This window comes from Rattus rattus, chromosome 5 (genome assembly GCF_011064425.1).
Source record: "Rattus rattus isolate New Zealand chromosome 5, Rrattus_CSIRO_v1, whole genome shotgun sequence".
Lineage (NCBI taxonomy): Eukaryota > Metazoa > Chordata > Mammalia > Rodentia > Muridae > Rattus > Rattus rattus.
In genome coordinates this window covers 31,753,513-32,906,945 of record NC_046158.1, presented here as the reverse complement: position 1 = coordinate 32,906,945, position 1,153,433 = coordinate 31,753,513, and the positions used below count along the sequence as shown (strand labels likewise).

Sequence of the window (1,153,433 nt, the reverse complement as noted above, 5' to 3'; positions counted from 1 at the left end):
AAATTTAAACCAAATTTTAAAATATGAATATTCAAAAGGACTATGGCTATACACCAGACAGAGCATTTATCCTGTTACCCTACCCTATGGTACCAAGATTCCTGCTCTGCCTCTGCCACTGCAAGTGCTTTTCATGTGGATGCAGTTTACAGTCAGCAGGGAGTCTAGATCATAAATATGCCTGCCGCTGAGCAAAGCGACTCATTTTCCACTTCTATAATTCTAAGAAGAGGGCCCCAATTCACAAAAGCTCAATTTATCACTTTGAACACATCTATTTTTATCATATCTAAGGAATACTTCCATGAGGTATAGTCTATTCCATAGAACTTTAAAAATCTTGCTGGAAATAGGTTTAAAACCTGTTCTGATTTTGAAAATTTAATAGCGACATATTGTAATTGTTTTTATTTCCTCAGATGGAGGGGTAAGAGGACCTATATGGCTTAAGTGTTTAAACCTATCTATCCCTAGGCCTAAGCCTGGCAGATTCTCACTTCTTCAGGCCCAGACCTTGAAGGCTTCACCTGCCAGGCTCTGTCTGCTAACTGAGACCTAGAATGCTTCTGCCTGCAAGACTTACCCTGAATAAACTTACTCTTTCAAGCTCTTTCTGAACTCTGGCTGGCTGGTTCATCTGCTCTTCTAACTCAAACTCCTGTCCAAGCTGACTGATTCAAACTGACTTCTCCAGGTTTCTGAGTGAATTTCTGTGCTTGAAAAGACTCCCTCTGAATTCCATGAACTGAACTACACTCACTGTACACACCAAACTGCTCTAAACTAGCCAACTTGCTCTGAACTGGACTGCTTCGAACTGACCTGCTCAGAACTGAACTGAGGTCAAAGCACTCAACTGAACTAAACTCCTGATCTATCTATCTATCTCTCTATCTCTCTATCTATCTATCTATCTATCTATCTATCTATCTATCTATCTATCTATCTATCTATCTGTCTGTCTATCTATCTATCTATCTATCTATCTATCTATCTATCTATCTATCTATCTATCTATCTATATCTGTCTTTGTACTGCTTTTAAGTTGCCTCTCTTTTCTGTCTGTTGTGGGCATATCCTATCTCTAATTTATCTGTCAAATCTTTCTCTGATTCACCACTTTGTTTGGTCCTCAATTAGACTTCAGTGTTTGGGATTAAAGCTGAGTACTAAAGACATGGCTTTATTACAACTGGAGAGATTAAAGGTGTATATTCTAGCCAAGAGATTAATAGTATGTGTTGAGTCTGCCTTCTAGTCTGATCACACAGACCTAGAAGGTCTTTGGATATGATCCCTTGCTTCAGCAGCTATATTTTTTGGATTTAATTTCTCTACAAAATAGTGAGAGACTTTAATCTTTAACCTATAAAATTAAGAGACTGTAAAACAAAGAAAGAACAAAAGGTTGTTCTGCTTCTTTTTATTTTACAATATGGATAGTCTGGAAGGAACCAGATAGTATAAAACTCTCAAACTTATACTACCAGCCACTTTATTCTCATGCCTTTGGTATTCAAATGTATATTGGTTTGAATGACAATAGCCTTCTGTGATTTTTCTGTTTGAAAACTTGGTCCCTAATAGGTGGAACTGTTTGGTAAGGATAGGAGGTGTGGACTTGTAGATATGTCACTGGTGGTCAGCTTTCAGATTTCAAGGAGCCACACCTCTCCACTTTGCTCTTTCTACCTGAAACTAGTGGATCAGATGCAAGCTGCCAACTACTGCTCCAGTGGCATACCTGGCTTCCTGCTGATAGATTTCCAGCTGTAATGGTCATAGACTAACCGTCAAAAATATGAATGAACAAGCCCACAATTAAATGCTTTCTTTTATACATTGTCTTGGTTATGGTGTCTCTTCACAGCAACAGACAAGTAACTAACGGAAAATGGAAATTATTTTACTGAATCCCTTGATTCTCACATCTTTAGATTCTATCTCAAAATGTACCACAGGGTTCTGCTGACTTCAGCTTGTGCATGGCAAGTCATGACACTTCTAAGTTGCTATAAGTCTTGCAAACTAAGTCCTAATAGTATCTGTCTACCTATATCCTTACCTGTCCAGCTACCTTCCTACCCTATTATTTCTGTTTCTTCAGAAAACTCTAGCTAATGGGGTGTATTAGCAGATATTCAAAGTGTTCAAAGCTTTAGAAGTCTGAAAGGCTTCACTATTTCATGTCTGGCAGAAATCATAAATTGTGACACATCATTTTTTCTCATATGATTTGACATTTCATTCTTATAGTCTCTTAATGAACAGTTCGTAAGTCTGCACAGGTTTTTCTTTTGCCATGCCATAAAGAATCATTATCATTGAACGTGTCAACTTTCTTTGGAAATGGAGCTTCAGTCAGTTAGGTGGATGATTACAAAGTAGTGCAGATACATGCCAATAGCAGAGTCAATTGTATGACCCCATGCTGACACAACTAATAAGAGAAACATAATGATGTTTAAAACAGCCAGTGTCAGCAAGGTAGTCATATAACACAGTGAATGGATGAATCCCTCTACCGTAATTGAGGTAAAAAAAAAAAAAGATGCTATCCTTTGGCTACAGAAAGTGAATCAGTATGTTATCATTTTTACCTCGATAATAAGTATAGTCATTGACAGACCGGCACATCCTAGCAAGGCATTGGTGACTCAAGGTTAGTAGTTATTCTTGAACATATCTACTTGATTTTCCCCATCTTTTCTCTGACAGTAAATAGCAATTTAACAGGTCATGGGCAGTGCAACAAAAGAAAAATTGAAGCACTTACTACCATGATTTAGAAAAGGATATAGGACAGTACAACACTTTATTTCAGACAAAACTCCTTTAATAAAATAGGTTTCTGCAAAACTGAGGCTAAAGCAAAATACATATTCCAGGTAATGAGCTGCCGAGTTGGTAGTAATTACTAGTGGAGTTCAAAACCATCAAAAAAATTTTATTTCATAGCAGACTTTGAGACTCTGTGAAAGAATTCTTAAAGTGATATAGAAAATGTACCAAATCATGTGGATGATGCAGAACTCAAAATTCTACATTTTAGAAAGTAGATCAAGTATATTAATATTGGTATTGATATTGATCGCCAGACCTTCCAGTCACGATGACATCCAGACACTTCCATCCGATGGGGAAAAGATTATTGTGTTGTTCAATAATGAACTGGTTGCAATAAATACTTCTTTTCCTCGGAAATTTGGTAAATTAAAACTTTTATGTGCATGAGTGTTGCGTGTAATATGTGTGTACCTGGTACCAGCAGACCCCAGAAATCCATTGAACGCTCTGAAATCGGAGGTATGTTGGGTTGTGTGTTGATACGTGGCTGCTGGGAATCAAATCCAAATCTTTTGTAAAAGCAGTCAGCGCTCTTTACCTCTGACTATCTCTCTAGCCCCCAGGAATCAGAAAAATTTTCAAAGAAGACAATGCCTAACTCTTATGCCTAAAGACAGCTTCTTGTTTTAAATATATATTTAAATAGTTTACACTGTTTTCAATAGTCATTGAAAGGTATAAAGAAATTATAAATGTTAATGAACAAATTTCTATACGCTTCAAGCTAGAACATTCACTTCAGCAAATCGTCTTTGTCTTTATAGTGAAGTAGTCTTTGGCAATTTGCTGTCTGGCTAATCAAAAGACTATAATGAGATTCTTTGTCACGTTGATTATTTTGGTCATGATTGAACTACCTCCTTAAGTTATAGATTCTTAGATAAGTTCACATAAAAAGAGAAGTCAAACATATATTATATAAAGTAGTTTTAATGGGATTTTTGAAGAAATATGTATAGCCAAAATCAACCTGTGAAAGGCTGAGATAAAAAAGCTGATAGTCACTGACTAATTAAACTGAGGGAAAAAAAGCCAAATAAACAAAATAAACCAACAAAATGATGGTGACATCTTTCTTTCATGCAACCATCTTAAGTGTGGAATAATAATAAAACTGCTCAAATGTCAGCATTCCCCATTCCTATTTCAATTGCAAACATGAGAATTCTGCTATTATTTCATGTCCTTTGGACTATAAGAGATTTATATTTTTTATTAAGGAATAAGACAAAATTAGAAATATAGAATTTGTATAGATTCTATTTGGTTTCTTATTTGTAACAAAGTAATGATCATGTTAATTTTCTTATTTTACTGTTGTTTCATTGTTGGGTTTTTTAAAACTGAGTTTTGCACTACAGGCATTTATGTCTGTATTAGTACCAAATGTCAAATAACATTAGCCATTAGCAGATCAATTTCAGATTATGTGTGATCTGAATAATATATTATTCCTTAATTTCCAAGAGATTTCAGTTGAAATATAACACACTAAGTCAATGTCAGTACCTAATTTTCCACATATCCTGACTTTTCAATTACCTTACGCATCCACTGAATGTGTAGCTTTATAATATGCTATGTATTCAACAAAGAAAGAGTCAACTTATATAGCATCACTAATACAAATTTACAACTAAGATCAGAACTATCATATCAAAGTCACTTTAAATTAACACATATGTACCTTAAACATATGCATTTATATATTCCATAACATCTTCAAATATAGTATATCCATTGATGACCTAATATTTCATGAGTAAAATATGAGGAAAAGTTAAGGTCTTTCCCCAGGGTCACAGAGCTAATATGTGATGATAAGGGATATTTTAATACCATCTTAAAGTCAATTTGTATGACCTTTATTCTATTAGTATATGTTCAAGACACATACACAAAAATAAAATATCTAAATACTTTTCATGATATTTTTAGTTCTTATATTTTTAATATATAAAATGTAAGAAACTCATAGGAAACCTGCCTACCTTCTCCATGATTTTATGACACTCCTTAAAACATTAAAGTTTTCCATTCTAATTTGTGGAAGATCAATTACATTCTTATTTGAATCAGTTATACCCTTTTACATATAATATACTCATTAGTAAGTATTGTTTTTTTTTTTAGTAAAAAGTGGACTTGGGATTATTGATAGCAATACAAAAAGAAAGCAGGAAGTTGGAAGGGCGGAGCTGAGGCATTTGGAAGGGTGGAGGCTGAGGAAGTTGGAGGGAATTAGTTTTGGATAGATATGACCAGAATACTGCATATAAATATATGATAATTTCAAAAAATATGAAAAATAGGCTGAAACTTTTGGAATTCCACAGCTATATACTGTAAACTATGTTTATTATTTAAACATCCAATGTTAAATTCAATGAGACACTAAGTTTTTCTTATTTTTATGAATATTGCATCTGTCAATTTCTGTCTGCAAGGAACCATCGCCCCTTCCTAATATCACCTCACATTTCCATTAAGGAATTAGTTTTTCTTTAATTTAACCATCTTGGAAGTAGAGAAAATTGATATTGAGGACACAGGGCACCACCTCCTTCTTCTCTTATCCCTGTATAACTAGGGCTGTTTCTGCAGTAATGAACAGTCCTCTTTATGAACATAGAGTCTTGCCCATCTGAAGCAGGGGAAATGTGGGCATAACAAGCGATTCATCTCAGTAGGCCCTGACTACAGCAGCTCATTTTGTCTATTATACAAGTCACTCTCGCAGTTTTAGAACAGATTGTTCTTGTTTTCTAGCCCCTCATAAAAATCATTGTCATCATTCTATTCTTCTCATTAGTCCATTAAAGCAGAAGTCTTTCTGCTTTATATAAATCAATCCAATATTTCAAATTCATTCAATTTTTTCAGGAGTAGTTTCTATTAATTACAAATGTGAATACTAATGTATACCTTGTCAATTCCTTGTTTCTAGATACTGTATGGCATAAAGGGGACTTAAATGAATCAATGACCTCGTATATATGTGTTATGTGGACATGTCATATATATATATATATATATATATATATATATATACTCATAAGGTACTTGGCTTTGTCAAATCTATCGTATCTCCCTACTGCTTTATATCTGTGTTTTCTGTACCTGAACATAACTGAAATTATATCAAAACTTAATGAATAAGGGCTTTCATTTTCCCTATAAATTATTTAATAACATAATCACTACTCAAACTGAAGCCAAAACAATTGTATAGAGAGACATATATTATCGAACATCAACATAATTTATAAAATTATCCATATTGAGTAGCAAATGAGCAATCACCAGATACATTTTCTTTATGAGGAGCAAAATTTGATAATGTGCCTCACAAAACAATTTCAGAATACGGGACTTCTGAAAGTTGGAATAAAATGGCATGGTAATATCCTTCCATACTGCTTTTATTTCTCCACAATGAATGGAATATTCACTAATAAGGTAAATATTAGAAGTCACAGTTCTAACCCTGAGATTACCTATGGGAATTTTTTTTTAACAGAAAACTGTCCAAAAGTCTGCTATCTGGTTTAAAGTTCTTTCAAACCACAGCAACACATCAACACTTTAGAAGCTGTTTAACCTATGAAAATTAAAACCTTCATGCCCTACAATTTGAGATAAGAATAAAGTAAACATAGTAAGAATCAGCTATATTAATAAGAGATTCGTGTAGTTAGATGAGGTCATGGTTTGTAACTTGAGGTGTATCAATTTGTGAAGCCAAGGTCAGCTTGAGAAATGCTTTGTAGAGTCATTGAGCTGGATAAGGACATCATCTGAGTGCAGACTGGAGTTTATTCTCAGCACACATATTTTTGACTAACTAACGGAACTACTGTTTTGTTAATTATGATTACTTCTCAGATTACAGTAATTAAATTTTATAAACTGCTTGGTTTGCAATTATGTTTAATAAGTTGTGCTGTTAATAGTCATGTTTACAACCCTTGTGTATTTTAATATCTAAAATAATAAGTATGGAAACTTTGTCTTTGCATAAATGTCATATTTTTACTAATAAACAATTTTATTCATGTATATACCTTGCTTACTTTCACCTACACTATCTTCTTTGTTACCACTCCTACTCCCACTGAATTCCTTTTTGCTAGCAAACCTTTTTGTATTTTTGTGTCTTGTTTTGTTGGTTTTGTGTGTATGTGTTTGTGTGTGTGTGTGTATGTGTGTGTGACTTCTTGCACTTAATTATGGTTGTTTGCATGAGCACAGGTAGGAGCTTATTTCAAAAAATATGGGTATGTTATCAGTTTCTATAATAATGAAGACAACAACAACTCCTCCCCCAACAACCATTAATGGCCACTATTCCCTCAAAAGAGAGATAAGGCATGAATCTCCAGCCATGAAGGAATGTTGATGGGCCTCATGTTCACATCAACACAGTTGCTATGAGTTTGTAAGTGCTATGGCTACAGAGACAACATTCTTCCTCACTACCAACTTCTTATAATATTTCAGTCTCCTCTTCTATAATATCCCTTGAGTTTTGGCTGCTTCATTTGGATGTCCCATTTAGAGCTGAGTAATCAATAGTCACTTGTTTTCAGTACTTTGGTCACTTATTTATGAGCCTCCATTAACTATTGGCTACTACAAGCAGACACTTTTCTGATGAAAGTTGGATGCAGTATTAATCTATGGGCCATAAACATAAATATTTTGAAGTTAGCTTCACACCACGTTCACTTGGCAAAACTCTAATAGAAGGTTTGAGGGCTTATGACTTTCACAACAGCTATGGGCTTTTGGCAAGGTTTATAGTAGGGAGCATAGATTTCTTCTTATGGAACAAAAGCAGTTGTTTATACCCATAATAGTCACACCGTTATATCCATAGCTCTGAGTTGCCTTTCAGGTTGATATTTGGTTTTCAGGGTTCATAGCTGGGTAATACCCTTGATGAGCCCTCTGCTCCCCATACCTACCTTACAACTTCCAGTGTAGTGAACAGCAGCCTGCAAGGAGGGAACTTCTCTTTTAATTCCAATCTGATTTCTCTAAGCCTTTCAACCAAACTGTGTGGTATCCTCAACAACATGGTTCTATCATATAGTGCATGTTGGCAATGAAGAACAATGACAATAGCCTGTCTTGTTTGAGGGAAGCCTCAAAGACCTTTCTGTTAGAGAATTCATAGGAGGTGCTCAGTACCCAGCACTGGGATTTTTGTGAATAACCCATGATTTCCGTGTGCAACATTATTTACTCATGCTTTATTTTGTTATTATATTTTAATTAGTTCATGTAATAGTATGTTTCTACATGAACATTTCATACATCCTTTGTTTTTTAAAACTTCTTGCCCATCCATTCTTTTGTCTACTCCTTTATTCTCATCCTCCCTTAAGTATCTATCTAATCCCCGCAGTGAACTCTAGATACATGTTTGCTTTCTTTCTTTCTTTTTCTCACATTCTGTGCCAGTTCCTGCCTTCTGTGAACCTCAGTTATCCCTTTGATTTAAAGAATTCTATTACACCAAACAACAAGACCATAGTATAAATAAATATTGTGGACATACAGATCCTTAGAATAGAAATCCAGTTGCAAGAACAATTCAGGAGCTAAATAAATTTTTAATTAAAAATAATATATTTAAACTGAAAGAAAAGTTAATAATTCAGGAAGCACATGAACAAAGACTACAAAATATTCAGTAGTGTCCATTGGAAGCAGAAAAACTGAGAAAATATGGTGAGCTCACATGAAGATGCCAAGAATATAATTTCTTTTTTTTTTTTTCCGGAGTTGAGGACCGACCCAGGGCCTTGCGCTTGCTAGGCAGGTGCTCTACCAGTGAGCTAAATCCCCAAACCCAAGAATGTAATTTCAATGTTGATAAGAAAGATAGTGTGACCTACAAATGAAAGAATATAAATGAGAATATTATATAATAATATAGTTTCACAATTTAACAGACATTGTTTTGAGATCTTGAAATTTGATATTTTAATAAAGTCACAGGGAGTCCTTAATCATACATAACACCAATAGTGAATAATGAAGTATAATTAAGGTAAAACTCCCAAATTTAATGAACATAACCAGATTAATTTATATGCACAGACATAGATGCAATATAATCAGGGAAATCAAGACAAAGCAGTCCTATAATTCAAAATTTCTTTGAGGATCGTTGCAGATACTCAAAGAAGTGCATAAACTTAGGACACTAAAATTTTGTTAGTTTTTATAGAATATCATATGAATACGGCTATAAAGTAAGCATTTATTTTATGTTGTAGTTGTGTTTAATGTATTAATATTGTTTTAATTTTAGATGATGTAGGGGAGGGAGAGCTAAACCTTCAGAGAGGCAGACACGCCTGCGAAACCAGAAGAGACTGCTCTCTGCACACATTACTGATTCCAGAGGAAAACACCAGAGGCCATCTGGAACCCTGGTGCACGGAGGCCCCCGGAAGAGGCGGCGCAGATCTTCCTGGTTGCTGCCACCGCGGAGAGCCCGTGGGCAGAACCCCGCGAGCGAACTTGAGCCTCGGGACCACAGGTAAGACTAACTTATCTGCTGCAAGTGACCTGCCTGGTGAACTCAAGGCACAGGTCCACAAGAACAGCTGAAAACCTGTAGAAAGGAAAACTACAGGCCGAAAGCAGAACACTCTGTCCCCATAACTGACTGAAAGAGAGAGAAAACAGGTCTACAGCACTCCTGACACACAGGCCTATAGGACAGTTTAGCCACTGTCAGAAATAGCAGAACAAAGTAAACACTAGAGATAATTTGATGGCAAGAGGCAAACGCAGGAACCCAAGCAACAGAACCCAAGACTACATGGCACCATCGAAGCACAATTCACCCATCAAAACAAACATGGAATATCCAAACACACCAGAAAAGCAAGATCTAGATTCAAAATCATATTTGACCATGATGCTGGAGAACTTCAAGAAAGACATGATGAACTACCTTAGAGAACAAGTAGAAGCCTACAGAGAGGAATCGAAAAAATGCCTGAAAGAATTCCAGGAAAACATAAATAAACAAGTAGAAGCCCATAGAGAGGAGACACAAAAATCCCTGAAAGAATTCCAGGAAAACACAATCAAACAGTGGAAGGAATTAAAAATGGAAATAGAAGCAATCAAGAAAGAACACAGGGAAACAACCCTGGATATAGAAAACCAAAAGAAGAGACAAGGAGCTGTAGATACAAGCTTTACCAACAGAATACAAGAGATGGAAGAGAGAATATCAGGAGCAGAAGATTCCATAGAAATCATTGACTCAACTGTCAAAGATAATGTAAAGCGGAAAAAGCTACTGGTCCAAAACATACAGGAAATCCAGGACTCAATGAGAAGATCAAACCTAAGGATAATAGGTATAGAAGAGAGTGAAGAATCCCAGCTCAAAGGACCAGTACATATCTTCAACAAAATCATAGAAGAAAACTTCCCTAACCTAAAAAAAGAGATACCCATAGGCATACAAGAAGCCTACAGAACTCCAAATAGATTGGACCAGAAAAGAAACACCTCCCGTCACATAATAGACAAAACACCAAACGCACAAAATAAAGAAAGAATATTAAAAGCAGTAAGGGAAAAAGGTCAAGTAACATATAAAGGCAGACCTATCAGAATCACACCAGACTTTTCGCCAGAAACTATGAAGGCCAGAAGATCCTGGACTGATGTCATTCAGACCCTAAGAGAACACAAATGCCAGCCCAGGCTACTGTATCCTGCAAAACTCTCAATTAACATAGATGGAGAAACCAAGATATTCCATGACAAAACCAAATTTACACAATATCTTTCTACAAATCCAGCGCTACAAAGGATAATAAATGGTAAAGCCCAACATAAGGAGGCAAGCTATACCCAAGAAGAGGCAAGAAACTAATCGTCTTGGCAACAAAACAAAGAGAAGAAAAGCACACAAACATAACACATCCAAGTATGAATATAACAGGAAGCAATAATCACTATTCCTTAATATCTCTCAACATCAATGGCCTCAACTCCCCAATAAAAAGACATAGATTAACAAACTGGATACGCAATGAGGACCCTGCATTCTGCTGCCACAGGAAACACACCTCAGAGACAAAGACAGACACTACCTCAGAGTGAAAGGCTGAAAAACAACTTTCCAAGCAAATAGTCGGAAGAAGCAAGCTGGAGTAGCCATTCTAATATCAAATAAAGTCAATTTTCAACTAAAAGTCCATCAAAAAAGATAAGGAAGGACACTTTATATTTATCAAAGGAAAAATCCACCAAGATGAACTCTCAATCCTAAATATCTATGCCCCAAATACAAGGGCACCTACATACGTAAAAGAAACCTTACTAAAGCTCAAAACACATATTGCACCTCACACAATAATAGTAGGAGACTTCAACACCCCACTCTCATCAATGGACAGATCATGGAAACAGAAATTAAACAGAGATGTAGACAGACTAAGAGAAGTCATGAGCCAAATGGACTTAACGGATATTTATAGAACGTTCTACCCTAATGCAAAAGGATATACCTTCTTCTCAGCTCCTCATGGTACTTTCTCCAAAATTGACCATATAATTGGTCAAAAAACGGGCCTCAACAGGTACAGAAAGATAGAAATAATCCCATGCGTGCTATCGGACCACCACGGCATAAAGCTGGTCTTCAATAACAATAAGGGAAGAATGCCCACATATACGTGGAAATTGAACAATGCTCTACTCAATGATAACCTGGTCAAGGAAGAAATAAAGAAAGAAATTAAAAACTTTTTAGAATTTAATGAAAATGAAGGTACAACATACCCAAACTTATGGGACACGATGAAAGCTGTGCTAAGAGGAAAACTCATAGCTCTGAGTGCCTGCAGAAAGAAACAGGAAAGAGCATATGTCAGCAGCTTGACAGCACACCTAAAAGCTCTAGAACAAAAAGAAGCAAATACACCCAGGAGGAGTAGAAGGCAGGAAATAATCAAACTCAGAGCTGAAATCAACCAAGTAGAAACAAAAAGGACCATAGAAAGAATCAACAGAACCAAAAGTTGGTCTCTTTGAGAAAATCAACAAGATAGATAAACCCTAGCCAGATTAACGAGAGGACACAGAGAGCGTGTCCAAATTAACAAAATCAGAAATGAAAAGGGAGACATAACTACAGATTCAGAGGAAATTCAAAAAATCATCAGATCTTACTATAAAAGCCTATACTCAACAAAACTTGAAAATCTGCAGGAAATGGACAATTTCCTAGACAGATACCAGGTACCGAAGTTAAATCAGGAACAGATAAACCAGTTAAACAACCCCATAACTCCTAAGGAAATAGAAGCAGTCATTAAAGGTCTCCCAACCAAAAAGAGCCCAGGTCCAGACGGGTTTAGTGCAGAATTCTATCAGACCTTCATAGAAGACCTCGTACCAATATTATTCAAACTATTCCACAAAATTGAAACAGATGGAGCACTACGAACTCCTTCTATGAAGCCACAATTACTCTTATACCTAAACCACACAAAGACCCAACAAAGAAAGAGAACTTCAGACCAATTTCCCTTATGAACATCGATTTAAAAAATACTCAACAAAATTCTGGCAAACCGAATCCAAGAGCACATCAAAACAATCATCCACCATGATCAAGTAGGCTTCATCCCAGGCATGCAGGGATGGTTTAATATACGGAAAACCATCAACGTGATCCATTATATAAACAAACTGAAAGAACAAAACCACATGATCATTTCATTAGATGCTGAGAAAGCATTTGACAAAATTCAACACCCCTTCATGATAAAAGTCCTGGAAAGAATAGGAATCCAAGGCCCATACCTAAACATAGTAAAAGCCATATACAGCAAACCAGTGGCTAACATTAAACTAAATGGAGAGAAACTTGAAAACAATCCCACTAAAATCAGGGACTAGACAAGGCTGCCCACTCTCTCCCTACTTATTCAATATAGTTCTTGAAGTTCTAGCCAGAGCAATCAGACAACAAAAAGGAAGTCAAGGGATACAGATCGGAAAAGAAGAAGTCAAAATATCACTATTTGCAGATGATATGATAGTATATTTAAGTGATCCCAAAAGTTCCACCAGAGAACTACTAAAGCTGATAAACAACTTCAGCAAAGTGGCTGGGTATAAAATTAACTCAAATAAATCAGTAGCCTTCCTCTACACAAAAGAGAAACAAGCCGAGAAAGAAATTAGGAAACGACACCCCTTCATAATAGACCCAAATAATATAAAGTACCTCGGTGTGACTTTAACCAAGCAAGTAAAAGATTTGTACAACAAGAACTTCAAGACTCTGAAGAAAGAAATTGGAGAAGACCTCAGAAGATGGAAAGATCTCCCATGCTCATGGATTGGCAGGATTAATATAGTAAAAATGGCCATTTTACCAAAAGTGATCTACAGATTCAATGCAATCCCCATCAAAATACCAATCCAATTCTTCAAAGAGTTAGACAGAACAATTTGCAAATTCATCTGGAATAACAAAAAACCCAGGATAGCTAAAACTATCCTCAACAATAAAAGGACTTCAGGGGGAATCGCTATCCCTGAACTCAAGCAGTATTACAGAGCAATAGTGATAAAAACTGCATGGTATTGGTACAGAGACAGACAGATAGACCAATGGAATAGAATTGAAGACCCAGAAATGAACCCACACCTATGGTCACTTGATTTTTTTGACAAAGGAGCCAAAACCATCCAATGGAAAAAAAGATAGCATTTTCAGCAAATGGTGCTGGTTCAACTGGAGGTCAACATGTAGAAGAATGCAGATCGATCCATGCTTATCACCCTGTACAAAGCTTAAGTCCAAGTGGATCAAGGACCTCCACATCAAACCAGACACACTCAAACTAACAGAAGAAAAACTAGGGAAGCATCTGGAATACATGGGCACTGGAAAAAATTTCCTGAACAAAACACCAATGGCTTATGCTCTAAGATCAAGAATCGACAAATGGGATCTCATAAAACTACAAAGCTTCTGTAAGGCAAAGGACACTGTGGTCAGGACAAAACGGCAACCAACAGATTGGGAAAAGATCTTTACCAATCCTACAACAGATAGAGGCCTTATATCCAAAATATACAAAGAACTCAAAAAGTTAGACCGCAGGGAGACAAATAACCCTATTAAAAAATGGGGTTCAGAGCTAAACAAAGAATTCACAGCTGAGGAATGCCGAATGGCTGAGAAACACCTAAAGAAATGTTCAACATCTTTAGTCATCAGGGAAATACAAATCAAAACAACCCTGAGATTTCACCTCACACCAGTGAGAATGGCTAAGATCAAAACTCAGGTGACAGCAAATGCTGGCGAGATGCGGAGAAAGAGGAACACTCCTCCATTGTTGGTGGGTTGCAGACTGGTACAACCATTCTGGAAATCAGTCTGGAGGTTTCTCAGAAAATTGGACATTGAACTGCCTGAGGATCCAGCTATACCTCTCTTGGGCATATACCCAAAAGATGCCCCAACATATAAAAAAGACACGGCTCCACTATGTTCATCGCAGCCTTATTTATATAGCCAGAAGCTGGAAAGAACCCAGATGCCCTTCAACAGAGGAATGGATACAGAAAATGTGGTACATCTACACAATGGAATATTACTCAGCTATCAAAAACAACGACTTTATGAAATTCGTAGGCAAATGGTTGGACCTGGAAAATATCATCCTGAGTGAGCTAACCCAATCACAGAAAGACATACATGGTATGCATTCACTGATAAGTGGCTATTAGCCCAAATGCTTGAATTACCCTAGTTGCCTAGAACAAATGAAACTCAAGACGGATGATCAAAATGTGAAGGCTTCACCCTTCTTTAAAGGGGAACAAGAATACCCTTGGCAGGGAAGAGAGAGGCAAAAGATTAAAACAGAGACTGAAGGAACACCATTCAGAGCCTGCCCCACATGTGGCCCATACATATAGAGCCACCCAATTAGACAAGATGGATGAAGCAAAGAAGTGCAGAGACAGGAGCAGGATGTAGATTGATCCTGAGAGACACAGCCAGAATACAGCAAACACAGAGGCGAATGCCAGCAGCAAACCACTGAACTGAGAACGGGACCCCCGTTGAAGGAATCAGAGAAAGAACTGGAAGAGCTTGAAGGGGCTTGAGACCCCATATGTACAACAATGCCAAGCAACCAGAGCTTCCAGCGACTAAGCCACTACCTAAAGACTATACATGGACTGACCCTGGACTCTGACCTCGTAGGTAGCAATGAATATCCTCGTAAGAGCACCAGTGGAAGGGGAAGCCCTGGGTCCTGCTAAGACTGAACCCCCAGTGAACTAGACTGTCGGGGGGAGGGCGGCAATGGGGGGCGGGTGGGGAGGGGAACACCCATAAGGAAGGGGGAGGAAGGGATGTTTGCCGAAACCGGGAAAGGAATAACACGAAATGTACATAAGAAATACTCAAGTTAATAAAAAAAAAAAAATTTAGATGCTGTAAAAAGAACAAGGCTAGGTATTTCCTAGGATGAAGCACTTATTAAGTGAAAGAGATTCATTAAATGTTTTAGGTTTATTGACTTTATTCTATGTCTGTGAGTGTTTTGACTATACTTATACATACTCTGTGATTGTGGATGTCCGAGAAGAATGTCCAATCCTGAGAAACTAGCGTAATAAGTGACTATCAACTACCATGTGTGTTCTGAGAATAAGGCTTCTGCCCTCTGGAAGAATAGATTTGTACTTGGGTCCTCTGGAAGAGCAGCCAGTAGTCTGAATCATCAAGTCAACTCCCCAACTCCAGGGGAAAACACTTTAGAAAAGCATGAATTGTGATATTTCACTCTGATCTTCACATATACAAGATGCCATTTGTGTGCAGACAAGTGGAGAAGCCATAACAGGCAGAACTCCATCAACAATTAAAAGTAAAAGGCATAGATGGATTCTCTATGTCTTCAGAGCTACACTTTGGTTATTTAAATCAGTTTGGAGACCCTGTCAAGTTAACACAAATCATTTTGAGGGTTCATAAAAAATGAGTCACATAGAATATTTTAAAATAACTGAAGAAGGTTATCAAAATGATGAAGGAAAGTCAAAAGTCTCCCCTTCCAACCTCGAAACTTTTCAAATTGTTTCCTTGTTTTTGTAAATACTCAGAAAATTAAAGAGCCAATTTCCACTGAATCTCAACAAATAGCTAAGCTCAGAAGCTGTGTACTGCATGCGTTAAAGGTAATAGTTGTGTACTCATAGAGCTCTACTCCATAATCCTCTATCTTACAAATTAGTCTTTTAAAACTTTTTTATTAAATTATTTTATTTTTCTTTTACATTTCAAATATTGCCCCTACTTCCTGGTCCCTCCTCTTCAAGTTCTTTAGTCCATCAACTAACCCAGATACCTCAGAGCTCCCAGAGACTAAGCCACCAGTCAAAGAGCATGCATGGGCTGATCCATAGCCCCACAACATATGTAACAGAGGACTATCTTGTCTGGCTTCAGTGGGATAGGATGTGCTTATTCCTGTACAGACATTATGCCCCCAGAAGGAGATGTTTGGGAGGGTGAGGTGGGGGCTTTGGGATTTTCATTTTGTTCAGCTATTAGATGACCATAAACTTCAGAAGAATGAAAGTTTAAGCCATTTATTTGTTCTTTTCATTCTTGCCCCAATATTTGGAGAACTTACATACAAAATGTGCTTTAATGCCAGCCAATGAGATGTGAGGAAATGTTGGCTTGATAGCATATGATAAAGTATTCTCACTGTTACAGAGACACAGTTAATAAGTCACTAGGCTTTTATATCAGAACTATCATATAGGACTGTAAAAAGATATTATTTATTAGTTTGTTAACTAAACAGCAGATCAAAATAAGAGAAAAGCATAATGACATACTAAAAGAAGACATGAAGCAGAACAAATATTAAAAATAATCAGACACAGGGTCTATAACATGGCTGAAAAGACTCTACAACTAATATACAACCCATTTGTGAAGACGGCCATTCTAAAAGGACTACTCTGTGCAATGAATATGACAATGCAAAACAAAGGAAACCAAAAAGAAAAAATAACATTAAAATAAACTGTGCCCTTGACTTTCTCCTTTCAATTAACCATCTCAATTATTGCCCTATTATTTGACCAGTGAAGTGAAAAATCTATAATTTCAAAAATAACTGTCCTAATTTCTTTTATTTATTTATTTTTTTTCTTGGTTCTTTTTTTTCGGAGCTGGGGACCGAACCCAGGGCCTTGCGCTTCCTAGGCAAGCGCTCTACCACTGAGCTAAATCCCCAGCTTATTTATTTTTTAATACAGCTCATTTACCTGTGGATTTATATCACCAGGAGCACATTAGAACCCCATGTTCTCTGTATTTAGCAAGGTGATGTAGATGGAAGGAAACTGAATTCATAAGTAGAAGACCTACCTTAGTCATAAGTGGAAAATGTGTGAGTGCAGGGTTTTGTGGTCCTTTCACTTACTGTGAACAAGCTTGATCTCAAAGCTTTTACTTATGAAACCAAATGTTAGGTATACTGGCAAAACTAAGGGACAACACATATTGTCACATATAACCCAACATGCACTATCCATGTAAAACACCCCATCACCTTCATTATTCAATTGAAAATCATTTTGAGGAGTGAAAACTAAAACGTGTGACTAATGAGAGATTTGAAGCAATTATAAGCTCTCCACCTTGCAACAAACATTGGAAGGATACACTGATTCATGGATTTGGGCAGGAAGTATAAATATGTTGAAATGTGTTTTGTAACATTGTTGTAATCGAGTTCATAGTCTTAGGCTCATTAAAATACCTTTGATTCTGCCACAGTGTCAAAAAGCCTTAAGAAATGGCCATTAAAATTCTCTAAACCTTTCCATCTACTTATTCTTAACTATATCATTAGTTTTGTTTGTTTTCTAAGGTGTAGGAAACTTTTTCATTATTTTATTATTTTAGATGTTGTGACAAATATTCTGCACCTAATGAGTTGCCAGATAAACCTGTTTTCATGAATAACTAGCTTTTCAAATCATGTTTTCAGTGGAAGGAAGAATTTCTACCAGAAATTTAAGTAATTGATGGGTGACTAGATTTGATTGGCAAGTTTCCAATTTCATATAGACAGTTTAGATGGCTCATTAAGACAGGCTGATCTATAATCAACAAAGTAGATCCTAGATAATAGTGACATAAATCTAAAAGTTTAAACTATAAAATAATAAAGCAGTCACAGTGCACTAATTATACACAATTAGATTCAGAACTTCTATTTTCCCCCCTTTTAAACATTTTTACTCAGAAAACCTAAGAACTTAACTAAGTTATATATTATTTATTTACTTAAAATAATTATATATTCTCTTTAAATGTAAGTCTGTCTACCCAAGCAATACCCTATTATTCTGCTAAGAAGGTAAAGGCAGTTATAACTTTAGATCATCCAGGAAGCACTGAAAAGCACAGGTTTGAGTTTTTTGTAACAACAAGAAACAACTTGAAGCACAGCTCCTTGGCTTGGACCAAAAAACACACTTAAGAGCAAAAGGAGACATGCAAAGAATTAAATATTTAACAGTTTAGTCAGGGAAGCCAAATACAGGGTTTATTTATTTTTTAGTGACTAATCTACATTTGATGTCTTAGCATTTCCATTGCTGTAATGAAACACCATGACCAAAAAGCAAGGTAAGAAGGAAAGGGTTTATTTGAGTTATACATCTATATAACTGTTATACTGAATGAAGTCAGCACAGGAATTCCAACAGGGCAGGAAACTAGAAGCAGGAGCTGATGCAGCGGCAATAGGTGGGTGGGCTTCTTAGTGCCTTGCTCCACATGGCTTTGCTCAGCCTGCTGAGACCCAGGACTATCAGTCCAGACAACCCAAAATGGACTGGGTCCTCTACCATTAATCATTAATAAGATCTTAGGTCTCTTCCTTTCAGATAATTCTAGTTTTTATTAACTAGAGTTGATATATGGCTACCCGGCAAACATACCAAGTGTTTACTTGGATAACATATTGCTTATGAATACAAGACTGAATGTCTGTGGCCATATAAGCAGTTCTGAGAACAGCAAGAATTAAGCAGTCTAGCAAGGATACCTGACATCACAACTCATGAAGGAAGTGCATGGTACAATTCACTGTAAAAGACAGGATGATAAAATTAAAGATGATTCTAATATTCCTAAGGTAGATAAAAAGAGACAAGAAAGGCAGGGAGGGGAGGTTGCCAATTTTTTGTTTTATCAACCCTTATAAAATCCAATAGACTTATCTGGTAACTCATTAGATGAAAGAACACATGAAGGGACCCATGGCGCCAGTCGCATATGCAGCAGAGGATGCCATTTTGTGCCATCCACAGGAGGAGAGGCCCTTGGTTCTGTGATGGCTCTATTCCCAATATAGAGGAATGCCAGGATGGTGAGGTGGGAATGGGTGAGAAGGAGGCAGAGCGCCCTCATAAAAGCAGCCAGGTGGGGGGTTCTGGAGGGGAAATAGGGAAAGGGGATAAGATTTGAAATATAAATATATAAAATATCCAATAAAGAAAAAAGAAAAATAATCACATAAAAAGAATAAAATAATGGGGGGAAAGAACCTAAAGCTTAGAAAATCAACAAAATTCATGATCTCGCCAAGAACAGTAGACTATAATTAATTTTTTTTCTTAAACAAAATATATTGGAAAGAGTAAAATACAGTGACGAAAACAACTACTGAAGTTTTTCAGTGCAATTCAAACAAGTATCAAAATGGCAGTTTACATAGATTTGTGACCTAGGAGATAACAGGAGAATCACACATATTATAGCCTCTCTCCTACCTTAGATTGCCAGGGAACAGTCAGTGCAACCAGGTTACTCTTCATTTTATGTTTTAGATTTTTAATTTGAGCAATTGGCATGGGAGTTTGCTGGGTACTTAGAATTTAGAAGACATAGACATCATACCTATACATTTGAATGTGGAGTGGATTGATTTTATTGAGAAATATGACAGGGTTTCAGGGAATATGTTAAGTAAAACTAACACAGAATAATAACAGAATGCTTTAGTCCAATAGTATGTATACATAGTACATATGAATATACATGTATAAGTTATACATGCACATACATGTATATATTATATATTCATATGAATGTGTGTGTGATTTTGTGGTCATACATGCTATTTTCTGAGAATAGAACTACCCAATTTTCATGAATGCTAAGATGTTTATGATATTACTGTAAGGAAATAAGTATCCCAATACGTTTTACTACACACAAAGTTGCAAATTTATACTTGGATCATGGACATTATTATTATCATGTGGCATTTATTTTGATTGAGTAGAGAGTTACTATCACACAATACTTTTTTAAAATTTTTTATTAGATATATTTCTTTACTTACATTTCAAATGTTATTCCCCTTCCTGGTTTCCTGTCCATAAGCCCCCATTCCCTCACCTCCCCTTACCCATGCAGGTATTCCCCTTATACATCCCCCTTATTGACCCCCCTGCAAATTCCCCTCCACTGGGGTCCAACCTTTGTAGGACCATGAGCTTCCCATTCCACTGGTGCCCCAACAAGGCTATTCTCTGCTACATATGCAGTTGGAGCCATGGGTCAGTCCATGTATAGTCTTTTGGTAGTGGTTTAGTCCCTGGAAGCTCTGCTTGGTTGGCATTGTTGTTCTTATGGGGTTGTAAGCTCCTTCACCTCTTTCAATACTTCCTATAATTTCCCCCAAGGGGATCCTAAACTCAGTTCAGTGATTAGTTGCTAACATTGACCTCTGTATTGGACATGTTCTGGATGTGTCTCTCAGGAGAGCTCTATATCTGGTCCCTTTCAGCAAGCATTTTTTAGCTTCATCAACCTTATCTAGTTTTGGTGGCTGTATACATATGGGCCACATGTGGGGCAGGCTCTGAATGGCCGTGAGTCACTGCTCTAAACTTTGCTTTCATATCCCCTTCTATGGATATATTTTTCACCCTTTTAAGGAGTGAGCATCCGCATTTTGGTAATCCTTCTTCTTGAGCTTCCTGTGGTCTGTGGATTGCAACATGAGTAATTCAAGCTTTTTGGCTAATATCTACTTATCAATGAGTGCATACCAAGTGTGTTTTTCTGTGATTGAGTAACCTCACTGAGGATGATGTTTTCTAGTTCATTCCATTTGACTATGAATTGAATGAAGTTATTGTTTTTGATAGCTGATCTCCATTGTGTAGATGAACCACATATTTTGAATCCATTCCTCTGTTGAAGGGCATCTGGGTTCTTGCCAGCTTCTGGCTATTTCAAACAAGGCTGCTATGAACATAGTGGAGCATGTGTCTTTGCTATATGTTGGAGCATCTTTTGGATATATGCCCAAGAGAGGTATAGCTGGGTCCTCAGGTAGTAGAATGTTCAACTTTCTGAGGAACCTCCAGACTAATTTCCAGAGTGGTTGTACCAGTTTGCAATCCCACCAACAATGGAGGAGTTCTCCTCTTTCTCCACATCCTTGCCAGCATCTGCAGTCACCTAAGTTTTTGATCTTAGCCATTCTGACTGGTGTGAGGTGGAATCTCAGGGTTGTTTTGATTTGCATTTCCCTGATGACTAAGGATGTTGAACATTTCTTTAGATGCTTTTTGGCCATTCGATATTCCTCAGCTGAGAATATTTTGTTTTGCTCTGTATCCCATTTTTTAATAGGGTTATTTGGCTCCCTGGAGTCTAACTTCTTGGGTTCTTTGTATATTTTGGATATTAGCCCTCTATCAGATATAGGATTGGTAAAAACCCTTTCCTAATCTTTTGGTTGCTGTTTTGTCCTAATGACAGTGTCTTTTGCCTTACAGAAGCTTTGCAGTTTTATGAGGTCCATTTGTCTTTTATTGATTTTAGAGCATGAGGTATTGATGTTTTATTCATGACATTTTCCCCAGTGCCTATGTGTTCGAGACTCTTCCCCACTTTTTCTTCTATTAATTTGAGTGTGTCTGGTTTGATGTGGAGGTCCTTGATCTGCTTGGACTTAAGCTTTGTATATAATGATAAGAATGGATTGATTTGCATTATTCTACATGCTAACTTCCAGTTGAACCAGCACCATTTTTTGAAAATGCTATCTTTCTTCCATTTGTTGGTTTTACCTTCTTTGTCAAAGGTCAAGTGCCCATAGGTGTGTGGGTTCATTTCTGGGTCTTCAATTCTGTTCCACTGCTCTATGTGCCTGCCTCTGTACCAATACCATGCAGTTTTCATCACTATTGCTCTATAATACTGCATGAGTTCAGGGATAGTGATTCCCCCGGAAATCCTTTTATTGTTGAGGATAGTTTTCGCTCTCCTGGGTTTTTGGTTATTCCAAATGAATTTGCAGATTGCTCTTTCTATCTCTATAAAGAATTGAGTAGGAATTTTGATGGGGATTGCATTGAGTTTGTAGATTGCTTTTGGCAAAATAGCCATTTTTATTATATGAATCCTGCCAATCCATGAGCATGGAAGATCTTTCCATCTTCTGAGATCGTCCTCAATTTCTTTCTTCAGAGTCTTCAAGTTCTCGTCATATAGCTCTCTCACGTGCTTGGTTAAAGTCACACCAAGATATTTTATATTATTTGGGACTATGACCCAACACTTAAGACACATATTTTATAAAGAAAAAGTATTTTGTTTCATAGTTTAGGAGGGTCTAGTCTAAAATTAGCTGGGTCATGTTACATTTGATCTGTGACTAGTCAGCACAATTGACCTGTGGCAGAGAGTTACTCATCTCAAATTTAGGAAGCATGGGAGAGGAAGAATAGCAACAGGGAGCTACAATGTCCATCAATGCTCTTCTCATAAAGCTCTGCTACCAGGTTTCAGTTAACGTTTCTATCACTACAGATAGTATCATCTGAAAGCACAGCTTCAACGTGGGGTCTTTAGCGGACGTTCAATATTGAAACTATCACAACATGTTATAAGTAGTGAGTGTCTCATATAAATGCCTGAAAATATATGTCTATAAGTAAATATCTAATGAAAAGCAATTCATACATTCTGGCAATTTTGGAAACATGTTCTGTATGATTTGATTTGATATTATTCCTACCAATTTAGACCCAAGCAATTTGAAATGATTTATTGCCAGTAGTCTGTGTTTACCTTTTATGACTGATGCCAGGGATCTATGATTAATTCACATTTACTATTGAATAAATGAAGCAATAAATAAATGAGACTATAAGAGAATAGTTGTGTAAACAGCAGTCTTTACCATTCTCCGGAGAATCATCCTCATAACTTCGTATATTCAGTAAGAAAGTTCTAGCAAAACTTTCTTAAATAACCTGAATTTTCAGATTAAAAAAATAACATGAAAGCTTATTAACATATAAAACACATTTTCCTAAGTGGAGGCTCTGCTGTTGCTGCTGTTGTTATTTTCCTGGCCTTAAAACAAGTATACCTCAATACTATTTCACTACTTTATCTCTCTATTTATTAAGTGACAGTGGCTTAAGAACTCAATCTCTTTCCAATGGCATGGTAATATCTAAAATGCTGCAGCCTACTAAGTTACCACTTAGTAGTAACTACTTGAGCTCACAACAGAAGCAGTACATATGCAATGTATGTGAGCTCCAGTCAGCATAGGTAAAAATCAGATATCAAGGGAAATATGACAGTAAAGACATCTACAGACAAAGATTGCTTTCTACGTCTGTTACCAGTCATATCTACTAACAATGGTTGTATTGCTGTCTACCCAGAGTACTCAATTTCTTTTAGCTTTGCTATTTTCTATACCAATTTTGTTATATTTTGGTGAAACTCTTGCTCTTTACTAGGTTTTTTATTTATTTCAGTCACAAATCTTTTGCTAATAATATATAACAGGTTTAATTTTCTAGGGCTTAATTTTCAATCTCAGCAAGCAGACATCAGATTGAAAGAGACAATTAGTCTGTCCAAGAAGTGGAAATGACTTTAAACAGCCTGACATACTTTCAAACATAGTAAGATGTACTATGATTATTTATAAAATGGGAGGAAGCAAGACTGATATAGAGTTACGATGACAAAATTTTGAGAATAGACTAATAAATGCAAATAGACAAAATATAACTGGATTGCCATAGATATCTTTAGAAAGTCTGAACCCATTCTAGTAGCTGAAATAAGAATAGTCACAAAATACAAACGTTTTCATATGGGCATTTGGAGACTCTTCTCTATTCTAAACAATACTTTTGATTTTACTCAAAGGAGTGTTTTCCTTATTTTAACCAATATTTTTTAATTGAGAAAACGGTAAGCACACTTGTGAATAACTGAAATAATTCTTTTCCCTTACTCTACCATTTTAATGCCTATGTTAGCACACTCTACAAAAAGCTTACTGTTGCCTTTTTGTTTATGAATTTCTTTACAAAAACATAGTAGAATGTTATGTATTCTATTTAATTTGAATTTTTTCATCGATAATGTAAAGGGATAAGTAAAACAAGGACTATAAAGGAAAGTGTTCTCTGTCTTTTACATACAATACTGACTTTTGTTTCTGAATGTCATTGCTGCCTCAATATAGGCCTGTGATGCCAGTCATGAAACTATTTGTGAATTAGTGATAAGTCTAAACAAAGACGGTAAGACTACAAACAGATTCTCTCTATAATGCAGCTAGTAAGATGACGGCCTTGCTGTGCCTTCACCTAACACTCAGAATGGGATGTATGAGTGGGCTAAGGCTGCACTTGAGTGATCCCAAAACTGTTGCTCCTTGCTTTGTAAAGAGGTGACTGGAGCAAGTATTAGACAACCTAGCTGGAAGACTTTGATCGTTGCATTCATACTAAGGGTTTGACCAAGCTACTTCCTTGAAATATTAATCACCAATTTAAATAGCATTTCAAAGATGCCACACCTCATGTCTAGTATAGGCAACTGCCTTTGTATCGCCACCTAAACACTTGTATTAGGTAAACAATTTTGATTTTCCCCATTGTCAGCTAAGATCACACACAAACATGGGCCTCAATGTGTCCATGTTTCTATAGTTTTTGGCTGAGATGGCTTTTACATCTCTGATTTTATTGCCTAACACAAAACAAACAGCAATTAACAGCAAGTAGTTCAAGAGTGACCAAGATTTTTCCTGTAGAAGGTACAGATTTAGAGTTAGTTCTTTATGTTTCTGGATAGTGTATCACTCAGACTGGCTTCCTTTTTCTTTGTGTGTCAGCTTCCCAAAGCGTGGAATTACAAGTGTGTACCATCACATGAATTAAACGTAGAAGCCACAAAGTAAAGACACAGGAAGGTTATAAACTAAAGCAAACAAGTAGAATTAAGTTTTATCTCTGTATTTCTCAATAGTAAATTATGAATACAGTATCTCATACTAAAGAAGAACTAATTTTTAATTCACAGAGCTATCATGAATATTCAATAAAATACATGACAAACTGTGCTTTGCTTTAAGTTTTAATTACTGGGCTTAAGAGATTTATAAAACAAAACTGCCTCTAAACTAATATCCCTGTTTACCCAAGAAAAGGTAAACATATAAGGCCCACTTGCCCAAGGACAGACAACCCACTGGAATGCTGGAAGCTGTTGTTCTTCTAAGATGACAAGCTGCTTTTATAAGCAGCAAGCTAATATAATTCACAGCACTTCTCTGGGAATCCCAAGTATATACCAACCCAGTATCCAGCACCATAGGCAGTATTTAATAAAACTTGCTTCAATTTTGGCTCAAAAGTGAAGTAGTGTTCTTATTCCCACTGGATGGGGATAGTAAACTACTCCAAATTTCAGGAGGTATCCTAAGTTAAAAGAGAGTTGGTCCTTCTTCCTTCAAGGTCTAAGTATCCTATACATTTCCCAAATATGAACTTTACCTAAGTATTTTTACAGTTAAAAGAGAACAAATGAGACTTCATGAAACTGCTTCAAATGATAGAGATTATATTTCCCTGTAGTATCTAAACTATATCAAGTAGCATAGCTGCCTTTGGAATGATGTCATTATAACTAAGAGATGGCTGAGTAACATCTCCTATTGTTAAAATCTGTGTAATCTTATTGAAGAGAAAAGTTAGAACTTGAAGTTGAATGACAATGAAACGTTTTCATTCTCAATTTAATAATTTCTAAAATTAATGATCTTGAAAATTTCTAAGCATAAATTAACAAAAGTACACTCTGACTCATATCACCAATGAAATAAAAATAATTATACGTTGGGCTTTGATGCATTTTATACATTTTAAATAATTTTACCTACAGGAGGGATGCAAATTAGTGCATGGTTACAGCCAGGTCTCTAGAAAACATTCAGAATATTCTCACACAGTTCCTGGCAGAGCGATACAGCCAATCATTACTTTACAAATTAAAAAATATTCTCAATAATGTAAAAATTTAGAATTGTGCCACTGAATGAAGAATTATGATAATGCCCCTGAAAATTAATCCAAATCACTTTATTCATATTTAAATATCAGAAATGAATTCAGACATATTTAAAACATAAGTGTTCTTCTACAAGGCCTTAAATTAAATGGAAGCTTATTAAATGGCAAGAGGTAGGGGAAGCTCAGTGGTAGACGATTTGCATAACATGTTTGAAGCTATGATTTCATTGCACCATACCAGAGAAAAATAAAATTAATATCGAATATAAATACTTTGACCTTTCAAAATAAAACATGCATTTACTTTCCAGAGTACCACACACAATACCTAAGAAGCAATAATTATGGACATAATTATGCTAACTGCAGAAACAATAACTTAGAAAGGAAGAAAGGGATTTTTGCATTATTTACTCCCCAAATAATTTTCAATTTCAAGAAACAATGACTCATGTAACAGCTTGACACTTTTTCATATTAAATACACGTTTTTGACTGAGAAACAACACAAAGCCAAAATCAGCACTCCTAAGCATGGCCACATGGTAGAAAATGGCTCCGAACAAAACTATCCTGGTCAAGTTCAAACTGTCTTCAGTACTTTTGTTGAGTAAAACTAATGCTGCCTAAAATTCCACAGTAGACAGAATTCTTAATATTTTTAATAATACATTAAAGACATAAAACATATTCATATTAATGGGATTCCATGTTTCAAACATATATAGATCATCACATGGCATGTTGAAACAAGATCTTTTTTCTGATGAACACAGCCAAATTGCTTTGCTTTTCTCAAGCATTTTGAAATGTACAGTCCATCATTGTGAATGCTTACCCTCTGGCCCAATAGCAACAGCATAACTGCCTGTGTCTGCCTGTACTCCCTGCCTGCAGTACCCACTCAGACAATTTCCATTCCCCTACTCCCATATCCTCCTTGGAAAACCATCCCAGATCCTTAATTTTTATGATATTAGCTTTTTTTCCAGTTACTCTATGTGGATGAGATACTGGTTTACTTGACTCCATGCTTGCTGGATTTCCAGCAATATTTATATGGTGTCAAATGGCAAAATTTAATAGTTTCATTAAAGCTGATCAAGAACTTTTGCTACTGTCTTATTCTTAATGGAACTGGATTTAACTATTTTTACCTTCAGGGACAAGCAAATATTTTATTCCTATGATAGCAAGAAGAGAAAACTGAACCCAGATGTTTAATTCCAATCTCCTCTTTCTCAAAACTGACCTGAATTACATCTCATGCCCTGGTCTAGAATAAATATTTCTGTGAAAATTTCAGATACTGCAGTAACGAATATTATTGAGTTATCTGTGAACTTTCCTTGTTTGAAATTACATTTCTTGGTATTCTACCTTCTAGGGAATAATTTCAGTTGGAAGAATATTAAGCATGTAAAATATTACATCCAAGCAGACTTTATTTGCCTTATATCATGTGAGTAAAAGGTTACCTAAAGTGCCTGGAGAGTTCAGTGAAATGAAATTTGTATCTGACAAAGTGTGTATTTTTTCTGATTTTCCTCAAGGAGCTAGTTTGTAGCTTTAATATGGAAGCTGAGATCAGATAAATGAATGATCAGGGACTTGCTGAGGCTCCGAATCATCTGCTTTTGTAACAGGCAAGGAAATCAAACATAGATTGCTTTATGAAACACAGCAATTACTCCTGAGAATGTCAGTCAGCATTAGGATGTCTCTGTTCAATATCTTCTAAAATTACTTCATGTTTTCTTGATCATCAGTAATTACTTTAAGCATTGGGCAGAACATGCACAGCTAAGGAAAATTTTAATTCATGATTTAGTATAGCTGAAAATCTAAGCTAGAGAAATAATTCAGTAGGGAAAGTGCTTACTGCAAATGCATGATGACCTGACTTTATACTCTTACACCACTGAAAAGCCAGGCAATGTGCAGAATACCCATAAACCTTGTCAGGGCAGGGAAATGGGAGGGAAAGAGGAAAAAAAAAAGTATCGCTGGAGCTCACTGAAGAGCTAGTGTACTCAGTAAGTGAAATTTGGGATCACTCAAAAAATAAGGTTGGGAATGATCAAGTCAGGTTACTAGCATCAACCTTTAGCCTCCATTCATAGGTATACATGCTTACACATGCACATGCATGACACAAGTATAACACCACCTCCATTAAAAGTCTGATAGATAGTAAAAGTATTTTAATGTCAGCTTTCAAGGCATATCCTTTACCTGCTATTTAAATGCAGATATTTCAGAATGTTTTAATGAATTTAGTACCAAGTGCACCTGAAGATGTATATATTTGGTATTTTGAAAAATAAGGCAATACTATTATAGCTACTGTAGTCATCAAACACCCAAACTTTGATTGATTCCTATTATGGATGTTGATTTATTGTGCATTTAGGATCTACTTTAAGGTAATGGAAAGGGGTGCAATCTCTTAAGTGATTTAAGAGCTAATAGTGCTGCTGGAGGTTTAACCTGAGTATATATCATTGAAGGTCACCATGTACTTTGGTATCCTATCAGTCCCTACAGAAAGAGATCCTGTAAATAAAATAGTTCTAGTTGTCACATACATCAAATGGATGGACAATATAGTAAATACAACATAACTCTTCCAGCAGGGGTCATCTTGGAAGAGGATAGGTAAATAGCTGGTTGTTTTTATTGTTGTTATTGTTGTCGATGATGATGATGATGATGACGACGATGACAATGGCGAAGATGACGACAACGATGATTGTAAAACAAGGTATCACTATGAAATCCTGCCTGGTCTGAAATTCACTATGCAAAGTAGAGTTGCTTTACTCCATTTCCTAAGAGCTAGGTTTAAATGCATGTGCGACAATGGCCAGGAGGAGAACAGGTTTTTATATAAAAGCTTGGTCTTAGTGACTAAGCTATTGATGTTTCTTCAGAAAGTTGTCTCCATTGCCAATGCATTCAAGCCTGTTCTCACTTTCTCTTCTATCGTGTTTAGTGCATCTGGTTTTATGTGGAGGTCTTTTGATCCATTTAGACTTGAGTTTTGTGGAGGTTGATACATATGGTTCTATTTGCTTTCTTCTACATGCCAACATACAGTTAGACCACCACTATTAATTGAATATTCTTTCTTTTTCTGGTGTGAAATATCATTTTCTTTGTCAAAAACCAAGAATCTATAGGTGTGGGGATTTCCTTCTGATCTTTAATACAATTCCATTGATCAACCTGTTGGTTTAGATATTAATACTATTTAGATATTAATATATTTATTTATTTATTTATTTATTTACTCATTTATTTTACTCTTGTTCTGTAGTATAGCTAGAACCAAGGGGTGTTGAAACCTCTGGAAGGTTTTGTTTTTTTTGATACAAGATTGTTTTAGCTCTCCTGGGTTATTTGGATTTCCATATGAAGTTGAGTATTGTTCTTTCAAGGTATATAAAACATTACATTGGATTTGTGATGGGAATTGCATTGAATCTGTAGATTGATTTTGGTAGGATGGCCATTTTTACTGTGTTAATCCTACTGAACCATGATCATGGAAGATCTATTTCTGATATCATTTTCAATTTCTTTCTTCAAAGATTTGAAGTTCTTGTCATACAGGTCTTTCCCCTCCTTGGTTATACTTACACCAGTATACTTTTTATCATTTGTAGCTACTGTGAACTGCATTATTTCCATGATTTCTTTCTCAACTCATTTGTCATTTGTGTATAGGAGGGCTACTGATTTATCTTTTACTTAATTTAGTATCAAACCATTTTGATGAAGGAGTTCTCTGGTACATTTTTTTTGGTGTCTTGTATGTATACTATTATATCATCTGCAGATAGCAAGACTTTGACTTCTTTCTTTCAATTTATATATCCTTGGTATACAATACTTGTCCTTTTATTCTATCTAAAACGTTGAGTACTATACTAAATAGATACAGAGAAAGTGGACAGCCTTGTCTTGTCCCTGATTTTAATGGAAATGCTTTAAATTTCTCTCCATTTAATTTGCTTTTCTGAAACCTAAAATCTTCTATAAGACAAAGGAAATTGTCAATAAAAAAGAAAAAGAAAAACAAACAAACAACACCAAAAAACCCTGTAGCTTACATAATGGGAAAAGATCTTCACTATCCCCATATCTGGTGAAATGCTGATATCTACAATAATATATAATATATGCTATGTGATATGATATATGACTGTAATATGTGATATGTGGTATATCATATATATATATATATATATGATAGAACAGAAAATGGGAACTCAAGAAAATAGATATCAATAAATTAAATATTCCAATTAAAAATTGGGTACAAATCTAAATAGAGCATTCTTGAGAGAGGAATCTGTAATGTCTGAGAAACATTTATAGAAATGTTGAACACCTTTGTTCATCAGAGAAATTCAAATCAAATGACTATGAAATTCTACATTACATCTATCAGAATGGCTAAGATCAAAAACTAAAGGGACAGAACATGATGGCAAGGATATGGAGCAAGGGGAACACTCTTCCATTGCTGGTGGAGTTCAAATAAGTACAACCATTCAACCATTTTGGAAATAAATTTGGTGGTTCCTCAGAAAACTGAGAATCTGCCTACCTCAGATATACTTCTCCTGGGCATATACTAAAAAAAAATTCCACTATACCAAAAGGACTCATGTTCAACTATGTTTATGTCAGCATTATTCATAATAGACAGAAACAGGAAACAACCTAGATTCTCCTTCAGCCAAAGAATGGATAAAATTATAATGCAGTACATTTATACAACGGTATATTATTAGGCCATTAAAAGCAATGACATCATGGAATTTTCAAACAAATACATGGAACTAGGAAAGATCATCCTGACTGAGATAACCCAGATTCAGAAAGTCCCACATGGTATTTACTCACTTTCAAGTCACAAAGTAAAGGATAGTCATGCTACAATCCACAAACACAAAGAAGCTAGGCAAGAATAAGGGCATAAGAGGAAAGAAGGGAAATAAAACAGATATTATGGGTGGATAGGGGGAAGGTACTGGATAGAGTGGATGCTGGGATATAAACAGTAGAAATCAGGTTGGGGAGAACAAAAGAAGAGAGTACTGAGAGTGGCAACTAGAACTGGAACACATCTCTCGAATAAACAAGAAGTCTAGGGTAATGCAAACTTCTTGGGTTTTCCTAGCTAAAAACTCCTTGCATTGGGGGATATGAAGCCTGACATAGCCATCTTATATAACTAGGCAAGACTTCTGATGCGGGAAGAGGGACAACAACCCAGTCACAAAACCTTCGCCCTGCAAATAGTCTTGCATACACCATGTGCGGAGGTAAAGATAGGACAGAAATGGAAGGAATAGCCAACTACTGAGTGGTCCAGCTTGAGACCTATGCCATGAGAGGTAACCTACGCCAAGACTGTTAATGATATTCTGCTATACTTGCAGACAGGAGCCTAGCATAACTGTCATCAGAGAAACTTCACCCAGCAACTGATGTTAACAGATGTAGAGACCTAGAGCTAAATATAAAGCAGAGGTTAGGAAATCCTGCAGAAGAGAGCGGAGAAGGATGGCAGTGGCCATACGAGTCAGAGACAAAAAGTGAAAACTTATAGAATCAACTAACCCAAAACCAAAAAACTAAATCTCCAACTAACGAGCATACATGGAACTGATCAAGATATTCTGTACATATCTAAGAATTGTATAGCTTGGTCTTCGTGTGAGGTTCCTAACAGTAGAAACAGGGGTTATTATTGTCACTGTTGCCTGTCTTTAGAACATTTTCCCCATACTGGATTGCCTTGTCTAGCCTCAGTAGAAGATGCATGTCATCCTACTGCAACTTGATATTCCAAGGCTGACTGTTATTCATGGGAGGGCCCCATCATTCCTGAAGAGACAGGGAGGAGTGGATGGGGGTGGTAGGTGCAGAGGAAGGACTAGGAGGAGGGAGGTGAAACTGGGGGAAAAAAGCTTGCCAGTCTGTTTCTTAATCTAATTTCATCAATATATTATCAGCGCTTTCTACTTTAGCATATGATTTCTTTAATTGCAATCCCTCTATATCATGTTGGGTCTGTTTAGGGAGTCAAAATTATCCTCCCAAAATTATGAAAAACGTCCGATTTGTAGATTTCCTATAATTTTAATACAATGAAAGAATGCCACTATGAACTATAAGTAGTAAGGACTAACTGAAACCGATGCTTGATATATTGATGCATGGAAAAGAAAGAATTCACAGGTACAAAAATAATGAGAAGAGCTTGGTGGCTATGACTGCAGATCTTTGCCCTTATTCGGTGTATCTTCCCTTACCATCTTTGTCCTTATTTAGTTTGCCATCCTTCATCATATTTGTCCTTGTTCAGTGTGCTTTCACTAAGAGCTTTTATCCTTGATAACTGGGCCCTGCCTTAGCAGTGCAAGTGTCCCTCAAAGTTTACTTGTAGATTGTCTAGTGAAATCTCAGAAGATCTCCTGTGAACATATGAGGGCAATTTCCAAGATATGCACTATATTATAATGCCAAGTGGATATTCAATTTTAACCTGGGAAAGGGTACAAAAGAAGCATATGGGCCAAACTATCTTGAGACATTCGACTAAAACTAGACTCACTGGACACATATACTTTGATTGCTATTTCTTATCTTCCGACTTCTAAGAGGTTCTGTCTGAGAGCATACCTAGTAAATCCCTTTCATGAACAGGAAATTTGACTTTAATATCTGTATCTAAGAGTGCTGAGTAAATATACAAAATAAATGGTTGAAAATAGTCTAAGTGCTTGGTATTCCTAGACAAGTTTAGCACAGATAGTGAAGCTGCCAAGGCTGCATTTATAGTTTACACAATATGTCTGCATCATGTATTTAGAAAACAGACTTTTCTTAGATTGCATCTATGCTGAGAGCCTATGGGTCCCTGTAGACTCACTAGGACCAAAATTTAGGACTGAATATAAATAAAAAGAATAAAGTGAGAAAACCAAAATCCCAGGAAGGAAGTTAAGATTTGAAAGTTAAAAAGCAAGTACGACAATGTAATGTGCTGCTGCACATTAACCTGCATCAGTGTCTACAGAGGTAATTGCAGTTAGATGTGATTAATGTTTCTAAAACACATCATGCATATGTGTAGGAGTTACTCAAGAGTAGACTTCGAAAAGTGGAAAACGCTTTAAAGGTAGTTGAAATTATTTAGAAATTTATATATAGCATCTAGTGCATTAGTGTCTAATGTAAAACTACAAGTATATTAAACTTTGCAAAATTTATTTACAAATATTTTAGAATGAGAGACAGTGGAAGTGAATATATAACTAGAAGACTAATATTAATAATTATATCTAGATGCATGGGCAAAATAATACAATCTTTTTTTTTAATCTTCATTAACTTGAGTATTTCTTATTTACATTTCTATTGTTATTCCCCTTTCCAGTTTCCGGGCCAACATCCCCCTAACCTCTCTCCCTCCCCTTCTGTATAGGCTTCCCCTCTCCATCCTCCCCTCATTGCCACCTCCCCCCAACAATCATGTTCACTGGGGGTTCAGTCTTGGCAGGAACAAAGGCTTCCCCTTCCACTGGTGCTCTTACGAGGCTATGAGGTTGGAGCCCAGGGTCAGTCCATGAATAGTCTTTGGGTAGTGGCTTAGTCCCTGGAAGCTCTGGTTGGTTGGCATTGTTGTTCACATAGGGTCTCCAGCCTCTTCAAGCTCTTCCAGTCCTTTCTCTGATTCTTTCAACGGGGGTCCCGTTCTCAGCTCAGTGGTTCGCTGTTGGCATTCGCCTAGGTATTTGCTGTATTCTGGGTGTGTCTCACAGGAGAGATCTACATCCAGTTCCTGTTGGCCTGCACGTCTTTGCTTCATCCATCTTATCTAGTTTGGTGGCTGTATATGTATGGGTCACATGTGGGGAAGGCTCTGAAAGGGTGTTCCTTCTGCCTCCGTTCTAAACTTTGCCTCCCTATTCCCTGCCAAGGTTATTCTTGTTACCCTTTTAAAGGAGGAGTGAAGCATTTGCATTTTGGTCATCCTTCTTGAGTTTCATGTGCTCTGTGCATCTACGGTAATTTGAGCATTTGGGCTAATAGCCACTTATCAATGAGTGCATACCATGTGTGTTTTTCTGTGATTGGGTTACCTCACTCAGGATCATGTTTTCCAGTTCCACCCATTTGCCTATGAATTTCATAAAGTCATTGCTTTTGATAGCTGAGTAATATTCCATTGTGTAGCTGTACCACATTTTCTGTATACATTCCTCTGTTGAAGGGCATCTGAGTTCTTTCCAGCTTCTGGCTTTTGAACATAGTGGAGCATGTGTCTTTTTTATATGTTGGGGCATCTTTTGGGTATATACCCAAGAGAAGTATAGCTGGGTCCTCAGGTAGTTCAATGTCCAATTTTCTGAGGAACCTCCACACTGATTTGCAGAATGGTTGTACCAGTCTGCAATCCCACCAACAATGGAGGAGTGTTCCTCTTTCTCCACATCCTCGCCAGCATTTGCTGTCACCTGAGTTTTTGATCTTAGCCATTCTCACTGGTGTGAGGTGAAATCTCAGGGTTGTTTTTTGATTTGCATTTCCTGATGACTAAAGATGTTGAACATTTCTTTAGGTGTTTCTCAGCCATTGGCATTCCTCAGCTGTGAATTCTTTGTTTAGCTCTGAACCCCATTTTTTAATAGGGTTATTTGTCTCCCTGCAGTCTAACTTCTTGGGTTCTTTGTACATTTTGGATATAAGGCCTCTATCAGTTGTAGGATTGGTAAAGATCTTTTCCCAATCTGTTGGTTGCCATTTTGTCCTAACCACAGTGTCCTTTGCCTTACAGAAGCTTTGCAGTTTTATGAGATCCCATTTGTCGAATCTTGATCTTAGATAAGGCACTGGTGTTTTGTTCACAAAATTTTCTCCAATGCCCATGTGTTCGAGATGCTCCCCTACTTTTTCTTCTGTTAGTTTGAGTGTATCTGGTTTGATGTGGAGGTCCTTGATCCACTTGGACTTAAGCTTTGTCCAGGGTGATAAGCATGGATTGATCTACATTCTTCTACATGCTGACCTCCAAAATAATACAATCTTAAAAGAATAGTTCTTACATTTCATCATTGGGATATTGATAGCTATGATCTATTTATGGTAAATAAGAAAATATGATAGAGGAGCAATAGAAGAAAATACAATGAACAGCTACACCTTAATCCTTGTTAGTATTGACATATACATGAAAGGAAAGTATCCCAAAGAGGTAAATATAGACTTTATTAGTAAGCAACAGCAAAATTTTTGTCAAACGAGAGATATTAATAGTCAAAAAGATAATAGATATTAGAAATATATTACTTAAATATATTGTTTCTCCATGAATTATTATAATAAATATTCATAAATTCTCTAAATAATATGCCAGATTTGACTAAAGAATTAGCTCAGATATCAATTAAACAAAACCCTGATTGTCACAAATTGAAAAGAAATGGAAGAAATGTTCAAGGAAAAAAACAGCAATATGTTTAAAATCTTCATTGTAAATTCTAGATTAAAATTAAAATAGTATGGCTTAGAGAGAATATGTTAATATGTAAGGGCTGATAATTTCATATAAGAGAGAATGGACTTAAATCATGTACAAGAGATAGAAACAAACCCATATTTATATAACCATAAAAACAAAAATAATAAGGTTTAAGAATAAATAGAACATAAAATGCAATTAGAAAGATTACTTTCACTTAACATGGTATTTTGCAGGAAAGCACAGGCAGGACAATCACTGCCAATTAAAAGCCAGACTCATCTGTAGGAACCTAGGGCTACAGAGTGAGACTGAAAATGAGCAGAAGAGTTTCTTTGAACACAAAGTCTTTAATTGATAATCTAAATCTAAGTTAAGATCAAATGCTGAAGAAATTAACAATTCTGAAATAAGTTCTATGTCAAACAAAAGGACTTTTTTGAAGGAGGAGAAAAAGGAAGAGAAGCAGATCAATAAATAAGGGCTTGATAACCTGAGTTTAATCCCTGAAACCCATGTAAATGTGAAAAGAAAGAAACAACCCCCAAAGATTCCCTCTGACTTCTATACGCATACTATGCCATGTGCATTCCAGATCCACAAACATAATATAATCAAATACAGAAACATACACAAACAACAACAACAACAACAACAACAACAAGCTACACTATTATTTAAAAGATAATGGAAAATTTGGACCAACAATATTTCTCAGTTATATTTGTCTGAAATGGAGGAAGCCCTGGTTTTAGTCCCCAACTTCAGATAAACCCATGTAGGTGGTATATACTGGCAATCCTAGCGTTAGGAAATTAAGTCTAATGGATCAGGAGTTCCAAGTCATCCTGAGTTATATGAAACCTTAGGTTAAAGAAAGAAGGGAGAAATGAAGGAAAGAAGGGAGGGAGGGAGGGAGGGAGGGAGGGAGGAAGGAAGGAAGGAGAGGATAGAGGAAGGTAGGGAGGAAGGAAGGAAAGAAAGAAGGAAAAAATGCCTGCATATTACTGTAAAACATTTCACAAAAAGATAACTGCATATCAAAACCATTAAAATGTGAAAAGAAATGAATCTACTTCTAGTATCATTCAGCTTACAGCTGGTATCTGTTTATTGTAGTTCTTTAATTTCTTGATGAGTATTAAAATATGATTATTGATAGCCCTTAATTCCATGTCATGTGGTGGCTATTCATCCTCAAATTGAAAGCAAAAATGATACTTTCTTTTCCTAGTTTGAACTATAAAGCATTTACTGATTATATTAAATTTGCACATAATATCGGTAGCTGGAAGTCTGACTAGGGAGCTGAAGTAAATCTCCCAAGTCTCCCTACAGCAATAGCAAGACCAGTGCTTGGAAAGCCAGGGAGAAACTTCCTGAGAAGCTTTTTCTCAGGAAGAAGTTAATATCATTTAGGTACTAGAAGAAGCTTGAATCTCGAAGATGTTAGAACTATTATCTTTCATGAGATAATATTGATTTACACATTCATACTTTACATCTTAGCAAAACCCGATACAACCAAAGGAGAAAGTATAACATCTAACATTCAAATGGAAAATAAGCCTCTGCTCTTGCCAAGGCTTTGGTGGCTCTCCACAAATTGATGGTAAGTCCATACTGCTGAAGGAAATATTTATAAAACTCATTGAACACAGAGAGGTCAAGCTGGTTCCTACCAATAGCCTTTACTCCCATGTACTAGTATTCGTTGTACTGGAAGGTATTCTACATGCTACCGAAAGAGAAAGTGGAAGACCAACCAATTTCAAAACCTTTATGTTACAATAGTGACCTGTCTGCAAGACATGTTAGTACAATAATGGCAACAAGCTTGTGGGAGTAACCAACTAATATCTGATTTGAATTAAATACTGCTTCATGAAAAGGAACCCATACCCAACACCTATTGGGTTGGCCAAAAACCTGAGACTGGGTAGGCCAGAGAAAGAGGGGCATAGCAAGTACTACTGTACTGCTAAAGGAAAATAGTAATGAAGTGACCTCTGGTGAAATTCTGCTATATTCATAGACCCATGACTTACTCAGTCATAATCAAAAGAACTTCCTTCTGCAGCAGACGAAAACAAATGCAGAGATCTTGAGCCAAATATTCTGTCTGCACAGAGTGAGAAACTTTGAAAGACTCAGTTCTCAAAAGGATGTCTTCATCAAAAGCTTTCGTTCGGGGATCAAAGAACACTGTACAAGAGGAGCCATAATAAGTGTAGAAACGGAGGGCATGCAGAGCACCAGGTAATCAGGACCCTATAGATACTACAGGGTCATTGCACAAATGAACTCACAGGGGTTCTGGTAACACACACAGGGCCTATCAGTGTCTGTATAAAATGGGGTCCTAGAGCTGAAAGACTTGGACACTAGTCCCCATCTCTAACCCAGAAGCCATCTCTGGCTAATAACTACTTGGAAATGAAACATTAGCTTTCTCCAAGAGAGTCTCAATGAGGAGAGACACCATTATTAAGGGTAGACCCTAACCAGAGCAGAAGATGGCCAATAGAAAACAGAGTCAGTGCAAATAAACTCAGCAGCATCTTCTCGGGTTCTTTATCTTATAATTTTGAATTAGGGCATTTTTTTAAACCTTCCAGGTCCTTTTTGAATATAGCATGTCTTTCAGGATGGGGTTTTTATGTGTTTGCTGTGTGTGTGAACATGTTTGCCTCAGAGTCTCTTTGAAGTGCTTGTGCTTTTCCATGTCTGTTTGTCTTGTTTGGTTGTGTTGTCATGTACCAATTTTTTTGTTTTATTTATTCTGTTTTTGAATAAGAGCTGACAGGGTGTGGAACCAGATGAAAAGGAAGATTGAGAGGAACTGGTTAAGTGTAGAGGGAAGGGAAACTACAATCAAAGTATGTTGTATGAAAAAATCTATTTTCAACAAAATAATAACAACACAATCTAAAAGGAGATAATGCATAGATTTCAGCAAAAGGCAAGGAACAAAAATGATCATTCAAACTAAAACTGATTAATTATTCTTATTCTCATGTGAACAGAAATAATGAAAAATGTAAAAAATGCACATTTATATATTTAATTTATATTATAAATGCATGTTCTCTATTAGAATGTTACCTAAAGCATATTTAGGGAGATGCCTAAAATGAATAAATAAAAAAATAGAAGAAAATTTGTATGCAATTAAAATGCATATTTTAAGGTTATGTTATTAAAGTAAAAAATGTCCAGACATTTTAGTTATATAATTTTTATTATAGTTGCACCATGCATTTAAATTGTACTTAGTTACTAAGAGAACAGGTTCAATTAATGTGGAATGTACAACAGCATTAAATTTATGTAGAACTACCAAAATAAATATATAAAACAAATGTTTGTAGTGATACAAGGCTAAGGGATATTATATAGATACTTTTATATCCTATATAGTAATACTTCATATAAGTCCTACAAAGTTATAACTACATAAAGTTACAAACAATACTGTGAATCTCCCTGAAATAAACACATATCTATACATAAATATGTTATATTAATAATTATTCTCTCAACATATTGAAATTAAAGTAGAAACAAGAAAATAATACAAAAATTCCATGTTTCTAATTATAAAACATAATAACAAAGAACAAATGGATGGCTGTGAATTAAAAAAAATAGAACCAAATCAAAATAGAAAGGAATTTGAACAGCAATGCCAACCAACCAGAGCTTCCAGGGACTAAGCCATTATCCAAAGACTATACATGGACTGACCCTGGGCTCCACCCTCATAGGTAGCAATGAATATCCTAGTAAGATCACCAGTGGAAGGGGAAGCCCTGGGTCCTGCTAAGACTGAACCCCCAGTGAACTAGATTGTTGGGGGGGAGGGCAGTAATGGGGGGAGGATGGGGAGGGGAACACCCATATAAAAAGGGAGGGGGAGGGGTTAGGAGGATGTTGGCCTGGAAAACAGGAAAGGGAATAACAATCAAAATGTAAATAAGAAATACTCAAGTTAATAAAGAAAAAAATTAACAAAAGGTAAAAAAAAAGAAAGGAATTTGATTAATATAATTAGTAAGAGATGAAGGTAATATGGTAAGGAATGTGTCCAAGTATTCAAACAACAATTTTTGATTGTGGGTTTCTTTGTGATGTCCTTGGCATCTCTGGCTCCTACAACCCTTCATCCTCCTCCTCTACATCTTCTGCAGAATTCACCAAGCTCTGCCTAATGTTTGGGTGTGGATTCTGCATCTGTTTTCATCATTTGCTGGGTATAACCTGTCTGATGTTAATCAGGTTAGGTACCAATCTATAAGTATAGAATAATATCATTAGATATCATTTTACTCACATTTTTTTTGTGTGCTAGCTATGTTTGATTCTATATTTGGTGTCTTTTGGCTATACAGCCTCTGGGCCCTGGTCCTGTAGGCAGTATCAAGGGTGGACTCCCTTTCCTGGATGACTGCGAAGCAGGAGCCGTCATTGTGACAATTTCTGTGTCATCTATCCTAGGACACCTTGTTGGCAGAACAAATTGTCGGTCAAATGTTTTGTGGCTGAGATGGTGATCCAGTCCCTGCATGGTTAAAGAAAATGGCCAATTCAGACTGCATGTTCCCCATTTTTAAGGTCACTTGGGTTCATAGGGTCCCACAGAAACAGATCTGACAACCTGGGAGCCTGCATGAGACTGACCTAGGCATTGTGTATATGTGTTACATTTGCATAGCTTGGTCTTCTTCTCAGAGTCTTAATAGTGGGAGCAAGGACTGTCTCTGACCGTTTTGCCTGCCCTTGGGTCTCTTTTCCTTACACTGTTGCCTCATTTTACCATAATGTGAAGGGAGCTGCTTATTCCTACTGCAATTTGATATGCCATGTTTAGTTGGTATCCACAGGATATATGCTCTTTTCTGAAGAGATGAGGAGGAGTAGATGGTGGGGAGAGGGGAGAGGAGAGGTGGAGAATGCATTAGAGGGAGAGGAGGGAGGGAAGAATGAGATGGGGTGAAATTTTTTTTAAAGAAAAAAAGGATCAATGCAAACTTTAGGAATTCTAGATTTGAAACTTCTAAAAATAATTTAAAACATTGAAAATAATTTAATGAAGCATTGAAACAAAAAGTAGTATTTAAACTCAAAGAAAAATGCAATGAAGAATAAACTTCAATGAAGAAAATAATGAAATAAAAACAAATATAAAACAGATGCCAAATCTAAACTTGTTTCTTCGTGACGTAAGTAAGATTTATACACATAATAAAACTATGAAAGTAGACATGAACCAATTCCAGAAATGAAATAGTACTCAAAAATCCTTACCATTTATAATGTATTGCAACATTGTTTGAATATTATATCAAGGTTCATCTGTCCTTGAAGACACTGTATTTTACCAGAAATAATGATTGCATATTCAAAGTATTTTTTTCTCCTCCCTTATTTAAGAAATTACCAGGCCCTGGTGAACTACCTGATCTCCAACCATTCCTTCAAAATACTGTAGATTCGTCTCACTGATTTGAGGTACCTGTTCTTGCTTTGTCACAAGTCAGACAGAGTCACAACCTTGCCATATTTTGCTGTAGTTTAACACTGCCAACCCTGATGTTTGAATGCAACTGAGCAACTGAGGTAAGGAATACATTATACAAATGAATGAGATTTGTCCGTACAATGTAGATCGTGTGTTCATTTTATATTATCTAAATATGAAACATTGTATTAATGACCAGGTGAAGCACACCTTTAATTTCAGCACTCAAAGTCTGGAAGATCACTAGGAGTACATTGGCTACCCCTAAGCTTGTTGACAAAAGAAATTTGCTACCTAGAATGACATTTAAAAAGAAATTCCACTTACTAAAGGGATAGGACAGTAGTGGCAAGTTCAAGGGGGTGTGTATGTCTGTCTATCTGTGTGTGTGTGTGTGTGTGTATGATTAGCATGTGTGTATGCATGTGTAACTAGACATAGATGTGTGTAAATGTATGTACTTGCATATATATGTATAAGTATATGAATATGTATATTGCTTTTGTGTGTAAATAAGTGTGTGCATTTCTGTATGTGATTCTTCCATAAGCAATCTATTTCTAATCTCTCCTATTCACAGCTATACCACTGACAATCTTCAATTCCCATTAATTCAAACATTTTATAATGTACAATTATAAGAGCATTCACATAATCAAGAGTAGATTATGCATGATTAGCCATTGTTACAAAAGTGGCAGACAAGTAAACATTTATAAATTATCATTAAAATATAATAATTCTCATGACATTCATCTTACCACAAAGTGGTGAGTGATAAACTCAAGGCTGATAACCTCTTGGATATAACACACAAAAATAGCAAATATTAAGCTATCAAAAGTATAATTTGTTCAATACTTATTGCACACACACCATAGTGTACACACATGAATATACATATTCCCTCTATACACAGAAACAGTCATTTCTTTTCTCCAAAGCAAGTCATCTAAACCAGATTTCATCCAACCTAACAGACCATAAGCCTCAGTATAGTTTTATTAAGTTCCCCTATTTTTCTCTTGGTGTCAAAAATGTGGACTTAATTTTTACCTATAGTACAAAAAAATCCTCAATATAAATCCATACCATTCAAGCATTTATTTAAGATAGAAGCATTTTAAGTACTTTGTTAATCTATATGATACTTGATCCTTATAAAATTTCCTAAAGTATATTAAATTGTCTTCATATTAAAGATAAGGAAACTACATTTCAAATAGAAAAAAAGATTCCTTAAACTGATATATACTTACTATTATATATATATATAAACTTAATATACTCTGAAATGTATATGAGTAATTAAAATATAGATATAAATGACTAAAATACAAGTTCACATCCAGTAATTTTATCATTCTTTAAGTTAATAAATAATTAAATAAGTAACATAAAGTCAAATAAAAAGATCCAAACCAGTGATTGGCCTACAGTTAAAAACAATTACATAGAAGAGAAAGAAAATATATTACAAGAGGTTTTAAAACTACTTTTCAGTCAAAACATGGCTGAAATTGAAAGTTAATGATAAAAGTAAGACAGTAGCTCTAATAGTAATGTATTTTCCATATGGAGAGAGGGCTGAATGCAGTCCCCAATACTCACATATGAAACTGGAAATGCTGGTGCTGTCATTCTTGGTTTTTTAGAACTGGACTAGCAGTTTAAGTATGATTGCTGTGGCTTGCAGAGTGTCCTGTCTATTCTTTTTGGTCATTTACATGCTTACAATAGACTTTGTCAGAAGATGAGCATCACCTGAGGCATGATACTCAGCATTTATATCTGGCATAATAACATTTTCATCTACACAATAGTATATATACATGACTATACATGTTTTCTCTACATAGAGAAACAGTTATTTCTCTTCCCCAAAGTAAGCCACAAAAGGGAGATGCCATCCTACCTAAAAAGCCACAAAGCCTCAATATAGTATTATAAACTGCCCTAATTTTCTGCCATGGAGTCAATAATAAAGGAATTCTCTGATCAACCTCACCCGTTAGCAAAATTGAAGATATTCACTTCATAGACACGGTTCCTGCCTTGTACTTAGGTTGAGGGAATTGCTGTACAGCAAGGCTGGAAGGAATAGTGCAGACAGACCTGGCTATGCTCTCCCACTAATTCTGTTACTATGGTGTCACCCATTCTTTACCAATCACAGTTTCACATGACTGTCTATAAGTCTGCAAATGGATAGAAAAGCTTTGGTCTTCAATTTTCAATCTAAAGCCTTGGTGTTTTGATGACTTGTTGTACTAGTTACTTTTAATTGAAGGAATAATAAGATGTCACGACCCAGAACATCTGTGGGGAGGGAACTGTTTATTTCATTTGTATATTACATTCCATCATCAAGAAAAGCAAGGCAGTAACCTGGAAAAAAAGGAAGTATTATAGCCTGGTTTCCGGTTGAGCTAAGGCTAGAAGACTCGGTGATTCTGAAGGGATGGTAGGCGCCTCTCCTCATCCCAGGCACCAGGGCCCCTGTCACAGGCCACAGCCCTCCATAGATTTGTGGTTATCGGTCACGTAAGGGCAATGCCCCACGCCTCCACAGGTAGAGGACCTGACCATAGGTCAGATAGGCTCAATACAGACCTCCATTATAATGAGGTACCCAAGGCCTGAATGCTTAGCCATTAATCTTTTCTTCCCAGACACTCCTCCATGCAAAAGGCATTTAATCTCAGGCCCACGCTGAGAAGTGGAGTATGGTTTTACTCATCCATTTCCTGCCATGACAATAATTGCCATAAAACCACGGACTATCTCTTTTCATCTGGACCCATCACATCACGGGGAGTCATGGAGAAGGCCTTGGCCTACAGAGCCACCTGCTAATCACCATGTCTCTCTGTGCTCCCAGCTACTACCACCAAGCTAAGCTCAAACCCACCGAAGTCAAGCCAAGGACTCTCCCCGTGGGACCAGCCAGACCCCACGACCCTCCTTTTCCCCCTTGGCCCCAGTCAGATCCAGCCCACTCTTCTATGACTCCCAGTGGGACCTGTGTGTCTGAGAGCCAGAGAAACAGGTGGCCCCAGCTTCATCGCAGGCCCAGGAACCCCTGAGCTAGCACCTGCTTTCCCTCCCCTGGAGTGGTATTCTAGGGCTGTTGTGACACCGGACACCCGCCCTGGCAACAGCACCCACCCGGCAACAACGTTGGGTAAGCACAGTCAAACTCCTCACACCCTGCCTAGCAGACAGTGGATCCCTGTGGTGGAGCAGACACAGGACCCCCTAAACCTACACGGAGGAATGCTGCTTATTGGCCTGTCCCACATGACTTACTCAGCTTGCATTTCTATACAGCGCAGGACCACCTTCTCAAGGCTGGGACTACCCACAGTGGCTACATCCAATACCTATCAATCATTAATAAGACTGCTTCGACAGATATGGCTAACCTGGTGAAGTGGAATTGCTCACGTGGGGGTGCATCTTTCCTAGTGATTCTGATTGGTGTTATACTAACAAAAACTACTAACACAATAGATAATCAAATTACTTCGGTTTATCTCTTCCTGACCTTTCTTTTGTTAGGAAAGGAGAGGGAGAACTACTCTATCTCTCCCCTATACACTCTCACACTCGCAAGTTGTTACATAGTTGACTGTTGCTTGAAAGATGGGCAATAGAAACTGTATGGGGTAGGTGGATGCAGGAATACAATTTCTTGAAATTATTTAACCTTCAAAGAGGTTGAAATGTTTGCTGAATTTCACAGCTGAGTTAATCATACTCCTTAAAACCTTAAGACACTTGAGATAGCCTGGGCTCCTGTTGTGTCTTCTGCTTCTGTGTTTGGCCTACCTTTAAGAGAACACTATATCAACCATCATTATAAGAATTGTATTTTCAAATCGCTTTCTATAGACTAAATGAATGCATAATTTTAAACTTAAATTATGTCTTCTTACCTTTCAGTATTGAGCATAGTACACGATGCATGTGCAACATATGAGTTTGAAAAACAAGCTTATAAAGCAAATATTTTATCTTAAAGGTTAAAAAAACAGATAGATGTAGACTGATAGTATATGCTTGAAGTATTATTTATTATTCTTAGTTGGAGTTAGTAAAGTAACTGAACCCCTTTCAGTACTGTTAATGAATTCTGTAAATAACCCTTTCTCATGGGATTTTTTTCTTTGATATTTAATAAACATGGAGTGAATTCCTTGTTAAGAGGCAGGAATAGATACACAGATAGCAATAGGGTCATAGTCAGTTCATAGATATATCAACCTGGTAACCACAAAACACAAACAGACAGAAGGGGAGAGAAGCAGAGAATCCACACTTAAGGTTGCTCTTAGTCAAATTAATCCAATGGAAAATGCTAAGTTCTCTTTCCTTAGTATGACAGATGACACCAACACATGTTGGTGCGTCTACAGCTATCTTTAGCATTTAAACAACACAAGGTAGGCTGTGAAAGCTTCTTTAGAGAACATCTTGATGATATTCCATAAAACTGAAAACTTCCCTAATTTCTAATTAGCTCAGATGTTCTGACTGGTGCAATCCTTTTCAGACTTTCCTGAGAAAAGTCTTCTTCTTGCTAAATGACACAAACTTCCATCTACAGCTTAATAGACATTCGTTTTCTTAGTCTTCGATGGCTGGCTGTAAAACCCAACCACCTAAGCAACTTATAGAACAGTATATTGGGGTTTCTAGTTCAGGACCTTAATGCCTGGGAGCAGTACAAGAGGCAGGCATGGTGTTAGCACAGTAACTGAGAGTTTATATCTGATCCACAGTCAAGAGGCAGAAATGGGAGGCGGGCAATGAGAGGAGGAGAGGGAGAGGGAAAGGCGGAAGCCGAGGGGGAGGAAGGGGAAGGAGAGTGAGAAGAGAACTGCTCACTAGGAATGATGCTCGCTTTTGAAATCTCCATGCCCACCCCCACAGTGATACACCTCCTCCATCAAAGCCACACTATTCTATCCACTAAGGACTAAGCTTTCAAACATTTGAGCCTACAGGGGTCCATTATCATATAAATCACCATATTAGTTACCTCTTACTATCTGCCATCCAGACTCAGTTTTCTAAATATTGGGGAATTCTAGTGGGTAGCTAGCAAATATTTTGCTCTATTTAAGTATTTACTTGCTTCGTATCTTTCTTGTGGGACTGAATTTGCCTTATATCTAACAGCTCCTGAAGAATGTTGTTACTGTTGAAGGTTTTAAACCATGATTTCAATTAATGGGCATGACTTGCTTTATATTATAAAACTTCTTATTTTCTTCTTTACTCTTTTCACTTGGGGTGGATTATTATAAAAGTAGAGAATAACTATCCATTTAACTTGAACCTAAACTAGCCTAAAAAGAAGGCCATGGAAAAAAAATCCACAAATCCTTTGAATTCCAAACACATATATGACCTTTCTGTATCACAAGCTTCATGTCTTCCAATGTTCATGAAACATGAGAACACTGTAAGATTTAATGACTTCCTGAACTGGCAACTACAGTGAATTTTTAAAGCCAGAAGGGTTTTGAGCTCATTTTGTAAATTCGCGTGTGTTCAACGACATGTTCACAGAGATGAGTAGCGTGAGCACCTATGCTTCATAAAATGGAAAAGGCTACTGAGAGACGTTTCATAAGGTGTTTCACTGAACGTGCAAACGCTGATGATGCAGGCACAATAACTTGCTAATTTTACGATTCTCATTGTCCTTGTAGCAGTGTCGCAGTCTATAGCCCAAACACAGTCAACATTACCTTCAAACTCATAGAAATCCTCTTGTTTTACCCCCACACAAAATCGCTTCCTTTAGATTTGCTTTGTAGACAACTTATAGACATGGCTGATGAGGAATTTCCATCTGTTTTCCCCTTCTCTTTGAGCTTTCTCCTTTAAGGAATGCTGCCCTAGCTGCAAGCTGTGCAATTATCCATCTCTGCCTCGCCTTCAGTCTTTTTCTTCTTATTAAGCTAGGAAAATGTTAAGCCCCTCAAGGCACCTGCTTCTATTAACAGGAAGAGGAGATTAGCTGTCAGCGTTGCACAGATTCATGATTAGTGGACTTCTGGCAGAGTTCTCTTTTATTTCCTCTGTTTTAGTAACAAGAAAGCCAGCGGAACACATCAAGGCACACCATAGAGTCAGTGAAGCAGGGCTCTGATCTGGTGCAGATGGGTCATTAGTACTAAGTCTTGAACTGTCATTCAAAGAATTCCAGAGAAAACATTTAGATCAATCTAAAACATATTTTAATAAAGAATATGGGGTTGTTTGGTCTTTTAAGGGAATCCGTGTAATTAATAAGAACAAAAGTCACACTTCCCCTACCTCTAGCCTAAATTGTTATGTACCCTAGAGTTCCAGAGTCAAAAATGGCTATTTGTATTAAATCAAATACAAGAAAAGGTATGATATTTTTCCTGAATAATAGAGAAATGGTGAGCAAATAGTCTGAATAGAATTACCAGAAAAAGTTATTCATGAAATATTAAATATGTATATGTTCTAAAGTATCCAAAAATAGTTTGGTTTTATTATTTTTAATTATAGGAAACAGAATGAAAACTCATTAAAATATTATTAACCACCAAAGTTATTTTAAAATACTGGCTTTCTCCAAGCATATCATTTATTTTGACAGCAGACAATTTAAAATAATTCCTATATAATTTGACAACATAAAACACAGAGCGATAGTATTTAGCAACATAGAGAGGTAATATGTATGTAGCTTAATACAGTGATCTCAGACAGCAGTGCCTGGATTTTTATCTTAAAGTTCGCTTGAAGAATTGTCAGAAGTTCAATGCAGACCATACTATAGCTATAATGAGTTAGAAACTCTTGGAAAAGGAAAATAAAATCTTTGTTTTAGTATGCACAGTAAAATTTAACAATCATTTGCCCTGATGCTAAGAATATTACATCTGAAAAAAGTCACTCACTCTTTGAGTCTGAATCTCTTTCTTGGGTGTTTAACCTGAGTTTCTCTGATCATCAAGAATATTGTAAATGAAGAGGCAGAGAGATCTAAGTGCCAGGGAATCAGAGAGGTGGATGTGAGATTATATATCCTGATAATGTCAGAAACCACACCCAGACACTCTACCAGAGTGACCGTATAAACTTAAGCTGAGCAAAGAGAACAATAGATGTCAAAATGGAAGTGAGAAAAAGGTCTCAACCCTAAACAAAGAAGTATAGGCAACAAAGAAATGATGACACTGGGGGGAACTGTATGTTTTAGGACAAGTATATCAATTGCTTATCCAATACTAAGTGGTCAGCCCTGAAAACATGCATATAAGTAACATTATGTAGATGGAACTGGTTATATTTAAGAAAATATACCTATGTACATATTCTATATATGTATTGTATATATAATCTATGTTACATAATATATATGCGTGCATATTTATATTTACATACAAATATACATGTGTGTATGTGTGTATAATATATATTCTGATTAATTCTGTTACTGAGGCTGTACTCTCACATGTATATGTATACATATGCATATAAAACAATGAAAAAAGAGAAGCTGAATTTGAGAGAGAGCAAGAGTTCTATTAGGGAAGTTGGAGTGGGGAAGGAAAAAAAAGGAAATTATGTAAGTATATAATAATCTCAAAAACAAAGAAAAAAATAAAGATTTGTAAACTTCTTAATGCTAAGTGTCCCCTCTCCTTCTTGGTGTTTCAATTCTTCATTTGTATCATGTTATCATGTTTATTTGCTTCATGTTATCAGGTCTCCTCTTTAGATCACTTCACCTTAAAATCATTTTACATCTCTATTCTACTTGATTATGGCTATGAAACTTGTTTTTTTTTCTCAGCTTTTAAAATGTCTCACAAATATTTTTACTAGAAAATAGGATAGTGTGTACGATAATTGGAACAGAGTTTAATAGGCACATGGGTGAAGTTTTGCATTAATCTTTACTGAATGTAGGTTATGTCTAATGTTGGTGACAAGCTTTAAATTTCTTCCTAATAGTGTATTTTTTCTTACTTCTCCTCTAGTGCTAGGCTTTCCTGAAACCTTTTATATAGATAAATTATGTATCCACAGCTGTTGCCAAAATGTCCATATACTAATATTGCAGTGCATTTCAGTGCACTGGTAAGGCATGGGAGAAAACAAATAAATTGTTTGATTAAATTTGCTTTACTGAGGCTGTGCCCTTAAATGTGACCTGTATTGTTTTCTCTTTGCCCTGTCACTGATTGCTGAGGAGGCTAGTAAACTAAAGCATATTTAAAGAAATGGTATTCCCAAAATAACGATTTTATTATAGAGAATGAATTGCCTCATTTCAGAATAACTTTCTTGTTGAGAAGGTTGTTGAGAAAGGGGATCCACCTTGGCTCTTCATCATAAGAATCTAATGTAATCCACACAGGTAAAACGCTAGCACACACAGTTACCTTGTTGTGTATAATTATGTAAAACATACTTTCCCTGGCACATATTCAGTCCTTGCTGCTAGCTAATGCTTTTCTGAGATCCCAGCTATGCTCTGGCAGCAGCTACCATGTTGCTGGCTGGCTTTTTCCTAAGACCACTGCCCATTTTCCTGGCTGGTTTTGCAAAATTGCTCAGCAACTTTCTTTCCTGAGAGGGCACTTGTGTTGTACAAAACACCCACCTCTGTGGTTGGCTCTAATAGTAGTACTAGTAATAGTAGTAGTAGTACTAAGTAGTAGTAGTAGTAGTAGTAGTAGTAGTAGTAGTAGTAATAGTAGTAGTAGTAGTAGTACTGCTACCACTAACAATATATCAATATTATTATTTGAAAGTTCTTACCAAGTTATGGCTTAAAAATTAATATATTAATATAGAACATACAGTAGAAGAGATTGACACAATAGTGAAGAAAAATTCAAAAGAAAAAACTCCTAACCCAAAACATCCAGGAAATTCAGGACACAATGAAAAGAACAATCCTAAAAATAATTGGAATAGAGAACAAAGATTCCCACTGAAAGGACCTGAGAATGTCTTCCAAAAAATCATAGAAGAAAACTTTCCCAACCTAAAGACAGAGATGACCATAAAGGTACAAGAAGCCTACAGAACACAAACAAATGGGACCAGAAAAGAAACCCTCCTGTCATATAATAATCAAAACACTAAATGCACAGAACAAAAAAAGAATATTAAAAGCTGCAAGAGAACAGGGCCAAGTAAAATACAAAGACAAACATAACAGAATTACACCAGACTTCTCAACATAGATTATGAAAGCGAGAAGAGCTAGTCGGAGATCATGCAGACTCTAAGAGAATACAAATAACAGCCCAGGATACCATACTCAGCAAAACTCTCAATCGACATAGATGGAGAAACCAAAATATTCCAGGACAATACCAAATTCAAACAGTATCTATTCAGCCCTACAGAGGATTCTAGAAGGAAAACTCAAATACAAGAAAGATACCTACACCAAAGAAACAAGATATTTGCTGCATACAAGGAACACACCTCAATAACAAAGCCAGGCACTATCTCAGAGTAAAAGGATGGAAAAAGATCTTCCAAGCAAATGGACCCAAGAAACAAGCTGGAGTTGCCACCCTAATGTCCAATAGAATAGACTTTCAACCAAAAGTTATCAAGCATGATAACGAACACTTCATGTGCAGCAAAGGGAGAATATACCAAGAGAAAGTCTCAATTATGAACAGCTATGCACCAGATGCACTCATAAAAACAACATAATTCCATCTCTAACAATGAAAATAACAGGAACTAACAATCATCTGTCTTTAATATCTCTCAACATCAATAGACTCAATTCCCCAATAAAAAGACATAGACTAACAGACTGGATACATAAAGAGGACCCAGCATTTTGCTGCATTCAGGAAACACATCTCAGAGATAAAGACAGACAGTAACTCAGAGTAAACGGCTAGAAAACAATTTTCCAAGCAAATGGCCCAAAGAAACAAGCTGGAGTTGTCATTCTAATATCAAATAAAATTGACATTCAACCCGGAGTCATTAAAAAAGATAAGGAAGGACACTTCCTATTCATCAAAAGAAAAATCCACCAAGATGAACTCTCAATACTAAATATCTATGCTCCAAATGCAAGGTAACCTACATTCATAAAAGAAACCTTACTAAATCTCAAAACACACATTGCACCTCACACGATAATAATAGGAGATTTCAACACCCTACTCTCATCACTGGACAGATCATAGAAACAGAAATTAAAGGGAGATGTAGAGAAACTAACAAAAATTATGAACCAATTGGACTTAATAGATATTTATAGAACATTCAATCCTAAAACAAAAGGATATACCTTCTTCTCCGCACCTCATGGAACCTTCTCAAAAATTGACCATATGATTGGTCACAAAACAGGCCTCAAAAGATAAAGAAAGATAGAAATAATTTCATGCGTCCTATCAGACCACCAAGGGCTAAAGCTGGTCTTCCATAACAATAAGGGACGAACGCCCACATATACATGGATGTTGAATAATGCTCTACTCAATGAGAACTTGGTCAAGGAAGAAATAAAGAAAGAAATTAAAGACTGCTTAGAATTTTATGAAAATGAAGATACAAAATTCCCAAACTTATGGGACACATTGAAAGCTGTACTAAGAGGAAAATTCATAGATATGAGTACCTGCAAAAAGAAACAGGAGACAGCATACGTAAGCAGTTTGACAGCACACCTTCAAGCCCTAGAACAAAAGAAAGAAAGAAACACAAGAGGATTAGAAGGCAGGAAATAGTCAAAATCATAGCTGAAATCAACCAAGTAGAAACGAAAAGGACTATACAAAGAATCAACAGAACCAAAAACTGGTTCCTTGAGAAAATCAACAAGATAGATAAACACTTAGCCAGACTAAACAGAAGTCACAGAGAGTGTATCCAAATTAAGAAAATCAGTAACGAAAAAGAAGACATAACAACAGAATCTGAAGAAATTAAAAAAAAAATCATCAGATCCTACTACAAAAGCCTATATTCAACAAAACTGGAAAATCTGGAGGAAATGGACAATTTTCTACCCAGATACCAGGTACCTAAATTAAATCAGGAACAAATAAATCATCTAAATTACGCCATAACTCCTAAAGACATAGAATCAGTTATTAAAAGTCTCCCAACCAAAAAGAGCCCAGGTTCAGATGGGTTTAGTGCAGAATTCTATCAGACCTTCATAGAAGATCTCATACCAATACTGTCAAAATTATTGCACAAAATAAAACAGACAAAGCACTTCCAAATTCTTTCTATGAAGCCACAATTGGTCTTATACCAAAACAACACAAAGATTCAACAAAGAAAGAGAACTTCAGACCAATTTCCCTTATGAATATTGACGCAGAAATACTCAATAAAATTGTTACAAACCAAATCCGAGAACACATTAAAACGATCATCCATCGTGATCAAGTAAGCTTCATCCCAGGGATGCAGGGATGGTTTAATAAACAAAAATCCATCAATGTAATCCACTATATAAACATACTCAAAGATAAGAACCACATCATCATTTCATTAGATGCTGAGAAAGCATTTAACAAAATTCAACACCCCTTCATGATAAAAGTCCTGAAAAGATCAAGAATTCAAGGACTATATCTAAACATAGTAAAAGCAATATACAGCAAAATAGTAATTAACATCGAAGTAAATGGAGAGAAACTTGAAGCATTCCCACTAAAATCAGGGACTAGACAGGGCTGCCCACTCTCTCCATATTTATTCAATATTTTTCTCAAAGTCCTAGCCAGAGCAATCAGACAGGGAAAGGAGATCAAAGTGATACAAGTTGGAAGGGAAAAAAATCAAAATATCACTGTTACAGACGATTTGTTAGTGTACTTAAGTGACCCCAAAAGTTCCACCAGAGAACCACTTAAACTGATAAACAATGTTAGACAAGTGTCTGGGTATAAGATTAACTCAAACAAATCAGTAGCCTTCCTTTACTCAAAGGATAATCAGGCAGAGAAAGAAATTAAGGAAATGACACCGTTCACAATATTCCCAAATAACATAAAATATTTTGGTGCGACTTTTACCAAGCAAGTGAAAGATCTGTATGACAAGGACTTCAAATCTCTGAAGAAAGAAATTGAGGAAGATCTCAGAAAATGGAAAGAACTTCCATGCTCATGGATTGGCAGATTAATATAAAAATGATGGACAATTTGCCAAAAGCAATCTACAAATTCAATGCAATCTCCATCAAAATTCCTACTCAATTCTTTATAGAGATAGAAAGAGTAATTTGCAAATTTATTCGGAACAACAAAAAACTCAGGATAGCAAAAACTATACTCAACAATAAAAGAACTTCTGGGGGAATAACTATCCCTGACTTCAAGCAGCATTACAGAGCAATAGTCATAAAAACTGTATGGTATTGATACAGAGACAGACAGGTAGATCGGAAGAACAGAATTGAAGACCTAGAAATGAACCCGCACACCTATGGTCATTTGATCTTTGACAAAGGAGCTAAAACCATCCAATTGAAGAAAGATAGCATTTTCAACCAATGGTGCTGGTTCAAATGGATGTCAGCATGTAGAACAAAGCAAATCAATCCATTCTCATCACCATGTACAAAGCTTAAGTCCGAGTGGATCAAGGACCTCCACGTCAAACCAGATATACTCAAACTAATAGATGAAAAAGTGGGAAAGAGTCTCGAACACATGGGCACTGGGGAAAATTTCCTGAACAAAACACCAATTTCTCATGATTAAGATCAAGAAATGACAAATGGGACCTCATAAAACTGCAAAGCTTTTGTAAAGCAAAAGACACTGCCATTAGGACAAAACAGCAACCAACAGATTGCGAAAACATCTTTACCAATCCTAAATCTGATAGAGGGCTAGTGTCCAAAATATACAAAGAACTCAAGAAGTGAGACTCCAGAGAGTCAAATAACCCTATTAAAAATGGGGTACAGAGCTAAACAAAATATTCCCAGCTGAGGATTATCGAATGGCTAAAAAGCACTTAAGGAAATGTTTAACATCCTCAGTCATCAGGAAAATGTAAATCAAAACAACCCTGAGATTAAACCTCACACCAGTCAGAATGGCTAAGATCAAAAACTCAGGTGACAACAAATGCTGGCGAGGATGTGGAGAAAGAGGAACACTCCTCCATTGTTGGTGGGATTGCAGACTGGTAAAAACCATTCTGGAAATCAGTCTGGAGGTTCCTCAGAAAATTGGACATTGAACTACCTGAGGATTCAGCTATACCTCTCTTGGGCATATACCCAAAAGATGCCCCAACGTATAAAAAAGACACGTGCTCCACTATGTTCATAGCAGCCTTATTTATAATAGCCATAAGTTGGAAAGAACCCAGATGCCCTTCAACAGAGAAATTTATTCAAAAAATGTGGTACATCTACACAATGTAGTACTATGCAGCTATCAAAAACAAGGACTTCATGAAATCCATAGACAAATGGAATGAACTAGAAAATATCATCCTAAGTGATGTTACTCAATCACAGAAAAACACACTTAGTATGCACTCATTGATATGTGTATATTATCCAAAAAGTTCGAATACCCAGGACACAATCTACAGTCCACAGGAAGGTCAGGAAGAAGGATGATCAAAATGCAAATACTTCCACTCCTGCTTAAAAGGGGGAAAATATTCATAGGAGGGATATGGAAACAAAGTTTAGAGCAGCTACTCAAGGAATGGCCATTCAGAGCCTGACACTCATGTGGCTACCAAAACTAGATAAGCTTGATGAAGTTAATAAACGCATGTGGAAATGGACTGGATATAGATCTCTCCTCAGAGACACATCCAGAACATGTCCATTACAGATGTCAATGTTAGCAGCCAATCACTGAACTGAGAATAAGACCCCCCTGAGGGAAATTACAGTAACTATTGAAAGAGTTGAAGGAGATTGCAACCCCATAAAAACAACAATGCCAACCAACTAGAGCTTCCAGGGACTAAACCACTGTTGAAAGACGATACATGGAGTGACCCAGTGCTCCAACTGCATGTTTTGCAGAGAATAGCCTTGTTGGTGCACTAAGGGAAGGGAAAGCCCTTGGTCCTGCCAAGGTTGAACCCCCAGTGCAGGGGAATATGGGGGAGTGCAATAAGGGGGATGTACACAGGGAATACCCGCATGGGGGTGGGGGGGGGTGGGAGTGAATGGGGGCTTATGGACAGGAAACCGGGAAGAGGAATAACCTTTGAAATGTAAGTAAAGAAATATATAATAAAAAATTTTTAAAAAAGAGGCTTGAACTCATTGGCACATGGGTAAATTTTCTAAACAGAACTCCAATGGCTCATGTTCCAAAATCCAGAATTGATAAATGGGACCTCATGAAACTGGAAAGCTTCTGTAAGGCAAAGGACATAGTCAATAAGACAAATCAGAAACCTACAGATTGGAAAAAAAACCTTCACTAACCCCACATCCAAAAATAAATAAAGAACTCAAGAAGCTAACCACCAAAAAACCAAACAAGCCAATCAAAAAATGTGGTATAGAACTAAGCAGAGAATTCACAACAGAGGAATCTTGAATTTCTGAGAAGCACCTAAAGAAATGTTCAAAGTCCTTAATGATCAGAGAATTGCAAATACAAACCCTGAGGTACCACCTTGCACCAATCAGAATGGCTAAGATCAATATGTCAGATGACAACACGTGTTGATGAGAATGTGGAGAAAGAGGAACACTCCTTCATTGCTGATAGGATTGCAAACTGGTACAACTACCCTTGAAATCAATTTGGAGGTTCCTCAGAAAACTGGAAATAGACTTACCTAAAGACACAGAAATAACACACTTGGGAATATATCCAATAGATGCCACACCATGCCACAGGGGTAGTGTTCAAATATGTTCATAGCCACCTTATTTGTGATAGCCAGAATCTGGACACAACCCAGATATTCGTTGACAGAATAATGGATACAGAAAATGGAATACTACTCAGCTATTAAGTATGAGGGCATCCAGAGTTTTGCAGGCAAATGGATAGAACTGGAAAACATCATCCTGAGTGAGATAAACTCTGACCCCCAAAAAAGTGTGCAGTATGTTCTGACTAATGAACAGATATTAACCAAAAAACAAAACAAACAAACAAACAAACAAAAAACCAGAATACCCAAGATACAGTCCACAGAACTTAGAAAGGTCAACAAGCTGAAGGGCCCAAGTGAGGACACATCAGTTCCACTTGGAAGTGAGAAGAAAACAACCACAAGGGGAGAGGGAGGGATGGACAGGGGAAGGTAAGGGGATGGGGTAGGGGAGAGGGTAAAATGATCTGGTATTGGGTTGGGGGGAAAGTCAGAAACCCTGAGGGCCAGCAGAAGAAACAGGTGACCTTGAGAGGAAGGAGGTTGGGAGGACCCTCTGCAACGTACCAGATACCTGGGAGGTAAGAGACTTTCAGGATTCAAAGGGGGGACCCTAGATGAAGTGCCCTACAGTGGGGAGAGGGAACTTACTGAGTCCACCTCCAGCAGAAAGACAGAGCTTCAAGTGAGTGTTGGGGTTGCTATCCCACAGTCAAAGCTCTGTCCCATAATTCTTCCTGTCTGAAAGAAATGCGGGGATGGAAATAGAAAAAGAGCCTGAGGAAAAGAAGGTCCAGAAACAGGTCCAAAGTGGGATCGAGCTCAAGGGGAGGCCCCAAGACCTGACACCATTACTGAGGCTATGGGGCACTCACAAAAAGAATCCTATCATTACTGCCCTCTGAAAGACATAACAAGCAGCTACAAGAGTCAGATGTAGATATGTGTACCCAACCTATGCACTGAAGCTGCTGACCCAGCTGATTGAATTAAGGAAAAGCTGAAGGAAGCTGAGAAGGAGAATAACCTTGTAGGAGGATCAACAGTCTCAATTAATCTGGACCCCCAGATATCTCAGGCACTGGGTCACCAACCAGGCAGCATGAACCAGCTGAGGTGAGACCCCCAACACATATACAGCAGAGGACACCCGGGACTAGTTAAGTCAGAGAAGATGCACCTTACCCTCAAGAGACTAGAGGCTCCAGGAAGTTTAGAGGTCTGGTGGGGTGAGTGGGGAGGGGACATTGTCATGGAGATGAGGTATGGGGGGTGGCAGGGAGGAGGTATGGGATGTGGAGCAGTCAGAGGGTAGACTGGGGGAGGGATAAAATCTGGAGAGTAAAATAAATTAAAAAATAGTGTGTTAGAGCCTGGAGTGGTGGCTCAGTGGTTAAGTATATTCGCACTTCCAGAGTATCCATGTTTAGTTACACGTACCCATGCTGGGAAGCTCAATGCCACCTATAACTCACAACCTGGGGATCCTTATGCCTCTGGCCTCCTTGAACACTTGTGCTCATACACTCACCCACCTACATGCATAACTTAAAACAGACACACATATACATAATTAAAAGTAAAATAAATTATAAAATATTTAGTATAGTAATAGTTTATTTGCAACATGGAAGGACCAACAGATCTGGTGTAAGGTTTCAATAGTTACCGTTCCTATATGTGAAGTCATCAAGCAAGGATGAGGGTAACTGTACAAGTGACCAGGCGCTACCCTATTCTGTTGTGGATAATATTAATATTAATTGGAGTTTTCTACCCTGCCTTTGATCAGTCAATTCCCATTTACATTTCTATTAAGCCTTAACAGTATTAGAGCTGGGCAGATATCAATCCTTTAGGGCTACTTTGTCTACTTCCCTGTCAATAATTCTGAGTTATAATTTGCTGTGTTCTGCCTAAGCTGCTCTTATTCAAATTGACCAGACCTAATGGTTGTGTTTTGATGATTCACTACCCCCATGGCATCTTCTCCCGTCTCTTCGTCTCTCTTTTTCGCTCATGATTCTCTCTTGGACACAAAGTTCCAGAACCAAAACTCAGCCAAACCTCTCTTCTACCCAACTATAGGGTGTAGGCATCTTTATTCAACCAATAGTTTTAAATTAAAGAATAAGACTACATAGCATCACTTAACATACATGAGGATTTCCTTATCCCTGGGGTCAACAGACCTTGGGGCCCAGTATATCATATATATATATATATGTATATATATGTATATATATATATGTATATATACAATACATAACAACAGACCAACTTCAACACTATTCTAAGTTACATCATAATATATAAGACAGTAAGACAGTACATTTTATATTAGAATGTGCATTGCACTAGAAGACTTCATTTTACAAGCATTTTTTTACATCATTTTGAGGGAAAAATATAATTCTAGCCCACGGTGAGCCCCAAAACTGCATTGTCAGGCACCACACATTCAGCATAGGCTGATAAATGCCTGAAAAGAGAAGAGAAGACACATTTTTCATTAATTTGAAATAATTAGAACTGAAGAATAGTGGTTCTAAACATAACTAATGCTATGACCCTTTAATCCTGTTCCTCATTTTATGGTGACCACCAACTATAAAATTATTTCTGTTGCTATGTCATAACTGGAATTTTGCTACCATTATGGAATTTAATGTAAATACATGATATGCATTGTATTCCAAAGGAATCTTTACCCACAGAACCCCTGCAGTAAGAACACATGAATATATTAACATCATATCAAGAACAAATCGGCTCAACAATTTATTAGACACCTTAAGAGAGGAAAGAATGTAAAGAAATTTTAATCCAACAAGGAATCATATCCAAAGGTGTAAGCCTATGTGATATGGCTAGAATGAAGACATAGTTCACACCTTTAATCCACTTGGCTGGCATAGAGATTTGCCCTTACCACACTCTTTAAGGTAAAATTAGTTTTTAGAAGAAACCAGCCATGTTTAAACATGTCATGTAATTGAGGGGCAGACAAAGTGACTAATAAGAGAATGATTTGACAGAATAAGACAGAAGTAGAATATGCCCAGCTCTCTCGAAAACAGCACAGGAAAGAGAGACTGTTTAAGAGAAGCACAGGGAAACAGAGTCAGTCAGTTAAGAGTCAGTGCAGAGAGCACAGTGCAATGAAATTGAGTTCATTTCTGTGTCCATGAAGTTCAGTGCAGGTCAGGAAAGGCAATAGAAGCCAGAGAAGAAGAAGAAGCCAGAAGACTAGAACAACCTCGTAGACTTAGTTTGAGTGCAAGCAAAGCAATTCAGGGAGAAGCCGAGAGAAGCAGACTGAATTAGACAGCTTAAAGAGTTTGAGCCAGGAAAGCTGAGTTGAACCAGTTTCCAGAAAGAACTAGAAAGGATGAGCTTTATCAGCACTAAACGTCCAAGATGACAATTATATCAGGCAAAGAAGAGTTACTTTTACAAAAAACTAGTAATCCCTCATTTGGACTCCATGAAGTGATAAGCACACGATATTGCAATGATATGATTTCAAAAGGATAGGCCTCTGTGACTCAGCTTGACTCACGATTTCTGACACAGCTTACTCAACGTCTCAGCATCCTCCTGCTCACCCCTCCAGACCTGACTTCCATTTCCTGTTCCTGACTTGCTTAAGTATATTACTTACCAGGCGTCTAGCACCTTTCATCTTAAATCTGACCAGCAGCTAGGTCCACATCCAATTCCAGCATAACATTCTCCCAGCAATGGTGTGGCTAGTTACTTTTTCTATGCAGGCTTTTTCAGACCACCATTAAAACCTTTTGAATTCTTCTACAGCCTTTTAAAATCATAATCATTCTAAACTCATAAATATCTATGATATATATATGTATATGTATATATATCTACATATGTGTGTGTGTGTGTGTGTGTGTGTGTGTGTGTGTATCCTCAAACTAACTCTGAGAGGTTGTTCTAGTCTTCAGGCTCCTTCTTATTCTCCAACTTCTATTGCCTCTAATGATGTTCACTGAACTTCATAGACTCAGAAATGAACTCATTTCCATATATGGGATATGTATACATGGGATATATTTCCCATATATGAATAACGTGATAGTTAACTAATAATTTAGCCTGGAATAAATAACTTACATTAATCTCAGCCAAGCTACCAAATGAGTGGGTTTCAAGACTAATTGCTATTATTGTAACTGCTAGTCCTGTGAAGCATTTTCGAGTACATTCTGAGGTTCTGATGAGACACAGACATGCTTGATGCTGTTTATGATACAATGCACTCAGGTCAGCAAGGAAACACCATTGTTATTTAAAGAAATATGGATGGAAAAAGTTGAAAACAAGCTTTAAATTTTGTTTCTTTGGAAAACAAAGGAGTGGGAGAAAGATAGAACAAGCAATTTCCTGGTCAACTAATGTGACTCATCTCAGTAGCCCTCAGTTTAATGTACTATCTCTCAGAGTGTAGGTGTGGAGTGATTATGGCAGGTGAATAGCGGCCAAGAATATGAGCTCAGCAGAAAAGGTTTTTGGCTACAGGCTCTAGATCAATAAGTTTTCAAAGGAAACAGTGCTGGGGTGAAGTATCGAACATAGTGAGGATCTGACTAACCATGACAGAAAAAATAATGTCTCTAGGGTCAACCGAGGTGCCAGCTCTCAAAGTCTCTCAAGATAGATAATAAAGTGTTTACTTTAATACATGATCCAGAGCATCCAGGAAAGCAAATCTCAGCTGCTAGTGTCTTTAAAGGTATAATAATTTCTAAGTTATTGTCTCCCAAATCTAAAACCAGATATCTATGATTTATTTCTTGTAATTGTTCTGCTGATCTTAGATCTACAGCAATTTTAAAATATTCCTAATAGCTTTCAGAGTCTAGGGAATTATGCTGGGAATGTTTCTTTTTATGGATAACTTTATACCCCAAGTGTGTTAGCAGTTAATTCATTCATATAATACCAACTCTTCTATTTTTATTACAGAGAGAACATAATGATAGAACTTTATGATGGTTATTTATGCTTTTATTAGAAACTAACAAAAAACATTTTTTCTTAGTAAATTCTTAAGTTTCTTAGTGATTTAAATATTTTTAAGGTGATAAGAAATACAATTAGCACTGTTTTTATGTTGTATGTTATCAGCAAGATTAAAGTAGGAATCTGAGATGTGGGCTGAGATTATTAGCTACTAAGTAGACATATTAACAAACAGTTAAACCAAACTTGTTTGCATGTAAACTTGAAAATTTTATCCATATAATTTACAGAGTAATTAGGAATATGTTGTTTTAAACTCATGTCTCAAACTATTGCAGAGATTTTGAAAGGAATATAGTATGCCTGTGTTCATCTTTTGCACTGGAGATATTTAAAATATCAAGATGCTAACCTCAGCTGAAGGAAGCTACAATCCTAAACCACACACATATTGCCTATATTCATACACACATTATATACATATATATATGTGCATATATAATATAATATAAAATATATTATATACATATTACACATACATGTAATATGTGTGTATGTAATATGTACATGTGTGTATGTGTGTGATATGTGCATATATCTCTATATGAAGAAAGAAAGAGATTCAATGCAGTTACCAAATAGGACAGGGTAATGATCCTTGCAGAAAATATTGATCATCTAACAAGTAATTCAGGGAAAAGCAAAAGATTTCTTTCTTCAAATTGTTGCTCAGATTGGTCAAAGAGCCCTTTGCCACAAAATAATGTAGAGTATCGCCACTGCTCTTGACTACCCACTAGAATGTGAAGTTAATATCTTATTGCAGAAGACATCACATATTTCAGTCAAGTATTTAGGAGACTCAAACTTCTACTCACCTGGTTAACACCTTCCTGAGGTTCACTCTGATTGTGTTCAGTATATGCTATGTGAGCATTCAAGAAAAGAGAGTTATCAAGAGCTTTCCTCAGTTGTATAGCTAGTAAACTACAGGAATGACTGAATATTGAGATACCTCCAACAATTGCAATAATGGCATTTGTATCCTGGGAGTAACCAATGGGTTTATAATTGGCATAAATACAACAGTTAGACTGTTAGTTAGACTCAGGCTTAGAACTCTAAACCTAAAATTATGGTAGAGTGGTTGTAGGCCCTGAACAGTAAATTGCTACTAGCACGTTGTTAAAGTAGAATAGTTTACAACTGCCATCTAGATACTTACAGAGTACTCATAAATAAGTGGGGCTTTCATCATTATCTTTTATAAAAGTAACTTTTATTCACAAGATTTAATTGTGATCTAGAAGGCTTACTACTGAATAAACTTACCTTTTCTAGTTTCTTCTGAACTTTGGCTGACTGCTTCAACTCAGCTTTTCCGAGTCGAACACCTCTTCAAGCAGACTGATTCAATCTTGCTTTTCTCAGCTTCTCAATACTTGGCCTCAAACTAACACTGGCAATTTGTTCTAATCTTCTGCCTTGTTCTTAGTCTCTGGCTTCAACTGCCTCTGCTGACCTGCACTGGACTGCATGAATACAAAAACAAACTCAACTCCACTTGGACTCACAGCATTGACTTCTAAGTGACTGAACAACTGTGCTCTCTCTCTCCTTCTCTCTCTCTCTCTCTCTCTCTCTCTCTCTCTCTCTCGCTCTCTCTCTCGCTCTCTCTCTCGCTCTCTATCTTTGTCTCTCACTGTCTCTGCGTCTCTCTCTGTCTCTCTGTCTCCTTCCCTCCCTCCCTCTCCTGCCTCCAACTCTCTAGCTCCTTGTGTTACTCTTCAATATATTTTCTCCTGTGAGTTGGGTGAATCCTATTTTTGACTCATTCTGTCAAATCTCTCCGATTCACCACTTTGCCCTTCAGTTAACTGTCATATTTTGGGAATAAAGGTATAGACTAAAGGATTCCAACTAGAGAGATTAAAAGTGTGAAAATAAGGGTGTGTCTTCATTCCAGTCAGATCACTCAAACCTGGGAAGTCTTTAAATGAGATCAGAGAAATCATGTTGCCAAATTAAAATTGCTATATGGGCTGGAAAGATGGCTCAGAGGTTAAGAGCACTGTCTGCTCTTCCAGAGGTCCTGAGTTCAATTCCCAGCAACCACATGGTGGCTCATAACCATCCGTATTCAGATCCGATGCCCTCTTCTGGCCTGCAGGCATACATGCAGGCAGAAGTTGTATGATGTATACATAATAAATAAATATTCAAAAAAGAGAAAAATTTAAAATTGCTATACATCATTTACTTCCCCATTAGACAGAGACCCAAAGAGAAATCCACAAGTGGTCAAGCTGCTGAGTGTAAGTGACTGTTTGGTGCTCAGTATCAAGTCTAATTTTGTAATACAACCTTTATATGTAAGAATCATGGATGTTCATAGAAGTGTATATGAGAAAACTGTAAAAGCCTGAAGATGGGAATTGCTGATGGACCACAGTGGCTTTTGGTTAATGAACGGTGTAATGACTTTAAATTTGCAACATATGGTTGCCTGCAGAAGTCTGGAAATAACCAGACCAGTTGACAGGCCAGTATCAATGAAAGAAAATTTCTCAAGACCCCACCTATAGATTGATAGCTAAAAGCTATAAGGTGTTAATGACTGTGAGGGATTGAATTTTTTTCCCTTCAGAGAAGAGATATCGATGATTTTGTATATATATATATATTCATAAATATTAGAATGTATTAGAAAATATTATATATTAGAATTATATTAGAAGAAGAGGCTAAGAATTAGAAAAGGGATGGGAAAGCACAGAAGAAATTTGAAGGACAAGTAAGTGTGCAAATAATGGAAGGAGATTTCTTTGTGAAATTCTCAAAAGAATAGTAAAAATACAAACCAATCAAAGAGGGACATTGTCTTTTTATCCTTTCTGCATTACCCTCAGCTTGGAAACACTGGACAAAAAGAAAAAGTACTGTGTATCCATTGAAAATATTAAAGCTTTTTCAATCAAGAAACAAGGTGCATAGATTCCAATACCTCCTATATGTTAAAATTTTAGAATATAATTTAGTTTGATGAAATAGCTTATACTTGCTGCTGAGAAAGTCAAGTGGGGAGTCTGTACATAACTTTATGATTGCAGTTAAAAGACGCAGAGAACTTCTGTTCTACATCACTCAAATAAGAAATCACAGCTCACCCTTACAGTGATTCACTTCCTCCATAAAGGCCACACCTCCTTCCACATGGCCACATCTCTCTATAGGTCAACCATTCTAACACATGGATCTGTGAAGGTTACTTCTAGTCAACCACCTCATTTAACTATTCAAAGACAGTGTCATTATGGTGTGGAAAGAATGGGAGTTACAAGGGTGGAACATAATGTTGTGACTTGTTCATACTGTACAGATTTAGGATGGACATTAGGGTCTTCAGAGGAAACTTTTAGTTACCCAGTTCAGCCATCCAGCCCATACGAACTGAGGAATCCACAGCTTTCAGAATGGTATAGCAGTTGGGAATAATCTATTCATAACATGAGCCTTGGATGATGTTTCTAAATGAACATAGTTGCCATTACTTCTTGAGTACCTACTAGGCCCCTAGCTCTATGGAAAATAGAAAACTTAAACCTACTGTACTAGAGGAAAGATGGGGTGGATTCAGGTGCCTAATCGCAGAAGTTTGACAGCTGGCCATGAGTTTTGTCTCTAGGATATCACAATCTTTTCTCATTATAAACTGAGGACCATAGTACCATCTACTTTAAGGTATTTAGGAAATTTATATGATAAGACTCATAAATATACTGGTACAAAAATGGTGGCTAATTCTTGTACTTTTATATATTTTTTCTCTTACAATGCCTCAAATGGTTTGTAAATCAGATACACTTTTTCCTAATTTTATGTAAAATATGTGTAAAATCGAAAAACAAAAAGAAATATGCTCAATTAAGGAAAATGGTTGTATTTAAATTAAGGATTTTTGGTTTTCATATTTCAGTTAATATTATATATAGATTATAGAATAACTTTTCACCAATATGAAATTGTAAGATAGAGGTAATAGAGGCATGCTATCTACAAAAGATATTATCCCAATAAAAATGTTGGATTTGTTCTAACACTCCCATCTATTTTAAAGTAATTTTAGTTTTATCTTCTTGGAGACAATAGTTTTGACCTTCTGGGCAAGTTGTAATTTATCTGCCAATTATAGTTCTGTCTTTGGTAGAGAGACTCAGCCATATATCATACTTTAAGTTAGTTACAAAAGTACAGCAGCTACAACCTTGGATTATTCACTTATTCATGTTTTAAATGATACATTGAACTGTTTGGTATAAAAGGTCAATCTTTGCAACAAGCTGCAAAGAGATATAAGATTAACTATTATATTCATATGTTATAAATATCATTGTGAATATTTATTTTGATTAACTAAATTTTAAAAATTAATTAATCATGGAGAATTTATGTTAGTGTTTTCTATTTATAGCTTGGCTAAATTATGACAAGCTTAGAATAGTAATTAATTTTTAAATTCAGGTAAAAAGTGAATACAGTAAATGAATTTACTGAAGAAAGAACTTCCACATTATATTTTATAAAAGTGAGAAGACGGGGTTGGCGATTTAGCTCAGTGGTAGAGCGCTTGCCTAGCAAGCGCAAGGTCCTGGGTTCGGTCCCCAGCTCTGAAAAAAAGAAAAGAAAAAAAAATAAAAGTGAGAAGACAATTATTCAAAGTATACTATTAAAATTGGTGTTGTGTGTTTTAACTGGTTTTTAACAACAGTTAAGTCTTTAAATATTTAATTTTATATATTAAAAATGCTCTTTCATTTTTTTTAATTTGACTGCAAATTAAATTGAGTATAATCATTGATTTTATTTAATTCTCATAATGAGAGAGGAAAAATGTAAATGAATAGTACATGGAATGTTGCCATAGTTTGATTATGTAAATTCAAATTTTGATGTAGAGTTATTAAGCAATTTTCTCAGATGTTAATGTTTAACCGAGTAAGGCTAATTTTCTTTTCCTTGTTTTGACTAATCACTCCTACTTTCATAAAAATTTTTGAAACTCTTGTTTAAGCCTTAATGAAGCCAGTTAGTCTCTTGAAGTGAATAATAAGATATCAGTTGTTGAATGGTAAATAGAATAAGTACTTGGATAAGGCAAGCTATTTCTTTGCACATCCTCTATCTCATTCATATGAAGCAAGAAGAAATGCATCTTTAAGACTGTGAGAATAAAGAGTGAAATAGAAAAAAAGATTTTGATAACAGTGAATGAGGTAAAAAAATGCAGAATCATATGTATTGTAAGTTTATCTATTTTGCATAGTGATAAAAACAAACAGCACATAATTTTGTTTACATTTGTTTACATTTTCTGAGTGATAATTATAGGCATATATTTTCACAACCTGCTTTAATAAGAGGTCAACCTTCCCTCTAGCACCTATCAAAGTAGTGCAAAAGAAAGGTTATTAGGATACAGGTAATGTGGATCTGTTTAGAAACAGTTCTCTGGGGCAATTTCAATCTTTGTCATTCTTAGCCCAGTCTGCTGGCAAATACTGAACATGATCGGCAACAGCAGTCCAGTCCAACACCACACAAGAACCAGCAAGGGTAGTTCAATCCAGAAGAAACCCGAGGCTCATCAATCAGAGTGGGTGCATGGAAGCAGCAAGAAGCCCAGGAATCTCACAAGAACCTTTTGGTGAGTTTCTCTCTATAAAGTTGCTACAAGCAAAGCTATGCAATGCAATATGAGGTGAACCAAGACATGACTGTCGTCAGTGAAGACCAGTGAGGCAGAGCAATGCACACCAATGCTGGAGTTCCCACTACCTATGGGGTCATATTTATATTCCTTCTAAACATCTTCTATCCTTTCATGTGTTTGCTATAGAAAATTCTTTCTCCAAGATATTCACTGTTGGATAGTTACTGAATGTCACCACATGCCTATAACTCTAGCACTCAAAAGACTGATGCAGGAGCATGAAGAGTGTAAGACCAATTGGTGGTACATGGTGAGTTTAATTTAATAATAAAAATGTAAGGAAATTCATTTCACATAATAGTTTACATGTTCTATCAAAAAATATTTGAAATGAGCATATAAAATATAGATACTTGGTCTACTTTTCAAAAAGATAAATCCTGGAGCTACATATAGAAGATAAAACTAAGTAATGAGCAAAGAATAAAGAGTATAGGATGGTAGAGAATAATTTTTCAATGTGATAGAAAACAAATATAGGTAGAGGAGATAATTTTTAAAAATCATAATTTTTCAAAAACCCATCCATTTCCATATTATGAAAATGCCAGCGGTAAGAAACCAGAAATATTGAAATCACAGGGGAAAATCATCAGTTCACTTATAAAACCAACATTATAAAAATAGTAATCGATTTGTCACTCGAACTCTGAGAGCTGGAAGATCACGAAAAGCTATATTTCAAATACCATGTGAAAATAACTGCAAGGATAGATTAAATCCTGCAACTATCTTCCTGAATTGAAATATAAAATGGCTTTCCATGTAAGCATAAATAAACGAATTTGCAATCTTGATTCACACTGGTAGATATTATACAGAAAAGTCAGAAAAACACACCACAAGGGCAGATGGGAGAAGAAATCACACTGGCAATAGTAGACAAGCAAATCTGATGTATTGAGATAATATTATTGTGCACTGTGTAATTGATTGTCTTTGAATAATTCAAATGCTGATTTCTCTGCTGGCAGAATGTTAAGTACATACCAGATTTTGGTATTGTTTTTATTGGATAATATCCTGCCTAGATATTTTGTAAACATCTTCTCTTGCACCTCTTGCACCTTCTCAGTGCAAAGGAGAAGAGAATGGCAGTGATAGAAATTCTGGGAGAGTCAGTCATGGGACAATTCAACCACCTGACACAGAGGAAGAAGCAGATCCCAGGGTGAAAGACTGAGAGGTAACTAGCCATGTGGTAGAACATCCACTAGAATAAATGGGTTAAGTTATAAGAGCTCGTTGGGCACTACTAAGCTAAAGTCTAAGGCGATTATAAGTAAATACAAGTCTACACATCACTATTTGGAACTAGGGCAGTGGGAGCATAGAAAGTCTCTTCTTAAATAGTGTGCCAATGTAAGGGCAAATATAACCAAGCTTAGAGCCTGAGTAAAGTTTACAAAATAATTGACTAGAAATCCAAACTTAGACAGATTCAGACATGAGGCCAAATCAAGCACAAAAGTGGTTTGAAAGGCAAGGAACAGACACACAAATACTGCTTCCTAGTGATGGAGTCTCTGAGGCAGGCACACACAGGAGTAGAAAACCTCAAGCCAAGGGTGATTGTGAGTGTTTGTGGAGGGGTGTGTGTATGTCACAGATGACTTCTTCAAGAGACTCTGTTGAGCAGCAAATCTCAGGCATGTAGGGGCTTCTGAACGGAGGGGCTTGGGATTCAAGCCAAGAATGTCTCCAGCCCAGAACCAGCAAAGTCCACGTGATAAACTAAGTGCAGGGGGTGGAGTCAGCTGCCAGCACCACATACTCAGCTAAGTAGCTCAAAGGAAACTCTAGAGACAATATGCAGAAGAAATCCAAGCGCAGACATGAACTTCAGATGAGATAGATATGTTTGGAATTGTGCTTATGTGCCAAAGATAGAAAAGAAACAGCATAAAAAAAGTCATAGGAAGAAATAAATAGCTTGAAAATAACAAAGTAAGATTCTTAACAAAAGACTTAAGTAAAAATAAAAGGAATAAGACAAGTACAGATTAAAAACACATTAACAGAGCATTTGGATTCTATCTTAGATGGTTTGAAAAAATAGAGACAGAGTCCAGAAAGGGCATTGGATCCCCAGACCTAACTATATGTATATGTATATGTAACTATATGTACATTAGAAACTACAAATTTAGAACATTAAGTAATAACCCAAAGTTTAGGACATATACATTTGAAAAATTTTGTGTTGCTAAGGTAACTATGGGTTTTGTCTACATTAAACTGCAACCTATAAAAGAAACAGAAAATACAGACAGAAAATTAAAAGATAAATAACTGGGATTGGCTCAGTACTGATTATGATTATTACTATGATTCTGTGGCTCCGCATCTTATTTTTAGTAGCCACAGTGGCTTTCTGCGCCCTCTTAAAGAAAAACCCTTTAGAGATACAGGAAAGAGAAAAATATGGAAAGAGAAAACCCTTAGAACAAAATTGAAAAAGACTTATAATGAAAATGTAGAAGATATGCAGAGACAGAGGAATTAAGACCAGAGCCACCGTATAATGAAATTAAGTGAACCTTCTAGTAACGCCACTACCTGGGCCACGCATATGCAAACCATTACAGAGATAGAACAGAGAAATAAAGCTAGAGGTATCAATATTTCCTAAGATCAGCTGCTTAGTGAAGGTCAGTATGGTGAGGTACAGATGCAGGCTGAATATGGCACCAACATCATGGCTCTGTGTTTTAAGGAAAATCTAAGTCCTTGGAACAAGTTTGAAGAAACAAAAAACAATGCTCTGAACTGTTACTAAAATTATATAAGTTCCAAAACAAACATTCACTGATTTTTTTTTATTATTTTTTTTAACAAAGATTGATTTCAGCTGCCAATAGAAGGGAAGAATATCTGGTCCAAAAGCTAGGCAAGTACTGATCAAATCTTTGGCTTGTGAAATGCAATTGTGAATGCAAATAGGTGATCCAGTCTCGAAAGGAAAGATCAGCCTCAGTAGATGAATGAATAGGAGATAAAGCTGATATTGGATCTCATACATATTATGATATTTTAATTGAAGTAATCTCTAAAAGTTTTAAAAGAAGCCAACCTATCAAATGTCTTGGCTATGGTAAGTAAGGTAGTTTCAAAAGGAATTGTAACAAGTGCCAAGCTAATTCTGAAAGAAGGTCTGAGTCCTTTGTGCTGGGGACAGCATACCATGATAGGGAATGCCTACAGTAAGCCAGGTTGAAGATACCTCAGTAGCCCTTAGCAACTCTTTGTACAAAAACAGTTGTTCCTATTTCTCCTAACCTAAGCCCTGGGCAACTGGATATATAGACTTTATTTGTTTGTGACTGCTTTTCAGTTGGTCTTGGTAAGAATAATTATTCTATTATATCTGACTTTTCTACTTCGCTCTCCTTCTGTTCTGGTGAATTCTGTGAAACTAGATGTTCCGTGATGTAACGAGTCTTAAACAAGTAAAAACTGAGACATAGGGGCACAGCACAGCACAGTCATAATGGCTCAGGTGCATAGTGTGTGTTCTCATCTTGGAAACAATGTAATAATTGCACAATGGTTGTTTCAGATTAATGCTTGACTTGTAAAGAAATTTTGAGGAAATTATTAAAAATGAATTAGAGCCAACAATGGGATTCCAAGAAAGGAAATAGTTATTGAAGTTATAAAATAATTTTGGTATAACATTTGGGAGTAGTCCCTGTGTGAGGAAGTATAGAATGCATAAAATTATATTCTTATACAACTAAGTCAAAATACTAGAATTCTTAGAAGAGTCATTGTGTGCAATGTAAAGGAAGAGAATGCTGGCGGAACTACTGAGTTAAGGGTTAACTTGATTCTTTCTGGCTACTGCCTGGCAGTTTTGCCTATGTCATTTATCATTAGAGCTTCACAGGAAAATGCAAGTAGCTGACCTAGGAGCTCTGAGCTCTGAAGTATAATAAGTCAAAGATTAAAGATTAAATAATGATAAGTTTGCAATTATTATTATTTTGGCCACAAGCCAAATAGGGGAATCTTGAAACTTTGGGAAACAATTGTAATTCTTAATTATTTGTGGGATGTGGTTATTCTTTTCAATTTGGTTTGGCAATGGTTATACAATGTCTTCCTTTTTACCTGCTTTTGGCCTATCAATTAAGACTGGGGCAAGAGAAAGGCTGGGGAGTGAGTGAGAGAGCATGTATGAGCATATGTGACCATGTAAAGAGAAATGGAGAGCAAGTGGAGAGAGTGAGATGTTTGTGAGATTTTGTGTGTGTGTGTGTGTGTGTGTGTGTGTGTGTGTGTGTGTGTGTGAGAGAGAGAGAGAGAGAGAGAGAGAGAGAGAGAGCGTGAGAAGAGCAGGTGAAGATCAAGTAAGAGTGAGTGAAGAGAAAATGTGAGGTATGTATGAAGATTGTGTTTGTATGAGTGAAAGAGTGCATGTGGTGTGTGTGAGATGGGTAAGGTACGTATGTGTGAAGAGTGTGTGTGAGAGTGAAAGGGTAACAAACAGAGGTGTGTATGAGTGTGAGCGTTTGAGAATAAAAAGTGCAAAAGAGAAAATTAGAGTGTGCAAGAGATGGCAGAGTGTGTGCATCCTCAAGGTGCAGGACAGAGAGAGAGAGAGAGAGAGAGAGAGAGAGAGAGAGAGAGAGAGAGAGAGAGAGAGAGAGAGAGAGAGAGAACTTTAAGCCTTGAAAAATTGCCTGACAGTTTGTACCCAAAAAGTAGTCTGTGTATATTTATTATGCACTTTCCCGACGGCTCCTGGACTGCCTTGGTACCCGGAACAGGGAACAGACCTGGAGGATTTAATAGAAGACAGAGACTCGGGTCATTGATGCTACAAGAATGCCAAAGCTGTACTGCGGATCACAGAATATATAAACCAAGTCCACCAGGTGGAAAAACCCTGGAAGCACAATGGAAAAACAAGTTTAGGTTCTCAGAATAAAAACAGGAACTGACTGAACAGTGTTACTGCCCATATTCCAAACAGCAAAGGCCAAGATATTCTTTTCTTAAAAACAAAGGTTTCTACATGCTTCAGCAAGGCTCAGCAGGGAGCAAACACTGAGGGAGACTAGGTGGGTCCTACACCTTCCAGATATCCCTGCTTCCAGTGGAGAACTCCAATCTCGTGTCCAGGCTGGATCGCAACACCTTCGGAATATGTAGAAATGTGGTAAAAGCTAGCATTGGACTAATGAATTCTGATCAGCAAGGGACGAATGGGATAACTCCATGTTGGTAAACACCCTAGAGGTTTCCCTAGGTCCCAATTTAAAATTAAAGTGTTCCATTTCAGATCAGCAGATAAGAATTTTAAAAAAATTCTTAATTTTTAATTAAGCCTGTAATTTAAAAAAAAAAGGCACACTTGATTCAGTTAGGCTTTGGGACTAACTCATGCGGTCATGCGGTCTATGGATAGTATCGTGGGTAATTCGAGCTTTGGGGCTAATATCCACTTATCAGTGAGTGCATACTATGTGTGGTTTTTGTGATTGGGTTTCCCCACTCAAGATGATATTTTCTAGTTCAATCCATTTGTCTATGAATTTCATGAAGACATTGATTTTGATAGCTGAGTAGTACTCCATTGTGAAGGTATACCACTTTTCTGTATCCATTCCTCTGTTGAAGAGCATCTAGGTTGTTCCCAGTTTCTGGTTGTTATGAATAAGTCTGCTATGAACATAGTGGAGCATATGTCTTTGTTGTATGTTGGAGCATCTTTTGGAAATATGCCCAGGAGACATATAGCTGGGTCCTCAGGAAAAAAAATGTTCAATTTTCTGAGGAACCTCAAGACTGATTTTGAGAATGACTTTACCAGTGTGCAATCCCACCAAAAATGGAGGAGTGTTCCTCTTTCTCCACATCCTCACCAGCATCTGCTGTCACCTGAGGTTTTTTATCTTAGCCATTCTGACTGCTGTGAGGTAGAATCTCAGGGCTGTTTTGATTTGCATTTCCCTGATGAATATGGATGTTCAGCATTCCTCAATTGAGAATTCTTTGTTTAACTCTGTACCCCATTTTTAATAGGGTTATTTCTCTGTCCGGAGTGTGACTTCTGGAGTTCTTTTTATATTTTGGATATTAGCCCTCAATTAGATATAGGATTGGTAAAGATCTTTTTCCCAATCTGTTGGTTGCCATTTTGTTCTAATGACAGTGTCCTTTTACTTACAGAAGCTTTGCAGTTTTATGAGGTCCCATTTGTCGATTCTTGATCTTAGAGCATAACCCATTGGTGTTTTGTTCAGGAAATTTTCCCCAGTGCCCATGTGATCAAGATTCTTTCCCACTTTCTCTTCTATTAGTTTGAGTGTTTCTGATTTGATGTGGAGGTCCTTGATCCACTTGGACTTAAGCTTTGTAAAGGTCGATAAGAATTGATCGATTTGCATTCTTCTACATGCTGACCTCTAGTTGAACCAGCATCATTTGTTGAAAATGCTACCTTTCTTCCATTGGATGGTTTTAGCTACTTTGTCAAAGATCAAGTGACCATAGGTGTGCGGGTTCATTTCCGGGTCTTCAATTCTCTTCTACAGATCTACCTGCCTGTCTCTGTACCAATACCATACAGTTTTTTATGACTATTGCTCTGTAATACTGTTTGAGGTCAGGGATCGTGGTTCCCCCCAGAAGTTCTTTTATTGTTCAGTATAGTTTTTGCTTTTCTGGTATTTTGTTATTCCAAATGAATGTGCAAACTTCTCTTTCTAACTCCATGAAGAATTGAGTTAGAATTTTGATGGGGATTGCATTGAGTCTGTAGACTGTTTTTAGCACAATGTCCATTTTTACTACATTAATCCTGCCAAACCTTGAGCATGGGAGGATATTCATCTTCTGAGATCTTCTTCAATTTCTTTCTTCAGAGACTTGAAGTTGTTGTCATACAGATCTTTTACTTGCTTGGTTAGAGTCTCACCAAGGTATTTGAGACTATTGTGAAGGGTGTCATTTCCCTAATTTCTTTCTCAGCCGGTTTATCCTTTGAGTAGAGGTAGGCTACTAATTTGGTTGAGTTTATTTTATACCAAGCCATTTTGCTGAAGTTGTTTATGAGGTTTAGTAGTTCTCTGATGGAACTTTTGGGGTCACTTAAGTATACTATCATAGCATCTGCAAATTGGGATATTTTGACTTCCTCCTTTCCAATTTGTATCCCTTTGACCTCTGTTTGTTGTCTGATTGCTCTGGCAAGGCTTTCGAGTACTGTATTGAATAAGTAAGGAGAGAGTGGGCAGCCTTGTCTAGTCCCCAATTTTAGTGGGATTCCTTCAAGTGTCTCTCCATTTAGTTTAATGTTAGGAACTGGTTTGCAGTGTATATTGCTTTTACTATGTTTAGGTATACGCCATGAATTCCTGATCTCTCCAAGACTTTTTTCATGAAGTGGTGTTTAATTTTGTCAAATTCTTTCTCAGCATCTAATGAAATGATCATGTGGGTTTTTTTTCTTTGAGTTTGTTTACATAATGGATTATGTCGATGAATTTCCACATATTGAACCATCCCTGCATCCCTGGGATAAAGTCTACTTGATCATGATGGATGATCCTTTTGATGTGTTTTTTGATCCAGTTCATGAGAATTTTATTGAGTATTTTTGCATCAATACTAATAAGGGAAATTGGTCTGAAGTTCTCTTTCTTTGTTGGTTCTTTATGTGGTTTATGTATAAGTGTAATTGTTGCTTCATAGAAGGGATTGGATAGTGCTCTGTCTCTTTCTATTTTGTGGAATAGTTTGGAGAGTATTGGTAGGAGGTCTTCTATGAAGGTCTAATAGAATTCTCCTGTTAAACCATATGGTCCTGGGCTCTTTGTTGTTGGGAGACTTCTATTTTGTTAGGAGTTATTTAGGACTTCTATTTGGTTAGGGGTTGTTTAGATGGTTTATCTGATCCTAATTTATCTTTAGTACTTGTTATTTGTGTTAAAAATTGTCCATTCTTCCAGATTTTCCAGTTTTGTTGAATATAGGCTTTTGTAGTACGATTTGATGATTTTTTGAATTTCTTCAGATTCTATTGTTATGTTTTACTTTTTCATTTCTGATTTTGTTAATTTGGATACATGTTCAGTGCCCTCTGGTTAGTCTGGCTAAGGGTTTATCTGTCTTGTTGATTTTCTCAAAGAACTAGTTCCTGGTTTTGTGGATCCTCTGTTTCATCCTTTTGGTTTCCACTTGATTAATTTTAGCCCTGAGTTTAAATATTTCCTGCCTTCTACTTTTCTTGGGTCTATATGCTTCTTTTTTGTTCTAGAACTTTTAGGTGTGCTGTCATGCAGCTAATGTATGCTCTCTCCTGTTTCTTTTTGGAGGCACTGAAAGCTATGTCTTTCTTCTTAACACTGCTTTCACTGTGTCTCCAAAGTTTGGGAATATTGTGCCTTTCCTTTGCATTAAATTCTAAGATGTCTTTAATTTCTTTCTTTCTTTTGTCCTTAACCAAGTTATCATTGAGTAGAGAGTTGTTCAACGTCCATGTATATGTGGGACTTTATTGAACACAGGCCGCAGTTCATGGTGATTCGATAGGATGTATGGGATTATTTCAATCTTCTTGTATCTGTTGAGGCCTTTTCTGTGACAAATTATATGATCAATTTTGGAGCAGGTACCATGAAGTGCTGAAAAGAAGATACATTCTATTGTTTTAGGGTGAAATGTTCTATAAATATCACTTAAGTCCATTTGGTTCAAAACTTCTGTTAGTTTCTCTATGTCCCTGTTTAATTTCTGTTTCTATGATCTGTCCATCAATGAGAGTGTGGTATTGAAAATCCCTACTATTATTGTGTGAGGTGCAATTTTTGTTTTGAACTTTAGTAATGTTTCTTTATGAATGTAGGTGCCCTTGTATTTAGAGCATAGATTGTTGGGCCCTACCTTGGGGTATTTCTCTTCCCCCTCACCTAGCCTTTCAGCCTGCTATAGCAAGAAGTTGTTTACACCCTTGGCAGCTGCTCTTGGCCCCTGATTTGTGGCCGGGACTTTCCATGGCACCCTTCCTCCCCACCAAGCCTTCCAGCTTGTTGTTAAGAAGTTGTTTATGCCCCTGATTGGGCCCTGGACTTTCCACCACACAGACTTTTCCTGTTTTCCTGGTTGGGAATTTTCATCTGCCTTGTTTTTCCTTGGGTATATAAGGAGATCTCAGTAAAACCTTGGTGGCACACTCTGAAAACGGGTGACACGTGAACGTGTTTTCTTTCAATCCCACAGACCTATGCCCAATATTCACACACTGGCAGCACAGGCGTCGTCAATAGATATTTAGGATTGAGAGTTCATTTTTCCTCTGATGAATATGAAGTATCCTTCCTTATCACTTTTGATAACTTTTTGGTTGAAGGTTGATTTTATTTGATATGAGAATGGCTAATTCTTCAGACCATTTGCTTGGAAAGTTGTTTTCCTGCCTTTTACTTTGAAGGGCTATCTGTCTTTTTCACTGAGGTGTGTTTCCTGTATGGAGCAAAATGCTGGGTCCTCTTCATATATGCAGTCTGTTAGTCTAGTCATTTTATTGGGGAATTGAGCCCATTGATGTTAAAAGATATTAAGGAATAGTGATTGTTACTTCCTGTTATTTTTGTGGTTAGAGTTGGAATTCTGTTTGTGTGTCTCTCTTCTGCTGGTGTCATTGCAAGGAGATTACTTTCTTGCTTTTTCTAGGGTGTAGTTTCCCTCATTCTGTTGGAGTTTTCCATCTATTATCCTTTGTAGGGCTGGATTTGTAGAAAGATGTTGTGTAAATCTGGTTTTGTCATGGAATATCTTGGTTTCTCCATCTATATTAATTGAGTGTTTTGCTGGATATAGTAGCCTGTGATGGCATTTGTACTCTCTTAGAGCTGTATGACATCTGCCCAGGATCTTCTGGTTTGCATAGTCTCTAGTGAGACATCTGGGGTAATTCTTATAGGTCTACCTTTATATGATACTTGATCTTGTTCCTTTACTGCTTTTAATATTCTTTCCTTCTTTTTTACATTTGTTGTTTTGAGTATTTGTGACAGGAGGAGTTTCTCTTCTGGTCCAATATATTTGGAGTTCTGTAGGCTTCTTTTACCTTTATGGGCATCTCTTTCTTTAGGTTAGGGAAGTTTTCTTCTATAATTTTGTTGAAGATATTTACTGGTACTTTAAGTTGGGAGTCTTCACTCTCTTCTATATCTATTATCCTTAGGTTTGAGCTTTTCATTGTGTCCTGATATCCTGGATGTTTTGAGCTAGGAGCTTTTTGCATTTTATGTTCTCTTTGATGGTTGTGTCAATGTTTTCTATGGTATCTTCTGTTCCTGACATTCTCTGTTCTATCTCTTGTATTCTGCTGGTCATGCTTGCATCTATGACTCCTGATATCGTCCTTTGGTTTTCTTTCTCCAGGTTTGTCTCCCTTTATGCTTTCTTTATTGTTTCTATTTCCATTGCTAAATCCTGGATGGTTTTGTCCATTTTCTTCACCAGTTCGTTTGTGTTTTACTTTAATACTTTAAGGGATTCTTTAAGTCATTTTTGTGTTTCCTCTTTAAGGGCTTCTATTTGTTTACTTGTGTTGTTCTGTATTTCTTTAAGGGAGTTATTTATGTCTGTCTTAAAGTCCTCCATTATCATAAAATATGATTTTTAAATCCAAATCTTGCTTTTCCAGTGTGTTTGGATATCCACTATTTTTTTGGTGGGAGAACTGGGCTTGGATGATGCCAGGTAGTCTTGGTTTCTGTTGCTTAGATTCCTGAATTTGCCTCTTACCATCAGGTTGTCTCTGGTGTTAGCTTGTCTTGCTGACTCTGAAAGAGATTTAGTGCTTCTGCAGTCCTGTGTATCAGCACTCCTGTAGATGTGTTTTCTTTCAGCCGGAAGTGGGAACAGAGAGCTCTGCTGTCAGGTGTGTATGCGCTCCTGGCAACTAGCTTTCAATTCTAGGCACAGACAGAAACCTGAAGGTTCCTGCCCCTGACTGCTCCTAGTCCCTGTGCCTAGAGGGCACAGATGGCACTAAGTGATTTCTTCTTGGGTCAGTAATGTGGGCAAAAAGTATTTGTTTCCTCTGAGTTCCTAGGAGTTTCTGCACTACGTAGGGTACAGATCTCTCACCCAAGAGATTTAGGTGCAAGGAGCTGTGTGACTGGTTCAGTTCAGTTCCGGGCTCAGGCGGAAACCAGCCATTTCCTGCAGCTGACTGCTCCTATATTCCTTTATCCAGAGCCACTATGCAGTTTCCTCTTGGGGCAGGGATGTGGGCAAAGGTGGGCCGAACTGACAGTCTGTCCTGCGGTCTCAGGATTTTCCATACTTCTGGAAGTTCAGGTCTCTCCCCCACGGGATTTGGGTACAGGGACCTGTGAGATTGGTTCATTTCATTTCCACGCACTGCTAGAAACTGAAAGTGTCCTGTCCCAGAGTACTTCTGCCTTTGTGTGTTCTGAGTCCACAAGGCAGGTCACTTGGAGCAGGAAAGTTGTTCTTACCTCTGCTCTCAAGTGTGTAGGCGCTCCTGAGGACTGGCTTTCAGGAAAGCAAGATGTTTCACCAGTATCTGCTAAGTTAGTACCTTGGGAATGAGGGCAGTGAGTGAACAGAGGCCAAAGCAGGTTTGTGACAGAGCTGCTTTTTACATTTGACAAGAATGAATGAAAGCTTTTTCTGTAAATGTCTTTTACATGTTGTTTGTTAAAGTTTTTAACACTAAATGGTAAAAGATCACTTGAGTTAGTTTACTTTATTTCAGTTTTATTTACTATCTTTATTTACATTTCAAATGTTAATCTTCTCCCCAGTTTCCCCTCCACAGTTCCCCCTCCCACTGCTTCTTTGTGGTTCTCACCTACCTGCCATCCATTTCTGCTTCAGTGCTCTAGCATTTCCCTACTCTGGGTCATCAGGCCTCCACTGGACCAAGGGGCTCCTCTCCAGTGATGCTCACTAAGGCAATCCTCTGCAATATATCCAGCTGGAGCCATGGATCCTTCTATGTGTACTCTTTGGTTAGTGCTTTAGTCCCTGAGAGCTTTGGGGATTCTCATAGGTTTATATTGTTGTTCTTCTTATGGAGTTGCAAACCCCTTCAGCTCCTACATTTCTTGCCCTAACTTCTCCACTGGTTTCCTTGTGCTCAGTCTGTTTGGCTGCATACATCTGTATCTGTATTGGTCAGGCTCCTGCAGAGAGTCTTGTGCCACACACCTGTCAGTAAGCACTTCTTGGCATCAGCAATAGTGTCTGGGTTTGGTGTCTGCAGGTGAGATGGATCCGTAGGCAGGACAGTGTCTAGATGGCGTTTCCGTCAGTAGCTGCTCTACTCTTTGCCCCTGCATTTTCTTTTGACAGGAGGAATTCTGGATTAATATTTTTGAGGTAAGTGTGTGGCCCCATCCCTCAACTAGGTGCTGTGTCTATCCACTAGATATGGTCTTTACAGGTTCTCTCTCCCCTTTGTTGAGTATTTCAGATAAAGACATCCCTGTTGAGTCCTGGGAACTTCTTGGGTCCCCAGTATCTGGGAACTTCTATCGGCTACACCCAGTCCCATTCCCTCACTACTACATATCCACTTTAATATTCCTAAACCTCTGCAAGCCTCCCCTACCTCCTCCCATAACTGAACTGGCTCCCCTCTTCCCCCTTCTCACTCCTTCCAAAATCCGTCTTTCCTTATACCTCCCAGAGATTGTTTTCTTTCTATAGCATCCACACTTTGGTGTGATCTTCTTTCTTATTGGGCTTCATGTGGTCTGTAAAATGTATCATGAGTATTCTGAGCATCATTTTTGCTAATATCCATTTATCAGTGAGTATATAACATGTGTGTTCTTTTGTGACTGGGTTATCTCAATAAGGATGATATTTTCAAGTTCCATCCATTTGCCTATGAATTTCATGAAGTCATTGTTTTTAATAACTGAGTAGTACTCCATTGTGTAGATGTACCACATTTTCTGTATCCATTCCTCTGTTGAAGGGCATCTGGGTTCGTTCTAGCTTCTGGCTATTATAAATAAGGCTGCTGTGAACATTGTGTCCTTGTTATATGTTGTAGCATCTTTTGGGTATATGCCCAGGATGGGTATAGGAGAAGAAATAGTTCTCCCTGAGAACTATTTCCGATTTTCTGAGAAACCACCAGATTGATTACCAAAGTGATTGTACCCACTTAGAATTCCACCAAAAATGGAGGAGTATTCCTCTTTCTCCACATCCTTGCTTTACTTGAGGTTTTGATCTTAGCCATTCTGGCTGGTTAAAGGTAGAAACCTAGGGTTGTTTAGATTTACATTTCCCTGATGACTAAGGATGTTGAACAACTCTTTAAGTGCTTCTCAGACATTCAAGGTTCATCAGTTGAGAATTCTTTGTTTAGCTCTGTACCCCATTTTTAAATATGGTTATTTGATTCTCTGGAGCCTAAATTCTGGAGTTCTTTGTATATTTTGCATGTTATTCCTCTATCAGATGTAGAGTTGGTAAATATCTTTTTCCCAATCTGTGGATTGCTGTTTTCTCCTTTTGACAGTGTCCATTGCCTTACAGAAGCTTTACAATTCTTGATCTTAGAACATAAGCCATTAGTGTTCTGCTCAGGAAATTTTCCTCAGTGCCCACGTATTCGAGGTTCTTTCATTCTTTCCCACTTTCTCTTCTATTAGTTTAATGTATCTTTTCTTTTTTCTTTTCTTTTCTTTCTTTCTTTCTTTCTTTCTTTCTTTTTTCCTTCTTTTTTTTTGTAGAAGTTCTTGATGTACTTGGACTTGAGCTTTGTACAAGGACATAAGAATAGGTCAATTTGTATTCTTCTCTATGCTGACCACCAGTTGAACCAGCAACATTTGTTGAAAATGCTGTGTTTTTTCCATTGGATGGTATTAGCTCCTTTGTAAAAAATCAAGTGACCAAAGGTACATGTGTTCATTTCTGGGTCATCAATTCTATTCCATTGATCTACCTGTCTGTCTCTGTACCAATACCATGTGATTATTATCGTTATTTTTCTGTAGTATAGCTTGAGGTCAGAGATGATGATTCCCCCAGAATTTCTTTTGTGGTTAAAAATGTTTTCTGATAACTAATTTTTTTTGTTTTTCCAGACAAAATTGAGAATTGTTCTTTCTATTTCTGTAAAGAATTGAGTTGGAATTTTGATGGGGATCTCACTGATTCTGTAGATTGCTTTTGGTAAGATGGCCTTTTTTTCTATGTTACTCCTACCAGGTTTTTTTTACAAAACTATTCAAAACAGAATTACTAATATCACAATTAGGGATATTATTCACTTGAAAAAGCCTTTTAAAATCATATCAGAGTAAATATAAAAAAATTACCAAACTTTAGAGAAAATATTAAGCATAATAATATTTTCCATAGATGATTAAATTCTAAAAGAATCATTCGATTGCTTCTTTTTAGCCCCATGTGCTTAGTAATTTGATAATTGTGACAATAACTTAAAGTTAGAAAGTGGAATAAGAGTAAGAATTTCCCAAAGTTAGGAATATGAAATGTAGAAACCCTGACACATAAATATCTTAGCCAGTGTGTTAAAACAATTGGTCAAAAGCAGTTCTGAGATGCTTAGCTTGTTGATTTTCCACAAATGTGACTCTGCACAAATATATCAAGACATGGAGTCACATTGATTTTTTTTCTAAGATATTTCCCTAAGGAATGCTAGCACTGACAGCATTCCATAGATATGATTCAATATAGGCTCAATTCTTGGAAGAATAATTCTTATTTGGTGAAAAAAATGAAAGAATAATTACTAGCTGGCCTGATTTCTTAGTGATCCAGGAAAGGAAGAACGTTCCCCAGCCCGCAGGGCACTCAGCGGAGGTTGGGGACCACCTAGGAGAGAATGGGGGACAAGAGATACGAAGAAGGACGCCAAGACAAGAGTCTGATCAAGGCGACAATTTTATTTTTTCCCAAGGTTGAATTTATACGATAGCAGGGATAATAGAGGGGGTGGGGAGTGAGAAGCATCTACGAAACCCAAGGACACAGTACTCTTGTGGTCAGCTGATGTCAACAGGATGATGGTTTTTCACAAAGGGCACAGGTTTGTACTATTATTAGTCAGCAGGATGTTGGTTTCTTAGAATGGTCACAGGTTTATCATATCACTGGGCATCCTGACATCAGATGTATTCCTCAGAAAGATTACAGGTGTGTCATATCATTATTCAGTAGGATGTTGGTTTCTCAGAAAGGTTACAGGTTTGTCATATCATTGGGCATCCTGACCACCAGATTTGTATTAGTCTTCTGCAGCTGGCTGGAGATTTTCCTTGAATCCAATCATACTTAACTCTAACTATTATATTAACATCAATAATGGAGGGTTTTAAGGGCATCGCTCCCAACAAGAATGATATAAGTTCACTGAAAGTTATTAGGGAATATAGTAAGATAGAAAAAAAATCATGTTCCTCACCCACATTTTGCCTCCAAATCCCAGAAAATTTGACTTAGGATTCCAGGTAAGAGTCTATCATACATTGCTCCTGTATGCCTAACTGTCAGCAATGGTGCAAACCCTGGACCACATGGTGTCTAATCTGTACTTGCCTGCAGAGACATCCAGTATCATAGTCCTATACACAATGACTCAGTGCATTGCATGAAGACCATTTGGAGACTAATCTAGGAACTCCAGGATCAGAGGTTGAAACTATCTCCTACTTTAGTTGAGATTGCTTCTGATATCTCACTTGTAAATTATGATAGCTATTCATGTCAAGTTGGCTATGTTGGGAATTGGGGACATGCTTAGTTTGAAATAGAAAGAACCACTTCTACTCCTGATCTTTGAGGTAGAAATGTGGGAAAATGAAAAGTTACTTCTTTTCCTGCTTGCTTTCACTTTGCTAGAAATTGTAATCCCTCACTCACATTAATCTACTTCTTTCGGGATCAAGCACATACAGAAGACAAGCTGAGATATCTACCCTGTGGACTGTGCAAGCACTTGATTCTTGCAATGTCTGTTCATAGCTCGATAGTGTATGATTAGTTAGTTTACAAATTTTAAGTCATTACAATAAATCCTATATGTATATGAATGTATGTTAAATATATGTATATGTTAACATATACATGTATAGAGAGAACATAAATAATTATATATGAACACATATATACACACAACGCACACACACACACACACACACACATATATATATATATATATATATAGAGAGAGAGAGAGAGAGAGAGAGAGAGAGAGAAGTAAATATCATAATTTACCACTTGTAGGTAGCAACAATTTGAAGCCCTTATTATAAGTTTGGCTAAGTTACAGTAAAAATTCAAGTCAGCCTCAGAGGGTGTCATTGTCTAAAGTAAGAGCATTAATGGATAAAGAATAGGATCCTACATCTTGAAATTAATGAGATATGTAGGAAGACCTTATTGAAAGCTGAGAACTTTCAGTCCTCAGATTCTCAGGGAGTATATAGATAAACCTGGGAAGTAGTATCCTCAGTCTCACCCCTTGAAATGTTGCCTTTTTCATCTTGGAATGAAGAATTTAATCTTCTATTGTCTGCTAAAACAGAAGTTACTTTCCATAAGGCAATATCTGGCAAGACAGTATGATATGCTCAATGCCTCCTAATATTTATCTCTATACTTATAACCAACTTAAGATAAACAGGCTCTACTTAGAAGGTAAGTAGAAAGTGTACTCCAAGAGGAGGTACACTATACTGTTAAAGGCCTTAGTAAGTTTGCTAACTCATACAAGGTGACCTCTCGAGAATTTTCATGGAAATGGATTATAAGGGTGTGGGATATTGAGGCCCCAGGGAATGGGAAGGTATGGTGGGGTGGAGGTGGGGATATTCTCTTGGAGTTCGGGAGGAGGAATGTGATGAGGAACTGTTAAAGGGCAGACCAGGAGTTGGGACAAAAACTGGACTGTAGAAAAAAAAAATTAAAGATTTTTTTTTAGAAAATGGTGGGAAGAACATAAAACATTATCAGAGTGAGTTAATTCACACAGGCCCTCTGAGTGGGTCTTCTAAGTTTAATATCTATACTTTTACAGTCAAAAGGGTATCAAAAGCTTATTTGAATGATTAGATTTGTTAAAAAAAGAAGAGCTAATGAAAAGAATGTATAGATTATAGATGCCTAATATTCCTTGGCTCTTTTTCTTTTTCTTTTTTTTTTAACACAAATAAGTCCAATCAAATTTGAAGGGCTTTCTAACTCAGTGAAATTCTTAAGAGTCCAGTTGTGTTTATATACAGAGATCTTCCTTCCTTCCTGAAGAATAAATTATTGCATCTGACCCATTCCATCACCACATAGAAAGCACAATGATTACTGGGCTTATTTGGATTCTGTTACTCTGGCCCATATACAGAAATCTGTTATCTGTGTTTGGAGTTTGAAACAAGAGAAACCTCTTCAACAGGTCCATGATGCTGGGCAGGTGGTTTTACCATATTATCCAGCAGATCCAATGGTATTTGAGGTATAAGTGGCAGATAGGGATGCTGTTTGGAGTCTCTGTTGGGCCTTTATAGGTGAATCACAGGAGAGACCCTAAAGTTTTAGATCAAGGCTATCACCAGACAACTATTCTTTTGAAAGACAAATCTTGGCCTGCTATTGGATCTTAATGTAAACTTAATATTTGACAATGGGCCATTCAGGTGCAGTGCTTAGGAAACTGAATATCCACATATGTAAACTTAGTGTTATCTGAACCACCAAGTTATAAAAATGGGATGTGCACAATAGTCATCTATAATCAGGTTGAAGTGCCATATGCATGATTGGGCCCAATCAGGTCCTGAAGACAAAATAAGTGACATGAAGAAGTAGCCTAAATGCCTATGATTACTACTCCCATTACAATATCTCCTGCTGCCATGGATGCACTTATATCCTTATGAGGTGTTCCCTATGATTAGTTGTCTAAGGGAAAGAACATTAGTGCCCGATTCACTGCTGGTCCTGCATGTTTTGTAGGCATGACCCTGAAGTAGATAGCTATAGCATTACAATTCCATTCTGGGACAACCCTAAAAGACACCAGAGAAGGGAATTCTTCACAATGAAGAGAATTGGGCAGTATACAAGGTCATACATTTTGTTTAGGAGAAATGGCCAGATGTTCTATTGTTCCCTGATCCATGGACTATAAGTAATGGATTGGCTGGATGGTCAGAGACTTGAAAAGAGCATGAATGTAAAATTGATAAGAAAGCCATCTAGGCAGCAAACTACTGAACTTAGAACAGGACCCCCGTTGAAGGAATCAAAGGAAGGACTAAAAGAGCTCGAAGGTGCTTGAGACCCTATATGAAAAACAATGCCAACCAACCAGACCTTCCAGGGACTAAGCCACTACCCAAAGACTATACATGGACTGATCCTAGGCTCCAACTGCATAGGTAGCAATGAATAGCCTAATAAGGGCACCAGTAGAAGGGGAAGTCCTTGGTCCTGCCAAGACTGAACCCTCAGTGAACGTGATTGTTGGGGGGAGGGCAGTAATGAGGGAGAATGGGGAGGGGAACACCCATATAGAAGGGGAAGGGGAGGGATTAGGGGGATGTTGGCCTGGAAACCAGGAAAGGGAATAACATTCGAAATGTAAATAAGAAAGACCCAGTTTAATAAAGATGGAAAAAAATTTTAAAAAATTTTAAAAAATGTAAAAAAAAAATAAAGTAAAAAAAAAAAAATACTGACTGCTCTTGTTAAGCTCCTGAGTTTATTTCCCAGCATACACATGGTGGCTCACAGCCATCTGTAATTGGATCTGGTGACCTCTTCTGGTGTGTCTGAAGATAGCAACAGTGTATTAATATAACTAAATTAATCTCAAAAAGAAAAAGAAAAAGAAAAAGGAAGGAAGGAAGAAAGAGAGAGAGAGAGAAAAGCCTGGTGAATTTCTTGGCAGGATGAGAGAAAACAGAATGGTTTATATTGGAAGGTAGTTTAAATACCAGCTAAAGTCACATAACCAGTTACATAAAGAGAGAAGGACAATTAACATATGAGTATATCTATTTTAGGGTTTCATTGCTGTGATGAGACACCATGACCAAGACAACTCTTTTATAGGAAAATATTTAATTGGGGGTAACTCAGAGTTTCAAAAGTTAGTCCATTATCATCTTGGCAGAAAGCATAACCACATATGGGCAGACTTGTTGCTGGAGAAGGAGCGGTTCTTGATCCAAAGGCAGCCAGAAAGAGACTGGTTTCTGTAGGCATCCTGAAGGATACCAGCTTCTGCAAACAGCAAGGAGGAGGTTCTCTTTCACACTGGACAGGGCTTGATCTTAGGACCTCAAAGCTCATCAACACAGTGATGCATTTCCCTGAACAAGGCCATAACTACTGCAACAAGACCACACCTACTGCGACTTCCAATGAACGAAGCATAATTAAGCCACCACATTCTCCTCCATGGCCCCCCATAGGCTTGTTCAAACACAGGAGTCTATGAGGGTATACCTAGATATATCATAATGCGAAAACACATTTAGTCTAATGCCAAAAATTCTCATAGTCTTTAACAGTCTCAGCAAAGTTTAAAAGCCCAAGTTCAAAGTGTCTTCTGAGATTCATGCAAACTGTAATTCCCTATAAAATCAAAATGAAAGGGTCATAAATAAAAGAGAATTTATAACATTCCCAGAACCAATATCATGCTAAATATAAAATATTCAAAGCATTCCCACTAAGACCATGGGCACAATGCCCACTCTCTCCATTCCTAATCAACATAGCATTTGAAGTATTAGCTAAAGCAATAAGAGAAATGAGATAGAATAGAAAAGAAAACATTTAAGATATTATTTGCCTATCATATGAATTTACACATAAAATGCACTAAAATCTTCACCAGGAAACTCTTATTGGTCATGAATACATTCAGCATTGTAACAAGGTACATTTCAGGTTCTGCAAGTTTTATCTCTCATAGATTTTATAGTGTTAAAAGTTGCTGATTTGAAAGCAGCCTCCCTGAGAAATATCTTTCACAGTACCAGAAGTCTCCATGGAAACTTTCAAAAGAGGGATGCAACACAAAGTCCTAACCAGCGAAGATGCCAATGAAATATAACAACAGATTTTTGTTTTTTTGGTTGTTTTTGTTTTCTCAACTGGGCCTTAGGTAATCCACAATGTCATCTAGATATAGACCTTGTCTGATGTCATCCTCAGGAATCAGCTATTTGACTCTATACACATACTTTTCTTCTATTTCACATTCCTCATCTGGATTCTACAGTTATTTGTATTCTTATCAATTCACAAAAGCATATTAATAAGAGGATTGTTTTTTCATATTATATACAGGAAATCAAAGGCTGACACTTCCTTCACTATCCCAAGAACAAGCACAGGGAGACAACTGATTTACTCTGTGTGAATCTGTGCAAGACGTCTTTAGAATATCAATTCCCAAACCTTGTGCCAAGCTCTCTGCACCAAAGTTGGGAAAATTCTCAAGCAGACGTGTTATAAAAAATTTAAGAACTGAAATTAGCTTGCTTCTATTTTTTGTATTAGTTATTCTATATAAAGGAATAGCACAAGCACACAGATATATATATATAGACTTATAAAAAGATATGTAGACACACATATAAGCTTTAAGTCTTAAAGTATTTATTTTTAAACCAGCTATTTTAAAAAATATCCCATGTGGTATTATTTTTTTCTAGAATCAGCTACTCTATGGAACTTTTTCTAAAACTTGAAAAGTGTATAAAATTTTTTTAGTTAATGTGTGTAATATTATGTTTCTGAATTCATAAGTTCAAAGGCTCTGAAGGAGACCTATCGGTGTGTCACATGTATTTTAGAAAATTAATACCGAATTTCACACCAAAATAATGTTTCCACCCACAAAATCTTGTGAATTGCATCCACTTCATTCAAATTAACACAGAACTCCATATTGCAGGTTTTATATTTTGATTCAAGTATCAAAATCTTTCCCAAGAAGATTTTCTATTCCCTTCCTAAATAATCATGGGATAATTTTTGACTTTTCCTACTATCTACAGATGGCAATGGCAAAGATAGTCCATAGAAATTTGGGACATAAAACAAGACTCCTTTGGATTAAGGTGTTTTAGAGCAATGTCTGAATTTAGGGCAGGAGATCTCAACCAGTACATCACAGTCTTTTCACAGGGACTGTCTCAGACCATCTGCATAGTAAATATTTACATAACACTTTATAACAGTAACAAAATTACAGTTAGGAAGAAGCAAGAAAATTAATTTTATGGTTGGACAGATGACTATATGTAGGGGTCACAGTATTAGGAAGATTGAGAAACACTGTTCATGGACGCTTTCTGGTTGTGTGTTTGATGCAGATTTTATCAGTAACAAACTCCTATTGCCATAAGAAGTCCTAAGACGGAGACATTCCAAGTAAGCAGATTTCTAAGACAATTGCTCTTTTAGAGTAAATTGAAATGATTTCTTGGGACTTTGGTTTTTCAGAGAGAAATTATATGCCAAAGAGGAAGAGATTCCTCCAAAATTACAAAGACGGCAGACAAGAACATGGCAAGTTGCCACAGCTCTGGTGGTTTGTGTAATGAAGGAAACAGAAGAATAGCCTGTAGACAGAGAGCTAGGAATTTGGGTTATTATACCTTCTCAAATTAACAACCACCCCCTCCCCCAGACACACAACACACTAATCATTGCTTCGATTTTATTCTATAATGTTACTATTGTTCTACAAAGAATGAGAATACATAGCAGCTGCTAGTATTCAATTAGCACTGTGTCCTCAAGATCTTCATTACAGCATTACACTTCATAGTTTATTCAGACTTCACTGTTAGGTTCTACAATACTCCGAAATCTTCGGATTCCGTTACACCACTCCAGCCTGGGAATTAGAAAGCACTCTCTTAATAGTTTTTTCATACAAAGACTAGTTAGTAGAAGACATGGCAGGAAGACTGCTAGGAAGCATTGTTAAGCACACCCTATCTTCAAGGCAGCCCCTGAGCTTGCTTACTATGGAATTAATTGCCAAGAGCAAACAGCAATTACGGTGCAGCCACACATTGACATTAACGGAACCTCAAATCTGCTCTCCTGTTGATTTAGCTTTCCCCACATACTTGACTTGACAGACATCTACAGTAACCTAACTGTGCAGAAATCATATTGTTCTCCTTTCTTAAGATTCCAGTCTAACACACACAGGACAGATTTCCCTTAGGCCAACATTTTACTAAGGAAATATTGCTGTTTTCACACCCTGTAGATGCAGTAAGTATTCAGATTGTATTTGTAATCTTTCCAATACCTCCTACTTTCCTCCCTCAGAAATCTGAACATATACATTTATTTATATATTCAAGCACATTGATTTTATGTATACGTTCTTTAATATGTAAATGCTATTTCATTTACTTAGAAATCCAAGAATCTGCTGTCTCCTGTTTCAAAAGCAACTATTTATAGAACTTAAAGACTATTATTGTATAAAGAGTAGGTTGCAAAAAGCTAGTTTAGCATTGAGCCTTGTATATGAAGCATTACATTTCAAGGAGAAATGTTAGGAGTATTTTCTCAAAAGCAAATTACTGGTTTTGAAAAGCAAACTGAATGTCCCAGTCAGTTAGTAAAGTTGTTAATTTACTTTTAGAAATTATTCCTAACAATTCCATTTTTGAAATGTAATGGTTCAGATGTTTCTGCTCCTCAAATGCTAAATCTCACTTACAATTTTTGGAAAACCACAGGACCATGCTGTGCCTCTACTGGGCCATACAAATTATTGAGAGCCTGGAATATTTGTGATTGCTTTGCATTATTGTGAGATTAATCTTTTGAAATAGTTTTGTATGCAGAATTGTCTTAATTAAAGTTTGTATTGCTGTGAAGGAACACCATGGTCATGATAACTCTTAGTAAGGAAAATATTGGGACTGGCTTATTGTTTCAGCAGTTCAGTTCGTTATCAATTGCAGGAAACATCAGGGCATACAGGCAGACATAGTACTGGAGAATGAGCCCAGAGTTCTATATCTGGGCAGGTAGACAGCAGAAAGAGAGGGTGACACTTGGTCTGGCTTGAACATTTGACATGTCAAAGCCTAGACTTAATGAAACCCTTTTTCCAACAAGACAACACTCGCAGGATAAGCATTTTTGTTCTATCATGTTTCTTTGCTGTGACCTGCTACCTCACCATGGACCTGGAGAAAACAAACAAGCAAACAAATGATCAAACAAAACTGTGTTTTAGAGTATGCATCTCTGAGATGACATTGTGTGTGTTATGTGATAATGCATAAGGTGGCTGACACGAAGTATATGAACTGAGATGGGGGGATGTATTTAACTGTCATTTCTTTATTGTTATTCATCATTAATACAGGATAGCAAATTTTGTGCTCCTTCCTAAATATCTTTGCGTAGTTTATTTTCTAAGATTTATTGACTGTATTTATAAGATGTAGAGCTAATTGTTTAAAAGTGATATATATATATACATATATATATGTATATATATGTGTGTGTATAGTACTATATACTCCTCCAGCATAGCTGAACCCATTTTGTTTGATGCCTCCAAGTCATTTAATATTGTTACTCATGCAGAATAAATAGCTTGACTCAGAGCAGGATCATTGTGAGCACATACCTTGTTATGTTCCATATGTTATGATATTTGCTACTCTTAAGAAATATCACAACCAAAGGTTCTACTGAGGACACATCATATTAATGGTTAATTTGAGCCGTTATGTCTAACCTGTCAAGGTAACTTGAGTCAGGGCTGACCACTGGGCAGCACTTCCTGCACCTGCACTTGAGCTCATTGTGGTTTTTGCCTAAATAAACGGGGCCTCGTAAACTTTTAAGGTAGTGGCTTTCAGCTCCCGAGTCAGAGCTACATCCCTGATCAATTAGTCCATGTAGTATGCATTCAATAAAATAGCCCTGTTTAACTGAGATGGGTGTCTGTGTGGTCTGTATGGCTCTTCTCAGACCTCCACATACTTATATAGTCTGTGTATTCTAGACATTTCTAAAATGTGAACTCGGCAGAATACTAGTTTGCCTTAAGACTAAGCTTGTAATATTTCTTTACATAGAGATGGAATTTGTTTCATTTCTTACTAGTTTCTTGAGCATGATTGATACACTTTGTAATAATGTCATATATAAAAGTAACTTTTATTTACCTGATGTAATTGTCATCTCAGAGGCTTAGTGCTGCATAAATTCACCCTTTCTAGTTCTTTGTGAACTGGGACTGGCTGGTTCAACTCTGCTGTTCTGGTTCAAATGCTTCTCTAGGCTGACTGATTGAATCTGTCTTCTCTCTGCTTCTCACTAAATTGCTCTGATTGACCTCAAACTAACTCTGGCAATTTGTTTTAATCTTCTGGCCCTGCCTTATTCTCTGGCTCCAACTGTCTCTGCTGACCTGCACTAAACTGCTCAAACTCATGAGAGAACTCAACGCCACTCACTTATCTCAACTCACTGAAGTCAACTGACTACTCATTGAACTGCACTCCAGCTAGACATCAATTTAAAGCATCTCTCCTTTCTTTTATAAACTAACTTTGCTTTAATTGGTTTGGATTAAAGGTGTGTTCTAATAATATATCTATATTCTAGCCAGGTCATACTGTAATCTTGGGCATGTCTACATTCCAGCTGGATCACATAGACGTAGAAGGTCTTTGGATGTGATCTCTTGCCAGAGCAGCCATGAACCTAGATTAAAATTCCTCTACAGTCCTATATTATTTTAAAAGATGAATCATTATAATTTAGCTAAAACATGCCTTGTTCAGAAGTGTTCTGTCATGGTTTGGATATGAAATGTGCTCTAATGTCTGGGAGTTACTAGTTGTAGGATTACTGAGACCTAGTGGGATGAAGAATGTTCTAACGATGCAAATTTCCTCTTCTGTTTTCTTGTTTCCCAGAACTCAGGGGATAATCATTTTTGTTCTATCATGTTCTCCTTACTGTGCCATCCTACCTCACCATGGACCTGAAGAAAAGAGGGCAAATGATTGAACGAAAATGTGACATTTTCTCTGTAGTTAATGTTTAAAGTATTTTATCACAAGTGAACCTGGACTAGTGTTAGTACTCTCCATATGAGTGTTTACAAACCATTTGTTTGTTTGTTTGGGGTGTTTTTTAAAGTCATATTCTTGGGTGCACCACATTCCGACTCACGAAGATAAGATCACCATGAACACAGAACAAGATCAGTGATACAATTTACAGCCTGAATAATGGTAAATGAATAGACAAAAGTAACAAGTCAAGGAAATCCTGTTGTGGTAAATTTAAGAAGGAATCACGACCTGGTTCCCTCGAGTTCCCCCTCTGCAGATCTGCGCACTCTTGCTGTTGCTCTGTCAGCTGCTTTCACACATTGTCCCCTAAGCAGGTTGTTATTACGCCTGTTACCATTGAGTTCTGTGGGCTGTGCTAGCGTGGCCCCATGCCACACTAACCCCAAGCATTCTATAGCCTAACACAGCTTCCTGTCACAGACTCTGTTCACATCCCCAATAATCTAGTAATGACATAACTCAACAAACTATAATCCTGCAACTAGATTTATGTATTAAATGCTCAATGTACAATACATCCACACGATTAACTTACAATGAATTGATAAGTACAAAAACTGCCCACCTAGATAAGATATAGTTTGTTTATCTAGACAAACAAAATCCTGTACACATCCATCCCTTAAGAATATTCAGAACAACCTGTATCTATGTAAAGATACATGGCAAGGATCATTTATGTCTGTTTCCATGTTTTTCACCCCCTCTCCTTGCCTCTGCTCCCCCCTCACTTTTCTCCTCTCCTCTCTAAAACTTTTCTCCCGCCAATCCTTCCTTCTTGTCCAATGACAGGGCTCATTCTATACTGTAACTGCCTTCACCTGCATAATGACATCATCCTACAAAGTCCCACAAGCATACTCCAAAAATCCAACTGGAGACAGAGAACAAAATATGAGAATGTATTCCAAAGATGAACTCTTTCAGTGTTCACTAGAATTATGGTAAGGTCCAATTCATTAAAGTGGAGAAAAACTGACTGTGAGAGCAGTGTTGCCTGTCTATGAGGAGAGGTAGATTTGCAGAAGAATAATGCCAAACCATGTATACAGAAGAGCAAGGTTTCCCAGAAATCTCTCCTACAGTAAAGATGATTTTACCCTTCATTAGACAGAAATACACAGGATTCTCACTGCTACAGTTCTTTTAATCACATGACAGTTTTGTGTCACGGGCAATAGCATCCTCCTCACTTGGGGAATTGTATATTTAGGTTGACTCTGAAACTGATAGAAAAAAATGAGAAAGTTCTGACACAAAGCCATTTTCTTTGTTTGATTTCACTATTTCTGATAATGAAATCTTTACGTTTCTACTAGGGATATTCAGCCTCCATATCCTTTCCTTCGTAGGGAGGTTTTCATTTTCATTTCTCTAGAATTTCAGAATTCATAGTGGCCATGGCTTTCATGCTCAAGTCGACAGAATGTGCTTTATAGTTGACTGACTTCTTTTCTACTCTATTGGCATCTTTCCAGCCTGTAGTTATTATATTGAATTTATTCTCAAAATCCTGTTTTCCAGCAAATTTCATGGGACTTGGAAAAGAAACATAAATTCCTTCTGCCAATCAGCTTTGTTTACACTAATGTTTATAGAGTATATATCAATAACATTCTCTTAAAAATGCTTTATAGTATCCATAAAATTATAAATTTTAGTACATTAGTCAATAAGGCATCTATGATTGCACATAGGCTACTGTAAAAACTGAAGTTACATATATTCCCATTTACTTCTCTCTTCTTATGTTCATCATAGATTTATTATTAATTTCCTGTTCAGTTCTAAAATGAGTATAATAGATATTTCAATTTATTATTTAGTAAATGAATCAATGAAAGAATAATGGGAATTATTTGATACCTCATATAATACACATAAATTAGAGAAAACTGATTTAACATACCTATGCCAAAATTGAGTGCATTTTTACATATATGTATTAAAATACCTGATTCTTTCAAGTGAACCATGTCACCTTTCTTGCGATATATAAAATCATTGAACTTGTAAACATAGAGAATGGAGTAGTGGCTACTGGAGGCTGAGGAATATACAGAGAAAGAATGAATGATAAATGATCAAGAGATGTTAAGCTACCGTTAGGATGGATAAAGAAGTTCTGGTTTGCCTCTGATGGTTGGTTTGTATAGGTAACAATGATATGACATACATTTCAAACTCTAGAAGTTGTTTTGAAATATATGGAAATGGTAGGTATTTTAGGAGATTTCTGGGTATAAATTGAAGTTCACATAACATAATGTATACATGTATCAAAGCACTATGATATCCCAGTAAAGATATAGATATATAGATATATCTTAATATATCATATGTGTGTGTGTGTAATTTTGCATTTTATATGAATTAATAGTTTTAATAGCATAGTCTTATTAAAACTCCAGCTACACACCTAAAAGCTCTAGAACAAAAAGAAGCAAATACACCCAGGAGGAGTAGAAGGCAGGAAATAATCAAACTCAGAGCCGAAATCAAACAAGTAGAAACAAAAAGGACCATAGAAAGAATCAACAGAACCAAAAGTTGGTTCTTTGAGAAAATCAACAAGATAGATAAACCCTTAGCCAGACTAACGAGAGGACACAGAGAGTGTGTCCAAATTAACAAAATCAGAAATGAAAAGGGAGACATAACTACAGATTCAGAGGAAATTCAAAATATCATCAGATCTTACTATAAAAGCCTATACTCAACAAAACTTGAAAATCTGCAGGAAATGGACAATTTCCTAGACAGATACCAGGTACCGAAGTTAAATCAGGAACAGATAAACCAGTTAAACAACCCCATAACTCCTAAGGAAATAGAAGCAGTCATTAAAGGTCTCCCAACCAAAAAGAGCCCAGGTCCAGACGGGTTTAGTGCAGAATTCTATCAGACCTTCAGAAGACCTCATACCAATATTATCCAAACTATTCCACAAAATTGAAACAGATGGAGCACTACAGGAACTCCTTCTATGAAGCCACAATTACTCTTATACCTAAACCACACAAAGACCCAACAAAGAAAGAGAACTTCAGACCAATTTCCCTTATGAACATCGACGCAAAAATACTCAACAAAATTCTGGCAAACCGAATCCAAGAGCACATCAAAACAATCATCCACCATGATCAAGTAGGCTTCATCCCAGGCATGCAGGGATGGTTTAATATACGGAAAACCATCAACGTGATCCATTATATAAACAAACTGAAAGAACAAAACCACATGATCATTTCATTAGATGCTGAGAAAGCATTTGACAAAATTCAACACCCCTTCATGATAAAAGTCCTGGAAAGAATAGGAATCCAAGGCCCATACCCAAAACATAGTAAAAAGCCATACAGCAAACCAGTGGCTAACATTAAAATAAATGGAGAGAAACTTGAAGCAATCCCACTAAAATCAGGGACTAGACAAGGCTGCCCACTCTCTCCCTACTTATTCAATATAGTTCTTGAAGTTCTAGCCAGAGCAATCAGACAACAAAAGGAGGTCAAGGGGATACAGATCGGAAAAGAAGAAGTCAAAATATCACTATTTGCAGATGATATGATAGTATATTTAAGTGATCCCAAAAGTTCCACCAGAGAACTACTAAAGCTGATAAACAACTTCAGCAAAGTGGCTGGGTATAAAATTAACTCAAATAAATCAGTAGCCTTCCTCTACACAAAAGAGAAACAAGCCGAGAAAGAAATTAGGGAAACGACACCTTCATAATAGACCCAAATAATATAAAGTACCTCGGTGTGACTTTTAACCAAGCAAGTAAAAGATTTGTACAACAAGAACTTCAAGACTCTGAAGAAAGAAATTGAAGAAGACCTCAGAAGATGGAAAAGATCTCCCATGCTCATGGATTGGCAGGATTAAATAGTAAAAATGGCCATTCTGCCAAAAAAGCGATCTACAGATTCAATGCAATCCCCATCAAAATACCAATCAATTCTTCAAAGAGTTAGACAGAACAATTTGCAAATTCATCTGGAATAACAAAAACCCAGGATAGCTAAAACTATGCTCAACAATAAAAGGACTTCGGGGGGAATCGCTATCCCTGAACTCAAGCAGTATTACAGAGCAATTGTGATAAAAACTGCATGGTATTGGTACAGAGACAGACAGATAGACCAATGGGAATTGAAGACCAGAAATGAACCCACACACCTATGGTCACTTGATTTTTGACAAAGGAGCCAAATCCATCCAATGGAAAAAGATAGCATTTTTCAGCAAATGGTGCTGGTTCAACTGGAGGTCAACATGTAGAAGAATGCAGATCGATCCATGCTTATCACCCTGTACAAAAGCTTAAGTCCAAGTGGATCAAGGACCTCCACATCAAACCAGACACACTCAAACTAATAGAAGAAAAACTAGGGAAGCATCTGGAACACATGGGCACTGGAAAAAATTTCCTGAACAAAACACCAATGGCTTATGCTCTAAGATCAAGAATCGACAAATGGGATCTCATAAAACTACAAAGCTTCTGTAAGGCAAAGGACACTGTGGTCAGGACAAAACGGCAACCAACAGATTGGGAAAAGATCTTTACCAATCCTACAACAGATAGAGGCCTTATATCCAAAATATACAAAGAAATCAAAAAGTTAGACCGCAGGGAGACAAATAACCCTATTAAAAAATGGGGTTCAGAGCTAAACAAAGAATTCACAGCTGAGGAATGCCGAATGGCTGAGAAACACCTAAAAAAATGTTCAACATCTTTAGTCATCGGGGAAATGCAAATCAAAAACAACCTGAGATTTCACCTCACACCAGTGAGAATGGCTAAGATCAAAAACTCAGGTGACAGCAAATGCTGGCGAGGATGCGGAGAAAGAGGAACACTCCTCCATTGTTGGTGGGGTTGCAGACTGGTACAACCATTCTGGAAATCAGTCTGGAGGTTTCTCAGAAAATTGGACATTGAACTGCCTGAGGATCCAGCTATACCTCTCTTGGGCATATACCCAAAAGATGCCCCAACATATAAAAAAGACACGTGCTCCACTATGTTCATCGCAGCCTTATTTATAATAGCCAGAAGCTGGAAAGAACCCAGATGCCCTTCAACAGAGGAATGGATACAGAAAATGTGGTACATCTACACAATGGAATATTACTCAGCTATCAAAAACAACGACTTTATGAAATTCGTAGGCACATGGTTGGAACTGGAAAATATCATTCTGAGTGAGCTAACCCAATCACAGAAAGACATACATGGTATGCACTCACTGATAAGTGGCTATTAGCCCAAATGCTTGAATTACCCTAGTGGCCTAGAACAAATGAAACTCAAGACAGATGATCAAAATGTGAAGGCTTCACTCCTTCTTTAAAAGGGGAACAAGAATACCCTTGGCAGGGAAGAGAGAGGCAAAGATTAAAACAGAGACTGAAGGAACACCCATTCAGAGCCATGCCCATACATATAGAGCCACCCAATTAGACAAGATGGATGAAGCAAAAGAAGTGCAGACCGACAGGAGCCGGATGTGGATCGAACCTGAGAGACACAGCCAGAATACAGCAAATACAGAGGCGAATGCACCAGCAAACCACTGAACTGAGAGCGGGACCCCGTTGAAGGAATCAGAGAATGAACTGGAAGAGCTTGAAGGGCTTTTGAGACTCCATATGTACAACAATGCCAAGCAACCAGAGCTTCCAGGGACTAAGCCACTACCTAAAGACTATACATGGACTGACCCTGGACTCTGACCTCATAGGTAGCAATGAATATCCTAGTAAGAGGACCAGTGGAAGGAGAAGCCCTGGGTCCTGCTAAGACTGAACCCCCAGTGAACTAGACTGTTGGGGGGGCGCAATGGGGGAGGTGGGGAGAGGAACACCCATAAGGAAGGGGGGGAGGGAAGGATGTTTGCCAAATGTACATAAAGAAATACTCAAGTAAAAAAAAAAAAAAAAAAAAAAAAAAAAAAAAAAAAACTCCAGCTACAAATTTGTTTGCCAGTGATCGCAAAAGTAACAGCTGGTCTAGCTAAGATTGATTTATTTATTCTAATTCCTGGCTTCTCTCTGTTCCTAACAAAACCTAAAATCCATGGCAAATGAGCCTGGATGCTATTGAAGAGTTATGAGACTTACAGGATAGAGCTACAGACAGTGAAACACAGTAACGTGGAGAGCATGGAACAGGTTCCGACAGAGATGAAAAAAGTGAGAGAAGACCAACCTACAGAAGGGCATTTCTAAATGACAATGATAGTTGTCACTTCATGTCAATACACCCCAGAATCCCACTTCCACACTGTCACAGCTTACTGGAGAACACAATGGCTCGAGCATTTGTTGCTAGGGGAACATTGATTGCGTTTGTTTGTTTTCTATTTCAAGCAGCAAATTTCTCACTTCAGTACTTTAAATAGTCACAAAAGAATAATCAGTTCTGCTCATCACTCAACTTTCCCTTGGCATGCTGTAAAAAAGAGAGGAGAGAGAGAGAGAGAGAGAGAGAGAGAGAGAGAGAGAGAGAGAGAGAGAGAGAAGAGAACAAGCAGTTGGTCAGGATATTATTGTATATATTTGTTACTATTTTTTAATAATCAGCAATATGAATATGAAATATTGACAAGAAATAGATTTTTTTGTCATTAACAAATTAAGGCATGGAATTCGGAAGAGCTGTGTGTGAGGTGAATACAATCAAAATACATTACAAACAGCTATGAATTTCTTAAAGAATAAATTAAAAATTAAGTCATTATTCTGGGTAGAGTACAGTGATGCAGGTCAATTTTAATCTTTGTGACCAATCTGCTTGCAGTGTCCTGCTCAGTTCTCTCTGTTGATTTTATCTATCCTACTTTTTTTCTGTGTGTGTAGATCTTGAACCCCATTTCTATGTAATGTTTTCTGTGACCTGGACATAGCAAGTCCTGTCCTTTTGTAGTTGTTGTACTTTCACTTGGCTCACAATTGTTTTTGAAGTTCTCAAGCACTGATTTGAGCTTAAACTTAGGAGCAACAATTCGCAGTTTTCTATTGAAGCACTGTTGGTGGTTTCAGTGGCAGTGACTGAGGACCCCTTGTACAAAATCCATGTTGGTATATCATACATAAGTTTGTTGTTAGTGCTTGCAATTCACAGCAATTACTATGAATTGCTAGAGTCCTAAGGATTTTGTAGCTGTGGTAAGTTCAGCCCAAAGGTAGAAGATTGTTAGGGTACTGATCTCATGCATCCTGGAAAGTTGAACAGCAGCTGATGAGGGAAAATGAAATAGTATTGTTTGTCACCATTGTTTCCTTAACAATAAGCATTTGTTCTTTCTCATGTGAATTTTGTATACTCATACACCAAGAAAGCCTTAATCTTCAATTTGAGAGTATAAAATAATCTGATAATGTTAATTAGTAAATTATTTAGTAGATAAATTAGTAGATATTGTTCAAATCACATCTTCAAGGCTCTGTATCTATTTTTCTACCAGAGAGTGTAGCAATTCTCTGTAATTAATGTGGATTTCAATAAATTTCATTTCTGTTCTAATAGATTTTCCTTCACGATTTGGATAGCTTTAATATTGAATTTTCAATGGATATACTATATTTTTATTGTCTCAATAAAAATTGAATTGTATCTTGGGTATTCCGAGCTTTTAGGCTAATATCTTAAGAGTGAGTGCATACTATATGTGTTCTTTAGTGACTGGGTTACCTCATTCAGGATATTTTCTAGATTCATCCATTTGCCTAAGAATTTCATGAAGTCACTGGTTTTATACACACACACACACACACACACACACACACACACACACACACACACACACACACCTGAGAAATGTTCCATTAGGTAAATGTACCACATTTTCTGTATCCATACTTCCTTTGAAAGACACCTAGGTTCTTTGAAGCATCTTGCTCTTATAGATAAGGCTACTATGAACATAGCAAAGCATGTGTCCTTGTTATATGTTGAAGCATCTTTTGGGTATATGCCTGGGAGTGGGATAGCTGGGTCCTTAGTTAGTACTACGTCCAATTTTCTGAGGAACCTCCAGATTGATATCCAGAGTGGTTGCACCAGCTTGCAATCCCAACAGCAATAGAGGAGTGCTTTTCTTTCTCCATTTCCTCCCCAGCATCTGCTGTCAGCTGAGTTTTTTTTTATCTTAGCCAATCTGACTGGTATGAGGTAGAATCTCAGAGATGTTTTGATTTGCATTTCCCTGACGTGTAAGGATGTTGAACATTTTCTTCAGGTGCTTCTCAGCTATTTGATATTCCTCAGTTGAGAATTTTTTTGTTTGGCTCTGTACACCATTTTTAGAAAGGGTTATTTCATTCTCTGGAGTTTAACTTCTTGAGTTCTTTGTATCTATTAGATATTAGTCCTCTGTGAGATGTAAGGCTGATAAAGATCTTTTCACAATCTGTTGATTGCTGTTTTGTCCTATTGACAGTGTCTTTTGCCTTACAAAAGCATTGCAATTTTAAGAGGTCTCATTTGTCAATTGTTGATCATAGAGCATAAGCCATTGGTGTTCTGTTCAGTAAATTTGCCCTGGGGCCAATGCATTCAAGGATCTTCTCCATTTTCTCTTCTATTAGTTTCAATGTATTGATTTTATGTGGAGGTCTTTGATGCATTTGGACTTAAACTTTGTACAAGGTGATAAGAATCGACCTATTTGCATTCTTCTACATACTGACCTCCAGTTGAAACACTTTTTTGAAATGTTTAATTTTTTCCATTGGATGGTTTTAGCTCCTTTGTCAAAGATCAAGTGACCATAGATGTGTGGGCTCATTTTTTGGTCTTCAATTCTATCCCATTGATCTACCTGCCTGTCTCTGTACCAATATCATGCAGTTTTATCACTATTGCTCTGTACTACAGCTTGAAGTGAGAGATGGTGATTCCCCCAGAAGCTCTTTTATTGTTGAGAATAATTTCCACTATCCTGGGTTTGTTTTGTATGTGTTATTCCAAATAAACTTGAAAACTGCTTTCTACTTCCATGAAGAATTCATTTAGGATTTTGATGAAGATTGCATTGAATCTACAGATTACATTTAGCAAGATGGCCATTTTTACTATATTAATACTGCCAATCCATGAGCACAGCATGGAGGATCTTTCCATCTTCTGAGATTTTCAATTTCTTTCTTCAGAGCTTGAAAGCCTTGTCATACAGATCTTTCACTTGCTTGGTTAGTCACACCAAGGCCTTTTATATTATTTGTGGCTATTGTGAAAGGTGTACTTCCCAAATATCTTTCTTAGCCTGCTTACCCTTTGATAGAGAAAGGCTCCTGCTTTGAATTAGTTTAATACCCAGCCAAAAGTTTGCTGAAGTTTTTATGAGCTGTAGGAGTATTCTGGAGAAAAATTTTTGGGGGTCACTTAAGTATACTATTGTATCATCTGCAAATAGTGGTAATTTGACTTCTTTTCCAATTTGTATCCCTTTGACCTTTTTTGTTGTCTAATTGTTTCTGGCTAGAACTTCAAATAGTATATTGAATAGGTAGGAAAAGGGTGGGTGGCCATCTATAGCTTTTTTTATTTTAATGGGATTGCATCTAGTTTTGCTCCATTTAGTTTGATGTTGGCTACTGGTTTGCTGTAAATTGCTTTTACTATGTGTAGGTATGGACCTCGAATTCTTGATCTTTCCAAGACTTTTATCAGGAAAGGGTGTTGAGTTTTGTCAAATGCTTTCTCAACCTCTAATGAGATGATCATGGGGATTTTTTCTTTGAGTTTGTTTATATAGTGGATTACATTGATGGATTTCTATACATTGAACCATCCCTGTATCCCTGAAATGAAGTCTACTTTATCATGGTGGATGATCATTTTGATGCGTTCTTGGATTTGGTTTACTAGACTCTTATTAAGTATTTTGGCATCAGTTATCACAAGGGAAATTTGTCTGAAGTTCTCTTTCTTTGTTGGGTCTTTTTGTGCTTAGGTATAAGAGTAATTGTGGCTTCATAGAATGAATTAGGTATTGTTCCTTCTGTTTCTATTTTGTGGAATCATTTGGAGAGTATTAGTATTAGGTCTTCTATGATATGATAGCATTCAGTACTAAATTCATCTGGTCCTGGGCTTCTTTTGGTGGGAGGGAGAATTTTTATTACTTTAGGAGTTATAGGCTATTTAGATAATATATCTGATCCTGATTTAACTTTGGTACCTGATATCTCCCCAGAAAATTTTCCATTTTATTCATATTTTCCACTTTTGTTGAGTACAGACTTTTGCAGTAGGGTCTGATAATTTTTTGGATTTCCTCAGTTTCTGTTATTATCTCTCCCTTTTCATTTCTAATTTTGTTAATTTGGTTACTGTCCCTGTGCCTTTCTGGCTAGTATGACTAAAGGTTTATCTATCTTGTTGTTTTTCTCAAAGAACCAGCTTCCGGTTTTGTTGATTCCTTGTACAGTTTGTTTGTTTCTACTTGGTTTATTTCAGCCCTGAGATTGACTATTTCCTTCCATCTACTCTGCTTGGATGTATTTGTTTCTTTTTGTTCTAGAGCTTTCAGGTGTGCTGTTAAGTGGCTAGTGCATGCTCTCTCCAGTTTCTTTTTAGAGGCACTCAGACCTATGAGTTTTCCTCTTAGCACTGTTTTCATTGTGTCCCCTAAGTTTGAGTATGATGTGCCTTCATTTTCATTACATGCTAAAAGTCTTTAGCTTATTTCTTTCTTGACCAAGTTGTCATTGAATAGAGTATTGTTCAGCTTCCATTTGTATGTGGGTTTTCTGTCGTTTTGTTATTACTGAAGACCCGTGATCTGACATGATGCATGCAATTATTTCAATCTTCTGATACTTGCTGAGACTTGTTTTGTGACCGATTATATGGTCAATTCGGGAGAAGGTACCATGAGGTGTGGAGAAGAAGATACATTCTTTTGTTTTAGGGTAAAATATTCTACAAATATTTGATAAACCTATTTGGTTCATAAGTTCTTTTAATTGTACTGTATCTCGGTTTTGTTTATGTTTCCATGATCTGTCCACTGATGAGAGTGGGGTATTGCAGTCACCCACTGTTATTGGGTGAGGTGCAATATGTGCTTTGAGCTTTAGTAAAGTTTCTTTTAAGAAACTCCTTTTTCGACTATACATGGACTGACGCTGGACTCTGACCTCATAGGTAGCAATGAATATCCTAGTAAGATCACCAGTGGAAGGGGAAGCCCTTGGTCCTGCTAAGACTGAACCCCCAGTGAATGTGATTGTTGTGGGGGGGGGGGGCGGTGGGGGAGGATGGGGAGGGGAACACCCATAAAGAAGGGAAGGACGAGGGATTAGGGGGATGTTTGCCCGGAAACCAGGAAAGGGAATAAAACTCGAAATGTAAATAAGAAATACTCAAGTTAATAAAAAAAAAAAAAGAAAAGAAAAAGAAAGAAAGAAACTCCTTTTTCACAGCCTTTTACTCTGAGGAAGTGTCCATCATTGTCACTGAGGTACATTTCCTGTTTGCAGCAAAATGCTAGTCCTGTTCACATATCTACATGTTACTCTATGTCCTTTTATTGGAAATTGAGTCCATTGATATTGAGAGATATTAGGAACCAATGATTGTTCTTTCTTACTATTTTTGTTGTTAGAAGTAGAATTATGTTTGTGTGGCTATCTTCTTTTGGGTTCGTAGAAAGAAGTTTTATTTTTTTTCTTACTTTTTCAGTGTGTAAATAGGTTCCCTTCTTCTGTTACAGTTTTCTTAGCAGGACTGGATTTGTGAAAATATATTTTGTAATTTGGTTTTGTGATAGAATACCTTATTTTCTCCATTTATGGTAATTGAGAGTTTTGTTGTATATAGTAGACTGGGCTGTCATTTGTGTTCTCTTGGGTTCTCTATGACATTTGCCAAGGATATTCTAGCTTTCATAGTCTCTGTTAAGAAGTCTGGTGTAATTCTGAGAGGTCTACCTTTATATGTTACTTGACCTTTTTCCCTTACTGCTTTTAATATTCTTTCTTTGTTTAGTACATTTGGTGTTGTGAATATTATGTGACAGGAGGAATTTCTTTTCTGGTCTAATCTACTTGGAGTTCTGTATGCTTCTTGCATCTCTTTTTAGGTTAAGGATGTTTTCTTTTATAATTTTGTTGAAAACATTTACTGGCCCTTTAAGTTGGGAGTCTTTGTTTTCTTCTATACCTATTATCTGTGGGTTTGATCTTCTTATTGTATCCTGGATTTCCTGAATGCTTTAGGTAAGAGGCTTTTTTTTTTTTTGCATTTTTCATTTTCTTTTCTGTTGTTTCTATGTTTTTTTAAGGTATCTTCTGCCCCTGAGATTCTCTCTTCTATCTCTTGTATTATATTGTTGATGCTTGACTATGACTCCTGATCTCTTCCCTAGGTTTTCTATCTCCAGGGTTGTCTCCCTTTGTGATTTCTTTATTGTTTCTATTTCCATTTTTAGATCCTGGATTGTTTTTGTTCAATTCCTTCACCTGTTTGATTGTTTAACTGTAATTCTTTAAAGGATTTTTGTTTCCTCTTTAAGGGCTTCTACTTGTTTACCTGTGTTGTCCTGTATTCCTTTAAGGGACTTTTTTATATTCTTCTTAAAGTTCTCTAATCATGAGATGTGAGGTTAAATCAGAATCTTGCTTTACCAGTTTGTTGTGATATCCAGGATTTGCTGTGGTAGGAGAACTGGGTTCTGTAGATGCCAAGTGGCCTTGGTTTCTGTTGCTTAGGTTCTTGTACTTGCCTCTTACAATCTAGTTATCTCTGGTTTTAGCTGTTCTTGCTTTCTCTGACAGTGGCTTGATCCTCCTGTAAGTCTGCTATTCACCATGCCTAGGAGTTCAGCTGTTTCCCATCGGGATTTGTGTACCAAGAGCTGTGGCACAGGATCAGCTCAGGCACAGAAGAAAACCAGAAGAATCCTGTACCAGACTGCTCCTTGGTTCCTCTGTCTTCATTGTTCCAGGTGGGTCTCTTGGAGCTAAAGTGGTAGTCTTCCCTGTAATCTCAGGTCTTTCAACATTCCTGGGAGACCAGCTCCCTTCTAGTAGAATTTGGGTATAGAGAGCTCTGGCACAGGGTCAGTTCCTTGTGCAGACTTGGTTATGCACTTTTAACTTGCCTGGGAAGTTATTGAAAATCTCTGTCCCTTCTATTATTCAGAAAGTGTACCTATAACTGGCTGTTTCTTCCTAATTAGCTGCTTTTCTCCAAGCTCCTTGGTATTCTGTCTATCTATGTATTTAGGTATGAATCAAAGTTGATTTTTCTTAATAGCTATTTGTGAGTTTCTCCTCTTGGAACATGGAATGAAACAGGGGAATAGAAAAACAAATGTAGATATCACAAAATATCTTGCATATCTTTTTGGGAATCAAAAAACTTTTATTCATAGGAATTCACTCTTCAGTGTCTGTAAAACATTATATACTTTTGTACAGTTTATATATCTTATTTATGAAAGGGTAGCATAGTACACTAACCTCAGTACTAGGAATAAAATTTTTAGATTTTTAAATATGAGATCAGTTTTCTCATCATAAGAAGCTTATACAATTCAGTAGTTTTAATTTTTTTTGATAAGTTGGAAGCTTAATTGACTGGAATCTTGCCCTGAACTCACCACTCGGTTTAATTCCATTTAACATGGAGATTTTGTTTATTCAGTTTATGGACTTAGCTCCAATTCACTTCCTGAATTTCTCTTCAAATTGTCCACTTCCTATTTCTTCTTACTCAGCCTGCTCCTTTTCATTATAGATATGCATAAGAATGAACACTAATAACCATAGGACTGAATTGATACTAGGCTGTTTTGAGATTTTCTCTGCCAAAGCAATTAATCCAATAAGCCTCAGTAGACTTTTTGAACAAGTACAGAAAGCAGCCATAGTTTTCACCAAAATGTCACAAGAATAGACATATACTAACATTCTTCTCCTCTGAAAACTCTTGAGCCAGACCCCACAGTTCAAATCACTCTCAGTATCACTGTCTTCCATGTTCCTCCCAAAATGGTCCATTAAGGTCCACTGCTTGCAACTGTTTTTCTATACAAAGTACCAATGTCCACATCCCACCAAACAAAAGCATTGTCAGGCTTATCACAGCAATAGCCACTCCATGTTAACAACCCCTGCCTTAGTTAAAGTTTCCATTGCTGTGAAGAGACATCATGGCAACAGACACTCTTATAAAGGAAAACATTTAATTGGGTTGGCTTATGGTTTCAGAGGTTCAGTCCATGTCTTAGTCAGGGTTTCTATTCTTGCACAGACATCATGACAAAAAAGAAAGTTGGGGAGGAATGAGCTTATTCAGCTTACACTTCTACATTGATGTTCATCACCAAAGGAAGTCAGCACTAGAATTCAAGCAGGTCAGGATGCAAGAGCTAATACAGAGGCCATGGAGGGACGTTTCTTACTGGCTTGCTTCCCCCTGGCTTGTTCAGCCTGCTTTTTTATAGAACCCAAGACTATTAGCCCAGGGACCACAACACTCACAATTGTCTGGTCCCTTCACCCTTGATCACAAAAGCAGCCAGTATAGGTCATTTTTATCATGGTGCGAATCATGTGAGTATGTGGGAGGACATGAAACTTAAGAAGGAGCGCCTCATAGAACTTAACTCCATTCCATTTCTTTGTTGTATTTTTCTTCACACTATGCATTTTCTATTTTTCCTTGTTCAGCTCATTCCTTTTCATTATAAATCTGCCTAAGAGTGAATACTAATAACCATAGGACAGAGTAGATACTACACTGCTCCAACTTTATTGTCAGGCAGAAACAAATAACTATGTGTCACTAGGCCTGCTTTTGAGCTTCTAAAACCTCAAAGCCAATCCCCTGCTGGCGTACTTTCTCTAACAAAGCCACACATACTCCAAAAAGCAGCACCTCTAAATAGTGACATTCACTATGGCCAAGCATTAGAACACAGGAGTCTACGGGGCCACACCAATTCAAATCACTACAAACAATTTGAGAATAAAAACAAATAAAAAAGTAAAAAAGAATAAAATGTTTAAGAATAAAAAAAGAAAAAAGAGACTCATGTCAAATTAGGGAAAAACTTGAAATGCACTTATTCAGGGGTTCTTTTTATTCATCATAGAGAAAAGTATTAAAATCTTTAATAAGTAAAATCTCTAAACCTGAAAATTATAGTTTATATCAAGTGAATAAAAAATATGTTCTTCCCCTCAGCATTTCTTAGCTGCCTGTGATTCTTTTATTAGGGTTGAAGCCTTCTGAACTTTCCCCTTTCTGTGGTAGCATATCAATGGTATTACTGTTCAAGTTTTGTTTAGGTAGCCATGTTGGTGAGACATCATGGATGAAGCTTTTCTGCATCTCTAGGAGACACAATCTTACAGCAAATCTTGTGTTTGTCTGGAGAGAGAAGAAACATCATTTCATGGGAGTGTTTTCTGGAAAGGAAAGGAATCGAAAATGATATAGTTCAATTAAAATTTTAAAAAACATTTTAAATAAATATTATAAATAAAAACACATTGCCTAATCCATGATCATTTTAAAAGTGTGTGTGTGTGTGTGTAAACAATTATTAAATCAAAGCATAATATTCAAATTACATGAATAGATTTATTAATCAGGCTACTGAAACTAAAATATAAAGGTGAATAATAGTATTTCGGAATAACAGAGTATAAAAAATAAGGGAAACAGATGTAAGTGACTGGTGGATTACATGTTATGCATCTACTTATCCATTTCTATCTCTAGCACAGAAGGGAAACCTTGAAAGTGAATTAGGAAGCACTTTTAAAGAACTTAGTCATTTACAAATCAAATGCTGTCTATGAGAGGCAATGGCTCACACAACTGCCTACATAGAATAAGTTCATTATTTTGGTAACTGGGATATTCATTTGATGAGTAATTACACAAATCAATTTAAATGTGAGATGAAGACTGAATTTATCAGCATTAAGTCAGAAAGTCCAACAGCTTTAGAAGTAATGTCTACCTTTTATTTGGCACTAGAGATTAGAAACTAACAAGTGCCTTACAATAATCTAGTGAAATGTGAAGTCTAGGAACTTTATTTATTTCTAATAAGTCTTAAGCATTGTAAAACTCCCAGACCCCTTCCCCTGTTGAAGATAGCTGGTTACTATAACAACCACCACTGCAGTCTTACCAATACACACAAGGAAACAAAACCATAACCTCAAAGTCATTGGTGTTTCTTGCTCACAGAATAACCACATAATTTAGAAACTAACAGATATTTGTTAAGTAATGGAGAACATGAAACAAATTTAAAGTTATTGTATCTAAAAAGCAAGTTAAAGCAAACCCTATAACAAGGAATAGAAATGGAACAGCTAAGAGAAATCCCTGCCTTTTCTTGTTACAGTAGCAGGATAATACTACCCCATTTGCTCAGAAAAGTGTCACTCCCAGATGACCTGAGGGCTGTGGGTGAAGAAAGAAGAGGCAGCTGCTTGTTAGAAAAAAGGCAATAAACTTTTCTCTCTTTCTGTACATAAATGCCCTTCCTCTCATACACACAAACAAACACACACACACACACACACACACACGCACACAAAATCACACACATATATGTATGTATAAATATTAATATGTATAAATTGTGTGTATATAAATGTATATCTATGTATATATTTGTGTGTGTTTGTGTCCATGTCTCAAAATAATAGCATAGTAACTTAGGACTTCTGAGAAAAGAAAGGCAACAGAATGAAAGGATGTCCACATTTTCTGACTTTTACTAGTACTTTCCAGAAAATTAAGGAAACATTTATGATTCCCTTATCACTGGAAAGGTAGTATAAAATCTTAGCAAATGAATTAAAAGCTTTTCAATTGTTAATTAAAGTTACGTAATATCAATTATCTATACATGGCCTATATCTATAAATATATTGGTAAGCCATTCTTGTCACACTTATTTAAAACTTTTTTCATTGCATATAAAAGATAAGAATTATACATAATAGGGCTGGAGAGATGGCTCAGCAGTTAAGAGCACTGACTGCTCTTCCAGAGGTCCTGAGTTCAAATCCCAGCAACCACATGGTGGCTCACAGTCATCTGTAATGAGATCTGATGCCCTCTTCTGGTGTGTCTGAAGACAGCTACAGTGTACTCATATACATAAAATAAATAAATTAGAAAAAAAGAATTATACATAATAATGGGATGCGCTGTGATGTGTGGATGTATTTTAAATGTTTAAATCAGATTAAATGTATCTTCTCAAACATCATTTCTTTATAGTTAAGACTTTTAATAAAATTTCTGTTAAGGCCTAGATAAAATATTAAGACTTAAATGAAATGTTAAGGCCTAGATAAAAGGTTAAGGCTGTAAGTGTTTTTTGACTAGCCTGACATTATAAGGACATTTTCTTATATGTTTCAGCTGTTACTAGGAAATTTCCTAATTCTAAGATTAATTATACATTGTATTTTGTTCCACCCCTTGGAAACCAATCATGATAAAAGTCAATAGAACTGTTGTCTATAGTTACCCACAGTAAACTTGGACCCAAATTGTCTACCCAACAGCACTTTCTGTACCCATTTATAAGCTTTTCACGTATAATCTTCCCCCTGGGATATACCCCAATATGAGATAACTGCACCAATATAAGAAACTAATTGAAATATGACTTCCAATTTTGTGTAGTGTTCAGTAAAGTTTAAGTTCCCAAGACCTTCCTGGAAACATCCAGGTCATCAACTTAATACATGAATGTTAGACAAGTCTCATCCTGGTACAAATTAGGACATGAATACCAGGCAAGTCTCCTGCTGTAGTTGAATACCCCAAGCAATGGGAGCAGGATAGGTGTATAACAAGAAAATTTCCTATCCATAAATATCGATTGGTGAAATAAGTTAGTACATATCTTTGTGGATTTGGGGCTTAAACCCCTGTAGGATCTTAATTTGGGGTCATGGTTCAATTTCTGAATCTGGACCATGGCACTGGTCAATCTGTCCTGGGGCATATGCTGAATAAATTATTCCTGCCTCGAATCAGTGTTTGTATTGTTTGTGCGGCAATTCCTGGAGCCCAATATTTTTCTTTAGCTTTTGAAAACATAGAAGTCATTACTGTTTTCCACATATGCCTTGCTATATAGTAGTACATGGTTGTTCTGGCAAGGGATCATATCCTAAGGTAAGAATCAACTGCAATGCAGACATCCTGCATTATAGTATGATCTGGCTAGAATATATACATACCCTTAGTACACACCTTTAATTCCTAACAATGAAAATATGGTTAGTTTGTAGACGCAACCAGCCATGTTGGAAAGTGAAGTCTAATTGAGGGGCAGACAAGGTGACAAATCAGAGAAAGAGTTGACAGAAGGTGTCAGAGATAGGATATGCCCAACTCTCATGAGAACAGCATCCTCAAGAGAGGCTACTTATAGGATATGCCCAAGTCTCATGATAACGGCATATTCAAGAAAGGTTACTTATGTGGAGGGAGGGAGAGAGAGAGAGATGTTTATGTATGATATATAGTGTGTGTGGGAGGTTGTTATATTGGAACAATTTTAGAGACAGGTTCCAGGGAAAACAAATTATATGTAGGTGAAGACAGAATGAACCAGAGAATGAGGAAGCAGAAGATTAGAACATATTGCCAAAGTTAGTAAGTATGGGGCCAAGCACAACACTTCAGTCAAATGCCTAGAGAAGCTAGATTAACTCAGTAAGCTTGGAAAACTGGACAGCACCAAGGCTAGAAACTTTCAAGCCTAGGCCTAGTAAGAATTGAGAAGGAAACACTCAGCACTCAACTGAGGCCTTGTGTTTGAACAGCTTGAGTATGGCTCTCATCTCATCACTTCCTCGGAGGAAGTAAAAGTGACATTTACATTAATATACATTAAACTTCTTTCCTATCTCACTACATTTTGCACCCATTTTCTTTGGACTCAGATACTCCCAACTTCTAGGGAAACAATAATTTTATATGGCACCCATAAATGATATGTACCTCTCTTCTCATGCGTGACTCCTTTTACTTAATGTACAAATCTCCAGTTATTTCTATATTGTTGTAAATGGTAGAATTTCATGGTTACTAAGACTACATAATTTGCACACTTTTGATGATTTAATACCGCTATTTCACTGTTGAGTAACACTGTGTCTGAGAATTCCATATCTTTTCCTTCTATTCAGTAAATGTAAAATTAAAAATTAAAACCTATTGTACATGTGAACTTTGAAAGGAGACAATAAGTCCAAGATGACCTAATACATCTATTCTCAATAATAAAATGATGGTATATACCCTTATTGTGTGTGGATGAAACAGGATGTTCATGAGTTTGAAGCCAGCCCAAGACAAACAGTGGTTTTGGGAATAGCCTAAGCTATATAACGGGACTCCTAATCAAATACAGAAAAAAACAAATAGCAATAAAAATATTTAAAGTATCCCCAGTATATGTGTACTTTTACTCAGTCAGCAACCTATTATTATTGTTAAAGACCTAATATCATATTTCTATGTGTTACTAAGTAAGTTCATTTCCTTCTACATGATAATATAGTGACCTAAAACAGTTTTCCTCAATTAACTGGAGCTGTTTTTATAGCTGTAAGAGTAAGTATAAAAATGACAACCTCTTATTTTAGCTCAGCTTTTTTTGAAAGCAAGTAGTCTAAGTAGCTCATTTTAGAAAGAAGCAGAAAGCATCTGTGACCATCTTGTCTCTAGTGAGTTCATGTACAACAAGTTCTAAGCCATAACAGTATTTTTGCAGCTAAGTGACAAGCCTCTGAAAATAGAGGTTTCCAAGGAAAAATACTGGTGAGCTTTAACTACACCTCTGATTCTTTCGTCCACATTTACTAGGCTTCTAAAATATCCAATCATTAGTTGACTTATTGTTAAATAGAGGACTGCAATAGGTGGAACCAGACAATAGATAGCAAGGAAGGACACAGGTTTAGAGGGGTGTTTGGTTTTATATAATCAAACATTATCTGCAACTCATTTTATCGATTGCCTACTGCGTTGATAAAGGTTAGCAGATATTATACAGTCCACAGTTTTGCTCCACCACCTCTCTTTCAATAAAACAGGTTTGTTCAGGCAATGAAAACAGTATTGTTTGTGCTAAGCAGAGAGTATACAATTTCCTCTTAACTATATGAAGCATTGCATATAAATAAGTTTCTAATTGTTACACAAATATTTGGTTTTGATTTGCTGAATATTTTTGCTGTAATAAGAATTTGCTCATCTACGGGTTATTATTGTTAATTCTTCCATTTTCTAAGGAACTGAAAGCCTGAATTTAAATCTCTGGTTTGATTGTAGAAAAGATGGAGAGACATAAAAGAATGTGAGATTAATGAATATTAGACCACAGAGAAATTTTTCAGTGATTTGAAGAAAAAAATTTGATATTGATACTGGAACCCTGAGCTCTTCATTAGTTTGATGTTGTTCATGCAAAGCTCCCATATCTAGTTTTGCTAGACCTGGCATCCTTTGGCAGGATCTGGGCCAGGCAAAATCCTCATATGCTGTTGTCTGTGTCAGTCTAAAGGCATATCATTTCCTTTGCCCTCATCATCTTGAGAGGTTTGGGTCTGCTCAAGCACTGCTTAGAATAAGCTGTTTTGTTTTCCATCCTTCTTATCCACATCTAAGCAACCATTCTGAGTCTGGCTCAAATCTCTTCTTAGAGAAGCAATCCTGTTCACAGCAGACCTGAATAACCTCTCCCTCAATTTAAATCTTAACCCAACCGATTACTGTTCATTTAGCCCATATCAGAGGTTCCTGAATGATTTCTGTCATTTAAATGTGTATCATATCTCTTTATATTGACTCAAGTAATACAGAGAAAATAGCTTAATTAAAAACAAATGCCATGGAAACTAACATTGTTCTTCTTTGCTTGTGTATTTATTTATTTACTGTGAACACAATAGTAGTAGTCATGACAACCAGCTACATTTATGGACCAGTTAGCATTCAGTTAGCATTGTTAATAGGGAAGCAATATATTTAAGTGAGTTGAAATCTGAATCCTATTTTGTATTTCATCCAAGGCTTTGAACAAGATAATTTGTTGTTTTGTTTTGTCATGCTTTGATTTTGTCAAGACTGGGTTTCTCTTTGCAGCCCTGGCCATTGTAGAAATCACCCTTGGCCTCCAACTCAACTCACAGAGATCATCCTGTACCTACCTCTGTAGACTGGGATCAAAGGCATGGATAAACATAGCCAGTGACACTTAATATTTTTAAGATAACACATTAAAGCATTGAGAATGTCATCTTCTTTAATATTAGCCTACAGGAAATGTTCCGTTATTAGCTCAATTCTTTAGTTAAAGAAAGCAAAGTATAGTTAATTTCCCAAATGTTCAAAGACAAAATGACAAAAATTTAGTTGAAAGTTCCAACTGGGTTTAATTCCAGTTAAGGGGTTACCTCTGAAAGGCTCTAACAGACCCAAACATAGCAAACAAGGCATTGGTGGGGCCAACCCTTCCTCCTTGGTGATTTGAGAAACCACTAGACTCCTCATTTGGCCACTTCCTCATGCCTGACACATTTCTGAGGCAGAACACCAAGATCCATCAATGAATATTCCTTATTTGGCTAAACTTTCTACCTATTCCAATGAGGAATTACCAACTCACTGGCACAGACTTCTCCACTTTCACTTGGGGAACAGCTTCTGCCAAGCCACCTGCTGTGCTTTTTGCCCAATTCAGATTCAGCTACCCTGACACTCTGTCTTGGTTAATAAAAGATCTCTTCATTTTGGAAATCAGTGTTTGGTTGAGGTCTGTGCCTAACGTGGATCCCTTCAGCATCCAGTAATAGAAAGGAACAGGAGTTGCAGAAAAGAAACCTGTGTTTTATAAGATAAAATTAAGGAAAAGGTACAATAGCAAAAGACAATGGCTGAGTCAGTTACGTTACCTACAAGGGTAAGCAAAAGAAAGTTTCTTGGACTAGCTGCAATAGCTTGGCTCTTTTTCCACAGAATTTTCAGAAGCTCCAGGGTTTTTTGTTGGTGGTGGAGTGGTGGTGATGGTGATGGTGGTGGTGATAGGGTTTTTTTTGTGTGTGTGTGTGTGTGTGTGTGTGTGTGTGTGTGTTGTTGTTGTTGTTGTTGTTGTTGTTGTTTGTTTTTGGGTTTGTGTTTTTGTTTTGGTGGTAGAAGTTGGGGGTAGCCTGGTTTTGGATTTACTTATTTCTCAAGCGTTTGCATTTGATTCTTTGCCTCTTCCCAGGAAGGACTCCTTGGATCTTTCCCACTGGGATCTAATACAGGAATTGAATTCACAAACAGTTGCCTCTCCTAGGTTTGTTCAACACTAGGAATCATGGCTGCTTAAATGAATTATCCCCAGTCAGAGAGGATCTGTGATCCTCACCAGACAAAATGTGAACTTGATCAGAAAAACTTAGTACTTTGACTTAGAAAGCAACCTGGAGGGTGATGGGATCTGGTAATGAGAGACAGCATCATGATTAAGTCAGGCACTTGAGTGAGCTCAAAGGAATGTTTAACACTAACAGAAAACAAGTAAGTGACTGTATCTGCTGGTCCCAATGAAGCTCAAAGCCTCACTGTTTTCCATTTCAACAGTGGAATGAGAACTTGGCTTAATGAAGCAAGCTGATCTGACAACCTGTGCAGATGAGTTTGTCTGCAAGTACTGTAAGGATCCATGATTCATTGAAGAATGATATCCCCTGACTCAAATAGATTGTAAGTCCAAAAAGTATTTTATTCTGCAGAAACCCAGCATGTTGGGTTCAGTCTTCCATTACCAGAATAAACAGACACCCAAGTAAGTTTGCAGGCCTGATTTAGAGAACAGCAGGGAATTCTAGGTTATGTGACCTTGAAAGGTAGAAGTTTTAAGGTTGTCCCCTAACAAAAGTTTAGAGCAGAAGAAAGAAACTGGTCGGGCCCTGTAATTGCATTACACCGGCCAGTTTGACAACTCTCTCCCAGGGACTAGCTGAGCATAAACTTATTAAAATCTTAGAGAACAACCTTAAGAAGCAGGAAGCTTCTCCCAGGAACTAGCTGGCCATAAAGTTAAACAATCTTGAGAAACAGGAAGCTCCTCCTTGTGATTTTTCACAAGTACTCTCAACATCTTCCAATGACACCCTCCTTACCCCCTTGGGTTGTGGTTTCTTCCTTTAAATTCCCCTTCTCTTAGCTACTGGTCGTCAAACTCCACTGTCCCTGCATGGGATATGAGTCTCAACTCCAGTGCACTGGTTCCTATCAATAAACCACATGTAAATTACAGCAAGGACGGTCTTACATGAGTTCGTGTGGGGGTCATCCTGAGACTTGAGTGAGGGTCTTCCCTCACTCTCAACCTCTATGTTTATCTGTTGGGTTCATCTCTACAGACATTCTATTTCCAGGTTGTGGAAACATTCTGGGGAGGTCTGGAAACTTGCGGAGGAAGTAGCTAAGGAAGTCTGAAAACTGCTGCTGACCCATTGTCCTTGCTTCAGGTCAGGCAACAGGATAGCTTCTAAGGCCTGGACTTGCGTGGACTTGCCTGAAATTGCCTGGAATTGCCCAGTTCTTGGAAACCGAGATTTAAACCTAGTCTCCTTAACTGCCATTTGAAGCCTGTCATTGAATCCACTTAGCCTTCTCAGTACAACTAGGACTCAAAGGTTGAAGATGGGTTCCAATTAACAATTCAAAGTTAGGGTGTATCACACAAGAACAAGGGAACCTCCAGAGACTGCTTTTTAATAGGGTTGACCTTTATAAGGTTGAGATATTGTGACAAGTTATGTCACAGTAAAATCTAAAGGAAACAAAACTAATGAGTTCTAAAAATAAGAGGTGCAAACACTGATTTTTATAGATGCCTAACCTCAATTCAGTTCATAAGTCCTAAACAATGTAAGTGGCCTCTCTCTCATTCTCTCATTCTCTCTCTCTCTCATTCTCTCTCTCTCTCATTCTTTCTCTCTCATTCTCTCTCTCTCTCATTCTCTCTCTCATTCTCTCTCTCTCTCTCATTCTGTCTCTCTCCCTCCCTCTCTCCCTTCCTACTCCTCCTCCTCTTCCACCTCCTCTTCCTCCTGGCCCTCCTTATCCTACCCCTTCTCCTCCTCTTGTCTGAAAAGATATTGCTCTGCTATCACTGGTGAAATGAGCCAATTCAAGCCAGACTATAGTATATAGAGTATAGATTTTTTTTATTGGGAAGCTGCACTCTGGTGGCAAGTTCCTTGGCCCCAAGGACTTAGGCCAGAGAGCTCACCATGATGAACCCCTGGGGGAAGGGAAGCTCAGCCTCTGGGCAGGAAAGTTCAGAGTTCAAGGAAATCTAGAGACCAGGGACAAGGCCTTCTTTGATATGTAAGATATGCACCTCGCTCCTTTGTGTCATGGTTCAGAAACCAAAAGTTACCCTCATTCTGATCCCTACCAGTTCTCTACCTCAAGGCAAGCAGAGTAACAGTCATATCCTTCTTTGTGAAACCTCACGGGGCTTTTAAAGGTGACAGTCCTTCCTTACTTTACTTAAGGATGAAGCTACTCTCCTTGCTCTTTCCCTACTTAGAGGGGAATGAAGTCTCATTTTCACAAAAGATCAAGGGCCCACCAGATTGATATAGCAGCTATATGACACCTGCGTCTACCTTAAGCCTCAGTGTTACCTGAAAACTATTGTTAGGATACTGTCTAAAACAGTTCTTCATCTTAGTTTTCCATTTCACAAAGTAAAACTCTTATAACAAAACCCTTTATTATTAGATTTTCTGCTTTTAAATCTATTTGTCACACACAGTTTCCATAACACTGACTGTTCCCCTTAGCTCCCTTCCAAAGTCATTAATGTATTTTCCATTATTTTCTTTTACTTGGGATGACTTCCCTCAGATGACTTTCAAGCCTTTATTTCTCCACTACTGTCAGCCCTACTGTCTTTTCTTCACACCCACTTATGCATAATATTTCAGCTGTCAATTTTTGGGGAATGAAGACTAAATTTTCAATTTCCCCTTCCACAATGATCATCAATGTAATTTTTTAGGTCATTTGCATGATCAATGTAGATCAGAGGCTCCTCTCTCCGAAAAAGTTACTTTTGTTCCCTCTAGTTTCTAGAGCGTCTCAGTTGGATTTCATTTACCTCTGCAGTTAATGGTTGAATCTTACTAATCTTTAAAACCTTTTTTTAAATTTCAAACCACTCTGCCAGCAATAACACAACTACTGGAACAACTACTGTATCAGTAACTAGTCTATGGAAAAACTTGCCCAAGAGCATAAGACTATCTTTTAGGCAAAAATTCAGAGTTTGCTGCAAAAAGAAACATATTTTTATATCCTATGTAAAAGCTTAGTCTATAGTGAGTGCCTAATAGTATGCTTATCAGCACTCATTTTTCAACCTTTCTGCATAGATGTTAGACTTTTTTGTAATAGAAATTTTGATCAGAAGAGCATGTTCCAGAATCCACCAGGAATTGTTAAACCTGGAGAGCTAACTTCCTACCAACATTCCTACATTTTTGAAGCTTTTCTCGTCAACCATTCCATCTGACCTGCCTGTTGATACATGTCTCCTATTGTTTACTTACCTAATGAGATTATCACTCTGCAAACATTTAACTTGTATTATGTTATCATTCCTTGTGAAGGACCCTATTTCTTCCTAAAGTATAAAAGCTATTAAGAAGCTTGGCCTGGTAGAAAGTAGGTAGGTTATGGGGACCCTAGGGGTTTTCACCAGTTTTATAGCCACCCTCAAGATTAGGAAAAGTACTAGCTTTCCGCCTCCGGTCAAGGATAGGGCAAGTTCCATTGTCTACCCAGAATTCTTGGGAGGAACAGGAACAGTACATTCTTGGAAAACCACAGAATGTACTGAAGGTCACCTGACCCCCTGGTCTCAGATAAGAGTTTGAAAGCATATCATATACTTACTAACCAATAGATTCAAAGGTCAATATGCTTAACCAATAAGTTTAAACTGTAACCTTGCTGATATAACCTATACCCCTAAAAAGTATAAAAACTGCTTGTTATAGCTATTTAAGGTTTTCTTCCAGTCACTCACCATGAGGGGCTGATTGAAGCTCGACCCCAATGTACCAGATAATAAACCTCTTACATTTGCGTTGAACTCTGTTCCCATGTCTGACTTGGGGGTGGGGTCTGCCATTAGTTACACTTCGAGCATCTCTCCATGTTCATTGTGACATATAGGAATCCTTTCACTGGAAAATATATGAATGCTCATACTTGCTTCAAAGGTCCCTTGCAAGTTGCCTCACTGATTTATCCAGTATAAGAAAGCTTTTAGGTGATTAACTGATGAACTTATTCAAATCATTCATTCTATCTATGTTTTTCAGAATTACTCATGCTTTCCTCAGCTCTCCACTGCTGTTATCTTTCACAGTGATAGTCTTGGGGGGAGTGGTGGGGACTCTTAAATTTAACACTATCTTAAAAATACGTTTTTATTTGAAGATCTTTATTAACATATTTTGTGGGGCAAATTTCAAAAATGGAGTCACTGTATATAGCTAAATATTAGATGGAGTTCAGATAGTCTTACAGAAGAGTTGGAAGAAGGGTTGAGGGACCTGAAGAAAACAAATACTACACAGAAAGACCAACAGTATCAACTAAGTCTGACACATTGGGGATTGCAAAGACTGAATCACCAACCAAACAGTGAGTCCAGGCTGGGCCTATGACCCCTGCACATATATAACAAATGAGCAGCATTTTCCTTATGCAAGTCTCTCAACAACTAGAGCAGGGACTGTCCCCGAGCCTGCCTGTAGCTCTCCACCTCCTAAATGGACTATCTTGTCTGGCATCAGTGGGAGAGAATGTGCTGAGTCTGAGTCCTATAGCAACTTGATCTCTCTCTCTCTCTCTCTCTCTCTCTCTCTCTCTCTCTGTGTGTGTGTGTGTAGGAGTAGAGGGCTAGTGGGTATGGTGCCACCTAGAAGAGGGCGTCTGATTTTCAAAAGAGAAGGAGAAGGTAGAATGGGGGTAAGACTTGCATGAGGAGTGCTGGGAGGAGAAGGGGAGATGATATAGGGATGCAAAATGAATGAATGAATGAATGAATGAATGAATGAATACACAAATACATATATAAACTGCAGTCACTAGTCTCCCGAATTAATCTGAAATGTGCATCATGTCCTATTAATTATAACTAAGTCAGTAAATATATTTTCACATGCTTAATTATTACTAGCTACTACTTTAACAATGTTTCACAAAACATAGACTAATGGATAGAAATTGCTATGGCTAGATACTTATTTCTGTTTTGAAATGTAGAATATGCATTTGAAAAAAAAGAAGATGGTCCAAGTTCACTTACTTATAATGAACAAATCATAGATCCCTTCTGAGTACCTAAGAGAAGTAAAATTTCAGCCTAGGAAATAGCACAGTGAAAGGAAAACAACCATATTTGAAGCATCATTTATTACACTACAGAGAGAGATTACATGCACATGTAACCAATAGTATCATTAGGTCAGTTTTAGGTTGATATGCTCTATCTATATTCATTACTGATGTAGTTCAGCAGGAATTAATCTTAGGAATGCCTGCACTTGTCTAAGTTTTGTAAAAAAAAAAAAAAAGAAATGTACAGGAAGATGAAGAACAAGCAAAGAAGATAAAAATATAATTTAAAAAATAAAAATAAAACTTAACACAGGCTTAGTGGAAATTTAAATGGTTTGTGGGGGGGGAACAGGACATTTAATGAGAGGCATTTATTTTATTAGGAAAAAAATGCATAAAATGAAGCTTGCCAAATCCCAGTATACAAAGATTTCAATTCTAACACTGGGGACTCAGTGCCCAGATACTTTCCTGGCATCATGTGTCTGTGTGCAGCAGAGGTAGAACTCATTGGTGATCTGCCTAAATTGTATAAGCATTGGACCCTGCTGCTATTTAGAAAATGAGAAAAGAAATTGGAAGCCAGAGTGACTAGGGAGAATGAACACAAAGGAAGTAATTACATTTAACAAGAATATCATATTAAACCTTCAGGATTGAAAATTCATATAATGAGAAATCCCACCTCAGCGCGTAACCTGAAAATTATTGCAAACCTCTTGTTAAAACGGACAGTGGAATTCAAGATAGGTATTATTTTTATCTATGCTTTTCTATTCCCCTTACTGAGTGTTACTTTGTGTTGGAATATGTTTTCCACATACTATTTCTTTCAATACTTGTCAGAATATTCAGATTAAGTAATATTTTGACATTTATTTGACATATATTTATTATATATATATATATATTCTGCAAGGGCTAAACGTAGTTACTCAAATTGAACCAAAAGTGTTGGAGCAATGCTACAAACTCAGAAAAAAATGCTGATATATATGTTGTCTAATTGTTCTGGCTAGGATTTCAAGTATTATATTGAATACATAGGGAGAGAGTGGGCAGCCTACTCTAGTCTCTGAATTTAGTGGGATTACGTCAAGTTTCTCTCCATTAAGTTTGATGTTGGCTACTGGTTTGCTGTATATTGCTTTTACTATGTTTAGGAATGGGCCTTGAATTCCTCATCTTTCCAAGACTTTTATCATGAAGAGGTATTGAATTTTGTCAAAGCTTTCTCAGCATCAAATGTAATGATCGGGTCTTTTGTTTTGTTTTACTTTTCTTGAGGTTGTTTATATAGTGGATTATATTGATGGATTTCCATATGTTGAACCACCATTGCATCCCTGGGATGAAGAAGTTAAAGGGATACAAATTAGAAAGGAAGAAGTCAAAATATAACTATTTGCAGATATATGATAGTATATTTAAGTATACCCAGAGAAATCCTAGAGCTGATAAACAACTTCAAAAAAGTGGCTGGATATAAAATTAACTCAAACAAACAAGTAGCCTTTTTCTACTCAAAAGATTACCAGGCTGAGAAAGAAATTAGGGAAATGTTACCCTCCAAAATAACAAAAATAATATAAAATACATTGATGTGACTCTAACTGAGCAAGTGAAAGATTTGGATGAGAAGAACTTCAAGTCTCTGAAGAAAGAAATAGAAAATCTCAGAAGATGGAAAGATCTCCCATGCTCATGGATTGGTGAAAGTAATATAGTAAAAATGGCCATCTTGCCGAAAGCAATCTACAGATTCAATGCAATCCCCATCAAAATTCCAACTCAGTTCTTCATAAAATTAGAAAGATCATTTGCAAATTCATTTAGAAAAGCAAAAACTCAGAATAGCTAAACAAATCTCAGCAGTAAAAGAAATTTTGGGGAAAATCACCATCCCTGACCTCAAGCTGTATTATAGATCAATCATGATATAAACTGCAAGGTATTGGTACAGAGATAGTCAGGTAGATTAATAAAATAGAATTGAAGACCCAGAAATGAGCCCACACACCTATGGTCACTTGAACTTTGACAAAAAGCTAAAACCATACAATGGAAAAAAGACAGCATTTTCAACAAATGGTGCCAGTTCAATTGGAGGTCAGCATGTAGAAGTATGGAGGTCATTCTTATCTCCTTGTACAACGCTCAACTCCAAGTGGATCAAAGACCTCCATATAAAATGAGATACACTGAAACTAATAGAAGAAAAAGTAGGAAAGAGCCTTGAACACGTAGGCACAAGAGAAATTTTCCTGAACACACCACCAATGGCTTATGCTGGAAGATCAAGAATCGACAAATGGGACCTCATACAAAGCTCTTGTAAGGAAAAGACACTGTCAATAAGACAAAATGGAGACCAACAGATTGGGAAGAGGTCTTTACCAATAGTATATCTCATAGAGGGCTAATATCTAATATATACAAAGAACTCAAGATGTTAGACTACAGAGAATCAAATAATCATACTAAAACATGGGGTAAAGACCTAAAAAACAAATTCTCAACTAAGGAAGACTGAATGGTTGAGAAGCACCTAAAGGAATGTTGAACATCCTTATTCATTAGGGAAATGCACATCAAAATAACCCTGAGATCCACCTCACACTAGTCAGAATGACTAAGATCAAAAACTCAAGTGACAATAGATGCTGGTGAGAATGTGGAGAAATAGGAACACTCCATTGTTGTTGGTTTTGCAAGCTGATACAACCACTCTGAAAATCATTCTGGTGATTCTGCACAATATTAGGCATAATAGTCCAAAAGCTTAGAATGCTTAACACAAAATATTAGTAGATCATTTGAAGCTCAAGAAGAAGAAAGACGAAAGTGTGGATACCTCAGTCCTTCTTAGAAGGGACATCAAAATACTCATAGGAGAAAATACAGGTACAAAGAGTGGAGCAGGGACTGAAGAAAAGGTCATCAAGTGACTACTCCATCTGGGAAACCATCCCATATGGAGACGCCAAACTTAGTCAATATTACTTATGCCAAGAAATTGTTGCTGACAGGGACCAGATATGGGTGTCTCCTGAGACGTTCTGCCAGAGCCCTGCTGATACATATTAGAATGCTTGCAGTTAACCATTAGACTGAACAAAGGGATCCCAGTGGATGAATTAGAGAAAAAACTGAAAGAGCCGAAAGGGTTTGCAACCCCATAGGAAGAACAACAATATCAACCAACCAGACCCTATCAGAGCTATCAGGGACTAAATCAGCAACCAATGAGTACACATGGAGGGAATCATGACTCCAGCCACATAGATAGCAGAGGATGGCATTGTCCAGCATCGAGAGAAGGAAAAGCCCTAGGTCCTATGAAGGCTTTTTTCCCCAATGTAGGGGAATACCATGGAGTTTGAAGTGGGAGTAGGTGGGTGGGAGTGGGAGCATCCTCATAGATAGAGTGGGAGAGTGAATGGGAGAGGAGGGAAAAGAAGATAACATTTGAAATGTAAACACATAAAATATCCAAAAAAAAAATAAAAACCTCCAATATTTAGAACTGTATTGACAATTATTCAAAATTTCTAAGCTGTACATAGTTACATTTCAAATAATTTTATGATTATATTATCATATCACAAATTTTAGCACTTAATTTGTTTTAAATTTATACATGTTCAAAGAAAAATGCACAAATAAGGAAATATATACTTATATTATCCTCATTTCTAAACAGTGAACAATGTCAACATTATGTTTTCAAAGTTGCTAATATTTACTATCAATTTAGAAAAAATCATAATTATGATTTCCTAACTAGTGCACTATCAATATGCTTCAGACTTATTCATTTTCATTTATTATTGATAGAGCAATTCAATAATTAATAAGAATTGATGAATTTCAACTTTTATTTCTCTCAAGCATTTACATGTGTACAGTATCCTCTTAAGTAGACACAATTAATTACTCATGACAATTATAACTGTGCACAATGCTTTAATACATAACAACAAAAAATAAGAACATTCCAGGAAACCAATGTTAAGCTATGATAATTTGTACTGAAATTTTTAAACAGGAATATCTACTTCAAATGTTTGTTAACCAGTGAATTTGGGGATAGGAAGAAAAATATCATGTATGATAAATGTCAAGAGAACTTCGGTAAAACAGCAACAATAATAAAATCCCTACTTCCAACATAAAACCAGATACACTGAGACTAATAGAAGAGAAAGTGGAGAAGAGCCTAGAACATGTAGGCAAAGGGGAAATTTTCCTGAACACAACACCAATGGCTTAGGTTGTAAGGTCAAGAATCAGCAAATGGGACCTCATAAAATTACAAACCTTTTGTAAGGCGAAAGACACTGTGAATAGGACAAAATGGCAACCAACAGATTGGGAAAAGGTCTTTACCAACCATGCATCTGATAGAGGGCTAATATACAATATATACAAATAACTCAAGAAGTTAGACTCCAGAAAACCAAATAACCTTATTAAAAAAATGGAATACAAAATTGGATATTCCACTACCTGCGGACCCAGCTATACCTCTCCTGAGCATATACACAAAAGATGCTCTAACATACAACAAAGACACATGCTCTACTATGTTCATAGCAGCCTTATATATAATAGCCAGAAGCTGGAAAGAACCCAGATGCCCTTCAACAGAGGAATGTATTAAAAAAATGTGGTACATTTATGCAATGGAGTACTACTCAGCTATCAAAAACAATGACTTCATGAAATTCATAAGCAAATGGAATGAACTAGCAAATATCATCCTGAGTGAAGTAACCCAATCACAGAAAAAAACACTTGATATGCATTCATTGATAAGTGGATATTAGCTCAAAAGCTTGAATATTCCAAGAGGCAATCCAGAGACCACAGGAACCTCAAGAAGAAGGATGACCAAAATGCAGATGCTTCACTTCTTCTTGAAAGGGGAAAAATATCCATAGGAGGGGATATGAAAGCAAAGTTTAGAGTAGCAACTGAAGAATCGGCCATTCAGAGCCTGCCCCACATGTGACCCAATTATACACAGGCACCAAAACTAGATAAGATTGATGAAGCTAAAACAATGAATGCTGAAAGGGACTGGATATAGATCTCTCCTGAGAGACACATCAAGAACATGTCCAATACAGAGGTCAATGATAGCAGCAAAACATTGCACTGAGAACAGGACCCCCTTGGGGGGAATTAGAGGAAGGATTGAAAAAGTTGAAGGAGCTTGCAACCCCATAAGAACAACAATGCCAAGCAACCAGATTCCAGGGACTAAACTACTAGCGAAGACTATACATGAATGAACTGACCCAGGGCTCTAACTGCATATATAGCAGAGAATAGCCTTGATGGGGCACCAGTGGAAGGGGAAGCCCTTGGTCCTGCCAAGGTTGGACCCCCAGTGCAGGGGAATATGGGGGGGGCAGTAAAGGTGATGGATGGGGGAATAACCATATGGGAGAGGGGAAGGGGGAGGGAATGGGGGCTTATGGACAGGAAACTGGGAAGGAGAATAACATTTGAAATGTAAGTAAAGAAATGTATCTAATAAAAAATAAAAATAAAAAATTAAAATAAAATAATGGCTGAGAAGCATCTAAAGAAAATTTCAGCATTCTTAGTCACCTGGAAATGCAAATCAAAATCACCCTGAGATTCCACGTCACTCCAGTCAAAATGGCTAAGATCAAAAACTCAGGCGAGAGCAGATGCTGATGAGGATGTGGAGAAAGAGGAAAACTCAATTATTGGTGTGGTACAAGGTGGACCCAGCTATACACATACCCCAAAGATGTTCCTACATAAAGCAAAATCACATGCTTGACTATGTTCATAACAGCCTTATTTATAATAGGCAAAAACTGTAAAGAGCTCTGATGTCTTTCAACAGAGGAATGGATACAGGAAATGTGGTATATTTATACAATGGGGTACTACTCAGCTATTAAAAATGACTTCATGAAATTCTTAGGCAAATGAGTGGAACCAGAAAATATCATCCTGAGTGAGGTAATCTAATCACAAAAGAACAGACATGATATATACTCACTGATAAGTGGATATTAATCCAAAAGCTCGGAATACACGAGATACAATTTACCACAAGAAGCTCAAGAAATAGAGTAAAAAATATGGATGCTTTAGTGCTTCTTAGAAGGGTTAAAAATACTCACAGTAGGAAATACAGAGAGAAAGCATGGAGCAGAGACTGAAGGAAAGGCCATCTGGAGACTGCCACATATGGGGATCTATCCCACATGCAGTAACCAAACCCAGTCACTAGTGCAGGTGCCAAGAGGTGCATGCTGACAAGAGTCTGATATAACTGTCTCCTAAGAAGCTCTGCCAGAGCCTCACAAATACAGAGACAGATGTTCACAGCCCATCACTGAACTGAGAATGGGGTCCCCAATGGAGGAGTTAGAAAAAGGACTGAAATAGCAGAGGGGGTTTGCAACCCCATAGGAAGAACAACAGTAACAGCCAACCAACCACCAGAGCTCCCAGGGACTAAACCACCAACCAAAGAGCCATGGAGGTACCCATGGCTCCAGCTGCATATGTTGCAGAGGGTGGATGGGTCCTTGTGGGCATCAATGGGGAGGAGAGGCCCTTGGTCCTGTGAAGACTGGATTCCACGGTGTAGGGGGATGCCAGGGTGGGGAGACAGGAGGGAGTAGGTGGGTGGGTGGGGAATCCCCTTCATGGAGACAGCGGATAAGAGGATTACATGGGGTTGTCTAGAGGGGAAATCGGGAAAAAGGATAACATTTAAAATGTAAAGAAAATATCCAATTAAAGAATAGAAAAAAGAGAAAAGAAGCAAACCTAGAAAAGAATATAGCATCCTGATTGAGAAAACCCAGTCACAAAAGAACACACACGGTTTGTACTCACTGATAAATAGATATTAGCCTAAAAGTTTGGAATACCCAAGATACAATTCACAGGCCACATGAAGCTCAAGAAGAAGGACAATCAAATCATGATGCTTCAGTCCTTGTTAGATATTCAAAAGAGGAAGTATGGAGACAAAATGTGGAGCAGAGACTGAAGGGAAGGCCGTTCAGAAACTGTCTCACCTGAGGATCCATCCCTTATACAGCCGCCAAACACAGACTCTATTGCTAATGCCCGGAAGTGCTTGATGACAGGAGCCTATTATAACTGTCTTCTGAGAAGCTCTTCCAGAGCCTGACAAATACAGAGTTGGACGCTCACAGCCAACCATTTGACTGAGAACGGGGTCCCCAATAAAAGAGTCAGAGAAAGGACTGAAGGAGCTGAAGGGGTTTGCAACCCATAGGAAGAAGAAAAGTATCAACCAACCAGAGCTCCCAGAGCTCCCAAAGACTAAATCACCAACCAAAGAGTACACATGGAGGCTATGTGTATTCCTATGGCTCAAGCTCTCTATATAGCAAAAGATGGCTCTGTGGGACATAAATAGAAGGAGAGGTACTTGATTATGGAAAAGTTCAATGCGTCAGTGTAGGGAAATGTGAGGACAGGAAGGTGGGAGTGGAGCACCCTCATAATAGCAGGGGAAGTTTTTATGGCATAGGGGGTTTCCATATGGCAAACTGGGGAAGGAGATATCATTTGAAAATATAAATAAACAAAATGAAATCCCTACAATAAATCTTTTGATGCTTCAGGACAAATCAGAGCATACTCTAGAATATGCACCCCATTGATAGATATACCAGCTTATATAAAACATTTCTTGCTAGGTAACTCTTCATCAAACATTTGCTTGTTTTCTAGAAAGTGTTTAAATAGCTTGCTTAGTTACTTGTTATATTTTTTCCACTCACATTAAATACTTATTTAAAGAATCAGCTTATTACATTGTTCAACTGTACTCAGCAAAATCATTTTATTTTGAGATCTTTGGAGGATACTTGTTAAATAATTCCACATGCTATAAATAACACTTGTTAATAACAAGGCCCTTGGAAACTTTAATGCTTGTTTTGCTATAAAAATTTATTCCTTCTGGTTCCTTTTTACTGATTATACCAATTCCATTCCAGTAAAATGTTGTCTTGATATATTAGGGGAGAAGCATTGTTAACAGCAGGTCAACAATGTGAAATCTTTATATATTTAAAATCAGAGGTTTAGAGGATATTTAAAAAGGATATTTGTCCAATGACAAGAAGGAATTTTGACAGAATGGCTACAGACTTAGATTTCTCATCTTCTAGCTCTCTATAGTATGAATTGGACAATTTCTAATTCTTTATTCAAGCCAACAGAAAGAAAACTTTAGTGTAATATCTTAGATTAATAATATTCATAGCATCTAACTGGTACAATGAACTTATTAAGCTAATGTACTTCTACCTCCTAACTTCAGTTGCAGTATTAAGAAGGTATCAATTGAATGTGGTTTTTTTCCTAAGGAACAAAATTTCAGGAAGTGTTTCTAAAGTGTGAGAATACAAAAATACGTTTTTATATATTGACATACATATCTGCAACATCATCTAAATATTTATACATCTTTTCCCTCAAAGCACTATTATTCAGCTATAAAGCCATAAATCATCTTTATTGTTGCTCTACTTTGTGCCAAATACTGAGAAAGCAGTTGATTGGTAAAATATGATTCTTAGCTGTATCTAATGAAGAATATACACATAAATAATTGAGCATTGTGGATTAATGCAGTTGTAAAAGTAATAATATTTAAAAATCTAATAGCTAGAGATAGCTATTGGAATTATTTTTTTTAATTTGTATTTCTTATTTACATTTCAACTGTTATTCCCTTTCCTGGTTTCCAGAACAACATCCCCCTAACACCTCCCCCTCCCCTTCTATATGGGTGTTCCCCTTCCCAACTTCCCCCCATTACAGCCCTCAACCCAACAATCACATTCATTGGGGATTCAGTCCTGGCAGGACCTAGGGCTTCCCCTTCCACTGGTGCTCTTACTAGGATATTCATTGCTACCTATGAGGTCAGAGTCCAGGGTCAGTTCATGTATAGTCTTTGGGTAGTGGCTTAGTCCCTGGAAGCTTCAGTTGGTTGGCATTGTTGTTCATATCGTGTCTCAAGCCCCTTCAAGCTCTTCCAGTCATTTCTCTGATTCCTTCAACGGGGGTTCCGTTCTCAGTTCAGTGGTTTGCTGCTGGCATTAGCCTCTGTATTTGCTGTATTCTGGCTTTGTCTCTCAGGAGAGATCTACATCCTCTTCCTGTCAGCCTATACTTCTTTGCTTCATCCATCTTATCTAGTTTGGTGGCTGTATATGTATGGGCCACATGTGGGGCAGGCTCTGAATGGGTGTTCCTTCTGTCTCTGTTTTAATCTTTGCCTCCATATCCCCTCCCAAGGGTATTCTTGTTCCTCTCTTAAAGAAGGAGTGAAGCATCGGCATTTTGGTCATCCTTAATGAGTTTCATGTGTTCTGTGCATTTAGGGTAATTCGAGCATTTGGGCTAATATCCACTTATCAATGAGTGCATACCATGTGTGTTTTTCTGCGATTGGGCTACTTCACTCAGGATGATATTTTCCAGTTCCATCATTTGCCTATGAATTTCATAAACTCATTGTTTTTGATAGCTGGGTAGTATTCCATTGTGTAGATGTACCACATTTTCTGTATCCATTTCTCTGTTGAAGGATATCTGGGTTCTTTCCACCTCCTGGTTATTATAAAGGCTGCTATGAACATAGTGGACCATGTGTCTTTGCTGTATGTTGGGGCATCTTTTGGGTATGTACCCAGGAGAGGTATAGCTGGGTCCTCAGGTAGTTCAATGTCCCATTTTCTGAGCAACCTCGAGACTGATTTCCAGAATGGTTGTACCAATCTGCAATCCCACCAAAAATGGAAGAGTGTTCCTCTTTCTCCAAATACTCGCCAGCATCAACTGTTGCCGCAGTTGTTGATCTTAGCCATTCAGACTGGTATGAAGTAGAATTGAAGGGTTGTTGTGATTTGCATTTCCCTTATGACTAAAGATGTTGAACATTTCTTTAAGTGATTCTCAGCCATTCGGCATTCCTCAGCTGTGAATTCTTTGTTTAGCTCTGAACACCATTTTTTAATAGCGTTATTGGTCTCCCTGTCGTCTAACTTCATGAGTTCTTTGTATATTTTGGATATGAGCCTTCTATCAGTGGTAGAATTGATAAAGATCTTTTCCCAATCTGTTGGTTGCCATTTTGTCCTAAGAACAGTGTCCTTTCCCTTACAGAAGCTTTGTAGTTTTATGAGATCCTATTTGTCGATTCTTGATCTTAGAGCATAAGCCATTGGTGTTTTGTTCAGGAAGTTTTCTCCAGTGCCCATGTGTTCTAGATGCTTCCCCACTTTTTTCTTCTATTAGTTTGAGTGTATCTGGTTTGATGTGGAGGTCTGTGATTCATTTAGATTTAAGCTTTGTACAAGGTGATAAGCATGGATCGATCTGCATTCTTCTACATGCTGACCTCCAGTTGAACCAGCACCATTGGCTGAAAATGCTATCTTTTTTCCATTGGATGGTTTTGACACCTTTGTCAAAAATCAAGTGACCATAGGTGTGTGGGTTCATTTCAGGGTCTTCAATTCTATTCCTGTGGTCTATATGCCTGTCTCTGTACCAATACCATACAGTTTTTATCACTATTGCTCTGAAATACTTCTTGAGTTCAGGGATAGTGATTCCTCTCGAAGTCCTTTTATTGTTGAGGATAGTTTTAGCTATCCTGGGTTTTTGTTATTCCAGATGAATTTGCAAATTGTCCTGTCTAACTCTTTGAAGAATTGGATTGGTATTTTGATGGGGATTGCATTGAATCTGTAGATCGCTTTTGGTAAAATGGCCATTTTTACTATATTATTCCTGCCAATCCATGATCATGGGAGATCTTTCCATCTTCTGAGATCTTCTTCAATTTCTTTCTTCAGAAGCTTGAAGTTCTTATTGTACAGATCTTTTACTTGCTTGGTTAAAGTCACACTGAGGTACTTTATATTATTTGGAACTATAATGAAGGGTGTCGTTTCCCTAATTTCTTTCTCAGCTTATTTCTCTTTTGTGTAGAGGAAAGCTACTGATTTATTTGAGTTTATTTTATACCCAGGCACTTGCTGTAGGTGTTTATCAGGTTTAGTAGTACTCTAGTGGAACTCTTGTGATCGCTTAAATGTACTATCATATCATCTGCAAATAGTGATATTTTGACTTCTTCCTTTCCAATATGATCTTTCTGAACTTCTACCTTTCCTTTTGATCTCCTTTTGATATCTGATTGCTCTGGCTAGGACTTTGAAAACTATTTTGATTTAGTAGGGAGAAAGTGGGCACCCTGTCTAGACCCAGATTTTAGTAGGATTGCTTCAAGTTTCACTCCATTTAGTTCAATATTAATTACTGGTTTGCTGTATATGGCTTTTGCTGTTTAGGTATGGGCCTTGAATTCCTGGTCTTTCCATGACTTTTATCATGAACGGGTATTGAATTTTGTCAAATATTTTCTCAGCAACTAATGCAATGATCATGTGGTTTTTATCTTTGAGTTTCTTTATATAGTAGACTACGTTGATGGTTTTCCATATGTTAAACCATTCTTGCATCCCTGGAATGAAGCCTACTTGATAATGATGGATGATTGTTTTTATGTGCTCTTGCTTTCAGTTTGCAAGAATTTTACTGTGTAACTTTGCGTCGATATTCATAAGGGAAATTGGTCTGAAGTTCTCTTTCTTTGTTGGGTCTTTGTGTGGTTTAGGTATAAGAGTAATTGTTGCTTCATAGAAGGAATTCGGTAGCGCTCCATCTGTTTCAATTTTACAGAATAGTTTGGATAGTATTGGTTTGAGGTCTTCTATGAAGGTCTGATAGAATTCTGTACTGAACCTATCTGGACCTGGGCTCTTTTTTTGGAAGACTTTTAATGACTGCTACTATTTCTTTAGGAGTTATGAGGTTGTGTAAATGGTTTATCTGTTCCTGATTTAACTTTGGTACCTTGTATCTCTCTAGGAAATTGTCCATTTCCTCCAGATTTTCAAGTTTTGTAGAATATAGGCTTTTGTGGTAGGATCTGATGATTTTTTGAATTTCCTCTGATTCTGCTGTTTTGTCTCCCTTTTCATTTCTGATTGTGTTATTTTAGACACACTCTCCATGTCCTCTGGTTAGTCTGGCTAAGTGTTTATCTATCTTGTTGATTTTCTCAAAGAACCAGCAGGTTCTGTTGATTCTTTGTATAGTCCTTTTTGTTTCTACTTGGTTGATTTCAACCTGAGTTTTATTCTTTCCTGCCTTCTACTCCTCCTGTGTGTATTTGCTTCTTGCTGTTCTAGAGCTTTTAGGTGTGCTGTCAAGCTGCTATTGTATGCTCTCTACTGTTTCTTTCTGCAGGCACTCAGAGCTATGAGTTTTCCTCTTAGTACAGCTTTCATTGTGTCCCATGAATTTGGGTATGTTGTTCCTTCATTTTCATTAAATTCTAAGAAGTCTTTAATTTCTTTCTTTATTTCTTCCTTGACCAGGTTATCATTGAGTAGAGCATTCTTCAACCTCCATGTATATGTGGGCGTTCTTCCCTTATTGTTATTGAAGACCAGCTTTAGCCCGTGGTGGTCTGATAGGATGCATGGGATTATTTCTATCTTTCTGTATCTGTTGAGGCCTGTTTTATGACCGATTCTATGGAGAAAGTACCATGAGGTGGTGAAAAGAAGGTATATCCTTTTGTTTTAGGATAGAATGTTCTATAAATATCTGTTAAGTCCATTTGGTTCATGACTTCTCTTAGTCTGTCTATATCTCTGTTTAATTTCTGTTTCCATGATCTGTCCATTGTTGAGACAGGGGTGTTGAAATCTCCTACTATTATTGTGTGAGGTGGAATGTGTGCTTTGAGCTTTATTAAGGTTTCTTTTATGTATGTAAGTCCCCTTGTATTTGGAGCATAGATATTTAGGATTGAGAGTTCATCTTTTTGGATTTTTCCTTTGATGAATATTAAGTGTCCTTTCTTATCTTTTTTGATGACTTTTAGTTGAAAATTGATGTTATTTGATTTTAGAATGGCTACACCAGATGGCTTCTTCAGACCATTTGCCTGGAAAGTTGTTTTCCAGTCTTTCACTCTGAGGTAGTATTTGTTTTTGTTCTCTGAGGTGTGTTTTCTATAGGCAGCAAAATCCTGGATTCTCCTTGCATATCCAGTTTGTTAATCTGTGTCTTCTTATTGGGGAATTGAGTCCATTGATGTTGAGAGATATTAAGGAATACAGATTGTTGCTTCCTGTTATATTCATATTTGGATGTGAGATTATGTTTGTGTGCTTGTCTTTTCTTTGTTTTGTTGCAAAATGATTAGTTTCTAGTTTTTTCTAGGGTGTAGCTTGCCTTCTTGTGTTGAGCTTTACCATTTATTTTCCTTTGTAGGGCTGGATTTGTACAAAGATATTGTGTAAATTTGGTTTTTGTCATGGAATATCTTGGTTTCTCCATCTATATTAATTGAGAGTTTTGCTGGATACAGTAACCTGGGCTGCCATTTGTGTTCTCTTAGGGTCTGTATAACATCTGTGCAGGATCTTCTGGCTTGTATAGTCTCTGGTGAGAAGTCTGGTGTAATTCTGGTAGGTCTGCCTTTATATGTTACTTGACCTATTCCCTTTACTGCTTTTAATATTCTTTCTTTGTTTTGTTCATTTGGTGTTTTGACTATTATGTGATGGGAGGAGCTTCTTTTCTGGTCCAATCTATTTGGAGTTCTCTACGCTTCTTGTATGTTTATGGACATCTCTTTGTTTAGATTAGGGAAGTTTTCTTCTATGATTTTGTTGAAGATATTTACTGGTCCTTTGAGCTGGGAGTCTTCACTCTCTTCTATACCTATTATCCTTAGGTTTGATCTTCTCATTGTGTCCTGGATTTCCTGTATGTTTTGGGCCAGTAGCTTTTTCCATTTTCCATTATCTTTGACAGTTGTGTCGATGATTTCTACGGAATCTTCTGCTTCTGAGATTCTGTCTTCTATCTCTTGTATTCTGTTGCTGATGCTTATATCTACAACTCCTTGTCTCTTCCTTTGGTTTTCTATATCCAGGGTTGTCTCCCTTTGTGCTTTCTTTATTGCTTCTATTTCTATTTTTAATTCCTTCACTTGTTTGTGTTTTCCTGTAATTCTTTCGGGGATTTTTGTGTTTCCTCCCTATAGGCTTCTGCTTGTTTATTTGTGTTTTCCTGCATTTCTCTAAGGGAGTTCTTTATGTCTTTCTTGAAGTCCTCCATCGTCATGATCAAATGTGATTTTAAAACTAGATCTTGCTTTTCTGGAGTGTTTGGATATTCAGTGTTTGGTTTGGTGGTAGAATTGGGTTCTGATGATGCCATGTAGTCTTGGTTTCTGTTGCTTGTGTTCCTGCATTTGCCTTTTGCCATCATGTTGTCTCTGGTGTTACCTTGTTCTGCTATTTCTGACAGTGGCTAGACCGTCCTATAGGCCTGTGTGTCAGGAGTGCTGTAGACCTGTTTTCCTGTTTTCTTTCAGCCAGTTATGGGAACAGAGTGTTCTGCTTTCAGGCGTGTATTCGTTTCTGTCTGCTGGTCTTCAGATGTTCCTGTGGGCATGTGTCCTGAGTCCACCAGGCAGGTCACATGGAGCAGAATAGTTGTTCTTACCTCTGGTCTCGGGCCTGAAGTCACTCCTCAGGACTCAGTTTCAGCTCTCTGTGAGGGCAGCAACCAGAAGGGCCTGCTCTGCCTTCTCTCTGGTCCATGTGCACAGGGGCCCCAGATGGCACTAGGTGTTTTCTTCTTGAGTCAGGAATGTGGGCAAAGAGTAGTCTCCTCTGGCTTCCCAGACGTGTTTGCCCCTCTCAAGGTCTAGCTCTCCCTCCCACGGGATTTGGGTGCAGGGAGTTCTTTGACCGGGTCCCTTCAGATCCAGGCACTGTCTGGACTACAGCGTTTCTGCAACTTGAGTGTCCCTAACTTCCTGTTCCCAGATGCCCTATACAGTTTCCTCTTGTGCCAGAGATGTGGGAAAGGGTGGGCAGTACTGGAGGTCCCTCCTGCCCTGCAATCTCAGGAGTGCCCACCTGTCTGGGCGATGAGCTCTATTTCCCACGGGGTTTGGGAGCAGGGAGCTGTGGGCTGGGGAGGTTTGGACCCCAGCTAGAAACAAGAAGTGTCCGGTCCCAGAGAAATTTTGCCTTTGTGTGTCCTGAGTCCACCAGGCAGGTCACTTGGAGCAGAAAAGTTGGTCTAACTTCTGGTCTCAGGCCTGAAGTTACTCCTCGGATTTGGGTTTCAGCTCTCCGTGAGGGCAGTAACTAGAAGGGCCTGCCCTGACTTCTCTCGGGACCCTGTGCACAGGGGACCCAGATGGCGCTAGGCTTTTTCCTCCAGAAGCAGAAATATGGGTAGAGGGTTGTCCCCTCTGACTTCCCCAGGATTCATTTTAAAAATAAGTTCTATCTCATATGTCTGTGATAACCTCCAGAAAAGGAGGTTGAAGAATTTTAAAGTAAGTTAATATTGTAACCAAATATTTATACCTCTGAAGAGCCTAGTACATGTTTTGACACTTTGTCATCGTTCCTGTATGATCTAGAATATGAATAGATATGGATGGAAGAGGGTAAAAGACTTGGTTTTAATTAAGATGATTTAATTAGTTAATGTGTAGTGCCTTGAGAAAGTACTTCAGGCAGCACAGGCTGGTCTTTCTAAAGTGCCAAAGGTAATTGTTAACTCCAACTTCTGTCCAAACTTCCCAAGTAACTTCAGTTGTAGGTGTGAACCAACACACCTTCTTTGAGCCTTGGTATTTAGGAAGTGATTTAGAATATTCATCATAGTTGTAGAGGTTATGGTAATGGATAGTCAAAACAGATGACAAAGTCTAAAGTCTAAGGAAATATTAATGCTGAAGTGTACACTAGTGCTGTTTAAAACAGTTCCTACTCTATAATGGGGCTAAGCTGAGACCTAGGATCAACGCATACACTCATATTCTTTTGGGATGCTCTTCACAAATGGAGCAGTAGCATCAAAGCACTCTAGTCTCAGAAAAGAAAGACATTTACCTTAGTATACATATGATAAGCTTATAAAGAGGTGGACAAATGATTGTTAATTGGAAGTACATACTCAGTTTAATTGGAGAAAGTTTTAGATAAATTGCTCTAAAAGGAGAGATTTCAGACTATAGTCAGAAACATGAGTTTAGCTGTGGTAATCAAGAGCTCTGGCAAAGGAATACATGTCCATATTTAAATAAAGTTTACATAGTTATCATACACAAAGACTTCACTGCCAAGATCCCACACAATTCTTTATTTACTATTCTTGTAAAGAGGTCCAGAATATAGAATGTAAGTCTGTTTATATGGTTTGTGGGTTACATTTATTGACATATATATTGAACCTGCCCAAAATCTATTTGGTCATAGTAGATGATCTTTTTGATATCTTATTAGATTTGATTTACAAGCATTTTGAGAATTTTTACATATTTATTCATAAGGGAGATTGGTCTATAATCCTCCTTCTTTCTTGGGTCTATATGTGGTTCAGATACCAGGGGAACTGTGCCCTCACAAAATAAACTGGGCAATGTTCCTTCTGTTTCTATTTTATGCAATAATTTGAGTATTGGCATAAACTCTTCTTTGAAAGTCTGGTAGAATTTTGTACAAAAACCATCTGGCTATGGGCTGTTTTTGGTTGATATGCTTTTAATTGTTGATTCTGTTTCATTTAGGTTATAGATATAGTTAAGATGCTAATCTTATCTTTATTCAACTTTAGTAAGTGGTATATATTTATAAACAGATGCACTGCTTTTGGATTTTCAGTTTTCTGAAACACATGTTTATAAAGTATGTCTTTAAAATTCTCTAGACCCTTTAGTGTTTGTCATCATGTACCTTTATTTTCTTTTTTAGTTTTGTTAAATTGGTTCATTTATCTCTGCTTTTACACAATTTGGATAAGGGTGTGTTGATCTTACTGGTTTTCTCAAAGAAGTAACTCTTTGTGTCATTTATACTTTGTATGAATGTTTTGCTTATTTCTATTTTATTGATTTCCATCCATCCCATTATTATTTCTTCTCACATGTTAGATATCTTGCATATTTACCCTTGTTTATATTATGATTCATAAAGGAGCAAAATTACAGATATTAAGAAGCAACAAATATAATTTTATTGTTCAGGTTCTCCATAAGGTGAGGGGCTGTATTAAAAAGTTGCCACTAAGAATGGCTAAGATTGGAAGAAGTCCTCTGGGACAGGGCACTTCCAGTTTCTGTCTGTGTCCAGAACTGAATTGAACCCATCCCACAGCTGCCTGCTCCCAAATCTCATGGGAAAGAGAGCTGAACACCCAGAAGTGTGGACTATCATGAGACCTCAGGACAGAGGACAGACTGCCACTTCTGCCCACCTTCACCAAGAAGCCACCCTCTGCCCACATTCCTGACCAAAGAGGGAATCACCTTCTGCCTTCGGTGTTTCCTGGGCACAGGGACCTATGAGCAGTCAGGGGAAGGACCCTTCCAATTCCTGCCTATGCCAAGAGCTGAAAGACAGTCACCAGGAGAACCTACACATGTGACAGCAGAGCATTCTGTTCTCAGAAATGGCTGAAAGAAAATGGAAAACAGGTCTACAGGAGTGCTGACACAGAGGCCTCCAGGAAGGCCAAGCCACTGTCAGAAACATCAAGACAAGTTAACACCAGAGACAACCTGGTGGTCTGAGGCAAGCACAGGAACCTAAGCAACAGAAGTCAAGACTACTTGGCATCATCAGAGCCTAGTCCTCCAAAAAAGAAAATACTGAATATCTAAACACTCCAGAAAAGCAAGATTTAGATTTAAAAACCCATTTTTGGTGATGATGGAGGGCTTTAAGAATGACATAAATAAATAACTCCCTTAAAGAAATACAGGTCAACACAAGGAAACAAGTAGAAGCCCTTAAAGAGGAACTCAAAATCCCTTAAAGAATTATATGAAAACACTACCAAACAGATAAAGGAATTGAACAAAAACATCCAGGATTTAAAAATGGAAATAGAAACAATAAAGAAATCACAATGGGAGACAACCCTGGAGATAGAAAACCTAGGGAAGAGATCAGGAGTCATAAATGCAAGCATCACCAACAGAATACAAGAGACAGAAGAGAGAATCTCAGGGAAAGAAACCATAGAAAACATTGAACAACCATCAAAGATAACGTAAAATACAAAAAGCTCCTAACCCAAAACATCCAGGAAATCCAGAACACAATGAGAAGATCAAACCTAAGTATAATAGGTATTGAAGAGAGTGAAGACTCCCAAATTGAAGGACCAGTAAATATCTTCAACAAAAGTATAGAAGAAAACTTTCCTAACCTAAAGAAAGAGATGCCCTAAAACATACAAGAAGCCTACAGAACACCAAATAGATTGGACTAGAAGAGAAACACCTCCCATCACATAATACTCAGAACAACAAAGAAAGAATATTAAAAGCAGTGATGGAAAAAGGTCAATTGACACATAAAGGCAGAACTATAAGAAGTACACCAGATGTCTCACCAGAGACTATGAAAGCCAGAACATCCTGGGCAGAGGTCATACAGACCCTAAGAGAATACAAATGTCAGCCCACGCTAATATATCCAGCAAAACTCTCAATTATCATTGATGGAGAAACCAAGATATTACATGACAAAACCGAATTTACACAGTATCTTTCCAGAAATATAACCCTACAAAGGATAATAGAGGGAAAACTCCAACACAAGAAGGGAAATTGCCACGTAGAAAAAGAAAGAAAGTAATCTCCTTGCAATGAAACCAAAAGAAGAGAGACACAGAAACATAATTATACCTCTAAATACGGTAATAACAGGAAGCAACTATCAGTATTCCTTCATATCTCTGAACATCAATGGACACAATTCCCCAATAAAAAGACATAGACTAACAGACTATATATGTAAAGAGGACCGAGCATTTTACTACATAAGTAAACAAACCTCAGAAACAAAGACAGACCCTACCTCAGAGTAAAAGGCTGGTAAACAACTTTCCAAGCAAATGATCCGAAAATACAAGCTGGAGTTGCCTTTCAAATATCGAAGAAAATTGCCTTTGAACCAAATGTCATCAAAAAATATAAGGAAGGACACTTTATAGTCATCAAAGGAAAATCCACCAAGAGGAACTCTCAATCCTAAATATCTATCCTCCAAATGTAAGGGCACCTACAATACATAAAAGAAACCTTACTAAAGTTCAAATCACATATTGCACCTCACACAATAATAGTAGGAGATATCAATATCCTACTCTCATCAATGGACAGATCATGGAAACAGAAAGTAAACAGAGACATGGAGAAACTAGTAGAAGTTATGAAGCAAATGGATTTTACAGATATTTATAGAACAGCACCTCATGGTACCTTCTCCAAAATTGACCAAACAATAGGTCATCAAACAGGCCTCAACAGATACAGAAAGATAGAAATAATCCCATGAATCCTATCAGATCACCATGGACTAAGGCTGGTATTTAAACAACAAAAACAACAGAACACTCACATGTACATGAAAGTTGAACAACGCTCTACTCAATGATAATTTGGTCAAGGAAGAAAAAAAGAAACGAATTAAAGAATTCTTAGAATTTAATGAGAATGATAATACAACATACCAAAACATACAGAACACAATGAAAGCAGTGCTAAGAGGATAGCTCTGAGTGCCTGCAAAAAGAATCAGTAGAGAGTATACATCAGCAGGTTGACAGCACACCTAAAAGTTCTAGGACAAAAAGAAACAAATACATCCAAGAGGAGTAGAAGGCAGGAAATAATTTTCCATTTCCTCCAGATTTTCCAGTTTTGTGGAATATGGGCTTTTGTAGCACAATCTGATGATCTTTTGAATCTCCCAATATTCTGTAGTTCTGTCTCCCTTTTCCTTTCTGATATTGTTAATTTGTATACACTTACTGTACCCTCTGGTCATTCTGACTAAGGGTTTATCTATCTTGTTGATTTTGTCAGCGAACCAGTTCCTGGTTGTGTTGATTCATTGTTTAGTCCATTTTGTTTCTATTTGGTTGATTTCAGTCCTGAGTTTGATTATTTCCTGCTTCTACTCCTCTTGGGTGTATTTGCTTCTTTTTGTCCTAGAGCTTTTAGGTGTGCTGTCAAGCTGTTAATATATGTTCTCCTCAGTTTCTTTTTGGAGGCACTCAGACTTAAGAGTTTTGCTCTTAGAACTGCTTTTGTTGTGTCCAGCAAGTTTGGGTATGTTTGTTGTGGCTTCATTTTCATTAAATTCTAAAAAAGTCATTAATTTCTTTTTTCATTTCTTCCTTGTCCAAGTTATCATTGAGTAGAGCATTGTTCAACTTCCAGGTATATTTGGGCTTTCTGTCATTATTTTTGTTATTGGAGATCAGTCTTAGTCCACAGTGATCTGATAGGATGTATGGGATTATCCCAATCTTCTTATGTCTTCTTATGTCTCATGTTTTGTGATCGATTACATAGTCAATTTTGGAGAAGGTACCATGTGGTGTGAGAAAAAAATATATATATATGATGAAATGTTTTAAAAATATACCTTAAATGCATTTGGGCATGACTTCTGTTACTTTCTCTATGTCTCTATTTACTTTCCATTTTCATTATCTGTCCATTGATGAGACATTTATTATATGATAACTACTATTATTGTGTGAGTTGCAATGTGTGCTTTGAGCTTTAGTGAATTTTCTTTAATGAATACAGGTGCCCTTGAATTTGGAGCATAGATATTTAGGATTGAGAGTTTATCTTGGTGGATTTTCTCCTTCGATGATTATGAAGTATCTTTGCTTATCTCTTTGATAATCTTTGGTTGAAAGTCAATTTAGTTGAATAGTGAATGTTGTTTCCTGTTATTTTCATATTTAGAGGTGGAATTATGTTTGTGTGTCTCTCTTCTTTTGGTTTCATGACAAGGAGATTACTTTCTTGCTTTTTCTAGAGTGTAATTTGCTTCCTTTTGTTTGAATTTTCCATCTTTTATCCTTTGTAGGCCTGGATTTGGAGGAACATATTGTGTAAATTTGGTTTTGTCATGGAATATCTTGGTTTCTCCATTTATATTAATTGAGAGTTTTGCTGGATATAGTAGCCTGGGCTGGCATTTGTGTTCTGTCATAAAGTCTGAATGCCATCTGCCCAGTATCTTCTGACTTTATAGTCTCTGGAGAGAAGTCTGGTGTAATTCTGATAGGTCTCCCTTTATATGTTACTTGACCTTTTTCCTTTAACGCTTTTAATATTCTTTTTGTTTTGTGCATTTGGTGTTGTGACTATTATGTGACATGAGGAATTTCTTTTCTGGTCCAATCTATTTGGAGTTCTATAGGCTTCTTGTATGTTAATGGGCATCTCTTTCTTCTATAATTTCTTGAAGATATTTACCAGCCCTTTTGGTTGGGAGTCTTTGCTTTCTTCTATACCTATTATCCTTAGGTTTGAGCTTTTCATTGTGTCCTGGATTTCATGGATGTTTTGTGTTAGGAGCTTTTTGTGTTTTACATTATCCTTGACAGTTGTGTTGATATTTTCTATGGTATCTTCTTCCCTCTGGATACAAGAATATAGGAGCAGTCAGCATCAGGAAACCTCTGGATTCTACCTGCACCTGGAACTGAACACAGCTCCTATAGCTCCCTGTACCCAAACCTTCTGCCCCTGAGATTCTCTCTTCTATCTCTTGTATTCTTTTGGTGATTCTTCTGTCTATAAATCCTGATCTCTTCTCTAGGTTTTTTATCTCCAGGGCTGTCTCCCTTTGTGCTTTCTTGTTTCTATTTCCATTTTTAAATGCTGGATGGTTTTATCCAATTCCTTCACTTGTTTGGCTGTGTTTTCCTGCAATTCTTTAGGGGATTTTTATGTTTCCTTGTTAAGGGCTTCTACTTGTTTAACTGTGTTGTTCTGTATTTTTTTTAAGGGAGTTATTTATGTCCTTACAGTCCTGTATCATCACCATGATGTCTGATTTTTAATCCAAATCTTGCTTTTCCTGTTTGTTGGGATATCTAATATTTGCTTTGGTGGGAGAATTGGGCTCTAATGATATCAAGTAGTCTTGGTTTCTATTGCTCAGGGCATAGCCAGAAACCGGAAGTGTCCTGTACTGGAGGACTTCTTCCTTTGTGTGTCCTGAGGACACCTGATAAGTTACCTGGAGCAGAAGAATTGGTCTTACCTCTGCTCTCAGGTTTGTTGGCATTCCTGGTGACTGACTTTCAGCTATTGGTGCATGCAGAAACCAGAGGGGTCCTTTCTCTTACAGCTACTAGGTTCCTGTGCCCAGAAGTCACAGAGGGCACTAGGCATATCCCTCTTTGGTCAGGAATGTGAGCAGAAGTGGCAGTCTCTCTTTAGGATTGTCCATACTTCTGAGAGTCCAGCACTCTCCCCCATGGGATTTGGGTACAGAGGGCTATGGGAGAGGTTCAGCTCTGGGCACAGTCGGAAACTAGAAGTGTCCTGTCCTGTCAGAGCCTCCTGGGTCCCCTGCAGTGTTTCACCCCCTTGTCAGACCCTTCTGGGTCCCCTGCTGGGTTTGATCCCTGCTGAGCCCTGCTGATGCATGTGGAAGCCTTTTGTTCCTAACAAAGAAATGCCCTTAAGCTGGGATTTCCCACTGTGCTTCCTAGATTTTTCCAAGGGTCAACTTGGGGTATATATTCAGTGAATAAAGCTACAAAATTGACATTCTTTCTTAACACGAATGACCCGCATATGTGTGTTTTTTAATCCTGCAGGCTTATGCCTGGTTCTCCGTGCCACTGTACTAGAGAACATCTGCCTTTGTGTGTCCTAAGGTCACCAGACAGGTAGCTTGGAGCAAAAGTGTTGGTCTTATCTCTGCTCTCAGGTGTGTCAGCCCTCTTACTTTGGTTGTAATGGAATATTTTATACTTACTAACATACACAGTCAGATATGCTTACATATCTCACAAAAGGAGAATGACATACTGTTTGCGTCCAAACATCACTATTAATTTGCAAGACCTCCTTCTCGTGCACTTTCTATCCCTTTGGGTTAGACTATAAAATGTCTCCTATAGTATGATTTGAGTATCCCTTTTCTCTTTATCAATGTCTCCTCTTCATGTGTTTATTTTTGAAATTAAAGAACTGATGAAATTCAATTATATTTATAAACAAATTAATATTTCAAGCTTAAAGATTTCATCTTAATATATCTGTGTATGGTTCCAGCTGGGCATAAAATAAATCAGAAAATGAAAATTCTAACAGATAACTTAAGGTATCTTCCAAAACTCTCAGTTCTGGCCTCTCCGTCTCAATTGCTGCTAAGTGAATTTCTGTACTCCAGCTGTTTCCTGCTATGAGTGTCTAAAATTAGTGAGCTCTTTCACATTCCGATCTCTGCTCAGCATATTGGGGGTTCCTTATCACTCCCACTGTTGCCTCTGACTTTATCCTCCTAAAAGTCACCATTCAGCTTACTGCCATACGAAAATAAAATATACATTCCCAAGACTAAAACCCTCCATGACTTTTTAGTTTTTTTTACAAAATTATATTCCAAATCCTCACCCTGATACGGTTTTCTGAATATATGATTAACCATATATTCAGCAATCATACTTAATAAATAATTTAAATCATTTCTTACCACATAAAATACTTAGTGGTATTCCAAACATGTTCAAAGATGAGCAAGTGTTAGCAATGCGATACAACAGATTATCCTGCAAAGACAAAGAATTAACAGACAGCAAATGAATATACTGATGTCGAAAACACATTGTCCACAAGAGCAAAGATAGTGAACGCATCTGACTAGGAAATTCGGATGCATGCACACCAATGAGAAAATGAAAGTGCTTATGTATATCTGCCTATGAAGGACCAATGAGAACTGCATCACAATTGTACAAGAACTTTGAAAATGTTGAATGTCAAGTTTTCACACCAATTGTTGGTATTCTGTCTAAGCTCCACCCCCAAAGCTACCTGGCAGCAGCCAGGTGTGCTCCACCCCACAGTCTCCTAGCAACAGCCAGCTGTGCCTGACTATATAAGGGTGGGCTTGCCCCTTCCTCCTCCTCTTACTTATCTCTTACTCTCCTCTTACGCCCTCTTACTCTTTGTTCTTCTCTGTTCTTGGCCCCTTCCCCATAACCCCTTCCAAGTGCCCATAGCAACTGCCTTTCTGCTCTTCTACTCTTCTCTCATTAAACTTCTCCACGTGGAACCATGCTGTCTGGGTGTGTTTTGTCCAGGCACGGGCTGAGATTCGAAACCATAACACCGATCATAATTGTTATAATATACTTATCTTTTCTTGGTAATCTGTCTAAGCTCCACCCCTACAGCTACCTCGCAAAAGTCAGGTATGTTCCACCTCACAGTTGCCTGGCAACAGCTAGCTGTTCCTGACACTATATAAGGGGCTGCTTGGTGCCTCCTCATTCTGTTGCTCTTACTCTTTTCTTCTTTGCTCTCATGCTTTCTTTGTCCCTACCACTTCTCTTCTCATCCCCCTAACTCCCTGCTTCCTTCCATGTGCTCATGGCTGGCCTTTGTTACTCCTTCTTCTACTCTTCTACTCTTCTCTCATTAAACCTTTCTACACAGAACCATGTTGATTTGGTGTATTCTGTCTGGACGGGAGCCAAGATTTAGACCCCAATAGCTTTACCTGATTTGAATTACACAACATTTTTATGGCAATTAGATGAATGTAAAAAAGTACTCCTAGAAGAAAAGCTTTAAAAACGTATATATTTGCAATAATAAATTTGTGTATGAAATTTTATTACTCTTTTTGAGTTTAGCTTTAACAATCCTGCTCTAATCAATATTTAATTTCCTTCTTGCTTTGTTGAGTGTATTTAAATTTGTATCAGAAAAAGTGCAAAAACTAGCATATATTTTCTGAGAGGAGATTGATAGCCTAAAGGCAAATTGTTGCTCTAAGAATAATAATAGGTCAATTATAAATTAGGTGTCTTACAATACAACACACTGAGTATCTTCTTTATTAAAGTGTGTGTGCTTGCTTATAGTTTCAAAAAATAATCCTCTGAAATACATCCACAGATTATACTTCTGTCAAGGACTACAGCTACATAAGTATAAAGGTTAAAAAGTAGATATTCATCTTTAATATAAATAATTTAAATGGTTGACCCAGTCATGGTTTAGTTTTTTAAATACATTTATCTTGACATTTACTTTCCTTCTGTTTTGTTTTGTTTTTGTTTTTGGGGTTTTTTTGTCTTTGTTTTTGAATTTCAGAATTTAGAACATACAAACTTGTTTGGCCTTATTCACATGTTTTAATTAGTTTAGAGGTTAACAATGGCACTCACTATTTTAGCTCTACTGCTCAAGATTGCATTATTTCTTTTAAGACTGTATTATTTAAGTGAAGAACAATGAAGTACCAAACAATAAGTGAGCTATTCAGAGCTCTATATAACCCCTCCTCCCAGAGCATTCCTTCAAGCGTATTCTTTATCAGACTCAGACTTTAGTTACAATTATGGGAACAATTTCCCCATCTTGCCACTTTGCCATCTGTCCTAAAGTAATCATTGTGTTTCTACAACAATTCCATTGTGGAATCTTCATTAAGGAACAAAACACTGCTTGGAACAATTAGGCTGGCATTGATGCTGTTGGCCCACCAAGTAGCTTTATTCATAAGTCCCACATGGTCCACATATGCTGGTTCTATTGTAGTTAAATCCAGAAACCTATAATTTTATATTAATTTGAAAGCACAGAATAAAAGATCAGTAAATACATTAAGTCAAGCTAAAATCAATTTTACATACACAGTAAAAGTCAAGACTTTTTGACCTCTGGAATTATGAGGAGAAACTAAAAGTTTAAAACCCTCATGTTACTGATGTGTGCACTGAGCATCATTTTCTTTCAAACATCCCATTTGATTCTGAATCTTTTCTTTGTGCACTACAGCCAGCATGAACACCCATGTTGCTTCACACAAATACTAAAGTGCGTGAGAGGTTTGATGTTTAACAATCTAATAATGTCAAGCAACGGGGAAGATTAGGAGATGACTATTTTCACACACAATGCAATATTCAAAATAAAACTATGCTCAATCAAGCTATTCTAATTTCTATTTTATAGTCCAATTTCATTGATCTTTGGTTTCTCTCTGGTAGCAAGTAAACCACCATATAGCACAGAGCATTTTTTTCAGTGAAATTTTCCTATGAATTTTTCTTAATAGTCTACAAATTAATTGAGCATCGATGTTCATTGCTGGGCGATGCAAACTGCTGCATCCTTTTGAGAAATGATATGATAACCCTACAAGAAACTTCAGTAGAGAACTGATCATGAATTTAAAAAACTCCACATAAAGATATTTGCAAACAGAAATTATAGTCATATTTAGAGGATCATTAGTCAGAATTAAAAGGTAGAAGAAACCTAAGTGTCCACTGACAGAAGAAAGGATAAAGAACATGCAGTATATCCATGCAGTTCACTAAAATGAAAGAATGTCAAAGCAAGCTACACTATGGATAGACTAGACACTGTGTTAAAGGAAATAGAGTAGAAGATGGAAGGGCTTCTTCACTGAGGCTGAAACTAAACATGATTTGCATTTCTCTGATGACTAAGGATGTTGAACATTTCCTTAGGTGCTTCTCAGCCATTTGATATTCCTCAGTTAAGAATTCTTGTTTAGTTCTACACCAAATATTTTAAAAGAGTTATTTGATTCTTTGGACTCTAACTTCTTGATTTCTTTGTATGCATTAGATATTAGGTCTCTATCATATTTAGGATTGGTAAAGATCTTTTCTAATCTGTTGGTTATCGTTTTGTCCTATTGACAATATCCTTTGTCTTGTAGAAGTTTTGCAATTTTATAAGGTTCCATTTGTCAATTCTTGATCTTAGATATAAGCCATTGGTGTTCTGTTCAGGAAAATTTCTGCTGTGCCCATGTGTTTGAGACTCTTCCCCACTTTCTCCTCTATTAGTTTCAGGGTATCTGGTTTTACATGGAGATCCTTGATCCATTTGGATTTTAGCTTTGTACAAGATGATAAGAATGAATCAATTTTCATTCTTCTACATGGTTAAGATAAAAAACTCAGGTGACAACAAATGCTGGTGAGGATCACTCCTCCATTCTTGATGCGATTGCAAGCTGGAATAACCACTCTGGAAATCAGTCTGGCAGCTCCTTGGTTATACCACACCTGGGCATATACCCAAAAGATGCTCCAACACATAACAAGGATTCATGCTCCACTATGGTTATATGTATTTATAATAACCTTATTTATAACAGCCAGAAGCTGGAAAAAACCCAGACGTCCTTCAACAGCGGAATGGATATAGAAAATGTGGTACATTTACACAATGGAACAGTACTCAGCTATTATAAACAATGACTTCATGAAATTCTTAGGCAAATGGATGGAACTAGAAAGTGTCCAGAGTGAAGTAACCCATACACAAATGAACACACATGTTATGCCCTCACTGATAATCAGATATTAGCCAAAAAGCTCAGAATACCCAAGATACAATTCACAAACCACATGAAACTCAAGAACAAGAAAGGACAAAGTATGGATGCTTCAGACCTTCTTAGAAGGGGGACCAAAATATTCACAATAGGATATATGGAGACAAAATGTGGGGCAGAGACTGTTCCACCTGAGGATTTATTGTATATACAAACACCAAACTCAGAGACTATTGCAGATGCCAAGAAGTCCATGCTGACAGACATCTAATATAACTGTATCCTGAAAGGCTCTGCCAGAGCCTGACAAATACAGAGGCCGATGCTCCCAGCCAACCATTGAACTGAGAATGGGAAGCTTAATGGAGGAATTAGAGAAAGGACTAAAGGAGCTGAAGGCATTTGCAACATGATAAGAAGACCAACAATATCAATCAACCAAACCCCCAGAATTCCCAGGGATTAAACCACCATCCCAAATATATATTCTTGGCTGTCAACTTGACTACATCTGTAACTAAAAATCCCCAAATGGAGGACACATTTGTGAGAAATTTTTACTTAATTTGAAGTAGAAGTGTCTGCTTCTAATCCAGATCTTTGGAGCTGTGAAAATTCATGCTTTTATTCTGGGTCACATCTTCTACTGGAAGCGTCTACAAGAATATGAAATATGGAAGCTTTTGCTCTTCACCTGCTTGCCCTTGCTTCCATATATATATACATATATATATATATATATATATGTGTGTGTGTGTGTGTGTGTGTGTGTGTGTGTATTTGAATGCTTGGCATTTACAACTATTAATAATTGAGAAAGATTAGAAGGTGCCAGTAAGTGTGTCTTTGTTGGAACAATTGAATTGTATCACTAGTGTGTTATTTAGTGTTTCAGAAGCCAAGCTAGTCCCAATGGTTCTCTCTCTTCTTCCTGCTACCTGCAGATCTAGGTGTAGAACTCTGTTCTCCTTCTGTAGCACCATGTCTGGCTATGTGCCACCATGCTTTCTGCCATGATGAGAATGGATTAAATCTCTAAAATTGTAAGCCAGCCCCAACTAAATGCTTTCCTATATGAGTTTCCATAGTCATTAAATCTCTATGTATCAATAGAACAATGACTAAGACATTCCTTAACTTAAAAACATATCTTTTGAGGTAATAATTAAATGGCATTATTTCTCCATTTCCTTTCCTCCTTCCAATCATTCCCATACCCTCTTATACACTCGCCCTTGAACTTTTTCAAATCCATTTTTCAAATCCATCTTCTTTCGTTTTGTAAAATTTCAGCTACGTTTAAATGCACAGCTATGGACTGATACTATGAGAAAGCATTTTCACAGAAGTCACGTTCAGTAATAAACATCACTGTGTTGTGTCATATCCTGCTAAATACACACTGTCAGGATGACTTTCAAGCACCAGAGGTCTGTTGGTTTTAACATCAGTTCCCAAGTCCTTGCTATAGATACAACTTTGTCCTGACAGGGGAGTATTATTGTAAAGTTGTTCTGAGGAGTGTAATGCAATGAAAACAGGGGAAAGGTAGCACTGGGTTTCTCTGAATTGTCAGGGCTGCTCTGGACAAACTCTTGCTGTGGAAAAGTTGATGCTGGACAGAGAATGTGACTCTGTCTGTGAATCAGGGCTGTTTCAGGACCCACACAATACATGTAAATTGAATTTTGAAAACTGGATTAAGGCTGCCTGTAAATGTGGAGTTTATGAGAAATACAGCAGTAATAGACATTTTAGTAGGGTTTTGTAGTCCTCTCATTTGTTAGCAAGAACAATTAGGGCATTGGCAAAAAGTAAGTCATCAGTTCTAATAAGCTTATTTTTTAAACCAAATAATGATTTTTATATTCCTCTTAAAAATGAATCATAACACAGTATTATTATCTTTTAGAATAAATGTGAACAGAATTACTGCCTTATAATCCCTTATATTGTTCTTAGAGAACTCTCGTGCTGAACTTTCAAGGATAATATTCATCTCAGTTTTCATTTTGCTTTTAGTGCTCATCTGTCCTGTTAGCAGCCAATGCAAAATTAAGGCAGAACTTCATGGAATTTGCCAAGCAGCCCTGACAAATAGCTGGGTGTATATGCATGCCTCTCATCCTTTCTGCTGTGTCCTTTCCTGAAGAGTAGCACATTGGATGAACTACTTTGCTCACTGGTTCAGAGTATGAGTACAAAACACTCTTGATCTATGGATGTTCACCTGATGTTGCCTTCTTAGAAATAATAAATTACCCTCAATAAACATCTATGTTTTTGAGGTTTAAACACTACTTTTAGGCTCATGGAAGTTACAAACACATGCGGCAAGCCCACGCCAGAGCTGGCTTTGAATGTTTTGGAAGTTTGTTTCTCAGTGTGTGGCCCTCAGACCAATGTCTCCTGGAAGAATGTTAGAAATGCAGAGTCTCAGGTCCCTTTCTCCAGTTAAAGAAACTGAACGAAAATTTTAAAAAGATTCATAAGAATCTATGTAGAGATTAAAATTATATAGTCACAGTTTATGTTGAACCATTTATATTTTCTTATTAGTGTTGTGCTTAAACCAAAATGAGAGTCCATTGCTGAGCGCTTCTGTGCATAGGCACTGTAATAAGTCCCTTTCATGTATTATCATATTTAAACCTCGTAATAGTTTTAAAAGTTGCTATTAGTGGCTTATGCTCTAAGATCAAGAATCGACAAATGGGATCTCATAAAACTGCAAAGCTTCTGTAAGGCAAAGGACACTGTGATTAGGACAAAACGGCAACCAACAGATTGGGAAAAGATCTTTACCAATCCTACAACAGATAGAGGACTTATATCCAAAATATACAAAGAACTCAAGAAGTTAGACCGCAGGGAGACAAATAACCCTATTAAAAAATGGGGTTCAGAGCTAAACAAAGAATTCACAGCTGAGGAATGTCGAATGGCTGAGAAACACCTAAAGAAATGTTCAACATCTTTAGTCATCAGGGAAATGCAAATCAAAACAACCCTGAGATTTCACCTCACACCAGTGAGAATGGCTAAGATCAAAAACTCAGGTGACAACAAATGCTGGCGAGGATGTGGAGAAAGAGGAACACTCCTCCATTGTTGGTGGGGTTGCAGACTGGTACAACCATTCTGGAAATCAGTCTGGAGGTTCCTCAGAAAATTGGACATTGAACTACCTGAAGATCCAGCTATACCTCTCTTGGACATATACCCACAAGATGCCCCAACATATAAAAAAGACACGTGCTCCACTGTGTTCATAGCAGCCTTATTTATAATAGCCAGAAGCTGGAAAGAACCCAGATGCCCTTCAACAGAGGAATGGCTACAGAAAATGTGTTACATCTACACAATAGAATATTACTCAGCTATCAAAAACAATGACTTTATGAAATTCGTAGGCAAATGGTTGGAACTGGAAAATATCATCCTGAGTGAGGTAACCCAATCACAGAAAAACACACATGGTATGCACTCATTGATAAGTGGCTATTAGCCCAAATGCTTGAATTAACCTAGATGCCTAGAACAAATGAAACTCAAGATGGATGATCAAAATGTGAATGCTTCACTCCTTCTTTAAAAGGGGAACAAGAATACCCTTGGCAGGGAATAGAGAGGCAAAGATTAAAACAGACACAGAAGGAACACCCATTCAGAGCCTGCCCCACATGTGGCCCATACATATACAGCCATCCAATTAGACAAGATGGATGAAGCAAAGAAGTGCAGGCCGACAGGAGCTGGATGTAGATCTCTCCTGACAGACACAGCCAGAATACAGCAAATACAGAGGCGAATGCCAGCAGCAAACCACTGAACTGAGAATAGGACCCCCGTTGAAGGAATCAGAGAAAGAACTGGAAGAGCTTGAAGGGACTCGAGACCCCTTATGAACAACAATGCCAAGCAACTAGAGCTTCCAGGGACTAAGCCACTACCTAAAGACTATACATGGACAGACCCTGGACTCTGACCTCATAGGTAGCAATGAATATCCTAAGAGCACCAGTGGAAGGGGGGAAGCCCTTGGTCCTGCTAAGACTGAACCCCAGTGAACGTGATTGTTGGGGGGGCAATGGGGAGGGTGGGAGGGGGAACATCCAAAAGAAGGGGAGGGGGGGATTAGGGGGATGTTTGCCCGAAACCGGAAAGGGAATAACATTTGAAATGTAAATAGAAATACTCAAGTTAATAAAAAAAAGTTGCTATTAGTGCTCATCTGTCTGTTTAGTAGCCAATGAAAAGTTTTTTTTTGCCATTTTAAAGCTTTGGCTTCTAAGACACTCAGCCTGAAATACCTCACGGTCTAAAAGAGAGAGGGAGATTTAGGCTGGGTTGTTTTGTAAACAGTATAGTCCCACACTGATAACCTTGTGTAAAATTTTCCTGGGGGGATTCATATGAGTGTTGAATCACCTCAAATGGACAACATTGGCATACGAAGTACGATAGTACAAAAACTCCATTTGATGCAACTAATGGACTGTGTTATAGAGCAAAGGTAATGGGTTACATACCAGAGCAAGAGGTCCCTACAGGAGTATAAGTTAACAGTTACCAAATAGCTTACTATGAAGTTTAGTGAATATGCCCTGAGATCCACTCTCTTGGTTTCTTGAAAGAGAGATTCTTTGTGTAACCTTGGATGTTCTGGAGCTCACTCTGTAGATCCACCTGCCTCTGTCTTCCAAGTGCTGGGGTTAAAGCCTATCACTGCTCTGCTTCTTTGAGATCATTTCAAACTGTTTACTCATTCTGGTATACAGCTGTGTACTCAGTCTAAGTTTAATATGCTTTAAAAAATCCAACATAAATATGCCTTTAATATATTATGTAATCAGTTTTTGTAACCTAAAATAAATGCATAACTTTACTCTTGGATTATATACTTTTCTATGTACCTGCTCCAAAAATAATGTACATATGAATGCTGCTGCAGTACTCACTTTTTGAAAGCAGCCAACAAGTTAAAAGTAACCTTAAATGGCACATATCCTTTACATGTTGGAAACAACATATAGGCATAGGTTAGTATCATCTGTATGTTAGTGTGCCAGTGCTATTCTTGGTCTGTACAGTATAGTACAGTGCTTCTTCCTTGTAAAACTCTGTTAAAGAATTCTGCTTTTTAAAAAAAGTTTTCCTGATTTTGTCTACAATACCATGTTGTCTTTTCTATGAAAAAAATACAGAATGAAGCCCTTTGATAATGTCTAACAAGTCAGAGTGGTGACAAGGACAAACAGATCAGACCTATACAACACACAGATTACAGATAGTCCATTAACTTCTACTTAGGAACAGATAGAGAAGAGAAGAATTCAAATTTTTTCACAAACTTGTTCTAAATCAATCCAAGACAAAGTCTCATTTTCATTTCTAAAGGCGACGTTCACTCATTACTGCAGTTAGTACTTCTACTGAATAATGTAGGGGAGTAGGAAGCATCAAGAAATATACAAAAAATAACACAGAGAAAAATGTTAAAATAAGTAAAAATGAAAACAGCAGGAACATGCTTATAAAGAGATGCTCAAAACATAAGAAATAAATTAAATGAAAAGAAACTAAGCTACCAACAAGATTTCAGAATCAAATCTTTATAAAGATCAAAGGGCTACCTTGATGATTGAACCACATGAATATAATATATCAATCCACAATCTAGAAAAGGAAGTTACTATCTACATGCAAGCATACACATATTCAAATACACACACACACTAAAACTCAATTTTTCCAATGAATATACATATAAAGTGTATTTTAAAAAACCTTTAAAACTAAATTCTGAAACACATCAGAAAGATCATGCACCATTACCAAGCTGGACTCATCCTTGTGATATACACTGTTTCAACATGTTCAGATCAATACATGTAATATAATACAAAATATATTAAGAATAGATTACATGACTGTCTAAATACATTTGCATAAGATATATAACAAAATTCACCTTTCATGCAATAATCCTAAAGAAGCTAGGTATATAAGAACCATCTATCATATATTTACTTTTTTACTTTTTATCTCACAAAATTTTAATGAATATAAAAATGAATAAACTACACAGGTCATATTTTATATTTATATAAATCCATATCATATATTTTCTATAGAATATAGAATGAACCAAAGTTGTCTGTACTTATTTAACATTGTGTTCAAAGACAGTGAGAACAACACCAGAGCAAGAAATGAAAAAATATCCAAGCAAAAAATCTAATCATTAGTTTCTAATGATATAATTTGATGCTTAAAAAATTTTAAGACTTCACTAGAAAATTCTTAGATTTAATAAATACTTTTTGGCAAATAAGAAGATGTAAAATCAACTTGTGAAAACAAATAACTTTCTTGTAAACCAGCAATAAATTTTCTGGGAAAGAAGTTTGGAGAAAATATTCAGTTCATTGTGAATTTTAAAACTTGCTTAGAAATAAACCAAACCAAAAATGTTAAAAAGTAAATTGAGTGAAATGTTAGGCTACTGAAAAAAATAAAGGAAATAATGAAAGATTGATAGACCCGTGTGCAGTGCTATGAATAAGAATGGCCCACATTAGCTCTTATGCTTGAATGTTTAGTTATCAATAAGTAGCAATACTTGAGATGAATTAGAAGGTATGATCTTATTGGTAGAGATGTAGCTTTGTTGAAGGAAGTGTGCCACTGGGCATAGGATGTGACATTCTAAATGCCCAAGCCAGACTCAGTGTCTGTCTGCTTTCTGGGATCTCTGCTTCAACATCATGTTTGTCTACATTCTGCCATGGTCCTTACAATGATAACCGACTAAATTTCTGAAACTCTAAGAAAGCCCAGAATAAATGCTATGTTCATAAGAGTTGTCATGGTCATGGTTTCTCTTTATAGTAAGAAAGCACTGACTAGGACAGAAGTTGTTACAACTAAGAATGGGTTAGCTCCGTGACAGGCCTGACCATGACCGTGCTTTATGAGACTTTAAATTAGAAAAGCAGTTGAATGTTTTAAGTCGGTTTTGATGGCCCATACTTGCAGGAACATGGAAGACATTGTTGGTGAGAACAATGTAGATTATGAGAGGTTAGAGACCATTCATGTGATATTTTTGCAAAAAACATTCTTCCTCAATCTAAACACTGGAATTTGGAATGAATAGAATAGGCCAAGGACATTTTATTGTTGTTATTAATAGTCATTTTAATATGGTATAATGAAAAAAAAAGTTGAACAAAAAAATAGAGAATGTACATTTGAAGAGAAACTGTAGGTGTCTCTTTCTGTGGCCTGTCAATATGGATGGAGAACTCTCCACTACTTCTCCAGTGCCATGAGTCCTGGTGCATTGCTATTTCCCCACCTTCCATTTATTTCCCTCAAATTTTATTACTTTATCTTTCTTTTCACTTTTATTGCTCAACATTACACTAGTGTATATAGCAAAGTGTTAGTGTATTAAAACCCAATGTCCTGTGTAATTTGTGATTATCCTCATTAAAGGTGGGGAATTTCTCGTGTCTTAAAACCCACCCATTTCTGTAATAATTTCATGCCACATGAACCATAACAAATTTGTAAGTTTATTTGAAAGTCATTTTGATTATCACAGCATATACTCAGAGATTATAAGCAATCCCATTGTGCTCTCAGTTTCTGCTGATCTTTGAACTTGACAGGTGTGAAATTTTGCTCTTAAATGGCTTATTGTTTCAAGCACTGAGATTTAGGAAGATTCCAATGAAATCTCATAAATAGTAAACGTAGTCAAGCCAGCCACAACAAGTCAGCCACAGTAGACTGTTTTTGTTTTTGTTTTTGTTTTTGTTTTTTGAATGGCATGTGTCAGAGTGTTCATGAAGTAAACACAATTGCAGGAAAGTCAAGGTTGAGAATAGATAGAAACATTTGCTTTCAGAGAACTCAGTTACAACTTCTTACAGAATCATTTACTAGAAATCATTATTTAAATGACCTAAATTTAGGCAGTAGTTTCTAGAAAGATAAATCAGAGAAGGAAAATTATTCTAAGTGGAGACTGCAGCTTATAATTAGGCATAATCACAAGCACTAAACATGAGAATAGTTTTAGAGACAGAATGTTTATCCAGTGGTGCTGGAGCATGGTAGAGACTAACTGTATATTTCTGAAGACTGTGACAATGGCAGGAAAAACAAAGAGTGTATATTTCGTGAAGTAATCTGTGCTAAGATAGCACAGCAGAACATACTGTCCTGTCCATCAAAAGACTATGCCATATGTTATCAATTGCTTTTTTCTGCTGAAATAGATCATAAGATGGCAGGTGATACAAAAGCAAAGTTTATTAAAGCAATTCTAGAAAGAATGAGTATCTTGTAATAGCCTTAATGGTACCTAGATGAAGGACATCCTTCCTGAAAAATACTTCTGGATTTTAGAGAGACATCTCCTTTGCTTACTTGAGGATTAATCTATTAATTGTGTGTTTAGTTAGTTATTACTCAAGTGATTAAACAACATAAAAGAACTTTCTTAGGTTAATTGACTCATATGTTTTTTTTCTGGGTAAGAGTTTCATGAAGAAATGCTTTGATCAAGTTGATATGTGTGGTCTTCTCCTCATGCCCTGATATATTAGCTCATTGGAAGCAGTTGGGTTCAAAGCGTCCTTCAAGCCACTATTCCTCTTACCAATCTATGTACAAAGGTTGTTCTAGTATTACATCAGATTTTGTTTAAATGCTATTACATAACAATAGTTACCTGAGATTCCTGAAAATTGTTTACACATGTGTACAACTATATAGCTAACTAAAAAATAAAAAACAACAAAACACACACACACACACACACACACACACGCACACACAGAAATAATCCAACAAACAAAAACCTACTAATCAGAAAATGCTTTGAAAGAAAGCATGATTGAAAAGTAGATAAACTCTAATAGTTAACATGAAGAAGAAATGGTGGATGGACTATTAAAGAAAAAGTGAAAGATGAATGCTGAATAAAAATGATAATATTCAGTGTTTTGGTGAAGGAATTAAAGATATTGCAAAAACTAAATTTATACCTGTAAAAGAAATAATTATATTAATTTAACTTAATAGAAATTTAAATGAAACTCCAGGATTGGTATGTTCACTATTAGAAAGCATTCACACAGTAAACCAATTCTACTTGTGCTTCTTTATGTTCATTGGTCAAGTCAACCCAAATGCTTTATGACATTTGTAAGACCAATTACTTATGCAAATAAAAATGCTTGTCACTGGTGACTTGTTTAACAATTATCTGCTTGATTTCATTTATTAACAAGAGATATTAAAATATACTATGTAGTTTCTCAGTCCACAGTATTATCATGTAACTTATTAACTGAAAATTATATTACAGGTGCTGTTTGGGTATCATGTCACATATTTTAATAAGTTTTATCTACTCAGTTTTACTTATTTGAAGGTGGCTCCTAAGAATATATAATGGGAGCTCTTAATAACTGAAATATGAATTGTTTTTGTTTGGACTAGAAATAAAAGTAAATTTAGCCAGCTTTTGTATATATTAGATATGAAGGACAGCAATCAGAACTCTTTTCTATATGAAAAATATTAAGTATTGTTTCTATAATGTTTAATCAAGATGGAATCAATATATGGGAAAAATGTGCAAAATATATAACCACTTATATATAAGAATAGCAAATATACATATAAATAATGACTTTGTATTGGACGTAAATATATTTTTCTAATAACAGATTCTTTTTTCTTATATATTAATTTCTTATTATTAAATATATATGGTGACTATACACAGCACATAAATTATAACATAGAATGTATATTATAAATATACTATATACATTTATTATATCTTGTCTACAATAAGGATGATTGTTGCATTACAGTACAAATTAAAAGGCTATGTGCAAATTAATGGAAATTATTATTATAGAGGTTGGTGTCTCTACTTTCCAAGATTAGCTTGTAAGTGAAAACAATTGGTTCATTCTCCCACTCATTCAAAACATACTGCCTAAATTAGCAATCATTGCGGTATGTCACCTCCCATATTCAATCTTATCCTTTCTTTCCATCTCTTTTTCCTGACTCAAAAATAAATCTCTTCCTAGTAATCAGTATTTAATACTTCGTTTTATCAGGTCTAAGATTATTTTAGGACATAATTTTTGATCTGATATAATGATCATTGTTTTCTTACTAGGACATTAAAACTACAAAGACACGATCTTTATATTTTTTGCTGAGTTCTTTGATTTTGTTAAATACTTTACCATCTGTAGCAGGAGGTAGTATTTGGGACTTATGGGTAAGGTACATGAAGAAAAAAACACATATTCACCAAACATTTCTAGAGCAATGTTTAACATGAGCCTTATCTCCACCTCCAGGTGATTTAAAGGAATGCTCCGGATTTCCTGGAAGAAACATACTTTGTAGAAACTGACAGCATCCAGTGTTTTTACATTGCCCTTTCATTCAGAGGGGAAAGGTGCTGTTACTTCCTTATTTAAGTGGAGTGGTACTCTAGTAAATTCTGGGTAGTACCTAGAGTGTGTTGTTTGAAGTCCTAGGGCAGCCATAACAAACACTAACTATAACCTGTTTCCCTGGATTATACTTTAGCTGATGTTGCCTTGTGGCAAAGGGAAATAAGAAGTCTACAGTAGAAACAATCACCTCCCAACTGGTGGGAAAACGGTAATACTTTTCTAATAGAAGAGTGAAGTGGGATGCCTACACAAGTGAGCTGGTGCTAAGTATTACACACACACCCCCCATACACACATACACACACATCCTTATTACATAACTAGGACTAGGTTGTGAAGAGTATCCATCCATAGAAACCAGGGACCAAGGAGGTCATCAGGCTACTAAAGGCAAGGATAGAAACAGGGTGGATCATTTAGTAAACATCCCAAAGAAAGAGAAGCATATAGAAATAACAAAGAAAGACACAGACAAATTTAGATAACAGTCAAATTATAGTGGCCCAAGCCTGCTTTTATACAGCTGTGCTGGAAGATGACTTGGAGATGGCTAGTAGTAAGAAAAATAGCAACATTGAGGCCCACGTTGTTGGTTCTTCCTTTGTAAGTGACAAGCTTAATGAAACCTGAGATAGGAGGGAGGCGATACTTCAAGCCAGATGAAAGTGGGGGTTTCCTTATTATTGTGTGACTATTTTAATACATGGGAAAATGAGACAATTCATTATTATTCAGAATATTCATGAAAATCTGCCACAAAAGAGCAAACATCCAGATAAAAGGAGATGAATTTAAACTGTATTCAGCACCTTTCCAAAAATCCAATCTAAGCAACCAGAATAATACAACTGTGTTGGCTAATTTTATGTCAATTTGACACAGACTAGGGATATCTAGAGAAGAGGAAACCCCAGTTGAGAAAAAATGCTTTATAAGATCAGTCTGGAAGACATATTCTAAATTAGTGATTGCTGTGGCTCAGCCCACTGTGGGCGGTGTCATCTCTGGGCTACGTTTCTGGGTTCCATACGAAACACGCTGAGGACACCATAGGAGCAAGGCAGTAAACAGCACTCTTTTATGCCCTCTGTGTCAGCTCCTGTCTCCAGGTTCTGCACCTGTGTGAGATCCTGCCCTGACTCTCGGAAGTGATGGACTGTGGCTGTGGAAACATAAGTCAAATAAAACTGTTCCTCCCCAAATTGCTTTTAGTCAAGGTGTTTTATTATAGCAATAGCAACCTAAAGTAAGGCACCGTTTTTCTTGGTTCTTATCTTCACTGACTTACTCTTGGCCAGCAGGACTCTTACAAGCAAACTCCCATGAATCTTTTGCACAGAACTCTGCAGGCCTAAGTGTTTTCATTCCTCTTCATTGAACAAGTAGAAGTGGAATGGCCCAGCTTTACACATAACCATTTAAAGGAGCTGACAGTTGTTTACAATGCGATTGAATTGTATACATTTCTACCAGAAGACTGCAGTGGTTTGTCTCCTCCATAGCCTTGCTAAGCCTTGTTATAGAAACCTTTATAATTTATGTCACTTTAATAGATTTCTTAGAATATTAAATGTTTTAATATAAAAAGTATAATTAAATTTGGAAGATATTGAGCATCCCTACTCTGGCCATAATGAAACAATGCTGTTTTAAAACCAATGAGAAAAATATACATTTAAAAAGAAATGACGGACTTATTCTTAACTAGATATAAGTAAATTCAATTAATATGAATGAAATGCTACAAAGTGAAAGAGATTGCACAAGTTTTATAGCCATATAACATAGCGAGTAAAATATTTCAAGAAATATGTTGGCAGCACTAGGTAAATGATTACAGCAATATGGGGAACTATAGGCTTCTTTGTTTCTGGAGTTCTTATCTCTGCAGCTGTCAGAGGCCAGAGTGCTAAGTTTTGGAATATATACTGCAAGTTTGACTGAATAAATGGTCACAGAAGTTCAGGTCACATATAAAACTCAAAAGCTAAATGAACGGAGTGATTCTATATACTTTTAGCTATTGGGGTGACTCTATATACTTTTAGTTACCAGCCTTGCTGGAATATTCCATTCGTTAATATGTAGTGTTAGTAATGTCTTTTTCTTTGTTGTAGGCCAAAATTACTTTGGTCGATATAAGTGTAGCCAGTCCTATTGGGTTTTGACTTTACCTTGACTGACTGACGTTCCGTCTTTCTTTTCAGTATACACTTCTTTTAGAGGTATATTTCTTGCAAAGAACAAGTCATTGCATCATCTTCTTCAATAAGATTAACTTCCTCTTCTCATGCTTTAGTTGAAGAATTAAGGCTTTTTACATGTAGGGCTATTTTAAATTGATATTTGCTGATTTCTTGATTACCTTAAATGTTCCTCATTCATTTTTCCCACCCTGTTCATATTGTATTTTGCTGACATTGTAAACTGCAAACAATTCTTTCTGAGGTCTCATTAGATCATTTTCTCCCATAATTTTAATTACTACTTTCTTGAATCTCTTTGTAGTGCTCCTTCTTTTCTTTTTTTTTTGAAAATGGAGTGGATTTATTATTTAATTTTTTATTATATTATTTATTTTGCTCTTCAAGAGAGAGTCAGGTTGACCTTAAACTCAGTGTAAAAATGAGGACGATCATAGACTTCTTTTTAATTTTTTTATTGGATTTTTTTAATTTAAATTTCAAATGTTATTCCCTTTCCCAGTTTCCTGTCCATAAACTCCCTATCTCCTCCCTCTCCCCTTCTTCCATAAGCTGTTCCCCTCCCCATCCACACCCCTTTCCTGCCTCCCCAACATTTCCCTATGCTGGGGGTCCAGCCTTGGCAGGACCAAGGGTTTCTTCTTCCTTTGGTGTCCAACAAGGCCATCCTCTGTTACATATGAGGTTGGAGCCATGGGTCAGTCCATACATAGTCTTTGGGTAGTGGTTTAGTCCCTGGGAGCTCTGGTTGGTTGGTATTGTTGTTTTTATGGGGTTGCAAGCCCCTTCAGCTCTTTCAATCCTTTCTCTAATTCCTCCAACGGGGGTCCTGTTCTCAGTTCAATGGTTTGCGGCTAGTATTCGCCTCTGTATTTGACATGCTCAAGCTGTGTCTCTCAGGAGATACCTATATCCGGATCCTGTCAGCATGCACTTCTTAGCTTCATCAATCTTATCTAGTTTTCGTGGCTGTATATATATCGGCCACATATGGGACAGGCCCTGAGTGGTCGTTCCTTCAGTCTCTGTTCCAAACTTTGCCTCTATATCCCCTCCTATGTATATTTTTGTTCCCCCTTTTAAGAAGGACTGAAACATCTGCACTTTGGTCATCCTTCTTGAGCTTCATGTAGTCTGTGGATTGTATCTTGGCTTATTTGAGGTTTTGGGCTAATGTTTCTTCCTTCCCAGTGCAGGATTCCTTTAAACATTTTAAGCTGCATAATTCTCTTTAATTGTGTTTAGTTTAGAATGTCTTTATTACTCCATCAATTTTATGAATGTATACTTAGTATAATATCTAAGAAATCTCTTTTTAATGGTTATCACAAAGGTTTTTCTTTTAGTATACATCATATAATTTTGTTGTTTTTTATGTGTATTTTTATCATATTTCTCAAAAAAGATGTGAAAATATGAATATGAATTTAAATTCTTTGTTTTCTTTTTGCATGTAGCACTTTCATTGTTATTGTGATTTATTAATTGAGTGTTCATTCTCTGGTAAATTGCCCTTAAACCTTTTTTCTATATCACCCACCTTAACATATGTATAATGGGCTTTTAATTCTCTTCGGTTTAATTGATATTTGTTGATGGCAATGCCAATATTACAACAATGATTCCATCATTATAAAATATGAAATGCTCAACAGTGGGGAGAAGAAACTTGCAGAGTCCACCTCCAGTAGAAAGACAGGTCATCAAGTGGAGGGATGGGGGTTGTCATTCCACAGTCAAAAACTCTGACCCAGAATTGTTCCTGTCTAAAACAACTGCAGGGACAAAACTGAAGACTGAGGGAAAGGCAATCCAGTGGCTGGACCAACTTGGGAGCTATCTCAAGGGGAGGCTCTAAGGACACTATTACTGATACTGTGGTGTGATTATAGACAGGAGCCTAGCATGGCTGTTCTCTGAGAGGCCCAACAAGCACCTGACAGACACAGAAGATACACCAAATCAATGGACTCAAGTCAAAGATCATTATGGTTGAATTAGAGAAAGTCTGGAAGAACCTGAGGAGGAGGGTGACCTCATAGGAAGACCAGCAGCCTCAACTAACCTGGACCCCTGAAATCCCTCACAGACTGAGCTACCTACTAGGCAGTATATATGAGTTTGTCTGAGGACCTTGACACATATGCAGCAGAGGATTGCCTGATCTGCCCTCAGTGGAAGAAGTTGTGCTTGACCCTTGAGAGGTTTGAGGAAGTAGAGAGGCCTGGTTTGGGGGAGGAGTGGGATAGGGACATCCTCTTGGAAACAGGGAAGGAGGAGTGGGATGAGGAACTGTGGAAAGGTGGGCCTGGAGGGGGTTAATGACTGGACTCTAAAAAAATAAAAGTAATTTTTAAAAAGTAAAAAACAAATGCTTCGAAATCATCTACAATCATAATTTATATATCCTTTTAAATGAGTCCTGGCTGTGTATTTCTGATATACTAAAGATCTGGAAGAGATAACACCTTAGTATAAATATTTGAAATAATGAAATGAAGACAGGTCATCAAGTGGAGGGATGGGGGTTGCCACTCCACAGTCAAAAACTCTGACCCAGAATTGTTCCTGTCAATTGACATAATGAAATAATGAAATCCTCAAATAATTGAGTCATATAACTTATAATATTAAATTACTTTACTATATATAGTATAAAATATTATATATATAGAGAGAGATAGAGAATTTTCCTATTGTTTTTAGATGTATGTAGTTGAGAGACATTAAAAAATAAACATAAGTTGTCTGAGAAACAGAATTACATTAGTCTTAAGATGGAGAAGCACTCACTTAAGCTCTTACTCCAAATACTCATGTCATAGAACCCCATGTGGACCAAGATGATGAAGTTGCTAATCAGATGAGTGTTTCCTGCAATGACTCACCTTAACAAGCACCTAGGATGAAAATAACATTCTCCGAGAGAAAAAAAATTCTATGAACCTGATGTATAGATAACCATTAGTTCTATAGTGATGGATATAAAAGTCTTTACATTCAAATTTAAAATGTCTCATTCTCTGTGTTGGACAATGTCAACTTGTCAGATAATTTACTGTAATTTCAGAGTTTGATTAAGTAAACACCTTCCTTTATGCCAACAGAATTTTATTCAGTATAATCAAGTATTCATATTTGGAAATCTTTAGGTTAACCAGCCAGTAACATTCAGAGAATGGTATCAGCCAAATCCTCCCTAAAAGTACAAGTGTCTATTGCCCTCAAGCATTGCATGATAAATCCCTGACAGCTCTAAGTGTAAATCAATTGCAATGCTAAATAAGAATTCACATGACTTTAGCATATGACAACACTTGAGTTCACACCCTTGGTGGATTTCCTTTTTCCTTGCACATGCATGAAAAATCTTTAGCTGTGGAGAAAATATGTGATCTGAAAAAGCCTTGCAGATATGTTAAATCCCTTGAGTGAAAGTTGACAGTTCTGAAAGGCTGTTGTACAAGAGACTGATGACTTTCCTGCTTATCCTAAATTTCAAGCAGAGATAATTATTTTTAACTCCCCTATCCATGCACAGGATTGTCCTTGTGAGACAAATGAGACAAGCCGATGTGATGTTTCTATTACTGAGGTGAAAGAGAGTGAGGCACAGCCAGAAATGTCACTGATAACGAAGGACACGGAACAGCTTTGAAAAGTTAGTTCCCATAAACAAAATAAAGAATATCCTGGTGAATTATTCATACATACCACATATTTACCTTGAAGAAATAAGAAATTAAAGATATCATATTTTTAATCTGACCAAATTATTGATAAATTAGTAACACACTCCTAATAATTTAACTGTTCACGATATCATGGTAATAGTACAGAAATTAATTTAAGAGCATACTTAATTTAATTTTAAAAGTTTTGTTTTTATTTTAGAAACATGTTTCATTCACTCACATTCTTATCTCTATGGAGAACTTGATTTACTTCCCACATCATCCAACTTTCCCCAAATTACTCAGTACTGACCTTTAACATCACTTCGCTTAGTTAACACTCACTGACAAACAACACTTGTAAAGAATGAGAGTTGAGGTGGAGGGGACTCAAGATAAATAGCACATAGCATTAAACCTCCAGGAACTCACAGTCCAATATGGAATGGAGACACACATGTCAGAAATTTCAAGATAATGGAATCTCTAAAGTTTGTACATTTTGGAAGAAGAAATAAGTTCTAAATACATGATCTCACATAGAGTAACTCCTTTATGTCATTTGCATTTCTTTCTCAATTTGTCCTACTTCTTTATATTGGAAATTAATATTAAATAGAATGTTTTCTCTTACAAGAACAATGATAATTATCTAACATTGGATTAGTCAAAAATGAAAATTTGCCCCACATAAAAGTAGGCTATAAGTAGGCTATTCTGAGGGCCCATGATATTACTAAAGTTCCAAGCTCTTTAAAATATTATGACGTACAGATGAATCTTGTGGACATACACAAACACACACACACACACACGCACACGCACACGCACACGCACACGCACACGCACACGCACACACACACACACACACACGCACACACAAATCACACACACACATATATACTAAATATATTATACACTACTTTATATTAATTAATATATAATAACCATATATAAACACATATTAATTACATTAATCACATTAATGGAATCACATTCACATAATTATAACACATTACATTACAAATAATCACATTAGTGTAATTACATGATTAATTAATAATATTAACTCACACAAAATATATATTTTAAATAATGCACAGTAATTAGTAACTACTAGTGATATAAAAATATTAATAATAAAAATTAGTATTATATATTATTAAATAGCATATTTATATATCATTATATATAAACATATGTATATTCATGCTGTTTAGCAATCTGATGATTAATCAGGCATTTACATATTTAATACCTAAAATACTTGTCATTTTTATCTTGGGAACATCAATATACTATGTACTATGTATTTTGAATATTCCACTGTTATTTCTTTGTGTCATAGAATATAAAAAGACATTCTTATTATCCTTTCTCTTCAACTGTCCAGCCGCATCCCTATGCTCATTAACTACTTTCTCTGGTTCTTCCTGATCACCCTTCTCATGATCCATTAATTACTATTTTATCTGAGCTTTTTTCTTTTTTCTTCAAATTTTATTTCTACATGTGAAAATATTGTTTGTTTCTATGCTTGAAATTTATTTAATGACTTCCAGTTCTATCCATGTTGTCATAAATAACAAGACTGAATTTTTATGTCTTGGTAACATTCAAATCTGAATGTTCTTTTTTTTTTTTTTTTTTTTTTTTTTTTTTTTTTTTAATTATTTTTTTATTAACTTGAGTATTTCTTATGTACATTTGGCAAACATCCCCTCCCCCCTTCCTTATGGGTGTTCCTCCCCACCCTCCCCATTGCCTCCCCGACAGTCTAGTTCACTGGGGGTTCAGTCTTAGCAGGACCCAGGGCTTCTCCTTCCACTGGTGCTCTTACTAGGATATTCATTGCTACCTATGAGGTCAGAGTCCAGGGTCAGTCCATGTATAGTCTTTGGTGGTGGCTTGGTCCTGGAAGCTCTGGTTGCTTGGCATTGTTGTACATATGGAGTCTCAAGCCCCTTCAAGCTCTTCCAGTTCATTCTCTGATTCCTTCAACGGGGGTCCCGTTCTCAGTTCAGTGTTTTGCTGCTGGCATTCGCCTCTGTATTTGCTGTATTCTGGTTGTGTCTCTCAGGATCGATCTACATCCGGCTCCTGTCGGTCTGCACTTCTTTGCTTCATCCATCTTGTCTAATTGGGTGGCTCTATATGTATGGGCCACATGTGGAGCAGGCTCTGAATGGGTGTTCCTTCAGTCTCTGTTTTAATCTTTGCCTCTCTCTTCCCTGCCAAGGGTATTCTTGTTCCCCTTTTAAAGAAGGAGTGAAGCCTTCACATTTTGATCATCCGTCTTGAGTTTCATTTGTTCTAGGCCACTAGGGTAATTCAAGCATTTGGGCTAATAGCCACTTATCAGTGAGTGCATACCATGTATGTCTTTCTGTGATTGGGTTAGCTCACTCAATGATATTTTCCAGTTCCAACCATTTGCCTAATGAATTTCATAAAGTCGTTGTTTTTGATAGCTGAGTAATATTCCATTGTGTAGATGTACCACATTTTCTGTATCCATTCCTCTGTTGAAGGGCATCTGGGTTCTTTCCAGCTTCTGGCTATTATAAATAAGGCTGCGATGAACATAGTGGAGCACGTGTCTTTTTTATATGTTGGGGCATCTTTTGGGTATATGCCCAAGAGAGGTATAGCTGGATCCTCAGGCAGTTCAATGTCCAATTTTCTGAGAAACCTCCAGACTGATTTCCAGAATGGTTGTACCAGTCTGCAATCCCACCAACAATGGAGGAGTGTTCCTCTTTCTCCACATCCTCGCCAGCATTTGCTGTCACCTGAGTTTTTGATCTTAGCCATTCTCACTGGTGTGAGGTGAAATCTCAGGTTGTTTTGATTTGCATTTCCTGATGACTAAAGATGTTGAACATTTCTTTAGGTGTTTCTCAGCCATTCGGCATTCCTCAGCTGTGAATTCTTTGTTTAGCTCTGAACCCCATTTTTTAATAGGGTTATTTGTCTCCCTGCGGTCTAACTTTTTGAGTTCTTTGTATATTTTGGATATAAGGCCTCTATCTGTTGTAGGATTGGAAAAGATCTTTTCCCAATCTGTTGGTTGCCGCTTTGTCCTGACCACAGTGTCCTTTGCCTTACAGAAGCTTTGTAGTTTTATGAGATCCCATTTCATTTCGATTCTTGATCTTAGAGCATAAGCCATTGGTGTTTTGTTCAGGAAATTTTTCCAGTGCCCATGTGTTCCAGATGCTTCCTAGTTTTTTCTTCTATTAGTTTGAGTGTGTCTGGTTTGATGTGGAGGTCCTTGATCCACTTGGACTTAAGCTTTGTACAGGGTGATAAGCATGGATCGATCTGCATTCTTCTACATGTTGACCTCCAGTTGAACCAGCACCATTTGCTGAAAATGCTATCTTTTTCCATTGGATGGATTTGGCTCCTTTGTCAAAGATCAAGTGACCATAGGTGTGTGGGTTCATTTCTGGGTCTTCAATTCTATTCCATTGGTCTATCTGTCTGTCTCTGTACCAATACCATGCAGTTTTTTTATCACAATTGCTCTGTTATAATGCTGAGTTCAGGGATACTGATTTCCCCCAGAAGTCCTTTTATTGTTGAGGATAGTTTAGCTATCCTGGGTTTTTGTTATTCAGATGAATTTGCAAATTGTTCTGTCTAACTCTTTGAAGAATTGGATTGGTATTTTGATGGGGATTGCATTGAATCTGTAGATCGCTTTTGGTAAAATGGCCATTTTTACTATATTAATCCTGCCAATCCATGAGCATGGGAGATCTTTCCACCTTCTGAGGTCTTCTTCAATTTCTTTCTTCAGTGTCTTGAAGTTCTTATTGTACAGATCTTTTACTTGCTTGGTTAAAGTCAATGAGGTACTTTATATTATTTGGGTCTATTATGAAGGGTGTCAGTTTCCCTAATTTCTTTCTCGGCTTGTTTCTCTTTTGTGTAGAGGAAGGCTACTGATTTATTTGAGTTAATTTTATACCCAGCCACTTTGCTGAAGTTGTTTATCAGCTTTAGTAGTTCTCTCATGGAACTTTTGGGATCACTTAAATATACTATCATATCATCTGCAAATAGTGATATTTTGACTTCTTCTTTTCTGATCTGTATCCCCTTGACCTCCTTTTGTTGTCTGATTGCTCTGGCTAGAACTTCAAGAACTATATTGAATAAGTAGGGAGAGAGCGGGCAGCCTTGTCTAGTCCCTGATTTTAGTGGGATTGCTTCAAGTTTCTCTCCATTTAGTTTAATGTTAGCCACTGGTTTGCTGTATATGGCTTTTACTATGTTTAGGTATGGGCCTTGGATTCCTATTCTTTCCAGGACTTTTATCATGAAGGGGTGTTGAATTTTGTCAAATGCTTTCTCAGCATCTAATGAAATGATCATGTGGTTTTGTTCTTTCAGTTTGTTTATATAATGGATCACGTTGATGGTTTTCCGTATATTAAACCATCCCTGCATGCCTGGGATGAAGCCTACTTGATCATGGTGGATGATTGTTTTGATGTGCTCTTGGATTCGGTTTGCCAGAATTTTGTTGAGTATTTTTGGTCGATGTTCATAAGGAAATTGGTCTGAAGTTCTCTTTCTTTTGTTGGGTCTTTGTGTGGTTTAGGTATAAGAGTAATTGTGGCTTCATAGAAGGAGTTCGGTAGTGCTCCATCTGTTTCAATTTTGTGGAATAGTTTGGATAATATTGGTATGAGGTCTTCTATGAAGGTCTGATAGAATTCTGCACTAAACCCGTCTGGACCTGGGCTCTTTTTGGTTGGGAGACCTTTAATGACTGCTTCTATTTCCTTAGGAGTTATGGGGTTGTTTAACTGGTTTATCTGTTCCTGATTTAACTTCTTACCTGGTATCTGTCTAGGAAATTGTCCATTGCCTGCAGATTTTCAAGTTTTGTTGAGTATAGGCTTTTATAGTAAGATCTGATGATATTTTGAATTTCCTCTGAATCTGTAGTTATGTCTCCCTTTTCATTTCTGATTTTGTTAATTTGGACACACTCTCTGTGTCCTCTCGTTAGTCTGGCTAAGGGTTTATCTATCTTGTTGATTTTCTCAAAGAACCAACTTTTGGTTCTGTTGATTCTTTCTATGGTCCTTTTTGTTTCTACTTGGTTGATTTCGGCTCTGAGTTTGATTATTTCCTGCCTTCTACTCCTCCTGGGTGTATTTGCTTCTTTTTGTTCTAGAGCTTTTAGGTGTGCTGTCAAGCTGCTGACATATGCTCTTTCCTGTTTCTTTCTGCAGGCACTCAGCGCTATGAGTTTTCCTCTTAGCACAGCTTTCATCGTGTCCCATAAGATTGGGTATGTTGTACCTTCATTTTCATTAAATTCTAAAAAGTTTCTAAGAGAAGTCATGAGCCAAATGGACTTAACGGATATTTATAGAACGTTCTACCCTAATGCAAAAGGATATACCTTCTTCTCAGCTCCTCATGGTACTTTCTCCAAAATTGACCATATAATTGGTCAAAAAACGGCCTCAACAGGTACAGAAAGATAGAAATAATCCCATCGTGCTATCGGACCACCACGGCCTAAAGCTGGTCTTCAATAACAATAAGGGAAGAATGCCCACATATACGTGGAAATTGAACAATGCTCTACTCAATGATAACCTGGTCAAGGAAGAAATAAAGAAAGAAATTAAAAACTTTTTAGAATTTAACGAATGTTCTTTATCCTTTTACCTATCACAGGCTGATTCTCTGTCTTCACTCTTCTGAATAGTGATGTGATAAACATGGCGGCACAACTGTATTAAGTACTGGTTTCTCACTTTTCAATTTTCTACCCTATACCTACAGGGCTTGCTCTTTCATCACTTGCCTTTTTACTTCCTCAGTTCAAGATGGGTGCCTCAGTCTTGGGAACTAGATGCTATACTAAGTTCAAGGAAGACTGTCTTAGGATTTTAATGCTGTGAAAAGGCATCATGACTAATACAAAAAAGAAAATACTTAATTGGGGCTGGCTTACAGGTTCAGAGGTTCAGTTCAATATCATCAAGGCTGTCACATGGCAGTGTTTAGGCAGGCATGGTGTAGGAGGAGCTGAGTTCTACATCTCATTCTGAAGGCAAATAGCAGAAAACTGGCTTCCAGGGAGCTAGGATAAAGATCTTAAAGCCCATATTTGCAAGGCCACACCTATTCAAACAAGGCTACACCTTCTCATAGTGCCCCTCCCTAGGCCAGGAATAGTCAAACCATCCCAAAACAAAACAAAACAAACAAAAATACTACCCAATAACCCTCTAGAATATTTTTCTTCTATATATGTATTTGTTAGTGTTTCCTGTTTCTTCTAGAGGAATGAATTGGCGAAAGAAAAAAATTATCTAAATATATGGAGGGCCTGCTATCCCTGAGTGTGTCAATGCATAAACAAAAGTTGAAAATCTATAAAACAAAAGTATCACCACCAACTAAAGTGAGACGCTAAAAAGACAGTTAAGACTGTCATTGAAGGTGGAAATATGTTTGCTCCAACAGAGAAATGGATCACTAAAGCTTTCAACCAGTAAGCCTCATTTAATTAGTGCCAGAACTGGCTCTGGGTTCACATTCAAAAGCTCATCTCTTAAAACAGCAGTGCATTGCCTTATAAACTTTCCTTTAATTCCTCTTTGCACTTAGGTCCCTTTGTCTCCACACTTTTTCCAATTGGGTACTCTATGTCACAGCAATGTCACCTATACCACATCTCCTCCCCTTTACTCTGGAAGGACCCTTACCACAAGATAATTAAGTGTAAGCAGATACTTATAACTCTGTAAAAGAAGTTTAGAATGTGATATTGTAGAGAGAAACGTGTTGATACAGGTGTCCTACCATAATTTCTTTTGTTGAGAAAAATACCCTGACAGCACACAACTAAAGAAAGAAAGGGTGTGTGTCAGCTTGTATTTCCAGGTTATTTTCCATTAATGAGGAGAAATTATGACAGCACCTTGAACTAGAAAGTCACATCATAGCCACAGTAAAAGAAATTAATGTATTAATGATACCTTGATTGTGTTCAACTTGATTTTCACACTCTTATGAAGTCCAACTATCACAGTGTTGGGAGGGATTTGGATCAGTATGTTGGGTCTTCCTGCACCTGTTAAAATGACTAAGACAAACCTCCACAGACATGGCCACAAGCCAACCAATGGTGACAATCTGTTAGTCATTGAGTCTCTCTTCCCAGGTGATTCTACATCGTGTCAATTGGACAATGAAGCCTAACTATTGCAATATATAATACATTTCAATTGAGATCCTTTCAAATTAGTTGATTTTTGGTTCATTAGACTATAATTTTCAGATGCATTAAGTCCAACATTTTCATTTTTTTTGGTTGTGTTTTCTTTAGGACTCCATGGTTTAATTGATCAGGCCAATCTTAATACTCTCAGGGTTCTATTAAACATTGAGTATCGTCTTCCTGACAGTAGGTGCCAGCCTCCCTCTCTTTAGAACAACCACTTTAGAAAAACCTGCTTGTAGAATTGTTTATTAATCCCTTAAAAACACATTTGAGCTTTGGTCAGCTCACCAACCAGCTTTACAGTCTAGTAAATGTCTTATTGCTGGATATGAGATCCATCTTTCTAAAATATAAACATATAATATGAAGTTTAAGTTTTTGTGTAAAAATATTCATGTATGCTGCTTTGCAACCATATGATCAACCCAGCATTTTCCTGCTCTTATTTTATATTTTATGTTTTTTCTTTTCTGTGTTTTAACGTTTTGATTTATGGCATTTGATTTAATCTCATGCAAACTTTTCAATTATGAAAAATTTGGACAATAGTTATTAGCCAGTGTTTCATTATTATAATAACAGTCAAGATACAGTACACATGAAGAAAAAATATGTAGTTAGTTCACAATTTGTGAAACTTAATATGTACAGTTAAGTAGTCCTATTTGTTGGGTTTTTGGCAAGAGTAACAGATAGTATTGATCATGCTAGGTAATTGATTATTTTGTATTTAGACAGGAAGTGCATGCTCTCTCAGAATTTTGTAAGAATCTTTTCACAAGAACTGTCAAAAAAAAATCTCTAGACCTGTACCTAATTCATGAAACTGCTTTCAACATTTTTGCTAATTCTCAACAGTGGTTAAGTGCCCAGGGGATCTTCCTTTGAGCAAATTGAAACCATATTCAAACTACAGGGTATGGGAAGTAATAGTTTAAATTTCTAGGTCTATAATATCAGATTACTGTTATTGAGGGAAGCCAATGTAGCAACCTGGAGTAGGAATTGAATCCCAGGTCATGGAAGACTGGTACTTGCATAGCTTGCTTTCCTAGCAGCTCAAAACAAACTATAGAGTGGTGGTTCTGCCCCACAGTAGACTGAACCATCCCACACTGAACATTAATTAAAAAAAAATTAGCCTACAGACACAATAATAGGTCAATGTGATAAAGACAATTCCTAAACTGATGTTCCCTCTTCAAATCTGCCCCTTACTTGTATTAAGATGAGAGCAACTATTAAGCACATATGAATATAACATGATAGGTACATAACAGGATTACATAGAAGCATTTTTCAGATGAATGCTTTCTTAGTTCAAGGGAAACTATTTTAGGCAGATGAACACAGTGATAGATACACCATTCAACATGTATCTATTCAAACCACCATTTTCATAATAATCCTAATAGTGGAAGAGAATGTTTCCCTTCTCATGTAAATTGAGGTTTCCTTTTCTTGTTTTTTTTTCTTGGATATCTTATTTATTTACATTTCAAATGGTATCCCCTTTCCTAGTTTCCCCTCCAGAAACCTCATATCCCATCCTCCCTTCTACTGCTTCTATGAGGTTGCGCCCCCACTCACCCATCCCACCTACCTGCTCTGGCATGCCCCTACACTGGGGAATCGAGCCTTCACAGGACCAAGGTCCTCTCCTTCCAGTGATGACCAGCAAGGGCCATCCTCTGCTACATATGTGGCTAGAGCCATCGGTTGCTCCATGTGTACTCTTTGGTTGGTGGATTAATCCCTAGAAGATATGGGGGTTCTGGTCCAATATTTAGCTGTGAGCATCCTCCTCTGTATTTGTCAAACTCTGGCAGAGCCTCTCAAGAGACAGCTATACCAGGCTCCTGTCAGCAAGCACTTATTGGTATCTTCAATAGTGACTGAGTTTGATGACTGCATGTGGGATGGATCTGCATGTGTGGTAGTCTTTGCTCCATACTTTGTCTCCATATTTCCTCTCTTGACTATTTTGATCCCCCTTCTAAGAAGTACTGAAGCATCCACACTTTGGTCTTACCTCTTCTTAAGCTTCATAGGTTTGTGAATTGTATCTTGGATATTCTGACCTTTTGGGATTATATCCACTTATCAGTGAGTGTATACCATGTGTGCTCTTTTGTGATTGTGTATCCTCATGTAGGAGGATATTTTCTAATTCTATCCATTTGCCGAAGATTATATGAAATAATTGTTTTTAATAGCTGAGTAGTATGCCATTTTCTGTAATACCCACTCTTCTGTTGAAAGACATGTGGGTTATTTCCATCTTCTGGCTATTATAAATATGGCTGCTATGAACATAGTGGAACATGTATCCTTGTTATATGTTGGAGCATCTTTTAGGTATATGCCCAGGAGAGGTGTAGCTCAGGCTTCAGGTAGTACTATGTCCAATTTTCTGAGGAACCTCCAGACTGATTTCCAGAGTGGTTGTACCAGCTTTCAATCCCACCAACAATGGAAGAGTGTTCCTCTTTTTCTACATTTTCACCAGCACCTGCAGTCACCTGAGATTTTGATCTTAGCCATTCTGACATTCTGAATAGTGAGAGATAGAATCTCAAGGTTGTTTTGATTTGCATTTCCCTGATGACAAAGGATGTTGAACGTTTCTTTAGGTGCTTCTTTACTAATCCTACAGCCAATAGAGGGCTAATATCCGTTATATACAAAGAACATAAGATGTTAGACTCCAGAGAACCAAATCACCCTATTAAAAATGGTGTACACATTGTTTTGTTATTACATAAGTGATTGTGTTGATCATCACTACTGTATCTCATCCAAAAAAGAAACCATGCCGCATAAAGAACTACTTTCTTCACTTGTAAAGATATATATATCTTTAGATATACCAGAATACCAAAAGAGGGCATCAGCTCCCATTACAGATGGTTGTAAATCTCCATGTGGTTGCTGCGAATTGAACTCAGGACCTTAGTCAGTGCTCTTAATCACTGTGTTTAACTCTGTACACCATTTGAGTTGCAAAATTCTTATTGGTATTACCACAACAACCAAAGGTGGCTGTGGTAAAGCAGGTATACATTTAAGACATCACTTCTCATTTTGGTTACATTGGTGGGCTTTACTCCCCATTCACAGAAGACAGTTCTCATATCTACACAATGAAGACTAACACTACTCTTGTGCTTCTGTCTTACTCACCCTAATACTATTCAAAGGATGGACAATTGCTTTATCTTGTTTACATTAGGGAAACTGTGCTGCATGGCCAAGAAGCTAATGATTAGAAGGAGGAGGGATTTGAGCAATTTGTACAAGGCCATCATCACATCACAGAATTTGAGACTCATGTTCACAAATACTGATGTTCATAGAGATTCCCTACCACTTATGAACAACACAAATATATATCTTTGGATTCCAGAGAAATGGCATTTTTTTCATGTGGTATATGCTTTACTTCTCCAAGTCATATCTCAGTACTGAGCTAAGAATGCAGATGCTAATTACCCGCTGTTGGGAATTTTTGGATATTGGAGATAAGAAGACCACCTACCTTCTTGCTTGGGGTGTTATTCTTTCTATTTATAAGTTGATAAAGAACAAAATGTGTGTGTGTGTGTGTGTGTGTGTGTGTGTGTGTGTGTGTGTGTGTGTGTGTGTGTGTGTTGTGTCAGAGGAATCAAGGGACACCAGACCAGGTGGGGATTGGCAGCATGGCAATCTCCAACAGTAAAGGTGTATAAGTCATAAAACTTCTCACATGCTATACCTGAGGGAATGGCTCACCAACAACTGGCACAACTTGAGACCTATCCCAAGGGCAAGCATCAATTCTTGACATTATTAGTGATACTCTGTTATGGTTGCAGAAAACAGACTAACATCATTCACAATGGAGAAGCTCCACCCAGCAGCTGACTGAAAGAAAATGCAGAGACCCACAGCTAAACAATGGACAGAGCTCAGAGACTCTTACAGAAGAATTAGGTGAAGTTTTGAGGGGCCACAGGAAGACCAGCAGAGTCAAGCATGAGAGACAGAACCATTAACAAGAGTATACATGTCCTGGACCTAATACTCCCATTTAGGTGGCAGAAGTGCAGCTCAGTCTACATGTAGGGTCTGTTATAAGACTATAGATTCCATCCCTAGGTGTACTACATTGTCTGACCACATTAGAAAGGGATATACCCAGCACAGCATAGTAATGATGTGTTAGTGTATAAGGATAGCCCAAGTGGCCTACAACCTCCCAGAGATGAAAGCAAGGCTGATGAGGGAAGAAATTTGTGAAGGGGAACAAGAGGAGTAGGGCAGCAATCAAGGTGTAAAATGAATAAATAAATGAACAAAAACCACCAAAATAAACCAGAAATAATATTGTGAGAAATATTCTTTACAAGTGAAGAAAGTAGTTCTTTATGCGGCATGGTTTCTTTTTTGGATGAGATACAGTAGTGATGATCAACACAATCACTTATGTAATAACAAAACAATGTGTACACCATTTTTAATAGGGTGATTTGGTTCTCTGGAGTCTAACATCTTATGTTCTTTGTATATAACGGATATTAGCCCTCTATTGGCTGTAGGATTAGTAAAGTTCTTTTCCCTATCTGTTGGTTTTCATTTTGTCCTATTGACAGTGTCCTTTGCAATTTTTTTTATTAACTTGAATATTTCTTATATACATTTCGAGTGTTATTCCCTTTCCCGGTTTCCGGGCAAACATCCCCCTCCCCCCTCCCCTTCCTTATGGGTGTTCCCCTCCCCACCCTCCCCCTATTGCCGCCCTCCCCCCAAATGTCTAGTTCACTGGGGGTTCAGTCTTAGCAGGACCCAGGGCTTCCCCTTCCACTGGTGCTCTTACTAGGATATTCATTGCTACCTATGAGGTCAGAGTCCAGGGTCAGTCCATGTATAGTCTTTAGGTAGTGGCTTAGTCCCTGGAAGCTCTGGTTGCTTGGCATTGTTGTACATATGGGGTCTCGAGCCCCTTCAAGCTCTTCCAGTTCTTTCTCTGATTCCTTCAACGGGGATCCTATTCTCAGTTCAGTGGTTTGCTGCTGGCATTCGCCACTGTATTTGCTGTATTCTGGCTGTGTCTCTCAGGAGCGATCTACACTTCTGCACTTCTTTGCTTCATCCATCTTGTCTAATTGGGTGGCTGTATATATATGGGCCACATGTGGGGCAGGCTCTGAATGGGTGTCCCTTCAGTCTCTGTTTTAATCTTTGCCTCTCTCTTCCCTGCCAAGGGTATTCTTGTTCCCCTTTTAAAGAAGGAGTGAAGCATTCACATTTTGATCATCCGTCTTGAGTTTCATTTGTTCTAGGCATCTAGGGTAATTCAGGCATTTGGGCTAATAGCCACTTATCAATGAGTGCATACCATGTATGTCTTTCTGTGATTGGGTTAGCTCACTCAGGATGATATTTTCCAGTTCCAACCATTTGCCTACGAATTTCATAAAGTCATTGTTTTTTATAGCTGAGTAATATTCCATTGTGTAGATGTACCACATTTTCTGTATCCATTCCTCTGTTGAAGGGCATCTGGGTTCTTTCCAGCTTCTGGCTATTATAAATAAGGCTGCGATGAACATAGTGGAGCACGTGTCTTTTTTATATGTTGGGGCATCTTTTGGGTATATGCTCAAGAGAGGTATAGCTGGATCCTCAGGCAGTTCAATGTTCAATTTTCTGAGGAACCTCCAGACTGATTTCCAGAATGGTAGTACCAGTCTGCAATCCCACCAACAATGGAGGAGTGTTCCTCTTTCTCCACATCCTCGCCAGCATTTGCTGTCACCTGAGTTTTTGATCTTAGCCATTCTTACTGGTGTGAGGTGAAATCTCAGGGTTGTTTTGATTTGCATTTCCCTGATGACTAAAGATGTTGAACATTTCTTTAGGTGTTTCTCAGCCATTCGGCATTCCTCAGCTGTGAATTGTTTGTTTAGCTTTGAACCCCATTTTTAATAGGGTTATTTGTCTCCCTCTTGGTCTAACTTTTTGAGTTCTTTGTATATTTTGGATATAAGGCCTCTATCTGTTGTAGGATTGGTAAAGATCTTTTCCCAATCTGTTGGTTGCCGTTTTGTCCTAACCACAGTGTCCTTTGCCTTACAGAAGCTTTGCAGTTTTATGAGATCCCATTTGTCGATTCTTGATCTTAGAGCATAAGCCATTGGTGTTTTGTTCAGGAAATTTTTTTTCCAGTGCCCATGTGTTCCAGATGCTTCCCTAGTTTCTCTTCTATTAGTTTGAGTGTGTCTGGTTTGATGTGGAGGTCCTTGATCCACTTGGACAAAGCTTTGTACAGGGTGATAAGCATGGATCGATCTGCATTCTTCTACATGTTGACCTCCAGTTGAACCAGCACCATTTGCTGAAAATGCTATCTTTTTTCCATTGGATGGATTTGGCTCCTTTGTCAAAAATCAAGTGACCATAGGTGTGTGGGTTCATTACTGGGTCTTCAATTCTATTCCATTGGTCTATCTGTCTGTCTCTGTACCAATACCATGCAGTTTTTAATCACTATTGCTCTGTAATACTGCTTGAGTTCAGGGATAGTAATTCCCCCTGAAGTCCTTTTATTGTTGAGGATAGTTTTAGCTATCCTGGGTTTTTTGTTATTCCAGATGAATTTGCAAATTGTTCTTTCTAACTCTTTGAAGAATTGGATTGGTATTTTGATGGGAATTGCATTGAATCTGTAGATCGCTTTTGGTAAAATGGCCATTTTTACTATATTAATCCTGCCAATCCATGAGCATGGGAGATCTTTCCACCTTCTGAGGTCTTCTTCAATTTCTTTCTTCAGTGTCTTGAAGTTCTTATTGTACAGATCTTTTACTTGCTTGGTTAAAGTCACACCGAGGTACTTTATATTATTTGGGTCTATTATGAAGGGTGTCGTTTCCCTAATTTCTTTCTCGGCTTGTTTCTCTTTTGTGTAGAGGAAGGCTACTGATTTATTTGAGTTAATTTTATACCCAGCCACTTTGCTGAAGTTGTTTATCAGCTTTAGTAGTTCCCTGGTGGAACTTTTGGGATCACTTAAATATACTATCATATCATCTGCAAATAGTGATATTTTGACTTCTTCTTTTCCGATCTTTATCCCCTTGACCTCCTTTTTGTTGTCTGATTGCTCTGGCTAGAACTTCAAGAACTATATTGAATAAGTAGGGAGAGAGTGGGCAGCCTTGTCTAGTCCCTGATTTTAGTGGGATTGCTTCAAGTTTCTCTCCATTTAGTTTAATGTTAGCCACTGGTTTGCTGTATATGGCTTTTACTATGTTTAGGTATGGGCCTTGAATTCCTATTCTTTCCAGGACTTTTATCATGAAGGGGTGTTGAATTTTGTCAAATGCTTTCTCAGCATCTAATGAAATGATCATGTGGTTTTGTTCTTTCAGTTTGTTTATATAATGGATCACGTTGATGGTTTTCCAGATATTAAACCATCCCTGCATGCCTGGGATGAACCTACTTGATCATGGTGGATGATTGTTTTGATGTGCTCTTGGATTCGGTTTGCCAGAATTTTGTTGAGTATTTTTAGCGTCGATGTTCATAAGGGAAATTGGTCTGAAGTTCTCTTTCTTTGTTGGGTCTTTGTGTGGTTTAGGTATAAGAAAATTGTGGCTTCATAGAAGGAATTTGGTAGTGCTCCATCTGTTTCAATTTTGTGGAATAGTTTGGATAATATTGGTATGAGGTCTTCTATGAAAGTCTGATAGAATTCTGCACTAAACCCGTCTGGACCTGGGCTCTTTTTGGTTGGGAGACCTCTAATGACTGCTTCTATTTCCTTAGGAGTTATGGGGTTGTTTAACTGGTTTATCTGTTCCTGATTTAATTCGGTACCTGGTATCTGTCTAGGAAATTGTCCATTTCCTGCAGATTTTCAAGTTTTGTTGAATATAGGCTTTTATAGTAAGATCTGATGATTTTTGAATTTCCTCTGAATCTGTAGTTATGTCTCCCTTTTCATTTCTGATTTTGTTAATTTGGATACACTCTCTGTGTCCTCTCGTTAGTCTGGCTAAGGGTTTATCTATCTTGTTGATTTTCTCAAAGAACCAACTTTTGGTTCTGTTGATTCTTTCTATGGTCCTTTTTGTTTCTACTTGGTTGATTTCAGCTCTGAGTTTGATTATTTCCTGCCTTCTACTCCTCCTGGGTGTATTTGCTTCTTTTTGTTCTAGAGCTTTTAGGTGTGCTGTCAAGCTGCTGACATATGCTCTTTCCTGTTTCTTTCTGCAGGCACTCAGGCTATGAGTTTTCCTCTTAGCACAGCTTTCATTGTGTCCCATAAGTGTGGGTATGTTGTACCTTCATTTTCATTAAATTCTAAAAAAGTTTTTAATTTCTTTCTTTATTTCTTCCTTGACCAGGTTATCATTGAGTAGAGCATTGTTCAATTTCCACGTATATGTGGGCATTCTTCCCTTATTGTTATTGAAGACCAGCTTTAGGCCGTGGTGGTCCGATAGCACGATGGGATTATTTCTATCTTTCTGTACCTGTTGAGGCCGTTTTTTGACCAATTATATGGTCAATTTTGGAGAAAGTACCATGAGGAGCTGAGAAGAAGGTATATCCTTTTGCTTTAAGGTAGAACGTTCTATAAATATCCGTTAAGTCCATTTGGCTCATGACTTCTCTTAGTCTGTCTACGTCTCTGTTTAATTTCTGTTTCCATGATCTGTCCATTGATGAGAGTGGGGTGTTGAAATCTCCTACTATTATTGTGTGAGGTGCAATGTGTGTGTTGAGCTTTAGTAAGGTTTCTTTTACGTATGTAGGTGCCCTTGTATTTGGGGCATAGATATTTAGGATTGAGAGTTCATCTTGGTGGATTTTTCCTTTGATGAATATAAAGTGTCCTTCCTTATCTTTTTTGATGACTTTTAGTTGAAAATTGATTTTATTTGATATTAGAATGGCTACTCCAGCTTGCTTCTTCCGACCATTTGCTTGGAAAGTTGTTTCCCAGCCTTTCACTCTTAGGTAGTGTCTGTCTTTGTCTCTGAGGTGTGTTTCCTGTAGGCAGCAGAATGCAGGGTCCTCGTTGCGTATCCAGTTTGTTAATCTATGTCTTTTTATTGGGGAGTTGAGGCCATTGATGTTGAGAGATATTAAGGAATAGTGATTATTGCTTCCTGTTATATTCATATTTGGATGTGAGGTTGTTTTTGTGTGCTTTTCTTCTCTTTGTTTTGTTGCCAAGACGATTAGTTTCTTGCCTCTTCTAGGGTATAGCTTGCCTCCTTATGTTGGGCTTTACCATTTATTATCCTTTGTAGTGCTGGATTTGTAGAAAGATATTGTGTAAATTTGGTTTTGTCATGGAATATCTTGGTTTCTCCATCTATGTTAATTGAGAGTTTTGCAGGATACAGTAGCCTGGGCTGGCATTTGTGTTCTCTTAGGGTCTGTATGACATCAGTCCAGGATCTTCTGGCCTTCATAGTTTCTGGCAGAAGTCTGGTGTGATTCTGATAGGTCTGCCTTTATATGTTACTTGACCTTTTTTCCTTACTGCTTTTAATATTCTTTCTTTATTTTTGTCGTTTAGTGTTTTGACTATTATGTGACGGAGGTGTTTCTTTTCTGGTCCAATCTATTTGGAGTTCTGTAGGCTTCTTGTATGCCTATGGGTATCTCTTTTTCAGGTTAGGGAAGTTTTCTTCTATGATTTTGTTGAAGATATTTACTGGTCCTTTGAGCTGGGAGTCTTCACTCTCTTCTATACCTATTATCCTTAGGTTTGATCTTCTCATTGAGTCCTGGATTTCCTGTATGTTTTGGACCAGTAGCTTTTTCCGCTTTACATTATCTTTGACAGTTGAGTCAATGATTTCTATGGAATCTTCTGCTCCTGAGATTCTCTCTTCCATCTCTTGTATTCTGTTGGTGAAGCTTGTATCTACAGCTCCTTGTCTCTTCTTTTGGTTTTCTATATCCAGGGTTATTTCCATGTGTTCTTTCTTGTTTGCTTCTATTTCCATTTTTAATTCCTTCAACTGTTTGATTGTGTTTTCCTGGAATTCTTTCAGGGATTTTTGCGATTCCTCTCTGTAGGCTTCTACTTGTTCTCTAAGGGAGTTCTTCACATCTTTCTTGAAGTCCTCCAGCATCATGATCAAATATGATTTTGAAACTAGATCTTGCTTTTCTGGTGTGTTTGGATATTCCATGCTTGTTTTGGTGGGAGAATTGGGCTCCGATGATGCCATGTAGTCTTGGTTTCTGTTGCTTGTGTTCCTGCGCTTGCCTCTCGCCATCAGATTATCTCTAGTGTTACTTTGTTCTGCTATTTCTGACAGTGGCTAGACTGTCCTATAAGCCTGTGTGTCAGGAGTGCTGTAGACCTGTTTTCCTGTTTTCTTTCAGCCAGTTATGGGGACAGAGTGTTCTGCTTTCGTGTGTGTAGTTTTGCCCCTCTACAGGTCTTCAGCTGTTCCTGTGGGCCTGTGTCTTGAGTTCACCAGGCAGGTCACTGCAGCAGAAAAGTTGGTCTTACCTGTGGTCCCGAGGCTCAAGTTCGCTCAAGGGGTGCTGCGACGGGTTCTCTGTGGTGGCAGCAACGGGAAGATCTGCGCCCGCCTCTTCCGGGAGCCTCCGTGCACCAGGGTTCCAGATGGCCTCGGTGTTTTTCCTCTGGAATCAGTAATGTGTGCAGAGAGCTGTCTCTTCTGGTTTCGCAGGCGTGTCTGCCTCTCTGAAGGTTTAGCTCTCCCTCCCACGGGATTTGGGTGCAGAGAACTGTTTATCCGGTCTGTTTCCTTCAGGTTCCGGCGGTGTCTCAGGCAGGGCTCCTGCCTCTCCTGGACCCTCTCCCACGGGAGCCCAGAGGCCTTATACAGTTTCCTCTTGGGCCAGGGATGTGGGCAGGGGTGGGCAGTGTTGGTGGTCTCTTCCGCTCTGCGGCCTCAGGAGTGCCCACCTGACCAGGCGGTGAGGTCTCTCTCCCACGGGTTTTGGGAGCAGAGAGCTGCTGCGGGCCGGGATCCGCGGGTGTCGTCCTTTGCAATTTTATGAGGTCCTATTTGTCAATTGTGGAACGAAAAGCTCAAGCCATTGAAATCGACCATATAATCTGTCACAAAATAGGCCTCAACATATACAAGAAGATTGACATAATCCCATGCTTCCTATAATATCAATAAGACTGATCTTCAATAACAACAAAAAAACCACAAAAATCACATACATATGGAAGCTGAACAATGCACTATACAATGATAATTTGGTCAAGGAAGAAATAAATAAAGAATTAAAGACTTTCTAGAATTTAATGAAAATGAAGCCACAGTATACCCATGTTTGTGGTACTCAATGAAAGCAGTGTTAAGAGGAAAGCTCATAGCTCCGAGTGCCTCCAAACAGAAACTGGAGAGAGAATACACTAGCAGCTTAACAGCACACCTGGTAGTTCTAGAACAAAAAGATACAAATACACCCAAGAGGAGTAGTTGGCAGGAAATCATCAAACTCAGGGCTGAAATCAACCTAGTTGAATCAAAAAGAACTATACAAAGACTCAACAAAACCAGGAGCTGGTTCTTTGAGAAAATTAACAAGACAGATAAATCCTTAGCCAGACTAGCCAGAGGGCAAAGAGACAGTAACTAAATTAACAAAATTAGAAATGAGAAGGAGACATAACAACAGAAATTGAGAAAATCCAAAAAATTATCAGATCCTACTATACAAGTCTATACTCAACAAAACTGGAAAATTTGGATGAAATGGAAAACTTTTCAGGTGCTAAAGTTAAATCAGGATCAGGTTATAGCATCTAACAGTTCCATAACTCCTAAAGAAATAGAAACAATCATTAAAAGTCTCACAACGAAAACGAGCCCAGGACCAGATGGGTTTAGTGCAGAATTCTATCAGACCTTCAAAGAAGATCTAAAATTTATACTCTTCCAACTATTTCACAAAATAGAACCAGAAAGAAAACTACTCAATTTATTCTATAAAGCCATAATAATGCTCATACCTAAACCACACAAAGACCCAAAAAAGAAAGAGAGGTTTGTCTCTCTCATAGCTTCCACACAAAAAGGATTTGCCATTGATCTAGGAAGTGTGAGGAATAGCTTGACATGTTACCAATTAACCTTATTAGAGTACAGACATTGTAAAAGATGTCTAATATTTAGCAGTATTTTTTCTATTGGCATATAAGAAAAATTGAAGCAAAAATTAAGATTATATAAGTTAATAAAGAATGACAAAGATAACCTAATATTTGATTATTTAACTGCTGTTACATTTTCTTAAAAATTGAGTTTAAATTTCAAAATAAACTTTTTAATCTTATATGTAATGGCTTCTCTTCTTTTGATTTAAATGCTGTATAACCAAGGAAAATTATCAGAACCACGTTCACTGGGCAGGATGGTTTCTCTGCAACTCACTTTCCCATATATTTATCAATCTATTATCTGTCATGTCAGTGCTGGGAAACCAAACCTATGTCCTCTGAAAGAGTAGCCAGTACTCTTAAGTTCTGGTCTATCTCTCTAGCCTCATATTCATCAACCTGAAATTCATCTGTCTAGTAAACTTTTTAAGAGGAATATCTCTTGGCAATACATTATCTCTACTACAGCTTACAGCAAATAATTAATACCAGGAAAAGGTTCTTTTGCTTTTGAAAACTAAGACAAAGTATAAAAAAATCTGACTGATGAATAGGAACAATACACCAAGATGAAATCCAGATCTTAACACAAGGAGAACGGAAAGTGACAAAGATCATATAGGTCTAAATGGAGTGCATACCTGATAATCTTTTGCAGAGGCATTGCCACCTATAAGAACACGATGAGATAGAGTGAGGCAGAATCATCTAGGTATCAGTTTTCTAAATCTGGATCTGGCCCATTTTTTTTTTTTATAGGAAGAAAGAAGAGGACAGTTGGCAAGAAAATGCATGTAGAAGGTAGTACATCTGACACAGGTTGTCTGTAGACATGAGTGCATACAGATGACTAAATCTCAATGTAGGATATTTCTAGTTATGACTGGATATCAGAAAGTTGGAATCTGGAGCTGGAAGATAGTTCTGTGGGTAAAGTGGTTACAAGCGGAAGGTCTTTCATTTAGATTCCCAGAACCCAAGTTGGCCTGAGTGCAGTAACACTCACCTGTGTTGTAATGGCAGATGGAGATGGGGAGGTCAGAGAGCCCCCTGACTATGCTCATACAGCAGTAAATGACTAGAGATTCTAATTTAAAAAGGTGGAAAGAAGGGCTGACAGCTGAAACTGTCCTCTTATTATGATATGGACACATTGGTACATCATATTCTCTACAATCATACACAAATTAACCCCCCAACACACACACATACACACACACACACACACACACACACACACACACACACACACATACATACATACACACACAGCATTGCACTAAAATATAAAAGAAATGGAGTTGGAGTGAATTTTTTATCCATCCCTTTATGGAAATCACAGCCATTTCATCCGTTTGTTATGGATATATATGGCATGGCTATTGCATTCCTATTTGATCATGGTAACAATAAAACATTCTGTAAGAGTCTGATGGGATTAAGCTACAGAGATGGTGACACTTGCATGAACATGTGGTTAACACAGGTAGCATCTGGGGATACATAAGAACAGCCTAGGGATCCAAGTTCTGAATGAGAGACCATCAAGTCAACAGACTTTGAAGACAAAAGTAAAATTGAGATTCTCAAACGATCAAATTTTAAAAAATGCTTAAATTTTCACTTTTTCCACGGTATTTGATTTCTTAGCAGATTATTTGGCCCTCCTGTTGTCTTATGACCTCCAGTTTCTGACCTGGACTGTCATTGAACTGATTGCTATGGAGCTGTAAAGAGATTATCCTCAAAAGACTACTATGTAGGTTGGTACATGAACAAGACAACTTCTGTGATCTACTGAGCTTCCTGGTTTGAATAAATATTCAGAGGTAATTTTGTCAGTTAGTATTTAATTATTTCAGTGTATCCTCTCAAAGGACCTCTACAGAGAAGAGTTTGTACAAGAAGTTGTATTTGTGATGGAATACTGGGAAACCATTGATCAGAGCATGGATAGTGAAATAGAAAACAACCAATTTTTTGCCATACAAACATTTATCTCAGGAGACCAGAGTGACTAAGTTATCCCTAGTCAATGGTAGAATAATTTTTGGGAATCAAACATTGATTTTTGTCTACTTGATTCTCAGGACTTAGGTTACAGAGGAGGGATTTATGAAACTCTATCCACATGTGCCTGAAAAATATGGCTTAGTAAATGTTTGGATATTGATGGACTCACTGCAGTAGAAAATATGAATTACTAGTGAAGAACAGTACGCTGAAAGGAATAGCCCCATTCTCAACAAGTGAGTAGTGGGACAGTCATAGCCAAATTTAATCTTGATCAGCAGCAATCACAAAATCCCTATGCATGAAAGAAGGAGAGCTCTGAGAGCTAAGATGACTAGCCTGGTTAAAAAAGTAATGTTTTTCAACCACAGAGACTAATAAACAGACTCTGCAACCTGAAAGCAAGGAACCCATGGAAAAGAAAGACAGTTGGCCTTTAGCTACAACACGGTGTATATAATTACATACCACACAAAGATACTACCTATAACATAGGAAAAGATAAGCTGTAAAAATAGCAGACACAATTTTAGGATTCTTCATAGTCAAAATGTGTCTATTAAATATATGTTCCCTGGGAGCTATGTGTATTAGAACTCCAGGCTAGGCTGTCTCTCACTGCCAGGATCTCTAATGTAGCTTCTCTTCTACATTTCCCTGGACAGAGGAAACGATGTTATTTATTATTTGTGATTACATTACGTGTGAAAACAGGTGTTACCCTTTATGTATGCCAAGAAATTGGAACTACTCTTAGGCTTAGTATTCAACAGTTTTTAAGGCACGATTGTTAAGTAGAAAAATGGGCAGTGAGACTTGGAGAGGAACACTCCTTCATCATTAGTAGGATTGCAAACTGGTACAACCACTCTGGAAATCAGTCTGGAGGTTCCTCAGAAAATTGGACATTCCAGTACCTGAGGACCTAGCTATATCTCTCCTAGGCATATACCCAAAAGATGCTCTAACATACAACAAAGACGCATACTCCACTATGTTCATAAAAGCCTTATTTATAATAGCCAGAAGCTGGAAAGGACCCAGATGCTCTTCAACAGAGGAATGGATTCAGAAAATGTGGTACATCTACACAATGGAGTACTACTCAGAGATAAAAAACAATGAATTTGTGAAATTCATAAGCAAATGAATTGAACTAGAAAATATTATCCTGAGAGAAGTAACCCAATCACAGAAAAACACACATGGTATGCACTCATTGGTAAGTGGATATTAACCCAAAAGTTCGAATTACCCAAAATGCAATCCACAGACCACGTGAAGCTCAAGAAGAATGATGATCAAAATGCGGATGCTTCAAAACTTAAAAGGGGGAACAAAAATATTTATAGGAGGGGATATGGAGGCAAAGTTTACAGCAGAGACTGAAGGAATGGCCATTCCGAGCCTGCTCCACATGTGCCCCATATACAGCCACCAAAACTAGGTAAGATTGATGAAGCTAAGAAGTGCATAGTGACAGGAAATGGATAGAGATGCCTCCTGAGAGACACAACCAGAGTATGTCAAGTACAGAGGTGACTACTAGAAGCAAACCACTGAACTGAGAATGGGACCCCCGTTGGAGGAATTAGAGAAAAGACTGATAGAGCGGAAGGGGCTTGCAATGCCATAAGAACAACAATGCCAACCAACCACAGCTCCCAGGGACTAAACCACTACCCAAAGATTATGCATGGACTGACCCAGGGCTACAACTGCATATGTAGCAGAAGATAGCCTTGCTGGGCACCGGTGGAAGGGGAAGCCTTCGGTCCTGCCAGGGTTGTACCTCCAGTGCAGAGGAATGTCGGGGGAGGGGTAAGGGGGTATAGCGGGAACATCCTTATCGAGGAGGGGGAATAGGGGGATTATGGATAGAAAACCGGGAAAAAGAATAACATTTGAAATGTAAATAAAGAAATATATCCAATAAAAAAAACAAAACAAAATGAAACAAACAAACAAAAATAAAAACAAAAAAATGAATGCGGAGTCTTGACTTTAGGGATTTAGCCCATATGGAACATTTACCTCTCGCCTATAAGTAAATTACTTTTTAAAAAAAAAATTTTTTAGATATATTTCTTTACTTACATTTCAAACGTTATTCCCTTCCCGGTTTCCCGTCCATAAGTCCCCATTCCTTCCCCTACCCCTCCCCCATACGGGTATTCTCCCATACATCCCCCTTATTGCCCGCCCCATGTTCTGCACTGGGGGGTCCAACCTTGGAAGGATCAAGGGCTTCCCCTTCCCCTGGTGCCCCAACAGGGCTATTCTCTGCTACATTTGCAGTTGGAGCCCTGGGTCAGTCCATGTATAGTCTTTCAATAGTGGTTTAGTCCCTGGGAGCTCTGGTTGGTTGGCATTGTTGTTTTTATGGGGTTGCAAGCTCCTACAACTCTTTCAATACTTCCTCTAATCCCCTTCCAAGGGGGTCCTATTCTCAGTTCGGTGGTTTGCTGCTAGCATTCACCTCTGTATTGGACATGTTCTGCATGTGTCTCTCAGACGAGATCTATATCCAGTCCCTTTCCGCATGCATTTTTTAGCTTCATCAATCTTATCTAGTTTTGGTGGCTGTATATATATATATGGGCCACATGTGGGTCAGGCTCTGAATGGCTGTTCCTTCAGTCACTGCTCTAAACTTTGTTTCCATATCCCCTCCTGTGGATATTTTTCCCTCTTTTAAGAAGGTGTGGGAGCATCTGCATTTTGGTCATCCTTCTTCTTGAGCTTCCTGTGGTCTGTGGATTGCATCTTGGGTAATTCGAGTTTTTTGGCTAATATCCATTAATCTAGTAAATTACTCTTTAATTCTGACACAGGAATTTCTGTCTAAGAAAAAATCCCACCTGTAATAAAGGAGTTCATAGTTTTTTATTCCACATTTCTTTCTTTTCTCTCTTTTTATTTTGTTTTTGTCTCAGTGCTGGAGATAAGCCTTTTCAAGGTGAACCACAGATGATAGGATTCCATTTACTTAATGACAAAATACCACTACATTAGATATTCACTGCATATTATTTATTCTTCCACCATTTAATTGATACATAGGTTGGCACCTTGACACAAACCCATACACAGTCCCTTACCATCCTTAGGCAGGTTGACCTAGGCTGCATAAGAATGCAAGCTAAAGAAGCCTTGAAGAGGATGCTAGGAAGTAAGCTGTCTCCATGGCCTTCTGCTTTGTTTACTTCATTGGCTTCCACTGATGGATGATGGATTGACTTTAACCTCTGATCCCAATTACACTCTCTTCAACCACATTGCTTTGCATCAATATTTTATCCCAATGGAAACACAAACAAGAATAAGCATGAATAGTGCTACAAAACTACAGATAGGAAAATGTCTCCATAACACACTGATTTCATTTCTTTTAGAGATGTGAGTGGTAGGAGTCCTTCCTGGACCATATGGTACTTCTACAGTTAATTCTTTGAGAAAGCTCTTTTCCATTTTCATTTTGGAAGGTAATGACGCATATTCCAAGTTATAATGCACAAGGGCTCCACTTTCTCCAGCTTTCCAGCACTTGTTTGCAGGGGAGAAGGTTGGGGGGCGGGAAGGGGCTCTGGGAGGTGGGCATTGGGGTCTTCTTGTGTCAGTTCTTCTTGAGGCAGCTGATGGGGAAGAGTGTGGAAGCTAAGACTTAGTTACAATATGGGGGGTGTAAGACTTAGTCTTACAAGATGTTTACGGTTTTTGTATAATAAAAAAATTTAATTATTTATGTCTATGTTACCTTGCTACTGTAGTTGACCTGCCTTCTATGGTCCTCTGAGGCCAGAAACTGCAGTTTCTGGCAAGCAGCACCTCTTCCTCAAACAGCAAAGGATTAAGTAAATAGCAGTTCTCAGCAGGAACTGCATGGTCCTAATTTTCAGCCTGCTAGTAGGAAGTCACAGGAAGAAGAAAAAGGACACTTTGAAAAGTGATTATAGAGTTTATTACTAAGTTGTAAAAAGTTTCCTATTAAAGCTATCTAAGCTATCTAAGGGGAAAAGCAGAACGATTCTAAGCAGGGAAAGTGAAAAATTCTTTTCTATGTGTGGGAAAGGCAAAAAATTCTAATAAGGGAAAAATTGTTCCAGGAGGGGTAAAGGAAAAATAATATACTCTCCTCTTTTTCCTCTGTACTTATACATCTTTCAGAATACATGATTGCATTTTAAAAAGTTCATCATAGTTTAATACAAAAATCAAATCATAAATTGAAATATAAGTTTACAACTGAGAATGTTTACATGCATATCCATTAGGAGTAATTTTTTGGCTAAACATCCATCTCCTGTCTCAGCTCCACAGGTTCACTGATATTTAAAACCATAACTAAGTTATTAGTGAAGTTTTGTATAGATAAACACAGTCATATTTTATCTTCTGTCCTAGCACCTATAATAAATCATTAGTTCCCTTTCTATGACCTTTGGTTAGTTGTTTTACAATCTCTTGGAATGTGCTCTGAGTGGGAGAAAGTCAGACTACTATCTAAGAGCAATTAACTGGTGACACTTGGAAGAATGGCAGAGTTTTCATTGCAGTTTTGACTATCAGCAAAGGACCTAAGAGAAGTCCTACTACAAAGAATTTGATAATCACTGATATAATTATGAATTCTTATAGAATCATCATTAAGACTTAAGAATTCATATATTTGTATAGCATTGCTACAAGACTGTACATCCTCATAGATCTGCAGAGATCTACTCCAAAGGGGTGGACTATTACTTAGTGATTGCTATATGTGTTTAATAATAACAGGAAAAGTATATTAATAGCAAGAATCTTTCCTAAAATGAATTCTCATAGGCCTTGCCTAATAAGAACAGACTAGTCATGATTATATAGTAATTTGAAGCAGATCATCTCAGGAAGATCCCCTGCTAGTTATTAGTTTATGCCATTATGGCTCCTGACACTTGCTATCTTTAGTTATAAGGTTTTCATTTATATTTTTCTTATGATCAGTGATTTTGAACACTTTTTCAATTGTTGCTATTGGGTACCTACACATCTATTGAAAATTGTCTACATAGATCTATTATGCATTTTTAAAAAATCAGATTACTTTATGTTGAGTCATTGAATATTTTGTATGTTCTAATCATTAACTCCTAGTCAGATGTATAGTTTCCATATGCTTCCACTCGTTCTCTGCATTGTCTTTCACTTTGTTCATTGTTCAGTGTAATCAATCCCATTTGTATGCCTTTGATTTTGCTCCAAGTGCTTTGGGAAGAACTTCAAAAACCACTTAGTGCAAATTGCAGAGTTTTCTTTTAACACTTTCAATGTATATTAAAAAATTAAGTACTTTTGAGTTGATTTTTTAAATTGATGATAGATAAGAGCCTAGATTTATTCTTCTTCCTGTAGATACCTAGTTTTTTGTTTTTTTTGTTTTTTTGTTTTTTTGTTTTTTGAGTAATCCCAAGCATGTTGATGTAATTCCATTATCTATTAGCATCTTGACTGAACCAGTTGCTTGAAGACATGTGGGCTTACAACTAGAATCTCTATTCTTTTTCACTTTTTTTATATTTTCAAAAGTAAATAACATGTTATCTTTTATACCATTAAATCTTATTCTTAAGCCATATGGAAAAATAAAACCACTATTTATATTATAGCAACTATAAATAATATAGTTTATTGTTATATGAATAATTTGAGTTAAGGATGAATTTAATTATAATCATTATTTCTTTGAGTACTTGGGTTCCAGATCTATCGTTATTAAAACTAAATATATATGCACAATACCATTTAACCTTTAAAATAATTGCCTTTGGTAGATACTGTTTTATTATCAATATATTATAATAAACAATATATGTACAAATATACATTTATGCATACTCACAAATACTTGTTTGTCTGTGTATATGTGTTTGTGTGTGTATATACGTAAATAAGTAAAGAAGAAAAGACCCATGAATTTGGGAGAGAGCAAGGAGGAGCATGGGAGGTGTTTGAGTCAGTAAAGGGAAATATGCAATGATGTAGTTATAATTTCAAAACTTCAAAATATATGAAGATATAGTATCTTAAAGAAAATAAACAACTTTTTAAAGTAGAACATTTAACATGTTTGAATAGTTTATCTATTATCTGTTATCTGAATTCCTCCCTTCCTGTATAAACCTTAGTAGCTAAATTGTAAAATGTAGGTTTCCCTTGCTAAATTAGAAATTATGCTCTGAATATCCCCATTCCTTTGTTTTATCAACTGAAATGTACATAAAAAAATCTGCAAACAATGATTGTTTGATTCTTCCAAAATTTGTTTTTGTTGCTATTTTTTATTTTTATTTTTTGCATTTTGAACCATGACTATTGATTTTTCTCACATCGCAGTCTCAAACATTTCAGCACAGGGATAATTTTTCTGAACACCAATGTTTCAGACTCTAAGATCAAAAATTGACAAATGGGACCTCATGAAATTGAAATTTTTCTGTAAGGCAAAGGATATCCTGTCAATAGGACAGAATGGCAATCTACCAATTGAGAAACAATCTTTACAAACCTGACATCTGACAGAGGCTAATATTTAAAATATATAAGGAAATCAATAAGTTAGACACAAGAGAGCCAAATAACCTAATTAAAAATGGGGTACAGAGCTAAACAAAGAATTCTCAACTGAGGAATCTCGAATAGCTGAGAAGTACTGAAAGAAATGTTCAACATCCTTAGTCATCAGAGTAATACAAATCAAAACAACCCTGAGATTCCACCTCACACCAGTCAGAGCAGCTAATGTCAAACACTTAGGTGACAGCAGATGCTGGTGAAGATGTAGAGAAAGAGGAACACTCCTCAATTGCTGGTGGTATTGCAAGCTGGTAAAATCACTTTGCAAAAACAATCTGGCAGTTCCTCAGCAAACTGGTAACAGTTCTATCTGAATACTCAGTTATACCACTCCTGGGGATATACCCAAAATACGTACCAACACATAAAAAGGACAAATGCTCCACTATATGGTTGTAATTAGAAAATATCATCCTGAAATGAGGTAACTTAGACACAAAAGAACACACATGGCATGTACTCACTAATCAGTAGATATTAGACTGAAAGCTCAGAATACCCATGAAGCAACCCACAAGCCATATGATGTTTAAGAAGAAGGAAGACCATCATATGGATGTTTCAATCCTACATAGACAGGGATATATCAACAAAATAATCACAGGAGGTAGAGGGAGGAACCAGGGAGGGAAAGAGGAGAGGAAGGTAAGTAAGGGAGGGGAGATAGGGTCAGGTATGAGAAGGGACAGGAGAAGCACAAAAGGTCAGGAAATCAAATAAAAATATGTAGCAGTGAGGGATAGGGAACTTGGGGTAGTCACTAGAAAGTTCCAGACTCCAGGGAAGTGAGAAGTTTCCAGGACCCAATGGGGATGACTTTAGCCAAAATATGTGCAAAGAAGATATAGAACCTGTAGAGATTAACTCCAGTAGATAGGCATGGCCCTCAGTTGAGGGATGGGGATACCCGCCCACCTCAAAATTATTAACCCAGAATTGTCCCTGTCCAAAGGAAAGTCAGAGATAAAAATGGAGCAGAGACTGAAGGAAAGGCCATCCAGACACCACCCCTCCTAGGGATCCATCCTACCTGCAGACACCAAACCCAAACACTTAGCTGGTGCTAAGAAGTGCTTGTTGACTGTAGCCTAGTATGGATGTCTGCTGAGAAGTTCTGCCAACTCTTGACTCATACAGATGCAGAAACTCACAGCCAACCAGGAGACTAAGCCTGGGATTCTTCAGATTCTAATGCTTCTTCCTGCAAAGGGGCAGGAGATGGGTTGTGAAGACTCAGGAGGTCAATATTGCACTCGTTTCAAAAAGTGAATTAAAGTGGCAAGGTTCACAGAGCTCTTCCATTAGGTTATAAACCAACTGTTGGGAAGAGGTTATCCAACTGGACCAACTCCCTGCAAGACTTACAAGGTACTGCTTGCATTCAGCTCCTGACGGTGTCATGTCACAGATACTACTATTAACTTTATGGTGATGTAGCTGCCTCTGAACGGTCAATGTCTCTGTAGAGTAACAGTTCACCCATTCTCCACAATATAACCCTTATAAATCATGGGTTCGCTAAGTTGGTCTTGGGTAGAATCATTTCTTAGAACTTTTCTTGGTGTAATATCTACAATGAACAGTTGTTTGTTCATTCCTCAGTAAAACTTATACGATGACAACATAAAGAGAGTAATTTAATTCAATGCCTTCATCGTTCATGAAATTTTTCAGATAATATGTTAGTAACACTTGTTTTATACCTACCTCTGAGCTATCTATATTGGATAGAATATGTGTTGATGTATTCATTCCTCTCTTAGATGCTATCTTTCAGATTTTTCTGCAATAAATATTTTTGCAGCTTATGAAAAAAATAAAGATAAAATATTAATTAATATTGTCATCCCTCCTAGCGCTTCTTTATACAAAAACCACAAAGCACTCCAGGAAGGAATAAAAATAGAACAAAGTCCAGACTCAACACTTGCTCTTTTAACCACATTTCCTCAAGGGTTTTGGGAACCAAGTTTCATTCGATACTGAAAATATTAACAAATTTTTTTCAGAGTGTTCAGGGGATCACAATGCATTTTCTTCTCAGTTTTGAATTTTGAACACTGTACACTAAGTCCTTGTATGATCTTGGAAAAAGAAAAGCTTCACCTTGAAGTCTGAATGCAAGTACTCAAAATTGCTTATAGCACAAAGCATGAGCAAATACTTCAAAAATTTCATATTAACTCTCTAGTAACTAAATCCATTAATTCAATAATAAGCAATATGATACTAAGTACTGTAAAAGTATAAGAATTATAACAATTATACAGAATTATTACAGATATTACATCATTTTGCTTTTAATTATATTATCATGCAATACTTTACTCTGTAAAAATAGAATGGCTCACTCAATGGCTTAAGCAGCACTGATTTTATATTATGCATTGAGAATGATTGAAAACAACAGAAACAAAAACAACAAGCTGTGTGGTCATTTTAAAGTTGTTTTTCTTGTATCGTAGGAACAAAGAAATTAAGCAGTCCAAAACCAACAAAACCAAACAATTTTCTCCAAGGTCTAGCCTCTGAGCTTGCCTAAACCTCCTCTTTTGTGCTCTCCCCAACTCACAGACTAGTCTAGGTTCCATATTCAATGCCCCAGCCTAGTCTGGCTACCCCTACCTCCACCCCAAACGACATCTAAGATTTTGCTGGGACTGAACATGGGCAAGCTTATGAAGAAAATAATGATAAAATACTAATTAATATTGTCATCCCTCCTAGCACTTCTTTATATAAAAACCACAAAGCATTCCAGGAAGGAATAAAAATAGAACAAAGTCCAGACTCAACACTTGCTCTTTTAACCATGTTCCTCAAGGGTTTTGGGAACCAAGTTTCATTCAATACTGAAAATATTAACAAGTTTTCAGAGTGTTCAGAGGATAGCAATGCATTTTCTTCTCAGTTTTGAATACATTACTGTCATAAAAATACTTACATAAACTTCTGGGGTGACCAATTTTACACACACACACACACACACACACACACACACTACTAGATTTAAAATGCAGATTAAAATTTAAAATCAATGCATTAATAATAGGCTATTTATTTTATTTTATTTTTTATTTTTTGATTTTTTTCATTGGATAATTTTTATTTACATTTCAAATGTTATCCCTTCTCCCAGTTTCCCGTACATAAATCCCCTATCCCATCTGCCTCCCCTTCATCTATGAGGGTGCCCCCCCAACCACCCACCCCTTCCTGCCTCCCCAATATTACTGATATTACTCTACACTGGGAGGTCCAGCCTTGGCAGGACCAAGGGCTTTTGCTCCCACTGGTGCCCAACAAGGCCATCCTTTGCTACATAGGCAGCTTGGCCATGGGTCTGTCCATTTGTACTCTTTGGGTGGTGGTTTAGTCCCTGGGAGCTCTGGTTGGTTGGTATTGTTTTACTTATGGGGTTGCAAGTCCCTTCATCTCCTTCAATTCTTTCTCTAACTCCTCCAATGGGGATCCCATTCTCAGTACAATAGCTGGCTGCTAGCATTCGCCTCTGTATTTTTCATGCTCTGGCAGAGCCTCTCAGGACACAGCTATATCAGGCTCCTGTCAGCATGCACTACTTGGCTTCCTCAATATTGTCTGGGTTTGGTGGCTGCATGTATATGGGCTGGATCCCAAGGTGAGGCAGGCTCTGAATGGCCATTCCTTCAGTCTCTGGTCCAAACTTTGTCTCCATATCCCCTCCTGTGAATATTTTTGCTCCCCCTTTTAAGAAGGACTAAAGCATCCATACTTTGATCATCCTTCTTTTTGAGCTTCACGTGGTCTGTGGATTGTTTCTTGGGTAATTAGTAGGCAATTTCCATATCCCACTTTCTGCAATGGAATAATCATCTGGACAAAAAGCAGAAAAATATTTACATCCCAAATGTTGCTCCCCTTCTCAAATCCCCCCTCCCAAAGTTCTTTACCCCAGCCCCCTCACCTTCACCTCTGAGAGGGTGCCCCCCACCAAGGCATCTTCCTTCTCTGGGGTATCAAGTCTGACACATCCTCTCTGACTGGGGCTAGATAAGGCAGTCAGTTTTCTGTTTCATATGTACTAACGGCCTTGGACCAGCCCCTGTATGATCTTCAGTTGGTGGTTTAGTTTCTCAGAGGTCATTGTCCCATGTTACTTTTGTTGACACTTCTGGTCTTCCTATAGGGTTGCCCTACTCTTCAAGTCTAATGAAGAGATCTTAACTTTTATTTTGTCTCACACACACACACACACACACACACACACACACACACACATATAAAAATTTAACCTGCTGACCCAATTTAATGTTATTTATACATATAGTTTCTTAAGAGCTGCTCATGTGGTATTTAATAACCAGCAAAGGGGTCTCAGACCTGGAGAAGACTGAATCTTATCTCTCCACAATAATCAGCTGCCTGTAGCTCTTCATTTAATAAAGAAAGCAGATGACTATTCCTAAATGCTTAGTCTTCGTCTCTAATTTCTGGTAATTTAATTCATTCATTGCCTCACACAATGCTTTGATGTGCATTAGACAGGAAAGATATTGAGCTGCCAGATCTACTGACAGAGGCTTGCAATCCCAGTGATATTAGAGGCTGAGGCAAGAGGATCACTGTTTCAATGTCATTCTGAGATATGGCCTAGTCTGGGATTCCTAACTTATCTTAACTTCTACATGGATTTAGAAATTACTCTAGGAAAAATGTAATGTATACATTCAAATATGGTTTTTCCCTTTTTAACAAAATTTAAGACATTGTTATCACTTTGAGAAAAAAATAAATTCTGTATCATTGATGATGACATAGGCTAAGTTTAATTGTTTTTTTAAATCCTAGGTATAGTTTTTTTGTAAACATTCAAATTTGGATGGATTACATAAACTTTAGGAAAGAGTTTTTCAAATCATTAAGGTTTGAATAATTTTAGGCTAACCCTAATGTGTGTGTGCACGCACACACACAAACACACACACACACACACACACACACACACACACACACACACACCCCATATGATAGAAAGATAGATAGATAGATAGATAGATAGATAGATAGATAGATAGATAGATAGATAGATAGATAAACAAAATCCCATAAACAATATTCCACTTTAAAAGAGATGAATTTTCAGCTCTCAGAAACTTAGCCATTTTTTTGTCAACTATATTCATGCAAACTCAAGATATAAAGTAACTTCACCTACTAATTCTTTAGAGAATTAAAATTTAGAATATATTAACCTGAAAATTGTATGTAATTTTCTTAAGAAAATAATTGGTTAGTTAAAAAAGAAAACCAAATTGTTACAAAGGAGAGCCTATGGCTGGTATGGCACTTACTACACTGTTTTAAATGACATAGTAAAACATTATCATTCCCTCTTTCTCTTTCTTTATCAACTCTAAATGAGAATATGTGGTGTGGTTATCCAAACTTTGGCAAGAATTTTAAAAGCTAAAACTCTAAGATCCACAAGTAATAGGAAACCTGTTCTCTTTCTGGATTTGTTTTGTCAAGATGTTTGTTTTTATCTCCATCTATTTGTGTATGCCATAATCTCATAATTAATAGATGCATAATATTACATTTTATACATGTACCACACTTTCGTTATCCTTTAATCTGTTGATATACATATGGGCTAGTCCCAATTTTGGGTTATTCTGAATAAAGCAATAATTAACATGGATGAGCAAATACCTCTGTCATAAGATGTAAAGTACTTAGAGTGTATATGCCCCAAAATGGTATAGCTAGATGATAAGGTAGCTCTGTTCCCAGCTTCCAAGAAACTATTATTCTGATTTCCATACTCACTTCAAGTCCTATCAACAATTGTTAGTGTTATTGTTTCCCCACATCCTTCCTATCACCTAAGGTTTTCTTGATCTTGCCATTCTGTCATAAGATGAAATCTCAAAGTAGTTCTAATTAGCATTTATTTGATGGATAAGGAAGTTGAATATGTCGTTATATCAAGTGGTTAATCCATTTCTTTTAGGTTTTTCAGTTTGGTAGAATAGAGATACCAATGTTTATGATCCCCTGAATTTCCTAATTGTCTATTGTTAATGTCCCCTTTCATCTTTATTGTTATTAATTTGGATCTTTTCTCTGTGTCTTTTGGTTAAGTCCTCTACAGGTTTCTGAATCTTGTAGATTTTCTCAAACAAACAAACAAACAAACACAGCAACAAAAAACCCCCAAAACCTTTGTTTCATTGTGTTGTGGTTTGCCCTGAAGTTATCTGTATTTTGATGCTAATTCCACTGCCCCAAGGACAGCTGCCTAGTCAAGGAATCAGAACTCAGGTGACTTCACCAGAACCACCTCCTCATTGAATTTGTAAAGTAGAGGTGAGGGGCAGGTACAGGATAGAAGGAGGCCTGTCATTGGAGGAGAAGGAAGGATGGGCGGGAGAGAAGTTTGAAGGAAGGAGGAGACTAGGAGAGAAAGGAGGAGACAGGGACAGAGGAGAGAGAGAGGGGAGAAGCCATGGCAGGTGATGTTAAGATTCTGCTCTGTATATTTACAGGTTGTTATTAATGTTCTCAAGGGATGGATGGTACCTGGCTTTGTATGTTTAAGTGGGCAATTATATCTTATCAATTGGGTCAAAGATTACTGTGTTGTGTGTTCTTTTATGTGGGGGTTTGAGTGCAGGAAAGTGCAGCTGGGATGTGTTTCCGCTAAGATATCTAGCAGATACCTTGGGCACCGAGTTGTGGACCAAGCGGGTAAAAGAACCAATACTTTTTTATTTATATATTTTTACAACCACATCATTGATTCTTTGTATCTTTCTTTTTTTTCTGTTTCATTGCTTATAGTCCAATGTTTCACAATATCTTCCCATCTACTCTTCCTATTCTACATATCCTAAGTATATCTTTAAGTCACTAATATGAGATCTGTCCATTTTCCCCCTAGGCACTTGATGCTATGAACTTAGCTCTTAGAATTGCTTTCAGCATGTCTTACAGGTTTTAGTATGCTTTCATTTTTTTTTTATAAATTTCCAAAACATTTTTAATTTATTCCTTTATTTCTGTTTTGACTCAATTTTTACTCAGTAGTTAGTTGTTTGATTTTCCTATGTTTATACACTTTCTGCTATTTCTTTTGTTATTGATAACGATATGTAACACCAATACGGTCAGGGAGAATGCATGGCATTATTTTAATTCTCTAACTTTTAATATTTGTTTTGTAACCTAATATATCAGTTTTGGAGAAAATTCCAATTCCATGAAATGATAAGAAGATGCTTTATCTTTTGGGGGGGAAATTCTCTTATTTGGTTGTTTGTTTGGTTAGTTAAGTGGTTACTTTTGTTTTTTTAGAGACAGGGCAGGCATCTACCTTAAGGAGATCTACCTGCTTTCATCTCCCCAATGCTGGAATTAAAGGTGTGAACCATTACCTCTGTGCCAAAGTTATATTCTTTAGTGTTTTGGTGAAATGTTCTGTAGGTGGCTTCTAGGCAGATCTCATTTATGGCATCAGTTAGATTCTGCATTTCACTGTTTGGTTTAGATAATCTGTAGATGGGCATGAGTGGGATACTGAAATCTCCAGCTATCAGTATGTAAGGGTTACTATGTAATTTTAGCTGCAGTAGCATTTTTGTGTGTGTAAAAATTGGTGTCCTTGTGTTTGATGCATAAATGCTTAGAATTTCAATGTCTTTTTGATGGACTTTTTTGTTGGGTATGTGGTGTCCTTCTCACCTTTTTTTTTTTTTTTTTTTTTTTTTTTGTTTCTAATCCTTTTTTTTTTTTTTTTTTTTTATTAACTTGAGTATTTTTATGTACATTTCGAGTGTTATTCCCTTTCCCGGTTTCCGGGCAAACATCCCCTTCCCCCCTCCTCTTCTTTATGGGTGTTGCCCTCCCAACCCTCCCCCCCCTTGCTGCCCTCTCCCCAACAGTCTAGTTCACTGGAGGGTTCAGTCTTAGCAGGACCCAGGGCTTCCCCTTCCACTGGTGCTCTTACTTGGATATTCATTGCTACCTATGAGGTCAGAGTCCAGGGTCAGTCCATGTATAGTCTTTAGGTAGTGACTTAGTCCCTGGAAGCTCTGGTTGTTTGGCATTGTTGTACATATGGGGTCTCAAGCCCCTTCAAGCTCTTCCAGTTCATTCTCTGATTCCTCCCACGGGGGTCCCGTTCTCCGTTCGGTTGTTTGCTGCTGGCATTCGCCTCTGTATTTGCTGTATTCTGGCTGTGTCTCTCAGGATCGATCTACATCCGGCTCCTGTCAGTCTGCACTTCTTTGCTTCATCCATCTTGTCTAATTGGGTGGCTCTATATGTGGGGCAGGCTCTGAATGGGTGTTCCTTCAGTCTCTGTTTTAATCTTTGCCTCTCTCTTCCCTGCCAAGGGTATTCTTGTTCCCCTTTTAAAGAAGGAGTGAAGCCTTCACATTTTGATCATCCGTCTTGAGTTTCATTTGTTCTAGGCAACTAGGGTACTTCAAGCATTTGGGCTAATAGCCACTTATCAGTGAGTGCATACCATGTATGTCTTTCTGTGATTGTTAGCTTACCCAGGATGATATTTTCCAGTTCCAACCATTTGCCCATTTAATTTCATAAACTCGTTGTTTTTGATAGCTGAGTAATATTCCATTGTGTAGATGTACCACATTTTCTGTATCCATTCCTCTGTTGAAGGGCATCTGGGTTCTTTCCAGCTTCTGGCTATTATAAATAAGGCTGCGATGAACATAGTGGAGCACGTGTCTTTTTTATATGTTGGGGCATCTTTTGGGTATATGCCCAAGAGAGGTATAGCTGGATCCTCAGGCAGTTCAATGTCCAATTTTCTGAGAAACCTCCAGACTGATTTCCAGAATGGTTGTACCAGTCTGCAATCCCACCAACAATGGAGGAGTGTTCTCTTTTCTCCGCATCCTCGCCAGCATTTGCTGTCACCTGAGTTTTTGATCTTAGCCATTCTCACTGGTGTGAGGTGAAATCTCAGGGTTATTTTGATTTGCATTTCCCTGATGACTAAAGATGTTGAACATTTCTTTAGGTGTTTCTCAGCCATTCGGCATTCCTCAGCTGTGAATTGTTTGTTTAGCTCTGAACCCCATTTTTTCATAGGGTTATTTGTCTCCCTGCGGTCTAACTTCTTGAGTTCTTTGTATATTTTGGATATAAGGCTCTCTATCTGTTGTAGGATTGGTAAAGATCTTTTCCCAATCTGTTGGTTGCCGCTTGGTCCTAACCACAGTGTCCTTTGCCTTACAGAAGCTTTGTAGTTTTATGAGATCCCATTTGTCGATTCTTGATCTTAGAGCATAAGCCATTGGTGTTTTGTTCAGGAAATTTTTTCCAGTGCCCATGTGTTCCAGATGCTTCCCTAGTTTTTCTTCTATTAGTTTGAGTGTGTCTGGTTTGATGTGGAGGTCCTTGATCCACTTGGACTTAAGCTTTGTACAGGGTGATAAGCATGATCGATCTGCATTCTTCTACTTGCTGACCTCCAGTTGAACCAGCACCATTTGCTGAAAATGCTATTTTTTTCCATTGGATGGATTTGGCTCCTTTGTCAAAAAATCAAGTGACCATAGGTGTGTGGGTTCATTTCTGGGTCTTCAATTCTATTCCATTGGTCTATCTGTCTGTCTCTGTACCAATACCATGCAGTTTTTATCACTATTGCTCTGTAATACTGCTTGAGTTCAGGGATAGTAATTCCCCCTGAAGTCCTTTTATTGTTGAGGATAGTTTTAGCTATCCTGGGTTTTTTGTTATTCCAGATGAATTTGCAAATTGTTCTGTCTAACTCTTTGAAGAATTGGATTGGTATTTTGATGGGAATTGCATTGAATCTGTAGATCGCTTTTTGGCAGAATGGCCATTTTACTATATTAATCCTGCCAATCCATGAGCATGGGAGATCTTTCCATCTTCTGAGGTCTTCTTCAATTTCTTTCTTCAGAGTCTTGAAGTTCTTGTTGTACAAATCTTTTACTTGCTTGGTTAAAGTCACACCGAGGTACTTTATATTATTTGGGTCTATTATGAAGGGTGTCGTTTCCCTAATTTCTTTCTCGGCTTGTTTCTCTTTTGTGTAGAGGAAGGCTACTGGTTTATTTGAGTTAATTTTATACCCAGCCACTTTGCTGAAGTTGTTTATCAGCTTTAGTAGTTCCCTGGTGGAACTTTTGGGATCACTTAAATATACTATCATATCATCTGCAAATAGTGATATTTTGACTTCTTCTTTTCGATCTTTATCCCTTGACCTCCTTTTTGTTGTCTGATTGCTCTGGCTAGAACTTCAAGAACTATATTGAATAAGTAGGGAGAGAGTGGGCAGCCTTGTCTAGTCCCTGATTTTAGTGGGATTGCTTCAAGTTTCTCTCCATTTAGTTTACTGTTAGCCACTGGTTTTCTGTATATGGCTTTTACTTTGTTTAGGTATGGGCCTTGGATTCCTATTCTTTCCAGGACTTTTATCATGAAGGGGTGTTGAATTTTGTCAAATGCTTTCTCAGCATCTAATAAAATGATCATGTGGTTTTGTTCTTTCAGTTTGTTAATATAATGGATCACGTTGATGGTTTTCCGATATTAAACCATCCCTGCATGCCTGGGATGAAGCCTACTTGATCATGGTGGATGATTGTTTTGATGTGCTCTTGGATTCGGTTTGCCAGAATTTTGTTGAGTATTTTTTCCGATGTTCATAAGGGAAATTGGTCTGAAGTTCTCTTTCTTTGTTGGGTCTTTGTGTGGTTTAGGTATAGTAATTGTGGCTTCATAGAAGGAATTCGGGTAGTGCTCCATCTGTTTCAATTTTGTGGAATAGTTTGGATAATATTGGTATGAGGTCTTCTATGAAGGTCTGATAGAATTCTGCACTAAACCCGTCTGGACCTGGGCTCTTTTTGGTTGGGAGACCTTTAATGACTGCTTCTATTTCCTTAGGAGTTATGGGTTGTTTAACTGGTTTATCTGTTCCTGATTTAACTTCGGTCCCTGGTATCTGTCTGGGAAATTGTTCATTTCCTGCAGATTTTCAAGTTTTGTTGAATATAGGCTTTTATAGTAAGATCTGATGATTTTTTGAATTTCCTCTGAATCTGTAGTTATGTCTCCCTTTTCATTTCTGATTTTGTTAATTTGGACACACTCTCTGTGTCCTCCCGTTAGTCTGGCTAAGGGTTTATCTATCTTGTTGATTTTCTCAAAGAACCAACTTTTGGTTCTGTTGATTCTTTCTATGGTCCTTTTTGTTTCTACTTGGTTGATTTCGGCTCTGAGTTTGATTATTTCCTGCCTTCTACTCCTCCTGGGTGTATTTGCTTCTTTTTGTTCTAGAGCTTTTAGGTGTGCTGTCAAGCTACTGACATATGCTCTTTCCTGTTTCTTTCTGCAGGCACTCAGCGCTATGAGTTTTCCTCTTAGCACAGCTTTCATCGTGTCCCATAAGTTTGGGTATGTTGTACCTTCATTTTCATTAAATTCTAAAAAGTTTTTAATTTCTTTCTTTATTTCTTCCTTGACCAGGTTATCATTGAGTAGAGCATTGTTCAATTTCCACGTATATGTGGGCATTCTTCCTTTATTGTTATTGAAGACCAGCTTTAGGCGTGGTGGTCCGATAGCACGCATGGGATTATTTCTATCTTTCTGTACCTGTTGAGGCCTGTTTTTTGACCAATTATATGGTCAATTTTGGAGAAAGTACCATGAGGAGCTGAGAAGAAGGTATATCCTTTTGCATTAGGGTAGAACGTTCTATAAATATCCGTTAAGTCCATTTGGCTCATGACTTCTCTTAGTCTGTCTACGTCTCTGTTTAATTTCTGTTTCCATGATCTGTCCATTACGAGAGTAGGGTGTTGAAGTTCCTACTATTATTGTGTGAGGTGCAATGTGTGTTTTTGAGCTTTAGTAAGGTTTCTTTTACGTATGTAGGTGCCCTTGTATTTGGGGCATAGATATTTAGGATTGAGAGTTCATCTTGGTGGATTTTTTTCCTTTGATAAATATAAAGTGTCCTTCCTTATCTTTTTTGATGACTTTTAGTTGAAAATTGACTTTATTTGATATTAGAATGGCTACTCCAGCTTGCTTCTTCCGACCATTTGCCTGGAAAGTTGTTTTCCAGCCTTTCACTCTGAGGTAGTGTCTGTCTTTGTGTCTGAGGTGTGTTTCCTGTAGGCAGCAGAATGCAGGGTCCTCGTTGCGTATCCAGTTTGTTAATCTATGTCTTTTTATTGGGGAGTTGAGCCCATTGATGTTGAGAGATATTAAGGAATAGTGATTATTGCTTCCTGTTATATTCATACTTGGATGTGTTATGTTTGTGTGCTTTTCTTCTCTTTGTTTTGTTGCCAAGGCGCATTAGTTTCTTGCCTCTTCTTGGGTATAGCTTGCCTCCTTATGTTGGGCTTTACCATTTATTATCCTTTTAGTGCTGGATTGTAGAAAGATATTGTGTAAATTTGGTTTTGTCATGGAATATCTTGGTTTCTCCATCTATGTTAATTGAGAGTTTTGCAGGATACAGTAGCCTGGGCTGGCATTTGTGTTCTCTTAGGGTCTGTATGACATCAGTCCAGGATCTTCCTGGCCTTCATAGTTTCTGGCTTAAAAAGTCTGTGTGTGATTCTGATAGGTCTGCCTTTATATGTTACTTGACCTTTTTCCCTTACTGCTTTTAATATTCTTTCTTTATTTTGTGCGTTTGGTGTTTTGACTATTATGTGACAGGAGGTGTTTCTTTTCTGGTCCAATCTATGTGGAGTTCTGTAGGCTTCTTGTATGTTTATGGGCATCTCTTTCTTTAGGTTAGGGAAGTTTTCTTCTATGATTTTGTTGAAGATATTTACTGGTCCTTTGAGCTGGGAGTCTTCACTCTCTTCTATACCTATTATCCTTAGGTTTGATCTTCTCATTGAGTCCTGGATTTCCTGTATGTTTTGGACCAGTAGCTTTTTCCGCTTTACATTATCTTTGACAGTTGAGTCAATGATTTCTATGGAATCTTCTGCTCCTGATATTCTCTCTTCCATCTCTTGTATTCTGTTGGTAAAGCTTGTATCTACAGCTCCTTGTCTCTTCTTTTGGTTTTCTATATCCAGGGTTATTTCCATGTGTTCTTTCTTGATTGCTTCTATTTCCATTTTTAATTCCTTCAACTGTTTGATTGTGTTTTCCTGGAATTCTTTCAGGGATTTTTTCGATTCCTCTCTGTAGGCTTCTACTTGTTCTCTAAGGGAGTTCATCATGTCTTTCTTGAAGTTCTCCAGCATCATGGTCAAATATGATTTTGAATCTAGATCTTGCTTTTCTGGTGTGTTTGGATATTCCATGTTTGTTTTGATGGGAGAATTGGGCTCCAATGGTGCCATGTAGTCTTGGTTTCTGTTGCTTGGGTTCCTGTGCTTGCCTCTCGCCATCAAATTATCTCTAGTGTTACTTTGTTCTGCTATTTCTGACAGTGGCTAAACTGTCCTATAGGCCTGTGTGTCAGTAGTGCTGTAGACCTGTTTTCCTCTCTTTCAGTCAGTTATGGGGACAGAGTGTTCTGCTTTCGGGCGTGTAGTTTTTCCTTTCTACAGGTCTTCAGCTGTTCCTGTGGGCCTGTGTCTTGAGTTCACCAGGCAGGTCACTTGCAGCAGAAAAGTTGGTCTTACCTGTGGTCCCGAGGCTCAAGTTTGCTCGAGGGGTGCTGCCCACGGGCTCTCTGCGGTGGCTGCAACCAGGAAGATCTGGGCCGCCTCTTCCCGAAGCCTCAGTGCACCAGGGTTTCAGATGGATTCTGGTGCTTTCCTCTGGAATCAGTAATGTGTGCAGAGAGCAGTCTCTTCTGGTTTCACAGGCGTGTCTGCCTCTCTGAAGGTTTAGCTCTCCCTCCCACGGGATTTGGGTGCAGAGAACTGTTTATCCGGTCTGTTTCCTTCAGGTTCCGGCGGTATCTCAGGCAGGGCTCCTGCTGCTCCTGGGCTAACACTCCTTCTTTGCGAGAGGACTGGTACAGTTTCCTCTTGGGTCAGGGATGTGGGCAGGGGTGGGCAGTGTTGGTGGTCTCTTCCGCTCTGCAGCCTCAGGAGTGCCCACCTGACCAGGCGGTAAGGTATCTCTCCCACGGGTTCTGGGAGCAGAGAGCTGCTGCGGGCAGGGATCCGCGGGTGTGGGACTTCTGGTAAACACAGGACGTGCCCGGTCCTAGAGGAATTCTGCCTCTGTTTGTCCCGATTCCACCAGGCAAGTCACTTGCAGCAGATAAGTTAGTCTTACCTGTGGTCCCGAGGCTCAAGTTCGCTCGCGGGGTTCTGCCCACGGGCTCTCCGAGGTGGCAGCGACCAGGAAGGTCTGCCCCGCCTCTTCCAGGAGCCTCTGTGCACCAGGGTTCCAGATGGCCTCTGGTGTTTTCCTCTGGAATCAGTAATGTGTGCAGAGAGCAGTCTCTTCTGGTTTCGCAGGCGTGTCTGCCTCTCTGAAGGTTTAGCTCTCCCTCCCACGGGATTTGGGTGCAGAGAACTGTTTATCCGGTCTGTTTCCTTCAGGTTCCGGCGGTGTCTCCCCTTCTCTACCTCTTATTAGTTAAGTTTTGATGGTTACTTTATCAGATACCAAAAAAGAAAAAACAAAAACAAAACAAACAAACAACAAACAAACAAAACAGCAACACTGTCTTGTTTCTTGAATCAATTTGCTTAGACTAGCTCTTTCTTTTTCCTTGTGGTTTATCAAGGCAGGGTTTCTCTGTAGCCTTTGCTATCCTGAAATAATTTTTCTAGATTAGGCTGGCCCCCATCTTGGAAGGTCTCCTGACTCTGCCCTCCATGTGTTGGGATTAAAGGCTTACATCAATTCATCCAATAGACAGGATCTGTTTTCATCCTTTTACTGTGCAGTGATCTATATTTATATTCTTCATAGTGAAGCGGGATTATTGGATGCAGCTGAAACAAGGATCCTGTTTTCTAATTCAATCTCTTAGTCAATTTTTGAGGAATTGAGGTAATTAATATTGATAGTTATTAAGGAATAGTGCTAACTGATGCCTATTATCTTGTTGTGGTGGTATGGTGGAATGCCTCTCTTTTGATATACTTTTTTTTTGGTTGCTTGTTTTTTGTGTCCTCTAGGATGTGTTTAATGTCTTCAGACTGAAACTATTTTTTTTTTAGTGCCTGTTGTTGAAGAGAATTGGTAGTTAGAAAAAAATTGTATGACTTTTAATTTTTACACTCCCACTCATTATCCTCCTCCCAATCTGTCCACCAACGTTTCCTCATCCTATTCCTCTCCTTCCTCTTCCCCATCCCCCACTGTGTCTCCAAGTTCCCTGGGTTCACAAGTCTCTCAAGGGTTATGCACTTCTCTCACTAAGGCCAGACCAAACAGTCCTCTGCTGTTTATTTGTTGGAGGCCTCGGACCAACTACTGTAGGCTGCCTGTTGGATGGCTCAGTGTGTGAGAGATCTCAGAGGTCTCAGTTGAGACTGCTGGTTTTCCTAGGGGTTCACCCTTATTTTCAGCTTCTAGCCTTTCCTTAAGTCAACCATAGGGATTCCCGACTTCAGTCCATTTGTTGGGTATAAGTATCTGCATCTGAAGCTGCTTGTTGGGCCTCTCAGATGACAGCCATGCTAGGCTCCTGTCTGTAATCATACGTAACAGCAGTAATAGAGTTAGGCCTTGAAGCTTCCCCTTGAGCTGGATCCCAATTTGGGCTGGTCACTGGACCTCCTTTCCCTCAGTCTCTTCCCCATTTTTGTCCCTGCAGTTCTTTTAGACAGAAACAGTTCTAGGTCAGTGTTTTTGACTGTGGGTTGGCAACCACATCCCTCCACTTGATGCCTTGTCTTTCTACTGGAAGTGGACTCTATAAGTTCCCTTTCTCCACTCTTGGGAATTTCATATAAAGTTCCTCCATTTGACTTGTGAGAGTCTTTCACTTCCCAGGTCTCTGGTACATTCCAGAAGGTCCCTCTCACCCCCTGAGGTTCCATATTTCCTTTTATTCTTCTGGTCCTCAGCACTTCTCTCCTGTCCCTACAACCAATACCTGGTCATGTTCTCTTTTCCACTCCCGCTTCCCTTTCCCACCCAGTTCCCTTCCCTTCCTCTGTCTCCCAAGATTGCTTTCTTCTCCCATCCAAATGATATTGAAGCATCCTCACTTGAGCCCTTCAGCTTGTCAAACTTGAGTTCTGTGCATTGTATTCTGGGTATTCTATACTTTTTTGGCTACTATACACTTATTAGTGAGTACACTTAATAATTTTTTCTCTGTCAATTGTAACCAATAGATTTGCAAGGTATAATATTCAGTGTTGCTATCTGTCATCTTTTAGAGTTTAAAGAACATCCACCCATGTCCTTCGGACATTCAGAATCTGCATTGACTTCAGGTGTTATTCTATTGCATTATCTTTATATTTGACTTAGTCTATTTCTCTTACAGACTTTATTATCCCTCCTTTGTTATAAACATATAGTGTTTTTATTATTAATATTCATAGGGAATTTCTTTTCTCAGCCTGTCTATTTGTGTCCTGTATACTTCTTGTGCCTTGCTGGGAAATGCTTTCTTTTGATTGGGAAATTATTCTCCTACAGTTTTATTGGAAAGATTTTCTGTGCCTTTGGCCCTCTTCTATGCTTACAATTCTTAGGTTTAGATTTTTCATAGTATCATAGAAATCCTAGAAATTTTGTGCATGGATTTTTTTTAATGGTTATCAATTTCTTTGACTGAGCTATTCATTTCTTCCTCCCTTCAAGATATGAATCATTTCTTCCATGTCTTTTAATCTGTTAGTAAAACTTACCTCTGATATTTTTATTGGGCATTTTCATTTCCAGTTTTATTTCAGTTTACATTTTCTTCAGTGATTCAATTTATTTGTCATATTTTTCTGTCATATCTTGAATGATGTCATTATTTTATTCAATTATTTGTGCTTTCAGGATTTTTTCCACAATTTTTATTAAGGCATTAATTCAAATCATCTTAGAGTTTCCTGAATATATTTATAATTTCTATTTTGGAGGTTTTTACCCTTGTGCTTAAATTTAATTTAGTATTCTTGGATGAATGCTCTTTCTTTTTGTTGATGTTACCCACTCCAGGTTTCAGGTAATGGTGGTGGCACTGGAGTCCTTGTTAAAGAGTGTTCATTTGTGTCTATAGATGATACATGAAACTAAGGAAGATCTGGGTCCACACCCATAATTGGAGTCCTTAAAGCATGGAGGTGCAGTGCAAGTAGTGGCTCCTATAACCTGGATTTCACACACACACACACACACACACACACACACACACACACACACACACACACACAATGATTCTGGAAAGAGAAGCCCAGAAACCTTCTTTTTCTTTAATGGATTTACTGTTTTGAAATATGCCAAGATACTTCATATTCACTTTAACCAGTCTCTGAGTCAGTAAATTCTTAAAGGTGTCATAGGACATTTTATAATAAAGCTGGGTTTAGAGATGTCAGCTTAAGGTTTAGGGATACTCTAGATACTTCTAGAACATTTCAGGATTTAGAGCTAAAAATAATCATACATTTTATAAATACAATAAGTCATGAATTCATACTGACATTTTCACTTGACATTAACAAGTTTTATTTAATGTGTAAAACTTAACTTGATTTTTAAAAATAGATATCTTTTTCTCTTTCTAAAATTTCAGATTGTGAATGAAATTAGCATAATTTTATCTACTTATAATTATGTATAAATAGTTCATATATATCATAGAATTCAGAATTAAAATTATTCACCATTTCATGGTGCTCTGAATTGTTCTTAATGCTTAGAATGTGTTCTTATACTCTTTTGGGTCAAAGTAATTTATTTCTTAAAGTCATTTGTAATAGTTCAGTATTTGTTTGGTCCATCAATTTTAAAAAGTGTTTTTTTTAATTATTGATCATTCCTTTCATTTACATCTCAAATAATATCCCCCTTCTTGGTTACTGGAGGTGGTCTCTGCAGGTTCTACCTCCCCTTTCTGCACATTTTCACTAAAGACATTCCCATTGGGTCCTGGGAGACTCTGGCTTCCCTGGCATCTGGGACCCTCCAGTGGATATTCCCAGTTCCTCATCCCCTACTGCTACATATTTTTATTTGATTTCCTGATCCTCTGTACCTCTCTCTCTCTCCTATCCCCTCCAGTAATTGATGCTGCCCCCTTATTTCCTCCCCATCCTTACTCTGTCCCAGATCCCCCTCCTCCACCTTTCTCAATTATCCTGTTGCCCCCTCAATATAGGACTGAAGCATTCATACCCTGGTCTTCCTTCCTTCTAAGCTCCAACAAAGCTAAACAGACAATTCTCAACTGAGAAATCTGGAAAGGCTGAGAAGTACTTAAAGAAATGTTCAACATCCTTAGCCATCAGAGAAATGCAAATTAAAATGACCCTGAAATTCTACTTCACACCAGTCGGAATGGCTAAGATTCAAGCACAGGAGACAGCAGATGCTGGCCAGGATGTGGAGAAAGAGGGGCACTCCTCCATTGTTAGTGGGATTGCATGTTGGTAAAAAACACTTTGGAAAACAATCTGGCAGTTCCTCAGAAAATTGGAAATATTTCTACCTGAAGACCCAACTGTACCACTCTTGGGTATATACCCAAAAGATGTTCCAACATATAACAAGGACAAATGCTCTACTATGTTTATAGCAGCCTTTATTAAAACAGCCAGAAGCTGGAAACAACACAGTATCCCTCAACAGAAGAATTTATACTGAAAAAATGTGGTACATTTACACAATGGAATACTACTCGGATATTCAAAAGAATGACTTCATGAAATTCACATGCAAAGGGCTGGAACTAGAAAATATCATCCTGAGGGAGGTAATGCAAACAAAAAAGAACACACATGGTATGTACTCACTGATAAGTAGATATTAGCCCAGAAGCTCACAAGGCCCATGATACAATTTATTTATTCAAATAACAGAATATTATACATATGTGTTTATGTATTAATAAAATACATATACAGTGTACATACATGCATGTGCACTGTATCTATTTTAGGTTATATTTATCGGTATTCTTTATCAATATAAAGAATTTTCATGATGCTTACACTATTCTTTTACCTTAGACATGATTATTTTTGATAATTAAAATACTGAAGGAATGGCCATTCAGAGCCTGCCCCATATTTGGCCCATGTACATACAACCACCAAAACTAGGTAAGATCGATGAAGCTAAGAAGTGCATGAGGACAGGAACCAGATATAGATATTTCCTAGTAGCAAACAATTGAACTGAGAATGGGACCCCATTGAAGGAATCAGAGGAAGGACTGAAAGAGCTGAAGGGGCTTGCGACCCCATAAGAACAACAATGCCAACCAACCAGAGCTTCCAGGGACTAAGCCACTACCCAAAGACTATCATGGACTGACCCAGGGCTCCAACTGTATATGAAACAGTGAATAACCTTGTTGGGGCACCAGTGGAAGGGGAAGCCCTTGGTCCTGCCAAGGTTGGACACCCAGTGTAGGGGATTGTTGTGGGAGGCGGTAATGGGGGGTGGATGGGGAGGGGAATACCCATATAGAAGGGAAGAGGGAGGGATTAGTGGGTTGATGGACAGGAAACCGGGAAAAGGAATAACATGAAATGTGAATAAGAGCTACCCAATTTAATAAAAATGGAAAAAAATTAAATAAAATACTGATTGTTTTCTCCTATCCTTTTCATATCCTCCATCACCATGATGATATCCTTGTTGAATGATGGTTCTCTATCAAATGGAACGATTTCTGAAGGTTTAAGATTAGCATTGATCTACTGTATAATGCTCAATCCCACTGACTTCAATGATAGGGTATGACTGTTCTAAACTGGCCTTCGGACACATCATGAACTCAGAAGTATTTTTCTGAATTTAAGTTTAAAGCAGCAAGCTGCAGTCTGTATAGAAGATCGTAGATTCCCTTCTTCGTGGTCATTTTTACTTAGTCTTGTTTTACCATGCCATGGTAGCACTTTTTTACCTGCAAACTAAGATCTATATCCCCAAAGTATCAAATGATACCAATATTAGAAACAGTTGCAGGTAACTGGAGTTATAGAGAGACTTGTCACTCTCACAGACTATAATTTTCATATCTATGAATTGCAACAATGAGAGAAGCTATACTACAAAGGAATCACTTGTTTCATTACACAGGGTAATGTGAGTTATATAAACTGAAAGCTTAAACATATAACTAAAATTCAGGCTTCATAGTTGAAGCTCCAAAAGGTCACTGCATCCCTCTAAAGGGCAAGTTACTCTAGGGTGAGAGACCATGGTGAGACTATTGAATTCCATCACATAAGAAACAATGCAGCATTGAGATAAATTATGTTTCATTGTAAAGAGATGCACGTCTTGGATATCACAAAGAAGAATAAAGTATATTGTACATGTAAGGGTATAATTCAGAAAACACAGAGAAGATCAGTACACCGAAGTATTATGAATAAAGTAATACATATTCTATGGCCAGTAATGGTCTAAATGAAAGTATTCAGCCTGGGTGGTAGCAGCACCTCATAGAATATTTATAAAATGGTTTGGAAATGATATAATCTCAGTGATCTACTAGCTGACACAGTTACAAAGTATCTTAAATTTTAAAAGGAAGAGATGCATATGCCACATATTGAATTTTGTGTTATACTGTTTTGGGAAAATATCTAACACTCCAGTATCCTGCCCTTTTTTATACCACAGTCATGGAGTTCATTATTGGGTGGCCTTCCTGTGAGGCAATGCCAACATGCATTTATACCCTCTAGACAGACCACAAATGATTCTACTTTAGTCTAATTCCTTGAGTGGGTTAGGGACACTTACAGGGAGGTGTCATTTTTAGGAGCAGAGATAACTAAAATGAAGCTGTATCACCAAAACATTCATTCAAAGCTGTGTGGTGGCGCATGGAAGCTGTGAGCTCCTTTCAAAACTTGCAGTCAAAGAAGTTCTCCCTACGGTTATTTCTGCAAGATAACCTTTCAGTAGTCCTGAGAACCTTGTATGCTTTTGTTGTTGTTTTGTTTTGTTGTTTTACCTATTTAGTCTTAGGAGTCCCTTTCTTTCTCAAGGAGACAACGCTTCATCTCAGAGGAAGTTCCTGCAGAACCACACTACACAGTCAGAGACAGATTGTTTTCAGTGTTATTACTGTATCATTTTTATGTGTCATTGTGTCATTGAGACCCTGCTTCCTTGTGATGCACATTTTAATTATTTTGTTACACATCAAGTTTTGACTTACAAAATTATTTAGAATAAAAGTGATGCTGCAACGAATATCTTTATGACTTACTTTTTCATATTTTAGTATTTGAGTACCTTTATGGTAAAGTGTGCATTCTAAAATTGCCTGCTTTCTTTTTTTCCATACAGATTCAGTTTGAGGAACAATGTGTTCTCTTCTTTCTTTGAGATAAGCCCCATTTAGTCACAGATGTTTTTTTTAAAGTAATGCCTTTGTGGAGTATAAATTAGCATTATTCAATGACAATTAAATATCTCAGATATGTTTGAAATGATAATATATAATACACAGGAAAGAAGCAATCACTGAATAGAGAAATTGTGTTTGAAAGTTTATTCTGTGATATGTATCCTGATGAGAAAGCATGAAAGTCTTACTTACATTCAAAACATTTACAAAAGATACTTGAGTTTCAAAATACTATTGGTTTGTTAAAAGGCACTATGAAAATTTTGTGGCTACATCAAATCCTATGGGACACTTGTCTAACTTTTCAGGTCTATTTAAAGGTAGAATAGAATTTTAATTTAGCAAAGTCTCTGGAGATCTCTTATAACTTACACTGTAACTACCTCTGCGACAAGGAGACTTTGCTTCAAGTAAAAAACTGATTCACCCTGATATGCAAGCCCCCTTGGACCAATACCACTGAAATTTTCAATTAAGAAAAAATTGAATGCCAGACTTCCCAAATGTAACATCTGTCACTGTATGTTTTGCATTAGGAATTGATTCTAGTTTCTACTGAAGTTCTCATTACTAACATATTTTGCATGAGGCACATGAACCCTGCCCCCATAAGAATGGCATTTTCTTGAAGATTTGAAGTTTTGGAAAAAAGAGGGAACTACAAAATGGTATTAGTTAAGCAGCCAATGATGCCATTCCACATGAAATGTGTAATCCATTGTTTTTCTCACCTGCCAGATGTGCTTAATTTATGACTTCCCTCACACTTCAATAGCTGAACAGTTCAGGAAATAACTTGGAAATGCAAAATTTCTTCTTTATATTAAAATGTTTATTATCCCCACTCTGGATTTCTTCTACATCATTCTAGTCACCTGTTATATCCTAAACTTTCATCTCTGACACAATGCAAATCAGTTCTAAGGGTTTATCTCTAGGTCTGTGTTTAAACCTTTTGGGCAGGAAACATGGTAAAATTGCTAAGCCTATACTTCTGTCTTTCCATCTACTTTTAAAAAGCACCTCCAAAATTTACATATGACTACATCACCAACGACTACATCACCAGCTCGGTTTTGATTCTTCAGTTGTTCTCCTTGGTGTGTGTGTGTGTGTGTGTGTGTGTATGTGTGTGTGTGCGTGCATGCGTGTGCGCGTGCGTGCGTGTGTGTGTGTGTATTTACACACATACATATAGACGGATAAAGCTCTAGATAGAGATATAGGTATAGCTAGATATAAAAAATAGAGAAATATTTTTTAACCCTAAATATTCTTAATGAGCCTGCAAAATTTCCAGGACATCTCATTTTAACTTACTTCTTATTCTTGTTTACCCACACATGAGCTTATGTTTCTGTCCTAACTGTTTAACTGTATCTTCATATGATTCATAACCTATGTATTGCTCATCTTGCTTCCTCTGCTCAGAAAGATCTCCCCTTTCACTTATCAATACCTTCCGTTGGCAAACCAAAGTTCACCATGCTGTGACTTGAAGCGTGATAATAAACCTAACTTTGATTATAGGTGAATTTTAGGTAATCTTTGTGCACAGTGTTTTATTTTTTTAAGGTTTATTTATTTATTCTATATAAGTACTCTGTAGCTGTCGTCAGACACACCAGAAGAGGGCATCAGATCCCATTACAGATGGTTGTGAGCCACCGTGTGGTTGCTGGGAATTGAACTCAGGACCCCTGGAAGAGCAGTCGGTGCTCCTCACCACTGAGCCGTCTCTCCAGCCCGTGCACAGTGTTTTATAAGTACAGAGCTAATGCTTCATGGCACGCAGTCATTACAAAGGAAACAAGATTATTGTGATGTAATCCATGCTAGTAAAAAAAAATATGCTCTATAATTGCAAACAGACAAATGATGTCCTTCAGTCAGATGATAGACTGAAAACTATCATAACACAGCATAAACTTAACCAAAGGATGGGCTGTTGGAATAGAAGATTGAGAGCATGAAAGGACAAGGTGCGTTTAGATATTTGACCTCCAGAGTCAAGTCATGACAGAATCTATTTCTGTTGCTAGTTTTGTTTGCTTTTTGTTTTTGTTATTGGGTACAAAAGTCATAGATTAATAATACATGAAGGGCATCAAGAAAGACAGTTGGAAAAGCAGCAGACTTGAATCAACTTCAACAGAAAATGTTCATGAAAAGAATAACCTCACTTCTCAACCCCCATGCTCAACCGATAGCAAATGAAACTTCCGCCAATCCTTGCCCAATAAAATTAGAGTCTTAATTGAAAGAGTTCAGTCCACACTCAGAGTACAATGCCTATCCTATGACATCACACAAATATACAAGATATTCCAAAGAATATAAATAACCAATTTATAGAATTTTATGTAGGAGCTCTTCCTCCTTATTTCTGTCTCCAGCCCCCACATTACCCTTACTAAATGCATGCATATTATATGCACGAAGAATGAATAATTTTGAAATATTTTATGTACTTTATAGAAATTTAAGAACTTTGTTTTATTTTGAAAGTTAATTATCGGTCCACCTATTGTGTCTGCTAAGTCTCTAGTTTAAATATAGACTAGAGACATCCGGCATGGTAACAGTTGCTTGTCGCTTTTCACACCTTAGACATATTTTGTTCTTGCTAAGACACAACTTCTTTACTTTCATTATTTAGATAGAAGTATCATACCTTTTGAGAGTTATTGTATTGAAAATAATTACATGACTATAATATTACATTACATGCCATTACCCTAAAGAAAATATGAATACGATATATTTTTAGAGGTCATTTTTAGATAGGAATTAGTGGTAAAATTTTAATGTTTTCATTATATCAGTATTTAAATATAATAATTCATAAACTCCTAAAACACTTCAACATATTTACATTCGATCTATTGACTATTTTTGCTAAAGGGAATTTTTGTTAAGACAGCTACAATTTAAAACATACATTGCCCTTCCAATCTGAATTTGTACCCTGGGCAGACCTTGGGCTCTGGTCCTATACCTATTCCCAGAACACCTAGAGAGTCATCACCCAGGTACTCTAACACTACCAGGATCACAGGATCACAGGAGCACAGAGGAAGCTCGACTCCCAGGAGATGGTACATACCCAAGAGCACTGGAGCTCTGAAACACTCAAGGACACAGTTGAGATGACAATTTTTCCCCAACACCCAGCATAACTGGGACCCATATAGGAACTAGGGAAACACAAACCCCTGCCTACCCAAAGGCACAAGTTCCTTCCAGCTTGTATCTGTGCCTGGAGCAAACTCAGGGCTCTGGTCTCCCCCAACTCACTCCTGCAACACCCAGAGAAAGCTTGACTCCCAGGAGCGTTCACACAAGAGGACCTCAGGAGCTTGGTCATAGGAGGACTTCAGTATCTCAGAGGCAGCTTGACTCCTAGGAGCTCTGACACTCTCAGAATCATAAAGGATCATAAAGACATCTGGACTCTGAGGAGCTCTGACATAACCAAGATCACAAGAAGGACAGGCTCCAATCAGATACAGCTAGGGCAGGCAATAGAGATAACCAGAAGGTGAGATGCAAACACAAGGACATAAGCAACAGAAACCAAGGCTACTTGGCATCATCAGAACTCAGTTACTCCACTGCAGCAAGTCCTGGATAACTCATCACATCTGAGAAGCATGATTCAGAGTTAAAATCACATCTCATGATGATGCTAAAGGACTTTAAGAATGACATGAATAACTCCCTTAAAAATACAGGAGAACACAAACAAACAGGTAAAGAAATTAGAAAAACCATCCAGGATGGTGGTTTTGAAAATAGAAACAATAAAGAAATCACAAAAGGAGACAATTTTGGAGATAGAAAACCTATGAACTAGATCAGGAAAAGATAGAAGAGAATCTTAGATGCAGAAGATACCATAGAAAACATTGACACAACTGTCAAAGAAAATGCAAAATGCAAAAAGCTCCTAACCCAAAACATCCAGGAAGTCCAGGATACAGTGAGAAGACCAAACCTAGGAATAATAAGTATAGAAAAGAGTGCCACATGTGGCCCGTACATATACAGCCACCAAACCAGAGAAGATGGATGAAGCAAAGAAGTGCAGGCTGACAGGAACCGGACGTAGATCTCTCCTGAGAGACACAGCCAGAATTCAGCAAATACAGAGGCGAATGCCAGCAGCAAACCACTGAACTGAGAACGGGACCCCTGTTGAAGGAATCAGAGAAAGGACTGAAAGTTGAAGGGGCTCGAGACCCCTTATGAACAACAATGCCAACCAACCAGAGCTTCCAGGGACTAAGTCACTACCCAAAGGCTATACATGGACTGACCCTGGGCTCCAACCTCATAGGTAGCAGTGAATAGCCTAGTAAGAGCACCAATGGAAGGGGAAGCCCTTGGTCCTGTCAAGACTGAACCCCCAGTGAATGTAATTGTTGGGGGGAGGGCAGTAATGGGGGGAGGATGGGGAGGGGGACACCCATATAGAAGGGGAAGGGGAGGGGTTATGGTGATGTTGGTCTGGAAAACGGGAAAGGGAATAACAATTGAAATGAAAATAAGAAATATACAAGTTAATAAAGATGGAGAAAAAAAAAAAAGAGAGAATGAAGATTCCCAACTTAATGGGCCAGTAAATATGTTCAATAAAATTATAGAAGAAAACTTCCCTAACTTAAAGAAAGAGATGCTCATGAACATACAAGAAGCCTACAAACTATAAAAGACTTGGACCAGAAAAGAAATTCCTTTCCCATCACATAATAGTCAAAACACAAAAAAAAAAAAAAAAAAAAAAAAAAAAAAAAAAAAAAAAAAAAAAAAAAAAAAAAAAAAAGTAAAGGATCAAGTAAAGGCAGAAAGGCAGACCTATCAGAATGACACCAGAGTTCTCCCCAGAGACTACGAATGCCAGAAAGTCCTGGGCAGATGTCATACAGACCCTAAGAGAACCCAAATGCCAGCCCAGGCTACCAAATCCAGCAAAACTCTCAATTAACATAGATGGAGAAACCAAAATATTCCATGACAAAACCAAATTTACACAATATCTTTCCACAAAAAAGCCCTACAAAGGATAATAAGCCTTATCTTTTAATTAACTCTGAAAGGATATGGCAATATTTTCTATCAGTTTTATATAATAAAGATATAGAAAAGAAATCTAATTGGCCTCATACCTATTATTTCCCCATGGCAATCAATATATTTGCTTCAAAGTTTTTAATGTTTGGCTCATCTGGTAGATTGGGGTTTAGTCTACACTTACATCAGAAGAGGGAGATAGTGAAGGTGAGTGTTTGAGAGTTGGCCATAAAATATTATCTGTCAAGGGCTTCATTGGTGCTGTATGCTTGTCATGTGATTCCTCTTATGGTCACTTTGAGACAGTTACTTGATTTGCATAATTTTATTTTAACATACTTTCTATAACTGAGAAGTTTTGTGATTAAAGCTTGAACCAAGTATAGTTTCAAAGACCATCAACATAGGAAATTCTTTTACTATAAGATTCTTTGGGCTGGAGAGATGGCTCAGCGGTTAAGAGCACCCGACTACTCTTCCAGAGGTCCTGAGTTCAATTCCCAGCAACCACATGGTGGCTCACAACCACCTGTAATGAGATCTGATGCCTTCTTCTGGTGTATCTGGAGAGAGCTACAGTGTACTTATATATAATAAGTGAATGAATTTAAAAAAAAAGATTCTTTTATTCTAAGCTTTACTTTAGAGATCTCTTACTTAATAGTAGCTAATACTAGATACAACAGCAGAAATTCATGAAATAAATTAAAATTATAAGTTTTGGAGACTTTCTTGCTGTCTACCTATCTAATCACCATCAAATAGTCAAGCAATCAGGTTTCAGAATAGCAATTGGGAACAAGATTTCTTTTACTGTATGCTTGTAAAGGATTTTTAATGGTAAAATGCCTTTGTTAAATTATACTTTTAACTGTAATATAGCATAAGGCATTATGCTAATGAATCGTGCTTGATTTTAGTGCATTCTGTTAGCAAAATGACAACCTTTTGTAGGCTATGCATATGGTTTCAATCGTTAAGGTTGATTTTGTTTTTATTAAGACCTTGGCTGTGACTTACAGCATTGAGGCCATGAAAACCCAAGAAGCCATCTCCTGTAGACAAACAAGAACCCAAGTGGAGAGACAGAAACACCAACCTACCAACAAAACTTTTGACATAAAATGTATCTTGCCTAAAAGAAATGCAGAGCCAGAGAATGGAGCAGAGACTGAAGGAATGGTCAAGCAATTAGCAGCCCAGCTTTAGACACATCCCATTGGCAAGTACCAGTTTCTGATACTATCAATGATACTCTGCTATGCTTGCAGACTGGAGCATGTTGTCTCCTGAGAGACTCCACCCAGCAACTGACTCAGACAGATGCAGAGACCCACAAACAAATTGTGAATGGAGCTAGTAAGAGTTAGGAGAAGGGGGCTGGAGAGATGGCTCAGCGGTTAAGAGCACCCGACTACTCTTCCAGAGGTCCTGAGTTCAATTCCCAGCAACCACATGGTGGCTCATAACCATCTGTAAAGAGATCCGATGTCCTCTTCTGGTGTGTCTGAAGACAGCTACAGTGTACTTACATATAATAAATGAATAAATCTTTAAAAAAAAAAAGAGTTAGGAGAAGAAATGAGGGCTCCATAGGAACGCTGTAGGAAAACTAAGAGTCAACTAACCTGAATCCTTAGGGCTCTCAGAGACGAATGACCAACGAAAGAACTTACCAGTGCCCTTCCCCCACCACCATATACAGCAGCTGTGCATCTGGGCCTATGAGTTGGTCCCAAACAGCTGGAGTGGGACCTAGCCCAAAAGCTGTTGCCTTTCTGTGGGTTAAGCTTTTCTAGCTGGGCTGCCTTTACTCACTTCAGTGGGAAAGACTGTACCTAGCCTCACAGAGACCTGATGTACCAGGGTTGGGGAATACCCAGGGTGGCCTCCTCATTCTCAGAGGAGAATGGGAGGAGGATTGGAGAAAAGGTTGTGGGAGGGGAGACCAAGAGTGGGGGCAGCAATGTGGAGGTAAAGTAAATACATTTTAAAAATTAAAAAAATAAGATTTATTAGCTGCATTAGCTTTGTTACATTACGTAAGACAAAAAAACGTTTAAATATTTTGAGAGGAAGTGCCTAGCCTTGCAGAGACTTGAAGTGACACAGTTAGGGATTACCCAGGGGGCCCCACCTGCCCAGAGGAGAAAGAGATGGGGAATGGGGGAAGGATTGTGAGAGGGAGTCTGGGAGGGGGACAGTGAGCAGGATGTAAAGCGAAAAAGTAAAAAAAAAATTAATTAAATTAAGAAAATATTTTATATGCAATAAAAGTAAGTGAAGCAAATGGAAAATAAAGAAATAAAAGAGTTTAAAATGTTATTAACATTTCTTTTTGCAAAATTCTCTCATTTTCCAAGTTATTTTCCCGTAAACCTAATTTTCATTGCTTCAGCTCTTATCCACAAGGGGCAGAAAGACATTGCCTTTGTAATTGTGAATTTCAAGTTGGTATATGTTATACATAGAGCAGGTTACGATTGAAGAGGTAAAATGATATCAAAATATCAGGGCAGGGTAAATATCCAGTACAGATATTTTCTACTTCTTTTTCATTGGGCCTCCTTTGCTCTTTAAAAAGCATGGCTCATTAATCTGCATTGAATTAGTAAAAATGAAAACACATGGCTGCCTTCATTTTTCTCTAATTTTTAAGGTGTTGACAGTAGATATGGTATCGCATAATAATTGATCCTTGCTGCTTAGAAAATAACTCACAGCTCTCACTAACCCAAAGGGAAAGTGTATTTATGCTGAGCCTTTGGTAATAATTCAGGGTACTATGGTTGAAGTTTTACCGTTTTAAGGTGATGTAACATTTGTTTGCAACCCAATATGAATTTCAAGGTAAAACTGTACCTAAGATGTAGTACTCATACATTAGCAAATGTTTTTAATTTGGTGATTTGCTATGTAGATAGTCTGAAATTTTATATGCGAAGATATATTACTAAATCACAATGGGAAATTAAATGGTTATTTTATATATTGCTAATACGTAGTGGGAGTTTGAAATGTGATTCCTGAAACTAAAAATGGACTAAATGAAAATATCAATATACAAATACCTCTAATGTGCTGTTTTTCATAAAAAAACACCTTTTCCTCAGGGCACTGTAGTTTAAACTTTACACATACAGGAACAAAATACAGGAGCTCTAGATTGACTGTGCAGTACAAAACAGATGATAGTAGGAAAATGAGGGAGCCAAAAGAAACATATCACTTGGTACTTTCTACGTGTCAGCTATTCTTGTACATGGAGAAACAGATCATATGACTGATTCATATGAAAATGCAGTGATAGATAAGTCCTTTACATGAATCATGGGTAGTTCTCATCGGAGCCTTCCAAGGACTGCAGGAAGTGGCCACTGTTGACTAATGGGGTTAGGAGACTTTAGCTCATTTTAGTTCAGCTGCTAAATGGTTCATATAAATGAAAAGCAAACCCAAGTGGCTTCATAATTATTACTGCTCTCAAAACATTCTAATTGTAGGATAGTACTATGAATCGGGATCTATTTAAAAATAGATAAACCTGACCTGAATGTTTACCTAAATGCAAATGGCTTTCTAGCAGATTGGTTGTTAATGTAAGTGATTTCTGTCAGATGCAATTATCAGTCCTTAGATTTCAGTATCTGTCCCAACAGTTCAGGTAGTAGAAACAGGTACTCTTGTGTCTTGTCTAAAGAATCCAGAGGATAGCTCCTCTTGGACCTCCTTTTAGTAGATGTAAGATCAAAATCTGGTATAGTAAACAGATAGTATACACTACCTATCACAGAAACTTAGAAGAGATAAGCTCCTCTCTCAGTCCTTCTGAAAGTGAGACAAAAAAAAAAAATAAAAGCTAGACTTTAGAGTATAGCAGAAAAATGCACAATCAATATTTTAAACTTGAAATGTATATATTTATACTACATAGTCTTAAATGGATCATAATCATTATATGCAGTACATATGATGTTTTCAGAAGTAAGATTTAAGAAGCAACTACAGTAGATCTGCACAAATTAGGTTCATCTTTGATTGCAAATATTATTTTATCATTCTCGGGTTGATCTCATCTTCAGCTGGGTTGTCATGCTAACATTTCATTATCCTATCTCAAAAGACCAGGCTCCTATTAGAGGAAAATGCCCATCTGGGTCATATCAAATTTAATTACTCTAATACTCATGTAATTATGGAGTTCTCTCAAGTTATAAGTACATGCACTCTCCTAAAAATTAATAGTTTTGTCATGAGGAAAGAGTAAAATCTTTTTAACAGGAGCACATTTAAAGAATGAAGAGGAGGTTTAAATGGATCAACACGGAGAACAGAAAGCAAGACCTAAAATTTTTTTCTTTCTGTCTCCACCCCCTTGTCCACCTCCACCATAAAAGACAGTATATTAGCTACATAAGGAGAAACCAAATACATTTAAACCCAACTGGGATGTACCACATTATTCTTCATGTTTGTAATATACCACAATAAAATGCTTGTCAAATTTCTAGTTATCTCATATTTATGTGACTGTTTCTTAGTAGGAACAGATATTTCCAGAGAATGGCAAATAAACAACTAAACTGTGAAAATCATAAATTATTAAACTGTGTAATATGTAAGCCACAGAAATGTAATGTAAAATATAATGTGTAGTTGTAAGACTATGGTCACATAACTGGAGGAGGGTTGGAGAAAGGTTACAGAAATAGAAAGGGTATTTTGGGGGAGCTTACTGTGATTTAAATTGTTCTATGTTAAGTGTTCTACATTAAAGCATTAGTACAAGCATATGGAGGAATTAGCATTCTAAGGTGAGCCCCTAAAGCAAGAGCATAGCCAAAGAAATATTAAGGAGAGTGTGAGGAGATGAAGTAAATTGGAAACATCCTAAGGAATTGGAGTTAGCAGGGCCAATTTAGGCAAGGCCTTCTGAGCACTGTTATGAGCAGTAGGAATGGGATCAATTCTGTTTGAGTCTTACTAAAACATCTACTAGTTATTGAACAACAAAAATGTTCTAAATTGGGAAATAACGTCTGTCAGTTACCGGAATGGCAGAAGTTTTGGAGTCTATGGTTTTAGAAAGGTCAACCAGTGAGTACCAATAGAGAAGAGCACCAACTTCCACACGCCAATAATATTTCAAATTAAAAGATTCAGTGGCCAGGGGGAATCACATTATGGGAAACACTAATGTAGGAGGAAATGTAAAGTGGATCCAAGTGAAGAGATAGTAGTCCACTGGAAACCAGAATTATGGAGAGGTAAGTGTGTGACAGAAATTCATCTACGACTTACTTTAGTCCATATGAATGGATACTGTGAAGATATTTCTCCACGTATCCACTTGAGATCCTAGATATATATACAAATATTTAATTTCACTTATTGTATAGTTTGAAGGCAAATATTGCATATGAACATAAAGAAATCCAGCTTCGGTCTCAGTATCAGAAAGCATAAATCTCATTCATCTCAATGAAGGTTATTAGAATTCTGGCCTTTATACATTGCACAAGCTGGTCTGAAAGCCTCCACCTTAACTAAGCTACCCCATGGGATATAAAGCATGATTAACATAACAAGGCAATGTGTTATCTCCTAGAGACATTTAAAACCTATTTCAGATCATTAAGTGTTTGCTTGGATTTTACTTTTCAAAACTGAAGGACTTCCTGTATGCAGCAATCCAGTCTTCTCACAGGTAGCCACTCATTGTGTGATGCTCATAGAAAAAGAGTGGTGCAAAATATCCTAGGCAAGGTAGAAAGAGGATCATTATTTCAGAAAGTAAACAGGTCAGCAGAAAGCTTTTACTATTTCCTTTGAGCAGAAGAGGACACTGTTTCCTCCATCAAGTGCAGAACAGCATGAGGTAAGATAGTCCTTTGTCAAATCCTTAGCCAGATAATGCGGTTTCACTGACTTAAGCACCCAGGGATATTTAGAAATGCAATGCCATGCCCTTACACAAAATAACAACAACAACAACAGCAACAACAACAAAAACAACAAAATCTGCTGATTTAGTAAAGGAGCACCCTGCCCTCTGCTGTCACTTCCATATATCCAAGAAGTGATATTCCGTGAGTAAATTAGAAAATCTATGCCCTTTATATTTACTGAGAACTAATGAATGTTCAAGATGGCTGTCAGTTAATGAGCTAATGTCAGTTAATGTGTTAATGCACTGGATCATTTAAAATGGAATTATTAAAGTAGTTAAGACCAGAGCGCGCGCGTGTGTGTGTGTGTGTGTGTGTGTGTGTGTGTGTGTGTGTGTGTGTGTGTGTGTGTGTGTGTATAATGTAAAATTATCCAGAAGTTCCCCCAAGTCAGATTATTCCATCCTAAAAAAGTTAATATTTAGGAATATGGAAAACAGATCTTTAAGACAACAGAAATACACAACTCACAAGACTCAGGAAGTCTCTGAAATGTTTCAGCTTCACAAGCCTCTCACATGTGCGACATGCATTTGAACACCCTTCCAAAATTATATAGGTTATAAGGATGGCTGAGGATGAAAGGCTCTCTGAGCGTTCATGTGCCTTACACATTGTGCAGTGATCCAGGATTGCAGCTTATCCTTATTGCCACTCAGACCAAGGCAGGTTTTGTGTTGATAAAATAATTGCACTTGTCAATGTTCAGTAAGAAATATTGTATTCTGACCTAGTAGAAATTTTGCGGAGAGCCATTTCCTTGCCCTCTTTTCATTATGCTTTCTAGTGTAGGCAGAAATTTGTTTCCATATCATACACCATGCATTTCTTGTCTTTTCATATATGTTTGAAAGTTATTAATTTCTATTTTTACTTGAACTTGAATTAATGAAATATATGGTTGAAACTAATGGAATTTCTATTAACTTCCACGTCCAATAGTTGAGCAAATTACATCATAGATTCTTTTAAAAGAAAAGAAAACCACAGTTAAACAGAAACAACGGAACTATGTAAAGATAATGTGAGATATGTGTTACTCAATTCCACAGCTAAATTACCTTTATGAGAAATTCATATTTGTGAAAGGTATTGATTTCTCTTTACTGGTACATTTGGTATTATCAGAAGCATAATTGATTTCCTTATACCCATGAATCATGGCTAGCTTTTAGAAATTTTATAACTCATGATCTCTCAATTTGATCATAAAATAGTAGAAAACCTTACTTTATTATTAGTTATACTATCACATTATGATAGTAATCATTGTCACAGAATGAAACTTGTAAACATTGTAAAATGTTGAATAAATCTAAAAAGTATTTAAAATTAAATAACACAGTGAAAGAAAAAAATAGAGACAATTTTGAGAATTGAACTAATGTCCGGATAAAAGTACCTTAGTAGTACTTGGTCCATTGTATTTATTTTTACTAACTTAATCATTGTTGTGAACTTTTAAAATATAAGCAGTTTTTAAACTTTAAAATAATTCAGATATAGAAAGTGTGGTTCATTTAAAAAATGGAATACTATTCAGCTACTAAAAGTGAGGACACCATGAATTTGGCAGGCAAATTAATTAGAACTAGAAATTATCCTCCCGAGTGAGGTAACTCAGACCCAAGCACATGCATGTTATGTATTCACTGATAAGTGGATATTAGTCAAAATATACAGATTACCTAAGATACAACCAACAGACCTTATGAAGTGTAACAAGAAAGGCCCCAGTGAGGATGCTTCAATCCCACTTAGAAGAGAGAATGAAATAATCATGGGAGGCAGAGAGAGGGAGGAGTTTGGGTGGGAGAGGGGCGGAGGGAAAGGGGAGCAAGATCAGGTTTGGGGGTCAAAACAAGAGAGAAACCCAGAGGGCCAGGAGAATGAATGGAAATAAGCAGTCTCAGGGGTGAGAGGCTAAGGGACCCTCTAGAAAGTACCAGAGATCCAGAAAGTGCGACAGTCTCAGGACTCAAAGTGGGTGACCTTAGCCAAAATGCCCAACATTCGGGAGAGGGAATTGAAGAGTCCACCTCCAGTAGATAGACAGGGCCTCAAGTGGAGGGACTGGGTTACTAACTCACAGCCAAAATTTCTGACCCATAATTGTTCCTGCTAAGGGATCTATAGGGACAAACATGGAGAAGAGGCTGAATGAAAGGAGGTCCAATGACTAGCCCAACTTGGGATCCATCGCATGGTGTGAGCACCAAAGGCTGACATTCTTACTGATGCTACAATGTGCTTACAAACAGGACTCTGACCTGGCTATTCTCTGAGAGTTCTACCAGTAGTTGAGTGAACAAGATGCACATTCTTACACGCAAACATTGGACTAAAGTCAGGAACACCTATGGTTGAACTAGGGGAAAGACTTAAGAAGCCGAAGTTGAGAGCAACCCCATAGCAAGATCATCAATCTCAACGAAGCCAGGCCCCAAGGAGCTCTCTAAGACTGAGTCACCAACTAGGAGCATACACGGGCCAGTTTGGGGCTGCTGGCACATATATAGCAGAAATCTGCCTGGTCTGGCCTCAGTGGGAAAGGATGCTCTTAATTCTGGGGAGACTTGAAGCCCCAGTAAAGGGGGAAGCCTGATAGGGGTCGGAGCACCCTGTCAGAGGCAAGAGGGGCTGAATGGGATGAATAACTGTGGGAGTGGGAACTGGAAGGGGGCAACGACTGGAATGTAAAAACAATAATTTAAAAAATAAATAATTCAGCTCTAAGTTTGAAAAAAAATAAAAGACTGGAGTTTCCCCCTCCCTCTATCTTTTTCGCTATACCTCCCAGTTTCTTTCTTCTGTTTGTTCTTTTCCCCTTTTATATTTTTTTCTGGATTGTGGCTCTGAATCTTGCTGTGATATGCTGTGCAAAAGTCCTCCACTGGCCAAGGGACCGTTTCAGGATTCCAGCATCAGAATCTGGAATCTAGGTATGACCTGAAAACAAGTATTCTCATGTATTTGAAAGCATGTTAACTTCTTTTAATCATTTTTACAGAGCTGAAAGAGTCAATCTCTAATCATCTCACAAGAAAATTTTACATATATATATATATCTCACATTTAAATGCTTCTGTTTTACATATTTGGCTATAAGATTATATTGGGTTAACAAGACTTTCTTGCTGCCTAGAAATGGTTATAAATAATCACTCTTTTATAAAATAAAACATAATCATGGAATACTAAAATTATCTGTTTGAAATACTAGCAAAATTTATTTTGAAAGAAGACAACATATACCAAAAGGAAAACTAAATTGGCATACTTTAATTCTACAAAAATGTATAAATATTTAAATTTACAGAAAAAGAACAATTATATCATTTAGTAATGCTTACAACACTTAAAATGTTTAAATCTTTATGCACATTCTACTGTTATAAATGTTAAAGACTGCACTGAGCATGTCTAAACATTTTTGAGATTGTGTTCTTTATCTTTGACACACTGATTTTAAAAAGAGAAGGTCTCTACCCCACTCAAAGAAAGTCTTGTGACTATGGATTCTGGTTTCTCTCCTGAGCTATTTTTAGCTGTAGGTACACCAGGAACAAAGGTTAGTATCTTTAAGTTTTTAACCTCACCAACTGAATACAGAATGAAAAATTCACTTTTTAACCAGTTATATTTGAGATGGAACCCTCTCGATTTTTTTTTATTCTAATTCACCCAACATGGGAGAATGATTCATTGTACCCTATTAGCAATGGCAGTAAAGCATTACTGTACATAATGAGCCAATTATCACAGAAGTGGTCCTCATCTTGAGTACATTTATTGACAAAAGACCGTATTGCATCACTTCTTTCTCAGGGGGAATTTTTGAATGCAGATTCAATGAAAAAAATTTCTTTAGAATGTATTAAACACTTTAAAACAAAACCTGGGGGAATGAATCTCTACCAACTAGTTTCAAACACATTGCTAGAGCTTATCCAACACCTTAGCTTTGTACAGTATATCATGCTTGATACCACTATGAACATGGTGCAGTCAAACCAGATGTTCCTGTGCTATAGAGAAGAATAGCTGAGTGCTTTCACCCCGTATCTGACATAATGGTGGGTAGTAACTAAATCCCGAAACACAAGCTGCCTTGATACCGTTGAATTCCTGCTGCTCAGCTAAACTGGGCCCTCAGTCAAGACTAGGAGTTCTTAGTTCTACAAAATAACATCTCACAGACAATGATTCACATTTGCTGAAGACTTTAATTTTTTTTATATTTCTTCAAATCATTATACCTGCAATTTAAGAATGCATTGTATTTTGGCCACTCTGAAATGACAGCTTGAATCCATAGATAAGATGCAAATGCAATGCAATGATTACGCTCAACCACTTCTTAAATGGAGTAACAATCTATGTTGGAGCAAGCCAATATCCTGAAGTTTGCTGAAGCAATCTACTATATTTGTATCCTTCCAATGAATTAAAAATAAAACATTAAAAGAAGGTTATGTTATTTTTATTGTAACAGTTTACATTCCCTTCCCTTAGGTTTTTAAATTTATTATGATGTTTCTAAGAACTAAAGAAAAAATGAAATTTGCATGATATGTTTATAGTAAAGTGACACTGGGAAGCCTAGAGATCGATATTTGCTGGTTTCTCTGTAATTGACAAAGCTTCAAACAAAGAACTCTCCCAGTGTTCATATGGATTGATGGTCTAATACTCTGTGCAAGCTGTAGGTCAGCTTTACTTGAAGCTTGAAAGGAATTACAAGAAAACATAAAAGAGAAAATAAATCAAAACAAACAAACAAAAAAAAACCGAGTTCAATAAATTACTGCTGAAGAGGCATGATACTGCTTCCTCAAATTTCTTGCCCACTGATGTAGGGTGTTCTATTGTTCTGCTGCAGGTCTTCTCCTTTTACCTGTTGTCTTATTTCATAGAACAAATTTTATTAAAGTATGAAAAAAACAATACTAATTTAAACATTTTTAACAAATGAAATTAATAATGAGTTTTTAATAAAGGCTTTTTTCCCCATCATTGTGACCTTATATGTTTTTGGCAGTAGTATTAGGAGTCCTGGGCATATAGTTTTGTAACTCTATGATTATGATAAAACTATAGTATATGTCCATGGCTCAGTTTTATTATATATAAACATAGAAATTAATAGTATAACATCTTTAATGTTTTAATATTTCTATAATATCTTTAGTTAATAGATTTTTACATTGAAAATAAACTTTGTATAGTCATTATCAAACCATGAAAATAAATATGATTTTAAAAGAATGTAATTATCTTCTTTCTACAACTCAAAATCTTAGCCCTTCTGTGGTCAATCTAATACAACCAAAACACTGAAACTATAATTATTTTTAGTTAAGTGAAGCAATATATCTTATAATAGGATTTTAATAAAATGTTGTATTTCATTTCCATAAAGCTGGTGATTTTAACACAAAGGACAACATAGAGTCCATACTTTGATATCAAGGATATTAGAAGGAAAATTAACAGTTGGAACCAATGCTCTGAAAGTCTCTATAAAGACATTACTGGACACTTTAAATTTTAAACATGGAACCATATGATACTCTGCTGCTTAACAACATGAACACACTCTCAAGTGTATTAGTTCAAGAGTAGTAGTTAGAATAAGCCAAGAGAGAGCATAAGAAGCTGAACATAGCCAATGGACAAAAATAATATAGACCCTGCCTTTAAAAGGATTTATGTGAATGTGTGTGTGTAGATCAGTGGTAGTGTGCTTACTTAACAAAGATGTGGTCCTGGCATTGAAAACAAAAACAATAAATAAATGTAATTGTATGCCCAAGTGTGTGTTGGTGTATGAGACTAGAAGAAATTGAATTAAGCAAAAAGAGTAAACTTAGATTTGTTCTTAGAGAGATAGGAGTGAGAGATTGCAGTAAGGACAAGAGTTTCTTGTACTGAAAATGTAATGCTTGAATAGAGACCTAAAGAAATAAACTGAATGACATCTTTGGGACTAGTAGAACAACAGTAAACCAGAAACTTGCTTAGCAGTCAGAACAATGGAATGAAATGCAAGACAGAAAGAGATAAGAAACATAGAGGTTTCTGTGTATGTGTGTACATATCCATCTGTATAGGATATGTATATATGTGTTTATGGAGTGTATTTGTCTGAATATATAAGCATGATGGCTATGAAATGATTTGAGGATTAATGGGAAGATTGCATTCAGGGAAATACACAAATTCATACACAACAGTATCTCTATGACTGTTATATTATGAAAATAAGTATAGCATTGGGTAAGCCTTGGCATAAATAGATAATCATATTTATATGCATATTCCCTATGATTTAAAAGGTAAGAATTAGTAACACACATTGGTTGTGGTACCTTTGCTGCTTTATGTCAAATGTGGTATCAAGTTAATTATGAGATAGTTAAACTCAATTTGTCCAACGTTTTACATCGCAACAATATTGTCATTTACAAAAATCAATACTTGGTATCAAAACACTCTAAAATGAAAATTTCAAACGAGTTTAAATTTTGTGTCAGGCCAAGATCCTAGTTAATTTTGACAGCAGGCAGTTTTATAAGGCCTGTGAGCTACTGTTAGAACAGGCTTGAAAAGTTTGAAAGATATGACTTGATTTTAGGGACAATGTTTGGTCTCTCATTTGGTCTGGAACATGTCCATTAAGACAAACTGGTTGGCATGGAAACTCAAGAGATTCTCTTTTTCTTTTCCTCCCCAGTGTTAGAGTTACACGCACATCCTCCACATCTAGTGGTTATTTTGCTTGGAATCAGAATCAGGTCCTCTTGGTTGAGGGGCAAACACCAACGAAGTGGGTAACCCCTAAATTCTCAATTTCATAGTTCTGACTTGAGCATCCAAAAGGTGAAACATGCATTTGTTCTGATGAGAAAGACCACTGAAGTAGGTAGACTGAAACAGTGTAAATATACTACCTCAGCTCAGGGGGTGTGTGTGTGTGTGTGTGTGTGTGTGTGTGTGTGTGTGTGTGTGTGTGTGTGTGTTTGTGCATGCTTGTGTTTGTTTGTGGAAAAGACAGACAGAAACAGAGAGAAAGACGGTGAAAACAACAGACACAGAGGAGAGAATCAGAGAAAGATATAGAAAGAGGGAGTAGAGAGAGAAGGCAAGTGTAGCAGGCCAATTAGCATTTTTTTCTAGAAGATCATTTAAACTAAAAGGTCAAAAGAATGGATTTTCTGTTTCTGGAGAATCTTCTATCTTCAATTTCATAGATTTCCTCCAGCTGCTAAATAAACAACCAAAACGTTCATGTACAATAACTACGCGACCATCTAAAATGATAGCAAATAGAAAAAATTACTACCATCCCATGAATTGGTAGTTTTTTTCTTTTTCATATATTTAGTTCATGCACTGTGAACAAAGGGGTTTTAAGTGGAAATGACACATGAAATTGTCCTAATTATGACTGAGCCATAGTTTACGCAAAATCATGTCTAGTAGTTTAATTCATATCACTTTTGTAACTTGAATTTTCCCAGTGACCATTGTTGGATTATATAGAATAGCAATAAATTTTGATAGTGTCATACATTGTGTAAAATACAACGAGCCAATGACAAAACTGACTGAAGTAAACGAGATAGAAGTTTAAAAAGTAAACTTAAAAGGTCACCCTTCACCTACAGTTCTGTAGGCTGTGACAAATCTCACCCTCTAGAGTGACAGACAAAGGCAGAGCTTACAGAAACGGAGAGTAATTGGGGATTGAGGTCCTGACATCACGTTTCAGAGCAAGACCATCTTCAGCTTGTTTGGATTGAAGATTCTCTCACAGCAATTCTTGTGGTTTATATAGCTCTTGTCGTCCTCAATACCCGATGTATTCCTTACATCATTTGATTTAAAATTATTATTTAAATTGTTTTTTTCAATTTTGTATGATGATTTTATATTTTACAAATTTAATAACTAACTTAATTTTTTTCCTAGTACCTTATATGTTGCTTGATGAATTCAATGCTCAGGAATGATTTTTTTATGTGTTCTAATTGTTGGCATAGAAATTCAACCAGGGTCCCATAAAGCTTTTGTAAAAAGAGTGTTTTATAAAGCTACATTAATATTTCATAATTATTATATTGTATAAGGCATTACATGATCTCTCTTTTAATTGTTAGAACACCAAATAAATCAATACCAAGTAACCTTGTGACAAGAGGCTAATGAAGACATTTTAAAAGTAAATACAAGGTGTGTTTTTTCCCAAACAATTGAAATGTTTAATAACAGTTTCTTATTATTTATATTTTATGTGCTTCTTCAATCAAATACAAATTTTTAGTAGGGAAATAAACATTCCTAAAAATGAATTATAAACAACTGTGTTTTATATTACTAAAAGTATTTTTAAAACTTTTAATTCAGCAAAGTTAAGATTTTCACCAAACTGAAATAATGGACAAACAAACGAGTAGAGACTTTCACGCCTTGGGAAAAAAGATCTTCATGTCCCCAAGGTCATGTTCCTCAGCAGCCATTGTTGAGATCTGCTGCCACTGCAGTCTTGCATGGTAGGCACCATTTTGTCTTCTTCAGAAGGTTCATCAAGACATTGGTTACTGTTAGCATGTCTCAAAGTGAGTCTCTGTAAAAAATAACCATAGTCAGTAATTACTGGTTCATTAGATGAAAGCTGCTCTTTAAAAATAATCTATATAATTTTAATGTATAAAAATATGACGTTTTAAACAAAACTGTGTATAACTTTCTCTAAATTATGTTTACAATTTTTCCATAAATCAGTGTCATTGTCTAATACACCTCTATTTAAAGATTGGTTAAGAAAATGAAATTGGCTGATATTTATTACACGTTGCTGAAAATTCAGATCTCTTTGTCAAAAGCATATTCATGACCCTGAAGTCTAATTGATGTGACAAACACTAACAGACTTATAAAGAAACTTAATTTTATAACCATATGTTAGTCATGAACAATTTGATAAACATAGAAGTTGAACACGCACCAAAAGAAATAAATGATTAGAGATGCTCCCATTAAAACTACTAAACTACAGTATCTGAGACATTAACTGTAGATCAATGATTTCTAAAGCCACAGATGATTAGTCTTCATTCATGGGATGCTAATCATACTGAAGGATCTATAAACTTATCAATATCAAATTAAAAACAAAAAGGATATAGTATTTTTCTTCACAATTCTAATAATTGCATTGTGCTTAATCATCACACAGTTTTTGTTTCTATCTGTAATTGAACTACTTTCTGAGATTTCACATTCCAGCATGTTCTAAGGGAATATACTTTACACCTATTAAATTATACACATATATATTACTAATTTTGTGCACCATGCCTAGAATCACTGGAATAGTTCTCTAACTTAGAGTGATTACACACTAATTACACACTTGAGGTGATGTGCAAGCATGTCTTGGAATTGACATCTTAAACACTAGGTTTTGCAAATTAGCAGAATGAAAAGTGGGGAAAGTCTTCTTTTTATAGTCTTTTCTCACTCTTTGTGGTATGTTGGGGGGTGTGCATGCTAAAAATATAAAGAAACACCTGTAACTTCATTATTGTAAGAAAAGATATAATAGCAGACAGGCTGCTGTGAAAGATGCCTCTCTGACCTCGGCAGGAAATTAAAAGGCAAGGCGATTAAAAAAGAAGGTGATGTCAAGATTGGGGCCTTTGTTATCATTTTTTAATACAGAGTTTCAAGCCAGTTTTAGTCGAAACAGTGAAGTGAAAAAGAAATTGCCTAAGATAGCAAGAAAGCAAGATGATGACTGGTTTACTCTGAGGAGGACAGGAAATCTAACTATTAACCAGTGTGAATATCAGATACAAAACTAAACAAAACCACTGTTTTACTTTTTAACAAAAGTGTAGGCAAGAGGAACAGCAACAAAGAAAATCGTTCTCTGTCTCAAATCTGAGTTAGCGTAAGTCCCTTCTTCTGCAAAGAAGCACTTACCACCCCATGCTTCTAACAGATCCTTCTGCAAACAACAGACTTTGCTTTTATTGGGTAGCTTACCACGCATTGACTTATAGCACTGCTATTAATTTATTGTAGTCTGATCACCTTTTACAGTAGTTGAATGATTTCACCTTATATCATATTGGAATAAAGAAAAGATTTTTAAAATTTATATTGAGTAAGTCTTTTAATGATATAAATAATGCATGCTGTGACCTTTGTATTTGGTATTGTTTTGTTAGATCAGCATGTAAATATCATTGAAAAAAATGTATTAGTGCTTAACGCTATTGCTTCAAAGGTAACAAATGACCAATTAAAAAAACTCTATTCATTGCAAAGCCAGACATTTCAGCCTCAAGTCGTCCTGAATGTGAATTCTTCTCTTTTACATGCTATAGGTATGGGGGAAAGCCTCCAAATTCTGGAGACTTTTATTCTTCATTAAAAAAAAATCTGAGTTACTTTTAAGAATGCTCACAAATCTCCTCTTTCTCTGCTGACACATTTGAACTTCAGTCAATGAACTCAAAACCTTTCGAAAGCAAGTAACAATAAAACTGTTAACTTTGTGTTTGGGCAACAGGCCTATTCAGCACAGGTAGGTTCTCCATCTGCCAGATGGAGATACGAAAACTTTGTGCCAGAATGTGACCTGTAGAAAAAGTAACTTCCAGAAGATGCATCAAGTGCTGAGGTTGTACATCTGCTACACATGTGCAGGGGGCCGAGGTCCAGCCCATGTATTTTCTTTTGTTTGTGGTTCAGCCTCTGGGAGCCCTCAAGTGTCCAGGTTAGCTGACACTGTTAGTCTTTTAATAGAGTCCTAATCTTCTCTGGGTTTCATGATCCTTTCCCTAACTGGTCCACAAGACTTCCAAAGCTCCATCTAATGTTTGGCTGTAGATCTCTGCATTTGTTTGCGTCAGATGCTGGCTGGAACCTCTCAGAGGACAGTTATATTAGGCTCCTGTCTGCAAGCATAACAGAGCACATATGTAACAGACACACAGCCTGGTCTTCATAGGGATCCCCCAACGAGAGTGGGCTCTGTCACTGACTCTGTTGCCTGTCTATGGATCTTATTCTTCTTCATGCCTTGTCTGGCATCAATGGAAAGGTTGTGCCTAGCCTGCAGTGACATGAGGTGCCAGGGCAAAATGATGTGTGTGTAGGGTGCTCTCCCTTGTCAGAGGAGAAGGGAAAGGGGTGGAGGAAGGTCTGTGTGAAGTAGAAATTTCTGGTTTCTTTGGAAACTGTCATATGTAGGAAAAAGGCTGTTTGACTCAAACAGCCATGTGAGATAACAAGTGATGACTAAAAAGAATACAAATATGGCCACAGAGTCAGGGGGAAGAGGCTCTATCATAGGTTCACTTTGCTCTGTATCACTAGTTTTGCTGATGACTCTTTTTGTATTGGTTCGCATTCCATAGCATCGCTGATCTTTCTTGTCCTAACTATGGAGAGCTTAACTCGACAAAGAGCTGGCGATATTCTGGTGGCTTCTTGATGCTTGCATGGACTCAGGCAGATTGGCAGAGCCTCACCGTTTCTTTGGGATAGAATTGCTGCTATGGATTCATGTTAGTGTTTTGTTAGAGGACTGGACTGCTGACAATAAAACATAGCCCCAAAGAACGATTTGTAAGCAGGTCCAAAACCCTTGTTTCCTATAAGCTTTTCTTTTGCACGGCCTTTTTTGGGTGGTGACTTGAACGGAGGTTGAAGCATGTAAGATCCCTTATTAAAGTAGGTTTTGAAAAGTCAAAGCCTACAGCTGTTAGGCAGGTACTTGGAGTGGGTGATATTGGGATACAAATTGAATAAATAAATGGGAAAAATGGTGCTGATACAACCGCCAACCACATGCTTTCCTGCTGAGAGAAGCCTCCTGCCAGAGCAGTCCATGATTCATGAGATTAAATGTTTAAGCCCCAAGTATCATGTTGTACATTAGTACGACGACGACATGGAGGCATAGAAAACAAAGGCAAATGTTGCATGTAAATTGCCTTGGGATAAATCCTCTTAATGCAAACTCATTTGGCAACTGCAAGTTTTCCATCTCTTATGTGGACCACCCCTGACACAAGTGTCCTCTAATTCAAACAAAAACAGGTCAGCCCTCTGGTTCCCTGCTTCTGTTCTTAAATGTGCCGCAGGTAGTTAAGTGAAAAGTTTGGGTTCTCCCATGTGTTCTCACACCCCGTGGCTGAACTATGTAAAATAATTTTGTTTTTGGATTTATTAAAAAAAAAACAAAAACAAAAAACAAAAGATAGTAAATCTCCCAAAATCCTTAAGGTCAATAATTCAAAAATGATCTTATTTATTTGTAGTGCTTAAAAAATACTCATGAGTATTTGTTGATATGAACCGAATAACAATTTATTTGATTATTTAGAGAGAAGATAATCACAATTTACTTAAGTAATAAATAAAATGTACCCTTTTGAAAAGTTTTGATCCTTGCCACTCTATCACCTAAGCAACCACAAAAGAAATGTGTAGACACAGCTGCTTTTGACATGCAGTTGTTGAAAATAACTTAGTCTTTAGTAATAGATTTACTTAGTGTCTCCAAATAAAACAATGGTAATTTATAAAAGATGTGGAAGCTGTTACACACACACACACACACACACACACACACACACACACACACACAGAGTTGAACCATCTGAATAAAATTTAATACAATTAAATAATTTTTAAATTCCAAACTATCTATTTTTAATCTATGTTATATTTAGTCATGTATTCATCTTTATACAAAATTTTTTCATATGAATATGGCTATTGTTAGGATAAAACAAAACAATACTTCATAATACATTTCACCTGTTATACTCAGACATACATGTCTATATACACATTTTTAAAAAGAAAATGAAAATACATTTTTGTTAATGATAGAATAGTTAGTTACTATTTAGCAAATCCAATCTTCAAATAAATGAGCAGCAAAGGAGTAAAAGACAGAAAAATAAATTCATAAATGTAATAAAATAAATTCTATTAAAATTTCAGAATTTAATAACAATTAAAATTACTAAATAAATTGAATAAGTCTGAAACACAAACCTCTACAAGTCATTAAGGAAAATAATCAGTAAGATTTCCAAAAACATTTCTAAAAACTTCTGCTCTTGTATAGTTTCTTAGTAGCCATTTTTGCAAAGTGCTATCATTACAAGTCTCCATGGTAAGATGTTGAGAGCCGTCCGCTACTTTGCCCATTGAGAGGCAGGACTGTGTGATTATGTGAACAAGAGTATGGGTCTGTTTGACAAAGAAAATAATGAATAATGACAAATCAAGTACCAAGGCAGTAATAAATCAATCATCCCAGACAACATACAATTTCTCCTGAAAAAGTACGGGAGACACACGTCATAATAATTGTATAGATGAAGCTGTGAATGGCAATCATTCAGAAGGCTTCAATATCAGCTTTACTCAGAAAAATCGAGTTAAGACAAAGATTATTAAGGAAGAATTTGACATCAGATGGTGGAACATTTCAGGCAAAATGTTGTTTTTCATAGTTTTGTTCTCATTATCTTATAGTTAAAGACACTTTAGTGCCAAGTAAGTTATTTTGTGAGAAGTTACTCTAAGTAGTTGATTAATTCACAGTTCATATTAGTGTCCTCATATGCTTGCCTCAAACCTTAGAAGACACCAAGGAAGACTTTGTGATTATTTTGATTTAGGTTTTCGTGGGGACAAGGCTGAACTTTCTAAAGTATCCACACAACCAATGGCATGCTTAGTTAGCATGAGAGAGTACATGAAGAGAAAGAACAGGGAAGGGAAAGATCAAATCTCCTTTGAATGTAATTTCATATCTGACTGTATTTCATTTTCCAGAACAAGGTCAAAAAGTTATTTCTATATATCATCTATATATCTATGTACCTCTATATCTATATCATCTATATATCTACATATTTATATACATCTGTATATATAATATATCTCTACATCTCTATATCTATGAATCTCTATATTGCTATATATTTATAGGTATAAATATCTACATATCTATATCTAATCTACATTTACAGATAAATGCATACACACATACATGAATATACACATACATATACATTTACATTTATATGTATATTCAACTCCAGGGTCAGCCCAGAAAAGTACTAAATAATTTTGTTAATCTAAACACTTAGTAAGGTTAATGAATAAAATACATTTTATTAAAGTAACTCCAATTTGTGGGCAACATGATGGATGCAATTATCAAAAGGTTTATCTTTCAAAGGGTTGCCCTCTACACATAAATGATATATAGTGACTTCCAATGTCAGCAAAGGTAGCATTAAAAAGCATCATGTCTTACCTATGAAATGATGCTGATGGTAATAGTTTGACCAGTTATCTTAACTAAATGTAATGTATCTACATTGTTCACACTGGACATCAATTACTGCTCAATTAATTTTTCATTGTTTAAAACTCTTTTTAGAAAATATCTTCTTAATACACAAGACTCTCTTGTTAGAAATTGAAACTTTCATACATAATTAAAGAGAAAAAATAGATTACACTATTATCCCCAGCCAAAAAATAGTGAAACAGATTTTTGCTTAAGAGATCAGAGCCAAGAAAAAACAATACCATGTCACTGATATAATATACATATTTCATTTTCTCCAAAAAGGCTTATAATGATCACAAAAATGAAAAAATATTCTATGTAACACTTTTTCAAAGCTAGAAACCAGGAGAAAAATTAGAAATTTTAAACAAATATTCCTTTCTCTTCCAAAATAATGTGTTTAGTTTTTATTTACTTGAAAGAACAAAAGATACATTAAGTTTTCCAAATCTTTCTGCTACGGGAGAAGATGGTTGACTTATGTGGTTTGTACTTTACTGATTATTCACATGTCTATCAATGAGATTGAAGTCATTGAATTAAATATTCCCCTTTCATTTTTATTATGAGAATACTTCCTATCATTAATCTTAATACGATAGAGGTGTTAAATGAAATAGATTTTCGAAATCAACTTAAATCTTTCATTTGATATAAATGTCACTATGATTCAGAGCCATTGCAGATAATTCTTTGATAAATACTTCTTAACATCTGTCATGACTATAATTTCTTTTTATTGAATCTTAGATGAGTTATTAAATGAAAGGCATAAACAACTAAATATAATTAGTAATAATAACAGCTGTTGTGTAGTAAATGAGAGGAACAGGGTCAGTTCCAATGAATCTCCACCATATTATCTATTGGTTTTTAACCTTTTACTTTATTGCTTCACTGAAAGAATGGAAGGGAAAAAAGAAAAGGAATACAAGAACTATTTTTAGGCTTCTAATTCCCATGGTTAATTTAATGATTATTTTCATGGGCTCTGTATTTTTACTTTGTTTATTAACGTCTCATGTGTTTTTATATAGCCTACACATGTTTTTTCCTAAATATTTTTATTAATTCTTTGAGCATTTCGTGTAAGTCCTGTGCAAATTTTTCAATGAATGCTTCCTTATGAGGTTGTCACTGCAAATAAAGTTTTGGTGCAGTGTGACAGGCAGGCTCCCATGCATCTTGCAGTCTTATCTATGGGGTTTCTTAATTTTCAGATTTTTAAAATTTTCTTTACATTGGTGTTCTCCCTTCATGTATGTCTGTGGGAGGGTGTCAGATCTCCTGGAACTGAAACTATAGACAGTTGCGGACTGCCACATGGGTGCTGGTATTTGACGCTGGATACTTTGGAACAACAAACACTGTTCTCAGTCATGTATGGCTTATAGAAAAAACAAAAAACAGGAAACAAAAAAACAAAAAACAAAAAAACAAAAAACAAATCTCTGATTATTAAACAGAGTTATATGAGCCAGAATCTAGTATTATCTTTTATGTATAATATAATATCACTTAAACATGCTGTTCTAAAATGTTGGGCATTTTGATTCATTTTCATTTGCAGAATGCTAATCACAACGTCTAAGTATATATAAGACAAGGTTGTGGCTTTTTTGGTGATATATTTGTATTTGATAAGCCATGAACTACTGAAAAAAATACTCTCCAAATGTGCAGCTACAGCTAATTGGAATCAGGCTAATAAAATAATTTTCCTCATGAAACAAAACAACATAACACTTGTATTAAAACTACTATTTTAAAAAAAAACAGCTTGATATTTTGATGTACACATACAGTTGGCTACATGGCTGATGCCAGAAATGACTACAGAAACTTCAGTTTACTGAAAGTATAAAATGGGAACAATAAATTCAATCCTGATGTGGTAACACACAACTTTAATCTCAGCACTCGGGAGGCAGAGGCATGTGGATTTCTTAGATTGGGCCAACATGTTATACAAAGAAGGTTCTAAGACAGCCAGAACTGTTACACAGAGAAACTGTCTAGGAAAACAAAACAAAACAAACAAAAATAACAATAGAATTCCTCCTTTTTAGACAGAAAGATAAGTATGACTGACCTTAGGTTATTATATTAGTTTAGCTTAGTAAATCATAGGTTTCAAAACATCTAGACAAAATACTAAATAGTACATGACTAAGATGTCATCTCAAAATGTTGCTATCGAAACGTTTAGTGCAATATCCTCAGAGTACACACTACACAATCAGAACACTACAAAAGTTAAGAATCAAATGTAATTGTTCAAGAGGGGATGTAAATGCAACATAATCTACTGAAATTACCATTAACTGATTCTAACAAGAAATCAAAGCTATGGGTCACTGGGGCCATGGGAAGATAGTACTAATCTAAGAGACACCACCACCCAAAGGTAAATTGAGTTATTGTTCTTTAGAAATTCTACACAGAAATCTGGGAGGGTTATAATCATAAACCACTTACCTTAAAATTATATTCCCATTTACCTGCTTTCTGATAAGAGCAAATAAAAGAGGTTGGTTAAGAATGATTTAACACAAGCCTAGGTGGTTTTGGTAATTTCAAGCGATGTCAACCACTGGATTCATTTCATATGGATAGAATGTATAACAAGTGGTCTCTCAGCTGAGTTGCTCAGTCATGTGCAAAGGAGGACTTATTTTTAGCATCATATTTGGCTCCCGTTTTCTCTTTGTGGAACAGTGTTTGTTAGGCAGAAATGCTCTGATCTAAAATTAGATTGCTTCACTGTATGTAGCTGCCTGGATGTTCAAAAAGAAATGTGATTAAGCACACATATTGCAGGAAAGTGTAAATTTGGAATAGATTTGAGCACATCTGTGATGTTGAAGCAGTATACAAACAAATCCAAAATAAATAAATAAATAAATAAAATGGACAAACAAGGCACTAATAAAAAAAACACATAAGTGCCTGGTGTTGGGAAATTTATCATTTTCTTTCTTTGTTTGAACTTGATGGAAACAAGTAGGCTATGGTACTGAAATATGTAGATATTTTCATTGAAATTCTATACCAAATGTATCCTGCAGTGCTGGTAAAAACAACAAATCAGAGAGGCCAGATATAAAGGAGAGAAAATATATATATATATATATATATATATATATATATATATATATATATATATATATATATATTAGAAGGGAGTGAGGAGGTTTGTAGGGAGGGGACATGGAAGTGGATGAAGGACAGAAGAAGAAAGGGCTGTAATTTTTTTAAATTACAATATATCTTGCATATTTAATTAGGCAAGTCAAAAAGTCTGTATGGAAATCTTTTAGGCAGAGATAGACATTTTTAATCAATGCATATTCAGCTTTAATCATTTAAAAGAAAATTTATATATTAATTACATTATGAAGACATTTTCCTCAAGTTTCCTGGCCAGTATTATGATAAAGCAAGTGTAGGGCTGTTTGCATTTTAAAAGAGATTGTTTCCTGCAGATGGACTTTCTTATGATTAAGGAAAAGAGACGTCCATATATGAATGCAATCTGCTATTACAAATGGTTGTTGCTGTTTGATTGCAACGTGGTCCCACTCTCCTTTCAGTTTAAATGATCCTCATCAATGAAAGCATCTAATTATTTGTAATATTTCAGTTACAAGAGGAGGCAAATTAGTATTGGGGAAAATTGTCTGATTTAGTGCTAGACACCTTGATACACACACTGACAAGGCTTAATTAAAGATACAGAGAATAACAATAGCTGTATAAGATTGTGGCAAGAACGGCCTAAGAAAAAGGGGAAATCAAAGTATTCTGTTATCTTCGTTTCCTTCTTTCTCTTTGTTCTTCTAAGCAGATAACAAACTGAACCAGCCAGAGAGACTCCATGCTTAGAGGCCCCTGCTGCTCCGTGTGTTCTAACAGCTCTGTCCTATTTATGACACTTCCTTTTCTAATACTAAAAGGCAGTATCAGAGAAGGTGTTGGAATATTTCAACAGTTCACACTGTGAGAGTCACAATTGGACTAGTAACTATCTTTCTTTGAAAACTTTATTAGGACCTGAATTCTAGCTCTGCTCCCAGAGGGGTAATCTTTGTGCTTTTAGCTTTGTCCTGACAAAGCTCAAAGGAGTGGAGTTTAAGGTTCGTTTCAGCTCTGTAATTTTGTGAACTCTACCAGTTTTTATTCTGACTGGAAACTGCACCACCTCAGAGGTTTCTCAAAGAAGAGGAATTTTATCCTTGCTAGTAAAGGACAAAGAACTGAATTAAAGAGGGAGCAAGCAAGTCTTTGTACCTTCCACTGTTAGAATGAGAGAATAGAGCCTCTGAGCGAGGACTTCTCACACTCAGCTTTTCTCATTTGTTTGTTTCTTTTCTTTCCCTTGGGTCACTGAAAGGCCTTGCTTGCATTTTCCAAAGTAGTTTTTGTCCTAAATTCACATTGCTTTCCAAGAGTCTATAAAAAAAGAGACCTGGAGAGAAGTCTCAGAAGTTAAGAAAATTGGCTGAAAGGGGGATGGTGTATAATTCCCAGCACCCATTTAGCAGTTCACAACTACTTGTCACTACAGTCCCAGGAGATTGTCACCCTCTTCTGACCTCAATGTGAACTGCATACTTAGATTGCCATCTGACAAACGTACACATAAAATTAAATAAATAATCCCCACCTGCCCCTCAAAAATTGAAATTTACTCATCACTGTCGAGAGAACAGATCAAACTGTAATGTGTATATGAATAACCCAGATATTTAAAAAAACAGAAACTGGGATTTAATTGCTAAAGCATCATGTGTTAAATGCTATATTTCTAACAAGTCCCAAAAGATTTAGCTAGCTCTAGAATCACTGCTTACAGCAGTTATTAAAATATGCTGTGCAAAGAAAGGTTTTCAAATGCAAGTAAAGGGAGCCATGAAGGTACTTTACTTCCATAATCACATTCTATCCTTTTTAGTTACCACAAAACCGAATCCAATTTTATAGTTAACTTTTAAATGGTAGAGATGGCAATCTATTATTCTACCATTCTTACATGGTTACATTTTTCAATACTTTTATTCACTATCATGTGAATGAGGGAGAAAGAGGAGGGAAGCAGGGAGGGAGAGAGAGAGGGAGAGAGGGAGAAAGGGAAGGAGAGCGAGAGAGCGAGAGAGCGGGAGAGCGAGAGAACGAGAGAGAGAGAGAGAGAGAGAGAGAGAGAGAGAGTTGTGAGCTGTCACACACACACACATGTATGGGTCTGTGAAAACTCTGTGGGGTCATGTGCATCATAACACATGGGTAGACATCTGAGGACAGTTTTACAGAGTTGGTTGTTTCTTTCCACCTTTCTATGTTTTCTAGCATTGGAGCTCCAGATGCCAGATTTGTACATGAACCATTTTTACCTGCCAAACCATCTCTCTAGTCTGACATACATTTTTTGGTCTGTGTTTTTTAACAGGCAGTGGTGTCATTTTTTTTTTCAGTAGAGTTTCAGATGCATAAACATAAGAGGGAATTAAATGATGACACATGCTTTTGATATGAGATTACTTGTTTTCAATAAAAATCCTTAAACAGAATGGCATGTTGTCAGCATTCTGGGAGGACCTCAAAGGCCTAACATATCTCAAAGTTGAGAGTTCTATGAAGTATTGCAGAAGAAATACATTACAAGATAAGAAGTGTGCAAAACTGACTTAGTTGTGAAATTATGTACGTTCATTTTTCTTTAACAATTACTTAGTATTCAATATAAGTGTAGCTGAAAGAAAATAAATATGATCAGCAATGTTTTCAGAATGAAGGAATTTCAATTGTGAATATAGAAACTATGTTTACCCAAGAACTTCAGAAAACTTTAAAGATTGAAGTATTATACTGAAACCAAATTTATAAAATACACAGTCCTTCTTCTTTCTTAATATGCATGTCTCTTCTTGATTTTAGGAAAAAATCTAATAAATATGTATGTATTGGAAAGAAATTAAGTAACAACAGCACAATGTTTTATTTTAAAAAGATATTATTCACAGGACTCATGCTTATCTGTTCTCTCCCTCATAGAAGAGGCAGATTTTGATTCAAATCCCAGATTCCATTGTATTTGGTAGGGATGTGGTCTTCAGGAGACTTAACACAAATGGTGTTATAACAGACCATGGTTCAGGAAACCAACATAGAGGCCAGATAAGGAAAGATGTCAACAGAGAGGCTGCTAATACAACATTGACGGATTCAAGATGTTTGCCTTTGTGTCACAGAAAAAATATCTGGTGTCCTCAGAGTCTGGCAGAGTACAAAATTTAGGCCCAAAATTAGCCTGCACATCCTTTGGTTCTGTACAAGTTGATATGCTTTCTATTCAATATATGAGTCCACAAATGGGAGGAGAATAAATTAGTGTGCAAGATGTGTTTCACAAGATCTCGTTATAGCAACAATATCAGAAACACAGGGACTTAATATTTCTTTAACAAAATGTTGTGCTTTTGTGAGTAGCTTCATTGTGCAGTGTCTTTATTTCTATTATATTTTTATCTCATAAGATTGTGCTTGTATCAGTTGCCATTTAATGATGTCTAAGATGTGACATGATGACCAATTCATCAGTTGACATTTAATCATTTCTAAGAGGTGACATGATGACCAATCCATCTTGCTCAAGCAAGAGAAAGGAAAAAAATTAAGGCATTTCTGAGGTTTAATACAGAACATATTTCTTTTTTATTAGCTCCACCTGATGGCTGAATTAATATTTGCACATGTTCTAACTAAATTCTCACTGTAATTTTGTTGTTTTGCTACCTTGCTCTCCACCATAAGGGCGTGATATATTGAGAAGGGGTGGCTTTGCTATATCTTTATCCATGATTAGTGAATTCAACTCTAGCTATCATTCAGTATGTTAAATAGAAATTGATTGTTTCTAATATTTTTCTAAAAATACATCTTATTAATCTCATTAGATCTTTTAAATGTTAGATCGAGCATCATAAATACCAGATATTATAATTGCAAAACTTAAAAATACAAACGTATTGCAATATTTTCCTCTATGTAGATATTTATACACACATATCATAGAAGCATAATTTGCTGAACTTACATTGGAAATATACATAAAGATCACAAATTTTACCCATATAAAATTATTTTCATAATAATGGAATAGTTTGACAAAATCTAACTTATATGATATACCACCCTAAAGTTATCTACATATAGTTATGAAAAAATACATTTATGCTTTGGCTTTTTTGGAAGGAATAACTGAGGTTAACTATTCAGTACAAATAGGTCATAGGAAATATCATACCTCAGCATCATACTCCCACAGCTGATTTCCTCTCATGTGGTGGCATTTTAACATGATTACAGGCCCACTGAGTCTGGATACATCCAGGCACAAGTCATCAGTTCGGATTTCTTTGTCAGCAGTATAAGAAAACACCTGAAAGGAGAAAACTGAGCTAATAAAATAATACTGGGTTTACAAAGCACACTGTTTAGCAGAGGTGTCTCTGGAAATTTCCATATCCTAGCAGGTTTCAAATCCTCTCTGTTTATCTTGCAAAAGCTGCATCATCTTGCTGTCATTTGTTTAGCATCCAAATACAAGAACATGATCTCCCATAGAAGACTATAGAGAAGCTTTGATTTAACAAACCCCATCATCAAATGCTTATATGCTGACCTTGCTTTCCTATGTGACAGGAGCTTTATGAAGCACACATATGCTAATATTGAAGTCTGTAGATAGAGGAGCTCCCCTAACAACTGTCCTCTCTCCTTATCACCAATTCTCTACATTTAAACAATCATTTATTTAGCAGGTTAAGGGCATCTTGTAATTTTTACTATGTCTTCAGCAGACTTATAACTGTAGGATATTTGTCTTCTCAAGGTCTCAGTACCCTTACATGTACTATAATTCTCCTTTGTCTATGATTTTAGCTAATCTTGACAAAACAATTATTTTCAAAATACACAGGAAATTCCAACACAGATTACAGAAATTCTACCTGAAATTACAAATTTTATAGTTTTGTGTTAATGGCAATAAAATGTCATTTAAAACATTTAATGTTTCACGAGGGTTATTATGGAATAATTGTAAAATTAGTTTTCTTCTTTTGTCTATGATCAGCATACTCCATTATTCTGTGGGTTCTTCTCAATTTAGATGTCAGATGCAGAAAGGTCAACTCAGAGGTTTTGGTTTTCTAAGAATTCTGAGGCAATGAATTCTGTAAGAAACAAAACAATTTGGAGCTCTAAACTATAGGCTAAACAGTTAATCCTTAAAAAGACTGTATAGCTGGAGAATATAACTGATGGTGGAGCATTTAACTAACATGAGTGGGGTCTAAACTTAAGTCATAGTGCCCACAAAAAAATCTGGGAATAATTAAGTTGTAGAGATGAGAGAGTTGAGAGGGCTTGAATGAAACTGAGGACATATGGAATTCCATCGCAGAAACCCATTACCTTGTAGGTTAATTTTTAAAACTAAAATAAAATAATTTGAATTGCATTCATGGCTACCTGAAACCATGGGATATTTGAAAAGGATGATGTGAAGCATAGGTTACCTCCTTATGAGTTGTACCTCAGGAAAGCCTCCACAAAAATGAAGAATATTGTTGTTGCTCTTTGCTGCCCATCAGAATTTGATGATAAGATTCTATTGCTGAAGATGCTCCATAGTTTGATTGCAAAACACAAAGAAATCAAGCTGGAACTCAGTGAAAAATTCCCTTCCTGTTGGTTATGTTTCATAGTTCTGGATGGTACCATGCAGGATGCTGATAGAGATGTCAATCAATAGACTTACTCTGCAATGGACCCTGAAGTCTACAATATTGACCAAAAGGCAGGATATGCACATCTGTACAATAGTCTCATGATTCTTATGGACAACCCATAATTTTCTTTGGGGATTTGAGATACATTCTACAGATGAAGTCAAATCTGGTTCATAACACTCAGAAGGTCACTGGCCCTAAGGAGGAAACCATGAATGTTGTACATATTTATTTTTATACTTATAGATTATGTTCGTGTCCTTAGCCAGAGAAGCATCTTGTACAGTAGGCATCGGGTAATGAAGAAGCTCATGATTAGTAAATGATCAGAGAATATGTGACTATTATCAATCTAGAAAAACAACTGTAGTCTGCTTCTTCAAAAGACTCAGGGAGCATCACGGAAGAGGAGTTGGAAAGAATGTAAGACATGGGTTATGACTACATGATGTAAGCACTGTATTATTAATATGAAATGGTTATTTCATTCATAAACTCAAGAAAGATATGGTTACATACACAAATTACGCACAAAATTAAGTCCGTCAATTTTTCAGAATGATTGTTGTGAGGATCAATTAGACCCCATAGCTATTTGTAGCTCATGTTCATTGGAGGAGTGTCAATTTTCTTCAGTAGTATAGTCACTGGCAAATTGGCCTTGATGTAGCAATAACCTAACATTAATGCATATACAAACAATTCTTACTTAATTCCAGTGTTTTATAATTAAAAAAAATAACTGAAAGAAGGGGAGTGTGTTGGATTAAACAATGGTTCTAGAAAAATATGAAGTAGATAACCTAGGAAAGCTGAATAAGAGGAAAAAATGATCAAAATAGTTTATAAACCTATGTAAAATTACAACTCCTTTTTGATCACTTAAATGTTTAAAATTATTTAAAAAGGTAAAACAGTTGCTGTATATAACAAAAAATAACTTAGAGTGTGAAAAATTTTCAAGGTTTATGATGGATCTAAAACCCTCTTACATCTACCCATGGAAAAAATTTTATAATGCTAATATATTCTACATAAAATATAAATATTTGAAAAGTATGATATTAATCTAATTTTATGTATTTTAGATTGTACATAAAACCTCTTTTGTACAATCTTATGTTCTTACGTGCTTATGAAAAATAATAAGTAGCTAGAGAAACAGGAAAAGCAAAATAACACAGAAAAGTATATTATTCTCAGAAAATAGTAACTATGAAAATTTATGAATCTACAGAAAGCAAAGTGTTGGAGAAATTTATTTTACTCATTATCACACTAGGTCAGTATTAGGAAATATTCTGTAAAGCTGACATTTCTTCGCTGCAGTGCTATTGTAAATGCAGTTTCTAGAACATCTGAACTCAGGGGAGAAGGAGATATAGAGATCAGTAGAACACAGGTGCTATGAAACAAAAAGGGAGAAAATTGAGTTCTTTAGCTAGTGATGAATGATGGGAGTGAAATAAGAGGAAGGGAGAGGAAAGAAAATTAACTAGCACTAAGGATGCTTGAAAAATGCAAGAAGCATATTATATAATAAGCATTACTTAAACACACACAAAGAGAGACAGACAGAGACAGAGACAGAGCGATAGACAGAAAAGAGAGTTGCACCACATGGCTCCCTTCAAGAGCCATAGACTATCTAAGGAAAATCCCAGAGCCAGGCATGGGAAATCTCTTCCTGTTTGTTACTCAAAATTGTCCAAAAGACTCCCAAAATAATATAAGCCATTGCTCTTGACTTTGGTTGCTTTCCAGAACTTGAGGTATGAGCCTAGTTCCAGTCAGCATTCTCTAAAGCAATGATTTTCAAACTTCCTATTTCTATGACACTTTAATATAGCTGCCCATGTTGTAGTGACATTAAAAATATACCATAAAAACAGTAAATTATTTTTGTTGCTATTTTCAACTGTAATTATTGCTATTTTTATGAATCATAATGTAAATATCTATGTTTTCTGATGGCCATAGGTGACATGCAAAGGGGTTATTCAACCACCAAAGGGGTCACAAAGCACACGTTAAGAACCACTGTTCTAGAAGTCCAGAATTGATAAAATGAATCTGTATGTCTATTCTATATCTATACCTCTGTCTCTCTCCCCATAAATATTATTTTAATACTATATAAAAGTACTCCCTAGGTACAGATATAGATGATATAGATAGAAGTGTAGATATGGATAAAGTTGTTATAGATATAAATATAGATTTATAAAGGAAATTTATTAGAATAGCTTACAGACTGTGGTCCAGGTAATCCAACAACTGCTATCTACAAATGGAATGTTCAAGAACTGTTTGGTTTGCAATGTCTCAGTTGATCTTCAGGTTGTGCTGTAGTCCTGAAGAAGTCGGCTCTAGTGCCAGTGAAGGATGGACTTGCCAGTGAGAATAATTAGGCAGAGAAGCAAACATCCTTCTTCCTTATGCTTTATATAGACACTACCAGAAACTGTTTCAGAAGAAAGGCCAGTCTTCTCACATCAAAAGGACTGGACTAAAGGTGCACCAAAGAATCTGGATTAAAAGTGAATCTTGCTAATTTAAAGAATTTTAATTTTCTCAAAAGTGGCCCAACAACACGAGCTTTAGTTAAATCCAGATGTTGTCACTTTGACAACCAAAAACAGTCGTAAAATATATTCCTTGAAACCTGCATCAATCACCTCTTCTAACAATCACCTTCTTTCTTAGGCTGTTGGCTTAAGAGCATTGGAAACCCAAGTGTCCAGGGGGAATGTCTGAGCTTCTAGTTCAAAGGAATGCTTGTTATATTTCCAATCTGGAGTGCTCCCCCTCTGGAGTAAAATATTTAAAACCAGTATTACCCTGTCCCATAAACAAGAGACATTTTTCCCTAGTGGATCAGTACATATAATTATGAGTGTAGCTGGTTCTCTTTTTTTCCCCTTTGGTTTATGGACCTGTGAATCCTGGCTATGAGAGAAACCATAGCACATATCGGGTGCTAAATCAAAGCATATACCACCTTCTAGAGAACCTTGCCCCATCCTCCTAGACTGCTGCCATCTAATTGGTGCTATAGCCTTGTCTCAAAAGGCTATCTTTCTATCAGGCCAGAGGCTTCAGGATAATGGGGAACATGGAAGAATAGTAAATTATGTGATCATGGGCCTACTGCTGCACTTCTTTGGTTGTAAAGTTAGTTCCTTAGTTAGAAGGAATATCATGATGGTAAAGTATCCATAAGTAGTAGTTATGTTTAGAAAATGCAAAGGCATAACCAAAATAAATATGTATTTCAATAAGGACAAATCATTTTCCTTTTCAGAGAGGGAGTGGTTCAAAGTAGTCAGCAAACCACCAGGTCATTAACTTGTTACCCTGTGCAAAGTGTCATATCTAGGGCTCAGAATTGGTTTCTGCTCTTGCCAGATATGGCACCAGCCCGCAGAAACTGTACCCATATCAGCCTTAGCGAGTGGAAGTCCATGTTGTTGAGCCCATGCATAACATCTATCTGCCACCATAGCCACATTGTTCATGGGCCCATTGGATAATGAGAAGAATAGCTGAAGAGACAGCCTGACTGTCAACAGAATGGATCATCCTATGCACTTGATTATTGAGCTGTTCCTCTGCTGAAGTCATGTTTTGATTAGCATTTTCATGGGATACAAGTATCTTTACATCCTTTGTCCATTTGAAGACAACTATTCATATAATTCATCTCCCGATGGTTTTCTCCCCAATTTTCCAATCAGGCTCTTTCTATGTCTCTGGTCATCCAGACAATCCACTGACATGGATCAATTAACATGAGCACATATGACCATTTCTCTTTCTAAACAACATGTACTATCATATGTACTACCCAATGTTCTACCCTATTGGATCTTTCTATTCACTGGTGACTTTCTGAGTTGTCTCAGGGTTTAATGTTGCTCTCTGCTTCTGGGTGGTATTTGTATAACATGTAGAGTCGTCTGTAAACCAAACATGTTTTCTCTTCCTCAGTCAATCCATCATAGGATGTACTGTATATAGCTATAAGTACATACTTGAGAGTAGATGGAATTGTGATGCATGTAGATCCAATAGGGAAGATATTTTTCATGTAACCAGTTTGAGCCTTCAGTACTTGCTTGGGCCCAGTCATGCATATACCACTTCCATTTGAAAATGGATTGTTGCTGTGTATACTGTATAGTGTGATGGCTTAGCTAGAACATTCAGTCTCCACTATGGTCAAATAACAGGACAAAAGTTGCATTTCAAAGGGATAATAGTTGTTTGCAGATGATAGTCAACCAAATTCCAAGATATTCCTAAATACATGTACCTGAAGCAACACTCAATGGGATGTTCTCTCTCTCTCTCTCTCTCTCTCTCTCTCTCTCTCTCTCTCTCTCTCTCTCTCTCTGTGTGTGTGTGTGTGTGTACATATGTGCATATGTATGTAACCAAAACAACTGTAGATGAGATCATAAATTGGAGAGGCTGTTTTGTGATAGCATAGAAATTAGATGAAAGAGAGAAATGGGTAGAAATGAGAAAAACATATGCTTTTCTTTTATGAATTTAAAAATAATAAATAAAACAAGATTAATTAGCTTCAGCCCTTATAAATAATCTCATTTTTAGGATCAATTATTTTAGAATTCTTGGCTTATTGTGGTAAAAATCCTTGGCATATTAGTCCACATATGTAATAAATTTTTTGATTTGGAGATTATAGGGTTTCCTTCATATCTATCTTGTATTGATCCACAAGTGTCATTCTGTGCTTTTTTGAAGTATCACTGATAGTAAGAGACCAATGAAACTTACCTTGGGTGTGATAAAGTAAATATTTGAAAATACCTGCTGAGTTATGCTACACAGCATGCATTTAGTAGTGAGTATTTAGCACCATCCCAGTCTTGGAGCAATTTGTGAGGATTTGGATGCATATGTGCATTACTACATCAATAATGTACCTAGAGTCTAGGGTTTACAGAGACTTCTCCATGCCTATGCATGACTCCTGCTCAAAAGTCCAAAGGAAAGGTGCTCATTTTCAAAGATAGACTTTCCTGACCACTTCTCATTCTACACTCGAAACATGCTTATGACTTATGACACAACCTTGAATCTCCTGCTGAATTTCCTACAAAGCCATAGTCTCCTTTGGCTATTGATTGTCAGGTATCTCAAGAGTCCATCATTGCTTTCAGTTGTTATTTAGAGTTTCCAATTCTGAACCTACACATTTTGTGACAGAAAGGTTAATATATTGAACCACATTGTAAGACACACTATCTCCAACCTACATAACAACAAAATGCTTTAACTTTTCCTATCACACATGTTGGTAAGATATACCTTCTTTAGTGAAATTGTATCATACACTCTTACATACACACACACCCACACACATGACAACTTCCTCTTTTTCTAATTGCCAAACAAATGTTTTTACCAGTAATAATCAGTATAATCAGTACTTATTAAAACTAGAGCTAAATATTGAAACTGCTGATTTAGCATATTTCCTGTTTTCCATTGCCTGAAGTGAGTTTAATAGAGATTGAGCTAAAGTTTATTCATTTTAACTAAACTAAGATAAAAAGGAGTGAATTATCTGTGTGCTCTTTTTCTCCCATCAGTCAGGATCAAATAAGAAGAACTAAATAGTAATAAAATCTCTATGTATATAAGGAACTCCATATTCAATTCCTCATATACACTACACTCTTTTTTATAAACTGCATCTTTATTTTGCATACTTTTGATTTCAGAACAAAATAAAACAAACAAACAAACAAACAAACAAAAACCCTGCTATTCTGTGGGAGGGGATCTTCCTGTCTTAAGGCACAAGGACAGGATAGAAGAGATTCTTGTAGACATGAGCAGAGAGCCAGGTGGGTCAGGGCCAGTTAAGGCTGTTAGGGGAGCCACAGGGATATTATACAGAGGGCAGGGGCTTCCCAGGAGCTTTTAGTCCACTTCTTCCATGCGAGAGGCATCCTCATCACCCTCCAGTGGGGGATCTCATCAGGAACAGCAGCACTGGGCTCTTCTGCAGTGACCTCATCTTCATCAATGCCCAGGCCTAGTTTAATCATGTGGTAGATGCGGTTGGAGTGGGTTTGGGGGTCCTCAAGTGAGAAGCCAGAGGAGAGCAGAGCAGTTTCAAACAGCAGCATCACCAGGTCTTTGACAGCTTTGTCGTTTTTGTCTGCCTGAGCCTTCTGCCACAGAGTCTCCACAATGGGGTGGTCAGGGTTGATCTCTAGGTGTTTCTTGGCCATCATGTAGCCCATTGTAGAATTGTCTCACAGTGCCTGAGCCTTTATCATTCGTTCCATGTTGGCTGTCCATCCATAGGTGCTTGTCACAATGCAGCAGTGTAAAGACACAAGCCTATTGGAGATAGTCACTCTTTCAACCTTCTTGTCCAAGATCTCCTTCATGAGTTTGCAGAGATTCTCAAACTTTGCCTTGCTCTCCTCCATTTTCTTTTTCTCTTCCTCATCTTCTGGTAGCTCCAGGCCCTCCTTGGTCACGGAGACCAGGCTCTTGCCATCGAACTCCTTGAGCTGCTGCACTCAGTACTCTCAATGGGCTCAGTCATGTACACCACCTCAAAGCTCTGTTTCCACACACGCTCCATGAAGGCAGAGTTGGCCACCTGCTCTTTGCTCTCACCAGTAATATAGTAGATGGACTTCTGTGTCTCCTTCATGCAAGACACATACTCTGACAGGGAAGTCATCTCATCTCCAGACTGAGAGTTATGGTAGTGAAGGAGCTCAGAGAGGTGGCGACGGTTAGTGGAATCCTCATGGATTCCAAGTTTTAAATTCTTGGAGAATGCCTCATAAAATTTCTTGTAGTTCTCTTTGTCTTCAGCCAACTCAGAGAAGAACTCAAGGCACTTCTTCACAATGTTCTTGCAGATGACTTTCAGGATCTTGCTCTGTTGGAGCACTTCTCGGGAGATGTTCAGAGGCAGGTCCTCAGAATCAACCACACCGTGGATGAAGTTGAGGTACTCAGGTATCAGCTCATCACAGCTGTCCATGATGAACACACGATGGACATATAATTTGATGTTGTTCTTCTTCTTGTTGTTCTCAAAGAGGTCAAAGGGAGCTCGCTGGGGAATGAAGAGCAATGCCCTGAATTCCAACTGCCCTTCTACAGAGAAGTGCTTGACTGCCAAGTGGTTTTCCCAGTCATTGATGAGGCTCTTATAGAATTCACCATATTCCTCTTGAGTGATGTCATCAGGATTTCTGGTCCAGTTGGGCTTCGACTTATTCAGCTCTTTCTGGTCAATGTACTTCTCCTTGATCTTCTTTGTTTTCTTTTTCTTATCTTTGCTGCTCTCATCCTCCTTGTCAGATCCCACATCCTCAATCTTAGGCTTCTCCTCATTCTCCTTATCTTCCTCCTCCTTCTCCCCTTTCTCTTCCTCTGCCTCATCATCACTGATCTCCTTCTCTCGTTCTTTCTCCAAGTAGAGGGTGATGGGATAGCCTATGAACTGTGAGTGTTTCTTCAACACTTCCTTGACCCTCCTCTCCTCTAAGTACTCTGTCTCATCTTCTTTGAGGTGAAGGATCACTTTGGTACCCCAGCCAATGGGCTCACTGTGGTCTGCGCAGATGATGAAGGATCCACCAGCAGAAGACTCCAAGCCATACTGCTCATCACCGTTGTGCTTCGTGATCACAACCACTTTCTCTGCCACCAGGTAGGCAGAGTAGAAGCCAACAACAAACTGCCCAATTATGGAGATGTCTGCACCATCCTGGAGAGCCTCCATGAACGCCTTTGTACCAGACTTAGCAATGGTTCCCAAGTTATTTATGAGGTCAGCCTTGGTCATGCCAATGCCTGTGTCCACCAAAGTCAGCGTGCGCTCCTGAGGATTGGGGATGATGTCAATCTTCAGCTCTTTCCCGCTGTCCAACTTGGAAGGGTCAGTCAGGCTCTCACATCGAATCTTGTCCAGGGCATCAGAAGCATTAGAGATCAACTCCTGGAGGAAAATCTCTTTGTTTGAGTAGAAAGTGTTCATGATGAGGGACATCAGCTTGGCAATTTCTGCCTGAAAGGCAAAGGTCTCCATCTCTTCCTCTCCATGGTGCACTTCCTCAGGCATCTTGACCAAAAAGCCGAGTAGTAGTAGAGAGCAGGGTGGGCCCGGACCACGTCCAACTCGCATGGCAAGCCTAGGCTGCGCTGGGGTGACTCAAGAGCTACACTACATTCTTAAATTTACTGTTTTTTTTATTGTACAAATGGTTTTACATTTTTATCAGAATATATCAATTTATGGAAATGAAAAATATAAAAATTCAAATCTTTAAATGAAAGTATACTTTATTCAATACATGTATGCAGTTAAAAGTCAGCTTACAGCACCTTTTTATCTCAGCATACATATTGAAAGAATATATTCTGGTCTACTCTCAGGGGAAATCTATACTATGAATAACAAAATAATAATAATAATAATAACAATAATAATAATAATAATAATAATAAAAGTTTATTTGTTATGGTTTGATAACCTAGAGTTTGGAATGTGTTGGTTAGTAATTTTAAACTAAACTCTGAATGTGATGTGGTATCAAATTTTATCCTCATTTTAAAATCGACTTTGCTTCAGGTTTCCCAACTGAGGTTGGAGGGACGTTAAATTACCCTGGACACACTTAAACTCACCACTGCTTCTGCCTACTCTCAATTCTTACTGAGACAGTCGATATTCTTACTCAAACTTTCTCATTGTAACTCCTTTCTCTTTTCTAGTCTGGGAGAATCAAAGCTCCCTGCTCAGGGATCATTTGTAGCTAAAAGGCATCCCATTCTGGATCATATCTTCCCATGAGACTAACAAGGAAGCCAATGAATATTTTAAGTGCCAAAAAGCTCTGGGAAATGATGACCACAGGCAGAAGAGTTCATATTCCTCATTTCAGTTGATACAGATCAACATCATCAGATGTGAGTCAGGTCACAGATTGCTACACTTGTCAAGTTCCAGAAACACACAGCTTCTCTCTGAATGATGTCCTATGTAATCTTAATGGCCTTGTTTATGAAGAATATAGCTAAGTCTTCTACGTTGGTGTGGTTTCATGGTGCTGCATGGTGTCCACACCTAAAAGATTCCTAATCATCAGTTCTTTAGGGGGAGAGCAATTGCCCCCTTTATAGAAAATAATATAGTTTCATCCACATTCTTATCTCATGATTGGTACTGGACTGTATCATCTAAAATAACATGCGACCTTAATATCATGTTCTTTAGATATAATCTCTTTTTAGGAATGCTATTAAACTTGTAATTTATGATTAAGGTAAGGGTCCTTTATCGAAAATGACTGGTGTCTGTAATGACACAGACAGAAGGAGACTTGAGAGGCTGATGCACAGCCCGGAGTGACTGTTTTATTGAATGTTTCCCTGTGGTCATAAATAGATGCCATGTCATACTTTGTTTCTGTATCCATGGCAACCAGAGCAGAACGGTAAAGTAGTAAGCAGGTATATGTCATTAGCAATGCAGCTATTATTCTTTCTAGAAAAGGTCTAAAGATCCTTGCCTAGGATTCTAGCTGTTACATCCTCTCCCAGCTGTCAGTAAACTCAGAGATGCTGGGGGATATATGAACTGAAGGGTTGATTGAAAGTGATGAGTCTTCTAGGAGACCACCATCTATAATGAAGCGGAACTTTCTGGTGAAACGGTTGTTTGGAGATCACCCTTGATCTGTCTTATTATTATCTCTTGCCTGTGTTCTGTAAAAATATCCTCCAAAACTAGCTGATGTCACCAAGTTGGATTTTTCAGTCACACTATGGTTTGCGATTAGTGCCCTCTAGGCTGATTGGGCATTTGTTTGCATCGGCCATTATTTGCAAACCACAGAACACCCACGACTGAAGCTACTGCAGATGGATAATGATTTTCCTCTACATTTCCTCTGGGTTTTTGAGGAAAGAGGCATTTCTGATATTTTGACTTCAGCCTTCAGCCTTCAAAATAACAATATTGTATTGTTTTAAGACAGAGTGTGTTGTGCCAATCTGTTATAGTAGCTAAGAAAACTAGCAGATCTTATGTTCCTGGTGTGAACCAAGGAATCTTAAAGGCACAGAATCAATTTTCCAAACTGTGCTTCAATATTTTATATAAGAACATGAGTTTATTCATCTATCTACCAACCCCACCCATCCCTCTATGTATGTATGTATGTATGTATGTATGTATGTATGTATGTATGTATCCATCCATTCATTCATCCTCTAAGTCCTTTTACATACACCATTGGTTCTCAAACTGTGGGTCATTATAACCTTGGCAAATCTTTCTCTCCAAAATTATTTTCATTATGTTCAGAATACAGTAATGAAAACAACAAAAAATATGGATGGGTATCACTACATAAGGAACTTAAAGGTTCACAGCATTAGAAAGGTTGAGAACTACCATAATAGACAAATACTTTATGGCTGAGCTAATACCTATTAAGAGGCATAAGATTTAGACTTTAAGTGAGTTCAATCTTAGTGTCTTTAGTATAAATAGTTAACAGTTGATAGTTATATTTTATCAAAATATAATATCATTCATCTTCTTCATCATGTTTAGATGCAACTGCCAAAGGTAGTTTCTTCTTTACTATGACTAGATACAGTAACTGACATTAGGATATTTTGTTGATATGGGATGAACTCCTGTCCCTGAAGTAATTTCCTTAAAAGCATAAACTACATACAGTATGGAAGTTTTTTTCAACCTCAATTTCTTTCAATGTAGGGATAATTATTTCAGAGGAGGTAAGCATTTTTTCTTATTTCATACAAAAATTTCATTTGCTCTCATTTTAATGAGTTATAAGAATCTGTTCTTCATGGTCTTCATTATCTTAATTCTTTTATATAAGAGGATGATATTTGAAATTACATCTTCAAAATTGTCATATATACCAGTGAAGTACACACATATACATACACACAGATATATACACACACACGTGTGTGTTTAGAAAACATTATACAAATATTACAAAATTAATATACAATGTATAAATATATATAAACGTGTGTGTGCCTGTGTGTCTCTCTGTGTGTGTATGTGTAGTCTTTTTCCTTTTCTCTTAAATCTTTAGGCTAAGCAGCTGAAGTGAAGCTTGGTTCTAACAGCACAAGCTGCAAAGGCTAGGGATTTGTATATATCCTGCTTAATGTCTTCAAGAAACTGCTTGGGAGCTGGGCGCCATCTGCTGGTTTTGTATTGTCACAAAGTTTTTTTTTTTTAATATTTTTATTATTTTTAGAGGAATATCAGACATGATACATAGGAATTAGTTTTATTACACAAGTTGTGATTTCCTTTTATTTATGTTCTATTTTATAAATTATTTTTCTTTCATTCATTGGAATTGTATTTACTATAACATGTCTCAGCTTAAAGGTTTTCCATATATCGTATGTCAATTGCTTCACTCTCTAAATGAAAAACACTGATACACAAATATTACAAAATTAAAATACACTAATGCCACCATTAGCTTCCTGTGGCAATAAAGATAAAACACTCATGTTTGTAAAAAATATAGGAATATAAAAAATGTAAAAACTGTTTACCAACAAAAATTAAGCTTTTAACAAGATACAATTTATTTCTTAAAACATTTTATTTGTCTATGTCTTTCTCTGTAATTTTGACACCTTTCTTGGTAATTTTGTCTATTTTGAAATAGGCAAAGATGGATTGGAACTCCTCAGTAATGCTGTCCAGTAGAGGTTTCCTCAGGTGATACCTTTTCCTGATCTTTAATTAATTCAGGGTTCATGTACAGACGGTTACCCAAGTTTTTTGTGTAGAGGAGAATATATTGTATTTGGCTTCCAACTGTGATCCTTTAGAAGGCCTTACACACTAAGATAATACCTGCAGTGCATTACAACTTTAATATTATGGAATTATATCACTAAAACCAGGTTTGGGTGTGGCTCTGTCTGTAAGATGCTTGGTGTGTTTAAGGCCCAGTATGTGCATATAAAGCCAATAGTGGTGATGCATATTTGTAACATCATTGTAGAAGAATAGGAGACAGGCAGGTCCCAAGACTGACTAATCTAATAACCTAGATTAATTGGAGAAGCCCAAGTCTCTAGGAAGAGACCCTGTTTCAAAAATCAAGGAGGATAGCTCCTAAAGAATAATTTTCTCTATACTGATACCTAGTATCCAGAAGGTAAGTGTACATGGTCACACAAATGCACATAGACACATGCCCTCCCCTGCATATACACATTGTATGTGCACATATAAAAACAGGATGTGGGTGTGTGCACAAATGCAATGACCTTATCTTATTTTCAACATTACTTGTGAAATTGTAACTGTTTCCCTGCCTAGTGAACTTTATATAATATGATATTCCTTTTTGTATGCCCAGAAAAGTGTGTTATTAGTTCTACCTAATAGGCTATGTACAGGATCATTCCCACTTCATTTTGTGAAGAAGAAAGGATACCAACATTCCTTTATTTTCACCCCCACCCATTGGATCTTTGTGAACATGCTTTACTCGACAGCTAATTTTCAATTATCATTTATGAATACTCTGTTACTGGGAAGAGAGAAATTGGCAAAGGACATAGTTAATAGGACGATCTGTCAACCTACATATTAGGAAAAACATCTTAACTAACCCCACATCTGATAGAAGGCAAATATCCAAAGAACTCAAGAAGCTAACCACCAAAATACCAATCAACCCAATCAAAATAAAAATGAGTTATAGAACTAAACAAAGAATTCACAACAGAGCAATATTGAATGACTGAGAAACACTCAAAGAAATGTCCAAAGTCATTAGTGATCAGGGGATTGCAAATCAAAACAACCCTGAGATTCTACCTTACATCAATCAGAATGGCTAAGATAGAAACCTGGGGTGACAGCACATGTTGGCAAGGATGTGGAGAAAGAGGAACACTCCTCCATTGTGCAAACTGGTACAACCACTCTGGAAATCAATCTGGAGATTCCTCAGAAAATTGGAACTAGATCTACCTGAAGATCCAGCTCTACCATCTTGGGCACATACCCAAAAGATGCCCCACCATGCCACAGGGGTACATGTTCATCTATGTTCATAGTAGACTTATTTGTGATGGCCAGAAACTGGAAACAACCCAGATGTCCCACAGCAGAAGAATGAATACAGAAAATGTGGTTTACTTACTAAGTGGAATACTACTCAGCTATTAAGAATGAGGACATCCTGAGTTTTGCAGGCAAATGGATGGAACTAAATTATTTCATCCTGAGTGAGGTAATTCAGACCCAAAAAGACATGCATGGTATGTACTCACTAATAAGTGGATATTAGCCAAAAAAATGTACAGAATACCCAGATTCAATCCACAGAAATTCCCAGAGATATGGGAACAGTCAGAGGGTGGATTGGGTTTGGGATTAAAATCTGGACTGTAAAAGGATTCAATAAAATTTTTAAAAAGAACTCAAAAAAGGTTGAAAAGCTGAAGAGCCCAAGTGAGGATGGTTCAATACCACTTGGGAGAGAGAAGAGCAATCACAGGAGGGGGAAGGGAGGTACCTGAGTGGGAAAACAGACTAAAATGGGAAGAGGGGAAGGTGATCAGGTATTGGGTGGTGGTGGGGAACAGGACAGAAGCTCTGAGGGCCAGAAGAAAGAATGGAAACAGGCAAACTCAGGAGATAGGAGGTAGGGGGACCCTCCAGAACATACCAGAGACCAGGGATGTAGGAGACACTCAGGACTCAAAGGGAGGGACCCTAGATGAAATGCCCTATGACGGAGAGAGGGAACTAATGCCCTACAATGGTGGAGCCCACCTCCAGCAGAAAGACAGGACATCAAACGAGGGATGGGATTTCCCTCACAGTGAAAAATTCTGACCCATAAAAATCCTGAAAGAACTGCAGGACAAAAATGAAGAAAAGCCTGAGGAAAAGGAGATCCAGCAACAGACCCAATTTGGGATCTAGCTCAAGGGCAGGCCCCAAGGCCTGACACTGTTACTGAGGTTATGGTGTGATCACAAAAAGGGGCCTATCATGACTGCCCTCTGAAAGACCCACCAAGAAGTGAAAGAGTCAGATGCAGATATTTACACCTAAGGAATGGACAGAAGCTGGTGACCCCTGTGGTTGAATTAGGAAAAAGCTGAAAGCTAAGGAGGAGAGACAATCCTATAGGAAGACCGACCGTCTCCACTAATCTGGACCCCTAAATCTCTCAGACACTGAGCCACCAATCTGGCAGCATACACCAGCTGATATGAGGCCCCTAACACAGAGGACTGCTGGGTCTGATTTCAGTCAGAGAAGATGCACCTAACCCTCAAGGGACTAGAGTCCCCAGGGAGTGAGGAAGTCTGGTAGGATATGGGGTGTGGGCGTGTGGGGACATCCTTGTGGAGACTGGGGTGGGGGTCAGAAGAGGTATGGGAATGGTCAGAGGGTGGACTGGGTTGGGGATAAAATCTGGACTGTAAAAAAGATTAAATTAAATTTTCAAAAAATTACATAGTTATGTGGCTTTGAGATCCATTACTTTTCAAGCTGTAAATACAGTAAATCATTTCTTTACTGGAACAAATTGACAGATGCCTTCTGTTTGGGGGCTGTATTCAAGTTCAGATAATAAAATTTGCCTATGTAAGCTCTAATATCAAGAAATACCCGGATAGCAGTAATCATCTCTTGTACATTCAGGCAAAACACTACCTGGTTGTACTCTACCTTAAAATTACCACTAGAAAGCAATGGTTATTGAGTAAAACCTTACTCTTCCATGACGACACCAAGACTGTTTCCCAGTTGGTACTCTTTGGCAACAGAAGAAGGAGCTACTATTCGTCCAATAATTGTTGACTAAACCAGAGTGAAAAACCTCTGTCTTTGAAATCCTTGACTTAACGTTGCAGAAAACAGAACACGAGTATAAGATAATACAAGAGGCCACACATATTAAACCAATAAACAGTAAGACTGATTTTATGTTGCCATCCTAGGTGACTATTAATGTCTCCCATTTTTTACATCCTTATTAACTTGAGTATTTCTTATTTACATTTCGTATATTATTCTTTTTCCCGGTTTCCGGGCCAACATCCCCCAACCCCTCCCCTCCCCTTCTATATGGTTGTTCCCCTCCCCATCCTCCCCCCATTACCGCCCTCCCCCAACAATCTAGCTCACTGGGGGTTCAGTCTTGGCAGGACCAAGGGCTCCCCCTTCCACTGGTGCTCTTACTAGGCTATTCATTGCTACCTATGAGGTTGGAGCCCAGGGTCAGTCCATGTATAGTCTTTGGGTAGTGGCTTAGTCCCTGGAAGCTCTGGTTGCTTGGCATTGTTGTTCATATGGGGTCTTGAGCCCCTTCAAGCTCTTCCAGTCCTTTCTCTGATTCCTTCAACGGGGGTCCCATTCTCAGTTCAGTGGTTTGTTGCTGGCATTCGCCTATGTATTTGCTGTATTCTGGCTGTGTCTCTCAGGAGAGATCTACATCCAGTTCCTGCACTTCTTTGCTTCATCCATCTTATCTAATTGGGTGGCTGTATATATATGGGCCACATGTGGGGCATGCCTCCCATTTTTAATAACATTCTCAATACTTTATTTCCTCTAAATGGTTTAAATACACCCATATTTTGTTACTGCAAGATTAATGATTGTAAGGCGGAAAGTTAAGTCGAATTGAGAATCTTTTCTCAACTAGTTCCAACTAGGTCTCCTTGAATTTGCAGATGTTACTTTATTGTGGTTTTAGTACAATGTACAGATGGCACAATGTTCCTATGCTCTGGTGCACTGTCCTATATAAAGTCTTTCCCTTGTGTATGACGTTGTGATCATGACAGAAAAGTGACTCCCAGATGGTGTTATGTAAATGTTATGTAAGACCTCAAACTAGACAACAGAGAAGTTTCTATTGCTTGTGGATGATTTCGCTGTTGGAAGAGGGTGCGTGACAGGGAGTTGAAGGAAACCTCTGTTGGTAACCAACTTGTAGAAATCTTCAAAACAAAGAAAGAATGATGTGGTCAGCCTTATGCTTAGAAGAGTGCAGATTCTTAAAATTACTGGGAAGCTTAAAAAGTAATCCACAGATGGGACCATAGCATCACTCAAAATCTTGACTATAGATATATAAGATTCAGAGCCAAGTCAGAAACTTGAATTATAGAATCTTAAAATTAAAACACTATGATGTTGTTATGAACTGACTTATCACATAAGCATCTAGGAATAAAAATAGTTTGCCTTCTATTTAAACTCCCTCCAACCCTACTTTTTGTTTTTTTGTTATATGAATTTTCTATAGTAATTTTTTATTATCATCATCAATAAGAAAAATAACTTTTTGAAACTTGGACTTCCTATCCACACCTGGCTGCCCTGTTATTTGCTTTGTAAATCCGAATGGTCAAATATTTTCTTGATATTATCTTTTCTAATTTCTTTCAAAATTCCATTATTTCTTACATATTATTTGCAGAACAAGTAATGCGAACCTATGGGTAGGATAGTGTTGAGTAATGGGCAACATTTTACACACACACACACACACACACACGCACACACACACACACACACACACACACACACACACACACACCATTTCAGAATCTTTCATTGCTTAGGAACACATCAAAGCGAGATATTGTCATAAAAATGTAAAGAGCAGATGGTCTTCAAAAGAAGCTCATGCAACATTCACTTAAATAATATTTATTAGAATGAATGAGTTTCAAGGCCATGACTGGGACTTCAATCAGAGTAAAAAATTATTCTGAAACAATGCTATATATGGAGATTTAATATCAAATGAAAGAATGGTAAAATATGAATAGATAGATAGATAGATAGACAGACAGACAGACAGACAGATATTCTCTTTCTACTGCCTGTGGATTCATATATAGAACTCTCAGCTTCATCTCCAGCACCATCCTTCTAACCATGACAATATTGGACTAAACCTCTGAAATAAAATCCATCCCCAATTAAATGTTTTATAAGAGTTGCTGTGGTTATGATGTCTCTGCACAGTGATAGAACACTAAATCAGAAGGAAATGTCTGACTTCCTATAACCTCTTAAGGATAGCAGGGTATTTCCTTCCACATGATTTAGTTCCTGATAGTGTATGTGACAGGATATGTGTAAAACACAGCACCGTAAACTTAGAGCTGGAAGTCACAGCATAGACTGCTTAACTACGGGAGTATGGGTGGACATTAGCCAGGTCTAGGGAGGTGTGGCCTGATTTATGTTTTAGTATAAGGCCTAAAGGTAATGTAGCATATACTTTTTCTGAACATTTCTGAACATATATACAGATACTCTCTCTCTCTCTCTCTCTCTCTCTCTCTTTTTCTCTCTCTCTCTCTCTCTGTCTGTGTGTGTGTGTGTGTGTGTGCATGTGTGTGTGTGCATGTGTGTGACCAAAAGCAAAGGAATTTGGGAGCAAAAGATTTATTTTAACTTTTTTACACAATACCACAACACAGTCCACCGTGGATGTAAATCAGAAGAGAAGTTCAAGCACAGCAGGAACCTAGAGGTAAGAACTAATACAGATTCTTGCTTTACATGGCTTGCTCAGTCTACTTTTATAGCACCAAGGCTTACTAGCCCAGGGCTGTCAATGCCTACAATGAGTCAGCACTTCCACATCAAACACGAATCAAAGAAATGTACCACAGGCTTACCCATCAGCCAATTTGATGTGCATATTTTCTCTTTTGAAATTCCTTCCTTCAAAAGGACTCTAGCTTGTGTTATGTTGACATAAGACCAATTGGTATGCATGTATATGTGTATGATCGTGTGTGTGTGTGTGTGTGTGTGTGTGTGTGTGTCTGTACATGTGTGTTAACTGCCTGTTTAATGTTGACAAATTAATGGTTAAAGAATCTTCTGTTTGATTTATGAAGATTGTTTTAAATGCTGTTTTATTACATTTAATTGTCCTCAAAGAATTTCACTCATGATCATAAAACATTTCCTAAAATAATTATGTGATATGCAATTAGATAAATATTAATATAGAAGATCTAAAAGTGCATGTTATAATATTTTAATGGTACAAATACACATTTGTTATATATTATTTACAGTTTATCATGCCTACAAGTACAGACATACTCTGAAAACTTTTCAACTCAACAAATTTCTTTTGGTAAAAATGATACTAAGTTTTTCTTGGTTGTTCCAAGATCTAAGGTTTCTGATTTACTTATATCATTCATCTTTGTTGGATACACAGAAAACATTCATTGTACAACAGATTCCTCCATATATATGCAGTTATTAAAGAAAAGATACAAAGAGAGATCTGTACTGAATTTGGATAGGGCAAGAGCCAATGAATGGCACATTATCAAAGTATCAGACTATGCGTGCCTCAGCATAGTCCTTCTGAGAGTGTCCTTAGGGGGCAAAAGGGGGATGTTTGGGGGGAATACCCTTAGGGGGGAGGGGGGGGGGCAGGGGAGGGAATGGGAGCTTATGGACAGGAAACCAGGAAGGGGAATAACCTTTGAAATGAAAATAAAGAAATATATCTAATAAAAAATTTAAAAATCACCTCAGAACCACATCCTTTACAAACAAGGCTCTTTGTGTCCATATACCACATGTCTTAAATTTGTTTAATGTATATGTGTATCTGGGTAGATGAGGGAAATAAAATAGAATAATTTCCTTGGTGTGCCAGGAAAGCAATGTAATGGATGATTATGAAAATCCTCTGTCAGTTGGGCAAAGAAGCTGTTATACTGAGGCTTAGCTGGAAACACGTGGATACTGAGAAAAATAAACTTTTGTAAGGACATCATGTGTACTAGTATCTAGCAAATTCTATTTCACTAGAAGTAGTTGTAAAGTTATAATTTAGTGAAGTTATAATTTAAAACATATTGCATATTGAAGCTTGGTAGAGTTCTTGATTAGAACGTAGGTATCCCTGAGACCAATCCCTAGCATCTACCAATACCCAAGACTGGTGATGGACATCTGGCTGATCATTTATCAAGAAGTGCAGGCGAAAGAATCTGTGCACCTAAAGTTCAGAGTGATCCTTAAATTAAACTAGATTAATAATTTTGTATTCAAAAACTCCAATTGATGGTTTATTGTCTTGATTCCTGGAATGAATAGAAAATCCATGATCCTTCATAGTAGTCGGATTGAGCCATGATAATTTCTGCCACTTAGAAATGGCAGAACACTTGCTGTTAATACGTGTAGAAGACTAAACACACTGGCATGGGAACTTCTCAAAGCTCCTTTCATCAGTCTGTGGTTACTATGATCTTAAGATGTAGTTCTGATTTTTTTTTTTGCCAATAAACCCCCTGTAATCACTTTATAATGTAACAACTATTTGTTCTTATTTTATCTTTTCAATAAAATAAACATCCCAAATATTCCTAGAAAATTGCAACTGGAGAGTTGCAACAAACATACATGAATCTGTTAAGATTTCTTTAGCAGATTAAGAATGGCAATTAGAATAGACACTAGGCAGTTTCCATGGTAACCCACTGAGACCTTTTTCCTATACTAGAAAGATACCATTTCTGTATATGCCACATGTAACTTCTTGCTTTCTGTTTGATCAAACCTTTTGATAACAGAATAAAAGAAATAAATCATAAAAATATTCTGTGTTCTGTCCCTGCTTGCTGTGAAATTGTACTTGGACATCAAGTACCAAAAATAAAAAGCCCTTCTCATTCAGGGTGTTTTCACTGTCATTTTTCATAACAAATGTGCATGTCCAAGTGTTTATGTGAAAATTATTTCTAATAGATTGCTGGTTATCCTTCTACAAGCTTTCTATTCTAGCCATCTACTGTTTTATTATTCTCGAAGTTTTGTTGTTGTTGATGTTTCCTTAAATGAAATTTCCCTTCCCCGCATCTATATTCTAACATTAGTCTTTTCACTTATAAACTTGAATTTCTACTGTCAGATTCCAGACCAGCAAGTCAATCCAAAGCTCTAACTCTGACTGCTGTAGTTTCCCATGCTGCATTCTTTTCTTCTTTGCTTCTTTGTGAAATTACTCAAAACCTGTGCTTAGGCAGACATGGTTGTGGACTATTTTGTTTCTATCTTCTTACCTACCAAAATATAGGTGGGTAAGACATCATACATGTTAAGCCTATGTAAATTGTATTTTTTCATTTTAAGAACACTTAAATTTTATATGTATATATTTATATACATATATATGTTCAATTTAATTATATATGATAGGTAGTAATGAGACATAATCAAGATTTAATATTCTGGCTTATTTATTTACAAAAACAAAATGTCTATCATACCCACAATAAAATAAATGTATAAATGGATGTATATAAGAACTACTTATTAAAATTTCTACAATAAAAGAACATTTCTTTCCTTTTCTTTTTTATCTATTTACATTAGATTTTTATTTATTTATTTACATTTCAAATGTTATCTCATTTCCCGGTTTCCCATCCATAAACCTCCCTTTATCCCTTCTATAAGGGTATTACCCCACCCATCCACCTATTCCTTTCTGCCTCCTTGCCCTGACATTCTCTTACACTGGGGGGTTGAACCTTGGTTGAAGGCTTCTCCTCCCATTGGTGCCCAACAAGGCCATCCTCTGCTACATATGCAGCTGGAGCCATGAGTCTGTCCGTGTTTACGCTTTGGATGTAGGCTTAGGCCCTGGGAGCTCTGGTTGGTTGATATTGTTGTTCTTCCTATGGATTGCAAACCCATTCAGCTCCTTCAGTTCTTTCTCTAACTCCTCCAATGGAGACCCTGTTCTCAGTCTCAATCATTGGCTGAGAGCATCCTCCTCTGTATCTGTCAGGCTCTGGCAGAGTCTCTCAGGAGACAGCTATATCAGGTTCCTGTCAGCATACACTTCCTGGCATCAACAATACTGTCTGGGTTCGGTGGCTATATGTATATGGGTTGGATCCCCAGGTAGGGCAGTCTCTGAATGGTCTTTTCTTCAGTCTCTCCTCCAAATTTTGTCACTGTATCTCCTCCTATGAATATTTTGTTACTGCTTCTAAGAAGGACTGAAGCATCCTCACTTTGAATGTCCTTCTTCTTGAGCTTCATGTGGTCTGTGGATTGTATTTTGGGTAATTCGAGCTTTTTGCTAATATCAACTTATCAGTGAATGCATACCATGTGTGGTTTTTTTGTGATTGGGTTACCTCACTCAGGATGATATTTTCTATTTCCACCCATTTGCCTATGAATTTCATGAAGCCATTGTTTTTGATAGCTGAGTAGTACTCCATTGTTTCTGTACCCATTCCTCTGTTGAAGGCTATCTCACTCCTAGGGACTAAATTACCAAGTAAAGAGTACACATGGAGAGACCCATGGCTCCAGCTGCATATGTAGCAGAGGATGACCTTGTCTGACATAAAGAGTACGAGAGTCCCTTGGCCCTGTGAAGGCTCAATGGCCCAGTGTAGGGGAATGCCAGGGCAGGGAGACTGGTGGGAGTGGGTAGGTGGGTGGGGGAAAGGGGGTGGAACTGGGGGTTTCAGGACAGGAAACCTGGAAAGGGGATAACATTTAAAATGTAAATAAAGAAAATATCCAATAAAAAAACTCAATAAAATACTCAAAAACTGAATCCAAGAAAAGATCCAAAACCTCAGACCACTCAATAATATGTGTATATTAGCAAAAAAAAAGAGAAAAGTATGGAATACCCAAGATACAGTTCACAGAACTCAAAAGGTCAACAAAGGGTCCAGATGAGTATACCTCAGTTCCAATTGCAGAAAGAAACCACAAGGTGGAGGGAGGGAGGAGGGATCTGGGAGGGAAAGTGGACAGTGGTCGGGGAGAGAGGAACATGATCTGGTATTGGGTGGGGTAAAAGGACTGAAGCCCTAAGGGTTAGCGGAAAGAATGAAAACAGGCAACCTTGGAGCTAGGAGGGAGGGAGAACCCTCCAGAATGTGCCAAAGACCAAGGACGAGGGAGACTCTCAGTACTCAAAGGAGAAACCCTAGATGAAATGATCTACAGTGGGGAGAGGGAGCTTATAGAACCCACATTCAGCAGAAAGACAGGGCATCAAGTGAGGGATGAGGTTGCTATGCCACAATCAAAACTCTGACCAATATTCTTCCTATCTGAAAGAAATGCAGGGATGGAAATGGAGAGGAGCCTCAGGAAAAGAAGGTCCAGAGACAGGCCCAAAGTGGGATCCAGCTCAAGGGGAGGCCCCAAGACCTGACACCATTACTAAGGTCATGGAGCACTCACAAAAAGAAACCTATCATGATTGTCCTCTGAAACACTCAACCATCAACTGAAAGAGTCAGATGTGCACCCAACCAATGAACAGAAGCTGCTGACCACTCTGGTTGAATTAGGGAATAGCTGGAGGAAGCTGAGGAGGAGGGCAACCCTATAGGAGGACCAGCAGTCTCAATTAACCTGGACCCCTGAGTCTCTCAGACACTGGATCACCAACCAGGCTGCATAAACCAGCAGATATGAGGTCCCCCAACACATATACAGTAGAGGACTTCTGGGTCTGGGTTCAGTTAGAGAAGATGCATCTAATCCTCAAGAGACTGGATCTCTAGATTCTCTAATTCCAGAGAGTTTAGAGGTCTGGTTGGGGTGGGTAGGGTGAGTGGTTAAGTGCAGTGGTGATGTCCTCGTGGAGACAAGAGTTTGGGGAAAAATTATGGGATGTGAAACAGTTGTTGGGTGAACCAGAAGGAGGGGAATAAAATCTGGAACATAAAAAAATAGTAATAATTAGAACAAACAAACAACAACAAACCATTATCCAACATGATCAAGTTGGCTTCATCCCACCGAAGCAAGGATGGTACAATATACAAAAATCTATCAAGTTAATTCACCATTTAAAGCAAATAAAAGAAAAATAAATCAAATGGCCATCTCATTAGATGTTGAACAATACTTAGACAATTCCAATATCCCTTCATATTAAAAGTCTTAGAGCGCTTCCTATTTCTGCCTGCCCCCAGAGCCAACTTGGTTCCACTGATATCTGTACCCAAATCCCTTGGGAGGGAGAACTGGACTCACAGAAGTGAGGACAATCCTGAGAGCTCAGGGAAGACTCACTTTTGCTCACATTCCTGGCCCAAGAAGAACCCACCTGGAGCTCTCTGGACACAGGAACGAAGGAGCAGTCATCGACAGAATCTTTCTGGTCTCTGCCTACACACAGAGCTGAAAGACAGTCGCCAGGAGTGCTGACACACCTGAGAGCAGAGATAAGGCCTGGAGACCTTAGGACACAGGAACCCAGGAGCAGTCTGAGATGGGATCCTTCTGGTTTCCACTTGAGCCCAGAGCTGACAGGCTTCCTCATCTCTCTGTATCAAGATCCCCTGGAGAGACAGCAGGACTCTCAGAAGTGTGGACAATGCTGAGAGCACAGAGTAGACCACGAATTCTGCTCACATTCCTGGCCCAAAAGGAACCTGCCTGGAGCACACTGGACATAAGAACCGAGGAGTAATCTGGGACAGAATCCTTCCAGTTTTCTGCATCTAGAGGTGACCCCGTGACCCAGCTCACTGTACACATATCCTCCTGGAAGAAAGTAGGTCTCTAGGAGTGTTGATACACAGGCTTACAGGAAGGTCAAGCTACTGTCAGAGATAAAAGACCAGCTAAAACCAGAGTCAGCCAGATGGCTAGAGGCAAGCACAGGAAACTAAGCAAGAGAAACCAAGACTACTTGGCATCATCAGAGCCTAGTTCTCCCACCAAAGCAAATACCGGATATCCCAACACACTGGAAAAGCAAAATATGGATTTAAAATTAAATCTCATGATGATGACAAAATATTTTATAAGGACATAAAAACTCCCTTAAAGAAATTCAGGACAACATGTGTAAACAAGTAGAAGCCCTTAAAGAGGAAACACAAAAAATCCCTTTAAAAATTACAGGATAAAAAAAATTACAGGATAATACAACCAAACTGGTGAAGGAATTGAACAAAATTATCCAGGAACAAAAAATGGAAATAGAAAGAAGACCGAAATCAAAATGGGAGACAACCCTGGAGATAAAAAATGTAAGAAAGAGCTCAGGAGTCATAGATGCAAGCATCACCAACAGAATAAAAGAGAAGAGAGAATTCAGGGACAGAAGATACCTTAGAAAACATTGACTAATAGTCAAAGAAAATGCAAAATGCAAAAAGCTCCTAATTGAAAACATCCAGGAAATCAAGGGCACAATGAGAAGATCAAACCCGAGGACAATAGGTATAGAGTAGAGCCAAGACTCTGTACTTAAAGGGCCAGTAAATATCTTCCACAGAACTATAGAAGAAAACTTCCCTAACCTAAGGAAAGTGATGCCCATAAACACAGAAGAAGCCTACAGAACTCCAAATAGATTTGACCAGAAAGTAAATTCCTCCTATTGTATAATAGGCAAAACCCCAAATAAGGAAAACATTTCATATTCATCAAAGGAAAAATTCACCAAGATGAACTCTCAATCTATGCCATTGGTCCTGCCAAGGCTCAAACCCCCACTGTAGGGGAATGTTAGGGTGGGGGGGTGAGAAGGGATGGGTGGTTGGGTGGGGAAAAGGAGATAATATTTGAAATGTAAGTAAAAATATCCAATTTAAAAAAGTCTTAGAGGGATGAGGAATACAAGACTCATAGCTTAACACAATAAAGGCAATATATAGCAAACCAACAGATAATATCAAATTAAATGGACAGAAACTTAAAGCAATTCCTCTAAAATCAGGTACAAGACAAGGCTGCCCACTCTCTCCCTTTCTTCAATATAGTACTTGAAGTTCCATTTAGGATAATAAGACAACTAAAATTGACCAAGAGAATATATATTGGAAAGAAGAAGTCAAAGTATCATATTCACAGATACTTTGATAGTTCACATGATTGACCCTGAAAATTTGATAAGAGAAATCCTATAGCTGATAAACTCCTATGCAAAGTGGTTGGATACAAAATCAACTAAAGAAAATCTGTACTTCCCTTTATAAAAATGATATATTGGCTAAGAAAGAAATTGAAGAAACATCATCCTTCACAATAGATACAAATAATATAAATTATCTTGATGTACTAAAACTAAGCAAATGAATGTCTTGTATGACAAGAACATCAAGTGACTGAAGAAAGAAATTGAGGAATATAACAGAAGATGGAAAGATCTCCTATATTTATGGACTGATAAGATTAACATATTAAAAATGGTCATTTTACCAAAGGTAATCAAGAGATTCCAAGCAATTCTCAAAAAAATCCAACACATTTATTACAGATCTTGAAAGAGCAATTTTCAACTTTGTATGGAAAAATAAAAAGGAAAATCCCAGAATAGCTAAACCAATCCTCTAAAATAAAAGAACTTTTTAGAGGTATCACCGTTCATGATTTCAAGCTGTACATCAAAGCAATAGCAATAAAAACTGCATGGTAAAGAAACAAACATGTTTGTCATTCAATTAGAATAAAAAACACAGACACATGCACACACACACATACACACACACACACACACACACACACACACACACACACACACACACCTATGGACACTTGATATTTGATAAAGAAGCCAAAAATATCCAAGGGAAAAAGAAAAGATTCAACCATATTTCTACATGTCCTGTAGAAGTATGCAAATAGACCCAAGTCTATCACCCTGCACAAAACTCAAATCCAAATGGATCAACATCATCAACATAAAATAGGACACTCTCAATCTAACAGAAGATTAATTGGAGAAGTGCATTGAACTCATTGTCACAAGAGGCAAAATCTTCAAAAGAATACCAATTCTTCAGTCACTAGGATCAATAATAAATAGAATCTCATGGAACTGGAAAGCTTTTATAAGGCTAGGAATACCATCAATCAAACTGAACAAGCCAAATAAAAATGAGGTATATAGCTAAACAAAGAATCTCCAACAGAGGAATCTCTGATACCTGAGAAGCACCCAGGGAATGGGGAGACCTGGTGGTGGGTGTGGGGTTGCGGGGCCAATATTTATTCACAATAAGTAAGATATAGAACCAGGAAGCTGTCCACCAATAAATTAATGGTATGGTACATATGTATAATGGAATTTTTATTTATTTGTAATAAAGACAAAATTATGGTTTTTTTGAAGGAACATAGTGTTGAAGGTCATTATAAAAAGCAAAATAATTCAAACTCATAATGTCATATACTGGAGTTTTTCTCCCCTATGTGGTTCAAGGTATACATACCTTATAAATGTGTGGAGGTGGAAGACAAAAAAAATAGAGCAGTGTCTATTAAGAGTGGAAGAAATTATAAAAGGAGAGGGAAAGAGGGAACAGAAAATTACAGTGGAAAACAAAAAGAGGCATAATTTAGGAGGAGGAATGGGACCAGTCAGAGTAGAAGAGGGTTGTGAGAGGGCTATGGACATAAAGTATGATAGTTAATAGACAAATAATTAAAAATATCATAGCAAGTCCCATTATTTGGTATGCTAAGTTAAAATTAATTTAAAGTAAGCTCAACTATCAAAAATTTTAAAGAAAAGAATTGTGGCTAACATATGCTTACCAAGAAGCAATTATCTTGATTTATAATGCAGATAAGTTAACTTGGCCATGTAGTTCAAGCCTGTAATCCAACACATAAAAGATGTAGGGTGGACGACCAGGATTTCAAGGCCAGCCTTAGCAGTATAAGAAGCTCAAGGCTAGCCTGAAACCTCTTAAAAACAAACCAATAAGCAAAACACATCGAAATATATATGAAGTAAAAAATATGAGGGTTTGTTTTAACTTTTGTGCAGTAGCAGGATGGGAAGTGTAAATATTTCTATGGGCTGAGGGCTACTTGTAAAAACTCAAAAATAAATAACTATAAAATTGACATTGTTTTAATGAAACAGAAAACATAAAAGAATAAAACATGAACACAGAATGGGTGACTCAGAATAAAATCTTAAAAGATTCACTTAAAGTAAAGAGGTAAATACTTTTATGTAGGATGTCATACAGGTGAAAGGAGGTACAAGATAGAACAAGGCCTGTCATTGGACGAGAAGGAAGGATGGGTGGGAGAAATGTTTTAGGAAGAGGAGGAGACTGGAACTGGAAAGCAGGAGAAGCCACGGAGAGAATATGGAGGCTGATGTTAAGATTCCACTCTATACCTTTACAGGTTGTTTTGAATGTTCTTAAGGGATGGATGTGTACATGGCTTTATATGTTTAGGTGGGCAATTATATCTTATCAATTGGATCAGAGGTTATTGTGTTGTGTGTTCTTTCATGTGGCGATTTAAGTTTAAGAGAGTGTGTGGCGGCCAAAGACACTAGGCTACCACGGAATTGGGATGTCTATTTCTGGCATGGTGGTAACCTGCCTTGGGAACTGGATAGGTCAAGAGATTGCTGCCAGGCTCAGAGAGAGGCCATCAGCAGTGTGATATGGGATGGAGCAAAGCAGACGAGAGGCTTTGCTGACTTCTCAGTCAAATTAAGCTATCTATCAGATATCTTGGGGTATTACGGTGCAGGACCTAGTTGGGGGTAAAAAACAGTTTTTTTTAAAATAATTTTACAACAACAATTTTAACATATCACTATTAAATATCTTAAAAATACTGATTTACCACAAAGCAATATCACCATAACAGAGTTTTATCTATGGTTTTACTTTTTTATACTATTTAGCTTTTTAGAATAAAAAGTAAGTTACAGTTAACTGGGCAGTAATAAAGGATGCAGGGTATTTTTTTTTCTTGCTTTCATCATAGGCCTCTAAATGATGTATGTTTTTCAAAATTTTAAATTACTTTTGAGATTGTAATTACAAATTTCTGTTTTCTGATTCCTCCTAGCAAACTTTCTCATATATCTTTCCTTGCTCTCTTTCAAATTATTGTCTATTTTTCCCTTTAATGTTATTATAAATATTTGTGTGTGGATTACACTTATATGTGTCTATGTACAAACACAAAAGATTGACATATATTCCTTAATACATGAACATGACCATCCTGGTCTATATATAACACTTTTAGATTTTTAGGGCTGATCACATTTGATTATTTAATACCAACTCACTTTCACTTTAGACAGTAAAGGGAGATATAGAAGACACTTAGGAATAATGATCAAGATAATGTCAACAGGTGAGAGTGAACTGGGCATTCTATGTGCAACAGTCCTACTTAGATTGTGAATCATAAATCTTTTGAAAAGAATGAAGTAAAATAATTTTGTTCATGTTGTAATTACAATCAAACATTTAGCTGTTTATATTGGCTGCTTTGTAGATTAAAAACTCCTGAAATAATTATATCTGTACAGTCCTCATTTATGTTATGATATAGAAACGGTAGAATAATGGGAGAATTTGTAGTTTTAAAACTGGCATTTTCCCCTAAATTGTTTTTATATTATTTTCAATAACTCCTTTTCTCAAATGAAATAATTTATAAGTGATTTTGAATGTCTTCTTTAAACTGAACTGAAACTTTAAAACACATTAATTTATATTTTGACATTTTGGTTTTTAGGGGACAATTTCTTTTCTCATTTTTCACTGTATCATGCATACTCTTTGTGAAGCATCATCACAAATTCAACTGGGTTCATTTTGTTCTTGATTTATCGTAACAACCAACATTAACATGTTATCACGATACAGGATGTTGATAGAAGCTGGACAGAATAGCTATTGAAATCTCAACTCACTCTGCCCATAAAATATTACTTGTATACTTATATTATTTACCACTGACATGAAAATTTCTGCTGTTGTCCCCATCGGCTACTGTGGACAGCTTGCTTACTGATTATCTCCTCTCTCAAACTCAGCATTGTGCTCACAGTTCCCAGAAATTACAAATGTTATTTCCTAGAGTTGCCATGCAGTGTTACAGCTACAGTCAGTGACTCACAGACAAGTGGACTCTTAGTGTCCCTCTGAGAGAAACTTCTCGTGGTTCAAGAAGAACACAAGATTCCTCTGTGTACTCTGGTATGTTTTTGATAATTAATTGGACTGCCTCTCAGGAAATTCATCCTAGAATTTTATCTGCTAACACTGACTCTTATAGTTCAAAATTTATTGAAACTCAACTACTCTTAGAAAGCCTTACACAAACATAAATTAACAAAAGTACAGAATAATCACCACTGGGAAATATTTCCATGCTAGAAACATTTTTTTATCCAGTTAATAGCAGAACAAAGTACAGGCATTTTTGTATCATTATAGAGGAGATATTATATTGACTGTTCTTATTAAATGTAGATTCATTTTAAAGTTTTGGGTGTTTTATTTAATACTGTATTGCTATTTTCAGATAGTTCAAACAATGAGATAAGAATAACATTTTGTTGATTGGACGCCTACCTGTTAATTTATTATTGGCATGTAAACCAGGACATACATTGATGGTTGGAGCAGCGTTCCTCATCTCCCACCCCCAAGAAAGGCGCTAACAACAAAAGGCTGTGTACCTGGTTACCTCCCATGCCATGGCAGTTGAAGATACCCACTTTTTCATTTTCTTTCCGGCCCATGTTGTCTAGGCATTGATTGGTTTCAACATTTCGTATCTAAAATGAACACACACAAAAATAGAGTCAAACAAATCCAAATAGTTAAGCTTAAACTCATTCTGATGCTCATGAATTACAGATTGTTAACTAAATAATATAAATTTGTAAGAAAATTGATGCAGAAACATGTTTTAACTGTTGCTTTCTCTTTTCCTATTTATGACTAGTCAAATTTATTTCTAAACTCTAAGAAGCTTGAGTTGAAACAATGTTGACTTTGAAATTAACATCTAATCAAGTAGGGAGGAAAATGCTCTATACTATAAAGAATTTTAAACATTGGGGTATTTTGAATAAGTTATCAGACAATTTATCATTTACTAAAGTCCTATAGATCATGTGTAAAAAAATTAATTGAGTTTGTACTTGAGTTTATATTTTTAGATATGTTCTATTTTGCTCATAATAAATGTAATTATTTATATTCATTCTGTGACTAAGATACATTTGTACATTTTCTTTGATTCTTAATGCTAAACTTTTCGTTTGTTTGTTTTTTATTTATTTATTTTTGTATTAACTTGAGGATTTCTTATTTACATTTCGATTGTTATTCCCTTTCCCGCTCTCCAGGCCAACATCCCCCTAACTCCTCCCTCTCCCCTTCTATATGGGTGTTACCCTCCCCATCCTCCCCCCCATTACCGCCCTCCCCCCAACAATCGTGTTCACTGGGGGTTCAGTCTTAGCAGGACCAAGGGCTTCTCCTTCCACTGGTGCTCTTACTAGGCTGTTCATTGCTACCTATGAGGTTGGAGCCCAGGGTCAGTCCATGTATAGTCTTTGGGTAGTGGCTTAGTCCCTGGAAGCTCTGGTTGGTTGGCATTGTTGTTTATATGGGGTCTCGAGCCCCTTCAAGCTCTTCCAGTCCTTTCTCTGATTCCTTCAACGGGGGTCCCATTCTCAGTTCAGTGGTTTGCTGCTGGCATTTGCCTATGTATTTGCTGTATTCTTAATGCTAAACTTAACAGAAAGTTTTTGACACTAAAAAAAGAGTTATAATCTATGTGATTTATCACAGTGAAAATTCCTCAAAAGTAAGATTAAGTTTCCAAGTACATACATAAGTTACTGGTTTATAACCAAATATTGACATTTGATCCACAATTAACAAAATGTTAATACACATTTGGGCTTAGTGAAACTTAAAGAATATTTACTAGGTTCAAAGATGCTAACATGTCTAAAATAAGCATAAGCTGTTATAAAAAGAATCAGGCAGAAGGATACCTCTACTAAATGATGTATTTAAAAATAATTTTCTTTATTCAATACCCAAGCACCTATTTAGAATTATTTATCCTGCTTCTGGGAATTCTGTACCTCTGTTCCATACTAAAAATACATATTTTTATTGTATTCTGTGAAATTACCTTGATACTGTATTTCTATGAGGTTATTATTGATTGGATACAAATCTCTTCCTTTTTGAAAATTAGTAAAATTAGGCATAATGGATATAGTTTTAAGGAAGACAGATACAGTGTATGTCAGTCAATGTTTCTACTTTGCAAGTGTTTTATTAGTCTTTTTTAAGACTAACACATATGTAGCAAATGTGCAGCTTGATCTTCCTGTGGGTCCTGAACAACTGGAGAGGTGGCTATCCCAAAAGCTGCTGCCTGCATGTAGGTTATGTTCTTCTGCCCTCATTGGGAGAAGATATGCCTAGGCTCATGGAGACTTAATGTGCCAGGGTGGGAGGATAAACCAGGACAGACCCCACCCACTCATAAGAGAAGGGGATGGGAGGGATTGTGGAAAGGGGTGGTCAGGAGAAGGGCAGTAAAAGGGACGTAAAGTGAGTAAGTGAAAACATAATTAAGAAAACTAACACATGCACAATAATGATGAAGGTAATATTTTTTAGAATGTTTAGCAAATATGTCTGTGTGCAGTTAATATAGCGGAATAAATCATGTACTATATGGTTGAGTTATATTATCATATCTCCTGTTACCTTATTAAAAAAGGTAGATCTCTACAAGACTCATGGTGCTTGAATAAATACTAGGTAAAAGTTACAGTGCTATATGTTAAGTCATTTGTAAGGTTTTGTATCTCTGCTAATAAAAATCTCAAAGCAAAATTTTCTCAGTGCAAAACCTGATAGTAGCATTTTAAAAGGGCATTAAATAGGCACTTGATATTAGATTCTGATAAATTAGGTATAAAACTTGTAAAAGCCTCCCAGTTTGGGACTGGACAAGCATTTGAATGTCTACTGTAATTTAGGTATGTGATGTTTTTATTTGTGAATGAATGACAATAATATTATTTTTATAATAAAAAAGAATGACAAAATATATTATCATTAGAAACAATATATTATTGATCTACCATCTATAACATATCTACTTGATTTCTGTTCTTTGTCTTCTTTATAAATTCAGTGATTAAATCTAAAAGCATTCAGGGTCCACATCTTAAATCAATCACTTCTTGGGTAAGATATTACATAAATAAACATAATTTCTTCCCCTATACAATTTACATTTAAGAACAACAGAAAGTGATAAAAATATATTCACAGTGTGTTAAAAGATTAAAAATCTCTCTTGGGAGAAAGATAATTATTCTCTTTCAAGGATGAGCCTCCTTATTAGTTATTCAATACAAAATGATTAGCCAAGAAGTCATATACACATAAGCCTTCCTAAACAGACTCACTATGTTACATGTATATGTTATGCACAAGTATGTAATCTTAATAACCAAAGATAAAGAGGCCATCAATATGAGAGTGACCTAATGGGGTTAGAGGAAGGAAAAGAAATGGGAAAGTAATGAATCATGTTGTATTCTAAATAGCATTATTGAGTATAACTCAAGGAGACCATCCTAAAAATTGATCGGTCCCCAGCTCCAAAAAAAAGAACCAAAAAAAAAAAAGTGAATTTATATTTCGAAAAGTAACAGCGTAAAACATATTTAAATTAGAAATATGAAGATTTTTAGAAACAAAAGATTCATTAGACTTTAAATAAGTAAAAACAACTTGATATTCGGGAAAATATATTCTTGTAAAAATTAAGGTGGGCCAAACCAAATTATCACTGGTTATTATTTTCAAAGCCAGGTTGCCAACTAAGTACTTTGGATTCACCAACTTGATTTTCAAGCACAAATACCACTAAGGGTGCAACATACATGAATTTAGGATATTGTTCTCGTAATAAGGGCATTTTTTGTCCACTTGTAGGGACCCAACTTGGGATATTTTGTGATGTATATTTTACTTCCTAGGTCTTATTCAAGCTACTTGGAAGTTCTTCTGGTTCTATGGTGGGTGAAGGTTATCAAAATTTACATCCTGATTCCCACTTCCTCTAAAACCCACTACTCTTTTTGAGATTATGCCAGTAGGTTAAACACTTCTGTTTTGGCTCCCTGTCCTGTTTCTAACCCACTATCAGCAGCCAAAGTGAGATTTTACTGTGCATGCATATACTGAGAACTCAGGATTAGTCCAACACAAAATAATGCATGGCCTTCTCCTAGCTTACTCTTCTACGGCCACAGCTACTAATCAATTATTATGATATTCTGTAACTTCAGGGGGCATCTATCTGTCATTCTCTCTTTTTTCCTTCTTTTAAAATTAAAATGGGTTGTTCTGCCAAGACTATGGATTATGTTTCAATTGTTAAGTAATTATTTCCATGAATATTTTCTTTTTAATTCTGATATTTTCCTATATTTAAATGATGCATTTTAGAGCTTTGCTAAATTTGAATTGTACTTTTCTTTTGTAGATTACAGTTCACGACATTTACCTTATATTTTAGTTTGTTTTTAATGATTAGTTTGTATATGAAATTTCAATATATTTACATTATCTATACTGATATATATTATCCAGTTTCTGCAGTCCTTTAGTGTTGATTCCTTTGTATATTTTTCAATTTATTTTTTCTTTCTTTACATGAATCCCATTTTCTTCAACTTTTAAGTAGAAGAGTTGATCAGGCGTTATTTTCTACTTCAGATTGACAATTGTCTTCTATGTACTTTTAAAGATTTTTTATTAAAAGGCCTATACTGTATTTTTAATCATTTAATTTTTTGTTTTGTTTTGTTGATCTTAAATTTTTTATTTTCCACTTTGACCTTATCTCTAGATGTTGATTTCATTCCCTGGTTTTTCTTAAATGGGGGGCTTCTTAAAGTAAGTTTCAAGAATCCACAAGAAACAGGATGCCGAGACACTTCAGAGACAAAGTGGAGACTCCACCTATCGGCAAAGGCAAAACGCCCTTCCCTGGTTCAGATACTAATTCTAAACTAGCTGAAAACAATTTCTCAACAGCAACCACAGGGCTTGGGAATTATCATATCCAAGTTTCTATTTGACCTCTCCTTTCTTCCTTCTTTTCTTCTGCAAAAGTGTCATTGTCATGCCAGTGCTGAATGTGGCACCTCCCATCATGTAGTCAGTGAGTCTCTCTCAATAGCTCATTTATGTGATATTGATGTGTCAAAGTCACATTCTGTTTTCTTGGTTTTGCTTTTCTTTCCTTTTATTTTTTTGTTGTTTTTTTAGTCTGTGTCCTGGTGTTCCTTTTGTTTTAGTTGAATGATGTCATGTCCAAAGAATCCCAGAATAGATCTATTTTTATTAGAAAAATTTTTGGATTATGGATTATGTCATTTAAATATAGGAAAATATCAGAATTAAAAAGAAAATATTCATGGAAATAATTACTTAAAAATTGAAACATAATCCATTTGAAGATGCAACCATGCTTGTGGCTTCTTAATTTATGTGCAAGTCATGCCACTTGTCCTTTAGAATGTAGCACAGAATGGTTATTGTATCTGAATTAAAGTTGAGTCTGTCAAGTAGCCTGGATACTAAAGATGGGATAATAGAAATAGCATACATGGGTGGGTAGTTTAGAAAACTTGTCATAATGAGCTTTGATTAATGTACACAGTGTCAAATCTCTCTACAACCTGTGCACACTTACACAAGCTGAAGCTTAACCTTCAAATTAGCTTATTCAGCCAGCTCCACCTCATCTATAATAAAAATATTTATTTATGTGTGACGTCTTAGCCACTATGTTCATTTTATTCCTTTTTGGCTTTGTCATTATCAAAAATACCTAAACAAAGTAACGTAATGGCGAAAAGGTGATTTTCATCAATGGCTTCAGAGATTTTATTCCATCATGGTGAGGCAGGTGTGGATGAACAGAGCCACTCAAACATGGCAGCCAGGAAGCAGAGAGAGTGATTACACCACTCGCTTCCTCCCCTCTCTTTTTCATTTCATCTTCTATGCCCAAGAATGTGGCTGCTGCAGTCCACATTTAGGAAAGGTGTTCTTTTCTACCTACTGTCTGTAGAAATTAAATTTATGGACAAACCCAGAGATGTGATTCATTAATCTTCTGGGCAATTTAAATCCAATGAAATTGAAAAATCAAGATTTATCTCCCATTATGCCAATGAAATGGCAACCATTGAACTAATATTAAGTAGTTTTCACAGGTAATGAATAGAATTATTATTTTGAAGCTAGGAACTGCTAGGCCCAGGTTTCAGATAAGTGATTGTTATTAAAGGAGGCATAGAAAGAACATGTAAGAAAAGAGATACTGTAGATCAGAGTCAACAAATGGCCATAACTAGAAGTCAAATCTGGAAACACAGTTTGGAATCCAGTTCTGTAGACTAGAAGCAGGGTCAGTAAGATGGCTCAGCAGGTAAGTGTCATTTGCCTTTAAACCTGAAGACCTCTTCTATCACTAGGACCTACATAGTGTAAAGTTGCCTCTGACCTACTAGACCTACTATTGTGTATGTGATTTTAAAACCAGAAAACTAAGAACAATTTGGTATCGCAGTCAAGTACCTGCTCCTTTCCATATTGTAGGGTCATGCCAGGAGGATGAGGTTGGAGTGGGTGGGTGGGAATGGGAGCATCCTCATAGAAGCAGTGGGAGGGGTCATGGGAGAAGGGGGAAATGGGGATAACATTTAAAATATAAATACATAAACTATCGAAGAAAAATAAAGTAAAATGATATCATTGTGAAAAAGTGGGCAAGATCCTGACCTGCCACTGATAAAAGTCTTGAGAATTGGCAATCAACCAGTAAAGGGTTTTGTCCTTTAAGAACCATCATGTGTGTGATCCATGGGTCCAGCTCCTTACATAGCAGAGGATTGCCTTATATGTCATCAATGGGAGGGGAGGCACTTGTTCTTGTGGAGGCTTGATGCTTCAGTGTAGAGGGATGCTAGGGTGGTGAGGTAGGAAGGGGTGGGTGGGTGAGAGAGCACCCTCATAGAGGCAGGGCAAGGGATAGGGGGTCTGTGGAGGGGAAACATTTAGATGTAAATAAATAAAATAACAACAATAAAAAGAATCCCTCAGGTGCGTGTTCTATGACCTACATCAAAGTAACCGGAGCACAATAGGAATTTGGAATTCTAGAAACTTTTTGACTTACTTTCTATCCTGTGAGATGGCATATGACCAAGGCATTTCTAATATTAAATGGTTGTCTGCTTTTTGGTTTCTTTGTTTACACATTATTTTTATTATTTGGAAATAATTCTTAAAGATATAAATAAAGGGTATTGTTTTTATACTTTGTTGTTGATGCTGGAAATCAGCAAGCCATTACACAGCTTTTTCTGCTCCCCAGAAGCCCTCTTAGCAGTAATTAGCTTTATTCCCTTGGCTGGATTGCCAAGAGCAGAGTTATTCCAATCTAAAAATAGTGGGATTGTCCTCATGCCACTAATCAATCTTTACATTAAAAAACCTCCATTGTAGAAGGGAAGGTTAAAATCATTTAGGATTGAACAAGATCCGTAGAAAATACTAATCACACCAATACATTTGTATTTTAATTGGTTATCATTACTTAACACATAAAATATCAGTACTGAGTCTACATTTTTCTTATATAATAACTTCATTTTATATATAATAATTATAATATATACTTCTAAACTTGAGTGAATCACAAAGTAAAAATAGTTTGTGTAGTTAGCAAGTCCAAACACACTTTTCTCAGATGCCAAGCTGCATATACTTACAGTTCATAGGACCAATTTGTATCAGTATCTACTTAAGTAACAAAATCAAACTCAATTCCACTCTAAAATTATCAAAATAACATTTCTTTCACCTACAAATGTATATACTCATTTATTCTGGATGAAAATCAGCTGCTGGGTTCCCAAGATACTGGAATTAAAGAATGAATAGAGAATGCCCACATTTCTGACCTAGAAAGAGACTTATTTTTACTTCGTTATCCTCTTTAAAGGGTCAAGAACATTGTGAATCTATAAATAAATCTGATTACCTAGGATGGTAAGCCTTTAAGTATTTTAGCTTCTACACTTTTTAGTAACTGATTGTATCCATAATCTGCACACCCTAGCAACTTTACAGATGTCTATTTTTGTCTATTGAAGTTTGCTCTACAGAAATATTTAAGAAATAAAATACCGTGCATATAAGGTCATTAACTGGTGATGTGGTTAAAGGATCTAAGAGGAAAAGGAAATGCTGAGGTCAACAGCACAATACAAAGTGCACAGACCAATGTCAAAATATGTCTAGGCAGCATGCAAATGGAAATTTTAAGTACCAAGGGTTAAGTCACTTGGCTTCAGAAATCCTCCTTTCATCTGCTTGTCCTCTGATAGTCCTTTGTTCCAAATAGCTCACAATACATACAGAATGGTAACCTGTCAAAGCTCAAAAAAAATTGGACCAACATTCTATTTCAGAAGGTTATTTATTTCAATCTTGCATCTGAATTAATCTTTATATTTAGAATATTTGAGTCTGTCACATTAAATCTACATAAGCTAAGGGTCTACTTAAGAGAGAATTTAATGCTGCAAAGGGCTCAACCTTCTTAGTCCATTATGATCTGCTTACTGAGCCGAAAAGGCACATGCTTCATTAAGTTACTTAAAGGTTTGAGTCAAAGCAATTGCACAGCTTTTAACTTCTGATTGCCAATTTTAGATAATTTGTGGGTTGGGGAAAGTAATATTTCAATTATCTGAGTACGATGTAAACATTAGACAGTAATATGTCTGACATGAATAACTTTCCTGGCGTTTTATATATATATCATACCTTTGCTGATATATAAAAATAGAGAAACTGATTGCCATGAGTCTATACATCAGCAAACACAATGAAGAAAGCAATAAAAACAATCTGATGGAGAAATGTTTCCTTTTGTCAACTTAGAACAATATTGCATATATAGACTTTTTAGAAAATTGGAATTAAAGGACTATGCAACATCTTAAATAGATAAATTGACTAGACACTAAAGGAGAAGTCCACAATTAGATTAGAAAATAATTTGATAATAAGTAGCTTCTAGATCTAGCACAACCCTCAAATTCTATTAGAGAGAAAGTCCATTCTTTCAAGATGAAAAACATGGCAAGCAGTAAAAAGAAAAAAAAAAAGTAAAAAGAGCCCCACATCGTGACTGTTGCCCATTAGCAGTTAAACACGAATACATTCTCCAGATGCCTTTCTTACATGATGTATACACTGCTAAGCAAAGTGGAATGAGGAGAGTTTGGTGAATTTGCCTTTCTGTTTCCATGGACACAGATGTGTTGGATTTCTTTAGAGTTTGCTCTTAAGGTAGAAAGCTATAGTAGACTAACATCCCAGGAAGCTCAAAACTTTAAACTTACTTGGTGTTTGAATAAGACCATACCACATTATGTAGTTCACACAAGGCACTTTGATTTCCTCCTTTTTTTTTCTTATGTTTGCCTCTTGGCACTCCTGTATCCACTCTCAATTTCAGTAGAATGGCTATGAGTAAGGGATTTTTTGTTTGTTTGTTTTTTTTTTATTTAACTTTGCATTCTTAGCATAACAAGTTTAGGTTTTATGTAATAAAAATATTTCAATGAATGTAATGCCATTATTTTCCTTCATGACTTAACAGAAGCATGAACCATAGTGCTAGACTTTAAACTTTACTTGAATCCAGGCTTCAATATTTAACATGCTAAGTGACCTTTAGGCCAATCACACACATTCTTACATTGACTAAAGCACAAATACAAAGCCCAGATTAATGAAGTATTGCCATGTAGATATAGTGAAATTAGTGGAAACCATCAAGACCAGACCAATACAGTATTAACATCATAAAAAATCAGTTCTACTACTCTGTCTTTCCAAGCTTTGTAGCAGACAATCTAGCTTAGGTATTTGCTAAGGCCACACCACTCACATGATACTATGGGACTTGATATGAGCCTTACTTGATTGCCTTGAGGTCTTGGGATTTCCCCCCATACACTATACTACCTATTCAATGTATGTTAGAAAGAAACCAAACCAATAACTGTGCACATTTTGAGGACTATTTTTCCACATACCTGATTTACTACCGAAGACAGATGACTCAAAATTAGCACATTATCAAAATGAATTTGCCTGCACTAAATTTCAATTTAAAATGAAGTTAATTTGACTTCCTGGATATGCACAAAGCTTAAAATTACTTTTTCATTGTGATTGTAAATATCTAGATCTGTTCATTGATAAAGTTCAAGTTTTTTCAGTAATCTGCTGGTACTAGTGAGTTTCCCAAAGTTTCCCTCTTTGATTGTTTCCACCCACTTAATTAAAAGGAGGGCAGTAATGTTTTCTCATGTGCTACTGAGTAACTGGAAATAGTACTTCATATCAAGAAGAGAAACACTACTCTTCTATAAGGTAGGTTGGGATTCATGATCAATGAGATTTTTCAATAAAGAGATAGGAATATTAAACATTTTATTTGAGATTATTAATGGATTATCATAGTGTGAGAGGAGTGTTCTAGTTTAAAATGTATTCCAATGCACTCTGAATATAAACCTCTGTGAACTCAATGGTAATGTGCATATATTAAAATTAGAAAAAACAGCTACAATATTCTAGCCATATAAACAAAATCAAAGTGGAATTAGTGACTTAGGCCACACTCCCTTAAAATTGTCAGTGTTACTATATTTAAGACTTTTCATTACACAATTCAGATTAAAAACATGGAAACTGAAAGTCAGTTCAAAGAACTCCACTGACAATGAAAGAAGGATAGACATTTGGCCAATAAAACATTGGAAAGGCATTTCAAATTAGTCATTAAAAACTGCTCAGCTCCATTCAACCAATTTCTTCTGTTGTTTCCTTCCCATACAGGTGGGTGATACTAAATTGAACCTGATTAGCTAATATGTTTTACTATTATGCTCTACAAATTATTAAAATGTAAACTCCTATTTATTAAATATTATTTCCTTAATTAATTGTATTGTGGTGGTCAAATGCTTTTTATAATTAAAAATATTGAACTAGTTTTTAATCAGAAATTAGTTCAGTAGTAAGTGTGAAACAACCAATAGGATGCATATGTCATAAGAGAAATAATTCATATTTTCAGCAATTAATTATTATTATTTGTATATGTATAATCATGAATCTGTTCTTCTACACTTATGTAAGTATCTTGGAAAAAATGGTACATATGTATGAATATCAAGTACATTTTATATACTAAGATACAATTTATATATTTTACTTTTTCTTTTATGAGCAACCTTTTAAAAACTTATTAATACTTATTGTGTTTTACTGATTGACTCTTGGAGCAGCTGAGGGGATTCATCCATATCTACTGACCCAGACATTTGAAGTAATCTATAAAGTATAACTGATGACAAATGTTTCAATCATAGATTTGATTTGGAAAATATATTTTATTATTCAAAGATATTTTATTGTTAACAAAATTTGTGGTTACCTAAGTTAAGTAGTTTGCTATGTTTTAAATCTCAATTTTGCTTTCAATCCAGAAAATAATAATGGTTATAATACTCAGAATTAAAAATTATTTGGAGTTCACAGACAAAATTTAAGAAAATAAGTTCATGTTGCCAAAACACTGCTGTCTGTTGGTAAAGAAACAATAAAATAATGTTTGTACAGTCCTAAACTTTCCAATACTTTACAGTTTCTTGCTTTGAAGACCTTCACAGTCCTTGAAAAAAAATGAGAAATCATTCAAAATAGATCTATTTAAAACCCTTATAGTATTTTATTCATTACACAAAAAATATTGAGCTCCTTAGAAATTGCTCCATTTGCAAAATATATTTATAACTTAAGGAAAATAAATAATTCATACCTCACCAAGTGAGTAATAACGTCTTGGGATCTGGGAGTCCGGATAGATGTTTTCTAGGTACCAGGAAAAAGGCTTACACTTCAGATTTTCCCTTAGTGTTTTTCTCACTGACACATCTCCATAATCCACTTTGACAACACCTGCAATGTTGTAGAAAAACACAAATCAATTGTGCTATTTTTGCTCAATTTTAGTCTGTTTTCTTGCTGCCTGCTTTCTTTATAATTCCATAAAACTAATTTGCATGTACAGTTGCGACTAAGCTAGGGCTTTCTCACTACCAATTAGTGCATTAAATAGATATGAGAAAATCAGTTCTTTTATTGCTTATGACTGTTGAAATGTAAATGTTTGCTGCAAAGTACTTGTCACTCTTGGATTGAAAAAAATCATCAACTAAATATAAATTGGTGTTAATTTAGTATCTAATAAGCAAAGCTTAACTCAACTATTTAATGTGGTTTTTTTTTACTTAATGAAAACTTCATTGCTTTGATAATACTCATATTTTCCCTTTAGAGTCATTTTTATGAGTAGACTTTATGAGAAATTTATGTAAAGATGATGTTTATAATAAACTGTACATTTGCTCAATTTTTTTCTTAAACTTCTTTCTAAGCTTACCATAGAGTGTGTTCATTATTTATTGATTTTATTTTCTTATTAGCTAATCAAGCATCACTTAAAAACCTTAGAAAAATTAGCAAGTGAGTACATATTAAGAAACTAGCATAAGCAATGGACAGGAATATATTCACATCTATTTGTTTAAATTGTATAACTTTATTTCACATGATAGCAGACCATTTGAATTATTCACTATTTCACTGGTGATCATGCAAAGATATTTTCTTTTAGAAACAAAAATACTAACATTTTTAATTTGTATTTCTATAGTAAAATAAGTCACATGATTTATTCATTATTTGTCAGAAATGATCAAAAATTGTGTCAAGATAACAATTATTTCTTACATTCTTTTGCACATATCTCAATAACTAAGGCCAGTGACTATTAGATTGTGATAGTAAAATCTAATATTTAGGCTATTACAGTTCTACAATGAAACAAACCTTGTGAGCCCCTGTAAAGGAAGCAACAGTGTCACAGACACCCAATGTCTATGACAACTGCCACCATGGGTCACAGTTTTCAAAAGCAACTACACTCCAAATCCCAATACCCACTAGCTCTACATGCTGTGTCTCTTGAGAATCTTGGTTGATTTCAAGGTAAATGTCAATGAATAGTTGTTGAGCATTCCAATGACACTCCAACAGCAAAAGTAATTCCTCCCAACATGTCAGGGCAGGGAGGTGGGAAGGGGGTGTGTGGATGGGTGGGGGAACTCCCTGAAGAAGAAGTGGGGAGGGGTGTGGGATAGGGGTTTATGGCCAGAAAACCAGGAAAGGGAATAAAATTTGAAACGTAAATAAATAAAAATATCCAATAAAAAAAGAATTATCAATTATTTCAACTGGTCTCTAGACAGAAAACACCATTGTTTCACTTTAATTTTTTAAGAAACAAATATCTTTATAAAAAATACTTTTTATCCAGAACCTCCAACCTGGAATATAATCCTAAAATAATGATAATCAAAAAATGTCATACGCTGATTAAATGGTTAGGGAAAGAATGGCTTACTGTAGTAAAAGTTATGACACTTAAAACTGCATAAACATAACCTTCAAGATTTTAAAGAGATGCCCACAAGTCTAAAATAAAAGCACGGGGTTTGATTCAATAACAATATTAGTGTTTGGGGTTCATGTTTCTGTGATAGATGAAGTTAAATCAAATGACATTCCCATTTTTCATCGCATTATGACTGAGCAGTGCTGTCTTCCATTTATTTTTCTAAAAAGATCTCATTAGTCGCTTTCTGCCTAAAAGTTATATTCAAAGATTTACTTTAAAATCACATTAGAGTAGATTGGAGAAAGCACTAAATGTTCACATTGGATTGCAGAAAGAATGAAAAAAAAAGAGATCATTAAGAAAAATCTCCAGCTTTACTCTCCTGCCTCCACAAAGCCACCCTTGGCACGGCACGGAAAATGGCATAAGTCTCAAATCATTATGTTAAATTAACTTTGGAAATGTATATTACTATGGCTTATCTCAATAATTTGGAAAGGTATTGTTCTGCCTAGAGCAGTAGTTTTCAAATTATAGGTTGCAACTTCTTTGACAAACCTCTATCTCCAAAAATATTTACATTATAATTCATAAAATAGCCTAGTTACAATTGTAAAGGAACAATGAGAATGAATTTATGGTTAGGGTCTCCATAACATGATGAACTTTATTAAAGTGCTTTATTAATGCATTAGGAAGGCTAAGAACTACTGCTCTATAGCCTTACTTTTCTACTTAGAAATGAAATACTCCATAAAACCCAGCAGAACCCATGAGGTACTACAATATCTTTGGATTACAAGAACCTTCCAGTTAGGTGGGGACATCTGACTGGGTCTAATCAATAAACCAATGGAGTTAGGGAAATGCATTAGCCATGGTCACAAAGGGAGAAGAGTAGCTACAATCTGCTCCAGCATTACTCTGCTGTAGAGGTAACAGATGCCCTGTGTCCACTGGTGGAATTACAAGGTAGAAGAGCTGGCATCTGCATGATTACCTGACTGTAATAGTGACTACGATATAAAACCTGGCTGAGGACCTTCTTAATACTGCGTCTTAAAACAGCAACTCACTTGTTTCCCAGTCTTATATGTCTGACCCAAACCTCTCCAAGGTAGTTTGTCCAATTGTTTCTCCAGTGGTGTCACTGTGATCTCTATTGCACATTTGGAATTTACCAAGCACAAGTTGATTTCTCTGCTTCATTGCCAATGCTGTCATTAACCTTGATAAGAAGAAATTCCTACAAATTTCTCATTACAACATCTTATAAGTATGTTTTCAACACACACACACACACACATCTGAATTTTTCTTTTGATAATTTATTCACTACTGCATATACCTTAAATATTACCATTAATGAACAAATCAAATGTCACTTCCCAATCTAAACCTTTTAGTGATTTCCATCATAATATTTGGACATCTCCTATCATTGCCTGATATTCATTATCAAATATCTCTTGTCTATTTCTGTAAATTCACCATTGGGGCCATATTCATTTATTTTTATGTTTGCTTCTCTTCAGAAGTACCAATCTCACTCCTAGCTCAATGCTTTTTAAGTAACTATCACTATGTCTGGGATATTGCTGTGGGACTCAAGGTTGACATCTACTTAATGCAAGTTTTTGTTCAAACTTTATTTTTTCAGGCTAACCCCCATCCACTTTTCTAAATTTATCACTTCCTTTTGTCATTCCTATCCATCATATATAGCCTTCTCTTTCTCAGCTTTTCTCCACAGTACTCATTAATACTTATTTATGTAATATAGCTTCATTTGATCATTGCCAATAAGAATTTTGTGTATACAATCTCATCTGTTGAAGCATAAAGTACCACATTAATAATATGTTACAGATTATTATGAATTCTAAATATTTTCTAGAAAACGTCTAACACAGTAAACTATACAACAATACTTTTATGTAATACATGTGGTTATAAATATTAATTTCTTTTGCATGTTTAACATTCAATTTGACCTCTGGCATAAATATGAGTTTTCTTTAAGTAACTCTTCCTCCTTGATTTTCAGTTTGTATAAGACAAGACTTTTTTTTTCCTTTCCCTACCTTATTAGCTTCATATAGGTACACAGGTTAAAATCCCATCATCAGAAAATCCTTTTAAAAAATGTATATTCTAGCTATGTTAGTCTCATTAAGACATGGGAGTTTATATTTCTTACAAGCACCCAGAAAATCCTTCTCAAGCGAAAATTTAACTGGCACTTAAGGCAAACTAAGTATAACATTTTCAAACTTACATACAATCAGATCATAATTGACTCAGCAAACGGGCTCTGAAACACCCAAACAAACAAATAAGGAAAATAATAGAAAAAAAAGTGTACCCTGTTCTTCCCAAGAAAAGAGTTGTTGGGACAACTAGAAATTTGAATTTCTACTTTTTCTGTATTAGCAACTAGAAAGATGAGTTAACAGTGGAGATTCTGAAACTATTGCGTAAGTAGATTTCAGACAGTAACATCCATGTAGGAATAAGAAAACCAATTCACATCTCCACAGTCATACTTATCTAGGTCTCTCTGTCTCTCTCTCTCTCCCCCCTCCCTCTCTGTCTCTCTCTGTCTCTCTCTGTCTCTCTCTCTCTCTCTCTCTGTCTCTCTCTCTGTCTCTCTCTGTCTCTCTCTCTCTCTGTCTCTGTCTCTGTCTCTCTCTCTCTCTCTCACACGCACACACACACACACACACACATACACATGGAGGGGTTAGAAGCAGAAAAGAAGGGAATGAAGAAGGAAGAAGATGGAAGGAGAGGGAAGGGAAAGAAAGGGAAGGAAGGGGACATGAAGAGAGGGAAGGGGAAGGAGGAAAGAGGAAAGGTCACACTCCCTATGGAGATAACCTCCTACATATCTACATATGCCAGATATGAAGAAAGAGGCACAGGAACAAAGACGCACCTTAGTAAAAATGAGATAAATAGACTCTTAGTCAAGGGAGAGGAAATTACTCTGACTATGTCTTAATTAATTAGTACTTTTTAAGGAAAATTGATAAAACTTGCCAGGTTTTCTGGCAAGTCTTCCATTGAGGTTTACAGGAACTGGAAAAGGATCTAAAAATGAGATAAAAACTGAGTTAAAAGGGAACCGGGAAAGAGATGAAGTCTGGACTATAAAAAAAGGATTAAAGAATAAAAATGAATATATTTTTTAAAGGGTGGGAGCCAGAGATTTATATACTTTATCAAAAAGTAAGTTACAATACTTTATAGGTGAACATTTAATAATTTTCATTTTTGAAACTAAAATATAGTTATATCATATATCTTTTCTTCTTTCCCTCTAACCCAACATGTATCCCCCTTCCTGCATCTCAAATTTATGTACACACACACACACACAGAGAGAGAGAGAGAGAGAGAGAGAAAGAGAGAGAGAGAGAGAGAGATCTTAATACATAAGTATAATCTGCTCAGTCCATACAAATTACATGTATAAAGACGATTTCAGGTCTGATGTGGTATTGAATAGCCAATTAGAGAGCTTTTTCCTATAGAGAATTCAGTGTCTCCTACTCTCAACATTCCTAAGTTATCCATATATTTTTGCGGTTGGGGACCAGTGAGCTTATGTCCTTATTCAGGTCTAGCTTGGAAGAACGTGCCATTGAGACTTCATGTGTGTAGCTTCTCTAACATTTGTGTGAGACACAATGGCACAGCAGACCACAGATTTCCTGGTCCTCTTGCTTTGACAATGTTTCTATGTACCCCTCTTCCATGATGTTTCCTAAGCTTTACTTTCAGGAGTTGTGTAGAGTGTTGATACCTGATAAAACTTTTCCTGGGGAGATGCTATACAGACATCTACTCACCCTAGATGGTGAGCCCACAACAAATTAAAGCACAGATACCACTTGGTTAACTAATGAATGTTCTAGGTTACCTACAGAAATATGAGTGAGGAGTTACTTATAGGATCAAAATTTATTCAAAAACAGCTGTATCATCAAAGTCAAAGCAACAGAGCTCACAAAACTGTGAACCTGGTGCACACTGCACAGCAGTCATGTAGCTCAACAGGTTAAAGAGTGTCCTTCCTACCTAACTTGGTTGGTCTAAACCTCTTCCAGGAGGCTCAGCTAATTTCTGCTTCTTCCAGGCAGCTCTTCTGGTCTTCTGTTTCTTCTGGTCTGCTCTTCTTTGCAGCATGGTTTGTCCGAGTCTCCTTTGCAGTTTGCTTATGTGAAGATTTTCAGCCTTATTGCTTATTCTGGCGTGTGTGGTGGGGGAGGGAGGGGTTACATAATATAATCAGTTTCAGGAGCTTCCTAAAGCTATTTTGAGTTGTTTTCCTTCGAGTTTAAGAAACTTCTCTGCAGAATGCAATGTGTGTACTAGTTGATGTCTGGTATAAATCAGTCATTATTTAAATTTTCATTGCTTGTGGTTTTCTATAATGGTTTTCCTGTGTTGCCAAGGTAAGTTTCTTGATGAGGAATGATAGCTACACTAACATGCAGGTACAAAATGTTAGGAATTACGCTAGCCTAGTAAAATTGTGGTTGTTAGTTATCCTCCAAATCCATGAACTTGCTGGCCCCAGTGGGCTAGGTTTATAGTGTAAGGCATGGTGTGTCCTTTGTTGACTGCACCCAGAGACTGAATGGGGATCTGTTTATAACTATGGAGATCCATGTCAGTATTCTACCCATGCAGGGGCTTATACTTCACAGGCATTGCAGGCAGACAGGACTATTGGCTGCTTCTCTTCCTTAGACGTTTCAATGCTACCTTACGGTACCAGGAAACCTAGTCTCCAGGAAAGTAGCTTTCAGGTTGCGTATAGCTTGGACCTCTGTTTCATGTGTCTAAAGTACATGGTGTCTTCCAGAATAGGGTTTTACCTTCAACCTCTCTGATGCAATCAAGGACAACACTACTACCTTATAATGTTTTGAGAGTCTCTTGGATATCCATGACCAACAACTATAAAGGGAGTTTCTCGTTCCTGGTTGAAATTTTTTAGTCTCTGAAGTGAAATGTTCTGGTTGGATTGTGTGATGTAAATTCCCTTGGTGAGGTGAACTCACATGGTGATTTGCTGAGGCAAGACCCATGAAAGGAGACATTATATTTGGAGAAAGAATAAACAGGACTTAATGGATTCTGGTGGTTTATTTGCATAGCTAGCATGCAACACTTAGTTAATCTCATGTCTTGTCTTCACTGATCTTAGCTTCCTTAAGAGAGGCAGAGTAGAGGACTTCTGGTAACCAGACTGATCCTGGGCACTCCTATTGACCTGTGCCGATTAGGAAGTGTTCTGGCAGTTTCTGCCAGATCCTGCCACTTCTGCTGATGTGTGTTTGCTATTGTGACACTACTGAACTGGGCTGCTGGTGGCCTGACAAAGAGAGGTTTGAATAGGAACTACTTCCAAATGTATCCACATCCCCTCGTCTTATTTACCTACTTTTCTCCCCTAACTAATGGGGGTGTCAAAGCATTTGACAACCCTCACTAAAAATAAGTTAAAAAATAGAAACCTACAGGTCTGGATTTTGGGGTAGCATCTTAGCCATTGTTTATAAATTTTATTAGTAACACGCTCCTCATCATTTCCAAATGTGTTGTATAGTTGCACCAATTCATATACTATGAACAATTGTGGCTTAAAAATTTAAAAAGGTATTAGATCAAAGATCATAATTATCTCAGGTAGAATTTTTCTTGGTGGGTCCTTAGTGAGCAGTAGACTTTGGGTTTCTTATTTTCCTGATGACAAGAAGACAAAAGGCCCTAATTCTCTTTTAATTCTTGGAATGCTGAGCATGTGAATATATTTGCACCATAAATAAAGTAGAAGAGGAAATTACTTTCCGTTAGTACAAAATGTTTAAATTATTAGTGTTCTAATCAGCAAAATATAATTTACAATTTAATTATGGGAGAATATGAAAATATTGATAAATACCACTACATGTATACCTGTACTATTACAACTAATTAAAGTGAAATTCATAAAACATTACTAAGACAACACTGTCTTTCTATTGCTGCTTGAAATACATAAGAAAAGGAGCTAAGGGCCCATACCTTCCTATGCACATGCATGGTCAGAACTATGCAGCCAACCAAGGTTGTACAAAATTATGTCATTAACTATTTGCATATGAAAAGAGTAAAATAGTGTATGTGACTATTTAAGTAAATAATTAGTTCTATATCTGATAACTTTAGTATAAGTAGGAAACAACATTTTATTTTGTTACTTGTTATTTACTTTGAGCAATTACCCTTAGAAGCTTTATGAATAAAGATTTGCTTTTTCTTTTCCTCAATTGAAATAATATCAGTAAAGGATATTTTAATGCCTACTAATGATTGTTCTATCTTACAGTACTCACAGCTATATATTATATGAGAAGTTTGTTTGGAATTCTGGTTGTTTTGATTCAAAGCTTCTCATTTAATCCACTCTGAATATATCCTTTTATTTTGTATAAGCAACAGACCCAGGCTGCTGAATGCTCAGGATGTCACAGGGTTGATCTATAATAACATGTTGATTGTCCCAGTTATAATGCAATGATTATATGTTTAAGTTATCACTTCCTGATACTGCAGAAATTTTAGTCTAGTGTCTATAATAGATTTTACATTGCATCTGTGGTTACACCTAATCTAAGTTTCAATTTATTTAATTTGACTCATATTCATATTCAAAAGTTAGTTCAGGTCATAGGTTGAATTTTTCAGTTCATCACCTCGAAATTTAACTCAATGTATTAATAAAGATTTTATATTCAATGTGTCAATGAGAAATAAAAACATGGGTGTGTACAATAGCCTTTTCAACCAAATATCTATTTGATATTAGCTGAGGCAAATGGACTATATAATCTGCTTTCTGTAGAAATTGTTTCTGTGAGCAGTGTCAAGGCAGGATTTCTCCATCATCAGTCCAAGCATATTTTCCATTCCAATGAAAATAGTGACATGTTTATAATGCTATGAATTTACCTGTAAACACTGTGTTCTTCATTTTACTATTATTTTTATTCCCAGGGTAAGGAATACCTTGTATATAAATTATGCATTAATTTTCCTGTTTCTTAAAATGGTTTTGTTTATACTCATTTCAAATAATACTAAAACACAAAATGAATATAAGACATTTAAACATAACTTATAATATGTCACTATTAATCTCACAGTAATGCTTACAATCATTTTTATTAATCATTCCACTCACTTATATCTGAAATGTTTTCTCACTTCCCGGTTACCCTTTCAGCAAGGGGTAACCCTTCCCATGATATCCCATTCTCTGGTTACCACTCCACCAACCCCCAATCATATATCTGCCCTACCGCCTCCCATTTGCCTGTTTGAGGGTGCTCCCTCACCCACCAACACTCTTCCGCCCCACCACTCCAACATCCCACTATGCTGGGGCATCAAATCTCCTCTGGGCCATGGACCTCCCCTCACATTGCTGTCAGGTAAGGGCATCCTTTGCTATACATGTACCTGGAGCCATGGATCCATCCCTTCAGGTACACTATTTGGTGGTTTAGACTCTGGAAGAACTGGATAGTCAGGGCAACCTATGTTGTTCTTCCAATGGGGTTGCAATACTCCTCTGCTCCTCCAGTCTTTCCTCCATCTTCCCCACCAGGTTCCCTGATACCAATCTGATGGTTAGCTTCAAGCATCCACATCTGCATTAGTTAGTTGCTGGCCAGATCTTCTAAGGAACCACTAAGCTCCTTTCAGCAAGGCCCCCTTGACCACAGCAGCAGTGTTAGGTTTGGTGTCTACAGACATGATGGATCCCCAGGTATGGATGTCCCCAGTTGGACCCTCCTTCACTCTCTTGCATTTTTTGTCCCTCTTCTTCCTTTGGACAGGAACATTTCTGGGTTAAAAATTTTAGATGGGTGGATGGTGGATGTCCATGTCTCTCGACCTGTGGCCATGCCTATTTGCTGGAGGAAGTCTCTACAGGATCTGTCTCCACCTACTCTGTGTATTTTGGATAAAGCCATCCCCTTTGGGTCCTGGGAGTCAAGCTTTCACCTGGTGTCTAGGACTCTCCAGTGGCTAATCCCAGCTCCTCATCACCCCTGCTACCTATTTTTCTTCAATTTCCTGGCCCTCTATACATCTCTCAGATTCTGATGTTGCTACCCTTATTTCTTCACCTCCTGTCTCCCTCAAAAGTCTTATATTCCCTCCACCAACCACAATTGTCCTCAATTCCCCCCTCAATGCAGGACTGAAGCAGCCACATCCTGGTCTTCCTTCTAAGCTCCATCTGGTCTGTGGGTTGTATTATGGGCATTGTGAACTTTTGGGCTAATATTTACTTATTAGTGAGTACATACTATATGTGTTGTTTTGTGTCTGTGTTACCTCATTCAGGATGACATTTTCTAGTTCTATTCATTTGCCTGTGAATTCCATGAAGCCATCGTTTTTAATCATTGCAGAGTACTCCATTGTGTTATCTATCACATTTTCTGTATCCATACTTCTGTTGAGAGACATCTGTGTCTAGCTTCTAGTTATTTTCTAGTTATTTTAATAAGGCTGCTATGAACATAGTGGAACATGTGTCCTTGCTATATGTTGAACTCTAGAGAAACAAATAACCCTATTAAAAGGTGGAGTATAGAGCTAAATGAAGAATTCTCAACTGGGGAATCTCAAATGGCTGAGAAGCACTTAAAGACATGTTCAACATCCTTAGTCATTAGGGAAATGCAAATCAAAACAACCATAAGATTCCACCTCACACCAGTCAGAATGACTAAGATCAAAAACTCAGGTGATAGCAGATGTTGGCAAGGATGTGGAGAAAGAGGAACATTCCTCCATTGCTAGTGGGATTGCAACCTGCTCAAACCACTTTGGAAATGAGTCTGGTGGTTCCTGAGAAAATTGGAAACAGTTCTACCTGAGGACTACACCTGGGCATATACCTAAAAGATGTCCCAACATATAACAAGGACACATGCTCCACTATGTAGCAGCCTTATTTATAAGCGCCAGAATAGAAATAATCCAGATGTCCCTCAATAGAGAAATGGATACAGAAAATGTGGTATATATACTCAACGGAGTACTATGCATTGATTAAAAACAATGAATTCATGAAGTTCACAGGCAAATTAATAGAACTAGAAAATGTCATCCTGAGTGAGGTAACACAGACACACAAAATCATACATGGTATGTCATACTAATACATGAATATTAGCCCCAAAGCCTACAATGCCCATAATACAAACCACAGAACATACGGAGTCTAGAAGGAAAGAAAACCAGGGTGTGGATGCTTCAGTCCTGCACTGAGGGGGAAACAGGATGACTGTGGGAAGTGGAGGAAAAGGGGCACTGAGAAGGGAGAAAGGAGGGGAAGGAAATAGGGTGGCAGCACCGGGATTTGGAAGACTAGAGGGCCAGGAAATCGAACAAGGGGTGAAGAAGAACTGGGGTAGCCACTGGAGGGTCCTAGACACCAGGGAAAAGCTTGACTTCCAGGACCCAAAGGGAATGACTTTAGCTGAAATACACAGAGAATGGGGAAATAGATCCTGTAGAGACCTCCTCCAGTAGATAGGCACAGCCACACGTCAAGGGATATGGACACCCACCCATCTCAAAATTTTTTAACCCAGAAACGTTCCTGTCCAAAGGCAGAAGAGGAAAAAAATGGTACAGAGACAGAATGAAAGGCCAACCAGGGAGTGCCCCACCTGAATATCCATCATGTCTACAGACACCAAACTTGTGTTGGTCAAGAGGTGCTTGCATACAGGAACCTGGTGTGATGGTTCCCAAGATATGGATACTTGGAGCCAACCATCAGACTGATCTCTGGGAACCTGGTTGGGGAGCTGGTGGTAGGTCTGGTGGAGTAGAGAGAGACTGTAAGTCCATTGGAAGAACAATATAGGCTGGTCTGACCCCCCATTTCTCCAAGCCTAGACCACTAACCAAGGAGTGTACTTGGAGGGATCAATGCTCCAGATACATATGTAGCAGAGGATGGCCTTTCCTGACAAAAAATGGGAGGGTAGGCCCTTGGACAAGGGGAGGCTTGATGCCCCAGCATAGGAGGATGCTGGAGGGATGGGGCAGGAGAGTGTGGGTGGGTGGGGGATCACTCTCATATAGGAAAAGGGGAGGAGGAGGGTGGATATTGAATGGGGGGCTGGTGGAGAAGTAGCCAGGAAGTGGGATATCATGGCTGGCTGGATGGGTAACTGGGAAGTGGGATATCATATGAGATGGAAATGAAAGGAATGATAAGTGAATATGATGTTTCAAATGCAAAAATAATAACAATAACAAATTGTTCAACTAGTCCCTTATTGCAATAATTTGAATAAGAATGGAACCCATTTGTTCATATGCTTTAATTCTTAGTAGTCAGGGATTGGCACTTCTTGAAGGACTAGGAATTGTGGTCCTGTCGAAGAAAGTGTATCGCTGGAGATGGGCTTAGAGTTTTCAAAGACTCAAGCATGGCCCCGAATCTCTCTGTCTTATTACTGTCAGCAGATACAGATGTAGAATTCTCAAATAATTTGCAGAACTGTTCCTGCCTAAGTTCCATCATGCTTCCTGCCATGATGATAATGGACTAAACCTCTGTAAGCCAGCCTCAATTGAAGGCTTTCTTTTATAAGAGTTACTGTTATCATAGTGTCTCTTCACAGCAATAGAACACTGACAAGGATATTTAAAATTCAACATTAAATCTGTTTCCAATTCTACACTTTATATTCAAAAATAAGTTGTATAATTTCTATAATATCCTTATTTCCAAAGAATAATTTCTACAAAGAAAATATGATAGTTCATGTACTGACTTTAGGTTGTAGGGTCTTGTATTTGAAGCCCCAGTGAGGCTCAGATTAAATACTGCTTGAAAAGGAAGCTCCATTCTGAACATGTTAACTAATTTTATGATTCTTCCCTGAAGTACAACCACAGTTTTACAACATTTATATTAGCATTATAAGTGATCTAGAGATCATTAAAGGACAGAGGAAGAATTTGCAGTTATAAGAAGACTCTATGTTGTTTTATATCATGAATACGAGAGCATGAAGTTTGATATCTGTAGGAAACTTTAGAAGCTCAACCATGGCCCTGTATTCTCTCTCTCTCTCTCTCTCTCTCTCTCTCTCTCTCTCTCTCTCTCTCTCTCTCTCTCTCTCTCTCTCTGCTCTTGGATAATTCTGCAGAACTTTCCTGCCTGAGACACCATGGGAAGACTGGATATGCACTTGTACTTGTTAAAAATTTGTATACGTTTCAGGAGTATAAGAAAAAAAATTGTCTTCAAGATGAGATATTTTAATTTATTCTTTAACTTGCCACTTTCATTTGAAAGAGCATCCTGACACATCATTATTATTTTAAATCCCCATAATTTAAAATAACATAAATTGAAAATAATAACGAAGAACTTCTAGGTGGCTAGTACAGTTAAGATGATTTCTGCCAAGCACAAGAATCTTAATTCGATCCCTCAAATCTGCTTGGAGTAAGAACTGACTTCAATAAGAACTTCTCTGCAAGGGTAGGCACATTTGCCCACACTCTTTTTTGTTTGTTTGTTTGTTTGTTTTCTCTCTTTTTGATTGGTTTACAAATGCTTTTATTAAGATATCAAAACTCCCCAAGTGTGCCAACCATCATTTAAAATATTTCACCCTACATTTCCTTGATATTAACTTCCTAAAATTTATTTTAGTGATTCACATACCATGCTTCTTGTGACTTTAACTATTTTGTGTCTACAAATAACATCTTGATTAAGTTTATTTCAATGTGTCTCAACAATTTGGTTTTAGTTTTGTGCCAGGTTTTCTTCTGTTGCCTAGGATTAACTTCTACTTAAGGTCCTCTTGCCTTAGCCTCCCTACCTAGAGACCGAGGTATGCTCTACCACACCTGGCTCAGTATAGTTTTTCTGAAGACACTAATGCACCTAATAAATTTGAGCTGTCTGTGTGGGCTCTATGGTTTATCAAAGATCAACTGAGGGTAATATACCTATTTAGGTGTAATATTCATATTTGTATTATCTGAGTGAAGAGTAATCATTATGATAATATTTTTGCTTTGGTTCAAAAAAAGTATATATTCTGAGATGGTCAATGTTGCAGCATATCATGTGGTTACAAACTCTAGTCACAGTGAATATTTATTTTAGTATAATGGCGACCTGTGTAAATGAAGGAATGCTTGTTTATCATCTATTCAATACAGCTTATGGGAAAAGAATTTAGATGGCCAACTCCAAGCACTTTGAAATAAAATAGTCATTCATATATTTATCAAGAATATGCTCCAGAAGTGTGGACAAAAGGGACAAACTATTCTTTATGGGAATAGATCTCTGTAGCAAACAGCAGTGTACCACTTCTCATTAAATATCTATAATGTCCCTGTGGATTCATGTTGATTTTCATCACTGAAGAATTAAATCAAGATTTTGAACAATTAAATTAATCACAGAACATTACATAAGAAAGAGTAACACATAGAATATTTCAAATGACATTAGAGGACATTTCCTATTTAACATCAAAATTCATGCTATTTAATATTCTACTAGACAAAAAGAAAAGTTAAAGTTTCTCTACATAAAATTAAACATCTAGGTGGTGCTATAAAACATGACAATTATTCCTCAAAGAACAGGACCTACTTAAAAAAGTATCTACAGATTGACAAAATAATGTTAAGTGGTTGTTATGAATCTCAGAAAGACTCTGATCTTTGGACTTTTAACATTGTTGAGACTGCTATGAGGACTTTGGAAGTTGGACTAAATCTATTTTTTATTATGTTATCAGTATGTATGTCGCCCCTAGATTCATGGGTTTGAACAAGCCTGGGGGGCCAGGGAGTGGAATGTGATGATTTGTATATGCTTGGCTCAGGGAGTGTCACTATTAGGAAGTGCATCCTTGTTGAGCACAGACTTTCAGACCCTCATCCTAGCTGCCTGGAAGGCAGTATTCTGTTAGCAGCCTTCTGATGAAGATGTAGAACTCTTAGGCCCCCTCTACAATGACTGCCTGGATGCTCCATGTTCCTACCTTGATGATAATGGACTGAACCTCTGAACCTGTTGCCATACACAATTAAATGTTGTCCTTGAAAGAGTTGCCTTAGTCATGGTGTCTATTCACATCAGTAAAACCCTAGCTAAGACAGCAGGCAAGGCATCCAACAGAGTGATTAGAACACTAACCCACCCACAAAACCTTAGACCAACAATTTTTCTTGCTACCAAAATGTGCAGGTGCAAAAGATGGAGTAGAATGTGAGGGAAGGGCCAACCACTGATTGGCCCAGTTTGAGACCTATGCCATGACGGAAATCCTACCCCTGACACTATTAATGATATTCTGCTATACTTGCACACAGGATTCTACCACAATTGTCATCATAGAGGCCTCAATCAGCAACTGATGGAATCTGATGCAGAGGACCACAGCCAAACATCAAATGGTTCTTTGGAAATTCTTAAAAGAGGGGACAGATGGTTTAAAGGATGCAGAGAGGTCAAGGACATCAAAAGAAAACCTACAGAATGAACCAACCTGAATCCATAGGGGCTCATAGAGACTAGGTTACTAACTGGAGAGCATGCATGGAATGGACGCATGCCCTCTGTATATATGCAACAGTTGTGCAGCTGAGTCTTCATGTTAGACTCCAATAGAGGGAGCAGGGTTTCATTCTGACTGTACTGTCTGCTTCAATCACTTTCTCCTTAACTGACCTACCTTCTCTAGTCTCAAAAATTAAAGATTAACTTAGTCTTGCTGAAAGTTTTTATGCCAAGGCTTGCTGATCTCTAAAGAAGATCTCCCCTTTTCTGAGGAGAAGGGTCAGAGGAGTGGATGAAGAAGGGAGGGGGTGAAGAAGTGACTGGGAGGAGGGTGGGATAAAAAGCTGCAATTACAATGTAAAGAAATAACTTAATCAAAATGTAGACAATAATGGTTGATTTAGAAACTAGTTAATTCATTTAAGGATGTATCTGACTCTGCCTTTTATTGGGCATGTAATGATGAGTAAGTTCCATATCAGAAATCCTTGACACCCACTCTACTAAACCACATGAAACCACCTCTTCTTCTGAGTACTGGGGTTAGTAAGTGAAGGAAAACATAATCAGTGCAAGATGCAAATGTGACCCAATGGTGACCATTTATATTTGCTATTTTAACACACATGTGAACTTCCAGAAGCACATCATTTCCAAAGTAGCCCTGTTTCACTCTGAGGCTTTGTATTGCTGTGGTAGAGCAGATGAATGGTGTAGGAAATCAACCATTCCGTTAGCCCCGATGCCCTTTCAGTCAGAAGTGCATCATATATCACTTTCAAGACCTCTCAGAGTTGTATTCCTGCAGGCATCATTTGCAGTCTCAATCCAAGGATTATTTTTACCCCAAAGTGCTACTAAAAATGAAGCTGAAGCTGCACTCCTTGTGTGAACGCCTGCTCTCCTGCCCACATTGTGCACTGGAGAGATTTGGGCATATGTGGCACATTTAGCAAAGAAGAACACAAATTGCATAATCACAGTCTCGATTAAGATACTATACTGTGAACAGTAGGAATAAGAGTTTTTTTTTTTTGATAACTGCTCACAGAGAACATGTTGATCATGCTCTAAGCAAACAATTGTAAAATTTATTCTTGTCTCTATTGTCAACCAATTTTTTCCCATCTGTCCTAAGCTGTTATAAATGAGTGAGCTGGAAAAGGTTATAGAAGAATCATTAGTCACCCCTGGGACACTGTGCACTGCTGCTATAGTGACAACCAATGACAACAATTTCAAGAAGCATGAATTTGACTTATCCTTTCTGTGAAGGGTAGAGTGACATTTTGCTTCTGGGTATTACATACACAGTTTGTCTTTTTATAAGACTGCTAAAGAATTGATACTAAAATCAAAAGCAAAATATATTTATCATGTACCCAAGATTCAGTTCTTATATCAGAACCAAGATTGCTTGGTAGAAGGACATATCAGCAATTCCTAAGTAATGTCAATGTCCAGTAAGGATGAAAAAAGTCCAGCTGTGTTATCTGCAACATTTGTCATGAAGTGCATAATTTTTTAATTCTTTATCCCACAGAATGTCTCTTTTTAAACATCTTAATATCTGTCTTACAACAGCATTGGTACAGGGATGTATTTCCACATAATTTAACAAACTCTTTGTCAACAAAGATGTTATTTGGGCAAAGGAAGAGTATGGCAGGATGCCAAAATTTTGAAAGAAAATACACATGAATAGTATACTCTTTGTTTTGGTAATGCTTGGTTTGTCTTTAGGAAAGGAAAAATTTAGAGTTGGGTTATCTAACTATATAGATGCTGAAGAGCACCAAAAGGGTTCCTTTAAATTCATGTATTTGTAAGTGTTGATTTTCACCTTCTTACATAATTTCTCCGGTCTCCTGACATTGCCTTTTGCCGAAGGTTAATATATCAAAATCATTGGTCAAAAAATGAAAAGGGCAAGTGTTAGATAATTTCATACAGTTAAAATTGATCATTAGAGTTATTATTAAATCACAAATGGCATTGGAAATTCTAATTATTTGTCTTATTAGTGACCTTTTACAGATGAAAGATTTAAGGCTCAGAAAATGAAAGTGCATATAAAATACCTGTGACTCCTTGTACTGTGGGTTTCTTCCTTCTCAGACATCCTCACTGTTTCCTATTCTTATAATAAACTGTGTTGGATGACAGGGGACAGTATATTGAACAACAACTGTGTATTCTTTGTAGCCTGATCCAATTGAATAATTAACTTACCAACAGTAATCAAATTGAACATATGTGAGCTTAGAAATATTCTTGATAAATTTGCATAGTATATTGAGCTTAGAATCTTCAAGTAACGGACAGTTAAGGAGACGTAGCTTAGCATTTTTCTAATGAAGAGTCATCTGAAAGCATATAAGATGATATGGATGGGGTGGGATGAATTAACAAAACATATTTAAAATTCTTCTCATAGATTTAATGACATGTGTTTAGAGTGTTTTGTCATATATTTGAGTGCAAGCAATGCTTTTTTGTGTTTAGTTAAACATTAGATTTTTTTTTCAAGTAGGAATACAGATACTTCTTAAAGAAAAACAAGCCAACCTTAGCCAAAATTGTCAAATTTATTCTACCTATTGGAGTTGGAAAATGCTATCATTATGTGCCTACAAATGTTTAATTGCTTCAGTAATCTCCCTTGACAATAAGTAGTCAGTGTCTTCAGTTCATTACATGCTGAGAAATTTTAGATCATTTGTTTTGAATATTCTGCTGTTTGATTCCCCCAATTGAATGAGTGCCCTCTTATTGTTCTGTTAAGGGAAAGGGTAAATAAAAATGCCAACTAGACTTCTTTGTAAAAAAAAAAAAAAGAAGGAAAAGAAAAAAGAAAAGGAAGAAAAATGTGCTTAAGGAAGGTACTGTTTCTTTAACTATTCCCAAAACAGTTATATTTTTACCTTTATACCTCTTTATACCTATTTGTCTATTATTTTCTCTAAAATAAGACACACATGGCAAGCACCTAGCTAATGGCTTCCAGTAAACTAAAGACTTCAGTAATAATGTCTGCAAGAAGCAAAATACTAACCATATTCCCAGAACATTGTGAGGATCACTGTTCCCTACTGTTATAGGTGACCTTGGTTGTCAACTTGACTGTGTTTGGAATCAATTAAAACCCAAACAGCTGGGCAGACATGTAAGGTATTTTTCTTGATTAGATCATTTGAAGTTGGAAGACCCAACTTCAGTCTAGATCAATTGAGGTCAGAAAACCCTTCTTGAGTCTGGGGCACATCTTCTCGGTGGCAGCCCTGGTACATGAAGAAGGAAGTGTATGTTCTTTGTCTGCTTGCCCTCTCTGATATATTCTTTCACTGGCATTAGAACCTACTTATTTTGGATTAAAACGTATATGGAAGATAAGATGAGACCTTCAGCCTCATGGATCAAACAACTATGGGATTCTTAAATTTCCTTTGGGAGATAGCTATTGTTGTACTATCCAGACAACAGCCTAAAATCCATTGTAATAGATCATAAGTATGTATGTATGTACATACGTACGTATGTATGTATGTATATATGTATATGAGTTTAAGTCTTTTATCATCTATACAATTCTAAAAGAAACTCAACAAATGAAAATCACGTTTTTAGATAATCTTTTGATTTATGAGTACAAATTCTAGAAATAATTGACAATAAAGATTTAAACCAGATATTATACAATGTTCCCCTTAAAGTTTTACTAAGATCTGATTAAGTATTAAGCTAAAACTGAAGAAACAGAGACATTAATTGTGAACTCATGTGTTTGCTGTTAGCAATCAACTTGACATACAAATTAGAGCTATCTGAAAGGAGGGAAACAATTGAGAAAATATCTTCATAAGATCTAGCTGTAAGGAATTTCTTGATTAGTGAATGATGGGAGAGGATCTAGCTCATAAAGGGTAGTGCCATCTCTGGGCTAGTGGTCCAGGGTTCTATAAGAAAGCAGTCTAACAAAGCCATGGGGATCAGGCTAGTAAGTAGTATCCTCCATTAGATAAGCCCCTACCTCCAGATTCCTGCTCTGTTTGGGTTCTTGGCACTTTAGAAGTGAGCAGTAGTATAGAAGTGTAAGCCAAATAATTTCCTCCCAAATCAGCAATAGGAACCCCAACCAAGAAAGCTGCATTCATATAGCCCAGATCCATGTGTTATCACATGATTTTTCTTTAGAGGATATAGTAACTAAATAATTTTAACTATTACATGAGATCATAAGGTTATAAATAAGATTATATGCTCAAAGTACCTGTTCTGGAATGTAAACAAAAATCTTAATATGCACCATTGCAAAAATCTATAATTGTATTTTTAGTTACATATATATAAGCTAGTAAAACAATCTAGTAATGGAGTATACTACTGTTTGGACTTAACTGATGTTTTTAATAGAAATGAAAATAATTTTAGTTTACTTATGCTCTTTTAACCAGCCTAAGAAAAAAATTAAACTGATCTTCAGGGAATTTAGTCATAGATGATTCAAACTTCATTCTAAAGTCTTGTTACAGTTTGGATCCTCAGTCCCCTCTACATCTCATGTTTAAAGTGTAATGTCCCCTGTTTGAGGTTCTTGTTGTTCGTTCAACCTTTACATTTTAGGGCCTTGGAGATGGAAGTATGCTGCCATGGTGAGCATTTCAAGATTATGCCTCTTCTGTCATCTAATGAGTCTTACACGATGTCATATAAGCAGCAGTACCTGTAAACTCCTTCTGCATTAGACTCAGGCATTCTTACTTCCAAGCCTCCCGCTTTAATTTTGTGAATTATTTATTGATTTTAAAATTATTTTTAAATATTTTGGGAATTTTACTCATGAATACTTTACTTAAATCATTCCCATCCTTCAATCCTCTATAACTCCTTTCATGACCCACTCCTCGCTAATTCGTGACTTTTTATATTTATTAAAACACACACAATTTTATTACTGACCTTATTTAGTGTTTGTACTTGTATTACAAGTGACCCCTTGAGATAGTCTAACCTACCTGGAATTTAGCCTTAGACAAAATGGATCATCCTTTTCTGAACATCTATGGATTACCTGTAACTCATGATCAAGTGGGTAGACTTTATGAAATGTCCTTTTCTCACTGTATTTAGAATAAAGTGAAAAATTTATACTGTTTTCAAAAGCGGTAGTAGTAGGTTCTTCTCTATGGTCTATGACCTCTCCAACTATAGGCAGTCAGTGATATTTATAGTACCAGAATGAATTTAGACCCACTAAGCAGGCTTCATGTCAAACTGGACTGCTCTTGGTTACATACAGAATAAAAATGACACTACTGCACATTGTGGATACCTTGCTGAGTGACTCTTTGATTTATTGGATGTTATCTCTACATGGCTATTGATAACTTTGGTACTTTGTTAACTTGCACAGCATACTTAGATTATATGGGAGTTAGTCCTCAGGACAAGGCTTATAGATCATTTCAAGTTCCACATATTGGTGTACTATATTCGAAGTATGTGGTGTCTTTAGCAATAGGGTCTTACTTACAAGTTCTGTGAATCAATGGCAATGGCTTTATTGATTTCAAAATACCTTGGATTTCACTTTATAAAAACTGAAGGTAAAGGTTCCACATTCCTTGCACTGCAGGTTTTAAAAGAAAATCTACTATGCTGATAGGAGTCGGATATAGATGTCTCCTGAGAAGCAATCCAGAGCATGTCAAATACAGAGGTGAATGTTAGCAGCAAACCATTGAAATGAGAATGGGATCCCCGTTGGGGGGATTAGAAAAAGGATTGAAGGAGCTAAAGAGGTTTGCAACCCTATAAGAACAACAATTCCAACCAACCAGAGCTCCCAGGGACTAAACCACTACCCAAAGACTGACTACATGGACTGACTCATGGCTTCAGCTGCATATGTAGTAGAGGATGGCCTTGTTGGATACCAATGGGAGGAGAAGCCTTTGGTCCTGTGAAGGTTGGACCCTCAATGTAGGGAAATGTTGGAGCGGGAGGACGGGAAGGGGGACTGGATGAGGAGGGGAACGCCCTTATAGAAGAAGGGGAGGGCCATGGGATAAGGGGCTTATGTCTGTGAAACCGGGAAAGGGAATACCATTTGAAATGAAAATAAAAAATATCCAATAAAAGAAAAAAGAAAGTCTATTAATCTTAAGTGGACTATTATTAATTGAAGTAGCATAAATCCATTTAAACTTGATATATCTGCACAAACTTATGCATTTTAGCTATTCTTATAAAACAAGAAGTTATCCTGTGTATTTTCAAACATTTTTATAGTTGTTAATCTCTTCTAATGCTTTTCCTTTGTGTTGCTCACACTCTCCATTCTCCAGTTAAAGTACCCGCTTCACGTTTCTGGTTCTCCCTTCATTGCATCTATGTCTCACTTCCCTGACCTCTAGTGTTCCTTCTTATCCAAGTACCAATGGTCCGTTTCTATTTATACTACTTCTGCTGTTCCTTCAGGTTATATATTCAAATCCGAAAAAAGAACACACAGTATTTGTCTTCCTAGATATATCCACTTACCTGCAAACTTTACCCTATCATTTTTAATAATATATCGACATTGTATACGTATGATATTTTTGTTATTCAGTCCTCAGTTGAATAATTTTTAGGTATGTTCCATTTTCAAACTATTGTGAATAGACAATGAATATAGCTGAGTAAGCGTTCCATAGAGTATATTGAGTCCTTTGGGCATATTTAAAGGGATGGTATGATTAGGTCATATTATGGATCTAATTTTAGTTTTTCATTTGTTTCTTGAGAAGTCTGTATCCTGATTTTTATAGCAGCTGCACCAGGTTGTACTCTCATCAAAATGAGTAAGTGTTCTTCTTCACTTGCATCCCTTGCCTGCCTCTGTGGCCAATTATTTTCTTTCCTTACCACTCTGAATGTGCTATGAAGAAACCTTAAAGTACTCTTAATTTACATTTCACTATTTGTTAAAAGTGATGAACATTTTGGTGATATTTCTTAGCCAGTTTCATCTCCTTTTTTTGAGAATTCTCTTTTCTGATTCCTAGGACAATTTCTAACTAGGTCATTTGTTTAACTGAACCATTTTTGTTTTGTTTTGTATTTTTGATTTTGTATATTTTGAATATCAATCCTTTATTGAATGAATAACTAGCAGGAATTTCCATTTTTTTAGACTTCCTCTGCACTTGATTGTTTTCTTTGCTCTACACATTTTTAGTTTTATGTTATTCCATTTGTCAATCACTGGCCTTAATTCCTGAGCAAGCGGAGTCTTGCTCAGAAAGTCACTTCTCGCACTTATTTCTTTTTTATTTATTTGATATTTTCATTACTTGCATTTCAAATGTTTTTCCCTTTCCTGATTTCCCCTCTAGAGTCCCCCTATCCCTTCACTCTCCCACTACATCTGTGAGGGTGTTCCCCCACCGACTCTCTCACTCCCTCCAATCTCCCAACCATGCCTTTCCCCTACACAGGGGCATTGAGCCTTCACAGGGCCAAGGATCTCTTCTCTCACTGATGCCCAATAAGGCCATCCTCTGCTACATATATGACTGGAGCCATGGGTACCTCCACGAGTATACTTTGACTTATGTTTTAGTCTCTGGGAGATTTGGGAGGGGGCAGCTCTGGTTGCTTGATATAGTTGTCCTTTCTATGGGTTTGAAAACCCATCAGTTCCGTCAGTCCTTTCTCTAAGAAACCCCATTCTCATTTCAGTGGTTGACTGTGAGCACCAGCCTCTGTATTTGTCAGGCTCTGGCAGAGCCTCTCAGGAGACAGCTTTGTCAGGCTCCTGTCAGCATGTGCTTCTTGGCATCCACAATATTGTCTGGGTTAGGTGACAGTATATGGGATGGATCCCAGGGTGGGACCGTCTTTGAATGACCTTTGCCTTAGTGTATTTCCTCCTCTGAATATTTTGTACTCCCTTCTTCATCCAATCTTTGGTTTTGCCATTTCCTGAGCTTCATATGATCCGTGGATTATATCTTGGATATTCCGAACTTTGGGCTAATAACCACTTATCAGAGAGCGTATACCATGTGTGTTCTTTTGTGATTGGGTTACCTCACTCAGGATGATATTTTCCAGTTCCATCCATTTGCCGATGAATTTCATGAAGTCATTGTTTTTAATAGCTGAGTAATATTCCATTGTGTAGATGTACCACATTTTCTGTATCCATTCCTCTGTTACGGGATATCTGGCTTCTTTCCAGCTTCTGGCTATTATAAATAAGGCTGCTATGAACATGGTAGAGCCTGTATCCTTGATATATTTTAAGCATCTTTTGTGCATATGCCCGGGAATGGTATAGCTGGGTCCTCAGGTAGTTCCATGTCCAATTATCTGAGGAATCTCCAGACTGATTTCCAGAGTGGTTGTACAAGCTTGTAATCCCATCAACAATGGAAGAGTGTTCTTCTTTCTCCACATCCCCACCAGCATCTGTTTTCACATGACTTTTTGACCTTAGCCATTCTGACCGATATGAAGTTAAATCTCAGGGTTGTTTTGATTTGCATTTCCCTGATGATTAAAGATGTTGACCATTTCTTTAGGTGCTTTTCAGCTATTCCATATTCTTCAGTTGAGATTATTTTGTTTAGCTCTGTCCTCCATTTCTTAATAGGGTTATTTGATTCTCTGGAGTCTAATTTCTTGAGTTCCTTGTATATATTGGATATTAGTCGTCCATTGGATGTAGGATTGGTAAAGATCTTTTCCCAATCTGTTGGATGCCTTTTTGTCTTATTAGCAATATTCTTTGCTTTACAGAACCTTTTCAATTTTATGAGGTTCCATTTGTCAATTCTTGATCTTAGAGCATAAGCCTTTGGTGTTCTGTTCAGGAAATTTCCCCTGTGCTGATATGTTCAAGGACCTTCCCCACTTTCTCTTCTATTAACCTCAGTGTTTCTGGTTTTATGTGGAGGTCCTTAATCCACTTGGACTTGAACTTTGTACAAGGTGATAAGAAGGGGCTGATTGGCATTCTTCTTTATGCTGACTGCCAGTTGAACCAGCACCGTTTTTTGAAAACGTAGTCTCTTTTCCACTGGAAGGTTTTAGCTTCTTCTTCTTCAAAGATCAAGTGACCACAGGTGTGTGTGTTAATTTTTGGGTCTTCAATTCTATTCCATTGATATACCTGCCTGTCTCTTTATCAATACAATACAGTTTTTTGTTTTTTTTTTCGGAGCTGGGGACCGAACCCAGGGCCTTGCGCTTGCTAGGCAGGCGCTCTACCACTGAGTTAAATCCCCAACCCCTACAATACAGTTTTTATTATGATTGCTGTGTAATACAGCTTGAGGTTGGGGACCCAGATTTCCCCAGCAGTTCTTTTATTGTTAAGAATAGTTTTCACTAACCTGTTTTGTTGTTGTTATTGTTGTTGTTGTTATTATTCCAAATGAATTTGCAAATTGCTCTTTCTAAGTCTAAGAATTAAGTTGGAATTTTGACAAGGATTGCATTGAATCTGTAGATTGCTTTTGACAAAATGGCCATTTTTACTATATTAATCTTGCCAATCCATGAGCACAGGAGATCATTCCATCTTCTGAGATCTTCTTTGATTTCTGTCTTCAGAGACTTGAAGTTCTGGTCATACAAATCTTTCACTTAGAGTCATACCAAGATATTTTACATTGTTTGTGATTATTGTGAAGGGTGTTGTTTCCCTAATTTCCTTCTCAGCCTGTTTATAATTTGAGTAGAGAAAGGCTACTGATTTGTTTGAGGTAATTTTATATCCAGCCACTTTGCTGATCAGGTTTAGGAGTTCTCTGGTGGAATTTTTGGAGTCACTTAAATATACTATCATATCATCTGCAAATCATGATATTTTCACTTCTTCCTTTCAAGTTTGTATCCTGTTGACCTGTTTTTGTTGTTTAATTGCTCTCTCTAGGACTTTGAGTACTATATTGAATAAGTAGGGAGAGAGTGGACAGCCTTGTCTAGTCCGTGATTTTAGTGGGATTGCTTCAAGTTTCTCTCCATTTAGGTTGATGTTCGCTACCATTGGCTGCATATTGCTTTTACCATTTTTAGGTATGGGCCTTGAATTCCTAATCTTTCCAAGATTTTTAACATGAATGGGGTGTTGGATTTTGTCAAATGCTTTCTCAGCATCTAATGAGATGATCATGTGGCTTTTTTTTCCTTTGAGTTTTTTCATAGAGTGGATTACTTTGATGGATTTCTGTACATTGAACTATCCCTGCATCCCTGGAATGAAGCATAGTGAGCATAATGGATGATCGTTTTGATGTGTTCTTGGATTTGGTTTGGGAGAACTTTTTTAGAATGTTTGCATCAATATTCATAATGGAAATTGGTCTGAAGTTTTCTTTCTTTGTTGGGCTTTTGTGTGGTGTAGATATAAGCTTTACTGTGGTGTCATAGAAATATGATACAGTAACCTGGGCTGACATTTGTATTCTTTTTGGGTCTGAATGACATCTGTCCGATATCTTCTAGCTTTTATGGTCTCTGTTGAAAAGTCAGATGTAAATTTTATAGGTCCACCTTTATATGTTACTTGACATTTTTCTCTTACTGATTTTAATATTCTTTCTTTGCTTTGTGCATTATGTGATGGGAGGAATTTCTTTTGTGGTCCAATCTAATTGGAGTTCTTTAGGCTTCTTCTATGTTCATGGGCATCTCTTTATTTTAGGGACATTTTCTTCTATAATTTTGTTGAAGATATTTACTGGTCCTTTAAGTTTGCAATCTTTGATTTCTTCTATACCTATTATTCTTAGATTTGGTCTTCTCAATTGTGTCCTGGATTTCCTGGATGTTTTGGGTTAGGAGCCTTTTGCATTTTGAATTTTCTTTGACTGTTGTGTCAATCTTTTCTATGGTATCTCCTGCACCAGAGATTCTCTCTTCTATCTCTTGTATTCTGCAGGTGATGCTTACATCTATGACTCCTGATCTATTTCCTAGGTTTTCTACCTCAAGGGTTGTCACCTTTTGTGATTTCTTTATTACTTCTATTTCCATTTTTAGATCCTGGATGGCTTTGTTTAATTCCCTTACCTATTTGGTTGTGTTTTCCTGTATTTCTTTAAGGGAGTTATTTCTGTCCTTCTTAGAGTCCTCTATCATCATCTTGAGACATGATGTTAACTCCAAACCTTGCTCTTCAGCTGTGATGGAGTATCCAGGACTTGCTGTAGAGGGAGAACTGGGTTCTGATGATGCCAAGAAGTCTTAGTTTCTGTTGCTTATGTTTTTGCCTTTGCCTCTCACCATCTGGTTATCTCTAGTGCCTGCCAAGGCTGACTGGGGCCTGTCCTTTTTGTGATCCTAATCGTGTCAAAACTCCTCAGAATCCAGATCCTGGGATCCTGGGATCCTATAATCCTGTAATCCTGAGTGTCAGAACTTCTGGGAGTCAAGATGCCTCTGAAATGCTGAAATCCTAGTGTGACCCATCTTCTGTTGTGTCAGAGCTCCTGGGCATCAAGCTTTTTCTGTATGTTGCAATTGTTGGTTGGGGGAGGTTAGAGCCCTGAGTTTTCTCTGAGCCCAGACAAAACCTGAAAGGAACCCACGGCTCTGAGTGAGTGGGGGTTTATATTTCCCTGGTTTCTACATGGGTGCCAGTTTTGCTGGGTGTTGGGGATGTTGTGGCCTCAAACTGTTACCTTGAGTGTCTCAGAGCTTTAGTGTGTCTGATCTCCTGGGAGTTAAGTTCCTCTGTGCTCCTTTGCTCATATGATCCTGGGCCTGTTACTGCACCTGTGTTCCTGTGAGCCTGTGATCCTAGGCATGTTTGAGAACCTTGGTGATGGGCTTCCTTTTGGTGTTGCTGGCTGGACAGTGGTTTCTGCATCCCTGGATCCGGAGAGACTCAGTCACTCCAGGTGTTGGGACAGTTGTTGCGTCCTCCTTTCCCATGATCCTAAGTGTGTTCAAGACCTGGGTGTTGGGTGTCCTCTAGGTGTTGTAGGAATAGGTGCAGAACCAGCGTCCAAGATCTGCTCAGGGCACAAGTTCAGACTGGAATGGGCCCTTCCACTTATTTCTTATAGGGAACTGCTTACATTTCCTTTTAGCAGTTCTAGCTGTCCTAGCCTTTCAGGATGCACACTGAGGTCACCGATACATTGGCGATTTTATGAGTCTTATATTATTTGTCTGTATATGCACACATATACAGTATATTATTCTCTAGTCCCATTTGCTGAAGATCTTTCAATTTTGGCATTGCTGTCAATTATCAGATGGCTGCCATTACACGTATTGATACTGGAGTCTTCTGGTTTGGTTCATCATTCTATTTGCCCCTTTTCTTGTTTTGATTTGTTCTAATGTCATGTTGTTTTATTATGACAAAATTAGCATATTGCTTGAAATTTGAGATAGAAATATTTCCATCATTGTTCTTTGTTCATAATTGCTTTGTATGTCTAGGAACTTTTGTGCTTACAAACGAATTTCAGGATGGATTTCCAATAGGCCATGCCAATTTTGTTTGGAATTGTTGTGAACTTTTGAATTGCTTTTGGTAGGATGGTGATGTTCACAGCATTCAATAAGCCTATAAACATGTAAGAACATTCCATCCTCTAGTAGCTTTAAAAATCATTTTTAAAGATTTTTTAGTAAAGTTTTTATTGTAGCGATATTTCAACACCTTGGTTAAGTTTATCCTGACGAGCTCATTAGTAGTCATGGGTCTTGTAAATGGGATCATGTTCATAATCTCTTGCTCAACACTCTAATATTAATATCCAGAAAAGATAACATTTTTTGTAAGTTGCTTTGGTATAATGCCAGGTTACTGAAAGAGTTAACAATTTTTATAAGTTTTCTAGTGGAGTTTTGGGATCTTTTATATATAATACATCATCTGCAAATGGGGATATTTTAAGTTCTTGTTTTTCTATTTCTATTTATTTTCCTGTTCTTGTCTTACTGCTCTGGCTAATGCAGTATATTGAAAATAAGTTGAAATAGTAGACAGTCCTGTTTTGTTTTTTATTCCGATGGAATTGCCTTATCTTTTACTATTGTGATATTACTTGTGGTTTGGAAATATGTATGCATAATTATGTCAAGGGACACTCCCACTAGTCCTACTGTCTCTGAGACTATTATCATGAAGGCATGTTTGATATTTTTGCATATGAAAGCACTTTTCTGCATCTATTGAGATTATCATGACATTTTTGTATTATTCTGGCATCCTGGCCAGCATCAATTTTCTCTGGATGGCAGTGGATACTGGGCAGTGTTGGTGATTGGGGTCATGCTGATAGTAGACAGAGACTCAGTGATAGCAATGGGCAATTTATGGGGTTGATACTACTAGTGGAATCAGAGTTAATTATCTGGGGCTAGTAAGAATGTCCAGCAAGAAACTCTGAACTCTCAAAAAACTCTGAACTCTTTTAACTTTTATGAATATACTTGTGATATATATATATATATATCCAGACAGACAGATATACATTTCCTGAGGGCAGCAACAGAGAATTAAGTAAATGATTAATTGTTAGAGATCTTTTCTTTCTTGCCTGGGAGCCTCTTCCTGGTCAGATGAAAGGATTGAACTAATTAACTGTTCATGAACCAGGAAGAAGAGAGAGGAAAAGAAAGAAAATCTTTTACATAGACAATAAACACAGACATACAAATTCACACACAAATTCTGGCCTGATAGCCTGTCTCAATCAACCTTCAACTATTCATCCATGCTAACATACTTTCATATACCTATACATGTATGTATAAACAGACATATATATATATAAATTTGTTGGATGAAAAGCCCCTAAGCCACCATCACTTTATTTCTTTTCTCTGGACTTTTTATACTTTCATAACCAAGAGTTCTTCAAAAATTACCTCAAAGATAAAGTGTTAACAAAGGGGAATTACAAAAGGATTTTGATATATGAGTTAAAAGCAGTATTACATTTTATAAGCTCATTGTGAATTTAAAACAATAGTTTCCCATGGCCTTGCTTTATTATTGTGTACACTTGTGGCTTCATACTTGAATATAACCAAGAATGAATATTTTTCCTTGATCACAAGATTGTCTCAACCCTATTTTTTATTTTAATATAATTGTAAAAGTTCATTGTACTCCTTATTATGCAGCCTTTGCTTCCTATTTTATGAGGAAAGGGTACATTTTTAAATCTAACGATATTGTGTCTTTTTGACAAAACAACTAAAATTATCTCTTAAAATTTTCTTCCTAAAATTATTTTAATAGAATAAGAAATTCTATAAAAGTCATAAGTCCATATAAACAGTATCAGTTCATGAAAATTTATCTCTATGTTGATGTGGAGGAAATCTAGGCTAATACCTAGGATCATTAGACTGCATAGTTGTGACAGGAAATGCATATCAGTTGCAAGAAGCACCCTGGAGGTGAAGTCTCTTGGGAACTGCCCCCCCCAGAGGTCACCCATTGTAAGCCATGGAAAAATGGTGGGGCACCTTTAAGAAAGTCACTTGCTAGCCTTAGTTTGTCCTAGATTGTTCCTTACAGTTTTCAGATCCATATATTACATTTATTGAACCATTCATAAATCTCTGAGCTAAAGCCACTTTATCTTTGGCAGATGATTTTTTATTATTTTTTACTTTTTATTTATTTTTTTTAATTTTTTATTAACTTGAGTATTTCTTATTTAATTTTTTACTTTTTATATTGTAACATATTTACATCATTTCCCTTTACACATATCTCTTTTAATACTTTCCCATATAATTGTCCTTTCTCTCAAATTCATGGACCCTTTTCATTCATTGTTTATACTTATACAGCAGATGCTGGCAAGGATGTGGAGAAAGAGGAACACTCCTCCATTGTTGGTGGGACTGCAAACTGTTACAACCACTCTGGAAATTAATCTGGAGGTTCCTCAAAAATTGGACATTCCACTGCAAGAGGACCCAGCTACCTCTCTTGGGGATATACCCAAAAAGATGCTCCAACATACAACAAGGACATATGCTCCACTATGTTCATAGCAGCCTTTTTAATAATAGCCAGAAGCTGGAAAGAACCCAGATGCCCTTCAATAGAAGGATGGATTCAAAAACGTGGTACATCTACACAATGGAGAACTACTCAGCTATCAAAAACAATGACTTTATGAAATTCATAGGCAAATGGAATGAACTAGAAAATATCATCCTGAGTGAAGTAACCCAATCACAAAAAAACACACATGGTATGCACTCACTGATAAGTGGATATTAGCCCAAATGCTCAAATTACCCTAGATGCACAGAACACATGAAACTCAAGAAGAATGACTAAAGGGAGAACAAAAGATGCACTGGAGGGGATATGGAGACAAGGTTTAGAGTAGAGACTGAAGGAACGGCCAGACAGAGTCTGACTCACATGTGGTCCATAGATACAGCCACCAAAACTAGATAAGATTGTGAAGCTAAAAAGTACACGCTGAAAGGGACTGGATAAAAATCTCTCCTGAGAGATACAACCACGGCATGCCCAATAGAGAGGTGAATGCTAGCAACAAACCACTGAAGCTCTCAAACTGGAACTACTTTGGGGGAATTAGAAGAAAGATTGAAAGAACTGAAGGGGCTCGCAACCCCATAACAACAACAATGCCAACCAACCAGACCCTCCAGGGACTAAACCACTACCAAAAAACTAAACATAGACTGACCCAGGGCTCTGATTGCATATGGAACAGAGAATAGCCTTGTTGGGGTGCCAGTGGAAGGTAAAGCCCTTGGTCCTGCCAAGGTTTGACCTCCAGTGCAGGGGAATGTAGGGGGGCGGCAATAAGGGGGACATGCTGATGAGATTTCAGGTATGTTACTTCTCTGACATTTCTAGGAGAAACAGTCTCACAGAGAATTCCCTATTCTTCTGGATCTTACTATCTTTCCACTACTTCTCAGCAATGATTCTGGAATCTTATGAGGAGGAATTGTGTTGAGGATGTGCTAGTTGGAACTGGAGTCCACAATTCTACATTTTGATCAATTGTAGATTTCTATATTGTTCTTCATGTTCTATAATGTTCTTTTTATTTTTTTTTATAATATTAGAATTTTTTGAGGCATGATCTTGTATCCTAGGCTGCTATGACAATGACCAGAATGAGTGTTGGGATTGTAGGCTTTTGTCAACACATTAGATTGTATGTGATGCTGAGGATTTATGCTAGGCAAACTCTTATCTAGTTAAGCTACATTGACAGCTCGTATAACTGAAAAATTTCTTATCATTAGAGAGCCTTCTAATTACTTTAGAAAAACAAAGTAGAAGAACTGCCTCCAGAAAAGATCCACTCAGCAAATGTTTAATAAAGTGAAGAGGAGAAAAGAAGGCCAGAAGACTGCTTTGCTCATTGGTGTGTGTGTGTGTGTGTGTGTGTGTGTGTGTGTGTGTGTGTGTGTGTGTTTTATTAGATATATTTCTTTACTTACATTTCAAATGTTATTCCCTTTCCTGGTTTCCTGTCCATAAGCCCCCATCTCCTCCCCTCCCCCCCCCCTTACGGGTGTTCTCCCCCATTCATCTCCCTTCCCCCCCCCCCACAGTCCCCTGCACTAGGGGTCCAACCTTGGCAGGACCAAGGGCTTCCACTTCCACTGGTGCCCCAACAAGGCTATTCTTTGCTACATATGCAGTTGGAGCCTTGGGTCAGTTCATGTATAATCTTAAGGTAGTGGCTTAGTTCCTGGAAACTCTGGCTGGTTGGCATTGTTGTTCTTATGGGGTTGCAAGCTCCTTCAGCTCTTTCAGTCCTTCCTGTAATTCCCCTCAAGGGGGTCCACTAACAATGGAGTGTTCTTCTTTCTCCACATCCTTGCCAGCATCTGCTGTCACCTGAGTTTTTTTATCTCAGCCATTCTGACTGGCCTGAGGTGGATTCTCAGGGTTGTTTTGATTTGCATTTCCCTAATGACTAAGGATGTTGAACTTTTCTTTAAGTGCTTTTCAGCCATTCGGTATTCCTCAGATGAGAATGTTTTGTTTAGCTCTGTACCCCGATTTTAATAGGGTTATTTGACTCTCTGGAGTCTAATTTCTTGAGTTCTTTGTATACCTTGAATATTAGCTCTCTATCAGATGTAGGATTGGTAAAGATCTTTTGCCAATCTGTTGGTTGCCATTTTGTCCTAATGACTGTGTCCTTTTTTACAGAAACTTTGCAGTTTTTTGAGGTCCCATTTGTCGATTCTTGATCTTAGAGCATAAGCCATTGGTACTTCATTCAGGAAATTTTCCCCAGTGCCCATGTGTTCGAGACTCGTACCCACTTTTTCTTCTATTAGTTTGAGTGTATCTGGTTTGATGTGGAGGTCCTTGATCCACTTGGACTTCGGGAGCAAAGTCAACTTACAAGGGAAATTATTTACTTAAACCATTCATGAGTATTTTTATACAGAAGTACATGCATTAAAGACACCTTTAGGTAAATAATTAAGAGCATTATTCTTTATGTTTTTATACATCTTTACTGTTATTCTACCTTGCTCTCTTCTACTTTTCCCCTGTTTTGACCTTCCGATCATTTTACCCCGATGTTCCCTGCTCTATTTCTCCTGTCTTTGGCCAGACAATGATCCATATGCCCAACTATTAAGGCCAAAAATTAACTAGTGAGACTTCATAATACTAAAAACTTGTGCACACTTAAAGAAGCAATCAATTCACTGAAGGGGAAGCCTGGCTCACAAAATGGGACAGAAGATTAATATTCAGAATATACAAATAACCCCTCAAAGGAGAAAACAAAAAGAAAAGAAACATTCTACTTAAAAAATGTTATTGGGATCCGAGTCCGAATTCAGAGGCCCCAGTCTATAGGTCCTGAAGATTGAAGATTTAAATACAAGGCCATGGATAAACATTTGAAGTTCATTGTCAGGATTTGATGGTTCAGGAGGGGAAGGTGGAAGGCGCCTACAGTACCCTGAACAGAATCCTCACCACTGTCGGACTTACTGACATCATAAAGCAATGATGCTACTATGAGAAGCCTTGCCGCCTCCGCCAGAGGGAGAGCTATGAAACATGCCGGAGGATCTACAACATGGAAATGGCTCGAAAGATTAGCTTCTTGTTGCGAAAGAACCGTGCAGACCCATGGCTGAGCTGCTAAGGCTTGAGCCCACATTATTTCTGTGTCCAATTCCTTTCTTCATGCAACCAATTTCTGTTACTTTTCTCTACAATAAACTCAATCACAGGTGAACTAGAAAAAAAATGTTATCAGAATTAAAACAGAGAATTCTCAAAAATAAAACCAAACAAATAAAAGTTGCTAAGTGTTTGTTTTTATTTTTTGTCTGTTTAAGTTCATTACACTCAGCAATCAGGAAAAAATAAATCAAAATCACTTTAAGATTTTTTTTTATTCCTGCCAACATCACTAATACAAAAAAAAAAAACCCAGCTAACAAAATTTATGATAATTTATGAGAGGATGAAGAGAATTATTCACAGTAGATCTTAGTAAAACTTTGCCTGCCATTCTGGAAGCAAGTGTAGAAAATCCTCTAAAAAGCTAAAAGCAAATCTACTATACGTCCATACAATGTCTTTAGGGTATAGCTGAGGGACTCTATATTCTACTCCATAAGTCTTTCTTCTGCCATGTTCACTGCTGCTCTATTCAATAATGTATGGAAAAATGAACATAAACTAAGTGTCTCTCATCTAAAAATGAATAATGAAGACAAATACACTATGGAATACTATTCACCTATAAAGAAAAATAAAGTTCAAATTCAGTCTTGAGTACACAAGTATGAAGCCAGCCTGGAATACCTGAGATCTTCAGGAAGAACAACTACAATAACAGAACGTACAGCAAATGCTATACCTCTATGCAAATAAAGTACACATCTATGACTTTGCTTTGGGTGGTGAGCCTCTGAGTATGACCTAAGAGCATGGGCAACAAATGTCAATGCAGCCATATGACAACACATTTCAGTCTAACAAATGAGACAGTCACCAGAGTGAAGAGACATCTGGAGAGGATAATAGAGTAAATGTAGATTATTCAGTTCACAACACATCAATAACTAGAATATGTAGGAGTTAAAACAGCTCAGTATCAAGAAAACAACACAAAACAAAAATCACCAATAATTTAGAATATATTATTTTCCAAAGAAAATATACAACCAGCTAATGGACAGCTGAAAAAGGAGTCCAGCACTACCAGCTATCAAATACCTAACTGAAATGTCACCTCACTCAGTTAAAATGTCAATTATGTATTTTTTAAAGGACACAATGTGTTGATGGGAGTGTAGAGAAGGGAAACCTCTTGAATTTGTTGAACTGTAAATTAGTAGATCCATATTAACGACAGAGTATGGATCTCCCTCAAATGTTAAGAGTAGCAACACCACAAAAGCTAACAATTACATTATTGAATAGATATATGAAATCAATATATTTATGATCCAGATTTACATGAGTACTATGCACAATATAAGTTAATTCAAAGATGATTAGATTTTTAAGTACTATACCTAACACATCAAAGTCAACAATGTATAGAAATAGTTCATATCAGAATTTATCACGAAACAATGCCAGTTATGAAGACAGGATAGGTTCCTTTTAGTAAGTGATTTTGTGCGTGTGTGTGTGCGTGTGTGCGTGTGCGTGTGTGTGTGTGTGTGTGTGTGTGTGTGTGTGTGTGTGTGTGTCCAATTCCATACATCTTCCAGTAAAGGACTTAATTTCTGTTTTGTGGCTTAATAATACACATGAGCACACATACACACACACACACACACACACACACACACACACGTACACACACCACATACACTGCCCCACATTTATAAAACATTTTGTGTGTAGTTATAACATCTACTTTGCTGTTTCCTAGAAGATTGCTGCTTTAATCTAATCACACAATGATGTATATATGTATTTTATATATATATATATATATATATATATAAAGCTATTCATCAAGTATCAGTGTCTGAACTTAAATCATGAGAAGTAAAATGAAAATGTTATCTGCTCAGGAAACAGCACAATTCTTTTGAAAGAAAGAAATGGAAACAGAAATGCACAGCACTGCCTCAATCTCTTTGATATTAAGGTCCATTTATCTTAAGTTATACTAGTAAATAGAGCTCGTGTATTTGGTCTCTATGTTCCATGTCAGTCTTGCAAGAGAAAAGAAGCCAATTATATATTCCTTTCTACTACCTTACATGACATAACGTGCATTTATATTATATTTTTAAAATTGTAATATGTTTGGTAATTTTTTCAATAAAACAAAAGCCTTCGCATCGGTACCAAATTCTAATGTCAACTCTCTCTTTATTACCAAAAGAAACCAGTAGATGGAAACCTTTCCCTTTAAATAATAAAGCTGCTTCAAATGCATATGGTTTGACTTCTTCGTCTCAAGACAGAAGAACTGGAAATAGCTAGGAAAAAACTGTCGTCCTAAGAGCATAGCAGAAAGCCGACAATGTACCTGCTTTCTAAGTGGTTTGAAAATCACATTCTCAAAGTCAAGCTGTTTTGGATGTCCATGAGGTGAATGAAAGAAGGATGTATTGATTGATTGCTGAAGTCAGGTTCCTGGTAGCTGCAGTTTAGATTGTCTTCCTGAATCAGGGTCTATATTCTCCTGCTCTTTTACAGTGATATATTCAGTAGGCTAATGGCTACATCTGTTTCTGTCCATCATAGCTCATTGGAAGAAAACCACAAATGAGTGGCGAAAGACCTAAATTAGATCCTTCTGGGAGGAAAAAAAAAAAACAGAACTTAGAATCTTCCAAGGACCACAGTGTGTGCTCTAACTGATTCCTCTTCCCGCAGACTGAAGCTTCTGTCTTGTTCCAAGGCTGGTCATCATTACCTTCTCATCATACTTGAATGGTACCTCTGAGGATACCCAGAGTTAGCCCTGACCTTGACTGTGCAGTAAATGAAGGACTGCACTCTAAATAACTGATCAGATTTAATCATTACAATGGATTACATCACTATTCATCTATTAGATTAGCTCTTTAGATCACTGTCTCTTTGAAAGATACTTAAAAGAGGAATAGTCAGAATTCTAGGGAGACCTTCAATGTTTTCTTTATTTTGAACCACAGTCTCAAATTAATATTTTGTTGAGAAAACTATTTCTCTTAAAAATGGGTAGCTGAAAGAACTTTATGCTAAGAAGTTGAACACATAAGGAAATTCTGTATGAGGGTACTCTCCCTCTCTTGTATAGATAAGTCACAAAGCCAACATTATATAATTTCCACTGAATTACATCATAATTAGGTAATGAAGGTTTTGTTCCCTTTCCATTAGTTCTCAAGTTCATAGTTAAGCTTAATTTAGAGCCTTTTTCTCTAGCAATGGCTCCTACCTGCTATAACTGCTCATTCATTTCTCTTGTTCAAAGCAGAAGGAATCAGATCACATTTCACTGAAAACTCATTTAACCATTTTCCCATATGTTTTTTAAGGACACAAAAGCAGTTATGCTTAATTGAGATTTGAAAAACAACAGCCACCCCAATTATCCAGGTTAACAGTAAGTATCCATAGACAGGGAAAGGGTACTATTTATTTATTTAGATTTATATACTTAGCTGATATTTAGTGAACATTAGAAATACACCACAAATCTAAAGGACTTTCAAAAGTGCAGTTAAGTCGTATGACCAATATTCAAAATGGAGGGTTTAAATTCAGTCACAGCCTCAATTTCTGTGTTGGATAAGATTCAAGAGGACAGAAAGCTGGTGGTAAAGGGGTTGTGCCTCACACAGTTGCTCCTTACCCATCAGAGCTGATAGAGAAAGCCTGATAGAGAAAATCATCAAGCTTGATAGAGGAACTCATGAAGTACATTTTGTAACTGTAGAGAAAAGTGATATCCCCATGACTAAAGCCTTCCTTGAACAAACGAAACAAAGCGCTATGTGGTATAGCATCTACGAAGTTCCAAATAGTGAGTGTGGGAGATCTGTCCCTGCCCCTTGCTGGCTGAGCACTTGTAAGAGTCCTCAGCCCTTCCCTGGGCAGCACAGTAGAACTGGCCATATTAGTGTGGCACTGGAGAGCCCACCCAAAGAGGTGAAAGCAGAACAGGTGGCCTTGTTCCTTACCAGGGCAGTGCTGGAGAGCTGCCCCTGGTGTGCAGGAGAACAGGCAACTGACCAACTCTTTGAATTGAGTGACTCCCAGGTTTCTTTTGTCATAATTGGAAAGAATGATAGGTAAGGACTAAAGAAGGTGAGCAAGGAAGCAAAAAGGAAAGAAACAGATCCTTGAAGCAGGGAAGTGTCTTGAAAATGATTTGCCAAGTAGCTTTTGGTTCAAGGCTTTTTATACAATTGAAACTAGTTGATATAGCCCCACGAGCATCTAGGTTAGGCATATAGTTTTAAATAATCTGCTTGGCCATTTTGAATCCATGTGCAGACTCTGATTGGTCAATGAGTTAAGTCAAATTACACAGACAAGCCAGGGGCAGGCAGTCATCCAAGAATGTTCCATATTGTGTGTGTGTGTGTGTGTGTGTGTGTGTGTGTGTGTGTGTGTGTGTGGTGTCTTTCTCTCTTGTTCTCTTGCTCGCTCTGTGTTGTGCACGTGTCTGTGTGTCACTCTCTCTGTGTTCTGTGTGTGTCTGTGTGTCTGTATCTGTGTGTATTGGACCATGAAGTGAAAGACCAAGGCTGGTGGTCAGCTGACACCTTGATGAACCAAGGCCTTCTGACTTCAGTTCTTCAGCTCATTGACTAGGTAGACTTTAATCTTCTATGGTCTTAGAGCTAACAACCAACATACCAGTAACATAGATAATTTGCTTCTCTGTAACTCTAACAGGTTAAAAAGGACCCACCTTCTTTTTCACTCCTATCATCTGCACTGAAATTGGTATTAAAATGCTTAGTAAAGTGTTTTGCTTAAATTTTCAGCTTATCATCTCCTAGGAATAGTGTTAAAATATATAATAATGTAATAATATAATTATAATATAATTAATAATATAATTCTGACATAGTACAAGTAGTTAAATGAAATATTAAGCTCATGTTTTAATTTTTATCTATGTTTCATATTAAAATGGTTAAAAGAAGAAAATAGAAATAGATCAGATTTTCATAATTTGAGCTCATCCACTCTAGAGATTTAAATGATAATGGATTCCATAGGCTCATATATTTGAATACTTAATCTAAAAGAATTTGGATATATGGCTTTGTTGGAAAAGTATGTCAATGGGGGTGAATTTGAAGGTTTGAAAAGGCCATGCCAGGTCCAGCCTCTGTCTGCCTCCACCTGGTGAAGCATATGAAAACACTAAGTTACTGTTCCAATTCCATACTGCCTGCCAGCTGCCAGACTTCCTCCATGATGATCATGTAGTAACTTTCTGAAAGTGTTAGGCACTCTTCAATTAACTGCTTTATTTTATAAGTAGCTACAGCCATGGTGTTTCTTCACAGAAATAGAACAGTGAGACATCTATAAAATGCATATATTTTAAAATGTGGAGCATTTTAAATATGAAAATTTAAATATTCAAATAAGGAAGAATAAAGGAAAACCCCATGCAGCTCCACTGTACAAAGACATAAGCATAAGTAACATTTCTTTTAAATCTTATGTTCTATTTACCAATAATGCATTTGCATTTGATTTTTAGCATTTCATGTTATTTATTTAACAGTTTTTTTTTAATGAACTGCACAGATATTTTAAGGAATGCATGATAATATATTTCATGAAAAATGAATTAGGCTATCCAGTAACATCTCAGATTTCAGTCACATAGAGTATGTGAAATGACACCCTGATGAATACATGTGTGGATAATTATTTGCATGAATTTTGTAATTACGCGTAAACCGACTTCTCAAAAGAGCTACAGGGATCAATTTGCATGACATGGGTAAGTCGTCAGAGCAGCAGGCCTGCCACGTGCTTGCTCCTTCTGACCTTGCTTTTGTGGAGAATGGAGATCTACCCCTAGGGGGAGACATGCTCCCGTGTCCTCCCTAAGGGTTGATCCAGTGAGACTCATCAGGAACTGACCAGGTTAACACCTATGGCAAGCCAGTTTCATGTTCACATAATGTAATTTTTTTCTTCTCATAGCTCCCTACCCCTCAGCCCCTGTGATGTCTCTACAAGCCTCTGTTTCAGCTGCTTCACTTGTCAGCTTTTTTGAGTTAAGCCTCAGAAAAATTTATTCTTTTACTTCTCTTCAGTCTTTCTATTTCAAATGCTGAGAAGAACCTAAGTATGCTTTGAAATTCCCTAACTAACACTTTTGGGAATCCTTCCTCTTTTTTCAAATCTCAGTTTCCTGCCATGTGGCTGCTTTTCATCAGGTAGCCAACTTCTGTGACAGTTTACCTTCTCCAATCTCTCACTCCCAGATGCTTTGGTATTTAGTTCAACTATCCATAAACTTCTATTTGAGTTTGTTCTTTATCTGGGAATTTTCTTTTGTGCTTGTTCTTAATTTCATTTGCTCATAAGACTAAGAACCCTAAGAGAGGACCCTGATTTGCCGGGTACTGTGTGACAGATCTTATGGAATAACCCAACATTCCTGATATTTCTTTCTGCCTTTTGAGAAAGGGAACCTGACTCTGAAACCTTAATCAGCATCGCTTTGCAATTAGAATCCTGACAGATTTCTACTCTGCTCGTAACCTGAGAAACTTCAACTTAGGGTAATGAGCAATCGCACCCAATCTTATAGAATCTTGGAAACGCTGAATTAAGCCAAGTATTTTCTGTTTCCTCTGAATTTGAATATCTTACTCACAATCTACAAAAACAATTTGTCCTTTCAAAAGTCATCAAATTTAGAGACTTTAAAAAAAGTTGTCAGAACTCTTTGTCAAAAGTAGCCTTGTTTGTTTTCCAGGGTTGCTAAAAATCTCTCTTTTTTTTTTTCCCAAGTACTTCTAAATGACTTACGAATTTAAGATGCTAGGTGGTCATTTTACAATGTGGTATGTGTTTCTCAGTGTGGTGCACATATTGGGAACTGGTGCTCACTCATTTTCAATCACATGTAGTAAAGTAAACTCTTCATAGATCAGTTATTGTTAAACTTATCTGTGGATACTTTGTGCACACCCTGGGCAATTATAGCCCCCAAAAGAAGTTTATAGGGGAAACTGACACTTAGCTAAAAGAAAACATATTGGAGAGATGATTTTGTAATTTGTTATCACACAAAACATATTGAAAATTGCTGTTTTCCAAAATTCAAATAAAAGTTTAAGAGCTGGCATCATACTTTCATTTATTTCCACTCAGAATTCCATTACAAAAGTGCCACAATAATTCTTCCAGAGGTAGAAAACAGTGATCCCTATTGCTGGTAATGGAGGATGCAAAACTTCAATCATGCAGAACTTCCCCACAACCTCAGAGATTTCTTCTCCTGCATTTGTTTTATCTTCATTTTAAATCATTTGGTCCTGTATTTATGCTGGCTGCCTCAGAAATACAAAATGCTTTGTAGCATTTTCTAGAAAATAAAACAAAGTTATTGCAATAATAAAAAATAGTTTTTCTGTCACATGATGGTTCTTCAAACTTCTTTATATATGGGATTAATTTCTATAGTGTTGGGTCTATGTTTGTAACACTCTTTGATTAACTGGAGAATGCTTTGAAAATGGCCTGAGCTTCACACATATATCCACATCCACGAATCCCCCCCGACCCCCACCGCCACCAACCCTGCTTCAGCACAACACTCATATATGATGTGAGATTAGACTGCTAGGAAATCATGCAGTGGTAGTTTCCCATAATTCCGCAGACTATTCCAAAATGAATCCACAGATAAGAGGCAACCTATCCACACCCCAGTTAAATTCCAATACCCAAAATTCTCAGTTAACCCCATATAACCATACTCAAGAAAAGCCTTTTGTTCCTTTCCACCCTTTCACGGCAGCAGCTTACACAGGCCCACATTTCCCACTTGACAATCAGGTTTTTTTTTTCTTCTGCAAAGCTATACTCTACTCATACACTTTTTATATCTGCAGCTACCTATGATTTACTTTGATAGAGTCTCTCTTTAGGCAGGATTTCTGAATACCATGCTCTGAGTCTCAATGCTGAAATCCAGTTTTGTTTCAGAAAAAAATTTATAGCCTTGGTAATCATTTTAGTTCATTGGATCTAAATATTGTTCGCATATAGAAACATCTCATTCTTGTGTTGTTAACATTAATCTCCACGTGGCTGGAGATTTATAAGTCTAATGGCCTATTTGATAGTGCACTTGAATATCTGTGAAGGCAACAGAACAAATCTAGCAATACTCTGGATTTAGCACAACTGAAAACGACTTTCTATTAATCTTCTCCATTTCAGTAAATGATGCTTCCATTCAACAAGTAACTAAGGCTAATGGTTAGAAATGTTTATGATTCTGTTTCCCTTACGTCCCTTCTACCCAGCCTATTGTTCAAAACCCATTGACTCTGTCTTACTACACATTCAATTGACATATGCTATAGCTTCCCTACTGTTTATTAAAATTCTACTTTTGACTGTGAGGTATTCCTCTTGATGAATTCCTTAGTTAAATACTGTAGAATGTAATTTTACATATTATTTGCAGGACACATTCTGTATCTAGTGGATTAGATAGAATAGACACACCATCCATGAGGATAGGGACATGGAAGGCACAAACAAACAAGGGAAAGAGTACTTTCCTCAGCCCATACTTCATGTCTTAGCCACCTAGAACTTTATCAGTATCAGTATACCTACTGCTTGCTTGGCTTTCTTTCTTCTTTAACCTGAGGGTTATGTCTCAATCTCACTTTTCTTTTGTCACTAAAGCGTCCAGACTTGGACTGATCATCCACACTTCTTGTATCTCTGAGTTAATAGCCTATACCCTATCATGGAATTTCTCAGCCACCAGACTTATTGGAGGCAATCCATAATATATCCCCTGTCACATATCTACATATATATCTCATTGAATATAACCTTGGCTAATAACTACTTTGTTCTTTTTATAGTGATACAATAGTATTTTGAGAAATAATTTTGTAATTGTTAATGTACTTTAATAGTTTTTCAATATGTTTAGATTATATAGGATAAAAGCAAACTCCTTAGAATATCCTAGGCGATTTTGGATGATAAGTCTCTCTCTGTTTTTTACCCTTGTATAAATTTCTTTAGTGTAAATTATGACTACCTAGCTGCTATGAAATTAATTTGTGTCTCCTCTCCAAATGCATGTGTCAAAATTATAATCCCTAATATTACTTTTAGAAATAGAAAGGTTAGAAAGAAAGTAAAGTAAAATGTAATTATGCTAAAAGAATTCCAATCCAGTACCAAGTAACTGGTTTTACATGCTTAAAAGTCATTTTGCAAGTCAGAGCTTGAGTTCTGTTAATCAGATCAACAGTATAAGATACAAACTAAGGTAATTTCTCAAGAAATTAAGCACAAATTTAAGCACACACACACACACAAACACAAAGAGACAGAGAGGGAGAGAAGAGAGAGAGGGAGAGAGAGAGAGAGAGAGAGAGAGAGAGAGAGAGAGAGAGAGAGAGAGAGAGATTTTGTATTCTGCAGAAAATCCATGTAAGCATGTAAGCATAACAGGAAAAGCCTATAAGCACAAGAAGTTGGCAACAAATCAAATTTACATTGAACATTCCAATCCTGGACTTCCCAGGCTGCAAAACTGTGGAGAATAAATTTCTGCTGTTTAACCTACCAACTCTATGACACTCTGTTATGGTAACATGAATAAATTAATATATCTTTTTTCTTTTCTTCAGAAATGTCAACTATATCTTTGTCTTATGATTTTTAATAGTCTAAATATCGTACATTGCTGCAAATGCCACGGTTTGAGTAAAGCCTTCCTGACAATTTGGTCCTAGCAATCATCTTCTTCCAGTAGATTTTAGCCTTAAGTTATTTTCTAAGCATTATTTGCAAGCCTTTTACAATTTAACTATTTATTTCTCATTCTTCAGGAATTCATATACCTAACATACTTAAACTCTGAAAATTAGATGCAATCTGGCAAGGTAACTGTGGTATTTCCAACAAAATTCCTGGCATACAGTCACAGTTTATTAATGCATATTGACTCAGAAACATCTGGAATGCACAATGAAAAGTAAGATATCCTCTCTCCCCTTGTTTATGAAAGATTCATGAGACTTAAAATATAGACATGACAGCAGATAAGAATCTATGTTTCAGAGGCTACCAAGGTTGTGCTTCAGGCTGGCAGTCGAATTTGGTATTGTAAGCTTACTCAGGTGGTACTGTTTTTGAAGGCCTGAAGGCATCATGTAGAACAGCCAAGGCTTGTCACTGTGAAAGGTCAGGAGAGGCCATTGGTGAAGGTGCAGCCTTAGTGGCAGTTGAACACCCAGGACTGAAGGGGTCATGCAGAGACGTTGAGCCTGAGTACTATAAAGAGAGTCTGTGAAAGGCTATTGGTGAAAGTGCAGTCCAGTTGCAGGAGAAGAACCCAGTGTTTGGTGGTACCATAGAATGATCACCAATAACAGCAACAACAGTAGGGTAGCTGTAGCAGAGAAAAAAAAATGTATGTGCTACAGAGGCCAGAGCTCTGTGACTCAAGTTCCTCAGAGAAGCCCAGAAAATCATGAGTGGATACCAGATAATTGGACATTGAGTTATTTTACTGTTGGAGTTTTGTTTTACTTTGTTCAAATTGTGACTGTGCTCTGGTTCTTCCCTCTTGAAGAAAATATTTAATTATTTAATTTTTGCAAGACCACACAGTTGAAGGACTGAACGTTTAAAAAGAAATTTTAGACTTTAGAGGGACTGAATATTTTAAAGAGATTGAATTTTTAATGTGCTTGAATTTGTAAAGTCTGGGACTTTAAAGCTTACTTATGGATTAAAGTGAGATCTTGGGGATGAATAAGAAAGAAAATGTGTTTGGTCACAACAGGAGTAACCCAAAGACAGTAAGTGTAAATGTATGCTATATATGGTATATATGTTCTGTATAATCATATTGTATACTTATATATAAATACTACGCACACTTCTATGGTATGTTCAGACCTCTGGGAGGAAAAAGACATGAAGGTGACATAGTAATGGTCATCAGGCAATGAAGAAAATACGGTATCTGTTTGCTCTTACTTTTGAAAATGATGGGGTTAATGAGATATAAGAGTTTGGGACTATTGTTTATTTATATTTTCAGAATAACTTATGCAAAAATATCTGTTTTCACTTCAGTTCAGAAAATTAAAACTCATAAGTTAAAGAACTACTGAAGCCTAACATGCCAATGAGCAGGGTTTTCTCAGTCTTTCTAAATTGCACGTTCAGTCAAAGTGCATGATGTCTTCCCCAAAGTTATTTGTGATTCAGCTAGATATTTAATATCACCCCTCGTTAAAATAATTTAGCTATTCAACAGGTGGAGGAAACCATTATAGAAAAATATAAACCATATCAAAATGGTGAATTGCGGAGTCCCGTTGTAATGAATACTTATTCTGTACCTAAAGTTGAGAAAATATATGAAAGAAGTTAGAAAGATTGTAAGACCCAGAGGAAAGGAATTTGAATGGAGCTTGTGTCTTGTAGAGGTGACAGAAGTTATAACCATAAAGTCTAGTCAACATCACTGCTCAAACAAGAACTTGCCAAGGACAATACCGAAGGCATGCTAACATGGACAGACGAAATCTCAGGAGGCATTTCTTCAGAAATGTCAAGCACATCTTCATCTTGTAATTTGAAAACTCTAATAGTCTTATATTGTTGCAAATGCTACCTTCTCAGAAAAGCCTACAAAAGGAACCACAGGCAAGTAAGGAATGGCAAAAGAAAAGAAATTTTCTTTGCTGGGCTAGAACGTATCAATTATTAGTCAAAAATAAATCATTCTAAAACAAAAATGAAAGTAACATTATAAAGAATGAACAAGTTTTTTTGGGAGGAATATATACATGCAAAACCAGAGACTATAAATGTGAAGGAGGTCAAGGAAGTGTCTAAAGATAGGTTTGGAGAGAGATATGTAAGGGTGAAATGAAGTAATTATACATGAACTCAAAATGAATTTTAGAAATTAAAAAATATTTTATTTCAACCTATCTATTATTTATAAGTAATACGGAAGCATCTGCCTCAATATCTTACACTTAAAATTTCCCTTCCTCTCATATCACTTGCCACCTATTTCCTTTAGAGAAATGTAGTTGTCAGTGCTGTCCCAGTGGCTCAGCACTGTATCAGAAGCTTTTTTGTCATGATCGGCCTTCTCTGAGGAGTACTTAGCTTTATACTGACCAATTTCCTATGGATATAAGTTCATAATTAAATATCAAGAAAAAGAATATTTGTGTATGTTACTCATTACACAGAAGTATTAATAATTTAGGAGAGCAAACCTTGATTGTTGTGTTTTATTATTTAAACCAAGTGATATCTTTCTCACATTTCATCCCTTTTATCACCCACTGAGTTTTTCTTGTAATCAAAGTGAATTCACTGGAATCATAAAAATCAAAAATGAATTAAACAAACCAACGAACAAACGGAAACCTTTTTTTTTTTTTATTAACTTGAGTATTTCTTATTTACATTTGAATGTTATTCCCTTTCCGGTTTCTGGGCAAACATCCCCTAATCCTCCCCCTCCCCTCTTTATAGGTGTTCCCCTCCCCACCCCCCCCCATTGCCGCCCTCCCCCCAACAGTCTAGTTCACTGGGGGTTCAGTCTTAGCAGAACCCAGGGCTTCCCCTTCCACTGGTGCTCTTACTAGGATATTCACTGCTACCTATGAGGTCAGAGTCCAAGGTCAGTCCATGTATAGTCTTTAGGTAGTGGCTTAGTCCCTGGAAGCTCGAGTTGCTTGGCATTGTTGTACATATGGGGTCTCGAGCCCCTTCAAGCTCTTCCAGTTCTTACGGAAACTTTTTTAACTCCAAGAAAAGACCCCAGCCCTCAAAGCCATTCTTGAATCACTCCCAATATATTTCTTGTCTATATTTATAATCTACTCAATAGTTTTCTCTTCAATTCATCATATACTAGTCATTTTAACCAAGCACATTTTTAAAAATATTATGAGATTCTCTATTATCATAAATAACCCTATTTCATTTTTATATTAGTTTTTACCCAGGCTTACTATGCTCTATCAATTGTTTCATCTTTAACTGATTTCATTCAATGAATTACTCCTTAGACAACCTTTAATCCATGTATGTAACTTAAAATATGAAATAGTGGAATTCCATCTGCATGTGGATCTGACCCTGTGCCATGTTCTCTGTACCCAATTTGGACAGGGAGAGAGCCGGTTTTCTAGGAGTGCTGATACACCTGAGAGTACACTAAGTCCATCAATTCTGCTCTGAGAGACCCACAGGAGCCCTCAGAACACAGGAACCAAGGAGCAATCTAGGATGATCCTTCCAGGTTCCATCTGAACCCCAAGCTGACACTGTGTCACAGATCTCAGTACTCAAATCCTACCAGAAGGGCTGACATACAGGCTTATAAAAGGGTCAGATGATAAGAGGCAAGTTCAAGAAACTAAGCAACAGAAACCAAGGCCAATTGATGTCTTCAGAACCCAGTTATCTGACCTCAGCAAATCCTAAATACTGGACATATGTGGAAAGCAATATTCTGATTTAAAATCACATCTCATGATGATGTTACAGGACATTAAAAAGGACATAAATAACTACCTTAAAGAAATGTAGGACAACACAGGTAAACAGGTAGAAGCCATTAAAGAGGAAATACAAAAACCCCATAAAGAATTACAGGAAAACGTAACCAATCAGGTGAAGGAATTGAACAAATCAATCCAGGATCTAAAAATGGAAATAGAAACAGTAAATAAATCACAAAAGGAGAGAACCCTGGAGATAAAAGGAAACCTAGAAAAGGGATCAAGAGTCATAGACACAAGCATCAACAATAAAATAGAAGATGGAAAAGACAATCTCACAGCTAGAAGATATCACAGAAAGCATTGACACAACAGTCAAAGAAAATTAAAAATGCAAAAAGCTCCTAACCCTAAACATCCAGAAAATCCAGGACGCAATGAAAATATCAAATTTATGGATAACAGGTATAGAAGAGAACAAAAATTCTCAACTTAAAAGGCCAGGAAATATCTTCAACAAAACTATAGAAGAAAACTTCCCTAACCTAAAGAAAGAGATGAACATGAACGTGAAAGAAGCCTACAGAACTCCAAATAGATTGGACCAGAAAAGAAAATTTTCCTGTCACATAATATTCAAAACATCAAAGGCACAAAACAAAGAAATAATATTAAAAGCAGTAACATATAAAGTAACATATAAAGGCAGACCTATCAGAATCACACCAAACCTCTTAATAGAGACTACAAAAGCTAGAAGATCCTGGGAAGATGTCAAACACACCCTAAGAGAACAGAAATGTCAGCCCAGGCTACCATATCCAGAAAAACTCTCATTTACCATAGATGGAGAAGATTCCATAACAAAATTAAATTTACACAGTATATTCCCACAAATCCAGCCCTACAAAGGATAATAGATGGAAAACTCCAACACAAAGAGGGAAACTACAACCCTAGAAAAAGCAAGAAAGCAATTTCTTTCAACTAAGCCAAAAAAAGATAGCCACACAAACATAATTCCACCTCTAACAACAAAAGTAATAGGCAACAATAATCATTGGTCCCTAATATCTCTGAACATCAATGACTCCTTTCCCCCAAAATAGATGTAGGCTAGCAGACTGGGTCTATAAACAGGACCCAAGAGTTCACTGCATACAAGAAACATGCCTCAGTGACAAAGACAGACTTTCTCACTTTTTCAGAGAAAAAGACTGGGGAAGAATTTTCCAAACAAATGTTCCCAAGAGACCAACTGGATTCGGTATTCTAATATTGAATAAAATAGGCTTTCAACCAAAAGTTATTAAAAAAATAAGGAATTCATATTAATATTCATATTCATTAAAGGAAAAATCCACCAAGATGAACTCTCAATTCTGAACATCTATGCTCCAAACACAAGGGCACTCGCATTCATAAAAGAAATGTTACTAAAGATCAAAGCACACATTATACCTCACACAATAATAGTGAAAGACTTCAACACCCTGCCTTCACCAATGGTCAGATCATGGAAATACAAACTAAACACATATACAGTGAAAGTAACAGAAGTTATGAACCAAATGGATTTAACAAATATCTATAGAAAATTTCATTCTAACACAAAAGAATAAAACTTCTCAGCACCTCATGGTACCTTCTCCAAAATTTACCATATAGTTTCTCACAAAACAGGCCTCAACAGATATAAGAAAATAGAAATAATCCAATGCATCCTAATAGATCACCATGGACTAAGGCTGGTCTTCAATAACAAGAAAAACAAGAGGAAGCCCACATATACATGGAAGCTGAACAATTGTCTACTCAGAGTCCAGTAAGAAATAAAAAAAAAATTAAAGACTATTTAGAATTCAATGAAAATGAAGGCACAACATACCCAAACTTAAGGGACATAATGAAAGCAGTGCTAGGTAGAATACTCATAGCTCTAAGTACCTCTAAAAAGAAACTGGAGAATACAGAAGCAGCTTGATAGTGCACTTGAACACTCTAGATGAAAAAGAAGCAAATATATAAAAAAGGAATAGACTGCATTAAATAATCAAACTCATGACTGAAATCAACCAAGTACAAACAAACAGACCTATACAGAGAATTAACAAAAAAGGAGCTGTTTCTTTGAAAAAATAAACAAGATAGATAAACCCTTAGTGAGACTAACCAGAGGGCACAGAAAGGGTATCCAAATTAACAAAATTAAAAATGAAAACAGAGTCGTAGCAACAGAAACTGAGGAAATTCAAAAAATCTTCAGATCCTACTACAAAAGCTTATACTCAACAAAACTGGAAAATATGGAAGAAATAGACAATTTTCTACACAGATACCAGGTACCAAAGTTAAATGAGAATCAGATAAACCATCTAAACATTCCCATAACCCCCAAGGAAATAGATGCATTCACTAAAAGTTTCCCAAGCAAAAAATCCCCAGGATCAGATGATTTTAGTGCAGAATTCAATCAGACATTCATATAATTCCTAATACCAATATTCTCAAAACTATTCCATAAAATAGAAAGAGAAGGAACACTACCCAAGCCATTCTATGTAGCCACAATTGCACAAGGCTGCCCAGGTTGTCCCTACCTATTCAAAATAGTACTTGAAATCCTAGCTCAAACAACAAAAGGAGGTCAAAGGGACATAAATTGGAAAGGAATAAGTCAAAATATCACTATTTGCAGATGATAAGATAGTATACCCAAGTGACCCGAAAAATTCCACCAGAGAACTCATAAACCCGATAAACAATGTCATCAAAGTGGCTGGGTATAAAAGTACCTCAAACAAATAAGTAACCTTCCTCTACTCAAAGGATAAACAGACTGAGAATTAGTGAAATGACATCCTTCACAATTCCAACAAATAATATAAACTACCTTGGTATGACTCTAACTAAGCAAGAACTTCAAGACTCTGATGAAAGAAATTGAAGATCTCAGAAGATGGAAAATCTCCCATGCTCATTGATTGGCAGGATTAATATAGTAAAAATGGATATCTTGTCAAAAGCAATCTACAAATTCAAAATTCCAGCTCAATTCTTCCTAGACTTAGAAAGAGCGATTCTCAAATTCATTTGGAATAACCAAAAACCCAGGATAGAAAAACTATCCTCTACAATAAAAAGCAAATCAAAAAACCAAAACAAACAACCAAAAAAACCAACCAACCAACCAAACAAACAAAAACCAAACAACAACAACAACAACAACAACAACAAAAACTGCTGGGGAAATCACTCTCTCTGACCTCAAGCTGTATTACAGGGCAATATTGATAAAAACTGCATGGTATTGGTACAGAGACAGGCAGGTAGAAAAACGGAACATAATTGAAGACACAGGAATGAACGCACACATCTATGGTCACTTTGACAAAGGAGCTAAAAACATCCAATGGGGGAAAAAAAGACAGCATTTTAAACAAATGGTTCTGGTTCAACTGGCTGTCAGCATGTAGAAGAATGCAAATTGATCTATTCTTATCACCTTGTACAAAGTTTAAGTCCAAATGGATAAAGGACCTCCTTATAAAACCAGATACGCTGAAAGTAATAGAAGAGAAAGTGTGGAAAGCTTCAAACACATGGGCACAAGGGTTTATTTGCTGAACAGAACACCAATGGTTTATGCTCTAAGATCAGGAATTGACAATGGGACCTCATTGCTGATGCCAAGAAGTGCTTGCTGACAGGAGCCTGATATGGATGACTCCAGTGAGTCCATGCCAGAGCCCTACTGATACAGATGAGGATTCTTGCAGCTAACCATTGGACTGAGCATGGGGACCTCAATGGAGGAGTTAGAGAAATGATTGAAGGGGCTGAAGGAGTTTGAAATCCCATAAGAATAACAATAATATCAACCAAATTTAGCCCCCACCAGAACTCCCAGGGACTAAACCACCAACTAATGAGTACACATGGAGGGACCCATAGCTCCACTCTCGTATATAGCAGAGGATGGCATTGTCCAGCATCAATAGGAGGAAAACCCTCAGTCCTCTGAAGTACTATTTCCCCAATGTAGGAGAATGCCAGGGTGTTGAGATGGGAGTGGATGAATAGGAGTGGGAGCATCCTCAACAAAGCAGTAGAGGAGGAGTATTAGAGAAGGGGTAAAGAGGATAACATTTGAAATGTAAATACATAACATATCCAAGAAAATTTTACAAAGAAGTATGTGCATTATAGCTATAATACTTAATTAAAATAAAAAGACATTCAAAGATTCTATAAAGCAAAGGTCATGCTCATTAGGACAAAACAGCAAATAAAAGACCTTTACTAATCCTACATCTTATAGAGGGCTAATATTCATTATATACAAAGAACTCAAGAAGTTAGACTCCAGAGAATCAAATTACCCTATTAAAAGTGGGGTACAGAGCTAAACAAAGACTTCTCAAACTGAGGAATACCAAATGGTGAGAAGTACCTAAAGAAATGTTCAACATCCTTAGTCATCAGGTAAATGCAAATCAAAGCAACTCTGAGATTCCACCTCACACCAGTCAGAATGTGAGATTAAATACTTAGAGGACAGCAGAAGCTGGCAAGGATGTGGAGAAAGAGGAACACTCTTCCATTGTTGGTGAGATAGCAAGATGGTACAACCTCTCTGGAAATCAGTCTTGTAGTACCTCAGAAAAAGTGGTCATAGTACAACCTCAGGACCCAGCTATACAACTCCTGGGAATGTACCCAAAAGATGCTCCTTGGTATAACATGGACATATGCTCCACTATGTTCATAGCAGCCTTATTTATAATAGTCAGAACCTGGAAAGAACCCAGATGTCCCTCAACATCTAATAGATACAGAAAATGGGGTACATTTATGTTGTAAAAATATAAAAAATAAAAAAGTATCACTGTCTTTTATCCCCACTAGGTCTACACCACAGTGCCCCAAGATATCTGCTAGATATCTTAATTCTCAGTCAGCAAAGCGTCTCATCCGCTCTGCTCCATCCTATATTACAGTGCCAAAGGCATCTCTCTGAGCCTGGCAGCAATCTCTCTACCTATCTAGTTCCCAAGCAGGTTTCCATGCCAGAAACACACATCCCATCTCTGTGCCGGCCAAGACCAGCCACTGCACACTTTCTTACACTTAAATCGCTACATGAAAGAACACACAACACAATAATCCTTGGCCCAGTTGATAAGATATAGTTGCCCACCTAAACATACAAAACCCAATACACATCCATCCCTTAAAAACATTCATAACAACCTGTAAAGGTACAGCGTGGAATCTTAATGTCACCTGCCATATTGTCCTGTGACAGCTTCTCTCCCTGTCCCTCTTGTCTCTTCTTCATTTCCTTTCCAGTCTCCTCCTCTTCCTTCAAACATTTCTCCTGCCCATCCTTCCTTCTCATCCAATGATAGGCCTCCTTCTATCTTGTACCTGCCTCACCTGTGACATCATCCCACACATTTACACAATGAAGTTCTACTCAGTATTAAAAACAATGATTTCATGAAATTTGCAGGCAAATTGATGGAACTTGAAAATTTTATCTTGAGTAAAGTAACCCAGTCACAAAAGATCACATGTGGTATGTACTCACTGATATGTGGATATTAGCCCAAAAGTAGATCAGAATATGCACAATACTACTCACAGACCTTATGAAACTCAAGAAGAAAGATCACAGCAAAGTGTGGATGCTACAGTACTACTCAGTAGGGGAAAGAGAATAATCTCTGTGAAGTAGTGGGAAAGAGGAGGGGGTAGAAAAAAGAGGGACCAGTTCAGATATGGGAGGAGAAGGGGGAAACATACAAAGTTTCAAGAATTTGGAAGTAGCTGTGTAGTAGTAGAGGAGGTGGAACTGATGGTAGCCATTAGAACGTGCCAGATGCCAGAGACTCAAGGGGTTCCTGGGACACAACAGAGAAGACTTTAGCCAAAATATAACAAACAAACAAAGGGGAGATAGACCCTGTAGAGATCATATCCAGTGGACAGCCACAGCCCCTAGGTGAGGAGGGATGGGACCACCCACCCACCTCAAAAATATTAATCCAGAATTCCTCTTGTCAAAAGGAAATGCAGGGACAAACAGTGGGACAGAAACCAAAGGAAAGGTCATCCAGAGACTACACCACCTTGGGATCCATCCTATCTGCTGACAGCAAACCCAGACACTATTGCTGATGCCAAGAAGTGCTTCCTGACAAGAGCCAGGTATAGCTGTCCCTTGAGAGGCTCATTCAGAGCTGGACCAATATAGATGCAGAGATACACAGCCAAATATTGGACTGAGCATGGGGACCCCAATTGGGAAGTTAGGGCAAGGATTGTAGGAGCTGAAGGAGTGTGCAACCTCAAAGGAATAACAACAATATCTACCAACAACAACCCTCAAAACTCCCAGGGACTAAACCACCAACCAGAGTACACAGGGGGTAACCGGGGCTCCAGCTGGATAGGTAGCAGAGGATTCCCTTATCTAGCATCACTGGAAGGAGAGCCCCTTGGTCCTGTGGAGGACCTTGATGACCCAGGATAGGTTAATGCTAGGCTGCTGAGGCAGGAGTGGGTTGGTGGTTGGGGTGCAGCCTCATAGATTCAGGGAGGAGGGAGGAACGAATAGGGAGACTATGGAGGGGAAACTGAGAAGTGGGAGTTAACCTTTGAAATGTAAATAAATAAAATAATCAATTAAAAACCCATACGGAGCACAAAATAAAGAAATACAATTTCATCATTGAAAAAATATATCTAATAATTTTGGATCATTTATCTTGTACTATTTTGTTCATGGTTAATGCCAAAATTCTTCTATAACACATTTCTTATTTCATAAAGTAAATTATTTCTAACTCATTTGGAATTTCATTTTTAACAGCGAAGTGTATGTTATCAGTTTTATATTTGAAAAATATAAGTTAAAGATAGCAACAATAAAATTTCATCATCTCACCTGACTTGTTCATTACATTTCTCTGTTTGTACCACTCAAAAATCTGCTCAAGTTTCCCTATTCTTCTTGCATGATTGACCTGCAGTGACATCCTGTGATTGATTAATTCATAACAAACCTATCTGAAGGTTGCTTTTTTAAAAATACAGTTATATTTTCCTCTTCTACTCTCCCATAGTTTATTTTCTTGTGTGAGTTAGTGTTTAATTTCATATCAGCTTTCATTTTCCCATTCCTGTCATATTTATGGACACTTCATGCTGGTTTATCTGTAATAATTCTTACATGGTTAACATTATATAGAAGTTTCAACATATATAACATATCTTAGAAATAAATGCTAGCTTGGAGCTGTTTTTAATTTGCCTTGAATTTAATTCATTACTTGAGGTAAGTTTAAAAAGAGAGACCAGTTGGTTTAGCTTGTCCTAGCATATTCTGGCCATGTCGTTTAGGATGTGAATAAGACACAGCTTTATACACGAGGCTATGTTGAATATTACATGGTTAATCATGCATATGATGAAATTAAGTGACTATTAACTCCATACACAGATATATGCATACTCGTACATAAATATATGCATATATAATAGATTTTAACTAGATACTGAAAAGAAGAGCATATTTCCAAAGTTTATTTGAAGAATATAGCATGTGTTTTTTAAATATGAATATCATAGTAGTTAATTCCTGTATCTGGAAACACTTGAAGAATACAAGAAAATAAAAAAATTATTAACCTTGCTTATACTATACCACAAATTTTTAAATATTGATTTGTCAAAAATCAATATTTAGTGTTATATGTGCCTATAATCAGGAAATATTTAATACATTATTAATTAATATTAATTATAGGAACAAGACAATAGACTTTACCATCAATGATATTTATTTCCTATGTGTACTATTACAAGGAATAAAGCACTAATTGTGGACAGTAGCATTGTCTTTATACCAAAGGATTTATGTCAGCGTCTCTTCATTCAGCTGCTGTTAGTTCATTTATCTCTGGAGGGAAATATTCATTGTTGTTTACATCAAAAACATTCCAGAAAAGATGTAGTTTCCAAGAAGAATATCATCTTACAAAGACAATACAATAGAACTATCAAAAGTAATATAAACAATGGAATTCTAGATATAAATAGATGGATAGACAGAAAGACAGAGATATTTACATCTGCTTTATTTAAAACCGACTCTCTTAGTTAGGGTTTCTATTGCTATAATGAAAGCACGTTGGAAAGAAAAGGGTTAATTAGTCTTATACTTCCACAGCAATGCTTATATTTAAAGAAAGTCAGGACAAGAGGCCAAGCAGGGCAGGATCCTGGAGGCAGGAGCTGAGTCAGGGGCCATGGTGGGGAACTGTTTACTTATTTTGCTGTCCATGATTTGTTCAGGCTGCCTTATTATAGAAACCAGAATCACCAGCCCAGGGATGGTACCACTCACACTGGGCTGGGCTCCCCAGCATCAATCACTGATTAAGAAAATACATTAGCTAGGTCTTATGGAGGCACTTCTTCAATTAGGATTCTCTCCTTACAGTTACAAATTGACATAAGACTAGACAGCATACCAACAGAGGATTTTTTTACATTTTTGTCAACATGATATGATAGTTCATCTACATAATGATTTAGTCACAAAACACTGTATTCCTTTCTGAAAAATTATTTCAGAAAAAATATTTTTTCAGAAAAATAAATTAATATTTTGATAAATTTAATCTTAATTTTATTGAGAAAACTTTTGAATCAACTTGTTAAGCATATCTACAATACAAAAATTAACAGTATAAATGAAAGAGCATTTGTGATATAAATGGTGTATTTTAGCATAAGATCAAAGTAAAATATCATCTCTTTAAAACCTTTTACACACTTACTTTTACACTTACACACAAACTACACTATTTTCCTTTTATTCTTTATTGGTGGTATTACTAAATTTCTTGGTTAGTTGTTTTTAAACTTAAGGTTATGATTGGGAAGATTAATTTAATAACTAATTATCTCTAACAACTGACTTTGATTTGCTTACATGAAAAGTGTGTCTATTCTTATATCCAATAAAACAAATACATAGTAACATATTTGCTAAGAGTACTTGGGGACTATAGTAAATGATGAATAGTACCTCTAAGAAAAAGGTTCTTTTATTTTTTAAAACCTATTTCAAATAAGTGCAATTGAAAATTAAAAGGAAATCTCACCAATTAAATTGAGTTGTATATTACATATATGAATTAAAGCGTGATGAAGTAGATTATTTAGTAGTTTCTAAAAAGACATTCAATTGTATTTTTCAGAAATCAGATTTTCACTTAAAAGGCACTGCATGAAAAAATTTTTACCCAGATGAGAACTTGCTTGTGTGTGATCTAGAGACTAAAAACTATGATTATAAAAATAGATTGAAAGATGACCAGAAACTACACACACAGGGGAAAAAGAAAGCAGAATACCAAGAAAAAAACAAAAGCACACAGCTCTATCCATGGCTGGACATAGGAATGGGATCTATAATCAAGCTCCTTATCTGGAAAGTAAGGCAGGTAGCTTTAATCAGTCTATTCAGGACAATGTAGCAGGTCTCACAAGTCCTAAATCTTGCTGACAATGTATGAAACAAGATAGTTATTCTCCATTATGATGGATTATCAGTCAGAGGGTCTTTATACTCTCTTTATTCTCTGAAGTCTGTGCTTGGGTACTGTCTGGTGATGGAACTTCTATTTTAACAATCAATCACATTTGGGGACAAATTAGGGGGAACAATGAAAGTCACAAAATGTTAGATTAACTGCTCCTTCAATTTTATATCTTCAGAAGACAGTAAGCACACGAGAGAGAGAGAGAGAGAGAGAGAGAGAGAGAGAGAGAGACAGAGAGAGAAACAGAGAGAGAGACAGAGAGACAGAGAGAGACAGAGAGAGACAGAGACAGAGAGACAGAGACAGAGACAGAGACGCAGACAGAAACAGATATAGAGAATGGGCCTAGCTTGGCACAATTCCATGAACAAAGCCACAATCCAATAAAGCCACACTTCTAATCCTTCTCAAATAGTTCCACTAAGTGGGGGCCAAGCATTCAAATATATAGTCCATTCTTATTTAAACCACAACTATGCTTCCAGTCACAGGCCCAAATGACTTGGGTTCAACATTAATTCTTGGTCTTCGGTTGCTCCTCAAAACTGTGCATTTTATATTTCTCTTTGCCTTGCTTCCCCTTCTTATTGTAGATTTATATAAAAATGATCAATAATAACCACATGAACCATCAATCCTAGGTGTCTTGATAGTTCCTTTGTCAATGGAAGGTATTAGTCTAAGACTCTTCAAGATAGCCCCTGGCAGATTTTTAGGACCAAGGCACAAATCAGGCACATTCTTTGCTAAACTATCACAAAATGATCTGTAAGTCAGGTGCTAATATCCTTTAGCAGTAATACCTCTGGAATTAGTTACTAAAAGTTCATATTGCTTACAGCACTACTGTCTTCAAATTCCTATTAGGATAGTCAACTGGGTCTTGCATAAAACATTCAAGCATTTTTATATTTCAAAGTCCCAAAGTCTTCAATATTCCTCTAAACCACAGCATGGTCATGCCTGTCACAGTAATACCTGACTCCCCGGTACCAACTTATGCCTGTTCTATTGCAGTTAAAGCACACTGTGATCAAGGCAACTCTTGTAAAGGAACACATTTCATTTGGAGCTTGCTTACAAATGTAGAAGGTTATTTCATGATCTTCAGGAAAAGATCTTGTATGTCAGTGGAGCAGTAACTGAAATCATTTCATTCTGACCTACACAGAGCAACCAAAGAGAAAGGGAGAGACAATGTCCAGGCTTGGATTTTTGAAACTCTAAAGCACATCCCCAGAGTAATGTTTCTTCTAACAAGGCCATATCTACTCCAACAAGGCCACAACTCTAAACCATCCCATACAGATACACTAGCTGGGGAACAGTCATTCAAAGATGAGTCGATGGGGGCTATTCTCATTCAAGCTAATATCCACATTTTGATTCAAAGTAAACAAACTAGGGAGTTTTATGAACTTGAGGGAGGGTTATATGACCCATCTACAAACTTTATAGGTAAATGTGGCCAGGGCAGACTTCTGGAACACAGATGAGAGCCATTAATATTTAGACATCTCTCTCAGACAATTAGTGCTTTCCCAGTCCATGGTCAGAATCATTCTAAATGGTGTAAAAGACACAGAGACTCAATAGTGGCAACGGCGCAGCCTCCAAGCTTAGTATCCAGAAAAGGCTGCTCCAGTACTTCCTTGTTTTATGTGTCTTCCCTCCTTAGTTTTATTATTCTTCAGGTATTATTTTCACTTTAAAAGCTATTATGCTAATTTCTATTTCTCATTTGGCATGTATCTCATTCTCCTTACTCATTTTTCGTTTTTTACTTAAAAGGTACCTCTATTCAACAGCAATAATATATTTTAGAATGAAAACACAACATAGGAAAAAAGCAAGTTTCACAGCATTTTCAAATAATGGTATGCTACTTTTTGCGATTCAGGGATGAATGTGTAAACACGAGAACCTTGGTAATTTCAAATTCATTATTATTTTATATATTTCTAATTTTTATACTCTGTGATATGGAAAGCTTTAATTCACCTTTGAAGAATAAAACTCACTGTGTTATTCTTTAGTTTAGTAGTGAGCCATAAAAATTATGAATATGTACACATGCATAGTATTTGTAGGGGAGGGAGGTAGAGAGAAAGGGAGAGGAAGAGACAGAAAGAGATCAAATTTGTGAGGATAAATAAAATATGCATAAGTACCCAAGGACAAAGATGTTAGAGGAGATGAAAAACATTTTCTGTGACATCTTTAAAACACTGAAAGAAATGAGGACACCAGAAAACAGAAATATCATGCACAACATGTGGTCAGATAAAGAAAAATTGATAGTTATAATGCAGTCTGTGGGAATAGTCTAGCAATTCTTCACAGAACTCAAAGTTCCTTGTAAACAAAACAATCGTAAGCAAAAGAATAATTTTGGAGGTATCCAATAGCTAATTATACAAAAGAAGAATGGGGTTGAAACATAAAATCCTCCAAAGAAACCAGGAGAAAAATAACTTTTTAAATTTTGTCTGATTTACAGATATTATTAAATCCAATACGGTTGTAAGGAGTATTCTCTTGCTGTCCTTTCTCATAGTCATTATTCTTGATAATATCCTGGAAACAAGACTTTCTCCCTTGAATTACTTTAACTATGTTCCACAATAATGAGATTTAGATGATACTTTGACGCAGTATAACATTGAATTATATATTAATTCTTTATAAAGTTTGATAAAATGTGTTCTGGAAAATAAGGAATTTATACGATGATACTTCCTAAAATAGGGCTAACAAAATTAATTTCTACTTTAACTGTGAGATAGAACTAGAAATTATCTTTCTATAATTGTGACTTACAAATCATTGAATTCCTTCAAGGAAATCTTAATTGCCTTTAAATAGTTATTAAGACATAATTTGAATTCCATAAGGAGACATTATCACAGTTAAATATCATGTACTTTTCATTGCATTACATTCAATATATAACCATGCAATTTTTAGCTTATATAATTTTAAGCTCAAAAAATGATAGGTTTTACTCACTCCATATATCAAAAAGAATTATTTAGAGGTAGTTGATTGAGACCTTCTCACCTTCAGTCCCCTGCCTTTTTAGTTTCTTCTGATGGTTTTACAGGAATTGAAACATTTATGCCAACCACTGAGCAGAGCTTGACTGTGCTGCCTTTGTAGATGGGAAAAGCACTAGGGTGATATTTTCAGATGAATAAAGACGTTGACTTAAAAACACAATTGCATAAACATGTGGAAGGCACAGACTAGGGAGCCAATTCAACAGTTCTGGTTAAGTAAAGTCTTAATCTATTATGTCTATTTCTATAAAGCTTCACATTAAAACTCTCCCTAGACAAAGAATTAGCTCACATTTAGATTTCAGCCTATAGATATAACCATTTCATTTCATCACAGTGCTCTTTGCTTTATTTTTTTTAAATATTGAGTATGGTTTAATTTTCTTTCATTACCATAATGCATCAGAGTATGCAATAATGATTCAGAGTAGGCAGAACAGTGATGGCAATAAAATTGCCTTTTCAAGGAAGAGGTCCTGTAATTAGCTGATGGGATGAGAGAGATAACAATATCGGGTACAATACTCACTGGCCCCTTCACAGAAATCCATAGAATAAATGAAAAGGATGTTTGTCCTTCAAAAATATAACAGGTATGACATACATAATTCAGAGTACCCTTCCAAAAGGTTGGAGTCAAGCCAAAGCTTGGGAACATCTATGCCCCAATAGAAAGACAGCAGTATCTACAGAGTCATGCATCTGGCTTAACAAGCTGGTTGAGTTTCAATCAATGTGAGGTTGTACAGCAGTAGCTAGACTTAGAAAATGAAAGTGTGTTTCTAAAAATTGTAGCAAACCCCGGGAAGTCCCAATACTGAGTAAAACAAAGACACTTTCAATAATGCAGATTAAAAGTTAAAATAGTAGAAAGCAAAGAAACTTAAAAAGTTTAATAAAGAATATAGTCTGTCAAAAAAGAATTAAATAAATCAATTCTTTTCTGTGAACTATGTCCAAATTTGTGAAAACTTGATTTTTAAATCCAATAGATATATCTTAATCACTGAAATGAGTGGTCTCTCCACCAGAGTGTGGACTGTTAGGAAAGCACAGATTTTCTTTGTTTGTACTAACATTAGTTGGCCATGGTAGATGACATTTCAAAGAAGATTTAACATTGCTAAATGTAGTGGTCAGCTTTTGCTATAAAAGATGCCCTATCATGCCATAGGGGCACATGTTGAGCTACATTCATAGCAGGTTTAATTGTGATAGCCTGAAGCTGGAAACAACCCAGATGTCCCAAGACAGAAGAATGGATACAGAAAATGTGGTTGATTTACACAATAGAATAATACTCAGCTATTTAGAAAGAGGACATCCTGAGTTTTGCAGGCAAATGGATGGAACTAGAAAATATCATCCTGAGTGAGGTAGCTCAGACCCAAAAGGACATTCATGGTATGTTCTCACTAATACTAATAAGTCAAAAAAAAAGTACAGAATACTCGAGATGCATTCTACAGAACTCAAAAAGGTCAAAAAGCAGAAGGGCGCAAGTAAGGACGCCTCAGTCCTACTTGGGAGGGAGAAGAAAGCAACTACAAGGAGTTAGGGATGGATGAACAGGGGAGGAGGGAAAGGGTATGGAGGTACGGAGAAATGGTAATATGATCTGGTATTGGGTGGGAGAAAAGGACTGAAGCTCTGAGGGCCAGCAGAAACAATGGAAACAGGTGACCTCAGGAGGAAGGAGGTTTGGAGGACCTTGTAGAATGTACCAGAGACTTGGGGAGTGAGAGATTATTAGGACTCAAAGAGGGGGGAACCTGGATGAAATGCCTTACAGTGGGGAGAGGGAACTTACTGAACCCTCCAGCCAAAAGACTGGTCAACAAGTGAGGGATGGAGTTGCTATCCCACAGTCAAAACTCTGACCCATAATTCTTCCTGTCTGAAAGAACTTCAGGGATGGAAATGGAAAAGAGCCTAAGGAAAAGAAGGTCCAGCAACAGGTCTAAATGGGAATCAAGCTCAAGGGGAGGCCCTAAGACCTGACACAATTACTGAGGCTATGGGACATTCACAAAAAAATGGACCTATCATGACTGGTCTCCAAAAGACCCAACAAGCAGCTGAAAGAGTCAGAGCACCCAACCTCGAATAGAAGCTGCTGACCTCTCTGGTTGAATTAGGGAATAGCTGGAGGAAGCTGAGGAGAAGGGCAACCCTGTAGGAAGACCAGCAGTCTCAATTAATCTGGACCCCTGAGATCTCTCAGACACAGGATCACCAACCAAGCAGCATAAACCAGTTGAGATGTTGGCTCCAACCCATATACAGCTGAGGACTCCCAGGGCTGGGTTCAGTCAAAGAAGATGCATCTAACCCACAAAAGACTGGAGGCCCCAGGAAGTTTAAAAGTCTGGTGGGTGGGGTGGGAACATCCTTGTGGAGACGGGGTAGGAGTAGGTGGGGAGGAGATATGGGTTGTGGAACTATTGGCAAGGTGGATCAGGAGGGGAATAAAATCTGGAGTGTAAAAATAAATTAAATTGGGTTGGGGATTTAGCTCAGTGGTAGAGCACTTGCCTAGGAAGCGCAAGGCCTTGGGTTCGGTCCCCAGCTCCGAAAAAAAGAACCAAAAAATAAATAAATTAATTAATTAATTAATTAATTAATTAAAAATATAAATACAAAAATTGACTAAACTGGATTTTAATCAAAGAGGACTTAGAGTTTATGTATAAATAAGGTATCATTCTTAAGACTGGGATATATAATGTTGAAAAAAAAACTGATGTTCTACTCCTCAGAGTATGATACTATGGCTTTTTTGCTGCATTCAAAATAAAAAAAAAGTGGATATTTTATCTTACTAATCAGAGGAAAAAATAAAATAGTAGTCATAGATAAATATCTCTGTGAAGCACTCTGAAAAAAGGTTAAGCAGTTCACTTTTAACCTATTGGATTGGTGCTACTTCAAAATCTATGCATATCAGAGAAACCTGAAGATTTCTCTTCTTTTTAATCTCTAGAAAGTAGTTTTTATTATAAGGAAATGACAAAGTTTTGTTTTGGGCCTAGACAGTTCAGAAATTCATCCTTGTGTTCTTGCTGAGGCCATTCCAGGTTTAATTAGAATCTGAATCCCTTGACGGAGAATCCCATGGAAAATTAAAAACACTATTCTAGGAATCAAAGGTCAGGATGCCTAACTAACTTATCTTAGCCTTGTTAAACTGCCTGTTTGTGCAGAACCTTCTGTAGCTAGTCTTAGCTTCTGTCAAAACTGCTTGCATCAAACTGCTTTCTTCGAATGCAGCCCAATGTGCCCCTACCCCTATCAGCTGCCTATGGAGATATCAGGGAGACTTTTCTGCCTTTAAAAAGCCTGTTATCTCGATACTGAGGTCCTACCTAGGTTCCTGAACACATAGGTATTGTCTCAGATAGCTGTAATAAAGACTTTCAATTGACCACATACTGTGTGTGAGTTGTCGTCTCTGGTAAGCTCCTCATAACAGATTACATGTATTATTTATTAGAGCATGCATTGGAACCCAAGACAGTTTAATACAATATATTTTACACAATGTATACAATGACTCCACAGAACATTTAAGCTACAAAATGCTGGAAATCATTCAGGTGCATCTCAGAAAGGACAATAATTTAGCCAGTCATATATTTATCGAACATAAAAATTGGAAATAGTCTGATTTCAGTTACATACACATGAATGTTCAAAGACATGAATGCTGTCATATTTTTAAACTGGATGTAGACTTTACAAATGATTTTATGGGAGGTACCGAGTAATGTTGCATTTAATACAGTGCTGCTTCTTTTAAAGAGGAGACCCCCACTACCAAAAAATATGCAGCTACATTTCTGACATTTGGGGAGATCATAAGGGAAAGCACATTGCTTTGGGTAATCATCTTAGTGATCATGGTTTCTCCTCTGCCAGGTACCGTTTCTCTCCTCAAGAACTGGATTAAATGCTTGCCTTTTTTTCTAAACTCAATTGATCCAGTGTAAGGGTGTTTTTTCCTACCTTAAAATCTTGATTAGAATTGAATCTTCCTACTTCAAATTTGGCAAAAATCTCTCTCTCAGGTTTTCTTTTCATTTTGCTTGTGTGTGTGTGTGTGTGTGTGTGTGTGTGTGTGTGTGTGTGTGTGTGTGTGTGTGTGTGTGTGGGGGGGTGGTTAGTTAATTCTAAAAGTAGTCAAGTTGACAACCAAAAAGGATTTCCTGCACTAAAAAGAAACCCTTTTTACTAAATTGTGAAGAAGTAACTGAATTTGCCCATGGTATTCCAGATTAGTGACCCCTACTAACACTGTTACTTCTTCCTTAGCTTGTTGGCATAAAGGCATCTGAAGCCCAAACTGGCCAAGGGGAAGCCTGAGCTGTCAGTTCAGTGGGATTTTTGTTATGGCTACTAGAAGGAGCACTCTCCCCCAAGAACCAAAGCTCTTTGCCCATATCGGAGACATCTCTCCACATATTTCCTCAAAGTTCTTCTAATTAATTTTCCATTCATACTCATTACCAAGTCTGACCTTCCATCCAAACCATTGGATTCAACTCAAGAATCAGTGAAGAATTACACATCTGGCCTTTTCTCTTTCTACATAAAATGTATGATTGTGTTTATTTCCCAATGTTCTGCCCACTGTGAAGAACTCCCTTTACTAGTTATGGGTTGGCTGAGAAAAGCATTATGTAGTTGCATCTATCTATTTCTGGGTGCTGCTTGCATAACCTGCAGAACCATCAGTGAATCAAGCCCTAGTCTTCTTTCCTTTAGCTGATTATAAGGAATGTCTCATGAAGTTACAGGTTCATACATGCAGCGCAAAGCATTTTAATGGGAGAAGGAACCACAGGCATTTGGGCTACTTCTTCATGTAAGGTTTTTGTGTATTCAATACCTCATTGAGTCTAATCATGCATATGTCACTTCCGTTTGATAATAGATTGCTGCTGTGCACATCCTCCTTTATGATGTGATGAGTCAGTTAACACCAAGTTCATGATGAGCAGCTTAGGAAACACTGCAACTGGATTGCCCACTGTCAAACATTAAACTTCCATAGCAGGCCAAGATCTGTCTTTCAAAAAAAAGAGTAGTTGTCTACATATGATGGTAGAGCCTTTCTACAAAATCCTAGGGTTTCTTCTGTAATTTGCCTACAGAGGCTTGACATAAGCTCCAAACAACATCTGTTTGCCACACTAGTAACACAAATATCATTGGGTGTGCTGGACAATATGGTCTAAGTGATAGAAAAATCTGCACTACCCTGGACTTCTTGAAGAGTCTTCTCAAGTTCCAAGTCTCACACAGAGTTAGAAGCTTTCTATATATGGGCCAGAGTAACAAACCAAGTGAAGAATGTGCTGTCCCCGACATCCAAATAGATTCCCTAAATGTTGGGCTTCTTTCTTGTTGGTGGGACCAACGTGGTTGCTACATCCTGCTCATTTGGTTCAATTAGCATAATGATGTCAATATAGTTCACCAATGTGGTATTTTGTAAAAGAGACATGATAAAGATCCATTCTAATTAAGTTATTATGCAGAGCTGGATATTTAATATACTACTAAGGTAAAAATGTATAGGTATACTGCAGGCTTTGCCTACTAAAAGTTAATACAGTAATTTTTAAAAATAAAATTGTGATACTATCTCAAAATGTACCCAGGCTGTCTTGAATTTTATGATCCATCCATTTGAACCTTTGAAGTATAAAGAGTATAGACCTGATCCATCATGCTTAGCTAAACTATTTTGAAACATACATTAAATAATAAAATAAAAGTACATAGACACACATATTAATATACACATGAAATCAATAAAGGTTGTTTAAATTAATCTAATTTATGATGACTTCTGCAAGGCATCAACAGCTGTATAGGTATACCACAACCAAATTTGATAATTATAAATATGGATATGACATCATAAATACAACCATCTGATGACATTTTCAATTCAAGGCAAAAGCTCACAATCATTTCAGATTATTCTTCACATTTTTAACGAAATATTACCCCTTTTCATGAAAAACTCAGTTTACGCTATGGCATCTCATCTGCACCAAACTTTACTGTCTGATTTTATGAACATCCAGTTGTGACTAACAAGGGTGATGGGCAAAATACTGCCTAATGCTAAATATCCTGGAACAAGCATAGCTAGATTGTTTTTATGTCAAAGCAAAGAGACTGAAATATGAATTGTACATTGACTGTCATTTTCTTTATGTTGTAAGCAAGACCATTAAAGAAGGACATAAATGTTAATGATCTTCCCTTCACTTGAAGCCATCCAACCAGCACTGCTGAATTTAGAAGAGGACAGAATGAAAGAACTTTAGCATATGTATGTGGTGATCTCTGCAAACACCCAATCAAGGAAGAAGGTTAGCCACTGAAATAACAAGCGACACAAACATATGAGATCACCTTTATCTTTCCTCACATTTCCCAGTGTTCCATTTTAATTAACTGAATTTTAAGAGACAAAATATGGTCCCTACATAAAATTATTTATATCTACACTCATTAAAATACATTTCTTTCAAAACACTTTTTGTGTTGTTTTTTTTCCCACATCTATGGCCATGTTTTCAGTGAATCCAGTATAACAGATTGCTTTAGACAGCATTCTACTGCACTAAGTTAAGAAAATAGTCATCCTGACTTATAATTCATTCATTTTGTTTGGGAGCAGAAATCTAATTCATATTGATTCTGAGTAAACCTTTACATACCTATCTGCTGCATTTTAAGCTAGGTTTGTACAGATCAATGCATCTTGCATTGAGTAATCAATGATGAAGGAAAATCATTATTTACTCTCTAGTAATTATGTTTACATTCAAATAAAATATTATAAAATGTTCAAGGCCATCCTGGAGAATGAATTCATGATCCATGAATGACAAATAGGTTGCTTTACGTTGTACTTTACTTAAGTTAAGCAGAATTGATGCATGTTTTCCGGAAATTAAAGAGATGGCCGTCTTACTTTTGCCTCCATTCAGTTTGCAATGCTGACATCATTGTCAACAATCACATGGTCTTTCAATCCCAGTAACCCTCTAATTGGTGGACTGTAATTCACAGTAAAATGGTTTGCAGAGGCAGTTTTATTCCCTGGATTGTGATTAGCTCTGGCACTGCACGGACCACCTGCTCACTCTCAGCTACACTCTCACTTCATATTTTTCATCCATAACACTTGAACTTGGAGCACGAGTGTGGTATCTCTAAAGTCTGAATCTCTGTTTACCATTGTGAACTTAAGTTTTAACCTACCACACTCACACTGTGCTAAAAGGTCACCATGAACAGAAGACCTGTCCCTGTACCAATTGCACTTCAGCTTTCATCGTGGGTGTCAGAGTGACTCATCTTTGAAGGGAGACAGAAGAGGTGTTTAAAGAACAGTGGTAGGCCTAAAAGTAAACGAGATTCTGCATTATTCTCATCACCATGCTTTACATTTAAGAAGCTCTTCAATGTGGGGTAAATAAGCCCAGGTTCCTGTTTTTCAGCAAGGAGGAACAGATGGGCTGGAATGAAACTGCCCATCAAAATCTGTTTGTCCTGTTTTATTACAGTTATTCAGATAAGCAATGTAGATTGAAACAAGAAAGTGCTGTAAACAGGTTCCGCTTTTATTGATTGCAGTGACTGAACAAATTCACAGACCATGAATAGAAGAGAAACATTTTGTTCACTAAAGAATCTTGTGGACTAAAGGAGATAGAGATTGAACATGGCAAGTAATATCACAAAGTAATATTAGGCACCAGTGGGAGAAGCCCTTGGTCCTGCCAAAGCTCCACCCTCCAGTGTAGGGAAATCTCAAGGTGGGGAGGCGGGAAGGGGTGGGTGGATGGGTGGGGGAACACCCTCATAGAAGGGGGAGGGCACATGAGATAGTGAGTTTATGGGTGGGGAACCAGGAAAGGGGATAACGTTTGAAATGTAAATAAATAAAAATCCAATATATATATATATGTATATATATATGTATATATATGTGTGTGTGTGTGTGTGTGTGTGTGTGTGTATTGAAATTATGAACAAAAATTGACAAATGTCCCATTCAGAAAATGCCTGAACCAAATCAGGGAATACAAACTCATTTTGAAAAACTTTATTGTTGTTTGAGTGTGTATATGCATGTACATGTGTATGTGCATGTATATGGATACACACATGTAAAAGTGTTGGTGCACATATGAGGGGCAGAGGGCAAACTTGTACACTGATCAGCAGGTACTTACATATTATTTTTTGAGACTGTCTCTAGATAATCTCGAGTTCTCTAAGAAGGCTAAGCTGGCTGGTCAGTGACCCCTCAGATCTGCCTGTTTCTGCCAACCCCATAATGGGACTGCGTGACACTAGGTTTTGTTTTTCATATGTGATCTGAGGACTGAACTAAAGACATCATGTTAGCAACATAATCAGGTTTTACAAACCTAATTAAAATATAATTTGATAACCTCATTTTTCTCTCATCCCTTTCCTATGCCCAACTCCCAACTCAGTCCAAAACTCCTGGCAAAATCTCTTTAAATCATTATTGTTGCACATAAAAAAAAACAAATATAAGTACAGACTGCTGATTCCTTTCAGCTTGTCTGCTCCTACTGTCTTCTTTCTACGTCTGAACAAATGGTGTTAGATAACTAATTGAAGGCTCATCCTTGAGGAAGATTTATTTTCACTTCCTCAGCAGTCATTAGTTCTGGGTCTATGGGTGAGCCACATGGGATTTCTCATATCTGATTCTGGAATTGTTCAGGTCTTGTTTAGGCAGTCACAGTATTGAGATTTCATAGTGTAGTTGCTCTGTCATAGAGAGAAGGCACAATTACACAGCAGACTTCATGGTCTACTGGTTCTTTATTTATTGACTGGGACATCTTGTCAGCCCCATATTTAATACTAGAAAAAAATAAGCACACAAAATGAAAACAGGAGCAATAGTGATTTCACTCTTCAATATTATGCAGCTTTCCAACTGTTTGCCATAAACAGTAAACTGAAAGAAATTTTTTAAAAACTATTTTAAAAATAGATAGTAGTTCAAAATATAAAGCATTGTGTAATTTCACAGTAAAGTAGACATGGTGTTATGAATGTATGCTTTAGAATGACAGATAACCTCTATTTATTGATTGTTAACCAAAGGAAAGGACTACCATGTGACAAAAAGAAAAGAACAAAAGCACGCAAGCAAGAAAAATATCTCCAACCACATGAATAATAACCTGAAATAAGGTACCTGCAAAAATAATGGCATTTTTAAAAAAATGATTCACTGTTCATTAGAAGAAATAAAAGGAGAAGTGTCAAAGGCAATTGAATATTTCCATGACAATAAATTTTCTCTTGGCATCTTTTGTAACTTCATGGTGCACAGATAGAACGTCATGTAATTTGTTGTGATGGTTAGTGTCATCAACTTGATGAAGTCTAGAATCGCCTGGGAGACAGATTTCAGGGCATGCCGGAAGGAGAGATTGATCATCTAGATTAATTTAATCAATAGTAGATGAGCCATCTTAGTTATGGGTGAAACCAGTTCCGGGGTTCGTGGTCCTAGACCGAATAAAGAGGAGCAAGTGAGCTGAACATAAGCGCAGTGCATTCATTGTGCTCTTGTGACTGCAGGGGAATCAGCTTCTTCAAGTTCCCACTGCCTTGATTCTCCTTCTCCTTAGTTGCTTTTGTGTATTTTTTTTTCACAGTGGCAAGGGAAGAATAACACATTTATAAATGAGCATAGAAAACTAGAAGAGGACTTCAATAAGTCAACTATTCTGTAAACAACATAAAATATTTACATTCACATTCAAATATGTTTTGACAGGGCACAGTCCACTCTAAACAAGACGTAGTTGAATTTTGTTGACATGAGTAAATAAAAAATGAATTACTAAATTTAAAGAGCAGAAGCTACTTGATTTCATCATTACTTATTTGATTAACTGGTGATTTCATATTTCCTATTTGAAATTGTTAAGCAGCAAACTCTCCTTCATCCTCCATGAGGCATTCAATGAAAGGTCAATGATACGCATCTGCTTCTTCCATCATGCCAATTGAATGTGAAATGTAAGTGATGTTGGGATATTACTGACTTTCCATGATCATCTGTGGTCTAAAATTATTAAATTTCAATTGGCAGCAACACTTTGCATTCAAGACCTAGCATTTAGTCACTGTAGTTGACTGAGATTCCAATCCAGGCACTGTTCTTTAATAAGAGAATCATAATTCACATGAAATATGAAGCTTTGGGAAAAGTAATGAAAGATAAACAAAATTATTGTTATCAAAACTTACAAAATTCAGTTCTAAAGTAAAGCATTACTTAAGAGAGTGGAAAATATTTTTTCTTCTGCTAGAAAGAGATAAGAGATCACAGACTAGTGAGTTATGGATTTAATGAGTATATGAAGCTACTGATGCAACCTTAAGTTTCCCAGAACTACATCACTATCAGGAACTGTCAAAGCAATGAGAAAATAAATCTCTACCCTATTTATGTACTCAATGCAATACTCATTTTTAATGCACAGAGTGAGATGTAAGGTTTCAAATTAAGTTCAATCAATTCCCAAGTTCATAAAAACAATGACTGTTAAATATTCCTCTTTATATAGATCTTATTAATCTTATTAAAGGCACCCAAAAGTTTTTAGTACTCAGAGAAATGTATAATATCTAATCTGGTAGAGACATGATATCTATAGATGACAGATGATTATTAATTTTCTCATTAACAGCTAATGCACCTTTGAAAAATTATAAGATGCATGGACTTGAAGATCTATAACTTAAATCTCAGTTAAACTTGTCACCAGATATAAAATCTACTTAATGAATCTGAAATAAATATTGATTAGTACATGGCTAGAGAAATTAAAAATGTTAAAAATAATGTCACAAAAGTTTAACATAAATCAAAATATTCCAGGTTTATAAAAACAAGGAGAGTGGTCACTTAACAAAAGATAAGCCAGTAATGGGGTAGCCAGGGCAGTACAGTAATTCTGGCAGTCAAAAGACCATTTTATGTAAAATTTGAAATGAACTAAAATAATCCTTCATAGTTGCTCTGTACATTTTAAGAAAATTTACTTCTCTTCTATTACTTGATAGTTACATTGATTTCCACAACTGATTAAAAAGCCTGTCTACCATGAACTTAGATTTCTCATAACTAAAATTCAATATCTGCAAATTCAAAACTTACATTCTGTATACTCTTAACTGAAAACACAAAGGCTTAGACTCTGAGTTATGAAAGTCAGAAAAATCAACTGTGATTCATTTTATCAATAGTTTGTTTTAATTGAGAACTAAGAAAAATCTACGTTAGAGTTGTTTGCTTCAAGTTTACTTGACTGATAGAACCAGGTTTACAGGCAAATCTGTCAGTAACTGTCGAAAATTAAACTGAGCTTAGGTCAGCTCTGCGAAGCTTATCTCAAAAACAGAAGCAGAATAGTATCGGAGAAAAATACCCAGAATGTGTTTAGCAGCAATGCAGTAGTAATATGAGATCTGGATAAAGGCAGACTGAGAAGTTTGAAGCCATATTCAACTCAAGGGAACCTTAATAAGTGATACATTCTATTCCCAATAAGAATGGACAGCAGGTAAAGATACTGGCAGGGAACAATGGGGTAGAAACTGAGATTTTTACCACCAACTAAGAAAACTTCAATTCCCACTTCACCACAATAGCAGCAAGCAAGACAAAGAATGACCTCACAATCCATTATCAAAAATGATCTGCCCCCAGAACATTGTGTCTAACGTTCTAGAACATTATTAAGTGGATAATTTTGCCTTAGTAGTTCATGGAAAAGTACCACTCTGAGCAATCTCTCAAGCTAAAAGCTGTCTGTGGATGCTGTGGGAATTATTATGATACTTATAAGTAAACTAGGGTTATCAGTTACACACATCAGGAATAAGAACAGAAGAAAGCTTGCTTTTCATACATAGTTTTACAAACTTTTTTCAATATATATATATGTTTTCTACTCTATGTAGATACATATGAAACAGACATAAGCATATTTGACTGTATATGTAGAGAAACATACATATATACATACACTAACATGAACGTTTAAAAATATATTTCAATGTAACTCATGTTATATACACTTGAAGTATCATACATCACAACCTGAAATATTCTTTCTAACTATATTTCAAAAAATGCAGACACAATTGTAATAAATTTCTCCTGGTACATTATATTTATTTCAAAAAGAAATAATAATTGATACTGTTCATAGTAATAGGACAATATTCATGTTTTCAATATCAGTATATGTAGCAATCAATCCAAAAAGTTTGGGATTTCTCAAAAGTATGAGCATATTCTATACACATGGCACTGTTCTAGGGTTAAATATTCCTATTTTAAACATTGGGTCCTAGTGAGGAAGATAGCACCTACAATGAAGCCTCATGATGTGACCTTAATCCTCAGAAGCAATATAGTAGAAAAAAAAGGAAACAACCCTATCCTGTTGCTAATGATCAGCCTTACCTTGAAGGCTTGTTCTAAGAAAGGAGTGTTTGGGAGAGTCAAAAAGAATGACTTGAAGTCAAACATGAGTGCAAACTGACAGCCTTTGTTCTACTCCAGACAGCTCTCCAGAGATTTCCAGGCAGCTCACCTCTTGCAAACTAAAGCCCAGCCTTTTAGTTACATATCAATTCAATTATTCACTGCAGTTTCACTTTTTATTATCTCGTGAATCAGCATTTTATGAACTTACATCTTTAATTATTAAAAAAAGACAGAAAGGGCATCTTTAAACACAGCAATGGTCTTCCTGTCTACAACTGGGCGTGGGGGTAGATCAAGTGATGAAGCTTTCATCCACAGCTCATGCCCAGAGGCAGCTTGACACCCAAAATGCAGACATAGCCAGGCTCACAGATCAGGCTCACCAGATACTCTTCCATACCCAGGGACATCCTGACTTGAGGAGGTGCATCATAACCAGACTCATAACACAGACAGGCTCTAATCAGAGACAGTAATGCCAGTTAATACCAAATATAACCAGATGATGAGAGGAAAGCACAAGAACATAAGCAACAGAAGCCAATGTTACTTGGCACCATCAGAACCCAGTTCTCCCACCACAGCAATACCTGGGTACCCCAACTTACCTTAAAAGCAAGATTCTGACCTAAAATCCAATCTCTCGAAGATGATAGAGGACCTTAAAGAGGACAGAAATAACGCCCTTAAAAAAGCTTGAGAGAACACAGGTAGAGGCCCTTAAAAAGGAACCACATAAATCCCCCCCCCTTTTTTTTTAAAAAAAAAAGTAGAATAACACAATCAAACAGGTAAAGGAATTGAACAAAACCACTGGGAATGTAAAAATGGAAACAGAAACAATAAAAAAATCAAAACAGGAGGCAACTCTGGAGATGGAAAATTTAGGATGTAGAACAGGAGTTACAGATGCAAGAATTGGCAACAAAATGAAAGAGAAAGAAGAAAGACTCTCAGACTTACATAATACCATAAAAGATATTAACACACAGTCAAAGAAAATGCAAAGTGCAAAAACCTCCTAACCCTCAAAACCTAGGAAATTCAGGAAGAAATCAAAAGACCAAACCTAAGAATAAGAGAAGAGAGTTAAGATTCCAAATTCAAAGGGCCAGAAAATATCTTCAACGTCATAGAAGAAAACTCCCCTAACCTAAAGAAAGAGATTCCCATAACAGACAAGAAGCCTACAGAACACCATATAGATTGGATCAGAAATAAATTCTTCCTGCCACATAATAATCAAAACACTAAATACACAGAAGAAAGAATATTAAAAGCAGTAAGAGGCAAAGGTCAAGTAACACGTAAATGCAGACCTATGAGAATTAAATCAGACTTCTCAACAGAGATTCTAAAAACTGGGAGGTCTTAGACAGATGTCATGCAGATCCTAGAAGTACACAAATGTCAGCCAGGACTGTTGTACTCAGAAAAACTCTCAATCACCATAGGTGGGAAACCCAAAATATCCATAACAATACCAAATTTAAACAATATCTTTCCAGTAATGCTGCACTACAAAGGATAAAAGGACAACTCCAACACAAGAAGTAAACTACAGCCAAGAAAAACCAAGAAATTAACCATCTCACAATGAACACACAAAAAAAGAAAACCACATAAATTACCACCTCTAACAATAAAAGTATCAGGAACCACCAATCATTGTCCTGTAATATCTTGCAACATAAATATATCTGACTCCCCAATAAAAAGACATAAGCTAACAGACAGGATACATAAACAGGACCAAGCCTTTTGCTAAATACAGGAAACACAAGTCAATGACAAAGACAGACACTCCCTCAGAGTAAAAGGCTAAAAAAAATATTTACCAAGCAAAAAAAAAAAAAAAAAAAAAAAAAAAAAAAAAAAAAAGCCATGCAATATCCAATAAAATAGTCTTTTAACTAAATGTTATCAAAGGAGATAGGGAAGGACACTTTATTCTCATGAATGGGAAAATCCACCAAGATAAAGCCACAAATACTAAAGCTCAAAACACACACAATCCTCCCCCAATAATAATGAGAAATTTCAATACTACACTCTCACTAATAGACAGATCACAGAAACAGAAACTAAACAAAGAGACTGAAACTAACACAATTAATGAATCAAATGGATTTAACAGATATCTACAGAACATCTCACCCCAAAACAAAAGAATATACATTCTTCTTAGAACCTCATGGAACCTTCTCCAGTACTGACCATATGATCAGATACAAAACACACCTCAATAGATAGAATAAGATTGAAATAATCCCATGTATTCTCTCAGATCACCACAGAATATGCCTGGTCTTCAATAACAACAAAAACAACAGAAAGCCCTTTACTCATGGAAACTGAACAACTCTCTACTGAATAATAACTTAGATAGGTAAGAAATTAAGAACAAAATTAAAGATTGTTTAAAATGAAGGTATAGAATACCCAAACATATGTGATTCAGTATTAAGAGCAAAATTCATAGCCCTGAGCCTTAATAAAGAAATTGGAGATATCCTACACTAGTGACTTAAAGGGACAATTTAAAGCTCTAGAAAAAGGAAGCAAACACACCCAAGAGGTGTAGATGGCAGGAAATAATCAATCTCAGGGCTGAAATCAACCAAGTAGAAACAAGAACTATAGAAAGAATGAGCAAAGCAGGAGCTGGTTCATTGAAAAAAACCAACAAAATGGAGAAACCTTTAGGCCAGACTAACTAGAGGGCACAGAGAGAGTATCCAAACTAACAAAATCAGAAATGGAAAGGGAGACAAAACAACAGATATCTGAGGAAATTAAAAAAAATCATCATATCCTATCACAAAAGCCTATACCCAACAAAACTGGAAAATCAGTATGAAATGGACAATTTTCTACACAGCTACCAGGTACCAAAGTTAAATCAGGACAAGATACTCTATGTAAACACTCCCATAACCTTTAAGGATATAGAAGCTGTCATTAAATATCTCCCAACCAATAAAAGCCCAGGGCTAGAAGGTTTTGGTATAAAATTTTATCAGACCTTCAAAGAAGACCTAAAACTAATACTCAAACTATTTAACAAAACAGAAACAAAAGAAACACTGCCTGATTAGGTTTATGAAGCCACAATTACAATGATACCTAAACCACACAAGACCCAAAAAAGAAAAAGAACTTCAGACCTATTTCCCTTATGAATATCTTTGCGAAAATACTCAATAAAATTATCACAAACTAATACTCAATAAAAATCCAAGAATAAAATAAAATCATCATTCATCATGTTCAAGTAGGTTTCATCCCAGGAATGCAGGAATAGTTTAATATAGAAAAACTCAAAGAAGAAAATCACATGATCATCTCATTAGATCCTGAAAAATCATTTGACAAAATATAACACTCCTTCTTGTAAAGTTTGGAAATATCAGTAATTCAAGGAACATACTTAAACATAATAAAAGCAATAAAGAGTAAACCAACAGCCAACATCAAATTAAATGAATAGGAAATTGAAGCTACTATAATCAGGGACAAGTCTGCCCACTCTCTCACTATTTAATCAATATAGTACTAGAAATTCTAGCTAGAACAATTAGACAACAAAAGAAGGTCAAAGGAACACAAACTGGAAAAGAAGAAGTCATGTTATCACAATTTGTAGATGATATGATAATGTATATGAGTGACCCCAAATATTCTACCAGAGAACTCTTACACTTGATAAACAACTTCAGCATAGTAGCTGGATATAAAGCTAACTCATACGATCAGTAGAATTCCTCTACACAAAGGATAAAAATGCTGAGAAAGAAATTAGGGAAACACCCTTCTCAATCTTCACTAATATTTTGGTGTGACTCTAACCAAGCAAGTGAAAGATTTGCATGACAGGAACTTCAAGTTTCTGAAGATAGAAATCGAAGAAGACCTCAGAAGATGGAAAGATCTACTAAGTTCATAAATTAGAAGGATTAACATAGAAAAATTGGCCATCTTGCCAAAAGCAATCTACAGATTCAATGCACTCCCCATCAAAATTCCAATTCAATTCTTCACAGAGACAGAAAGAGCACTTCTAACTTCATCTGGAATAACAAAAACCCAGGAGATCGAAAATAATTCTCAACAATAAAAAAAAAAAAAAAAACTTGGTGGAATCACCATCCTTGACAACAAGCTGTACAACAGAGCAATAATGATTAAAAACCACATAGTATTGATACAGAGACAGACAGGTAAATTAATAGAATAGAATTGGAGACACTGAAATAAACCCATATACCTATGGTCGCTTGATTTTTGGCAAAGACCAAAACCATATAGTGGAAAAAGTAAGCATTTTCAACAAATGGTGCTGGTCTAACTGGAGAACTGTATGGAAAAAGAATGCAAATTAATCCATTTTCATTCCTGTGTACAAAGCTCAATCTAACTGGATCAAGGACTTGCACATGAAACCAGATAAGCTGAATCTAATAAAAGAGAAAGGGAGAAAGAGCCTTGAACACATTGGCACAGGGAATATTTCCAGAACTGAACACTAATGGGGAAGCTCTAAGATCACCAACTGAGAAACAGGACTTCATGAAACTGAAAATCTTCTGTAAGGCAAACTATTGATAGGACAATATGGCAACCTACAGATTGGGAAAAGATTTTTACCAATCCTATATTTGATAGAGGGATTGTATCCAAAACATACAAAAAGTCAAGATATTAGACTGCAGAAAAGCAAATAACGCAATAAAAAAATTTGGGTAAATAGCTTAACAAAGAATTCTCAACTGAGGAATTTCAAATGGCTGAGAAGCACCTAATTAAATATTCAGCTGACAGAATCAGATGTAGGCATTTATAACCAACCAATAGACAGAACCTGGTGACCCTTGAGGTTGAATTAGGAAAAAGCTGGAAGAAACTGAGGAGGAGGGTGACCATGTATGTGAGCAGTCTCAATTTATTATTAAAAGATCTCCCAGACACTGGACCACCAACCAGGAAGCATACACCAGCTGATATGATGTCCCCAATACATATGCAGCAGAGCACTGCACAGTCGAAGAAGATGCATCTAACCCTCAAGAGATTGGAGGCCCCAGGGAGTGGAGAAGTCTAGTGTGGTGGGGGATGAGGTGGGTGGGGACATCTCATGGAGACAACCTGTGAGGCGAGGTGAGATATGGGATGTGGAAGAGTCAGAGGGTAGAACAGGAGTGGAATAAAATATGGAGTGTAATAAAAAGATTAAATAATTTTTTAAAAAAAAATTTCAACATCCTTAGTTATCAGGGAAATGCAAATCAAAATGATTCTGAGACTTTACCTTACACCAATCAGAATGGTTAACATCAAGAACTCAGATCACAGCAAATCCTGGCTAGGATGTGGAGAAAGAGGAACACTTCTCCATTGCTGGTGGGATTGCAAGCTGGTAAATCCACTTTGAAAATCAAACTGGTGTTTCCTCAGAAAACTGGAAATAGATCTACCTGAAGACCCAGCTCTATCACTTCTAGCCTAATACCCAAAAGTTGCTCCAACACATAACAAGGGCACTTGGTCCACTATGTTCACAGCAGCCTTATCTATAATAGCCAAAGGCTGGAAACAACCCAGTTATCTCTCAATGGAAGAATGGATACAGAAAATGTGGTGCATTTGCACAACAGAATACTCAGTTATTAAAAATGATGTTTTCACACATTTTTCAGGCAAATGGATGGAACTATAAATTATCATCCCAAAAGGTCATGCATTGTATATACTCGATGATAAGTGGATATTAACCCAAAGGCTTAATAAACTCATAATAAAACTCACAGATTATATGAAGCTTTAAAAATGATGGACAAAATGTTGATGCCTCAATCCATCTTAGAAAAGGAAACAAAATGGTCATAGGAGACAGAGGGAAGGAGGGACCTGGATGGGAGAAGGGAGAGTGGGGGAAAATGGGGAGGTATGGGAGGGGAAAGGAGAGAAGTTCAGAGTGCCAGGAGAATGAATAGAAATATGTAGCTGTATGAGATGGGGAACATGGTAAGAGGACCCCTAGAAAATCCTGAACATGAAGGATGCTAGGGGGCCCCGGGACACAATGGGAATGACATTAACCAAAGTGGGGTGATAGAACTTGAAGAGTCCACCTCCAGTAGGTAGATATGGGCCCCAGTTGAGGGATGGAATCATCTACCCATCTCAAAATATTTAACTCAAAATTGTTCCTGTTTAAAGAAAATTCTGGGTCAAAAAATGAAGCAGGACTGAAGGAAAGGCCATCCAGAGACTGCCCTTCCCTGAGATAGATCCCATCTGCTCACACAAAAACTCAATACTATTGGTGATGCCAAGAATTTCTTGCAGACAAGAGCCTGATATAGCTGTCCTCTGAGTGGCTTTGCTAATACCTAAGAGAGAAGCAGATACTCACAGCCAACAATTAGCCTGAGCTCAGGGACCCCAATGAAAGAGTTTGGGTAAGGACTGAAGGAGCTAATGGGATTGCAGCAGAACAATAATATCAACTAATTGGACTCTTCAGAACGCCCAGGAACCAAACCACCAACCAAAGAGTATACATGAGTAAGTCTATGGTCCTTGAGTTGGTCTGCATGTACAGCAGAGGTTTGCTTTATCTGGCATCAATAAGAAGGAAGGTGCTACAGAGTGTAGTAAGAGAGGATGAATGGGATGGGCATTGTCTTAGAGGAAAAGAGAAGGGGGTATGGGGTAAAAATTTGCAGAGATGAGACTGGGAAAGGGACAACATTTAAAATGTAAATAAATAAAAGAATTTAAAAACATAACAATTAAAACATAGCAAATGAATTCAGAGATATGCCTGCCTTTGTAAGCACAGACAATAAGCTAGATGGGTGGAATTAGCTCTGAGACCACCATTCCCACCTTCCTGGGCATAAACTAGTTCTGACCTTACTTAGGATCAGCCTACCTTTGGAAGCACAAACAATAAACTTAGTTGGATGGGATCTTGCCGTGTGAACACTATTCCTCAAATCTCTTTATCTTCTTCCTTTATATCTTTCTGATAACTGGATCATAGTGCAGCTGCCTGTATTCTTTATTTCCCCATCTTTATTAAATTGGGTATTTCTTGTTTACATTTCAAATGTTATTCCCTTTCCCGGTTTCCAGGCTAAAATTCCCCTAGTCCCTAAACCTCCCCTTCTATATGGAAGTTCCCCCCAAGAATCCCATTCATTGGGGGTCCAGCCTTGGCAGGACCAAGGGCTTCCCCTTCCACTGGTGCTCTTACTAGGCTATCCATTGCTACCTCTGCAGTTGGAGCCCAGGGTCAGTCCATATATAGTCTTTGGGTGGCGGCTTAAACCCTGGAATCTCTGGTTGGTTGGCATTGTTGTTCATATGGGGTCTCAAGCCCCTTCAGCTCTTTCAGTTCTTTCTCTGATTCCTCCAACGGAGGTCCCGTTCTCAGTTCAGTGGTTTGCTGGTGGCATTCTCCTACGTATTTGCTGTATTCTGGCTGTGTCTGTCAGGAGAGATCTACATCCGGTTCCTATCAGCCTGCACTTTTTTGCTTCATCCATCTTATCTAGTTCAGTGGCTGTATATGTATGGACCACTTGTGGGGCAGGCTCTGAATGGGTGTTCCTTCAGTCTCTGTTCTAAACTTTGCCTCCCTATCCCCTCCCAAGGGTATTCTTGTTCCCCTTTTAAAGAAGGAGTGAAGCATTCACATTTTGGTCATCCTTCTTGAGTTTCATGTGTTCTGTGCATCTAGGGTAATTCGAGCATTTGGGCTAATATCCAGTTATCAATGAGTGCATACCATTTGTGTTTTTCTGTGATTGGGTTACCTCACTCAGGATGATATTTTCCAGTTCCATCCATTTGCCTATGAATTTGATAAAGCCATTGTTTTCATTGAAGGAATCAGAGAAAGGACTGAAAGAGCTTGAAGGGGCTTGAGAACAACAATGCCAACCAACCAGCGCTTCCAGGGACTAAGGCACTATCCAAAGACTATACATGGACTGACCCTGGGCTCCAACTGCATAGGTAGCAATGAATAGCCTGGTAAGACCACCAGTGGAAGGTGAAGCCCTTGGTCCTGCAAAGGCTGGACCCTCAGTGAAAGGGATTGTTGGGGGGAGGGCAGTAATGGGAGGAGGACGGGGAGAGGAACACCATCCTAGAAGGGGAGTGGGAGGTATTAGGAGCATGTTAGCCTGGAAGCCGGGAAAGGTAATAACAATTGAAATGTAAATAAGAAATACCCAATTTAATAAAGAGGGAGAAATAAAAAGGAAAAAAAAAATTGATGAGCAGGTAAGAGCACTTGTTGCTTTTGAAGAAAACCCAGTTTTGTTCCAAGCCCTCATATGTTGGTTAGGCACCATCTGTAACTCAAGTTCCTGGGAATCTGACAACCTCTTTTGACCTTCATGGGTACCAGTAAAGCAAGTGGTATACATGCATGCAAGCAGACAAAAATCCCACACATAAAATAAAAATATGAAAATGAAAAAGGAAATATTAATTTCTTGTCATCATTAAAATTTGAGGTTCATGAAGCATATTCCTGGCTCCTCCTGATATACTTACAATAAAAACAACAAATCATGCCTTCTCTTTATGCACCTGACTCCAAAAAGAAAAAGAGGAAAATAAAACAAAAACAATAAACAAATAAAAAATTATGGATATATTGAGGCTAGTATTTTTTTCCCTTTTTATTTTCTATAAATACTACGTTCATTTGTATTTAGGAATATTCTCTAGATAATACTTAAGTCATCCTTACTGTTGTTGTAATTTTAATGACAATATTATTGGTATAAATGCTACCTCTTGAATCATTTGACCTGTAACTATAATAGACTCTTGGTTACTGACATTTTGCCTTAATTTTAGCAATACCTAAGAGAATTGTATTTGTTTCTGAATTGTATGCACCATAGTTCTTATTTTTCTATAAGACTTCACTAATTTTATTCCTATCTCTGCTTTTTCACTTAACATTTCACATTCCACAATTACATTCCACAGAATAACTTAACTAGACTCATTTTGCATTGCTTGTCAATGAAGAAGGCCATCTATTATCAAATCCATAGATGAAAAGTATTATATTGCTTATTGTACTAAGCATATCCTACTAATCTGGCTTTTGCTTCTACACCTGTGTAACCCTGGAGCTTAGGATTTTCATCAATTTTTGGTGTCTTCTCAATTAGAATGATTTCCTGGTAAATTGAGCTATGCTTAGCAACAGCCTAAAAAATGACTTGTACCAGCCTCAATATTGTATCTTCCAGCAATGCTGTGTCTGAAAAAAAAATGACCTTATAAAATAGAACATTCTATCTTGTAATGAAAATATTTATGATTAAATATCTTCACTGTGCTTATTTAAATATTGAAAAGAAGGAAAAATGAAAAAATAACTTCATTTTAGACAGTGGTTAATCTTTCCCCTGTCCCTATGAGTAATACATAATCCTTTCACTTCATTTACACTTCATTGAAAGAAAAAAAAGTGACAGTAAAGACAGTGGTGTGGTACATCATCATTTATATTTTTATTGACTAGCTATAATGATATTAACATTTAGACCTTAATCTTTTTTGTATTCCACAAGTCCTATTTACTAATAAGTGCCATACGGCCAATGGTAGACATTCTTAGTAATATCTATATGTACATGCTGCTAACAGAGCTCATTTTAATACTATACTACTTTTATCTGGTAGAGTAATTATTAGCAAATAGTTATTTTAAATGTTTTAATGATTGTAACAGAATTTTATCGGAAAACTCAACATTCATTTTTAAAGAGCTAGTGGCAACATGCAGAAAGGGATATCTGAAGAAATTCACTATGTTTTTTTCATGATCCCTCAGAAATTCTGGAAAAGCTTTGTTTGGTTTTGACTACGCTCTTTCGTCCTTAATGCTCAACTGTGAAAAATGTGCTGTCTCTAGAGAGCCAGATATTCAAGTGCATTTCCAGGAGTTTGTAGAATAAAAGTGTTGGGAAAGGCTTTGTGGAGCCCCTCCTGTGCTCTACCATAAAGTGATATTGGGACTTCCTCAAAGCAAGTCCCATGCTGAGGTTCACAGTTAGGAAGCATTGCAAAGGACATCAGAGACAGAGGCCCAGACATGAAATAGATGTTGTGCCTTTGTTATGAATATGCCAGACTTCAGGGTCATTACTCCTGAAGGGAGGAAATGCACACTATTTTTCAAAGGAGCTTTGGGACATGCAGGGAAACCTAAGATTGTGTGAGGATTTCCTGCCTTCCTTTTTTTTCCCTATTATTCACTTTAGATCCCGATTTCACTCCTCTTTCCCCTTGGTCTACCCAAACACACACATCTCCCTTCCTTCTTTTCTGAGAAGAGGGGAGGAACCTCCAGTATCACCCCACCCTGGCATATCAAGACATTGAAAGACTAGGCACAGGGTTGGGGATTTGGCTCAGTGGTAGAGCGCTTGCCTAGGAAGCGCAAGGTCCTGGGTTCGGTCCCCCGCCCCGGGGGGGGGGGGAAAGAAAGACTAGGCACATCCTCTTCAATTGAGGTCAGAAAAGGTGGCTCAGTTAGGGGAACGGGATCCACAGACAGACAATAGACAGACTCAAGGATAGGCCCTGCTATTGTGGATGGGGGACTCACACGAAGACTAAGCAGCACATCTGCTATGTATAACTTGAGAAGCTAAGTATAGTGAATATATGCTCTGTGGTTGATGGTTCAGTCTCTGGGATCCCTGAAAGATGCAGATTATTTGACTCTGTTGGATGAGTTTTTATCCCTACTGCATCCCTCAGTCCTTGCCCAACTCTCATAAGACTCTCCAAGCTCTGACTAGTGTTTTGCTAAGGATCTCTGCATCTATTTCAGTCAGATGCTCAGTAGAGTCTCCTATCTGCAAACATAGCAGATTCCATTCACTCATCTCATTAATCATCTCATTAATAGTATCAGATGTTAGCTCCCTCACAGGAGATTTTCTCAAGTTGGGCAGTCATTGGTTGGTTATTCCCTCAGTCTCTGATACTTTATTCTTAATAGCCAGATACTGGAAACAACCCAGATGTCCCTCAATCAAAGAATGGATAAAGAAAAAGTGGTTCATTCGCAGGCAAATGGATATGGCTAGAAATATCATCCAGAGTGAGGTGACCAAGAGCCAAAAAGACACGAACATTATGTACTCACTTGTAAGTAGACATTACCCCTAAATAGAGGATATTTGTGTTACAGTCTAAACATCCAATGAGAGTAAATAGCAAGAAAGTGAGGATGCCTAATTTTCACTGAGAAGGGAAAATAAAACAGTCTTCAAAGGAATGTAGAGGGAGGGATAGGGGATGGGATGGGAAAAGTTCAAAAATCAAGATCAGGTGTAGGGAGAGTTGAGGAGAGAGGACCTGGAGAGTGAATGGAAACTGTTGCTTGACAGGGAATCTGGTGCATTTCTAGGAAGTGCCAGATACCTGGAAGGAGAGAGGCTTCTGGGTGTCTATGGGGGTAACTCTAGCTGAGACTCCTAGAAGTGGGTGACATGAAATCTGAAGTGGTCACCCCCTGTAGCCTACAAGGAATGCATGGACAAATATCGAGTAGAAATTTCTTGCCTCTTGACTATGAACTCAGACCAAACCAAGCATAAAGTTACATATTAACTCTCTGAAATTACAAAAGACTATTAACTGCCATTTAATATGATTGATTACATTAATAGCACCTAAGCAAAGAAAGAAGCTTTCAAGAAGCCATTCATGAGAGCAGAGTTTTCCATCTATTAGTTAGAAGTCATTTAATGTATGAAAAACACCAAACACAAGTTTGTAGCAGAATTATACAGCAACAAAAACAACAACAACAAAAAAAACCAAAAAATCAAAACAAAACAAACAAACAAAAAACATGAGGGACAGCAACAGATTATGGACTTCTTCTAATGCAATAATTCTATGAACGTGGGCTCTTCTTCATCTTTAAAAGGCAAATCTAATACAATTCTGTAGTACTGTGATCAAGTCACTTATACACATCTGGACAAGCCTCAGATGGAGGGCTCACCTTCTTGTATGGTGTATTTCAGTCACTATAAACATGAATTTGCCCATGTTGTGTTTAACATTTCCAATGATATGATCTACAATCCCAAAAGAGTCAAGCCCCTGTGTATGTGAGGAGTTATTCTGGGTAAGTTTTAATTGAAATGGAAAGACCCTAAAAGTAGCACCACACCCTAAGCTGGGAAAAGGGTGACAGCTGAGTTCCAGCATTCATTGCTCACTTCCTCTTTATTGGATGCAGTGTGAGCAGTTGATTCAAGTTCCTGCTCTCATGCACAATACCTTTCAACTGTGAGACAAATCCTTCCACAAAGTGTCTTTGTCAGGGCATTTTGTCACAACAATAGCTAAGTTATGAGGAAGTCACCTTAGGAGGAAACATAATCTGCTGGAATGCAGCTGAACTTTGACTCAGGTGGATCTAGATAAGGAAGACAGGTCCTCCAATCTCTATCTGTCTGATATTAGCATCCGGCCTCTCCTTTTCTTAATTACTTCCCATATAAGTACTGTAATGGTAATGAAATAAGATCACATGTCACAAGTGTCAAGGTTTGCAACTGGGTTATTGTTTTGCTTCACTGGAAATCCATAGTAATAATCTTTGACTATAATTTCATTTGAACAGAACTGAAAATAACAAATATTTTCTTTCATTCTTTTTATCTAAAAGTACGACCTCTTAGTTGTACTGGTTCTAGCATTTGGAACAATATAGTTTGTGAAACAAACAAGCAAACAAACGGAAAAGAAAAAGAAAGAAAAGGAAAAACTCACCAATCCCTATTTTTGTAGAGAACAAATCTTACAATTAAATGCTCAAAGTACTAAAAAGGAGTGAAACTAATAGGGTATCTTTAAAAATTGAAAAAAGGAGAAGTTGTAAAGAAAAGTGTTTAAGATTTGAATACCTAAGGTGAAAAAAGATCAGGTTTTTAAAACTAGGTTTCTGTGCTTTTATAAAACAAAAAACAAATTAAAAAATCAACAATAACAACAACAACAAAAATCCATTTAAAGCGTCTTGGAAAGGACAGGGTTTCTTATTCCGCTTGCTTTCTTACAGCATCTTGAACCCGTAAGTCAGCAGTGGTGCTGCCAACAGTGAGCTGGGCCATACCAACCACTAGTTAAGAAAATGCATCAAAGCTTCAAACACACATCAACTCAATGGAATTATTTTCTCAGTTATGTTTCTGTTTTGTTTTGTTTTTTCTCCCCCTCCAATGACTCTAGATGTGTGTCAAGGTGACATAAGTCCAGCTGGTGCACTGGTCCTCTAGTTGTTTGCCTCAACTCACATAGCCATTTGGAATAAAATGTTACACTTATAGTAATTAGGAGAATCCAAGAATTATCTTTTCTCTATAGGCAAGCAATATATTAAGGTAGTGATAAATGGGTCAAATCAAAACAGTATTTGTCGGCTTGTTTATATACTTATTTATTTGTTTGTTTATTAATATATTTTTATTCTCATTTAGTATAGGATGACCTCAAACTGGTTACATAAATATGGCTATTCTTAAATGTTCGATTCTTGGTCTTGTCTGATTTCAGGAATTATAGATGTGTTCATATAATGCATGATTCTAAGGTTAAAGAGTTGATAATAGAAGAAACATAAATATTGAACAAACATAAGGAAAAGGTAAACAAATTTGGATTGATTCAAAGACACCATAGCTAATACACAGTGACACAAACCATTTGTTCATGATCTACCATCTACACTAATGATGAATGTGCTGCCCAAAGCAACCATAAAATGTATGGCAGATTTTCTCCTATTTCTCTCCTCCAGATCCAATTTGCCCAATTCCATCCCTGTGCCAGCTCTTTAGCAGAACACCTCCTACAGTTTCCCTTTCCTATATAACTTCATTCTAAATAAAACACAAAGATCTCCACCTTTCCTATCCCCAAGTCATCCCATTATTTCAGACTCCAGTACCAACAGGCCTTACCGGTCACAGTAAAGTGAACAGGCCAGGCAAATAGGTTCACAGAAAATGTCCTAACAGGTAACACGCATCCATCAAACTTTCCTAAAATCCAGAGAGGAAGCAGAAAGCAGGGGACAAAACACTCATCCAACAAAGACAAAACCAGGTATCAGCATCTAGACCTATAATTATCTCAGTCCCAGATGTCGAGACACCACTACAAAAACACAATCACGAACAGCTAGGACAGTATGTCTTCATCAGAATCCAAAAAACCCAATCACGGAATCTCTCAATATTCCAAAACAGATGAAGCACAAGAAAAAAAGAAAATTCTTAAAACAGGCTTTATGACTATGATATAGGTTCCTAAAGTCCTTAAAGAATAAATTCTTTAAAGAAATCTGGGAAGCACAAACACTTGAAAGAAATGAATAAAACTATTCAATACCTGAAAATAAAAATAGAACCAATAAAGAAAACATAAACTAGGGGAATTCTGAAAATTAAAATTTTAGGAATTCCAACATGATCATCAGATTAGCTTCACCAATGGAAAACAAGATATAGAAGAGAAAAATCTTAAGAGTTGAAGACATAATAGAAGAAATTGTTCAAGGAAAATGTTAAATCTAAAAATTTCCACAGCAAACATCCAGGAAAACTGGAATACCATGTAAACACCTAAAAATAAGAGAGGGAGAAGAAGAAACACAAATCAAAAGGCCAGAAACTATTTCTTTAAGATTAAAATTATATGAATAAGTTTATATAACTTTAAAAATTCTACCTAAATAATTAGGTATTGAAATAGTTGGTATGAAGTATTTGAGAAAGGTTTTTGTGAAGGAAAGGGACACGTTTTGTACTATAATAACTATGTGTATCCAAGAACCATTCTTTTTCTTAGTATGCGATCACACGAATTGGCAAGGAATATACAAAGGTACTAAAAAACGGGTAAATCAAAACTAGAGAATTTGTTTGCTTGTTTATATATTTATATTTATTTTATTTATTTACTTTACATAATATATGCTATTTGCTGTACACAATATATCAATTTTCTTTTAAGAATATTTCTCAAAAATGTAAGTTGCATACATATCTGAACCACGTCTGGGAAATAAAATAGACACTGTGTAGTACTAAATCATAACACAGCTTGCAAATATAATGTTACAAGTGAATATAATATATTAATAAAGTTATTGTAGTGGTTTTGATAACAATCACACCAATGGGCTAAAGGTTGGTCCCTATTTTGTGGAAGTATATTGGGAAGAATTAAGATGTATGGCTTTTGTGGAAATATATGTGTTGCTGATGCTGTGCTTACAGGTTTTAAAAGCTCCCCCAAATCTCATTCTCTCTCTTATCTTCATCTCTATCAACTCCACCCACACCCCAGGGGCTATTGCTTGTGTACAGGATGTAATCTCTCAGGTACTATACAGTTCTGTCCCTGACTGCCTACTGCCATGCTTCTTACTATAATGGCTTTGGACTCAGCCTCTGAAATTGTAATCAATCCCCCAATTGAATAATTCCTTTTATAAGTTGCCTTAGAACTGTTAGAAAAAGGATAGATGGTTAAGAAATAATTCTAATTTTTGTAATATTTGAATTGATGCTTCAGTTTTATTAGTATAATTAACATATCAATACAATTTTATGTAATTAATGATTTTGTAAAACACATATCCTTTATTTTACAGATGGGGTTTCTGGTACTGAAAGAGGTTAGTGATTTCCTGAACTCCATGTGGATTAAAAAAATGTTTCTAGCTATATTTATATTTTCTATTATGTTCACCTGGATCTAGTTATAAAACCATAAACAATAAATAAAGATATGCTACTATAAATTATAAGACAGTTTGCATTGCGAAGATGATTAGGATAATTTAATTGAATTAATGACAAAACTAGAGTGTAAACCAGTACAAATAGAGATTTCTTACACTTTTCCTGCTTCATCTCTCTGAATAAATTGCTAAAGAAGTGAAAAAGTGACTAATTTTCACTTGAAAGTCTTTTTTTAAATATTTTTTAAAGATTTATTTATTTATTATATGTAAGTACACTGTAATCATCTTCAGACACACCAGGCATCAGATCCCATTACAAATGGTTGTGAGCCACCATGTGGTTGCTGGGATTTTAACTCAGGACCTCTGGAAGAGCAGTCGTACCCACTGAGCCATCTCTCCATTGGAAGTCTTTATAGTCAAAGAAGATACATGCCTGAGACTCAGTTAACAGTAGAAGGGATCTACTACCTGTCCATGATACGGAAGATAAGGTTCTCACAAGCTAATAAGTTTCATAATTTCAGGGATGCTATGTTATTCAAGCATCTCTCAGGTGTCCCCAGAAGAAATTTTATTTTAGGATGTGTCAAAACCAATGTTTGTATCCTCTCTTTATTCTAGATCAGTGAAGATCAGATAAATTTAAATTTAACTTAAAATCAAAATGAAATAAATAAAATTTCAGTGGTTCCTTTGTTCTCGGGACATTCAAATGTCCCAAAATATCATCTAACTAGGAGTTACCACACTGAACCATGTTAAAGAAACAGTTTCATTAGTACAATATACTCTATTGAGAAAAAACAAAAAACAAAAAAACAACTCTTCCCTAAACATGACTGTTTATGACTGTTTTTTTTTTTTTTTTCTGGGAGGAAAACACTCAACTCAAACAACATGGCATGTCATTAAACTACCATGTGAATTATTTTTGTGTAGTTGCTTATTTTTGATAATTACATCAACATGTGATTTTCTGATCTCAGGTTAAAGATTATTCTGCATTATCAAGTTACACTTCAGACAACTAAGACCTGGGCCTGCACATTAGGCAAATCCCCTACCACTGAGTCCCACTCCCAGACTCTCCATGGCCTTTGAATTATGTAGCTACAGGCATTTTTCTGTCATTTTAAGCTGGATTCTGCATATGAAAAATAGTCTTAATACATCCAAGACACATTCTTCAGATTAAATAGAATAATGTATTTGACTATAAATCTATTCCTGAAAATTTCCCCCACAATGTCAAACTAACACTGGCACTGGTATTATTTTATTCTCTGTGAACACATTGATGTCAGCTTATGGCTGTTTCTCCAAAACACCAAAACACCAAACAATCAGATATCCTTTAACACTGTCAGAATATACTTTGTTAGTTCAAAAATACAATGATGACAGTAACAGCAGCATATTAGCTTGTGAAAAAATCTCTGGATAGTTGTTGAACAAGAAATCCCTTCATGTATAAGCTCTTCAGAAATAGAAATTTCCTTTCAATTTTTAAAAAGCTCATGATGTGATCATGCATTTCTCAAATAAATCTTTGTGCTTAAAACAGAAGATTTTAAAATCTCGGGTTAATGAATTTATAAATTGAGACAAAATAGGAAAATCTTCTGAAACCGCATTCGATCTGGTTGTGGCATTAGACGAAAAGGGAGAGAGAAACCGGTATACATTTGGATATTTCTTCCTATCTCCAAGTCACTGAGGTGATACTCACTGAAATATTTTGTCTATAAATAGACTCAAGTGACAAAAATCACATATCTTCTCAAAATGCAAAGTGTCTTTCTCAGGGGTTCAATTAGTTGCAGTAAAAGCAGGCAGAGCAGCTCTCTTCCTATTCCGAATCACCTATAAAATGTTTTCCAAAATATTTTCATAATCTATTATCTAATTTCATGCAACTAAAATCCCTGAGAGGAGTCCTATCTCTTTCTAATTATTTCAGTAATTAGGTGTGATCTCGATTCACTGTGCATTTCTCTGTGGGAGCTGTGAATGGTGAGGCAATCAGGGAGGAGTAGGACTTCTAAGACTCAAAGACATAGTCCCTTCAAATTAGACGCTGTTTTCCAGATGCAACAAAAGCACCTAGGGCAAAAATATGTCTGTGGGATATTGATTCATTTCACCAAAATTTAAGAGTTTGGCCCTAACTACTCCAGCATGTTTATTAATGAAAGTGCTAGCCATATACTGTACCATGTCTGAAGTAAAATGCTATTTTTCTCCTGTATGATAAATTGTCTATTTTCAGGTTGGATTGAGCATTACTTCTGTTACTTGCCATTTATCATTTTATTTTTGGTAACAGTATATTAAATTCAAATAACATATTAAGATCAAATCCTATATTAAATTTTATCTAGAATTTATGAATAATCTATATACTCTGTTTCTTACCATTAACCCTGCCAATAAATAAATAGCTCTAGTCTTCTGAGGACTCTAACAGTTATTTGATACTGTATTTTAAAAAAGAAATTCACTAGGTATTGTCTACACCTTGGTCTTCTTGTAAAGGATCAGGCTGGCTTTCTGTATAAATTTCCTGTAAAGTGACAGGGTTTGAGGTAGAGTTAAAGGGCTTGTGATATAGAATAATCTGAATCAATGTTGCATAAACTTATTCAATTTCTTTTATCTTATATTCTGAGTTTCTAAATTGGAGACAAAAATACTAAACGTGATTAGTTTAGCATATAATATATGGTGGTAATAAAGCAGGGTTATACTAATTAAATTCTGTCTTTCATAGAAATGGAAAACAGTTGCTTAATAATTTTTTTAAATTAACAAATGGAGGACAGTTGGATGTGGTGCTACATGCCTGTCCTAGAACTTGAGAGGCAGAAGAAGAACTTAAGCAAACTTTAGGTCAGCTGAGCTACAAAGTAATTTGAGGCCAGCTTGACCTGTATAGTGAGACTCTTTCCCAAACAAAATTTACAAGTATATTAAGTGTAGTGATCCAGAGCTTGAGAGACAGCACATGTTCTCTGTCACAAGCAGATTTTAGTTTTTAATTGTTATATTTGTATAAATATGTGGGAATAAAAAAAGGATACTAGTTATGGCACTAGGACAGGGACCATGCTACAGGAAAAGGAGATTTACAGAAAGGTAAGAGAAGTCAATAGAATCCATGGAACATGACACTGCTGAGGGTGGAAGAGTAGATGAGAATATTACAACAACAGCAAAACTATGGTTGAGGATATCATAAGATCTGGGTGTAACCTGTGAGCAAAGGTCATGGGACTCATTGTTTTAATGATTAAAATCAAATTAAAACATATCTAGGTTACTTATTAAAATTGTATATATATATATATATATATGTATACACACACACACAATCTAAAACAAACATTACTAGAGGAAGGACATACATGGTCAGACATAGAGAGATGCCTAGGTCTATCATCATAACTTTATGAGGATAAAAATCTCTTGAATATTTGGAGGTTATCTTGTGAATTGTCATTGAATATGAGGTATTCCCAAAGGTTTGGTATAAATATAATTTCACTAATCATTTTAGGTTAGGAAGCAAATTCAATTACAGTCCCATATTTACTTTTCTCTCGTGTATTTTTAATTCCAAATTTAAATAAGATCTAGTTTTAAGTCTAGTTTGATAGAACAATCATTTTTTCTTTAACTATGACAGAAGGAAAAGACTAAGAGTCTTGGAAAAACATGTAGATTTGACATTACCACACTACAAAGTTCATAAGATGCCCAAAAGAATAATAAAAAAGAAGAAGTAAATTAAGAAACTATTTTATGAAAATGATTGAGGTCACCAAGAAAAGTCATTGTAAAATCACATTAAGAGCTAAACTATTCCATAAAGTGTGTTGAGATAATAAATGTGTACTGTATAAATATGTGAAAATGGGAAAGGGTGAAGATTAGTGGGGATGCTAGGTTAAGTGAGGTGCACAAAACTCAAAGTGTCTGAACTAAGGAAATCAAAGAGCTGAAAAGCTCAAGACAGACCACCAAACAACGGAAGATTTTTATTTGTGTGTTGGTTGGCTAGTTGTTGTTGTTCTTATTTTCCCCAGACTGTCTCACACATGTTCAGGAAATATTTGACAAAAAATTGAATTAAAAATGCTTTCGTGATGACCATATCTCATACTCATTCCTATTACCCATATACATTTATTCTCTGAGATATATTTTGGGATATGAGGTACTTACAATCCCAAGCTATTTCTTTTCGTAAGCATAGCACTTCTGAAGGAAGCTCATATTTCAAATGTAAATCAATCAATCACAACTGACATAGTTATCTACTTCTCTCTGAAGTACCCTCAAGCCTAAGGCACTGCTAGACTCTAAGTCTTCCATGCTGACATCTGACAACTAGGTCAGCTCGGGTTCTAGATAATCTTAAACTGTCCCCCTTTCTCATCTTTCTCCCCATCACCATTTCTACACATCCTGCTTCCTGACCTAACTTGCTGTTTTCCCATGTGGTCTTGCATATGCTATGTGATGTCTCCAGAGCCCCAGGGCTTTCTGTTCCCTGAACAGTCCTTTCCAACGACTTTACTATGTCTTTACTATGTCTTTACTATGTCTGAGTTAAACAAGCCCTAGGCATTTCTTTTTTTCTGGAAATGTGGAAAATGACTCTAATTTTGCTGAACTAATGAAAGTAATATGAGACTTTTTACCTATTCAAGTCCCCACAAATTTAAAATGGCTACCCTGAATTTAAATTGATACAGATGTTATATAGGATACTTTGGTAATATTTAAAACATTATAGGGTTGTTTAACATAGGTTGTGATTAAGGAAAAGGGAAACAAATCCAAAAACACTGTCTAAGCTATCAAATACATATAGAATGGTATGATCTTTTTTGTTTCTTTTCTTTATTTTTTAGGAGTTGGGGACCGAACCCAGGGCCTTGCGCTTGCTAGGCAAGTGCTCTACCACTGAGCTAAATCCCCAACCAAATGGTATGATCTTGAAGATAGACACTGTATATCTACACATGAGATATGTATTTTACAATGTTCAAAGGAAAGCATCAAATTTACAACTCTAAACATTAATAAAATATACATTTTAATATTCATACAACAGTCTGAACCTTAGAATGAATGAAGTAGGTTTATAGATGTTCCAAATGTTTTATTTTAAACTAAACATGTGTGACTATGGAAGGAGACAATGGTAGGGGAGGGAGATGTACATAGGATAAGGAAATTGAACAAAGGTGTGTAGCAGTAGGGGATGGGGAACTGGGGATAGCCACCAGAAAGTCCCAGATGCCAGGAAAGTAAGAGGCTTCCAGGACACAAAGGGGATGAGGTTAGCTGAAACACACAACAAAGTGGAAAGAGAAGCTGCAGAATCCAGAGGCTAAGCACAGCCTCTGTTTGAGGGATGGGGCCACCCACCCATCTCAAAAATATTAATCCAAAACTGCTTCTGTCTAAAAGAAATATGGAAAAAAGAATGGAGCAGAGACTGAAGAAAAGGCCTTCTAGAGACTGTCCCACCTGAGATCCATCCCATATGCAGACATCAAACCCAGACACTATTGCTGATGCCAAGAAGTATTTCCTGACTAGTATCTCTGAGCCTGAGATAGCTGTCTACTGAGAAACTGCCAGAGCCCTACTGATACTAATGTAGATGCTTGCAGCCAACCATCAGATTGAGCATGGGGATCCCAATAGAGGAGTTAGGGGAAGGACTGAAGGAGTTGAAAGGGTTTGAAACACCATACAAAGAACAACATTATCAACCAATCAGACACCCCAAAGCCCCAAAGGACTAGCCACCAACCAAAGAATACACATGAAGTGATCCATGACTCCAGCCACATACGTAGCAGAAGATGGCACTGTCTGGCATCAATAGGGGAGGCTCTTGGTCCTGTGAAGGCTGGATGCCCTCACATTCTAAGGGGATGCTATGGTGGGGAGGCAAGAGTGGGTGGGGAAGCACCCTCATAGGAGCAGGGGGAGGGGAATTAATTGGGGGTTTGCAGAGGGTAACCATGGAGGGGAATAAGAATTAGAATGTAAATAAATAAGATAACCAATAAAAAACTAATAAAAATTTAAAAAATTACTATAACTAGAAACTTCACTTTATCCTTCTAGTTCTTAGTTTACAATGAAAGTAACATATCTTCTTTCATAAACTTTTTTTTTTAAATTTCTACTGTGAACATGTATTGCTTTCCTTTTACTTTTCTTTTTGCATTTCTGTATTTACATTTCAAATGTTATCCTCTTTCCTGGTTTTCCCTCTGGAAATATCCCCATACGATCCCCACACTGACTGCATCCATGAGGGTGCTCCCCCACCCATTCAATGCCTCCCACCTTCCTGCTCTGACATTCCCCTACAATGGTGCATCAAGTCTTTACAGGACCATTGTTGCCTGACAACATCAATCCTCTGTTACATACGTGACTGGAGTCATGGGTTGCTCCATGTGTACTCTTGGTTGGTGGTTTTTTCCCTGGGAGCTCTGGGGTGTCTAGTTGGTTGATATTGTTTTCTAATCAGCAAAATTATCTAGAGTGATACTATGGCATGTTTTCATACTGAACTGATATCACTGTTCCTCACAACTTTCCAGCTTAAAATGTGTTAATTCATTTTGGACATTGCTTTCAACTTTTAACTCAGAATATTTATTGATATGGACTACTGCAGTTTGACAAGCCTATCAGGAATCACTTAATAATGACAGATTTTTTTAAACAAATATTTTAACTATGTAAAATTGTACTCTAGTTAATAATTAAATAAGGATATTTAATCTTTCTTAAGTGTTATTCAGAATATTAGACTGGAAAATTAGCATTCTGAGAAAATCTGGATGCTTGTTACAGATTTTTAACCAGTTCAGTTACATTTTTGCAATAACAAAGTCCTGTAACAGAAGAAACATCACATTAATTAGAAACAATTTCACAGCAGCTCTCCTTACTAATAAGTTAGAAACACTCAAAGTAAAAAAAAAAAATGTGCCTAGCTGTAGTTATAATTCTTCCAGGGACCTCTAATCAGAAAATAAATTGGATAATTTTCAATTTCATCTCATAATTATATCCAAAAGATGTGTGTTCCTATTGTTTGCCTAGATAAAGGGAACTGTCTAGGATATCTGAATTGAAAATTAAATTCTAAAAGCACCCCTTACAAAAACCACATTTGAAAAGAAATGATCTGTCTTGTCTGTTCACTATCTTCACCGACTACAGGAACGGGTCCTGTGAATGAAATAAACCCAATTACCAAGAATGTCCATGATCTGAAAATAACTCTTAGAACTGCTGTGCATTTTCTTCATAGCTTGCATATGGAAAGCCCATTGAGCTCCGCAGACTAACAATTTTAGTTTATTTTATTTAAGTCAAAGTTTAGTAGGTCATCCAGGGTGGCTTCAAACCACCTCAAGACAACTTCCTATATTAACTTTTGGAACACTGGTATTCCAGGCATGCATCACCATGTTCAGATATAAACACTTAATGACGGCTAGCTACATTATTTATAATATACATATAATTTTATGTGTATGTATACTTAAGTGAAGTTACAACATTGGATGTGAAAATACTTCCTATCCTAATCCTAGACAAACAAAAATCCAAGAACCAGGCATAGAAAAACTTGTTGCAAATTGTTGGTCAGGGGAGTTCAGAAAACTCCTCAAAACACTATAGGCTGTTGCTATTATACTTTTGGCGTCCCAGAAGTTGAACATAAGACCAAGTAGCTGAAACACCAAATATTTGCACACAGTTCTGACTGGATTTGAGCTGTAACTGATCTGAAAGCCAAATCTGTCTCTGAAGACAAATTATAATAATTCAAGCTGGTAAGGTAGGAAAGCATATCTACATACTGGGGTACCTGAGAACCACGATACTCAGCAGTAGGGCAAGATATTCCTAAAAGTGCAATAGTGGCATAGCTGTCTAATGAGATGCAAAGCTTACTTGACAGAATGGAAAACATACCTGGTACTATAAAACTAGCCAGATGCATATGGTTGATGAGGTCATGGAACTTAGAGGAGAATCTTCTGCTACAATTTTTTAAATCAATATGATTGCTAACCTCATTCTAACATCTTATTTTATACCCACATGCGAGTGTGGATCCCACCTTCATCAAAGAAGCTTCTCTCTGCAGAAAAAGAAAACTATTACAAAATTCTACAACTAGTCTACAGAGAATATTTGACCTTGGTGCACCCATCCCCAATTAATATATCTACAGCACTATTCCTGCATGGAAAACTCAGAGAAATCATGGAAGAGGAAACAGAACAATTATTATATCCTGAAGACCCAAAAATCTGTTGTGAAATTCTGCTTTCTACACACAAGAGGGAAGCTACAAGTTACAACAAGGCTGCCTAACCAAGACCTTAACAATTCCATAACCAGTTGACATTTCTGTTAGATTCACCCCCCCACATACATTATTTTTATTACTTCCTGATATGATTTAGGAAGATATGCCAATTTTATTTTCAAAGCATCATTTATTCCAATATCCTGATATATCAATGATCAGTATTTAGATAAATAATTTTGATTAATTTTAGAATAGGAAATCATGCAGCTCTAGTAGATGAACCATAAATAGATATTTCGTCAAGAAAATGATCAAGGTATAAAAGTTGAATAAATCTTTCCCCTGTTCAGAGATTCGGGAAATGTATGGAATTTTTAATTTTTTCACTGGTATGTCTATAAAGTTATTTTTCCTTGGCTCTCACATTTTTAGCAATTTTTTGCACAGAGAAAATTCAATTTTATGACAAAGAAAATATTTCTCAAAGGTAAACAAATAAGACAATTTTGCATGTAAAGGAAATGGTCCTTTTTCAGTAAATATGTTCTGTCTTACCTAAACATTTTTATCTTTGAAAATAAACTGAATTCAGATAATAGAATTGAAACATGTGGACTTCTCACAGCATTATCTAATTCTACTGGGATGTCACACTATATTAAATCTGATCATTCTTGCAGCAACAATGAACACTCTAGATCTCTGTTTAACTATGAAAGAAATGAAGAAATGTTTTGAATTGGCCTTGTTGGACAATGACTAATACTAGTCCGAAGTGAGCAGCTCCAGCTATTGTAAAAGCAATTAACAACTTATCCGTCCTCTTAGACAAATTAAAATGACAAATATTTCTCCTGATAGAGGAGAAAGCGAGCTATATTACCAGATCTGCAAGTGACAGCTAATGCTTTATTTCCAAGTTGCCTTCTGTTTTCACAAAGGAAAATAAACTAATGTCTTTGCTTGGTTTCTAATCATGGCAGATAATATCAGAGGGGCTACTTCCACAATCGCAGTAAGTTTCAAAGCTTCACAGGCAGCTGTGTTCATTATGCCCAGGCTGTCAGTCACACAGCCAGTCATTTGTATTGCTGTTGATCTCCCATTGCTATGTTTCCTCATGGACATTTCTCTTCTCATTCATGGGGCGTTTAAGCATTCAGTTCTATCTCCATACAAATAGCATTCTGGAGGATCCTTGTTAGAATCCCTTCGTCATAATAAAGAGTAAAGATGGTTTCTTATATCACTATTAGAAAGTTGAGTCCTTGCAGACAGGAACCTGATATGGGTGTCTCCTGAGAGGCTCTGCCAGAACCCTACTGATACAGTCGAGGATGCTTGCAGATAACCACTGGACTGAACAAAGGGACTCCAATGGAGGAGTTAGAGAAAGAACTGAAGATGTTGAAGGTTTGCAACCTCGATAGAAAGAACAACAATATCAACCAACCAGACCCCACCAGGTCTCCCAGGGACTAAACCACCAACCAATGAGTACACCTGGGAGGATCCATGAGCCCAGCCGCATATACATCAGAGGATGGCATTGTCAGGCATCAATAGGAGCAGAAACCTTTGCTCTGTAAAGGTTCTCTTCGACAATGTAGGGGAACGCCAGGGCGTTGAGGTGGCAGTGTGTGGGTGGGTGGGAGTGGGAGCATCCTCAGAGAAGCAAGGGGAGGAGAAGGGGATGGGGGGGTAGGGATAACAATTGAAATGTAAATACATAAAATTTCCAGGAAAAAAATTTAAAAAGGATGTTGAATCCTGAAACTAATCTCAAAATTTTTTGAATCCTGTCATGAAAGATGATCAGTATTGGGTGAGGGGAAAGTACTGAAGCCCTGAAGGCCAGCACAAACAATGGAAACAGACAACCTCAAGAGGTCGGAGGTAGAGGGACCCTCCAGAATGTACCAGAGACTTGGAATGTGAAAGACTCTCAGGACTCAAAGGGAGAGACCTTAGATGAAGTGCTCTAAGGTTGGGAGAAGGAACTTGTAGAGCCCACCTCCAGCAGAAAGACAGGACATCAAGTGATAGATGGGGTTGCCATCTCACAGTCAAAACTCTGACTCATAATTCCTATCTGACAACAAAAATGGAGAGGAGCCTGAGGAAAAGGAGGTCCAGTGACAGGCCCAAACTGTGATCCAGCTCAAGCGGAGGCCCCAAGGCCTGACACTAATACTGACGGTGTGGAGTACTTATAAAAAGGAACCTACGAAGACGGTCCTCCGAAAGACCCAACAAGCAGCTGAAAGAGTCAGATGCAGATATTTACACCCTATCAATGGACAGAAGCTGCTGAATGCTGTGGCTGAATTAGGGAAAAACTGGTAAAAGCTGAGGAGGGCGACCCTATATGAGGACCCGCAATCCCAATTAACCTGGACCCCCGAGATCTCAGACACTGGACCACCAACCAGGCTTCATAACCAGTTGATATGAAGTCCCCAGGGCATATACAGCAGAGGACTGCCGGGTTTGGATTCAGTCAAAGAAGATGCAACTTACCCTCAAGAGTTTGGAGGACCCAGGGAATTTAAAGGTATGGAGGGGTGGGGCAGGGACATCCTCATGTAGATGTGGGGTAGAGAGGAGGTATGGAATGGGGAACAGTCAAGGGTGGACAGGGAGAAGAATAAAATCTGGAGTGAAAAATTTTTAAAAAAAAATTTAAAAAGGAAAATATTTGTTTTTTTTTTTTTTTTTTTTTTAGAGTATGGAATCTTTTTTTTTTTTTTATTTTTTTTTTTTTTTATTATTAACTTGAGTATTTCTTATATACATTTCGAATGTTATTCCCTTTCCCGGTTTCCGGGCAAACTTCCCCCTCCCCCCTCCCCTTCCTTATGGGTGTTCCCCTCCCACTCCTCCCCCCATTGCTATTTGAATCTACTTTTTACTATTATCTTGATAAGTTTTTTTGTTTGTTTGCCTGATGGAGGATTTCACACACCATCAGCTCCTAATGAATCTTATCACTTCCAGAAGGGTCACTCATTGATGTACATACACATACACACACACCACCACCACCACCACTACCACCACCAACAACAACAATAACAATAACAACAATAACAACTTTTAAATAGTATCGAAAATAGAACAGTTCTCAATACAGGAAAAAATAATAACTTTTAACCATAACTCACTAGGCAATAGGGAATAACTGATGTGATTTCAGATCTATGTTGTCTTTCACCAGAGGCCAAAATATTAAACCTGTTTGTGTGTAGCAGAGTGATGTATCACTGCAGTAAAAGAGAGGGTGCTACCTACACTCTTTGGCTTGCATCAGGGACTGTCATCTTATCTATGCCAACCCCACTTAACTGAAGTTCCAAGCTGTCTGTCCATGTTGTTTCTACCTGTAAAATAGCCCTATGCTTTTCACGCTTCTCTCCATGATCATTGAGCATGTATTTATTTGTACTAACTAGAATTTATATTTGGTTTCCAGAAACCCATAATGCAGCCTCCGATCATCTCTCCACTGTGATTTTTCTCTTGTATAAGAGCCAAAGTGACTCAATCTCCACTTATGTCCCTTAGCAAGTAATTGCGTTTGAGATGAACCCATGCTGGTGCTGAACTCTTCCAATTGAATTATTTTTTTCTTCTCATTTCTTCGACAGCTCCATGCTCACTCCTAATTCTCTGCAGGTATAAGCTGTGCCTTTCCATCAACAAACTACATTTCCCTGACCAGTTTCCCTTTTCTCAGTTCATCTTAGAAGACAATGAATTCAAAAGACTCGTCTGACTTTGTGAAATTATTGTCGAAAGCTTTCCTATGTTTTGTCATTCTTTCTTCCTATTACATCCTATTTTGGATTTCATTCCTATTGATTGTTTACTTGGGGTATTCCCTTCCATAAATTATACTAATGAGGATGGGCAGGATAATTTCTTGTTTTATATTTATTAAGGAAAAACAATGAGTGGATTAAGACCCAATAGAAAGAATTTTTATTTATAAACATCCATTTATGGCTCAAATGAATTGTCAAATTATTTGAATACTTTCGGTCTACGGCCTTCGACTCTTTAGCTCTCTCTAAATATCTAAGATGACATCATACAAAAGCCTCCAGACATCATTTTTCTATTATTCTTCTACAAATGTTTTTCTTTTCCTTTTCTTCTTTCCCTCTTTTCAGAGGCTGGGAATTTTTTTCTGGTTTCTAGTCAAATAAAACCTACTTGTCCCTTGCAAACAAGATTCTTGTTTTACAGTTGAGACCTTACAGGGCAAAACACCAAGAATATTCAGCTAGGAATAAGTGACTCTTTCATTTTCCTTTCATAGATGTTCATGTATGAACATGGTGGAATGCCAAAATAAGTGGAAAGTTCCTGTTAGCTTCAGTACTATGTTGATGCAATAAGACAACAGTCCATTTTACCAAGAATTCTACAAAGCAAGTTCATGTGGCTATTATTACTTCTTTGTTCTATGTCAGGATTCATGCCTTCTTCCCTTCTATTTTTATAAAATATTCCATTCTACAGGGTCTGGAGGAGATGTTACAAGCCCCCGTGTTTGTAAAAATTAAATAAGTCACTGGCATCACTAAGTCACAGGCCCAGAGCTGGAAAAGCTTGGCGAGACAAAAGGAAAAGAAAGAACCTAAAGTTCCTCCTGTGGAACTTGAGAAGACTTAAGAACTAATCAGACCACAGCCCTGTGTCGTTTAAAATCTACATTTGAGGAAAACACAAAACACTGAAATAGAGTGATTAACTCTGCTTTCAAAGGGCTAAGAAAAACATACATGAAGAAAGCCAGGTCGGCTGCCAGAGGACTTTTTTCTCTTTTTATCCCCAGGTCCAATTCCCCAGCCTTTTCCCAGCTCTGTGGCAGAAAACCCTTGGCAATTTTCTCTGCCGCCCCTCACACCTGCTCCCATCTCCTAAGGATCCTATAGATTTTCCGTTTTTAAAAATCCCTCCCCCTTTTTATTGTTTTTTCACAACCCCCAACTCCAAAAGTACTTCCCCCCACCCCCCACAGGCCATGCCTGCCAGACAACCAAGTAGGTTGCCTGGAGACATTCTTTTATCTCCTTGTTCTCCAATTTCCAATCCCCTGGTTGCATCCCCAATCAATTGCAGAGCACCCTAGAGAGCCTCCCTTGTCCACCTCCACCCATTTGTTGCTCTGGTCAAGACCTCACTTCAGGAGGTACACACTGCCAAATCAATGGCCTCCCTCCCTGGAGCAGCAAGTAGGCTGAAGGAAGACCCACACCTGTTCTGCTTTTCCTTCGTTTCTTTCTGTCTTTTTTTTTTCCCATCTTTATTAACTTGAGTATTTCTTATTTACATTTCGATTGTTATTCCCCTTCCCGAGTTTCTGGGCCAACATCCCCCTAACCAACCCTCTCCCCTTCTCTATGGGTGTTCTCCTCCCCATCCTCCCCCCCTTACCGCCCTCCCCCCAACAATCACATTCACTGGGGGTTCAGTCTTGGCAGGACCAAGAGCTTCCCCTTCCACTGGTGCTCTTACTAGGATATTCATTGCTACCTATGAGGTTGGAGCCCGGGTCAGTCCATGTATAGTCTTTGGGTAGTGGCTTAGTCCCTGGAAGCTCTGGTTGCTTGGCATTGTTGTTCATATGGGGTCTCGAACCCCTTCAAGCTCTTCCGGTCCTTTCTCTGATTCCTTCAACAGGGGTCCAGTTCTCAGTTCAGTGTTTTGCTACTGGCGTTCGCCTCTGTATTTGCTGAATTCTGGCTGTGTCTCTCAGGAGAGATCTACATCCAGTACCAGTCAGCCTGCACTTCTTTGCTTCATCCATCGTGTCTAATTGGGTGGCTGTATATGTATGGGCCACATGTGGGGCAGGCTCTGAATGGGTGTTCCTTCTGCCTGTTCTAAATTTTGCCTCCCTATTCCCTGCCAAAGATATTCTTGTTCCCCTTTTAAAGAAGGACTAATAGCCACTTATCAATGAGTGCATACCATGTGTGTTTTTTTGTGATTGGGTTACCTCACTCAGTATGATATTTTTCAGCTCCCTCAATTTGCCTATGAATTTCATAAAGTCATTGTTTTTGATAGCTGAGTAATATTCCATTGTGTAGATGTATCACATTTTCTGTATCCATTCCTCTGTTGAAGGGCATCTGTGTTCTTTCTACCTTCTGGCTATTATAAATAAGGCTCCTATGAACATAGTGGAGAATGTGTCTTTGTTATATGTTGGGGCATCTTTTGGGTATATGCCCAAGAGAGGTATAACTGGGTCCTCAGGTAAATCAATGTCCAATTTTTTGAGGAACCTCCAGACTGATTTCCAGAATGGTTGTACCAGTCTGCAATCTCACCAACAATGGAGGAGTGTTCCTCTTTCTCCACATCCTTGCCAGCATTTGCTGTCACATGAGTTTTTGATCTTAGCCATTCTCACTGGTGTGAGGTGAAATCTCAGGGTGGTTTTGATTTGCATTTCCCTTATGACTAAAGATGTTGAACATTTCTTTAGGTGTTTCTCAGCCATGTGGCATTCCTCAGCTGTGAATTCTTTGTTTAGCTCTGAACCCCATTTTTTAATAGGGTTATTTGTCTCCCTGCGGTCTAACTTCTTGAGTTCTTTGTATATTTTGGATATAAGGCCTCTATCTGCTGTAGGATTGGTAAAGATCTTTTCCCAATCTTTTGGTTGCCGTTTTGTCCTAACCACAGTGTCCTTTGCCTTACAGAAGCTTTGCAGTTTTATGAGATCCTATTTGTCGATTCTTGATCTTAGAGCATAAGCCATTGGTGTTTTGTTCAGGAAATTTTCTCCAGTGCCCATGTGTTCAAGATGCTTCCCTACTTTTTCTTCTATTAGTTTGAGTGTGTCTGGTTTGATGTGGAGGTCCTTGATCCACTGGACTTAAGCTTTTTACAGGGTGATAAGCATGCGTTTCACCATGTACTCCTATCTCCAGAGCTGTGGCAGGAAATCTGCTGTGGTCTCCCTTTCCTCTTTTACTGCATCACAAATGGATCACAAAAACCATCTCTTCTAGCTTTCCTTCCCCCAATTTATCCCAGTTACATATCCTCCAGCATAGGCAGGCATTCTCTGTGAGCACACAAGCTGAAAAGATCAGGAAAACAGGCAATACACAGCCACCACACTCTCTCAAAATCCAGGGAGGAATTTTAAAACATGGAACAAAATGTTTATCCAACAAAAACAAATTCAGAAATGAGCACTTAAACCTATAATCAACTCAAACACAGATACCGAGATGCCAATATAAAAACACAATCAAAACAGCCAGGCCAATGTGTTCCTCTAAGCCTGGCTATCCTGCCACATCAGGCCCCAAATATTCCAACAAAACTGAAGCCGCGCGCATGCGCGCGCACCCCCCCCCACACACACACAAATCTAAAACCTAACTATATGAAAAGGATAAAATTCATTAAAGAGGAAATTAATAACTTCCTTAAAGAAATAAAAAAAACACAAACAGCTGAAGGAAATAAAACTGTTCAACACTTAAAAATGAAAATATAATCAATAAAGAAAACTAGAGTGTAGAGAATTGTGAAAATGAAAATTTTAGGAATTTGAACTTGGATGACAGACAGAAACTTTACCATATCTCAGGTGTTGGAGATATGAGAGAAGAAATGCATCAATCAAAGAAAATGTTAAATCCACCCCCCCCAAAAAATCAAAGGAATCTGGTACAGTATTAAAAAACCAAAAAAATACAAATAATAGTAATAGAGCAATCAGAAGAATACCATCTCAAAGGTCCAGAAAATATTTTCTATACTATCATTGATGAAACCATTTCTAACATAATTAAAGAGATGCCTATATAGGGACAAGAAGCAGACAGAGCATCAAATGCATTGGACAAGAAAAGTAAATCCCTTCTACACATAATAATTTAAACAATAAACAAACAGAAAAAAGAAAGAATATTAAAAATTTCAGGTCAAAGGAAAAATATCATGTAAAGACAGACCCATTATAATTACACCTGACTTCTCAATGGTAATTTTTAAAAGACAGAACAACCTTAACAGATGTGCTATAGACTCTAAGAAAGTACAAAAGCCAGGCAAAATTCCTATATGCAGCAAAATTTTCCATAACCATAGATGAAGAATATAAGATATTCCAACCTAATATCAAATGTAAACCACATCTATCCACAAACCCAGGCCTTCAGAAGGTGCTGGAAGGAAAACCCAAACCTAAGAAAGTTACTGACATCCATGAAAACAAAGGAAATAATCAAAACAATTTTATGTCACGAAAAAGAAAAGAAGGGGCATACATACACACACATGCACTCACCACCACCACCACCATCACCACCACCACCACCACCCCCCCCACCATCATCAACAAAATTACTGGAGTAAACGATCACTGGTCGTTTATAACTTTCAATATCAATGGTTTCAATTCCCCAGTACAAAGACACAGACTAACAGATGGATGTGAAAACAGGATCCATATTTTTTGCTGAATATAAGAAACAAACATTGCCTTCAATTATACATGCTACCTTAGAGTTAAAGGCTGGAAAAAAGATATTACGAGCAAGTAGACTTAAGAAGCAAGCTGGTATAACTATTGTAATATTTTTTAAATATACATCAAACCAAAACTAATGAAAAATAAAGAAGGGCACTAGATACACACAAAAATGCTATTTTAATTATTTAGACCTATGCTCAAAACACAAAAGCACACAAATTTATAAAAGAAACATTCCTGGAGCTACAATTACACATGGAACCCCGTGTGCTGATCATGGGAGACATCAACACCTGATTATCACCAATGAACTGGGCACATGAAAACTAAACCGAGAAATAAACAGAGCTCACAGACATTAAGAACAAAATACACTTACAATAAACCCACAGGACATTTTATGCAAACATAAAAGAATATACCTTTTCAGAATCTCAAGGAAACTTCTCCAAAATTGATCACATATTTGGTCACAGAACAAGTCTGAGCAGCTACAAGGAAATTGAAATACACCTCTTTATTTTACAGGACTACCACTGATTAAAGTTGGATTTCAATAACAACAGCAGCCTACAAACTCACGGAAGCCGAGCAGCTCTCTACTGAGTGACTACTGAGTAAATGAAGAAATAAATTAATCATTTAAAGACTTCTTATACTTTAAAGACAATGAATGTACAACACACCCAAACTTATGAGACACAAATTATATCAGTACTAAGAAGAAAGTTCATAGAACCTTACTGAAGAAGTTTAAGAGATGTCATACCAGCAAAGTAAAAGCATAACCGGAAATTCTAAAAAAGAAGCAAACATACAAGGAGTAGACAGCAGGAAAAAAAAATCAAGCTCAGGACTGAAGTCAATAGAATAAAAACAAATAGAATAATACAAACAATGAAACCAAGAGATGATTTTTAGAGAAAATCAACAGGATAAAAAACACTTATCCTGAAAAATATCAAAAGTGAAATAAGAAACATAACAACAGATACCAAGGAAATTGAGTATCATAAAGACACAATTTGCAAATCTATAATCCACCAAATTTAAAATACAAAAGAAATGGAAAATTTTATTAATATGTATCACTTAAAAAATTAAACCAAAGAAGATGAATAATTTAAATGGACAGATTACTGTAGTGAAATAGAATCTGTAATTAAAAGACTCCCAACCCCTAAAAGCCAATGCCAGATGGTTTTAATGCAGAATTCCACCAGACTTTCCAAAAAGTGTTTGTCCCAATAATTCTCAAATTATTCTACAAAGTAGAAACATAAGGTACATTGACTGACTCATTTTATAAGGCCAGTTTCCCTGATACCCAAACCAAATAAAGAATCAAGAAAGAAATAGAATTGCAGACCAATTTCCCTTATTAACATACATGTAAAAATACTCAATAGAATACTTATAAACAAAATTTGATTTTTCTTTTTCTAATTAATCATTTTATTTGTTTATATTTCAAATGTTATTCCCCTTCCCAGCCTCCCCTCCACAAAATTCCCACCCCATTACCTCCCCTTTGCCTTCAGGAGGGTGTTTCCCTCCAAGGGTCATCTACCATGACTAAGTAGGCTTTACACCAGAGATGTAGGGATGATTCAATATATGAAAATCAGTGAATGTAGTTCACCACATAAACAAAGAAAAAAAATTGTGTGATCATCTCATGTGACAAAATCCAACACCTCTTGGTAATAAAAGTTCTGGATATATTAGGGATAAAATGAACCTACAAAACATAAGAAAAGGTAATTTGCAACAAGACCATAGTCAACATCAAATTAAATTGACAGAAACGCAAAGCAATTTCATTAAAATCAACAGGACAAAGTTGTCCATTCTCTTATGTGTTCAATATAATGCTTGAAATTTTATTTAGAGGAATAAGACAATTGAAGTGAAGGACTCAAAGGATCATTATTTGCATATGATATGATAGTATATATAAGTGACTTTAATAATTCAACCAGGGAACATCCATACCTAATAATCATACATGATTAAAAAATGAATCACTAGGCCTCTAATACACAATGACAAACTTACTGAGAGAGAATTTAGAAAAGTAGCACATTTCTCAATAGATTCAAATAATGTAAAATATCTTGAGTATATTTCTAAACAAGTAAGTGAAAGATGTGTATTATAAAAGCTTCAAGTGTTTGAGGAGAGAAACTAAAGATAATGAAAAACATGGAAAGATCGTCCATTCTTGTGGACCAGGAGGGACATAGTAAAAATGGCCATTCTACTAAAGCAGTCTATGGCATCAGTGCAATTCTCTTCTGAAATATGGCACGACTTTTTACACTTTAAAAAAGACAATTTCAACTTGATATGGAAAATCAAAATCCCAGCATCACTGAAATAATCTAGAAAAATAAAAGAAATTCTGGAGGTATCACCATTTCTCCACTCAAGTTATATTACAAAGCCATAGAAGAAAACCCACAAGGTATTGGAGTACAATCAGACACGTTTATCAATAGAACTGAATTATATACCCAGACATAAATCCATAAACCTATAGACATCTGATTTTTGATAAAGAATCCATAAATACACACTGGAAAAATAAGACAGCACCTTCAACAATTGGTGCTACTCAAACTGAATGTCTGCATGTAGAAGGATACAAATAGATTCATAACTATTACCTTCACAAAACTCAAGTCTACATGTATCAATTACCTCAACACAAAGCAGGATATACATATGCAGATAGAAGAGAAAGTGGAGAACAGTCTTGAATACCAGTAGAGGAGGTGATTTTCTGAATGGGTAACATAAGCACTGAGGTCAGTAGTTGATGAAAGGAAACTCAAGAAATTGAAAATCTTCTTCTTTCAAAGCATGCTGTCAATTGGACCAAACAGCAGCATACAGAACATACAAAGATTTTTTTTTACCATGTCCACATCCAATAGGAGTAGAAATAATTGAGAAATTTACAGTGTTTAAGTGTGTTTTAATACATAAATTCTATTTTAAAGCATAGTAACTATTACTCTTTGTGTATTAATGTTTCCTACATATAATTATTTGTACCACATATATGTCTGATGGCTGTGGAGGACAGGGGGAGGTATTAGGTCCCTGAGATCTGGAGATAGAGGAGGATGTGTGACCCACCATGTCAGTGGGTGCTGATAATCAAACTGAAGTGCTCACTAATAGTTTAAAGTACTTTAATTACAAGCCATCTCTCCTATCCGTAAATATTATTTCCTCTGTTTAAAAGTTAATTTACTTCTTGCATATTGAATAGTTATATTTTTTGTAGCATTTGTAGCAGCATTTCAGTCAGCAAAGATATGTGAATAAATTGGATCTTTCTCCTAAAAAGTTTCCATTTGCTTCTGGTCTCCATCTGCACCCTGAAACTAAGGCTAAACCACAGCTCTCTGTACCCAAATCCCACACTGAGAGAGCTGTTTTCCTACAAGAGCTGTCACTCCTCGGTTCAGAGGTGAGACCACCACTTTTTCTCAAATAACTGGCCAAAGAAGGACCTTCCAGGAGCCCACAGGGCATAGGAACCATGAAGCAGCCAGGGACAGAATCCTTTTGGTTTTCATCAGTGTTCCTGAGTTAACCCTGTGACACAGCTCTCCACATCTAAATCCAGCCTGGAGAGAACTGGCCTGCCAGGAGTGCTGACACATCTAAGATCACAGGCTCATAGGAGGGACAAGCTCCAGTCAGAGACAGAAAGACCAACTAACACGAGTGATAAACAGGTGGCAAGAGGCAAGAGCAGGAAGATAAGTAAAAGAAACCAAGGTTACTAGGCGTCATCAGAGCCCAGTTCTCCCACCACAGCAAATCTGGGATACCACAACACACTGGAAAAGCAATCAAATCTTATGATGGTGATAGTGGATTTTAAGAAGAACATATGGGGCTTCAAGTCAGGGCTTTCTCCAGTGATGTCTGACTTGGCTAGATGTGTGGGTTCAGGTGAAGGGAAGCGAGCTCCAGCAGGGAGGGGGGACTGCTTCTGCCATCCCCACAGCTGGTGCTGCTCCTTTCCACAGCTGCTGATTTGGTTGCTTAGCATGACTGAGTCAGAAAGAGACTGACATGCCAGTGAGGGATGCAGGGGAGCTTCTGGAGGCGATTTTGGGAGAGCCAAGTGGAGGTGTTAGAGCTCTTATGTCAGAAGCTCTCAGATGATGGAATAATTCCTGCACACTTTTAATCCTGAACACGATTCTTAAATACAGTGTTTTGGATTGGTCAGTGTCTGACAGCAGGTACTTCCTATTGGTTTGGCATGAGAGCTTGGGAAGACCTCATCTACATATTCAGAGGCGTGGTCTTATTTCTATGACTGATCTGTCTTGAGCCTACATTACCTGTGGTCATATCCTCACCTGTGGAGGAGGGGCTTGGGGCATTGCTCTACCTAACTGGTCTGTCTCAAACCTCTCTACAGGGGAGTGCGGAGTGGGAGTGTGGAGTGCTGCAGGTAAGTGAGGCCTTGATCTCCTGGGAGACTAGTAATGCACCAGCCATCCCTTTTAGGGTCTCTGGGATTCAGCCTGTCTCAACCAAGAATCAGGGTACTTTCACAGCCCGCTGTCTCAGAGACATAAATAACTACTTTAAAGAAATACAGGAGAACACAGGTAAAGAAGTAGAAGAGATACAAATTGGAAAGGAAGAAGTCAAAATATCATGATTTGCAGATGTTAGAATGGTATACTTAATAACCCACCAAAACACTACCAGAGATCTTCATCAAACAACTTCTTCAACAACTTCATCAAAGTGGTGAGATGTAAAATTCATTAAAAAAAAAAATCAGTAGCCTTCCTCTACTCAAAAGATAAACAGGCTGAAAAAGAAATTAGTGAAATAACAACTTTCACAATAGTCACACATAATATAAAATCCTTGATGTGACTCTAGCCACACAAGTGAATGAACTATATGAAAAGACTTCAAGTCTCTGAAGAAAGAAATCAAAGATCTGAGAAAATGGAAAGATCTCCCATGCTCATGGAATGGCAGGATTAATATGGTAAAAATGCCATCTTGCCAAAATCAAGCTATAGATGCAATGCAATTCCCATCAAAATTCCAACTCAATTCTTCATAGACTTACAAAGAGCAATTTGCAAATTCACTTGGACTAACAAAAAAAAACCCAAGATAGTAAAAACTATTCTCAACAATAAAAGAACATCTGGGGGAATCACCATCCCTTATCTCAAGCTTTATTACAGAGCAATTCTGATTAAAAAAAAAAAAAAAAACCCAAAAACAAACAAAATCACTGCATGGCAGTGATACAGAGATAGGCAGGTAGATCAATAGAATAGAACTGAAGACCCAAAACTGAAACCACATACCTATGTTCACTTGATCTTTGACAAAGAAGCTAAAACTGTCCAGTGGAAAAGGAGAATCTTTTTAACCAATGAAATTGGTTCAACTGGCAGTCAGCATGTAGAAGAATGCAAATCGATCCATTCTTATCTCCTGTACAAAGCTCAAGTTCAAGTGGATCAAGGACCTCCATATAAAACCAGATACTCTTAAACTAATAGAAGAGAAAGTTGGGGAGCGCCTTGGACACAGGATCACAGGGGAAAATTTCCTGAACAGAAAATTTCCTAATACACCAAGGGATTATGATCTAAGATTAACAAATATTAGACATCTTAGACAAATGGGAATTCACAAAATTGGAACAATTTTATAAGGCAATGAACACTGTCATTAGGACAAAATGGCAACCTACAGTTGGGGAAAGATCTTTACCAATCCTACACCTGGCAGAGGGCTAATATCCAAAATATGCAAAGAACTGAAGAAGTAAGGCTCCAGAGAACAAAACAACCCTAACAACCCTATTAAAAATGGAGTACAGAGTTAAACAAAGAATTCTCTACTGAAGAATATCAAGTAGCCGAGAAGCACCTAAAGCAAAGATCAACATCCTTAGTCATCAGAAAAATGCAAATCAAAACAACCCTGAGATTCTACCTCACATCAGTCAGAATGGCTAAGATCAACAACTCAGGTGACAGCAGATGCTGGCAAGAATGGGGAGAAAGAGGAACACTCCCCCATTGCTGGTGGGATTACTGTTGGTACAACCATTCTGGAAAATAATCTGGCATTTCTGCAGGAAAGTGGAGATATTATTACCTGAAGACCCAACTTTACCACTCCTGGGCATCTACCCAAAAGATACACTAACATATAACAAGGACATATGCTCCATTATGTTTATAGTAGCCATTTATGACAGCATGAAGCTGGAAAGAACCCAGGTATCCTTCCCCAGAGGAATGGATACAGAAAATGTGGTACCACCCACTCATCTCCAAATTTTTAACTAAAGGAAATACAAAGACAAAGTGTGGAACAGAGACCAAAGGAAAAGTGATTTCACAGACTACTCCACCTGGGGATCCATCCCATAAACAGATACTAAACCCAGACACTAATTTGGATGTCAAGAAGTGCTTGCTGACAGCAACCTGATATTGTTGTCTCCTGAGAGGCTTTGCCAAAACTTGACAAGTACAAAGGCAGATGCTTGCAGTTAACCATCAGACTGAGCATGGGAACACTAAAGAAGGAGTTAGAGAAAGGACTTAAGGAGCAGAATGGTTTTGCAACCACATAGGATGAACAATATCAACCAACCAGATGCCCCAGAGCTCCCAAGGACTAACCCACCAACCAAAGAGTACACATGGAGGGAAGCATGATTCCCGCTGCATATGCAGCAGTGGATATCCTTGTCTGGCATCAATGGGAAGAGAGGGCCTTGTTCCTGTGAAGGCTGGATGCTCTCACAGCATAGGGCAATGCTAGGGCTGTGAGGCAGGAGTGGGAGGATGCGCATCCTCATAGAAGCTGGGAAGGAGGATAACATTTGATATGTAAACAACCAAAATATCCAATAAAAATTTCCATTTGGATGAAATATCTATAAAAAAATATAGCCAAACATGTGGATATGTGTTTGAGATAAAGTGCCAGGGGAAAAATAACCAAAAACAGAGTCATAGGATGGGATCTTTAAGAAGATTTTTTAATTAATAAAATATAATGATATTTGGAGGGTAAATGAAAGGCTGCATAAAAATAGATATGGCTAATGTTTCTTAATTGTTATTCAAATGTGAGAAGATCTTAAATCTTCAAGAGCAATTAAGTATTTTCCATAAGATAAAATACACTATTTGATCTAGGACACTTGCTTTAAAGATGCAAACAAATCAAATAGACAGAGCATGTTTCCTTTTAAAATTGTCTTTATATCCTGATGAAGACCATCATGAGCATTTGGATCCAGCACACTAATGTCTTGTACAAATAACACATTACTCCTTTTTGCTTATTCAGTGAGAAACAGCTATAGGCTTATTCCAACAGCTAGGTGTTTGTGGTTTGAGGAGAAAAATACATGTTATTCCCATTTAGAACTCCTTATTCTGAGACTGATGCCCATATATCCTGATCACCCCAGTGATCGATAAGACAGATATCACTCATAGCTCATAAACTCTACATAAACAATACATTGTCAAACTTAAATTTTCCCTTCACTTTTCTATGAATTAATTTAACAGAAATCATCTTTATTAAGATTCTAAAGGAATTTCTTCTTACATAAGGTACATTTTTAAATAATAGATAAAAATAAATTTCTAAAGAGAAAATTTTCAGCATACATTATTTTAATAATTTATTATCGAATTACTGACTCACCTCCCCTTCTTTTAAAAATGCTTGTCTTAATTTTGCATGTTACATGAAGCCAATGCCTTGATTATATTCCATTTTAATGAGAATAAGGTATACTGTTATAATAGGAATGCTATAAGAAGAAATATTTGAAACCTGTATGATCTAAAAAGAAAGAACCTACAAATTTTCTTTATGTTTATATTGATAAACACAGTGTTCATACCCGTTAATTAGTCCAAGTCTCTGGTTATCATATAATTTCTTGTTCTTATTACTCCTCTGGCTAAAATAGGAAACATTTTTTTAAAAAAATTATTTATATTTTGTATCTGAGTACACTGTAGCTATCTTTAGATACACCAGAAGAGGGCATCATATTCTATGACAGATGGTTGTGAGCCACTATGTGGTTGCTGGGAATTGAACTCTGGACCCTAGAAGAACAGATAGTGCTCTTAACCACTGAGCCATCTTCTTTCCAGTCCCTAGAAACATAATTATAACAGAAAAAAAGCTATCATCGCCCCCAGGTAAGAAGGAAGGAAGGTGTTTAAATTTGACTGGACTCATACCCAACTGTTGAGGTTTGGTCTTTCATTGTGTATTGTAATGCTAAGTGCAGTTTCCCCAAAACTTTGCCCCAATTTATTTTTGATTTGTGAATAAAAATGTCATGCCAATAGTTTGATTAACAAACACAGTAGGGTTTAGGGTTTTCTGGGCTTGGGGGTCTGAGGAGAACCAGGAGATAGAGAAGAAGGGTGAGGAGGGGGAGAATGTAGCCATGGTTAGGAGTCAGGAAAACATAGCTGTGATGGCTGGCCAATTGGAGGAAAGAGCAGCCCATATGAAACATAGTAAGTAATAACTCCGAGTTATCAATAGCACATAGATTTGAATAGCGTAGGGGGTAGATGTCCTTCCCTCTCTTACGGTAATTAAGGCTTATTATAAATATAAGATTGGTGTATATATTTATCTGGGGATTAATATGTCAAAGGCAGGGTAGAAAACCCAAATTGGGATTAAAATTTTCTACAACATCCAGTCACAGAGTTACTCACATCCATGTGCTTCTTTCAGGCCCTCTCTTCTCTCTGACCTCATTATTTCCTCACGGCTGAGATGTTGATCATTCTTTTTTCACTCATTTTTTTTTTCATTTTCTTCTCTTTTTTCTTTTAAACTTTTTTCTCACTGAGCTTCTAGGTAAAACTGTAATCACATTTTTTATTAATCATTTTAATCATTTACATTTCAAATGTTAGCCCCCTTCCTGTTTACCCTCAACCCACCCTCCCTCTCTCCCCTCCCCTTTGACTCAATGAAGGTGCTCCTCTACTCACTCACACTTGTCTCACTGCTCTATCATCCCCCTACCCTGGGGTATCAAGCCTCCATTGGAACAAGGTCCTGCCCTCACATTTACATCCTCTGCTACATGGATCCCTCCATATATATGGGTTTAGTCTCTGGCTGGTCTGGTTAATTGATATTGTTCTTCCTATGAGGTTGCAATACCCTTTGGCTCCTTCAGTCCTTCCCCTAACTCTTCCATTGTGGTATCCAGGCTCAATCTGATGGTTGGGTGTGAGTATCTGCATCTGTATTGGTCAGGTGCTGGTAGAATCTCTCAGGAAACAGACATGCCAGGCTTCTCCTGTGAGCCTTTCACTTACCAGGCATCTGGGACTTTCTAGCGGCTACCTCCAATAGCCTCAAATGCTACATATTTCTGTCCAATTTCCAGACCCTTTGTACTTCTCTTCTGTCCTTTCCAATACCAGACGCTGACATCTGTTTTTTTCCCTCCCTTTGCAGTCTTAATCCCAGGGGCCTCCATCCCTCTACCTCCTGTGATAATTTTGTTTCTCCTTCTATTTAGGATTGAAGCATCCACAGTTTGGTTTTCCTTCATAAGCTTAGGTTATGGGTTATATTCGGAGTATTCTGAGCTTTTGGGCTAATATCCACTTATTAGTGAGTAAATACCAGATGCGTTCTTTTACCTCACTCCAGATGATATTTTTTTACTTTCCTCCATTTGCCTGAGAATTTCATGACGTCATTGTTTTTAATAGTTGAATAGCACTCCATTGTGTAAATGTGACACATTTTCTGTATGCATTCTTCTGTTGACAGACATCTGTGCTGTTTCTAGCTTTTGGCTCTTATAAATAAGGATGCTACTATAAACATAGTTATATTTTGGGGTATCTTTTGGGTATATGCCCTGGAGTGGTATTGGTCTGGTCTCTAGAGAGAAGTATTTCCAATTTTCTGAAGAACCTCCAGATTGATTTCAGAAGTGGTTTTACCAGCTTGCAGACCTACCAACAAAGGAGTGTTCCTCTCTCTCCACATCCTTGCCAGTATCTGCTGTAACCTGTGTCTTTGATCTTAGCCATTCTGATTGGTGTGAGGTTGATTCTCAGGGTTGTTTTGATTTGCATTTCCCTGATGTCTAAAGATGTTTTACATTTCTTTAGGTGCTTCTCAGACATTGGAGATTCTTCAGTTGAGAATCTGTTTAGCTCTGTACCCCATTTTAGTAGGGTCATTTGGTTTTCTGGAGTCTAACTTCTTTATTTCTTTGAATATTTTCGATAGTAGCCCTCTATCAGATGTAAAATTGGTAAAGATCTTTTCTCAATCCATTGGTTGCTGTTTGTCCTATTGACAATCTCCTTTGTCTTATAGAAGCTTTTCAATTTTATGAGGTCCGATTTGTTGGTTGTTGATCTTAGAGCATAAGAAATTGGTGTTCTGTTCAGTAAATTTTCTCCTGTGCTGATGTATTGAAGGATCTTCCCCACTTTCTTTTCTATTAGTCTTAGCATATCTGGTTTTATGTGGAGGTCCATGATCCACTTGGACTTGAGCTTTGAACAAGGAGATAAGAATTGATCAATTTGCATTCTTCTACATGTTTAACCAGTACGATTTGATGAAAACGCTGTCTTTTTTTTCCACTGGATGGTGGAATATCATGTGACCACAGGTTTATGAATTTATTTCTTGGTCTTCAATTTTATTTGATATTTCTACACGTTGTCCGTTTATCAATACCATGTGGCTTTTTAATCACTATTGCTTTGTAGTACAGCTTGAGGTCCAGGATTGCGATTTCCCCAAAATTTCTTTTATTGTTAAGAATAGTTTTCGCTATCCTGGGTTTTTTGTTATTCCAGGTGAATTTGAGAACTGTTCTATCTCTGTGAAGAATTTAGTTGGCATTTTGATGGGGATTACATTGAATCTGTAGCTTGCTCTTGGTAAGATGGTCATTTTTACTATATTAATCCTGCCAATCCATGAGCATGGGAGATCTTTCCATCTTTTGGGGTGTTCTTTAATTTCTTTCTTCAGAGATTTGACGTTCTTCTCATAAGGATCTTTCATTTGTTTGGCTAGTGTTAAACTAAGATGCTTTATATTAAAGTTATTGTGAAGAGTGTCATTTCCCTAATTTATTTCTCAACTCATTTATCCATTGAGGTTTTGCTGTTTTGTTAGAGTTCATTTTATATCCATCAACTTTGTTCTCAAACTATTCCACAAATTAGAAACAGAAGGAACACTACTCAATTCATTCTATGAAGCCACACTTATACTGATACTTAAACCATATAAAGACCCAAGAATGAAAGAGAAATTCAGACCAATTTCTGATATGAATATCAATGAAAAATACTCAATAAAATTCTCCCAATTGAAATCCAAGAACACATAAAAACAATCATCCACCATGAGCAAGTAGACATCATCCCTGGGATGCTGGATGGTTCACTACATGGAAATCCTTCACTGTAATCCACTATATAAACAAATTCAAACAAAACAACCACATGATTATCTCATTAGATGCTGACAAAGCTTGTGAGAAAATACAACACCTCTTCAGGCAAAAAGTATTAGAGAGATCAAGAATTCAAAGCCCATTCCTAAACATAATAAAAGCAGTATACTGCAAACCTATAGCCAACATCAAACTAAACTGAGAGAAACTTGAAACAATCCCACTAAAATCAGGGTCAAGACAAGGCTTTCTACTCTTTCCCTATCTATTCAATATAGTACTGGAAGTTCTATCTAGAGCAATAAGACAACAAAAGGAGATCAAAGGTATATAAATTGGGAAGAAGGAGGGCAAGATATCACTATTTGTGGATAATATGATAATATACATATGCAACTCACCCAAATTCTGCCAGAATTCTCCAATAGTTGTAATATCTTTAAAGACAGGTATCATTGCTTTAATTGAAGTATGGGCAATGTTGCACATTGTCATTATGTTTTACTATGGACATCCTAGTAAGTCTAAGCATGTGAACTTCTATATAGACTTGATTTCCAAAAACATACAAGCTTAAATGACCAGATTAAATGAACTGGCCAAGTACATCAAAATATAAAACTAAGGGTCACTCAAATTGTATTTCTGTGGTATTACTCTAAATTTTAATTCTGTGACATTGTACATTAATGATATTTATGTACCTTTTGACAAGTACAGGCAGCAGGAAAGACTTTACCATCAATTATTGAAATTAGATTTGTTCTTATACAGCACTTTCATGAAAATAAAAAATGCATTTTATGCCCATCAGAATCTGAACCTAAAGTACCTAGTAAGAGATATTTTCTGAAAAGTATCTTACTTCTTTGCTACATTTAACCTGTATTTGACATCAATTCTTTAACCAAGATCAAAGCAGAAGCACTGACTCTAAAGGGACGGGCAAGGAGTTGGGGAAGAACTGTTCACAGCATGTGTTGCCACACATTCCTAATACAAGAAGACTATATATCATCTGTCAAGTAGATTGAGAATCAAATTTAAGGCAAGAAAATTTCCATCTAGATAATCCAGAATTGCAGATGTAACATATACTTTCAGACTCATGAAGGTTTAATCCACCACTGCAAATTAGTTGATGCTGACTTTTATATATTTGCGAAAGTTTGCCAATCATAATTTTCGTTAATGGCATATTTGCAATGCTTCCTTTTTATAAGGTTTATATAATAGGATGCTTTATATGCTAAATTCGCTTTTCATCTGATGCGACAAAGCTGAGCTCTATTGCTTATTTAAATATGCTTAATAAGCACAAAAGGCCACCAAGAGGATGGTTTAATAGGGAGTCCAAACAAGAAATTCAGTTTCTCTTTTCCAAAGGAACTAATAAAAAATACCTGTAAAATCATAGTACTAATCTTAAAAGTGTTTACTTTGATGCCAATGGGATTTGTTAACTTTCCTGGAAGACAGAATTGATCTATACATACCAAATAGAAACAAATCACTCCAATTTAACTTTAATTTCATTTCAACAAAAATTTATTGTAAAGATGCCAGTAATTAAATGAGAATACATGTATCTAAATGCTTGTTGTGAGTCTGACATTCAAGGCTAAGGAATCTCTCTTTAGGAATTCATTTCTATAAGTAGTAATTGATCATATTCTGAAGGTTAGTAGTTTTGTATTTTATAGAATTAACAATTGATTATTTGTTCAGAACATGTGGGCTAAAGAGGCAATAGCAGGGCAGGAAAGAATATATAACAATGGAATTAACTAGTTATTATTAACATGCAAAAAGGATCATAGTACACAGAGTATAGAAAATGTCTATATAGTCCATATCAAACTATACTGCCATTGGAATAGTGGTAGGGGCTCAAAAGCAAATTTCTACCACCTGATCTCACAATTTGCTTCTAATACATTATTAGTTGATGTTGGTTTTGCTGTCTCACAGTTTGCTTCTAACAAGTTATCAGTTGATATTTGTATTGCTAGTTGAGAATAGTTGGTTGCTAGGCAAAAAGTGATAGGTTTAGAGAAAAAGAATCTCAAATTTGGTATTTACATATGTTACTAAAAGAACAAGACTAAACAAGGAACTGTGCTTACTTACATATAATTAAGAGGAAATGCCTGCCTATAGAAATGTTTTAAAGGGTAAAGAATAATTTGAACACATACAATTGAAAGAACTGGAAGAGCTTGAAGGGGCTCGAGACCCCATATGTACAACAATGCCAAGCAACCAGAGCTTCCAGGGACTAAGCCACTACCTAAAGACTATACATGGACTGACCCTGGACTCTGACCTCATAGGTAGCAATGAATATCCTAGTAAGAGCACCAGTGGAAGGGGAAGCCATGGGTCCTGCTAAGACTGAATCCCCAGTGAACTAGACTGTTGGGGGGAGGGCAGCAATGGGGGGAGGATGGGGAGGGGAACACCTATAAAGAAGAGGAGGGGGGAGAGGGATGTTTGCCCGGAAACCTGGAAAGGGAATAACACTCGAAATGTATATAAGAAATACTCAAGTTAAAAAAAAAAGAAGGTGCATGAGGATAATGATGTATAAAGTACAAGCTATACAACTCAAATAGCCCTAGGTTATACAATTTAAATCCTAGTTCCAATAATAGCAAGGCCTGTTTTCCAAGTCATTATGTTAATGTAGACAAATATTTTTAAAAGATTGATCTAATTCCAACCTAATAACCTTTTCAATGTGAAAATAATGGAGAAAATTCAACTTATTTTGAATTTGAATGCTTGCTCATGTTAAGGGCAATATTAGAGCAAACATACTGTGTGTGATGGCCATGGTCTTTTATCCTTTTTATTCATGGCCTGGACATATTTCAGGTTTAGGATTAGCTGTAAGATTATTCATATTCAGATGTGCTCTAGAACTCAGAATGAAATGTTTCTGATTTCCAGAGCCAGCTATTTATGAGCAAGGACATTCCATGATTTGTCCACATAGAAATACAATGACATAGAGGGCAGTAGTGCCATTGCATGGAGAATTCAGCAACAATGAGTAGGCTGGATTCCCTATAAACTGATATAAATAAAAATAAGTAATTGCTTTAACCAGTGCCCGTCTCACAAACAAGGTCAAGTCTCTTCACTGGCCAACTCAACTGCTGAACTTTTAGTGACCCCTGAACAGATACTAGAGGGGAAGCAAAAGTACTCAGAGATACAGGACTCTCTTACTCAGTGCCTAATGACTCATCTTCCATAGGTAATAGGTAACACTTGGTGATAAGAATGTTAAACAGTGACCTCATTTTTTATATGCACTAGAATCATGATATCTGCTCCCTTCCTTTCTAACTTGGTCTACCAATCCTTTCTTCTTACTGTATAATCCACTCTGTGTTTTGTGGCCACCTCATTTAATGAGTAGGTCTAGAATTAGGAAGATAATTACTTACTTCAATAGGAAAACAATGAAATCCACATGCAAGCCAATCTACCTTATTCCCACAGAATAAGGGTGCATGAAACATGCTCTTGCATCATCTGTCAGATCATTCACAAAATATCTAAAAATTATTCATTTAAATTTATCACTTTCTTTTTTGGATATTTTATTTATTTACATTTCAAATGTTACCACCTTTTCTGGTTTGCTCTCCACACCCCACTCCCTATTGCTTCTATGAGGGTGTTCTACCATCCACCCACCCACTCCCATCTTACTGCCTGGCCTTCAACTACGCTGGAGCATTGGACCTTCACAGGACCAAGGGTCTCTATTCTCTCTGATGCCAGACAAGGCCACCTTCTGCTACATATGCAGCTGGAGTCTTGGGTCCCTCCATGTGTACTCTTTGGTTGGGGATTTAGTTCCTGGGAGCTCTAGGGGGTTTGGTTGTTTGATATTGTTCTTCCTATGGGTTGAAAACCCCTTCAGCTCCTTCAGTCCTTTCCCTAACTCCCCCATTCAGGTCTCTGTGCTCAGTCCAACGGTTAGCTATGATCATCTATATCTGTATTTTTCAGGATCTGGTAGAGCCTCTCAGGAGACAGCTATATCAGGCTCCTGTCAGCAAGCACTTCTCCTCCAGAGGACAAAGATAAAAAAATCTATCCAGCAACTGTTAAAGTCATATTTTTGTATGTTCTAAGAGTTAATAAAAAAGAAATGTTTGAATGTAAGACAGGAATATACCAAATAAAAGTGTGCTAAAGAAAGGATATGCTAAATGAAGAAGGAACTAAAATATCAAAAGCATAAACAAAAATATGAAAAAGGTATCAATTACACACATACACACACACACACACACACAAAAGAGAAAAAAACATAAAAGTAAAATAAGACACAGGAAAGTTATGGTATAAAAAGGAAGGGAATTAATATTTTTCAATATCATTGTTGTAGTCCTTCAGTTTCTATCCAACTAAATATACGATATAATCAAAATCAAAGAAAAATTTTATGTTCTAGTTAATTAAATCACTATGGATAGAATTTAAAAGACATTTATGGGAAAAGATTTGTAAGGATCATGAAAAAGTCCTCTAATAAGATTTTATGATCCAGGAATGTAGATCCTAGACATATATGTTATTCAAGAAATTGCAAATAATGGTGGGTATCATACTTGAGCATTATTTTCATACAGGAAATGTTTGATGTTTCTTGGTGAACATATTAATATCAACAGAAATTTAGCTGAGTTGCCATGTGGTCAAGCAAGCACATCTAAAGCACAGCACATTTTATTTACTGATTAATTTATAGCCCACATGCATTTCTACAATAGCATCTGAATGCTATAAAAGAAACATGCTACATGGCCCATAATTTTATGTAAATTAACATAACTCCCACATTTCTTTCAATAAAATACTTAAATAAAATAAGCAGATACAAAATTCAATTGCTGTCTATAATAGCATAAAAGCAAATCAAGTCTATAAACTATTTAAGGAAGTTAAATGTAAATAAATGTACCTTCAGTTACACACCTCTATTCCTATGAGTTAAATACTCTATACCTGAAGTGGAAGGGAGAATTGGGGTGTATCAGAGTGCTACAAGTCTTTGCTGCTCTGCTTTATGAGATGTAAAGTCTAAGATCTATTTCTTTTCATGTGAGTCATATTAGGCTCTTCAAGTTGAGCTGGTCACAATCTTCTCAACTTGTGATCCAGAGGAAGGGAATTTCTCTCAAAGCTACTGAAATACCACACTCCACTCTGCCTAACAGCCAATGATTAGCATTTTATTTAACAACTGTAATTTAACCTCACAATCACACTTAAATGCCAGGCAAGACAGAGGCCATCTTGGACTTCCCAGAACAGGAACAGGCCATCTGAGAGCTGAACATCACCACTGAGTGAACTGTTGCAACTTAAAGGAAATAGCAAGGAATCAGAGACCACTTATAGCATCAGAGGAATTTCTGTGCTATACCCTGTCTCAACTCCTGATTCACAGAATCACCATATAATATACATATGCTTGAACAAGCCTGTAAATCTGTAGATAATTTATGAAGCACTGGCAAAAATCTAGACCCAAAAACGAACAACGCAAGAAACTATTTTATAGACAATACACGCCAGAAATCAATGTTAATTAAAGACAAAAATAGACTTAACATTCTGAAGAGCCTTCCCAAGCTCAGTCAGAGTCCTTCATACATAAGCTGTCCCTAACGTAAATGCCGGAGGTGGAGGATAACATGCTTCCTTAGTGTTACTAAGTCATCATTTTCAGACCACACAATGAAGAGCAGCAAATGGTCTCAGAGCTCAAAAGATTTAAAAAGTATGGCAATTAGAGTTGGAAATAGTTACAATTCTTTTCATTACAGACAAAATTAAATTAACATCCCCAAATTAAAAATGTGTGTGTCTAACCTGTAGATTGTAATTCAAATCTTCACTTTAGTTTTTGACCTTTAAAGCTAAAATCTGAGCTCTAGGGTCTTATACTCTTAGGAATTCCAAAAATGGGAATCATCATAGCTTTCATGAACTTCATATTTCTTTGAAAAAAAGTTGGGTATATGTATTTCTCTGAAAATAAATATATTCACTTTAACAATTTTCATGAGTATCCTTTAAAGACTATATTATTTTATAAAACAAAGTATTATACAAAACTTTTCACAGGTTCCCAATTAAGAAAATATTTTGAGTAATAGTTAACATAAAAAGAATGAACACAGACACTTTTTAAAACACATTTCATGTATCTCAGTGGTTTCCATTATTTTCTATAAATAACATTATTATTGCAGTTATAAATCACCAAATTTTTACTGCAACCCAAGTATTGTGGCATTATCTTCAAATCATTTACTTTATTGATTATACAAATATTTAAGTAAATATTAACAGTCCTGCCTATTCATAAGCTATTTTCTTTGTTTCTGTTCTAATAATGAGAAGAAGAAAGAGAGGATGAGGAGGAAGAATAGGAGGAAGAAGAGGTGAAGGAAGATGAAAAGGAGGAGGAGGAGGAAGAGGAGGAGGAGGAGGAGGAGAATAAAAAGAGATGGCAGGTTTGGGCTATACTGAATTAATTAATATTTTTAAAAAGCCAGTTGAGACTATTGTGAAGGGTGTCATTTCCTGGATTTCCTTCTTCACAATAGTCCCAAAAAATATAAACTATCTTGGTGTGACTTTAACCATATAAGTGAAAGATCTATATGACAAGAACTTCAAGTCTCTGAAGAAAGAAATTGAGGAAGATCTCAGAAGATGGAAAGATCTTTCATGCTCATGGATTGGCAGGATTAATATAGTAAAGATGGTCATTTTGCCAAAAGCAATCTCCAGATTCAATGCAATCCCCCTCACAATTCCTACTCAATTCTTTATAAAGATTGAAAAAGCAATTTGCAAATTCACTTGGAATAACAAAAAACCCAGGATAGCGAAAACTATACTAAATAAAAGAACTTCTGGGCGAATCAACATTCCTGATTTCAAGCAGTATTACAGAGCAATAGTCGTAAAAAAAAAAAAAAACTGTATGGTATTGGTACAGAGACAGGCAGATAGATCAGTGGAACAGAATTGAAGACCCAGAAATAAACCCACACATTTATAGTCACTTGATCTTTGACAAAGGAGCTAAAACCATCCAACGGAAGAGAGATAGCATTTTCAACAAATGGTTCTAGTTCAACTGGAGGTCAGCATGTAGAATAATGCAAATTGATCCATTCTTATTACCCTGTACAAAGCTTAAGTCCAAGTGGATCAAGGACCTCCACATCAAACCAGATACACTCAAACTTATAGAAGAAAAAGTGAGGAAGAATCTCGAACACATGGGCACTGGAGATAATTTCCAGAACAAAACAGCAATGGCTTATGCTCTAAGATCAAGAATCGACAAATGGGATCTCATAAAACTGCAAAGCTTCTGTAAGGCAAAAGACACTGTCATTAGGACAAAGTGGCAATGAACAGATTGGGAAAAGATCTTTACCAATCCTACATCTGATAGATAGCTAATATCCAAAATATACAAAGAACTCAAGAAGTTAGACTCCAGAGAGCCAAATGACCCTATTAAAAATGGGGTACAGAGCTAAAAAAATCATTCTCAGCTGAGGATTATCCAATGGCCAAAAAGCACCTAAAGAAATGTTCAACATCCTTAGTCATCAGGGAAATGCAAATCAAAACAACCCTGAGATTCCACCTCACAACAGTCAGAATGGCTAAGAAAAAAATTCAGGTGACAGCAGATGCTAGCAAGAATGTGGAGAAAGAGGAACACTCCTCCATTGTTGGTTGGATTGCAGACTGGTACAACCGTTCTGGAAATCAGTCTAGAGGTTCCTCAGAAAATTGGACATTCCACTACCTGGGGACCCAGCTACACCTCTCTTGGGCATATACCCAAAAGATGCTCCAACATACAACAAAGACACATGGTCCACTATGTTCATAGTAGCCTTTTTTTATAATAGCCAGAAGCTGGAAAGAACCCAGATGCCCTTCAACAGAGAAATGGATTCAACAATGTGGTACATCTACACAATGGAATACTACTCAGCTATCAAAAACAATGACTTCATGAAATTCATAGGCAAATGGAATGAACTAGAAAATATCATCCTGAGTGAGGTTACTCAAGCATACTTGGTATGCACTCATTGATAAATGGATATTAGCCAAAAACCTCGAATTACCCAAGATGCAATCCACAGACCGCAGGAAACACAAGAAGAAGGATGACCACAATGCAGATGCTCCCACTCCTTCTTAAAAGGGGGGAAATATCCATAGGAGGTGATATGGAAGCAAAGTTTAGAGCAGCGACTTATGGAATGGCCGTTCAGAGCCTGACCCACATGTGGCTATATATATAGCCACCAAAGCTAGATACCATTGATGAAGCTAGAAAATGCATGCTGAAAAGGATGGGATATAGATGTCTCCTGAGAGACACATCCAAAGCATGACCAATACAGATGTCAATGCTAGCAGCAAACCACCAAACTGAGAATAGGAACCCCTTTGGGGGAATTAGAGGAAGTATTGAAAGAGTTGAAGGAGCTTGCAACCCAATAAAAACAACAATGCCAACCAACCAGAACTTCTCCTATCGAAAGACTATACATGGTCTGACCCAGGGCTCCAACTGCATATGTAACAGAGAATAGCCTTGTTGGGGCACCAGAGGAAGGGGAAGCCAAGGTTGGACCCCCAGTGCAGGGATATATGGGGGGAATAAGGGAGATGTATAGGAGGAATACCCGCATGGGGGAGGGGAATGGGAGGGAATGGAGGCTTATGGACAGGAAACTGGGAAGGGGAATAACATTTGAAATATAAGTAAAGAAATATATCTAATACAATGTTTTTAAAAAGCCAGTTGAATGAAACATTTGGGAATACAAACAGAAAATAAATATCACTTGCCATGAAGCCTAATACAAGAGAAAGCTGAAAGCTTGATAACTGGTGTAATGAACACAGTCCGATTTGCGAGATGGGCTCTGGTCCTACAAGCTTTGTCATCTAGGTTTGTGCCTTTTACTGAGAAGTATTCTAGGTGATGCCAGGTTTATAAGCATGTGCTCTGCTCTATGAGGTTATGATTCAGTTTCTTTTTTACCCCATCATTATATTGCAGAACTTGTAGATTCTCCTTTTCCCAGTAAAGTGTAGAACTATAGATAAGTATTATCAAATATATATATATATATATATATATATATATATATATATATATGTGAAACTTGATTACATTTTCAGAGTGTTAGTCAATTTTTACCTTGGCAGGGTACAAGGAGGCATGGCAATGTGACAGTATCTGAGAGCTCTATGTCCTGACCCTCAGGCAGCAACACAGAGAAAGAGATATTCTTACCAGTATTGTTTCTTGAACTCCCATAGCCCGACTCTAGTGACACATCTCCAATAAGGCCATATCTCCTAATCCTTCCTAGGAATCCACCAAGTGGGAGCAAATTATTCAAGCCGATGAACCTATGTAGGTCATTCTCATTGTAACTACCATAGGTTTATGTTCATGTACATGTATATGTACATATGTTCCTGTGAAGGCCAGCTGTTAATATTGGTTGTATTTCTCAAACACTTTCTACTTTATTTTTGGACACAGTTTCTCTCTGAAACTGGAGTGTAGAGATGCAGCCAGATGAGTTGGACATTGAGCCCTGCAGACCCATCACTAGTATACACAGGTGCATGCTGCTATACCCAAATGTTTAATAGACTGAATGCTAGGGATGAAATGCAGGTTCTTATACTTACTTAATAAAACTTTACTGATTACAGCATTTGTCCAATCCAAACAAAATATCTGTTACCAGCTGCTAGAGCATTTTTCTTCATGTGTTTCACACATAGTCTTTATTATCTCTATTGATATTTTATCTAGAAAGTATTTAGTACATTACAGAAGGAAATGAGAAGTCAGGATTTCATGTAATTTTGGTTATAAAAGTTTCTAATAGGAAAATGCACTTTCAATATTACTGACCTAGTAATATGATCTGGAATGGACTTTATGGTCAAATTCTGTCTCTTATAAGATGTCTGATTGCTCAGAAACATTTTCTTGGCAATACTAGGTTAGGAAATCATCTGAAAATAAGAAATGAGAGACCTTTAGCCTTTCTGGTCAAAGTCTTGACAAGGCTACAGTGGCCCCTGAAAACAGACAAAGGAATCATTGCAGTGTAAGTGGAAAAGATTGGACACGGGCATGAATTTTCCTTATAAGTAAAACATAATTATTATTTTAATTCAAGTATTTGCTATTTTTCTCACACAGCCACCTAATTTACTACCACTTGGCAAGAGGAATAGAGAAAAGAGACTTCTGTGAGCACACTGACACAAGCGAACATGACTGGCTGACATCCCTTCAGAATATACACACAGAATCCTGACAGTCCTGAACTCACTGGTTTCCTTCCTTGCTTATTTCATTAAAATAAACAAAACCTAGAGAATAAAAATGGGAAAATATGTTAAAGGTTATAGAGCAGAATAGATACAAAGTGTCACTTGGTTGTCAATAGACCATCAGCATTGACTTCTACGTTTTCTTTTTCACTTAGAGTTTTCATTTATGGCAAATTATAATTAGTTTGTGAGTATAAATGCGTGGAGATTTTATGATTTGTCTATTTAGCAGGAAAAATATCTGACATTTACAAACAACACCTGCAAATGTAAGTTTCTAGTTACTGATCTTCAGTATACACATAAGTAATAGCTTAATCTGATACCCAAAACTTCAAAAAAGAAAGACTTATATCTTTTAAAAATCATTATGCTTAGAAATATTTCATGTAACATATGTGATTTTATTTATTTGTTTTCTGTAGAACACACAAACATTTCTACGTCCACTAGAAGTACAACTATTTAGCAGGCATAAATATATATGAGAAAATATGTGTTTAGCAATGTATGTGTAGACTGGGTGCCATGGAAATTAATGGCAGCAGCAAGTCAGGGACAAGTAGATAGTACAAGTACATAGATGTCTGCTATACAAAGTTTCAACAGAAGTAGAATTTATGTGAGAAAGAACACAATTTGATAGGACTGAATTTATATAATATTTTTATGGTACGAGTACTTTCGATTACTAGAGAGAATTAAATTAGCAAATATTTCTATATTGGGACATGGAGTTAGAAATCTGCAACAAAATTTATGATCAAGTTTGATTATAGTATTATAATCTACCAAGCCATATCAATAAAAACGATAATTTTGTAAGATTCTCTTTTTAATACGATTGAAGTAAATCAGATTTAGTATCACTAAAAAAAAGATTCTAAATATTAAAAAATCAGAAGGTAGATTGCAAAAGTCAGTGTTTCTCAAAGAAATCTTATCTTGAAAAAATATATGAAATAGACTTACACATCAGTACTTCACATATTTTTCATTAATTAGAATTTATACAAAGGACAGAAAACTATCAGGAAGCCAAGAAAGGGAAGGAGAGACAAGTTATAAATAAAGAATGAGAAATAATAGTTGGTAATGAATGAGGGATGGAAGGCAGGTTGGATGTGGAAGTATCGGGTGGCAATACTAACAATAAAGATCATAGAAAATGTCATTTGAAAAACCCACTATTAAAGAGGCTTTCTCAAATACATATAAACATAAGTATAAAGAGTTGAAATGGAGTTACCCCTAAAGCAGAGAGACAATGCCCTTCCTGAAAACTATTGGCTATCACATAATAAACCAATTATGGAAATAGGGTATCACTTTATTATCTGTTCATTAGTAGAACCCTGAAACTCCATACATGACAGACTACTTCTATTACTCTTGAAATAACTTCCAAAACGTAAAGGAAAAAATGTTATTAAAGAGGTAACATACTTGATACTTAATACTTGATGGCAAAATAAAGCATGCACTGAGCTGGAATCATCATCCCTACTGGCCAGCTTTCACAGAGCTGAATGGAGATGTGCACACTCTCAAATTAGAAAAGCAATCATTTCAGCAAGCTATCATGCCTGTGAGGTAAGTCTATGGCTAGACTAGAAAGATATGCCACTGGTGCAATGGCACAAGAATATTATAGGAATAAACAACTACTTTCTGGTTTGATTTAATGCTCACTCCTCAAGACAGAATCCATATCTGGGACTTTGTCATGTATAAGAATAGATGGTTAGACAAATGATAGGCTCTGGGAAGAACTTGTTACTATTAATCTACTAAATGGACATAATTTTAAACTGATCCTAATTTCTTATCATCATGCTTACAGATTAGTGTATCTCTTAATGCTCACCACATATGCTTCCTTTAGCAGTAGATGGAGATTAAAGAGAGACCCACAAATAATCACGGTAATAAGAAGCGGTGGAGTACTTAGCCCTAAATAGGATAATTACATCACATTCAAGGCTCTCACAGCTCTGGGATCACAGTGGAAGAATAAGCATCAAGATTGTAAGAGCCACATGACCCCAAAAAACAACCTGTCCTTTTGATAAAACAGAACACACATAAATTCACGGCAATTGAGATACTACGCACAAATCTAACAAAATAAAGTCAGATAATTTCAGCATGGTGGGAAAGATGTTCTTGATGTTCTTAGCTGAGAATATATCATCATCTCAAATCTATCAAACAATTAAACTAAGATCCACTTTTGCAATTATATAAACCAAATTGAAAGAAATTTATAGAAGTTTTAAGTAAAGTAACCCTACTTAAAATCAATGAAAGCATATTATTAAGTAAAAATAATATCTGGAGTTCAATACTATGGTTAATATTGAAATAATTATCATTTTAAATGATATTTGTAAAACAAATTATCATCGAAATAAAATTTCAGTTAAAATAGAATCATATTATTAAGAATTTAGCGCAGATAAAAATGGCAGCCAATTGAGCCCCGTTCAGTATTGTGATACAATGATTTAAGCAGACATTTGCATTAATTATGCATCATTGCTCATTTTCCTCAGGTCTTCAAAGTGAAGCAAAAGCTTTCCTTGACAATAATCTGCTTAAATTTTTTATGTTTTTTTAAACTTCTATTTCCTTCTATTTTCCATAATTCACCATAGTTTTCACATTTAATCTCCAATATAAATAATTAAAATGAGATGTGTTATTTCAACTGAGTTGTCACTTTTTCATCTACCTCACTGGGGCTTAAAATTTACATCTGCCATGAGAGGAGGCTGTGTTTGGGCTTTACTAGGAATGCTATCAATATGATAGGCATTTGATTAATCTTAATTTGTTATTTCAGAGTTGTGTAGTGTTATGGATAAATGACAATGAATGGGATCATTAATACAATGAAGACACAAGTTATATTCAAACACACGAACAAAAGAAATACACACACACACACACACACACACACACACACACACACACACGGGGAAAGAGGTTGAAAGACACAGAAAGAGGTATAAGCAATTAGGAAATAGACTGAATGATCATACGTCAACATGAGGTGGTAACCAAACAACATAACGTTACTCTACTTAGGGGTTTGTTTGTTTGTTTGTTTGTTGTGGTTTGGTTTTGCAGGCAATTACTTTTATGTAATTTTAAATATTGATTCCCAATCATCACTAAGTATCACCCCTTTGTGGATAAGCAAGTAAAGTTAGTAACTCACCAATTGTCCCTTTTTATCAAATAAATGCTATGGGTTCAATTGGTTTGTAACATTCACTAGATTTCAAAGGATGCTTGGTAAAAATTGAAATTCTCATGGAGATGTCTAAAGATATTCTGAGGTGTCACAAATATTAAAATTAGATCATTAGTATTCCATTGAAAACCTGGCATGTTTTTTAAAGTTTGGAATTTATCTACACCAATTAATAAAAGGGATGCATGCAAGTCTAATTTTAAAAGCACTGTGATAAAACAGTGGTATGATTTTAACCCAGAAAAGATAAAACCTCTTTGCAGACTCTTTTATATAGCATTTTACTAAAGAGCATTTCTAGTAAATATCAAGAAAATTATTAAATCAGCGCTGTTACACGTACATCGATTACCTAGAAGGCTAAAGTACTTACAACTTTTTTCCTGAGAATTAGGTGAAACAGCTCTGCCCACACAGGATGGCTGCCCAGGATGTCAGTCCATTGATTCCTCACTAATACTCGCTTTAATAGACAAGCTACTCAAGAACACCATGTAACTGAGTGCTCACTACTGACACTGCTCTCAGTGAGAGTGGGTACCATGACTAATTATTCACAGATATCAGTTGGAAACACGTTGTTTCTACCACGTCAGGGCTTCTCCATGTCTATGGTGGAAGAATGTGATAAAATGTATCACGTTGAATAAAAATCCATTGCCTTTCCATTTTAAATACTGGGGCCATCAGAGTGTGTTCCTAGTGTTTTTCGCATGGTTCTGTGATAACGGGGTATTTAGAAATGAAAAGTGTGATAAGAGATCATACTCAATGGCTCATTAAATTGTCACTATAGCTTTTTAGACGGTAAACATCTTATCTCTGGTTCAACATTTCCAAACAGGAAACTTATTTAATGGCAACTGAATCCATTGTCATTCTAGAAGGCTTATCTGTATGAAATGTAAAAATGTCTGCTCATAATCTATTTTCTGAATCTGTAAAAATATACAAGGTCTTCTACATAACACATTCTTTTAGTAAAAACACTCTGTTCTCTCAGGTGTTATTTCAAAATGAAAACCTGACTTTTTTACTTTATTTATATGACTATGATCAAAGCTATTATTTCTCTCTCTTTCTCTCTCTCTCTCTCTCTCTCTCTCTCTCTCTCTCTTCGTGTGTGTGTGTATACTATATTTGTAGTTTATATATATAGATATATACTATACACTATTTTTGTGTAGTATATGTAAATATATAGCTATATTTAATCTTCTATTCATTTTCTTCAATTAAAACCTAATTCAGGCATTTGAAATTTGTGTTTTCTTGACTTCAATAAGATTTTTTTACAAAATAATACACTTAAATAAATATACTGTAATGGTAAAATTTTCTAAACTATTAAGTAGTACAAAAGCCTTAGTTTACCAGTCTTAAAAAAAAATCCATAATGCTTTCTTAGTTGAGATACTGCACTAGGATTGCATAGGTTATAAAAAATGTTAAGAGAATGAAATAAGTACATGATAGAAATAGATAGCAGTGACAATTCCTCTCCTTTATTTTCTATTCTTTCTCTTTAGGAAAGGTTTCACTCTGAAGCTCAAACTGGCCTGAAACTCACTATGGATGCTGAGTTACACATATATGCCACTAAACCAGGCTGTGGAGAAGGCAGATCTAAAAATATATTTAATTTTAATTAATGGAAACCAATTTCCTTCCTCTTCATTGCAGCATATATAAATTAGAAGGCTTGCATTATTTGATACGTTTACTTGACATAAAATTTAGTTTATGTGCCTAGACTAGTACCTCTGTTACTATCTTACTGAATAATTCATATGTATATATGTGGTCTAAGGCAGATCTTTCACACCATGTAGGTTATAGTCAAGAAGTTAAAAACATAATGGCTATCACCTTTTCAGAGTTGATGGTTGGACAATTACTGTGCTGCCAATAAAAGTATTCAGTGGGTATATTTATTAACTAGGTCTCTATCTTTGTTAAAAGAAAAACCATTTTCTCTTGCCTTGGCAAAATCCTAACCACCATTTTGATGTCTTTTCCTTTCTAGCTCATAGCTATTGTCCTGAATTCCTTTCTGTGAAAGAATTTTGTAGCTCATTTAATACAGATATGTATTAAAATATTTTCAAAATAGTTTGTGTGAATATATAAATGGAAAATGACTCCCAGGGGACACAAATTATCAGGTAATATTCCTGAGGTAATCTAACACTAAGGTCACTAAGAATTTATGTGCATAAGAGGAAGATGAATGTTGAATGTCATGTTTTTGTTTGTCTTGTTTTTCTTTTTGTTTTTTTTTTTCACTTTTGAAAGTGACTACCACGACTTCAATTTAGTGCACTGAGGGAAGTATAGTTAACTGTCTCCATTATTCAATCCAGAAAAGATGAGATATTCCAAAACTTTCAAAGTCAACTTTTAACTGTCTTTTAACTTTCCTAAGAGTTTATGTAACTGGGTCATTCCAGATTTGAACTCATATTTTAAGTAGCAAAAAATGAATATAACATAAGGACCTTGGCAAAATGATTTACCAGAAAAACTAATATTGGAGACTTAGTCTGAGAGTATTAGAAAGTCTATATTCTAACCTACCTAGACACCAGTGGCTTCATGTAAATGACTGCTGCCTGGTGTCAGAGTGATCCATTCAATTCTGCTAAGATTAGAATTGAAAGTTTAAAAGTAATTAATTATTGCATAACTCATAAGCTACTCAATTTTAGTTATGCCAGAACTAAATAATAAAATGAGGACACTCTGAAAACACTGACAAGATGAAAGCAGTTATGATAAAACCTCACTGCATGTGCTCGAGTCATATTTAATTCATTTTTAATCCTCTTACATTAAGTACAAATTTCAGCCATCTCCTGACCCCAAAAGAGACAAAGAAAAATTATGCGTCTTATAAAGTTATTTGGATCATTTGTCCAAACTTAAAATTTATTAAATTTACTACCTTGACTGGTTCAACAAACCTGGAGACTTCAAAATTAATCATGACCTTTTCAAATATTTTGGCGTAAAACTTACTAATTAGAAACTTCAAACTGTCTCATTCACTAGAATTGCAGAAAATTTCAATTAAGTTAGAGTAATGTATGTGTTAAGGACAAAAGTCCATATAAATACATAGGTATTTTGTTGTCTGAACACTGGAAGTATTTGCTATACTGTGAATCGATTCATCATAGAACTTACAGGTACTCACATTAAAAATGTTTAGAGATTGCTCAGATTTGTTAATGATAAAATTATTCTGTGGAGCTAATTATCTGAAGAGATTGTTATATTGTTAATCTTCAAATACAAATTTCTGTGATTACCAGTAAGTATGATTCATACCATCTGCTGAATAGTTTTACATATCATGAGAGAATTCTGGATATTTAGAACTATGTGATAGGAAATAATACAATTACTTTAAGATATTTAAAGGTGTAACTATTATACATGATACTTTAATGAAAAAAGTTATAAATATAATCATATGTAGAACTACCTAATCCTTGTCTTGTGTTATGCTTATTTTCTGAAAGATGACTGGTTTCACTGAAAATAAGGAGGGAGACTTTCATGAATTAATATTTGAATTAAACATTAAATTAAAGAATATTTTTCAGTGTCCAAATTACATAACTGGGCCTTACTATTAAGAATACATACATAATAACCAAAGAAACACAAATTCTGAAATAGATATACTTTAACACATAAATTATTTCAAAATACTGTTTTACCAACAGTTGAGTATGTGTAAATAATGAAGGAATAAAAATCCAAATGTCAACAATAAAAATACCTGAAGAAGTTGTTGACTCATTGGGAACAATGCAAAACAAAACAAAACAAACAAACAAACAAAAACCCAATGAGATGGTGATAAAGAAGGGCATATAAGAAAAATCCAGGAAGGAGGAATTCTGAGGGTTAATTTAATGATGTAAGAGTACAGGAACTAGTTGCAGGGAAATAAAATCACTACATCCAGAAGAGAGGGTGGAAAGATAGTATGATCCAAAGGATCAGGGTGTTTGCTCTGAGATTCTGTTCCTGGTCAGAAAGTCCTTTCCTGTGCCAATAAGTTCAAGTGTACCCATACTTTCTCCTCTATCAAATTTGGAGTAAAAAAAAAAACAACTCATGTGGAAAACTCACCAGTGCTAGGAATGCTTCATAATATGCATAGATCTATATTTTTATACACAATAAGGTGGGTGGATACACATCTGAATTCAGAGTGGCTGGGAGAGCACACACAAGACCTGCTCAAGCACAAGTCAGACAACATCTCAACATAGAGAGGGGAGTTGCTAAGATTTGTAGTCATATTTCTAGCCAAAGAGCTACTGGCAATCACTGTCTGGTACGAGAGGGGAAGCTAGTTTTATATATGAATGTAAGTCCTTATAAGTTAACCAGGCTTCACCGAAAAGTCAGGCATGCATGAATATATGGGTAGCACGGATTGGACTTGCACTATGTGCAAAAACAAAAAGAAGATGCAAATATGAATGTGTAGAGAAAGGGGAATGCTCTAGAAGGATTTGGGGGTGATGTAAATATAAAGCAAATTGTATAAAACTATCAAAGAACTAGAAAAATAATTTAAAAAGACATAATTAAATATGGCTAAACAACAACAAAAGAACTGAAAATTAAAACCAATCCACTGCCATACATAACTAAAAATTCAACAACTTTTGATGGAAGAATTCATCAACATGAAAAGCATCTCTCATACATATTTCAAAATTTTGCTTCTCAAGCTACCACAAGGATTAACAAATATTGGCTATCAAACTGTAATACAATGAAATGATTAATCATTTTTTCATCATCAAGTTAGACACAATCAGTGTTGGATCAGATTTGTGGAAAGGTATTTAATAAAAAAAATAAAATAAAATTCACCAAAGGTATCTTTTTTCATAAATGTTACAGTCTTTACTGAGAAATTCATGTTAATACAACCAACAAAAAATATTACTAGAATAATGAAACTTTTCATACCATATATTTTCCTGAAAATGTCAAACCAGTGCTTATGAAAACTCATTTTTGCAAGGTCTCAAAGAAAATGGGTTGTGTAAATACCTATCATATATTATATCAAAAACCCCTATGTTTAAATAATTATACAGATCTTAAAATTCAGCAGTGGACTGCTGATACTGTTCAAATATTCTGCCTTTCGTAAGGTGTTTTTTTTTCTCTGTCTCTCTCTCTCTCTCTCTCTCTCTCTCTCTCTCTCTCTCTCTCTCCCTCTTTCTGTCAAGTGCTAACTTTCTAAGAGAAGTCCAAGATTTTTTCTAAATATGTATTTTTTATTGCCTGTAATAGAAATCATATTACTCCAATATTGCTGAAGACGATATGTTGTTTCTATAAAAACTTTAGAGGTATGTTTCTAGACCCGTCCTCTTTAATTTCCTCTTTGTTTTTGTTCAAAGCTAGATCATAAACTGACAACTGAGACACTATCAAGATAGCTGGCCCTAGTCACCATGACTATCGACATACAACTGGAAAGTCACCTCCCCAAAGAAAGAAAATCAATGTTATTAGAAAAGCAACTGTTTCAAAGATGTGCTTTTATGATTATACTTGATTTTCAAGTTCCTAAAATTTATCCTTGTGACCAACAAGAAGAAAAGGAACACCCACATTTACAAGGTGTGTTCTGTGAATAGCGATTTCTACTTATATCCCTTCATTTAAAAGGATTTGCTAGGGCCATCAGATTGTCTCTAGCTGAAACAGCCCAATTACTAGTAAAAACTGCCTCAGGCCTTCAGGGCCTATGGGCTTTAAAATCCATGATGCTAGACAAAGTATTGGCATCCTTAAGAAGACAGGCTGAAAGCCCACTAAATATTTGCTGGAAACTTTCTTAACACTTTTCTAAAGTGGTATTGCTCCTCATTAAACTTCAGGTACACATAGAATTAATTCTCATGCTTTCAAAGTAGCCAAATGTCAAATAAGGGAAGGCCAATGGAATCAGGACATAAAATAAACAGATAAAAGTAGTTTACATGTGTAGCTCTTTACAGAATCAGAGCTCTTCAAACATTAACCAAATCAGGACTCAGAAAACATAGAAACCGACAAGTGTAAAAGTAGCTTTGTTTTATATATTTAAGAGACTTGTGTTAGGCTGCTTTGTGTCTTTAACATTTTTGAATTAGTTATAGTGAGGAGGGTTGCATTAAGTGAAGTGCTGTGCCTTACATGGCTGAAGGGGTGTATAACACAGTTCTTGCCCCGGATTAGAGCCAGCAGGGTGTGGACTTCCAAGAGTGTTGATGGTTGCTAGGCATAAAGCTTGATAATTTACTTTATGGTCTTCCCTCAGGTGATATTTTTCAGGCCAAGGTTGATGACTTCATGATAATTAGAAAAAGCATAAGTCCAGGAGGTGAGGGTGTGTCTAATGTCCTCAGCCAAAATGGTGTACACTGTGACCTTCAGAACAGCCCATAAGGCTGTCGGAAAAAAAAAAAACTTGACTTCAAGAAATTATAATTTCTCAAGCACGCAAAATATAAGGATGTAGTATGAATTATACGAGGTGCTTCACAGAACTAAAAAAACAAAATAAAAAAACAAAAATAAAACTGAACACAGGCAGCTGCAATATGAGCCAGCTTTTCAGAAATATATTAAGGAGGGAGATAAAGAGATCTGGGGATTGATGATTACAGGGCAAGATCCCACCCAGCTAAGTTTATTGTTTGTGCTTACAAAGACACGCAGATTCCACAGTTCAAGGTCCACCTGGGATAGAGCTAGTTTAGGACAAGGCATGGCAGGAATGGTAATATCAGAATGGATCCTGCTATCTTATTGTCTGTACTTACAAGGCGGGCATATCTCTGAGATTCACTAATATGTTAAAAAATGTACTTGTCTTTTCTAAGAAACAAGGGGCTAATGTCATAAAATGCTGCTTCATATGGTAATCAAAAGGGAACCTGGGATGAAGAATTGAATTGATATGCAAATAAAAGATAAAAGATTTGCTCTGGTCTGTAAAAGAGAGCTACCCAGAGAGAACTGCCTAGAGAGTGAGCATAGATCCTTTAGAATTTTTGCAGCACAATTTCCGACTTTGGTCAGAAAAACAAAAAGCCATCCTAGAGATTTTTAGATTTTTTTTTAAGCAGCTTTTTGGACTTTGGTCAGAAAATGCAAGAGTTATCCAGGGAGCTCTTAGAATTTTTCTCGAGAGGCTCAATCGGAGCATGACAAATATATAGCTATGCACATGCTCACAGTCAACCATTGAACTGAGAACAGGATGCCCATTGGAGGAGTTAGAGAAAGGATTGAAGGAGCTGAAGGGGTTCATAACCCCATAAGAACAATACCAACCAACCAGCTCCCAGGGACTAAACCACTACCCAGAGAATACACATGGAGGGATCCGTGACTCCAGCTGCATATGTAGTAGAGGATGGCCTTGTTGGGTACCAATGGGAGGAGAAGTCCTTGGTCCTGTCAAGGCTGGAACCACCAGTGTAGGGGAATGTCTGGGCAGGGAGGTGGGAAGGGGAGTTTGTTGGGGAGGGGAACACTCTTATAGAAGAAGGGGAGAGGGATGGGAATGGGAACCCGGGAAAGGTTATAACATTTGACATGTAAATAAATATAGCCAATAAAAATAAATTCTAGCAAGGAAGAGCAGAAAGCTATCTTGAATAGACTACAGAGCCAAGAGCTAACTACAGAGGGCTATATAGAGAGCCTTCTCAAGCAGATAACAGAGCTGTCAGCTTGTACACATGATTGACTTCCAATTGTTTTTTCCTGGCTCCCAAACAACCTTTCCTAAGGATCCCCGACAAAGCCGTGTTTGACGCTTGGCAGAGTAGTTCTATTATTATGTAAAAATTATGAAGACAGGCTACACAGAAAACAGTTGGACATTCTTTCCAGGTATATGAAGAGTACTTTCAATTTTTGTTATCTACTGATATTTAACCTGGTTGCGGATACAAGAGGGTGGCCAGGTAGTGATGTGATTCCTTTGTGTAAGCAAGACATGTATGGATAGGTAATTCAACAGGAAGCAAAACAAAGGGGCTCCCATCACAATGCATTTCTTATTTGTTAGTTCTCCAAATTATCCATCAAATATTTTAAGCTCTACAAAACTATAGGGAAATTTCTAGTTTCTAAAAACATAAATCTGAAAAGACTTTACACAGAAAGATAAGTAAATAAAGCTAACATAACACTGTAAGTGATAAAAGTGGATTGTCCATGGTCTCTGTATTCATTTCTTTTTCATTGCTCTGGCAAAATACCCAGATCAGAAAATAGTTTAGGGCACAATGGTGGCTTAGTCTTCTAGGTTATAGATCATCATAGCAGGAAGTCACAATGGTAGGAGCTCAAATCAGCTAGTCATGCTTCATTCACTTTAAGGATGAGAGAAATAAATATATTTAGGCCTGCCTGCCTGCCTGCCTGCCTGCTTGCTTGCTTGCCTGCTTGATTTCTCCACCCTTATACAAGTCCCAATACCTTAGAGATTGTACTTCTCACAGTGGGCTGGGTCTTCAACTAAAGTACACGTACATACCTCTGTGTTTAGTACAGTGAATAATACAATTTTAGGCATGCATGTAAAAGCCTGTGTTTCAGTTTTAGAAGTCCACTTATTGCCACAGGACACACAGAGTCAAACATTTATGACTTAAGAAAATAATGAATACTTTTGTGATTTTGACTTTTACATAGCAGCATGATTTTATATATTCATCATGATCTATAGCATAATTAAATAATGGCTAAAATCTTTATCATATGCTAGTTTCCTGAATATTTTAGCTATGTGATTGAGGCTGATCTGTAATCTGCCACGTTTTGTTTTGTTTGGAGTCATTGTGATCTAGCTTCTGACCTACATAAATTCTCCTTTTCCTATAGTTATAATTACTTTAGTCTCTACCTTTGCAAGCAGATTCCCCCTTTCCCTAAGTCCAATAGCCTCTTTTAAAGTCTTGGGTAATAACAGTTCATTGGGGCCATCTCCTTTTTCACATGTGCTAAGGTACAAGCCTGGGTAGTAAGAATAAGAACATCCTGGGTGCTCATGAATGTGATGGAAAATGGGCACTTTCCAGTTTACACAACCATCTCTGCTCTTCAGAGATGAATTCAGTGTCAATTCCTTAGTTCACATAGAGACTGCATCATATGAACTCTGACCATTTCTGTGCAGTTTGTAAAACAGTTGTTCTTCATCTACATTTTTCAATCAATTAAAAATTATACAAAATGTCTAAGACTGAGGTTTGAAGATCGATATCCCACAAATAAGACATTTTTGATTCACAGCAATTTGATAAATTGGAATAACTTAAAATGACTTTAAAAATGACCTTAAAACTTGCCTCCTAGATGTCTTTCCCTAGACTAGGCCAGGGATAAGCTTTGTCCATTGTTTTTCTCTCTATCGGAGTTCAAAGCCTCCCTCCCATACGCCAGAGAAGTAAGGAACATCTCTGCTTCCTTCCCTAAACTTTCACTACTAAACTCATACCACAAGAGCAGCATTCATGATGTCAACAGTAGCAGGCTTATTCTTATGTCACAGAACATTGGTTATCATGTCCCATCCCTAAATACTAACCACACATTCATGTTTGTATGTGTGTTTTTGTATGTGTACATGCCAAATGGACATTTGCTTGTGTTTTATATTTTTCCAGTCCATTGAACTTCTCTAAAGTGTGTTTACTGTCCTATGTCCCCTATATCTCTTATAGAAAATGCTATGGAGGTTTTCAAATCATTTGGGATTACTGCAGGTTAACAGTCTTGTGAGCTTTTGCCCCCTTTGTACATTAATGGGTTTATCTGCCCTTTTCTCTTGTCAGTTCATTTCATTCAACTTCAGAGACTGGAGAAGAAAGACCTCTTAGCCTGCCCTAACATTTCTTGCCACCCATGATGTTCATTGAGAATTAATCCATTCCATATGTTTCCAATGATCTCCAATCACTCACATTGTTAACCCAAGCTTCACATAGTTCCTCATAACAAATTTCCTTCTTTCATTATTTCTTTATATTGTACTTTAAATATTTCTATAAGTAATGATTTGCATTCAAGAAATACCAACAAAGTAATATGTAAAGGTTACATAAATGTCACTCCTTTCCTGCCGATTTTACATTTTCTGTTGAACTCTGTGAACATCTGGACAGAATTTCTACTATAAAAGGAAATGCTTCTAGTTACAAAGTAGCGTTCTTGAAATAGCATTTTGACTTGACACAGAGGGGGCTTGAAAAGAAAAGTGTGAAAAGGTCTTTCTAATCACATAGTCACACACACACAATGCTTCAATTTTTCTTTCTCTATAGAATTCTGAATTATAAGAAGGTCCTTACTGACTTTTCTATTCTTCATACTTGTTTATTATAAAATCAGTTACTGGCATTATATACAGCTTCATAAATCAGTGCATACCATTTACAGTGTAAACTCCCCTTTTAAGCTATATAATAGATTACTTTATGGAAAAGAATATGAAGCTGTAATTGTTGTTGTTCTTATGAGTTACATAAGAATTGCACTGAATATTTTGAAACAATATCTAAAATATCAAAGAGAAAAACATTCAATAGTTTTGTTAATATATCCAAAATACTTTCATTTTTAATTTAATATTCCATTCTATATTTTGACACTGAGAAGACAATCATTATATTTCTCTTGAAACATTTATATATTTATTTAGTTATTTATTTGTTTGTTTATGAAGCTGGATAACCTTGAAGCCCTGATGTTCATGCTTCAATTTTTTGTTATTTCTCATTTTAATATTCTATCTTTTTCTGGAAATAAGTAATACGGTTCTTGGAGAAAGAAGAAAATCAAAAGGAAATAATATAAAAAAGTAAGTCACACAAAATTTTTCCATCATGAAATTGAATTATTACAAAACTCCTTATACCTAAAATATTTTTCAAATAAGAAATATTTAAATGTTTATAGATTTTAGCAAATGTAAAAAAGTTGCATTGCTTCTTTACTTAAATTTATTTATAATTTACTACAGTATTCCTGTTTAAATAAAAATTTAAAGTTTCCTTGTATACATTAAAACAAATTTGAATATCTGTATGTACATCTCTCTTTAATCGGGTAATGAATAAAATAGGAAAGATTTAAAAATTTCTGTTTGAGATTCTTATTTTAGGTGAAAATTACTTAAGCATAAGCCATTCTCACACAAAATTTTCCATGATATTCTGATAATGAAGAAACATTTTACTTTAGCTCTTAGGTTACTAAAAACAATAAAGTAGATATTCAATGTGTTTAAATTTTCATTTCCTATTTAAAGGATGGAAAATTTTAGTGCTGCATACCTGGGGATATGATATAGAAGAAATCTTTGAATTCATCCATCCAAACTTCTGCTAGTCTTCTGTTGTTCTTGTTAATGACATGGCCAGTGCCACCAGGAAAGGTGTATGGAGTTGCCTTTCGAAAAACATGACCGACATGAGAGCAAGTCACAATCTCCAAAGAGCCTCCACACTGCCAGATCTGGGGAGAAGAATAATCCCATGTAAGAGCCAATAGGAATTATACAATGAGAATTCCAGTCATGATCAAAGCTTCGGCATAACCTACAGATGCTATATATTTCAACAAAATATTCTATACACACAGATGTTGCGCTAGGATAACGGCATTTTATTAAGGAAGATCATCTATTTAAATATTTGCAGCTAGGATATAATTTTTAATTGTATTTTTCTTGGATATTTTATGTATTTATACTCCAAATGTTATTCCCTTTCCCCCCTCTCCTTTACCTTACCCCCCTCACTCTGCTTCCCACACCCACTGACTAAAACCTCAATGCCCTGGCATTACCCTATGTTGGGGAAGCAAGCCTTCACAGGACTAAGGGCTTTTCCTTCTGTTGATCCTGGATAATGTCATCCTCTGATACATATGTGGCTAAATTCATGGGTCCCATCATGTGTACTCATTGGTTGGTGGTTTAGTCCCTGGGAGCTCTGGTGGGGTCTGGTTGGTGGATACTGTTCTTCCTTTGGTGTTGCAAACCCCTTTAGCTCCTTCCGTCTTTTCTCTAACTCCTCCATTGGAGTCCCCTTGTTAAGTACAATGGTTATCTGCCACCATCCTCATCTATATCAGTCGGGCTCTGATAGAACCTCTCAGGAGACACCCATATCTGACTCTTATCAGCAAGCACTACTTGGCATCAGCAATAGTAACTGGGTTTGGTGGTTGCATATGGGATGGATCCCCAGGTAAGGTGCGGCAATCTCTGGGTGTCCACTCCACTCTTTGTTTTTATTTATTTATTTCAGGCATGTGGGTACACTGTCTCTGTCTTCAGACACACCAGAACAGGGCAACGGATCCCATTACAGATGGTTATGAGACACCATGTGGTTGGTGGGATTTGAACTCAGGAGCTTTGGGAGAGCAGTCAGTGCTCTTAACCACTGAGCCATCTCTCCAGCCCCCTGCTCCACTCTTTGTCCCTGTATTCCCTCCCATGAGTATTTTGCATCTCTTCTAAGAAGGAATGAAGCATCCACATTTTGCCCTTCCTTCTTCTTAGGCTTCATATGATTTGTGAATTTTTTCTTAGGTATTCCAAGCTTTTGGGCTAATATCCATTTATCAGTGAGTGCATACCATGTGTGTTCTTTTGTGATTGTGTTACCTAATCAAGAAGATATTTTCCAGTTATACCCATTTGCCTAAGAATTTCGTATAGTCATTGTTTTTAGTAGCTGAGTAGCACTCCATTGTGTAAATGTATCATACTTTCTGCATCCATTCCTCTGTTGAAGGGTATCTGGATCTTTCCAGCTTCTCCCTATTATAAATAAGGCTGCTAGGAACATAGTGGAGAATTTTTTTCTTGTTAAAACCATATATACTGAAACTAATACAAGAAAAAGTGGGGAAGAGTCTTGAATACATAGGCACAGGAGAAAATTCCTGAACAGAACACCAATGACTTATGCTTTAAGATCAAGAACCAACAAATGGGACCTCATAGAATTGCAAGGCTTCTGTAAGGCAAAGGACATTGTCAATAGGGCAAAATGGCAACCAACAGATTGGGAAAAGATCTTTACCAATCCTACGTCTGATAGAGGGCTAATATCTAATATATATGAAGAACTCAAGTAGTTAGATCCTACAGAATCAAATTATCCTATTAAAAAGTGGGGTACTGAGCTAAACAAAGAATTCTCAAGTGAAGAATACCAAAAATCTAAGAAGCACCTAAAGAAATGTTCAACATCCTTAGTTGTCAGGGAAATGCACATCAAAATGACCCTGAAATACCATCTCACACCAGTAAGAATGGCTAAGATCAAAAACTCAGGTGACAACAGATACTGGCAAGGATGTGGAGAAAGAGGAACACTCCTCCATTGTCGGTGGGATTGCAAGCTGGTACAACCACTGTGGAAATCAGTCTGGTGGTTCCTCAGAAAATTGGACATAGTACTACCTGAGAACCCAGCTATACCACTCCTCGGCATATACCCAAAAGATGTTCCAACATATAACAAGGATACATGCTCCACTATGTTCATAGCTAAGATGTAGTTCTTTTCATGTCATTTTACTAGGTAACCAAAGTTATAGTGTCCTGTGGTTACCTGGTTATTATTTAGTAAATAGTTGACTATCAGAATTTTACTATGAGTCAATCTCATGTTGAAGTGATATGGACAAGCAATGTCAAAATCTAAAAAAAGATTTGCAGAAAAATCTATCATAATACTCCTCCATTTAGGACTGTAAATGTTTATCTAGCCCAAGTAATCAAATTTTTCCTAAATCATATACACAACCATGTCATTACTTTTACTAATGTTCTGGAATACTTCTGCTTTTGCTAACCATGTCTATAAATCCTTAAAACTTACTTTTTCCAAGTCATTTTTGGAGAGACTGAATAATGTTATACTTTGAACCATAAACATTGTTTAAGCAATGAACAGAGTCTGACATTGTGACTATTTATTTATTCAAGAAAAATACTGTTAATGGAAGATTCTTTGAAAGGAGGAACTCTTGGAAAACAGTCCTTGGATTTCTTGATATTTTCAGATGTGTGTAGTTGAAGGCAAGTGTTATATAAAGTTTTCACAAATTTTAATTCAAAAAATTTCACTGTATATCCAAAGTTTTATTCCTATTTTGTGTGTATGAATCTACAGTGGCCCCATGTCAATAAGTTTTGAATCTGTGTATTCAAGGAATTTTGGATTGAAAATATTGGGAAATGCCATCTTTATTAAACATACACAGGGTTTTATATTATTGAAAATAATCATTTTGGCAAGTAAGATGGCTCATGGAATAAGGACGCCCCCTGAAGTCTGACAAGCTTAATTAAATCCCTAGAAGCTGGATGGTGGAAAAAGATACATGATTCTAGAAGGTGGTTCTTTAACCTATATAAGCTTGTGCACCACACACACACACACACACACACACACACACACACACACACACGCACACACAAATACTAATATAGCAAAAGAACAGAAATTCAGAATGCAAACTATTGCATAGCAACATTTGCAGTGTATTAAAAATGTACAATCTTCAGGTGTTTTCAAGTACACAGAAAGTTATGAATTGGTCATATTCAAATATTGTGACTTATATAATAGACATGAATAGTCGCAGCTCTTGACTCATGGTATGTGGTAGTTTGAATAAAAATGCCTTCATGTGCTCATAGAGACTTGGTATTATTAGAAGGTGTGTAATTTTTTGGAGTAGGTATGGTGGTGGTATCATTGGAAGAAGGGAGGAAGGGTGTTACTGGGGGGGGTAGGTTTTGAGTTTTCAGATGCTCAAGCCAAGCCACTGTCTCATTATTTCTTCCTACGCTCTGTGAAACCAGACACAGAGCTGTTGAAATTTCAGCTACCTCTCTAGGACTATGTCTTCATGCATTACTCCAAGCTTCCCACGATGATGCATATGGACTAAACATTTGAACTGCATGTTTTCCTTTACAATAATTGCTAGGTCATGGCATCTCAGCAATAGAAACCCTAAGATACTGCAACAGGACTTGGAACTTACTGCCCCATCCGCATACATATTAAAGACTGCCAGAATACATACATTCATGTGAACGAGAGACGGGGGGGAGAGGGGAAGGGAGAGACACAGAGAGAGATAAAGAGAGACTGAGAGAGACAGAAATAGAATTGCTACTGCTATATACAAACATTACATATATTTGCTGATTTCTCATAAATAGTAGCTAATATTATAGTAGTTATATAGTCATATTAGTTATGTACACTCATCAATTTGGTTTTAGATTATAAAAAAAAGTTCATGCCTTGGTAGTTTTTTTCAAAGCCCATCATTCACATGTATACTATTTATACTTTTATATATCTGATTAATGCTTTTTTTAAAGAACAATTTTTAGCAACTGACCATGAAAGTAAAGTTGGTTGAAAATGACCCGGTATTGGGTTTAAGGATATTTACATTTTACCACATGGAGAATTAAAATGATGACAAACTGAATCCACTACAATGTTTTGCATATTTGATTTGTAGTCTGTTCTTTTTCTTCTAACTTCGCAGGCCTAAACTAATAGAAGATATTAGAAACCCAGCACGTAAGGAGAGAACAGCATGTTGGCATTCTATATCCCTCTCAAAGGTCAAAATCTTTTTCTAAAGTACTTCATAGTCTCATAACTCTTTTCCCCTTTGTACTGACTGGTTTCCTGTGTCAACTTGACACATGCTAGAATCATCAGAGAGGAAAGACTCTCAATTGAGAAATGCATCCACGAGATCCACCTATAAGGCATTTTTTTCAATTACTGATCAATGTGGGAGGGATTAAGTCATTGTGGGTGGTGCAACCCATGGCCTGGTGGTGCTGAGTTTTATATGAAAGTAGGCTGAGCCAGCCAGTAAGCAGCCAGCCATGGCCTCTGCATCAATTCCAATATCCAAGACTTTATTCTGATTGAGTTTCTGTTTTGAATTTCTTCAATAATGTACAGCAACATGGAGGAGTAAGTTGAATAAACCCTTTCCTTCCAAACTTGCCTTTTGGTCATGGTGTCCATGGCAGCAATAGAAACCGTAACCAAGGCACACTTTGAAAATGAAACCTATAATCCATCTTGTAATTATAGATATCATTACATTCTTCTATCCTTTGAATGAAGGTAGTTGATTTTTTTCTTCCCATATTGTAAATCATCGCTTAGAGATCAGTCTTGGCACATTGCTCATATCTGTTGATGTTAAGGTCCGGTTCATGCTCCCAGAAATAAGACTCAGACTTAAAATATATTTATCTTGGCCACATAGCTAGGCTCTACCATGATGAATTTGTAACTAAACCCATTTTATTTTAGTCTATATTCTGCCACATGTTTGGTTACCTGTGCTCAGGTACCTTGCATCTGCCTCATGCCCAAACATATCCAAATACATACCCAGTATGATTCATTTACACCTTTTAAAATAACATAAAACTATATTTTATAGACCCATATCACATTCATTTTTTCTGTTTGATTTTCTACCCATGAGTGATGCTTATTTCTGTATCTTCCTTTAAAAATAGTATGTTTGAAGCCAGAAATATTTACCTAGATGATTCCATCCTTGGAATTGCCTTTCCTATGTATTACTTCTCAGCCTTCTCCTCCATCTAAACCACCGTTTAAATGTCGATCTTCTTTTCTCTTCATAGATTTGCAGTTGATCTCATATGGTGTATTAATGTAGATTGGATCTAACTGCTGAAACCCGAATGCTCCTACCACTGACTACACTTTTCTAATAGCACATGGTTCAGAATAGCCAGATATTTACTGAAAATATTTTTGTTTCAGAAACAAACAAATATGCATATCCATAGTTAATTGTTGAGCCAATCCTCCTTTTCCCAGCTTGGTTTTATTTTGTTCCAGAAATTTATAAACTGTCAGTAAATGTCACCAAACTCTCAGATTGGTAGTCAAAATAAATAAGAAATAAACTAAAATCAAACCTATAGTCATTGCTGATTTCTCTTTATCTTAAAAAAAAAAAACACATTCAACACATTAACTAATCTTGGAAGTTACTGATAATTTAGAGAATATTCACTTGCTCAGGATGCCATTACAAAAAAAAACTAGATAGAGGCTACATATTTATTTCAACAACAGAAATGCAGTTTTAATGTTGAAGAAGTTGGTACATCTATCATTCTGCTGTTAGAATAATGATATAATTCTTCCTGGATCGTAAATTGTCATCTGCAATTCTGTCTCCTTACTGACTAGTAGAAAGCTAGGTTGCCATTTCCTTCTCTTACAACATTCCTAGTTCTTTTGGATTAAAGTTCTACCTTTGTGAAATAATGATCAGCTACTTACACAATCATTTTCTAGGTGCAGTCATATAGGCTTCTGCCCTTCAACATATAGATTTTAGAAGAATATGAATCAAATAATGAAATCACACCTCTACTTTCAATGTCATCATCCTTGACCTAGGTTAATTCTATTGTTTTCCAGTTGTTTCATCCATGTTTGCACTCTGACGACTAGTTTGTTTTAAGTAATCAGAAAGGTCTTTTAAATATTTAACCACATGACTTTGCTTCGCTGCCTAAATCATTCAATGATATCTCACCAAATTGAAAATATAAATAAAATTAATCTGCAGTTCCTCTTAGATTATGCATAATTCTATTTCACTATCTATAACCTGGTGACATTGTGTCTTGGTTGTTTTCTAGAATCACATTGCATTTTATAACACATTAGAGCTTCTAAGAAGAAGGAAGACCAAAGTGTGGATGTTTCAGACATACTTAGAAGGGGGAACAAAAATACTCACAAGAGAAAATGTGAAGACAAAGTGTGGAGCAGAGACTGAAGGAAAGGCCATCCAGAGACTGTTCCTCCTTGGGGTTCCAATCCATATACAGACACCAAACCCAGACAATATTGGGGATGCAAAGAGCTGCATGCTGACAGGGTCCTGATATATGTGTCTCCTGAGAGGCTCTGCCAGAGCTTGAGAAATACAGAGGTGGATGCTGGCAGTCAACCATTGAATTGAGTACAGGGTCCCCAATGGAGGAGTTACAGAAAGGATTGCAGTAGCTGAAGGGGTTTGCAACCCCATAAGAAGCACAACAGTATCAACCAACCAGACCACCCACCCCCAGAGCTCCATGGGTCTAAACCACCAACCAAAGAGTACACAAGGATAGACCAATTGGCTCCATCTGCACATGTAACAGAGGATGGCCTTCTTGGACATCAAAGGAAGACGAGGCCCTTGGTCCAGTCAGGGCTCGATGTCCCAGTGAAAGGGAATACCAGGGCTTGAAGGTGGGAGGGAAAAGGTGGGTGGGTAGGGTGCACCCTCATAGAAGCAGGGGGATGGAGCATGGGATAATGGGTTTCTGGAGGGGAAACCAGGAAAGGGGATAATAATTAAATTGTAAATTAAAAAATATCCAGTAAAAGAATAATTTAGAAAAGGTTCCCCACATGTTTACTCTACCTGCACCATAATTCCGGCATGCCTCTTTCTCATTAGATATGATACTTTTCTTCATTTTTTTTGTACAAGCTATTTTTTATTGAATAGTCTATGTATTTACATTTCAAATGTAATACCCTTTCCCCATTCTCTCCTCTCCGATTCCCCCTTTCCCTACTCCTGTGAAGATGTCCCCCTTCCCACCACTCATTCCATTTCAACTACATTTCCCTTCACTGGGGAAATGAGCCTTCACAAAGCATCACCCCACAGGAGACATTTCTACAGGCTGGAGAGACACCTCAGTTGTACTTGCACAGCTCTTGAAGTAGTCCCAAGCATAGTTCCCTTACTCATGAGTTAAACTCATAGACAAATGAACAATTTAAAATTTAACTATCAAGGTTGATATAAAGAAAATAAAGCATTTATGGAGGAATGACATAATATGCACATTTGGGGATGCATAAAAGTTACATATTGTGAAGTATTTTAAAATATGGATTAAGACAATTACCTAGTCAAATGTATGCTGGAAAATGAGGACATTGCTTAGATGGTGTGATACAACACAAAGCAAAATAAAAAACTATTGATGGTTCAGGTAAATAAGGCTATCAATCGACATACCAGCAACTTTACAGGCACTACTGACATACTTACATGAAATCTCACACTAACCTCTCATTCTTTAAAATAACATGATTTAGCAATGTACTCAGCATTTTCACAAAAATCAGGTTTTTCTTAAAAGTGACAGGAATTCGGAAATATAATACACCGTATATATTACAGTAGAGGAAATTTAAGTTCTTTCCATTACTCTAAGGAGTTTAATATTAATGCCAAGAAAGATTTTTCTTAATTCAAGTGATTACACCAAAAGGAACAAAACAGAACACCAAAACAAACAAACAAATACCCAAACTAACCAAACTAAACAAACAAAAAAAAAACCCCACAAAAAAACAAAACAAAACAAAAATCTTTGCTGTGCACCAACTTAGAATCGAGTTTAGTGCATATGGGAGAAACTAGCCTTTTCTTAACAAATAGAATCTTAGTAGCTCATCTACTTGCTATCTACTCAAATACTGCCATTTGAATGAAGAAATATGTGTTTGTTTTTGGGAAAGTATACAGCATGAAGTATAAGTGTGTTTCTAATGCAATGAGAACATCATCTAATCTAGGGAATTCTAGGACAATGGCATAACAGAACTGGCAGTACTGACTGCAATTACTGCTGGACTCAACTGATTTCTGGGCCCCACCCTATAGAAACTGCTGTGTGTAAAAGAGAGTCAGCTGTACACTATCAAAAAGGTGACTAGGTTTTGTTGGCACAAGAAAGACAGTTGCTGGCTTTCTACTGTGACAGAGAGACTAAGACCACCCTCTCTAAAAGACCCTTTGAAGTAAGAGAGATGATGCTTAAAGCTGAGCATAGTTGAAAGAAAATGATGAACGTGTGTATTAAAGACTATCGCTAAGAGTAGGTGGATCTGTACAGAGCCAATCACAGCAAGCCATAAACTAATCCAACATATTATATATGATCTTCTATTTCCCTAGCCTATGTTTATCTGGATCAGGTGGTGATAGAGCACCTTTAACCATTAATAATAGACACTCAAACAATCCTCCTTCGTCATGGGACTATGAACGAAGATACAAATGTCAGCAACTATTTATGTAACAAGGCCTTTACACAGGAGAGAGGAAATTTTAATAATTGGAAGCCATCAGAAAACCAGAGACGTCATCCCCAATGACATCTGCACTGTGAATAGCTATATTTCAAAATGGAAAACCATGGTTGAAAAAAAGAAAATAAAGCATTATAAGTATATAGAGGTGCAGAGTAGAGCAAATTCAGACCGTTCTATGAGTTTCCAGGAAGCAGTTATTGCCATCTGTTCTTAGAGTTCCCTCTTTGGTTTTATATTGCAGATATGCATTAGCACTAGGGTTGTGTAAGATGTCCGGGGGTCTCTATATCTACTTTGTCAATTACTGGCACTACCATAGTTCTTCCAGTTTCTATGTTAATAGTAGGGCTTGAAAGATAGTAATCCCAAATACATTAACTTAGCATTTGGAAAAAAAAGAAAAAACTACTGACTCCACAAGGTTACCCTGACTTCCACATGCCTCTCTCACCTGATGCATGGAAATAAAAAATTTCCTGATCTGTATAACATGAAAACCAGTCATAAGACCTGTGTTTTGTCTTAGCCCATGCTCTATAGCCAAGGTCAATCTGAACAAACAACCCTGGCTAAATTCTTCTACCTTGAACTCCTCTCTTTAATATATTACATCATTCACATTAGTCCAGTCATATTTAATGACTCATTCATTTCCTTTTAATTAAAATTAAAATTTATACCATTTCTAAAAACCCCCAGCTCAGATAACAGTTTCCTAAAATACTTTTAAAATAATTTTCTCTTGGCATGTGTTTTTTTACAACAGGAGTATCAGTTACCTGGAGCCCATTGGGGTGAAGAAAACATACTAATTTTCTCCTATTACACCTTGAGCTTGCAAACCGACAGAGAAGGGAATTTATTTAAGTACTGTGGTCTGAATGATCTCTGTGCTTTCTGCCTTAATGGGTAGAAATATGGAAATGATGGGGTTTTTTTTCTATCTTGCTAAATGGTAAAGGTAATTTCTATTCAGAAACACAAATACAAAATTCCCAATGATGGTTGTTGGTTTTATAAGGCAGAATAGAAAGCTTCCTTTGAATTTTACTTTTAAATATGTTTATGAATTTTACTAGAGAAGGTGATAATTGCACTATATCTAAGTGAATATGTCTGTTTCATGAAGGACTGAGTCACATTAGCCATCTGTGCTTATAGAATATGTCATAAACACTTATAACACATGTTTAAGACAAAACTGCTTTCAAAATGAAAATAGGAACACATAATATTCATTATTAAGAGTGGTCTATGGTAAAAACAACACTAAGCTAATATAAATATGAAGTATTGAATGATTAAATATTTTCAGAGTTGTCATTACTGGTCCAGTGGTTCTCAACCTTCCTAATGATACAACAATTCAATACAGTTCTTCATGCTATGATTACCCAAAACATAAAATTATTTTTAATTCTTTATAACTATAGCTCTCTGAAGAAAGAAATTGAAGAAGATATCAGAAAACGAATGCTTCCCATTCTATGGATCCATAGGATCAATAAAGTACAACAGACTATCTTACAAAAAACAAATTACTGATTCAATGCAATCCTCATAAAAATTCCAACACAATTTTTCATAGACTTTAAAGAGCCGTTCTCAAATTTATATCAAAAAATAAAAGGCACAGGATAGACAAAACAATCCTGTGTGACAAAAGAACTTCAGGACAAATCACCATCCGTGACCTCAAGCTCTACTAAAGAGCAATGATGATAAATGCCTTATAGTGGTACAGAAACAGACATGATAATGAATGGAATTGAATCTAAGGCCCAGAAATAAACATACAACCTATGAATACTTATTTTTGACAAAACAGCCAAAATTACACAATGGAAAAAATAAAGCATCTTCAAGAAATACTGCCGGTCTTATTGGATGTCTGCACATAGAAAAATGCAAATAGAGCCATATCTATCACCCTGCACACAACTCAAGTCCAAGTGGATCAAGGACCTTAACCTAAAACCTGATACGTCTAATAGAAGAGAAAGTTGGAAGTAGCCTTGAATGTGTTGGCACAGGAGAAAATTTTCTGAATAGAACACCAACAGCTCAGGTTCTAAGATCAACAATTAATAAATGGGACCTAATAAAACTGAAAAGCTTCTTTAAGGCAAAGGACATTGTCAATGGATGCCTATGAATTTGGAAAAGATGTTCACTAACTCTATATTTGACAGAGGTATAATATCCAAAATATATAAAGAAGTGAGGTTCCAAGAAACCAAATAACCCAATTAAAACATGTAGCACAGAACTAAACAGAGAATTCTCAACAGAGGAATCTGAAATGGCCTAGAAACACTTAAAGAAATGCTAGATATTCTTTTTCACCAGGGAAAAGGAAATCAAAACGACCCTGAGATTTCACCTTAGGCCAATCAGAATTGTTAAGATCAAAATCTTTAGCTACAGCACATGCTGTACACTTCCATTGCTGGTGGGGTTGCAATCTGGAAATCAACCTGGCATTTTCTCAAAAAATTGGAAAGAGTTCTACCTGAAGACCAAACTATACCACTGCTGAGCATATGTACAAAAGATGGTATACCACAGCACAAGGACATGGGAGCCACTGTGTTCATAGCAGCTTCTGCAATAGTCAAAAACTAGAAGTAACCTATATGTCCCTCAACCAAAAGGGACATGTATCCATTCCTTAGTTGAAGGACAAGAGGTTCATTTGCAGAATGGAATATTATTCAATTATTAAAACATAGACATTATGAATTTTACAGGGAGATGGAATTAGAAAATATCCTATGTGAGGTAAATCAGATCAAAAAGTATATGAATGGTATGTACTCATTAATAAGTGGATATTAACCACAAAGGACAGAATGCTGATGGTGCACCCCACAGACACAAAGAAGGTAAACGAGTAGGAAGGCCCGAGAGAGGCTGCTTTAATCACACTTAGAAGGGGAAACAAAATAGTCATTGGAAGCAGAGGGAAGGAGGGGTTTGGGCGAGACAGAGGAGGGGCAGAATAATGAGGAGGTAGGTTCAGGTGTGGGGAGAGACAGGAGAGAGGAACAGAGAGCCAGGAGTATGAATGGAAATGTGCAGCTGGAGGGATAGAGGGTGGGGGAAATCTCTAGGAAGTGACACAGATTTGAGACTGGGAAGGTTCCCAGTAGTCAGTACAGACTAGCTGAAATACCTTGGAGTGGGAACATAAAAACTGAAAAGGCTATCTCATGGGCCCAAGCATGACCTCCAGTGGGAAATAAGAACACAAACCCACCATAAAACTTTTGACCCAAAACTTCTTCTGTCTACTAGAGATTCAGGCCCAAAGTTGGAGCAAAGACTGAAGGAATGGACCATACAGTAACCGGCCCAACATGAAACGCAACCTATGGGCAAGCACCAATCCCTAACATATTAATGATACACTGTTATGCTTGCAGACTGGAGCTTGGTAAAACTGTCCTCTGAGAGGCCCTACCAGCAGTGACTGAAACAGATGCATGCATCCACAACAGAATGTTGGGTGTTAGTAGCAGACAAAAGTTGGGCAAAGGAGGGAAGGCCCCTAATGAGATGAGAGCCCCACAAGAAGACCAACAGACTCAACTAACCTAGATTCCTGGAAGCTCTCAAAACTAAGTCACCAACCAAACCATACATGGGCTGGAATGAGGCCCCTGGTACATACTTAGCAGACCTGCAGCTCAGTCTCCATGTGGGCTCCCTAACAAGTTTCACAGAGATTTTCCCTAAAACTATATCCGGGACTGTGGTATCTAGTCCCCAACAGAAGTTCCTTGTCTGACCTCAGTGGAAGAGGATGAGCCTAATCAGGCAGAGACTTGATGTGCCAGGATGGGATACCCAGGGGTGGCCCCACCCTCTCAAAGGAAAAGTGGTATGCGGGGTGGGACTCTGTGAGAGTGAGAGGGAGGGGTGCATTGCTTGAGTTGTAAATAAATAAATAAATAAATAAATAAGTAAGTAAATAGAGAATCACTTCATAACTATGACTTTGCTGTTATGAACCACAGATGTGTAGGATATGTGATATGCGATATGTGACTCCAAAGGGGTCATGACCCACAGGTTGAGAACAACTGTATTAGACCAAAATTAAGACCGTAAAACTTAAGTTTTAACGTAAAGTATGTGGGTAAATCTCACAATCTGAATGGAGGGTGACTACGTTGGTGATTTCTCTACCATCTTCTTTATTAAATATTCTAGTAGAAAGGGTTAAAAATTCTGAATAAGCAAAGGAATAGAATAATGAGATTGCTAGAGGAATGTGTGTACCATGTGTGGGCACTTGGTTCTCGCAATTGGAGCACTCATGGAGTTACCACCAACCAAACAGTACACATGGAAGAACCTATGGCTTCAGTAGTATACATAGCTGAGGGTGGTTTTGTCAGGCATCAATAAGAGACGCCCTTGGTCCTGTGAAGGGTCGTTTCCCCAGTGTAGGGGAATGCCAGGGTATTAAGGTGAGAGTGTGTGGGTGGGAGGGTGAGCATCCTCACAGAAGCAGGGAGAGGAGGATGGGAGATGAGAAAACTGAGAAAGGGGATAAAATTTGAAATGTAAATACATGAAATATCCGAGAGAAAAAGGAAAGCCAACGGAACATGAATCAAAAACAAAGCATGCACTATGAAACAGACAATTTTTTTTCTGACTAGTTCTTTTGTAATACAGCTTTACCTTAAACTTACTATGAAGCTGAAGATGACTACAAGTTTGGATTTTCCTGTAACTACCTCCCCAGTGCTAGTATTAGAGGCTTACAATACCAAGCCTATTTGAGGCAATGCTGGGGTTTTAGCCCAGAGCACCATACACAGTAGGCATTTATTCTATCAACAGAGCCACCACAAACAAAAGCATTCTATTGTTGCCTACACTTTAGATACACAATGGTAAGTTTAAAAGTATAGTCAGGTCTTTTTCAACTAGAATATAATATGACTTTTTCTGAAAATATTTTACAGTAGCTAAAAAGTAGGATAAACTGAATAAAACAGTTGTTTTTCCACATGAACTGATAATGCCCAGATTTCTTTGTATCATCAAGCATATGTGATTATTGTTTTTGAGGCTCCCAACAGATTGATATTTATGTATTTTATCTCTTTCAATATAATTTGTGTAGAAAATACAGTCTTTTATCCATAGAAACTGAAGCTAATAACTGTGTTTGTTTCCAGATGGTTTTTATAAACTTCTTTTGATGATATGGAGCAATTAATCAAAATATAAAATGCCTATGGCTCATCTGATTTTCTTCTCACTGTCAAAAGAAAATTAACTTACTTTATCTTGTGAGTGAGTGTGTGAGTGTGTGTGTGTGTGTGTGTGTGTGTGTGTGTGTGTGTGTGTTTGCACCTACAGCAGTGACATTCTACTTAAGGATCATACAATTTACAAATAGCTGGGTTGTGGTGGCTCATACTTATAATTTCAGAGCTCCAAAGACTAAGGCAGGAGGGTCCCTAAAAGGTCAAGCCTAGCCTGAGCTCCTTATTTAGTCCTGGGCTAACTTAATCAAGAGGACGGATTATGTCTCAGGTAAGTAAATATTAATAAATAATAAAGACATCTATCATAAGCTAGCATTTGGAATTGTAGTTCCAAATGAACTGTTTCCAATGTAATGTTGTTCCCAGACTTATACAGCTGCCAGCTTTAGTCTGAATTTCAACTTCTTCCCTATCTGCTACAATCTCTGTGTTGAACCATTATTTATGACATCCTCAATGATAAAAACAAATGGCATATAATGGAGGCCACATGGATCAATGGTTATGAGTGTGTCTTTAGATGCAGAAATTCAATTCCTGCTTGGCCCCTTACCAGCTGAGTGACCTCACTTGCTTCTGCCTATGCTTGAGGTTGTAGGTAATAAAAAAGATTAGAAAGATGCACCCAAGAGGGCCGTTGTGATGATTAAGGCAAACTAGGGTACATAAAGACATTTAGCCTTTACTGGGAAAATGAATTTGAACACAGTAAACTGGAGAGGTGTATTATGGAGTCATTGCAATAATCTAGGGGCTAGATGATAATGTCCTAGGGTGATGATAATGAAACAGAGAGGCGTGTAATAGCCTGACACAATTTGGAGAATTAAAATTATGAATTAATGCATGTTTTTTACCCATTATGTCTATTAGACCTAGCTCTCATGCTTGCTTCCTGTAAACAGTTCTTGACTATGCTATCTTTCATTGATTGGGTTGCACTGAAATATAACACTAGCCCTGTATAACCTGCCCCTCAAAACTTTAATTCCAGATTCTTATATCATTTTATATTTGTACTTCTGTTTGCAGGTTTTTTATGTATACTTTTATATAGCCATGTGGTAAATATACATACATTGTATATAAGAAGTATCATGGGTCTGTACCCAGATCCTGCTGGGAGAAAGCTGGTTTCTCAGAAGTGCTGACACACCAGAGAGCACAGGTGAGACCACCATTTCTGCTCACATTCCTGGCCCAAGAGGTACCTGTAAGTGCTCAGGACATAGGAACCGAGGAACCGCCTGGGACACGATCCTTCTGGTCTCTGCCAGCGCCTTTAGCTGACCCTGTGCCACAGCTCTCTGTATCCAGATACTGCAGGGAAAGAGCTGGTCTCCCAGAAGTGCTGACTCACCAGAGAGCACAGGTGAGACCACCATTTCTGCTCACATTCCTGAACCAAGAGGAACCCGTGACAAGCTCTCTGGATACAGGAACCAAGGACTGGTATGGGACAGGATCCTTCCCGTTTCCACCTGCCCCTGGAGTTGATCTTGTTCCATAGTTCTCTGTACCCATATCCCACTGGGAGAAAGCTGGTCTCTCAAGAGTACTAACACACCTGAGAGCACAGAAAAGACAACTTCTGCTCTGAGGAACTCTGAGATTCCAAAAAAAAAAAAAAAAAAAAAAAAGAAAAAAAAAACACTACCACCACCACCAATAACAACAACAAAAACCTCAGGTGACAACAAATGCTGGTAAGGATGATGTGGAGAAAGAGGAACACTCATTCATTTTTGGTGGGATTGTAGGCTGGTAAAACCACTCTGGAAATCAGTCTGGAGGTTCGTCAGAAAATTGGACATTGAACTACCTGAAGACCTAGCTATACCACTCCTGGGCATACACCCAAAAGATTCTCCAACACATACAAAAAAAAGAGAGAGAGAGAGAGAGAGAGAGAGAGAGAGAGAGAGAGAGAGAGAGAGAGAGAGAGAACCAAACCAAGACATACTCACACAAAGAATAGAGTTCATTTGTGTTAGCCAACTATCATCCGCATGGCACCTAATAATTACTGTGACTGGGGATGCCATAGTTGTTGGTTTAGTTGTGTTCTACATCTTACTATCCTTTGTAACAGGAGATTCATGTGATTTGTAACTCACTAGAACTGAAATCATTTTTTTTCTGGTAGTTTCTTTGAGACAAGTTCTTGTTATATAGTTTTAGCTCTTCTAAACTCATGATTCTTCTATATCTGCCCCCCCCTCAGTGCCACCACATCTGTATCTGACTATGAAATCATATCTTAGTGTGGATAGAATTGAGTGTAAAATAATTGCTTATTTCAAGCTGCTGTGGCCTTTATCTTGTCACTTTCCAGTGCTAACAGAAAGACTCAGTTTCTGATAGAATCCACACAGTATTTTCTTCTTCATAACACAATCCTTCGTTTTGTTTTCCCATACTGTCAGTCATACCAATGCTTCTGTAGGCCACTCAAGCCCTCTAAAGGTAAGCTACAACTCAGCCCAGTTGAAAACTGATCTTGGGAAATTAACTGACTTTTATGGAAAAATACCAAAATGTATTATATCTAGGTTTGTAAGGATGGATTCTGGTTTCAAACCAGACACAAAGAAATTACAGAATTAGTAAAAGATACTAAGTCCTGAGAATCTTGAGAAGATAGAGAACAGATAGAAGAAAAAGCCTGATTGACAATGATCCTGGATCCATAAAACAAAAACCACATTTATAATCACATCCCTATTTGGGTAAGCCAAATTTACCTTATCTATATTAGAAGAACGTGATAAAAAAAATTGTGGGTACTGAGGAGATCAATGTCAGTAAGTGCCACACGGGTATGAGAACCTGAATTTAATGCTGAGAACACACAAGTGTAGAAGAAAATGATGAAATACATCTATATTCTTACCTCCAGGAATATAGAGTCTGATAGATGTCCGAGCCTCCCTAGCCAGCCAACCTACATATATAGTAAATTCCAGACCAGTCACTGGCCTTGTCTACAGAAACACCTGATTCATAGAGGCCGTAGCTGGGTAGGAAGGTTGGTTGCTTCCCTCCTTTGTAACCTAGCAAGGCACCTTCTCGTACAATGAAATATGGTCCTCAAAGAAGAGGCATTTAGGCATTTAGGTCAATTCCGGAGGAGGTACCTCTGAGCCCTGTGCTCAAAGTACATGTTGTTTTCAGCAATAGGGACTTATCGTCTACCTTTAGGAAGTTAACAAAGTAGACAGTAATATTCTTTAATACCTTGAGAGTCTCTTGGAAAAGCCTGATCAGCAACTCAAGACAAACAAACAAACCAAAAACAAACAAACAAACAAAAAACCCTGAAAAATAGCATTGTAATTTTGTTGGATGGTATTTGGTTCTTGGAGTGAACATTCTTAGTTCAGATGTAAATTTTCATTTAAACTATGTGTGTATATTTATATTTACACTGAGACTTATGTATATTATAGGGTTTGAAGGTGCTAGTTAATAGTATGACTCCTTATGACCTGTTTCAGACATCCTTACTGATATTCTATCACCTTTCTCCTTTTGAATTTATCTCTCTCTAAGTAGTACCCACATTTCCATCCATCAGATCACTTGTCTCTTGTTTACTTTCTTCTCTATTGGTCCCTGACCTGACACTGGTCTCTTTCTACTTTCCTGGCTTCTGCAGTTACTTCTGGATATGCACTCACATTTGAGAACACAAATATACTAAGAACCGAAGGCGATGCTGTGTCTGTATTCAATAGCTCTCTCATCTTACTTAAGACCCATTCAACGAGAAGGAAACCATGCAACCATGCCTTCTTCTCGAAACCTAGCCAAGTATCTGTGTCTAGTGACGTTATCATTCTTGGAGGAGACGTGCAACTACCATTGTAGGAACCCAGCATATCTCATAACTACATTCTAAATATGTATGCATGTTGTGGGTAAACTGAGGCAGGCAGCTGCTGCGGATTTGTGTTTAGAGCCACTGTCAGAGGTGGATCAAGATACATACAGGGGCTACTGCTAAAGGCAGCCAGCAATTAGAGAAGTTACCTGACTCTCATTTTACTCAGGGAACAAAGCTTAATGTACTGTGGAAAAACTATGAACACTTTTAATTCCTTTGGGCTGGCAAGAAAGAGAAGGAAAGAGAAAATTTACATGTGCACACACACACACACACACACAAACACACACTGAATATATGAAAGAAAAGTCAGAGTTCAATAACTTGATACACAGAAATATATACATATACATTCATATATATGCATATGTATACACATATATATGCATATGTACATACATACAGAACTACAAACAGACAAGTACACATTCACACATAGAATGGTTAGAGCAAAGCTCCAGCAAGCAAGCTCCAAGCATTTTGCACATGTATCTATAAATACATATAATTGGGAGACAACACATCCCGACAAGCTTTACATGTTCCAGCCCCCATTTCCTATTCACACAAAGATTACACATATATACACACACACAGTTGATGGATGAAAGGAACAATTCTCCAACACCAATTCTCTTATACATATACATGGTTGATGGATGCTCTAACCCTCTTACTTTATTCTTTCTTCTATTACTTACATACCCAAGCAAAATCTTTCAAGCAATATAAAATAATAATATAATTACATTTCAGTTTTCTTCCAGTCAATGGTCATGAAAGAACAATGTGTTTTCAATACCTTTACAAGAAACAACATTACGTAGTACAGGTAAAGAAAACAAATTGTTCCCAAGAACCCACAGATATTTGTCACTAAAAAGCTTGTTATAGATTAACAAAGTGTAAGCAAGCTAGGTAGTTTTCTCAGATAGTTTTTCTTATTGGCAGACAGCATTTGCAGTTACAAAGAAAGGGGTAAAAAAGAAATAATTATTTCATTATTTATAAAAGTAATCTTGCAAGAATCTTAAAAGAATCACAAATCTAAACTTTTTATAAAATCCAGACATATCTATCTTAAATCCTCAGAATCATATCCACTCATCAGAAATTCTTAATAAATAATATCTAGAAGCTGAAGGCAAACTTGAGTATAAGAAATCGATCAGCAGCAGTCCAGCCTCAGTGAGAGTCATGTCAGCCAGTGCTGCCATTGGTTTGGTTCCCTGACCATAAAGTTCCTAGCTTAACTAATATTAGCAGGCCTTTATGAACTTCAAATTGTTCCCTAAGATTTTCTACATCAGAACAAGGAATAAAAATATATCAACCTAGCTTTACTAACAATTTTGATTTTCCAAATGTTTTCTAAGGGTAGTGGTCACTGCTGACAATCTATGTCCTTAAGTTCTATCCTAGTGTGGTGACTGAATCATTAATCTGCTCAATTAGCAATACTAAAAGAGGTCAAGCATTATTATTGTTAGTGTAAGAGATACTACATAGTGAGGGGCTGGGAGCCCCCTTACAGTTTTCATATAATTCTTAGATTAAGAGGAATGTGAGGGCAGCAAGCAGAGCAGAATTCCACATCAGCCTAAAGTCCTAAGGACATACAGTCCACATGTGTTGTGGTAACCTTTGGGCTGCATTCCATGAGTTCTAAAGCCATTCGTTGTTCCTCCTCAATGGCCCTCAGAATGAGTATCTGTCCTTCTACTTAGAGTAAAGTGTAAACTTCATCCCCCACCAGAGAAAATCCTCTTTGGAACAGAGCAAGATCATTATAGAAAACTACAACCAACAAAATGCAGGGTTGTAGAGCCCAGTCCCAGTGCATACATCTGTAAAACAATTCCTGCACATAAGGCTCAGGAAACATTGCAGAAGGAGTGAGCTGGAAGATTATTGTACCTAGAATATCAGAGAGTTAATCTGGAATTTTCCTCTTGTAGATAGAAGCTGCACTCATAAAGTCTTACCAACTTGACTGTCTAAACATAGGGTGAACAAGGTCAACAACAATGGTTATGCTAATGTGAACACAGAAAAACACAAGAAGATCTCAGACCCACTCAAAGCACTACAGCTAAATAAGGAATGCTGAGTGTGGATCAAGTAGTTTTCCCCTAGGAAGAATGAAACAATGGTTAACCAATAACAAATGTTCCACACTGAGAATATGTATATAAGCAACATTATTCAGTATGAGAGTATTAAGAAATATATCTGAATATACTTATACATGTATGCATATAAAAAAATTAAGGAAAAAAGGAGGTCAGAAAATTGAAGGAGACCAGGAATGCTTATATAGGAAGGTTTGGAGGTAGGAAAGTGGAGAGGAAAACAATATTAATTATATTACTCTCAAAAGATGGTTTTAAAAATAGATGACATCGGAGGAAGGACAGGTGAGGTTGAAATGTAACCTCTACATGCAATCTATACAAACGTATCCACATTACATGCAAACTCACATCACACACACACACACACACACACACACACACACACACACACACTGGAGAAGAGACATCTGAACAGTAATCTTGTCAAGCCCATTATGAAACAATACATTGTTCCCCTGTTGGGGAAGTTTATCTTGGTTTGGGTGGTCTGAAATTTTATAAAACTAATCAAACCTCAAGCATAAACACGCAGCTCTGAAAGATGAACACAACAGAGGCTGAAGACAGACGATTAGAAATTTGAATGGAGCTACATATCCCATAACTTTTTCTTAATCAGAGGGTCATGACATCATATGAAGGCAAGAAAATTGAATGTGGGGCTATAAAGATTTGGAAACAGGAAATATCTTCTGAATGAATGTACACGGAGTAAAATACTAATGAGAAATCAGATGTTTACTGCATCCTAGTTATATCTGACATTACTAAGCATTCACTTGCAGTGTCATGCAAGACTTGTTTCTGAAATGTAGTATCAGCACTATGTGTTGCCAATGCCTGTTTCACTCTATGCAACACCACACCTCCAGAGGTAATCCAGCTTAGATCTGTGGCAACTGTGTGCAATGGCTAGCGATCTTTTTCCTCTACATGGAAAGCGTGTGTTCTTAAAAAAATCTTTAATGATTAAATTATGAAAATCAAAGATGGTAATTTTCTATCATCATTGCTTGTCATCCAAATATCAAGTTAGTATTTGTATTACATTAGGATGCATGACTTTCAAATTGTTGAATGGGTTGATGAAGGGTAATTTTTTAGAATAATTTTTGACTTGAAAATAAAATAAAATCTTCAACAATTACCGAAATGGTTTTATATATAATTCTGCCATTTTTATAATGTGTACTTACAGTTAGTAGTGTTTTCACCATTAATTATAAAATCAAAATATGGATCAATTCTGAAAATAATTCAACATTTTCTATGTCCTAAAGCAGTAGTTCTCAAACTTCCTAATGCTATGACACTTTAATATAGTTTCTCATGTTGTGGTGTCTCCCAACCATGGAAGTATTTTTGTTGCTACTTCATAACTGTAATTTTCTCATGTTATGAATCATGTATATATCTACAATCTTAGGCAACACCTTTAAGAGTCCTCGAACTTCCAAAGGGGTCAAAAGTCATAGGGTGAGAACCATTGTCCTACAGTATCAAAAACTCATCCGAAGTTATTTGTATTGAATAAACAACATATCTATTTAATATATCCAAATTTCATCTTTAATAAGTATAATTTAAATTAAATATGTATGATGTATTTTTCAGTAAATGTTTCATTGGTATATAATCTATGCTTATATTCATGTAAAAATATTATCAGGTAAGAACAGCTTACATGTGGTCTAAGAAGTCCAGATATACTACAGATGTAGTGTGAGTTCCAGTACAGAGAACCCTGTCTCAGATAGAAGAAGGGGGAGGAGGAAGAGAAGGGAGAAGAAAGAAGGAGGAGGAGGAGGAGAAGAAAAAGAAGAAGAAAGAAGAAGAAGAAGAAGAAGAAGAAGAAGAAGAAGAAGAAGAAGAAGAAGAAGAAGAAGAAGAAGAAGAAGAAGAAGAAGAACTAATATAGCCTATACATTTGCTTCTCAAGGATTACCCAACTTAGCACAGCAATGAGTTTCCTAAAAGCAGTAGGGTTGTCCTTTTTAAATCTACTCACTTTCTAAATGACATAATAAATTGGAACTTAATTATGTTTCTCATGAAATCTTAAGTCAGACAAAATCCTAGCCAAGAGAGGAGAGCTAGACATGAAATCCCTCCCAAAGCATGGTGACATTGGCAACTGATATCTGCTGGAAATGGAGAGTTGATTTCTTGAAAATTTTGCTACTAGTAGATCTCAAAAGCTCCGGTAGGAGCCACACAACTATTAATTTAAAGGCAGCACAAACTGGACTTGATTCATTGGGGTAGAGGAGAGAGATAGAAGAGCTTAGAAGATTGTATGATATAGAAGGGTGTGGGTCTGGGAGGAGTTGAGGGAAGGGATGAATATGGATAGAATTTATTGTACAAAATTCTCAAAGAACTAAATTTTCAAAAGGCTTTAACCTTAGTTGTTCTGTTTGCTTTACCATTACCCTTACTATTGAATATGACTGGAGGGAAGACTGGTAAGGAAAAGGGAAAATATAACTTAGAAAAGGAGAAAAAACAAGCATTCTTTTACTGAGCATAGAACTGAGAAAAACTACAGGTTTAAAACTAAATCAAGTGTGCTTTAATCAGGGTGTCCAATATGCATGGAAAGGTAGCAGTGGCCATGATGGAGTCCTTAATTTTATTTTATACTCTTAAACAAAAATTCCCATCCTCTACAGCTCATATTCCCAGCGAAGATTCTCATGATCTGCACATGCCAATATTTTATCATTATACTATTGATACTTTTACCTTTCAAAAATGGCTGACCCTGAATTTTTCTGACCTTTAAGATCACCACATTACAGAATTGCATTTTATGGAGTAATTTTTCTGCGTCTCATTAGGGCTGCTGATATATTTAGAAAACTGCTTGTCTCCTTTAGATCTACATTGCATCCCATGATCATGACTGTGTTGTAGCAAATTTTCCATCTTCTACCTAAATTAATTGTATGAATAGAGCAGGCTGAGAATGAAGAATATAAAGTAGTCTCCAGGATATTGAGTATCCCAAAACATAAGGAGGCCCTAATAAAAAAAATAGTGACTAGATTACTGCATTTAAAAAGTAATTATTATTTACTGTTATGGTGTAGGTGTAAGTAGGAAGATAACTTTTAAAAAAAGGAAAATAATGCATCATATAGAAAAATATCTCATTCTTTATATTTCATAGCAAAAATTTTAAAGTATGAAAAAATATTAGAAATTTAGGGAACTTTGGTGGTATGTTTAAGACAGATAATTAAAAATGCCAAAACATATTAGGCTATGTGATTCCCTTGTTTTATAATTAACATTATGAATAAATCTCAACTGATCATATGTAGACAAGACCAAATACTGGAGTGAAAAGCCTGTGATTCGTTAAATGAAATTCAGGTGAGACACTTAGCTATTGGTGCCATCCCGCGTCTGATAAAATTGTCAGAAATCAGTAACATCTGCTACTTCTTGCTACAGAGAAACTCATGACAGCTGCATGAGGCTGCCCTAGAATTCATGCCAAAACATCCCCATCTGAATATCAGTAGACCACCTGGGTACGCAGCTGTGGCAACTCTTGTTCTTCTACACGTGCCAGGAATATATACAAAGAGCTAGGAAAAAACCGGGTGCCCCAGAAAATAGTTGCCCTTCTGTTCCTGAGATTCTCCACAGTATATCCTCCTCAAACTTTAGTTGTCTCATTAAAGTTGTCTCATTAAGTCGAAGAGAAGTCTCCTGTGTAACTCATAAGTGGTCTTCCTGTGCAACATGTAAAGTGGTCCTCATGTATAATTTTAAAGGGGTCAAGTGATTTGTCCACACGATGATGGACTTGGGGGCTAGGAGTGACCTGTATTCCTCTCTAGCATTTTCTCTCAGGATTTGGCTGGCATCTGTTCAGCAAATACACATTGGCCGTTGACTTTGTGTCATGCACCCTGCTGAACTATGAATGCACAGAAGGAGTAGTAACACATGGCCCTGTTTTCAAGTAGCCCACAGGCCAGTTGAATTGCGAATGGTAGAAGTGGGTCTATCAAAGTCTAATGTTCTATTTGCACTTGACAAGAGAAAAGCAGAATGTCATCCCTTCATGGAGGGGGCTTACTGAAGGGGATGTCACTCATGCAAATAATCAGCTGCATCTTATTACAGACAAGTGAAATAATTTCCTTCTGGGTTTTATTTCTAATAAGTCATTTTCAGGTGGTAAAGTCAGTACAATCCTAATGCCATCAGCGAAAAACTATGGCTTTCTTCCTAAAGTCATATAAAACACATAAAATAACCATATTAGTATCATCCCCAGGACTCATTAAATATTACAAGCCCTACTGTGAGGTGATGATATGATACTGGTTAAAGATTTTGATTGGTAAAATAAAATAGTAGTAGTCAATCTCAATCACCATACAGACAAGAAACTAGTTCATAAACAATCAAGGGAAAACTGAGGATGTAGCTTAGTGGAAATGGACTGTCCTAGCATGTTCTGGTCTCTCTGTTCTGTCTCTGTCTCTCTGTCTCTGTCTCTGTCTCTCTGTCTCTGTCTCTGTCTCTCTCTCTCTCTCTGGGAGGTATGTGGAGGAGGTGTGGGAGGTGTGGGTGTGTATCATAGATACATCAAACAGCATTTAACATGTTACTCTGCTCATGTAGTCAGTGGAAATATTATTGATTCGACCTAACATGATACTTAAAGCATAATAAGGATAATTTCTTCTTCACTTTCTCTATACTTGCAAGATACATATCTTTTTGACATTCAAAGTTTCTGCCTGTTAAATATTTTCCAAAGAAGCCATGGTTCCTTTCTTTCTTATTGGGTTCCATTGTCAGCTCAATCTTCTCTTTCACATTTCTTGAGATAATGATGGCTTGACTAGACCTTGGACTCATTTACAAAAAAAAGAGAAAGATTTCGTGCAGATTTAGTTTTCTCTCACCTCCTTCAGGAACACATTTTATACTATTCTGTAAAACTGAAAGCTTTCCTGTGCTTACAGAACTCAGATATAAGATCTAGACATGGACCCAAAGGAGGAGATTTTTCTATTCAGGATTACCAATTGCTAACCACACAGCTTTTTCTATGATACTCAAAAGGCTCAGCGATATAATAAAACCACAGGGACTCACAGTGTTCTGTTTAGGGTGTAGACAAATAGTGAATATGCAGCTTTCTTGCCATCAAAATGTATAACACATATTACCTTATCACCTCCTTAATAATCCTCCAATATTGGAGGCATTTATTTAATCGACTATCTATTTTATTTCCATATCACTGTGTGTTTAAATATTTTGTATCAGTCTATATTTTCTTTTATTCCCTTATGCTAAAAGTGTAGGAAATATAAAATAATTACTCTTATCATATTTACACCTTGAGTTGCTCTGCAGTTTCTTTCCTGTTTGCTGGTAAATGTATTTTAAAAGTTTTTCTTCCCCTACATATCTTCAAAATCCAATTACCTTATCTCATTTTCTAGAATCCTGAATCCATCATCCAGAGGTGCTCATGAAGCCTTTTATGAGCTTTCATTATTCTTACTTTCTTGCCTCTCTGCAGCAGTTGACACTGTTGACAATCGCCATAACTTTCTAAGTTTTTGTGACATTATATTAGTTCTTCTGTGACAGGTTTGCCACTGCCTTCACTGTCCCTTCTTTCTCCCACCCATGGATGTAGGCGCTACTTAAGGACGTGCCCTGCTCTGTTTCTTTTCCTGTTTTCTCTCTTAGCGAACTGATCCATGCTCAGATACTTATTCAATTAGAAATAGGTAGAGCTAGCTTTCAAATTTGTCATCTTGCCTATACTTTGCCTAATCCCTGCAACACAATCTCTAACTTCATCGAGTACATCTTTAACTTTACATGACCTTAAGGAGTCTAGAGTTTCCTTTCTCTTCACCAAATTAGATGACAATCTTTTGAGTTCCGGGGGTCTGTCTACAGAATTACAGAGATGACCAAGGAACAGTCACTTTCAGCCCTGCGAATTACTGAAGTGAAACATGTCATCAAAGAGTTTGTGAGGTGCATTTTCTCATAGACTCTTTATGAATGTTTCTCATTTAAATACGTTCAAACATTTGGATGATTTCTCAAATCCTCTTGAATTTCAGATGGCCCTTTATGAAATAGACCACACAATGGTTTGACTTGTTAAACTATAGAACACAAAGACATACATACAAAATTTAATTCTTTGATTAAAACAAAGAGGAGGTATATAGCAAGGATTGAGTGGTTTTTAGCTATAAAATGGTGATATAAATGGAAATGGAGAAAAATATTTAAAATGGAGTGAGACATCACTGAAAAATATTTAATACTAAGGATCACCTTCTTGACACTAAAAGTGGGTTAATAATTTCACAATAAAATTTCCTGTCCATTTTAGCATATTTGTAGTTCAAATTAGTGTTTGATTTGAAAATTAATGAAAACATTCTTAATACCTTTCATCCATCCAGTCAGATTTTCATATGTGGTGAATAGTGTGAAGTTGATAATTTTCAAAGATAATTAAAAATCTGCAAAATCTACAATCAGTTTTTCAGTGATCCTTAATTACTGTTTCATTAGTACTTAAAACTCAATTCTGAAATTAGATCAAAGCATCCTCTTAGTATTATCTTAGACCTCAGAGTCATGTCTCATATCTAGGATCTGTTATTGCAGAAACTGCTGAGGCTTATTTAAACGAATTTCATAATTAGTTTCTTTTTTTAACCACATTTCTGGTTGACTAGAACAACAGTGAAATGATTGGTAGTCAAGTACTTAAGATAGACATCACTAAGGGTGACAGTATAATCATAGGAGATGTTGCACATTTATTGCAGTAGTTACCATAGAGATTTAAATTTGGCTCTTTAATAACAAGAACATGGGGTTGACTTTGAATGCATTAATTCTGGCTAGCAATAGGTTACCTAGCCAACTGTTTAGGAAAGCACCAGTGTTGAAACTTAGTCCTAGAAATCATTATAGGACCACATACTTACAATTATTAATATGAATTTCTTGAAATTTTAATGGATATTTTACTTACTATGTCTTTCAATGAAATGCTAGCTCCAAGAACCATGTATTCTTTTGTAATATCTAATTCATTTAATTTCTCAGAGGGGAAATAATAGGGCAGACATGAAATCTCTGTCTCTGTGTCTGCCTCTGTGTCTGTCTCTCTGTATGACTCTGTCTCTCTCTGTCTCTTTCTGTCTCTCTCTGTCTCTGTCTCTCCTCTCTCTCTCTCTCTCTCTCTCTCTCTCTCTCTCTCTCTGGTGTGTGTGTGTGTGTGTGTGTGTGTGTGTGTGTGTGTGTGTGTGTGTGTGTGTACATGTGCAAGTACGTTCAAGGGAGGCCAACTAAAGATGTCTGGCACCACCCTCTATTGATTTCCAACTGACTTCCTGAAACATGTTTTTTCCCTGAACTTCAGACACCACCTTTTAGTTAAATATATTCCAAGTGAACTTCCTGGCTTTGAGCTCCACGGCAGGTGCTACAGGCCACAAGACCACCTAAGGCTTTTATGTGAGGATCCAAACTCAGATTGTTGTGCTGTATTTTTACTTCTTCTTCATATCCACAAATCTGGATTCAAATATTCTAGCTTTCAGTTAGAAAGAACAAGATCGAGTAATAAACAACAAAGAAGGACCCATGCATAAAAATCATAATAAACAAAGCCTGCTGATGCCTATGATCTGCATTTTTCATGTTACCTACAATCCTATTTAACTATTTGAGCCTAGACTAACTTTGAGGAGTCATCGTTTTCCTTCTAACAGCATGCTGGGGAAATTAAACCTAGGTCGCCTGCACACTTACCCACTGAGAGTTCTCTGTCAGACCTATATCTTATAATTTACAAACTCATCTCTGGCCTTATGAAACCACAGCAATCTCCCTTCTCTGTAAGCATAATGTATGATGCAAAGGGACCTAGAGTTGTACAGTTTTATGGGATTTTCCTTAAAAACCCCACACCAACAGAAATCTATAAGCCATATATTGTAGAAGCATCCATGTAATCTAGTAAGGGTTTAGGTACACACTCTGCTAACTATATATAAAGTGTGGATATTTGAGCACATTTCTGCTATGTTAGAGGTGACAGAACAGAAACACAGCATTTTGAAAATTCAAGGTAAGAAACAAATGAGTGAAAGAAACCCTAACACATATGCCAGTAGGTGCTGAACTCTATTATGACAATTTATGTCAGAATATGCTATAATTTATGTGCAAAATAAGGTCTTCTAAACAATACAAGCTCTTAGAACATGGCATGGACTATTTGGCTCGTTTATGTGTGTCCTATACCTAGAACAATACTTCATGAGTAGCAAAGTCAACTAATTTTTTTTCTGGACCAGGAGTTGTACTTTTAACATTTTCATATCTTTCAGATGCACTAATCCTGTACATATAGCAAGGACAGACCCAGCTAATTTAATGGCTTCCCAAAACATTTTATGTACACTATATGCTTTATGTTAAACATCCCTCTGCAAGCACTTGCACAATCAATTTCTTCATATTATGTTGGTTTAGACTCAAATATCTTCTTCAAGTTATCTAGGATACTATAGATAATAAAATTCTTCATTGATCACCCTCTTCTTTGTCACAATCTTTTTTAACTTTATTGTCTTACTAGGCACATCTCTTTATCTAAAATTAAAGAGCAATTATTTAGAGTGTACTCATTTATTGTCTCTCCGTTATCTTCTGGTAGCATAAGCTAAATGAGAAAATGTGGGTACATATTTTAAACATATGAAGATATTTTTTTAGGTAAAGAGTAAATAGCCTAGTTTAAATGATTTATAAATGATATTTTAATGCAATGGCAAGTATCTCATCCACAAAATTGTATCTACATATATATGTTGATAAATATATTAAATCTTTTTATGTAATGTTTTCTTAAGTTTTCCACTTTTATTAGAGAAAATTAAAGGTCAATATCCAAGATAAATAGTTCTAAATTCACTAGTCATATTTAGATATAAACAGAAACATAAAATATTCATAAAAGAATATTTGAGGCCTCATCAAATATAAATTAGCAGGATAATATCTCATTATTTCTTACCATATATTTCTATTAAAAGACTTTTCATACACTATATTTTAATCATGCTTTCATCTCGCTCAACTTCTCCATAATCCATATTTCTTCCCAATCTACCCAATTTAATATGCTTTCACTTCTCTCTCTCTCTACCTCCCCTGCTCTCAAACTTCTTCCCAAACATGAAACACAAAGAAGAGTCAAAGAAACTCCAGAAAAAGCACAAAAAAAATGATCACTACAGACAAAAGACCAATAAAACAAGTAATTCAAAGCAAAGCAAAAAAGAGATTACACAAAATACCATCAAGTTCATTTTTTTTTTTGTTGGCCCAAAACTCCTGGGCCTGCTTAATACTGTGTTGTTTGATTGAACATATTTAATGAGAGGCTATACAAAATGCGGTGGAAAGATTTTATGACAGACTTTTCTACATATAATTTTATTCAGATTAACCTACTTGAAGCTCTATCCTTATAAATGATCACAGAATACAAGAGCAGGTTCTTTGAAAAGATAAAAATTATTAAAAGACTCTTGGTCCAATTAACCAACAGAAAGAAGGAGGTGATGAAAATTAACAAAATTAGACATGAACAGGGAAGCATTACAACAGATTCCAAAAGAGATTCCAAATAATAGAACATCATTAAACTTGAAACTCTAAAAAAATGAACGTTTCTAGATTTATCCAAACTACTGAAATTAAATCAATCATAAGAGATAAAGTAGCACACTTCATTCTAATCAAAGAAATTACTAACATCACAATCCCAACTATATGCACAGTGAACCCTAATGCACTCAGTATCATAAACAAATTACTAGAGGACGTAAAGACACAATTAAATTCCAATTCAATTTAAGGATGTAATTGCAATATTCTGCTGTCTCAATGGGCAGTTTAAAATGAAGACATTAATAATTTATAAAGACTAAGGAGATTGAAAGATTAATAAAAAGCCTTTAGACTTAAAATCAAAGCCGGCCATTGAGAGGTAACAGCACAATTATATCAGACTTTCAAAGAACATATATAGAAATACTTTTTAATTTATTCAAAATAAGAAAGAGCAGAAGGAGCACTTTCAAACTTATCTGTGAAGCCAGTATCATTGTAATTCATAAACAAGGTAAAAATCGCACAAAAACATCAGTAAACATCCCTGATACACATACATGCAAAAATCCTCACTAATACTAGCAAACAGAACACAGACATACAAAAAAATTATTATCCACCATGATGGAGTGCAGAGGCAATTAAAAAAAATGATATAAACAGATTTAAATGCAAAAGTTCACCTCAGTAGATTCAGAACAGGGCTTTGAGAAAATACACCATTCTTTCATAATAATAATCCAGAGAAACTAGATTTGGAAGGATCGTACCTCAATTTAACACAAATTGTATATGACATAACTACAGCCGATACCATCCTATTCAGAAAAATGAAGCAAGTCCATTAAATTCAGTAAAAAGGCTAGGCTTCCACTTCCCAAATCCTTTTAACATTGTAGTGAGAATTTTGGAAATTTGACTTCTTTAAAAATACAGAAATATTATAAGAACGGTCCCTTGTTTGAAACCCGTTTGTTGGGATGTGGGGGAGGTTCGGACTGTCTGTAGCATTTGACTATGATTTGCCTTGCATTTTCTAAATAAATATTAAAAAGTTTATTATGTCTGAAATATAATCAAAACTAACCACAAATGAGAAATTTGAAACTTGAAAAACCAGTGGAAGGGGAAGCCCTTGGTGCAGCCAAGTCTGAAATCCCAGTGAACATGATTGTTGGGGGGAGGGTGGTAATGGGGAAAGGATGGGGGAGGAACACCCAGAGAGAAGGAGGGGGAAGTGTTAGGGGGAATGTTGTTTGAAACCAGGAAAGGAATAACAATTGAAATGTAAATAAGAAATATCCAAGTCGATAATGATAGAAAAAAAAAATGATGACAAATTACACACAATGGTTGGTTCTAATTAAATATCATATATAATTAAAGGAAACTGATGAGAAAATCTACACTTATGACCAGTTGAATATTTTCCATGACCCTGCATTAATGAAATATTTGGTTTTTTTTCCATTTTTATTAAAATAGGGTATTTCTTATTTACATTTCAAATGTTATTCCCTTTCCTGGTTTCCTATCCATAGGCCCATAGCCACTCTCCTCCCCTTCAATATGAGTGTTCCCCTCCACATCCCCCCCCCATGTCTTCGAGAGTCTTCCCCACTTTTTCTTCAATTAGTTTGAGTGTATCTGGTTTGATGTGGAGGTCCTTGATCCACTTGGATTTAAGCTTTGAACAGGGCGATAAAAATGGATCAATTTGCATTATTCTACATGCTGCCCTGCAGTTGAACCAGCACAATTTGTTGAAAATTCTCTTTTTTCCATTGGATGGTTTTAGTTCCTTTGTCAAAAATCAAGTGACCATAGGTGTGTGGGTTCATTTATGGGTCTTCAATTCTATTCCACTGGTCTAACTGCCTGTCTCTGTACCAATACCATATGATTTTTATCTCTATTGCTCGGTAATACTGCTTGAGGTCAGGGATGGTGACAGAATTCATTTTATTGTTGAGGACAGTTTTAGCTATCTTGGGTTTTTTGTTATTCCAAATGAAGTTGCAAATTGTTCTTTCTATCTCTATGAAGAATTGGATTGGAATTTTGATGGGGATTGCATTGAATCTGTAGATTGCTTTTGGTCAAATGGCCATTTTTACTATATTAATCCTGCCAATCCATGAGCATGGGAGATCTTTCCATCTTCTGAGATCTTCCTCAATTTCTTTCTTCAGAGACTTGAAGTTCTTGTTATATGGATCTTTAAATTGCTGGGTTAAAGTCACTCCGAGGTATTTTATATTATTTGGAACTATTGTGAAGGGTGTTGTTTCCCTAATTTCTTTCTCGGCTTGTTTCTCTTTTGTATAGAGGAAGGCTACTGATTTATTTGAGTTAATTTTATACCCAGCCACTTTGCTGAAGTTGTTCTTCAGGCTTACTAGTTCTCTGGTGGAACTTTTGGGGTAACTTAAGTATACTATCATATCATCTACACATACTAATATTTTGACTTCCTTTCAAATTATATCTATCCCTTTGACCTCCTTTTGTTGTCTGATTCTGCTGGCTAGAACTTCAAGAACTATATTGAATAAGTAAGGAGAGAGTGAGCAGCCTAGTCTAGTCCCTGGTTTTAGTGGGATTGCGTCAAGTTTGTCTCCAATTAGTTTAATGTTAGATATTCATTTGCTGTATATAGCTTTAACTATGTTTAGGTATGGGCCTTGAATTCCTGTTCTTTACAGCACTTTTATCATGAAGGAGAGTTGAATTGTGTCAAACGCTATCTCAGAATTTAATGAAATGATCATGTGATTCTTATCTTTGAGTTTATTTATATAGTGGATTACATTGATGGATTTTTGTATATTAAACCACCCCTGCATCCCTGGGATGAAGACTACTTGATCATGATGAATGATCATTTTGGTCTGTTCTTGTATTTGGTTTTCAAGAATTTTACTGAGTATTTTTGCATTGATATTCATTAGGGAAATTGATCTGAAGTTCTCTTTCTTTGTTGGATCTTTCTGTGGTTTAGGTATAAGAGTAATTGTGGCTTCATAGAAGGAATTTAGTAGTGCTCCGTTTGTTTCAATTTTGTGGAATAGTTTGGAGAGTATTGGTATGAGGACTTCTATGAATGTCTGATAGAATTCTGCACTAAACCCATCTGGTCCTGGACTCTTTTTGGTTGGAAGACTTTTAATGACTGCTTCCATTTCTTTAGGAGTTATGGGTTGTTTAAATGTTTTATCTGTTCCAGATTTAAGTTTAGTACATGGTATTTGTCTAGAAAGTTATCCATTTCCTCCAGATTGTCTAGTTTTGTTGAATATAGTAGGATCTGTTGATTTGTTGAATTTCCTATGATTCCATTGTTATGTCTCCCTTTTCATTTCTGATTTGTTATTTTGAACACACTTTCTGTGCCCTCTGGTTAGTCTGACTAAGGGTTTATCTATTTTGTTGATTTTCTCTAAGAACCAGTTTTTGCTTCTGTTGATTCTTGTATAGTCCTTTTTGTTTCTAATTAGTTGATTTCATTCCTGAGTTTGATTGTTCCCTGCCTTCTACTAGTCTTCGGTATAATTGCTTCTTTTTGTTCTAGAGCTTTTAGGTGTGCTCTCAAGCTGCTGATATATGCTTTCTCTTGTTTCTTTCTACAAGCAGTCATAGCTATGAGATTTCCGCTTAGCACAGCTTTCATTGTGTCGCATAAGTTTGGGTATGTTGTGCCTTCTTTTTCATTAAATTCTAAGAAGTCTTTAATTTCTTTCTTATTTCTTCCTTGACCCAGTTATCATTGAGTAGAGCATTCTATCAGAAAGGTGGTTTTGCCAGCTGAAGATAATTTCTGCAACTGTGTGACATTTGGAATGCTTAGAAATTTTCAGAGGATATAAATGCTAGAGCCCCAGTTATGGGGTACTTGTTGGCCATTGCTTCTTTAGGAAGTTTGGGTGTGATTCAACTTTCTGGTGAACCTGATTGAAGAAGACATTACAAAATGGAAAGACTTTCTCTGAAACAGGTTGGTAGAATTGTGGTTGAGAAAATGGCCAGGATACCAAAAGCAATTGACAGGTCAATGGAATCTCAATCATATTCTCTGTCATTCTTCATAGAAAGAGAAAAACATAAGTGAACATAAGCAAAAAGAATCATGGAAGATTTGCCAGAGCAGAGAAAAATCTCAAGAGAGAAAGAGAGAGAGAGAGAGAGAGAGAGAGAGAGAGAGAGAGAGAGAGAGAGAAAGAGAGAGAGAGAGAGAGAGGAAAAAGAAAACAGATTAAAATTAAACATCATCGTTGTTGTCATTGTCGTTGTCATTGTCACCATCCTTATCATCATCGTCAACAACAACAATAATAACAAACTAAAATAGATCAACCATACAATACTACTGTGTCTTTCCTCAGCACAGTCCCAATGGATGCCATAACCTATTCTACAGATACTTGTTCTTTTATGTTTGTTGATAGTTTAACCATAAGTCCTAGGAAATAAAGACAAATAAAATGCCTTTCAACTAATGAAGGAATGATGAAAGGTGATGTATGTATGCAATAGATTATTTTTAAATAGTAAAAAAGGGGGAGGGGCAACATAACAAAACCAGAAAATAAGTGATTCCCTAATTGAGAGAATCTGTACTTGAAAGAAAAAATGCTGCATGTTCTTTTTTTATATAACGTTCATACAAGTTAGAGAATGGATTAAATAATATGTAAAAGAATTCATTTACATTTTCTCATTTCATTTTTCACATTTAATCTTCCAAGTTCTGTAAATTTAATATATTATAAATTTAGAAGCAATATAAGTAATGAGGGCTTGTCAATCACATTCTAAAGTTGTATTAGTGTCTAATCTACTTGACAATTGCTTTTGTTTTATCAATGGACATATAGGATTATATATTTATAATGTCATAACTCTAAACTATTATTTAAATTTTTATATAAAATATATTCATCTAACTCCAACCAAGTCCACTCATTCACCAAACCCCATACCTTTTCAATTTCTCCTTAAAAACCAAACAAACAAACAATCTGAACAAAAATAGACAAAAAACACCTCCACACACCTTATATATCCTAAAATCATCAAAGCACTATTAAAACAACTAAATTTCTTAAATGATATTTATAAGAAATATTTCTCATTCAATGTCATTAACAATTATAGAAATTAAAGTCTCTGGGGTTTTACTCTGTTATTTCAGTTTAACTCCCTCCCTTTGAACATAGAGAAATGTTTAAAACATGTTTCAATCTAAAGGGATAGTATAAATATCAGAAATACTAGCTACAAGACATGGTACTTTTAATACCAGCAATAAAAAAAAAATGGCAATTGTATGTTCTTGACAGATTGGGTATTCCAGTGACATTCTGCCTAAAACACACAATGGAAGAAGGAAAACAACAACAAGAAAAACTATGAAGTGCAGAAGAGAGGATTAGACTTAGCATTCAGTAAACAGATAATCAGGAAGTTGTTTGTTGGATCAGTTCAGTAATATTGGTTAATAATGTTCCCGAAATATGTTTTACTGATTATTTGTAACTTTCATATGATGGGGTCATATATACATATGATTTCAGTTTATCAGCCCATAATTATTAAAACATGGCAATTTTTTCTTCCATTTTTATTAAATTGGGTATTTCTTATTTACATTTCTAATGTTATTCCCTTTCCCGGTTTCCAGACCATCATCCCCCTACCCCCTACTCATCCCTTTCTATATGGGTGTTCCCCTCCCCATCCACCCCTCCATTACTGCCCCCCCAACAATCCTGTACACTGGGAGTACAGCCTTGGCAGGACCAAGGGCTTTCCCTTCCACTGGTGCCCCTACCAGGCTATTCAATTCTACCTATGAATTTGGAGCCCAGGGTTAGTCCATGTATAGTCTTTGGGTAGTGGCTTAGTCCCTGGAACCTCTGGTTGGTCGGCATTGTAGTAAAAGATGGCAAAATTTAATCACTATATAAACTATATATTACAGTTTCATTTAATATATTTAAGAAAAAGTATTCTATAAGCCATACAAATAAAAATTATGAACAAAATATGAGCATACTAAGATTAATTTCAAGTAAGTGAAACACTTCCATCATATTCTCTGTCCTATAATTTTCAAATAAAAAGAAATTGGAGTCAATTTTTCAACATTGACATATATATTTTTCCTTATGCAAAAGAATTTAGTTCATAAAAATGTAGAGAGTTCTAATAGAAATATGTCAGAAAGACGTTTATCAAAAGTGATTTCCTACTACCATACTATTTTGACTGACTTTCATTTGTTAAAACTAAAATTGAATGAGACAATTTTTGGTTTCTTGTAATATTCTATAACAGTCTCAGATTATTTATTGGAAACTCTACCTTTTGCTTTTCTGCTGTTTTGTGTGTTTAGAAAATTCTTTCCACACCATTGCTCATACAATTTGAAAAGAAGTCAATTTCATACACCCAGATGATGTTTTTCTTGGTTATATAAACCAAATAAATATATTGTATGTTAGAATAGGATTTGTACAAAAAGAAAATTGATACACAGAAAGTAAATTCCTCTTTCTAAATTAAATTCTCAGTTATGGATACAAACATGTATTGATAAAAACATTATAGATGGTAATGACAATAATAAATAAATAATCCCATAAGTATAATAAAACTATATTTTCCCAAATATAATTTATGTAAGTTAATCAGTCTGACTATGTTTGAGAGATGGACAAACATTGTTTTGAATTCTGCCAGTGTTTTCTATGTTCCAAACACATTAATGAAAAAAATCTTGTTTTTTTTTTTCTCATCAATCATTGAATATTTGCTGACAATATTATGCTGATATATTGGGATTTTGTTTCTTGATTTTCACTTCTGTTTCATTGTCTTCCTTTTATGCCTATGCTACTATATAACACTTTATTACTATAACTACAATGCACTTCAAAATCATACTTTTTTTGGTTTACCCAAGTGACTTTAAGCATTCTGCAACACATATGTTTTCATATGGATTTTAGAAGGAGCTAGTCGAAGTCTAAGAAGAAAAGTCCATCGGAGCCTAGTTAGTCTTAATGAATGACCTGGACAAGCTCTCTCTATTTAAATCTTTGGTTTCTAATATTAAAAATTTGCAATCCTGTTACTGTTTGATAATCACTATATTATATTTTTCATTCAATAGTTTATTTTTCAATCTAATAGAGTTAGGCCCTACCTGGAATTGCAAACTTCTATTCCATATTTTAATAGTATTTTATAAATCCTATGGGATTTTTTTAAGAAAATCTACAATGAGAGTCCTAAGATGTTCCACTTCCAATGTCTTTTGCTTTGATTTTTGTAACATTATTGCACTACAAAAGCTTCACTGTATATTTGAGTAGAACCTGTAAGGATGCCAACTACATTTTTTACTTATCCTCCTAATGGAAGATAGTATTCCATTTCATTTTTTCTTTTTTATGGGCATATGAAGTATGCATGTGTGTATGTATGTAAGGACACATGCACAGTTGAATGTGTGTGTGTGTGTGTGTGTGTGTGTGTGTGTGTGTGTGTGTGTTTGAGAGACAAGGGGAGAGGGGGATATAGAATTTATGTATACACTTAAGGTTATAGTTAATAATCATCTTCTATTCTTATACCACTTCATTTACCCAAGTTGGTAAGGTATCCTAGTCCAACCTAAAGTTTAATGACTTGACTAGTTTTAATAGATAGCTTGCTTTGTGGCCCATTTATCTCTGCTTGCTGGCTTAGAATGGGTAGGCTGCCATGCCCAAATTGCATTTAGGTAAGTTTATTGGAATCTTGCTCTCCTGTTTGTTTAAATAAAAATTTAATCAATAAGAACTTTTCTCAGTTCCTGCGTTATACATTTTTATTGCTAGAAGTATGTAGATTTTATATTCAATCCCCATCAACTTTCATTCTCCACTGTGACACCTTTATAAACTTTTTACTAGCTCAACCACACAAAGAATTTTTCCTTTTGTCACACCTAAATATAGAACAATTTGCTTTTTTGTTAAAACTCTTCTAAATCCATTCATTTGATTAGTTCATCTTTTTTTGTTTTTAACATGGAGATTTATATTGATTTTTAAACATTCAGCCAATATTGCATCTCTGTGATTAATTCCACTTAGTTGTTTTATTTATCATATTAGAGATTAACTTAAAATCTTTTAAAATATTTTTAAATCAATGCTCACAAGGGACACTGGATTGTAATATAATATTGTAGTGGCTTAGTTTATTAGAAAAAATGCTGTTTTTATGAAGTCAGGAGGGAAATAATATCTTTTAAAGTTTTCTGGAAATATATGTGCTGAAATATAAATTCCTATAGAACCCTTTGATAGAATTCGACAGCAGTGATATCTGGCTAAAGTCTTCCTGACAGAAAAATATTCCCTGAAGTTCACATATTTCTTCACCAGATGCAAGGCTAATATGTTGATTTCCTATGTGCTCTGACACTTTCTTTTAAGGAAACTGTCCATTTAATCAAGTTTCCTAGGGTATTATATGATGTACTGTCCATACCTATTCTACAAATCTTTAATATAATTCATAGTTCTATCACCATATTTCTTTCCATTTCTCAGCATTGGTAATGTTTGTCATGTCTCTGTTTTTCACAAGTTCAGAAAGAAAGCTAAATATTTTACTGATTTTCCTAAGGAAACAGAGTTGCGTGTTCACCATGTTTCTTTAAAATTTTTCTTCTTTTATAATTAATTCATCTTTGGTTTCATCCTCATTATTTCTTCTCATGTGGGGAATTTGGGAGACACTTTATATATGTGTTGGATATTCAGGTATTGAAGAGCTTTTTTATGACATTCTCTCATGGCTATATTTTAAGGATGAGGTTATTATTAAATAACCTCAAGAATGATGTGGTTTGCTTAAATCTGCAAACTTTATTACCATATTCCAAGAGATGACTTCTATGATACAATTCATATGGGAAATAGAGTACTAAAAAACTGTATCCATAATTTATTTTATCCTTCTTTCCAACATAGAAATTATTGCCCTGTCTTTTCCATTCTAGAGATTGGCAAACTAAAACTTTGCAGATTTGCTAACTTACTCCAACTTATTCCCATGGATCGTAGACTAGATGGGGTTTGGATGCAGTCTGATTGACTCCGAATACAAACTTCTAAGCTTTATTTTAGTGTGGCTTGGAGAAAGGCATTTCCAGTTTTGCTTTCTTAACAAAATCAAGTCAACTAATTCTGATACAATGGATGGCAGCCTACGTTCTTTATTACATGTACAAAATAATATAGACTTTTAGAGCTATTTTTCTCTGTCACGACTACTGTTCCATGTATTGTCGTTCATGAAATGTAAGGAATTTTAGTAGCAATGTATGTTGGGTGATATGCTTATAAGATTACCATTTAAAAAAGATGACATTATAGAGTAATTCAGAATTTTCATTTTATCATTTTCTTCTCTAAACTTTCCTTCTATAAAATCTACAAATCTATAAACTCTGTAAAATTCCAACCCCTTAACACCTCCTAACCCCTTAATATTTCCTATGAACCAATAATTCACTGTCCTCATCTTTTCTGTAATTATTTTCTTAAACACTAATGACTAAGGTATTAATACAACTTCTTGATCTTGGTATCATCAATCGTCTTTCATAAGATGGAATACCACAAGCCCGTCAGGTTTGTCCAACAGTGATATATATTCGCAATTTATTGACCTCAATAAATGATGATTACCTTAATTCATCTATGTTTAGATATTATACCAAGGATTTGTGTTATATCAGTGACATGCACAATTTAATGATGAGAAAGATTTGAAACTATTTTGCATGGAGGCATTAGGATCTCCCTGTCCCTATTTTTGCTGCTGCTGGGTAAATATTGGTTTTATCATAAAAGGAAACAAAGAAAAGTAATATCACAAATAAAGCAACCAGTGCAGAAATCTGGAAGGAGAGTGTATTTGTGTGGTATTTTCATCTCTTATCAGTACTAACAACTCTTCGGTCCACTACATTCCACAAGAATGGATAAGGATGTAATAGCAGGATATATAACAACGAAGCTGGAATTTGTTGGCACTCACCAGAGTTCTGATTATTCTCAGAGCTGCCAGTTACCTTCATTTTGCTTTCCGGACATCTGCACAACCCTCCCATACATGTGTAACTTTGTCATAGTTCCTCACCTTCCTCATTGGGCCTTTCTTGATGGTTTTAATAGTTGCATAGTTATCAATCATAACATGAAGTCTCTTTCTAATGTAAGTGACATGATCAAGACAAGGGAGGGTACTGTCAGATAATCTATATTAATATGTAAAAATATGCAAGAGAATACTTTTAAAGGCATATATATATACACACACACACACACACACACATGATAAGCACTTGTTGATTATTCTCTTCCCACAAGCATAGCACATGCTTAGGGAGTCTCTGGGAGTAAAACCTTACAGATTTTGATTATTTCCTCTAAGAATAAAAGCAAATTGCTTTTATATTTATCAATATTTTTCTTCCTTTGTTTTGATTTCTTTACTTGTTTTGAGTTAAGAGGGATAAATTTCTTATTTGTGTCATATTTTGATCTATGTTTATAGGATTAAATCTCTTTTATGAATTCAACATTTCTGCAAAGCATATTACACCTTCTTGATAGCAGGAAGAAAGTTCTAATCGTTTGTTGACAAGTTATACACAGTATATGTATTTATAGAATTAATAAAAAAAATCTATTCTGATTAGAGACAAATGAAACACAAAATGGTTGTTCTGCTGTTTTTTTGGGGGGGAGGAAAATGTTTTAAATTATATCTATCTATCTCTCTCTCTCTCTCTCTCTCTCTATATATATATATATATATATATATATCACATCACATGTGTCTGGTGCCTGAACAGGTCAAAAGAGGATGACCAATCCATAGAACTAACATTATAGATGACTGTGAAGAATCATGTAGGTGCTGGGAATTAAACTAGGATTCACTTGTAGAGTCTACAAGAAGAGCACATGCTTTTAACCATTGAGTCATCTTTCTAGTCTTTCAAATTTTAATAATTTCTTACAAGGCATCACACAGATTTGCTGTTACTGGAAAACAAACTTTCAACTTGAGGTTCAAAACAAGTTTTCAAATACTTACATAAATGTGTCCAGACTAACTGGTCTTATTTTAAATGATATTGTTTTAACTGTTTTGTATTAAATTTTCTTAAAGTATAAATAGTCATTAAACTGATTAATTTATTTTAAAATAATATGCATGATTGAATGTAACAACTTAAAACTGCTTTTCTAGTACTAAAATAAAGACATATTTGGGAGCCTCTATTTCCAATTCCTATAAAATATTCACTAACTTTAGTTCTGAATTTTCATTTATTTGGAAATTCTTTTATTAGGTAAATTTGTATTTTCCAAAAAATGACCCAAAACCAAAACTTACAAGTAATCATTTCTATGATTGCAAAACCAGTCATTCAATCTAGCTGAATTATCAGAATTCTTTAACAACAGCCAAACATTAAAGTTCCTTAAGAAGAAACTCGTGCAGCACTTGTAATTCAGGTCACGTAAACACTTGTAAGTATCAAAGAAAAATCACAAGATTGATTTATGGGGAAAGCGTCGATTAGAAAATAAGATTACTCTAATTCAACAAGTGAATACTTTAATTATTTTGACTAAAATAGAAATGATTTGGAAAATGTAAAATTCCAAATTTAACAGTAAAATTTGCATGCAGTAAGACTCAAATAAAGGTTTTTAAAGAAATATGTATTGACCAAATAAACATTAAATTGAATCATTTAGAAAGTTGACAGTAAATTATTGGGTATAATAGAGGCATGCTACCATATACTATGTTCAGAGTTTAAAAATAAAGAAAAATACAATTACCCTAAAAGACATTTCAAGATTCTCTCCACCCCAGATATCCATTCCTGCATCGTAAGTTCCTATCTCTTCAAAGTAGTTTCTGTCAATAGAAAATAGGCCACCAGCCATAGTAGGGGTCCTAGTTGAAAACAAAACAAAAAGAAAAGAATATTTTTTGAAAACAATGTGTGGAGTTTAGTGATACTACAGCAAATACTTTTGAACATAAATATTAAATTATTAATATTAAATGTTAGAATATTCCTCAAAAACTCAAGTTGTAAACACAATGTCAAGGTGTGAAAGCATTTAAATTTTTAAAATTGCATTTATATTTCACATGATTTGCAAAATTAGATTAAATTAATTTGCTTTATTATAGCTGATAAAATAGGAACATTAAAGAAACACTGCCCAGTTAAATTGCAGCTTCTACTTTCCCCAAGGCAAAGCAAAAAAAAAAAAAAAAAAAAAAAAAAAAGGATTCTGCCTTTTACATGGTCCTTAAATAGATTACCTGGTCTCAAAAAATACCAGTTGTGATATTGGCCTACAGAATTACAAATCACCTTAAATGAACTCCAGGAAACTGAAAATATCTCTCTCTCTCTCTCCTCTCCTCCTCCCTTCTCTCTTTCTCTGCATATATATATATATATGTATCTTAATACAGAAGTATAAACTGCATCAAATGTTAATTACAAGTGTTTTAAACAAAGGCAGTATAGGAGCTTTACACCTGATCATTTATTATTCGTTACATATTTTTAAAGATAGGTATTATTTAAACCTAGATATACACATGTATCATAAAACTATTCAGAGATTTAAAAGGATTTTCACATAGAAATTTAAAATTTTCCTTCAACAAATAAATTTGTATTTGGATTTCATTCTTGAAATTTCTCTACAAAGACAAAACATCACATATGGCCATGGGAACAGGTAGTTTATCTGTGTTTTTTTACCTCTCCCTCCTCTCCTACAAATCCAGTCTCCCAGTCTCATCCTTAACTCTGCAGCAGAGCACCTGCAAAAATATTTCCTCATACTCTGCACCTGATAGATACAGATAGATATAGTGGACAGTATACAGATAGATCTTCCTTTTGTAACTACCTCCTTCCCCCCACTCATGACTTTACTTAAGACCCAAATCTGCAGACCCGTCTTAGGAACCCATAGGCCTCTGAAACCAGGGAATCAGGCAGCCTAACTACAGATCTTCATCTCCTCCTCAACTCCTCCATGTCGAATCCCTGAACTTAATTCCAAGAGCTTTGTGGCAGACCACCTGCTTTGGTTTCTCTTCATCCTTTCTATTACTCGAAGACTAACCAGATCCTAGTGAAACACCCTGCTGTGGGTACCACCCTGCTCACCCTAATTTCCCATAAGCTGCCAATAACTAGATATACATTTTAGAAGTAATACCCAATAGCCACATAACACAGGATAGCAGAAGAGTTTCCTACCGTAAAATATAACTTATTCTCCTAAAGACCAGAGAAGATAAAACAAAACAAAACAAACAGACACAAAAACCCAAAAATCAAGAAACAAAATATCAACATAGAAAGACAGAACCATATATCAACACCTAGAATTATAGTACTCTCAAATCCAGATGACTAGACCCTAGAATAAAAATATATCCCTAAGAATATGGCTCCAGTAGAGTCCAGCAAAGCTATATCACAGTAGACCCAGGAAATCACACCATAATTAAAGCAAAAAGCCAATTCCTTATAACAGCCTTTATGGATATCATAGAGAAACTTAAAGAGAAAATAAATACCTTGAAGAAATCTATGAAATACCAAGGAAAGAGTGGGAGAAAATGAACAAAATAGTTCAATACTTGAAAGTAGAAACAGGATCAATAATTAACACCCAAATTGAGGGAAATGTGAAAATAAAATGTTTACGAAGTTAAGAGGGAAGCTCAGAGGCAAGCCTCACAGATACAAGACATGAAAGAGAAAATCTCAGTTTAGACACAGTAGAAGATATGGATACCTAGGTCAAAGAAAATGTTAAATCTAAAATAATCCTACAAAAATTGTCTAGGAAATTTGAGAGAATATGAAAAGACCAAATCTCAGAATAATAAGAAGAAGGAAAATAAACCCAGATTAAAGACACAGAAGTACTTTCAGCAGTTCATAAAAAAGAAATAAACAATAAACAAAACAACAACAAAAACATCCCTACCTTAAAGATGGAGAGGCCTATCAAGGTACTAGAAACATACAGAACACCAAATTGATGGGATGAGAACAGAAAGTCTCATTTGCATAAAATACTAAAACTATAAACATGCCAACATTCCTCAAATTATTCCATGAAATGGGTATACAAGGAATATTGTACAATTTGTTTTGGGAGGGTACAGTTAGCCTGACACCCAAGCCCCAAATTATATGAAAACTGAACAGAGATATAATTGTACACCAAGATTTCTTATGATAATGGATGCAAAAATTCAGAATAAAACACTAGAAAATAGATTCCAAAACACATCAAGAATTTCATACCGCATGATCAAGAAACCTTAATCCCAGAGACAGAGGTATGATTCAACATATATGAATCAAAAATGCATTCCATAATATAATAAAAATGTAAAGATGCTAGACAGATAAGGGGTCTGTCTACAATTAATATACCTGAACATACTACAGATAGTTTACAGCAAGCCCAAGGCCATCATCAAATTAAATGGTGAGAAACTCAATACTATCCATTAACATCAGGGAAAGGACAATATTGTCTACTCTTCTCACACCTATTTAATATAGTACTTGAAGTTGTAGTTACTACAGCAATAGGGCAACTGAAGGAGATCAAGAGGATACAAATTGCAAGTAAAGAAGTCAGAGCATCTTAATTTGCAGATGATATGATAGTATACATAACTGTAGTAGTTTGAATATGCTTGGCCTAGAGAGTGGAATATTAGGAGGTGTGGCCTTGATGGAATAGGAGTGGCCTTGTTGAAGGAAGTGTGTTACTGTGGAGGTTGGCTTTGAGATCCTACTAGCTTCCTGGAAACCAGTATTCTCCTGTCTGCCTTCAGATATAGAATTGTCAGCTCTTCCAGAGCCAAGACTGCCTACATGCTGCCAAAATCCTGCCTTGATGATAATGGACTGAACCTCTTTGAACCTGTAAGGAAGCCCCAATTAAATGTAGTTCTTTATAAGAGTTGCTTTGGCTCTTTGTAACAATGAAACCCTAACTAATACAATAACAAATATTGAAAAGTCAATAAGAAACTTCTACCATTTGTATTTTCAGCAAAGTAGCTAGGTATAAAATTAATTCAAAAAATTCATGAGCCCTCCCATACAAAATTGATAAATGGACTCAGAAAAAAATTGAGGAAATACCGTCATAATTGCCTCAAATAATATGAAACATGCAGAAATAACTTTAATCTAGCAAGTGAAAGACTAGCATAATATAACTTTAAGACATTGAAGAAAGAAATTGAAGAAGATATCAGAAGACAAAAAGACTCACATGGTCATTGATGAGTATTAATATAATAAAAAATGTCCATCCTAGCAAAAGTAATCTATAGATTAAATGATATCCCATTAACATTATAACACAATTCACTAAAGATCTTGAAAGGTTAATATTCATCTTAATAAAGTGGAAGCACACATACACAAAAAGCAATCCTGAATAATTAAAGACCTGTTTGAATTATCCCCCAATTTGAAGTAGTGACACAAATCTATAGTTATAAAACAGCACGGTATTTGGCTCCAAAATTGACAATTTAATCAATTGAATCAAATTGAAGTCGCAGAGATAAAGCAACAGTTCACGTACAGACATGTGGTTTTAAATAAAGATACTAGAAATACACGTTACAAAAAGATAACATCTTCAACAAATGCTGCTAGTCAAACTGGATGTTTGTATGTAGAAATATCCAGATTTATCCATCCTTATCACCTTGAACAAAATTCAACTCCAGATGGATCAAATACCTCAAAATAAAACCAGATATACCTAACTTGTTAGAATAGAAAGTGGGGAATTGCCTTGAACTTATTGCCACAGTAAAAGACTCAGAGCAGAACAACTTATCAAAGGCACTATGATCGCCAACTGATAAATGTGACCTCATGAAACTAAAAAGGTTCTAGACAGCAAAGCACACCATTATTCAGACAAAGCATCAGTTGTCAAAATTAGAAAGATTTGTGCCAACTAAATATGTGATAGATATTATTCAAAATATTTAAAGAACTACAGGAATTAGATATTAAGAAAATAGATAACCCAACCAAAAAATAGGGTATAGAGCTAAACAAAATTCTCAGCTGAAGAAACAAATAGTGAGAGACACTTAAAGAAATATTCACCATTCTTAGTCATCAGGGAAACACAAATCAAAACTACTCCAGAATTGTATGTTGCACCTTCAGAATGGCTTAGATCAAGAAAGTAAGTAAAAGCCCATCCTGGTGAGGATGTGGAGTAACGGAAAACTCATCAATTTTTGATGGGAGTGCAAACTTGTATAACACTGTGGAAATCAGTGTGGTTGTTCCTCAGGAAGATGGAAATGGATCTACCCTAAGAACCAGTTATACCACTCTTAACCAGGTACCTGAAGGAAGCTTAATTATATAACAGGAACACATGCTCAGCTGCATTTATTGTCACAATATGCATATTAGCCAAAAACTAGAAATTAACTAGAAGTCCCTAAACAGAAATCTGGATATATAAACTGTGGCACAGTTATACTATGAGGTACCTTTCAGAAGTGAAAAAAAAAAATGAAATTGCCATGGATCAGATGGAAGTAAAAAAATAATCATTCTGAGTAAGGTAACCCAGACATAGAAAGACAAATATGTTATCATGCACTTATATGTGGGTACCAGTCATTTAGTCTACCAGGACTGAGTGGCAATTAATTGAGTCACAAAGGTTTCACCTGAAAACAACAAACAGCACATTCAGGTTCCAAGACTACAGATTACTCTCTACCATCTACAGCAAGACCTCATTGCTGAAGACCACAGTAGCAAAATTCATGGAACATGGAGAAACTGAGTTAGTGCTCACAATGGTCCTTCACACCTATATTCTAGCATTTTACTTCAGGAAGATAGGCTGCAAGTTGTCAAAGAAGAAATGCGAATACCAACCCAACCATGACGCCTTGGATCAAAACTGGTGTCCTGCCTACTATTTAGGTCAGGGTAATTGTGCACAAAATCTGTGGGAGAAACCAGGGAATATCTGAATTGAGTTAAAGCCCACTCCAGGAGAAAGAAATCATATCTTACACTGCTTGGGTGACTAAGTTCTGAGACTAGGTAGCACAGGGACCTAGGGCAAAAGCAAATATGCCCGTTCTTAAAAACAAACAAACAAACAAACAAACAAAGAAACAAAGAAACAAAAGTGCCACAATAAAATAATTCCTGATGACAGTCTGCTCTCCTCAGTGCCTTGCCCATCTACCATAGGAGAAGTTTCCTTCTGTAGCAAATTGGAAAATATACAGAGACACACACTCAGACATAATCCAGAGAGTTAGGGATGTTGGAACTCTCAGCTCTAAACAGGAAGCCTCCTTCAAGTCCCTGCTCTCAGGGATCAGGGAGCTCCTGGGAAGAAGAGACAAAAGGTAAAAGAGCGAGAGGAGGTGGATGACAAAAAATGCAAGTCCCTAAATGAAAAGGATCAAAGCACATGTGAACTTAGAGAGACTGAGGGAACTGACTAGGATCCTAGAGTGCAAAGGAGAAATGTACCTGTGCCTCCATCCCCTAATCCCAAAGCAGTGTCCAGTGCATAACCAGATACCAGAGAAAACTTAATTTCCTCCAATGGAGTCTCACTTGGGAGGATCATGCCCACCAGTAAATGGCCAAAGAAAGAGGTGCCTTGTCTAACAATGCCATGTCAGGACTTTGCCTTTTTTTTTTAAATGTTATTATTTTTAAATTTATTTTATTTTAATTATATGTTTTTCTTCTTCCATTTTTACCCTACAAGTCTTTTGTGTAGATATTATGACTTCAAGTTAAGTGGTCTTATGGAATTCCTGAGTGTCTAAGCAAATGGATTTCTGTTTCTTTTGCCTTCTCTCGGAATCTTTTCCTTTTATTCTTTGCTTTGTCTAATTCTGATGTGTTGCTTTTTGTTTAATCTTGTTGTATTTTACTTTATTTTATTATAAAATAACCCAGCTGATTCTAAAAGTTTAATTAAATTTAAATTAAATTTAATTAAATTAGGACAACTGTTCATCTACAAACTACATGTTTGCTTTAGGAAATGGGAAATGGATATGGTAAGACAAGTCTTGCCTATTCCCAGGTAGAATTATAGTGGAAATGAAGCTTGAAGGTTATCAGACCACAGTGGCCCCAGTCTCCACTCTATACTAGCAGAAACAGTACTTTCTTTTAATATTGAGTTAATTTGAGGCCAGGTCTCCATTTGTCACTCATGCAGGGCTGGAACACACAATCCTGTGTCCTAGTGTTGGGACTGAAGACAAGGACAATTGCACCTAGCTATGTGGTACCTTTCAGAAACAGTTCTCATGCTTGGTTACTATCCACCACAGACTGAGGTCACATTGACATGGGCTGAGTCCCAAATGGTAACGAGAGTTTCCTGCTCATTTTGATGCTCTGCTAAAGAAGAGAAGTAGTGAAAAAGTAGTTGTAAAGTGCATGTTTATTCTCTGAAATTTTCAGACTAAATCAACAAAACTCATTGGTTTATAGTAATCATATACCCCTCTGCTAGAAATTACACTGATGCTTTCCAGTTAAATAATGTATTGTTATAAAAGTGCCTAATAATAATATTTAAGGTGGACACCAATCATCTGCAAAACTATTTCTCCAGTGTCCTCACAGTTTTACGCTCAGGAAATGAGCTGTCGATCAGGTGAAGTACTGTTACCTTGGTGGTCTCAGAGCTGTTCTCTTTCATCTACTCTTGCTGGGCTCCTATCCTTGACCTTCTGAGTTGTAATGTGGAACTCCAACAAAGTTAAACAGATGGTAATTATAACGTGGACATAACTTCACCTGACTGGGCCTTGGGATCTCTAGAATAATATCCATACTGATTATAGTGCTACAGAGGATATTTCATACAATTAGTGACAAAATTGCTGCAATTGCCCTATCATAATGCAATCAAATGCTTGAGAATGTTAAGTGATGCATTGTTAATGATCAGTTTTGAGGTCATCTACTTAGCTTCTTTTTGAAAAAGAACTAATGCATTTTAAGAATGTGCATTGAATTTTATCTTAGAGCTGGTCATCATCCTTATAAGAAATACAGAAGAGTAAAAATAAACTATATATGAAACTATAAGGATGAATAAAGTAATTTTTTATTTTTACTCACATTTGAATAGTAGAAAAAAACCAGAATAACAATTCCTAAAAATAATCTTATATTTGCTGAAAACAGAGAAGCTTTGAGATGGATTTAATTTATGTTTGGGTTATATATTAGTTTGTTTAAATAAAACACTGTATAATATTTTTAAAAATTATAAACATCGACCATGTTGTTCAGCAGGGTCATCCTGTTAACTATCATATTGCAAACAAGCTATGTATTCAAATATGTGCACTTTCAGTGTTCAGTGCCTAGAAAATGAAAAGGCTAGGCTATTATTGAATTAGCTGAAATTATATTGCAAGGTGTGTATGAAACTACCAACCAAAATCACCAACACCGACTGGGTAATAATGATCCCAGTGACTGTAAGCACCCCAGCTTTTATGGATAGGTAAAGATGAATTAAGATCTCAGAGGCAAAATACTCACTCAGTATAGTACCCTGTACTCAATAAACCATTACTAAAGTTAATATCTTATCCAGTGTATCCTTGCTCACATGGTTATTTGATAATTGTCATCCTCTGTTGGTAGGTAAGGTTCCTGAATTAATCCATAATCTCATATTAATAACATCTTGTGGGGGTTTTTCCTTACTCCTCCTATGTCCTCTCGAATGTTCTGCCACAGCTGAGAAGTACTGGTACTATGCCCTTGTTTTGAATAAGTTAATATTTTCTTCAATGCAATATGCCTGAGTAAATGTGTAATTTACTACTTACACTTTTGGTACAGAGACCCAGAGAATGTAAGGATAGCGTAATAATAATGTAACAACCACAGTGTGGTAGGAAGGGACCTGGGGGATAAGGGGGGAGGAGACCTGGTTACTGGGAGAGGGAAACATGATCTGGTATTGGGAGGGGGAAAAGATTGAAGTGTTCCAGAGACCTTGCAGGCTAGAGATTCTCAGGACTCAAAGGAAGAGACCCTAGATGAAATGCCTTACAGTGGGGAGAGGTAACTAATAGAGCCCACCTGCAGCAGAAAGGCACGGCATCAAGTAAGGAATGATGGGATTGCTGTCCCACAGTCAAAACTCTGACCCATAGTTTTTCCAGTCTAAAAGAACTTCAGGGATGGAAATGGAGAAGAGCCTGAAGAAAAGAAAGACCAGCTAGAGGCCCAAAGTAGAGTGCCTCTCAGGTGGAGGCCCCAAGGCCTGACATTATTACTGAGGTTACGGAGCACTTACAGAAAGGGACCTATCTATCATGACTGCGCTCTGAGGGACCCAACAATCAGCTAAAAGAGTCAGATGCAGATATTTGTACCCATCCAATGAACAGAAGCTGCTGACCTTGTGGTTGAATTAGGGAAAAGCTGGAAGAAGCTAAGGAGGAGAGCAATCATGTAGGAGGACCAGCAGTCTCAATTAACCTGGAGCCCCGAGATCTCTCAGACACTGGGTCACCAACTAGGCAGTATACACCAGCTGAGATGAGGCCCCCAACACATATACAGCAGAGGACTCCCAGGTCTGGGTTCAGTCAGAGAAGATGCACCTAACCCTCAAGAGACTGGATGCCCCAGGGAGTTTAGAGATCTTTTGGGGTGGGTGGGATGGGGACATCTTTGTGGAAACAGGAGGTTCAGGGAAAAGTATGGACTGTGGAAGAGACTGAGGGTGGATCAGGAGGAGAATAAAATCTGAAGTGTAAAAAAAAAAAAAAAGAAAAAGAATAATAAAGAATGTAAGAATAGTGTAAGAAATAGTGAGATGAGCTAACTGCTTATTAAAGTCGAAGCTATAGATTTGGACTTGATCCTTTTGTGTGCCATTATCTGTCCATTTGTGTTATTTACAAATATTTTTAAAATTTGGATTCTTCTTATTATCTAGAAATTAGTGTATGCACAGTATCCAAAGTCCTTAATCATTAAATGCAAACTCTCTGAACGTTTTTAGTAGATCATCCCATGCCTCTCTATTCTCTTATGCCACAAGATACTAAATCTTACTTTCTTTTATACATTAAAATTCATGCCATGATCTCAGGTATTCTAACTAGAGTTGTCCCTTTGTTCATTTCTAGTTGTATTTATATTTCAGGCCTTGCATTTCTAAATTGTCCCCTTGAGCTTATATACCTACCCAGTTAAAGTCTACAATGAACCAAAATAATCATCACTCCGTCCCACATGTCCCATATGAGGGACTGACATTTTCTATGGTGTCACTGGAGATCATATGGAAAGGATACTTTCTTTATACTCCCTGGATTCCCTTCCACCTCCTAATGAAGCTGGATCTATCTGCCACCTCGGCAATAAGTTCTTCTCAGGGTTCCCCATTGATTCTGAACTCAGGCCACCTTTCCTTAATGGCTTCCTCTGAGAGAATTCAGCACAATTCACCAGCCTATCAGCTTGAAATTCTTTCCATTGGTGGCTCTCTTGCATTTTCTACTATTTTGATGATTCTGATAGACCTTTCACTTCCTTATCTTGCTGCTGTTTGATTGTGGCCATGTGCTTAAATTAGCAAATGCCATTTATGTAAACTCTAGCATTACACTCTCTGTCTGTATATTCACTTAATAACTACCAAGTCTTATGTGATCTGTGGACTTCATAGGCTCGCCCTGGGTGCCATTCTCATTCTGTGTGCTTTATTTCTATAAGGTCATTCATTCATCATGTGCTTTCAGTTGAGAAGCTATTGATCTGTAGTCTATCCCTTCTTACCATGCACTAACTGCATCTTTCTAATTACTCACTATGCATTTCCTTCAAAGAACATCTCTAGACCTATGCAATGTAAAAATAAGTTTTAGATTTTTAGGTCTAAATCTGTTCTAATAATGTCTGTCAGTGCCACATCTAGCCTTACTACGCAGGAAGGTGTGTAGCCTTACTGCAACTTGATATTCCTTGTTTGTTTGACATCCATGGGGACATGCAAGACAAGGAGTGAAGGAGTGAATGGAGGATGGGGTGGGAGTTCAGGAAGGTTCTTGGAAGAGAAAGGGGATGGAAGACTGTGGTTGAAGTATAATATACGAGAGAAGAATGGATAAAAATAATGTGACTCATTACAAATTAACATAACAGTAAAGGTTAACATGGAGTATTTCTAGCATATTTTCAGTTGTATGAAAATGAAGTAAGAAATGCTAAACTCAAACGTTTTTATTTTATTAAATCAATAAATTATATACATATATATATATATATATATATATAATTTTACATGATGGCTTCATTTGATTTGATATTTCACACAATCAGGAATTAGATGAAAATTAAATGCTGTGTTTCCTTCTTTGTTCGCATTGTACAATGTATCGATAAGTAAGGAAGTGAGATGACTGATGTTAAATGTTAAATGTAGACTAAAAGCTTTACACACAAAACAACCTTTGTGAGATACTGCATAGAATAGGGATCATCAGGCATGGGTATGGCAAAGGTGCATTTGGCTCAGGAGAAGGTATTGCTATTTTTGTTTGTTTTGTTTTATTTATTAATTATTCTATTTATTTGTATCCCAAATGTTGTTCCACTCCAAGTCCCTCCTTGAAGACTTCTTCCCCTATCTACCCCATCCCCATATCATCCCAACTTTGAAGAGTATACACTGGCTTACACACTCAGGAAGAAAATGCACTCAATTCTTAGAGTGTGGAAAGCACTGTTCCAGGTTGGTTTAGAGGTTAACAGCTCAGTTCTAGTTATTGCAAATAAAACTCTCCTTGTGTTGTTAAAGAAACAATTTCCCAACGAGTCTCAAACTCAAATATTTTACCTTGTGCTTCAAGATCTCACTTTCAACCCAGAAAACCCTGTCTCTTCTCTCTCTTTTTGTAATATTCATACCTGATATCCTAATCTCCAAAAGGATGCTTACTATTTTGCATATTATTTGGTGTGATAGGGTTTTTATTCTTGTTTCTAATAATTTATTTTCATACTAAAGACTAGTTGAATAAACAAAAGACTAAGTGAAACCAGCTGCATAAAATGCTTTGACTAATGTGGGAGCATTTCTTGCTGAATAAATATCATACAGTTTAACGAATCTCACTGAAAACTTTGTGTGCTGCCCTGTTTATTTTCATATGGCAGATTGTAATAAAAATCTTACAAATGTCTTGTAATCAGAAGGAATTACAGAATGCAAATATATTCTTTCCATTTAGCTCAAGGAGAAGCTTCAAGGCCTGAAACTAATACTGATTCTATGGTGTGCTTACAGACGGGAGACTAGCAGGGCTGCACTCCAAGAAGCCCAACAAGCTGCCGAGTCAGATGCAGGAATTACTCCCAACAAATGAACAGAAGCTGGCTAACCCTGTGGTTGAATTAGGGAAAGCTGGGAGAAGCTTAAGAGGAGGGTAACCCTATAGGAAGACCAGCAGTCTCAACTATCCTGGAGCCCCATGATCTCTCAGACAATGAGCCACCAACCAGGCAGCATACACTAGCTGATTTGAGGCCCCCAACACATATACAGCAGAGGGTTGCTTGGTTTTGCCTCAGTGAGAGAAGAAGCACATAACCTTTGAGAGACTTGAGGCTCCAGGGAGTTGAGAGGTGTGGTTGGAGGTGGAAACATCCTCTTGGAGATGGGGGAGGAGGTATGGGATGAGGAACAGCCACAAGGGAAGACCAGGAGAGGGATAACAACTGCACTGTAAAAAAAAAATGAATACATTAATCAATTAAGTAATTAAAAAGGAATATAGTTTCAAAGGTTCTATTTAAAATGGAATGCTTACACTCGTTCCAAACCACATGTGTTAGACTTGAAGAAAACCTTGCAAGAATGGAGCAGGTCAATAGTCACTGTTCAACCTTTTCTTTCTGAACATTTCTTCTGCTTAAATTGCTGACATTCTTTGTGCTTTTGTTTTGATGCTTCATTAAGAATTAAATATATGAATTTTTTTCTCAGTAAATGCTTTTCCAGAATAAAATATGCACTTTAAATTTTTTACACTACAGAAACTAGGAACTGAGATGTGCAGTGACTTGAGGGGCTAGAATCTCAAGACTTTTAAGAAAGAACGAGGAAAGAAGAGTCTTGAGCAAGCTGTGGTAAAAGCAAAGTGGAATAGAAAGACCGAAGGTGTAGTGCAGGGGCAGAGCACTTGCCTATAAAGTACAAGACTCGTTTTCTATCCCTAGTACTTGAGGAAAAGAACAGATAAATGTGAATAAGAATTCAGGTGCAAGCTTTTCTTTGGAAGCGTACGTTGGTCTTCTTTTGGTTTAGGTCTTGCTTAGCATGCAACTCACCCTGGTCTGCATCTCTGCATAAAAATCAGACGCAACAGCGTATGCCATGTTTAACCCTTGCACTGCCTAGGTGGAGGCATGATGTTCATAAAAAATTCAAAACCATATTCAGCTACCTAACAAATTAATAGTTGACCTTCGATAAAAGAGACCTCATTTCAAAAACAGAGTGAAACAGAAAACAAACAACAGTGACACAATGAATCTTCAGTTTTTGCTGTATAATGTAGGATATGAGCTGGGAAGATAGCAGCATCTAATCAAAGTTTTTAGGCAACACCAAATAATAAAATAAGTCCAACCTAAACGACATAAAACACTAATGAACAGTATGGCAAAATTTAAACTACGATTAAGAACAGCTAAAGAGATGCTTTAGAAGGAAGTATGACAGACTGACTTGGGGCCCCTTAGTCTTATGCTTTCTTATGTGTTTATACATTTGTCACATTGACTCTGCAATGCGTACATGTTCCATCATCAGGAATAAAATTAAAACTCAATTTCTGATTCTTGTTAAGGATATTTCTCACTTAATACTTCGTGCCACTTTTAAATACTTACATAATTTAAAGAAGGCAGAAAGAATAGTTTTCAGTTTTATAGTTAAGAAAAGAACCATATTTCTCCACAACACTAGCTTCGGCATTGCTTCTTTGACAGCACACTGGAATAGTACACTTGAGAAATTCCTTATCTTTCCAAAAGGAGGGCATGACCCTTGTAATTGAAGGTATTACTAATCAAATTACCAAGTTTATTTGATAGTCTTTACACAAATATGATTCTAATTAAATAAAGTGTAATCGTGTATCAGTTAAGGGCTAATAATAGTGGAAATAAAAGTTAGTAAAATATGTACTGAATAAAAGCTGATAATGAAATCTAGGTGTCTGATTAATTATAATATCAAGAATTAAATAAATACTTAAAGCTCTTCAGTTACAATCCCAGGCCCCCGGACCAGCGTTCTCCCAGGCCCCCCCTGGTCGGGCGGGCACTCCTGAGGCAGCAGAGCGGAGGAGACCACCAATGCTGCCCACCTCTGCCCCCATCCCTGGCCCAGGAGGATACTGTACTCGGCCTCTGGGTACCCGTGGGGAGGGCCCAGGAGCAGCAGATCCACTGCGTCTGAGACACCGCACACCTGAAGGGACCGACCGGATAAACAGTTCTCTGCACCCCAAATCCCGTGGGAGGAGAGCTAAACCTTCAGAGGCGGACACGCCTGGGGAAACCAGAAGAGACTGCATGCTGCACACAGTACTGACCCCAGAGGAAAACAAAAGCTATCTGGAACCCTGGTGCGGAACCTCCCGGAGAGGGAGGCGCAGATCTTCCTGGCTGCTGAGGCCGTGGAGCTCATGGGCAACACCCACTAGCAAACTTGAGCCTGGGGACCACAGGTAAGACAAACTTTTCTGCTACAAACGACTTGCCTGGTGAACTCAAGACACAGGCTCACAGGAACAGCTGAAGACCTGTGGGGAGAAGAAAAACTCTGGCGCCCTGAAAGCAGAACACTCTGTCCCCATAACTGGCTGAAAGAAAACAGGAAAACAGGTCTACAGCACTCCTGAAACACAGGCTTATAAGACAGTCTAGCCACTGTCAGAAATAGCAGAACAAAAGTAACACTAGAGATAATCTGATGGCGAGAGGCAAAGCGCAGGAACCCAAGCAACAGAAACCAAGACTACATGGCATCATAGACCCAATTCTCCCACCAAAAGCAAAACGGAATATCCAAACACACCAGAAAAGCAAGATCTAGTTTCAAAATCATATTTGATCATGATGTTGGAGGACTTCAAGAAAGACATGAAGAACTCCTTAGAGAAACACAGGAAAACATAAATAAACAAGTAGAAGCCTACAGAGAGGAACCAAAAAATTCCTAAAAAATTCAGGAAAATATAAATAAACAAGTAAAGCCCATAGAGAGGAGTCACAAAAAATCCCTAAAAAAAATTCCAGGAAAACATAAATAAACAAGTAGAAGCCCATAGAGAGGAGTCACAAAAATCCTGAAAGAATTCCAGGAAAACACAATCAAACAGTTGAAGGAATTAAAAATGGAAATAGAAGCAATCAAGAAAAGAACACATGGAAACAACCCTGGATATAGAAAACCAAAAGAAGAGACAAGGAGCTGTAGATACAAGCTTCACCAACAGAATACAAGAGATGGAAGAGAGAATCTCAGGAGCAGAAGATTCCATAGAAATCATTGACTCAACTGTCAAAGATAATGTAAAAAAGCGGAAAAAGCTACTGGTCCAAAACATACAGGAAATCAGGACTCAATGAGAAGATCAAACCTAAGGATAATAGGTATAGAAGAGAGTGAAGACTCCCAGCTCAAAGGACCAGTAAATATCTTCAACAAAATCATAGAAGAAAACTTCCTAACCTAAAAAAAGATACCCATAGGCATACAAGAAGCCTACAGAACTCCAAATAGATTGGACCAGAAAAAAACACCTCCGTCACATAATAGTCAAAACACCAAGCGCACAAAATAAAGAAAAGAATATTAAAAGCAGTAAGGGAAAAAGGTCAAGTAACATATAAAGGCAGACCTATCAGAATCACACCAGACTTTTTAGCCAGAAACTATGAAGGCCAGAAAGATCCTGGACTGATGTCATACAGAACCCTAAGAGAACACAAATGCCAGCCCAGGTTACTGTATCCTGCAAAACTCTCAATCAACATAGATGGAGAAACCAAGATATTCCATGACAAAACCAAATTTACACAATATCTTTCTACAAATCCAGCACTACAAAGGATAATAAATGGTAAAGCCCAACATAAGGAGGCAAGCTATACCCTAGAAGAAGCAAGAAACTAATCGTCTTAGCAACAAAACAAAGAGAAGAAAAGCACACAAACATAACCTCACATCCAAATATGAATACAACAGGAAGCAATAATCACTATTCCTTAATATCTCTCAACATCAATGGCCTCAACTCCCCAATAAAAAGACATAGATTAACAAACTGGATACGCAACGAGGACCCTGCATTCTGCTGCCTACAAGAAACACACCTCAGAGACAAAGACAGACACTACCTCAGAGTGAAAGGCTGGAAAACGACTTTCCAAGCAAATGGTCAGAAGAAGCAAGCTGGAGTAGCCATTCTAATATCAGATAAAATCAATTTTCAACTAAAAGTCATCAAAAAAGATAAGGAAGGACACTTCATATTCATCAAAGGAAAAATCCACCAAGATGAACTCTCAATCCTAAATACCTATGCCCCAAATACAAGGGCACCTACATAAAAAAAAAACCTTACTAAAGCTCAAAAACACATTGCACCTCACACAATAATAGTAGGAGATTTCAACACCCCACTCTCATCAATGGACAGATCATGGAAACAGAAATTAAACAGAGGCGTAGACAGACTAGAGAACTCATGAGCCAAATGGACTTAACGGATATTTATAGAGCGTTCTACCTAAAGCAAAAGGATATCGTTCTTCTCAGCTCCTCATGGTACTTTCTCCAAAATTGACCATATAATTGGTCAAAAAAACAGGCCTCAACAGGTACAGAAAGATAGAAATAATCCCATCGTGCTATCGGACCCCACGGCCTAAAACTGGTCTTCAATAACAATAAGGGAAGAATGCCCACATATACGTGGAAATTGAACAATGCTCTACTCAATGATAACCTGGTCAAGGAAGAAATAAAGAAAGAAATTAAAGACTTTTTAGAATTTAATGAAAATGAAGATACAACATACCCAAACTTATGGGACACAATGAAAGCTGCGCTAAGAGGAAAACTCATAGCGCTGAGTGCCTGCAGAAGGAAACAGGAAAGAGCATATGTCAGCAGCTTGACAGCACACCTAAAAGCTCTAGAACAAAAAGAAGCAAATACACCCAGGAGGAGTAGAAGGCAGGAAATAATCAAACTCAGAGCCGAAATCAACCAAGTAGAAACAAAAAGGACCATAGAAAGAATCAACAGAACCAAAAGTTGGTTCTTTGAGAAAATCAACAAGATATATAAACCCTTGGCCAGACTAACGAGAGGACACAGAGAGTGTGTCCAAATTAACAAAATCAGAAATGAAAAGGGAGACATAACTACAGATTCAGAGGAAATTCAAAAAATCATCAGATCTTACTATAAAAGCCTATATTCAACAAAACTTGACAATCTGCAGGAAATGGACAATTTCCTAGACAGATACCAGGTACCGAAGTTAAATCAGGAACAGATAAACCAGTTAAACAACCCCATAACTCCTAAGGAAATAGAAGAAGTCATTAAAGGTCTCCCAACCAAAAAGAGCCCAGGTCCAGACGGGTTTAGTGCAGAATTCTATCAGACCTTCATAGAAGACCTCGTACCAATATTATCCAAACTATTCCACAAAATTGAAACAGATGGAGCACTACCGAATTCCTTCTATGAAGCCACAATTACTCTTATACCTAAACCACACAAAAGACCCAACAAAAGAAAGAGAACTTCAGACCAATTTCCTTATGAATATCGATGCAAAATACTCAATAAAATTCTGGCAAACCGAATCCAAGAGCACATCAAAACAATCATCCACCATGATCAAGTAGGCTTCATCCCAGGCATGCAGGGATGGTTCAATATAGGGAAAACCATCAACGTGATCCATTATATAAACAAACTGAAAGAACAAAACCACATGATCATTTCATTAGATGCTGAGAGAAAGCATTTGACAAAATTCAACACCCCTTCATGATAAAAGTCCTGGAAAGAATAGGAATTCAGGCCCATACCTAAACATAGTAAAAGCCATATACAGCAAACCAGTTGCTAACATTAAACTAAATGGAGAGAAACTTGAAACAATCCCACTAAAATCAGGGACTAGACAAGGCTGCCCACTCTCTCCCTACTTATTCAATATAGTTCTTGAAGTTCTAGCCAGAGCAATAAGACAACAAAAGGATACAGATCAAAAGGGGATACAGATCGGAAAAGAAGAAGTCAAAATATCACTATTTGCAGATGATATGATAGTATATTTAAGTGATCCCAAAAATTCCACCAGAGAACTACTAAAGCTGATAAACAACTTCAGCAAAGTGGCTGGGTATAAAATTAACTCAAATAAATCAGTAGCCTTCCTCTACACAAAAGAGAAACAGGCCGAGAAAGAAATTAGGGAAATGACACCCTTCATAATAGATCCAAATAATATAAAGTACCTCGGGGTGACTTTAACCAAGCAAGTAAAAGATTTGTACAACAAGAACTTCAAGACTCTGAAAAAGAAATTGAAGAAGATCTCAGAAGATGGAAAGATCTCCCATGCTCTCATGGATTAGCAGGATTAATATAGTAAAAATGGCCATTCTACCAAAAAGCGATCTACAGATTCAATGCAATCCCCATCAAAATACCAATCCAATTCTTCAAAGAGTTAGACAGAACAATTTGCAAATTCATCTGGAATAACAAAAACCCAGGATAGCTAAAACTATCCTCAACAATAAAAAGGACTTCAGGGGAATCACTATCCCAGATCTCAAGCAGTATTACAGAGCAATAGTGATAAAAACTGCATGGTATTGGTACAGAGACAGACAGATAGACCAATGGAACAGAATTGAAGACCCAGAAATGAACCCACACACCTATGGGCACTTGATTTTTTTTGACAAAGGAGCCAAAACCATCCAATGGAAAAAGATAGCATTTTCAGCAAATGGTGCTGGTTCAACTGGAGGTCAACATGTAGAAGAATGCAGATCGATCCATGCTTATCACCCTGTACAAAGCTTAAGTCCAAGTGGATCAAGGACCTCCACATCAAACCAGATACCTCAAACTAATAGAAGAAAAACTAGGGAAGCATTTGGAACACATGGGCACTGGAAAAAATTTCCTGAACAAAACACCCATGGCTTATGCTCTAAGATCAAGAATCGACAAATGGGATCTCATAAAACTGCAAAGCTTCTGTAAGGCAAAGGACACTGTGGTTAGGACAAAACGGCAACCAACAGATTGGGAAAAGATCTTTACCAATCCTACAACAGATAGAGGGCTTATATCCAAAATATACAAAGAACTGAAGAAGTTAGACAGCAGGGAGGCAAATAACCCTATTAAAAAATGGGGTTCAGAGCTAAACAGAGAATTCACAGCTGAGGAATGACGAATGGCTGAGAAACACCTAAAGAAATGTTCAACATCGTTAGTCATAAGGGAAATGCAAATCAAAACAACCCTGAGATTTCACCTCACACCAGTGAGAATGGCTAAGATCAAAAACTCAGGTGACAGCAAATGCTGGCGAGGATGTGGAGAAAGGGGAACACTCCTCCATTGTTGGTGGGGTTGCAGACTGCTGCAACCATTCTGGAAATCAGTCTGGAGGTTCCTCAGAAAATTGGACATTGAACTGCCTGAGGATCCAGCTATACCTCTCCTGGGCATATACCCAAAAGATGCCCCAACATATAAAAAGACACGTGCTCCACTATGTTCATGCAGCCTTATTTATAATAGCCAGAAGCTGGAAAGAACCCAGATGCCCTTCAACAGAGGAATGGATACAGAAAATGTGGTACATCTACACAATGGAATATTACTCAGCTATCAAAAACAATGACTTTATGAAATTCGTGAGGCAAATGGTTGGAACTGGAAACTATCATCCTGAGTCAGCTAACCCAATCACAGAAAGACATACATGGTATGTACTCATTGATAAGTGGCTATTAGCCCAAATGCTTGAATTACCCTAGATGCCTAGAACAAATGAAACTCAAGACGGATGATCAAAATGTGAATGCAGATCGCTCATGAGAGACACAGCCAGAATACAGCAAATACAGAGGCGTATGCCAGCAGGAAACCACTGAACTGAGAACAGGACCCCTGTTGAACAATCAGAGAAAGAACTGGAAGAGCTTGAAGGAGCTCGAGACCCCATATGTACAGCAATGCCAACCAAACAGAGCTTCCAGGGACTAAGCCACTACCCAAAGACTATACATGGACTGACCCTGGACTCTGACCTCGTAGGTTGCAATGAATATCCTAGTAAGAGCACCAGTGGAAGGGGAAGCCCTGGGTCCTGCTAAGACTGAACCCCTAGTGAACTAGACTGTTGGGGAGAGGGCAGCAATGGGGGGAGGGGTGGGAGGGGAACACCCATAAGGAAGGGGAGGGGGGAGGGGGATGTTTGCCCGGAAACCGGGAAAGGGAATAACATTCGAAATGTATATAAGAAATACTCAAGTTAATAAAAAAAAAAAAAAAAAGAAAAAGGAATTCTCAAAAAAAAAAAAAGAATATTAATAGCAACTAAATGAGAAACAAGATGTGAAGGGTAAAATGTTAGATGGATGAGAAATAACTATTATGTCTCTTATAAAGAAATATATTTTAATCAGTGAGAAATTAATGTGGAAACAAGTGTCTTTATAAATATCTATTGAGGGTTGCATACAGAGCTTAATTAAAATACTAATGCAATCTATAAGACTTAACCCAGGTCTTTTTTTCCCCAGAAATATACGTTGTTGTAGTATTAGCATAGTTATATCCTGCATATTCTTCATATTCTTCCTTTTGCTTCATCTAGAATTTGTAACAATTTAAACAATAAATAACTCTACAAAAGAGGTTGCTGTGAGAGCTTTACATGTGAAGGATCCAATATTGTGACCAAAAAGGTGCATACATATGTATTTCAATGCAGGATCATATTCATCTCAACATCTAAATCAAATCAACTAAAAAATTATGTGCTACAAAGAAAGTGCATATTTTAGTTCAGTGATTGTTACTTTTAGTTGTCAATTTGATGCAGCCTAGAATTACTGGAAAAAGAGAAATGAGATTTTGTGACGATCAGGCTGTCCTGTGAGCATGCCTAGGCCGAATGTTATTAACCGCTTTATTGATGTTGAAAGACTCAGCCTCAAAATGTACAAAATGTACAGTACCATTCCTAAGTTCAGGATGCTGGACTACATAAAAGAAGATAAAACTAGTAGAGAACATGCCTGGCTTCCCTACTTTCCTCTCTTGACTGTAAATGTGATGTGAATAATTGCTTTATTTTCTCATCCCTTGACACTCGTACTATGATGGACTGTAATCTGAAATTTTGAGCAGTGTAAACCCTCTCTATTCTAAGTTGCCTTTTGTCAAAGTATTTTATCACAAAAACAAAAAAAAATGATGTCAGGGAGCCGTCAGTTCATCAGAGCTGTCTTTAGTGGGCACCCTTGCTTGCGGTGTCTATTTCAATGGGTAATATATACGTATATTCATACAAACTAATATGTTCAATGTCTTTCTTCAAACTTAAATCAATTCACAGGAAGTAGACTCAGAAAAGTAAATGGCCATAGCCACAGTTAATGATGGTTTGAATCAGAGGTGCTAAAATAAATTTTAATTCTTTAAGCATAATAAAGAAGGTAAATGGCAACTGACCCTTAAGCTTACAGTCAGGGCAAGAGTCATATAAGTTACAAGGATAGCGCTAAGCTCTCATGCCTCTGGTGTATAGGTGGTTCTACTCAGCTCCCTTGACAAGAAGACAAGAAGAAAGGTTGTGCCATTTTAACAGGACATTACCATAGTCACAAGAACCAAATTTTATTTCAAACATCTCATTTCAATGTTGGTGGTTTTCTCCAAATATGAAACACAAAAACTAGGCATGTAAAGGCACTAATGTTTGCCACCTAGGTTGCTAGATCTGGCTCTCAAACTTAAAATGCTAGTTACTGTCTTGTTCCATTGAGATGCAAAATGCTGTCAAGAACATTTAGTGATTAAAGAAAAGTAAAAAGGCTCCAAACTCTGTCTTTGTATGCCCCTTTCCTTTTATAATGGAAAATACTAGAGACAAGAGTACTGTAGCATATAGTCAAAACCATACTGTGGTATGGTATAGTATCGTCATTATGCATTTTACCTTTAACCTATCTGAGTTTAGGTCACTAGTTAAAGTTGACGAACTATGATTGCAGTTGCATACTTGTATATCTACATGATGACTAGCCAATTACAGTAACTAAGAAGTTCTGCCAATAAGGGACATTTTAAATTAAGCATTGTTCTAAATAAAACTAAAACCTCAACTTCATTTTGATCCCTTTAGTTATTCACAGTTCGAATAATCAAGTGGGGAAGAAGATCTATCCTCAATATCTTCAATACATAGAATGATTAATCTGTTTGCATGAAGGTGAGAGAAATGATCACATCTCCAAGTAATGAATTAGAAATACAAAGTTCACTCTGCAACACTGCTGATGAAAATTACCTGCCTACTGTTACAACAGCACTCATGAATTAATTAACCTTTTGCCATAGGAATCATCAAACTTCAGCAGACATTGAGGTCTCCACTCATCTTTCATTATTTTAGAAAATAAAGTAATATTCAGTCCATAAAGAAAATAAATACATTTGATTGGTTCTCATACTTTTTTATCAGAACCACAAACATGTTTAATATGCAGTGTGCTTGATGACTTGATGACTCTCATTGTTTTTTGTTTGTTTGTTTGTATTTTTGTGAGCAAGATATGAGAATAAAGGAGGCTGCTTCTTATGTAACTTATTTTTCTTTATGAATGAGATAAGTTAAGTCTTCCTAGACTGCTGGCTATTTTAAATGTTAACAATTTTCCTAACTGTTCAGCAACATATAATTAAAGTGTTCTCTTCTACTACCAGAGTTTTCTTTTTCATCTTAATTCAATGTGTTATATTATTAGGAATTAAACATACCCTGCCTGATGATAATGGACTACCAGGTATTGCACAGATCAGAGTGTATATATGTTTTTTTTTTGAGATTACAACATTTTCACATTTTTCAAGAGAAGAGTAATTTATTAAATTCATCTTTTAAAATATAATATATTAAAATATTTCTGTATTTTTAGACAATTGATTTTTTGATGGAGGCAAAAGACTTATAATTAGTCATATATATTTTAGTGTTATTTAAGTGAGTGGTCGGTCTTGTAGAAAATGATGATGTGTATGGTTAAAGGCTAAGAGCAATATGTGCTCCACTGTAAATGCTTCAGATTAAGGGGTTCTTAAAATTTAGAGCAAAAAAAGCACTCATGTTTGTTCAGACATTAAAATTTTCCAAATTATTATTTCTATTATTGTGAAAGGAATATAAAATTTTAAGAGTGATAAGTTTAGAATATTTATCAAAACATTTTGGTCACTTCACTTTTAAGAATACTCACACTATAATAAAAACATTTCATATTACCCACATTCATCTGAAGTATTAAGGTATTTAAAAATTATATATATATATAAATTATATATATATATAATTTAAAGTATATATACATATATACATATATATACACACACTCACACACACAGACCCACAAAGTATCTAAAATTCCTGGCATTCATATCAACATGTAAGTTTGTCCATGTTAACCTTACTCAGCATTGTCATTCATTCCTATATGACTATGTAAAGGACAAAAATATATAGAAAATAGTAAATATTTCTAAGCATTTTTAAAAATTGAGACCAGACTTACAAGGCTCCCTGGTTAACATAAGAATAAAAATATGACTAGTCTGGAAATAATGATCTGCATACCTGACAGGTAATGTCCTGTCTCCTTTTCTCCTATCCATTTCTCTTTGAGGGACAGGATACCATCGGAAATTTAGCTTCCAGTTAAAACCACCATAAGTCATGTCTGAACCAGCCATGTACTCAAAGGTATCATCACTAATAACATCAATGATTGGGCACACAACTGTTTTCCTGTAGAAAAACAAAAGCCGATTCATATACAAATGACAATTTACATTAGCTCTTCAAGTTGATTATATATAATGTAACAACATTTAATTATTTTTATGACCCCACTATGCTTTTAATTTTATCTTATTCTTATTCTCTGCTGAACCATTTCCTCTAAGATTGCTTTTCCTCCTCACCTTTACCTTAATGCTATAATGTGAAATCTAATCAGACATTCTAATTGACCTTCGAGCTGATTTCAGAATGCATTCTAAGTACTAACTCAGCAGGATGAACACTGTCTATTTTCATAAGCAACCACCCACAGCATGATTAGTCAAGTTGCTTTGATGTTCTGCATCATTCTCAGCTATAAGCCACTGAAAAGCAATAGCATACAGGGAGGGAGAGTGAATGAGAGAAGATTAAATCTGGGTTTTACAATTCAAATAGATCAAATTAGTTTAAAGAGTATAGGAAACCTTGTCACAGAGAAAATTCCCTATAGGAAAACAATCAACAAAAATTAAAAATCATGATCTATTAATACCAATAAACAGAATCTATGAAGGACACCAGGAATAGCACACTTAGCAGCAAGCAGTCAGAGAAAGCAGAGTCTATTGCTATCTCAGTCCAGGTACTGTGTTAATAGAAGACAGTATCTTTGTGTTTGTGCTCTACCCTGGTTTCCTATACTAAAGACAGTCAAGATGTTTTAGCCTTTGTGAGTCGATTTAGGATACGGATGTTTCACTTAGGTATTCTTTGGGCATTTTTTCCCATCTATATCATAGCTTCTCCCATTCTTGTCTTTATGTAGTTTTAGTGGTTTCATACAGGTCAACCACCAAACTTCTCTACGAGGAAATGTTCAAGTCTACTCCAGATGACATGGATTGTAGTTAATTCTGAACAACAGAATATCATGCACATTCTAAGTCATCAGTAGATATGGAAAGCAAAACAGGACAATTGTTTCTGCAGTATTACTGCCATTCGTTATTATGCAGTCTTGGCCATGGCCTGAAGTTCTTTGAAATCACTAATCTTCATGCTACCCTTGAAAAAGCTTCTTGGTGAATCTGGCTACAAGGAAATCATAACATTAATTAATTAATTAATTAATTTTTTACTGGATTTAATTATTTAACTTTTAATGGGGGAGAAATCAGATCTAATTCTCTTGAGCGCATTTGCTGTCTAGTGGCAATGTAAAAATGTATAGTCAGAAACAAAAAGACTCATTATATATAAATATAATGCAAATGAAGAGTTAGAATAAAAACAAATGGTTTATGCATGGAAATCTGAAGCATTACATTAAAAACATATTAAGTTGAATATGAAACACATGTTTAAAGAAGAGTATAATGTACAAAATGTTACCAGAAAATATACTGAATATTCTAAGCTCATTTTGCTTTGTCAGCCTCATTCTCCTGTAGGCACTGCACAATACACAAACTGTTACTAGCTGTATACTGTACTGAACTGAATAAGAGGGTCCCACTGGCTTCTTGAACTTTTGTGGTTCATTTTATTGATAGCCTCTATTTATCTTCATGGCAAGTAGCACATCCTGCCATTTATGTGATGAGTCTGAACTAGTTTATACTAGAATCCATTGTTTTGCGCATTTAATTAAAAATTTCAATCCTGGGTTCTTCTACTGTGCATGAAATGACCGTGCAAAGGAAGTGTTCTGTGATGATTTAACACATCAGATACCATTCGATGTTTGTTATCTTTGTTAGGTATAAGAATTACACTAATTTAGCAGCCACACTTACGAGTAGCTACAAAAATTATACTGTGCTCTGATTACTTTTTAAACAAATAGAGTATTGTTTCAGGAAGTCGTGTGTGTGTGTGTGTGTGTGTGTGTGTGTGTGTGTGTGTGTGTGTGTGTGAAGAACTTCGAGATGAAGTTGAAGTAGACTTACTGAAAGCACAGAAGCAATGAAGAAAACCCTGCCGAGAGAACGGGAAGGCCTAAATTATTCTCTGCGCTTCCAGTAACATAAGCAAGTTTGTTAGAACATCTGCAATCCCTGCACTGGGGAGTTGGGAGGACCAAAGGTGCTTTGAAAATTTCCTACAACATATTATGCTGTCAAACTGGAATGATTAACTTCACCCATAAATGCTCAAAACATTTTTCACTGTATCATCTGCCTATTCTTAATCACTTACCCATGCTTAACACGAATCAATAGGGTTTTCATCTTCAAAATGAGAAAACTGCCTTTTCTCTGAAGCATAGGAAATAAACCTTCTGAAAATAGCATTTCCGACTAGGCATTGTGATAGACAGCTGGAGCTGCCCTCAAAGGTCCAGGTGTAAGCCTGGCAGACTTACCACAGGGCTCCCTACCTGTCTTCCTTTATTCTCGCCAGCAAGGGCTCCAGCCATCCTAAGGTGCACTCACAGTGTGCATCCAGAAAAGTTATGACCTGTCCTTTTGAAGCAGCTGCTCCTCGGAGACGAGCGCGTATTAACCCGGAGCGTTCTTCCATCCTGATAATTTTCACTGGCACTTCTAAAGTTTTCACGTAGTTCTCTAATGTCAACTTGAGAAAATCTGCAACACGGAACAGGAATGTATGAGCAAGGTTTGTAGACACTTTAGAACAAAACAAAGGGTGGGCAGTACCAAGCTCATACACGGAGTTTAAAGAGAACTGCACGAATTAAAAGCTCATCAGTTAAATGATGCAACACATCAAGATATATATTAGTCCAGCTACTTTCTGACTATAAAAATGATCCCTGTTTAGAGATGCGCAAATCATACCTCTTTCACTGGCATCATCGACCAAGATGACCTCAGAGAGCAGGTAGTGCGGGGAGCGATTTATGACACTATAGACAGTTCTAAGTAGAGTGCTCCAGGCTTCATTATGGAATACAATGACGACGCTTGTGTTTGGAAGTTCATCAGGGTAGACTTTAGTCTTGCAGCTGGGGAAAAGCAAAGATAGTGATCATAATAAATTCATGTTTTATCCTGATCTTCCTCAGTAGGAATATTCATAACAATAAAACTTCAGACTTCAAAGTCCTTTACCAAGGAGCTGATTTATGAATATCTGGAATAATTTTCCTTTTTTATAAGCACTATGAGTAATCATTTGGCCTTTTGAAAGTTAAATATGCATAATTACCAATATTTTATTTTAACTCCTGCAGGGAACAAAGCAGCATGATTTCCATAATTCTAAGAAAAATCTGAGAAAACCAAAATAATATTCTTAAACTGTCAAATAATTAAGAATACTAGATACAATAGAACCAGACAAATTCATTTACAGGAAACATTTTTTATTCTTTCATTTACAAAAGTACATAGCTCGAAAAGCTCTATGGGTATAAATAGACACAAATCTGTGCAGTTTAAAGCATGTAAGGTTGAGATTATTTATCTCTCACAAGATTTAGGAAAATAAGCTTTGCACTGCACTTGAGAAAACAGTAACATATTTCCATTTTCAAAGGAAGGTGAGGACAGTGGCTCCTACAATGCCCTGGTATTCTAGACATATGGGAAAGAATTTGTTTACCAGTACTGTCCAAACTCGAATGTGTACAAATACCACCAGAGAGTTGGTTAAAACACAGATTTAATTTGCTAAGTCTGAGATGGCGCCTGAAGTCCTGTTTTGCAGCCAGCCTCAGGAGCAGATGGATCAATAAGCTGTTGAATGAAAATTATCACTAATTTTACAATTTAACATTTTTTAAGAAACAATGTTGAAAGGGTTCTCAAATTCAGGCGGGCCAAGATCTTACTGCACAGGCCCTCAATTCAGAAATTCAAAAGGGCTTGATTTTTGTAGTAGCCACCCTGAAATGGAATATGCAGATGGTCATTTCCTCTGTCAAGTTTTCAACCATTAGAAATGTCTGTCATGTAATTTTAAATCCTCTTCACTATGGACTAGTAAATGTGTCAGTGGACTTCTGAAGCAGAGGTAGAAGCTTATTCACCCTAGGACATATTTAATGTAAAATATTCTAAGAAGTAAAAATTTAAAATAATTCCATGAAAGATGCCAGAACTCCTGCAATTTATGATAATATATTACACAATGCAGTATTATTAGAAATAATTTTTATCCACAGGGAAGGAAAAAGTGTTCAGTGAAATATAGGAGGTGGAGATACACAATAAAATAAAATTGAAACTGTCCATTAGGACATTTTTCTTTCAAAACAATCCAAAATGTCATCCAATCAGTGAAATCTCCTAAACTAGTCAGGTAAGAGCATCTGTATATACCATATATATCATTTCTAACATGTTTTGCACAAGCTTATTTGAAAATAAACACGCACTGAGCTCTACAATACAGTAGATAGTGTGCATATGAAAAAAGAAAATGTGATGGGTTCATAGCTCTCTCCACTCTGTGGAAGCGTTCAAACAACATTCTTGTACTTCATCATCTTCTCACTTCTATCTCCAGGCAGTTCAGCACTAAATGAACTGAGAAAGCCATCTCAGTAAATGAGAAGTGTTTACCCACCATTTTCTTCAATCCTGTACTCTCCGCCTCATCAAAAGCTCCCATTCCCTTCAGCATGCCAAGATCCAAATATGACAATATAGTCATTATCATCTCTGAAGTAAAGTTATACAAGCAATGTGAAGAGACGCCAACATTCAACAGCTATTGCCTTAAACAGAACAGTTAATAAATGCTACTCAATTGTCAGTTATTATTTTTAAGTAATTCCTTTAAATCAGAATTTTCTGTTTGGAATTCTAAATGGCAACTAAGAAAATATTGATTCATACACAATAATCTGCATTTATCATTTTCGTCTGAGTTACCTCACTCAGAATGATATTTTCTAGTTCCATCTATTTGCCTACAAAACTCAGGATGTCCTCATTCTTAGTAGCTTAGTAGTATTCCACTGTGTAAATGAACTACATTTTCTGTATCCATTCTTCTGTCCTGGGACAACTTGGTTGTTTCCAGTTCCTAGCTATCAGAAACAAGGCCACTATGAACATAGTGGAACACATGCCTCTGTGGAATGGTGAGACATCTTTTGGGTACATGCTCAAGAGTGATATTTCTGGGTCTTCAGTTAGATCTATTTCCAATTTTCTGAGAAGACTCCAAATTGATTTCCAGAGTTGTTGTACGAGTTTGCAATCCACCAGCAATGAAGTGTTCCTCTTTCTCCACATCCTTGCCAACCTGTGCTGTCACCTGTGGTTTTGATCTTAGCCATTCTGATTGATATAAGGTGGAACCTCAGGGTTTTAATTTTCATTTCTCTGATCATTGAGGACTTTGAACATTTCTTTAGGTGCTTCTCAGCCATTCAAGATTCCTCTGGTGTTTTCATTGATTAGTTTTTTTGGTGGCTAGTTTCTTGAGTTCTATACATATTTTGGATCTTTGCCCTCTATCAGATGGGGGGTTAGTAAAGACTTTTTTTCCCAATCTCTAGGTTGTCAATATGTCCTATTGGCTATGTCCTTTGCCTTACAGAAGCTTTCCAGTATCATGAGGTTCCATTTATCAATCCTGAGCCATTGGCGTTCTGTTTAGGAAATTTCCTCCTGTACCCATGAGTTTAAGGCTCTTTCCCACTTTCTCTTCTTGTTTTGATTTTATATAGGTTATTCCTTTGAGCCAACATCAAAACAGCAACCAAAGGATTCTTTTGGATACTTTTAAGATTCTGTCTGTGACCCTTAATCATATTCAATCAATGTGGAAATCATCTTATTATGACTTCAAAAATATTGTTGTATTACTTTCCATCACAGAGATACTGAATAAAATAGTAGTGATGTGGCCATGCATAGTTAACGAGTTTTAAACCCTTTATATTACACATTAAAATATAGGCATTTGAACATTAAAAATAACTCAATGAGAAGATCCTATTCCTGGACACAAGTACTTCAGTTGCAAGCACCTAGAAATCAATTAAAAGTTAGCAAGAAACTTGCTCTGTGATGGTTAATTTTCATAGTGCCAGAAGGTTCTATGCATGTTGCTATCAAAAAAAAAGGTATCAGTTGTCTTACCCAAAAATAGATGCTATGTACTATAATACTGACCTATCAATAAATTGTATCCACTGGTACAGTAATGTTATGAGAATCGTGGGGAAGACTAACTAACTACTAATTCATAGGAGTGAGTTCATGTCTGATAAGTTAAATCTTGCTAAGAAACTAGGAATGAAGGTATGATGCTGTCAACATACCTTCTTAATATCTCTACAGACATTAACTTGTGCTGCTCTCAAATTTGCTGAAAGACACTCTTCTTACAGTAGGTAGTATCTAAAACAGAGATTTAGAATTGGTCAAAATGCTAACTGACTGTGAGTGCTCAGATGTGAACGGGTTATCTATAGCAACCTTTCAAAGGCACAGAAAACATTGTGAAAGAGGGTCAAGAGCTTGTGGATGAGGAGAACAGCCATGAAATGCTGTTTTCTGGACATAACCCGGCTGATATGCACATTAACTCACAACAGCTGTGGTTATTGGCAGAAGAACTGTACAAGATAAAGCCAGGAAAAATTCCAGCAGAGATAAAGGAAATGCTTCCAGTGCCCTACCCTTGGTTAAATGCTGTCAGCAGTTTATGACCCAGAGGGAGGCAGAGTTGATTTACTTCAGAGATCTAGCATCAGCAATTTTCTTATTACCCAGAGGATGATGACATAGCAAGCACATATGGTCAGCAATAATTGAAGGCATAGGGGATATTAATACTATGAAAATATAATAATAATAATAATAATAATAATAATAATAATAATAATAATAATAAATAATAACAACAACAACAACAACAATCAGGGGATGAAGTTGGGGAGAACACTGGATGGGGAAAGACATTCACAGGGCAACTGAGCAAAGGAAATGGGGTATATAAAAATCAAAATAACATGAATACATTAACAAAATTTTCACAATTAAATAAAAGTGTAATATTAAGCCATATATTTTGTGAAATCAAAACTGAGAACTATAATCTTAAATTCTTTTACTCACAGACATATTAAAACAAATGAAGCATCCTCTTTGTCTAAATTGAAAACGAAATGTATGTAGTTAATAGGTTTTGAAATTATTCTGTACAGTTGTAGACTGAGAAGTGAAAACGAGTCTCCACTCCTTTACCTGTAATGCATATGTCATTTAGATGTACGGTAATGTTCAATCCCCCGCCTTTTGGTTGGAGATATATAAATACAAAAGAAAATATTGTTGCGCTACTTGGGAGGGAATATGGGAGTACAGGGATGTTTCAAACAGCTGCAATCTGGAAATGCGTGAAACAGTGTACCTATTTGCCATGTCTTCCCTTTGGCTATGCACACATTAGGAGAACATAAACTGTTACAATTTGATTTTCTCCTTTTCAAAGGCATATTGATGTTTTCTGATAAGCTACTCAACACAACATGATACATCAAAGGAAGAAAAATCGACTGTAAGATGAGAATGTGAAATCACAAAGGAGCCATAATTACACAGTGGTTACGTTCGAAACAATCCATCTAGAACTCCCAACAAAGGCTGTCAACACTATGGTGAGCTTGGCTTGCTGGCTGGCTGCTCACTGAGCCAGTGGTTACCTTTTACTGCCTCAAATAAAGAAGATTAATAATAGCAATTAAAATGAAGTCTTGTAACAAAAGCCCTCTATATGTTTCTTATTTTTAAGATCTATGGGATGTTCAGGATTACATGTGGCTTCCATTCCCCAATAAGAACAACCACAGACAGAATTTATGTCACATCCCAATGCATTCATGTAAATCAAATTTGGGCAATAAGAAAATAGTTCCTTCATGGTCTTTAACAGCTTGGGACCCTAAGTAAAATACAGTATTTAATTTTCCACATTTTCTACAGGTTGCAATATATATTTAAATACATATATACATATACATATACATTTACATATATATATACACATATATATGGTTGTCAAAAATCACATGACTTTTCTCAAAACTGACTGAGAACCTTAAATTTTATGTAAATCAAGTTTTATGTTTATTTAAAACCCAGGTGCACATTTTATTATCCTTAGCCTGCCTACTTTTCGATCCACCCTGGCTTCCTCTTTTTTCTTATACATAATGGTTGATAGGAAAGGGTGCCTCTGGCCAAAATGATGCTCCACTTACTTACTTCTTGACTTCTTTCCTTGGATTTAGTTGTATATATTGCCCTTCTAACCTTAGGACATTGACTGGACATTGTGCTGTAGAAAACAGAGAGTAGAGAATTTTTCTTTTCCCTTATCTAATCCCACGTAAAGTTGTTTAATCCCTTCCTGTTCTACATCTCATAGACCTCAACATTTCTACTTATTACTCTTTCTTAATAAATCTAAAATCCAATAAAGCAGGGGAGTCTTTAAAACAGATAAAAATAGGAAGCTCCATTTCATTCCCTCAGCCACTCCATTATCTGTCACTCTGTATGCCACAAAAATATATTTAATAAGGAAATACATAAATTAAAACTTAATGAGTAGGCAGGATACTATAGGAGGCATGAGACCAACTCATCACTAATACCTGTCCATTATTATACTCTAAATAGAGGTATACAAACACATTTTTCTACAATTTTATTAATCATTCATTGATTTTTTTTCCCCAAGCATCTAAATCCAGAAAAATAATTCGGGAAGTCATATGAAAATTAAAAAGCTAAAGGAAAGATTCACAAGCCATTTTGTTCTAATGTATATCCCTTTGAAATTAAGCAACATAGTTTCTGTTTGGATGTACTGAGAAAACTGTACCTTGAAAGCCTAGGATCCTGCTTTAATTAGATATCTATGTGTACATCCCATAAATGCTCATATTGTCATCACTTCAGCTCAGTAAAATTGTCATAACACATATACAAGATTTTTGAAGACATTCAGTGCAATCAAAAATGAATATTAAAGGGGTTGGGGACTTAGCTCAGTGGTAGAGCGCTTGCCTAGCAAGCATAAAGCCCTGGGTTCGGTCCTCAACCCCGAAAAAAAAATGAATATTAAAAATGTACTTTATGGTCATAGGAATCTTCGATTATAAAGCTTAACTTAACTATTACATAATTTCTAAAATTGATTAGTTGATCATCTTTCAGGTAGGATTTTGACCATTAGAAAGGTTTTACCCATTTGTACTTTTCCTCTTTACTCTTGAGGCTTCAAAACAAAGACATTAGATTTCAAAGTTGTTACCGTTAGTCTCATCTGATAGGAATTGACTTGGTTGTATCTTTTCACTTATTACCTGAATTATTTCTGGTAACAATATTGTATCATATGTTAATTAAAGAGCATATATAATGAAGTGGCAAACTGTTTCTATTTTCTTACAGACATATATAGGACCTGAATATTTATTTATTTCCTTCAGTAATGATTAGGCCAATAATCTATTTGAAATCTAAAACTGTTGAATATCTTTTAAAGCTTGGAGCCTAGAACCTCTCAAGGTCTGCAAAGACAAAGGCAACAGATCTCTCGTACTGAAATGCTACCATAACCCATTAGCTGTTCTGATGCCATGGGGCAGTGTAAACTTACAGCCAGGATGTTTATATTTTTAATTTGCCACATCTTATTTTACATAGCTATAAAACTGGAAAAAACACCCGGCATCTAACTTACAGAGCAGGAGGGGTAGAAAGAGTTAATATATGTGAAGCTCTTATGCCAATATTTAGAATACAATATCCATTTAAGATGTGTATATAGAGAGTTCATTATCTCTATGTTTAATTGTTTATTGATATTGTTGTCTTACATTAATTTGAAAAATATAGAAAAGTCAATTGAAATAAAATCTGTGTAAAGAATACATCTCTTTGGTTAATTTCCCATTCTACTGGTGAAAAAAAAACTGTTCTCTATTGACTGAAATCATAAGGATGAGATTTCCTAAGAAAATACTAACACATGAGAAGTAGCTTTATATACTATTTTTGTTTTTATGAAGCTTTTAAAATAAAGGTCCGTGTTAATTTATTTTTGCCTGAAGGGTGATAACTGTGATTGTCTCTTGGGCCTCCAAGCATTTGTACACACAGGCATGAGTGCCCCTCCTCATACACAGACACACAAGTATATCTGCACATATAGAAATGCAATGCATGTACACAGACACAAAAATACCCATCAACCAACAAAATTCCAAAGGAATATGGTATATTATACATAGTCACCACAATGACGGTACACATTACATTTCAAATGTTATCCCCTTTTCTGGTTTCCTGTCCTTAAACCCCCTATTCTATCCCCTCCCCCCATAGTAATTTTTTAAATTAATTTAGTACTTCACAAAAGAAATGGCATGGCAAATGTAAACCAAAAAGAACAAACAAACAAGGAAAAGTAATCCATCCCTTAGAACGAGAGCATTAATGGAATATTGAGGACTTTGGGGTGATTATTTGAAGAAAGCATGGAGTATTTGTACTATGAAGAATAGACAGGATTCTCCTTTCAAGAAACAAGAGAGTCATTACTGTGTCACTAGGCACTGGGATAACCCTGGGTCTTGGAAGGCAGTGGGAAAGCATGCCTTTCAGGGGAACAGATTTTTTAATAATACATTTGTTGAAGTAGGCATCTCCTTGTAAGTACTCACTGTCATAAAATAGGAAATCACTAAATGATCTGAATGAGCAAAATAGCAGTGACTTCCTACCTAACAGGTTAGATATTAAGGGGAAAAATTAAATGTAAATAAATAAAACATTATACCATCATGGAAGAGGTGGAGGAAATCTGATGACCATATGGAATTCTGAGAGCATAAAAAGATGCGGGAAAGAGAAGAGGAAAAGTGTCAAGTCATTTGACAGCTTCAGGACATTTATCCCTCTACTGGAAGTCCTTCATGGTTAAATAAAGTGGCCATTTCAGGAGCCATACACCCAACTGTTAGGAGTCTTAGCTAGAATCGCCCATAGACACTCACTTCCTAGTCTTTTTTCTCCCTTCACAGTGATTTCCATTCTTCTTCCTTTGTTCTCTCTACATCTGATCCCCAACTCCATTTTACATCCCCTTTCCTACCCATTTCCTTTCATCCATCCATTCACCTCTGCTCTTGAATCTGTTGCCTGCCTTCAGCAACCTAGCACAACTATCCTCTAAGAGTTTCCATAAAGTAGCCAATGGAAAGAAATGTAGAGACCCAAAGCCAAACATTAGAGGGAGCTCTGGGAGTCATGGGGGAAAGTTTGGGGAAGGACTGAAGGATCTCAAGAAGACAGGAACTCCTCAGGAAGACTAACGGAGTCAACTAACCTAGACTCTTGGGGCTTCCCAGAGATTGAACCAGTGACTAAAGAGTGAGCATGGGTTGAGACTCCGTGAACATCTGTAACAGATACCCAGTTTGGTCTTCATGTGAATCCCCCAACAACTGGACTAGGCACTGTCCCTAGTCTGTTGCCTGCCTGCCTGTGGAGTGGATCTTCTTCCCCTAACTGGGCTGCCTTGACTGGACTCAGTGGGAGAAGATGCTTGTAGTAATGTAATGACTTAATCTTGATGTGCAGGAATCAGGAGAGGTAGTGATGTGGGATGAGGAAGAAGGAATGAGGGAGAAACTGTGTTAAGGGATACTGGGAAGCGAGGGGACTGATATTGGGATGTAAAGTGAATAAATTAGTGAATTAATTTAAAAATAATGAGTGACATTCAAGTTTCTGGGATAACCTCCATTGCTCTCCTATTGTGCCCTAAGTTCAAACCGTTCCAAGATGTCTTACATTAGTGACTTCATGACTATATTTCTAACTTGAGATAGTAGCCACAGTTCATCTCTAGGCAACTGTGAAAAGCACAGAATGCAGTTTTTAAAATTCTATCAGAGAACCAGTCATTATATAAGGAAAGTAAATAATCCTGGGAAGTGTTCTGGATTTCTACTGACAGTTGTGTTGTTATATAAGTTGATCACATCTTCATTTAAATAGAAGACATTCAGCTAGCATTGTTCTACCATAAAGTCCTGAGACTGCCTGCTGGTGACAACTCGTCCCCCTACTTGTCTCCCTCCTTTGACTTTGGCCTGTTTCCAGCACAGCTTGCAACCAGAGACCATGGAGCCATCATAATCTACACTAATAAGACTGGCCATCTCAAAGTTACTTCGAGAAAGAGTTCTCATGATATCATCTCTTATGATGTATAGAATTTTTTATACTTGTACACCTTTTCAAGATAATACCAATACACTCCATGCTGGAGCTCAAGGCACACTCTTCCTTTAAATTTATTTTTCAGAGTATATTCTCCTGTGTACTGTACTAATTATCCATAATATTTCAAGTGCTTAGTCTTCCATATAAATACCCTGTTGGTAAAATTAAACCACTAAGAAGGTGGAGTCATTCAGAGCAGGGCAGAAAATTCTCCATAATATTATAAGTACTATTCTCAAAACCCAAAACTGAAATGAACAAAACAAAAAATTTGCAAAGGTCTCTAAAGAGATTCATATTCTCTTGATAATCTTTTTTTAAAGACATTTTTTGTGTATGGGTGCTTTGTCTGCATGTCCAAATGTGAAGCATACAGAAACAGTGGCTTCAGAGTACAGAATTAAATCCTCCTGAAAGGATTAGCACTCAGTATCTCCATGTGAATTCAGGAAACAAAAGTCTGTACTTGACAATAGCAGCATGTTCCCTTCAGTGCTCAGCCAGTGCTCCAACCCCTCATTTTATTTATCGGCTATGAAGAGGTTTCTTGTTTTCTACATACAAATATGCCAATATTTTCTCTTAGTGTTTACATATAGTGACCGGAGCATGAGTATTTCTACTGGTCCCTGTTTCAGGGGAATCTAGTATCGTCAGTTTTGTTTTTGTTGTTCTTTGCTTGTTTGTTTTGTTTTGTGTCACTGCTGATTGACAGGGCATCTGCAGTTCCATGCTATGTAAGACACGGTGCTGAACATACCTATTAACTGGTGGCGACAGCAGTAGTCACTGACACGTTTTAAAATGCCATTATACTCACTAAGCCAGCTTCATTTTCATCTGTATTGCTTCTACCCATAATTTTTAATTCATTTAAATTACCTATATCATTTACATGCTTCACTGCCACTGTGTTCAATTATAAAAATTGATACTATGTTTCCCTTTCTGCTAAGGCTAATTCTTTACTTGAACATTTCTTTCCTTTTCTATTTTTTAACCATTTTCTAGCATATTTTGCTCCCTCAAATTTGCTGTACACATTCTAATTTTTTCAATATCATAGTCTGAACACTCCTCTCCCCTATTTGTCAACATAGCTAATGAATCTAATTTGAATATTTTTACTTAATATAAAATGTATTACATATACAATGAAATACATGTATTTCACATATTTTCCACACTTTGATAAACATGTGTGATGATATGATCTTACCTCCCACCGATATATGAAAGACTAAGGTAGCAATGGACAACTTTTATAAGATTTGCCCAAATAATTAACTGTTTCATCATTCAGTTATTGTCCTATAATCCAGTATCCCCATTATTTAATTTATCTTAAATTTCATTTATTTGTTTATTTATTTATATAATATTCATGAATACTGTGCACCACATATACACCTGCATGCCCAAAGAGAGCATCAGATACCTTTATAGATAGTCGTGAGCCACCATGTAGGTGCTGGGACTTGAACTCAGGTCCTCTGGAAGAGCAGCCAATGCACTCAAATGTTGAGCCATCCACTCTTCATCGACTTATAAAGGGGATCTATTAAACTACTTGCTGTTGTCTTCAAGTTTAACGACCACAAAATAAAAATATATTCCATGTAACAACATACGTCGTATTATATATCCAATATAAAAATGGTGCAAACAGATTTAATACACAAGATTCTTAAAAAAAATCATACTTCTGGGCATACTTTTCTAAATTACATTGAATAAGCAGCCAAAGCAATTTTCATGTCAACCCTCCCTTCCTATTATTAGCATCTTATAAGTGAACTCAGGCTCAATTATTATGCTAAGCATGACATAAAACATCATGCCTCAGTGCCTGCATGCAATATCAAACTGTTAAGTATATCTATTTCTCATGTCAGAATTAGACTATTTAAGGACAGCCTTTACTACTGAAGACTGGGCATTGCTGGTGATAAGCATCACAACTTGTAATGACATAGTTTGCAAGTGATTTATTAAAAATTAAATAATAAATTTCAACAGAGTACATGCACTTTGTATACTAAATCACATAGTGAAAATAAAAACTGAATTTCATCCTTCCCACACAGAGGAGTAAATAGCTTATCACCCTGTCTATATTACTAATAGCTAATATGTGAAACTCTCTAAGTCATGGCGTATGTTTATCAATCTTCATTATTCATTTTCAGGTTTAATTTATGTAAAATAAATAAAAACAAACCAACTGTGAAAGTAATGACTTACTTCTTTAAAATACTGTTATTTATTTGAGTGTGCATATGTCTATCTGTGTGTGCTTATGTGCACATGTATGTGGGGATGCCATTGGAAACTAAAGTTGGAGTTACAGAAGTTTGTGGGCTACCTGATTGGGTACTGAGAGATGGACTCAGGTCCTCTGGAAGAATACTAAGTAACCTTAACCACTGAGCACTCTCTGTTGATTCCTACAATGATTCCTAAGATGTAAGACAATCTATCTGATCATAAAGTTATCATGTATACTAAAAGTAACTGAAATAAGAACTGTAATATTCAGCTATTAAGTAAAAACAATATAATTAATGAAGTTATTTTCCTTTTCTATAGCTTGAAGGTTCTCAATTAGACTTAGAAAAATGTTTTAAGTTTTAAGTTTATTCAATAGTCATAATTTCACTTTTTATTTAAATCCGTTTTGAATGCAAGGGATTTAAAATTACTGTATGTCTCTTTTCTGCTGACACCCATAACTATTATTGTCATGCAGTATTCCCCTTGTTCAGCCAAATCTAAAGCTCTGAGAATTGCAGAACGGATTCTTGCTTGAAGAAAGAACAAATATTCACCCAGACTCCTTTCCTTTCTGTTTTCCCCGAGTAGAAGACACAATGGGAATATTAGATTTTATTTCCCCATTCTAACACCTTTCCATTACTCTCCAGATGGATTAGTCCCTTGATGCTAGAATTGGGATTTACTCCCATGAGAGTTAACCCAGTTTCCTTTCTGGAAAGCCATGTGTATTAAGAAATCATTCTACATGGTCTTGGAAGGAAAGTTTCAAGCTACAAAGAGGAAATAATAAAGGGTCTACAAATAAGAGTTTTTAAGGGTACAAGTCCTATCCTATCCTTTTGTACTGATGAATTTATATAATCAGAAACTTGAATGTATTTTTGAAGATGTATTGTTTTTATGGGTGGAGAAAATACATATGATGCCAAAATGGCCTGAGACAAGTTTTCTTGCTATTATGAGATATATAAAGAAAAGGTGTGTGTATACTTTTAGGGTATATACTGATAATCTGTCAAGCAAAAAATAAAATATTGAGTATTTCAGTTCTTATTTATATTGAGGAAATAGCTACTATATTTTTCCACAATAGTTGTTACTATAATGTCAATAGTTCAAAAATAAGTTTTTATTTATATGAGATAAAAAATGGTAAGAAGTCCCAGGGTTTTGTTCAAGTAAGCTTTATATCCTTTCCATTGTGACAAGCTCCTAAATTTTGATAAGAAACTGTAATTCAATTCTGGTTCTGCTACAACCAAATGTATGTCTTTTAGTTCCCTATAGTCTCTCTTCTGTGGGAATAATCCAGGGGTTAATGGGTCAAAATTTGCTAATAAACAAAGTTTATAAGTAGATCAATCACCTGTTAAGAAGCACTAACAGTATAAAAGTAAGATGATTATGCCAGTCCAATATAACTTACTGTGTAAAATAACAACTTAAGAATCAAAGTAATATAGGATATTTTGTCCTCATTTGAGTTTCTTATTATTAAATCATTATTATCTATTATGGTGTAAGATGTCCAGAAAATATAATATATATATATATATATTAGTCTAGATAATAAAATACCCCAAAATATTTAAAAGCCTTTTTCATCAATCAGTAATAAAAAAATCATTGTAAAGTTTATAGCAAGCAATCTTTTTGGAATTTAGCTTTTGTGCAAATTAAAAATTTGATTTTTAGACACAATATTTGTTGATAAAATGTGCAATGTTTTCTTGCATAGGGACTGTAGGAACAACAATAGCAGGTAAAAACAGAATACAAATTTTTAGAGAGTGAAAGAAAAAATTAGATGATATATTTTCTGAAAAAGAAGCAACTGTGAATAGTGCTTCACAATTTTCTTCTTATAGCAAATAAAGGTTTAATTATGACTACTATGAAAGAAATTTAGACTGTTTTTGTAAAATACTGAGTGGTTCCTTGATCTATGAGATTAGGGAATTTTAGGAAAGAGAAAAATCAAACATGTCCCCATTTTAAACAGTAAGAAGCAAAACAGATGACTTCCTGTACTGAATGGAACAAATGGCCTATCTCCTTTAAAAGGAGCAGGCATCATGGGGGAAGAGGGGTTAGAAGGAAAGTTGACGTGAGAGTAGTGACTGAGAGTAGAAAGATTTAAGAAGGAACAGCTGGGTAGTAAGAAGTAGACATGAGGACACAGGGAAGGGAAAGGGTAATGATGGAACTATAACCAAGTACATCATCTTGTTTGCATCTGATCCATGTATTTGATTAATGCAATAGCAATGAAACTGTAGCTAAATGTGAGAACAGGAACAGAAGAAAGGTCTGTGAAATGCTATTTTCTGGGCATGATGCAACCATTTCAATCATAAACTCACCTCAGCTGAGCTTGCCTAGGCTGGATTCATTGGGTCCTATCCCTCTGTCAGAGGGTGTTTATTGGTGTGATAATATGTCATGACCAAAGCAACCTGGGGGAGAGTGTTATTTCAGCTTACACATTCAGATGATAGTCCATCACTGAGAGAAGTCAGAACAAGAATTCAAGGCAGGAATCTTACCAGGTCAGCGACTGAAGTAAAAGCCATAGAGAAGTACTGCTTGCTCAACCTGCTCTTGTATGCAACTCAGGATCAACGCCACACAGTAGTCAACATCCACAGTGGACGGTGGGGCTTATGTGAACTCTCCCACTCAATCACTAATCAAGAGAACACTTAGCATGCTTGCCTTTATGCCAATCTGACAGAGGTATTTTTTTCAACTTTTTTCCCTCTTTAAAATATATTCCATCTTATGTGGCAATGACAGAGAGTGACCAACACATCTTTTCTGCTAAACAGATCAATTCTGAGAGAGGGGTGTGTGTGCAGAGAGACAGAGAAAGAAACAGGGAGAAATGGATAGAGGGAGGATGTGAGAGAGGGAAAGATTGAGATGGGGATTGTGTTTATCCACTGGTGAGCCTATCAAGTTCAACTGGCAAGTTCTACAGCCATGATCACATAGATGGCCCAGTCAGTCATGCAACAAAGAGCTATGGATGTGGGTATGGGGTCTCTAAGGAGGACAGGATGAATGTAGGTAGGAAATGAGGGAGATAAGAAAGTATGTGGGTGAAAATAATTATGACATGTTTTGAACTTTCATAAAGCTGTCACAGAATAAGTTCAATTAACACTTTTTAAAACTGGAATGTTTCCATGTCTTAAGGAAGATTCTGGAGCTATAAGTATAACCAACCTCTGACATTTGAGTCCACTTTCCACATGGTACAGAAGGGAGTAGTTGTCACTGGAACCTGCCTCAAGAAACCCCAAATAGATTGTTGTTTCCCTTTCTATGGAGAAATTACAGCCGTGAGTGTGAAGTTATTAATTGCTCAAGGTCATTTTTCTCTCTCAGTTCTCAAATGGTACATTATCATATAAGTACAAATTCTCAGATTAAGGAACAAAGTCAGGTTCACACAATCATCTAAATAAATATCTCCTGGAAAAAATCTAACTTCTGATCACATGCTCAGGATGATTATTATTTAACTCCTTGTATTCAACTGATGTCATTGCTCTAGTTAACACTATAAAGAAGAATTCATAATGAGAAATTCAGGTTTATTGTTGAACAATGTAGAAACCCTATCACAAGTTTTTTTATACACCTATACCTATTCATCAAACTATACATATTTATACAATATATGATAATTACATAATTATATTTGTATATTCTTGAAATTAAAATTTTTGATAAAGAAATGAAGTCATTAATATCTAAGAGCTTAAGATCTAGACAGAAAGAAACGTTAAAATTGGTGATTTAATATATGTACAGAAGGCCTGTGAGCCATCTATGTTATGTTGCTTTGTTTAACACATTTCAGACAGTTTCTGAGTTACAGGGATGTATCAGTATCACTTTAAGGAAAGACCTCATAGCACTTCTTTTTGCCGTGGTCTGTTCAGGCTCCCATGATGGAATTCTCCATCTCTAGCTCCATGTCTTTCTTCTTTCTTTGGCATTTTTTCTAATTTAGCTGTATTATATCTATTGCAAAAGTTCAATCTGCCCCTCCCTGTGCATTCAGGGATACTTCACAAAATTTTACATGGAATGAAACTTTATTGACTCCAACTGTAACATGCAATACTGCAAATGACTTTTTCATGCAGCTTTCTAAATTTATGACGGATATTTGTTTTGTATGATCACTTTTAAGGCATTTGATGTTTTTAGGAAATGACTATCTCAATGCACATATAAGTAAACATATATTGCTAGGTTGGGGGCATGGAAAAAAAAAGTTAAGATTACAGCCATGTATTGGCTTAGGTTGTAAAAGCCGATTACATGGAAAATGCAAGGCAATCAAAGGATTGTTGCATTTCTCTCTCCATACAGGTTAATCAACAAGTTAACACATAGCAGGATGTCAGTTTTAAGCCTTAAATGCCTTACAGTTCATTATTAACTCAGTTGTGACATTCAGCAATAGTTGCAATCTCTTTAAATTATTTTTGTAATAGTTTATGGCCATACTATGTCATTAGTGCTTAGAACAGCTGTGGATATTACTTCCTGGGAGAAGTGTTGCATTGATACATCTCCATAGCTCAGGGTAGCGAGGAGAGGCAGCTGCAGCAAAACACCATAGATGCTTACCCATTATCAGGACTGAAATAAATGGGACTAAGAGCTAACTTGGGTGCCTAATAGAAAACCAAAACACGTGCTTGCTTGCAGGCTCACTCTGAGAATCTTCTTACCCCTCCCTCTCCTCTCAGACTCTCATTCCTATGCATCCTGACAATTTGGATATACTCTCTCTATATCCCCTCTTTTAGTCTCTACTTTCTTGCTCCCTCTTTCTTGGTCCATTTTTCCCTCCACCCCTCCCCACTTCCTCTCACAGCACAGTCCATTCTGCAGCCATGGTTAATCTATGACTCCCTTCCATGTTCCTGGATGAATGCTCTCGGATATCTACAATAAAAATTTTCCCACTGAACCATACTTTGGAGCAGTGATGTCCTGACTTTATACCTATGGAGCTGAAACTCCCACTTTATACATATATACATATATACATATACACATATACACATATACACATATACACATATATACATATATACATACATATATACATATATTCATATATACACATATACATATATACACATATACATATATACATATATACATATATACATATATACATATATACATATATATATACATACATACATACATACATATATACATATATACATATATACATATATACATACATACATATATACATATATACATATGCTCATCTGATTCAGACCTATAGATGTAATTGTACATTCAGAGATTTATTATTTTTTCCTTCAAGACAAATCAACTTATCTTAGATGTGAAATATTGCAAAACTATCTCAGCCCACATTTCTTTATTTATAAGAGGAGTGTCTTCTTTCTTATCTGAAATTACTTTGTTTCTTTCTAAGAACATGTCTAGGTTTCACTCATACAAATGTCACATGGTCTACCTATAGTGCAACATACATGTAATATCCACTGCATGAAATTCTGAAGCATGTGTTTTCCAGACTGGGAGTTCAGGACCATCCTGAGATTCACAGATAGATTATATTTCAACAGAATAAAATCTTAACAAACAAACAAATCAATGAATAAATGTCATAAATATTGAAGTGACTAAGGTAAAACCATATTGTCCTTGCTGAATTTTACATTCATTTATATTTTATAAAATTTATATTTTATTTACTGAGATTATTCTCAGCCCCCTACAATTCCAAAAATTATGTCTGTTTCTGCAATATATTTGAGATTTTCATGACTTTTACTTCGGACTGGATGTGTTGCCCAAAATAATTAATTTAAACTAAAATACCTGAAGAAGGTATAAGTAAAAAATAATTGCCATGTTATATCTTAAATAATTATTATATTCTGCCAGGAATGAATATCTCAGCCTTACTCTAACCCTCATTGTAACTTTGAGGTAAACTACGGTATCTTTAACTTTTGCCTTTAGCAACCCTGTATCCTTGAGCATCAGCAGCTAGAAGCTATGAGGCATGAGCCCTCTGTTGGTTTTTGGCAAATAAAGGACTCACATAATGGTTGGCTGTATCTTTATCATATGGAATGCTATAATATATGGCCACACATGTATACATTATATGCACGTGCATGTGTAATAACTCATATATATATATATATATATATATATATATAATCATGCTCAGTCCTCATAGTTTTCTGGTATGCATAATTTCAGGACTGACCATTTGGCATTGCACAACCAACTTGTATGTTGTTGCCTGGGGAAAGCCACCTATCTTACTCCTAGATTTCCTCAGTTGCCTATAATTCTTTGTGTAGGGTTGAAGTTTTTTTGCCTTCCCATTATCCAGTTTGGCATCCTCATTCAGTTCACATTTGGGAGGTCATGTCAGTGATACTTTTTGTGTGTAGATTATGACATTGATGGGAGACAGAATCTTGTAGCAAACAGGTGAAGGCTAAAATTATATGTAAGTATAATGATAAATGTTTATAGATTTTTACGAGAGATTATGGTAGCTTAGTAAATTAGAGATTGTATGTTCTCCTTCAATAATCATGACATCATTAGCACTGAGTATTTAGCTATGTTTCCAGTATATCAGACATGATCTCAGTCTTCTTGAGTAAGTCTGTCTACTCTTTCATATTTCTCTCTCTCTCTTTCTCTCTCTCTCTCTCTCTCTCTCTCTCTCTCGGAATAAAATTTGATGAGGTTGCTTAATTATATTTTACAGTAATTTCCTCATACTTAAAATAAAATTATTAACAATGTTTACTTATTAAGGTATTCTGGGAATCAAATATGTTGGTATGTATAAAACACTTGGCACAATGCCTGTTTCATAGTGATCTCTCCATCAACATCAGTCATCATGATTATGAGCTCACTTTATCAATAAAATAAGGTGTACATAACAATTTTAAAAGTTATGTTTTTTAGTCTTAGATATTTTTTATTGTGTGTGATAAAATGTACAGATCACTGGAAATTGCTACAGATTTGAAAGTAGAATATAATAAACATAATACATGCCTCAAATAATCATTATGGGAAAAGTAAAAACTGGGTACATGCATCATTTAAGAGAACAAGCAGACAATATGTTGAAATATTAATAGATATGATGGGAAACAATAAAAACATCAAAATTTCAAAGCAGTACTAATTAATAAAAATTGTACTACTAAAATGCGCAGTAATACTTAAGTAAGAGAATAGAAGAACTTATAGAGGAGCCTAAATCACATCACTGAGAAAATCTGGATAAGATTCAAGGAAAAGAAATCTGTTTTTGTCAAAGACATACTATGACTTTAATTTTTCAAAACGTATTTTTAGTGATATTTTATTCATTTACATTTCAAATGATATCCAGATCCACCAACCCTCCATTAAATTGTATTTTGAATGATGGTTCTTAAACACTCTAACCTTCCTTTTAGCCCATCATCACCTACCCAAGGTATTGGAAAAGAAAGGATACAGGGGAAGTGGACCTGTTTAGAAATGGTTCTTTGGAGCAACTCCTGTTTTTGTATTGTCTGAAAATCAGCAGGTCAGTTTACAGGTTAGCAGTAGCAGCTCAATCCACTCATAAACACTTCAAGGACACACTAGCAGGCCAGTTCAGTAGAGTTGGGATAGCAACAGAAATGTGCATCAGTGAGATGACCTAGACGAGACAGCCAGGCAGAAAAATCCTGACTAGTCTCTTTTACTTTCAACATACTGTCCTCTCTGAAAGAACTGAGGAGAAGGAGGAGGAGGAGGAGGAGGAGGAGGAGGAGGAGGAGGAGGAGGAGGAGGAGGAGGAGGAGGAGGAGGAGGAGGAGGAGGAGGAGGACAGAGAGAGTAGACATGCCTTAGACGAGTGCAGGAGAGGACAGAGGGGCCATAGAATAATGAAGCAAAAGAGTCACCATGGCCTCTGGGCCAATATAAGATGTCTCAGTGGGCTGTCTGGTTAGATCTCAGAACAACTTAGATGAAACATAGAAATAACTTGGGTTATTGATGGGAGGTAGATTCTAACAGCATGGAGGATAGGCAGTTGCCCAGCTACTGTGTTGCATAAGACATATTTAAATATAGATGGTGTGTGTGTGTGTGTGTGTGTGTGTGTGTGTGTGTGTGTGTGTGTGTGTGTGTGTTTTCCAGGAACATAGATGGTCTAAGATGGGATGGAACCCCACATCAGGATTTTTTAAAATATTTATAAAATAGATTCCGGTTAAGTAAAGGCATATTTCTTCTCTGCTCATTTGGTTTTGCAATAGTAAGCAAGTAAAGTGTAAAGTTAGGATTGAATTTTAGAATGAAAAATGTACATAGCTTTTTATATTTACAAGTGGCAGACTCTAAAATATATGTGCATATCTCTGTAAAATACTTCATGATATTTTGTCTAACCACAGGCAGGTATTTAATAGAGTCAAAAACTGTTGTTCGACATCTGTGCATTAATAATCTAAACCAAATGACTACCTCCTTCTATTGGCTTATGCCAAGAATTTTGCCATAATAGTTAAAAAAAAGAAAAAAACTAACATGATTATCCACAGTCAGAAACAAAAGTTACCAGAAAACTTGCTTCATAAAAATGACATAGTATCATAGCCATTGAGCAAGCACATCAAAAACATTCTTTTAGACTTTCTATCCCCCAGGCTATCATAACTTCAGATAAAAATATCATAGCCTTTTTTCTGTTCACTGATACTTATTTTTCATATCTCATCCACATACAATCTAATAGCCTGATGTCCTGGGTATATCCTGTATATATCAACCTAGTATGTACTTGCTAGACAATATCTCTTTTATAAACTTTTGTGGTATTTGCATAAAATTTAATGTCTTGCTACTTAGCATAACTACACTTCAGTTATGATATCATCCTGGAAACTTTTGTATATTGGGCTCAGAGTTAATTAGCCAGGATTCACAGATGGATCCAGCAATCAAAGGGTGGAAAGGATCAGGTTCTACTCACTATCACCCCAAGTGATCAACTATTAAAAAATTGATCCTGTTCTCATAGCCTTATCTGCTTTCCTAAAAGGCTTTGTTCCAAAAGGGGAGGCACTCCTGTCAGAGACACCATAAACATTCCATTAAACTCGACTCTCAGAATTGTCTGTTGGCAACTTTAGGCTTCTGATTCTCTTAAGAAAATAGTGTAAGAAAGGATAATAGTGTAAGTGGAGGTAAGAAAGCTTATATCTGTAGTACAGGAGATCATTCAGGCTATCTCTTGGTGTTACCATGCACTGTGATTAGAGTCAATAGAAAACTACAATACTATCTGATACAGACAGAAGACAAAAAGTGGAGACCATTTAGGAACAAAGATATAGTACACTCCTCCAGTAAAAGATTCAAGGCCTGCTGGGGTATTTGCTGTCAGTGAATAAATACCAGCTGAGGACATGTAACAACTAGTGACAGAAACAAGCATTGTAGTAGACATAAATGATTCTGTTGTATATCATTAAGATTGGGTTTGTACAGATTTTGTGCTTTTTTCATGAATCTCTTTAACATGTAATGTACCATCAATTTATAGAATATCAATGGTTGTTGTATTTAACTTTTAGATACTAAACGAATGTTGCTTAAGGCACATTGCCACCTATTTTTAATAATAATGCATATGTGATTGTATTAGACCATCTATATGTATTAGACCATCTATATCATGATAAGCATAATTACTGCCTAGTTATTGTCTTCATTTGGAAATTAAACATGGCATAAAAGGATATGATTATGCTGACAATTGGTGGACTTATTTGTAATGATTATTCTTGATTATCATCCTGACTACATCTAGGAAAACATAAAACCCAGGAGTTTGGTTACCCGATAAGAGATTTTTTCTTAATTAAATCATTTGATTTGAGAAAAGGCATATTTGATTAGGAACATTACAGGTGGGTGTACAGGCCTTTAAACAGCAGCATTTCTACTCTGACAAGATCACATCAAAAGGCCTAGGTCTGCATGATCTGGCTGAAATACAGAACACCATTAGTACACACTTTTAATCTCAAAATGATGAGGTCTAACTGAGGACCAGACAGGGTAACAAGTCAGAGAAATATTTGACAGAATGAGTCAGAAATGGGATATGCCAAGCTCTCATGAGGACAGGAAAGAGAGGCTACTAAAAAGAAGTTCAAGGACAGAATGAAGGGGAGTTTAGTTGGGTTCAGTGCCATTTAGTTGAATGCCAGGGAGGTCAGTTGAAGTCTGTGTAGTTCAATTAAATGTACACGAGTTCAGTTTAGTTCATTCATTTCTGTTCTGTAAGTATAGTTAGAGCAGCTCAGTTTATGGACTTTCAAAGGCAGTTTGTCCAAGCAGAGAAATTAGTTCAGAAGTCAAGAGAAACCAATTTGACTCAGTCACTTTGGAGTGGTGGGTGAGCCAGAAGCCTCTGCTAGCCACAGTTACAAAAGGGCAAGAGTGCGTTTATTCAGCAATAAGCTTTGATGGTTGGAACACTCTAGTCCTAGTGTAGCAGATGGAGATGGAAGATGAAGGTATCAAGGTCCAGGCTTGCAGAAGATTATACTGTACAGAGGATAAAAGATCTTGGGTATTCCTAGGATTAGTTAGATCAGAGAAAGAAAGCCTCCAGGTTCAGCCCACACCATTTATTCCCCAGCTTGTTTAGAGCTCTCATCTCATCGCTTAATCTGAGGAAATAAAAACGACATTGACAGGTGGAAAGACTCAACGTTGATGTAGATCTTTTGAGGTAGCAATACCTAACTTTAATCTGGACTACAGCTCCTGGTGGCTCAGGACATGGAAGAAGGAAGCTTAACCTTTTCCTTGCTTGCTTTCGCTCTTTTCTAGCTAGTCCATTTTTCACTGGCGTTAGAACCTATTTTTTGGAATCCCAATGTATACTGAAGACCAATAAAGACATTATGGCTTGTGGACTGAACAACTACTGAATTCTTGAAGCTTCTGTTTGTTGGAAGCCATTGCCAAACTATCTGAACCACAATCTTTAAGATCTTTCAATACCTCTCTCTCTCTTTATCTTTCTCTCTCTTTCCCCCTCCCTCTCTATTTCTCTGTCACTGTCTGTATATCTCATTCATTCTATCAGTTCTATTTCTCTAGAAAACTCTACCTAATACCACATATTCACTTGCTCTGGTTTCTTCAACGATCTTCAGTATATAATTCAAAATCACCTGAGAAGAATGACAGATCTTTCCCACATCAATCAGGAGTGAAGAAAATGCTGACAAAGTTGTTTGATGGGAGGAAATTCCACAAAATTCCTCCCAAGAAGAATTTTTGACAAATCTAATTGATAAAACTTACCTGTACATATACAATCTGTGTATATCTTAAAAGAACCTATTAAAATCTTGAATAATCATTTATTTTTCTTTTATAACTATCAAAATCATGCCAATCTTTTGCATAATTCTCACAATAATGGAAGTCTAATTATTCATGGGAAGTTACTTTTTAACTCAGGTAATTCTAAAGCTTTGTGTATGTAAGAGAAAAATCAGAATGAGAATAACCAATAAAATTCGTGAGGTTAACAACTGTGAGAACACATGTATAATATTATTTGATGTCATTAAAGTCAATATGCTTAAATTGGAATGGAACATGTGATGCATAAAATTAAAACATAAACTTAGAGAATGCTGTTCTTAACCTTTTTTCCTCTAATTTAAACAATTTTACTTTCCCATCAAATAGACTGTGCTGATTTAAAAATGTATAGCCAGATGTAATCCCCTACAGAAACAGTCATTTCTTCATTGTTATGCTTCAAGCAAGGCATTCAAGTGATTTGTGTTTTCAATACTAAGAATTCCATTGCTTGAATTGGAGACTCACTTTTTATCTTTTATCTGTCATATTATTTGTTGATGGTGATAGTAAGGCATAAGGCAAATGGTACTATACTCAGTTAATCACCAACTTTATGAAATATGTCTCTTTTTGTAAGGCAGAAGCAATGGGGATAGCTTAGTGAAAACAAAAATAATAGAAACAGATGAGAAGTACTTGATCTAACTGCCATTATAAGAACTCTAAAGTAAAGATAAAAATAAATAACTTCCATAAATTCTTTTGAATATATATCTGCAATGACATGAGAATCTACTTGTAATGATAATCCTGAATATTTTCTCTATTCCAGCTTACCAAGAATAAATAAGATATACAACACTTTAGAATATTTTACACTAAAAAATAACTTCCCATGAAGAATTAGCCTTCCAGAATTATGAGAATAATACAATTCTCAATATTATACATTATTATGTTTTGATTTCATTATACTTATTAATTAATATTCCTCCTCGATCTTCATATGATCTGTGAATTGTAACTTGGGACTTCCGAGAGTTTGGCTAATATTGACTTATCTATGAGTGCATACCACGTGTGTTCTTTGTGTCTAGGTGGTTACCTCATTTAGGATGATGTTTTCTTTCCTTCTTTTGTAATTTTATTTTTCTTGGATATTTTATGTGTTTACATTTCAAATGTTATCCCCCTTACACTCCTCATATCTCCTCTCCCCTCCACCTGCTTCTATGAAGATGATCCCATTAATACCCACCCACTCCAACATCAATGCACTGGCATTGCCCTACACTGGGGAAACAAGCTCTCACAGTACCAAGGGTTTTTCCTCGTATAGATGCTGAACGATACCATCCTCTGCTACATATGTAGCTGGAATCATGGGTACCTCCATGTGTACTCATTGGCTGGTGGTTTAGTTCCTGGGAGCTCTGGTGGAGTCTGGTTGGTTGATATTGTTATTCATCCTATGGGAGTGCAAAACCCTTCAGCTCCCTCAGTCTTTTCTCTAACTCCTCCATTTAGGGTATCTTTGTTCAGTTCAATGGTTAACTCCCGCCATCCTCATCTGTATCACTAGGGTTCTGGCAGAACCTCGCAGGAGACCCCTATATCTGGTTCCTGTCAGCAAGAACTTCTTAATATCAGTAATAGTGACTGGGTTTGGTGGCTGCATATGGGATGGATTCCCAGATGGGACAGTCTTCTGCATGACCTCCACTCTTTGTCCCTATATGTCCTCCATGAGTATTTTGTTCCCCTTTCTAAGAAGGAATGAAGCATCCATAGTTTGGTCTTCCTTTTTCTTGAGTTTCATATGATCTGTGATTTTTTTTCATAGATATTCCTAGCTTTTGGGCTAATATCCACTCATCAGTGACTGTACAACATTTGTGTTCTTTTATGACTAGGTTACCCCATGAAAGGTGATATTTTCTAGTTCCATCCATTTGTCTAAGAATTTCATGAATTCATTGTTTTTAATAGCTAAGTAGTATTCCACTGTGTAAATATACCATATTTCTGCATTCATTCTTCTGTTAAAGGACATCTGGGTTCTTTTCAGCTTCTGGCTATTATAAATAAGGCTGCTATAAACATAGTGGAGGTTGTGTCCTTGTTGTATGTTTGAACATCTTTTGGGTGTATACTCAGGAGTATTAAGGGGTCCTCGGGTAGTATTAAGTCCAATTATCTGCAGAACTGATATCCAGAGTAGTTGAACCAGCTTGTAATCTCACTAAAAATGGAGGAGTGTTCCTATTTTTCCATATCCTTGCCAGCATAAACTGTCACCTGATATCTTGTTCTTAGTCATTGTGGCTGGTGTGAGGTGGAATCTCAGGATTGTACTAATTTGAATTTCCCTGATAACTAAGAATGTTGAACATGTCTTTATTTGCTTCATGGTCATTTAATATTCCTCAGTTGAGAATTCTTTGGATAGTTTTATACCCCATTTTTAATAGAGTTATTTGTTTTCTGCAGTCTAATATATATTAGATATTAGCCCTTTATTGGATGTAAAGATCTTTTCCCAGTCTGTTGGTTGCTGTTTTGCTCTATTAACAGTATCTGTTGCCTTACAGAAGCTTTGCAATTTTATGAGGTCCCTTTGTCAATTCTTGATCTTCGAGCATAAGCCATTGGTGCTGTTCAGGAAAATTTCCCCCATGCCTATGTAGACTAGGTTCTTCCCCACTTTCCCTTTTATTAGTTTAGGTGTTCCTGGTTTTATGTGGATGTTCTTGATCCACTTGAACTTGAGCTTTGTACAAGGAGGTAAGAATGGATCAATTTGCATTCTTCTACATGCCGACTGCCATTTGACCAGCACCATTTGTTTAAAATGCTGTCTTTTTTCCACTGGATGGTTTTAGCTCCTTTGTTAAAGATCAAGTTACCATAGGTGTGTGGTTTCATTTCTGGGTCTTCAATTTGATTCCATTCATCTACTTGCCTGTCTCTATACCAATACCATAGAGTTTTTATCATGATTGCTCTGTAATACAGCTAGAGGTCATGGGTGGTGTTTCCCCCAGTAGTTCTTAATTGTTTTTGCTCTCCTGGGATTTTTGTTATTCCAAATAAATTTGCAAATTGCTCTTTCTATCTCTGTGAAGAATTGAGTTGGAATTTTGATGGAGATTGCATTGAATCTGTAGGTTGCTTTTGGCAAAATGGCCATTTTTATTTCAATAATCTTGCCAATCCATGAGCATGGGTGATCTTTTCATCTTCTGAGATCTTTTTGGATTTCTTTTTCCGGAGAATTGAAGTTCTTGTCATACAGATCTTTCACTTAGATCACACCGGACTATTTTATATTATTGGTGACTACTGTGGAGGGTATCATTTCCCTAATTTCTTTTTCAGCCTGTTTATTCTTTAAGTAAAGGAAGGCTACTGATTTGTTTGAGTTAATTTTTTTCCCATCCACTTTGCTGAAGTTGTTTATCAGGTTTAAAAGTTCTCTGTTGGAATGTTTTGGGCCACTCGGGTATATGATTGTATCATTGTATCATCTTCACATAGTGATATTTTGACTTCTTCCTTTCCAATTTTTATCCTTTTATTAGTAGTTCAAAAGACATTATATTATTATACTTCAAAAAGTTTAAATGCATTGATTTGTTTTTAGGAATATAGAAAGACAAATGACTGGAATCTTAAAAAGTCATAAAATAAAATTGACCCTCACTAGAGCAATTAGGCACCACAGAGCAATAAAAGAGATATTAATAAAATACTGCTACATGTTTAGTCAAGGATTGAAGAGATAGCTGAGAGATTTAGAGGATTGGCTTCTATTTCAGATGACCCAGGATCAATTCCCATCACCCATATAAAGTCTCACAGTTGTCAATTACAACAGTTCCAAGGAATTCAATGACCTCTTCAGGCCTCTATGGTTACTATGTATACATGCTGTACACAGATTCACATGTAAAAAAAACATCAAAAAATTGTAAAATACTGTTTCATTTGATAATGATTATAATGTTGCTATAATAGAAATGTTCACAAAACATGCAGAATTCAAAACACATATGAATTGCATTTCTTTTGCTATTAAACTTCAGGAAAATAAAACATTTTGTTTCTTTAAAATAAAACAAAAATACATAAAATAAATATATGTAGGGGAAGAAACTTATAAATGCATTGATACATTTTAATCTAATTGTTTTGTCTTATTCACATAGACAAAACAGGATTTATGGGACTGTGCAATTTAAATGATAAAAAGCTTATCAGGACATAGAGACTTGAAGCCAATGATACCACCAGCAGATAAAGTCTTTTAGTGATAGTGAAAGCACAAGAGAAAGGCTCATACATCCAAAACACCCTTATAACTAAGTACCTTGGGAAAGGCATTTATCTCTCTTAATGATCAATCCCTTTAAGAATCACCCTACAACACAGTTACAATGGCAATCTAATTTTAAAATGAATTTTTGTTTACAAGACATCTAAACCCTAACGATACCTACATGATATTCATATTTGATGACATTTTCTGTCAAAGTTAGTCTCTAAAGTAAGAGAAGTAGGAATTCCTAGAACTCTTGTGAGTCATAAAATTAAACAAAAAACAAAACAAGAATGACGTATACAAAGAACACTTAGACCTAAAAACAAAACAAAACAAAAAAAGAACAACCCCCCCCCCAAAAAAAACAAACAAAAATGGGTTGGGGATTTAGCTCAGTGGTAGAGCGCTTGCCTAGCAAGCACAAGGCCCTGGGTTCGGTCCCCAGCTCCGAAAAAAAAAAAATCAAAAACAAAGAAAAATACCAAATCGACAACAATAACAAAAAAGAGACTAGAAAAAGAAACAAACAAAAGGGAGACCAAAAATGAGCCCAATACCAAACTATTGCTTATTACTTTGCTGTGAAAATTCTAAGAGTACAATGTACAGTAAAGACAGTTGGTTCAACACTAATTTTTGGACAACTACATATGAACAGACATGCAAAAAAATACAATACTTAGCTCACATCTCACACAAAAATCAACTCAGCAATGACTAAAGGGATAAATGAAAGATATGCAGGAAATTTTCATAGGAAACTCACAGGAAGAACTAATCCTGGGTAAAATGTAAGTCTGCTCTTTGTATTTAACCCACAATAAAGATTTCTAGTATTTGCAAGATGCTTGGAAAAGGGGAGAGGAGTTGTCCATTAAAGAGGAATAAAAACATTTTATTTATGGAGAAATGAGGGTTTTTGAATTTTGTTGTTCAGTTCTTAGATAATTTTAGAAATTTCTAGGGATATAAATTTCAAGTGTTTTAACATAAGTATTTTAAGATTGTGAACAATTTAATTATCTTCACTTTATTTTTCTATATTATATACATCACAACATCATACTCTCTTGTATATACAAATACATACTAAGATTATTTTAATGAGTACCTTTAAAGGCACATGGAATGCCCACTCTGATATAATTCCCAAATGGACTAAGCAACTGGGCATGAGGAACCAGTTTTAAAAGATGGTTTTCTTTGTTTAAAAAAAATTTCACTGCTGGGGGGGAAGTCATTGCAAAGCTTCAATAACATCAATGATAGCATTATGTATGTTATAAGAGTAGAGAAGCAGTTAAGCAATGAAAATTTATTCTAACAGGAAAATCGTTAGCAGGGGATAGTTGAAACTCAAGGCATTCAGTAATGTGGCCTCAATTTACAGACGTAGTAGGAAGTTATTAACCTTGGGTTCATCCTTTGGATACTACTCCTTGAAATCTTATTTTAAAGTTTGTTTTTATTTGCATACATGCTTTATGGCTGACTAAAACCAACCTCAGTTTATGTTTCATTCTTTACCGAGGTCTATGACCTAGATAGAGGTCAACAACAACCATTGACCCTGAACTCTTTTGCACTCTGAGTTTTAATTAAATTGGCTTTTATGAAAAATTTTGGAGTGTTATTTTATCTGGTTAGAAACATCATCTGATTGCTTAGTGACATTATTTTTTTCCTAAATTTTCACAAATCTTGTGGGGTTTTGTATGTTTTGTTTTGTTAATACATAATTCTTCAAATTTTTGTTGAAATATCCCCAAACACTGAAGCCTCTTATTTATTTAAGAGGAATTGGCACATGGTGAAAGGAATCTAATTACTGCATTTAAATTAGTATTATAAAGCACAAAAAGGAGACATAAAAAGGAAACAGTGTCCTAAAATGCCTTAAAATAGCATTGCCATGTATACCCTATGCTTCAGGACAGAAAAAAACTTAATCAAGAAATATTTTCTGCCCCTATCTCCTGCAATCTAAGTAATACAGTCATGGATCCCAAGATAAAGAATATCATCATAGAGCATGTCAATTATATCTAAGAAGATTAGCTATTAGAAGCTATGATACAGGAGATTACATCAGGTAATATAATATATGAATTTTATCATAGTGGGTTAGTGCTCTTCTAGCTTGAATAGTCAGACACAAACATAGACATACAAACTTTTCCCAGTGTAAATGCAAGGTTTCTGCACACCAGATATCAGACTCTAGGGTAAAACAGATATTGACTGCTTCTTGAGCTGATACTGTGTATCTCCCTCCAAGAGGTTTATGAAACCTTAGATCCAGATTATTAAAGAAGACTATATATAGAAAAACAATACATTTTCAATAAATGCAAATTAACATTATTGTATTTCACATACTGGGATACTCTATTGGAAAAGTATAAACAGTAATTTAATGTTTTATATAAATGAAATATTGAATACTTTTTCTGTGTCAAACCCTGTTATCTTCAAAATGATGGATCAAATTTCTAGGAACTAGAAGTGTTATGTATATAGTGTCACTAAATAACCTTATGAATCTAGACATGAGAAAAAAGTCACCTGTTAACTCTTGCAGGACATACCTGCGCTTTCTGAAGTTATTTCTGTAGTAACCTTTTACTTGTTATTACCATATACATAGTATGTCTCCACTTCAATTCAATTGAATACAGCAAAAGTCAATGCTATAATACTCTTTGGTTGCTAAAACAGTATCATGGGTAATTGATATTTAAATAGAAAAGAACCTAATCAGTACAATAACTTATAAGAAATAAATCAGAACTCTACCATAAAGGACATGATGAAAAATAATCCTTCAAAGCTATGTCTGCTCCTGTGGTCTAACCTTGTATAGAGCTTACAAGGAACAGGCAGGGAGTAGAGCAACAGGGGCATGTCATGCTTATACTGGTGAATGAGGTTTTGGGCAGGGAGTAAGCACCACTATTAAGCTGGGAAAAGTTGGCCTCAAGATGTTTTAGATTTATGACATTTTTTAAAGTTCCAATGTGAAATATTTACTCTTACTTCTTTGATTTTCCCATTATGTAGCTGATGACACTATCTACATTCCTTTCACTGCACTTGCTAAGCAGCTACCTAGGTTCTTAGTGCAGTAACAGACTACTTCTCTGCCTGGTAAACTGTAACAGAAACCATGAGAAGGCAAACGCTTTGATATTTATCCTCCAGGCACATGTATTACCATTCAACTATGATACATAGTAAATAATGCATTATTCAAAAATGTCTACTGACAAAAATAAACCGTGCACAGTAGATAGAATTTGTGATGTGTATAATCATCTTGTGGGAGACATAGTAAGTAGATTGAAGATTGCATTGAGTATGGATTTAAAAGAAAAATAAATAAATTATTAAGTACGGGGTAACCTGTGGATTCAGTAATATTAAACTGAGGGGGGAATAAAGATGAGGCAAAGAATGATAGGGTTATTGTTACTGGACTATCTTTTAAGAAAGGGGAGTAAGTAAGTAAGAAACAGTGCTGGAAATGTGACAGGTTCAGGTACACAGGGACATGCCTGAACAATCCAGCTGCTAGATCCCAGTTATATGCGATCTGCATTGACTTCACAGCTAATGATTAAATTAGGATCTGAGTTAGAAATTGTCTAGAAATAATACATCTGATAATAAATAATTAATCATTTCTCTAATAGCAATGTGTAGGATACATTTTATATGCGAGAGAGAGAGAGAGAGAGAGAGAGAGAGAGAGAGAGAGAGAGACTGTTAAAGTAATTGAGGGAAGAAGAAACAAAGACCATGAGTAATAAATTATGCCAGATATCAGAACAATGAGAACACTTAATATGTACAGGTGGTTGATTCTGTGTGGTTAACAAGCTTCTCAGTTTGTGCCTTAGGCCTCTCCTTACATCATATTTTTAGATAATTACTGCTTCACACTTACGATCTTTTTTTTCTAGCAATTTTTTTCATCTTTTTTAAATTGGGTATTTCTTATTTACATTTCGATTGTTATTCCCTTTCCCAGTTTCCGGGCCAACATCTCCCTAACCCCTCTCCCTCCCCTTCTCTATCGGTGTTCCCCTCCCCATTACCACCCTCCCCCCAACAATCACGTTCACTGGGGGTTCAGTCTTGGCAGGACCAAGGGCTTCCCCTTCCACTGGTGCTCTTACTAGGCTATTCATTGCTACCTATGAGGTTGGAGCCCAGGGTCAGTCCATGTATAGTCTTTGGGTAGTGGCTTAGTCCCTGGAAGCTCTGGTTGGTTGGCGTTGTTGTTCATATAGGGTCTCAAGCCCCTTTAAGCTCTTTCAGTCCTTTCTCTGATTCCTTCAATGGGGGTCCCATTCTCAGTTCAGTGGTTTAATGATGGCATTCGCCTATGTATTTGCTGTATTCTGGCTGTGATCTTTAATGGAAAAATATTAGTGAACATTAAGACGATGTAATAAGATTTACTTTCACACCACTGAAAAATTACACATAATAACATGTGCTCAAAACTAAAGTTGTCTTCTAGCAAATGTTAAATATAAAACAATTGTATGAGTATTTTAAATTTGCTGAGTATGTTGAAATACTTTAATAAGTAACAAAACTTTGAGAATTAAATTGAAATATAAGTAAAGAAAACTCAAAGATCATTTCCTTCTATTTTAAAAATATATTATCTCTAGAATTTTTGACAACAGTATAAGTAGAAGATAAATGGGTGACCTGATTATACTGTCTCAGGAGCATCAATGATAAATAACTGACAAAGGTCCAAAGATGACCTTTCCTTCATCTTTAACTCATCTGATCAAAATATTTTGTCCTTTTTATTTCTTTTTAATTTATTCTTCTCTGAAATACTAATTCTGGACTACAGTTTCTCCTCTCTCTTCTTTTCCGATCTACTCTGCTCCAGCCTCCTCTCTCCAAATTTCTCCTCTATTCAAGATACATGTCCTCTCAGAAAAGAGCAGACCTTCTAGAGACATCCATCAAACATGTTGTAACAAGCTACAATAGGTCCAGTCACATATTCTTACATCAATGTTGGATGATGCAACCCATTGGAGAAAAAAAGTCCTAAAGGCAGACAGGAGAGTCAGAGAGAGCCCTACCCCCCTGTTAGAAATCCTGAAAGAACACCAGGCTACTCATCTGTAACGTATTTGCAGAGGACCTAGGTCAGACTTTCTGATCTCTGTGAGTCCACATAAGTGTCAGTCAGTTGACTCTATGGGCCCTGTTCTTGTACTTGATTTTTCTGGTATGGCTTCTCCAATTCTTCTTCCCAGTCTTCTGCAGAAATTCCAGAGTTCCTCCTTATTTTTGGCTGTGGGAAAAAGCATCTGTTCTCATCAACTGCTGGATGAAGTCCATTTGGTGTCTCTAATGAAAATTATATTAGGCTTTGGTCACAGCACATCGTGAAGTTATGATAAACTTTAGGTCAGATATTTTGTAACAGGTTGGTGTGCAAATTCCTCCACAAGAGGCCTTGTCTTGTTATAGGTTAAGGCTTCATGTCCCACATTACCATGGGTCTTGGTTAGTGTCACTCTCATAGATTTCATGGAATTTCCTTGCACTAGGTTTCTATTCCCCCAAATAGCCCCCAATGCTAGTCATCTCTCCTAGCATTCTCTCTCTATCTTCCCAACCTGAACCCTTCTGCCCTCATCCTCCCCTCCAATTTACTTGTTAGATATTAATAAACTAAATTATCCAATTAAAATGGGGTACAGATCTAAACAGAGAATTATGAATAGAGGAACCTCAAACAGATGAGAAACGCTTAAAGAAATGTTCTACACCCTTAGCCATCATATAAATACAAATCAAAATAATTTTGAGATTCCATCTTATATCTTTTAGAAGGGCCAATATCAAAAACACAAGCGACAGCTCATGTTGTTGAGAATGTAGGGCAAGGAGAAAACCCATCTAATGCTGGTGGGAGTGCAAACTTGTACATCCACTATGGGAAGAAATATGGTGGTTTTTCAGAAAATTGTAAATTGATCACCTTTAAGACACAGCCATACCATTCCTGACCATATACCCAAAAACACTTGTTCACTGTGTTCATAGGATCTTTATTCATAAGATTCAGAAGCTGGAAATAGCCTAGATGTCTCTCAAACAAAGAGTTGAAAATTGTGGTATATTTGTACAACCAAGTATTATACAGCCATTAAAATAAAAGGCATCATAAAATTCGCTAACAAATACATATAATTAGAAAATCATCACCCTGAGTGAGGTAACCAATATACACGAACGCAAACATGGCATGTTCACTTGTAAGTGGATATTAGCTGTAAAGTAAAAAACAATCATGCTGTAATCCACAGACCAACGGTCTAAGTAACAAGTACAACATAAGGGGGAGATGCAAAGACCTTCCTGGGAAGAAAAATAGAACTCATCAAACATGTAAGAATGGGAAATCAAATCCAAGATTAAGACGAGATTTCATAATAAAATGATTATTGGAATCATATATATTCATATCAAAACTACTTGTCTTAAATTTGAAAGAAATCTTCATGTAATAAAATGTGACTTGAATCAGTTCATTAAAAAGTTATGTTGTTACAACTGGGAATGACAATCCTGACAGCTGGACAGCAAGGGGTTCAACTTTAGTAAATTTAGAGTATCCTGATGTTGAATATTAATAAGCTACTAACTACTCAGATGTTTAGCATAAAAACAAAATTCAAAATGAAGAAGTAGTGTTTTTAAAGGATCATTTACCCCATGTCATTTTCTGCTAGGGTTGCTCCAGGCAAAATTGACTAACTGGTTAGGACTACTCAACGTATACTTCATTATTTCATACCTTACTCTCTCTTTTGCCTAATATTATTTATAATAAACAGTAAATTCTAGCATATCTTTGGCATGGGGCCAGTAATAGTTCATGGTCGTACACAGGGTGCAAAATGTAAATTAATTAATTTATTTATTAATTAATAAAGTAGAAGAGTGTAATTCTAATAGTACAATTATGAACTATAGTTCACTTGTTCCCATACTTCTTTTCATAGACTAACAGAATCAATTTTGCTCAAGTTATATTCTGAACATTTTTATTTTAATGATTTGCTGTACTAGTTGTAGTCGGTCAGGAGGGATAATAACTAACACAGTATGGTATAATTTAAAACACCTAGAAAATGTAATATTTCATGTTTCCCAAAATAAATGGCAAATGTTAGAGATATCGTAAAAGTCCAAATGTCAGAAGCTGATGAATGAACATTGTCTAATAAACTAAATCCTCTCCATAAGTATACCATACTGTTCTTACTATTTACAACTAAAATTATTTTTCAAGTAAAAACAAACTTGTGGCTTGCTAGTGTTACCCAGGCTTACTGCGGCAAAATGTCTGATAGAATCCCCAAGGTGGTGTACCTCTATTAAACTCTTTGTGGGCCAGTTATGGTGGCATGTGCAGTTGGATTTGCTAAAGGAGGCAGATGCAGGAGGTACATGATTTTGAGGCCAGCCTGGGTTACACATTTTGGGAAAGGAAGGGTTGAAGAAGCAAGAGGGATCAAGAAAACCACAAGAATAAGATCTACACTATCAATTGACTGGGGCTCATATAGGCTCATAGAGATCAGGGGCCTGTATGGGTCTGACCTAGGTCTTGTGCATATATACTATTATTGTGTTGGTCAGTGTTCTTTTGTGAATCCTATCAGTGAGAGCAGGGGCCGTCCCTGATTCTTTTGCCTACCTTTGTAACCCTTTTCTCCTACTGCCCTGCCTAGTGCAGCCTAATGTGAAAGTATGTGCCTGGTCCTCTTAGAGCTTGTTATGCCATATTTTGTGGATGTTCCTGGAAGGAAGGCCTTCTCTTTTCTGAGGGGAGGTAGAGGAAGGATGGATCTGGAGAAAAGGGAACATGGGAGGAGAGACTAGGGAAGGTGGTGAGAACTGCAGCCAAGATGTAATACACGAGAGAAGAATAAATTAAAAAAACAATCTCTGGTGGCTAGTAATGTGTCATTAAAATGAAAACAGAAATCTTGGCATAGTTATTGTTATACTCTCTTAAGTTCTAGGTGATCTGATCTCAACCTAACAGAACTTTCTACAGGAAAGCAGAATATAATCAGGACAACCTCCTTAGTACCATTCAATGGGAAATAATGGTAAAATGATGAAAGTGTATGTTTTGATTAACTCAAGATTTAACATACGAATTACTTTTAGTCATGAAGGCTGATTGTTGTTAGTTTTTATCAGACAGATAGTAAAACCTAGAGTGTCTTTTTTCTATATCTTGTTGGTCTTTTTGTATGGTTTTCATTACATTTGGTTTCCCTAATTGTGTTTAAAGAGTGTGGTGCTTGATACGCATTAGAATAAATGTGAATAATCCATTACGGCCATATTTTTTAAATAACAATAAAACACTTGGTATTCATGTTTGAAGAACTGCATTGCCACAAATGGAGAGCAGTATTGTCCCTTGAGAGATTAAACAGCCTCAGTAAGGAAAACATGACAGTTAATATGTACACTTTGGCACCTAAATTCATCAAAATCTAACTCAGGTGTAATTTTTTAGCCTCCATAATTTTTTCCCACTCAGTATTTGCAATGAAGTGCTTCATACTAAATAATACATATATCCATTATTATTGTTACATAGTTGTCTTCCCTGCTAGAGAGAAAAACGTCATACAGCCAGGCACACAGTAGGTATTCAATAAAGGTGTTTTGGAGTGAATGAAATCTGTGAGTAAGCCAGGGAAGCAGGGTGAAAGCATGAAGGTCACTGGCATCAGTGTAGCTCAGTTGGAAAAAACATGATTGGCAAGAGACAGTTTTAAGCAGCTGTAATAAAATTAGGTGAACCTCTCAGTTCAAGGTGTCAAGGACAAGGCACTAACAGCACAGCCACTGAGTCAATAGTTCCTAGTAATGAGTAAGACTTCAGGTGAATTGGATGGAAATCACTGTGAGGCAGGAATCAATCTTTCTGTACATATACGCTAAACTAGATGCCAATTCTGCAAGCGAGAAATAGAGAATTGTCAAATACAAATTTTGTGGGGGATGGGTTTCAGAGATAGCTTTCATTTTAGCATGAAACAAAGATAAATGAAGACTGTAAAAGAAGTAGACAACCAAGGGTGCTTTTTAAAATATAGTGATGTGAAGTACATTTTATGGTCAAGGGTTTGATAACCTGAATATGTTTAATCTGTAAATGTACCTAAACTTATTCGATAAGTTATCTAAAGGACATTCTAAGTAAACTCAGAGGCTGATGCCGCATGCATGTGCCATGGATACAAATGTTTTCTCTTCATGATTGCTAATAGGTATGAGCCTATCATTGAGGCCATGCTTCACAAAGCAGGTAACAGATGCACTGGTCTCAGAGCTTCCTCCCTAAATTGAATTCTGTCAGGAAAGCAGCAACAACAAATCAAACATAGCTTATATGACATGCCAGAATTTCAAAGTGCACCTAGAGACAATTCTTTTCCCAAAATGTCATCAATGCACACTCATGTAAGCTTTCCTATTATCTTCATTAAGTACTGACAGTGTCAACTTCATTAGGGAGCTACGGTTATTGCATTATTAGCACTATGACAGCTCTATTTAGGCTCTTGGTAATTCTTGTGAGGTAAAATATAAAGTTATTCTGGCAAGCTGAAGTACAGTCTATGTTGTAAGTATGCTACCTGATAGGACTACACCAAGACATCCAAGTGATCTCAAATGTATAAACCGACACTATTCTATAATGTCTTAAATTTGTGATTGTTTTTCGCTTGTATATGACAGTGTCTCCCTATGTCAGCTAAAATGATCATGATCCTACTGTCTCTGTCTTTCTGTGTGTACCAAGGGTACTCTTTGTTTTTCAGGCAAAAAAGGGAAGGGAGAAACAATGTAATTACATATTTATATATTTAGATCCAGTATAGCTATATTCAACCTAACAACAGAAATACATTCTAAAGTCATTTAGTATTTTCATACTAAAATAAGATTATAGATCACCCAATAATTATATTAATTTGAAAGGATTTAACTCATAATTTTTGAATTTTACAAATGTAATATGAGTACAGATTTTTATTTTGTTCATTATGTTAACATTTTATACAATGTATCTTGATAAGACCCAAACGCCATTTTCCTTCCAAATTCTTCCTGATCCCCACCATCAATCCTCCATCCGAACTTCCTGTTCCATTTTTATAACTTAGTCCCATCAGTGATGGCTGAGAGTGCATGAAAGTAGGGTTGTCACTGAAGCAACCTACCAACAGTAATGTCCCTAGAGAAAATTGACTCTTCTTACCAGAGCTTTCATCGAAAAACTCCTAAGATAGGAAAAGAGATTTATGAGCTTCCCCTAGGTAAATGCTGGAATTTTGACTGGTTTGGTCTTGTTCAGCCCTGTGCAGGTAATCACAACAAGCTTATGACTGCAAATATCTTTGTGTCCAGAAGGCACTGCTTCATAGCAGTCCTAATCAACTATTTCTTACAATCTTTCTTCTTTTATCCATAATGTCCTCTGAATCATGCCAATAGAAAGTATAATGTAGACCCATTAAGGGCTGAGCACTATATATTCATTCATTCTCTCCACTTTGTCAGTTATGAGTCTCAGCATTGAGTACTGCCCACTGTGGGGAAGAGATCACTATTGAACCTTGACTATTGCACTAATCTATGGGAATACAAATAAGTATTAAGAAAGTAGTTTGTTATTGTGCCCATTTAGCAAAACAATAGTAGGTTTTCCTCTAAGACCTGTAACATCATCAGCCATGGGCTGTTGGTTGTCACTGAGTTCCATTATATAAAGTAAGCATTAAATACAATCAGAAAGTGATTGGTTACCAATATAGTACTTATGGTCACATTAAATCAATGGCTACTTTATCACTGATCCATAATTTTTGTAATCCACAGGGTTCAGTTAGTTATTGATGTATTTTCTCCACTAGCAGTCAGAGTAGTACCTTTAAAACTATGAATGCTAAATTATATGGAGAATATTTACAAGTAAGTACCAGCAAGTTTTCTGCTGTCCTGAACCCAAGTTTCCTTTGTTTTTAGCACCAGAGACATACTATGGTAGATAGATAAGAGCATTGACAGTAAATAGTTTTGTTCAGGAATCTATTGAGCCAATTCAAAAGGTGGCATCCACAACTGGGAATGAAGTTTACTCTTCATGGCCATACAGAAGAAGCACTACCTCTCCAAACAGAGTAGCGTTCTCTCTCTCTCTCTCTCTCTCTCTCTCTCTCTCTCTCTCTCTCTCTCTCTCTCTCTCACACACACACACACACACACACACACACGGTGTAGGCGAGTATACTGTTTGTGTGTGATTATTGAGAAAGGGTTTAAAGACTATTCGCATAGTCCTCTTTTTCTATACCATCTCCAGTCACTTTCCATGTATATACATTTACACAAATATCCCTTTTTTTCTATCCTAAATATCACATATAAACCTCTATATTTTCAGACATAATAACCACAAATCATTTTATGAATCTCTCTTTTGGAAATGCTTTTATATACTCCTAAACATTCTACTAACTTTCATTTTCTGATTTATTATCTTCTGTTGTTTTAATTTTCTCTCCTGAACTTAAAAACATTAGCATTCTAATTTATAATAAAAGCTGTAAAAATTTTATGATTAAAGGACATGTTTCAGGCTCTAAAATCCACCAAAATTTTCTGTTCAAATAAAATACAAATCTATGCTCTTAATATGTTAGAAAATAAAAATTTGGATATGGAAGCAATTTAGATCTGGTAAAATACAACAATAATATAAGTATTGTTAAAATTAGAAGTGAGCAGCTTGCTGCCACATGATCTTCATCATCTACCCTATGGTTCTATTCTCCTTGAGTAGTCTTGCAGAGTCCCAGGATCATCCATCTTAGACACCTCTACAGCCAATCTCCTACCTGCCTGGCCCACTTGTCACACAGCCAGCAGAGATAAGCATCATACTGTTTTCAGAAATCCATTATTAGGCTCTACCTGCCTCCCCTTGGAGTTCTGTTTGTATCAGGGTCATCCAGTCAACACAAGGAACACCCAGATGGCTAAGTACAGCCTAAAAACACAATCAAGAGCTAGGGTGATATGACACTTTTAGAGCTCAGCTATCCTATTAGAGCAAATGGAAACAGTCTTGATATCCTATCACGGTGACGAAAAAGATAATAGCCTTAAATACAATCTTATAAGATGATAGAGACCTTTGAAGAGGAAATGAAAAAAAAATCCCATAAAGAAATACAAAAAAATCATCAAATAAGTAAGGAAAATGAAAAAATCTATCCAAGAACTGAAAATGCAAATAGAAACAAAACAAAACAAAACAATAACAATAACAACAAAACCTAAAACAGAAACTGAGGGAATCCTGGAGAAGGAAAGCCTAGGAAAAAGAACAGTAACTACAGATGTAAGCATGACAAACATAATACAGTAGATGGAAGAGAGAATCTCAGGTATAGAAGACGCAACTGAATAAATCAGTTCATTAGTCAAAGAAACTGCTAAATTTTAAAAGTCTATGACGCAAAACATTCAAGAAATTTGGGACAATATTAAAAGACCAAACCAAAGAATAATATGAGTAGTAGAAGATACCCAGCTACAAGGCCCAGCAAATACTTTCGACAAAATGATTCAAGAAAAATTTTCCAACCTAAAGAATCATATGCCTATATACATACAAAAAGCTTACAGAACACAAAATAGGTTGGACCTGAAAAGAAAATCCTCCTGCCACTTAACACTAAATATATAAAACAAACAAACAAAAAAGAATACTAAAAGCTTTTAAGGGAAAATGGCTGAGTAAACATAAAGGTAGAACTATCAGAATTACACCCAACTTCTCAAAGGAGATTCTAAAAGTCAAAAGAGCCAGAGCAGATGTCTTATAGACTTTAAAAGACCAGAACAGATACAAATTTAAACAATATCTGTCTAAAAATCAAGCCCTACAGAAAATACTAGAAGAAAAACTCTAATACAAAGAGGCTACCTACACCTAAGAAAACATACTAAATAAATAACCCCACTCCAGAAAACTCAAATAAGGAAAACACACCACACACACACACACACACACACACACACACATTTACACATACACCGGCAAGTCAAATTCTGGTCATTAATATCTCTCAACATCAATGGACTCTATTCCCCAATAGAAAGACAGAGGCTCACAGAATGGATGCAAAAATAAGATCCTTCATTTTGCTGTGTATAAGAAACATACTTTAGATATATATTACCTCAGAGTAAAGGGCTAGAAAAGAGTTTTCCAAGCAAGTGGACCCAGGAAGCAAGCTAGAGTAGCCATCTTAATATCTGGTAGACTGTCAAACAAATTCCATAAGTAGAGATTAGGAATGACACTTGGTACTCATCAGTGGAAAAATCACTCAAGATTATTTCTTAAATCTGAACACCAATGTCTGAAATCTATGCCCACATTTATAGAAGAAACAGTACTAAAGCTTAAATCACACATTGAGTCTTACACGTTAGTAGTGGGAGACTTCCACACTCAACTCTTCAATGTAGAAGTCATTTAGAAAGAAATTAAATAGATATAATGAAACTAACAAATGTTATGATTCAAATGGGCCTAACAGATGTCTACAATATACTTCAGAAATTTCAAAAAATATACCTCTTTATTCCAGCAAGTACAAAACCTTCTCCAATGTTAGTCATATACGTGGCCATAAAGCAAGCCTCAAATGATATGAAAAAATGAAATAACCCCTTGTATCTTATCAGACTATCATGAATTAAGGCTGGATTTTTACATCAATAAAAACAACAGAAAGCCTACATATTCATGGAAACTGAATAATTATTGGCTGAATGATGACTGGGTCAGGGAAGATATAAATAAAGAAATTAAAACTTTCTAGAATGCGATTAAAATGAAGGCACAACATACCCAAACATATGGGATACAAAGAGAGCAGTGATGAGAAAAAAGTTCATATATCATTAAGCAAATTAATAAAGAAAATGGAGATATCCCATACTCACAACTTAAAAACACACCTGAAAGCACTAGAATCAAAAGAAGAAAAGATGAGTAGAGAGTAATACTCAAATTCAGTGCTGAAATCATTAAATTAGAAAGCAAAAGAACAATACAAAGAATAAATGAAACCAAGATCATGTTCTCTGAGAAAAACAATAAGATTGAAAAACTCTTAACCAAACTAACTAAAAAACGGAGAGATAATATCTAAATCAACAAAATCAGAAATGAAAACGGGGAAACCTAGCAACAGATACTGAGGAAATCCAAAGAATTATTAGGTCTTACTTCAATATCTTGTACTCCACAAAATTAAAAAATCTAAATGAAATAGGTGGTTTTCTTGATATATATTATCTGTCAAATTTAAATCAAATTTTTTAAATAATTCCAATAATCCTATCAGGTAAGGAAACAGAAGCAATTATTAAAAGTCTCCCAACGAAAACAGTCCATGGCCAGATGGTTTTAGTGTAGAATTCTACTACAATTTACTATACAAATACTCCTAAAACATTTTCACAAAATACAACCAGAGGGAACATTGCCAAACTCATTCTATGAGGTCACAGTCACCGTGATAACTAAACCACATAAAGGCTCAACAAAGAAAGAAAACTGCATGATCAAATTTCTTTATGAGCATTGACACTCAATAAAATACTGGCAAAATGAATCCAAGAACACACCAAAAACATCAGTCACCATGATCAAGTAGACTTCATCCCATGGATACAAAGATGGTACAATACACAAAAATTCCTTCAATGCAACCCACCATATATACAAACTGAAAGCAAAACACAATAATTTCATTAGATCCTGAAAAAGGTTTTGACAAAATCCAAATTGAAAAGGAAGACGTTAAAGTACTGCTATTCTCTAAGCATAAGATAGAATATTTGTGTCCTCAAATTTTCTGAGGAAGTTGCTGAATAAAAAAATTAACTAAAGTAATAAATAACCTGCATTTATATGAAGTATAAATAGGCTGAGTAAGAAAGTAGGGAAACAACACCCTTCATAATAGCCACAAATAATATAAAATACCTTGATATAATCGTAATCAAGCAAGTGAAAGACATGTATGTCAAGAACTTCATATGTCTGAAGAAAGAAATTTAAGAAGATATGAGAAGATGGAGAGATTTGGATCCTCATTGATCAGTAGGATTAACAAAGTAAAAATAGATATCTTATCAAAAACATTCTATATATTCAATACAACCCCATCAAAATTTCAAGACATTTCTCTTTTTCTTCTTTTTGTTCCTTCATTGGATACTTTTTATTTTCATTTTAAACATTATACACTTTCTGAGTTTCCCCTCCATAAACCGACTATCCCATCCACTATGAGGATGCTCCCCTACCAAACCATCCACTCCCTCCTGCCTCCCTGCCCCGACAACATTTCCCTACACTGGGGAATCAAGCCTTCACAGGACCAAGAGCTCCTCCTTCCACTTATGTCCAAAAAGGCCATCTTCTGCTACATATGCTGCTGGAACCATAGGTATATCCCTTTGTACTCTATGGATGGTGGTTTAGTCCCTGGGAGCTCTAGGGTGAATTTTTCTTATGGGGTTGCAAATCCATTCAGTTCCTTCAGTCCTTTCTCTAACTCCCCCATTGGGGACCCTGTTCTCAGTTCAATGGTTGGCTATGAGCATCCACCTCTATATTTGTTGTCTTCTGGAAGAGCCTCTCAGGAGACAGCTATATCAGGTTCCTGTCAGCATGTACTTCTTGGCATCTGCAATAGTGTCTGGGTTTAGTGGCTGTATATCACATGGATCCCTAGGTGGAGAAGTTTCTGTATGGCCTTTCCTTTGATCTCTGCTCCACATTTTGTCTCTGTATTTCCTCCTGTGAGTATTTTTGTTCCCCTTTCTAAGAAGAACTAAACCATCCATATTTTGGTCTTCTTTCTTCTTGAACTTCATTGATCTGAAATTTGTATCTTGGTTGAGAGTTGAAGTGGTATGTATCAGCAAGCCTCCACCCTATTTTTATCCTTCATTTGCTTTTGGTTCATTTTGCTTGGATCTTGGGTTGAATTTTTGTTTTTCTGTTTTGCTTTTGCTTTTTGGTTTTGTTTTTGCTTTTTTTTTTCCTGTTAGGCAGTTGAACTATCCTTGACAAAGCAACCCAGAACCCACTTACAGTCTATTTTTGTCATTAATATGAGTAAGCACTTTCACATCATATAAAAATCTCTTATCAAATGTCATTGAGAACAGCCTGGTTGTGGACTACTATTTTCTGGGATGCTTCTAATATGTAAGCTGACTAACAGGTTTTTTCTAGTACCTGCGATCTGAAATCAGGGCCAAGGCCTACTCACTATCCTGATGCTGATCTTATTGGTGATTGCTGACATTCCCCAATTTTAAGCTATGCTAATGAGAACATCTTTATCTATTTTCCTATATAGTTTGAATGATTTTTTCTTTGTTACTATTTTTAGTTCTTTATATTAGCATATTTTTAACTTTTTAATTGATTATTTTGTGAATTTCACAACATGCACTCCATTTTCATTCATCCCTCGATTCCTCCATATCTCCCCTTTGCCCTTGCAAACTCCCTGCCTAAAGAAAAAACAAAAAACAAAACCTACACATTTCTTTACGGACCTTCAAAGAGCAATTCTCAGTTTCATGTGGAAAAATAAAGAACCAGTATAGACAAAACAATCCTGTGCAATAAATGAACTTCTGGAGGAAGTTCTGACCTCAAGCTATATTACAGAGCAATAGTGATAAAACCTGCATGATACTGATACAGAAACAGACAGGGTGATCAAATGAAATAAAGTTGAAGATCAAAAAGTAAACCCACACACCTACAGCCCCACTATACCGCAAAGTCACTTGTTCAACTGTGTTCATAGCAGCATCTTTTGTAATAGTCAGGAAACCTAAACAACCCAGATATCCCTCAACTGAAGAATGGATGAAGAAAACATGCTTTATTTTCAAAACGGAATACTACTCAGCTCTTAGAAAAAGGACATCATGATATTTGTAGCCAAATACATGGAAATATAAAATATCATCCTGAATGAATGACCAAGAAAGACATACATGACATTCATTCACTTTTATGTGGACATTAGCCATAAAGTTCACGATAACCATGTTATAACTACAGATCTATAGAAACTAACTAATAAGGAGGGCCAAATGAAGGATGCTTGAATCTTTGAGGAAGGATCCTCAAAGGGGGAAATAAAACAGTCACGAGATGGAACAAGGGAGATAACTAGGTAGGAGAGGGAGTAAGAAGGGGAGATTGCATGGATATTACTTGTGGGTCGAGGTGGGCAAGAGCGAGTTTGGATAGAGAAAGGAAATTGGTGGAGGGCATCTCCTAAACTAGCTAGAGACATGGGACATAGAAAGTTCCTGGGGAGTTACAGGAGTGACCCCAGGTGAGATTCTTCTCAGCTGTTTCCATGTGGAAGTTCCACTGGAGTGGAGTAGACAACAACCTACCCACGAAACCTTCGAACCAAAATTTGTTTTGCCTTCGAGATGAGCAGTGATAAAGATGAATCAGAGATTGAGGGATTGGCTAACCAATGATGACTGGCCCAACTTGAGACTCATCCCATGGGATATTACCAACTCTGACACTCTTAATGATTATCAGCTGTGCTTACAGTCAGGTCCTTAGCATAAGTATTTTTTTTTTTTGAGTGGCTTCATCCAACAGAAGATGGAGAAAAGATGCAGAGAGCCATGGCCAAACATCAAGTGGAGCTCAGAGAGTCTTTTGGAAGAGTTGGGGGATAGAATTGATTGAGCCAAGGAGTCTAGGATACCACAAGAAGACCTAGAGAGTAAACTAACCTGGACTCATAGGGGTATGGGTGGGTCACAGAGAGTGAACTACCAACCAAAGAGTGTGTTGGGCCTGGACTTAGGGCCCCTACAATTTGTAGTAGATTTACAGCTCAGTCATCATGCCGATTCTTATAACAATTGAGCAGGTTGTCTCTGACTCTGGGACCTGCCTTTGGATCCCTTTTACCTTGCTGGACTGCCTGGTTGGGCCTCAGTGGGAGAGAATGCATGTAGTCCTCTCTTGACTTCCTACTTTTTCCTGCGATGGTAGCAAAGTGGGGCTTCCCTGTCTCTGATGATAAAAGGAAGAGGTAATGGGAGAAGAGTTTGTGAGTGAGGAGTAGGAGGAAAAGAAAGCTTCAATTGGATGTAAAAAGAATGTCTCACAACAGAATGGATACAGAAAATGGGGTTCATTTGCACAATGGAATGCTGCTCAGCTATTAAAAACGAGGACATCATGAGTTTTGTTGGCAAAGGGATGGACCTAGAAAATACTATCCTGAGTGAGGTAACTCAAACCAAAAAAAATGTGCATGCTATGTTATCACTAATAAGTGGTAATAAGTACAGAATACCCAAGATACAAAAAGGTTAACAAGCTGAAAGGCAATAGTGAGGATGTCTCAATCCTATTTAGCAAGTAGAGGAAAGCAATCAAGGAGGGAAGAGAGACGGAGGACCTTGGTAGGAGAGGGGAGGCGGGAAAGAAAAGGAAAAACATGATTACCTAATCATGTAACAGGAATGAAGCCCTGCAGTCCAACAGAAAGAATAAACACAAGCAACCTCGGGTAGTAGGAGGTGGGAGGACACTCTAGGATGCACCAAAGACCTGGGAGACGAAAGACACTCAGGACATAAATGGAGGGACCATAGATGAACTGTACTACAGTGGCAAGAGGGAACTTGAAGAATCCCTCTCCAGTAGAAAGACAGGGTCAAGTGAAGAGGTTGGGTTGCCATCCCACAGTCAAAAAATCGGACCCAGAATTGTTCCTGTTTAAAAGAACTGCAGAAACAAAAAAGGAGAAGAGACTGAGGGAAAGGCGGTTCAATGAGCAGCCCAACATGGCCCAATATCTTAAAGGGAGGTTCCAAGGCCCAACACTATTACTGAGACTATGGTGTGCTTACAGATAGGAGACTAGCATGGCCCTCTCAGAGGCCCAAGAAGCATCTGAAAGAATCAGATACAGATAATTTCACTCAACCAATGGACGGAAGCCAGGGACTCCTAGGGTTGTATTGGGGAAAAGCTGGAAGAAGCCGAAGAGGAAGACCACACCATAGGAAGACCAGCAGTCTCAACTAACCTGGACGCCTGAGATCTCTGACACTGAGCAACCAATCAGGCAGCAGACATGAGTTGGTTTGGGCTTCCCAGACACAAACACAGCAGAAGACTGCCTTTCTGGCCTCAGTCAGTTTTGAGGCCCTAGTGAGTGGGGAGGTCTGGTGGAGTGGGAGTCGGTGGCTGAGACATCCTCTTATAGATGGGGAGAAAGAATGGGATGAGAAACAGAGGGAAGACCGGGAGGTATAATGACTTGACTGTAAATAGATTAAAAAATAATAAAAACCAAACCAAAAAATAAACCCAAAAATGAAGAAAAACAATTGTTATTACTTATTAAAAAAACAATGATGACTCCTTGTATGAAGGATATTTTAAATTTTCACAAGGTTCACTTATGTATGTAGAATTTTGATATAATATTAAGAAAATGATAAAGCAATAAGGTTTTTAATGATACTGAGTACAAACTAACCAAAATACCAGCCATTGTCATTAAAACTTGCTCATACAATCCCTTAATTAAGAGAATGTCACAAGGAAGGCTGGTGCAGAAAGATTATAAAATGATTTTAAAGACAAATCTTTTACTAATGAATATAAAACCATCAAAGAAAAACAGGTTTTAATAACAGGTTTTATTCTGAAAGTTTAGATTCTTACTACTGACTAAACATGTTTTTATTCAAAATTATCATGAAGTTTATATGGCATAATTCAACATAAAGTCAAAATGACTGACATCAACATCCTACTAATAGAACCAGTGTTTACATACTAATTATTACATATTGATTAATCCAAAGGCTTAAAACAGCTATTGTGCTTTATCATACCCTGATTTTTATTTTGTTTTCATGCTGTTCCTGAATATATAATTAATTAAGCATTTAATCTCTCTGTCTTCGGTATGAGTAACATCTGTAGGCTTTTCTTCTCTTTTTTAAGGAAATATGTGCTGCAAATGTTCATGATTCAAGCAGGAATTCATTTTTTGTTTCGAAGTTTCATTTATGGCCCATTTTGTTATGTATAATCAAAATCACAGACAGCACAGCCTACAGCAGGAAAGTGAATTGAAATTCTGAGAATTCTCTCACTTTACATATTGTTTGGCCTGAATTCTCATCAAACAACCTATACAATTGCTCCTCTGAGTGAGTATCAAATTCTAAGACTAGCCTTTGTCTCTTCATTGTAAATTACAATAACTATTGAAGGTCTTATATCTTGTATCCAATACTCAGTAGAAAAGATCTTATAATAGCTCTCAACAAATATACATACACACACAAAAGCATATATTGCACATACACACACACATACACACACACACATGTACACAGACTTGCCAACCATAAATATGCAAACATACATACATGAGTGCATGAACATACACACACATTAAACATGCACACACCACATATTGTGTAGCTCTCAAGAAAACAGAAAACTTTTCTCTATTGGATATTTTTTATTTACATTTCAAATGTTATTACCTATCCTACTTTCCTCTCCATAAGCCCTCTATTCCGTCCCCCCTCTCCTTTCTTCTATAAGGGTGTTCCCCCTCCCCAACCACTCACCTTCCCACCTCCCAGCCCTGATATTCCCCTACACTTGGGGATCCAGCCTTGGCAGATCAAGCCCTGCACTTCCCATTGGGGCCAACAAGGCCATCCTCTGCTACATATGCAACTGGAGCCATGGGTCTGTCCATGTGTAGTCTTTCAGTAGTGGTTTAGTCCCTGGGAGATCTGGTTAGTTGGTATTGTTATTCTTATGGGGTTGCAAGCCCCTTCAATCCTTTCTCTAACTCTTTAAATGGGGAACCCATTCTCAGTTCAGTGGTTTGCTGCTAGCATTCACCTCTGTATTTGTCATGCTCTGGCTGAGCCTATCAGGAGACAGCTATATCAGGCTCCTGTCAGCATGGATTTCTTGGCTTCACAAATATTGTCTAGGTGTGGTGACTGTGTATATATGGATTGGATCCCCAGGTGGGGTAGATCTGAATGGTCAGTCCTTCAGTCTCTGCCTCAAACTTTGTCTCCATAGTTCCTCCTATGAATATTTTTATTCTCCCTTTTAAGAAGAACCGAAGCATCTGTTCTATGTTCATCTAATTTTTTTGAGCTTCTTGTGGTCTGTGAATTGTATCTTGGGTAATTCAAGCTTTTTTTTACATCCTGAGTGAGATAATGCAATCATAAGAGAAAACTTCTTTAGCAGATTCAAAGCGCACGTGTGTATGCACACACACACACACACACACACACACACACACACACATACACACACACACACACACGGTGCCCTTTAGCTGACTCACATGCCTACCTAAGAAAAATTAACATGGGCATGATAAGATTACAGTTTTACACTCCAGCAAAACTAGGTTCACAGTATCTCAATCATAATTCTACAAATAGAAGAGAGATGGTTTTCCAGAAGTGTTGGTTTCATTTACCTGAAAGCAGAAATGAGATCGAAAGATTTTCAGAACTATTTCACTGTAAGTGCTAAACTACATAGAATTGAATCATGGATACTGATACCTAATGGCATTAGACATGTGCCAGTAAAATTAATTTAATTCTATTCATGAGGTTTTTTTCAAATCTTGAAGAGAATCATCCTTAAGGTCCAGAAAGAAGATATAAACTATACCTAGTGTAAAAAGAAATGACATCTATTGTGTTTTATTGTAAAATGAAAGAATTTAAAATCCATGTACCAATATACATAAATTTAAAGAATGTCAGGGTCACAGAAGGTTAGTAAAATATGTGTAGTATAAAATGTAAAATGAAAATACTTTATCTTTTGATAAAGCAAATTTGAGTTTAGCTGTTAAAACATGGGAAAATTATGGTGCTTGTGAATCTGGCTTTATATGGTTGATTTCATTTATTGGTATAGATTATTTAATCATGTTGAAAGGAAGAAAACCTTGAAGGAGAAAATCTATCATTTATCCCCATAGTAAGGTTTTAGACGAAATTAGAAAAGTGTTCTCCACAATATTAAAACGTGGAAATGTTAGGAATAGCTATTTCAAATAGAAAGACATGGCAGTGCTCAAAAGTGGTGTCTGGGGATGAAATCCAGGAAGAAGAAAGCGGTGCCCCTGGTAGGACTGTTGCTGTTCCCTAGAGCTGGTAGTCGATGACGTATTCATTTTCATGTGTGTCTGGCTAAATAACTGTAGCTGAGGAACCATACAGTCCAGATGAGAGAAAACATTAAAGAATGAGGCTCTCCAGTACAACTCCTGGGGCTACACAGACTAAAATCCTGGCTATGTCGAATACAAATAGTGTGGTTTATGGCACTCTGTTCAGTCTTAGACCATAAGCCAGAGGCTGTTTAAACTGCAATATTAGTATTACTGGCATACATTATATGAATCCCATAGAAGAGTGCTTGATACCCAGAAGACCTGTAATAAATCATAACCTATACTAACATTGGGACAAACACGAAGTTTCACCAAAGTCTAGTGAAAATGAGCTCTACAGGGGCTGCAGGAGTGTATAAGGAACTAACATGGATACATCGGAATTTACTCTGTGATTCAAATATTAGCCACCAGCCAACACAAAAAGAAAAATGAGTGGACACACTAGGAAGTAGAGTTTTTGCTCTACATTATACTTTAAAGGCTAAATATTAACTCTGTGAGCCTCCTCCAAATTCATTTTTTAACCTTAATATGTGAAATTTTTGTTTTTAAATTACTCTTCAATCAAGTTTAATCAGAACATATTACACAAAACTTGACACTGTAATGTCAAAGTTTTTGCCAATCATTTTTATCTTTTAAAATTTCTGTATTTCTTCTTTAGGATTTCCATGCCTTTATACAGTCTGTTTTGATAATACCCATTAACCACTCCCTCCTCGGCAAGGCTTTCTAGTGACCTTCCTCAGTCTCCTTCCATTTTATGTTCTCTAGTTTTATTGCTACTGATAACCACTGAATCCCATTAGTGCTGCCCATATCTAACGGTATACAGACTGGGACGTTGCCAACCTAGCAGCTACGATCTTCAAAGGATAGAGACACTGCCTACCTCAGCAGCAGCTACAGACAGACAAAGGCTTCTCTTTTTTTGAGTAGGTTGATCTCGTGCAGACCAACAGTAGGCAGCCACAGCTATTGAGTGTACACTGAGTAACCATGTTGTATCTAGAAGTTATCTATTACAGTTCTGTGCCTCATCAAGCTGTTAGACCTCACTCTCCTTCTTCAATTGCTCCCTGATCCTTGGTTGTGGGACAGGATTGGAGGAGTTGATAGAGATGATATTTTTATATCAGAATACTCACAGTACTTTGTTCTAAGGATTTGGACCAATTAAAATCTTGAGATTAGCTACTGCCCCTTACAAAATCAAGCGTTTTGGACAAAAGTTGGGAATGGCACAAATCTATGGGTGCTAAGTAAATATTTATGGAGAGAGCTAGCCATATAGCAAACCTAGGATCAGTCATGGGCTTATGACCAGGTTGTAAATCTTTCCTGCAAAGCAGGCTGAAATACAATCAGTGAGCAATGGATATCATGACATGAATATTATGGCATTATTGCACCATGCGCAAAATTTGCTTGGCATATTGTTATTGTAGCATGCTAGGTATCATGGTAGTTAAGATCATAGATGTTCTTTCTTTCCCAGATAGTTACATAAGGCTTTCTTGAACTATAAAAGCAAACAGAGAGAGAGAGAGAGAGAGAGAGAGAGAGAGAGAGAGAGAGAGAGAGACAAAGACAGAGAGAGAGGGAGAGACAGAGAAAGACAGAAAGAGAGAGAGAGAGAGAGAGAGAGAGAGAGAGAGAGAGAGAGAGAGTTTCTTGGCAAGTTCAGGTCTGATTTATCCCTACCTGGAACCAAAATGTATGTTCTTTTTAGTGGTAAGGACTTACCATCTCATTATGGTACATAGCCAGGAGCAACGGCTATAGACTTTGTTAATTTGAATGCTCCAGAGGCTCCTTGACAAGTTACTGGTAGTAAAATATCCTGTGCCTAGCATTGAGACTTTCATTTAATAAACTATGTTTTCTGGGACTAGTATATTGTTCACTCATGAACCCATAGATTGCTGAGTATATGTATATGAATGCATATGTTTATGAGTATGTGTATGTACATACAAGTAATAATAATATATATTACTTAATAAGCTTAATTAAAGAATTTACATATTCTTTATTCATTTTAGTGACTAATGCATCTCCATATGGCATCTTCATGTGTATTTTGCTTTAGTTAACCTACTCCTTACCTTCTTTTCATTCTAATCCAGCTATCCTTCCTTAAAATTTTAACAAGTATCATCTCGTTTCATGTTGGATATGTTCTTGGTCTATTTTAATAATGTGGGAACATTAGAAGATTTGAAGTGTTTTAGTTTGTTTTTTGTTGCAGAGCTAAAACATTTTGAACTAGATGTAATTGGGGATAATTATTAGGGTTACACATCCAGAATCACATTCCATTGAGGGAAAACAAATAAGGAAACTAGAGGCAGGAATGGAGACAGAAGCCACAGAGGAACTCTGTACTGGTTTGCTCTTAAGATTTTCTCATCCTGTTTCTGTATACTACTCAAAATTCAGGACCATCAGCAACATGAAAACACATGGGCTGGGTTCATCCATTAATCAAGAAAATGTCATATCAGCAATTTAATAGAGGAATATTCTCAAATGTGCTTCCATTTCCCAGATGACACTAGTTGTGCCAAATTGACAAACAGGAACAAAACAAAAAATACATGAAAATAGGATTCCATATAGCTTTTCATGCATCTTATATTTTTATTAATCATTTTGTTTACATTTCAAATGATATCTCCCTTCACAGTTACTCCTCCCTCACCAATCCTTTTCCCCTCTCCCCCATCCACTTTGCTTCTATGAGGGTGATCCTCTTCCCACTCACTCACTCCTGCCTCACCACTTTAGAATCCAACTATGCTGGCTTCTCAAATTTCAACAGGCCCAAGGCCCTCCCCTCTCATTAATGCCAAATAAGGCCTTCCTCTGCTACACATGTATGTGGAGCCGTGGATCCCTCCATTTATACTCTCTGGTTGGTGGTTTAGTCTCTGGTAGCTCTGGGTAGACCAGTTAGTTGATATTGTTCTTCCTAAGGGGTTGCAATTCCCTTCAGTTCCTTCAGTCCTTCCCCTAGCTCTTCCATTGCGGTCCCCAGGTTCAGTCTGATGGTTGACTATGAGTATCTGCATTTGTGTATTGGTCAGGTGCTGATAGAACCTCTCGGGGAACAGCCATTACCAGGATTATGTTAGCAAGCACTTCTTGCCATCAACAGTCCTGTCAGGTTTGATGTCTGCAGATGAGATGGATCCCAATTGGGGCAGTCATTGGATGGCCTGTCCTTTAGACTCTGTCCCATTTTGTCCCTGTCCTTCCTTTGGACAAGAACATATCTGCTTTAAAAATTTTGAGATGGGTGTGTGTCTCTACTGCTCACCTGGGGACTATGCCTACTGAAGGTGCTCTCTACAGATTGTATTTCAACTTTGTTGGGTATTTTAGACAGAGTCTTCCCTGATGGGTCCTTGGAGCATCTCGCCTCCCTGGAGTCTGGGAATTTCAAGTGGTTACCCCCAGTTCCCCATCCATCAATGCTATATATTTGTATTGGATTTCATTATCCTCTGTGCTTCACTCCTGTCCCTTTCAATACCTAATTCTATCCCCCTTTCTTCCCTTGCCCTCCACTCTCCCTTCCAGGTTTCTCCTTCCCTCTACCTCTTGTGATTATTTTGATCCCCTAACTGTGTAGGACTGTGTTTAACAATTTTATCTTCATTGTTGTTAAGCTCCATATGGTTTGTGGGTTGTGCTGTAGGTATTCTGAACTTTTGGACTAATATCCACTTATGAGTGACTACATATCATGTGTGTCCTTTTGTGTCTGTTACCTCACTCAGAATTATATTTTTAGTTCCATCCATTTGCCTGCAAATTTCTTGAAGTCACTGTTTTCAATAGCTGAGTGTACTCCACTGTGTAAATATACCACATCTTCAGTATCCATTCTTTTTTTGAGGGACATCAGGGTTGTTTCCAGTTTTTGTTTATTATAATTAAACCTGCTATAAACATAGTGGAACATGAGACCTTGTTGTATGTTGGCACATCTTTTGGGTATATGCTCAGTAGTGGCACAGCTAGGTCTTTAGGTAGAACTATTTCAAATTTTCTGAGGAACCACTAGATTGTTTTTCCAAAGTAGTTTTTCCAGCTTGCAGTCCCACCAGCAATGGAAGAATATTCCTTTTCTCCACATCTTAACCACATCCTGCTTTCACTTGAGTTTTTGATCTTAGCCATTCTGACTGGTGTGAGGTAGAATCTCAGGGTTGTTTGATTTGCATTTCCCTGATGACTAAGAATGTTGAATATTTCATTAAGTTCTTCTCATTTCATTCAAGATTCTTCAGTTGAGAAATCTTAGTTCAACACAGAACCTCATTTTAAATAGGGTTATTTGGTTCTCTGGAGTCTAAGTTCTTGATTTCTTTGTATATTTTAAAATATTAGCCGTCCGTTGGATGTTCAGTTGGTAAAGATTTTTCCCAGCCTGTAGGTTGTTGTTTTGTCCTATTGACATTGCCCTTTGCCTTACAGAAGACTTTCAATTTTATGAGTTCTCATTTGTTGATTGTTGATCTTAGAGCATGAGGCACTGGTATTCTGTGCTGATGTGTTCAAGGAACTTCCCACTTTCTCTTCTATTAGGTTCAGCATATCTAGTTTTACGTGGATGTCCATGATCGATTTGGACTTGAGCATTGTAAAAGGAAATAAAAATAGACCAATTTACATTCTTACACATACTGACCACCAGGTGAACCAGCACCATATGTTGAAAATGCTGTTGTTTTTACACTGAAAGGTTTTGGCTTTTTTTGTACAAGGACAAGTAACCATAGGTATGTGATTTATTTCTGGACCTTCAATTCTATTCCATTGATCTACCTGCCTGTCTCTGTACCAATATCATGAGATTTTTATCACTATTTCTCTGTAGTACAGCTTGAGTTCAGGGATGGTGATTTCCCAGAAGTCCTTTTATTGTAAAGAATAGTTCTCACTCTCCTGGGTTTTTTTGTTATTTAAGAAGTAGTTGAGAATTGCTATTTCTATCTCTGTGGAGAATTGAGTTGGATTTTTTTTTTAGCTATTAAATTTTCTTTTTTTCATTTTTTATTTTATTTGATATTTTTATTTACATTTCAAATATTATCGCCTTTCCCAGTTCTCTCTCTATAAACCCTACCCCTTCTTGTATGAAGGTGTTACCCCATCCAACCACTCATCCCTTCCTGCCTTCCTATCCAGTCCTGACATTCCCCTACACTGGGGGTCCGCCTTGACAAACCAAGGGCTTCTCCTCCCATTGGTCCCCAACAAGGTCATCCTCTGCTACTTTTGTAGCTGGAGCCATAGGTCTGTCAGTGTGTACTCTTTGTGTGGTGGTTTAGTCCCTGGGAGCTCTGGTTGGTTGCTATTGTTGTTCTATGGGGTTGTAAACCCCTTCAGTTCCCTCAATGCTTTCTTTAATTTTTCCCATTGAAACTTCGTTTTCATTTCAGTGGTTGGCTGCAAGCATTACCCTATGTATTTGTCATGCTCTGGCAAAGCCTCTCAGGAGACAGCTATATCAGGCTCTTGTCAGCATGCACTTTTTGGCATCAGCAATATTGTCTGGGTTTGGGGGCTGTATGTATATGGGCTGGACATGAAGGAAATTTAATGAGGATTGCATTGAGTCTTTACATTGCTTTTGGGAAGATGACCATTTCTACTAAGCTAATCGTGGTAATCCATGAGCATGGGAAATTTTCCATCTCCTGAGATTTTCTTCAATTTCTTTTTTCAGATCTTGAAGTTATTGTCATATAGTTCTTTTACCTGGTTAGAGTCACACCAAGGTATTTTATAATACTTGTGATTATTATGAAGGCTGTCATTTCCCTAATTTCTTTCCCCTCCCTTTAATCCTTTAAGTAGTTGGAGACTAAGGTTTTGTTAGAGTTAATTTTATATACAGCCACTTCGCTGAAGCTCTTTATCAGGTTTAGCAGTTCTCTGGTGGAATTCTTGGTGTCGTTTAAGTATATTATCATCTCATCTGCAATTAGTGATATTTTGACTTCCTCCTTCCCAATTTGTATCCCTTTGATCTTATCTGTTGTCCAATTGCTCTGGCTAGATCTCTGAGTACTATACTGAATAGATAGAGGGAGAGTAGGCAGCCTTCTGTAGTCCCTGATTTTAGTGGGATTGCTTCAAGTTTGTAGGGTGATGTCATTATGCAGGTGAAGGCAGACAAGATAATACGAGGCCTGTCATTGGATGAGAAGGAAGGAAGGTGAGAACAGAGATTTTAGAAGGGAAGGAGAGGCAGACAAGGGGACTTGGGGATGAAGAATCAGGAAGAACAGAGCATGGTGGCATATGTTAAGATTCTTCTGTGCACATAGTTACAGGTCGTCATGACCATTTTAAGGGATGGGTGTGTACAGGATTTTGTGCTGTCTAGATGGACAAATTATAACCCATCAATTGGATCAGAGCATATTATGAGGTATGTTCTTTCATGTGGTGGCTTCACTGAGTCCACAGTAAGAGAGCTGCATGATAGGAGGTCTCTGTATGAAACTGGCATGGCAACAACCCACCTTGGGAAATAGATGGGTAGAAAAAGTCCTGCTAGGTTCAGAGAGTAGCCTTCAGCAGTATGAAATGGAATGGAGCTTGGTGGGTGAGACCCTTTTCTGAGTGAGATGAAAATATCTTGCAGATGCAATGTGGCAATACTGTGCTGCCACTAGCATGGAATAAAGGAAACTTTTTTTTTTCTTTACAACAATACAAGTTTCCTTCCATTTACTTTGTTGTTGCCTATTGGTTGCCAATATGTTGCTTTTATTATGTTTAGATATGAACCTTGAATTCCTGATCCCTCTAATACTTTTTAGATGAAAGGGTGTTACATTTTGCCAAAGGATTTTAAGTATCTAATGATCATCAAATGAGATGATCACATGTTTTTTTTTTTTTCCTTTGAATTCATTTATATAGTGGATTACATTGACGGATTTCCATTTATTGAGCCAACCCTGCATCCCTCAGATAAAGGTACTCAATCATGATGAATGACCATTTTGATGTGTTCTTAGATTCTGTTTGTGAAAATTTTACTGAGTATTTTTGCACCAATATTCATAAGGGAAATTAGTCTAAAGTTCTTTTTCTTTGTTGGGTCTTTGTGTGGTTTAGGTATCAGCATAATTGTGGCTTCGTAGAAAGAATAGGGTAGTGTTCCTTCTGTTTCTATTCTGTGGACTAGTTTGAGAAGTATTGTTATTAGGTCTTCTCCGAGGTCTGATAGAATTCCACACTAAAACCATCATCAGACCTGGTGGGGTTTTTTTTTTTTTGTTTTTTTTTTTTTTTTTTTTTTTTTTTTTTTTTTTTGTTGTTATGATAGTTTTTTTTTGTTATATGTTTTTTTTATATATTTTTGGTCCGATTTAACTTGGATAGCTGATATCTGTCTAGAAAAATCATCCATTTCATCTAGATTTTCCAGTTTTGTTGAGTATAGACTTTTGTAGTATGATCTGCTGATGTTTTTAATTTTCTTATTTTTTGTTGTTATGTCTCCCTTTTCAATTCTGAATTTGTTAACTTGGGTACTGTCTCCATGCCCTCCATTTAGTTTAGTTAAAGGTTTATATATCTTGTTAATTTTCTCAAAGTACCAGCCCATAATTTTGTGTATTTGGTTCTTTTTGTTGTACAGCTTTCAGTTATTCTGTTGATCTGCTAATGCAGATCTAACTTATTTATAGAGATATTCAGAGATATGTATTTTCCCTTAAGCACTGCTTTCATTTTGTCCCACAAGTTTGGGTATGTTGTCCCTTCTTTTTCATTAAGTTCTAGAAAGTATTTAATTTCTATCCTTCTTTCTTCCCTGAATAATTTACATTGAGAATAAATTTGTTCAGCTTCCATATGTATGTGGGCTTTTGTTGTTGTTTTTATTGAAGACCAGCCTTAGTCCATGGTGGTCTGATAGAATACCCAGGAATAATTCAATATTCTTGTGTCTGTTGAAGTTTTTTGTGTCTGATTATTTGAGAAGTTACCACGAGGTTCTGAGAAGTTATATTCTTTTGTTCTAAGGTGAAATATTCATTAGTTATCTGTTAGAACCATTTGGTTCATAACTTCTGTTAGTTTCACTGTGTCTCTGTTTAGTTTCTGTTTCCATGATCTGTCCATTGGTGAGAATGGGGTGTTGAAGTCTCCTACTATTATTGTGTGAGGTTCAAAGTGTGTTTTCTGCTTTATTAATATTTTTTTACAAATGTGAGTACACTTACATTTGGGACATAGATGTTCAGAATTGAGACTTCCTCTTGGTGGATTTTTCATTTGATGAGTATGTAATGTACGTCCCGATCTTTTTTCAAGGGTTGGTTGGAAGTCCATTTTATTGTATATTAGAATGGCTACCCCAGCTTGTTTCTTAGGACCATTTGATTGGGAAGTTTTTCCACCCTTTTACTTTGAGGTAGTATCTGTGTTTGTCATGGCAGTATGTTTCTTATGTACAGAAAAATGCTGGGTCCTGTTACCTATCCAGTCTGTTAGCCCATATCTTTTTATTGGGGAATTGAGTCCATTGATATTGAGCAATACTAAGGACCAATAATTCTTGTGTCTTGTTATTTTTGTTGTTAGAGGTGGAATTATGTTTGTGTGGTTCTCTTATTTTGGGTTTGTTTTAAAAATATTAATTTCTTCTTTTTATTGGCTGTAGTTCTCTCTTTGTATTGGAGTTTTTCTTCTATTACCATTTATAGGGCTGGAATCGTGGAAAAATATTGTTTAAATTTGATTTTTTCATACATTTCCTTGTTTTCTCCTTCTATGGTTACTGAGATTTTTGCTGGGTATTCTAGCCTGGGCTGGCATTTTTGTTCTCTTACAGTCTGTATGATATCTGCCCAAGATCTCCTGGACTCTGTGTTGAGAAGTCTGATGTAATTCTTATGGGCCTCTCTTTACAAGTTGCTTAACCTTTTTCCTCTACTGCTTTCAATATTCTTTCTAATTTCTTTCTTTCTTTCTTTCTTTCTTTCTTTCTTCCTTCCTTCCTTCCTTCCTTCCTTTCTTTCTTTCTTTCTTTCTTTCTCTCTTTCCTTCCTTCTTTCTTTCTTTCTTTCTTTCCTTCTTTCTCTCTTTCTTTCTTTCTTCTGTGCATTTGGTGTTTTGTTTATTAGGTGACAGGAGGAATTTCTTTTCTTGTCCAATCTATTGGGCTTCCTGTATGTTTACAGGTATCTCTTTCTTTCACAGTTTTCTTCTATAATTTTGTTGAAGATTTTTGCTGACATTTTGAGTTAGGAGTCCTCACTCTCTTCTATATTTCTCTTAGGTTTGTTTTTTACATTGTGTCCTAGATTTCTTGAATGTTTCTTGTTAGGAGCTTTTTGCTTTTTGTATTTTCTTTGACTGTTGTATCAATGTCTTCTGTGATATGTTCTATAGCTGAGATTCTGTCTCTTGTATTCTGTTGGTGTTGCTTCTATCTGTGTCGCCTGCTCTCATCCTAGGTTTTCCATTTCCAGGGTTTTCTCCCTTTGTGTTTTCTTTAATGTTTCTATTTTGACTTTTAGATCCTGGTTGGTTTCATCCTATTCTTGCATTTGTTTGATTGTGTTTTCCTGTATTTCTTTAAAAGATTTCTTCTTTAAGAGCTTCTACTTATTTACCTATTTTTCTCCTGTATTTCTTTAAGGGAGTTATTCATGTCCTTCTTAAAGTCCTGTATCATTTTCATGAGATGGGATTTTTAGAACTGAATCTTGATATTTAGATGTGTTGGACTATCCAGGGTTTGTTGGGGTAGGAGAACTGGTTTCTGATGTTGCCAAGTCCTATTGGTGTCTACTGTTCATGATATTGCACTTGCCTCTAACCATCTTGTTATCTCTAGTGTTAACTGGCCTTGCTTTCTCAGACAGGAGCCTGTCCTTGGAGTTTGTGATCCTGGACATGTCAAGCTATTTCTAAGTTTGAATGCCAGACCACAGCCTCAGCATTTGGGCACAGGTTCAAACTGGAAGGAACCCTCTAGCTGGATGGGATATCTTGCTTCTCCTGGGTCCAGGGAGGTGGGGTCCGATTTAGGCCATGTATTAGGACAGGTTTTGGGGCCTCACCTGTGATCTTGGATGTGTCAGAATTCCTGGAGGTCAAGGTGCATCTGGGTATGGGATGAGTGGGTCAGGATCTAGAGTACAGGCTTCGCTCCCTGGAGCCGGTGCAATTCAGAAGTAACTTGTGTTTCTAACTGTACAGGGTTTCATACATCCTCAATTTAATTAAGCATCATGTAAACAATTCATTTCCCCATTATCTAACTTCTATATGTTTGAACCCAGTACAAATGTTTTTCAGTTTAAACAGCATGTGAATGACATAAGCAAAAATGGTCAGTGACTCATTTTTTTCCAGATGAATAATGATATTTAGTAATATTATGGTCTAGTGTCAATGAATTACAAAAGGATATGATTAGAACATTTTCAATTTTGAACTAATCAACTGTACATGAGTAAGAAGGAAAATGTCTTCTTACTTTAGCCAGAGAAAACCTTTGCATATTTCAGAATCAACTCTGCACATGTTTGTTTAAAAGACTTCTGATGTAATAGAGCTCTCAAATTTCTAATTTGGTAAGACTAGGTTAAAACAGGTATAGGACTACTCTTTTAAACTTAGTCTTAGGTAATTAAGCTGATGCAGGATGGATACCCTCACACGTCGATACTAAAGCTTGGCACTTCTTGTTTGATTATCCAGTTCAGTGTAGTTTATATGAATTAGCATATCCAACATAATAGGCATATCATCTTCACAGTGACCCTTAGAAGAATGCTACTATTATAATTTCAAATTTTTAGAGGAAGAAAATCAAGGCACATGCACATTTAAGTTATATTTTCAAATCTGCATGGGTAATATGCAAGAAAGCTGAGACTTAAACTCAGATCCAGAAGCCCATCCAGAGAGTGATTATCAGGTTTCTTCTGGATTGCACTCCCATTGCTGATTCATGAATGGTGTTTGGAGTGGATGAAGCTTCTGCTGCTAATTTGTGTGAATTGTTGCTCTCCTGACTATGAACACTGGAATCATTCTAAAGAACTATTTCTAAATAGGTCCACATCCTCTTTTGCCTTATTTACCTTTTCTCTCTATTACCACTGGTGGGTGATGGCCTATAAGGTAGGTTAAACCACTTAAGAGTCCGTAATACAGTAGGTTTTGAAAAAATATAAGCATATGCATTACCCATTAATAGAAAGTACAGCTGTTAAATATCTGAGTTCAGGTCTGATCAACCACATCTTTAGGTCACCAACTTCTGTACTCCAGTTTTAGGGAATGTCAATACATACTAGCACTTTTATACACACACACACACACACACACACACACACACACACACTAATAAACATGTTACTATTGAAGGGAAAAATCTTATGGGGCCTTAACCTTAGAAAACTCAAGAATTATGAGAGAAGAGGAATTGTCTTTCCCAGATAAGAACACCAAGAATTGGTTATCCAAATATATATATATATATATATATATATAAAACACTAGATGTTCAGAACAGTTTTGCATTTACATATTTAGGAAGATTTATATATGTACATATGTGCATGCATATGCACACATATCTATATTTATTATACATATATACATACCACTCACCTCTCTCTCTCTCTCTCTATATATATATATATATATATATGTACACACACACACAAACACACACACACACAAACACACACACACACACACACACACACACACACACACACACACACACACACACACACACACATCACAACAATTAGAGTCCATGAATTTGAGACAGAGCTAGGGAAGTATACGGTAAGGATTCAGGGGAAAAGGAGGGATGCAATTTTATTTTAATTTTGAAAAATAAAAGAATAAAATTTCCAGAAAGGTTACTTATAAGATACTTTAAAAGATAAGTGTTGAAATGATCTGTTTAATATATTGGGTAAATAAATATGTTGCTAATATTAATTTCATCTGATTTTTTTTTTTTTTTTACTTTTTACTATTGGAAAAATCCACACAACTACACAACTGCACTGGACTGTAGCTTGTACTGACTGCAATGCTAGCACAGTCAGATTCAAGGTTTGTAATGCAAGCAACCAGCAGTACAGTGTGTAATTAAATTATTGAGGAAAAATTTATTTTTCTATTATTTCTTGAATAGCAGATGGCCACAGAGAAGCAGAGGTGGATTATTTTCTCTTTTACTCTTAAACTGAGTAGATGCTTTATTAAAAGAAACTTGTTTCTACTTATGAAGCAAAATGTAGTCAATTTGATACATAATATTTTCCATTTTACTATAATTTGTTTGTACCCAGAATGTGAACTTACAAGGCTAAAAAGACTCTGAAAGTAGCCACGCACCTATTTTCACCTTTGACTATTTGGAGAGACGGTTCTTCGGTGGATCATACAGAAAAGCTTAACTCTGCTCCCAGCAACAATTGGTTGGGTCAACAGTGGTAATCACAGTAGACATCAAGCTTCGGAGTCTTGCCTTGACAGGCAAAGGGGATTGCTCTACATGAAGGAGGCAATTTCATGCTTGAATAACCCTGCACTATTAAATCAGAAAATTGAGTTACAGTCCCCGCACATCATGAGTCTGGCTGAAAGCAAGCATTCCTCTAAGGAACATTGGAGGGAACTTACGTGAGTACAGGATGCTGAAAAGAAATGCACATCAGATGGCAATAAGGTGTCTTCTTATGATCTGACATTTCTGCTTGAAAATGTTTCAAATTCATGCTTTCTGTGATTTGATAACCACTGGCATTTTACAGGTGATATTATAAAAGAATCCAAGCAGTGCTGTTGTTATACGTAAACAAATATGACTACTATTCTACGTGAGATTTTTTTTTAATTTTTAAGAGATAACTTTTACTAATGATGGTCAGTTTTACCTTTTATTCAGAATTCTCAACTGCTGCTACCTTTAAAAGTTAAATAGCAGAATTAAAGGTAGTTGTGCTACTTTATTGACTTAGATGGAAAATGTTGGTACTAGTATGTTTTCTATTTTAATTCAATCTATTTTTCTGGATAAACTTCTAATTTCATTTTTCTTAACAGTGTATGAAAAGTAGAACAGTATTGTCATAGTTGTAGAAACTGGCTGTCCAAGAGCAGGGCTCCTGTGGGATCAGATTGAGGACTCACACTCTTTTACAGAAGTTGACTACCTGCTGTGTGCACACATGCCCTTTCCTCAGGGAAAATAGAAAAGGAGTGAAGAAACTACTTTTGCCCCTCTAAAGCATTCATCTCACAACACTATATCTATTCTTCCTTAAACTACAGCTATAAATACTGTTTGTGGCAATAATGATTTCAATATATACGTTTGGGAGACATAACTATTTGGTCAATATTATTATCTAATTCATAATTTTAAATATTATGTTTGTGATTAATGTAGTATCATTTATTTACTTTTTAGTTATATACCAGTTTGAAGAGCAAAAAATAGTTGGAGAAATCAAAAGGGTTAGCCAGTGTTTTTAAAAATATCCACTACATTAACAAAACCAACCAGACAGAATACCTAGATCTGTTTGTTTGTTTGTTTGTTTGCTTGTTTTACAGTAAGAAATTATTTATGTTCAGTTTAAGCAACTGAATTATAAAGAGGATGAAAATATTTTCTCATGTCATAAAATTTGGAGAGAATGAAGGGTCACATTTTTTTTTCCGGAGCTGGGGACTGAACCCAGGGCCTTGCGCTTGCTAGGCAAGCGCTCTACCACTGAGCTAAATCCCCAACCCCTTGAAGGGTCACATTTTAAGTATTAAAGATTGATTTTTATTTTAATTGTGAAATGTGCATTTTTACCTATGATAACATTTTTTTTGCTAGCATAGACAAATAAAAATATAAATGGTCAAATCCAACTCTGTTACATAAAATTCATTAGAATATTCAACTACTAGTATTGGAAAAGACTGTTAATGAAGTATAGTTTGTAGTCAGGTGACAAATGTGATTATTTTTTGGTTCAATGTTAACTAATGCTAACTAATTTGTATGTGAACCTGGGCTCACAATTACATTATCTTTTGTATTTTGCTATCAGCACCTGGCAACTAGCCCAGTAATGGATTTTATTTTTATTCAATGCAGATACATTATATAAATCCAATTTATAAAATAGTCTAATGAACCCAATTAAAATCATACTGCAATGGTGAATCTCTGTGGCATAAAGCTTCTTTCATTGGTCTAGCTACTACCCTTTCTTTTCCACGAATAACAAATGTTGCTTTGGTAATTGTCAGGGGCTCATATTCTGCCTACATAGCTCAAATGGTAGTACAATGTTTGTGATCCCAGAACATTTATCTGACTGCAAAATAAGTTCCTTTCATGTGATTTTCTAGAAGACTAGAACAGGAGACTGGTGACATCTGATAATAATTTGGGAGGCCATGTTTGAATTTTTTTTAAATGTTGAAGACTTAGGGATGCCAATGTAGAGAGAAAAAAATGACTCACAAAAGAGAATGTCTGGTTCCCAATTGTCCCATTACCATTTTTTGTGAATTGGCTATGGAAATTCTTCTCAGTAACAGGTGGATGAACCCTCAACACCACTTACCCCTTCTAGAGTACCATTCTCTGTGTTCTATAAATTACAGTCAAAAAATCTTTTAAAAAGGTATAGAAAGATAATATTTTATCTTAAGAACAGTTTTTAAATTGACATTTTAATGTCTTTCATATGTACTGTAAAGTACTCAATCTTTTACTCTATCCAAGAGTCGACTACCTTGGACATGCAAGGCAAATGCTCTCTCACCTAGTTATAGCCCCAGTCTCAAGAGTTTTCTCTAAGTGTGATGAATGGTGGTGGTTCAAGGAAACAATACAGTGCTTAGAACCTTTTGTCAGTCATGAAATGCAGTAATTAATTTCTAAATGCATACTGAAAAGGGATGTCCGAACACCCTTATGGGGTTACCATGAGTGTTTCTGGGGATCCCCTCAAATTTGAGTCACCTGGGACTTGTAAACACATCTGGATCTTTTCTTGATACATTTCTCTTACTCACTCACTCATCTATTAAAAAATAATTTCGGGGAATGGCTGAACAAAGAAGTTACTGAAAGTATATAGGAAATGTAAAAAAAATATATATACTGTGCATTTAAACTTAATTTTCAAGTAAATTTGAAATAACTTAAAATGAGATATTAGATTGAAATTTTAATATGTCCATTATATACTTTGATTATGGAAAAACAAATTTATCCTATTGTGGTCAAACCATATTCATTAATGACTCAAGAATCACCATTCCTCGGATCTACATGGTAGTTCCCTATAATTACAGCACATGAAGACATACAGAAAAATAACAAGAGCTACATAAAACTAGGAATACTGTAAGAATACTTACATATCCCTACATGGACATCATAAACTAATGTGTACCATTTTATTCATTAATTCTTATTTATATTCGGACTTTATGGTAATTCATTGGAAAGGCACTGTCATAATATACACTGCTTTAAAAATTAAAATTTTAAAGCTTGAAGAAATGTTGGGAAGGTGCCACAATATTACACTGAAATCCAGCTTCATCTAATTTTATTTAATGTTTAGGGCAATAATCCACCATGAGGGAAATTCTGCAATTCAAAAAGTGAAAGCATAGGAAAGCTTTGGTATGGCATTTGTCATTTCCTTCTGTTCTCTAGATGTCAGCTAGTATTTCAATTATATGTCTTCTCATACCACTCATACCATTATCATTACTAGTATAATTTATTAATATATTCCCAGACTAAAAAATTTCTCAGATAGTGGATGACCATTAATGTATGAATAAAAATATTATTTGTAATAATTATAATTATTATTCAATTCCAAGTCTAAATATACTCTTAAAAAGACAGTTAATAATTATAGGGATATAAAAAACAAAAATGATCTTTCTAAATGAATGAATGAATGAGAGATTTTTGACATTAATACTATATTTGAATATCAATACTATTCTTGGTTAGTATTAAGTAAATTAAGTAAAATGTGGAAGACTAGTATTAAATATTTATATGTAATTAATCTTTAAGGGACATGAAATTATAAGTTCCAATTATCATAGAACAAATAAAAAATCATTGATTTCTATTTTCATTTCTGAAAATTATTAAATACTTAGATGGCTGTGCTAAATCTTAAAAGGATACATTTCATGATATGGAAGTTTGTTCTTTTGGAAAAACAAAATGATGTTGATTCTTTTTCATATTTTAATTACAAATTAGAGAAAAGAGTATAATAGATTGAAACCAAATGCTAAAAGCCAATGATTTTTATTTTACTAAAGAATCCTCTAGGAGTTTATTGTGAAAATGGGAGCTCTGTAGACATGAGGTCTCCCTAAATGCCTTATTCATACCAAATCTCAGGACAGTATACAAATGGGTTATTATATTCATACATTGTAAATTCTTTTGTAATTTGACTTCTAGTCTCAAAATATAGTGCCCAAAGTAGTGTTGACAATAAAATATTTAATCAGTATGGTCAACACTATAATAAAAATTTAATAATTAAGGAATAATTACATGTAAAATAATTATAAATTCAATGTTTTGAAACCAATGCACAGATAAAAATTATAGATTAAAATGAGTATATAGACTTTTTAAAAAAATAATCAAATCTTTGAATATGTGTTTGTAATTCATATATAATTAATTTAATTTAGCTATGCAAATACCAATAAATAGGCATTGGTTCAGAAATAGAAGTTTAAATATATGAAAAGAATAAATATTAACTATGGTTAGTAGGGATAGTGATATTTAGCATCTGTGCATAAAGTTATGTGTTTTTAAATACCTTGAAAAATAGGTTGCTTACATTTATAAACAGAGGCTAGGGTTGAGGGCAGAAGCTGTGATTTACATTTCTAAAAGAATACAAGGAGTTAACGAGCTGTCTCACTAGATGAAGATATTAGCCATCTTGCTTTAAGGCCTGAACTCAGTCTGTAGGAATTATGTGGTAAAGGGAGATAACAGACATCTGAAGGCATCCTCTGAGTTCCTCTTGCATGCCATGGTCCACACACACACACACCAGAGCAATAGTTGTATGAAATCAATGTGTAAATTAAAAGAGAGATTTCTTGATTTTAAAAAAGAACCAAAATTCAAGGAAAACAAATGAATTATCAAAATATTTTTAACAAAATAATTATGTTAAAGTCATGAAAAATTAAGGAATAAATATTATGTACTACTTTTATTTTTACTGTTCATTAAAGCAATTTCAATGTCGTTATGTGTCTGCACTCATTTTGAAACAACTTAAAAATCACAGAACAAAAGGCACAAAACTCAAAATGATTATGAGAAAGCCACAGATGTCACAAATTATTTCCAGGCAGTAATGTCTTCAAAGCCATCTGTATAATGTGATGTTTCTGTTGGTTTAAACAACTTGATGACACCTTCATAAACTAGCATTCACTCTGAGTATGTGAAGCACATTATAAACTCAGCAACAGATCTCCACACATTTTATTTTGCTTTGGAATCTGTTTTCAAATCAACCACGTAGTAAAATGCACTTGACGCCAGCAACTGCAAAATGTCTGTCCAAAACATCTGCCTCCGAAACCACCCGAGTGGCTATGAAGTCAAGTAATAAATAGTGTTATGTCACAGACTTAGCTGGAAGCATCCTTTCCCGGATATTTAGAATGGAAAATGTTCCTCATACCACTTAAATAGACTTTCATCAAAAGCCTCTTTGCCTGGGCAGAAAATTGTAGCTTAAGACTCTTAGGTGTATATATTAGATGAGAGAAAAAGTTCCTCAGAGCTGGCATCTAGGGCTAGGAACTTGGCTCAGCAGTTAAAAGGATTTGCATCTCTTCTCAAGGACCTGAATTGTTTTCAGGACTGAACTAAGATGTGGACATTTGTCTGTGACTGGCTCCAGAGGACCTGACACCTTCCTCTGGGTTCCCTGGACACTGGCACACACATGGATACTAGCTCAAACACCCATATATAGCATGAAAGTAATAAAATTTTTAAATTGTTAGTATATAGAACTTCTTCATAGGTTGTTTTGAAGTAAAGCAAACAAATGCCAAACATCCTAAATAAATATTAGGAAAATGTATCAGCATTCAAACCCATAACCTTGCAAAATTACTGTGCTGTCAATCAAATAAGGCCTGCCCCACTCTCACTTCCTTCTCAACTTCCCCTTCTGCTTTGCTTTCCATTTCCTTCTCCCTTCTTTCCTTCCTTCTTTTTTCTCCCTCCCTCCTTCCTTCCCTCCTTCTTTCTTTCTTTCCTCCCTCCCTCCTTTCTTCCATTCTTTTTTCCATTCTTCCTTGCATCCTCCCTCCCTCCTTCATTCCCTCTCTCCCTCTCCCCCTTCCTTCTTCACTATTTTGAAGTAGTGTGCTGTTGTCCAGTTTGTACTCACTTTGTACCACTGCTTGGATTATATTTATTACCATCCTCCTGTCTCAGTCTTCTGAGATCTGACATAACAGGCAGAAATATCTGTATCCAACTTTCTCACTTTAAAAAAAAAAAAACCCTTCTTGTTCATTTTGAAGTTTAATGTCTACAATACCAAGAAGCTAAGTCACATGGCTAATTTTCCAAATTTTCTTTCATAGTATCTATAAAATCAACCATTACAGAAAAAAATAGTTTCCTCTATATCAAGGGAAGTTTCATTTGCTTATTTATTTCCAATCTACCTGAACATTAAAACCACTGAGTATTTACAATCTGCTAGAGAAGAAGAGACACAGAAACTGATCTCCAAAGTACATTCTTAAGCAAGAAAATTCATAAATGAAATGAATTCCATTAAGTTGTTTAATACCAAAGGCATGAACATAATGTTGGAATCCTGTTGTTCGTATTTAAGCTAAATTTAAGGGAGGGTGGAGAATGGACTTTCTGACTGTGACAAAATCTCAGAGATGAACAAATTTAACTTAAACAACTTTTCTTATGCTTAGAAGTTCAGAATTTTCAGGCAGTGATCATTTTGGTATTTGTAGACTTAACATGAGGCAGGATATCACTGCAGGGGGAGCATGATGAAGAACTGCCACACATAGCAAGGCAAGGAAGGTGAGAACAAGAACTGGCAAGCAGTTGCATGTATGAAAGATATTCCCAGATGACATTTGCTTCCATCTAGACCAAACACCAAAAAGCACCCAGCACCTCCAACTAGACCTATGAACCAAACCTTCAATATATAAAACTTGGGGGATATTGAAGACATACATCGTATCAAACAGCTACAAAATATTATAGAGGACCAGCAAGATAGCTCAGTTGGGTAAAGGTGTTGCTGTCAACCCAGAGGAGTTGTGGTTAACCCTAAAGAAAAAAAAAATGGTAGAAGAGAACTAACAACCGGAGATTTGTTCTTTGATATACACACATGCTCTTTGTGTGCCTCAGCGCACCCAGGACAAAATACTTACACACACACACACACACACACACACACACACACACACACACACACACACACACACAGAGAGAGAGAGAGAGAGAGAGAGCACATTGTATGTGTGTGTCTCTGTGTATGTGTGTGTGTGTATGTGTGTGTGTATGTGTGTGTGTGTGTGTGTGTGTGTGTGTGTGTGTGTGTGTTTATAAAGAAAATGTTCCAGAAGAAGAGATGGTTTGGTGGGTATGAAGAATGTCTGTATATATACACTATGTAGACTTTTTGTGAATAAGGCAATTCTTACAAAGGGAACAGAATGGTCAAAGGCTATATAAAATACACATACATACACATACACAAAGACACTCATAATCACAATATATATATATATATATATATATATATACACACAAATTGTTTGGGAGGGCAAGAAGTGTGTCTAGAAATGTATCATGTGGCTTTCATGATTACAGTGATTTTTGCCAAGATAACAGAAAGGGTCAAGAGATTATGTAAACCTGAGTTAACTGAGTGTGCTTGCTAAATTAATTGGGTAGATTTTGTATGACTTCACCACAGAAGCTGTAGATACATGGAGAAGAGCGGTCTGATGACTTCTAAGGGATGTTTCCATGTTTAGGCTAGAATCATAGAGAAAGATGTGTATCCATGAGATGAAATCAAATTGCCAGCGAGAACACACTTTTTACACACCCGTGATAAGATAGGAAAAATGCTAATCACAGATTGGTAGCAGGAAGATAAATTGAGAGTTTATCAGAGTCTTCAGGTAGCCAGAGATAAGGACAACAGGATTGGAAGAGAAAGAAAATATCAATAACATGTAATTTATAGACTTAAAAGATTTGACAGCTAACTGGACAGGTAGTTAAAAGGAGGAAAGCCCTGTCCATTTTTCAGTGTTTGTTTGATGAGCAGATTTCTATATTTCAGTAATTTTTATACACTCTATTCCAACTCACTTAAAAATCCTTAACTAATCTGTCAAATGCTAGATTTGTCTGAATCGTGTTGATATAGACAGGGGATGTAGGCTACTAGCACTAGTGTCTGGCAGGGTAGTAGATAAAAGTCACCTCCCTTTTCCATTTAGTACTAATATGCCTGCAGCAGGCTGCTGCTGAATCTTTGAAGCTAGCTAATGTGAAGAATAGTAATGAGGAGGAAAGGACTAGAATAGAAAAGGCGCATGCACAGTGGCTGGCCCTCTGTGGTACAGAAGAATGAAGACATAAAGAGGTGGTAGCCCAGCTAGCTTTACTAATCTTTGAATGAATAAATGAAAATTCTGTTCTTAAATCTTGGTTCCTGTATTACTTGAGACACTAAAGTTTTGAGGCCTAGATTATACAAATCATTGTTTTTCTTTTTTGTATGTTTACTTTTTGAAACAGGATTTTACTATGTAGTTGTGACGGTCCTAGATCTCAGTATCTCGATCAGACCAACTTCAAGCTCACAGCCTGGATCTGCTTCCTGAATGCTAGAATTAACAGTGTCCATAACTTTAGAGCTGTCCTGTAGCTATAAGTCAAATTCTTACTTTAACATTCTTGTCACCAAGGTAAAAAGGCCCTTGACTCCTGGAAAGACAGTGACTGGTCTGTGGAGTGGTGTTGCACCAGATATCCCAGATATCTATGCTAGTGTGTCTAGATCCCCCATTTATTCTGTAAATATATCAATATTGAGATACTTGAAGCATATCCTGCTTCCTTTTGCCCCCTTCTACTATACAATATTTCCATCATTAATAATGTGGTTCATTAGTTAAAAACCAATGAGATAATTCTAAGAAATCATACAAACAATCCAGAATAAAACAGCAACAAAGAAAACAGAAAAAAATCATGAGAAATACAGGTGCACATACACACTCACTCACACATGAAAAAACACAAAAACAGAAACTGTGAAGGATAAGCAAAAGATCAATGCATTTAAAAAATAATGCAAAGGCAATGTATTATAAGCCATAAACGACAAAAAGAATATGGAACAAAGCAAACAAAAGAAATCAAATACAAAAAAAAAAAAAAAACAAACAAACAGAAAACTTTCCAAACTAAAACAAGAAAACACCACCTCCCAAAAATACCGTTTTGCGTGGTTTGTACTGATCTTTTATGGTTGGAAAGGAGTCTCCTCTTAAGTGTGTTTTGAATACTCCGTTAAACACCATCGGAGGAAACAGTACTTTTGTGTGTGAGGGGTTGTCAGTTGAAGGTACATTATGAATTAAGCAGGAAGACTTGCAGCTACTACTCTCAGCACTGGTACCACATATCTGGTGTTGACCTCTGCAGGACCTCTGCATGCTGTCACAGTCTTGTGGGTTTATGATTATATCACTTCTGCTGTGTCTGGAAGGCACTGTTTCCTTTGTGTCTTCCATTACAAATACAGGCTCGGAGTATCTTGTTATCTCTTTTCCAGCATAGGTCCCTGAACTCTGAAAGAATCGATAGGATGAAGATATCTCATTTAAGATTGAGTGTTCCAACCCTTTCACTCTCTACACATGGTCCAGTTTTGGGTCTCTATGTTTGTTCCCATCTATATCAGGAGAAAGTTTCTATGATGCAGGCTGAGAAAAAAAAAACTTGTCTGTGAATATAACAGGATGTCATTAGTTGTCATTTTATTACTATGTTCCTTTAGCAAAATAGAAGAAACTGATTTCCCCAAGGTCCATACCCTGTCTAACCTCAGGATCTGGGCTACAGAATGTCAGGCATGGGTTCTGTTTTGTGAATTCACTTTTATTTCTAATGAGAAAGTGATTGACTGGTTACTCCCATAACTTTTGTGCCACCATTGCTTCCTTTTATCATCCAAGTGGGTCGGTCATAACTGAGGGGTTTGTAGCTGACTTGTTTACCTTTATATTCTGGTAACCTGTAAAATGCCATACAGTGCTACAAATACTAATCAGAGGTGGTAACGATGCACTTTAGGAAAAAATGTGACTTCTCTGTGATTAATAAAATTTGTGTTATCTACAGCAGTACATTCTTATAATAACGTTCTAGCAATCAACCAAAAGTCTTGGTTATAATTGACAGAACGAGGCATAGATTTTATCTGGCTAACTTTAAGAAGAGCATCATAGGTACAAGAGGTGAATTAAGTGAGCAGTGCAGAGAGGCTGGGGGTGGGGCGAGAGCAGTCTTATCGGTACAGTTATACACAGAGAGGTTAGAGGAGAGCCAGGGAATAAGAAGGAGGCAGAAGATTAGAACAAGCTGCCAGAGTCACTTTGAGGCCAAGCAGAACCTAGAGAAGAAGTTTTAAGCCAGAACAACTCAATTGAACTGGCCAGCCATAGTTTGGAAAGAAATAGAAAGAATGAGCAATCCTGTCAGACAACACTCACATCTGGTGTACAAAACTTATATGACATGTAAGAGAATACATTCCACATCTGTCCTTTTTGTTCGAGGCTACCTCACTTAGAATGACTTTTGTCTTGCTCTGTTCATATATCTATATGTCTCATGATTTTCTTTTTTTTTCTTTTTTTCCTGCCATCTTTATTAAATTGGGTATTTCTTATTTACATTTCAATTGTTATTCCCTTTCATGATTTCCAAGCCAACATCCCCCTAACCCCTCTCCCTCCCCTTCTACGTAGGTGTTCCTCTCCCCATCCTCCTCCAATTACCATTCTCCCACCAACAATCCCATTTACTGGGGGTTCAGTCTTGGCAGGACCAAGGGCTTCCCCTTCCACTAGTGCCCTTGCAAGGCTTTTCATTGTTACCTATGCAGTTGGAGCCCGGGGTCAGTCAATGTACAGTCTTTGGGTAGTGGCTTAGTCCCTGGAAGCTCTGGTTGGTTGGCATTGTTGTTCATATGGGGTCTCAAGCCCCTTCAAGCTCTTCCAGTCCTTTCTCTGATTCCTTCAACGGGGGTCCTATTCTCAGTTCAGTGGTTTGCTGCTGGCATTCGCCTCTGTATTTGCTGTATTCTGGCTGTGTCTCTCAGGAACGATCTACATCTGGTTCCTGTCGGCCTGCACTTCTTTGCTTCATCCATCTTGTCTAACTGGATGGCTGTATATGTATGGGCCACATGTGGGGCAGGCTCTGAATGGGTGTAACTTCTGTCTCTGTTTTAATCTTTGCCTCTCTATTCCCTGCGAAGGGTATTCATGTTCCCCTTTTAAAGAAGGAGTAAAGCATTCACATTTTTATCATCCGTCTTGAGTTTCATGTGTTCTATGCATCTAGAGTAATTCAAGCATTTGGGTTAATAGCCACGTATCGGTGAGGGCATACCATGTGTGTTTTTCTGTGATTGGGTTACTTTACTCAGGATGATATTTTCCAGTTTCAACCATTTGCCTATGAATTTCATTAAGGCATTGTTTTTGATAGCTGAGTAATATTCCATTGTGTAGATGTACCACAATTTCTGTATCCATTCCTCTGTTGAAGGGCATCTAGGTTCTTTCCAGCTTCTGGCTATTATAAATAATGCTGCTATGAACATAGTGGAGCACGTGTCTTTATTGTTGGGGCATCTTTTCGGTATATGCCCAAGAGAGGTATAGCTGGATCCTCAGGCAGTTCAATGTCCAATTTTCTGAGGAACCTCCAGACTGATTTCCAGAATGGTTTTACCAGTCTGCAATCCCACCAACAATGGAGGAGTGTCCCTCTTTCTCCACATCCTCGCCAGCATTTGCTGTCACCTGAGTTTTTGATCTTAGCCATTCTCACTGGTGTGAGGTAAAATCTCAGGGTTGTTTTGATTTGCATTTCCCTTATGACTAAAGATGTTGAACACTTCTTTAGGTGTTTCTCAGCCATTCGGCATTCCTCAGCTGTGAATTCTTTGTTTAGCTCTGAATCCCATTTTTAATAGGGTTATTTGTCTCCCTGTGGTCTAATTTCTTGAGTTCTTTGTATATTTTGGATATAAGCCCTCTATCTGTTGTGGGATTTGTAAAGATCTTTTCCCAATCTGTTGGTTGGCGTTTAGTCCTAACCATAGTGTCCTTTGCCTTACAGTAGCTTTGCAGTTTTATGAGACCCCATTTGTCGATTCTTGATCTTAGAGCATAAGCCATTGGTGTTTTGTTCAGGAAATTTTTTACAGTGCCCATGTGTTCCAGATGCTGCCCTAGTTTTTCTTCTATTATTTTGAGTGTATCTGGTTTGATGTGGACGTCCTTGATCCACTTGGACTTAAGCTTTGTACAGGGTGATTAGCATGGTTCGATTTGCATTCTTCTACATGTTGACCTCCAGTTGAACCAGCACCATTTGCTGAAAATGCTATCGTTTTTCCATTGGATGGTTTTGGCTCCTTTGTCAAAAATCAAGTGCCCATAGGTGTGCACCAGAGTCCCAGATGGCGTTTGGTGTTTTCCTCTGGAGTCAGAGATGTGGGCAGAGTGTAGTGTCTTCTGGTTTCCCAGGCGTGTCTGCCTCTCTGAAGGTTTAGCTCTCCCTCCCACGGGATTTGGGTGCAGAGAACTGTTTATCTGGTCGGTCCCTTCAGGTTCCGGTGGTGTCTCAGACACAGCGGACCTGCTGCTCCTGGGCCCTCATCTATGGGAATCCTGTGTTGGAATTTTTATGACGATTTCATTGAATCTGTAGATTTCTTATGGTAGGCTGGCTCTTCTCACTATATTTATCCTATTGGTCCTTGAGCATGAGAGGTTTTCTCATAATCTGATACCTTCTTCTATTGCTTTCTTAAATGTCTCAAATATTTTATTATACAAACATTTGAAAAACATTGTGAGAGGAATCCTGAGGTTTGTAGGATTTGTTCTTGTTGCTTGTAGTGACTTGTTTGTTTGTTCATGTGAGGCTATAGTGAATGGCTTTTTTTTTCTTTCTAGGCATACCTGTCATTTATAGTAAGGCTACTGATTTTTTTATGTTAATTTTGTACTGTGCTACTTCCTAAAAATGTTTATCAGTTGAAGAAGTGTTTGGTAGAGATTTGGAGGCATTTATGCATATAATCATATTGTCAGCAAATAAAGATAGATTGATATCTTCCTTTCCACTTTTTTCTTCTTGACAAAAAGTTATGCTACTGCTCTAGGTATATCTTCTAGTAATATATCAAATAAGTATGAAGAGAGTGGATAATGTGCCTTAGTCCTGGTTTTAATGTAAATGCTTTGAGTTTCTCACTGTTAATGTTGATCAAGCATTGGGCTTGATGTAAATTACTGTTCTTTGTTTACATATATCCTATAAATCCATAGATGTAATTTAACAGAAAACTTTACTTAAATAGACAATAGGAAAATGCGAAATATTAACCTGAAATTATAGGATTTTAAGATTAGATTTTGTTTATAGACTAGACATTTGAATTTTACTATATGTAAACAAATAATATATTCAAATTTGGAATTTAGAAAATCAAAATATTTGAAAAGCCATAACTACCATTTATCACAACTAAAAGGTATGGGTTATTTTTGTTGTTGTTGTTTATATCTTAAAGCTGATCTTAAGCTTAAGTGACCAGATATTTAGCCTGATGATTTTCATTCTTACAATTCCAACATCTAGCAAAGTACCTGATCACTTGTGTTCAGGTACCATAATTAAATTAATGAGTGCAGTTTGAACCTTGAACATGAAGTGAAACAATCCCTGGTCATAGATCAGTATACCTGTTTATTCAGAGTATTTTGAATGAAAGTTCAAAGTAAAACATGACTAAATATTTATTGTAGAATTATTTGTTCTCACTTTTACACAATCTTAATGAATAATAGATATAAAAGGATTACTCTTCAAGGAACAGAAGGAAATCATGTCAATTAGAAGTTTAACATTTTTGTTTGGAGATTTCTGCCTCCTTACATGACTTCTAAATTGCAATCAATAAATGGCAGTTATCCCATTTGTTTTTGTTTGAAAGTCCTTAGTTACATTCTTTTGTTTGCTTGTTTTCAGGTATTAGCTAGTTTGACAATATTTGGAGGTTAGCAGCCAACTTGAACATATTTTATAACTTAACTCTATTGCTAATATACATGATCAAACTTTATAAAAATATAAGAAACATTGGGTTAATTTTTATTTTGAAAGGTGATTTAATTTTACTCATACTTAGTTATTTGTGTTTATTTTGTATCATAATTGCCATAATCTAATTTATGAAGATAATATACCCATATATGATTCTGATTCCTTCTAGTAAAATACTTAAAGGCTGTTTTACCACTTTTGGTAGGATGTAGAGTCTAGCCAAAGAGTTATCAAATTACACCAAAGAGCTGAAAAGGCGAAATTAAACCTGGATATGGTTTCCAACATGAGAGGAAATTCACATAAAGAAAGAGGCTACTTCTTTCTGTGCTCACTAGAAAGGACACTCCTGGGTCAAATTCCACAGACGCAATGTTTCCAATTGAGTGTGAATTCCAGAGAGCACCAATCAGGGGCAATTTATCCTGGGGATCCTTGGGTTCATAACAAGTTATTATTTAAAACTCTTGTGTAAGAAGTTTAGAAGGCACGAGGTAGGTCTGCTACACTAGTTAGTTTCTTCTTAAATCTCCTAAGACTAAACAAATCAGCATTACATTTGTTCTGGAAGACTGAGCTGGGGAAACTCTACTCATTCACCAAATAAATATGGTTAAGGCATAGCATGTTCTAGGAACTGTGCCAAGACCAGTGATTGCAAATATGAGATGCATTCCTTGCCATTCTGAAGTTTAGTGTCTGGTTGAGAAAAAGAGATAAGTATACAAGGAATGGCTTGCATATTAAAATCCGCATTATCAGTTAAAGTGTAAATGGAATCAACACATACTACTTCAAAAACTTATCAAACCACAAATTGATAAAATAGTGGAATCATGGTACTGGGCATGTGGTGATCAGAGTGGTTACTATTTAAAAATGCAGCCTTTTTCTGAATGAGTGTTTTGTGATTATCAAAAAATATATATAAATTAATATCTTTTCCACTAGTTCTTTTTACGATTCCTCATTTCTTTATATACACTTTAGCCCAAAATGAAGAGGTAGTGATGGTCATGAGATCCTTGGTCAGTCAAAGCCAAGGCAGAATCTTTAGGCAGTTCCATTTGGAGAAGTATGCCACGGCACATAAAATGTAAGTAGGTCAGTAACAGTGGCATGATTATCAGAACAGCATGAGTACAGTTTGCTGCTATACAGAGAGCTTGTATGCCTATGAGTTCCTCTGTAGATTAGAGAGGTAATCCCATGAGAAATAGCCTGTTATGAAGAGCCAAAGCTTGACAAGGATAAAGATGGTATCCTTGTTCTTCCCAGATTAGTATCATAGCAAGAGTGGCTCCAAAGCAGGATATTTGAGCCACAGAAGGAGCTGCTGCTTGGGCAGATTATGTAGAAAAATATGTAATGAAAATTTAAATTAAGTGTTTGGCACATGAGAATATTCAGAAAGGATAGACTGGTGACTGGAGGTTTTGAGGAGAGGAGATGTTGCATTTCCTATTAGAATGGAGTCCTTTGGAAGAAGCCTTTTTGCTAGAAGAGCTTAGTCTTTTTTTTGGTACTCAATAAAACTAAAAGAGAGCCACCTACATTATGAAATGCCTGATTAAACAAGTCTCACAGAAAGTACTTTCAGAGAGATATGTAAAAATAATGTTGGACTAGTCAAGGAGACAGACAAAATTATTCATGTACTTAGGAAATAGGTTCTAATCATAAGTATACTTAGTATGATTAAGTTTTAAGCAGTAAGGAATCTCATAAAACACTAAACTAGAAACAATAACGTATGCATAAAAGTAGATGTTTTGAGTTAAATGTGCCTTCATGGCTTTATTAGCATTCTTTCATCTTTTTCTTGGTGAAAAAAGTCACTAATATTTGAAATACTTGAGACAAAATAACTTATTGGAAGATTTGGCAGAAATCTTCCCAGCCAACATAACAAAGGCTATGCACCTTTATCCTTAAATGCACTCAATTTGTAATAAAACTCAAAGGGATGATGGCAAGAATATATGCCAGATTAAGATTAGGACCTTGCCTTTAATTCCACTTGTATATACAGGACTGGGCATCTTTTTTCCAGTTTATAAAGTGGCTTTACAGTCTAAATCTCACTTAGGAGTTAACTGTATCAATTGACCTCATTTTCCAGATGGTAAATAGGAAATTCCAAGAGGTCATCTGGCTTTCTGAGATAATGCAGTTGAGAATGAGAAGAGACAGCCAGGATCCTAGCCTAGCTTCATTAGCTCCAAAGCAACTGCCTTGTCTGCTTTGATCATACCCAGGTCCTGGCCTTTGCAATAGAAACTCCTGGGTATCTGATTGAGGCAGACAGCAGTGAAGTACGAACACATCAGAGCTAAACTATTTCTCAGCTTCACAGCTTGACTTACCAGCTATTTCAAGGCAGTTCCACTTGAAAGGTTTGTACTTCTGGCCTGCTGTGAGACACTAATGATATAATCCATTTTGGAAGGTGATGGTAAAGGCTAGGTTAGGATAACTCTGTTAGGAGTTTCTTATTATTAATTATTGTTATAGCTTTCTATTCCATTTTTATAATGTTAAGATGACATAATACCTGTGGGCTGTACAAAAAAGAGATAACTCATAGCCCCACACAAATACATACAGTCACACACTTCAACCTCAATCATGGTCTCTTAATTCTTCTGGAGTTTTAATGTCCAAAAATGAACCTAAATTTCTGATACACTGTGATTCTCATTAACTTTGCCAAGTGAAATCAGGGCTACTATTATAATTTTAATTTTCCAGGCAAAATAATATTTGAATATAGGAAATTATAATGAGCTTAAACTTTACCGTTTGCTCAATTTCTTAATTTTTCAAAATCCAGTTTAAGTTGCATTATGGTGTAGTCATAACCCCTTCATTGACAGTCTGAAGGGCATAAATATAGTCCGCTAATCAGTACCACATGGAGTTTGCATGTTTGCATCAAATTCCACTCCTGTCATCATTGTGAGATGTTCATGGGTACATTCATTCTGAGCTGTTTACCAGTGTTCTAGGGTATCACCCCTGTGACTCAGATAACTGGCTGTGATCTATAGGCCCATAACCTGGAAAGCAGATGAACTCGGAATTGTTGAGGGTGTTATTAAAGACAGTCAGGTTGGTAAGTCTGACGATTTTCCAAGCTTGCATAGAGTTACATGAATGTATTAGGAAAGGTATTCTTTAAAAAGGCATACATAAGACTTGAAAAGTATGAAATAGCAAAACTAGAATGAGCTTTACTAGTTACAGAAAGTTTCCCAGGTGACAGAGTTTAGAAGTCTTTGACTTTACTTTAAAATATACACTTTATATTTTTTTTCTCAATACAAGTGTTTATGAGAAGTTTAACATTTGGTTCTCTGACTTTTAAAATTGTCAAAGGCAAAGAACATAGAAGCTCTTTGAAAAATCAAAGCACTTCCAAGCGAGGGACAACATAAGAAGATACATAGGCACAGAAGTGTTTTAAAGCCAGATTCCAATGGAATACTGTCTTCTTTAACAGTCCTTCTTTAGTAAGGACTTCTGATAATGATCATGATTTCCTGAATGGTGGTGGCTTTAGGTGAGAAGGAAATGTTTTGTTCTTTGCTAGCTTTCATTTTTTTTTTCTGAATACATTAGAGAACTGCCAACTTCTTTTTTTTTATTTTTTTTTATTATTATTAACTTGAGTATTTCTTATATACATTTCGAGTGTTATTCCCTTTCCCGGTTTCCGGGCAAACATCCCCCCCCCCCCTCCCCTTCCTTATGGGTGTTCCCCTCCCAACCCTCCTCCCATTGCTGCCCTCTCCCCAACAGTCTAGTTCACTAGGGGTTCAGTCTTAGCAGGACCCAGGGCTTCCCCTTCCACTGGTGCTCTTACTAGGATATTCATTGCAACCTACGAGGTCAGAGTCCAGGGTCAGTCCATGTATAGTCTTTGGGTAGTGGCTTAGTCCCTGGAAGCTCTGGTTGGTTGGCATTGCTGTACATATGGGGTCTTGAGCTCCTTCAAGCTCTTCCAGTTCTTTCTCTGATTCCTTCAACAGGGGTCCTGTTCTCAGTTCAGTGGTTTCCTGCTGGCATACGCCTCTGTATTTGCTGTATTCTGGCTGTGTCTCTCAGGAGCGATCTGCATTCACATTTTGATCATCCGTCTTGAGTTTCATTTGTTCTAGGCATCTAGGGTAATTCAAGCATTTGGGCTAATAGCCACTTATCAATGAGTACATACCATGTATGTCTTTCTGTGATTGGGTTAGCTCACTCAGGATGATAGTTTCCAGTTCCAACCATTTGCCTACGAATTTCACAAAGTCATTGTTTTTGATAGCTGAGTAATATTCCATTGTGTAGATGTACCACATTTTCTGTATCCATTCCTCTGTTGAAGGGCATTTGGGTTCTTTCCAGCTTCTGGCTATTATGAATAAGGCTGCGATGAACATAGTGGAGCACGTGTCTTTTTTATATGTTGGGGCATCTTTTGGGTATATGCCCAAGAGAGGTATAGCTGGATCCTCAGGCAGTTCAATCTCCAATTTTCTGAGGAACCTCCAGACTGATTTCCAGAATGGTTGTAGCAGTCTGCAACCCCACCAACAATGGAGGAGTGTTCCCCTTTCTCCACATCCTCGCCAGCATTTGCTGTCACCTGAGTTTTGATCTTAGCCATTCTCACTGGTGTGAGGTGAAATCTCAGGGTTGTTTTGATTTACATTTTTATGACTAACGATGTTGAACATTTCTTTAGGTGTTTCTCAGCCATTCGGCATTCCTCAGCTGTGAATTCTTTGTTTAGCTCTGAACCCCATTTTTTAATAGGGTTATTTGTCTCCCTGCTGTCTAACTTCTTCAGTTCTTTGTATATTTTGGATATAAGCCCTCTATCTGTTGTAGGATTGGTAAAGATCTTTTCCCAATCTGTTGGTTGCCGTTTTGTCCTAACCACAGTGTCCTTTGCCTTACAGAAGCTTTGCAGTTTTATGAGATCCCATTTGTCGATTCTTGATCTTAGAGCATAAGCCATGGGTGTTTTGTTCAGAAATTTTTTCCAGTGCCCATGTGTTCCAAATGCTTCCCTAGTTTTTCTTCTATTAGTTTGAGTGTATCTGGTTTGATGTGGAGGTCCTTGATCCACTTGGACTTAAGCTTTGTACAGGGTGATAAGCATGGATCGATCTGCATTCTTCTACATGTTGACCTCCAGTTGAACCAGCACCATTTGCTGAAAATGCTATCTTTTTTCCATTGGATGGTTTTGGCTCCTGAGATACCCATAGGCATACAAAGAAGCCTACAGAACTCCAAATAGATTGGACCAGAAAAGAAACACCTCCGTCATTACATAATAGTCAAAACACCAAACGCACAAAATAAAGAAAGAATATTAAAAGCAGTAAGGGAAAAAGGTCAATAACATATAAAAGGCAGACCTATCAGAATCACACCAGACTTTTCGCCAGAAACTATGAAGGCCAGAAGATCCTGGACTGATGTCATACAGACCCTAAGAGAACACAAATGCCAGCCCAGGTTACTGTATCCTGCAAAACTCTCAATCAACATAGATGGAGAAACCAAGATATTCCATGACAAAACCAAATTTACACAATATCTTTCTACAAATCCAGCACTACAAAGGATAATAAATGGTAAAGCCCAACATAACGAGGCAAGCTATACCCTAGAAGAAGCAAGAAACTAATCGCCTTGGCAACAAAACAAAGAGAAGAAAAGCACACAAACATAACCTCACATCCAAATATGAATACAACAGGAAGCAATAATCACTATTCCTTAATATCTCTCAACATCAATGGCCTCAACTCCCCAATAAAAAGACATAGATTAACAAACTGGATACGCAACGAGGACCCTGCATTCTGCTGCCTACAGGAAACACACCTCAGTGACAAAGACAGACACTACCTCAGAGTGAAAGGCTGGGAAACAACTTTCCAAGCAAATGGTCGGAAGAAGCAAGCTGGAGTAGCCATTCTAATATCAAATAAAGTCAATTTTCAACTAAAAGTCATCAAAAAAGATAAGGAAGGACACTTCATATTCATCAAAGGAAAAATCCACCAAGATGAACTCTCAATCCTAAATATCTATGCCCCAAATACAAGGGCACCTACATACGTAAAAGAAACTCAAAACACACATTACACCTCACACAATAATAGTAGGAGATTTCAACACCCCACTCTCATCAATGGACAGATCATGGAAACAGAAATTAAACAGAGACGTAGACAGACTAAGAGAAGTCATGAGCCAAATGGACTTAACAGATATTTATAGAACATTCTATCCTAAAGCAAAAGGATATACCTTCTTCTCAGCTCCTCATGGTACTTTCTCCAAAATTGACCATATAATTGGTCAAAAAATGGGCCTCAACAGGTACAGAAAGATAGAAATAATCCCATGCGTGCTATCAGACCACCATGGCCTAAAACTGGTCTTCAATAACAATAAGGGAAGAATGCCCACATATACGTGGAAATTGAACAATGCTCTACTCAATGATAACCTGGTCAAGGAAGAAATAAAGAAAGAAATTAAAAACTTTTTAGAATTTAATGAAAATGAAGATACAACATACCCAAACTTATGGGACACAATGAAAGCTGTGCTAAGAGGAAAACTCATAGCGCTGAGTGCCTGCAGAAAGAAACAGGAAAGAGCATATGTCAGCAGCTTGACAGCACACCTAAAAGCTCTAGAACAAAAAGAAGCCAACTTCTTTTTTAGCTGTATGTCAGTTAACAGATATTTTATTCAGAGAGATTTCAGTCTTGGGGAACCTTAATCCTAATTTTACTATATTGTTCCTCCTATATGAGAGAACCTCAGCCTATTAAGCAGTGCTTTTTCATAAGACGTTATAAAATCATAGGCAAGTAGTTCATGCTAATATAATAACATGTATCTTTTTCCTGAGTAATGAGTAATGGTCCTTGTCACTGTGTTAGTACAGTTAGATAAATTGTAAACTTAAGTTTTGCCAATTACTGAAAAGAAGCTGTAGTCCAGATTAATGCAAATCTCTTTCAAACAAATATACAGAACTAAGACCAGCATTAGGGGTGGCCACTTTCAGTTTTCTGGAGCATTTCATTTTACAAATGATGAGGTAATCCATCTTTCCCTTACTAAATTTTGTGGTAAAATCAGCATACAGAGATCGGGTAACCTGGTCCTTAGAACATATTTGGAGTCATTTTTTTCTGTCAGAAGACAAAGTCCTCTGCTGTGCTGGGGGACACATTTCTAGGACACACTGGTTATAAAAGATGCTGGTCATGTGGCCAAAAACCTAGAAGGAAGGAATAATTAAGCCAGTTGGAATCTTAAGCATTTACAAGAGTAATGATGGTTTGACCGATTGGTCCAGGAATCTGTTTTTATTTTTATTTTTTAGATTTGATTTTATTTAATGATATGTACAAGAGTTAACAAATTAACAAATTACAAAACTATAACTAAAACAGAGTTTGTTATAGTAATTTCACAGAACTTAAAAGCATTCAACGCTGCATGTTATAAACAGCTGTAGTCAAATACAAAAAATATTCCTTTGAGACTCATGGCAGTGCCTGGAAATTTTTGACATAAGCTTTTTGCAAAGAATATTTTAAAAAACTTAAAGATCTTATTAACCAATTAGTACAGTATTAGGAAAGATAGTAAGCACTATTAGTAAAGAGGTTACAGTGATTTATACAAGGTATAGACAGAGTTCAATGTAGTCTCATTAAATAAATGCTCAGTTAAGAAAATAGTCTTGAAAAAGATCTTATATTGAACCCATGTATTAATTTTATTGAATCAGCTTATGTAAATCAATAGTCAAGTTTATTCAGTTAAAGAAAATAGGACTATGCTTTCTTACACTCACAAATAGTATGTATAGGTAGCCTATACACAAATAAAGAAAAGTTCTTTTTAAAGAATAACATACTGCTAATCCAGTTGCTAAGGTTGAAATAACAAATAGAATTTATTTGTTAAAAAAGTTTAAAGTACAAGGTTTAGAGCCAGTCCTTCTATTGATGTCATTACAAACTTCTGAGTTGATTACACATGTAAGGCCAAATAGCAAGTTTATGGCTCTGAATTTGTGAGAGTACTTTCAAGATAATATTTAAGATATAAAGACAACAGTCCAGCTTAGCTTATGTAGATAAATGTTTTTCAAAAACGTCAGAAATCCACAAAATATGAGATTTAACATTATTTATCTTTTGTTGAGACATATCTGCTCCTAACAGTTCCCCTTTAGTGGATTTAATGAAGAAATTGAACATCTCTACCTCCAGGTGAGGCAATACTTTGTGGATAGGCAGCCATTGAATACAATTGCCTGTTTCATCTACAGACAAATACTGTCCAGAAAAAGGACAAATTAGGCAGAATTGTTGACTGATAAACTCTGCCGAGACAGGGTGATCAGCCCTTCAAATATCTACATTTCAAGTGTCTGTCATTGGATTTTGGGCCAGAAGGCTAAAGACTTGCACTCACATGTTGCTAACAGAAGACTGTACTAGTGGAGATTTGTCTCTACAACCTCTCAGTTCTGGAAGCAGTGTTAGGCTTCCTACGTGTAAAGATATTTGGTTATTCTCAGATTTCTTATTGGTTGAAGACTGATTATAGTCTCATAGCCTATCAAGCTGTTTAACTCTAAAAATACACATTTATTAGATAGTTATCAGATACTATACAAGCTAGCCAAGCCTTTCTTAAGCTGGAATGGATAACTAAATGTTCTGGTTAACTGATATAGTGTTGGACTGGGTGTTAGATAAATTTTATGCTTTTAATTACAAAATGGTAATAGCTTATATTTGAGAGAAAAGTTTTTATTTTAATTAGACAAAAATGGTGAAATTTGGGATGATGTCACAGGTGAGGCAAGTACAAGATAGAATGAGGCCTATCACTGGATAAGAAGGAAGGATTGGTGGGAGAAAAGTTTGAGTGAAGGGGAGGAAACTGGAAGCAAAGGAAGAAGAGACAGAAGAAGGCAGAGAATCCACCACAGAGAGCGAACATGGAGGCTGATGTTAAGATTCCACGCTGTACCTTTACAAGTTCTTATGAATGTTCTTAAGGGATGGATGTGTACAGGGATTTGTATGTTTAGGTGGGCAATTATATCTTATCAATTGGATCAGAGGTTTATTGTGTTGCGTGTTCTTTCTTGTGGAGAATTGAATTTTGGAGAGTGGGTGGGATGTCACAGAATTAGGATGTACATTTCTGCCATGGTGGCAACCTGCCTTGGGAACTGGATGGGTAGAGAGATTGTTCCCAGGCTTAGAGAAAGTCCTTTGGCAGTGTGATATGGGATGGGGCAAAGCAGATTAGAGGCTTTGCTGACTGAGATTAAGATATCTATCAGATATCTTGGAGCACTGTGGTGCCGGACCAAGTAAAGAAATAAAGTTTCATAGTTTCATAGATATGAGAAACAAAGTTATGAAAACAAGGATTTGAGAAATACATTTGATGTCAGGTTGCCTAATGCTATGACAAAGTTTCAGTAGTCAGAATGACCAGACTATTCTGACCATAAGTTAGTTCAAAACAAAGATAACTTTTCAAAAAGAACCCCACCCCCACCCCTTCCTTTGGCAATTCCCAAGAACAACCACAAGATGTCATCCCAAACTGCCTGCCCACCCAGTTCTCCCCACAACCCCCCCCCCCGCCACACACACACACACACACACACACACACACACACACACACACAATTCCTTCTAAGGGACTTGCCAACTTAGTCCTTTCCCAAGGATTTTCCAAGGCTGGATAAGGAAAGTGACTAATTGAGCAAAGAACAGCCCCTTGAGCAGACCAGCCAATACCAGACAATATCCTTTGTCCTGTGTACCACCAATGAGAATGAGCCAGCTAACCCTGTTGCTGAAGTCTGCCCTCTGTAAGAAATAAAAGTTGTGTGCCTTTTGGGTTCGGGGTTGCCTCTCCCTGCATGGATGAGCAACCCCAAGTACGTAGATCATTAAACCTCTTGCTATTGCAGCAGTCACTTTGTCAATTTGTGATCTGCGGGTTGCATTCCTGAAGTAAGACCACTATGGGGTCTTACAACACAAGTGGGATAAAAGACAGTCCCTAATATAATTTTACAACAACAGGACTGAAACCCCAAGGGCCAGCAGAAACAGTGCAAACAGGCAACCTCAGCAGGAAGGAGGTAGGGAGGATCCTCTAAAAATATACCTGAGAACTGGGAAGTGAGAGACTCTCAGGACTCAAAGGTGGGGACCCTAAATAAATAAATGCAGGGATGGAAATGGAGAAGAGCCTGAGAAAAGGTGGTCCAGAGACAGGCCCAAAGTGGGATCCATCTCAAGGGGAGGCCTCAAGTGCTGACATCAGTACTGAGACTCTGAGGAGTTCAAGACTATCCTCAAAAAGACCCAACAAGCAGATATGTGCATCCAACCAAAGAACAGAAGTTGGTGACCCTCTGGTTGAATTAGGGAAAAGCTGCAGGAAGCTGAGGAGGAGTGTAAGCCTGTAGAAGGACCAGCAGTCTCATTTAACCTGGACCCCAGAGATATGTCAGACACTGGATCACCAATCAGGCATAATACACCAATTGAAGTGAGTTTTCCAACCCATATACAGCTGAGGACTCCCAGCTCTGGGTTCAGTCAGAAAAGATGCACCTAACCCTCAAGACACTGGAGGCCCCAGGAAGTTTAGAGGTCTCATAGGGTAGGTGGAGTGGGTTCATGTAGGTGGAGTAGGTTCATCCTTATGGAGATGGGGTGGGGGGGGCAGGGATAAGGTATGGGATATGCAACTGTTGGGGGAAGATAGACCCGAAGGAGAATAAAATCTGGAGTGTAGAAATAAAAAATAAAAATATTTTAAAACATTTAAAAACAAAGACTCTAAATATTCCTGTTTTAAGCTACATAGTAAATATCATAAATGTGAAGAAAAATCTTTAACAAAAACACTACCCATAGTTTAAACTTACTTAAAAAAAATCTCTGGTCAAATTTATGATTGTGATTGCTGTATTATCATTCCATAAGTCATGGGGTAGGCAGACAAGCATTCTAAGCAGACAGACACTGAGTTCTATATATGTGATCATGTCCTTTTCATGCTGTGAGCCACTGAGCCAAACATTGAAGCTTACATAAGTATACTTTATAAAGCATACACTATCTTTCTATTATTGTTTTGTGTGTATATGTGTGTGTGTGTGCCTATGAGGTTTGCCATTGAGCAGATCTATATGGACACATGGGCTGTCCAGAGGAGAATTTGAACAAAGCTCTAATGGCTTAGTTGTAAACATCCTCCCCGATGATTCAGCTCTTCAGCTTCAGATACAGATTTTTGTTTATTTTATTTATTCTTTATTATTAATCATTGTACTTTTTACATTTCAAATGATATCCCTCTACCTGGATTCCCCTCGACCAATCCCCCATCTCATCTCCCTTCTCCCCTTCCCCTTTGCCTCAGTGAGGGTGCTTCTCCACCCATTCACCAACTCGGGCCTCATTTTACAGTAAAAGTTTAAATTATTCTCTGGAATGTACAGCTAAATTTACAGAGTTTGGGAGGATCAAGCAGAAAATGAGGGAGGAAAAATTGTGATCAGAAAATATTGTGTAAAAATCTTCGATTTTAACTAAAACATACCACCAACTATTGTATAGGTAAATTGAATAAAATGTTTATAAAACATAACAGTATTTTTGTTCAGGAATTTTAATTTCATCTCCTGAATAAAAGTAGATGGACAGATGATAGGTAGAGAAATAGATAACACAGATACCTAGATAGATTCTTTCATATACCAAAATGTAAGTCTTCATGAGTGTCTTAATGTGTGTGTGTATATATATTATATCCTCATATATATTTCATACCTTTATTATAAATATGATGTTATTGAAATCATATATACCTATTATTAATATTTAAGATATCATTCTAACTCCCAAACTTAATTCATACAACACATAAATATAAAACCATACGTACTTTTAAGCCACACTTATTATCCTTCTATGGCATTTATATGCTATATTTCTATTGTTACAAAAATAAAAATATATTCATTTCTGGATTTGTTGGTGTTTTTCCTTAATGATTCTAAGACAGTATTTTTTGAAGTTTAAAGTTTTTATATACACTCCATTTTCCCTTTTCTTTTACTTTTTTAAATTAAATTATTTTATTTACTTAAGTTCCAAATATTGTCCCTTCCCAGTCTCTTCTCCCAGAGTTCTTCAGTCAAACCCCCTCCCATTAGTGTCTGACAGGGTGCTCCCCAAGTTTCCACCCCCACCTCACCTCTAGCATATCCTTTCCCTGGGGCATTAAGTCTCTACAGGATTAGGTACAACTTCTCCCACCGAGACCAGACAAGGCAGTCTTTTGCTACAGACCAGCATGTGTATGTTCTTTGATTGGTGGCTTAGTCTCTGGGATCTCTGAGGGCATTAAGTCTTTACAGGTTTAGGCACATTTGGATATGAAAGAGTCATTCTACACATCAGCTCACAGAAGTTAGGACTCTAGGCCCAAGACCTACCCAAAATTGCACATGCCACAACACCAGCATAGATGGTAAATGGGTTCTGAAAGTCCTGACCTAGCTGAGGAGATGCAATTGATGCCAATTGGAATAGGGAGAGTCTTTTTTCCTCAGGGATGTACCCACTTATATGTTATCCTTACTCCAATAAACGACTTCACGCCATGCATGAGATGGCATCATTGAGTGGGTTTGCTAAGTTTTATATAAGAGAACATGAATGTGGAAGGAAAAAGTAGTAAAAAAACAAGAAAGGTATTAGAGAAGACAAACTGAGGAGTGGACTTGATAAAATACATTATATGCACCTATTAAATTTTTGAATGATAGTTCAGTCACTTGCAAACAACAAAGGAGTGGCCAGAGAGGTTGGGGGAAAGTCTGGGGTACTATAATGTCTAAAAATCAAAGATTCTTTTTGTTTCAAATTAGAGATAAAAACTGAAAGGAAAATTATGGTGTGTCAAGAAATATGAGCACTAGTAATTGACTATTATATAGCAACAGAGATGTCAATCATTCCTACACATTCATGTAGGAATCATTAGTAACCTTTGACAAAAGAATTTAACTGATCTTCTGATAATAAAACACAACAGAAGTATAATTAAAATAAAATGAAAAAAAGAGTTTAGCAATCTCTTTCAAGAGCAGTTTCAAAGAAAAAAATAGACACATTTATGAATAGTCAAATGATTTATACTTAAACCAGAAAAACATGCCACGTGCACCCAATGGAATAACCAGAAGAGACAAAAAGAATCTACAATTACAAGCAGTAGATGGAGGTAGTGGAAGGATGAAGTTAGGTAGTTTAGTAGATGGTATTTAGAGGATTGGAGAGCTGTAATTAGAAACACGGACAAGTATCTGCAACAATAATGTAGATGGTAGAAAATAGGAACATGAATTCAAGTGATGGGCAGATGCTGTGGTGAAATCAGTAAGAGTTTGTTGTTGTTGTTCTGTTGTTTTGTTTTGTTTTCTCTGAATTGGTTACATTTTTTTCAGTGAAAACTGGAGTGGGATTTGATAATGCAGATTAAGGAAACATGAAATTAAGAACTGGTAATATACACAGTGAAAAGACATATAGAAAAGAAAATATAAAGTTTTGGTGAAAGAATTAAGGCTTACACAGACCTGTGTTGATAAATTCAAAGCCAGTAACTACAACAGCATCACTGTGACTGGATCCCAAGTAAACCTCCTTTACTGCTTTTAGTGACATCCCTAGTGTATAAATTCATTCTATTTTGTTCATCTCATTTCTTCCTTCAAGAAAGGAATGGGATAGGAAAGTGAGTAACGTGCTACAGATGTCCAATATTGTTCAAAAGAAAATTCATAATTGATTTTTAAAATGAAACCTTTAGTAATATAGATCCCAACTTTGCTTTGCCCTTTTTGCATTACTTGGAGTTCTATGGAGGATAAAGGTTCATACTCGAAACTGACCTTGGGGCAGACTTTCATCTTCAGAGAGTGTATCTTCTAATTTGTAAACAAAGCACAGTAAAACATAAGATAAATTTCATGAGGTTCATATTGAAAATTACATGATACAATGTGGCTGAGCTGCATAATGAACACATTCACTGTATGTATATTCAAGCACTCAAAATAAAATTCAATATTGACTCCTAACCATTTGGAATGTTCATATAACTTAGTTCATGTGTATATATTTTTAAATAGAGACCAAGAATTTTTTCCCATATTCTCTACTTAATGCATACATGTTAATTAAGGACAAGATAGTATGCAACTTGGTCTTAATTTCTCATAAAATGTAGGTAGGGAGAGCACTGAATGTGCATTTTTAAAAGCTGGATTTTACATATCAATTGTATTAATATGTTTCTGGTATAAATGTCATGCTATTTTGCATAAAATAATGATTAAAGGATTATATTGTCCTGGAGCTTTGCTATTGCGATTTAAGGTAGAGCACCTTAAATTATCTCAGATAATCAATCCTATGAGGATCTTCTTATCAGTCATAGTGAAGTTGTCTCCACAGATATCCACATGTATCACTGCAGGCAAAGCACAAATTGAGGCAACAGAAAAATGTTCTAATTTCAATAGAAAAATGAAACAGATACTATCAATGCACTGCATTAACATATGATAGATACATTTGTATTGCTATATTTCCTCCTAAATTTATCACTACTGTGTATGATTTCCTGCTGTAAAATTGGACATAGATAATGTAAATAAAATTTCTTTTAGAATTACTTTCAATGTGCTATATTGCATCCAATTTAGAAGGCAATAATAAAATACTAAAAGTTGACATTCAAAGCCTAAATACAAATTTTCTCATATACATATCAATTACCACTCAGATGTTCACAGTTTTCTACAGGGAGAAATTTTATGCTTCTGAGAAAACTAATTATGATATACAATGAGAATTTCAAGGCACATGCCAATGTTTCCCAGGTCAATAAACTACATCTCAGTATCACAACTTAAATTATTTAACTGTGAAGTATAATTTTCCTACAGAGAAATAGCAATGTAAGTTGGCATTAAAGCAACCCAGCCTTCCCCAAAGACATTGTCATATGCACAGAAAACATCTGTCAACAGCAGAATAGAAAAAGAGATTCTGAAATCAAATATTTCTTCAAGTAGATTTTTAAAATAATGTCAGAACTAGTTTATCTTTCATTCTGTTAACTAAATCTAAAAATGGTAAAAATGGTATTTATTAAGCCATCTTTAGTTTTTAAATTATATATTTCTATGGGTAGTAAAAAGATGTACAAATTCTATCTACAATGAACAAGTTAAAGACCAAGTAGAAAAAAAATGAACCTTAAAATGATTTAAAATGGTATATTGTACAGTTATGCTGAGGTACTGTTCATAAATGTAGCATTCGGTTTAAAAAAGAGAAATACAAAATGAGAATATTAATTGGATTTCAAATCTATTTTACATATCTTTTCTACTTATCTTGGAAGGACTATAATTTTCATACCACTGGCAAAAAAATGCCAACAAAGCTAAAAATGATAGCTTCTAAAGTGATTTGTTCTATTTCTTGTGTCTATGAGCAGAATTATTATACCATCACACTCAATGTGGATTATAGTTAAAAGTTTCTCTTATGATTCATATGTATGCTTATAAAACCAGACAGACAAACTGCCACATATCTCTACTCCCTCAGACTTGAAGCATTAGAAGTTATAGCTTGGAGTCAAGGATGAGGTTCATCTCTTTGATACCAGCACTTGGGAGGTAAAAGGTTTACCTTGAGGAACAGTAATTCTCTACAGCTCTGCATCTATTAATTGCCTGCAGTGCTCCATCAAGATGTGGGGCACTGTAAGGTATTTTTTTAATATTTACATTGACATGTTAGTTTGTATCATCACTATTTGGTTTATTTGAGCAGCCATACCAGAAGTTCATATTTCATGGCTGTATTCTTTTGACATAAGTACAACACATTATTGGAGTTAGGTGGCTTTATCCTGTGGTGCATCAATTTTTTTTGCTCCCAGCTCGATGATATTTCTTGAACCTCATTTATAGGAAATTTAATGTACATTCATGAACTGGAACTATATAGCCCGAGATCAATTGTTCTCTGCATTTTAAGTAGTTGTGCATTTCTATAATTGTCTCAGTCAAAAATTAAAAAAAACAACTCTTGAATGAAGGCTAAAAGTTACACTAATTTATTGTTACAGGGGTAAGTATTTATAATGCAAGTTATACATTTTATTGGCTTAGGAAAGTGGCTGTAGTAGTTTCTCCTCTAAAATATATGTCATCACTAGTCATGGGTAGACAACTAGGTTCACAGTATCAGGCATGATTTTCATATTGTTGAGTGGGGCATAAATTCAATTAGACAGCAGTTGGTTAACATCAAGATTTTATGGCCACTCCTGCGCTTTTAAGAATCCTAGTGGTCGTTGTGGTTTATGGACATCACAGATGTTGTTTTGCTTTATTTGCAGCTTGCATAGAACCTTCTGGTACTATAAAAGCTAGTACTGAGGAATGCGGTTTTAGGTCTGTTCCAGCTAAAATTCTCCGGGCCTGTATTGAACTTATGCAGTTTCATTGGCAGCACGGACTTGCCTTCAATTTCTAAGAAGCAAGCAAAGGAATAATAGTAGCCTACATAGTTTGGGAAGTCTCTTGAACCATTTGACAAAAAGGGACTTAGAACCTCTACAAAATTTTATAAAAGCCTCCACAGTGTTATTCACAGAAATGCATTAATATATTAAAATTCATATGGAACCACAGAAGAGTTAAGATATCCAAAACAATGATGAACAAAAAAAGTACTGGAGTGATGGCCCTTTCAGATTTCAAGATGTATTAAAGAGCTAAGTAATAAAACCAAAAGAGCCCATTGTTTGCCCTATGCTTGTCAACTCCCGTTAAAACACACAACTGTTATTTTAACGGAAATAAGTAGATGTACATTTTTTATACAAGTTGAATATTATAAAAACATCAGGTTAAAAACCTGAATAATTTTTGATACTTTGATAATGTGATAAAATTTTAGAAGCATGTTAAGGTACAAATATTGCACAGTAATTGCCAGAATAGAACTATGATACCTCAAGAAATAAAGGTAATATTGAAATAAGAGTATCATAGAAAATTAAAAAGCACTTGCAGCAAGCTGAAAGATTAGCAAGCTGAAAATCCATAATACAGAATAGCTAATAAGATTTGTGTAGCTAGTCATCTGTGATATGATAGATATCCTTAATGTATAAAGAAATTGAAAAAGACTGACAATAAAGCAATCAACATTTTGCCAAGTGATCTGATGCATACATGTCAAAAGTACGATTGGTCAGTAAATATTTGTAAAATGGCTCATAATCCTTAGCTAGAAGCAAAATTGAAATTAAACTTTCACTGAGATTCTACATCATACTAAGAATCTTTCTTTCTTGCCTTCACATATGAAGCATTCCCTTCTACTAGGAGGATTTGGAAAAGTTGGAATAATTTGGAAGGAGCGTATATTAGTATGGAATTCATAGAAAACTTCATACAGATGTTCTTCAAAAAATTAAAAATATATAAAATTGTGAGACAAATGATGCCTGCAAAACTGAGCCTCATATACCACATTTTTATTGTGGCATTTTCACAAAAGCCAAGACGTGGGATTATCTCGTCATGTATAAACAGTGTAATGGGTTAAGAAGCATGGTAATTATACAAAACATAGTTTTGCCTAGAAATAAGAAGTTGAGGTCATGACAATTGCAGTTGAAATCATTTGAAAAATTTCAAAACTGCATAATTGGTGAAAATCACTATCCCTGACCTCAAGCTCTACTACAAGCAATAGTGATTAAAAACTGCATGGTATTGGTACAGAGACACACAGGTTGATCAATGGAACAGAAGTGATGACCCCGAAATAAAACCACCTACTTAGGCATAGTTGATCTTTGACAAAGTAGACGAAATATACATTGGAAAAGCCAAGTATCTTCAATAAACGGTGCTGGTCTAACTGGCTATCTGTATGCAGAAAAATTTAAATAGACTCATGTGTGTCACCATGAAAAAAGTTCAAGTCCAAGTGGATCAAAGATTTCAACATGAAACCAGATACACTGACTCTAGTAAAAGAGAAAGTGGGAAAGAGCTTTGAACTCAATCCCACAGGGGAAAATTTCCTAAACAAAACTCCAATGGTTCATACTCTAAGAATTAATAAATGGGGCCTCATGAAACTGAAAAGCTTCTGTAAGGCAAAGGACATAGTCAATAAGAAAAATAGGCAACTGTCAGTTTGTCGATTTAAAATTTTTCAAATTTAGAAATAGAGATTATCACATTAAATGTAATCAGCCAAACATAAAGAAAATTTGCATATGGTTAAGTTGTTAGTTGAAATTATGGGAAATATAAACAAGAGACAAACCAATAAGGAAGGCAGAAGGTATCTTAGGGGAAATGAGGAAAAGGGTGGGAAAGAAGATTGAAATCGGGACAGGAAGGTAAATAAAGTGTCATGTACGGCAACCTCACAGTGAAAAACATTAACGTCATCAAATAATTGTAATAGAAAAACAAACACCTTTAGACCTAGAAAATGATGTATAAAGATATAAATAAAAAGTGAATCACATAATAAATTGTGGCTATGTATAGAAAAATGACAATATCTAGGTCCTACACTACTAGGTTGTAGTTATTAAAAAACCTATTCTATAATAGAAAATTATGTACTTCTTCATTTTCATGTGTTTGCATTTATATATTAACAAACTGTTAACATATATAAATATTAGAGTACCGAGTTGGATACTTGACATTTCCTGAACTCAAAATTTACCACTGTGCTATAGAAATCAAAACAAGGTGATGCAGGCGTAAAACTAGACCACAGGAAAGAGGCTTTTGTTTCATAAAATACTTGGAGTCCTGAATTCTAACTGCAAAGTGTCTTTGGCAATAGAGGGCCACTCATAAATCCAGAGAGCTAACAAAGGGGCAGGATAAGTGTAGTTACCACAGCTCATCAAAGTGACTATCAAAGAAACTGAAGTTGGGGCCAATGCAGATATGAATGGATGAAGAGGATCCCACCCCCCAGCAGATACATCTGTAGCTCATGCAGAGAAAGAGAATTAGCATGTCCCAGAGATGAGTTCCCTAATTGGTTGTCCAGCTTAGAATGATTACTTCTGAGTCCTCGTACATACAAACAATAAAAATAGGACCTGCAAACTTATTTATATGTATTGCACATACACATATCAGTATACATGAAAATAATCTATCTATCCTGTGCTGTGTGTCTGTGTAACACTAATTAAAAAATACCTATCACCTTGAAGTATGGAGGATCAGGAGAAAAGTTTGAGGTAAAAATGATATAATTTTCCTTCAATTAAAACCATATTCCCACCACCTACAGTTAGAAAGTATGCAGAGATAGGAAGGGTGCTGGTGACCAAGAACCGGTACAATGTGATTTAATCATTTTTATTTTATTGTATTGTATTGTATTTTGAAAAAGAGTATTCTGTAGTGCACACTTGATTTCATTTGGTAGCTGAAGGCACTCTTGAAGTGTCAATCTGTCTTCCTCAAGATCCCATGTGCTAGAGTGATTAATGGGAGCAACTGTGTGTGTGTGCGCGCACACACACACACACACACACACACACACACACACACACACACACACACACAATTCCGCAAGTGGATACGAATTCTGAATACTGCCTATCCCACAATGGAAATATACCTATAGGGAAGCAAGACCTCTTCTTTCCTCCTCTCCTCTTGTGCATGTACCAGAGGTCTTTAAACTTAATCATAAAAGGCATAACAAGAAAATTCAACAGAAAAGAAATACATCATCATTTTCATTCATTAATTAAATCTTTACTTGATTGTATTTTTCCATGAAAAGGAATGAAGATATACCACAATAAATAAGAGCAGTGACCTTACTCCCTTTCAGAGATATTAGACTTGACTAGTCTTCTTGGTTGTAGCTGCCACCTTTGCCCACCCAATCACTCTCTCACACAACCCAAAGCATGTACAGCAAGTAATGTGATTAAGAATGAGAATGATATACTATCCACTGAAGCCCAAAATGCTTCTTGTCTGATATTGACTGTGTTGGAGCCTTTTTTAAAAATCAAGGTGTGATCCACTGTCCACCTTTGCCTCACATAGCTTAGCTCCTCCTCCTGCTGAAAGATGTGGAAGCCACCTCTCTTGCTACTGCCAAACACATGATTCTGTATTAACATCCCCAGGAAAGTCATCTTTGGGCAATACTGGATTCGTGTTGCTGTTTCTGTTCTGATAACACTTCGTACCTTTGTAGATGAATATTCATATAAAAACCACCTCTAAGGTTTCTTTGAATATGCTTTTAACAATAAACAAGAAATTGTCAAATTATAAGAAAAGGGAGGATGTGTTGTAGGAGTGGAAGATTATAATTAATATTTTAATGAGGCAATTTCATGTAAGACAAAATTATCCAGCAATGTTTACTTTATACAGTTTACCTTGGATTTGTATCCATTTCTGCTGTTCAAATAGCTTTTGGTTTCCTCCCTGCATGAAAGGTATACTAAACTGTCATATTTGAAATGTCTGCACTATGTTTAGGTGAATGAAGAGGAAAAATGAATTTTACCTGAGCCTACTTTTCTGTCAGTTATGCTCTGGTAAAACTTACTTTGGTCATAATGTTGAATCTTTGGGAATAGCATGTTCTGACCTCTCCTTTAAACTCACTACTACTGAACTATGATTGAAGAACACATAAGATGATTTTATGTTTCATATGTTTTATATTAGTCATTAAAGCATTACCAGCAAGTCAAAAACTGGCTTATGAACGGGGGCATTGGAACAGTAGTTAAATATAAGTGAGGTGATGCAGCATGCTCCGTGACAACAGTGGTACTAAAATGTGTTCCCACCACAGGCATAAACAGGTTTATACTACTACTTCATTTGAAAGAAGGCTCCTAGCGTAATAGAATTACTATCACCAAGGTGAAACACAGAGAGAGGTGAGCAAAGAGAAGGGAAGGGTGAGCTTATACATTGAGTAATGAAATTAATTCCACACATGAGCACATATGCCAAAGTATTAGAGAAGTCATTACTATTGTCACAGAAAAAAACCCGCCAGCATATGAGAGTTACAGTAATTCTCAAATTAAAAAGAAAAGATGTGGAAGAGAGATCAGAAATCCAATTAATATTCTCATTTTCTTTTCTCCTTTGTGCAGCTACAGCTACACTTATCATATTTTAATTGATGGAAAAGGCAATCTATAAGAATAGACAGGCGCTCCTGAGATTAAGCACACAAAAATATATACTATGGCTTATTTCTGTTTTAGGTAGTAAATAAACTCTTTATCCTTTGAGAACAACTTACTCAAAATTTGTATGCAATGAGTCTTCTTTGGCTAATGCCAGTCTGCTACAGACTTTTTCTGTTTTTAGCTTGCAAGCATGCATACATAAAAAGAAGTCATTTGGTCTGGTATATAAATAATTGAAATAAATTCCCTATTTTCTGATTGTGCCCATGAACTACATTTAAATGCCAACTACATTATAACCTTCAAATGGCTCAATACCAGGACTTGAGAGTGCTGTTAATTTCTGCATTCAAGTAAATGCACAGATCTCTGCGATTTTATTTCAATTGCTTGCAGCATTTTAAATATTCACTCAATAATAACTGTTAACTTCTTACTCGAAAGTAATTACAAGGCAGAGAAAAAGAAGTGGATAGCTTAAAAGTTTTCTTGAATCCAAAACAATAGCTAGGGGGCCTAAAAGAACTGCAAAGAGTAATAGTAATCTAGAGACTTGAAAACAGTTTACATACGTATATCATTAAGAACTTAAGGGAACTGTATTCATCAGTGTTTCCAATAATGTATGTTCATAAAATATCGTAATTAGATTTTATACAAATAATTTTGTCATTGCTCAACAGCCCCAGTCTTATTATTTAGTTTTTCTGAAGGCTACCTGTATTAGTTAAACAACATGCTTGCTGGTTGGCTGAGTGACTGATTAGTTGGTCCAAGCAGTGAAAGGAATCTGTGCCTTGGCAGAAGAATGAGTTGCTAAGAAGCAGGAGTGAGGCATGGAGTCAGGTCTTAAAACTGCATGATTTGGCTGCATGCTTAAAGAACAATTTCCTCACTGTTCACTCGGGCAGTTTTGTGCAGAGTAGAATGGAACTCTGTTCTGAGCACACGGATTACCGTCAGAGTCAGATTGATTCTTCTACTTCCAGAAAAGCTAGTGACACATGTAATATTGGACTCTGAATTGACTTAAGAGTCCAAGCTTTCATTCTTATGCAAATTTAATGTATATGAAACTTTTGGTCATTCTATGGATTATTAAAATATGGCATAAAATACCTTCAAAGTATGTGCAACTTGTTCAAACAAGCTCTTTATAAAAGAGGCTTCCGTTCTCTAGTGACTACTCTTGCTCATTTCTTTCATTTGTTGAAGTTACAGAGAGCAGCCGATCAAAACCGTGCACTCAGCATCACTAAAGAGCTTTCTTTATCCACCCTACTTATCCAAATATAACAGAAAAATGGATTAAAAATGAACAAAATGACATCTATTCATTTACTCTTTAGATACAAAAGTGTTTATTTACTAGACTTATGAAATATAAGCAATATACATTAAAATCAGTTTAACCATTTTCAACATTCTAGGATGAAATTAGGATCTCTCTCTCTCTCTCTCTCTCTCTCTCTCTCTCTCTCTCGTGTGTGTGTGTGTGTGTGTATGTGTGTATGTGTGTGTGTGTGTGTGTGTGTCTACCTGTCTGGAGGCAGATGTCCATCTCAGACAACATTTCTTTGCATCTTCCCATTTAGCTTTTGAGAAGGGGTCTCCCACTGGAACTTGAGTCTCTATAATTAGGCTAAGCTAGTGAGTCTTTACAGAGTCCCATGAATGCACATGTCTCTATCTACCTTTGGGGATTTGCCTATCTTTCTTACCCAGAATTAGGATTGAACAAGCCATTTCTAGCCTTTCAGATAGGTCCTTGGGATAGAATTTTAGCCCTTGTCCTTAAAGCCAAGCACTTCATTTAATGAGACATCTCCACAATCTCCATCTGTAAATACGTTTTAGATTGGCATTCAATTTGAACATTATTAGGATTATTTTAAATAACTTTAAAAATTTATTATAAACAGTTTATTGTAACATAATAGATACATGAAGAAATTTACTAGGTGATTTATTTCTAAGTAGTACCTCAAATTCTTCACAAACACAAGTGAAAGTGAATATTTCAGTCAAATATATCAGTATATAAATTTTCTGAATATACATGAGTAATAATTTATTATTCTTGTGACTATTTATTAATTTGTTACTAGTATGAAAATCTGTCTTTTATACATGCTTTTTCTACTTCCATTCTTTATTTTTGAAGAAATAAAAATAAGAGATAAGCATACCAAAAAGGAATTTTATAGCTGAAGTAATTCCTAGTTTTTGAATATGATACAATCATACAAAAATTGACCTTTGACTGATGGAAACTAAAACAATTTTCTAGATAAAATGAACACAGTCATTTCATGAATTTTAGATACAAGTTTGGAACCTTGACTTGTGGTAAGAATTCATATTTAATTATTCCCTAATAGTGGTCGATGGAGTCATTCAGGAACACATGTGTCCATCTCTGAGTATTTTCACACACAATGGTTTATCTAGAGTCTTCTGAAGACATCTTATGTCCATTACTAATAACACAAACTGTGAGGTAAGTAAATATCACAACTAAAATTTATATACTTCACTAATATCATCTCATAGGATATTTCTCAACTCTCAGGTTTTCACGTAATAATAACCATGTAAATATGGTACTTTATATGCCTTTCTGATAAATCATTTAACCTTTCCATTTATGCTTGTTCCATTTTCCACACTTTAGACTTTATCAAATATTCATAGCTCAAAAACATCTTAAATGTAGAATTTGCTGCTGTTTTTGTTTGGTTTTGTTGCCTTTCCTTTTCACCAACAAACATATTTCTCTTCTCCTCTTACAAGTATAGATCTGTTACAAAATTCAGTTCATTTTATGACAGCCAGAAGTAACAATTTTAAAAACATAAGCAAATGTCTAACATTTATACATTTTCACACTACGGCTTCTAAAACTAAGAAATACATGCAATACTGTGACACAATAATAGATGGCATGGAAGATGCACAAAATCATTTTGAAACTGATTCACATAGAGCCTTGAAATGCAAACATCTAAATACTTATAAACAAATGAATACACTTAGAAATATAGTCTATAAATTTGAAATTTATAATCAATGCATCTAATACTCAATATCGATTTTCTGAGCAACAAAAGCATGAATATCCCATAATTATGTGTGACTTTCTTCCTGCTCCAGAGCATTATGGACACACTATATGCCTCTATATCCAAATATGCCTGGGATTTTATGGCTTGATCTACACTCTTGTCAAACCTGAGATCCTTCAGGTTTATCCTTCCAAATGATAGTATTATAGGATATATTGCTATGGCAAAGTGATGAGTTTGTTTAAAGACACATTCCAGACCATGTAGTATGATATGAGGAGCCACTCACTTATTCACAAAATGAATCTAGTGTTAATCATCAATCCTAAAATCTTAGTAAGGCTTAGGTTTTATTCAGACTATTTTAAGAAAAGAAAAGAATACACAAATAGTAAATATAGTGTCATTATCATCACCTATCAATTAAACAGCCAATTTTTAGTTAAAAAACATCACTTCCATTAATAATGTCATTACATAAAGAATATGACTGAGGAGCAAAAAATAAATACAATTAAATAAAAAAGAATCCCGTTCTATTTACAAGGAATCATGAACTGCTATGAATTTGGAAATGTGACAGCTTTCTAAAATCTATGAATATATATTTTGTAAATGTTGAGAGTGTTTTTACAAAGACTGTAAGGTAATAAAACCAGCACTAAATATTCTGATTTTTACTACATGTATTTAAGTATGTTTACCTATTAAAGCATCTTACAGTCATTTACAAACATGATGAAATTTCCAAATTAATTTTTACAAAGTATTACTTCTAAGGGAATATAACTTCTATTGTTGATTACTGAATAAGCATTTAAAATAACAGTATGAATTTCTAAAGACATAATAAATATTTTATACAGTAAAAGGAATTGGATGCAGGGACTCAATAATTCTAGATAAGAGATTTACCACCAGTTATAACTGTGCCCAGTATTAATAATTTTAAAGGGTCAAATAAGTATGCAATAAATTGGCTAATTTCATTCTGGTATGTAATTTTTTTCCAAATGAAGTTTGTGATGTATTCTAAAAAGATTTATATAGAAATAATTCATGAAATATCATGTTTGGTATTCAGAAAGAGAATAAAACAAAGACGACCTTATGGATAAAACCAATTAGGACTTTGGAATCTTCAATGCCTTTTCAAGTATGTATTTAGATTATCTGAAAGGAAAATAATTCATATTTATCAGCATGCATAACTAAAGTCAGTTATTTCATTTCATAAGATGCTAGAACCAGTTTGATATAAGATTCATATAGTTAGAAGAGAAACTGTGAAATATGGAGTTCAATAACACACAAGTTTCACTGCACAGGTAAACTTACCCTTCTAATCTCACATCTGGCAGACTTCGGTTAAGAGCAATCAAGTCACTGGCCATGAGGTTAAACTGATTGATTTTAAACAACTCTTTCATTTTCTCTTGATCATCTTTTGGAATGAGCACAGCCTTTCCCATTTCTCCTGGACCTTCTTGGTTTCTTGAAATGACAGCTGTAAGAAAAATAGAGGTATAAATATATAGATATATAATGAACAGAGTAAGCTCAGATATTAAATAAAATTCTATTGTGTATTAATATTCAATAATATAATATTCTAAACTATCTTTTTACAAACTGTGTGTTACACAAGGAATTCTGTATGAACATAGTAAATATTATCTAATATGTTACTAATATTTAAAAATGAAGCAACATAATGAACTGACACTTGAACATTTTTATCATGTTTGCAACATATGTAACAGAGATAGGTGAACTTGAGGAATAAGAAAGCCAAAATGCCTTTTAAAGATATTCCAAGATTATATTATCTCCAAATCCAATTAAAAGTTGATGTTTCATATAACTTTATAATTAGGTATTTATAATAGCTAGGGAGATTGATAATTCTCTGCCAAAGCACTTTTAAATGGCTTAAAAGGAGTTTCACAAAAGTGAAATATAATTTCAAGTGTCAAGATAACTTGATGTTTCACACTTGGAAACTCTACAAAAATATCACAGGTTGACAGTTCATTAGTAGAACTAAGGATTTGAGATGCACACAATTCTCTTGACATTTATTCCAGTTAATCAGTATACTAAAACTTTTACTATTCTAAAATACATACCTAGATATATAGATGATAGATAGATAGATAGATAGATAGATAGATAGATAGATAGATAGATAGATAGATAGATAATGGATGGATAGATTGATTGTAGATGGATGAGAGAGATAGGTAGATAGATAGACAGGGATAGACAGATATAAATGATATGTAGGTATGTTTAAACAACAATAAAGCTAGATTTAAGATGATGTTAACTTACCTTAAAGATTCTGCTCACCATTGATATCATTATACTAAAATAAATTAGACTCTGACCAGGAAAACAGGAAGCCTAACTGAAGATCATCATCTCCTGCTTCTCTCCTCCAAACCCCTGCTTTGTAGCAGATGACTTGTTGCAGCTTCCTACCCTCAACCTCCCTTTTCTAGTGGATCACTCAGACATTTCTATCCAAAATGCTTTCCCACCACTCATTTTTTTTTTTCTTTTTTTTTTTTTTCGGGCTGGGGACCGAACCCAGGACCTTTGCTTGCTAGGCAAGCACTCTACCCTGAGCTAAATCCCCCCCCCACCACTCATTTTTAATACAAGATATCCACTCCAACAGGTATTCTCTGGGAACCCACAGGCTACTCTAACCAGGAAATCATGTCACCTGCCCACCATATTCCACCATTACTTCCTGTAAATCTAATTCTCAAGTCTCATTTTAATTCTACTGAAGACCAACTCTGCTCCCCCATTCTTCATTACCATATCTAGTGAGCCAGGCCTATCTCCCTTACCAACCTTTCTCCCCACTTACATTGTTATCACCCTCATTCTCTGTGATTATACCATTCAACCTGCCAGAAAAGCAAGTAGACCAGAGTAGGAAAATTTCAGATCTTCTATCTCCCTCCTTCCCTCTAAATCCAATCACCCAATGTCATAGGATCTTAAGAGATTACATGTTGTGGCCCTTCCTCGTTCTATAGTCTTTTTCTCTAGGACTAAGCCAAACCTGGTGGAACAGCTCGCTTACTTCCCACCTGTGGACCCCTTACCCACTCCTAGGCCAAGCACATTCCTAAGTGTCAGCCCTTAAAACCTAGAACTTAATTTTATCCAGCACTCCTCATGGCCACAACATCCAAAATCCACTAGAAAACACACAACCACCACAAACTCTTCTCTTAGGTCAAGAGATAAAAGAAACAAAGAACCCAAGAAAGACAAACCAAATATCAGCATCTAGAATCACAGTCTCCCCAAATACAAAGCCTAGATGCTCGCAATCTACAACAGTCAGGACACATGTCCTATAAGCACAAAGCAAACCTATTATAGTATAGGCTCTCAGAATGAAAGCACAGAAGCAGCAGAAGACAAAGTCCTTAAAATAGTCTTTGTATTATAATAGATGTCCTTAAAAGGAAAGTAGTAACTCTCTTAAAGGGAATTCTATGAAAATACAACCATTGCAATGGAATGAATAAAATAGTTCATGATTTGAAAGTAGAAATAGAATCAATAAAAAAAAACCCCAATTTGGGAAATCTGAAAATGAAAATTTTAGGAACACAAACATGCATCTCAGAGGCAAATCACACCACCAGAATACAAAAGGTAGAAAAAAGAATTGCAGACATTGAAGTCACAACAGAAGAAACAAATATATAGGAAAAAAAGAAAAAAGTTATATCTGAAAATGTCCTGCCATAAAACATCCAGGAAATCTGGGACACTATAGAAAGATCAATTCTATAATATAAGAATAATAGGAATAGAGGAATGAGAAAAAACCCAAGTTGGAGGCAGAGAAAATATCTTTTTAAAAAGTCACAGAAAGAAACTTCCCTAATTTAAAGGAGATGCTTATGAAGGTATAAAGTGTACAGACACCAAATAGATTTGACTGAAAGAGAAAGACCTCTTAGTATATAATAATCAAAACATTAATGATAAGAACAATGAAAGAATATTAAAAGCTGAAAGGGGGAATAACCAAGTAATATATGAAAACTGACCCTTAGCCTGACACCTGACTTCTCATTGATGACCCAGAAAGTCAGTAGGACCTGGATGGGTATTCTCCAGACTCTAACAGACCACAGACACCAGTCAAGACTACACAACTGCTATAACCAGCAACACTTCCAATCACCATACATGGAAAATATTCTAGGATAAACCAAATTTAAGCAATATCTACTAATCCAGCCACACAGAAAGTACTAGAGGGAATACGTAATCATACAGAGGTTAACCACATCCAACAAAACAGAAGGAATAAATAATCTTTGAGCAGCAAGTCAAAAGAGGCCTCTCACACCCCCCCACAATACAGTAATTTTCACAATTAAAACATATAGACTATCCCCTTTGCCTCCTTCAGTTCTTTCAACTCATCCACTGGGATCCCCAGGCTCAGTTTGACTGTTGGCTCTAAATATCTGCATCCGTATTAGTTGGGTGCTGACAGAAATTCTCAGGGGACAACAATACCAGGCTCCTGTCAGCAAGTGCTTCTTGGCATCAGCAATAGTGTTGACATGTGGGGATCCATGGCTGGCTATATATGTAGCAGAGGACAGTCTTATCTGGGATCAATCAGAGGGAAAGTCCTTGGTCCTATGGAGTCTTTTTTTTTTTTTTGGTTCTTTTTTTTCGGAGCTGGGGACCGAACCCAGGGCCTTGCGCTTCCTAGGGAAGCGCTCTACCACTGAGCTAAATCCCCAGCCCCGGTCCTATGGAGTCTTGATGCCCCATTATAGTGGGGTGATAGTTTGGTGAGGCAGGAGTGGGTGAGTGGGTGGAGGAGCACCCTAATGGAGGCAAAGGGGATGGGGAATTGGATTTGGGGAGTTTGTAGAGGGGAAATCTGGAAGAAGAAAATAATTTGAAATGCAAATGAATAAAAAATGATTAAAAAATCATATAGTCTAACAGTATGGAAGGAAAAAAAGAACCCATTTTTCTGCCACATTCAAGAAACACACTTCAACATCAAGGATAGACATTAACTTAGAGTAAAGAATGAAAAAGATACTCCAAGTGAATGGGTGAAGAATCAAGCAAACACAGATATTTTAACATCAGACAATATAGACTTAAAACCAAAGCTAATCAGAACAAATAATACTCATCCAAGGAAATATTCTCCAAGAGAGCATTACAATTATTGCCAAATATGTTCCAAATGTACGCACACTAAAGTTCACAAAAGAAACATCATTATAGCTTAAATCAATTACTGACTCTCACACATGGACAGTGGAGACTCCAATACTCCAATCACACTAATGACTGGTCAATAGAATGAAATCTAAACTGATGAATGCTGGGACTATGCTATATGCTGTGAACCAAATAAACTTAACAATCATTTGGAACAGAATATGCCACCCATAAACATGTACCTCCACCTCAGCACCTCAGTTAACTTTCTCTAACATTGACAATATAGGTTACCACAAAGCAAGTCTCCAATTTGTGTTGCCCATATACTCACTGGACCATGGTAAAAAAAAAATCCCTGTAGACATATGTTCCCTATGGAACAGAGTTGTTCCCTACCTCAAATCTCTCAGAAGCCTTCAACTGTGAAGAGCTACACATCAGGATCCTTTTCACATTTGGGGGGGTTGTCTGTTAGAGGACATTTTTAAATTTTATTTTTTTCTATTCTTTTAGTGAATATTTTCTCTAATCACATTTCAAATCTTTCCCAATTTTCCCTCTGGAATCCTATCCCATCTTCTGAACCCCTGCTTCTATGAGGGTGCTCCACCACCTACCCACCCACTCCCTCCTGTCTCCCTGCCCTCACATTCTCCTACACTGGGGTATCAAGCATTCATAGGACTCCTTCTCCTCACATTGATGCTCCACAAGGATATCCTCTGCTACATATACTGCTAGAGGCATTGGTCACTCCATGTGTACTCTTTGGTTGGTGGTTTAGTCCCTGTGAGCTATGGGGGTTCTGCTTGGTTGGCATTGTTGTTTTTCTATGAGGTTGCAAGCACCTTCAGATCCTTTAGTCCTTTTTCTAACTCTTCTATTGGGGACCATGTCCTCAGTCCAATGTTGTCTGCAAACATCCGCCTCTGTATTTGCTATGCGCTGGCAGAGACCTCTCAGGTCAGTCTCTGGATGGCCTTTCCTTCAGTCTCTACTCACATTTTTTAAGCCTTCTCTTCCATGAATTACTGTTTCTTTCTTTTGGGATATGGGTGAAGCAGGGTAAGCAAGAGAGGTTGTTGCAAAAACCTGTCTCTCTCCTGAACTGTGAGTCTGCAGTCATCTAATAAGATTGCAAAACAACTTCTCATGCCATTTACAGTCAGGAGCAGCATAGATCATGGACTTTCATATGGTTTCTGGTGTCAGCATAGATCTACAACCTCAGCATGGTCTCTGATGTCAGTGCAAATTACGGATATCAACATGGCCCTAGGCTACAGCACTGACCCTAAACACCATCATGACACTCCATTGTAGTGAAAGCCGTTAACAAGGCCTCCAGGAATGTATCTACAGGGAGCAGCACAAACCAAAGACAGGGTCTTCAGTGGTAACATGGACCACGGAAATCAACAGAACCTCCTGAGGGAACATCCACATGTCCACCAGTGGTAGGTAACATGGGGCCAAAGGCCCTGGATTCAGCAGGACCACAGACATCACCTTGGTTCTCAGAAATCAGGATAGACTTCATGGGTCAATATGGTCTGAGGCTGCACATAGGCCACCCACATCAACAGGACCCCCCAACCACGACATCAACAAAACCTCTAGAGGAAGTACAGACCACAGCAATCCACCTAACCTCCAGCAGAAGTAGGTTTCAAATACATAGACATGGCCTCCACCATCAGCATAAACCATGGACCTTAGCTATTAACAGAATCTGGGGTAACAAAACATACCACACATATTAGCATGTCCCATATCTGTAACAAGGATCAGGTATTGGGCTTGGATTTCACAGTTGGGCTTTTCCATGGCAGCTGGTAGGGTTAAGGCAGAGGTGGAGACCACTCTGATGGTGTCCTCTCTCATTCAGGCACCAAGTTCAACATCGCTGGTACAGGTCCTCACCTGTGGCCTAGTATTGGATACCTTGAACCAGGAGCTATTGGGAGACTTGACCACATCTTTGACTCTAGACCACAAGGATCCATGTGTCATTATTGTAATTGTTCTTTTGTTTATTGTAGTCGTTGTTTAACACACACACACACACACACACACACACACACACATATATATATATATATCTTATATGTCATATAAAATACACACATAATAATTATATAATATATTATATATTATGATTTTCTTGGGATATATTATACATATTATAAATAAATAAAAATATATAGTTGAAGACCTGGAGTTGCAAACTGTTGTAAGCTACTATGTGAGTGCTAGGATGAATCATGGTTAAGATCAGACAGTTCTCTTAACCACTAATCTCCTGCCCCATAAAGCATAATTTCAATAACAGAAGCAAGAGAAAGCTTACAAGCTCAATGGAAATTGAATAATTCACTAATGAAATAAAAAGGATCGAGACAGAGATAAATGACTATCTAAAATAGAAAAATATTTTTATTTCAAAGGAAATGTTAAATGACTTTTTAAGTTTTCATTGGAGTTTGAAGTAACATAATCCAAGTATGAACTTCACAAATAGTCTAACTTTTTGCTGTAACATTGATACCAAACATAAACGGATATTTTCTGATTAAAAAGTATAACAATTTGAAACAATATACCATAAAAATTTTGCAAAACAAAATGTTAGCATGTTCTTTAAGTTGATAAAGCAATTCTGGAATAACACGTTTTAATTCGATATTTTATTTATTTAAATTTCAAATGTTATCCCTTTTCCTAATTCCCCTCTGGAAACCTCCTATCCCATCCCCCCTGCCCCTACTTCTATGAGGGTTCTCCCCTAACCACCCACTCCCACCCCATAACCCTGGCATTTCCCTACACTGAGATATCAAGCATTTACAGGACCAAGGGTCTCTCCTCTTATTGATTCCCGAAAAGGCCATCCTCTGCTACATATGTGGATGGAGCCATGAATTATTTCATGTATACCCTGGTTGGTGGTTCAGTCCCTGGGAATGCTTGGGGGATGGCAGGTCTGATAAGTTGATATTGCTGTTCTTACTACAGGATTGCAAACTCCTTTAGCTCCTTCAGTCCTTTCTCTAACTCCTCCATTGATATTCCCATGCTCAGTCCAACTGTTGGCTGTGAGCATCCATATCTGTATTTGTCAGGCTCTGTGAGAGCCTCTCAGGAGATGTCAGCTATATGAGACTCCTGTCAGCAAGCACTTTTTGACATCCACAATAATGTCTGGGTTTGGTGTTTCTATATGGAATGGATCCCTGGGTGGGGTGGTCACTGGATGGCCTTACCTTTGTCCACACTTTGTCTCCGTATTTCCTTTACATAGGAGCAATTCTGTGTTAAAAATTTGGAGATCCACGTGTATCCCCATCCCCAAACCAGGGACCTAGCCTAACCTCTGGATATGTTCCCTTCAGGTTCTCCCTCCCCTTTGTTGGGCATTTCGCCTAATCTCAACCCTGTTGGATCCTGGGAGCCTTCTGCTTTCTTGGCATCTGGGACTTGCTGGTGGCTACTCCCAGTTCCCCACCCCCCATTTCTACACACCTCTGTTCAAATTTATGGCCCTCTGTGTATCATCCCTGTCTCCTCCAGTACCTGATCATGCTGCCATTTCTCCCCCTCCCTCTCCTTTCTTTCTACCAATCTCTCCCACCCTCTACCTCCTGTGAGTATTTTGTTCCCCCTTCTAAGAAGGACTGACACATCCACTTTGGTCTTCCCTCTTTTGCGCTTCATATGGTCTGTGAATTGTATCTTGGGAATTCCTAGATTTTGGGCTAATAGCCACTTCTGGTGGTCCCTCAGAAAATTGGACATAGTACTACCTGAGGATCTAGTTATAACATTCCTGCATGTTCCACTATGGTCATAGCAGCCTTATTTATAATAGCCAGAAGCTGGAAAGAACACAGATATTTTTCAACAGAGGAATGAATACAGAAAATGTGGTACATCTACACAGTGGAGTACCATTCAGTTATTAAAAACAATGACTTCATGAAATTCTTAGGCAAATGGAATGAACTAGAAAATATCATCTTGAGTGATGTAACCCAGTTACAAAAGAACACACATGGTATGCACTCACTTATAAGTGGATTAATATTTTAATAGAATATGGTTTGTAGGGGAGAAAAAACTTTTATCCTCTCAGGTAATGCATACAGGCAAAGAATTTAACATACACATGACAGTTTAACAAGAGAAAGCACATGTTTCTTTATATGACTACACTAAAATATGAAGATAGAGACAGGTTTGTACAACTTTCTATGGGTGGTATGGTTATATAGCAGGACAAAGCAGCATGGATAAGGAAATCAATATTATGGGAAGAGATGAGATGATATACCTAGGGTCAGGAAATTGAACAGAGGTGTGTAGCAATGGGGGATGTGAAACTGGTGGTAGTCACCAGAAAGTCACAGATGCCAGGAAAGCAAGAGGCTCTTAGGATCCAACAGGGTTGAGATTAGCTAAAATGTCCAACAAGGGGAAGTAGACCCTGTAGAGACCATATTCAGAGGTCAGGCAAGGCCCCCGGGTTGAGGATGGGGACACACACTCATCTTCAAATCTTTAATACAAAATTGATCCTGTGTAAAGAAAATATGGGGACAATTTGTGGAGCAGACACTAAAGGAAAGGCCATCCAGAGGCTGCCTCACCTGAGGATCCATCCCATATACAGTCACCAAACCCAGACACTATTGTCCATGTGAAGAAGGGCATGCTGACAAGAGACTGATATAGCTGTCTCCTGAGAAGCTCTGCCAGAGACTGACAAATACAATTGCATATGCTCACAGGCAACCATTGGACTGAGAGTGAGGTCCCCAATGGAAGAGTTAGAGAAAGGACTGAAGGAACTAACAGGGTTTGCAATCACATAGGAAGAACAACAATATCAACCTAAAACCCTCCACCCCACCAAGAGTTTCCAGGGCCTAAACCACCAATCCAAAAGTACACATGAAACAATCCATGACTCCAGCCACATATGTAGCAGAGGATACCCTTGTTGGTAATCAGTAGGAGAGGACCTTGATGCCACAGTATAGGAGAATACCAGGGTGGTGATGTAGGAGTGGTTGGGTGGTTGGGGTAGCACCCTCATAGAAGCAGGGGGAGGGGTTGGGATAGAAGGTTTGTGAAGGGGAAACTAATAAAAGGGATAACATTTAAATGTAAATTAATATAGCCAATAAAAAATAAAATAAAAAATGAAGTAAATCATAGACCAGTGGCTAGAAAACAAACAGAATCTCAGCAAACTTAAACCTTTGAACTAGTATTGACTATGGTTTTCTTGTTAATAGAGACTTTTCTTCTTAGTACAGTGAGGAGAGCCCATTTCTGACACGCCATTTTATGGCCTCTTTTATTATGTAAAATTTAGCATTAGAGGTCAGAGAGAGCCTCTTCTAAGTGTTGTTTATTAAGAGTCTACAGATCAAAATAATCAATATGCCAAAGTGGTATATTTTGAAGAGATATACTCTGAACCTCTGCATTCCCTCTAACTGTGACAAAAATCTATTATTCTACAAAGAAAAATGTCATTGTACATATGAATCTTTTGTGGTTAAATAATGGACGAGGTTAAATTTTTCTTGTGTAGGGAAAGCAAGGTCTCAACTATGATATTATGTGGTGAGCATCAAGTTAGAGTATATATTTGTTATTTGTAACATATTCAGAGAGAGGATGATTTCCTTTTAGCATTATATGGTTCATATTTTCATCATGTTACAGTGCCTGAAAACAAGAAAATTAAAATAATCATAAACAGTGTCCTTAATCCTAGACCACTAGGCACACATGGTTATTTTACTTAGACATCTCAGTGTCTTGGTGGAGAAGATAGCAGCTTATTTTTTAATCAAAATTTGCATCTCCTTTACAAAATTAAATGTGTTTTACTTCATCAAAGCTAATAAATGTATTTGATATTTCAAGAATCATATGCATATACATATATTATATATATAATATATATATATATATTCTTGTTATTGTTTCTCACCTTTCCAAAGGGAAAAAGGAAAAAGAAAACAATTGTAAGTAATTATAATGTGGATTCAGCATTTTTTTCTTCTCTATCTGTATTTTACCTGAAGGAATTCATCTTGTAAGTGGAGCAAAAAAGAGAGGTATTTCTTTAAATAGCAAAAATATGATGTGGAAAAGACTAAGCAATTTTGCTATGTGGCTTATTTTTGACATGCTATACTTTTAAATAGTAACTGTTAGTTTTCTTACCTATTGATTCCTTTCTTCTTTATCACATAAGACTACCACATACCACAAAATACAATTCCACACAGCCAAGGAAAAAGTCAAAATGAATTGTCATAAAATATTTATCCTTCCCATCTCCCCTAATAGCTACCACAGTCATCATGCCAAGGCATCAGATTTGGAGAGAAGGCAGTTAAATATCCTCTCCAGTTGCTCTATCATTGGTTTATATGTGGACAGAAATGCTCTCATTGAAAGACTGGTTTAGATTACAAAAAGTAATTAATATGTATACTACATTTTATCTTCTGCTCATTCTATGGAAAATCATTAAAAATGATTAACACTTAATTCAACATTATGAAAGTACCCTAGGGTTATTATGAGTGCATAATTATTTTATGAGCATATTCATTTTTGAGCATTGTCATTTTATTTAACATGGAAATTACCTTTAAGTTAGAAAGGTAGTTGGTTTAATCTCTACATTCCCATAAAGAACAAACAAAATATAAGGAAAGTAATTTACCAATATATCAAATTAATCAACACATACTAATAGTATTATTGCTCTTGCAACTTGATTATGGACATCTGTTTTTCTTTATTCAGAATTCTATCATAAATAATGACTGACGATAGATAGTGTACAGTAAAATATAATAACAGTTGTCTTAAGGTAGTAGCTTTACTCTGTGAAAGAACTCATCAATATGTGATACATATTCATGAACAAAATACTAAACGAAAAGGAAAACATTATCCCCTATGTCATACTTTCGAAATATGGTATTAAAAATTGACCCATCAAAAACAGCATTGTCAAGTGTACTGCTTGTGGTTTCTGTGCTTTGGAAATATTTATTCTCTTTAGCAAAACTAAATAAATGAGTGAGTTAAGCTCACTTTTGAGTGGTCGTATTCATGAAACTTTATGGGCATTCCTTCTTACAGGAAATTTATCCACAGGAAATCATTCACTAATCATAGATTCAAATAATCAGAAGATGGACATATATAAGCAATTACATTCCTGCATTGTTTCTAGGGAAAGGATCTAATGTGGAATAAAACTCTATTTTTCCAATTATAATCATCCTTACAAAGCATTTCACACATCCATTAATGTCACACCACTGGCACAATAAGAGAGTGCCTGGCACATGCTACCATCACAAATGTTTCCTGGAATCAATTGGCCAAACTCTTAAGTGTTCACTAATGTAATAAAATAATGATGAAACATGAAATCATTTCCTTCTGCATTAAGAATAAACTTCCTCATTCAAATGCCCTAATCATGTAATGGTCATAGTTACAGATTTAATTTCAATTTAGATGGAAATCTTCTCATAACTCTACTTCTGGGTGACTAGATAAAATACTGCACAAGGAAACAAATCCTTTGTAAGGGAAAACACCAGTTTTAATCACAAATGTTATAAAAAGCCTCTTTCATAAGTATATTTCCAGCAGAACAGTGGTGACTCTTATAGCTCTCCATATATAAGATTCATTGACTTAACAAAAAGTTACTTTCAGCAAAAAAAGCACTACATTTATCAGTCACATCTAGTATATAGTAGATACATTTATTTAAATATATTCTGAATGAGGCATTCCTTTTATTATGAAGGTGAATAAATTATCAGATCTGACTCATATTGACTAATATTTGTCATAGATAAGTTAATTCAAGTGATATTTCATGGCTTATTATGAGTTCATGTAGGAAATAAAAAATACTTGACAAAAACTTCATTTAAAATGAATAAATTAGGGCTTCACTACTTGCCCTCCCCCCAGTAGCTGATCACATTCCCCTTTTCCCTTGCCCCTCATGCTTTCCTCATACACCCGGTCCCCTCTCTCCCTCTGCCTTCTGCTTTCTCCCCACCACCAAGTGGAATTGAAGCATCCTCACTTGGGCCCTTTAACTTATTATCTTTGTGTTTTGTGGGTTGTGTCCTGGGTATTCTGTGCTTTTCTTGGGGCTTATATCCACTCATTAGTGAGTACATACCATACATGCCTTTTTGCGTCTGAGATACCTCACTTAGGTTGATATTTTCTAGTGTCATCCATTTGCCTGCAATCTTATGATGTCCTCATTCTTAATAGCTGAATACTATTCCAGTGGATAAATGACCTATATTTTCTTTATCCATTCTTCAGTTGTGGAAAATTTGGGTTGTTTCCAGTGTCTGTCTATCACAAATAAGTCCACTATAAACTTAGTGGAGCACGTACCCTTGTAGCATGGTGAGGCATCTTTCAGGTATACTCCCAGGAGTGGTACAGCTAGGTATTCAGGTGGATCTATTTCCAATTTCAGAATGAATGGAAATATACAACTTCAGGAAACGGTACATTCTCTAGAATTTACCAGAGACCTAGAAGATCTAGCCTAGGTCTAGAGAGAATCTCAAGACTCACGTGGAGGAACATTAGATGAAATGTCCAACAGTAGAGAGAGGGAACTTTTAGAATTTACCTCCAGGAGAAAGACAAGACATCAAGTGAAGGGATGGGGTTGCCATTCCACAGTCAAAAACTCTGACCCAGAATTTTTCTTGTCTAAAAGAACTGCAGGGACAAAAATGGAGAAGAGCCTGAGGGAAAGAAGGTCCAGTGATTGGCCTAAATTGGGACCCCAAGGGGAAGCTCGAAGGCCTGACATTATTACTGTGGACAGGAGCCTAACATGGCTACCCTCTAAGAGGTCAACAATTAGCTGACTGAGACAGAAGCAGATATTTACACCCAACCAATCTTCAGAAGTTAGGGATCCCTGTGCTTGAATTAGAGAAAGGATGTAAGAAATTGAGGAGAAAAGTGACCCATAGGAGGATCAGCACAATAAACTTGAAACCCTGAGATCCCTCAGACACTGAGTCACCAACCAGGCAGCTAGTCTGAGGCTCCTGTCATATATACAACAGAAGACTGTCTTGTCTGATTCAGTGAGGGAAGATGAACTGTAGGGCGCTCTCCTGTGGTGAACACCGGTACTGCGCATGGGCGGGTTTTGCACCTGGTGTCAGTTGGCCGGGCCAGTAATATGCTAGTGAGGGATTCAAGCTCTGCCAATCCCTGGAGGACAAGTAACAGGGGTGATAGTGGGGTGATAGTGGGGTGATTCCTGCTCGGCCAATCCCTGAAAGACAATTAGCATAGCCCCAGCCTGTTGTATATATAAGGCGAGCGCTTTTGCCACTCGAGGCCCCTGTATCAGCAATGAGGTGGTCCTGCAATAAAGGCTGTTGAGAAGAATCTAACGGTGTTGCGTCTTCCTTGCCGGACGAGGTGGGTGCGACAATGAACCTAACAATCTAGAAACTTGAAGTCTCAGGGAGTGATGGGGTGTGAGTGTGGGTGGGCACATCTTCTTGGAAACAGGAGCAGAGGAATGGGATGAGAAACTCTCTGAGGATGGACCAGAAGGGTGATAACAACTGGACTGTAACAAAAGATTAAAGATAATAATAAAATGAATAAATTGATATTGAATAAAATATGTAAATAATGATTCTGACAATTATGTGAGCTAATTTAAATAGGTCAAGTATATTGAATATTTATGTTTGACCCTGATACCTGATTATCATGGCCTTCACACTGTTCAGTGTTTTGCATTGTTGAACCCTCTGTTTACAGTAGTGCATCCCACCCCTGACCTTGACCTGTTAAGAGCAAGACATGATAAACCTGAGATATCAAGGTCCATGATCCTTTTATTTTTCTAACCTATTATTTTTAGTGATTATTTGAGAATTCTGCATCTTGTACCTGATCATCCTCACTTCTCAGTCATCCCATGTCTACTCTCCAAACCTTGTAACTTCTCACACAAAAAAAGGCAGGGGGAAAGCCCATCTTCTGTTTTTTATGCTGTCCATAAACTCATTGGCAAATGGTCAAACTCCCAGTGACCATCCCACTAAGGGAAGCCAAAGCCAGCAGTTGTGAAAAGCTATACACTTAAGCATCCTTAACACAATTTTTAGGAATTCAAAATTGTGGTTTCCTTTTCAGGCTGTAATATTTCGGAGAGGTTGGGGTTGGGGTAAGGGTTGTCACAGAAGCCTTCTATGTGCCTCTTTCTCAACTGTGCATCCTAAGTCATTGAAATCACTGCAAGGATAGCTTACTTGTCCTTTACAGTAAGTGGGATCATGAATCTTGGGCTTGATTATGGCCTGTGACAACAGCATAGACAACCAACATCCACATTGTCTTCAGCACATGCAAATGACCTCTGCTTGGTCTTCAGTGGAAGCATGGGCCATGAGCATCAACATGGCATTTTGCTAAAGCATGGGCCATGAAAAGTACATGATTTCTGATCTGCATGGTACCCCAAAGTTTAACTGTAGATTTATGAAGAATGTTGAAATTGTAAATTATTACAGGTAGAACAATTTCCAATTTTCTGAGGAACTGCCACACTAATTTCCAGAGTGCAATCCCACCAGCAATGGAGGAGTGTTCTCCTTTCTCCACATCCTCACTAGAATCTGCTGGCACCTGACATTTTTATCTAAGCCATTCTGACTGGTGTGAGGTGGAATCTCAGGGTTGTTTTGATTTGATTTGCAGGATGTTGAACATTTCTTTACGTTCTTCTCAGCCATTTGAGATTCTTAAGTTGAGAATTCTCTGTTTAACTCTGAACCCCACTTTTAAAAGGGTTATTTGGTTCTCTGAAGAATAACTTCTTGAGTTCTTAGTATGTTTTGGACATTATCCCTTTATCAAATGTAGGGGTAGTAAAGATATTTCCCAATTGCTGTTTTCTAATTGACAAGTGTCCTTTGCCCTACAGAATTCTTTCAATTTTATTAGGTCCCATTTGTCAATTCTTGATCTTAGAGCATAATTTTCCCCTATGCCAATGTGTTCAAGGTACTTTCCCCCTTTCTCAGTGGCCTAGAATTCATCTATCCTGCGCCATCAAGTCTTCACAGGACCAAGATTCTCCCCTAAATATCCAGGTGGAGCCATGGGTACCCACCGTGTACTCTTTGGTTGGTGGTTTAATTCCTGGGAGAATTGAGGGGCTCTGGTCTGTTAGTATTTTTGTTCTTCCTATGGGGATGCAAACCCCTTTAGTTTCTACAATCCTTGTCCTAATTTCCACATTCAGATGCCCACACATAGTCCAATGTTTGACTATGTATGTCTGAACCTGCATTGGTCCTGCTCTGGCAGAGCCTCACAGGGGTGAGGTCAGAGATGGTGATTTTCCAGAAGTTCTTTTATTGTTGAGAATGGTTTTGGTATCCTGGTTTGTTTTTTGTTTGTTTGCTTGTTTGTTTTTGTGTGTGTGTGTGTGTGTGTGTGTGTGTGTGTGTGTGTGTGTGTGTGTGTGTGTATTATTTCAGATAAAATTGAGAATTGCTCTTTCTATCTCTGTGAAGAACTGAGTTGGATTTTGATGGGGATTGCATTGAATCTGTAGATTGATTTAGGTAAGATGCCTATTTTTACTATGTTAATCCAGCTGATCCCCGAGCATGAAAGATCTTTCCATCTTCTAAGGTCTTCTTCACTTTCTTTTTTCAGAGACTTAAAGTTATGGTCATACAGAACTTTCACTTGGTTGATTATCACCACACCAAGATATTTCATATTATTTGTGTCTATTGTAAAGGGTGTCATTTCACTAATTTCTTTCTCACCCATTTATCCTTTGATTAGAAGAAAGCTACTATTTTGTTTTAGTTAATTTAGTATCCAGTGACTTTGCTGAAGTTGTTTATCAGCTGTAGGAGTTCGTAGGACCCAGCTATTCCACTCCTGGGAATATACCCAAAAGATGCTCCAACATATAACAAGGATACAAGCTCTCTTACGTTCAAAGCAACCTTACTTATAATATCCAGAAGCTGGAATCAACCCGATGTCCCTCAATGGAAGAATGGATACAGAAAATGAGGTACATATACACAACGATTAAAAACAATGACTTCATGAAATATGCAGGCAAATGGATAGAACTAGAAAATGTCATTCTGAGTGAGGTAACATAGACACAAAAGAACACACATGGTATATATTCACTAATAAATGTATATTAACCAAAACGAAGCTCAGAATACCCATGATATAACTTATAGACCATATGAAACCCAAGAAGAAAACAAGACAACACCAAAGAGTAGATGTTACAATACTACTAAGTAGACAGAAGAGAATAATCGCTGGGAAGTAGAGGGAGAGAGGAATCTGAGAGAAAGAGAGATGGAGAGGGAATAAAGGGGGGCTGTTCACATATGGGGGGAGATAGAAGAGAAATACAGAGGGTCAATAATTTGAAAGAAGATGTGTAGCAGTGTGGGAGGGAAACTGGAGGTAGCCACTATAAATTCCCAGATTCCAGGGACCCAAAAGGTTCCCAGTACCCAACAGGAAGAACATTAGTGGAAATACCCAACAAATGGAAAATAGAACCTATAGAGACCATATTCTGGGGATAGACATGGACCCTGTTTGGGGGGTGGGGCCATCCGTGTACCACAAAAATAATAATCCAGAATTCCAGCTGTCAAAAGCAAATTCAGGGGCAAAGAGTAGAGCAGAAACTGAAAGAAAGGCCATCCAGAGACTGCCCCACCTAGGGATCCATTTCATCTGCAGACACCAAACCCAGACACTATTGCTGATGCCAAGAAGTACTTACAGAAAGAACCTACTATAGTAGTCCTTTGAGAGGCTTTGCTAGAGCCTAACAAATACAGATGGAGATATGTATAGCCAAACATTAAAGAAAGCACGGAGACCACATGTGGAAGCTTGGGCAAGGACTGTAGGAGCTGAAGTGGTGTACAACCTCCTAGGAAGAACAAAAATATCAACCAATCCAAACACCAAAAGCTCCCAGGGACTAAACAACCAACCAAAGAGTACACAATGGGTACCCATGGCTCCAGCTGGATATTTAGCAGAGGATTGCCTTGTTGGGCATCACTAGGGGGTGAGCCCCTTGATCCTGTGGAGGTTTGATGACCCAGGATAATGGAATGCTAGGTCACTGAAGCAAGAGTGGGTGGGTGGGTGGGTGGGAGAGCAGCCTCATAGAAGCATGGGGGTGGGATGAGGGGATGGGGGCTTGTAGAGGGAAAACTTCTTGTAGAAGAAGATAACATTTGAAATGCAATAAATAATTGGAGGAATTAGAGAAAGGATTGAAAGAGCTGAAGGGGCTTGCAACCCCATAAGAACAACAAGTCAATCAACCAGAGCTCCCAGGAATTAAACCACTCCATAAAGACTGTATACATAGACTGACCCATGGCTCCAGCTGCTTATGTAGCAGAGGATGTCCTTGTTGGGCACCAATGGAAGGAGAAGCCTTTGGTCCTACCAAGTTTGGCTCCCAGTGTAGGGGAATGTTGAGGGGTAGATGGGGAGGGGAACACCCTTATACAAGAAAGGGAGGGGGATGTGATGGGGGGATTATATCTGGGAAATGGGGAAAGGGAATAACATTTGAAATGTAAATAAAGATATCCAATAAAAATAAAAAAGATTAAAAATTAAAGATTGCAGGAAATTTTTAAATTGGACTGAATTTATTTTGTGTTATAAGATGTCCATGAGCATATGAAGACAATGAGTGGACATATATTTCTTAAAACTGATGAGTTTGGGTGTCAAATACACAAATTTCAATAGTTCATATTAGTTTTTGGTTTAATGGGATTAAAAAGTCAAAACTGGGGGCTGGGGATTTAGCTCAGTGGTAGAGCGCTTACCTAGGAAGCGCAAGGCCCTGGGTTCGGTCCCCAGCTCCGAAAAAAAGAACCAAAAAAAAAAAAAAAAAAAAGTCAAAACTGGGAAAGGGAATAACCTTTGAAATGTAAGTAAAGAAATATATAATAAAAAATTTAATAAAATAAAATAAAAAAGTCATGCAGATGACTAGCTTCTGAAATTATCTGTGAAGGACCATCCTCATTAAGTGAGGTGGGATAAGAAGAAAGTCATGTACAGAGAGTACAGGGTTAGATTTGGGCTGAACCAAAGAAGGGGAATCAGAACAGAAGCATTTGTTATCTTTTGATCCCTGATTGCAGGTGCAATGTGACCAGGTATTCCCTTGTCCTGTTTTCCTGATTGTCTGCCTCTTATGCAGTGAATCCTGGAACTATGAGCCGAGTACACTCTTTCTTCCTTGACCTGCTTGTGTAAAACTTACCTATTTTTTTCACAACAGAGAGATGAATAACTGATCATGTTCCTAATGTAAAACCAACCTTCTCTACTCAGTTCTGTTTCCACGTGTGTAAATAGCTATTGCACTGCATTTTTGGCAGCTAGTTGCTTTAATTATGTTGTTATTTTCCCAAAGATGATAGAGTTTTAAAGGACATTAGGGACCTGTAATGAATTTCCCACTTATATGACAAAGACTATTAAATCCTTCTAGTAATAATCCTTTATTTCTTTCTGGATTGGATTCCATCTTAAATTTATATATAGTTTCTAGACAAAGAAATTTCTAGTTTCTTTGGAAAGTTAGTTATGTCGAGTGATGTTTTCCTGGGACACAGGTGAAAGGATGTCTTGGTAAAGCAGACAGGCACATGAAAGAATGTTTATCTGAAGCAGACACAGGCAAAAAGATGTTCTAATATAGCAAACATGTGAAAGAACTTGTGATGAAGGACTATAAATATGACCCCACAAACAGTGGGAGGCGAGCACTGATAATTGGTTTGGTTTGCTCCATATATATTAGTTTGCCTTACATAATACTGTTGAGGTCAAATTATGATATCTCTGCCATTGAGAAAAACTCACCAAGAACTGCTTGTGGGGATCCTGCAGCAGCCTGCTGCTTCCGTGGCCTCAACTCAGACTGGTTGGCATGCCTTGTGGTTTCTTCAGGATTGAACTACAGCTGTTGGTTCATGTCTGGTGTCTGCCTGCCTAGAGGACTAGTCTGTAGCTGCTGAGTAATACTTGATGTTTGCTATGGTACTAAACTTCTGCCAAAGAAGATTGAGCTTGCCCCCAAAAAACTATTGTTGAACAGGTCCACTTCCCCCTTACCCTGATAATTTTTCTCTTCCACTACCTCTGCTGGATGGTGGGCTAAAGAAAATGTTGAGTTTATTAACAGAAGGTTGCAAAAAAATTATGGCTACAGTTACTCAATGATCTCAAATTTTTTATCTTGGTCTTGTTATTTGATAAATTAAATTACCTATATATAGAGCTATGGTTATACCTATATAAATGATATAATGATATTTCTAAACCAAAGAAAGAAAATTTAAAGGAGTGTTAAATTGTTTTCATGTTTAATTTTTCTACTTTGTAAATAGTTTATGCTTCCCTGGGGTATTTGCTTCAACTTTGAGAAATCTATGAAAATAATGGGTTAATTATTTTCCCTTCTTTTAAAATATATTTTACCAACAATATTTCACTGGTTGGTGAAGTACCATTCTACTCTAACTATCACTATTTGGTGTTAGTATGGAATTAGACGTCTTTATTAATCGTAGTTGCTCGATATGAAGAAAAGAGAAATGTCAGAATAGGATTTCTATGTTCTACCATGTATATATAGTGTAAATATTAGACAAGGTTAACTATTTTTCCTAGAAATCTCACTCTTCCCCTTCTGTGACTTGTATTCCTTAAGCTACTTTCTGTATGTGCATGATATACTGGTGTGGAGTCATGAGTGAACTGAAAACAACAAACAAAAAAATAAACAAACAAAAAGTAGAATGATGACTTGAAATTTTGAAATGCATATAAATAATCATGAAAGAACCTTTTGATGACTTTATTATCAATTTATTCATCAGAATTGGAATGCAGTCCTTGAAGTAAGGCTGAAATCTTGTGGGGGGTGGAATACCAAGACTAATCAATGTTTGAAAGATTTGCAGTAGAGAATTATAAGACATAACTAAAAGAAGGTACTCCCAGGTATCATGAGTTCAGAAACAAAATTTTTACAAATTCGTTATTCTAAAAGTAAAAATGATCTTGATTTCCTTCTATTTTGGTTTCCTTCTTTCTTTCTTTAGCTTTCCAAAGATATTTTGGAAAGTCACTGTAATAATTTCAAATTTTCAAAATAAAGTTGGGGAAGTCTGTTAATGAGACACTGTAACGAGATATGTTGTTTATATATACATATTTTACATGAGGCTTTTTTTCTGGTATACGACAAAAAGGATAATGATACTCTAAACTGCTAAGTTCAGAGATGAGATATCAAATTACCCCAACTCCCACCATCTACCCTTACATATATGTTTTGAGTATTTCCACTATTGATTGGTCATTCTTATAAACCAGCTGCCTTTCTGGTATGTGTATAGAGTTTTCTGTTTTCCAGGCCTGTCGACATCTTCTATTAGATAATGCTAATAAAGAGAACCAGGGTAAAAATCAATGTTCTGTAACAGAGTATAACATTAAACAAAATGAGATACACTGAAGAATGCAAATATACCATAAAGTTTTAGTAGTGAGGCATGTACCAGCACTATCTTCCTGAAGAACTTGAAGAGCTTAACCATTCTGATTACACAGGAACAACATAGTCATCTTAGAAAGATCCAAGGATATATGCTAATTTGGAAATCAAAATGTCTTTGGAAGAGTTAGACTCCTCCCAGGAAAGTAGATAGGCTAAAGCAGATGTTAACCTTCTTCTCCACTCTTTCATTTCTAATCCCACAGACTGATTCCGGCTATGTGGCAGACTCACTTGTGACTACAGATTCTTTGCTCCCAAGGTCAATGGGTCATTTAGACCTTCTCCCCCAACCTTCCTTCCTTACATTTAAAATTTTTCACAGCCCCAACTCTATCAGAAGGATTCCCTATCAGACAATATACAACTACCATATCCTCTAAGACCCAGAGACAGTTCCAGAATGAAAGAAACAAAATACCTACCCAACAAAGCCAAGATCAGATATCAGCATCTACAACACAATATTTCCAAACCCAAATACCTAGACACCAGCATAAAAACACAGTAACAGCCAGGAAAATATATCTTTATTAGAATTCACCCACCCTAACATGGTAGGCTCTTAGAATGACAACATAAAGGAATCATAAGAAAAAAGGCTAAAAATGGTCTTTATAAATATGATTAAGGTCCTTAAGAAGGAAAGGAATAAACCCCCTCAATGAAACTCAATGAACTCAATGAAAACACAAACAATGGGAGAAAAGAAACATACCTGAATCTGAATCTTGTGACATCTTTGGGCTTTTTTCCTGACTCATTTTTTTTTTCTATTTAATGTCCTGTTTTTGTTTTATCTTATTATATTTTATTATCCCTTACAAAATTGTTTGTTTTCTAAGGAGAGATCAAAAGATGATAGATGTAGATAGGAAGTGATGTTAGGTGTAATTGAGAGGAAATAGAGGGCGGGAAAAGTATAATTGGGATACATCATGAAAAACAAAAAAGCAATTTTCAATAACATCTTAAAAAATTGATTGTAAAAATTAACATAATAGACAATGATGGGTAAAATTTATCTTCTACTGGCTCTCTACACTTTAGTTTATTCCATCAACACAGAATGTTGTTAAGTACACTGTGGCATTGAGCATCTACATTTCCTTTCTATACAGAAGTTTCGCATTTGTCATAACATGAAGGCCATATTGTGGGTATTTATTCATATCGAAAGCCATATATTATAGCAGAAATCTGATATAAATTGCATTGTATTTAATCTTGAGAATCAGCAAAATCTTTTGCTTTTAATTTATGTATTCTTTTATTTAAAACCCTTAATATGTCTTTTCATTGCAATCAATGTATTACATGTGTGCATTTACATTTCTTTAAGTATAAATATATGTATATACATTGAACATTAATTTTTGGATATACTGTTTAAATTGCCTTTATTGGTAGTGCTTTTCATAATAATTTGTGACTCAGCTTCATCTTTTCTTAGCAATTTATGAAAATATTTGATTTTTTACATGAACAGCTAATTTTTTTGTTATCTTTAAGAACTTGAGTATTTCTTATTTACATTTCGATTATGGACAGCTAATTTAAATCCTATACCAATTATAATAAAATCAATTTTATGGTGTCTGATAATGAAGTAAATATTCAAGGTAACAGTAAAGTTTTTGTAGAATGTTTCCCCCAAAAAAAGTATTTTGGCAAGAAGAAAAATAAATGTCAATTCTGGCATAATTGACTTCAATATTTAGTAATAAATTGAGATTTCAACAGAAACAATACCAGCAGTAACTTTAGAAAATTGCCTTATGGTTCTTTTCAATGTAGGTTAATGTCACTCAATATGTAATTGTAGTGCAGTTTAAGGTAATAGCTTTTTATTCTTGTTTCTGGGGAGGAGCAAATATATATTATTATACTGTTAAATTTGCACTTATTCTGCACTTACTTCCATGTTAATCTTGCTTGAATTTTTATTATTCATTGCCTGCTTTTAAAAGTTAAGAAAATACTTTAGGGGTTGGGGATTTGGCTCAGTGGTAGAACACTTGCCTAGCAAGCGCAAGGCCCTGGGTTCGGTCCCCAGCTCCAGAAAAAAAAAAAAAAAAAAAAAGAAAAAGAAAATACTTTAATGATCTAAAAATGACATTTGTGTGAAGTGACCATTGGTATTATTTATTGATCAAATGGTTAGTTCATATTCAAATGCACCAGATCAAAACATTTAACTATACATTAGTTGCAGGTTTCCTGCCTTAGTGTAGAATTTGCTCACCCAGCTCTCATTTCCTCTGTGTACTGTAACAATTTCATGCATGTTGATATGAGAAAGAAAACAAACAGAAACAGTCAATCTGGTTAGTAACATGTTTCATATTTTAAAGATTGCATTGTATTCTTCAAAACTCTGAAAACTTCATAACTTATAGAACTATACAATTAGAGTATCTCCATGCTGGCTGTTTTGGACTCATTAATTTATGAATAACATACGAAACTTTTGAATAGGGAATATTTTGGAGCCTGTATTTCTATATATTTTGCAAAGACTCTGCTACAAATTAGAGTTTGGCAGAAAAACAGTATTGCAAATTAACCTTCACAATATGGACAATCAAGCTTAGACAGTAAAAGCATCTGGTCATAGGTGAAATAGATTGAGAAAAGGAGAGTGAGTAGTTCAGAGAAGGTGCTTTGTATTGAGAATTAATATCAAGTCAACAGACTCACAAGGTTAAGACCACATCCTTCCTCTTTCGGTAACTGACCTTATCTGCTCACTGCAAATGTATGTTACCTCACCAAAGAATAGTCATAGATTTCCCAGGTTACAATCCTACAGGAGGTAAAAATCTCACTTGTGAGAGATATGAGATCAGAAAGTACATACTGCATTTATGGGAAAAGCCATTCTGTGACATCAAAACCAACTTGTCACACTAATTGGACTGAAGACCACTCAAAAAGGGGAGGGGGAGGCTCACTTGCTCTGGAAACCTAGGCAACTACTCGGGGCTAGTGACTTGAGATACCTTCATCACTTTCTAAACCAGTCCTACCTTAACTACATTCTACATACCTGTCTTTATCTTCTCCCAGAATGAAACATCTCTTTGCAACAAAATGAAGAACTGACTACAGAAAACCACAACCAATTAAAATACAGAGTTGCGGTCCCAGTGGAGATATTAAGAAAACACTGCAAATTTTTGAGTTTGGGGAGGGAGGAAACATTGTAAAAGTCTGAAGATCAAGGAATTTGCTATGAGATCGTCTCCTAGCTACGTCAGAAGATATATCCATTAAAATTTTAGCAATGTGACTGCTGAACCTTGAGGTGAACAGGGACTACAACAAGACATACTAAAGTGGAAGGAGAGACTATGAGGCCTCCACTCTATTCAAAGAACTGCCTAGAACTAAGGAATGATGGGACTGAGAGGAGTGATCTTTCGAAATATAGAGCAAACTAATATCAAATGCTTAGGCCTTCAAACATTTATCCAAATAAGATTATATAGATTTCCTAGGTTATATTTAATAGTACATTGCATAAACATATATATGTATAGCAGCAATTAATGAAAAAAAGAAGCCATGAATTTGAGAGAGAACAAGGATAGATGGGAGAATTTTTAGAGAGGAAATGGAGAAAGAGAAATGATGTCATTACATTAAATCTCAAAAAATAAAATTAAAATAAATGAGCTGTCAGTGAAGGAACAAAAGGTTTTACTGTAATTGTTCAGTGACCTTCATTCTTATCAGTCATATTTAAATTTTATCATAAGGAAAATGAAAATTGGGAAAGGGAATGATTGTTAAGCCTAACTGGAAAAGGCTCAAAATTATATATTTCCCCATAGAATTCAAATTCCAAGAGATCAGTTAACATTTCCCCAAATTTTTCCATATATTCCCATTTGTTTCCCATCTGATATTGATTGTTGCCTTCTCTTTATTCTGTCCAAAGCCAAGGCATATTTTTGTATGGTCTTATTGAATCAGCATAACATTCAAGGATTTCCTTCCTGACATTTGTGGTAATCTTTTACAAAACTGTTCTAAATCCTTCCTTTATGTATATTATGTAATTATAACTGTTTAGATAAAATAGACATTTAGTTCTAACTTTGCGGCATGATAAACCATCTCAGTTCAGTCCAACGAGTGTTCACTGACTCTGACTGGATCTATAAATATGATGGAGGTTTTAGCAGATATACAGCTAAAAATATTTGAGTGGATTAGAGACAATCCCTCATGCTTTGTAGAATACTGTCAATTCCATAGCTGAATGTTTTAAGCTAGCTTTAAGCTTCCATTTGCTCTGATGATATTCTTTCTTCCTAGCAGCACTAGATAATATTCAGAGCTTACTTGTACTTTTGTCCAACAAAACTACATGTAAAATGCTAACACATGATGCTGTGCCCATTATATGGGCAAATTGTTTTAGATTGTTTGTGTGTTTGATTTTTTGTTTGGTTTGTTTGGTTCTTGAGACAGAATTCATCTGTGTAACTAAGCTCTGGCTGTCCTGGAACTTACTCTATAAAAAGGCTGGCCAGAGATCCACCTGTCTTTCTGCCTTCTCAGTACTGGTATTAAAGGCGTGGCCACCATACCCAGCTCGTTAACTCATTTAAGACTTGTGACAACCCTAAGATGTGGGTACCTTTTATAATATCCTAGTCCCAGGATATTGGAATATGATACACAGAGACTGAGTATATAAAACACTTCCAAGCTTTCCCTGATCAATCCTCAGGAATGTGTGCTATTTATTGTTATTTGTCTCAAAGCTCTTTAGTAAGAATTAGCAGCAGTGACTTTAATATGACTACCTAATTGTGAGCTCAATAGCTGGCTAAACTCAATTCAGAATTCTGAGTCTAATTCAAATATCTCATAAACTTATAAATCAATTAAAAGTCATCAAATCTAATTAGGCAATTCTCAGAGAATGGCATTTCTCATTTTCTTCAATAATTTAACTTAATTTCATTGTCTTTGACTTAAAATATCTTCCTTTAATACTGTACTAGTAATTCTTCATGTTAAATTGGAAAAAAATCACATCCGTTAAAAATAATTAAATATTACATTCCAGTGAAAGACATAAAGTATTAACAAAATATGGTACATATTTTATTATTCCATAATTCCATGACTCTTTTAGGTTTTGATAAATCACAGGTTGTATACTCAAATATTTCAACAGGAAAAGTGATTTTTCATAATAGTACAATAAATCCTTTAGGGAGGACAAAATTCTATTCAGTATTGAAATTGTCTGCATATCATTGCTTATACAGAGACTTATATCAGAGAATCAAAGAATGACCTTTACTGCATAAGAACATACAAATCATGTTAATATGCAATGGCAGAGGTAATGATTCTTATTTCGCAACTATTGTTCTAGCCTGTGAATGCATTTCTCCCACAAGACACCAGAAGGCCTTGTGATTTTTCCTTCCCTTTAAGAATAATGTTTACAGTGGGAGTATAAAGATTCCTATCTATTATACCTTACTGTATTATAATTTCATAAATTATATTCATCTCTGCTTTATGACTAGACTTTTCCAATGACAGTGAAGTAAATTCAAATTATACTCCTTTTGGGGAATGAAAGAGGAAAGTGAAATCTGATATATTTCTCATTTTATGTATTAAATTTTGTGGTATTGGAGATCAAACTAAGAGATGCTCTTTTGTTAAGAAACAAAAGTTTACACTACTGTTACTTAGAATTTACAGCCCTACTACTTAATAATTGCCTACTAGACCTACGTTTTGAGATATTTTGCTTGATTATAATATAATATATAAATTTAATGTATTCAATTCAATAGTTTCAATAAATATATATACTTATGTAATCACTACAGCAGAGGCATTAGGTTATTCTCCACAAGTAATACTGTGCTCTTTTCTACAAGAATCCCACACAGGTGTGCCTCTGTCACCACAGTTTAGACTCACTTCTTCCAAATAATTATAATCATATGCAGTTGTTAGTGCCTGACTTATTTTTATCTGCATATTGTTTTACCTCTTTAAGCATTTTATACAACATGCTTTGATAAAAAACATTGCCCACTCCTGCCAAATCTTCTCAGATCCATGCCCCTTTCCTAACCAACAAACTTCGTTTCCATTTTCATTTTGTTAAAACCCTGAGACCAATTTGATGGAGCACATTTGTCTTATCAGGGAGCTACAAGCTTGTGGATTCTCTACCTCTCCCAGTACACAATTGTCAGCTAAGATATGAAAATATTCTTGGATATTTTGTCTTTCAGTGGAGCAGATTCATCTTACCAGGGCACTACATGCTTAGAGAAAATTTTCCTTCTCCAAGCACCTAACAACTGTCAACATTTTCCTGGAAAGGTTGATTTGTATGCCCACCTTTTCTCCCTATGCTGATATTTCATCTGGCTTGGCCTCTCACAGGTTTTGCGCATGTTGTCACAGCCATGGTGAGTTTATATCTGCCGGAGCCCTGATACGTCCAGAATAGTTTCATCTATTACCTCTGGCTCTCACATTCTTTCAGCTCCCTCTTTGGAAACAATATATGATTCTTGGAAAGAGGAATGAAATATAAATAGTCCCTTCTGAACCTTCTGAAATACGTATTCTCTGAATGTTGTTTATAATAATACTTCATTAATTCATTGAGAATTTCAAACGATACATTTTGACCATATTCACTCCCATTCTCCAATTCCTTCACACATCCTCCATACCTATCCTTCTCTATCTGCCAACTTAGAGGTCTCATTTCTCAACTCCCACATCGAGTCCATTTGTGTTTTCTAACTACTCTTGGGAGCGGGGACTGACCTTGAGTGTAGTTCACCTAACAGTGGTCACATTGCTAAAACTGATGCTGATTCCCCCAACAGCTATGAGATGCTAATAAATTTCAGACATCTCTAACTCCATTCACAGAGACTGGAAGTCATGAATTTAAGAGGATTTTAAAGGGAGGGGAGTTGAAGTAGATGTGAGGTAAAATACTATAAATGTTGTATTCATGTAAAAAAAATCACAAAAACGCCCTGTAAGATTCAATTGATTTTTATGTATGTATTATATATCTGTATATGAGCCTATATATGTCTGTATATGACTGAGAGTACATGTTGATACCAAAAGGGAGGATTGTTATAAGCTGTCAAACACTGATGCTAGTAACAACTTTGTGCTCCATATGAACAGCAACTGCTTCTGAGACATCTTTCCAACACAAGTTAAAATGCATACAAAGTGAACTGTTTGCTAAGTATACATTCCTATGGATTACTGTTTCATTAACTGGATATGCTACAAACACAGTTTCAAGAAGGCCAATGAGTATGTAATGATGTTATGGATAAAGAGCACTTCACATGAATTATGATTCTATTTTCTCAGAATGTAGAGGAATTTTTAACCCAGTAACATGGCTCTACCTTGGAAAGGGGTTGCATCCAAACACCTTGTATGATCCTGCTAGATATCAGACACACATTTAGTACACAGTTTTAATCCCAAAGAATGATGGTAAAATGTTAGTTTGTAAAAGGAAGCAACCACATATGAAAGTGATGTCTAATTGAGGGGCAAACAAAGGGACAAATCAGAGAAAATTTTTGACAAAATGAGTCTGAGATAGGATAAACCCAACTTTCACAAGAACAGGAGTCAGAGTCTACGTGAAAGCAGTAGAGACAGAGAGAGAGAGAGAGAGAGAGAGAGAGAGAGAGAGAGAGAGAGAGAGAGAGAGAGAGAGAGTCAGTTGTGTTGAGTTCAGTGAGTCAGTGCAGTTCATTGCTGGTCAGCAGTGGTAGTTGAAGGCAGAGAATGAGAATGATCTAGAAGATTAAAAAAAATTGCCAGATATTGTTTGAGGAAAGCAGAAAAATTCATTGAAAAGCTAACAGAAGCCAGATTAATTCAGTCTGTTCAGAGAGGTATTTTGAGGCAGAACAGCTGAGTTGAACCAGCCAGCTATAGTTCAACAAATTTAAAAAAACAAAAAAGCAAAAACAAACAAACAAACAAACAAACAAAAACACCTAGAAAGGATAATCTCATTCAGCAGTAAGTTTCGAAGAAAACAATTACATTTGGCAAATTAGGAGCTACTTTTTACATCAGAATATGCTACGAGTTTTACAAGAAAAGTTCTATTTTCACTCCCACCTACTTGCATGAAATTATATAAAGGCCATAAAGGTGATTCAGTGGGTTAAAATCATTTGAATGATGGCCTGGGAGGATTCTCAAGAACCAGATGATGACAGGAGAGAAACAATAGGATTTCTCAAATTTCCATATGCTGCACATGTACTCCCATTCACACACACACACACACATACCCCACAAACATACACAAAAAATTCAAGAAAATCTTTAAGTAAGAAAAGTTGATGAAAGGTTTTGCAAGTGATAAAATACAACGAAAAACAGATTACTGTGAATGTAAAACTATTTTTATTTCTGCCTTAACAAATGTAAGATTCAATTGGAACATGGAGGCATTTAAGATGGTGCTGTATTTCATAAAAAATATTTAGCAGAGGTCTACCTGGCCTGGGCTCAGTGAGTGAATATGCACCTAACCCTCAAGAGACTTGAGGTCCCAGGGAATGGGGAGGTCTTGTGGGATGGGGTGGAGGGGTGGGGACATTCTCTTGGAGACAGGGTAGGGTGAGGAGATATGGGATGGGGAGCAGTTGAGAGGTGAGCTGAGAGGGGAATAAATACTGAATTTTAAAAAGGATTAAAGGATAAAAGAAATTACTTACAAACTTGAAAGTTGGCCTTCCACAAAAATATGGTATATAAATACTCAGCATTAAATTCTGTGAGGAAAGGCAAGATACTGCTGAGGTTGAGTACAATGTAAACTATTCAGCAGTCAAATGGAAAATTTAATATTTATTTGGAAGGATACTTTTTCCAAACTAGAAAATACAACAGAGTATATCTGACATTATAATTTTATAGTAAGTATTATTACTGCTGAGAAGTTGCTTTTACTCATTTGCTACCCTAATGCATTATTGAATTAATGCCCATTTTACTAAAAAAACATCTAGCATAATAATGAATATGTAATATATTTTGAAGCCACCAAGCTTAACAGCAAGATTTTGAGATAAAGAAAAGCCTCAGATAACCAGACACTACCCAAATCCTCCTTTCTCCATGAAACTTCCATCTTCTGTTTGGGAAGGAGGTATGCTTCATTGCGCTGGAAACTGCATGGTGACATATACTTATTAAAGGACCTTATCCAGATGGCTTTAACAAATTGTTTAATAGCACAGAGTTTTAAACAGAAGCAGCAAACTGAGGAAAGACAATAATAATGATTTTTCTATATAGATCCTGTCTCCAGGTTTAAAGGTTCTTTACTGTTATAAACTACAAGGTAACTCCTTAAAGAACATCTTTAAAAACTCAAATGCCTAATTCTTAACATTGAAAAGCTTGATGGACAAACATAAACATAATTTAGTATGACAGAGGATCTTGCTTGTCAAGTCAGTTTGCTCATTGTATCATATTTAATTATCTTTTATGCAGTATATTCATAACAGCAATATTATGGCAAGAGACTGAGTCAATATTACCTGTGAGTTGTTTATTTTGTTATGGCAGTTAAATATTGACATACATGTGCATTGGGTAAGAGCATAAACACATTATCAATGAGATAATATATTAAGAAGTATATATAATGTCCAGTAAATTCATATGAAATATTTTAAAAATTCCAGGCATTTTTTTGCTGATACCTTTGCATATCCCACATAAAATTAAAAAAACAATCTTTTTCTTCTATGTGGTCTCATCATATCCTCAATTATCTATTGAAAATACACAATTATGGACTGACTGTTTTCCTAATGGAAGAAGACTATTGCTGAGGTGCAAAGAAAATATAGTGTCACTAAGTTAACATTGAAAATTTAAAATATAAACATCAGTATTTAATTTTCTATGAATAATCTGTAATCATTTTACTTGAAATAGTAAAAAGAAGCATTAAGAACAAAGATAAAATATCTAAAATCAACTCATTACTAGAAAAACAATTTAACTGAAAAAATGTTTAGCAGTCCTAAATTTTTCCCATTTCATCTTTCTACATTGGTACTAATTAATTTCTTCTACAAAAAGAGAATGGATTAAGACAAATTTGGGCTATATTATATTCACATTATAGTACACATTATTTGATATTTATATTTAAGGATTTGATTTATAATGAATTATTTTCAACCTATAAGTTTAAAATATATGTTTTACAATTTCTACGTTACCATTTCTATTGAAAAGTTCTTTCTTTGAATATCTTGTGATCACCCCTTTCCATCCCCCCAGGGTCCTATGGGACCCTCCCCAACTTTTCACTCATCCAACCCAACCCACTTTGTCATTCTCTTTAAAAACAGACATGCAAACCAAAGGATAAACATAAAAATCAAAACACACACACAAACCTAAAATGTATGAAATCCCAAAATCAGATACCACCATAAACAAGCAAAAGACCACTAAGACAAAAAAACTGTCCCCCCAAACAATATTACACAAAATGTCTACAAATGCCATTGGGTTCATTTAGTGTTGGCCATCTGCTATTGGGCAAGGAATCTAACATGAAGTGTGGTTTGTATATCCAATGAGATTATACAGGGGAAAATAGTTTTTATTTTGCAAGCAGTTGTCTAATGGAGTTAGCTCTTGGTTACGGATAGGAGCCCATGTTCACTTGCCCCTTTCATTGCTAAGACACCATCTGGCTTGAACTTGCTTGTGCAGACCCTCTGTGTGTCACTACAGACTTCGTGAGTTCATATTTTTATCAGTTCTATTGTGTTTGAAGGGTACTCTCTCCTTAGTGTAACCTGTCCCCTCTGACTCATGCCATCTTCCTAGCTCCTCTTTCATATAGTTTACTGAGCCCTTAGGGAAGGTGATTAATAAAGACATACTATTTAGGACTGAGTTCTCAAAAATGGTGCACTCTTTGCACATTGTCCACTTATTGGTCTTTGTGGTAGAAATAATATACTAAAATAGGAGCCTTCCCTGAGGAAAGTACTAATATAAGGATATAGTAACTCCTTAGGAGTTATTATTATATTCCTTTAGCAGCACAGTAGTATATGGTTCTTTTATAGACCCATTGCCTATTTAGCCAAAGGTTTTTAATCATGAAAGCAGTGTCATCCAGAGGTGAACATCTCCCATACTAGGCATTAAATCCAATTAGACAGTAGCTTGTTATTCATATTATGTTTGTCCCACTATATACCCCAGCATATCTTGCATGTAGGTCAACATTGTAGATCACTGAGTTTTTAGCCAGGTTAATGTTTACTTTTCTCCTCAGAATGCATGAACACTAGTCAGTAGGAGTGAATGTACTAGTTAAGCACTACCTCAACTTCTTGTTCAATGAATCCATGTTATCTTCAATAATGAGAGATTACCATTAGTTTTTGGAGAGCAGGAAATAGCCTTGGAATATAATTTCTGATGTATAGAGAAATTGATGGGACTCCTATGTCCAGTGACTCAAGTAGATATAATCCGTTGTGGTAATTGAAGTTTCACTAGTTAGTACTTTGCCTCACCCCTTGTTTGATGACTTTATATTTATATTTATGTATTTATATTTTTCACACACATGTATATTCTAGGAATGATCTAGAGTAGTGTCATAGCAAACGGCCCCTCATATGATGCTTAATATTTGCTATTCTCCAATTCCTTCCCTTAGGTCTACTTTCTATCCCAATAATTAATCCTCCCACTTAAGTCTTCCTGGTTTCTATATAAATATATGTTCTCTTCCATCTTCCTTGGGAGATCCTCTCCTGTTCTGGAGTACCTTACTTGATGTCTAACTTCCACAAATATACATATTTTATCAAGCCTATTAATTGCTTAAAATTTAACAACCATACATGTTATGAAAAAACATACAATATTTGTCTTTTTGAGCCTGGGTTACTTCCCTTGGGTTTTTTTCCCCTAGTTCCATCCATCTACCCGCACAGTTTGTAACAAATGAATAATATTAGATCATGTAAATGCACCATATTTTCATTATCCATTCATTACTTTGTGGATGTGCTGGCTGTTTCCAATTCTTTGATATTATGAAGGAACCACAGTGAAATGAGTGAGTAAAAATCTTCAAGCTATGGTATAGAGTCCGTTGGGTATATCCCCAAAAGCGCTACAGCTGGAACATAATGTAGGTTTATTCTCACCTACCTGAGGAAGCAATACTAATTTTCATAGTAGTTATAAAAGCTTACATTTCCACCAGCAATGGATATGTGGCTATCTTACCCTACATCCTCCCCACTATGACTTCTCCTTTGTTTTATAGGTCTTGAGCATTCAGAATAGTATGAGATTAAAGTTCTAAGTAGTTATAATTTGCATTCTCCTGATGAGTATCTTAAATTCTTTTTATTTATTTATTTATTATATATAAGTATACTATAGCTGTCTTCAGACACACCAGAATAGGGCATCAGGTCCCATTACAGATGGTTGTGAGCCACCATGTGGTTGCTGGGAATTGAACTCAGGACCTCTGGAAGAGCAGTCAGTGCTCTTAACCTCTGAGCCATCTCCCTAGCCCCTTAAAATTCTTTAAGTGTTTCTCAGTCATTTGTGTTTCATCTTTTGGGAATCCTCTGCTTAGCTGGATTCCCATTTTTTAATTTGCTTATTTGTTTTTATGATATATATCCTTTATCATATATAATTAATCCATAAATTTTCCCCATTCTCTACCCTGCTGCTTTTCCAAAATGATGATGTACTTTGCTTTACATAATATTTTAAGTTTTATGAAATCCTTTTTCTTAACTTTTGCCCTTATTCTTTGTGTTATCAATGTTTAATTCAGAAAGTCTGTGGAATGACTGGCTGTGAAAGATACCCTGATTCCTGATCAAGATAGGTCAAATCCCCAGAGACCCACAAAGGGACGGCAGGTGCATTTCAGTCTTCCCAGAGATCAAGGACTCATGTAGCTGAAACCCCCCACCCCAAAGAACCCTGTAGAATGATTTGAGGCAAACTAGTCACAGAGGACAATGCCCCAAGCCCTTCCTCCACAGGTGAGGATGTGACCACAGGTCATGTAGGCTCAAGACAAATCAGTCGACCATGCCCCCAAATATGTAAATAAAGTCTTTCCAAGTTCTCAGGCCAAACCAATAGGAAATACCTGCTCTCAGACATTGGCCCACTCAAACACTGTATTTAAGAATCATGTTCAGGATTAAAAGTGTATAGGAATTATTCCATCGTCTAAGCATTTCTGTCTAAGAGCTTTAACAGCGTTGCTTGGGGAAGACATTTGATCTCCCGAAATTACCACCAGAAGCTTCCTGCAGACCTCCTGGACTAGTCAGTCTCCTGCTGGTTCAGTCCAGCCAAAGCAACTGAAGTGGCAGTGGCAGAAAGGAGCAGAACCAGCAGTGGAGTCGGCTGAAGCAGTCCAACTTTCCTTCCTGAGTGTTCTCCCGTTTGCCTGAACCCACAGACCTAGCCAGGCCAGAGATCTCCGTGGAAAGGCCCCAGGCACCAGAGCCCCACAAAAGTTGTTTCTTTTGTCTATGTGCTCAAGCCTATTTCCCTACTTTTCTTTGACCAGATTAAGTGTAGTTTTATATTGAGGCGCATAATATATTCTAAAGTTGTGTTTTGTGCAAGGTGATATATTTGGACCATCTACATATTGCATTTTTCTGCCTGCACATATCCTGTTGGGCCAGCACAATTTCCTGCAGATGTCTATTCTCAGATATACATCTTTTGCTTCATTGTAAAGGATCAGATGTCCATACCTATATAAAATTAAGTCTGTGTATTCCATTAGATTCCACTGATAAATGTACACCAATATCATGCTGGTTTTATTCCTATGGCTCTGTTGTATACCTTGAAAACCAAAATGGTAATACCTCTACAAGTTCTTTTATTACTCAGTATTATTTTATCTACCCTGGGGTTTTGTGTTTCCACATGAAGCTAAAAATGTTTCCCCCAATTTCTATGGGAATTTGTATTGGGATTTTAACAGAGATTATTCTCTCATGTTTATGATTGACAGTTTTGAGGGGCACAGTAGACTAGGCTGGCGTCTGTCTTCTCTCAGACTTCATGGAATATCCAGGACTTTCTGGCTTTCAAATTCTCTATTAAGAAATAAAGTATTATTCTAATGGGCCTTCCTTTATATGTTACCTGGTCTTTTTACATTACAGCTTTAAATATCTATTATTTTTAGAAACATTTGGTATTTTTATTATTATATGTCATGAGAACTTTCTTTTGAGGTCCTGTCTATTTATTGGCTTCTTTGTTTCTTGAACCTTTATAGGCACCTTCTTTAAATAAGAGAAATTTTCTTTAATGATTTTGTTAAAATAATGTTCTATGTGACTTTGACCTTGGTACATTCTTATTTTATTTTGAATATTCATCAATTTAGTCTTTTCATCATTTTCAAGAATTTCATATTTTGTGACTGAATTTTTTTAGATTTAGCATTTTTCAGACAGAGGTATTCATTTCTTCTATATTGTCTGAAGTTTACCTCCAAAACTTTAACATCCTAAATTTTTCACTTCCTGTCTTATTTCAACCTAAGTTTGCTTTAATGATTCTATTTATCTTTAAATTGTACTTTCATGTCTTGAATATCTTTCCTTATTTTATTCAGGTATTTATGCTTTCAAGGATTTTATTGAGGCATTTATTTATAGCCTATTTAAGGTCCTTGAACATACTCATAATTGTTGTTTGAAGCCCTTGTCATATGGTTCAACTATTTTACAGTTCTCAGGGTTTATATTAATGGATTTTCTGCTGGAGGCATATTGCCTTAGATGTTCATGTTTGTGATTTTGTGATAGTGTCTAGGCATATGGAAATATGAGTTAACTGTATGTGTTAAATTTGACATTTTCTTGTTGGTTAGTTGTTTCATGTTTCTGGTTGTTGTCGCCCACTCTACATTCTGTGTAAGTGTAGTGTCTGTGGTGTTAGAGGGACCTTCAGTTGGTGATCAACTAATACAAAAGAATGGAGATGGGCTTTAAGGGAAGGCTGAAACTGTTGTCAGAAAGTGCTTTTTTTCTTTGGATTTCCATTTCTATGAGAAGAAACAATGACCAAGGCAAATCTTATAAAAGACAACATTTAATTGGACCTGGCTTACTGATTCTGAGATTCAGTCCATTATCATTATGACAGGAAGCATAGCAGCATCCAAGCAGGCATGGCACTGGGAGAGCTAAGAGTTCTACATCTGATATATTTGGTTGTGAGCCTAGCCTTTAACGGCTGAGCCATCTCTCCAGCCCAGGCAAACAGGAGAAGACTGTCCTCTTCGTAGCTAGGTGACAGATCTCAAACCCAAACCCACAGTGGCACATTTCATCTAACAAGGCCTTACCTACTCCAAGAAGGCCATAACTCCTAATACTGCTACTCCCTAGACCAAGCATATGCAAACCAATACAATAATATATTTGAGTCCACACAAAAGAGTGGAGTCCCCTGTAAATGGAAGTAGATCAATAAGCGGGGCTCCCCAAGCAGGTTGCTATGAGGCTAAGAGTTAAGTCTGAAAGAACAGAAGACAAAAAGAATAGTGAATATCACTTACCTGGCATACTAGGGAGGTAGATGATATTCTGCCCAGTTGCTAATAGGGTAAAAAGACTGTCTCAGCAGTTTTGATCAGAATCTGAACTAAAAGGATACTTCCTACAGCCTAGCTTTCATAGTATCAAAATGTACTATGCCTATGAATGACAAAAATGACCAGCACGACAAGACATTCTTTTTTTTTTTTATGACACTTAAAAATATTGGTGATTTATTTACTTCAGTGAAAGGGAATTTGTGTTTCACTTAGTTGTCAATGTGGTTACAATAATTTTTTTTCACTTCTTTTTTTTTTTTTTAATTAACTTGAGTATTTCTTATTTACATTTTGAGTGTTATTCCCTTTCCCGGTTTCCGGGCCAACATCTCCCTAGCCCCTACCTCTCCCCTTGTTTATGGGTGTTCCCCTCCCCATCCTCCCCCCATTGCCGCCCTCCTCCCAACAATCACGTTCACTGGGGATTCAGTCTTAGCAGGACCCAGGGCTTCCCCTTCCACTGGTGCTCTTACTAGGATATTCAATGCTACATACGAGGTCAGAGTCCAGGGTCAGTCCATGTATAGTCTTTAGGTACTGGCTTAGTCCCTGGAAGCTCTGGTTGGTTGGCATTGTTGTTCATATGGGGTCTCGAGCCCCTTCAAGCTCTTCCAGTTCTTTCTCTGATTCCTTCAACTGGGGTACTGTTCTCAGTTCAGTGGTTTGCTGCTGGCATTCGCCTCTGTATTTGCTGTATTCTGGCTGTGTCTCTCAGGAGAGATCTACATCCAGCTCCTGTCTACCTGCACTTTTTGCTTCATCCATCTTGTCTAATTGAGTGGCTGTATATGTATGGGCCACATGTGGGGCAGGCTCTGAATGGGTGTTCCTTCTGTCTCTGTTTAAATCTTTGCCTCTCTATACCCTGCCAAGGGTATTCTTGTTCCCCTTTTAAAGAAGGAGTGAAGCATTCACATTTTGATCATCCATCTTGAGTTTCATGTGTTCTATGCATCTAGGGTAATTCAAGCATTTGGGCTAATAGCCACTTATCAATGAGTACATACCATGTGTGTTTTTCTGTGATTGTTCCAACCATTTGCCTACGAATTTCATAAAGTCGTTGTTTTTGATAGCTGAGTAATATTCCATTGTGTAGATGTACCACATTTTCTGTATCCATTCCTCTGTTGAAGGGCATCTGGGTTCTTTCCAGCTATTATAAATAAGGCTGCTATGAACATAGTGGAGCACATGTCTTTTTATATGTTGGGGCATCTTTTGGGTATATGCCCAAGAGAGGTATAGCTGGATCCTCAGGCAGTTCAATGTCCAATTTTCTGAGGAACCTCCAGACTGATTTCCAGAATGGTTGTACCAGTCTGCAATCCCACCAACAATGGAGGAGTGTTCCTCTTTCTCCACATCCTCGCCAGCATTTGCTGTCACCTGAGTTTTGAACTTAGCCATTCTCACTGGTGTGAGGTGAAATCTCAGGGTTGTTTTGATTTGCATTTCCCTGATAACTAAAGATGTTGAACATTTCTTTAGGTGTTTCTCAGCCATTCGGCATTCCTCAGCTGTGAATTCTTTGTTTAGCTCTGAACCCCATTTTTTAATTTGGTTATTTGTCTCCCCTCGGTCTAACTTTTTGAGTTCTTTGTATATTTTGGATATAAGGCCTCTATCTGTTGTAGGATTGGTAAGATCTTTTCCCAATCTGTTGGTTGCCGTTTTGTCCTAACCACAGTGTCCTTTGCCTTACAGAAGCTTTGCAGTTTTATGAGATCCCATTTGTCGATTCTTGATCTTAGAGCATAAGCCATTGGTGTTTTGTTCAGGAAATTTTTTTCCAGTGCCCATGTGTTCCAGATGCTTCCCTAGTTTTTTCTTCTATTAGTTTGAGTGTGTCTGGTTTGATGTGGAGGTCCTTGATCCACTTGGACTTAAGCTTTGTACAGGGTGATAAGCATGGATCGATCTGCATTCTTCTACATGTTGACCTCCAGTTGAACCAGCACCATTTGCTGAAAATGCTATCTTTTTCCATTGGATGGTTTTGGCTCCTTATGACAAGACATTCTTAAAGGTGGGATAATGACACTCAATATATTGATGCTAAACAACAGTTATGTAATTGTACTTAAAGTCCATTCAACAGGGAAGGAAACAATGCTTGGGACTAGGCAATTGCCTGGATTTAGTGAAGTCAGGGATCTTAGAGGAGCACCTAACACTACCACGTTACTAGACCAGCATAATTCCCAAATTTTAAAACTTAGCCTCTTCCCCCATGTAAATATCTCTTACCCCATGTTTTAATAGCTTTGTAATTCTTATATCAAAAGCAACCTCAATAAATTTTCACTGAAAAAAAATGAGGTGTTCGTTTATGACCTTACTTCAATTAAAACTGTTCATGTTAATTTGGAGGTAGAGAGTTACAATTGTGAATTTTGGTAAGCAATATGGTTAGCTTCCCCCTAAATTTAAAAAAAAAAAAGCACAGAGAGTCAAAGGAATTTTTTAATCTAGAAAGAATAATTATTTTTGAGTGTTTGGCTATTTTACAACAACTCCAACTGTGACAATTTTCAGTAATTAAGTATATTGGGAGTATATTTCCAACATTAAAGATAGCCCTACATTGAACATGTGATTCAAATTGGATAGTCACTTTAAACTCCAAAAGACCCAATTTATTTATAACAGGCATTTTGCATATATTATGTTGTCTAGTAAAACATCTTCAATATTTGACAGGGCTTTCTAATACATGCATAATGTCAAACATTTCCCTCAGCTTTTTTCTTAATAATTTTAATTAGTTCTTATTTTTAATATATTTCTTTATTCACTTTACATTCTGATCACAAGCCCCTCTCACTTCTCTTCTCCCAGTCTTACCCTCATATTTCCTTCACTCCATTCCTCTCCATGGTACATTAAGTTGCAGCAGGCTAAGTACTCCCTCCGCCCCCACCCCAAGGACAAACAAGGAATCCCAGCTAGGGTACAGCAATCCAAAGGCAGGCAACAGAGTCAAAGTGGCACCTCCTCCAATTGTTAGGCAACCCATATGAAGACCAAGCTTCATATTTGCTACGTATGTGTCGGGGACTAGATCTAACCTAGGCATGTTCTTTTGTTGGGTTCAATCTCTGTAAGCACCCAAGAACTGAGTTTATTGAGTCTGTAGGTCTTCTTGTAGTGTCCTTGAAATCTCAAGTGACAGCACATGCTGCCAAAGATGTGGAGCAAGGGAAATACTCCACTGTTGGTGGGAGTGCAACTGTTTTGGAAACCTCCATTCCTGGGCATATACTGAAAAAAATGTTCCATCATCCCATAAGGACACTTGCTCAACTATGTTCATAACAACTTTATTCATAATAGCTACTAACTGGAAACAACGAAGATGTCCCTCAACTAAATAATGGATAATGAAAATGTGGGACATTTACAAAATGGGGGGTAGTAGTCAGCTATTAAAACCTGGGACTTCATGAAATTTCTAGACAAATAGATGGAATTAATTCTTATTTTTAAAGCTCAACTTGATATAAGAAGATTCATATATAATAATTTTTACCAATAAGGATGGGATCTTGTAACAATGACTGCAGTTAACAACCTCAGAATTCATAACTTTTCACAGTACAACTCATGGGCATGAGCAACTAAAATTGCCATGTCGGAAGCACTAGCATAAAACCATTTGAAAAACTGCATATATCTAAATTATAAACTGTGTAAAAAACTGAAATTCTTCCATAGACACCAAGAGTCTCCATATTTAGCTTATGTTACAAGGTCGCCAGACAGAGGCCTGTCTTTCTACATTTCTGTAATGTGATCTCAAAAGTACAATTAAATATCCAATGATCAAAAGCAGTCCTGCCACTAAAATTAGCCATTTATAGTTAACTATAGTTATCTACTGCTCACTGGTTTGTTTAATCAATCCTTTATTTAAATCTTAAGTCTAAACAAATATTTAAAATTGTTTCAATCTGGTATACAATAAAACATAATAGTTCAGCACGCAATTTATATATTTGTTGGGGTCATATTATATATATATATATTGGGGTCAGAAGGCAGTACCTTGTGTCTTCTAAAATACTCCACCATTTTTTGATACCGAATCCTTAATATAACTTGGCATTCTTAGATTTGGGGTTGCTGGCCAGTTGGCTTTAGGGGTTCTCCATTCTTACCATTTAGACTCTGGGTTATAAGTGCCCATCACTGTGTTTGGGTTTTAATTATGTGCTGTTGATACAAACTAACGCCTTCATGCTTGTGTTACAAACTCTGTATTGACTGATTCATTTCTCTATCCAAATCATTTAGATTCAATACACTAATATTGTAATACTTGAAGTAAATATTTTGAGACCACTCAACTCTACTTAAAACTGCTGACTTAGGGTTTCCAGAATTGTTCCATTCCCTATTAGCATCTTTCCTTGGCAGGTATCCCATGGCTCTAGGCTCTTTCTCTGGGTCTGCAAGGCAACTTTAACTTTAGAGATTCTTGAGCCAATGTCTGGGATCCACACATGACCTTCTGGACTTCCCAAAAGTTTGGGACACTTCTCCATCTCATCCCTGTCTAGGTTTTGGTTGACTTAACTATTGACCAAGTCAAGTCTCATAAAGAACAACATTAAATTGGGGCTAGCCTAAAGATTCATATATTCATTCCAATATCATTATGACAGGAAGCATGAAAGTGTCCAGGCAGGCATGTAGCTGGAGTACCTAAGAGTTCTACATCTTGTTCTGGAGGCAAAGAGAAGACTGCTGTCTTCAAGGCAGCTAAGAGAAGATTCTCAAAGTCCACAGTGATACACTTCCTCCAAGAAGATTGCATTTACTCCAACAAGGCTACACTTCCTAATAGTACCAATCCCTGGGCTAAGAATATTCAAACTATCACATTCCACTCTCTGGTCCCCATAGGCTTGTTTAAACCAATGAGACTATGGGGGCCATACCTTGCCAAAACATAACACAAAATACATTTAATCCACATACTACCATACCTAGACCTTTGCTTTATGTGGAATTTGCTCTGTACCAGGTTGGCCTTGAATTCAAGAGATCTGCTTGCTTCTGTCTCCTTGGATTAAAGGTCTATATTGCCATGCATACACCTAAGCTGTTCATGGCCACTATGCCTCAAGATCTAGATGACAGATTTGCCTTTCATATCTTGATTGTAGGTCATTTCAAATTAAAAGTAATTAACTCTTGTTCAACTGCAAACATATAAACAATAATCATAGTGTGATTTTGCTCTGTGCTCACCACTCCCTTAAATCCATTTAATACCCTTGAACATGGGATTTAGATCCTTTTGACAGTGCCCCTTTATTACTTGAGCCATACATTTGTATCTTTCCTTTCTAAGACTGCTATTTTTTATGAAAATATTCTTCAGAAGAGTAAACCAGAGGGCAAAGTCTATGGTGGGCTCTTTTGAGACTTCCCTTTTCAATGCAATTAATTGAAATCTCTTTACCTTCATTGCAGGTAGACTGTCCAAGACAAGGGCAAATAGCAGCTGCATTCTTCACCAAAATATTACAAGGACAGACTACATACTGAAATTTGTCTACACAGAAATCTCTAGAGCAAACCTTCCACAGTTTAAATAATTCCCAAAACCAAAATCTTCCATCTTCCTAAGAAGATAGTCTATTAAGCCCCACTTAAAGCATCCCACTGCTTTCCATAACAAAAGTCATAAAATCCACTTTTTTTCCGAACAGAACCATGGTCATGTCTACCACAGAAATAATTCATGCCCAGTACCAACTTCTGTCTTTGGGTTACCATTTCTGTGAAGAGACAACATGACCAAGGCAACTCTTACAATATTTAAATGCAGCTGGCTTATAGGTTGAGAGGTTTATTACATTACCATCATGACTGAAAACATGGAAGTGTCCAGGCATGTAGCTGGGGTAGCTGAGAGTTATATGTCTTGTTCCAAAGCCAAACAGAAGACTATTGTGTTCCAGGCAGCTTGAAGGATGTTCTCAACGCCCACACTCACAGTGACATACTTCTTCCAAGGCCAGACCTACTCTAATAAGGCCATACCTATTAAGAGTGCCACTCCCTGGGCCATGCATATTCATACCCCACACTGCCAAAATCTTATGTTTCATATTAAAAATATACCTGACATATGAAATACAATTATAAAGTATGCTAACTCATCTATTTCTCAGTATATATTTGTGATGCTTGTTACAGATTATTGAAGCATGTGCTTTTATCAGGTTGTGATTTTTTTATTGAAAGTAACACATTTTAACCATTGCAGGAAATAACATTTCCAATTGGGTATTTTATGTATATAACATATTTTATGTACTTAATAAACTTGTCCTTTCTCTTCATATGAATTGTGTCTGGTATTGGGTTTTTGTTGTTGTTGTTCTTGTTGTTATTGTTGTTGTTGTTATAGTCTTTAGTTCTTAGAAGTAGTATATCCACCTCAGGTGAAAAAATTGATTTAGACTATACACTGACCTATATATTACATATATTGTATTCTATATATCATAATATATATGTATACATAGGCTTTGTAGTAGAAGAGTATGATTCATTATTAGTTTTTCAGCTGTTGCTGAAGACAATGTGTCTCAGACATACATAGAGCCCAGAGGCTCCTGAGCTGGAAGTGATCTGAAAGCCTCCTTCCTAATAAATAATGTTCATGGTACCAGAAGGAGCCTTACAAGCTTACAATTGAGAGAACACTTGCAGCCTAAATCAAAGTAATCATTTTCTCTTTTACAAAATGAGCATCTTGGGTATTTATTATACAGAGAAAAGCTAAAAGATACCTTAAGTCTATATCAGGGTAAATATGCATGTCTGTTTTTCTCATCTGCAGTTTAAGAAGTATGTCAGTTACAAACTTAGGAGGGTTGAGAAAAATTTGTGCTTTTTTACTCATTCAAAATTAAATGATAGAGAACAAAATTTGATCATAAACTATGCTTATAATTTTTACCAAGCATTATTTATATAATTATTCATTAATTCAGTATATCACCAGTCTTTAAAAAACAGGTGGCCCATATATATATATATATATATATATATATATATATAAATATATAAACCAGATAAAATTGATGAAGCTAAGTACAGGCTGACAGGAACCGGATATAGATGTCTTCTGAGAGACACAGTCAGAGCATGTCAAATACATAGGCGAATGCTAACAGCAAACCATTGAACTGAGTGCTGACCCCATCCCCACCCCTGTTGGAGGAATTAGAGAAAGGATCGAAAGAACTGAAGGTGCTTGCAACCCCATAAGAACAACAGCCAACCAACCAGAGCCACCAGGGACTAAACAATTACGCAAAGACTATACATGGACAAGACCCATGGCTCCAGCTGCATATGCAGCACAGGATGGCCTTGTTGGGCACCAATGGAAGGAGAAGCCCTTGGTCCTGCCAACTGGACCCCCAGTGCAGAGAAATGTCAGGAGAGCAGGAAGTGGGGGTGGATGGGGAAGGGTACACCCTTATAGAAAAAGAGGAGGGAGATGGGCTAGGGGTTTTATGTCTAGGAAACCGGAAAGGGAATAACATTTGAAATGTAAATAAAAAATATCCAATAAAAGGAAAATGAAAGAAAGAAAACAACAACAATAAAACCCCATTTATTTGTTTTTTAAACCATTAACCTCTTCAGACCTTATAAATTATACTTATAAATTTTAAATAAAAGTTATATATTAGTTTAGTAAATATTATTCAGTTACAAAAATATAATCTCTTCAAAAGTAAATCAAATTGAATTTAGTTATAAATAAATATTTATGTAGTAAAAGATAAAAGAGTATGCATGAAAAACAGCCATACAAAATCATTACTTGTATAAATAGCTATGTTAAACATGTCAATAATACACACATACCACTAAAATAAAGAATGGTGTCTATTTCATATTGTTCAGTCAAATTGCCACTGAATATAGGCAATGACTAGAGTGTAATAATTTCCAGTGCATATTATATTTATAATATTAACTACAAAATGATAAACTTGTTAACAAAGTATCATTTCCATGGACGAATAATTCAATAAAAAAAATTCAGAAAGTTGGTTGTAGATCCCACCTGTGCTTATGCTTGAAATGTATTTTCACATACAGATTCATGGCATTTCTATTGCCAGACCAACGAGTATAAAGGATAAGAAAGTAGATAGCCTTTCTGAACTTATTTCAATAAATAAGGAGGAATAAACTAAGTCTAAGACTTTGAATTCTAAGGCCATTAGCTACTTCTTTAACAAACAAACAAAAACCAAAAACACACGTGCACACACACACACACACACACACACACACACCACACTCACACACACACACAGAGAGACAGAGAGAGAGAGAGAGAGAGAGAGAGAGAGAGAGAGAGAAATCCACTCATTTTGATACCATCGTAACCAATGATGACAAAATATCCGAGTAACGTCTCTACCCATGGTTTCCCCAGTTGTAGCACAAGAAGGTAATAATGTTTTTATGAGGTTCTATTTCCATTGTTTTGCCTGAAGAAACATAGACCTGCTCAGCTGAGAAGTAGTATTCAAACATTACAATTACTACTCATATTAAAATTATGCTTCTACTTCATTTGAATCAGAAAGGAAATTAGTTTCAATTCACAGTTTTCAATTGCCATAATTTCAAAATTTTGCAATAATTTACAAAACACTTGTTTTTCTTCAAAGGATCGGTGCAAATTGAAACTTTCCTTCCGTTTAAAATGTTTTCATCAGTAGAGAATTAGTTCTACCATATCTTTGAATTTCCTAGAGAAACTAAATGTAGTAAGGGGAACTAACACAAGTCAGTTGGAAAATAAATAAAGATTAACTGGACAAAACTGTGTTTTCTGACATTTTCATTATAGAAACACCTCTTTGGAAAGATAAAGGACGAAGAACTAGGCATGTCCTTCAGATGACTGGAAAGCAATTGGATTGCCTTACTAAGGATGAAAAAATAAGCAAAGAAGGGAAATATAAAAATTTCAATATTGAGCCTAAAAGTTAAAGTAATGTCTAAAGCTGGCAATCGTGACAAATTACCCAATTCATAAAAACATTTCTAGTGATTTGAAATGAACTGTTACTAAGATATGATGTGTCAAATAGCTCAAAAGTAAAATGAATTAAAAAAGAAATCATTTTCTTCAGCAGTACTGTTTATATGAAATCTTGTATAAATATTAACAATCAGTTTTCCATTTAGTTTAGCCAAAACAAATAAGATTATAGGTAGCATAAAATGGACTTAATACAGAGCTATTTAACATAAGTGGGGGAAGCATTAGTATTATATTAAGTCATATCAGCACTTAACATACCTCCCAAAGAGCACATACATGATATAGAAATTTAGAGATTATATTATATTCAACTTAAAAATAATGACGTGCAATTTAGTGGCTAAAATTGGAGTAACAATATTGTCTTGTGGAAAACACATTACTTGTAAAATCTATTTTTAGTCGAGGTATGTTAACTTTTATAACTCAGGTAGAACTGATGTACTAGACTTTATGCAATACAAGAATTATGTAAGAAAAGAGTGCATAATAATTAAAAAGTACATTGTAAGCAGATAATCAGGAAAACAAATGTAGTAAAAATAATAAAATTATTTTGGAACTTTCTTACAAATTACATTAAAAGTGACATAGAGTAAAAATTCCATGTTTTAAGCATTACAACTTTCGGCTCAAATATGGCAATGAATAGGTTGCATGGAAATTGAAAGCAACTCACTCCCACACGTCAGAAAGAAAATAGTAACCCGCTTAATCCTTCAAAGGGTACTCATTCAGAACTTTATATTATTTATAAAAAATCATGTTTCAATCATTTTTATCAAATGAACAGCTCACTTGCCAGTGGTTAACACCATAGTCAATCACCTTGTAATGTGAAGATATTTACAGTCACCAGAGACCAGAACTCTGCTGCCTTCTTGACCTACCTAGCAAGAGGACATGTAGTTACCTTCCAAGATGACATAAAATTCATGTTGACTATCAATCATCAAAGTCATTCTAAGAAGTTGAATTTTAAAAAGAGGTAGCCATGAAATATTCCTTTATAAATATACATGTTCTCATTCAAAAGCCTCTTTTAAAAAATGCCTAGGACATTGTCAATTGGACAAAATGGCCACCAACATAGTGGGAAAAAGTCTTTATCAATCCTATATCCAATAGAGTGCTAATATCTAATATACAAAGAAATCAAGAAACTAGACTCCAAAGAATTGAATATTCCTATTAGGTAATGGGGTATAGAGCTAAACAAAGATTCCTAAACTGAGGAATACAGAATGACTGAGAAACACCTAAAGAAGTGCCCAACATCCTTAGTCAGGGAAATGAAAACCAAAACAACCCTGAGATACCACCTCGCACCAGTCAGAATGGCTAATGTCAAAAATTCAGGAGACAGTAGATGCTGGCAAAGATGTGGAGAATTAGAAACAAACCTCCATTGTCAGTGAATTGCAAGCTGGTACAACTCTGGAAATCAGTCTGGTGGTTCCTCACAAAATTGGACATAGTACTACCTGAGGACCCAGCTATACCACTACTTGACATACACCCAAAAGATGCTCCAACATATAACAAGGACACATGCCCCACTATTTTCCTAGGAGCCTTATTTTTTAATAGCCAATATTTGGAAAGAAGCCAGATGTCCGTGAACAGAGGAAGGGATACAGAAATGTGGTACATCTACACAATGGAGTACTACTCAGCTATTAAAAACAATGACGTCATGAAATTCACAGGCAAATTGATGGAAAATATTATCCTAAGGGGGGTAACCAGTCACAAAAGAACACACATGGTATGCACTCATTGATAAGTGGATATTAGCCCAAAAGAATACCTAAGAAAAAAATTCACAGATCATATGAACCTCAAGAAGAAGGAAGACCAAAATGTGGATGCCTCATTCCTTCTTAGAAGGGAGGATAAAATACTCAAGAGAGGAAACACAGGGATAAAGAATGGAGCAGGGACTAAAGAAAAACTCATCCAGAGACTGCATCACTTGGGGATACATCCAATATGCAGCCACCAAATCCGGTCACTATTGATGGTGCCAAGAAGTGTTTGCCAAGAGGAGCCTAATATGGATGTCTTGTGAGAGGCACTGCCAGAGCCCTACTGACACAGATGAGGATGTTTGCAGCTAACCATTTGACTGAACAAGGGGACCACAGTGGAGTAGAGAAAAAGACTGAAGGAGCTGAAGGGGTTTGCAACCCCACAGGGAGAACAACAATATCAACCAAACAGACCCCACCGGAACTCCCAGGAACTAAACCATGAACCAATGAGTACACATGGAGGAGTTCATGGTTCCAGGCACATTTGTAGCAGAGGATGGCATTGTCTAGCACCAATAGGAGGAAAAGCTCTTGATCTAGGAAGGCCTGTTTCCCCAGTGTAGGGAAATGCCTGGGTGTTGAGTTTGGAATGGATGGGTAGGAGTGGGATCATCCTCATAGAGGGAAGGAAAGGGGAAGAGAATGTGGGAGAGGGGGGAAAGGGGATAACATTTAAATGCAAATACATAAAATATCCAAGATAGATAAATAAATGAATGAATAATTAAATAAAATGCCTATTCTATATTCCTCTGGCTTGGAGAAATAAACTGATTTCCATTATATCTAACCCTGCATTTGATATTCATCATTTGTCCTTTGAGGAATAAAATCATCACTTACATTGTATGGCACTCAGCAAGAGAAACCCCTATCTAGTTATCTTTTCTCTACTGATAACTCTCAAAAATTTTTAACAAAATCAAACTTCCAATTTAATTTCAAATTTTATGAAATAAATATGAATTTTGTCATATGGACATATCTAATGTTCTACTACAATTGATTTGATTACTGCTATTCTGATGGCATATAGCAACATGCCAAATTTCATCCTGTTTGTGTCTTTGCTTAAATACCTAAGGTAACTTAAAACACTTTGGTTTCTTTTCTTACAAGACTTTTTAAAAACATAATATATGTCATATTGCTTAAAAATGAGAATTCTTTAAAACAGTGACTTATAGAGTAATCACCAATTTCTCATGATTTCCAGTACTCTTATCAATATAGTGGCATGTTGAAAATTATATACCTAAGAATATATTCTACTGATACTGCTAAATATTAGGGAACCAGTAGCTAAGTATTAGTGCAGTGTTCTATAGAACAGTCATATCCTCCTGTGATATTTGAAGAATCTAAGGTAATATGAAAGGAAATTGCTCAAATTATAGCTTAAAGACTAAAGAAAACCAAGGCTCAAACATGGTTTTACTGTGGTTCAACCACAAGTATCCATTAAAGATTAAGGCAATTTTATTATTTTAAACACCACAGATAATATCAAAGCATTAGTAAGATAAATCAATGGGCATTTGAAATTGACTACTTTCAAAGCAATCTATTTCATTCTGATCTTTGACAGCATTTGTACCTAGAAGATGTTCTTCTAATGTATGAGAATAAAACACAGTATGCCTATAAAGAGAACAATTTCAATGTGAAAAGCCAGTAGAAATATATCACAGTATGTTTAAGGTGTGTGACTTTAGTACTGGCTAAGAGTCAAGAATTGGTAATGTCTATCATAGCTCATTTTTGTTATGTTTCTCACTAGTCTAAAATATTGAATTTCTACTGTTGTCAAATTGAAGATGATAGTTAATTATGCTGCTTATGTGGGGAGAGGAGTTAGGACAGATATTAATATTGTATCTAAAAGGTAATAAACATATGTATCATTTTAATAGAGACCAATCTAAAGGAATAAAAGCTCTACCTTATGAAGAAAGGCTTACTAGCTAATAATGTAGTAGTTTAATAAATTAATTAAGAAAAAAGTAACAAGATAAATAATGTGAAAGAAATGAAAGTTGAAGGTTAATGTGAAAAAATGAAGCAGAAACTTACATCCTCACCTGAATTCCAGAGATTCCTCTCTTATATCCTATATAAAAAGTTTATGGATCTTGGAAAAACAGCAATATGTAACATGATACCAGGTGTTGAAATGTGACTAAATATCACAGTAATATCACAATAGAGTTAACTACAAATATGACAAACAACTTACTTCAAAACAATGACCTTGACCCAAAAGTGCAGACATCCTGAGGCCGCAGAACAGACTGCCACCTCTGCACACCTTGGTCCACATCCCTGCTCCAAGATATTGCACAGTGCCTCTGGACACAGGGATATATGAACAGACAGCTGCCAGTACCAGCACTTCTGGTCTGTGCCCAAGATGGAACTGATCCGGCCAAATAGCTCCCTGCACCCAAATCCCGTTGGGGAGAGAGCTGGACCCTCAGAAATGTGGATATTCCTGAGAAGTCAGAAGAGAATACCCTCTGCCCATAGTCCAGACTAAGAGAGAATCTCATAGTGGCAACTGTGTCTGCAGGGTGCAAGGACCTACATGAGCAATCAGGGGCAGGTGACTTTGATTCCAGCCCATGCCTAGAGCTGGAAGACAGTCTCCAGGAGCACCACCACAGCTGAGAGCAGAGATAAGACCCACTTTTCTGCTACAAAATGACCTACTGGGTGAATTCAGCATACACAGAGGCAGAAGTCCTCTGGGTCAGGGCACTTCCTGTTCCTGGCTCTGCCTGTAAGTGAACTGATAAGATCCCATAGTTCCCTGCACCCAAATTCCCCTGGGGAGGAGAGCAGACCACCTAGGAGTGCAGACATCCCAAAGCCGCAGGACAGACTGCCACCTCTGCACACCCTGGCCCACATCCCCGGTTCAAGGTGAAACTGCACAGTGACTCTGGACACAGGGATAAAGGAACAGACAGCTGCCACACCCAAAGTCTGTCTGCGCCCAGGACTGAACTGTTCTGGCCAAACAGCTCCCTGCACCCAAATCCCATGGAGAGAGAGAGCTGGAACCTCAGAAGTGTGGATGCTCCTGAGAAGTCAGAGAATACCCTCTGCCCACAGTCCAAACCCAGGAGGGAATCACATAGTGCCAACTGTGCCTGCGGGGTGCAAGAACCTACATGAGCAATCAGGGGCATGACCCTTTGATTCCTGCCCGCTCCTAGAGCTAGAAGACAGTCTCCAGGAGCAAGAACACACCTGAAATCAGAGCACCTGTTCTCAGGAAAGACTAAAAGAAAACAGGAAAACAGTTCTACAGGAGAGCTGACACAGAGGCCTACAGCAGGGTCAAGTCACTCCCAGAAACAACAATACAAGCAAACACCAGAGAAAACTCAATGGCTAGAGGCAAAGACACATGCACCACTATGTTCATAGCAGCCTTATTTATAATAGCCAGAAGTGGAAATGAACCCAGATGCCCTTCAACACAGGAATGGATTCAAAAAATGTGGTGCATCTACACAATGGAGTACTACTCAACTATCAAAAACAATGACTTCATGAAATACATAGGCAAATGGAATGAACTAGAAAATATCATGAGTGAGGTTACTCAATCACAGAAAAACACACTTGGAATGCATTCATTGACAAGTGGATATTAGCCAAAAATCTCAAATTACCCAAGATGCAATCCACAGACCACAGGAAGCTCAAGAAGAAGGATGACCAAAATGTGAATGCTCCCACTCCTTCTTAAAAGGGGGGAAAATATCCACAGGAGGGGATATGGAAGCAAAGTTTAAAGCAGCGACTCAAGGAATGGCCATTCAGAGCCTGACCCATATGTGGCCCATATATATACAGCCACCACAACTATACAGAAGTCAATGCTACATATACAGAGGTCAGTGCTAGCAGCCAATCACCAAACTGAGACTAGTACCCCCTTGGGGGAATTAGAGAAATTATTGAAAGAGTTGTAGGAGCTTGCAACCCCATAAAAACAATAATGCCAACCAACCAGAGCTTCCAGGGACTAAACCACTACCAAAAGACTATACATGGACTGACCCTGGGCTCCAACTGCATATGTAGCAGAGAATAGCCTTGTTGGGGCATGAGGGGAAGGGGAAGCCCTTGGTCTTGCCAAGGTTGGACTGCCAGTGCAAGGGAATATGGGGGGGGGGCACTAAGGGAGATGTATACAGGGAATACCCATAAGGGGGAGGGGGAGGGGAGTGAATGTGAGCTTATGGACAGGAAACTGGGAAGGGGAATAACCTTTGAAATGTAAGTAAAGAAATATATCTAATAAAAAGTTAAAAAAAAAAAAACAATGACCTTGTTACTCTTGCTCCATCTTTCAGATCTTTAACATGAGTCACTGATTTTACCAAGGAATCACAAAATATCTTAACTGTAATATGACAAGGGAGAGGTACTTTAGCTAACCTAAAATCAGAACTCTATGTCATAATACACCCCCCATGATAATCTGAATAAGTATGATGCTGTTAGACCTGCTAAAATGAGTGGGGAACAATCACAGGATGTCAAATCTACACACAGAATTAGAGGCAAATAAGAAAGAGAAGTAGGCAAATGGATGGAACTGAAAAATATCATCCTGAGTGAGGTAACCCAATCACAGAAAACACACATGGTATGCACTCATTGATAAGTGGATATTAGCTCAAATGCTTGAGTTACCCTAGATGCACAGAATACATGAAACTCAAGACGGATGATCAAAATGTGAATGCTTCACTCCTTCTTTAAAAGGGGAACAAGAATACCCTTGGCAGGGAATAGAGAGGCAAAGATTAAAACAGAAACAGAAGGAACACCCATTCAGAGCCTGCCCCACATGTGGCCCATACATATACAGCCACCAAACTAGTAGAGATGGATGAAGCAAAGAAGTGCAGGCCTACAGGAAAGGGGTGTAGATCTCTCCTGGAAGACACAGCCAGAATACGTCGAATACATTGGTGAATGCCATCATTAAACCACTGAACTGAGAATGGGAACCTAGTTGAAGGAATCTTAGAAAGGAGTGAAAGAGCTTGAAGGGGTTTGAGACCCATATAAACAACAATGCCAACCAACCAGAGCTTCCAAGGACTAAGCCACTACCTAAAGACTATACATGGACTGATCCTGGACTCCAACTGCATAAGTAGCAATGAATAGCCTAGTAAGAGTACCAGTGGAAGGGGAAGACCTTGGTCCTGCCAAGACTGAACCCCAGCGAACATGATTGTTGAGGGGAGGGCGGTAATGGGGGGATGGGGAGGGGAACACCCATAGGGAAGGGGGGGGGAAGGTTGGGGGATGTTGGCCTGGAAACTGGAAAGGGGAAATAACAATTGAAATGTAAATAAGAAATACTCAAGTTAATAAAGATCAAAAACAAATAGCCCCTCAACAAATAAAGAGCTTAAAATTGTATTAAAAATCTTTGTAACTATAAAAGCAGGCCAATAAGTGTTCACTGCAGTATTGTACTAGACTTTCAAAGAGCTACAAACAATTCTTCTGAATTATTGAAAAAATAAATAAAAATAAAATTAAACACTTCTAAACTACATCAATGAAGTCAATGTAATACTAATACCAAAGTCAGGTATAGGCACAACAAAAAAGCAAAACTTCTTATCAATATCTGTGATGAACTCAGGTGAAAGTCTTCAGTAATATGCTTTCAAATCAAATATAAATACATATAAAGAAAGTAATCATATATGAACCAATGGAAGAAGAGTTCAATCTATATAATTTAATGAATATAATAAATTATATAAGTGGACTTTAATGTAAACTTACAGTATCACCTCAATAAATGAAGAAAAAGTTTTTGTCCAGAGACAGTTTGTGAAATGAAAAAAAGATTCAACTAAAGCTAGTGAGTTCTTTCACAAACGGTCTTTTCTACCACATTGTAATGAAAATATTGCCAGTAAAGCTATTACCCTATTAACTGAAAGGTGCTTCAGAGAGTTAAGGAATGAGATGAGTGCCCAGTGTTTTGGTACCAAATGTATTCTACTCATTAGAAGCTCTTACCTACTTTTGCAGAGGAATCAGGTTCTTTACTAAGCATTAACATGGTTGATGACAGATCTCTATAGCTTATATTCTAGGGGTCTCAATATCTCCATGGGCTGCAACCATGAATATAGTACTCAAAAACATAAACAGGAAAAAATTCAGTTACTTAAAAATAAAATGATAGTTTAATTTCAAAAATAAACTGTAATGTTTACTTAGACAATCTTTCACAATTTAAAGCTCAAAATAATTTAATTTCATACTGTTTACATTTTCTTATATTTTTGGTTGTGGGCCTAGCCTTTAAGGGCTGATCCATCTCTCTAGCTCTTGTTTATATTTTCTGTTTGATGATTATCATTCATAAATAGTTTTCATGAAAATGGGTTACGGTTTTAAATAAAAATGTTATTTTTAAATGTTTTGATATCTTCTTTTTCTTAATTATGTAAATTAGAAAAGGAAAATTTCAACAAAATGATACTTGTATGATATTTGTAAAATCCAAAGACCTACTCTTATTCATAAATAAAAGTTTATCAATACACAGTGCTTTGCCAACCCATGAGAGCCTCTTTTCTTCAAAGTTATTAGGATACTTTGTAATATATATCTCTAATTGCACAGTCATCAGTAAAACATACTATTTACCACATATTTCTCTTTGACCAGAAATCTTAATGATGTGTCTACACACTGATTATCATATGCTGTCCACAGTAGCAAGGCTAGTAAAATAATATTCATTTTAGCATATGCTTATATCCTTCAAAGATGCAGCTATGCATTGCAAACATTTTAGCCTCTTAGGAAGAAAAATGTTTTAAGATAATAACTAAGTAAGTAAATAAGAATTATTTGTACACCTACAGCATAAAACCATTTGATTCATAGATGATAATTTTTATATGTTCATTTAAAATAAAATTATTGTAAGTTTATAAATGTTAGTAGTAAGAACTTAAGATCCTATATCCTCAAAATTTCACAATGTATAATAGGGCAGATATAAGCACATACAAATCGACTCTGATATGAAATTATTATGTCCTACTGAAGTATTCAACAATCATGGTCAGAGAAAAATATGTCAGCTTTCACAATATTTGATTGTCTTCACTTAATAAAAGTTTACAGAATATCACAAACCAATACAGTTTGGAAAAGCAAATGAAATTCTGCAACTTTCTCAATTTGCTCCTGCTGTTAAAAATTTAATATGTACTTAGATATACCTTTACCTTTAAAAATTCCAAGTGCCCATTTAATAAATATGTGAACATTACAGAAAGTAATTAAATAATTCCTGGAAACTAATTATAGTGAAATCCAAGCTTATGTATTTAATCTGCAAAATACCACTCAAGCTCATGTTCTACTGACTGCTCTCCAGCTGGTGGTACTATTTAAAGCTGTGAGATCTTGAAGAACTGAGATCAGGATTGGGGACATAGCTAAGTCGATACAAGGCTACTCAAGCACAAGGACCAAACTTCAATCCATAGAACTCATATTTTTTAAAAAATGGATTTAATGGCCAGTACTTCTAATCCCAGTACTGAGAAGGGAGAAACAGGCTAATCTTTGAAGCTCAAGCCATCTAGCTTAGTGTAATCAGTATGTTTTAGGACAAGGAGAAACTGTGTCTCAAAACAAAGGTATACAGCTTTCACGGAATCCGCCCAAGTTTGACCTCTGACAGACAGACAGACAGACAGACAGACACACACACACACACACACACACACACACACACACACACACACACACACACACACACACACACACACACACAACCTGAGAACCTGAGATCTTGTTGGCATTTATGGCAAGCTATGAAAGACCTTGGTGGTAAATCTTGCCTTCATTCCTGACTGGCTCACTGTTTCCTGACACAATTATTGCCACCTGAAGAATATCCAACATGCCTTCCTCACTATAGGACCCTCTGAAACAAGGGTCCAAATGGATCCTTTTTCCTCTTAAATTCTGAAATATTCTGTAAGAGGAAAGCAGATAATATTTGAAAGTGAGCTATCTTTATTGGCAATGTAAATTTACTCCATATGGAAATAATACAACTTTTCATCAGTATTTCTAACTTATCAATATGAGAAACAGTACTAGTACAACAGTTAAAATATACTGGTACTAAAACAAAACTAAATTCTTGGATGCCAATGTCAACAAACGTGTGAATTCTTGATCTGTTTTTTCCACATAATTTGTGTAATTTATACCAACTAGAAATATGTAAAAATGGGTATTGGAGTATATGCTGACAAAAGGTGAAATTTTTATTTGTAAGCACTTGACATTCAATTGATCAAAATTGCATGTTCTAAAAGAAAATAATGGCACCAAAATATAGAACATGTTTTATGTGCTTGTCATCAATTTGCACTTCTCTAGGGATTTCCTCACGTTTTGTCAGATTCTATGACTACTTCTCCAAAGAGATTTTGTTTCATTTGTAAGTTTTCAAATTTCAAAGCTTAGGTTTAAAATAATGAGACCTTATAAAGAGAAGCTGTTCCAAGACCAGTAAAGAATCGAAAAGAAGCTACTAAGGTTTACAAATCAAAACTTTCTTAAAAGTTCCTAATACATGAATAAACAATATCAAAGTTTTATAGTCTATATACTCTCCTGAATTTAGAAGTTATTTCACGAAATATATATGACAATAGAATTATAATCACAGGTCTAGATTTTGATGCTTTTCATTTTCATACTAGTAAATTTCCACGGTAAGTCACATGACTCACTCTATTTTAGTGATTGAGATCTTAGATCTGCTTTTCAGTCTCCCCTCAGAATACTTAATATTCATAGTAGTTAAAATTTACAAAAGTAGAACAGGATTTAGAGACAATTTTTGGAACCTCTATAAACATTAATATGTTCCACTTACAATACCTGGCATAGAAAACACTAAGTTCCAGATTTACTATTTTTCAGAGTATTAGTTTATTATTTTGTTGTTGAAGACTCTGTTTACTTGAAAACTCTTTATCACCAAGTCTTCAGAAGCTTTTAACAGATATCTACTAATACAGTGATTTTAAATTTGTTTCTAGTCTTACCAGGTATCTTAGTTAATCTGGGAATGTCTCAAATTAAACTAGTTCATGCCTTCCAAACAATTCACCATTTACTGAAGAAAGAAAAACAAAACATGAGTTTGAACAATGATTGTAGGAAAATACATAGTAATAAAATGTTATGTGTTGTTAAGCATTTTCTCTAGACATGTCTTACATACTGTTGCTGGAAAAAAGTAAGATTGGGACATTGTCTAAATCAGGGTTTCTATGGTTGTGAAGAAAAACCATAACCTAACAGCAAGTTGGGAAGGATAGAGTATATTGGGCTTACCCTTGCACAGTGTAGTCCATCACTGAAGGAAACCCTTGCTGGGACTCCAACATGACTGGAACCTGGAGGCAGGATCTGATGCAGAGGATACTGAGGGGAACTGTTTACTATCTTGCTTCAAGATGCTTGCTCAGTCTGATTTCTTATAGAAACCAGGGCCATCACTACCGTGATGGCCCCACCCACAATGAACTGGACTCTCCCACATCAACAACTAACTACAAAAATACAGCGTAGCCCACATCCAAATTTTCTGGAGGCATTTCTTCAACCAAACTTTTGTCCTCTCAGGATGACTACAGTTCATGTCAGGTTGACATAAATATAGACAGGACAGGAATGCATTCTAGTCCTGTCGATTAACTTTTGCATACTGTTATGCTTTTACCTCTGCTTACATACTTATAAAATGTGAAAAATAATAAAGCCTCACAAGTTCAACTAATTTTGCCTTCTGATAAAAATGTGTTACTTCTCTTTTTGTGTTGGAGTAGAGGAATTAATGTCCACTCTTTTTCAGTAAAAGAATATCTGTGATCTGTTGTCCTCTTTCATATGGATGAAATACAAATTATCATCTCATTATGTCATTGTTAAGTTACTGATTTTTATAGACAATACGATGGAAATAATTCATGTGAATACTTTTAGGGGTTACTGCATGTAAATTTTACATTATTGGTATATTTTCAATATGTATGGAGCAACACTGTATTTGTTGGCTTTAGGAACCTTTATCTCTCTTATTGTTTGCTTTATTTTTCCATCAACATTTACTATATTTAAATTAACAAACTAAGTCTATAGTAGTTTTATAAAGATAACATAATAAATATAAAAATTTACTATCCTTTAAGACCAAATCGCAATTTTTGGTAACAAGTACATAAAAATTACCTGGAATAAGACAAATATAGTCTATATTTGACCTTGAGTGTACTACGCTCCAGTGATTTTTACTCTAATAGATTCCAGCTATTGTATATTTTTTTAATTCTTTGACAATTTTGTACTGTGTGTTTGAGTCATCTTTATCTGTTTCCTCCTCTAAGTCTTCCCTACCCACCCAACTTTGTGTTCTCCTGTTCCTTTTTTTAATTTTTAACAATTGAGTCTCATTTATAGTAGAGCATTTTCAACTTATGTAGGGCTATACGCTTAATAAAAAAATGATCTCTCCTCCCAGAAGCTAAATTGCCAATGGCTCATCAGCTAGGGATTGAACTTTGAGTTCACCTTCTTAATCCATGAGAGTGTTTGTCTGGTTTGCATTTGTACATGTTTTGTATGTGATGCATACTGTTGTGGGTTCAAAGGTACAACTACCCTTATGTGTCTAGAAAATAATTTCTTCATAGTCATTCATCACTCTTGGCTCCTACTATCTTTCCACATCCTCTTCTGTAATGAACCCTGAGCCTTGGGAAGAATTCTATGGTAGAACTGTCATTAATAATTGAATATTCTATAATCTTTTATTTTCTAAACCATGACTAGTTATGAGCATCTTTGTTAATAGCCAGATATCATTTTAATTATTAGAAACAATTTAAAGGTACTGTTTTAACATTGTATTGATTTTGAAAATCATGATATATTCCATGTTAAATATGAAAAATACTGTTTGACTTGTCTTAGAATAGGCCTTAAGACTTGGGAAGCTATCAAAATCACACTGAATAACAGAAGTTATTTAAAGTTTTAATGTGACCTTAAATCCAAATGTTAACATTGGAAATAAACAATCACTGTTTAGCTTGAAGTAAATGACTTATGTGTTATGGTTTCAATAACAATATCTACTCTAAAACTAAAGAGCCATGACATCTCTGTCAATAATTCTAAAAAATGGCTAGGTTAGCTTGTAAGTTAGGTAATTGAAAAACTGCATCATTTATCATTCCAGACAACTTTCACACTTTGAAAGCATCGGCAGTTGGACCATGTACTTCTTCCTCTTTTTTTTTTATCTTAATCAGTAGAAATGTTAATAGTGTGAACAAGGCATAAAACATCTTATAACTAATACTTTTAATGGATCTCTTGAGCTTTCTGAAATGGTTTAAATGTCCCACAGAAATCCAAGGACCACAATCTGAGAATCACTAACACAGCATGTTTTTTTTTTTTTAAAGTCCTGATCTCATGCAGAGGTCTCTATTTTCATAGCTCTATAAAGGAAGTCAAAAACATTACACTATATGTGATTAGAAAGAATACCCCAATATCTTTGTTTAATTATTTGTGTCACTAATACTCACAGCATTATTTAAAAAACAAAACAAAATCTAGAAACAGATCACAGTCTCACCATGTAGTCTCAACATTTATACAATACTGAGGGTACGACCATAGTCATGGATGCTAGAAGGTTTCCTAGTAGTAGGCAAATGAGCAGCTTTGGTGTTCTGTTATTTAAGATCAGGAGACAATGTGCTAAACCTTTTCTAAAGAATTTTGTAATGAATTGGGAACATATAATAAATAAGGAAGAATCAAATTAGTAAAAGTATATATGGACTATGGAAAATTACTATCAATTTTGAGCAATATGATTAGATGGATGGGATTTGAGTGGTCTTCAACACATGGTGAATCAAATAGAAAATACTGAAAACTTTAGATTGCATGGATGGCTCTGTGGAACAAACCACTGTCAGACCTTCTAATAGACTCAGATTTGAAACCCAGGAACCATGTGGCAGCATATAACCTGTAACTCCAGTATCAAGGAATAACATGATGACTTCCTCTGGCCTCCACTCCCACCAAAAACACACATGGTACACAGATGCAAATGACACGAAATCACCCATATACACAAAATATTGTTTTAAGAAAGAAATAAAATACCTCCACTCTTATCAATTACAAGATAGTATTTTTATTATAAACAGGAACAGCAAAACTGTGTAGACATTCAGACATGATGCTAAGAAATATATTAGTTGTATATTTATTACATGACTGAGCTTTAGATAGGTACAATCTATAAAGCCTCTGGGAACACTAAATTTGTGAAGATTTAGTCAATTTCACGTAGGACTGTAGGGATGGGTATTCCAGAAGACATTGATTTTAATCACTTTAAGTGCTGATATTATAATGTAGACTATTTTTGAAAAATAAATAATATACCATCATTCAAAATCAACTCTTCTCTTAACTACTTTTCTGAAAAATATTTGTCTTGGTATTTGCAAATGCTTATATACTGCCTCTAAGATGTAAATACTACCTTAATTTTACATTTAATATTTTCATGCTATATTTACACTTTAATACATATGAGCTATTTAGATTAGAAGGATGGAATGTTTTCCAGGCCCTGTGCAAGATGAATTTAAATTATTTGTCTTAGTGTTACAAAACTCGCTACTGTTAATTTTACTAGTTGTCATATCATGAATCTAACAAACGTTGTCATCTTTGCCTTGGTTTTGGAACATGACATAGTAGAACAGCACTTTTCAGAGTAAACTCATGAGAAGGTCAGTCAGTGATTGCTTACATCCTCTTGCTGATTTTGCATATTGAACTTGCATGAAGATTAAACTCACAGTCCAAATTTATGGATATGCCAAAGAAAGCTTGTCTCACATATTCTCATTGTACAAAAGCCATCATAATCCTCTTGTGGTTTTGTCATAGTACAATCAATATTTCAACATTATACTTAGGCTGCAAATTTATGAAGGACGTTGTACTAAATGAACACGAAAATAATTTGTATTTTAACTATAAGAGCCAGAACAAATGTTTTCATTCTGCAGAATGTTGTCCAACTGTGATTACACTCAACTACACATGTTTTGGCTAGAAGAATTTTTTTTTAGGCTTTAAGAACATTACTGAATGGCAGCAAAAGGCAATGTGAGTATCGATTTGCTGCCCATGCACTTATACACAAGGGGAAGATTTAATCCAGAAACCCAGTTTTTATATCAATGGGGACTGAAAAAGCTAACAAAAAAGTCACAGGTACTAAGAACTGTAAATGTGGTGAAGTCCACCAAAGTAATGAAACCAAGGTTTACTTCCCTTGTGCTACTGCCTAAGGATGTGATGGTACAGGAGGATTCAAGATAGAGGGAATGTCAGGGTGGGGAGGCGGGAAGAGGGGCTGTAGGAGAGGGGAACACCCTTATAGAAGAAGGGGAGGGGAAGGAATAGAGAGCTTATGGATCGGAAACTGGGAAAGGGAATAACATTTGAAATGTAAATTAAAAAATCCCATAAAAAGATATTACTTTTCTTACAGTATAACTGTAGTGCATCTTACATTATAACACAAACTTTCAAAAATGATCATTTTAATACTCAGTTCTCAACTTAACTGCCCACAAGGGTCAGATGTCAATTATTGGGTAAAGTGTGAGTTATGAATGGATGCTGATAGTGAAATCGCAACACTTTGAGCTAAGGGAGAAACATGCCACACACATTACAACAAAAAATAAGATACCACCACCATTTACCAACTTCTCAATTTTATTTTGAAAAGCATTTTTTACAAATTAGTTTGACCTTGAAATGGAAAGAATCCACAAGTTTCCAAAGAGGCATTCACTATAGAACTATATGTATATGAATAAAAGATAATTCCTTTCCACAAGAACATACATATGAGCATATTGAAATTTCTTATCTTCATAAGTGGGTAGGTTTCTCCATTTTCCAAGTCACAAAGCTGAATTTCTATTTATCACAACATTAAAAAAAAAAAAAGATAGTAAGATGATACTGTTTTTGCTTGTTTGTTTTACTTCTTTTCAACACCTAAATGTTACTGATGGACAGAGTTTTCCATGAGTAATCTATTTAAATTAATCTACTTTTATGGTTATATTTTTCCCATTGGATATTTTTATTTACATTTCAAATGTTACTTGCTTTCCTGATTTCCCAGACATAAGCTCCTTATCCCATCCCCCTTCCCTTCTTCTATAAGAGTGTTCTGCTCTCAAACCATCTCCCTTCCCTCCCTTCCCTATATTCCCCTACATTGGTGGGTCCAGCCTTGGCAGAACCAAGGACTTCTCCTTCCACTGCTGACCAACAAGGCCATTCTCTGCTACATATGCAGCTGGAGCCATGTCAGCCCATGTACAGTTTTTGGATAGCGGTTTAGTCCAAGGGAGCTCTAGTTGGTTGTAATTGTTGTTCTTATGGGGTTGTAAGCCCCTTCCGCTCTTTCAATCCTTCCTCTACTTCCTCCAACAGGGATCTCTTTCTCAACTCAATGGTTGCTTCTAGCATTCACCTGTGTATTTGACATGATCTGGCTGTGCCTCTCAGGAGACAGCTATATCTGGATCCTGTCAGCATGCACTTCTTAGCCTCATCAGTCTTATGGAGTTTTAGTGGTTGTATAAATATATGTGCTGTATACCCATGTTGGGGAGGCTCTGAATGGCCGTTTCTTAAGTCTCTGCTCCAAACTTTGCCTCCGTATCTCCTCTGCCCTCATAAGAATATCTTTGTTCCTGCTTTTAAAAAGGAGTGAAGCATCCACTTTTGTCATCCTTCTTCTTGAGCTTCATGTGGTCCGTAGATTATATCATGGGTAGTTTGAGATTTTGGGCTAATATCAAATTATCGGTGAATGCATATTATGTGTGTTTTTCAGTAACTATGTTATAACATTCAGGATGATACTTTCTACTTCAATCCATTGGCCTATAAATTTCATGTCATTTTTTTATAGCTGAGTAGCACTTCATTTTGCAAATACACTACATTTTCTGTATCCATTCCCCTGTTTAAGGGTATCTGGGATCTTTCCAGATTCTGGCAATTATAAATAAGACTGCTATGAACATAGTGGACCATGTCTCTTTGTTGTATGTTGAAGCATCTTTTGGGTATATGCCCAGGATAGTAATAGCTGGGTCCTCAGGTAGTACAATGTCCAATTTTCTGAGGAACCTCCAGATTGATTTCCAGAGTGATTGAACCAGTTTGCAATCCCACCAACAATGGAGGAATGTTCCTCTTTCTCCACATCTTTGCTAGCATCTACTGTCACATGAGTTTTTTGACCTTAGCCATCCTGGCTGATGTGAGGTAGAATCTCAGGGTTGTTTTGATTTGCATTTCCCTGATGACTAAGGACGTTGAACATTGCTTTAGGTACTGCTCAGCCATTTGATATTCCTCAGCTGAGAATGCTTGGTTTAGCTCTGTACCCCATTTTTAATGGGGTTATTTGGCTCTCTGGAGTCTAAATTCTTGAATTATTTGTATATTTTGGATATTAGCCCCCTATCAGATGTAGGATTTGTAGATTTCTTTTACCAATCTGTTGGTTGCCATTTTGCTCTAATGACAGTGTCCTTGCCTTACAGAAGCTTTGCAGAGCATAAGCCATTGGTGTTTTGTTCAAGAAATTTTCCCCAGTGTCCATGTGATCAAGACTCTACCCGAATTTTTCTTCTATTACTTTGACTGTACCTGGTATGATGTGGTGGTCCTTGATCCACTTGGAATTAAGCTATGTTCAGGGCAATAAGAATGGATCAATTTGCATTCTTCTACACGCTGACCACTAGTTGAAACAGCACCATTTGTTGAAAATGCTATTTTTTTTCCATTGGATGGTTTTAGCTCCTTTGTCAAAGATCAAGTGACTGTAAGTGTGTGGGTTCATTTCTGGGTCTTCAATTCTATTCCACTGATCTACCTGCATGTATCTGTACCAATATACAGTTTTATCAATATTGCTCTGTAATACTGCTTGAGGTCAGGGATGGTGATTCCCCCAGAAGTTCTTTTATTATTGATGATAGTTTTCACTATCCTGAAATTTTTATTATTCCAAATGAATTTGCAAATTGATCTTTCTAACTCTGTGAAGAATTGAGTTGGAATTTGGGGGGAGCGTGGATTGCATTGAATCTATAGTCTGCTTTTGGCAAAATGGCCATTTTTACTGTATTAATGCTGCCAACCCAGGAGCAAGGAAGGTCTTTTCATCTTCTGAGATCTTCTTCAATTTTTCTTCAGAGATTTGAACTTCTTGTTATGCAGATCTTTCACTTGCTTGATTAGAGTCACACCAAGGTATTTTATATTACCTTTTTTTAGTTGTCCTTTGAGTAGGGTGAGCCTCCTTATTTGTTTGAGTATATTATATACTCAGCCACTTTGCTGAAGTTGGTTTTCAGGCTTAGTAGTTCTCTGTGCAACTTTTGGGGTCAATTAAGTATACTATCATGTCATCTGCAAATAGTGATATTTTGACTTCTTTCCAATTTGTATCCCTTCAACTGCCATTTGTTTTCTGATTGCTCTGGCTAGAATTTTTCGTACTATATTGAATAAGTAGGGAGAGAATGGGAAGCCTTGTCTAGTTCTTGATTTTAGTAGGATTGCTTCAAGTTAGTCTCCATTTAGTCTAGTGTTAGCAACTGGTTTATCGAATATTGCTTTTACTATGTTTAGGTATGGGCCTTGAATTCCTGATTTTTTCCAAGACTTTATCATGAAAGGGTGTTAAATTTTGTCATATGCTCTATTAGCATCTATTGAAATGATCATGTGTTTTTTTTTCCTTTGAGTTTGTTTACTTACTGGAATACCTTAAGGAACTTCCGGATATTTTACCATCCCTGCATTGCTGGGATGGAGCCTACTGGATCATGATGGTTGATCTTTTAGATGTGTTCTTTGATTCACTTTGCTAGAACTTTATTGAGAATTGTTGTGTTGCTATTCATAAGGGAAGCTGGTCTGAAGTTTTCTTCCTTTGCTGGGTCTTTGTGTGGTTTAAGTATAAGCATAATTTTGGCTTTATAGAAGGAATTGGTTAGTGCTCTTTTTGTTTCTGCCTATGAATTTCATGAAGTCATTTTTGGGAGACTTGTAATAACTGCTTCTATTTCTTTAGGAGTTACGGGAATGTTTAAATGATTTATCTGATCCTGATTTAACTTTGGTACCTGGTATCTGTAGAGAAAATTATGCATTTCATCCAGATTTTCCAGAATTGTTGAATATAGTTTTTTGTAGTAGGATCTGATGATTTTTTTTAATTTCCTTAGATTCTGTTGTTATGCCTCTCTTCTCATTTCTGATTTTAATAGTTTGGATACATTCTCTGTACCCTCTGGTTAATCTGGCTAAGGGTTTATCTATCTTATTGATTGTCTCAAAGAGCCAGCTCCTGGTATGGTGATTCTTTGTATAGTCCTTTTTGTTTCTACTTGATTGATTTCAGCCCTCAGTTTGATTACTTCCTGCCTTCTACTCCTCATGGATGTATTTGCTTCTTTTTGTTCTAGAGCTTTAAGATGTGCTGTCAAACTACTAATGTCTGGTCTCTCTTGTTCCTTTTTGGAGGCACTCAGAGCTATGAGTTTTCCTCTTAGCACTTTTTTCATTGTGTCCAATAATTTCTGGTACATTGTGCCTTCATTTTCATTAAATTCTAAAATGTCATTAATTTCTTTCTTTATTTCTTCCTTGACCAAGTTATCATTGAGTAGAGCATTGTTCAACTTCCATGTATATGTGGGCTTTCATTCATTTTTGTTGTTATGGAAGACCAACCTTAGTCTGTGGTGATATGATAGGATGCATGGGATTATTTCAATCTCATTGTATCTGGTGAGGCCTGTTCTGTGACCGATTTTATGGTCAGTTTTTGAGAAAGTACCATGAGGTGCTGAGAAAAAGTTATATTCTTTTGTTTTAGGATGAAATGTTCTATAAATATCTGTTTAATCCATTTGGTTCATAACTTATGTTAGTTTTCCTATGTCTCTGTTTAATTTCTATTTAAATGATCTGTCTATTGATAAGAGTGGGGTGTTGAAATCTCCTACTATTATTTTGTGAGGTATAATGTGTGCTTTGAGCTTTAGTAAGGTTTCTTCTATGAATGTAGGTGCCCTTGCATTTGGAGAATAAATATTAAGGATTGAGAGTTTATATTGGTGGATTTTTCCTTTGATGAATATGAAGTGTCATTCCTTATTATTTTGGATAACTTTTGATTGAAAGTCAATATTATTCAATATTAGAATGGATACAGCAGCTTGTTTCTTCTGACCATTTGCTTGGTAAGTTGTTTTCTAGTCTTTTACTCTGAGGTAGTGTCTGTCTTTGTCTCTGAGGTGTGTTTCCTGCATGTAGAAAAATGCTGGGTTCTCTTTATGTACCCAGTCTGTTAGTCTATGTCTTTTTATTGGGGAATTGACTCCATTGATGTTTAGAGATATTAAGGAATAGTGATTGTTTTTTCCTGTTATTTTCATTGTTAGTGGTGGAATTGTGTTTGTGTATCTCTCTTTTTTTGATTCTGTTGTAAAATTACTTTCTTGCTTTTTCTAGTGTGTAGTATCCCTCCTTGTTTTGGAGTTTTCTGTCTATTATCCTTTGTAGGGCTGGATTCGTAGAAAGGTATTGTTTAAATTTAGTTTTGTCATGGTATATCTTGGTTTCTCCATCTATGTTAATTGAGAGTTTTGCTGGATATAATAGCCTGGGCTGGCATTTGTGTTCTCTTAGGGTTATGGTATCTTCCCAGGATCTTCTGACTTTCATAGTCTCTGGTGAGAAGTCTGGGGTAATTCTAGTAGGTCTGAATTTTTACATTACTTGACCTTTTCCTTTTCTGTTTTTAATATTCTTTCTTTGTGTTTTGTGTTTGGTGTTTTGACTATTATGTGATAGGAGTACTTTCTTTTCTGGTCCAATCTATTTGGAGTTCTGTAGTTTTCTTTTATGTTTATGGGCATGTCTTGCTTTGTGGTTTCTGCATGGTTTCTATTTCCATTTTTAAATCCTGGATAGATTTCTTCAATTCCTTCACCTGTTCACTTGTGTTTTCCTGTAATTATTTAAGAATTTTTTGTGTTTCATCTTTAAGGGTTTCTACTTGTTTACTTGTGTTGTCCTGTATTTCATTAAGGGAGTTATTTATGCCCTTCTTAAAGTCCTCTATCATCACCATAAGATGTGATTTTAAATCTAAATCTTGCTTTTCCAATGTGTTCAGATATCCAGTATTTGCTTTAGTGGGATAACTGGGCTCTGATGATGCCAAATAGTCTTGGTTTCTGTTGCTTAGGTTCCTGTGCTTGCCTCTTGCCATCAGATAGTCTCTGGTGTTAGCTTGTTTTACTGTCTCTGACAGTGGCTTGACCCTCCTGTAGGCCTGTGTTCCAGCACTCCTTTAGACCTGTTTTCTTTCAGCTGGATCCAGGAACAGAGAGCTGCTCCTGGGTTTTTGTGACCCGAAGCCTCTAGGTAGGTTGCTTGGTGCAGAAACATTGGTCTTACCTCTGCTTTTAGGTATGTAGGAACTCCTGGTGACTGGCTTTTAGCTCTTGGGGCAGGAAGAAACCAGAAGGGTCCTGTCTCAACTGCTTCTATGTACCTGTGACCAGAGCGCACAGATGGCACTAGGCAGTTTCCGCTTGTGTCAGGAATGTGGGCAGAAAGCAGTTGTCTCCTTTGAGTTCTCAGGAGTATCTATACTTCTGAGGGCACAGCTCTCTCCTGCATTGGATTTGGGTACAGGGAGCTGTGGGACATGTTCATTTCAGTTCTTGGCACAGGCAGAAAACAGCCCATATGTACTTTTAAAAGTCATGTTAACCATTTTAAATGCTGTTATGTAACATTTCTGACAGAACCAATGTTAATGCTTAGATTATAGGTTTTTCTCTTTACTTTCTTACTTAAGGCTATGTAATGTTGAGTTGTAAATTCCTGTACAGGAACTTAGATGAGAGTCTCTCCTATGCAAGTCCAGGATTAAATATCATATACATATGGCTCATACAGTTTTTCTTCCAGCCATTAACAGGAAAGAAGTCCAGTATTCTAAACTCTGGCTCAGGCTTGCTGCTGAACAGCAGAAATGTTGCTGACAAACTTCCCTTCTTAAAAAAAATCAAGTTTCGGGAAATAATAAAGTATTAAAGTTAAATTAAACATGCTGAAACAAATGCACTTGATGTCATGACATAAATATTTTGAATAAATAACATAAAACCTAATGCCATAAATGGGCCAATAGAAATATCAGGAGAACATAATAGATTTGTGAGAAAAAACTGAATGAAAGAATATCAGATATAAAGTCTAACGAAAAGTTTGACAAAAACATATTCAAATGAAAAATTAACAATTCGTATTTAATAAAGAAGTAAAATCATCAGAAAATAAAAATCATATTTAAGAAGGAAAGAGAGAAGACAAAACTGTTCAGATTGAAAAATTAGATAAAGGAAGGCCATGAGATATTTCCCGAATAAAAGAAAACTAGATTCTACTGTGCAAAATATAAGTACATCATTTCAATAACTGTTATATATAACAGAGTTATTAGATTTTAAAAATATATTCCTTAAGAACTAAAGGCATGCAATAAAATTAGAATTTCCACTTTGCTTCTCCAGAACAATATACAAAACATGGCACAAATGGAATAGAAAAATAAAGAAGTATGTCAGACAAAATGTGATATATTAAAAGACCCTTTTTCAAGTACCCAGCATAGATAAAAACAGTTAAATGCTCATGGGCTCCAGGATATGATACACATAGCATCTTCCTGAAGATTCTTTAAGACAATGCAAACTCTCAGCAGGCTGAGAAGACAACCAAAGGCTGAAAGGGAGCACTCCATTTCTAGTTATAGAATAGGATATAACAGTCATAATTACCAAGCAAAATTATAATTTCTGTGGAAATTTTAAAGTTTCTGTATCATGAGTAATGTTCTACATAAGACATCCAGGCCTTAAATTGAGTTGTTATGGTTTTATTTGGTAGATCAAATGAATAATTATTCCCACAACAGACATTGTACCAAGTTAGTGCTTTACAATTTGTAAATAAAGCAATTTCTTTAGTCAAGAGCCAAGAAGTCTGTGCTCTTTTGAAAAATTATATAATGCATGCTAGAAAGATACAGATATGAGCCTATAATAATCAAAATACAGTAACGCTTTAAAAATGTATAGATCTGGGGTTGGGGATTTAGCTCAGTGGTAGAGTGCTTGCCTAGGAAGCGCAAGGCCCTGGGTTCGGTCCCCAGCTCCGAAAAAAAGAACCAAAAAAAAAAAAATGTATAGATCTAGGAAAACAATGTGAGTATCCTTTGAAGTGTTTTATTCCTAACTTTTCTGTAAAATTGAAAACACTTTCTACTAAAAATCTCTACAATGCATATGGACTAAAAGACATTATCTGCAACTATGTGATGGTGACACACACACAGACATAGGTGGATCTCTGACTTAAAGAACAGCCTGCTTAGGAGGCTGCGGTAGCTTCTGAGGAGGATTAGGGTCATGGCCCAGGCCGTGGCCATTGTTGAGGCTGTGGGGTTCATGGAAGTAAAGCTGAAGAGGAGTAGTAAATACCTGTCACCAAGGTGGGCCACCTGGTTAAGGACATGAAGATCAAGTCCCTGGAGATCTACCTGTTCTCCCTGCTCATTAAGGAGTCTGAGATTATTGACTTTTTACAGGGTGCATCTCTAAAGAATGAGGTTCTGAAAATCATGCCAGTGCAGAAGCAGACAGAGACTGGCCAGCAGATCCGGTTCAAGGCTTTTGTCACTATTGAGGACTGCAATGACCACATTGGTCTTGGTGTTAATTGCTCCAAGAAGGTTGCCACTGCCATCCAAGGGGCCACAATCCTGGCCAAGCTTTCAACTTGTCCCTGTTCAGAGAGGCTCCTGGGGGAACAAGATGAGCAAGCCCCCATACTGTTCCATGCAAGGTTACAGGCCTCTGTGGCCCTGTGCTGGTATGTCTCATCCTTGCCCCCAGAGGCACTGGCATTGTCTCTGCTCCTGTGCCCAAGAACCTACTGATGATGGCTGGTATAGATGACTGCTACACTTCAGCCAGGGGCTGCACTGTCACCCTAGGTAACTTTGCCAAAGCACACTTTGATGCCATCTTCAAGACCTATAGCTACCTGTCCCCAGACCTCTGGAAAGAGACTGTGTTCACCAAGTCTCCTTGTCAGGAATTCACTGACCATCTTGTGAAAACCCACACCAAAGTTTCTGTTCAGAGGACCCAGGCTCAAGCTGTGGCTACCACATAAAGGTTTTTATACAAGAAAAATAAATTAACTAAGTCTGTTAAAAACCAAAAACAAATACCCAGCCTGGTCCAACCAAATTTACACACAGAAATTCTGACTTGACAAACCAGTATACAAATATATGTACATACTTATATTCGTGTGTGTGTGTGTGTGTGTGTGTGTGTGTGTGTGTGTGTTGGCTTTTAAGATTTAATATAATCAATCTCAATATAAATCAATATAAATTAATACTGCCAATTAAAACTTTAAGTTAGCTTTATTAAATATTTTGTTTATCCTAATCTTGTCTTCCTGTTTCAATAGCATGTTGTAGCCTCTTTGAAAATGACCACTGGGGACTTTTTCTCCTTTTTTCTTAAGGTACTTTTTTGTGTTTAGTCATGGAAAATAATAGCAAGACCAGTTTGTCAAGCCTGTTTTATTCTGGTCTTTGTTCTCCCACCAAAGTTTGAAGTTTCTTTTGAAACATCTGCTCCTACAAAATTAATCACACTTAAAACATTTCTCTCTTCAGGTTCTAGAAAAAACACTCTTTCTTCTTATTTAGGAAGCATAGAACAACAGTGTGGTCTTATGAGACTTCCCACTGCCTTAGTCAACTCAGACTACTATTATAAAATACCACGGGTAGTGTGGTTTAAACTTTATACATTTATTTCTTAATGTACAAATGCCGGAAATCCATAATCAAGAAGCTTAGATTTGGTTCCTACCAATGGTCTACACCCTGGCTTGCAGGCATGTTCTTAGATGAGTGGATATCAAGGGAAATTACTGTGGTTTTCTTCTTATTATTACTGAAAACAATTTCATCATATGAGCCTAGCCTTATGGCACCATGAAAAACTAACCACTTCTCAAAGACAAATACTATCAGACTATGGAGAAGGGCCTCTGTATATGAACTTAAGATTACACAAACATTTGGTCCTTTTTTAAGCTTTCCTTAACTTTTGGTCCTGTTTTACAAATATCACCTTTAACAAACTTTGCCTTTTGAAACAAACATGCCTTTTGAAATCCTATCTTGTAGGTTTACCAATAGGAGGGAAATAGACGAATGGTATAAAGTATTTGAGTACTGGAAGCACTTTGAAAATTGTGGTTGGTAAAAATGTAGCTATTCAAGTGCAAAGTACATTCAAGGAATATGACTTCAAGCCAAAGGTTGTGGGGATATCAGACCCATACCTGCTTTATTTCAACCTTTCCAATGACACAAGTATGTCATGTCTTCCTCAGTAGAATCTTACTACCATGTCTAGAGGATAACTAAGAGCAATGGCAATAGCTTGTAATATTTGGGCATGCATGGGATGCTGCTGGCTATCAACTACAAAAGAAGGAAACCATTCTTGGCATTGGGTATTTTTTTAAATATCATACCCTCTGGTGTGAAGAAAGGGCATTGATATAAATCATAAGTCATACCAGTTATAAATCCTGTGAGCTATAAAAATCGCTGGCTTGATACACCTACTGATGTGATAGTGACAAAAACATAATAGGAACAAACAACCAATTTCTGATTTGATTTGAGGATTGTTCCTCTCGATGAAACCCATACCTATCACAATCATTGCTCAAAGGCCCCATGACAATAAAGGTAATAGGCCCCAAGGAAAAACTTTTAATATTATTATGCTAAAAAGGCACAGTAATAAACCAACTCCTATACTTAATATTAAACTCATAAATGAGTGCATCTTTCACCCTTCATCTGAGAAGTTTCTATTTGCAGAATATGGTAAATTCCACAGTGACTAACATGTAAAGAATAGGAAAATGTAGAATTCTCCTCTCTCTCTCTCTCTCTCTCTCTCTCTCTCTCTCTCTCTCTCTCTCTCTCTCCCCCCCTCTCTCTCACACACACACACATGGAAATTAGAAACAATACATCAAAACAAAATAAAGTCCATGCAATTTTGAATCAAGTCTTTATATGGTAAGTTATTATGTCACTTTTATCACTCTCTTTGCAACCTTCAACACAGGAAAGATCAGTCAACAAAAATAACAATTTAGATACTACAGAGTTCCTCACCTTTTAGTTCTCTACTCAAACTTGTGTTCGTATTCTAAAACCAAAGTCTCTAAATTCTACCAGTGGTTAAAATTTCAAGTAAAAGATGAGAATTATTTTTATCTCATTCAATTTTTAGAAACTGGATGGTCTCAACTATTCACACTCAAAAATTATTAGCACTACTTCAGTCTCAATGATTTCCATTGATTCTTTTAATCTGACCACAAACTACAGAATTTGACTATTTTTCACCTCCTTTCAGTATCATAGTCACACCAATTGTTTCTTCTCATCTGGATCTGTAACAGCCCTTGAGTAGATAATGTTGCTGTTATATGGTCCTTTCTATAAGCGAACTCATAACAATGACATGAAAACTTTCTTCTTGACTAAGACAAGTTGGTAAACCTCCTAAAAGCCCTATATCCCTTCTTCACTCTACATAAACAAAAAGGTTTTACTGTGTTAAAACTTGTAAGTCCTAGGTCTATGGTTCTTTTTACTCATCTCAAATCATTAGCTATTAATGATCAACATTGCTCTCCTGAAAACAAATTGCACTTTTGCAGCTCCTCAAGCAGTAGGCATCTAGTTCTATTATGTGCCCTGTACAGGGGCTATTCTTTTCTTTGGAAAACAGAGGTGTCCAACTATTCACATGTCATCTGTTCAAATGCCAACATTTCTGTAATGACAGGCTATGTTCTGTTTTCTTTTATAAGATACCTGTTATTCTACTATCTTCAATCCCATTTTTCTTATATTTCCTTTGTTCTATGACAATTCTTATTTTTAATTTTCCATATCTGAGATAGGATGTCACTATGTAGACTTAGCTGGCTTTAAACTCATAGAGAGACTCCTGTTTCAGATACCCTGGTGCTGATATAAGAAAGTGCTACCATACCCAGAATATTATATTTATAGTAAAAAGATAAGTGCATCATCAATGTTTTTAAGACATATTTATTTATTACATATAAGTACATTATATCTGTCTTCAGACACACTAGAAGAGGGCATCTGATTTCAAATGGTTGAGAACCACCATGTGGTTGTTGGGATTTGAACTCAGACCTCTGGAAGAGAAGTCAGCGCTCTTAACCACTGAGCCATTTCTCCAGCCCATCACCAATTTTCTTTATTATACTTTTTATAGCCATATAATTTTGATTTGCCAGATATAATAATGTATTTATGGTAAGCATCTCTAATAACAGATATATGTGTTTCTAAGACTTTGGTGTTTAGAAATTTGAGGTAAGGATGATGCATATTTGGATTTGTTTGAAGCTGTCTTCCTGTAGTACAAAAACCTACAAGCTTACTGTGTTCTTATAAGGATGAAGGATAGAAAAAGTATTCTCAGAGTGAGTCTCTCGTAATGATGCATTCCACTGGGACATGGCTTTCCCATTAAAGAGCTTCTCTAAAAATGCCATTGCCTTGGGTACCCATAGTAGCAGGATGAATTGACCTAATTCCAGGACTGTGTGCATTTTAAAAACATTATTATTTTTACTTAAAATTTTTGGAACAATATATTCAATCATATTCTTACCCTTCTTTCCAATCACTAAATCACTAAAGTCCTTTCTCTCTACCTTGATATACATTCAACTTCATGAAATTCCTGTCTCTCCATTTCTCTTTCTTAAAAAGCAACAACAACAAAACAAAAAAAAACTCAACACAGACAGAAAATTAATACAGAAAATGAGAAAGAAAGGAAAGAAAGAACAAGGGAAAGAAAGGAAGTGAGAAAGAGAGAGAGAGAGAGAGAGAGAGAGAGAACGAATCAATAAAACAAGCAAAAACTACCAGAACAAGAATCCTAAAAACTACATGCAGTATGTTTTATATTGCACATTACTCTGCAATTTGATTGAATTTAATAAACATTTCATGAGATGGAACTCAAGAAATGGAGACTAGATTCATGAGACCTATAGGAAACCACACAAGTATTATTCTCCTAAGAGAACAGGGCAATAAAATGACTTCTAATTACGTAGTGCTATACTCAAATCAGTGAATTAATCAGTCCTCACCAGAGAAGCTTCTTCTGGCATGAGACTGTAACTGATACAACAGCCCACAATTCAGCCGTGTGTAGACAGTGAAAGACTTTGGAACACTCAGCCCTAAATACAATGCTTCTGACAAGTATTTAGTCTCTTAACCAGCACAATTCTAAATGCTATGTGCCAAACAAAAGAACTTCTAATTTCTGAAAAAGGCTACAAATGTGAACAAATAATTCACACATGAAAAACTTTTAGACTGTATTATTGTACTCTTTTTTTTTAATCCTCCAACAACTCCAGACTCAAAGCTGGATTTGGCAAATTCTACTTCTCTGCATCACTGTGGCACTCAATTCTCTCCCTAGGGCTATTAATGCATCTTTATTTTATATCAAGCATGAAATCTGCAATAACAATGCCCTTCACATTTAAAATCTTCCCTAGCATTTGTAGCCAACATTAAACAAATATTAAATGAGTAAGGAGACAAAAGGGGGTGTGAGAAAGTGCACACCCCACCTGTACATTTTTCCTCCAGTTTCCTATTTCACATTGTTGAAATAGAAGGTTAAGAAAATTACCAGGTTTCTTTCCTATATTTTTTCCTAATGCTTTCTTTATTTGACATCATAAAAAAGAAAGCCATTCTTGGCTTTTAGAAACTCAACACCAGGGGGAAAAGGAACATATGATGTCATTTTATATTTGTTACTTTTTAATTTTTGAATGATTTTGTCTGACAGGTGTTTAGCATTAAGAATGTGGCAATTTTATTCTGATATTTTATGAACTGTTTGAGAATTTCATATAATGTACCTTGATTATAGTCATGTTCTACCCCACCCTCCAATATCTCCCCAACTTAACATTCACAATTTAGGTCTTTCTGTGCCTTTTATTATGTTTTATTTTCTTTTGTTTTGTTTTCTGAAAGACTGTATTGTAGCAGACGTGCTAATCCTCTGTCTCTTAAGAATCTTTCTACCTCCTCCTTCTGCAATGCTTCCTGAACCATAAAGGTAATGATTGTGTTGTAACTGTATTAATTATAAAACTCAATGTTTGATTTTATAAAAAACAATTTCACGCAAGTAGGCAACGAAATGTGTTCAGTGTACCATACATATTAATCTATTTTTAATTTTTTTCCATTTTATGTGTATGAGTGTTTTGTCTGTATTACCATGTATATTCATGATGCACAAAGAGGCCAGAGAAACGGTATTGAATCTTCTGGAACCATGTAGGTACTAGAAACCAAAAACACGTCTTCTGAAGGATAAGGTAGTACTCCTAACTATTGAGGCATTCATCAAGTCCGTATATTTATATTTTCATTATGTGAGAAATAATAAAAATGAAATCAATCACAATAATAGAAAGGCCATGATTTATTTAAGCAATATGCAAATTTAACTTATAAAGCTGAATCTATTAGAACACTTAAGCTTATCATAGTACCTATATATTAGGCTGGCCAATTACTATCTCCTTACAATAAAAAGACAAAAATATTACTAATATGCTTCTATAATGAATAAAATAAACTTAGCTCTAATTCATTAAAATTATAACAACCAGATAAAACACAATATGGAATTTTAGACAAAATAAAAGCATATTTAGAAAGTGTCAAATTCAATAATATGTTTAATACTTTCTAGTATACTTATGATTTATCTTAATATGACATTTTAGTCTTCCACACCAGGCATAAAAATGCATACCTCAAATAATAGGATAAAAATCACTCTCGTTCATTTTGCTAGGTATGGCTTTATATTTGTTGAGATCAGTAACATTGACCTGTTAAAATGCTTATCACAGAGTTTTTTTTTTTTTTTTTTTTTTTTTTTTTTTTTTTGGAGCTGGGGACGAACCCAGGGCCTTGCGCTTGCTAAACAGCGCTCTACCACTGAGCTAAATCCCCAACCCCTATCACAGAGTTTTAATTGTCAAGATAAACCACATTACTGGTTTGAATAACCATGCTGTTTAGATTTCTCTTGTCCTTTGCCCTAAGTATAGTCAACTCTTGACTCAAATACAGGTGCATTACTATGTAAACTCACAGATCAGTCATTAGATCTAACATCATTGTCTTTGCATTGGTTGGGTCACAATACTCTAAAAGCATTACCTGAAATTTAATAATCATGATGAAAAATGGATTTTAAACTGTGTTTTAAAAGTTTGTAACTTAACCCAGAAATGTTTGTGAATCTTAATATATGTAGCCTTTGAGCTATTGTCTCTATTGCTAGTTCCATACTGCTAAAAGAGAGCTTTTTTATAACCATGAACCCATTAGTACAGGAGACAACTTCCTGAATATAATACCCATGGCTAAAGTACTAAGGTCACCATTTAATAAATAAGACATTGTTGTAGGGAGCGGCTAAAGATGGCGCCGACATCCGGTACTCGATTGTGGTAAAAACCCACAAAGCGCATGTGTTGGCATTTCTCTGGCAGCTATCAGGCTGGAGTGATATTCATGCTAATGAGGTATTTCATGCTCCACCAATCCCTAGAGGTCAAGTATATAGCCATAGCATGTTTTGTATATAAGGTTAGTGCATTTGTTGCTCGTGGTCCCCGTATCAACAATGAGGTGTTCCTGCAATAAAGGCTGTTGAGAAGAATCCAACTATGTTGCTTCGTTCTTGCAGGGCGAGGTGGGCATTACACATTGAGCCTCAAAAATATGTAAATAAAAACACTGTCAATAGGACAAAACAACAACATACAGGTTAGGAAAAGGTCCTTACCAATCTCACATCTGACAGAGGGCTAAGATCCAAAATATATAAAAATCTTATATCTGCAAATAGTGATATTTGACTTCTTCCTTTCCAATTTGTATCCCTTTGACCTTTTATTGTTTGACTGTTCTGGCTAGGATTCCAAGTACTATATTGAATAAGGGAAAGAGTAGGTAGACTTGTCTACTCTCTGATTTTAGTGGGATTGCTTCAAGTTTCCCTCCATTTAGTTTGATGTTGGCTATTGGTTTGCTGTATATGGCTTTTACTATGTTTAGGTGTGGGCCTTGAATTCCTGATCTTTCCAAGACTTTTATCATGAAGGGTTGTTGAATGTTGTCAAATGATTTCTCAGTATCTAAGGAGATGATCATATGGTTGTTTTTTGAGTTTGCTTATATAGTGGATTTATATGTATTTTCATATATATATATATATATATATATATATATATATATATATATATATATAAAACCATCCTTGCATCACTGGGATGAGGCCTACATGATCATGATGGATGATCATTTTGATGTTTTCTTGGATTCATTTTGTGACAATGTTATTGAGTATTTTTGCATCGATAATCATAAGGGAAATTGGTCTGAAGTTCTCGTTCTTTCCTTGGTCTTTGTGTGGTTTGGGCATAAGTATGGTTCATACAAGGAATTGGGTAGTGTTTATTCTGTTTCTATTTTATGGAATATTTTTGAACAGTATTGGTATGAGGTCTTCTATGAAGGTCTGATAGAATTCTGCACTAAACCCACCTGGACCTGGCTTTTGTAGGTTGGGAGACATTTAATGACTACTTCTATTTCTTTAGGAGTTATGGGACTATTTAGATGGTTTATCTGAACCTGATTTAATTTTTGTACCAGGTATCTGTCTAGAAAATTGTCCATTTCATCTAGATTTTCCAGTTTCATTGGATATGATAACTTCTTGAATTTCCTCAGATTCTGTTGTTATTGCTCCCTTTTCATTTCTGATTTTATAAATTTGGATACTCTTTATGCCTTCTGTTTGGTCTGGTTAGTCTGGCAAATCAAAACAACACTGCAATTCCACCTCACACAAGTCAGAATGGCTAAGATCAAAAACTCAGGTGACAACAGATGCTGGCAAGGATGTTGAAAAAGAGGAACACTCCTCCATTGTTGTTGGGATTGCAAACTGGTATAACCACTATGTTCCACTATGTTCATAGCAGCCTTATTTATAATAGCCAGAAGCTGGAAAGAACCCAGATGTCCTTCAACAGAGGAATGGATACCAAAAATATGGTATATTTATACAATGGAGTACTACTCAGCTATTAAAAACAATGACTTCATGAAATTCATATGTAAATGGATGGAACTACAAAATATCTTCCTGAATGATATAGCCGCCCCTCACACACACACACACACACACACACATGCACACACACACATGCACACACACACATGCACACACACACACACACACACACAAACACAAGTTAGGCACTCACTGAGTCACTGCTAAGTGGATATTAGCCCAAAAGCTTTGATTACCCAAGATACAATCCACAGACCATATGAAGCTCAGGAAGAAGGATGACCAAATTGCAAATGTTTCAGTCCTTCTTAGAAGGGGGAACAAAAATATTCACAGGAGGAGAGATGGAGACAAACTTTGGAGCAGAGATTGAAGGAATAACCATTCAGAGCCTGCCTCACCTGGGGATCTAGCCCATGTACATATAGCCACCAAACCCAGATAATATTACTGATGCCAAGAAGTGCATGCTGACAGGAGCCTGATATAGCTGTTTCCTGAGAGTTTCTGCCAGAGCATGACACATACAGAGGTGATTGCTAGCAGCAAACCAATGAACTGAGAATAGAGTCCCCAATGGCCTTGTTGGGTACCATTAGGAGAAAAAGCCCTTCATCCTGCAAAGGCTGGCTCCCCATTGTAGGGGAATATCAGGGCAGAGAGGTTGGAGGGGATGGGTGGTTGGGTGGGCAAACACCTTCAAAGTGGAAGGGGGAGAGAGGATTGGATAGAGTATTTATAGACAGGAAACTGGGAAAGGGGATAAAATTTAAAATGTAAATAAAAAGATCCAATAAAAATAATTTGGCAAAAAATACTCTAGGTAGGCATCAGATCATCTTCTATGAGTTCACTGATTTTTATAAGTGATTTATTTTAAAATTTTATTTCTTTTTATTCTACGTGCATTGATATTCTGCCTGCATGTATGCCTGTGTGAAGTTGTCAAATTCCCTGGAATTGGAGTTTCAGACAATTGTGACCTACCATGTGGGTTCTGGGAATTGAACCTGGATCCTCTGATACAGCATCCAGTGCTCTTAACCACCAAGCCATCTCCCCAGGCCTGGTGTTATTCTTTTATAAACTAGTTCTGCACTTTACCCAAAAGGGCTTCCTTTCCTACTGTACATAATTCTAAAATATTTTGTGTAGTTAGTCACTCTAGTTCTTTTGGATAAGACTCAATTAAGTTGTTGTTTATCTGCTTGTCTCTAACATTTTTCAAGTTATATACTTTTTGTCTCAAACAGCATATGTATGGCAATAGAAGGGTTATGCTGAAAATGTGAATTCACATTGTCACACTAAATATTAGTGAGTGGACTAATAACACTCATTTTTAAATACCACATTGCAATACATTGCAATCCAGGGACAATTCTATCAGCAATAATATATCAATTATTAGAAAATACAGGAATCACATGTTAGAAAATACAGCATAAAAGGAAGGAGCTCTAAAGAAAATAAACCAATAAAATATAGCATAGTTTTCTCATAAAAACCACTGCTGCTCCAAAGTGATGATTCTCTACAAATGCACAGCAATAAAATAATGAAAAAATTCCTGTGGATGATAGAAATCATTAAACAATCATTATGTAGGACTTAATTATCAAGACATTGAGAATTTTGATCAAACCTCCACTTAATTTTGCGTAAGGATTGTAAGTTTTCACATTCATGCAGAGTTTAATCAAATACATTTTATTTTTAATGAAAGTATTTGTCATGTTTCAACAATAAAATTAGACGCTGTCTTGTGACTCATTTCTCATGCAGAATATTTAAAGTTTGCTTATAGTGAGTTTACAAGTTACAATATCTTAGATATTTTGTGAATGTAGTTTTCATAAAGCTTTCTATGAAGAAAAAACTATCAATACTTTTATTGTCAACTTGAGTTTCCCTCTTAGTCAAACATTTCTTTGTTGGCTACCAGCATGCATTCCTCAGAGGATATTACAAAGAAAAGAACTCACTCATGTATTGTGTGACTATAGGAAGTCATATAAAAGGGTACCAATGTGGGAATATCCATATATAAAACTAAAGTTTTTAAAGAATTATATATGCATATATTTATACGTAAAATGTATGTTGTAGTAAAAATATTTTAATTTAAAGTAAAATGAAAAATATTTCATATATCTCTAGATTACCAGAGTGAGATTTTAATTGGCAGTCACTTAATGGTTGTGTTTACAATCCTTTTCTTATTCTTATATTTTGTTCATCAAAAGAATAAAAACCAAAGGAAAGAATGCCACCACATAGCATGGTAGCAAAAAGGAATTATTTGAAATTCACAGAATCTCAGATCTGTACTCCACTCCACAGGCCTCAGCTCAACCAGCCTCCTTGGAGGCCTGGTGCCTCCCTGGAAAACCAGGTGAGATATCAACACTAACTCCGGCTATTGTCCCAGATTCCTGATAACACCAAGGACGACCAGGCCAGTCAATGCCAGAGACAACCAGATGGCTAAAAAACAGCACAAGAACAGACTCAGCATAAGCCAGGGTAATGTGAAACCATCAGAATGCAGCTCTCCTACAACATCAAGCCCCAGAGATCCTAAACCACCTAAAGAGCAAAACCGTAAGTCTAATTTTCTGAAAATGATATAGGCCTATAAAGAATAATTAAACAAAATCCTTAAAAAATACAGGAAAATATAATCAAACAGCTAGAGGCTTTTAAGGAGGAAATGAATAAATATATGAAAAAGAAAAATACAATCAACCAGGAGAAAAAAATGAATAAGATTGCTCTGGATCTGAAAAAATAAATATAAATGTATATAGAAGCAATAAAAAAACCAAAAACCCCCAAAAAAAACCTAAATAAACAAAAAACCAAACAAAGAAACAAACAGAGGCTACCCTGGAGATGAAAAACCTAGGACAGAGAACAGGAACTATAGAAACAAGCATCAACAATGAATACAAGAGATGTAAGAGAGAATCTCACAAATAGAATATAACGTAGAAGAAATTATACACTGGTTAATGAAAATGACAAACTGAAAAAGTTTTTAACACAAAACATGCAGGAATTTGGGCTGTTATGTAAATATCAAGCCTAAGATTAATAAGAATAGAAGGAGAAGGTTCCCGAATTCAAGGTTAAGAGCATATCTTCCACAAAATTATAGAAGAAACTTCCCTTAACCTAAAGAATATTTGGCAATAAATATAAAGGAAATGTACAGAGCACTGGATTGTATGAGAAAATAAAATCCTTTTACCACATAATAATCAAAACAGTAAATTTATACAATAAAGAAATAATATTAAAAGCTGCACTTAAAAAAGACCAAGTAACATATAAGGGTGGACATGTCAGAATTAAACCTTACATCTCAAAAGAGACTCTAAAATCCAGAAGGGATTGGAGAGGTGTCTCACATACCCTAACAGACCACAGAAGTTAGCCCAAACAACTAAACTCAGCAAAACTTTCAATCACCATTGATCAAGAAACCAATATAATCTGTGACAAAATCAAATTTAAACACTATCTTTCCGGTAATCCAGCCCTACAGAGGATACTACTAGAAGGAAAACTTCAACACAAGAGAGTAGCCACATCTAAGAATACAAACGAAATTAATAATTTTACAGCACATCCAAAAGAAGAGAAACACACATACACACTAACCCCACCAACATCAAAATAACAAGCACAGTCATTGGTCTTTAACACCTCTCAAAAATCAATGGACCCAATTCACAGTAAAAGACACAGACTAACAAAAGCAGATGTGGAAATAGCTTCCATTATTCTGCTGCTGGAGTAGCCATTTTAATATATAAAAAAATTAGACTTTCAAACAAAAGATATGGTAAAGGACATTCTATACTAGTTGAAGGAAATATTTACCAATATGATATCCAGATTATGAATATCTATGCTTCAAATGCAAGGACACCCACATTTGTAAAAGAAACTTTACTAAAGCTTAAATCAGTCATTGAACCCCACATAATTAGAGTGGGAGACTTCAACACTCCACTCTTACAAATGGACAAGTCTTCTAAGTAGAAAATAAACAGAAATGATGAGACTAACAGAGGTTATGAATCAAATGGTCCAAATAGATATCTATAGAGTATTTCATCCAAACACACACACACACACACACACACACACACACACAATCATAATTTCTTACCAGCAACTCATGAAACTTTCTCCACAATTGAGCATGTACTTGGTCACAAAGCAAGACTCAACAGAAATATGATTGAAATAACCCCTGTATAATAACAGATCACCGTGGATTAAAACTGGCCTTCCACAACATAAAACAGAAACCTTACAAACTTATGGAAACAGAACAACTCTCCACTCAACGACCACTAGAACAAAGAAGGCATCTTAGTTTGGGTTTCAATCCCTGCACAATATATCTTTACAAAAAAGCAAGTTGGGGAGGAAAGGGTTTATTCAGCTTACACTTACACATTGCTATTTAACACCAAAAGAAGTCAGGACTGGAGCTCAAGCAGGTCAAGAAGCAGGAACTGATGCAGAGGCCATGGAGGGATATTACTTACTGGCGTGCTTTCCCTTGCTTTGGGGGTGTGTTGGCAGCACCTTTATTATCATTTTTATTGGGTATACTTCTTTATTTACATTTTAAATATATTCCCTTTACAAGTTTCCTATTCATAAGCCCCTTATTCCCTCCCCCTCCTCCATAAGGGTGTTCTCCCATCCATGCCCCCTTAACACCCCCGCCCGACATTCCCCTGCACTGGGGATCCAATCTTGAAGGGACCAAGGGCTCCCCCTTCCACTGGTGCCCCATAATGCATTATTCTGCTACATATGCAGTAGGAACCCTGGGTCAGTCTTTGGGTAGCAATTTAGTCCCTGGAAGCTCTGGTTGGTTGACATTGTTGTTCTTATGGGCTTGCAAGCCCCTTCAGCTCTTTCAATACTTCCTCTAATTCCAACAAAGGGGGTCCTGTGCTCAGTTCAGTGGTTTGCTGCTGGCCTCCACCTCTGTATTGGACATGCTCTGGTTGTGTCTCTCAGGAGATCTCTATATCCTGTCCCTTTCAGCAAGCACTTTTTAGCTTCATCAATCTTATCTAGTTTTGGTGGCTGTATATATATATATATATATATATATATATATATATATATATATATATATATATATATATATATATGGGCTCTGAATGTCCATTTCTTGAGACTCTGCTCTAAACTTTGAGCTGTATCACTTCCTATGGATATTTTTGTTCCCCCTTTTAAGAATGAGTGGAAGCATCCGCATTTAGGTCATCCTTCCTGAGCTTCCTGTTGTCCGTGGATTGCATCTTGGGTAATTCAAACTTTTGGGCTAATATCGGCTTATTAAGGATTGCATACCAAGTGTGTTTTTCTGTGATTGGGTTTCCTCACTCAGGATGATATTTTCTAGTTTATTCCATTTGCCTATGAATTTCATGAAGTCATTGCTTTTGATTGTTTAATAGTACTCCATTGTGCAAATATAGTACATTTTCTGTATCCATTTCTCTGATGAAGGACACCTGGATTCTTTCCAGCATATCACTATTATAAATAAGACTGCTATGAACATAATGGACCATGTGTCTTTGTTGTATTTTGGAACATGTTTTGGGTATATGGCCAGGGTCCTCAGGTAGTGGAATGTCCAGTTTTCTGAGGAACCTCCACTGATTTCCAAAGTGGTTGTACCAGTTCGCAGTCCCACAAATAATGGAGAAATGTTCCTCTTTCTTAACATCCTCACCAGCCTCTGCTCTCTCCTGAGTTTTTGAACTTAGCCATTCTGACTGGTGTGAGGTGGAATCTCAGGATTGTTTTGATTTGCATTTCCCTGATGATTAAGGATTTTCAACATTTCTTTAGGTGCTTCTCAGCCATTCGATATTACTCAGCTGAGAATTCTTTGTTTACCTCTGTACCCCATTTTTAATAGGGTTATTTGGATCTGTGGAGTCTAACTTCTTGAGTTTCTTTTTTTTATATTTTGGATATTAGCCCTCTATCAGATGTAGGATTGGTAACATTTTACCAATCTGTTGGTTTCCATTTTATCCTAATGATAGTGTATTTTGCCTTACAGAAGCTTTGTAGTTTTGTGAGGTCAGATTTGTTGATTCTTGATCTTAGAGCATAAGCCATTGGTGTTTTTTCAGAAAATTTTCTCCAGTGCCCATGTGTGCAAGATGCTTCCCCACTTTTTCTTCTATTAGTTTGAGTGTATCTGGTTTGATGTGGTGGTCCTTGATCCACTGGGACTTAAGCTTGTACAGGGTGATAAGAATGGATCGATTTGCATTCTTCTACATGTTGACCTCCAGTTGAACCAGCATTGTTTACCAAAAATGCTGTCTTTTTTCCAAAGGACGGTTTTAGTTCCTTTGTCAAAGATGAAGTGACCATAGGTGTGTGGGCTCATTTTTGGGTCTTCAATTCTGTTCCACTGATCAATCTGCTGGTCTCTGTACCAATACCATACAGATTTTCTGACTATTGCTCTGCAATATGGCTTGAGGTCAGGGATGGAATTCCCCAAGAGTTTCTTTTATTGTTGGGTATAATTTTCACTATCCTGGGTTTTTTGTTATTCCAAATGATTTGCAAGTTGCTATTTCTATCTCTTGATGGGGATTGCTTTAAATCTGTAGATTGCTTTCGGCAAAATAGCCATTTTTACTATATTAATCCTGCCAATCCATGAGCATGAGAGGTCTTTCCATCTGAGATTTTCAATTTCTTTCTTCAGACCCTTGGAGTTCTTTTCATACAGATCTTTTACTTGCTTGGTTAATGTCACACAGAAATATTTTATATTATTTGGGACTACTATAAAGGGTGTAGTTTCCCTAATTTCATTCTCAGACTGTTTATCCTTTGAGTAGAGGATGGCTACTGATTTGTTTGAGTTAATTTTATACCCAGACACTTTGCTGAAGTTGTTCATCAGGTTTAGTAGTTCTCTGGTGAAACTTTTGGGGTCACTTAATTGTACGATCACATAATCTGTAAATAGTGATATTTTTACTTTTCTGTTCCAATTTGTATCCCTTTGACCTCCTTTTGTTTTCTGATTGTACTGGCTAAGACTTTGAGTACTATATTGAATAAGTAGGGAGAGAGTGGGCAGTCTTGTCTAGTCCCTGATGTTAGTGGGATTGCTTCAAAGTTCTCTCAAATTAGTTTGATGTTAGCTACTGTTATTTTAATGTTTCAGTATGGGTTTTGAATTCCTGATCTTTCCAGACTTTGTTCATGAAATAGTGTTGAATTCTGCCAAATGTTTTCTCAGCATCTAATGAAATGATCATGTGGTTTTTATCTTTGAGTTTGTTGTGTAGTAGATTATGTTGATAGATTTCTGTATATTAATCCACCCCTGCATCCTTACGATGAAGACTACTTGATCATGATGGACGATCATTTTGATCTGTTCTTGCATTTGGTTTGAAAGAATTTATTTTTTAAGTTTTTCCATCTTTATTAAATTGGGTATTTTTTAATTACATTTCAAATGTTATTCCCTTTCTGGTTTCTAGACCAACATCCTGCAACCCCTCCCACTCCCATTCTGTATGGGTGTTCCTTTCCCCATTCTGCACCCCAGTACCATCCTCCCCGCAAGAATCTCATTCACTGGGGGTTCAGCCTTGGCAGGAGCAAGGACATCCTCTTCCACTGGTGCTCTTATTAGGCTATTCATGACTACCCATGCACTTGGAACCCAGGGTAGTCCATGTATAGTCTTTGGGTAGTGGCTTAGTCCCTGGGAGTTCTGATTGGTTGGCATTGTTGTTCTTAAGGGGTCACAAGCCCCTTCAGCTCTTTCAGTCCTTTCTCTGAATCCTTCAACGGGGGTCCCATTCTCAGTTCAGTGGTTTTCTGCTGGCATTCACCTATATATTTGCCTTATTCTGGTTGTGTCTCTCAGGAGAGATCTACATCCAGTTCCTGTCAGCCTGCACTTCTTTGCTTCATCCATTTTATCTAGTCTGCTGGCAATACATGTATGGGCCACATGAGGGCAGGCTCTGAGTGGGCTTTCCTTCAGGCTCTGTTCTAAACTTTGCCTCCCTATCCTCTCCTATAGGTATTCTTGTTCCCTTTCAAAGAAAGAGTGAAACTTCCACATTTTGTTCATCCTTGTTGAGTTTCATGTGTTCTGTGCATCAAAGGTAATTCAAGAATTTGGGCTAATATCCACTTATCAATGAGTACATACCATGTGTGGTTTTCTGTGATTGGGTTACCTTACTCAGGATGATATTTTTCAGTTCCATCCATTTGCCTATGAATTCCATAAAGTCATTGTTTTTGATAGCTGAGTGGTATTCCATTGTGTAGATGTACCACATTTCTGTATCCATTCCTCTGTTGAAGGGCATCTGGGTTCTTTTCAGCTTCTGGCTATTATAAATAAGGCTGCTATGAACATAGTCAAGCATATGTCTTTGTTATATGTTGGGGCATCTTTTCGGTATATGCCAAAGAGAGGTATAGCTGGGTCCTCAGGTAGTGCAATGTCCAATTTTTTGAGGAACCTACAGACTGATTTCCAGAATGGTTGTACCAGTCTGCAATCCCACCAACAATGGAAGAGTCTTCTTTTTTCTCCACATCCTTGCAAGCATCTGCTGTCCCCAGAGTTTTTGATCTTAGCCATTCTGACTGGTGTGAGGTAGAACCTCAGGGTTGTTTTGATTTTCATTTCCCTGATGACTAAGGATGTTGAACATTTCTTCAGGTGCTTCTCAGCCATTCCACATTCCTCAGCTGTGAATTCTTTGTTTAGCTCTGAACCCCATTTTTTCATAGGTTTATTTGTCTCCCTGCAGTCTAACTTCATCAGTTTTTTGTATATTTTGGATATAAGCCCTCTGTCAGTTGTAGGATTTGTAAAGATCTTTTCCCAATCTGTTCGTTGCCGTTTTGTCCTAACCACAGTGTCCTTTGCCTTACAGAAGCTTTGCAGTTTTATGAGATCCCATTTGTCAATTCTTGATCTTAGAGCATAAGCCATTCGTGTTTTCTTCAGGAAATTTTCTCCAGTGCTCATGTGTTTGAGATGCTTCCCCACTTTTTCTTCTATTAGTTTGAGTGTATCTGGTTTGATGTGCAAGTCCTTGATCCACTTGGACTTAAGCTTTGTACAGGGTGATAAGAATGGATTGATCTGCATTCTTCTACATGCTGACCTCCAGTTGAAACAGCACCATTTGCTGAAAATGCTATCTTTTTTCCATTGGATGGTTTTGGCTCCTTTGTCAAAAATCAAGTGACCATAGGTTTATGGGTTCATTTTTGTGTCTTAAATTTTATTCCACTGGTCTATTTCCCTGTCTCTGTACAAATACCATACAGTTTTTATGACTATTGCTCTGTAAAACTGCTTGAGTTCAGGGATAGTGATTCCCTCAGAAATCCTTTAATTGTTGAGGATAGTTTTAGCTATCCTGGGTTTTTTGTTATTCCAGATGAATTTGCAAATTGTTCTATCTCTATGAAGAATTTGATTGGAATATTGCATTGAATCTGTAGATTGCTTTTGATAAAATGGCCATTTTTACTATATTAATCCTGCCAATCCATGAGCATGGGACATCTTTCCATCTTCTGAGATCTTCTTCAATTTCTTCTTCAAAGGCTTGAAGTTCTCATCATACAGATCTTTCACTTGCTTGGCTAAAGTCACACTGAGGTATTTTATATTATTTGGGACTATTATGAAATTATTCCCTAATTTCTCTCTCAGCTTGTTTCTCTTTTGTGTAGAGGAAGGCTACTGATTTATTTGAGTTAATTTTATACCCAGCCACTTTGCTGAAGGTGTTTTTCAGGTTTAATAGTTCTCTAGTGGACCTTTTGGGATCAGTTAAATATACTATCATATCATCTATAAATAGTGATATTTTGAATTCTTCCTTTCCAATCTGTATCTCTTTGATCTCCTTTTGTTGTCTGATTGCTCTAGCTAGAACTTCTAGAACTATATTGAATAAGTAAGGAGAGAGTAGGCAGCCTTGTCTAGTCCCTAATTTTAGTGGGATTGTTTCATGTATCTCTCCATTTAGTATAAAGTTAGTTACTGGTTGGCTGTATATGGCTTTTACTATGATTAGGTATGGACTTTGAACTCCTGTGCTTTCCAGGACTTTTATCATGAAAGGGTGTTGAATTTTATCAAATGCGTTCTCAGCATCCAATGAAATTATCATATGGTTTTTATTTTTCAGTGTGTTTATATAGTGGATTACGTTGATGTTTTTTCTGTATATTAAACCATCCCTGCATACCTGGGATGAAGCCTACTTGATCATGATGGATGAATGTTTTGATGTGTTCTTGTATTCGGTGTGCAAGAATTTTATTGAATATTCTTGTGTTGATATTCATAAGGCAAATTGATCTGAAGTTCTCTTTCTTTTTGTGTCTTTGTGTGGTTTAGGTATAAGAGCAAATGTGGCTTCATAGAAGGAATTTGGTAGCGCTCCGTCTGTTTCTCTTTTGTGGAGTAATTTGAACAGTATTGGTATGAGATCTTCTATGAAAGTCTGATAGAATTCTGCACTAAACCCATCTGGTCCTGGGCTCTTTTTGTTCGGGAGACTTTTAATAACTGCTTCTATTTCTTTGGGTGTTATGGGGTTGTTTAGATGGTTTATTTTTTCCTGATTTAACTTTGGTACCTGGTATCTGTCTAGAAAATTGTTCATTTCCTCCAGATTTTCAAGTTTTTTTTAATATAGGCTTTTGTGGTAATATCTGATAATTTTTTTGAATTTCCTCAGGTTCTGTTGTTATGTCATCTTTTTCCTAATTTTGTTAATTTGATATACTCTCTTTGACATCTGGTTAGTCTGGCTAAGGATTTATCTATCTATCTTTTTGATTTTCTCGAAGAACCAAATCCTAGTTTTGTTGATTCTTTGTATAGTCCTTTTTTTTTTTTTTTTTTACTCCTGAGTTGATTTCAGCCCTGAGTTTGATTATTTCCTGTTTTCCACTCCTCTTGGGTGTATTTGTTTCTTTTTGTTCTAGAACTTTTAAGTGTGCTATCAATCTGCGGATATATGCTCTCTCCTGTTTCTTTTCTCAGGTACTCAGAGCTATGAGGTTTCCTCTTAGCACTGCTTTCATTGTGTTCCATAAGTTTCTCACAGAACCGTGTCTACCAGTCCAGGGATAGAACCCCCCAATAATGGGCTATGCCCTTCCCTCTTGTTCACTAATTGAGAAAATGCCTTACAGCTGGATCTCTTAGAAGAATTTCCTCAAGAGTAGCTTCTTTCTCTGTGATGACTCCAACTTTTGTCAAGTTGACACACAAAACCAGCCAGTACAGTTGATTCTTGTCAATTTGACACATAAACACATCACTAATAAGCCTCAAACCATTCTTTCAAATCCAAAAATAAATAAAGAAAGGACCCTTGTATTTTACTTCAAAAGCCTGTAGTCTCCAAAATTTTAAAATCTAAACAAAATGGATAATTTTATACATAGATACCACTTACCAAAGTTAAATCCAGATCAGGCAAACTATTTAAATAGTATTAAAATCCAAATGGAAGCATACCATTCATCTAAAGCCTCATAGCCAAAAAAAAGCTTGGGGCCACATAATTTTAGCATAAAATTCTAACAATCTTTCAAAGAGCTAATAGCAATACTCCTCAAACTATTACACAATAGAAACACAAGGAACACTGCTAACTCATTCTGTGAGGCCACAATTAACACAGTACCTACACCATATAGTAACAAAAAAGAAAGAGAATTTCCAACCAATTTCCTTTATGAACATTGATGAAAAATAATAAAATACTTGCAAACCAAAGCTAAGAATACATAAAAAACATATTCACCATAATCAATTAGCCATCAATGTAAACAAATTGAAACACACACACACACACACACACACACACACACACACACACAAATCATCTCATTAGATACCGAAAAAGCCTCTGACAAAATCAAGCTTCCCTTCATATTAAAAGTCATGGAGGGATAAGGGATACAAGGCATATACCTAAACACAATAAAGTCACAAGATAGCAATCCAATAGCCAACATAAAATTATAGAGAGAAACTAAAAGTAATTCTACTAAACTTAGGGACAAGGCAGGGCTGTTCACCCTCTCCTTATCTCCTCAATATAGTACATGAAGTTCTAGCTATTGCAATAAGACAAATAAATGAGATCAAGGGATCCAACTTGGAAAGGAAGAAGCCAAAGTATAGCTATTTGCAGATAATATGATAATATACATAAGTGACCCCAAATCCTCTGCCAAACCATTACTACAGCTGATAAACTCAATAGGGCTAGACAGGAAGTTAACTAAAAAACTGAGTAGCCCTCCTTTATACAAACAATAAATGGACTGAGAATGAAATCAGGGAAACAACACCTTTTACAATAGTCACAAATAATATAAAATATATTGGTGTTACTCTAACCAAGCAAGTGAAAGACCTTTATTACAAGACTTCAAATCTCTAAAGAAAGAAATTGAAGAAATCAGAAAAATGGAGAGATCTCCCTTGTCTATGGATTGGTAAAATAACATAGTAAAAATGGCTGTGATAATTTGAATATGTTTGACCCATGGGAAGTGGCAGTACCTTGTTCGAGAGTGGTATGGCCTTGTTCGAGAAGGTGTAGACTTGTTATAGGAAGTGTGTTACTGTGAATGCTGGGCTTTGAGGTCTCTTCTACATGCTAGTCTGGTCAGTGTGATCCAGAGTATTCTGGCAGGTATATGTATCCTGGCAGATACTCAAAAAATGCTTCACCATACACCAAGGACACATGCTCCACTATGTTCAGAGCAGCCTTACTTGTAATAGACAGAAATTGGCAACAACCCTCATGTTCCTTAACTGAAGAATGGATTGAGAAAATGTGGTTCAATTTTGCATTGAAATACCACCCAGCTATTAAAAATAAGGACATCATGAATTTTGCAGGCAAATGCATGGAATTAGAAAATATCCTGCATGAGGTAACCATGACCCAAAAGTAGATGTGTAGTATGTACTCACAAGTGGATATTAACCCAAAACTGCTAGATACCCACATTACAGAGATTCACAGAAGCTAAAAAAAAGGAAGGCCCAAGCAAGGATGCTTAGAATGGGATAACAAAAAAGTCATTGGAGGCAGGTTGAGAGAAGAAAAAGGGTGAAAAAGGGGTGAGAAAGGGGATGGAGAGAAGAATGGGAGTAGGGGCTTCAGGATTCAAGTGTGGAAGAAAGAGGAGAGAGAGAGAGAGCGAGAGAGAGAGGGAGGGGAGAGGAAGGAGAGAAAAAGAGAGAGAGAAAAGAGAGAGAGAGAGAAAGAGAGAGAGAAAGAGAGAGAGAGAGAGAGAGAGAGAGAGAGAGAGAGAGAGAGAGAGAGAGAGAGAGAGAGCCAGTAGAATTAATGAAAATTGGTGACTGGCAAGGGTGGAGTGGTGAGGGCCATCTCTGTGATGCGCCTGATACCTGTAGGGTGAGGGGATACCTGAGGGAACAGGGGGCTCCATGCTCTAAAAAAGGGGAGGGGTGAAGGAGGTAAAATCTATGTGGTGGGGGACAGTGATCTGTATGTAAGGTGACTAAATAAATGGGTAAAAGGAAATTCACAACACTTTTGCAGGAAACATTCTGTAAAAGAGGAGAAAGTAGCATTCTAGTAAGGCATGAAAAGACCTACAGCACAGGACACAGAAACATTCCCTTTGCCCTGCTATCATCTAAACATACCAAAAGTGTTTGGGGGAAAATAAGAGATCCATAGAAAGACAGTGAACTGCATTTACATATACAGGGTAAAAATCACAGGAGAAAAATACTGTAAGTATAAAATAAAATGAAATAAAACATAAGACAAAAAAGATTATAAAATAAGAAAAAGAAGTGTCAAGAACAGGAATAAGAAAAGCTATCAATTTTGCTACGGGTATTTATCACCCTCCAACCCCAGAAGGACAGATACACTATTCAGTAATAAAAAAGAAAAGAAAAGGAAAAAATGAAAAAAAAAATGACACTTAGCGAGAGAAGGCCTTAGTGCTGCAAGCAACTAACAGCACTGCTTGTTCATAGACTGTCTTCCCAAAAGAAACAGTAAATGGCTTTCAATACCATATGCTAATTTGTAGACCAACAAAAATTTCTAAAAGAATTACCACTGTATTGATAAGCAATGAACCTGTGCTGGTTCAAACATGCTTGGTTCATAAAATGTGGCACTATTAGGAGGTGTTGTCTTATCAAAAATGTTTGGTATAGTATGAGGAAATGTGTCCCTATGGAGGAGGGCCTTTAAGCGCTCATATGTATGTCAAGTTTGGCTACCTTCAGATCAGGATATAGAACTCTTGGCTTCTCCACCACCAAGTCTGCTTGCATAATGCCATGTGTTTTAATTTCTTGATAACAGAATGAACATCTTAAACTGTTAGCCATCCCCAGTTAAATGCTTACCTTTATAGAGTTGCCATGGTCAGTGTCCCTTCACAGCAATAAAACCGAAACTAAGATAGATCTCAAACAAATATTTAGTTTATATGTCTGCTAATATTTCCTGAGAAGATTAGGTATTTACTATGGCTAATTGATTAAAACTTTAAGGCCTTTAGAGAGGATGGGATGCTGCAGATACAATGTCTAATATCATTCATCTTGGGTGATCTTTAACCCTTTTAATTACAGAGATTTCTTGACCACATTTCTATTAAACACAAATCCTGATAAAGAGATAAACATCATTTGGAATATATTAATTTATCAGAGCCTGTTCTCCATCAGTCAAATGACATCAGGCATATCCAGTCTGACTAATCCACATCTTTCCAAATATAGATTTGAAGAAACTTAATTCTATGTGTCTTATCCAGTATGGTGCAGTTTCCTTCTGCTGCCTGTGGATCAAGATTCAAGACTCTCAGCTCCTCCTCTAGCACCATGCCTAACTGCATATCACCATGTTTTCTAACAAGACACTTACAGACTGAACCTCTGCCTTGGTTAGGGTTTTACTGCTATGAACAGACACCATGACCAAGGCAAGTCTTATAAAGGTCAACATTTAACTGGGGATGGCTTACATGTTCAGAGGTTCAGTCCATTATCATCAAGGTGGGAGCATTGAAGCATCTAGCTAGGCAGGCATGGTTCAGGCAGAGCTGTGAGGTCTACATCTTCTGAAGCCTGATAGTAGAAGATTGACTTACATGTAGCTAGGATGAGGGTCTTAAGCCCAGGCCCACAGTGACACACCTACTGCGACAAGGCCAAACCTCCTAATATTGCCACTCCCTGGACAACCATTTACAAACCATCATGTTCTACTCCCTGGTTCCCATAGGCCTGTTCAAACACCTGAGTTTATGGAGGCCGTGTCTAGCTATAGCATAATAAAAGCTTACATTTAGACCACCTTCCTAAGTCCCCATAGTCTATAGTAAAAGTCCAAAGTTCAAAGTCTCTTCTGAGATCCATCTAATCACTTAACTGTAATCCCCAAAGCAAAACAGGAAACCAACTGGGCAAACTCCAAACTCTGTATCCCCAGGTCTGCTGTCAAAGCAAACTTCGGATCTCTACCTCCTTTTTCATCTATGTTGACTGCAACAAACTTCTTTTCCTGGTGTGGTTCCATACTCTGTTAGCAACATTACTCAGCATATATCATATGGCTCTGTTATCTGGAAAATCTTGGGATCTCCAAAGCAACTTCAATGTTCCAGATTCTTCTTTCAATGTGTGGGATCCACACATGATATTCTGGGCTCCTCCAAGGGCTTATGTCACTTCTCCAGCTCTGTACTCTGTAGCACTTTATGCTCAGGTTGATCCACTCCACTGCTGCTGCTGTTCTTGGTGACCATCCCATAATACTGGCATCTTTAAAACACTGTGGTCTTCTGCTGCAACTAAGCTTTACCAATAGCCTCTCATAGGCTCTCTTCATGGTGTCAAGCCTCAAATCCTTTGCATGACCACTTCAGTCCTTGGCCATAAATTACAACTGAGTCTGCCCCTTAACCAATGGCCTTCCATGGCTTCTCACACTGCCAAGCCTCAGCTGCTCTTCATGACGCTTTCATGCCTTCAAATCCAGTACCATATGGGTGATTCTTACACATTACCAAGCATAGCTGCAGCCTGAGGTACAACCTTGGCTATCTCTGGAACAGCTTTTTGGTGCTCTCAGAAAACAATTCCCATAAGATTTCACCTCAATGTTGCTGTTCTCTCCTTAATTATTGCTAATTTCTTACCTCCAGCTAATCGGCATCAATTGTCCCAGTAGTCCCTTCTATTTTTTTCTAAAGCAAACGCCACATGACCAATGCAATTGTGTTTTCCTGCTTGCAGGAGCTGGAATACAACTTCCTTGTTCTGAAACATTATCACTAGCTTTCTGATTTCCATCTCCTTCACTGCTTTGGCTGTCCAAGATCTTGCTTTGCAGGTTGACCTTGAACTCAAAGATCTGCATGCAATTAAAGTATGTACCACCATGCTTGGATCTAAATTTAGCTGGGTAGGCTCTTGCTCCTAAGTCCCATTCCCTTAATTTGTTATCTCCTAGAACACAAGATTTAGCTCCATTTCACATCCTTGTGTCCCTTTAATATTCAAGCCATATATTTTATATTTTTACATTCTGAGTTTGCTATGCTTATACAAAATGCTCTTCATGAGCTTAACCAAAGAACAAAGTCGCTGTTGAGCTTTCTTGAAACTTCCTTTGTTAATGCAATTAATATAAATCTCTTTACCTTAGACTCAAGTAGACTCTTCAGACAAGGGCAAAATCAGCCACATTCTTCACCAAAATACCATCAAACAGTCTCTATGCCACATACTGAAATTTTCCTCAGAAATGTCTTGGGCTAGATCTGCACTGTTACAATGACTCCCAGAAACAAAGTCTTCCATATTCCTACTAGGATGCTCCATTACGACCCACTTAAACTATTCCACCACGTTCCAAATCCAAAGTTCCAGATCCATGTTTTCCCAAACAAAACATGGTCAGGGGTATCACAGCAGTAACCCAGTCTCTGTTACCAACTTCTATCTTGGTTAGGGTTTTGCTGATATGAACAGACACCATGACCAAGGCAAGTCTTATAAAAGTCAACATTTAGTTGGGGTTGGCTTACAGGTTCATAGGTTCAGTCCATTATCATAAAAGTGGGAGCATAGAAGCATCTAGGCAGGCAAGGTACAGGCAGAGCTGAGAGGTCTACATCCTCTTTTGAAGCTTGCTAGTGGAAGACTGGTTTACAGGCAGTTAGCATGAGGGGCGTAAGCAGCACCATGGCCTATTCATCAGCTCCTGTATCAATGATGAAGAGCCATGTGGAATAATTTGAGTAAATCCTTTCATCCCCAACTTGGTTTTTGTTTATGTTGCTGTATTTCATTGCAGCAATTGGAACCCTAACTAAGGCACAGGTGTAGGGAAAGGGCAAATGAAGAGAGCAGAGAGGTGAGAGGGGGCCAAGGGGACAAAGAAAGTGCACAGGAACCAAGAAAGCATGTAATGAAATGGTTGAGTTATATAGGGATCAAAGGCTGCTGGAAGCCCATCCTGGCTCTGCAAAGGTTTAGGGTAAAGGTTCTAGTGAGCATTTCTGTGAGGAGCCACAGGTACTCAGGGAGACTTGCTCTGGACCTGCATTCCAGCCTTTTGTTGATGATAGAATAGGGAAGGTGCTGGGGGTAAATAATCTTGTGCAACAACTTCCTGCTGAAATTGGGGTCTTGTGATGGGGGCAGGAAGGCTGAAATGTTGATTAAAATTGGGAGGGAAAAAGGAAGTACAGACTAGAAGACATCTGTTTTGATGCTGTCCAGGTTCTTTGGGACCACCTGGGGCTAGTGAAATTCAAGCAGCTTTGGAGGAGTACAGGAGGCAGCTTCTGAAGAAACATAGCTGATTGATCCCTTGCCTTGCTTGTGGTTTTAAAATCTTCGGTTGACTGGAATGCCATTGGGACAGATAAAGACTAGAGACAGAAGATCAAGAAGTTTAGAGGGAAACTTTTATTTTGAATGTACAATTGAAACTTCCAGGCTTATATGGTTCTGGAACAGTGGTTGGGGAAGGGAACTAGGCCCAAGACCAGGGGAAAGGGAAACCCATTCTCAGGGATGGACAGGAAGGGAGGACAGTTTAGGTTGTTGGTTAGCAGGAATAGTTATCTACAGCACATTTGACCTCTGACACTGAATAAAATGCACCACTCTCTGAAGCTTATGAAATTTTTATTTTTATTTTTTAAGTTTACAAAAAGATTACGTTTTAGATATATTAGCATTATTACTGTTTGTATTCTGTACTGAAGTCTACATTGTATAGTAAATTATAGCAAATTAAGATTACCTGTGTATAGAATGTTAACTATAAGTCTTTTGTTATACGTTGTAAGCTAGTTATTACAGATTTTATATATTATTTACCCAGACCCAATACATTTACAAATCCTGAGACAAAGAATGTGTACACAATAGTGTATGATATTTAATGATAACAGCATGCAAAGAAATCATAGAGACAAAGATTTTGAAGGCCAGAAAGTGAAGAGACTCTAGCTGTTGTGAGCAAGGGAAACGTGGTGCAGGCAAGCCTTTTCCTTCTCTCCCATTCCCTCTGCCTTGCTAAAAACATTGATTACATTACCAAAGCTAGCTATGAAAGCCTATTTCCTTATTTGGCCAAGTCCTCCTCCTGAGGCTCACAACAGAAATCCAGCAATCAAAAACCTCTTTTAGATCATCTAATTAACACGCCAAATTATAATTAAACTCTTGATTCTAACATGGGGTTTACCATTTTACCTTTATAAACTGCCATATGGATATGAGCCACATCTATCTCTTCTCTATCCAGGAGTGGAGATATTTGCCCACGAGGAATATCCCTGACCCCTGTCCCTTACTCCTTCCCCCTTCTCTTTCTTCCTCTATCTCATGTTTTTTTTTTGTCTTTTATCCCTGCCTTCCATCCCTCTGATGTGAATAAATCTCCTTTGTGATGAGAACTTTGTCTTGAGTCAATAATTTCGCTTTCAAAAAATAGAAACATTGGGGGTTGAAAAACACAGAAAAATCTGATATGATGGATTTGGGGATCATTTGTTTGTGTCATGTCAGAAGTTGTACCATACAGAAATGAAAATATGCCAGTTCTGGCTACTGAACTGCAGAGGCTGAGCTGTTTGCAGACAGACAGTGAGGCTTTTATAAAACCTCAGTTTGGGGAAAGAATTGAGTCAATGAGAAAATGAGAGATGATCAAAAAAGCGGGGTAGGGGGAACTATGTCCAAGATAGTGCTTCTATAAGATCCAAAATGGAGCTGAGGAGCTGAGAGACATAGAGCAGGATTATAGACAGGAATTCCACCAAAGGGAGGATCCATAACGCTGAGTTATATAGGGATCAGAAGCTGGGGGAAGGGAAGAGAATTCTGGCCTCTGGGCTGAAGATCTTTAGTATAGCAGCCAGAGTGAGAAATGCTTGGAGGAGCCACAGGTAGTGACTCAGACTTGTCCTGGATCTCTTTTGGATCTGATATCATCTAGTATGCTAGGTGCAAACAAAACCATGCTCAGTTCTTCACAATACACTAAATCAATGTGCTGAGCCCCACTAAAAAGAGTTGTAACTTTCTTCAGCTCCTACACCAAAATATATCAAGGAGGTGAAAGAAGAGATTTAGGAACGGTGGTTCCAAAAGGGGAAAAAACTATTGAAAATAAAATATTCTATAAAATATTTAATACAAATAAATAAATACATACATACATGAGGCAGCTAGAATATCTTCAATAGTGGTTGCAATCCTAAGAGGCAGAGTGTTTGACAACAGATAGGTCACACCTGCCTCCTCTCTCTCTCTCTCTCTCTCTCTCTCTCTCTCTCTCTCTCTCTCTCTCTCTCTCTCTCTCGTTCAACTGCATCCTATTGCAATAGAGAATTGTTGCAGCTCAGCATGTTGGCTTGTTGATACCAAAAGCAGAGTTCTAATTTTGAATGGAATAAGAGAGAATTGATTCAGAGCCACAGTCAAGAGTGGCCACAACTCAGGAGTACAGATTTAATTTATGCCAAATTCTACATGCCAACTGGGGAAGCAGTTTCATGGTTACACAGAAGATGAATCAGTGATTAATCAAGGCAGGTTTAAAACACAATGATAGAAACATCAGAGAGGTGGTTACAGCAGGATAATGAAGCTTCTACGTAGGCCTCAGAGGCCATCTGATAACATTCTTTTGAGTCATTGGGACATGTTGAAAAACCTTTATCTATTAGTCACTGGACATTACTTTCAGACAGAGGTGAGCAAGGAATGGCAATTGAAAGAGTTAAAGCTGGCCCATAGTAAGGAAATTAGCCTCTGGACAAGCAACACTCTAACCTTTCTACATCAACATAGTTTAAATAAATAAAACAGTCTTCATAAAGTCATAGTTTCCTGCCAGTAATTCTCATTCAGAGTCTGTACACACACACACACACACACACACACCATGAAAGGTCACAGGAGATCACAAGTCTCTCATTTGAGAGTTACTCCACAGTATAGGATACAGTCTGCCTTCATTACAGGTGGTCTCATTGAGAAACTAGAGTATATAGGCCATGGAAGGATAGAAGAATGCTCCATTTATGTGGCTATTAGGAAGACCTCATTTCTGCTGGGTAAAGGTTTTTCAAGGGTATGCCTTTGGGAAAAGGATCACCCATTCATCTGTAAAATAGGAAGCCAAGAGTGAACTCTGGTGGAATTGTAGACCTTAGGAGAAGGGGTAAATGTTCCTTCTGTCTCCCCATTGGTAGGAATTTGAGCAACATATTCACTCTTACAATGATAGGCAATATGAACTATGTAGATATAAAGATAACCTACTTTTTATATAAGAAATGCTTTTAGACAGTGAGGTGCATGTATATGGTCAGAGAAATACTTTCGTGTATTAAAACATAGAGTATGGCAGACATAAATTGTGGGAAGTGACTTGGGAACTTAGGTCTCTAAGTTCAATAATTCATTTATTAGATACCTTTCTTCTCCAAATATTTCCTAGTTTCATAGTGTAAGACATTCAAAATGTCAAGTGAGGATAATATTAACCACCAGTATGTCACACAAGGAACATCCTGCAAAGAGATTAATGTCTAGAGCCTTAGAAATTTAGACTTTAATTAAAAGATAAAGGTTATGGGTGAAGATTTTCTAGCAGTTGGTCTAAATTTGAGAGGAGACCATACATAGGCATAAGTGTTAGCTTAATCATAGGCTCCAGATGAATTCTTTCAAGTTACTTTCACTCACAGGTTACTTTTGAATTTACTAACAAATACAAAGTACTAATATTATGTACTATTTTATTTTTTAAAAGCATCCATAAATAGACATTGAGAATTTCAGAATTAGGATAAGAAATGCACCGATTAAAATGTTCTGGTAAATAGAGATCTTTATTTAATAAATGTATGGTATACTGTAACAGGTTCCTCAAGACTGAAACATTATATACAGCAGCAAAGCTCATTATCCACAAAAATAAACAACTCAAAACAGCTTCAGGAAGTCCCTGAAACTGAAAAGATTCATCAGATGCCTCCTTGTCAGACTAGGCAATGAGAGCTGCACAGAAGACTCAGAAAACTGATCAGATGCCTAGAAGAAGCAGAAGCCAGCAGAGCTGCCTGCAAGATACTTAAAACAACTGAGGCAACTGGAAAAAGTAGTCTCTAATTTATAGAACTGGCTTCAGGTTGTGAGGTGTGCTTCAGCTTCCAGTCCACCTTTGAGAGCTGTCATGTTGGAGTGAGCTTTTGATGATACATGAATCACCAGACTGCTGTAAGTAACCCTTCAAATTCTTGGATGTAATCCCCATTAAATTCATTCGTTCACCATGTTGGACTTTGGTAGTATCATAATTTGATTTGTCATGGGTTCTATCTTTTGTGTGTATTGTATATTGTATCTCCAGAGGAAAAGTTTTTCCTCAAAGCATATGTAGGATGAAATATAATGTATGTCATGAAGAAACGAATGAAGCTATGCAATTTAATAACAATCCTCCACTCAAGAATAGCTGTACCTGAGCACAAACACTCTGTATAAAAACACTCGGAAAAGCCTACAGGATAGATTCTTTAACTTGACTTGAATCCAGATTAATAATTAATTGTTAAGACTTAAACTTCAAAAGAGAACTGAGGTAACTTTTCATTTTATTTCCTAGGCCCTTTCTTAACAGAGTAAGCAATGTGATCTGCAAAGTAACTCCTACATCTTTGAGTACATGAGATTTAAATTAAAGTGAAATCTAATAAGTTATACTCCGTGGAAAAGAACATTCTGCACTTTTGAAGACTTCCTGGCATTATCCTCTGATTTCCATGAAGACAACCACTGATGCAGCAGATGATAGGGCAGATACTGTTACTGAGAACTTAACTACTTCTAACTCTCCTCTGCTCGCAAGTCCCCAGAGGACAGAATCCTCTCAAAGAGGCTAAGAAGAAATCTACCTTTGGGGTCTACAGTGTATCACCATATGGTCCAGAGGCCAAAGTCAAGAACTGTGGCTGTGATATAAAATATTAAATACTCAGTGTTGGCTCCTAAAATACAAAAAGTTTGACTTCTTTTAATATTCTCAGGAATGTATTTAGATACTTTGCAGGATGATGTTGCACATAAATGCAGTAATTCTAAAGAAAGCAGTAAGTGGTACTGAACACAGTACAAAAAGGCAAACCCATTATAAATAAAATCATTACAATTCCTGTTTGCTTTTAAAAGGCACCCTAATTTACATTTTAATTACTTGCATTTGTCTGGAGTTACAGGTAGTTCTGAGTCATCTGATGTGGATCTTAAGAACTGAAGTTGGACCATGGCAAGAGAAGTAGGGGCATTTAATTGCTGAGCCCTCCTGCTCTCCACTCCCTAAATATTTTTGTTTTTATAATGAATAATTAAACCATATCCAAATATCAAATTATACATACACGTTGATTGAACACAAAAAGTACAACTCTGACTCTCTTGTTATTTAACTACTAGAATATGAACTTATGCTTTAATATCATTTCTTTATTCAATTAGCTGCTTTTTTAAATATCAACTGGAAATATCATCAAAACTTCTATAAAGCAGGTAAACACAAAGTAACAACAGAACAGGGGATAAATATGTAGTCATTAATTAGTCATTTTCCATCTAATGACAATCTCACCATTCAAATCTTCAAGATTTTCCAGTTCATTTTTCTGCATGATAAGTGTGAAGAAATCGTGTCTGGCAGAAACTATAATTCAACATTAGAGCCCAATATTGGGAGTGAGAGAGAATCAGATAACATGACATTGTCTGTTCCACTTAGTTCACACTCACCTATAGATAAAATTTATCCAGCACAAAAACAGTGATGTCGATACTTTTATTCATATATTACTACTGTTATAAAGCTGTGGAAAGTCAAGTGTGAGAATATTATTGCAAATCTTCACCTCTATGATGGAGGAGAGAATTTTAAATAGTATCTTTAAAATGGCATAAATACAAACATTAACTAAGTAATATAATGGGCATTTGATTACACAGAAACACTTGCTCATGTTGATAAGACCCACCAGCATTGTCAAAGAGCAAAGAGGTCATCTAAAATAGCAATGAAAGTTTACACTGACAAAACCTGCAGCAACCAAAGAATGAAAAATCAATAAAAAGGAACCCATGTTCTTCCCCTTGTCACCTTGCCAGCAAACTTCTCTAAATGTGTACATCTTCTGAATGAACTTATTAGGACGAAGTCCATAAAGCCACAGATGCAGTTTTCAACTCAAACCAACAGACTAGCATAGCAGTGATGATGCACTTGCAACAGTTAGACACAATATCCAACAGTTCCTGACAAGTACTAACCTCTTTGACTGAGCACAAGAAGTGCCACAGACAGGATGCAATGTATACCATTATCCCATGAGGTTTTGGGTCTACCCTGATGTTTCAATTCTGAACAAATCCCTTTGACCAAAATCAGTTCACATTAATATTCTAATTTAGAAGGATGGTATACTCATGTGTAATACCATTGCTGGTATTTACTTCATTCTTCTGACAATATAACTCATACAATATGCAGTATTTTCGTATGTTCCTATTCTTTCTATGTCCTCAACCCTATACACTGCGGCACCCTTTGATGAATGTTTGAATTATTCTCTCCTACCTCCAGTATTACTTAAGTCAAACTTCCCATCATTTGAGAAGTAGTAGGAAGTAATTATCCTGTTGATCACATTTGAGTGACCTCCGATAAAATGAGGTATAACTTGTATCATCCAAAAAATGTTCTCATCAATTTCTATGTCAATACTATTTCCTACTTTATGCATTAGTGTTTCATACAATTAGATATATCAATACTATTTTGTCCTTGTACTGCAATAGAATAAATTATCAACTACATTTTTGCTTACCCTTTTAAATCATATTTTAACCAAATGGCAAATTCCTAATTATGTGCCCTTAAAATAGATCAATGATCAGCTTCAGTTCACTTATAAAATACATATATAACAATTTCCCAGGGAAGTAGTTATTTCAAATCAGATATTTTTCAGTAATCTCAACTAAAGATAAAGTTTTGATTCCAAAGTACATGCGACTTTACGATGAGCTTCTTTCGGTTGTTATAACTCAAGGAGGGATGAAATGTGTTGTTATATCTTATAGATACTATGAAATGTCCTCTGTGCATAGAAAAGTCTCAGGGGAAATAATTACCTAATACAAAATGTTATCAGTGTTTAGGGTCTGAAAGCCTGCCATAAAAGAGAAACACAATATCAAAAGAATAAAAATAAATCAACTTCCAACAGTTTCAAGGTCAATCCTAAATCACTTTTTTTTTCTTTTAAATCAAAATACTAGGCAATAGGATTGAGAAAAACCATAGTAGGCCAGATGAACAGGAGCATCTACCATGAGTCAGGCATGATCTTTTTAAGAGGATTATCCAGTCTTCATGAAGAACTATGAACTTCTGACTCAGCAGTAAAGAGCACTAGCTGCTCTTCCAGAAACCTGACTTGTATTCCCAGCACCCACAAGTCAGCTCACAGTCATCTTTAACATCAATTCTAGGGAATCTGATGTTTCTTCTATTTTCCAAAAACAAGGCACACATATGGCACACAGACATGTATGCAAGGAACACCCATATTCCTAACATAAAAATAATACACTTTTAAACAAATGATATACAAATATCATTGTTCCTTAAATGAGGTATGTAAATATCATTGTACTTTAAATTTCGATGTATTTAAATTATTATTTTATTGTTACAAAACTTTAAATGGTAAATTTAAGATTAAAATCACAGAATCTGAAACCAAGATTTCATCCTCTTCATCATTTTCTCAGTGTCTTCATGATAAACCAAAAGTCACCTCATACTTTAATTGACGATCGATCTAGCTATGTAGTCCATGCTGGCTTTGAAATCATGATCCTGGGAATGCTGTGATTATAGAGGTAAGCCACCTCAACTAGCTGAAGGAAAAGCAGCATTCTGAAATACATATTTCAAAGGAAAGGGAAGCATATTTCATAAGATCTAGAGAAATCCTGGGTGATTAGTCTCTACTTGAAAATTTCATTCCAGAAGATCAATAAAAGTTCATGCACACAGCAGATGTCACTAAATCATTACTTATTCATTTATTGAGATTCTCATTCTCATTTTACCAAAGGAACTCAAAAAATGTCTAAAAAATGAAAAACTGAACTAAGTGAAATATAAAACAGTAACAAGAAAATGAGAACATAAAGTACATGACTTTGGTTTAAGATCAAGTGAATAAAGGCAAGAAGTTGGGAAGCAAAACTCATCAAACCCCAATCAACCTTGGATAGTTACCTCTCCAAGATACCTTACATAGTTCAAAAACCCATTCAGAGAGTTTCTACAGCTGTCATAACAAAGAAGCAGAGACTGCAAGGATTAAACAACAGAAAAATACCTGTCAAAAACTTGGAGTCCATAAGCCCCACATCACAGATTCATTGGGTGTGGTTTGCAAGACATTGGCATTGAGATGTCAACATGTGAGTTTGGGGGAAACATAATTTTAGGCAAAATAAATGGAATAGTAATTTATAAGAATGTAAGTGGCAAAATCTACCTAGAACATTTTCTTGAAGAGCAAATTCTACAAGACAGCAGTAGAATGCATAGCAACATGCCATCTCATAATGGTATTACAGGGAGCAAGATTAAAGTGTAGTGCATATAAACCCAACCTGAAATCTACATCCATCAACCTTAGAGCACCCTACAGAGTATCACTCACAATCCTTTCATGTCACAGCATTATTAGATAGGAAAATGAGGTCATTAGACCTAGAAATTCTTATTCTGTTGCTCAGTTTCCTAACCACAAGTGCACACCGAATCATCACATCAGCAAAGGGACAGCGTAAAAGCACCTTTGCTTCAAGATTCCTTTATTTCTCTATTTTCTTTTTCAGTTGTTATTGCCTGTCATTTTTGTTGGAATTTTTTTTTTTTTTTAGTTTTCTATTTTTCTTAAACTCACAGGAACAACAGGATGTCAATGTTGACTCAAGGGCACTTTTTTGCTTGACTTGAAAGACTGCTTTTCTGTGCTCAACAGGAAAGCAGCATTGTAACTGCAGGATTAAGGCCTCTCCATCTCTTCCTGAAGCAACAACATTTGCCTTCATAGCTGTTGGAAAACCCAGCAGGTCAGGAGAAGCAAGGAAAAAAAAAGGGGGCTGGGCAGCACAGAAGAGGGAATGAATGAAAGGATGATTGAAGGGAGGTTCAGAAGATTTCTTAGATAACTGGGACCTAAGATGTAACAGGAAAGCAACCAAAATATTTGGAAAGCTCTATGAAACACAAATAGAAGGATTGTTCTGTAAATTTCCATTCCGTTATTTGGTATGCCTACCATCGTTACTACGTTCTGCTGTCTCATCCACACACAACCAGAATCTCTAAAGCTAGACTGCAGAAACCTGTAAACGCATGGCAGTCTGTTTAAACACTAAACAGTATCATTAGGACTTCATTTTCCTTCCTTAAATTTTGATTCAGACGAAAAGGCACTTCATTCCAGAGAGATGCATCAGCAGGCAAAATCATTTGCCACTCAACCATGCAAGCCTGACAGTCTATGTTTGATGCATCGACCCAAAATAAAGGTTGAGGTGGAAAATTGACTTTGCACACTTGTCCTTTGGTGTCTACACATGTCCCATGTTACATATGTTCATGCCTTGAAACATCTCTCTCTCTCTCTCTCTCTCTCTCTCTCTCTCTCTCACACACACACACACACACACACACACACACACACACACACACACACACACACACACACACACACACACACACACACACACACACACACACACACACACACACACACACACAGGGTACATCCCCAACTCCACATATACCATGATAATAAAAAGCATGGTATTTTTTTTATTTTTCCATTACTTTCAACCACAGCATGGCTTCACTCTACTAACCCATGGTCAATCATTATACATTCTCTCAAGCACATGTTGAGTCTAGTCCCACACTTTATTACATTAAGAATGTGATGCTTATCATTCTAGAATGTCCTGATTTTTTCCTTGTGCAGATCAAAACACACCTCATTTTCCAATGATCAGGTAAAACCCAAACTATTCCCTAGTAATAAGATTCAAGTATATAAAATGAAGGCTAGACCTAAGATATCATGTACACACTTGATATCTTACTGTTTATCCTCTAACTCCTTCAGAGTATAAATCATATTTAATTATCTAATAATATATATATACATTTCGAGTATTATTCCCTTTCCCGGTTTCCGGGCAAACATCCCCCCCCCCCCTCCCCTTCCTTATGGGTGTTCCCCTCCCGACCCTCCCCCCATTGCCGCCCTCCCCCCTACAGTCTAGTTCACTGGGGGTTCAGTATTAGCAGGACCCAGGGCTTCCCCTTCCACTGGTGCTCTTACTAGGATATTCATTGCTACCTATGAGGTCAGAGTCCAGGGTCAGTCCATGTATAGTCTTTAGGTAGTGGCTTAGTCCCTGGAAGCTCTGGTGGCTTGTCATTGTTGTACATATAGGGTTTCGAGCCCCTTCAAGCTCTTCCAGTTCTTTCTCTGATTCCTTCAACGGGGGTCCTATTCTCAGTTCAGAGGTTTGCTGCTGACATTCGCCTCTGTATTTGCTGTATTCTGGCTGTGTCTCTCAGGAGCGATCTACACTTCTGCACTTCTTTTGCTTCATCCATCTTGTCTAATTGGGTGGCTGTATATATATGGGCCACATGTGGGGGCAGGCTCTGAATGGATGTTCCTTCAGTCTCTGTTTTAATCTTTGCCTCTCTCTTCCCTGCCAAGGGTATTCTTGTTCCCCTTTTAAAGAAGGAGTGAAGCATTCACATTTTGATCCTCCGTCTTGAGTTTCATTTGTTCTAGGCATCTAGGGTAATTCAGGCATTTGGGCTAATAGCCACTTATCAATGAGTGCATACCATGTATGTCTTTCTGTGATTGGGTTAGCTCACTCAGGATGATATTTTCCAGTTCCAACCATTTGCCTACAAATTTCATAAACTCGTTGTTTTTGATAGCTGAGTAATATTCCATTGTGTAGATATACCACATTTTCTGTATCCATTCCTCTGTTGAAGGGCATCTGGGTTCTTTCCAGCTTCTGGCTATTATAAATAAGGCTGCGTATGAACATAGTGGAGCACGTGTCTTTTTTTTTATATGTTGGGGCATCTTTTGGGTATATGCCCAAGAGAGGGATAGCTGGATCCTCAGGCAGTTTAATGTCCAATTTTCTGAGGAACCTCCAGACTGATTTCCAGAATGGTTGTACCAGTCTGCAATCCCACCAACAATGGAGGAGTGTTCTCTTTCTCCACATCCTCGCCAGCATTTGCTGTCACCTGAGTTTTTGATCTTAGCCATTCTCACTGGTGTGAGGTGAAATCTCAGGGTTGTTTTGATTTGCATTTCCTGATGACTAAAGATGTTGAACATTTCTTTAGGTGTTTCTCAGCCATTCGGCATTCCTCAGCTGTGAATTCTTTTGTTTAGCTCTGAACCCCATTTTTTAATAGGGTTATTTGTCCCCGCGGTCTAACTTTTTGAGTTCTTTGTATATTTTGGATATAAGGCCTCTATCTGTTGTAGGATTGGTAAAGATCTTTTCCCAATCTGTTGGTTGCCGCTTTTGTCCTAACCACAGTGTCCTTTTGCCTTACAGAAGCTTTGCAGTTTTATGAGATCCCATTTGTCCATTCTTGATCTTAGAGCATACGCCATTGGTGTTTTGTTCAGGAAATTTTTTCCAGTGCCCATGTGTTCCAGATGCTTCCCTAGTTTTTCTTCTATTAGTTTGAGTGTGTCTGGTTTGATGTGGAGGTCCTTGATCCACTTGGACTTAAGCTTTGTACAGGGTGATAAGCATGGATCGATCTGCATTCTTATACATGTTGACCTCCAGTTGAACCAGCACCATTTGCTGAAAATGCTATCTTTTTTCCATTGGATGGATTTGGCTCCTTTGTCAAAAATCAAGTGACCATAGGTGTGTGGGTTCATTTCTGGGTCTTCAATTCTGTTCCATTGGTCTATCTGTCTGTCTCTGTACCAATACCATGCAGTTTTTATCACTATTGCTCTGTAATACTGCTTGAGTTCAGGGATAGTGATTCCCCTGAAGTCCTTTTTTATTGTTGAGGATAGTTTTAGCTATCCTGGGTTTTTTGTTATTCCAGATGAATTTGCAAATTGTTCTGTCTAACTCTTTTGAAGAATTGGATTGGTATTTTGATGGGGATTGCATTGAATCTGTAGATCGCTTTTGGTAAAATGGCCATTTTACTATATTAATCCTGCCAATCCATGAGCATGGGAGATCTTTTCCACCTTCTGAGGTCTTCTTCAATTTCTTTCTTCAGTGTCTTGAAGTTCTTATTGTACAGATCTTTTACTTGCTTGGTTAAAGTCACACCGAGGTATTTTATATTATTTGGGTCTATTATGAAGGGTGTCGCTTCCCTAATTTCTTTTCTCGGCTTGTTTTCTTTTTGTGTAGAGGAAGGCTACTGATTTATTTGAGTTAATTTTATACCCAGCCACTTTGCTGAAGTTGTTTATCAGCTTTAGTAGTTCTCTGGTGGAACTTTTTGGCATCACTTAAATATACTATCATATCATCTGCAAATAGTGATATTTTGACTTCTTCTTTTCCGATCTGTATCCCCTTGATCTCCTTTTGTTGTCTGATTGCTCTGGCTAGAACTTCAAGAACTATATTGAATAAGTAGGGAGAGAGTGGGCAGCCTTGTCTAGTCCCTGATTTTAGTGGGATTGCTTCAAGTTTCTCTCCATTTAGTTTAATGTTAGCAACTGGTTTGCTGTATATGGCTTTTATTATGTTTAGGTATGGGCCTTGTATTCCTATTCTTTCCAGGACTTTTATCATGAAGGGGTGTTGAATTTTGTCAAATGCTTTTTCAGCATCTAATGAAATGATCATGTGGTTTTGTTCTTTCAGTTTGTTTATATAATGGATCACGTTGATGGTTTTCCGTATATTAAACCATCCCTGCATGCCTGGGATGAAGCCTACTTGATCATGGTGGATGATTGTTTTGATGTGCTCTTGGATTCGGTTTGCCAGAATTTTGTTGAGTATTTTTGCGTCAATGTTCATAAGGGAAATTGGTCTGAAGTTCTCTTTCTTTGTTGGGTCTTTGTGTGGTTTAGGTATAAGAGTAATTGTGGCTTCATAGAAGGAATTCGGTAGTGCTCCATCTGTTTCAGTTTTGTGGAATAGTTTGGATAATATTGGTATGAGGTCTTCGATGAAGGTCTGATAGAATTCTGCGGTAAACCCGTCTGGACCTGGGCTCTTTTTGGTTGGGGGGCCTTTAATGACTGCTTCTATTTCCTTAGGAGTTATGGGGTTGTTTAACTGGTTTATCTGTTCCTGATTTAACTTCGGTACTGGTATCTGTCTAGGAAATTGTCCATTTCCTGTAGATTTTCAAGTTTTGTTGAATATAGGCTTTTATAGTAAGATCTGATGATTTTTTTGAATTTCCTCTGAATCTGTAGTTATGTCTCCCTTTTCATTTCTGATTTTGTTAATTTGGACACACTCTCTGTGTCCTCTCGTTAGTCTGGCTAGGGGTTTATCTATCTTGTTGATTTTCTCAAAGAACCAACTTTTGGTTCTGTTGATTCTTTCTATGGTCCTTTTTGTTTCTACTTGGTTGATTTCAGCTCTGAGTTTGATTATTTCCTGCCTTCTACTCTTCCTGGGTGTATTTGCTTCTTTTTGTTCTAGAGCTTTTAGGTGTGCTGTCAAGCTGCTGACATATGCTCTTTCCTGTTTTTTTCTGCAGGCACTCAGCGCTATGAGTTTTCCTCTTAGCACAGCTTTCATTGTGTCCCATAAGTTTGGGTATGTTGAAACCTTCATTTTCATTAAATTCTAAAAAGTTTTAATTTTTTTTATTTCTTCCTTGACCAGGTTATCATTGAGTAGAGCATTGTTCAGTTTCCACGTATATGTGGGCATTCTTCCCTTATTGTTATTGAAGACCAGCTTTAGGCCGTGGTGGTCCGATAGCACGCATGGGATTATTTCTATCTTTCTGTATCTGTTGAGGCCTGTTTTTTGACCAATTATATGGTCAATTTTGGAGAAAGTACCATGAGGAGCTGAGAAGAAGGTATATCCTTTTGTTTTAGGGTAGAACGTTCTATAAATATCCGTTAAGTCCATTTGGCTCATGACTTCTCTTAGTCTGTCTACGCCTCTGTTTAATTTCTGTTTCCATGATCTGTCCATTGATGAGAGTGGGGTGTTGAAATCTCCTACTATTATTGTGTGAGGTGCAATGTGTGTTTTGAGCTTTAGTAAGGTTTCTTTTTACGTATGTAGGTGCCCTTGTATTTGGGGCATAGATATTTAGGATTGAGAGTTCATCTTGGTGGATTTTTCCTTTGATGAATATAAAGTGTCCTTCCTTATCTTTTTTTTGATGACTTTTAGTTGAAATTGATTTTATTTGATATTAGAATGGCTACTCCAGCTTGCTTCTTCTGACCATTTGCTTGGAAAGTTGTTTCCCAGCCTTTCACTCTGAGGTAGTGTCTGTCTTTTGTCTCTGAGGTGTGTTTCCTGTAGGCAGCAGAATGCAGGGTCCCGCTATGATCCAGTTTGTTAATCTATGTCTTTTTATTGGGGAGTTGAGGCCATTGATGTTGAGAGATATTAAGGAATAGTGATTATTGCTTCCTGTTATATTCATATTTGGATGTGAGGTTGTGTTTGTGTGCTTTTTTCTTTGTTTTGTTGCCAAGACGATTAGATTCTTGCCTCTTCTTGGGTATAGCGTGCTTCTTTATGTTGGGCTTTACCATTTATTATCCTTTGTAGTGCTGGATTTGTAGAAAGATATTGTGTAAATTTGGTTTTGTCATGGAATATCTTGGTTTCTCCATCTATGTTAATTGAGAGTTTTGCAGGATACAGTAGCCTGGGCTGGCATTTGTGTTCTCTTAGGGTCTGTATGACATCAGTCCAGGATCTTCTGGCCTTCATAGTTTCTTGTAGAAGTCAGGTGTGATTCTGATAGGTCTGCCTTTATATGTTACTTGACCTTTTTCCCTTACTGCTTTTAATATTCTTTCTTTATTTTGAGCGTTTAGTGTTTTGACTATTATGTGACGGGAGGTGTTTCTTTTCTGGTCCAATCTATTTGGAGTTCTGTAGGCTTCTTGTATGCCTATGGGTATCTCTTTTTTTAGGTTAGGGAAGTTTTCTTCTATGATTTTGTTGAAGATGTTTACTGGTCCTTTGAGCTGGGAGTCTTCACTCTCTTCTATACCTATTATCCTTAGGTTTGATCTTCTCATTGAGTCCTGGATTTCCTGTATGTTTTGGACCAGTAGCTTTTTCCGCTTTACATTATCTTTGACAGTTGAGTCAATGATTTCTATGGAATCTTCTGCTCCTGAGATTCTCTCTTCCATCTCTTGTATTCTGTTGGTGAAGCTTGTATCTACAGCTCCTTGTCTCTTCTTTTGGTTTTCTATATCCAGGGTTATTTCCCTGTATTCTTTCTTGATTGCTTCTATTTCCATTTTTAATTCCTTCAACTGTTTGTTTGTGTTTTCCTGAATTCTTTCAGGGATTTTTACATTCCTCTCTGTAGGCTTTACTTGTTCTCTAAGGGAGTTCTTCACGTCTTTCTTGAAGTCCTCCAGCATCATGATCAAATCTGATTTTGAAACTAGATCTTGCTTTTCTGGTGTGTTTGGATATTCCATGTTTGTTTTGGTGGGAGAATTGGGCTCCGATGATGCCATGTAGTCTTGGTTTCTGTTGCTTGGGTTCCTGCGCTTGCCTCTCGCCATCAGATTATCTCTAGTGTTACTTTGTTCTGCTAATTCTGACAGTGGCTAGACTGTCCTATAAGCCTGTGTGTCAGGAGTGCTGTAGACCTGTTTTACTGTTTTCTTTTCAGCCAGTTATGGGGACAGAGTGTTCTGCTTTCTGTGTGTGTAGTTTTGTCCTCTACAGGTCTTCAGCTGTTCCTGTGGGCCTGTGTCTTGAGTTCACCAGGCAGGTCACTTGCAGCAGAAAAGTTGGTCTTACCTGTGGTCCCGAGGTTTGAGTTCGCTCAAGGGGTGCTGCCCACGGGCTCTCCGGTGGCAGCAACCGGGAAGATCTGCGCCGCTCTTCCGGGAGCCTCCAGGCACCAGGGTTCCAGATGGCCTCCGTGTTTTCCTCTGAATCAGCAATGTGTGTAGAGAGCAGTCTCTTCTGGTTTCGCAGGCCTGTCTGCCTCTCTGAAGGTTTAGCTCTCCCTCCCACGGGATTTGGGTGCTGAGAACTGTTTATCCGGTCTGTTTCCTTCAGGTTCCGGCGGTGTCTCAGGCAGGGCTCCTGCCTCACCTGGGCCCTCTCCCACGGGAGCCCAGAGGCCTTATACAGTTTCCTCTTGGGCCAGGGATGTGGGCAGGTGGGCAGTGTTGGGTTTAAGTGTGGGTATTCCATTCTATCCACTGAGGATTCATTGTATCAAATTCAGGATAAGTTTGGACAGCAAGAGCTTTTAGCTTCTGAGCCAATACTCTGGCCCTGAGTCATGCATGTTTCCAATATTAACAGTAACTACCAGTATAATTATTTTATGTGGCTAAAAGGACTGAAATACATGTAATAATTCAATACTATATACATACTACTGTTACTGTATTTGTTTGAAATGAAACTATTTTTTAAAGCTATAAAAGTAATATAGATGCTTTAGTCAAAATCTTAACATTACTTAATTTCTGAGCCTTTCAGTTGGCAAGCATTCACATGTAACAGGCATTCACATGATGCATATACATACATGCAAGCAAAAAGCACATTAAAAAGTTAACAAGATTTATAATTTTTAATTTATGTTTACACATATAGAAGTATATTAATAACACTATTGACAATAGTCTTAGTAACATAATAACTTACTATTATGTAACTGTTTTAGTCAGTTTTTCTATTTGTGCACAAATATCATGACCAAGAAGCAAGGTGGGGAGGAAAAGATGTTTTTCAGCTTGCATGTCTACATCGCCAAAGGAAGTCAGGACTGGAACTCAAGCAGTCATGAAGCAGGAGCTGATGCAGAGGCCATGGAGGGATGTTACTTATTGACTTGTTTCCTCAGGCATCCTCAATTTTCTTTCTTATAGAAGCCAAGACTACCAGCCCAGAGAGGCACCACCCATAAATGGCCTTTCTACCTTTGATCACTAATTGAGAAAATGCCTTACAGCTGGGTCTCATGGAGGCATTTCCTCAAAGGATGCTCCTTTCTCTGTGATAACTCCAGCTTGAGTCAAATTGACACACAAAACCAGCCAGTACTGCAAGTAACATATATCTTGTGAAACGTGTCATACAAATAAGAGAATGTAAGAAAATATAACAGCATTAAATGATGTGGATATTAGCAAAATATTATCAACTAAAGCGATGAATAAATAGCTATAATTAATTTGGTAAAAAAGAGAAATAAATATTTTACTTTTTCTAAGCCTTTTTGATAAAGTCTATACATACATAGTACCATCAATGACTCAATATTATTTGAAAATAAGAATATAAAATATTAAAATAAATTTGATGAAACAAGAAAAAGGATTACTTAAAAACAGAAGAAGAGCACTCACACACACACACGTTCATGGCTGAAACATAGCGCAGTGCATTGTGTGTTTGCTGTGCAAGCATGAGGGGCTGAGCTTTGATCTTAAGGTACCCAAGTAAAAATCCTGGTGGGTTCATGTGCAAACCCATAACCTTAATATTTGAGGGTAGAGAGATAGAGCTGGCTGGCTGTGATCTAGCTCCAGGTTCAGTGAGAGACAACAAATGAAAGGAACAAGCTAAAAAGTGATACAGCAGAATACATGCATGATCCTCTAGCATCCATGCATGTCCATGGATGCATGTATATAAACACGAACATTTAAAATGCCTATACACTGCACAGATACACATACACCGAGGTAACCTGGTGATAGCACAGAAAATCACAAAAAGACACAGAACATATATTAAGGATTTTGAAAACCCAGAAATAAAACCACACACTTATGCACATATGATCTTTGATAAAGACCCAAAAACATACAGTGGAAAAAGAGAAAGCATCTTCAATAAATGCTTTCATCCTGAGTGAGGTAACTCAGACCCAAAAGAATATGCATGGTATGTTCTCACTAATAAGTGGACATTAGCCAAAACAAACAAACAAACAAACAAACAAAAACAAACAACTACAAGAAAAACAAGTACAGAATACCCAAGATACAGTCCACAGAACTCAAAAAGGTCAAGAATCTGAAAGGCCCAAGTTGAAGATTCCTCAATCCCACTTGGGAGGGAGAAGAAATCAACCACAAGGGGTAGGGAGGGAGGGAAGGAGGGACCTGGGAGAGACCTAGGAGGAAAAAGGGACAAGATGGTGCAGGGAAGGATTAAAGCCCTGAGAGCCAGAAGAAAGAATGGAAAGAGGCAACCTTCCAGAATGTACAAGAGACCTGGAAGGTAAGAGACTCTCAGGACACAAAAGGCCCCCGCCTGGGTGAAATGTCCTACAGTGCAGAGAGGGAACTTATGAAATGTCCTACAGTGGGGAGGGAGAACTTGTTGAGCTCACCTCCAGCAGAAAGTCAGGGCATCAAGTGAGGTGTGGGGTTGCTATCCCACAGTCAAAGCTCTGACCCATAATTCTTCCTGTCTGAAAGAACTGCAGGGAAGGAAATGGAGCAGAGCCTGAGGAAAAGAAAGTCCAGTGACAGGCCCAAAGTGGGATTCAGGTCAAGGGGAGGCCCCAAGACCTGTACCATTACTGAAGCTATACGGCACTTAGAAAAAGGGACCTGTCATGACTGTCCCCTCAAAGACCCAACAAGTTGAAAGAGTCAGATGCAGATATGTGCACCCAACCAATGAAAAGAAGCTGCTAACCCCTCTGTTGAATTAGGAAAAAGCTGGAGGAAGATGAGGAGGAGGATGATCCTGTAAGAGGATCAGCAATTACAATTAACCTGAACACCTGAGATCTCTCAGACACTGGATCACTAACCAGGCAGCATACACCAGCTGAGATGAGGCCCCAACACATACATAACAGAAGAGTCCCAGGTCTGAGTTCAGTCCGAGAAGATGCACCTAATGCTCAAGAGACTTGAGGCCACAAGGAGTTTAGAGGTCTAGAGGGGTGGATGGGATGAGCACATCCTCGTGGAGACAGGGGTGGGGGGAGTGGGGGTGGGGGGATGGGATGAGGGGGGGAAGTACAGGGTGGAAGTATGGAATATTGAACAGTCAGGTGGTGGATCAGGAGGTGAATAAATTCTGGAGTGTAAAAATAAAAAATAAAAAAAATTAATTATACTTGGTATAAATTTATATTATACTTAACCTTAAAACTTTCAGTTTTCGTATAAAATATATCCCTGTACTTTAGAAGGGCCATTTAAGTAATTTTCTCTAGAATAATATTAATGAGTTGTTTCTCATATTGTAATTTCTAATTCAAAACACTAAGTTTACATATTTTGTGAAGGTCACTTTTTTTTGATTGGTTATTTTGTTTATTTACATTTCAAATGTTATCCCCCTTCTAGGTTTCCCCTCCCAAAATCCCCCATCCTCCCCACCTCCCCATGCCTCCATGAGGGTGTTCCTCTACCCACCCACCCATGTCTGACCCACTGCCCTATCGTTCCCCTACTCTGGGGAATCAAGCCTTCACAGAACCCAGGGCTTCCCCTCCCATTGATGCTAGTCAAGGACATCCTCTGCTACATATTTAACCTGAGCCATAGGTCCCTCCATGTGTATTCTTTGATTGATAGTTTTTTCCCTCGGAGATCTGGGGGGGGGGCGTTATGGTTGGTTCATATTGTTCTTCTTCCTGCGGTTTTGCAAACCCCTTCAGATCCTATGGACCTTCCCCTAACTCTTCCTCCCTGTACTCAGTCCAATGCTTAGCTGCAAGCATCCACATCTGCATAGGTAAGGCTCTAACAGAGCCTCTCAGGAGACATCCATATCAGACTCCTGTCAACAAGCACTTCTTGACACCAGCAAGTGTCTGGGTTTGGTGGCTCCATATGGGATGGATCCCAGGTGGGGCAGTCTCTGGATGGTCTTTCCTTCAGTCTCTGCTCCACTCTGTCCCTGTATTTCCTTTAGACAGGAGCAATTCTAGATAAAACCTTTTCAAGAAGGGTGTGTGGCTCCATTCCTCAACCAGGGGTCATGCCCAACCTCTGGATATGGTCTCTACAGGTTACCTTTCTCTTTTATTGGGCATTTTAACTAATTTCACGCCCCGCCTTTGGGTCCTGGGAGTTTCCTGTTTGTCTGGCATCCTGGACTTTCTGGTGGTCATCCCCAGTTTCCCATCCCCCATTGCTGCACACCTCTGTTCAATTTCAAGATACTCTATATAGCTTGCCCCTGTCTTCTCCCAAACCTTAATCTGCCCCTCCCCCATTTTTGCCTCACCCTCCTTTCTTCCTCCCAAGTCCCTCCCACTGTCAACATTCTTTGATTATTTTGAAATAGGAGTGAGGCAGCCACACTTTGGTCTTCCTTTCTCTTGACATTCATAAGATCTGTAAGTTGTATTATGGGCATTCTAAGCTTTTGGGCTAATATCCAGTTATCTGTGAGTACATACGATGTGAGTATTTTTTTAACCTTGTTGTCAGTATATTTTCTAGTTCCATCCATTTGTCTGCAAATTTCATGAAGTTATGTTTTATGGCTGAGGAGTACTCTAACAAATCAGTAGCTTTTCTCTACTCAAAGGATAAAAGAGCTGAGAAAAAAATTAGGGAAATGACACCCTCTGCAACAGTCAGAAATAATATAAAATATCTTCTTGTGACTCTGAGCAAGCAAGTAAAATTTCTGTATAAGAACTTCAAGTCCCTGAAGAAAGAAATCAAAAAAGACCTGAGAAGATGGAAAGATCTCCCATGATCGAGGATAGGCAAGACTAATATAGAAAAAAATGGTCATCTTCCTGAAAGCAATCTACAGATTCAATGTGATGGTCACATTCAATCAAGACATCAGTTTTCATACTATTGAACTTGGTCTTTGTATCAATGTAATGTCTGATATTTTCTCACGTTTTTCAATTCTTCTCCATCTTAGGCCTTATGCGTTTCTAATGCACATTTCTCGTGTTATTCACACTGGTTTATTAATAAACACATTTTTACTAAACTAATTCGAACTTATTCCTATATAACTTTTTATATCAAACAAGCTTAGATATGTCTCATTATCTCCTTTAACAAATCTAGAGGTCATATGTTTGCTACAATGCTCTTCATGTAAGTAAATTTCACTTCCCACTGGACCTGTTGACAATAAACTAAATGATTTATCTCTATGAATGCAGAAGAGATATTTAACAAATATTTTTACTCACACATTTATTATTTCTTCTGAACCAGTCTCTAGTGTTTACCCACCAAGATGAGTTTTAATTCAGTTTGACACTTTTCTATTTTTCCTCTAATAAACTTTTTTGTGTAAAGCTAAAAGACTGGCAAATAATTGTTGATTTAACTCTTTCATGGAAACCTTATCTGTGCCTGTCATACATGTATGTAGAGAAAAATCCTCACAAAAAGTTAGTGATAAGATTTTGAAAGTGTTCATATTTCAAAGTAACGCAGCAACATCACAGAATGAAGAATGTTAACATCACAGAATGAAAGATGCAATATCACAGGATAAAAGATGTAAGGATGATACTTTCCTAGTCATTTCTTTTGCTGACAGTATTTCATCAACTCATCCTTTGCTTTCTGAGATGAGCTATATACACAAACCACAAAGTGTTGTCGTTCTGAGTCACTTCAGTCCCTTCTCTCTCACTCTGCCAAAAGCACAATAGAGTTTATATATAAGCTATTTGCTTCTTCTAAAGTCCCCTGTTACCACGTCTCAAACCCACTACACATTACATGATTTATGATCTGGTTTGGCTAATTCATTAAGAACTGAGTTATCTGCCCTAAGCTGAGTTCAAATGGAACTTCCTCATAAACCTTCTGCTTTGTACTTTAAAAGGATGAATTGATGTTACAGATTTACTCTGTAATGTGTGCTACTTTGGTCCATTTCCTGGTAGTAAGTATAATTCCATGGAATTATACAGTTTCACAATGACTTCCTACCAGACTGATAACTTAGTTCTCCCAGAAGCAAATATGATGTACCTCAAACACAATAGACCCACATAAATATGACGTAAAACTGTTACTTTGTGCAAGTGATCATAGGATAAACATTGTTAGGCAGGGCCGTTCTATAGCATTTTCCTCGAATTTGAAAGGAAACTACTTAAGACAAAGCATTTTCTTCCTTTTTTTTAAAAAGATTTATTTATTTCATGTATGTTGGTTCACTGTCACTGTCTTCAGACACCAGAAGAGGGCATTGGATCCCCATGACAGATGGTTGTGAGCCACCATGTGGTTGCTGGGAATTGAACTCAGTACCTCTGGAAGAGCAGTCAGTGCTCTTAACCACTGAGCCATCTCTCCACGCCCCCAGACAAAGCATTTTCAAAAGTGAGGTTAAGCATTTCTTCCTGCAGGAAAGTTTATAAAGTAAAAGAGGTAAACAACAGAAATCACTGAAACTGACCACACTTTCCAGGGACAATCAACCCCAAACTTATATTAGCAGGAGAAATTGCTGTGACCATTCTTAGACAAGCTGGTCTACCTAACAGAGGATCAGACAAGTTAAACTGCCTAGAACAGACTTAGAACATATCAGTGTCCTGAAAGAAAATCTCTCCAGCCTACTTAGCTGCCACTGAGCTGTGTAGTAAGCTCCAGGATTTCATTGTTTATGAGCCATCAGCCATGTTGTATAAATTTTGGGTGACATTTTGAGGTTTTAACCCCTCATTCATACTCTGTAAACAACCCCAATAAAATTGATTATCTCAGATGGACATTGGAGATATCCTAGCGTTGGCCTCTTCATCTGGTCTGGGTATATTTCTGTTTATGTCCCTGCCCTCAGGAATAGTTGCCACACAAAATAGTCTCACTAAATTATTTAGGCTGGTATGTAATCTACTCAGTAATGCAGGCGACTTTGTAGTTGTTATCCTTCCAAGTATCTGGAATAACAAATCTACACTACTATTGCAGCCCATCAAAATATTTGTTTTGCATAAGCTTACAGGCCCAAAACAATATAAACTTGTAATGAGGTAAAATAAAATGCAGAGTATAAATGCAATTTTTTTAAAATCTATGGTAAATGATTCCAATTCTAAGTATTACATTTGATTTCCCTAAATTTACTAAAGCTTAGCTTATATGAGGACATGGGGAAAGGCAGAGAATGAAACCATAGTGCTTTGGCAAGCTTGTTTGTTTGTTTGTTTGTTTGTTTGTTTGTTTGACTGGTTGATTGGTTGGTTTGGTATGGTATTGCTTGTTAATTTTTATTATTATTATTCCTTTCATCAGTACCTCCTTCCATTCTCCTCAGAGAAAGGGAAAACCTTCTTGGCTACCACCCTACCCTGCAACATCCAATGATAGTAGGCCTAAACATATCCTCTCCCAGTTAGACTCAATGAGGTAGTTCACTTAGGGGACTCCCATGAAGACAAAGCTGCACATCTGCTACAAATATATAGAGAACATAGATCTAGTCTCTGCATGATTTTTGGATGGAGGCTCAGTCTCTGTGAACCAACATGGCTTCAGCTAAGTTGATTTTGTAGGTGCTTAACCTCTCCAGCTGGCTCGATTCTATCCTTCACACTTCTGTAAGACTTGCAGAACATGGACTAATGTTTTTCAGTGTAGGCTATGTCTAACTCAATTGCCTGTCACTGGACCTCTTTCCCATAGTGGTTTGTATCCTGATGTTTGCAAACATGAAAAAAAAGAGATAAAAAGCCATATAGTGAGGCATCAGGCTGATAAAGACACAAAGTAGGCACCAATAAAATATTTAAAGAACAATGATAGAGAATCTCAACACAAAATAAAGGTCTGCTGCTGGGTATATTAGAAGTTTCATTCCAACACCCAAACATTTGTATACAGATTAATTCAATAAATAAGTAGTATGTATTATTATTATTATTATTATTATTATTATTATTATTAATTTTTTTACACTCCAGGCATAATCCCCCTCCCAGTCTACCCTCTAACTGTTCCTCATCCCATTTCTCTTCCCCTCATCTCTAAGAGGATGTCCCCAATCCATCCAAGTCTCTTGAGGGTTAGGTGTATCTTCTCTCAATAAGGCCAGACCAGATAGTCCTCTATTCTATATGTGCTGGGGGGGGGCCCTCATATCAGCTGGTATATGCTTTCTGGTTGGTGGCTCAGTATCTGAGAGATCTCTGGGGTCTATGTTTATTGAGACAAGCTGACAGACTCAAGTGAGGATGCCTCAACTCAATCCCACTTGGAAGGAAGAATTAAGCAATCATGGGGAGGAGGGGCTGAGGGAGGGAGGGAACTGGGTGGAATAGTGGACAGGGAGAGGAAATAAGGAACATAATCAGATATTGTGGAGGAGGGAGGCAGGAAGGAGTGAAGCCCTGAGGGCCAACAGAAAGAATAGAAATAGGCAACCTTGGGAGGGTACCAGAGACCTAGGTGGTGAGAGACACTCAGGATTCAGAGGTAGGGACCTTGAATGAAATGCCCAACAGTGGGGAGAGAGAACATGTAGAAAGGCAGTAGAAAGACATCTCCAGTCGAAAGACAAGGCATCAAGTAGAAAGATAAAATTGCCATCTCATGGCCAAAACCTGTGACCCAGAATTGCCTCTGTCTAAAAGAACTACATGGACAAAAATAGAGAAGAGACCAAAGGAAAGGAGGTTCAGTGACTGGCCCAAATTGAGATCCAGCTCAAGGTATGTCCCCAAGGCCTGAGGGTATTACTGATGCTATAGTGTGCTTACAAACAGGAGCCTATTATGGCTGCTCTCTGAGAGGCCCAACAAGCAGATGAAAGAGTCAGATGTAGATACTTACACCCAACCAACGGACAAAAGCTGGTGAACTCTGTATTTGAATTAGGGAAAAGCTGGAAGAAGCTGAGGAGGAGGGTGACCCCATAAGAAATTTTAAAATATAAATAGGTGATTTCCATATTTAGAACTTTTCTTTCTTCATCTTGCTATCTACTTTCTTATACATGTAGAAAAAACAATCCTGTCAGTCATTTTATGACTTGAAATGAATTCTAAAAATATGAATTTAGAGTCATATCCTTATTAAGAGGGTAAAATTCATACTACAGAATTATTCTTATGTTACTGTTGAAGATTATAGAACAACAAAGAAAATATTACTATTGATATTTGAAAACATATATATTTAAATGAATGGTATAATGATTTTCAAAGAAATAAAATGTCACTTACATCCACATGACTTTTGACCAAAAGAACAACAATAAATACTGGAAAAAATAGATCATTTTTACCAAATGGTTCTGAGGAAACTGAATGATCAAATGTAGAATGAAATAAGTTCATTGTGTATCACCCTGTACAAGACTCAAATGGCCCAAGAACCCCAACAAGACCTGATAGAACAAAAAGGAGAAAATGCATTTAAATTCACTGGTATAGAAGAGGAACTTCTGAACTGGATCCCAATACTTCATTAAGAACAACATTTAATGTGTGAGATTTCATGAAGCTAAAATGATTGTGTCTAGCAAAGGACACTATCATTTGAATGAAGTGGAAGGATTCATAATGGAGATGAGCATGACTAGCTATTGCCAAAGCTCTTGGTTACCCTACTGAAAGCAAGAAACCTTAGTGCTGAAGAAACCACAAATTATAGTCAAAACATGAAGGAATCAAACCAGTGTGGATCTGGTAGCTTCATTCTCATTGGAAAGCTTACATAGTGCTGGTAAAAGAAGTTTTCTTTGAGATTGTAGCCCCTGATAGATTGACTATGTTCCAGTGGAAGGTCAGACATCAACATTCAAGAATATTTGGGTAGCACAAGTAGAGGTGATGGTTTAAATTTTTTAAAAGTGAACACGACCAAATCATATAAAAATTCTTCAATGACTAATATAATCATTAAAAACCTTAGAAATATAGAACCTTCAATTTATTATCATAATTACATAAAATTCTCTCTCTCTCTCTCTCTCTGTGTGTGTGTGTGTGTGTGTGTGTGTGTGTGTGTGTGTGTTTGAGACTGACTATGTCCTGTGCAGATGAAGAATTTAAACTCAATGAGATCTGCCCTCCTCTACCTCCCAAGTGCTGGAAATAAAGACAGGTGGTACCACACCCAATGGAAAAAAATGTATCTTATCATCAAAAACACTGAAAAAGTATCTCCAAATTCTTAAACCTTCTGAAAATACATATTTCCAAAAAAAGTTATGCTGAATGAATACTGAACTCATTTTTCAGTAGATTAAGGCTGTCCAGATAATGTCTGTCAATTAATTCATGGCATATTCTATCCTCATTTTTAAACATGAAGTGCTCACAATGATCATGATTGATCCTGTTCTAACATTTTTCCAGAAAGAAATTCACAGATCATTTTCCAAGATAAACATACACAACAGGACAGCTGTGAAAAACATACAATATATAAATCTATCAAGGGATGACTCTCTCAGAGAAGGGTTAGAAGAGGGAAGGTTAGAGGGGGAGAACAAAGGGATGGAGGGAAAATGAGAGGAAAAGAGAGAGATTAATGACTAAACTTTTCAGAAACAAGGCATGAAAGTAATAATGTAGTTATTGTTAAAGCAAGCACAACATATTCTAAAAAAAATTGAAAGAACTCTCCATTTAAGATTGCTTAGATAAATTCTATTCAGTTATAAAAGAAACCATATTCTATGTGACCTTCAGAGGCTCAGAAATCTATAAAATAAAGATTTTTATACCAAAGAACAAGATAACCACTGAATTTACAATATCAGTCTATCTAAAGTGTATAGTTTAGCTTATAATTGTGTCCTATTCTTCACAGCCAGCCAAAGCAAGCCAGTATAACCCCATGCCTTTGCTACAATTCTAAACTTTTATATGACTTTACTTTTTTATTGATAAAGTTTCATAGCAGCACTTTTCTATAGAAGTACTGCTTTTATAAAGATGTCCTTTTCAAAATCAACATGTTATTAAACAGAGAATTTTAATACTGTCTAAATAACAATGGAAAAGGTAGAGCCAAAAACAGAGAACAAATATATTAATTTATCAATTTAAAATTAAAGTTTTATTTATGCAAATTTGTTCCTATACATTGTTGATGAATTCATGATTGTTTCAATCCATTAATTTTCATTAAAAGTGAAATATGTTCAGTTAACCATTCGGATACTTAAAAAGAGGAAATTTTATTCTCACAGAATAAATCATATCATGACAAGCAATTTTCAGATAATAACAAATATTGGTCACTAGCTTTTGTAAAGGATCATTCAAAGACTTATAGGTATCACCTCATTAATTCTTCCTCAAAGAGAATTAATACTATTATCAGTATTTACAGATGAGGACAATGAATAAAACAGTAAAAATTATTTATATAAACTTTGACTAGATAGCTAAATAAATGAGAACATGTACTTCTACTCATTCATTTATACTGCCTCTCAATAAAAAATATTGGCTAATCAGTGCACTAAAATGCCAGTGCCTATGAGGCATCTGAAAAATGCTTAGAGATTTGCTTTAGTCTGTAATGATTAAAATAACCTTGTTGATTTGACATTTTGTGTTTTGCATATATGCATATCTTGAACTTTTAATGTCAAAAAAATGTTGGTATCACCAACATCCAGACAGTGTCTAACAGACATTAAAGAAACCATTATTCAATGAAAAAATATATAGATGAGTTGACAATTAATACCTTTTGTCTAAATGGTCTCAGAAAAAATGAATAACACATATGAAATTCTAGAAAATGCAAGCTATCAAAAGCACTCAGTAATCAATCCAGAAATCTCTATGGTACTTTAAAAATTTAACATTTTCTTCAAAAACACTCATGCAGATCATTTATTCTTCAAAATACATTAAGGAGTATTTTACCATCTGCAATTTTTTAAGAAATGAGTTGTATAAAAAGTTTTATCATTGGGAATGTACTTAGGAAATGGGTGAACCTCTACTTCACATAATTTGGTCACTCCCTATGGCATATGCTCCACAGGAAAAAACAGCTTATATTTTAATTTAGACTCATTATCTTGAAGAATGCAACCAAAAGAGACACATGGTGCATTAAGTCACCTTAAGTTACTTATAAAAATAACTCCTGTATGTTTTAAATGATAAAAACTGTCTTACGTTTTCTATTGCTGTGAAAAACAGTATGTAAAAGGAAACACATATAAAAGATAATATTTAATTGGACTTAAAGTTTCCTGGTTTTATAGTCCATGACAACAGAGTAAAGGCATGGCAGCAGAAATAGATAAGAACCTATGATGAAAAAATGGAGAAAGACACTAGGAATGAAGCTAGTCTTTGGAAAGCTCAAATTAAGACCACAGTGACACCCCTTCTCCTAAAAGGTCAAACTGCTAATCGTTTCCAAACAGGTCCACCAAAGAGGCTCTTTCAATCCATCACAAACGGTTAACAAACACAGTCAATATTTATATCAAAATTTATGAGGACCACACTCTTATTACACACAAACATAAAATGTGAGTAGATAACCTGTGATCATCATTCTGCTTCATGAGAGGATAATCTTGAGATGATCCTAATTTATAGAACAAAATGAGATGAAAACATGATCCAAATATGTTATATAAAATTCTTTTCAATGAAAGACATATTTAAAACTGTATTACTTGGATAGATTATAATAGTGAGGTTACATATCAACTACTTCTGATTTACTAAATTTTGCCAATACATATTTATGTCAATAATAGTATTAATAAATATTTTAAATATATACAGTTACTCTAAAATCTATTTTCTTAAATCATTTAATCCATGTGTCTTAGAATTTTATTGCTGTGAAGAAACACCAGGACCATGGCAAATCTTATATGGGAAAAGATTTGATTGGGGCTGGCTTACAGTTTCAGAGGTTCAGTCCACTATCATTATGTCGGGAAATATGACAGCATGTAAGACTGGATGGTGCTAGAGAAGGAGCTAAGATCTTCATCTGGATCATCAGCTAGCAAGTGAATTGGTTTGAGCTTCTGAGACAATAAAGCCCACCCCTTAGTCAAGCACATCTCCCAGCAAAGCCACTCCTACTCCAAGGCATATCTCCTAATAACGTCATTTCCAATGAGCCTATGGAGATCATTTTCTTTCAAAGCAGCACATTCCACTCCCTATCCCCCATAGGCTTGTAACTATACCATATTGCAAAATGCATTTAGTCCAACTTCAAAAGTCCCCATGATTCATAACATTATCAAATTTGCTTAAAAGTATGTGATAGTTTAACATGCTTTGCCCATGGAATGGAATATTAGGAAGTGTGGCCTTATTTGAGTAGGTATGGCCTTGTCAGAGGAAGTGTGTCACTGTGTGGATGGGTTTTGAGACTTCTCCTAGCTGCATGGAATGGCTCCTTCTCTTGTTTGCCTTCAGAATAAGATGTAGAACTCTCAGCCCCTCTAGCCCCAAGCCTGCCTGGATGGTTTCATGCTTCCCAAAAATGACGATAATATAATAAACCTTAGAACCTGTAAGCCAGCACCAATTGAACGTTGTCCCTTATAAGAGTCACCTTGGTCATGGTGAGCCTAGTAGTGGAAACTCTAACACAAAGTACAAAGTTCAGAGTATCTCCTGAGACTAACGTAACCACAATGCCCAACACCTAATCCTGCATCTCCTCCAACACAGCCACATCTACTCCTCCAAGGCCACACCTCCTAATAGTGTCATTCCTCATGGGCATATGGGGCTATTTTTTTCAAACTACCATACCATGTAGTTCTTTAAAAAAAGAACTACATTCTAATTACAATCTACTGCACACATCCTGGGTAGAATGAAAGTGTTACATGTATCTTATAAAACTTCTTGAATATTACTAATTAGAACTAATTAGTCTGTGAAGTCTCAGAATGAGTTATTCTAAATTCTTATGCGATATTGTGTCCTCTTCATACTGAATTATAGTTCAAATGTTTGTTGGTCTTTAGAGTTGAAAGAAGGTAGATGTGAAACATTTGTTGAGTTTTAGAGTTCAAAGAAGCCACATGTGACATTGTATCTGAAAATAAATACTTATATAATTGAATGTATAAATTGTGTGAAAAATGTGCATGTGCACACCTACACACATATCCATACAACTTTTTATTGGTTATTTTATTTGTTTACATTTCAAATGTTGTCCCTAGTTTCCCCTCTGCACTCCCCTCAATTTATAGACATATTGTTTATTAAAGATATATGAAATATGGGTGGAGGGAGGCTTTAACTTCTTGAAGATCCTCCTATTCATAATTTTCAGTCATCAAGTTACAGGCAAGGAGCAATATGGGGAACAAATTGGGGACCTCCTGCAAACTATGCAAGCTCTTGACAAATGAAGTTACAACAGCATTTATTATAACTATTTATTATAGCTACTTATAACATCTTATATGCAGAAATTGTGGTCCACATTGTAAGACTTTAAACAATATTGGATCTTCCAAAGGGTTAATTTTGCTAGTGTCAGAGACGACAAATTTTAACAAAAGGAAAATGACATAAAATATTCACACTTTGCACATTAAGGACTGTAGGGAAATCAGTACTGCTGCAGTAAGATCTCTAAACTTACATAGGCAAGCTGCACAAATAAAAGAAGGTAGTATGTCCGTAATAAATGATTCTTTACAACAAGTCTACTCTATTTCACTCGAAATAAGTTTAAAAAAATGCTGGAACAACAACATCAAAAACATCATTATATTAAAAGAAACTAGACTTTAAACTGGAAAGATTCCTCAGTAGTCAAGACTTACTGATCTTCCAGAAGACCAGGATTCCATTCAGGCAATTTACAACCCCTGTACATCCAGGTCCAGGGATACTCAAAAGCCACAATTCACATAAATAAATATAAATCATTAAATGGTAAAGTAAATCTTAAAACAGAGACATATTTCAGAGCCACAATGTCAGAGAAACCTTAATGTCCAAAGGAATTATTTCCCTATTTCCCATGACTAAATGTTTAATTCATATTTATAATATGACAATAAAATTTTAAAAACATATATTCCAGATTTTACTAGAGAATGGCATAGTAGAATATTTTTCTTTTACTATGATGTATTTCAATGACAAATCTATTTATGCAAATTACTTTTTAAAAATGAGTGTCAGATATCCATGTTCCAATAATTTGTTCAGGAATTAATAATGAGACAGAAATAATAACTAGTATAAACCCGCTTAAATTTAGTCCAAAATGATTTATAATTTCAAATACTACATTTCAAAATAGGTCATCAATTTTAAAGTACTTAGTCATACAATATATGACTAAATATATAACAGATAAGACTTACACTGATTTTAATATACCTGCATTTGCTAGTGATGTGAGAATATTTTGCATTAATATTATACAAATTGCATTTCAGTGGGCTGTACAGCTTAGGGTACTATTTATTCTTTTATATTTAGGATATTTCTAGAATCTTTTCTTATTTATTGGTGAATCTCCTTCAGGTTACTGGGTTTAAGTGTTTTCAGTCAAATATTAGATCTTCATTCCATTGATTTTGCTCCTTGAGTGGCCATCTTTATACATACTATTTTCTTCTTCCTATTGTCCAAGATCTAATTCACTTCTCGTATGTACTGCGAGGAAAAGGTAGACATATTCTTTGAGTTGTTCTTTTATTTCTAACAAAATTCTACACTATGGATTTCCCCTTAATAGATAATTTACCTGCCTATCTGTTAGCATTATATACTTTCAAATTTAATTTCCAAATCTTGATGATTCTATTGATCACACAGAAATGGATTGAGTAGCTAAATATCTGAGGCTATTCCAGAAGTCCTATTAATTTATTCCTATTTACTAGAGAACATATTTCCTTTGATCTGATTTTTAACACTTTTGAGTATATTAAACTTCATTCTGTAATGCAAGAGTCAATTTGATAATGACTATTCCATGTGATATGAAGAGTGCATATTCTCTGGCTGCTTAGGTTAGATGATATTTCAATAGACTACTTCTTGGGCTACTATATTTTCCTTTTTGACTTTTGTCATTTCTACCACCTTGATCCTTTTCTTGGCCAACCTCCCTAAAAGTTTATTAATTTGAATACTTTTCACCAAATATTAACTTTAATTTTTAGTAACCTAATGTCATATATTGCCAACTTGGGTGATTGCTTTGCTTAAATTTTATTCAACCTTAGGAATTTGCTATTTATCTTTTTAATCACAGAGGTCTTACAATGCTTAATAGCAATCATAGATAGCCACATTATTACCTTTTAAATTGTTTCAATTTTTCTTTATATATTTTAAATGTGCCTTGTTACAAACATGGTTATTAACATTCTTGTTGGATCAAGGATGTCTTCTTTCAGAATTAAGCTTGAATGCAATTGTTCTCCTAAACCCAGTTTATATTCAGTATTTGAATTAAAGTTTTAATATATGGCAATTACTGTTTCCTTTGAGTTTAATACTTCTGAACTTCCCATTCTTTCTTCATTTTACTTTTCAGCTTGCTCTCTCTCTCTCTCTCTCTCTCTCTCTCTCTCTCTCTCTCTCTCTCTCTCTCTCTCTCTCTCTCTCTCTCTCTCGTATATTGTAGGCAAGATAAATTGCCAGAATCAGCATTTTTCTTTTTTATTGGTTATTTTATTTATTTATATTTCAAATGTTATCGCCCTTCCCAGTTTCCACCCCACAGCACCCTAATCTCCCCCACTTCCCCCTGACTCTATGAGATTATTCCCCACCTACCTCACCACTCTATCATTCCCTTAACCTGGGTCATTCAGCCTCCACATGACCCCCTCACTGTGATGCCCAACATGGCAATCCACTGCTACATATCCAGCTAGAGCTATGGATTCTCCCACGTGTACTCTTTGGTTGGTAGTTTAGTCCCTGGGAGCTTTGGGAGTCTGGTTGGTTGGTACTGTTGGTCTTTCTATGGGGTTGCAAACCTCTTCAGCTCCTTCATTCCTTTCTCTAACTCCTCCATTGGAGTCCCTGTGCTCAGTCCAACAATTGGCTATGAGCTTCTGTTTTTGTCAGGCTTTCACAGAATCTCTCAGGATACAGCTATAACAGAAGCCTGTGAACAGGTTCTTAGCATCAGCAATTTTTTCTGGGTTTGGTGTCTGCATACGGGATGGACCCCTAGGTACAGCAGTCTCTGGATAGCCTTTCCTTCAGACCTGGCTCCACTCTTTTTTCCTGCATTTCCTTTTGACAGGAGCAATTCTGGATTAATATTTTTGAGGTGGGTTGGTGGTCCCATCTCTCAATGGAGTCCATGTCTATCCACTAGCTATGGTCTCTACAGGTTCTATCTCTCCTTTGTTGGGTTTCCCCACTAATGTCCCCCGTTGATTCCTGGGAACCTCTTGGGTCCCTGTCATCTGGGACATTCTAATGGCTATCCCCAGTTCGCACTCCCCCATGGCTACACACCGTTTTTCAAATTCCTGATCCTCTGTACTTCTCCATCTCTTCCCGTCTCTGAATTGCCCCCCCTTTCTCCTCTCCATCCTCTCTCCCTCCCAGATCCCACTCTCCCTCTACTTCTTGAAGATCATTTTCTTCTCCCGCCTAAGTAGGACTGTAGCATCCAGTCTTTGGTGTGGTCTCCTTTCAGAATCAGCATTTTTTCCCCCAAGATGTTCATCACGGTCATAGAATTCAGTTAGTTAGGCTTGGTGGCAAGTACCATTTTCAGTCCTCATATTTTGCTTAGATAATTCTTTGTGAAATTACCAATAAAAGAAAAAGAATTTCTTTTTTATTTTTGCTCTTTGATTAATTCTCAGTAACATTTATTTCTTTTTGTGTATACATGCAATTTTTTTCTGATATCTTATTCATGACCTTTAAAAATCTCCATTGAGGGCTGGAGAGATAGCTCAGCAGTTAAGAGCACTGGCTTCTCTTCCAGAGGATCCAGGTTCAATTCCCAGTACGCACGTAGCAGTTCATAATTGTCTATAACTCCTGTTGCAGGGGATTTGACACCCTCATATAGACAGACATACATGGAGGCAAAGCATTAATTTATATAAAATAAAAATAATTCAAAAGGGAGGGAGACTAGAGAGATAGCTCAGTAGTTAAGAAGCACTGGCTAGTCTTCCTGAGAACTGAGGTTCAAGTCCCAGTACTCACATGGAGGCTCACCACTATTTGTAACTCCAGTCCCATAGGATCCAACAATTTCTTTCTCCCTCCACGGTCACCACATATAAAGAAACATGCACAAAGTCAAAAATGCTCATACATATTAGTAATACTAACACTAATACTGACAATAAATCTCCACTGAACATTTATGATAAATAATTTTACTAATTTAATACATTTTTCCACGTTTAGCAAAAATATCAGTCACTTTTATTTCTGCTTTGATGTATTCTTTATTGAACAATATACAACTCTGCCTAGAATTTATTTAATCACTTTTATGATATCACATTTCTTCTGACTTAATTCATTTCTTCTTCATGTATTTGTATTTTCTCCCCTAGACATCTGCAAACTTTCTTTCTGCCTTTGGCTTTTAGTGGATTAAATAGAATTTACCTTTATAGTGTTATGAATGTATTTATTTATTTTTTTAGCTATTTTAATCTGTGCTTTAGGCTTTTATGGAGGGTTTCTCATTAAATTCTCATTAATATTTCTATATTCACTTGGTACTGTTCTTTGCTTTTATTTCTCCAAACAGTGCTTTAGCTCTGTTTGCTGTTTCACCATATTTCAGGTTCAAATCAGAGATGTGAAACACAATTTTCTCTGAGATCATAAAAGATACATCTTTTTGCTCTGATGTAATTTGTGTGAGCTTGGGCTTACATTTCTTCTTTGATCTTTAATCCTGTCAATTTACATCCAAGCACACACTTATTTCCTTCTCCCATATGAAGCATACTAGTAAATGCACCCTGACTTCTGCTATTATAGTCTTCCCTGCTGGCTTTGCCATTTGATCTATTTTTATGGTTTTGGCTCCCTACTACAATAGCCTCTGGAAATGTATATTGGCCACTTTTTCATTTGTTTTAACAATTTCAATAATCGTTTAAATATTCTGTCTGATAGTTCAGTTATGTAGGTCTAATATTTAGCTTGGTTGAATTCTTTTTATCTTGGCAATATTTCTATTTTCTTTCATTGCCATTTTTTTACAGTTCATAAAATTTCTTTGAAGCTGAGTCTCTTGTGAGGAACATTAGAGACTGAGTAAATAGTTTTTGTGCCCTTAAATGAGTGGCTGTCCTTTGGCTAGTTCTAGGGTTTGAATTCATCGACACAACAATTGAGCAAAGTTTGGGATTTTTCTTTTTACCAAAGTTTCTCTGACTATACAGACTTCAAATAGCTTTACTAGCATCCTGTGCTTAGGGTGGACAATAGAAGGTTTTCTCCAGGATCTGTTCTCCTCCTAATTTCAAGAATGACCTTTGAGTACTTCAGAGGTCTCTCATCGTGTTCTTTATCTCTCCTTGTTTCTTGCTTATTATTTGAAGTTTGTCAGTTTCGCTTCTGGAAGATTTTTCTGATATGTATTCTTACTTGTTCTGATTAAGCCCAAATCTGAAACGTGACTCTGAGTCTAGAATTGCCAGAATCCTTACAATTCTGGTACTTCCTACAACCTATTCCTAGAGCTAGAGGTATTTCCACCCTTTTCTTTCAAAAACGGGATATGTTTCAGCCACTCTCCTTTCTGTTTGTTTTCAGTGTTATGCAGGCTTGTCTATGTCCATAACAAATTGTTTCAACTCTCACGGTACCATGCACTGCACTATAGAAAAATGACAGAACAATGCTGTCATTTTAGAAAATGCTGAGGAAATCCGTAAAACATAAAGTCAACTAGAAAACTAGAACAAAATTGTAAGGGATTGGGCTGCAAAAATATTAGCAAAATTATTAGAATAGGAATTTATCAGGCTAACCAAATTGATTTCTCTAACAAAATTAAAAACACAACAAAACAAAATTAAGAAGGGGGGGTAATTAATAATGCTCCCCTAAATTGATTTGGTCAAAGTATTTTAATAAGCAAAAGAAGTGAATTATTCTATGATAATTTTTAGTATTATACAGGGAAGAGTGTATTATTTGTAACCTTCAATAAGATTATTTTATTACCTTTAGCTATAAGTATATGGTATCTTGCCATACGAAGATTAGCAACATATATTTATTTGATGTTTCTCAGGTAAGTTAATGTTTGACTATTTCTAAGTAAGGAAAACTCCCCATCCTATACTAGCCACCCAAAAAAAGGCAAGGCCCTACACTGAACTTATAGTTCTAAGATGCCAGCACTTTGGGGATAGTTGAAGAAAAGCAACAAACCCTAACCTCAGATACTCTGTGGTTACAGAAATAACAGGCTCTCCAGTTTCATGGTAAAAATATCTTCATGGTAATTAAGACTTCTCTAATTGGACTTAAGAGTCTCTCTACAAGAAGGATATCATACCTAATACTGGAAACCTAGCAAAAGCACCCAGGGCTAGTGAAGCCATGAATGATGGAAGAGAACCAACAACTGCCATGTAACTAAACCAAAATAATCCCAGACTTCTAAATGTCCTTATAATCTCATATTCTATGCAAACCTTACCACGCAGCAAGAAGAATGTTATAGAAAAAAGTCAATTGTTGTGGGTTGTACTAATGTTTGAAGCTTTGATGTTAATTTTGTTTTCTTTTTATTGTTCTTTTTATTGGATATTTTAATTTTTAACATTTCAAATGTTATCCCCTTTCCCAGTTTCCCCTCCAGAAACCCCCTATAACATTACCCATCCCTCCGACCTTCTATGAAGGTTCTCCCCCACCAACCAACCACTCCCTACCTCCTCCCTACTCTGGTATTCCCCTATACTGGTGCATTGAGCCTTCACAGGACCAAGGGCCTCTTCTCCCATTGATACCCTACAATGTCATCTTCTGCTACATATGCAGCTGAGCCATGGATCACTCCATCTGTACTCTTTGGTTGGTGATCTAGGCCCAGGGAGCTCTGAACTATCTGGTTGGTTGATATTGTTGCGCTTCCTATGGGGTTTCAAACCCCTTGAGCTTCTTCAGTCCTTTCTCTAACTCCTCCACTTGGGGACCTCATTCTCTGTCCAATGGTTGGCTGGGAGCATCTGTGTTTTCTTAAGAGAGGTTGTCCCAAACAAATAGTCGATCATGTATTTAGGTGATCTCATTTGAACCTTTCTTTTTTCATTTTAACTGGTTAATAAAAACTAGAACCTGTGATTGTCAGTGGAAGGGAAAGGTAGGATGTGAAATCTTTGAGAGTGGAGGCAGGTAGAAAAGGAGGACAAGAAGGAAAGATAGAGAGGATAGAAGAAGAGAAGGAGAAAGCCATGATGGAACAGAACTATTTGGTCAGGAGAAACTGTAAGTAGCAAAGGGTATTATAGTGGGAAATAAGTTAGTTTAGCAATAGATGTGTCTAATTTAGGTATATAGTTTATAATTATAATAACGGATTGTGTGTTTCTTATATGGGTGTATTGGGGTTGGAAATTATTATAGCAAATTGCTGGCCAATATCTTTAAAACATGTTACAAACACATCACATAATACTATAGGACAAATAATTGTAGAGAGCTAGAATCATACTATAAAATGCTTAACACACTGTAAGTATACTTAACAAACCAAGGGGGCAAACAAAGAGCCCCAGAGATAGATTACCTAATCCTTTATTAACCTTAAAATTATTAAATGCCAATGAACAAAAAACTATGGCTCCTAAAATACATTAGATGAGAAAAACTGCTAAACTAAAGCAGCCTGTTTATTTTAAAGATGTTAGAACACTGGAATAAAAAAATAAAACAGGGAATATAATACAATGGGAGAAAGGTTCAGCCTGTATTTCCACATAAAAAGAAAAGCTATGGATTCCTTCCAAGTTGATAAAAATTAGACATGGCAAAGAGACACAACCACTGAAGACCTTGACTGAGAACAAAAAGTAAGAGATTGACAAGATCAACAAAAGAGGTGATACACACACACACAAACACACAGACACACACACACACACACACGTCTCTGTAAACAGAGACAGCTCTGGAACAGACTAAGATTTAAATGTTTATATACAGCCAATAATTCTTATTGGGTACAAAATTATCCTGACTTATTCTTACATACCATCCTTTAAGATGACATGAATGAAAATTTAGGTTATATTTTGATTGTGTGATCAAACTAACCTCTAAAGAAAGGTAGTTTTCTTTCCTTATTGATCTTTCTTAACTAATGTTTACCCTGTGCATTCCATGTGAATGTCTTTACAGAACTATGTGTTGCTTGTAAAATTTATATATTGCAGAATCGAAGAGGAGAAAAATAGCCCTGATAAAATTCATACTCTTGGATGCTGAGATTCTGGGACCTTATATTCCAGCGCCTTGCTTGATTCTACCTCAACTACATCAAAGCTGTTTCCTCTAAAACGTGCTTGCTGGCCATTTCTAGAACAGGTAGCTCACCCATCCAGTCTTTCTGACTGTTATTGTCAGGACTGCAACTGAGCCATGAATTTTCTTGGCACATAGAGACTGGACAGCAAATGATGCCAGCTAGCCACAAAGCCAATTTTCCTATTTCCCTCAGAGCCCCCAGAAAGGAATTCTTCACCACAATTCAGTTAGAAGCAAGCAAAAGATCATTGCCCCAGTCCATTAGGTTGCCATGGATGAATCTGGTTATTTTATGAATTATAGATGTGTTGTCATTTAAGGGATAATTTACAAATGCTGTAGCTTTAGACATGGAAAGATCTAGAGAATATCATCTCAGAGATTTCTACGTTTCCTTTCCTTCTTTCTTAGATAAAGAAAAGGGAAGTGTAGAGGAATATCACAGAAATGAAAGAAATAGACAAATAGAAAAGAATATTAAATTTAGCCTTCAAGTATTGCATAGCCATTATCTTACATTGATAAAAATCTTTATATTTGATAAGAAATTGAATTTCTTACATTTGTACAGAATGTACATTGATATACGTTTAAGGTTTTTGTTGGTATAAAATTTGTATATTGAAACAAAATTTAAAATAAATATTGTTACTCTTATGTAGGCATTGTGCCTATGTAGCTCATTTAAGAATACAAAAGCTTAGACCTAGTCCTTATAAAATCTGCTACTACCAACTGTTAGGATTTAAGTGATGCAGATCAATAGTCAGATAATGAAACTCATGGTCATATTAGACTCTAATTAGTTAATTGTAAGTGTTTTCAAGACTATACAAAGAATAAATACATGAGAATCAATGTTTGACAATTCAGTTATGATATATATGGCATTTAATATTGTTTCATTACTAAAGGTAAATTGACTGCAAGGCATGTGTGCTCCTGATAGTATGTCCATCTTCAAGGAAGATATTACACATCATTACCCTTCAGGCAGAGTTGCTTCAATCAATGCAAAGTAGTTACTTAGCAAAAATTGCCATAATTCATCTGTAGACAAAAACACTACCTATAAAAGGGCAGATATGGGATAATAGACCGCTAAGCTCTGCCAAGAGATGGTAAGCTAGTCCTTCATAATTCCGGTATCATTAAGGATTGTCAGATGGTTCTAGGCAAGAAGGCTGAAGACAGATGCTCCAATGGTGTAAGAAATTAGCAGATTGAACAGTCAGTCAGCTATCCCTACAAATTGTATCATTGTGAGAGCTATGCTTTTGTGCTTTCTACATATTCAGGTATTCAGGTAATATTTGATCCCTTCTCAGATCTCTGCAGGGTTGACAACTAGTTATAATCTCATAATTGAACTTAAGGTATTTAGTATTAAAGAAAAATTTCCAGATTCTAAAGGAAGGATTTCAGATAGTAATACAAGTTAAAATCAATGTAATTCCGGCCCAGAATTATAAAGTCTTTAAATTAGGATAGATATTAGAGTATTGTATCTAAATTGACAAATATGATGGACTAGATGTTAAGTGTATATCATACTATATAATTTACATAATTGTTATGGTTGTGCTCAATTTATATTTCAGAGAAAGAGCCTTTTTAATTAGACAAACAAAGGGGAAATGTTGTGTGTTGTCTTGATGCTATTTGAAATTTGATGTTAATCCTGCTTCCTTAAGAGTGGTGGTCCCCAATAATCAGTCGATCACATATTTAGGTGATTTCATCTGAAACTTCTCCCCATTTTAACTGGTCAATAAAAGCCAAAGTCTGTGATTGGGTAGTTGAGGGAAAAGGTGGGATGTGAGACCATTGAGAATGGGGGCAAATAGGAGAGGAGGACCAGAAAGGATGAGAGATAAGAGAAAAGAAGAGGAGGAGAAAGCCATGATGAGCAGTACCACATGGCCAGGAGAAACTGAAAGTAGCACAGGGTCTCATAGCTAGGGAATAAGTTGTTATATTGCTAAATCTGCCCATGCTAGGCTCATAGTTTATAATTATAATAGCTAAATTGTGTGTTTTTATACAGTCTTACTGGTGTGGGAAATTACTACAGCAGTTAATCATAATGCAGAGTTGTGGAGCTCAGTCACAAAGCAAACATCTAGAACAGAACTCTTGTGCATATGGATTAGGGATCAGTACAGAAGAGAAAACATAAAGCTTTTAAAAACCATAAGGTCAAGGTGTTTGTTACAAGATCCTGTTTTCAACTCATTATTTTCATCAACATGACTACTTAAACATGACTTCCCAAACAAGCACAACAACAATACTCACACAAATGGAGAAATCTCAAGAGGCTCAGTGCTACACAACGAAATATAAGCAACTAATGGTGAGGGCAGAAGAAATACTCTTCCATGGAAGAGAACATCAAATGACTATCAAATGACTGTCTACTACCAATGTATCAGCTCTGAAAACATATACAGCCTGACCAGGGTGCATTTATATAATTAGGAGTGAGTGTGTAAGTTTGTGTGTGTGTGTATGTGTGTGTGTGCAAGAACAATAAAGAAAGATTTCATAATTTGAAAAAGAGTTTTGTAGATACGAATTCACAAATAATTAAATTAATATCTATACCTACAAGATCATAAATTTCTCTTTCTAGAGGCATCTAGTATATGTTATTTTTATGGCATTCAAAAATAACCAATTTGTGGACCTAACTACTGGATATTTCTATCTCACTGTCCAACATGTAACTCAGGTCAAACATCTACACCAGTTTCTAGTAAAACTGGCCTCTACTATTTTATTATATAACTCAAGAAATATCAATAAACCAGACAACTGAAAGGAATATAAGATTAATTTTGTCTTTCAATTTCTGTCTGCCAACTAAGTATCAAGTACCATAAATTATCTGCTCAATATAGCCATAACTTAATTTCTGTCTAAGACTAATATGGTAATATTAGCTCACATTTCTGACCCAGACTATTTCAGTAGATTCCCCATTTTAAGTAGCTTCTTCAAATTTTATACCCAAGCAATCCATCTCCAGCTGTCACATAATCAATTTAAAATGTAAATCTTCCAAGCCATCTAAACACACAACTGATGGTTTTAAAGATATCCATTGTTTATGAAACAGTGTTATGCTCTGAATATGAAATATCCTTCTCAGATTTGCGTGTTTAAACATTTACGCTCTAGCAGGTGGCCCTGTTTTGAGAGGTTTTGAAATTTCCAGAAATTGAAGTCTAGCTAGAAGAGGTAGGTTATTGAAAATATATCCTTGGCTGTGTATTAGTTCTGCCTCATCCTCATTACACTCTGTTTCTTAGTCTGTTTCGATGTGAGCAAGCTTCTGTCACACATTTTCCTACAACACAAGCTCCTGAAACTTCACTTCCTTTGCCCTGAGGAACTGTGTCACATAAAATCATATCAAGTATTACAAATAATAAATATCCATAAAATAATGTTTCAAAAAATCAGGGATATCATGCTTAGAAATGAAAAGGACTATGCAGATTATCCCATGAAATTTGCATATTGTGCATTTTTTCTTTTAATATCTTCAAATTTTCTTCCGATCAAAAGACTGGACACAGCTTAGCTCTACTATGACTCAGCTGCAGATTTTATTGCAACTGTTTAATTTTTTTTGGTCTAACTATAAGCAAAGCTGGCCTCGGACATGAACTTTTGCTTTTGCTCTCCTCAAGAAAGAGTTGTTTGGGGGTTGGGGATTTAGCTCAGTGGTAGAGCACTTGCCTAGCAAGCGCAAGGTCCTGGGTTTGGTCCCCAGCCCAAAAAAAAAAAAAAAAAAAAAGAAAAAAAAAAGAAAGAGTTGTTTGGGGACATTTACAGAAATTGAAGATGGAAATCACGCCATTTTTCATACTGAAATTTAGCATCCTTTGAAAGCTCACATAAGTTACACATCCTCCTACTTGTGTTATAGAATGAGTATCTTGTTTTCTTCATAATGGGAGCTGTAAATGTTGAAGCCACTAAGAGATCCTTGCCACAGAATCACCTCAAGGAATACCACCTTATAACTTCAAAGCCTCAAGGAGAACTCTGTTTTAGAAAAGTTCATGCCATGTGTTTGAAGGTCTATATAATTAAATTAGCCTCTACGAAGTAAAATCCTTTGTTATTAATTCAAAGTCAGGCAAGAACAGTAGCTCTTGCCTCTAACCCCAGCACTGGGAGGTTGAGGAGAAGATTGTCATAAGTTTCAGAGTAGCTTGGGCTACAAAGTAAGTTCTAGGCTACAACATTACAGAATGATATCCTATCTCAACAAGAGAAAAAAAATATTTTGGAACTGAAGTGGGGATGTTTTTTCTGGAATCTGTCTTTTGAGAAGACATCTGATGTTTTTCTGAAAACAGACACTTGACAGGGCACATGATGGTTAGAAATAATATAAATGGAACTCTGCAAACAGAAATAGGAGGCTCTTGCACTGGTACTCCATGCAATATTTGCTTCTTTGTTGATCTTTGCTGGTCTTTACTGGACTCACTTCTTCACTGGTCTTCACTGGTCTTCAGGTGTCTTCCCTTCATAGACAGAAATATTTCAAAAAAAAAAAAAGAAAAACCCAAAAACTCGAGGTATTCCAGTTAATTCTAGCTCCATCTGATTAGTGGAGCTTTGCTGTTTCTGCTGGATTGCACCACCACTACCGATTCATGTTTGGAATTTGCTATTAAAATGGACTATTAGTGTCCTAAAAAGAATGAAATCACCTCAAGGAACTATCCAAACTTTCCAAACAGGTCTACAAACCTCTTTCCCTATTAACCTTCTTTCTCTACTACATCTGATCGTGGGCTAGAGGAGAGGTTGAAGCATCTCAGAACCTTAAATAAGGTAGGTTTTGAAATCTACTCCTCCAAGGAACTAATCCCAAAGCAATACTTTCAGCAACATACTCCAACCTAATCACAAGTAACAATCATAGGATATTATTATAATCCAAAGTCTGCTCACATAGTGGATAATTTAGGGCATGGGACATTTGGGACTAGCTTTGATCTGTACTCATCACTTGTATAAAAAGGTGTTGTCCTTCAGTAAGATAAACTGAAGGCTCAGATAGATCCTTATTACAGTAGCAGGGTTGTGCAGGCTGAGTGAGCTCTAAAGAACAGGAGAACATGAGGTCCTGCCTGGTTTTCAAACTTGTAACTGTCACTAGCAAATTGGTAATTGCAGAGAAAGAACATTTTCATTGAATGCCAGGCTTCCCTCCTGCACTTTCCCCTCCAGCCAGGTCTTACTTGCTTCTTACACTAATAACTCTGTGATCTACAAACATAGAGGTGTTTACAAATGATTTTGTTTTTAATTTTAACACTTTAATATTGTTCTAAATGTCATATAGCTTTCTACAGCAATGTGAGCCACTAACATAGAAACACAAAAGGCCTCTGGCCTTTTGTAAAGTCTCATTTGAAAATGGTTACTACCAATTCAAAAAATCTAGAACACCATCGATAATGTAGCTAATGATAAAATACAAAAGAAAGTTATTTGATTTTAATGAGTAAAATCTGTGAATAACATAGAAGTTAGATTTTTTTATCTTTATTAACTTGAGTATTTCTTATTTTTTTAATTTTTATTTTTTTCCATCTTTATTAACTTGAGTATTTCTTATTTACATTTCGATTGTTATTCCCCTTCCTGGTTTCACGTCCAACACCCCCTTAACCCCTCCCCCTCCCCTTCTGTATGGGTGTTCCCCTCCCCATCCTCCCCCAATTACCACCCTCCCCCCAAACAATCATGTTCACTGGGGGTTCAGTCTTTTAAAATGACCATTTATTAATAAACAGATATAACTTTGATAATACCACACAACACCAAGGATATTAACCATATTTTCTTATCTGTCAGATATACCTAAACTTCTAATTTCTGTCATTTTATTTTAGCAGAAGTAGCTCCTTTTAAGGATATATATTGGACTAATAAGCTTTGATCACAAAGAAATTCATATGCTTATTTAAATGTAAAATTTTACATAACAAAAAGTGATGTTTAGCCTGGTTAATATAAAATTCATATCATTAAAACTGTGTTAACGTTACCTGTACACTAAAACGGTTAAAAATAGGCAAAAATGATGTTACTGTAGCATAATCACAAAAAAGTAAAACATAGCTATAACAAAAATATAAATATAGATAATAATATTTTAATAAAAAATAAATTCAATTTTGTCTGCAGATAGAGCTTGGAGGTAGAGTATTCCTTGTTGTTTATGGGGTCCTAATTCACCCTATAGCATTGCAAAAATAAATAATAAACCAACAAGTGAATACAACCTTTCAGTGATTTGGGACTTTAAGAGTTTGAGCCATAAGTACTACATAAAATGCTGGTTATCACAAAGCTATTACCCAGATAATAGTGTTTTCCCCTTATCACTCTCTTCAACAAGGGACACATTTTGGAAAGAGATGTATACGAAAATATTCTTTACCCTGCCCCTAGGGCAGGTGCTGCAGATGTGGCTGTGTGTCATGTACAGAGAGGAAAGGCTATGCCTAACCTCCGTGTTCTGACCTGTGAATATCTGAATGAATAGTAGCTTAACATTCCCTGAAAAAAGTGAGTCTGAGATGTCAACTAGCATAGCACTGAGCAGGCACCGAAAGGTTCCCAGGGCATAGAACGAGCCAGAGACTAGAAGTCAACACCCTCCCCGCTTTTCACCTTTGGAATGCAGGCACCAGACAGGAGTGAGTCTAAGAGGGGACACTTTCACTTGGGTGGACCCAAGCAAGGAGTGAACCTGAGCTGATCACCAGACAAATGCCACGGTGCTGGGACAGGGTGCTAGTCTGAGATGACTACCAGTCAGACAGCGCAGTCCTAGGGGGAGAGACCATCTCCAAGATGACTCCTGCCCAGTGCTTAAGCAGCACATTGTACATTTGAAACCATTTTTAAGATAACCTCAGACACTCGACGACCCTGGGCAGCACTAAGATGAGCAAGTAAGTGGTGGAGAAATGGAACAGAAAGAGAAACAGAAGGATGTAGGCATAGTGGAGAGAGAACTAGAGACTCAATCGTAGTGAGGAATAGCAAGATGAGAGTAGCCAGAGATGCCACCAGAGACAACAGTGCAGTTCTGGCCTCGGCTGCCACCAGAGTTCAGCCGAGGTTCAGAGGTTGAAAGAGTGGGTAGCAGGGAAAGTAGAAAAACAATGAGTAGAATTGAAAAAGTTAAATATCTATCCCTTTTTCTGATAGTGATTCCATTAGAGGTAAATATTGTTTTACAATACTACTGCACCAGAAGGTATAAAGAAAAATACTAAGACATGAATGAATTCTATCAAGGACAAAGCAATCAGAGGTAGACGAAAGACTTTGCATTCAACAACCAAAAAAAGAAAGAAAGAAAGAAAGAAGGAAAGAAAGAAAGAAAGAAAGAAAGAAAGAAAGAAAGAAAGAAAGAGAGAAAGCTAAAAGGTTGGCTACAAAATAACTGAAAATACGTTCATGCTTGTGAAAGAATAACATCTTATTCATATTAGTCTTATTTCTTTGATTCCAAATAAATATGCAATAGTGATCATTTGTATGTATGTCCCAGCACTGAGACTAGATTAGTAAAAATAAAATTATAAAATACATTATAATTAAAATGAGCTGTTTTACATTTTAAACTATGTAATGAAAACAAATTTGGACATCCACATTTTAATCAAGTTGCAAAAAAACCTTTAAAATGTAAAAAAAAAACTTCAAAATAGCTGTATACATATATAAGCCAATTTCTCAAATTTAAAACAGATCATAAATGAATTTATATGCAAATAATGTGAAAGTATAGAAGTAATATAAAATCCATGGTCTTTTTTATCTTCTATAGATGTATGCAAGATTATCCCTCTAAATTTCTTGTATTTAACTTTCTTGGATTACAGAACTCTATAGTCCCAGAAGGAAAGGAATGGTTTTAGAAAATGCAAATGCTAAGCCATATTTATTTAATTCCAAGTAATTAAATATGATCATCCCTATATAAGGCGATTACACATATTTAGAAAGTAAAATTTTGCATCCTGCAATGTTTATCATTAAATACACCAGCAGAATATAATCATATTATTGCAGTAAAATTTGGGATACACCATTTTACTTTCTCTAACACCAACAGAATGATTAGTCCATACATTCAATATTATTTTTCTACTCTACAACATACAACTCTGTAGAATGAAATAATTGTGTTTTATAGAATGCACATAGTAGATAATGTAGTATCTCTTTGGTTTTGTAACTTCACCAACTCAGTAGTTATAACCTTTGGTGTCAGAATTAGCTACAAAAGTATTCTGTGCTTTATAGGTTTGGTAGGCATATAAAGTATATTAGAATCATATATCAACTCTAGGTTTCTTAATATTACTTCCCACAAAGGCTTACATTACCCTTTGCTAATCAAATCAATGCTTCTTCAGACTATATCCTGTCAGACTTCACTATATATTTTGTAATCAAGTAGACATTTTGAAAGGCTTTAATGTTCTAACAATGGAAGGAAACGAGAGTATTAAAGAGATGGGATAGGAGCAAGACGACCCTCAGGAGCATTAGTTTATGTCTGTGGCCTTGAGGAAAAAAGCTAATTCTCCAATAAGCAAAATGAGGCTAGATTCAGATCCCACCAGCTTTTTCTAATAGCTTTGGTTAAAAAAAGAAATATTTCTTAGCTGCTGTAATTGTTTATTCATACCAACGATAACACATCAAAATGCATTTTGTTTTGTTGAAAACTTAATAGAGAGATCCGTGAGATGGATGTAGACCCACAAGCCAGCAAACAGGGAAGAAATCTAGAAGCTTAGAGCAAGTGGTATAATCAGTGGTTGCAGTGCTCAGCTTGAACTTGACTTTATCCTCACAAACATCCCAGTCAATATGTGAAAACAGCTGTTTTGCTAATTATCTGCTCCAATTGCATTTTAGGTTGAGACACATTCCCATGACTCAGGCAAATCTGAAGATGCTCTGTGTATGGGAGTAAGCATGTTCTGACACAAGAAATGGACAGCTTGTAACTGAGCGTTCCCATAGAGATTAGTAAAATGAACAAGTATATTATCTCAGCACACAACTGTTTACATGTATAGAAGATGCTCAAAGGTAAGGCTGCTACCACTGTCTCATTTCTAGTACTTTTATGACATGCTGGTCAAATTGTACATAAACATGGTAGGAAATGCTGTGACTACACATTTAATATTTACAAATTAGTAGTACAGCATATGTATGTAAAGATGGTCAAAACAAATTAATCAGATATTATATTAAAAAGCATTAGTTTCTCCAAATAACAGCAGCTCTCATATAAGTATGCCCTGTGTAATTTCACACTCCCATAATTTCTAACAAACTTAGAGAGCACACCGTTTCTTTCTTTCTGAGTCATTAAATACAAGTCTGTCCTTCTTAATGTCGGAGTACTTAATAAGCTTCAAAGTTTCAAAATGATACACTCAGACATGGACAAAGCTAGTTCTATGATTCTCACCTTTTAATTAAATATTTCATTTGCTATGCATATACTATATTTCAGTTCATTGCATTCTCTACATTCGCATGGTGTGGAACAATCTACTGGAGAATGGGCAGCTTCTTAGCTTTTTCTGAATGAAAAAAATAAATAAATAAAGTCTTGCGCTCCCTGTAGCCATCATCCATCCTGGGATTTTGGTTAATCTGATCTTGTACAAGCCTTATGCATGCAGTGTTAGTCTTTGTAAGTTTATTCATGCAACTATACTGTCAGATCTTGCAAATATGCTTCACTATAGGCATGCAATCCCTCTGACTCTTACAAGCTTTCTACTCTACCACGATTGTCTCTGAAGCATGATGGCTGAGTGAGTGTATATGTCTCTCTGTCTCTGTCTCTGTCTCTGTCTCTGTCTCTGACTCTCTGTCTCTCTCTCTGTCTCTGTGTGTGTGTGTGTGTGTGTGTGTGTGAGTGATACAGTTGTCTCACTTAGAGATAAACTCCCCAAAACTATGGGAATGTGAACTTACAAGAGAAATACTCATGCGAGAGCTCCTGCTATTTGGAGAAACTAGTTCTTTCTAAGATGATGTCTTATTCTCTTACCCCTAGCACTTTGGCTGACTGTTGGTCTCTACATAAACTTCCATCTACTGCAGAAAGGTTTTGTAATAAGGGCTGAGAGATCACTAATTTATGATTACAAATATAAGAACTTGGGAGCTGTTTTCGATGTGAAATTAGTAGAATACTAGTACATTGTTCTCTATTAATAAACACCATTAGATGTTGATAGTCTTGTTCTTATTGTACTCTTTCCTTTACTCAGCTGCTAATTCACTCTGTGGTAGGAAATTGTCAGGTCTACTCTAAGCATATATAGTTCATAATAAAGAAACATGCCACCATTGGGAGGTTAGGTATATCTTCTAATCATTAACATATAAGCCTGAAATCTGTATTAATAACACCAGTTTGGTGGTTTAGCCTAACAGTGAAGTAGTGTAACAGTGGTCTAATGATAATTTATTCATTTAAGGAACAATGTGCAAACCATGAGGGAAAAACAAATGTTCTTTATACATTTCCCCCATATGACCTTCCTTAATATGGACTTCTGAAGAGTTGTGTTATTTTTCTTTGTTAGCTGTAAATTACTCTTACATTCTCCAATGTAGTATCCTAGGTCCTCATGAATCTGAATAAAGCAGTTCCTACTCCCTTTCTCTGCCTATTCAGGCTCAGTCCTCAGGTAAAATCAGATTCTTCATGCTTTCTACTTTTATTCCCTGAATAGTCATGGGTTATTAGGGTGCTCTGCATAATATTCACAACAATATTCTGTTAGTGCCCAGTATTGCTTCAGTTTCTAAGAAAGTTTGTTTGATTTGTTCTCGTTGAACAGATTTTAGAATATTTTAGAGGTTTTGCTGAGTAAAACCTGAGGGTGGTTTTTGTTTCGAGATGTCCTGTGTCTCTTTGCTCTATTTACCAAAGGTCAGGAGGAACATATGGCCCAGGGATTCGGAAGTTACCACAAGCAAGTTTATTCAGAACACTGGGCACCCATCCCAAATGAAAGTCAATTTGCTTGCTTCAGTTGTTTCCTGCGGAGTACTTAAACTTTAGGCTAATAGCCAACGTTGCGTTCCAATCTGCTCATCAAATGTTGAAACAATAGTTATCACTATTTGCACAACAATTTCCTAACATATTGGTTTGCTGCCATTTGAAGCTGCAGAAAAAAAACAGTTATGCTCGGTCTGCTGCATGCCTCGGACAGGATGTATTAGATGCTTCACCGAGCCTTGATTTTATCACTGCCTTTAATGCTTGCTCAGGTCCTATGATCCTGCTCATGATATGTAACAAATGTCATCCTAGAAACCCAACACGTTTTAATCACATGTTCAGACAATCATTTCTCACTTGTAATAATGTTTGCTGACGCTCCTCATTCTCCACCGGCTCATTTTCAGTTCTGCAATATATGTTAAAGGTTCCTTTTTAAGGAAGTGAAAATTCATTTTTCAATTCTCATTTATTTATTAGAACTCTCCCTTACGCTATGCTGATTTAATATATCGCATTATTATGTGTGTGGTGTATGGGTGGCACACATGGGAGTGCATGTGTGTATATGTGTGTATCTATGTACAAATTAAAACTCAATATTCGGGATGTCTTCATCCATTACTCTACACCTACTTTTTGATGGGGTCTTTCAATGATTCTGGAGCTCACTGATCTAGCAAGATGAGTGGGTAGCAAATTCCAGGGATCCTACTGTTTCTATGTTCCCAGGATTAAGAGGGCAGGCAAGAGCCACCATTTGTTGCTTTTTGTGTTGATGCTGGGAACCAACCTTTAGTGTTCATGCTTGCAATGCAAGCACTTTACTGACAGCAATGTCGCCACTTCCAAAATTTGTGATTTTGAACGTGGACAATCCATATATTTAAGTGTAAAGCATACTTCTAAATACAAATTCAGTGTGAATAATATAGCTGCTCTTTGTACACTCACTCTTTCTTCCCCCCTCTCTCTCTGTACTATATGTATGTATATATAAATATATGTGTGTGTATATATGTATACATGTGTGTGTATAAATGTATATATAGTGATATATATCCTATATGCATGTATATATGTATGTATATGCATATGTGTGTATATATGTATATATGTGTATACATATTCACATATAGTGTGTGTGTACAAAGAGTAACTTATTATTTATGCCAGATTTGTACTCAGAATTATTTTTACACACACACACACACACACATACACACACACACACATGTGTGTGTGTATGTGTGTGTCAATAGGTTGATTCATTTTCTTAATCTCTGCAAGTAAACATCATCTTACTAAAACTGAAGGTGTCTTTTTCAGCTTGTGGGAAATTAATTTATGTCTACTCCTTTCTTTGTCTGAAACAGCATGCATTCAAAAAGCATATTAACGCACCTGTAAGTATTTCCATCATTACTCTTTACATTTTTGCACTTACAATTAAGGCCTTAAAGAAACATGAAGATGGATGACAACAGTGTTACCCTACTGGGTCAATATTGTGCAATATGTACAAATTCTGCAGGTGTTGGCCCATCCTATATCTTATATTACCTCCTTCCTAAACGTATGTATGAACTACACTCTCAATCCATGAGCTAAAACCAACCTTTTCTCCATTAATTTACAATTTACTTTAGTCAAATTTGCCATAGCAGTGAACAAGATAAGTAACCTAAGAAACGATTTACCCTTTAAGAAGACAAATTTTCCATCATTTGTGTCAATATGGATCAACATTTACTTCTCCTAAGTTCAACCTCGATTGCAAAAACTACTGCACTAGGTTTCATGCTGTTTTATGTTACTGTGAATTTATTTCCAAATAATACCTATAATAATTTAAAAATATTAATACATCGATATAATTTATTATTGCATTGTTTCTGCACTGCTAATATTCCTTGGTGTTTTTCCTTGGTACTTCAAATGGAACTGAAGAGATGAAGTTACACTATGAACAGCATGACATTTCACAAGGTGACTTTTCTTCAACTTTTCACTGTTGTCTCACACTATTCTTCCATTTACGTACTTTGCTGCTCAACTCCTTGGGCACTCTCGGTGAGCTATTTGGTGGTTTTCTGCACAGTACTAGGATCATTCCCTGGGAACTCACATGCCACACGGGCCAGTGAAGCAGTAGGCTAAATGTAGATCTTACCCTATCACCCCTTTCCTCCAAATACAATTCAAAGTCTCATCTCTAGCTCTATAGCACACCATCTGCTGTACCCTCCCCTCACGTCTGCCCCATCACCAACAGACCAACCAGATCTTATCTTCCAACCTCCACCCACAACCACCTACCCATCTCTTTATAGTAGTCATTCCCTGGGAACACAACAGACAGCAGTCCAGAGAAAAAGAGAAGCTTCCTAGAGGCAGTCTATCTCCACATCACACTACTAGTCCTCCACTTTCACCCACACCCCTGTAGGAGAACACCTGTTAATAGCTTTCCTTACTTTGTACTACCCTATCTTCAGAGGATGATGGATATTTTTTTCTCCAAATTCCAGCCCACTCATCCCTTTGTTTCAGCCCCCTGCTCCAGCAGTCATTCCCTGGGAAACCTCCAGCCAACCTACAGGAATAGCTCATAAATGAGAAAAGCAGATAGGCAAACTATTTTCGTTCTTTTTTTTTCCAAATGCACTCGTTCAGTCTCATCCACAGAAGTGGCAGACTTCCCCATGTTCATGAGACTAAGCAAATCTGCTAGAAGACCATGCTTTTCAGCCTACACTAGACCTCATCAGGCCACTTCTAACTTATCCCCATTCCTAATTATCAGCTCCCTATAGTCAGAAACACATTATATCTGGTGTTCCCAGTGGCCACATATGACAGGATCAGAGGATTCCCTACCATGCAACACAGAGTCACTACAGTCTGAAAAAAAAAGAAAGAAAAAAGAAAAGAAAAGCAAGAAAGAACAAAAGAAAAAGTAACAGAAACCAAGGACTAAAACTTCCACTAAAAGACAAAAATAAAATAAAATAAAAATAAAATAGCTTACGTTCATCCTGAACCCAGATACCTAGATGCAAGTATACGGATGGTATGTCCCCAGAAGTGCACAGCACAACTCTTACAATAGGCCCTGAGAAATGCATCATGGCAGAAGCATAGGAGAAGGACCTAAAGAAAGCATCTATGACACCAGTCCTTAAACAGGAAGTCATTTAACTAAATCTATAAAGCGCTGGTTGTTGATTATCCTCAGGCAGCCACCTGCCCACTTCCAAATCGGACCGAATCACGTGCTCCTTGCACAATGGGGACTTGAACTGCAGCACCAGCATCAGAGGTAAATTGGAGGAGAGGAGCAAAGGATACCATTGAGGATTTAAAAACCAAAACCAAATCTATGAAGATAGAAACAAACAGTATAAGAAAAGGAATAAAACGGTTCAATACCTAAAAGTGGAAATAGAATCAGTAAAGAAAAACCAAACTGGGGGAAATCCAGAATGAAAAGTTTAGGTATTCAAGCAGAACCTAAGAGATGAGGATGACCAAGAGAATATAAGAAATGAAAAAAATCTCAGGCACTGAAATTAAGGTAGGAAAAGAATGGTTACTTTAGTCCAAGAAGATATCAAATCTTAAAAATAAATCTCCACTCACAAAAAAATACAAAAAAAAAAAACCCGTAACAATGTGAAAAGACCAAATCTATGAATAATAAGAATAGAGAAAGCTGAGGGAAGGCCAAAGGTATAGAAAATGTTTTCAACAGAGTCATAGAAGAAAATTCTTGCATCCTAAACAAGAAGATGCCTATCAAGGTACAAGAAGCATACAGAACACCAAATAGAATAGGTCAGAAAATGAGTCCTTCTTGGCACATAAATATCATAACACTATGTGTATAGAACAAACAAAGAATATTAAAAACAACGAAGGAGAAAAACAAATAACACTTTAGGGCCACTGTACTAGAATAACACATATATTGTAAATCTAAAATTAAGAAGAGATGGGCAGATCTTATACAAAATCTAAAGGAACAAAGATGCTAGTTCAGACTAATAAACCCAGATAAACTGTTAATCACAATATCTAGAAGAAAAGACATTATGTGATAAAATAAAACTTAAGTAATATCTATATAAATGTCTAACTTTACAAAAAAGCAGAACAAAAAAATTTCAACATGAAGAGGTTTTCCACTCCCAAGAAAACACAGGGAATAATTATTTCCATATCACAAAATCAAAAGAGGACACACAAACACACACATAGCACACCACACATACAGCACAACACACACACACACACACAAACACACAAACGCACACATAGCACACCACACATATAGCACACCATAGGCACACACACACACACACACACACACACACACACACACACACACACCAAATAACCAGAATCAAAAAAAGGGCTCATTGATAATTCTAAGCATCAAAAACCTCAATTGTCCAATAAAAATGACATGGACTAATAGAATGAATGCAAAAACACCTCAATATCAAACACAGACATCATAGGATAAAAGCATAGACAGAGCTATTCCAGGAAAATGTACTTAATAACCAAGTATGTGTAACCATTATAATGTCTGACAAAATAGAATTCAAATAAAAATTAATCAGAAGAGAAAGGGGAAGATATTATGTATTCATAAAAGTAAAGCTTACCAAGAAAATTGCAATGTTTAACATCCATAAAACAAAGAAATAAACCCCAAGTTCATAAAAGAAAACACTACTAAAACTTAAAGCATATATTGACCTTTACACACTGATAGGTTGGATGCTTTATTACCATACTCGCACCAACAAAAGGTCATGCAGACAAAAACTACACAGAGAAACACTGTAGCTGATATTATAAACCAAATAGACCTAACAGATATTTGCACAATGTTTCTACCAAACACAAAAGAATATATCTTCTTCTCAACACCCCATGGGACTTTCAAAAAAAATTGACCATACACTAGAACACAAACAAGTCTCAACTGAATCAAGAAGACTGAAATCACACCCAATATCCTATCTGACCACCAAAGATTAAGCTTGTATATCAGCAAAAATAGAAGAAAAAAGGAGTTTACAAACTCATGGAAACTGCACAACTCACTACTGAATGACAAAACTGATCAAGACAAAAATTTTAAAAAGTTAAAACATCATTATAATTCAGTAGAGAAAAACACACCCAAACTAATTGGGGTGTAACAAAAGCAGTTCTAACAGGCAAGATCCTGAATAAAAAATTTGACAGATTAATTATTAGTAATGTAATAGCATACCTAAAAGATCAGGAATGAAAAGTAAGCCTGTCCAAATGATGGAGGCAGAGAGAACTAATCAAACTTATAGCTGAAATTTAAAAAAAGAAACAAAAAATAATACAAATAAAAATAAAAGATCGACAAACAAGCATTTATCCAAGTTAATTAAAAGGCATAGCGGGAACATCCATATTGATAATTAGAAATTGAAAGTGGGACATAACACCAAATATCAAAGAAATCCAGAGAATTATAAGGACATCTTTTAAATACCTTTATTCCAAGAAATAGATAATTTTCTGGATATGTGCCACCTACCAAAAGTTAAATCATTATCAATATAATCTATTTAACAGACCTATAACCCATAGTAAAATAATGGCAGTCATTAAAAAATCACCCAACAAAGAATAAGACCCATGGCAAGATGATTTTAGCAAATAATTCTAGCAGAAATTCAAAGAACACTTAATGCCAATCAGTATTCCTCAAATTATTTCACAAGTTAGAAAAATTCTCCTTATAGACACAGATGCAAAAGTCCTCTGTAAAATGTATGCAAACAAATCCAAGAACATTTGAAAATGATTATCTATCATGGTTATTTCAGCTTCTTTGCACAGATGCAGAGATAGTTCAACATAAGTAAATCAATTAATGTAATCTACCAGATAAGCCAACTAACATGCAAAAAACACATGATTCACTTTATATCCCAGTCACAACCACACTACTCTCACTCCCCACCTCACCCAACCCCTCTCCCATTACCTTTCCTCTTCTCTGAGAGAGGGGAAGCTCCACCTGGCTATCACACCACCATGGGACATGAAACTACTGTAGGAATAGGTCCATCCTCACTGACTGAGTCCAGACAAGGCAGCTTATTTAGGGGAATTGGATCCACAGGCAATAGACTCAGTGAGAGCCCCAGTTGTTAGGGAGCCTGCATGAGGACCAAGCCGCACCTCTGGTACATATGTGCATGAGCCCTAAATCCAGCCCATGCCTGGTCTTTATTTGGTCTCTGGAAACCCCCAAGAGCCCAGGTTAATTGATTCAGTTTGTCTTCTTGCTCCATCTGATGCCTCTCAAGTCTCTCAATTCTCTCTCCAACTCCTCCACAAGACTTCTCAAGCTCTGACTAATGTTTGGCTGTGGGTCTCTGCATCTGTCTCCATCGGCTGCTGTATAGAGCTCTTGGAAGATGTTTATGCTAGACTCTGTCTACAGGCATAATAGAGTATCAATAATGGTGTCAGGACTTGGTTCTTGGCCATAGGATAAGTCTCAAATTGGGCCAGGCGTTGATTGGCCATTCCTCTGTCTCTGTTCCATGCTTATCTCTGCACAGTGGAGAATTTTTGAGTAGAAGTCCTTATAGGTATGTCGGTGTCCTTCTCCCTCCAAGGGAGTCCTTCCTGACTACAGCAGGTGGCCACTTCAGGATCCACACTCCCTACTGCTGGAGTCTCAGGGAGAGCCACCCCCATAGACTCCCTGGGGCCTCCTCCCACTGCCATGCCAGGTCTCTGGAAAATCCTAGATATGCCCTCCTATCTGCACTCAATTTCTGTTCTTTTTTCACCTCTGCAACTGATCCTCCTATTCCTTTTCCCACCCACTTTTCTCCCCCCATTCACCTCCAGTATCTATTTTAGTTACCATTCCGAATAAGATTCAATCATCTTCCCCTGGGACTTCCTCGTTGTTTGGCTTCTTTGAGTCTCTACACGGAAACTCTTACAGCAGATGATCATCAAGTAGCTAGATAAAAAAATTAACTCACAAAAATCAGCATCATTACTATTCAAATAATAAACAGACTGAGAAAGAATTCAGAGGGAAAACATTTCAAAATAGCCTCAAATAATATAAAATATATTGGGATATCTCATTAGAGAATGAACCAAGTGAAATATTTGTCTGATAAAAACTTTACAGCACCAAAGAGAGAAATTAAAGAAGATACAAGAAGATAGAAAGATCTCCCTGGCTCATGGATTGTAAGGATTAATATAGTAAGAATGGCCATCCAACCAAAGCAATCTGAAGATTCCATTCAATCCCCATCAAAATTGCAACAGAATTCTTGAAGGTTCTTGATAATTTTCACCTTCATATGGAAAAATTACAAAAACTTAGAATGAGTTTTTTAAAATTCTTCAATAATAAAAGAATTGCTGTAGATATTGCTTTACCTCAGGTTGTACTAGAGAGCTATACTAATCAAACAGTACAGCATGGGCAAAGAAAGCAGATAGGTTGATCAGTGGAATAGAGTTAAATATCCAAACATAAATGCACTCACCAATGGTCTGATATTTAATAAAGAAGCCAGAAAACCATACTGGAAAACAAGACAGCGTCTTCAACAAATGGTAGTAGTCAGACTTAATGGCTGTATGTAGAAGAATCCCAATACATCCATATTTACCATCCTGCACAACCTCAACTCCAAATGGGTCAAATACCTCAACATAAGACCACTGAATCTGATACAAGAGTAAGTGGGGAATAGCATTAAACTCATTGGGATAGGAATAGAATCTGAATATAACACTGTTGATCAGGCATCAAGATTAACAACTAATAAATGGGATCTCATAAAGCTGAAAAGCTTTCTCAAGGCAAAGGACACTATCAATCAGATAAAGTGACAGTTTACAGAAGGGGACAGACTTACCTGATACACATCTGACAGAGGATTAATGTGCAAAGTATATAAAAAGCACAACAGACTAGGTATCAACAAAACAAATGACCCAACTTTTAAGATAACGTACAGATTTATACAGATATTTCTGTAAAGAGAAAAATCAAATGGCTGAGGCTCACTTAAATGATCAAAGTCCTTAATTATTAGGAAAATGTCAAACAAAACTACTTTGAGATTTCTTCATATACGAATCAGAATGACTAAGTTCAGTAAAGCAGATAATAGCGCACGCTGGCAAGGTAACACATCTCATCGAACACTAAGAAGTTAAGCAGGTACCTACCTAGAGCTCTCACCCAACTTGCAAGTGTTCTCAGTAAGAGATGGTTCTCTACATGATATAAATGTCAACAGCGGTAGCAATGCTTCTATCTACAATGGTGTCCTGCCTGCAGTGGATGTCAGTGCAATGGTGGTACCAACTCCTTGGAGCAACCAACAAATACCTGATTGAGGTGAAAGCCCATTCCATGAAATGGAACCCATACTCAACCTCTGCTTGGGTGCCATATAACCTAAGATTTCCCCGGGAGCCTAAAGTAAAACCAAATACAACTGTTCTAGGGAAAAATATAGCAAATACAATGACTCCTGATGATACTCTGCTCTACTCACACATCTATGCCTTGCTCAGCATCATCAGAGAAACTTCTTCCTGCAGCAGATGGGAACAAATTTAGATATGCACAGCCAGAATATGAGAGCCACCAAATCACACAGCCCTACATTAAATATCTCCCAGAAACACCTCCCCTCTGGGCTCAGAGAACCCTGAAGAGAAGAAAGGAGAAAGTGTTTGAGCCAGAGAGCTTAGAAGATACCAAAGAAGCAAGGCAACATACACAGGACCTGCAGGATCTTGCACCAGATATGGCTCTGGAGATGAAAGTATACATACCTCATCCCTAACCCAAAAGCTATTTCCTACTGACAGCTACTTGCAAATGAAAAAATTCATTTTCTCTAAGGGAGTTTATCTAGGGAAACAAACTAGTCTGAATGGTAGACTGCTTGCCTAAAAGTAGATGACTAAAAAATGAACTCAGTGGCATCTTTAGAGGTATTTTATTCATAATGTTGTGATAAAGCTTTTTCCCTCCTCCTTATAGGTTTTGCATATATATTTTTGCCTCTGATTTTTGTACTAATATGGAATTCCTGAATATGCAAATGAGTGTATTTCTGCATCTATATCTGTTTCTTGTGTCCTTTCTTGGGCTCTTTTTCTTCAGATTTTTTTTATTCCAAATTTTTTATCTTATTAAATTTTATTTTTATCCCTAAGACTCCTGCTTGTTTTCTAATGTTACACCAAAAGGGGGTGAATCAGGAGAGGAGAAAAGTGGGGAGAAACTGGGTGGAGTAGAGGGAATGGAAAGATAATCACAACATATTGAATGGGAAAATATCTATTTTCATATATTGCTACATTCATATGCAGGAGCCTAGCCCAGTTATCAACAGAGAGACTCTATTACAGAGACCTACAATGGACCGTCAGGTGGAGCTTTGGAAAAGCCTGAGAAAGAGGTGCAGAAAGGATTGTAGGAGCCAAAGAGATCAAAGCCACCTGGAGAACACAGCCCAAAGAATCAACTAAGCAGGGTTCGTGGAGCCTCACAGAGATTAAAGCAGCAATCACAGAGCATGCTTGTCCACTCCACATGTTATGGTTGTCAGCCGGACATTCTTGTGAGACTCCTCTAACAGTTGGAATGGGGGCGGTTTCTGACTCCTTTTCCTCTTTCTAAGTTGCTTCATCCAGCTTTGATATGAGGATACGTATCTAGTATTACTGCAACTTTTTATGTTATGTTGAGGGGTTCTTCTCTTTTCTGAAGGAAATGGAGGAGGGGGAAGATAGGGAAACTGGGGTCAGCATGTAATATATGAGAGAAGAATAACTTTAAAAAATAATTTGAAAATCATTTTCAATTAAAAAAAGAAAGAAAGAAACACTAGTGTTTACTGTAGAACTAAGTCTTGTTCTTGGATATAGAAATGTAGTAGAAATGGTAACATTAATGCCACTTATTATAATTCATTTCTAGAATATAAATACTAATTTCTCATGAAAATTTATGATCCTTTGTAAAAATTTTGAAAAAATTAATGTGGTCACCGTAATGAGGATAAGTATCGGCTAAAGGGGGTTAGAAAAATGAAAATAAATGTCTGAAGCTACTTAATATTTCTTTAATATGTGAAATTAAAAAATAAACTTCTGCCAAGGGTTGGTCTGTGGGTTAGCCATTTTCAAATGTGTGCTTACCGAGTTCAGTATCTACACTGCTGACAATTACTGCAGGATCAATGTAGTGTTTAATATTATCAGTCACCAGTACTATACATAAGATCAAATTTACATGGGAATATCTCATTCGCAAGCACGCTAATCATTGTATGATCCTTTATTCTCTTTTCATTTTGTTTACAGCACTAAAGACTTAATCTGCAGCTTCATAGTTGTTAGACAATTGTACTATCTCTAGCCTTTCTTATTCTAGTCCATTCTTCTTCCTTTAAGCAAGTCCCGTATACTTTCGAGAATGATAAGGTTTCCTCTGGTTGGGATATCCAAAGTAAAAACATGGAACTGGTAGAAATCTACGCAAAGACGAGCATGATGCACTTACTTGCTGGTGCATGTACCTGTACCTTTCCTCTACACACCTACTGTTTACTCTACAAAGCATGTGTTAGATAATGATTTGGAAAATAGGCAATGTCACAAGGCAAAGATTATTATGCTGCCAGATCAAACACGCCCCTGTCCAGTGTTTCTCTACTTGTGCACTGGAAACACCATCTAGCAATTTCCCGTTGCTTTCTATACAGATGCTGCTTATGCATCTGGCTAAGGGCCAGCTTTACAACTGGCATCCAAATGCAACTGTGCTCTGACCTGGACAAGCATTCCAAGCTCACGTAACCACTTACACCAGCGAAACTAAATGCAGCCAAAGATTTCCAATAAAACACAGCATGGCAAGGCATCTCCTCATTTCACTTCCTATTGAAAACATTTTAATAAATAATGAAACAGGAAACCTCATCAGGCAAATAATGCCTGGACATCTTGCATGTGACGTCAGCTAGTGACTGGAGTGAGACCCTTCATGATCTGTGGTTTCACTATTAATATGCGAAGTTGTTGTAAGCGGATTAAAGCTGCTAATGTTAAACTGCAATAAACAATTTTTTTTAATTTATTCCACAACTCACTTAATGTTTCCTATGTTCCCATACATTATTAAGTGACTATGTGCAAGGAATTGTGTTTGATGGACTTTAGGAGAGAATTCAACCTTAGCAGCAAACGTGGTATAAATGAGGAAGAGCATATGGACAAGTTCTTACCCAACTCAAATATTCACAACGTGTGTTTCCAGTCTTCCTGGGTGAAGAAGACAACACCTGGCAGGATACTAACAAAACACAATGACATTTGAGCTGTCTCTGCAAGAAACAGGACTACGGCTAAAAAAGAACCAGTCCTTAGGGAAACCGACTCTCCTTCAGAAAATTGCAAATAAGTAGCAAAATTCCAGGTTGTCCAAGAAACAGAATTCAATGTGTCTTGCCCTATAAGCAACAACCAAAGCCTTAGCTAGTGTTCAGTCAGGAGTTTATGATTTGCTTATACATCTCATTCAAAGAATTCCATTTTAGTCCTGTGAAATGGATGCAATCATTTTAACTTTTTTGTGGCTAAAAGGTTCCAGTGTGCTGAAGAGTTAATTATCCTCCTCAACAGAAAGCCAAAGAATTTGAAACTGGATAAATTTTTGACAAAATATGCATATTTCACTAGAGAAGTCCGTGCAGAGATGAAAATACAATAAAAGAACAATGAACTCGGCAGGATTAATAGCAGTTCTTGCTACAAAAGAGATGGCTGAACCTGATAATAACAACTGATCGAAATAAAATGGGGAAAATCAAAATAGTGGGTAATTACCAATGATACATAGCATGAGAAAATGTAGTTCCTAGCAACACTGTTATTTCCAAAGACCAAGGTGAAAGTTGGGGTCACGCTGATTACACGGCTGTCCAATGTGTCTAAACACACTACCATGCACAAATTGCTAAACTTTGTATTTTATAAAATATATTTAATAAAATGCACATTAAATGACAAAACTATTTAAACAATGCATAACTGTCCATTTGGAAATTCAAGGTTTGATTTTTCACAGTGCTAATAATTTTCACATAATACGAAAAAGAACAGCTTCTTATTTTGCTAAATTTAACTGCATAGAAGCATTTGTCTTGCACTGATATGTCAAAGTCTTGTACAGCTGCTATTACATACATGTTCAGGTATCATCTAAATATATTTCAAAAACATAGAACAAGATGCACATGCATGACTGGCTATGCATGATAAATAGTGTGAATTGTCTGTTTGATTACAAAAAATAATTTTTGATTTCTATAAATCCAGATTCATTTCAGATTTTACATTACTTCTGATTAATTCTGAGATACTGAACTGAAAGTCTGAAAAGCCATCTTCCCAGAAAGGTGGATTAACAATAAAACACACCATTCAACCTGAAAGCTGAGTCCACCACTAATAAAAGTTATCATTCAGTGGATTTTATTTAAGAAATATTTTATTGTAAAATTAAAACTTTTAAATTAAGGCTGATGTATGTAATCAAATACAATCATGTTTTCCTTAAGCTAAGCATTAGAAGACATTACAATTCTCTGAGAATATTAAACCTTTACCTGTCCCTTTCTCACATTATCTGTTCCTTTCCTTGGGAAGAACAATAATATTTCCTCTCAATGGAACAAGGGAAGTGGCACCTTTCCGGAAACTGCCACTGTAGCATAATACAAAAGGCACAGCATGAAATATGTTCATTCTTTTAGACTATGCTGGCACATGTTAAATGGGTGTTAAAATTAAAACAGAATGCCAAGGACATAAAGGGTTGCAATGAAATAAATTACACTGGAATTCTTTGTTTATTACTTTATTATGCAAATGAAATCTTGTTTGAGTTTGTTATATTTAGAAATCAGGTCTGGAGAAAATGTTTAAAGCTTAAATCTTTCATTACCATGCACATAAGCATCAATTTGACACTTGGGTGTATAGTTGCAGGCTAATTCTCTCAGGGAAGGCCAACCAACCCAAACATTAAGTGTAGGGTGCGATGGGAAGGAAATTAAATTGTCGTATTTTCAAAGTGTAGGTTTGTGTCTTATATCCAATGAATAAGGATTTCTAAACAAATATCAGCATTAATGATAACATTTATTTTAAATCTTAATAGATTTTACTGCATATACTTCATAAAAGAAGAGGAGAAATTTGGACATGAAAACGTTCATAATGTTCAGTAACATTCACAATTACATTTTGTCAAACTACTATAATAACATGCAAAATAATCCTTTGGAAATTCTATCTCATCCTGAAATTAATAAAGATTAAAACAGAATTTGTATTCACACAGCAAATGTATCATTTAATGCTTAAAAATCTACACAACTTTCCTGTTCATAATTAATAACATATTTGACGCTGATACAGATAGTCAATTTGAAACAAAAACAGAGATACTGCTTCCCCTTAAACAAGCTTGCCCAGTTTACCTTTACTTAGTTATCTGCCTTTTAAGGTTGTTTAAAGCGGTGGGTTGGCTGCTTTGTTGGATTATTTCATGTATAAGTAAGCAAATTTTCTCTCAGCACTATAAACGCATCTTCGGTTTTGTTTTTCAATGCTAACAAAAATTTGTGCATTTCAAATACCACATTGCTCCAAAATCACAGCAGTCGAACACAGAAAAATGTCAGGAAACTTCTTAAGAACAAATTTCTGTTCTCCAGATTAAGAGCCATGCTATTCTTATCCAAAACTTGACATACATGGGAGGTTTTCAGCCCATAAGTTAATGAAAGAGCTTTTGGGCAGGCATATTAGGTGATAAGTATCCATTCTTTTTAAAGGGCATCTCCACTGATAGGTTTTCTATGCTTCAGAGGAAAGCCCCAAATTCATGAACATATGCACAGCACTAATTGGACTTAGTGGGTTCTCAAAAAAAAATTAGAGGAAGATATAACATCAGGAAAAAGACATGTTGCAAGAGATGCATTTAGCTGGAGAAAGGAGATAAGAGGTAGAAATAATATTTCATTTTAAAATTATATACTTTTAAGAATAAAAAAAGAACCTGTTATTTGTTATGTGAATACATAAGTTACACATTCTATAAACATTCATGGAAAATAAAAGTTAGTCACATTTTGTTGAGTTAATTATACATCTCCGAAAATCAGTTCAAAATTCCGGTCCTGTGATACCTCTTCAAGGAGACAGAATGCAGACTTTAGACAGGCTCCATGCTATCGTATTGACATTTAAGCTTCTCACCTATAAAACAAGGTAGTTATCCATACTGACAGATGCTATGCAAACCTGGTCTGTTCCTGTCACTATTTCTTCTGGGATTCACTGATTACAACGGACGAACTCGCTGATAGATGACTGCTGAACTTCCAGCAGAACCTGCAGTTATCAGCAACCTACTTAGAGATTTGTGAGACAGCACGTTGCAGTTTGTATCATACTCAAAACTGCTTTGGATACATTTATAACTCTGGCATTTTGAAATTCATTTTACTGAAAACAGATCAATATTTAAATAAATTTAGCAGTGTTTACTTACGAAGATGAGCCAAGGGCATTTCCATCGAAGCAAATGGATCATAAAGTTTTATTTCGCCATATAACTTTCCTCTGTGCCTGTCACTTTGATTCCTAATGTTTCACCTGCCTAAAATCATTCGATTTAGGATTGTGTTCTTTCTCTTGGATTGTCGTGAAATCTGAGACAAGAAATGTTAATATCTCCAAGAAGACATTTGTTAGTGTTGTCAGGCTGCAAGAATATTAGAATGCTGAAAATGCCCTCCAAGATTGTAAAGGAAAGTGTATATTCTCTGTGTGTACACCTTCATCCTTGAGATCAGGACAAAGGACGTGATTCTTCACCAATCTCACAAAAATATTACAGTGTAAGATGCATATTTAGCAAAATGCTATATGTTATATGTTATGTTGTATGTACATATTATAATAAAAGTAGGTAAAGAAAGATATCTACACTATCTCAGACAATATTACTGAATATGTCCACTCGCACCCATCCCAGGTACTCTACAACATTCTGAAAGCTGAAATGAGAACCTTTTACATTACATTGTAAGACTCAAAGGAGAAGGGACAAATTACAGTATTAATCATTCATTATTCTTTCTAATTACTGAATTTCAAAAAAATTATAATTATCAAAGATTTTGCTGAAAGAGTTGAAGGGGCTTGCAACCCCAAGAACAACAATGACAACTAACCAGAGCTTCCAGGGACTAAACTGCTACCCAAAGACTGACATGGACTGACCCTGGGCTCCAAATTCATAGGTAGCAATGAATAGCCTAGTAAGAGCACCAGTGGAAGCCTTTGGTCCTGCCAAAGCTGGAACCCCAGTGTAGGGGATTATTGGGAAGGACGGTAATGGGGGGATGGATGGAGAGGGGAACACCGATATAGAAGGGGAGGGGGAGGGATTGGGGGCTGATGGACAAGAAACTGGGAAGGGGATATTTGAAATGTAAATAAGAAATACCCAATTTAATAAAAATGAAAGAAAAAAAGACTTTGCATAAGATTAAATATTCAGTTATTATACAGTGATCAATCCATTATTTAGTCTCTATAAAAATAATCTGAGATAAAAGTATGGTATTTGCCCATCATGGCTATATCATCATTTATGAAACTGTAAGCTAAGAACTCTCTTATTTAATAATATATCAGAATATCTTCCCCTTAATGTACACATTTTTACTTCAACGCAAAGCATCATGGAAAAACACAACACATGTAACAGATTAAAAAAAAAAAAAAAACTCCTTTAGTTGTCAAATGAGTTAGTGACTTGCCCACTTTATCCGGACATTTTCTCAATAACCAAGATATTCTAACTACCATCATGAGTAGTCAGAACCATAAGAGACCAAACTTGGAAACCCCCTTGTTTAACTCTTAGCCTAAAAGAAACCCCCTTCCTTTTCTAATCACATTGAAATTATACCAGTGTATAATCAATTTTCCTCAGATTCTATATGAAATAACAATTTTGATCTTTTATAAATGCATTCATTGGTTTTATTTGTACAAGTATATGGTATATGATCTTGTTTGTAAGTGGGCACATATGTTTGCATGCTTACGGAGGTCTGAATCCTGAAGTAGGGTCTCTCACTGAATTTAAAGCTTGCCAAGATGACAGGACCAGTTAGAGAGTGAGCTCCATGTATCCCTGAATGCAACCATATATAGCAGCTTTATATATGGAAACTAAGGGCCTGATTCTTAATCCTGGTCTTCAGGCTTGTACAGCAAGCACTTCACCAACTAAAACATCACCCCAGACAAAGGAAATTTCTACTACTCTTGCCTAATAATGACAGATTTCAGTGTTTTAAGATTAGTGCACAATTCGTAAAATGTGACCTGCACATTCACCACTTTTCCATGAATCTCTTGATGAGAAAGCATTGGCACTATATCTAAGACTTAATTCAATCTCAGCAAAGACCATTAATTTCCACAGAACTGTTCAGTGAGAGGAAAGGTATCCCACAAGTCAACTGGTTTACCCCAAACTATTTCCACCATCTCTAAACTATATGCATTAACCCTTCTAAATCTTTTATTTCCACGTCTATCACCCTTCTTTTTCCCTTCTTTCACCTCATTGACCCACCACTTACTGGGTCAGGATACCATTAGATTTACTTACAAGTTACGACAGTAACTTCCTACTGGTTGATTTTCCAACCACTTGTCAGGTTTCAGCATTTACACTTCTTAAGTTCGTCTCTGACCTTAAATCCCTGCTCTTTTAAATCATGGAATCCCACTGATTTTAAACTTATAAGCAAAAGTTCAGTATTGGTGACAATGATTTGACTACAGTACCAGCAGCTTGATCTTGGAGTTCCAATAGTGTCTGCTCTCAAACAGGTATGAGGGTTTCTAAACCTTGGCAGGTAAGACCGTATCATGTACCCACAAGCTACCCCATGATGTGCCGAAAGGGTAATTCAGCATGTTGCCCATAAAGCTTATGTTCTACATTGGCTGGAACCTCTGCACATCCATCATTTAACAAAACATACCATCACATCCTGCACAGAATTAAACTCCATCACCTTCCATCAAGTTCAGTCACAAAAATGAAAACCTGTGGGAGAAGGAGGTCTATCTTCGAGTCACTTTTCACAGAACTGTGATCAGTTTTAAAAATCTGAACAACTTTTGTATATTTTCCTAGAAAATTATGACTCAATTAAAAGCTGACACTGCACGTCTCTACATTTACCAGCTTCACTTTGTCTCTAATAAGATCGAAAAATATTTAGAATCATAAAACAACTATGTTATTTGTGCATATGATATTATGTACAAAGATTCTACCAGAGAATGATTATACTTTGCCTTTGTATTTTCAAAACTGTTATTGAATAAATAGCTCAACCCTTGAATGCCCTTTTAAGCATTCAAGCATGTCAATATCTATTAAAATTGATGAGTACTACAAAAAGGTATTAGAAAGAAGATACGCACTCAGTTACTAGCTTAGACAGAGAACATAATCTCAGGCCCCAAATGTGAATCTATTATAATTCAGCCCTGAATATTCAGTCTTTAGTGCCTCTTGTTCACTTACACATATTGATCTTTTCAAAAGTAAGGAAGCTTTTATTGCCACATCAATTTTTGATCCTCTGCCCTTCAGCAACCTTAAACATTACTTAACCAAATGTGGTGAACTGAATAACAAGCTTCACAAAAATACCCAGACTTAAAATTCAAAGCTAATAAATTTGGAAATTTTACAAAAAGTAAATATAAATTAGTTTTTAATAATTACATGCAAACTTTCCTTAGACGACTGTAGTAAAAGTAATATAAATCTAAAATAATATGATAGAAAAAATAGCTCACATTGTGTTTGATAAATATCTACAATTGCTATTTGTCAGTCAAATAGCAAATAAATAAAAATGAGCACATCATATACTAAGGTACAAAATGTTCTGCAGATGCAACTTAACCAGGAAATAACTTCATGAAGAAAGTACTCTGTGTTATTAAGATGAGGAATCTTGGATATAAAAGACTAAGGTGAATGTCAAAGCCCTTACAAAGGAAGAAGATAAACAACAGACGCATAACACTGTTGACTTCCCATAGACAGAGTGACTCAAGCAAATTCTTTTTTTCATTTATTTTTACATTTAGACTTAGCTAATAATTTTCTCCCTTCAGCTACATATAGTATCTTTCTTTCTTTATTGGCTATTTTATTTATTTACATTTCAAATGTTATCCCCCTTCCCAGTTTAAAGTTTTAGCCAGAATGAAAAGAGCAGCCATTCCACCCTCTATTCCTATACTGTGTCAGTAACTAAGAAGATGGAATGTTCTGATTAAGAACCAACAAGCACAGCAATTAAAGACGATTTTATGATCATGTTGACTATGATTTACCTTCTTGCATCTGTCAAAATTTAGGTTAGATTACATATTACATGCGATTTGTAATATTATGGGAAACCTAGCCATAATAATTGAAACAAAATTTTGAAGGAATATGAAATATATTTTCCCAGATGATGATAGGTATATGTACTGTCATCAAACATGATAGGTATATGTACTGACAGGTATATGTACTGTCTCCAAATAAGTGTGACTGAAGGAAAAATTGTGAATTATGTGGTAATTCTCAGGATTGAAAGTCCTGATCATTCTAGAGTTTCCAGAAGAGAGTTCAGTCGGTAGCACCTATGAGTGTCTTCTTGAGAAACATTAGAATTTCAAAAACTGGGAAGTGTATTTTCAACTTTAAAATGTGAAGGCTCCTAAAATACTCTAAGAATTTTGGTATTATTATATTGTCAGTTGCAAATTCTATATCATGGACCTAGCCTTGGATCCCAAGCAAAAGTGATTGGTTGCTCCCATAACATTTGTTCAACTCTTGGACCCTTAGGCATATCTTTCAGGAATGTTGTTCACAGGGTTCTTACCTGGGTAAAATTAATGATTACATGTGTCTCCTCTGATACATGTGGTTGTGCCAGGCTTTTCCTGGGAAGACACAATATACAGAACTATCTACTCATTCCATATGGGGAACCTATAACAGGTCAAAGTATGAATTCTACCTAAGTCCCATTTGGTGACCCAGTTGAGTTTTATCACAGTTACTTATAGGAATATGGTGAAAGGTTACTTGCAGGAATGTGAATGAGCTAAAGACAGCTGCATTACCAAAGCCCACCATAGCATGAATGATAGCACAAATAAGCCAGAAGCCTAGAGCACACTGTACAGCCTGCGGGAAACTCAAAAGACTGGGAAGAGCACTTTTCCGGTGTTTAACTGGTTGTTTCTTCTCAGTGACTGCTGGACTGGGCTCAGGGTCCTATTTGAAGCTGAAGTACTCTGAGAGTTTTCCTTGCAGCATAATTTCTCTGAGAGTGACTGTCAGAAGTCTTGACTGTTTACTGTTGGTGAGTAAGGGGTCTAATGAATTTGGTAAGCTTGGGGGAACATCCTAAAGCTATTTTGAGTTGTTTATTTTTTTTGTCATAAGTAGCCTCCCTGCTTCCTCAGAGGAAACGACCACTACAGTGGATTAATTACTGAAGTGCATGGTATCTTCAGCAATAGTGTATTACCATCAGGTTATGGAGGGAAAGCAGTAACATGAGTAATAAAACCTATAATAAATGTAAGATTTGAGTCAACAACTTAAAAATATGTAGCCCATTCCTAGTATTGGTGATTTTTATATGATAGTATATGATATCTATTTGTGGCTTTATTATCCTATTATGGTACCTCCATACCTCCATGTAAACACATTTTACATGTGTATATATTTTAGAAAGCTTCTCAGGGAGTCAATTCCCATATGGTTTTCCAAAGACCTTTAGTGTTAGGTGTCCTTCCCCTTATTCCCTCTTCTACCTTACTGTCTCATTCTCCTCTCATGTCATCCTCCTATTACAATTTCCCTTGTATCCAGTTGCAATACTCTATTTCCTCTTTCCTGGAAGCAATTCTTGATCCCAAAGAGTATGCTGAATGAAATGAAGATGTTTCAGGCTAATTAACACAGACTCACACTTAGCAAGAAAAATTTGCAGAGTGAGAGACTTTGGACCATTCATCAATAAATGTCTTTATCACACACCTCCCCTCAAGGTTCAGAGAAATACGGAGAACAGAAGGTGGGAATGCTGTGTGAGTGGGAGATGGTGTACAACTTCAAAGAAACTGTGTTTCCTTGTCAAAAGAGGGCCACATACAAATGAACTCATAGAAATTGTGAAAAGACATACTGGATCTGCAAAACCTGAAGCCAGAAAAAATCCCAGCATGAAGAAGAAGTAGGCACAAAAATCCCAACACTAGCCAAGAACATATTTAAATTGGTGCTTCTGTGAGAGGGAAAGTTAGCTGTCTTCAGTAGAGTGGCATGGGGTATGTCAAGAACACTCTAGAGCGGGCTTCATGAATCCAATTCATGATTTAAATAGCAAGATATTCAAACCGAAATAAAACAATAACTTATTTACTATCAGAAAAGCACCATTTATACTTTGAATATTATTGGGAGTATGCTTTTATTGGCACAGCAATGGATCAAAAAGTATACTTAAATTATGTCAAACTATGAAGAGCATGAAAAATAGTTTACTATACTTGCATTTTTATCTAAAGTGCAGTACTTGTGCTCAATGCTTTCTCCAAGAGAAATATCCTCTTATATTGATGAGAACAATGTTTTAAAGAACATTCACACAGTGTTAAAGAACATATACTAATGGTCTTTACATCAATACAGACCACCATGATCTGTTAGTCCAGAAGGTGTATGTCATTAATAATATTGAAATAAGAAAATTTCATTAATTTATCTTACCCAAATTCAAATTTATTTTAAATGCTTTCACATCAATGAATTTTAAAGCCTCTTACTTCCACACCATTTCTGGTAAGCACTGGATTATCAACTCACATATTTCCATCTAATTAATTTTTCTCAAAATGTTCTGAACTGTAAATGTTTTTGAAGTTTCAACTATTCTATAGAAATTAACCAATCAATACTTTGAAATTGGTATATTTACTTTGTTTCTCAATGTAAACAATCATATATAACATACCAATGTAAAAACAGAACAAAAACAATAAAAACGTTTTTCTGATAAAAGTTAAATCTGAATTTTCACAATGACCTATGTGCTCGAACCTGCACTGTTGGTTGCAAATGTTTAACTCACTCACCTTTTATGAATATATCGTAGGCCATTGTTTACAGAAGAATCATTTTACTAGCTTAATTAAAGTATAACAAATATTATATTCTGCTAAATTAATACTTGAGTGCAAAAAATGTAATATAGAAAAATTAGACATCTAACTTTATGAAGCTTGAATGAATATCAGAGAACATATTTAACAGACAGTGGTTCCTGGTGATAAGTAGAACCAAACCTTCAGTGGTTTCAAGGCAAAGGTTATCCACTTTAGGCTAGCATCTCATTCTGCCATAAAATTGACTAATTAATATGCACCTACCATTTCCAAACATTTTACATCTAGGTACAAAGCGTTAAATGTCAAATGAGACTTAGAACAAATGTTTTAAAGAGGTAAGCAAAGAAACATGAAAATATTTAAGGCAAACTTTGAGGCAGGAAAAGGTAAAGGCTATGAGGAAATTAAAACCAGATAAGCAAACAGTAGGTACAGCATTATGTACGGCTTAGACATCAGGAAAAGAACATTGTAATATGATATTTTTTCTTTTTCTTTTCTCCCCAACACATCAAACTATAACTTAGAGATAAAAACTTAAGATATACAATACAATGCTAAGATACTTGTACATAGTATATAATGATAACCATATCAAGATAATTAACATACCTATTTTCTCACAGCTGCCTGGTTTTGAGGTTTGGTTGTTGTTGTTGTTGTTGTTGTTGTTGTTGTTGTTGTTGTGAAATGGAATCAGTGTGGTTAAGATGTATTCTTTTAGCAAATGTCACAGACACAGTAGGGTATTATTAACTATTGTCACGATTCTATATTAGAAATATAGAGCTTGCTCAGTCAACATAAGTGAAATTGCATTTATCCCCAATAACCTTTGAATACTCCATTGATGCAGTCAAGCTAAAAAGGTGTTTGTTCACTGATATTTCAAGTTTCATTTATAGAAGAGCGGGTGATCAACAAATATTTCTTGAGTGCTTAAGTCATAAATCAAAAAAAGAAAGTTGTTTAAATAGTTTTAAATAGCCTGTAGAAGGACTTAAATTGTGATTTGAGTGAATAGAAAACAGGATGCGATACGGAGATGTGATGGAATGAAGGACAAATGCACACAGAGAGAAAGCACACAGGGTCACAGGAGTTGGTAGCATAGAAACCAGCTACCATGTACAGCAAAGTGAGGATCCAATAAAGCACCAAGGTTAGATCCCACTACAAGGCAATTATATCAGAAAAGAGGAGGTGGGTAATGTCTAGGGGAGAGCCTCTGTAATCCATTTTTGTCACGAGAAGAACATCAACAAGTCAATATGACACTGAGCAACCTACTACAAAAGGTATCTGATGTTTATATTCTCAATATCTCACTTTTTTCAAATATGGATGAGATTCTCTTAATGTATTCTTATTCTTATAGAGTTTCTCAAAAACATTTTTCATTCAGCTATTTTGAACTTGTAATAATAGACTATTAGGTTATAGCTGTATCTTTAAAAGAGAAAGGAAAAAAAACCCTCTCAGTATTAAGAATGAAACACCATATGATTTGGGGCTGGTCTATTTTCATTTGAAAAATATAAGAATTTTCAGATTATCAATAAGTTTTCTACGGCTGCAAACAAACAAACATACAAACAAATAAATAGGAAATTAATATAAACTTGGTGGCTGAAAACTACTAAGATTCTCTCAATTCTTGACACTGAGTTCAGAATTAGAGTGTCATGTGTACTCTTTGGAGTTTTAACTTAGGTACTATTCCACTGCCATGACACCTCCAGCTTTAGCTAATTATATTTACAAAGATCCCTTTCCAAATAAAGTTATTTTTTAGTTTTACAACAATTTGGGAATTTTCATGTAATACTCTTCAACAATAATTATTTATTTTTATTTGCCATATGTGATATTTACTGTGCTTATATTACGATCATTTTCTTTGTTTAGATGATACTTCAAATGTCAGATTGTGGCAAATTTCCTTGAAACATTTTCCACGTGGTAATGTATTCAGTTTTCTTAATACTATATAATTGCAAACTAAAAGAAATTTAGACTTCTCATTGGAGTCTTAGAACAATTCATTCCAGTAGTGTGTTATTGTGGGAACAAAATTTGAATTCTCACTCTGCAGATTCTTCCATAGTGGCCATTTTAGAGAAGCGATCATGAAGTTTCTCCCTTTATTCTGGCATTCTCAGCAATGGATGCAATTAGAATAAATAGAGGGAATAACATGTAAAATGTAGTCAGAAACTGAACTAAAGAAGGACTAAAAGCACAGCACAGCCCTAGGGCATGGTGACAATGCCAGTAATGAACAAGAAATTAACAGTTTTAACTTTGTATTTCTTCTTTTGAAATGCAAAGGGAAATATTTACAAAAGTTGCAATGTGTTATATAGAATAAGTTATGCTAGGGAAACAGATTTTTGATTATTTCATCATTCAGTTAGGCAACTAAAATTATATGCTAGCTTTTTATTAAAAATCACACAGATTGTAATTAATCACTAGATGAATCAGAAATGATATTATAAATACAGTCTTGAGTTGAACATTATCATATAGTAGTAATAAGACCTGATCAATTAGGTTCCCAGAAAAATCACAAAAAATATCTACATGAAGAGCATTTATATACTTGAAAAAGTGATCTCATAGTCTAGATTCTATTAAAGAGTATGTAGACATTCTCCAGAAAGCAATCAATAACATTTTTAGATAACTTTATTATGAAATATTGATAATAGTTAGTGGTAAAAATGCAAGTAATTTAAAATTTTATGGCAGTTATAAAAGTGATGACAGAATAAAATAATGAAGTTGAACAAAATTTAAATAAAAATTTGGTGTATGATTATATGCTACTTTGCTTTTTTATTTTTATTGTATTTTTATTTTCATGTTGAGTATAAATTGTGTTATGAGAAACAAATATGAACTACTTTTAAATAAGTTCAGCAAATTATATTACTATCTTTTATTTCTTTTCCTATGCAATGGTTAAAGATTTAGACAGAAATGCTTACATATCTAACAAATTTTCATATACGTATGTGTGTGTGCTTCTGTGTGCGTGCGTGTATGTGTGTGTGTGTGTGTGTTTGTGTGTGTGTGTATAAAACAATAAAGAAACTGAGGTCATTAACTTGAGAGGAAATGGAGGTAGACACAAAGGGGTCTGTAAGAAGTGGGGAATGATATAAATACAATCCACAAACATGGAATTTTTGAAAAGCAAAACTAAAATTAAAAGAAATATTCAAAAGTAACACTACATAACTAATGAATTTTTGAAAGTTTTTTAATACGATTGTTCTCAATTATAAATGACAAAATTAATTTTTAACAGTAAATACTTGTAAAAATTAATTATATATCTCAGATATAATAATTTTGTTTTATTGTGTTTACTGTTACTAATATCTTAGATTTTTATAGTTATCATATTTACTATGAATAAAAATTAAGCCAAACCTTTAAAAATTGAATTTTCTAGAAAATTTTATTACAGTGAGAATGTCATGGCCATGGCATGATTAAAGACCTTATAGAAAGGAAAAAATTAAAATTATACATAGGAAGCATCAAAGGAAAATAATGGTAATATGTTCCATATGGGGCTGGAGTGATGGCTCAGCCATTAAAAGTACTTGCTGCTTTTGCAGCTGACCTGGACATATTTCCCAGCACCCACATAACAGCTAACAATAATCCTTCAGTCTAGTTCCAGACAATTCAATATCTTCTTCTGGCCTCTGCAGCCATGTGATGTGTATACATGTATGCAGTTAAAACACACAAACACACACACACACACACACACACACACACAGAATTATATCATATACTATGACTAAACACTCATATTTGCATATAATAAGAAGAACTATATCTTTAAAAATAATGCATTATATTTTATCAAAATTTAAAATAACTGTTCTTTCAAAAACATATTTTTAAAGTAAGCAACAGATAACCTAATTTGAAAATTAGGAAAAATTGAGCAGTTCATGAAAAACTACAAAAAAAAGCATAAAATGATATGAACATTCTATAGTTAACAAAGAAAAGCAAATGATGAAAATAAGAATGGATACTACAAAACCTTAACTAAATTGGTTTGAAGTTAACACACGTGACAGTAAAGCTCTGGAAAGATGCTGAGGATCTAAAATGCTCCTACGCTGCAGAGGGGAGCAGAAAACAGTCTTACAAGTTGTCAAAACAGACTGGCAGTACCTCACAAAATTAAACACACACTTAGCATATGACTCAGCATTTCTGCTCCCTGGTATCTTTCCAGGAGTTAAGAAAACATATGTCCACACATAGACTTGTACATAAATGTAGCAGGATTTATTCATCAAAAATGAGACCTAAATGCCAATTAAGGGAAAGGATAAACAATTGCTGTCTGTCCATATGCCAGGGTTTAAATTTCAATGGATGCCTCACACATAGGTCGTGGATTCATGTTCTCCAATGTGCAGCTGTCTAGATGTAGAGTATAGAGGAGCTGTTTAGATTACAGGGGCCGCACCTTCCTCAAGGGACACATACTGCTACAAGAGCTTATGGCAGTGGGTCTTCCTGACCTGGTCTCCCATCTGAAGATACAATGGCCTTAGTCTGCAGTATAAAGCCACAGTGCATACTATTGGAACCAAGAACTCAATGAGTTGACCCTATATTACCAAAATTTAGGGACTAGAACAAATATACTTTAATTCTAAATAAATTACCTTGTGTCAGGTATTCAGTTTGATGAAATCATTGTTAATGTACAAAAACATGATTAACCTAAAAATCATAACACTGAGCAGACAGTCAATCCTAAGTGTTGATAGGTACAAGATCCCAGTCTTCAGATTCCTACAATACATCAAACTAAACAATGTTTATGAAAACTAGGTTAGTGAATGCAAAATTAACTGACTGGAATTATGAAGTAATAAATTGCCATGGATGATACATAATTTTGAGGAAGAAACAGGGCCCTATGACTCAAAATTTATCAAAATTAAAATAACTATTTGGATAGATACCTCAATATCATGATTTGAAACTATATGTCCCTTAATTATTCCCAAACTTGTATTTACTAACAATGAGACTTGTTCTATAAATCAGTTTATTCTTGATTCTCATGCTTTTAAATTGGATTTTTTCCATTTCAAATCTGCTAATATTGTTGTAATATTATAATCATTCATTATCTCTGATTTTTGCACTCCATGCATTCCCTTTCTGAGTAAATACACATTAACTAGACCCTTCTCAATATCCTCAATATCATTCATGTCTGTAGACTGATGCCTCACATCTACCTGATACACATTTCATTAGGAGTGAAATGGAATATTACCAATATTACCATACATATATGCAATGACATTTTCTAATCCTCTGTAGACTAAAGGCAGTAGTATGGCTAAAATACAAGGCAGATTGTTGGAGGGAAAAAGAAAGTTTCCGGGCTATAAATTTGAATGGAAAATCAAATTATAAAAAGCAATGAGAGATTTTATTTTTTAAAGAATTAAAGCAAAGCTATCTATATAACAACAAATTTTAAGCTTACTTTCTCTGTAATAATTCATTTATTTCTTTAAATCATAAGCATAAACTCTATGATCATGAGAACACACAAAATTTAAATCAGACCATGCTAAGAAAGCACTGTAAGACAAGAACTGTCTTTTGTAATAATTGTAGGAGCAGACAAAAGGAACAGAAAATTTAAATGATTTACTTGTTTCTGATATAACACACCCTATTTGTGACACTGATTGGGTACATCTCATTAGCCATTGTCTTTTTATTGGTCAGTAATTTAGTAGTGTTGCCCAGTCCTCTCTATTCAGTTAACACTGCTCTTCATAGTCTTTCCAGAAAGGAAAGTTATATTTTTTTCCCTAAATGACAATTATGCCTTACTGATTTTGTTCTTTATTTAATACTTACAAACTCTAACTCCGCTTGATAGCATAGGGTGGGTATTCTGACATTTCATTAGCATAATTCTAATTACTTTTCTCCTTGATAAAAATGAAAACAAGAACATGTCTTCTGGGCATTCCTCTGTTAAAGTTTGCCTGGATGCATGGGTAGGTGGTTGGTTTTGCAGTATCAGTGAATCCAAACCACATCTGGCCACTGAGACAAACCTGCACAAAATATCTTCTTCATTATAATTTTATCATTACTTCTGACATAAACTATTCTTCACATAATGTTTGGTGGATAGAAAATACTAAACAAAATGTATTGTAAATCTAGACAGCTACTTTTAGCTAGTGAGGTCAAGGATCTTATAAGACAATCTACCACTACTACTTGCTAAACCAGCATAATTTTCTAACTGCATTCTCAACACTTATCCTTATACTTCTGAATAAGTATAGCTCTCCTCCCTCATTAATGAAGCTCATTTTACAGTACCTCCCTACCTATTCAATATAGTACTTGAAGTCCTAGCCAGAATAATTACATAGCACAAAGAGATCAAAGGTATACAAATTTCAAAGGAATGAGTCAAAATATCACTATTTGCGGATGATACAATAGTATACTTAAATGACCCCAAAAATTCCACGAGAGAATTCCTATAGCAGATAAACAACTTCAACACAGTGGCTAGATATAAAATTAACTCAAATAAATCAGTAGCCTTCCTCTACTCAAAGGATAAATAAGCTGAGAAAGAAATTAGGGAAACAACACCCTTCATAATAGTCACAAATAATATAAAATACCTCAGTGTGACTCTAACCAAGCAGATGAAAGATCTGTATGACAAGAACTTCAAGTCTCTAAAGAAAGAAATCGAAGAAAATTTCAAAATATTTCCATATCTCAGATATACCATGCTCATGGACTGGCAGGATTAATATAGTAAAAATGGCCATCTTGCCAAAAGCAATCTACAGATTCAATGCAGTCCCCCTGAAAATTCCAACTCAATTCTTCATAGAATTAAAAAGAGGAATTTGCAGATTAATTTGGAAAAGCAAAAATCCCAGAATAGCAAAAACTATTCTCAACAATAAAAGAAATTTTGGGGGAAGCACCATCCCTGACCTCATGCAGTATTATAGAGCAATCGTGATAAAAACTGCATGGTATTGGTACATGAATAGGCAGGTAGAACAATGGAATAGAATTCAGGACAAAGAAATAAATCCACACACCTATGGTCACTTGATCTTTGACAAAGAAGCTAAAACTATCCAATGAAAAAAGATAACATTTTCAACAAATGGTGCTGGTTGAACTGGACATCAGCATATAGAACATTGCAAATTGCCTCATTCTTATCTCCTTGTACAAAGCTCAAGTTCAAGTGGATCAAAGACCTCCACATAAAACCAGATACACTGAAACTAATAGAGAAAGTGGGGAAGAGCCTCAAACACATAAACACTGTGGGAAATTTCCTGAACAGAACACCAGTGACTTACTCTCTCAGATCAAGAATTGACAAATGGAACCTTATAAAATTGAAAAGCTTCTGTAAGGCAAAGGACACTGTCAATAGGACAAAATGGCAACCAACAGATTGGGAAAAGGTCTTTACCAATACTACATCCAATACGGGCTGATATCTAATGTATACAAAGAACTCAAGAAGCTAGACTCCAGAGAGCCAAATAACCCTCTTTAAAAATGGGGTATAGAGCTAAACAAAGAATTTTCAGCTGAGGAATATCGAATGGCTGAAAAGTATCTAACCTAAAGAAATGTTCAACAACCTTAGTCATCAAGGAAATGCAAATTAAAACAACCCTGAGATACTACCTTATACCAGTGAGAATGGCTAAGATAAAAAAAAAAAAAAAAAAAACTCAGGTGACCACAGGTGCTGGCGAGGATTTGGAGAAAGAGGAACACTCCTACATTGTTGGTAGTATTGCAAACTGGTACAACCACTCTGGAAACCAGTCTGATGGTTCTTTAGAAAATTGAACATTGTGCTACCTGAGGACCAAGCTATACCATTCCTTGACATACACCCAGAAGGTACTCCAACATCTAACAAGGACATATCCTCTACTATGTTCATAGAAGTCTTATGTATAATAGCCAGAAGTTGGAAAGAACCCAGATGCCCTTCAACAGAGGAATGGATACAGAAAATGTGGTTCATCTACACAATGGAGTACTACTCAGCTATTAAAAACAATGACTACATGGAATTATTAGGCAAAGAGATGGAACTAGAAAATATCATCTTGAGGGAGGTAACCCAGTCACAAAAGAACACCCATGGTATGTACTCACTGATAAGTGGACATTAGCCTGAAAGCTTGAAATATCTAAAAAAAAAAAATCATAGATCATATGATTCCCAAGAAGAAGGAAGACCAAAATGTGGATGCTTCAGTCCTTCTTAGAAGGGAGAACAAAAAACTCACAGGAAGAAATACAGGGAGTGGAGCAGGGACTGAAGAAAAATTCATCCAGAGACTGCCCCACCTGGGGATCCATCCCACATGCAGTCACCAAATCTGGTCACTATTGCTGGTGCCAAGAAGTGCTTGCTGACAGGAGCCTGAAATGGATGTCTCCTGAGAGGCTCTGCCAGAGCTCTACTGATACAGACGAGGATGCTTGCAGCTAACCACTGGACTGAGAGTGGGGTCCCCAGTGGAGGAGTTAGAGAAAAGAGTGAAGGAGCTGAAAGGGTTTGGAGCTCCATAGGAAGAACAACAATTTCAACCAACCAAACCCCACTAGAGTTCCCAGGGACTAAACCAACAACCAATGAGTACACATGGAGGAACGCAAGACTCCAGTCACATTGTAGCACAAGACGGCATTGTTCAGCATCAATAGGAGAAAATCCCTTGGTCCTGTGAAGGCTCAATGCCCCAATGTAGGGAAATGCCAGGGCGTTGAGTTTGGAGTGGGTGGGTGGGAATGGGCCATCCTCATAGAAGCAGGGGAAGAGGGGAGAGGTTAAGGGAGAGGTGGGAATGGGGATAACATTTGAAATGTAAATGCATAAAATATCCATGGAAAATAAAATTATTAAAAGTAAAGAAAGAGACCCTCAAAGAAAGCCACAACTAGTGAGAGTATGGAGAAAAACTGACCATGGGATCCCCTCCGCAAGTGGTAAGCCTACAATCTACAGTATAATTCCTGTATCCGAAGGGAGGTGCAAAGATTTTAAGAGCCAGAGAATCAGGAAGTCCACTGTGAACTATGCCTTCTAGCTGAGTCAGCAAAGCTACACTCATGAAATCTCAAGAACATGCCATGGTGTTGTCTAAAGATGGACCAAACAAGTCCAACAATTCCCATCCCAGTGTAGATAGGAGAAATCACATGCAGCCTCACTCCTGGGTGGAGAGCTATAAGCTGCTGACATCTAGTGAGAGAGGAAGAATTAGTCTTCCCCAGGGATGAATATCTTATTGGTTATCCATTGAGAAGTGATAAATCCAAGTAATAAACTCATGTAAACAACTCTGGACTGATTCAGAAGATTGTATTTGTGTCTATTCATTTATCCGTATATGTAACAGCAATGGTTAAGGAAGGGGACTTGAATTTTGGGAGAAATATGGAGGTGGATGTGGAAGAGGGAAGAGTGGGATAATGATGTAATTATATTTTAATTAAACAAAAAAGAAAATGAGTAATTACATTTTAGTCATTTACTGAGGTAAACTGATAAAAAATGTGCATATAAGATATGTACATTGTGACAAATTAGGACTTGTGAACCTATTTTTGAGACATCAAATTAAATTTTATCTCTACTTCTCAGTGAGATTGAAGCCTCCTTGCTGGCACCTTCTTTCTTGTTGAATTTCTTTGGGTCTGGAATGTAACATGGTACCGGCATTTTATTGCTAATACCCACTTATAAGTCAGTGCATACCATGCATGTCCTTTTGGGACTAGTTTCCTGACTCAGGATGGCATTCTCAAGTACCATCACTTTGCCTGCAAAACTCATGATGCTTTTGTTTCTAATAGGGGAATAGTAGCCCTATTAAATTGTGCAGATGTACCACATATTCTTTATCCAGTCTCCAGTTGAGAGACATCAACACTGTTACCAGTTTCATAGCAAATTAAGTTGCTATGAACATAGTTGAGCATCTCTGTGGTGGCTTGGAGCATTTTTTGGGTAGTGCCCAGGAGTGGCATAAAGCTGAGTCTTGAGATAGAACTATTCCCAGTTTTCTGAGAAACCACCAAATTGATTTTCAAAGTGGATGCACAAGTTTGCACTACTGCCAGAAATAAAGATGTGTTTCCCTTGCTCCACAAGCTAAACAAGAAGGAAGGCTCAAGCAAGGAAGCTTGAACCTCAGAGGTGGGAATAAAATAGTCAAAAAAGGCAGATGGAGGGAGAGAGCTGGGGGAGAGAGAATGGAGAGGGGAATGGGGGGTTTAGGAGCAGATGTTGGGAAGGGCGAAAAGGATGGGTAGGTGGCCATGTAAATGAAGGGAAATCTGCAACTGACTGTGGTGAAGAGGAGATAGAAAGAGACCTGGGATAAGGTCCAAGAACCAATGGGGGTGACCTTAGCTGTGACTCACTACCTTGGTGATATGGAGCCTGAAGAGGACATCTCTTGTAGCAAGGCAAGAATCCTAGCCTGTTCATGGGATGTGTTCTTTTAGCAGGGATGCCTTGTCTGGCCTCAGTGGGAGAGGAAGCATCTAGCCTAGGAGAGACTTGAATGCCACTCCCAGGCGGTCCCATCCTCAACAGAAGAAGGAAAGAGAAGATGGGGAAAGGATTGTGGGAACAGGTGAGTGGGAGGGGCAGTGTGCAAGAAATAGTCAATAAGTAAAGAAAATCAATTAAAAAGAAATTAAAATTTTGAGAATGGAAGTAATACTTATAGGTTTGCTACATGAACAATTAAATGAGTTAATATTCTGTTACTTATCATCTAGTTTGAGTGGTTTTAATGAAGAAATGAAACTTAAATATCTAATTACATAATTGAAGATAAAACTGTCACTCCCACTGCATGGTATATGTGATTCTTTTCTTCTAAGTCTGTGGATGATTAATACGCACTCGCCTTTCTAACAACTGTTAGAAACTGTTCCTAAGAACAAGTTAAAATTCATTTTCAGTCACACAGCCTTTTAAAATCCTATAAAATGTGCCTTTATCCTGGCTTTCTGGGTACAATCTAGTAATTCTTTCTATGTCTGATTGAGATTTTATCAGTTAATTTACTGATTCCATGGACCTTTACTTTTGAAAAGAACTTTATTCCTTTTGCAATCCGCTCACTCCCAATGTGCATGAAGCATCATGTCTCCCATACTTCTTAATTCTTAACTCTTAATTATTAACTCTTAATTCTGAAACCAGTCTGTTCAGTAGCCACTCCTTTCTATTTGGTAATGTAGCTAGACTAGTACATTAGAACATGTGGTTCTTAAAGACAATTCATGGCCCATTTAACTGAATTTGTACATGTCTGAGAACAAAGTCTAGTATTTAACAATAAAAGAATGATTTCATTTGTTCCAACTATTTTTGTCAATTTCTTCTTTTCATTTTCGAGCTTCTTATATAATTATATCTTTCCCACCTTCCCTTTCGTGTATATTCTCCTGATCTATTCAAACCATGTCCTCTTCTTCCATTAATTGTTGGTACAAACCAACATGTATATGTATTTATAGATATTCTTAAGTGCATGAATACACCCTATTCAGTCTGTATAATGTCAATTGTAAGTATGTTTCCAAGGCTGACAATTTGGTATTGGATTACCAATTGGTGTGCTCTTCCCTGGGAAAGACTATGTCTGTGCTCTCAGCATTCACCAGTTACCCATAAATTTTGCTTAAGGTTGCACTCTTTTAAGTCCATGTTTAGCGTGTCCTTGTTCTGTTTGTGTTTAGGCATTCATATTGCTGAGATTACATGAGTGTATCATCTGACAATAAGAGACTCAATATTATAGTAAAATCATTAATCCTCTGGCTCATACAATTTTTCTGGGTCCCCTTCCTCAATGTTCCCTACGCCATTATAATATAGTATAGTATAGTGTAGTATAGTATAGTATAGCATAGTATCCCTAGGCCATAGTATAGTATAGTACAGTACAGTACAGTATAGTATAGTAATATAGTATAGTGGCATAGCATAGCATAGCATAGCATAGCATAGCATAGCATAGCATAGCATAGTATAATATAATATAGCATAGTATCCCTAGACCATAGTATAGATATATTCTTTCAAACTGACCTCCACAACTCTGCATTATATTACTTTGTGATATATTATAATGCCCTCCATTGGTTGTAAAAAGAAATTTCTTTGATGAGGGGTGAGACCTACACTTATCTGTGTATATAATAACAAATATTTAGAATGTGATTAGAAGATCATGCTTGTTATATGTTCCCTAACAAAATCCATGATGTCACTAGCTCTGGTCAGTTGGCTAAGTTTCCTGTACCAGGCATAATTTCCTTCTTGTAGAGCTGGGCTTATGTCAAATTAAAGAGTTATTAATTACATTGAAGATACGCATGTCCCTACTGTAGCCTTGAAGTGATGGTGCCAGGCTGGTTATTGCTGTGGTTCACAGGGATCTTAGTTGGGTAGAAATGTTGATTGCTTTCTTCCTTAGCGGGTTTGCATGACACCTTCTGTACCATGAAAGTAAGTCCTCAAATAGGATGGTTTCAGGTCAGATCTTCAGTTTAACTAAAACTATTTGCACATATCTAAACAAAGGTTTACATGCATTATATTACGTTTTCTGAGGTTTTATTCTGCTCTCAAGTATTACATCCTGACTACAGTTTCTCCTTCCTCTCAGAGTTTCTCCTCTTTCCCATGGATCCACTACCCCTTCATCTCCCCCCAGAAAAGAGCAGGACTTCCCGGGACATCAAGATAATATGGCATAACAAGCTACACTAAGACCAGGCAACCTTGATATTCTCGTGTAACGACTAGATAAGGCAATCCAGGAAGAGAAAAAGAATCACAAAGGCAGGCAAACGAGTCAGGGGTTCTCTGCATGTCTGTTATGGTTGTGTAGCTCAGCGTTCTTGTGGGAATCTTTATGCTGTTTTTCCAATATAGATCATTAATAGTATGAATATTTATGACATTTCCAGAAATCTTTACTGTTATTTTACTAACTTATAATTCTGCATTTATCACTACCCTCTTCCTAATTAGAAACCCCACATTCTTCCCATTTCCCCAGCTAGATATTTTAAGTAACAGCACTTCAGTATCAATATCAGTATTTGAACTGTATATTCTAGACATTTACTTGATATTTTACATAATATTATATTTACAAAATATTAAAATTTCAGAGACGTGTCAGTAAAGGTCACTGTTTAGGAAAAATGGCCTTAGATATTCTCCAACTGCCGGCCATGTGAGCTTAGCAGGAATACTAAACTTTTATAAGAAATCGGTCTTCCAAAGCACTACATCTTTCAGTACTGTTGGGTCTCAAAGAAACCTGGGATAAATGGTTACAAAGGAAACAGGGCTCCAACAGGTGTTGGCAATGCTGAGAAGGCCTGGCAGCAAAAGTCTTGGTTCCTTAGTTAACCATTTGTCCTGGCTTTCCCTGAAATCTAACAAGCACCTTGATCTTGGATTTTCCAAGATCTGAAACCATAAAAATAATAAAATCCTGCTGTGTAAATGGCACCCAGCCCCTCATGTTCCAGCAGTCCTGGCAAACCAAAGCAATATTTTATAAATAAGGTCACTTTTCACAAAAAAAAAAAATAAGCTTCAGAAAAAGTATTTTGCCTTGCAGCATCATATTTCACATTTGGATATTTAAAACTCTGTACTACAGTTGTAAATCAGCAGAGCTGCATATTTTTCATACCTATGAGAAAGACCACTCTGGTTTTGTTGAATCAGATTATAGTGTTTTTGTGACCAATCTAGATGTCTCCAGTGGGAAAAAAAAAAGATGCAGTAAACATTAAACACTGATACAATGTATCAAACACACTCCGCTTTCAATCAAGCTGCAGCTCAATACTCAGCAGCAACGACACAGAGAGGCTAATTCTAGGGTTTGTTTTCCTTAAAGAAGAGGAAATTGACCTCATGTTCATTCATCAAAAATAGGGCTCATAAGGTCCTCCTGGCCAAATAATTGTGGAATAAAAGCTTAAAGTACATACAAACTATCTAAAAAGAAATACACTGATCAGTTACATAGTACTTTCAATTATCTGTGCTAAGTGAAAACTACCATGAGAAATGCAGACACATTTTGAAAAGGGAAAGATTCTCATAATCTTTCCTGCTGAGAAAGATCATTTTAGAAAGCTGTATAAAACACTCTAAACTAAAAGTTATTTTCAGAAATGCTCTACGCTTTTCTAATCTTCCTCCAGCAGAATACTGTCAACTTAATTGCATTTACCGGAGTATTTTTGACTAAAGAATAATCTTCAAATTGCTAAATTAAAATTTATAAATGATAATCATAACTCAGTAATTCATAGATTCAAAACTTTCACCTTAAACTGAAAGGAAAATGTTTATTTTGCATGCATATATAATATATATTATTATTAAGCACAGAATCCATTGTAATTTAATGAATTGAACACCCTTAAGCATGTTTTAAATTTTAGAAGTCAGATTTATTGTGAATATTTTAGAAATAAATATATTTTGGATCTTGATGTCACAGAACAGAATACGCAAAAACTGCAGGCACTGAACCTCATATCTTCCTTCATAAATCACCATTTAGCATGCATTGTCATATTTGTTTAGAATTTGTTGCTTTCTATTCCTTGAAACTAATTCTTAAAGAAATAGTGACCTTATAGTATGTCTAACATTATGTATACCTTTAACCTGGAACTAAGGCTCTGGTGGCCTCCAAGAAGAATGTATCCCCAACCCTCTCTACTCCCCTCCTGTCTCATTCTTGTATCATTTCCTCTCAGTGTTATGTGCTTGATCTTTAAAGGCGACTGGCTTTTGAAAGCTCAGACTTCAAATTATGTCTAATAGGAACAGCTCAAAATAATTCTTTATGTAGAATCAAAGAACACTGGAATGGTAGAAATTGGAAGTTATCATAGAGTTTGCATAGCTAGTGTCATTTCTTCCAAATAGACACTTAAGGCTACACAAGTATAGCAGTTTCCAGATTATTAAATATGTGCGAACAGTTTGCTAAAATGTTCTTCTGCCACAGTAAGGCAGAACTCATCTAGTTCGAGGGGTCCTGCTCTGTCCTGCATCAGCACTTCTTTCTGCATGAGCACTCACCCCTCAGCGCAGGCAGCAGGGATCTCTCCTTCTTGTCATCACACTTGTTACACTCACTGAAGTACAGGAGTAAGAAGACATCAACAAGCACCCACATCAGCGAAGTGGCCAGAACCACCTTGCAGTAGACAAATCTCCTCATGCTTGATTTCTAATTAACACGGAGACTGAAGACGAATGTTCCTGAGATAAATCCAAGCCACAGAGGTGATCTCCAGGACAAAAGTAAGATGCATCCCACTATATTGGAAGAAAGAAAGAAAGAAAGAAAGAAAGAAAGAAAGAAAGAAAGAAAGAAAGAAAGAAAGAAAGAATTTTTATTATTATATAAGGATGTTTTATCCAAAGTAGATAAGATACAAAATTAACAACTTGGTTCATTTATTCATGCTCCCAGATATATCAGCATTCAGGCCCTCACATGTAAAACTAAAAGTCCCTCAGCCTTTAACAAGCCAGGTAGGTAAGATTCTAGCATATGGTCCCTGAGTCCTAACTACAATGCAGGGTGGGTCTTGGATAAACTATTTGATTTCTTCCAATGGCATTTACTTTACCTTATGCATTATCATGCTGTCCTATATAGCACTGTGTCAATAAGGCACACCTACTCTGACACAGTTCTTTTGGCAAGCCAATATTGTTTTGCAAGATAAATCATCCTGAAATAACAATGTTCCACAGAGGCTAACGGCTGACATTTAGATAATGAGCAAGTCTGAGTCTGTTCACATGATATCATTTGGAGACCTCCTCTGCCACCATTTTTTAATCTGTGAAATACGCATAACAATGTCACATCTAAAGATTTACTAGGATTAAGTGTAGTCAAGCTTACCAAGGATCTTACTGAACAATTATGAATTAGCTGAGCAATGGTGGCGCATGCCTTTTATCCAAGCACTGGGAGGCAGAGGCAAATATATCTAAGTTTGAGGTTGGTTTGGTCTGCAGAGTGAAATCTAGGACAGCTAGACGTACACAGTGAAGCCCTGACTCAAAGTAAAAACTTAAAAACACTCGAACAAACAAGTATGGCTCTAAAGATGATCAATTTATCAGCAATTTATGAAATAAATTGATGATTGTTAGTCTTAAAGGTATCTGATCTACATAGAAAAATACAGAGATGATATACGTCTCAGCAGATATATTGAGTATTTGTGAGTGGAAAATAATATATTTATGGAAAATAAGCAAGATTACATTGTAAAGGGCAAAACATAAAAGCTACAAAATTCTTGAGAGCCATCCAAAATATAATTTTCTGTATAATGAACATATCAGATCCAACATAATCTCATATTACTTACTCTTAAACATCAAGTATTGATCTGAATGGGGGTGGGGAGGAACTGGGAGGAGTAGGGGGAGGGGAAGTTGCAATCAGGATGTATTATGTGAAAAAAATTGATTTTTAATAAAAGGAAAATAAAGATAGCATAAAATAGAGTGTGCTTGGGTAGCATAGGCAAGGACCTATGTTCAATTTCTAGTAACACAAAATAAATGAATAAATATCAAGTAAAGTACAAATTGTTAAATATTAGAAGAATAACGTTGTTCTGACACAGATACTTTAGGTGAATAATACTGAAGGCAAGATAATTGAAACACTTCATGACTATTTTTCAAACTAGTAACACAAAGCACAAATTGCTAGGTAAAGACCTTTTTAAATTTGCATAAGTGATGTAGTAGAATGAGGCAATACGAATGGTGCCTGTGACAACAAATGAAAGCTAATACACATTCAAAACCACAATTCACCAAGGGAGAGTTTAAAACAAATGAAACAAACATTCTAATTTCAACAACATACATTTATTTTCATTCAGATATATGGATAAATATTTACCAAAGGACAGAGATGGATCATGTGTGGAAATCAAAACATTACATAACATTTGGGGTTTGTTTTTCTTGAAAAATACCGTGTTGGAATGTTAATTATCTAGTACATTTCCTCTCTGCTTTACTTTTCTATAAAAGTTAAAGCTAAATATTAGAACTCCGTCCGTGATCCTAGTAACCAGAGCACAGCTCTCCTACCTGCATTCCTGTCAGTGTGCATATTTTTAAACCTGAAAAATGAGACAACTCAGTCTATAAAATTTTCTCTTACTTTGACTCTAAGATAGAATTCATGCCTTCAATTTATTGTAGAAAAGAGAAACCTATGGAGAAGCATATATAACAACAATACCTATTGAATCTTTTCAACATCTCTAGCAGTAATACCTCACAATAAATGATTCTAAAGATGGGGCTAGCAAAGCCCTTGGCTCTGTCATCAAATGAAAACATGACCGTAGGCAGCCTGCCTCTCTGTGCACTTCATTTTTGTTGATAACTTCTTTCCTGCCCTATCCACCTCACAAAATATTATGAGGCTCAAGCAAGACAGAATATTTTAAGGAAAAGTATGATTATTACTGCGAGAAAATCTGAAATAATGTATTATTAAATATTAAAATGCCTAAGATAAGTCATTTCCTAATAAGAGTCTAGCAATTGAGGTTATAAAGAATTTAATTTTAACTTCAGTTATGATACAGAGTCAAAATCACATTCTATTACTACTTCAAGAATTATTTAAATTATCCTACTTCCATGGCCTGTTAGAGTCCCACAGCTAGACAACATGGTGAGAAGAGTCCAACTTAACTATTTCAGTGACAAAACTTGGTTGTATATTCTTGTCTGCCATATGCATACATATACATGTCAAGTTCTTAATTCTGTGTGTGACTTAAGTATATCTCTACTAGGAACACAGCATCACATTCTCTGGTACATGCAGAATAACACTCTTGGGCACTCGAATGTTCCTTATAAAAGCCAATCTTACCGAGCAGGAAAATGGCACAATACACATGACGACTAACATAAGTACAGTTGGTAGTCGCAGTTATTTAAGAGAACCGGAATCTGTAGTATGCATTTATTCTGTTACACTTCTACTTCTTTGCACGTATTGGTTTTGCTTTTCAGGAAACGATGAAAGTAAACTTGTGTAGTATCTCTGACTGACTGATCCAACATAGAGCATGGACAGTCTGTACAGGTGTGGATCTGGCTGACTTTCTAATTGTTTCAAAGATCTTCTAGCACAATTATTTCTCCGTTTATTTTCAATTCTTTCTTACTTTAAGTAAAAAAAAAATAAGACACAGAATCTCACTACATATTCTCTAGGGGCCTTCATTTTATAATCCTCTTGCTTCTGAGCTCACAAGCACGTACAAACACCATGCTAGCAGCATTTAGTTTTTTCATAGTGTTGCTCTAAGGAGAAAAGTTTTAATACACAAAAGGTTATTATGCACCCACTTGCAAGCCCCATTTCCTTCTTTTTCGTCATATAAGTAATATTGCACAAGATATTGTGGGATTTTGCCTGAAAATGTGGTATTTTCCAGATTTTATTAAAAAGAGAATTTCAAATATAAAAAATTAAAACACGGATTAAATTTTAAGATATTTGAAAACAATCATATTAAGATAAGGACAAAAGACTTGTGAGAATATTGCTTTGTTTGTTTTGGCTTTCAATTAGAAGGTTATAACTTCCTGGCGAATATAGCTTATTTGCTATTAGACATTTTTATCGGTATGTATATATTCTCTTTAGTAGAAAATTATATAATGAGAGAAAATTTTTTCAATCTATTTTATGAAGCTATACTTAATGCTGCCATAGTATTTGAGAAGCTCAGTTGAGATTCTGATAGAACTTCCAGAAGTTTCATTAACTTGGAGAACTTTTAAAATTATAGATAACTACAAACTCATTGAGAAGGACAAGGACCATATAGTTATGAACATTTCCTTTATATACCCATAAATCAGTGACTAGAAATGAGAATTTATGGTGATTTAGCTCCAGATATGATAGGGAAAGATGCTTTCCTTTGGGTGGCTGAAAACTAAAAAAAAAAAAAAAAAAAAAAAAAAAAAAAAAAACATGTCTGAAGAATCCACTCATCACCAAAATACATGTATATTTATGGAATAGAAAGAAATACTTTTTCACCTGTATCTGCACAAAGGGAAAATAGTCATAACAGTAAATTCAATCAATAATAAACATTGTAGCATAAACTTTGTATTGAGAGACCAGACTAAGTTTATTTGAGTTCAGGTTCTGTCTCAGAGAACCTGTCCTAAAGTTGAACTCCAGTTAAACACCAGGCCTATACCTTGCACTGGTCTCCAGATCACTTTCTAACAACCACCAATTAGGAAGAAATCAGAAGTTACAATTGTGCCTAAAGATATTTACTTATGAAAGTTTATGGTTTGGCTCCCAGCACCAGCCATTCATTTCAAAGCCCAACAAATCCTCTCCCCACAAATCAAATGTGTGCCAAGCTGGAAACCTCCTTGCTTATTTGCTTGCCTCTATAAATTCTTGCTTGAAACTGAACTCAGGGCTTAACCTCCCCATTCTGCTTTGTCAGTGTGACCCAACTGGAGCTTGAATAAAGACTCCTGGGCAATTGCATCAAAATTGGCTCCTTGGTGGTCTTTTGGGGTTCATGAAATGAACACAATAGTAATGAATACAGTATGAACACTATTTTGTGTGTGTGTGTGTGTGTGTGTGTGTGTATATCCGTATCCCAATACTCATTTTATATATAAATTAATTCAAGTTACCTGAATGTTTATTGATTTGGTTTTTCTGTCTATAAAACCTAAGCAGTAGTACCAACCGCCAAAGGCTGAGATAAATATGAATGGATCAAGGCAAGTAAAGCCCTTGCAGTGTTCCCTGCCACAAGTAGTATTATTCATAACAGTAATGATATCTTCAGAATTACCTTTAAATAAAGAAAAAAGCATGAGGAGACTCATGCATCCTTATAGACACAATGCATGTCCAGTATGTGACTGTTTAGGGACTTGGAAAATAAAAACATTATATGGCAAAAAATAGTGCACGAATAAATGTATCCCCTGAAGAGGTATGAATTACACAGGTTTTATGATACTGAAAACTCATTAAAATGTGTGCACTTGAGATCTGTGCATTTTACTTCAAGGAAAATTAAGCGTTTTTTGTAAGGTAAAAACAGATCTTGTGTCTAAGTATCACGATTCTCTGATCTCATCAGGATTTGGTTTATCAAAGAAATTATATCAGGTAAAAGACTCCCATCTCTTCACAACCTTTCTGATCTCATTCTGGACTTTTGCTCTCCATGCCCATCACTTGGGCCTCCTAGATTTTTTTTTAATATGACAATACTTACTTTGCCTTCGGAATGAACACATACTATTAGCTCAATCTAGTGATACATTGGTAGATCCCTTGCCTTTATTCCCCCAAAAATACACACTAATATAACACATGTTCTCTTCCTACGCACCTTACTTTTTGTCTAAGCATCTGTCTACAGCATATTTAAAAACTGATTTTTCCCATCGCATCCTGTCATCTTAAAAACAATCTGTATGAGAATATGATTTGATATTTTCCATCTTTGTACTTATTTACTCTAAAATATTTAAATTTTAAACCTCCAACTCTAGTCATTAGAGAAATCTCACTCCTCCCATAGCTGAAAAGGCATATGTTGATGTCTTAATTCACAGTATATTAAAATATGATTATAGGAAGTTGCAATTTTAAGAAGGTAATCATGAGCCAGCAAGAGAGCTCTACAATGGTAAGTAGCTGTGTTCTATGGCTGATTATCTAAATTCTGCCCATTGATACCACAAGGTATCAGGAAAGAAACAGATCCAAAGAGGTGCTGTCACCTAAACATGCACACCAACATGCACACAAAGACACACACACATACACCATTTTGAAAATGCATAATATATTTCAAAGTAATAAGAAAATTAATGAATAAAGAAAAATCAGGGTTAAATGAAGTGTTATGGGTTTGTCTTAATTCAATAATACTTATTCTCCTTTTTATGAAGAGAAATAAACAGAGACATACATACAGTAAGGGCCACAAGGAAACACAGGCTGAAGATAGCCATGTAGCAGACACATAGAAAGTTCTAAGGGGTTGGGGGGTGGGCAGGATGTGAAACTGCTCAGCAGGCTTGCCACCGCCCCTGATGACATAACATTTATCTTTGGATCCACATATATGGTGAAAAGAGATAACCCACTTCTACCAGCTCCTCCTGAGCATACAAGTGCCATGGCACATGAGCCCACCCTGCCCACCTCACCACTAAATACAGTTAAAAGTGTAAAAGAAATCCCTTATAATAAAATGAACTTTAGGAGAATGAATTTCTACTGTTTAAGCCACTCACTCTGTTATACATTGCAATGAAACCCCCACCAAAAAAATATACCAATTAAACCAAATTTCCCTAACCCTACTTTGAAAATAAACAGATAATCATGGGTCCTATCCACTGCTGGGATCAACACTGACCAAAAACACCTCGGGGAGAAAGAGGTTCTCTGTCTTACAGGTTTATAGTCCATAACTGAGGGAAGCTAAGGCAAGAACTTAAGGTAAGAATGAGGCAGGAACTAAAACAGAGGCCACTGGAAAAACAATGCTTACAAGCATTCATCCACTGGAATGTTGTTTTGTTTATAATCCAGGACTCCTCCGGTTTAGCACTGATCACAGTGGTCTGGGATCTGGCACATCAACCACCAATCAAGAAAATGCCCCACCAATTTACCTACAGGCTAATCTGATGGAGGCAATTCCTCAACTGAGTCTCCTGATTCCCAGATGACTCTAGTTTGTGTTAAGTTGCCTTTTCCATTCATTCACATTTTAAGTCTATGAAACCATATGACAGTAAACTTCCCTTGTTTCACAAGAATACTTCAGCAGTTCCTGTACTAATCAATCCATTCCTTAGGCAATTTCCGACCTTTCCTCTCCTCCTTCTTCTCATATCTTGAATTTGTAACTCACAGCTTATCACTGTGCTTCTAAGTTAGCAGACCAGATTAAACCATTTATTCTTTTTTCAGATTTAATGCACCTACTGCTTGCTTCTGTCACCGCCTGTAACTCTGCAAGTATAATTGTTTCTATGGATTAACTATCATTTTAGAGTGTAAATACTTACTTCTTATATATTCAAATATTTTATTGATGTGCTTGCCTTGTCTGATTCACTTTATCTGCTATAATGAGTCCTTGTTACCATATAAATATTCCAACATTAACAATTATCTTAAAACAAATTAATTTGATCTTGTATCTGCCTTTAGCTGCAACTATACCCATCTGATTACATTACTTATGACACGCTAATCTGAAGGAAAGGGTATAAGCAGATTTCAGATCCCTACTTATTGGATAATACTGTGCGCCTATGTTTAAAATGTACACTATCCACTCTGACTTGTACTGAAATTCCTGGGACATTTTCAAGGACTTGCTTCCTCTGAGTAGAGATCCAAAATGGATACTCTTCAAGCTGCAAGCCATTGGCCATGATGGAGCAACTTACACTCTTATTATTGTAGTAGTCTCTTTAACCCTTTGTTTTCTGATCTATAATTCACCTAGCATTGAATGAGTACCTCGGGTAAAAAACATTCACAATTACCAAACTGTGAACGCAGGGCTGTGTTCTCAAAAGACCTGCTTCATCATATTATATCTATTGTGATTTTCACCCCTCCTCTCTGGGGGATATTCAAGAGTATCACAGAATGAAATAATCTAAGGGTTGTCTCCTACATAATTAATAGGCCATCAATCTTACAGCTATTTATAAATATGTCTTAAGAACCACAGTGCCCAACACCCCACTAACAAACTTGAGCCTGGGGACCACAGGTAAGACAAACTTTTCTGCTACAAACGACTTGCCTGGTGAACTCAAGACACAGGCTCACAGGAACAGCTGAAGACCTGTAGAGAAGAAAAACTACGCGCCCGAAAGCAGAACACTCTGTCCCCATAACTGGCTGAAAGAAAACAGGTCTACAGCACTCCTGAAACACAGGCTTATAAGACAGTCTAGCCACTGTCAGAAATAGCAGAACAAAGTAACACTAGAGATAATCTGATGGCGAGAGGCAAGCGCAGGAACCCAAGCAACAGAAACCAAGACTACATGGCATCATCGGAGCCCAATTCTCCCACCAAAGCAAACACGGAATATCCAAACACACCAGAAAAGCAAGATCTAGTTTCAAAATCATATTTGATCATGATGTTGGAGGACTTCAAGAAAGACATGAAGAACTCCCTTAGAGAAACACAGGAAAACATAAATAAACAAGTAGAAGCCTACAGAGAGGAATCGCAAAAATTACTAAAAGAATTCCAGGAAAATATAAATAAACAAGTAGAAGCCCATAGAGAGGAGTCACAAAAATCCTAAAAGAATTCCAGGAAAACATAAATAAACAAGTAAGAAGCCCATAGAGAGGAGTCACAAAAAATCCTGAAAGAATTCCAGGAAAACACAATCAAACAGTTGAAGGAATTAAAATGGAAATGGAAGCAATCAAGAAAAGAACACATGGAAACAACCCTGGATATAGAAAACCAAAAAAAGAGACAAGGAGCTGTAGATACAAGCTTCACCAACAGAATACAAGAGATGGAAGAGAATCTCAGGAGCAGAAGATTCCATAGAAATCATTGACTCAACTGTCAAAGATAATGTAAAAGCGGAAAAAGCTACTGGTCCAAAACATACAGGAAATCCAGGACTCAATGAGAAGATCAAACCTAAGGATAATAGGTATAGAAGAGAGTGAAGACTCCCAGCTCAAAGGACCAGTAAAAATCTTCAACAAAATCATAGAAGAAAAAATCCCTAAACCAGAAAAAGAGATACCCATAGGCATACAAAAAGCCTACAGAACTCCAAATAGATTGGACCAGAAAAGAAACACCTCCGTCACATAATAGTCAAAACACCAAGCGCACAAAATAAAGAAAAAGAATATTAAAAGCAGTAAGGGAAAAAGGTCAAGTAACATATAAAGGCAGACCTATCAGAATCACACCAGACTTTTAAGCCAGAAACTATGAAGGCCAGAAGATCCTGGACTGATGTCATACAGACCCTAAGAGAACACAAATGCCAGCCCAGGTTACTGTATCCTGCAAAACTCTCAATCAACATAGATGGAGAAACCAAGATATTCCATGACAAAACCAAATTTACACAATATCTTTCTACAAATCCAGCACTACAAAGGATAATAAATGGTAAAAAGCCCAACATAAGGAGGCAAGCTATACCCTAGAAGAAGCAAGAAACTAATCGTCTTGGCAACAAAACAAAGAGAAGAAAAGCACACAAACATAACCTCACATCCAAATATGAATACAACGGAAGCAATAATCACTATTCTTAATATCTCTCAACATCAATGGCCTCAACTCCCCAATAAAAAGACATAGATTAACAAACTGGATCATAGCGAGGACCCTGCATTCTGCTGCCTACAGGAAACACACCTCAGAGACAAAGACAGACACTACCTCAGAGTGAAAGGCTGGAAAACGACTTTCCAAGCAAATGGTCAGAAGAAGCAAGCTGGAGTAGCCATTCTAATATCAGATAAAATCAATTTTCAACTAAAAGTCATCAAAAAAGATAAGGAAGGACACTTCATATTCATCAAAGGAAAAATCCACCAAGATGAACTCTCAATCCTAAATATCTATGCCCCAAATACAAGGGCACCTACATACGTAAAAAAAACCTTACTAAAGCTCAAAACACACATTGCACCTCACACAATAATAGTAGGAGACTTCAACACCCCACTCTCATCAATGGACAGATCATGGAAACAGAAATTAAACAGAGACGTAGACAGACTAAGAGAAGTCATGAGCCAAATGGACTTAACGGATATTTATAGAACGTTCTACCCTAAAGCAAAAGGATATACGTTCTTCTCAGCTCCTCATGGTACTTTCTCCAAAATTGACCATATAATTGGTCAAAAAACAGGCCTCAACAGGTACAGAAAGATAGAAATAATCCCATGCGTGCTATCGGACCACCACGGCCTAAAACTGGTCTTCAATAACAATAAGGGAAGAATGCCCACATATACGTGGAAATTGAACAATGCTCTACTCAATGATAACCTGGTCAAGGAAGAAATAAAGAAAGAAATTAAAGACTTTTTAGAATTTAATGAAAATGAAGATACAACATACCCAAACTTATGGGACACAATGAAAGCTGCGCTAAAGAGGAAAACTCATAGCGCTGAGTGCCTGCAGAAAGAAACAGGAAAGAGCATATGTCAGCAGCTTGACAGCACACCTAAAAGCTCTAGAACAAAAAGAAGCAAATACACCCAGGAGGAGTAGAAGGCAGGAAATAATCAAACTCAGAGCCGAAATCAACCAAGTAGAAACAAAAAGGACCATAGAAAGAATCAACAGAACCAAAAGTTGGTTCTTTGAGAAAATCAACAAGATAGATAAACCCTTGGCCAGACTAACGAGAGGACACAGAGAGTGTGTCCAAATTAACAAAATCAGAAATGAAAAGGGAGACATAACTACAGATTCAGAGGAAATTCAAAAAATCATCAGATCTTACTATAAAAGCCTATATTCAACAAAACTTGACAATCTGCAGGAAATGGACAATTTCCTAGACAGATACCAGGTACCGAAGTTAAATCAGGAACAGATAAACCAGTTAAACAACCCCATAACTCCTAAGGAAATAGAAGAAGTCATTAAAGGTCTCCCAACCAAAAGAGCCCAGGTCAGACGGGTTTAGTGCAGAATTCTATCAGACCTTCATAGAAGACCCTCATACCAATATTATCCAAACTATTCCACAAAATTGAAACAGATGGAGCACTACCGAATTCCTTCTATGAAGCCACAATTACTCTTATACCTAAACCACACAAAGACCCAACAAAGAAAGAGAACTTCAGACCAATTTCCCTTATGAATATCGACGCTTAAAAATACTCAATAAAATTCTGGCAAACCGAATCCAAGAGCACATCAAAACAATCATCCACCATGATCAAGTAGGCTTCATCCCAGGCATGCAGGGATGGTTCAATATCTGGAAAACCATCAACGTGATCCATTATATAAACAAACTGAAAGAACAAAACCACATGATCATTTCATTAGATGCTGAGAAAGCATTTGACAAAATTCAACACCCCTTCATGATAAAAGTCCTGGAAAGAATAGGAATTCAAGGCCCATACCTAAACATAGTAAAAGCCATATACAGCAAACCAGTTGCTAACATTAAACTAAATGGAGAGAAACTTGAAGCAATCCCACTAAAATCAGGGACTAGACAAGGCTGCCCACTCTCTCCCTACTTATTCAATATAGTTCTTGAAGTTCTAGCCAGAGCAATCAGACAACAAAAGGAGGTCAAGGGATACAGATCGGAAAAGAAGAAGTCAAAATATCACTATTTGCAGATGATATGATAGTATATTTAATTGATCACAAAAGTTCCACCAGAGAACTACTAAAGCTGATAAACAACTTCAGCAAAGTGTCTGGGTATAAAATTAACTCAAATAAATCAGTAGCCTTCCTCTACACAAAAGAGAAACAGGCCGAGAAAGAAATTAGGGAAATGACACCCTTCATAATAGATCCAAATAATATAAAGTACCTCGGTGTGACTTTAACCAAGCAAGGGAAAGATCTGTACAATAAGAACTTCAAGACTCTGAAGAAAGAAATTGAAGAAGATCTCAGAAGATGGAAAGATCTCCCATGCTCATGGATTGGCAGGATTAATATAGTAAAAATGGCCATTCTACTAAAAAAAGCGATCTACAGATTCAATGCAATCCCCATCAAAATACCAATCCAATTCTTCAAAGAGTTAGACAGAACAATTTGCAAATTCATCTGGAATAACAAAAAACCCAGGATAGCTAAAACTATCCTCAACAATAAAAAAGGACTTCAGGGGGAATCACTATCCCAGATCTCAAGCAGTATTACAGAGCAATAGTGATAAAAACTGCATGGTATTGGTACAGAGACAGACAGATAGACCAATGGAACAGAATTGAAGACCAGAAATGAACCCCACACACCTATGGGCACTTGATTTTTGACAAAGGAGCCAAAACCATCCAATGGAAAAAAAAAGATAGCATTTTCAGCAAATGGTGCTGGTTCAACTGGAGGTCAACATGTAGAAGAATGCAGATCGATCCATGCTCATCACCCTGTACAAAGCTTAAGTCCAAGTGGATCAAGGACCTCCACATCAAACCAGATACACTCAAACTAATAGAAGAAAAACTAGGGAAGCATTTGGAACACATGGGCACTGGAAAAAATTTCCTGAACAAAACACCCATGGCTTATGCTCTAAGATCAAGAATCGACAAATGGGATCTCATAAAACTGCAAAGCTTCTGTAAGGCAAAGGACACTGTGGTTAGGACAAAACGGCAACCAACAGATTGGGAAAAGATCTTTACCAATCCTACAACAGATAGAGGGCTTATATCCAAAATATACAAAGAACTGAAGAAGTTAGACAGCAGGGAGGCAAATAACCCTATTAAAAATGGGGTTCAGAGCTAAACAGAGAATTCACAGCTGAGGAATGCCGAATGGCTGAGAAACACCTAAAGAAATGTTCAACATCGTTAGTCATAAGGAAATGCAAATCAAAAACAACCCTGAGATTTCACCTCACACCAGTGAGAATGGCTAAGATCAAAAACTCAGGTGACAGCAAATGCTGGCGAGGATGTGGAGAAAGGGAACACTCCTCCATTGTTGGTGGGGTTGCAGACTGCTACAACCATTCTGGAAATCTGTCTGGAGGTTCCTCAGAAAATTGGACATTGAACTGCCTGAGGATCCAGCTATACCTCTCCTGGGCATATACCCAAAAGATGCCCCAACATATAAAAAAGACACGTGCTCCACTATGTTCATGTAGCCTTATTTATAATAGCCAGAAGCTGGAAAGAACCCAGATGCCCTTCAACAGAGGAATGGATACAGAAAATGTGGTACATCTACACAATGGAATATTACTCAGCTATCAAAAACAATGACTTTTGTGAAATTAAAGAGGCAAATGGTTGGAACTGGAAACTATCATCCTGAGTGAGCTAACCCAATCACAGAAAGACATACATGGTATGTACTCATTGATAAGTGGCTATTAGCCCAAATGCTTGAATTACCCTAGATGCCTAGAACAAATGAAACTCAAGACGGATGATCAAAATGTGAATGCAGATCGCTCATGAGAGACACAGCCAGAATACAGCAAATACAGAGGCGTATGCCAGCAGGAAACCACTGAACTGAGAACAGGACCCCTGTTGATGGAATCAGAGAAAGAACTGGAAGAGCTTGAAGGAGCTCGAGACCCCATATGTACAGCAATGCCAACCAAACAGAGTTTCCAGGGACTAAGCCACTACCCAAAGACTATACATGGACTGACCCTGGACTCTGACCTCGTAGGTTGCGATGAATATCCTAGTAAGAGCACCAGTGGAAGGGAAGCCCTGGGTCCTGCTAAGACTGAACCCCTAGTGAACTAGACTGTTGGGGAGAGGGGCAGCAATGGGGGAGGGTGGGAGGGAACACCCATAAGGAAGGGGAGGGGGAGGGGATGTTTGCCCGGAAACCGGGAAAGGGAATAACACTAGAAATGTATATAAGAAATATTCAAGTTAATAAAAAAAAAAAATAAGATATGAGAAAACAAAAAAAAAAAAAAAAAAAGAACCACAGTGCCAAGCCTACCAATCAGCAACCTCTCCTTCAAGAGAGCCTAGCCAATCTCTATTAGAACACATTTTAATAAACTTTACTAAATAATATTCTACTTGCACTGTTTTGTTTCCCAACTGAATTTTTCCTTACATTATATAATGAGAAAGATATTCAGCCAGCATACAACAATAAGCTTCAAGAAAGATTTATATATGATCATGATATGCACATCCCTACCTTCCTGTTCTCTCCTAAATCAAATAGCAATTTAGCACCTGCTAGGGTATGAAAAATCTTAATTAATTCCAGTAAATTGGCCAATTGGAATAGTCAACTCAGTCATTATCCACAATAATCCTAAGCCGCACCAGACATATGCTAGCAAAAAGGGCTGGAGACAGCTCTCAGTACAAGCACTTGCACTGCAAGCTTGGAGACCCAAGTTTGGTGCCAAGTATTCATTTAAGAGTGATACACGGCCACATATGTGCCTGTAACTCCAGCCCCAGGGGAGGAAAGAGAGAATAAAACCACTCTAGCTCTCTGGAAACTCACCTAACCAATGAGCTCAATACTCAGTTAGAGGTCTTGTCTCAGGGAATAAGGTAGAAAGAAAGTGAAAGAAGAGGACCTCAGAATTTCCCTCTGGTCTCTACTTATATACACTCATATAACACAAACATACACACACACAGACAAACACATACACACACACATACACACACATATGTGCACATGCACACCACACACACACACACACACACACAGAGACACTTTTTAAAATATCATATGTTTTTTTATCAATTCTTTTATATCCCACATCAGACCTACATGAAATTTCTGTTGGTTCTACCCTCATATTTGACCTACTCTTTACTATTCCACTACCACCACCGAAGATAGATCCAGCATCATCATATGAATAATTTAAAGTCTCATCGTGATACTATTCAATAGTACAATTAGTTCATTTAAGCTTTACAATATTGTATATTCATGTGTTACATTTAGCTGTTATGTATAAAAAGTCTGACTCAATCCTGGTGGTGGTGGTATACACTAATACTAGCCCTTGGGAGGAGAGACAGACAGATCTTTGTGAGTTCTAGGGCAGCTGATCTACAGAGAGAATTCCAGGACAGCCAGGACTACATAATGACACCATATTGAAAACAAAACAACGCAAAACAAAGACATAACACAGTCTGATTCAAAGTGATAGATGGTTAAAAATCATGTGAAATTCTTCCTACTGACATATGACTCTAAAGCTCATGTTCATATACCAAGCGCACTTATAGTATGCTAAGGACTATGAAGTATGGAGGAATATGAGCTAGAAAGATGCATGACCTGTGGAACTATGGGTTTGTAGATGGAATAGAGTCAGCAGATGAGTTAAACCTTGCTCTATTTGTGCTAGATAGTGGACTGCCCTTGAACTAGACCCTGCGTGTATGAAGTCATTCTTGGTGAGATGCTATCACAGCCTCTGTGTCAAGGACAATGCAGCTGAAGTTCATATTGGCTTCACTCTCCTACTTGAAATTCCTTTCACAATAAGGGCCTTAAATAATTCCCAACAATATAATGAATGAATTTGATTCTAACTTTTTCCACATTCATGAATTGTTCAATGGATGATACACTCATATGAAAATTCAGCAGAAGCCATTGGTGACCAAAGTATAAAAATCCCTGAGCAATCATTTTTCTGCCTCCTGAACATCTATACTTTCTAATGGCTATGCCAAAAACTAGTCTTCAAGTATTCCTTACCAGACTATTTTGACAGTTGTCTTGGCAGTCAACCATCTTGAAGAATTAAGTAGGATGGCCCCACCAGGACATTAAGAGCTTTTCACATCCTATACAATAATGGGTATAGGAATATACCCACAAAATGATTTTTGACGTTATCAAAACTCACATTGGGTTATACTATTGTTCTTTCTGCAGTACAATCTAGTTAGTATGCAGGCATCCATTTGGTCTGTTCACAAAGGCTCCATATCTCATACAGCAAGTGGAGCAGATACAAATGCATTGGTATGCATGTTACTTGCTGTGACATGATTTAAAAAAATGTCTCTTGCTCTAATATAGGAATTTGTTCTGCCAATATCCATGAAATAAAAACAAGCTAACATATGGACTTTCAAGTAGTTTAAAATCAGATTTCAGACCGTTCATAACCTTTCTCTCTCCGTGTGTGTGTGTGTGTGTGTGTGTGAGAGAGAGAGAGAGAGAGAGAGAGAGAGAGAGAGAGAATCAGGCAGCATATGTAGGCATTGTCATACATACAGAAATTTTCAATAAAGATATATTGGCTACCAATAGTGTGATTTGAATAGAATAGGCTTTGCAAAAATATTTTAATGATTATTCATCAGGGAGTGGGACTACTTGAAAAGGATTAGGATGTGTGACCGTACTGGAGTGGGTACGACCTTGTTGAAGGAAGTATGTCACGGAAAATAGGCCTTGAAGTTTCAAAAGTCCAAGCCAGGTAGTATCTCTCTTCCAGCTGCCTATGAATCCTGACTTAGAATTCTCAGCTACCTCTGCAGCACTATGTGTGCTTGTATGCAACTATGCTCCCAGTCATTATAATAACGTACTAAACCTCAGAAACTATAATAAAGCCCCAATTAAATGTTTTCCTTTATAAGAGTTGCCATGGTCATAGTGTGTCTTTGCAGCAATAGAAAACTGACTAAGACTAAAGTTGGAACTAGGATACTGGGTTATTGCTATGAGAAATCTGACCATGTGTTTTAGGATGGATTGTGGGAGGATTTTGAAACTTTTTCCTAGAAAAGCCATTGAATAATGAGATATCAGTGGGCCCTTCTATAGGTGCTTGGGACATAAAAATATTGAAGGCAATACAGACAATTGAATCCTGGCCTGTGACATCTCAGAAGTTTAAAGAGTCTATTGAGACAATTTGTTATTTTGGTTAGCTCGAGCTTTAAGAATTATCTGTGAATAACAAGATACCAGAATTCCTAGAATGAAACCTTTGCTAGAATTCTTGATGCTAGTTAGCTGGAGCTGAGAAATTAGTGGTGATTAAGAAGAGACCAGCATCATTTACACAAAATGTTCTGCAAAGTGTTTCCTGAGCACACAGATGCTGTGTTCCAAAGATAGCCAAGGTTGTACCTTGCACTGCAAGCTGAAGTCTGAAATGTAAGAATCAACAGTTTGCTGCTGCTTTGTTTTCCTTTAATTTAATTTTATTTTTACTTACTCACTTTATAGACCTCTCACTGCCTCCTCCCAGCAACACCCTCCCACAATCCTTCCCCAGTCCTCCCTCCCCTTCTTCCTTGAGCAGGTTGGGTCCCCAGGATATTCCTCCTTGCCCCCTTGCCCAGGTTCTTCAAGTCTCTATGAGGCCAGATGCTTCATCTCCCATTGAGGCCACACAAAGTAGACCAGCTAATAGAATATATCCTACTTATAAGCAACAGCTTTTGGGATAGCCCCTGTTCCAGTTGCTCAGGACCCACATGATGGTCAAGCTGCACATCTGCTACATATGAGCAGGGAGGCCTAGGTCCAGCCTAGGTGTATGTCCTTGGATGTGGCTCGAACTCTGACTTCCTGTGGAGTTCCTATCACCTTCACCCAGCAATCAATGGATGTGATTTTACCTGTGCTGCTGCTTTTGAAGGTGTGAAGGAGAAGGGACCCAGAAGTGCAGCTGAAGCTTAGCACCATGCTGTAAGGTTAGATTTCCTGAAGAAAGCCAAGGAAAGGCTACTGGATAAAGTGCAGCACTGTTGCAGTAGAAGATACCAGGATTTTGGAGATTTTCAGATGACTCTATCCTGGAATTAGCACCAAGAATGGCAACAGTAGTGGGGTGGAGTTCTCTAGCCTAGAACTCAAGCTATGTCTGCTGCAGAAGGCACACTAGAGATGTGGTCCAAGCCCAGATGATTCCAGGCACCGGATACTGAGTTATTGACGGGGAGTTTGATTTTGTTTTCATCTGAATATGATTGCTCCCTGAATCTTCTCTCTTAAAGTAAGTACTTAATTTTGTTACTTTACACAAGTTTGTCCTTTTAAAAGAGATTCTGTCTTTTTTTTTTACAGTGGTAATAAGAGAAAGAGAGAGACACAGAGGCACAAAGACAAAAAAAGAGAGAGACAGAGACACAGAGACAGAGACACAGAGAGAGATTTTGGATTTTTAAAGGGTCTTGACTTTTAATGTGTTTGAATCTGTAAAGACTTTAAAACTTTAAATGTTATTTTTGCTTTCAATGTGGGATCTTGGGAATGAATGAGAAGGCTGTGGTTTAATGGTGATGTATTCTTGTGTCAAGGTGACAAGGGGTCAATTGTCCTGATAGTTTTATGTCAACTTGACACAAGCTAAAGTCATCTGAGAAAGGAAATCTCAATTAAGAAAATGACTCCATAAGATGAGGCTATAACAAGCCTGTGGAGCACTTTATTAATTGGTGATTGATGAGCAGTGGGGGCAGCCAATTGTGGGTGACATCATCCCTGAGCTGGTGGGTTCTATAAGAAAGCAGGCTAAACAAGTCAGTAAGCAGCACTCTTCCATGGCATCAAAATTCACTCCTGCCTCCAGGTTCCTGCCTCGAGTTCAAATAAACCCTTTCTTCCCCATGGTCCTTTGGACATGGTGGAACACTAACTTTAAATGGATTTTAAATAAAATTGAGATAAGTTGATATCAGAAGCAGGGCCTTGATCCGAAGTCACCATTCCTAATATTCCATTTTGCATTGGGATTTTCTTTAAACTTTTTATCTCCTTGAGCACTAGATTTACAGGCATTACACTTGCTGGTGCTCCTTTTCTCTTCAAACTGTAGATTTACTATTTTTTTTTCTGGAAGTTGAATTAAGTGCAATTTGCATTATGATATAGTTATAAACCTATGGGGCCAGGGAGTAGAATGTGGTTATTTAATATATAGAAACACACAAAACACACACAGAGAGAAAAGAGAGAGAGAGAGAGAGAGAGAGAGAGAGAGAGAGAGAGAGAGAGAGAGAGAGAGAGAGAGAAGCTTAGTCATCAAGGAGTGGCACTACTTGAGATGAATTAGGAGGTGTAGCCTTTTATTTTTTTTTCTTTTTTTTCGGAGCTGGGGACCGAACCCAGGGCCCTGCGCTCGCTAGGCTTTTTGAGTAGGTGTGGCCTTTTTGAGAGAAGTGAGTCACTGAGATTTCAAGAGCCCTAGCTAGGACCAATGTCAGACTTTTCCACTATCTGTGGATACAGATGTAGAACTCTTAGCTACCTCTCCAGTACCATGACTGCTTCCATGTGGTCGTGCTCCTTGCCATTTCGATAATGGGTTAAACCTCGAAAATTGTAAGCAATCTCCAAATAAATGCTTTTTCTGTAAGAGTTGCCCTGGTCATGGTGTTTTTTCACAACAATAGCAAATGAACAAGACAACTAGTAATCTCTTGGTATTAAAATTGAGATAAATTTTCAATTAGATTTTAAAATGTTTGGTGTACTTGTCTTACCTTTAGAATGTAACTATGACCAAAAATGCAAAATATGATTTTCATGCATACTAGAGAGGCAAGTCCCCATATAGCTGTTTGAATTATGCCCATAACTAAAGAAAAACACATGTAAAAGAACATACTTCAAGTATTCTGTCTCAATATCCAGTAAAGACGCAGATAATCACATGCACTGGAGAAGGGATTGGAAAGGAAATAAAGGCAAAATGCTTACAAGATGTGGAATTCTTATTAAGGGTCATTTTTACTGAATAATTATTAATGAGGCAAGAATGCAGCCACAAGGAATAAATGGATTCAACTGAGTGACATACAGAAAATACTCACAAAAGGAATGTTTTGTGTCAAGTCAGTAGGTTCCACATTAACTTTTCCACAATAACTACACATTGGCTATCTTCTCCAGGAAGATGCTATACCTGTCAAAAGCCTAAATACATCATAAGGTGATTCTACTAGTAATAATCACTATTCAATGATAACTCAGTTAAGTCTACATAAAGAACTCTTGTGAAAAGCAGTGCATGTCCAACACAAGGAAAATAAAGTTATTTGGAAGAAATCATCCACTTGAAATTTACTCAAGAATCATTTTGTAACTTTTGTTTGTAGTTTTATACCTTTTTTTCAGCACTTGGCACAAGTAGTTTAAGTTCATTCATTAGTAGTCACCCAGGTGGAAAAACAAATCTAAACTGTCCAAGTGAATACCAAACCTAGAGATGCAAGGCAAAACTAGAGGGTTAAAGGAAAATAAATGCTTCTATGAGATGTCAAACTATTACACAGTCTTACAGGCAGTCCTAAGGTCAAACTGACCTTAAGGCCTCTAAATTTTTCCTGACCAAAAGAAAGAAAACAAAAGTTAAAGCATGTATTTGAAGTTCGAAGTGATTCTTGCGAAATGGGGTAGGAAATAGGTGAACGCCTTACCTAGGTGTTCTCTTCAAAGCAAGTGCATAAGGGTGAGGAGTAAGATAAATTACCATGTAGCATTATCTGAGTCACTCTTCCTGCCCTGGTAAGCAATCAATGAGACAGGCAAAGAAAGAGAAATAAACCAGAATTCTAAGGCACACAAGGATCACCAGCACCAAAAATGAGAGGGCCCAAAAATAGTCTTGCCACAGATTCCTCTGTATTAAACTGCAGAAGTGCAAACCGCAAAGACTGCATTTATACCAAAACTGCCTTCATACCAAAAACCCTTATTAAATATTATACAAACTTACTTGTTAATTTACTTTCCTGGATTTTTTCTTTAATTTTTCTTGATGAAGCTATTAATCATACATTGTGTGCTGAAAAGATGGGCAATTAGAAGGAAGAAGTAAATAAAAAAACAAGGAACTAAATAATTGGAATATTGAATAATTAGATTCCACTTAAGTAACAGCAAAATAAGAAGCACTATATCCTCAAAAGCTCAAAGCATGTGTAATTATTAACAAAGGAACTTGGTAATAAAGCAGAGCGGATGCTGTAAGGGGCTGTTCAGTCTATAGCAGTGCAATAGAAAACTGCTTGATCTAATTTTAACAAGCACAGAATGGCTACAAGGTAAAGAAGTTTTCTAAAATGTATGAAGGAAAATAACGCTTATTTTTTTGGTCGAGAAGATTTGACAAGGATGAAGGGACTACCATTACGTGTACTTGGACATACGCAGCTACCCAATAAACATGACAATGCCTTTCCTACCAGAATCATCTTTTAATTGAAAATTGTGCTAAGAACTTTATGTTGAAATCAACTTTTATTTTAAACAAAATTCTGGTTTAGGAAAGGTCATCTAAAGTGTCTTAGCTACTTTGAAGGAGTCAATGTAAACCAATTACAAGGATTTTTGGAAAGAAATGAAATTTATTAAAAGTATGATACTTAACCTAGTTCATGTATTAAAATTACATTTTAAATTAACAATTTTTCTTTTTATTAGATATTTTTAATTTACATTTCAAATGTTATTCCCTTTCCTGGTTTCCTACCCATAAACCCCCTATGCCTTCCCCCAATCCCATTCTTCTATGAGGGTTTTCTCCGTCCCCTATCATCCCCCTTCCCCTCACCCCCTCCCCGTCCTGACATTCCCTTACACTGGGGAGTACAGCCTTGGCAGAACCAAGGGCTTCTCCTAACATTGGTGTCCAACAAGGCCATCTGCTACGTGTACAGCTGCAATTTTTCTACTAAAAATGTTTTATAATTCATCTTAGGAAAAGGCCTTAATTTCCAGGTATCATAAATATACTGCTTATTAAAAGTAATTAATATATGTATATATTGATAGCATGTATAGCTAATTGATAGCATGTTTTACAGGGCTGTGAGCTCTATAAGGAAAAACTTAGTATCATAAGAAAGGTTACATGACAATCAATAAATTAAGGTATCATCATTTATTCCTTATGAATGCAACTGTTTCAAACATATTCACATAAAAGTATGCAAAAGTAGTTGAAGCTGACAGTGCTTTCTTGGCATTCATTTTGTTATTATTGTTTTATTTTTATATAATCATAAAATGGTATGTATTATCTGATGATATAGAAAACATGCATTTTGTTACCATGTAAATTAGAAAACAAAAAATAGACCAATTTATTAATGAAGCATAAAATTCTATGTTCTATTATTTATGTTCACAATAGAAGTCAACTTAAAACCTCCAAAAAAAGAGAAGAAGAAAAGCAGAACTTCCCACTAAATGATGTCAACTGTAAACAATTGTTAAAAATGCTAAACTGTTACCATTGTTGCAAAATATAACTGATTCTGAACCTGCTATATTACCAAAATTTTACATTCTTTTGAAGACAATGGCTAGATTTCCAAAGCTACATTTTATAGGGGATTTGAAATGTTCCCATTGTTACTGCAAATACATCCTTCATTGATATCTATGGCTCTCTCAAATCTATCAATATCAATAGCCAAAGGGATGGTACTAGCTATCTCTGTTAATTTGACACAAGCTGCAGTCACTTGTAGAAGAGGCAGTTCTTCCTGAGACGATGCCCTCATACAATTAGCCTGTGGGCAAACGTATGGGACATGTTCTTGATTGGTGATTACTATGGGAGGATCCACCTGACTGTAAATGATGTCCACCTTAGGGTGGAGCTCCTGGGTAGTATACAAAAACAGTGAGCAAGCTAGGAGGAGCAAGCATGCCACTAAGCAGTATCCATCCATGGCCTTTACAACAGTTCCTGCCTCCAGGTTCCTATCAGACCTGAATTCCTGCCCTGACTTCCCTAGATGGTTGACTGTAAGCCATGATACGAAATAATCCCTTTCTTTTCAAACTGTTTTAACTCGTAATGTTTAACACACTGATAAAAAATATAAATAGGACAGTGGTCACAGAAAATTAGGAGTAATACTCTTTTCTAACTACTCACCTATTAGAAGTCTAAATGCTACTCCAATCCAACTAACATAAGATGAATCAAGCTTACTGTGCTCTCACATAAGGAAACTCTGATATGTGGAAGTCATGCATACATACTAGTACTAAAACATTTTTGCTTTATACCATTGAGGCTAAAATTGCATGACAATGGAGGCACCTGAAAACTACATTAAATGCTGCAATACAAAAGTGTCAATAGAATACATAACTAGAAAATAAAAATTATGACTGAGATGATAGGAATGGTCAGATTAGGTGATGGTTTGTATATGCTCAGCCCAGGGAATGGCCACTGTTAGAAGGTGTGGCCCTGTTGCGGGAGGTGTGGCCTTGTTGGAATAGGTGTGTCACTGTGGGTTTAGGCTTTAAGACTCTTGCTGACTGAAGCTAGTATTCTGCTAGCAGCCTTCAGATGAAGATGTAGAACTTTCAGATCTGCCTACACAATGCCTGCCTAGATGCTGCTGTGCTCCCACCTTGATGATAATGAACTGAACCTCTGATCCTGTAAGCCAGCCCCAATTGAATTATCCTTCTTCAGACTTGTATTGGTCATGGTGTCTGCTCACAGCAGTAAAACCCTAACTAAGATTAAGAAATAAAATTATCATGAGAATGGGGGCCTCCATGTTAAAAAACAAGCAAGGTCTTTGATTTTATTCAGAGAAAAAAATAAGTATGAAGTAAATATTTTATATAATCTATAGTCCTCTCACAAATCTAGAATGTTACTAAACATGACCTTACAACTATTTCAATGTAAGAAGAAATATCTAAGTTTCTACCAACAGTATGTCACAGCATTTACAAATGAACCCATGTCTGACAAGTTTTAATCAATAGTACCCATAAGTGATCTATGGAAAACATGGCCAGTTGAGAGCACTACCATAAGAGGTGAAATAGGGGGTTGGGGATTTGGCTCAGTGGTAGAGTGCTTGCCTAGCAAGCGCAAGGCCCTGGGTTCGGTCCCCAGCTCTGGGGAAAAAAAGAGGTGAAAGATAATAATTATTACTCTACCTTCATTTACCTCAGTTGTTAAGCTTCTGTTCTACAAATGAGGTCTCTATAGCTCATGTGTGGTAGTGAGATACAATGAGATAATAGACAGTTCTTCTTATTGCACTTCATATTTGAGTCAAGGCCAAAATTCTACAAACAAATAGTTCATAATTCATCTCCAAAGGCTTTATGAAGCTTTATTTTTAGCTCAAACAGCAAAGATATAGAGCTTCAAGATCAATAATATCTGTCTAGCCCATGAAAACTGCACCATCTCTGTGGTTTAACAGTTATATTATTTTTCTTTGATTCTGAGAAGCAAAATAAATGCATTCGAACTACTGATTGGCATTAGAACAAATCAGTAGGTGTGCTTGATTCAAAGATCTCCTATCTATTAATTTCTGTGAAATGAAAGTGTTCAAACTGAGAACATGCTGGTATGATTCCCCCTTTTAAAAAATATCAGTATAAAACTCTCTGGTTTCCCACATGCATTCAGCTGCACCCCATCAGAACAGCAATCAGCTCTTTATTTTCTTTGTGCTCCGTATTTCTGGAGGGTATGTACAAAGGCAGCAATCTAAATCAGTGAAGCATATAAACCAGTGTGTGAACTTTTTCAGCATGCCATTTTAATTCCTGATTATTCTATTCTTTCTATATTTAAAAAATATGTTCTTTTTTAGCATATTTAAATTAAATTTCTATCATAACCTTTACACTTAGTTTTGTGTGTCAGATTTCTTCTCCACATTCCCTGTTTTTAATTATAAAAATCACCTAACTTGAATTTTCCATTTCAACTTAAGATTTGGTTCTTGTTGGATATCAGGATTAGCTATTTGTTTTCTATGTGTCAATAGGTCTTATTTTCTCATCTCTCCTGTACCCACTTCATGTTCTGTGTAGAAACACTAATCTTTATATTTGGATTCAGTATATGCATGCCATTGTACTGAAAATATTTCTCGTGCAAAAGACCATAAGACGTACACCAAGTTCTTTCAACCACACTCAAAATGAGATAGAAATTAATAATGATTTAGCATGATAACACCTACCCTCATGTGGCATTACTGAGACTCCAGGAAGGCTGAGAGAAGGTCAAATGGTATCAAAGAACAATAAATAATTACTAGAAAAGCACTACCTCACCTAAGGCAACCCCACGTAAGGAAGCATCCAATCTGCAAACACCAAACCCTGACACTACTGCTGATGACAAAAAGCACTTGCTGACAGGATCCTGGTACAGCTGTCTTCTGAGTGGCTCTGCCAGCACCTGACCAATACACATGCAGATACTCAGAGTCAACCATTAGACTGAGCTCAGGGACCCCAGTAGAAGAGTAGGGGGAAGGACTGAAGGACCTGAAGATAATTGCAACCCCACAAGAAGAACAACAATAACAACTAATTAGACCACCCAGAGTTCCCAGGACTAAACTATCAACCAAAGAGTACACCTGGAGGCACCCATGGGTACAGCTACACATGTAACAGAGAATGGCCTTGTGGGACATCAATGGGAAAAGAGGCCCTTGGTCCAGTGGAGGATCAATACCCTAACATAAAGGAATGATAGAGTGTTGAGGCAAGAAAGGCAGGGTGGGTGGGGAAGCACCCTCATAGATGCAAAGGGGAGGGATACGGGAGTGGGGTTTGAGGAGGGGAAACAGAGAAAGGGGGCATTTGAAATGTAAATAAATAAAATAAGCAATAAAAAATTGCTAGAATTATTAGAAAGACTTTGACTCAAGTTCACTGGATTTTATAACAGATCAATTCCAGGCAAAAATCAAAGGAATGCTCAGGAATAAAGTTTAAGCTCAACACTATTGGTAAATAATACTATTTTATTCCTTTTATACCCTGGTGTTGCATTTTAAAATTAAGCTTATACTAGTCAAAGAAGAGGCATTCAAACATTTACTCGTAGCCTTGTTGACTTTAAACTGTCTAAGGAGTGTCTCAGTCAGGGTCCCAGAGGCAGATGAGTATACAGTTTAAATTCTAGGAGAAGGAAACAAGGGAGTCAGTAAATCAGTGTTAACTAAAATCATGGAAAGAAAATAAACGTCCTTAGGGAGAATGTGTAAGAGAAAAGGTGAGTTCTGTGTGGAATTTTATAAAATACAAATCTGTAAGAAATAAAAGCTCAAGAATGAAACTAGGCAAGGATGATCAGAGAAAGAGAATTGTACGCACAGTGCTGTAAAGTTCAAAACCGTATGTTTCTAAAAACCAGGACTGATCAAAGGTATAAAACTGTACCAAGTCAAAAGCAAATTATTCTCTATGTGAAGTGATAGGACTACCTATGCTGACCCTAGAGCAGCTTCAGAGGAGACCACACAGGAAAAACTTGAAGCATTACACATGTAAGGTGATAGGTGATACGTGCGCCTAGTTTTAAAGCTACTAATAGAGAGGAGAATTGCAGCATGGCCAGAAACAGACGTGGAAAGAGGAAGAGTTTATGCACACTTGTATTGTATTTTTAGGAAGATGTCTTTTGATATGTTTAATGTGACGAGCAAAATTAAAGAGAGGAAGAATACTAAATATGGGAAGGTAGGCATTCATCTAAATTAGGGCTCCACAAACGTATGGAAATAAGATCTCCAGCACGTATGAAGAGAGTAGTTCTTAAAGGTAGAAGTATCACGGGCAGACGAAGGTGAAGGGATCCTTGAACTCTGCACCAGAAGAGCATCTACAGCATCACAGGTGCTGTTCTCTCTATACCTCATGTGTCACTAAGGATAAAGTCACAGTAAGGATAAAGGACAGAAAAGTAGAAATATTTGATATCAAATGATGTAGAAAGAAAGAGGTTTTTTCCCCCTCAGAGTAGAGATTTTCATCTTAAACTGACACCCTCAGCTAGTCATGTCTTATCTTTAAGGCCCGTCATGCAGAACAAAGGAACACTTCCTCCTCTGTCCTTTCATGTATTCCAACACCATTAGTTCATATTTTAATTTGGATTCACAATCTTTTGGCTGATTAAAACTTTACATTGCAGTTCAGTTAAAATAGGACTAAGTTAAGCTGACAGTGTGACTTGTAGATGGAGACACTAAGACGATTTGCCTAGCATGTGAGACCCTGAATCTGACCCCAAGCACACAACAAACGGACATGAGCAAATCAAACTATATCATACGACCGAAACCTCGTGGAGCACTTTAGTTATGATAACAATTATTCAGAACAATCTCTCTGCTAAAAAAAAAAAAATCATTGATGAACTTTTGTATGCATTCATATAAAAACAGGAAAGGAGAACACAGCCAAGGTAGGAAAACACGGGGTGAATCTGCACTGAGCTAGATGTATGTTACTAGGGAGAAAATGGGGGTCGTGATTAACACGGATAACTTTTGAAATGACAATCCTCTCTTTCTTATCTTTCTCTCGCTCCTTCTTTCCACTTCATTTCCGATTGGACCTTTCTGTTACCAAGATAGCTCCAAGTTTGACCCTCTGGCTGCTCAACTAGGTGGATGAGGTGGGTTGCCTGGCAACAGGAGAGCAGAATATTCAGCAGCATGTTTGGTAACTCTATTTTCTGGCTTGCAGGTGGGATATTTGGATTGAATTTTGTGAGGGTTTTGCATAGCAATTCTGCTTAATTTCATCGGGTGTGTAATTAAGTTCACTACTTATAATGTTATTGTTGTAGTCTGCTACATTTTATCAAAATTGTTAGGAGGGTTTTTTTTTTGTCTTCTCAAAGTTATTAATGCTTTTAGAAAATTTTAAAATGTTGAAATTTCTCTTTAGGATGTTGTTTTGGAAAGTTCATTATTGTTAAATCAAATTGTCAACATCATTGAACAGCAAAAGGGTTTTGACAAGACAAAAAATGCAATGTGGACTTCCTGCCTATTTGTGCTCTGTACCTTATCTAAACAACAGTATCAGAAGGATGCAAGACTTTCTCTATTACTTATACAATTTCCTGCACATACAAGATAGAGTGGCCAAGGTGACGGTAGTATGAATAAACATGCATGCACACGCAAAAACAAGGTCTACCCACTCATTATATGTTAGTATTAGAATAAAGATACTTCATGGACTCTTAGAATACCACATCTTCTGAAAGACCAGGGTTTTCTGTTGCATTTAATCAATTTAACAGCATAGACTGTCTTGCCATAATGGCAACCAGGCTTTTACTGATAACTTGCTATTAATAGAAAGGGAGCCCTAAAATCAGTTGAGAGGGGCAAATACAAGAAAATGGTCAGAGTAATAGTCGCACAGAGCAAATGACACACCCTTTGTTTCAGCCTCACTGGATACCAAGCAGATGCTACAGATCAGACTAAGATTACATGGTAAAAAATGCCTGAGAGAAACATTCTGCACTGAGGTAGATACAGATATCCCATGCTGGCCTGGCCACTGGGGCATTCACCGGACTCCGACTTACCAAACCGCCACAGGCATGATGGAGGCAAGACAAACAAACACACAAGCAAAAAACAACAACCACAGATAAGCAAAAGCTAACACTAGCTTTAAAGGATAACTCACTGTCATTACATGATAAATTTTTAAATTCGTCACATCATCTTTATCCCAGAGTATCATGTGGTTTTTCTGTCAATTTCCACTGAATTTTCTAAAGAGCTCAATACTGTTAGCTCACTTTCTCTATGTCAAGACATTAATAGGCTACCCATTTTATAAGAGTGTAACCTAATGGTCAGAAAATTTCAAATAAATTACCCCAAATTAAACATTCTGTCAAAGCTAGCAATTATCAAAATTAAAATTATCAGATGATTTTAGAATACATAAAATCAAGTTATTCAATTACAACCATTGTTGAAACTATGGTAAAACACCTCAACAACAACAAAAAAAATTTATAAAAAAATCAAATTTGGTTGCACTTATTTGTTCATCCTTAAAATATTTACACAAGGTAATCCATCTAGACAAAAAAAATCACAATATTAATGTGTTTTAAAACTGTCAGAAGGTAAAGAACAAGTCCCAACCGAACTAGTTTGTCAGTTAAGGAAACTGTTTCCTGGAACTCTCAAAACTAATGGAAAAATATATTCCCAATTCTATGTGTTAGTTTTTACATAATTTTATTGCAATATTACATAACATATTATAAAAAAACTAATTGTAACACTTTTGCCAAGTGGAAATATAGAGAAAAATGTATGCACACGGGACTAGCATGGCTAAGAGTACACAGGTTTAATTCCCAGCACATACATGATGACTCTCAACCACCTGGATTTCAGTTCCAGAGACTCTGAAGCCCTCTTCTGACTCATTTGGGTACCAGGCTCACACACAGAAATACATACAGACAAATAATCATACAAAAAATAAAGTATATTATTAATAACTGTACATCTAAAAATACTAATTAATACTGTTAACTACTTAAAGTGCAAAGTTCTATCCAAGATTTTTTTTTAAAAAAGGGTTGCCTTTGTATTTGTGAAATTTATACTAACATAAAATAAATAGAATATACATGCTATTTATTTACTGTACTGAATGAATATACCCCCCAACAACATATCAATATAATTATGGTCAATGCCTTTCACAGCTAATATAATACCAAACGAAAACTTTAATTGATGTCATGTAATTAGTAATCTATTGAATATACCTCAGAACTTAGTATCACATCATCAGAGAAACTATACTGGTCTGTGGTGGTTGGAATAAGAATGACTGGCTCATGTATTTGAATGTATGTACATCAGAGAATGGCACTACTTCAGTGGGATTAGGAGGTATAGTTTGCTGAAGTAGGTATGGCTTTGTTGAGGAAGTGTATCACTGGGTGTGGGATTTGGGATTTCAAAAGCTAAAGCCATACCCAGTAACCCTCTCTTCCTGCTGCCTACAGATCTATACATAGGACTCTCAATTACAACTCCATAACATATCTGCCTGCAAGCTACAATATTTCCAGAAATACTGATAATAGAATAAACCTCTAAAATTGTAAATGGGCTAAATCTCAGAGCAATCAGCAAGCCCCAGTTGAATGTTTTCTTTTACAAAAGTTGTTGTGGCCATGTTGTCTCTTCAGCACAATAGAATACTGCCTAAGACAAGGTAAGCTAGTATCAAAAGTTGAATTACTTAAATGTTAGCATCTTGTTGCTAAGAGACAATAGCTAAGAAAATATCCAGTGTGTTTCTTTCACTTCATTCCTACCAGGTATATGGTAAAGTTGGTACATGTATACAGACAACACTACATGCAACAACTACAGTTAAAAAATATGTATAATGATGGCTAGAAAAAAAATTCTGCATAGAGTTCACTAATGATCTCTCTAAGGAGAGGCCTGTATCAGCTCTTTATGTCCTCTTCGCCTTTGCTGTGCACCATACAAATATAACAGCTGGTTTTAATATTTGCCTTGAACTATTGGAAACACATTGAAGATTAAGTCGTATGTCTAAATGGTGTCACATTACTACCCACGGTGAAGATTCATAAATGCTAGAACCAGGATAATGACTTCCTTCATGAAGAGTTCTCGGGCCACGTACAAACAACTGTATTAAAACTGCTTAGGGAGCTGCCACTCTGAGGAAGCATCACCCATCTGAGGGCCTTCGAGAGAAAGTGAGAAAAACATGTCATCCATAAAAGTGATAATGGGAAGAAATATTGAAGAACAGCTGTTGTCAGTATTGAGGGTCACTATTGTGCCCAATGCCCTACATGAACAGAAAGCAAGTTCTGCTAATCTTGGAGAAAGATCAAGATCCCCTTCTCCTATCAAAGAACTCAGCAGACATGGAAAAAGAGTGTGAGTCCATGGGAGACATGGGTAGGCATATTGAAAGAGCCATGTAGCTGAGGCTGAGGTGCATCAGACTTATCTAAGACAATAAACAAAGGGGATTGTACCCTCCTGTCACCACCAAGAGTGCTGCATTCGACAGCTGATGAGAGAGAGATTCCAGGTTCCCTCTTGAATACATGCGTTCAAGGAGCTGTAAAATGATGGGGCACCAAACACCAAAATCCTTTGGTATATCATCTGTTCTAAGGACGTATAGGAACAAAATGTTTTTCCAAAATCATAAATCAGATAGACAAAGTAAAATCAGAAGTATTTTAGATCCTCAATAGTTAAAAATTGTTAAAGATTCAAAATCCAGGGTCAATAGAGCATATAACTCTCTGTTCCAACATTTTGAAAAGCTGAAGCAAAAAGATAAATAGAATATATGACTTCTAGGCCAGCCTGGAAATCAGCAAGCTATTGTTCCATGAAAACAAAGGAAAAGTTAAGTCTTTAATTTTATTCATGAATAAAAAATTAAATATTCTAAAATTAATATATGTTATTTACAAAAATAGAGGAACTACATTTTTAATAGTGAAATGCTGCTATTCTGTTTGTGGGAAGAAGAAGTTTATGGAGTCAACTCTGTGCTTCTTAACAGCATTATTTTAAACTCTGTACACAAGTCAACATGACATGCTAAGAAATAAAACATAAAATCAAAACACTTTAAAATAATAATTTCTTATACCATGCTGGACCATCTCCCAGGAGTGGCACTGTCCATGGTGGCTTTGACCCTTTCCCATCAAGAAAATGATCCCAGAGACAAGCTCACATGTCAACCTGATGGATTGAATTCTTGAGTTGTGGGTCTCTTTCTTCCAGGTGACTCACTTTGTATCAAGTTGACAAAAACTAACCAGCACTTTCAGCATAGATTAAAAGTCTGTCCTAAAGTTGTATCGGTTTTAAAACACATAATAATGAGATAATAAATGTGATCCAAAATAACATCTCAATCTTTTGTTGAGTTTGGCAAAGAAGTTCTAAAATTCATATTAAATAAGGCAGCATTATGAGGTCTCCTACAGCAGCGAACCATGGAGTTAACTTGGCCTAGCTGTCTTGAGGTATGCTTTCTAGACTTTTCTGTTCAGACTCCATGGCTCCTGGGGCTCTGAGAGACTAATGCACTCCTTCAGGCAGTGAAGTGGTCAATCCTCTTTGTCATTGTGCCCTGGCAACTATAACTGCATTGATTCTGGAAATTTCCAGTATGTTCTGTTTCTGATAATGGTATAAAAATTCTGATTGCTCCCAATAAAGTGACAGCCTCAGTCTTGCTGCGCCCAACTCCAATCTGGGCCTGATTTCATTCCTATGGCCTTATCAGATGAACTTCGCCCAGAAAGTAATAGGGGCACTTAAGCTTCCAAATAAAGACACTGTAACAGTTTTTTCAACAAATATGAAGAATAATTTTAACATGATCATAGTTATAAATGGAATTTTAAATGTAAGGAAAGAATACTTAAATTGAATAATAGACCCTCAAGACATTTATGAAAAATGATAATAAACATGGAATTGAAAGCTGTGGGCAAAAAAAAATCTATTACGGGATATAATAAATTGTCCAGCTATGGTAGTCAGGAATTCAGGTGATAGAGTCAGGAGGGTCACGAAGTCAAGGCTTGCTTGGTCTACATAGAGAGTGTCAGATAAACCAGGAGCTACAGTGTAAGAATCTCTCATGAAATTTTAAAAACAAAATTCTTTTTTTGAAAAAGAGAATGTCCTCTGGGGTTTAGGTTGGGGGAAGATGTTTGTTTGCTTGCTTACTAGTTTTAAAAACAGCCTCTCTAAGTAATCCTAGCTGGTGCAGATTTCACTTTGTAGACCAGGCTAGCTTCAATCTGTCTACTTCTGCATCCTGGAATTATAGATGCGGACATTGAACCTGACAAAAAATATTTTTTTAGAAGGAAAAAATCTAACATGACCTTGACCTCAAGTCATTCAAAAAGTGACTACAGAGAGGAATCAGAATTAGAAATTGAATTTTTATCAAAAAATAATAATAAAACAAAAACCTCTTAATCTCTGTAAGAAATAGAAAAGGTAAGGGATAGCGGTGTGACTTTTGGCTGGCTGCCTGATTAACATGAATGGGGTCCTAGTTTTTATTTCCTAAAAGCAAAAGGAAACTTGAAAAAAAAGAGAGGAAAGGGAGAGAAGAGTGGCAAAAAGAGGAAAGGAAAAGGAGAGAAAGGGGAGCAAAGTACAGAGAGAGGAAGGGAGGAGAAGGGAGAGTAAGGATGGAGAGGAGGGGAAGAGAGGAGAAGGGAGGGGGGAGAGCATAAGGAAGGAGTAGAAAGCAGAAAGGAGAGGAAAGCTAAAGAGGAAAAGAACTGGGAAGGATGGAAAAAGGGTAAAGGAATGGAGAAAGTGAAGGAGGAAGGGAGGAAGGAAAGAGGGAAGAGGGGGGAGGGAGTATTCTTCATAGAAGAGGAAAATCAGGGGAAATATATCCATTCCACCATATTTACTGAAGCAGTTTTCTCCATGCAAAGATAACTAAGTTCTGAATGTTAGCAATTAAAAAGCCAACAATACAAAAGAAAAGTAGACAAAAGTTTGGACACTATATTGTGATATTCATCTCAAGTTTAAGCAGAGCTCAGAGCTGCATTACTCAATAGGGAAATGTAAGTCTCAAAAAATGGCTAAAATTAAAAAAGATTGATTATACAAAGCTTCAGTAAGAGTAAACAATGGGAGTTTGCAGACGTTGATGACAGCTGTGTAATTAGTTAAGAACTTTGGGAAAACAGTCTGGTTGTAACTGCTAAAATTGAAGGTTTGAATGCAATAGACCCCAGCAATTCTATTGCTAAGTATACACCCAACAGAAATACATGAGCCCGATCAGCAAAGATTCAAAAAGACTGCTAATGACATGATTCATAATAACTCAAATCTAGAAATAACTCAGATCCCACCAACACTGCAATGAATAAATATTCTGTAGTATTTTTGTGTAATGGAATATGACATGGGCAATAAAACTTAGAGAACCTCAAATAACGCTAACAAAAGTTACAAATACACATTCAGGAAAGAAGGGCTCACGTAGAAAAATGTATGTGGAATGCGTGACTATTTGTCAGAGGTATTTGAAGTCATATTATATTAAAATTGTGTGGAGAGGAACACGGGCTGAATAGTAAAACCAGATTGAAAAGCATGGAAGTAATTAATGTTTAAGCCAGAATATTCTGGAAATAATAGAAATAGGAAACTCTTTGGGAGGAAGAAAAAGTATCTGGGATATAAAAAGGCTTCTTGAAGTCTTTATGAAGGCTATGTGGATAATTTTTAAGGAAAGAAAACAATATTTTGTCCATTTGATTCATACAACTTCATAACAAACCTTAAATAACAATAATTCACTTATTATGATTGATAAATTAAAATTGTTAATGCATGAGATAAAATTTGATAGCCCAGCATGAACTACAAATCCATTGTATTTAGAAGACAACTTCCTATTACAGCAGCCTTTTAAAATTTAAGCATCTGGACAACCGAGTTGAATAAATCTCAAAGCCATACACTCGAGAAGCTGTTTGCATTAATATCAGCACAGAGACAGGGCCCTTTTCCTCAGCAGTGTGATTTGCTCTTTTTCCATAACTGAAAGAAAAAAAAAATGGAGATACTCCCTAAGCTGAGCCTCTAGTTCTCCTTGTCAAAATTACTGGTCAGCATGATAAGTAAACTAAGCCTGAAATATGGGTCTTTCATGGACCCAAGGTATTAAATCTTTAATTTAACACTCTAGCCTTGTTTCATTTTGAGCCTTGGTAAGGAAGGATGATAAATCACACTAAGTTGACATATTTACTGTTCTAATTTATAATTGAGTAATATCATAAATTACACTGTTCCTGCTGCTAGCATACAAGTTAATGTATACAAGAGACTCATCACTCACCATAAGGTAACTTTCTCCCTAAAGGTCAAAAGATTTTTCTCTCTACACAAGGACCTGTTTAAAGAAGGGACAAAGTCTGGGAAATAGGCAAAAGGCTATTAGCAACTCTCTTTCCAGTTCAGTCACCCTGGAAACATGAGTTATTTCTTTAACAGTAGTAGTGGAAAAGCAGTCCCAGGAGCAAGGGGCTCCAGTGTTGGCTGTGCTATTTTTATCCTTGATAACCCAGACAAGTTGTTTAACTAATGTTTGTCTCAGTATCCTTTGGGGCAGAATAGCAGGGAGGTCAGTAGCATTTAAAACGAGCCTGGTACCTAATAAATCCCCACTCCTCTTTGAATCTATTCCCTTCCAGATCTCAGTTACCACATCATCCTTCTCCTTTCTCATGGCAATGACCTTAGGTTCTAACATCATCATTTAATTCTCCTGAGGTTGTAGTTCCTGATACTTGATCCTCTCGTCTACCAAATCTCAATCAAATCCTATTCTGAAGACAGTGCCAAAATTTTATTCAGAGAAAGGGAAAATTTTTGTTCACAAAATTAGAGATTAGAAAATACTCTTTTTCCTTCTCTTTTTAATTGTCTATCACTTGTGTTTTAATGTATTGAATGGTTCCCGGTAAATTCTAAGTGTGACTCAAACCTTTGATCCAAGTCAACCTGCTTGCTTTACAGACTCACTCTCTGCACCATGTAGCATGTCATGAATTGAGCTCAGTGATGGCCTCTTCACTTCTGACCTTTGCTGGGCCATTTCTTTGATTAGCCTGATACCATTCCCTAATTCCATCCAGATCTACCCCAAATGCAAATGATAATGTCTTGGAACAAAAGTCCAGTCTGCTACCTCAGATTTCCTCACCATGTTTTATTTTTTTCATATTTATATCTTTATAGTCGCTTACCTATTTGAAATAAATTTTTAAATTTAATTGGTTTACACTTGTTTAAGACATGTTTTAATAATTTTATTTAAAATTGAGCATGTACTCTTTCTACAATGTGACCACCAAATTTCCTTGAGAGTTTTTACTTCCTCCTATTTCTACCACTGTTTACTGTCTTGTTGGGAACATCCCCTAAGTATTAATTGAATTAAATAAAATATAATCACTAAGCAAAACGCTTAGATTTGTTTTCAAGAGAACAAATTAGAAAAATAAAAGTGGAACATTTTCTGCCTTTCAGGCTCAAACCAAGAGCAGAAAGAGACTAGAACCCCTGTCCAGGCCCTAGAGAGAGGCATCAGCTACTAAGAACATGAACTGTTCTCCAGAGAATCTGGATCCAATTTCTAGTCTCCAAATGGCAGCTCACAGCCATCTACAACTCCAGTTCTAAAATATCTGCTACCCTCTTCTGACATCCACAGGCACCAGGCATGCATATTCATAAACAAACAAACAAAAACAAGTAAAATAACAATTTAAAATCTTAAACGTTTGTTGGTTGAAGCAAAGGAACATTAAAAATAAAAGTAGGCTCTTCTATCTTCAGAACAATAATCTTTTAAATACATTTAAAAATATCCCCAATAGTTCATTGCTGATTCTGTTTCAAGGACTGAAGTATAAAATACTTGAAACGAATAATAGCTAAGTTTGATCTCTCAAAATGAAGCTTAAGAATGATCAATCAGTCACAAGATGGCTATGAGAACACCTCACAGCTGAAAGCAATGGAAAGAGGAAGACGAGTGGGGGGGAGGGGGACAACAAAACCTCATTCTAAGCTGCTCACCATGACAGAAAGAGCCAAGGGGAGGTCAGTCAATGTAACTTGTAAAAGTGTAATAGAAACAAGGGATGCAGCCTCCTCCCTCAGATAAAAAGAGCTGCTTGCATGCAAATGTTTTGCTTTCTTGTTTGTTTGTTTTTTACCCCAAAGCATATTTTCTAAGGGGATTGGTTCCTAAGCAGCCCTATCAGCATTTAATATTTGGCAATTACTATTTCTTTTATTTCAGATGAAATCAAAAAAGGCTCATTACAAAATTGTATTGTATACAATATATATTGCGGGGTTTGAGAACAGTGTTTTTAATGTAAAGAAATTGACCTTAGGTCTATCACAGAACCTTCGCATTTAACTTTTAGGTTAATGGCATAAGAAGCAATAGAAGCATAGGAGCCTTGAGCTGCACTCCCATAAATGAAAGAGCCAACCTCTCTATTGTATATTTCCCTAATATGAAAAGAAATGTAACATATCGGCATCATGATGTTATTATGCAGGCTCACTGTGGTGTTGAATGTTAAGCATGCACAGCAGAGTCTTAATGGATAGTCTCTAAACCAGGGCCCTGCTATTTCCATGAATTTGTTACAAAGCACTCAGAGGATTGTTCCCCAAAAGTTTTAGCAACCTAAAATTTCAACTACTTTTTGTTGTTATAAATTTTTCACATCTTGCTCAAGAAAAGAAAGAATTTAGGTTTCATTAGCACATGCAAATTGTCACCTCTTCTCTATAAAAGCTCATAAACTTATTTTTCACCTTAGGTTGGTAGTTACTACAGAACTTTACAAGACACACACACACACACACACACACACACACACACACACACACACGAACACACATACACAGTATGTGCTGATTGATCAAGTGTTTTATTTTCTACCAAAGCTCTAGTAAACATTTTGCTATTCAAGAAAAAGACTAAAATTAAATATATTTTTATCATTTCAGTGAAAAGTGATCATTGAATATCCATACTGTATCCTTTACATTGCATTATTATCAGTTATGGTGCTTATTTAACAAACATACTTGGATGGAAAATTCCGAGTTTTGCAATTCTAAATAAACAACTACTAGCACTTACTCAAGATCCATATATCTACAACATACTTCAGTTCAACACCAATGAGGCAGTAATTGCTTTTATATTTATTCGAAATGACATTATTGAATTTGTTCATTGTCCAATAGCTAGCAAATGAGAAGTCTGAGATTTAAAGCCAATTTTCCTGAATCTACTAACTGCATTCTAAAGTACCTACTCATGAGACCTCACTGTTGACAGGGTTATATTAGGAAAAATGCACAAGCATCAGCACTCCCACTATTGTATTTCTAAATTCTTTTGTTCGAAAGCCTACTCCAAAGCTGTCTGCATGTTATACTCTTTAACTAAACCAGACGATTGAGTAGGTAATTGCTAGAACTTTCGTGCTATGGTCCCTGTGGTCTCTACCACACATAACAGCATTCAGTTATAGTAGATGTTTTGTAATATTTATTTTGTTTGTTGTACTTTACTTAGGGATAGGCAAATACCCTAACTCTGGCCTATATCCCACACATGAGTTGGGGGGGGTTGCTTGCCTTAATAAATGAAGATTTGAGAACTTCAATAATCTAATCTTACTACTAACACAAAACGCTCTAATACAAGAATGAAACATCACTCAAAATGAATAAAAGAAGCCAAGGACATAATAAATAAGACCAACAAGTGAACAAACAACAGCAGGGGAAAACATGTCAACCCTCTGAAGATAATATTTACACAAGTCCAAAATGCTCAGAAGCAATCAGAACATGAGGAACCAGGTTCTTTCACAGATACTACTGGTGGAAACAAATATCTTTTCTGAAAGCCTAGATTCATAACTTTGAAGAAATATTGAGCAAATCATGAAGGGAAATGACTAAAGGTAATGTTTATACATAAAGGACAAGATAGATAGATAGATAGATAGATAGATAGATAGATAGATAGATAGAATGAATACTTTATTAAAAAATGATGTTAGAACCTGGTTAATATTCACTAAAGTCCCTTTATTGTGTCAACTAAGTTAAGAATAACATATATGCAGACTTTTCCCCCTCCTAAGGTGCTTCATCCTGCCTTGATATAAGGGTTTATGCCTAGGTTTACTGTATCTTGTTATGTGTGTTCAGTGGGTATTCCTGGTAGGCCTGCTCTTTTCTGAAGGGAAATGGAAGGAGTGGATCTCGAGGAGAAAGGAATGGCAGCAGGGACAAGGAAGAGTAGAAGGAAGAGGAGCTTCAATATGGGTGTTTTAAAAGCAAATAAACAAATAAATAAACAAACAAACAATAATAATAAAATGTCACTGACATAATAAATCAGAATGGTCTATGTGAATATACAATAACAATAATGAAATCAGTAATTAGAAAGTGCACAACCTAATTCAGACTCATAAACACCCCTTTTCCTAGCTTTATAGACATTCACTCTCTAATCATGAGCGTCAAAAACTTTAAATAAGAATGCTTTCTTTTCTGAATGACTGACAAAAAAATTTGTCATGACTACAAGTAAGTGAACAACAAAATTACCGAACACTTACTGTATATGGTGTTTGACTATTTCAAAATGATTTGAAAATATCCATCTTCAAAATACTCCTACAAAATATACCTGTAAAGGAATAAAAATGCAAAATGTAAGAAATTTGGCAATGTCACCAAAATTAATGAAGGTCTAAAAATGGGCAAAACATACTTTCATATTATGAAATAATTTTGCAAAATACATATTACATAGCTTACAAGTACAAAGGCTAGTGAACAGAAATATTTCCATCTGTATGTGAACATTTTAAATAGTTGTCAAGGATATTTATAAAATACAAGATCACAGCACTCAAACTCCAGAAAAACTTAAGTACACATTTTTACAAAAATATTAATAAAATCACATCAAAGCAACATAAAACTATAGTATGTTTATAAAAAAGTTAGGTAGACATTTAAGGTAATTATTCAAATCACACAAAATTTTAGGTGAACTTTTGCCTAAATATGAAGATCACTGAATTAGAAGAGAATTCTGCTTGAATTATCCAGAGAACTGCACCAATTCACTCTGTAATTGCATTTCAATTATAATTGAAAGCCATGTACTGAGAAAAATGTTTGTATATTTCACAAAAAAAAAAAAAAAAACACACCCACGGATGGCTTCTGCTTTTTGCAATGTCAATGTGAGTAGAAGAAAAAAGTGATTTAGTCAGGTTTTATTAATTAATTTGTTTTTAAGGATTACTATGTAAAAAGCACAGTAACTTTTAAGCCAAAAATGCTTCTACTTAAGTGAACTTTATGCTATTATGTTTATTAAAGAGTTATTCAAAAGAAACAAACCACAAACTAATGAAAATTATATTAATTCTTTTTAGACTGATCAAACTCACTGTAGTTATAACTCCCTTGTTTAGCAAGCTTCTTTAGGGGAATGTTAATTTCAGACAGCAGTGGAATCTCTGACATTTATAAAATGTTTCATAAGATAAGGTGTCATTTGTTTTCTAGAGCATAGGAAGGAGACCAGGATAAGACTTGTTTCTATCTGACCCATGAACAGGTGATTTTGCTTCACTTAACACATAGTTTAGCAATAGGAGGAACGACCTGGATACAGCTATCAGGACTGAAGATAAATGAAAATAATAAACCTAGATATATTCAATAAACTAGATATTTCCTTTTCAGAGTTCTAACAACTTAACATGAAAAATAAAATTGTCTTCACAGATACTTTAAAGAAATAAGCTATAATAAGGATCATATCTCTATATGAGTGTACCTTCTAAGCAAATGCATATTAAGGGAGCCTGACCTAAAAGCAAACCATGTGGTTTCTCGACTAGACAGACTAGGAGGAGGTGATCACTGTCTCACAACTAACTCTTCAACACCTGCTAGGAGGCATGCACTACCTGAGCCTTGGAAAGCTGACGATAGGTATGAGTAGAGCCCAATATAAAATAGTAAGCATACTTAAATTTAAGAGGGTTCTTTTGGGTCTGTTCTTATTTTGTAAAACAATTCTGTCATTCTCCAGCTAGAACCTTCCATATGAAAGGTTCACATCAAAATTCACCTGTGTGGCTTTCTAGCATTAGCACTATAGATAACAACATAACTTCACACTGTCAGTAGGTCAGACATGTTTGTGATAAGTTGTAAACTATGAGTATAAACAAATTTGACCAATGACATTATCCATAAAACCAAGTATTAAAGTTTATATGGGCATAAATAAATATACATACCCACAAACATACACATACACACACCACTAATACCACCACCACCAATAACAGATAATAGAAGAATCCATGGAAAAAGACCAAGAAGCGCTATCATTGTTAAGTCCTACATGGTCATGGAAGGGATGGCGTGACATGATTTTCACCACTGAAACAAAGCAGGAAGGGTGTGGATCTCCATGAGGTTTGATGGTTGCTGGTGCATGAGGCATGTGTGTCTGTGTGTGTGTGTGCGCACGCGCGCGCGCGTGCGTGCGTGCGTGCGTGTGTGTGTGTGTGTGTGTGTGTGTATTTATGTTCCTCCTTCAAGAAATATTCTTTCTGCCAAGGTTAATGACTCCATGATAATCAATCAGAGATAGCACAAGTGAGAGAAAGGGGGATGTGAAATATTCTTTCTGCCAAGGTTAATGACTCCATGATAATCAATCAGAGATAGCACAAGTGAGAGAAAGGGGGATGTCTGATGGCTCAGCAAAATGGTAGAATGCTGTGACCTTCAGGGGAGCCCCTTAAGGCTGTGAGAAAGAACTCTGAAAACATGAGCTTAAAAAATATAATTTCTCAATTCTGCAAAATATAAGGACAAAAGCAATTGCATTATGAGCCAGGTTGTCAGAAACATATTACAGACAGAAACAAAGAAATGTGGGAAGTGGTAATCCCAAGGCAAGATCCCACCTAGCTAAATTTATTGTTTGTACTAATAGAGGTAGGCAGTTCTCTGAATTCATTTGCAATATTTTAAAAAATGCTTGTTTTCTCTAAGAATCAAGGGTCAGGGGTCATGGAATGATGATTTGTGGGATAATCAAAAGGGAACCTGGAGTAAATGACTGAATTTATATGTAAATAAAAGTCTTGGCTTTGGTCTTCAAGAACTGATGAACCTTCATGAACTGTCTAGACAACTACAGAGAAAGCTGCCTCAAGTAGAACACAGGCGGTCAACTTCCACCCCACACTTGACTTCTAGTCATTCTTTTTCATGAACACCACTTCCTTAGGACCTACCACATAGAGGATGATCTTTGGCATTTCATGCTACATAACTTTGGCAATCAAAACAGCATGGTCTTGGCTTTAAAATGACACATAGAATAATGGAGCAAATAGAGAGCCTAGAAGTAAACCCTTACATCAATAGCCGGCGGTTTTGAAACAGCAAAAGGGCAATTTACAGATACCACCACTTGTCCAAAAAGTGGTCACGGGAAACTTGACTTCACACACAGAAAACTGAAACTAGAACCCCATCCTCATGTTATAAAAGTCAACTCAAGATTATACAACCTTAAGAGTAAAGCTAGAAAATACAAATACACCAGAAGAAAAGATAGGAAAAAATAATGTGTTAAAACGTTGGAAAGAGCAAGTATTTGTTGGACAAAACCATGAAGGTACAGACAACGAAAGTGACAATAAACAAATAATATAGCATGCAACTCAAAACTCTCTTCATAACAAAGGAAAATCAGCAGCAGACATAGGATCCAAGAAAAATCTGCTAAATACATATCAAGTGAGAAGCTGATATTCAGAATATACAAAGATTTCCAAAATCTCAAGGCACAGAACTAGTAACTTAAACTAAAAACGGACAATAGACTTAAACATTTACCAAAATTCATAAATAGGTTAAAATATTTCAATATTACAAGTCATAAGAAAAATAAATATCAAAACCAAGAGATATTAACTCATTCTAGAAAACACAGCTGTTATCAAAAGGACTGAAGAGAGGAGGGGCAGGAAAGAATAAAAAGGAAAGATAGTCCTGCATAGTTGGGTGGGAATGACAATTAGTATATATATTACAAAGCACAAAAAATTCAGAATACATCCATCAAATTATACAACAATCTTATTCCTAGAGAAATGCCATCAGTCTGTTGAAGAGACATCCACTGGCTACGTTCATTTCAGATCTATTCACATAGTCACAAAATAGGGGGAGATGGAACTAGTAATTATCAACAGAGCTTGTAAAGAAAGTGCCATACAATTAAGCCATAAAGAAATGTTCAACATCTTTAGTCATAAGGGAAATGCTAATCAAAACAACCCTGAGATTTCACCTCACACCAGTGAGAATGGCTAAGATCAAAAACTCAGGTGACAACAAATGCTGGCGAGGATGTGGAGAAAGAGGAACACTCCTCCATTGTTGGTGGGATTGCAGACTGGTACAACCATTCTGGAAATCAGTCTGGAGGTTCCTCAGAAAATTGCACATTGAACTACCTGAGGATCCAGCTATCCCTCTCTTGGGCATATACCCAAAAGATGCCCCAACATATAAAAAAGACACGTGCTCCACTATGTTCATCGCAGCCTTATTTATAATAGCCAGAAGCTGGAAAGAACCCAGATGCCCTTCAACAGAGGAATGGATACAGAAAATGTGGTACATCTACACAATGGAATATTACTCAGCTATCAAAAACAATGCCTTTATGAAATTCATAGACAAATGGTTGGAACTGGAAAATATCATCATGAGTGAGGTAACCCAATCACAGAAAAACACACATGGTATGCACTCATTGATAAGTGGCTATTAGCCCAAATGCTTGAATTACCCTAGATGCCTAGAACAAATGAAACTCAAGACAGATGATCAAAATGTGAATGCTTCACTCCTTCTTTAAAAGGGGAACAAGAATACCCTTAGCAGGGAATAGAGAGGCAAAGATTAAAACAGACACAGAAGGAACACCCATTCAGAGCCTGCCCCATATGTGGCCCATACATATACAGCCACCCAATTAGACAAGATGGATGAAGCAAAGAAGTGCAGGCCGACAGGAGCCAGATGTAGATCTCTCCTGAGAGACACAGCCAGAATACAGCAAATATACAGGCGAATGCCAGCAGCAAACCACTGAACTGGGAATAGGACCCCCGTTGAAGGAATCAGAGAAAGAACTGGAAGAGCTTCAAAGGGCTCAAGACCCCATATGTACAACAATGCCAAGCAACCAGAGCTTCCAGGGACTAAGCCACTACCTAAAGACTATACATGGACTGACCCTGGGCTCCAACCGCATAGGTAGCAATGAATATCCTAGTAAGAGCACCAGTGGAAGGGGAAGCCCTGGGTCCTGCTAAGACTGAACCCCCAGTGAACTAGATTGTTGGGGGGAGGCGGCAATGGGGGGAGGTTGGGAGGGGAACACCCATAACGAAGGGAGGGGGAGGATTAGGGGATGTTTGCCTGGAAACCGGGAAAGGGAATAACACTCGAAATGTAAAAAAAATACTCAAGTTAATAAAAAAAAAAAACACATAAGGCATTATAAATATTTACAATATCCATTTGGTAAATAAAGAAATACATCATATAAAAAAAAAGAAAATGAAATTTGTGTTTTTCAACATGTTGAAAATGTTTGTTCCTTTTGTGAAAGATCTCCATGACACAGGGAAACCAAGAGGAGCTCAAGTGAGGATTCAATATTGATGGTGTAGTAGAAGGAAGAAGCCTTGAACCAGTCTTAGGATTTATTGCAATGAACATTTGCAAGCAAAAACAAAAGTGCTAACAAAGGGGTATCCTGTGGGACAAATTGTGACACTACAGCTTCCACGATGAGATGTTTTCTATGACTTGTTTTGTTTGGTTATTTGGGGGGTGGGGGGTTGTTCAATTGTTTGTTTTCCCATTTTCTTGTGGATAGAGGTTGCAAGGGAAGAGGATGAATAGAAAGGACAGGGAGATGAGTGCGAATGGGGTACATGATGTGAAACTCATAAAGAATAAGCCATTTAAAACAAAGTTCTTCATAAGTAAAATAAAAATAATACTCTGTGAGGCTGGGAACAGAACACATATAAAGCATTCCCTGTCTGCTTCTCTTATGTAATATATTTTCTATATTCACCTAGTACATATTTTCCAAACACTTCTGGAGTGCCTTGCCCCTGGTTTAGGTCCTCCTTTCTTGCCAATACCCATTAGTACTCTGTGATATACAGCTGGAGTCTGTGCCTTCCCTTAACCTCATATGCTTATTTCACTTACGGAAACAACTCCTTAGAATACTGCGATTCACAGCACCCCCAAATCAGGTGCTCAAACATTAGCTTAATCCATATATACATTTTAAATTTCTGTAGGTTTGAATTGCTATTCATCGCAGTACATATTTGATAATTTTTTTTTTAAATTTTCACTGTTTTTATGTTTTATTGGAGCAGGCACACCTGACTTGAACAGGAGTTGCTTCTTGCCTTCCATCATCAGTCTTGTCTCTGCCTCATGTTGGCCCCAGTGAACTGAATTTGGATCATCAAGTTTGGCAGCATACCCCTTATTTCTGAGCCACCTTACCTATCCTTGCATTTGACCATTTTAAAAACTAAGGGAGAAATTCGTATGCATAAATGGTTGGTACCAAGAGAATTAATCATCTCAGGCATCAATTTTATATTCCATCATGGGTGTTTTCAGAGATATTTTCTATGTTGATGCATGTGCCATTTAATAATTATAAAGGAAAAATACAATTTATACCAATGACCTTGACCAAGGGAATGCTCAACACTAAAGGAAAAATCTGAAACTTTTGTCTAATTCATGGTATACTGCAAGGTTTTTGAAAGATTAACACATTTTCACAAATCTTAATATATAAAGGCCTGAAATCTCATGTTCTACTCTCCCAGAATCATGTCTTAGTGTGATCATGGTTTGAGTATACTAATGACATTTGTTTCACTTTGAGACCCTTTTCACTTTGTTTTCTGTATGAAACAAAACAAAGAAAAACCACATATGTGGAATTTAGGTGACAATTGAAGTAGAAATGTTCAGAGTATAAGTAATTTAGAAAAGACATGAAGGCATCCACAGTATACCACCACCAGCTTCAGCAGTATCACACAGGATAATCCTGAAACAACATGGAAATCAAAAAGCAATAATTATTTAAAAGATTAAAATTAAAAAATATATGAGGCGATGATAAATGAATACAGAAATCTCCTTTAAGTTGAATGTCCCCTAAATAAATAGAAGTAAGAAAGAGTTAGAAAAACTAGTATGAAGAAAATATAACTAAGAAGAAAACACCTATGTTTCTTCTGGGGGTACATTTCAAAAATCTGGAATCGGCTACCCACACATTAGCTATTAATTATAAAATGGAAGGTTTCACTTTCAATGGAAAACCTTGGCAGTGACTTTCTTACTAATTATCAGGGACAACTGCATTAATAATGGGACACATACACAGGATGTACCTAAGAAATACTCAATACTCTTTGCATGTGCACATCAAAATGCATAAACTGAATTGGTCATTAAGAAACATGAAGCAAACTCAACTCAAGGACATTGTCTAAAATATCGGTCCCAACCTTTCAAACACCAAAGTAATTAAAAGCTGTCAAAATGTTTCAGATTAAAATAAAATTAAAAGGGAAGAAAAAAATGCTTCTATAATTGAAGCTAAATGTTGTAAAACAAAAATGTTCTGCAAATATGCAAAATGTTTTAATGTTCATAATTAGGTTTGACTGTGTGGGCAAAATTTCCTTATTCTTAGGAAACAAACACAAATACTTCAATGTAGGCAAAATAAGTGTGTGTTGTCAGTATAGATGCAATAAGAAAACGTAAAGTAAAGTTCATAGATCAACAATTGAGTGTAACGAAGGTGCTCAGAGTTCAACTACAGTTATCGTAAGTTTAAAACTAACCAAGAAATTAGGCTGCAAAGTGCTGTCCTCTGGATGTATCATGACCTGCACAGGATCAAGCCAGTTAAATATCACACCATGGAGGTGAGAAGAGCTCCTTAGGCATAGCTGAGAAAACACTAGAGTTTAAAGAGTCACTTTTCTTGGGAAGTGGCCACTGGTAGATTACCCATACATCAGAGGGATGATGCCTGTGAAGAAGTGTTAATCAGATTTGGTATGTTACAAGAAGAGGGAGGAAACAGGTATAGTAGGAAGAACGTGGTAAAAAAAGAAAAAAAAATATTGATTAAATTGAGAGAGTGTTGTGTGTCCAGAGAGTCCTAGAGGAGTTGGAATGGGGAAATTAGAGTGGATGCTACCAGGACACATGGTATACGTATATGAAATGTGAAAGAATTCAATAAACAAATGTACATAACCAGGGGTCTAGTGAGATGACTCAGTAAGTTCAAGCCTTTGCCTCACCCGAGTTCGATGCCTAGAACCACATCATGAAAAGAACCAAGTGCTACAGGCTTTTCTCTGACTATCTGGTACATACCATGCCCTGTGCCTGTCTGTGTGCATACACATACATATGAATAAAAAAATAAATGTAACCCGGTATCAACAATGAGGTGGTCCTGCAATAAAGGCTGTTGAGAAGAAAAAAAATAAAAAATAAATAAATAAATAAATGTAATTTCTAAAGTCAAAATATCAGGCCAATGTTTTGTCAATAATAAGGGTAATATGTAATAATTAGCAATATACAAGCCTCCTTTTTGTTTTAAGTAATATTTTTACAAGATTTTAAAAGATTTTTATATTATGTACTAACTTACTTGTGAGTAAGATTTGCAGGTGATATGATACTATGCATAAGTGACCTTAAAAATTCCACCAGAAAACTCCTACAGTTAATGAGCATGTTCAGCAAAATAGCTCTATCCAAAATTAACTCAAAATATCATTAGCCCTAAAATATACAAGTGACAAGTTGTCAGAAAAAGAAGTCAGGAAACAATAACTTTCACAATAGCCTCAAACAATATAAATTATCTTGAGCTATTACTTACCAGAGAAGTGAAGGGATTATATGATACAAAATTCAAGGCACTGAAGAAAAACCTTGAAGATGTCATAAGATGGGAAGATCTCCCAGGCTCATGGGTCAGTAGGAGTAACACAGTAAAATATAGCTATCCCACAAAAACCAATCTATAAATTCAATGCAATTGGCATCAAAATTACAACCCAATTTATCACAGATCTTGAAATGACAATCTTCAGTTTCAGATGGAAACCCAGAAAACCCAGGACAGCTAAAACAATCCAGGATAATAAAAGAACTGCTAGAGATAGCATGATCCCCAATTTCAAGTTGTATTATGAAGTTATTAATAAAAGGAGCATGGTATCAGGACAAAAGCAGACAAGTTGATCAATGGAATAAAATTGAAGACCCAAATATAAATTCAAACACCTGCTGACATGAGTTTTGTTGTTTTTGTTTGCTTGTTTGTTTGTTTTTTGTTTTGTTTTGTTTTATAAAGGAACAAGAAATGAATTGAAAAGTAGAAAGCATCTTCAACAAATGGTGCTTGTCAAACCGAATGGGTTCATATAGAACAATGCAAATAGATCCATACCTATCATCACCCCTGCGCAAGACTCTACTCCAAATGGGACAAAGACCTCAACATAAAAGCAGATACACTGTACTTGATAGAAGATAAAGTGGGGAACAATCTTGAATTCAATTTTTGAACACAGAAAGACTTTCTGAACATAACACCATTACTATTGGTACTAACATAAACAATTAATACACAAAACTTCATGAAAATGAGAAGCTTCCTTGTTGTAAAGGAAACTGTCATTTAGATACAGTGGAATTCTACAGACTAGAGGAAGGTTTTACCAACTACACATCCAATAGCAGGCTAATATATCCTGAGAAACAAGGCATCAAGAAATAAAATGACCCAAATTAAAAAAAAAAAGTGGTATAGATTAAAACAGAGAATCCTCAACAGAGGAAACGCAAAGGTCTGAGAAACACTCAAGTAATGTTCAACTTTATTAGCCGTCATAGAAATGCAAATTGAACTACTTTGAGATTTTAATCTTCCACCTATCAGAATGGATAAGATCCACAAGACAAAAGACAACTCATGCTATCTCGGGCTTATGCTGAGAAGGATGTGGTATACGTAGAACATTTATACACTGCTGTTGGCCATGCAATCTTATTCAGCCACTATGGATATCACTGTGGTTGTGTCTAGGGAAAGTAGAAATACATCTACCTCAAGATCCAACTAGACCATTTATGATGGGTAGTTTTATGTCATCTTGACACAACCAAATTCATCTGAGATCATGGAGCCTCATTTAATGAAATTCTTCCATAATATTAGTTGATACATAAGCCTGTAAGACATTTTATTAATAAATGACTAAGAGGGAAGGGCAAGACCCATTGTGTGGTGGTCCTGGTTTCTAAAAGAAAGCAGACTAATCAAGCCATGAGGGAAAAAAAAACAGTAAGTAATACTCCTCTATGCCCTCTGCATCAGCTCCTGCTTCCAGGATCTTACCTTCCCTGAACCCCTGCCTTCACTAATTTTGATGATTAACTGCTATATAGATCTGGGAGTGAAATAAACTGTTTCCTCCCCAGGTTACTTTGCTCATGGTGTTTTGTTGCAGCAATATAAACCCTAAGAAACCACTCATTGGCATATATCCAAAGGGTGCTCATACCACAGAGACACTTGCTCAACCACGTTATTCCTGCTCCACTCCCAATAGCAAGAAATTAGCAACAGCCTAGATGCCCCTCAACAGAAGAATAGATAAAGAGAATGTGGTATATTTATACAATAGAATACCACTCAGCTGTCAAAAAAATAAGACGTCATGAAATTGGCAGGCAAATGGATAGCAGTAGAAAACATCTTCCTAAGTGAGGTATCCCAGACTCAGTGCCTTGTTCAATCATCATCAGAGAAGTTTCCTCCAGCAGCAGATGGGGACAAATAGAGGCCCACAGTCAGACATTACATAAAGAGTGAGAGACCTTGGAAACCCCAACATAAATAAGATGACTCTATAGATCTCCTCCACTCAGGATTATTGAATTCTGTGGAAGAGGAAATATACAGAATGTAAGAAGCAGACAAGGTGGAGGATACTAAGAAAACAAGGCCCTGTAAATCAACATGATTTATAACTCACAGAGACTGAAGCAGCATGCAAGGAACTACATAAGATTGCACCAGGTCTTCGGTGCTTATACTGTGGCTTCTGGTTTAGTGTTTGTATGGGATTCCCGAGCATGTGAACACATATACCTTTGGCTCTTAGGCTCTCTCTTGGGCCCTTTTCCTTTTGTTGGCCTGTGTTGTTTAACTTTGATGTGACCATTTTTTTGTTTTACCTTATATTTTATTTTACTATATTTAAAAACAAAACAAAAGAACAACAGAAAAAATAAATGACTAATCTAAATCTAGCCACTAGGGTACTGCCATTTACACATGATGTGAAAGAAAGAATGAGTTTTTCCCAATAGAGTGATGCTGGGTTTACTAACTACTCTAGGACACATCTTACATTCAGGAGTAGCTGAACAACAAATAATGCACTTCACAGGTTTTATGTGTGTGTGTGCTTTTATTTAGGTATAGGCTGTGATGATTAATATTACACTTAAAGTCTTACAATACTTGAGAGACCAAAATGCAAATATCCATCTTACACGTAAAGCCCTAGCGTGCACAGGCTGTACACTAGCAGATCACTTTCACTTTTTCCCCAGATGTGGAAGACTATTCTTAAATTGACTGATCTTGTAAAGGTTGCTGTTCTAGCAAGATAATAGGTCATGAGGCTAATGGCTATTTCTGCATCTGTAATCCTTTACTCTGTTCAATGCCTACATATGCCTCTGTTCAACTGCCAGACATATATATTAAAGTAAGATTCTGCATACACATAGAACACATGTAATCTTACGTTTTTTGACTTTATAAGCCTTGGACTGATATGACTGGGTGCTGCATTTTGAGAGCACTCTCAATTGCAATACTGGTGCCATGAGTATCTCGGGCCAAGATATAATAAAGCCTATTCTTATTAAAATCTATTCATAGTCATGGTGAATCTCTGAGCTACACTAGACCCACAAGAGTTTGGTGGTGTTTGTCTTGCTTTGATTGGAGTCACACTTAATTGATTTTCTAGGTATGGGGCATTTTAGCACTGCATTGAGGTTTAGTTTGTTTTGTGAGAAAGAGTTTAAAGTTAGGTACATTGGGAAGAGGAGAGGATCTGGATGAACTTGGGAGAGAAAAAATATGATCAAAATACATTTAAATATTAAAATTGTTTAAAATTATAAAATTAGAATGAAATAATATAGAGAGTTCCTTAGTGGTATACATATCTCTTCTGCATTTTATATATTACACATATAAATATGATTTGTATATTTTAAACTTTTTACATTATGTATTTGTGAGTCTGTGAGTATGTGTATTCACCCCTCAAGGTACAACAGTGGGTAGATCTACCCCTAGACTACTCTACTAGCCTTTTCCAGCCCCTCCAAAGACAGGTGACCAAACTCCACCCTATACATAAAAAGAGTCCCACATCAGGCCACAGAACCCCACCAATCCCAAAGCTCAAATTACCAGCAATTCCTGAACTTGCCCCAAGATCATGACTCAGAAAGCCACAAATTTGAAGACACCCATAAAATCTCCTCCACCACCCCCCACCAAAACCCTTTATGAAGCCTATCTTGGGTTAAGTTCTTTGCTGTTTCTCATCCACCCTCTTGCCTCTTTCCCAATAAATCTTGTAAAATTTATTGTGTGGCTTGGTTTAATGTTATATTTTGGTTACTGACTGTGAAGATACCTTACACTTGAGAGCTATAAAACTTCCATTAGGAAAACATTTCCCCTCAGAGCTGCAACACTTGCAATGTGTACATGAATGTCAGTGATTCGAGAGAGGTTAAAAGTGAGAGATCATTCTAGAGTTACAGGTACAGACAGTTGTATCACCTGACTTAGATGCTGGGAAATGAACTGTGGTCTTCTGCATAACCAAGATCATTTTTAACTGATGAATCATCCTTCTGACTGAAATTATACATTGCTAAATTAAAATTTATGTATAATGCTTGTTTCATCAACATTACAGACTAACACTGGAATAATAAAAAGATCAATGTGTCAGAATATTGATGGGGATTGAATTGAATTTGTAGATTGCTTTTGGCAAGATGGCCATTTTTACTGTATTAATGATGCCAATCCATGAGCAATCTAAAAATTCAGTGCAATCCCCATCAACAATCCAACTCAGTTCTTCATAGAGTTAAAAAAGAACAATTTACAAATTCATTTAGAAAAGCAAAAACCCAGGACAGTGAAAACTATTCTCAACAATAAAAGAATGTCTGGAGAAATCACCATCTCTGACCTCAAGCTGTATTACAGAGCAATCGTGATAAAAACTGCAGAAATGAATCCATACACCTATGGTCACTTGTTCTTTGACAAAGGAGCTAAAACCTTTAACTGGAAAAAAGACAACATTTTCAACAAATGGTGCTGGTTCAACTGAAGGCCAGCATGCAAAAGAATGCAAATTGACCCATTCTTATCTCCTTGTACCAAGCTCAAGTCCTAGTAGATCAAAGACCTTCATATAAAACCAGATACACTGAAACTAATAGAAGAGAAAATGGGGGAAAGCCTCGAACACATCAGCACAGGGGAAATTTTCTGGTACAAAACAATGCCTTATGCTCTAAGATCAAGAATCAACAAATGGGACCTCAAAAACTTGCAAATCTTCTGTAAGGCAAATGAAACTGTCAATAGGACAAAATGGCCACCAATAGATTGGGAAAACATCTTTAACAATTCTAAATCCAATATAGGGCTATCTGATATATACAAAGAACTCAAGAAATTAGACTCCAGAGAATCAAATAATCCTATTAAAAATGGTCTACAGAGCTAAACAAAGGATTCTTTACTCAGGAATACCAAATAGCTGAGAAGCACTGAAGAAATGTTCAACATCCTTAGTCATCAGGAAATGCAAATCAAAACAAACCTGAGATACTACCTCATACCAGTCAGAATGGCTAAGATAAAAAAACTCAGGTGACAGTAGATACTGGCCAGGATGTGGAGAAATAGGAACATTCCTCCACTGTTGGTGGGATTGCAAACTGGTACAACTACTCGGGAAATCTATCTGATGGTTACTCGGAAAATTGAACATGTGGTACATTTACACACTTGTTTACTACTCAGCTATTAAAAACAATGACTACATAAAATTCTTAGGTAAATGGTTGGAACTAGAAAATATCATCCTGAGTAAGGTAACCCAGTCAAAAAAGAACACATGGTGTGTGCTCACTGATAAGTGGATATTAGCCCAAAAGCTTGGAATACAAGTGAAAAAATTCACAGACCATATGAAGCTCAGGAAGAAGGAAGACTAAAACGTGGATGCCTCATTCCTTCTTAGAAGGGAGAACAAAATACTCATGGAAAGAAATACAGGGGAAAAGAGTGGAGCAGAGACTGAAGAAAAGGTCATTCAGAGACTGTCTCACCTGGGGATCCATCCCATATGCAGCCACCAAACCCAGTCACTATTGCTGATGCCAAGAAGTGCTTGCTGACAGGAGCTAGATATGGGTCTGCCCTGAGAGGCTCTGCCAGAGCCATACTAATACAAATGAGGATGCTTGCAGCTAACCATTGGACTGAACAAGGGGACCCGAAGGAAGAAGTTAGAAAAAAGATTGAAGGAGCTGAAGGGGTTTGCAATACCATAGGAAGAACAACAGTATCAACCAACCAGACCCCACCAGAACTCCCAGGAACTAAATCACCAACCAGTGAGTACATGTGGACAGACCCATGTCTCCAGACACATATGTAGCAAAGGACAGCATTGTTCAGGATCAATAGGAGGAAAAGCCCTTGGTCCTGAGAAAGCCTGTTTCCCCAATATAGGGTAATGCCAGGGTGTTGAGGTGGGAGTCGATGGGTGGGAGTGGGATCATCTTCATAGAAGCAGGGGCGTGGGGAGGAGGTATGGGAGGCGGGGGAAGACTATAACATTTGAAATGTAAATACATAAAATATCCAAGATAAAATACAATTTAAAAATAAAATAATGAAAAAAAGATCTATGTGACTCCCACACAAAAACAGAATGGAATTTTGTAAAGCATCTACAGTTTTTCAAACCTATCAGTTATGTGCCCAGAAGGTAAAAGACTTAAAAAAACATTTTCAAAAAAAAAAGTCAAAGGAAAAAATCTAGCAAAAAAAAAAGACATTCATCTAGGTACAAGAGGCCTAGAGAACATCAAAAAGACCATAAAAGAAACCCATCATATGGTTAAAACATTAAACATACAGAACACACAAAGGGCATTAGAAGCTGCAAGAAAGAAATCCCAACTCACTTATAAAGGCAGGCCCATCACTGTAACAGCTGAGTTTTCTTTTAAACTTTAAAGGTCAGAAGAGCTTGAAGCAAAGTGGTCATCAAGTTCTAAAAGATCACAGATGGTAACCCAGAATAACTCACCTGTCAAACCTACATCATAATTGAATGAAAAATAAAAACTTCCTATGGTAAAAGTGGGCTGAAGGAATGTAAGGCCACCAAGGCATCTCAACAAATAGCACTCAAAAGAATACTTTAGACTGTAAAGAAGAATAAGAGTATCCAAGACATTACAGAGGCACGAATGATGCCAGAATAGCAGTTTTGCAAGATAGAATTAAAAAGCAAACACCAGAAGAATCAACAAGCATGGTAGCAACTAATACAAATCCATCCAAATAATATTTGAAATTAATGGCTTTATTTTTCCAATGACAAGGCACGAGCTAGTCAAATGATTTTATGAACCGTTTTTAATTCTTGTTGCCTGCAAAAAATAATATACTTCATTTCAAAGGAAGGACTGTACTTAGAGTGAAAAGATGAGGGAAAAGCATTCTAGCAGTTGGGCCAGGAAAAAGAAGTGGGGCTTGGCTGGCAAAATAAAGGTTTTTTTCTTTTAATTGGATATTTTATTATTTACATTTCAAATATTATACCGGTTCCTGGTTTCCCCTCCAGAAACCTCCTCTCCCAACCCCCTCCCCCTGCTTCTATGAGGGTGGTCCCCCCACCCACCCACCTACTCCTGCCTCCCTGTCCTGACATTTCCCTACACTGGGAAAACAAGTCTCCACAAGAACAGAGGCTTTTCCTCCCACTGATGCCCAACAAGCCCTACCCTCTGCTACATGTCTGGCTGAAGCCATGGATCCTTCTTTGGTTGGCAGTTTAGTCCGGGCAGGGGAGGGGGAGTCTGGGGATCTGGTTGATTGATATTGTTGCTCATCTTATTGAAGGGTTGCAAAACCCTTCAGCTCCTTCAGTCTTTTCTCTAATTCCTCCAATAGTTGACTGGAAGCATCCTCATCTGTATTGGTCAGGATCTGGCATAACCTCTCAGGAGACAACTATATCAGGATTCTGTCTGCAAGCACTTCTTGGCATCCACAGTAGTGTCTGGGTTTGCTGTCTGTATTTGGGATGGATCCCAAGGTGGGCACTCTCTGGATGGCCTTTCTTTCAGTCTCTGCTCCACACTTTGTCCCCATATTTCCTTCCTCATTTTATTCCCCCTTTTAAGAAGACTTAAGCACCCTTTGGTTTTCCTTCTTGAACTTCATGACGTCTACGAATTTTATTTTGTGTATTCCAAAAGTTTGGGCTAATATTCACTTATCAGTGAGTGCACACCATGTGTGTTCTTTTGTGACTGGGTTACCTCACTCAGGATGATATTTTTTAGTTCATTCCATTTGCCTAAGAATTTCATGAAGTCTTTGTTTTTAATATCTGAGTAGTACTCCATTGTGTAAATGTACCACTTTTTCTGTATCCATTTCTCTGTTGAAGGACATCTGGATTCTTTTCAGCTTCTGGTTGCTATGAACATAGTAGATCATGTGTCCTTGTTCTATGTTATAGTATCTGTTGGGTGTATGTCCAGGAGTGGTATGACTGGGTCTTTAGGTAATACTGTGAGGTCTGAACTGAACCTCTTGCAGGACCTCTTGAATGGGATTCATGAAGGCAGTGATCCACGTAAAAGCAAGAAGAGTTTAATCATGCCAATGTGTGGGGTCATTCCACTTCAAGGGGAGATGACCCTGAGCAGATTTTAACAGGGAATTAAACACCTTGCACAAATTTGGGGTCAGAATTCAAACAATTGGAGCAGAATTTGCACAGTAGTCATATTTTCTATTTACACGGTTGCAAAATCAGGTTATATTTCATAATTGCTGAAGCCAGTGGTACTCACAACACAGTATTTGTTGCCAGCTTATGCCTCACTTTGGCCCAGTTCTTGATGAAGTCACATGCTATATACATACATATCCAGGGTTACACTTGATATATTGAATAACCTTTTAATGTATTTTTCAGAGGACTATAAACAAAGCCAGCAATGTTGTTTTAACATATAAGGGGGAAAGTGTGAGAAGAGAGGCTTTAGTAAAATAATCACTTTGGAGAAGTTAGCACACTTTCTTCATTCTTTACAAACCACCAATAAAGAACGTAAAAATGTGCATAAAGCCATAGCCATAAACCAATGAATACATGGAGTCGTATAAATCAGCACATGCAAAGGAACATATGATTATATCACGAGAGGTGAAAGGACAGGCAGGAAAATGGATTCCTTTGAATAATGCAAAAAGCTGTACCAAATCTTTTTCTAATTTATAGCAGCATAGTGTCAGATTACCTCCCCAGCAATAGATATTTTTAAAGTGCCACTTAAATCAATGATCCGTTTCAAAATTCAATCCATTTCAACCTACCTTTCTTCCAAAATTCAATTTAGCATCCTACAAATTCCTGCACATTTAACAACTTTCCCACTCTGTAGATTCCATATTGTGAATTATGCTGTGGAAATTAATACATATATCCTATTTAAGCTCACAATAAACTTTCTTTGAGTCTTAATTAGTGTTTCCCAGCAGGTCACTATTTCACCGACAAACATCAAGCTATACCTCCCTTTACTGGTTGATGAGAATGTCATGAGAGACAAAGCCTAAACCTTACTGAAGTAAAGATATATGAACTCTTTGTGCTTCTCCTCATATTTAAGTCCTGTCAATGTGTCAGCGAATAAAATTAGATTAAGTCGGAGTGATTTACTTTTTTAAGTCAGGTTGGGCGTTATCCTACTTTTTCTTCTCTTTGAAGTGTATGGAAATCAATTGTCTCTTTGATTTATTCCTCTATTTTCCTAGATATCAAAGTGAGCTGATTAATCTATAACTTCTAGTCATCACTAAAGTGTCATACTCCCTTCTTCCTCCCCTCTCCTCTCTGTTCTCCCTCCAAGAATTTGTCCTTCACAAAGCCTAAACTAACTTACATGCATCCTTTCTATTGTAAATTTGGATAAATAATTTCAATTGTAAGCACAACAAATATGGACCCCTGATGTATGGAAATGTGTATATGTAATTTTCCTGTGTCTATTTGCCAAACTACACCAGCCAGCATAGGACATCCTATCCATGCTTTACACCACAATTAAGTATCCCATTGTAAATGTCACAAACTGAAGGCTATGATCAGTCCCTAACTATGATTTCATAAGTTAGGGACAAGTCGGAGTTGTATTTTTTTACCTCATTTGTCAGCTCAGTCAAATTTTTGTTTCCTGATTTAATTGAATGCTTAAAGAAATGGCAGAAAAGTAGTTCCAAATACAACTCAGGCTTCTTCTTTGTCACCTAGCCACATGTCTGAAGACAGAGTCAGTACCCTTCTACTTTGCTCTCTACACCTCATTCTCAACAAACACACGCTCAAAGTATAGGCTGTGTCACAACCTTGACTTGGTTTTAGCATACTCTGAAACTGTGTGCCCTTTTCTCTGCATAGATCTATATTTTAACCTATCCCACATCATGAATTTTTTCTAATAATTCATCGTGAAAGTAGGCAAATGCTCAAAGAAGTTCACCAGTGTTCTTTCCAGAACTTTTAACAATAAACTCATTAATGTAACCAGAATTTCTGTGGAGCTTTGATTTTGTTGGCCCAGAGAATATGTGTGGCCTTGTTGGGGGAAGTATTCCACTTGGGGTTGGTTCTGAGACCCTTCTCCTAGCTGCCTTGGAGCCAGTCTTCTCCTAGCTGCCTTGGAGCCAGTCTTCTCCTAGCTGCCTTCAGATCAAGGTGTAGAACTCTCAGCTCTTTTTTCAGCACCTTGTCTCCCTAGATGCCATCCTTCTTGCCATGATGATAATGGACTGAACCTCTGAACTTGTAAGGCAGCCTCAATTAAATATGTCCTTTATAAAAATTGTCTTGATCATGGTGTCTCTTCTCAGCAGTGGAAACCCTAAAACAATGTCTAATAAGCAAGAGTCAACTGAATATAAAACATTTTATATGTGCTTATAAAATGTTATTCAGCTAAACAGTGGTAGTGGCACATACCTTTAATTTTAAAATAACAGGGAAAATGAAGTAAAATCATTCAAATAATTATAAACCTATATACATGCATAGAAACTGAGAAAAGTGTCCAGACATGGTGATATATGGTGCAGTCCCAGCAGCAAAGAGTGTAAAGTAAGAGTCTATGTTCAAGGCTAACCTACACTACATTGCAAGATGCTATCTCAATATCAAGATGAAAGAAAGATGCTAACAATTGTAATCACTGAATGTTGTCAAAGCAATCCATGTCATTACCACAACCCATATAAAATGATTTAGCTGCCATTTTAATTTCCCTTCTCATACATTTCTTCATGCTACAAAATATGTAAAATGATACAACAAAATTTCTTCACCAGTTTAACATCTCAGAACACCAGGGGTAAAGGACCTGGAAATAGGAGTGGGCAAAATTGGTCCATAGGCTAAACAATGCAATCTTTAAAAGTTAGTAACCTGCGATAGTGTTTTGCTTCTCTTTGCCCAATTTTTCTTTATGCTCACTTTATGTTGCTACTCCCAAACATGCATCTGCGTGGACCCTAGAAAACAAGGGTCTAAGAATCCTGGTGACATTTCAAGGTTAACTTAACAATATGGAAAATAAACATCAAGAATTCATTTTTTCTCAGTATAATAATAATACAGTATTCATTTCTTTTGGGCCCCCTAATCATGGATAAAACATAATTTCCAGGTAATGGATGTATATAAAACTCTTCACCATGCAGTGGCAGGACATGCCTTTAATCCAAGCACTTAGGAGGCAGTGGCAGGCAGACCTCTGAGTTTGAGGCAATCCTAGTCTATAGTGGGAGTTCCCAGACAGAAAGGGCTACACAGAGAAACTCTGTCTTGAAAAAATAAATCGTGTAGAAATAAAAACATAACAACATTTGTCCTGGATGGAATGATTATTGTGCTTTACCTATCGAATCACATGTAAAATAATGACACAACAGAAATTTAAAACTGACATTTAAGAAATTAGGATATATATTTTAAATCAAAAACTGATAAATTTGTATCACACAAAGTGAAATTGTAATAGTTTCATTATATTAGCTTATGAAAGAATAAGTTAAATGACTAGTTATAAAGCAAAATTAAGAGAGACACAGAAATCACTTCTATAAATCAAAACTGAATTTTCAGGGACTAAAGACTGTTTAGATACTAGCTTATTAAAAAAATTAAAGACCATTCTGAACATTTTTAAGCCTAAATTTAGAACAGTGGCCTTTTGAACCACACAGTCCAATTAGAAGTGTAGTGTGAATTTGACCTGGAACAAAATGGCTTTTAGCCTCCTCCTGGACCCATGATTGTAATAACTCTGTGGTAATTGTCTTTGCAAACTACTACAATAATTTTTATTTTCTCATCATATTCCAGAAAAAGAGACAGACAATATTAGAAGCCTCCTTTGATAGCCCGTTATCTGCCTTAATCAATAGTAACAATTTTTCAAGGCACGTATTGAATTACTTTGTGAAGCCTACGGGATAATCTAGAATGGACTGCCATTGTGAAAGAGACCATGATCTTCAAGGGGAGACATTTGGGGCAAAACCATAATGACATATGTCATAACAGCAGCAATGGGAACAAACCATCGTGAGGAGACAGAAAATGGAATCATTCTTTTGGGGAGAAATTACTGTACAAGGAATTATCTACGATAAGTGACATTTTAAGTGAATTTGGATAAGGAAATGAGACATGCACAATCATTATGTGTCTACATCATGAAGAAAACTTCACCAACTCTTAAGAAACAAGCTAAGAGGTAGTCAAACCAAAATGTCACTGGGAATAGATTGCTACAAAGGGCTTTGAATGATAGGCTGCAGATGTTGAAAGTCAACCTTTAGGGCTCTGAGAGATTTCTCAGCTAGTTCTCTGTCTTACTTAGGGTTACTGTTGATGAAGGACCATGACTGTGATGGTTTGAATAGCTTTGGTTCCAAGAGACTCATGTGTTTGAATGGTTGGCCTACAGTGAATAGCACTATTCAGAGGTGTGGCCTTATTGCAGTAGATATGGGCTTATCGGAATAAATGTGTCACTATGGGAGTGGGCTCTGAGGTCTCCTATGCTTTAGCTCTAACCAGTGTGAAATTCCAGTTTCTTCCTGGCCTACTTACAGAGGATAGTCTCCTTCCGGCTGCCTTTGTATCGAGATGTATAACTCTCAGCTCTGTCTCCAGCGCCATGACTGCCTGAATGCTGCCCTGCTTCCTGCCATGATGATAATGAACTGAACCTCTGAAATTGTAAGCCAGTCCTAATTAAATGTTTTCTCTTTTATAAAACGTATTTATGGTATCTCTTCATAGCAAGAAACCTCTAAATCAGATTATACCAAAAGCAAATTGGAGAGGAAATGGTTTATCTGCCTGATGTATCCTAAATCATGGTCTGCAATGGAAAACTGAGCCAGGAGCATAAACCAGGCAGAAAGCTGGGGGCAGAAATTAATGTATAGACTATGGGGAAGTGTGGCATAGTGGTTTGCTCCTCAGGGCTTGCTCAACCTGCTTTCTTATAGAACCCGGGACCACCATCCCACAATGGACTGAACACTCCCACACCTATCACTGGTTTAGGAAATACCACACAAGCTTGCCAACAGCCTGCTCTTATGGGAGCATTTTCTCGAGATTCCCACCTACAGGTGACTCTATCTCGTGTGTACTTGACATAAAAACTAGCCAACACAGACTCTCAAAATCAGAATTATGTTCAGAGAGGTTCCTTCGCTATAAACATAGACTATTCAAAAGACTATGTAATGCAGTACGTGATACTTTTGTTTTAGAGTAGAACACAACAATGTCTGGGTTTAGATTTAACACTTCCTTGCCTGAATCCTAGTGAGCTAACAAAATTCTCCCTATGGATCTCTTTTCTACCACTCCTTCACCTGGCCAACTTGGGAGCTGACCCTGGAAGGCATGGACACAGAAGAGCAGGTCATACCGGTCTGCAGTAGAGATTGACCAGCCCCTCACTGGGGTGGGTTGAGAGGACTGGCCTTGCCCCTCAACTGTCACAGCACTGGCAAATTTCCTTGGCAGCACAGTATAGCTGGCCCTGGTGGTGCGTATACAGGAGACACAGCTCCAAGTGTGTGAGAACACTATGCTGGCCCTATCCCTCTCCTTGGCAAAGCAGGACAGCTGGCAGGTGACCAACTCATCTACCCCACCCCTCAGGTCCAGGTCCAAGGTTTTGAGTTGGTTCACCCCTATATATACCCCATTTATGAGTGCACGAAGGGGCCAGTCCTGCAGAACCAAAGCTGAAGAATCTCCATGACACAGGTCAACTGCCAGATATCCAAGAGAATTCCAGGTAAGGATCCAGTATTGATGGGGGTAGCAGAAGCCAGAGGCCTCAAAACCACCAAAGCCTCCTGGAAAGGAATATTTGCAGGAACAGCTGTTCGGGTAAAAGCTATTGCTGTGTCCCACATTATATCACACCGAAGCTTCCATGGCAAGACTTATTTTAATTTACTTAGTCTTTCTTTTTTTTTTTTTTGGTTTTATTTTGTGGAAGAGGTTGCAAGGACATAGGATAGATATGGAGGGATGGGGAGATGAGTGGGATTGAGGTGCATGATATGAAATTCACAAAAAAATAACCAATTATTTTTAAAGATCTCTTTCTAACTTTGACTTGGGCAAACACTGTCAGGACACTACTATTTAAAACAGCCACTGAGTTTAACAAGAAACACATAAAGCATGTTATCTCTAACTAATTGGCAGTGGAATTCAGAGGAAAACCAATCACATGGGAGACATTCAAACAGCCCAGCTGAAAGGTAGTTCTTCTGATGATCCGACTGGGAAGACCACACAGAAATTTGACCTCAATATTTTTTGGGCTGCATCATTTTAGGAAGTAGCCACTGCAGCACCTGGAAGCCCACAGGTCTAGCTATGCATATGCAATCTAATCACATGCACATGGTAAGGACTTAATTGTGTAGGGCACTTTGCTAGATAAGCCACTCAAAGAAGTGACAACCTTTCGATGCCATGGCCTACAAAAAGGGAGATGAAAAGTAGATATGCATCTACAATCCAGGTAAAAATTGATTTATTAAATTACCACAGAACAGGAAAGTGATGTTAAATGATTCCTGAGCATCCATAAGCAAGACAACTCCTTGATTAGTTCCTTTTCAAGAGTAAGCAGAGTTATGGGGTCAGAAAACAAGTGCCAGTAGCCAGCTCCCTGGAGCAGGGAAAACCCTTTCCTAACCAGGTTTAATAGCATTAAAAGACAAGGCTGTCAAGCAGTGTGAGGTACAGTATGCTGCAGGAGTTCTATGCTTAAAGGAAGAGAAACAGGCCACAAAAGAAAAAAAAATACCCAGCACCCACCTGGGGGGTACTATCTGTTTTGTTGGAATATGACTCTAATAAATGCACTTGGTACTACAGAAAGTACCTGGCACATATGTGAACAAAAGCAAGAACACATGAATTTTCTTGTAAGTAGACATTGTAAACCTTGGTCAGGAAAATAGCACAGGCCAGCCATGTTAGTGTGCTCTTTTAATCCCAACACATGGGAGCACGAAGTAGGCAGATCTCTGAGACTGAGGTCCCTTTGGTCTACAGAGTGAGTTCCAGGACAGTCGATAGTACATGGAAAAACCCTGTCTTGGAGGGGAGAAGAGAAGACCACAGAATGGCTTTAAAGTGAGACGCAACATGAGTGAATTTTATCCCAAATATCCAGTGCATGATGCATGTGGAAAGAATGTAGTACTCTGAATGACATCCTCGGTAGCGATCAGTCAAGCATTTCATTTGATCAGTACACTGGATACTACAGACTTTCCCTGTCCTTGAAGCCTGTGCACAGTAGGAAATGATCCAAGGAGACACACGCTTGCTGATGTTATATTTCAGTACAGAGATATTAAGGAAGACACAAAGAGAAACTAAACCTTTAATAAAACAATATACCATTACATATACATGAATCAAAAATTAGCAGTTTTTTCATCAAACAAAAGATCATCTTGTCTGTGGTAAAACAGCCCTTTCTTGGCAAAATGGGTGGGCCTGTGGAGACAGTATCTCTGTGTCACGAATGCTATTCATCACTGGGTGTGAAGATAAGCCCCAGAATAAGAAAACCATATTTATAAAAACAGGAGACTTCTGGAAGGCAAGAGGTGCAGACACAGAAGGAAAATGGGAACTCTGTGGATCTCCACTCCATCCCCCACCTCAGTGCATGGACTACAAATGTACTCAGTCATTGTGTGCTAGGAGCGGGAAAACCCTTTGGTAAGTATCTACTGATGAGTTTTGAGAGCACCTGATCTTGCATTTGCATAATTCCTAAAGTACGTAGATCCCCAAACCTCTTGCTAGATTTATTAGCACAATGTGTATATAACTGACTCCTTAAGCAGAAACCATTTCATGCGCCACTGAAGTGCAGCCTCTTATTTATTAAAATGTGGCAACGTTTTATTGGTCCATAATTTTATACCCCAGCTCATTGTGAAATGAGGTCCTTTAACAAATAAAAGTTCATGGGCACTTAGAGAATTGTAATAAAATGACAAATATGTAGGACATGATTAAAATCATGAAATAAAATACTTTATACCAAGTAATAGATATATGTGATTTGAAAACAAAAATACAGAGTAACTCACAACAGTGAAAATATTATTACTAAGTGTAAGATTGAAGGCATATCACTGTGAGGCAAGGGCCAAAGGTTATGTGAAATTTTGAGGATGGTTAAAGATCAGAATTAAACAATAAAACTTGAGCACTATACAAGTGTCCTTGGTTGTGGGTAGAGCTCAATATTAGAGTACATGTACAGCACATATAAAGCCTTCAGTTTGAATGAAGCACCACAGAAAAAGTGTTACTTAAACTATGTTCTTACATAGTAGGCTTTTAAAAAGTGACAACTGGGCATGGTTGGCATATATCATTAATCCCAGCAATTGTGGGGAGGAGAGGCAGACGCAGGCAAATCTTGAGTTCGAGTTCACCTTAGTTTACTTAAAGAGTTCCAGGAGCAAGCTCCCCGTCAACTTATCAAAAAAAAAAAAAGGCAAAGAAAGAAAAAACAAAGGAAGGGATGAAAGAAGGAGAAAGAAAGGGGAAGGAAGGGAAAGGGAAGGGAAGGGAAGGGGAAGGAAGGGAAGGGAAGGAGGGGAGGGGAAGGGAAGGAGGGGAGGGAGGAGGAGGGAAGGAAGGAAAGGGAGGAGGGAGGGAGGGAAGGGAGGAAAGAAAGGAAAAGAAAAAAAATAACATCCAGTTGACAAACAATTGTTCCAATGTAATGTAACATCAAACTCTGTGGACAGTAAAACTGAAAGTCAAGAATATATCTAAATTTCCATAGGTAAGATCAGGTGAGATTGTTTGGCTTGAGTGACTCCTGAACATAAAGCCATGTATGTCCATGTTTACAAATAGCCCCAGTGCCTGGTTGTCACAAACCATTAATTCTAACACTCAGGAGGCAAAGCAAGAATCTGTGAATACGAGAGCAGTGTAGTCTACACAGAGAGTTAGAGGATACCAGAATGTGACCTTGTCTCAAAAAGAAATAGTCAAGGAGGAAGAGGAATTGGCAAAAGGAGAAAGGGAGGGAGAGGGAGGGAAGGGAGAAGAGAGAGGAGAAATGAATGGAAGGAACGCAGAGAGGGAGAGAAGGGAGGAGAAAGTGGAATAAAAGAGAAGGCAAATGAAAAGGACACAGTAGTAACCTTGGGAGAAACATATGACGACGAAGAAAGAGACAGGGAGACAGAGACAAAGAAAGGGGAGAGAGGAAGAGACAAAGAGAACAATGGAGCACCTACTGGTCTTAGTAACTTCCAAAGACCTTTTCTGATGTTACTAGATTTCAAAGCACTGAATGTTAAAGTAATGCAAAGCTATTCAGAAACAAACACCAGTGCTTAACTTTCGGAGGTTTTTGACAATAAGAAATTATTACAGGAGGTATAATATTTTGGCAGACACGTACAGACACACAAGAAGATGAATCAATTGTCTGTCTGGGGACTAATGTAACATTAGCTGAAAATAGTTAACCTCACACAAAGTGTCCAGACAAGGCAGGAGTTATTACTTGATTTCAAATATTTCCTAAGTAGAAATTTTTCACAAGGTTATTGAAGCTTACAATGAAACTTCTTAATAGCTTTGAAAATAGGGAAAGGCAACACAGAACCTCGGAATAGGAGGCAGCCAGAGCACAGAGGAAATGGAACCCAGGGACTTAATATTACTTTCAGCAACACTAGAAAAATATTTCCATTCCAATGAGAAAAAAAGTCAATTAAATAATGTAATTCATTTAATAAAGTGAAGATTTCACAACATTGATGTTGAGATTTGAATATGCCTGGCCCAGACAGGGACATTATGTGGAAGTGTAGCCTTTTGGGAGGAAGTATGTCATCGTGGGCGTGGGCTTTAAGACCCTCCTTCTAGATACCCAGAAGCCAGTCTTATGTCTGCATCTTGGAGAAAATGTAGAACTCTCAGCTCCCTCAGATCCACATCAGTCTGAACACTGCCATGCTCTCGCCTTGACAATAATGGACTGCACCTCTGAACCTGTTAGCAAGCCCAATTTATAAAAGCATAATTCAATGTATTTCTTTGCTGGCTTAGTTTACAAAATTTCTTCGTTAAATGTGTTTGAAGTTGAGAAAGTTATAGGTTATATTAAAAAATTAGTTCTGCTACATTTCAACGTTCTGCAAATAATTTAGAAATAAATCAAAAACAGCATGAGGCATCATTAGATTCCTACCAGCACTTTATTAATTTATGTATAATTATCATTTGCACAAATTATTGTGAAGGAAATGACAAACTATCTCTGCTCAAGACAACATATTTTATTCCTATGATAAAGAAAAGAGAATTAGAATTCAAATATTTCTAAATGACAAGTGAATCTCAATTTGTTAGTTCAAATTATGCTTTGTTTTATATTAAGGAAACAAAGTCCACAATTAAACATCTACAAATATATTCAAAAGCAAGGCTACATCGCACACCAGAAATGAAGCCTGTGTCTCTGAAGAATGAAAAACACCTGCTTCATCTTCTTGATTCAGAGGGGAAGGCTATACGTCTTGAATTTTCACTAATTTTTCATGGGCAAATACACAAAAAGTTTTGTCTTCAAATTTCTGAAAATACCACCCACACCAGAAAACAATAGAGTCAAAGCTGACCAGAAAATGAAGGGATATTGGTGTCTCCACAGTTTTAACCAAGAACTCCTAACAAAAATCAGCAGTGACTTAGGAAGTTCCCAAGCAGTGTGAAGATGCTTTAAAAAAATGACTCTCAAGGTAGATGCTCTTTTTGTCCCAAAGGGCACTTCAGCATCATGCATATGTGCAACCCATAGAATACTCTAGCAGTCACACCGAAGTGAATGCATGTTTGACTTCACACAACCATTTTTTTCTCTTCTCAATAAATTTCTAAGTATTTCCCTAACACAGCTTTACTATTTCTGTTTCACTTGGCTCCAATCCTGTTCTTAACTCCGATTTATTTACTGTCACCCAGAACTCAGGTTTACAGAAGCTTCATACAATGAGTCTTTCAGGTCTGAGAACTTTATTTTAGAAATTGATTGAGTAGGTCAGATTTGTTGGGCATCAGTCACACTAAATGACAGGGGGGAGACCTTGTGGAAGAGGAGCATCTGTAATGACAGCATACCTACAGAGCAGTCACAGTGTACAAAACACAGCAGTGTGTGGCTGTGCCACACTGCCACCTCAACTCTCTTGTGACTGAAATCACTAAGGAAGGTGAACATAAACATCTCACAGTACTGAGAGAACTAAGGTAACAGTAGAGGAAGCACTCAAAGAAACCTTGGTGACCAGTCTACATTTTAGGATGACTACATAACTGTCCTTTGTCACTCGATTGTCAGAGATTTTCATCTGTCTGTGAGCTTCTAGATGCTACAGTCTTAAACTGAAGTCCTAACCTCTAATTATGTGGTACAGTTGTCTTGGCTTGACTTCCAGAACTTTCTTTTCTTAAAACCAATTACTCATTGTGCTGAAAGGTTAAAAACGCAATGTGTCCCTGATTCATCAAACCCCATGAGATAGTAGGACCAAGGTCTGTTACCCTCCCCCAAGTCACTATCTCAAAATCCAACATGACAGAGGCCAACACGTTATAATCATCCCTATATACAGGAGTCAGGTTTTCAACGTCTCATGGTTCATTCGTTTTTAACCCTGCTCCATCACAAAATACTTGAATGCAAAATAAGGATTATAATAAAGTTAAATTTTGTTCTTGTATGTTGATAATATTATTAACGCAACATTTGCTCAAAAGTATAGAAAAAAAACAAAAATCAAAAACAAACAAACAAACCCAATTCATTCATTCTAATCATTCTCTCCCTTTCCCTTTGGCCCCACTCTACAGAGGGACCCAAATGTTTGTGTGTGCTGTAGTGCTGGCTTGTGCACTGGCGTGTTAAGAGTTTTCAAATGCTAAAGCATGGCCTAAAGAGATGGCTCAGCAGTTTGCACCGACTGCTCTTCCAGAGATCCTGAGTTCAGTTCCCAGCAACCACATGATGACTCACAACCATCTGTAATGAGATCAAAGCCCTCTTCTGGTGTGTCTGAGGAGAACAACAGTGTATTCATAGTACTGGATATAACATCTTTAAAAATAACTGTTTTGCTCAGCAACAAAATCAAAGCATTAGCCCAAATAGTAAGGACAGTGAAAATTCTAAGAGCAGCTGCCAAATTAACATGGTCACAGCTTTACACGTGTGTAATGCTGACAGGGCCATCTCGGTCCAGCCATTCTACTATGAATATGTGAGGATATCAGATAATCAGAGCAGCGGGAATAATGTAATAATTCAGGTGACTGGAAAATTTCTGCTGGACTATCTGTAAAATGTTCAAAATGTTGTTTGACATTACTGTTTAGCAGTTTTAAAAATGTTCGGAAAACAGAAGTGAAATGGATCTATTAAATAATGGTTTGGATATGCTTTGCTTTATTTTTGATTGAAGGTAATTATTTTTAATTATTTAAAACTAAAACCTTAAATAATAAAAATTTCTATCCAAAAAACCCTATTTGATAAATAATTACTACCAATTAAGAAACTAAAGATTCATAGAGCTAATGTAAAAGGCTACCTAAGTTAAGTTTTTTTAAAAACGTACCAAACCACTGTTAAGACAGTAACATTCACCTTCCTGCTATTAAACAGAAATTACAATAATTGTAAATTTGTCTTGGGATTCAACATATCTAGAAAAGTTGTAATTAATTTTGTTCTCAGTGAAAAGGGTAGATGTAGCTTCATAAAAGTATACACATTAGAGTCATAGATGATAGTGGGTATTCTAACGTATTAAAGATGAGGACACTAGCATCTAAGGAACTCAGGAACTCACTAGAATGTTCACTAGTTATCTTTATCAGGATTTGAACCAAAACTGCCTTTTAAGTGCATTTGCATAGTAAAAGACCAAGTGACTATTAATATATCCAGTGACAACTGTCACATTTCTTCAAATAGTACATTCCCTACCCAGTGTTGCCAGTTTCTCTCTCTTTGTGGTGAAATCACTTTAAGTATTTATTAGCCCTACAATAAAAAATTCAAATTTATATTATTTTCATGAAGCTAAATGAATTAAAAGAGAATCACCGGAGTTTAAAGAAATCTGGAAAGTGCATACTGAATTATTAAAAAAAAAATTGCTCCACCCCCAAAAAGTTAAGCAGTTCCAAAATACCTTAAATATTTTCTGAATTATTTCAGCTTGCTCCTCACTTTATCATCTTTCTCTCCAATAGTAATGATTGGATTTTTAATGGATTACATCCTAGTTACTATTTCTTTTAGTAGGTACAGACACTATCAGTCTGCAGTTGCACCATCAGTATTTTGTACAGTTGTAATCTGTTTCATTCCATTCATCTTTCTCTAATCTCTGTAAGTATACTTTAATACGATGGCTCCACTCCATTCCAAAGTCATGGTGACCTTTCCCTTAGTGCAGCAGAATTTCAAGCAAAAGTTGAAAATTGAGAAACAGTACTTACACTTATTTTGTATTGTTCACTTGAGAGCCAATCATCATTCTATGGTTATTTTTCACTGTATATTCTTTATCATTTGTAGATTTCAAACATCTTTTCTTATAACTTATCTTCCAAGAATTCCTTAAATGTTAAATGTTCTGTAATATCTCCTTTTTCCAAGACCGTAGTACCAACTAAGGCCCTTCCTCTTATAACAGAACTGAGTGATTTGAGGATGATGTCACATCATGTTTCTGCCCATTATACTTTGCTTGGCTTTCACCCGAAGTAACTTTTTAAGAATGGTGATATCTGAAAACACTATCCTATGTTTGACTCTAACTATAATTTATAATGACTCAATGAAAATGTCCATTTTTCTACCCTTGGCTTTTATTAATATTTTGATAGGCTGCAAGTATCTTGGTTCATAAATTTGAGAAGCTAAATTCATTCACATGTGATGTTTACATGTGATTTCATACCTGAATTGTAATTAAGATATAATCTGCGAAGATTTACTACATTTTACTTTTTTCTATCTTTTGCTGATTTTGTTATTGAGAGAATTTCTCTATTTGTAATTATAAGTTGTTCTTGCAACCCTGTAAGAACAACAACGCCAACCAACCAGAGCTCCTAGGGACTAAACCACTACCCAAAGACTATACATGGACTGACCCATGGCTCCAGCTGCATATGTAGCAGAGGATGCCCTTGTTGGGCACCAATGAGAGGAGAAGTCCTTGGTCCTGCTAAGGCTGGACCTCCCAGTGTAGGGGAATGTCAGGCAGGGCAGGGAGGCTGGTAAGGGTGGGTGGTTAGGGATGGGGAGCATCCTCATAGAAGAAGGGGGACGGGGCATAGGATAGGGGCAAATGGACAGGAAACCGGGAAAGGAAATAACATTTGAAATGTAAATAAAAAAATCCAATAAAAAAGTTGTTCTAAGAAAATTTTAACTATGATCCAATTTAAGGTGTCATTTCTGTATCATTCCCTTGTCTTGGTATGAATGAAAGTTCTCTTGTTCTATTGCTTCAAAAATCTAAATTATAATTCCTTAGCTCCTGAATTATACAAGGTCACTTTGCCGTCCATGAGGCTTTATTAGTTTATGTTTAGAGATGGATGATCTGTTGGGACAAAGAGGAAAAACTGGCTAGAGCTGCATTTGTACATTGAACATAGTTCCAGTGTCTGCTTTCAAATCAGTTCTCTTTTAACTTGGCCTTTCCTTTCAAATTTTTCATATTATAGATGTCTCTTAATATATTTTAAATTACTTCTAAAATGATTGTTAAGCATTGGTATGTATCAGGTTCAAGCCACTCAGAGTCCCAACACTGCATGGGACATTTTGTCTCACTCATAACCACGAAGCTTTTGCAGTTGATATACATTGACAAGGAAAAAGCCCGATTTCTCCAAGAGAACGTCACTGTATATCTACCACACTGCCCAGAACCCATGGCCAGGAACAGGGAGCCTAAATAAGATGAACTCCATGAAGTTTTGCTTGTTTCATTGCTTTCTTTTATGGACTTGGTATTGCTGCTGCTGCTGCTGTTGTTGTTCTTGTTGTTTTCTTGGACTTTTTGTTTTGTTCATCCTTGTTTGTTTAGATTTCCGCTTCCATTAAGATTTTTTTGTTGCTTTTGTTTTGTTTTGTTTCGTTTTGTTTTTTGAAGGAAAGGAAGACAGAGCATAAAGTTGGATGGGAAGAAGGTGGAGAGGATCTTAGAGGAGTGGGAAGAGGGGAAAACATGATTAAAATACATTGTATAAAAATTAATTTCAAATTAGATTATAAGTAAAAGAATGAGAAAAAGCTAATGTGAGTGTGCGTACCTGTCTTTCTGGCACTTGAGAAGCTGAAGGAAGAGGATCATTGTAAGTAGTCTGAGGCCAGCCTGGATAAGGTCCAAGACAACATGGGTTACAGAATGACACTCTGTCTCAAATAAAAATAAAGAAAAATAAAATAAAGAAAAGTTCAAAAGATACAAACTGCTGGCCACTCGGTACTTGAGCAAGTCTGACTAACAGAAGACTTCCCTTTAAGGGCAATTTAGAACCTGATCATGGGAGGCTACAGGGTCAGAATCCTAGAGCCTTACTTCTCTATGTTCCCAAGACCCATTCCTCATTGCTCACTGTTACTCTGTGATTCCTGAGATTTCATTAGGGATGGATGATCTGGTGAGACAGGGAGGAAAAACTGGTCATGGTTGCATTTGTTCGGCTAACGCAGTCCCAGTATCTAATTTATAACCCATTTTTCCTACTATATTGAACCTTGAGAGATCTTTGGCATACTAGCTCACTCCAACCTCAGACCACTCCCCCCACAGCTCCCAGACCCTTCTTTCTTGCTTATTCATCCACCTTAAAACAGTTGCATCTGCCAGCTCATTAAATAACAATTAGTTGAATGAGCGCTGACATTTTCATCTTAAAGTGAGTAGTCAGCTATCAGAAAGTACAATCCAGTAACCTAGAAAACAAAACAACAAGAATGACAACAAATCACTATCCCCCAAGATACCAAAACGAAGAACCCCCCAGGAATAACCGATTACATGCAGGCGCAATGCCAATGATGTTGTTCAGAATAAACGCCCACCTGCAATGGTGTTCTTGGCTCTGAAATGTTTTGTTCCCAGTCCTTTCAACGGACAAGGGGAAAACAGACTAACATTCTAAAAAAAAAAAAAAAAAGAAAAATGAATGAGTGAAAAAACATCAAAGTTCCAAACGATTTAATGAGCTGGTTCCAAGTCCCTTACATTTGTTGAGGTTGTTTTTCTTTACAGAAGGAATGGAAGTGTGGCATACATGTTGTTCTACTTCAATTACAATCTTATATGGATAATAAGAATGTGTGCATTGTACGAGCAAAATGGGCCCATTGTGGCCGGCAACAGCAAATGAAGTGTCTCATAACTGGCAATTCAGCGTGTTAATTCAGCTGCACCATCCAATTACCTACAATTCATCTCAACTTAGGCACCACGAGAAGAGAGAAGAGTCTTTTTTTTTTAAATGTATGGCAGAAAAAAAAGTCTGTTCTAGGACTTCAAGTAGGGAAATAGTATCTGCTCTCTTAGGTAGATGAGACGACAGAACATAAGTAAAAGTGTGCATCACAATCTATCGATATCATAAGAAAAATTCGACAAGAAGTCAATGATCTTTCATTACACTTGGTAATGAAACATACATTGTTTGTTTTAAAAGGAAAGTCTGACCAAGAAATGAGAGAGCCAGCCTTGTGTCGGTTGGAATTGGCATCTCCTCAAATAACAGCATTCCTCTAGAGCCTGAGCCAGCCAAATGCCAAGTGACCACAGGGCCCAAGCACAGAGTTCTAAAAGTAGAAAAAGGTAATGAGATGTGAATTTAGCATCCCCGGCCTCCTGTTAAATGACCCAGATGCAAGCGCTCTCAAGTCTGTTCCGTACCTACACAGACCAGATGATTAAACGAACAGAAGCCACTTTTTATTTACTTGATTGGTAACACGCTGAAGATTGCCAGTTTATAATTCAGCCAGCTACATGAAGAGTTACAATGCAGTGAAGAAAGATAATTTAAACGTAGGGAGAGCCATGAAGAAGGAAGGAATGGAAAGCCAAAGCTCTGGGGAGAGAAGAAAAATAACACTGAGAAATATAAGCACAGTGTTTGCTTTAAAAGGAAACCAGAGGCAAGCTTAGGTTCTTTTGAGTAAACCTGATCTGTGGTGAGTGGCTACCTTCTCATTTGCAAATGAACTGACAAAAAGTAAAAGAAATAAAAGCCAGAAGATCCGTTAAAAGTAAGGGGAATTGTTTTCTTTTCTTTTCTTTCAAATGTATTTATTTATTATATATGAGTACACTGTAGCTGTCTTCAGTCACACCAGAAAATGGCATAAGATCTCATTATAGATGGCTGTTAGCCACCATGTGGTTGCTGGGAATTGAACTCAGGACCTCTGGAAGAGCAGTCAGTGCTCTTAACCACTGAGCCATCTCTCCAGCCCGGAAACTGTTTTCTTATATAGTATAATTAATTATTCATTAGTGTTGATATTCAATCAGAATAGAATACTGCATAACAATACTTTAGGAAATTCGCCATGGCTTTCACAATCTTTTAAATAAATATAAACAAATTCTGATATAATTTAAAGAATGTGTTCAAAAGTACTTCGGGAAAACAAGCTACATCTTAGTTACTTCCTTTAGATATAAACTTCTTCCTTTAGATATAAACTTCTTCTTTATGGGCACTCTTTACCCTTAACAAATCAAAAAGAAGAAAATCTAAAGTTTGAGTCACAGTCCTTGTGTGGAAGGCCGAGGAAAAAGTTTGGGCAACATTCTCTTTGGGGTGGTCGTCATCTTGGTACGTTGACTTGTAGTTAACTCCAGCAAAGGAACCTCTCATTTCCATCCTCCAATCATCTCTGCAGTCAGTGGTGCGGGAACCTGAAGCCTTGGTCCACCTTTTACTACACAGGCTCACAACCAAAAGGTAAATGGAAGACGATGGAGGTGCCACGCCTCATGGAATCACAGTTATGGCAACTGCACTGCTCCTCAATAGGTGGATGCCTGGGGAAGCAGGATACTACTGTGGGTCAGACTGAGCAAAGTTTCCAAGAATGTTGTTATTCCACGGAACAAAATGTGCCGTGATCAATTTTCATCTATTAACTAAAGTTGTTAAACTAGAGGGGGGAAAAAAAGTAAAATGCAATAGGAAAAAGTGTAGATGGAGCTAAATATACTCAACTATTCTTTAAAATTCAGTTCTTTCATCGCAGTCAGTGTTAAAATGTCCACCACGGTAAAATGATGATAATATGGGGGGACATTCTTGCCATGCAAAAGAAAAGAACAGATGGAGTTGACACTATAGTTTTCTTAACGAAAATGTCAGTTTGAGACAGGAAGACAGGGTGTCATCTTTAACCCTAACACACATTAGCTATGGAAATTCTACTCAGTCCCTTCGTAAATGGCTGTTATGAATAAGCAACATTCTGAAACCTATCAGGTATTTACTTACCGTATTCTATATACAAACTGTGTATAGTTTTTTTCATTCTTTCATCAGTTATAATTCAATTTAGCACTTTTAATCCCCCTTAGGTAAGGCGGAAAGGATATGTTTCATGTGGTTTTTGTTGCTTTTGTTTCCTTTCTTCGAACTAAGGGTTCTATCCTTGATAGTCATATAAATCTTATCCTCTTTATATGAAACTAATTATATAATAAGCCATTAAGAGGGAATTAAAGCAGTCATTATGCTTCAGATCTACAAGAAGCTACATAATCATCCTCTTATGTTAAAATCCCATTTTATTAATAGCAAAAAAAAGAGATGTATTGCTTATAAAGTCAAAGTGATTAATACAAGGCAACAGGCTAGGTTGACATTTATAACTATGTCTGTGATATCATCTGTATGTTTTTCATTTTGTAGGATTGGGTTTAAATTCTGCTTACTGGGTCTGCTTGCCTCTTGTGTAATATTCAGAATGTGCTGATGAACAGGTTAATCACACTTTGCCTTAGATGTTCTACATGAGTGTAAATAGGATTTAGTGACAATCCATTGCAGTTTAACTGAAACACTCCCAGTCAATTTTCAAGTGTGCTAAAATCCTGATAGCCCATACCTTGGACAGCTCCCACCCATTCATTCAATCACTGCTTTAAAAAATATAGAAGTAAAAGGTCTGAAGGCCTAGGGGTGGTTCAGAGGTTAAAAGCACTTACTGATCTTGCAGAAGACCAGTTTTCAGTTCCCAGCATTCACATCAGGCATCTCACAATCACCTGTAACCCCAGCTCTAAGGGATCTGTTGCAAACGCATGACCAGCTATTGCTAAATTAATAAAGACATTTCCCAAGATGTTTTAAATTCAATTTCACAATGGAAAACTAGACTCTTTAGAAACCTGGATCCTGAGATTTTAATCAAACACTGGACCTTAAGATAAGAACTATAAATAGAAATCTAGTTGATTAAAACCAGTTTATCAAGTCATACAATGGCAGAAATGTAACTGTATTTTATGGTCTCAAACATATACTTGGTGGTGTGGAAGGGCAATATATGTGGCATCTGGTTAGAGGAAATGTGCCGCTTTCAGAAGGGCCATCAAAGGCACTATCTAATCAATTCAGTACATATATTTAAATATGTCCTGTATGACGGTGTTCTGCAGAGCCCAGCTGAAATTCTTTGATAAGTAGCTACACGCTCACTCAGAATCAGTGATCCTGCCAGATCCCATTAGATTAAGATGTCTACATTTTCCCACTGATAGACACACAACCCCAAGAAGGTGTGACATTGAAAGTCACACACAACATTGTGTCACTCTCATGGGTGTAACTTAGAGCATTATACCTGCCAAGGCACACCATTAAAGGACAGGGTTATGGGAACTATCTATAACAGTAAACATAATGACCAGCTATTAAAAATAAGGTTGTCAGTGACTTTACATGCTGAGATTCTACTCTAGTAGAGTTATGCTCTCAATTGGCTTCTTCAGGTACTATCTGCCTTTGCCCAATTTAAAGAAGAAAAAACCCACTGAAAACATCTATGCTGCTTCTCACCTTCTTCCTACAATGCCCACCGATTCATAAGCTCACAGTACCAAGTAAGTCAAGTCACATAAGAATGCTGAATAGGAACACTCCTGCTTGTAAAAGCCAGCTTTGCAAGATGAAATGCATTTCATTCTGATAACATTGCTTGACCTGACATGAATTCGCATTAGGTTTAACAGTTAAATGTGTAAATCAATAAGAAATTAGAAGACTTCTCAACCAGTGTCAGAATTGCCATTTTCACTACCCTTGTTATTTTTAGATACAACATTAAGGCAAAGCCATTAAGTAAATTACAAGTAATATTCAAAGGCCCAACTGCTTAAACATGCTCCTGAACAAACCTAAGGTAAACTGTTTGAAGCGGTGACTAGCAAGGCATCAAAAGAAAGATTGGAATGCAGCTCCAAATTCCCACAAGCCTGGCAGATCCTCAGATGCTTGTATCATCACACTTCTCACAGACACCTTGAAGCCATTAGGAATCTACAAACTATTTAGGGTAAGTGATTCAGCATTCCAATTAATTTATAGCCCCCAAATATTTTTAAGCTGATACATCTGCTATTTACCACCAAACTGAATGTTTACCTTCAAAAAATAAAATGAACATATTCACCCAAAATGAGGTCACATCCTATTTTACTTTCAGATAGGAAGGTTGAACTAGACACCCATCAGAACCCCTAACTTCTCCACAGTAACTGCCAAGTTAAATTGTTGCAGAGGGAGATAAAAGCGCTCACTGGGACTGTGAAAAATTAGCAGAGGATTCTGCCACCACACCTACCCTCTTCATCTTCAACTCTCATTTATAGAAGGCAAACAGGAAGGGAAGAAGAGAGGTAGACGTAATTTGATTCTAGTAAGAAGGTTCATTAGCCTAGCTGGGCAGCTTAGAACTTGACATCATGGCGTGCACTCGCATCCATTAACCAACAGGTTTTCTTAAATGCTTGCTTCCCATTCTCCCAGAGTCGACACACCTGCGAACACCGGGCCCATTCTATACTTTTTGTTTCAGAACTAATCTACACTGGCACCACCCTACAGTCCCTTCTTTTCTTTTCCTGTAAGCCTGGTCTGATACGAAAATGCCCCTTGTAAGCAAGTACCTTCCATCCTGAAATAGAATGGCAGCAAAGAAAATAATTTAAAGCATTTGTTTCATCATGCAAGAGCAGCAAGCCAAAGTCTCGGTGGAGTTGAAGGTAATCAGGGGTATAAAAAGGAGTTGAAAAATCCTAGTTCGTGGCAAACAAACAAGGGGCAGGGGGAAATGCACCTTTCTTAAAGCTTCAAAACCTGCCTTAGGCAATGGGTGTGCTCCAGATCCATCTATCTCTGAAGTCAAAGGAAGAGGGTTTCAGTATTAAGAATCTAATTCTGCAGCAGAGGAAGACTGCATATCAGGAAAGAGTAGACTAGTAATGCAGTTGCAAAAGTCAATGAGGAAAAGGAAAGACTGTGTATGACAAAGGGAGAGAGACCCTTGGAGGAGAGAAGCCCAAAGCTTACTTTTCAATATTCTCAGACCAGCAGGTTGCCTTATCACTAGAGGGCATGAACAACAACAACAACAACAAACAACAAACAACACACACACACACACACACACACACACACACACACACACACACACACGGCCGTGTGAGGGTGTCTGTCAGAGAGAGGGAGAAGGGAGGGAGAGAGGGAGGTAAGGAGAGAGAGAGGTGGGGGGAGAAATTTTGAGCAGCAGATTTCGCCAAAAACTGGGACCCCCCAAGGAAACAAAAAAAAAATGCCATAGGGGTGGTCAAGTATCCTTAATCCTGCAAATAAATCTGTAGGCTACTCTGGTTACTCTGGTGAGAGAGGCTGGTGTATCGCCAGGGGACACTTCTCTCCTAAAGGCTGAGTGTGAAATGCATGAGGCAGAGGTCCTTTCCCATTAGCAATGCCTTTACCTCATGCCCATGTGAGCGTCCACCTTTTGACATTTGCCTTAATCCCTAAGATTCTATTTGCCCATCCACCGAATCTTCTCCCGTGGCTATATGCAAAGCTGGAAATGAAGACTCTCCACCTGGAAATTCAGCTAACCACAGTCCAAGGCACAGGACAGGTGAGGTGGTCTCACTCTCTCTCCTGGCTTTTGCTGGTCATACCAGAAGCCTCGGCGGACTGGGTTCCCATAGAGCGGCGCCCTTGGACCCCGGGTGGGAAGGCTGGAGCGACACCCTCCGTTCCGGTTCCTGAACCTTTCATTCAGCTTAAGGCAGCCCAGTTGCAGGAAAGCTGCTTTATACCCTCCTTCCCAAAGGCGCAAAATAAGGAGGAGAACTGTGCATCAGGGAGTTCCCAGACCAAGAGCATCTACACATCAGCGGACTGGGAGCAGAGGGAAAGAAAGGTACAAGAGGCATAAACACAGAAAGAGGGAAGCGCTGCGCGAGCCAACAAACGAAAGAAACTGAACATCAGCGACACGGTGACAGCTCAAGAAAGACTGGGGCAAACAGAATGAAAGAGAAACAGATGCAAGGATGGCGCAGATGCTCGTGGACCAAAAGCCTGAAAGAAAATCAGACCTACAAACTGAATCAGAGACAGGGATGTACACGAGGAGAATGTGAGAGTGGGAGGCTGGGGCATTGACAGAAAGAGCGAGCTGTCGAGGAAAATATCCAAGAAGCAGAGCGTACCCGGTGTCAAGAGTAGTAGCACTGGCAGCATAGCACCCACGGGTGTCCGCAGCTGATAGAGAAAGTTGCCTAGGAAGGGACGCTAAGGCACTTAAGGCACCGGAGAGCGCCCCCAGGGCGTGGATGGGAACCAGCGCACCCCAGCTCAGAGGGTAGCGGGAAAAGCCTAGAGGAGGGCGGGCGGCTGCAGAAAGTTCTGCGCCTCTCCATCCTCCCGCCGCACCTGCAGCCGCGGGCGGCCGTCCTCCCAGGTCCCGGGAGACAGACTCTCCAGATCCCCCCGCGTCCCTGCCCCTACCCCTGCTGGGCTTCTGCGCCCTGCCACTCACGGGCGGGACTTTGCGGCGCCCAGCCGGACTCTCCTGCAGTCCGACAGGGGTCCGTCCCAAACCGCCACCAAGAAGAGGAGAGCGAGAGAAAGATTGAGACCTGCTACGGTGGCTGTTGATCCCTCGGAGAGAGCTCCGCGGTCCCCGCTTGGGATGCTGCCTAGATCCAGCCGGGTCAGTGGCCGGCTGCTCTGAGAGCCGCGCTCACCTGGAGCCGCCGCCGCGCGCAGCCAGGGCTCCCGCCCGCGCCTCTCTTCACACTTCTCGGCGAGCAGAGCGAGGCGGCCCCGGCCTCGGCCAGCCCCGGAGACGCTCCCTCATAGCGCGGCAGGCGGCCGCGAGGCTCCGAGAGCGCTGACAGGAGGCGCCCAGGCCGAGGAGGCGCAGGAGACACGGAGCGGGGCTCCTAGCACATTGTCACCTCGGCAGAGCCGCCACCGCCTGGTCACTTGGCCCCCGCCCCCTCCGCCGGGCCCTCCCCCTCCCGCAGCCCCAGCCCGGAGGCCTGTCACTGGGCTAGGATCATTTACGTAACCAGCACCCCAGTCCTCCTCCCGCCCGGCTCCCGCTCCTCCCCGGGCTGGGGCGCTGCGCACCCGAGCGCGCTCCAGCTGCTCCCGGAGCCGCGGCTCCTGCGAGGCGCACAAGTCCCGCGATACTTGGCAGGCACGGCCCCCAAAAGCAACTGTGGGGTCGCCTCCTAGCCCGGAGAGTGTGTGGACATCGCCGCAAGCCCTGTCCCCCCCACCCCCACTCCCCCCAGCACAAAGCCGAGTTGCGGTACCCCGTGCTCGCCCCTGCGCCAGCCAGCATCCGAGTGGAGAACCAAGGACCTGGGGACTGCCCTCGGGGAAAGTTCCAGAAACCGCACCCTGGTGGTCAGCTCTTTGGTAGAGAGATGCAGCCAGTAACTTGGGGCTTAGGCTCTGAAGCAGACGAGATGGTCAGACTTTGGCCTCTTCTCCTTTAAGGTTCCCTCACAGGATCCTGGGACTCAACCCCCCCCCAACCCCCCCCCCATCCCCACCCCGGAGACCTGTAATTGAACCCTATCTCAGAGTGAGAGCTCTGGTGTAATCTTGGGAGCTGGGGTAAGGAAAAAAGTGGGGCTTTGAATTTCTCTTTCAGGAAGGTGTTGTTGACCGCCCACTCGCATGCACCTGCATTTTCATCTACACCTCTAAGTATCAGAAGGTGTACATAGCTAAATTAATGTGTAGTAAAATGTAACAGAAGATCTGCCATTCTAAACTGTGTTAAACTGTATGTAACATTTTAGAACAGTGTCTGGCACAAGGCACAGCTCCGATATTCAAGTAGAAGAATCTGGAAGATTCCCTAGGAACATACACCTCACTGCTGTGTGGGAGTAATTCAGGAAACCTGGGGTTTCAGAGTTCATGGATCTGCTCAGTTGTTTACTGACTCCTTTGGTCCTTGTTATTGTTCATTGTTTACAAATCTTATTTTAAAAAAGACTTTACATAGACAAGATCTTCTCACAGTATTCTTACATGGTATGACTTATTTGGCACATAGGGGAGAATATGACAGCCACTTCAAAAATATTAAGAGCTATATTGTGCAAACATATGAAACTATTAATTATAATGTAATGTGTCAATGGTGTTCTTGATTATACTCAGGAGTAGCCATTTCTAGAGATGTAGCTTTGCATCTTTTCATGAATTAATTATTAATCTAAATTAGTATAACCACATTGAATGTTTCTTCCACATTGTCATATCATGCTACTATATATATAGACCATCAGCGTGCAATTCCATCTGCTGGTAATAGGACAGCTCAAACCCAGCTCTCCCAGATCAAGGCAATATAGCAACACCTGTATCAACATAAAAATTAGCAATAATTATGAAACATTTAACCAGAACACTTTAAGATATTTGATAGGATACAAGGTCACCCTGGCAACACTAGGGAGTTTCAAGAATTTGTCTTTATTATTCTCACTTATGACTTCCAATGCTGACATCAGGCCGTTTACCTCCGTGACACACTGAGAAATGCCATGGACCAACAAATAAAAGATTACTGTTCAAATGCGGGCACAATAACTTACCCCTCATGTGTGTCCTTGAGAGACATATAGCCCCTGCCTTTACATTTGTCAATGCTGTAAAGAGAAGCAATACCATTTCACAACCTCTGTAATAATACTTAACTCGGGCAAGATTCATAAATCTAGTTGGCAAAAGTTATGTATGTAACTGGTATTTATGGAGTCCCAATGTGCCTTCTAGAAATTATTAGTTTTTTCTGCGTAACACATCATCTGAAGTCTTAATGGCCTTAAAACAGTAAACATCTGCAATATCCCCAAGTTCTCTGGTTGTCAAGGAGGGTTTCTTCCTGGGATGCCTCTGTTTGAAGGGTCCATGTCTTGGTGGAAGAAACTGCAAAGTAATATTGAAAAGGATGATGAGTAGCCTTTGAAGCTAGTTTTGTCACACACCATGGATTCTTAATTCCCAGGGGATAAAAAATACTTGTAGTAGATGAATCTGGTCATTACGTTTCACCAAGTGATCAAAGTTAGAATCAACAAGTAATAGCCGAAGGTCATGACTTGAGACAGGAATTGGCCTTATTAACATCACATATTTAAATTCATGAATAAACAAAGACAAATCCAAAGTTTTGAAAATTGCGACTGTGATGAATCCCACTTTAAAGTTAGAGTCCATACTAGAGGAAAATAAAATAGAACACTGCTAAGTCTGTTGCGAAAAGCATATCTGAGTAATAGTCTGGGGAAAATACATATCTGGGACAAGTAGCAAACAGTGAAAAAAATATCAGCCTATATCTTAAATTTTTTGATTTATTATAATTACAATTAATTGTTATTAATTTTTAATATGGGATAGTTTTCTAGGTTATTGCTGAGAAAGCACGTGTTGTTAAGAAATGAGGTATAAGGGGCTAGAGACGTGGCTCAGTGATTGAAAGAAGGAACTACTGCTACAGAGCATCTGAGGTCTCTTGTCTTTCTAGGCCACCTACACATAGGCACACACAGAAACAGCCATACACATGATTAGAAGTTTTTTAAAACCATTTTAACTCTTGCTTTTGCTTTGCTGCTCCCAGTCTGTCCTCTTGCCCTTTCCACCCTCCCTCCCCATTTCCCCCTCTTCTCCTGTGCTCATGACTGGCCTCTACTTCTCTATTCCTCTTCCTCCTCCTCCTCCTCTTCCTCCTCCTCCTCCTCTTCCTCCTCCTCCTCCTCTTCTCCTCCTCCTCCTCCTTCTTCCCCTCTCTCTCTCTCTCTCTCTCTCTCTCTCTCTCTCTCTCTCTCTCTCTCTCTCTGTCTTTGTCTGCCCCTATTACCCTTTCAACTTCCCTCCCCATGCCCCAAATAAACTCTATTCTATACTATAATTTTTAAATGAATATATAATGAACTATTTGGAAGTAAAAAAAATTCATCTTATAATATTTTTGCAGATGGTCCACAAATACTATCTATACAATGAATGATGCCACAAACTGAGAACATGTCACTGTTGATAAATTTACATTCAGAACTCAAAAGATCAATCCTACATCCGATAGAGGGTTAATATTCAATATATACAAAGAACTCCTGAAGTTAAACTCCAGAGAATCGAATAACCCTTTTTAAAAATGGGCTACAGAGCTAAACAAAGAATTCTCAAATGAGGATTCTTGAATGGAGGAGACAGCTAAAGAATTATTCAACATCCTTAGTCATCAGAAAAATGCAAATCAAAATGGCCCTGAGATTCCACCTCACACCAGTCATAATGGCTAAGGTCAGAAACTCAGGTGACAGCAGATGCTGGAGAGGATGTGGAAAAAGAGAAACATTCCTTCATTGTTAGTGGGATTGCAAGCTGGTACAACCACTCTGGAAATCAGTATAGCAGCAGTTCCTCAGAAAATTAGACATAGTATTACCTAAGGACCCAGCTATAACATTCCTGGGCATATACTCAAAAGATGCTCCAACATATAACAAGGACACATGCTCCACTATGTTCATAGCAGCCTTATTTATAATAGCCAGAAGCTGGAAAAGAGCCCAGATATCCTTCGACAGAGAAATGGATACAAAAAAAATGTGGTACATCTACACAATGGTATACTCCTCAGCTATTAAAAACAATGACTTCATGAAATTCTTAGGCAAATGAATGGAACATGAAAATATCATCCTGAGTGAGGTAACCCAATCACAAAAGAACACACATGGTATGTACTCACTGATAAGTGGATATTAGCCCAAAAACTCAGAATACCCAAGATACAATCCACAAACCACATGAAGCTCAAGAAGAACGAAGACCAAAGTGCCAATGCTTCAGACCTTCCTAGGAGGGAGAACAAAAATATTCACAGGAGGAAATACAGAGACAAAGTGTGGAGTAGAGACTGAAAGGCCAGAGCCTGCCCCACTTGGGGATGCATCCCATATACAACCACCAAACCCAGACAATATTCATGATGCCAAGAAGTGCAAGCTGACAGGAGCCTGATATACCTGTCTGCTGAGAGGCTCTGCCAGAGCCTGACAAATAGGCAGATGTTCACAGCCAACCATTGGACTGAGAACAGGGTCCCCATAGAGGAGTTGGAGAAAGGATTGAAGTAGCTGAAGGGGTTTGCAACCCCATAGGAAGAACACAAAATCAACCAACAAGGCCTCCCAGTGCTCCCAGGGACTAAACCACCAACCAATGAGAACATAGTGACGGACCTATGGCTCCATCAGTGTATATAGTAGAGGATGGTCTTGTCAGGCATCAGTGGTAGGAGAGGCCCTTGGTCCTGTCAAGGCTTGATTCACCCAGTGTGGGTGAATGTCAGAACAGGGAGGTTGGAGGGAGTGGGTGAGTGGGTGAGAGAAGCTGGGGGGAGGGGTGAGATAGCGAGTTTCTGGATGGGAAACCAGGAAATGGGATAACATTTAAAATGGAAATAAAAATGCAATTATTTTTTTTTAAAAAAATACAAAAAAAAAAGAAAGATAGGAAATAAAAAAGAAGCTCATAGCAGTTTGTAAAGCTCCTTTTAAGGTCAGTTAAATAAAAATAGATGGCAAAACAGTTGCTTATCTCACAAACAGATTGAACATCAAAGTTTAAATAATGTTTGAAAATTGTAAAAGACTCATAGTATGTTTTCTAAAAATTAAAAATAGAAAATATTTTAAATGAAAGAGGAGTTATTACAGAAATCTGTTTAAATAATGGGAATGCTCAGTGTTATAAAATTAGCTATAAAGCATGATGATTGTGGTGCTTTGAATAGGTGTGGCTCCCATAGACTCCTGTGTTTGAATGCTTGGGCCATTGGGAGTGGCACTATTAGGAGGTGTGGCCTTGTTGGAGTAGCTATGACCTTGTTGTATGGCTATGTCTGTATGTGCATATGTGCAGGTGGCACAGAAGGAGGCCAGAGACCTCTGATGCTCTGGAGCTGCAGTTGTAGGTGGCTCTGAGTGCTGGGAAGTAAACTCCAGTACTCTGGGAGAGCAGTACATGCTTTCAATCACCGAGCCGTCTCTCCAGCCCCTTATTATTCATCTCTTAAGAGCAAATGCTTTCAAAATGGGTCACTGTGGTGGCTCAAGCTCTACTCATTGTGGCACTCATTCTCCTTCTGCTGACTTTGGATCAAGATGTAGAACTGGCCCTCAGATCCTTTTCCAGCCACACGTCATCCTACATATTGCCATGCTCCCCATCCTGATGAGAATGAACTAGACCTCTGAAACTGTAAGCCAGCCCCACTTAAATGGTTTCCTTTTTTAAGAGTTGCTGTGGTCATGGTGTCTTTTCACAGCAATGAAGACCTAAGGCAGTGGCTAAGTCGGGAAATAGACCAAAGCCATACTGTGGGTTTAACATCTGCAGTCCCACATTCTGGGAATATTCAAGGCTTATTAAAATGAGAAATAAAGGGTAAGTTAAGTGTGTTGTTGAAGCTAAGTTGCAAGATATTGGAAAGTAATTAGGAATAAAGGAGAGATGGGGGAAAGGCTGTAAGACTTTAACAATGTAAGATTATATGACTACGTGATGAGAAATGTCATTATCAAGAGAAACAAAGGACTTTACATTGTATAATGGACACCTAATGATTTTTGATTATAAAATCACAGTGATGTTTCAGTACTTCTAAGGAATAATATAAAATATCTAAAATGATCTTATATTGCTTAGGGTCTGTTTGTTGTTTTAATTGCTGTGATAACACAATGTCCAAGGCAACTTACAGAAGGAAGGGTATATTGATGGCTTACTGTTCTGGGAGGGGCTAATGTCTATCACCATCACAAGAGGAGGCAGTAGGCAGGCACAGAAACTGGAACTGTAAGTTGATGGCTGAGGACTTACATCTCCCCATGACACATATAGCAGAGAAATCACACTGGGAATGGTGCATGGCTTTTAAAATCTCAAAGTCTCTTTCCAGTGACATTATTCCTCCAGCAAGGCCACATACTCTAAGCCTATCAAAACAATGTTACTAAGGCGGATCACATATGTAGGTACCTAAGACTAGAGGGAATATCTCATTCAAAGCCGCAGCTCTCTATGTACTTTTATAATCTGAGCCTTTTAATAAATCACTTACAGTAAGCAATACATAATATTTATTGTTGTAGTTCTAATAAGAAAGGTTCCCATTTACTCAAAACTGTCACTATCTGCTTCCCAGTTGGTGGAACTGTTTGGGTGAGACCAGGGCATGTAGCCTCGTTGGAAGAGGTGTGTCCCTGGAATGTAGGCTTTGAATTTTTAAAAGCCAATGTCTTTCTTAGTTTTTTCTGTCTTGTGTTTGTGCATCGAGACATATGCTCTCAGGTACTGGTCCATTGCCATGTCTGACTGCCTGCTGCCATGTTCCTTGTCATGATGGTCATGGACTCTCTAACCCTTTGAAACCCAAATAAACACTTTCTTCAGAAGTTGCCTTGGTCATGGTATCTTATCACAACCACAGAAATTTAGCTAACACACTTACTATATGCTAAACAATGGGTAGGGGTGGAAGAATAAAGTGTAAATTGAGGCAACCTTGATGCAAGTTCTACGTAGCTATTTCCTCAACGAATATACACAGATTGCTTACGGCATGGCAACTACTTCTCAGACAACGGGATTTAAATGATCCTCAAAAAGATGCCATGCGTTCATGAATGTAACAGGTTGAGAAATATACTGTGACATATAAAATCGAATGAAGATGTCTATTTGAGAGGTGGTTATGGTTTCACTCAATGCAGTGACTTTTTCCAATGCTTTTTATTATTGTTGTTGTTGAATGAATATATTTCAAGGTGTGGTGAACAAATCTTCTATGTAAACCTTTCTGAATGTGACCTTCACTGTGGTTGATACACCTTTTCTCTTTGTTTTGAATTCTTGTTTGGGCAATAATCACTTGGGTCAAAGAATTATGGAAACAAGGAATTACTAACACTCTGTGATTACTCAATACCATGGAGAGCTACAAGTACCTGCCTTCCAAAGTTGTGGATGCTGCAATCTATGCAGTCACTCTGCATGCAGAATACAGACACAGATAAGTACAGGGCAAACAGAGAATGAGAAAAATAGGCTATACAAGGATCCAGCGTTCAAAGACTAAACATAAATATATGGATAGAAAGCAAGTCTCATGAAAAACCATAGATAGCAAGGAAATATTTTAGTATAATTTAAACTTGCTATATTTCCATTAGCCCAAAAGGCAAATACTAATTAAAATGTTAAGTGTCATTGATGTTCAAAGCAAGAATCCTTTTGGTCGTTGTTGTTTATTTGTTTGGGGTTTTTGTATTTTTGAAACAACGTCTCTCTATGTAGTCCTGGTTGCACTGGAACACATTGTGTAGAACTGGCTGACCTGGAACTCAGAGATACTCCTGCCTCTGGCTCACAGATGTGAGGATTAAAGGCATGCACCACCACAGTGGACTTCCAAATCCATAATATTTACATCTTTAAAATGAGCCCTATGAACTAGGGATTATATCTCAGGTTCCCAGTCTAAAAATTGTCTGGCATGTAGTAGGTATTCATATATTCACTAAATATAATATAAAAATTAATGTGCACTAATTATTACCATTCTGCCATGGATGCCATACTTTCTTGTGCAAGTTTATGGATAATCAAATTATAACACTAGCTAAGATGTATATATGCTTAAGAAATAGCTCCAAAACATAAAAAAATAATAAATAAATAAATACATAAATAAATAAAAGAATCTATATATTACTATGGTGTTGCATGCCTTTGATTCTAGCAGGCAAAAAGACAGGCAGATCTCTGAGTTTAAGGCACCCCTGGAGTATAAGTGACAGTTGCAATTTACAGAGAAACCCTGCCTTGAAAAAACAACAAATTTAGTATTTGGCTATATATAATTTTGATTATGAATGCTTTTCAAAAATGATGACTAATACATGGGAGGGAATGTTATTTGTCTTTGTTTGGACTTAATTTAAACTATTCTTAAAATATCAATCTCTCGTAGAAGGAACATCCCAGTGTGTTTTAATTAGTTGCTTGAAGTTCCACTCATAACTCCAACTTAATGAATGTAATAACTGTAAAGTCTTTTATCCAACATAGATAGCCTGTATAGCTGACTCACAACAATACTTATTCTATACAACAATAACTTTTGCTTTTTGCCATGATGGCTAATACAGTTAGGATGAATCAGAAATGAGAAGCAAAGATAAATATACCAAAGCCACTATTTTTAAATTTAAATATTTTAAAGATTCCCAGAATCATTTAGATTTTTCTTCCTGAGGCTCATTTTTCTTTGGCTATCTTATTCGAAGCAATTACTTATGTTGTAACATAGTGTACAAAACAGAAATTATGGATATTGCCCAAGAAAAATGTTAAATACACGTATAAATTATTCAGTACTTCATAAGGGACATAACATGAGGTAGAAAGTATTAAATGAAGCCATAATTCCAGTCTCAGATCCCATCTAAAGATCTGGCTAGGGTTTGTGTATAAATGAGAATGTCTTTTACTTTAAATCTATGTATAATGCCCAATTTATGGGAAAAGGCAATTTTATAATAATAAATAGCAAGAAATTGACACATTCACTGGGAGAAGTGAGCCATCATCAATAGTAGAGAAGAGAAGAAAAAAGGAGAGAGAAGAGGGGAGGAGAGGTTATCAGCACAATGTAAAAGCAATAAAGTCCATTATCTTTAAAGAACAAAGTGGTATTAATGTGGAATGTGGAAACTGACCTTTCACAACTGATACTATAATAATTAGCAACTATTCAATTTTTTAAAGAAAATGCAATTGAAATTGTTTAGATATATCTTTGCTCCAGAGATGCATAAAACATCTCTGCAAAGTGTTTACAGAGTTTCAGCCGAAAGTATGACCTACATCTTTGTGTTTCTTTTCTGATGGAGATCCCACTCTAAACATACATTTGCATTTTACAGTATAACACAATGAGATATTCACAAATCCATACATATAATTCTATAAATTCATTAAAGAAAATACAACATTGTATCAGTTGTAGGCATGTAAATATACAATAATCAAATCTTCCCTTTCAAAAAATGACTAAAGGCATTGCAAATTCATATTCCATGATACAGCTAATCAAAATTCAAACTTTTTCTATTCTTGAAGTAATGTCATATTCTCACAATTATTTATTATATAATCCTTTATTTCCACTATGAAATGTGTTAATGTAGCTTCTTCTTGTTCTTCAAAATTAACTTGGTTATACTTGTTCATTCAGAATCTCCAGCTTGCACCTCTCCAAGTCTTTCCCAAACCTCACTCAGAAAGCCTCCCATCAGAGAAAGGTACCACACCTTCCTCTCTAACAGTCTTCCTACAACTCTCCACTTTACCATCCTGGATCCTTACTGTCCCCCTACATCTAAATTCCTATTTTTCTCCTTGCTTTTGCTTGGGAGGACCCTGATACATGGACTGCAAGACAAATCACAGAGACAGTTCTTCATCCAGGCTTCTGGGATGGTCCCCCTCTTTTTTCCCCAAGTCTTAGTGTGGGACCTGTCCTTCTTACACCTTAATTTTAGCACGCTTCTTCTTTAAGTAGCTGACATTCTATTCTGCAGACCTTTCCTGTCTCTGTCCTAATGAAACCCTAAAGCACTCCTAAACCATCCTGGTTTCCTGAGTTAAAGCACCTCTCCATCTAAAGCTCAGCTGTGAACTCCCCTGTCAGAGGGAGGTCATTTCTCTTTACTGCAGGATGCCCTCTTATCAGCCCACCGTGGGCCTCCTCAAGTGGCTACAGATGTCTTAGCTAAACTTGTTGGGCCTTCATACAGGGCCATGGCTTTTTTTTCTACAAATATCTATATCCCACCATATGTGGATGGCAGGTATGTCCTAGCAGCAGTGCCAGAACTCTCCTAAAAGGCCCTCAAGATCACCCTCTTCCTACCTACCACATCTATCACCTCTCAGACTTTCTGAGTCATTTCTCCATTTTACTCCTCAGGTTCTCAAGATCCTAAGCTTTTCATCTTCTGTTTCTAAAAAACCCTCAAATTACCTTGACTTCCAGTTCTTCCCTAAATCTTCCTCCCTGTGACATACCCCTTTGATAGCACCTCTCATTCCTTCCCAGAGGCTGTGGAGGACTTATGCTCACCCCAGCCTGGTCTTCTAGACCAAACCCTTACAGGCCTCCAACTTACCCTCTTTGTCTCTCTCATAGACAGATCAGGAAACCTAAGGTGGCTTATGCTCTGATCACCTCCACTGAAATGGTCAAGGCAACCCATCTGATACTGGATTCATAGCACATAGCTTCGTTCTGGCATTCTCCTTGCAGTCTGAATACCTAAAGAAGGAGAAAGACACACTTCTCAATAAAAGGGTCACACAGACAAAGGATGGCTGATGCTATCTATAAAACTAACTGCCTTATCCTTCCCCAGAATCAGGCACTTTCTATTATCTCTGATATCCATCAAACTGAACACTGGCCCGAAGGTGCTATTCCACTTTCTAGAGCCTCTCACTGACCCTACCAGCCTCCGGGCTTACATGTTTTAAGATCCACTCTTCCTTACAGACATGTGCCAAAGACAACCAATGGTTGGCCCTCCAGAAATGCCAGTCCCTGCACCAGCTGTGAGGACATTAACTGAGTGGGGACTGATACATTGACTCTAGCCACATGCCTCTCATTAAAAGCTCTGCTACCTCCTAACCCTTATTGATACTTTCACAAGATAGAGCTAAGCATCCCTCACCTTCAGGGAAATGGTGGACGCAGTACTCAGGTGGTCCTTGAACACATAGTTCCTTGGTTTGACGTGCTGCAGACCATCCAAACAGACAATGGTCCAGACTTCATTTTTCGTGTGTGAAGCTCTGAACATTTCCTAAAATCTCCTACTCCCCACAATCTCCAGAAAAGGTTGAGAGAGCCAATGGATTCATCAAACAGCAACTCACCAAGCTCTCCCTCAAACTCAGGCTATCTTCACCCTCCGTCTTCTTTGACCTCATCTGCTTCCGACCAAATGCACACTGGCCTAAGTCCTTTTAAATCCTATATGGGAGGCTGTTCCTCTTTAGATACCACCTCCAGACCCACACCCCACAGTTAGTACCTACCATAACTCTCCCTCCTATGGTCCCTTCTCTCTTCACATGCTCACAGCTACCTACCTGTCCCCACACTAACAGATCCAACTGTTCCCAAGCCTACCCCATTTTCCACAGGAGACCGTGTACTCCTCACGAAATTATCTGCTAAGTCTCTAGAGCCCCCAGTGGAAAGGAGCCAACACTGTGATTCTCACCACCCTTTCAGCTGCCAAACTCCTGGCACATTAGGGCTCGTACCACCTCTCCAGTCTTAAAATGGCACCTAGCCAAGATGCGTGGTCTATCTAACAGCCTGGACCTTTCACCCTCTTGTCCTCCAGAAAGCCCAATGACGGGCCAGGATGGTCAAACCAGGGCAGTGGCCTTTCTCCTTGCATCTTTGGGATTAACACAACCAAGTTACAATTTTTAAACATAATAAAATACTGGAGATTAGCACATTTTTAATTCCTGCTCTCCTTAAAAGCATGTATTTTAATTGCATGAAGCAATTTGGGTAAATAAAAAAAAAAAGGAATTCACTTTTTTGAGCAGCTTCAAGCTGTTATCTATTCTTTGTGTCCTGGACTATGACGCTGTCTGATTACTTGTTATATGCTCTGGGTATTACCTTACGTAGGCTTTTGTTCTTTCAGACTCCCTCATTTCTAATATTTGTTTCTTTTGCCTGTATTCTGGCAGACATTCTGCTCAATTTCTTATCCATCAAGTGTAGATCTTGTCTAAGGGCTTGGCTTTCTCAGCTGTGTGTGGCATAAACTTGTAAATAAGGAAAGAGATTAGGAACACCAGGCTTATTCAACTTGCTTTCCTTCCTTCACACTGTGGCTACCTGTTAAGTTTCTAATACTGTGGAAAAGGTTTTGATTTTATTTCTCTTCCCATATTTTTCGACTTGTTCTATTGGCAGATTTGTTTCAAAGCAGCCTTTTCCCCTGCACAGCATACACAGAATCTCCCATCCATCAAGCACCCTTTGCACATTCTGCACTACTTTGCATGGGAAAGCATAGCTCCTTAGATGCCCTTACTTGCCTTCCTTGTCTCCCTCTGAATCAACAGGCTTAAACTTTAATCCTTCATTATGCCAACAGGAGAATCAGGATGAACATAAACATTGTCTTTTGTCTAAATTGTTATGAGTGCCTGACTTGGACCACTTAAATTTCAAAAATGCATTGTTACAGAGGAAATGCCCACTTAATAAACAAAGACCACTTTGTCATCCCTGCTTCCAGACACTGTGGTAGAGATTTGAAACCCATCCATAACACAGATGTTCATGTGTTATGATAACAACGCTGCCAAATGAATGATAAAATCTGCTGTAGACAACAGAGAAGAATGGCAGAATCACATTGTGTATTTCAGGAAGGCTTTCAGTTTTGCAATGAGATGAATATGACTTGACCTACAATCAATTATATTTATATCTTGGTTTTCTCTGGATAAACAATAATCCAGCATTTATGCATTGTAAGAGTTGCATAAGTTAAAATGTAATAATGTAAATAAAATGTTTATTTCAAACTCAGTTGAGCCCAGTGTCCAATCAGTATTAGTTGCCCATTCATAGTCTTTACGAATTTCCTCTTAAAGTAAAAGTATCCGGTTATAAATCAGAATTATTGGTTTTAATATAATAAAAGAATGAATTATTATACCTTGAATAGCTATATATTATTAAGGCTAGAGATAAGTGATAGCTTTTATATATATAACAAGATAGATTATAGTGAAAGAGTCAAATTCAAAAGAATTCTTCAATAGAAAGGAAAACAAGGGAATAGAGAAATGGTTCTCCACTAAACCCATTTGCTGTTTTTGCTGAGGACCTGAGTCAAGTTCTTAGCATCCATATTGGATGTCTTACAACCCCTGTAACTCTAGCTCCAGGTGATCAGATGACTTCTTCTGGTTGCTAGATCAGGGTTGATCAAAACAAGGTGGAAATAAAAGAAAGAATAAATGGACTTTCAACAGGAGCATATTGTCCTTTTATAAGAAGAATGAGGGTTGATATATGAGCACAGCCCCCTCAGAGGTGTTTTGGGGTGGAAAATTCTTTCCCCAGCTCTGTTCTCCCACAGTCTCAAGGTTTTAATTAACTAATGGAGATTGTTGGGGCCTTATTAGAGAGGCAGATGTTCTCAGGGCACTCTTCTCAGAGTGGAAATGGGAGAGAGTGTCCTTAGCTAATAAGACCTAACCTACCAATCCTTTAGGGTCTCTTTTCAGGAGATTTCTGGACCTAGTGGCTGCTGGTTGTGTTGTTCTTAGAAATAAGTTCTTTTGAGGTCAAAGAAAAAGTGACCACTCTTCAAGCTGAAGTGTCTGTAGACTTTACTTTTGCTCAGAGCGTGAACTTGGGATAAGAGTCCCAATTCCCAGTACTGGACAGGAAGTGCATTTCATTTTTAGTGCAAGAAAAGTGTTGAGTGTGTGTTTCTCATTGGTGAAGGTTAATATCACAGTCTTATTCAGTTGGATACTGTGCAAAGAATTGAAGCATAGGAAATGAAGGAAGGAGTAACTGCTCCAAAGAGAAAAGGGTCACTGCTCTGGGCCATCTATTTCTTAGAATGCAATGGTGGCTTTATGTGTAGCTAGTGCTGTGTTTTATTTGAAGAAGAAGAAGAAGAAGAAGAAGAAGAAGAAGAAGAAGAAGAAGAAGAAGAAGAAGAAGAAGAAGAAGAAGAAGAAGAAGAAGAAGAAGAAGAGGGAGAAGAGGGAGAAGAAGAGGAGGAGGAAGAGGAGGAGGAGGAGGAGGAAGAAGAAGAAGAAGAAGAAGAAGAAGAAGAAGAAGAAGAAGAAGAAGAAGAAGAAGAAGAACAAGAACAAGAAGAAGAACAAGAAGAAGAAGAACAAGAAGAAGAAGAACAAGAAGAAGAAGAACAAGAAGAAGAAGAAGAACAAGAAGAACAAGAACAAGAAGAACAAGAAGAAGAAGAACAACAAGAAGAAGAACAAGAAGAAGAACAAGAAGAAGAAGAAGAAGAAGAACAACAACAACAACAACAACAACAACAAGAAAGAAAGAAGAAGAAGGGCAAGAGCAAGAACAAGAAAGAAAAAGAAGAGAAAGTGAGATCAAGATGTGTTTGATAGAAGCCTGGTATGGTGAGGTAGGAGGGGTGCCTTGGTGGCCCCATACTGAGGCATCCCTTCCCATGAAGTACCAGCCAAAGAACGGGTATAGTGTAGAATAGAGTTTATTTAGGGCATGGGAAGGGGAGTTGAGAAGGATGAGGAGACAGAGTTGAGGGTAGGGAGAAAAAGAAAATGGATGGCCAGGAACACATGGAGAGAATGGGGAGGGGACAGGGAAGAGAGGGAGAAAGATGTCAGGGAGACATGAGAGTCAGGGAGATTAAGAGAGCAGATAAGGGATTTTATAGTAAGCCAGGCATACTTGGCTGTTACCAGGTAACTCTGGGGTAGAACCTAGAAGGAACACTAACGACTAGGTTTTATTCATTGAGTATGATTAAAACATTTGCAAGTCTTACAAGATGGGGGAGAGAAAAAGACGTTCATTTCTCATCCAAACACAGGTTTTGTAGTATTTGTCAGAAAAGACTATATGAATTTCTTATTGTGTTAGCATGTCCTTACTTTAGGAGACCACAGATATTCCTCATCAGGAGCTTTCCTGGAGCCTGGCAGGGGTCAGCAGCTACCAGCATTGCTTCCCTGGCTCCTTAACCCACTACAGTTTATTGTGCCATTGGCCTCTACAGGCACCCGAATGCACAGGATACACACACACACACACACACACACAAAGAAATATATCTAATAAAGAATTTAAAAAATAAAATACTTAATAGACCCCTACATACCATTTCAACAGGTTTTAAGAACTTTAATCTACCAATGTTTATAGACAGTATGCATTTATCAAGCCATTTAATAAATAACCCAAATACTCTCATTTAAAAAAAAATTAGAAAAAACACCAGTCTTTAAATAGTGAAGCAAATTTAAAATATGTTCATTTAAATGGTAAAATCTGTTGTTGTTGTTGTTGTTGTTGTTGTTGTTTGCTAGTTTTTCCTAATATTTAGGTCCAAGTGATTGTCAGGTTGCTTTTAGAGATTAGAGACATCTTACAATTAATAATAAAAATCTTATTTAAAGTGTAGTAATTCTCAGACTCGAACTATTTTGGTAACCTCCTAAGCATGTGCTTATATAAAAGGACAAAGAAATAGCAGATTAAGATCTGAGCTGGAAACCATAACTTACCTCCCAATTGCTCTCTTCACCCCGTGTTCCTCTCTATGTTTTTAAAAGCTGTTGGTTCATCACATGGTCAACATTAGAAAATTAGAAAAATAAGGTCAGGACATATGAAAACAGACTATCTCTTCCAGGGGTCAGTCAAGGCTGACTATTTTGCTTAAAAGCTGCTTTTATAAGCCTCGGGGTACTGTACTGTACAATATGTTTTACCTATGAGCTACCCTTGATGAAATAGTATTCAAATTCCTCAGTTGCATATGCCATCATCGTTCTAGCTGTGACCCTGATGCACAGAAATCATGTCTTTAACGGGAAACTCAGAATTCATGTTTGAATTAGCTACTTTTCTGGTATTGTGACAAAATTCATCAGCCAACAGCAATTTCTGAAAATGTTTAATCAGCCTAAAGTTCCAAAGAAATTAAGAATCCATTCATGACAGGGAGGCAAGTAGCAGGCATGGGGACTAAAGTGTAGGTTGATGTCGTTATGCCGGTGAAGGGAGGTACAAGATAGAACGAGGACTGTCATTGGATGGGAAGAAAGAGAGGCGGGAACAGAGGTTTTAGAAGGAGAGGGAGGAGCAGAAAGAGAGAAGCAACATGGAGGCAGCCATGAATGATCTAGATATAGATTTAATTAACTTGTATCTTTCTTAGGTTTTTCCATCACACTACAGTTACTTAGTCAACTCACCTATAATATTTGATTCTTTTAATGTTACTCTTAATAATCTGTTTTGACAGTGTTTCATTGTGTGAAGACAAGCGATTTTTGTGTGTCCACTCTGTATTCTACAAATTTGTTAGCTCTAGTCGTTTATTTGGTGGAGACACACACACATATATATATATATATATATATATATATATATATAATCATGTCATGAAAAACAATTTTCTTTGTAACTTTCGACTTTCTTGCCTAAATGGTAGGATGCCAGACCCGCATTGAAGTTGAGAGTAAAGTCCTTTTCTCGTGCCAATGTTGGAGATCTTTTAGCTTTCATCACACTGTTTGATGTTTTCTGTGAACTCTTCCATGTGGTTGGATATGAGCTGTGGACTTGTTTACGGAGTTTATATTGATGTGCCTGATTTATTGAGAGTTCTTATTGTGAAAACGTGTTGAATTTTACTGAGGTTTCTCTGTATGTGCTGCAAGTATCATGGATTTTTGTCTTTATGTTGCTATTCTTAAAGTAATAAATATGAGTTGCGCAGATATCTCATGATGTTACTTATGCTTTTTATATAATTTAAAAATTACTTATTGCTTGCAGCTTCAATGGAGACAACTTTTAATCTGTCTTTGAATATGCATATTTATTATTTTCATTATTAATAAATTGCATACAAGAATTTCTGGGCTTATTGTTTGGTTTCAGACCCCAGGACAAGGACTGGGTGCATATTTTACATATCATAGTAAATCTGGCTTCCACAGTTTCCCAGCACCCCTCAGTCACTACCTGACACACCCTAATCCTAGAGTTTCCAGCCAAGGGCCTAGGCTGCCCTTCCCCCAGAGGCTCTTCCTTATTTAATCCAGATTTTTTGGTCTTTCTTTCTTCTCTTCTCTCTTTGCACATAGCCCCTCTTTCTCTTTCTCTCTCCCTCTCCTACCAGGCCCCCTTTCCTGATGGTGACTTCTCTGGTTTTGTTCCTTGGGGGCCACTGCACTTTCCCACCCAAGAGCAGCTTCCCAATAAAGCTACCTTTAATATGATCTAATCTTGAATTGGCTCATTTTACTGGTGGAGAAATAACCTGTCACTTATATGGTGTTTCTTCTCTAAACCATTGTGTATTTATTTTATTCTATATCTGTTTAGCTAGTTTGTAAACATAAGAGACAACCTTGAGAAGAATGCTTGTGAGTGGGGCAGCTCAGCAGTTATCCTGGGGATTCAAAGAGAGTGGAAGAATGACAGAATGGTTGACAAGAAACAGATGAACACCTCAGGACTCATTTGACAGAACACAACAACAACAAAACCCAAACTATAACCTGTTGTTCTTTTTCATAAATAAAACGCATGAAGTCATAAAATTCTGAAGTAAAAGGAAATTGGGCCATCTAGAGTACATCACCAAATACAAAGCCAAGAAAAACAAAATACAGCAAAATAAATTAAAAATAAGATAAAATAACTCAAGCGACAAACAAAAGCTGCTGTTTCTGCACAGCAAACAGAAAGAGAGAGAGGGGAGAGAAAAGAAGGAAGGAAGGAAGGAAGGAAGGAAGGAAGGAAGGAAGGAAAAGGGAAAGAGAGAGAAAGAAAGAGAGAGAGAGAGAGAGAGAGAGAGAGAGAGAGAGAGAGAGAGAGAGAGAAGCAAAGAAAGAAAGAAGCAAAGAAAGAAGGAATTAAGTCACTCTTAAACAGTAAGAGAAGATGTCAGAAAACTGACAGGGCAATATGATACAGAGTTTCCTCCATCTTGATTTTGTTGCTGAGGGCATTTCAGGCTTAAGTTGAATTTGATCTTTCTGATGGAGAATCTCATGGAAAATTACCCAGCTTTATTCTATGAACTGGAGTTCAAGATGCACCAGGTAACTTACCTTATCTTTTGTTAAACATCTTGCTTGTACAAACATAATTGTAATTATTTATACAGGCATACATGAACATGTTAACTACTAGACTTTAAGATGCTATTAAGAAATAGCATTAGTTGTAAGAGAAGATGATTTACTAGGTTCATTTGATTGTGGTAATAACTCACAGTGCATTTTATATCAAAAACTCACTTTGCCCATGCTAAATATATTAAAGTATTTCTCCTTCCTAAATTCTTTTTCCTTCATTGTTCATGCATTTAATCCAAAGTTAGAACTGCATATTCTCCAGGTATATTTTAGATAATTTGTTAACTTGTAAATGATCACCTAGCATTAGTTTCCTAAAGTATTTGATCATAATCCCTGATAAGTGGACAGGATCAAATGATATCTATTTTATATAATCACATTAAAGCAACTTCAATTGTGTTGCTCAGCTTGGTCACTATTCCAAATAAAAAATTAACCAGGCTAAAAACAGATTAACAACTGCTATTTGTACTGAGTGGGCAAATTATCACAAATCATATTGGAATAATTATGGTCATTATATACTGAATTCTGAGAGTAATTTTGTAGATGTCCTTAAAATCAAAAGTTTCTCTTAAGTGTACCTTGAAAATATTCCAGTATGTAAACTGAGTTCTAACATTGAGATTGTGAAAATAGTTATGATAATAAATAAAACCCATGCTCATATTGTAAAATATAGATCAAGTGGGTTTTAACAAATCTTTTGTGTATGGCATATGAATCATTTTCATTAAAATTCAACCAAAACACCTTTGACCTGTAAGAATCCACTGTTGTTGGCTGAAGATTAGTACTCGAGACTCAAATAGTATGTAAAAACAAGAAGCATTTTATTCTGTAGAAATCCTGCGTGTGGGTGTCTCTCATTCCAAGATGGACAGGGAACCAATTGGGCTTGCAGGCACAATTTAAAGCAATTGGGGAATCCTGGGGTAGGTGGGCTTTGTTTTACTCTATCTCCAGTCATATGTAGTAAGAAGGGGGGGGGAGTACAGAATAGGAGATCAATCTGTAACTCACTGTGAACAATCAATTGCGATAACTCATTACCTATGGACCAGCCTGATTCATCTCTCTCATCCACCCCTCAACCCCCTTCAGTAATAGACCATCTCGAATCCTTGAGATGTTTGTAATGTTTCTATGGGCTGGTAGTGTTTGAGAATCATTAATTGAATGGTGGAAATTCATTGTTTAATAAACTTAATTAAAGTATTGGTTATGCAGAGATGGTAAATCAAGGCTAACAATGAAAGGATAAGAGGACTGGTCAGGACAGACGCAAGGGTGGTCAGCCAAGGAGATCAGTTTAAGTGGGACCACAATACTGGTTTTTGTTGTTGTTGTTCTTGGTGGTGGTGGTGGTGGTTTTGTTTGTTTGTTTGTTTTGTCTTGTAGTCTCTTTCCGATTAAGGCCACGGATTTTTTTGACCACCCCTAAGTGGTCAACATTGAAACATTTTTCATGGAAGGCTGCACAGAGTCCTCCCTGCTGGAGGAGCAACAAGTCTAGGCCTGTTCTGTTCTGTAAGACTACTTTTGTCAGAGGATAGGTAATCCTGTAGGGCTGTGATGGACTTTTCTGCATTTAGTGCCATCTGTAGGGCCTTGTAATTATTATCTTGGAGTGTTAAGGTTGAGGTCCCTAGACTAGCAGATCTGGCCAGCCCTATGTCAAGGAGAGAGCCTAGTGACACGGAGGAAATGGTCATTCATTTTACTCAATTGTTTGACAGTATTAGCTGGTTGATGATATCTTCCCCAAAGTAATAAGTCATTCTAAGTACAAGCTGTATTAGAACACAAAAATCCACAGTCATATTTACAACTAGGCCACAAATGGATGGAGTAAGCCCTGAGGTACAAGCCCACCAAACATTCTGTGGGGGCAGCATGTCTCTTATAACAGTAGGGGTTACAGTGAGATCAGAGAGGTGGGAATAGGCTGAGGGTACCTTATTTCTAATACAGAATCCCTGTCCTGTTATTGACAGAAGGGACAGCAGCTTACCTCAATCTGGTTGTCATCTACATTGAGTACTATCTGTAGCCTGTGAAAGTCTCTAGGGATAGCTAATTTTTCATAGTAGGGGCGGCCAAGCCTTTAGGAATAACCAGCAGTCCTGAGGAGACCATGTCTTCCTTTGGTCCTGGATGAGTTGCAACCGTAACCAGGAAAGGGCTGTTGAACCAGGGGGTTTCATCTCCTATCTACTAAGTCATAAAGGTCTACATAAAGACCAGGAAACCACATGCCCTGGGGAGCCTAGCGGGAGATAGAATTGACAGTCTTACCCATCACGGCATTAACTGTTTGCCAGGTTAGATTCAGCGGATAGTGGGGACTAGTGGCTGGTCCAGAAAGTGGAAACAGCAAGCAGCAAGCAGCAAGCAGGATCGGGAGCGCTGGAGTCAAGTTTCAGCAGATCCACAGGGTGTGGGGTGACCTTCTATTGTTCTTGTGGTGGTTCTTGAAGTCTCTTTCGCTGGGCTCTCAACTTCTGGACCATTTCTCTCCCGACAGGCTTAACATGGGAGTGGTATATCCATGTCCAGATCCTGCCCGCTTTAACGGCGGTCTGCATGGTCAGGATCATTGTGGGGTACTTTCTAGCTCGTTTCCAGAGTCTTGTAGTTATATCTTTTAATCTAGACTTCATCGTGAGTTTTAAAGTATTGAGGGTTAAGGGGAGGAGCAGACTCATAAATCTGGTAGATCACAGGCCAGAGTTGTTTCTGGACCCTATGGAAGGGCTATTAAGGATTGTCAAAACTTATGTAGGTCGTATTTAGCTAAGATATCAGATGGAGATTAGGCAACATGGGAGGGGGCCTCCCATATAGGATCTCAAAGATGAGACCTAAATATTGGGGGTATTCCTGATCCTATATAAGGCATGTAGGAAAGACTCCCAGTCACTGCCAGTTTTAAGGCCTCCTTCGGGGTTCTCTCTACTTGCCTGGGCTACATGTAGAATGTAATTTTTAACTGGTCCCCAAAACCTGTGCCCTCCTACTACCCTGAATTCCCCAGCACCCTGGCTGGGCAGCTTTTCCCTATAAATGCCAACTATTTTTGTCCACCTACCTCTGTTTTTTTATCCACATGTGGCCCATACATATACAGCCACCCAATTAGACAAGATGGATGAAGCAACGAAGTGCAGGCGGACAGGAGCCGGATGTAGATCTCTCCTGAGAGACACAGCCAGAATACAGCAAATACAGAGGCGAATGCCAGCAGCAAACCACTGAACTGAGAACGACACCCCCATTGAAGAAATCAGAGAAAGGACTGGAAGAGCTTGAAGGGGCTCGAGACCCCATATGAACAACAATGCCAACCAACTAGAGCTTCCAGGGACTAAGCCACTACCCAAAAACTATACATGGACTGACCCTGGGCTCCAACCTCATAGGTAGCAATGAATAGCCTAGTAAGAGCACCAGTGGAAGGGGAAGCCCTGGGTCCTGCCAAGACTGAACCCCCAGTGAACGTGATTGTTAGGTGGAGGGCGGTAATGGGGGAGGATGGGGAGGGGAACACCCATAGAGAAGGAGGGGAGGGGTTAGGGGGATGTTGGCCCGGAAACCGGGAAAGGGAATAACAATCGACATGGAAATAAGAAATACTCAAGTTAATAAAAAACAGAAAAAAAAAGAAAAAAATAAATGAAAAAAAAAACAAAAAACAAAAAACAAAAACAAAAACAAAAACAAAAAAGACACCAATTCAGAGCACAGAGTTATAAAGCTGTGAACTGGTATCCAAACGACAAAACCAGACACAGAGATACTTGAGGAAAGCAGTAACCCGGGATCAGGATGTGGACAAAACAGGCCTTGTGGGGCTCGTTAATACTTGGTATCCGAGCAGCAGACTTGCTTTGGTTCAGAGATTACTTCTCAGAAACAGAGACGTTGCCAATATGGTCTATTAAGATGTTGGCCTGTTAGATGTGGTGAGGACTGAATACCATTGTGGAAAGGCCCTGATGGGATACTTTTCTTCCTTACCGACATTTCTGGACCTTCCTCCACGCAAGAACCTGGCACTTCTTCTCCCTTTTGGTGCACAGCCTGCAGGTTTCATGGTGAAAGCCGAGGCACCTTCCTCAGACAGCTGAAGCAGCTAGTACCTTGACCTTAGCCTCCCTGGTCTCCAGAAACATATGAAGCAGATCTCTGTTTTGTTTTGTTTTTCCCTTAAGATGCCCATTCTTAGCTATTTTGTTAGAGCAGCACAACAAACATAAAATATACAGAGCCACAATTTAGAAAGGGGACATGGCAGTTGGTGTTTGGTCTCTGAAAGGGAACATTGAAGTTGATTCTGTATTGAAAAAAAAGGCAAAATGGATACTATTGCTCCCACAGGAAGAGGTTGCTGTTACTGAAGTAGCGATGTGTTGCTAAGGAGACACTGAAAGCAGAGAAAAGATACAGACCACAAAGGGAGATAAGAAGGCAATCCCACATCCCTGTCCTTGCCTTGTTTTCTCCCACAAGTGCCTGGTAACCACAGAGCCTGAGACAGCAGCTAACAGCAAACACGGCGGGCAAAGTTCTGTAGAGCTGTCCGTCAGTGGTAGACGACAGCAGAGCAGAGTGCACAAGGCAGCAGACGCCACAGTTTAAACCGTTCGAAGCTCAATTATTAGAAAATAAAACGATAAAGTTAGTTGTCAAGCATATTGAAATTGGTTACACACTGCAAACACGACATAGAAGAGAAGCAATATTCTAATCCACAGGTGAAATATACAATGAATCAATTAAACGGAGTAAAATTACTGAGATATCATTTACATCTTCAATTTTTGTGAAGCAGGTATAAAACTGCTAGAAGGAATTTTAGAACTCATAATCCGATGCATCGTACTTAAGACAAAAATTACTTTTTAACTAAATCAAACAATTAAGCTTGTAAAACGGGCACACGGACAAAGGGAAAGAAAGAGGAGGTGTGAGAAATAAAGGAGGAAGGAAGGAACGAAATCTTGGTGCACTTGAGAGGATTCAGCTCCGGGAAAATAAAGGATAGTTAGGTTTCAGACAAGGAATAACTAAGTAAAGCCACCCAAACCAGAAAAAGATTCTGATGCCATACAGCTCTGCAAATTTGTGCAGAAAAAGTGACAAGGCTCTTGTCAACCAACATGCCTTACAAATGAGTAGGAAATGCAAGGTTTTAGAAAAGTGAGTGAGGGATGTCTGTGAGTTCAAGGCCAATCTGGTCTATAAAAAAGTTCCAGGACAGTTAAAGCTACACAGAAAGATTGTGTCTCGAAAAGCAAAGAACAGAAAACCAAAAGAGCAGCAGCAGCAGCAGCAGCAGCAACAACAACAACAGAATTAAAATAAAAAAATAAAAAAAGGGAGAGAGAGGTAAGCAATGATCTGAATATAAAAAGAAAAAGATGGCAAAAAAGGATTTGAAAATGGGGCCTCTTTGTACTTAGCAAAAGGTAGGTAACACGAACACTTTATAACTTTTGTTTTGAACGTTGTGAAGGCAATTTAACCTAAGAAAGCAGGTTTAAAGTATTGATTTATTTGTTTTCCTTTATTTTTGACACATATCATTTGTAATAATAATTCCATTGTAAATTTACCAAGTCTAATTATAAATAAGTGATGATGAAGTCATGTGAATCATGTGGAATATGGGGTTTGAGAAAACGTGATAAGTATGTGCGATGAACTCAAAAAATCTTTCAAAGTATGAAAGTTTAAAACATGCAAAACAGGTAAAGATTTAAAACTCAGTTTATAGGATAATTCTATTAGTATTTGTGAAAAAGTCCCCAAATTCAAAAATTTCTAAAATTTGAAATATGTTTGGTTCTAAGTATTTCATAAAACCAAGTTTACACTTTAAAATAATAGAAAACAGTCTCAGAAGTGACTCTCTAGATGATAATTTGCTTTCTAAAGTATGTTTTAACCTTGCAAACCTAAAGATCCAAACCTTAAAACATACAGATTTTTATACAAATTTATTTAAAGGTATCATAAACAGAATATAAATCCACATTTTCACTAGTTTTCACTAATTATTAGCTGTTGGGTTTTTAGATTAAATTATAAATGTCCTTAAAAGGCAGTCAGATTTTCCCAACTATTACCAACTCCTTTTCTAAATTAAGGAGCAGATTAGATCTCATTTATATGTATTTTACTTCCAACGTTACCTTTGGATTTCTTCCCTGAGCTCCAATACATATATTTAACTGTCAACTCAGTTTCTCCGTGGAGAATTCTAATGAAGCTCACAGATGAACACGTCAAGAAATAGAAATTTGTGTCTCTCCTATGCTAGCCTATTTCACCGGCATGTCTCTATTAACAGAATTTCCCTCCTCATCTTCTATAGAACACATGTGATTACTTCAGCCAAAATGGCGGGTTTTGTTTTTTTTTTCCTATCTCTATTTAACTGTTCAAATCCAACCCAGGCCAGGGTTGCTGGCCCTAATTCTTATCGTTCATGTCCTGTTAAAATAGCCTTGTGTATATGTAGTTACTTCTGTGCCATAACCCCTAGGCATTCTGGGGATGCCCTTTACTTAGTTGGGGTGGACTCTAATGTCCTTGGAAATACACACACACACACACACACACACACACACACACACACACACACACACAACCTAGGTAAAAAGCAACAGACACTGAAAATTGGAAGTCAGACCTGTATGTCTACCAAAGTTAAGGGGAGAATGTCACGAAGTACTAACAGATAATATGACAGTATACCTTTGAACTACTTTTAATAACATTTCCTAATTTATTTTCTAACTGTGTGTATGTAGCTATACACTTATATGCAGGAGGAATCAGTTGTTCAAGGAGACCAGAGGGATCTGATCTAACACATTACAATGTTATAGGCTGAGAATCTAACGTTGGTGCTGGGAACCAAACTCTGGTCTTCGGCAAAAACAGTAAACCACTGAGCCTTGTCTTCCACCCACAATGTTATTATTTTGAATTTTGTGTAAACATGTGTGTCTCTGGGTGGATTTGTGTATATTGAGTGTAGTGTCTGTAGTTCAGATGAGGGTGTTGGAATACACAGAGATGAAATCACAAGCAGTATTGAGCCACCCAACATGAGAGCTGGGTTACTGAACTCTGGTCCTCCATGAGCATAGGGTGTGCCTCTAACCATTGTGCATCTCTTCAGCTCCAGGTTAAAATCATTTAATGTATTCACAAATTACAAAATTTCAAGGCAGTGGCCTGCCATAATGTTTGCCAACATGTGAACTGTAGGAGTAGCCATCTTTGTAGTTAATCTCAAGGGTAAAATTTATAATGACCTTGTTCTTCTGCCATTGTTTCCCTTTGAACACGATCTGCACATTTGCAGGTCTATACAGAACTATCCTACCTTATTCCTACTGACCTCTCTTTACAGTGGATATCGTCCGTGTATTGTAGGGCTCAGCCATGATATCAGCAGCATTGCTCCCACTAGGTTGTGGACACCGAATTTGTTTCCTGATAACCTTGAAAGGGGAGGTTGGGCTGGTGAGTGGGGAAATTCTCTTTTCCTGGATAAGAGTTGCTGGTATCACTTGATTATTGGCTATCCAATCAATCATTATTTTCTGTCTTCTGAAATTTGAGTCGTAAATTATTGTACCATTGTCTAACTGTAGTAGTTGATATCTAAACACAAGTGTCAACTAGCATGAAAGAAACAAAAGAAACTCCAAAAAATACTCCTGAGATCTGGCCATACTCGTCTCTATTCCCACTAAACACAGCAGTGCTATCTCTTCGTGAAATCAGTACAGTCTTCTCTCCTCAAGTAATTAAATGGTCTACAGTTCACCTTGCACAAAGCTTCTATAAACGACTAGATGGTGATTTAGTGAGACTTGACCTGTGTCTTCTTCCTTTACAAAATGCCTCTTCACGTCATTTCTAGAGCTAGGAACATTAGTCCTCAAGAGGCTAATCTCATAAAGATAAAAGATAAAAGTGTAAATTTGTAAGTGGATAGCACTTTGTGAATAACGTTAGGCTCTTGTATTTGTACTTCTACTTTTTTAACCTCACACCCATTTTTTTTATTATTTAATGCACAGCACCAAATAATAAGTTTATAGTATATACTGTACCTTGACTCCTCTTATGTCTGGCATTTTAGAGAAACTTTTCATGTCCTGGCATCCCTGCTTTGTTTTCTAGCTGATATAAAATCATGACAAACCATCATAACTTCAACATTTCCTAATTAGTACTCAATTCTCTTAGTCAGATGTATAGTCTGACTGGGTTCAGAATATCCCAGAGCTTAAATAATTGGCTTGATTAGGTTCTAATACAGAGGTCAGGAGAAAAATTACCTTCAGACTCATTCATGTTTTATTGATGGTATATTTATGTATACCCATGTAACTGGTTTTTTTTCTCCCCCACTGAGGACCACAACCAGCTTGAGAAAAGTCATTACATTCTTGACCAGGAAACCATTTCTTGTGTTACAGCAACAACAGCACACCAGTTCAATTCAGTATGTTGAATCTGTGACTTCCCCTCATGATCCTAGCCAGATAAAATTATCTACTATTAAGGAATCAAGCCATTAGATCAATTCAGAAAATGACTGTGCTAAAAGGCAAACTGATTTGAAGCATTGAATGCATGCAAAAATTCCTTCTTAGCACTGAAGTGAAGGAGTGTTTGAGGGCTAAGCTTCAACATAGAAGTCTGATGTTCCTATCAATTCAGTCGTTGAATTTTTGGGTTCATAATCATTTCCCCATGCTCATACTTCCATAGCGATAATATGATTCTGGGTGACCTCATCCTGGTAAAGCAGGTATCATTTCAACCTTTCAGTGGCAGCAAGAGGTGAGGCCCTGTTCCTATGATAGCTAAACTCATACTCACAGTATATTTCAATCTAAATAATTGTCATCAAAAGTTAAAAAATTCTTAGGCAATCAACTAGTTTGAAGTTATTCCTGAATTTTTTTTAGGAGAAGCAGGCCCAGAGTATAAGTCGCTAACCTGGCTCCTACATTTGTTGCACCCTTCCTCTCAACCCCCTTCTATTTTGGTTCCCATTATTAAAACAGAGGAGTAAGTTCTGTTGAAGCTAACTGATCTCTGTGGTACAATCGGCCTACCCATTTGTTTATTAAGTGTAGTTAGTGTTCCTAAGAGCCATCAATGAGAGCTTAAAGATTCTATATATTTGGTGTTTATTTCTATACATCCATCTGATTGCCTCTTCTTAGACATTAGTATTCCCATCAAGACCCTTATTAATCATCTAAATATTTGCACTAATTAGGAATCTGTGTGTATTTTTAACATGAACTATTCATTCTCCCTTTTATGTAATAATCTGATGTTGCATTCAAAGTTCTGACTATTGGGAAGATTTACCATCACTGCTGTTTTTGAGGGACAACACTGTTTAAGTATAGGAGCTGAACCATATACTTGAAGTATGTCCCTGTTGAACATTCACTATTAGAAAAATATTTTTAGAGAAACAAAAATCAGGTTTTTGAGACTCAATGTAACCATTTAAAGTTTGTAAAATAATGGCATCTTTTTTTTTTTTAAATTCAGAACCAAAGGACTCATGAGTAGAATGCAAAGGCACTACCACTGAGCGGTAACCATGGTCAGCAATTTCAAATACTTGTACACTTGTGAATCCATTCTCATAATCAATTTTAGGGTATTTACCTTACTTTAAAAATAGGTCCCAGACTCCTTATCTCTCTATCTACCTGTCTACATATATGTGTGTATGTGTGTATCATATATACATATATACACATATTCATATATATTCATGTGTGTATATATATACATATAAGTCTACCTATATATCTATATATCTATATATCTATATCTATATATGTATATATACAGGAAAGAAAACAAGTTGGGTATATGGGAGGACTTCAAAGGAGGAAAAGGAATGAGAAAATTATATAATAATATTATGACTCAAAAAACAATAAAAATAAACTAAAAGCTAAACACATCAAAATGTGTTAGTCTTGCATAGACTATTCTCCATTTATTCATCTTACTTCCTTCTACTTCCTGGTGCTCACATAATTTACCTCATAGTCCCACTGTACAGCTATGATGAACCTAAGGACACTGCCATATTCCACACTCTAACCAAGCGCTCTACCCACTCAGCCCTACAGATCGATTCTTATTGCTGAGTCATATTTTGTTCAAACACTAGCAATCTGAATCAGAGAAGAACCCTCATTGCCTTTAAAGTAGTATCTGTGTGCACACACACACACATACACACACACACACACATACACACACACAGTCAATCGTGTTTCTTTTATTTGTGTTGTCACCCTAATTCTCTGTTTAATTGCCCTACAAAACTTTTGTCTATGAATATTTATTTTCATCTGTAAGGACAATTATCAACTTTCTGGGTATGTAAATTTCAATGTATGTGCTGTCCATCTAGAAAGCATGCTGAATGAATCAACAGAGAAAATAAAGGAATTATCATGAGTAGTGATTTCTGTAGCCAGAATAATCTGACATGTTAAGTGAATAAGTAAACATGAATAGGGAGTCATGGAGTAAAGACCTGGCACAAAAGACCAGGCCAGTACATTTTATAGAAGCACAACAGTAAGATAGTAGATGGGTAATGAAGTCTTACATCAGAATTTCATAATTAAATCCTTAAGGGCATTTTCTGCATGTTGCAATATGTTCCAAAATAAACAAAACAGTAAGTCTGAAAATACCCCTTTTATAAGATATATGTTTTGATGATTTAGTCTGCCCCCACATCTTCCAATAATTGTGAAGTAGCTTATCAACTTCATTTAATAGTATTTTAAAAATTCACACTTACAAAACAAGAAATTCGTGGGAGTAAACCATAGAGTCATTAAGTTTTGAAATATTCATTCAATAGATTTTATTAAAAATGTGTTTATCTCATAATTTAATTTTTGCGCTCTACCCAAATTACAGTAAAGTGAACTTCCATTCTGAATGGCTCTGAAAATGTTCATCCAAGTCCGTACACACTGTTTCTGTGCAACAATGTGGTTTTACTAATTATAGAACAAGAAAAAGTTGACCGAAAAGAAGGTATGAACCTAACATAAGGATATTGTTTGGTCACAAACTCAATACAAAATAAAGTGTCAAAGGTTTTTAGTCCCTGGAGCCAGGATGTAGATGGTATCATCAACCTTGTACTTTTCTAGTTTTTAAAATAAGATATATTTGTACTATAAAACATATAAACCAAAGGAAGCCTGTCTAGAAGTGAATGGTAAGATTAGTCAATAGAAAAAACAGCAGAAGAGATGCATATTAGCGAGGGAATGAAGTCTTGAGTGGGGAGATTAGTCCTGTATTTACTATCTAAATGTTTTCTGTAGAGTAAGCCAGAAAATATTAATATTTCCAGCTAGTGGAATTTTGGTACTCAAGACATTCTTTTAGATTATTTGGTAAAGATTTCCCAACATGAAGGGGAATGCACTATTCAACTTCTCCTGCTTTCTTCTAGGATGTGGGACTTTCTATCTCAGATATCACATTACAGGAGAAAGGTAGTCTAGGATTATAGGTAGGATTGGAGATTTTAAAGCACTGAGTAAGAAGGTGTTGAATGGTAGATAAAGACAACATTAAGCAGGAACCAGGCAAGTAGGTTGGCACAGGGTAAAGCAAGAAAGGTGGTCCTGACTAACATTCAATTCTGAATGAGGCACCATGCTCCCAACAATGCCTTCTATGACAGCTCTGCTTCAGTTTTGGAGGCTGGAAATTTCGATTTCTGGGCCTTTTGAATACAGGTGGTCTGTGACTTGTTTGAACCAATAACATGTAAAAAAAATAATGTGACTTTTCTAAGCCTTACACTTGAAGAAGATAGTTGCCATTGTGTAGGCAGATAGAGAAAGAGCTGTGGGGAGACTGAAAAGTTTAACACAAAGAAAGAGAGAGTGCTTGTAGAAGCACTTATGCCAGGTATAAAGCCTTCTTGTCTAGTACTGAGTGAGTATAGCCTAATGAGTGAGATATAATAACTAAATTAGAGCAGCTCTGATTATTCTTTTCCATATCCTTTACCTGCAAATTTTTTTAAAAGATTATAATTCATGAGCGCTTATGATATGAGGTGGTTCTATATCAGTTCTATATCTATTTCTGAAATGCTAGTTCTTAGTTGTACACAGGAAGTGTCTATGATTACCTGAAGGACACTATAGTGAATAGTGATTGTAGAACAGGCAAAATGGGAATATATGGACTCTGTAGTCCTTTGTTATAAATGAAATACTACAAAAGCATCTTTCTAGAGTCTCTGTTTACACAGAATGATGATGGTGCATTGACAGAAGTGATTTAAAGTTTTCATTCCAAAAGCTAGCTCGAGTATCATGAATACACGTTGTAGGCAAACCAAAGATACTTACTTATCCGTCTATAGTCTTGTTGAGGGACTATATTGTGTTATTGTCTATTGCACAGTGTGAAGACACACCAGGACCAAGCAACTTATAAAAGGAAACATTTAATGAAGGGAGGCATTTCAGAGTGAGTTCAGGACCTTATGGCACGGAACATATCAGCAAACATGGCACTGAATTAATAATATCTAATAGCTTACACCTTATCTATAAGAATAAGGCAGAGAAACACACATACATACACACACAGAGAGAGAGAGAGAGAGAGAGAGAGAGAGAGAGAGAGAGAGAGAGAGAGAGACTCACCTTCAGGTGGGTCTTTTAAATCTGAAAATTTATCCCTAGGGACATACATCCTCCAACAAAGCTTCACCTCCTAATTCTTTCCCAAATAGTCCTACCTACTAAAAAATGTAAATATATGAACCTAGAGGGTCATTCTCATTCAAACTTCCATAGACTATAAATATTAAAAGTAGATTTAAGGGGAGGGGACAAGGGCTTATAGACAGGAAACTGGGAAGGGGAATAACATTTGAAATGTAAGTGAAGAAATATATCTAATAAATTTTTTTTAAAAAGTACCACAAAGGAGAATAAAGAGAAAAAAAAACTGTCCCAAATTCACATAATGGGATCTCAGTTTTCCTAATATCAAGTTATTGTTGTTCCAAGGAATTCTGAAAACCTCTGCTGCTCTTGCCTATCCCTCCCCATACCTTTGCCACCACATTGGTAGTGTTACTTCGTTCATTTGTAGTACAGACGTGTATATTTAGATTTTGAGGAACAGAAAGGAAATAGATAAGAATTCAGAACTCATACCCTGACTCATTGTAAGGGAAGAATGGTAATGAAATGTTGAACCCAATAAGGAGATACACGTCTGTAAAAAGTTGATAAGGAAATGAAGAGTATAAAGTAGAAGGTAAGATGAAAAGGGAGACGACTCCGAATTTTCTTTTTTGCACATTATAATCTATCAACAATATCAGAGAACAAAATAACACAAAACCTGTCCAGAGAAAGATTCAGATAATTTTGTAGGGAAGAAAGAATGAAGGATCTTTTAAAGTCAACATTCCTGTGAGATGCCGTTATTTACATAGGATACGAAAGGAACTGCTCTGTGTTGCACAGGGAAGAATAATATGTGTGTTGAAGGAAAATGTCACTGAAGCTCCAAATAATATTAGTTGACAGCCCTTGGTCGTCCTTGCTTCTCTCTCAGGTAAAGAGACAAGAGGTCTATATAACTGTTAATTAGACTGGAGCGAACAGCTTGTGAGAAGAGCTACATCTAAGTATGGGTAGCTCTTTGTTATAGATACACCACTCTGAGGTAGAAAGCGCTGAGTAATCTCTCACTGCTGTGACTGTGAAAGAATGATTAAATGTTTTGTTTTTTTTTTAAGTAAATGAAGCACTTCTATTCTAACACAGTCATCTTAGGCATTGCAGTTTTCATTTGCCTCGATCAATTACTCTCTTCATATTTTTCCATATCAGATTGAGAAAATTAACAAAAGAAACCCAGGAATGAAACAGAAATAAATGGTTTTTATTATTTTTTTCCTCTTCTTTCATTACCTTAATATCAGGATGGATTTATTCCCAATAGTGAGTGTTTATAAAAGATTTCCTCACAAAATCCCTAAGCTGAATACAGTTCAAACTCATCAAAAGGATAATGGATACACACATTGCTGTATACTGATATAATGCGACGTAACATAGAGCAAGATAAATAATTTAATCTATTTTGAGAAATACAGCAGCTTCCAGGTATAGTAAAAAGGCAGCAGAATACACAAATGAAAAAAGACATATCTCATATTTGTGTTGACACACATAAAGTGCTCATAGTGTATCTCTAGTTGTATTAAAGATGATTCAGTAATACATCGATCTAATTACTGCGGTTATCAGGCAGAAGAGTAGTATTTCTGTGGAAGAGACCATATGGGTCGGTTGGTGCAACATATTTATAAATCTTTAAAATATTCAACATATTGATCTGGCTCATGGGTGGAAAGATACAAAAATGTTCAAATAATTATTAGGAATAGAGTGTTTTATATACTTTGCTAATGTATACACATATAAACATATAAAGTTTAGAATACCCTGAAGATTGAAAGCAATATATGGGTTCTGTTGCAAAAAAAGAAAATGTTAATTTTGGGGAAAAAAACCCTGGTTCGAGCACTTCAAAAGAAAGACTGTTGTGCCCCACCCCCCAGAGCAGCTGAACCTTAAAAATAAAAGAGGCTTGTGTAACCGACAATTGGAAGAACCATTCTGCATATATTAAGACATCAGAGAGTGGGAAAACAAATAGTGGCTTCAATTATGAGCTCTAAATAAAGGGCTACAAGGGTGGACGCTCCAAATGTGGCTTTCTTGAAATCTATCTGTTATTCACATGGATAACTCTACTTTGCAAGTAGCAGAGATTTATTTGCTCAACAATTGAGAGTAATTCCTTTAAGAAATTCAGGACAGCTAATAGGGAAATGTATGTAAAAAGTAATTACCAGGGCAAAGCAGAATACAAATAAGACATAGATAAAGGCAATGAAGATAAAAGCAATGAAGACAGATAATTGCTATGATTACACTTTAAATTTGATCCGGTGTCTCCACAGCCGGTGAAGAGAGGAAAAACTAATCAGATTTTTAATTCCCATTGTCAGGAAAGAATACAAATATCAGCCTCCAAAGGGGAAGACGTTTATCTGAAACAGAAAGTGGGTTAAAAATCCATGCTGAGTGATACCCACTTTGTTCAATAAAATGATAAATTAGAGACCATTGGATTAAAATGAAAAAGCAAATAAACATGGATTCTGACTATAAATTCATCAATTCACAGCAAAGAAACTCTAAAATTTCCTAAACTTCCACTTTCCAGCCTCAAAATAACAAAGACAGCAGTAACTGTAATAGCTATAGATCAGAGGTTTCTGTTTGCTGTGTGTAGAGTTGATTCAGCCCTCAGCACAACCTCATTAGTGACACCTAATCCATTCATTTTATGAATGATGAAATTAGAGATCAGAAAGGCTAACTGACTGACCTAACCTATGTACTAAAATAATTATACTAATTATTTCCCCCTTTTGTTATCAATTGAAAGGATAGATTTTTAAATAAGCAAGGTAAGAGTGAGAAAACAAAAGATTCTGAAAACCAGGAAAATACATATAGATAATTTTTGATAAAAATAAACCACAATAATTATAAAATATGAGATTTTTAACCTTATAAATCAGCAGTAAGTTAGTCTTGCTGGAGATATAAAATGGAGACAATGATGTTCAGAAGCCTTGGGAAAAAAACTCTGTAAATGAATGCTATCTTCAGGTCAAAAGTAAGAGTTTGTGATCTAAAATACCTTTCATCTTTATATAATGATGACAATAACTGTGTACAAGTAGCAAATTTTTTATACAAAGGGAAATTGGCTCAATAATTGCTTACAAGTGAAGAGGTTTTTTTTTTTTTCTATAAAGGGAAATTGGCTCATTCAAAGTCTAATTCTTTAAGCAACCAAGAGAGAAGGCAGATCAGTGCATAGCTGAGGAAGCTGATCTTCAGTAAGAACAGATAGAGCTTATAGATGGAAATGGTCACAATCAATAACAAAGTGTGAAGGGGAGGGGTAATGCATAATATCGGTTATTCCTCTACTGCTATTTCTTTCCCCATCCTTTTATGTGCCTGTAGGATATTTCTAAAGTATCACTAGATCCACTTTAATGGACTTGGTCTGTGATGTCCTTTTTGAGAATGATCTCTTGAGGAGTAGACATATAACACCTATGATTAGAGAGATAAGGAGGGAAGTCAGAGCTTGAATAGGATTGTCTTTTTCCCCTTAATTAAAAGAGACACACTATGAAAAACTGCTACTACTATTTTGAAACACTGGTACATGTTTGAACTGTGGCAAGAATCTTAAGCCCAAGAGGATTGCGCAGAAAACACCCATAGAACCATATTGAACTGATACCGAAAACACTTATTTATTTTCTTTGATATAATATTAAAAACCTGGATTCTACACAATTTTAGTAGTGTACTCAGTCGTGGTGCCAAAATTGACCTAATTTGTTCAAAAACATTTACATACAAATGGAAGTGAAAGATAACAACAACAACAACAATACTACTACTACTACTACTACTACTACTACCACCAATAATAATAATAATAGTAATAATAATAATAATAATAATAATAATAATAATAATAATAAATGCACCAAGACATTCCTCTTGATGGCTTTCCTGAGAGCAGAAAGGCAAGAATAGATTTTACTGTTAGGGAAAACAATGACAGAGCTGAAGCTGTTTGAAAGACCCATCTTGCTGAGTCGGCATGTAAATTCAGTAGATAAGAACAACAGCAGGCCTAAGTGTGAAAGAACTTTTGAGCATGCCCTGAAGATGGGTGACTATAAATTCAGGTTGAAGCACTGTCAGCTTGTTGATGCTTTATCTCCAGGTATGTTCAGGCATGTAAATGTTTTCAGTAAGCAGAATGAGGTGCCTAAATAGGGTGGGCATTTTGCCCAAGTTTTTAAACACTAGAGCAGGGTAAGGGCTTTTACATGGCAGTGGGTAAAATGGTTAATTGTAGAGGCTGGCTAGCACGGGTAAAGAGAAAACTGAGATAAAGATCAGGCAGATGGCAGTGAAAAATAGACTGGGTCAAATGACTGGATGTTTTCATCAGACACAAAAGAATTGTTGTCAAGGAGAAACTAATAAGGGCTTGAAAGAGGGCATGTTGTGGTCAGAGTAGCATGTTTAGGTATGGGATTTGGCGAAGTTGAGTATTGGACACATCAATACAATAGAAATTAAAGTCATATAGAATACCCAAAAGATACAGTAGGAAACTGAGATGAGAAGAGCACTGGAGACTATGCATGACATAATGACCCATTACATAATTATAGAGCCAGTGCGCTGATGTGCAAGCAGGCCTTCTACTAGGCTCAGCATTTCAGGGTGGAAAAAGAAAGTGGGTTACAAATAGTAATGAGAAATAAAGAAGACGGTGATATTACCTTCAAATCCGATGGTGTAGGTGAGCGGGAGAAAGAACTGAGCTTTTTTAATTTCAGCAAAACAAAACCCAAGAGATCTGCCATTGGTATCAATGGATGTTGCTTATGTGTATCTGCCTCTACTATTTGTATTTTTCTACTTTTATTTAGCAATTATATAAAATAGTATAAAATGCATGTGATAGTATATACAAATGTGACCCACATAATCATTTATTAGATCGTTAAAAAGAGAAAATAAATGTATTTTATATGATTATACATGTTAAGAATAATTAATAATAATAAAGGTTTGAAACCTCTACACTCAATAAGAACATTGCCAAGCCAACATAATTCCAATCTCCATCACTATGATCAAAACATGGATGCTTCAGTCCTTCATAGAAGGTGGAACAAAATACTTACTGCAGGAAATGAGTGGAGTAGAGACTGAAGGAAGGGCTATCCAGAGATTGCCCCATTCACCTGGGGATCCGTCCAATATACAGACACCAAACCCAGACACTATTGCTAATGCCAAGATGTGCTTCTTGACAGGAGCCTGATATGGATGTCTCCTGAGAGGCTCTCCCAGAGCCTTACTGATACAGATGAGGATGCTTTCAGCTAACCATCAGACTGAGCACTGGGACCCCAATGGAGGAAGTAGAGGAAAGACTGAATGAGCAGAAGGGGTTTGCAATCTCATAGGAAGAACAACAATATCAACGAACCAGGGCCCCCAGAGCTCCTGGGGACTAAACCACCAACCAAAGAGTACACAGGTAGGGACCCATGCCTCCAGATGCATATGTAGCAGAGGATGGCATTATCTGGCATCAATAGGAAGAGAAGCCCTTTGTCCTGCGAAGGGTCGTTTCCCCAGTGTAGGGGAATGTAGGTGGTGAGGTGGGAGTGGGTGGGTGGGAAGGGGAGCCTCCTTACAGAAGCGGGGGGAGGGGTTTGGGAGTAGGGGGAATCTGGAAAGAGGATAACATTTGAAATCTAAATACTTAAAATACCCAATAAAAATACAAAAAAAGAAAGTAAAGACACTCTTAACTTTTTGGTATTCTTTTCCATGTATTCTTCATAGTTGTATCACCAAATTGTTTTTCTCCAGTCTCTGGACACCAGGTTTTGCAGACTTGATTGTCACTTAAGTGCTTTTGCTGCTGCTGCTGCTGCTGCTGCTGCTTTTGTTGTTGTTGTTGTTGTTGTTGTTGTTGTTGTTGTTGTTTTAAAGTTCATTTTGATCTGCATGCTTCCCGTATGCTTTTGCCTATAAATTTTATAAAGAAACCTGAATCATTTGACCTGTGATATTTCTTAGAGACTGGGTTTTTCTGAATTCAAATCCGTGATGAACACCTTTACATTCTCCTGGCGAATGCCTACAAATTGACAGACGAATACAGAGGCTTAAACAGATCTGTGTTGAGTTCCATTGAAAAGAGTATAAGGGTATTGATTTCTTTCCCTTAGAGACACATAATACGTGGTTGCTTCTGTTTCACTGAAGTTGACAGCTGGTGATATTCAATATTAAAATTTATAAACATATTGGAGACAGCAACAGAGTGATATTTTATTCCTTCAATTTATACTAAATATTATTTTAAGGAGGAGTTATTTTGTCTACTCCTAAATTATACTGTGGTACAAAATTAAAAACCTACTTAATTATCCTTATTTATCTGTGTGAAATAAATATATGGTGTGTTTAAGTTAATTATGTATTATTCAAGCTAAAATACAAATTATCCTATCTTTGCCCAGTGGGGCCTATATTAGAGAGTCTCATTTAGGCAAAACTAAACATTGATATGTATGTGCTTGTTTGTGTACATGTGGTGTGGGGGGGCGTGGTTTGAGGGAGACCAGAGATCAACATCTGCTAGTAGTCACCTTATTTTGTAAGACAGTTTCTCACAAACATGGGTACATTGATTATGGTAGGCTGTCTGGCCAGCAATACCCAGGATTCTGTTTCCGGCTCCCTAATGTTGGGATTACAAATGCACATCGGCCAGCCTAGTTATTTGACACGGCTTCTGGGGAACGAACTCAGGTCCTCACACGTGTATCTCAAACAGTGACTGACTTCTCTATGTCCCTGCCCCTCTCGGTCTAACATAATTTAAGCAATGACTCGAATAATCTTTGCTAACTCTATTGTGAGTTGGTATAATATGGTGTTGCACACTTAAGTGAGACACAGTTTTCTAAGCATCTATACTATTTTGCTCAGCACTAGTTTCAAGAGTATGTGATGGTGTTAGATGCTAGACTTAGCATAACAGTTTTGTTTCTTGTTTCAGGGAAAACAAAATTTCTATACACATGCTAACACACACACACACAGAGGGAGGGGGGAGGGAAGGAGAGAGGGAGAGAGGGAGAAGGAGGGGGAGTGGGAGGGGGAGAGGGAGAGGGAGAGGGAGGGAGAGGGAGAGAGACCAGAGAGGTGTACCATAGTATTTTTTTTTTCTTTTGACAATGACAGATAAATTTTGCAATGTGATGGCTCAGGGGATTTTTTTTCATTCCTATGATAAAACATCCAACAAAATCAACTCAAGGAAAGACATTTTGTTCTTGCTTACAGTTTGAGGTTACAGTCCATCACAGTAGGGGGTTCATAGCAGCCGAGTCATGGCGTATCTCGTTCCATTGCCCAAAGAAACAGAGAGACCAGTGCTAATGCCTTGCTCTCTTCCTCATTTTTATTCCGTCTAGAACTACAGCCTATGGAACGTTGCTATCTACAACCAGAATGGCTCTTTCCACGGCAGCTAACACAGTCTAGAAGCTGCCTCACAGACAGACACCAGAGCTTGTCTCCTAGGTGCTTCCAAATCCCATTGGCTGACAAGGTTAACCACCGTCACATACATCATGAGATTAAAAAACCAAGGTAACAAGTGACTTTTCCTCAAACAGCTATCACCTTGAGGATGCTTGCCCACTACATTATGTACCCCTTTAAATGATTTAAATGTTACTCGTATGTGAATAAAGCTGGATATGGGGAGTGTTATGTTAGGAGAAATGACTAGGCAAAGCTAATTACATTGTTTTGCTCATATGTGAGATTTTAAAAGTTGATCAAAGAAACGATAGAGAATAAGACGATGATGATCAGGACTGGCCGTTGGGAAGAGAAACACACAGGAAAACAGAGGTTAGAGGATATGGGCTTACAGGTACACAGGGAGCTCTGCTCAAGAAGTCATTTTCACAGCATGCTCATGAGTGTTAATGGTAAACAGGAATATTACATCGTTTCACTTTGCTTCAATGCTCGTTGAAAACGCTGCTTTTTAAAAACATATTCAAACTTTATGGTACCTGTGAGTCCTGCAAGTCTGTAGGCACTACGTTTTAATAACTTGTGCCTGTCTTCTGTTGCGCTGCCACTCTGGTAATTCTATGGGCATTTTTTCTTCTTTTTTTTATTGGATATTTTTATTTACATTTCTAATGTTATTCCCTTTCCGGGTTTCCCGTCCCTAAGCCCCCTATCGCCTCCTCCTCCCTCTTCTTCTATGAAGGTGTTCCCACTCCCCAGCCACCCCCATCTAACCCCCCTGGGCATTCCCCTGCACTGAGAGGGTCCAGCCTTGGCAGGACCAAGGGCTTCTCCTCTCATTGGTGCCCAACAAGGCCATCGTCTGCTACATACATAGCTGGAGCCATGGGTCTGTCTGCCCATGTGTACTCTTTGATTAGTAGTTTAGTTCCTGGGAGCTGTGGTTGGTTGGTATCGTTTTTGTGGAGTTGCAAGCCCCTTTAGCTCCTTCAAACCTTTCTCTAATTACTCCAGTGGGGACCCTGTTCTCACTTCAATGGTTTGCTGCTAGCATTCGCCTCTGTATTTTCATGCCCTGGCTGAGCCTCTCAGGAGACAGCTATATCAGGCTCTCTAAGGGCATTTTTATATCTTTCCTCATTCTGTATCTTTGTTACATTGGACTGAGGTAGCAATATTTGATCTTACCAGTTGTGATTGTTTTGGGACTCCACAAACCATGCCATATAAAATGCAAATTCAACAGATAAATGCATGCATTTTTGTATCCACACCCTATCTCTTCTTTTCTAGCCTCTTTCTTCCATGAGCTACAATAATATTGAAACTAGACTATTTAATAACCCTACTATGGTCTCTAGGTGTTACAAGTGAAATGAAGACACCAATATCTTTCACTTTAAGTCAAAAGCTTGAAACAATTGCTTGAGAAAGGTATATGAGAAGCCAGTGCAGGCTGATGGCTGAGAGCTAGTCCTCCATGCTACAGAGTTAGCCGACCTGTCCATACAAAGCTATTCCAATGAACACACAAATGAGAAACTAAAATATATTTATTGCTCACAGAAGAGATCTAGGTGGAAAATGATTCACCCACAGTGTTTCTGTAAGCCCATGTCTAGTCCAGCACCATGCCCTAACTCTAGTTCATTCTATGAAGCCTCAGAGTAAAATGAAGAAGTTGCTGGAGGCAATTTTGAAGCCAGAACAGTTGGTTCTTGAGATATATAGAGAAAAATCTTTCTTCATAATAGAAGTGCTAATCAACAAGTGCTTTGGTTGAAGCTGCAGCAAGTTGGCCAGGGAATCTAATTAAGAGCACAGGTAAAGGAGACCACAAAAATCAATGGTTTTCAATGTAAATTAAAAGTCTTCCTTGACGGGAAATAATGGGACTAACTTTCATAGCTAGAGGGAAAAAAAATGAAACTTTCAGGAGAGTCTCTGTTTTGTTCTAATGTGCTAATGTGGTTGGTAACTGATCAGACTGTGTTCTGTAAGTGTATTCACAGTGTGAATGACAGCTCATCTGTTCATAGAGTGCTTTGCCAAGACTTACTATTCAGAGAAACAACAACAGCAAAACAAAAACAAAAAACGGGCATTATTTCATAGTAACACTGCGCGCTGGCAGTGTTCTGTTTAGTAAAAAGCTCTGATGGAGATGTATGCTGAGATTAACACGACTTCCATTCTGCAGCTGATGGATAAGTGAGTGATCTCAATTTCCATGTCTTATTTTTAAGAAATATATTTCCCAAGGCTATAACTGCCATGGCTAGTGACTCTGTTAGATTTGGTCAAGGTCAATTGAAAACTTTCTGAAAAGGAAATAACCATTGTAGATGCTATCAAGAAATCTCATGACTCATGCAGAAGCTGGGGAGTTTTGGAGAAGCAGATTTCAATTCTCATGAGTGACTTTGTGGAGTCGAAATTTTCAGTGGAGGAAGTCCCATACAGATACGTTAAACTCAGAAGGGGAATGAAAACAGGAATGAAACCTGTGGATATATGAACAGGAAGATTTGTTGGAATCGTTCAAATATTTTGCTGAAAACTTAATAAATAAGAAAGTGTTTCCTATGTGTGGTCACAGAAAACATTTTCTTTCATATTTCTTTTTGGTCACAGAAAGGATTTTCTTTCATATTTGTTTTCATTTATGAGTATGCATGTGTTTGTGCGTGAGTGGTCACATGTATACAGGAGTGGCTGTCCTGAGTCTGAACAGTTTTACTATTTTCCATTATCTCTCTTTAATATTCATTGAGAATTCTTGGTGTAGGTCAATAAACAATGAGCATTCATCATTGATTCATCTATGAATGTCTTCCTATTCATTATGCCTCAAGCACTTCCATTTTAATAGATTTTTAAGAGATATGAAAAAAGAATCCCTGAGATTTTGTCTGATGCCTCAGTGTGAGAAGGTCAGTTTTGCTAAAAGTCTGCAGCTCACACATTAACTTTCTCATGGCTTGATAATTTTAATGAGCAGCTTGTTTTTGTTTTTGTTTATGTCATGGGTATATTTTTTGCAATGGTGCATACTTTCTTGAGTGCACTTGCTGTATTCCAGTATTTATTCTGCAGGTTTGCTTTACTGTCTTTTCCTGCAGAGATTTCCTAACGTGCACAGTTTGGTATTTCTTTGCCCATTTCTTATTTAGTTGTTGCATTATTTTATTTCTTCTTTAATTTTTTTTCAATTTTAATCCTCTTCTTCATAATTTGTGCCTTCATTTTCACTCATATTTCACATGATATATATTAAATATTTCCCTATAATGTTACATTTTATAACTTGCTATGAATCTCTTCCTGCATTTACTTTGTCTCTATTAACTTGCGAACAATCGTTTTAATCTTCTTTCTCCTTATGTCCTAGTTTTTTCCAATTTTATCAAAGCATTTCTTACATTTTTACATCTTTGTCTCATATATCATTTAGAAACAAAATATAACTTTTGCATATTTTATATGAAATTATTTCATTAGCCCTGTCAAGGCATTTGTTTATTCATTCATTCATTCACTCATTCATACATTCATCCATCCATCCATCCATCCATTAGATGAGGTCTCACAGTGTAGCACTGATTCCCTGGAATTCACCATATAGAATAGGCTGTCCTGGAATACAAAGAACTTTGCCCATCTCTGTTTCCCAAGTGCTGGGATTATCAATGCTATTTCATTGCTTTAAGAATAGACTTTCCAGGTCACCTTCCCTGGGTCGTTTGTGTGGTGAGTTGAGCTATGCTAACCGAACTGGTCAGGTAAAATACCTGAAACGCTCAAGCATTACACTAATTGAGAACGTGTGAGCGTAGCAGTTCTGCTGATGGCTTTTGTTATTTATACAACCGATATTTGTGTAATTAACAGACTCCTGCAAGTATATGCCTTTCTTGAAACCGTTAAAGTGGCCATGCATTTAATACCATGGCCTACCTGTAGAATGGACTATTTTGGACCAGGTTACCTGTGGCACAGTTAGTGCTGTGTTTGGCGTGAATGAAGTAATGCTTAGTTTTCTACTCTGTCTCATGTGAGGTAGAACTGTACGTATGTCACATTTGTCCATAAAAGGAAAAGTACGTAGTAATATTAAAATAATTTCTATGACTGTGAATTACTCATTTATTTTTCCAATTACCGATACCGTACATTCCTAGTGCTACTAGTTATATCTGTAGGTAACTTTTACAGTTTCATCTGAAAGTTGTACGTATGTCTTTTGATCAGGGCTCATTAATCTCATTTGCTTTGACTGAGTTAGCTGTAGATATTTATCTTTGTATTAGTAGTCGAATGCCAACCCAAATGACATGTACACTAATAAAGTATTGAACAGTTGTAATTTTAAAAAAAAAATCTGTATAAAAGCCCTAGATAAACACAGATGTGTTCACTCCAAAGGTTGTGTGGCTAGAGGCTGAGAGTAGAGGAGTTAGTTAATTACACAAGACTTCCAGAACCACTGTCTAGGTTGCTTAAGTAACAGATTTTTTTTTTAAATTATAGTTCCAAAGACCAGAAGTCTAATATTAAGCTGCTATCAAAATAGGCTCCTTCAGAGGCCACTGTCTTGGCTCTCTTCTGCACTTTCATGCTGTGTGTTCATAGGACTTCAGTTGATGATGTGTATAGAAGGGGGATCTCTCTCTGCCTCTCTCTCTTTTTAAGGCATCTCATCCTATTGGAGTATGACTCAGCCCTTATATCCTCATTGACCTTAATTGTGTCCTGAAAGAGTTATCTTTAAAAGCAATCTCCTTGATGGTTAAGGCTTCCAAATAGGAATTTAGTGGGCATAATGCAGCATGTAGAATTAATGTGATGAAATAAAGACTCATTTAGCATAATACAATACAAATATTCACCTAGATTTGGGACATGGGATTGAGGAGACAATGCTTTATTCTACCAAGCTTGGAGAATGTGGTCCTGACAATTCTGGCTCTAGAAGTAGGAGGCTTCAGGATATCATTAATCAGAGTCACCATTAACTTGTGGAGAATATGAAATTTAATTTATGATATTATTGGGGTCACTGAGCAGGGTGGATCCTATCTTCGGACAGTGGCAGAAGCAGGATCTTCTCTAAAAAACCTGGTGTTTCTAATGCATCTTCGCTCCCTCCATCACCTCTGCAAATGCTTCATTTCTCTTGTTCCCAGGGGCAGATGCTAACCTGAAGCATGGGATTCCATTTTGACTGGATTCCATTTAGTAGTTTTAGAGGTATTTTGAGGTTTTGGTTTCTGTATTGCTGGGACCAAATGAAAGAGGCTTCCTTAGGAATACAAATTTCTCAAAATTGATTGAACAAAAATGAAAGAATGTTGAAGCGATTTCTCCTCTGCAGGGTGAACACTGCAAGTTATAAAAATAGCTCAGGATGTATTATTCTCCGGGATATTTCATGAAATTGGCATCCATATCCACTGGTGTTTTAAGAATTGTCAACCTAAAATGCGGTTGTAAGAATTAGATAGACTCATAAACACAGCAGAGTGAGCAATGCCTAGAGATTAGTTTTTCCACTATAAAGTTTGCAACAAAATGATAACAGAGAACATTGAACAGAATGACATCATTTGTCTCCTGTGACTAATACTAGAGTGACTAACACTAGAACAAATGAAATAAAACATTCTAAAATAAGAGGTCCCTGTCATTCTCATTAAAATGTGTCTTTTAGTAAATACAGAGAATGCTCAGCTGAAATTCTTGTGTTTTTCGTCAGCTATACTATAACTTTTGATTATGTCTTGATTTCCTGAATAAAATCCATGGCAATGTTACAATTATTCCGTTTTGAGAAAGCCTTGAAGACAGAGATTCTAATAACTATTCATTATTTCTTAAAAAAAAATACCTTAAGGGTATGTGACATTTTCAAATTATGGAAATTGTTATCAAAAGTATTTTTTATACAGTGCATGGTATGCCCCACATAGCTCTCATATATGCCAATATAAAGGCTGACTAGTGGCCAATTAACTGGCTGGGCATGAACATTCTGCTCAAAAAGGAAGATAAAATGACTAATGTGCTGGGGAATATTCATGAGAAACTCAGAGAGTTGGCAGGAGCCAGTAGCATAAAAAGAAAGACATAAGGGACAAAAAACCAGAAGAAGACATAAATCAATGAAGGCCAAACACAAAAAAGAAGAATGAGTAAGGAAAAAGGCACAGGCATACATACGCATGGCAGTTTGAGAACGGTCAATGGAAAAGAATTTATTTGGGAATGAAAATGGTATCTGGTCCAGGTGGCTCAGGTCTACAGTTATGGTATTCAGGAGAGTAAAGGAACAGTGAGGTTTGGTGCCTGCCTGGGCTAAAGAATAAGCTTAAGGCCAGCTTGGGCAACATAGAGAGATTCTGTCTCAAAATTAAAAGCTAAAAGAGAGCTGGAATGGAGCCTAGTGGTAGAACATTTGCTTAAGCATTTGTGATACCATAGGTGCAACTCCCATTCAACATGCTCTGTGTGTGTGTGTGTGTGTGTGTGTGTGTATTAGCTCCACTCCATGTTACAAAAACATAATTCAGTAGTTCCCTTGTTCTGTTTCAGTGTTGAGATTGGATTAAAACCCCAAGCAGCACATGGTAATTCCAGAATGGAAGGTTGAGAGAGAAGGATTTAAAGATATTTTAAAAAAATGAATTTGACACATTTTGCTCATTTTTGGTCCAAATTGGACGCATAAAGTCATACAATTGAGCCAATGTAAGACAGGAATTTCACAGGAAAGGGCCACAAATAAGTTGAGACAGTATGATTGACCACTCCTAGCATCATGGCAGAACACTTAAGCAAGAAGGCTACATCTGTGATTTGAAAGATTTTCTAGCTTCAGAGGGGCAGACATGCCTAGGAAGTCAGAGGAGACTACTCTCTGCCCACATTTCTGACTCTAGAGGAAAACACCTAGCACCATCTGGGCCCCCTGTGCACAGGGTCTCGAAAGAAGGTGGGGCAGACCCTTCTGGTTGCTGCCCTAACAGAGAGCTGAAAACCAGCTCTGAGGAGTGACTTCAGGCTTGAGACCAGAGGTAAGACCAACTTCTCTGCTCCAAGTGACCTGCCTGGTGTACTCAGGACACACAAAGGCAAAATTCCTCTGGGAATGGACACTTCCAGTTTCTAGCTGTGGCCGAATCTCGTTGATAATGGCCCACAGCTCCCTGCTCCCAAACTCTGTGGGAAAGAGAGCTCATCACCCTGTCAGGTGGGCACTCCTGAGACTGCAGGGCAGGAGAGATATCCAGTACTGCCCATCCTTTTCCACATCCCTGGGCAAGTTTCAAATGGAAACTGTATAGGGCCCTGGGAACAGAAAGATAGGGGCACTCAAGCTGCAGGAACACTGCAGTCCAGGATGCAGTCCAGACTGCTCCCAGATCTGAAGGGACCTGGTCAAACAGCTCCCTGCACCCAAATTCCATGGGAGGGAGAGCTAGACCTTCAGAGGGGCAGACACACCTGGGAAGCCAGAGGAGACTACTCTTTGCCCACATTTCTGACTCTAGAAAAAACACATAGTGTCGTCTGGGTCCCCTGGGCACAGGGACCCAAGAGAAGGCAGGGCAGGCCCTTCTGGTTGCTGCCCTCATGGAGAGCTGAAACCCAGATCCAAGGAGCGACTTCAGGCCCGAGACCAGAGGTAAGACCAAATTTTCTGCTCCAAGTGACCTGCCTAGTGGACTCAGGACACACGTCCACAGGAACACCTGAAGACCAGTAGACAGGAATGACTACACGCCTGAAAGCAGAACACTCTGATCCCATAACTGGCTGAAAGAAAACAGGAAAACAGGTCTACAGCACTCCTGACACACAGGCCTATAGGACAGTCTAAATACCATCAGAAATAGCAGAACAAGGTAACACCAGAGACAAAGATGGTAAGAGGCAAGCGCAGGAAACCAACCAACAGAAATCAAAATATGTGGCTTCATCGGAGCCCAATTCTCCCACCAAAGCAAACACTGAATATCCAAACAATAAAGAAAGCACAAAGGGAGACAACCCCGGATATAGAAAAACCAAAGGAAGAGACAAAGAGCCTTAGATATAAACATCACCAACAGAATGCAAGAGATAGAAGAGAGAATCTCAGGAGCAGAAGATTCCATAGAAATCATGGACAAAACTGTCAAAGATAATGGAAAATGGAAAAAGCTACTGGCCCAAAACATACAGGAAATCCAGGACACAATGAGAAGATCAAACCTAAGGATAATAGGTATAGAAGAGAGTGAAGACTCCCAGCTCAAAGGACCAGTAAATATCTTCAACAAATCATAGAAGAAAACTTCCCTAACCTAAAGAAAGAGATGCCCATAAACATACAAGAAGCCTAAAGAACTCCAAATAGATTGGACCAGAAAAGAAACTCCTCCCATCACATAATAGTCAAAACAGCAAATGTACAAAACATAAAAAAATATTAAAAGCATTAAGGGAAGAAGATCAAGTAACATATAAGGCCTATCAGAATTACACCAGACTTCTTACCAGAGACTATGAAAGCCAGAAGATCCTGGACAGATGTCATACAGACCCTAAGAGAACACAAATGAAAGCCCAGGTTACTGTATCCAGCAACATAGAAAGAGAAAACAAGATATTCCATGACAAAACCAAATTTACACAAAATCTTTCTACAAATCCAGCCTTACAAAGGATAATAAATGGTAAAGTGCAATACAAGGAGGCAAGCTACACCCTAGAAAAAGCAAGAAACAAATCGTTTTGCAAGGAAAAAAAAAAGAGAATACAAGCATACAAACCTAACCTCACATCCAAACACGAATATAACATGAAGCAACAATCACTATTCCTTAATATCTCTCAACATCAATGGATTCAATTCCCCAGTAAAAAGACACAGATTAACAAACTGGATATGCAATGAGGACCCAACATATTGCTGCCTACAGGAAACACACCTCACAGACAAAGACAGACACTACCTCAGAGTAAAAGACCAGAAAACAACTTTCCAAGCTAATGCTCTGAATAAGCAAGCTGGAGTAGCTATTCTAATATCGAATAAAATCGATTTTCAACCAAAAGTCAACAAAAAAGATAAGGAAGTACACTTCATTTCATCAAAGGAAAAAACCACAAAGATGAACTCTCAATCCTAATTATCTATGCTCCAAATGCAAGGGCACCTACATATATAAAAGAAACCTTACTAAAGCACACATTGCATCTCACACAATAATAGTAGGAGATTTCAGCACCCCACTTTCATCAATGGACAAATCATGTAAACAGAAATTAAACACAGACATAGACAGACTAAGAGAAGTCATGAACCAAATGGACTTAACAGATATTTATAGAACATTCTATCCTCAAACAAAAGGATATACCTTCTTCTTACCACCTCATGGTACTTTCTCCAAAAAGACCATATAATTAGGCACAAAACAGGACTCAAAACATACAGAAAGTAGAAATAATCCCTTGTGTCCTATTAGACCACTACGGCTAAAGTTGGTCTTCAATAAAAATAAGGAAAGAATGTCCACATATACATGGAAGTTGAACCATGCTCTACTCAATGATAACCTGGTCAAGGAAGAAATAAAGAAAGAAATTAAAGACTTCTTAGAATTTAATGAAAATGAAGGTACAACATACACAAACTTATGGGACACAAGGAAAGCTGGGCTAAGAGGAAAACTCATAGCTCTGAGTGCCTGCAGAAAGAAACAGGAGAGAGCATATATCAACAGCTTGACAGTACACCTAAAAGCTCTAGAACAAAAAGAAGCAATTTCGCCCAGGAGGAGGAGAAGTCAGGAAATAATCAAACTCAGAGCAGAAATCAAACAAGTAGAAACAAAAAGGACTATACAAAGATTCAACAGAACCAAAAGCTGGTTCTTTGAGAAAACAAACAAGATAGATAAACCCTTAGCCAGACTAACCAGAGGACACAGAGATGTGTCCAAATTAACAAAATCAAAAATGAAAAAGGAGATATAAATACAGATTCAGAGAAAATCCAAAAAATCAATAGTCAACAGAACTTGAAAATCTGGAGGAAATGGACAATTTCCTAGACAGATACCAGGTACCAAAGTTAAATCAGGAACAGATAAACAATTTAAACAACCCCTTAAATCCTAAAGAAATAGAAGCAGTCATTAAAAGTCTCCCAACCAAAAAGAGCACAGGTCCAGATGGATTCAGTGCAGAATTCTATCAGACCTTCATAGAAGACCTCAGACCAATACTATCCAAACTATTCCACAAAGTTGAAACAGATGGAACACTACTGAATTCCTTCTATGAAGCCACAATTACTCTTATACCTAAACCACACAAAGACCAAACAAAGAAAGAGAACTTCAGACGAATTTCCCTTATGAATATTGACTTAAAAATACTCAATAAAATTCTAGCAAACAGAATCCAAGAGCATATCAAAGCAATCATCCATCATGATCATGTAGGCTTCATTCCAGGGATGCAGGGATGGTTTAATATACAGAAAATCATCAATGTAATCCATTATATAAACAAACTGAAAAACAAAAACCACATGATCATCTCATCAGATGCAGATAAAGCATTTGACAAAAGTCAACACCCCTTCATGATAAAAGTCCTGGAAAGACCAGGAATTCAAAACCATACCTAATCATCGTAAAAGTCATATACAGCAAACCAGTGGCTAATATTAAATTAAATGGAGAGAAACTTGAAGCAATTCAAGTACAATCAGAGACTAGACAAGGCTGCCCACTCTCTCCCTACTTTTCAATATAGTTCTCAATGTCCTAGCCAGAGCAATCTGACAACAAAAGGAGATCAAAGGGATACAGATTTGAAAGGAAGAAGTCAAAATATCACTATTTGCAGACGATATGATTGTATACGTAAGTGATCCCAAAAGTTCCACCAGAGCACTACTAAACCTGATAAACACCTTCAGCAAAGTGTCTGGGTATAAAATTAACTCAAATAAATCAGTAGCTTTCCTCTACACAAAAGAGAAACAAGTTGAGAAAGAAATTAAGGAAATGACACCCTTCATAATAGTTCCAAATAATATAAAAATACTTCAGTGTGACTTTAACCAAGCAAGTGAAAGATCTGTATGATAAGAACTTCAAGCCTCTTAAGAAAGAAATTGAAGAAGATCTCAGAAGATGGAAAATCTCCCATGCTCATGGATTGGCAGGATTAATACAGTAAAAATGGCCATTATACGAAAAGCAATCTACAGATTCAATTCCAATCCAATTCTTCAGAGAGTTAGAGAAAACAATTTGCAAATTCATTTGGAATAACAAAAAGCCCAGGATAGCTAAAACTATCCTCAACAATAATAGGACTTCCAGGGAAATCACTATCCCTGAACTCAAGCAATATTACAGAGCAATAGTGTTAAAATCTGTATGGTATTGGTACAGAGGCAGGCAGATAGACCAGTGGAATAGAATTGAAGACCCAGAAATGAACCCACACACCTATGGTCACTTGATTTTTGATAAAGGAGCCAAAACCATCCAATGGAAAAAAGATAACATTTTCAGCAAATGGTGCTGGTTCAACTGGAGGTCAACATGTAGAAGAATGCAGATCGATCCATTCTTATCACCCTGTACAAAGCTTAAGTCCAAGTGGATCAAGAACCTCCACATCAAACCAGATACACTCAAACTAATAGAAGAAAAAGTGGGGAAGCATCTCGAACACATGGGCACTGGAGAAAATTTCCTGAACAAAACATCAATGGCTTATGCTCTAAGATCAAGAATCGACAAATGGGATCTCATAAAACTGCAAAGCTTCTGTAAGGCAAAGGACACTGTTGTTAGGACAAAATGGCAACCAACAGATTGGGAAAAGATCTTTACCAATCCTACAACTGATAGAGGGCTCATATCCAAAATATACAAAGAACTCATGAAGTTAGACTGCAGGGAGACAAATACTCTATTAAAAATGGGGTTCAGAGCTAAACAAAGTATTCAGAGCTGAGGAATGCCGAATGGCTGAGAAGCACTTAGAGAAATATTCAAAATATTTAGTCATAAGGGAAATGCAAATCAAAACAACCCTGAGATTCCACCTCACACCAGTGAGAATGGCTAAGATCAAAAACTCCATCGACAGCAGATGCTGGCGAGGATGTGGAGAAAGAGGAACATTCCTCCATTGTTGGTGGAATTATAGTTTGGTGCAACCATTCTGCAAATCAGTCTGGAGGTTCCTCAGAAAATTGGACATTGAACTACCGGAGGACTCAGCTGTACCTCTCTTGGGCATATACCCTTAAGATGCCCCAACACATAACAAAGACACATGCTCCACTATGTTCATAGCAGCCTTATTTATAATAGCCAGAAGCTGGAAAGAACCCAGATGCCCTTCAACAGAGGAATGGATACAGAAAATGTGGTATATCTACCCAATGGAATATTACTCAGCTATCAAAAACCATGACTTTATGAAATTCGTAGGCAAATGGATGGAACTGGAAAATATCATCCTGAGTGAGATAACCCAATCACAGAAAAACACACATGGTATGCACTCATTGATAAGTGGATAATAGCCCAAATGCTCGAATTACCCTAAATGCATAGAACACGTGAAGCTCAAGAAGGATGATCAAAATTCGGATGCTTCATTCCTTTTTTAAAAAGGGAACAAGTATACCCTTGGGAGGGGATAGGGAGGCAAAGTTTAGAACAGAGACTGAAGAAACGCCGATTCAGAGCCTGCCCCACATGTGGCCCATACATATACAGCCACCAAACTAGATAAGATGGATGAAGCTAAGAAGTGCAGGCTGACAGGAACCAGATGTAGATCTCTCCTGAGAGACACAGCCAGAATACAGCAAATACAGAGGCGAATGCCAGCAGCAAACCACGGAACTGAGAACGACACTGGCCTTGAAGGATTCAGGGAAAGAACTGAAAGAGCTTGAGGGGGGTTGAGACCCCATATGAACAACAATGCCAACCATCCAGAGCTTCCAGAGACTAAGCCACTACCCAAAGTATACGTGGACTGAACCCGGGCTCCAACTGCATAGGTAGCAATGAATAGCCTGGTAAGAGCACCAGTGGAAAGGGAATCCCTTGGTCCTGTCCAGACTGAACCCCAGTGAACGGGATTGTTGGGGGGAGGGTGGTAATAGAGGGAGGATGTAGAGGGGAACACTCATATAGAAGTGGAGGTGGAGGGGTTAGGGGGATGGTGGCCTGGAAACTGGGAAAGGGAGTAACGATTGAAATGTAAATAAGAAATACTCAATTTAATAAAGATGGATGAAAAAAATAGAAAAAAAGAAAGATTTTCTAGTTTGGCATGGTGATTGCTGACACATGGACATCTCTCTGTTTCATTTGTATTTCTCCCAGTTTCATGAAACACACTTACTGTGTAGGTGTTCAGAGTTGAAGAGACCTTTTTTTAACTGTAGAAGTTTTTTTGGGGGGTCGAGGCTGTGGCAGTAGAGCAGATGGTGCAGATACCAGACAAGCACTGAGTCCTGAGGAACTCTGTGTCCTCTGATGACAGTTTCACCTTCCTGTATGTAAATAAAACAAAATTGACCCTTTTGACCTAGCCCAATCACGTTTAGTTAAAAAAATATATATATTATGATATTCATAGAAAATATCCATAAAACACTCAACTATGTTTATATTCATTCGTTCCTATGGGGCATATGCCTCGCACTGTCATTCTGATTAAGTTTCCCAGTCAATGCAGTTCAATGAGCAGAAAATTCACATCTTGTAAAGTCACAATCTTTCCAGAGTATTAGAACTAGTAAAACATGTAGACTTTGGTGCTAAGATAATGCAAAAATAACCATTTGACATTTCTCAAATTCATGTGTATCAGTGCTTCTTAACCTTCCTAATGCTGCAAATTTTTACTTAGTTCCTCATGGTATGATTAAAACTATTTCACTGCCACTCCCTAACTGTAATTTTGGTAATTTTATAAATTGAAATGTAAATATCTGATATGCAGGACATCTGATGTGAGACCACCCCAATGGAGTCATGACCCACAGGTCGAGAAGCACTGTATCTGGTTCTGTATGAATACTGGTAATATCTGGAAAACACACATTAATACTACTCAATTAAGTGCTGAATAGAATATAGAAAAATCAGTTCAACTGCTTCAAAGTTAAAAGTAGTAAAATCTAAGTGTTAGATTAGTAAGAAATCTATAAGTATTAATTAAGTGCACCATTGAAAGATACCAAATGCTATGATGAATTTGGAGAATCTAATTTGAAAATTAATAACTGCTATAACTACTTATGTAAAAGAATTTTTCTCTAATACTACAAGGAACATTTTCCCTTGAGGCTGTCTCACAGGAGTCTTCCTTTAACCCTTCTCTGTTTATTAGGAGCAAAGAGCTAACTGGTTGCAAATGTAGATTTTTATGAAATCCACTAGGACTCGTTTATTCTGAATCACTTAAAATCCACACTTTTAGACTTTATAATCCAGTTTTCTGTAATTGCATCCACATCAGTAAATACAACATCCATTTCAGAACATAAATCCATATGGAATGCAGGATTACAACAGTGAATAAAAGTAGTAACTGGGAACATGCGCATTTGCCAATCTCTTCCTTTTTATCTCTAACTGTTCTGTGAGTGTGTTAGACCTCTCATCATAAAAGAGTAACATTTGTGGAATCATTTAATTGAAACTGAATAATTTCTCTGAATGAATGCTAAACTCTTCCCTCATCACACATTATCCATTCATCCAGTGACGAGCAAAAGGCAACACGTAACAAATCCTGAGTTGTAATTGCCAGGCGATCTATGTGTTATCACAGAACAAATCATGTGCTGATTTAAATCAAACAGGAATAATGCAGACCAAGGTCTCTAGTAATTCACTGTGCAAACAAATATACACAGCTTCGTTAAAACATGCAGTTCTTTGACTCAAGGGAAATTCTTAATTTCTAACAGCTTCTAAGTAACGGAGATGTTGGACCCACAAATAGTCAGGTGCTAGAAACTGGTTAAGACGTAGGTCAGAAGGACAAGGTGGTGGAATATGGGAAGTATTCTTGACCACCTTTTGGCCAGAAAGCGTTCTGCTTGCAGATTACTTACTGGAATATATCGTTGTGCACCAGTCGCTGCTGGTACAGGGCCCTGAGTTTCAGTAAAGTCAAATGGCAGACCCGTTTCTCTGCCTGCCTTTATGTTAATTTTTTCTTTATTGCACCTCAAAACTCCTTCTCTGTGTGACTGTGTCCCAAAGCAATACTTGCCTCTGATCACAGGAGGAGGCTTCTAAGTCTTTCATGAGGCACTTCAGGGACCCAAAGGATTGTAGAGGGTGAGTTCTTTGGGGGAATCATTCTTAGCCTCTGATCTCTGCCCACACTACCTGAAGATGAAACGGGAGCAGAGTCACAGAAAAGTCCTAGAGGGATCCCTAAGATTAAGCAGGTGGACCTCGGGTGATTAATTTTTAGGATGGTTGATCTGTGACCCATGTAAATCGAGATAGGCTTTGTGAGTTTATGGAGTGGTAAAAGGGGGTCCTGTGGTCAGATTAACTCAGCACTTAAAACCACAAACATCACTAAAACATCCCTTCTAGGAATTCATGGAAACGCAACAGCAACATACACATACTTAACAGTGATTAACAGTCTGACGGCGATGCCGTTGAACATGTTTTCTTTCTCAGACTAAACATTAGATGCTTTTACTACTAAAAACAAATAAGGCTTCTGACCATCGCACATCTAAAAAAAATCCCCCATTACGCTGTTATTTGCCTCTCTTCCGTCTCCTGGCAAAGAAAGCATTAATTGTGGCCTGAGTGCTAGCTTTCATGCTAACGCTCATCAAATGCATTATTAACTCATCCTTTGATAGTGCAAATCACATAAAAAGTAAAGATTAAATCATTCTTTTCCATTTGTCGAAAATGTAACTAAAATGAGTTTGATGGTGAAAATATATCCTTCAAGTAACTAAACCAAGGTATAGAGGATGAATTTGCCTCCTTCAATGTTTACATTTGTTTGCTAAAATTATTTTTTTAAATGTGTCCTTAAATCCATAATGGAAGAGATAAATGATTCCAAATAGGCAGGCTTGTCTTTAATTTTGTTTTTTAATTACAATGCTAAGAAAAAATATTTTGAAACAAGTTCACCCTTTCCTTCATGAAACCTCACTACATTACAAGCAAAAGATCTGGCAAACAACCACAGAACAAAAGAATTGTATTCTGTAATAGCATCCTCGCTGCTTTTCTGGAAGCAAGTGTTGAATTTCAAATAACTGCCACTACTTCAGGTCTTTCTGTACTTTGTAATGTATTAAAGGTATGATATAACTTTTGTTACACTTAACTATAATCTTTATTTTCGTAAGAGATCATTTACCATGATAGTTGATAAATTAGAGCTTAACTTAGTTACTCCAGCATGAATTTCATCAACTCGATTGATGCTCTGTGGAATACTATCGCTAGAGTTTGCCTAGTTATAACACATAGAAAAGACTTCGCTAAATAATGCATTATACAGGATCCCAGCTTAGGTAACCTTTTACATTTTTTTTATACAGTGCACACTGGGAAAAAAAATGTTCTCCACACTACATTTGTCCTCTGTTCATACAGTAATTGGCCCCACATTCTCACAGTTTATGGTATCCCAGAAGCCTGGAGATGGCAATGAGTCTAGTGGACAGTAACACTTCCTGTATAAAATATCACTCCATTTCAGAGATACCCTCACCACCATATTGCCAAGTATGTGGGGAAACCGTGGAAGTGAATGGCTGAACTGTCCTCCGGCATAGGATAATTTCTCAGTATGGAATCATGATTTTATCTGCCAGTGCCAAACAGAAAGGTAGAGTAAAGAGCAACCCAGACTGGATATCCTGTTGTGGTTTATTTGCTTCTAGTAGAAAACTGTGGACTGACTACGTGCTTGTACTTCTCTTACCCTTGATACAGGGAGAACTTAAGGAACTCATCAAATGCAGAGAGATATATGTTAATCAACTGGGAAAACAAACAGACCTGATGGTAAATGTGTGAAGTAATGCTTTCCCACAGTGAATTCCCACAAGTGGCTCTCTATAATAATCTATAACTAACAGCCAAGAGGAACTCAAGCATACATGTGGAGGCTTCAAGTTTCCAGAGGTTATTTTTTAGAATATATTTTCTGTCCTCTGGAAGTTAGCTGAAACAAAACAAATATGTGTTTATCTGGTTCCTCCACCAAAGTAGTTCCTTGATTTTGGCCCAGTTTACAAAATACAATAGCAGGTGTGTATCATACACTAGGTAAGGACATTTGATCCACTGAGAATAATCCCTTTATCTTTGATGGCAGAAAACAGAGCACAGTTTCCATTGTCCAAGTCAAGGTGTGTACCTGCAAATCAGCCATGGGTAATGTTATCAGCTCAAATTGATTCAGTTTTCAATACATTTCTAGCTAACCTCAATATTTAAAATAATACAAGAGTGTTACTTAAATATAAATTATAATACAAATGGATTGTCAGTCATTAAAAACAATACAAGTTCTTTTATTTAGTTTTTCTTCTAATATTATTTCACTTTTATTAAAAAGAGATACTTTTCTCATGCAATGTATTCTGATTAGTTTCCCCTCCTCCTACCCCTCCCAGTTTTTCCTTCACTCCACACAGATTCCTTTCAGCCTCTCAATAGAAAAGAACAGGCTTCTAGGAGACAATAGTAACAGCAACAACAACAACAACAACAACAACAACAACAACAGCAACAACATGACAAAATAAAAGAATATTCAACATATTAAATCAAAGCCTCACAAGGCAAACCAACAGAGGGAAAAGAGCCTCAGAGAAAGCACTAGAATCGCAGACTCACTAGTTCACACTCAAGAGTTCCATAAAAACAAGCCAAATTGGAAGCTATAATATATATGCAGGTGCCGATCTAAGAGTATAGAAAATATCATGAGGAATGATTTTATCTTTTTTTTCTTTATCAGTAGTATTTGGTATTATTCTAGGACTCTGGGTTATTTTGTCTCTTAGTTACCATGTAGGGTCATGTATGAGTTCCATCTCCTGGAGAGGAAATTAAGTCAAATCAGTCACGAATTGGTTACTCCCACAACCTTCGTGTCAACATTGACTTAGCATATTTTGCAGGAAGAACAGTATCATAGATAAAAGGATTTGGGGCTGGGCTGGTGTTTACATTCCTCTTATGGTAGCCTTCAGAGTGCCTTCCTATAGAAAGGACACCAAATGTATACAGGCTAGTTTTATATCAATTTGATGCAAGCTAAAGTTATCCGAGAAGAGGAAACTTCAGTTAAGTCTTTGTCTCCTTGGCTGGAAGCAACATCATGTTCTTAATTAAGATGGGAATAGAACCCAGAGCGCCACCAGTAGGTGATACAATACCTAGGCTGGTGAACCTGGAAGCTAGAAGGGGAGGGGGAGGGGTTAGGGGGATGTTGATCGTGAAACCGGGAAGTGAAATAACAATCAAAATGTAAATAAGAAATACTCAAGTTAATAAAGATGGGGAAAAAAAAAAAACAGGATGAACAAGCCAAGGGAAAGCAAGCCAGTAAACTTCACTCCTTCATGCCTCTGCAACAGCTCCTGCCTCCAGGTTCCTGACTTCTGTGAGTTTCTATTCTCACTGTATTTTATGATGAAATGTTATATGGAATGGTGGGAGAAATAAAACGTTTCCTCCCCAGGTTGGTTTTGGTCAGGCCATTTCATTGCAGTAACATAAATCCCAAACAAGATAGTAGAGACAAAGGTTCTATGCGGGCACTAGTCCAACCACTCCTTGTGCAATGACTTATGTGCATGCTGTCTTCAGCAATGTGGCCTCACTGTCAATTAGTGTAGAGCAACATAGTGACAGCAGGGTGGATGGTTTGGGGAGAGCTTTGACCAACAATTCAATTGGATTCAACCCAGTCCTGGTATTTGAAACATTGGTCACAAGAGAGATTATCAGTTGGAACTCCACCTTCCCCATTATTTGGAGACATTGTTAAAATTATCTTCATATATTCGAGGAAATTTCCACTATACTAGGTTTCCATACTATCCCTCAAATGCCATTCAATTTTCTGTATTTCCCTCTATTCTCTGCCTTAACCCCTTTTCCCTTTACCATCTCCTTCTGGTCCTTCTTTCTGTTCCTGCCCCAATTCTTTCAGTCCACCCTGAAAATCTATTCTATTTCTTCTTCCCATGGATATCCATGTGTTGCCCCTAGTTTGCTCCTTTTTACCTAACCTCTCTGGGTCTGTGGGTTGTAGCATGGTTATTATTTACTTAATGGCTAATGCATATATTTATGTGAGTACATTTCATACTTATCTCTGGGGATCTGGGTTACCTCACTCAGGATGATTTTTTTTTCTAGTTCTACCTATTTCCCTGGAAATTTCATGATCTCATTTCTATTGTGGAAATGTACCACCTTTTCTTATCTATTCTTATGTTCAAGGACATGTAGGTTGTTCTTAATTTCTGGCTACTATAAATGGAGCAACAATGAACATGGTTGAGAAAGTGTCCTTGGGATAGGATGAAGTGTTCTTTGGGTATATGCCCAAGAATGGCAAAGCTAAATTTTGGAGTAGCTCAGTTATCATCTTGCTGAGGAACCACCACATTGATTTCCATAGTGTCCGTACAAGATTGCGCTTCCCCCAGCAATAAATAGATGAGCTGCTCTTTATTCCATGTTATTGCCAGCATGAGCTGTCACTTGCATTATTGATCTTAGCCAACCTGACAGATGTAAGATGAAATGTCAAAGTAGTTTTGCTTTGCATTTCCCTAATTGCTAAGGATGTTGAACATTTCTCTAAATGTTTCTTAGGCATCTCAGTTTTCTTTATTGAGAATTCTCAGTTCAGTGGTTCTGTGTAGATTGGTACCCCATTTTTAAAATTGGCTTATTTAGATTTTGAGATATCTAGTTTCTTGAGTTCGTTATATATTTTGGGTATTATCCCTCTATTGGATGTGGAGTTGGTAAAAAAAAAAACAAAAAACTTTCCCCATCCTGCAGGTTTCTGCTTTATCTGAATGACAGTGTCCTTTGAAAAGTAGTTCTTTTAAAGACACAGGAAGAAAAATAGACAGGAGAACGGAAAGTTCAAACAAACAGTGTTCTCCAGCTACCACTCCAATTCTGCCAAAAGCCAAGGTTTTTAGGTTTACCTCACTTTCTGTATTATTATTTTTAATTTAAGCGTTACTATAGTTTTGAAACTCTGACAAGGAAGAACAAAGTGAAAATAACTCTATCAGAGCACTGTTTTATCTATAAGTGAGGTGTTCATTTTTCAGACCACGGGAAGACAAATCTACCATTACTCTTCTTCAAAAATATCTCTGACACACCACTATAAAAAATTTATTTGACACTCTTTGACAGAGTCTATTGTAAGAAACTAACAGTCACTGCTCTTAAAACTGTAAGCAGAATTGTGTTCAATTACAAATTTCTGTCTTCAGTTAATATTTTGGACATGATTCCACAGAAAGGACAATAAGGGAATTCCAAATTTATAAGGAAAGAATTAGAAGGGAGACTCATTTAAAGAAAGCCACCAATTAAATCCTATTAATTAAATTCCAATATTTAAATTTCATACAAAATGGCCTCCCAAAGCTTATGTAGACCATGTTGTAAAAGAGGGAGTGAATCAACCCTGTGCAAACATCAGCCCAGCCTTGTGCCCATTCTGTATTGTGAATGCTAATGTACAGACTTTTTTTTTTTCTTTCTTGATTCAGTATCTCTACATTCCCTAGCCTATCTTGATCTCACTGTAGACTGGGTTGGCCTCTGATTTATGGAGACCTACCTGCCTTTGCCCCCCAAATGCTGGGATAAGAAGTATGGGACCACATGCAGCTTGTTTAGAATTTTCATAATGGAATTATTTTAAAATATATTTTATAAATTTTAAGTTAGATATAGGAGTTTATTAACCTATACTTTAAATAGAAATATATATTTTATCATGGATAACAATAGATTTTAGGATTCGACTGCCTATGTTTGTTTCCACTTGATATTGACAATGAGGAGAATGATGTGTATGCCTTAATAGACACAGCCTCCAAAAGGAGAAAACCTATACACCATGGGAGAGTCTATTCACTCATTTGTTTAATGTTTGTATTTGACTTATTACAGCTGGCATAGAATAAAATACACAGAAATTTCTTTCTTTCATTAAAATACACAAGTCCTTAAATCCAAACATTGAATTGTCCCTTGGTATATACATGTGGTATCCGTCTGAAGACTTTGATCCATAAAAATAAAAAAAAAAGGAATAAAAGAAAAACCAACTACTTCACTTTAATTTGTGGAAAGAATTCTAAATCAATGTGGGTTTTAGTTCTACAACTCCAGTTCCAGAAGTGGGGTAACAGAGAAGGAGCAATAATAGATTGCATAATTTGTCTGTATCATTTGAATTTGGTTCAGAAACTTTCTATGGTGATGTTATGGGGATAAGAAGCTAAATTAATAGAATGACATCATCTCTGGATTCTGTAGTCTCCTTTACCAAGAGTTCCTGGCCAGGTATATGGTGCAAGGCATGTGTTTCCATTGTGGAGACAGTTTTAAACCTAATCAGAGAGTGGTTGATTACCTCCATATTATCTGTGCTACTATTGAACCTAGGAGCATAGGGTTCATAGCTAGATAAAACTCCTAATGACTTTCTTACACATCAGGCTGCATAATATTTTCCAATATTATAAAAACTAGCTAGCTGGGAAGAAGCTTACTGGTCAGTACAAACTTGATTTCTTTTTTGTTTGTTTTTTTGTTTGCTTTATTTTTGCATTTTTATTGAAAAATGTGTGTATTTATATTTCTTTTTTTTAACATTTTTACTGGATTTTTTAAATTTACATTTCAAATGTTATTCCCTTTCCTGGTTGTTTTCCATCAATAAATCCCCTATCCCACACCCCCCCAACTTGATTTCTTCATGTTTTGTGATCAATGTATGTAGTGTCTTCAAAACTATGGTATTATCATCAAATCCTGGTAGCTAACCAAAATAATGATAATATCCCACATTATATGACAGAGGATCTCTCATGAACTGCTAACTAACAACTTGAGGTTCATATCCCACATCTGGTCCTGAGTTTTTTATTTGGTGATGCATGGCTCTGGGATGAGCTCAATCCCTATGTAGGGTAATTCGAATCAAAGTATTCTATCTATAATATATATTATATAATGATATACATATATAACATATATAATTATATTTATATGTACTATATGTATATATTATAAAATACAGGGTGCATTCACATGTATATATAACATTATATGTATATATCACTTATACACATATACAATAAAATAATTGATTTCAATTTGGCTTTTGAAAACATTTTAGAGTTAGTATCATATTGCCCTCCTAATTCATGTATTTCTTCCCACAGATTAGTCTATTTCTCAGACACCTTGAGAAATGTTTCAAAGTATAGTGATTGATACAAAAATCTCTGAACTGGCCCAAGTGCAGAAAATAGTGTCAGTAGAGTATACAGCATCCCCTCCACAAGGTTCAGGAACTGTCATACAAGAGTAGTCAGAAAAACTGTAAGATCCATATCTCCCGGAGGACCATAAAGAAACAGTGTCTTCTAGATGTGAAAGGACCACTGTACTTGTGCACTCAGTTGTAGTTATCTGTGTAGGATCTGCACAAAATCAAACTTGTTAAAATTCTAGCATCAAATAGCAAGGAACTGAAGTTTGTTCATGCCTAATTAAGAAGATATGAACAATCGATTCCCTTCTGAGGCAGGGAGAATCAGTTTTTTTAAGAGTACATTATCTGATAGGCCCAGTGTGTTTCAATGTATGGCCCTATACCCATAAGTATAAGGGAGGTAGACTTTGGATTTTTATGGTTTATGACTGAAACAACCATGGAATTGAAATGTATGATAGATCTAGGAAAAATGAAGGGGATGCATGGAGAGGCAAACAGGATAAGAAGTACATTGTATGAAATTCTCAACAAATTCATAAAATTTTTTGAATGTTAAGAAAAGGAACATTATATTGTTCAATACTGTGCTTATTTTCTGAAAGATGTTCAGGGTTTGACTATATAGCAGACTGTGTAATATTTTTATCTCAAAAATATGTATAATTTAACAAATCCCAAAAGCATAATTAAAACTATAAATTATCTCAGAGCATCAAAATTGAATGGACTGAATTAAGATAATCTATTAGGAAATGGGTTTGCACACAGTTCAGTTCTTCCCTATTTGAGAGTTCAAATCAAATTCCTTGGGAGCCTGACTATTCTTTTCTAAAAATTTCACCTAAATCTACAAGATAAGAAACAAATACAGGTAGAAAAAAAATCAGCCTCATGTCCAATAGAAACAGACACAATGTATATGTTTAAAGCTTATTTTTTAATGTAACCTCTAAGAAGAACATCTTAAATGAAAGTTAACAGTTAAACTATCAACATAAATTTTAAATGCCCAAAGCAGACTGTCTAGTTTTCCCTGAATATCTATAGTCCCATATCAAGAGATTTAGTCAAACTCAGTAAACAAATATTAGGAAAAAGTGCCTTTATGTAACGCATATAGACATTACTTTTGTCAATTATTCTTTAAGAAATACATTATAAGAATGCTTAACATGACATGTTTATTATATTATTTATTATATAACTTGAAGATAGGAGATATATGTAAATATAGATAGGAGAATTTTTTTACCTTTTTGTAAGTATAAAATATATAGGAAAAGTATGTAACTATATGTAAATACCCTTCATTTTGTTTGATATTTTTATATTTGAAGGAAGTCTATAACTGATCCACTGGGGATACAAGAGTGAGTATATTACATTGTGAATTACATTGTCACTATGAACCATTAAGACACCAACATACATAATATATGTTTTCATATGGTGATATTATGTACTAGTATATATAATTTAAAAGTATAATATAAAATTATATATATTCAAGGTGAGTGGAATAGAAACCACTTCTTTTTAATAAAATAAATAATTAATAAAATATTCTAAGAAAATAAAAGTACCCAGACTTTTCTTTTTTCTTTTTTTAAAAAATTATGTATGGTTGTCTATGCATGGGTATTTGCGTGTGAATGCAGCACCAGCAGAAGCTAGCAGAGGAATTCAGATGACCATGACCTCTAGTTACAACTTACCCACCCAACATGCATGCTGGAACTCAAACTTGAATCTCCTGAAAGAGCAGTATATGCTCTTAAAGGCTGATCATCTCCCTAGAGCCTTGAGATCAAAATCTTGGTTTCCATCAATAGCAGGATTATTAACTTCTGCTATATTTCGGTATCTTCTGAGTACTTTACATTGGTTTAATTTGTATCATGAAGTAATTCAAAATCTTAAAATGTTCAGAAAATAATATAAATGGCACACCAGTAAGATTTACTGCTTAATATGGTTTTGTTTGGTAGCTGGACACAGTAAACCATGTAACAATGTAAAACGAATAATGTATGAGGCTCAGAGCAGCAGGCACAGTACCCGGGTCATAGAACAGGTCAAACTTCAAAAGAAGCTTCAAAGAAGAAATATCTTGAATATCATTGATAAAGAAAGAGATGCACCCCTTAAAGGCTTTTTGAATATATACTCCTAGTAAGGGAAAAGAAGACACAAGTCTGTTCTTGAATGATTCTAAGATCCTATCTTGTCCTTCTTATTTTGGTTTCAAGGCACATGTGTGTGGAGTTTAAGGATTTCTTCTCCTTGGTTTCAATGATGGATCCTGTCTTTCAGTCCATCCCTAAAAGCTGTACAGCTCCCAAAGTTTATAATTATACTTCACACATTGATTTTTCTAGCTGTTCATTTAACATCCAAAAAATTTGACACATTGAAAATATACAATACCAACAAAGAAATGAAATAGCATCAACTCTCATGCTTTTTTGAGGAAGATATGGTACAGCCTCTTTGGAGAAAAGTCTAATTATTTCTTTGCTTTTGTATCAGAGCCTGATTATATAATGGTGGATGGTCTGGAACTCATATATAGACAAGACTGGTCTCAAACTTTTGTCAGTCTTCTTACCCTTGTCTCCTAAGTACCATGATTAAATAAACATTTCCTTTATGACCAGGCATTGTGTGTAGATATTTACCCAAGAAAAATCAAAATGTGTGATCATAAAATGGCTTTATAGCATGTGGGAGTCTGGGGCCATTCACAGCTGAAGGAATGCATAAAGTGTTCATCAATATAAAGCAGATAAGCCAAGGCGTAGCCACAATGGAATGCTATTTAACAATACGAAGATACAGACCACTACTATATCTGACTACCTGGTTGACTATTAAAAGAAACCACTGCATGAAATTTAAAACAGCATTGTATGAAAAAGGCCTTGTATAAAGGAGAACTGATTGATTCTGTTGTCTGGTGTTTTCCTATTAAAATTTATGTTTTAAAAAAGGGCTCTGTTCTCATAATATGACTTCTTATATGCATGTGAAGTGGCTTCAGTCAAACTTTGTTTGAGACAGCAGAAACTAGCTATGGTATTTTATGTTATATTTATTTTTGATTTTACAAGTATTTCATTTTCAAGAAGTGCCTCGGGTTGGGATTTAGCTCAGTGGTAGAGCGCTTGCCTAGGGGGCATTAGCCAAGGCCCTGGGTTGGGTCCCCAGCTCCAAAAAAAAAAAAAAAAAAAAAAAAAGAAAGAAAAAGGAAAAAAATCAAAAGAAGGCTTCCACCATTAATAATCTTGGTGAAGTTTGGAAAATGGGAAAATGCAGTTGCCTATGTTGAACAAACAAGAATCCCCTTCATTCAAATACCTCTCAGGTCTGCAGATGAACTCACTTCCGTCCGTTACAATAAAAGCCATAAACCTTTACTCCACTCCACATCAGATTCCCTCTGCTTATTTATCTGTTTCCAATACTGCTGAACTTTTTTTTTTCCCAGCTCAACTTGGGAATAAGCTCCGTTGAGTGTCATTCTTCATTTATTCAAACATTCTTGTTGGGTGATATACCATGGGAATGCCCTAGCAATGTTCCATAGGCCCAGTAGTCTAATCAGCTAAATGTGATTGCTCTGTGTTCTGAAGACCAGAACTTCCAGCTCATGTGCTGTTAAGCATGGAAACTTCTTTGAACCGTAAGTTAAGGTCTCCTCCACATGCTAATCCTTATTTAATAGATGACCATTTTCTCTCCATATCATTATATTCTCCATGTGTCAAGTTTCTCTTTTAGGGTCCTATTGGGCTAACTCGCATCCTATTGGCCCCACTGTGGTTAATTTAAAGACTTCAGAGAGGAAGACCTGATTCAGAGGAACATGTGAGTTTTAGACGAGCAAAAATCAACCCAGAGCAGCAGGCTGCAGGTTCTCAGCACTTTTCTACTAAAAACCATCAGTTCTTGGATCTTCCCCACAGGTTGACTCACGCCATGGCAGCTGACTTTTCTGAGTAAGCAAAGGTTAGAGTGTGTCTGTAATATATTTTTGAAACTCGTGTCCAATCATAATTTTTCATGTTCTCCTCACTGCAGGTGATGTCTTACCCCACTCATTCATAATTCTCTTTAGTATTTAGAGTAATTCCTACTTGTGTTCCTTAATCTGTGTGTCTACTGACTAATTTTCAGATGGCAGGAAATGCCTCGCATGTCTTATTATATTAGATTTCTTTTTAATTTTACAGAGATCTTATTTTTAAGAAATGACTCGTCTTTAGTAACCTTGCAGAAGTTTGAAAAAAATATGGAGTAACGTAGCTTCCTAGGTCAAAAAACAAAAGCTCCCTTCCCAAATGGCAGAGTTTTCACAGCCAGAAAAAGAATCCATGCCTTGGGGAGTAATTGCCTACTTATTCCTGCCTGGCATGCATAGCAAAGCTTCATCATCCGGTGCATGTTGTACATCTCAACCAGAAAGAAAACTAATCAATTCTCTACAGATATGTTCATTCTAATTCTGTGACACCCAGAGCTCTGTAAGTGCATTTTCTTGTAACACTACAGGATGATAGGGTAAAGAGGAACAAAATGAAGCAATCGGAAGTCATGCCACACTCCTGAGCTTGCTCAGTGGAAAAGCTAATGCAACAATTTTATACTTTCTGACATTATGATTGTTCTACAGTCTAATATGTTATACCCTAAGTCAAAAAAATGTAATGTTAAATCTGTTATGAATTCCAATACCTTATGCAACTGCAGTTCAGTTCACTGAAAGCAAATGAAGAGCCCCAGTCTTTTTCCACATGCTATTCCTTCTGCTTGGATTGCTCACACGTGCCTTCCCCCTCCTTCAATCATAGCACTTCAATTAACCTACGCCTAATTGCCTCTCAGGTACATATTTATATGATCAACCTTTAGAAGCATGCATCTGCCCACTTCATGCTCATCAACAAAGGATTATAATTTGGATCAAATTGTGTTTTTATATCTGTTTGCTTGTCCATCTTTGCCTCTATACATGTGCTTTAGCGATGCAGGAACGACACCTTTTCTAGTCATCACTATTCCTTAGGACCTCATTTAGTCATTGGCACATGACAGGGAATGGGACTACTTCTTTAAGTGAATAACCAGTATTTTTGTGGTTTTCACATTTCAGGAAAAAGTAGGCAGTCATTTGGGGCATACAATTTTTGTAAAATAAAATTATGTTGAACATTTTGTATTTCATTTTCCTCCATGAAGAAAATTTTCTCTTGTAAACACTTAGAAGTGACCTAGTGATTGCTATTAAAGCATGACTCTACAAACATCAAGAAGACTTTTATATAAACACTTGTTACTTTAACCAAATACTTACAGCACAGAAATATGATGAGACTTTGGAATTAAAAAAAAAGTGGTTTGGATCTGAACAGAATTTGGAGTAATCAGAGGTTTGAAAGTTTAAGATCTCCCACTATGACTGCAGAAAATAGCACTAATGGACCATCAGCCCAAAGAGATAGCAAAAATGCATTAGTATTTTCTGAAGTAGATTAAAGCGAAGTTTAGAAGGAATTAGATTAAGGTCACTTGTACAGAAGAGTGGTTTCTAATGTATACACATTCGAGTCTATCAGCCAGAAGACTGTCGTGCCTAAGATTTCTGATGTGAATACAAGCCAGATGAAATCATTACATAGTAGGTCACAAACACGGAAAATGAAATTTTAAAAGAACTCCAGCTACTTTCTAAGAGTGTATTTTAGTAGGCTGGCTGAGATAGGAGGGCAGTTCACCAGATCTATTATCGTCTCCCATGACGTTTTGCTGAATCATGCACGGTGTCAGAAGAATAAAGAATTTCCTTGAAAACTGATACATTACACTCACCACAAATGTAGAACTAGATGGAAGGAAGCTGAAGAGTGAAGAAAAGGTAAACAGATCTTGATTTATTCAAAGGCTGCAGAGGTGAACCAAACCATGCAAATCTGAAAATCTTCTTGTTAGGTGATGTACGAATATTACATTTACATCTAAGAAAAACCAGCATCAGTTTAGCTGCTGTAATGCGGATGTTTTAGGAAAGCAGCGGTCCCAAGTAAGATCATCTTTCATGAGGAATTGCATTGTTTCTTTTTATTGTGAGTCTAGAAGCAGACACATCAGTGTTGCCTTTTAAATTATTTCTGTGATATAAAAATGAAACATAGGAATGCATTTGGGGCTAATATTGAAATTGATACTCAGAGGAACGTATGCTAAAACAATAGCTGCGTTATTTAAGCCTTTCCTTGTAGATCATGGCAGATGAAGTTTAAGTATAGTTTGTTTGATTTACACTCTACGTTCAGCATACATTCAGATTTGAAAGGCGAGTATTAAATAGCATGGCATATGTGTTTAAGAATTAAACCACAGTAATACATTTAAAAAATGAGACACCCGGGGTTTGGAATCAGTGTCTCTGTAAAAATTTGCTGAATCAATCTATGAGTTGACAATTGTGTTTTAGTAGAAGGCAATCATGGCCCGGTTTTAGTAGAAAGACAGTGCATTCCTACCACCCCCAGTGGTCTTTAGCATCTCTTCACAGGCTTAATAATGGAGACAAGCTTTCTACAGAGAGCATAAAGGAGGCTGCATTCTCTACCGCCTTAGAGAAGAAAATTAGGAAAAGTGCATTGTCCCACATATACGCCTACTTTTTAAAAAATTTACTTATTTTATGTATGTGAGTGCTCTGTTTACATGCACATCAAAAAGGAAGTCACATTTCATTACGGACCTCTTTCAGAGGTCCCGGAATTTATCCCCTGACACAAGGGTTGCTGGGAAGAGTAGCCAGTGCTTTGAGTTACCTTTCCAACACCCCTCACCCCATTTTTTGAGTGAGGCAATTTATATACTTATACATTTATTGATTTAGTTATGTTTATGTATCCATGTTGGTACTGGGAATCAAACCAAGATCCTTTGGAAGAGCAGCCAGTGCTCTTAACCACTGACCCATCTCTCTAGCACCACATTCACCTACTTTTAAAGTCAGTTCACTTAACTGAGTGCTTAGTTTGTGCTGAGCAGTGGTTGAAAAGCTCATACCTATCACATGTTCATTATAAAAACCCCGAAATGGAGCATCATGTATTTCAGAATGTCACTATTCCTCCCTATGTGCTGCCTGTTTCATATTGATTGATTCTTAGTTTTCAAAATTCAAAACGTAAAAACAGTAGGAAAAACTATGCAAAGCTAAGATGTAGAGTGTATGATAGAGACTGAGGAGACCTATACTTCTTTCACACAGAGATTACACCTGAAGGCTTCTAATGTGGTTATTTTTGTACAATTCTCTTATTAGTTAAAATACTGGGAAATGAAATTCAGTAAATGGATGAAAACAGTAGATATGTCTATCAGTTCCACTCATCTCCTTTCTTTTCCAAACAGAGAGAGAATCGTATGCCCTCATTTCTTAGGTATATGCTGTCTTGTGACTGCATTGGAAATGAAACTCATGTCTCTGTGGGTATTGCCAGAAAGGATTGCTTTTGCTTAACTCTCTAATCTATTCTATCTTGCTCTAGTATCTAGAAAGAACATTTGATACAGATACTGTAGCACTTTTCTTACTGTAACAAATCTACCCTACTGTAATTGAGAGGCTCTTATCATATAAACAATAACATATAGTTTTTCCTATACCTTACACAGTATTCTGTTGTAAGTACGATTTTATAGCCGAGGTAGTATTCATTTTAAGAACACGTGTTTTGCACTACCTCACTGACATTTGAAATTCTACCATGGTTTATGATGTGTTATTAATAAATATCTATCTTTAAAATGCTTCTAGAAGGATGACATGGTAAAATTAATCAATTATCAACAACCTAGTAATAAATGATAATAACCTGTGTGTAGTAGTTCTAATTAACAGTAATTGCATGTGAAAAATAGGCATGAACTTAGTATGATTACCTGGTCAGCTGGAGGTCTCAGAAAAAAGAGATTCTACAAAATTTCCAACATCAAAAGAAAAAAAAAGCCTCGCCTAAATGTGGTTTCTTTGAGATTAGAAGATCCACTCTAAACCTGGGACACACTTTCTGTTGGTAATCTATGAAAAAAGAACATGGACGAAGGAAGCTTTTGCTTTTTCCTTGGTAGATCTCACTCGCGTGGACAGGCTCACCTATCCTAGACCTGAGGCACAGGCACTGCTTCTTAGGGATTTAAGTGTAGACTCAACACGGACTGTGACATTCAGGCTTGAAAACTGAATATGGGATTCTTGGCCTTTTTATTGGGAAACAGCTATTGGTGGACTATCTGGACCACAGCCTGCAAAGCATGCTAATAAATATGTTTTAATACATATGAATTCTTCCTAATAGTTATATTTCTCAATATATATTAACATATCTAGATAGATAGATAGATATATTAATGTGTGTGTGTGTGTGTGTGTGTGTGTGTGTGTGTGTGTGTGTGTGTGTGTTAAGAATGATATAGCCTGAAACAACCCTTTACTTAGGAGGTCTGTCTTTTGTACCCAATGTAACTGCTTTTACTATTTTTTGTTTCTCTATATCCCCCAAAAAATTATATAGCAACATTGATCCAATAGAACAAATGTTTCTTCATCTTATTCATTTAGTTATTTCATTTTTAAGGTAAATGTTCTTTATCTAGCTCAAGAAAGTCCAAACAACATTTTCTTGTCTGGGTAGCTCCAATCCTGGGAGTACAGGAATCTATCACAACTGTACCTTTGTTTAGATTTCTAAATATTCAGCCCTAAAGATACACATAGATGCAGTCTTTATTTTTACTCAAAGGCGGTCATATTGGTCAAATCCAGATCCTTAGTTTTTTATTCATAATTCATGGAATGTTCTACTTACCCACTCATAACTCATCATAGTAATCATGTAGTCTTTTATTGTATCAATCATCTGAAAAAGGACATTGAATTTTTGTCTCTCTCTCTATATATATAAACAATATATATCACATTATATATAATTATATAGTAAATGTTATAATACATACCTTGTCTTTAATTTCACATAAAACGTAATCTTAAATTTATTTGTCCACATATGCCTAATAATCTGAATAGGTATAGCCAAAAGAAAGCACTGTATTAATTTATAATTTCATCATCTGTATGTATGTGTGTCTATTTGCCTGTAGGTCCATGACTTACACTTCTTTATTTCACCCAAATTAAAGTTCTAAAAATCTACTAATTTTATAACAGTTACATTATTATTTGACTTGTCCTCATTATGATTATGTTTTCGTAGTTTTAGAGGTAATTTTTGTAGACTTACATGTTCATGATTTTAAATTATTTATTTATAATAATCCAGATGAGGAAAAGCTTGTTTAGATTAGTAATCAAATGTGTTAATTCATATTTAAATAAGTTTGGTTCTGCACTACACTTTATGTATATTCTGTGTGTTGTTTGAGCAGAGACTGAGAGGAAGGAAAAGTGTGATGCATGCTGAATGAGGGGGAGGTAAGAGAGAAAATATGTAAGAATTCTAAAGAAATAAGGACAACTGTAAGGAGTAAAGCAATAGGGATGAAAGGACAGATTTTATTTTTAAGGCAAAAGAAAAAGACAGAAAGTAAAAATGATCAGAAATAGCGATCACAAGGGCCTGCGAACAATAACCATCTTAACGTCTAGTTTTCACAAAATCCACAACAACAATATTTCATTGCTGCATTTTCCCACAGACTCACAGAGTGGAAATAAAGTAGGAGATTTAGCACAAAAGGAAACACTTTTGACTTTTTTTTCTATTGTGGATTCAACATGTTTGCCACAGTTAAAAGAGAGAGCTATCATCTTTTCTTAGACCAGGACTAACAGTGAATGGAACATATTGCCTTAAATCTTTTGGGAAGTAGTTGTAAAGGATCTGGGCTTTTTCTGTTCTTCTGCTATTGAGAGTTTTGTTAGGGCAGACTCTTTGCTCTCAGTTTAGATGTAACCTGAAATAATGGTTCTATGTTAGACATACATCAGGAATTTAAATAGCTACCATGTAAACAAGCGGCAGAAGATATAGTAGCCTTAGCTTACTCACTCAGAGGAAAAAATATATCTTTATTTTTAAACATCACATTTAATTTTAATCTTTAGTAGGAGCTCTCTCTCCACTACATCAAAGATACTTACACTATTTCACAATTACTGTCTTTGACCATTTACTTAAGCCTATTTAAATTCATAGGATCCAGAAGTAGATTGTGCTGTAAAAATCTCGTAATTTATTTCAGTTTCTAGTCTCAATGATACCCATTAAAGCTCAGTGAACAAAATAGATGCTGAAAGGACTCTTTCAGGTTTGCATGTGCACCTCCACTGCCCTGCTGTTTTACCCCAACCGTAGGAAAACAGGGCACCAGTGCCCAAATCTATGTTTTTGTAAACTCTATATGACTCTCAGTATGAGAGGAAGTAGGCTACTCCTGAGAACCGTCAGAGTATGAAGGAGTTATTAGAGACTGATTCTACTCTAGTGTTCCTAGAAATACTCAATCCATTCATTAGCGTAGAAAGTAGGTAAACAAATCGAGTCATTGAATTACATTTAAGTTCTTCCCATTAGGTCACAAATTGACCCGATACAGAATAGGAATTAAAGTAGTGTTTAGAGCAGGTCTTTTCCAAGCCTCATCATCATATAGGGAAGTTATTGCTTATAATCTCGGTGTTTCCTATTCACTATGGTACTGCAAACCTAAAAATTTCTACAATGAATTAATTTCCTTCTTGTCTCTCTTCTTTACACTGTTGTCTTTTTCTTAGGGTATGGAAGAACACTGAGCCGGTTGTATGTTGAATCAAAGGAAGTATGAGAACAGATTATCATTTTTCTCACCTGAGGGTTACTTCAGGACAGGGGGCTACTCTTCTAAAGGAATGAATAAGTTAGTGGCTTTTCCAATGACATGGATAAAAATCAGGAACAGAACACCAGGTGAAAACGTAGGTCACAGAATATGTTCAGAACTCTACTTCTAGAATGTTAGAATCATGAAAAATAAACTACTATATGGAGATTTAAAATATATGGGTTAAACCATGATGAAAAGTGTTGGAATGAAATCAAAATTTCCTCACTAATTAACTCTTTTGTAGGAGGAAAATGGGATTAAGTGAGAACATGAGAATTTCAATTAATTACATCTAAGGTGATACTTGCTAGAAATCCCAATCTGATAGTCACTGATCACATTTTCTAAAATGTCACACTGAAGTCATAATCATGTGTATACAGTGATGAGTTAAAAAAGCACATGATAAACAAAGATAGTGAGTGTGTATTCGAAGGTTTTGTATCACAGCATTGTCTAGAACTGTTGGCCACATTCTGGGGATTTTCTTAGTGAAGCCAAAGTATGAATAAAATATTCAAATGATTTTCAATTTTTTAAAAAAAATTTAGAAACCAGTTATCATTGATACATGAGATTTTGACAGTATGCTGTTCATAGAGGTGTTTAATATAGATTGCATTCTTCATTACTGTCAAACTTATTGAAGCATTGCACTGCATCTCTCTAGAAAAAGTAACAGCTTGTGTTCCAGGAAAGAACCTCTCTTGTACTCTGTTCAGGCTGCTATAACAAAATTGTCCAAACAGCATAGCTGAAAAAGCCAGAAATTTCCCTTTCACAGCTCTAGAGCCTGGATGTCTGAGCCAAGGAACCGGCAGGTCTTTCTGTGAAAGCCTACTTTCTGGGTCACGAGGACTGTTGTCACATTTGACTCCTCACATTTAAAGAAGGTACAAGTTAGTTCTTGTTGGGGACTCTTTTATAAGGAGTCTGAAATATTCCCAGGCATTCGTATGACCTAGTCAAGAGCCACAGCCAACCCATCACCTGTTAGGTTTTCCTTCTTTCCTCCCTCCCTCCCTCCCTCCCCCCTCCTTCCCTCCTTCCCTCTCTCCCTCCCTCCTTCCTTCCTTCCTTCCTTCCTTCCTTCCTTCCTTCCTTCCTTCCTTCCTTCCTTCCTTTTGCTGTATGGATATGTGTGTGTGCATGTTTTAAGTGTGTGTATGCTTGCTTCTATACAGGAATATTTATAGAGGCCAGTTTAATATTAATTGTTTTTCTCAATTGTGCAGGGTTTTTATTCATTTTTTTATTTGTTTACTTGTTTGTTTCTTTTTTTTTATTAACTTGAGTATTTCCCTCCCCCTCCCCTTCTTTATGTGTGTTCCCCTCCCCATCCTCCCCCCATTGCTGCTCTCCCCCCAACAATCTAGTTCACTGGGGGTTCAGTCTTATCAGGACCCAGGGCTTCCCCTTCCACTGGTGCTCTTACTAGGATATTCATTGCTACCTATGAGGTCAGAGTCCAGGGTCAGTCCATGTATAAGATGAACTCTCTCACTGAGCTCGACATTCACTAATTGGCTAGATAAACTGGCCAGTGGGCTACAGTTTAGCCTGATTCTGCCTTCCTTTTGATAGGATCACAGAGCAGCTACCATTCATGGCCATCTTAGTGGGTGCCCTGGATTTGAACCTGTGTCTTCATGTTTGCACAACAGGTAGTTTAGTGAGCCATGTAGTAAGTTTTGGCATGAATTTTGGAGGTCTAGTAATATTCACCTTAGAAACTATTTGACATACACAACATACAAGACTTTACTACCTCCTACCAGAATATCTCACTTAAATAGGCCACACCTAAGCATGAAGAAAATGTATCCTTCCCTGAAAAAAATATACTTAGGTAAGTTCTTATTCTTTCTTTAATTTTGCTTTATTTCTCTAATAACATCCTTAACTCGTTACATTGTGTTTTTCCCTTACATTGTTTTATCATGGTTTAAAGTTATATTAAGTCGACACACAGTATACATGAGACACTAACATCAAATATTCATATTATAAGCATCTAACTGGAACCATTTTGTAGATGTCATGGAATGTCAGTCATGTTTAGTTAAAAAATAATTAGTAGGAAATCAGTTTCACAAATACATTTAGTTCAAAGTGAATCATAAAAGAAAACACATGATATGGAACCACTTTACACCATGGGCTCTCCAGTTTTACAAGGAAAAAAACACTCGATTCAGATGTGTTGACAGTGTGAGAGAGGCTCTAGCCAGGGCAGAGGAGAAGCTAGTGTCTCAGGAATCAAAGCAGAGAACTTCTAAAATAAGTAGCCCAGGAACTGTTTCATCTGGCAGAGTCACAAAGCCCTGTTTCACGAAGGTTGAAGCAATTACTGAAATGTCAAGGTCACATGCTGAAAGGAAGCTGCAAGAGGCTCAGAGCGGGTGACGGACTTTTTTCTTAAGCATCCACTTTACAAATGTTTTCAGTAAATGTGTGCTTTAGAAGGAGTTAGGACAGATTCTTTGGGAGCAGATAGTATCATCAGGAGAGAAATGCCTGAACAATAAAGAAATTGAACAGAGCTCCTCCAGGATGTTAAATGGGTGGAATCGACATTTAGAAGTCACTTCATCATTGTAGGAGGATAGTGTAAATGAATTGTCCTTGGAGAATGGTAAAGGAGTCTATGAGAGGATGCGTGGGGAAACTCTTCGTCCTCAATGAGCACACTCAAGGTAAAATTCAGAAATAACACTTCATCTTTAAAAAGTGCTTAACTATAAACATAGCCACAATTCACAGTCCTTTTTTTTAAAGATTTACTTATTTATTTTATGTATATTACCATACTGTCCTGGACACACCAGAAGAGGCCATCAGATCATTACAGATGGTTGTGAGCCATCATGTGGTTGTTGGGAATTGAACTCATGACCTTTGGAAGAGCAGTCAGTGCTCTTAACCACTAAGCCAACTTTCCAGCCCCAACACTTACTTTGTTTTAATTTAAAAATGGCTTTTGGTTTATTTACTTTTTGATATGTGAGTGCTTTGTCTGAAGATGTGTATGCACACTACATGTGTACTACATGTGTACTGCATGTGTACTGAATTTGTACTGCATGTGTACTTAGTGCCTACTGAGTTCAGAAGAGGGCATTGTATTTCATGGGCCTGGAGGCTCAGATAACAGGGAGCCAACATGTGGGTACTGGTGACTGAATCTCAGTCCTGTGCGAGAGAAGCCAGTGACCAGAACTGGTAAGACCTCTCTCTCTCTGGTCCCTTCACTTTTAGGCTGTCTTGGGTTATAGATGACTTTTCTTTCTTTTTAAAAAGATTTTATTTATTTAATGTATGTGAGTGAGTACACTGTAGCTGTCTTCAGACACACAAGAAGAGGACACTGGATCCCATTACAGATGGTTGTGAGCCACCATATGGTTTCTGGGAATTGAACTCAAGACCTCTGGAAGAGCATTCAGTGCTCATAACCTCTGAGCCATCTCCCAGCCCAAGATATAGATTTCTTGAGCGCTTGTCCTCAAGTATTTTTTTCTTAAATGAAAATGTACCTCAAAAGAAATAACAGGTCATGTTATTTTAGTTTATGCTTCATTTCCATAAAATTATTTCATGCTTATTAGTTAAATAAAAGAATTCTTGGAAGGCAGATTGGGTTTTTCTATCGATAATAAAGGCATATGCATGAATTTTTCTTGTTTCTCATTCACTCATTTGTCTATGCAACCAGGTGATCACAGTCTCATTTGTGGGATAATGTCATAATTTAGAGTCAATAGAGTTTTCTTTGAGTAGTCCTTAGTTTTATCAGAGTTGCAAGCAGAATGTGTATTAATAAGGAAGAGGAAATTCAATTTTCAAAGAATTTATTTATCATGGACAATTGTTGGCAATTTTTAATTCTTAACCAGACAAAACTATGCAGTGCATTATACTTTGTTGGGGGAAGAAAACAAGTGCTGTGATCTTAGTTAAATGCATGAATTTTTAATCTTCCCACGCAACATAAAATCTAATATTAGTGTCATGATACAAGCCGAGCATATGGTGGAAATAATTAGATGTACAATTTTTAATATTACTTGGAAATTATATATTTTTGTCCAAGTAGATTTAAGTCATGGAAAAGAATAAAAAAACTTTACAGGAAAAGTTACTGTTGGTAAGGGAATAGTTTGTGTGATAATATGAGCAATTTCCATCTAATAACTTTGGATTTTTCCTCTAATAGAAGTCTGAAATTGAGTAGAATATATCAACATAAGAATGAGGCAATGTGGGGTTACTTTGCAATCTCTTTACCTATTTTGACAATATATTGAATACGAAATTTCAAAACTGCCATGGTAAATGAGTCAATATTAGTTTAATAACAGTCTGTTTTGACTCAATGTTTCACTTGATTTTGCTCATAATAAAGTATTGTATCCAGAAGGATGTTCTAAATAAGCTTTAAAGAGTGAAAGTCTTCATACCCTCTGCATGCCATGACTTCAATATTACAGCAGATGCTGTGAAGTGTGCAGAACCTCCACCTTTCCCCAAAACCATCCCTTATCCTCCTCTGTGGATTTATGAATGAGCAAAAGCCAGCATGCTTAACAAGTTTTGAATAAAGCAGTAAGCTCAAATTCTTCTCCTAAAGAAGACCTGCATTAGTTTTGCCTTTTGTAATCATGGCATCTGACTTCTACGAGTCCAACATAATGCTTTATTCTAAATTTTATCCTTATTCCCAAAATAAGCTACCACCCCTCACCAAAGTAGCTTCTCTTTTATTGCAAACGGATAGCAGCACAGAAAACAATGGGACGCAATTCAGAAATCAAAAAGTCATGGGAAGCCCAGCGCTAATATATACATCTATAATACATCTCATGCTATCTATGCCACAGGAAGCACTACAGAAGAGAGAATAGAGATATTGCTTGACTAAGAATACCAGGAAGACTGCTGTGTAACTTAGATTTTAAAGTAATAGTCTTTATATGGTTTTAATAGTTACAATATAATCTAACATTTTCTTATTATGAAATTAAAGCATATAGGTCTTAAAACTGGAAAAGGAAATAGTTGATTACCAATGACTGGTCATATCAACTAATGAGCTATTTTCCATATCACAGTGGTTTTGTTTTGTAAAAATATTTACTATATTTTGCTCATACACACTTAAGATTTGTATTTCCTATGATTTTCATCCTACCATTAAATATTTTCAACTTAGACTATTTAAAATATATAAACATATTACAGTTCCTGTAGTATAAAAGTTATATGTTTTAGTAAGTTTTTATCCAATATCCAAAATATGTGGAACCAATATACAATCAGGTTGTAAGTCAATCTATCATGATTTGATTATATAAATAAATATAGGCCTGTGTTACTACAGTACTCATACCTAGAACTGAGTTAAGATTACTGCCAGATATCAAGAAAGCAGTGTTTTCTAGATACAACAGGACTGACATACAAATAAACTAACAATGATTCTGCTGTCCTGCACAGTGCCCACACAGGTTCTACCCATATGGGATCACAGTATTAAGAGGGGGAATTAGGCATAAGCTGCCATCCCTAACCTAGATCCTATGTCCAATTCATATCTGTTTGAAAAGGAAAAAAATAGTTTTCCCCACTGAAATTTTACTGAGTATATTAACTACACTTCATATAGTCATGCCCAGACACAGATGGCCAATACAAAATGACCTCAATGGTATTTTCAATTTCTTTTCATATTGCTTTGATTGGATAATTTTTACTTTATTGCTCTTCTATTTGTATCTTATAGATTCCAAATTTTTGTTTGTATGTATGTCATTTGTGTAGTTTTTGTGCCTCTTCTTTTTCTCTTTTTCCTCCTCTAAAAAAAAAGTTTCCTTGTTTTAGAGAGAGAGAGAGAGAGAGAGAGAGAGAGAGAGAGAGAGAGAGAGAGAGAGAGAAGAGATATAGAGTTGGGTAGACAAGGAGAAGGGGAGAAACTAGAAGGATTTGGGAGAGGAGAAACCATGACCAAAATATATTGCATTAAAACAAATATCTTCAATAAAAAAGGTTAAGTGAGGCTCACAGTTAGGCTTACCCAGTCATACATTATTTAACACAAAAATGGGTCCTTAACAGCCAGTTCTCGGGTAGTATTGTTCTGCATGTGTCATTCTGTATTTCCATCAAGTAAGGCTATGTTCATAAGAGTTGATTTTCATTTGTGTTTTCTTTTTAATGAAAGCATCGTGGTCCATCCTATAATTATGTAGATTTTCTTGTGATTGGATAAGAATTAAGATTACAAAGAAGAGAAACTATGAAATTAACAGTGCCTTAAGGTCTTCAGGAATCTTTATTCTTTTCTACAGGATGTTACCATACTCTTCCCTCTTCAAATATAATTGAACACTCTGAAGTGTGAAAATAGCAATATATTTTCTCAAAGCAATATACTAAGATAATATATTCTATTAGTTTGGATCATCCTTGAACTTTGTGAAACGTTTAAAATCACAATATGATCATATAGCATTACTTCAGGGATGATGTAAATACCATTCTTCCCCATCAATTAGATTGTAGAAAAGAAGGAGAAGGACTTGAAATACCCTCTCAACATTTAAAATTACTACAATAAAGGGTTAGTATAAGCCACATAAGGCCTTATATTTTAAAATCTCAGTGATGTCAATGATTCAAATTAAAATGCCAACTGACTGGTTTAATATCCTATGATATAATAAGTTTAATAACAGAAGAATATTGGTGACCTGAGGGCTTAAGGGGTAAAAGGCATAGAGACTGACTAAAAATAAATTCTGAAAGGAAGAGGAAGAGAAGGTCCAAGCAGTACAGCATGCATTTTACATATTCTCTGAGGGTGAAATTGTAATTGTCTTTGAAGGGAGGAGATTTACACTTGATAGGTTCTCTGAAATTTGATGATACAGGACTGGGATGGAAGATCTAGTTAGTAGGCACTGAAGTCAGTGCTGAATTTCACACTAGTATGACTGAAAAGCAATTAGGGGTTTTATTTGTGTTAATAAAGCATGGTTTTAAACATATCATTGTTTTGCTGTGTGTGAGTCTCTCTCTCTCTCTCTCTCTCTCTCTCTCTGTCTCTCTCTCTGTCTGTCGCTCTGTCTGTCTCTCTGTGTGTGTGTGTTTGTGTGTGTGAGAGAGAGAAAGACAGAGACAGAGAGACAGAGACAGAGAGACAGAGAAAGACAGAGAGACATAGAGAAAGAGACAGAACATTTAAATGCACACACCCATATGCATGACTAGAGAGACAGACAGACAGACATATAATTTATATGCACATACCACATGCATGCACACACAGGCTATGGCACACATGTGGATATCAGAGGATAATTTGTGGGTTCTCTTTATTATGTATTTCTCTGGAATTGAGCTCACTTGCTTAGACTTTGGGCAAGCACGTTTACTTGCTAAACCATCTTGCCAAGCTTTCATTTTTAAATGTAAGAACAAAATTGCTATTATTCTTAGGTTTGGTCTTCTTATTGTGTCCTGAATGTCTTGGCTGTTTTTGATTTTTGCAGGTTGTATTTTCTTTGACAGTTGTGTCAATGTCTTCTATGGTATTTTCTTTGCCTGAGATTATCTCGTATTCTTTTGGTGATGCTGTCGTCTGTGATTCCTGATCTCTTTCCCGGATTTTCTATCTCCAGAGTTGTTTCCTTTTGGGATTTCTTTATTGTTTCTATTTCCATTATTAGATCCTGGATTTTTTTTTAATTCTTTCACCCATGTGATTGTGTTTTCCTGCATTTATTTGAGGGATTTATATGTTTCCTCTTTAAGGGCCTCTACCTTTTTCCTGTGTTCTCCTGTACACAGGTATTTCTTTCTTTCTTTCTTTTGTTTCCTATTCAACATTCATTCTCAGTATCTTCCTGACATATTTATTTTATTTTTATTTATTTTCTTTTTTTTCCACTCCAGAATTTATTCCCCTCCCACTCTACCCTCCCACTCTTCCACAACCCATTACTCCTCCCTAATCTCCCTGTCTGTACGAGGTTGTCCCCACCCCACAAACACCAACAGACCTCTGAACTCCCTGGGACCTCCAGTCTCTTGACAGGTGCATATTTTCTGACTGAACCCAGACCCAGCAGTTCTCTGCTGTATATGTGTTGGGGTCTCACTCGTGTCATCTGGTGTATGCTGCCTGGTTGATGATCCAGAAAAATCTTGGGGGTCCAGGTTAATTGATATGGCTGGTCCTCCTTTCAGGGTTTTCCCCTTCCTCAGCTTCTTCCAGATTTCCTTAATTCAACCACTAGGGTCAGCAGCTTCTGTTCATTGGTTGGGTATACATATCTGCATCTGACTTTTTCAGCTGCTTGTTATGTCTTTCAGAGGTCAGTCATGATAGTTCATTTTTTTATGAGTGCTCTACAGTCTCAGTAATAGTGTCAGGCCCTAGGTCCTCCCTTGAGCTGGATCCCACTTTGGGCCTGTCGCTGGACCTTCTTTTCCTCAGGTTTTTCTCCTGTATTTCTTTAAGGGATTTATATATGTCCTCCTTATGGCCAACACCTGAATAATACAGATGAAGATACTCACAGTCAACCATCTGACTGAGCCCTGGGACGCAAAGAAAGAATTAGGGAAAGCACTGAAGGATTTGAAAGGGTTTGCAACCACGTAGGAAGAAAAACAATATCAACTAACCAAGCTTCCCAGGGCTCCCAGGGACTAAATCACAAATCAATGAGTATAAATGGATGGGTCCATGACTCCAGATACATATGTAGTACAGGATTGCCTTATCTGATATCAATGGGAAGGAAGGCCCTTGATGCCCCAACATAGGCTGCAAGGTGGGAATGATTGAGTGGGTGGACGAGCACCCTCTTAGAGACAAGGTGGGGAAAATCTGATGGGGGATTTACAGAGGGAGGAAAAGGAAGAGAAACAAATTTGAAAGGTAAATAAATAAAATAACCAGTAAGGAAAGAAAAAAATGACAATATTTCTAATAGAAAAAATGGCTCACATATTCAGCATGTGTATCCATAAGATGGCATCATAAGCAGAATTTGCTTATATTATGTTTCTATGCATGCATCCTTTCTTAGAAGAATAATTTTAAAATATGTATATATTTATTTGGGTAGTGTCCTTGAGTGCAGGTGTCTGCAGAGGTCTAAAGTCAGTTTGTCAGATACCCCAGAGCTGGACTCATATGCAGTTGTAAGTGATTGTACTTGTTTGAACTGACTCAGGACCTTTACAAGAGCAGTAATACACTCAATTGGTAAGATAAGTTCCCAGCTTACACCTTAAATATTAGATGTATCCTCTTACAGATGACACAATATTTATTATATTCTATGCTAGTGTTTCTTATATGTTTATTTTCAACATGTTACACAAACATTAGCATTAATTTATAAATCTTTATGGACTGAAAATGTGCTAGTGTTTTTATTCGTTCCATTGCATCATCGACATAGAAATATGATCATCAAATGACAAACTAGATTACTAGCAGTGCAGTCACATTAAAAAGAACACCTGTTCAAGCAAAATAATGCCCTGCTTACACTCTGTGCTAGGTATTACAATATCTTTTTTCCACATGGCCATTAGGTTTTTCAGCTTTTTGTTTTTTAATTTCATGTATGTGCACTGCATAATTTTTCAATATTAGATTTAAATGAAAGTAAAGGCAATGTTGATATGAGTTTCTAAAATATGAGTTGTTGTTGAGATTTTTTCCTACATGAAAAACTTAAACATTTGCTCCTATGAAAAACCAATTTAGTCCAATGATGGTGCCTTTAAAATGACCTATTTAACAAAGCTAGGCACAGTTGATAAGTACAAAAATTCACATTAATTTGTAAGGTGTACCAATATTTTTTTCTTTCTGCTAGTAATTTTTCCCTGTAGGTAAGGATGGTATTCCTTTTGACAATTGGCATTTCCACAACAGACATTAGTCAACCCTAGTAAATAAGTGTACATCTGAACATAAATTATATGAATACCCCCTGATGAAGAAATCTTTTATTTCAGGCTCGTATATATCCAAATCAAAGTACCTCCAGAAAGGAGAGTGCATGCTTAGTGGAATTCTCCAATTTCACTATATGACTTTATATTTTTCACATCTCATATTGAATATTTTTGTATTGATATACTTTTCTAGCAACTTACTTAAAGGGTATTTTTCATTAGAGGCATGGCAGAGAATGACAGAAAGATTTTTTCCAGAATCAATCGGGTCTAACCACTAATCAAGAATCTTCACTTCAGGCTACATTCTTGTCTATTATTTCATACTTCAGTGACAAAACTATGTGAGAGATGAAGATTTGGGCATGTATTGTGATTGTATTTTAAAAAACATTAACATGTTTTGACAGAAACATCTTAAAGGTAAGCAGCCATAATAACATATGAAATCACATTTTATTAATAAATAGAGTTTGAATACTCATCAAATCTAAATTGTTAGGCATTCAAATTTAGATGGGCTAAGGGACATTAAATAAATGTTTTCAGAATACCTAGTGCACATGAATGTAATTTCTTGATATTTGAGTGTTTCTTCTTTTTAAATTTAATTTTTGATAATTTCATATACCTATACAATGTATTGTGAATCCATCTACCTTGATATCAATAGTAAGTTTCTCCTATCCCCTGGTTGTAATATAGTCAACTGTAAGATTTGGGCCGGTTTACAGGACCAAGTATGCATTTCTTCCCATGTAATTGGGCCTGAAATTCAATCAGAAATTATTGATCACCCTCCCCCAAACAATTGTGACCCTATTGCACTAGTGAGACTATGTAAGTTGACGTCATTATGCAGGAAGGCAGGTACAGGATAGAACTAAACCTGTCATTGGAGGAGAAGGAAGGATGGGTGAGAGAAAAGGTTTAGAAAGGAGAGAGAGCCAGAGGGAAGGAGAAGGAGCTGGGAGAACATGGTAGCAGATGTCAAGATTCTTCTCTGCACATAGATACAAGAAGTTGTGACTTTTTTTAAGGGATGGGTGTGTACAGGATTTTGTGCTGTCTAGATGGGCAAATTATATCATCAATTGTATCAGAGGTTATTGTGTGGTATGTTCTTTCTTGTGGCGACTTACTTTAGTTCAGAGAGTGTATGGTGGTGGGATGCACCAGGCTGCGACAGACAGAAATAGAATGTGTATGCCTGGTGTGGTGGAAACCCACCAAAGGAGCTGTGAGTGCGGGCAGAGCGGCCTGACAGGGTGCCGTGCTGGAAAGGCTCATGGACCCATTGTCTTGGTCAGAGGGAGCCCAGGGAGAGAGGGAGGGGAGCAGTAGGCACCTGAACAAGAGGAGTGTGCACCCTTTTCATTTTTACCGAAATAGGACCGTCTTTTACTGATTTTAATTTAATAAGCAGGCTCGACACTCAGGTAAGATTGCTGACTCCCTTTTATCCCTAGCAACTTCCATTGGACCTCTAGAAACAGGAGCACTGGTCAGCAGGGTGAAGGTTTCCTTAGTTCTAGCCTGACTTGTGCTGGTCATTTGAATAAGAAAGGCCCCATAGGTTCATATATTTGAGTACTTGCTTCCCAATTGGTAAAACTATTTTGGCAAAATTAGGCAATGTGCCCTTGTTGGAGGAGGTAGTTTCAGAAGACCCATCCCATTCCCTGGCAGCTATCTGCACCTTGCCTCGTGGTGGCATCTCAAGGTGTGAGCTCCCACCTACTGCTCCAGGGCCATGCTTCCCTGATTGTGCTCCTCCTCCTCCTCATAATCGTCATGAACTCTAGCCTTCAGAAACTGTAAGCCCCGAATAAACTCTTCCTCTATAAATTGCTGGGGTCATGGTTCCTTCTCCAGCAATAGAAAAGTAAATAAGGTAGGTCTTAACATCTTGTTTTGTTGGTAGATCAACTATTGTTGGCAATAGTCTTTATTTCAGTGGTTCTCAACCTGTGGGTTTAGACTCCTTTGATGGTCAAATTACCCTTTCACAGAAGTCTCCCAAGACTATCTGCATATCAGATATTTACATTATGATTCATAATAATAGCAAAATTACAATTATAAAGTACCAAAAATTTATGAATGGGGGTCAGCACAACTGCATTAAAAGGTCAGAACATTAGGAAGGAAGTTGAAAAACACCGCTTTATTATTTTGTAAGCCTCTCAGGCTAACAACTCATAGGGAGATAGGCCACATTCAACACTAGAATTTTTGCTTAAAGGCCTATGGGTTTAGATATTGCCATTATACATTCATGAAGGGTACCCATACTTGGTTTTAAAATTAATTATTTTTTAGTAATCTAAGACATTTGTAGATGTCTGATATTTCTGTACATCCTATGTCGTGGCTGACCATTTCATTTGTCCTCGCCTCTACTCCATCCCCTAACCTCCAACCATGTATAAACATTTCCAGTCCTAGTATTTCTCTTTAGCTCTTTTGTACTACATGGGTTTTCTGTTAGTTAGGCCTTCCTTCCAAGCACTGAACTGAATGTAATTTCTGTATGTAAAAAGCATAAAATATTCAAGTTGATTTAGTTATGTTTTTGTGAAGTGTCAGGAGAAAGAACTATAATGATACCTTTTTTAAAATGCCATGAGAGAGAACTACAATAATACCTGTAATTTATTTAAAAGTATCTTATAAGACTGAACTAATGAATGCCTTTAGGGATGTATGCATGGACTGATGTATGAAAAATCTAGAACATGCTAAGAGTGAAAAATAAGTGATCAACATTTGGATATTGGCTATAACAGTCTTTCAACTTCAGCCTATGTCTAAAACTTTATAACAAATTTTAACAGAATTAAGGAATGCAACAAAGCAATATCCACCGTGTTTGAGGGTAAACTAGGTGTTAAAAGGACTATACACTAAATTGATCAAGGTATAGGCCAACAATCGATACTATGTATGCTCATGTGTTTAATAATTCAAGAATTACATCACTAACATAGTTTCTCCTAAAAATCAATGTGCAGAAAAAATTATGCTAACATAAAATGAAAAGCTTTATAACTAGCAGGTTTATTTACATGATAATTTGAAAGGAGAATATAAGTACCCTCTATAGAATGTAACGCAGTGTAAACACAAAGACAATTAGAGTAGATTCAAATAAAAAAAGCTAGTTGACTCTTGTGAAGGAATCAGAAGGGGCACAAACTATGAAGAAACAAATTATGAATTTTTAATCTCTACTTTGATTACTTCTTTGAGAATGTCACATGTGCTTTAATTATATTTACCCTTCCCAGACCTAGTCCCACTTTTCTATCCATCCAACTTTTTCTCTGTTTCCTTTTTTCTTCCTATCCATTTATCAAGTACAGCTTGTGCTGCCCAAATATTCTTGCATGTGTGGGCTTCCACTGGAGCATGACTGACCTGACAGGGACAATACTCTTAAAGGAAATTGACTCTCCCTATCGTAAAAAACATTTACCAATAGCTTTGCCATTATTATTGGGCTTCACGTCCACCTCTCTACTCTGTGTTGGGATTTGATTTGACTTGATCTAAAATTGGGCTTGTGCATGTGGTCACAATCTTTATAAGTTCATATGTGCAGCTGCCTTTCTGTGTCCAATACTATTTTCTTGTATTCACTCGATGACATTTGACCTTACATTCTTTTCCATGTTGATCTCTGAGCTTTGGGAGGAGGTAATGTGTCATATTTGTGTAGTTTAGGACTGAACTTTCTATACTCTCTCATTCTCTTCCCTTTGGCCAGTTGAACATCTGTGTAAATCACCATCAACTGCAAATAGAATTGTCTCTAATGAAGGTTGACAGATGCATTGACTTGTGAGAATAGTGATGTCATTATAGGATGGCGAAATAATCTGTCCATTTAACAGCATTTGATAGGTAGATCATTAGACTGAATATATATATATACATATATATTCATATATATATGGGTATAAAACTGTGAGTGTTTTGTGTTATTATATACTTGTATGCCCCTAATTTCTATTCATGGAATAGAACATAGTGGTGTCATTATCTCAGTAACAATGATTACAGTTTCAACATAAACCTTGGTTTCTGATCACAATTTGCCAACAGAAAGAATGAAAATTCCCAAGGGAGAGAACTATTTGATTCCACGACTGAAAAAGAAAAGACGAAGCAACCTGTAACACAGTGGAAATGACTAAGACATGTCAAATGAAGCAGAAGCTAAATTAAAGAGATACCACCTGCCAAATGTGAATTTGTGTGTGTGTGTGTGTGTGTGTGTGTTTATGTATCTGATGTATACACCAGACAAATAAATGAATAGAGAGAAAATCCCCCATTTTGGTAAGCAGGCTAGAAAATATATAAAAGAAATGATAGCGACATTGGAGGCCCATTGTTTGTTAACTACCACTGTGATGATTAATTCAGCCAAAACTATGAGCATATGTTAAATCTGGTTGCTGAAATTCTGATAATAAATGGAATTTTTACATAGTACCAAGAGTACCTTTGCATACATTAACTATTAATTATTATATAAAAGTACGATTTTTTATTTATGCACGTGTACTCACATGTCCTCAAGCCAGAAGAAAGTGTTGAGTTTCCTAAAGTTGAAGTTACTGACAGTTGTAGAGCTGTCTGACAGAGATGCTTAGAACTGCACTTGATTCTTTTGAAATAAGGCAAGTACGCTTAACTGCTGAACCATCTCTCCAGAACTCACAGTATAGTTAAAATAGAGAAATATAGAAATCACTAGTCTAAATTAAGTCACAAAGATTAATATGAATAATAATGGAATGAAAATAAAATACTGGCTGTTAGAAAACATTATGGCGCGACTACTCAAGATGCATTTACAGTACCATTCTGGCACCCAAGACCCAGAGATGATAGAGAAAGGACCGAAAGATTATAAGAACCAGAGGATCACAGAGTTTGCTGAAATTCTGTCTCGTAAGAATGTTGAAAGCCACACCCATACACTTTTACCAATGTGACTGGTTAATTGTGAGTCAAACAAAGGCAATACAAATAGACATGCCAATGTGGTCTGAGGAAAGTCTCAGTCCTACACAAAGAACTACAGGCAACTAAGGAGTGTTGTGAGCACTGTAATCATCTAGAAAAGGATCTGGCATTTTGTGCTAGCCAGTAAGCTCGTTTGATCTGACAACTTCATTTTCTCAGTGCAGGAGAAGTTAGGGAAAGTGTCTTTTCTTTTTGCTTGACTAACACACACACACACACACACACACACACACACGCACACACACGCACACACATGCATATGCACACACACACACACACACACACACACACATTTTACTTAAGAACAAAGAGCTTCAGAATCCAACTTCAATGTTCCGTATTTAAAAAAAAAATCCTTTAAGTAAGATTTGATTTAAAGTGGGAATAAGAACAGATAGTGTATGCCTATGGATATTAATTAAACTCCCTGACAGCACAAAATCAAAAATGTGTTTCTGACATGACACAGACCCCTGTGAGTGTGGAAGTCCTGTGGTTGTCATTCTCAAGTTTTTCATTTCAAATAACATCAAGCAGTGATGCTCTCACTTTGATGAGAATGCTGGGAGCTGCAGGTATTGATAGAGATGCCATAGCTCAAAGTCATATCGTTGGGGACCAAAGAAGAGACATGAAAAATGAATGAGGGTCTTCACTGTGGTCCTCTAGCCACCTGCCGACTAAAATTCAAACGTTGAAATTTCCAGTAACAATAAAGAATTTCCACCATTATAAGAAATAGCAAAATAAATATTCCCCTAATGTTTAATCGTAATTTAGTCCATAAACTATTAACTTGTTCATACTTTAAAGTAACACAGAAAATTCATCTGAAATAAGGTCCTAAGGACATTTGAGTACTAGAGATTTAAGCCGCATTGTTATGTCTACAAAGGAAAGTAGCCCAGAGTCAGGCCAGAATCTATTATTCTTTTAACCAGTCAACGATTTTAGCATATATGCATGAGATTAACTGTGCTCAGGTACTGCAGATTAAGCAGACTACTTATGCTAGTGGGCCTGTGTTTTGTCCCTTGTTACTCCATTCTAAGCTAATCTGCCTACTGCAAATTCAGGGCACCAAACTTGGCAGAACTGGTTCCATAAGTCATCAAATCGAATAGTTCTAGTTCAGATGACTGTCTTTTGTTTTCCCACTAACATCTATGATTTTTTTGAGGGCACAGGGCACTAAGTTCACACGAGATAAAAGCGAAAGCAGTGATGTGAGCTTCATCAATTTAAATCAAATCTGCTAGAAAGTGAAGCTTTATGGAGTAGAGGAGAGGACCCCAGTGAGCAGCATGGGAAAAAAACATTCAAAAGTGCACGAGGGAATCCCTCTGTGGCCAAAAGCCTTAACTGAAGCCGCTGGGGACTTTTATATAGATTGGTTGAGGATACTCACGATGTCCATATGCAGTAAAGGACATACTCACACGGCCCTGAGGTGTACGTGACAATCAAGAGATCCAATTGCTTTCCTAAGGAAGAAGAGAAGAAATTATAGAGATAAATGATGAAATATGGAGGCTCCAAAATTAACTTAACAATTTGAAATATAACGTTGTTGAATGCGAGAGGGAATTTTGCCATTTTAAAAGAGCAGTCTGCTAGAAAATTCAGAGTCCCTAAGTCCATACACTTAGGTTATTCAAAATCATTTGACTTACATTAAATCTCACTCCACAAGTTTACCCACTATGAAATGAGTACTTCAGCTCTCTCTGCCTGCAGCGGCTTATACATTAGACCACCATGTTATTGGCAATAACCGTTTGCTCAACAGCAACTTTAAATGCCTACACAGAGAGGAAGCTACTTTGAGACTTAATAACATCCATTCTAAAAGTCTCCACTAAAAAGGGGAGAACTGCAAGGTTACTGGAATTAGTGATTTAAAGAAAACAGAAAATAGGTTTGCACATGAGGCTGTGAGGGGGTAGCATGACTATGCAAATAGGTGTGTTCACAAGGTTATTGCGGAGTGAAAGAAATAACTAGGAAGAAGAGGGGCTGCAATCTATTAATCCTATCACTACGGAATAAAGAAAATAATCCTAAAACTTTATTGGAAGTCTTTTAACTTTAGGAACTGTATTACAAACTACACAGGAATTAAAAATTAGAGATTCTGCCATTCTGAACCTTAGCGTGATGAGACAGGAATAGCAGGTTAAATTTCAGTAGTTCAATCTAATGTGGTTGAACTGTTCAGATGATGTATAAACCGAACACTTTTCTCTTTTGTTCAATAGCAATGATTTTTTTTTTTACCAATTATAGCATTGAACAAAAGTTTATTGTTCCTTGCATTGTTAATTATTATGAAGGTTATCAGTTATTTATCATAACTCATCTCAAGTATTCATTCACATCAAAGCATCTTGCCAGCATTCCTCATTCATATTTCTTCATGAAACTTTTTATCCCCAGGCATGTTACCTCATAGTTGTTATGTGATTATGCCAACAACGATCATTATAAATACTTGATAAGGTAAAAATAAATGAGAAGAATGGCTATCGTCTGTTTCTCTATATTTTATTTAAAACAAAACATCTGGTACTTCCCCCTGACCTGTGTTGGCCAGTGTTAGAAACCTATTTCAGAAACCTATTTATCCCTTTTTGAGATTCAGGGTTTTGTTAATTAGAGAAGCACAAACAACCTTGAAAATCAAATATAGTTTCTACACGTGATTAATAATCATTTTATATTCATATCATTTGGTATATGGTTTTTAAGTGAATGTTTCATTTATTTACCATTATAAATACTAGAAATTCTTTTCTTGATATAGAAGATGTACTCGAATCATCTTGCAGGAACCTTGGACTTATTTCAGTCATTGTGCTCATATTTAATTCTGAAAGGCACTAGCTTACAATTTATTGCTGTATTACAATGCAACAACTATTCAGGCTATCCAAAAACTAAATACATACCTTTTGTCTCAGTAATTTTTTATGATAAACAACAGCTATGGCAATTATTCCCAAACAAGAATATTATATATGATACTCTATTCATCTCCTTTCAGTATAATTAATGTGCACATTTACTTGGTTGCTGGATGGAAAAATGCTCTCTCAAGGAGATCTGTACTCCTATATTTGTGTACTTCTCCCATATATCGGTGTCAATATGAATTTGTGTGAATGAAGCACTAACGAAGGACTATAAACATCCATTCAAAATACACTCGATAAATGCTTGAATCTCTCTTAAGGATCCACTTTGAGTTTATATTGGAATCAAAACCTTCACCAAGGGCTTCTCCTCCTATTGGTGCCCAACAAGGCCATCCTCTGCTACATATGCAGCTAGAGCCATGGGTCTGTCCAGGGTAGTCTTTGGGTAGTGGTTTAGTCCCTGGGAGCTCTGATTGGTTGGTATTGTTGTTCTTTTGGAACACCCTAGTGCAAGGGAATGTCAGAGGGATAGAAGGGGAAGTGGTTGAGGGAACACCCTCATAGAAGAAGAGGAAGAGGATGGGATAGGGGACTTATTGCTGGGTATCTGGGAAAGGGAATACCATTTGAAATGTAAATAAAAAATATCCAAAAATGGATTATAGTAACAAACTTAAAAGAGACTTGTAGAGGCAATTGAGTAAAAAGATTAATTAAAACTTTATAGCTAGACCTGGTGGCTCATGCCTTTAATCCCAGCACTTGAGAGGAAGAGGTGGGGGATCTCTATGAGTTACAGGCCAGTGTGGTCTACAGAGTGATTTCCCAGACAACCAGTGCTACACAGAGAGACTCTTTCTCAAAAAATCAACAAACAAAACAACAACAAAAGCAAGGCAAAACAAAAAACAAAACCAAAATCCTTCACCAATATAATCACTACAGTAAGAATGTCATTTTAAAGATATAAATAGAGGCTCCATGAATTATCTAGTAGCACACAATAACACACTGCTAATAATGAGGGCCACATTCACACAAACAATTTTACAGATGATCTCTGCTTATATCCCAGGCAAAGTTGGAGAAGGAAGAACTTTTTAGGCTTTCAAAACAATGTGGTTACTTTATAAAGTTAAAATTCAAGAAACACCCTTCTTTCACATGAATAAACTGTGTAACACATTAGGAATGCCAATTAAAGTTTTAAATTACAGTTTTGGAACCGACTGCCAATAGCATCTATCTTCCTCAAAAGTAACATCTGTGAAGCTGGCAGTGAAACACCAGATTCTTGGATACTGTGGAGTTAGATAGTACATGCCTTTCTCTATTTTTCCAAAAATATCTTCTCAAACCTAACTCTTCCTTATCTATTTCCTTGAAAACTTCTTGTTACATATACAACAATATATATGAATATAGATAGAGATATAGAGATTGTATAGATAGATATAGATATAAGTATAGATATAGATGCTCTTTTAGGTTTTAATTTATAATAAATAAAGCAATAAATATTGTTTTAAATTTTAAAGGCACAACTACTTTATTTCAGCATGTCAGTACCATTAGTTTCTTCAAGGAATTTTAGACAAATGTAGAGATAATTGTATCCTTATTATCAATTACATTCAACAGAGACTTTAGTCCATGTCACTGATTCTCCTGAACGGTATTTGAAAGCTAGATATTTGAACACACCACCAGGGAAGTTAAAAAGAGTATAGATAAACCTGGCCATTTTTTATATGACAGAGATTCAGACACATCTGAAAGCACTCAAGCCATAAATTCTATCTCAATGTATCATCCAAGTCTCTCATTCCAGTGTAGTTTCTTCTTTCAAACTAACAATCAGATTCTTGTAATGAATCAAAAAGACCACCAATAAATCTAAAGATGTAGACCTGAGGCATTAGGTATTCTACCATCATTGTCAGAACTTGCTAGAACAGAAACTGAGATGGGATATCAGGGAAATTACTCAGATACAGCTGCTAACGACCTATAGGCAAGCCTTCTTTAGAACCTAAAGTAAGAACTACTACCTTCCTTCTTCTATAAATACACAGCAGAGCTCCCAGACATCCAACAAATAAAGCATGTTATGGTTTAAATGAAAAGTTTATGTGTCTTCTTGAAGAGTATTGTACATGCTTGTGTCTAGCTTCTGGTTTCCAGGATGCATTCAATACTGACCAGCTAAACACTGTGAGAGTAGTGAAGGCGTGAGTATGTAGAACTTTGACCCACAAGGTCTTCTGATATTCCACACTTTTCTACTTCAGTATCACAAAGTTATAAGAATATGAAGAGGCCTGAAGGGCATGTTGTGAAGTCATCTAGAAATCTCATTGGCTTTAAATATCACTTACATTACTAGACTTGGGATTTATTATTGTAGAGGCATTTAAAGCAGTGGTTCTTAATCTGTGGCTCATAATTCCTCTGGGGATGGAATGACCCTTTCACAGGGTTCACATATCAAACATCTGCATATTATATTAGATATTTACCTTCTATTTAAAACTAAAGCAAAATTAGAGCTATGAAGTATTGATGAAATAATTTTATGGTTGGGGTCATCACAACACTAGAAAGGTTGAGGATCACGAATGTAAAGGCTAATGTGTGAATATAATATACATTGTATATTACTTATACCATAATATCTGTTACAACATAATATTTGTTACCAGGAACAGACAAGGGTGATGAATGGAAGATAGTAAAGATACCCATGATAAATTTTGTATTTTCTTTTGTTCTCTAAACTTTGCACTTTCTATCTTCCTTCTCCCCCTCCTCCTCTTGTTCTTGATGTTGTTGTTCTTCTAGCTATTGTTCTTGTTTTTCTCCTCCTCTTCTTCTTTCTTTCTTTCTCTTTCTTTCTTTCTTTCTTTCTTTCTTTCTTTCTTTCTTTCTCCCTTTCTTTCTTTCTTTCTTTTTCTTCTTCCCTTTGTTTATTTGATGGTTAATGGCTGCATCATCTTATATGTTCAATTTGTGTTCTGATTCTAATTTCTAAACTATGTATTTCCAATATTCATATTGCGTTTCTTTAAATTCTGGACCTTCAGTCAGCAGTACTTTGGTGTATCTTATTACAAAGAGAAAAGTGTGAAGCCTCCTTTGATTTTCAAAATGAGTCCAAAAACTTTTTAAAAATTCAAAAAACAAAAATAGTGACTGGAAGTAGTGGTACATTTTTATAATCCCAATACATAGGAGGCAGAGGTAGATGGAGCTTCCTAAGTTTAGGCTGCATGGCAAAACCTGTCTCAAAAATAATAATTAAAATAAATTTCTAGAAATTAAAAATTAAAAAAACTTGAGTCCAGAGCTATACCCTACAAGTAGGAATTTGTAGCCACCAAAACTCTGACTCAAAACTTATCACTATTGTTCCATGTTTTGATGTCTTATCTTGACTTGATTTGATAAACTGCAAGTATAACTAGCTGTCAATGATTGCTGTACAGAACATTATGATGAGAAAGTAGTGACTCCATGCTTCAGTCAGACTTCTGACTAGGAATGTATAGTCTTCAAAATTTTTTACTCAGACTAAGCCAGCTACCAGAATACTATTAGGCTAGTTTAGCACTCATCATGAGCTTCTGTCGTTAAAAATTTAGCACGTTACTGAAATATTAAACATGTGTGCTATGTCTTTCTTTTCCTGCTATGAAACGTACCACCAATGTATGAAGGCTTAAAAATCTGTATATATACAGCTTAAAATTAGTTATAAATATTAGATACAGATACACAATTTCTGCTGTTTCATACAAGACATAATGACACAAAACATATTTTAGTTGTAGTTACTCTTTCTATAAACGTGTTTAATTTTTTCTATTGCTATTTTGATTTTCCGAACCAAAGCCAACTCAATTAGTAGTGTTTGAAAAGGTATGCTTCCTAAAATGCATAAATCGGGATCCCAGAGCGTTTAGAAGTTATTTCTTCATTGGATGCTTAAATCTCTCTTAAAAATGCTACCCCAGCCGCACCGTCTGCTTCACTTATTGTCTAAAAGAATACCAAATTGGAACGGAATCCCTGCAGAACGGAAGCAGAAGTGCCTAATAGGAGCTTTTATTTCCCGTAAGTGGTAACAGTGCTAGCAATTAAGAACAACAAACAGCCAAGAGGAGGGAGAAAAAAAAAACAGAAGCACAATGTTTGTTATTTTGAGAGGTTCGTCGGGGAATGTGCTATGTCAGGGGAGTAAGCACTGAGGAGCTTCAGATGTGCCAAGGATGAGTGGGGACATTGCAGGTCAGAGAATGCCAGGAGAGGTAGAGATACATAGTAAGTACAGTCCAGTTTGATTAGGCTCTGTCTTGTAGAATGAATGACACTCTTATAAAGATCGCAGGGACACTTTCCTCCTGTCACATCTTTTAAAGGACCCACCCCCCACCTCCCAGTTTCCTTAATTTATAAAGAGAAAAGCTTGCAGTTATTTACTGTTTATCTCCTTCTCTGTGGTAATCAGGGTGACTTTCGTTTCTAACAGCCCTGATTATGAGATATAACAAGTTCTTCTCTAGTATTAGGTGAAATACTATTCAGAATTCAGTGAATTATGAATAAACCACAGACACAGCTGTCTACATTCCACCATGGATATTCATACTGAAGTCATGCTCAGCAGTCTACCTCACATTTTTAATCTGAGCCATAAGTAACTTAGGACATCCCTTACTAGATGTTTCATAAAAAGGCATGATTCCCTTTTCTTTTTAAAAGATTTATTTGCACATGCATATGAACGCAGGCTGCATTTATGCCTGTTTGACAGAAGATAGAGTCAGATCGCATTATACGTAGTTGTGAGCCACCAGGTGGTTGCTGGGAGTTGAACTTAGACCTCCAGAAGAACAACCAGAGCTGTTGAGCTGTCAACCCAGCTCAAAGGGCATGATTTCTAAATGAATGTCAATACTGATTGTTATCTTCCCCAGTAAGTAGGCTTGAGGATGTCAGCCATCTCTAGTGATGCTGAATTTCCCCTACACGGTACAAGTTCCGTCTCATTTCCTGACTTCTCCTATTTACTAGCTCTCTATAACCTTCCTTTATGTTCTATCCCACCTCTTAATTCTCGTACAACCATAAACAGTTACAGACTTCAGTACTCAAGGTCTTTCATGCAAAACTATCTCTCCGGGAGTTTATTCACAGCTTTGATGGTCAAGCCATGAGTTAGGAGAGAGAGAGAGAAAGAGAGAGAGAGAGAGAGAGAGAGAGAGAGAGAGAGAGAGACAGAGAGAGAGAGAGACAGAGACAGACAGAGACAGACAGAGAGAGACAGAGGCAGAGACAGACAGAGGCAGAGACAGAGAAAGGTAACAGTTAGCTGATGATTAAGGACATGAATTTCATATTGAGATTACAAACTTAACAACAGCAAGATCATTGTATGAACTGAAAAAATGAAGGAGGAAAGGCTGAGGGCTAGTAGGGAAAGCAGAGAGAAGAAATACTCTGACCCAAACCTGCCAGAGAGCCTTGCATCAGCCATTTGCTTTTTAAAAACGTTGACAAGTAGCACATGCCAAAAGCTAGAGATGGAATTACGGCCTTAATTTATGTATGTTTTCAGAGTACAGTGCTTAAAGTAATACAAGACACTGAAGCCTGTTGGGAGAATGGCAAGGCTGCAGAGCCATTAGCATCTACCATTTAAAGTTGTTAAAAGGCAGTGCAACAGTCACAGTTGAGAGAGCTGCTGACACACTGTGGAAAGGCCAAAGCCTTACTAACCCCCATGGGAGAAGGGCTGCAAGGCAGTCAGCAACTGCTCTCAGGCTCTGTATATTTCTAAAGACAGTTTGTTTAAGACGAGATCAAATTACTGGCAAAGCCAAGGGTGCAGTAAACACTTAGTAGGCACACAGAAATACCTGCAATTACAATAACCTTAAATAACAAATCGGACCCCATGACCTTGAAGATTCACAAAGCTGTGAGAACCCAGCGATTGGGTTTTTAGGTAAAAGGGATGTGAAACCCCGGGGCTCCTGTTCACTGCAAGCTGACAGTTTGCTAAGAGCAAAGACTTCCACCACCATGTGCAACTGAATGACAGACACCGACAGAGAAAATGAACTTCTCCAGATATATATTTTACATTCATGGATAAACTATGAGAATAGAAATATGCAATCTCCAAGTGGCATTTGAATTTTAATTAGCTCTCAATTAACAGCTTATGGCAATATTCATAACACTGGCATTTGCAACCAGAGATGAATAAGAAGGAAGGAAGGGTTATGCATAAAATGGCACTATCCTTTTTGTTTTCTCCCCATGATCTAAATTTAGACTAAATAGCAAAATAAGCTAGCACAGGAGCCTTTCTACTCAAGAATTTTGTTCATTTCATTTTGTTTTGTTTCTCTTAAGCAGGTGGGGGTCTTCTTGGAAGATTGAATAGTGACCTTAAGCACGTTTTATTCAACATTTGATAATGGCTCATTTTCCCTTCCTTAATTATACTTTTGCAAGTTATTAATGCCTAATGCTTTGAGTGTTTCTCCATTTTAAGAATTGTATGCCCATGATAGATTCTGTCAGTTTTTTAATAGTGAGAAATACGGCTTCCAGAGCTTTCAAGCACACATAACTATCTTTGAATATGAAAAGTATAATATAGTATTTAAAAGAATTTAAAAATATTTGTAAGAATATTTTAATTTATCAAAATATTCAAAGAGATATCTCTATATCTGTAACATTTATTTCATGAGAGTATCAAAGTCTTGAAAACTTTTTTACATTGGAGAAATTTTCTTACCAGACGACACTATTGAGAAGTTTGAAAAAGGTAAGAGTATTCTAGCTCAGTGCAATTATCAATTCTAAATTGAAAAGACAGAAAGTTTTAATATTTAGTGTCCCAGATTAGCAGGAACACATCATGATGTGGGATTGATTTAAGGGGTGCTTTTGTAATGTGTGAATCACAAGGAATATTGATGCTTCAGAAAAGCAACATTTTATCATTGAATGCCCTCTGACTCATCCTTAGGGACTTTCCCCATGATTTAGGGAAAGAATTCTAACAACTGAGACACCATTTAGGGAAGATAGAAGTGGTGCTTATTAAAATGGTCACAGACGGAAACAGTCTTCACATAAAGGTGGCAACATGTGACATCACAATGGGAGAGAGAGGGAGTTGGCAATTTACTAGGGACAGAATAGCTGTCTGGGTGCCAGCCAGTAAAATTTTCTCCAATTAATGATGGTCAATGGGAGGTATAGTCTGTTGATGGAAGTGCCTGGAACCTTGAATGAAGGTCAACAACAGCAACAACAACAACAAAAACAACAAAAACAACAAAAAGACTTCCTCCAACTAACAGTGTGTGAGGCATTGAGATATTAACAAGGAAGAAAAGACTCCAGAAACAAGATGCTTAGATCTTCCACAGTGTCCCTGAACAGCACTGTGATATCTGCTCAATTTGTACTGGCTCTAAACTAGTTTATACAAGAGGAATAAATATGGGCAGCATGTTCTTCATCAAAGTGCATTCTGTCTTTTACCCATAAGATGAAAGTGTTTGATGATTACACTTATACCAATTTCAGAAATAACGGTCTCCTACCTGATAAAATCCCCACCATCCCACAAATGTACATGTCAATTATATTCCATATTTGTATTGACAAGGTTCAAACCATTAACTCTTACTATGCTTCTAAATGTTAGACATTGGGGTGGATACAGTTATATAAAGTATCAGCAAAGTATCAGCAAAGTATTTCCCAAAGTATCAGCATCTTCTGTTGGATTTCACCACTCATTTAAAGGATGATTAAAATGTCCAAATCCTGGCTCTATCACTTTTTAGAGTCTTACACTGGTAAAATCCCCAGTTTGTCTGAAAATGGGAAACGTATAGCTAATGCATAAACTTACCATATAGCTAATATATATATATTCATATAGATAGATATAGATAGATAGATATAGATATAGATATAGATATAGATATAGATATAGATATAGATATAGATATAGATATAGATATAGATATAGATATAGTACAATGGAGAGATGAAATGGGCTGGACAGTTCCTATCACATCACATTAAGCTAACCCTATCCAGCAGAAACAACTTCAAGCTTCTTATGATGATATCACATTCAACTTAAGGCTAGACTTTTATTTAATGTTTCCACTAATATAATCCCATGCATGTTGTGAATATTAGAAAACTCTATACTTACGCCAAATCATAATTGCAACATTTTTATGAATTCATTTCAGTAGTCTGAGCTTAGTAATTTTGATAAATGACTCCTTCAAAAACTTGGCTTTAGTAGTGGTTGAAAATGTTTTGGAGAAATGAGTTAGAGGTGAGCAACTGTGTTAAAGCTTTAAACAAAGAGGAACTAAAACATTGTTTCACCAATATTTCCTTTTACTTAGAGTGCAAATGGTTCTTGGATATTTTTTGAGCAACATCAAAACAAACTTGCAAAAAATTTATTCTTTATGAAACTAACTGAAACCAAAAAATATTTACTGTAGAAGAACTAGCTTCCACAATATAGGACACAGTTGCTTTGTAGTAATTTTGGGAACTGGAGAGACGACTCAGTGGTTGAGAGCACTGACTGCTCTTCAAGAGGTCCTGAGTTCAAATCCAGGCAACCACATGGTGGCTCACAACCATCTGTAATGGGATCCGATACCCTCTTCTGGTGTGTCTGAAGACAATGACAGTGTACCCACATACATTAAATAAATAATTAAATCTTTAAAAAAGAAAACCATACTTTACACACAAAAAAATAAAAATGAAAAAGAAAAAAAGAAATTTGGGTTCAAGACTACTTGGTAGTTAAAAGCTAACAAACAACATATCATCCAGACATAACAGAACTTATACATGTATGAACTCTCAGTGACTTTGACAGTATTCAAAAGACCTACAGAATTATAACCTAAATAAAATCCTTGCACTAAAAGGGGAAGTAAACACAAAGTTCCACCCATGCCTAACCAAGAAGTTATTTGCCATGGATCCCTGCTGGGAAAGGAAAAATCAGTTTAGATCAATGGTGTGCCACCAGTATATCATCTACACATCAAGACAATCTCTAAGCCCAGAAGTAGTTGCCTAATACAAAACACTCTTGTTTTGGTAACTTTGTCTTCTTAGTTTCTTGTGTGTTTGTTTCCTTGTTATTTCTTTGCTGACTTTTGATTCGCTTTGAAAGATAAAGAACGTGAAATTTGATGGGTAGGGAGATGGAGTAAGTTGTGGGACAGAGTATGGAGGTTCAAAATATATTTTTTTATATTTCAGACACATTTATTTTATGTGAATTTTGTTTGTATGTATTCAAGTTTACTACATGTGTACTTAGTATATGTGGAGGTCAGAAGAGGTTGTCAGGGTTGGGGGGGGATCAGTGTTGAATCTCTAGGAGTTGGAGTTATAGATAGATACGAACCACTGCATAGGTGCTAGTAACTGAACCCAAGTCCTCAACAAAAGCAACAAGTGCTCTTAACCACTGAGCTATTATTTTGTCAGTTCTCAATCAAATATATTTTATGTAGTTTTTATGTATTGCTAGTTATTGTACTGTAAGTCACTTATTTTAAACAATTCCCAATGTCTGGAAGCTAATCCCATGATGCGAAGAAAATAAAATTATAGAAATACATAAGGAATAAGCAAATAGGCATAGTTGGGATGAATGGACTTCAAAACTCCTAGCTAAACAAAAGCATGGCCATAGCTTTTGTTTAGCTAGAGGCCCCTAGGAGCTACAGTCTAACTGAGAAATCAGAATGTATATTTCTTCTTCTTAAAAGGCTATGTGTCAGGTTCAGATGATAATTATCTGAGAGTTTAGAAAAAAGATCAATCTCAAAAGACAAATAATTCAGACTGGTTGTACTTACCACATCATAATTCACAATCTCCCATCACTGTGACTTTTGAAGGAAGCCGCAAGGTCAAAGATCTTTATAGCATCAAAGTGCTATTCCACTTTCTAGCTTGCATTCTTTTTATGATTTCATGTCACATTTTCTCTATTACATTTAATTGAATGTATAGTTTTATATTTTCATGTCACCAAATTTTCAACTTTCAAAACCCTTTTTGACCTTGAGACTATAATTACAACCTTACTTCCTTATCTTCCTGTCTCTAAATCCTCCCACACCCCTCCTTGCTTTCTTTCAATTTCTGGTCTTGTTTTATTGTTATTGTGTGAATATATGAATATCCATAAATATCCTTCCATATAACTGCACAATACAAATATTCAATAAATCAATACATTTATTATCACAACAAATTCAGGGTCTTATTTTCTTCATTTTTTCTTAAACATGGAAAGGAAATTAAGAAAGTCAAGGAAATGTATTCAATATTGAATAAACAATAAGTATCAGAGGGCTTAGAACAACAATCCATCGTCTTTTCTACTAAGATATACCATAAGGGGGCACTTATTTTTTTTTTTTTTTTTTTTTTTTTTTAAAGATTTATTTTATTTTATTATATATAAGTACACTGTAGCTGTCTTCAGATACACCAGAAGAGGGCATCAGATCTTTTTACAGATGGTTGTGAGCCACCATGTGGTTGCTGGGAATTGAACTCATGACCTCTGGAAGAGCAGTCGGGTGCTCTTAACCGCTGAGCCATCTCTCCAGCCCAAGGGGGCACTTATAATACTGTTAGAGAAGACTTGACATAAAGTCCTTTATATCCATCCAAGAAAAGAAGAAGAAGAAGAGCAAAAGAAGACACTGAGGTAGGCATCAAGTGCATTTCCAGAATGTGCAGGTCTATTTGATGGAGTAACCAAGTCTGCTCCCACAAAAAGTTATGTGCATGCACACATAAGAGGCTTATTTGAACCTTGCTATGTCTCAGTGGACAACCAGATGCTAAATAAAGCTATTTGACGACAATGAAAAGAAACAAGTGTTGAATGTGAGGACTCACAGCTAATCTAGCTCTTGAGAGATTGGAACAGGAGGGTTGTTATGAATTCAAGGCTAGCCTAGGTTATGAGTTCCAAGCCATACCCTTAAATGAAGAATAAGAGAAGAACAGAAGAAATGAAGAAAGGGAGGAAGGGAGGAGGGAGGGAGGAAGAGGGGAAGGAAGAAAGGTGGGCCAGAAAGACAAAACAAAGAAATAAAGAAAGATAACCATTTATCTCCAGTTATATTTTGTGTAGTTTTAATTTCTTTCTATGGTGGTTTGTCAATATTAAAGGATCATTAATAATGGCTTTTTTAGTCATGATGACTACAGTGGCCCTTAAAAATCTGTACAATATAGGTAAAATATTAAAGAAATCCGATGCTAAGAGGAAATTTTGCTGTCAGACACTGCATGCTGACTTGTTTCCCTCTGTATCCATGCCCTTTGTCACATCGCTATGCACGTTCTCTCCATAAAAAGTGGAAAACAAGTTTTTCTAGTTCCACTCTTGCTTGTCTGCATCATGTGACTTGCTTTGGCAATAAACAGAGTGCTGGGATCAAAGGCTTGAGATGCATTAATATAATCAGGCTTACTTTTTATGTACCTATCTGTCTCTTTGAGAAGAATATGATTTTGGAAAGCTGGGTTTTTCATTTTCTTTCTTTTTTTTTATGGAAGATGAAAGACAGGTAGGACAGACATGAATCTAACCTGTATGGATGGAAGCCAATCTAACTCTGCCTATGTCAGCTGCACAACAACTACCTGAGGAAATGTGAGAAATAAAGTAAATGCAGCAAGGTTAAATAACAGCAGATTCTTGGAAGTAACTGTTTCGTCATTTTGATTTTCTAATAAATGGCTATTATTCCATTATCTTATAAGCAGTAATATGAACACGTTTTTTCATAAAGTATTTTGGATAAGCTGCCCATGACTCTCAGAAATCCTGATAGCTGATATAGGGTGATAGAGAAGACAGAAAAGTCAAGTGACTTACCCAACACTAATCAATCATGGTGTAAATCAAAAGTCAACCTTGACTCCTAGCTCAATGCTCTGACTTCCAAACCCTGCTAGTTATCAATATTTGTGCTATATTATGGCATAAGAACAAGTTCCTGCAGCAAATCAACCACTGCTGCTAAATCTACACATGCAGCAAAATATTTAGTGCAGTCGAATATAGTTGGCTGCTCTGAGGAATGCTGAGGTATGCAATGTTCAATGGTTGACATGGCCGTTCCAAAATTAACTGGATCAGTATAAATGAGGTTATTGAATTTTTCTGCAATTCTAGCTTTAATGTTAGTGTTTATCAAATAACTTGTGTATGCATACAGGAACTTATGTGGGCTCAGTCCTCTGGGATTTTTTTATTACCTTATAAAACTATATTGGAAATATAATGCTTATTCTCTGCTGCAATAAATTCCTGTGTTGTTAGTATGTGTGAAAATATTTGAATTTCTATTAACCTAACTGAGGCTTCAGCCAACACTTGCTATCTGATTGGAAATAAGTCAGTGGTTCAGACGCCACTTACATTCCAGAAAGGAGGCTGCTGCTGCAGAGAAGCAGAGACGAAAATAGCCTTCTTCCCCAGACATTTCTCCCAACTCGCATGTGCACTCAGACAATAGCCACTTTGCTTATTTCATTACAATTGCTACAAGCTCCAAAGCTTCCAGCAGAGAGCTTTGTTTCTGCACTGAACACCGAGGTGCATTTGTACAACCAAGGGAGAGTTCTTCATGTTTCCAATGAGAAAATCATATTCATCCCACTCACTGTGAAGTGAAAAGTGGGATAAAATTATAAGTGGTTTAACATTGTTTAAATAAATCTAATATGATGCCAAAATAATTTAGTTGTGCTAAAAACACCGGGATTTATTGCAGCGTAGATTAAGCATTCCTTTATTTCTTTAATTTTTGGAAGTGATAAACTTCAATATGTCTACAAACAATTTAGCACTTAATCACTAATTTCCTAATTAAGCTACCAATATTATCGTCTTTAAGCCAATATATTGAATATTTCTTTCTTTGTAATGTTCTAGGGATAAGATAAATTTATAAATAACATAATGCTATATTGATTAAGGTCAGTCGGTTCTTCTGATCTTTAGTATATTTTTATTGCTGTGAGAGATGTTTTTAATCAAGATGAAATATCATGATGTTTTAAATGTATAGTATATTGAATATGTAATAAGGCATTTATGAAATTCGAAAACTAAAATATTCTGATGAAGGAGAGAGATCCTCATTAAATAGAAAATGGACATTTCTAACTAAGACAGCTTTAGGAACGATCAAACTCTATCTCCATAATTACTCTAAGTAAACTAGGAAGGTGATTACTTGATTTTACTATTACTTCAATGTAGTAGGAATCTATGTGACACCTGGTGTAATCCCTAAGCAGAACATCCACTTGTGTCTATGAAATTTTTTCTCATAATCTCTATACCAAATCAATCACTGTAGGAAAGAAGGACATAACATGATTAAGCAGAGTCTATTTTACCTATACTCATTTTCTTTTTCTGGGTGTGTATGCATATATCTGTTCACATATGCCATTACACACATGGGCAGGTCACAGAAGGACTATAGAGAGTCAGTTTTCTCCTTGTACCAGGTGGGACCCAAGGGTCAAATTCAGGTTATAAGACCTGGTAATAAGAACCAGTAACTGCTGAGCCATCACACAGGCCCTGTAGACCTATTGTGCACTAAGATTGACAGGGATAAACACAAAGGCCAGACAAGATGGAAAGATGAGATGATTCGAAGCGCCATCTTCTACAGCTAGGTAAGCAAAAGTTAAACGTAGGGATGTTCTTCAATAAACTGAATAAATGAAGAGCAACTCTGAAAAGTGCTAAGAAGAGACATGTGGAGTAACAAGGAAGAAAAGGAAGAAGTAGTGACAGTGACATTCTAGAAAAATATACCCTAAGAAGACAATGACTATGTATGTAAACTGTCTGTGTCCTGTAAGACAGGAAAAGAGCTTGGGACAGAGAAAACACTAGCGAAAGGTTAAAGCAAGCATGAAGCTTTTAACCTTAAAAACAATCAGATTCAGTAAATAACACAGGCAGCTGCTTGAAAGGATTACAATTTTGTTTCTAGTGACAAGGAGAGAAGGGACAAGGACAGCGGGCACAGAGAAAGCATCAGTGAAAGTGGAGAACATGTGTCTATCACACTTTTCTTCATATCATGCCTTGGAAATTGCTATTATCAAACTCGCCACACTGGAAAAGCTAAAAGCTCACTCCACACTTTACAATACCTGTCCATCTGCTTGCCTCCACTCATCTGATGATTACCTGCCCCATCCCCTTGAAATCTCTTTTCACTTCCTTCAGGAAGCTCATGTGCATTGCTGTCATCTCATCTTGCTGGCCTTGCCCTTTCATGACCTTTCCACCGTATGATACTGAGGAGTTTAGGGACTAGTTAGGGACTAACCAAGTGACCTCATCTGGATTCATGCCTTTACCTTCTACTTCTAAAAGTCTTTCTATAAAATGTATGTTTTCAATGAAATCATAGTTCTGAACTTCACACTCACATATTTATCTTCCTAGCGGGGAGCCCCTCCTAATAATCATTGCCTGGAACGAAGTGCTTAATATTCTTCCCAGTGTGGCTTCTATGAACACTGTACTGTCTGAACTAATAGCAACTTTGATGGTTTGGGCTCCAAAAGTGAAGTGATCCTTGTGGTTTTCTCTTATGTACTGTAACTAGTACACCAGCAAATTGTATTGATTATGTATTCAAAGAATTTGCAGACAAACTCCTTGGTCTCTTTTTTTTTTAATTTTTAAAATTTTTTATTAGGTATATTTCTTTACTTACATTTCAAATGTTATTCCCTTTCCTGGTTTCCTGTCCATAAGTTACCATCCCCTCCCCCTCCCCCATATGGGTATTTCCCCCTTACTGCCCCCTCCCATATTCCCCTGCTCTGGGGGGTTCAACCTTGGCAGGACCAAGGACTTCCCCTTCCACTGGTGCCCCAACGAGGCTATTCTCTGCTATATATGCAGTTGGAGCTCTGAGTCAGTCCATGTATAGTCTTTCAGTAGTGGTTTAGTTCCTGGGAGCTCTGGTTGGTTGGCATTGTTGTTTTTATGGGGGTTTCAATATTTCCTCTAATTCCCCCCAAGGGAGTCCTGTTTTCAGTTCAATGGTTTGCTGCTAGCATTGACCTCTGTATTGGACATGTTCTGGATGTATCTCTCAGGACAAATCTATATCCAGTCCCTTTCAGCATGCATCTTTTAGCATAATCAATCTTATCTAGTTTTGGTGGCTGTATATATATGCGCCACATGTGGGGCAAGCTCTGAATGGCCGTTCTTTCAGTCGCTGCTCTAAACTTTGCTTCCATATCCCTTCCTAAGGATATTTTTTCTCCTTTAAAGGAGGAGGGGGAGCATCTGCATTTTGGTCATCCTTCTTCTTGAGCTTCCTATGGTCTGTGGATTGCAACTTGGGTAGTTCCAGCTTTTAGGCTAATATCCACTTATCAATGAGTGCATACAAAGTGTGTTTTTCTGTGATTGGGTTACCTCACTCAGGATGATATTTTCTAGTTCATTCCACTTGCCTATGATTTTCATGAAGTCATTTCTTTTTATACCTGAGTAGTTCTCTATTGTGTAGCTGTATCACATTTTTGAATCCATTCCTCTATTGAAGGGCATCTGGGTTCATTCCAGCTTCTGACTATTATAAATAAGGCTGCTAGAAGCTGGAAAGAACCCAGATGCCCTTCAACAGAGGAATGGATACAAAAAATGGTACATCTACACAATGGAATATTACTCAGCTATCAAAAACAACGACTTTATGAAATTGCAGGCAAATGGTTGGAACTGGAAAATATCATCCTGAGTGAGCTAACCTAATCACAGAAAGACATACATGGTATGCACTCACTGATAAGTGGCTATTATGTAAATGCTTGAATTACCTAGATGCCTAGAACAAAATGAAACTCAAGGCGGATGATCAAAATGTGAAAACTTCACTCCTTCTTAAAAGGGGAACAAGAATACCCTTGGCAGGGAAGAGAGAGGCAAAGATTAAAACAGAGACTGAAGGAGCACCCATTCAGAGCCTGCCCCACATGTGGCCCATACATATACAGCCACCCAATTAGACAAGATGGATGAAGCAAAGAAGTGCAGGCCGACAGGAGCCAGATGTAGATCGATCCTGAGAGACACAGGCAGAATACAGCAAATACAGAGGCAAATGCCAGCAGCAAACCACTGAACTGAGAACGGGACCCCCGTTGAAGGAATCAGAGAAAGAACTGGAAGAGCTTGAAGGGGCTTGAGACCCCATATGTACAACAATGCCAAGCAACCAGAGCTTCCAGGGACTAAACCACTACCTAAAGACTATACATGGACTGACCCTGGACTCTGACCTCATAGGTAGCAATGAATATCCTAGTAAGAGCACTAGTGGAAGGGAAGCCCTGGGTCTAAGACTGAACCACAGTGAACTAGACTGTTGGGGGAGGCGGCAATGGGGGAGGTGGGGAGGAACACCCATAAGGAAGGGGGGGAGGAGGGGATGTTTGCCCGGAAACCGGAAAGGGAATAACACTCGGAAATGTACATAAGAAATACTCAAGTTAATAAAAAAATAAATAAATAAATAAATAAATAAATAAATAAATAAATAAATAAATAAAAGGCTGCTATGAACATAGTGGAGCATGTGTCTTTGTTATAGTTGGGACATCTTTTGGGTATATGCCCAGGAAAGGTATAGCTGGGTCCTCAGGTAGAGGAATGTCCAATTTTCTGAGGAACCTCCAGACTAATTCCCAGAGTGCTTGTACCAGTTTGCAATCCTACCAACAATGGAGGAGTGTTCCTCTTTCTCCACATCCTCAAGAGCATCTGCAGTCACCTGAGTTTTTTTATCCTAGCCATTCTGACTGGTATGAGGTGGAATCTCAGGATTGTTTTGATTTGCATTTCCCTGATGACTAAGGATGTTGAACATTTCTTTAGGTGTTTTTTGGCCATTCAATAATCCTCAGCTGAGAATGTTTTGTTTAGCACTGTACCCCAATTTTAATAGGGTTATTTGGCTCTCTGGAGTCTAACTTTTTGAGCTCATTGTATATTTTAGGTATTAACACTCTATCAGATGTGGAATTGGTAAAGATCTTTTCCCAGTGTGTTGGATGTTGTTTTGTCCTAATGACAGTGTCTTTTGCCTTACAGAAGCTTTGCAGTTTTATGAGGTCCATTTGTCGATTCTTGATCTTAGAGCATAAGCCATTGGTGTTTTGTTCAGGAAAATTTCCCCAGTGCCCATGTGTTCAAGACTCTTCCCCACTTTTTCTTTTATTAGTTTGAGTGTATCTGGTTTGATGTGGAGGTCCTTGATCCACTTGGACTTAAGCTTTGTACAGGGTGATAAGGATGAATTGATTTACATTCTTCTACATACTGATCTCCTGTTGAACCAGCACCATTTCCTGAAAATTCTATATTTCTTCCATTGGATGGTTTTAGCTCCTTTATCAAAGATCAAGTGACGTTAGGTGTTTGGGTTCATTTCTGGGTCTTTAATTTTTTCCACTGCTCTATCTGCCTGTCTCTGTACCAATACCATACAATTTTTATGACTATTGCTCTGTAATACTGCTTGAAGTGAGGGATGGTGATTCCCCAAGAAGTTCTTTTATATTTGAGTATAGTTTTCGCTATCCTGGGTTTTTTGTTATTCCAAATGAATTTGCGATTTGCTCTTTCTATCTCTATAAAGAATTGAGTAGGAATTTTGATGGAGATTGCATTGAATTTGTAGGTTGCCTTTGGCAAAATGGCCATCTTTACTATACTAGTCCTGCCAATCCATTAGCACAGAACATCTTTCCATCTTCTGAGATGTTCCTCAATTTCTTTCTTCAGAGACTTGAAGTTCTTGTCATACAGGTTTTTCACTTGCTTGGTTAAAGTCACACCAAGATACTTTGTACTATTTGGGAATATTGTGAAGGGTGTCATTTCCGTAATTTCTTTCTCAGCCTGTTTATCCTTTTAGTAGAGGAAGGCTACTGATTTGTTTGAGTTAATTTTATACCTCAACACTTTGTTGAAGTTGTTTATCAGGTTACAAAGTTCTCTGGTGGAACTTTTGGGGTCACTTAAGTACAGTATCATATCATCTTCAAATAGTGATACTTTGATTTCTTCCCTTCCACTTTGTATCCCTTTGACCTCCTTTCGCTGTCTGACTGCTCTGGCTAGGATTTTGAGTACTATATTGAATAAGTAGGGAGAGAGTGGGTAGCCTTGTCTAGTCCCTGATTTTAGTGGGATTGCTTCAAGTTTCTCTCCTTTTAGTTTGATGTTAGCTACTGGTTTGCTGTATATGGCTTTTACTATGTTTAGATATGGGCCTTGAATTCCTAATCTTTCCAGGAGTTTTATCATGAAGGCGTATTGAATTTTGTCAAATGCTTTCTCAGCATATAATGAAGTGACCATGTGGTTCCTATCTTCCAGTTTGTTTATAAAGTGGATTGCATCAATGGATTTTCACATATTAAACCATACCTGCATCCTTGGGATGAAGGCTACTTGATCATGAAGGATGATCATTTTGATGTGTTCTTAGATGTAGGTTGCAAGAATTTTAATGAGTATTTTTGCATCAATATTCATAATGGAAACTGGTCTGAAGTTCTCTTTCTTTCTTGGGTCTTTGTGTGGTTCCAGTATAAGAGTAATTGTGGCTTCATAGAAGGAATTTGATAGTGCTCCACTTGTTTCTATTTTGAGGAATAGTTTGGGCAATATTGGTATTAGGTCTTCTATGAAGATGTGATAGAATTCTGCACTAAACACATTTGGTCCTGGGTTCTTTTTGGTTGGGATTTTTAATAAGAGCTTCTATTTCTTTATGAGTTATGTGCTTGTTTAGATGGATTATTTGTTCCTCATTTAACTTTGGTACCTGGTATCTGTCTAGAAAATTGTCCATTTCCTCCAGATTTTCCAGTTTTGTTGAATATAGACTTTTGTAGTATGATCTGATGGGTTTTTTTAAAAATTTCTTCAGATTCTGTTGTTATGTCTCCCTTTTCATTTTTGATTTTGTTAATTTGGGTACACTCTCTGTGACCTCTGGTTAGTCTGGCTAAGGGTTTACCTATCTTTTTTTATTTTCTCAAAGAACCAGCTCCCGGTTTTGTTGATTCTTTGTATAGTCCTTTTCGTTTCTACTTGGTTGATTTCAGCCCTGAATTTGATTATTTCCTGCCTTCTACTCCTCTTAGGTTTATTTATTTCTTTTTGTTCTAGAGCTTTTAGGTGTGTTGTCAAGCTGCTGACATATGATCTCTCCTGTTTCCTTTGGCAGGCACTAAGCGCTATGAGTTTTCCTCTTAGTACCACTTTCACTGTGTTCCATACATTTGGGAATGTTGTATCTTCATTTTCATTAAATTCTAAGAAGTCTTTAATTTCTTTATTTATTTCTTCCTTGACCAAGTGCTGATTGAGTAGAGCATTGTACAACTTCCATGTATATTTGACCTTTTGTCATTATTGATTTTAGTGAAGACCAGTCTTAGTGCGTTGTGATCTGATAGAATGCATGGGATTATTTCTATCTTCTTGTATCTGTTGAGGCCTGTTTTATGACTGATTATATGGTCAGTTTTGGAGAAGGTACCATGAGGTGCTGAGAAGAAGGTATATCCTTTTGATTTAGGATGGAATGTTTTATAAATGTCTGTTAAACCCATTTGATTCATAACTTCTGTTAGTTAGTCTCTATGTCTCTGTTTAATTCATGTTTCCATGATCTGTCCATTGATGAGAGTGTGGTGTTGAAATCTCCCACTATTATCATGTGAGGTACAATATGTGCTTTGAGCTTTAGTAATATTTCTTTTATGAATCTTGGTGCCCTTGCATTTGGAGCATAGATATTTAGGATTCAGAGCTCATTTTGATGGATTTTTCCTTTGATGAATATGAAATGTCCTTCCTGAAAGTCAATTTTATTTGATATTAGAATGGCAACTCTAGCTTGTTTCTTTGGGTCATTTGCTTGGAAATTTCTTTTCTAGCCATTTACTGTGAGGTAGTGTCTGTCTTTGTCTCTGATGTGTGTTTCCGGGTTCCTCTTTACATATCCATTCTGTTACGTATCTATGTCTTTATATTGAAGAATTGATTCCGTTGATGTTGAGAGATATTAAGGAATAGTGATTGTTGCTTCCTTTTATTTTGATTGTTAGAGGTGGAATTATGTTCCCTTGTCTCTCTTTTGGTTTCATTGAAAGGAAATTATATTCTTGCTTTCTGTACGGTGTATTTTCTCACCTTGTGTTGGTGTTTTCCATCTATTATCCTTTGTAGGGCTGGATTTGTAGAAAGATATTTTGTAAATTTGTTTTTTTCATGGAATATCTTGGTTTCTCCATCTATGTTAATTGAGAGTTTTGCTGGATACAGTAACTTGGGCTGGCATTTGTGTTCTCTTAGGGTCTGCATGTCATCTGTCCAGGATCTTCTGGCTTTCATAGTCTCTGGTGAGAAGTCTGGTGTAATTCTTATAGGTCTGCCTTTATATGTCACTTGACCTTTTTCCCTTACTGTCTTTAATATTCTTTCTTTGTTTTATGCATTTGTTGTTTTAACAGTTATGTGACAGGAGGAATTTCTCTTCTGGTCAAATCTATTTGGAGTTCTGTAGGCTTCTTGTACGTTTATTGTCATCTTTTAATTTTGGTTAGGGAAGTTTTCTTTTATAATTTTGTTGAATATATTTATTGGTTCTTTAAGTTGGGAGTCTTCACTTTCTTCTATACCTATTATCCTTAGGTTTGATCTTCTCATTGTGTCCTGCATTTCCTGTATGTTTTGGGCTAGGAGCTCTTTGAGTTTTACATTATCTTTGACAGTTGTATCGATGTTTTCTATGGTATCTTCTGCTCCTGAGATTATCCCTTCTATCTCTTTTATTCTGTTGGTGAGCTTGTTGATCTCTTTCTTAGGTTTTCTACATCCAGGGTTGTCTCCCTTTGTGCTTTCTTTATTGTTTCTATTTCCATTTTCAATTCGTTCTCCTGTTTGGTTGTGTTTTCCTGTAATTCTTTCAGGGATTTTTATGTTTCCCTCGAAGGGATTCTACTTGTTTACTTGTGTTTTCCTGCATTTATTTAAGGGATTTCTTTATGTTTTTCTTAAAGTCCTCCATCATTATCAAAAAATGTGATTTTAAATCTAAATCTTGCCTTTCTGGTGTGTTTGGATATCCAGTATTTTCTTTGGTGGGAGAACTGGGCTCTGATGATGCCAAATAGTCTTGGATTCTCTTGCTTAGATTCCTGCACTTGCTTCTAGTCATTGGGTTGTCTCTGGTGTTTGCTTGTCTTGCTGTTTCTGAGAGTGACTTGACTCTACTGTTGGCCTCTGTGTCAGCACTCCTGTAGAACTGTTTTCCTGTTTTCTTTCAGCCTTTCCTGAGAACAGATGCTCTGATTTCAGGTGTGTTGGCGCTCCTGGAGACTGTCTTTCAACTCTAGGCACTGGCAGGAATCAAAGCGTCCTGCTGCTGATTGCTCCTAGATCCTTGCACCCAGGGGGCACATTTGGCACTAGGCGATTCCTCCTTGGGTCTCAACTGTGGGCAGAAGGTAGTCTCCTCTGACTTCTCAGGAGTGCCCACACTTCTGAGGGTTCAGCTCTTTCCCCAATGGGATTTGGGTGCAGAAGCTGTTTGGCCAGTTCAGTTCAGTCGTGGGCACAGACCAGAACTGCAGGTACCAGCTGCTGTGTCTTCCTATGTCCCTGTGTCCAGAGGAACTGTGCAGTTTCCCCTAAGACCATAGATGTGGGCAGAGGTGTGCAGAGGTGGCAGTCTTTCCTGCCGTCTCAGGATGTCTGCACTCCTGGGTGGTCAGTTCTCTTCCCTCATGGGATTTGGGTGCAGGGAACTGTGGGATGGTCAACTCCTTGGTCTCTTATTCACCTGGATTATGACAGCAAATTTTAAATCACCTGCCTCATTGATTGAATACTAAGGCCAAGTCAGTATTAAAATATAAGTAATATCATACAATCTCTATGTTGGAAATTCTTTAGAAATTTTACATGACATTCATTTGTAATCAAAAGTTTTTCTCAAGAAATTTACAACATATTGTGACCTAGCTAACTGCTGCTTCTGGATTCATTATATATTACTGTCCTCTCTAAAACCTAGCTCTAGCTACACTAGTGCTCTCTCTAATTCTAAAATAATTGAACCCCTTGACTTAATTTACTTTCCTTAATTGTCTGCTTTATTTGTAACAAATTGTAACATCATGGTGTTGTCTCAAAATATCATGCTGCAAACCCATAGGATTAATCCTAATCTATCCAGTTACAATATCTTAGATATCCTCTCTCCACAGAACTGAGAACCTGTCTCATGAATCTTTTTTTATAATCTCTCAATCTAATTTTCCATACAGAATGGCAATATGGCTAGACTGGCACACAGATCAAGGTAGCTGTATCGGATAATGAGACAAGGAACCATAGGTAATCCTGTGAAGGCTTGATGCCCTAGCATGGGGAATGATAGGGCCGTGGAATGAGAGTGGAGTGGTGGGTGGGGGAGCATCCTCCTGGAGGCAGGTAAGGGGGTGGAATGGGGGTTTTCGGAGGGAAATGGGGAAAGGGAATAACATTTGAAAGGTAAATAAAAAAGTAACCAGAAAAAAAATAAAAAAATTAAAAAGAACTATAGCTAAGACCATAAAGTGAATCTTCACTGCTGTATGAAACTAAATTTCTTCAGATGATTTTGCTAATCAATATAGGGAGAATACCTACAGCTACATCAATAGTTATATACTAGAAATCAGGGACAGACTTAGTTAATTTATTCCAACTAATGAGTTAGCATCTGTAACAGCTGACATCAATACTACATGAACTCTGTAAAGACACAGCCATGCTCTTCAAGACCCAGTTGTACTCTCTGTTCTCAGAAAACCTTTTGAAAATGGCACTAATGCTTCTGTATTTCTAGGTATCTGCTACTGTTTTCATTAACTATAACATATGTAACTTGAATCCTCATAAACCCACAGCTCAACAGATTTTTAAGAGCAAACACTGCAACGAGATGCCTGATAAACCGAGCAGTAGCAGTCCCCCATAAACCACATGAGTATCTGAATCACTACCCTTTCCAAAGATAAACAGCATCTCAGCACTAATATAACAATAAAGCTTTCCTCCCTTTTTATATAATTGATGTAGAAGGAGTAATAATAAATTATTTACCTTTTGGGTTGTATTTTGTTTTCCCAATATCTCAGTATATGGTATATAAAAATAATGTATTATGAGATTCTCTTATATTATTGTGAGGAGCTAGGCAACTTTGATTGCCATTACTTGGTAGTAGTTTATTGCAAAAAAAAAGTATAATAAATATTACTCAGCCTATCTTTTCTGAACAGGTGTTTTGAGTTATTTACATTTTTCCCCATTTATGCTGCTGCTATGAAAATTCTAAAGTGTGTTTTTTGGAGATTTTATATGATCCATGGATTATATTCCTGCATTGAAATCATGGACTCTCAGAGCTACACCTGTTCATGTTTACTTGGGATAGCTTTCTTTTCTCAAACTAACTGTACTGGTTTTCACTGTTACAAACTATACATGAACTGACCCTGGACTCTGACCTCATACGTAGCAATGAATATCCTAGTAAGAGCACCAGTGGGAGGGGAAGCCCTGGGTCCTGCTAAGACTGAACCCCCAGTGAACTAGACTGTTGGGGGGAGGGCGGCAAGGCGGGGAGGATGGGGAGGGGAACACCCATAAAGAAGGGGAGGGGGGAGGAGGATGTTTGCCCGGAAACCGGGAAAGGGAATAACACTCGAAATGTATATAAGAAATACTCAAGTTAAAAAAAAAAAAAAGAGTTCCAGCTGCTCAGTGTACCGACCAATGACTGCTTTCCATCTTTTTTCCATTATGATTTTCTAATGTGTGCATACTGGTATCATTCTATAGCTTTCATATATAACAAAACATTCTATGCTCAATTTGCAACCATTTAATTGGGGTGTGTGTGTGTGTGTGTGTGTGTGTGTGTGCATGTGCACATGCAGTATTATTCTAGCATTCTGTCCATTATTCCTCTAATGAGTGTAGTTTTTCTCATGTTGACATGTAAGAACTTTTATGTACTTCAGACAAAATTCTTGGTCTTTTCCATGGCTTCCTGTTTAGGTTGCTCCTTTTTTTGGGGGGGGGGGCTAGGGTAAGAGATTGAAGACTTTCATGTCCGTCTTTCTCAAATATGTGTCTGCAATTATTGACGTCATTGCAAAAGTAGCTTCCTTGCCGGTTACAGTTAGTGGACCATGGGTCATAGGCTTCCACATGGGTTATGGTGACATCATAGACTATAAACATGGCCCTCAGTTGCAGCAAGTCCATAGACACAGATAAGACCCTCCCAGGCAGTCTGAACCACAGATATCAGCATGGTCTCAAGTGGCAGTACAGGCTACACACACCCCTGATGGTAGCTATGGCCCATAGACACCAACCTGGCTTGAGGAGGCAGTGCAAGCCACTGACATCAGCATGTTCTTCAGTGGTAACATGGGACACAGACATCAGCACAGACTCTGGCAGTCTGTGATGAACCCAGCCATGGCTCTGGGTAACATCACAGGCCTGGTTGTCATTTTAGCTCAGGCCATTCACATCAGCCTGTCCTCAGTGGAGCCGCATCTCCAGTTCCACCTGTTGCCAGAGCATGGATCTATCCATTTTTCCATCTTTCCCATCTTCCTCATATATTTGCTTATCTATTGGTACCGGTGGCCTGCACTGAGAGACTGGGTGGCCTGGCTGGCTTCTGCAAACTGAGCCATGAAGCAGGATGACCTGACTTGAGGAAAAAAAAATCTCTTTTAACAGAAACAAAGCATCAAGAATATATTCTCACAGCTTGTCAATAAATATGAAGTCGTTTAACCGAAGTACAATATGCATACAGAAAGAACACAGCATAACCAGACAGGTGAATGAATATCCACCTCCTTATTAGAACCATGCAAATAGCACCACATACAAGAACAGTTTGCATTTCTCTGAAACCACCTTTGCCTTGATCATCTCTAGTAGTAATCTTCCTTTTAATTTTTGTCAAATTATATAGCTTATATGACTGAAAACACAACATACAATCTTCTATATATTTATGTTTTCTTAAGTCTTCATAATATGGTTTTGATATTCATTAATAAGATTGGGTGCTTTTTCACATTCTTCACTTACATTGAATTTTCAGCAGTATTTGAGAAAATTACAGCTAGCTCTGCTAAACACATGAGAAGCTTATCCAACTCAAAGAAATCAAAGCAAGCTGTGGCTAGGCTTGACTATAATGGTAGTGGGACTTACTCCAGTTCTGGTTCAAAATTCTTCCTCCTTAAACAAGACTCATTTGGGTATTTGTTTATGGTGCGATGGACATATTTCTTTTATGTACATGTGTTTAGGAATTATCATTTGAGATTGAATAACTTATCAAAACTCTCATTTCTGTAGTAGCAAGTTTTTCTTTATTTCAGAAGCCAATAATTTGTGTATTGCTCTTAATCTACATGTGAGGCCTTATGAGATTTCTCCCATACACTATGACATGTCCACTGGGTTTATCATTGTACAGGTTTTCTTTTTGACAACCATATTGTTCAGATTTCATGAATGCAACTTCTCTGTCATATACAGAAACCATATTCCATAGAAGATGTCCTGGTTCTGTTACAAATTTTTACATCTCTTTCTGTGATGTTCTCTAAGCCTAGGTTTACTAGTTTTATTACACATTGTCAATTAGGGCTTTGTGGGACATTTTGAGTAAATGTGGATCTCTGTGATGGCTGCCAACTAAACTTTCTTTGATAAAAAATGAGAGCAAAACTTATCTACAAGTATAAGGTTTGGGGATGTAGATGGTTCAAACATTAAAGTCTAGACTCACAACCAAAAATATAAAAGAATCCACCTACAAATTATACAGGTTTAGGAGACTGGCATTAGTAAGTTCTCCTCTCCATAGGATACCAGCCAAAATTTGTGGGTTAGGTTTACAAGCTCAAACAAGAATTAGCTCTAATTGAGTGGGTAATTAAATACAATGAGACAGCTCTTATGTACTTCCATGGTATAGGTGCTAGTGCTGCACCTTGGGAACATCTTGCACTCCTGGTCATCATTGTGCTTTGTCCACTTTATAGCTGGGAAGGACTATTGACTACTTTTTGATGTTTTCAGACACTATGAGAAGCAGTTCTCATGAAGAAAGTGTTCATGTCAGTTCCATCTCAAATCCTCCAAGACCTGTGTCCAATGTCAGTGGTATCTTCAACAATATGATCTTACCTTCAAGTCCTAGGAAGTAGCCTAAGGCAACAGCAAGGGCCTACATTATTTTTGGTGTTGCTTGGACCTCAGAACTTGAAGGAATGCTTTGCATTCCTGGCATTGAACCTTCTCTTGATAGTCTATGGTTGTTGAGGAAGCATCGTAGGCCCAAGTGGCATACAGTCATACACACAAACACACACACACACACACACACACACACACACACACACACACAGAGCTATGGACTTTTATTGTATTTATATTATTTTGATCACATTCTTTCCTTCATCCAATTCCTTCTAGATCTTCTTGCCTTCCCTACCAATACAACTTTAAGTTCTTTCTTTTTTTTCCCCATCTTTATTAACTTGAGTATTTCTTATTTACATTTCGATTGTTATTCCCTTCCTGGTTTCCAGGCCAACATCCCCTAACCCTTCCCTTCCACTTCTCTATGGGTGTTCCTCCCCACCCTCCCCCATTACCACCCTCCCCCAACAATCACGTTCACTGGGGTTCAGTCTTGGCAGAACCAAGGGCTTCTTCCAACCACCCTTCCACTGGTGCTCTTACTAGGATATTCATTGCTTGAATTACCCTAAATGCACAGAACACATGAAACTCAAGAAGGATGATCAAAATGCGAATGCTTTACTCCTTCTTTAAAAGGGGAACAAGAATACCTTTGGGAGGGAATAGGGAGGCAAAGTTTAGAACAGAGGCAGAAGGAACACCCATTAAGTTCTTTCTAAAAAGGAAGCAAAACTCAAAACCAAGAAAACAAAATAAAACCATGCTTTTCCCCCAAATCTCCCTCAACTGTTACCTAATAATAGCACACAAAATATGTGGAGTCTATTATATGTTGATTAGCTACACCTGAACATAGAACCTGTTCTGGAGTGGTTGATATACCCAGTGTAATCCTTTTGGGAAAAAGGCTTGTGTGACCAAGAACTTATGACAAAATGGATAAGGTACCTAGGAGAAAATCAAATAATAATGATCTGAATTTTAAAAAAGGTAGTGATGAAATGCCTCCTAAAGACATTATTTTTTAATATTTTTATTGAATATTTTAAGTATTTACATTTCAAATGCTATCCCCTTTCCCCCTCTCCAATGGTTTCTGCCCTCCTTCCCTTTTTTTCTATGAAGGTGAACCCACTCCTACCCACCAACACCCACCTCAACACATTGGCATTCCCTTACACTGGGGAAACAAGCCTTCATAGGAAGAAGGGCTTCTCTTCCTATTGATGCCAGACAATGCCATCCTCTGCTACATATGCTGCTGGAGTCCTGGGTCCCTCCATGTGTACTCTTTGATTGGTGATTTAGTCCCTGGAAGCACTGTGGTCTGGGGTGGGATCTAGTTGTTTGATATTGTTGTTCTTCCTATGGGGTGGCAAAATCCTTTAGCTCCTTCAGTCCTTTCTCTAATTCCTCAGTTGGGATCTTGTTGTTGTAAAAACATAAAAAATAAATGGTTATCTTTTTACCCACTCTAGGTCCGGCACTGTAGTGCCCCAAGATATCTGCTAGATCTCTTGCCAGAAGCACACATCCCAACTCTGTGGCAGCTCAGACTAGCCACCACACACTCTCATACACTTAAATCTGCTACAAGAAAGAACACACAACACAATAACTTCTGATCTAATTGATAAGATATAATTGCCCACCTAAACTACAAAGCCCTGTACACATCCATCCCTTAGGAACATTCTTAACAACCTGTACAGTGTGGAATCTTAACGTAATCCTCCATCTTCTCTCTGCTGAGGCTTCTTTTCTCTCTTGTCCTTTCTGTCCCAGTCTCCTCCCTTTCCCTCAAATTTTTCTCCCGCCCATCCTTCCTTCTTGTCCAATGACATGCCTCATTCTATCTTGTACCTGCCTCACTTGTGACATCATCCCACATTTCACCCTTTTTGTCTAATTAAAAAACAACAACTTTTCTCTCAAATATAAGCTGAGCATAACTATTATCATTTTGTAATTAAAAGCATAAAATATATCTAGCACCCAGTCCAACACTTTATCAGTTACACAGAACATTTAGTTATCCATTCCAGCTTAAGAAAGGCTTAAAATCTGTGTTATATCTTAGGTAGATTGTATACTATTTGATAACTATCTAATAAAATATGTACTTTCAGAGTTAAACAGCCTGATAGGCTATGAGACAATAATCAGTCTTCAATTCCATCTGAAATCTGAGAATGACCAAATATCTACACACATAGGAAGCCTAACCGAGCTTCCAGAACTGAGAGGTTGTAGAGACAAATCTCCTCTAGCATAGTCCTCTGTTAGCAACATGTGAGCACAAGTCTTCAGCCTTCTGGCCCCAAATCAACTGACAGACTCCTGAAATCCAGATTTTTGAAGAGCTGATCACCCTGTCTTGGCAGAGCTTATCAGTCAACTATTCTGCATAATTGTCCTATTTCTGGACAGTGTTAGTCTGCAGATGAAACAGGCAGTTTTGTCCAGTGGCTGCCTAGCCACAAAGTATTGCCTGGAGGTAGAGATGTTTAACTTCTTCATTAAATCCACCAAAAGGGAACTGTTAGGAACAGATACATCTCGACAAAATATAAATAACTTTAAATCTCCAATTTTGTGAATTTCTGATGCTTTTGAAAAACATCTATCTGTATAAGGTAATCTGGACTGTTGTTCATTAACTATTATCTTGAAAGTATTCTAACAAACTTGGAGCCATTTAATTTGCTATGTGGCCCTTAACTCACATGTGTAATCAACTCAGACGTTTGTAATGGCATCAATAGAAGGATTGGCTCTAAACCTTGTACTTTTAAACCTTTTTAATAAATAAATTCTATACCAAAGCAAGGTATGATTTTAGCTTAGTTATCAAATGAGATTATGACTGTACAACTCAATTTAGCTAATTCCTCCCTGTTAAATTATAATCATTTCTAAATTCCTCATAAAACAACTTTAGAATAACCACTTCCAGCCCCACAAATGTCTAGGGAATTGGGGTAACAACTCCTCAATAACTTCTTGAAGCTGTACATGGCCGTTGAGATATCCTTGGGGGGAGGGGGTAGGAAGAATGAAGCAAATGCTATAGCTGGATGTGTCCTGACTGGACCCAGCTGAAATTCCTTGAGACCAGAAATTCAAGTAGGCACACTCTGCAAAATACAACTCTCAAGACAAAAGTTTAGAATGGAGATATCTTTTTGTTTGATTCTCCTGAATCTTGTTTTACAGTCGGTCTCCCTTTCTCAAATCTGATCACTATGATTCTGTGAGGTTTCCATAGCCTAATCACACTTTTTAAAAATACAAAGACAAAATCTTTCTCCCAAAATATTGTGTTCCTTAGTCTGTAACCAGAAAAGCTTGTATCTTGCACTCTCTCCCATAGTAATAATATAACCATAAAACTCAAAATTATGCCCATTATAAAGATTAAACAATTTTTTAATAAATGAAGTAAGCTAAACAATAGTGTTAAACAATGAGCCTGCTAGGCTGTTGTATTCTGTGATATCAGGAAATAAACCCAAAATTCCAATGTAGCCCATGTTAAGAGAATCTGAGCTTCTTATTATGGCAAATATCAAAGATAATCACAAACCCTAACTAGCCGGCATCAATGATCCATATGGCATTTAGCGGGGTAATTCATAAAACAAACTAAACACCTTCTATCAATTCCAATACCAATAAGCAGCATATCGAACCAGGACTTTAGCCCAAAATATATACATCTGTTAAGCTCTCTACTCAGAATCACAGATTTTTATTTAACCTTAATAACTTGTAAATATCCAAATACTCTACTTCAAGTCAGTGACTAATATTTCCCTATCTAAGTTCTGAACCATGGATGAAAATCCACACATGATTTGGGTAATCTCTGTACTCTCTTCATTTAAAAAAGAAACAAATTTAATCATCTTTTAATAATATCTGTCATTAAGAAGTAGCTGGTATAACTAGGATTTCAACCCCAAATTCCCGTGGAGCCCACTTTAGGAGGAATATGAGTATTCTGAAAGACTTTTCTTTATAAAGCAGTCTTATCTCTAACTTTCTGGACTGCCATTACTTACCACATAGCAGGGGACCTACAGCCTGCCTGCACAGTTTGCTTCTGTGTTTTTTGTTTAAAGTTCCCCCACTTAAGACATCATGTGACTCAACATGGCGCTGGCCTCCTCTTACTTAGAAAATAAAACTTTCAACTATTAGGATTACTAGTGGATTCTTGCCCATCATGCTGGTTCACCATCTGTTGTTGTAAAAATATAAAAAAACAAATGGCTGTCTTTTTACCCGCTCTAGGTCCGGCACTGTAGTGCCCCAAGATATCTGCTAGATCTCTTGCCAGAAGCACACATCCCAACTCCGTGGCGGCCCAGACTAGCCACCACACACTCTCTTACACTTAAATCTGCTACAAGAAAGAACGCACAACACAATAACCTCTGATCCAATTGATAAGATATAATTGCTCACCTAAACATACAAAGCCCTGTACACACCCGTCCCTTAAGAACATTCATAACAACCTGCAAAGGTACAGTGTGGAATCTTAACATCAGCCTCCATGTTCTCTCTGCTGCGGCTTCTTCGCCTTTTCTCTCTTGTCCTTTCCATTTCAGTCTCTTTCCTTTCCCTCAAACTTCTCCCACCCATCTTTCCTTCTCATCCAATGGCATGCCTCATTCTATCTTGTACCTGCCTCACCTATAACATCATCCCAGAGGGTCCCTGTGCTTAGTCCAATGGTTAGCTGAGACCATCCTCATCTGTGATGAGCCTCTCAAGAGACGTCCATATCAGGCTCCTGTCAGCAAGCACTTCTTGGCATTAGCCATAGTGACTGGGCTTGGTGGCTGCATGTGGGATGGATCACCAGGTAGGCAGTCTCTAGATAGGCTTTCCTTCAGTCCCTGCTTCAGTATTTGCCTCTGTATTTCCTCCTTTGAGTATTTTATTTCCCCTTCTAAGAAGGACTGAAGCGTTCATATTTTGGCCTTCCTTTTTCTTGAGCTTCATATGATCGGTGAATAGTTTCTTGCTTATTCCGAGCTTTTGGCTAATATAAACTTATCAGTGAATGCACATCATGTGTGTGCCTTTGTGTCTGGGTTACCTCACTCAGGAAGATATTGTCTGCTTCCATCCATTTGCCTAAGAATTTCATATAGGCATTGTTTTCATCTTTATTAATTTGGGTATTTCTTATTTACATTTCGATTGTTATTCCCTTTCCCGGTTTCCTGGCCAACATCCCCCTAACCCCTCCACTTCCCCTTCTGTATGGGTGTTCCCCTCCCCATCCTCCCCCATTACCGCCCTCCCCCCAACAATCACATTCACTGGGGGTTCAGTCTTGGCAGGACCAAGGGCTTCCCCTTCCACTGGTGATCTTACTAGGCTATTCATTGCTACCTATGAGCACAGAGTTCAGGGTCAGTCCATGTATAGTCTTTAGGTAGTGGCTTAGTCCCTGGAAGCTCTGGTTGGTTGGCATTGTTGTTCATATGGGGTCTTAGGCCCCTTCAAGCTCTTTCAGTTCTTTCTAAGATTCCTTCAATGAGGGTCTCGTTCTCAGTTCAGTGGTTTAATGACGGCGTTCGCCTATGTATTTGCTGTATTCTGACTGTGTCTCTCAGGAGAGATCTACATCCAGTTCCTGTCGGCCTACACTTCTTAGCTTTTCCATCTTATCTAGTTTGGTGGCTGTATATGTATGGGCCACATGTGGGGCAGGCTCTGAATGGGTGTTCCTTCTGCCTCTGTTCTAAACTTTGCCTCCCTATTCCCTCCCAAGGGTATTCTTGTTCCCCTTTTAAAGAAGGAGTGAAGCATTCGCACTTTGGTCATCCTTCTTGAGTTTAATGTGTTCTGTGCATCTTGGGTAATTCGAGCATTTGGGCAATAGACACTTATCAATGAGTGCATACCATGTGTGTTTTTCTGTGATTGGGTTACCTCACTCAGGAAGGTATTTTCCAGTTCCATCCATTTGCCTATGAATTTCATAAAGTCATTGTTTTTGATAGGTGAGTAATATTCCATTGTGTAGATGTAACACATTTTCTGTATCCATTCCTTTGTTGAAGGGCATCTGGGTTCTTTTCAGCTTCTGGCTATTATAAATAAGGATGCTATGAACAAAGTGGAGCATGCGTCTTTGTTATATGTTGGGGCATCTTTTGGGTATATGCCCAAGAGAGGTGTAGCTGGGTCCTCAGGTAGTTCAATGTCCAATTTTCTGAGGAACCTCCAGACTGATTTCCAGAATGGTTGTACCAGTCTGCAATTCCACCAACAATGGAGAAGTGTTCCTCTTTCTCCACATCCTTGCCAGGCATTGTTTTTAATAGCTGAATATTACTTCTTTGTGTAAATATACCACCTTTTCTGTATCTATTCCTCTGTTGAAGGACATCTGGCTTCTTTCCAGCTACTGAATATTATAAATAAGACTTCCATGAACATACTGGGATATGTGTCCTTGTTATATGTTGGAGCATCATTTGGGTATATACCCAGGAATGATATAGCAAGGTCCTCAGGTAGTTCTATGTCCAGTTTTCTGAGGAACCTCCAGACTAATTTCTAGAGAGGTTGCAGCAGCTTGTAATCCCACCAACAATGGAGGAGTGTTCCTCTTTCTCCACATAATACCAGCACCTGCTGTTACATGAGTTTTGCTCTTAACCATTCTGAGTGGTGTAAGGTAGAATCTCAGTGTTGTCTTGATTTGCATTTCCCTGATGACTAAGGATGCAGAATGTTTCATTAGGTGCTTTTTGGCCACTCTATATTTATCAGTTGAGAATTGTTTAACACTGTACCCCATTTTTAATAGGATTATTTGGTTCTCTAAAGTCTATCTTCGTGAGTTCTTTGTATACATTAGATATTAGTCCTCTATCAGGTGAAGAATTGGTTAAGACCTTCTTCCAATCTGTTGCCATTTGTCCTATTGACAGTGTCCTTTGCTTTATCGGAGCTTGTCAATTTTATGAGGTTCCATTTGTTGATTCTTGATCTTAGAGCATGTTCTGTTAAGGAAATTTTCCCCAGTGCCCATGTGTTCGAGGCTCTTCCTCAATTTACTTCTACTAGTTTAAGTGTATCTGGTTTTATATGGTGGTCTTTGATCCACTTGAGCTTGAGCTTTGTACAAGGAAATAATAATAGATTGATGAACAGCTGAACTAGCACGAAATGTTGAAAATGCTGTCTTTTTTCCATTGGATGGATTTAGCTCCTTTGCCAAAGATTAAGTGACCATAGGTGTGTAGTTTCAATTCTAGGCCTTCAATTGTATTCCATTGATCTACCTGCCTGTGTCTATACCAGTACCATGCAGTTTTTATCATGATTGCTCTGTAATACAGCTTGAGGTCAGGAATGGTGATTCTCCCAGAAGTTCTTATATTGTTTAGATAGTTTTTCTGTCCTGGGTTTTTTGTTATTGTAAATGAATTTGCAAATTAAATTACTATTTCTAACTCTGTGAAGAACAGAGTTGGAATTTTGAGGGGGGTTGCGTGAATTCTGTAGATTGCTTTCGGCAAGATGGCTATTTTTCTGTATTAATTATGCCAATGTATAAGCATGGGAGATCTTCCCATTTTCTAAGATCATTCAATTACTTTCTTCAGAGATTTGAAGTTCTTGTCATAAAGATTTTTCACTTGCTTAGTTAGAGTCATGCCGAGGTTTTTTATGTTATTTGTGACTATTGTGAAGGGTGCCATTTCCCTAATTTCTTTTTCAGTCTGTTCATCTTTTGAGTAGAGGAAGGCTATGGTTTGTTTGAGATAATTTTATATCTAGCCACTTTGCTGAGGTTGTCAGGTTTAGGGGTTCTCTGGTGGAATTTTGGAGGCCACTGAATTATACTATTTTATCATCTGCAAATAGTGATATTTTGATTTTTTCCTTTTGAATTTGTATCATTTTGACAACCTTTTTTGTCTAATTGTTCTCGCTAAGACTTTAAGTACTATATTGAATAGATAGGGAGACAGTGGGCAGCTTTGTCTAGTCCATGATTTTAGTAAAATTGTTTCTAATTTCTCTGCATTTATTTTGATGTTAGCTACTAGTTTACTGTATATTGCTTTTACTATGTTTAGATATGGGCCTTGAATTCCTGATATTTCCAAGATCTTTTTCCATGAAGGAGTGTTTAATTTTGTCAAATGCTTTCTCAGCATCTAATGAAATGAACATGTGTTTTTTTTTTTCCCATTTGGGTTTGTTATACAGTGGGTTTCGTTGATGGATTTCCATATATTGACCCATCCCTGCATTCCTGTAATGAGGCCTACTTCATCATGGTGAATGATCATTTTGATGCATTCTTGGATTCAGTTTGCTAGAATTTTATTGAGTATTTTTGCATCAATATTTTAAGGGAAATTTATCTGAAATTCTCTTTCTTTGTAAGGTCTTTGTGTGTTTTATGTACAAGTCTAATTGTGGTTCAAAGAACGAATTTGTTAGTGTTCCTTCTGTTTCTATTTTGTGGAATAGTTTGAAGAGTATTGGTATTAGGTCTTCTCTGAAGGTCTGATAGAATTCTGCATCAAACCAACCTGGTTCTGGGCTTTTATTGGTTGGGAGACTTTTATTGACTGCTTCTATTTCTTTAGGGATTAAGGACATTTTAGATGGTTTATCTTATCCAGATTAAACTTTGGTACCTGGTATCTGTCTAGAAAATTATCCAATTCATCCAGAGTTTTCAGTTTTGTGGAATATAGGTTTTTGTAGCAGAATCTCATAATTTTTTTAATTTCCTCAGTTGCTGTTGTTATGTTTCCCTATACATTTTGGATTTTGTTAATTTGGATACTGTCTCTGTGCCCTCTGGTTAGCCTGACTAAGGGTTTATCTATCTTGTTGTTTTTCTCAAAGAACCAGCTCCTGTTTTGTTTTTGTTCTGTTTTGTTTTGTTTTGTTTATTCTTGTTTAATTCTTTTTTTTCTACTTGGTTGATTTCAGCTGAGTTTAATTATTTTCTCTGGTCTACTCCTCTTGGGTATATTGCTTCTTTTCTTCTAGAGATTTCAGGTAATGTGTAAAGCTGCTAGTGTATGCTCTCTCCATTTTTTTTTTGAGGCACTCAGAGCTATGAGCTTTCTTCTTAGCACTGATTTTATTATATCCCATACATAGATCAGTACCTTGATCATCCATTTTCATAAAAGCTTCATTCTGTAACAAATGGAAAGAAATACAAGAACCCACAGCCAGACATTATATAGAGAGTGAGAGACCTTGGGACACTCAGTCTGAAATGGTATGTTTCCTCACAGTGTATTTATTTTTATTTATTTATCTTTATTTTATGCTCATTGGTATTTTGCCTACATGCATGTCTATATGAGAGTGTCAGATACTGAAGTTACAACAGTTTTGAACTGGCCATATGGATTCTGAGATTTGAACCAGGGTCCTCTGGAAAAACAGTCAGTACCCTTAACCACTGCACCATCTCTCCAGCCCCCTCATAATTTAATTTTATGTAAGCACAATATAAAATGTTTCCTATACCCTTTTCAAACATTCCTGCTCACTTCATCTGTGCATTATCTCCCCTCTTCCCTCACCAGTTAAAGTCCTCCTGCTTCTGCTCATTATTCCTTAATCTTCTACAGTATACAACTTCTAAGCTAAGGCTAGTTTGAGTAGTATGGCTTCCTTTCTCCATGTAAGAGTTTGTTTCTTATACATCAAAACAATATGAGAGATTTATTTCAGTGATTTAATGTTCTTATTCGAGGAACAAAAATTCTCATTATTGGTCCAGTCAGAGAGGAAATAATGATATAGTTTCATCCTTGCACAAGTCCTAGGTAAGATGAAGATAATCTCTAACTTAGTCATATCTCTCTCATTTCTCAGGAATGCAACTGGTGAACACACTGGCAATTTAGATTCATAATGGTCATTATACATTTCAAATAAGCACCCAGAAATTGATCCAAAAATTTTAAAGTGGCACAGTTGAAATCAGAAGCAATTATCTTTAACAAAGCATGAATGTTCCTTAAAACTGTCACATTTTTGATCAAGAACACCTGTATGTAATGATCAATGTGAAGAGAACTAAATCTTCAAGAAGGAAAATGCTATCATTGAATGTTTAGCAGCCCCCACCCCAATTCTCCAATACCAAATACCTCAAGCATCCCTAAGCATAGTATAAATTACCTACTAGACTCTAGATAGATAGTCCAAAATGTATAGAGTAAACTATTGGTATATTTAAGAACTATATGAAAATTTAAAACTTATAGGAGAGGAGGAACAGATGAAAATGTACAGTGAAAGTAAAAGCTGTAACTGTTGATATAACAATATTTAATAGATATATTTAATAACAAAATGTACAACAAACATTAATGTAAGCAGAATTTGAAAATTGTGAAGTAAATCAATTTTAAAAGCATAAAAATGTTGAAACTGTTCAATACAGCCCAACAAAAAAGGGAGAGGAAATATATATATATATATATATACACATATATATATATGTATAATTTTTAGAGGCAATTTTATTTTCAAAATTTATTACCCATAATAGGATTCAGTTCTGGGCTGTGCATGTATGTACATGTGCTTTCTTCACCTAACATAAGCTGGACTTATAGTCGTCTAAAAAATAAATCTCAACTGAGAACTTATAGGCAAGCCTGTAGTGCATTTTCTTGGTTAATGATTAATGTGGATGGATCCAGCACATGGAAGGGGGTGCCATCCATGGGCAGGTAGTCCTGAACTGTAGAAAAAAGCAGACTAGTGAACTAATATGCTCTGCACAGGACACACTATTTGCCCCATACAGCATTTTTAGGTGCTTGTATTTCATTTTGTAGGGCCGAGGTCTTGTCTAGTCCACATTAGCCTAGTCACCTACTTTCCAACTGGTCTTCTTCCTATTTTCATTCCTATTTTTGTCATGACTTGCTGTACTTAATTAGAATTGTTAGTATGGGTATGGGTGAGGGATTATTTATTCAGGAATTAGTAAGTAACCATCGGCTTCACCACTAAAGAAACTACACCCTCTTTCTAGGTAGCCATTAGCTGACAATGGCTTCACAAAGGGACAGGGGAGACTACCAAACCCCTCAATAATCCGAAGGAATATTGGAGGGCTACATTTTAGATAAGTCTTGTACAGATAACTATACCTGATTTCATGAATGCAATCAATGGTAAGGTCATATCTAGAAGATAGCATTTATGAAAGCATTCCCTACAAGCACTGACTTAAATGCATTCTGTCTTCTAAATGTTCTCTGACCCTTGAAGATGGGGCTATAGATGTTTCCTTTAAGTCTAAAAGCTAAATGATTGCTTATTCTCAGGACTTTGACTGTTACAAATCTGCACTAAGAACTGCAGGGACCATTTCTGACCAAGGCTGAGTGAAGTCCTCATTTGTGAGTATAAATTGATTTAGAAAAGAATGGGACAATGAATCAATACAGCAAGAATTAACAAGCAATTAGTAGATACCCTCGTAGAGCTTCTGTCCTCACAAGTCATGAACTTTTAGCCAGTTTTATAGCATAATCCATGCATTTCTTATTGTGGAATTAACTCAAATCCAAGTCAAAAGTGGTTGGTTGCCCCCATAAGAAAAATGCCACTATGGTACCAGTGACAAAAGGCCCAGAGGTTTGTAAGCTCGGCAATGTCTTTTTTTTTTTTTTTCTTTTTAACAAACTGTATACTAAAACCTAGCACTGCAAATGCTAGTCAGCATAAAGGAAGATTCCAGTTCAGTTTCTGCTTTGCAACCAAACAATGTGTTATATTCATAATCATGGCCTTACCTTACAGTTATAATTGGTAACAAAGAGCAGTGGCAACAACAAGTATTATTTGCCTTCTCTTAGAACTACTTGACCAAAAAAAACTCAATGGTGGTATTACATCTGGCATTTGAATTCTCATTTAAAAATCATCTATTCTTACATTGTTTAAAATGTTTTATTTATTTATTTATCTCTTATTTTGTGTGTATGTTTGTATATGTATGGGCATATGGATGTCATGTGTGGAGTTCTCTTTTTCTAATATGTGGACTCTGGATATCACACTCACATGGTCAGGCATGCCAATTGGCTCTACCCAATGAGCCATATACATTTTAAAAAGCTGTTTTTAAATAGCTTATATGAGTATGCTTTCATATGACATTTTCATATCTTCTTAATTTTAGTTAAACTTCTCCCTCAACTACTTCTCTCTTTCATCCTCCCTTGCCCATTCTGCCTTAACATTTCTAACTCTAGTATTCCACAAACCTCTCCACTTTCACAATATTTGTGTACTCCAATATTCCCCACACTAAGACCTCATTTTGTAAAGATCCATGATTCACCAAAGAACAATACCTCAAGGAACAAAGACTCAAATAGTATGTAATGTAAGACTCGAGAACCTCTCCACCCTGAGGGTGCCCCACTCATAGAAACACGGAGATAGAGATTGATGCAATAAGCAAGAGGTTTAATGATCCAGTGCACTGGGGTGACCCTGTAATCTGAACAGATATGACGCTGAAGAACAAAGGCACACACCCTTTATACTTTTTCAGGGTATAGGTTTTAGGTTACAGCATGAGTTGGTTACTTCTCATTGGTAGGGCCTATTACCTTTTGAATTCATTGGTGGTCGCCTATTGTCCTTTGAACTCATTGGAGGCCCTTGGTTGTGAAATATCTTTGGCATACAGAGGGGGTGGTGAAGGATCCCTTCCTTACTGCGGTTAGCTCATTCACTCAGATGGGGGGCTGCTAGGGGCGGTTAGCTCATTTCCTGGAACAGGGTGCTATCCTAAATTCCACCTGGTGTTTGCCTACGGCAGCCTTTGTCCTTAAGTTTGAAACTTACAGTAAACACAAGGTATGTATCATTCTGCCAAAGTTCTACATGCTGAAGTCTCCCATTGCCAAAATAGAGAGACAATGAAGCTAGCTTCAGTCTCATATTAAAGCACACTGGAATTCCAGGGTAGATTATCTTTATCTTACTCTATCTCTAGGCATTCCAGAACCATTATCAGGCATGATGGCTGGAGCCTGGGGTTTTTCTATTAGTAATTGATTTGCCTGGGCTTACCTGGACTTGCCCAGTTCTTAGGTGTAGTCTCCTTAACTGTCAATTTGAAATCTGTCCTGGAATCAGTCTAGCCTTCTCACTTATTATTCTTCTGCTATATAGATACTCAAAATTAAACATGGAAATTTGAAAAACTGAAGCTAACATCTACATATGAGACCATAGGGCAGTTGTCTTTCCCAGCCTAGGCCATCTAGTTCAGGATTTTTTTTAATTGGATATTTTTTATTTACATTTTAAATGTTATCCCCTTAGTCCCACCCAACCACCTACCCATTCCTGTCTCCCCTGACATTCCCCTACACTGGGGTGGGGTCCAGCCTTGAGAGGGCCAAGGGCTTCTCCTCTCTTTGATGCCCAACAAGGCCATCCTCTGCTACATATGCAGCTGGAGCCATGGGTCTGTCCATGTGTGCTCTTTGGATAGTGGTTTAGTCCATGGGAGCTCTGGTTGGTTGATATTATTATTATTATGGGGTTGCAAACTCCTTCAGCTCTTTCAATCCTTTCTCTAACTCCTCCAATGAGGACCCTGATCTCAGTTCAATGATTGGCTGCAAGCATTCGCCTCTGTCATGTTCAAGCATTTGCATGTTCTGGCAGACCTCTCATGGGAGAGCTATATCAGTCTCCTGTCAGCATACACTTCCTGGCCTCAGCAATACCATCTGGATTTGATGGCTGTATGTATATGGGCTGGATTCCCAGGTGGGGCAGGCTCTGAATGGCCATTCCTACAGTCTCTGCTCCAAATTTTGTCTCTTATAAATATTTTTGTTTCCCCTTTTAAGAAGAAAGAGATGCCAATAAACATATAAGAAGTTTACAGAACTACAAATAGATTGGACCAGAAACAAATTCCTCCCACCACATGATAATCAAAACACCAAATGCACAAAACAAAGAAAGAATATTAAAAGCAATAATGGAAAAAGGTCAAATTACATATCAAAGGAGGATATTTTTTTAAATCCTAAAAATTAGGGTTTTACTTTACCTCACAACTGACTAGAACTCCATTGTGCCTACGAATCACATTTTCTGATCAGTTGGTCCAATTCCTTTTCCTAACTATTGTGACTAGAGCAATAATCAACATGGATGTGCACATATCTCTGGAGTAGAATATAGAGCCCTTTGGGCATGTATCAAGGAGCAGTACAATTGGATCATATAGTAGTCCTATATTTAACTTTTTGTGAAACTTTACACCTATTTACATAATGGTTGCACTTGTTTTCACTCCTGCCAACAGTATATACAGATTCTTCTTTTCCTCATATCCTTGCTAACATTTGTTATCATTTGATTTCTTGATAATAATCATTCTGCCTGGGGTGAGTTTAAATTTCAAAATTGATTTAATATGCATTTTCCTGAAGGCTAAGGATATTGAACACATCCTCAAGTTGGAATTATTAACTCTAAATCATTAGCACAGCCAAAGCTCCCCTTAATGGTATTTATCTCTAAGTGTATGAAATTCAACAGAGACAAACAGATAATGAACAAATAGGTTAAACAAAAGAATGGATATTGGTATATGACAATGTGCTTAATATTATTTCTTATGAAGAAAATATAAGTTAATGCAATATTGTAATGCTATAATTAGAAGAAAAACTCAATATAGAATTTTAGCACGGGTATATATTAACATATGTTTCATATAACATTTACAGAAAAATTAATTGCTCCAGCCACCCTGGAAATCAGTTCAATGGTACTTACTGAACACATACACACACACACACACACACACACACACACACACAATACACGTGTGTCACACACATAAGCATAAGCATACATACACATACATGCACATACACGTACACACAGACATCATACCGTACCATTATCCAACCACTGAATTCCTAATACACACTAAATATAACCCACCAAACCTTTACCAAAATGCTTGCACAATAAAAGGTAACAAAACAGTAAATAGCCAACAAAATATTCAAGAGAAAGCAAGCAACAAGTTATATTATTTTTGTAAAATTCAATACTAAAAGTTGGTAAAAGGGGCTGAAGAGATGGCTCAGTGGTTAAGAGCCCCGACTGCTCTTCCAGAGGTCCTGAGTTCAGTTCCCAGCAACCACATGGTGGCTCACAATCATCTGTAATGAGATCTGATGTCCTCTTCTGGTGTGTCTGAAGACAGCGACAGTGTACTTATATAAAATAAATGAATAAATCTTTAAAAAAAAATGGTAAAAGTGAACCATTGCTTCATATAATACCTCTGAGGACTAAAATGCTGAATTAAAGAATAGACATACAAAATAACGTAGTACTTTAAAAGTGAAGTTCAAACTAGCCAATCTAGGGCGGGAAGTCAGAATTTTAGAAGAGGGAGGGTGTTTTTAACTTCGGAGCCATCTCTTCAGCACCTGAGTGATAGATTCTGAGAGATATTCACCTCAGAATGAATAATGGCAGAAACTATCTGGTAATCTGAATGATAGTAACATGCATTAATTTAGTAGCATTTCATTGAACTATATGTATGATTTACAAAAAAATGAGTAAAAGAATTCTGAAAGAATATAGTTTAGTTCATTTAAATATCTTATTTTAAAGTATTAAGGATGTGGAAATAGTGTTTTATCCACGTAACTTCAGCACTTGGGAATCTGGGGAAAGGGAAAAGGAGTATAAGGGGTATAGACATGATATCAATCTATGTGACAGTTTCTCAAAAACCAAAAGCTAGAGGTAATACATGATGCAACTATACCATTTCTAAATAAATAATCTAGTGAATCTGTATCTTACTCATGAAATATATGCATATCTATTTTTCATTGTTGATTTGTTTATAATAGTTAAGAAATAGAATTTGACTAGATAGCCATAAACTGATAAATAAATAATAAAAATGTGGTACACAGACACAATGGAGTTTTACTCAACACTAATGAAAACTAAAATTATAGAAATTGCAAGAAATTGGATGAACTAGAAAGTAATCCAGGAGTAGAAAGACAAGTGATCTATATTGTCTTCTGCACCTTAGCTTTGACGTTTTAAAGTTTTTCATGGGAGTAGTGATGGTGGTGGTGATTGAATATCTGAAGAGACCATGGAGTAAGAAAGGTCCCATGGTTTGGAGAAACCTTAAGAATTGGAATATCAAGGTTTCAAAAAACCAAATAACAAAATTTAAAATTGGTATACAGTGCTAAAACAGAATTCTCAACAGAATAACCTGTAATGGCTAAAAAGCACTTAAAGAAATATTCAGCAGCCTTATTCATCAGAGAAATGCAAGTCAAAATGACCCTGGAAGTCTACCTCACACCCATCAGAATTGCTAAGATCAGATTTCATGGGACAGAGAATGGTAGGAAAGATGCAGAGATACAGGGCCATAGCTGGTAGAAGTGCAAACTAGTAACCACTCTGGAAATCAATCTGTTGGTTTATCAGAAAATTTGAAATAGAACCAGCTATACCACTCCTGGGTATATACCCAAAAGATGCTCCCCCATATCAAAAGGACACATGCTCCACTATGTTCATAGCAACATTATTCATAATAACCAGAAACTGGAAGAAACCCAGGTGTCCCTCAACTGAAGAATGAATACATGAGATGTGGTTCATTTGCACAATGGAATATGATTCAGCAATTAAAAGCAAGGATATCATGAATTTTGCAGACAAAATATCATCCTGAATGAGATAACCCAGACCCTGAAATACATGCATGGTATATACTCACTGATAAGTGGATATTAGCCCAAAAGTACAGAATACCCATGATAAATCCCACAGACCGTAAAAAGTTAAACAAGAAGAAAGACCAAAGTGAGGATGCTTAAATCCCATTTAGAAGGGGAAACAAAATAATCATGGCAGACAGAGTAAAAGACCTGCATGGGTGAGGCAAGGCGAGAGGGATGAGGGTGCAGGATCTAGTATCAAGGAGACAGAAGAGAGGCCTAGAGAGCCAGGAGAATGAATGGAAATCTGCAGCTAGGGATAGGAGGCAGGATGAACCTCTAGAAAGTACCAGAGGTCTGGAATGGCAAAAGCTCCCAGGACTCAATATGGGTGACCTTAGATAGAAAATACCCAGTAGTGGGGATATGAACCATGAAGAGCCTACATCCAGTAGTGAGACAAGACCCCCAGTGGAGGGATGGGGTCACTAACCCACCTACAAAACTTTTGACCAAAAATTGGTCCTGTTTAAAAGAAATACAGTGACAAAGATGGAGCAAAGACTAAAGGATCGGCCAACGTGTGCATTCTTCTTGGACATGAACCTCCCAGAGACTATACCCATCATAATTAAATAGTAAAGATCTATTTCTGAGTATACCAGATACTTTGGGCATGGGATAAAAGTAAAGGAAACTGGAAGTGAGATGCAAACTCCTTCTCTGTTTGAGTGTTCATAGAGTCAGAAGTTGCTGTGTAGGCTACTAGGGGAGGAAACTCATCAGTGACATTCCTAGATATGGACCTGGCATGTTATACTATGATGCTGTGAAAGATATTTCCACTGGTGCAAGAATGGCAGAACTATTTTGGGAATAACACACTACTTTCTGATTTAATGTGGGGACTACTTCATATGAAAAAATGTTTGTTTCTCTTAACCTAACCTAACGTCTGGGGCTGGAAATCACAGGGTATGGGGAGGAAAGACTTACTACTGATGTTTGATAGATGAAAATATAACTATAGTATCTTCTAAATATTTATGTATGTATCCATATCTTGGGTTGATCTCAGCCTTGGTGAGAGATTTTTTCCCCTAGTGGGTGAAGGTTAATATAGATGTCTGTAACTGATTAAAATTCTGAGAATTAGTGAATGTTGAGTTCCCAACTAACTCCAAATGGAATATCTATACAACTCCTTTCTAGGCCGAAGGAACTCTGTAAAAAAGTTGGTAGAAAAAATATATACAAAATGTTGCAAAATGAGGAATGTAATGAAGCAGTGTCTCCCAGGAATCACCACCACATAGTAGTTGCAGTTATTTCCACTAAAACTGCTCCCAATATTTGGCTCTTTAATATTCCATCATGGAATGGTGGAATGGAATGGTGGGAATGGACATGATCTTAGCCCTCACTGAAGTGCTTCAGTGGTGTGACCATTGGTTAAGTTGATTATTTTCTATTAAATAACCAGTTCCTTTTACTCTTACAAGCAAGCCTAATTAAAATTTATTGGTCAAAAATGGGTATAGTATATAGAGATAAGGAGGAAGAACAGGGTCCACAGAACTGGTCAGGAATGAGAGAAGGTAAGGAGTATCTTAATATATGCTCTATGAAATCACATAAAATGCATAAAATGTCAAAACAACCAAAAGTTGTTAGGTTGTAGAGAAAGGGGAGCCTTCATTCACTATTGATAGGAATACAAATTGGTGCTGCCACTGTGAAAATCAATGTGGAAAATCTCCAGGAAACTAAAAATACATCTACAGTATGACCTAACTATGTACTCCTTGGCATATGCCTAAGACACTCAGCATCCTACTTCACAGATACTTGCTCAGTAATGTTCATTGTGATGCTACTCACAATATCAAGGAAAAGAGAACAGCCTAAAAGACCTTTTAAAAGATAAATTAAAAATAAAATGTGCTACATTTATGCAATAGAATATTGCTCTTCTATAAAAAAAAGAAACAAACAAAAAAAAAAAACAAAATGAAATTTATAGGTAAATGAATGGACCTAGACAAGCTTAAATTGATACAATAACCCAGAGATAATAAGAGAAACGGCACTTTGTCTCTTGGCTGTGGTTCTTAGATTCAAATCTTTAGAAGTGAGTAGAATGTGGAGTAACTACAGAAAGCAGGGAAGAATAAAGGGACCTCCAGAAAGTACTATGGGATCTTCCAGTGGAGGGAAGAAATCAGTAGTCCTAGCCATCTACAATGTCTAAAAATCACAGCAACTGCCAACATGGCAAGATATTCCTAAAGGTACAGTAGTGGCACTCATATCTGGGGGGTAACCAACAGCTGTTTAATTTGATTTAAGGTAACTCAACAAGAAAAAAATAATGGCTGTTAATGGTATTCTAACCAACTTTCTGAGACTAGTGATGTCATGGATTGCCACTTTGCAAGACCAGCAATTATTTCTAAACACATTCTAAATAGTACTTTTATATACACAGAAAAGTGCAGCTATCACTCCTCATCAGAGAAGCCTCTCCTTATTTCATATAGAGACTACCCCAGAAAACCACAATTGAACACAATGCAGAGATCAATGGATTGTAGGAAATTCAGCCCAAAAGGATACATCCACAACACAACTCCTTCATCTGTGATTCAGGGAACAGCACAAAAGTGAAGGCAAAAATATCTATCACAAGAGCTGGTACACCAGGAAATCTGCTATGAAACAATCTCTCGTTGAAATGACTGAACAAACAAGACATCAACAATGGCAATATCTCCTGGGGTTCCACTCCTGAACAAGAACTACAGGCAACTGATGACTCCTGAGAACAGAACAGCTACTTTCTCCTCAATGAGTTCTTCAATTAGTTTTCCAGTGCAGAGTTGACACCTGAAACTGTATACAAACAACACAAATGAATTCGACAGTTCGTATTCCCATAATTTACACACTCACACACACACACACAGACACACACACACAGACACACACACACACATGCACATACACAGGCACACATGTGCATGTGCTCAATTAAAATGTAGGAAGAATGAGCTACTAAATCGGAGAATGAGCATGGAAGGGATTGGAAGGAGGGGACTCTGGAGGAGCTGGAAGGATGGAAGGGAATGGGTTTAGTGGTGTTAGTTTTAACAACTAACTAAAACAGGTGTTCAATTAAAAATTAAGTAAGATAAAATTGTGTGTGTGTGTGTGTGTAATTTGGGTTTTATTCCTTCTACACTTCAATTATTACATTTATTTATGTTTTTCAGGGGAAAACACATGTACCATGGCATACATGTGAGGATCAGAATTAATTTTCTCCTTCTTCCATGTACAAAGGGAGCAAAAATCAGGTAAACAGGCATGTGACAAGTACCTTTGTCAGCTCCTTCATCTCACTATTCTGTTTCTTTACTACATAGTAAAGCACCCATTTAGATGACATCAATAGTGATTGCTAAATCTACATAATCATATTTAAGTTGAAGACAAAAATATAGAGCGAATTTTGCATCTAGTTTGGGGAAAAGTAATTAATGCATTTTCAACCATTCATGGAATAGTTATATTGTATTCAGTATAATTATCAGTATGTTGTTGTATCCATTTGGAAATTTAGCCAGCCATATGGAGATATGTTAGCAATAATGGTTAACCTTGTCAGTGTGATGAGATTTAGAATCATTATGGAAATAAACCTTGGGCATCTAGGTTTCTACACTGGGTTGATTGAAGCTGGGAGATCTAACCTAAGTGTTTGCAACACCAGAGCATGAGCCGGGGTCTTAGACTAAAGGAAAAGGTAAAAGAATATAGAGCTTCCTAGTGGCCAATACTATGTGTCTAGCGCAATCTCTTTCCTACCTGACTCCCCTTCCATGATTGACTCTATTATGAAATTGTGAGGCAAAATTCTTCTTTCAAAATTCTTCTTTGTCCCAGCAACTAACAGTGTCCTGCAAACAACTTATTGTCTATGAATATTTTCTTTTTTATTTATTCTTCTTTCACATATTACATCTTGACTACAGTTCTCTACTCCCAGTCATACCTCTGCAACATCTCATCTCCCCCAGATCCATTCCTCCTCCATTTCCTTCAGAAAAAAAGAAGGCTTTCCAGGGGTATCAAGTAAACATGACATAAATTACAATAAGACTAGAAATAGAAAATAACTACAGAGCTCTATCCTATCAATCTTGGTAATCAATATTAATATTTAAAATATTCTATGTGTTTTTATAAATATGAGACCTTGAATAAACTCTTTTTGCATAAACTGAAATATGAAGGGATATACATAAAATATTAAAAATTATACTTAGAAATTCTAATTCCTTTCTACTTCCTTTATTTGACTTGGTTCCTTGTTAAGGCAATGTGTACTTCCAGGCAGAAGCCGAAGTGAATTATCTTTGGGAACCGACTTAGAAATTCTTCCATATACTAAATAACATTTGCTTACCAAGTGGATATAAGTTATTGAAGCTTCATTAGGTTCCAACATGTAGTAAATCACCAGTTGTTTTTGTTTTTGTTTTGTTGTTATTTCATTTTTTTGAGACAAGGTGGTTGATGCTTTTGATTTTTCAAGACAGGGTTTTCTGTGTAGCCCTGGCTATCTTGGAAATTGCTTTGTAGAACAGGTTCACTTTGAACTCAAACTTCTGTCTGCCTCTGCCTCTGCCTCTAGAGTGCCAGGATTAAAGTTTGTATCATGTCACCCAATGTACCATTAATTATTGAGCCAATGCAAACAGTGTATTGTTAAATACAGCAGTAAATAAAATAGTTGAAAATGTGATAACCAAATGAATTCTGAAGAGGAAAATGAAATATTTTCCTGGTACTAACAATGATGGCATTAATCAGGAATTAATGATTTGAAAGAATCATTGAGGCCAGAGTAAATGAGTGCTGTAATGGTTTTTCACACCACTTCTTTCCATTCCCCACAGATGAGTGTTTAATGATGCTCCCTGGTACCCTAGTTAAATATTTTAATATGTGATATGATGTGATTCTCAAGCAGAAAAAAATTAGGTTAATTGCCCTTTCTGTAGCATTTCACTGGAATGAAATACTGTTTTTCCTCATGAAGCAATGAAGAGTTCATCCATAATGGTTGTGAGGAGAGCCATAACACAGACACAATGACCCAGGAAACTACTGTGGAAATGGTCCGGGAACATTGTTGAACATGAAGAAAACATCGACATAACTCACACTAGCAATTGTCATAACTTTTATTCTGTTGTTTCCACTAATTGTACATTCTCTCATGCATTCTCCAAGTCAAAGTTTAACTGCTACGATCTCTGTAAAATGGCATCTCATCCTTTAAATACATGCACTGAACTTTCTCCTTGCCTGAGATATGTACACATCTCAGCATGAGGAAACATTACTATCAGATTTTATTAAGAGTTGTTGACTCTGCTGACACTCCTGTTAGGTGATTTCTAATGCAAACTTACAGGTTCTGAAGGACAGCAGTGGAAATTAATTGTTTCTCATCACACATTATCACACATTTGCAGCCCCACCCCCCACCCCACAGGTATTTTTTTTTTCTTCTTTCTCTATCACTGGTTTGAAATGAAGACACAAAACTTCTCGAAGGTATCAAGATATTTACTACTGAGGATAAAAGGATCCCAGAAAATGCAGTTTCTCTCAAAAATTAAATGTGGTGGAAACTGTAAGAAATTTAAATGATCAAGGTCAAAGTCTGAGTAGGAGTTCAAGGCAAAAACCTGGAGAGAAGAACTGAAGCAGAAGCCACGGAGGACAATGCTTACTGCCTTACTCTCCATGGCCTGTTCCACTAATACTAATACAACCCAGGACCACATGCTAAGGGGCACAGACCACATTGATATTAGTTAATTAATCATTAATCACGAAAATGCTTCCACAGAGTTGCCTATGTGAAATCTGATGGAGCTATTTTTTCATTCTTGGTTTTTCCTTCCTGATGATTCAAGACCATGTCAGGATGACACAAAGTTAAGCAGGACACTGCCATGTGTAGACAAGAGTCTATAGAGAGATCCCCTAGACTTCTGAGCATTCCTTCTAAGACTTTACATATCCTTGAAGCTATGGGCTCAAAATCTACCCTGTTCATCAATAATCAAATGACTATCTCCAGTACTTAACCCCAACCTTAGACTACATATTTCGTCAGTCCAGTGTACATACATGGAGCTATAGCATCAGCACCAAGTAAGGCAGTCTGCATCAAGGTGAGAAGACCGAAATGTGGATGCTTCAGTTCTTCTTAAAAGGGAGAACAAAATACTCATGGGAGGAAATACAGGGACAAAGAGTAGAGCAGGAACTGAAGAAAAGGTCACCCAGGGACTGCCCCACCTGCGGATCCATCCCATATGCAGCCACCAATCCCAGTGCCTATTACTGATGCCAAGAAGTGCTTGCTGACAGGAGCCTGATATGGATGTCTTTTGAGAGACTCTGCCAGAGTCCTACTGATACAGATGAAGATGCTTGCAGCTAACCATTGAACTGAGCACAGGGACCTCAATGGAGGAGTTAGAGAAAAGATTGAAGGAGCTGAAAGGATTTTGCAACCCTATAGGAAGAACAACAATATCAACCAACAAGAACCAACCCGAGCTCCCAGGGACTAAACCACCAACCAATGAATACACACGGGAGGGACCCATGGCTCCAGCCACATACATAGCAGAAGATGGTATTGTCCAGCACCAGTAGGAGGAAAAGCCCTTGGTCCTGTGAAGTCTTCTTTCCCCAGTGTAGGGGAATGCCAGGGTGTTGAGGCGGGAGTGGGTGGGTGGGTGGGAGTGGAAGCATCCTCAGAGAAGCATGGGAGAGGGGGTACAGGAGAGGGGAGAGATGGGATAACATTCGAAATGTAAAATATCCAAGAAAAGTAAAATTAAACAAAATGGCCATTAGTAAACAGCTGCAGACAGTTACTAAGCCGTGTCATGTCTAAGGATTCAGCTTCCTCAAGTGAGCAGAGGGATTGGTAGGAAAAAAATTAACTGATTTTATATCTTATACCCTTCAAATAGGATAGGATGGGATGAAATGCCCACACCAGCTAACCACTGAGGTCACAGTGGCAGCTAAACTGTACCAGAACTTTCTACTCTGTTTGGAGCCTCTCTTCTACTCCCTCAACAAAAAGTTTTTATTTTTCAATAAGGTTTTTATTTCTCCCCCCAACTGGACACAATGCTTCAAGAAGTGGCTCTTATCATTGAGACATCTCTTTCACCACTAACTTTCTTCCTTTTCTTTTTGGTGGTGTCACAGTCTCCATTTCCAGCCTCAACCCCAATTTCTATCACTGTTTGGGGCTTTTTATCCTCCTCTCCCTCCTCCTCCCCTTCCCTCCCCCTCCCCTCCTCCTCCCCTCATTCTCCCTCTCTTCCTCCTCCTCCTTCCCCCCCTCTCCCCCCATCCCACCTTCTTTTCCTTCTTCAACTGGGAAACTTCTAGAGGGGTCTCATCACTTTCACTCTCACTAACCTACTTCTTTGTTAACTTCAGCAACTGAGGGGCTTGTACCTCTGCAGCCACCAGGGCTTTCTTGCCAGAATTAACATAGTCAATCCAGTTTCCAGGTGGCAGGGCTATTGTGTGTGGGTTCGCCGTGCTTGTCCATAAGGGTCTGACTGCTCATCACCTTCTGTGTTGTCTTTGGATCTAAACTCCATTTGAGAGGATGAGGTTCTCTTTCCACGATCACCCTCTTTATCTTGCCTACTGTACCATGATCACAGGTAGAAATCACTGGTGAAATCATCGATGTAATAGCCATGCAGATAGTTTCCCCCTTACTGGTAATGACCACAGTCTTCTAGCTGATCTCAATGCCATGACCTCATATCGAAGAACACAAGGACACGTGATCTGGGCCCCATAGCAGATTGCATTCACTGCCCTTTTTCATAATCAGATGTTTATGAGATGCCAACGGCTTTTCCAACAGGTAAACAATGCTCCCCAAATGTAATTCTCATCCTTATGGTTATCATACAGCCACTGAGCATCAAGTACAGCATGCATTGTCAACCTGTGGTTCTTTTCACTCATGACTCAAAAACACACGCTCCAAATTTCCTGCGTCTGACCACTGATTTCCAGTAACTAACCAAGGTGTACGCATGGTGTCCGAACGTAGGTGCTAGCTTCACAGCTGCCCCAAAAGATTTCGAATCTTCTTTCAGGATCATATTCTATCATTTTGCTCTCATAGACAGTTCTCACTCGAAGCTGTCTCTTTATTGCAGCAATAAGTAGAGGTCACGGAAACAGGGCACCTGTCACTCTAGGGCCCTAGAAAGCTGAGTACCCTCTTCAATAGCTTTGTGCAGCCAGACAATTCCAACATACACTTGGCCTGCCCTGTGCTGTGATTTCAGCAAACGAATGGCTCGTTCAATGCACACAATTAAACAACCAGTCACTTTGGAATCCAGTGTGCCACTGTAGCCTGTCTTTTCGATCCGAAGTATTTGTTGATCCAGGCTACTACATCACAGGAAGAGGGATTTGAGGGCTTGTCAAGATTAAGGAAACCTGTAGCTCTCCCTGTACAGAGGATCTGAGCCACAAGGAACAGGTGTATGGTGCGTTGTCCTTACATTTAGCTTATCAAAATTCTTTAGTAATAAGGGCCACTGAGAAGTGTGCAATTGAGCCACTTTTAATTCTGGTTTGCTAAATTCTTTAGCGTGTTGTATTTCAGCTTCATCTTATTGTAATGGCTTTTGGTCTTTTCCCTTTTAATGCTTCTTTGGGAAAATAGTTAGTTTGTGAGGCCAAACACTAGGTTGGCTTGGCTGGTAAAAGACTGTAGAACATGTTGGCTTCCCTTCGCGTACTCCACGTGGCTTCTGTAGCTACCCTCTTGCACTCTACCGCTCATGCGTACCACTCGAGCTACCACAAACTAAGAGCTACAGACTCCTGATGTCAGAGACCCATCAGGTCACACCACTCTTTATAAGTCTGGCTCGTTTTGCTTAATGTTATTACTTCCAAAGCTGTCCATTTTCATAGAAACAATTTGATCTTATTCTTCTTTATTGTTATGATACTCTTTCTATTTTTCCAGACAGACACTTCACTGGGGTGTATAAATAAGTTTTCTCTGCATTTTCTTGAGAATCTGTTTATTTTTTTTCCCTTGAAACAGATTCTGACTGGGCTGCTATGATATTTCTCAGTGTAATTTTTCTTTAAAATATTTAAAATGTTATCATAGATTTAATTGTAATCTATATCACTATTTTGAAAAGTATTTGTTCAATTTTCTATGAATATATTTACTGATTACTGATTTGGGGTCATTTAATAATTGAGGTTCTTTATTTATTCTCAATGTTATTATTCTATCATATCAGTTACTGGCAAACATTTTTCCCATCCCATAAACTCACTTTTTTACTCTGTTTCTCTATTTTTGGAAATGAGGAAGCTTTTAATTTTTTATTACTTTTATTTTGTATAGGATAGTCGATACCGTTCCCAGTCTACCCTCCCACAGTTCTTCATCCCATTTTCCAAACCCCCCACACCTCACTCCCATCTCCAAGAGGATGTCACCTCCCCCACTTCCACCACCTGCCAGGCCTCCCCAAGGCCTAGGGCCTCAAGTCCCTTGAGTTAGGTGCATCTTCTCTCACTGAGACAAGACCAGGTAGTCTTCTGCTGCATATGTGTCAGAGGTCTTGAACCAGCTAGTGTATGCTGCCTGGTTGGTGGCTCAGTGTCGAGATATCTCAGGGGTCCATGTTATTTGAGACTGCTGGTCTTCCTATGGGGCTGCCCTCTTCCTCAACTTCTTCCAACTCTTTCCAAAATTAACCACAGGGGTCTCTGATTTCTCTCCATTGGGGGGGATGTAAGTTATCTGCTTCTGTCTCAGTCAGCTGCTTGTTGAGCCTCTCAGAGGGCAGCCATGCTAGGCTCCTGTCTGTAAGTGCATGAGTGAAGCCACGCTCAGGAAATTAACTGGTTTTAGTATACTTCCCACTACTCTGAGAGTTTTCTTGAGAAAACAGTGGTGTAGCTTATTGATGGCACAGTTACAGACCAAATAGGCGACAGTATTCCCTAGGGGTATAGAAGAAGCCTGAAGAAGAGTTCTTCAGAAGGCTGTGTATGGATACAATGCATGGTACTGTATCATATATCCAGAACTCAAAGTCCCAGAATTTAAAGTGTGGAGATGGTAATGGTTTCACTGACTAGCAGCCCTAGATATCCAATATAAAATTTTTTGCTTCCTGTCTTCCTGACTGCATGTATTGCTGGCCCATATGCTTTGGATCCAGAAAAGAAAGTCTTTTGGCCAGGGTACAGAACAATTCTATTGTCCTGGAAGCTAAGACTGCCCTCTGGCAACTCTTGGCTTCTAATGTCATTAAGTCAACAGGCTATAAAGGAATAACAGTGTTAGGAGGGGTGATTGATCTAAACTATTAGGGTGAAGCTGGACTGCTTCTCTACATGGAAAAGCAATAAACAAGATTATATCTGGAGTGCAGGAGATACTTTAGAGAATCTCTTGATATTGTCATACCCTGTGATTGATAAGGTGAATGGGAAACCACAACCCTTAACTGAGGCAGAATAACACAGGGCAGAGACCCTTCAGGGATGAAGGTATGGCTCACCCTTCTAGTAAAAGAACCAATACTTGCTGAGGTACTTGGTAAGGGTGGAAGAGATAGAGAATGGAAATTATAGAAATGAATTCATAAATGCCAGCTGTCCATTTGTAGAAATAATGACTTTAATTAAAAAGAGTGTTTCTGTCCTATTTTTATTAACATAAATCTACATACATATACAAGTATTAAGTTGAAATTTGAACTGTCCTTTATGTTTTCTTGTGGTGTAATATTAACTGAGATGGTATCAGTGGCAAAATAATATAAATGTGTTATCATATTTAAGTTATGAAATAATAGAAAAGAGACTAAATATTCCCCAAGGGAATTAGTTATATACTATAAAATATAAAAGCCCTTTGTGACTGCATGTGGGATAGCTATGTTATGTTAGACAGACTTATGATCTTCTTATTCCTTTCATTTGGAATTAAGCATGAATCAAGGTGACAGAATTGAGTGCCAGGTTGATAGGCGATGCGGTTATGATGGTTCGTTGTTGCTTTTGACTTGACAGCATGTGCAATCATGTAAGTCATAAGTCTCTGCATACTCCTGTGAAGGATTTTCTTGATCAGATTATTTGAGTGAAGAAGAACCACCATCAATTGGGCTGCACCCTCTGGTGGCAGCTCAGATAAGATGAGGGAAAACCACTTTATTTTAGTAAGGTAAATCATGCTTGTTAGCTATAGCTTAAAAATCATTTGTAATAAATAAAAAACCAGTATTGTTGATGTGAAATCTTCTCGGAAGTATTATCTCAGGGTCGGTGCATAGGAACTGTAGCCTGGAGGAGGTTGAGGCTAAATATGAAACGGTAGCTGAGCTTGGCACACTATATTGATTTCAAGGACATGACGACTTCATATAGCAGAGCTCAAGATAGGCACTGTTAGAAGACAGGAGAGGCTATTGGTGAAGGTGCAGCCTCACTCGCAATGGAAAACCCAGGACTGAAGGGGTTATGAATAGAAGCTGAAGTGTGAAACCAGGAGAAGGAAGAAAAGGGCACTGCAAATACCATTGCAATGGAGACACCAGGATATTAGATTTGCCAAGTCTGTGAGACATCCTTCAAGACACGGAGCAGGAATGAAAAGGATGTGGCCTGACCGTATAAAACAAGCTGTGTGTGGTGTGGGTGGCAGAGCCATGGGAGTAGAACTCCCAGTGACCTCTGGAGCCCAGAATTCTGTCAGTCGGCAGACACTGAGCTACAAGGTTTTAGAGCTACAATGTTAAATTTGTACTTTGGTTTTGGTTAAATGTGGTTGTTTTGCGCTGTCGCTTCTTCTCGTCTTTCTTAGAGTAAGAAATCGGTTAACTTCTTTTTATTTTTCGATTTTGCCAAAGCCTACGGTTTACACTTTGATGTAATATGTTCTTGTACCAACTTTGACAAGGGGAGAATACCATGTTCAGCTCCTGCTATCAACTTGCCACACCATGAAAGAGAGAACTTCTGTTGAGGATTTTTCTCCATGGCTTTGAACTATGAGTTTGTCTGTGGAGATAATGTTGCTGCCTACAGTGATGATTTGTGAGTAGAATATGTAAGCCAAATAAACTCTTACCTCTACAAGTTGCTTTTTTTTTTTTTTTTTTTTTTTTGGTGCTTATCACACCAATCGACAAGCACATTACAGGATCATTACAGTGATAAGGATTTAGTTTCAGTCCAGTGCATATGGTGCATTGGCTGAATTTCTTTCAACTTGTCACAAACTATAGTTATCTGAAAGGAGTAAACCTCATTTGAGAAAAGAGATTCATAAGATCGGTGTGTGGGTTGGCCTGTAGAACATTTTCTTAATTAAGGATTTAAGGGAGCGGGCCTAGGTCACTATGAGTAGTGCTGTCCCTGAGCATGTGGTCCTGAGTTCTATATAAAAAGAATTGGGCTGAGCAAGCCATAAGGAGCAAGCCACAAAGCAGCACCACTATACGGTTTCTGTATCAGCTTCTGCCTCCAGGTTCCTGCCCTGTTTGAGTTCCTGTCCTGGCTTCCTTCAGTGATGGATTAACACATGGAAGTGTAAGCCTTATAAATCCTTTCTCCCTAATTTAGTTTTGGGTTATGGCATTTTGTCACAGTAATAATAGCTCTAATGTTTGTGGTATATAGATTTTACTGTACTACCTGTTAAAGAATCTGGTGAGGAATAAGGCAAAAACATGTATAAACTGGAGAGAGCAGGGATCGCAGAGGAAGTTTTCTTACTTGTTTGTTTTCAGGCTTACATAAAACTACTTTTCTTATATGGCCTGCCTCCATATGGTTAGTTATGTCAATGCTCAGAGTGTTCTGGATTCTCCTATATAAATGAAAACAGCAACAATATTGGCATACTGATGAACAACTGGAGGGAAGGTACCTCACACCGGCCACTAATTTTATTTTTTCCATGTTTTTAAAAACTTTTTTCTTTTCTTTTTTTCCATCTTTATTTAATTGGGTATTTCTTATTTACATTTCAAATGTTATTCCCTTTCCTGATTTTCAGGCCAACATCCCCCTAACCCCTTCCCCTCCCCTTACATATGGGTGTTCCCCTCCCCATCCTCCTCCCATTACTGCCCCCCCTCCCAACAATCCTGTTCACTAGCGGTCCAGCCTTGGCAGAACCAAGGGCTTCTGCTTCCACTGGTGCCCCTACTAGGTTATTCATTGCTACCTATGAGGTTGGAGCCCAGGGTCAGTCCATGTATAGCCTTTGGGTGTGGCCACTAGTTTTATAGTTGGCAAACTTTTGGAATCTCCTTTAAGCATAAAGCACTGCATACAATCAAACTTTTGTATGCATGTGTACCTTATAAAATAGTAAATTCCTACATGATATTTCAAATAGTCTTAGAGTTAGTTATCCCTCCTTGCAACTCCTCTGTGCCCAACATTATCACTCATCTTTGTACTTAAGCTTCTCTCCCCTATTATAACCTTTGAAGGTTAATTTTCTTGAGAAGCATAGAAAGTCACAACAGAACTTTTTGCAGACCACTTTACTCAGTAGACAGGTATTAAATATGTCTTCATACAAGTACTCAGATAGACAAAGACACTTTCATGCATTTCATGTAAAAGGTGTAAAATAAAAGCGCATTTATAACGAGGTAAAAAGAAAGAAAGAAAGAATGAAAGAAAGGAAGGAAGGAAGAAAGGAAGGAAGAAAGAAAGAAAAAAATAAAGAAAGAAATGTAATGTAATGTAATTTCTTGTCACCATAGCTAGTAACTGTGTATCTGGTTTAAGCTAGGTTCACCTGGAATACTGTGAGAGACATCCTTGTTTGTACAAAATTCATTTAAAACAAACAAACAAAAATCCAACAACAAAAAACCACACACATACAAAACAGCAAACCACACAGTATAGGTATTTGCTCAAATAACCAATCTCTTGAGAGTTTTTATCTTGCACAGATGTCATTGTAGAAATAAAGAACCCTTCTCCACCTACTGAAGAAATTCAGATGTGATAAAGGTAGGTGTGGTACTTACAGTGTTAGCATTATGGTTATATACATAGGCAAATGGAGAAAACATGAATAACAGAAATTAGACTGTTCCAATGGTCTTCATACCATATCTCCAGCATTGAGGATAATGTGATAATGAAGGTATAGTACAAAAAATATATATAACATAAACACTTGATCTTTAAAATGGAATAAACCTGAGAAGCGTAATTTTAAAAATCTGATACTTGGTAAGAATTGATGGTATTCCATAATGCGCAGATCATTACAATTCTATTTATACATTAAAATACCTTATGGCAATGGGTAGCTTATTCTTTTAGAGCATGGCCCTCATCAGAAAACATGCATTCATTTTCATATTGTGCTTTTCAAGAAATTTATATTTTTTTCGTCGTACATTGGTAAGTACACGCTCCATTAAATTTTCTCAACTTCTGTGCCCTGCTTCCATGTTGTCTCAGAGAGCATCACACCTAGGATTCACTCAAGTATAGACCACAAATTTGGCAGAAAACCTACTGGTGATTGAAACAGCAACACAGTCGGCCAAGTGTTGTCTTATCCCACTGTGCACATAATTATTCTCAAACTAGTCAGAAGCTGTGTTTTCATTTTCAGGCAAACAGAGCTGCAACTCGCTAAGAGCTCCTAGAATTTCATCACCTCAAGGAAATAATCTGTGTAATTAAATTATGCATTTTTAAAATGAAGTTTTCACTACTGAACTATCACATGGTCAATTTACTCATCTAAATTTTGTACTTCGGGATGAAATATGCTTGGGAATGAACAAGAAAGATACTATTTGTAATATGTTGAAATTTTCTTTGCAAAGCCTTGGTAGCATCCTAACCCAAGTCTGTTGTGTTGAGAATCAATTAAAATTATTTTATTCTAGTCCTTGTCATCAGCAAAATGCAAATCAAAACAACCTTGAGATTCTATCTTACACAAATCAGAGTGGCTAAGATCAAAGATTCAGTTGATAGCACATACTGGCAAGGATGTGTAGCAAGGGGAATATTCCTCCATTGCTGGTGGCAGTGCAAAATTGTACAACCACTCTGGAAATCAATTTGATGGTTTCTCAGAAAACTGGGAATAGTTCTACATCAAGACCTAGCTATACCACTCCTGGGTATATACCCAAAAGATGCTCCACCATCCCACAAAGGCATTTTCTTAACTATGCTCATAGCAGCTTTATTTGTAATATCCAGAAACAATCAACATCCGAGATGTTCCTCAACTGAAGAATGGATAAAGAAAATATGGTACATCTACACAATGAAATGCTCTTTAGCTATGAAAAACAAAGATAGCCTAAAATTTGCAGGCAATTGGGTGGAACAAGAAAATATCATCCTGAGTGAGTTAACCCAGTTCTAAAAGGACAGGCATGGTATGTATTCACTTACAAGTGTTTATTAGGCATAAAATACAAGTAGCCCTGTATGCTAAAGTTCACAGACACAAGAAGGCTAGAGAGGAAGGAGCACACAAGGAAGGATGCTTGAGCCTCACTTGGAAGAGGGAATGGAATGATAGTGGAAGGCAGATGGAGGAAGGGAACTGGGTGGGAGAGTATATGGACGGGGAGTGGGAGGTTTGAGGTCCAGTGTGGAGAGAGGAAGCGGGATGGCCTGATGGCCATGAAAGTAAATGGAAACCTGCAACCAATGACGGTTTTCTTGGTAGGAGTCATCTCCATGAAGAGACACAGACCTGAGATAGGGGAGGTGCCCAAGAATCCATGTTGGTATCCTTAGCTGTGATTCACAGCATTGAGCATATGAAAGACTGCCTCCTGTTGCCAGACAGGAACCTCTGTGGATTGATATGTATGGACATCAACCTTTTAGCCCAAACTTTGTCCTGTTTGCAAGAAATTCACGGACAGGGGATGGAGGAAAGACTGAGGTGATGGCCAACCAATAAGTGGCCTAACTTGAGATTCATCCCATGTTCAAGGACCAATCCCCAACATTATTAATGATACTCTGTTATGTTTGCAGACAGTCATCTACCATGGCTACCCTCTGGCAGGCCCCAGCCACAAACTGACAGAGGCTCACAACCAAACGATGGACAGAGATTAGGGACACTTGTGGAAGAATAGGGGGAAGGATAGCAAGCCCATAGGGGATAAGAACTCCACAGGGAGACAGATGGAATCAATGAACTAACTTGATCTCTTGGGGCTCTAAGAGACTGAACCACCATCCAAAGAACATACATGGGCTGGACCTAGGCCTCCCCGCACATATTTAACAAATGTGCAACTTGTTCTTCATGAAGCTGGAGCAGGAGCTATTTCAAAAACTGCTCACTGCGTATGGGATAGGTTCTTCTAGCTGGGCTGCCTTCTCTGGCTTCAGTGGGAGAGGAAGCACCTAGCCTAGCAGATGCTTGAAGTGCCAGGGTAGGGGAATATCCAGGGGGCCCCCACCATCGTGGAACTGAAGGTGAGGGGGCAGTGGAGAAGAATCGTGAGAGGGGATGACCATGGGGGTGCAGTGAGAGGAATGTAAAGGGAATAATTAAAAAATAAATCAATTAATTATAATTTCTTTTCTGAAAAATCCCAAAGCCTCAAACAGGAGGTTATAAAGCAGTACAAAAATTGGGAAGAAGGTTTTGGATGAGGGATCTATAAACTAAAGAGATTTATTGTTAATCTTCTTTAGCACTAAATGTTCTAGTCAGAACGTCGTAGATGACTCAGTGGGTTTCAGTGCTTTCTGTCAAGCTTGAGAACCTGAATTGGATCCCTAGCATCCATGCTCCTGAATACAACCCCTGAAAGTTATGTTCTGCTTTCCTCAAGTGAACCATGGTGGATGCACATCATCCTGTGGATAAGGAAATACATTAAAACAACTAGCAGAGAACAGTCCATCACTCAGTGTTTTGAAACACTGGAAGAATCTCTACATCAGCAAATTCATTTGGCACAAAAGATTACTGCACTCATTGAAATCTTTTCCCTTAGTTTAGAATTAATCACTGGAGAGTTTCATGCAGTGTAGTTTGATTATTTCATCCTTCCCCCAGATCCTCCCTTTCTCTACATAACAAACTGTGTACTCTCATTTGCTTTTTAGTTTTTATTTGTACGGGTCGGTTTGCCTATGATGTTTATGTATAATGTGTGTGCCTGGTGGCCAAGAAGCCCAACAATATCATCCATCTCCTAGAACTGGAGTTATGGAAAGCAAACTTTAGAACATACAAGAAAAAAAATATGGTGAAGCCATTACAACAGTTAAGACACTGATCTTTTAATTACTATTACTATTAGGTATTTATTGTATAGTAGAATTGAACAAGTTACCAGGACTTCACATCTAAATTTTATTTTATTCTTTTTCAAGATTATAGTTTAATTACAACATTTCTCCATTAACTTTTCTACCTCAAATCTTCCAATATAACCCTCCACATTCTCTTTCATCTCACGGCCTTTATTCACTAATTGTTATTATATGCAAATATGTATACATATGTTTTCCCAAATATAATGTGCTGAGTTCATATAGAGTTACTTATATGTCTATTTGTGGTGCTGACTGTTTGGTACTGGACAAACCAGTTAGTATGCTCTTCCATGGGGAAATCTACCCCAACCAGCCCCAACTCACCTACGTCATCTATTGTTCTCTGTATAAGGTGAGGCCTCATGGGCTTTTCTCTGTCCAGTTTGATATGTTCATTGATGACATCCTTATTAAGCTCATGTTTGTGCAGTCATATTGGTAAGACTTTATGTATGTATGTATGTATGTATGTATATATGTATGTATGTATGAGTGTGTGTGTGTGTGTGTGCGTGTGTGTGTGTGTGTGTGTGTGTATGTGTAGCTTTTGATATTAAGAGGAGACATTCTCCCAACAAACTCCCTGTTCTTTCTGGCTCCTACAATCTTTCCACCCCATCTTGTACAAGGTTTCTGAGTCTTCGATTTGGTGGATGTTTTGTTGATGTTTTCACTAGGACTTGGCTCAACAACTCTACATTTTTCTTGGTTATTGTTTTCTATAATAGTCTCTACCTGTTGCAAAGAAAAGTTTCCTTGAAGAGGGGTGCAATTATCTGTGGGTATACGGGTGAATGTTTATTGATACTTGTTAGAGATTAAGCTGTTTAGCAAGTTACTGGTTGTAGTTTCTTTTCCAATAACTATAATATCTCTAACACTGAGTAGTTAGCAAGCTTTCCAGTACCAAGCACGGTCTCCCTTTTGTTGAACAGCTCCAAAGCTAAGGTATGCATGCCACAACTGCACCTTTGCACTCAGTACACCCTGCTGTTCCTATCTTATGTTTTGTGTTTGGTTTGCTTACATATGGATTAAGTTTATTTTTCACAAACAAAATTTTGGTTTTAGTTTAATATGCAGTGATTTGTTATGTCTAATATTCAAATGAATTCCAAGAAATAAAATATTTGTTATGACTCGTTGAATTATGGATTGTGAAAATGTGATATATATGAAATATATTATATACTATAGCTACATTCATACACACATATATAAATATACATATATGTGTGTGTATATAAATATATATACGTATATATATATATATATATAGAGAGAGAGAGAGAGAGAGATTCTATTATTCAGTTGTAAAGAAAAGTAAAATAAAATCATGAAATTTTTAGGTAAATGTTTGAACTCAAACTTTGATTTTGGGTGTGGTTACCCATACCCAGAAAGAAAAACATTAAATGATCTTTCATTTGTAGTATCTAGTTCCAAATCTTCTGATGTGAATATGTAATCCGAGGTAGCCACAGAAACCAAGAAAATAAAATTACTAGTGCTGATAAAGAGTATAAAATAGAATACAGAGCTTTAACTAGGAAAGCAAAATGGGAGGACTCCACACAAGGTGAAGGTGTAAGAACACAAAAGATAATATTAAAGATCATTGTTAAAGCTTTAATGAATCACATCATTTTATATTTACCAGAATATTTTTAAAATATATTTCTTAGGCATTAGCACTTCATATTTTAAAAACGTTATGGTTAGCCCTTCCCACTGGTCCGTTCTGCTAAAATAGACATTTAGCTTGTCTGCTCCCCGGAAGAGGCTATATCCTGAGGCATACCAGAGGATCCAGTGCACTCAGAGCATTTGATACCACACAGTGAGGCATCCTAGGAGATCTGATGCACACAAGGGAATTGACCCCACAGCTGGAGACATGCCAGGAGATCCACTCCACCCAGGACACCACAGTTTGCAGGCATCCTAGGAATTCCTTTGTACACCAGGCAACTTGGCAACCAACAGCACAGTCTGAAGACCTCTTTGGGGATCTGTGGCATGCAGGGCAACTGGCCCAAAAGACTAAAAGCCTCCCTGGAGTTTAGCTGCAAAGGGAAACAGAAATAACCCCTCACAGAGAACAGCTTCACACAGGACAGCAGCTGGACTGCTTCTCTGAAGACACTCCAGTTGGAAGGCCCCACAGGAGGTCTGCTACAGCCAGGGCTACAGGCCTACCAGGAGACCTATACCAATCCAGGGACAAAAGAGGCGAACTCCAAACAGAGTCACCCAGACCAGCGAACACCTGGGACAACCAGATAGCAAGAGGCAAGGGCAAGACCATAAGCAACAGAAGCCAATATACATGGGCATCATCAGAACCAGTTCTCCCACCACAGGAAGCCCTGAACACACCAACACACCTGAACATCAGGAAGCTGACCTAAAATCCCATCTCATGAAGGTAATAGAGACCTTTAAGAAGGATACAAATAACTCACTGAAAGAAATACAGGAAAACACAGGTAAACAGGTAGAATCCCTTAAAGAGGAAACAGATAAATCCCTTAAAGAAATACAGAAAACACAATTAAGCAGATGAGGGAATTGCATAAAGCAGACCAAGACCTAAAAGTGGAAGGAGAAAGAATAAAGAAAACACAAATGGAGGCAAACTTGAAAATGGAAAACCTAGGAAAGAAGTCAGGAATCACAGCTGTAAGCATAACCAACAGAATAGAAGAGATAGAAGAGAGTATCTCAGGTGTAAAAGATACCTTAGAAAAGATTGACACAACTGTCAAAAATTCAAAACATAAAAATCTCCTAACCCAAAACATCCAAAAAATTCAGAACACAATGAAAAAACCAAATCTAAGAATAATTGAGATAGAGGAGAGTGAAGATTCTCAGGTCAAAGGACCTGAAAACATTTTTAACAAAATCATAGACAAAAACTTCCCCAATCACAAGAAAAAGATGGCCATAAAAGTACAAGAAGCCTATAGAACACCAAACAAAGGGGACCAGAGAAGAAAATCCCTTCATTGCATAATAATCAAAATGCTAAACTCACAGAACAAAGAAAGAATATTAAAAGCTTCTGGGAAAAAAGCCAAGTAACATACAAAGGTAGACTTATCAGAATTTCACCAGACATCTTAACAGAGATTATGAAAGCCAGAAGAGCCTGGTCAGAGGTCATGAAGACTCTAAGAGAACACAGATGTCAGCCCAGGCTACTATACACAGCAAAACTCTCAATCAACATAGATGGAGACACCAAAATATTCCAGGACAAATTTAAACAGTATCTACCAATCTAGGCCTAAAGAGGTTCCTAGAAGGAAAAGTCAAACACAAGGAGGGTACCTACAGCAAAGAAAAGAAAAGATATTAAACATCTCACAACAAAGCAAAAACAAGAGAACCACAAGCACATAAAGCCACCTACAAAAACAAATATAACGGGAACTAACAGTTATCTGTCTTCAATATCTCTTAATATTAATGGACTCAACTCACCTATAAAAAGACATAAGTTAACAGACTGGATGCACAAACAAGATGAAGCATTTTTCAGCATTTCATAAACATACGTCAATAACAAACACAGACATTATGTCAGAGTAAAAAAGTGGAAAAAGGACTTCCAAGCAAATGGCTAGAGTTGCCATCCTGATATCCAATAAAATAGATGTTCAACCAAAAGTTATCAAGTGTGATGAGGAAGGATGCTTCATATTCATCAAAGGGAAAACCTTCCAAAAGAAAGTCTCAATTCTGAACATCTATGCCCCAAATAGATGGCACCCACGTTGATAAAAGAAACTTTACTAAAGCTCAAAGCACACATTGAACCCCACACAGTAATAGTGGGAGACTTCAGCACCCCATTCTCACCAATAGACAGGTCATGGGAACAGAAAGTAAACAGAGACACAGTGAAACTATTAGAGGTTATGAACAAAATGGATTTAACAGATATCTACAGAACATTTCACCCTAAAACAAAAGAACATAACTTCTCAGCACCTCATGGTGCCTTCTCCAAAACTGACCATACAGTCAGTCACAAAACAGGCCTCAGCAGGTACAAGAAGATTGAAATAATCCAGTGCACCCTATCAGATCACCATGGATTAAGACTGGTCATCAATAACAGCAAAAACAAAAGAAAATCCATATATACATGGAAACCGAACAACTATCTGCTCGATGATAATTTGATCAGGGAAGAAATAAAAAAGAAATTAAAGACTTCCTGGAATTTAATGAAAATGTTGACACGTAATATCAAAATTAATGGGAAGCAATGAGAGCAGTGCTAAAAGGAAAATTCACAGCACAGATGTACCTGGTAAAGAAACTGGAGAGATCTTACACTAGCAACTTAACAGCACACCAGAGGGCTCTAGAGCAAAGAGAAGCAAACTCACCGAAGAAATGTAGAAGGCAGGAAATAATCAAACTCAGGGCTGAAATCAACCAAATAGAAACAAATAGAAAAGAATAAAGAATCAACAAAACCAAAATCTAGTTCTGCAAGAGAATCAACAACATAGATAAACCCTTGTCCAAACTACCTAAAGGGCCCGGAGGCAGTATCCAAATTCACAAAATCATGAATGAAAAGGGAGACATGACAATGGAAACTGAGGGAATTCAAAAATTCAACAGCTCCTACTACAAAAGCATATACTCAGCAACACTGGAAAGTCTAGATGGTTTATCTAGACAGATACCATGTACCAAAGTTAAATGAAAGCAAATAAACTAAACAGGCCCATATGCCATAAGGACATAGAAGTCATTAAAGACCTCACAACCTTAAAAAAAAAAAAAAGCCCAGGGCCAAATGGACTGAGTTCAGAATTTTTTTTATTTAAAAATTTACATTTCAAATGTTAGACCATTTCCCAGTTTCCTGTCAATAACCACCCTATTCCATCCCACTCACAACCCCCCTCCACCCCGCTCACCCAACCACCCCTTCCCATGTCCGTGCTGTGACATTCTCCTACACTGTCGCATCAAGCCTTGGCAAGACCAAAGGCTTCTCCTCCCATTGCTGTTCAACAAGGCCAACCTCTCCTACATATGTAGCTGGAGCCATGGGTATGTCTATGTGTATTCTCTGGATGTGGTTTCTTCCCTGGGATCACCGGTTCGTTCGTGCTGTTGTTCCTATGGGGATGAAAATCCCTTCAGCTCCTTCAATCCTTTCTCTAACTACTCCATTGGGGACCATGTTCTCAGTTCAATGGTTGGCTTCGAGCATCTGCCTCTGTATTTGTCATGCACTGGCAGAGCCTCTCAGGAGAAAGCTATATCAGGCTCCAGTTAGCTTGTACTTCCTGGCATTAGCAAGTGCTGATGGATTTGGTGGCTATATGTGGGCTGGATTCCCAGGTGGGCCAGTCTCTGGATGGCCTTTCCTTCACGCTATGCTCCCAACTTTGTCTCAGTATTACCGTCTATGAATATTCTTGTTCCCCCTTCTAAGAAGAACTGAAACATCTACACTTTGGTTGTACTTCTTGAGCTGCATTTGGTCTGTGGATTATATGTTGGGTAATCTGTGCTTTTGAGTGCATACATGTGTGTTTTTTGTGTTTGGGTTACCTCACTCAAGAGGATCTTTCCGAGTTCCATCCATTTGCCTATGAATTTCATGAAGTCATTGTTTTTAATAAGTCAGTAATACTTCATTATGTAGATGTAACACATTTTCTGTATCCATTCCTCTATTGAAGGGGATCTGGGTTCTTTCCAGCTTCTGGCTATTATAAATAAGGCTGCTATGAACATAGTGGAGCATGTGTCCTTGTTATATGTCAGAGAATTTTTTTGGGTATATGCCCAGGAATGGTATAGCTGGGTCCTCAGGTAGTACTATGCACAATTTTCTGTAGAACCTCCAAACCGATTTCCAGAGTGGTTGTACTAGCTTGTAATATCACCAACAATGGAGGAGTTTTCTTCTTTCTCCTTATCCTCTCCAGCATCTTTCAACACCTGAGTTCTTTATCTTAGTAATTCTGCCTGGTGTGAGGTAGAATCTCAGGGTTGGTTTGATTTGCATTTTCCTGATGACTAAGGATGTTGAATATTTCTGTAAATGATTCTCAGCCATTTGATATTCCTCAGCTGAGAATTCTTTGTTTAGCTCTGTACCCCATTTTAATAGGGTTATTCTCTGTAGTCTACCTTCTAGAGGTCTTTTTATATTTTGGATATAAGCCACCTATCAGATATAGGATTATTAAAGATCTTTTTCCAATCTGTAGGTTGCTGTTTTGCCCTAACGAAAGTGTCCTTTGCCCTACAGAACCTTTGCAATTTTATTAGGTCCCATTTGTCAATTCTTGATCTTAGAACATATGCCATTGGTATTCTCTTCAGGAATTTTCCTCAGTGACCATATTTTCAAGGATCTTCCCCACTTTTTCTTCTATTACTTTGAGTATATCTGGTTAGATGTGGAGGTCCATAATCCACTTGGACTTGAGCTTTGTATAGGGCAATAAGAATGGATCTCTTGGGCTGGAGAGATGGCTCAGCGGTTAAGAGCACCCGACTGCTCTTCCAGAGGTCATGAGTTCAATTCCCAGCAACCACATGGTGGCTCACAACCATCTGTAAAGAGATCTGATGCCCTCTTCTGGTGTATCTGAAGACAGCTACAGTGTACTTATATGTAATAAATAAATAAATCTTAAAAAAAAAAAAAAAAAAGAATGGATCTCTTTGCATTGTTCTACATGCTGACCTCCAGTTGAACCAGCTCCATTCATTGAAAATGCTACCTTTTTTTCACTGGTGGTTTTAGCTCTTTTGTCAAAGATCAAGTGACCATAGGTATGTGGGTTCATTTCTGGGTCTTCAGTTCTATTCCACTGATCAACCTGCCTGTGTTTGTATCAATACCATACAGTTTTATCACTATTGCTATTCAATACAGTTTTCCATCCCCAGGGTTGTCTTCTTTTATGATTTCTTTATGGTTTCTATTTCCTTTTTTATATCCTGGATAATTTTGTTCAATTCCTTCACCTGTTTGGTTAATTTTTATGTTCCTCTTTAAGGGCATCTACCTGTTTACCCGTGTTGTCTTGTATTTCCTTGAATGAGTTATTTCTCTCTTTCTTAAAGTTCTCTAACATCATCATGAGTTGTTATTTTAAATCTACATCTTGCTTTCTAATATGTTGGGGTAACCAGTGCTTCCTATGGTGGGCGAAATGGGTTCTGATGATGCCAAGTTGTCTGGGTTTCTATTGCTTAAGTTCTTTCTCTTGCCTCTCACTATCTGGTTATCACTGGTGGTATTAGCTGGTCTTGCTGTCTCTGGCAATGGCTTGACACTCCTTTAAACCTGTGTGTAAGTGCTACTGGGAGACCAACTCTCTCTCTGTGGGATCTGGGTACAGAGAGCTGTGTCACAGAGTCAGTTCAGGGTGCAGACAGAAACTGGAAGGATTCTGTCCCAGACTGCTTTTTGGTTCCTATGTTCAGAGGGCTCTGGGAGGGTTCCTTCTAGGTCAGGAATGTGAATAGAAATGGTGGTCTCACCTGTGCTCTTGGGTATGTCAGCCCTTCTGAGAGACCAGATCTCTTCCTGCAGGATCTGGGTAAAGATAGCTATGGCACAGGGCCAACTCATGGCACAGACAGAAACAAGAAGCTAGTTCAAAATTCTACCAGACATTTGAAGAAGACCTGATACCTATATTCTTCAAACTATTCCATAAAATAGAAATGCAGCCTAATTCATTCTGTGAAGCCACAAATACTCTGATACCTAAACCACACAAGAATCCAACCAAAAAAGAGAATTTCAGACCAATATCACTTATGAGTATTGATGCAAAAATACTCAATGAAATTCTTGCAAACCGAATCCAAGAACACATCAGAACCAACATTCACCACAATCAAGTTGGCTTCATCCCACGATGCAAGGTTAGTTTAATATCTGAAAACCTATTAATATAATTAACTATATAAACAAACTAAAAAAATCACATGATCATCTACTTAGATGCAGAAAAAGCATTTGACAAAATACAGCACCCCTTCATGTTATTGGAGATATCAAGAATCAAGGCCCATATAAAAACATAATAAAAGCAATTTACTGCAAACAAATAGCTAATATCAAATTAAATGGAGAGATACTTGAAACAATCCCACTATAATAAGAGACAAGACAAGGATGCTACTCTCCCCATATCTTTTCAGTATAGTACAAGGTGGTAGCTCGGCAACAAAAAGAAATCCAGGGGTTACAAATTGGCTAGGAAGAAATAAAGGTATCACTATTTGTAGATGATATGATAACACACATAAACAACCCCAAAAATTCTACCAGAGAACATCTCCAGCTAATAAACAACTTCAGCAAAGTGACAGGATACAAAATTAACTCAAATAAGTCAGTAGCCTTCCTTTATACAAATGATAAACAAACTGAGAAATAAATTAGGGAAAAACTCCCTTCACATTAGCCACAAATAATATAAAATATCTTGGGGTAACTGTAACCAAACAAGTGGACCATCTGTGTGACTATAACTTAAATTTCTCAAGAAAGAAATTGAAGAAGATCTCAGAAGATGGAGAGATCTCCCATACTCGTGGGTTTGCAGAATTAACAAAGTAAAAATGGCCATTCTTCCAAATGCAATCTACAGATTCAATGCAATACCCATCAAAATCCCAACACATCTTCAAAGACATGGAAAAAGCAATTCACAAACTCATCCGGAAAGGCAAAAAATAAATCCCAGAATAACAAAAAGAATTCTTAGCAATTAAAGAACAGCAGGGGAATCACCATTCCTGACCTCAAGCTCTACTACAGAGCAATAGTGATTAAAAACTGTATGGTATTGGTACATAGACAGACAGGTTGATCAATGGAATAGAATTGAAAACTCAGAAATAAAACCGCACACTTCAATACACTTAATCTTTCACAAAGAAGCCAAAAATATAAAATGGAAAAAAAGAAAGCATCTGCAATAAATGGTGCTTATCTAACTGGCTTTCTGTAGATAGAAAAATGAAAATAGACCCATATTTGTCACTTTGCACAAAGCTTAAGTCCAAGTGGATCAAGGACCTCAATATAAAACATGATACCCTCAATCTAATAGAATAGAAAGTGGAAAAGAGTCTTGAACTCATTAGCACAGGGAAAACTTTCCCAAACAGAACTCCTGTGACTCATGCACTGAGATCAAAAACTGATTATTGGAATCTCATGAAACTGGAAAGCTTCTGTAAGGCAAGGGACATAGTCAATAAAACAAGTGAGCAATCTACAAATTGGGAAAACATCTTCACTAACCTCACATCTGATAGAGGGCTAATATCCAAAATACTCAAGAAGCTAACCACCAAAAGCCAAGCAACCCAATAAAAAAATGGAGTATAGAATTAGATAGAGTATTCCCAAAAAAACAAAAAACCTCAAATGCTGAGACGCTCATAAGATCTAAATCCTTAGTGATCAGAGAAATGTAAATCAATATGCCCTTAAGAGTCTACATTAAACTTATCCGAATGACTAAGATCAAATCCTTAGGTGACAACACATGTTGACAAGAATGTGGAGAAAGAACATTCCTCCATCGCTGATGGTATTGGAAACTGGTACAAACACTCTGGAAATCAATTTCAAGGTTCCTCAGAAAATTGAAAATAGATCTACCTAATACTGATTTTGGGAGTATACCCAAAAGATGCCCTACCATGCCACAGGTGCACATGTTCCACTATGTTCATAGAGGCCTTATCTGTGATTGTCAGAAGCTGGAAACAACCCAGATGTCACACGGCAGAAGAATGGACACAGAAAATGTTGTTCATTTACACAATGGACTACTACTCAGCTATTAAGAATGAGGATATCCTGAGTTTTGCAGACAAATTGGTGGAGCTAGAAAATATCATCCTGAATGAAGTAATTCACACCCAAAAGGACATGCATGGTATATACTAAAAAATAAGTGGATATTAGCCAAAAAATAAAGTAGAGAATACCCAAGATACAGTCCACAGACCTCAAAAGCTCAACAAGCTGAAGGGCCCAAGTGAGAATGCCTCAGTCCCATTTGTGTGAGAGAAGAAAGCAACTACAAGGGGGAGAAGGAGGGACCTGGGAGGGAAAATGGGGGATTGGGGAATATGATCTGGTAGTATTGTGTGGGAAAAGGACTGAAGCCCTGAGAGTCAGTAGAAAGAATGGAGAGGTTACGAGGACCCTCCAGAATATACCAGAGACCCAGGAGGTGAGAGACTCTCATGACTCAAAGGTAGGACCCTATATGAAAGGCCCTACTCTGAAGAGAAGGAATTTACTGAACCCACCTCCAGCAGAAAGCCGCAGCATCAAGTGAGTGATAAGGTTGCTATCTCATGATCAAAACTCTGACCCATAATTGTTCCAGTCGGAAAGAACTGCAGTGATGGAAATAGAGAACAGCCTGAGGAAAAGAAGGTCCAGTGACAGCCCAAAGCGGGATCCAGCTCAGGGAGAGGCCCCAAGGCCTGACACTATTATATTACCAAGGCTATGGAGCACTCACAAAAAGGGACCAAGTATGTCTTCCCTCCAAAAGACCCAAGAAGCAGCTGAAAGGGTCAGATGCAGATATGTGCACTCCACCCAATAACAGAAGCTGATGACCCCTGTGGCTGAATTAGGGAAAAGCAGGAAGAAGCTTATTAGGAGGGCCATATTGAAGGAGAGGATCACAAGTCTCAATTAACCTGGACCCCTGAAATTTCTTGGAGATCAGGAGTGGGCTTTGTGTGAGGCATGGGGTGTGGAATAGTCCAAGGGTGGACTGGGAGGAGAAGAAAATCTGAAATGTAAATATAAACAAACAAACAAACAAACAAATAAATAAATCATTCTTGTTAGTTCTAGATTCCACTTTTAAATAGTTTTATTTATTTTCTTGATATTTAGTTTTTTGAGTACTTTTATATTCAAGACACTAATGCCCCATCAGATGTATTTCTAGTAAATATTTCTCCCATTCTATAGACTCTTTAAATCAGTGATTTTTCTCCTCTGCTCTATAGAATCTGTAAAGTTCTATTATGTTCTACTGCTGAATTGCAGATATTAATGTTTGTACTGCTGGGCTCCTTTTTAGAAAGTTATGTTCTGTAAAATTGAATTCAATGGTACTCCCTGACCTATCCTCTCTCTGATTTAGGCTATCAGGCCTTTTATTGAGTTCCTTACTCTATTTGGAGTTGAGTTTTATAAACACTGAGAAATAAGGATATCATTTCACTCATATACAGCAACATTTGCTAAAGATTCTATCTTTACTCAAATATGTATTATTGGCTTCTGATAAAAATCAGATATAATGTAAAACTCTGGGCTCATATCTGTGTCTTTAATAGTGAGAACTCACATGTATTTTTGCCATAGTTATTCAGAATTATTTTGGATACCCTATGTCTTTTGTGCTTCCATTTGAAATTTAGGAATAATTGTTCAATTTCTGAGAAAAAATTGTGATAGAATTTCAATGGAGTTTGTCTTAAAGCTGAAGATTGCTTTTGGTAAGATGACTATTTTCACTCTTTTAATCTTCCCAGCCCATGATCATGAGAGTACTTTCTATCTTCTAGTATTTTCTTCAGTTACTTTCTTTTTTTTTTCCGTTACTTTCTTAATAGTCTTCGAGTTTCATATTAGAAGTCTCTCACTTCCTTGGTTAGAATTATTTTATGTTTCTGGGGCTGTGCTTCCTCTGCTTTGAGGCTACATAAATAGTACACTCTAATGGAGTATATGAGGGTATATGAACAACAAAAATTCTACTTGATAGTTTTTAAAAATAAACTGAAGTAGGAGGGATGGCTTGGCAGTTTAGAACATCAGTTACTCTTTAAAAGGACCTGGATTTGGTTCTTAGTACAGTCATGCTGACTCACCAAATGGTTTTCTCAGTACCAAACAACTAGTACCGAATATATATGTATGTATATATATATATATATATATATATGTATATATATATATATGTGTGTGTGTGTGTGTGTGTGTGTGTGTGTGTGTGTGTGTATACATGAACTCAACACATTATGTTTAGGAAAACCTATGTGTATGCATATATGCATATACTAACGATTAGTGACTAAAGGACCGTGAGATGAAAGAGAGTGTGGAGGAGTATATTGGAAGGTTTGAATGGAGAAAAGTAAATAAAGAAATGTTGTAATTAAACTATAATCTTGAAAATTAAACAAAAATTGAAATAAAAATTTAAAAATGATATCCTGGTAACTTGTTCAATTCTAACAATAAATTCCTAATAATATTTAAAAGATCAGTGTCTTGAGGGCTATAATAACTTCACTATAATTTTTCCACTTTTAGTTCTAGAATATTTATACTGAACATTGAACACATTGAATAATTAAAAATATTAATTAATTAAACACACTTTGAACTAATGTTGAATGTATAAATACATGAATAAATTAAAACATTAATGTGTGCACATTTACAAAGCTATTTCTTCCTGTATGGAAATTTCTCTGTGATATCTTATTTTAGTTACTTTCATTAACAATTCTTTTTTCAAAGTCAAGTCTTTGAAACAAACTTTTAGTGATTCTATCCAAGTAAATAAGTTAATAATGACTTTTTTCCTATTTCTGAAAATAGATTTTTTTCCCTCAAATAATACATCCTGTTTATGGTTTCCCCTCATTTTATTCCTCCCAGTTTCTTCTCCTTTCCCCCCAAAACAAATATGCTCCCCTTCTCTCTTTTAGGAGAAAAAAACAAGCTTTTAAGGAAAATAATAAAATAAAATAATAAAATAAGATATTGGATTTGAACAAAAATAAGGGGGAAGAGCCTGAGAGAAATTCAGAGAATCATCAGAACATGCTTTAGAAACCCACACGCTGCCAAATTGGAAAATCTAAAAGAAATAGATAATTTTCTTGATACATGCTATATACAAGAGTTAAATCAAGATCAGATAAGCAATGAAATGGACCTATAATCTCTGTAATGAAATAGAAGTAGTCATTAAGTCTCTCTACCCCCTCCCCCAAATCAAAGACAGATGGTTTTAGTGCGGCATTTTACCAGACTTTCAGTGGAACCTTAATGGCAATATTCCTCAAATTATTCCACAAATAGCAACAGAGGAACATTGCCCAATGTATTTTATGAGGTCACGGTTAACCTAAGTGCCTAAGCTACATAAAGATTCAATAAGGAAAGAGAATTACAAACCAATATCCCTTATGAACATAAAGAAAAAATTCTCAGTAAAATACTTGCAAACCAAATCTAAGAACAGGTTAAAAATATCATGCACCATGATCAAGTAGACTTAATAACAGAGATTCAGGAAAGTTCAACATATTTAAATCAATGTAATCCACCATATAAAAAATCTGAAAGATAAAACTACATTATCATCTCATTAGGTGAAGACAGGGCCTAGGACAAAACAAAACACCCACTCATGGTAATATTTCCCAAGAAATAAGGAACATTCCTCAATTAATAAAGGCAGTTTATAGGAAGACCATAGCCAACGTCAACATAGAGTCAATGTGATTCCATAAAAATTAGGAAAAATACAAGGTTTTCCACTTTTTCCATCTGTGATTAACATAATACTTTAAAATCTTGGCTTGAAAAATACAACAGGAGACCAAGGTGATACAAATTAGAAAGGAAAAAGTCAAATAATTTTAATAAAGGCTTTTCATTTTTTTAAATATTTCTGAGTGTGATCATCCATATAATATCATGGTCCTTCTGAAAGGCCTGTCAATCTTCTCACTCTGGCCTGGTCATAGAGTGATCCACGAACACCTTGGCATTTAATTTCTCTTGAATATGATCATGGCATGTCATCATAAAATGACTTAGATGACCTTGACTATTTAATTCCCTAGGATGAATATTCCAGACATGACTTAAAGCTCAACCTAGGACTCAAGATACAAGCAGCAATTTGAATGATTTGGTTGAGCGTTAAGAACATGGTGTTCTGTTTTAAACCATCACACATAATTTAATGCAATTAAGCATGACTGACACTTTCTTTTCAGGAAGGAATTAGAAGCAATCTGGCAACGAGAAAGAATAACTTCCCCTACCTTCAGTAGACAGCTCTCCCCAGGGTGAAGTTGAGCTAATTAGCAGGGCGCAGTGTAGACAATAAAGGAGAACTCAAATGTCAGCTGCTGCCATAGACTTTATTATCATAAGCACAATGATGCCCCTCAGTACAGAACTGCGGAAAATTGTTCTGTTTCTGATGAGGGCACTCCTTAATTGGATAAGATTTGTCACAGCCATATTTCAAACTGACATTCAAAATGTCAATCAGTTACTTTCAGGTAATGAAATTGATCTCGTATTTCCGTGCAGCTCCTAGAATAGCTTAAACCTCGGTAAACATTTTCTTCCCCCCTTCTCTCTCTCTCTCTCTCTTTTTTTTTGACATGGTCAAAATTAAATAGTGATTTATTGTCAGCACATTGCGAGGAAGCCTACCAACGAAAAGTATATTCCTCCTGAACTGAAGTGGCCTTCTCTTACTCAGATGAAGAAAAGTTTGTATGGTCTAGCTTAGTATTGTAGTTATTGTTCAATTATTCCTTTGCTAATAATGTTATTGTATATGTTCTACATGGCCCAGGAAACATTAATTTTGTTGCATTCTACACATTTTAAAAGGTAAATTTTAGTAGGAATAGAAGCCCTTCAAATTCATTACATCCCATAGAACATTGAGGAGAAAGATAAGTTGTTATAGGTGTACCATTGGCTCTGTGAATCTCATGAAAGTACTAGGAACTAGGAGAGCCTTTAACAACTCTGACAATATGTAGTAAGTACTACATCTTCAAACTTCTACATCAACCTGCGTTTAGACATGGAACATCCCTTAGAAATGACCATGATTCTGGAATATTCAGCTTCCATTAGTTGAAAGCAAATACAAAAGAAGAACTTAGCCAAGAGACCATCAACACATTTGCTAATTAGTATTGTTTCCATACTCATGGAGGGAGTGCTAAGAAACACGACATGTCTCCTACTCCAATAAAACTAAAAGTACACATCTTTACATAGCAGTTCTTCTTAGGAGCATCTATCATATGGTATGAAGGTATGTGTGCAAATGTAATTATGTCAGTATAACAGAACTAAGGCTGCAGTGAGAATTCTTATATTATCATATAATAAAAATTATCATACATATAAAATTTATGTATAAAGAATATGTGCAAATATATTTAAATCAATGTTTAAACAATGAAATTATTATATTTAGGAGAAATTTCCTAAGGACAATTTAATATCTTCCATGAGTACATTTTCAAGCTCATTGCAACACATTCATATTGTGAACAATTATAAAACCCTTGAAGATAAATGCCCCATTATATGCTGTTTCACAAGGATTTTGATGTTATTTATTTTATGCACACAGGGGAGGTAACACTCATTTGTAAACAAGTTATACTTAAATTATACATTATAGAAGTGGTCATGTATACATGTCTGTTCATACAATATAGTGAAAGGGTATAAAACCAGCTGTTTCAAAGAATACTTAGAACTTCTTTGTTACATTTCCATGCTTTAGGTAGAAATAGAGGGAATACTTTATTTTTGTCTCAGTAAATAAAATGCCATGCATCCAGTCCTTTAAAAACAAAGTGATCTTTCAAACATCCAAATATGATAATATTAACTTTGAGCTTAAAACTTTTAAATCATTTCCTAATAAGTGCAAATAGTCCTTCTGTTGATCAAGAAGACCACACATGACTTGTGTTCGTGCCTTCTACTTGGATTCTCTCCATTCTAGCTCTTTCCACTGTTGGTTTTTGCACTTAGAGAACATGTCTTTTGTGTAATCTGCATGGCTTCCCAATAGTCACGTCTCTGGCTACTTCTCAAGAGAGAATTTCAATGATTCATCCAATTTTAGTGTCAACTGGGCAATGGTGACAACACTAGATTTCTATTTTCATCAGCGGGCTATTTTTTGCCAACCAAAATTGACATTCTTGATTTGATTGCTTTGATGACTATAATGGAAAGAAACCTTGTCAGAGTATTTTACACTGTACTCTTAACATCTCAAATCATGTAGGACACATCAGATAAATCATATACATTTATTTTATCTTCAAAATATTGAAATAGTAATACAGGATCCCTTATAGTGCCATGGCTGGTTGTTGGTAAACTTGCCTTCATTATTTCACGAGAATCTTTATTCTATTTCTACATAACTCAATTATCTCTTTGTTATGTTGACCTTTTTACCTTGTATTTACTTGAAACTGATAACTTTAATTAAAAAACTAAGAATCATAAGCACCCAGGTATTTTGTTGCATGATTTACAATTTGCCATAACGTATGTAATTTTGTAATATGTATGTTATATATAAGCATATATTACATATATTAATATGTATTTTTATATTTATATATTTTACACATTTATATTTAGATAAAAATTTATAAAAATCTATACATATAAATTTGTATATAAAATATATACTATATAATTTATATATTTATATATAGGCACATGTGTATATATATTATATATATACTGCTTTAGTATTATTCAACTTTGAGGGGATAAGAATATTTAGATAGGTAAGAAGTTTATGGAGAGAAGTTCGGAGAGAGTGAAGCATTTCGCTGATGTCTGTGTTCTCAATCTACCATAAAGTTTCAGTCAAAGCAGCCTTTCAACGTATGTTGGTTGAGTTGAACTGAAATCTGAACCCAGGGGAAAATGTGCAATGATTCCCTTGTTTGGGCTTTCACAGAAATGTTTCATTCTTACAGATATAGAGTCTGGCAAGTGCTATTAGGGCTTGACAAATGTCCACATTAATTCTTCTATAAATGATACTGTAACTCATGTTAGAGTAGATGGCTGCATTTCCCATCACTAGTGCATTCCTGTAAAATAGGAACTGTTCATAAACCTCGCTGAAAATATATATATGAAATGTAATTTTACAACAGGGATAGGTCTACTTTTACTTTCGATTATACTGTTGACTGTAAAAATTAATCTATTTTAATTCATTTGAATTTGATGTTGATACTTGTAAGTTGTATTTTAAATATTACATTAAGGTATCTTACATATTGCAAGGTACAAATATTGGCTAATAAGGAGATAACAGATGTTTTAGTTTTACCTTGCCTGGTATTTAATTCTATTTAAGTAAATGTTGAGCAGTGAAGAAATTTTACAAAAATATAGATTTCTGGCATAAAAAATCAAGGTCTGCTAGAGCTAAGCTTACACTCTTACATTTTAACATTTTTTGCATTTTAAAATAGGCATTTAATAATTTGCTTAATGTTATTTTATACTAGAATTTTTGAGTCCTAAAGTAAACATCCACAATTAAATTTTGTATTTAATAGTAAGATAGCTTTTTACAGCTTTGAAAGATGCCAATTAAATAAGATAATATTGTTCTCTAAATACAAAATGACAAGAAATACGCTTATCAGGAAGATAAATGAATCTTAAGCCTAAAATTTTAAACCAGTTGAGGAGGAGAATACTCTCTATAATCTTCTGAAGTTAGATTCGTGTCATCACAAAGGTGATTTTAATAACATAAATGAATCAATAGTAAAAATTTTAACTTGGTTTACTTCCAGCTAGGGCTAAAGGCATAGGACCTGATGCTTCTGACCATTTGTAGTGGTGAGATGTGACCTTGAAATAAGCAGGTCAAATTAATATATGTAAAGGAAAGCACAGAAGCAAGGATTTTAAAGAAAAAATATATACAATACCAAATTGATGAAAGAAATGTTTATGGCGAGTAATGGGGAACATAAAGCTGGAAAGGCTATATCAAAATATGGTGAGGAGTCTTGAACGAAGTAGTATCTATTTTTATTGGACCTGTTGTCTGTGTTCCTATGAAGCAAATGGTCTCAAAATATAGCTGAATGCAAACACCGTCTTTAAAAATTTACTTCCAGCTGATATTACAGAAGACAGACAGGCATATTTATAGATCAGCCTGGATTTTCTACATCAGTTGCGGGATGTTGGCAGCAAAATGGAATCAATACCCAAAGTCAGCCAGATGCTCTAGCTAGGGCTCTAAAGGACACACAAGGAACGGATAATAAGAACACGGACTTAATATTTAATATTGAAATCTGCCAACTTGGTCGCAAACATATGCCTAATTGGTTTTGTGCTATAAGAGACTAATTAGAGATTTTAAATGAACTTATCATAAACCTTTAAAAATTTGGTTCAAAGAGATGCTGTGTTCTCAAATATATTCCAACCCTCATTCTAGGTGCAGGTCGCCATCTGTGGAGGATATGTGTGATATAACCAAGGCTCAGCGCTCTGAGACCTTGCCTCCTGCTTTAGTTTTTCACTTTCCAGTACTATGTCAGCAAGCTGTACATGCTCCCTATGTTACCCTCCCCACTAGGAAGTGGTAGGAATTTCGGTATCTGTTTCAGACTTGTGGAAAAGTCCATTCGAACTTTGAGCTATGCCTGCTACATCTCAATATTTTTTCAATTTCCTGAAATTTAGTTCTTAATTTCTTGCCCTCTTCTCCTCGAAGGCTTTCCCATGATGCTCACATTTCATCTAATGTTCAAATTAATTCTGGCAACCCTGTTGTGTCTGCAAAGAGCAAGCTATATTCTTTACTTAGGACCTCTTAACTGAAGATCATTGTTTACTGTGTATTTTCCCAGAATATCTTCTTATCCTGGACCAAATTACATAGATCTGATATAATCTCAGTATGCCCCATGTTTGCTACGGTCAAGCCAGTTGTTCCAATGTGATTTTACTAGAGCAGCTAAAATTCACCCAACCCTTTCTCATTTACTTCCCTTCTCCATCTCTGGGACACTTGGGCAGCTGAGCAACTCCCCTCCTGACACTGCCTTCCTCAGTTCCTTGCTCACTGCTGATGACACCTAGTCAGCCCCTTTGAAGTTTGGGTTTTGGTTTCTATTGTTTACATTGTTCAGATTTACCTTCACTGTTTGGGCTTGATCTCAACGACTGTCATCTACCAACGCAAGAGTTCCTACCTAGTGTTTCATGTTCCTGCTCCCTACTGCTCTTCTCTAACACAGTCACCTGACAAAGGTGATTTCCATTATGTTGAAACGTGCTTCAAATTTTTCCCAAAAGTAGGTGACAGTTAGGAAAAAATTAATTCTGTTTTATTGTTTACGGTATCATCTGCCTGAGGCTTAGTGGCTGTAGGAACTGTGTCCCCATGGCTAACACTATTTCCTTTTGCTTCTGCTTATAATTCAACAGGCACTGAATACCTACAAATTGCCAGGATGCAGACAGATCTCTTCAAATGGGCCAAAGACATGAAGAAAGTTCTATAAATATCCAGAAAACTTCAGAAAATATCAATGACTTCAGAAGAAGAAGAGTTTAATAATCAGGTAGATATTAATCTTTTATAGGCAGCCACTCTCTCTCATCCCTGCCATTTGCCAATGGGACAATGAACAAAGTGGTTGTGGTGGCAGAGGAGGAGGTTATGTGTTGGTTCATCAACATGGACTTCCACTTATTAAAGCTGAATTAGCTACAACTGCTGCTGTGTGTCAGTCAAATCTGAACCCCTTTAGGTGACATCATTTTCTGTAATGACCAGTCAGTGATCTGGAGGCAGGTTGACTAAATTAGACCACTTTCATTTTGGAAAAGACAGTTTGTCATTGCTGGAATAGAAACTTACACTTTTTATGTGCTTGCCTTTTCTACACATAATGTGTCTTCTAAAATTACCATCCATGACTTATAGGGTCCTTTATGTATCATCATGCCTTTCCACTGCTTCTGACCAGGGAGCTCATTTCACAGATAAGGAAATATGGCAGTAGGCTCACCCTCATAGAATTTATTGATCATATTGTGTTCCTCATAGTCTTGAAGCAACTACTTGATAGAAATGTGGAGTAGAAAGGCATAGTTAAAGTAACAATTAAGTAGCAATTACCTGAAGGGCTGTAGCAGGGTTCTCCTGAACTACATATTGAATCATCTGTAGTCAGGGTTCACAGGTCCAAGTATTAAGTGATTCATAAGTGAACTATTACTCTTACTTGTGCCGCTTAATGAACCCGAATAAAATGTTTTCTTTCTGTTCCTATCATTTTGCACTGTACTTACCTAGAAGTTTTGAATACAGAGGACAGAGTACAGCCGACAGCAGGTACAACACATATTCCATTGAATTGGGGGCTAAGAATTTCTGCTGGTCTTGGATTCTGATACTATCTAGTCAACATATTTAAAAAGGGGAAACGGTGTTTAAAAGGAATGCTGTATTGAGACTACTAGAGAGAAATTGGACTGCATCTCCAGAGTGGAGAAAAGGAAGATTCTATCAAGAATGAGGAAGATGCTTTAGGGCACCTCTTAGTGTAACTATAGACTAGGACTATGGTCATTAGGGAAATTACCACAACCTAACCCAGGCAGAAGATAAAAGGCCTAGACCCTTCATGAGTGAAGACATGGATGAATCACCCTGTCAGCTAAGGTACCAAGACTAGCTAATGTGCATGGTGACAGTGGAGAAAATACAGAATGGGTAATAGAGGAAAATAGGTATTATATACAAGCTACAGTCATGTACAGGAGTTGGGTTTCTAACTGGAATGAATATTTTTGTTCTATTTGTTAGGAACATGCTTGTGCACACACTACATAGATATGTGTATTTTAATTCCTCTATTTCCTTATTCATAACACTGATTGAGGTAACATCGACTCTTATGTGTTGTAAATCCATATTATTATATTTAGGTTAAAGGGCTAATCATTCCTCAAGGTAATTTACTACCCATGTTCTTCGAAGGATATACTATTACATTGCAAACTCCATATGGTGGTTATTAGAATTGAAATTTTTGGTTTGTTCTCTGATGTGCTTGATTTTGTTTTATGCTAATTAATTATTTGCCTTGATAGTCTCTTTGGAAATAAAAATGCTTTGTTTCATAATACATTGGAAATATGTAATCTGGTTTTGATATTTATAGTGTCTTACAGTTAATAGATTTAAGACTTTTAAAGAATTGGAATTTTTAAGAATATGGAGGACAATTTAAAGTTGGCTGTATGTTATATTACAACACAAACACTAGATTTGTGAAACAAAGATTAAAGGTTAATAGCACTTTTTATTTTGTATGTATGGACATTTGCTTACGCGTGTATATGTCTACCATCCTTGTGTCTGATACCCACATAGGCCAGAAGATTATTATGAATCTGCTGGAACTGCACTACAGATAGTTGTGAGCCACTTAATTGGTTCAGGAAACTGAACCTAGGTCTTTGAAAAAGCAGCAATTGATATTAACACCTAAGCTATCTTTCATGTCTCAGTCTAGGACATTATAACTTTTTACGTGATGTGTTCATGTGTCAGGTTGTCAAGGGGTGAATTGTGATCATTGGTTCTAAATGTCAAATTGCTACAGTTTAGAGTCCTGTGAGCAAAGATCTCAAATGAGGAATTGTTTTGACTACCTTAATTAAAGTGGGATAACCCATAATAAATATGGGAGATACTTTCTCCTAGCAGCCCAGATAAAGATAAAGAACAAGGAACTTTTGCTTACATGGTCTTTTTAGCATTTTCAGAATTCCACTGTGGACTGAAGCCTGTGGTATTTTAGTAACTTTTTGTAGCAGAGAGGGACATCTGAGGTATTCAGCTTCACAAAATGAGCAATTCCTTACTTCTCAGCCTCTTGGGTACAAACCACTGCTGTTACTATTTCAACTGTATTATATAAAGAAGTCTACTAAATTCTTATGTGTCTGTCAATATATGTGAGTAAAGTGACTATATATATATATATATATATATATATATATAGTATGTGTGTGTGTCTATTCATTGCTTCTATTCCTCTAGAAAGTCAAGACTTGTTCTTTTTTTATTGTTTCTTTTTATTTACACTTCAAATGTTATCCTCTTTCCCAGTTTCTGTCCACAAACCCCCTATCCCATTCCTCCTCCCCCAATCTTCAATAAGGGTGTTCCCCCACCCAACCACCTATACCTTCCTCCTCTCCACCCTGACATTCCCATACATTAGGGGAGGCATCCAGCCTTGGCAGGACTAAGGGCTTCTCCACCCATTGGTGCCCAATAAGGCCATCCTCTCTACATATGCAGCTGAAGACAAGGGTCTGTCCATGTATACTCTTTGGATGATGGTTTAGGCCCTGGGAGCTCTGGTTGGTATGGTATGATTGTTCTTATGGGGTTACAAGCCCCTTCAGCTCCTTCAATCCTTTCTCTAACTCTTCTAAAGGGGACCCAGTTCTCAGTTCAATGATTGGCTACTAACATTCACCCCTGTATTTGTCATGCTCTGGCAGTGCCTCTCAGGAGACAGCTGTATCAGGCTCCTGTCAGCAGGACTTCTTGGTGTCAGCAATATTGTCTGGTTTTGGTGGCTGTAGGTATATGGGCTCACTCAGGATGATATATTCTAGTTCCATCCATTTGCCTACGACTTTCATGAAGTCATTGTTTTTAATAGCAGAGTAGTAATTCACTGTGTAGAAACACCATATTTTCTGTATCCATTCTTCTGTTGGAGGACACCAGGGTTCTTTCCAGCTTCTGGCTATTATAAATAAGGCTGCTATGAACATAGTGGAGCATGTGTCCTTGTTATATATTGGAGCAACTTTTGGGTATATGCCCAGTAGTGTAGCTGGGTTCTCAGGTAGTACTATGTTGAGTTTTCTGAGGAACCTCAAGATTGATTTCCAGCATAATTGTACTAGCTTGCAATCCCACCAACAATGGAGGAGTGTTCCACTTTCTCCACATCCTTGCCAATATCTATTGTCACCTGACTATTTTATCTTAGCCATTCTGACTGGTGTGAGGTGGAATCTCAGGGTTATTTTGACTAGCATTTCCTTGATGATTGAGGGTGTTGAACATTTCTTTAGGTCCTTCTCAGACAATTGATATTCCTCAGCTGAGAATTCTTTGTTTAGCGATATACTCCATTTTTAACAGCGTTATTTGATACTCTGATTTCTAACTTTTTCAGTTCTTAGTATATATGGTATATTTGCCCTCTATCAAATGTAGGATTGGTAAAGATCTTTCCCCAATCTGTTGGTTGTCATTTTGACCTAATGACACTGACCTTTGCCTTACAGAAGCTTTGCAAGTTTATGAGGTTCCATTTATTGATTCTTGATCTCAGAACATAAGTCATTGGTGTTTTGTTCAGGAAGTTTTTCCCACTGCCCATGTGTTTGATGCTCTTTCCCACTTTTTCTTCTATTTCTTTGAGTATACCTGGTTTTATGTGGAGGTCCATGATCCACATGGACTTGAGCTTTGTACAGGGTAATAGTAGTGGATCAATTTGCATTGTTCTACATGCTTAGCTCCAGTTGAACCAGCACCATTTGTTGAAAATGCTTTTTTTCTCCACTGAATGGTTTTAACCACTTTGACAAATATATCAGGTGATTATAGGTGTGTGGGTCCATTTAAGGGTTTTCAATTCTATTCAATTGATCTACCTGGCTGTCTCTGTACCAATATCATACAGTTTTTATCACTATATGGTGATCTCCCCCAGGCTTTTTTTAATTATTATTTAGGATAGTTTCGCTATCCTGGGTTTTTGCTATTCCAAATGAATTTCCAAATTGCTCTTTCTTACTCTATGAAGAATTAAGTTGGAATTTTGATGGAGATTGCATTGAATCTGTAGATTGCTTTTGGCAAAATGGCCATTTTTTTTTGCTATATTAATCATGCCAATCCATAAGCATGGGAGATCTTTCCATCTTCTGAGACCTTCTTCCATTTCTTTCTTCAGAGACTTGAAGTTCTTATCATACAGATCTTTCACTTGCTTGGTTAGAGTCACATGGAGGTATTTTATGTTATTTGTGACTCTTGTGTAATGTGTTGTTTCCCTAATTTCTTTCTCATCCTGTTTATCCTTTGAGTAGAGGAAAGCTACTGATTTGTTTGAGTTAATTTTATATCCAGCTACTTTGCTGAAGTTGTTTATCCTGATTTGTAATTCTCTGGTTGAACTTTTGCAATCACATAATTATACTATCATATCATCTGCAAATAGTGATAGTTTGACTTCTTTTCAAACTTGAATCTTTTGGGCATCCGTTTATTTTCTGATTGTTATGTCTAGGACTTTGAGTACTATATTGAATAAATAGAGAGAAAATGGGCAGCCTGATTTTAATGGGATTTCTTCAAGTTTCTCTCCATTTATTTTAATGTTAGCTACCAGTTTACTATAAATTGCTTTTACTATGTTTACATATGGGCCTTGAATCACTGATCACTCCAAGATTTTAACAAGAAGGGGTTTTGAAATTTGTCAAAAGCTTTCTCAGCATCTAATGAGAGGATCGTGTGGTTTTTTTTCTTTGAGTTTGTTTATATAGACAATTACTTTGATGGATTTCCATATATTGAACCATCTCTGCATTCCTGGGATAAAGCCTACTTGGTCATGATGGATAATTATTTTGAAGTGTTTTTGGACTTGATTTATGAGAATTTTATTGAGTATTTTTGTTGATATTCATAAGAGAACTTGGTCTGAAGTTCTCTTTCTTTGTTGGGAATTTTTGTGGTTCAGGTATAAGTTTAATTGTGGCTTCATAGAAGGAATTGGTTAGTGTCCCTTCTGTTTCTATTTTGTGGAACAGTTTGGATAGTATTGGTATGAGGTCTAGGTTCCTTTGTCCAGAGGGCATTAGGCAGGTTCCTCTTGGTCCAGGAATGTGAGCAGAAGTGGTGGTGGTCTCCCCAGAGTTTTCAAAATTGTTTGCCCTTCTGAGAGTCCAGTTCTCTCTCCCATGGTATCTAGGTGCACAGAACCTTATTTATTCTTTAACATTCAGTAGGTGCTAGGTAAATATACAAATAATAATAAATAAATCCTTAAGAGATCTCAGTTTATTGCAAAGATCATTCATTTTTATTCATAACCTAAAATATTTAAGAGATACAATCATTCCTATTTAATACAGCATATCAGATATATAGGGTTAAATGAAATACAAATGAAAACATTAAGCTATTAGAATACTTAGATATGTCTCCAATTGCATTATAAACCTTTTACTATAAATCTACTATCTTTGTGATAATAGGTCTTGTTTCCATCCATGGTCATTCACCCAATTCTCATAAACACAATATAATAAGAAAGTAAGCATTTATCAAATATCTGACTGAGTACAGTAAAAAAAAAAAGTCTTATAAAAATAATTTAACTCTCTTAGTTTCTATATTTCCAGTATCTACAAAAATATCAGTTTGTTATTCTCCTACTATCCAGGAACCAATGTTCTAAGTGACTTTGAATTCTCTCCTCTGGCCTCATATGGGCCATTCTTCACATGGGCCATTTTTCAGGCAATTTTCAAAGCTGTGGCTATTCACCAGTCTCATGTTTATGACTTGGATCTATTTATTGGCACTCCTAAAGATATATCTCTTTATAGACCATTTGAATATCATCTTGGCAGGGAAAAATTCTAAGCAAAACTCTTAAATGAAAGGATCAAAAATGGCTGATAGAGAGTACTAAAATTTAATTTATTTATGAAACATGCACCTGTAGAGTAATTCTTTCCTTAAAAGGCAATCAAGCCTTCTCAATAATGAGTAATTTATCTCTTCTTTGCCACTGTTACAGCATATTGTAAAACACAGAAATGTGTGATAGCTCAGATATTTTACTATTGATCAATTATCTATTACAAATAATTCTACTCCCCATCTAAATTTATGTTACCCCTTAAGAAAACTCAGTACTGGTGGCCTCAGACAATTTTATAAAAGGCAAGTTATGGTATCACTTAATTATACTGATTATGCATTTAATGTACAATTAATGGTAGCTAATGTAGGCAAGGTGTCATGATATTTCTGCTATCAGAAATCTTAATCCAATGTGAAAGGGTGGAAGATACAGGCACCATATAGCACTTGGATATGCAAGACTAAGGAGTATGATGAAGTACAAATAGTTGTAGGTAGGATAAAATTTGGAAATTTGTTTCTCTGCCTATTGTAAGTCTTTCAAAATGACTTCATAAATAGAACATAAAACACAAAAGCATAGTAGGGGCAAAAACTCTATTTCCAATGAACCTCAGAAAAGAAATTAAATTAATGAAATGTATAGATAACTTTACTGAAAATAAACTTTGTTTAGAGCATCTTTCTGAACAAATATCAAATGTTTGTTAAGGTCTAGGCAAAATATTAAGACCTAGATAGAATGTTACTGTCTAGGTAAAATGTTAAGGTACAGAGAAAATGTTAAAGCCTAGGTAACTACTACCTGGCTAGTCTGCCATTTTAAGGAAACTTTCTCTTATGTTTCTGCTGTAACTAAGAAACTGTCTCATGTCCAATTTGAGTACATATTCTATTATGCTTTGTGCCTTTGGAAACCAATCATGATAGAAGTCAGTAAAACTGTTTTCTATACTTATAGACAATAACCTTGGACCTGAACCAACCACCCAACAGTACTTCCTGCACCTCTGAATAAGCTTTTATTGTGTTTGTTTTAATACGTTTCCCTTGGGAATAGACTTGAACATAAAAGATACCTGTATCAATATAAGAAACTACTTGGCATAAGACTTCCATTTAGAGTAGTGGTCAAGTAAAGTTTAAGTTCCCAAGACCTCCCTTGGTACTGACATCCTATTTGGCATAAAAAAGACATGGAAAGGAATAACTAACATCCCAGTTGACAAGTTGACATGAATGTTGGACACAGCAAGTCCTCTGTCACAGTTGAATACCTCAACCAATGGGAACAGGATAAGTGTAGAACAAAGACATGTTCCTCCTGGGAATATCTTGTGACAGATGTTTGTAGATCTCAAGTTTAAAAAGCACTGTAAAACCTTAACTCAGGATTGTGGATCAGCTCCCAAGCCTGAAACATGATGGTAATTGATCAGTCTTGGGATGTGGTATTCAATATATCATCCCTATTTGACTGAGATTGGTGTTTGAGTGGTTTGGGTGGTGATTTCCAAACCCCAGCATCTCAGTCCTCTGTTTTCATGAACTAATATTGAACTCTAAAAGTCGTAAAACTAAGAAAAATTCTTAACTGACCAAGCAATCTTATATAATAATGATTTACTAATTTTCTTTTCTGTTAATAAAGGATTATGGTATTACTTTATTAGGCATAAATTGTTTAAATTATTTTCCATTAATTAAATTATTTATTCACTTTACATATGGGTCACTGTCCCCCTATAGTTTCTCTCTAAATCCCATCTCCCATTTACTCACTTTCATTCAGTTTTTTTCTCAGTTCCATAAGCTGGATAAAATTTTAGTCAGAACAAATCAGGGAAAACCTTGCCCTGTCTAAAGAATGACTATGTTAACAATTCTATAAAGTAGCCTCACCCCCAAAGCATTTGAACAATAGAGTGAGACAACATAGGGGAGACAGCGCTGTATCTAAAGCAGATGCCTTACAAATGTGCAGACTGGAGTTTGGATCACCAGAACCCATGTAATAGCTCGTCAGGATTGGCAACCCTGAGCTTCTAGCTCAGAAAAAGAGCCTTCCTTAGTAAATAAAGGGAGAGTGGTGGAGAAGAAACCTCAGTGTCAACTTTGGGCTTATACACACATTCATAGAAAAATACGCTCACATACGTACAGTCATGTATATTTATATGCATGAACACAAAAACACACACACACACACACACACACACACACACACACACACACACCACAAATTCAACCCATTGAGCCCAGTTAGTCTTGTTCATACAGGTGTTTAGGGTTGACCACTTGGGTAACATATCTGGTGGCATTTTCATGAAGAAGGCTGATTCTGACTCCTCTCAGCAGGCATAATTGCCTACAGCTCTTTATCTGGGAATGAAGACTTCTTAAATTTCTCATATGCCATCCTGACTAGTGTAGGCGTTATGTATCCCTTGTTCAATCAAACACATTGTTGCAATTCCGGGTGAAACACTTTAATCATGCCAAGGAAATATTACCTACAAATAAGGCATCATGACCCTTACAGTTTAAATTTTTTATCGTGTCTTCCATGATATTTTTCCAGAACCTTTATCATCACAGTTGCATTATAAAAGTACCATTTGGGGTTAGGCACTCCATGATCACTGTTGTCTGCGTTTTGATCATTTATGGATCTCTGTAGTAGCCTTTGTCTGTAGTAGAAGGCAACGTCTACGATAAAGGCTGAGAGATACACTTACCTGTAGTATAAAGATAAATATTCATAATATGGTTAGAAGTTACATCATTTAGGACCATGAGAGTAGTAGTTTCCCCTCAAAGGTTTATGACCTCTTTAGGCACAGTATCTGGCTACTTGTACAGTGCATATGAATTTCTCCTATTGAGGTAGTTTTAAGTTAAATTAGACAGCTCTTAGATACTCACCTGATATAAGTGTAGTGATAAATAATAGAAAAAAAGAAAAAGAGGAAGAGGAGGAGGAAGAGGAGGAGGAGGAAGAGGAGGAAGAAGAAGTTCATCTCATGCTAGCACCCAGCATCACACCTGCAGGCCACATGGTTCGAGAAGTCTCATTCGGCCAGCCAGACTTGGCAGACTCTCTGGACCAGAGCTCTGAAAACATCTCTACTTGACTCACTAAGTTCCCTCGGCTAGTTGCTTCCACACCAGCCCCATAGTCACAATTCCTATTATCCCTGTAAAATCAGAACTCAAGAAGCTTATAATTTAACAGTCAGAATTTATTTCAGTAAATTCTCACTCCACAAAATATCCACACAATAAATTCAGAGTCAATTGATACTGATATAAACTGCCCACCTAAATAAGACAAATTGTTTTGTAATTATCCATTTCTTATAGGATATTCATAGCTACCTGTGGACACAGGGGTGGGTCATCCTTCTTGTCCTCTGTCTTGGTTTCTTCTCCCTTCTCCATTCTCCTCTGCCTTTCAAAACTCTGCCTCTGCCCTTCTTTTTCACTGTCCAATCACAGGCCTTGTCTTATCTTGTGCCTGCCTTCACCTGCATATAGATATCAATCCACATATAAGTGCCACTTTTGCACCCTTATGTATACCTTGTTTTATATATATATATATATATATATATATATATATATATCTTGTTAATGGTTCATAGAGTTTACAGCTAGGGAGGACCATTGACTGCTTTTCTCCCCATCAACTTATATATAATCCTTGGATATTAGACTTTCCGTTAGTCCCAGAACAATTTCCCTAAGTCCTGTGTCAGAAGTATGTGATACTTTTAGAAATACAGTCTTACCTTGAAGTTCTGGGAGACAAATAGTGGCAATGGAAAGACAATGGCACTGGGGTTTTGTTAAATTGTTTATGGCTCATGAGGGGGAACATTATAACTCCATGTGGCAAAACTCACTCTGTCTCTGTGTCTCTGTCTCCTCTCCTCTTCTCTTCTCTTCTCTTCTCTTCTCTTCTCTTCTCTTCTCTTCTCTTCTCTTCTCTTCCCTTCCCTTCCCTTCCCTTCCCTTCCCTTCCTTTCCATTCCTCTCCCATTTTTTCCGCTTCCCCCCCCCTCTCTCTCTCTCTCTGGAAAAACATGTATATATGACAGTTTCAAGAATATATCTTTTTCTTTTTTCTTCTTTGTTTTTCTTCCCCTACCCTTTCCACTTAAATCCTACTCTACCCTATATCCTACCATTTGTATCTCTAGAGCTCCTTCTCCATATCCCTTCACTGTCCCTTCCTACTTTTCAGGATTCTATGATTACTTCTGGTTATTTACTCTACTAAGGATTCAGAGTTTGGAACTACAGATAGGAGAGAACACGCACCATTTGTCTTTCTGAGTTTGGGTTCAGTGTAATATTTTCTGGGTCCCTTCACTGACTTGCAAATTTTATGATTTACTTTTTTTTGGACCTGAATAGAATTCTACTCTTTACATATATCACAGTCTCAAAACGTAAAAATTGATTTATCATATGACCTGACTCTACAATGTTTGGCCTATACCCACAGGACTTGATAGACATGTATGTTTTAACTTGTCAGGAAACAGATAGTATAAGATTACCTTGACTATGTATGATCTATCATTAGTTTCAGTAATTTCAATCTCACTCACTGGTTAAGTTTTCAACGGCACACTTGGGTTAAGATTGTGGAATCTTTTATTTTATGTTATATAATGTTATGTTATATTATATTCTGATTTTCCATAACGTAAATATGAAAGGATTTATATCATATATTTAATTATTCACTTTTGCATTTGTTACATAAAATTCCCATGTGAAATAGAACTTCTTCCCAACCTCTCTCCTTTAGCATTCTGAAGGTCACAAAATGAAGAAAATTATTAGGAATTTCTACTATCCATTCTCAAGTTAAAAACCAGACACTCAAGCAGTCATCCAATATAAAGCTATTTAAAATCATGAGGATAAGCTCCTGTGTTGTTATATATTCCACAGGCTTTTCATTCTCCATCATCTTTTGGTGGAAATGAGCATAAAACTGTCTCATCTTTTGCTTAAACTTAGGTTTCTTGCTTTATCTTCATCCCAAGCAATGTATACTTATATTGACAAATATTCCATGTCATATTCTAACTAGTAAAGATTTTTTTCAAACATAGTATTTAAAGCAATCAACTAGACACATGTACCAATCACAGCTCTTGTTCCTTTTCTATTCTAAATTTTAGAAACTTTTACTCATCAAATTACCACAATGAGTTGGGTTCTCTAGTGAGAGAGTGAGCTGAGCCTCCGTATTCATTTCTTGCTTCCACATGAATGCTCGTATATAATGGCCAGCTCCCCAATGGTCTTGCTGTCTTAGTTGGGTTTAAGCAGGAAATGATGAATCCCACCTCTTTACATGACAACTTTAAAAAATAATTGTAAAAAGCTATCAAGATGTTCATAACTAGTATTGACTATAAAATAACATGCATGCAGATGCAACATACTTTTACCTTAATAAATACTGAGAAAGTACCACCTAACCTATTTACCAATAAATTAATCAGATAGCGTTTTTAATATTTTGCATTCCTATCAAGATGCATTCCATTTTATATACATATATATATATATGTGTGTGTGTGTGTGTGTGTGTGTGTGTGTGTGTGTGTGTGTGTGTGTGTGTGTGTATTCTTCAAAGAAATGCTTCCTTAAAACTGGTCCATCTCATCACCACCAAGGTCTGCTCAAACCTCCAATTAAGGTAAGATTTGTCCATTCCATGCATGGAATTTAATTTATCTCAAAATTACCATCTTCTTCAAAGTGTTTTAAAATTATTTCAGGAATGCATGGAGTCGGGCTCAGAATACCCTGACCTGAGAGTGAGAATGGTAACAGAGATATTGGGGACATTGTAAAGAAGTTATGATCATTTGTTTTCAGCCATCGAGCTAATAGTTTTAATGTAAAGTTTATTTATCCTGACCCTTCTATAAGTACCCCAGAATTATTCTATATAATAAGGTATAAATTCCAGCTTTCTCTAACTGACTTGTTTCATTAATAGTCATTAATTTTTTCTCTTCCTCTTCTTCCCTCCTCACTTTCCTCTTTGTATTGCTCTGATCTACAGCATTCTCCATGCTATACCTGCATCTTCTCTATGTCAACATTTCCTTTCCTCCCTCATTTTATATGTCACCTGTTTATAATTACAACTCATAATGTAAGATCTGTTCTTTTACAGTAACTTGAAGTATAATGTATTGGTTGTTAATACAAGGAGTATATCATATACCAAGTCTATGTAATGATAATCCTGTTTTTCTGCTACCTTTTTTGACATATAACTGATTTTTTTCATATAATTCAATTAAATCCTCTTTCATATGTTGGCCAAGTCAGTCCCAAAGGCACATGTTTCACTACAGAAGATGCAAGTGTACACAAGTTACCAGGGACACTGTTGGTATACTTCAAAGGAGAGCCCTTTTTCTAAAATAGTTTGAATCAGTTAAATTAGGATATTCGTTGAACATACTTGGTAGCTAAGAATTGTGGATATCCTCCTTCTGTCTGCCTAGTATTCCAATTTATTTAATTCTGTGTATTTTCCACTTATGTTTTGAACATTATTTTTTTTCTTTTTTCTTTTTTTCGGAGCTGGGGACTGAACCCAGGGCCTTCCACTTGCTAGGCAAGTAGCCTACCACTGAGCTAAATCCCCAACCCCTTGAACATTATTATTATGATTAAAGAAAATAACCATTTCATTGGAGATAAAGCAACCCTACAGTCTTTCTTTTGTTTTTATTTAGTACAAGTAGTAATATTTTCTCAAATTGGTTATAGATGCTTTTGAGTTATAGGAAAACATTATTTTCATTCAATTAATAATTATTTGAAAGTTCTCTGGGGACTCCATAAAAGAAGAAATAAGTATGATGTTTAGGTTCTTGAGTTAAATTCTTTCTTCATTACTTGTTATAGTATGTTATAGTATTATACAACTAAGTAGAAATAATAATACTTTTCCTGCATAGCCCATATGCTGAGGTTAAGAGATTATTTAAGAGCGACCTTATTTCATAAAGCATAAAACACTGTCCACAAAGATGACTAGTAGTGTTTTATTTGTAACACTGAAATGGGTGCTGGTTGCCTACAGATACCTTGTGTAACAAAAGATATTTCTGCTGTTCAGAAACCATTTCTCAATACCTTATTTGTTGAGTGTAAAACAAAAATGTACATCAGAGGAAGGAATGTAAAATTAAGATCCCGGAGAGCTCGCCAGAGACACTTAGAAGCAAGTACATCAGAAACAAGCATTTCTCCTACAGGTGAGAGTGCTTTCTCTGTGTAAGATGCACTCCAGAGGCTCCAAACTCATATTTCAAAATATACATCCTGTAGTCCAAGTTCATCTTAATGTACAAAACCCATAAATCATAAGGAAAATACAGCTCTGTGTTCACATGTGGTGATAAGTTTAATGACAATAAAAATGAATGGGCTTGGTACCTCAATTTTTCTCTAAGTAAAAAGGAGCATAATATTATTTTAAAACGTTTTGTCTAGGAATTTTTGTCAGGACTAGAAAAATTCAACTGTGCTATTAAAAGGAAAGCTTTTTAAAAATCAATAAAAAAATAGATGTTGTGTAGAGAGGGGGAAACCCAAAACATATGATCCATGCTTGAATTATTATTTCCGTGATTCTCTAAAATGATGTTACAGAGAGAGAGAAAAAAACAGCTGTTTGATAAGGGCATATTACATTTAAAAGGTCATTAAATTTTAATGTGCAAAATTAAGCATATAACTCAAGCCTTGAGGAAAGACACAGCTAGCATCTTGCTCAGTAGAGAGCATTATACCATGAAGTTCGCATTTTTCTTCATTCTCTTATTGGCTGTAATCTGGAGTAACCTTGCCGCTAACTCTTTAGAGTTAATTTTTATGAATGTTTTTAATTAGGGAAAATGTTTTGCAATAGCAAATATCCTGGGATATACTATATACAGATAGAGCTTTTTCTTACATAAATTTTAAAGAAGAAATATTCAGACACCACTTCATGCCAACGTTTAAATAATGAAAACAAAGACAATATAGCACATCATCTTCACACATCTCTACATCAAGGAAACGTGTAGAAAAGCAATATTAAAAGACAAAGCGGTTAATTTTAACTGTCCCAGTAGATATTATTGGCTGGGATTCTAATGAACATAGAAGCTTCATATTTTTGTTGATCTTGAAAATATGCATCACGTTGCGATTCTAATGGAAGAGGCATCCATGGACCAATGATATAGAGAAAGATAGACAACCATTCAACCAAAATGAATGAGGTATGAAAAAGCCATATGGAAGTGTATAGTCTTGTAATCAAGCTAGGAGTATTGAAAGGAAGACAGGCTGCATTGGAAAAACAGCTTTATCGTTGAAGCTATGGACTGTTGAACTAAAACTTCAGCAGCAGATAGAGGATAACTCCATATAAGGTATCATTGAGGCATCAGAGAATCCAAACACAGTACAGGTTCTTGCCATTCCACTTGTTCATCCTTCAGAGCTAAATGGTAACACCTTATACCTAAATATATCACACGCCTTAGTTGTACAACAAAAAGGAATCAAACTGGGACTTACTTCGGGACTTCTTCTCTACTGCCATGTTTCAGAGTGCTGGAAATTGTTAAGCAAACTGCTAAGGGAGAAAAGTCAATAGTCCTTCCCAGCTCTGACCCCTATACACTACGATGATACAACCTCTGAGACAAAGTGCACCTACTGGAGGAATAACAGTGTGATTCTTATGAAGATAACTAACTGCACAGTAATTGGATTTGAGGCTCACTTCAGAAAAGAAAGCACATAACTAGTATCGTAAACTCTTTCAAGAGCTCATGACAATGGAGATCATAGGACTCTGAGGTGACAGCCTAATCCTGTTGCTCAGCTAAATTGACACAGTGCCAAACTACCTGTGTGTGTGTGTGTGTGTGTGTGTGTGTGTGTGTGTGACAAATGTGGGCAGTTACCATTATAAGCGTTAATCAGAGAAGTCTCTCTATTGATATGTAATGAACACAAAGATTTATGTCTCTGCAACATGCTGAGAATAAATAATGACTGAGTTTTCAGCCCTAAGTAAGATATTTATGCTATCTTTTGCAAGGCTCAGGGAACTTTGGGGAGGACACAGAACAGACTATATAAGAGCGGGAAGATTGGTAAGAGCAGGAGAGTTGTAAAATGGCATCGCCTAGTCAATATATAACCAAGATAACACTTAATAATTATGGAGATTTGTATGTTCAAGGACTAAACTCCAGTGGGTTTGTGAAAGAAAGAGCCCAATTGTACCTAGGTGAGGTGGCAGGAAGGACTCAGGGCCCTTATTCTATACTGATGAACTGTTTCTTGTAGATAAATTCAGGGGAATGGAAGATATTGCTTCCAATCTCTCACAGGGCAAGCCGTGGCTCCAACATTAAATTTCCTGGTGTTATTTTTCTTCCTGAACTCGGCATTTTATGTTTCCTTTGCCTGGATTGCTCTTTTTTGATTAGAAACCTGCATAAGAGTGATCACCAATAATTATATAACAGAGTTAATATTAAGCTGTCTTGAAATCACCTCTGTTGAGGAAATTAATCTGTTATATGTAATCCTCAGGCAGGTTTGGGAATAGCCAGACTCGAGTAAGCCTGGAGTCCATTACTGGAGATAGCAGCTTGCCTGCATGAATACTTTTCTATAACAACCAAAGTACAGAATTGGATTGAAAATGCATGCATGTTATTAGGTCCACATTTTCAAGTCTCACTGTTTAACATTAGGGGGATCTTCCAAAAAGAATGCAAAAAGGCAAGCATTAACATGTGATATGCCAATCAAATGTGCATGAATTTTGAACTGTGACTAAAGAATGTAATTGTTAGAAAACATATTGAAATTTTACATAAATCTGCAAGAAAATAGCTATTACCACAGAAAATTCAATGTTTTAATTTTTTGAGATTAGTTTTTGTAAATACATATATTTATCTCTTCAATAACAGTAAAGAACGTAATGGCTTTACTGACTATAGCACATATAATGAGTAAAACTTTGCATCCAGAACATTCCCCCTTTCTCAACCTAAACAATAATGCAGAGTATGTAGCCTACTTTTAAATGATGTAAAATACTTTGTTTATTGCCATTGAGTATGATTTTTTTATGAAATTTTTTGTTGGTTATTTTATTTATTTACATTTCAAATGCTGTCTCTCTCCCCTTCCTGGTCTCCCTTTGGCCAAGCCTCCATTCAATCCCCTCTCTCCTTTGCCCCTGTGAGTTTGCTTCTCTACCCACCCACTCACTTCCACCTCACCGCTCTAGCATCCCCCTATTCTGTGGCATCAAACCTCCGCAGGACCAAGGGACTCCCCTCCCATTGTTGTCAGATAAGGCAATCCTCTGCTACATGTGTAGCTGGTACCATGGATCCTTCCATATATACTCTTTGGTTGGTGGTTTAGTCCCTGGTAGCTCTGGGAGGTCTGGTGAGTTAATATTCTTGTTCTTCCTATGGAGTGCAATCCCTGACAGCTCCTTCAGTCCTTCTCCTAACCCATCCATTGGAGTCCCTGACTGGGCTCAGTCCAATGGTTGGCTATAAGTATCTGCATCTGTGTTAGTCAGGTGCTGGCAGAGCCTCTCAAGAACAACTATACCAGGATCTGTCAAAGTATGTTTCAAGACTAGCTAGAATACAGTGCTAGCCACTGGGACTGTCAACTAGTATGCCCTCCTGTGACGAGCACAGAAGGAATAGAACTCAGATGTCTCTAAAAAGTTCTTTCCATCTTTGGTTTCCTGCCAAGATGAGACAGGGTTAATGGAAATAATTTTATCTTTTCTCTATATTTGATACTTTTAAAGAATTAGTAGAAATTTGCCTGTTTTAAAGCTCACATTATGCTGTTTTATGTCTCAATATGTGTCCCCCAAGGTAGCAAAATGCTCCTCCCATCTGCCAAAGTTCTAATACCTGTACAATGCTTTCAATGATTTTTTTTTAAATACCATTGGATTATACTGCCCCTCTACAACTACTCTGCATAAAGAGGAATCCACAGAGATATTAGTGCAGCTTTTAAAATCAACCTTTTTTTCCCAAAAGTTCATGTTACTATGAGGAGGTAAAGTCCAATCTACAGAACCCAGAGTACCTGGAAATAGCATTACCTCCTGCTGCCCTCACCTCTCAGTCTGCCCTGAGTATCAACTTTCAGAGCTTCAGGAGAAATCCAACCACTATGGTTTTGTGCTGCAACTCACTAGAAACCCCATTTGGTACCCTTCAATTTGGCATTTCTATAGGGTGGTGGAAACGTCAGGAGATGAGTTTCATTGTCACTTAATTACTTCAGCAGGTAACCTTGACAGCAATGTTAAGACAGTTTTCTTCTTTTTCCTTCTTTGTCATGGACCTTCAATCCCATGTGTAGTTTGCTCTTTCAATACATACCCTACATGATTTATACTTTGTAACAGATCAGAAAATAAAGGAACAACTAGCCACAGACAATCTCTAAAACCAAGATCTAAAATAAAACTTCTCTTTGGCAAATTGGTTACAGAGAATATTTTTACAACAAAATGTGACTGACTAACAAATTTGATTCTTTATTACAAGAAGCCAAGAATCACCAAGCCATTCTGTATCTTTAGATTGTGAATGCATTCTAGATTCTCTTATTTAGCTTTACCTTCCCAACCTGCTCAGCCTGTGAGACACTCTCACAACTGTACTTATAGAACTACTGGCCAGTCATCAGCAAAATCTTCTACATCCTCAGACTTTACTCAAAATTTCCATTTTTCATTTTAACTAAAATCATTTAAAGCCATGTTATTCTCAAGTGAATAATACTCATGTTTGGTAGATTATTTTGTGTCTTTTAGAGGAAATGAATTATTCCAAATTATACTTCCTTTTCTATAAAATCTTACTTTTGAACCTCATCTAGATATGTCAGAATCATTTTCATCAACTGTGATAATTTTGATCCCCCACATGCTAACCTTTATTTCAAGGAAACAACAACTTAACTTGTTTGGAAGTTCATTTCAATGTTGACATGTGAAATGTTTTAAATTCAAAACACTCAGTTACTTGAGTTCCTTTCTGATAAAATTTTGACATCCATCTTGCCTGGGATACTTAGATTATGTTCTTAGAAACTTAGACCCTATTTATTATTGTACTTCTTTCCAAAACTGTATGTTGGCTCTTGTATTTGCTTCTTTCCTGCATTGATTAAATAAATTAAAGATAGACTCAGAGGCACCAAAATGTTCTGGTGTTGCATTAAAGAAAGAAAACAAAGCATTTCCTTTTGGTCTGATTTGCATAAGAATGAACCCAAGTTTGAATTCTCCACTTCTTTTCCTGTGTCTTCTACCTTTCTGTAGCTTATAGTTTTTGTCTTGTGTATCTTTTGTCTGTTGTGTGCCTATCTATACCTGCCTAGTATCCCAACTCTATGACTGTCTCTATTGTCTGTGTCTTATTATTCCTAACAAAGGTCTTTGTTCTGTATTTATTAGAATACACACACAAAAAGTATTAAATGGGGATAGATATGGTGATATGAATTTTAAAATTTATTTATTCCAACTGATAACAGATTTTTATCAAGAGTAGATGTGGTGTGTTTAACATTGTTAGTGGGCACTTGTTGCCTAAGCTCACTTCTGATACATTTGGTGTTTTCAGCAAATATTAACATAATATATGCATGTGTGTGTGTGTGTGTGTGTGTGTGTGTTTGTGTGTGTGGTGTTCACATATTGCTAAATCAGGATTATAGAAGAATACATAAATTAAAACTACAGTTATTCACTGACCAGTTGTTGAGTTGGACAATTTTAGGTCAACTTGACACAAGAACAGAAACATTTGGGGACAGACAATTTCAATTGAGCAATGTCAAATCTGGGAGGCATTTTCTTAATCAGTGACAAATGTCAGGAGAACCCAGCCCTTTGTTGATGGTACCACCCATGGTTGACTCTGAGTTGTATGAGAAAGCAGGCTGAGCAAGTCACGAAGAGCACACCAGTAAGCAACACTTATCCATCAACATTTCTTCAGTTCTTCGTTCCAGGTTCCTACCTTGATTTTCTGTCCTGACTTCCCTTTATTTTGGTCTATAAACTGAAACATGAAATAAATCCTTCTTCTTTAATTAGCTATTGCTCATGGTGTGTTATCACAGTGATGGGAACTAATTGAGACAGTTCTGAAAGCTGATTACAACAGAAAGGCCAAGGCAAGAAAGGTGGATCATTACATTGATCTCTTAAAGCCAGGTTCAACAAACAGGATACACAGCAGAGCATCAGTCTTAAGTCTCAAGTAATCTCATGGGTTATTATTAACTCAACTGTGAGTTCACCCAAGGATCCAGTCTTATAGAATATAAAGATATTTTCATAAAATTGTATTTCTAAAACTTCCTCTCTATAATATGATTTCGTTTTCCAGTTTCAGCAAATGACTAATTTGACATAGTACTACAAAATTGAATGCCCTTTTGCTGATCCCAATATACTCATACCCGTTTTTCTCACTCAGGCAACAGCATTAAATAATTATTGCTGCCTTCACATATGCTGAAGAATAATTACTAATAGAGTATACTCTCAACTTACTTCTTTGGACCCACACAATGGAGGAGGATTGGACAAAAATATACAAGACTGCTCTATAGAGACATTAATTTCATGACGTCAAGTGGAGTCTTACTGCTGATCAGTAAAACATTTTACTATGCCAGTGAATCCATTCTTCTGCTGTAAGGAAAATGGCACATTTTTTTGCTTTCTTCAAATCACTATGATCTCTTGTCTTTTAATGTCATCTCTCCTCCAAAAGAGAAAGCATACACTTCAGAAGAGAGCTTCTTCCCATTCCTTGACCTCCCTATCTCTGCTTGCTGTGCTCATGCAAATTATGTGTAAGCTAAGTCAAAGTCAGGACATGTATTTTCCCCTTGCTGTGGTCATAATGGAGAAACTGATCTCCTCTACTGTGTACTCATTCCACTCACTGCAGGTGGTTAAGTGTGGTTAGATTCTGATTGGATCAAGAATCAATAAGAGGCATACCACTAACAGGGTCTGTTCTGGTATTTCCAAGAAGGATTAACTTCGTGGGGAAGACCCTCTCCTCACTAGGAATCCCTTTCTGGTGGTGGGCAGATTTAAAGAGGTCTGAAGGAAGAAGATTGGATTGCCTATATTTTAATCAACTCTGTTGTTGCCTAAGCTGCTGCCATTCTCCACTGACATCAGAACTCAGCTTCTTCTAACAGAGGTTGAAGCCACCAGCTCTCTGAGCATCATCTGTCCTTTGGCACTAGACTGGGACTTTTGAAGAATCAAGGCTCAGCTCAGAGACTGAGATGCTGCCACATTCTCAGCTTCTCCAAAGTACAGACAGTCATTCTTAGACTACCAAGCCTGTATCATGTAAACAGTACAGTATATCCCCCTTATGATATATATTTGTTCTATCATTTCTGTTTCTCTAGAGATACATAATTAAGCTCTTCTTCCTCTTCTTCATTGATAGTTTATTCTCATCAGAAAATTAAAAATATAGTCTTAATTCTCTTGTAACTCCTTCTTCCTGAAAAGGTCTTTCCATGATATCTGAGATTTCCTTCTGTGTCTTTAAGAAATTAAGAAGTCCCCTCTGGCTAATCATATTAATAACAACTTTTTTCATGTCTTACTGTTCCCATACTTCTCTAACTTTCTTGTATTTTAGTGTCACAAAACTCATCAATGCGGGCTGTGCTTCTTGTCTTAACTCTCATTAAAACTGTAGCTTCATGGTGGAAAGAGTTCACAGTTCTCTATGCTGGGAGTAAGACGGGTGTTGCGAAATGATTTTACTGAATGTATAAATGAAGTAATGTATAAATGAAGGACTGTGCATAGTATTTGCTCATGCTCAATTATTGGTGAATGATTTTCCTCTTTACCCTGTTAGTACATTATTGTAAAAAATTAGTTTTAAACACTGTTGTAATTGTATTCATTAGTAATGCTCAATTTAAGTGTTTATAAAATATTGTATAAATGTTAAAAACTTGTAACAGTAGAGTCCTAAAAGCCTCAAGAAAATCCAAAATATTTCCTCTGGTATTTATGTATTTTGCTTTTGAAAAGCATGGTAAGAAATAGAAGCATTAGGAGATATTGAGCTCTCTCTTGTGCCTTTACGTGCAAAGATACACTATATGTAAGGAAATACAGAAGAGTAACTGAAGTAAAAAAACTAAAACAGAAGGAAACTGGAATGGGACCTCCCGTTCCAGAGGAGGAACGTTTGAGTTTCGCCTAAGGTACCATGGGTAATTAAAGATTGTGTGATACACTTCAATATCGTGAGTTTCCTTCCAGTTAGAATATTCAATTCAATTGCAATGAGGCAAGGTGGACTTCAAAGGGAATTAATACCTCATACAGATATCTTCATATATGAGATTAGCACATTTTAGGAATTAAGCAAATTGGTACATGATCTGAGCTATAACATTACAAGCTTGAAAATGGCATTTTATAATATCAAAAGGATATTAAAACTTTTAAAGGATTCTCTGTGGTGAGAAGTTTCTTCTGCTCCTCTTGTCTATTTGTGAATTCACTGTACTTACTACCAGTAGAAGCTACCTATATTGAATCCAGTTGTCCATTCCAATTTACCATATCCACAGACATATTTACTACCTTTCCAAAGTAATATTTTGCTCAAATGCATAAAGTTATCTTTTCTCCAGGCAAACTAGGCCAACTGCATTATCTTTCCTGCACAGACTGTGCATTCTAACCATACCAGAGCCTTTGGATTTTCCATTGCTTTTCTTAAGTTCATAGGAATTTGGAATAATAATTTTCTCAAGAGGTTTAAATGATACATGGTGGAGACCAAAAGCTTCACCTTTCAGAAGGAGATAGAAACCTGGATTCCAATATTGTTTCAAATATTGATTTGTGATGCCTTGCACTAAAAAGCCATTTATAAAAGCCTTAATTTCTAAACAAACAAACAAACAAACAAACAAACAAACCAAAATCAGAATCTTATATTTTTAATCTAACAGACTCTTGTTGAAAGTAGGAAATACTTCAGGGCTCTAGAAAATATTTTGTAGTCACTTAAAATACTTTGCAACAATAATATCACAATTGAAAATCTGATTTTTTAAAATTAATTAACTCTTACAATGTGGAGAATTGAATCTAGGCCTCATGCATATATGCTAGCACTCTGCCATGGAACCACATTCCCATGTCAGATTCTAGACAAAAGCTATGAAGAAGTACATTTAGGCATTATACTGAGATTCTTAATTCTCTTTTTAGACTGTTATAAGCTATGAAATAAAATATGATGCTCTGAACTATTTATTGGGGCATGTTTAATTATTTAAACTTGTACTGTACTGTTCTTCTCTACATTAAAGATGGTAATTGGAAACAGAAGGGAATTTAAATAAATACTAGTTGTTAACTGCTAGTCTCTATTTAAGCTCTTTTCCATTTGGAATGTGGCTGCATTTTGAATGTGTGGAATTATACATAAGTGGGTGTGCATTCAAAAGGATTCCAGAGTAATGGGGGTGGGGGATGTTACATAATCAGTGTTTAGTGCCTGATTTCCTTCCCAGCGTGCTAAAAATGTAATCAACAAATGAGATACAGAAAGGCATAGAGTCTGGAATTTCTCTTTCACAGAGTTCCCCCAACCCCATCAGCACACATAAGCGGCTACATGTTTACCTATTCGTTTTCTGTTGAATCCGTTATTGAAATGAAGTCTTTGTTTTTTAGGCTGCATCAAGCCTGAAATAAAATCTAAAGGCTTATTTCTCAAAATATAGTGGTACAAAAAATTAAGCCACACATTAATCTGAGGAACTTTTGAAGTTTAGTGACTTTCAGTGTGGAAACTGCTGGAGCAGGTAGCCGTCACTGGTCTTCTACCTGTACCGGCAGCAAACCGGAACAAAGAGCTCTTGACCTTTCATTCCCTCATGAGTTAGGGATGTACCTCTTCGACTCTGCAAAAACTCCTCCTGAGGCTAAACACCTGGCATACATTTTTATATATCCACATTTCCAACTGTTTGCCCTAGTTTACTTTTTGTATCACGAAATTGCTTATAGTCATCCAAATAATAGTTTCTTGAAATCTCGAAAGTCTAAAAAGATAAATTGAAAGCATTTTTCCTGTTCTTCTATTCAAATAAACATTGAAAAGATCCTGTTAAAGGTTCTTTGGTCGCAAATAACAGGAAATCTCTTCAAACTACCTGAAGCACTGTGGAAAGATAACTTTAGGGCTGAGAGGAAATCTTAAGGGACAAAGGTGTTTTCTTTGGGTACCACGGCTACTTAGGTCTCTTATTAAAGAACAGACAAAAAAGAAGGATGGAGCATCTGCTGTCATCCTTAGTTCCCTTCCTATACAATCTGCTTTCCTGTCTCTCAAGGTCCAGTCTGACCCAGAAGCTATGAGACTGATTCTGAATTTTCATACTTCAGATTTTACATTCCTGTTTTTTGGAAGTCCAGGTGTCTGATTCCATAGGTCACTAAAAGCAAAGAGATAAGACCACGTACACAAAAGATCCATCACTGGCTTTGTCTGTAAATTATGTTCAATCAAGACCTTACTTTATCTGACCATTACATTGAACTCAGGTTAATAGCATGCTGTCTCATTCCTCACAAATATTTCTGTATGAAACAAGATCCCCTAAGTGGGGAATTCATGAATTGACCTCTCAAAGCATGTTATTATGAAGAACAATTCTGAAAAATAAAACTTGCAACAATGAGAGTTCATTTACTACCATCTATTACATTAGAATATCTTTCTGTCTCAGACCAAATCTCCCAGAACTGTCACCATAGGCAGCATACAAGGTAAGAATTCTAGTTGGTTAATGATTTATATTTAGTTCTTTATGCTCCCCACGTATTTCTTCTGGGTAAAGTCATAAAATTCAAATGATGCTTGACTCATTTATTGAAGCATTTTCCCAGGGGTTCTTGACTACCACAGCCCCATACAACTTCTGTTTATTTTCCTGACAATTTGTCAATATGCCAGCAGAAGTTATGAAAATCCTTTAGCATTGTACCTGACATCTTTGAATGAGATGATGGAAAATGATGATCCTTAAGTCAACAGCATTCAAAAGGTAGCTAATTAGATTTTTAAGTCTTTAGGGTATGGAGGATTTAAAAGTCAGACATCAAGAATTATTAAAAGAAAAGAGATTGACAGCTCTGTCCCAGTCTTTATTGATTATAATGAGACATTTATAAATCACAAGACATGAGAAAACAGTATTACAGGTTACAGGATGCTGTGTTATGAAAAAAATTTTTTTTGCCAAGAAAATTAAAAAAAAGTCTTAGATCATCAGCATCATAGACCCAAGGATAAAAGTAGTCTGAATGTAGCATGAATACTATGCTTACAAGGAGATTACCCACTGGAACCATTAGTTAGTCACTCCTTAAAAATGTGGTGCAAAGGACTGACTTGTTAAGAAACTACAGCAGGTAATTTAGCTCCAAGAGATGGATGTTTCCTAGTGGGGAAATAACTACAGTCAGCAAAAAAGAGACCATGTTTCTTGGAAGAGGCTATGGTTTTATAGTGTCTAAAAATAATAGAAGATTTCCAAAAATGTTTCTAGTCTTTATATGGAATGCTCTTAAACCTCAAAAGGAGAAAAACAGCCTGGTATTTATATGTTATCATCTTGAGTGACAAAATGAAGGGAGTGGATGAGGGACAAAAAGGAGGCGGGTGTTAGGGAAAACCTCCAACTTGAGAGAAATATTTTTCCTAAAAATATATTATAGTCTCTTATTATGTAATTCACAAATATATGGGTTGAACTGCACAAATATTCAATCTATAGGCAAGAAGGAGGCCTAGATTATTTTTCCCATTTAATATGTGTTGGAATTTAAAGATATATTTGCCAATTTCCTTGAAATTTGGTGGAATGACTTCATGAAAAGCAAAAAGTATGGCCACTCTGAAATCTGTACAATTCTGTATTTTACTTTCACTGTTAATGTACAATTGAAATGTGTGCAGAATGCTTTGGATGACAGGATCAAAACTTCAAAGGATTACAGCAAGCAAGAAAGACAAATAAAATGGTCTCTTCCCATGGAAACAATAAAGATAGGATACTTAAGAGTTAGCATTTTGATGGTGTAATGGTAGAAAACATGCTTCCTTCACTCATTTCTGGTAGTTCCATGCCTTCAGATTTTGTGTTGCATGCAAGATGCATACGTTGTTCTGAGAGTGGTTCACTTTTCTGAAATCAAAGCTCAACAACAAAAGATTGCCAGTTCCAACTGCTGCATCTGAAAAAGAGGATGCAAAACAAAGAAGTTTAAAAACTGCAACAAAAGGAAACAAATAAGACTGTTGAATTTATGAGTGTATTTTCTGTAAAAATGATAAATATAAACCTAGAAAGATAGCATAGTGGACAAAGTTCTTACTATACCAGCATGAGTTGATAACTAGAATTCACTGAAGAAGCCAAGGGTACTCATATCTTAGTCCATGTTTTGTGTCAGAGGCACCATGACAGAGGTAACCCTCATGAAGGAAGGACATTTGATCAGGGCTGCCTTATAGTTCAGAGATCTTTAGCCCGTTGTCATCATGATGGGAAGCTTGGATACACATAGGACAATATGGTACTGGAGAAGTAGCTTGAGAGTTCTGCATACAGATCTGCAGGAAGAGAGTGCCACTGGGCCGGGCTTGAGCATTTGAAACCTCAAAGCCCACCCCAATGACATACTTACTCCAACAAGGGCACACCTACCCCAACAAGACCACAACTCTTAATGCCATCCCTAACCATTCAAATATATGAGCCTATGGGGGCCATTCTTTTACTACAAGTATTTCCTATCTACAATCTCATGGATCTCTAAGACCTGCTTTCCTGCCATTCTGAGTGAATCCTCTAAGCTCAAAAATCTTTCAAACAATAAGGGAGAAAACCATAGCAAAAATATTCTATGTTTACTGAGCACACTCAACTGTACACATGGACTCATGTACCTACACACATTAATGCACAGCACACACATGGAAAAATATACAAACATAAAATAAGAATATGAAAAGATGTTCAATATTGTATGCTGTCAAAGAACTGTAAACTAAATAATTGAATATGGTTACATATTAGGATAAACAAAATCCTAAACACTGGCAATCTCACTTTCGCATTTAAAAATTTTTTTAATTGAAATAGAATAACTTTGCACTCTTCCCTTGTTTTCTCTCTAGCTTTTCCCAGATACATTCCCATGTCTTTCCTATTTCTTGAACCAAACTCAAGTTACTATTCTGTTTATTATTGTTGTTATTATTATTAAGTATTATTATTGTGTGTGTACACATACACACGAATATATAAATATGCCATACTGAGTCCACTTTTGTCCTTTGTGAATTTCAAGGCTGACCATTCTGCATTGTACAACCAAAAGTGAAGCTCATCCTTAGGAGAAACTAATTCTTCTCTCTGCAGTTACTAGTCACTTGTAGTTCATCATTTAAGCCTGGAACCCCAAGAAAATATCCCCCTTCCATGTTAATAGTCCCATTGATATTTCTATTTGGTCCATATTATTTGTGCAGTTATTTTCAGAAGTACTGTTTTACAGGAGATCTCTGGTATTCTGATTTTTAGAAACTATTGTTCCTCACTCCCAGCTTGTCTTATTCCCTGACCCGAAAATACTAGAACTACGATATAGATACATCTGTGTATTTGGCTCCACAGCGGTCTGTTAATTTCTGCATTTTGTCTGGTTTGGTTTTCTGTGATGATCTCCATTTGATGTAAGGAGAAAATTCTTTCTGAAGGGATTGCTGCTCCACTTATCTGTGACTATAAAAATAGGGTAGAATATAGTAAAAATTAGTTTTGGTCTAGCAAAGTGGTGGCAGTGGATTGATTTCTAATGCCCATGACCTCACTAGCCCTGTCAAACTGAATAGCTTTTCAGGACCAGGAATGATTCCCTCATGGTGAGTAGGCTGTAAATCCAATTAGATAGCTATTGATTGCTACTGATAAATGAGTATTACTTCTTACACCTTACAGATACCATGTTGGTAATTGTTGTGGGTCATAATTTTTGCAACTAGGTAGAGCTGTTTAATTTCTTCTCGTTTTTGAAAGCTTGTGTGTGGAGCGGGTGGAGCGGCAATCCCAAGATGGCGCCCGGACTGCTGCGGAGTCTTACAACTAGCACCTGAAAGTAAGCCACATCCCCATCGTGAGAGCTGCGCAGGCGCACCATGAGGATAGATCAGGCCATGTGACGTGGACCTATGAACGGAGGTTACGCAGACTGGACGGTTGAGGCGGAGTTGAGGGAGGTTATAAGGGAGAGCGCTCGGGGCCTGGAGAGAGACTGTTGCTGATTGCATGCTCGAAGGTTACTGAATAAACTACTTTGAGAAGAACGGTCTCATGGTGTCACTCCTTTCCTGCTGGTCCAGGTTGGAAGCGACAAACTTGCATAGTAGTTTTTGGTGCCACGAAAGCTAGACTGCAGGCAAGTGGTTTACATGTTAGATCTAGTTTAAATCATCAGGGTCTGTGTATACTGTTTTCATCAATAAAGACCTCAACCTCTTGGAAGTCACTTGGACTACCCTGACCAACCATTTGAAAGGAGGCTTTTTCTGTCCAGTAGTGGAATTTTTGTTGTCTATGGTTTTTGTGGGAACCGTTGACTGACAGTCTTACATGCTGGTGGAGATGTGGAGAGACATGAATTACTATTCACTGTCCCTTGCCATGTAAGATACTAAGAACTCTTTATTTATCTTGAAAGATTGTTTGCCAGATCTTTGCAGAGCTGAACATAATTTCGATATGATACCCTGTGGTGATTCTATTTGGTAACCATCCATGCAAATACATTAAAAATCAATTTTTACTCAAAAGATACTACTCATAAATGATGTAATCCAAGACTGACAAACATTAGAACTAACCAAGATACTTTTCAAAGGTTAAAGGGATAAGCACATTTTGGGGTATCCATACAATAAAATATTATTCTTAATAAATTAGAAATTAACTTTCAAGAAAAAATGCATAGAAATATATTAAATGCATATTTTAAGTGCAGGAAGTCAGTTTGAAAAGGCTCACACTCTTTGGCTTGTAGAGTATATGAGGTTCTTGTGCACACTTATAAATACTAGGAAAACCAGGAAAGTTAAGCATACATGCTTATCTTTTCAGAGGAAAAAAGTGATCACCTGTTTCCCACCTGGAGGGCTGGCATGGTTGCAGTTTACAGCCTGGTTGTCTTTTGCTATCTGTAGGCTCATCACCTGAGTCCTCCAGAATATTATGGTTGTTTATCCTAGACTTTTCCTCCTAGTTCCTCGGCATTACCTCATAGTCCATAAAATCCTTCCTTATGTGAAATGTCACTTGTATTTTACAACAGCCTAAGTAACTTCAATGTTGTCTTACAGCCAAGCCGATCTTGACTCCCATAGGCTACTGTGATAACCTTTGTCATCCTCCCTATACCCTTATTTTGAACACTGTTTCTCAGTACTCTTTCAACAGAACCCATCTTTATGGAAGAAGCCATGTTACTTTGTAAAAAAAGTTTCAATGTAAACATGTCTTAGGCTTGTTGTACCACACAACTGAGTTAATTGTACTCAGGGAACTTTGAAAAATTTGCTGTGCTTAAATATGGTTTAAAAAAACTTGACTGGTGTTAGACTATAGATGTTTAAACCAGTTCACCTAAGCTGGGCTGGCTCAGATCTCCTCCTTGCCTCTGCTGGTTCATTTCTCTGTTGACCATAGCATTTGCAGGGACTCCCCAAAAAGCCAACTATACCTTATTCTACTGTGCATAAAGAACAAATTATAGAGACAATGAAGCAGAGGCAATGGTTTCTGTAACTGGAATTAGGCCTTGTGGATAGAATAGGCAGAGCTCAGGTCGTTTCTCAGTCAGTGAAAATATTGGATATGATATAATAATGATGTAGATGTGATATTTTCTACCTGGCTAAGTCTATAGAGAAGCTAAACCCATAGTAGTACTTAACATAATAATATATGGACATTTTTAAACTGTAAAACATATAACATATTAAATTAAGATGCAACACTGGGGAAACTTATCAACTCTCCTGCTCTTTCCCTCTCCTACTACCTCTACTCCATCTCAATCCTTTAGCCTCCAGTGGTCCTTCCCTTCTTCCATGTTATGTATGTTCTGTTGTACCACTGATTACATTTTAGATACCCTTCTTTTGGTTTAATCTTCACATTCCTCCACAGTCACACTGTCTCCCCTGCCTAAGTCTTTTTATCCATAGTTTCCCAAATCTCTACTTCAGTTATATTTGTATGTTTTATTTGTCTTCCCTTAATATTTGTCTTAAGTCTCCTCCCAAGATTCTGGACTTTCAGATGTCCTTCGAGTTATACCCACAAAATATTAAAGACTCGAAACTAAAATATGAATTAAAGAGAACACATAGTGTTTGACTTTCTGGGCCAAGGCCAAGTTATATTTATAGTTTCTGAAGGGCTTTGTCTCTGTACCCAAATATGAGTACATCACATCCTTGTCTGAATGTCATTTCTGTTATTTGATCAATTATGCTGACTTGGGAAGATCATGGCTTACATATTACTAGGACTATTTTCTACTTGTTTACTATAATAACTTGCTATAAATTAAACAAATCATGTCAATTCTCACATTTTTCTTTTTTATATCTTTTGAGAGTACTATAGTCTTTGTATAATTGTGTCATAAACTTAGGATGTACACAAGTACACTTACCTGCTTCTTGCCATTATCAAATTGATTTTAAAGTATATTTTAATTAAACTAGAATTGTGTCAGTTTTTCCCTTCCCTTTCTGTCCTCAAGTACCTTCTGAGAACTCTTCCTCAGACTCCTCCTATGACCTCCCATGCTCAAGTTGATAGCCTGCTTTACTTTGATTATCATTGTTCCATGCATGTATGCTTATCTACCTGTATATACAAATGTATTAACTACAACCTGCTAAATAAGTTGCTCTGGTTCATGTGTATATGTTTTGAGGGCTGAGTATTCTGCACTGGGCAACCAATAAATGGTTCATGTTGGATTTAACTTTTTGTTAATTCTCCTCCCAGGGTCATTAGTTACCTGTAGTTCTTTTTCTTGTGTTAGAAGCCCATGATACATGGTGGACTAATTTGTATACCTGTCCTCTTTTTTTCTAAGCAACTTACAAATCCTAGCCATGTATTTCAAGCTATAAAAGAATGCTTATTACACTTTGTTTCCAAATTCTAATATCAGTGATTAAACTTTTTAAAAATGTGATTCAATGTGCTTAAACAATGAGAGAAAATATTTTTATAATATTACTTACTACAAGATGGATAATGGTAATACTTTTAGGTTCAGCAACTCTGAGGTTTAATGACATCATTATAGATGCAGGAATGGAAAAATAACTTTATTTATCATTTCCTTCTACAAACCTCTGTATTATTTTTAATTAACAGGTCACTCCTCATTGTATCAAGATGGCTACATATAGCTTTAGGAGTTATGGCCTCACATGACAACATTCAAAGATTGTGAAAAAGGAAAAGATTATATCTATCTACTTGGAAGACTTAAGAGTTTTCCCAGATGATCTTGGCAGATGCTGGGTGTGTTTCCTCTATTTATAATGTTTCCCAATCTAAAACATTACTACATATGTTTCTGCACATGCCTGGGATTATATCCAGGAACTATTCTTTCAATTTAGATCAAGGATCCTCAAACATTTGATATAATCTTCCAGAGAGTAAATATTTTAGCATTGGTGGATATCGTAGGTTTCTTGAATATTATTTCTTTTATTATGTTTTAACCATGCTTAGCTTAAGGGCTTTAAAAATTAATCTGACAGCAGGTTCATATTGGCTTATAAGTGGTAGCCTCACAATTCCAGATGTAGCCAGTAAATTTTCACAAGCACTTGATCAATTATATGATGTTTGATGTTTTATCATAGATACGATTTAATTCAACACATGTTTATATAGCATTTTTAATGCATCTGGTACAATCACAACTGTGAATTCATGAACTTGGAAACAGAAAAGGTTTGCTCTACTTTACACAGAGTGCTAAACTGAGAAAGATTGTACAGAGTCACCAAATACACTCTTCACACTAGAGATCTCCATCATTATAAATACTACTCCAACTGAAAATGCTGTCTTTGGAAAAGCACATATTCAGAAAAACATATTTCACAGTAAGTTCTCATTTTGATTGACTAGACTCCGTATTCACGTAAAGGATTGTGTGCAAACTGTGTTCTTCTTTTATCATCTTTGCAGAGGTTTTCTTTATTATAACAAGATATTCTTCTTTCGTGCTTTGATTTCCTTCATTAAACAAACTGAAAAACTTTTTAAGTTACATATATTTTAGCTAATATATATATAGCTCCTGTCATATATATATATATATATATATATATATATATATCTCCAAGTGGATCAAGGACCTCAGCATAAAACCAGACACAGTGAATCTAACAGAAGAGAAAGTGGGAAAGATCCTTGAACTCATTGGCACAGAGGGAAATTTCCTGAGCAGAACACCAGTGGCTTATCTGTAAGATTAACAATTGATAAATGGGACCTCATAAAACTGAAAAGCTCTGCAAGGCAAAGGACACAGTCAATAGGACAAATCAGCAAATTACATATTGGGAAAAAATTTTACCAAACCCAGACAATATTGCTGATGCCAAGAAATGCAAGCTGACAGGAGCCTGATATAGCTGTCTCCTAAGAGGCTCTGCCAGAGCCTGACAAATACAGAGGTGGAGGCTCATAGCCAACCATTGAACTGAGAACGGGGTCCCCAGTGGAGGAGTTAGAGAAAAGACTGAAGGAGCTGAAGGGGTTTGCAACTCCATAAGAAGAACTACAATATCAACCAACCAGACTCCCCAGAGCTCCCAGGGAATATACCACCATCCCAAGGGAACACAGGAATGGACCCATGGCTTCAGCATCATATGTAAGAGAGTACGGCCTTGTTGGGCATCAATGGGAGGAGAGGCCCTTGGTCCTGTCAAGGTTCAATGCCCTGGTGTAGGGGAATGTCAGGCTGGGGAGGCAGAAGGGAGTGGTGGGTGCGTAAAGGAGCACCCTCATAGAAGCAGGGGGAGGGGGATGGGATAGCGGGTTTCTGGAGGGGAAACCAAGATGAATACTATTCATCTAGTAATATGAATCAAGCAAATGAATGGAATAAGAAAATATCATCCTGAGCAAGATAAATGAGATCCAAAAGGATATGTGTGGTATGTACTTACTAATAAATGGGTATTAGCCAAAAAGTACAGAATACCTGGACACAACTCCCAGATCATAAGAAGTGTAACAAACAGAAGGGCTCAAGTGAGGATGTTCCGATCCTACTTAGAAGAGGGAAGAAAATAATCACAGGAGGTAGAGAGAGGGAGAGAGCTGAGTAGGAGAGGGGAGGCAGAGGGAAAAAGGAGAACAGGACAAGGAATGGTGTAGGGCAGGAGAGAAGCCTAGGTTCCTGGACAATGAATGGAAATAAGCAAGGTGAGGGTGGGAGGTGGGAGGTGGGAGGGCCCTCTAGAACATACCAGATGCATGGGAGTTGAGAGATTCCCAGGACTAAATGGGGGTGGCCTTAGCCAAAATGCCCAACATTGGGAACAGAGTCTACCTTCAGTATATAGACAGGATCTCAAGTGGAGGGACTAGGTTACTAATGCACAGATAAAATTTTTGACCAAGCGTGGGGGAGAGAGCAGGACTCTCAGAGGTGCGGATATTCCTGAGAGCTCAGGGGAGACCTCCACTTCTGATCACATTTCTGGCCCAAGAGGAACCTGCCTAGTGCCCTTTGGATACAGGAATATAGGAGCAGTCAGTCACAGGAACCTTCTGGTTTCTGCCTGCACCCAGAACAGAATTGATCTGAACCAGTCCCACAGGTCCCTGCACCCGAATCCTGTGGGTGAGAGAGTTGGACTCTCAGAAATGCAGAAAATCCTGAGAACTCAGAGGAAACAACTACCCTCTGCCCACATTCCTGACCCAAGAGGAACCTGCCTAGAGCCCCCTGTGGCCTCTGGGCACAGGAACCTAGGAGCATTCAAAGGCAGGACCCATCAAGTTTCTGCCTGCACCAAGAGACAAAAGTCAGTTTTCAGGAGCGCCTACACACCTGAGAGCAGAGGTAAGAGCAACTCCTCTGCTCCAAGCAACCTGTCTGGAGGCTTCAGGTCACATAAACCCAGGAGCAGCTCTCTGTCCTAAATGCTCTAGAACAAAAAAGAGCAAATACACCTAGGATGAGTAAAAGGCAGGAAAAAAATCAGGCTCAGGGCTGTAATCAACCAAGTAGAAACAAAATGAACCATACAAAGAACCAACAAATCCAGGAGCTGGTTCTTGGAGAAAATCAGCAAGATAGAAAAACCGTTAGCCAGACTAACCAGAGCACAGAGAGTATCCAAATTAACAAAATCAGAACTGAAAAGGAAGACATAACAACAGAACTTGAGGAAATTCAAAAAAATCACCAGATCCTACTACAAAAGCCTATATTCAACAAAACTTGAAAATTAGGATGAAATGGACAATGACAGGATCACTCAGGAATGCATGCCTCTTCAAAGTTTAGCAAGAAGAAAGAAGAGGAATGTCACAGTGTGTGAAGATCAAGTCCATGGAGAAACACACTGGGGAGAAAACATAGACCCAGTGAGAAGTGCTTCCTGCCATGCTCTAAGATGGGCCTACACGTTTAATATTTTACAATTAATTTTGCACTGATATTTTTTCTGGTCTTCCAAGTCTTTTCTTTCTATTCAAGTGAATGTGGAAGCCCAAGAATCCACTGTTGTCCTAAATGACCCTGTTGCACTTTCAGTGGTTTTCAGTTTTTATCAGTTTTCTTTTTTTTCTTTTCTTCTTTTTTCCTTTGAGGCTTCAATTCTAGGAGCTCCCACATGTTAGACAAATGCTCTACCACTGAGCTACAGCCCTGGCCTTGTTTCCTATTTCATTACAGCACATTTCTGTGTACTCACTTAGCCCCACCATTGTTTTTAAGTATGACTTGCCCCAACTCCTGCATTAATTTCAGGTGCTTGGCACCTATTTGGTTTTTACAGAATTTCACTGTTCTCTTTCCCTAAAGCCACTTTTTCTAACTTAAGAATAGTCTTAACACACTCAAAAATATTTGCCCAAAGCATGACAAAGCCCTACTTGAAATTGACCCTAAGACCATGGTTCAAACTTCCTTGTTTTATTTTTTGTTCATTGCAACAAAGACTACCCTACATCCCAATTACACAAGTTCCAGAATTGCCAGCAGCTCTATTTCCTTCCATCCCTAATTTGCAATTCTCTAGTTCTCCTCAGATCTCAGTTTTCTTGTAGAGCTTTTTCAGACGCAGCCAACAACCAGCAGCTCATGCCAGTAACATACTGTTTTGAAGCCCTTTTCCCTAAAGCTACAATGCTTTATAGTACAGAAAGTGCTTTCCAAATCATCTGCTACAGAAAATGATACTAAATATTTTGCCATGGTTATAACATTTTTCCAGTTTACAAAAATAGTCTGCCTTCATTTAGTGCCCAACAAAACCTTTATCGTGAGCATATGTTAGCCAGTTTACTGAGCAGGCCATGAGGTTTCACATATAGTTTCTAAAGAGGACATTTTTGTTACTATAACAAATACCACCTTTAGTTCAGTGGATGTGCTCCTCATAAACTGTCCTCTGGCTTAAGCTGTCATGACACTTAGGATTCTGACTATCTGATGTAAGTGTCCCCATCCATCACGAAGGCCAAGTCTGGCTTAGGGCTGGCTTAATGATAGGGAACAGAGCAGGGAAACTAGATGAATCATGTGTTATCTTCGAAAGTGTCTGCTTATATGTGACTTTTAGATGTTAAATTTGTCCACATTCCATTACCCAAAGATTAGGAACTATCTAGATCAGAAAGAGACAATATGATCCGGGGATGGTGTATAGAGGATAAAATCCTTTAATGGATGAAGGAGCAGCTGCATGTCTATTGTCCGATGAGGTATGATGTAACACTTTAAACAAAGGCTCTTTAATTCTTCCTCTATAAACCAGTTATTTGCTTTTTCATATTTTTTATGTAGGAAACAAAACTAGAGAACCAATGTGACAGTGCATACAGTGATGTCACTGATCTTTATGCTTTCCTTTAAGTGTACTCCACACAGGAAAGAAAAGAATTTTCATTTTCCTGAGTTTCTTTAGTTAAACATTATAAATAAATCAAAGGGTATTACTACATAGGTCATATATAGTTGTGCAAAGTTCCACAGCCTTTTTTATACTAATCATATTTATTCTCATCTTCTATGTTTAGAGGTGCTATTCTATTTTATTTCATTTTAAATGCGTAAAATATGTCTGCCATCATTCAAACGGATCCTGCATAGGCTCAGCTGTGTGTGGAATAAACACAGTTTCCTCTTTTGTGGCACAGCGACTATTCTCCCTCTAACCTTGGAGAACATTTATAGAGACAGGCATTTATAAAGATTTCAAAAACAAGATTTGATGCCAAGAGCCACAGCAAAGCAAAAAAAAAAAAAAAACACCCAGACTAGAACTTCATGCTTAAGAAGCAAGTAGACCTTTAATAAAACACATTTCCTGTTGAGATAAGTAGAGCTGAGTGCTCTCATTCCACACATGAAGCAAGCCAAGTTGAGGAAGAGTATAAAGTAATTTCCCAATGTCAAAGGAGTCAGAAGCACATCTTGGAAAAGGGCCTTAATAGGTTACACTGAAAAGGAGAATTACAGAAATTACCGACCACTCATTCACAGTGCAGCTTTGCTACTGCAGGGATAAATAGGCTCTGTCACGAGAGTCTATTTCAATAGGAAACACAAATATAAATAGCCGAGGATTGGAATAAAGAATGGTCACAATACCCATATCGCTTCCCGGCACACATGAAGCATAGAAACTAAAGAATTTATATCGCCATGGATGATACAGTAGGCTGGCTTATTTCCACACAGCTGCTCACGATAATTAATTTATTCAACGAGAAATCATTCTGAGTTCAGAATACTTATGCCTTAATTTTGCAAATAAAACAATTTGTATTGTTAGCCATATACAACTTAATGTAACACAACATTTGAGGTAAAGTTAGAGTTAAGAACCTGGTTTAATAAGCTCCTGGAAGCCTATAAAGACTGAAAAGTGGCTGGTTACCTATTAAATAGATAACTTTATTAATGACTTTGATTTATTTGTGTCTGACTCTACATTTAGTACTACATATGATCACCAGCACAGAAGTAAGTGGCATTGCGTTTGGATCTCCCCAAGAAATTTTGCCTGTTTCTCAGGGAGAATTTATGGAGGGTCCATTTTCATATCTATGACTTGTGTGTGTGCCACCAATAAGCCCTGTGCCCTGGCCCTCAGCTAGAACATAAAACATCTTCACTTCACCTCGACCTTGAGAGGTCATACTCATTTAATTAAAAAAAAAAGTTCCAAAGAAGCTGCTTTTTTGTGGCTAGCTTAATGCATTATGACTCAAACAACTACTTTAGCAGATCTCTGGAATATTTCAAAATATGACCTTATCCTTGAATCTCACTGACACAAGAATATGAGTCAGATCCTGAAAAGCATCACTAAAAGTTTATGTAAATAAGACCTTTTGATCTCTGTGAAATGCAAACCATAAATTCTATATTTAATATTAGTACACAACCCACAGTGTTTGTAAGGGGAAGGAGAAACTAGAAATAAGGAGTTTTAAGATTTATAAAGATAAAAACATGAAAATTGGCATATCCTTAACAGCCTAGTTTTCAGTGTTTCTTTGGAATGCTTTTTATGAAACTAGTGATATTACCAATATAAAACATTAAAGCAAAAACTCACCCATTTTATATCTTGTTTTAAACCATTTCTCATTTCTATTCCAGACAGTGTACCCTAATCACTTGCCCTTCCTCTGACTAACAGAAAATATGTAAAAGACTTTACAAATTGAACACCAAAGGAACAATCCAGCCAATAGTTGGCTAATCGTGCTAAACAGACAGTAGTTAATGTTCTGTCTAATGTTATTTTACAATGCTTCGCCCTTTCTTTTAACCCCTTTTCTCCCCACCAGCCCACTTTTGACATGCATTGGTTCTATGCCAGCTTCCAATCAACTCCCCTTTTAACGTCTTGCCTTTTTTCTTTAAACTAAATCTCCCATTTGAGAAAAAAATGCAGTATTTTTCTTATGGGGTTGGGCTTATTTCATTGACGATAATGTCCTTTTCCATCCATGTTCTTGAAAATGCTAAATTTTCATTTTTTAATTTTTTATTAGCTATATTTATTTACATTTCAAATGTTATTCCTTTTCCTGGTTTCCTGTCCGTAAGCACCCATCCCCTCCCCCTCCCCCATATGGCTATTACCCATATCCTTCACACTTACTGCCCCCCCATTCCTCTGCCCTGGGGGTCCAAACTTGGCAGTACCAAGGGTTTCGCCTTCCACTGGTGCCCCAACAAGGCTATTCTCTGCTACATTTGCAGTTGGAGCCCTGAGTCAGTCCGTGTATAGTCTTTCCATAGTGGTTTAGTCCCTGGGAGCTCTGGTTGGTTGGCATTGTTGTTCTTATGGGGTTACAAACTCCTTCAACTCTTTCAATATTTCCTCTAATTTCCTCCAAGGGGGTCCTCTTCTCAGTTCAGTGTTTTTATTTTATGCTATTCATTTGTGTTTGTAGATAATTAGTCTGTATGCAAGCCTGGTGCCCACAGAGGTCAAAAGATGGTGTTTGATTCCTTGAAAACTGTACTTACAGACAATGATGAGCTTCCTCTAGAAGCTAGACCTCTGGAAAAGCATCCCGTGCTCTGAGGTCAATGTGGAAGTCAACCTTGTGAAAGAAAAAGGGTCATGGAGAGTGAAATGCCACAGGCTCCTACGACTTCACAAAGAGTCCTGATCTGCTGGATTTAAGATGGCTCCCTGAACAACGGTGGGACAGTAAAAACCCACCGAGGCCAGGGCAATGGGTATTTCCCTCTCCCCGCCCCGTACCCATGGAAGTCCTAATAGGTAATGATATCGGTCATCCCCTTCACATCCTCCCACCCCATCTCATCTCCTTCTTAGGAGTAAACTCAGATCTGTACCCTGATGCTGGTCTGCAACATCTGATTTCCTGGGATTCATCACTTGACTCCATTGCCTCTCACTCCCCAGTCCTTGGTCCTGTTCCCACGATGCTCTTAGCTGATGAGCTAAGACATCTACCTAGCATACAATTCGAGTTTTAATGGTTTAGTAATTAATAATCCACTGTTCTGGTTGGCTTTTTTTTTCTTTTTGTCAACTTGACACAAGCTATCCAGAAACATTTGGGAAGAAGGAACCTTAATTGAAGGATTGGTCCTACTAGATAGCCGTGGGTGAGCTGTCATGGATTTTCTTCACTAATAATTGATGTGGGAGCACCTAACTGCTGGGTGGTGGCACCCCTAGGCAGCTTGTCCTAGTTGTATAAGCAATCAGGTTGATCTCCTACAATCTTTCTAACCATCTCCCATAGTATCCTCTGAGCCGTAGGAGGAGGGGTGTAGTATAGATGCATCAAGGGAAGATGAGCACCTCATGAGTCATTCTCTGAATTTTGACTACTTATAGATTTCTTTTTTTTTTTTTTTTGGTTCTTTTTTTTCGGAGCTGGGGACTGAACCCAGGGCCTTGCACTTCCTAGGCAAGCGCTCTACCACTGAGCTAAATCCCCAACTACTTATAGATTTCTATAGTAATCTCCATCTCTTAAAAATATAGGTGTCTTAGATGAAGTGTGAGAGCTACACTTATCTGTAGGTATAAGGATAAATATTTAGTGATAATAGCAAGTTCTCCACTGGAGTTTATGACTTAGCACTCACAGGCATTTGACCAGGTTTATAAGACCAGTAACAATTCTCTCTAATTAAGTGGATCTTAAGTCCTATTAGCAGCTGTTGGTTACCACTAAGATATTATTGGCACTATTGTCCTGTTCTGGATATCTTGACTAGCCATCCATCCATTGTTGTAGTTCATAAGTTTTACAGATGGGTAGCACTATTGATTGATTGCTTTTCTGCCTTGGCAGCTTGCAGAGCAACTTTGGATACAAGAGAACCAGTCCCGATGCTTCCATATTACTTCCTGCTTAATTCTTCAAAGTTCTGTGTTGAAAGTGCATGATGTCTTCAGCAATATAGTATTATCAAGTTGTAGTAATAAACAGCAATAGCCTCTGGATTTGCATGTCCTTAATTTTTAAAGAAAAAAGTTTTCTAATCTTTCAAAATTTTGTTGGATAATTTTATTCATAACCATCATGTGTTTTTATCAAACCCATTCTCCACTCTCTCCCCCCAACTATGCACATAACCACAATATTTTTTGTTTCCAACTTCATGCACTTTTTAAAGCAAATGTGTCTACTTTGTGTTGCCAATATGTACATGGATGCAGGCCTGAAAAAAACTGCTTTCTGAGCAAAACAGAACCACTGCACACATGAACTCACAGCCTAGTGGCTTGACTCCATGTACAAGATCAAACTATCCAAAATCTCAGCATGTTTGAGGAAGGTTCTTCCAAAATCCCACCCCTGGCTGGAGAGCTATTGCCAGATGATCCCTGCTGGTGAAGGAGAATTTCAGATTTCTTCAAGGATGATGTCCTTGCTAGACGATCATAGACTTTCTAATGAATAAAGATTGTGAAGCTATTTTCACTTGAAATTGGTCATTTGTCCTTTTTTAGAACTCTTTCTTTAATACAATTATCCAGTTATTGGTCTGGTTATTTGTCCCTTTAGTCTTTAATTGTAAATTTTTATATGCTTTTTACCATATTAGCTTATGTTTTTAAAATTTAAAGCAATCCTAGACATTTCCCTCTGTTTTAGAAACTATAGTCACTGTGTTGTGAGATGGGTAGGAATTCCAAGTAGAAACACATGCAGTCTTGAGAGGAGAGAGCTATTGATAAGTATAAAATCACAGTAAAGTAAAAATATAGTTGCAAATTTTTCTTGGCAGCCAAATACCCATCAAGTCCTCGTGCCCAGGCATAATAAGCTAAGGCAGAAGGAGTCTGGTGTCTTCCTCTGATGCAGATAGTCAACTGCATTCTGCTAAGGATGCTAAATTACTTTCTCCACTGAACTGAAGGATCCCATAATCACTGCTTCTGTTATTCTCTTCAGGAAATGGTGGCAATTATAACAGTAATAATATGATTACAATGCTTACTGATGCCAAAACTTTTTAGATGGAATATTTCCTCTAATCATTACAATGATGCTCCCAGCGGTATGTTGTGCACTCCACTTATATTTCATGTCTTTAAAGATGAGATGCTTCATCAATGTAATGCTGTTTGGTTTGGCATTGGTCATAACAAGGATAGCCTACGACAGCATTTAGAGTCCACTCTAAAGGAAGAATTGTCCCTCAAGCATCCACCTGGGCACACGCATAGTGTAGTTCCAGGAATTCCTTTACCCATAGACATGTTTTTTACATGAAATGCTCAGCCTAATACCTTTCCCATATTTTTCTAAACCGTTGGCATATTGTGGTTCTAAGAAATCAAGAGTGTACTCAGTATGCTGAAACAACATGATCATGGAGTATCTCCAGGAAATATTCAGGGCTCATTAATCAAGGAAGCCCATTCTCTCTTTTTTCACATAAAACCTTCATGCAGTTGAGATATCTGTGTGTCAAGGTATGAAGATATCTGGGTGTAAGGCATGGAATCTACCCAAAAGCCAAATGTAAATTATATTCAGAGACTAATACACACATTTATAGAATTTTCTAAACTAGGTAACAAAGGTGTGATTGCATTTAATTAACAGGCAGCGAAGATTCTACAAAAGCTGGGTGTCCTGTTGGTATAATTTATCTAATCTGCTAGCTACATGTATAAAATTACCCTCATTCTTTTGCACTCAAAACTTTGTAATAAAGCTTGAAATTATTCATTGATTCTTTCATTCTTAGATCCTTTTCTCTTATCAACTTCTAAATCTGTTTTTTTTGATAGCAGCTCCAATTCTTCCAAATCACATTTGTAAGAAGAAATTTATCTCCCTACACAGGAAGGATATAGGTCAAGGTGGCTTTTTGAAAGCTTAATAATAGGAGGCCTTCAGTTCTGAGGTTTTTTCAGTTTTATTTATTTTCTGTTCACAGCAATAAGGTGGTTGCAGGCTCCTGAATGTTGCCATCTTACTCCAGAGTACCCAGTGTCTATTAGAGCTCTGATTTGTGTCATAGTTTAAAACTGAAGACCCTTTTCCCAGACACACTCATATTCTTTATTTTATGATATAAAATCTTGCTACAGGTTCATACATTAGTTATTCATAGGCAAGATGAAATGCACTAATTATTATTTACTGGACTATTCAAGGCACTTCCCATAAAATGCTGAAGAGCTTGACTAGTAAGGGGAAATTTCTGGCAAGTTTTGAAAGAAGAGGAAACATAAATTTTAGTAGAAAACCAGAAGTAAATATGACCATTCTCTTTTCTCTTACTTTTGTAAAATTCCCCTTCAGTAACATAATACTCTGCAGGAGACTGTATATATATATATATATATATATATATATATATATATATATATATATATATTCTTCTATCAAACTTCGAATGATAAAGTTACATTTACACTTTAATTTTTATTGTTTGTATTATAACTATAATAAAGTTCTGAATTTCATTTTCTCATATTTTCACACAAAAAGAATTTTAATTTGCATACAGTCAAATTTGTTAAGGTGTGTGTGTGTGTGTGTGTGTGTGTGTGTGTGTGTGTGTGAATATTCATGTGGATGGAGGTGTATTTGCAACTGGATGGCCAGAGGATGGTATCAACAGTCTTTTTTAGTCGCAATCTTATTTTATATAACAAGATCTCTCAGTAAACCTGGAACTCATCAACTATTCCTCTAAGGTGGCAAGACAGCAACTTCATCAGTCCATACCGCTTCTTTCCCGTGTCAAATATTGAAATAACAGTATATGCCTAACTTTTCTAGGGTGCTAGAAATCTGAACTCTTATCTTCATACTTGCAAAGGAAGGACTTCACTCTTCACCAACCGAGCTAGCTACCTTACCGGCCCCAAGATTTACTTTTAGAAATAAGCTTCTGGGCTACTTTAAAATATTAGTAATTTCCCTCTTGGATAATGTGCAGTATTTTTATTGCTATTATTTTCTGTGAATGCATGCTTCAGAAATCTATTTAAAGAGCATTGCCCTAGAATAAGTTTGCTTGGATTCAAATTCCAGTTTCACACACATTATATATTACTTTAGCACCTTAATTAAATATTTGTGACTATTTGTATAAGTCACAGCACAAATGTGCAATTTTTCTTCTAGTACTTATCACACATTTCTATAGTCAAAGTTTCAAATAATTACATTAAGATACATAAAACATAAGAACAAAACTTTGTATTTTGGTTGTTATCTAGTTGTTTCAAAGTTGGTTAAATCAAATAATATTTTTCTGATATTTTAATATAGAATTTTTACCAACTATTCTTGAGGTGGTTTGTGTTTTCTGTTCATGGCATTTCCTTGTATTTCCTAAAAATTCACTTTCATGGTATACTACATGATTCTTAGTCCAAAAACATTTAGTTGTGATTTGTATTTTTAATCACTTAAAAATTTATCTTCCTCTTTGAAAATTTTTCCTTTACATCAATCTTTTCTAAATTATACAGTTGGCATTTTCTTACCACTATGTGCCTGATTGTGCTTTAAATTATTTTTTACTTTCCTATTTCTAAAACATTTCATTTTATCTGTGTTTAATATATGCTGTCTATAGTTAGATTTTGCTTTTTGACTGAGTCTGCTGTAGCTCGCTTAAGGATATATCTTACTGCATCTGTAAATGCTAGGATCTTTTCTCGTGTTTGTTTTTTAATAGAATATATTGAAGTTGTTGTTGTTACACTTTTACTTTTGTAATAAACAACTTCTGTTTTGTGTCCCATGTGCTTGTTTTTATGGTTTAGTAGTATGTGGATAGTCAGACTCATTGCCATTTTCTGTACTACTAACTTTATATTCAATATGCTCAATTTCTTAGTGTTATATCCGCAGACTTTGATAAAAATGATTGACATGACTCACTGTGAGTGATATGACCAAAGAATACTGTGTGAGATTTTCCTTCACTTCTTGAGGTCCATAGCAACCCTTCAGTATAAGTTTGAGTAGAATTCCAGGCTCTGAAACAAAACAGCTTTAGAAGATCAAGAAATGTCTACCACGACTAAAGCAATTGCCTCCTTCCTTCTGAAGATACCATCGTCTATAAGAGAATGAACAGAAATTGCTCTAGACTTCAAAACATTTAGCGTAGTAAAGTGGCATACTTTATCTTGGTCCTCACAAAGCTAGACAAGAAGAACCCTTTGCCAAAGAAGGGGAAGAGAAGAGAAGAGAAGAGAAGAGAGGAGAGGAGGGGAGGGGAGGGGAGGGGAGGGGAGGGGAAGGAGGAGAAAAGAGAGGACTTAGGGCACTTGTGGTCATCTGTCTGAGAGATTTGCAGACTTATTGGAAGAAAAGAATTTCTATATGAAGGCAGGCAGAAAGCTAGTATCTAATCACAATGTTCACTTGCCTCCTTAAATTGGACTACACTAGGTAAGTACACTAGGTAAGTACACTAGGTAAATATACTAGGTAAGTAAGTACACTAGGTAAGTACACTAGGCAAGTACACTAGGTAAGTATACCAGGTAAGTAAGTACACTAGGTAAGTACACTAGGTAAGTAAGTACACTAGGTAAGTAAGTACACTAGGTAAGTAAGTACACTAGGTAAGTAAGTACACTAGGTAAGTAAGTACACTAGGTAAGTACAATAAGTAAGTACAACTATACAACAGAAAAACAAATCTGGGCTGTGGCTGCCTTTGTTTAAGCAGCACCTCCATGTTTACTGTCCACTTCCTTCTCCAGGACTGTGAAGGTAAAAGCGCTCCAGAAATCCTTATTCCTTCATCCCCTGTGGACTTCTTTCATCCCTGAGGAGGTGATTAATGATCTGCCTCTCTCTGTCTCTCTCTCTGTCTCTCTCTGTCTCTTTCTGTCTCTCTCTGTCTCTCTCTATCTCTCTCTCTCTCTCTCTCTCTCTCTCTCTCTCTCTCTCTCTCCCTCTCTCTCTCTCTCTCTCTCTCTCTCTCTCTCTCTCTCTCTCTCTCTCTCTCATCTCTCATACTGTATAAGGTGAATCAAGTCATCACTCTTTACCAGAAATTTCATTCTTTCTTTATGTTAAAGGTATATTAAGAATTTTCATTAGGATGGAATTTAATATATTCATTTATTTACCATCTCAATACCTTGTACAACTAAATACTTTTTTAAAAGGATCCAATAGCAATGCCAAAAGCCCTTCTGAAACCAAGGTTCTGATTTTTAAAGCCTCATGGTGTAGCTGATTGCTTTTTCACAAATAAGAGAAAGTGTAGCTGTCTGTGGTCCATTAGGAAGAATTCCCTGTCTTCCATCTTTGCTGTCCTGCTGGATGCCTGGGCAAAACAGCCTATAAGCAAAACACTTAAGAAGCACTAAGCATTTGTTTGAACAAATCCCCAAAGCTTGTCAGCAGACCATCAACTGAACTTCAGTCATCATCTGGGACTCTACAGATAAATTGGTCTACAAAGGTGTCAAAGTTCTTTTACCTAATTTCCCATGACAGGATGCAGTGTACTGATCTGTGATTTAACTTATATCTAAGGATGAAGTTTTGTTGCTAAATAGTATGTTGGAGAGACACCAGAGCTGTCTTTGGATCTACTTTCTAATTTCCTCTTCAGATATGGTGCATACTTACATGGGGATTGCATATGTGGAAAGGGCATGGGGATGAAAGAAATTGCATTTGAGTGTGTTAAGGTTTCTCTTGTTTTTTAATGTATTACTTTATTTGTCAAAAGGAATGAGTTACTTGGACAAGTGGTTATTTAAGTTCTTTCCATACTGGAAAACATTAAAGTTACCTTTATGAAGAAAAGGTTTGCAGCTGCCAGAAGAGGTTTTATTGGGTGAGAAGAAGCCTAGTAGGACAAGGTCTACTATCAGAACAAATGAGAAATAAAAGTGTCCTTATACGCAACAGGTGAAGGAAATGTTGAAGGAACAGAGGGGTCAACAGTAGTGGCAAAACTCTCAAACAATTACAGTAGGTAGCTATTATCAGGAATTGTCAAATGTCATTATGGACTAACAGAGTTACAGATGATATTTGACACTGAATAAAATACACTTAGATGCAAGGAAGGCATTCTTGGCAAGAAGACCTTGACTTAAGAGATTATACATCAAAAACAAAGTTGAAAGAAAAATATTGTACTGTGCACTTTTGTTCCTTCATTGTTTTCTCTGTGGGTCTTATATAAATAATAAAGATAGCAAAGGATGGCACTAAATCATAAATCGTTTCCAATTCCCCTTGATCTTATCATGCAAAACCCACTATTAAAGCATAAAGCTCTATTATTTTGTTAGACACTCTGGTAGCATTTTAGGATTTTGTAAGCAAGTGACTCACACAGAATTGTGAATCTGAAAGAAAATCAGCTGAAAATGTTCCTTTTTATCTTCTACCTGCTTTGAAATTTCTATACAATCTTATTACTTTCTCAATATAATCTACCTCTATGTTTGGGATATAGGAGAGGGGGGATGTGGTAAGATTAAAAAAGTCACACTTGTCCTCATGCCTATTATTAAGCCCTCAGAGAAATGAAACACCTTTTTATATGTTATGAACTTGGACACACATTTAAATACAGCTTGTTAGAATATGTTTAAAGTGTGATTCATTTGTTATTAATCTTTTAACCTCCTTTACATCAAGTTCTGACCAACAGGGAACAGTCTGACACCTCTGAGTTGGCTGTGTCAGACTAAAGTCTCTGATGCTCATTCAGAAATGACCTTGATCCTCTCAGTGGACAGATGATCCCCGAAAAATCCAAAGAAAAGTATTTGTGGTGATCTAACCAGAGAAAACATTTTAAAATGAGAGGTGTATGGGTGAATCAAGGGAAATCATGCTTTGGAGACCCAGAGAAAACCCAATTCCTTTACAACAGCTCTTCTTTAACCTATACCTGGCCTTTTACTCTGGAAAAGAACTTAGACCCAACATTGACACAAGGACATGTGGGTGAAAAGGTGAAAAGTATCTGGTGAAGATTAAATAATAACTTTGATTTTTCTGTTGTCTCCTCTTGCTCGAGTGCCTGTAATGGTGCACATTTATTTGAAAGTTGGTCTGCTTTTCAAGTTGGTACATTAGGAAAATGAGTATGATTATAGTAATGGTTGGCTTTAATTGTCAACTTAACACAGCTGAGAACCAACTGGGATGAGAGTCTCATTGAGGGCTGACTACATAAGATTGGCTTGTGGGCATGTCTGTGGGTGATTGGTTTAATTGCTGTGAGAAGACTTAAGCCTGAATATGGGGACAGATTCTTCTGGCTGTCAAGATAATGGATCCTGAAAAAAAATAAAAGCTGCCCTCACATTCAGGAAGAATTAGGTAGAGTGATCTTGTGACGTAGGCCTTGTTGTTTCAAATGCCCACACTATTCCCAATTAGCCCTCTGTCTCATAATTGTATCCCAAAATGTAAGCTTTAAGCAACTGCTCCAACATCATACCTGCCTGCTTCTTGCCATGTTTCCCACCATGATGGTCATGGATTCACCCTCTGAAAGAGCCCACTAAATCTTTTCTTTTGTAAGTTGCCTTGGTCATAGTGTCTTATCATAGCAATAGAAAAGTAACTAAGACAAAACTCAATCTGGCCTCTAAGCTTGCAGAGCCAGCTGATTTCCTTCTTTAGAATGTGACAGAACTTAAATCCAGGTACATGTTGTATTACATAAGAGGTTACAGGTGAAAACTATCACAAATATAAGCTTTGGCTTGACACTTAAAGGCTATAGCCTCTAGTCTCTGAAACACCATCATGAATTAAGGTATATTAGTTGTTATAGTAGACATATCTATGTTTCTAGAAGTTAGGAATAACCTATGAAAACTCTCTCCATACATGTTTATATGTGTGTATGTGTATACATGTATATACATGTGTGTATACATACACACATAGAGTGTGTGCATGCATGTGTGTGTATGTGTGTAGAACACAGGTTGAGTCTCTGTAATTGGAAAACTAAGAATCCTCTAAAGTTGAATATTTTGAAACAATGTTATTGTTTGAGAGAATATTACATGCATACATTGCATTTTGATTAAATTCACTCCCCATCTCCTTCAACCACCACCCCATCTCCTTCCACTATTCCCTTTGTATTTCATATCTTTTGTAGAATACACACAATGTTTCTATTGGCTGCTGCATGTATGTGCATGATACAGAACCATCCACTGGAATGTCTAGCTTATCATGGTCTATAAACCCAAATCCAAAGTGTTATGATATAATACCACAAGTGGAAGTTTCTACAATTGACTGCATGTGATAAGGCATAGTGAACACGTAGACACACAAAAAATTACTATGTAAGTTTATGTAAATGCTATGTGTGCAAGGTTTGTGTGAAACATCAATGAGTTTCATATCTCCATGACATTCATTATGCATATATATGAAAATATTCTAAAGGTCATAGTGTATCTTGTCCCAAACAGTTTAGAAGGGAGCTCTTTCTGAGTGGTTATCCTATTCTTCCCTGCACGTAGTCTGTTCAGGCCATCCATAACTTCTCCACTATCTCTGATGCCCTTTGTCAACAGGTAAACAATACTGCCTGTATCAGAATTCAACCTCTCTACTCTTTCTTGGCACTCCCCTACTCATGAGGACCATGGCTACATCACAGACATATTGTGGAAATTCATAATGTCCATAGTGCCACCTCATGAAACCACAGTAATAATGTATATACCTCCTTTTTCTCCCCTGAGCTCTTTTCAAAGTGGCTTAATTCAGAATATTTTCAAAATCCCTCAAACACATGAATGATATTTTGTTTGCCTGCATAATATCCTGCAGTCTCTGACAAGCCTTGCTTGAAAATAGGTCTTCTTAAACATATGGAGAGAAGCCAGTTTATTTTTATACAGCAGTTGAAGCAAGGCCAAGAAGTGATAAGCAATTTTTTAAACCTCTGGGTAAAAGTAAATTCTGACATGACTTTACCCACTCTGCTGAAAATGAAGACAAGAAATGACAAGTGGATCCTGAGGAATTGATTGCAGACTGTTTATATCTGGACAAAAGAGGGAGAAAAACCCGCAAAAAAAAACCCAAAACAAAGAGAAGACAAAACAACCAAACTGCTTTCTTTAAGTATTCCATGTCTCAAAGAACAGTCTTATATTTTAGACATTTGAAAATTCAATTTTTAGAAAGCTGTCAGCTTATTGCAGGTTTTGAATTCATTTTTATTAATAGAGGAAACAAGAAAATAAAAGAGTAAGTGTGATGGTCTCAAATAATTGCAAAGCCCCTGTCCCTAAAATGAGCTTGCTTACCAAGAGTATTTGATTCTAGTCTGGAGTCAATCAAAGTGTGATCACCAGCTTCAAAAACCACCTATCAATTACCAGCTACCTGATAGCAAAAAGAATGGGATTTAGACTTAGCAGAATAGAAGGCTGCCACAAGGCTATTTGGCATTTCAAGAAAGGAGAATAATGGACCAAACACCTAAACCCCTTTTTTTCCATCTTGCTTTAAACCACTTGGGACAGATGGGAAGTCAGAATGTTATAGAAGTAAAAATCACACTCACTTGAAAGACAGCAGATAGACTTTGGCCTCTAGCTTGGAGTGTAAATCCTGAGAGATTTATTAAACTTGGTGGTGGGTCTTTATTTTTCTCACCTATAAAGTTTACAATTGAACTAGGTAATTTCTAAACACTAGTATCTGAACTTCAGGAAGTTAATGTCTATGCACTTCTTATTAACTAGTAAATTGCTTGTGTGAACAGAACAATCAGTGACAATTTTTAATAAATTAGAACTATATTATACTTACACATTTAAAGATTTGAACAATTTATAAAACTTACCAATAATATGCAGTGAATAACGAGAGTATAAAAGCATATAATTGAAGGAGCCACCTTGCAAATGCTGAATTCATGAAGATAGTACTTGAACATGAATTCCTACTAATGATATGACTAATGTCTATTGTACAGTGTTTATACAGCTAGCAATTCAATGAGTATCATGGTAGGTAAATTTTAACTTAGTCTTTGGTCATAACAGTCAAGTAACTGAAGCATGAGACAAGATTATTGATTAGAGTAAATGAAATTCAATTTTTCTCATCAAGTCCTACATACAAGAGATGTGGGTACACTAGTAGAGATAAGAGAAAGGTACAAAGATCAGAAAAGTATTCTTGTACAAATTTCCACACAGCTCCAATAAACATATTCCTTGTTTTTCTAACTTATGCCATTCCCCTTTCAGACAAGTAGGCACACTGTGTGTTATATAATAACAGGTGATACCAGGCAATGACTATGGCCAAAGAATAACATATAGATCTAGTCAAAATATAATTTAATAAGAGGATACTCTGCTGGGAGTAAAGGGAAACCCCTTAGAAATTCTGTGATTCGTGTAACTCAAGAAGGATGACCAAAATGCGGATGTTTCTCTCCTTCTTTAAAAGCCTTGGGAGGGAATAGGGAGGCCAAGTTTAGAATAGAGGCTGAAGGAACACCCATTCAGAGCCTGCCCCATATGTGGCCCATACATATACAGCCACCGAACTAGATAAGATGGATGAAGCAAAGAAGTGCAGGCTGACAGGATCTCTCCTGAGAGACACAGCCAGAATATGGCAAATACATAGGTGAATGCCAGCAGCAAATCACTGAACTGAAAACGGGACCCCCATTGAAGGAATCAGAGAAAGGACTGGAAGAGCTTGAAGGGACTTGAGACCCCATATGAACAACAATGCCAACCAACCAGAGCTTCCAGGGACTAAGCCACTACCCAAAGACTATACTTGGACTGACCCTGGGCTCCAACTGCATACGTAGCAATGAATAGCCTAGTAAGAGCACCAGTGGAAGGGGAAGCCCTTGGTCCTGCCAAGATGGAACACCCAGTGAACAGTATTGTTGGGGGAAGGGCAGTAATGGGAGGAGGATGGGGAGAGGAACACCCATATAGAAGGGGAGGGAGATGGGTTAGGGGGATGTTTGCCTGGAAACTGGGAAAGGTAATAACAATTGAAATGTAAATAAGAAATACCCAATTTAATAAAGATGGAGAGAAAAAAGAAATTTTGTGATTATCTAAGTGCCCTCTTAGTGATCATCTCAATGCTAGTTGTCTTAATTAGGGTTTTGCTGCTGTGAGGAGTCTATCTTATTTGGGGGTTTATTGTGTAAAGAAATACCATAACTACGGATATTCTTATGCAGGACAACATTTTACTGTGGCTGGCATACAGTTTTGTCCATTATCATCATGTCCGGAAGCATGGCACACTGCAGGCAGGCATAATACTGGAGGATCCAAAGGTCTACATCTTAATACAAAGGCAGTGTCAGGAGGAGACTTTCTCTTCTGCACTGAGCAGAATTTTAGCACTAGGATCCCTCAAAGCCCACCTACACAGTGACAAACTGCCTCCAAGGGCTATACCTAACCCAATAGAGGCACACCTCTTAAGAGTGCCACTTCCCATGGGTCAAGCATCTTCAAACCACCACAGTAGCCAGCCATTTTTGTGCTGAAAACAGTTAATTTGCTGATGGTGATGATTGTCATTTGCCAACGAAAGAAAATACTAACAACCAAGATAAAGTGTATCTGTGGAAAATGAAGAACTCTTCCAATGAAGATTATACGTACACAAAAGCCCCACTTCCTTCAAAGTTTTTTATATACATAGTTTTAAACATAAAACTAGAAGTTAAAAGGAGACACTTTACACTAAATGCTGAGCTTCTTGATATATAAGATAATATTTTATTTTAATTGTTCTGTTTGTTTACCTGGGAATGCAAGCTTTGTTTTAGTCCTGGGAGTGCAAGCTGGGACTACTCCTGAGCTACACCCAGATAGCCTACCTCTCTGTTAAGCTAGCTCCTTTAGTTCTATATTTAAAAGCATGTAATCCTCAAAATCTACCCAATAAATCTTTCATTGATCATAAAGAAAACCAGGCCTGAATATTAAATTTAACACAACAGCAAAACCAACCAATCTAACAAGGCTCAATGCCTTCATTACACTCAAAAGGGCACTGTGGGTCTAATCGAATCACAGAATGGTAAGCTATCAATACTCACTACTGTGTATGGTTATATTTTGCTTTTCTGAGCATAAAACACAAAAAATTAAGTGACTATAGCTCCGTTTCTTTTTATCTACGCTTAATTTTGCCTGTGGACATTGTTCTCATGATATAAAATGTCTTGGCTGAACCAACCATAGCTTCCAGGGATTAAGCCACTATCCAAAGACTATACATGGACTGACCCTGGGCTCCAACTTCATAGGTAGCAGTGAATAGCCTTGTTGGGGCACCAATGGAAGGAGAAGTCCTTGGTACTGCCAAGGCTGGACCCCCAGTGTAGAGGATTGTTGGAGTGTGGTAATGGGTGGTGGATGGGGAGGGGATCACCCATATATGAGAGGAGGGGGATGGGTTAGGGGGCTGATGGACAGGAAACCGAGAAAGGGAATAATATTTGAAATGTAAATAAGAAATACCCAATTTAATAAAAGTGGAAGAAAAAATAAATAAAAATAATATATTAAAAATATGTCTTGGCTGTAAGGAAATAGCTGCTAATCCCAGTGTTTGACATCTATAGCCTTAACAGTTCCTATGAAATATAGACATCTGAAGCTCATCTCCAGATGAAGATTTCTGCTTTATTTACTTGTCCTATTCCATAGTCTTTTCCATTATTTGTGCTGTTATCGTATCTTTTTTGGTGTGTGTATCAAACCAAGATCCTCTGGGATAATTTTTTACTTCATTTGTCATTAATACATCCAGCACACATCTTGAAATTGGACATCCGCTCCCTTTGGATTTCTTGCCATTATTATTATCAACTTCCAAATTATTATCAACTCTATAATGGTTTCTGCAAAGTTGGAGAGACTTGCTTATCTTTAAATTCCTATGGATTATTTCCACGTTTTCCACTATCACATGGCAGTCAAAAAAATCCTATTAAAATACCATAGCATACCAGTCATACGACAGTTTTCTAATACTTCCTTCATTTGTCAGAGATTTCATTTCTTTTTTTTTACTGATATTTTTATGCATGTCTATACATCATGTGCCTCTTTGTGTAGAGGTCAGAAGTGTCACTCCTCAGGCGTTTTGTATTTCAGACATGTCTCACTCTCCTGGTAGGCGAGGCTAGAAACTGAACCCCAGAGTTCTGCGTCTGGGCTTCCCATATCTCAGACTATGGGCGTGAACCACTGAGCCAAGCATATTGTGTGAGATCAGGAGCTCCACTCAGGTTCTCATGCTTGTGTGGCAGATGCTTGGCTGATGAAAGCATCTCTCTAGTCCCACAGAGCCGTTTTCTACAACAATCTTATACTGCTTAGCTTTGCCGTGCTCACTGTGACAAAATCTCTAATAGAAACTCCTTAAATTTGAGAGGTGCAGTCTAGACAAGAAGCCATTGCTTTCAGAAGGTCCACTCCATGTGTGTTTGACCATACACATGTGGTCAATACAAAGTGGAAACAGGCCTACGTGGTGAGTAGTAAAAGAGTTGCTTGCTTCATACCTACCAAGGAAGTGGAAAGAACAATCTAAGAGCCTGGGGATAGATATAACCTCTAAAAGTCCACCACGATGTTATACTTCTCCACCTAGGCCTTAAATGTTGAACTCTATAACCTTCAAAATTAGTCCTACAAGCGAGAAAACAAGCACCCAAAGACGTAAGCCAATGATAAACATCAAAAGCCTGTGTAAACGATCTCCATGGTTATCGCTTTGTCCCAATCTCTTCTATTCATTACTCTATGACAGTCCTCAAGCACTTCACATTTGATGTCCCTATTTCTAAAACTTCCTTGCCCTATGTATCAACATCACTTTTATGCCTTTCTCAAATATCATCAAATGAAGTATTTGTCTGATCCTCTAATTACAATCACCCCTCTACTCACATCCACCCACCAGTAACTTCTCATTTCTTACCCTGTGTTCTGACTCCTGTTTCTCCCTACTACCAATGTGATTTTTTTTCCTGTATTTATCATTCACCATGATAACCTGGTAGAGATAACTGTTCTTAACACAGATTTAAAGCCTAGAGCAATTCTTAGAGCATAGAATATGCACAGCTATTTGTTTAAAATTAGAAACATATGTCTTAGCTTGTGAAAAAGCAAAACAGCCATGTCCACTCTTTGTGTGCACTGTTCAGTTCTTACGCCAGCTGCATCACTAATGGAGTCTTGCTGATCTTTAAATCCCTGCTGTCTGCATTTTGCCTTTCACTGATTTTGTTTTATTTATATAGTGAAATAGATCTGTTGGATAATGATCCACATTGGAGTAAATATTTACTCTATTGAGAATTTGCCAATTTAAGCATTTTAATTGACCTATCACACGTGGCTCAATGAATCAAATAACTCCCCATAGCTAAATCCCATTTGTCTACATGGGACTAGAGCCACATTGTAGATATTGTTCCTGCCAAGAACTTTTTAATGCATATTATCTTCAAATTGGTATTTTATTTTTATCGGAGAAGTCTTCTTTCCTTTCTCCTACTTCTGTTTATACTCTCATTAGTGTAAGAAGCAGGCACTACCTCATGCCCATGTGAAACTGAAATGTCGTAGATACACATCACTTGTCTGTGTATGCTGAGAGCATGTTCTGTCATCTCAGGACATGTGGGTTCTGGCTGCACAATATGCTTTCACTTCATTTATAGCTAAACTGAAGAGGAGTGACAATGTGGAAATGAATAGAGTTTACCCCTGTTCAGCTTGAAAAATTGCATCTGACAGAAAATGAAAGGAAATATATGGCAATGTTGAAAAGAAGAAAAAGGAAAATTTACCAAAGGGATAAATGGAATTCTTTGCTCCTTTCCTCCAAGAGAGAAATACTATGTTCTTTACCAATTAAGAATATTGGCATCATTTAAGAATTCTCATTACAGTTTACTTAGTGTAATTTATGTTCATTATGCTATAGGGTTTCAAATCATTAAAGACAACATTTTATCATCACTACTAACACAAACTCTACTTTGGAATACATACTATCAAGTCATGGAAAACATTTATCAGTAGTCAAGACACATAAAATTAAACTCTTAATTTACCAATGAATTTCTGGCCCATCCTGTCCCCTAAACTAAGAGTAGTGAAGCATATGAGATAAATGAACTTCAGGTGTATGTCTCAGGATAGTGTCCTTGGTGTTATTAATTCTACTGGTTTACCATCTCCTTCTTGTTTTTGCTTTTCCAGGACTTGGCTTTCCTTCTAGCACCACTATTCTTACCTCTTGCACTGACAATCATCTCTACCAGCTTCTACCAGCTGAGTTTATCCAATCCTGACTTCTATGCACATAAAGTCGCTAGATCTGCCTGCACTGTACATTTCACCTGTCTGGTCATCATTACCTACCTCTGGGGAGTGATTTCAAAACCTTGTAAGCATTAGGAGTTAGAACTGGATATTTGTAGAACTCCTCCAGGCTTTTCTCAATCAGAGATGTTCATATAAATTAGGAAGATTTTTGGTAAGTGGATTCTAAACCAGTTCAATTCAATAACCAAGAGAAAGTTCATACATAGGGTTTTTTCTTTTTAAAATAAAACATCTGGAATTAATATAGCCATGATAGCTCTCTTTTGACTCAAATTTATCCTAAATATTTTCTTTTTGCACCTGAATTTTAAAAATTAATCTTGTTCTTTGATAATTCTATATATGTATATGATATATTCTGATTAATCTCTGCCCTTGTACTCTTATCTCCCTCCTAAACATATCTTCTTTTTTTAACCAAAGAATATTGCTTATTTATTTAGAATTTGGGTCTCAGTCCCAGTATGTCATCCAGACTGGCCAAAACTAGCTCAGGTTGGGCTCGCATTCACAGAGATCTGTTGCCTTTATCTCTGTATAAAAATTTGTTATATTTTATTTATGGGTATATCTTAGAGTGCAAGTATGCATCTATGCAGGTGCCCTTGGAGGCCAGAAAAGGATATCAAAACCCCTGTCCTCTGTAAGGGCACTGATGTCTTTAAATATTGAGCCAATGCCCTCTTAAACATTTCTCTTTCTAATTTCATCACTCTGTGTGTGTGTGTGTGTGTGTGTGTGTGTGTGTGTGTGTGTGTGTGTATGTTTAGGGCCTGAATATGAATGTATTAGTCATGGTTCTCTAGAGTAACAAAACTTATAGAATGAAACTCTCTTCTCTCTCAGAGAAATAAAGCTTGTAGAATGTTTGGTGGTGGTGGGGGGGGGGCTATTACACAGATTGTAGTACCAAAATGACTGCCTTTAAATGGGGGTAGGGGGGTCCAAGAACCTAATTGTTGTTCAGTTCATGAGGGGGGATGTCTCAGTTGGTCTTCAGTATGTGACAGAATTCCAGAGACGTAGGAATTAATGCCAGTGAAAGAATGGACTGTCTAGCAAGGCAAGAACAAGCAGGCAAAGATCAAAATGCTCCTTTTTCCATGTCTTGATGTAGAATTCCAGCAGAAGGCATGGCTCAGATTATAGGTGAGTCTTCCTCAAAAGACCTGGATTAAAGGTATGTCTTCCCACTTCATAAATCTAGATTAGAAAGAGATTGCTCCACTTTAAATTAAGCAAACAACATTCACAGGTGTGGTCCGCCATCCTTGAGTTTTAGTTAATTCCAGAGATGTAATCAAGTTGACATCTAAGCGTAGCCATCACAAAGAATGTGAATGCATGTCAATTCTTATGCATGCACAGGCCAGAGGAAACACTTGTGTCTTCCTCTATCATTCATCGCTTCATCGGCTTGAGGCAATGCCACTCACTAACCTGGAAATTTACAGGTTTGGCCAGGGCAGCTGACAAGATTCTTCTGTCTGTCCTTGTCAATTCTGGAGTTAAATACATTCATAGTCATACCTGCAGTTTTACGTTGAGGCTAGGAATTCAAACTGAGATAATCTGTCTTGAACAGCAATCTCTCTTAACCATTGAGCGATCACCCTAGCTCTGAGACATAAATATTTACACGGGTTTTTGTCTGTTTTACTCACACAGATATCTCTCAATTTATGGAAAAATAATTTAGAAGGAAAAATTTATCAGTAGTAGGAGATTAGGAGATTGGGGGATGTAATGCTTGAGCAATTAGATTCTGGAAGGAGTGCTAGTTGATGGATGTTGAGTGACTTTGATCTCAGCACTCTGGAGGCAGAGGCAGGTGGATCTCTATGAGTTTAAGGATAGTCTAGGCTACAGATTGAAATATAAGACATCCAGGATTGCACAGAGAAATGTTGGCTTGAAGAATCAAAGAAAGGAATAAAAAACATAGACTCGTAATAAAGCATAAAACCAGGAATAGAATAGGTCCAGATGCATGATGTAGCTCATATCATAGCTCTCTATGTTACACCTTTAGTACTGAATTAATCCAAAATTTTAGTTTACAGTAACACTTAAACAGTGGTTCTTTAAAGATATTCAGATATTTTAAAAAACACAAAGTGAACTAATTTGTAGCAAATTTTAGATGCAAAAGTTAAGCTAAATACTAGGGGACAATCCGATTTATTTTGAATTCACATTTAAAAAATTGTGATCTACTAACATGTTTAACTCAAAAATTTACCAGAGACAAACAGGAAATGGGGACATGGTAAAAGCAGGCTGCCTGAGTGTGGCTTGAGCTAGGCCAACACTGAAACTCCTCGATGTCTGTGTTTTATGCTTTTTATTCTCTTCGTGTTAGCTGAAGGGTGACCATATTTTTCAACAGATGGGGACAGAGTTTCTCTAAATGTCTCTTCTGGGTTTGGAATGGTGGTCACATAGAGGTGATTGCTGATGTAAAGTCGGCTCTTTCTCCTCATTTAGACTGCTGGACGTGTCCCAGGGTTGTATTTACAGTGCTGAAGTTCTTGATAGCCTTGGTGATTTAGTGGCAGCTCTGAACAAGGGGGAATAGTATCTCACCAAGCACCTACTCACCGGTGATGTGTGCAGAGACAATAAAGAGGCATGTGTGGGCTACGTGTTCCTTGGTGCAGAAACCACAAAGAGCAGTCATGAAGTGCATCTGACCAATTACTGCTCTGTGTCCATTCACTTCTGGCAGCATCCCAGCATAACTAGAAGAAAAGGGGTATGCTACACATCTTGGTCTTTACTTCCTCACGGATAAATGGACAAATTCATACGGTAGTCATGGGACCTGAAAGAACAGCCTTTGTGATGGCTGTCAATGTGTGCTTGAGGTCCGGCTTTGATTTAACTTCCACCTCTTTTATTTTCTAAGCTATATAGTTGGTCAGTATAATGCATGTAATAAATATCTTCATAAGAACCTATTAATAATACTTTACATGTTAAAAGCATTACACAATGACTATCACTTCAAAACAGTAGTTAATTGTGAGTTTAAATTATTATTATAGTTTTATAACAAGTCACAATGTCTTCCATGTCTTTATAATTTGAGCTCTAAGATCACTGATGCTAGCACCTCCTGTGTTTACTGCAAGCACGGTTCAGAAGGAAATTATTTATAAAAAGAATGGGAGATGAAAAGCAAGCAACCATAGACCTGAATCACCTGGTATAGGCAGTTGACATGATAAACGTATCAGAGCAGCTTTGCCATCCTCCATGAAAAATAAAATTCTAGGAACCACTGCTTGCCTCCTGAAGAGGGTAATATATTGAATTTGAGCATTCTTTCTTTTCTCTAAGTTCCCAAATTCTAGTTAATAACAAATAAGCTTAAGTAGTATTAGTAATACTCAGGTCATGTTGTAATTCGGACAGAAACAAGGTCCTGTGTGTGTTGTCATTTTTTCTTGGAGATGTGTCAAAATCCCTCCTTGTTGGGTTAAACCAATGGTGCTAATTTTTTTTTCAACATGACAGACATCAATGTAAGTGCTGTAGACATGGTTAAGAGTAAGGCATCCTATAGATAAGTTAGTGTTTCACAATGAAATCTGCCTAAACCGAGGAGAAAACATAACCATGCAGACTTCTTGTTGTGTTTAATAAAAGTTAAGGAAAGAAGGAATGTGTTTGGTGGATGTGTAGTAAGGTGTGGGGTAAGGGGTTGCCTCTGCAGGCCCATGATGAGGCGTCCCTGATGGTATAGTATAGAATAGTTTGTTCAGAGCATGGGGGTAGGGAGTTGAGAGGAGAGGAGACAGAGGAGAAGAGCAGAGAGAGAGAGAGAGAGAGAGGAGGGGTAGAAACAGGCCATGAACATGTGGAAAGAGAGTGGGGAAGGGAATGGTGGGATGGGGATAAGGAAGAGAGGACAGTGTGGGAGTAAGAGAGAGAGGAGTGGACTAGGAGCACCTTTTATAGTGAGTTGGGCTTATCTGGCTATTGCCAGGTAACTGTGGGGCAGAACTCAGACAAAATGCTTCTACATTGACTAAGGGGAAATATATGAAGGCTCTGGCCCAGAAAAGAATCCATGCGGCAACTTCAGGAAGCACAGGGAAGCCAGAATAGCTGTAGCAAAGGATGCAGACAGACAGCAGTAAGAGACGGGACTAGAGAAATAAGTAGACATTTGGTCCTACTAAAATATATGGGACACACACAGTGCAACAGCAAACCAAAATCAGAGATGTGAGTGTGAATGGTAGGATAGCATTCGTGTGTGCACACACTCTCTTACCACTCCTAGCTTTACTTAAAACGTCACTGTTGCTATGCATAGGCGTGCATGGTTGGGGGGGCGGGGAGAGGTGGACACGCACTGCATTGAGACGGAGGAAGATTTGTCTTCTCCACCGACGAAATCGTGCCCTTGGAACGAACGTCTCTTTCACTGAACCTGCTGAGTAGCTGATTGATTTTTTTGGAGCCTCAGTGGCGGTGAAGAAGTTGGAAGTTCCAGATCCACAACCCAATTACAATTTATCTGAGGCTATTTTCAGTCCCCTGGACAGCAATTCCTTTCCCACCTCTGTTTCTGACCTGATGTCTTTGTAACTGATAGGTAAAACCTTTTGGAATGTATTACAGACCACAAGCTTCCACCCACTAAGAGGCTAAGAATGCTGTCAGGTTGTACGAGACCTAAAGCACAAACCCCCAACGTGCCCTGATCAAGTCACCAAAGTATTTTTAAAACCTTTGTTTCCGATTTCCTTTTGCTGTTACTGTAAAAACTTCATAAAACTGTTTACCATATTGGAATATGAAGCATGGGGTGACTTTAACTAGTCTTCATGAGCTGTGTTTATTCATACTTGGGTCCAAAATAAACCATCTCATCACTGTTGAGATGAGAGCTGTTTTTGTGTCATGTGTTCTGGGATTAGAACACGCGTCCACAGGCTTGCATGGCAAATTTTCTTACGCATGGAGCCATCTCCCTGGCCTTGGGTTGACTACTTTTAACAATTTATTAAGGCATATTTCACACACCACAGTTTTTATACTCCTAAAATATCCCGTTCATAAGTGTGCACATCATTCCTCATCCCACACCCATTTGCACCTACACATCATTCTCTTCCTTTGTCTCAGTGAATTTCTTTTTTATTTCTTTATTAATTAATTTACTCATTTGTTATATTTCAAATGTTATCCTCCTTCCCCATCTCCCCCATGAACCTCCCATCACAGCCCCCCTCCCCTTTGCCTCTAAGAGGGTGCTCCCCCACCCAACCCCCGCTCCTGCCTTGCCTCCCTAGCATCCCCTCCTCTAGGGCATTAAGCCTCCAGGGGACTAAATGCCTCCTTCCCACTGATGCCAGATGAGGCAGTCCTCTGCTACATATGTAATGGGATCCATAGACAAGCCCATGTATATACTGTTTGGTTGGTGGCTTAGTCCCAGGGGCTCTGAGGGGTCCAGTTAGTTGATACTGTCATCTTTCCAATGGTGTTGCAATATCCTTCAGCTTCCTCTGCCCTTCACCTAACTTGTCCACTGGGGACTCTGGGCTCAGTCCAGTTGTTGGCTGTGAGTATCTGCATCTTTCTTTGTCAGGTGCTGGCATAATAGTGTTCAGGTTGGTATCTGATGATGGAACAGATTGTACAGTGGGGCAGTATCTAGATGCCCTTTCTTTCAACATCCACTCCATTTTTGTCCCTGCATTTCCTTTAGACACAATTCTGGGCTAAAAACTTTTAGTTCGGTGAGTGGCTGCATCCCTCCACTGGGTGCCATTTCTATCTACCAGAACTTGTCTCTTCGGATTCTATCTCCCTGCTGTTGGGTATTTTGACTAATGTCATTCTCATTGGGTCCTGGAAGCCTCTTGAATCCCTGGTGTCTGGGATGTTCTAGTGGTTCTTCAGGTTTAGAGGTTCTTCAAGTTCCCCACACCCTGTTCCTACTTATCTCTATTCATTCTCCTGTCCCCTGAACTTTTCTTCTGTCTCTTTTAATACCTGGTCCTATATCCCCTTTTCCCTCCCCAACCCCTCTTCCAACCATGTCCCTCCCTCCATTTTCCTCCCATGATAATTTTGTTCTCCCTTCTAAGTGGGTTTGAAGCATCCACACTTTAGTCTTCCTTCTTATTAAGCTTCATGGTCTTTGAGTTGTATTGTGGGTATTCTGAGCTTTGGGGCTAATATCAGTTATCAGTGAGTATATATCATGTGTGTCCTTTTGAGATTGGGTTACCTCACTTGGGATGATATATTCTAGTTCCTCTATCTATTCCCTGCAAAATTCATGAAGTTGTCATTTTTAATAGCTTAGTAGTGTTCCAGTAATCCATTGTGTGCTTTGTTGCTGATGTTCTTGCACTTGCCTCTCACCATCTTGCTGTCTGTGACTGGATCCCGGCCCCTCTGTGAACCTGTGAGCCTAATTGTGACAGCCCTCTGGGAGACAAGCTCTCTGGGTATGGGAGGGGGCTGGAGTGCCTGTTCTGCCCCCAGCCTAGTTGTGGACCAGAAGGAAGATATGTCTCTATATCAGTGAATTTCTATCTGATGTTGTGATGGTTTGAATATTCTTGGCCCAGGATGTGGCATTATTAGAAAGTATGGCTTTGTCAGATAGGTGTGACCTTGCAGGAGGAAGTGTGTCATTGTGGGCATGGATTTAAGAGCCTCATCCTAGCTCCCTAGAAGCCAGTCTTCTCCTGTTTGCCTTTAGAACAAGATGCTGAAAGCTCAGCTCCTCCTGCACCATGCCTGCCTGGATTCTGCCATGCCCCCAAACTGAGGAAAATGGACTGCAATTCTGAACCTGCAAACCAGCCTCAATTAAATGTCCTGATAAGAGTTGCCTCGATCATTTTGTCTGTTCACAGTAGTAAAACCCTAACAAAGATGGATGGCTCTTTAATATGAACAGATAACATTGTTTATGGCCTTTCTAATAGGCTTTTTTCCCTTTGGTGTAATGTTCATCTAGTATCAATTTCAGCTAGTATCAATAGTTCATATTTTCTTATATTCAAATATTTAATTTTATGTTCTCAGCAATCCACTCATCCATATATGGGTGCTTGAGTATTTTCCTCTTTCAGTAATTTGGATGATGCTACTATGAACATTCATATACAAGTCTGCTTGCAGATAATTGTTTGTGTTACTTTTGGAAATATAACAAGGAAAAGAATTGTAGAGTCATATGCTGGTTCTATATTTAATATTTTAGGAATTACCAAATTGTTTTTCATGGCAGTTGTGCTATTTTAAAATTCTGCCAGTGAAGTTTGGGTCCTCTAATTTCTCCACATCATCCATAATCCTAGCATTACAACCACAGTAATGGTTTTATGATAATTATCTGATTGTGGCTTCAGGACTTTGTAAATGAGTAATATTGAGCATCATTTCCTATGCACATTGGCCACTAGTGTCTCTCTTTGGAGTTGCTGATGGTTAATTGGGCCGCCACATTTTTTAAATCAGTGAATTGTAATAATACACCAGGCATGTGTTCTGGATACAAGGTCTTTATTGATATGCACTACTGTCCATTCTGATTTGCTGGTGCTATTGTTTGCCACACAATTTAAAAACTTTTGATACTCACTTTTCCTGCTTTTTCTTTTATTGCTTTGCTATTTTGTTTAACACACAAACATAAAGATTTACGGTTATATTGTCTTTCCAGAATTTTGTTTTAGCTATCAGTTCTGTGATTAATTTTCAATGCATTTTTGCATAAGATCTACAACCATAGTATAAATTTATTTTTGTACATAGCTATTCAGTTGTCCCGTATCATTTGCTGAAAAGCCTATTCTTTCACCCATTTATTTGTGTGAATATTGTCAAAAATAATATTTTACAAATATGCTATGGGTTATAAAGAAATGGATTTACAGGTAAAGCACTCACCTTGCAAATGGGAAGATGAGATTTCAGACCCCTAGAGCCACGTAAAAGGAAGAGGGACCTGACAGCCCACCTGTAATCCCAGCATACATGAAGCAATGATAGGGAATCTGTGGGAAAATAGCCACACTATTCAAATTGGAGAGCTCCTAGCTTAGCAAAAAACTCTGCCTCAATGTATAATGTGGACAGTGATCAAGAAAAGCATACAAAGCCAACATTTGCTTCAAGGATATGTGAACTCCACACACAAATAACCACAAAGACACACATGCATGTACACTATATTCACACACACATATATACACATACACACAGAGAGAGAAGGCTACTTTATAGCAAGTGAATTATACACTGTTACTAAGCCCTTATGTCTACAAAGTTTGTACCATAATTTGCTTTAATATTCTGCAACAATTATGCTAAATTTTTAAATTAATTTCTGAATAAAGCCCCAGATTTTCATTTCAGACTCTCTGAAAGTCACATGACTGGTTTTCTATAGAAAGACCATAGGGACTAAAATAAAAACCTTGGACCTAGTTATAAACTTATTATGAAATAAAGATAACATATTAATCAATGTTTATTTCTATAATAAATTACCTGGGGTTGCCTGAGAGTGTATATATTCATACATATATACATACATATAATAAGTATTCATCTTGTTCTGAAAATTTTGTACCTTGGCAGTGATGTTTCCTTAGACTGTGCAGGAATTCATGATCAATATCATCACAACAGTGAGAGTCCATGTCGGAAGAAGACAGCTCATCTTGAGATAGGAAACCAGAGAAAAATTCAGGGATCAACTCATTCTTACAAATCTCTCTCTTGAAAACTAACTCTGTCACACAAGAACAGCATAACCTCTTCCAAAGGTTATGTCTTAAGTGGTTTTCACAAGGCATCACCATACTGAGGACCCAGCTCTATAACAGAATCCCTAACCTACCCATACAATGATATCCAAACCATACAAGTAGGAAAGTGATGCTTCATTCATTCTTTTTAATTTGGTGCTGGAGGGAAGGCTCAGGAGTGAAATGCAATTGCTGATCTTAAAAACACTCTGAGTCCAATGCCCAGCCCCGTCATCTATCACTCTAAGTCCAGAGATTCTGACATATTTTTCTGATCTCTGGGAGCATCTAAACACACATGACACAGATACACATACACACACCCACACACACCCACACACAACACAATATTGACACATACATGTACATTAAAAGTTTTCTGTTAATAATTGGGGTTTGTTTCTCATTTTCCTCTACATGGGATAATTTTAAGTTTTTACCTAACTTTGATTTTCTTTTTTGACTCATGTCAAGTACACTCCTATAGGTCTATAACCTAATCTAATCAGGAGGTTAATTCAGGAAGATTGTAATATCCAGGTTAGATGGGCAACAAAAAGTGTTGCTACATCATTTGTTGTGATATACATTTTAGACATTGCCTTAAAATAAAACTACATGATTTGCTACATTTTCTGGAGTTCTATTACTTTTCCCCTTCATATTTTTCCATTTGTATATATCCACACACCTTTTTGTTAACATGTGTGATGGGGAATTGCTACATTTTTTCTTTTGTTATTTGCCTCAAATTTATCAGATAGGTTTTTCATATAAATTTTAAATAAAAATCTGTCAAGTTAAACACAGGATCATGTGACTTTGATTGAGATTGAGTTGAAATTGTATGTTAACTTAGGAATAGTTGCCACAATTTAACAAGAAATATTTTTAATTAAACAAATTCTTATTCTGAACAATGTTTTAATATCTTTCATTATTGCATCCAGAATTCTCTATTTTAGATTGTTTATATACCCACTAAGTTTATCACTAAGAAATGAAGGCTATATATTAAAAATTATGGTAATAGATCTTTATATAACATCTTCTTTTATCATATCTTTATAAAGCTGTCTGCATAGAAAATTGGAGCCTATGATTCTACTTTCTGATATTGAGTAAGACACTTGCCTTTCAATAGAACTTAACAAAATAACACTGATTATGGACATAAATTGTATCTGATGTATCCTTTTCCTTTTGTTGTTTAGAATCTCATTCACAAGTCAAAATGTAATCACCATATTTTGAGAAATCATTGTAACTGAGATGTAGCCATGGGGAAGGTAGCAACTGTAGGCTTAGATTTTTTTTTTCTTTTCTTTTTTTTTTTTTCGGAGCTTAGATTTTTTTTTTTTTGAAAGCTACTTTATTTGGAGTTCTTAAACACTTCAACCTCCCTTTTAACCTATGAACCAGAGATAGAGGAAAAAGAAGGTTAATAGGAAAAGGTAGTTGTGGTCCTGTTTAGAAGCAGTTCCTTGGAGTGATTCAACTCTTCATTGTCAGGAAACTAGCATTCCAGTTCAATAGCAAAAACCAAACATGGATCAATAGCAGAGGCACAGTCTAACAGAAACAGCAATGCTCCGCCCAGATCTAAACATGTCAGCAAAGCAGATACAATCATCCAATCTATCACAATAAGATCGTTGACATGCTTCTATGAAGACCTACGGAGACTAGTGAAGATCAGCAAAGACCAGTAAAGACCAGCAAGGAAGCAAAGCATTGCAATGCAAGAGTGTCCTTTCACTGTCTGTGGGGTTCAAGTTATATTCTTTCTAAACATCACACACCCCCTCAAGTGTCTGTTTTCAGCAAATCATCACATGCTTTTCCACAAAACAGCTTCCAGAAAAACATCATGTGACATAGGTACGTTGTCAAAGAAACCAGAAATTTCCACTTCAAGCAACTGCCAACCATGTGAGTCAGTCAGCCATCTTGAAAGTTGAGCCTAGTTGGGTCTTCAGGGTTACTGCACACTGATAACACATGTCTGTAATCCCAGAGGCAGGAGGATCACAAAAGGTTGAAGTTCTCTGCTATACTTAGTAATTTTCAGACCAAACAGGAATACAGAGTATGAGCCTGTCTTAAACAAATAAAAATAACCATTCAACTGAACCCAACACAGTTTAGTCACAAAAACAAATGCATTGCTTCAGGCCATTCAATATGAGAGTGAGTCTTTAGTAGAAATGGATAATAAGAATGGTCACCTTTTCATTGTAAACACAAAAAATTCATTGTTTCAGGCTGTTAAATAGGTGAGTCAGTTTTTAGTAGCAATGCATAATGATTTTAAATATTCACCTTTTATTGTAAATATGAAAGAAATAGTTCACTTGTATCTTATTTGGTTACACTTACATTGAAATGTATAACATTTCAAATGTTACCCCCATTCCCCCATCTCCACTTCTCCTCCCCTTGCTTTTATGAGGATACTACCAGTCCCATCCCCACTCTTACTTCGACACCCTGGCATTCCCCTACTCTGGGGAAACAAGCTTTCACAGGACCAAGGGCTTTTCCTCCGATTGATGCTGAACAATGCCATCTTGTGCTACATTGTGACTGGAGTCATGGGTTCCTCCATGTGTACTCATTGGTTGGTGGTTTAGTCCCTGGGAGCTCTGGTGGGGTCTGGTTGGTTGATATGGTTGTGTTTCCTACGGTGTTGCAAACCCTTCAGCTCCTTCAGTCTTTTCTCTGACTCCTCCATTGGAGTCCCCTTGTTCACTCCAATGGTTAGCTGCAAGCATCTTCATCAGTCTCAGTAGGGCTGGCAGAGCTTCTAAGGGGACAATTTGCACGTATTTTTATTTTATATATGAGCACTTAAAGTGATTTTGTTGAATTACCATATTTTCAATTGATTTAATGTTTGGATTTTACACTCATAAAATCCTATTATCTGAAAATATTTTTAATCTTTACATATTTATGCAAATTATTTTATTTGCATGTCTAATTGTATTGGCTAATACATTCTAAATTAATATACAGTGGCATTATTATGCACATACTTTACATTAATGTTTATTAAATACACAGCTACTATTGTTCAGTATTTTTTAAAATAATTGTATTTATCTTTTGCCTAAAAGATAATGGAATTTGTTTTATTATATAACCAGAGAGCTGTCTTCTTTTAATAGTTGTCCTTATTTCAATTTATTATCAATGTTTGATTTTAATTTGATTTTGTGTTGTTCAATTGATTATTTTTTTCTCTTTTCTTATGTAACTGAGTAGATGATTTGTCTAACCTTAGTGTGAATATTTTCTATTAAAGTAGTTTTCTTCATTTTTCAAGTGGATTTTTTTTTACCTTTCAAATCATGTTTTAATGACTGGAAACTTTGCTTGCTTATATTTGTTCTTAGCTCAGTAAATGCAAGAGCTATTGTTAAAACAGATGATCAAATTGTTTGGAAATTATAAAGTAGTGTATGTACTTAAATAGCCAGTGGAAAAATTCAAGGAGAAATGTTAAAATTCAGAAAATAATTCTACCAAAACTGTGTAGTTGATAGATTCAAAACAAAATATGGGTTTGCAATTGAGGAGAAGCATCAGAGCTGGAGGAGAGCTCCTAGCAGACAAGAAATGACTTGATTTTTTAGACAAATAACATCTCAAAAATAGATAGCAAAGTTGTCTCTATATTATCACTAAAGGCAAGTGAAGACATATCGTTTAAGATCTTTTGAGTGAGAAACAAAGACACAGAACAAAACAAAGAAGACAAATGTAGGAAGAAACTCTTTTAAATGCCAACTTGCCACACTTAGAGTAACTTGAGAATAGAGACTCAATAGAGGAATTGTCTAGTTCAGGTTTGCCTGTGGTTGTGTCTTGGAAGATTTTTTGATTGTGAGTTGAGGTGGGAAGAAACTCTGATGATAGCAATACCCAATTGTGGGATGGATGGGATTTTATGTAAAGAATAAGTCTAATAATGGTGACTCCTAGACTTTTCAATGAGAGATAATGCATCACTGTTGGTCTTCAGCCGTGAAGATGAGAACGGTTCTCACCAGAAGAGTTTTCATAGAGTGATGTGGGCCAACACCATGTATGGGTAATGATGCTGGTAGGGATACAGAACTCCATATGTGTTAAAGATTGAAGTGTTTCCACATTATCCAATGTTCATATTTCAGAGAAATACCAAAAATATATAGTAAATGCTTGTTTTGGCTATCTAAAATTAATACTACTTACTCTCATTAATGCCAATTATTTATCAATAATGAATGATTAAGGCCTGGAGAGATGGCTTGGATAGTTTGGTGATTCAGAGTATTTATCACTCTTCCACAGAACTTGGATTCAGTTCCAAGCACCTGCAGATCAACTTATAACCTCTATAACTCCAGTTCAAAGGTATTAGGGTATCTAGCTATCTTCTGACTTCTGTGGGCATGTCACTCACACAGTGCACAGTCATACACACAGGTAAAACACCCAATGATACGTACAAAATAAAAATAAATAAATCATTTTTAGCAAAGATAATGAAGACATATAAAGTATCTGTGAAATAAAGTGTTAACATTGGTCAGTATATTTTATGGTAAACTTCTAAAACCACAACTAAACTGGAGAGATAACATAGCAGATAAGTTTTGCTGCAAAAGCACAAGAAACTGTATCCAAAGCCCCAGAATCCACTTAAAAGCTTGATGGGGTTACGGATACTTCTAATTGCAGTAGTGGTAAAAGGCAGAGATAAGAAATTTACTGAAGTTTACTGGTCACTAGCTGTCTCAGTTATCATATGCTGGTGGATACTTTATTAATGTACAGTTTGCCTATCATACCCAAGTAGAATCCAACCAGTTATCTTTTATAACTTAATCTTTGTTCTCAGCACAATGTCTACCCTATAGCATATGCCAAATAATTATTTATGTGGTAGATGAAATGAAATATCTGAAAAATTCAATATTCCCATATCCAGTAAGAGTACTCTGCACTTACAGATTTATAGCCTGTAAAGTCACAACATTGCAACTAAAATACTAAAAGCATTTTATACAGTCAAACTTCATAGTGCTTAGAAAGTGAATGCTTAATTTTCAGCTGTTTTTATTTCACAGTGATTTATAGTGAAGCATACTTACTTAAATGGCAGTGAGTGAATTATAGCTTCTATTATCAAAGACATCAATTCCACAGGCATAATGCTTAAAGAAACTACCATACGCTTATATTTTTAAAATAACTTAGAGATTGTTGCTCTGACATCTTAACAAAACTGTGGTTCTTAATTGAAAGTTTAAATTATTTTAAATGGAAGAAATACATTTCTTTTGAACAAAAAACTTTAAATAGTATTTGGTACCTGAAATCCTTGCTGCGTAATGAGAATTCCACCCATTACTAAGTTTTAATCAATTCTAACAGTACAATTTAAAAGCATTTGGTTCAAGTATTTGAATGCTTGAAAATCCAATAACACATAAACGTAATACGTTTTTTCTTGGATAAATAAAATCCCTTGGAAATCATGAGGTCAGTCGGGATTTACTCCTGAGATGGTCATCAATGGAGAACAGTAACCACATACAGTGAAAATTGAATGCAATTAATAGCCTAGGAACTACAAATAGTTTCCTGACTGAAAAGAAACATTGGCTGATTCCACTTTTCACAGTAATCACACTATGAATTCAGGCAGTTTTGGCAAGGATACAGGATTGTTTGATCACGTTCCCAGATAATCTACTGGTTCCTGCCAGGCAGTGAGATAGATAATAAAAGATAAGCATAATATTAACCCTCTCACATCCTTTTGCATCCTGCTTTGCTTAAAAATGACATCTCCAAAAAGGACTACAATTCTTTTCAGTCCTCAATTTTGTAAACAACGAATTTGGAATATTTTCAATATGATAACAGGGTTAAATTAGCATGTAGTCAACTTAAAAAAGAAATAAATTTAACTCAAATTATTGAATATACTTTACAGCAAGAAGAGAAAGACAGGAAACTAAAGAGCTTTCTGAAGATTGACAATTTTATAAAAAGAAAGACATCAATAGTGTTCAAGAAAAAATTGTTAAGGGAATTAATGATTATGTGCTTCTTCCTGTCACATCATGCTTTATTCTTATCAAAAGAGCAAACAAGACCTTTCTTCCAAATATGACAAGTTGACTTCTTTTGAATATTGTGTAAGTAAGCCGACAAATACATATGCACCCACACAGAGAATAATACTAACACTTTTGAAAACAATGTTTGATTAGGCAACATTTCATTTTTAAAATTACTTGTTTCTTATAAATGTATAAATGTATGAATAATGACATCGTTAAAAAATAAAAATCTCAAACCAGGAACCTGAGCAGGCCTTGGCTACTGGCTCTACACCAACTCCCACAACACCAAAAGAAAGCCCGACACTCAGATGCTCTAAGAGGCCCAGGATCAGAGATGAGGCCACAACAACCCTCCAACTCCAGAAGTAACTGGGTTCCCCAGGATGCAGGAATGAAAGAATCCCTTCCTGGTCAGTGGAAAGGGTTCATTTTGGTTTGAACCAGTACCCAGAGCAGACCTTGGGTGATGGTTCCACACCCAGTCTCACAACACCCAGTGGGAGGCAACTCTCAGGTGCTCTAACACACCCAGGATCAAAGGTGTTCTGAAACTCACAGTATCACAGGATCACAGAGGAAGCTTGATTTACAGAAGATCAGACATAACCAAAAGCACTGGACCTCTGACACACTCAAGATCACACTTGAGGCCACAGCATCTTTCCCCACACCCAGTGTAATTGGGATCTGCACAGGAACAAGGGAAACCCAAACTCCACCACCCAAAAGCACTGGTTCCTTCCACCTTGCACCTGTGCCCAGAGCAAACCCAGGGCACTGGATCCCTACCCACTTCTGCAACATCCTATGAAAACTTGACTCCAAGGGACTCTGATACAACAGGATTTCAGGAGCTTGGTCAAACTAAGATGTCAGGATCCCAGAGGCAACTAGACACCCAGGAGTTCAGACATACTCAGGATCTCAAAAACACAGGATCATAGAATCATAAGATCATAGAGGCAACTGGACTCAGAGGAGCTCTGATACAACCAGGATCACAGAAGGGAGAGGCTCCTGTCAGAGACAGCAAGGGAAGGTAGAACTAGAGATAACCCGATGGCAAGAGGAAAGCACAAGAGCATAAGCAACAGAAACCAAGGCTACTTGGCATCATCAGAAGCCTGTTCTCCCACCAAAGCAAATATTGGATACCTCCATCATACCAGAAAAGCAAGACTAGGATTTAAAATCAAATCTCAGGATTATGATAGAGGACTTTAGGAAGGAAATAAACAGCTTCCTTAAAGAAATACAGGACAATACAGGTAAACCAGTAGACGCCCTAAAAGGGAAAACACAAAAATCCCTTAAATAATTACAGGAAAGCACAAACAAACAAGTGAAGGAATTGAACAAAACAATTCAGGATCTAAAAATGAAAATAGAAACAATAAAGAATCAGAAAGAAAGAAAACCTTGTAGATAGAAAACCTAGGAAGGAGATCAGGTGTCATAATGCAAACATCACCAACAGAATATAACATATTGAAAAGAGAACCACAGGTACAGAAGATACCATAGAAAACATTGAAAAGAGTCGAAAGAATGCAAAATGCAAAAAAAAAAAACCCCTAACCTAAAACATCAAGGAAATCTAGGACACAATGAGAAAATCAAAACTAAGAATGATAAGTATAGAAGACAGCAAAGATTCCCAACTTAAAGGACCAGTAAATATCATCAACAAAATTATAGAAAAATTTCCTAATGTAAAGAAAGAGATGCCCATGAAAATACAAAAAGTCTTCAGAACTCCAAATACATTAGATCACAAAAGAAACTCCTTGGATTAAATAATAATTAAAACGCCAAATGCACAAAACAAAGAAAGAATATTTAAAGCAGTAAGGGATAAAGGTCAAGTAACATATAAAGGCAGACTTATCAAAAATACATCAGACTTCTCACCAGAAATTATGAAAGGCAGAAGATCCTGGATAGATGTCACACAGACCCTAAGAGAACACAAATACCATCCAGGCTACTATATCCAGCAAAACTGTCAATTAACATAGTTGGAGAAACCAAGATATTCTGTAACAAAACCAAATTTATACAATATCTTTCTACAAATCCAGCCCTACAAAGGAGAATACATGGAAAACTCCAACACAAGGAGAGAAACTACACCCTAGAATATGCAAGAAAGTAATTTCCTTGCAAGGAAACCAAAAGAAGAAACACAAACATAATGCCACCTTTAAGACAAAAATAACAGGAAACAACAATCACTATTCCTTAATATCTCTTAACATCAGTGGACTCAGTTCCCCAATAAAAAGACATAGTCTAACAGACTGGAAATGTAGACAGGTGCCAGCATTTTGCTGCACACAGGAAACACACCTCAGAGACAAAGACAGGCATTACCTCAGAATAAAAGGCTAGAAAACAACTTTCCAAACAAATGATCCTAAGAAAGAAGGTGGAGTAGCCATTCTAATATCAAATAAAATCAACTTTCAACCAAAAGTTATCAAAAAAGGTAAGGAAGGACACTTCATATTCATCAAAGGAAAAATCCACCAAGATAAACCCTCAATCCTAAATATGCTCCAAATGCAAGGGCACCTACATTCATAAAAGAAACCTAAAGCTCAAAGCACTCATTGCACTTCACACTATAATAGTAGGAAATTTCAACACCCCACTCTCATCAATGGACAGATCATGGAAACAGGAAATAAACACAGGAACAGTGAAACTAACAGAATTTATGAACCAAATTGATTTAAAAGATATTTATAGAACATCTCATTCTAAAACAAAAGAATATAACTTCTTCTCAGAACCTCATGATAACTTTGCCAAAATTGACCTTATAGTTAGTCACAAACAAGTCTCAACAGATACAAAAAGATTGAAATAATCCCATGCCTCCTATCAGATCACCACGGAATAGAGCTGGTCTTCAATAACAACAGTAATGACAGAAAGCCCACATATACATGGTAGTTGAACGCTCTACTCAATGCTAACTTGGTCAAGGAAGTAATAAAGGAAGAAATTAAAGACATCTTAGAATATAATGAAAATAAAGGCACAACATATCCACATTTGCAGGACACAATGAAAGCAGTGTTAAGAGGAAACCTCACAGCTCTGAGTGCCTCCAAAAAGAACCTGGAAAGAGCATACATTAGCAGCTTGACAGCACACCTTAAAGCTCTGGAATTAAAAGAAGGTAATATACCCAGGAGGAGTAGATAGCAGGAAATAATCAAACTCAGGGCTCAAATCAACAAAGCAGAAACCAAAAGAACTATACAAAGAAGTAACAAAACCAGAAGCTGGTTCTTTGAGAAAATCAGCAAGATAGATTAACCCTTAGCCAGACTAATCAGAGGGCACAGACTCAGTATCCAAATTAACAAAATCAAAAATGAAAAGGGAGACACAACAGCAGAATCTGAGAAAATTCAGAAAACAATCAAATCCTACTACAAAAGCCTATATGCAACAAAATTGGAAAATCTGGATGAAATGGATAATTTTCTAGACAGATACCAGGTACCAAAGTTAAATTAGGATCAGATAAACAATCTAAACAGTCCCATAACTCCTAAAGAAGTAGAAGTAGTTGTTTAAAGTCTCCCAACCAAAAAAAGCCCATGACCAGATGAGTGGAGAATTCTATCAGACCTTCATAGAAGACTTAATACCAATACTGTCCAAACTATTCCACAAAATAAAAAGAGAAGGAACACTACTCAATTCTTTCTATGAAGCCTCAATTACTCTTATACCTAAACCACACAAAGACCCAACAAAGAAAGAGAACTTCAGACAAATTTCCCTTATGAATATTGATGCAAAAATACTCAATAAAATTCTCCCAAACTGAATCCAAGAACACATCAAAATGATCATCCATCATGATCAATTATGCTTCATATCAGGGATGCAGGGATGGTTCAATATACGGAAATACATCAACCTAATGCACTATATAATCAAACTCAAAGAAAAAAACCAATTGATCATCTCATTAGATGCTGAGAAAACATTTGACAAAATTTGACACTCCTTCCTGTTAAAAGTCTTGGAAAGGTCAGGAAGTCAAGGCCCCTACCTTAGCAGAGTAAAAGCAATATATAGCAAACCAGTAGCAACCATCAAAACAAATGGAGAGAAACTTGAAGCACTCTAACTACAATCAGGGGCTAGACAAGGCTGCCCACTCTCTCCCTACTTATTCAATATAGTATTCAAAGTCTTAGCTAGAGCAGTAAGACAAAAGGAGGTCAAATGATACAAATTGGAAAGGAAGAAATCAAAATATCACTATTTGAAGATGATTATCATAGCATACTTAAGTGACCCAAAATGTTCCACCAGAGAATTCTTGAACCTGATAAACAACTTCAGCAAAGTGGCTGGATATAAAATTAACTCAAACAAATCAGTAGCCTTCCTCTACTCAAAGGATAAATGAGGTGAAAAAGAAATTAGGGGAATAACACCCTTCATAATAGTCAGAAATAATATAAAATACCTTGGTGTGACTCTAACCAAGCAGATGAAAGATTTGTATGACAAGTACTTCAAAAACCTGTGAAGAAAGAAATCGAAGATCTCAGAAGATAGGCCTCTCATGCTCATGGATTGGCAGGATCAATATAGTAAAAATGGCCATCCTGCCTAAAGCAATCTATAGATTCAATTCAATCCCCATAAAATGCCAACTCCATTCTTCACAGTTAGAAAGAGCAATTTACAAATTCATTTGGAATAACAAAAAACCTAGAATAGTGAAAACTATTCTCAACAATAAAAGAACTTCTAGGGGAATCATTTTCCCTAACCTCAAGCTGTATTACAGAGCAATTGTGATAAAAAAAAAACTGTATGGTATTGGTACAGAGGAAGGCAGGTAGATCAATGGAAAAGAATTGAAGACCCAGAAATGAATGCATAAACCTATGGTCACTTGGTCTTTGACAAGGGAGCTAAAACCATCCAGTGGAAAAAAGACAGCATATTCAACAAATTATGCTGGTTCAACTGGTGTTCAGCATGTAGAAGAATGCAAATCAATCCATTCTTATCTACTTGTAAAAAAGTCAAGTCCAAGTGGATCAAGGACTTCCAAGTAAAAGCAGATTTACTGAATCTAATAGAAGAGAAAGTGGGAGGAACCTCAAAGACATGGGCACTGGGAAAATTCTCCTGAACAGTACACCAATGACTTATGCTCTAAGATCAAAAATAGATAAATGGTACCTCATAAAATTGTAAAGCTTCTGTAAGGCAAAGGGTACTGTGAATAGGACTTAACGGCAACCAACAAATTAGGAAAAGATCTTTACCAATCCTATATCTGATAGAGGGCTATTATCCAATATATACAAAGAACTCAAATAATCATATTAAAAAATGGGCTACAGAGTTAAACAAAGAATTCTTAGCTGAGAAATATCAAATGGTGGAGAATCACCTAAAGAAATGTTCAACATTCTTGGTCATCAGGGAAATGCAAATCAGTGTTTCCTGAGATTCCACCTCACACCAGTCAAAATGGCTTAGATCAAAAATGCAGGTGATAGAAGATGCTGCAGAGGATGTAGAGAAAGAGGAACACTCCTCCATTGCTGGTGATTTTGCAAGCTGATCCAGACACTCTGGAATCAGTCTGGTGGTTCCTCCGAAAATTGGAAATAGTACTACCTGTGGACTCAGCTATACCATTCCTGGGCATATATACCCAAAAGATGCTACAACATATAACCAGTATACATGCTCCACTATGTTCATAGAAGAATTATTTATTATAGACAGAAGGTAGAAATAATCCAAATGCCCCTCAACAGAGGAATGGATACAGAAAATGTGGTACATTTACACAATGGAATACTGCTCAACTATTAAAAACAATGACTTCATGAAATTCTTGGGCAAATGATGGAACTTGAAAAATCTTCCTGAGTGAGGTAACCCAATCAAAAAGAGCACACATGCTAGTCACTCACTGATAAGTGGATATTAGTCCAAAATCTCAGAATACCAAAGATATAATTTACAAACCACATAAAGCTCATAAAGACAAAAAAAAAGTGTGGATGCTTCAGTACTTCTTAGAAGGGGGAAGAAAATACTCACAGGAGAAAATATGGAGACAAAGTGTGGGACAGAGACTGAAGGAAAGGCCATCCAGAGACTGCTTCACCTGTGGATCCATCCCACATGCAGTTACCAAACCCAGTTACTATTGAGGATGCCAAGAGGTGTATGCTGACAGGAAGTTTACATAGCTGTCTCCTGAGAGGCTCTGCCATCGCCTAAGTAATATAGAGGTGGATGCTCTCAGTCAATCCTTGTACTGAGTACAGGGTTCCCAATGGAGGAGGTAGAGAAAGGACTGAGGTAGCTGAGGTATCAACCAAACAGATACTCCAGAGGTAGCAGGAGATGGCCTTGCTAGATATCAATGGCAGAAGAGGTCCTTGTCCCTGTGAAGGCTTTTCCCCAGTATACGGGAATGCCAGAGCAGGGAAGTGGGAGGTGATGGGGAGGGAGCACCCTTATGGAAGCAGGGGTTGGGGATGGGATAGGGGGTTTCTGGAGTGGAACCCTGGAACAGGGGTAATTTTTGAAATTTAGATTAACAAAATATCCACTTTTAAAAAAAGCTAAAAAGTAATAATCATGTCTAATGTTGCTAGTAAAACATGAAAGAAGGAAGGAAGTAAAAGAAATGAGAAAAAGTCAGATAGTGAGGGAGGGCATACTAGAATTATCGGTGTGTTTTATGAGGCAGTGTACTTGATGTTTAATCAATAACCATTGATTAAACAAATTACTCTGGGTTGAGAACAGAATTAATGTCTGCATGGAGAGAGAAATGCTTTTCTATGTTCCTATATACCCAATGTACATTTACTGCATGATCAACAGTACACAGATTGTCCAAACATACAGTATCCAGATTGTACAACAAGGAATGAAGAAGACATGAACCATGACAATGAGACCACACAATCAGGTGTATGAACAGTTGGTAGGAACCCTGTTACACAGGATGCTCTAAGGGACTTTACCTGGAAAAGAACTGGCTTAGAGCATGGTGGGTCAGAGGTTACATTCTGCTCTTGTTGCTATTGTCACTACAGTGGACACTCTGGCACTTGACTTTTAAGTACTACTTTGTCCACACTAAGAAATTAGCATTTACTTTTTGAGTAGTTGTCACAAATGCTTGTAGAGTGGATTTAATTTTAAAGTTGTTTTACTAGGAATGTTGACTTTCCATTTTCATTTCCTCTTAAGATAAAGAACTGCCATTCACTCTGTACTTTTTTAAAATACTGACACATTGTTTAATTATAAGTTTTTTTTAATTGGTTATTTTATTTATTTACATTAAAAATGTTTTCCCCTTTCCCCTCCCCCTCCCTCTATGAGGGTGCTCCCCTACCTACCTACCCACTCCCTGTTTTTTTAAAATAAAATTCATTTCCTTCTCTATGTTTATTCAGTTTAATTATAGGCACTTCTTATATACATGTTCAATCTTTATTATTATTATTATTATTATTATTATTATTATTATTATTATTACCATTACTGTGTACAATTCTATTCTAGGAAAACTTGCTTCCCATGCTGCACTGTCCTGTTTTGTTTTGTTTTGTTTTTTTGTTTTTTAGGTGATGGAAAAGTGAACATCCGACAGTTCTCAGTAAAAGGTGACTTTCCTAGTGAACCTATCAATTGTCCCCAAGGAACTGAGAGTAACACTGTCTCATCTATAGGGACACTTCTCTGCTGCTAGAAAGCATTTAAGCAAATTGGTTCTGCAAGGACTTGCTCTAAAACCACAGACTTTCTGCAGATTGACAGGACTTCTGGAGGGCTTATATGTATGAGGTTTAAAACTTGGGAAAGGAGGTTTATGTTCTACATAATTTGTGCATTTTATCCCATGAACTATGTTTTGTATAACTGTTTTTTTTGTTTGTTTGTTTGTTTGTTTTTTTTTTTTTTTTCTTTTTTTTTTTTTTTGGCAGTTCTGTAACTTTATTTGACATTCAGCAGTTAGTTCTCATCCACATTGACCATCTGTAGATTTTTTGAATGTGGTAACAGGCACGTAAGTTACCAGTGTGTACAGCTTGTTTGGTGAATCCTCATCCTCATTACGCTTTCTGGACAAACGTACTCGGATGCGGTACGGAACATTCCTTATTCCTTTGGCCCAGACGGCTTTATTGAGCCTGGTGTCTATGCGCACATCTGGAGTTCCCATCTCCTTCATGGCAAATTTCCAAATTTCTTTGAGTGCCTGAGGAGCACGCTTCTTGAAGCCCACTCCATGGATGCGCTTGTGAATGTTGATGGTATATTCTCGGGTCAACACCTCGTTGATGGCAGAACGGCCCTTCTTCTTTTCGCCACCCTTCTTTGCGGGAGCCATTCTGCCGGGCCCAAGTTGGAAAGGAAGGGAACGAGGGATTCCCCAAGACTGTTTTTGTTTGTTTGTTTGTTTGTTTGTTTGGTTGGTTGGTTGGTTGGTTGGTTTTTTATTTTCCCTGAAGACAAGAGAAAATAGAAAACTTTAAATTTGCAAGTATATATGACCAACTCAAGCCCCAGGATACCATGGAAGAAAACATCTTTATGTCTTGTTAACATCTATACTTAACTAACTATAGGTTCTCAGGCTCACCATTAACAGCCTTGTTAGATTCTTCAATAGGGATAGGGACTTCCCTTGTGTAGGATAATACTTAACCTTTACACTAAAGATAGATGAATAAAGACCCATTACTTAACAGCAGGATTCTAATGACAGGAGAAAATATCCTGAGTGAGGTAATCCAATCACAGAAGAACTCACATGATATGTACTCACTGATAAGTGGATATTAGCCTAAAGGTAGGACTACCCAAGACACAATTTACAGCCCACATGAAGCTCATAAAGACAAGAAATAATAGTGTAGTTGCTTTGGTACTTCTTAGAAGGGGTAACAAAATACACACAGGAGGAAATACGGAGACAAAGTGTGGAGCAGAGACTGAAGGAAAGGTCATCCAGAGACTGCCACACATGGGGATCTCTTCCACACGTAGTGACCAAACCCAGTTACTATTGGGGATGCAAAGATGTGCATAATGATAGGAGCCTGATACAGTTGTCTCCTGAGAGACTCTGCCAGAGCCTCACAAGTACAGAGGGGGATGCTCTCAGCCAACCATTAGACTGAGAACAGGTTCCCCAATGGAGGAGTAAGATGAAGGACTGAGGTAACTGAAGGTGTTTGTAACTCCATAAGAAGAACAACAATATCAACCAACCAGACCCCCTAGAGCTCTCAGAGACTAAACTACCAACCAAAGAGTACACATGGAGTGACCGATGGCTCCAGCGGCATATGTAGCAGAGGATGGTCTCCTTAGGCATTAATGGGAGGAGAGGCCCTTGGTCCTGGGAATGCTCAATGCCCCAGTGTAGGAGAATGCCAGGGTGGGGAGGCCAGGAAGGAGTGGGTGGGTAGGTGAGGGAACACTCTCATGAAGGCAGGGGGTGAGGGAATGGGTTGGGGGGGATTTTCAGAGGAGAAATTGGGAAAGGGGATAATATTTAAAATGTAAATAAAGTAAATATCCAATAAAAGAAAAGAAAAAACAGCAGGATTCTAATATTTCTCTCCTGCCCAGTCCAACAAAACAATATTCCTTGAAGACAATAGAAAGTTTGTGAGGTTAAAGATGTTACTTTAATATTAACTAATGGGATATCTTGGCCTATCAAAAAAGGCTTCCATCACATTGTTTGATGTTTCATGCTAGCAGTGAAAATTACCTTATGGAAGTGTTCACAGCATGTATGTCTTTTTTATGGTGCCCTGTGTTACTTGTTGTTGTTGTTGTTTTTGTTTTTTTTGTTTTTTGTTTTATTATTAACTTGAGTATTTCTTATTTACATTTCGAATGTTATTCCTTTTCCTGGTTTCCGGGCAAACATCCCCCTAATCTCTCCCCCTTCCCTTCTTTATGTGTGTTCCTCCCCACCCCCCCCATTGCCGCCTCCCCCCAACAATCACGTTCACTGGGGGTTCAGTCTTAGCAGGACCCAGGGCTTCCCCTTCCACTGGTGCTCTTACTAGGATATTCATTGCTACCTATGAGGTCAGAGTCCAGGGTCAGTCCATGTATAGTCTTTAGGTAGTGGCTTAGTCCCTGGAAGCTCTAGTTGCTTGGCATTGTTGTTCATAAGGGGTCTCGAGCCCCTTCAAGCTCTTCCATTTCTTTCTCTGATTCCTTCAACGGGGGTCCTATTCTCAGTTCAGTGGTTTGCTGCTGGCATTCGCCTCTGTATTTGCTGTATTCTGGCTATGTCTCTCAGGAGAGATCTACATCCGGCTCCTGTCTGCCTGCACTTCTTTGCTCCATCTATCTTGTCTAATTGGATGGCTGTATATGTATGGGCCACATGTGGGACAGGCTCTGAATGGGTGTTCCTTCTGTCTCTGTTTTAATCTTTGCTTCTCTATTCCCTGCCAAGGGTATTCTTGTTCCCCCTTTTAAAGAAGGAGTGTTACTTGTTTTTAAACAGCAAGTGACTGCTAACGTTTGTCCCATGAGTGTGGCAAAGGTGCTTTAAATACATGATCAACCTTGGCATTTGTGAGATGAACACCTTTAAAACGTTAACTACCTATTGTCACAGACACCACATACCATTCACATTGCTCCTTGACTTGCAGTCCCTAGATCTTTTGATTTTGCAAGTAAAAGAGTTTTCACCCTAAGAGACACAAAGACAGCAGTTATCTCCTTCATTTTCCTGAATTTCCTCTGTAGGTTTAAGCACCAGAAGATTTTTGCCCTGAGCCTACTAAATTGGAAGCTTTTCATTACTGCCCTTTGTTATGTCTACAGTCTAGGAATCTGCCAATCAGTCTTTATCACACAGTTTACCTTTCCTTTTAATTCAAAGAAGAGATGTGAGTTCACAACTAGTACATCTTCTTCTATTGTGGTAATTTGACTGTCTCTGGACTTAATTTGATTTTAACCGTCCTATGCTGATTGATGTCTTAAATGTGTTCTCTTACCATTGTTGTTGCAAACTTATGCTGAAAGAAGACTTAATACTACATTTAATTTGGTTTATATGATTTCCTTTAAGAAAAAAATTAAATTCAACACAAATGCAAAGTTGTCTTGTTGACTCATTTCCTGAACTACTCTTAAGAGTTAACCGCAAACATCAACAACAAAGGCCACCTATCACCTGTGTCTTTTACAGGAAAGAACGTGAATTGTAAAGCCAGATTTCTTTTGGAACATGGAGTTTCAGACACAAAAATAGATTCTGAAGCTTCAAATACTCATAAAGTAATATGCATGCCTATTAAGTCATATATAAATACATAAGCACAAGCATTTTGACTATAAGCTCGAGTGGATTTTATTCATGTGCTTATGTATAACTATACATGTGCACTTACAAATTTACGTCTATAAAGAATACTCAGAAGAAAATTTTATTTTATATGTGTTTGTGGAATGTAATTAAATATAATGTATTTTTCATTCAGATATAAAATTAGAATATTTTCAATGAAATATTTTGGCTTCAAGATATATTTAATTCAAGTACAAAGTCTTACCTCTAACCAAGAAGTTATTTGCAATTGATATCTGCTGGGAAAGGAGAGATGAGTTTTCTCCAATGAAGTGTCTTTAGGCAGAGTAACCACTTTACAGAGCAGGGGCCATGCCCAGGGAAGCTGGCCAGAACAAAATAGACTCTGTGGATGTGGATATTTTTTAATTTGTTTTTTGGTTTTGTCTTATTGCACTTTATGTTTGTTTGCTTGTTTTTGATCTTTGCTTGGTTTTATCTTTCTGTTTGGGGCAGGGGAGAAAGAGAGAGAGAGAATTTATAAAAGGCAAACCATGAAGTTGAGTGGGAAGAGAAGTAGGGAAGATAGAATTAGAGGGGAAAAATAATGTAATGAAAATATATTAAATGTAATTTTTTGATTCAGTACATGAAAAATTTAGTTTGTTCAATGAAACTATTCAAGACAAGCATTAGGAAATAAAAGTATTTCTCTCTTATGTACACCTCATAAGCTCAAAATATGTGTTAATTAAACTCAGTACAAATCTCAAACCTGCCAAAGATTTTAGGATCGAATTGTTAGGGAGATATTTTCAATGAATTTGAACTAAGGATTCAGTGGTTTGATGATGTTCATCTGGTGATTCCTGATTTTTATCTAAAGTAGAATACACACACACACACACACACACACACACACACACACACACACATTTCTTATGGATTCTTATTTTTATAACCATTCTCTTTCTTTGTTGAAGAATGCTTACCCAATTCCTGTTATGTGTTTTCTGGTTTTAAGAGTCTTGTCCAAGATACTTTGATTATAGTTATCTAACCATCAATAGAAATATTTACGTTAATTTACTATTTTCCTCTGGACTGAATTCTTTTTTAAAATGTATTATTTTATAATTTCAAACACACCCATACATATGTAATGAAATATTATTATACCCACCACTATTTTCCTCCCCAAGACACCACAAATTTCCCTAACATATCTTTTATCTGTTTCATGTCTTTTTAAAAAGCCCGTTAAATCTTGTACCACCAATAAGCACCCAGATGTAAGGCCATTTCCAAACAGAGCATTGCAATGATTCTAGTGACTTCTTCCACCTCGAGCACCCATCCACTGCCACTGTATCTCCTCAGGGACATGTCTTTCTGAGGCCCTTCCTCAACTATACTAGAATGTTAGCTGGATTAATCTTTTGCTGCTCTAATTGTATAAGTACAACAGCCATATCATGTCGAGAAGACAGTGTTTGGCAGCACTCGTCCCCAGCTTTAGACTCTTATATGAAACCTTTGTTGACTGTCACTGGATGATGGTACTAATATCTTATATGACTCTTGCTATTGGAACTTATAATGTTAGTTTCCAGGCTTTGTTAAAACTCTACAGTGCCTGAAAAAAAGAAGTATATCTACTTGCTACTTGTTGCACAAACTCCACATCTCTAAATAAATTTCTACTAACATGAGTTTCCAGACTTTTCCCCAGCATGCTCAGTTCACTTAGACAGGTATTTTGAGCAAGACATACATTGTGCATCTGCCTAATTAGAATCTTTTATACTCTGATTTCTTAGTTTTTGTCCAATTCTAAAGTTTTTCCACACCTTTTATTTACAGCCATTTCATTCTGTTCTCTTGAGTACTTCAAGTAGTAGAATATAGAACTGTAAAAGAGTGCTTTTGTTATTTTCTTAATCCTGGGATGTCATAAGGTAAAAAATTGCATGACTCTTCCTAACCTTCACATTATCATATACTGCACATTTCAGCATACATTGAGATAGAAAGACATAAAAAAGCAAACATATATAAAAAAAAATAGACTGCCATACTGATTGATGCTTTACTGTGTGGTGACATTCTTTTAAAGCTTAACCAAGCATCCATTTTGGCAGTGATGTTTTTACACTTGCCTTAGTTTTATTTAATTGATAAGTGTTTACATTAAATCTGTCGGGGTTGTATTTCTAATTTGTTTTAATTATAAGAAACAACTTTTCTAGGTATAGTCCTTGACTTCCCTTGCCCTTAACCAAATGGCTTCTCTAGAGTCGAAAATGAGTATTCCCTGTCTAAAGAACAAAATTTCTATTCACTAAAGTCAGAAAGTCAGAAGAATAATGACTTTTCTAATGCCTTCATTGAAATGAATTGAAACTCAGAGGACTTCCCCTTAACCATATTTAATACTAGTCCCAGGGTCAGAAGAGAATTTTGTTCTTAGAATTCCATTGCTAGATCAGTGACAATATAGTCAGCTAAGAGAAGTTTCCTCAAGTGTAAAATATGACCAATAGCTTATTGAAATGAGTTATTTTCACAAAACACCCAGTCTAGAGGTACTCAAATATTTGCACTATAAATATTTATTTTAATATCCCCTGGCCAATGAATAAGAATTCCATAATAATGAAAAGAATATCAAACTATAAATAAGTCCCGATGCAGCTTCAAACTTAGATTTCTCCCCTTACCCACTTTGGTACTTTTTTTTTTTTAATTTTACACTCCAGATTTTATTCCCCTCTCGGGCCATCATCTGACTGTTCCACATCCCATACCTCCTCTCCAGCGCCCGACCAATCCCATATCCACAAGGATGTCCACCACCACCACCAGGCCTCTAACCTTCTAGGGACTCATCTCTTGAGGGTTAGGTACATCTCTGATTGAACCCAAACCTAGGAGTCCTCTGCTGTATATGTGTTGGGGGCCTCATATCAGCTGGTGTTTGCTGCCTGGTTGGTGATCCAGTGTCTGAGAGATCTCAGGGGTCCAGGTTAATTGAGACCGTTGGTCCTCCTACAGGGTTGCCCTTCTAGTCACCTTCTCAGCTTTTTCCTAATTCAACCAGAGGGTCAGCAGTTTCTGTTCATTGGCTGAGTACATATATCTGCATCTGACGCTTTCAGCTGCTTGTTGGATCTTTTGGAGAGCAGTCATGGAAGGTCCCTTTTGGTGAGTGCCCCATAGCTTCAGTAATGGTGTCAGGTCTTGGGGTCTCCCCTTGAGCTGGATCCCACTTTGGGCCTGTCGCTGGACCTTCTTTTCCTCAGACTTTTCTCTATTTACATCCATGCAGTTCTTTCAGACAGGGTACTTTTTATTAGATAACATAACCTGAGTTTCCTCACCTAGAAAGTTTGATTAGAAGATTTCCTTGGTATTTTCCAATTTCTACATACAATGATCATCTTACCTACTATTTTCTTTTAATTCTCTGAAACACTTGAGTGCCTCTAGAGTGGTTGAAACTTTTAAGATTATGCCATGCCCATATGTTGGCAGTAGAAGACCAACATAAAATGGACTCAATGGTATTTTTGGAAGTTTCCTTTCTTATAATATTTAGTAGGTATATTTGATTTTTAATGGTAAAGGACTTTTGTGTACATAGCATGGCTCTTGGATTTGAGTTTATGGCATTCTTATGGATGTGAATGTGTGTGTTTCTGTATCAGTGTAGCATTTGTTAGGCTTTTTCTTTGGCTTTTTCTTGTTTGATTATATTCCAATTCATTTGTTTTGATTTATTTTATTTTATTTCCTAGATTTCTGAGGCGTGGGGGAAGTTAGGAAAGACAGAAACTTGTGGATTCAGATGGGATTAGGTAGGGAGGACCTAGGAAAGTGGAAACAGAGAAAATTGTATTCAAAATGCATTGCATTTTTTAAAATCAAATTTTACTAAGCAAAAATAAAAAAGAATGATACAATGTTATCATTCTTTGTAGCCCTAAACTCTCTTAAGAGATTTCAGGGCCTGATTGTCATAATCAACACATGTCCCCACTATTTTAAGAAGTCACCATATTCCTAGTTATTATATTATATTTATCATTCCTTTCCTTTGATAAGGTTGACTTTATGCTATCATTAACATAAAGAAGATATGTTTCATCATTAAGAACAATTATAAAGTAAATGTATTTGGTCTTTCAAAGGAAAAGAGTAGAAAAGCACAAATGCAGTTAATGAAAAGTATCTGTGAGATAACTGGGGTTGCATGTATTTCACTACAATTCATGCCAATTAGTCATTACTTTGAATTCATATTTTCTCTTCAACTACTTTTTGTGAAAATAATAGACCAGAAAGAGAAAATGTCTATTATATATATATATATATAGAAAATTTGATGTATAATTCCAGATTAATATATATTGACATATAAAACATATTAATATATTTGCATATACATCTGTACACTGTGTACATGTATATGCAAACTCAGACATTTTATATATATATATATGTGTGTGTGTGTGTGTGTGTGTGTGTGTGTTTGTGTGTGTACAAATATTCATTCTTCTATACGAACAAACAACAAACAATACATAATGCAATAAAGCTTCCTAAAATCTTATCTGGAAACCAAAGAATATTATGCACAATATTTTTTAACTAATTCATTTACATTTTATTTATATGAGTACACTGTGTCTGTCTTCAGGCACCAGAAGAGGTCATCAGATCCCATTTTAAATGGTTGTGAGCCACCACATGGTTGCTGGGAATTGAACTCAGGACCTCTGGAAAAGCAGTTAGTGCTCTTAACCTCTGAGCCATCTCTCCAGCCCCCTATTTTTGAACTAGTAAGTAAAATATTTCCAACCCAAATTAATTCTGAGGGTGCAGTATTTCCTTTTATTGTATGCAGAGAAAACTCCTTGGGTTTGAGTGTTAGTTACTTAGTGAGATTACACGGTGCTCATTGAGTGTATTCTACCTTATGCCTTACTTTTTCTTTCCCGTTTTTCCTTTGTCAGGGCATAAGTTGTAGACTATGACTGAACAACAAGTACCCAAGACCTTAACAGCACAGGACAATACATATCTGCCATCTCACAGCTTTAGTAGGTCAGAGCTTAGGCAAAGCTCACACGAGTCATCTGTTCTAGCTTTTCTAGTATCCTAATCCTTGGGTGATCCTGGGTAAGAATCTGCATTTTATCACATGGATAGAAAAATACATTTTCTTGTGATGGATACTGCTAGTCCTTTGTTACATGGCTGTGTCCATGGTTCCTAATCTGGTGTGACTTGTGTCACGAGCAGTCAATATGGCATGTGCTGCTACACTGTAAGTTACCATTTTAGTATTAATTTCTATCCAATTATCCCTAGCTACATTTATCTTTGTTTGTAACAATCCGTCTTGACTGACTCTATAGAGGCATTTTAAAAATCAGAAACAATTATTTTTGTTTCAAAACCTAAATTAATGATGACTCCACATGAATTTTATGCCCATAGGGCCACTTATATCTTTACATTGACTACTGTTTTTTCACATTCATTTAACAATTACTTTATGAAGTACTTAAACCAAGAAATGATGTGGGTCTCATGACACCATTACTTTGTGCTAAAAATTTATACCAAAAATGTTATTTGATAATAGCAATGAAGATATGTTCCTACTCTCCATTTACTTAAAAAAAAACTCTTTCAAAATAATAGAAGGCAAACCATGGGAATCTTATGAACCATATGGTGATTAAATAAGTCTATCAGCGTCTAAGAGGAGGACAAACATTAAATCCAATCAGGAAGGAAAGGGAAGTGCAGGGTAATAAAGGGAACTCACACAGTTTATAAGTTCCCCCAATAGTCTAAAAGAATAAATCATTTAATGTAAACAAAATAAATAGATGTGATCAAAGCTTGTGAAAAGTTCCTGAATAAAAATTAGCTAAGTAAATACAAAAACATAAAGGACTACTGAGATGTCTGAGAAATGGCATCAAAACAGTTGCAGCAAATGGACAAAGGGAGCCAGCCAATGAAAATTAGAAAAATATCAATTTGACTACTTAGTATTAACAGGAAAGAGAAAATTACCTAAAAAGATCAAAATAAGGAAATCTTAAAGAAGATTCAGAAGTGTGAAGAGAAAAATAAGAGGACTGGAAAAAAAAAAGCAGAAAAACTTTTTTTATACTAGAAAAAGTCGGATGTTAATTTTAGTAGTTACCAAAGAAAGAAAAGTAAGGAAGATAAAGGGTAAAGTGTGGAAACGGGAAGCATAAATTATATATGCAGATACATGGATGCAGGGGATAGACAAGAAGAACGGAGAGGATCACACAGATGCCAATGACGGTGCTGGAAAGAGGCGAGGTGATCAACACAGACATAACTAGATATTTGAAGAACCCTAAAGACTGAAGAACCTGGCACTCCAAAACTGCAAGAATTCTTAACACAGTGTGAAATAGTTTGGAAAACTGTCATACTCACATAACTGCTGAGAAACTAGTGAGCTTAACGCTATGGGAACAACTCTTCTGCTTTAAAAAGAAATCACTTTTCAAGCCTTTGTACATGGGCACGTGGATGTTGAGCATTTTCTTGAGCATTAGGAAAAGGATGAGGTTGGTTACAAGGAAAAGATAGTGGGAACACTTCAACAGCAACTGCCATGTAAGGTAGTAGGGCCTCTAGCTTGCATAGCAAACATGACTCTGACAGGCCTTGATCCTCTCTCCCATTCCCTCTGCCTTGCTTAACAAAATTAGATTGCATTCCTAAAGCTAGCTCCCATGGTCTATTGCCTTATTTAGTGAATTCCTCCTCCCAAAGCTGACTACAAAGGTCCAGCTATCAAACTATTGGGGTCCAGCAATCAAAAGCCCCCTTTTTACCTAATTTACATGGCCAGATAAAATTGAACACTTCATCCTAACACAGGATTCCCCCTTTCCTTTATAAACTACCACTTTCTATGGGCCTTGGCTGTTTCCTTCCTATCCAGAGGATACCCTTTGTCCCTCATGGACAAATGCTTCTTACTTGTTGCCCTTGCCCACCCTTTCCCCTCTCCCTTGTTCTCTTCCCCTTCTCTCTTGTCCTCTATCTCTTGTCTTTGCCCTTTAGCTTGCCCTCTGTCCCTCTGGGGTAGATAAATCTCCACTGCCTGAAGACTTGGTCTTTGGGTATCTTGAGCCAGCTCTGAGCTCCACTGAAGTAGGGAAATAAATACCTAAAGAAAAATTGTGAGCTCAGGATTTTAAGGTAAGCCAAACTAATTTTTAATCACTGCAGTAAATTTGCAAGAGTGCAGAGAATATTGAACTCAAGATTCTTCCCTGCGGACTTGTTCAAGGAAGAGTCAAGCAAGAATTAAAGGGAATTTCCACCATTTCCCTTCTGAAATTACAGCTAGAGCAATTAAATGCATATAACCATAAGGGTAACATCTATCCATAGGATAACCCAGCAAAATAAAACATAAATATATTGTTCTCTGACAAAAGGATATCTTTTACAGCTAACAAATAATGAGTGAGGAAGGACATAGATTATACAAACTCAGTATCTCACAGGATGTAAATGAGCTTAAGAGACTATCAATATCTAATTTGATTTTTGAGAAAGGGATAAAAGAATGTGTAAGTTACCCAATAATTACCATATTAAACTGGTAAAAGATACTGATAAAATAATACTATATATGTACACATTACATAGATATTACTCATATTATGGGAAAACCAGTCTTTGGTGCATACTGAATTAGTAAATGGACATGTCTCCAATTTAAGTTGATAACAAATTGTTTAGAAAAAATATTTATACCCACTCCATAAGCATTCATATTCCCAAATGCGTACAAAACACACATGTACATACTCACACACTACATAGATAAATAAATACATTTTAATTCTTAAATACATAGTCTTGTTATTTGTAAACAGTAACACTATCATTAAGAAGCTACAATAGGAGGGACTAAACCACTACCCAAAGACTGACCCATGATTCCAACTGCATGTGTAGCAGAGGATGGCCTTGTACGGCGCCAGTGGAAGGAGAAGCCCTTGGTCATGCCAAGGTTGGACCCCCCAGTGCAGGGGAATGTCAGTGGGGGGGTGTGGTCATGTTAAGGGAGGTGGATAGTGGGAAAACACCCTTATGGGGGAGGGGAAAGGGAGAGGATGAGGGCATATGGACAGGAAACTGGGAGAGGGATAACATTTGAAATGTAAATAAAGAACTATATCCAATAAAAAAAAAGAAGCTACAGTAGAAAGGAAATTATAATAAACTAATAACAATAAAATACTTAGGTATTTAAAAGTGAAATAAAAGATGAATAAATCTGGAGGTGCTGAGGAAAGATACACAGGATCTGTAAAATGGAAATGGATGTATTGGTTTTGAATATGAAATTTCAATTTCTTAAAGGCATCAGTCAACAATGTGTTTCGAGGTTCACTGGAATTTTATCCAGCAAAATTAAGAAACCCAAACCCTCGAAACAGTGGCTGGACTGTGCTGCTCCAAAGTGGGAGCAGCCTAGTGGGTTCTGCATGGTGGTATTTAAAGACCTCTTATGAATACTTATGAGTTGGATGTCATATCCCTGTTCTTTCCCAAATGATGAATCGGATCTCCCTCTCAGGATATTTTTCTCCCATGATCTGCACACACCAAAAAAGAAGGATGTCAGTAATATTGTAGCAAAGTCAAGTCTTCTGAGGATTCCCACCCTTTGTTAAGGTGCATACAGCAGCAGCCCCAAGGAGGTCAAAATGCAAGGGGCATTCTGATAACAATAGACATAGCTACCAAATTGTAGCTGTCGTTTTCCTTAGCTAATGCACATCTATCTCCTTGCCTACTGGATGATCTGTGTGATTACCTTTATGAAATGGGAAAAGGGCTTCTGAGAAGCTGGGCTTATCCACACTTAAGTCTGTTACAATTCCGTGCATAGTTACTCATAAAGCTGGTAAGGTGACTAAAGGAAAAGGCCACAGTGCCTTGAGCACTCTGGGAGGGACTTTGTAATTAGGGTATGACCAGAGTCTGCCAAGACAGGCGTTGGCTTTTTTATTTCCTCATAGCTCTGTTGATACCTGCTGAGGGGCTATTTCATACTCAGACACAGAGCCTTTATTTACCTCCTTCAGTGTTCCTGGCCTCATGGTTTTAACCTGAACATTTGTTTTTATTGTAATAAAAGTAGAGGAGGAAAACCCGTGAGGGAACCATCATACCCAATATTCAATCACTAAAGGCCACAGTAAGTGAACATCATATAGTATTATTGAAATAGAATATCCAAAATACTTTAAAATATAATAGAATTTATTAATGCTAAATGTGTTATTACAAATCACTGGGAGAAAAATAAATAACAGTTTCAGGGCTACTAATTAATATATATATAACATGCAATGTCTTTTCAAGTGTTTGGAATTGAATCTAGGGTTTTGATGTGTGTTAGGCAAGTGCTTTACCATTAAATTTTAAGATCCAGTCTGCATATTATATCCCAGGATACATTAAAACGAGTCTAGTATTTTAATATGAAAATATATTAATAAAAGTTTGAATATCAAGAAACAGACACTACAAGGTATAGAAACATCCAATTCTTAAAACATGTAATACATTTATTATTATTATTATTATTATTATTATTATTATTATTATTACTAAAAGCTGAGTAGAGTGACAACTTTTGGGGAGTCACATGTTAGATATCTTGCATATCAGATATTTATGTTATAATTTTATAACCATAGCAAAATTACAGTTATGAAGTAACAACAAAAGTTTTATGTTTGTAAACAATTTTCTGTTTTTACCACAACATGAAAAACTGTGTTAAAGGGTCACAGCACTAGCAAAGTTGAGAACCAATGAACTGGAGGACTGCAAAGATGCCTCAGAGGGTAAATGTGCCTGCTGCCAAGCCTGAGGACTTGATCCCTAAAATCTACATGGTAAGAAGAAAGACTCAACACTGGGCCGCTGTCTTCTGTCCTCCAACTTATACCTTGGTAGTATACCCTTCTACACAAATAAATAAATGTGATTATAAAAGATGGCTAGAGGGGTTTGGGATTTAGCTCAGTGGTAGAGCACTTGCCTAGCAAGCGCAAGGCCCTGGGTTCGGTCCTCAGCTCCGAAAAAAAATAAAAAATAAAAAAGATGGCTAGATTCTTTTATCGTTTACTGAAATACAACTTGTTAACTTGAAATCTGGTCTTTTAAGGAAGTGTTTTTGTAATTCCTAAAGATCGAAAATTTGTCCCTTTCCCCTAATATTTTTCTCTTGAAACAAAGTCTCACCGTGTAGACTGGCCTGGTCATACACTTGTAGTTTAGGATGGTCATGCACATGCAGACCAGGCTGGCAATGTACTGTGGCAATGGTTCTGAGTCAGCCTCCAAAATGGTGGTATTGTTGGGGTTACCCACCTTTTCTGACAATACTTTTTTATTAAAATTAGTGAATATTCTTACTTAAAAGACACATACAATAACTAAGAAGTATATCAAAAATGATTAATTTACCAAAAACAGCATTTTTTTTAAACTTTAAGACAGGAACAACTTTAATAAGAGGTGGCTTTGAAACATAGCTATGAAGAGAGGCTTCTTCCTGTTTGGTACATAACAGCCTCTAGTCCATATGCAGGAGCTGCACCATTCTGAGAACTCCATGCCACAAGATGAATGTACTGAATTGCTTTATAGATATTATGCATATTATTTAGATCGCTATGAGAGAAAAAAGAAAGGATAGTTGAGAGGCTCATGATCATTCTAGGAAGGCATAAAAGATTGGCCGGAAGCCTAAGCTCATCCACAAACAGCACCATGTGGAGAAAATACAAATGCAAAAGCCTATCAAGATGTATGAAAAGAAACCAGCTCCGGAGAGGCTGATGAGAAGGCCCCTCAGGGAGCAGGCTGCCTACCTGCTGGATAGAGATCAGTCCCAGTTTAAGCACTTTCCATATGATTAGGCAAGAATGAAAGGAAAAGGCAGGAAAATGAGAGCCCCCTCTGAAATGAAAAACAGAAACGCTGAAGGTTACTGCAAGGAGAAGTAGAAAACGCTGTCACAGAGGGTAAGCTTTCTGCCCTCGGCATTGCTGTACATAGCATTCTAAGGAAAACGACTAAATACAAAGAGATAGGAAGGCCAGAAGGATTACATTTCAAGTGGGCACGCCTGCATGCTGAGCGGAGAGCCACATTTGCTCACCACTGTTTAGTATGAAGAGAGAACCCCTCCTGCCCACAACACACAACTTTGGGAATTTTTTAGCAAAGGTGCTGTTTGGAGAATGGGCATGAGCAAGCTGAGCTTTGTGATATAAGCATGCAGCTGTTTTGGGTAAACATGTATGCCCAGATGACGAAAGATCCTTAAAATGGGTACAACACAGTCTTTTTGTTTTTCCTCAATTTATTTATTTATTTATTTATTTTTAATTAGTCTAAATTTATTTTTGGCACAAAGTCTGTAAATTAAGTGTTGGCAAGTTGTGGCCATGTGACAAATCTTACTGTTTGTCCTTTTTTAATTAATTATTTACATCCAAAATGCTGCTCCTCTCTGTCCACCAACACAGAGTTCCTCCCCCATCCCCTTCCCTTTCACCTTTAGGAGGTCAGGCTGCCCACATATTCCCCACCCAGGTGTATCAAGTCTCTGCAGGATTAGGCAAATCCTTTCCAACTGAGGCCAGAAAAGGTAGCCCTCTGCTAAATATGTGTCTGGGGCACAGATCTACCCATACACCCTCTATGGTTGATGACTCAGTCTCTGAAAGCTCCCAGACATTCAGGTTAGTTGACACTGTTGGTCTTCCTGTGAGGTTGCCATCTCCTTAAGGAACTTTAATCCTTCCTCTAACTCTTTTACAGATGTCCCCAACCTTCATCCAATGTTCCTATGTGGGTACCTGTATCTATCTCAGTCAGGTGCTAGGCAGAGCCTCTCTTAGAGGGCTTGCTATGCTAGGCCCCAGTCCGCAAGCACAACATTGCATCATTAGTAATGTGAGGGATTGGTACCTGCCCATGGGATGGTTGTCAAAAGGATCAGGTGAGTGGATGGACAATTCTTTAGTCTCCGCTTCATCTTTGTCACTGTACTTCTTTTAGACAGAACCGATTTTGGGTAAAAAGTTTTCTAGGTGGTTTGGTGTCCCCATTTCTCCACTAGGTGTCCTGTCTGGCTACTGGAGGTGGTCTCTCTAGGTTCCATATCACAACTATTAGGCATTTCTGCTAAGGTCACCAGCATTGACTCCTGAGAGCCTCCCTCATCCCAGGCCTCTTGGACTTCTTAGAGAACTCCCCCATCCCTGACCCCTGGCAGCTACATATTTCTATTAATTCTCCTGGCCCTCTAGGACTTTCTCATCTCTCTCCATGTCTCATCCTACCTCCCTATTTCCCTATCCCTCCCCTCACTCACCCAGGTTCCTCCCTCCTTCTTTACCCTTCTAAGTAGGATTCAAGCATCCTCACTTGAGCCTTCCTTCTTGTTTAACTTCTTTGGGTCTGCAGGTTATATCATGGGTATTCTGAACTTTTTGGCTAATATCCACTAATCGGTGAGTACATGACATGCATGCCATTTTGGATCTAGGTTACCTAACTTAGGATCACATTTTCTAGTTCCATCCATTTGCCTGCAAAAATTCATGAAGTCCTTGTTTTTAATAGTTGAATAGTATTCCATTGTGTAAATGTACCACATTTTCTTTATCCATCCTTCTGTTGAAGGATATGGTTTCTGGCTATTACAAATAAAATTGTTATGAACATAGTGTAGCACATGTCCTTGATGTACGGTGAAGCATCTTCTGGGTATATGCCCAGGAGTGGTATAGCTGGGTAATCAGGTAGAACTATTTCCAGTTTTCTGAGAAACTACCAAATTAATTTGAAGAGTGGTTTTATATGTTTTCAATCCCACTAACAATGGAGGACTGGTCTCCTTTCATCATCTACTTGCCAGCATGTGCTGTCCCTTGAGTTTTTCATCTCAGCCATTGTGATTGGTGTGAGGTAGAATCCCAGGGTTGTTTTGATTTGCATTTCCTTGATGAGTAAGGATGTTGAACATTTCTTCTGGGCCATTTGAGATTCTTCAGTTGAGAATTCTGTTTAACTCTGTACTTCATTTTTTGATTGGGTTATTTGTTTGTTTTTATTTTTGTTTCTTGAGCCTATTTTCTTTGGTTCTTTATATGTTTTGGATATTAGCTCTCTGTTATGTGAAGGGTTAGTGAAGATCATTTTCCAATCTGCAGGTTGACATTTTGTCCTATTGATTGTGTCCTTGACCTTACAGAAGCTTTTCAATTCCACGAAGTCCCATTTATTAATTCTTGACCTTAGTGTTTGAGCCATTGGTGAAGAGCACAGTCTTACTCAGAGGCCCCAGGGAGTGGGAAGATCTGGAGAGGTGGGGGAGTATCCTCGTGGAGATGGGAGAAGGAGGAAGTAAGGGTTGTAGAAGAGTCATTGGGTGGACCAGGAGGGGGATAAAGTCTGGACTGTAAAACAAAAGATTAAATTAAAAAGAGAGAGAGAGATGTTGTGTAAATTACTTTGTACATTATTATCAGGTACAAACCAATTGGAAAACCCACCATTTCTTTGCCTGGCACGTGCAGAACCAAATGGTATTGCAATCATCATCAGAACTCTTAATGAAGTTCCACATATTTAAAAAAATAATAAAGAAAACAGTTACTAGGCAAAACAAACAAGCAAACAAAACCAAAACAAAACCCTTAATAGCTACTGTTACTTAATTACCTTTGGTTAATTTAAACATTACAAACTGAAACCACCAGACATGACTGGGAAGACAAAGTATCATGATCAGGATGTCAGGACAAATAATCAAATATGAATCTAATCTAATCACCTCCTCCTTATAGTATCCTCATTTTGTGTCATCTTATCTTGGATCCTTACTCAATCCATCTATTAAGAACATTTTTAACACTGTCAGGAAAATAATACAACTTGAGTATTCAATAAAATTGGTAACTACTAATTTCATTATCTACTAGTGATGTATAAAATTGGTATCCTTTTTCATTTGAGATACACAGTCATATTTTTGGATTGAATAATATATTAGATTCACCTTGGGTTTTCAGGGTAGCTACCTTTATTTGCGAACATTCCTACATGCAAAATGCCCAAGTTTCCACACATATTTCATTGGTCAGAGAGCCTGGATTTTTCAGATACCAGTGTTTATAAAATTCCCACTGTGTCTACAATATTATTTCATTTTTCTCTTGGTGGTAAATGAAAGCAACTGACCATCCCCGACCTACTAGAGTGTATGAATTTTCAGCACCGTTGTAATGCATAATTGGAACACTTTTAGAAAATATGCAACCTATCTATGTAATGGAAGGGATCCATCTTTGGGAATACTATAGAATTGTTTTCCCTTTGGGAAGGCTATTACCTAAATGCAGGCAGTTAATCACAGTTACAGGGCTATTGAGGAGGAAAATAGCTCTGGGTCTGGAGGTAATGTCAACCTACAGAAAACCTTGGGAAGGAGAAGATGAGGGACTCAATTTACTCGTAAAATACACAAAACTTAAAAACACATGAAGGAGAGCAACAATAAACATTCTGTTCTTTACGTTATGTGAAACGGAACAGGATGGAATAGGACCTCATAAGCAAGTCTGGGTGTGTCCTTTGGGAGTCCCACTGACCACTGGGTATCAATACAGGGCCCCAAGGCTTTTACCTGAGCAGGAGAAAATGATGCGACAGGCTTTCCAAACAGTTGATGTCTGAGGAGCTCAGATATTAACTAAGTACCTCCAGTCTTTCTGAGTGAGGAAGTCCTGTTTGCACTGGAGGTCAGATTATGCTATTTTTTAAACTTATTTAATGATCTGTTCATTCAAAAGTATTCATGGTGCATGGAATCTCTGAGAAAAGGCAGAAAATCTTTAAAGAAACTTCTAGTTAAGAAATGCAAACAGGTTTTTCACCAAAGCACAGTAATGGACACAAGGTTTGTTGAGTGAAAATAACAACCCTTCACAAGTCATCATATCAAAGGAATCCTTTGCTGGTCTCAGAGGTCTAGACAAGGTGTTCTCTGGGAAATGCTCTTTTACCAGAAGCTTAAAGAACAGAAACTGCACTCTGGGCAAACTTGATCCAGGGTGAGGGATAGAAAAGTAAAGCTACTTCCACAAAAGGTCACAAGTGCTTTAAGATAAACAAGTAAGTGGAGAAAGAAGCTAGGTGAATTTCAAGAATGGGACAGTTCAAACCTTCATGACCCGTACCTTTTTAGAGGCTGTTTGATTTAAAGAGCAACTGTCGGTCAAGATTCTAAGTAGAAGTGTAACATGCTCACAACAAGGATTAAATATGATTACTCTAGCTTCAGTCTTGAGAATATATTGTAAGGAAGACTTAAGAGTAAGTGTACAAATAGATATTGCAAACATAAAAGTAAATGTGGTAATAAGGGAAGAAAGTATGGGTGGCCCAATCTTAAAGGCTAGAAAAGAAGGCTCTTGTGAGGACCAGAGAGTTCTTTTCTCTCTCTCTCTCTCTCTCTCTCTCTCTCTCTCTCTCTCTCTCTCTCTCTCTCTCTCTCTCACACACACACACACACACACACACATACAGTCACACAAATAAAAATGAAATGAATAAACCATGCAATGGATCTAGAGGGTATGGAACATTTTGTGCATAAAAGGGAAAATATGTATAACTCTGAAGCTGAAAATAGGACTGAAGGGCTGGGCAGTGAGGGTTGAGAAGCACTGATAGACAATTTAGTAAAGGATGGGAAGCAGAGGTCTGAAGTCAAAGAAGGGATACTAGACTTCATATTTTTATGCTTAAGTGCGAGGTGGGAGTGAGAGGATATCATGTTTGCAGAGATGTGGAACATTAAAAGAACACATATTTAGAGTACAGTTAGAAATTGTGCTGGTCTAATAAAGTGGCAGTTGTAGATTCTCTGCCAAAATCAATGCTTCCTTAACCTTGGGTAGATGGCTAGGTTTCCAGCAACAGGCATCACACATGGTATGCACTCATTGATAAGTGGCTATTAGCCCAAATGCTTGAATTGCCCTAGACGCACAGAACACATGAAACTCAAGACGGATGATCAAAATGCGAATGCTTCACTCCTTCTTTAAAAGGGGAACAAGAATACCCTTGGCAGGGAATAGGGAGGCAAAGATTAAAACAGAAGCAGAAGGAACACCCATTCAGAGCCTGTCCCACATGTGGCCCATACATATACAGCCATCCAATTAGACAAGATGGATGAAGCAAAGAAGTGCAGGCCGACAGGAGCTGGATGTAGATCTCTCCTGAGAGACACAGCCAGAATACAGCAAATACAGAGGCGAATGCCAGCAGCAAACCACCGAACTGAGAATAGGATCCCCGTTGAAGGAATCAGAGAAAGAACTGGAAGAGCTTGAAGGGGCTCGAGACCCCATATGTACAACAATGCCAACCATCCATCGCTTCCAGGGACTAAGCCACTACCTAAAGACTATACATGGACTGACCCTGGGCTCCAACCTCATAGGCAGCAATGAATATCCTAGTAAGAGCACCAGTGGCAGGGGAAGCCCTTTGTCCTGCCAAGAGTGAACCCCCAGTGAATGTGATTGTTGGGGGGAGGGCGGTAATAGGGGGAGGATGGGGAGGGGAACACGCATGAAGAAGGGGCTAGGGGGATGTTGGCCTGGAAACCGGGAAAGGGAATAAAAATCGAAATGTAAATAAGAAATACTCAAGTTAATAAAGAAAAAAATAAATGCAATGAAAATAAATGCAAAGAACTTTGTTTGTTACTGCCAAGGTATGTAGAACATCTGTGTAATCCTGTCTACACTGCTGGTCATTATTGTGGTTCATAGGAATCAAAGCTGTATAGGACTGTTAGTCCTTTCCCTTCTTTGGTAGCTTGCACCTCAGCTTCTGGCACCATGGGAGCCGATCCTCAGCAATGGAGCATTCAGGTCACCTTCAGCTGAGTTGCCCTTGGGCCTGTGTCTGAATGCATGGCTTCTCAGCAGGGAAAACTCAATCTCCACCTCTGGGGGAAAGCAAGGGCCATAGCAATGTCTCTAAAGTATTGGGAGTCTTTTTGACAACCCTACCAACAACTCAGTGAAGGGTTTCTCTTGCCTTGGGTCAGAGATATTTCTTAGATGGTCTTAGATGGTTTGCAAGAGCATTATAAGGCCTGATAGAAATTTTAATTTGTACTGTATGCGTGTGTGTGTGTGTGTGTGTGTGTGTGTGTGTGTGTGTGTGTGTGTATACCAACTGTCATATTTGAGGTTTTATTGCTGTGAAGAGACACTATCACATGGCAACTCTTATAAAGAAAAAAATTTAATTGGGGCTGGCTTATAGTTTTGGAGGTTTAGTTATTGTCATGGTGGGAAACATGGCAGCATGCAGTCAGACATGGTGCTGGAGAATGAGCTGAGAGTTCTATATCCTGATCCACAAGCAGAAGAAAACTGCTACACTGGGCTTAGCTTGAGCATAGGAGACCTGAAAACCTACCTCTACAGTGACACACTTCCTTCAATAAGGCCACACCTACTCCAACAAGACCACACCTCCTAGTAGTGACACTCCCTATGTTCCATCCACACACAAAAGTCTATGGGGATCATTCCTATTCACATCACCACATCGGCTTATATGTATTACAGATATTTTTAGGTTTACAGTTAATAGTATGGTCCTTTATGACTTTTTAGACATACTTATTCTTAAATTGCCCTCTTCTCTCTTTCCTCTTTATTTATCTTTTCCTTCATCTAAAGCAGATACATCTATAATACAACTCTCAAACGTAAGATTCAGGGATCATTGCAGAAGAGGGAGCAGAAGATTATAAGAGCCAGGGGATTGGGCAGTTTTCTGTGATGTGGTGTCTCAGAAACGTAAGAAGAGACACTTACAAAGTCTCACCAACATTGTTACCTAAACATGAACTGAACAAAGACAACAGTAGACATTCTCATATAGATAATGGAAAGATCACAAGACTTCAACCCTACACAAAAATGCTGTAGACAACTAGGAATGCTGAGAAAGTCTTCCCCAAGGAGGCACATACAAATTGGTTATCTAATACCAAATGGTCAGTCCTGAAAACATGTGTCCAAGTAACAGTATACAGACTGATTAATTTGTATAAGTGTGTGTTTGTGTGTGTGTGTGTGTGTGTGTGTGTGTGTGTGTGTGTGTGTGTGTGTGAGAGAGAGAGAGAGAGAGAGAGAGAGAGAGAGAGAGAGAGAGAGAGAGAGAGAGAGGTAGTGGTAGTGGTAGTAGATGGGATGATTTGGAGGCAGAAGAGGGAAAGGGGGTGATATATTGCTTGTAATATAATCACAAATAAAATAAATAATTTTTACAAAAGACAATTATATTTGAAGGTGATGTTTGATCTCGGATATGTTGACTTTTGGAAATCTTATTGAAAATGTCACATGGTCAGATAAACATAAAAATATGTAGAACAAGCAAAGAGCCAAATATATGAAAGTCATTAGCTATATGGTAAAGAGACTAGAGGCGTAAGTTGGATTTCCTGAAGAGGAGTGTGGAGATTAGCCTCAAACTGAAGCTAGCAGGAAGGATTGATTTTGTACCTTACTAGCCAAATATTTTAAATTATTCTGAGTTTAAGAATAGAATACATTTTCCAGTTTAACAGTTTTCTCTCTCTTCTACCAGGATCCTTAACACATTTTTATTACTTGCTGGCTTTGAAGACATTTGAGTTTTCATAATGTCTTTTTGAAAGAGGGAAGATTGTAGGATAGTCTTGAACAATTTCATTATAGTGTACATTTGCATGGAGACAGAGCTGCAAAGGAGACGGTGAATGGAGCTAAAGTGACGAAGGTTGGCAAAGAAATCATTTTTAAAGTGTTATGTCTTTAATGGGAAAATTCATAAAATCATATTATGAAATGATATTTGCTCAAAGATACATGCTATAGTATCTGAACCATAATCATTTATGCTCTATAGAATATTAGTTTTAAATTTTATAAGAGCTTTCCTGATGTGTGAAGGATATAAGGTTTATAGTCTAGTGCAGAAACAGACATTTAAATGATGTTCAAAATTTCTTTTAATTTAAAATGCATTTTACTGCCTTTTTTTCTAATTAGACTACTCCAACCTTTAAATATGATAGAAATTGTTTCATTAGGCAATCACTTGTAACTCCTTATTCCTACAGGGTCTAATTTTGAAAACCTGGGAAATCATTACACAATTTTAAGCATCACCATCTATGAAAAGAGAATAAAGAATGAGAAGTGTTGAAATGTGCAGAAGCACTTGACTGAATACAAGTTATTTTGCTATGATAGCACAAGACATATTAAAATGATAAAGGCTCATCATCTAGCTGCAACCTTTATAATAAAACTCACAGTGGCATTTGTCCTTTCAAATCAAATTCCTTTTCTTTAGCTGTAGACAAGGGCAGTGTGCTATGTTTTTATGTATTGAATCATATATATCTGAATAAGTTACAGGACGATACTAAGCCCATTACCACCTCACATAATTGTCATCATTCTCCTTTGATTTTACTACTGTATTGGTTAAATCTGTCATTAAGAGGACCACTGAAGAGTAGAGCAATAGCAGCTTGGGGCAGGGACTAAACACTGCTTCTTTCCAACTGTGTAGCTCAAAAAAGGTTATGTCTCAATAATAATGGAAATCATCTCCTAGGGTTGGCACGGAGTGAAGTTAATTACTCCCAGTTGTTACAATAATGCTTCATGCACAATAAGCAGTCAGCGTTTATTAATTTAAATTAAAGCATCAATTCTCAATAATAAAATTATTTTCAGGATATTAGAAATATTTAGAGGAACAGCATCAATAATCTCAAACAGCAGGAATGCATCAAGAAATGAAACTTAAAGGGATCACGGAGTTAAACCTTTTTCACCCATCTCTTCAATCAAGTATTACTGAGGATCTGGTACTGGTATGTTCTAGGGGAGTTGATAGAACTGGACACATACATACAACCCAATCTGCCAGTGGCAACAGAGTTGATCATCTAAAAAGAAAAATAGTGCATCAAAAATTGTCTCTCTTTTCTTCATACATACAAGCACATCTTAAAACATTTTATTAGTGCCTGTACATTATGCAAAATAATTTATTTCATTTTGACATATTTTATATACATGCATCAAACGTATTTGCTCATAACCTTTTCAACCTTTTCATATACATTGCTACACCTCTTTCCCACTAATAAAAAAAAGCACATTTTGAAAACAAGATTATAAAAGGACAGTAAAGTACTGATGTTATTTTTTAATTAATTGATTATATGAGTACTCTATTTGCATGTATGCCTGCATAACTGAAGTGGGCATCAGATCCCACTATAGATGGTTGTAAGCCACCATGTGGTAGCTGGGAACTCAGACTAGCACCAAGTGTTCTTAACTGCTAAGCCATCTCTCCAGCCTGTGTCAGTAATGTTTTTGTGACCTCTCAGGTGGGCAGTAGTAATCCTGTGTTCTTATTGTTATCTGTAGCTCATCACTTTCTCATCCCTACGATTTATAATTGATAAATCTGTGACTTCAAACTCTTCTATAAGAAAATCCTTTACTGTTTTTTTTAAGAAAAGACTTATTCATGTGTTTGTTTTATGTGTTCTGCTCCTATAAAAATATGTATACTACAGATATCTCTAGTTCCCTCAGGGTCCACAAGAAATTATTGCATTCCCCTAGAGTTGAAGTGTAGATGATTGTAGGCTACTACATTGATTAATGCACCAAGGAACTATATCACAAAGCATTCACAGGACTGACTATGATGTTCACCAGTTCACTGGACTAAACATTTGTCTTTCCGACTTTTGCATTTCAGATATGTTCCCCTCTGTTGGGTAGTTTTCATAAACATCTAACTACTGGAATTTTCTTTTTAGGAATTAAAATTTCAGATAGCCTTATCACATAGAAATAAGGAAGCATATGCTTAATGAATGAAGCTAATAAGGATTTATTCATTAGCTTCATTCAGTTAGTCTACATGTAAATCTATGCGAAACTACCACATGTATCTCATAAATGTGGGATATAAAATTGTCAACTAAGTAAAAGCAAAGGAAAATCATATATTTAAAGCAAACACTTTTGGTATTTTCTATTATTTGTTTATTTTTGCTTGTATTTATTTATTTACTACAGTGTTATGATTGAGTCTAGCCCTTCAATAATGCTCTGCAGGTGCTCTGCCATTCCCTATTTTATACCACCCTGACCTGAAATTTGCTTTAGGCTCTACATTTTCCTTGCCTACTGTCCCATGACTCCTGGATCCATTAGAACCAATCACATCAAAAGAGTCACTTTATTTCTACTTTAAAATGCTCTCCATTGCTGAGTGCAGGCAAATGTGCATATGCTTTTCCTAACGCTTGTCTGAAAGATCTCTTCTTATGTCCACAAATACCTTTTTTTGTATTATTTTTACTGGATATGTTTATTTATATTTCAAATGTTATTCCCTTTCTCGGTTTCCTATCCATAAGCCCCCTACACCATTTCCCCTCCCCCTTCTTCTATAAAGGTGCTCCCCCTCTCCAACCATCACCCCCTTCCCTCCTTCCTTCCCTGACATTCCCCTACACTGGGGGGTGGGGGGGTCCAGTCTTGGCAGGACCAAGGGCTTCTCTCCACATTGGTACCCAACAAGGTCATCATCCTCTGCTACATATGCAGCTGGAACCACGGGTCTGTCCATGTGTAGTCTTTGTGTAGTGGTTTAGTCCCTGGGAGCTCTGGTTGGTTGGTATTGTTATTCTTACAGGGTTGCAAGCTCCTTCAGCTCCTTCAATCCTTTCTCTAAATCCTCCAATGGGAACCCTGTTCTCAGTTCAGTGGCTTACTACTAGCTTTCACCTCTGTTTTGTCATGCTCTGGCTGTGTCTCTCAGGAGAAAGCTATATCAGGCTTCTGTCAGCATGCACTTCTTGGTTTCATCAATATTGTCTAGGTTTGGCAGCTGTATATATATGTATATATGTATATATATATATATATATGTGTGTGTGTGTGTGTGTATGTGTGTGTGTGTGTGTGTGTGTGTATGGGGGGGTGCATATGTATGTATGGGCTGGATCCCCAAGAGGGGCAGGCTCTGAATGGCCATTCCTTCAGTCTCTGCTCCAAACTTTGACTTTATACCTCCTCCTATGAATATTTTTGTTCCCCCTTTTAAGAAGGACTGAAGCATCCTGTACTTGGTTGTTCTTCTACTTGACCTTAATGTGGTTAGTGGATTGTATCTTGGGAAATCGGAGCTTTTAGGCTAATATGCACTTATTAGTGAGTGTGTACCATGTGTGGTTATTTTTATGATTGGGTTACCTCACTCGGGATAATATTTTCTAGTTCCATCCATTTGCCTATAAATTTCATGAAGTCATTTTTTTGATACCTGAGTAGTACTCCATTGTGTAGATGTGACACATTTTTGGAATCCATTTCTGTGTCAAAGGGCATCTGGGTTCTTTCTAGCTTCTGGCTATTACAAATAAGGTTGCTGTGAACATAGTGGAGCATGTGTCAGTGTTACATGTTAAAGGATCATTTGCGTGTATGCCCAGGAGTGGTATAGCTGGGTCCACAGGCAGTACAATATCCAACTTTCTGAGGAATCTCCAGTCTGATTTCCAGAATGGTTGTATCAGCTTGCAATCCTACCAACAATGGAGGAGTGTTCTTCCTTCTCCACATCCTCGCCAGCTTCTGTTGTCACCTGAGTTTTTGATCTTAGACATTCTGACTGGTGTGAGGTAGAATCTCAGGTTTGTTTTGATTCACATTTCCCTGATGACTAAGGATGTAGAACATTTCTTTAGGTACTTCTCAGCCATTTGATATTCCTTAGCTGAGAATCTATTGTTTAGCTCTGTACTCCGTTTTTAATAGGGTTATTTGACTGCCTGGAGTCTAACTTTTTGAGATATTTGTAAATATTGGTTATTAGCCCTCAATCACATATAGGATTGGTAAAGATCTTTTCCCAATCAGTGTCCTTTGCCTTACAGAAACTTTGCCATTTTAAGAGGTCTCATTTGTTGATTCTTGATCTTAGAACATAAGCCATTGGAGTTCTGTTCAGGTTCTTCCCCACTTTTTCTTCTACTAGTTTGACTGTATCTGGTTTTATGTGGAAGTCCTTGATCTATTTGGACTTAAATTTTGTACAGGGCGATAAAAATGGGTGCATTTTCAGTCTTCTACAAGCTGACTTCCAGTTGAACTAGCACCATTTATTGAAAATGCTTTCTCTTTTCCACTGGGTGGTTTTAGCTCCTATATAAAGGTCAATATTTTAGCTCCTATGTAAAAGACCATAGGTGTGTGTGTTACTTTCTGAGTCTTAAATTCTATTCCATTGATCTATCTGCCTGTCTCTGTACCAATACCATACAGTTTTTATCACTATTGCTCTGTAATACAGTTTGAATTCAGGGATGATAATTCCCCCCAGAAGTTCTTTTATTGTTGAGGATAGTTTTCTTTCTCCTGGGTTTTTTGTTATTCCAAATGAATTTGCAAATTGCTCTTTCTAACTCTATGAAGCATTGAGTTGGAATTTGATGGGGATTGCATTAAATCTGTATCATCATCATCATCATCATCATCATCATCATCATCATCCTATTATTGTTTAAGGTACAATGTGTACTTTGAGCTGTAGTAAGGTTGCTTTTATGAATGTAGGTGCCATTGCATTGGAGCATAGATATTCAGGATTGAGAGTTCATCTTTGTGGATTTTTCCTGTGATGAATAAGAATTGTCTTTCCTTATCTTTTTGGATAACTTTTGGTTGAAAGTCGATTTTATTCGATATTAGAACAGCTGCTCCAAGTAGTTTCTTGGCATCATTTCCTTGGAAAACTTTTTCCAACCTTTTTACTCTAAGGTTGTGTCTGTCTTTATCACTGAAGTATATTTCCTGTATGCAGCAAAATGCTAGGTCCTCTTCATGTATCTAATCTGTTAGTCTATGTCTTTTCTTTGGGAAATTGAGTCTATTGATATTAAGAGATCTTAAGGAATAGTGATTTTTTCCTGTTATTTTTGTTGTTAGAAGCAGAATTATGTTTGTATGTCTCTCTTCTTTCTTGCTTTTTCTAGGGTGTAGTTTCCCTCCTTTTGTTGGAGTTTTCCATCTATTATCCTTTGTTGTGCTGGATTTGTGGAAAGGTATTGTGTAAATTTGGTTTGATCATGGAATATCTTTGTTTCTCCATCTATTTTAACTTAGATTTTTGCTGGATATAGTAGCACAGGCTGGCATTTGTGTTCTCTTAGGGTCCGTATGACATCTGTCCAGGATCTTCTGGCTTTCATAGTCTCCAGTTAGAAGTCTTGTATAATTCTGCCTTTATATATTACTTGTCCCTTTTCCCTTACTGTTTTTAATATTCTTTCTTTGTTTTGTGCATTTGGTGTTTTGACTATTATGTGATGGAAGCAATTTCTTTTGTGGTCCAATCTGTTTGGAGTTCTGTAGGCTTCTTGTATGTTTATGAGCATCTCTTTCTTTAGGTTAGGGAAGTTTTCTTCTATAATTTTGTTGAGAATATTTATTGGCCCTCTAAGTTAGGAGTATTTGGTCTCATCTACATCTATTATCCTTAGGTTTGATATTCTCATTGTGTCCTGGACTTCCTGGATGTTTTGGCTTAGGAGCTTTTCATGTTTTCCATTTTCTCAGATGATTGCGTCAGCATTTTCTATGGTATCTTCTGCCCCTGAGATTCTCTCTTCGATCTCTTGTATTCTGTTGGTGATGTTTGCATCTATGACTCTTGATCTCTTTCCTAGGGTTTTATGTCTAGGGTGGTTGTCTCCCTTTGGTGATTTCTTTATTGTTTCTATTTCCATTTTCAAATCCTGGATGGTTTTGTTCAATTCCTTCACCTGTTTGGTCATGTTTTCCTGTAATTCTTTAAGTGATTTTTTGTTTCGTCTTTAAGGGCTTCTACTTGTTTACCTGTGTTGTCCTGTATTTCTTTAAGAGAGTTATTTATGTCCTTCTTAAAGTCCTCTATTATCATCATGAGATGTGATTTTTAAATTCCAAATCTTGCTTTTCTAGTGTGTTGGGATATCCAGTATTTGCTTTGGTGGGAGAACTGGGCTCTGATGATGCCAAGTAGTCTCCGTTTCTGTTGCTTAGGTTCCTGCACTTGCCTCGCCATCAGATTGTCTCTGGAGTTAGCTTGTCTTGCTGTCTCTGACAGTAGCTTGACCCTCCTGTAAGCCTCTGTGTCAGCACTCTTGTAGACCTGTTTCTTTCAGCCAGATTTGGGTACAGAGACCTGTGGGACCAGTTCAGCTCTGGTCGCAGGTCCACAAATAACTTTCAAGTTGCTGAATCCCAGTGATCTGGTTTGTATCATCATCCCATTTGAACTATCAGAAATAACACATGTGACCATTCAGCTTCCTTGAAACATTTTATCCATCATCTTTATTCTTCTGCTCTGGAGACAACCTTCTGTACTGGATCTTCTGGTGGCATATCATATCTCGATTTGTGGTTCCACTGCAAAGTCTTCAGATTAAGGGCCACTACACAATTCAGTCCCCAGAGTTTATTACTTAATATTTGGATTTTGGTCTCCTGTATGTATTCTGTAACTTCAATACTCAGTCAATTTGTGCTTTTAAACCCACCTAGCCATTAAGACTCTAAAACATATGTCTGTAGCATGAAGCTATGCTCCTCCCATAGAATTGCACTTCCGCCAACAGACTAAAAAGACATCACAGAATCTTTATCATAGACCAAATTTCTGACATCCTGTCAAAAGTTTCTCTATCACAGTCAATTTAACAACAATTTCTAGTTTTCAGCTTTCCCCAATTTAAAGCTTACTTTGACTGTCCTCTCTCTTTCTTACCCTAGAATTCAGACATGTGTTTTTGGGTCCAGATAAAAAGTCCTGCCAGAATTTTAATTCCTAACCACAATATTGCTACTACCTCAGTACAAGCTATAATGAATCCTACTCTTCACCATGACTGTAGCTGTTGGCTTTCTCTCTCTCTCTCTCTCTCTCTCTCTCTCTCTCTCTCTTTCTTTCTTTTTTCCTTTCTGTCTTTATCTTCTTTCATTTTTTTGGCCCTTGACTTATTTACTATTCTAACACAATTGCCAGTATGATGGCTTTCTGATATCCATAATATTATGTAGGATCTCAATCTCAAATACTGTGCAGCTTTCTGCAGTAGACAGGAATACTTACAGCCCAAAGCACCATTCAATTACAAATAATGCCATCAAAATGTCCGTGTGTTCTGTGCAGATTGCCTACATCTTTTACTCCCTCAGTATGTGACACAGGTACAAAAGCCACCTCACTTGAAATGATGATCTATGGCTAATGCAAGCAGAGTATGTGAAGAGATTGTCAATCTTACCTAACTTGGGCATTTCTGAAAAACATATTTTTTCCAAAGACCCTCATCAGGTTAGCTGAAATCTTCTGGCTCTACAATACAATTTGACTTCCTTATCACTACATTACCACCCAAAAGTATCCTGTCTAGTCTCGTCCTTTTGAATATTTCTCCACAGTATTTAGTTTGTAGATTAGGCTTTATTCCATGTAGTCTATAAAAGCAAGATCTTTGGGGTTTTTTCCATTGTCATAACTCTTGTGCTTAGAAAGTCATTATCATTTAAAAATTATAAAAGTGAGTTAAATATTTATCTAGTATGTTCATCTATCTAATGTGTTGCTGGATATGCACAATGACAATGTTAACTATGACTCAAACTAAATTATTAAGTTCAGCGTTTGGAAACTAACCATTGTTAGAATCCAGACCAGACTGCTGCAAGGATCATGGCTTGAGTGCTGAATTCTTCTTACAGCCCCTGCCTTGCAGTTTGTCTGTGGTGCTAGGGTCTGTACTTCCTTTAGAGTCCCGACAAAGCTATTTTCTGCTCATGACAGTAGAACTCTTCTGACTTATTACCACAGAAAGGCATCCCTCTTCAGTGTTCTTGAATCTCAAACCTGAAGATTTTCTGCTTGATTATAAAAAAGGTTCAGGAATTAATGGAGTGTCTGTTAACTAATAACAGCAATAGTAAAGAAGATCGGTAGCAGTGGATTATCCCAAAGTGACACTGCCCAGTGACTAGAATACTTAGATTGAAATTTAACTAGCCAATTACCAAAATTATGTTTATATGTCATTATCATGAAGCATACAGCAATAAACCAAAAAAATAAACTGAAAATCCATGCTGCAATTAACTATAATCTTACAAATACCAGGGTCTTAAAAGATATTGCACTGAATTGGGGTAAAATATCTTTCACCCAAGGTCTATGATACTAGACCAGGTACTCATTTAGACCCATATGCAAAGTCTCTTGGAAATTGTTATGTTATTACAGGTTGGTCTTTCATTAATTCATTAGAATATAGTGCTGGGAAGTGAAAGAAAGGAAGAAAGAAAGAAAGAAAGAAAGAAAGAAAGAAAGAAAGAAAGAAAGAAAGAAAGAGAAGAGAAAAGAAATCTGAGCAGACACTGCTGTCAGCTATATTAACCATTGTCATTTGTAATATGGTTATCAACAACTTTCACTAAGCAATGATAACTATTTTGCTAAAAGGAGCCTTGCTATATAGTAACCCCAGAATTGATCATTTCAAATAAGTATAGATTTGACAGACAGACACTCAGTTCTTCATGGAATGTTCATCTCTACAGAGTACAAACTGCTATCCATGCATCTAGCAGAGGCATTATGATGACCTGGAGGTTGATGCTGCTCTCCATGGTGTACTTCTCTTCAGTTTGGTTACATAGCTCCAATCACCTAAGAAAGTAAAGATAAAGGCCATAGTTCCTCATGAGGCCCTATCGGGGAATTCTCACAGACCATGTGTACTTGGTAAAAGCAAGTCATGAAGCATTCCAGGTCCAATAAAGGGAAAATACATGTATCCTTTTCAGAAGAAGAATCGGAAGAACTTACATCTTCTTGAAATCAGCCATTGATCTCTATAATCAAGCCAGGTCCCCAATAACACTACCATATAATACAGGTGCTAAGAAGTAGCAGAGGAACTCTGTCTTAGAGTCTCCTATTACAGAAGAACTTAGCATTTGATGTCATGGTTTTCTTTGTTTTATGAAACTATAATTCCTAGAACCTGAAATTAATTTTAAAGTGTACAATTCAGTGACTTTTAACATATTTATAAGGTTGTGCAAATCATTACTACTATTTAATTCCAGGATATCTTTTACCAATTAAAATAAAATTGGAAGATGGGGTGAAAAGACAGTAAGAGTCATAGGATCATAGACTTTGCTAGGAGACTCTCCTGTAACAACAAAAGCTGTAGCCATAAATTCCTGCCAACCTGATCACTCAAACATTAGCTAAACAAAGAGGCTATGAACGGGTATGCCAAGCCACATGAGGAAAAGTCCCTAAGGCCTTAACCCTACATAAAGAAGTACAGGCAATTGAGTAAAGCTGTGAGCAGGGAAGGTAGCCCTCTGGAGGGTAGAGTACACCAATGGATTGTCCAGTGACAAATATTCAGCCCTGAAAACACATATACATACAACATTACATGAACATAACAGGTTATATTTGGGGATATATATATATATATATATATATATATGAACAAATACATATATGCCTACAATAACAATTGATAACAAAGAGTCAATCAATTTGAATGAGAATATGAAGGGGTATAAGGGGTGTGTGGGAGGATTCCAAGGGAGCTGCTTGCCCAAAGTCAAAAGTAAGAGCTTTGAATTCTTAGGACAAGGAATCAAGGTCCAGTTTATTTTAATCTAGGTTTAGTAACTAAACCTCGTTACTACTCTTTCTTGACAGTGATTTCTACAAAAACTCTAAATCAGTTCTACAATCTAAATCATTTTTATGAAACAAAACAAAACAAGGCTGATTCTGTATACGTTGTAATTGTTATTAACAATATACATATTTACCTTGTCAGAAAAAAATAAGCTCTATGGAAATTTGGCAACATCACCCCTGGCTAATTAATACATAAGTGTTTAATTATAAATGTATGTGCAGGCAGACACACATAAATACACTCACATATAACTTGTGCCCATGTATATAAAAGACATTATTAAAAACCTTACATAAGGAATCCTAAGAGGATTATAATTTTATCATCACTGAAGTCTCCTTCAATCTTTCATTCTTGAATTCCATCTGCAACAGGAATGTTAACGGTTGGTTTAAGGACGAGGTTAATTTATCTCCAATGGCATAAAGTAATATAAAGTTGTAGATCGACAGTAACTCCTTAAAATGCCACCTGGTAAAAGAGTATTTTGACACAGCACAACCTTGCAGGTACCACATTTGAGACAAAGAGTGTATCTTGTCAGTTGTTTTATTAGGAAATGTCTATGTAGAGTGTCAATCTGGGCCTGGCAAACTGGCATTTCACAAGAAGGAAAATGGGTAAGATAATGGTGGCATAGTATGCATTAAAAGAAGTTAAGATGTATTACCCAAAGGACTAATAGTGCAGAAATTCTTGAAACCAAACATTCTACTTCATCCATCTTCTACGTGATTACTTTACAATGGAACCATTTGCTATTCACCTCCATTCCATTAAGCAACCAAATTACATGCCAAGCAAGCTTTATAAATAGAACCATGTATAGGTGGACCATGGCCAAAGAAAAACAGGGAATCAATTTATTTATCTAATCTCATCTTTTAGAAATGAATTTGTCTTTTTTATTTAAGTATATATAAGCTGTCAGGACTGTGGAGACAATAAGAAAAAAGGTCACAATCATTCAAAATTACTTAGGAAAACAGAGTACTTTAAGTATTTTGGGACTATAATAAGACATAAATCTATACGAGACATGATGAAAATTCCATTATGGCTATTGAGGCAGTAGAAGCACTGATTTATTGACAAGGCTACTTTGCATCTAATGGTAATATCAAATTTGATCTACAAACAGGTCTTACATGAAGTGGCATTTTATTTAATCATGGGTGATGAGTGACTAAGTAGTTAATAAGATGAAGGAGAGAATATAAATGTGTGTGACAGCTACTAAAACAAAACAAAACAAAGCCAAACCAAATGAAAAGAAACATACAAAAAACACACCTGAAGTTCTTTGCCCTAATTGTCTCCAGACCATTTTTAATTTGCATCAAATACTACAAAAGACAACCTTCTTACCTTTCAATAGAGATATAGGATCAGCTACCTAATCTGAAAATGGAATTGGGAACCTCTGTTCAATTTTTTTTCTTTCAGCTATCACTCACCTAATGGTATTTTTATATTTGTTAATAAATGTTATTCTAAGAAGTATTTAGACGTTTAAAATTATTGGCATGAATTCCATCGTCTTTAAATGTCAAAATACCATTTTTAATAATAAGCATTACCAGAGTATATTGAAATTAGGATTGTATGCATTGATCTTGCCTGTCAGAAATCCAAGTAGGCTGCCTATAGACTTTCTTCATTCACTCTAGTCCCCCAGACCCAGTTCTCAAGTTCATCTCTAGCACTGCAACAGTCAAATGTATGCAACTAGAAAAACTATCATCCTGAGTGAGGTTATTCAGAACAGAAGAAAGATATGGTATATGTTCATTTACAAATGTATATTAGCTATTAAGTAAATAATAAATTAACATCTGTAGAACCCGAGATGTTAGGTAAAGGGAACTACTCTAGAGGGGAAACATGGATCTCCATGAGAAAGAGAAAAGGAATAAATTGGGGAGGGGTAGCATAGAGGCAGGTGGGAACAGAAGCAAGATTAATCAGGTAGAGGGAGAAAGAACAGGCAGAGAAGGCTGAAGTTAAGTAGGGGGCATTTGTTGGGTAGGGTAAAAACCTGTTGCATTGAGAACTTCCTGGAATCTGTGAGGGTGACCCTAGAAGGTACTCCTAAAAGTGAGAACATGGAGTCTGAACTGACCATCTTTTATAGTCAGGCAAGTCTTCCTGTCATGTACCAGAGTTGCATGGGACTGAGGGTACCTCACAGAGATCCCCAAACAACCAAAGCTGATGCTGGAACAAATGTTTGCTCTCCACAAACAGGGGACCCCATTGCCGAGAACAACATCCATATAGCTCATAGAACTTAAAGATAGAAACCAAGTGACTACATGGAGCCTTCACCACTATGTTCTAGTGTCTTTATTACTCTTCAGTCTATGGAGAGTGAAACCAAGACAACAACCCAGCCATAAAACCTTTGACCTAAACTCTGTCATGCCTGCAAGATACACTGAAGCAATGGTTAGCCTGAGACACATGCTCAAAGAGGAAGCACATGCTCAATCATTGCATGTATAGAATAGAAAAATGGATATCCCAGAGACCTAGAGTAGAAGCAAACACAACTGGCAAAAAAAAAAAAAAATCTAATCCTAATCCTAATGATATTCTGCTATACTCATAGGTTAGTACCTTGCCCGATCATTTTCAGAAGAGAGGCCTTCTTGGGTAGCAGATAGGGGTGGATGCAGAGCCACACAGCCCCACAGCCCGTATCTATATTGGAGGTCTCCATCAGGTCCCTCTCCTTGAACCTTGGGAACCATGCAGAAGAAGGGGTGGAAAGATAGTAGGATTCAGAGGGAATGGAGGATACCAAAAGAATATGACCCACTGAATCAACTAAGCAGGGCTCATATGGGCTCACAGAGACCAAAATGACAAACATGGGTCCTGCAAGGGTCTATATCAGTTCTTCTGATTATATGTTATGACTGTTAGCTTTGTCTTCTAGTGGGACTTTTAACCGTGGGATTAAAGGTGTCGCTGATGCTTTTAGCTGCTCTTGGTACTCTTTCCTCCTATTTGGTTGTTGTCTCTTGAGAAAGACCTCTGTTCTAAAGAAAAACAGAGAGGAGGGGGGAGGTAAGGAAGATCTGAGGGGAGTGGAGGAAGGAGAAACTCTGGTTGAGATGTATTGTATGAAAGAAAAATCTATTTTGAATATAATATTCTTCAAAAAATGAAAAGAAAGAAATTAAGACTACGTTTTATCCTTTACTCCTTGAGGATGACAGAATCTGGGCAAAATAGACACATACAAGGCAAACACAGGCCTTTTGGAAAGAGATAAAGAATATATTCAAACATAACGGTATTCTTGTGAGGGAAGCACAGACCTAAATGGCTTCTTGGGGCCCTGCCCAAGCCAGGGTTCACATGTGCTGACACCTGATTCCCATAGGCCACCCTGGTGATTGGCATGTCCTGCCTCCAATCAAGGTGAAGCTGAGCAGAGGTAGGTATGTCATTTTATGAAGGAACATTGCAGTGAATCCTCAGAGTTGATGGCATTTCTGCCTTGAAGCTGATCCTCAGAGTGGACATAGATTAGAAGCTGCCATATTCCTATTAGAATTCTGTTATGGCCTAATTAAAATATGGGATCCTATCTAAAATTAACAATCATTTTAGCTAATTTTGTTCATTTGGATCGTTTAAACGATCTCTAAGATGAAAATGAAAGTGATTTGCATTATGGATATTAGAGGGAAAAACTATACTGAATGGTTATGTACCCAAATTTTTTGTTTGGTTATTGTTTGGTTGGTTGGTTTTTGTTTTTGTTTGGGGGGGTGCTTTATTTTTTGGTATTTCTTTTTTAAACAAATTTGTTTTATTTATGTATAATCCAGCTGTTTCCCCTCCTCCCAACCCCCCTCCCACAGATCCTCATCCCATTACTCCTCCCCTCTGTCTGCAGGCTGTTCCTCCACCACCAGGCCTACAAGTTGCTCTAGGATTAGGAACATCTTCTCCCACTGAGGCCAGACCAAGCAGTCCTCTGCTATATATCCATCAGGGGCCTCGGACCAGCGCATGTATGATGCCTGGTTGGTGACTCAGTGTCTGGGAGCTCTCTGGGATCCAGGTTGGTTAAGACTGCTGGTGTTCCTATGGGGTTGTCCTCCCCTTCCATTTCTTCCATCATTGTCCCAATTCAACCATACGGTCCCCAATTTTAGTCCAGTGGTTGGGTTTAAGTATCTGTATCTGACTCAGTGAGCTGCTGGTTGTGCCTCTCAGAGGCCAGACATGCTAGGCTCCTGGCTGTAAGCACACCATAGCATCACTAATAGTGTTGGGCCTTGTGTTTCTCCATGAGGTAGATCCCTAGTTGGGCCAGTCACTGGACTACTTTTCCCTTAGTCTCTTCTTCCTTGTTGTCCCTGCAGTTCTATTAGACAGGAACTCTTTTGTTTTAGAAATTTTGACTGTGGGTTGTAAACAGGTCCTCTTCTTTAGGCCCTGTCTATCTACTGGACATGGACTCTTCCAGTTCCCGCTCCCTACTGTTGGGCATTTCATCTAAAGTTTCTCCCCCTGAGACCTGAGAGTCTCTCACTGCCCAGGTCTCTGGTACTATCTAGAGGGTTTCCCCACCTCCCATCTTCTGAGACTGTATATTTCCATTCATTCTGCCTGCTCTCTCTAGGTTTCTCTCCTGTCTCATGCCCCATACATTATCATATTCCCTCTTTCTCCTCTCCCTCCCTTCTCCAAGACAAATCCCTCATGTGTTTATTTTCTTTTCCCTACTAAGTGGGATTGAAGCATCCTCACTTGGCCTTTCTCCTTGTTAAAGTTCTTAAATTCTGTGGGTTATATCCTAAGTGTTCTGTACATTTTGGCTAATATCCACTTTAGCAAGTACATACCATGTATATTCTTTTGGGTCTGAGTTACCTCACTCAGGATGATACTTTCTACTTCCATTCATTTGCCTACGAAGTTTGTGATGGTATCATTTTTAACAGTTGTGTAGTATTCCATTGTAAAACTGTACCAAATTTTTTGTATCCATTCTTCCACTGTGAGACATCTGGGTTGTTTTGAGCTTCTGGCTATTACATAAGGCCATTATGAACATTGTGGAGCATGTTCCGTTATACATATGATAAACAACTTGAGAAAAAAATGGGGAAAACAACACCCTTCACAATAGCCACAAATAGTATAAAATATCTTGGTGTAACTCTTCCCAAGTAAGTGTCAGATCTTCTGTACAATAACAATTTCAAATCTCTGGAAAAAAGAAATTGAAGAAGACATCAGAAGATGGAAAGATCTCCTATGCTCATAGATTGGCAGGATTAACATAGTAAAAAATGGGCATACTACTAAAAAGAATCTACACATTCAATGCAATCCCTATCAGTATTCCAAGATAGTTCTTCACAGACATGGAAAGAGCAATTCTCAATTTTATGTGGAAAAGCAAAAAACCCAGGATAGTGAAAATAATTCTTAACAATAAAAGAACTTCTGGGGGAATCACTATCCCTGACCTCAAGCTGTACTACAGAGCAATAGTGATAAAAAACCAAATGGTATTGGTACAGAGACAGACAGGCTGATCAACAGAATAGAATTGAAGACTCAGAAATAAGCCTATACACTTATAGAACTTGATCTTTGACAAAGAAGCCAAAAACACACAATGGAAAAAAGAAAGTATTTTCAATAAATGGTGCTGGTCTAACTGGCAGTTGGTTTGTAGAAAAATGAAAATAGATCCATATTTATCACCTTGCACAATGCTCAAGTCCAAGAGCATTTAGGACCTCAACATAAAACCAGATACACTGGTTTTATCAAATAAAAGTGAAAATGGGAAAAAGCCTAAAATTTATTGGCACAGGAGGAAATTTCCTAAACAGAACTCCAATGATTTAGGTTCTAAGATAAACAACTGATAAATGGGACCTCCTGAAATTAAAATGTATCTGTAAGGCAAGAGACACAGTCAATAGGACAAATCAGCAACATACAGAATGGAAAAAAATATCTTCACTAACCTCACATCCAATAGTGGGCTAATATGCAAATTACGTAAAGAACTCCAGAAGCTAACTACAAAACACCAAATCACCCAATTAAAACATGGCTTACAGAGCTAAACAGAGAATTCACGACAGAAGAATCACGAATGGTCGAGAAGAAGTATTCAAAGTCATTAGTCATCAGAGAAATTCAAATCAAATCGACCCTGAGATTCCTACTCCAGTCAGAATGGCTAAGATCAAAATCTCAGGTGACAGTACATGTTGTCAAGGATGTGGAGAAGGAGGTAGGACTGCAAACTGGCACAACCACTCTGGAAATCGATCTGAAGGTTCCTCAGAAAATTAGAAATAGATCTACCTGACGACCTACCTACACCACTCGTGAGCGTATACTGAACAGACGACCCATGTGCCCAAGTTTATAAGGCAACAAAGATTATAGGGACCGTTTGCTTTATTGTCACCAGAGAGTTAGATCAATGCCAGGACCCGAGCAGCCCTGACAACTTAAAGGCTTAGCCACTGGTTTTCAGGTAAGTCCATCAATGTGCAAAATTTCCCAAAATCCCTGCAGAAGCAAATGAACAAAAAAAAAAAAAAAAAGGCATAAATCAGAGAAATGAGATTTATTCATTGCAGCCACATTGATTGGAAGGAGTAATGAAAGCTGTCCAGTGACAAGACCCACCTTCATCTTCACAGTCTTAACATAGCTTCAGGATTAAATCATGAACCTGAATTTTGTATAATTTAAGCAGACCTGATTAGATTGTGGCCCTGCCCATATTTTCCCATCATTTTCTTGGTCTCAGTATTTCCTGCAAGACAGGCTGAAAAATCGGAATAACATTGTAATCTTTTCTCTGGCTGGTACCTGGCTTAAAATTTTCCTTTTTCCCAGCACCATAGATATCCCTGGTAACTCCAAGTTCAAGACTGTTGTTTCAACTGTCTGACAGACAAAAGGAGGAGCAAAAGTCCTTCTCTTTAAAATGCCATATTATAAGATAACCAACATGTTAAGAATAGCTGTAATATAATTTATTGCAAACGTATAACAAGTGAACAAGATTTAAAAGTAGCAAAATCGATGGCTACCAAACAGTTACTGTGACAGTTTGTATATGCTTGGCCCAGAGAGTGGCACTATTAGGAGGTGTGGCCTTGTTGGAGTAGGTGTGTCACTAAAGACCCTCACCCTAGCTGCCTGGAAGCCAGTATTCTGCTAGCAGCCTTCAGATGAAAATGTAAAACCTTCAGCTCCTCCTATACCATGCCTGCCTGAATGCTGCCATGCTCCTTCCTTGATGATACTGGACTGAACCTCTGATCTTGTAAGCAGCTCCAATTAAATGCTGTCTTTGTAAGACTTGCCTTGGTCATGGTGTCTGTTCACAGCAATAAAACCCTAACTAAGACAGTTACATAGTGAGAGTTTTAGAGGGGTTTTTAAGGAATCAGAAGAGTTGTGAGAGCCCAAGCATCAGATCTGCATTTAGTGTTTGCCTTTTCAATTTTTACTTAAATTTCACTGTGCCAAAACTTCTTTAGATTTATGACCCGCAATTCAAACCTTTCTGTATTTATTTTTTCCATCTTTCTCAGTACATTGTGCTCATGATCTATCATCGAGCAGAAAAAGATAAAACTCTGAATATTTATACAGCACATGCTGAAGGACCCTGCTGTGAGCTATTAGCTCAGTAGATGACGTATGCTCCCTGTTGGAAGCCGAAGACATGGCAAGAGCTTATATCCCTTTATAAAAGGCACATAAGAAGCACCTGTTTGCCAGCTTCATTACACTTCCCCTAATGAATGCCTCCAGGGAACAGAACTCAGGGAAAATTCTTCCCTTTCCTGCTATAAATAGAGAAAGGTATTTAAAAGTTCTCATTTAAATGTGAGTAGTGTTATCTGTAACAATTTGCAAGAATGTAATACCCCTCAAGAATATAAATGAGCTGTACTGCATGTGTTCTCCATAATGACTCTGGTAGGAAGATGGTTTCTTACAATGTTTTGCTAATTTCGTTTTCTACCCAACCAAGGTGCCTTGGGGAGAGAAGAGTCAGTTAAATCACAACTTATTCTGAGAAACTCTTAAGCCTTCTAACTCCTTATCTTAAACATACATTCATTTAAGGATATAGACAATATGTGCAATCTTTACTAAAGTAATTACTGGCCTGCAATATAATTTTAATGTGTATTTTGCCATTTTTAAGCAAAGACAGTGCAATACTTTAAAATGATTTTCTGGTCCTCTTGGTTGTGTCTGTGGTAGATCATGTACTAAAAAAAAACAAAGTGTGGTTTGGTGCCATAAATGAAAGTATTATTATTCTCCTTCATCATCTGCATGATTGACCTTACACTCCATAGATACCCTATCGCAGTCGCCATTTCTCTGTTCAACTCTGAAATGCTTTTGTAATAGTGGGCATTGCCCATTCTCTATTCAATACTCTTGAGCAATCTCATCTATGGACAGATTTTATAATAACAGCTTTCAAACTGTGATTTGTGAAATAATCAATTACATGTGAAAAGAAAATTGCAGGTATTAAAGGTTTTTCAAAAGGAGCTCAGCTTTTTTAATGTTTATTTAAAATGTGCATTATACGCAGAATTATATAGGTATATAAATCAGTATAAATCTACATTAAACTAGTCAAAGTCAAATGCTATAAATGTGTGTTTTGCTGAATATATACTTTATAAAATATATAAATACATTTATGTGAATTTATCTGTCTTGAGATACATATATATATATATATATATATATATATATATATATATATATATATATACTGTGAGATAATTCTTACCAAATCTGTTTCTCCTGGTAAAGAATCCTTGTTTCTCCAAGTTTTAGTCAGGCCTAATTCTGGATTTATATGTACAATTTCTTGCCAAATTGAACTTTAGTAAGAATGCCCACTACATGTGTTTAGCTGGAGTTGGAGTTCCCATAAATCCCTACATTAGAGTCCTTGACATCTAACTGGATTTCTCATCCTTGGCATCCCCCACGTGACATATGATCACATGGCCTATTGACAACAACAACAACAACAAAACAAACAAAAAAAAACACCCTCAAATCCATTTTAGGCCCAAACTCTCAATATTGACGGTTCTTTCTTAGCCATTACCAGAGCTAACCACTGAAGGATCTTATCCATGGATAAGTTTTCAACCACCTGAGGGGAAGTGAGGTAGCAGTTGGAAACATGCCTGCTGGGTCTCAGAATGAAAGCTTAATATGATAGTTACTTTTTGTCACTATGATCAATTAACAAGACCAAGGTAACTTACAGAAAAGAGCTTACTTGTGCTCAGGACACCTGATAGATTGTGCATAATGATTTGGGGGGTGATGAGGAGCATGGTAGCAGTTAGCTGGCGCAGGAAGCTGAGAGATCACACTTGCATGCACAAGCAAGAAGCAAAGACTTGAAATGGAATGAAGCTACAAAACCTCAAGGCCTGTTACAAGTGGTACACTCTCCCAGTAAAGCTCTACTAATTCCCCAATGAGGACCGAGTTTTCAAATATCTGAGCTTACAGGAGACGTGTTCATGCAAATTATCGTGTATGTTTATAAGAAGAAAAATGCGAAAGAAAGCACAAAATATTTACACTGAGTCTACACTGATTTAGAAAATGTTGAAGTAATGAGAAGCAGGCCAAGTTTGAGACAAGAGGTCAATCTATATGCAGGACCTATTGCTTTGAATTTGCTGCAGTAAACAGTCTGAAAATGTTCCAATAATGATTCGGCAATGTAAGAAACTCTATTTTTAGTTTGGCACAAAGGTATTAACTGATTCACTTTCTTTTATATCTTCCCACTCTCTCCTCTAATCCTTGTAATTAACTTTAGGACAGCTCAGGGTTTTTCTTTAATATTAGTTTATTTAATTTTCTGTGGGGGTTGTTCTCACCTATTCATGGGGCTGTGGAAGCTAGAAGTTCAGTATGTTCTTCTAGCCTGGATTATGTCTGCTTTAGTTTCCACACAGGGTCTCTTCACAAAATCTGAAGTTCATTTTGTCAATACTGACTGGATAGTACTAGGATTATAGGTACATACTACGTTGTTTGGCTTTTACAACATGGGTTTTGAGTAGCCGATCTCAAATCCTCATACTTGCATGGTGAAAGCACTATAGCCCTACTCATGAATTTTTACCAATCCTCCATTTCCTCAGTACATGGATTTTTTTATTAGTCAATTTACCCAGAGTTCTTCACTTATCCTTTATACTTCTGTCTACTGAGCTCAGCTGTGCTCTCTGCAATGACCTCCTTCTTGGCCATACTGGATTTGCTGTGTACCCCAATTCTGTACTGGGGTATCCCTAACTTCCTCAATAGTTCTGAATAAAATGAGTTCTTATCACATTGCTGTTTTACTTTGTTTTTTTCCTTGACATAGCTGGTGATTGCCAAGAAAACTGAGAAGAAACAGCAGACCTGAGAGAAACGTCATGCACAGTGAGAATGTCAGCCCAGCGTCCTGTCTCTAGGTGTACCTGTGAACTGAGGAGATAGTGGTCCTAGAGGCAGTAGAAAGTACCCAGAGAACCTACCTGTTGTATGCATTCAAGAGAAATGTTTGACCAGGTTAGAGGTAGCGACAGAACTGAGAAGCAGCGAGGGTGCATTTGGAGTCCAGAAGCAAATACAGAGTTGACAGAGACAGCACAGTTCCACAGCTCTGCTGCAGGCCTCCATAGCATCCTGACTACTGCACAGTCACAATGAGAGAGATCCTGAAGTCCTCACAAAGCTACTATCTAGTCTCTAATTGCACACATTGCATTTACCTTGAATCATTTGATGGGTATTATTTACATCTGGTTAGAAACACATGCATATACTCATGCACATACATGTGTGTGTGCATGTGTGCACACACACATATGCATAAACACACACAGAGAGGAAGGAACTCATTCTAATATGTCTCATCATTTTTTTTCTTTTCTTTTAGTTTTGCAGGCCCTCTTGTGATTTGCCAATATTAAAAGTTACTGTATTTTAAAAAATAAATAAAAGAAATAATTTAAAAAGAAAAGAAAAAGAACCTACAATGTTCATTTTGTGTTAACCATGCCCTGTTGGGATGAAGCCATCCACAAGAGAATGGAAGACCTAGCAATGGCCACATCCTTTCCCTACATAAAGAACTGTAAGCAACTGAGAAAGCTAAAAGCAGGTTGTCGTGTGTGAAATGGTGATCCCTAAAACATACATACAAGTGACAGTATACAGAATGAATAGGTTTTATTTAGGAATATACATGTATAAACATATACCTATTGCTTGCAATAACAATTAGTGAAAAATAGGTCATGAGTTGGAAAGAGAGGGGAGAACACAGAGAGGCATACATGGCGGAGTTTGGCAGAAGGGAAGGGAATAGTTAATGTTGTGATTATATTTTAATCTCAAAAGAGAAGAAAAGAAAACCGTCTCACCTGTCAAAATTCATCAACTTTTAATATCTCCTCAGTTAGGAGTGCCAGCTCCTCCCTACTCCACACAAGTATGTTGAGTGGCTTGATTTAGTATAGGTTTTATACCAGTAACCAAAACTGTCTTGAGTTCATAAATGCAGCAGTCCTGTTATGTCCAGGATAAATACTGTTTCCCTGAAGTCCTGTCTGACTTCTGGCTCTTAAAATGTCCCCTTTCTACCTTCTAAAGCAATTCCTGAGTCATCAGTGAGGGGATGATGTAGATGTCACTTACGTGGCTATGCACTCTGCTGACACTCTCTGCATTTGGATCGGTCACAAGTTTCTTTGTTACTCACCGTCCACTTCACAAAGAAACTTCTCTGATGAAATCTGAAAGCTATAATATTCTATGGGTACACAACTACGAATTTAGTCTATTTGATACTATGTCCATCTAGCAGAATAATTGCTGTAAGTTCACCTCTGGGATCTGTAAGCTTTCCAGCCCTGAGTTCTTTGCCAGATTTACAGTACCAGACATGAGTTTCAGACTACAGAGTGGATCTTAAAGCCAATCAGAAAGTGGTTGGTTATTCCCATAGCATTCATGTCACTCTTGCACCTATGTAATCTAGACATATCCGCATAGCACGCATGCTGGTCATTATTGTAAATCACGTGGTTCATAGTTAAGTGAGATTGTTGATCTCCCTCCCTTAAGACATTTATTCTCTCTCCCCAACAATGGTCTCTTTTACTTCCTGTACTCCATAAGAATCAACCTAAAAACATGAATCCAGAGTCAACATATGGGAATCTAGA

General features: G+C 36.9%; 2 protein-coding genes and 6 pseudogenes across 2 annotated transcripts; 3 read left to right on the top strand and 5 right to left on the bottom strand.

Annotated features, from left to right (window-relative positions):
- Positions 1-231,464: 231,464 nt before the first annotated feature.
- Positions 231,465-860,790, bottom strand: Galnt13 (polypeptide N-acetylgalactosaminyltransferase 13). Its single transcript, XM_032903304.1, has 13 exons — positions 860,443-860,790; positions 820,607-820,677; positions 781,838-782,077; positions 599,799-599,967; positions 497,589-497,755; positions 497,168-497,375; positions 494,641-494,811; positions 471,384-471,501; positions 429,560-429,740; positions 288,049-288,188; positions 276,758-276,856; positions 245,705-245,839; positions 231,465-232,632 (listed from the first exon to the last, which is right to left on the bottom strand). The coding sequence occupies exons 3-13, from the start codon at positions 781,977-781,979 to the stop codon at positions 232,492-232,494; spliced, it is 1,671 nt and encodes a 556-aa protein (XP_032759195.1). The 5' UTR covers positions 781,980-782,077; positions 820,607-820,677; positions 860,443-860,790; the 3' UTR covers positions 231,465-232,491.
- Positions 252,989-255,536, bottom strand: LOC116901414 (heat shock protein HSP 90-beta-like). Its single transcript, XM_032903303.1, is given in 3 exon segments — positions 252,989-253,201; positions 253,204-253,770; positions 253,773-255,536. Coding segments are annotated over 3 exon segments (2,232 nt in total). The 5' UTR covers positions 255,385-255,536; the 3' UTR covers positions 252,989-253,148.
- LOC116901415 lies at positions 321,200-321,477 on the top strand (annotated as a pseudogene).
- LOC116902602 lies at positions 351,483-351,611 on the bottom strand (annotated as a pseudogene).
- On the top strand, positions 668,880-669,575 carry LOC116901417 (annotated as a pseudogene).
- LOC116902610 lies at positions 740,554-740,661 on the top strand (annotated as a pseudogene).
- On the bottom strand, positions 860,660-1,002,804 carry LOC116900814 (annotated as a pseudogene).
- A 106,018-nt stretch (positions 1,002,805-1,108,822) lies between these two features.
- Positions 1,108,823-1,109,204, bottom strand: LOC116900173 (annotated as a pseudogene).
- Between the last annotated feature and the right edge of the window lie 44,229 nt (positions 1,109,205-1,153,433).

Bases quoted from the DNA above. Each gene is read 5' to 3' on its own strand.
- Galnt13 (XM_032903304.1), bottom strand. From the start codon at position 781,979: ATGAGGAGATTTGTCTACTGCAAGGTGGTTCTGGCCACTTCGCTGATG. The intron at 288,189-429,559 runs GTATGCAGCACT...ACAACATTGCAG, and splicing joins CTTCTATATCATATCCCCAG to GTGTTGTCAAAGTGGATTAT. The intron at 245,840-276,757 runs GTACACAGCCTT...TTCTCCTTTCAG, and splicing joins ATGGCATGGGAGGTAACCAG to GTGTTTTCTTATACTGCTGA.